Source organism: Gopherus flavomarginatus, chromosome 4 (genome assembly GCF_025201925.1).
Source record: "Gopherus flavomarginatus isolate rGopFla2 chromosome 4, rGopFla2.mat.asm, whole genome shotgun sequence".
NCBI classification, from domain to species: domain Eukaryota; kingdom Metazoa; phylum Chordata; order Testudines; family Testudinidae; genus Gopherus; species Gopherus flavomarginatus.
Genome location: NC_066620.1, coordinates 178,655,363 through 179,808,795, shown reverse-complemented (window position 1 = coordinate 179,808,795; position 1,153,433 = coordinate 178,655,363). Strand labels below are relative to the sequence as shown.

Sequence of the window (1,153,433 nt, the reverse complement as noted above, 5' to 3'; positions counted from 1 at the left end):
ATTTAAATATTTCGAATTTGAGAGGGCTAATATACAAGTAGATTTTAAACAGAGTTTGGGGGAGTCATATCCCTCTGGTGGAGGTAAACTAAATAGACCTAAGATCTTTGTGTTATGTAAATCATACAAAAATAGTCATCAAAATATGTCAGTAGAAAGTCCCTCTACTAAGGAAAAAATAATCTCTGGTGACTACCTCTCTGCAGAAGAGGAGGAGAGAACATAAAATGGAAAATGCTTCTGGAGTATCCTTTCTTGATAACCTCCTGCTAAATAAACATTCTCTAGGGAAGATCTCTCTCTGGACAGAACCCAGTCCTGGCTCCATATCTCCCTGGGCTCCCAAAGAGAGGTTTTATAAACGCAAGCAGAGTCCAGACAACAGCTAAACCATGCCCTCTTATTGCTCCTGCCCAGTTAGATGGAACAGAATAGCTTATACAACTGGACACAATTACTGCTCTTACTCCCTCGTTTCCTCTAGCTACATGACCACAAATCCTTATCTGAGCTCAACTATCTCAACAAGGTGGAGTCTTCTGTAAGTGAGGGATAATTCTATTTCTGGGTTGCTTTCCTGTACTTCCATATACACAACTGTCCATGAATAGAAAACAAAATAAAAGCATTACAGCTAATCTGTTCATAACATTGTTACCAAGTAACTGCAGAGAACTGATTAACTCAGTAATGAGTTCCATTTTGTATAAATAGTCTCTGATTCAAACAAGGGAATGTTTCACTTCTAAATACCAGGGGAAAAACACTTTGAAAAAATCAGTTTTTTAAAGCAGAAGTTTTAGAGTTTTTAAAACTTGTATACAACAAGCACTCCTCTGAATCCAGACCTCATCTGTAGAGCTGCGCAAATAACAGATCTTTTTAGTTCACTGAAAGAACCAAAAATATCTTTAAAAAATTACATTTCGGGTCAACCTGAAACAGGTTTTTTTAAAATAATAGATTAAAAACTAAATACAAGTCAACTGTTCCAGATCCTTTTCCACAGAAGTATTGCTTAGTTATCCCCCATTTTGTATTTGTGCATTTGACTTTTCCTTCCTAAGTGCTTTGCCCTTGTCTTTACTACTGATTTTCATCTTACTGGTTTCAGACCAATTCTCCAGTTTCTCAAGGTCCTTTTAAATTTTTTTCCCATCCTCCAAAGTGCTTGCAACCCCTCCCAACCTGCTATCAACATTCAATTTTATAAGCATACTTGCCACTCCATTATCCAAGTCCAGAATGAAAAATATTGAATTGTACCGGGCATAGGACAGACCCTTGTGGGACCTCACTAGATATGTCCTCCCACTTTGACAGTGAACCATTAATTACTGTTTTTCAACCCATTGTGCACCCACTTTACAGCAATTTAATCTAGACCACATTTTTCTAGTTTATGACAACATCAAGTGGGACTGTCAACCTTTACTAAAATCAAGATAAATCATTTCTACTGTTTCCACTCTATCCACTAGGCTAGTATTCCTGTTAAAGAAGGAAATTAGGTTGGTTTGGAATGATTTATTCTTGAGGAATGCATGTAGGCATAACCCTTACTTGGAGTGTGCTATCTCCTAGAACTCTGAACTGAGCCTCTAAGGCATCCTACCTTATGCACTACAACAATAATTGTGTTCAGAGCCCTCAGACACCATTTCCCAGCATGTTTGGAGTCAGGGGTAGAGATAGAATTGATTAGGAATTCCTACTGAAGCCAATAGGGAGACTTCAGTACTGGGTGATATGGACAAGCAGTTTGCTGGGCCAATGATAAGCCAGGGCTGCTCAGGCCCTTAATGAGAGAAGACTGCCTAAGTCAGAGACAAAGAGGCTAGGGTTGGTTTTATTTTCGAGTTCTGAGTTTGGGAGCTGTGAAAGAGAGAAGCAGAACAGCTCATCATGCAGTCGTAATGGTCTTGTGGATTATAATGTCTATCTTTCCTTCCTGTTGGGATTCTTTGCTGTAGTGCTTTAAAAATATTGTTTCTTGGAAAAACTGCCAGCACTGCTGAACTCCTTTTTCCCATTGATTTTCTACCGAGGGGCTCTTACCAACAAGTTTATTAAAATCTGCTTTTTTGAAGTCCGCTGTCCTTATACTGCTATGCTCACTCCTTCCATTCCTTAGAATCATGATGCCTGTCATTTCATGATCACTTTCATCCAAGTTACCTTCCACTTTCAGATTTGAAACCAATTCCTTTCTGTTAGACTCAAATCTAAAATGGCTGTCTCCCTAGTGACTTTCTGAAACAAGAAGTTATTCCCAACACAGTCTAAGAACTCATTGGACATTTTGTGATTTGCCATATTATTTTTTCCAACATATATCTGGGGAATTAAAGTCCTCCATTACAACCAGCTCTTGTTTATTATTACTTTTAATATTTTATATCATATTTAATATTTCAGAATGAAATAATCAAAATGTCAGAATTTCCCATGGAACAGAAATTCTATTGCCCAACCAGCTGTAATTATTCATAATAGTTTAGATCTTAAGTATTTTCTGAAGTTGAGATTTTCAAAGAGGCCTAAGGACACCCCAGGTAAATATTAATGGGAGTTGAGCACCCCAGGTAAAAATTTTCAAAAGTGCCTATGGGACAGATTGTTAAAAATATTTAAATGCATAAAGAGTCAGCTAGGCACCTACTGGGATTTTCAAAAGTACCTATGTGTCTAATTCCTATTGAAATCACTGGAGGATTAGACACCTAGGCATTTTTGAAATCCCACACCTTTGAAAATCTGGTCCTAAGAAACTGCCCAATGCCAAAGTTGTATGTGGCAGAGCAAGAATTGTATCCTGGTCTCTTCACCACAAGCCCTGCAGTCTTCCCTCTGATGGCCAATTTCTCTGAAGTAAATTCAATGGTGAGATAAAAAATGGTCTAAAGTGGTCATAAAATTGGTGTAAGTGGCAAAGCAGTGCATAGCTTCCAACAATTTGGCATTCAGTGGGTGTGCACGATGAATGTAATTTACACTAAGTGTATGTCTATATAGCACATTGAACCCAGATTCTGCCTCAGGTTTAACCCTAAGCCCCCATCTCATCTACACAAAAACTAGTCTACTTCAGGCCAGGTACCCTTCTTGATTTGGGCTCATAGACTCTGCCAGAGGGGTCAGTCAGAGCTGAGTCCTGCTGTGACACAGGTCAGGGTCCAACCTTTTTGGAGTGTGAATGTAGTTGGGAATGGAGAGTCTGCCAGCACTAGTCCACAGTCCCTAGAGGTGGTTCTTCACAGCCTTTCAATTCCAAAGTTTGCCACTCACCTCCCAGGATCTGGAAACTACATCATGGTTCAAATGCAGCTGCTCAGCATTTAATCCTACCTTTCCACATGGACTGCTCAACTGGAAACAACACAATCAATGCTGACATGTATTAACTATGGCCCACAATATGATGAAGTCCTCCATCAAGCACTGGCTAGCTGGTCAGACGAACATAGCTGGAGTCTAATTAACTTCTGGTGTGAGATGAGCAAGATGTTCAACTTCATCAAGAAAAAGAAAAATGATCATGTACACAAGATTACCCTAGAGGCTGGCAGGCACTGGTGACTAACTGGCAGCTGAACAATGCACCGAGTGGATCAGCTAAAGGTTGCACCAAGGATCAAGCCAGATTCAGTAACTGGAGTCAAAGGAGCAGGAACCAGGCAAGGAGGCAGAAACTTGGTCTTTGGGGTCCAGTCAGAAGCAAGCCTAGCAACTAGTTGCTCAGACAGAGGTGTGGCATGAACAGAAAGCGTTATGCTAGGAGGTGACCAATCAGCATTGGCTGCTAGTCAGCTGATACTGCTGAGTCTGGGGGTGTAGCCTCTGTTTGCAGGATATTATCTGTGGTTTCCCTATCTTACCTTGCAGTGCAGTGGTATAAAGAGTAAGGCTCCTGTTTGGCAACCCTCCTGGCCTAGATTTGAGACCTGCAGTACCTACTACCTGTCCAGGTGCAGTACACATGTGAGGTGTATACATACTCAAAACCAAACAAGGATCTTCCACCAGAGAAGTAGATTGTGTTGTGAAATGGGCCACCCAAATACCCTAAGAAAATTAATACAGAAATAAATCCCCTCTGACTGCACACCCCTGGTTGTCACCTACCACCCCCTACTTGAACCTCTAAGGGAGTATCATCAAACAACTAGGACCCATATTTAATGGGTCTTCCCACTTCCGTCTTCAAACAACTCCTCCAAGCTCATCATCAGAAGCAAGCTCCCAATAGACCAGGACACCAGAGCAGCACCAGACACTGCCTGACCTCAATTGCTACAATGGTCAACACACCTGTCAAGATCCATGGGCACTACACATGCCTATCACAACATGTAGTGTCCTTTATCCAGCAACCCAATAGCAACTATATGGGTGAAACCAATCACTACATTCTTGAATGAACTCACAGAAGGAAATTAAAAGAGACAAAATCACAATATTACCTGTGGCTGAACACTTTTCAAACAGTGATCACTCTATATCTGATCTATCAGCCCTCATCCTCAAAGGAAACCTGCATAAAAAAAAGATGAGCCTTGGAGCTTAAATTCATAACTTTGCTAGATATTAAAAAAATCATGGACTGAATAGAAACACTGATTTATTATAACAATCTATAACCCATTAACAAACCCTGCCCAGCTGCCTTCCCCCATCTTTCCACTCCTCCCATTTTTGGAGGGGTGTTAGTGGGCCACTTCATCTTGAATGGTCCCTTTAAATATGTGTTAACTACTTGTGTGAAACAATCTGTTCCACCTTGTATTTAGCTGTGACACTGAGTATGTTTCCCATACCTGAAGAAGAGTTCAGTGTAAGCTCAAAAGCCTGTCTTTCTCATCAACAGAAGATGGTCCAGTGAAAGATATTCTCTCACCCATCTTGTCTCTCTAATATCCTGGCATAGAAACAGCTACAACAACACTGCATACAAACTTTAATGATTGTCATCACATGCCCAGACTCAAACTTTCATAATAAAAATGTACAAACTGTAATTACCGTAATCCATAAACTGCAAATTGCAGTGCATGGCCCATGTGGATAAAATTTATAAGATATTGCCATACATTTCATTAATCTGTTTACAGAATTCATAATATACAATATCAACACATTTCCAAAGTCTTCAGACAGCTGGCCCATACTCATACAGAAAAATTTCAAACGCCATTTCATTCCCTCTCATGCATGGGACTGTGTAAACACATTATATGGGTGGACAAAGCATCCCTGATTTCCATTGTGTGTCTGGATCCAGTACCAGTCACAACAGGTGCACTGTCGGGCAAATATCCAGCCATGTCTTGAACCCATTCCTGGTGAAAAGGTTTCTCCTGGTCCTTGCAGATATTGTGCAGAACACAGCAAGCCACAAATAATGCAGACTGCATCAATGCCACTGGCATCCAAATGGTTTTGAAAACAGCAGCAGTGGGATTTCAATCTACCAAATATACCCTCTACCACCCTTCTATAGCTACTGAATGTGTAGTTGAACTTTTGCCAGGTCCTCTGAAATCAGTGTACGGTTTCATAAACCATGGCAACGAATGGTAAGTGGGATTCTCTAGAATAACACTGCGACAGTGACTTCATTTATAACAATGTCATTCAGTGGAAATAATGTGCCAGTTGTCCATGAAGGTAAAGTCTTTACCTTCAGAATATCTGCCATTATGCACCCTGCCAGTGCACCTCTGATTAGGGTCCATGTATCTACTCCTATGGTCCACCAGGCCTGCATAATGATGAAGTAGTATCCTTTGTTATTTATGTACTCATGTGCTCCTAGTGGTGGGCAAAGTATAGGCACATGACTCCCATAAAGGGCCCTAATGCAGTTTGGAAAGTCAGCAATTATCTCAGATACATTTGTAATGCCCACCATCTTTAAGTACACCACAGTGCTGATTGCCACAGCAACCGCACAGTTGATTTGCCAACTCCAAACTGGTTGGCCATGGACCGGTAGTCTGGGGTAGCCAGCTTCCAGATAGCTATTGTGACCCACTCCTGCACCAGCATGACTACTCTCATGTGGGTGTCCTGGTGCTAAGGATAAGGGCAAGCTGATCACAAACCTCCAGGAATGTATGCTTCTTCATGGGAAAGTTCTGGACTAATTGTTGGTCATCTCAGGTCCACATGACGATGTGATTCCCTGCAGTCTGTGCTTGTGGCCTTGCTCCTGTAACACTAGTCTACCTTGGGGGATTTGTGGCTAAAGCAACAACAGGCAGGAGCAGCATCAGCTGGGTCACAGCTTGCATGTCAGTATCCTCCTTCAAGAGGTACCTTCAGCAGTTCAAACACTGTGGCTGAGACGTCCACCATTATCTCACAGATGCTACACCTGTGTTCTGAAATAAGACAGAGTGTGAGATAAAGAAGTTCTTCCACCAGGGCAGGATCCATGTTGGCTCTGGCTGCTGAGAGCATATAAACAGAGAATTGCTCGGCTAGATGTGTTCGTAGGCTAAAGCCGCCCAACTCCCACCAGACAAATTCTCCCACAACCCAGTATGAAAAAAAACTCCAGAGTGGCTTCAGCTGGCAAGGGCACTAGGAAACCTGAGATACAACAGTACACGTCCACAGAAGATGCAGTTCTGGCTCAGTTTCTGGTCTGCATACTGCATGAGGCACATGCCAGCACAGTTTTGAAGCCCAGATTTCCATTGCAGTGTGGGCATAGAAATACGAGTCTGCAGACACAGTGTGCTGTGTAGAAATACCCCAACGGAGCAAAATAGATTTTAGCAGGCCTGTGTCGTGAATATAATAGTTGAGGTCCAAGCCCTGGCCCCACCCATGCTCCCTCCTCTCCCCTAAGCCGACAGGAGCTCAGTTCAGGTTGGAGGCTAATGGCCCATCACTGGGGCCGGCTGTTGGCTTGGCACTGGGGCCAATGCTGAGGCCAGCCAGAGGCCTGGTGTTGGGGCCAGTGTTGCAGGCAGCTCAGAGGCCCAGCACTGGGGCAGGTGCTGAAGGCGGCTGGTGGCCTGGTGCTGAGAATGACACTGAAGGCAGCTGACGGTCTGGTGCTGAGGACAGTGCTGAGGGTGGCTGGGGGCCGGCGCTAGGGCCATTGCTGCAGGTTCTGGGCTCAATGCTGAGGGTGGCTTGGGGCTGGGGCTGATGCTGAGGGCAGCCGGTGGCCCAGCCCTGGGGCTAGTGCTGAGAGTGGCCAGCAGCCCAGTGCTGAGGGTGGTGCTGAAGGCGGTTAGCAGCCTGGGGCTGGAGGCAGCTGGCAGCCTAGTGCTGGGGCAGTGCTGAGGGTGGCCAGCAGCCTGGGGCATTTTGACCAGGGCTCCTCCAGCTGCAAGGGTGTGTGCTGTTTGGGCTCTGGTGGCATCTTTCCCCCAACCTTTATTTCCTGGTTTTTCCTTCTCCTCCCCCACCTCAACAATGACCCAATCCAGTACACACACAAGCAGATTTTAAGCACATAAGTAGTTTTACTGAACTTATTCCCTTGTTCACTGGGCTTACTCCAGGGGTGAAAATAACTTAAAGGACTTACCAGTACACCGGAGTCCTGAGCTGGGGGCGGAGGCCTCAACCGGAAGAGGTGGGGCATTTAAATCCCTGGGCATTTTAAATCACTGCCTCCAGCAGAGCCCCGGGCCCTTTAAATCACTGCCAGAGCTACCAGCTGCAGAGGCGGCTGGAAGCCCTGGGGCATTTTAAAAGGCCAGGGCCACCGCCAGAGCCCCGGCTGCCACTGCTACTCTGAGGGCTCCAGCGACAATTTAAAGGTTCCAGGGCTCCAGCCATTGCAGAGAGCTCCCGTCCTTTTAAATTGTAGCCGGAGCCCCTCTGCCAGAGCCCTAGGGTAGCATCAGCTCCGGTGATGATTTCAAGGGCCAGGGGCTTCCAGCTGCCGCTACCGCAGTGGAGCCCCAGGCTCTTTAAATTGCCGTCCAAACCCTGGGGCTCCTGGCCACCTCTGCTACCCGGGGGCTCTGGCAGTGGGGCTCTGGCAAAAATTTAAAGGGCCTGGGACTCCAGACGCTGCTGGGGGCCCCAGGCCCTTTAAATCATGGACCTGGGGAAGCTGGTACAGTACAGCTTCAGTATGGTACAGACCAGACCAGCTTACTTTCACCTCTGGCTTACTCAGGTACTTAGCATTAAAGCTTATGTGATTTACTGGATTGGGACCCAGATACTGAACTGTATGAATGTATGAACAAGTGTTCCTCTTTATTTATTCCTCCCAAATACACTGAGCCGAATTTTTATTTGTGTAAATTGATGCAGCTTTATTCACTTTAATGGATCTACATCAGTTTACATCAGTGAACAATTTGGCCTACATTATTTCATTAAATCAGCTCTGTTTCTCTCTCTGCTCCCAGATTTCCTTTTACGAATTCTCCCTTATTAGTGTGTAGATCAGAACATATGGACATAGAATTTTTTTTAAAGAATCAGAATGTATTTGGAATAACTGAACAGTGAAAAGAATCAGTAGAAGTTACTATATAATACATTGTGCTGGAAAAGGCAGTGAAAAGAGTCAGAGGTTCGTTGCTAATTTGTTTTATATAATCTCCACTCCTCAGGAAAAGCTTCGGGGGAAATCATTCAAGGGCAGAGTTGGTAGCTTAACATGTCTGCTAATTGAGGATCATTAAGTAACCTAAATCTCAGAGTGTCACAAATCTCCTGTGGATAACTGACTTTGTTTTCAAAAACTATGTGCTTTATAACTGAATACTGAATGCTAATGGAAGAAAGATCAATAAAAGAACCACCGTAAGCTAGCCTTTCAAGCAAAAACTTTGAAGTTTGTTTTTTAAACAACTGAGATCTCCATGTGATATTGAATAACCTTGAAGTTGATACTTTTACTGAGAATAACAGAATTATACACAGCATTGTGACCCTTAGTGAAAATTATAATTATAGTAAAGAGAGAAGAGGGCTAACTCTGAAATGATGAAATTTATAAGTATTATAGCTATTGACACATTTCAGTATATTATGGAGTGATTTTGCTATGCATCTTAGTGTTTTATACCGCTGGCCATCTCTATAGTATATGACTGCCTACAAATTATACTAATTTACTACAACGTAAATCTTTTAATTTAGAGTATATATGCATTTTCAGCATATTTTGTATTTGTTTAGATCAGTGTTTCTCAGGCTTTTCAGGTTAGCGATTCCTTATGTGAAGTCAATTTTTCCCAATCTTAAATTTGCTATAAAAGCAAAAGTGAAAAATATCAGTGATAACAATGCTAAACCTATATAATTTTTGTGTGTGTTTTGAGAAGCTGAAGGAATACTTGACCTTGAAAAGTAAGGGCATGTGGGGAGAGGGGACAGAAGAATGTATTTGCTTTACAGCGTAACATGATTTTCAATGCCTCACAACCTCCTGATTGTCTTTCATGACCTCTGTGGGGGTCATGTCCCACTGGCTGAGTAAAGTGTAGTGTAATCTACAACTGTTTCATACATTATATATTCATGCAAATCTTTTCCAAAATTAAAGCCCAGATGTAATATATTTAGATCCCAGTAAAACATTTTGATATTGTTCCTCATGACATCTCACCTGAAAAATTAATTCAAATTGACTTGGATACGAGCAATGTTACAGGGACAGAAAATTTACTTAAGTACCATAAACAAAGCATACTGCTACATACAGTGATGAGCTGCCAAAATCTGAACAACCGGTTCCCTATAAAAAGTTCTGATTTAAGGGATGTGCCACAGTATGTATTTTTTGTACCAAAAGGATTACCATACATCTGTATTCTCCCAGGAGGAATTTTTAAAAATTCCTCTCAGATGGCGATTTAAGAACCAAAAAGCCTGACATTTCTAGGAAAATACAGATGCATGTTAACCCTTTAATTGAAGCAGGTGTGCAGGGTTACTGCCCTGGGAACTGCAGGGCACCAGTTAACATGGGGCCAGCTGCAGACAGGAGCGTGGGGCAGGGCTAGCTGAAGGCAGCGGGTGTGGGGCTGTCTGCAGGCAGGGCTAGGGGTGCGGAGCTGGCTGAAGACAGGAGGGTATGGGGTTGGCTCGAGGCAAGGGGATGCAGGGTTGGCTGGAGATGGGGGTGTGGGGCTGGCTGGAGGCAGGGCAGGGGCTGACTGGAGGTAGGGGCTGGCTGCAGGCAGGGCAGAGGGGTGAGGGGCTGACTGGAGATGGGAGTGCATGGGACTGGATGACTTCAGGCAGGGCCGCAGGGGAGTGTGGCAGGGGTTGGCTGGAGACAGATGAGTGCGGGGCTGGCTGGAGGCAAGGGAGTGTGGGGTTGGCTGGAGGCAGGGCAGGGGCTGACTGGAGGTAGGGGCTGGCTACAGGCAGGGCAGGGAGGTGTGGGACTGGCTGCAGACAGGGGTTTGTGAGGCTGGCTGGTTTCGGACAGGGGTGTGTGGCAGGGGTTGACTGGAGAGAGGGCAGGTGGTGTGGTAGGGGCTGGCTGTGGGCAGGGCAGGGCAGCGGGTGCCGGGCTGGTGCAGGCAGGGCAGGGGGTGCAGCACGGGCTGGCTATGGGCAGGAAGTGCAGGGCTGGCTGGAGACAGGAGCTGGCTACAGGCAGGGTGGCGGGTACTCACGGGGAGAGCGACTCGGAGCAGCCCGAGCAGCAGGATGCAGCCCAGGCCCAGCAGAGCAGCCGGTGACCCACCAGGCAGTAGCGGGAGCCCCAGGGCCAGGAGTAGGGGGAGCAGCAGCAGCAACATGGCCAGGTGGTGGCCCACATGGCTCCAGCAGTGCAGCGCCCCTGGAGGCCAGAGGACAAACTACATACTTCCCAGACGGAGCCCATCAAAGCTGCAGTGCCCCCTCCTCACAGGGAAGCAGGTTAACAAGCGATTCTAAAACTGCTTCAAAATTTAACAATCGGTTCACGTGAACCGGTGCAAACCGGCTCCAGCTCACCACTGGCTACATGGGCATTTAGTGGGCCTGATTCTCCTTTCACTTACACCAGTTTTACCTCAGTTCAATTCTAGTGACTTCAGTAGAGTTTCTCCTCATTTACACCAGTGTAAATTAGAGGTCAGCTGGGCTCAGTGTGGCCTAATCATCCTCAGGAATAGCCCTGATTAGGCAACCAATGGCCAGCAGTTGGTATAGCTGTGTAAGTAAGAATACACAGGGTTTGCACTCTCTGATATAAAATCTAGGTTTATTCCTGCTTGAATCCCCTGGAAACTAGTGCAGTTACACCACATAAGACTGGAGTTACATGGAAGTGAATCAGGCCCATGACTTCCGTTGGGAGCCAAACTGCATCTTTTCAGCAAATCATTTAAATATAAATCCAGCAGTTATTCTGGTTCATAAATTCTTTTTTTTCCCCCAGTTTATTTCCAGCCAGCATCAATTCTTTATCTGATCTCATATATATTCAGCTATTTGTCCCTCTTATGAACAGCTGGGACATGTTGTTTAAATTCATGCATCAGTTCCATTCAGTGTTTGAGCAAGAATCCATCATATTTACAGGCTAACACTTCTGGAGAGGGTACACAAATGTCTCTTATTAACAGTACTTTATTGCAGTTTTCACTCTCTAGTCCTTTTAAAGATGTAGATAGTAAATGTTAGGTTGGTGTAATGATAGACCAGATAAAGCTATACAATTGTTCACATAACACTGCCATTACACGATGTCTAATATTAATTATGTGAGCTGCATATGTATAGAATTTGGTCCAATAGAAGATATTACCTCACCGACCTCTCTCTCTAATATCCTGGGACCAACACAGATACAACATTACAAACTGTATATGAAATATCTTCTTACATTTATTACATACAGATACTAATATGTCTACCAGTGAAAGAAACTGGCCATGCCTTTTCAATCTATGCAGAACACTTTTGACTTTGCCCCCCAACACCTTTGCCCCACAACAAGCTTTCGCACCAGGAAGACAAATCTCAGGATGAACCAAATCAGATATAAGACTTGGTCTACACTATGAGTTTAGGTCGAATTTAGCAGTGTTACATCAGTTTAAACCTGCACCTCTCCACACAACAAAGCTGTTTTTTTCAACTTAAAGAGCTCTTAAAATTGATTTGTGTACTTCTCCCCAATGAGGGGATTAGCGCTGAAATCAACCTTGCCAGTTCAAATTTGGGGTAGTTTGGTGTAGTGTGGTCGCAATTTGACGGTATTGGCCTCCAGGAGCTATCCCAGAATGCTCCATTGTGACTGCTCTGGACAGCGCTCTCAACTCAGATGCACTGGCCAGGTAGACAGGAAAAGGCCTGCGAACTTTTGAATCTCATTTCCTGTTTGGCCAATGTGGCAATCTGCAGGTGAGTGTAGATCTCATCAGCAGAGGTGACCATGACGGAGTCCCAGAATCGCAAAAGAGCCCCAGCATGGACCAAACGGGAGGTACGGGATCTGATCGCTGTATGGGGAGATGAATCTGTGTTATCAGAACTCTGTTCCAAAAGAAGAAATACCCAAACATTTGAAAAAATCTCCAAGAGTATGAAGGACAGAGACTATAACAGGGACCCACAGCGGTGCCACATGAAACTTAAGGAGCTGAGGCAAGCCTACCAAAAAACCAGAGAGGCAAACAGCCGCTCCAGATCAGAGCCCCAGACATGCCGCTTCTGTGATGAGCTGCATGCCATTCTAGGAGGTGTCCCTACAACTACCCCACCCCTGTGCTTTGACTCTGTCAATGGAGTAGCACACAACAGGAATGCGGGTTTCGGGAACAAGGAAGATGAGGAGGAGGAGGTTGAAGATCGCTCACAGCACGCAAATGGAGAAACCGTTTTCTCCAGGCAGAGAAGGGACCTCTGGTTAGTGTACCTTTGTAAATGTTATACATAATTAAAAGCAAGTGTGTTTAATAATTAATTTGCCCTGGCATTTGCGGCCAGTACAGCTACTGGAAAAGTCTGTTAACGTGTCTGGGGATGGAGCGGAAATCCTCCAGAGACATCTCCATAAAGCTGTCCTGGATGTACTCCCAAAGCCTTTGCAAAAGGTTTCTGGGTAGGGCAGCCTTATTCTATCCTTGATGGTAGGACACTTGACCATGCCAGGCCAGTAGCACGTAGTTGGGAATCATTGCTTAACACAACGTATAGTCCCGGTGTTTGCTGGCATTCAAACAATATCCATTCTTTATCTCTCTGTGTTATCCTCAGGAGAGTTATATCATTCATGGTCACCTGGTTGAAATAGGGTGATTTTATTAAGGGGACATTCAGAGGTGCCCGTTCCTGCTGGGCTGTTTGCCTGTGGCTGAACAGAAATGTTCCCAGCTGTTAGCCACGTGGTGGAGTGAGGGGTGAAGTTATCATCCCAGAGAATTGGGGGGGGGGGGGGTTAGTTGGGTTTGTGCTGCACGTTAACCCAAAAACCGCAGCCCCTCCTTTTAAATTGCCAACCCATTTTAAATGGCCAACCCAGCAGCTGCTTGGTATGGGAAATGAGGGCACTGCTGTTTGAAACCATTCCCACATGTTATGAAGGTTAAAGAAGCCAAAAGACTGAGTCTTACCATGGCTGCCTGCAAGCCAAGTTCTGTTGCCTGGCCCTGTGTGAGGGATCTCTCACACCAAACTGGCATACCCTCAATAAGAGGCAAAATGCGACCTTGTAACGAAAGCACATGTGCTATGTAATGTTAACAGCAAGGTTTACCGTGAAAAAGTCTACCCATTGTTCTCTAAAATGTGTCTTTTTAACTACCACTCTCCCTTTTCTTTCCTTCACCGGCTGCAAATGTTTCCACGCTCACACTATCTTCTCCTTCCCAGAGGCTAGCGAAGATTAGAAGGTGAAAAAAACGCACTCACGATGAAATGTTCTCTGAGCTCATGCAGTCCTCCCACACTGAAAGAGCCCAGCAGAATGTGTGGAGGCAGACAATGTCAGAGTCCAGGAAAGCACAATATGAGTGTGAGGACAGGTGGCGTGCTGAAGATGATAGGTGGCATCAGCTTCTTGACAGAAGGCAAGAGGCAATGCTGAGGCTACTGGAGGAACAAACTGATATGTTCTGGCGTATGGCTGAGGTTCAGGAAAGGCAGTATGAGCACAGATCGCCGCTATACCCCTTGTGTAACCACCTGACTTCCTCTCCAAGTTCCATAGCCTCCTCATCCAGATGCCCAAGAATGCGGAGGGGGGGGAGAGGCTCAAGCAACAGAAAGCTGCCATTCATTCAATAAGTTTTAAAGTGCAGTGTGGCCTTGCCCTTCCCTCCTCCTTCACCCCACCCAGTGCTTCCCTCTTCTCCCACTCCTCCCAGGCTACCTTGGCAGTTATCCCCCTATTTGTATGATGAATTAATAAAGAATGTGAAGCAACAATGACTTTATTACCTCTGCAAGTGGTGATTGAAGGGGGAGGGCAGGGTGGTTAGCTTACAGGGAAGTAGAGTGAACCAAGGGGTGGGGTCATCAAGGAGAAACAAACAAAACTTTCACACCGTAGTCTGGCCGGTCATGAAACTGGTTTTCAAAGCTTCTCTGAGGCGTACCACGCCCTCCTGTACTCTGCTAACAGCCCTGGTGTCTGGCTGTGCATAATCAGCGGCCGGGCAATTTGCCTCAACCTCCCACCCCACCATAAACATCTCCCCCTTACTCTCACAGATATTGTGGAGCGCAGTAATAACAACAGGAATATTAGTTTTGCTGAGCTCTATCCGAGTCAGTAAACTGCGCCAGTGCACCTTTGAATGTCCAAATGAACATTCTACCACCATTCTGCACTTGCTCAGCCTATAGTTGAACAGCTCCTGACTACTGTCCAGGCTGCCTGTGTACGGCTTCATGAGCCATAGCATTAAGGGGTAGGCTGGGTCCCCATGGATAACTATAGGCATTTCAACATCCCCAAAGGTTATTTTCTGGTTTGGGAAGGAAGTCCCTTGCTGAAGCTTTTGAAACAGACCAGAGTTCCTGAAGATGTGAGCATCATGTACCTTTCCCGGCCATCCCACACTGATGTTGGTGAAATATCCCTTGTGATCCACCAGTGCTTGCAGCACCATTGAAAAGTACCCCTTTTGGTTTATGTATTTGCTGGCTTGATGCTCCAGTGCCAAGATAGGGATATGGGTTCTGTCTATCACCCCACCACAGTTAGGGAAACCCATTGCAGCAAAGCCATCCATTATGACCTGCACATTTCTCAAAGTCACTACCCTTGATATCAGCAGCTCTTTGATGGCATTGGCTACTTAGATCACAGCAGCCCCCACAGTAGATTTGCCCACTCCAGATTGATGTCCGACTGACTGATAGCTGTCTGGTGTTGCAAGCTTCCACAGATCTATCACCACTCGCTTGTGAACTGTGAGGGCTGCTCTGATCTTGGTATTCTGGTGCTTCAAGGCAGGGGAAAGCAAGTCACAAAGTTCCATGAAAGTGCCCTTATGCTTGCAAAAGTTTCACAGCCACTGAGAATCGTCCCAGACATGCAACACTATGTGGTCTTACCAGTCTGTGCTTGTTTCCCGGGCCCAGAATTGGCGTTCCATGGCATGAACCTGCCCCATTAAACCATGATGTCCACATTGCCGGGGCCCGTATTTTGAAAGAAGTCTGTGTCCATGTCCTCATCACTCTCATCACCATGCTGGCGTTGCCTCCTCACCTGATTTTGTTTTTCCAGGTTCTGGTTCTGCATATACTGCAGGATAATACGCGTGGTGTTTACAGTGCTCATAATTGCCACGGTGATCTGAGCGGGCTCCATGCTTGCTGTGCTATGGCATCTGCGCTGAAAAAAGGCACAAAACAATTGTCTGCCATTGCTCTGATGGAGGGATGGGAGGCTTGGTTTACAGGGAATTAAAATCAACAAAGAGAGTGGGTTTGCATCAAGGAAAAATACACACAATGGCCCCCTTAAGGATTGAGCTCAAAACCCTGGGTTTAGCAGGCCAGTGCTCCAACCACTGAGCTATCTCTCCTCCAACTATTCTTGAAGGGAGGGAGGGGGGAGCAAATGAATACAAAACAAATCTGGTCTCTCTTGTTTTGATCCACTCCATCTATCTCAAACATCTTAGGCTGGCAGCAGACAGTGCAGTACGACTGCTAGCCATTGTCGTCTCCTGGGTGCTCAACAGAAGATGGTGCAGTATGACTGCAGGCAGGATTGCATCTCCATGAGATGAAACTTCAAAAGAGAATGACCTGGAGTCACCTCCATTTATTTCCAGGCACCCCTGACAGATCTCACAAAGGTCAGCTAAAAGAGCACCCAGGAGTATGATGATGATGGCTATCAGTCGTAATGCAATATCTGCTGCCAAAAGGCAATGAGCTGCTGCTGATTAACAATGAAGTGCCATGTCTGCCAGCACCCAAGAGATGTGTGGTGACAGTCAGCTGAGCAGGCTCCATGCTTGCCGTGGTTTGGCGTCTGCATGGGTAACCCAGGAAATAAAGCTTGAAATGACTGTCTGCCGTTGCTTTCATGGAGGGAGGGAGAGGGGGACATGTACCCAGAACCACCCGCGAAAATGTTTTTGACCTATCAGGCATTGGGATCTCAACCCAGAATTCCAATGGGTGGTGGAGACTGTGGTAACTGTGGGATAGCTACCGCAGTGCAACACTCCAGAAATCAATGCTAGCCTCGTTACTGTGGATGCACTCCACTAAGTTAATGGTCTTAAGTGGGGACACACACAATCGACTGTATAAAATCGATTTCTAAAATATTGACTTCTATAAATACAACCTAATTTCGTAGTGTAGACATACCCTAAGTTCCCAAATTCAATGATCTCTCTCCTTATGCACAAAGCTATATGCAAGGCCAATACCTCATAATACTCATGGACTTAGACATGACGTAATCTGCAAAACAAGGTAAAGAAAAAGATTCAGGAGAGCCTGACTCCCACCACATAAAGCAGATAAAGCTATCTGGTTTTACACACAGAAAATACCATTTTTTGAGAGCTTTTATGAGAACTGTTTAATTTTATCCTGAAAAAAAAAATCCTTATATGCTAGTGTGTGCATCAGCTTGTAGAGAAAGGAAGGTCAGAACTGAAGCTATGGAGTGCATTATAAGTCTTCACGCCCATTAATTTACCCCAAGAAAAAAATCAGTTGACACCTCAATACATGGCATTTATTTTCCTTGAAATTCCTCCTCCACCTCTGGACCACAAGGTTGCCCATTCCCCTATCAGTCGGACTCAACTACCTCCCACCCTGCACCCACCCCCTACCCCCCATGATGAGGTTGGTGGGACATTCCATGCAGAATGCACACAGCATCATATAAATCCTGTTAGTGAAGACTCTTTAAAAAGAACGAAAACAAACAGAGAAAACCAAATCAAAATATTCATGAAGACAAGAAAAAGTCCCCAGTGCACCAAAATCTTTTGGAGCCATATCTTACTGTTCACTCCTAGTCAATCTCCTTATAACTGGGAACTCAGCATGAAAGACATGGATTTGGCCTCATCACCCAAATCCAAAAGACCACATTAATTATTCTTTGGATCCACATACAGAGGTCCCTGAAACAGTTATTTTTAAGTGTTGTCACAGATTGATAGTACTATAATCTCAGAAAAAAGAAATTCCTTGACTGTATTTTTCCTAGAGTCCCCCCTAAATACATCTTAATGATGACTAGGAAATAATTCAGAAAAAAAACAACAAGATTCTTGTAACTGAAAACTACACATAAATATCTACTGCAGGAACAGGCTAACTGAGAAATTTGAGAACCTAATTATAAATGTAAGTCTGGGTAAAATATTTCTTTGCTGCTCAAGAAAACTATATTGCTTCTCAACTGCTATACACTTTTTCAAATTATAACTCACTCCACTCATCAGTTCTGAAGCTTTCAATTCCACCTGTTTTGCAAGGCATTCTTGAAAGGTGATTTCCACTAGAAAACAATGTTTCTGTTAAAAAGATATGTCCTTCTTAAAAAGACAGTTGGGATTTTAAGGCTCCAGAACTGTGATATGTTTTTTCCCAATTTAAAAAAGTTTTCCTTTTTTCCATTATGCACTGAACCATATCACCTAGTTAAAAAAAAATGTCTTCCCCCATTTAATCATTTTAGTGACTATTCAGTAATGTACTTTAACTTTACTTTCTTTCTATTTGTTACAGGTAGAGTTAGCTTTTTCCATTAATTCTTATTTGGTGAGACCAGATATATCTATTGCATATTATACAGTTCAGCTTTGACAAGTCAAGAGGCTATATTAAATTATTTTGATAGCCTATCATTCTTTTCCAATAACACTGCCATACTTTCTATGAATGTTGCCTGCTTTGCTGTGGGTACTGATATATTTCCTTTCCCTACCGTGTGAATGAGGATCTATGAATAACATAGTTTTCATCTTTATAATGATGGTCTGCAAAAGCAGATTTTACAAACCCCATGCTTCTAAATTCTGCCAGATCATTGTACTCTCCTCATAAGGCCTCTTGCATAGGGCAGCTGAAATTTTTGCTTAAGAAAAAGCAACTTGAAATGAAGATTATTTCCCTTTAGTGAAAAAAGTATAGATCTGCTCATTTCAGGGCACAACAGAGGAAAAAACCTTGTGAAAGAAGGTACATTCAGGTGTGAGTCCTATCTTTAATAACAAAAGATTTTTGCAGTATATAAGTCATGAAAACATTGGAAAATACATTACAGCAATAGATGTATTAATGCAGTTAGTGATCCACATATATCCTTGATGTAACTCCATAAAATAAACAGTAGAGTTTCTCCTGGAGTGACCTAGTTTATTCTTTCCAACTTACTACTAACCAATGGGAAGACAGTGACTAATCAAAGACTATAAGCCACAGATTAATACACCACCATACAGAAAACAGGAAGGAAGGCTATATGGTACCAAAGCTATTCTAGAGAAGTCCCTTTGCAGCTCAATTCACTCCTAACTAACTCTCAGAACCTAATTCTTTTTATATATCATAGTTATTTTCAAAGAGACAAAAATCCCTTTTCCCCACAAGCTAATTACTTGTGGAATTTCCTTTACAATATCTCAGTTTACAGGAAACTAAAGTTATTTCTAAACAAGTTGTTAATATTACAGAAAACTTCTGTGACAACAGGGTATTTCTGATGAATTGAACCCCTCTCTCACTGGTTCATTATTTTATCAATCACAGAACACATTTGCTAATAAGTATCCCTAATCAATCACAAATGGCTCCTCCCTAGCCAAGAGTCAAAGTTAAGATTACACATATTCCATCATTTATTACATACATCCCATCATTTCATCACCCACCAAGGTACTATCTAAGTAAAGAACACTTTAGATTTATGGGTATAAAACATTAGCACTTGGATCTTACAGAAGGGGTTCTGGGAAATTTATATGCAAAGCATTGTGGGAGTTTTAGTCTCTGCTAACATATTTATAGGATATAAATCTTCATTGTTCATGCATAAGCCAACCATTAACTGATGATGGATAGGAAGAAACTGGCCCAGTGGACAAGTTAGTAAACAGTTACTAAAAAAAAATTAACAAATCAGAGGGCGATTAGAAATTTAAACTTCCATCTAATGTAACTATGTCTGTTCTCATTCTCCAAAGAAGTAACTGAATTTCCTGCAATTTGTGAATATTTTTCTGGTAATGAGTTGCCCATAGCTGAATGTAGTATACTAGGTACATCTGCTGCACCTAGAAAAGAGATTACCACCTTGCTATGTAGCATAATGCCTCTCTGTATGTGGTTCAAAAACACTGGTGCTTTTAATGTCATATTTCACACATCTAGCTTGTTGTCCTCCATCTTCACTATGTCTCTCCCAGAATTACTGCTTTCTAGGTTTCTACTTTCCACTGAATATCTCTGATTAGGATTATTTTTCACTAGATTCATTAGTTTGTATTTTTCCACCCTCCATTCTTAATTGTGCTGACCTTTTCCTGGTCGAAGAACTGATCACTGTGAATGTTTTACTTTGGATATCATTGCAGCAGATTCACCTTCTAACCCTTCCTTGGAATAGAAAGTTAAACGGTCTCATTTTCTCTTTAAGTTCTTTTAACCAAGTGGCTTGTTTATTCCTGTAAATGGGGATTTGTTTCCTTGGGTGGAGTGACATTAAATCTTTTTACCAAGGTTTACCAAGGCCCTGACTTGAGGATTAAAAGCCTGGAGAGCTTAGATCAGTAAGTAGCTGAGACTGCTGTCTGCTTGTTTACTTTAAAATCAGAACATTTGTTCACTGTTCCTGTTTATAAACCCTTGTATATTCCTGTATCTAAGCATAAGATGCTTCATGTGGTGACCTTCAGGATGAAATTCTATTGTCTTCATCTGACCTGATCGGGTGAGAATCTCAGCTTTTACTTACATATGAAGTAAATTCCTAGCCCTTGGAAAACAGACATTGTTATCCAAGATTTGAAACCAAAAGGCAAATAAAATAACACAAAATGCATTAAAAAAACTTCATGATTTTTTGTTTGGCTTGATTCAGGCTATTTAATACTAGGTGTTGGCAATACTGTTACCATTCTCTATACCAAAGAGGCAGACTAGCTCCTGACCAGTGTTTCTGATAACACACTGATTTTTGTCTCAGAGATATTGTAAACGGCTCCTTCTTTTACTTAATCTTTTTCTTATTTATATAATTTACTGCTGTTATCTTGAACTATTGTAAACACAAGCCTAATACAAGTGATAAAATTGATTAAATTTGACAGCTATTGTGATGGGACACTCACTTTTGAGCACCACCTAGCCCCTGGGTGTTGTACTACAGTCTTTTTTAAACCTCCCTCCCCCACCCTCACCCGCACAGGCTGCTGCTGGCCTACCTTGCTGGGTCTTCCGTGGCTTGGACCATTGGCCAAGTCACAATATCCAAATGAACCACTTCCAGGGTATTAAGACTCCAATAAATGAACAGGTCTTCTGCCCTGGCTCTGGGACTTTTAAATTTAGCCCTTCGTTCTGGCTTTTAAATAAGCCTGGACCCCTCTTTGGGGTTTATATCACTGTGGTTGATAGGGGAATCTGGGCTTGCCCACTATTCGGAGGTTCCAACCTAAGGATCCTATTAACAGCAGCTACGTACTGCTCAGTTTCAGTTCATTGCTGCTTTTTCCCTGGGCCTCTTCCCACCTGATCCCTTTAAATTCACCCTTAGCTCAGGGTTAAGGTTCTTAGGTCTCCTTTCTCCCTGCAAATCCAGCTTAAGCAAATGCAGCCAGAACCCTCAAGCTCTTGTGCCCAGAGAGGCATTCCCTTCCTCACCCCCGTGGTCCTAGCCAGGAACTGACCTACTAAAGCCAGGCATCTCCTTTTATCTGGGCCTTCTGGGCTGTGATTAGCTGTCCCTAGCCCTTGGGAGACTAGGTCTCTCCGGCTTCCAAGATGGCTGCCCCAGTGAGGCATCACTAGGCACGTCTGGGGGACCCACCTGTGCTGCTCTTGTCTTCCTACCTTGCAGCTTCCTGGGACAGGGTATAGCAGAGCAGTGGCACCTCCAGCAGCAACCACAAAAACCTGATACACCCTTGCACAGCTATCCAGAATGAAGAAGTGGAATATCAGCATGAACTTAATTGTATTTATTCCCACAGTTATTCATATATGAAATTCCGTTATCATAAAATAAATTTAATTACTCTGAGCCACAGTCATGAACATTTCAAGGAGGACACTATTAAAAGCTAGATTACAGGAAAACAAAATACTCATGGCTGTGTTTTCTAAATAAAGAAATTGCAAACTATAATTTTCTCAGGCATTTCACCAACTATTTTTGTGTTTTTCTAGTTATATCTGTTGCATCATTGCCATAATAACTGGATACATTTTTACAACAGAACCAGAAACCATGCAACACACTGCTGGTTTCATATCACATACAAACTCTAATGTACGATTAAGTACCTTTGCAAACTTTTCATTAAATGCAAATCTTTGAGAAAACCACTGGAATGTGTGATGCTCTGTACCTTGGGGGAACATAAGAACATAAGAACAGCCGTACCGGGTCAGACCAAAGGTCCATCTAGCCCAGTATCCTGTCTACCAACAGTGGCCAATGCCAGGTGCCCCAGAGGGAGTGAACCTAAAAGGTAATAATCAAGTGATCTCTCTCCTGCCATGCATCTCCATCCTCTGACTAACAGAGGCTAGGGACACCATTCCTTACCCATCCTGGCTAATAGCCATTTATGGACTTAACTTCCATGAATTTATCCAGTTCTCTTTTAAACGCTGTTATAGTCCTAGCCTTCACAAGCTCCTCAGGCAAGGAGTTCCACAAGTTCACTGTGAGCTGCATGAAGAAGAACACCCTACACATCCCCATGTTCATCTTTATAAAATGATTGTGTAGTATCAAATGCAAGTTTTGTCATGTTGGGTGTCTTTGGAAGGCTTATGATGCACTGAGCATGGTTGTTATAGTGATGTTATACTAATTGTTACAGTAATGTTATAGTCATGTTATAGATTATAATATCATGTCTACAGTTATGAGGCTGAAAATGTATCCTCATGGCTTAAAGAAAGCCCAGGCAAAACTCTCCAAGAACAGAGAGGCAGTTCACAGCTCATCAGGGCATGTATGGGACAAACCCAGCCCAGCCTTACAGGAACATAGGACGCTGGCCTAGTCAACAACAAGAGGATCTGTTAGATTCTGAGTGAGTCACCTCCCCTTCCTTTGGTCAGTTTGGGACTGCAATAAGGTAATGCTCACCTCACTCTGAAGGGGGTGGGGGAAGAAAAGAGGGAAGAAAGGACATGATAAAAGGGAGAGACATTTGCCATGCTCTTCTTCTGTCTTCCACCTATGCCCCTTCTAGAGCAGAGCTGCTTAAGAACATAAGAACGGCCATACTGGGTCAGACTAAAGGTCCATCTAGCCTAACAGGCTATAATCAAGTGATCTCTCTCCTGCCGTCCATCACCACCCTCTGACAAACAGAATCTAGGGAAACCATTCCTTACCCCATCCTGGCTAATAACCATTAATGAACTTAACCTCCATGAATTTATCTACTTCTCTTTTAAACGCTGTCATAGTCCTAGCCTTCACAACCTCCTCAGGTAAGGAGTTCCACAAGTTGATTGTGTGCTGTGTGAAGAAAAACTTCCTTTTATTTGTTTTAAACCTGCTACCTATTAATTTCATTTGGTGACCCCGAGTTCTTGTATTGTGGGAATAAGTAAATAATTTTTCCTTATCTACTTTCTCCACATCACTCTTGATTTTATATACCTCTATCGTATCCTCCCTTAGTCTCCTCTTTTCCAAGCTGAAAATTCCTAGCCTCTTTAATCTCTCCTCATATGGGACCCGTTCCAAACCCCTAATCATTCTAGTTGCCTTTCTCTGAATCTTTTCTAGTACCAGTATATCTTTTTTGAGATGAGGAGACCACATCCGTATGCAGTATTCAAGATGTGGGTGTACCATGGATTTATATAAGGGCAATAATATATTCTCAGTCTTATTCTCTATCCCATTTTTTATGATTCCTAACATCCTGTTTGCATAGATTTCCACTTCCATAAGGGATCATTGTGATCACAGAGTCTGACCTCCTGTATAACACAGGCCATAGAACTTCCCCAAAATAACTCCTGATTGGAATCATGGTGCTCATAGTGCAGCTGCCACAGTCTGTGCATGGTCTCTGTCTGTGCAGATGGCTCCTACACTTGCAGCTAGTAGGCATAGGGGCATTTGATGGGGGGTAGGATGGGGAAAGAGGCATTTTCCTCATTCATCTATTGCACACCCTGTGGGGTGTGGTTCCATGCCAGTCCCATCCATTGGCTCACCACTTCTGCGCTCTGAGTGCTGATTTGGTGCTGAATGTGTGCAGAACATCTCTGCTACAGGTGGCCATGTGTAGCTAGGTCTCCATACTTGGGGCAAGTTAGGATATATACTGGTGGCATCGCTGTGATATGGTCTGCATTATTGCAGATCCCATCCAGATGGGAGCACAACCTCTTGGACCAATGGCAGGCTTAAGCCCTTGGTGAACATAATGGAAAATAAGAATTGACAAGAACAGCAAATCTCCAGTATGGGAATGAGAGATCCCAGGGTATGGCACCACAGACTATAAAGGCATAGAATTAGTACCTTTCTATACTATGGACAGGAAAGTCCTGTGTAAATGTTAGAAACCTCTTTTGTTAATAAAATTGTAAAATATTAAATTGGTTTTAAACTAAAAACATTTTAAAGGTCACATGAAGAGATATCAGATACAACTGTAACATTATTGATAGAGACATTGTAAAAATATTTCAGGCTGCTCTCAGTATGGAAGAACCTGTCACTCATTCATCAGAGGGGTAGCCGTGTTAGTTTGGATCTGTAAAAAGTGATAAAGAGTCCTGTGGCAACTTACAGACTAACAGACGTATTGGAGCATAAGCTTTCGTGGGTGAATACCCACTTTGTCAGATGCATGTCACATGAATCTGACGAAGTGAGTATTCACCCACAAAAACTTATGCTCCAATACGTCTGTTACTCTGTAAGGTGCCACAGGACTCTGTCATTCATTTAATGCAATAATAGACTCCCTGACTCACTCCATTTGTTTCAAAGCAGATAGAGCTTCAGTATCATATATGCTTCTAATAGCTGATTAATAAAATTCCCCGAAGATTATGAAGAACAAGAGGGGCTCTGAACAATGTAAGATTTGTATCTGTATGATTAGCATCAGTATTTTTGTTTGTCAATACTCACCATCTGTTTTATAAGCAATTTTATATATGTAGTCCAAAGAACCGTGGTAGTGGTGGTGTGGAATTATCAGTTAACTTGAGTCACTGGAGAATATTATTTTTGATAAGAGGATGGTTAGGCAGGATCGTGGTGGATATGTTCTTTTCTTTTCCAGCACTCAGTTGTCAAGGTGGGTGAGCATGGTAAGAAAGATAGTAGGAAACTTGTGACTTATGAAGATGAAAGCCTCCTTCAGTGTAGTCTCATGATGCTTTCCCAGTTTTTTTTTAACATAAATTCTATCATAACCACAATGGTTGATGTGTGTACTGCTGTGCTTCTGACAGTACTGTAGTCATGATCCCCTCATACTTATTACTAACCTCAGTTATAGTGCATGTATGAAATATACAGACAGAGCAAAGGAATTAAAAAAATCTTAGAAGCTGCCTGCCTCAAGGAGCCTACCAAGAAATAAAACGAGTCATAAAAGCGAGACTAGATAGGGAACAGAAGTTCAGGCAAGGGAGGGTGTGTTACATGCACAAAATTCTCTGTTACTCACACACTCTAGGGACACCCACTTTTACCCAGTTCCTGGGGCTCAAGGCGTAACCCTCTTAATTTAGGCACCCACCCTTACCCATTTCTACGGCTCAGGTGTAACCCTGTTAATTAAGTCACTCACCCTTACCCTTCCATGGGCTCAGGGCATAACAGTACATTCTGATGGTTTGTGAGGTCTTTTACCAGTGAAAGAGCCTTACACAGTAATATCCTAGATAACCTCTATTTATTAACAATCACCAAAACAAAATGCACATGCTAAGCATACAATGCTCACCACTCCCAATAAGGTAGATGAACTTTTCTTGATGGCCAGCCAGGATCAGATCATCTGGGGAATTCCAGCTTCTTCACAGTGTTGGGGTCTGGCAGCTCTGATCTTGGGGCTGTATCATGGAGTTGGTTCCAAAGAACTTCCTTTTGGACCCCAGTTTATATAGGAAAACTTAAGTCTTGCTAGGCTGTACCTTAACCGATAATTTTATTAAACTATTTCTATACAATTTTCTAACCAATCCTAACATATTGTAAAACAATCCTTTAATCAATTATACCTCACCACCTTAACTAATTTTTCAGCTCACAAAATTAGTTATGCGACAGACAGAAACAATCAAATAACCAGACAGAGACCATACAGATAAACAATAGAGAAGTAGGGTCGATAAAGGCAAAACAATAGAAGTATAGATTTTACAATCACAACTGTTGAGAAGTGATTTCTTGCCAGACAGGATACTATCAAACAAAGTTGTCTTTAACCATCTTAAGATCTATTTCTTTATTGGGTGATGGTGGGTACTATTAGGACAGGATCACCTTCTTAACAGGTCAATATTACATTGTTTTAGTGTAATTTAGATGGAATGTGAGGATGTGACTTACTGCTCCTTAGCTCATGGCTGCTGCTCTCCTACAGGTGCAGACAAAGGCCTCAGACCTTGCAATATGGCTACAGGAAAAGGCCTTATTCTTACAGGTGACGGAATTACTGAAGAAAAGGAGGATAGGATGCAATACCTGAAGAGGTGTGTTTTATGATGGGATTTGAAGAAGGAAGGGACACTGTCTGGCACCTGATGAGAACAAGGAGACTGTTCCAAAGATGGGAGACAATTATGGCATTACATCAAGTAGGTGAAAGAGATGAATGGAGCAGTAAGGCAAAAGGGTTAGGAAAAGAATAGGCAGAAAGTGCAAAAAAGAGCAAAGATGTAGGTGAAGGCAAAATTATGTAGGAGCTTGTCAGTGAGATGAGACAACTATAAAACTCACCTTCTGCTTATAGAGAAAACAACTGACAATCATTTCACTCGGTAAACTTGAACAATGAAAACTTTAGAGGAGATTTCAATCAGCTCACCAATTCTCTGCATGAAATTCACCCCGTGCTGAGGGTCACTGCAAGGGTTATTCACCACTTAAGTCTCATTTTGAGGGTGTAAGTAGAATAATAGTGGTGCACAGACGTGGCATTGACCTTCTGCGTAGGAGTGGATTTTCCTTCTGAATAGAAAATGAAGCTGCCTTCTATCCTTCTGCCTTCTAGTTCAGTAAATTATTCACTGCAAATTTGCTAAGCACTATTCTTACTATTACGGCTGCTGTTATAAATTCTAATAATCCAAACTGTATCCTGTATAACTTGGCCACAGAAATGGTCCCTGCTGGAACATTCTACTAACAGACTAATTTTGCCTACCTTTCTCCCCCACCCCCAATATTGCTCTTTTAACCTAAACGCTTACATTTTGTATTATTTAATAATAATATTATTTTAGGTTTAGACTTTACTTATCCAGTTAGTAAAAAAGGAGAAAGGGATATTGTGATGTTCTCCTGGTGTTATCTGGAATAGTGATCTGCTAGGTCACTCCAATCCTTAACTCTGGGAGCCATTCTTACCCTGCTCTGCTGTGAGAACCCCCACTCCCTGGCCGTTCACACACAGCCTCTAGCATGTAAGGTGCTCCCAGCTACATGAGTAGGAGCTCCTAGGCAGCTGCTGCTTGGATTGTGCAACCAAATGACACTAGCCAATATCTCCGGTCCCAGACATAGCCCTAGGAACCTCCTTCTTGCAGTGTCCAGTTATGCCTGCTGGACACTGCAAGCTTATATGAGTTTGTCAATTTAACCAAAAAAATAGATATGTACCAGGCTTGTTACCCCAAGGGGAGTCTTTGACATGCTTCAAACCAAACACACTGCTTCAGATAGAATAAACAAATGTATTAACTACAAAAGATAGATTTTAAGGGATTATAAATCAAAGCACAACAAGTCAGATTTGGTCAAATGAAATAAGAGCAAAACGCATTCTAAGCCGATCTTCACACTTTCAGTGCCCTTATAAACTTAAATGCTTCCCCCCACAGGCTGGCAGGTTGTCTTTCAGCCAGGCTCTCCCCTTTGATCAGCACTTCAGTCGTTTGGTGGTGTTATCTGTAGATGGAGGTGGACAAGAAAGAGCATGGCAAACATCTCTCCCTTTTATCATGTTCTTTCTTCCCTCTTGGCTTTGTCCCCTGCTTCAGAATGAGGTGAGCATTACCTCATCGTAGTCCCAACCTGACCAAGGGAAGGGGGGTGACTCACTCAGAGTCTAACAGATCCTTTTGTTGTTGACTAGTCCAGCATCCTTTGTTCTTCTGAGGCTGGGCTGAGTTTGTCCCATACGTGCCCTAATGAGGTGTGAACTGCCCCTCTGCTCTTGGAGAGTTTTGCCTGGGCTTGCTTTAAGCCATGAGGACACATTTTCAGACTCATAACTATATACATGAAATTACAGTCTGTAACATTAGTATGACAAAATGCTCAGTGCATGTAAAAGTAAAACCAAGACCTAGAGTCAGGGCCCAACTTTTGGGCATTTGACAATATTCATGCATTGGTTGTGAGTGCAGTTCAGTGTGTTTAACCACTCCACTCAATCAGGATGTGCAAATAGGATGTTATTAGCATTCAGATAATATATGTTACTCAGCTGAGGGTCAAAGCAAACAGCTATGATAAAGGACACTTTTAGGGATACACTTATTCCATAGCATTGTATGCAGTAAATGACTTAGGGTAGATATCACTGGCCACCAGGTAAAAAACAAACAGTGAAATGCACATGTCAACAGATCAAACAGTGTTAACTGAAGGATTCTTTGCTGATGCTTTTTATTCTTTCTTTGCCTTCCCAAATTGTAGGAGCTTACAGACATCAGAGTATTGATCCAGAACCATTTGGAGTCAATGAAAGACTCCCATTGACTTAGGCCATGGCTACACTTACAGTTCTGCAGTGCTGGTAGTTACAGCTGTGTTCGTACAGCTGTGTAGAGCCAGCGCTGCAGTGTGGCCACACTGACAGCTACCAGCGCTGCAGTGTGGCCACATTTGCAGCATTTGCAGCGCTGTTGGGAGTGGTGCATTGTGGGCAGCTATCCCAGCATTCAAGTGGCTGCAACGTGCTTTTCAAAAGAGGGGGGTGGGGTGGAATGTGACAGGGAGTGTGGGGGAGACAGAGAGAGTGGATTTTTGGAGCTGACACTGTTCTCAGCTCCCTGCCTTGCAAGTTGTAAGGACTGGAAGATACACAGTGCCTACCTTCAATCATTTTAAAAGTTTTGACCTTTCCCCCACCTGTCTCTTATTCACTAAATGCTAATTATGCACGCCTAAATAGCCGTCAGACCACATAAACAGTTGCTCAACATTACCCCTCCCCCCTCTTTCCTCTAGGAAACAGCTTTGAACATTCCAAAGCAATTCTCCTGCCTTCGCTGGCTCGCTCGCTGGAGCACAGAGCAGCTGTGTTTGTTTTTTAGCAAGTAGCTACGAGGAGATTGGAGTTCAGCCATTCTTCTGGTTTGTTGTGGACAGGAATTCTGGGATACCTCCTTATACCCCGGAGGCCAATAAAAGCGCTGGTGGTGTCCAAACCTGCTGACCAGCGCTGCATCACCAGCGCTGGAATCGCTACACCCGAGGCAGACCAGGTGTACAGCCAGCGCTGCAACCAGGGAGTTGCAGCGCTGGCTGTGCTTTGCAAGCGTGGCCACATCCTGAGTTGTAGCGCTATAACCCCCTCCCAGCGCTGCAACTCTCCAGTGTAGCCAAACCCTTAAATAAGCTTTGGATCAGGACCTAAGTCCTTTCAATTCCATGGTTAGGAGTGTGCAGCCTCTATCTTCCTGCTGCTCTGGAACAATCACCTAGACCATCTGTCAATCAACACAAAGCAACAAAACCATGGAAAAGGCCAAATCCATCAAGGCAGTTCATGACTCCCATCAAACAATCCACCAAAAAGAAAGATTCAGAAGATTTGAAGGGCCTAATTCTCTATTTCACAATGGCCTCTTATGCTGCTTTAGAAGTAAAAAAGGGGTGGGAATCCTAATGAATCTGGACACGGTAGATTTTCCCCAGCATGAGGAAATCCACATGTGATATAGATTTGGCATAATGGCAATACTCTTTAATCATGTCTGTATAGCTCAGATACTCCTAGCTATCAGAATAGCCCCTTGAGGTCATAAGCAGCTGTTATGTGGATTAGAATACCCTTGAGATGGCTTTAATTCATTCTGGGAGCTGGCTCAAGAATAGGGGATGTGCAAAGATGGCTATAGACACATTCCTGTGCTAGACATAGCTCCACTGGAAGAGAGAATTGAGCTCTGCCAGTTTAAATATTTACTGGTGTCACTATTGGAAAAGTCAGTTCTTTTCTTCTTTTAATTTCAAAATAATGAAATGATGAGAATGTATTTCTGTGTCAGACATGGGAAGGAAAACAGATATTAATAATTTGAATTTTTAATAAAAAACACAGTCGTCATGAGATTCAGTACCTCAGACTTTATGTATCTATGTCAGTCACCTTATCCTTTGGGTAAAACCGTAACAAGCTGTTCAGGTGTTCAATAAGCCATCGAAGAATACGCATAAGAGTAATAAAAACAGGCTAAAATTGACAAAGAAAAAATAATTAAAATTGTTATATAAGACATAGTTCAAATAAAATGTACCTTCTGCTTTTTATCAAGATATATGACACATGCTCTGCCATGAAAATCTGTCTTAACCTTATATAGGCCATATTCAGCCCCTGGCCACACATGCACAACTTACAAATTAATGAAACTCATTGAACTCGAATTGTGCACATGTAACCAATGGCAGAATTTGGTTGCTAGGAAGAGAATACTGTAACAGACATCATCCTAAACTTCAAGGGGCTCTGTGCCTCAATATTATGATGATGCTCTAACAATGAGAAGAAGGAGAGTCAGACTAGATACAGTCATTGGAACCACAAAGATGAAGCTTGAGCAGCTTGTGATGTCATCAGAAAACAAATACATGTACAACCTTCAGTTTTTCTGCAGTTTCTAGCTATGAAAGAGAGAAGTTTTAATAATAGACACGTATACGAGTATATATCACACACAGCAGTTACACTTAAAGTCCCAGACCCTCAACTGCAGGTACTCAGTGTAGTTATGGAAGGGTTGTAAAAGTGGCCTTTGCACTCCTCTGATCTAGAGGCTGCTCTGTTTTAGACTGAACCCCCTGGTATAACGTAGAGCAGCCTGAAAGCTACCCTTATTTACCCTGGCTGCCAGCAGCCTCAAAGGGCTAACTGAGCAGCTCAGGGCATAAGGAAGCCTTAGCAGGCTCTCTTTCCCCAGCTGTGTCCCCTCCCCTGACTACAGCAAGGGAGATGAACTGAGAGCTGATCCTCCTGCAGTCTGCTACACAAGCTATACGGATTCTATGCCCTGGTGCTGTGGAGTAATGCAGTCAAGCTGCAGCACAGAACCTGTGTCATTCTATTTTGAAAGACTGTGTCAATTACAGCCATAGTCCCTGTGCTTACAAGGGGAATGCCACTGGCACTGATAAGACTGCTAAGGGTGGAATTAACTTTGTGTCACCACTGTATGTGAAATTGATACAATTGATGATAAGGGTATCTATTATATTTTTCTGACCATCTCACCTGCTTACTGCTCCCAAATAGCTATTCCCTCAGATCACCCCTAATATTCCAACCCTCTGAGCAGACTCAAACGCCCATCATCATTTAAATACAACCTCTTATAATTTTTCCTATTTTTTCCATATCTGGAATTTCCCTCTAAAACAACAATGATCCGAGTCCCAGAACAGATCAAATTATATCCTGAATGAGTGAAAACATTTTGGTTTGATAGCTTGTAACCTTGCAGGGCTAGCAATGGGAGTGTTATACCATTCATAAAGTGTGGCCTATGTTCTGCAATGGAACACATCACATGTATTACTAGCCCTGGCAACAGCAACATTGTTACATATGCAAATTCTATCTTAGAGCATTTTTAGAAGTGTTTTAAATGTTTTTGTTTTAATTATTTTTCCATTTTGGCCCTGTACAGTTGGACCAATGATGACAATCTATATAATTCACAGATGGAGGGATCCAATAATAGGACTTTCCAATGCATTTTTAAAAGGTTTTTTCTATTAAATATGTGCCATTTACAGAATACCACTAAAGGATTTATTGGCACTCAAACAGCCTGGAGAGATGAAGGAAATATTGGCCTCTTTCACTGTGGAGATTTGCCTGCTTTTGTTTTTTAAATAAGGTTTGCAACCTGGAGTTGCTGTTGGTTGCTTAGACTCTCCTGTGGAAGGGGATGTGGAGTTTTCCCATTGGGAGAGAAGGTTGAGTTTAATGTTCTTGGAGAGATCTTTTTTTCTGTTGATATTGTATTCATTTAGTTTAGTAAATCATGTGGGTTTGCTACTATTTGTGTGCCTGTATGTTTTTGACTGGGACATTTTATGCATAAATACATCTTCAATATCAGTTATTAATGGCAACTCACTGCTAGCAATAACTGTGCATCTAGCCTGTAATATATTTTATAGGCTTCAATATGATTACATAATGAAAAAATGTGTGTAAGTTTCTTTCACTGCATGAAAGGCTACGCCACTTTTCTTTTACATAGATTTAAAACTCATAAATCTCCTTCTCCTTTGTGTGTAACTGGATACTCTGTAGTTAAAACCTCACAAAATGCCTCTGAATCCTGATTATTGGAACTCCCACTATCAGAACCTGTCTTTCTAACAAACTGTTTGAATGTATCCCTGTTCTATTGGCTTATTAACTATTCACTCCCATTCATCCCAATGGATTTGGTGTTACCCATGTGGTTTGAATAATCAGGATTCTACAGCTCTAGTATAATGCAATTTGACTTCTAAGTCTGTTCTGATGTGAAACACAAAGCAAAAGTTCCCAGTTAAAAACACATTCTATTAAAAGATAAATGCACTGTGTATCATTTCATTCTATCATGAAAGGATTAATACAAAACCCTTCATAATAAACTTGCAGTAAATCCTAAACTTATAACAATGTTTACAAAGCAAACAAAAATATGTGACTCATGCTAATTACTAGGCCCAGTGGATGAAAAAATATTAGTATAGGATAGATTCTGCCTGCAACCATGGCTAGTACCCTAATATAAAATATCTGCAGTTTTTTTAACTACAGTGTTTGAATTTCATTATTTGCTACACTACCAAGGAAAACGAGCACATACTATCTTTAAAACATTATCTGATGTATAGAAGGAACATTTTTAAAAAAAGAATAGACAACTACATGTCTTAATTGTTATCAGTATGTTAGATAGTACAATCTCACACTGAAAACATTAGTTCAAACACTCAGCACTCATATACAAACTCATTGGAGAGCTGAGTTAATTTAAGGCTATCATAGAACCACAAATGGAAAAGACCTAGTTTAAAACAAAGCCATCTAGTCCATGTTCCTGCAAAGTGCAGTATTGCTCCCTACAGTACTATTTCTGGGATTTTGTCCAGGCTAATTTTTTTAGTCCTAAATGATACAGATTCCACCATTTCTCTCCAGAGATGATTACCACCACTTCTGAAAAGAAAGATGCCAGAGAACCAGGAGAAAGAGAGTAAGAAAGAGAGAAATAAAAAGACTACAGTTATTTTATGGTAAATCAAAGTACAGTCTAATAAAAGCCTTGACAATATCTTTTTAAGTAGGAGATTTTAAAATTCAGCAGCCTCCTATTTCCATGTGTGTCATAAGCTGTACAAAAACCCAAAGGAAATAAACTGTGCTAGCCTCCCACTCACTCACTGCTAAGTATAAGATATAAAACTTATAAAAAGTGGTTAGAATGTTGCAGAAAAGCAGGTAACTTAATTAGCTGCAGTTCCCAAAGCAAAGAATATTTTTTAAATAATTTTTTTAGGGGGGGAGCATTGAGGGAGGCTCTACTTTCATTTATTCATTCAAGACACATTTCCATATCAACTGAAATGTTATATCATGTTACATATCTCTGAGTTACAAAACATCAGCATTTATAGCAATGTTGGCTCCACTGATGCCAATGGCAAAACTCCCATTGACTTCAGTGAGAGCAGGATTGAACACCAAGTTAAGTCTTGCAAACAGTGGTCTTGAGTAAGTAACTCTGATTTCCTCACTGTTCTTTATAGGACTTCCTTTTCACATTTCTTTGGGAATACAGAGGTAGGAGTTCTTACTCCCCCCACCCAAGTATAGGGTCTGCAGTTGCTCCAGGCCATTGTCAGGAGCCTGCACTGGTTTCTTGTTCCCTCCCTGTCAGTGCAATTGTGACAGCTGCCATTTTGGCCGACGCACCAGGGATTGAACTGAGAACCTCCAACTCTCAAGATGCTTAAAGAACCAAGATTCTAGATTGCTGTAACAAACTATTATTATCTGTAGATTGGGTGCAAAGAGGGACCTGTAATACACATTCATCAGTAGAAAGTGACAAAGAGTCATGTGGCACCTTATAAACTAACAAACGTATGGGAGCATAAGCTTTCGTGGGTGAATACCCACTTCGCCTGACCGTTTGTTGGTCTATAAAGTGTCACAGGACTCTTTGTCACTTTTTACAGATCCAGACTAACACAGCTACCCCTCTGATACTATTCACCAGTAGGTTACACCCAGACACAAAGGTCAGGGATCATCTAGCCCTATATCCACCAGCAATATTTTCACAGAAAAATGTGACACTACACTAATTAGTCTCCATAAAAGTTGTCTTGTTCTCCCATATCTATAAATATTAAATAAAGAGTAAAGAATGATGCACTATGTATTACTGCTGCTATGAAAATACAAGGAATTTAAATATTTAATTGAATAAAGGTTTAAGTAAAAGCTAGCTAAGTTCTTCTATGAAATCCCATAGAATCTAGTTTATCCTTGTAACTTTTAGAGCATATTCAAGTTGGTAGAATTACCAATATATTTATTATACACATATTTAAAATTAAGAGGGTTTTGATGTGACCAGTTAGCAGATTTTAAACACAGGCTAAAACTGGTTCTCCAGGTCACTAATATAAACAGGGGTGGCTCTTGCTTTTTTGCCACCTCAAGCACGGCAGTCAGGCAGCCTTCAGTGGCTTGCCTCTGGGAGGTCCCCGGTCCAGCAGATTCGGCAGTGCACCTGCGAGAGGTCCGCCAGTCCCGCGGCTTTGGCTTACCTGCCACCACATTGTTGTCAAATCCGTGGGACTGGCAGACCTCCCGCAGGTGCGCTGCGGAATCCGCAGGACCATGGACCTCCCACAGGCCACCCTGACTGCTGCCCTCGCAGGGACCAGTAGGGCGCCTCCCCTGCGGCTTGCCGCCCCAGGTATGCGCTTGGAGCGCTGGTGCCTGGAGCTGCCACTGGATATAAATCTGGAAGCTGGATTTTTCACACGCATCATTAATATTAATTTTTATTTTACAGCATCCAGGAGTATGCCAGGTAGAGTTAGTTGAAAAATTGTTGAAAACAATTCTAATGAAATGAAATGAAAACGGTTTTGTTTATTTGAAATTTTTGCTGAATGTTTCAGTTTTTCAACTAAATGTAACCCCCCCCCAAAGTTGTCCCCTCTCTTTGCTCCCCAGCCTTTCTCCATCCACTGGAAAATGATAGAAGGGAGAGAAATGGAGAAACCAAAACATTTTACATTTTCAGATTTTGATTAAAAATCTAGAAAATATCAACCAAAATTAAAATTTTCCACACTAAATAAATTTAGTTTCTAAGGCCATTTTATGTCAAAATAAAAAGTTTTCAGTTAAAAAGATATTCTAGTAGCTCTAATGGTAGATACCTCAGCGCAGATACAGAGCACATGGGCCCTGCTCCAGAGAGTTTACACTTTAATATCACAAATGACGCAACAAAGAGTCCAACAAAAGAGTTAGGGGGCGAGATGATTATTCAAAATGTTCTTGATCTGCATTTTGTTATTAAGCTAACATTTGTTTAGCAATGTATTGGCATGACTCCTATTTTTTTCCCCTCAGCATTCTGCACATTTGGAGGCAGATGAGGATGGGCAGGCTATGTTTACTAAAGAGAAGGGGACAAGAAAATAATCCACATAGCTAGGAGTTTCTGATCATGGAAACTGGAAGATCTCTCAAGATCCAGTTTGTCCAAGGGTATGGACGGACATATGGAACAAACCTATGGATGGCAGTTGAACCCAACCTGAAAAAAAAAAAAAATCAAGCTTACCCACAAAAAGTTCGACTGTCCAAGGCAGACAGATGATCCTTGGCTAGATTCAGTACTAAGAATAATCAAAAGACCAGTCTGCAAGGGACAAGCAGACAACAAGACCATGTTTTGCTTTCTCCAGTATAGGATATATTACTCTTTAAGGCCTGGTCTACACTAGTGTGTGTCTGTGGGGGGGATCGATCTAAGTTATGCAACTTTAGCTATGTGAATAGCTGAATAACGTAGCTGAAGTCGACGTACTTAGACCTACTCACTGCGGTGTCTTCACTTTGGTGAGTCGACTGCTGCCGCTCCCCCGCTGACTCTGCCTGCGCCTCTCACAGTGGTGGAGTACAGGAGTTGCCAGAAGAGCACTCGGGAGTCTTTTATCACTTCTAGACTAGACACAATAAATCGACCCCTGCTGGATCAATCACTGCCCGCCGATCCTACGAGTAGTGTATACATACCCTAAGATTGGAAAGGCTTCTGAAATCAACAGCTGATGAATCCACTGGTAATGGTTCATTTCTGCACTAAGGACACTGCATTGCAGAATACCTCACAGACATAGGATGACTTCAGGGAACTTGGAAGTGTGATGAAAAAAAAAAAAGAATGTCTAAATAATATTCTCTGAGATGCTTCTGGCCCCACAAGTGAAGGAAGGCAGAAGATTCTGGAAGTGAAGTACTTTCTAAGTAAGTGGGAAGGGCTGGGGGTGGGGGGTTGGTTTCCTGGAACACTGATCTATCTTCTATGGGGAAATAGACTGTATAGTTTTTATGGCCTCCACCTCACAAGTCACTGATAACTTGGAAGAAAATTATCTTGAATGCATGTGTATCAACATCCTAGCAGAGATAACACAAGATGTCATATTAGTTGGTGTCTGCTACAGAACACCAAATCACACTAGGGAACAAGAACTGAGTGGTTTGTTGCACCCCTGTCTATAATATGTAGGGGAAAATAGCTTCATGATCTTGGAGGATTTCAATTTGAGTGACATATGCTGGAGTTGTCATGCAGCCACTATTAAAACATACTTGGGATTTGTGGATAAGGGAGAAGCAGTGGATGTGATATACCTAGACTTTAGTAAGGCATTTGATATGGTCTCGCATGATATCCTTATCGATAAACTAGGAAAGTACAATTTAGATGGGGCTACTATAAGGTGGGTGCATAACTGGCTGGATAACCGTACTCAGAGAGTAGTTATTAATGGCTCCCAATCCTGCTGGAAAGGTATAACAAGTGGGGTTCTGCAGGGGTCCGTTTTGGGACCAGCTCTGTTGAATATCTTCATCAACGATTTAGATGTTGGCATAGAAAGTATGCTTATTAAGTTTGCGGACGATACCAAACTGGGAGGGATTGCAACTGCTTTGGAGGACAGGGTCAAAATTCAAAATGATCTGGACAAATTGCAGAAATGGTCTGAGGTAAACAGGATGAAGTTCAATAAAGATAAATGCAAAGTGCTCCACTTAGGAAGGAACAATCAGTTTCACACATACAGAATGGGAAGAGACTGTCTAGGAAGGAGTATGGCAGAAAGAGATCTAGGGGACATAGTAGACCACAAGCTTAATATGAGTCAACAGTGTGATACTGTTGCAAAAAAAGCAAACGTGATTCTGGGATGCATTAACATGTGTGTTGTAAATAAGACACGAGAAGTCATTCTTCCGCTTTACTCTGCGCTGGTTAGGCCTCAACTGGAGTATTGTGTCCAGTTCTCGGCACCACATTTCAAGAAAGATGTGGAAAAATTGGAGAGGGTCCAGAGAAGAGCAACAAGAATGATTAAAGGTCTTGAGAACATGACCTATGAAGGAAGGCTGAAGGAATTGGGTTTGTTTAGTTTGGAGAAGAGAAGACTGAGAGGGGATATGATAGCAGTTTTCAGGTATCTAAAAGGGTGTCATCAGGAGGAGGGAGAAAACTTGTTCACCTTAGCCTCCAATGATAGAACAAGAAGCAATGGACTTAAACTGCAGCAAGGGAGATTCAGGTTGGACATTAGGAAAAAGTTCCTAACTGTCAGGGTAGTTAAACACTGGAATAGATTGCCTAGGGAAGTTATGGAATCTCCATCTCTGGAGATATTTAAGAGTAGGTTAGATAAATATCTATTAGGGATGGTCTAGACAGTATTTGGTCCTGCCATGAGGGCAGGGGACTGGACTCGATGACCTCTCGAGGTCCCTTCCAGTCCTAGAGTCTATGAGAGTCTATGAGTCTATTTCTAAATAATTTCTAACTACCTAACTCAAAAAATGTTCTATATTAGACCTCACCTTGACAGAAAAAGAGGAACTGATCATAGAAATTAAAATGAAAAGTAGCTCAGCAACAAGTGATCATTATTTGATAATAAAGTCCAGACCACTAATATATATATATAGTGCTTTAAAATGGCCAATTTCACAAAGATGAAAACAATTAGAAACCAAATCAATTAGGAGGAAGCATTTTATCATTCAATTTTTTTCTGATTATTGATGAAGAACACTTTAGTAAAGGCCTCAAAAGACACAATCCCACAACTGAGGAAAAAGATTGTATTGGTTAAAAAAAAATTAAAATTACCTGACTTAAAAGGGAAGTGAAGGCTGCTATAAAAATAATATAGTAAAAGTGCAAGAAAGGGGAAATTGATTGTACTGAATAGAAATCAGAAGCTAGGAACTGTAGAAAATTGATAAGAGAATCAAAGGGACACAAGAAGCAATCTATGGACAGTAATTGGGGAAAATAAGGAGTTTTTAAAGTATATTAGGAACAAAAAGTAATCCTAACAATGGTATTACAATAATGCAGAAAAGGCAGAAGAAGTGTTCAATAAATATTTCTGTCCCATAGTTGTGGAAAAGATAAAGAAAAGGTTAAGGGGTGACTTGATTACAGTCTATACGTACTTATGTGAACAGATATTCAATAATAGGCCCTTCAGTCTAACAGAGCAAGGTATAACATCATCCAACAACTGGAAGCTGAAGTTAGATAAATTCAGACTGGAAATAAGGCATAACTTTTTCACAGTGAGGGTAAATGACCATTGGAACAATTTACCAAGGGTTGAGGTGGATTCTTCATCCCTAACAATTTTTAAATCAGGATTGGATGTTTTTCTATAAAATATGCTGTAGGAATTATTTTGGGGAAGTTCTATGGTGTGTGTTATACAGGAGGCCAAACTAGATGATCACAATGGTCCCTTTCTGATCTTAGACTCTATGAAGTTTCCCGCAAGTTTAATATATATTAAAGGTTTAAATTATTTTTACCACTGTGCATTATTGTAACTTTCATGTGTAGTTAAATTTAATCTGCCCTTATGCAGTTTAATCCCCTGCTGCAAACAGTTTAATGCCACCAGCAAACCTCACCAACCCACTGTTCACTCCCTCCTCCATATCATTAATACATACAGGTATCTTAAATGTCTGTAACATTTTTTTTGTTCAGATCTCAAACTAGTTGGAAGAAAAGAGACACCATCCAGTCAGAGACATGCTGCAATTCAATTTCTGAAATAGAATACATTTAGATAAATCATTAGTGTGTAATAGCATTGAGTCTGTTGAGGTAAGTCTGATTATGAAAAAAGCCCTCTCTCCCTATCATAGTCATCATCTAAATCTGGCATTGTGTGTAGGAGAAAGCTACTGATGTCTCTGACTGTGCTTGAAAATCTAGGACTGTATAACTATTATATTTTTCTGAAACCTATTGATAGAAAGGTTACTGTAATTCTGTAAAATGCATAAAGTGACCAGGAACATTATTATTGGCATTTTAATAATGTTTTATTGAAAGAGAAAATCTTATACACAACAAGACCAATCTCCTGCTTAACTTATGGTTCTAGGCATTGATCATTATGTTGTTCAAATTCAAATAAACACAGACAAGTCCTATTTATCTTAATAATAGAGCTGTCCTTTAGATAGTTAAAACTACTCTGAGTAGAATCTGCACAGGGTCAGAGAAGAACAGAATGGGCAGAAAACAAAAGGAGTTAGAATGAACTGGGAGTGGATTCCCAGGTGGCATTTTCCCTTTGGGTCTTTGTCCACCATGGAGTAAACTGTGAGAACCTGTTACTCAGCCTGACAAACACCTTTGAGATCCATTGATTATTTTTTGTTGTTTCGTCTGTCTCTCTGTACCATATATAATCTGATAGCAACCAGAAATGGTTGAGTTTAGGAACAAATTATTACTCAAGTCGCTTTCCAGTTCTAAGATTGTTTGACTTACTAGTTCACATAAATGACACATGATAATTCAAATGAACCTCACAGCAAAATGGTAGATGGTGCTGATCTGCCAGTAACACTTTCTCTTATCTCTGTCTCTTTTTTCTTGGAGAATATATAAATAGTGTAGGTAAATGTTTTGTCACAAACTTTGTCTTGTTCTCTTGGTTTGGGTGACAGGTTGTAACTTTCCAGGAATCCTTCGTAAATCCCTCTACACAAAAAGAAAATGTCTATTGAAGAGAATTCATTTCTATGTATGGGCTGATGTATTCCCTGTCATATTAGTCATTTCTCACTCTGAGCTCAATGGTATTCTCAGGCTGATATATTACTCATTACTAAGACATTAGCTTTCAATCAAGAAACTATTTAAAAATACAATATTAATTCCAATGAGGTATTAGGTGAACTAATCAATCATTCAACCTGCTCATTTACTAGACTAATTAAGGGTCTCTTTCTGAATACTGCCCAAATGTTACGAATATAGGCACAATGAGGTAATTAAAGTGAAAAGCTATCGTGCAAATCTATCTGTTTATCTTAGATACCTATCTGGCCCCCCATTACCATAATATCTGAGCACCTCAGCATCTTCAATTTCTTTGTCCTCACAACATCCCTCAGAGGTAGGGAAGTACTATTAATCCCCCTTTTGCAGATGGACATGCACATAGAGGCTAAGGGTGGAATCCATGAAAGGACTTAGGAGTTGCAATGCTGAGTGTCACAGCACCTAAATTTTAGGCACGTAGACAATCATAGGAATGACACTGTGATCCACAGCCACTGAGTTAGGTGCCTAGGCTTCCAATACAATGCATAGAGAGAGCAAGGCACCTTAGATTGTGCCCTCCACAACAGTCATTACACTTAGCAGGGGAGGTGTGCCACCTAAGCTTCCCAATGAGAGATGCACAAGAAACGCACCCACCAAGCCAGGAACGCACAAATACATACAACACTTAGTAATACAAAGGACTATGAATATTCCATGGGCCTATATCACTGGGCACATCTCAGCATAATGGGCTTTGAAGTTTTCATGATTCCGAGGTATAGCTCTCAAAAATGCAGATAACATTTACAAAGATGATAAAATAGCCTCAAGATATACTTGTGCTAGTCTTATCTGTCATGCTGTGCACATGTCAAGATGCTATTAGTGATTAATATTGTTGGTTTTCTTTTACTTGTATTGCAGCAGTACCTAAAAGCCCCACATCAGAATTGAGACCCCCATAAGCTGGTCACAGTACAAATACGTAGGAGGACATATGATCAGACACAAAGAGCTTTGTTGTGCTTCACAGCATACAGAGAAACGATGAAAACTCTTACTGGAAGGTTGCAAAGTAGCAATGCTTTATTTCTGAGAACCCAGAACAATAATACAAGACTCTAAAAGCAGAGCAAAACAAAGCAGGCTGATCCATAAAAACAGAGAGGCACAACTCCACACGCCTTACTGTAGGATGTCTGTTTGCAAATGGGCTCTGCTGGTATGTGTTGCTACAGAGCCCTCTATTCCAACACAGTCATCGCTGCACCACAAGCTAAAATGTAATATCAGATAAGATGCCATAATAGAAGGTGGTAAGAAAGAAGAGAGAATGAGAGAAGCAGCTCTAAGAAAACACTAACATAGTCTAGCTCTGGGCCAGACGCTGTCTCATCGTGCATTTCAATAGGGCTACTTGGAGTAAGGAGCTGCTCAGTGTGTACCATAGTGGAAGAGTCTGGCCCCATGTGCACAACCTGTTCGCACATAAATAATAATGTTATATCAAGTACCCACCATGAAGCTGGGAGGTAAAGATGAAGTTGCCTATAATGTCCCCCCTGTGAGTTAAGAACAGAGAGATCTCAGTATGCTGCTTCTTATTCTTGCCCATCTCTGCGATGAACCAGCAGCATCTCCTGACTGACAATACCAAATGTCCATGACTAGGAGGAACTAATCTATCATAGTTTATCTTCCATGTCCTTTCCCCCAGCCAATTGGTTAATCTTCTTTCCTGTGACCTCAGAAACATCTATTGATCTACTGTTCACCTCTCACAAATTCCCTTCCTAGACGCTAATTCAAACCAGGAGGGATCATCAAAAGCATTATTGCTTTCTGAGGAGATTGTAGAAAGGGCAGATGTGTCCATGGAGCTTGTTGAAAGTTCATTGTAAAAGAGAGTACTGGTGCTGAGAGAATATAGGGCTAGGTCATTTCTTAACCAATTTATGCATTCTTGATATGTGCTGGATTGGTTTAATAGTTTGGAGAGAAAGAAACGTCAATGATCTCACACTTCTGGCTCCAGGGACCCTAAAAGCTCCTGTTTTTATATTCTCTGCCACTAGTTTTATTGAGACTCTCACATGGCGGGATCTGAGGCACACTAGGGATCATCACACTGAGGCCATCATGATATGCAAAATGCTAAGAGGAGGAAAATCTATTTCAATTAGAGATGAGCCAGCTGACAATTTAATGCCTGTTTACTGTAGGTATCCCCAGAACACCTGCCCTACTCATAGTTACTGTGAACAGCTGTGTTTTCATGTTTATCAGCATTCTCCCTGCCTCTTGTACTTGGGAATCTCCAGCACTTACCTGATTGTATTACAACTAACCCATGTTAATGAAGTCCAGCTTCATCAATGTTACACAAATAATTCAAATTTCACAGGTTTCTTAAGAACACAAACATTTATACAAAAAATTACATTATGGGAATATATTGTAAAAACTAAAAAACTTGACAATGGCTAGGCTGCTGGTATGTTGTAACCACTGCTTGTCATGTTGATCGCTATTGTGTCATTGTTCCTTGTACTCCCCAATCTGTCTGTATTCATTCTTTGTCTCTTGTCTTATATTTAGACTGTAAGGTCTTGGAGGAAAGACCATCTTTTTTGTTCTGCATTTGTACAGAGCCTAGCACAATGGGGTCCTGGTTGGTGACTAGGTGGTTGTGGTAATACAAATAATAATAATAGTATAATACTGGCTTTAATATATATGAAATATTATACCCACTTCTTAAAGTCTTAATTGTTAAGGTTATTTTGCAATATTTAGACATTAATGACTATGGTAATTAATATTTTGTTCCCTTGATTTATATCACAAACATTTACTGTGGAGAGGCAGGAAGGTTGCAGTTAGCTTCCTTTACAAAGCACTCTTTTTGCCTCTTCCTCGATGATGATGGCTTAAAAAAATGATAAATTGAAAATGTCTACATTTAGTCTGAAGGCAAAGGAAACTATGAAAAGTTTGAGGGAAATTTGCCAGACTGATTTTGATGTAAGAACAATTATTCTCTTTTGAAATATATGGTTTTGCCTCCTTTTAGCTCAAAAACACATTGTTTTACAATTTCCACATAGGATAGTTTCATTTCTCTTGAAATAATTCTTACCTCTGAAATAACTAAAGATGTAATTAAGCAAAATTTGTATGTGTGAAACAGAGTGCACAAATTGGCCTTGATTCACTTGTTGCAGGTTGGATAGAACGTAACTAAAGGCACTTTTATAGTTGGAAGGTAACAGATTGCCATATGTAGCTTGTGAGAATGACCATATTGTTCAGACCTGTCTTAATCATAGAATATCAGGACTGGAAGGGACCTCAGAAGGTCATCTACTCCAACCCACTGCTCAAAGCAGGGCTAATCCCCAGACAGATTTTTACCCCAGTTCCCTAAATGGCCCCCTCAAGGATTAAACTCACAACTATGAGCCAATGCTCAAACCACTGAGCTATCCCTCCCCCTGGCAAGTGCCAGTGAGCTGTGCCAGATGCTTCAGAGGAAGTAAACAGAATAGGATAATTATTGAGTGATCCATTCACTGTTATCCAGTCCCAGCTCTGTCCAGAGGAAGTATAGGGACATCTGGAGCATTGAGTTGTGCCCCTGACCATCTGGCTAATAGCCACTGATAGACCTATCCTCCATTAACGTACCTAAGTGATAGAGATCTCTGATTTTGAAGATATGGGACCACAATTATAGTTCTGGCTCTGCAAATGCATGACATTTATTATGTGATAAGCCATTGCATAGTTAAGGTTGCAACCATGGTCCCTCTATAAGACTGATTGTGATTACTCTGTAACTCCAAAAAAAGAGAGAGGAATCCTCCTGCTTTGACATTTTTGGGGGTTTGGGGATAAGTGTCTAACATGTGTATTGAACATTTAGAGTAAAATGACTAAGTATTTTTAAGATTACAAGAATTTACAATGGCTCCTTTCTTATGTTTTTATAGTGTCTCATTTATTTCTGTTCCTCAACACTCCCCAAGAAATCACATGACCCCACAAAATCTGAAACAGACAGATTTTTACACTGATTACATCAAGAAGCAGTTTTCCAGGTTAAGTATAATAAAATATTTGAGAAATTGCTGCTTATGTGAAAACTGGACCCTATTTCTCTACTAGCACAGCTGGTGGAGAATAAAATGTTGTGACAGAATATTTTAATTGTCAACATATGAACCATCCAGGGCTACTTTTCAGAATTGAAAGGACACTCTAGGGAGCCCCACCATTCTCCTATCTACAGCTTTGCCTCTAGCTCATCCCCTGAAGCTGGCAACAGCTGCTGTTGTTGCTACAGCAGCCACAAACTAGATACTTCTCTTCCCCTATTCAGCCCCCCCCAGGAGCGCATCCTACAATGTGGTCCCATCACTCACTTATTAATAATTATGACAGTGCCAACAGTGTGCTTAGTGGTATGAACAAAATATAAAGACCAAGCCTGCACCAAAGAATTTGCAGTCAAAAAGAAAGACACAAAAGACAGGTTGCATTGTGTAACCCAGAATAAGGAATATGTTGGAGTGTTTGTTTATTTTTAATGTTACATACTGCACTGTAATACAGTGGTTCAGTCACAACCACTGCACTTATTGGGAATCCAGGGATGGGCAGGCACAAGCCTGTCCACAGCTAATGGCCCCTCTCCTCAGCCAAAGGGGAGGAGCTACTGGACCCAGATCCAGAGTAATTTCGGGGGGACAACTCATGTAAAACAGGGACAGGGGTGAAGGTCACAGGGTCAAAAGCAGGAAGCTAGAGGGGGACACAGCAGAGAACCCTAGACAGCACCCACTGCTCCTTGAAAGATTCTAGGGATCCAGTGGATACGGTCCAAAGGAACTCTGCCCAGATATGTAAGTGAAGGGAGGAGCAGAAATAGGCCTCCCAGTTGCAGAGCACCTCCCCATCCAACATCCTACTCCTGGTATGGCAGTGCCAGGAGGTTGACAAGGACATCTTATGACTTCATGGGACACAGATGGGGTGTGCATATATCAGGAGGTGTGGGGAGAAGTGCAGCCAGAACCTAAGGAGAAGGTTCTAGAAGAGCTGGAAAAATGGTTGCAAACTGGTGCACTCAAAGTAAATGTGTGCCAAGGTCTCCCTCACACCACAAAAGGGACAAGAGTCGAGGAGCCACCAACCAATATCCACAGCAGGCCGAGAAACCCAGGTGGAATACAAACTGGCAAATGGAGGCTCCTTACCCACCACAGATGGTAGGAGGTCCTGCCACCTGGTGTCAGTGCAGGATATGAGGGTGAGAAAGTGAAAGGCATGGAGCATGAATGCGTACAGCTGTGTCCTAAGCATGGTTTGGAAATGAACCAGCTGCAGGTCATGCAGCTGGCGCAGGTTTTGCAGAGGGAGTGGCCGGGAGGTGAGGGAACTGAGAGGCAAGGACCCAATGACAAGATCTGGCAGGCCAGGAGTGAGGGGCAGGAAGGAACACCCTCCTACAGGACCTGCTCAGAGAAAGCCTGAGAGGTGGGTGGCAAGGCTGCCTTCACCTCCTGGAGCATGCACCGGAGGCACGTAAGGGGTGCAGAGCTGCATATGTTGGTCATAGTCCAGGAGGTCTCTGATCCTGTCGGTACCTGCCAGGACCAACCTCCAGTGCACCGAGGGAGACTTCGCCACCTGCATGCCAAGCTGGGTGTTGTGTAGCAGGAGATCTGTGAGGAGATCTCCCCCCTTATCAGCTGCTATGGACCTGATGGCCAAGACCAGCTTCCGGGTCTGGAGGATGTCCTAGTGGAAGACCAGAAGCTTGGAGATGTCTCACAGAAGACCTCTCAGATGAAGATAAAAGAGCTGTCAGTCATATCAGAGCCCTTGGAGGCAGCAGAGAAAGACATGCCAGGACGCTCCATGACAAACTATTTGCACTGTAAAGGAGTCTCTGCAGAGCCTGGAGGCAGAAGACATGGACCTGACTGTGGAGGCAGAGCAGGCCTTGTCCCCCCGCCCTCCAAGGGAGATTCAAACCCCCTGAAGAGGCCCAGTGCAGCCCCGGCCAAAAGAACTCCAGAGTTAGCCTCTGGAGGTGGGCCAGGGTTCCCAGGCCTGGGCTCAGGGTTTTACGCCGATGCCAGAGAATGGACAGGACCAGCTGTATAAGCACCAGTGCCCTCTCCCACAGAGAAAGGCACTGGAGCAGTCCCATTCATCTCCACAGCCACTCAGCTGGCCTGCCCTCCAAGTCATGCCAATTCTCTAGAGGACAGAGATGGGTGGTGGAAAGGTATATGCCCAGATAGAGCAGCAGACCCGTGCTCCACCTGCTGGTCTGGAGCATGATTGAGGAAGGAGATCGCCTGCCACCTGTCCCTGACCACCCAAAACTCTGGCTCATGGAGCACCAACTCCATCAACCTCTTGCAGAAGAGAGGGAGGAAAAGCTTGATGACCAGAGTGCACACTTGGCCTGACAGTGGGCAGCCTTGATGCACCGCTCAACCAAAGATGACGGGTTCATTCAGGGTCTAGTTGAGCTTGACTAAACACTCCATAGAAGGATAGAGCACCTAGAGAAAATCCACAAAATGGGCCCCAAAGCCAAATGCCTGCAGAGTGCCCAGGAGAGATCAATGATCCACTCTGTCAAACACATTCTCCTGGTCCAGGAACAGGAGGATGAACGACAGACCATCTCTACACCCAATCTGAAGGAGGTCGCGGGCCAGGTAAAGATTATTAAAGATGGCACAGCCCAGGACGGTGCAGGTCTGGTCGGGATGGACCATGTCCGCTAGCACGGACCCCAGTGGCAGCGAGATTGCCTTCACAATGACTTTGTAGTCTGTGCTAAGGAGCAACCACTGCAGCATAGACTAATTCAAAGAAGCAGTTTTAATTGTACATGTATAGAGAAATAAACTAAATTAAGGAGTATTAGGTAACGTCAATGGGATCATTTTCTGTTGTGTCAAGTCTCTTGCATTTATGCTTCAGATACTTATGATAATGGCCACATGGAATTATCTATGTGAACTACATTATATGAACCATATTTTTGGACTCCATTTGGTAAAATCAGATGAATGTCTTTACTATATTAATTTGAAACAAGATATGTTATTTTTTTCTTGTTGGAAAAGAAAAAAGATAATTACTAATCACTGCCATAATTAATAGCCATTGATATCCTTTTTTACTTTTTTACTAAATGGAAATTGCTCTTATAAAAATTATTCATGAAACAAAGAACAGCAGAATGAGCGGCACTATGCAACCAAAATATTAAAATATTACCTGGGAAACTCATATTGTAGAGCAGGTAAACTAAAATCCCAGGTTTTAGGACAGAATTTAATTAACTATTCCAGCAGGCACTTCAGTGATTAGAATCTGTTTGAAATGGGGCTCAGTCAACATCTGTGTGTTTCAAATGTCAGCAGAATTAATTCCTATGACATGTATTCGTGTTTTCATTCTCACGATTCCTGTTTTGCCATTTTATTTCAGACAAGAAGTAAAATATTGGGATTCAGTCTCCGTCACACTCTTGTACACTTTCTGCACTCATTTATGCTGGTGCAATATCCTGAGTTACACAGGAGTCACAGAGGGTAGCAATGAGCTGTAATATAGAATAATAATGTATAGGGTGGAACTACAACTTAAAGCCTATCTGATCATTCCCCCTTCCCTGCTTCTATGAAAGATATTTGCCGAAATACCTAGAAAATCATGCTCATTTTCACTTTGTCTGTCACCGCAGAACTGTTTTTCATATTTTTAATAAACATTATTCATCCCACTTACAAAAAAAATCTTCCAGGCCAAGATAAAAAAGCACTTTGCAAGTATTTAATTATGCATCTCACTGCCCCATAGTCTAAAGAAAATATTATCATTTCCATTTTACAAATGGGAAACTGGAACACAAAGAGGTTAAGGATATGGAGTGCTTTTGAAGGCAACAGGCATTTTGTCACTGACTTCAAGGAAGCCAAGATTTGTCCCCAGATATCTTCGCCACAGTCACCCAGAGTCTTTAGCAGGACCAAGAACAGGATGAATATTTTCTGATGCTTGTGCCCTATGTTTTATCCACTGGCCCATCATTTCCTCTACAGTTAGAGGAATCACTCTGTGTGTTGTACATGAAACTGCTGAATAATCAGAGCACCGAAGAATAAATTCTGACTGGATTTATCCTGGTGTAAATGAGATCAGAATTTGGCCCAGATTAAAGTTCTCTTAAAGTATACCGATATATTTCTATCCCATTTTCACAAGCTTGCAGCGTGTTCAACTCTTAAATTTACAGTAATTTTATATGTTAGAATGTTTGTGAACAAAAGCTAAATATTTTGTGGAAATTGGCACTCTTGTAAGCCTTTTTAAAGAGGCTGGAATATGGGTCTGTTGACTGAATTTTGTGGAATGCTGATAAAGAAACATCCCCTTCTGTTCACTGCCATGTTAACTTTTGCTGCTTATTGATTAGAGAGTCATGATGTTTCTTTAGAAACCCATTTTCTCTGTAACCTCCTGTCGCTGAAACTCAGTCTTTCTATCTGCTAAGGATATGTCAGGAATCAGGGTCTGCAGCAGAGTTAAGCCTCATCAATACAGCTGGCCTGCAGCAGGCTGCATGATTGGCCAGGCCACCTGATTGGCTACAGGGACCAGTACGCCTGTTCTTAAGCCAGCATCAATGTCTCACTGCCTGTTCAGTGCTCATGCACACCACTGTGACTACCCCTCTCCATCCCCATTCCTTGAACTCCTTTTGCCTACTACTCTGTTCGCTCTGGTTCCTGAGCTCTGGCTAGACCTGTGGCTTTGGCTTCTGACTACTGACTTCAGCTTGACCCTTGGTTCTAGCATCCAGTTCCTGCCCTCTGGTTTGACCCTGGGCTCTGACTTCTGATTGCCAACTCTGGCTCTGACCCTAATCCTTGATTTCTGATGCCTGCTCCAAATACTGGACAAGACTGCCCACATCCCAATCGGTTGGCAGGGGATGAGTTTGTTACCAAAATTATTTAGCCAATAGTATATTTTTTAAGTGAACCATTTTCTCATCATCCTCTCTACTGAAATAGATTAAAAACTGTGTAAGCTTTTATGCTTTGTACACACAGGAAGGAGGAAGTATTTTGCTGAGGTTTGTGAAAATAAGCAACTGATATAATTGTTGCTAGAAACTAGGCATAAAAACAACCTCAATAGGAAGTACAGACTGCATGGGAATGGAAATATTCAAGTAAGAATGATGCAAACTAATCTGGGGGATTTCGTACCCATGGTAACAACCTAAGGTGTGTACATATACCCCTCAGCAGTGAGTTATATTCCCAGACTGATGGAGTGGGAAAATATTTAACCATTATCTTTCTGTATTTGTGCTGACTGATTTTTGACAAATACCCATGGGTTAATAAACTTGATTAACTGTGATTATTTGATGTGATATTGATTAAAGGACCAAACCTTTAACCAAGTCTATATCTTAAAATATGAAATTGCAGGACAAGTGTTTCTAGTTAAAATGGGCTGTTATATTGCTTCATTCGTTCTTTAAAAAGTCAGTCAACAGGAAGTTCTATTAGACTCTTCAGCTTAAAATAAGAACCAACCTCCCTTTTTGAGATTCCAAAAAGTATGTATGTGCGCATGTGTGTGTGTGATGATTTTTAGAAAGACTGAACTAAAATATGGAAATATTTTTTGCCTCTGATTGGGATATTTTCAACCCATCTGGAACTTGATAGTAAAATTCTGTATGAAGTCAGTTCTTCTAAGATCTCCAGCCCCATTTTGGTCTAAATAGGTTCAGGTAAAGCTGGATAACCTTCAGTAAGCAAAGCATCTAAATGCTGTATCTATATTGAATCAAATCTCGGAACTCTTTGAGATGTACCAGTTATTTTAATGAAGAAAAACAATTAACTATTCTATTTAATTAACTCATTTTAAAAATAAATTCTCAAATTTTATTTCTACTAAAAAAACAACTTTTATTGATATCTTACAATAACAGAAAAAATGGAGAAAATAGCTGATAATTGAAAATTAATTATTCATTAATTTCTGCTGTCAATCTTTTATTAACTAGTGTCAGACCAATAAAACTGGTGGTTGATGGCAATATGCTTAATTTGTCTAATTAAGACACTGATTTGAATTCCATTTTACATATTCAGAGAACAATGAGCTTAGCCAGTAATATCCAGAGAAGGGAACTAGGACATTATTCTAAAGAAATTTATACAATAAAAATGGAGTTCTGTGATTACATGGCATGGATTCAAGACATGATCATGCAATCCATAAGGCACCAGATTTTCTAAGATATTTAAGTGCCTAAAGCTTTTAAAGATCCCATTAGGCACCTTTTGCATCTTTAGGTACCTAAATATATTTGAAAATCTAGCCCCTAACATCTGTTAGAGTTTACAAATCTGACAAGTACTTAAGCAAAAATTCCATTAGTTTTGCGATGCCCTTTATAAACATTTCCTCAACCCCTTAATTATTATCCTCACTACTAGCCCAATAGACAGTTAGGAATTATTCTAAGAAAATAATAGTCACCTCCAGTGGCAAATAGGAAGAACATGGACAGATAAGAAAAGCAGTTATAAAAAGCTGAGTTTAGTAACTACTTCAAAATTATTCAAACTAATTTTTTGCAGTAATCAAGTTTAAAACACTCTTTCTTCTGGACCAGATTTTGACCTCAATGCAGAGCCCACGTTGGCCAGGCTAGTTGCTCCATGGATGTTGGGCAGGGGTGAGGAATAGAAAAGTAATTGTTGTCTGCATCTATAAAGCAAAACTGGAAGCACTCTGGAGAGTGTCTGCACCCTTCCTGACACTCATGGTGAGAATAGTGTATGTTGATATACATAACAGTAGCTCCCACTCTCCCATCCCCACTCATACCTTAGGTTGGTCCCACCATTCCCCTGTTCAGTGCATGCAGAGAGAGCTTTCCTATACCATTGACACTCTTCCCTCACCACTCACAGATGGTGGGATGAAACACCAGTAGGGAGGGTGAACAGAATTTATCCCTCTGTGATTATCTCATTCAGAACCTTTATTTCTAGTATAATGACTGTGTTACAACCCTGTCTGAGTCCCCCTTGTGGGTGGTCACCAGTCTACTGTATTGGATGCTGTTCTACTGTATATGGACCTAGTCAAGTTTACTCTCAAAATAAAGGCTGAAATACTACATGGTTTTCACAAGATCAGACTGGAGACACAAATATAACCCCCAAACTTCCACAACACATTAAAGACACATTTGCATGGGAAGTAGGTCCTTTTCAAAGCCACTCAATTTCTACTGAATGCAGACAGCTCATCGGATAGCATTAGAACAAGTATTAAAAATTGCCCTATAATTGATGTTATTTCCCTTGCTACTGCACAAACTGCCAGCACTGTTTTATTCCACTAAATCCTTTGTTCCCCTTGTGCTTCTGAAATTGCAGTATGAATACAATGCAACATAATCTACTTTAAATGAACTGCTTTTCTTGACTCTGGAACATGTATTTTTCATCTTCTTTCAGTGCCACCCTAGATTATTAAATTTTGGACATCTTTTTCTTATCAAGATAGCAACACAACTAGAATATCTTCAACTAGAATCACAAATGAGCAGATTTCTGTAAAAGAACATTTTCCTTTCTTGGAAAATAGTTTTGTATCTGACAAAATAGAAAGAACGAATCCTGTGTTATGTGAAGTAGAAGGAAACAAACTACAAAACAAATTCAATCTATTTTACCACTGAGCAATCAGAAAGTCCATAAGGTAAATCATTTCTCACTCTGAAACAATAATGAGAAGTATAATTGATAATAGAATTTTAATGGTAATTGACATTTCCCAGCCTCTCACTGGTAGCAGCAATTTGCTAAAACCCTGACATAATTTGTGACACTAGTTCAGTGTGAGTTTCAGTTGAAGAGACTAAACCATGTTCCCACCTGCTGTAACCCAGATTTAACAATTGGAAAAAATGTCACTGTTTAATATTTAAACAAAATGTTTAATTTTTAAACACTGAAGGTATTTTTATGATCATTAAACCAGCAATGGATCAGAATGCAGACTCTTTTATATACTGTACGACTTTCATCTTGGCCATGTCTCCATTTAGATGTGGGCTAAATGGAGCTGTTTTGACAAAACACTCAGTCCTTGTGTTTTGGTTTTGCAAGCCAAAAACCAAAAGCAACACTGATTCTGGTTTCAGTTTGGTATTCCTGGCCTACTTAAAGTAGCGAAAGATCAAAATCCTTCTATACAGATGTTATATGAAATGGCATTTAACATATAAGGGTCTGTAGGTACAGAGTTTTGAATAAGGAAGAGCATAGATTCAAAAGTGTGAATTAGCTGCTGTCAGAGGAAAAAAAGAAGAAAACATTTGGAGAAGTACTTGCCAAGATGCTACTGAGCAACAGGGGTCCACAATGAGGTAGAGGCCCAGAGAGCAGTAGGACGGGCATCAGCAATGTTTAGATTAGTAATCTCTATTAGGCCTAAAAGCTCCACTTTCAGGAGTCTATTTCCTAGCTACAAAAGCTGCAGCTACTGCTCCAACACAGAAGGCTGAATACACAGGATGGACAACAAATTTTGTATCCCACTTAGTGTTCTATGCCCTGAAAAGACCTGAAATGGACCTGCTTTCATTGTTAAAAATCCCAGTACACAAGGAAGGAACAATAGGAGAACAGTGATACATCAACATCATCAACTGAGACACAGGTAAGCCAGACTGCTCGCCTCTAGATTTCCACCACAACCATCTCTCAAACATACCCAGCTGTTGAAGTATATTATTGTATTAACATAATAAGAAGATATTAATTAATATCATGAAATAATTGAAAAGAAAATAATGGTCCATTCCCCACCCTTCCATTCACCCATTCAAAAATAGATTGCACATGTTTGAAAAGCAGTTGGATATACATCAAACACAATGTGAGTGATAGTGAAGAATGCCAACTGAGTAACTGGCACTGAAGCTGGAATACGTACCAATACCTTCTCTTTCTGGCCCCCTAGTGAGGACAGACTATGCTGGCCACTTCATATGTATGCAAGGGGGAAGACTACAGAGAAATTCCCATAGAAAGAGTAAAGATCCCAGGTAGTAACCAGACCCCTAGTCTTTAAAGGTATTGTGACGGGGTTAAAACATTTATTTTGTCTAGCAGTTGAAGCTCTGAAGGTCCTTTGTATTGCAACGCAGCAGCACAAAAGAAGAGACTCTCACAAGTGCACTAACAGACAAAGTGTTATTTGAAATTGCATAGGGATAGGTAGCAAACACGAAGGAGCTGATGAGCATTATCCACCCAATACTTTTGGAAAGCACCATTAAGTTTCCATAAACTTTTTAAACTTGGAATGTCCTTGCACACAATCATGGACATAAGGCCAGGTCTTCCATTGACTTCAGTGGTAGAGGATCAGGCCTTAAAAAAACCTGTCGTGTTCACTAGTGAATGCCCTTGATCTACATTATGTATATCTATTTTGAATATTTTCCATACATTGTTTAATTCTTTTCAAATCATCCTATCATTCTGTTGCTAGGATAATAAACCAGTTATATACATCAAAAATGCAAATAAGTAGTAATTATATTTATATTCTGTTTATATGTTGTGCTGAAGGAGAAGGGGAAGGAGCTGTAGGCTCCGTGAAACATTGGGTTCTATGCTTTTTAGAACTGGCAAATATAATTATACTAGCATTTGGAAGCTGCTATGATTATCAACTTGCCATCTATTGCAAGGGATGTAGTGATGGAGCTATCTGAATCTGTAACTGTTTTGCTCTGGAGCACCTCAGACTCTGGTGGGGCTCTCTTAATGCTGTCACATAGCAGGACGATTCTGTGGCCTGCTTTGTGCAGGAGGTCAGACTAGATGATCATATGGGTCCTTTCTGACCCTAAAGTCTATGAGACAATTGGGAGTAGGTAAGTGCTAGGCCAGGTGGAGTCAACCATTATGTTGACCATCTGTCATAGAAGCTTCTGCAACCTCAAGGGTGTAGCAGTCAGTAGGGGTTTCTCGCCCTATTGCCTCCATGGATCTAGAAAATCCAACTCCTATGCCATGAAACTGCACTAAGCTTTATGTGGCCACAGTCCTGTGTCCACACAGAGTTCAGTGCTAGAATGGGGCATTATCAACTTCAAAGGTTAGGTATGTTATTTAAAGTACCCATTTCAATTTGAGTTTTGACTGAATGAGAAATGCAGGAGCACACACAGACTTTAGCCTCAGATAGCATTTTAGACCTTGATCAGCTTGTAACAAGACAGTGATATGAGTCGGTCTAGGAAAGGGAAACATGACAAATGAGAAAGTAGTGGATGTTTTGTATTGTTCAAGAATTCATTGTCCCAAAATTTACTCAAATTCTATGACTCATTCATGACTGAAGAATTTTATCTACATAAATACCCAAATCTTATCGATTTTAGCAAAGCTCATTGAGTAATGAAATATTTAAAGTTTGCACAGAGAGTAGTTAGAACTGCTGCCTTTAAACAATGCAACATACAATCACATAACAAAGAATATATTTGTATATTTTGTCTCAAAAGAAATAGTCATTTTTAGTTAGATTATACATCACATTAGGACATAACATGAGTATGAGTATATTATTACCATGCAGTCTATTAGGTGCAATCAACTGTACAAGCAGAAGGGACATCTTGATGAGAAGTCAGAAGTCTTGAGAAATTACTATCATTGTGCCTGTAACTGAGGTCGTGCCTCCAGAGGGGCTTGGATTAATGATCTGTCACTTCTTGTAAACACACATTTCAAACCCCATGAACCTCTATGACTGCATGAAAATTACATTAAATAGGGACTGCATTTAATGTTTGTTGGCATTATGGCTAAAAATACTAATGGGTTTGTTAAAAAAACTGCCACTGAAATATTTACCTTTTTATGTAAAATATATAGCACTTGTTAAATGGCTAATTTACTTCTGTCCAGAAAGTAAATATCAGTAGTAATATAAACTAACAAAAGTAATTATAAAGATAGTTATATTCTTGATCCTTCACTAAGGAGATGAACTGCCAGAGGGTTATGTCTTACAAAAGAAGGATCACAGCCTACCGCACTGGAAAATGCTGCAAAGATTCTGGGTGATTTAAATTTCATTAAACAGAAAAGTGTCTGAAGTCTGGGCTCTAGAAGGTATATTATGATTTTTTTTACATGTAACAAATTGTTTCCAATACTTCTACCTACTTGCTATTACTTGAATTTCTGTTCTTCATTAAATAAACTTATACTTGTTTTGACTATAAACAAATTGAATGTTGTGAGTTGAGAGGAGTGGTGATCTTAAGGTGACACTGGTAAGCTGATGTGTACTGCTCCTTTGGGAACAGTGGGTTTGTGAATTCTGTGAGTGTCCAGTAGAACAAGACTGGACACTCCCGAGATGCTGAGAGGGTTCAGGGGTTGGAGTGTGCCTATCACCAGGGCCAGTTTTATGACCCATGGGGCCCAAATGGAATACTCGGTGGTGGTCCGGGGTCTTCGGCGGCACTTCAGCGGCGGGGGGTCCGGTCCGGGTCTTCCGTGTCACCGAAGGACACCCCACTGCCGAAATGCTGCCGAAGACCCGTAGAGCAGACCCCCCCACAGCTGAAATGCCACCAAAGACCCCTGGAGTGGGGCCCCTTTAGGCATGGGTGCAGAGCCCTCTTTCGTGCAGGGCCCAATTCTGTGGAATCGGGGGGAATCGGTGTAAAGCCAGCCCTGCCTATAGCTAACCTGCAAAGGGACAGCAGAGCTTGTGAAGGCTGAGATGGCTCTGCTTGTGGAGCTTATGACCAGTGGAGTCAGGGTGCTGACCCCCGGCAGGCACAGACAAGGCTTCTTCATGCAAAGGGCAAGTTGTAGAGAAGTGCCTTACAACCCTGGGTACCCCTGGGAAGCATCACAAAACCAAACTGACTTCCATGAGGTACCATAGCAGGATATCCGTATCTAAATCTCTCTAGTTTGGGACATTTATGGTTTTTTACCTCTTCACCCCCCCACCACCTCAAAAATAATAAGCATGCAAAAAGCTGGCACTTTTTGTAGAAAAAAATAATTTAGGTGAAAACTCAAATTTCCAACATCAAAGCAGTTTTGATGGAATAACTTTGACCAGAGTCAAATTTAATTTTACCAGAGAGTCCTAGTTGTATTATGTTTAAAAACAGATTAGATTACTAATACCAGGAATGTGATATGTCACTGATAGGGGAAATTTGGGTAGAGACAACAAGGAGATGAGAACAGTAATGGCAGTGGAATCTGTTATGACTGATGACTAGGTTTGGAAGGATTAGATTTTTATTGGAAAATGTCAGCAAACATCAATTTCACTGTAAACACACAGTCCAACAAAAATATTTGAATTAATAATAGCCAAAATTTTTAGATAGGCAAAGTAAGAAAAATACTGCTTGAGAATGTATTAGAGTTTGATTTAAGGATATTTACGTAGTATATTTTGACTTGTGATGTTGACAATTTGTCTTTTAATCATTATAAAACTTTAAGTTTTTGAATCTCATAATCTATTCTCTTTATTATCTGACCTTTGTAATATTCTAATCCTCTCCTAATTTCATGCAATTGTGAAAAAAATTAAAATAAATAAAAATCTTTAAAAATGCTTAAAATAAATATCTATATTAGCTGTCAACATTTTAAAAAATTGCATTCTGCCAAACTTACTCACAACTCGCCCCTTTCATACCATAAAACACAATATAGTGATTATGCATATGAATGGTCATTTATGCTTCATATTACTAGCCAGAATGTCATGTCTTGCACCCTAAATTTAATGATCCCCACTGCATACGTTCCCAGCTGTAATCTAGCCAAAAATATCTTTAGCCTGCTAATGACAATAAAAAACAGTCTTACATAATAGGTAAATACTCAATATATTTAGCATCTTGGATGCCTTTCACTTTACATTTAGAGCATACAGACTTCCTTGTCAGTTTGTAGCAATATTTCCTGCTGCACTGAAATGTGCTCAGAATAAACTGTGGCAGTACAGCAGTTTAGATGTTTTTTTGAGTTGTTCTGGATTTCGCTGATGATGCTATACTCTTCCCTCTCTCCCTGCTCAGACTCTGATACAATTGTCAGCCTAGCTTCAGTTGCCAGCCTTTCTTTCTGCATGGGATTATGTTCTGAATGAGCCAACCCTGCAGTGAGGTCATAAAAGTATGGAAATTTGTGACAAGAGGCACAACATAGTGATTTTTAATATCATTAATAGAAGTTGGTATTCTGCAATAACAGACCAATTAAGGGATAAATCAGTTATAAAACCCGGGTTTGACTGGTATGCCAGGTGGGAAAATAGGCCTGACTGGCAAGGTATAATCTCCAATTAATCTAGAAGTAGTAATCAGTACAATACCAGCACACAGCAATTATGACAGGCAAGCAACCAAGACAAAAAAAAAGCAACCCTCACATTTACTCAGACCACCAGTGAAATAATCCAGAGGATTACACATATAAAATAGGCTTGCAGGATGCTGTAAATGGCATAAGCATATATTTTATATTATATTGTCAACATTAAAAGTGTATTTTACTAGTATAATGGTAAAATTGAGGCCTTTTTATAACACTTAAAATAGAATACATTATATCAACATTATATTTTTCATATATTTAGAGCTATAGCTTGTATTTTATAAAATACAAGATGAACTCTGTGTGTGTATTTGGGTATACACATGCACATTTTGATTTTTACTATATATATGGATGTCAATGCTACATAAATAGCATATATATTATATATTAAACTCATGGGATCGTAAAGATGTGTTATCCAGTACTTTATCTACTGGAAAGTTCTATTAACCGGCATTACTGGTATCTCCCAATGCAAATCTTCAATCTAGTAGCCAGGACTAGTATACTGCCCAGAAGGTTATGCAATTGCACATTCTGGACTCTACTTTTATGCAAAAAAGGCAGAAGACAAGTAAGCAACCTGATATCAGGGATTTAATAAAAAAAAAAAAGGCAACTTCCAGGGTGCGTTATAGGGTCATTACAGATTCAGCCCCAATCTCCTACATCTTCTACATTTACAATGATAATGGATGTTGATAATGATGACCCTGAGACACTGAAAGCTCCTGAAGTGCTTTCTGAATAATCAAAAAAGATTAAATTATGTTCCGTGTAGTTTTAGTGTTGTGTATTTTTAGTGATCTGGGTATAAGCCGTGCGCTGCCCATAGTGATACTGTATATAGAAAACTTTACCTGTATACACCTAAGTGCTTCAAGAAACCAATCACTCTGCAATGCAGTTCTACTAGTGGATTGGTGAGAACCTGGATAGTATTTTATACTTTATTCATTTTATTGTATTCTAATTCTTTGAAAATTGGTATTCCATTGGTAAGTATAACTCTTAGTGAACCAGAATTTTTGATGAACCCAGCACTCCCCAACAAAGGTTTTACTGTATTATAAATCATGTACATATTTAACACTCTCTCATAGGAACATATGGCATCTGCAGAGCCATTCAACATTCTATAGATGCAGATTTATTTTGTTGATCTTTTGACATGGAGGTTGACAGTCAACATTCAGACACTGGTTTGATTACATTAGTCGTGGTTTCACAGTTAATAGGGTGGGCCACGTGAAGGTTGTCCTCTTCCACCCTATATTTAACACAATGATACTGTCCATCCATCCCTCCCTGATATAATCTAGATACAATAAAACTGACAGATGGGCAATACACTGTCAGCAAATTCAGGTAGAGGAAAATAAGCAGTAACACATTACAGCATCAGTATACGGATAAAAATATACAAATCATACTTTTATAATGCACAGTATCAATTTTTAAATTATGAAAAGGTACCATTTTCCTGATGCATGCAATATTTCCAAAACTACATTTTCCCTTCAAGCAGGCTTAATATGAATACTTGTTTCTTTATATAGGACTTCTCATCTCTGGATCTTAAAGTATGTACACCAGATCACAAATGCATTAGTGATATTTTTTCTTGACATTCCCCTGGAATGGTCTCCTCACCACATCCCATCCCCCTCTTTTTTGTAGCTACCCTCTCTTTTCCAGTTATAAAACCTCCTGCAGCCTTGGGACATCTACATGATTTTTGTCCTATTATATAGCACTGCAGGGTTCTAAATTAATTAGGCTGTTTTCACATTCAGAATTCTCCATCTCCTGTTGATTACAGATTGCTCTCGCCCCTCGCTCCACCGATATGGCCACCAGGTGCCCATTATCTACCGGGTAATGAGCGTTGGAATAGGGCGGAGGTTCGATCACTGGATGCCCTGGGGGGGGGGGGGTGACAAGTGCCCAAGGGTAGTGACGGGGATAACGCAAGCAATCAGTCGTAGTGTTAAAAATTGAGGATTTATTAAATGAGTCACAGATAAGGATAAGGGACAACACAATTAGTTACAGCTTGGGCTTACAATATAATACTAGAACAAATAACACAAACACTACAATTACAAATAGAAGCTGCCCTGGTATTTTTCTAAGTCCCAGTAATTATGCAGGTCGTCCCAGGGGTTAATAAAAGTGATATTGGTACTATTAGTAACCATAAATGCAGCAGCTAATCTCACTAAACACAGGTCGTGAGGCTTGACTGGCCCCCCTTGCTTTCAAGGCTTCCTGGTCAACGGGTTTCCCCTAGCAGGAGCCTTGGGGCGGCTGGAACCAGTCTTTGCCTCTTATCTAACAGCACAGTTATACTTAACAGCTAATTCTACTTACACATACAAACCACGAAAGTTTCATTACGGCCGGCAAGCAGTCAGGCTTCAGGAAACGCGTGAGCCTGGGAGAGACCTTCAGGGTGATCAGGCCTGGATACGGTTCGACGGGGATTCGTGTTCTCTCCACCCGTCCCCGGGAGGGGGCCGACAATATATAACGAATTTTTCGTCATAATTTATGATAAGCCAATTGCGGGGTCGCGAGTGGCTCATGCCCATACAAGGGAGGCAATCGGGCCCCAGCATCTCTACCCAGGAAGCGACTGTCGTGGGGGAACTTCCCCTCCTCAGGTCGGCCGACCGCAAGGTGCTGTTTCCTGTTACAAGTTCTGCTTTCTGAGCAGCTACGTGATTAGTGGCAGTTCTGGGGGCTGGGGGAAAATTCCGTGCCAACTTGGGGGTCTAACACTCCCACTTAAAAAACCTCAGCAAATTATATTAGGGGCCCAGTCTTGCTCCAAATCAAGTCAGTAGCCAAACTCCCACTGAATTCAATGAAACAGGAGGGTTACCTACAAAACTACAGCATTTGCCCCATTATGACTATTAATTTACCTGGTTCATTGATTCCATGCATTCAATTCTGAATGTTCTTCCTGGCTAGGTATTCTCGTCCACCCTTACCTTTGTTTATGGGCTCACTCTTCATGAGAAGCTACAGGGATGCATCTAGATTCAACAGTGCTAAATGCAAACTCAGAGTTTATTCACATGTCAGGGGCCATTTAACTTTTTTCTTTCACAGACAGAATTGAAATGTTGGAACAAGAAGTTTCTTGGCCAACTGAGAAGGACATTTATGTGAGTTGCTACTACAGCAGGCAGTAAGAGTATGATTGGAAAAGTCACCAATCTATCTGGGAGCCGCATACTGTAAAAGCACTAATAAATTACAACTGCTCCAATTACTAACTGGTGTGAATGTGCTTCAGTCAAAATATAAAAGCAGAAACTTCATACCCTTTGCAAAGGGGTGTTTAGGGCATAAACTGAAAAGAACCGGTTTCAATACCAAAATGTGCAATAGCTATTTAACATGCTACAATGCATTATTGAGAGGGGAACAATCTTGAGGAAAAATATTGGGGCAAAAATACAATTGAATGCAAAGAGAACTAATTTACACCGAAAACCTACTAAATAGCCTGGGAAGCTAGCAGCCAGAGAGTAAAAACAAAGGTGAAACAAGAGGATAGAAGAAATGAGGACAACATTTTTAACTGAATATCCCAAACTAGTGGTGATGTTAATGGGTTTTTCAGGATCTAGCTTAATGAGCCAGATTCAGGCCTGGAATAAGTGGCTGCCACCAAAAAAAAGATTGGGACAAAAAATTTTGCTCACTTACATTCATGATACCAACGCAATATGATTAGACATTCTAACTACAGCCTTCCTCAGTCTTCTAGCTGCAGTTGCTCCCATGCCTCTTTGGTATGCGTGCCACCATGCCTTGCTGTCCCTTGCGTCTCCTGGCAGTTATCCTGATGCTGACTCCTACGAGATACTAATCCTACAAACCATCTGAGAAATTCTTTATTTCCCTTTCTGACTGCTCCTCTGGGCATCTGACTCCCACTTGATGGGCACCCAAATAGCTATTTGTTTCTGAGTTATATTTTGTGTAGCCAATGATTTTAGTTTATTATCCATTGTTTGTGTGATGTTATGATTAATGAATATGTTATATCATATGTATTCATTGTATGTTAATTAGAATGAATTTGTAGGATTATAAAAGTATATGATTGATTGGTTGTAATGATGCTGGTTCTGGCGGGAACCAACTGAGACTGCCAATTCAGGACAAATTGCTTAAAACAGGGCAGTTACAGCCCAAGGCTGGGGTTTTTTCACCTTTAAGGCAAACCAAACCAGCCAGACTAAGAGGACTTTTGTTTCACCCCACTGGCTAACCATAAGTCACACATAGGGCCGCCCAGAGAATTCAGGAGGCCTGGGGCAAAGCGAGGGAGCTGTGGCGCTTGTACTCACCCGGTGGTGGTCCGGGTCTTCGGCGGCATTTTGGTGGCGGGGGACCCCTAACGTGTTTTAGGCAGCACTAACGGGCACCCCGATGCCGAAATGCTGGCTGAAGACTGGGACCGCCACTGGGCCAGGGCTCGTGGGTCCCCTGCCGGGCCCGAGGCCTGGGGCAAATTGCCCCACTTGCCCCCGCCTCTGGGTGGCCCTGGTCACACAAGCAATTCCCTTAGACACTCCAGTTCACCTGTATCACCACCAGTGCCACTCATTATGGGGACAAATGGTTATGAAAACCAATACTCCAGTAAAAGAAAAAGGGTTCTCCTGATCCCAAAGGACCAAGCCCCAGACCCAGGTCAATATACAAATTAGATCTTACCCACAAATCACACGGTTGCCAATCCTTTAGAATCTAGAATCTAAAGGTTTATTCAGAAAAGGAAAAAGATATAGATGAGAGCTAGAATTGGTTAAATGGAATTAATTACATACAGTAATGGCAAAGTCTTAGTTCAGGCTTGTAGCAGTGATGGAATAAACTGCAGGTTCAAATCAAGTCTCTCGAGTATATCCACAGCTGGGATGGGTCAACAGTCCTTTGTTCAGAGCTTCAGTTTGTAGCAAAGTTCCTCCAAAGATATGAAGCAGGACTGAAGACAAGATGGAGATGAGGCATCAGCCTTTTAAAGTCTTTTCCAGGTGTAAGAACACTGCTTTGTTCTTACTGTAGAAAATTACAGCAAAATGGAATCTAGAGTTACATGGGCAAGTTCCTGCATACTTTGCTGAGTTGCAAGGCATATCTGCCTTCTCTCAAAGGGTCAGTTGTATAGCTGATGGTCCTTAATGGGCCATCGAGCAGGCGAGGCAGAGCTAACACCAACTTGTCTGGGATATTTCCCAGAAGCACAGCATAAGTTTGAAATACAGATAGTATAGAGCCAATATTCATAACTTCAACAACAAAATTGATACACACATATAGACAGCATAATCATAACCAGTAAACCATAACCTTGTCTTAGACACCTCAATTGATCCCCTTTATACATATATATATTTGGTGCCACTATAGGACTATGGTTGCAACCATGTTCTATATGGTCCCAGTTCAAATCAATAACGTGACATTGATATTTAGAGGAAACAAGTATTGGACACAAGTAAGACAAGCTGAAATGCAAGAACCTGTAGGCTGAGACCTGCAAGGTTTTAGCTTAGCTATTTTAGGCCTTGGAGATGAGAAATGACAACATAAGTGACCAGAAAATAACCCAGTGCCCTAAGATTATGGGAAAAGAGGTACCAACTGGTAAGATTGTGAAAAATTACCAAGAAGATTATTAGATCATAAAAATACTGTAAAGGCGCATCTGTTTCTGACATGCATCATAACCACAGCATACAGGTTGTGCATCAATATTAATGAGAACAAAGGGAACTTACACAGCCAATAGAAAATTGGAATCCCCTAAGTTTCCTGGGGACACAGACCTATAAGAGAAAAGAGTGTTGACACTTTTATGAACATTCAACAGATGTAGGTATAGACAGAATCACATTATAAAGGGGGATGCCCAGAATGGGAAAATGGAGCTCCCTATAGGAGACTCAAGCAGGAACCGTCCCTCTACTGATGATCAAGCCGTGAGAGGCCCATCAGACCCTAACACTGTTGTTAAGGATGTGAGTATAACTATATTTGTAACTTGTGCATAGGTCTGTATAGAATTTCTATATGCTTGGTAATCATAAAACTTTCATTGTAACTTTAATAAGACTTGTAAAACAGTCTGGACCTTGTACTTGTGGTCACCACCTCTGCTTTTTATGTGCTCCTAGAGACTAACTCTAAAGCAAGTAGCAGAAGTGACTTTCATTCTGTTAAGCTTGAAACTGTAGCCGCAGACCCGAACCCAGGGTGGTGTAATACCACATTACAAAATTCACTTTAAATAAACTAAAAGGCTACATTTGAAATAATGTTGATCTTAGCATGTGCTTTAAATAAGATAGCTGTGCTTTCTTTAACAAGACCAACATTATTCAAGAGGATTCATAGCTTTTAAAGCCAAAAGGGACCATTAGATCACCTAGTCTAATCTCCAGTATAACATAACACTCTCACATCTTCCAGTACTCATGAGCCTAATCACTTGCGTCTGGCTAAAGGATATCTTTCAGAAAGACATTCAGTCTTGATCTGAAGATATTACAAAGTGGAGAATCCACCACTTCTCTTAATAGTTTGTTCTAATCAACTTCACTGTTAAAAATGTGTCTTATTTCCAATTTGAATCTGTTTGACTTATATAAGGATATATGTATAGACTGTAAAAAAAATAGACCTGTGTTTTAGGTCCTGTGTTTTTCCTTCAATTGGCTGATGATATGAGTAAGACCACTTAATTACATACACTTTAAGGCAAGCTGCCTAATGCTTGCTATTCTTTTTAAAGATATCTATAACGCCCTACTTAATTTGCGATATTGCAGAAATTGAAGATCCTGCAATATTAGGCTTACACCACAATTTTGGCAGCCGAGCAGCTGATTGTGGGAGCCCCAGCCGCTAGCTGCCTGGGACACCCACCATCTGCCCCACACATTAATGACTAATGTAGTTGCAGCAAAATGTCTGGTTGTCAAAAACTTAGCAGGCATGGCATAATGCTTGAGGGTTTACATTGCTTCCACAATTTTTTTTAAAGAAATAGGTCTTCTCTTGCTTTTCTAAATTTCCACAATTAATCAAGGCTAGTTATTACTTTTCCACAATTTTTCATGTCTTGTCCACAACTCAGATGTAATTATTTGACAATCATCCCATGATACAAGTAGAGCCTTAGTTATATACTACAAAGAAAAGCCAGAACCCTGGTTTTGACAGGGAAATGAAGGAAGTTTGATTTTAAAATATTTTGTCTTAAAGGGGGTTTATAATTTTAAGCCTGCACATAAATTCACTTAGTAATTTGAGTGACTTGGCATCTTATTTTTTTCATTCTTAACACCCCCACCTGTCAAATGCACCACAATCCACCTTTAAGATACATAGATTGTGGTAGGTCAGATCACAGAACCCCCCCTTCGGAGCTGCCATCTGATGTGCCAAGACAACTGCCCCTGCTTTCCTGAGCTATCATGTTAGGACTTCAGTGCCCTGCATAGTTTGAGACAGATTCACAAGACTGCTGCAAACCCAGGCTCAGGTCTGAATCCCATCTCCCAATAGCTGTAGGTTTATCTGAAAGCAGCTTACAGATGTGTTCTTGTCTTTAACACTCAGATGCTCAACTCCCAATGGGATCTAAACCCAAATAAATCCGTTTTACCCTGTATAAAGCTTATACAGGATAAACTCATGAATTCTTCGCCCTCTATAACACTGAGAGAGGTATGCACATACTCTGGGTTAATGAATAAGTAAAAAGTTATTTTATTAAATACAGAAAGTAGGATTTAAGTGGTTCGAAGTAGTAACAGACAGAAAAAAGTAAGTCACAAAGAAAAATAAAATAAAACACACAAATCTATGTCTAATCAAACTGAATACAGATAATCTTACCCTTAGAGATGCTTCCGTAATTTTTTTCCTCAGACTGGACACCTTCCAGGCCTGGGCACAATTCTTTCCCCTGGTATAGCTCTTGGTCCAGCTCTGGTAGTAGCTAGGGCATTCTTCATGATGGTTCCCCTTTGTTCTGTCCACCCACTTATATATCTTTTGCATAAAGCAGGAATCCGTTGTCCCCCTGAGTTCCTACCCCTCCTCACGGGAAAAGCACCAGGTTAAAGATGGATTCCAGTTCAGGTGACATGATCACATGTCACTGCAAGACCCCAAGCCTTCATTCTTCCCAGTCTGACTCACAGGAAAACTCGCCTGCAAACGGAGCCATCCACAGTCAATTGTCCTGGTTGATGGGAGCCATCAAGATTCCAAACCACCATTAATTGCCCACACTTTGCATAATTACAATAGGCCCTCAGAGTTATATTTCATATTTCTAGTTTTAGATACAGAAAGTAATACATTTATAAAAATTAGGATAAATATAGTCAGTAAATAAGCCTTGTAATGATACCTTACAAGAGACCTTTTGAATGAAGCATATTCCAGTTACTTTATATTCACTTATTAGCATATTTTTATAAAATCATATAGACTGCAATGTCGTAGGAGTTCATAATTTTAAGCCTGCATGTACATTCACTTAGTAATTTGAGTGACTTGGCATTTTATTTTTTTTGATTCCCAACCCCCTCACCTCCCAAATGCACCACCATCCACCTTTAAGACACAATAGAACCAGCTGTCTTGCTCACAGTTGGATCCATCGCTGTGTCATTAAAAAAGATTTCTAGCTGTGCAATTCCTCAGATTACTCATGTGTTTTATCTGTTCCTAACTAACATTGAATCAGTTCTAAAAGATTATTTCTTTTAGCAAAATAGGCAAACATCTTTACATTGTGGTTACTTCCTTTCACATTGTTCAATTAACATTTGTCATGACACCAAATACATAGAATAATAGACTTAGCTATAAATTGGGACCATAGTAATTAAAGCATAAACAATAGCATTTTTTAATTCTACATATGTTTTATTACATTTTTCCCCCTCAAGTATTTCTTTTCATTTGGTTCAGATTGTGATGGTGATAACCAGCTCTGTAATGCTAACAGGTAAGTCCAGGTCATCTCTGGTTAGAGCCTCAGAACAATTCACTTGGACATGAATCTCAAAGAAGTGTTACTTGTACAAATTAACTCCAATATTAGAATAGTTCAAAGGAATGTAATGATATTGTTCTCCCTATTTGTTTGCTATGATTGATATACTTGTGTTTAGTTAGCCTTAGATCAAAAATACTAAGATGAGGAGGTGTTTGATGTGTAAACTGCATGAAAACTAATCAAGGATTGTTTCTGGCTCTCCCATTGTTCAAATGATTGTAACTAAATGCAATATGTATTATTGCCCATAAAATGACATCTGAGCTTTGGAACTGTAAATGAAGAAGGTTAACTTCAAAGCATGGGTCACTGTGTTCAACAATGGAAAACCCAAAATCTTTGTCTATGTTTAGTCATAGAGGGAGAAATCATGCTGTGGTGGGAACACTTATTAGATTGCCTTTCAGGAAAAGCAGCTATAAGACGAAACCCTGGTAGCGATCTGGTATCTCTGGAGTGATGGATTCTGACGGGGAATTCTGAGCAATTGGACAGAGGTCCTCAAAGCCCCTTTGGGTAATCCTGAGAGACTGATGGAAAACTAGCAGATACTACATCTCTGCTATCATTTGGACTATAAACTTGGACACACCTATAATATATTTTACCTGCTTTAACCTTGCAGTAACTCAATCATTTTTATTAGCTAATAAATCTTTAATTAATTTATTAGATAAATTGACTACAGTGTAGTCTTTGGTGCGAGATCTAGAGTATTGATCCAAGCTGGGGTTAGTAATTGTCCCTTTGGGGTCAGGAGTGACCTAATGGGTGGTGATTTTTAGTTTTAACAACTTTTCATCACTTAGTCCAATTTGTCTGGATGACAAGATGTACTGGAAAGCCTGAGGGAGATGGTCTGTGACTCCATGGTATGACTAATATAGTAATCCAGCAGTGCACAACTGTTACTGGCTTGGTGAAAGGTTGAGGAAAGGAAGTTCTATGACGCACTGACTGATATTACCACAACCTCCAAATGTCTGCCTGCCTCCTACTTGCCCATGAATAGGAATATCTGGTTTTGATGGTAGAGAAAAAAAAACTACTGTACCCCTAGCTTATGAATATTCCAAAGAGTAATTTAAACACAGGCCCTAGGGTTTAAGGTTTCTACTCACCACTATGGATCTCAGCCAGAGATTAGGCTGTTTAATGGTTTAACAAAGATCAGGAAATATATATATATATATATATATATATATATATATTAATAGACAGTTGATTTTAGAAGTGGATGAAGAAAACAAATAGGAAAGTGAACACCCTGCAGGAGACTTACCCAGTATTTAGAAACTGCTTTTACCATGCGTCTAAATTAAATTGTATAGAGAAAGGGATGGAGCAAGTCAGAGAGATGAGGGAGAGAGAGAAGGGTTTCCGCCTCAAATATTTAACACAATTTTTCAGTGTTTTGATTCAATCTTTTTCTGTCACGTACGGAGCAAGATGCCTTGGGGGCGGGGGAGAGAGTAAAGAAAGCATGTTTTCTTAAAATATTAATCTTTAATATTTTCAAACAGATTGATCTTCAGGCAGAAGATCAAGTGATTTGATATGATTGATAAATGTGCACTAGAAGTTTGTATTTGGTGATCTGCCTTGGACAGCTATCAGAAAATGGTCTCAATCTAGTCCCCACTGCAGCTGCTATCAAAACTACCATTGACAAGATGGGTGTAAGACTAGGCTCTTACAAAGGAAGTGGGAAATATTTAGACATTCAAAACTATATCATTAAGGTTTTTTTAGAGTCACACCTTAACATGATGTTCCAGACTTCAGTCAGATTAAAGCACTTCATTCCTCAGGAAACTAAACTGTGTGCCACAGGCAGTGAACAGAAGAAACCAAGCAAGGACCAGCCCAGGGCTCCTCGGGAGCTGGGGCAACTAGAACAGAAAAGGAAAATGATGGCCAGGGGGTTGCAAACGGATGTTATGTTTGCCAGCACTAAATGCAGTGATGTAGGACTTGTGGGGTCCTATGCAGAGGCTTTGAAACAAATGGGAGATTCACAGAGTTTAAGCTTAGAAGGGCCCATTAGACCATCTAGTCTGACCTCCTGTATATCACATGCCATCACATTTCACCCAAATACCCCTATGTTGGGCCCTATGACTTCAGTTAAACTAAAGCTTTTCAGTTCTCAAGAGACTAAACTGTTACATGCCACAGGCAAAGAACAAGACATAAACAAGGCTCCACCAATGCCCGAGGCCCTTGCCATGGCAGGGCAATGATTAGGTGAGACATGACTAGGAGATTCTAGATGATGATCCATCCCTCAGGCTGCCGAGGAAGGCAACCCTCACTCCAGTATCCCAGCCAATCTGACCTGGGGGAAAATTCCTTCCCAACTCCAAATTGGCATTTAGTTATATCCTGAGCAAGTGAGTAGGACACATCAGCCAGGCATCTAAAACTGAGGTAGTAAAGAATCCTTTGAGCATTGGTCCATTACATCCAATAGCCCAGCATTGGCCAATCCCTAATGCTTCAGAGCAAAACAATAAAAATCCCCAAGAATACATGTAATCAATTATGCATCAGAGAAAAAACAAAATTGCTGAGCCATGAAGGCAACCAGCCATCCTGAAGCATGAGATTCCTCATTCATTCGTCCTCATCATGATATGCGAATGATTGACAGTGTCAGATGGAAACCTCCTGTAGGTTTGGGAGGGGCAGACACTGCAGCCATTCTACAGAGTGTAAAATCCTGAACTAGGAGAAGATACCATGTGGTCACAGTCTGGTTCTTAATTATTATGGCCCCAATTTAGGAAAGTATTCGTACTGATGAAAGGACTTTAAGCACCTTTCAAGCTTTTCCTGAACAGAGATATACTTAAGCCTGAGGTTACATGTTTTCCTGAATCTAAGCCTCTATCTTTTTAAATATAACTGGATTTGGTAGAAGTTAAGGGTATTGCTTTTAATAAGTTGCATTTTGGAATAAAACAAAAATTGCAAATTGTTGCCCATGAAAGTAATTGTTTCAATGAATTTTTTATAAATCCAGTTTAATTTGATATGCAAAAATTAGAATCATATGGTTGGAAGGGACCGCAAGGGTCATCTAGTCTAATCCCCTGCCAAAATGCAGGATTTGTTGTGTCTAAACCATCCAAGACAGATGGCTCTCCAGCCTCCTTTTGAAAACCTCCAGTGAAGGAGCCTCCACAACCTCCCTGCACGGTGTGTTCCATGGTCCTACTGTTCTTACAGTTAAGAAGTTTATCCTGAAATTTAATCTAAATTTGCTATACTGCAGTTTGAACCCATTGCCTCTTGTTCTGCCCTCCATGGCATGAGAGAATAACTTTTCTCCATTTTTTTATTGCATCCTTTCAAATATTTGATGACCGCTACCATGTTCCCCCTTAATCTCTTCTTTTCCAAACTAAACATACCCAGTTCCTTCAACTTTTGCTCATATGGTTTGCATTCCATCCCTTTGATCTTATGTGTCTCTCATTCTGGATCCTTTCCAGTTTCTCTATATCCTTTCTATACATTGGTGACCAAAATTGGATACAGTACTCCAGCTGAGGCCTAACCAGTGCTGAGTTGAGCAGTACTATCGCTCCCTTGATTTTCATGCTATGCCTTTGTTAATTCAACCTAAAATTGCATTTGCTTTTTGCATCACCACCACACTGCTGACTCAGGTCGTGGTTGTGATCCACCACAACTCCCAGATCCTTCAGAGCAGTGTAGCTGCCAAGCCAGTTATCACCGATTCTGTATTTGTTCCTTTGGTTTTTCTTCCCAAAGTGTAGCACCTTACATTTGTATTTGTTGAATTCCATTTTGTTGTCTATAGCTAGTTCTCCCATTTATCAAGATAACCTCTGAATCTTAGCTCTAACCTCCAAAGTGTCGTCAAGCCCCGCTCCCTCTCAGCTTTGTGTCATCTGCAAATTTGATGACTATGCTCTCTATACCTACATCCAGGTCATTAATGATGATGTTAAACAATACCGAACCCAGAACAGATCCCCGTGGAACCCCACTTGAGACCTCGCTCCAATTCAACATCATTCCATTAATGACTCTTTATTTGCAGTTGTGTCACTGGTAGTTCCACCAAGCCTGCATTTCTTCAGCTTACTTATCAGAATTTCATGTGAAACTATGTCAAAAGCCTTGCTGAAGTCCTGGTATTTTATGTCCACTGCATTCTCCCTATGCTCCAAACAAGTTATCCAGTCAAAGAAGGAAATCACGTTGGTTTGGCATGATTTCTTCTTAATAGATCCATGCTGGCTGCTAGTGATTGCCCCTTCATCCTCCCAGTATTTTCAAATTGAATGTTTTATATATTGCTCTAGTACATAATACAATTTTTCACACTGTTGTAGAAAATAAGCACTACACACCATTTGGCCAGCAGAAAACATTTCTTTCCTACCATCTGAGTGTCTAGCACAATTCCATGTGCAAATATGCTTCAGTTATATTCAGAATCTAACTGTTTCCAGTTGTAAGGAATTTGCTGAGTCTCTGAGATGTGTCTTGTGCCTCCAGCAGCACTCCTTTATCAGCTTACATTTCCAAGCAGTTTTAAGTAGCAGAAAACTACGTTCGACAGAGACAGGTGAGCAAAGCCCACAGGTAAGTGGGGAACATGGAGACCTGGGAGATGGTTCAGAAACAAAAGGGAGCGTGGGCTATAATGGCAGACAGAAAGGAGAGTCAGGGCAAAACTGGGAGGCAAGATCAAACCATTATCTTAGATGCCTATATACAAATGTGAGAAGTATGGGTAATAAGCAGGAAGAACTAGAAGTGCTAATAAATACAACTATGACATTGTTGGTATCACTGAAACTTGGTGGGATAATATATGATTGGAATGTTGGTGTGGATGGGTATAGTTTGCTCAGGAAGGATAGACAGGGGAAAAAAGGAGGACGTGTTGCCTTATATATTAAAAATGTACACACTTGGACTGAGGTGGAGATGGACATAGGAGACAGAAGTGTTGAGAGTCTCTGGGTTAGGCTAAAAGGGGTAAAAAACAAGGGTGAAGTTGTGCTAGGAGTCTACTACAGCCACCTAACCAGGTGGCTGTGGTGGATGAGGCTTTTTTTAAACAACTAACAAAATCATCCAAAGCCCAAGTTTTGGTGGTGATGGGGGACTTCAGCTATCCAGATATATGTTGGGAAAACACCACCACGGGGCACAGACTATCCAATAAGTCCTTGGACTGCATTGCAGACAACTTTTTATTTCAGAAGGTCAAAAGAGCTACTGGGGGGAAGCTGTTCTAGACTTGATTTTAACAAATAGGGAAGAATTCATTGAGAATTTGAAAGTAGAAGGAAGCTTGGGTGAAAGTGATCATGAAATCATAGAGTTTGCAATTCTAAGGAAGAGTAGAAGGGAGTACAGCAAAATAGACACAAAGGATTTCAGGAAGGCAGATTTTGGTAAGCTCAGAGAGCTGATAGGTAAGGTCCCATGGGAATCAAGACTGAGGGGAAAAACAACTGAGGAGAGTTGGCAGTTTTTCAAAGGGACGCTATTAATGGCCCAAAAGCAAGCTATTCCACTGGGTAGGAAAGATAGAAGATGTGGCAAAAGACCACCTTGGCTTAACCATGAGATCTTGCATGACCTACAAAATAAAAAGGAGTCATATAAAAAATGGAAACTAGGACAGATTACAAAGGATGAATATAGGCAAACAACACAGGAATGCAGGGGCAAGACTAGAAAGGCAAAGGCACAAAATGAGCTCAAACTAGCTATGGGAATAAAGGGAAACAAGAAGACTTTTTATCAATACATTAGAAGCAAGAGGAAGACCAAGGGCAGGGTAGGCCCACTGCTCAGTGAGGAGGGAGAAACTGTAACAGGAAACTTGAAAATAGCAGAGATGCTTAATGACTTCTTTGTTTCGGACTTCACTGAGAAGTCTGAAGGAATGCCCAACATAGTGAATGTTAATGGGAAGGTGGTAGGTTTAGAAGATAAAATAAAAAAAAGAGCAAGTTAAAAATCGCTTAGAAAAGTTAGATGCCTGCAAGTCACCAAGGCCTGATGAAATGCATCCTAGAATACTCAAGGAGCTAATAGAAGAGGTATCTGAGCCTCTACTTATTATCTCTGGAAAATCATGGGAGACAGGAGAGATTCCGGAAGACTGGAAAAGGGCAAATATAGTGCCCATCTACAAAAAGGGAAATAAACTAACTGGTCTGTAGTTTCCTGGGTTGTTTTTAACTTCTGTGCCAGGGAAGATAATGGAGAAAGTAATTAAGGAAATCTGCAAACACTTGAAGGTGGTAAGGTGATAGGGAATAGCCAGCATCGATTTTTAAAGAAGAAATCGTGTCAAACCAATCTGATAGCTTTCTTTGATAGAGTAACTAGTCTTGTGGATAAGGGAGAAGTGGTGGATGTGGTATACCTAGACTTTAGTAAGGCATTTGATACGGTCTCGCATGATATTCTTATTGATAAACTAGGGAAATACAATTTAGATGGGGCTACTATAAGGTGGGTGCATAACTGGCTGGGTAACCATACTCAAAGAGTAGTTATTAATGGTTCCCAATCCTGCTGGAAAGATATAAGAAGTGGGGTTCCCCCAGGGGTCTGTTTTGGGACCAGCTCTTTTCAATATCTCCATCAGTGACTTAGATATTGGCATATTGGCATAGAAAGTACGCTTATTAAGTCTGGAGATGATACCAAACTGAGAGGGATTGCAACTGCTTTGGAGGACAGCAAAATGATCTGGACAAATTGGAGAAATGGTCTGAGGTAAACTGGATGAAGTTTAATAAAGACAAATGCAAAGTGCTCCACTTAGGAAGAGACTGCCTCGGAAGGAGAACGGCAGAAAGGGATCTAGGGGTTATAGTGGCCCACAAGCTTAATATGAGTCAACAGTGTGAAGCTGTTGCAAAAAAAGCAAACGTGATTCTGGGATGCACTAACAGGTGTGTTGTGAGCAAGACACGAGAAGTCATTCTTCCGCTCTACTCTGCGCTGGTTAGGCCTCAACTGGAGTATTGTGTCCAGTTCTGGGCACCACATTTCAAGAAGTATGTGGAGAAATTGGAGAGGGTCCAGAGAAGAGCAACAAGAATGATTAAAGGTCTTGAGAACATGACCTATGAAGGAAGGCTGAAAGAATTGGGTTTGTTTAGTTTGGAAAAGAGAAGACTGAGAGGGGACATGATAGCAGTTTTCAGGTATCTAAAAGGCTGTCATCAGGAGGAGGGAGAAAAACTTGTTCACCTTAGCCTCTAAGGATAGAGCAAGAAGCAATGGGCTTAAACTGCAGCAAAGGAAGTTTAGGTTGGACATCAGGAAAAAGTTCCTAACTGTCAGGGTGGTTAAACACTGGAATAAATTGCCTAGGGAAGTTGTGGAATCTCCATCTCTGGAGATATTTAAGAATAGGTTAGATAAATGTCTATCAGGATGATCTAGGCAGTATTTGGTCCTGCCATGAGGGCGGGGGACTGGACTCGATGACCTCTCGAGGTCCCTTCCAGTCCTAGAGTCTATGAATCTATGAATAAATACAACAAGACAATATGCTCCAACACAGATACTAGGGCTGAAGAAAGGCTAGAAATAAAAAAGGATAAATTGCATGAAGACCTTTATGGACAAAGAAGCCCAGTTTAGGGTGACCAGATGCCCTGATTTTATAGGGACAGTCCCAATATTCAGGGCTTTTTCTTATATAGGTGCCTATTACCTCACACCCCCATCCTGATTTTTCACACTTTCTATCTGGTCAGCCTCACCCAGTTTCTCTCTACTGTATATTAAAGAGGAAGTCCTAGTTCGTTGAGTTTACAAAATTGTAAATGAGAGCAGAATTTTCTCCAGTGTTTTTTAAATATTACCTGATGCAGCTAAGGAGATGTTGGCAATGAAATATGGAGCATTTCAATCTGGTTCACTGGATCAAATGCAGATCAAACTTAGCAGTCGACACCACCAAGTGTTAGTATCTGACAGATATGTGAGCTGCATGAAATGAGTCAGCGTCCTTAGCCCAATCCTAGAGCAGTGGTTCTTAACCAGGCGTCCAGGACCCCCTTGGAGGTCACAAACAGGATTCAGGGGGTCTGCCAAGCATTAGACTCGCTAGGTCAAGGGCAGAAAGCCAAAGCCCCACCATGCAGAACTTTGGCCAAGGGTTCCGAGCCCCACCATGCAGGGCTGAAGCCAAAGCCTAAGCCAATTAGCTTCATGGTACCCCTGTAGTGAGGCAATTGCCCTCCTTGCAATCCTGAAACGCTGGCCCTGGCTTTTATATGAAGAAAAACAGTTGTTGTGCCACAGCTGGGCCATGGAGTTTTTATAGCATGTCGGAGGGGGGGAAGGATCTTGGAAAGAAAAAGGTTGAGAATGCCTGTCCTAGAGGACATCTGACTATGTAAGAAAACCTGTCATTACCAATGGAACTCTTATTGGCGTACATAGCAAACACCAGTGTATGAGGTACTGTATCGAATAAACAACTTTCTCATCTCTAGCCACGGTCTGTCCAACAAGGTTGAGGAATGTTGGTGTAGCAGAGGAGAAGCTGACATTGTTATAGAGCTCATGCTGTACTGTACCAGTTCTCTGACTAAGGGATTTTGTTTCCATGGGTCTCATTCTGGGTCCTTGCTCAAGAATGCACTCCTTTATAAAAATATTCCTCTGACCCTACACCAACGTTGGCTCTTAGGTGTTTCTTCTATCATGTTAACATTTAAATGTTCTCGAATGAGGATCTGAAATTAACACCGCTCTGGATTCTATTAAAAGAGGAACAAGAGATTATATAAATAGATATAGATGTGACAATTTTATCCTGAAAAACTGAGGGTCTGCGTGCAGGGAAATTAATACGTACTTATATGTCAACTAACAAAGCATGGCAGAATGTTAGTGAGGTCTTAGGGAGAAATTAAACTCTATGCATAAGGCCAGCACAAAGCTCATGTCCCACATAAGTTTTCAAAATAGAGCTTAAGTGGTCTTTGTACTAGGGCAAGTTTCTCTCTTACTGCATAAGAAATCTGAACTGGACAATGAAGATGGAAACTTTAATGACAAGTTATTTTACACTGATTTTTCTCTCCTTCATGGCAGTGTACACACTGTGAAAGTAGCAATAGGCACCTATATTTATTAAATAGCTGCCAAACAGCAGTTCAAACTTTTAGGCACTGAAACAAGCCTTTCATAGCCAGGAATTGATGACTCCTTTAATATATTGCATATTTGTTTATGTTTAAAAGTCTCCCTCTTTAGTGAAGTAATGGAAAAAATATCAAACTTTCTAACTTGTAAAATCAAAATAAATAATAAAAATAGTGAGTGACTAGGTTAATACATGTACTCGTGTAAAGTTCACAAGCTTACTGATGTTACTGTGGCAAGAGAAAGTTTTCTGCAAGAATGGTTTTTCATCAAACAAGAGAGGAGTACTTTAGTTTACAATTTGGAGGTGATCTTCACAATGAAGAACATCAGTGTCACAACATTTTCTCTTCCTTAACATAGAATCATAGGTTATTAGGGTTGGAAGGGATCTCAGGAGATCATCTGGCCCAACCCCCTGCTCAAAGCAGGACCAATCCCCAATTGGCTCCCTCAAGGATTGAATTCACAACCCTGAGCTTAGCAGGTCAATGCTCAAACCACTGAGATTTTAGATTCTTTGGAAAGCAGCAATGTTCCAGAAAATGTATCAAATTAGAGAATCTAAAATTGTTCCTCCTCTCAGCTTGTTTCCACTCTCTAGTAAGACAAATACTTACCCAACACTTATAAACATAGGCACCGACCCTGTGGGTGCTCTGGGGATCAAGCACCCATGGAAAAAAAATAGTGGGTGCTCAGCACCCAGGAGTCAGAGCTTGAGGGTGGAATGTGATGACTTCTGTGGTGCTAACACCTTCTGCCCTTGAGGCAGGGAGTTTGTTTATAAACAGAGGCAGGGTGATTAAGATAACGAAAAGCTTGTCATTAAATTAAAAAAGGATCATTAGATTTGAATGCTTTCAATTCCCAGGCATTTCAGTCAAAAGATTGTAAACAAAAGATAGGAATAAATGGTCCATTTTCAGAATAGAGAGAAGTAAATAGGGGTCCCCCCCTTCCCCGAGGGGCTTGTACTGGACTGTGATCAGTGCTGTTAGACATATTCATAAATGATCTGCGAAAAGGGGTAAACAATGAGGTGGCAAAGTTTGCAGATGATACAAAATTATTCAAGATAGTTAAGTCCAAAACAGACTGCAAAGAGTTACAAAGGGATCTCAGAAAACTTTGTGACTTGGCAACAAAATGGCAGATGAAATTCAATGTTAAATATAATCTACATGGCAAAATATAATCCCAACAATACATACAAAATGGTGGTGCCTAAATCAAGAAAGAGATCTTGGAGTCATTTATTGTATTCTGGAAGCACTATATTTCCAGAGTACTGCAAATTCATAACAATCTTTCTTACTGTGCCTGTATCATCCTGAACTGTGGAATGCTCATTTTCCTGTTTCAGACAGCTTAAAAATTATCTCCAGTCATCAATGAGACAGACAACTGAATAATGTAGCAGACCTTAACATGCATCAAAATAATACCAGGGAACTTAGATGCAAATAAGATTGTTGACAGTTTCATCCAGAAAGCTACAGTGAAACATAATGCCTTTAAACTGGGACGTTAGTGAAGACAGCTTGTAGGTGATTGCAGTGACCTTAATATTATGCAGTTCATAACAATTGAATCATTATTAAAATAGTAAACATACCAATGATAAACACATTCAATAACTAGAATATGAAAGAAATGTATAAATATGCTGAAAATAGCCTCCCCTGAAAACTGGCAGAGTGCCCCCCTAAACACGTACCTTTTCAAAGCACCCATTAGCAAAAACAAAAAGTTAGTGCCTAAAGCCATGGCTACACTTACAGTTCTGCAGTGCTGGTAGTTACAGCTGTGTTCGTACAGCTGTGTAGGGCCAGTGCTGCAGTGCGGCCACACTGACAGCTACCAGCGCTGCAGAGTGGCCACATTTGCAGCATTTGCAGCGCTGTTGGGAGTGGTGCATTGTGGGCAGCTATCCCAGCATTCAAGTGGCTGCAACGTGCTTTTCAAAAGAGGGAGGTGGGGTGGAATGTGACAGGGAGCGTGGAGGAGACAGAGAGAATGGATTTTTGGAGTTGACACTGTTCTCAGCTCCCTGCCTTGCAAGTTCTAAGGACTGGAAGACACACAGTGCCTACCTTCAATCATTTTAAAAGTTCTGACCCCCTTCCCCCACCCCTCTCTCATTCACTAAATGCAAATTATGTACTCCTAAATAGCCATCAGACCAGATAAGCAACTGCTCAGCACGGACTTCCCCCTCCCCCTCTGCCGTGTGAGCATGCTGTTTCTCTCTTCAAGCAAACAGCTGTGAACATTCCAAAGTAATTCCCCTGCCTGCCTCCGCTCGCTCAGCAAACAGGAGCTGTGTTTGTTTTTTAAATAAGCAGTTTGGCTGAACTCCGAGCTCTCCCTTTCTTCCGGTTTGTTGTGGACAGGAATTCTGGGATACCTCCTTATACCCCGGAGGTCAATAAAAGTGCTGGTGGGATCCACACTTGCTGACCAGTGCTGGATCACCAGCGCTGGAATCCCTACACCCGAGGCTCGACTGGGTGTACAGCCAGCGCTGCAACCAGGGAGTTGCAGCGCTGGCCGTGCTTTGCAAGTGTGGCCACATCCTAAGTTGCAGCGCTGTAACCCCCTCACCAGCGCTGCAACCCTCTAGTGTAGCCATGGCCTATGCTTATAAACATTCTTTGGAGTCAGTGATTACTCTGCGGCTAAGAGAAAGAGGGTGGCAATTTGGCTTTTTCTTGAATCCAAGATGAGAAATATACTTAGCAACTATTATACTTACACTTTGGATTTTAGAAGCTGTTGTGGCATTGTATTTTCCATACTTGGTTTTGATGGAGGTGTACTCCACCTCTTTGTCTCTGCAATTTGTTTGCTTTTCATTTCTTTGAACCACCGAAATAGCACTCCTCAAAGAGTCACTCATGAGAACCAATAGCAAATATTGCATTGAGAACAGCTGTTACTGCAGAGAAAGTGACTGATGTGCACCCCTGGACCATATAATATGGCATTCTGATGTTTTTAGCGTGCACCAGTACAACACTGAGGACCGCATTAGAAGATTTCTCATGGGCAGTCATACGCCATTTCCAAAAGGTAGTAGAGGAGTGTGTAATTACTAACTTCCATCCGCAGGGTGTTTTTGTTTGCTTTTTGGCACCCTGAGTCAGTGGTAAGCCAGACAAGAAAAGGGCATCACAAAACAAAATGGGAAAAAAATAGAGAGCAAAACAGTGTGGGATTACCGTCAAAATGGGTAGACAAGTGAAGAGTCATCAACTAGAAACACTGAAATGCATCACCGAGAAAGCAAATCCTGATTGGACCCCATATACTGATGTTTTAGCCTTCAAATGAGCACAACACTTTTTTTAAAAGGGAAAAGTCTATAATAATGAGTATACGATTGGACTGAATTTAATAGAAATAAATGTGAAATTAAAACATGAGCAAAAGAACCTTAGGCCAAAATAATGAGTTGAAATCAAATACTATACTTATTCTTTTTAATAAGCATAAGGATTACTATTTCAGAACTGATTTCATCATGAATAGTTTGCAACTTCAGCAGAACATAAAGAAATGCTTTACGTTTAAAATTAAGCTAAATACCTATATACGTGACTTTCTGCTGAGTAACTTTATTTTGTTTAATTTTGGAAGTGGAAAGGTTAACTTACACAAGTTAACTGAAAGATTATTACATTTGCAGACAATATTTTAAAAGTAAAATTTTGACAGTAATTATAAAACAAAACTGGTAAGCAAAACAAAATAAGAACATTCCTGTAGAAGTAGAATTTAGGACTTTTTGAAAAAACGTAGAAGATATTTATCAGGGTGTAGTACTTGTGTGCTGGTCCTGCAATCAGCTCCACTTGAATGGACCAGAGTGCTATTGTGCTGCACCATTTATTTCAGTGGGACCTCATGCAAGTGAAGGAGTCCACCCTGGTGGAACTCATTGCAGGACTTGGGCCTTTGAAAACACTGTAAACCATCTACTTCTATTCATGACATCCCTGTATTTCTAATACTCTTTGGTTACAAAATGAACTGCGAGTGTTTTGGGTTGCCATCCATCTACAGGTACCATCTACCTTTCAGATAGTTGCCATCCAACTACCTGAAAGAGGGTTCCAAAGAGGATGGATCTAGACTGTTCTCAGTGGTACCAGACGACAGAACAAGGAGTAATGATCTCAAGTTGCAGTGGGGGAGGTTTCGGTTGGATATTAGGAAAAACTTTTTCACAAGGAGGGTGGTGAAGCACTGGAATAGGTTACCTAGGGAGATGGTGGAATCTCCTTCCTTAGAGGTTTTTAAGGTCAGGCTTGACAAAGCCCTGGCTGGGAAGATTTAGTTGGGGATTGGTCCTGCTTTGAGCAGGAGGTTGGACAGATGACGTCCTGAGGTCCCTTCCAACCCTGATATTCTATGATTCTATGATACAGGGAGGGGAAATGTATCAGAAAGGAGAAAAGGAGATATTTATCCATTCACAGACACACAACATAATATACATTCATATTGTGATCCACAGCAAAAAACTAGAAGCATGCCTCAAAAAGGTGACAGTTTCAGTACAAGCCCGAATCTTCCAATTTGGCTGACACTAAACTACAGAATTATTTGGCTACTCAATGGTTACTCACAAGGATATCAAGCTGCCTAAATAAAAAACAGAGTTTATTTATGATTGTAAGAAAAAATGTTCTTAATTTCTCACCATGCTGCCTTTTAGCCTCCCAAGATGCAACTTTAAAATATCTATGTTATAAGATGTTTAAATTCTGACCTACTGACATTAATGTGGCACATTCCAGGGAAAGATTTCAGTACACTTTACAAACTCAGTACAAATCACATTTGTATAGATCACTTTTTACAGTGAAATTCTTACAGCTCTGGGATGTGAAGCAGTAGCTTTTGAAACAATTGTGCAGAAAAAGAATACAAAACAGCTCAAGACAGAAAGTGATGAATATCAGAAGCCAGGGGAAATTGATGTAGCCAGGATGTAAAAACCCAAGTGAAATATCTCAAACTAGGGAAAAATTTATATAGCCAGAATGTAAAAACCTAAATGAAATTTAGCCAGGACACCAAGGTGAATACTGAAAAGAAAGACCACAGCAGTTGGTGTTCAAGACATATGATGACAATAAATCTAAAAGAATAATCATAGATGCCTGATTTTCATCCATTGCTAGGAATTCACTGATCAATAAAACTACTATGGTCTCTGTACCATCATATCCTGACTTACAGTTGTATTGACCAGAGGAAAGGGGAGTGTGAAGCCTCCTGGTATTCTCAGAATTGCTTCAAAGCAGCAGGACGCAGTCAGTGGAGTGTTTTTACATCCCACTGCTTGTGCAGAATATCTTTCCCCATCCCTTCCTCCCTGAAGATCCCAGCCCCATGGATTTTAGGGAAAGTAGCCTTATTGGTTGCTGTACTCGGATGTTGTAGAATACAGTGTTGATGTCTAGGATGTCAAGACAAAGTCTTTTAGCTGCCCACTGAAGGTGGTTATCATCTTGGTTAGTTCCAAAAAACCCAAAAGCAGATGCATGTGTGGCATGTTTCCCATGGAATAGCAGGACTACACTATCTTTTCAAGATCCCAGAATTGATACCAAGCTTTCAAGTCCTTTCCTTGTAGGGGCTGGTTCAGACCAGTTGATAGTAATGGGGGAAAGGAAATAGAGTAGGCCTTCAACAAACACATTTAAACCTCAAAAATTGTTCCATTCAGTTTAGGGATGAAGACATATGCAGCAGGAAGATTAGGATTTCCCACCACCACACACACACACACACACACACACGACAATCTTTGCCTATTCCCTATTTATGAACAGTAAGTTCTGAAGTCGTTCAGACGGCACCCTTCTCAAATAATGACTCAGAAGATTATTAATAGTCCATTTACCTGACCTGTGTGAATAATGACTTTTCTAACAATTAATATGATTTCTAAATAGTATTTATTTATAGCGTATATATTTAATTTTGGGCTTCAGTAAATTTTCAATATAAGACTGTAATTTCCTAAATACAATTTTAATTTCATTTAACCCTAATTTAGAGCCTTCCTTTTATTCTCTTTAAAAACAACTTTATCATGTTCCCTTGTCATCATGTCAGTAATTTGCTCCACAGCTTGGTTTTACAAAACGATATTCAGGAGGGCACTAGAGGATGAATGTGTTAAGATCCAATAAACACAACTATTATATTACAAATTACATGGAATAAATTGCTTTATGCAGCAGGGTAAGAGAAAACAAACTATTTTGGAAATTAAAAGTCTGACAATGCATTGCACAATTCTTCTGTGTATTATAAGATTAATTAAATGCATTAAAAAAAACAAAGTAAATGTCACAGCACAATTGGTGAAAGAAAAGTCTATTACAACTGTGGCAAAGAGCTAGACAAAATCATTTACAATATTATATTATATGATGCATAATAGTGCATATAAACACATCCCTCTTCCTTTCAGGTCCCTGCAGCAGGAACATATTGATAATAATGATGAATTGTAATAAGTAATGAATTATCCAAGGGTTACAACTGGGGACAATGCTTTCATATTATATATAGTAACCATTTGAAATCTGCAAATAAAATGCAGGACCTTATTTATATAAAGATTTCCAACTGATGACATTTTCTTTTCTAAATAAAGTTGCAAGAGTCATGAATTATTTAAAAGTGGAATGGTATTGGGTGAAATCCCTAATCTCAGCAAAGTCAACAGAAGTTTTGCCATTGACTTCAGTTGTGTCACTTTTACAAAATACATGTCACTATACTGTAGGTTAGTGCCATAATTCTGAACTGTTAACTCATGAGTACCCTCCTTGGACTTCGCTCCAGCCAGGATCAAGCTGGGGTCTCACTCACATTTAGAAATATGAAAATAGCAAGATAGTAGTGACCCTCAGAAATCTGTTCCAGTCCCGTCCACTGTAGAGAATTCCTGGGGTAGTATAAACAAATGAAGATGGTGTGTGTAAAAGTTAGACATTATAAATGAGCATTTTCCTACCAGATAATTAGCCACAGGGGCGGGCTATTGACTACAGCTCCAAGACCATGCAAGATATTGCTGAAAGAAGATAGGGTTTCCTTCACTCTCTCATTTGAGTTCTGGTAGATGAGTGACATTTCTTAAGAGAGTGGAATGATAATAGGTGAAAAGAATGTAACAGGAGATATTTACAGGGAACACTGAAAAAGAAAAAGGAAAGAGGGATCTATGGTCCTCTTCTATTCTCTTTACCACCAGCTTTTTCTCTCTCCATCTTTTAGTCTGCTCTCCATTAATTCTTTCCCTCTATCTTGTTACTCCCTAATTCATTTCTTCATGCCCCATCTCCTCTTTCTTCTTTTCTTCCCTCTCTTCCCCCATCCCTATAGAGATATGTTTGTGCAAGACTGTAATTTAGAGAAGCTCCCTCATAAGGGACAGGGTGATGTAAATAGGAATTCTGAGAGGTGCCCTCGAAGTAGGGATGGAGACAGTGTAGCTATGTACAGCAGTTGACCACAGATGCTGTAGTTTGTTTTATTAAAAGTTTTGTTCCTTTTTCAAGTATCAGAGGGGTAGCTGTGTTAATCTGGATCTGTAAAAGCAGCAAAGAGTCTTGTGATACCTTATAGACTAACAGACATTTTGGAGCATGAGCTTTTGTGGGTGAATACCCACTTCATCAGATGAATACCCACTTCATCACATGCATCCGACGAAGTGGGTATTCACCCACGAAAGCTCATGCTCCAAAACGTCTGTTAGTCTATAAGGTGCCACAAGACTTTGTTCCTTTTTCAGTCACTCGTTCAGGAATATCATGATCTATTTCAAGGGATCGGTTGCTTGCACAATGAGCATACAGTCCAGTTAAACAAACAGGTCCCTCCAGTTATCCATCTATGTAGAAAGGTGTCATTTGCACTCTGTGATAAACTCAAGGCTGAGCTTACAAGAATGGAAGTGATGCAAATACAAAACACTGAGGAGCCAACAGAATGGGTGAGTTTCCTCGTCATTGTGGAGAAAAGTAGTGGAAAGCTATAATAACAACTGATATAAGAGTATTGAAGGTCTATGCACCAGGAAGACATACTAACATCTCAGCAGATGCTTCACAGTCTGGATTAGGCACAATGATTTTACAGAAACATGAAGGTTTTTGGCAACCAGTGGTGCATACATCCAAATAACTGACTGAGGCATAAACCAGATATGCACAGATTGAGAAGAAGCTTTTATGAATATTGTTTGCCTGTGAGAGATTCGATCAGTATATTCATAGCCAGACAGTGGACCACAAGCCCCTGATGGCATTATCTGGTAAACAGTCAAATAACTGTACCTTAAGAATTCAAAGAATGATGATAGAGCTGCAATAATATGATTTGGTTGTGACCGACACACCCAGTAAATTCATGTTCACTGCAGATGCAGTTTTCAGAGCAGTGAATTCCATTATAAAACCAGAGATGACTTTAGAGGTAGAGATGCAAGCCTATGTAGATCTGATTGTAAAGTCAATTTCCATAGCTAACAGGAAACTGCAACTAATGAGAGGAAACAAAGAAAGATGAATTGTTGGGAATCCTTTAAAAAAAAGTGATAATGGAAGGATGGTTTGAAGAAATAAGCAGTTGCTGTCGCAGTAGAAGAGACTATTGGAACTGCAGACATGAGCTTACTGTGGTAGATAGGGTGATTTTAAAGGGCAGTAAGGTTGTAATAGCAATGAGCCTCTGGAAAGAAATGTTACAGCAGATCCACAAGAGTCATTTAGGAATTGAGAAATGTAAACAATGAGCATGAGAGGTTCTGTACTGGCCAAGGAAACTAATTACTAATGTGGCAGGAAACTGGTTTTCATGCTTGAAATACAAGCCAAGTCAAAAGGCAGAGGCACAGACACCTCACCCGGTTCCATAAAAGCATTATAAGAACATAGGCACTGATTTATTTACCTGGCAATTAAAACATTATTTAAATAGTCACAGATTATTATTCTCTGTACCCAGAAATTTGCACACTGCCCAGTACTGATAGTTAATCAATGATAGTCAGCATGAATGGAAACTTATCCTGACATGGAATTTCAGATGAAGTCTGAATATAGAATAAGTATATAGCTTTAATAGGCCACAATTTTTCCAGATCAGACTTTAGGCAATTTGCTATAGATTAGGATTTCCATCACAAAACATCAAGTCCAAATTGCTCCCAATCAAATGCACTTGTGGAAAGGTCTATATAGATGGTAAAGAGCCTCATGAAAAAGACTTTTGACAGTGTGGCTGATTTGTGTGAAGCTTTATTGGTTTACTGAAGTACACATCTGAAGAATAGCTTTTCTCCAGCTCAGTTGTTAATAGAAGAAAGATCAGATCTAATTTACCAATCACTGACAACTTGCTGCAATCTCATGGCAATGAAACTATACAGAAGAAAATGAAATAAAATCATAAGTGGAAGCAGAAATATTATTTTGACAAAAGGGCCCATGATCGCCCATATCTTAACTCAGGTGATAAAATGAGCCTGAGGAATTACGCCTCTAATACTTGTGGCCAAAGAGCTACCATTGAAGAACAGCTGTATCCAAGGTCTTATGTAGTCCAGACAGATCAGGGGGACATATTTCAGCATAATCAAAGGGATCTAACAGTAATTCCAGAAAGTTCCAAAACATTGACAGTAGATGTGGACTCCAGCATCTCCAAACCTACTGTTTGTTTATCATCAACAGAGAAAGGACAAACTAGCAAGGAATAAGAGAACAACTTAGACTTTAATGAAAGGCTGATATTGAGAAGATCAGAGATTAAACATCCTGAAAGACCCAGAGACTTGCCTACCTGCCTGGAGAAGGGGTATCTGAGGAAAGCGAGTGGTAAGAACTCACTGGAGAGTAATATGCTGGTAACTTCTGCTCTCTAGGTAGGTGACATGCTGGGTTTATGGAAATGTATTAGACCAGCCTGTGTTAATGTCTGTGAAATGCCCACGGTGATTCACAAGCACCTAGAGAACCATTGAGAAATACCCCTTCCGATTAATGTACTCGGTGGCTAGGTGATCTGGTGCCCAAATTGGAATATGCATGCCATCTATCACCCCTCCACAGTTGTGGATGGCTTTGCACAAATGGGCTTCCCTAATATCACACACATTGCCCAGAGTAACGCTCTTTCAGAGCATGATGCGATTAATGACCCTGCACACTTCCATCAAAACGATTCCAACGGCCAATTTTTCCACTCCGATCTGGTTAGCGACCTATCGGTCACAGCCTGAAGTAGCCAGCTTCCACAGTGCAATTGCCACATACTTCAACAGCAGGGCAGCTCTCATTTTCATGTCCTTGCACGTGGGGCTGGGGCAAGCTCATCACACAGTCCCATGAATGTGGCTTTCCTCATCCAAAAGTTTTGCAGCCACTGCTCATCATCCCAGACATGCATCATGATGTGATCTCAGCACTTGTTTCCTGAGCCCAAAAGCAGCGTTCCACTGTGGTCAGCACCTCCGTGAATGACACAAGCAATCTCATCTTGTAGCTACTATGCGTGGTGAGATCAATGTCACACTCCTCTTGCCTTTGTAGTTTAAGAAATAATTCCACTACCACTCATTGGTCAGAGTGAGCAGCATACTGGTCAACAGTTTGGGATCCATTCTTGCAGCCCGAGGAGGCAGGGCACGCAGTACACACATCATTGAAAGATGGTGCCAAATGTGGACAGAAGCACAGGGATTGCTGGGATGTGAAGCAATGAATCACAGGGCACTGGGACAGGACCCAGGATGCCCCACGACCTCCTCCACCATCCCACAACTCTTAGCGGCAAAAGAGAAAGAGGTGCTCTGTGGGATAGCTGCCCAGAGTGCACCGTTCCGAATACCACTGCAAGTGCCACAAGTGTGAACACATTATTGTGCAGGCAGCTGACAGTGTGAACACATAACAGTGGTTTCCCTTCAACGGTCTCTGAGCAGCGCTGTAACTCCTGACACTGTAACTCTGCCAGTGTAGACATGCCTTAAGTCTAGTTACCTCCATGTCTGAGCTGGGAGAGAGAGTGCCTCTGTAGCATTCTTTGCCGCTTCTCAGGCCTTGTCTATACTGATCATGGCATGTAGGGTAACAGTCACTGTGGGTTATGTCTCACTGATGGCCCATTCATGCAGGAGGGATTTGTCAACTCTCTGCGTTTAGCCAATTAGGTAATGCAAGGTTCAATTGTCTAACATTGGTCCCTCCCAAGACTATCAATGGAAAACTGTCAGACAACTGCAAACAATCAAAACCACTTGGAAGTAAAAACGGAATATTACAGACAGAGGTTCACTCTGTGTATGAATAATGACAAAAGACTGTTTCAGTATATCAGAGCTGGAAAGTCCCTCTGCATTCTTTCACTGAAGAAACATCTCAGGGTTCAGGGGTGTTCAAGAAAAATTGTATTCTGATTCCTGTGAAGCCAGCCAGCTCTGCAACAGACTGAGCTTTGTGCATAGGAGGGGGAACCTTCTTTATTAGTTAGAAAAGGTAACTATTAATAAGTGAAGACCCAGGTTGGTGTTTTATGATTTTGTTTTGCATTGTAACCATTCATTTCTACCACTGTCTCCTGTTCCTCATCAACTTTCAATTGTTTCTTAAATAAACCTACTTTAGTATTATTGTTAAGTGCTCATAAATGCTGTGTGATTTCACAGGAGCTGCAATTTAAGATAAAATTAGTAAACTGGGATAGATTGCTTCTTTGAGGGCAGGAAATCTGAGATTTCTGTGAGTAAGCAGTGTCAGTGGCAGGACTTCACAGAGGAATGCTTCAAAGGGACTTTAGGACTGGAGTGCACCTATTGTTAACCTCCAAGGCAAGAACAGGGCTGGCATAACCCAGAGGAGAGTGTTTGAGTGGCTGAAAGGCTGTCTGTGTCAGAGAAGTGAGACTCCTTCATACTGGAAGCAGAGGATTACAAACTGATTCATGGTCCTGGGAGGCCTGAAAACCGCCACACACTGCTGGAGACTTTCCCTGTGGTGAGGAAAGGCTCCAGCAGTGGAATACTGCTAAAAATATCATGTAGACAGTGGAGGCACTGCTTGGGTGGGGGAAGGAGAGAGGAGAGTAGAGAGCTGTGTAGGGTGCATAATCTAAGGTTCTGGCAGGTCTTTACTCTATTTGCCTAAACAATGCCTCACCGTCTACATTGCTGTTGATACCCATGCTGGGGTGTGTGCATGTATGACTCTACATGCTGCTGTAAACGTAACCATAGTCTCAGTGTCTTGCCCAAGCAGCCATTACTCATTCACTCTTCATATGTAGGCTCTGGTCTCAGCAAAAGAGCTGTGTTACTGCTGGAATCTGGAAGTAGCATCTTCCCCATTTAATACCCTTCCCACTGTTATGTTAGTGCTCTCAAAGTTGTTTATTCCAAATGTCTTGTTTCTGTCATCATTCTGTTTCCTGTTTCATATGAACAGCCTTTTGCTTTAACTAATTGTTTGATCAGACAGAATAATGTCATCAAGCACTGAGGAACATACCACATTCATACAAAACACTGATACCCCTCTTGCTCACCACAGATTAGAATGACCTCCAAACAAATGTCTATATTCTACAGGAAAGAATCAGAAAAAAGTAAACAAAGTTAAGGAGAGCAGCAATGAATTATGCTTGACATAAATCAGGGCAGAGTAAAAAAAAAATCTGTGACTACGTTTAGTGTTTGTGGATGCAGTATTTTACTAGAACAACAGTTGAATTAAAGATTTTCATCTCATTGAACTCACTCTGAAGAGTCTGAAACAGTAGGGAGCTTTGCTTAGAACATAGGCAAGCAGAAAATGGGTAAATCAGATGATACATTGAGTTGCATTGATTAGAAACTATTTTTTCTTGGGCTTCTAAAGGAATTGTATATATTCATATGAGAAGTGAGAGATGATAATACTTTTTTAGCCTGGTATGTAAATCAGATTTACTTAGGACACGTTCTCAGGACTCCAAATTTCACTGTGAATTTTCACTCTCAGTTCTCTCTCTCTCTCTCTATATATATATATATAGACACTCATGAATATACATTTCAACAGTATGCAAGACTGAACTATAAAAAAAATCCATTTTAGGTAGTATTCTCAAGCTTTGAGGGGTTAAAACACTTTCAGAAAAGCCAACCCCTTCTTGCCATCTATTTTATAGCACCCAAAGATGTGCTAGATAAAAGAGAGAGAGAATTTACAATGATGTGGCTCGATAACTAAAGGCAATAAGTAAACAAAGAGAAAGGATTAGTGTTATATTAATCAAGTCAAATGGTCACACAGATTGGAATCATGCACATTTCAGTGGGCCTGTTAAATGTGTAATTTTTTGATAAATTTTGTGAATTAGGTTTTGTAGGCCACTAAGCAGAAGTGAATTTTGAGGTCGTATTAGTTTGTCAGCATCAGGGAAATGGATAGGAGAAGACTGGGGATGGTCTGGTCAAGTGGCACTGGTCATTGAAGATTAGTCATGTCCAACAGTGGAATTACACCAGTTGCTTCTTATTCCCAGCCAGCAGCGGGAGCAGGGGAGGTGGAAGTGGGGAACAGGGGACTGCTGCTTAAATTGGACTTTGGATGCCAAATGTATTTGGAAGATGGGCAAGTCTTTAGTGCCAGGGATATCCCGCCAAGGGAAGATGTTGGAAAGAAGGAGAAGGTTGTGTTGTCTTGCATTCATATGGTCTGTTTTGGATTTTGTCATAAAAAGACAGTTAAGGGTTAATTCCTCTTTTACCTGTTAAGGGTTAAGAAGTTCACACAGCCTAGCTGACACCTGACCAGAGGAACTAATGGGGGGACAATATGTTTTCAAAGAGGGAGGAGGGAAATCAGTCTTTTGTCTGTTCAGAAAAGTTTGTGCCAGACTGAAAGATCCAGGAATCAGTCATCTAACATTTCTTAATAGTAGTAAGTGTTTAGAGAAGGAATGTATTAGATTATGTTTATTTTCTTTTGTGACTTCGTTTTTGCCTAGAGGGAGAATCAAACTGGGTCTCTTTGTGTAACTAAATTTTTTGCCCAGAGAGACATCCTCTGAGTTTTGAATCTGTTGTCTGCGAGAGTAGCTTGCACGCTAATCTCACAGAGATATTCCTTTCACCCTTTTTCTTTAATTAAAAGTCTTCTTTTAAGAATCTGATTGATTTTTCCTTGTTTTAAGATCCAAGGGTTTTTTTGGATCTGGGCTCACTAGGAATTGGTGGGAAGTGAATCAGTCTCAGTCCTGCCAGGAAAAGGTGGATAAAGAATGGGGAAATATCTGGAGGGAAGACAGAGAGTTTCCAAATGACTCTCCCATAAACATTTGTTTAAACTATTTGGTGGTGGCAGCTACAAGATCTAAGCTGGTAAATAAGCTTAGGGGTTAGCTCATGCAGGTCCCCCCATCTGTACCCTAAAATTCAGACTGGTAGGGGGTGACACCTTGACAGACTATGTTTTTTTGGTGTGCTTTCTGGATGTTATTGTTGTTAGATTGGTGGGAGTGTTCAAAAAAGTTCTCACAGGGCTACCCTGACAGGTTCTCACACTTTCTGCTTTAGTTTCCTCATCTCTTACATTAATACAATAATGCCTGTGTCACAGGGGTATTATTAGGCTTAAGTAATTCATTACTCTTAATAAAATATTTTGAGATACTCAGACAAAAGATGCTGCCACAGAATTGGCAGGTCATCTTCTTATTATATGTAATTTCATGACATCAAAGTAAGGATTAGAACTATTATGTAGTCTGGGTGATCTGAAGGTTCCTGGATGTCAATTACCTTTTATATCTTAGACTACACTGTCCTGGAAGAATCTGTATGTGCTGGATAATAAATTGGCTACAGTGTGCTTGATCCTAATTAACTATGAAGGATCCTGCTCTGTGTAATGCATTATAGTGTGACTGCTAGCGCCGGACAGAATATATTGTAAAAATAGATCTTGTAACACTGATACTACCCCAAATAGTAATTAATAATTAAGTGTTTGCCTTTATTCACTCCATTTAGGACCTACACATGGAGTCACTACAGAATTAATTCTCATAGGGGCAGAATTGATATTATATAGAAAGGAGATGGAAATAAAATATCCAAAAATGCAGGTACTGCTTAAGAATTGTCTTTAAAGGCTTGAAGAACACCGTTACTGAACTGATCATCACAGCAGGCTTTTGGCTTCCTTGACCACAGGGTGTTGTTCCAGGAAGGCCTGCTGGGAAGAGAAAGGAGCCACCTGACAAAGAAGTGGAAGAGCAACTTAGGACACTGTCGCACCAAGCTGCTGAGGAGCACTTTAAACTAGGTTCCAATGGGGATGGTGACAAAAGTCCACAGGCAATATATAAAAAAGGTGACCTCAGCACTGGGCTGGAAGTTGGGGGATAAAATTACAATAAGGTCATAGCAGCAACAGGAGGGAAAATGATGGAAGAATTTGCTCGACATCTTAGATGTCTGCACAAATGCAAGGAGTATAGGGAATAAACAGGAAGAACTGGAAGTCTTAATACACAAGCTAAATTGTTACTGAATTGGTATCACAGGGATTTGGTGAGAAATCTCATGATATCCTGGAATGTTGGTATAGAGGAGCATAACTAGTTCAGGAATGACAGGCTGCAAGGAAATGTTGCATCCTACATCAAAAAGGCATACGCTTGTTCTGAGGTCCAAAAGGAGATGAGGCGGGATCGTTAAGTCCCTGGATGAAGATAAAAGTAGACAAAACATGGGCACTTTCATAGAACGGGTCTACTATTGTTTTTTTTTAATCTATCTGTCCAAGCCTAATTTCAAAGATTAATAGTGATTTTTATTTTCACAGTTGCTGAAATATAAGGGGGTAAGGTTGGAGTTAGGGCAATACTGACACTGGAGTTGCAGGGGGCTCCCAGGTCTAACAGTGGCATTGTGGGAGGCTCCCTGCAAAAGAAGGCATGAGTTTGGGGAAGGCTGCAATCCTTGTCTGGCAGAGCAGAGTGGACAAAGTCATTGAGTAACAGAGTGATCTCCACCACAGCTGGGGACTCAGCTTCCTTCTCCTCATGGTCCTGGATGGGAAATTTCCTCTGCCCTGCCAGGACTGTAGCCTTCCCTGCACCAGCAAGGATTGGGTGTCACCAGTCCTAAGTGGCACAGGGAGCCCTATTTAGCCCTGTTGTCATGGCCCTGCTTTCTCATTCCCGTGACAGCTGCACAAGAGTAATTCAGCAGCAGGATGGCCTGGGACTGGAGCTCTGCCTCCTCCCTGCAGTCCTGGCTGGGGATCTCTGTTCAATCCTGCCAAGACAACAGCATTTCCAGCATCTTATTTCTGAAAGGATCAGGAGCCACTGGCCCGGGGCGGGGCAGGGCAGGGAATCCGCTGCAGCTCAGCTTCCTGATTCCCATAGCAGCAGGGCTGCAGTCTTGCCCTGCTGCAGGGCAGTGATACCCGATCCTTGCGGGCATGCTGACTATTATCCATTGATTTTTTTTTTAAATCAATTTCAGTGTCAGTCAAAACTCCTATTTACCGACCTTTATCAACTGAGATTAAATCCTGCCAAGCCTAATTGTAAGCCAACAACTCAGGAGGAGGTATTTCTAGAACAAAATACCAGAAATATCCAACACACAAAGACTTGTTGTGATAATTAGGCTTACAAATGTATGTTATTTTTGAGCTCAACTGTGACAAGTGAAAATTCATAAAGTGTTTCAATAGCCTGAAAGAATAAATGTTGATGGGAAAAGGTGCAACAGGGAGACAGACTGAATTCATACAAATAAAAATTCCTAAGGATAAAATTAAAGGACTGTGTTAAGATCATGCCCAGGTAAGCAAGAAAAGTGTATGACCAGAAATCCATTAACCAAAGTTGGCCTAGTTTCGGACACTAACTGGTGAACAGAATAGTGAGGGGATGGGCTATTCCACCCTTCACCCCCTTTAGGACTTCTTAAAAAGAGAAAACTTGGGGACAGGAGGTAATTAGCTATGGAGAAATGAAGGGGAACAATTGCTGACTGAAAGAAGGGGAAGGAGAAAGCATCACCATAATGGCTGCCACCTCCACCAATTTCTGGGAAGCTGGGATCCAGCATAATGTCGTTGTGCCTTCATCATCCTGATCCTGAGATATCCTGACCAGTCTGGGATAGATAGAGGGACCTGATGACATCACTACCTCCAGCTAAATCCTGAACATGACCTGGAACGTGAGATTGTCTCACACACACATCCTTTTCCTTCCCAACATTATATCTTATCTATCTCCTTTTACCTTCTGCTAAATAAGAATCTGTCTAAGCTGGCCAAGACTACATATTTTGCAATACTGATGTAAGCCTGTAATCAAAAAGACAGCTAAAAGCAATGCCCTAAACAGCCTGACACTGGTACACATTTGCCAGTTTTTGGACCATCTTCTAGGACTCCCTATATTTCTCCAGCAATGAGGCTGGAAGTGAAAGTCAAATGCACAAATAAAAAACAGGGAATAACTATCTAGGCAGTGGTACTGCAGAAGAGGTTCCAGGTGTTATAGATTCTAAGGACCATGACCTCCGGAATAATACAGGCCATAGAACTTCTTAAAAATATAGTATCGGAAATATTTTGGGGAACATCCAATCCTGATTTAAAAATTGTCAGAGATGGAGAATCTGCCACAACCCTTGGTAAATTGTTCCAATGGTTAATTACTCTCACTCTTATAAACATGCCCCCATGAGCCAACAGTGTGAAGTAGTTGCAAAAAAAAAAAAAGCGGCTAATATTCTGGGGTGTACTAATAGGAGTGTCCTACATAAAGGTACGAGAAGTTATTGTTCTGCTCTACTTAGCACTGGTGAGGCCTCACCTAGATAGTAGCGACCAGTTTTGGGCATTATACTTTAAGAAAGATGTAGACAAATGGGACACAGCCCAGAGGAAAGCTACAAAAATGATAAAAGGTTTAGAAAATATGACCTATGAGAAAAGGTTTAAAAAAATAAAACCTATGCATGTTTAGTCTCAATAAAGAAGTCTACAGGGAGACGTGATAAGTTTTCAAATGTGTTAAGGACTGTTATAAAGAGGATGGTGATCAAATTTTTCCTCTACTGAAGGTAGGACAAGAAGAAATTGTATTAATCTGCAACAAGATAGATTTAGGTTAGATATTAAGAAAAGCTTTCTGTAAGGATATCGTTAGTACTGGAATAGGCTTCCCAGAGAGATTGTGGAATAATCCCTGTTATTGGAGGTTCTTAAGAAGAGAATCACAGAAGATTAGGGTTGGAAGAGACCCCCTGCTCAAAGCAGGACCAACCCCAACTAGACCAACCCAATAGGCTAGACAATGACCTGTCATCGATGGTCTAGGTCAGCATTTCTCAAATGCAGCCACATGTGGCCACCAGCAGATTTTTTTGCATCCATGACAGCCTCAAAAGCATGGGTGGAGATTGGGAGGGAGAAGGCAAAACATCAGCCCCCTCCCTGCAGTACCCAGCTATTTCTTCTGAATAGCTGTTTCTAAGGGAGCAAGATGTGCCACCTTGGTATTTGCACTGACGCTGCCAGCAAGGATTGCTAGCTTGCATTGCACAGCCTCCTCAGCAGCTCTGGGCAACACCTCTGGAGACATGTGGGGCTGGTGTGTGCAGTGCCAAAGGAAGATCTTGTCAGTAGAGGTGTCTGTGGTGTTATCATAACCTTAATCCCAGATTTGGACCTTAGCGTCCAAAATATGGGGGTTAGCATGAAAACCTCCAAGCTTAGTTACCAGCTTGGACCTGGTACCTGCTGCCACCACCCAAAAAATTAGAGTGTTTTGGGGCACTCTGGTCCCCCTGAAAAACCTTCCCTGGGGACCCCAAGACCCAAATCCCTTGAGTCTTACAACAAAGGGAAATAATCCTTTTTCCCTTCCCCCCTCCAGATGCTCCTGGAGAGATACACAAACACAAGCTCTGTGAAACTACACAGAGTGACTCCCCCTCTCTGCTTCCAGTCCTGGAAACAAAAAGTACTTTCCTCTTCACCCAGAGGGAATGCAAAATCAGGCTAACAAATCCAACACACAGATCTCCCCTATTTCTTCCTCCCACCAATTCCCTGGTGAGTACAGACTCAATTTCCCTGAAGTAAAGAAAAACTCCAACCGGTCTTAAAAGAAAGCTTTATATAAAAAAGAAAGGAAAAATACATACAAATAATCTCTCTGTATTAAGATGATACAACACAGGGTCAATTGCTTAAAAGAATATTGAATAAACAGCCTTATTCAAAAAGAAGACAAATCAAAGCACTCCAGCACTTATATTCATGCAAATACCAAAGAAAAGAAACCATAGAACTTACTATCTGATCTCTTTGTCCTTACACTTAGAAACAGAAAATTAGAAAGTAGAACTACTTCTCCAAAGCTCAGAGAAAGCAGGCAGGCAGACAAAAGACTCAGACCCTAAATTCCCTCCACCCAAAGTTGAAAAAATCCGGTTTCCTGATTGGTCCTCTGGTCAGGTGCTTCAAGTGAAAGAGACATTAACCCTTAGCTATCTGTTTATGACACGCCCCCCAAATTGCAGACAGTGGGGAAGCTCACTGGCGGCGATTTTCTTCTAGAACTTGAAAATAAACAGATTAATACAACACATACACCTTTACATATACTCCTAAGTATATAACTAACAGACTTACATTTTAAGAACACTTTTTAACTACTGAATTCTGGGAAACTCTCACGGGAGAGTGCATCAGCTACTTTGTTAGAAGCTCCTGTGATGTGTTGAATTTCAAAATCAAAATCTTGGAGAGCTAAACTCCAACGAAGAAGTTTCTTGTTGTTCCCCTTGGCAGTATGAAGCCACTTTAGTGCAGCATGGTCAGTTTGTAGTTGGAACCGCCGTTCCCAAACATATGGGCGTAGCTTTTCCAGGGCGTACACAATGGCATAGCATTCCTTTTCACTGACTGACCAGTGACTTTCCCTCTCAGACAGTTTCTTGCTGAGAAACACGACAGGATGGAAGTTGTGATCTGTTGCTTCCTGCATGAGCACTGCTCCTATACCACGCTCAGATGCATCTGTGGTTACTAGGAATGGCTTGTCAAAGTCCGGGGCCCTGAGCACAGGGTCAGACATAAGCGTTGCCTTAAGTTGGGTAAAGGCCTTTTGACACTCATCAGTCCACTTAACTGCATTTGGCTGGGTCTTTTTGGTCAGGTCGGTCAGTGGGGCAGCGATTTGGCTGTAGTGTGGTACAAATCGCCTGTAGTATCCGGCCAAGCCTAAGAAGGATTGGACCTGCTTCTTGGACCGTGGGACAGGCCACTTTTGGATAGCATCCACCTTGGCCTGTAGGGGGTTTATGGTTCCTCGACCCACCTGGTGCCCCAGGTAAGTCACTCTGTTTTGGCCTATTTGACACTTTTTGGCCTTAACAGTTAGTCCTGCCTGCCTGATGCGCTCAAAGACCTTTTCCAGGTGTAGTAGGTGTTCGGGCCAGGAGTCTGAAAAAATGGCCACATCATCGAGGTAGGCAACTGCAAATTCTCCCAGTCCAGCTAGTAGACCATCTACCAGCCTCTGGAAGGTGGCGGGTGCATTTCGAAGGCCGAAAGGAAGGACATTGAATTCATACACCCCCGCATGGGTGACGAATGCTGACCTCTCCTTGGCAGGTTTATCTAGCGGTACTTGCCAGTACCCCTTGGTTAAGTCTATTGTAGAGATGAACTGGGCACGTCCCAACTTCTCCAATAGCTCATCGGTGCGTGGCATTGGATAGTTGTCCGGACGAGTTACCGCATTTAGCTTACGGTAGTCCACGCAAAAGCGTATTTCCCCATCTGGTTTGGGTACCAGAACCACTGGAGATGCCCATGCACTGGTAGATGGGCGGATTATACCCATCTGTAGCATGTTCTGGATCTCCCGTTCTATAGCAGCTTGGGCATGAGGAGACACTCGGTAGGGTGGGGTTCTGATTGGGTGAGCATTACCTGTATCAATGGAGTGGTATGCCCGTTCAGTCCGTCCTGGGGTGGCTGAGAACAATGGGGCGAAGCTAGTGCACAGCTCCTTGATTTGTTGCCGCTGCAGACGTTCCAGGGTGGTTGAGAGGTTCACCTCTTCCACGCCACCGTCTTTTTTCCCGTCGTAGTAGACACCGTCAGGCCACTCAGCATCATCTCCCTGGACTGTAAACTGACAAACCTGTAAGTCTCTGGAATAGAAAGGCTTGAGAGAATTAACATGGTACACTTTAGGCTTTAGGGAGGAATTGGGAAATGCTATGAGGTAGTTTACAGCTCCCAGGTGCTCTTGGACCGTGAATGGCCCTTCCCATGATGCTTCCATCTTATGGGCCTGTTGCGCCTTCAAGACCATAACCTGGTCTCCTACCTTGAAGGACCGATCTCTGGCATGTCTGTCATACCAGGCCTTTTGCTCTTCTTGAGCATCCTTTAGGTTCTCTCTAGCAAGGGCTAAAGAGTGTCGGAGGGTGCTTTGTAGGTTGCTTACAAAGTCCAGAATGTTAGTTCCTGGAGAAGGCGTAAACCCCTCCCATTGCTGCTTCACCAACTGTAATGGCCCCTTAACCTCGTGACCATACACAAGTTTCAAATGGTGAAAACCCTAAACTGGGATGTGGTACAGCCCTGTAGGCAAACAGCAACTGCTGCAACACTAGGTCCCAATTATTGGAGAATTCGTTGATGAATTTTCGTATCATGGCCCCCAAAGTTCCATTGAACCTTTCCACCAGGCCATTGGTTTGATGGTGGTATGGGGTGGCAACCAAGTGATTTACCCCATGAGTTTCCCACAGTTTTTCCATGGTCCCTGCCAGGAAATTAGACCCTGAATCTGTAAGGATGTCGCAGGGCCAACCTACCCTGGCAAGATGTCTGTTAAGGCCAGGCACACAGTGTTTAGCCCTGGTGTTGCCTAGAGCGACTGCTTCTGGCCATCGGGTAGCAAAGTCCACTAAAGTCAGTACGTACTGCTTTCCTCTGGGCGTCTTTTTTGGGAAAGGGCCCAGAATATCCACAGCTACTCGCTGAAATGGGACCTCAATTATGGGGAGTGGCTGGAGAGGGGCCTCTGACCTGGTCTTGAGGCTTTCCCACTCTTTGGCATACCTCACAAGACCGGACATACTTGGCAACGTCCTTGCCCATCCCCTCCCAGTGGAAGGACTTCCCCAACCGGTCCTTGGTTCTGTTTACCCCAGCATGGCCACTGGGATGATCATGGGCTAAGCTTAAGAGCTTCCCCCGGTACTTAGTTGGAACCACCAACTGTTTTTGTTGCTGCCATTTTTCCCGGTGTCCACCAGAAAGAATTTCCTTGTATAAAAGTCCTTGGTCTATAACAAACCGTGATCGATTAGAAGAGCTGAGAGGCCGTGGGGTGCTCCGTGCCGCCGCCCAAGCTTTCTGAAGGCTGTCATCCGCTTCCTGCTCAGTCTGGAACTGTTCCCTTGAGGCTGGGGTCACCAGTTCTTCCTCAGACTGTGGACTTGGGCTTGGTCCCTCTGGAAGCAATGTAGGTGATGGGGTTGTTTCCGTTGCTGGTGAACCGCTCTCCGCTGGTGCACCTGAGGGTATTTCAGGCTCTGGCTGAGCCTTTTGGGTATGGCTGTCTGTTGCTTCTGCCAGTTGTGGCTCGCTGGCGCCCTCTGGCGTTGAGTTTGAAGATGGGGTTGCACTTGCTGGTGCTGGTTGCTGTTCCAGTTCCGGGCCTGGGACTGGAGGTGCTGTGGCTGTTTCAGTGGTTGGCATAGAATCCGGGTCCACTACCTCGGTCTGGGTCTCTGGTAACCCAGACGGGGCCTCTGTGGACAGCTCAGGAACAGGAATGGGTCTGGAAGCTTGCCTGGTTTGGCTACGTTTAACCATTCCCACTCTCTTGGCCCGCCTCACCTGGTTGGCCAAGTCTTCCCCCAGTAGCATGGGGATAGGATAATTGTCATAGACTGCAAAAGTCCACATTCCTGACCAGCCTTTGTACTGGACAGGCAGTTGAGCTGTAGGCAAGTCTACAGCTTGTGACATGAAGGGGTAAATTGTAACTTTGGCCTTTGGGTTGATGAATTTGGGGTCAACGAAGGATTGGTGGATAGCTGACACTTGTGCCCCCGTGTCTCTCCACGCAGTAACCTTCTTTCCGCCCACTCTCAAATTTTCCCTTCGCTCCAAGGGTATTTGAGAGGCATCCGGGCCTGGGGATCTTTGGTGTGATGGTGGTGTAATGAATTGCACTCGCATGGTGTTCTTGGGACAGTTGGCCTTGATATGTCCCAGTTCATTACACTTAAAGCATCTTCCATCTGATGGGTCACTGGGCCGAGGTGAGTTACTGGAGACTGGTGAGGTTGAAGGGTAGGGTATCTGTGGCTTTACTTGGGTGGTATGTGGGGTCTTTGGCTGTCCTCGGTTGTAGGGTTTATGGTCTGTGTGCCCCCTGGGGTAATCGTTCCCCTTGACAGTAGCTTTCTTGCTTTCTGCCAGTTCCATCCATTTGGCTCCAATCTCCCCCGCCTCAGCGATATCTTTGGGATTTCCATCTTGTATGTACCGTGTGATGTCTTCAGGAACACCATCCAAGAACTGCTCCATTTGTATGAGGAGGTTTAGTTCTTCCAAGGTTTTAATGTTGTTTCCTGTTATCCAGGCCTCATAGTTTTTTGCAATGTAGTAGGCGTGTTTGGGAAATGACACCTCTGGTTTCCACTTTTGGGTTCTGAAGCGCCGACGGGCATGATCTGGGGTTATCCCCATCCTGTATCTGGCCTTGGTTTGAAAAGTTTATAGTCATTCATTTGCTGCTTAGGCATTTCAGCTGCCACCTCTGCTAAAGGTCCACTGAGCTGTGACCTCAATTCTACCATGTACTGGTCTTCGGGAATGCTGTACCCAAGACAGGCTCTTTCAAAATTTTCCAAGAAGGCCTCGGTGTCATCACCTGCCTTGTAGGTGGGAAATTTCCTGTGCTGTGGAGCAATAATGGGCGCCGGGTTGTTAGGGTTGGCTGGCACATGCAGCCCAGCTTTTGCCAACTCCAGTTCATGTTTTCTCTGTTTTTCCTTCTCTTCATTCTCTTTTTGTTGTTTTTCCATTTCTCGGCGGTGGGCCACCTCTTCTTCTTCTAGTTTTCTTTTGTGTGCTGCCTCTCTTTCTCTCTCTCTTATTTCCATCTCTGTTTGTTTTATTTCCAGTTGTCGCCTGTGTTCAGCTTCTTTGAATTGCTCTTCGGCCTCAATTTTTGCCTTAGAAGTCATGATTCCTGTTTTCTTGTGTTGGGGTGCCCCTCCGGTGTTATCTTCTGAACTGCAGGTTCTGTTGCCTCCTGAAGTCTGCCTAGCAACAGTGCTTTTTTCCTTTTCTCTCTCTAGCTAATGTTCAATGAAAGGAAACCAGAAAAACCACTTTATTTGCATGCATATAGTGCTGGTACTGGAGGGCTATTGCATGACAAAAGACCCTTAACAGTTTGGTAATGGCTTCTCGCTTAACATGCAAGCCACAAACTGCCAGAGAGAGCAGAAAAAAAAATTCTCTTTGGTTCCCTTTTAAAACCAATTGTTTCTCTCTGCTAAAAAGCCCTTAGCAGAGAAAGAAAAATATAATATTCCTACTGGCTTCTGGATTCTGTCTATATCCCACCGCTGCCACTCATAACATAACCTTAGTCCCAGATTTGGACCTTAGCGTCCAAAATATGGGGGTTAGCATGAAAACCTCCAAGCTTAGTTACCAGCTTGGACCTGGTACCTGCTGCCACCACCCAAAAATTAGAGTGTTTTGGGGCACTCTGGTCCCTCTGAAAAACCTTCCCTGGGGGACCCCAAGACCCAAATCCCTTGAGTCTTACAACAAAGGGAAATAATCCTTTTTCCCTTCCCCCCTCCAGATGCTCCTGGAGAGATACACAAACACAAGCTCTGTGAAACTACACAGAGTGACTCCCCCTCTCTGCTTCCAGTCCTGGAAACAAAAGTACTTTCCTCTTCACCCAGAGGGAATGCAAAATCAGGCTAACAAATCCAACACACAGATCTCCCCTATTTCTTCCTCCCACCAATTCCCTGGTGAGTACAGACTCAATTTCCCTGAAGTAAAGAAAAACTCCAACCGGTCTTAAAAGAAAGCTTTATATAAAAAGAAAGGAAAAATACATACAAATAATCTCTCTGTATTAAGATGATACAACACAGGGTCAATTGCTTAAAAGAATATTGAATAAACAGCCTTATTCAAAAAAAAGACAAATCAAAGCACTCCAGCACTTATATTCATGCAAATACCAAAGAAAAGAAACCATAGAACTTACTATCTGATCTCTTTGTCCTTACACTTAGAAACAGAAAATTAGAAAGTAGAACTACTTCTCCAAAGCTCAAAGAAAGCAGGCAGGCAGACAAAAGACTCAGACCCTAAATTCCCTCCACCCAAAGTTGAAAAAATCCGGTTTCCTAATTGGTCCTCTGGTCAGGTGCTTCAGGTGAAAGAGACATTAACCCTTAGCTATCTGTTTATGACAGGTGTTCAGTCCCAGGGGTGCTCCCACCTGGCTGGGGCACGGGGAGCTTGGGACTCCACAGGCAACCAGTGAGTTCCTGGTCCACCTTCCCCAAGACCAGCTTTTGCTGAAGGGCTGCGGGAGGCAGAGACAGATGGGTTTGTCACAGCATCCACCAGTAAGAGCTGGTGGCTGCACTCTGAGGCCACCAAAAAAATTATGAGAACCCCTGGTCTAGGTACACTTGATCCTGGTTCAGCATGGGAGACATGAACTAGATGGCCTCTTGAGGTCTCTTTCAGCCTTATATTTCTATGATTAGCTGCCATGTATTTTCCTGTAATTTCTAAAAGTGTTAATGAAGGCAAAGAGCTGTTCACATACAAGAGTGATGAGATATATGTAACTTGCTAGATAGTTTTTTGCCTATGCTATTGTTCTGGGAACATTGTTCATCTGGGTACTGTGACACTCTCCCCAGACTGGAATGCATTAATCTGACTTTTTAAAAAGATGTGTTCACCAAGCTCCTTTAAATAAGTAAAATTTCCCACAGTACATCATGTAGTGCAGATACAGATAAAGTGTTGTGCTTATATGTTTAAAGCCAGAATTTTACTGTTGAGCCACAGAGCTATTATGCCACTTCCCACACCTCCCATTGGCTGAGAACGTCGAACTGCGGCCACTGGGAGCTGCAGGTGGCCATGCCTGCGGATGTTCTATATAAACAAGCTGTCTCATGACCCATCAGTGGATTACCCTGACGGGCCTCATGGGGCCTGCGGGCCGCAGGTTGCCCACCACTGCACTAAACTGTGTGCATTCTAAAATAAACCATCACAACTGAAGAAAATATTGAGGGTGACATGCTGTGTGTTTTGTTTTAGGTGATCACTAGTGACAAACAGTACTTGCACTTCCAGTGATTTACATATCAAAGGGCCTGGATCCTGCTCTGACTGAAGTCAGTCAATGGCAAAATTCCTTTTGACTTCGTTAGTCAAGAAGTGTTGAGAACACCTTAGGCAATATTAACTGATCTCCTGTCTTTCAAGGCATTCTAGTGATCCAATACTGAGTGCAGATTGTATACAAAATTAAGTGGCTTTATTTCACCCTCTGTATCTATATAGTTTGCCTCTTATGCACAATGTGCTATTAGATATACTTCTTCCCACAGAGAATGAATATGGGGCAACTGTCCATTAGGGAGCAAAAGGGAAGAATGAAGCTCACAAATGCCATGAGCGCTAGAAAACAAACCAAATCATGTTCTTGTTCATACACCAAAACCCACAGAAGGCATAAAATGCAGATTTGGGTAATGACTCCCCAGTCAGCTAGTAATTATAATACAGCACCTTTCACCAAAGGAGCTCAAAGTACTTCAGAAATGATATCTATTATTATTCCCATGTGCAACAATGGGGGAAGTAAGATATGAAGACCTTACATAACTGGGCTCCAGGGTCACACAGCAAGTCCTTGGCAGAGTGAGGAATAGAAACCAGGCCTTGAGATTCTCATTATCTTGCTCCATTTGCTAGACTATACTGCTTCCAGCCAGTAGTAGCAGTGACGAAGAGAAGCAACATTACCACAACAGTGCAGTGTTGCCCCTGTAATCAACAAGGAATCTTTTAATGTAAGTAGTGGCTGCTTTGTTTCATAGCAACTGGTAAGATCAGGATTTAACCCACAGTTCTCTATGCTTTTTGGCCAAAGTGAAGAGGTTTGTTTCTTTCGGTAAGTCTTGCCCTTGACAACTTTCAGTAGATAAGTGAAAATAATCAAATTAAATCCTTTTGAATATTTGCTTAGGTAAAACTTCCCAGAAATTAACATCTGGTCAGAGCCTAACAGCTACTGATAAAAATGGAAACATTGGTATTTCAGCCTATGTACAGATCCTTCTGTTCTTATCCCAGTAAGTGTAATAAAATGATATTGCAGGAGGATAAAGGCTATACTAGAGCATTTGCTGCTACACTGGGTATCCTGACTGTCCACTCTTTTACTTTAATTGCAGGATGCAGGCCACTTCCTAAGGAAATTTGCAAAATGTAACAGTTTGTGCAAACTGTTTTTTTTTAAATTTGTGTGTATGTTATTTTAGTAATCCAAAGTTCTGCATTAGTGCATATGGATAAATATAAACCTCTTAAGTTACTGAGGAACATGCTGTAGCTGAAACCCACTGCATTTAGAATAGGCTTGATCCCATGTGAGTAGTGGTTGGTGCATTCTTGCTAGCAATGGCAGCCATGAAACATGCACAATAAACTTGAAAGCAAGTACTGTACTACTCTGCATATGCCCCATCTTGCCTAGCTCTGCAGAATCTGTAAATAAATGCACTCCAGTAAGACCGAGATGGCTTATTTGAAGTTTGGCAGAGAGCAAAAAAGAGACAGGAGCTGAGCAGCACACACTGCTCAACCCAGTAAAATTGCACAAGGTTTAATCAAGTGTTTTAGGCAGTTTTACTGCATAATTGTAGTGATATTTGGTGCTTCAAGAGGGTTAATTTCCAAAATCTGAGGAAAGTTGAGTGAAATAGGATTGGAAGGACAAAATTAAATGTAAATAAATGAGAATGAAAAATGGGAGTTCTTTAAGAGTTTATTAAATATCCAAACCCCCATGATTCTAAAAATCAGGAAAAGGGACACTTAGTTTTGATAGTACTCATTAATAGGTAGGGAAGCCACTCTTCCAGTCTGAGTTCACAAGCTCAGAGCAGGCATTTTTACAATTATAAAACAGACTTATATTTTACCTTGTAGTATGGAATCCATATAATACAAGGAAGATTTATGCATTTAGAACTGTATGTGTATTTTAGAGTCTCTAAACACATCATTACAAGTCTAATACCTATCATGAATAATAGTAACGCAGGTGAGCTAATCTGATTTCCAGCTATGAATTGGTCAGTGCTCAGATGACACCTACAGACTTAGTAAGAGCTAGGTCCTAGTTTACCAGCATCACAGAAATACTTGCCACTCCATTAGTAGTGGACACAGATATTAGACAACATCTACTGGAGACAAACATTTTTAAATCATCAGGCCTAAATAACTAGCTAACATAATTTTTCAATTAATATTGGCATACCAAGGAGATTCCAGAAGGCTGGAAGAATGTTAATATTTTGCCAGTGTTCTAAATGGGCAAATAGAATGACCCTGGTAATTATAGGCCAGTTAGCTGGACATCAGTCCCAAGCAAAATAATGGAAAAGCTGATACAGACTTCAATTAATAAATAGTAAACTAGGAATATAATTAATGCCACTCACTATGTTTTATGGAGAATAGATCTTGTTGAGCAAACCTAATTTTATTCTTGATGAGATTACAAGTTTGCTTAATAAAGATAGCCACATAAATGTAACATACTTAGACTTTTGTAAGGCATTTGACTTTGTATTGCACACCGTTTTGCTTAAAAATAGCACTATACAATTTTAATAAAGAACACATGAAATGGATTCAGAACTGGCTAATGGACAGATCTCAAAACATAGTTGTCTGTGGAGAACCGTCATCAAATGGAGTGTTTTAATGGGGTTCAGCAGGGATCTGTACTAGGTCCTACACTATTCAAAGTTTTCATCAGTGATCCAGAAGTAAACGTAAAATTCCGACTGACAAAATTTGCAGATAATACAAAGATTCAGTGAGTGCTATATACAAGAAAGACAGCGTAGTCATACGGAGCAATCTGGGTCACTCAGTAAGATGCTGCGGAAAAAAACCCAATACTAAATGTGATCCTTGGATGTATAAAAAGGGGAGTGGTGAATAAGAGTAGGAAGACGAATTTTACTTCTGCATAAGGCATTGATGTGATGGATACTGGAAAGCTACATCCACTTCTAGTGTCTTCATTTTTAAAAGAATGCTGAAAAGTTAGAGATAGCATAGAAAAGAGCCAAAAAAAATTATTCAAAGTCTGGAGAAAATGCCTTATGTTAAAAGACTAAAGAGTTTTGTTTAGCTGATCAAAAAGAAGTTTGAAAGGTGACTTGATTTTGGTCTATAAATTTTCCTCTTCATGGAGAGAAAATATCAAACACTGAAGAAGTCTTTACTCTACCAGTGAAAGGCATAACAAGAAACAACTAGTGGAAGCTGAAGTCAGACAAATTGACATGTGAAACAGGCACATTTTTTTAAACAACCGGAGCGATTGGCACAAATTACCAAAGGAAGTGGTGGAGTCACCATCTCTTGATATCTTCAAATCGAGAGTGAATGCCTTTCTGGAAGGCATTGTTTAGCCAAGGACCACAAAAACACAAGTTACTGCGCTCAATACAGTGGTAACTGGGTGAAAAATATTACCTCCTGTATATCACAGGTCATGATTAGATGACCTAATGGTCCCATCTTGACTTATACTCTATGCATCTGTGAGAACTATGATTTCAAAAGTTTTCTTAATCTTATCCTTACTATAGGCCAGACATTATACTCAATGAATAATCTACAGGGAATACAAATACACACCCATAAAAGTCTGTCCCACTTGGGTTCCAACACTGTTCGATTTATGTTGTCCTGGCTGACAACTACTGAACCTGGTCATATTTGGCCTTCTCTGAACTGGCTCCTCACCTCAGCTTCTGGACATCTAGCCCACTCTTGCATTCTTGGTAAGCTGTGTGAATGATGAGTCTTAAGTGACAGATGTTTTTTATATACTTAATAGCCGGTCTAACAATGGGCAGAGGCTGATCTGTGGATATCTACGTTTCCCAACTTACTAAAATGAGTCTCTATTCATTGGACCTACAAATGCTGTTGTGTTCAGTTCCCATTATTATTTATGTACATCACTTTGTAAACACTGAAAGAAAGGTACCTGCTTCAAGGAATGTACAGTCTAAGGAAAGACCAGACAGACAGAAGCAAAGAGAAAGGAGAAAGTGAGTAGGTAATATATTAATAAATCAACTCAATTCATTCTAAGTAGCATGGCAGAAGTGGGCCTTTAAGAGGGATTTAAACATGGATGAGGTAGATGCTGGGCAGAGTTGCTCAGAGAGGTTGTAACATGCATACAGGGCCTTGTGGAAGAAGGCAAGTAGGTGACTGTGAAGGAAGCTGACAAACAGGAGAACAAGACTGGAACACTGGTGAAGTGGAAGGGGTGGGAAAATGCAGTGCTTTACAAAGGCAGTGTCAGAGTTACGCAGAGCCTTTAAACTTAAATTTGGTATAACAAATGAAGAGCTGTGGTTGGACTATAGAAAGTTACATGTTCAAATCATTGAGCAAGGATGAGGAGTTTAGCTGTTGCATTTTGTTTGGACAGATGGGGCACTGTGTGTGTATATGTATTTGGGAGGCTAGGTATTGCATTAGTTTATATTGTAGTGGTCACATGGAATATAATGAGTGCTTGAACAAGCAATTTGTCCTTTTCTTTGCATCCTTGATGTCAAAAATTGGAGATATTGAGATGAAAGTGGTGGCAAAATTTGGGTACAGTGTGATATGTGAAATGAAGGAGAGAGAAGTCAAAAATTATCTTGAGTTTATGGGCCTAAAAACAGGGAGGACAGTAGTGTAATCAGCAGTGATAACAGAGTTGGGAGGTTTCTTAATTCCCATAACTACAGGTTAAAGAGTACAGTTTCTTTGTGTGTGTTCTTACTGTGTTTTTATGATTGTTCACCATGAAGTTCCTGTTACTTAAGAATACAAAGCCCAACACTGTCAATCTTCACAAGCCTTAGCAGTTTTTCCTGGTCTCTAATTCATGCATGAATATACTTGTATAGCCTAGTGAGACTCTCTTTACTTCTTGCATAATTGACCCATGTCATGGTTGGCTAGACTTTTCATTGCTTCTATGTAAAACTATCATTCTTACTCTAATCTAGTTATTAGTTACACAAAAACCCTATATAAAATTATAGGGTTTTGTATATGCAATTTGTGTGTTTTTTTCCAAAAAAACCCTAAAAATTCAGAAATTTAATCATATGGAATCATATTGATAATCACAGGGGCATATCAGTGGAGCTGGAAATTTTAGTTTCACAGCACAGACCTCTGTCACTTGATCTCATGGAGAAACCAATAGTCATGCCATAGGTGGACTAGCACTAGAAGGGAATGAGACACATTTGGCCAGTGGGTTTCACAGATATTTGCTGACAGCAGAGGAATGTTCTGACTTGGCAATCTTGGGTTCCATTCCAGTGGTGTAGTGTGCTCTAGTGGTGACTGACCAACCTGATCCCTGTCCCTTCCAGCTTATCCTTACTCAATCCTACCGTCCTCCTCACCTCAGCTCCTCATCCAAATCTCTTTATGAAGTCCCTCTTCTCACACTCACTTCCCTTCCAGTTTCGGTCATAGAATATCAGGGTTGCAAGGGACCTCAGGAGGTCATCTAGTCCAACCCCCTGTCAAAGCAGGGCCAATCCCCAACTAAAGCATCTCAGCCAGGGCTTTGTCAAGCCTGACTTGAAAACCTCTAAGGAAGGAGATTCCACCACCTCCCTAGGTAACCCATTCCAGTGCTTCATCACCCTCCTAGTGAAAAAGTTTTTCCTAATATCCAACCAAAACCTCCCCCACAGCAACTTGAGACCATTACTCCTTGTTCTGTCATCTGTTACCACTGAAAACTCTCCCACCACCCTCTTCCTTGTTCTCATGTTTTTTCCTGGACAGTTGTAGTCTTCCCAACTGGCTGCTCATCTAATCTCAGGTTTATCCCCCACATTGGATCCCAGTCTCTTCCACCAGGTCCTTGTCTCAATCTACTCCCCACTGCCCCTCTTGGGTGTTAGTCCCACTGTGATCACTCTCAATCAGTTCAGATTATTTCATCCTTCATGTTTCCTGGGTGCCAGCAGCAAGAGCCTGGAGAGCACAAGAGTTCGTGTGCCCACTGCCAAAGTAGCCCTTGGCAGCCAATAGCAGCAATTGAAGGGAAAGTCCTTCTCATCCCCTATAGCCCTGGGCTGGAGCATGCTTATGGTGCTCTAGACGGATAACATATGTACAGTCTGGTCACACATAGGTACTGTGAGGGATAGCAGGTTCAATGTCAACAGAATCAAAGAATTTAGGTGCCAAACTTAAATTTCTACTGACTATGTTGGAACTGAAATGCTAGAGCTTCTCAATGGAACACTTGTTTTGCCCATGTTTAATTCTTACAAGGTATTTCCTCCCTAGTCTCATTCTCAGAAATTTTTGATGGCAAAGTTATAAGCAATTGACAACCTTAGGACAACCTTAACTGTAGGTAGTACTACCAGCTCTGCCTATAATGTTATACTCATCTCCGCGGTATCCAAGTGCACTTTTCTGCTCATAATGTTGTGAGCTCTGCTCTTGACAGCCCTTCTCTTAATACGCATAAGCCTAAATGTGTTTCATGGCTCAAGTCTGTAACAGTAATTGCCAATGTGACACACTCAATCCTGAGAGTCGATTTAGCTATCAGTTATTTGCCTTCACACCCCAATCTTTATATCCTTCTCTTTGCCTACCTTATTATCCCAAAACAGAGTGAGCAATTCAGTATTTGGCTTCTCTGCTCAGACTATGAAGAAGAATGCCAATTTACGCAATTGCAATGGTGGATTTTGTTATGTGAATCTCCCCTCACCCAGGAACCGGATAGAGACTGTCACCCCATTTCATTTAGGCCATCACACAGCAACTACTTTCTGCCATTAATACTGAGTTATCTGGGCCTGATTTTAACCAGTAACCAACATGTAGCTAGATCTCTCTCATAACTTGTCCCCTAAAGTATAACATGGTGTTTTTTTTCCCCTTTCAGTCTGCTCCTTAATATTGTGCTTTCTTCTCTATAATTTCCAGTTAAACTGTGACTTAAAAGAAGAGAGCTGTACGTTGAGTACTGTGTAGCTGTGCACATACAGGGCAAAATTTTCAAGAGTGCCTAAGTCCCATTTTCAAAAGTGATTTTGGCACCTAAGTTCCACTGACGTCCCATGAGACTTGTGTTCTTAATTGCCTGCATTACTTTTGAAAATGGTACTTATGCTACTCAGTCACTTAGATACTTTTGAAAGTCCCACTGATTTGGGACTTAAGCTTATAGGTGACTTGGGTGCTTTCAAAAATGGGATTCAGGAACTTTTTGAAAATTTTTATCAAAAGATACCCTTTCTAAAATATATGTTTTGTACTTAGCACAGTAAGGGGCACATATAAATAGTACCACCTGGCTTTGACTTGGAGATAAATATTTATTACAATTTAATCTTCTCTTAGACATCACTCACAAAACCATAGATGAATAAGAGCCAAACTGACAGGAGACAGATGAATTCTCGTACATCTGAAGTTTCCCTAGTAGTAGTCAGCTTTGACATTAACAAAATCCCTTCTTTTTGTCATGTTCACTATACTGAAAAGTTATTTTAACTGTCTGAATCTGTTATAACATCAGCAGCCATAATGTATCCCAGATTATGGGGAAAAATGTTTGTCCATCCCTCACTCCTGCACCAGTCAGTTTGATTATCTGCTTGGTGTCAAGAAGAAAAAAACTTTAGTTACTGTAGATTTTATAAAATGTCAACACTATAACTGCCAAGTATCACATGTTATTGATATTTGTCTCTAAGAACTTAGCATGAAATTCATGCCACTCAAAAGAAAAAATCTACCATGACTGCTTTTGATGTGAGATGTGGTTTTTACCAGACAAAAACCTCACAAATACCGAGTAAAGGAATAAATTATTAAAAATTATTGTTTTTACAATACTGAATGCATAGCCATCAGGCTATATTCTGTATGTGTGTAAATGGGGAGGAAAGTAACATATTTGAGTGGGCTTGAGAACCATCTGATATTTGAAGCTGCGTAGCTGCTCCTACACAACTCTGTACCATCCGTTTCCTCCCCTAGTACTACAGGGTGTTGGTGCCCAGCAGAACTCACTCTGTTTTCAGGATTAACTACACTCAGCCCAACAACTATCATCAGAGCCAGTAGGCCTCTGCAAATTTTAACCCATCACCCCCATCTTCTACAAATTGAATCGTTTTAACATGGACAGGTAGACTACACAATGAGGCATTGTACCTTTTCTCCCTCCCCCACCACACCATCTCTCTCTCACACACACACACGAGTCCAACTAAGAACTTACACAATAATAATAAAATAAATGGTCTCCTATCCCTCTTCCCAGTAATCAAATCCATTATTTCAGCTTCACTCTTTCAAGAAGCACCATGCTGAGTTTCTCAATGAAAGTACAACAGTCTCAGAACCTTGCAGTATGGATACTTAGAAACCTGCTCCTTCAAGAGTTCTGGAAATATCCCCTGCCCAGCCTCCTAAACCCTGCAGACACTGGGATGAGGAGATGCCACTCAAGAAAGTCTCAGAGAAGAAAAGATCATGGCACTAATACAAAAACAACAAAAATCTCTAAGGTAAAAGGTAAATCATATTAGGTAAATAGAAGAAAAGGAATCTTTACCACACACAAGAGGTGGCTATTGTTTCAACACAAGTGTCTTCCTCAGAGCCAGAAATATTGCTAATCTTGAGGAGGAAAAAAAAAATAGACACATGGTTAGGAAGTACAATCTTGTCATCATACCGACCAATGATCTCATTCAGGTAATCACTATAAGCAATTACCAAATAAGTCAGTTCAAAGTTTGGTGCTTTAAAAAGACTAAAATAGAGCCACAACCTTTGACTAAGCTACATAATGAATGCTGTTAAAACAACCCTTCAGCCAGCATCAAGATCAATCAGATAATTCTTGCAGAGGGGAAATACTGAGGAGTCGTCATAATTGAGCAAAAAAATCCAAGAAAAGAATAATGGGGAATCTCTGCAGTGCTTTTAATGTAGCATTAAGGCAATAGCATTTACAGTGTGACTGAGGAGAGCAGATGTGTTCCCAAGACATAGAAAGACAGTCAACAACTTGACTAAATAGACCAATAACTTGAAGAGTCAAAATTGCTGGGAGACGGGGAACCCAACACATGACCTTTACCTGGTTAAATATATACTGTGCCAGACTATTGCTGTCTTGCTTACTTTATTTCAACAAGTTTAGTAATTTTTCCCTCAAAGGAAAACTAAATAAAAACAGAAAAATCAACTTCCTTTGATGAAGGATGTTAAATCTATGTCCTCTATTGCATGTAAAGGTATGTTCAATCCCCATAAACTGTAGTGTATTAGTAACAATTTTATCTACAAAACATCTAGCAAATATGAGGTGTTATCACTTCTGCTAACTGCAGATTTATCATCAGTAGTTTGTAATTCCACAGATCTACAGCTTTCACCTGCATATGGCGATCCCCAAGGACATTTGAGCATATCAATTATATAATCAGTGTCACATGGTGTGTGCATACCAAGATATATTTTTCTATCATTTAATGAATAGTTAAGGTTGATACCTGCACTTAGATTGTTATACTTATTACATAATAAAGGAATATTTCCAGGTATAAAATTAGTTTTAAAAATATTTTCTTTCTAGGCAAATTCTATTCTGTCAATGATCAACAAGTTCTTATTTCTTTTAGAGAAATCACTGGCAATTGCTTATGATTTGGGGAATCTCTCTCTGTATTCTTTAGGAATTTCAGTGTGAGATTCTGAACTCTGTATATATCTTTAGCAAACTACAAACTCCATGTTGATTGTGAAGCTAGTATGCCTTCTCTACTTTCTTTTAACCTCAATTTTGGGTGAAATTCCAAGCAGTAATGGCACAGGGCTAACAACAGAGGTTCATTAAACTTAGATGGTCACTTTACACCAAAGTACTTCCATGAATAGAAGACCATCAATCACCGAGTCAAGCTTGCCTGGGGGGCAAGATAGATTGTAATGCCTAAGGGGACTGTCTGTGACTCCATGTTAAGGCTGTATAGTGCCTGAGGAGTTTACACTTTTTATTTGGTTGATGATGGTTCTAAGCATAGAACTCACAACCACTTTGGCGTTTGTGCCCTGCTTCTAAACAGTCTGTCCTGAGGTTGGTATTCTCACTCATGAGCCACTCGGACAGCATGCCTAGGGCGACCAGATGTCCCAATTTTATAGGGACAGTCCCGATTTTTGGATCTTTTCTATATAGGCTCCTATTACCCCCCACCATCTGTCCCAATTTTTCACACTTGCTGTCTGGTCACACTAAGCACAAACACACACTAACAGAGAGTATTTTCTGTTTGCAATGGAGATTGAACAGAAGACATCCTTTTCCAAGTGAGCTGCTTCATTGTTGTCAGAGCACACCCAGATTTTGCTAAATTTCTGGCATGAAGCCAGCAAAACAGTGGACTTTGGTAAGAGTATCAGGAATCATCATGCATACTAGGAAATAGCTAAGAAGCTGGTGGAGTTGTAAATTTAGCGGATCAGTTCAAGAAACAGATTTAGTGGCACAAGAGAGAGAACAGGAAAACCAGGGACCAGAAGCACACCTTGGGCAACATGTCAACATCATGCCCATTTTATGAGGTGTTCGGGTGCTGGGTACTGCACGGAGCATGGAGACAACAGTGGTGCATGATGACTGGTCACCCGGGATGATGACCTGCTGTCCCCAGAATCCATCATGGTGATGGATAAGAGCCAGCAGCAGGCACTGAGGGTATGTCTTCACTACCGGACGGATTGGCGGGCAGTAATCAATCCAGTGGAGATCAATTTGTAGCGTCTAGTCTAGAAGCAATAAATCAACCCCTGAGCACTCTCCTGTCGACCCCTGTACTCCAGCTCAGCAAGAGATACAGGCAGAGTGGATGGGGGAGCAGCAGCAGTCGACTCACCACGGTGAAGACATTACGGTAGGTCGATCTAAGTACGTCAACTTCAGCTACGTTAGTCACTTTCACTACAATAAACGAAGCTGTGTCCAGGCAGCTTCTATGGTTTGAAGTATCCCTCTCACAATATATTGAAGTTCAGTTTGGAAAAGTAACATTTTATGTCCTAGGAATTCCATAAGAATTTTTATGTGATCCTGCACTAGGTTATTTGAGACAAATCTTCTGTGTCTTGACCTGTAAATGTTGCTGTACCTCCACAGCTCACCCAAACCACAGCAGAAGTCCTGGCCAATGTAAAATGAGAAATAAGTAACCAACACTACTCCTCAGTACAGTTAGCTATGTCACTCCATACTTCAATCACTTCCTTATATCTGGGTGTACATTGCAGTGCAGACATAGCCTTTCCAGCCTTACTGCTGTGGGGCCTACTGCAAGATTTTCTGTGTTCTTTTAACTGAGCACTGCCTCCCTGGGCTTTCTTCCTGAAGCCCTCTTTTCCCCCCAGCAGGTTCCCACTGCAATTGAGTGTGGGGGGAATGAGCAAACAGCATTCACACCACTGCTGCTAAGTGGGCACTGCACAGTAAGTAACCTATGGTCTTGACCTGATTCCTAGGGGCCTGTAGGCTCCTAAAGATGCAGATAGTAGGATTTTCAGAAGTGCCTAAGCATATTAGGCCATGGAAGGACTCCCAATGACTTCAAAGGGTTGTGAATCAGGCCCTAAGACCAAATAAAATTTGGAAGAATAAAAACAAAAAAAGTCCAGAGCAACTGATATTTTTCTTTACATTCTAAAAAATGGTATGGTTGTTTGGGTTATCATTGTCTACTCTACTCCTATGAGTGTTGTTATGTAGTGTCTTCTAATTTGTATATATTTTTATTGATCTTAGAACAATGGTACAAAACTATTTCCAAATTAATAAACAAGATGAATAAGACATGAACAAACACTTTCCAAAACTCTTTGGGACTACTGCAGCACTTTGGATTCCCAGCATATTTCTAGGAATCTCACCTACACATCTGTATTGCTTTTGCTGAGGTACAAAGTCCTACCATACTGCATGAAACTTTTTGCTTTATTAATTTTAAATGAGATGTTATCAGCTCTGTGTAAAGTTCATGTTAAGTAGCAAGATTTCATTTTCTCCTGTAGACGAGCAGACTCACCCCTGCAGCGCCTCCTGCTGGTTACTTCCAGGAATTAGCTCATTCTAGCTCTGGAGCACCTTCTGCAAGCCGGTGATCCACCTGTCCTCTGCCGCCCCATGTCCCTCCCTGGATCCAGTGCCCTTTTACATGGGGTGCTGCCCCCTGGCAGTAACCCCTCAGTCTTAGGGTCTTCCCTCCCCAGGGGAACCCCCACCCACTATCCCCACCTTGCCTCAGTATCAGGCTACTGCCAGTCATTGTCTAGCTCCATGCCCTGGGGCAGACTGCAGCATCAGCCTACTCTTCACTGGCAAGGTTGAGTTTGGACCTGCTGCCCTTTGCAACCCCCAGTACCTTTTAGCCCAATGCTAGGCCACAGCCTGGGGCTTTCCAGGCTGGCGCTCCCCAGCTCCTCTGCCTTTCCCCTGCCCTGCTTCACTCAGGTACCTTGTGTTTAGCTCCCTGCTGCCAGGCCCTTTTCCTTCTACAAACGGAGAGAGACTGTCTGAGCTCCTGGCTTCTCTGCCTTTATAGGGCCAGCTGAGTCTGTTTGGGGCATGGCCCCAGCTGCAGCCACTTCCCCCAATCAGCCCAGCCTAAAAGCTGTTTTCTCCAGCTACAGCCCTCTCCCAGGGTTGTTTTTAACCCTTCAGGGCAGAAGCGAGGATCTACCCGCTACATCTCCCTATCTTTTTTACTTTGCAAGAAAAGATGAAGCAACTTTTCCATGTTAAAATAATAACCTTTAAATTGTTTATTCCAAGGTAGCATAATGTAGGATCAAGACATCTAATGGCACAGTGCATTCACAGAGATGATAGTCCCTATCCCAACAATCTTGCAGTCTAAGGCCAGAATCTTGCAACTGATACCTGTAAGATGGCACTGCTTGCAGAGAATCTCACTGAAGTCTCCTTTGGCACAACATTCTGCCCACACACTCAGTTGCAGCATCACAGGCTGCCTGTCCGCATGAAGCAGGTCCAGCCCTTGTGCTAGAAAATGTGCTCCTGGTTTGACCAAGTAAGAGAGTGTGCAGCATCTGGGACTACAAAGATCTAGGCTGCCAATAAGGAAGGGGAATAGGCAGTAGCAAGTCCTCTGGGAGGGAAGGAAGTGCATGGAAGAATTTCCATCTGAGGAGATATTAAAAAGAATGGCACTGGTCATCTTGGAAAAGAGACAACTGAGGGGGGATAAGTTAGAGATGTGTAAAACCATGAGTAGTGTAGAGAAATTGAATAGTCAAGTGTTGTTTACCCCTTCACATAACAGACAAACCAGGGGTCACCCAATGACATTTATGGGCAACAGGCTTACCACAAAAATGCATGAAGTTCTACTTCATACAATACACAACCAACCTTTGGAACTATGTGCCAGGGAATGTTAGGAAGACCAAAAACATAACTGGGTTCATGCTGGTTAGGTCCACCAATGGCTATTAGACAAGATGGTCATGGATGCAATCTCCATAACCCTAATCATTTTTGGTTGCCCTTCTTTGTCCTTTCTCCAATTCAAATATATATTTTTAAGCTAGGGTAACTAGAACTGCATGCAATATTCACAGTATAGGCATACAATGGGTTTATATAGTGACATTACAATATTCTGTCTTATCTATCCCTTTCATAATGGTTCCTAACGTTAGCTTTTTTTGACTGCCATTGCACATTCTTTGAAAAGATTTGCTCAAATATCAACAATGACTTCAAGATCTTTCTTGAGTGGTAATGCCTAATTTAGACCCCATCATTTTGGATGTATAATCAGCATTATGTTTTCCAGTGTGCATTACTTTGCATTTATCAACATGGAATTTCATCTGCCATTTTGTTGCTCAGTCACGCAGTCTATTGAGTAACTCATCTCAGTCTACTTTGGATTTAACTATCTTCAGTAATTTTGACACCTCACTATTTCCCCTTTTTTTCCAGATCATTTATGAATATGGTGAACAGCACTGGTCCTAGTACAGAATAGATACTTGGGGAAAACCCCATTATTTACCTCTCTTAACTGTGAAAACTGACGATTTAGTCTTACCCTTTGTTTCCTAGCTTTTAACCAGTTACTGATCCTTGAGAGGACTTTCCCTTTTATCCCATGACTGCATACTTGGTTTAAGTACCCTTGGGGAGGGGCTTTGTCAAAGGCTTTCTGAAAGTCCAAGTAAATAATATGAATAGGATCACCCTCGTGCACATCCTTGTCCCTCCTCCACCCCCCCCACCCCCAAAAAAATTCTAATAGATTGGGTAAGTATGATTTCCTTTTACAAAATCTGTGTTGACTCTTCCACAGCATATCGTGTTCATCTGTATCTAATAATTTTGTTCTTGAATATTGTTTCAACCAATTTACCTGGTACTGAAGTTAGGCTTACTGGCCTGTAATTTCCAGGATCAACTCTGGAGGCGTTTTTTTTTAAAAAGCCATCACATTAGCTATCCACCAGTTGTCTGGTACAGTGCCTGGTTAAATGATGGTTATATACCACAGTTAGCAGTTCTGCAGTTTCATACCCGAGTTCCTTCAGCTGGTCCTGATGATGTATTATTATTTAGTTTATTGAAATGTTCCAAAACCTTCTCTGTTCACACTTCAATATGGGACAGTTCCTCAGATTCATCTCCTAAAAGGAATGGCTCAGGTGCAGGAATTTCCCCTCACATCTTCTTCAGTGAATACCGATGCAAAGAATTCACTTAGCTTCTCCACAACAGTCTTATCTTCCGAGGTGCTAAAGGAGCATTCATGGTTCTCCAGCGGCGCCGTTGATCGTTTGATATTAGGCTTTGTGTCTTTTTATAATTGCTCTTATAATTATTTTTGGCCTGCCTAATTATACTGTAAATACTACACACCAAAAATATTTTAAAATGTGGACAGTTGTTGATAGAGATGTATTAGGATGTTATTACTCAAGTCAAAGAAGCTTCTGAAGGCTTGACAATTTATTGGTTACTGAATGAAAAGAAGTAAGTCACAATGTTCTTACATTAGAAACACAGTAAAGACAAAAGCACTGGTCTAAACATAACAGAAGAACACTAAGGGATCCTACCCATGCGAATGACAGCTTGGTCTAGATCAAGGATCATCAACCTTTGGCACGCAGCTCACCAGGGTAAGCCCCCTGGTGGGCCGGGCCAGTTTGTTTACCTGCCGCATCCGCGGTTCAGCTGATCGCAGCTCCCACTGGCCGCGGTTCTCTGCTCCAGGCCAATGGGGGATGTGGGAAGGGCGGCCAGCTCATCCCTTGGCCTGTGCCGCTTCCCGCAGCCCTCATTGGCCTTGAGCGGTGAACCGCGGCTGGTGGGAGCTGCGATTGGCTGAACTTGAAGACGCGGCAGGTAAACAAACCAGCCTGGCCTGCCAGGGTGCTTACCCTGATGAGCCGTGTGTCGAAGGTTGCCAATCCCTGGTCTAGATCTACTCATTTTTATCCACACATTTATCAGAAATTGCTTATATCAGGAGGTACTCAAATCATCCACCAACTGACAATGGATTAATCAAGCTCCCCACCCCGGAAACAAATTCACCAATTAAGACTTTGCAGGTATTATGGTAGAGCAAAGAAACTTTGTTTCTACACCACATAGTGTAAGAAATTTGGAAAGCCTTGAGTGATGTCATCTGATGCTGTGGCTCTAGTCACCTTTCCTCTGGCTTTATCTGCCCAAAGTCCTCAATAAACCAAGTACATTTTAAAATTCTAGCCATAGACTGCAGAGCCGGGAGAGGAGAAGGAGGTGGACCCCCAGGCCATGGCTTGAATATTTAAGCAGGCAGGAGACACTTGAGCTACAGGCAAGCTAGGTAGCTGCCTGAGGCAGCCAGGCCAAACCTGAGTGCTCTGCAACCCTGCATGTCAAGTCACAATGCCACGCATTCAAGATGGAGGAACAGGTGAGCCAAACCTAAGTGGCTGTGCAAACCTGGAACTTGCCCCCTTCCACTTCTTCCATAACCATTCAACCTTCAGAGGGCCCACCACACCCTTCCAGAAAGTCTGATGGGCCCCTCCCCAAGTTGAAATGCATAAGGGGGTGGCACATTGAAGTTTACTGGATGGAGCAAATCTATGCTCTCCCCACACACACTCCCAGTGGTGCTCCCCAGTCCCTGATTCTATCAAATATGCACAGAACATCTGTCACAGCATTCTGGCTCTTAGTAGCTAGGGACTCAATTACAGTTTTGCCATAAGCTTTGAATAAAGGGTGGTGGGTAGATCCTATAGTTCAGGAGCAGATCAAGAACCAGATTGTGACTTAGTTATACTTAGATTCCTGTTTCTCTCTTTGCTCTTGAAGGAAATAATCTGTTCCAGCCCTATATCTAGTGCAGATTGCTTCTGGGATGCTAGGCAGTGTAGCCAAGGCCCCTACCACTACCAGCCCCCTAAAAAAAAATATATGGAGATATACCTAGATCTCATAGAACTAGAAGGGACCCTGAAGGGTCATTGGGTCCAGCCACCTGCCTTCACTAGCAGGACCAAGTACTGATTTTTGCCCCAGATCCCTAAGTGGCCCCCTTAAGGGCTGAACTCACAATCCTGAGTTTAGCAGGCTAAAGCTCAAATGACTGAGCTATTCCTCCCCCCAACCCCTCATTCCTGGCCACATATGTAGAAGGGGGAGTTGAAGACTGGCAAAAATCTGTTTCTCTTCCTCAACCATGCTCCTTCCCACAATGCAACTAGCCTGTACAAGGACTAAGAGTGGCTTATGCCCCCTAATCTCCCCCACATGTGTGGATAAGGTGACTCACAACTGAACCTTAGCTATGTGCAAAGGTCCATCTATTTGAAGTAGATGGCTAAAAAAAATAATCAGATTTGAAATAACCTGACTTCCTACAATATCTGATTCAAGTTCTGATAGGACTGACCAAGGTCTGTAACCCTTCTGCCAGGTGGAGACAGGAGGAAGCGGGGCCGGGTTCAATAAATAGGGGTTCTGTTTCAACAATACAACACCTAACTGGCTCAAACTCCCATCCAGTAACCTCCAAAAATAACGCACCACCGAGGGCACCTCTGAGAGGCAGTACTTCTCTGCCCCCAAGCATGGAGTCTGAGTATAGAAAATAAACTTTCAAGAAAAAGAGGGAAGACAGCTGACAGTAATTAGGGCAAATGCCTCAAGCAGGATTCATAATCATAAAACTGAGAGCAGGATACCCACTCTAAAGTGTGGGGGACAGTGCCTTCTGCCTCATGTTCCTGAGTTCTACAACCAAAAGTTCCTTTACTGTGTCCCCCTCTGCTCCCTCTCCACACCCCACTCACAGAGGTTGTGCTTGGTCAGTGAGGACCCAGGGTTCAGAGGTGCAGCTGTGTGAGTTCATCTCCTACCTGGGCAAGAAGATACCTAGCTTGCTCTGCCATCTGAGCACTTGCTCTGGCTTGCTTCCCTGCCAGCCACTGCTCCTCACCACCTTCTCTGGCTGGTCATCAGTCACCTCGTGTTGCGACCTAGCTCTCTGCTGTGATCTTTGTAGGTCAATCTCTTGGTGATTTTTAGCTCTTATCAGGCTGGGCAAAAACAGAGCCCATCACAAGTGATTTCAGCTCTCTTTGAGTACGTAACATAAAAAAGACTCCTAATGAAGCCTATTTAGCTCTAACAGGTTAAACCAGACTGGCAACCCTTAGGAAGAGTCCACACATTCTGGCTGGCACACCTGTCCCCACTTCTCCTACTGTCACAGCAGTCTGGCATTTGAACCTCTGGCTTAACAAGTTCCTTTCAGCTGAGGGTGATCCCCTCATTTGGGACAGGTTAAGCACGGTTCTGCTCCCCTTTAGTCATACAATAAAGAGAACAACATTGATAACATTTCACTACCTCTCTATTCAGTACTAAAGTGATTTGTAACCCAACACCAGCCAAAGTTGGTCACTTGGAGCTACACAGCTCCAGTCTGCTGGATATCTAAGCAGAGTAGGTGGGTTTGTGTAAATACAGTTTGCTCCTGAAGCCTCTCCCTCTCCCAGCCAGCTGGCAGGGGAGAGTTCATTCAAACTCTGCTTACACAAGTGTAGCTATATTGAAACCATGTAGTTTTTAATGCATGAGTCTGTCAGATGAGACTTTAGAACTGAGGCCCTGTCTGCTCTGCCTTGTCATTGGACCTGGTTAAAATATGTATAATTATTCAGCTTCTCCCTATTACCCCTCCCCCCTAAAAAAGACAAAAAGAGCTTTTTGTACAGCTAGGTTTTACTGACAAAAAGAGATCTCCTGGCATATTTTGCAACAATAGGGCAGAATCTGCTGTTATACACCAATATTTCTGAAAATACATGTCAACAGGAAGCTGTGTTTATTCCTTCAAAGCATCAGAAACCTTACAAATATAAAATATAAGTTATTCAGAAATATTATTTGGATGACACCTACTAATGTGCTAACTAAGAAAAAGAGCAGGAGAGTTAAAACACACATTCAGATTTAAAAGTTGGTGTGATGGGTTGGGGTGCTACCTGGAACTGGGGTACCCCTGAGCCTGCCTAACCCACCAGCCTGGGCTCCCTTTACACTGTACTGCTGTGACAGGCTCTCAAGCCCTCTTCAGCACAGACACAGGTAAGGACACACCCAGATGCAGTTACACACAAATGCTGAGATCAGCTCTGCATGGGAAGGCTCAGCTAAGGACCTGCCCAGTTGCACAGACAATATAGGAAGTTTTTGGAAAGTGTAGGGAACAATTTCCTGGTGCAAGTGCTGGAGGAACTAACCAGGGGCAGAGCTCTTCTAGACCTGCTGCTCACAAACCGGGAAGAATTAGTAGGGGAAGCAAAAGTGGATGGGAACCTGGGAGGCAGTGACCATGAGATGGTTGAGTTCAGGATCCTGACACAAGAAAGAAAGGAGAGCAGCAGAATACAGACCCTAAACTTCAGAAAAGCAGACTTTGACTCCCTCAAGGAACTGATGGGCAGGATCCCCTGGGAAAATAACATGAGGGGGAAAGGAGTCCAGAAGACCTGGCTGTATTTTAAAGAATCCTTATTGAGGTTGCAGGAAAAAACTATCCCGATGTGTAGAAAGAATGCTGTTAAATGCAAGAAGTGGAAGATTGGATAAATGACCAGGGAGGAATATAAAAATATTGCTCAGGCATGCAGGAATGAAAGCAGGAAGGCCAAATCACACTTGGAGTTGCAGCTAGCAAGGGATGTTAAGAGTAACAAGAAGGGTTTCTTCAGGTATGTTAGCAACAAGAAGAAAGTCAAGGAAAATGTGGGCCCCTTACTGAATGAGGGAGGCAACCTAGTGACAGAGGATGCAGAAAAAGCTAATGTACTCAATTATTTTTTTGCCTCTGTCTTCATGAACAAGGTTAGCTCCCATGAGGAGAAGGTGACCAGCCCTCTATGGAGAAAGAAGTGGTCCGGGACTATTTAGAAAAACTAGACGAGCACAAGTCCATGGGGCCATATGCGCTGCATCCGAGGGTGCTAAAGGAGTTGGTGGATGTGATTGCAGAGCCATTGGCCATTATCTTTGAAAACTCATGGCGACTGGGGGAGGTCCCGGGTGACTGGAAAAAGGCTAATGTAGTGCCCATCTTTAAAAAAGGGAACAAGGATGATCCAAGGAACTACAGGCCAGTCAGCCTCACCTCAATCCCTGAAAAAATCATAGAGCAGGTCCTCAAGGAATCAATTCTGAAACACTTAGAGGAGAGGAAAGTGATCAGGAACAGTCAGCATGGATTCATTAAGGGCACGTCATGCCTGACTAACCTAATTGCCTTCTATGAGGAGATAACTGGGTCTGTGGATGAGGGGAAAGCAGTTGATGTATTATTCCTTGACTTTAGCAAAGCTTTTGATATGGTCTCCCACAGTATTCTTTCCAGCAAGTTAAAGAAATATGGTCTGGATGAATGGACTATAAGGTGGATAGAAAGCTGGCTAGATCGTTGGGCTCAATGCGTAGCAATCAATGGCTCCATGTCTAGTTGGCAGCCGGTTTCAAGCAGAGTGCCCCAAGGGTTGGTCCTGGGGCTGGTTTTGTTCAATATCTTCATTAATGATCTGGAGGATGGCGTGGACTGCACTCTCAGCAAGTTTGCAGATGATACTAAACTGGGAGGAGAGGTAGATACGCTGCAGGGTAGGGATAGGATACAGAGGGACCTAGACAAATTAGAGGATTAGGCCAAAAGAAACCTGACGAGATTCAACAAGGACAAATGCAGAGTCCTTGTTTAGCTCACCTGTCCTACCCCTTCTCCGAGGCCTTGCTCCCTGCTCACTCCATCCCCCCTCCCTCCGTTGCTCGCTCTCTCCCACTCTCACTTTCATCAAACTGGGGTAGGGGGTTGGGCTGCAGGAGGAGGTCAGTGGGTTGGCGCTTACCTCTGGCGGCTCCCGAAAGTGACCGGCAAACCTCTTTCTTCACCCTCCCTCACTCTTTGAGATCCAGAGCCCAGACTCCAGCCTGAGCATGAACATCTGTACTGCTATTTTTAGCCCTGCAGTGTGAGCCTGAGTCAACTGATTCAGGGTCTGAGACTCACTGCCACAGGTCTTAAAGGGTTTGTTTTTGTTTTTCACTAAAAAAAAATCCATTTTAGGCTCTTGCACTTATGGTATATCTATTTTCTGTATTTTCTCTTCTTACCACTTTTATGACTAATTCTTACAGAATACTGAAGGGCAAAAGATAAATCCTGATGTCTCAAGCTTTTCTTCCTAGGAATAATCAATATTCTTCTCTGGGCCGCTGACTGTGAAGGGAGAACATTATTTCCCCCTCTTTATAAACTGAGCCTACAGGAATTTTCTTGGAACTTTGCCATTGTGCTTAGCTATTTATCAGCAGGTAGTCCTGAGAGGGCTGTGACAAGCTCTTTCTATCTCAAAATCTGTCTCAGAGTACTAAAATGGCAAATATTTCTCATACTTATGAAAGAAGGCACATCTCTTTCCTCTGCTTTATGGAAATCTCTCAAGTTGTCTTCCATTTTTCCTCTTGATCTTAGTAATCTCAATTTGAAATATGATTTGAATTTTGAACTCCCATTTCTCTGTGTTCAGTGCCCTCAGTTTGGTGCACCAGTGCTGACATTCTTGCTTCGCAATCCTCTGTGTCATCTTGTACATCATTTTCTATTTGTGCAAAGACATACTGGCTCCATTTCAAGACTTACACTTTTCTGCATTTTTTTCCATAATGTTTGTGTGGATTCAGGTTTTCCCATGCTGACTTCTGCCTGGGGTCAAGACAGTCTAGAAAACTCAGTGAGGATCAGAATTAATGAATTTTCTACCTGGCTTTCACCGCCCATTATTCATGAGATAGTATAGATTATTGGAATTCAGGATCTCCAGGTCACAGGAAATGTCAATATTTCAAAATTTGGTTTTGTTCTGATAAAAACCAAACCCATTAAAAAAAATTCCCACAAACTGGAAATTCTGAAGGAGGGGAAGGGGAAAATATTTCAGAAGCACTCACACGGTGTTTTCAAAACAAATATGTCAGTTTCAGTCAGCAGTTGCCAGGGTTCCCAAATCAGGGACCACAGGGCTCTCAGACTCCTATGCCATTTGGCCACCAGGCTACCTGCTCAGGAATTAGGCAGGCATGAGGATCAGCTGGCTCAGGAATTAGAAGGTTCTGGGGTGTGTAGCCCATAGCATTCAGTCACGTGAGACTCTCCCAGAATCATGGACCTTGGAAGCCTGTCCCAGGATCCCCAGACTTCCAGCTCTGTGGGAGTCCGAAAGCCCTGAAAGAAGTCCAGTTTGATCTGGAGTCCCTGAGGCTTCCAGGCTCCCTGGTATGCACCCAGGAGCCTAGCCCTGGAAACAGCTGGGTCTCCCAGGTCTTTCAGACTCCTGGCTCCATGACAAGGCGCATGGGAGTCCTGGTGTGACAGTGCTCCTCCAGAGCAGTAGATCCTGGAAGCCCAGGTTCCCCAGCAGCCTGCCAGGAAAACTGGCAAGGAACTCTTGTTTGTGATTTGACAAAAAATCCTCTAAATATTTGCTTAAAAATATCGGGTCCAACAAATCAGGGGTTTCACTGGAAAATTTCTGACCAGCTCTAGGAGAGAATACTGCGAAACTGTGGTTAGGCCATAAATGTCACCATGATTCATGAATGAGCCACATTGCTGACAACAGAGAGATCAAGGAACAAAGCAATAAGATCTGTGAGGTAGGGAGTGGAATGTCCTGCAAATTCTTGTACTCCATGTTGTAAAGTTTCCAAGCCCTCTTTTTTTGCAGATGCTAATTTTTTCTACCACTGTCTGTCTGGGTTAAGCACAAATGTGGTTTTTGGCATGTGGAGCTTTCTCTCTCCTACCAATCAGTAACAGAGGGCTTGGCTACACTGGAGAGTTGCAGCCCTGGTGGTGGGTTTACAGCGCTGCAACTTAGTAACTGTTCACACCTGCAAGGCACATCCAGCGCTGCAACTCCCTGGCTGCAGCGCTGGCTGTACACCTGGTCTGCTTGGGGTGTAACAATTGCAGGGCTGGTGATGCAGCGCTGCTCGTCAAGTGTGGCCACCAAAAGTGCTGTTATTGGCCTCCAGGGTATTAGGAGGTATCCCAGAATGCCTGCTCACAACAAACCAGAAGAATGGCTGAACTCCGAGCTCCCCATCTGAAAAACAAACACAGCTACTGTTTGCTCCAGCGAGTGAGCGGACGCAGGCAGGGGAATTGCTTTGGAAGGTTCACAGCTGTTTGCTTGAAGAGAGAAGTCACACTGGCAGAGGGGGAGGGGGGAGTCCTTGTTGAGCAGCTGCTTATGTGGTCTGAAGGCTATTTAGGAGTGCATAATTTGCATTTAGTGAATAAGAAAGGGGTGGGGGAAGGGGTCAAAACTTTTAAAATGATTGAAGGTAGGTGCTGTGTATCTTCCAGTCCTTAGAACTTGCAAGGCAGGGAGCTGAGAACAGTGTCAGCTCCAAAAATCCACTCTCTCTGTCTCCCCCACGCTCCCTGTCACACTCCACCCCACCCCCCTGTTTTGAAAAGCACGTTGCAGCCACTTGAACGCTGGGATAGCTGCCCACAATGCACCACTCCCAACAGCGCTGCAAATGCTGCAAATGTGGCCACACTGCAGTGCTGGTAGCTGTCAGTGTGGCCACACTGCAGCGCTTTCCTTACACAGCTGTACGAAGACAGCTGTAACCCCCAGCGCTGTACAACTGTAAGTGTAGCCATACCCACAGAGTGGTCATTTGGCAGTTAATTGTTTTTCTAAGGAAAAATTAGGGCAAAAAATAGCAGCAGTATTCGGATCTAAGAGCAACCCTGGATAAATAGCTGATAAAGTGCTGTGCCTAGCATTCACAGGTCTTAATTTGTTCTTGGGTAGCCTCATTGTTCTTTAGTAGTACAAGTGTCAAGGACAGTATCAGCTACAGAAGAAAAGCAGTGACTCAAGTTGCTCAGCCCTAGCGTCTGAAGAATGTTGAAAATTAACTTCTCTTCCCCTAGTTAATAATTGCTTTGAAATACAAGTAATGAAAGGATTTTTGAGGAACGTTCCTCCTTCTACACACTTTTGTGCACAAAAAAGATTATACTGTCCCTTTCTCTTTTTTCAGATATATGCAATGTCCTTTATTGTACTGAAATGCTACAGTAAATTCAGTTGGAGTTTATTCAGTTCTACAATGTCCTGGAGATATGAATTCAAAATTAATATACAAAAATGAAATATGCACCTAATAAGGTCCAGTTGTATATCTGTTACAGTCAGTGGGAGTTTTCCCATTGATTTGAATGGAAGCAGGATCAGACCCAAGCCCATCTTCTTGTGCAATTTGTTACTGGAGAGAAAGCACTGTGATAAATATTGCCATTCACTAGTTAACACAAACTGAGGAATCTTATAGCATCTCAGCTAAGTCAATGGTGTGTGACTTGGCACATGGTGATTTTTTTTTACAAATTAAGAAACCTAGACTCCTTTTCAAAATCCTGAAATAAATAAAATGAGGTGGGGGGGGGAGTTGGCCTAAGACAGATATTTTTCCAAACAAAATGGTTTATTGCACCAATGGTAAACACTTAATGGGTCTGATTCATTGGGGCATATTCTGGCTGCTTTGGGCCTCTTGTGATCTTGCAAAGCAGCTGTAAACTTCACTTGCACAAGTAAATCTCGGTACTGACACTGGCAGTCCTTTCATTCCTTGTGTTAAAACAAAAAAATTAAGCCAGTGGTATACAAGGTAAAGAGATTTATTTTATGTACTAAGGGCCAGGTTTATCCCATTTATCCCAGGAGCAGAACACTAGCAATTCCACAACAGAGTGTTCTGATCCCTTCAGCTGGAAGCATCCGTTTATTGATATGTTTTTAATGCATCATGGTCCACAGTGTGTTACAAAAGAAAGAAACAAAGAGCTTGTCCACATGGTGCAGCAATGTGCACTACGGTGGCATAATTTCTAAAGTGTGCTAATGTGTCCTGCACTTTCTAGTCCATATAGACCCTGCTGGTCCACACTGAAAGTTTCCTAGTGTGCTGTAATGCAGTGCTGTATTTTACTGATTTGTTTACATATTTTTTACTTTTGGTCCCCTCATTTTGAGAAGAGAAAAAAATCATGGAAAGTAGGAGAAAACATTTTCTCTGTTTCCCCCAACACATACACTGGAAAAAAAGGAAGGAAAAGATGAATGTGAGAAAATTAATTTTGCCCCAAAAAAGTCATTTCAAACTTGTCAAAAAATAAAAATTTTCAAAACAGAAACGTGATTTTCTAAATTTTTCATTCTATACCCTTAGCTCTTTTCTTCCAGTTCTGCACACAACACACCACAACAGATAGAATATTTGTTTTTTTTAATTAGCTTTAACAGTCTTGTAGTAAACTCTGTATATTTAACAGAGTGTTACAAATTTAGGCCTGATCTTGCAAAGATTTACACACATGCTTAAGTTTATGCATAGTCTGTAGTCCCATTGACTTTGATGAGATTACTCAAAGTGTATAAAGGTAAATTTATGCATAAATCTTTGCAGAATTGGAGCCCTATACATCAATTCATCCCAACTCAGAATGATCTCAATTTGATTAATCAATCATTCATAGATACATCTTTTTCTATTTTTCCTGCAATAATTCCTGAACTCAAAGTAGCTTCCATTCCACAGCTTTGGCTGAAACCCTATTGAAGTTTAAAGTATTGTAAAGTTCTAGTACCATATCAGGGACGTGATTCTCCTCTTCCTTATGCTAGTTGTACACTAGGGAGAGTCTGAACTTGTTTGAATGTTTAATATATGCTTTATTGCTTTTGCTGCCTTCTTAAAATGCTCTTATCCTCTGAGTGGGCCAGACACACAATGTATACTAAAAGTTAACCCTCGTTTACGTTGATGTGACTGGATCTGGCCATCTCTCTCTTAAGGTATGTCTTCACTGCACACTCTGTTTGGCAGCATGTAGAGTACATACAGTACATGCCACCCTAGCATGGGTATAAATAGCAGTGTAGACAATGAGGCACTGCTTTGGTGAGTAGAGTAAATACATGCCTGAACCCTATGGGTATGTACCCACATGGCTTTCTGCTTGCCCAAGCAGTGCCTCCCCCATCTACACTGCTATTTTCAGCAGTGCAGTGTGCTACAGCTGCCTCCCCACTGCTGGAGTCTTTCCCGGACATAGGGATCTGCCAGTGCAGTGTAAGGCACTTGCAGTGGGGAAAGGCTCTGGGAACTCCCAGATTCCTAGCCTGGCCTCACTGACTTCCCCTGCCAGAACCTTTCACTGATATGTGTAGGTACAAACACTGTTTTTTTTGCTGTGACTACATATTGCCAGCTCACCACCGCAAGCTATGTGTAGTGTAGATGTAGTTTTAGTACATTCACACCTCATGTCTAAGGTCTAGGAGGATGTCAGTATGAAAAGGACAAGTCTTTCTTCAGTGAACTCATTAGTTTGTTATAGTAATTTTCACCTTGCTTCAGGGAATCACAGATTGTTCACTGCAGGAGGTAAATTTCAGTAGTTGAGACACTACTAATTTTATTCAGTATACTGAAACCTATGTACAGATTAATCAACGTACACATTAACTCTTATAGAATCATAGAAGTTTAGGGTTGGAAGAGCACTCAGGAGATCATCTAGTCTAACCCCCTGCTCAAAGTAGGACCAACTCCAACTAAATCGTCCAGCCAGGGCTTTGTCAAGCCGGGCCTTAAAAACCTCTAAGTATGGAGATTCCACCACCTCCTAGGTAACCCATTCCAGTGCTTCACAACCCTCCTAGTGAAATAGTGTTCCCTAATATCCAACCTAGACCTCCCCCACTGCAACTTAAGATCATTGCTCCTTGTTCTGTGGTTTGCCACCACTGAGCATAGCCTAGCTCCATCCTCTTGGAACCCTCTTTCAGGTAGTTGGAGCCCCCAAACTGGATGCAATACTCCAGATGTGGTCTTACCAGTGCTGAATAGAAGGGAATAATCACTTCCCTTGAGCTGCTGCTAATGCTCCTACTAATGCAGCCCAATATGCCATTAGCCTTCTTGGCAATAAGGGCACACTGTTTACTCATATCCAGCTCCTTGTCCACTGCAATCCCCAGGTCCTTTTCTGCTGAACTGCCACTTAGTCAGTCGGTCCCCAGTCTGTACCATGTAGCAGTGCATGGGATTCGTCTGTCCTAAGTTTAGGACTCTGCACTTCTTGTTGAACCTCATCAGATTTCTTTTAGCCCAATCCTCCAATTTGTCTAGGTCCTTCAGGACCCTATCCCTAACCTCCAGCATATCTACCACCCCCACAGCCCAACTTATTGTCATCCACGAACTTGCTAAGGGTGCAATCCATCCCATCATCCAGATCATTAATGACGATGTTGAACAAAACCAGCCCCAGGACAGATCCCTGGGGCACTCCACTTGATACTGGCTGCCAACTAGACATTGAGCCGTTGATCACTACTGTTGAGCCTGATGATTTAGCCAGCTTTTTATCCACCATATACTCCATTCATCCAATCCATACTTTTTAAACTTGCTAGCAGGAATACTGTGGGAGACCGTATCAAAAGCTTTGCTAAGATCAAGGTATACCATGTCCACCACCTTCCCCATATCCACATAGCCAGTTATCTCACCATAGAAGGCAATCAGGTTGGTCAGGTATGACTTGCCATTGGTGAATCCATGTTGACTGTTCCTGATCACTTTCTTCTCCTCCAAGTGCTTCAGAATGGATTCCTTGAGGACCTGCTCCATGATTTTTCCAGGGACTGAGGTGAGCTGTAGTCTATAGTTCCTTGGATTCTCCTTCTTCCCTTTTTTAAAGAGGAGCACTATATTTGCCTTTTTCCAATCATCTGGAACCTCCCCCAATCGCCACAAATTTTCAAAGATAATGGCCAATGGCTCTGCAATCACATCAGCCAGCTCCCTCAGCACCCTCAGATGCATTATATATGGACCCGTGGACTTGTGCATGTCCAGTTTTTCTAAATAGTCCTTACCCTGTTCTTTCACTACTGAGGGCTGCTCACCTCCTCCCCATACTGTGCTGCTCAGTGAAACAGCCAGAACTGACCTTGTCTGTGACGACCGAGGCAAAAAAAGCATTGAGTATTTCAACTTTTTCCACATGATCTGTCACTCAGTTGCCTCCTCATTTCACTACGGGTCCCACACTTTCCGTGACCTTCTTCTTGTTGCTAACATACCTGTACAAACCCTTCTTGTTACCCTTCAAATCCCTTGCTAGCTGCAACTCCATTTGTGCTTTGGCCTTCCTGATTACACCCCTTCATGCTCGAGCAATATTTTTATACTCCTCCCTAGTTACCTATCCAAGTTTCCACTTCTTGAAAGCTTCCTTTTTGTGTTTAAGCTCACTGAAGATTTCTCCATTAAGTCAAGCTGGTCACCTGCCATATTTGCTATTCTTTCCACATATTGGGCTGGCTTTTGCATTTTCACACCATGCCAAAAGTCCACAGCTGGTGTATCTGTAATCAATCTAAAACCTGAAAACAATTTTTCCTCTTTATTTAAAATATGCTAAAACTATTCCCCCGTGTCCCACAAATTCCTGACATTCACATATTCTACTCCACTGATTTGTCCATTTACAAGTACAAATCATTCCTTGCAGACAGTGTGACCACCAGCCTCTTGTATTTCTACCACTTCTCTTTTCCAGAACTATCCTTTGTCACAGATTGTCTTATTTCTGAGCTGTCACCACTTTTCCCTAAGCTACACCTGGGGAAAAAAAAGAATAGAAAATTAATCATATTATATTCACATAACATCTTTCTAGCATCATAATCCTGGAAATGTAATGAGTATAGGAGTCCTGATTCTTGCCTCAGCAATAATGGTTTTACATTGGTGTAATTTGATTTACTTCCTTCTGATTTACTCTGCTGTGAATGTCAGAAAAATCAGGCCCCATGTCTCTTTCAACACAAACCCACATCAAGTGACTTACTTGTGTTCAAATTGGGTCATGGATACTGGAAATGACCCCACATGAGTGGACCTTTGTTCCTGTTCAAAGCTTCAGTGGAGTTGTGTGTGAATGCAGGTGTCATCCACATGGATCAGTTGGTAGAATTCAGGTCTTTCCAGAAGAAATTTTAATAGATAGATAGATAGATAGAAAGAAAGAAAGAAAGAAAGAAAGAAAGAAAGAAAAACCAGCTTTCTGGGTCCTTTTCTTTTACTCAAATTGCTATTACTAGTGTTGAGTTACAAGGCCCAACTTCCAGAGAAGGTTTGAGAAGAGGCAGAAGTGAGGAGAAATCTGCAACTTGCCAAAACATACAGACAACAGACATACAACCTCAAAAGCAAATCTAGTATTTGCAAGGTTTTGCATCAGGCCATGGCTGCTCAGCAACTCTAAACCTTTTGGGGGAAATCCTCGCCCTGTTGAAATCCATGCAAAACTCATTTGATTTTAATAGAATCAGGATTTCACTCTTTCTTGTTGACAGTAGTTTAAAGTGGTTTAAGACAAGTTCACGTCACTTTCCTTTTCTAGGCCACATTCTTACCTTTGCAGAGCTGTGCGCAGTTTCTTGAGCATCTTAAAACTCCTAGGGCTTGAACCAAAGTCCATTGAAATCAAATGGGAAGCAAATCAATCAGGGCCCTGTAACTTTCTCTCCATTTCCAAAGAAAACACGTAGTTCTATGCCAGAATAGCTAGTCATGCTTCTAGAATTTTTCATCTCCAGGCATGAAATATTAATTCGTATTAATTATTAATATTATTATTACTAAATAATCTGTTGCTTATGAAAGATCCTGGAAATAGTTTATTTCAACTTGCTCCCCTTTTTTGTGTAATGGATGCCTGCTCTAAAGGAGCACAACATACTATAGCAAATCAGTAGTTAACACTTTCGGTTATTATCAACACCAAGTAAGTATATTTTTAAAGTCTCTTCTGATGACTGAATTCAATCGAACACATAACACAATGCAATATAGTGCAGGTCAGCGAAATACATCACTAATATGTTGGTTATGTAAGCACAATAATTAATCAAATAGCCATACATTATGGCCTAATTAAGTATGTCACAGAGGCCCACCAACAGCAACAACACTATCATTTACCATTGTCTCATAAATTATTTACATTGCCTGAGGATATTTCCTCCTTCTGCATCCCCATAGCACTTTCAAAACATCTGTTTTTCCCTATTTGCCTAGCATTCCCTCCTCATATTTCAGTTCATGTACAGCAAAGTATGATTTGTTCACCTGTAAGCATCTTGTAGCAAGTTGGTGATCTGTATATTTTTACCTAATACCCCATTTCTGTTTCCCTCATGGAATAATAAGCCTGCGACTGAAAAAGAATTTGTATAACTGATGCTTTCTACAAAGATCATGTTTATATTTTTGTTTTGCATTTTACCTCTAAACACTTTAAAGCAGCAAATAATTTTAGTGTCTACAACGTTAAGTCATATTTCCATTTTTATCTCAGTCATTTCCAAAACCTTTGGGTACATTAATATCTTTGATCACTATGTTGTTAGCCTTCTCTGAGTATTTTTCATGGAAGTAGAAAAGATTTGCACATCTAGCTTGTTAGGTGCAATATATACGTAACCCTTCTGCCAGGTGGAGCTGGTGGCAACCAGGGCTGGGTTCAATATCTAGGGGTTCCATTTCATCTGTACAATACAGAATTGGTTTGAGCCTCCAGCCAGTAACCTGGGAAAATTACACACCAGCCCATGGCATCTCTGAGAGGAAATATTTTGCCACTTGCAAGCACAGTGTCTGAGTGTAGAAAAGAAACTTTTAATGAAAGGAGGGAAGTCACCCAACATTACTTAGGGGAAATGCCAAAAGCAGGATTCATAATCAGAAAACTGTGAGCAGGACACCCACCCCAGAGTGCATGGGGCAATGCCTTCTGCTTCATGTTCCTGAGTTTTACAACCAGAATTTCCTTTACTGTTCCCTTCTCTGCTCCCTCACCACACCCCTGTCACAGTGGTGGTGCTTGGTCAGTGAGGACTCAGAGTTCAGAGGTGCATCTGTGTGAGTTCACCTCCCACCCAGGAATGAAGGCACCTTTCTTGCTTCGCCATCTGAGCACTTGCCTGGCTGTCCACCCTGCCTTCCACTTGTTCCTCTCCGCTGGCTGCCCCACCAGCCAACGTTCCTGTCTGCTGGCCGCGCCACCAGCTGCTTATTCCGCTCCACTCGCTGCCCACTTGTTCCGCTTACCGCCTCACCAGCCACTGTTCCACTTGGTGGTCACCTTCTGCCACCTGCCTCTCTGCTGTGACCTACCTCTGCAGGTCAGTCTCATGAGGTTTCACCCAGCTCTCAGTGATTTTCAGCTCCTAGGCTGGACAGAAACAATGTCCCACCACAAGTTCTTGTCAGTTCTTTTGAGCACTTAAAATAACAAAAGGCTCCTAATGAAGCCTATTTAGCTCTATCTTTGAACAGTGGGGAGTAACAGGGACACTTTGGGAGAGTCTAGTCCTCCTGGCTGGGACACATGTCCCCATCCCTCTTACTTTCACAGGGGTCTGGCATTCAAGCCCCTTGCTTAACAAGGTCCTTTCAGCGGAGGGTGAGCCCCTAATTTGGGACAGGTTAAGTACAGTTCTGCTCCCCTTTATTCATACAATAAAGACAACAACACTGATAGCAACATTTCACTATCCCTCCATTCAGTACTAAAGTGATTTTTAACCCAACACCAGCCAAAGTTGATCACTTTGAGCAACACAGCTCCTGTCTCCTGGATATCTAAGCAGTCTAGATGTGTTCATGAAAATACAGTTTGCTCCTGAAGTCTCTCCCTTCACAGCTAGCTGTCAGGGGAGAACTCATTCAGACCCTGCTTACATACAGTTATCACTGGTTGTTAGTTTGCTGAAATAAAGATGAAGGTGGTTTGTTTATTTTTTAATGGAGGGGGGTACATAATAATACTCCTCGGGTCTGGTTTCAATCTCGCACTAATTTTACATTAGAGTAATTGTATTGACTGCAATGAAGTCATTCTTGATTTACAAATGTGTAACTAATAGCAAAATTAGGACCTCATCTTCTATTATAAATTTCAACAGGTTTTTGGTAGTTATGGACAATCCATTTAGATAGCATGAGAACTAACTCACCCTTTTTGCTTTCAGAATTGTCCAAGTTCATATAGCAAGACAGCTGTGGAGAGGATCAGGTCTCATATTAAATAATCTGAATTTTTAAATCAAAAGACTGGTTGTTTTTCTAAAAGATCTACTCTAGGAATTATTTTAGGGACGTTCTATGGCCTGTGTTATATAAGAAGCCAGACTAGATGATCACAGTGGTCTTTTCTGGCCTTAGAATCTATGAATAGTGCCTGTGGAGAATGTGTCAGAGTTTTGTAACTGGGAAACAACGTAGCCAGTATATAAACAAATTGGCTTCTTGCAAGCACTGTAAGATATTAAATATCAAATCAAATTGTAATGTTTAGGGCACACCAGCCTGGGAGATAGGAGTTCAATTCCCAGCTTTTCAACAGGCTCCCTGTGGGCCCTTGGACTAATCCTATAGTTCAGTGGTGGGCAACCTGTGGCCCGCAGGCTGTCAGGGTAATTAACCTGCTGGTGGGCTGCGAGACAGTTTATTTACATTGACCATCTGCTGGCACTGCTGCCTGCAGCTCCCAGTGGCCACGGTTCACCATTTCCAGCCACTGGGAGCTGCAGGTGGCTGTGCCTGTGGACAATCAATGTAAACAAACTGTCTCAGCCTGCCAGCGAATTACCCTGATGGGCCACTTGCAGCTCGTGGACTGCAGGTTTCCCACCACTGCTATAGTTTCTCACCTCTAAAATGGAGATACTAATATCACACACACACACACACACACACACACACACACACACGGAAGTTGTGAAAATAAATACATTAAGAATTGTGAGGTTCTCAGATATTATCTTAAATGGGGTCGGATGAGTACCTAAGAGATAATTAGGCCCAATTCTTCTGCTTTATTTACTACAGATTATATCTACAAATTTGTGAGTGCATTAGACAGAGATGGTTAATAGTAATTGACTATTTCTGATATTTCCTGCAGATAATACATTTGGCACCTACATCCTGCATAATGGTAATAAACTAATTATTTGTTTTGCTTGATAGGGAATTCCTTATTAGTTAATTTCTCATAATAGATATTGATTTTTCATTTGCAGAGCTGAAGGTTTCAGTAATGATTATGATTTCCAGCATGTTCCTTCAAGTCCACACCTTGGAGCAGAAGCTGGTGAGAGATCAGTCCAGGTTGCCAAAAGAAACCTGAAGCAAAATGATCCATTCTCATCATTGTTGAGGAACAGTGATGTGTCCAGAGATTTTGTTTATTGGATGACAAATCAACATATCTTCACTTCCCTGGAAGCTAGACCCACACTGGTCAAATTTTGTGAAGTTTAAGCAGTCACTTAAGAGCTTTTGTATATATTCAGTCTATTTTAGTCTAAGAAATACTGTATATTCAGTCTATTCAGTAATAGTCAATTACTAACACCAAGAGAGTTGCTTAGACATAAAAGAGAATGGTAAAACATGGAAAAAGTTGGCCATAATTAAATTTCAGAAGGTATCAAGAGACACCTTTTAGTTAAGGCTCTGGATGGGGTCTTGGGAGAGCTGGGTTTGACTATGTTTCTGCCACAGAGTTCCTGCGTGACCTTGAGAAAATCATATAATCTTTTTGTGCCTTAGTTCCCTCTGAAAAATGAGGATACAGTCCTTCCTTATCTAACACAGACATTATGAGGATAAATTAACTGTTTGTGAGGCACTCAGCTAGTAAGGTTATGTGGCCACAGAAGTAGAGAGTACTGATAAAACTTAATAGGCAAACTTTTCCATTTCTGACAGTGAGGAACTGGCTTTTTTACTGCAGGCTGTTCCAATCAACTCTCAGCATAGAGACCGTCCTAATGCTATCACTTCTTCAGCTGATTCAGTGAACAGACCACTGGACTACAAGCACCATTTCTGCTTTGACACCAACTCATTACATGGTCCTTGTATAACTCACTTAGCCTGTCTCTATCCACCAATTTCCTGACACCTGTTTCTTGTGACAGTGACATTACATTCATCTTTCTAAAGTTTTGAAAACTGCAGCTGAAAAGTACTTGCATATTATTAATGTTGTTCTCCAGATTGTATAACTCATGCAAGATATCTGGTTAAAAAGACAGCCTGAAATTAGGAATGAGGCCCCAATAGTGAAAAATGCTGAATTATCTTACCTGCCATTTAAGTTAATGGGAATTGAGTTTTTTCAGCACCATACAGGAATTACTCAGCAGCTCATAAGATTAGACCTCAAAAATCAATACTATCACCTGCTTGACTGGAGCAGACAAGAGTGAGAGATCAATCCAAAATATATTCATGTATGTGCAGAATTTTCCTTGATCAAATAGACTGTAAAGCTTTAATTCCTTCATTGTTATGGGTCAGTTTTTTGGCTGGTGAGAAAGGACACCTTTGACTTCAAAGGAGTTTTGCACATTTACAACAGCAGAGAATTGGGCCTTATATTTCTTGACTAGGGAATAAAGTACCTGATTCAAAGGCTAATGGAGAAGAATCCTTAATACATTTAGCATCTGTTTTAATACAAACAGTCACAGCCCTAAAACATTTGCATCAGATCCCACAATTTTAATGTTTTTGCTACAGAGTTTATTTTTAATCAAGTCTAATTCAGATTTAAAAGATTTATTGCCTTTAGTCACTTTAAAAATAATTAAATCATATTCCAGTACCATTACCTCTAGATTGGAAACTTTCCCTTCTGTCTCGATTCATCTTATATCCAATTGCTCACATTTTTTCTCACTGGCAGTAATTGTTTCATGCAGGGAGTCCATCTGTTAGGCCATAATATCATTGTCCCAATCTATCATATCTGATGACTTCTGGAAAGCTAAATCACTTTCAAAGCTTATAAAGGAGGGGGCCTATGAAGATAATCTCTCCTAGAAATAAAGAGTTGTTTTTAATTGAAAAGGCTGCTACTGCAAAATTTTCTGCTTGTTTTCAGTACTCCCAAAGAACTGTGGTTAACAGGTATGAGAATACCCTGAGGAAAAAAATACTCATGTTGCAGTTTTGTACAATTACCAACTTTATTTTGTGCACAAAAATAGATATTCGTATGGCTGTGATCCATGGTGAAATGTTGACATTTCCATCAATGAATACAAATGTTTACTGGTTCAGGGTGTCCTTACCAACCTCAGCTCAAGTTTGATGAGGTTTCTGAGCCAAGTTTCAATGGCTGTAAAGGATTATTTATATTTTTATTGGAAACCCAAGAGCAGCTCCTGTTTTTGCATGGTTATGACCCAAACTTTATGGGTTTGGATGAATTTTGTTAAGAACTTATTTGTGTAATTGAACCTGAAAGTCACAGAGTGCAAACTAGGTTGAGCCAAAAAACAACCAATGAAAATGCTTGTAGTAACTCTGAAAATTCTTCACTTCTCATCCTAAAACAATGTGCTGGTTGCTAATGATGAAATGGAATCGTAGAACCACACAGATGGCTGCATTACAATGGCGGGTAAAGTTATCCCTAAAAATATATGCTAGCAAAAGCTTTGAGACCTTTCAGGTGGAAAGGTGCTATATACATACAAAATATTATCATGATAAGTTACTGTGTCAGGGGTCTTTTACTGTGATTATATATTTATTATATGAATATGTGAAATAACATTGAAATGCGCAGCACCGATAGTTGACAAAATGCTCACTTAATATTCTATATTCATGCTCTGCAGACCTAAGGCATCTTGTCAGGTGATGTGTATTAACTGGTGTGACAGAGATTATAGGGATATTTTGACACATGTCAGATCAGGGTAATAGCTATATTTCATCAGGCAGCATAAGGAAATGTTTATAACATTCCATTATGTGATGCAAACTTGTCACCATCTTGGAAAGAACCTGAATTTATATGGCAGAAGAGATTTTTAAAAAAAATAAAGGTGTACTGTAAAAAGACCTGGTACTTCTAACCTGGCCTAGAACTACCTGTTTCTGAGCAGATAGAATTTTTAGATCAAAGAATTTTGACTTCCTTCAGTGGTAATTCTATATTCTAGAGATGGGGGAATTCCAAATGTGTGGATTGAGCTGAATTTTGGGTGAGGAGCAAAAATGCCAGCACCAGTTTTTCAGCTGTTTGCAATGGATAAACTTGGACCCTGAAACTTTTTATTTGGACAAAAATACCACTGTATGCAAATTAAGGCATTTATATTTGCAAGCACAATTAACACTAGTGCATGTGCAAATAGATTTTCAGATGTGTTTCCTAGCAATGGCCCAAATTGTCTATTTAAAGGCACTGATTGTCCTGTGGAACTCAGGGAATACTGCCAGGATTCTGTAGCTGACTCCCTTCACTGCAATTGAACCGCTGCATAGCCCAGTAGGAGCATGATATTGAAACCTTCCTCCCCTCTTAGAGACACAGAGAGAAAAAGTGATCTTTGCACTCCCCGGAACACAAAGACTGACAATGTGACAGACCCTTGTCCAAGAGGGGCTGGCTCCTCACATACTCTTCTTTCACTTGTGCACCTGCATAAGTGCCAGTCACAATATTGCCCTATACTATAGTGTACAATAGATAACTTAAAGTCAGCACAAATTAAACACTGCAAACTTATCTGCATCTATATGTGTAACTTTTTTGGATGCTTTATCCTGAAAATTGCAATTGTATGTACAAATGCTATTTCAACTTCCCATGATACACAGTAACAATCATTTACATGCACTATATATGGAGTTCCTGTTTGAACTGTTTCTTCAAACTCCTGGAGAAAAAGTCCTATTTTCCTGTAGTATTACATTTACATTCAATAATAAATACAGAAATGACAGAAGAGAAAAGAGATGAATTACAGCATGCACTTTGTGGAGAGCACACCATGGGTAATATCAGATGCAAGGCATGGAGGGCAGATTCCACAAATCAAAAATTGTTGGATTTCTTGTTTATGATATTTGTTTTCTAATTTAAGATAAAGTATTTTGAAAAAAAAATCTCAGGAATTAAGCCCCAATGCCTTTTTTATATTTAGTAGAAAAACTGCAGTACTGCCGCTTTGTTCACTTTGCTAAAATTAACATTATATCCTTCCATGCAGGTAATTATTATGTTAGCATAATTTTAGCAAATGTAATCTTCTGCCAAGCTGCAGTTCCCTACAGCACTTTCTAAACCTACTTACAACAAGAATGAGAAATAATTTACATTTATGATTGACTGCCAATAATTCCATTCCTTAGTAAAACCCTCCAATTTATTTAGGGCCAGATTGTACAGCCCTTACCCAGGATGATTAACACTTACTTATGTAAGTCATCCCAGTAACTGCTATACAGTGTGGATGGGAATATGGCCTTAAATAAATAATTCCAAGTGCTTTAATAGCATAGATTTATTGGCAGAGATATCAAATGCAAGTTATTGAGCTATTCACATGAAGAAGTGGTACTCGGTCTGAGTGAGCACAATCTGGCCCTTTTAAACGTTAGCATGGCAACAAAATTATCCTAAAAATCCTTAAAATAGATTTAAATTTACATAAACATTTAATTTAGCAAATTTCTCCCTGTCACCGAGTGTGGTCCTTTGGAGGGTCCCTGCTGCCCTCGCTAGGACCCCTTTAGTTTGCTCCTGGTCAGAGTGGTTCTTTGACTGTGTACTTTGCCTGAGTCTGGAAGTGTGCCTTACTCTTTGAGCTGTGCTCAGCGAGGCAGCCTGGAGCAAGGGTGTTACCCCTTTGCTATCCCAGACCTTTCTGCCTCCCTCTCCTTCTCTGTTCTACTCCTGGGGGAACTCTGTGCCACTGTGCATGTGCAGAATTCATGTCTCACAAAGAATTTCTTTTCTCCACACAAAATGCATTCTGCTGGAGAGGTACTGTGATGCCAGAACAGAGAGGAGCCGCTTGCAGGTGGGAGCAGCCCCCGCTGCGGATAAGAAATCATAGAACTGGAAGGGACCTCAAGAAGTCATCTAGTCCAATCCCCTGCACCCAAGGCAGGACTAAGAATTATCTAGACAAAAGTTTGTCTAACCTGCTCTTAAAAGTCTCCAATGATGGGGATTCCACAACATCCCTAGTCAATTTATTCCAGTGCTTAACCACTCTGACTGTTAAATAGTTTTTCCTAATGTCCAGCCTAAACTTTCCATGCTGCAATTTAAGCCCATTGCTTCTTATCCTATCCTCAGAGGTTAAGGAGGAGGAAGAAAAATTGTTCTCCTTGTACCAACCTTTTATGTACTTGAAAACTTCTATCTCTGTGAGGGGTTCAGTCACAGAGACCCCTTGGGACTGTCACCTGATGTGCTGAAATTACCTCTGAGCCCTTTCTCTGCCAGTTTGGGCCTCCAGAACAATGCCTGGATGAGCCAGACATGCAAGCCTCCTACAACACAAACCCAGGGTCTGACCCACACCCTCAAACCTGCAGACTTAACTGAAAACAGCTTAAGTAGTACTCCTGTCTCCAGCACCCAGACACCCAGCTTCCAATGGGATCCAAACCCCAAATAAATCTGTTTTACTCTGTATAAAGCTTATACAGGGTAAACTCAAACTGCCTGCCTGCTATAACACCGATAGAGAGATATGCACAGCTGTTTACTCCCTCAAGTATTAACTACTTACTCTGGGTTAATTAGTAAACAAAAGTGATTTTATTAAGCATAAAAAGTACAATTTAAATGGTTTCAAGTAATAACAGACACAATAAGGTAAGTTACTAAGTAAAATAAATCAAAATACACAAGGCTAACTTAATACATTAAGGATCTAGTTACAAATATTAACTATTCACCCTAGATGTTATCTCAGGTACAATCCTTTTCAGACCAACACTGTAGTTTATGTCCTGGGTCCAGCAATCACTCACACCCCGTAATTACAGTCCTTTGTTCCAGTTTTTTTCAGGCATCTCTTGAGACAGCTGAAGACAAAATGGAGAGGTTTCTAGGGCCTTTTATATTCTCTCTCTTGAGGGCAGAAACCTGTTTGTTCTTCTGTGCAAAATCACAGCAACAAGATGGAGTTTGTAGCCAGCTGGGCAAGTCACAAGTCCGTGAATGATTCAGCTTTTTGCAGGCTGACACCAGTGTGTACACATTAGTTTGAAGGTTCCCAGGAAAGCTCAGATGTGGATTGGTGTCTCCCAAAGTCTATTGTTAGGTAAGTACTCCCAATTACATGAATAGTCTCTTCAATATATATTGGCCAAACTTCCCTTATCTGTTTCCTACAGCAGAGTGGAGTGCAGGGACACGTGAGGACAGGGACAGATGTGCCTGACTGAATGAGAAACACTAGGGGTCAGCCATGGTCTGCAAGGGGAGGCTCCCTTACAACCCCTTCCCCCCTCCAAAAAGAGTCCTGTTCCATATTACTCCCACCCACACCACCAACCCTCCAAGTTCACATCCAGGCTCCTTCCCAGCAATTACTTCCCTCAACTCGTCTGTTACTCAGGACTACCCCAAGCCTTTGCACTGCTTTTGAGGGGGCAGAAAACATGTTTTGGTACTGTAGTTTAAACGAAGTATTACTCAAAGTTCTGTATTAATATGCCTAGTAAGGAAGCCATTTGTCAAAAAAACATTGCCTGAGTCTTTTTTGTTGTCTGTGTTGTTCAAGACATACATGCTGACAGGTATTTTGAAATAAATTACCAAAATAATTGAAACTGGCATGAATATATTGTGTTATTTTAACAAATAAAACATGCAGATTAAAAAAAATATTGTGTGTAGAATTTTTTGGTGCAGATTTCCCCCAGAAGGATCCTTTATAGTAGGCCTGGTTTCCTCCATTGGGCTCAACTGTGAGTGCCTGCCTCCATGACTGGAAGCTCTGGCAGCTACATGGGGGTGTGGCTGGTCTGCTTGCCTGCAAACAAGAGAGGATCCTCTACCCTTCCCACCCAAGCTCAATATGGGGATTGTACACCCCCATTACACTCCCACAGAGTACATCAATGCCAGATGATGCGGGAAGTATTTCAAGATCTATAAACAAGTATTGGTATACTGATGATCATATATTTCCATCACTCATCTATGCTTCACCTCATGGCATGACTTTCATTTGTCATTTAGTGTCAAGCCTTCAGTCATAGCCATTAGACTACTTTATCCAACTCACTGGTACAGTAGTTTAAATGAAGACCAGAACTCACTTTCTAAATGCAGTCCTTGGAGACAAACAAGTGAGATTACTCATGAGTGTCTAATAGGAATGATTAACAGGTATATTTCTAAATCTCAGCTTCTTAAATTGGACAAAAAAAGTACAAAAATAATCATTGCTCTCTCAAGTAAGACAATCCATCTATTAAACCCTCTCTAGGGAAACAATATAAAGGCATTTAAGGATGATTATGGTCTCTCTCTTTCCTTCATTTTACTTTCTGTTTAACTTGTCATAAAACTCTCTTTAATATCTGTCTGGTTTTGAACCCATTAATTACAAGTCATGCTATTGACAGAAGCTGTCTGTGTAAATGAGTAGTTAGGCTGGTCTTTTTATTTCCTTTTGGATTTTGCCTGAAAATAAGACAAAGCAAATATCTGGAAATAGTTATTTTTATTTCTCCATGGACACAATTAAAACAAAGGATGAAATTTTCAGTAGTCTTTTGTTGTTATGATAATGGACTATGACACGTTTAGTTTAGGGCTGATTTGAAACAGATTGTGTTGGGATTTATAGACCTCAAATAGATCTCACTTGCCTGCTTCTCCTACATGTACCTTCTTGCTTTCACACATTCAACCTTTTCTTCCTGCCAGTCTTCCTTATAACTTGCCTGTACAGGGATGCCTAGTCAGGTGGTGAGTTGTCATTATTGCTATTGATTGATTTATTACTCCTACAATACAGCAGGTCTATGCTAGAATTACAGTTGCTCTATGTTCCCTCTCTCCTCACCACTACACACTTGTTTGTTTTGCTCATATGTTATATCTTATGTTTTGGATTGTGAGATCTGTTGGGAAGATATGTCATACATGGTCTAGATAATCCTTAGTCCTACCATGAGTGCAGGGGACTGGACTAGAAGACCTCCTGAGGTTTATTCTAGTCCTACAATTCTATGATTCATCTCAGGCTTGTACAATGTCTTGTGTGATAGGACCCAGGCCTCTTTGAGTTTTCTAGGTAATACTGCAATATAAAGAACATTAAAGTTTGTGACAAAGTGGCCAATGTTGGTATGGCGGGTCCAGCACTTTTCCTGGTGGGAAGCTAATATATCACCCCTTGTCCCTGCTCTTGGTGCACCAAGGACCCAAGAAGGTGCTAGAGGAGGAAGCGGGGGACGGGTCTGGGTTTGCTCCTCACTCTGAGCCTGAGCCCCTCTCAAATCCTCTGAGTTTCTTACCCTCTTCCCCCCAGGTAGGTCTACCCTCGGTCCTTGACACTATGGGAGGGAGTCTCCCTGCCATGCTGGGGCAGTTTCCCTTCCTTCGGGTCTCTGGTCTTTCGAGTCTCAGCAACACCCCTCCAAATTTCAGTCCTCTGTCCTTCCTCACACACGCTGATTTCCTGAAGCAGGGGGGTTTTATTATATTCCTGATAGGGCTTTAATTGACTACAGTTACTCCAATTAATCTGTAGCAACCCTCCCTAGTCTACAGGGAACCATGCCTTAATTAGCCTAGGGCTTATATATTTCCTCTCTACACTCTCCCACTACTCCCTGGCCCTGCTGTATCACAGGTTATAAAACCAAGTGCTCAAAAGTTAGGAAGAACCAAAGTCACTAGGTGACTTAGGTGCCTAACCATCAGAATAGGTGGTACTGTACCTCAAACCCCTGCTTAGCTGCTGTCTAACCCAGTAGATGCCTAAACTCATTTGCAGTCTATATTTTTGCTATAAAAGGTTTCCTTTGCACCTAAGTTTCTATCTCTGGAGACATGCACTGCTGCCTTAGACAGACATCCAGGTGCCTATCACACCTGAGCCCCAGTCTGATGCTCAATCTATCTGAAGAGAGGCATTGCCCTGCCTATCTTGCCTGTTTGGCCCAGTCCAGTGGGCATGCTCAGAATACACCTAACACCACACAAAATGCTGTGGCAGGGGACTCTCATTTCACTTTTAGGCCCCTGCCTATGGAACTCACCCAAAATGTGGGAGACATGATTCCTAGTGAGGAGAAGGATTTCCACCTCACAGGGGAATGTCCGTATCACTGGTCTATAGAGTCATCCTCACACTCCCTCTGGCGCTGTGCATATTTAATTATTTCATACACAATGGACTGCCTTCAACAGCAGAGACAGAAAGATCCCACATCAGAATATCTCATAATCCAGTGTATAGGACATTCACCTGAAGGGTAGGGAACCTCTGTTCAAATCCCTTTGCCTCATCAGGTAGAGAGGGGAATTGAACAGGCGTCTCCCACATCCCTGGTGAGTGCCCTAATGAATTAAAGCTTACAAAGGATGCCTTCAACCATTCCCCCTAACATTTTGTGTGGACTTAGGTGTGTGGCACCCCTCTTCTGACAAGAAACAGTGCCTGACTCCAAGAGAGGGTTCCCAGTTGTGGATCAGAAGCAGAGATAGCTGTCTCTCTGCACCCTGGAAGTAGGGTGCAATTCCTAATTCCCTTTGTGAATCCAGGCCAAAATGGCACAATGAAGATTGCCCTTGCAACCTTAGTTCAGCCCTCTTATGCATTTGCATTATGATAATTCTCAATTACGTGATCACATACAATTTTTCCATTGAAAACACTTGCAAAAAAAAAAGACTTCCCTTAGACAGCTAGAAATCAAACCTATATGGCACTCCCCACAAAAGAACTGAAAAACTACCTAGACACATGCTAAACTTTATCATTCAACATTACTTTTTATCAGCAAATTAGCCAGTTCAACAAGGGTCATAGGCACAGAGACACTTAGAGCATTGGCTCTGGCGCTGCGCTATTCCTCAGCAGAAGACTGTGTGGTGTCTTTCACTTCACACTTAATTGGTCGACATCAAATTGAACTTGACTGTGTGAATCATAACAGGCATCCAGTGCCCCACTTCTACCCCCTGGCCCCTCCACCCATTCATTCCAGAAAGTCTACAGCCAGATTGATGGAAAAGACACATCCCGTCCAGGTCTCCCACTGTACACAGACATTTTCAGCCACCCCAGAGCATCACTTACATAAAGGCATCCATTGTGGCCTCAATTGCCAGATTGGAATCTGTCTGCAGCAATCATATGGTGCGATGAGTGATAGGCTAAAGGAGTTTGGAATGGTTTCCTTGTTGCTGATCCAGCCATTCAACCACTGGGATTTGACCTGCCATGTCATCTTTGGACTCTGCTGAACAGGTTCTGAACTGGCCAAGGAGTATGTGCAGCCAATCTCTACACATGGGGTTTGTGCAACAAACCACTTTGTCAGTGTGGTCTCCATCAGTTAGTGGCGTATGTTGTGGATGAATGTCAAATGACTAGATTTCATGGTGGTGTTAGGGGCATTCATTCTGCTGATAAAGCTGCTGTTGGGTGGATCTGCAAGCCTGCAAACAAAAGAAGAAGAATTATAAGAATTGCTTTTTATTGCTGTCTCTGCCACCTATTGTACATCTGTATATTTCTACGTAAATTGTTTTGTAAATTATTTTGGACGGTGACTTGGGATTTCATTTTGAGCTTACTTTTTCCAGATTATCTCTACTGATTTCTATGGAGATGCTTCTGATTTACCCTAGTATAAATAAGACTACCACGATGCCTCTTTACTTTTCTTTATCTTTTTATATAGCACCTATATTGACACACTGTTTATGCTATAAAAATAAAAATAATAAATGTAAATAACATGATTATGGGTTAAATAATATTGTCATTTTCCAAATCTTGTTCGTGTGTATGTATATATATACACACAAACACACACATCAGGTACACTGTTTATAGTTTTCATACTCATGTCAATAATAATTTGGATAATTTAAAAAGTAAGAACTTTAAAACATCAGATTTCCTGTTTACAATTTCTGCTCTTTTCTTGCTATTTGTATTTTGTTCAATTTAGACAGTAAAATTAGGCTTATCTGATTTCCAGTCAGTTTTGCTTTCTGCCATAGATCAGCTGCAATAATAAAATGCTGTAGCTCTTGAGGTGGCAAACATTGCAAGGGAAAGTTTAATTTAAGAAAAACTGTGTTATCTGAATTATTAAAATAATTATTATTTTTTTCAAAATTATTAATCTTAGATTTTAGATTTAAACTACCTGATGGTGCCTCTTGGAGTATGCCATAATTAGTTGAAGTATCTTGGTTTATAATAACACAATGATAGGTTAACGGTCTATTAGACAAAATATGAAGTGTTAACATGTCAAAGGAATAAATTAGTATTTAAAACTGCTGGTTTAAAAATTATGGGTAAGATGATGTGGGCTGGTAAATAATATCTCTTGATAGAGTCTAATCAGTGGCACTATGGAGATAGCTAGAGGCAATACCGAATTCCGCATTTATTAAAGGAAAATTTTATACTCCAGGTGCTACAATAACATAATTCTAACATTGTAGACATAAGGAAGAACAGAATAATGAATAATTGCTGTACCAAATCCTCAGAGGTATTGAGCACCTTCATTTTCCACTGAGGCAAATCCAGGCCCCCACTTTGGCCACAGGGAGCCCTTCTGCAACAGAGCTAGAAGACAGGGTGCTGGATGTTGGGGAGCTGCAGAGAGTGTGTGCATCCATTGTAGAGGCCTCCCCTGTACAGCCCCCTCAGTGGCAGTGCTTAGTGGATGAAAAGAGGGTGGGGTAGAGGCATGGAAAGCTGGTGACTTGGGAAAGTTTCCCCCATATTGTCTCCTTCATCTCTCTCCAGGCTACTGAGCTGTGATGGGCTATGGGGTCTGAGTTTCAGCAATATGGAATTGGAGTTGCTCAGTGACTCTCTGGATTTAGTCCAATATAAATTCAGATGAAGTATATGCTATAGAGAAAATAAAGTTAGGTGGACGAAAAAAGCCCAATGTATATGAAGTTAACCAATACCAACACAAATTTGACATACAGTATCTTTTTTTAAAGTGTTGGTGTGTTTTAAAAGTATTTAAGAATCTTTTTAAAGTAATTGTTCATGAGAGATTAAGGGCTCAATCCAGCAGATATGCAGCCATGTCTAGAGAGTAGTGTGAGTCAAGCAGATGTGAAGTGTGCTAAATGCCAAGTAAAAATAATCCAGTTTGCTCAGCAACTGTGGGGATCTGCCATGTATGGCAGTGCTGTTTAAAGAGGCAAGGGTTCCCTTGTTTGGTGTGTTTTGTGCATCATGCCCACTATCATGAAATCTACACATCAAGGATGTTCATCCTCTTGGCTTTACCTTCCACACAGAGATCTGTCTTGGGGTGTGTTCAGCATATTCATGCATTTCTGTAGTGGTTAGCAAGGGCTAGGTTCTGTCACCTTTAAACATATTGAGTATTACCTTATTCTGTAGGCAGTTCCCTCTATTTCAATATGAAGTAAGGTACTCCTTAAAATGAGTAGCACAATCTGGCCTTAAAATAGTTGTAAAGAAAAATATTCTGCACTTTGAAAGACAGTAATATACAATCAGAAAGGCAATTATGTGTACATTTTGAAAGTACATGTAGGGGCTGGTTCAGCACAGAGTTACTCCAGTCCTGTACCAAAGTGGAGCTGCTGTAGCATAAAACTGGAACAAGCCAGGTCTGAATCAGATCCACAGGGTCTTGCTTTACAAACACGTCTCTGACTGCAAAGCTATGACCAGTGCTTTTCAGACTGGTGCTGCTGGGATTTGCAGTCACGTTTTGTATTTCTGTGGGTGGAGATTAATTATTTATTTTCTTAAAGCCTGGTACTTAAATGTGATCTCGTGCACTTAAATGAGGAACACAGATTCTATTTGACTCTATGAACATTAATACAAGTTTCATCTCTTTGTGCAGAAGTTAGAGACAAACCTGACTCAGTGCTAGAAACACACCCTGCTGAGCACACTCTAGGCAGATGCTGAGTCTCCAGCGAGACCTGAGCAACAACCTCCAAATGCCTGATTCTGCTGCTCAGCCTCCCACAGGCTCAAGCCTTAACGCAGTGTGAAATAAAGGCATGCTTCTCTGGTTTTGTCCTTTCAGATTTAAATTTACAAAGACCCTCAGTGTGGAAAATAATCTGAAATGTTGCTCACTTTGACATCAAGGACAGATCCTGCTCCCAGTAAAGTCAGTGGGAGGTTTGCCATCAACTGCAGTGACAACAGGTTCATGGACCCAAAATCTGGTTACTAGGATGAATGATACATGACCTCTTCATTTCTTCAGCAGCTGGTTTCCTGATTTTACTGGAATGAAAGGAAAAGCAAACTAAATTCCAAAACCCAGTGCATTCATACAGAGTAATTTTCATGTGTTTTCTATGGAAAATTGAAGTGTTTTTTTTTCTGGGGCCTTCCTCATAAAGATACTTCTGCAACAAATGTAAAGTTTTTGTGACCACCTTCTATCTATCTAAGATACCTATATGACCCCCCGCTCCTCCCCCATTGCCACAGAATATGAATGTCTCATAATCTTTCAATGTATTTATATACAGAATATATTCATCTTCAGAGTTCTATATAATGCTGCCCTTTCCTCCTTATCTTCCCTCTGAAGCACTACATTCCTCCCCAGACACACACCCCAATCCCTCTGCTCTACCCATTCTGGAATAGTTAGAAAGTACTTAGCACATTGCAATTATTACTACAAACCTATAGTAAATAATAATGATAGTTGGCACCTGTAGATGGTGGACACATTGAACCGTTGGAGACTCCAGGTATCTCTAACTCTTCAAGAGAGAGATTCTCAGCTCAAGCAGACATACCTGTGCTAGTTCTGATTGAGCTAGCTGCTAAAAATATAGAGTCCAGCCAATGGATGGAACTAGTTGCCCGAGTATAAACTTGTCATCTGGATGTGATGTGCCGAGTATCTCGGACGGGTGTTTGCTTGGGTCAGCTAACCCCTCCTGCTTCTAGGGCTATACTCCATTTTCAGCCTACTATCTCAAATCAGCGCTAGTGCAATTATGTCTCTGTGATGCTTCCCTTGGACACCCAGGGTTGTGAGGCATCTTGCTATCACCTTCCCTTCATGTGAGGAAGCCTTGTCTGCGGCTACCAGGCATCAACTCCCTACTCCACCAGCCACAAGCAACAGAAGCACTCCCTTCTCCATCCACATGGGCTCCACTGTCCGTCTGCAGGTAAGCGGTAGGGGCACTCTAATCCCTGAATTCTCCAAGTGTCCCCTAAGAATGCCCAATGAGTAATCCACACAGAATTCCCAGATCTCTGCTCCCAAAGGAACAATACATCCCAATTTATCAGTTATACCTTAGATCACAGCTCTGCTTAACACACAGTACGTGGATATCGGTTTTAAGTTAAATAAACATTTGTTTTACTAAGAACAGAGATTCAAGCAGAAGCAGGTAGAACTAATGGAAACAAATAAAACAAAATCATAACACACTTTCTAGAGCCTACATGTATCTAACAAGACATTCCCTATCTCATGAAAGTTAGCTCACCCAAAGTCTCTCTCCCAGTGTCAAACAGCCAGGTTGACTGTGATGTTCCATTTATATGGAAGTCAACTGGCAACTTATCCCCTCAATGAAGGATAACTAGATATATTTTGCACCCCTAGATATAGTTCCAATAGTCCATTGTCTTCACTTGTAAACAAACCTACCTCCTGCTGGTTGATAAGTTTATAGAGGGGATGGTATGCTGGGATAGCCTAATTTTGGCAATTAATTGATCTTTTACTGTTAGCAGTAAATATGCCCAGTTGCCTGTGATGGGATGTTAGATGGGGTGGGATCTGAGTTACTACAGAGTATTCTTTCCAGGGTGTCTGGCTGGTAAGTCTTGCCACATGCTCAGAGTTTAGCTGATCATCATATTTGGGACTGGGAAGGAATTTTCCTCCAGGTCAGATTGGCAGAGGCCCTGGGGGGTTTTCGCCTTTCTCTGCAGCGCCTGCTGGAGGATTCTCTGCACTTTGAAGTCTTTAAACCATGATTTGAGGACTTCAATAATTCAGACATAGGCTGGGGGTTTATTACAGGAGTAGGTGGGTGAGATTCTGTGCGGCCTGCATTGCGCAGGAGGTCAAACTAGACGATCATAATGCTCCCTTCTGACCTTAAAGTCTATGAGTCTATGTGATTGTTCTGGGCCAAATCATAAGGAGGATTCTGAAGCAGGTTGTATGGAATGACATGCCAAGGGGTATTAAATGGATACTCTTCTCATCCCTTGAAGACCTGGAATTTGCAGATGATGTGGCTGTCCTATCACACACCCAACACCCTATATGAGAAAAAACAACTCGACTCAACACATTCAGCCAGCAGATTGGACTGAAAATCAACAGCAATAAGACAGATATCATGACCTTTAATATTTCCTCACCATCACCAGTACAGCTAGAGGATTATGTTCTCACCAATGTAGAAACATTCACATACTTGGGCAGCACCATCAGCCAGGATGGTGGAACAAGCCAGGACATCTGGAACAACATTAATAAAGCCAGGAACACCTTCAGCTTAAATACAGTCTGGAAATCATCAAAATACAACTCCAAAACCAAACTCAAGATTTATCAGAGTTGGGTACTTTCAGCACTACTTTGTAGTCTAGAATGCTGGGGAATGAGAAAGTATGACATGTTCAAACTGTCCTCATTCTACACAACAAGGATAACAACCCTTTAATACTCCTGCCCAAATAACAAGGAGACTGGAGATCCAACACATGCCAAGATCGATGATTTGGACAAGCAATCCCATCATGCTGAGCACCTAGGCAGGGGTGGGTGTGCCTATGCAAACAAGATCAGCTCCTGAAGTTCTCTTCCACAGCTCATCACTAGATGTCAGAGGAGAGGTCATTCTGACCCTGCTTACACTCTCAACTCTCAATGATTATGATGATAAGTGTGATACAGGTTTTCAGTAGATACCTTACATGACATCCTTACTGTGTAGATAACATACCCAGGGAATCTCAGTAACCCTTATGCATCCCTGTACCCTGTGCCAGTTGGCACCAAGAGGTCCCTGGGACACAATCTCCTCAATGTAGGAATTACCCCTCCAGCTCAAAGTGTAAACATACCTTCAGACCCAGCATGCCATCTTCTAACGGAGCAGATTACAGTGGGGACTGAGTCTACCTCACCTCCCACAACAAAATTCATTTCAAGACCCGCCATATAAAGAAATATCAGACTGCTCTTTGAAGTCGACAGCTCTCCTGAGGTGGGAGGCCTATTCTATCATTTTCCTTAGAAACTGGGTATTTTATTTTGTACTATCCACACTACTATAGGGAGTTGGATCTTCAGGGTAACATTGCATCAACTAAGTGTTAACTACACTAGTAGGAAATACTGGGTCTGAGTTTCCTCTCACACTGGTGTAACTCCATAAACTTAAAGATGCTATTCCTGATTTACACTGATGTAAGCAAGAAAATCAGGCCCACAATTTTAACACATGGTTTCAGGGTTGAAAGGAATTTCTATGGTGCTGTCCTGTAAAGGAAGTTCATTGTTACAGTCTTGACAATAAAGTCTCCATACTAAATGCAGAAATGTTTTAGTACATTTGACATTTTATCAATTGTATTACACTGAAAAGGAAATAGATCGAGTGTTCAGAAAAAGATAAAACAATTTCTTCTCAAGAGACTTCATGAGTCAGATTCTGGCATCAATAACACTAATGGCACAGTGTGACAGAAGACAGAATTTGATTCTATGCCTTAATTTACACACAACTATGAAAAATAACTCTTATGAGAGCCACATTTGACCCATATCCTAATGCACACGTACCTATGCTACAGAAAACACAATCACTATTATTGTCCAGTACTCTAACATACTTTTGGAACTTGTTTTAATTGTATGTTCTTCCTGAGACCTCTCATATACCAAAATGCTACCCATATAAACATCCATTTCCTCCAGGCCTTGCATTATTTCTCACTTATTTCCCTATGGAAGATTTCAGTAATGCTGAATTGGAGGAAACTAAAGCAATATCTTCTGAATAATGTTATATTAGTTATCTGTTCAGTATCACCATATAGAGCCAAACATGCCACAGTCTACTAGTTGCATCTAGGGTGGGGAATATTATATCACCATTTTAATAGGACATTTCTTCTCCCATAAAAGGAAGAATACATTTCCTGCCTTACTGTGTCATTGAGCCTATATAGGCCTAAGTACCAAAGGACATTTCTTTCCCCCCTGCCCATAGCTGGTCTAGGGGGCACATTACTGTGCTCAGTTACATCATCCTAGCTAGTTCTTCCTTCACTTAGGCTATGTCTACACAGCAATGTACGCCTAGAGTTAGTGAGACTCAAGTCACCTGATGCGTGTCGGCAAACCCTGGGCTTGAGACTCTACATTGCATCTTAAGCCTAGGTTAAGAATTTTCTGACCCGTGCTTGAACCTAGGACCTGACAAGGTCCTGCTATAAGACTTTATAATGTTCATAACACATGTATTACAAACTGTATTTATTCTCTGCATCTCAGATAACCAGGTGACCACTTATCTGACAATAAGAGGGAATGATTAGCAATTGACGGTGACTGGCAAAGCATTAAAGCCTTTGAGGTGGTTTGTAAATGCCCTGACATCTCTGTTCATTTCTTTTTTAACAACACTTTGTTTGCCATAAAATGATACAGCATCAAAATTATTTCCCACAATATTTTGATGAAAGGTTCAGGTCCCAAATGGAGTTACATAGCTTAGAACAGTGGTCCCCAAACTGTGGGGCATGTCCCCCCAGGGGGTGCAGAAGAACGTTCAGGGGCCATGCAGCAGGGTCCAGGCCTGCCCACATGTGGGGGGGAGGGAATGCCACACAGCCCTGCTCCTCCCCCAGCCTAGCTCCGGACCCAGCTGCATCTCTACTCTGACCCCTGCTAAGCCCCCAGTCCAGCTCTGCCCTCATTCCCTCTCTGCCCCCATTCCAGCTCCACCTCTAGCCCCAGTTCCTCCCACATCCTCAGATTTGCCCCCAGGTCCATCTTCAGCTCAAGGTACTCTGCTGAGCCAACTGTGCAGTAATGGATGGGGGCATGGACACATTCCATTACTGATAGGTGGAGCATGGCAGGAAAAGTTTGGACACCACTGGCTTATAAACTCATGTCTTTTCACTTATTTTTTATCACATTCTCATTAGCTCTGGTTTCTGAGCTTTAATTTCCTGCTTTCTCAGAAAGTTTAATAATGGCTGCAGAGGAAGCAACTAAGTCAATTAATACTAAGGTCAAAGCAATGTTTCCCATACTGAAATGACTCTGGGGATCAAAATGAAGATAGCTCTGGCCAGTTTTGTCAATCCATCCTTGTCAACCATTGATAAAAGTAATATCATTCAGCCATTACCAGAATTAACCTGCAGCCTTCGATACCTTGCCTTTGTAATTGGAATGGATGAATGACAAAGTGAGTTAATTGATCACAATGACACAACAAAGACATAAGGTATATGACCCCTTTAGATTTTGCCTGCATGTTCTTTCCCTACAATCCATACACATAGGAGACTATTATTCAATATTAGAAATGACCATTGCACAAAATAATTTGGAAATAAATTGTTTGGATTATTTGGAATAATTTCTTTAAAATACATTTCTACTAGGGACCACAATAAATGCTGAATTTTGTCCATAGATATATTTGAGCTTGTGTACATGGTTCATAATGATTTCAAGTTCTGCTTTTTTTTCTGTAATTGCCGTCTTCCTTCCATCATGATTATATCTCTTCCCTTATCCTGATGTCATCTCATTCTACAGAGGAAAATATGTAGATATTAAAGTTTATTTACTATTATGAAGTGGGCTGAGGAATTGATGGACCTGCAAATGCAGAAGAAAAATATCACTGAAATAAGCAGTACCTCTAACAGCTGATATTAAAACATGTCTCCCCCCCACACACCGAAAAAGCTACTGATAGAATCATAGACGTGTGGGGCTGGAAGGAACTTTAATAGGTCCCCTAATCCAGTCCCTTGCACTCAAGGCAGGACTAAGTAATAACTAGACGATTCTGAAAGGTCTAAGCTATTCTTAAAAACATCCAATGATGGAGATTCCACAGCCTCCATTGGCAATTTATTCCAGTGCTTAACTACCCTGACAGTTAGGAAGTTTTTTCCCTAATGTCCAACCTAAACAGATCTTCTACAATTTAAGCCTGTTGCTTCTTGTTCTATCTTTAGAGCTTAAGGAGAACATTTCCCCCCCTCCTCCTTGTAACAACCTTTTATGTACCTGAAAACTGTTATCATGCCCCTGCCCCCCGCTTCTCTTCTCCAGACTAAACAAACCTGATTTTTTCAATCTTCCCTCATAGGTCATGTTTTCTAGACCTTTAAATCATTTTTGATGCTCTTCTCCGGACTTTCTCCAGTTTGTCCACATCTTTCCCGAAATGTGGTGCCCAGAACTGGACACCATACTCCAGCCGCAGCTTCTCAGAATAAAGTAGAGTGGAAGAATTACTTCTCCTGTATTATTTACAACACTCTTGCTAATACATCCCAGAATGATGTTCACTTTCTTTGCAACCATGTTACACTGTTGACTCATATTTAGCTTGTGATCCACAGCACTCATATTTATTTCTGCAGTACTCCTTCCTGGGCAGTCATTTCCCATTTTGTATGTGTGCAACTTCCTAAGTGGAATACTTTGCATTTGTCCTTATTTAATTTCATCCTATTTACTTCAGACCATTTCTCCAGTTTGTCAAGAGCATTTTGAATTTTAATCCTAGCCTACAAAGTGCTTGTAACCCTGGCTTGGTGTCCACCACAAACTTTATAAGTGTACTCTCTATGCCATTATCTAAATAATTTATGAAGATATTAAACAGACCCAGACCTGATCTGTGTGGGACACCACTCAATATGCCCTTCTAGTTTGACTGTGAACCACTGATAATTACTCTCTGGGAACTGTTTTCCAACCAGCTAGGCACTCATCTTATAGTAGCCCCATTTAGGCTATATTTCACTTGTTTATGAGGAGGTCATGCCAGACAGTAGCAAAAGCCTTACTAAAGTCAGATATACCACATCTACTGCTTCCTCCATCAACAAAGACTTGTGACCCTGTCAAAGAAAGTTATCGGGGTGGTTTGACACAGTTTGTTTCTGAAAAATCTATGCTGACTGTCACTTATCACCTTATTATCTTCTAGGTGTTTGCAAATTGATTGTTAAATTATTTGCTCTATTATCTTTACAGATACTGAAGTTAAGCTGACTGGTCTGTAATTCCTCAAATTGTCCTTATTCCCCTTTTTATAGATTAGCATTGTATTTCCCCTCTTCCAGTCCTCTGGAATCTCTCCCATTTTCCATGGGTTTTTGAAGATAATCACTAATAGCTCAGATATGTATTCAGTCAGCATCTTGAGTATTCTAGAGTATATTTCACCAGGTCCTGCCAACTTGAAGACATCAGAGATGTCCCATTTTATCTTATTTCCCTTCTATTTATTGCCATATTTTGAGTACATTGGCACTAGCCTAATAATGAAAGCTAGCAAATAGTTTGATTTTATTTCTAAGGCATGGCACAGTGGAAATTCTTCTACTCACATAGGGATTATTATTCAGTACTCATCCAATATCTGTATCTCACATTTCAGAATATTATTTCAAAACTGATCTTTTATGAAAGAGTTGACTGAGCCTTTTTGAACAGTAATAAGTGTGGTTATAACTGACATGCAAATCGCAATCTTAGTCAATTTATACAACCATTTTAATAAACAAACAGAAGGTGAATATTACTTTCATTACAGTTCAAAAAGCCTGAATAAATGGACATACTGTTTCCTACCCAATGTTTGTTGTCAAGGACCAAGTGAAAATCCAGAGTGACTATTTGATTTCAATGGAGTTACTCTGGATTTACATTGTTTTACATGAGAACAGAAGTTGGGACATTATCTTCATTTTTAATACAGCCTAATTAATTTAGTCAGGCCTTGATCTTGCTGTTCATTGTGCACGAGTGGACGTACGTGGGTGGAGTCCCATTAAAGTCAATGGCAGATTGATACCATTCCCACTCCAGACACGCAAAAAGATTCAGTAAGTAGAGCAGTATACTCCACCTTGGTCTGCCCATTGAGATAATTATAATACCACTACCATGAACGTCTGTAGGGCCTTTTAGAAGAGCACTTCAAGAAAGTTTTCAAATTTTAATATTAAGATGCCAAATACCCTTGTGGTATCGTGCATTGCATGCTGAAGCTCACTAATCCCAAATTCTGACAGACTATTAATCAAAATATATCTCTAATACTCTCCTCCCTCTGATGTCCATGAGATGGAAGCAAATATGATTCCTAAGGGCTCCATGAGGAGAATGTCAATTCCTGCTGCCATTCTTTCTGACCTGAGAGAAAAATTGTTGTTTGGGGCTGCAGTGGGCAAGACTGCTAAAGGCAATGAAGCTGGGTTAGGACAGAACTTCTCCCCATGTACCCAGCATCCATGTTCCCTCCAGACCCACATTTATCTTAAGTTGCTTACTAGGGAAAGCTGGGTTGCTTTGGTCTCTCTCTCTCTCTCTCCTAGAGCCTCTTAAGCAGAAGAGTGACTGAGCCTTTTATCATTCAGTGCACACTTTCAATACATTGTCCATTATGCATTTGGGTTCACCACACAGGCCTGTCCTGCCCCCACAGTCTACCTTTGTTCTGAACATTGGTACTTTTTAGCACTATTAGCAATTACACTGTGCACACACAAAGTGTCATTCTGCTTACAACTCAGTCAACTCTAAAAGAGATTTCAACTGAGCACACATTGGTGTTTTTCAGGGAGAACTGTCCCCTTTCAAATTTTAACTATTTTCATGTAATTGCTTTGGTTGTAGAACTGTACAGAGTCAGAATTTCACATTATATACACAATGCCTATTTTTATCTACTCTCTATGATTCAAAAATTGTTTAGTTCATTTTAGCTCACTGGGACTCAGAAACCTCCTGGTGCCAGTTGGCAGCAGATAGAGCGAGATCAGAGAATTTTACAGGAATGCTCTGCATCAAATGTATGCATATTAAGTTTACCAAAAGGTGGCAGATGTGATCTCTACCAGGAGCCAAGACACCAATGGTGGTCATAATCATTCCAAATGCATGTACTGCTAGTATTTAAGGAATTATGTATCTATTGGTGTTAAGGGCAGTAACATGTACTAAACTGGTTCTTTTCAAGCAGGAAGAAGCAGGTGCTTATCTCTTCATCTGGTCCCTATGTAGTGTATGTCTCACAACGTAAGCCAGACATGTGGAGACAGATACTGATTAAAAGACTGCAAGGCACATGAGAGAGGAAGACCACATGGAAAACCAGTCAGTAAGAGGTGTCCTGAGATTATGAAAAAGAACAAAATACTGTTCTGATATATCTAGGAGTACTAGGAGACCCTCTTCATCTTTCTCCAAAGAGATAAACTATCAAACATGTTCTGTCTTACAAAAGGAGGGTCACAGCCAACCTGGCTAGAAAAAACTTCAAAGACTTTGGATGAGACAGGACAGTATCTTGGTAATTAAGTTGAAGCTCTAGAATGGGTGCTATAGTTTAGTTATCTGTAACCATTTGCTTCCAATATTCTTACTTGCTACTTTTCAAATCTCTATACTTTGTTAAATTAACTTATGCTTGCTTTCATCATAAGCATATCAAAGTGCTATGTGTTAAATGGAGAAGAGATCTGAGGCAAAACCAGCAAGCTGGTGTGCACTGTTCCTTTGAGAGCAGCATATCTGTGAATTCTGTAAGTGCCCAGTGGACCAGGAGCTGGACACCCAAAGGGGGTCTCTCAGAGGATTCATGGGTTAGAGCGTGCCTAATGCTAACCTGAGGATGGACAGCAAAGCCTATATACACTAAGAGGGGAGTGTTTGTGTTGCCGGTGGGTGACGGAGTTGGGGACCTAACACACAGCAGGCACAGACAGGGTGCAGGTAGTAGCGAGGTGGCTCACAACTGTCTATAAGCATCACAGTCACCTTATCAGGCAGTGATTTAATGGAGGCACCATGTTAACTCATGAAAAATCTGTATATTTATATGCACAATAACTAGCCCTGAACCTGATAAAGAGTAAGAACTGGATATGAACACAACATGAGGTTACTGGTAATGAGTCAGATTGATCTGCGGAGCTCATTCAAATCAGACAAGCCCATCTGTCGCCCTGACATTTCATCTCGGGAAGTATGCTGCCTGCCGGGGGCCCGTATCCGAAATGTTACAGAGGCATTGTTGAGGATTATCCAGCCTTCTGACTACTACCCCATGCTACTCATCCATGTGGGCACAAATGATACTGCAAGGTGTGACGCTGAGCGGATCAAGAGTGACTACAGGCCTCTGGGAGTACGGGTGAAGGAGTTTGGAGCGCAGGTGGTATTCTCTTCAATTCTTCCTGTCAAAGGTAGGGGCCCGGGCAGAGACAGATGCATCATGGAGGTGAATGCCTGGCTGCGAAGATGGTGTCGCCAGGAGGGCTTTGGCTTCCTCGACCATGGGATGCTATTCGAGGAAGGACTGCTAGGCAGAGATGGCATTCACCTTTCAAGGAGGGGAAAGACCCTATTTGCACACAGACTGGCTAACCTAGTGAGGAGGGCTTTAAACTAGGTTCGATGGGGACAGGTGAGCAAAGCCCACAGGTAAGTGGGGAACATGAAGACCTGGGAGATGGGTCGGAAACAAGAGGGAGCGTGGGCTATAATGGCAGAGAGAAAGGAGGGTCAGGGCAAAACTGGGAGGCAAGATCAAACCAGTATCTTAGATGCCTATATACAAATGCCAGAAGTATGGGTAATAAGCAGGAAGAACTGGAAGCGCTAATAAATAAGTACAACTATGACATTGTTGGGATCACTGAAACTTGGTGGGATAATACACATGATTGGAATGTTGGTGTGGATGGGTATAGTTTGCTCAGGAAGGATAGACAGGGGAAAAAGGGAGGAGGTGTTGCCTTATATATTAAAAATGTACACACTTGGACTGAGGTGGAGATGGACATAGGAGACAGAAGTGTTGAGAGTCTCTGGGTTAGGCTAAAAGGGGTAAAAAACAAGGGTGAAGTTGTGCTAGGAGTCTACTACAGCCACCTAACCAGGTGGCTGTGGTGGATGAGGCTTTTTTTAAACAACTAACAAAATCATCCAAAGCCCAAGATTTGGTGGTGATGGGGGACTTCAACTATCCAGATATATGTTAGGAAAATAACACCGCGGGACACAGACTATCCAATAAGTTCTTGGACTGCATTGCAGACAACTTTTTATTTCAGCAGGTCAAAAAAGCTACTGGGGGGAAGCTGTTCTAGACTTGATTTTAACAAATAGGGAGGAACTCGTTGAGAATTTGAAAGTAGAAGGAAGCTTGGGTGAAAGTGATCATGAAATCATAGAGTTTGCAATTCTTAGGAAGGGTAGAAGGGAGCACAGCAAAACAGAGACAATGGATTTCAGGAAGGCAGATTTTGGTAAGCTCAGAGAGCTGATAGGTAAGGTCCCATGGGAATCAAGACTGAGGGGAAAAACAACTGAGGAGAGTCGGCAGTTTTTCAAAGGGACGCTATTAAGGGCCCAAAAGCAAGCTATTCAACTGGGTAGGAAAGATACAAAATGAGGCAAAAGACCACCTTGGCTTAACCACGAGATCTTGCATAACCTACAAAATAAAAAGGAGTCATGTAAAAAATGGAAACTAGGTCAGATTACAAAGGATGAATACAGGCAAACAACACAGGAATGCAGGGGCAAGATTAGAAAGACAAAGGCACAAAATGAGCTCAAACTAGCTATGGGAATAAAGGGAAACAAGAAGACTTTTTATCAATACATTAGAAGCAAGAGGAAGACCACGGACAGAGTAGGCCCACTGCTCAGTGAGGAGGGAGAAACAGTAACAGGAAACTTGGAAATTGCAGAGATGCTTAATGACGTCTTTGTTTCGGTCTTCACTGAGAAGTCTGAAGGAATGTCTAACATAGTGAATGCTTATGGGAAGGGGGTGGGTTTAGAAGATAAAATAAAAAAAGAGCGAGTTAAAAATCACTTAGAAAAGTTAGATGCCTGCAAGTCACCAGGGCCTGATGAAATGCATCCTAGAATACTCAAGGAGTTAATAGAGGTATCTGAGCCTCTAGCTATTATCTTTGGAAAGTCATGGGAGACGGGAGAGATTCCAGAAGACTGGAAAAGGGCAAATATAGCACCCATCTATAAAAAGGGAAATAAAAATAACCCAGGAAACTACAGACCAGTTAGTTTAACTTCTGTGCCAGGGAAGATAATGGAGCAATTAATTAAAGAAATCATCTGCAAACACTTGGAAGGTGGTAAGGTGATAGGGAATAGCCAGCATGGATTTGTAAAGAACAAATCAGGTCAAACCAATCTGATAGCTTTCTTTGATAGGATAACGAGTCATGTGGATAAGGGAGAAGTGGTGGATGTGGTATATGTAGACTTTAGTAAGGCATTTGATACGGTCTCGCATGATATCCTTATCGATAAATTAGGCAAATACAATTTAGATGGGGCTACTATAAGGTGGGTGCATAACTGGCTGGATAACAGTACTCAGAGAGTAGTTATTAATGGCTCCCAATCCTGCTGGAAGGTATAACAAGTGGGGTTCCGCAGGGGTCTGTTTTGGGACCGGCTCTGTTCAATATTTTCATCAACGACTTAGATGTTGGCATAGAAAGTACGCTTATTAAGTTTGCAAACGATACCAAACTGGGAGGGATTGCAACTGCTTTGGAGGACAGGGTCAAAATTCAAAATGATCTGGACAAATTGGAGAAATGGTCTGAGGTAAACCGGATGAAGTTCAATAAAGACAAATGCAAAGTGCTCCACTTAGGAAAGAACAATCAGTTTCACACATACAGAATGGGAAGAGACTGTCTAGGAAGGAGTGTGGTAGAAAGAGATCTAGGGGTCATAGTGGACCACAAGCTAAATATGAGTCAACAGTGTGATACTGTTGCAAAAAAAGCAAACGTGATTCTGGGATGCATTAACAGGTGTGTTGTAAACAAGACACGAGAAGTCATTCTTCTGCTCTACTCTGCGCTGGTTAGGCCTCAACTGGAGTATTGTGTCCAGTTCTGGGCACCACATTTCAAGAAGTATGTGGAGAAATTGGAGAGGGTCCAGAGAAGAGCAACAAGAATGATTAAAGGTCTTGAGAACATGACCTATGAAGGAAGGCTGAAAGAATTGGGTTTGTTTAGTTTGGAAAAGAGAAGACTGAGAGGGGACATGATAGCCGTTTTCAGGTATCTAAAAGGGTGTCATCAGGGGGAGGGAGAAAACTTGTTCACCTTAGCCTCTAATGATAGAACAAGAAGCAATGGGCTTAAACTGCAGCAAGGGAGATTTAGGTTGGACATTAGGAAAAAGTTCCTAACTGTCAGGGTAGTTAAACACTGGAATAAATTGCCTCGAGAGGTTGTGGAATCTCCATCTCTGGAGATATTTAAGAGTAGGTTAGATAAATGTCTATCAGGGATGGTCTAGACAGTATTTGGTCCTGCCATGAGGGCAGGGGACTGGAGTTGATGACCTCTTGAGGTCCCTTCCAGTCCTAGAGTCTATTAATTTATGAATCTATAAGTTTCTACTGGCCCTTATCAGCAAACAAGCTATTGAAATATAGACCAATACGTAGTGTTTTCATCATGTTGCTTTGTATTTTTCCTTTATCCCTGCTGGAATTAATGTTAAATATTTATTTGGATCAAAGTTATCACCCCTGAACCACCACATCATCAAATGAGAGCTGGAACTACTCTGCAAAATCTAGGTGGTGGTCTTTTCCCCAGAGTTTCTGTCAGATTCAATACTAAAAGTGGTAAATTACGATCTGACTGATGTGTCAGGGAAGTGTCACTACTTTTACTTTAATCATAGGCTATTTGGTTCAAAGACGTTGCTTTGAAAGTGCTTTCACATAATTTTGCTGGAGTGGGTATGCAAAATAAATGATGGTCTTGAAGTGACACTATTGATAACCTTTCATGTGATCCTTCTCCCACACTCATGTCAGAAATAATTAATAGTCAGGATCATGAAAGTTGTTCTTGGTGCTTTTATCAACATTTTCTTTTGTGTGTGGTGGCTCCAAAAGTTTCTTGCCAGAGCACAGTTGCTTCTTTAAGTATGGTGCATTGAGAGTGTCCTTGAGGAATAAACTTTGTCATTCTTGTCTCTGAGGGACATTCTTTTCCTTGAATATGCCACATTTAGATACTGACTCTGATTCTCACTTGTTTTTGAAATCAGCAAACTTAAGAGGAAATAAATAGGAAGTAACCATGTGATAAACTAATATAGATGAGTTGGGGAAAAAAAACTTTAGAAACAGAATTTTTTTAGAAAAAAAAAGAGAGAGTAAAAATCTAAAATTTGAAGTAATATAAGGAGAGTAAAATATTATTTCCTCTTGCAGGGCTTCTATCAAGATGAAGACTATAACATTTAAATAGATGAGTAGAGGTGATGGGAATGCTTATTTGCCATGGAATGTGGTGGAAGACCTTATTTGGACAGCAATATCAAGTCTGATGCTTTTTGATCCCATTAAAAGGTGACATGTTTTGTTTGAGATGGAAAAGGTTAACCTAGTACATTCAGTGCACCCTGAAAACTGTTCCATAGAGTGATATTGACTGATCCCTGGTAAATGCTGCATTATTCTTCTAGTTAAGAAACAAGAGAGCACCGTCCAAGGGACTAAAGCTGGAATGGGGGAAGAGCAGAAAAAGAAAACCTACAACCCCAACAAGACATGGTGGGCTTCATACTATGCTTCAGATACAGCTGCTGGCGGGAAGAGTAGGGAATAAGAGAAAAAGAAAATGTATAATACCTACATATTAATATTTACAATTAAGTGATTTTTAGTCTCCATAAGCATTAAGAACTGATCTCAGCTGCAAAGAAAAGAATGATAAAATAATTATTAAGCAGATTTGGTCAGGGGCCCAGTTGTGCACTCTAAATCAAGGGGAGTTTTGAATGCGTAAAGACTGCAAGCTAAAGTTCCAGAAGAGCTAAGGGTTTGCTCTGATGTATAGAGTTATTTCAATGCATAAATATCAAAGAAGTATGTGTCAAATTTAGCATCAAATAAAATTTCTAAAAGTTATTGAATTCAGTTAGTATATCAATACATGGCAGCCCTTTTGTTATCTTAAATAATCACAGATATTTACTTACTGTAATTGATTTTCCGTAAATTAAATTTCACAGTTAAGAACATTATCTCTAAATAAAATACATTAAAGCTATTTTCCAACTATTGATTCAAATCTGTATGTTTTCCACTGTTTGAAGAGTCTCTTCAAAGTGTTGACTTTTTCTTCTAATTTAATTTTTTTATTTGTTTAACTGGAATGAGCATTATATGATAATACCCTAATTACCTGCAAATTTGTTGATATGTATGACACATCTAACTGTTAATTGAAGTGTAATGCTTCTTCAGATGGCTGGATTTTACAAAAACAATACACTTTCAGATTAAAAAATAATATTGGAAAAAGGTCTAGATAACCTACAGTGCTAACAACAGAGTACAAGTACATAGCTAGCAATTTCTGGGGATTGTGGAGGCTACCTAAGGTGTTTAGATCTCTCCAATGCTTTCATGCACATCAGAGATAGGAAAAAAATCCCATACAATGGGAGGAGAAAAAGTGTTACATTTTTAGAGCCAAATAAGCCAGTCATGCCTTTTCAATTAGGTACTTGAAGTAGGAACAGCAGAACCAGGAAAACACACAACAAACGTGAATTGAATTAGTACAGGGGATGGGAAATTAATCAGCTCACTTCATTCTTGGGGTCAGTCTCTAAAGGTATCTTTTCACTGCAGAGATAGCCCTGGTGATTGGAACCCAGGTTAGCCTCGCCCAGGTATGAACAGCAACACTGCAAAGCCCTAAGTTACTGAGTCCTCACTAAAAAAAATGAGGAGTCCTTGTGGCACCTTATAGACTAACAAATTTATTTGGGCATAAGCTTTCATGGGCTAAAACCCACTTCATAACCTCCCCCCAAAAAAAACACCCATCCCAATTTTTTTATTTTTGACCAGGTCTAATGACAGGGGATATGATTATTATATATAAATCAATCAGAGCAGTAAACAGCAGAGGTAGAAAAGGCTATTTAGGCTCTAAGACAATGCTGGTACAAGAACAATGGGTATAAACTGGACATGAACAAGTTCAGGCTGGAAATTAGAAGGTTTCTAACCATCAGAGGAGTGAGATTCTGGAACAGCCTTCTGTGGGAGATGGGGCTGCCTTGTAGTGTCCCCACCAGCACCACACATAGTACTGAAGCCTCTCCCCACCTTAGTCTGCCAGGTATGGCCATCTAGGGTGACCAGATGTCCCGATTTTATAGGGACAGTCCCTAGATTTGGGCCTTTGTATTATATAGGCACCTATTACCCCCCACTGCCTGTCCTGATTTTTCACACTTGATATCTGGTCACCCTATGGGCTGGTCTACACTACGGGGGGAAATCAAGCTAAGATACGCAACTTCAGCTATGTGAATAACGTAGCTGAAGTTGAAGTATCTTAGATCGAATTACCTACTGCCCTCACAGCATGGGATCGATGTCTGCGGCTCCCCATGTCAACTCCGCTACCACCGTTTGGGTTGGTGGAGTTCCGGGATCGATAGGAGCTCGTTCGGGGATCGATATAATATGTCTAGATGAGACGCGATATATCGATCCCCGAGAAATCGATTGCTACCCGCCGATACGGCGGGTAGTGAAGACGTAGCCTAAGACTATCTGCTTGAGCCTGTGCCATAAGATTTGCATTAGTCTCCAAACAATCAAGTAACAAAATGGCAACTCAGGATTAAGCTGACTACCCCTATAAACAAAGAAAAAAAACCCTTCAAAATGAAAATGCTTAGTTGCAGCAATAAAGGCAAGGTTGTGGCCTGGTTAGCCCTTAGGAGCTCCTCCTCTGGGCCTTTTTAACTGCCCTGCTGGTTCTTGATTGATCAGCCTTTTCTCCTGGCCTTTGGAGAACGGTCTTGTTGGTCACTGAATCTGAGTGGATTTTTCTTGGGTGAAGATCTTGGGGCACTGATGTCTCTCTCCAGCGGGCAGAGAAGGCTTGGCAGACCCTGTCACACCTTCAAACAGGAGCAGCAGGGGTAAACAACCCAACCAGTTTCAAGATGGCACTTGGTATATTTAGGATTGGGATTATATAACAGGTTTACTTTCAATAATTAGGAATTGGACTCAATGACCCTGAAGGTCCCTTCCAATCTCATGTGGTACAATCCTATGACACACTTATTCTTTTGAGACATGTGAGATTCTAATTTAGTTGAAGGGGTCTGTCAGGAAAATCAGTTTCTACTTGCTCATCAAGTTCACTATTAACATTTTCAGATTTATATTCTGCATTATCTCTGTTATTCTTCTAACTGGACAGAGGACAATTAGTGTGTCATTTGTCTCTTTTTTGAACAATTATTCAGTAGTAACTGGTCAATATGCTCTTCACCAGATCTATATCAGCCACATCAGACTTTACTTACACTACCTGTCCCCCACTTCTGCCTTTCTGTGTCACTTTTCAAAAAATACCCTTTGATCTAGGAATAAAAATCTGGCAGGTCTGTAATGTGGTTTGCCCATTCTTTGTTGTTTATCACCTAGTTCTTTAGTGAAGTCTGATCAAATTTAGCTCTTAACTGATATTTTAGATGGGAACCCTCTGCAGTTCTTTCTGTGGTGTTGTCCCCACAGAAAGGATGGTGGTGGTGGAATAACAGAGGAAAAATTCCCTCCCTTCAACAGCCAGAGGCCAAACCAGAAGCACATTCCCCTTTGTGGCCACTGTCTGTGGAATCCTTTATGGAGAGATATTGGTACCTGCTCTGTGATGACCTATTTGGAGGGGTATGGAGATCTGTTTCCCAGTATGCAACATTCCTGAGGGTGTCATGTCTTCATGGGGGACTGGGATGATAAGCAGCAGCAAAGAGGCACCAACCCACCACATCAATCTGTTCCTCAAGAATCAAGGGACTGGTAGTGATAGCAGTGCTACCCCCATGCACCTTGTGCAGCTGGGGAGTTCACCTCTATACAATGATTTGAAGGAAACTTAGTGAACTTTCTGCTTAAATTCTGTACTCTGGTAAGTTTTTATATGGGCGAGGATGATTCAGAACTGTCCAAATTTCCACTGAAGTCAGTAAGAGTTTTGACTCTATTAGTACTGGGTAAGGACTGCAGGATTTTTCTAGCTTCACTGTGTGCAGAATATCCAGATTGTTCTGTGAAGATACTTTCTCAAAGTATTAGACAGCACATCTTACATGTATCATCAAAGATATCTTTGATTTACAGTGTGTATAAACTAAGAAGTTAGCTGTATAATGCAGTTTATCCAGTGTTCATACAACAATAATCACTATCAGTGAGTCTGAATTAATTTGAAAAGCAGACTGTGAAAAGCAAAAGCTACTTTGAATATGAAGGGTATTTTAGCCCTTTCATACAATATTGCTTCATGAACATACTTCTTCCAATTAATATTTTTAGGTAATGGTATACATTACATCATCCTTCGCTACATACTAAAGGAAACACTGTTACTATATACAATAGTCACACAGGGCCCTCTTCTCCACTCCCACAAAACAAAACTGGGAGAAAATCCATTAAAGTCAATGGAGTTATAGCAAGAGAAAATTAAGGTAAGTTAAGTTAGAATCAGACCTGGTTGAATGATAAAAGCATATGAAATCTATTTTAATGTCAAGTTGAAAGTGCTTTGAACTACAAGGAAACAATGCACATATTTAAAAAAAATCAAGCCATTAATTCAGTCTTATTGTTGAAAGTTGATTTCTTGCCCTGTACTTTGAATACTTGAAAAGAAAAAAATAATAAAAGCCTATTGAAATTTTTAGTCATGAAGAGATGAATAATAAAATGTGATTCATTTTTTGTACAGTTTCACTCTAAACACTTGCAATATTCAGGCATACGTTCAGGATTATTTTACCCATAGGAGATTGTAATATCAATCCCAGCCTGCATATAGGAATGAAAATACAGGTGAGACCTATTACTATTTTCAAGTATGAGGGATAAGAAATTAGAAGGAATTTTGTGTAATGTCAGTAGTTTCTTTAAAACCTACACTTCTACTATATTTTCTGTAAGCTATGGTTTTTTTATATAAGGAAATCCTTTTGAAAAGTTTGCCCTTAATAAGAAGACTGAAGCAGATAGAATCTAACGTAGTAAACTCTATTTAGGTTATGTTTGAGAAGGTTATTATCATCAGAAGCTGAAGTCCAACATCTGTGACTGCATCAGCATTTTCAATCCTCAGAGTTACTATCATTTAATTGGAGAGAATATGAACACTTCCAAATTTGAGTGTTTACCTGTTAGGTGAAGAATTTGTTATGGAAAAATTAGGACATTTGGTTTAGCATATTAATAATACAGGGAATACAGTAGCTAAAGGGTTTGAACACACAGCTTCACAGTCTTATAAAATCCCCTGAACTACTTTGGAAAAATCTCAACTCTAGGATGTCCCTGACTCAAGACGCAGTTTACAGTTTAAATATATACAGATAACAAAACAGGGAAAAAACAACATCAGCATGTTGATAGAAGGAATGTGAGCAGGATGACAGAACAAGAGGGAGATGGGAACAATTAAAAAACTATTTTATATTTATGTTTTGTCAACATTCTTTTGCCATGTTGTTTTTCCTTTTGGTGTTAATACAGCCTAACCCCCCTCCACAGTTTTGGCTAGGCCACCTCTCGACCCCATGTTGAACCCCAGAGCAAGGAAAGGGGCCCATTATAGACTGCACGGCCTTATTAGGGCATAGTGCTTATTACAGGAAACTTATGTGGATTGTTTCCATAATGTTTACCACAGAAACTGTTTCTTCAGTTTCCACATTGTATTGTTCTTCCTAATAAGGGGAGAAACAGTTAGGGCACTAAGCAGCCAATTAATGTGTGCCACACTCACTTTCTGAACTATATACTTAGTCACCCTTGTATAGTAATCAGAGGGTCCCGAAAAACAACTCATTGTCACTGTCAGTCCAGGTCTGATCAACCAGGACTTGATCCTCCAGCTCCCGAATACAGTCCAAGCGCATGTCGTGTTGCCGGCTCAAACTCACTATGTATATACTCTCCGATCTGACTGTCATATACCTGGTTGTAAGTAACTAGCTAGTCAGAATTTTCTGTTTGGTTTTGTTCTGCTTATCTCCCCCCCATTGTGCTTTCTTTGGGGGAGGTTTGTTTGTTTGTTTTTTGTTTTCTTATGTGCTTCCCCTCCTTTGCGTTACTTGTTTAAATTTACTTATACAGTATTGCAGTTGTTTGATAAGGAATCGCAGCGTTAATAATTGTTATACTTACCATCCTATAATAAAATTGAGTTGTATCCAGTTCTCCTCGTCCTGGGTCATTCGTCTCAGTCCTTCACCAAGAATCCCAAAGAACCCCCACCCAAATTGGGTGGAATATTTGGGAGGAGGAATGTTTTGAGATTTGCATGTTTATTGTCTTAAAAATAATTCCTGGGGGTGTGCCTGAGTTTTGGTGAGCAGTGGAAAGCTAGCCAACAGAAATGAGTTAGTATAAAGCCATGCTTTGTTAAGGTTTTCTTCAGACAGCAGATTATATTGAAATATTCATGATCATGGTACACAGGACTGGGACTAGTTTTGTTGGGGGCGTGTTCAAAGTAAAAGATAAGTTGACCTCAAGGAGACTCCTGTGATTTCCATATTAGATTTTTATATATATTTGCATATTATATTTTATATTTTACTCAGGGTACATTTTGGACTGCTGAAAAGCTGTGTCCTCTCAATTCTCCAACCTGGAGAACTGAGAATTTCATATTGCTTCACTCTGAGAGCCAACCCTCCTGGTCTGCTCACACATAGCCTCCAGCATGGAAATTATTCCCAGCTATACTGTCTGAGTGCTATGACTAGCCACCCTTGAATTATACTGCAGAGCAACACCAGCAAATTCCCACTCCAAGACTTTCCCCCAGTAAGCCCTCTCGTAGACAACACAAGCTCATATAAAGTCCAACATTTTATTAATAGAAAATGATGTGCACAAATCCTGTTATCTCAAATGGGTTCTCCCAAACACTTCAATCTAAGCATACTGATTTAGATAAGACAATAAAACAAGTTTATTAACTACAAAAAGAGATTTTAAGTGATTACAAATAATGAAGATTAAAAGTCAGAATTGGTTACAAGAAAATAAAAGGTAAAATGCAACTAAGACCTAATTTAGCAAGCTAAATGAATTGAAAGCAAAAGTGTCTCTCCCCCCACGTTTTAGCAGTTTTACTGTTGAATTCCATTCTGCCAGGATCCCTCTCCAGTCCAATAAGCTTCCTTTGTTCTTCAAGTGTTGTTGATTCTGTGAGTAGAGATGAAGGGAGAGAGATGATTTAGGGCATCTGTTCCTCAATTTTATACTTTTTCCTCTTCTTTGAGGATCAACTGCAGCTGGAGTTCAAGAGACAGAAAGTCTGTAGGGACAGGAACCTCCAGCTCTTTCTTTGCCAAGATGCACATTTCTCATTCACACTCTTATTCCTGTCAAAGAATGGCCATTTAATCAGGTGATAGATGATTTGATTTTGCTGACACCTTGCTGAGGCCTCAGTTTGTCTGTTGTTTCTAATGAACTGGTTGGTGGCTGCTTTTCTAAACTTGGAATATGTTTCAGTAATGTTATGCAGTAGAATTTTATAACTTTACAGACAATCTTGTCATGAACATTTTACCAGGGAAATAATGATCATCAAAATATGAATTTTCAAATGATACCTCACTAGGCATACTTTGCACAAAATTTATCAAATTATTGGGAAAAGGAATGAACATAAGGTTACCAACTGTCACAATTTTGTTATTAAGAAAGTTGGGGCACTTTTCACTATTAGGAGAAAAGTGTCCCAAAAGTGCCCTATTTTTCACTATTAGAAGGCTCAGCAACATTTAGCCAATTAGACAGGGGGTCAGGGAATTTGGCCACAGGGGCCAGAAGGGATAACAGCACCTAGCCAGGGGAACTTTGGTTTACAGTTCACTGGTAGGCTGGATAGAGTTTGATCCCTTAATTTATCTTTCAAGCTAGAGGATGATCACAGTGACCAAAAAGTGGAGAAAGGTCAAGTGCAAGTGCGAGAAGGGATATTCACAGAGTAGGCACCACCAAAATGCAAAGGCTTTGCAAAGCACAGAGGACCCTGTACATACTTTCATATCTGTTGGAAGGGTACAAAATGCCATGTGAAAGTGAAAAAGGCAGAGAAAGCTGAGGCTATTTATAGCTTCTAACTTTATTAATGTTAAGACTCTGTTGGTCAATCTAACTAGAGAAAACATTTTAGAATTCAAGTTAGTATTTGTATGTATATATATTTTATATTATAATAAATAAACTAAGAACAAGAGGCTATCTACACTCCCAATAAACTTGTTTTGTATTGTATTTAGAAAATACATGTAAATTTTGGTTGCAACAGCAAATTATATTGTTGTAGTTACTGAGATTGAGCCAGAAGTTTTAAATTTAACAGAAATTTAAAACTTTTTTAAAAAGCCTTATATAAAAAGGCAGCAAGGAATGGAGGAAAAAGTAAGAATGTAATCTTGAGGACTATTTGAATTTTTCATGTTGGTTTAATGAAAATTTGATAGATACAGAGAGAACAACAAGAGTTCCAAAACGTGAAATTTTTCACTGGATTGTCTGACTTTGTTATGGACACTTTTAGTAACGAATATAAAACACATTGGAATATGCAGCTTGCCCTACATGTGCCTCCTCATGTGCCGATTGTTGGTTTTGGTGGTGATGTTTATGTAATTAATTTTCCTCTTCCCTCCATGACTGAAAATAAATACACTAATCTGAACCTGCCACACTTAGCAGTGATGACATAACATGGCCATTGGAGGGGGGTGGGGAATCTGGAGAGGGTAGGAGGACACCAGAGTGACAGATTCTTTCCCTTACCAACTACTCCTATAGCCTAAGGGGACAATTCTTGAGCTAGGAAAATGCATGTGTTAGTTCAATTGTCTCTTCTAATGGCACTTCAGTGCCCTTATTATTGACCAAGGTCATGAGCCCCCCACCCTAAAAGGCAGTCAAGTATAAGCTGCATTCTTGTTTTGCAAAAAAAATTAACACAGAGGTTACACAAGGTCACTGCCGCTTTATCAGGAATAGAACCCAGGACTACCATGGTAGACACACATTTTAGCTATGCAGTGGTATTGCCTTTGAGGTTCAATATTCTTTGGTTAGTCTGTCTGTAATCACTAGAACATACTCTTCTCCCAGAGCCACAGGATTAGGGAAATTCTGGACACCACGCTTTAGGAAAGATGTGGACAGAGTCCAGAGGAAAGCTACAAAAATGATTAAATAAAGGTTTAGAAAACCTATGAGGAAAGGTTAAAAAAGATTAGTACTGAGAGGAAAAGACTGAGGTGGGACCTGATAACAGTTTTCAAATATGTTAAGGGCTGTTATAAAGAGGATGATGATCATTTGGTATCATGTCCAGTGAAGGTAGGACAGGAAGTAATGGGCTTAATCTGCAGCAAAGGAGATTTAGTTTAGATATTAGGGAAAAAATTCTTACTATAATGGTAGTTAAGCTCTGAAGCAGCCTTCCAGGGAGGTTGTGGAATCCCCATCATTGGAAGTTTTTTAAAAACAGGTTGGACAAACACCTGCCAGGGATGATGTAGGTTTACTTGGGCCTGTCACAGTGCAGAGGGAAGGACTTGACTTTTTGAGGTCCCTTCCAGTCCTATATTTCTATGATTCTATAGATAGAACCTCGGATTCCTGATCACCAGTATGCTATTGCTGTCTAGCAAACAGATATGTAACCCAGGTGAAACTGTGTGTTAAATTCAAGAGTCTGACCTAGGTCCACACTAGAAGTTATTCCTGCAGCTTAAGGGGTAGTGCTCTAATCTAGGCATTTAAAACCCCAGTGTTGAAGTCCTGCTATTGGCCTATGGGAGGAGCTGTTATGGGCTCATAACAGATTTTATTTTTTCAAGTTTTCTTTTTAGAAAGAACTGGCTTGTTTAGTTCTCCCAGTGAGAAAATTTTTTGCAGCATATATTTATAATTTAAGAACTATCATAATCTATACATTGTTGCATAACATAGTAACATGCACTTCAGTCATTTGTCATCTTCCTGTGTCTATAGGAATCACCCAGTGGAGTGCTGTGTATAAAAAAACAAAACCAAACATAAACAGAAAATTCACATGAAAAGCCTTCTCTTCAATTAAGATTTATCAGATCAGACCCCACCAACTTAAAGTCTTAGAAGCATGGGAACAATAAAATAGAAAACTCGCTTGCTTTTCTTGCCACTTTTACCTTGCTTACAACACTGTCAATAACACACTACAACACCCCTTAAGATTTCACATCCACGTACAAAAAATAATATGTACTCAAATTTCAAACTCACACGCCAGCACAAAACCTTAACATTGACAACAGTGCTAAGGCAAAATCCTCCCAAATGTATGCAGTCTGTGAGAGTCAGATGTGCGGATATGTTGATTCAAGAGCACCTGAAGACAATAATTAACATGTAATGAATGAGCAGTAATGGGCTATTTTAAATTCATCTGTTTAAAATTGGTCTTTTAAAAAAAATAGAAATAGAGCATAGTGGGAGGATATCATCTAAAATATGGCTATATTTATTTTGCCATCACATTCTGAGATCTTTCTCCTGGTAATCTAATTTAGATCACAGTAGGTAACAGAAACAACTGTGTTTATAACTTAGTAATTTACTGACTTAGGGACCAAAGTCCATCTTCATTCATTTGTTAGACACGCTCACACACAACTGCCATGGAGTGCAGCACACTCATGCATATACATATGAGGGTAGAATTTGGCCATTGCACTCATTATCATGAAATATGAAAGTGTTCCATAATGATTGCTGCATTATACAGACCAATGTGTGCATAGCACTTAACACAAGAGCAACAGTACGAAAGCCCTATCAGGAGGCATGCTTTCTGAAGCATGACTAGCTATAAGCCATTTCAACAGCATAGGCTCTAGCCAGCTGACCCTAGATTTTTAGAAGATGATGTCTATGAAAGAAAAGTCACATCCTTAAAGCTTTATCTTCCCAAGCAAGACAATCTGGAAGACAGCAATTCCTTTCTTTATCAACTTAAAAATTCTGAAATTCTCATTATGCATTTTTCCTGACACAGCAATTTCTCTTTTGTTTAGTCACATTTTACACTGGATGCAAACTTTAATACCAGTGACCAATTCCCTTAATTACCCATTGGAAAGGAGGAGAGAGTGAACAAAGAGCAGACACATTTAAGTAAAAACATAGTGATGTTTGGATACCTGCAAATATGGTATTGCACTATTTATCTGTCATGGAGATGATGGATGACAGAGGGAGGAGCAGAGGGTAGGAGGAATCTGGGGCAGGCAGTGAGTGGGAAGGTATTCCAAAGTTTGGTGAATGTGGGTGGATGTAGTAGGCAACGGGGGTGCTTTTATGCACTTTGTGTGCAGTTGTAGAAGGAAGGTTTCAGCTGCTGTTGAGGGTAGAGATGGGAGCTAAGGAAGTAGAGAACGTTTGGAAGCCTCAGGGAGGTGAAGTTTGCCAGGTTGCTGTTATATATACGAACATTGTCAAGGAATGAGTACAGGGGAGAGTTACCCTGAACTATTGCTAGTTTAGCTGGTTGATGAAGGAGAAGGCAGTGCTTTCCACTATTGCCAGGAGCAAGTGGCTTGGCTTTTCTTTCTACAGAATCCAGACAACTGTTTGTGATCAATATAGCTAGTGGCACCAGAAAAGAGTGTTTGGCAGTGGTATGTGGTACATCACTCAGCAGTAACAAGGTTAACAGTATAGGTATTTAATATCTGATAATCAGACATCAAACTATATGTCTCTTGGTGCTATTGTGCAGACTCAGCAAGAGGACAGCGCATTGGTAGTCATTCTGAAAGTGATGTAAATCACCAATAGGTCTAATAAAAAAAGAAGGTTCTTTCAAAAAATAAAATGAATGCTTCATATTTCTGGGGGAAAAAAAATGGGGTGGACAGCTGCCCAAGCCATTGTTAAATTTAAAAGCTGGAACAACTGGTTCTAAAAAGGCTTCTACATTTAACAACCGGTGCGAACCGGCTTGAGCTCACCACTGCTTGTGCCCCCCTGATTGTTAGAGGTGCTTCAGTATTTAAGGCAGTGGGATATTGAGACTCAGCCCAGGGCCTTGTGGGAGTGAATTCCTGAGTAGGGGACCTCTCAGTGGAAAGCCTAGGTCCATTGTTCTGGGCTACTTCCTACCTCCTTCCCTTCAATTTGGGGCATGACCCCTATAATCCACATCATTGTGCTGGATTGTCACTAGAGAACCACCTCATGGACTTTCGGTGGTGTCCTGCTGTAGTCCCAGGTTCCTCCGGGTAGGGCAGCCATAAGTTTGGTGTTGCCAGAACCCCACAATGTCTCTGTGCTATGGCCACTCGGGTATCTTTTAGGCTCGGTGATCCTAGGTATCTTTAGACAGGGAGATGGTACTTATTTCCTTGTGGCTCCCTTGGCTGGCAGGCTAGTGACCCTTTCCCTTCAGGCAGAGAGGCAGCTAGCTCCTGCCTCTTCACAGATCAGCCCCAAACTGAGCCAAACTGAGCTCTTGCCTTTTTTTCCCCCTCCAGGCCTGGCATTGGCTTCAGGTGTAACAGGCTGGTGCTAGCTGGGCCACAAGGCTCCCTTCTGTTTTCTCTGCTTCACCACAATGAATATAAAGTGGACAATTAATTAAAATTTAAGCATAAAAATGTTCAAAAGGGCCCCAATATTCCATATTTTTACCATCTAATTTACATACTTAATCTATGTGTATTTCAGTCAATGTCTTATTTTCATTCTCACCTCAGGGAAGTTGGAATAGTAGTTCCTGAATTAATGACACTTCTTGAAATATTTACTGCTGGCTAACAGGAAAAAATCAAATTCTAAGAATACCTACTGAATTGTTATGAACAATGGTTCTGAAAATTTGGTGAGAGCTCTGCACTCATTTATATGAGATAGCAAGTTATAATTTCTACCCCTTAATTATTTTTTAAAAACAGGGACTGTGGTACATGGCATTATATCACATCTATCCTATTACTGAAGACTTTCAAAATCTCTTCTGGCAATCAGTATCTACATGACATGATGTTTCAAATACTGCTGAGTGAATTAATCTTTACCTTAATTTCCCTGCAAGTGTGGTTTTCTCCCCTGAACAAAATGTATGTAAAATGTTAACTACTGGATTGATATTTTCACTGTTTCTGTCTCTTAATTATCTTCCTTTGGAAGACTGATTAAAGTAACGATAAAAGAATACTAAACACTCCTACTAGTTTAAAAACACAAGTTTCAATTCTTTTAAAAATGTCAGAATTTACTTTTATGTGTTTATTATTTTATTTGTGTCAAGTAGCATGCATGCTTACTGTGGAGTTCATCATTGTACAAGGTATGTATCTGCTATCTTAAGTGTTCATTCTTAATATGTGAGCACATCACAATAATTAATGATCCATCAAAATTGTCTCCTAGAGAGAATGTTCTTCTCTCCACTTTAAGACAGACTAATTCTGTCAGGAGCTGGCAATTCATTCCTGCTGTGTTGGGTACCATTACTAAATGATTGTTTGAGGACATGCTTGTTCAAACATTCTTGTCTTTGCTTAATTACTGGGACTAATAAAGGGGTTTTAAAACAGGTAGTTTACAAGAAACTGTCAGGGATAATTCTTATCCAATTTTTTTATGGTGTCATTGTGACAGGAATCTTTCCTAAATGATGGAATTCAGGTAGCTGATTCTACTCTGAGCTCTGAAAGTTATCAGCCTTGATGAGCTCTGCATTATTGCAATGCTGTGCAACCCCTCACTTCACCACTTTACCCATTAACACATATCAAAGCTTGTGAGAGTCAAGTGGTTTTGTGTTATTTATATAGACTTAGATGTGTACAATGTAGAACAATATGTAGAATCTCATAAATATCAAAGCCATTGTTCCAAGCAAGTAACATTCTAAAATATGCAAGTTCATTCACATTTAGTTGTGGCCTTGGAAATCTCATTCTCCAGCCTGATGGAGATGATGCTCACAGAAGTCCCTATTAGCCTAGTGGATTTTAGTTACAGGTACACCTATTCTCTGGCCAAATACCAATAATAATACTTGCTGGAAGCAATGATACTGTTCTTTTACATTCAAACACTTTATAAATACCAACTAAACAATTTTTAAAACACTCTTGCTCGATAAGTATAATTATTCTAATATTTTCCTTCTATAGATGAAAAAATGAAGGCATAGAGGTTACGTGATATGTCCAAGACTTCAAAGAAAGCCAGTATTAGAACTCAGAAATTCTTGATTCAGGGTTTTATTTCCTTGAGGCTACTGAACAGATACAGAAAATAACTTTTTATCACTGTCACCTTGGATTAGATTTGAACCATTTAACCTAGAGGTTAAACTTCCCTTATTTTACCATCAGAGTCTGAATGATCTGTGAAATATTAATAGCTTTAATAAAGCAGGTTTCCCCAAAGGTTTGCTCAATGTAGAGCTCATTGAAAAATGGGTATTTTTCCCCAGAAATTTTTTTTTTGAAAACTAAAAAAAAGTTTTGACCTAAATTTTCCATTGAAAAATTTAGGTTTTGGGTAGAAACTTGAATGTTAAAAAAACTTTTGGCTGACAACTGAGCAATACTGCCATTGTGCCTCATGGGAGTTGTAGTTCAGGTACTTCATGCTCCCATTCGCCTCTATGGGCCAGTTCCATGGTCAGACTACATATCCAGTGATGCATTATAATCTCCATTCTTGGAGACAGAAATTAGCAGTGTGTCATAAAAGCCACTGGCTGAGGGGCATCATGGGAGATGTAGTCCCATTAAGGGCTTTAAGGACCTCAGTTGCTTACAGGGTTAGGTGGCAATTGAGTGGGTCTTTTGAGGATCTAAATTTTGCATTTAGGCATTTAAAGTGGCACTTAGGCATTTAAATCCGTTTGTGGATCCAGCCCAAAGTAGTGAATCAGGCCCCTTGGCTTTAATTGAGTTATTTCTGATTAACACCAATGTGAGACAAGAGGCAGGCCCACAGGAGGTAACATTAAAAGTATACTCAGATGTGAAGATATGCACTGATGTCAAAGGGTTTGCAATTTCTGTAAGATAACCAAGAATGTCATTATTTTTTAAGCTCTGAAGAAAATTGCTTATGAAGCAGTGAGAAGCTGGTATAAAAGTATGTTACAAGAGATATGTAAAAATGTTTCTCTTAATGTTTACATTGCAAATTTTTCCTGACTACAGTAGCCTGGGTAAAAGAGTTTGAGTTGTTGTTTCTGATTCAGTGGAAATGGCTTCAAGTAGCCACGACTGTAAACTAATATTGTAGATACCTTTACATGTCAGGTTTGTTTATGCACTTTCAGATAGATGTCAAGTGTCTCAGTTGGTTTGATTTAATTAAGGTAGGTTATGCACTAGTAGAATATTCTCTGCTCCTCAAAGAAACTAAAGAAGGTGGCTGCAGAAACTGCTGCTATATTCCAGATGATCTGTTTGGAAAAGGGGAAATCAAGTGTTGAATGCTTAACATGGAAAAACTTTCAGTGATTAATGAGAGTATTTAACTGCCAAGTACAGTAGTCACAGAGGAACATTGCAATGAATATACTGGATGCCACATGGTTCTGTGCAATTCTGATGTTATTGTTCTGTTCTGAAGGGCGGTTCTCTGTAGCAGTAGAAGCAGGGTCAGCCATTTTGCTGTATTTTATGTACTCCCATCAAAACAGAATAAAAAGAGTGATAAGGCAAGATGTATAGACCTGTATTATAATATGGTGAGGCTGCAGGGGGGTGTATTTGGTTTCATTTTCCTGAGGAGGGCACAATTTTCAAATTTTGGGAAACACAGGCTTAAACCTTGCTGTTTTACTAGTTCAAAATATGGAATCCCAGCTATCATGTTAGAGTCATTCTTCTAGAGACTAAATGCCCTTGCATATTATTTGCTGGAGAGCTATTCATGAGTATAGTCTCTAACATCTTCTTTTGATCTCACTTATCCAAATTGGACCCTAGTGTTGCTCCAGTGGAGTTTTTTGTTGTTTTTTTTTAATAATTTTTATATATTATATTTAATTGGTAGCATAGCAATATTTAAACATTAACCCTTTTTTATATAAAGGGTAAAGAAATGGGAGTAAATTATAGACAGTACATGATCAAGAACAGGGAGTTAGTTAGAGTACTGAGTTTTTAAAGAGTTATATAATATAAATAGTTTGAGAGTTTCAGGGTTTTTTAAACTGTTTCGGTGTAAGAAATGAAACATGTTTTATCTAGAGATAGCCTTAAGGTATACAGTTCAGCTCCTGATCTGGATTTGAGTTCTATAACGAGAGAGGAGAGGAGGTTGGATTTGGAGGTTTGGATTTTACAGTCTGTGATGTAACTCTATGAGCCTTTACACCAGCTTTTGGTCTCCCAGTTCAGGGCTGCTTTGGATTCTTGAGGCCCTCAGTCTGACTTACACAGTCTGGGGTGTCTGTCTAAATTATGGAATCCTCTCTAGGCAGCCCTATGGGCCACACATGCTGCTGCTCTGCCCTCAGTCTCATCCTCCCCATATGAGAGAGCTTGTGAGGGGTCCTTGGAGGGAATCCTTATTGCTGTCTTGTTCAGTACCTGTGCAGAGTGATTTATCCGTCCAGCTGGATCTGGGGCTTTTGTGGCCCATTTTTGCCACTGTGGTCCTGAGCAGGACTAGAATGGATATAGATCTCATCCAGAGTTCTTAGTATGGGCTCCTCTTCCATTTTTCCACAGAAATCAATAAGAAACAGGAATGTGAAATCAAAGTTCCATCTGCAGAATTTGTGCTTGCAATTCATTTTGTAGCCACAAACTTTGTGAGTGCCACATTTGCCCACAGAGTGGGAGGTCCAGCCTTCAGCAAAGCTGCCAATATAACCCTAAAACATTTACCTTAAAAGTTTAAAATTAATGGGTGTTAGAACGGTATCAAAATAGATAAGTTATAAATAAGAACAGAAGGACTCAAAGTGAAAACAAGGTTGAGTCCACACTTGGGGTTCTTCTGCCATTCTGAAACGGCGCTGGCTACATTTTCCTGATTTACAATAACAACAGAGCCCTTTGAGTGAATTATAGTCTTGTATTTACTAGATCTATTTCTATCTGTATTCCTGAGTTTTGTTCTCTAAGCAAACAAGCCCACCAAGCTTGCAAGGTAACTTACAAATCTCCTGCAAGGGCAATTCTTCATAAGAAGCCTGAAGGTGCCTGTTGTATGAGAAATGAGTCTAAAAAAGGACAATCTAGTTATTGGAAAGATTGATGATGCTTTGTCCATCAAACTTTTGAGAAGAAAAAAAAATAGGTGAAAAGATGGCAAAGTCTGAGCCCCAGTGCAACAATAAAGTTATTTTTCTCCTGGGAATCACTTTGCATTATTAACAGTTAGGGAGAAGAACATAATTTTAAGTACAAAACTAAAACAAAACAGCAGCGCCTATGAGTGTACTTTTTCTTGGAGATTTACTGACAATTTTACACCCGTCTGAGATATTGACAGACTATTGAGGAAATAAATAAAATATAAAACAATTTTCCTTACAGTGTTGCCACAGCTCCCCTGCCCACTGTAGATAACAAAGGAATTGCCTTCTGACTGACCTACAAATCCACTGCTTTGGGACAGACTCTTTTCTGCTGCTGCATGGGTACATAAAGGGGAAGGCCCCCCACCACCACCACTTTACACACCTGTGTATGGCCAGGCCCAGTCACTGTCTCTACATTCCCCCAACAACAGAGATTGTTCCATCCGAGCTTCTGAGATGGAAGCAACACCAAAGAGGGTGGGGAGTAAACCCTATGGGTCTCTCAGCTGTAGCATCCACTCCAGGGCTACCCAGCATATACATTTTTAGAATAATATTGGGATACTTGCACATGAATATGCAATATATAATTATTTTTCTCATCTAATTGTTGGGGTTGGGGAAGGAAGATTATCCCACATCTGTCTATAGCAAGGGTCTGAAGTATTTGTAGCTGGCTCTTGTCAGAAATAGGATACTGGACTAAATGGGCATTGAGTCTGATCTGGTACAGCATCACCTACTGGTGATTAAAGTAATACAATCGAGGTCCTAATTTATCCATATATATTTTCATCTCATGTTTTATGCCCACATGTGCCAAGGTCAAAAGATTATTTTATAGCTTTTTGAAAAAGTTTAACTATTGTACTTTGAGACTTTTGTTTAAGAAACAACTTTAAGTATAATTTTAAAGTCAGTTTCCTGTCCCAGAGTATTTAAACTAGAATAAAATGTCATGTACTTAACTGAGTTTGCTTTACTTGTTATGCAGAAATCAGGGGCAGTAATCTTACAATCTCTGGTTGATAGAGCATCTCCTTATGCTCTTTCATTACATTCCTTCCCCCATAATTTTGAAGATTTGTTGGTAAGCTATGTAATTTATGGAGCACACACCGCTCGTGTGTGAAAATCATCCAGGACCTTTTTCTCCAGAAGATCAAAAATGTCACCTTCTAAAAAGTTTACATTTCTGCATGATCAAAATCAACATTCTCAACTAGTACCTAACTCTTAGCTCACTAGTTCAAAGATATTTTGAAATATTCCTTGGATCTCAGCTATACAGCTAAGATGAACTTGTTTCACAAGGAAGAGATTACAGTTTTTTGAAAGTGAACATCCTGATACACTTTTAAAATAGCTTAGATTCATAGGATGGAAAGTATATTAATTCATTTTGATTTAATTACAGAATTTTGGATCAACATTCAGAGGTGGTGTGTCTTCTGATTATTATTTTAATGTTGTTGTGAACATAGTATATTAAACAGTTGAGACATCTCTTCAGAGCACAGCCTTCAGAGAAATGTAGAGCTTTCACATGCCATCTCCTGCATGCCGTTCTGGCATATAATATTTTACTTCATGCGGAAGCTGAAAACCAAGTTAACAATTTTTAAAAGTCATAAAAGAAAATCAGAAAGAAAATTTAAAAATTTACATCAACAAGGGTACTGAAATGAGATTTTCCTTTGTGTTTACAGTACAGTAATTGAAACGCAGTGACCTATCGGACCATAATATATTGTGTTTATTAAGAGCCTAAATATCAAAAAGATATTTGTGCAACTGAATGTAAAAAGATCGGCAGTTGCTTATTTTATTGACAAGATATTCATAGATTCATAGACTCTAGAACTGGAAGGGACCTCAAGAGGTCATCGAGTCCAGTTCCCTGCCCTCATGGCAGGACCAAATACTGTCTAGACCATCCCTGATAGACATTTATCTAACCTACTCTTAAATATCTCCAGAGATGGAGATTCCACAACCTCCCTAGGCAATTTATTCCAATGTTTAACCACCCTGACAGTTAGGAACTTTTTCCTAAAGTCCAACCTAAACCTCCCTTGCTGCAGTTTAAGCCGACTGCTTCTTGTTCTATCCTTAGAGGCTAAGATGAACAAGTTTTCTCCCACATGATTATTTCCATGAAGAGACACTCCATTTAATGAGGATCTTTTGTCTGATGGAATTATGTCTGCATTAATTTATTCTTTTGTATTCAGAAGACAAACATTTTTTGCATATAATTTGAGTTGATACATGAGCCCTTTCATTTCTTATTTAAGAATTTTTAGAAAAGAATCTAAGAAAAAGTCCACCTGGCAAGCAAACTTTAAATAATAATAATAATAATAATAATAATACTCTAAGCCTGTGAGCCTAGATAAAGTATAATTAAAAACAATAGGCTAATCACCATGAAAACCATTAAAATCAATAGACTAATCACCATGAAAACAGCAATTGCACAAGGGGGCTGAATTAAGGTTGCAGGCGCACCTCAATTTTGGCATTTCCTAATTTGAGAGTGCTTTACATTGCAACCTTTTAACTTAACTTTTTATGTAAGTAAGTATTTTATGGTTTAGTTTATTAACAATCTGGATGATGGGATAGATTGCACCCTCAGGAAGTTTGCAGGTAACACTAAGCTGTAGGGAGAATTAGACATGCTCGACGGAAGAGATAGGGTCCAGAGTGACCTAGACAAATTGGAGGATTGGGCCAAAAGAAATCTGATGAGGTTCAACAAGGACAAGTGCCGAGTCCTGCACTTAGGATGGAAAAATCCATGTCCCGCTACAGGCTGGGGACTGACTGGCTAAGCAGCAGTTCTGCATAAAAGGACCTGGGGATTACAGTGGACGAGAAGCTGGATATGAGTCAGCAGTGTGCCCTTGTTGCCAAGAAGGCTAACAGCATATTGGGCTGCATTAGTAGGAACACTGCCAGCAGATTGAGGGAAGTGATTATTCCCCTTTATTTGGCACTGGTGAGGCCACATCTGGAGTATTGCATCCAGTTTTGGGTCTCCCACTACAGAAAGGATGTGGACAAATTGGAGAGAGTCCAGTGGAGAGCAACAAAAATGATCAGGGGACTGGGGCACATGACTTACGAAGAGAGGCTGAGGGAACTGGGCTTATTTAGTCTTCAGAAGAGAAGAGTGAGGGGGGATTTGATAGCAGCCTTTAACTACCTGAAGGGGGGTTCCAAAGAGGATGGAGCTAGGCTATTCTCAATGGTAGCAGATGACAGAACAAGGAGCAATGGTCTCAAGTTACAGTGGGGGAGGTCTAGGCTTGATATTAGGAAAAACTATTCCACTAGGAGGGTGGTGAAGCACTAGAATGGGTTACCTACGGAGGAGGTGGAATCTTCATCCTTAGAGGTTTTTAAGGCCCGGCTTGACAAAACCCTGGCTGGAATGATTTAGTTGGTGTTGGTCCTGCTTTGAACAGGGGGTTGGACTAGATGACCTCCTCAGGTCTCATCCAACCCTAATCTTCTATGATTTTAAGTTTAGCAAAGTTATAAGATTTTTATAAGAGGAAGTGTTGGGCTACCTTAATAGTCGGTTCTAGAAGCGCCACCAATTATATATTCCCACCCACTGATATAAATTTCAATTTGTTTGAATTATTAAGCTAAAGGACGGGTAAACAAATGCTTCTTTTATACCACAAAATATTCAGAGGTACTGAGCACTCCAATTTTCAGTTGACGTTAATGGAAGCCACAGGCACTACTATTTTTTCTAAAGGACGTAAATAAATTTTAATGATCTGATCCTGCTATAAGCCAATTTAAATTATGACTCAAGGAAGATTTAAAATATTGTGAAGCATGTTCCTTATAGCTATTTATATATATTATTATATACAGCACAAGTTCAATTAATATATTTACCTCACTGGAGTTTTGTCTCATGAATTATTTTCAAGACAAGTGAAACCTATACAAACATTTTTCCCCTACCACAGAGTTATTTATTCTGTTCCCTGAGGGCTAGAGATTTGGTTGCTTGTTTTTCTAAACCAGTGCTCATGCTGTTTTCCCTTCCTTTATTGCTCTTGTGTTCTCTTTTATAGAAGGATTTCACAACTCCACACCATTATCTTGTAACTGTCAAATGAAAAATGCAGCAAACTTTCATTCAGAAACAAAGAGTTCAGTCACTGATCCAATAACAATAGCCAACTACATTGTTTTGGTTAATGCAATGTTTCTCTCCTATAAAGTGACAGCTTCTTAAACCATCTTCATGAATGTCTGATACTTGCAGATGGCTGGAATTCTAATTCTTAACTCAGTGACATTACCAATGCTTAGACTCGCACTATTGTCTCATTTGGTTTGATATTTATCTAAATTTCAGATTTAAAGGCAAGTATTTGCAGCTGGGTGATACAAAGTGATTAGGATGATTGAAAAAGCTTTAGCTAATCCCCTAACAAGAGTCAGAAACAAAAGATCAGGAAAACTATTTGAGCAGTAACAATAATGCATTTTGAAACTTATTACACAAAGAATTATTGAAGTAAATGTAAATATGCAGAACAAAAACTATCAAACTAGCTTTGTGATTTATCATGAATCTTCTTGGGGTAAGCTTTTAAATCTATATTACATAGCTAAATCCAAAGAAAAATATAATTTCTATTCTGTTTTTTCCTCTTTCTAACTAGCCCTACATTACTTTCTCTCTGTTACCTACTCTAAAACTGACAGTAACTAGATAGTGTAGACAGTAGTATTTCTGTGGTAAAGGACAGTGAAAGACTCTTATGGGCCATGGTTATTCTTCTCATTGTTCTAGTAGTGTAAAGCATCCATGAAGTACTCATGAGAGAAATGGGAGGAGTGTCTATGACTGTTTAGGTATCCTAACAGTCTAGATTAGGGGTATATTTAGTAAGGGCGTGATAAGAGATGAATGGAAAAATGGGGGCTCATACGGAAAAAATATGGAGACAGGATGAGAAAAGACAGAAAATAGTGAGGAAAAACAAGCAAGGCAAGAATGAAATTATTTGAAGACAGGAGGAGAAATAAAGAAATGGAATAAGTGTAGGTAAGCAGACAATAAAGTGCATTGAATCCACTCAAGTTTCTAGGTCAGCTGTATTTCCCTTGTGAAAGTGTGGAAGGGAAGAGAACAGGAGAAGGTTATCATCTTGTGGAATGATCGTCATATGGTCTCTGCTATGCAGGAGGGTCAGATTAAATCATGATAGTGGTCCCTTTTGGTTTTAGATTCATGAAAGATATCGTCGGTGCTCAGCTACCAAACTGAACAGAACAAATACCACCTTATCCATATGCTCAGGAGTCCCAATCAAAATTGGTGCAGTTGGGCCACCTCATTCCATTCGGTGTCTGATCCAAGTTGCCAAAGATGTGCAGCATATAAGATGGCCAGACCCCGTCCCTGACAGAACTGCCACGTGTGATAGGGATCATACAAAAATCACAGAAAGAGCCAAAGGAGGTGTTCCAGTAATCAATCAGTGTTGAGCTACTTCACGTGAGGAGAAGGGAGATCTATTCCACTGCCCACCAATCTACAAACTGATTTACAGTCTGACCTTGGCTTGATCAGTGGGGTAGATCCAGGGACAAAGCATAAAAAATAGGCAGAGTAGGCATTACTGGTTAAGAAATCCTCTTAAATGTTGGTTGTTTCCATTGAAATGTTCAGGTAGAAGCACCATAGGGCCCTGTCCGGGTGGTAGGACCACCATTTGTGACTTGAGTGCAGCTAGGATGTCCAGATATCCCGATATTATCAGGACCATCCCAATATTAGGGGCTCTGTCTTGTATAGGACCCTATTAACCCACCACCCACTACACCCCATCCTAATTGTTCACACTTGCTGTCTGGTCACCCTAAGTGATGTGCTCTGTCACTCTGGAGTGTGCTAGGCAGCAGAAAGCCCACCTCTTCCATTCTTCTAGTAGGGTGTCATTGGTGGAGTGGACAGAAGGGATCTATGCAACCTGTCACAACTGGGATGTGGGTGGTCTGGCCTCACAGGTAGGACCAAGAGTCATGCCTAGTGGTTGGAGCAGGAACTAGGAGACTAATCAAGGACCAGGGACTAGAGCCAGAGTCAGGGATCAAGTCTGGAATCAGAGCTGGAATCCAAAGCAAGAAACAAGGGCAGGTGTCTGTTGTAGCAACAGACCAGGTACTGCCAGGTTGCATAGACAGCTCTCTTTCTTTCCTTGTCATTTTATGGTGCAGTAGCTTCAGCATGTGAGGCTGTGACCACCATTTACTGCAGTTTTCAAATAAGCAAAGTTGACATCCTCTCACCAGTCCTATATCTTTAGAAAAGTGAAGTAATATTTTCTAATGCTTCCCCACTTTCCAGGTACTCTCACCAATCCTTTCAGACTATATTCCAGGAATGGCAAAATTTACTGACCCTCTGAGCCACATACAGTAATCTTCAGAAGTTTGAGAGCCGCAAGACATGCACAACCTGCCCTGCAGTGCGGCACATGCTGGGGTGTGAGGCTTCTGGCCTGATGCCCACCCACAGAGCTAAAGTCCTTAGACACCCTCATCCCATCCCTGCAGGGCAGAAGCCCCTTGTCCCACCACTCCACCACAGGGCAGAAGCCCCGAGCTCCCCCTGGCCAGTTTTGTAGGCAGAGAATGGGGGGTTATGGGGAGCTCCAGGAGCTGCACTTTAACTGTAAAAGAGCCGCAGGCGGCTCATGAGCCATAGTCTGGCCATGCCTGCTCTGTTCTTTCACCTCGAGGCATCTCACTTCTTCATAAAGAATCTTTTTTGTGTTTTGTGTGTTGTACACCTCATCTTTGTGCTTACTTAGTAAATATAAATTACCATTCGGGTCACAATGACCTGTTAGCACTCTAAAAATAGGTACTTCACTTCTTCCTTCACAGTATTAAGTATACCACTATCAAGTTTAGAGCATATTTCATAGAATTTTCATTTTTTAAAAAATCTTTGTTCCATATTTCTTGCCATTCCTTCTTAAGTTCCCTCTTAACCAAGCCTTTGAAGCCTGTTTACTCAGAGGGATCTTTGTATCAGTCTCTTTTCCTCATTTTTAATGCATTTTTCGCTGCTTTATCTGCTATTTCATTGCCCAGTATCCCATTGTATGCCAGAATCCACATGATTACTAAACATACACCTAAATGTACTGTCTCCATAGTTAAGAACAATATTTCATTAAGCCATTCCTGCTTACCCAGGCTCCCTTGCTGATCACTATTATACCCAATGAAGAGTCAGATAGGATAGCAGCCATAGTTAGGTATACATTCCTGTGATGTTGTGGGGTTTACCAGGCCAGTAAGACCTCAATGTCCGTCCTGTGGCTGTGCAGCTTTGGTTGAGAGCTCTGACCCCAACAGCTTGCCAGTAATCTACCGGCCTCAACCTGGCTGCCCAACTTGGCTACTCCTTGCAGGCTGACTTTGGTACCCTTCCAGACCTAAACTCACCCTCAGATCATCCTACTGCAGGATCCAGTCTCTCTCACTGCCTCTACAGAGACAATGTGACATTCCAACTTGTCAGTTTACTAGAAGCATACAACACTGGTGATTTACTGAAATTACACAGCACTAGTGATTTATAATGAAAGCACAGGAAGTTTATTAACAAAAGAGCATGGATTAAGTGATACCAATTAATAGAGATGGTTACAAGAAAATAAAAGTGAAAAGTCTAAAACTTAATCTAGCAAGACAGTCTTTGTTTAAGATGGTTTCTCTTACCCACAGTCTTCTTTCCAGATTCTCACTGGCTGACTTGGCCAGGACCCATCCCAGAGAGCAAACCACTTGGTTTATTTGTTTCCTTAAAGTGAAGGATCTCTTAGGGGTTTGCTTCCCTTCTCTTTATAGCTTAGCGAAACATGGAAATGTACTCTTCGGAAGGGTATCCCCACATAAAGTTCATTAGTTCATGCTGTGAAGGAGCCATGAGACCTGAAAGATAAGGTTCCAGGCTAGCTCCTCCCCTGCTCTTAATTGCTACTATGCAAATTATTTCTTCCTGCCACAAACTCCTATACAACGAATAGGCCATTGAATTTGGGCCACACCTGGATTGAGGTGTTAGCTTCTTTCCTTTGTTTGGAGAAAACCTGTTTACCAACTCAACATACTTTGTTTAATATTAGTCACATACTTTAAAGCATACATACTTTTGGTCAAATACTTTAAAGCATAATATTAGTGAGTATCCATAATTCCAACATGCAGCATTGTTACATATATTTTACTATGATATTATTTACCACTGTGTTATTCATTTTCAGATGATACCACACAAGCCATATGTTATACAAAAATCATTGTAGTCTGTGTAATGTGTGAATATAAGGCTGTGTAGAGTCACAATCCCTTATCCAGGTCAGGGCCAGCAGTATGCCCATTAATTCAATTGTCATAACGGGCACAGAATAGGATAGTCTCAAAGATCTCTTAAATCCAAATTCAGGGATAGAAAAGGCCATTCCCCCTCTGACCATGTTGCCACCTCTAGATAGAGATTTGGCAATGATGGCCCCATTTGCCATATATACATTCATAAATCTTAGTCAGCATATCTAATAGTCTTGCTCTTCCCTTGGTTTTATTGTATATTTCCAAACCCATGACAGGAGATGCAACTGTCCAGCTATGGTTTGATTTCCCATGGACTAAAGATTTTAATTTCTTCCAGGCCTTTCTTTTCACTCAAGTCTTTTACCTAGCTTTTGACTCTGTTAGCTCATGGACATTTGTGGCGCTCAGATAGATCTTGTCTACTTAATTCCCAACAGTCCTTGTATATAGTCGTATCTTCACTATTTCCATTAACCTTAGCCTGAAAGGTTAAATCTAACAATTTCATCCTTAATTTTATAGACATTTCTCCAGATGCTACCTGCAGCACACACATAACAGTGCCATAATACTCACACCACATGCAATTCACAGAGTTTGGGCTTGGATTGGCTCTAGTTTAAGTGTTGGTTTAGAAGGAGAATTAAAGGCTTGTCATCTCTAATCTATAACTGGTCTTATTAGTGCTCCATACAGCATCAGCAACTTGTTTTATCTGCACCCCTGTTGTTCCCAGCAATACTTTTAAGCAGATGTATCCTATCTTTACATTTAGTCCTGATATTATCTATATGATACTCCCAAGTTAGTTTGTTATTGAACACAACAAGGACAAGTGCAGAATTCTGCTCTTAGGACGGAAGAATCCCATGCACTGCTTTATGCTACAGTCTGGGCACCGACTGGCTAAGCAGCAGTTCAGCAGAAAAGGACATGGGGATTACAATGGATGAGAAGCTGGTTATGAGTCAACAGTGTGCTCTTATTGCCAAGAAGACTAACGGCATATTGGGCTGCATTAGTAGGAGCACTGCCAGCAGATTGAGGGAAGTGAGTATTCTCCTCAATTCAGCACTGGTGAGGCCAGATCTGGAGTATTGCGTCCAGTTTTCGTCCTCCCACGACAGAAAGGATGTGGACAAACTGGAGACAGTCCAGTGGAGGGCAATGAAAATGATTAGGGGGCTTGGGCACATGACTTATGAGGAGAGGCTGAAGAACTGGGCTTATTTAGTCTGCAGAAAAGAAGAGTGAGGGGAGACTTGATAGCAGCCTTCAACTACCTGAAGCAGGGTTTCAAAGAGGATGGAGCTAGGCTGTTCTCAGTGGTGGCAGATGACAGAACACGGAGCAATGGTCTCAAGTTGCAGTGGGGGAGGTTTAGGTTGGATATTAGGAAAAACTATTTCACTAGGAGGGTGGTGAAGCACTGGAATGGGTTACCTAGGAGGTGGTGGAATCTCCATCCTTAGAGGTTTTTTAAGGCCTGGCTTGACAAAGCCCTGGCTGGGATGATTTAGTTGGTGTAGGTCCTGCTTTGTTTGAGCAGGGGGGTTAGACTAGATGACCTCCTGAGTTTTCTTCCAACCCTAATCTTCTATGATTCCTAATAATGTAAAATTTTGAACTACACACGATGTCAGGGCAATAGGGCTAAATGCTTCAGGCCTTGCATGTACTTTGCCAGATTTTCCTAACAGTGTAACTACTGCTTGCTTTGATTTTCTTCAAATATTCTTTTTTTCCCCCACAAAGCTCTTTACTTTGATTTGTATCACTACTAACTCTTTTTGGAACTTTTTTGCTAAAATGTCCATTAAAATGTCTATAAAGAAAATGGAGTGTTACTTAGATACTCATCACACTTACTTCTAAAGCATCCCAATTTGCTTTTCTAAGGCTCCAGGTGGAAATTACTTCAGTGTTTTCAATATTAGCTTGACCTTAATATGTAATTAGCATAGGGAAGTGATCACTTTCCATTCCATCTCCTTTATAGATTTCCCAGCTGCATTTACTTGCTATACTCCTTGTTGCAGTTCCCAGATCTAAACTTGAAAAGGTTCCATCCACCAAATTAAACCTAGCAGGTGCTCCACTATTTAGCAACACCAAGTTGTGCATGTTAACGAAATGTTCCAGGCATTTGCCATTTTAATCGATCAGTTTTCCTGCTCTCTATAATTTATTATGACTATTAAGATCTTCACAAATAATATAACTGCTTGACACCTTAACATAACTCAAATGTAGCTTTTTTTACATGAGTTGTAAACATTAGAGTCATATAAATTTATTATTATTATTTTGCATAGGAATCTCTACAGTGTTGTATTAAAAACTTAAATTCTGCAAGTCTATTTTGATGTAACTAAGACCTTTCTTTGTAAAAATACAGACCCTCTCCTCCTCTTGTTATTTCACCGTTGCATCTGAATACATCATATCCTGGAAGTCTAAACATAAATATTCTTACCAGCCGTGTTGCTTGTACACATATCACATCACATTGTTTTCCATTTCAAAAACAATTCTATTTAATTCCAGACCATGTGTTTTTAAAATATGCATCCTAGCATACTTTAAACAGCATTATCACCTTCATTTAAAACTGCATGGATGCAGTCTATTGAGAGATTGCCTATCTGCAAATATATTTCTGCTGCTTTTGCTGTAATTTTTATTCTTTCAGTCTTCTTCCATGTCTTTAAAGTGCAATCAATCATTGTTATCATAAATGCTATACATTTCTCTTTCCTACAAGCAGTATAACTTCATCTATTCCTCTTGTATTATTTTTCCTGCCCTGAGCTGTTGTTGTACCAGTAACTTTTTCCATCACTGGCACTTTCCTCCTTCTCTGCTTTCTGCTGTGAATATCTTTTAGTAGCTTCTTGTAGTAGGGTTCATTTGGGCTAGTGGTCAGGCCAGGGGGCAATAGTCTCTGAGTCTTGGGATGGCCTTGCCAGCTAATTTGAAGGCATAGCAGCCAAGTTACAGTTCACCATCCCGTAGTGCTCCCTGAGTTCCCCCAGTTGGGTGAGGAGGAAGGGGAAGAAGGGGTCGGGGACCCAAGCTCTCCTTCTCCACTTGGTCCCAGCCCAGTCCTCAAGGGAGAAAGGCTGAAGAAATTCTCAGTCCGTTCTAGCTGGTAACAGACCAGCCACCCCTGGGCCACTTCATAGATTCATAGACTCTAGGACTGGAAGGGACCTTGAGAGGTCATCGAGTCCAGTCCCCTGCCCTCATGGCAGGACCAAATACTGTCTAGACCATCCCTGATAGACATTTATCTAACCTACTCTTAAATATCTCCAGAGATGGAGATTTCACAGCCTCCCTAGGCAATTTATTCCAGTGTTTAACCACCCTGACAGTTACGAACTTTTTCCTGATGTCCAACCTAAATCTCCCTTGCTGCAGTTTAAGCCCATTGCTTCTTGTTCTATTATTAGAGGCTAAAGTGAACAAGTTTTCTCCCTCCTCCTGATGACACCCTTTTAGATACCTGAAAACTGCTATCATGTCCCCTCTCAGTCTTCTCTTTTCCAAACTAAACAAACCCAATTCTTTCAGCCTTCCTTCATAGGTCATGTTCTCAAGACCTTTAATCATTCTCGTTGCTCTTCTCTGGACCCTCTCCAATTTCTCCACATCTTTCTTGAAATGCGGTGCCCAGAACTGGACACAATACTCCAGTTGAGGCCTAACCAGTGCAGAGTAGAGCGGAAGAATGACTTCTCATGTCTGTTTCCAACACACCTGTTAATGCCTTCCTACCTTCCTCTGTTCCTTCTTCAGTTTGGGGCATGGTCTTGTAGTAGTGGGTACCTGCTGAAGGGAAAAAACAGATTGACAAAGCCAAAAGAGTACCCAGAAGTCACCTACTACAGGACAGGCCCAACAAAGAAAATAACAGAACACCACTAGCCGTTACTTTCAGCCCCCAAATAAAACCACTCTCCAACACATCATCAAAGATCTACAACCTGTCCTGAAATATGATCCCTCACTCTCACAGATCTTGAGAGACAGGCCAGTCCTCACTTACAGACAGCCCTCCAACCTGAAGCAAATACTCACTAGCAACCATACACCGCAGAACAAAAACACTATCCCAGGAACCTATCCTTGCAACAAAGCCCGATGCCAATCCTGTCCACATATCTATTCAAGTGACACCATCATAGGACCCAATCACATCAGCCACATCATCAGGGGCTCATTCACCTGCACATCTACTAATCTGATATATGCCATCATGTGCCAGCAGTGCCCCTCTGCCATATACATTGGCCAAACCGGACAGTCTCTACGCAAAAGAATAAATGGACACAAATCTGACATCAGGAATCATAATATTCAAAAACCAATAGGAGAACACTTCAGCTTCTCTGGCCATTCAGTAACAGATTTAAAGGTGGCAATTGTGCAACAGAAAAGCTTCAAAACCAGACTCCAACGAGAAATTGCTGAACTTGAATTGATATGCAAACTAGTTACAATCAATTTAGGCTTAAATAGAGGCTAGGAATGGCTAGGCCATTACATACATTGAATCTATTTCCCTATATTAAGTATCCTCACAGCTTCTTGTCAAATTGTCTTAAATGGACTATCTTGATTATCACTACAAAAGTTTTTTTTGCTGACAACAGTTCATCTTAATTAATTAGCCTTTTAGAATTGGTTGGGCAACTCCCACCTTTTCATGTTCTCTGTATGTATATATATCTCCTCACTATATGTTCCATTCTATGCATCCAATGAAGTGGGCTATAGCCCATGAAAGCTTATGCTGAAATAACTTTGTTAGTCTTTAAGGTGCCACAAGTACTCCTGTTCTTTCCAGGCAGTTCTCATACAAGTGTTCTCCATATTTACTACCCTTTGTTTTCCCCTTGCAGACAGCTGCCACATGCCAAAACCTTGACATTTATAACATCTTAAAGGGGACAGGATATACAGTTTAATCCAAAGAGTTGATAACCTATATTGATAACCTATTGAGTAGTGTTGATAACCTATTGGGTTGTGTTGCATCTTTAAATGTTACTTAGATGGCTGTGGATGATTTGTGCTCTCTCTCAATCCTGCTAATCAGTTACTTAACAAACAGCATTTGGTCCTCACCTATCTCTCTTTTATTTTAATCCTCATTCATGCCTAGTGGAACCCCATACATTACCCCTCTAAATTTAGGCAGATGGTAAATTACTTCCATTTTCTCTAAAATTATAGTTTTAAGAAGATTCTCAGCCTGTTCCTTATGTGTACATTCTACTAATAAATGTCCACCTTGCATTTTTTTAGGTCTTCACATATCTCTGATACTTCACCTCATTCATTTAGCTCTTTTCAAGGGATTAACATCTTCTGTCTTTACATATTCAGGTAGTGATTTGATAATTAAAGATGTTGATACTTTCTCTTACTCTTTTTTCCATCCTGTTTGCTCCCTCTTCCTCAGATACAGATATTTCTTTTCTTTTTCCAACATATCTTCCAGCCTCTCCCTCTCAATCTGTATTTCCTTTCCTTTCCTGCCAGGTCAGGCAAGCCTTTACCAACAGCATCCTGGAATGCCTTCTGTGCTTAAATAGTGCACCTGATCCACTCAGAAGTCAAGGGGGTTGCTGCCAATCAATTCTTCCATGGGAAGCACTTCCTGTGATGCTTAGTCATTAGGGTTTACAGAGCATGGCTTGGAACTCTTTAATGGATGGGGATGTGGAAGCGTCAGTCATCTGGAACCTTGCTCACCTGGGTTCTAATCCTCCAATTCATTGCATCAGCTGTTAGAGGGTGCTGTGGACTCCTGATGCAAGGTGAAAGACTGACGAAGTTATAAATCCAGAAAGGAAGCCTACTACAATCATCCCACTGACCACTGAGGATCTTGGACTGAAAAGGTTACAGAAGAGAGAAACTGAGGCAGGATGCCTTCAGAGCTACCTCAAGACAGGAGACAGTACCCATACAACACCAAGGTTTCCAGCAATATTTGTGTACAGTGAGACTTAAATAGAAAGGAATATCCCATATATACTGCAGTACTCATTTCTTGCTGAGACAAGATAAAACCTGACACAACAGTCCAGTTTATCCAGTGTGCCTTGTACAGTCATTTACACCTGTGCAAAACAAACAAAGACAGCAAGTAAAAGGCTACCATTACGATATAGGTGCAAGACTACAGTGAATCAGACTCAGTGATCATAAGGCTTTCATCATGGGCAAGGGATAGAAATTATTTTAGCCACCTCCTATCTGTCTTCCCCAATTCTTGTCAGGCTTGTACCCATCCATACAGAATTCACCTTTTAAGTTTATTTTTCTTGCTTGTCACTCTACCAGACTATCCTTTCTTCAACTCTCTTGACTTCCTCGCCAATGAAAATTCTCACTGTTCCAGTGCATTGAGTTAAATCTCCTTGTTGTTGCCTTCAAAAGCCTATGTTAGTTTCTCTTCCTTATTTATCTCACCCAGGGCCAGATTTTTTGATATAGTGCAGCTCCTCTGCCCCATGCCATGAGCAGAATCTCACCATATAACCAGATTTTCCTGCCTGAAGAAGGTTCTCAGTCGAAGAGGAAATATTTCAGTGACAGAGCTGAAGCAGTGGCTCTTACACCATTCTCTCTCCTCACTGCTGTGGGAGGTGGGACCAGAGTAAAAGGGGCATGGTGTGGCTGGAACTTTCCTACATGCTGCTGAACTAGCACTACTGTTTCAGCCTCTTGGGGCCACTGGTTTCAAGACTGCTCTGATTTGCACTGGAGGATCAGGCTGACACATGGGCAGCCTACGAGAGGGGAATGTGAAGGTGAGCTTTATATCCCACCAACCTGTGCTATGTCTATATCTTCAGATGTAGCTGAGGATCTGGCCCCTGGTCTCCTATTGCATCCCCCACTGTCCATTCATTCCGCCTCAAAGCTACCAGCTTCAGTGTCTACTTATCCACTTCCACCCTACTGACAGAGCACTCCAAGCTGATCTACAAAGTCACTGTGCTTTCTTCTTTTAAAGCTCTCCCTCTATCAGATTTTAAAAGCTTCTCGATTAAGACTTATTTTATCTATTTCTCATTATATTTTATTTTTAGGTTTTATCAGGCCACAGTGTAGGCTCACTGAATAACCATATTATCTTGCTGATATTGCCCCAATCCTTCCATCCTACTGTCTTCTTACAAACTATTTTTAGACAGTTAGATTCAATGAGGGGGTAAGTCCATCAGGACTGGGATCTTATCTGCTTTAAGAGGTGCTTCAGGGTGCTGTTAAAATAATAACACAGTCTATCCATATAGAAAAGATTATTTCATCTCTAGATCACCATTTCATTTGTATGGCTAATCATTCCTTTCGCACTGTGTTACTACATGAAATCCCTTTGCCTCAGGTAATGCACATTATTTTAATAACATTTTTGAAAATCTATGCATGATAAAAGTCAGAAGGAGCTAAAATGCACTTTCATTATTTTAAACTCCTCCAAAGCAATCAATCGTTAAAGTTATAAACTTGACCTAACCAAAACTTCAGAATACAAATCATGTATCCCTTCGCATCCTCATAACCATACATCAAATAAATGAAGGGACATCTACTGGAGAACAACAACATTTCAGCTGGAAGTGCTTTTGCCTCTGACAGGTGCAGGCTAGCAAAACTACTTGGGATCACTGCTCATGTTAGATTAAAAAAAATCCAGGATGATTTGATTTTATGAAAATTTAACTTATAATCACTTGCTACTGGCTCTGCTGTGTGATAGTATGATATAGCCTTCGCTGCGCTCTCATCAGTTATTCATACCCCGTGATGTGAAACAGAAAATACAATAAAAAGACTTCAATCCCTATCAGATGTTATTCTTTTCACATTATAACCCATCAAATACTATTATTTCCAGTTGAATTTAAAACAGCATGAGAAAGTCCATCTGTGGCCATGGATGTTTGAGGGAACCAGACTAGAGAAATGAGATTCTGCTTTTGGAAAGAGAACTGGGGAAATGATGAATGATCCTTGGGGAAACTGGAGAGGGAGGAGGAAATCCTCAGGTGGGGTAAACTATCATACAACCATTGAAGTCAATGGAAGTATAACAATTTACACTAACTGAGGATCAGCCCCAGAGTTATTTTTCCCTCTGACCCTTGATGTTGTAGAATGAAGGATGAGCACATAACATTCACAGCCTTCCTTACAGATCCATGCTTCAGCTGAGCCTGACGACATAAGCCTCTTAGTGGTTTTATTTTGTATTAACTACATCCTAAGTGGCGGTACAGCATAACTCTTCTTCTGTACTGAGTAATATTATGTTAATTATGAACAGCGCTGTCTTGAAACATTGCACATGTATAATGTTTTATTCAACAATCTGTTCATTTTTATAAACTGCACAACAATCTATAATAATTATGACATCTAGGATAAACATGTCATCTCTTGCTTCTAGATACATTTATTATAAACAAGCATGAACTGTACATCCCTTTTCCCCAAACTATTTCAACATTGAGCATACAGCATTGAAATAAATGGTACATGCTGCCCAAAACATTGAAGCATCACTTGGTGCATCATTCATAATTATTTATTTCAGTGATTTGTACCTCACCAGACATACTTGGTCAGAAAGAAAGCAGAGAGAGATGAGGCCAATGAAGTTAAGAGATTTGGCTGGAGAAATAAAAGCATATACCCTAGATAACTGCAAGATAGCTCCAGACTTCCCTCCTCAAAGTAACAGGTGTGGCTTACAACTTAAAAAAGGAGCATGTATATGGAAGGCTGTGTAAGGGTTTCTGTATCCTTCTCTCATGTTTGTGGATGCAAAACCATGATCAAGATAGTAAATTCAAGTCTATCGTATTTTATTTAAAACATTCCTTTAACAACTGATTCCCTATAACATTTTCAGTCATTAATTCAAGGACTTCTACAGATTTAAAAGATTTTGTCTTGAGCTAGCTCTAAATGAAAGAGGGAAAAGATTCCAAATATCCAGAGAAGTCTCAAATCATACATTATACCTTGTAACATTGCAAATAGTTTTCTTAAAAAATCATGTTATTATAAACAGAGGCTGTAACATATTATTAGAAAGCAAGAATCATATTAATTCAATATACGTGTTTAATTAAGGATTAACATGGTCACTAAGTTATAAAAATGTCTCTAATTATATCACAGACTAAATGGCAGAGCTCACATTACCACAGTCAAACAAGTTTAAGCTCAAATGTCACAAATTGTTTCTATATTTGAAAAAGGAAAAAAGGAATAAGAAAAAAGCTCTTCTTCTGATTGATGCCCCTTTCTTATTCAGTTCTCTTCATGATCTTTCTAAATGTAAGTGACACCACTGAAAAGGTGAATTTGTAAAAGCCAGCACTGAGTTACACCTAGCAGTCTTCTGCCCTAAGGATCACAAATAGGCCAGTGACATTTTGTTGGGATGATATATTGTTACTACACTTTACTTCATTATTGTATCATCACTCAATCTGCTGAGAGAGTTTTCCTGCTTACAATTCTGTGAGAACTGATCTAAACTGATCTCCCTTCTGCTTAGAGTGCATGCCAGTTCTCCTGCATATGGAGCAGAATTAATCTTGTTCTTTTACCTCTGTACTGAGCTATCGTTCCAAACAGGACAACATACAGCACATTTAAATGTGGACACAGAGGTCCAAGTTCAGCCCAGATTTTGACCCTATTTAAGCCAGTGGAGATTGCACAGAGTGCAAATTAGGGTGGAATTTGACCCAGATTGACTTAACGGATCATTCTCTGATAAACGTAAAAAACCGAACCAACAACCCAGAAAAAAGTTTTATATTAGAAGTTGTCATGGTATAATCCCCCACTCTGAACCTTAGCGTCCAAAAGATGGGGTACCAGCATGAATTCCTCTAAGCTCAATTACCAGCTCAGTACTTGTAGCGCAGCCACCAACCAGGAATTCCAGTGCCTGGTACACTCTGGTCCCCCCAAAACCTTTCCCAGGGACCCCCAAGACCCAGTCTTCTGGATCTTAACACAAGAAAAGTAAATCCTTTCCCTCACCGTTGCCTCTCCCAGGCTTCCTCTCCCTGGGTTACCCTGGAAGATCATTGTGATTCAAACTCCTTGAATCTCAAAACAGAGAGGAAAATTCACCTTCCCCCCTCCTTCTCTCTCGCCCTCCCAGACTCTCCCTGAGAGAGAAAGTAATCCTAACACAGAGAGAAATTAACTTTTCTCTCCCTCTTCCCTCCTTTCTCCCCACCAATTCCCTGGTGAATCCAGACCCCATCCCCTGGGATCTCACACCAGAATAAAAAAAAACAATCAGGTTCTTAAACAAGAAAAGCTTTTAATTAAAGAAAGAAAAACAGTAAAAATTATCTTTGTAAATTTAAGATGGAATATGTTACAGGGTCTTTCAGCTATAGACACTGGGAATACCGTCCCAGCCTAAGTATACGAGTACAAATTAAAATCTTTTCAGCAAAATACAAATTTGAACTCCTTCCAGCCAAATACATATTTGCAAATAAAGAAAACAAACATAAGCCTAACTCGCCGTATCTACCTAGTACTTATTATTCTGCACATATAAGAGACTGTATGAGAGAGATTGGAGAGCAACCTGGTTGCACGTCTGGTCACTCTCAGAACCCAGAGAGAACAACAACCAAAAACTAAGAGCACACACACAAACTTCCCTCCCTCAAGATTTGAAAGTATCCTGTCCCCTGATTGGTCCTCTGGTCAGGTGACAGCCAGGCTCACTGAACTTGTTAACCCTTTACAGGCAAAAGAGACATGAAGTACTCCTGTTCTATTAACCCTTAACTATCTGTTTATGACAGAAGTAATAAAACTATAAATGCTGATTATGAAGCACTTTATCTTGGTTTTGTTCCAAAGAGGTATATTGTCACAGAACAGCAGCCTCTCAGTCCTTGGGAGCTTCCATTGAAGTCATTTCAGGCAAGAACTCTCTTTGTACTATTTTTTCATTTCAATAAATTCAAGCAAATGCAACCAGTTCAATAAACAAGCAATCCGCATTTGTCCCTTGCCCTTGTTCAATGTTCTGAAAGAATATTATGGCTGTGACAGTGCACACAACCAGTGAGTCGATCTGCTGCATGTCACTGTTAGAAACAAAAACTCCCTCAGAAAGGTAAAGCATACAACCAGCATAAAGTTCAAGGACATCATTAATGTTTCTAACAATGAAATCCACATACTTAAAAATATCTCTGTTACCCCTCACTATGATTCATTGTCTTTAGCAAGCTGTGCATAACATTCTGCTGTCCTTTAACCCTCTTTTGCTTAAGTTACATTAAATAGTTCCCATGATACTGCCCTTATCCAGGATATCCAAAGAGTTTAAAGAGGACAATTTTAAAAGGCTATCCTTCTGTCCTCATTTTTCCTCATCAAGAATTGCTAAATCTTGCTAAATCTGGAGTAAAGTTCAGAACATTGTAGTTAAGGTTGAGAGTCTCTTACTGTTTAAAAGTTGACTGTCTAAGGGTGTCAAAATTAACATGCTAACCCAGACTGTCTAGGAATACATTGTGCCTCATGGGAGTGTCGGGTGAGTTAGGGGTCCAAATATGGGGTCAATTGAGCAAGGGGTTTCTGAGATATAACTCCCTAAACATTCATGTCTTTACAAAATCATTTGCTATTTCTATTATTTTTTGTGTGCAACCTGGGACTCAAACTAAAGCACTAGCCCTCCCCAAACTAATTTCAGCCACTGGGGAGTGATATCAGCTACTGCCCAGCATTATCCAGGGTTACCCAAACCCAAAGCTCTTGGTAACTTTACTCTCTGTGAGGTGGTATCAGGGCAAACCAAGGGAGACGCAGTGCATCTGTCCGCTATATGGCTAAAACAAACAAATCAAAACCAAGTGCTTTCACTTAAAGCCAGCACTTTATTTGCCTGCAGCACTCGCACCAGAATGACTGTATTCAAAGTCTGCTTTATTTAGTCTAAATCACATACAAACACACTAGGTTATAAAGCATAAGTAATAGAGCACCGCCAAACAATAGTTACCTACGGTCTGGAGGAGTCTCCAGCATCGCCGGGGATTCCAAGAGATGTCCAGAAGGTCAAATCCAAATTCCTCAGACCTGTCTATCCTTTATGTTAGTAACTGCTACAGTTACCTCAACAACATATCAAACAAAAGCTATTAAGCAAGCAGTTAGTTCTACAGAGTCTGCAGTTTCACAGGCTCCAACATACACACTGGAAGTCAAATATAGATAGATTTCCTGTTTTTTCACAGATGCTTACCCCAGCATATCAGGGAGGACATGGAGTCAGGCCCAAACCTCATGATTGGTACCTCCTCTCTCCCGGCTTCGCCTCAGTTATGCTAAGTTCCTGCAAAGGCCTACTAAATGGCTAAATGTGACAAACAGAAGAATTGATACTCCATCCTAATAGTTGGCAGTGGCTTGGGCGCCTGGCTGGTTGCTAAAAATGACCCTCTACACCTATTGCCTATCAAAAAAGTTACTGAGCATTAAATTTAGAACTCCACTTTAGGTTGACCTAAACCGAGTAATTGTAGAAAGTCACCAAGCTCTCTATTATCACAGCAGCTAGGTGGCTCAAGGTGGGATGTGGTGCTCCTTGAGGCTGTGCTATCCACATGCTAAAAGTTTGATCCCTATGTTTAGCAACTTTCAGAAAATATATGTTATGCATAGTCATTGCATTCTGGTAGCTCCTTTTGGAAGTTTGTCTTGAGACCAAAATTTGTGGTTTAAGAGTGATATTTTAAAATGTTCTAAAATCCACATGCTGCTCTATTTTTACTTTAGAAATATTGTTGAGGAAATCAGCACTTATTAAATGTAGAGAAGATAAAGAATCCAGCAAGCATTTAGGGTAATATTATCATGTGCCTCAACAATGACACTGAGTGTGATCAAAGGAAAGCACATTTTGGGCCATTTGGTCAAGGGTTTCCAAACACATAGCCCTAATAACTTGAGCTGCTCAAAACATTTTTAGATTCTTACAGCTTTTTGGGTGCAGAGTTAGGGAATATGTGGAGGAGGTTGGAACACTGAGGGGGAATATGTGTTGGAGTTGTTGGAGGAGTGCAAGGGGAATGGGGTTTGGGAGAGTGTAGAGTGGCTGCTCTGACCCTTTTCCAACCTTTTCCCAGTAGGTCTGTGCTTTGGCACATTTACTAAAAGGCCAGCACACCCTGAGACAATGACCCTTATATATATAAGGGATTATCCAAACCTTTTTTTCCCGAAAATCCAGTTTCATTATTAGAGCATCGACAAAGAATTGGGTTTCCAAAAACATGTCATTTTTCTACAATCTTTCACAAAATAAGAGATCATCCTCAAAGGGATGGCAAAAGGATTGCAAAGACATACTTCATATGCCAGCACCAAGTGAGGTGATGTGGGCCCATAGCATCCTATGCAAGGGCCTTGAAACAAATGGGAGGAAGGAATGGTGGGCTTCAGATGGGGCATTTGGGGGCATAGAGCTGAAGGGTGGTCTTGGAGATCCCTTCTGGACCAGGGCCCTGACTCACAACCTGGTCCATCCAGGCCCCCGCATTCAGTCCTGACTCCTGCTAAAGAGCGGGTGCCATGTCTGATGGTGGCTCTAGACAAGAGATCTATTGGGTGAGATCTATTGGGTACTACAGAGACAAAACATATAGGAAAGGTGGAGGGAGGGACGATCCCCATTATGTACCAGGTTAGACTGTGGGTGGGCAGGGGATAGCAACATTTACAAGGAAGAAAGTCTTCTGTAGGGATGGGGAGGAGGCAGCTCAGAAGCCAGTGAGTCATAGACTCATAGACTTTAAGGCCAAAAGGGACCATCATGATCACTTAGTCTGAACTCCTGCACATCACAGACCACAGGATCGCACCCATCCATTCCTGTAACAGACCCATAATCTCTGGCTGAGTTACTGAAGTCCTCAAATCATGATTCAAAGACTTCAAGTTACAGAGAATCCACCATTTGCATTCATTTAAACAGAGAGGTGGTGGGAAGAGAAGCTTAGCTTTTAGAAAAGCATCCATCTTGATTTAAAAAATGTCTCTGATGGAAAATCCACAATGACCATTGGTAAATTGTTCCAACTACTCTCACTATTAAGAATGTATGTCTTATCTCCAGTCTGAATTTGTTTAGCCATTGAATCATGTTATACCTTTCTCTGCCAGATTGAAGAGCCCATTATTAAATATTTATTCCCCAAGTAGATATTTGTAGACTGTAATCAGGTTACCTTTTCACTTTCTCTCTGTTAAGCTAAATATAATGAGCTTTTTTAGTCTAACACTATAAGGCATGTTTTCTAATCCTTTTGGTCTTCTCTGAAGCCTCGCCAATTTATCAACATCCTCCTTGAATTGTGGGCATCAGAACTGGGCGAAGTATTCTGAACATGGTCACACCAGTGCCAAATATAGCGGTACAATAACTTCTGTAATCCACCTTGAAATTCCCCTTTTTGTGGATATTAGCTCTTTTGGCCACAGCATCACAAGTTTAGTTGATTATCTGCCATGACCCACAAATCTTGTTCAGAGCCCCATCCTGTCAGTGTAGCCTAAATTCTTTGTTCCAGATGTGTACATTTACATCTAGCCTTACATACTGGTTGCTTGCACTCAGTTTACCAAGCAATCCAGACCACTGTAGAAGTGACCTATCCTCTTCATTATTTACCACTCCTCAAATTTTTGGGTCATCTGCAAACTTTTATCAATGTTGGTTTTATGTTTTCTTCAAGGTCATTGATAAAAATGTTAAATAGCATAAAACCAAGAACTGATCCCTGTGGGACCCCACTGAAAGCATGCCGGCTTGATGATAATTCCCAATTTATAATTACATTTTCAGACTTATCAATTGGCTAGTTTTTTAATCCATTTAATGTGTGTCATGCCAGTTTTATATCAATCCAGTTTTTTAGTCAAAATGTCATGCAAGTACCAAGTCAAACATCTTATAGAAGTCAAAGTATATTGTGTCAACACAATTACCTTTATCAGACAAACTTGTAATCCCATGCATAACAGATATCAGGATCTATTTATCATAAACACATTTTGATTTGCTTAGAACTACCATAGAATATCAGGATTGGAAGAGACCTCAGGAGGTCATCTAGTCCAACCTACTGCTCAAAGCAGGACTAATCCCCAGACAGATTTTTGCTCCAGATGCCTAAATGGCCTCCTCAAGGATTGAACTCACAACCTGGGGTTTAATAGGCCAATGCTCAAACCACTGAGCTATCCCATACTGCACTCCTTTAATTTTTGATTAATCAAGTCTGATATCAGCTGCTCCATTATCTTGTCTGTGACTGATGTCAGGTTGACAGGCCTGTAATTATCTGGGTCATCCCAGTTATCCTTTTAAAAAATTGATTCTTTCAATCTTATGGAACTTCCCATTTGTTCCAAGACTTACTGAAAATAAACATTAACAGGCCAACAAACTCCTGAGCCAGACCTTTTAAAACTCTTTGATGCAAGTTATGTAGACCTGCTGATTTAAAAATATCTAACTTTAGTAGCATCTGTTTATCATCCCCCAGAGATACTAATGGCATGGAAAAGGTGTCATCATCCTGTGATGATAGTTCTAGTGACCTTACTGATTGTACCTGGAGATGGTGTGGTCAGACAAAGGGGATGGACTTAAAAGAGGAGAAGGTCAGTGGGAGAAGACCTGTGGGAGAGGATGTAATCAATTCCCCCTGTCTGTGAAGGGACCTGAGAGAAGGCTAAAAGGGCTGGAAGACAGACAAACAGTCTCTGAGGTAAGGAGGTAAGCCTGAGGGAAGATCAGAAGCTGCTGAGGGATGATGACCTCCCTGAAACCCTGGGAAGATGGAGAACTGTGTCAGCCTTAGAATGTGGGGTGGAGTGAGGCATAGGAGCCTGAAGACAGATATGAAGGCACTGCATTATAGATGAGGCTTACCTGCATGGGAGAGAAGTGGGCAGCTGAGTCTGATTGGGGCTGAAGATTTTGTGGTCTTGATACTTCAGTTGGATATGTTAAAGACTGTGTGGCCCTAAAACGGGTCAGATTCTTGAATGTGTCTTGGCTGAAAGGTCAGACTATTCCTATGGCTGGACCAGGCCAAAGAACACAGGAGGGAAACTGAGCTACAGTTGGTGTAATGCCACATCCAGCCAGTCGGGTACATGTAGGGGCCACAGGGCATTTTACAGAATTAATACTCTGCCATAGGGCATTTTACAGAATTACAGAAATGAAGGATACACTAGGATGAGATGATGGAATTGTAGATTAGGTTGGTGCTGTATCCACGGGTGCTAGAGGTCTATGAGATTTTATAGTTGTCTGCCTGTCCAGATAACAGTCATTTTGAGGGCACTGAGGTTTCTGTTGTCCCAGAGGGCACGCTTCGAGTTCAAAGAAATTACCTAGAGACTTTGCCTAAGCAAAGTGGTTGTGAGGGAAGTATTGAAAAACCTGCCATAGGAAGACAGGATGTGGCACAGGCAAAAAGCAAGAGGAGTTGCTCATGGGGAATCCTGGATATTCTGGAGCACTTACTAACAGACTGCCCCTGGGCTCAGAGGGTATGGCTAGAGCTGGTAAAGGTGCTGAAAGTGCCAGTCCATCACAGGACAAGAGAGCGCCCATTGGTGATATAGAGATTTCTCAGTATATTGGCAATGGGTGAGGAAGACTCTCTTTCTCATCAATGCAGTTCTGTGCTCATTTCTCAGGGTACGTCTTCACTACCGGCCATATCGGCGGGTGGCAATCGATTTATCAGGGATCGATATATCGCGTCTCATCTAGACGTGATATATCGATCCCCAAATGCACTCCTGTCGACTCCAGAACTCCAACAATGTGAACGGCAGTAGCGGAGTTGACATGGGGAGCTGCGGACATTGATCCCCCGCTGTGAGGACAGTAGGTAATTCGATCTAAGATACTTTGACTTCAGCTACGCTATTCACGTAGCTGAAGTTGCATATCTTAGTTTGATCCCCCCCAGTGTAGACCAGCCCTCAGAGAGGCAAGATGTGAAGGAGTGTTTCAGATGAACCCCTGACATGCACTTCCCCAGAGGAGTTGGTGCACGTGGTCTGGAAAGAGTTGAGCACATTGAGGCAAACAGAAAGGAAGTGCTGTCTGGATAGGAAAAGGAAGTGATGGAGACCCATCGAGGTCTAATTTTGGGTGGGTCTGCGTCCAGCCCCTATCCTGCAGGGGCAGGGATGGGGGACAGGCTACAGGCCAAGAGACTTCTGGAAGTATATTGGAAGGAACTGAATGAGTAAACAGAAACTGAGGACCGCTGGTCTGTGATATGGTGGGAATTGGAACGAGGCCATCATGTTTGGTAGGGGGAACTATGTTGTGCTGAGGCTGTTATCCTAGGTATCACAGAGTCTGGCATGCCAGTGAGGGGACTCTATTGTGTAATGACCTTGGAAACACAGATATTAGTGTTGACTGATTGTTTTTCACAGAGAGACTTTTCTGTATGTACTAAGGTGTTGGGCTTGTGCTCAGGTGTTAGGAGGATTCTGGAATCAGACAATCAGGTACTGGACCTGGTAAAGAGGGATGAAAAACCTGGCTGTGTGACTGTATGAGGACTACTAATCATGGTTGGTTTCTGGCCTGGTTGGATTCTGGATGCTGAATGGACCGTAGATGGAGGATTTTGCAAGTCTCCAGTGCCAGGGCTCTTCTTCCAAGGAAACAGTGGATATTGGAGGAGATGGGGAGCCTGGGAGCTGTTGGGTTTTCTGTCTTGACTCTTAAGATTGTGTCTTATGTGTATTTTGTCTAAGTTTTGATGTCTGGAGTTTCTGTTGTTTCTTATTGGGTGGTGTGTTTAATAAACAATAGATCTCAGAGGACTTTGGGTCTGTTTGCTTTTTCCACTTATGACAGTTCACTCAGTCACATTTTCTCCCAACTCTCCTTTAAGGTTAGGCATAAGAGTTAACAGAGAGAAGCAGCCTACCAATACATTTTTATGCTGGTGAATGGGGAAGTCATATGGTTGCAGTGCAAGGTATCACCTAGTTATCCTGGAATTATGATCCTTCATGCCCTGCAGCCACTATTGACCTTCATGATCAGTTTCAAGAAAAAGTATCGTCCATACACATTGTACTTAAAGCTTGCCACTGTTCATTTAATGGCCAGCCATTCCTCTTCTACAGAGCATATTTAGTGCCTCATGTAAACAACTTCCTGCTTAAAGCCCAAAAAGTCAGAAGGATTGTGAGGCCAAGGCCCTGCTTCCCTATCAAGATCAAGACAAGCTTTGCTCTTCTGATTCTCAGGAGATTTCTGTCCTTCCTGAGCTCACTTCAGGACACTTACATTTTGCTTTTACAACTTGTTTTCAAAAGTGTTCATATTGCATTACCTTAACTCTTTGTTTCCTGGTTTTCAGAGGTTTGAGTGTAAGTGAACTCGCCATTCTGGAAGGGCATGAGCCGCAGGGCCAGATTAACTTTTTATGGGCCTGACGCCAAACATATTTGTTGGCCCCCCTGAGATGGGGGGGAGTCAGTCCCCAGAGTGATGAAGGGGCAAGAGGCAAGCACAGTGGTCCGGGGGAAGGTGTCAGTCCCCAGAGTGAGGCAGAGTCTGGGGCAAGCAGAGAGGGTGGGGGTGGGGGATCAGAAAGGATCCCCTGCAGGGCAGCGCAGAGCCAGTACCTACCTCTCTCTGCCAGAGCCAGGTCCTTGAGAGCCAGTTCTCTCTCTCTCCAGCTGAGTTGCAGCTCCTCCAAGCAGCAGCAGCTGCTCTTCCCATTCTTCTGCTGGGGAGGCTGATTGCAGTTACTCGTCTAACTGCACAGTTAGTGTCTGGTCAGCCCAGCCAGGTCCACTTTTCAACTGGATTTCTGGTTGAAAACCGGACACTTGGCAACAGGGGCACTGAAACGGGGGGGGGGGGGGGGGGCGGGGGGGCGGGCAGGGGGACATGGCTCCATCACTTTTAAAAGTGGGAGAGCTATGCCTTCCCACTTTTTTCCTGCCTTAAGGGCAAGTGACAGGAGGGAAAGGGGAGGAGAGGAGAGAGCGGCAGGCAGGTCCTTTGGGGGAAGAGGTATTGTCCTCACCAGAGCTGGTTGAAATTTGGAATTTCCATCCTGCAGGAAATAGCAAGATTTCAAAATTTGGTTTCATCCCAAATTATGATGAAGAGGCAAAATTTCCAAATTGTACACTAAATACAATATTTTTGACTATTTTGTTTCAGCTTTATCATATTGAGTTTAATTTATAACATCAGTCAAAATGATAGAGTCAAAACAAGTTTTTCACCTTATTAAAATGAGATATTTTTGCCACATTGAAAGAAAATGTATTGTTCCGATAAGATAAAAAAAATCAATGATTTTCTGCAAAAATTTTGACCAAATTGATATGTTCCTTGCAAACTGTTTTAATTTAATCATATTAGCATTTTCCAAGGGAACACAGTTCCATCTGAAAGTTTTTGATGCTTCAAGGCTCTTCACAAACTGTGAATCTCTCTACCTGTCTGCACTTATCTCTTATGAAGCACCCATGCACACCTCTGCTCTTCCAGTGATGCCAAGCTCTATTCTCTTCAGGTTTAAAACCATGCTTTGTCTGCCTATATTTATTTCTATACAATGCTATTGCTTATGCATAATTAAGGCCAAGATTTTCAAGTGTGGGTGCCTATATTCCATATTTAAGCACTTAAGTGGCCTGATTTTTAGAGCAGCTGCTATTCTGACTGAAATGGCTGATTATAAACTATGGCCCAATCCTGCATTGTGATCTGCACAAGTTGGGTTCAGTCTCCAGGCTGAACTCCACTGATTTGAATAACACAGACACAGCAGTTCACTTAAGTGCATCACTATGCACTGACCATTGCAACAATTTATCCAGGTTGTAGTGAATTCTTCATCACTGACAATTCCATTATCAAATTTGGATGTGTTTGTAAAGACTATGCTTTAGGAAATATTTTGGGCAAGTTCTTTGGCCTGTGTTATGCAGGTCAGACTAGATGATCATAATGGTCCATTCTGCCCTTGGATTCTATTAGTCTATGTATCTAAGGTTAAGACAATACAAAAAAGTCAATTTACTATGCTTAAAATAATAGTATTGGAATAGATATAATCCTCATGTTTAAGTCTCAACAAGTAGTAGCAATTAGGACCTTCACTGAGGGCAGATTATCACATATCTGCTGACTGTAGGCTTTCTTCCACCTTTCTCTGAAGTATCTGGTGCAGATCATTACTCAAGTCAAGGATACTGGACTAGATGGACCACAGGTCTGATCCACTATGGCAATTCCTATAGAAATGCAGACTTTACTGCAATTAAAGCTGGCCATCTTTTAAAAAGCACAGAGCAATCCTAGACAGTATTTCAGGATAGAAAGAAAATAATACTTGTACCCAATTTAAGATATCGCACACAGAAAGTTTTAGATAGAAAAAAATGCATTTTTCTAACTGGAATTTTAGTAGGTTACATGAGCTACAACACTTTTCTTACACCAAGTAGCTATACACCTTGTTTATATATCTCATCCAAAAGATGACATATCATATGGTAAACTGACCATACTGAGATATTATTTTAGCACCTAAATATGCCATCATTTTCTACCATCCAATTAGAGGAAAGGTTATCCCAAAATAAGTATAAGCTAAATTTGTGAGAGCTGACACTAAGACAATAGGAGGTGGTATAAATGCAAGCATATCCTACTTTGAGGTAGTATATAAATTCTAGGTAGTGCTTGCCACATATTAGTAATGCAGCCCTTGTGCTCATAGCAAGATTAACAAAAATATAAAATGTGGTGAACTGGCAGAAATAAGCAAGTGAAAAAATAAATACAGAGAGGGGCAGGGGAGAGCATAGTAGTGGCAAGCTACAGGACTATTTAGACCTTATAGTATCACGAACAATGAAAATCAGCAAAGAAAACAGTTCTCCTCTTATACAGTAAATTACTGCACATATGACCCTGGGGGAGTGCATGATGTTTCCTGTTAGATTTCTAAAAAGAGCATTGATTCCCACATTGATGCGCTTTTGTTCTCTCACTCTCATGCTGTGGAGTCTCCAGTCCACATGCAGTCTGCCTCATTTAGGTTCACTGCAAGTTCTTTTTTTTTCCATAGGGACATGTCAGTGTTAGCACTGTGAGTTCAGTTCTTGCATTTCTTGGTCAATCATAATCGGTGAAGTAAAACAAGGTCAGCATAATGATTAAAACTGGTGCTTTGATGATCACTCCTTGTTCTCTGACAAGTGATTTAGAGCAACCTGGGAAAGAAATGCCTTGTCTCATCATTTGTACCTGTCTGGATGTACTAACTCTGTCAAAGTTTCTTGTACAGCAGGTATACAGAATGCAGCTATGAGTTAATTCTGGGGCCAGACTGTGTTCAGTTGCTCCTTAGGTGGGCAAATAATGAGGGGAAAGCTTAAGGAGCCCCATTGCCTCCCTGATTGGTCGCTGGACACAGCAATGTTCCCTGAACTCCCCAGAACACAGGGACTTCATCCTCCAAATGCCCTGGGCCAAGAGACACCTGTCAGGGATGGGGAGGCAGGACCATGTATCAGCCAGCAGTGCTACTCTAGACAATTCCTAGTCACATAGTTGTAAGCCATGTGGCCTGAAGCTCTATAGCAGGGGTGGCCACATGTGGCTCTTCAGAAGTTATTATGCGGCTCCTTGTATAGACACCGACTCCAGAGCTGGAGCTACAGGCACCGGGGAGTGCTCACTGCTCAATCCCTGGCTCTGCCACAAGCCCTGCCCCCACTGCACCCCTTCCTGCCCTCTCTCCTGCCATGCCCTTCCTTGCTTGTTTCCCTGAGCCTCCTGTATGCCACAAAACAGCTGATTGGGAGGTGCAGGGAGGGAGGAGAAGGCGCTGATCAGCAGGGCTGCTGGTGGGCAGGAGGCGCTGGGAGCAAAGGGGGGTTGCTGACATATTACCATGGCTCTTTGGCAATGTACATTGGTAAATTCTGGCTCATTTTCAGGCTCAGTTTGGCCACTCCTACTCTATAGAGTAGGGCACTCACTACTACCATCTGTTGGTGAACCAGGAAAAAAGCGGATAGAAGCTTCCCAGGGGGAGGAGCACTCTGCCACCATCTATAGATGGTGAACAGGAGAAAGTTCAGCTACAGAAAGAGTTTATTTGCATAAGCTTTCTAGCCAGAAATCTTCCAAGAGACACTTTAGGGACTCATCAGAGCTGTACACAAACTCTGAATTGGTAAAGTAGTGGTGTCATAAACAGATTGTTATGGGTTAATGTCTCTTCTACCTGTAAAGGGTTACAAGCAGGGAACTGGACACCTGACCAGAAGACCAATCAGAAGACAAGATACTTTTAAAGTTGGGTGGAAGGAAGCTTTTGTGTGTGTTCTTTGTCCGTTGTGTGTTCTTCTCTCGGAGGGTTTGAGAGAGACCAGACATTATTACAGGCTCTCTAAGTTTCTTTTCAGATAGTAAGTAAAAACAGGCGGTTTAGGCTTTTTGATTGTTTTACTCTATTTGCAATTGTGGATCTGGCTGGTTAACTTTTATATGTGTAGTTGCTGGGAATATTTTGATTTGTATTGGTACTGGGAGGAAAGTCACTTTCTGGTGTCTGTAAGCTATAGGACCCTGTAATATTTACATCTTGAAGTTACAGAGATAATTCTTTACTTTTTCCTTTCTTTCATTAAAAGGTTTCTTTTAGAGGACCTGATTGATTTTTTTTCTTATTTCCCTTGTTTTATTCCAGGGGATTGGGATAACTCACCAGGACGGGTGGGGGAGATGGGAGGGGGGAGAGATAGAATCTCTCCCTCTTTTCCTTGAATCTGTTTGCGTCTTTGTGGAAGGGAAGGGAGATGCTTCTCTGTATGGTGAATTAAGAGGTTGGATCAGTATCTCTCAGGATAGGCCAGGGAGGGAAATTCTGGAAGGGGGAAAGGTGGGGGAATGGTTTATTTCTCCTTGTTCTAAGAACCCAAGGGATCTGGGTTCTTGGGGCCCCAGGGAAGGTTGGGAAGGTCAGAGTGCCCCAAAACACTATATTTTTGGGTGGTGGCAGTGCTATCAGATCTAAGCTGGTAATTAAGCTTAGAGGATTCAGGTGCTAGTATCTCATTTTCTGAACTCTAAGGTTCAGATCTGAGAGGGAATGCTATGACAAGTGGGACTGAACTGAGAAGAGTGGGAGGGAAAAAAGGCCTTTATCTGGTAGCAAAACCCCTACTCAAGGGATCTATATGCCATCAATCCCTCTCCACTGATGGCTTTGTGAAGAGATGATGCACAAGTAACTCTGCAGTGAGAGATGGTACAGAGGCACCTCTTTACTGAAGCTGCAAAGGGCAACAGCAACACAGCTGAGTAAACTCCAGTGAAGGACCTCCACCCAATAAAGCTGAAATCAATATAGCTGAGTTAGATGCTGGAGCCTCATTCTAAACACTAGACCTGCAGGAGAAAGATACTTTGTTTCAAAAGAGCAAGCACAGATGGTTTGTTGGAATATGTCAGGGGTGGCCAATCTATGCCAATAAGCCGCATATGGCTCTTTTACAGTTAAAGATCAGCTTCCAGACCTTTCCTCTGTTCTCTGCCTACCAGAGTCGGGGACAGGAGGGACGCTCAGGGCTTCTGCCATGTGGCACGGTGGAAGGGCTAGGGCCTTCTTCCAGAGACGACTGGTGCCTGCTGAGAGAGCGGGAACACAATTTAAAGGCTCAGCCCTGTCCCCACAACAGCTTGAGTCACAGCCCCCTATGCATGCCCCTCTCTTACCCTCAGCGGCCCCTCCCTGCAGCTCCCAAGTGTTAGCTCTGGGTGGAAAGGCCACAGCAGACAGCTGGGTGCTGCAGGGAGGGGTTGCTGCTTTAGCTCCAGGAGGAGAGGCAGCAGCAAAAGCAGTGGCTCTCCCTTCATCTCTCAGCTTTTCCCTCTGCTGCATCATGTGACCAAGTGAGGCCAGCAAACCCTGGCAAAAATCTGGAGGATATGTGACCCCATGTGCCCCCCCCTTGCATCACTTCTGACTTCTGCCCAGTGGGGAGGTGGGTCCCAGGGCTTCAGCCCCATGTTGTGCGCCCCAGGGCTTTAGGCTTCAGCAGGAGCGGAGCTGAAGCCCTGAGCCTCAGCAGGTGCACCCTGGCTCCCGAACTTCTGAAGATTGTTGTATGCAGCTCGGAGGATCAGTAAGTTTAGCCACCTGGAATATGTCCTAAAAATGAGAATTCTCCCTCCCCCCCAGTTTAATATGTAACTTGTAAGATTTTCAGGTGAGGGATCCTGTTTTGATATTTGTCTGTTAATCACATAATGTAAGGATTGCACTATTTACATAATCATTTTTAATAAATAACATTAACCTTTGCTGAGAGGTAGCAGATTTGGGTCAGTTTCCCTCTGAAAGATAAACTCATCATAGACTCATGGTGTTTTATCCTAATTCAATTTTATTCACAAATCCTCCTTAGTTTGAAAAAAGATGGAAAAAAAAACAAAGTAAAATTGCACACAAGCCATTCTTCTTGCCAAATACATCATCATAGCCAGAAACCAGCTTCTTTCTGATCATAGGCAGCATGTATAAGAGGATTGGGAGGCTAATTCTCCCCAAAATAATTTGCCTGAATCATCAGGTGGGGAAAAAAGGCTGGGCATGCAGGGGGCAAATGCCTGATACGAGTCACCTTACTTTGGAGGCTCAACATTTGCATTGTTTTCCGCTTTTCTACTACCCTCCCTGCTGCTGGAAGAGAACCTCTCTTCCCCTTCCTGTCTTTGCCAGCCAGGTGGCCTGGCTCTGCCCTGGCCTGCTGCCTGCTCCCTGCCTTGCCACCCCCTGCACATGAGTTTGGGTTGCCTTCTTGCTCCAGAGGGAGGCTTTAGTGCTGACCACATGGCCACCCACTCTGGCTGCTGCCAGCCTGCCACCTTTGTGCCCTGGGAGCCGCTGCACTGGGAGAGGCCGCTCTGGGTGATCGGGAGCCATACCCAGCCAATTACAACAGGGGGCCCAGCTGCTGTGGCTTGCCTGACAGGCTGGGGAGATTTGGCAGGCACAGACAGGGGCTTGGTAGAGGATGCCCTGGCGTGGAGGTCCTTGAGAAAGGGTTTGGCAGAGGTAGGGGCTAAGTTCAGTTTCTTTTTTTCAGCATAGGGGTGGTGGCGGCTACTCTGCTGCTGCTGCATCAGGTGTCACTTGGGCTAGTGCCATAGTCTCCATGGTCCAGGCAGAAGAAGCAGGAGTAGTCACCCCCCTGAGGTTGCCAGGCACTTGAGGCTCTTTAATCCCATCCACCCACTGGAACAGCCGCAGCAGCAAGCTTCCTGGCAGAGCCCAGCAGCAGCAGCATTAGAAGCTTCCCCTAGCCTCGCCCTTTGTTTTCCCATTAATTATGCTTCTCCTCACCCACTGGCCTCTCACTTTTCTTCATTGAACCCCCACCTCACACTGCCACACTGCAGTCCCCACCCTCTCCTGTCTCTATTAAGCACTGATTTGTTTCAGTAAAATGAAGGCAACTCCCAGAGTCGCAGCCTTGTCCTCTCCTCCTTTGCCTCCCACTCTCCCTGGATTGGCTTGTCGCAGCTCAAGTTACTTCACAGCCCCCGTAATTGACTTCTTTTTCTTTTCCCTGACGCAAATAACTATTTTCCAGGTTTCTTGTCTTTTCCCTTAGCTCACAAACCATCATTCTTCAGACTCCAGCAGCTATTCCCCGTCCTTTGTTCTCTCTCACCTGCACCCTACAATCTTCCCAGCGTCCTTCCTCCTCCTCCAAAATAGAGAAACTGAAAACACTGTTGTCTTTGTCTCTCAGGTCCTGACATTTAGGCTTTGTGGGCTCTGCATACTCTCCCTGCCCTACCCTCGGGATTCTCACACGGTGTTTAAACAGACCATATAAAATCATCTCTTCCTCCTTCAAACTCGTGGCTGCCATCAGATCCCAAATCTTGAGTCATCGGGGGCAAAGACAATGCACTTGTGTCCAGACCCTGTCTTTCAACAGCAAACACACTTTGCTGCTTTGGGGCATACTCTGTAAATTTCATCAAGCTTACCCTACTGTGCACATACGGCAGCTGGAATACCAACCTTACTGAGCTTGTACCATGCCTGATACGTCAAATGTACATGGAAATATCATCTCTGAGTCGAGAACATGGATATACGAAAAAAAATTGGCGTGGGCTCTAGAAAGCCCAGTTCAGAAAAAATTGCACATGGAAACCATAGGTATATTAGGAATAAATGTAGAGATAGCAATGATATTCCAGACAAGGAAATAGGCAACTGAGATTCTGAGCCTTCATTGACTGCCTTCTGCAGTGAAATACTAGGCCCTGATCGGCAGGAAGAATGCTTGTTAAATCAGCCTAAGAGAACTGTGGTTTCTGACAGCAACAACCTCACTAAATCTCCTGTTTCAGACCATGGTACAACTGCAACCAGGCTGTCACAACCTTGTTTACCTGAGTATCCAAAAGCTGCTTTTGGTTAGCAGAATCATTTATTTACAGTACGGTAAGCAGGTAGATATAGTTTTCTGTTTTTTCTTGCAGACAGTTTTCCAGTGGTTCAAAAGATCCTGCGTTCACCGAAAATGAAGTAAGGGACTGGAAAAAATAAAGGAAAAAAGCTTCAGAAACATGTAGAATCTACCATACACAAGCAATGTTCTGAAAGGTGGGATTTTTTCAAACAATTGAAAGAAGTGGACTACATAGTGGCATAGCTATCAAATTTTCGTAAGATGGTATTACATGAAAACAGAATATTTTGCGTAAGTCACCGACCTATTGCTTTACCTGATAAAAAGGAATTGCATTGTGGGGATATGATGAGATAGAAGAATCAGCAAACTGTGGGAGCTTTCTAGAATTATGCAATTTGTTTTTGAAGGATGAAGTATTCGCCAAAAAAAGAGGGGTTCTTTCAATCTCACAAGCCACGCAACTCAAAACAACGTTTTACAAATTGATGCTAATATTGTGAAAAGAAATATTCAGAAAGTTCAGGAGAATGGTTTTTTTTTCACTGTTCTTGTTGACAAAACATGCAATTTTAAACAAGAAGAAATAACTGTGTGAGATACACAGAAAATCTGGAAATAAAAGAATGATTTCTAGAATTTTTTGACTGCTCTGAGCAAGAGGATGCTGACGTCATCCATAAGCAGTTCTTATAAGCATTGGGGATTGCAAACATGCTGGTCATAGCACAGTGTTATGATGGGGCCACTGTTATGGCAGGTCAAGTAAGTGGAATACAGCAAAAAATGCCACAAGATCACGCCACTGCTATATATTTATATTATCATACACATACACACACACACAGATATACAGTATGCCTCATAAATTGAAATTGGTTTTAGTTGAGACCCGCAAAGAAAATCAGAGAGCAACAGGATTTTTTTTACATGCTCTAGAGGGCTTGTAATCCCTTTTTTCCCCCACAGTCTGGCACACACTATGCTTACTTAGAGGCCCACAAGATGCTTGGAGTGAAACTGGAATTGTCTAGTTTAAGTGACACAAGATGGGCATGCAGATGGAAAAAGGTATCTGCTGTAAAAAAAACTCCATGAGAGCACTTAGCAGTTTGTTTGAACTGTCAGAGCCTCCCTACTGAAGATGTATTGAAGCATCAGGGTTGCTGAAGAATGTGCAGAAAATAGATGTGTGTGTTTGATCATTTTTTACCATGTTCTTAATATGATTCATGTAGCATTCAAAGTACCGCAGACACAAGACATGACAGTTTTTCAGGCCTCAAGTGTATTGCAGAGAACTGTCAAAGCATTAGAGAATATGTAAACCCCAGTGGTAAGTGGGAGGATGTTTGGGAGGAAGCCCAAAAGGTCTGTGAGCTGCATGATGTCCCTGTTAACCCTGCCACAGATGAAAAGCATGCTCACAACTCAGGGGTGGGTGAGAGAGCACAGGGTCTCTTCACTGTTCAGTTGTCACAAGCACATTCAGACAATGAACATATCAGCCAGGTAAAAATGAGAGCACTAAAGCAAAATGGGGCATACAGCTGTATTTTCCTGTATTAGACATACTGTTAGGTGCATGTAATGGCAGGGTTTCATCCCAGTCAATGGAAATCGCTAAAAGTGTAGATGCAGTGCTACAATGTGATAAGAGGGCATTGATGCACTGCTCAGTCAATATGCAAGTGCCCTTTCAATCAATTCGACACTTGCTCACACAGAGATGCATTTGATTAAAATGGGTTTGCCAGGTATCACTTGGAGAGGCTGAAGGCGGTTGCTTCAACAATATTTTATCCAAATTTTACAAAACTTTTGAAATTGGCTCTTACCTTACCTGTCAGCACAGCTACCCGTGCGAGGTCATTTTCTGCCATGTGATGGGTAAAAAACTGGGTGAGATCCGCAATGTGTCAAGAGGGACTGTCAGCTTGGTGTTTACTACACACTGAAAGAGACCTTACCAGACCCATTAATTCTGAGCACAACATTGATGCCTATGTCATCACTGAAGTCCAGTCGCTGGATTTTACTTCACTGATGTTTAAGGTAAGACTCCAGTTGATTTTATTTTTATTATTATTACTAAGATATTATTTGCACTTTGCTGCCTTATTAAATACAATGAACATTGCTTATTATAATTATACAAATATAATGTCATGGTGTATCTGTGCCTACATGTTTACATCTGAAACAATACAGATAATAAATTTTAATTGGTGTAAACTTGGCGTTTAAGAGTCAGCTTACACATTAATAGTGCTGTTAAACCACATTGCCCAACAGAGAGAAACGTGTTGTATTGTTAAGTGACTTTGGGGCCTTTTGTGCTGTACATTATACAATACAACATTAAAAAAAGATGCAGGGAATGAACCCAGTTTACAGCATTTATTTTTGTCCATCATTCTGACTTACAGCCTCCCTAGAAAAAGAGTAGTAGTGTGTAGGGAGCGGGGCGGGGGGAGGTATCTTCCTCTCATCCTTGATACACACCACACTTTTGCTGTCCCTAACAAATGATCTCCAGTGATTGCCTCCTCCTTTAAGCCACCATCACCTTCTGACTCTTCACTGATCAATAATTGTTAAGCAAATTGTTGTTCTTCCTTTTATTTTAGAGCCAGTGAGTACACAGGTGACAGCATTTAGTCAAACAACTCATTTTGCATAGATTCATACCTTTTCTGCTGGCTGGTGCTTCTGAGAGACAGATGAACTGCAGTGACTGTAACAGAATAAAACTCCAGAGAGGAAAGGGGAACTGAGCTAGAGATCTCAGGCTTTCGCTGATCTGTTCTTCTGTGCTGGAGGTTTTTTCTGCCTCTTTCAGTGATTTGAATGCATATTTTCAACAGCACCTGTGTGTTTCTTGGGAAAATGGACACTCAGAGAAAGAGAACGTAGGAGGGAAGGGTGGGAAAGCGTTAGGAAAATAAACACATGTATGAAGAAGTAATAGATTTATTTCCAAATAAGGACTTGCTGCTTCAGTGATTGCTGAAGTGTAGCGTCATCTATCTGTGTAAGTAGGAAATAAAGTTTCGTGAGAAAGACCGAGATACAACATTGTTTATTCTAGCGTCCCTATTTCATTTTCCCCTTGTTTTGATTTGGTGCCACTTAATCGCCCATGGCATTTGCATGCTTCTGCTTTTTCAGTTGATGTCTGATTCCTATACCTGTCCCTTCCATTCGCATTCAACAAAGCAGCAAGGGAGACTCAGAGTCAGGCTTGGGGGAGAGGATGAACCAGGGAATGCCTGGGGCCAGCTGAGGGGAATCCCGCTTTCTCAGTCACTCACCTGCATAAATGCTCAGGAGAACAAACCAAGAAAACAAATATGCTCAAGTGTCTTTCTTTATACTGATAGCACATCCGGCTGCTTTAGCACAAAATATGTTCAGATGATTCAGACTACAGATCACAATGAGTCTGAGCTTACTGTCTATTTCATTGGGTGGAATCTGTAGGCACACACACGGGGCAGTATGTAAATTCATGGAGAGTGTGGGCTATGGAATAAGCCACTGAGTGTTCCCCAGACCCCACTGTTCCAGGGCTAGAAAGAACTCTTTCTCTTGTGGTGGTGGATGCCACTCTAAATACACTGCCTTGTTAAGTAGATCAGCAAGCTGAGACAGCAGCTGCTGCCAGGGAGCTCCTGCTGTCCTGAGCCCTATCGTGTCCCCCTCCTGCTCTATGGAAGATGAGATAAGTGGGGTGCAGGAGCAGGGGAGAGGATGACACCCTGACATTAGTGCCTCTCTTCCCCCTCACCCCCCCAACAGCAATCAGGAGGCTCCGGGGAGCAGCTCCAAGGCAGAGGGCAGGAGCAGCACATGGCAGTGTGGGGAGGGACAGCTGAACTGCTGGCAATTGCTAGCCTGCAGGGTAGCTGCAGCACAGGGAAATTAGAAGAAGCAAGGAGCTCATGGGGGGGTGCCGGTCCACTCTGGTTCCAAGCCCCCACCACCTAGCTGCAACAGGCTGCTCTTCCTGCAAGCAGTGGACAAAGCAGGCGGCTGCCAAATGATGTTATAAGGGAGCATTGTGCAACTTTAAACAAGCATGTTCCCTAATTCATCAGCAACGTAACAACGAAACAACATTAATCGGGACGACTTTAAGTGAGGAGTTACTGTGCAAGGCAAAACTACAGCATAGCCTTCCCAAACAAAAGACTTATGCGCTGCTTATGTTTCTGACCCTTTGTCTCTCTGTCCTGATTCCTGAACACAGTCTGCTCCTGTATGCCCCTGTTGATGCATTGACTAAGCACGATTAGGGTAAGCTTAATTAAATGTGTTTAAAAGTTAACAGCACAAATGAGCGCACACTGGGTAGTAACTAAATATTACATAGTTTCACAAAAAAAGATGAAAAACATTTTTACACTGTACACCTAAACCCTTTCTTGAGCATTTAAAGTGGAGGTAAAAAGGAAGAAATGTCAGAAGTTTGAACTGCTTTATAATGTTACCGACAAAGAAGAAAAATGACCAAGAAATTCCTTTTCTGTTCATCAGCGTGACAGGGGAGGAAAGACAAAGTTTTTACAATATTCGTACTAGAACCACCGAAAGACTGAATTGCTTCAGAAATGATGAAGCAGAACTGTAAAACCTACTGCAAGCTACTAAAACCGTGGCTTAGGACCACTACAATGATGGATAAATGTGCGTGTTTAACTGAATATTAAGTTCCAAGAAAGGTTATTGATTAGTTTGACTGATTAAAGATGAAGAAAAAGACATATGACTATACTGAACATCAAGTAATTTTATTAACATAGACATCAGTGTGTGTGGAATGTAAAGTGTTTCTACACAGAGAAAAACATTTTTATATTTCCCCCCCAGTAACATCTCTCATATTACTCAGATTACAGAACTGAAACACAGCAAATTAGAACAAGAATTGAAGATTACCATATTCCAATTAGAACTTCATAGAAAAGTGAGATAGACAAAATAAACCATTAGACATCAAAAAAATTAAAATTTCATCGAGCTCTTTAATGACCATAGGTGGTAAGAGCAAAGATCTGTGTTGTCTGCTGGGCCCAGTAGAGTGGGAAACTGACCTTAAAAACCTCAATGGAAGGAGATTCCACCACCTCCCTAGGTAACCCATTCCTGTGCTTCACCACCGTCCTAGTGAAAAAAGTGTTTCCTAATATCCAACCTAAACGTCCCCGACTGCAACTTGAGACCATTTCTTCTTGTTCTGTCATCTGGTACCACTGAGAATAGTCTAGATCCATCCTCTTTGGACCCCCTTTTCAGGTAGTTGGAAGCAGCTATAAAATTCCTCCTCATTCTTCTCTTCTGCAGACTAAACAATCCCAGTTCCCTCAGCCTCTCCTCATAAGTCATATGCTCCAGCCTCCTAATCATTTTTGTTGCTCTCCGTTGGACTCTCCAATTTTTCCACATCCTTCTTGTAGCATGGGGCCCAAAACTGGTCACAGTACTTCAGATGAGGCCTCACCAATGCTGAATAGAGGGGAATGATCGCATCCCTTGATCTGCTGGCAATGCCCCTACTTATACAGCCCAAAATGCCATTAGCCTTCTTGGCAACAAGGGCACACTGTCCAGCTTCTCGTCCATTGTAACTCCTAGGTCCTTTTCTGCAGAACTGCTGCCTAGCCACTCGGTCCCTAGTCTGTAGCAGTGCATGGGATTCTTCCGTCCTAAGTGCTCCCAGTTTAGTGTCATCTGCAAACTTGCTGAGGGTGCAGTCCACGCCATCCTCCAGATCATTAATGAAGATATTGAACAAAATCAGCCCCAGGACCAACCCTTGAGGCACTCCGCTTGATAATGACTTCCAACTAGACATGAGCCATTGATCACTACCCGTTGAGCCTGATGATCTATCTAGCTTTCTATCCACCTTATAGTCCATTCATCCAGCCCATACTTCTTTAACTTGCTGGCAAGAATACTGTGGGAGACCGTATCAAAAGCTTTGCTAAAGTCAAGGAATAACACGTCCACTGCTTTCCCCTCATCCACAGAGCCAGTTATCTCATCATAGAAGGCAATTAGGTTAGTCAAGAATGACCAGGACCTCCCCTAATTGCCACAAGTTTTCAAAGATCATGGGCAATGGCTCTGAAATCACATCAGCCAATTCCCTCAGCACTCTTGGATGCATTAGATCCGGACCCATGGACTTGTGCATGTCCAGCTTTTCTAAATAACCTGGTTGAAGTAAGTCATTTTTCTTTTGGGTGGGGGTGGGGCATGGCCAAGAAAAAAGGCAGTGTTACCAATTCATGATCTCATGACTAAACCACAAATCTCATGTTTTTTTAGTGTTTTTTTCATAAACCCCCAGCTGCTGGAATAATAATATTGCATGAAAATCTCAGCTTGTATTTAAAAAAATAAGTTCTTAGCCCTCATGGTTTTAGAGAAAAGCTTAATATTTGAATTGGGTACACCATAAAAGGCTCAGAACCAGAAGGCAAAACAAAAAGAACACAACAATTAAAAAAATAGAGTTTGGCTTCAAAATCATATTATTTTCATAACTTTTTGGTGTTGGCAATATTGTTGCTTTAGACTGGTGAGATACAATATTTTTATTTCTTCTCTTCCCTTTACTATGACCTGGGCTTCACTTGTACAAAGCTGTTTTCATACATATATGGACCAACATTTGAAATAACTTCGTGGGCTATAGACAGCAACAGTACTTCAGAGCGAACTCTCCATCAGGTTGCCCTAAAACATTGCAAGATGATGTAGAGCCAGCCCTTTAGAATCAGGCAGCCAGAAACCAGTTTCTCTTCAGCTTCCAACTCTATTGAGCCCAGCAGACAATGTAGATCTTTGCCCTTACCACCTATGGTCATTAAAGACCTCAATTAATTTTTTTATTTTGTTGATGTCTTATGGGTTTATTTTGTCTATCTCACTTTTCTATGAAGTTCTAATTGGAATATGATAATCTTAAACTACCTGAAAAGGGAGGGGGGGTTCCAAAGAGGATGGAGCTAGGTTGTTCTCAGTGGTGGCAGATGACAGAACAAGAAGCAATAGTCTCAAGTTGCAGTGTGGGAGGTTTAGGCTGGATATTAGGAAACACTATTTCACTAGGAGGTTGGTGAAGCAGTGGAATGGGTTACCTAGGGAGGTGGTGGAATCTCCATCCTGAGAGGTTTTTAAGGCCCATCTTGACAAAGCCCTGGCTGGGATGATTTAGTTGGGATTAAGAGCATAAGAACGGCCATACTAGGTAAGACCTAAGGTCCATCCAGTCCAGTATCCTGTCTACTGACAGTGGCCAATGCCAGGTACTCCAGAGAGAGTGAACCTAACAGGTAATGATCAAGTGATCTCTCTCCTGCCATCCATCTCTACCTTCTGACAAACAGAGGCTAGGGACACCATTCTTTACCCATTCTGGCAAATAGCCATTAATGGACTTAACCTCCATGAATTTATCTAGAACCTCATCAAAAACTGCTAGATCAAGTGTAAGCAAGTGCATGGCCAACAACACAGATTTCTGAGGAGTTTTACAGAAATATACATTTCAGGTGTAGATCAATCTTCCAAATCATATTAGCCATCATGGTGTACAGAATATATTGAAAAGTCAGTGCAATGCTCAAGAGTGAAAGGCCTAAGTACATATGTGGCCAGTGTAAACTTTGGGTGGACTAGAGTTCATTTCATTGCCCTTCTCAAGTGCCTAAAAAAACACAACCCCCATAGAAAAGCAGCTGGAGACCCAGAGTTCAGTCTCTAAGGATTTTCAGCAAAGCTTGCACAGGGTCAACCTCCTCACATTCAAGCCCCCAAAGGAACAAAAGGAATGAACTTGTACCAACTTTATAACTCTTAAGCTCTGAGTTAGGATCTTTGATCACCAACTCTATACAGTCTGCTGAGTCAAAAGCAACATCTTCCTTCCATTTGCTTATAAGAATCTTCAGTAGGAATACATGCAGACTCTTACTCTTCTTGTGCTGAAATCACTGTTAGCCAGTCAGCTGATTAACTGAGCACTCAGTTAAGTATACAGATTTAAAAAAAAACTGATAGAAAGAAATGCAAAATTGAGAATAGTAAAAAATATAAATGACTCCTCCCTCAGCATCACATTTAAAGAAAAGTTAGTGAATCATACTAGTTGAGACAATTTAACTAAACTAATTTGGCTAAAAATCAAACAATATTCAAAGTATATTTCTGAAATAAAATAAATTAATTTTTTTCCCAATTTCCCCTTTCTATAATTAACATTGCCCGTGCTACCCTGTTAGAGAGTTAACCATATCACTAACCTGCTGCAAAATGCTTCAGAGTTAGGGACAACAGCCTGCTTTCTGCTCCTGGGCTCAGCTTCTGCCAACCCACACAAGGCACATGGTCTGCAAAGCAGCAACACTCACTGATTGCCCTCACGGATTCTGACCCCAGAAACAGGAAACCTATTGGCGCATACCCAAACCTACCACACCCAGTTCCAGAAACTTCTGGATGTGAAGTGCTAAATCTGCCTAGCAACAATGACCCAGAAACAGTTCACTCCTACCCAGCACCAGGGCCGGCTGCAGGCACCAGCGCAGGAAGCAGGTGTTTGGGGCAGCCAATGGAAAGGGGCAGCACATCTGGGGTCTTCGGCGGCAATTCGGTGGCGGGTCCCTCAGTCCCTCTCAGAGGGAAGGACCTCCTGCTGAATTGCCATTGAAGAATCATGCAGCGTGGTAGAGCAGCCACCAAAGTTCTGCCGATTGGGGCTTTTTTTTTTTCTCTTCACTGCTTCGGGTGGCAAAAAAGCTGGAGCCACCCCTGCCCAGCACCCCCATAAATCTCTCGAAGAGCTCTCTCTCTATTAGGCACATGCGTTACACTAGCATACAGAATTTCAGAGACTGAATGTAAAAGGAAATAGCTGAAGTAAAATGCAAGAGAGCAGTAGTGAGTGAATGCAGTGAGCGGGCATGTGAAGCTGTGCTCTTGTTGCACAGAGGAACCGCTTTTTCTAGAGATTTTCATTAACAGAAGCACAGGCACTGACTTTTCAAAGTGCTGGGGGCATAGGCACCAACTTCCCCTCTTTCCTGTGGGTGCTTGACTCCCACTCTGCCCCTGGCCCTGCCCCCACTCCACCCCTTCCTCGCTCCCATTTCAACCCCTTCTCCGAAGTCCCTGCCCCAACTCCGCCCCCTCCCTTCCAATATTCGAACTCCTTCCCCAAATCCCCGCCCTGCCCCACCTCTTCCCCGCCTCCTCCCCTGAGCAGGCCATGTTCCTGCTCTCCCTCCCACCCCCCTGAGTGTGCTAACGCTGCCAAACAGCTGTTTGGTGGTGGCTGGGCAGGAAATGCTGGGAGGTAGGCAGAGGAGCAGGAACGCAGTGCACTTGGGGGGGAGGAGGAGGTGGGGCCAGAGGGGGAGGGGAGCTTGGCTGCTGATGGGTGCAGAGCACTCACTAATTTTTCCCTGTTGGTGCTCCAGCCCTGGAGCACCCACAGAGTTGGTGCCTATGGCTAGGGGTGCTCAACCCTTGGTTCCACCCCAGGTCCCGCCTCCCACTCCACTCCTTCCACAAGGTCCCACTCCTCCCCAGCGCTTCCTGCCCCCACTCCGCTCCCGCCCCACCTCTTCCTGCCCAGTCCCACCTCCTCCCCCGAGCATGCCGCATCCTCACTCCTCCACCCTCCCTTCCAGCCTCCTGCCTGCTGCGAAACAGCTGTTCGTGGCAGGCAGGAGGCATGGGAAGGGACTAGGGTGAGATGCTGATTTGCGGGGTGCGCCAGCAGGTGAGAGGCACTGGGAGAAGCTGATGGGGGGCTGCCAGTGGGCGGAAGACACTGGGGGGAACAGATGTGGGGCTGCTGGGATGCTGGAACAGATAGTATCGTGGGGATGCTGAGAGACATTGAACCAAACTCTAAACTGTGTATATGATGGAAACCGCTTCAAGTGGTCTGTGCCAGATGACTTGGGCTCACAGGCTTGGACCAAGGGCTGTTTAATTGTGGTGTAGAAATTTGGACTCAGGCTGCAGCCCAAGCTCTGATACCCTCCCACCTTCAGGGTCCTTGAATCCAGACTGCTGCCCAACCCTGAACATCTACACTGCAATTAAAGAGCCCCTTAGCCTGAGCCAGCTGGTATAAGCCAGCTGCAGGTGTCTAATTGCAGCGTAGATCTACCTTTAATTATTAATCAAGGGTTGAAAGTTACTAAATATTGAAACACAATTTAAAATAGCCCCATAGGCCCATAACAGAAGCAAGACAAATTGGCATTTGGGAATAGATGACACAGACATACAATTATAAAAGTAATGAGCAAAATGGAACTTATTTTAGTGATAAAATTCTAGTCCACTATCAACGTCATTGTTTACTAGTCTAATTAGGTTACATGTGTGCAAAACTATTACAGATAGTGAGGCTGCACAGAAGGACATAGCCTCTAAACATAGGTAGAATTTAGGTATAGTTTTCCCTACAGAGCCATTATTATGAGAAAAAAATACTTCAATTTTACTCTTCATTCCTAGGTTGTGTTTTCAGGGCTTGCAGTTATAAAAAACAACCTCCGAGTAAACACATTTCCTATGGAAATTCTTTGCAATAAACATGGAATTCCATGATGAAATTTTTACAGTCATTTTTAGATTAGAATTATCCTTTAAAACAGTGGTCCCCAATGCGGTGCCCATGGGCATAATGCACCCGCGTCCTGGCCCCCGGGAGAGCACTCGCCCGCATTTTGGCGGGGACGCCTCTCGATGAAGCCGCTTGTTGCCGACAAGTGATGTCATCGAGAGGTGTCGCCCCCGAATTTCGCGAGTGACGCCTCTTGATGATTGCCGCTTGCCGTCGACAAGTGACATCATCGAGAGGCGTCGCTCCCGAATTTCGGCGGCGATACCTCTCGCTGACGCAGCTTGCCATCGACAAGTGACATCGAGAGATGTCGTTCCCGAATTTCAGGGGGGATGCCTCTCAATGACGTCGCTTGTCAACGGCAAGCGGTGTCATCGAGAGGCAGCGCTGCTGAAATGCCTCTGAAATTCGGCGGCATTTTGGCGGGTGCTCCACCGCCGCAGTGGTCCTTCGGCTGGCACCCGCCAGCCAAAAAGGTTGGGGACCACTGCTTTAAAAGCTTTGCTTTCAATAGCTTTGGAAACTACCTTGGAGACTTACTACTTCTCTAGAGCAAATCCAAAATGGTAGTGTGATGGGATTTCATGGCTACCACAAATGATGGGTTGTAGAGGAGCTGAATCTGCTGAGCTTTTTAAATGATGGAACTGTGTCCACTGTTCCATTATACTCTTTTGTTAAAGTGAATATCCCTAACCAACTTAGTTACCAAGAGCTACTCATCTTGGAAAAATCTTCCTGTTGGAACCCTGGCGTGTGGCAGTGTATGATGGCTATGTTTAAATACAGAATTTTTCAAACAAAATATATTTTTTTAATAAATAGCAACGAAATGCTGAATGAAAGTCTTCAAAGCCTGGCCTTTGTTCCATGTTTCACTTTAAAGTGATACCATGTAGCATTAATAAATACCTTACTAATTAACAAAACAACTTATCATTGATTTGTTAATTCTTTATTGAATCCTGTATCAGCTTTTCCATTATTCTATCTGAGATTGATGTCAGGCTAACTGATCTATAATTATCCAGGTCATCACACTTGCTCTTTTTAAATATTGGAAAAACATTAGCACTCTTTCAGTCTTCCAGAATTTCCCAGTATTACAAGATTTCATCATCCTCATAGGATATGAATACATAATTGTGATTCTTTCCAAATAAATTTCAAAAATATGTACTGAACACTTTTGCATTTTCTGTATCTTATTAACAATTTTATGGTGTCCAGCCTATACCATTGCTAGGATTTTTTTGTTCATGATATATTTAAAAAATCTTTTACTGTCCTTAGTCCTGCCAGCCACAGATTTCCCCTACCCCATGTCTTTAGCTACCCTCCTCAGTTTTCTACACTATGTTGAATATTGCCAAAATAGCCATGCCTGATGCATAGGATTGGACAGTAAAGGCTCATTTTGCTTGACAATGAAATGCTGCATTAAGCGACCATGTTATTGTTGACAATTTGTTTATAACAGCTGTGTGGGATAGAAGGTCATGTTTTTAAAACAGGATGCAGTTAAACTGAACAATAGCATATTTACAAATTGTTCTGCCAAATGCAATTAGGGAGAGAGGCAAGTGGAAAGAGATTGGAAAGCCCCAGGAAAACCTATGCAAAGAAACAGGCCAAAAATGACACCGCCAAAATGTGCACTGTAATTTGAAATAAAATGGGAATAAACTGATCAGAAAAGGGAATAATAATGTGAAATTAGCAGAGACACTAATAAGTTATTCCAAATAAGTGTTCATACATGTCTATTGTATAAATTATATAAGATACTTAATATTCATAATACGTAATAGTGATTGGAAGAGAACTAATGCATATGTAATGTGGATGTGTATAATATATCAGAAATTGTGAGAGATGGGTGGAGTCTGCAGGAGAAAGCCAGTGTGATCCATCTGTACCCCCCAAGGAAGGTAATCAATCCTTATCTTTTTCTGAATAGCTATTATTTCCTACTTTAATAGTAAAGGTAACCAAGGTATGCTTTGGTTTGAATTAATAAACCTGAGTGTTTCAGACCCAAGTATGTACCTTTCTGACTCAACCACAAGACAAATTCTTATTCATATTCATTGGTAAATATTTCTGCTTTTTCATTTGTTTTGTAATTGCAGTCTTCACTTCCTCACTATACCAGGATGGGCTTTTATCCAAAGCTGTTCTCTTTTTCATCATGGAATCATGGCTTTCTGGTCATCTAGTAAATTCATCTTAAATAATTTCCAACTTTCATTCACGTTTGTGTGTCCTGTGACCAAAAAGATACTATATATCAGGGGTTGGCAACCTTTCAGAAGTGGTGTGCCAAGTCTTCATTTAGTCACTCTAATTTAAGGTTTCACGTGCCAGTAATACATTTTAATGTTTTTAGAAGGTCTCTTTCTATAAGTCTATAATATATAACTAAACTATTGTTGTATGTAAAGTAAATAAAGTTTTAAAAATGTTTAAGAAGCTTCATTTAAAATTAAATTAAAATGCAGAGCCCCCCGGACCGGTGGTCAGGACCTGGGCAGTGTGAGTGCCACTGAAAATCAGCTAGCGTGCCGAAGGTGGCACGTGTGCCATAGGTTGCCTACCCCTGCTATATATCAATGCTATAAAATGCTCATGTCTACTGCTTGTGGCAAGAGACTTTCAATCCCATCTGCATGTTCTTTACTTGCTTAGCCAATCTCCTGATTTTTATGCTGATGTTGCTATCCAAAGATTTGAAGGGCATAAATAGCACAACTGCAATCCCACTTTACTCACAGCTCATAACTTGACTCACAGTATTGTTCCAGATTGGACTAAACCTCATTGGAGCTGGCAGCTGTAACCATTTCAGATAGTAGAAACAGCTAAATTTCTGTATTAAACTATGTAGGTTGCCACACAAAAATAAGGCAAATCCAAGCCTGCTTATAAATTTTTACTATGTGAGTGGAAAGGCCTTCACTGGGATTGTTTCGAGATAAGTAGTGAAACACAGAGAAACTGAAAGAAAAGAAAGCTCCAGACACAGCCTGGCAAACATGGTGTGGGGTACTGCAGGAAGCCCAGAGAGAGATTTGGGGTCAGACGCTGGCTGAAAGAGGCATGGAGCTGTGAGCAAGGAAACTGTCTTCATTGTTTGACTCCTCTTGTATTCAAGACTTTGTCCACTGGCTGTTAATAAACAAGATTGCATCAGAAAAACACCTGATTCCACCATCATTTTCTCCCCCCTACTGGAATTACCTACAAGATCCCACATGCAGGGGCAGCCACTTGGGACAAAAGGAATAAGAAGTGTTAGACTAAACTTCAGATCCCCTACTGTGATTTTGCCTTGTGTAGTAATTGAATAACAGCATGGAAAACAAACTTCATCCTAAACTATATTTTGCTAGAGTGTCTCCAAAGAGACCCTCTGTTCTAGTCCCTTTAAACAAACAAAAAAACAAAAAAAAATCTCCTCCTACCTCCTTTATATCCAGGCTGGAGTTCATAATCTACAACTGCCAGAGTGAGCCAGCAAGAATCAGTCAACATCTGCCTGCAGAGTTCTACGTGGTAGGTCTTCAGGAGAACCTTGCTACATCTTCCTAATCTATAGTGTGTGCAGCATTTCTGTTTTCATTATACAAAAATATAAAGTTTTGCATTTCGTTAACACCTTTCGTCCCAGGATCTCACAATGTTTTACTGAGATGGATAAATATAATTATGCCCATTTTTACATGGCAGCCACGAAAGAAACAGAATACAGACCTGGTATAAATCTTAAATATTTTTATCTTGTATTGGTTTTATTTTGATAAAATAACTTTTAACCCTTTGGGTGGAACATTCCAGAAACCCATTATGGTAACACTTGATCTCAAATTGATGATGACAGTTGGTAACTGCCTTAATTGTGAGAAAGACAGGACACCCGTGATATGTCAAAGTTATTTTTAAGGATGCTGCTGGAATGCATGATCAAATGGTTGGTGGCCAATAGATTTTCTTTCACTATAGTTATTTTTAGATTTTTTGGGGCCTCATTTCTTGTAATATTAGCAGACCTGAACCCATCACCATTTGGCCCGGAAAGGAAAAGCCATGACAATTTCCTTAAAACTAGCCTTATGAGTCTTACTTTTATACGTTTTAGGGTTCACTAAACACAAAAGCACATGGTAAGCAGCAACAGCTATTTTAAAAAAATGGCCATCCTAAGTGGGATTTTTCCAAACTGTTGCCAGGCAAGATTCCCTCACTTCAATTTGGTTAAGTCATGTTGTTGGGATTCAAGACATATTTCACACCTGAGTGATCTGAAGCCTACGACGGCAGTACTGGAAGATGTAATGAGCAAAGATGAGAAATCTTGAAAAGAGAAAGTGAGGCCAAGAAGCTTTTCCTTTCAGGTCCACAGGTCAATGGGCGGAGACTAACATCCCAGATCCTGAGCCTAATCAACATGGTGAAAGAAAGTTGCAACACTGCCCTAAAGTCTGTGTTATAAAATCTGTGTTTGGAGGGGAGAGAAGGAACAACTCAGCCACCATCTCATACCACCCACATAAGTAAAATTCAAAGAGGACACTTTAATTGATCTGAAGACTGTGGTCCAAAACATTGGGGGAATTTAATATTAAACCATTAACCCTTATCCAAGGTTACAAGTTATAAAATTGATTGATGTGGGTGAATCTCTTCAGGGGGATTCGAAAGAAGTAGACAGATACCTCTTTTCCTTCTGGATTTCCTAAGATTTCATTATCTGTTATGTTGACTTGACATACGTGATTTGATCCCAATCCAATACTTCTGCCAACTGGTTTAATTTTGGGTTAATTAATATTGTTTCTTTTAAATGGAGTAATATATTTTCTGTATTTTAGCCTTGCTTTTTTATAGTTTTAATAACATTTATAAAATCAATACTGAGTTGCATTTTTTCCAGTGTGGGCTAGAACCCCTGAGAATCTAAGTAAATCAACCAGTTTACCTAGGAACTTAATGGGCTTCTCCTAAATTAACCCTCTGTTTCTCAGGCTATGTCTACACTATGAAATTAGGTTGAATATATAGAAGTCATTTTTTTAGGAAGCGATTTTATACAGTGATTGTGTGTGTCACCACTAAGCGCATTAAGTCAGCAGCGTGTGTCCACAGTACCGTGGCTAGGGTCGACTTCCAGAGCATTGCATTGTGGGTAGCTATCCCACAGTTCCCGCAGTCTCCACTGCCCATTGGAATTCTGGGTTGAGCTAGCAGTGCCTGATGAGGCAAAAACATTGTCACTGGTGATTTGGGGTACATGTCATCAGTTACCCCTCCCTCCATGAAAGCAATGGCAGACGATCGTTTCACGCCTTTTTTCCATGCTGGCGCCATATTGCTTTCAGCAGATGGTGCAGTAGGACTGCTAACCATCATCATCGAATGACTAATTCCGTTGCCACTCTGCTTTCCTGCTGTGGTCGCAGACAGAGCAATAGGTTGGAAAAAACTGGCATTCCGACCACCGCTTTCAGTGCCACTCTGCTCTCCTATCTTGATCAATAGCGAATTTCTTCATGTTGGCTGTCATGAGCTCCCACTTCCGCTGCAACTCTGATCTTCTGCTCCCATGAATCCACCTCACAGGTCCTCTCGTCCTTCTCTATAAATATCTATTCTTGTGGCATCTCTCTATAAATATCTATTCTGTCATCCACTGCTTCTGCTGCAATTCTTCTCTGCTGCAGATGCCATACCATGGCAAGCATGGAGGCTGCTCAAAGCACCATGGCAGTTATCACCGTTGTAAACACCTCATGCATTATCCCGCAGTATATGCAGAACCAGACCCTGGAAAAGCAAAACCAGGTGAGGAGGCGATGGCAGCGCGGTGACGAGAGTGATGAGGACATGGACACAGACTTCTCTCAAAGCATGGGCCCTGACAATGTGGACATCATGGTGGTAATGGGGCAGGTTCATGCCGTGGAACGCCGATTCTGGGCCAGAGAAACAAGCACAGACTGTTGGGACCGCGTAATGTTGCAGGTCTGGGATGAATCCCAGTGACTGCAAAACTTTCACATGCGTAAGGGCACTTTCATGGAACTTTGTGACTTGCTTTCACCTGCCCTAAAGTGCCAGAATACCAAGATGAGAGCAGCCCTCACAGTTCACAAGTGAGTGGCGATAGCCTTCCGGAAGCTTGCAACGCCAGACAGCTACCGGTCAGTTGGGAATCAATTTGGAGTTGGCAAATCTACTATGGGGGCTGCTGTGATCCAAGTAGCCAACACAATCACTGAGCTGCTGCTATCAAGGGTAGTGACTCTGGGAAATGTGCAGGCCATAGTGGATGGCTTTGCTGCAATGGGATTCCCTAACTGTGCTGGGGCAATAGATGGAACGCATATCCCTATTGTGGGACTGGAGCACCAAGGCAGCAGTACATAAACCGAAAGGGGGGTACTTTTCAATGGTGCTGCAAGCACTGGTGGATCACAAGGGACGTTTCACCAAGATCAGCATGGGATGGCTAGAAAAGGTACATGATGCTTGCATCTTCAGGGACTGTGGTCTGTCTGAATGACTGCAGCAAGGGACTTACTTTCCAGACCAGAAAATAACTGTTGGGGATGTTGAAATGCCTGTAGCTATCCTCGGGTTCCAACCTACCCCTTAATGCCATGGCTCATGAAGTCATACACAGGCACCTTGGACAGTTGTCAGGAGCTGTTCAACTATAGGCTAAGCAAGTGCAGAATGGTGGTAGAATGTGCATTTGGAAGTTTAAAATCACGCTGGTGCAGTTTACTGACTCAGTTAGACCTCAGCAAAAATAATATTCCCATTGTTATTACTGCTTGCTCTGTGTTCTACAATATCTGTGAGAGTAAGGGGGAGATGTTTATGGCAGGGTGGAAAGTTGAGGCAAATCGCCTGGCCGCTGATTGCACACAGCCAGACATCAGGGTGGTTAGAAAAGCACAGCAGGGTGCGCTACACATCAGAGAAGCTTTGAAAACCAGTTTCATGACAGGCCAGGGTATGGTGTCCTTGATGAAGACCTGCCCCATTGGTTCACTCTACTTCCCTGTAAAACAACCATCCTCCCCTTCCCCCTTCGATCACCACTTGCAGAGGCAATAAAGTCATTGTTTCAAATTCATGCATTCTTTATTAATTCATTACACAAATAGGGGGATAACTGCCAAGGTAGCCCAGGAGGGATGGGGGAGGAGGGAAGCATCGGGTGGGGTGCGTGAGGAGGTGAAGACGGAAGGACAAGGCCACACTTCACTTCACAACTTATTGAATGCCGGCCTTCTGTTGCTTGGGCAATCCTCTAGGGTGGAGTGGTTGGGTGCCCGGAGCCTCCTTCCCCACGTTTTTGGGCACCTGGGTGATGAGGCTATGGAACTTGGGCAGGAGGGCGGTCAGTTACACAGGGGCTGAAATGGCGGTCTGTGCTTCTGCTGCTCAACTATACACCGGAACATATCAATTTGATCCTCCAGTAGTCTCAGCATTGCCTCCTGCCTCCTCTCATCACGCTGCTGCCACCTCTCCTCTTGTTCCAGCCATTTAACCTCTCGCACGTCCCTCCTGTCCTTGCTTTCATTTTGTGCTTTCCTGGACTCTGACATTGTCTGCCTCCACACATTTTGCTGGGCTCTTTCAGTGCGGGAGGACTGCATGAGGTCAGAGAACATTTCATTGTGGGTGCATTTTTTTCACCTTCTTATCTGCGCTAGCCTCTGGGACGGAGATGATAGGGGAAGCATTGAAACATTTGCAGCTGCAGCAGGACAAAAAAGGGAGAGTAGTATTTAAAAAGACACATTTTAGAGTACAAGGTCGCATTTTGCCTCTTATATTGAGACCCTGTCGGTTTGGTGTGAGAGATCCCATAGGCAGAGCCAGGCAACAGAATTCGGCTTGCAGGCAGCCATGGTAAGCCACAGTCTTTTGGCTTCTTTAAGTCTTCAGGGCAAATTAATCATTAAACATGCTTACTTTTAAACCATGTATTATATTTACAAAGGTACACTCACCAGAGGTCCCTTCTCCACCTTCAAGGTCTGGGAGCCTGCCTTGGGAGGGTTGGGAGGGTACTGGCGCCAGGGTGATAAACAGTTCCTGGCTGTCGGGGAGTATGGTTTCTCCACTTGCTTGCTGTGCGCTATCTTCAACCTCCTCCTCATAATCTTCATCCCCAAAATCCTCATCCCTGTTGCGTGAGACTCCCCCCTTGCAGGAGTCAATGAACAGGGGTGGGGTAGTGGTGGGGGCACCTCCTCGAATTGCATGCAGCTCATCATAGAAGCGGCAAGTCTGGGGGTCTGACCCGGAGCAGCCGTTTGCCTCTTTGGTTTTTTGGTAGGCTTGCCTCAGCTCCTTCAGTTTCACGTGGCACTGCTGCGGGTCCGTTACAGCCTCTGTCCTTCATGCAGTTGGAGATTCTTAAAATATTTTGGCATTTCATCTTTTGGAATGTAGTTTGAATAGTATAGATTCATCTCCCCATACAGCGATCAGATCCGGTACCTCCCGTTCAGTCCATGCTGGAGCTCTTTTGTGATTCTGGGACTCCATGGTCACCTCTGCTGATGAGATCTGCATGGTCACCTGTGCTGATCAGCTTGCCACACTGACCAAACAGGAAATAAAATTCAAAAGTTCCCAGGGCTTTTCCTGTGTACCTGACCAGTGCATCTGAGTTGAAAGTGCTGTCCAGAGCGGTCAGAATGGAGCACTCTGGGATAGTTTCCAGAGGCCAATACCATCAAATTGCATCCACACTACCCCAAATTCGACCCAGCGATGTCAATTTCAGTGCTAATCCCCTCATCGGGGAAGAGTACAGAAATCGATTTTAAGTGCCCTTTAAGTCGACAAAAATGGCTTCATCATGTGGATGGATGCAGGGTTAAATCAATCTAAGGCTGCTAAATTTGACCTAAATTTGTAGTGTAGACCAGGACTCACACTGCAATTCCCTGAATACAAGGAGTGCTCCTTTTTAAAGTTCCCAAGGACAGTACACATTCCAGAAGAGGTGGGGGTGGCGAAGCAGAACTAGCCAGATGTGCAGGTGCTATGCATTTCACATCTGGAAGTGATGGAGTTGTGAGCACCTTCTCCTTGCACACTTGCTGAGGCTCATCCCTCCTGGGAACATCCCAGTTAGCTGGCACTACTCTATAATGTGAGCCAGTGGCTAAAAGCCATGGTTGATCTCTTAATATATGGTGGACACAGTTTTCAGTCCAGCTTTAAGCCACATTGCTTGTTTGAATACATGATCTGAAGGTTGTATAGATAACATCGCTATTCATGAATGGTTACAGCATTAGCTCTTGAGCTGGGAAGGAGAGGAAAATCTAAAATGTCAACAGGTCTATGCTATTTCTAAGCAACATTTTAGGGGGGAAATAGATGCTGTGAGGCTTCTCAGGGTGCATGATTGATCAAATCACAGTGTGCTTTGATAACTCATACATCTACTTGTTACAACAACACTCAGCTTCCAAAGCCCCTTCAAACTAGCAAGTAATTGATCGAAGAACTGAAATCAGCTGCAGCCTTGAAAAACTTTCAGTGACTGTTTTCCCCCAATTTAACGGAGTTGTGTATAGCTACTGAGAAGTCTGAATTTTCCTTCATTTTGCTACATAACATGCAGGGTCCCAAGTGAATCACAGTCATGGGAAAAGAGAGACTGATTCTTACCCCCACTCTGGCCCCATGCACCCATCAGAATCCTAAAAGGGCATTCAGGATCAAGGGTAAGAGCAGGGTCTAACCTGAGGTTGAGAGGAATGGAGGAGTTCAGAGTCAAGTTCCAGGATGGGATCAATACCAAGGATCAGAATCCAGGATCTTTAACTCAACTTTTTATTTAAAAAACAAACAAACAAAAAATCCAAACCAAAACAAAAAAAAACCCCAACACCTTTCTTTCCATATAATATTGTCCACAAAGACATAGAAACATCGTCAACAGTTTCTTTGGTTTTGCACATATTACACTGCCCATCTCTATGTCTTTTTTAATAAGTTTCACTTATCATTTAAGGAACAATGACCTGCTAACACTCTAAAAATTATTATTTTATTTTTGCTATCTAGACTGTGGAGTATAATATTATCTTCAATTTCTGAGCATACTTCATAAAACCTTTGTCCCTTTGATTCCTTATCCATAGTTCTTGCCATTCCTTTTCACACTCCTTCATGATCACTCTTTTAAATTCTTCTCTACTTAAGGGTATCTTACTAGCCACTCTTCATTTTTTAGAGCTTGTTTTGTTGCTTTGTGAGACATTTCTTTTGCAGGCATTCCAATATGCCGTAATCATGCTATTGTTACAGATACCTGCACGCATCATTTCCATAGTTAGAAACAGTATTGCATTTATTATGTCAGTTTTGCTTTCCGAAGTCCCTGATCTGTTTGTCATAATGCCTGACAAATAATCAAATAAAATTACAACTGCACACATCTCTTGCTCAGGTTTGTGCCAACATTATCTCCATTAGTTCAGAAATTTCATTGGTTATAATGTGCTGTTTCTTTCCTTCCCTTGGTTTTTTTCATACAGTTCCAAATCCACAAAAGAAGGAATAACTGTCTCACTGTAATTTGATTTTTCATGACTAATTTTTTTATTTCTCATTTTTTCTTTTACATATCTTCTTTACCGATTTTTTGAGCGTGAGGAAGTCTGAGGCAATCAATATAGTTTTGTCTAGTAAGCTCCATGTAATCCTCATAAATCTTGTGTAGTTTTATTTTCATGATTCCTTTTTTCCTTTGCCCAAAAGGTTGGATCTGATCGTTTCTTTCTTAGATTTATAGGTGCTTCTCCAGTGACTATTTGCAGCACATTCACTGGTGTTGTTATCATTGTGCCACATGCCACTTGTAGATTGTGGGCCTGGAGCAATTCCAAGTTTCTAAGGGTTCTTTTTCAGGCTGAACCAAAAGCTTGCCATCCATAGTTTAAAACTGGTCTTATCAATGCTCTATACATCATCATCAATACTTTCTTATCTGCACCCTATATGACATGCCATTAGAGTAAGTCAATGCTGCTATAACTCAGGGCAGCCCTACTTGAGGACAGAATCTCTGTAGCACTGAGTGCTAGACCTACACCCCTTCTAAGCCCCTAAGCGAATGTTTGTAAGTTGGGAGGCAAAGTAGGGTTGCTTCTGTTGGCCCTATGTTGCTCTTGCACGAGCAGAATTCTCCAATGTCCTATCGTGACTCATTTATGACTTCTATAAGCTGCCAGAGTGGAGGTGTAAGGCCCAATGGATCTCAAACCCAGGCCTATAGAGCTGCTAGGAAGCAACACCTCCATGCTACCATCCAGCAGCAGTGGGAACCAGTGTGTGGTCCACTACCCAAGACCAGGGGAGCTAGAACTAGGGGTGCTGAGGGTGCCAATGGGCATTCCAGGAAGTGTCCAGAGTTGGGGGCAGGGCAGGGCTGGTGTCTGGCTGAAGACCGTGAGTCTGGGCTGCAAGAGCAAGCTGGGTGGAGGGGTGCAGATGGTCCCAGCCTGATTACAATGAGGTTGAACATTGAAACTGACAATGAAAGTAGAAGGAGGGGAAAGAGAAAGTTGTCTTGGACCATGAAGGAGAAGTAGCAGCAGATGAGGAATGGTCTGAGATCAAGACAGAGAATAAAGACTAGATATGTCAGGATTTGAAGAAGGAGGAGGAGGAATGCATAGAAGTGAAACAAAAATAGATTAAAATATCAACAGTACATAATTGTCATATCAGTGACATAAAATGTGAAAATAGAGGTTAACCCTCTGAAAATGACAGAATGGATAAAGGGAAGAGTTGGTGCCATACAAAGAGCTTAAAACAGGGGTAGGCAACCTATGGCACGTGTGCCGAAGGCGGCACGCGAGCTGATTTTCAGTGGCACTCACACTGCCCGGGTCCTGGCCACTGGTCCGGGGGGCTCTGCATTTTAATTTAATTTTAAATGAAGCTTCTTAAACATTTTAAAAAACTTTATTTACTTTACATACAACAATAGTTTAGTTATACATTATAGACTTATAGAAAGAGACCTTCTAAAAAAACATTAAAATGTATTACTGGCACGCAAAACCTTAAATCAGAGTGAATAAATGAAGACTCGGCATATCACTTCTGAAAGGTTGCCGACTCCTGAGCTAAAAGAATGCAGGGTCAAGATCTATTAATAAAATGTACAATATAAAGAGCAAACTGAAAAACTTATTAAAACTGTGACCTTATGGAAAAAGAAAGTTACTTGTCAACTGCCTCAGTTCCTGATAGAAGCAAGACAGGTTATGTATGGAGTGCTGCTAGGATTGTCTGAAGAGGAGATCAAAAAGAGTAAAGGTGAACATGAAGTATTGTTTGTTAAATGGCAAGTTAGTAGGAGAAAGGGAGAAAACTGGCCATCTACGGCTGTACTCATACCACTTAAAGGTGGAATACTTCTGGATAGGATCCAAATGGGGTATCCATCTTTCCGGCTTCAACCACCCCCCACCCTCTTGTGAGGTGCTATAATTGTCAAAGGTTTGGACATGTGGCAGCCATTTGTAAGTAAACAATGGAATGCAGTAAACGCGGAGAAATCACTTATATGAGAAGAGTGTAGAAGAAATAGAACCTAAATACAGCAATTGTGGGGGGAAACACAGTGCACCAAAGAAATAATATGCAACGGCAGAACAATAGAGAAATTTAAAAAAAAAAATCCTCTGAGGAGGCTGCCAAAACGTACCCACTGCAGAAAATAGAAAAAGAAAAAACCTCACATAAAAGAAAAGATGTATAAGGGCAGCAGAACACCTCTGTGGTCAGGGAGGAGAATATGGGAGGAATGAGAGATGATGTAGTGCTTGTAGGTAAGGAGAAGTTTATAACATTCATTAAAGAACTAATTAACTGCACCTCGCAGATGGAAAAAACCCGAAAGGATTAAAATAATAGCAAAAGCAGGAGAAAAATATCTAAAGGTAGACAACCTCTCAAGAGAGCACATCCACACTATTTTAAATGAAGGCAATAATACAGTTTAAATAACATGGTCTTAACGATCTTTAACTAGAATGCACATAGTTTAATAATGCATGGATAGGAATTTAAGAAGGCCATCTTAGAAATGTGAAATAAGCCTGATGTAGAATGTGTGCAGAAAACATGGTTATTAAATAAACTTGTTTTCAGTCTACTGGGATGTGATATACTCCAGAGGGATCAAGAAGCTACATTTATAAAAGAGGGAAGTAGTTCCGTTGACAGGGATGTGCAGAAGCTGTTTAGAATATAATGTTTTTGAGATTCTGATGCAGAAGAAAAATATTTATGCATTGATTTAAAATGCATGTAACACTAGTTATTTTAGCATTAGAAAAAATAGTAAATATAAAAAAAACCATTTAGAATTTGGAGATACTTTAATAGTAATACTGAGTTATATATAGTTACCTAAATGGCAAATGCTTAGAACAATTTGTTGGTATGCATGACCCAGTAATATTGAATACAAGAACAGGTACTAGATTTCATTCAATGAATTGCTATTTCTCTGATTTGGATACAGAAATTACAACAAATAATGTATCTAGTAAATTCCATTGGAAAATAGATAAAGAAGATAGGATGGAAAGTGATCACAGTGATCACTTCTCTATGTTTATTGAGTATCAAGGTGAAGAAATGTTGAGGACACATAAAAATAATTCCTATCTGGAATTTTCAAAAAGCTGATTGGGACCTTTTCAGGATTAAATGTGATGAATATTTATGTAGTAATTGTACAAGTGACAACGTAGAAGAATTCTGTAACAATGTAATAAAGGAATTGCAGCTGCAGTTTATCTGGTCATCTACAATATATCACATTATGCTGTTTTAGCACCATCAGGAACTAGAATTTGGAATTTCCCAGGAGATGCATCACAGAATCTGTCTGAATAACTTTCTTTTAAAGCCCCCCATCCCCGCCCCCAAACCCAGTGCCCCATCAAGTAATAATTAAAAAGGAAGGCAGAATGAAGGTTGTGGGAGAAGACAAGGGTGAGGAAAGAATAGGAAGATAGCAGGAGACATGTAGGAGAGAGTAAATTTTCATGTCTCTACTCTTCAGTGATGATGATTGTCAATGATGCTTGAATTCCCCCCCTATTTTTATCCATTTGTTTTTGCTGATGCAAACATTCCTTAAGCAGGAAGCATTTAAGATGCAAGTTTTGATCACAGAATTAAATCTATTTTGTCAAAGTATATTACTTTGTAAGTATCTTAACACAATACAAAGTAAATGGTAAGCTTTATGGGGCAGGGATAGTCTTTTTGTTTTGTGTGTGTACAGCACTTGGGACAATGGGATTCGGGTCTATGACCAGGGCTCCTAAGTGGTATCAAAACACAAAGAATATGGCCAGTCACTCACCATTAAAGGCAGATAAAAATGTGCCTGATTAACTTCCACTATCTCATGGACACTGGGCTGCTGACATTATTTTATTAAAATAAACAAGTTAAAATTTTGTTGAAAATGCACTAAATCATTTGTTTTCAAAAATACATATAAGAACTACATGAACTTTGCAAACAAGAGGAAAAGAAAACTAGGTCCAAGCTGAGGTCTAGTCACTTTGACATTGCAGCATGTTAACTTTTGCTTCAACTAGAATGTTTTATGCATTTTTAACAAGCCATCAGCAGTTGTCCTATGGCTTCAAAATATTAATTGCACCTTCATTCTCTATTCTAATGTCATTGTTAGAAGTCTGTCACAGGTATTATCAAATAAAGCACAGACATGCAAATTCTAAATATCACAGGGGACCAAAGATCTCAAAGAATTTATTTTTCTCAAGATACCAGATTAATATTCTTATTACTTAAAGGTATAAATATTCATAAGTTAGTGTGACTTGAACCAGTGATTAGCTGCCTGTATTATCTGTAGAAATGAGATAATGTGGTTCAAATAATAAGTGCTTAGCACCTTGTATCAAAGAGTATGTACTACACAGAAATAAACTTACTGTTATGCACACAATAATACCCCTAGTATTTTATAAACAAATGCATTCTTCACCTAAAGTGGGAAAGATGATTCTATTGTGTTTACAGCTTTATCTTTCCTTTCCTGACTTCTGTAAATTTGTCCTTTTTAATAATGAAAAAAAATACCAAAGGAGCTCCCATATCCAGATCCTATGCATCACACACCACAGACCCTCAGAGTCCATTCTTGCCTTTCCTTCAGAATATTACCATTATCATCCAGGATAGGAATAAACACTGAAGCAATTAATGTATAAACTAGTAATGTGGTGCCTGGATCATATGAGATAAAGAATATAATGTATGTAAAAATTCAGGTGTTCACAACTTGCAGATAACAATCATGGTGAAATCTTACATAAATATATTGCTTTCAATTTCCCTCAATATTTTTTAAGAAAAAGGGATTAACTGTAGACGTGGAGAAAAAAACTTAAAAAGTGGCACTAAATAGGAATTGTTATCTTTGCTTCTCAATTACAAATCTGAACAGATAGGTATTGAATAATTACACTTGGAAATTCCTATATATCAGGGAAGACATTCAGAGTCACAGATTAGATTATTTGTTTACAACTAGATTAATACCTTTACCCCAGTGAACAGTTGCTAGAGTTTCCAGATACTGTAAAAATGTCAACTATATTGCATGATCTATAGGTAATGCCCTCTCAAGATCTATGTATCTGCGGACAGTCACTTTGCACCATGGATTTGACTGTGCCTGAAGCGATTTCATGGATTTTACATAAAGAAAACACAATTGTGATCTAACTGTGGCATAATTACTACAACCACCATATTGAGGAGCATGAAGTTACGGGAGGCATGCTACCTGTACAGTACAGAGGCTGACACCATGACTCTGTGGCTCACAGGAAGACACTTGAGTGGCATGTTCTACACCCTCTAAGGATCTACCTTCCACTTACCATTCCTCATCACCCTCGGTATTGACCTCTGAGCAGTCATACATATGGAAGGAGGTCATGGACATGGCCTTGTGTCCTTTCCAGGTGTGGAGTGAGTGCTTCAGGCCATGGTAGTGTTGCCCCTCTTTAGTCAAAGGGAGCTCAAGCATGTCCTACATAGAGGCTGGGAGTGGAGAAATTGTGCTTGTACCCCTGCACACCTGCACAAAAAATAACACGGTTCTTCATGTCACAGTCAGGGGGGAAATGAAAGCAGAAACTTGAATTCAGCTTGATTTATACACTAACACATTCAATAGCAGTCTTCTTGAGTAGCAGCCAGCATTAATGGATGTGAGATGAAAACCCTGGTATTTTTTCAGGTGTTTTTCTAACTGATTCTAGTAGGCTGAAATTACCGCAGATCCAAATTAATTAGATTTACTCTTATCTCAGATGAGCATTTTCCCCCTTGTTCCCTCCTCCCCCATCCCCACCCAGGGAAGGACAGACAATGTTGCAATTTGATATGGGGTTCATATGTGTGTGGCAGGATTGGGAGACAACTTAAGGCTGTGTTCTGTTGCTCCTCCTTTCCAGTGTAGGACATTAGAGGAGCTGTTGCCCTGGTATCTCCAATATGTGGCTAGCTCAAACATCTATTTCATTGGATCAACCTGGGAAACAAGACTATCCAGTTCCTTAGCAGTACTGGGATTTGGATGAAGGTAAATTAGCTGTGGCTTAATCTAGAGAATATTTTAGTTAACACTAGAGGAGCGAAATAGCTGTAAGAAATGGTAATGCTGATATCAGCTCTCTCAGTCAAGGAAGATTTGCTGCCTTTAGTTATTCAGCTTTGTAATTTGGGGTCTTACTGGATCCTCATTTTTTTTAGATATCCAGATAGCAGCCATGATCAGAAGTATTTTTGTCTTCTGCTCTTAGCCAGGAGGTTGTGACCTTTCCCTTTGGATGCAGACTTCAATGATTCATGCCTTGGTAATTAAGCATTTGTAATACTGCAATGTACTATACAGGGTCTATTGTTACTTCATAATTACAGAATCATAGAAATGTAAGATTGGAAGGGACCTTGATAAGTCATCCAGTCCAGTCCCATGCACTGAGCTAGGACTAAGTATTATCTAAACCAGCATTTCTCAAACTGGGGTCTGTGGACCCCTGGGGGTCTGTGAGGGTTCTCCAGGGGGTCCGTGAGCCCCGCTGATCAACTCCTCCCCCACCCTCCCTCAATTCCTGCCCCTCCCTCTGTTCCCCGGTGTGCAGGAGGTGCTGGGAGGGAGGGAGAGAAGTGAGGATGGGGCACGCTCAGGGCAAGGGGCGGAAAAAGGTGGGGAAGAGAAGGGGCAGGGGTGCAGCGGGGATGGAAAGAGATGGGGTGGGGCCTTGCGGGAAGGGGTGAGAACCACTGATCTAGACCATCCCTGACAGGTGTTTGTTGAATCTGTTCTTAAAGACCTTCAATAAGGGAGATTCCAAAACCTCCCTAGGTAATTTTGTTCCCAGTGCTTAACTACCCTTAGTTAGGAAGTTTTGTCTAATGTCCAATCTAAATATCCCTTGCTGAAATTTAAGACCATTACTTTTTGTCCTGTCCTCACTGGTGAAGAACAATTTATCACTCTTCTCTTTATAACAACCTTTTACATACTTGAACACTGCTATCAGGTCCCCCCAACCCAGTCTTCTCTTCGACTGGTCCACCCAGCCCAGTCTTCTCTTCAACTGGTCCCTTCCAGCCCTGATATTCTATGACTGTTGGGGACAACAGCCACTCCACTGACACCATTAATTCCCTCAGAAGCTTCAGAGCTTGACCTTCACACTGCACCTGCCAAGTGACTTCCAAAGTGCAGGGCTGGCACCAGCGTTCCAAGCAGGTGCCTGGGGCAGCAATTTGTAAGCAGCAGCAGTCCCCGTGTTTTTGCCCCCAAGTAGCACGCTAAATTGCCGCCGCGGACGGCGGGGGCAGTCCGTGTGCCATTAGGGCGGCACGTGCGGCAGCTTCTATATTTAGCTGTCCACAGCGGCGCTGCTTCTGTCTTCAGCCAGAAGCTGCCGCCAAATTGCCGTCGCCGTGGAAACACACATGCCACCCTAAGGGCACACGGACTGCCCCCGCTGCCCGCGGCGGCAATTCGGCACGCTGCTTGTGGCGGCGAAAACAGTAGAGCCAGCCCTGCCAAAGTGGTAAAGGGAACTTGCCACAGAGCTTGCACTCATCCCCTCTCTGTTCACCATCAGGTCTGATTCAGAGATCTGAGACTCTCCCTTAGCACTAGTTGAGGGTAAAATGAGGCCATTCTTATAAGAGGTTATGTCACTGAAGTCAAGGAGAAGACATATGAATGCATGAATTTGTTAATACACATTCATTTTTGAAGTGGGGGAAGGAGTAAATCAGTGCTTAAAATACTCTCTCTGAAAGTGACTAAATGTGACACTTTGTGAGTCAGTGAAATTTTCCAGGCACAAGAATATTCTTGTTCCAATAAATAGACAGAGGATTTAATGTTATGTGCTTTGTCTAAATGTGTTTACTTATCTAATACCTTTTGGAAACTAATTGTAAGAGACAATTCCAATGTTTGTGCTTCTCTTTTTAAAATATGAATTAACTTTAATGTAGGTGCTCAGAATTAGATTGGTTCAGTACTTGGATAAATATGCTGTTTTCTCAAACACTAATCAGGGAGAAAAGAATAGAAAAGTACATGCTTTCATGACGGATTGAACACAAAACCATCAGATTATAAGCACAATATGTAGCTAACCGCATAACCTTAGGCAGCCTAGGTAACTCAGAACACTTGTATCCATTTTTCTCAGATTATATCACCTTGAATGTTTAATTCTACTGGGTAGAGAATAAGACCAAGAGAAGGGTAGAGCCCTGTGAACCATGAGAGAAAACCCTTAAGCAGAAGTCAACACTAGAGAGGGACCTCAAGCCCAAAATATTGACATAGACCATGGACAATTAATATGAGATTTTTTTAATGTAATAATTCCACAAGACATACGATATTAATCTCTTTGGCAAGAAGAAATACATTGTAACTGTATTCATTTCTCATGCACATATATATGTGTTTGTGTGAGTATATATACACATGCATGGCAGGCACATCTATATTATGGTTGCCTCATTATAATCCTCTCCCTCTTTTCGATTGCTTATGAATTAGATAAATTAACTATCCAAACTCAGATTGTACATGCTTGGTTTCTGCCTCAGGTTATTTTATTTTTTAATTGGAATAAAAATCTTTTTTTAGAATAATGGAAGTGAAAAATAGGGATTTTTTGCTGGTGTTCAAAACAAATGGTTGGGGAAGAAAAAATTTTGACAGCTCTAATGTCAGCATAGTTTGGAGTAGTTTAAGGAATACAGGCTGTATCTGGATTCAGGGCTCAGTGACTTTGGATGGACAGACATATAACAAAAGTTAGCATTGCCATTAAATGTGTAAAGCAGCTTCTTTTATGTCAGCAAATAGTCATTAGGAAAAGGGCTATACACGTGGCTACTACACCACTTTATAGGTTATTTTCCCAGTATCATAATTAACTCACTGTCATGAGAATTTGTGGAAATGAGAAAATGCATAACCTTGAATAAATCATGAATTACATTTACACAATCAAATCTTCTGAGTTGGCGGCCTAAAGTAGAACTTGCCTACCACTTCCTTATCACGTGGCAACTTCTTGTGTCCTGTTTTCAAGAGACATCTGTTTGCAGTTAGAGACTGTCTGTAAATTGTGTTACAACATATCCACCCTAAATGAGAATCTTTGATGTAATTAAAGACAAAGGTGTCAAATCACTGGTCCTTGATGACCTATACCAATATGCAGGAACCTCTAATTGGACATGAACGTTCCTGGGGAGGAACAGGGGAATCACTGATCCCTACAAAAGATGCAAAGCATGCAGAGAAAGAGCAGGGGCTTAGGGAGATTCCCTTGCACAAACAAGATACCCAGAGCTGCATCCTGCTCCATTCTCTGGACCAGGCACCCAGAGGAGAACAGAAGAAAGCTGACCCTGACTAAGCCACACCTAAGGTGTAACCAAATAGCCAAAAGAGAAGCAGGAAATCATTCTGAAGGTTGTACTTCCTTAAAAATCAAGATAAAGTAACAGAAGTGCTCTCAGCAGATTTTGAGTTAAATTCATCAGGTTAAAGGAAAAGAGATTCTCCCATCAACCTTTCTGCAAAACCTTGAGAAGGATTGTTGTTGTTTTTTTAACTTACTCGGTATGATTTAATTACTAAGTGTGGTAATTGGCAAGCCAGATAAAGTGAGCCATAAACTTATTGATTCTATTCCAACTCTCCTATCAGTTTGACTTTGTAACGTATTCCTTGTAAATTAAGTCAGAAAAACTAAATTAACCTAGCTAGCAGCATATTTTGGTTAAACATGTATTTGTTTTATAACTGTCTGTTTAATCATTAATAAATTTGTAAGACACACTGAATTGTTTTATTTCCCAAATCATCAATGCAGACAAAGTAACCTACATAGGATAAGAAGGTAAAATCCTTAACAGTCATTCCTGAGCCCATTCAGTATATCATTCACTTAAAATATAACCTTATTATCCCTACAGTAGGTACTTAAATTATGGCAGAGGAATAGTCGTGGGGTCAGAGAAATGTCTTTTACAGTGTAGCTTGTCTAGGCTTGCTCCTAAATTCTCAAATGTCTCAAATGCAAAGTGTGTGCTCTCAGGGCCACTAAGCTCTCAGCATCATAGTGAAGCAGCCACATGGAACCACCTTGGACAGGAGACAAATAGAAAACATTCATGTCCTGCTCAGCCCACTAAAATGTCATTTGGTCCAGGGAAGATTCACTGACAGGAGACCGTATGTTCTAACCCCCTTCTTTCAATGACTAGTGTTAAGAATTCTATTCATAACTCTTCTTATTGAGCTAGGTCTCAGACTCCATATCAGGAGGCAAGCCTCCCTATTATACAGTTATAACTAAATAACAGCTTGCACAAGGTCACTTCTAACAAAGCTGGGAAGACAACCACATCTCTAATGTGGCAGAAGCCAGTCTCATCCACCCAGAAACAATCTGTGCACTTGGTTATGTTGAATGTAAAATCCCAACTTATTACTCTTGCTTAAGTAACCCATTATATGTCTGCTCTGAGTGGGCCAGAGAATAAAAGCTACAACTGCTGCTAACTAATGGTATTACATCATTGGCTAAAATGATAGAGACCCATACTCTGCTAGTGAAGGATGAGGTTGTTGTAGATGCACACAGTTTTTCTTTTTAAACAATTACTTATTATGTTTAAAAGTTATGTTAAAAGAACACTCTGGAATGCTTGTCCAGACTTCAGTCTGTCCCCATTATGAGTATAGTCTAACTGGCTCAAGTTAAATATTAATCTGATTTCCTGAGAGCGATGTACAGACGAGCACCTGAATAGCATAATAAAAATAATGCTTAAAAGCAATCATGTCTCCAGACATAGCTATCCACTTACACTACATTCACCCCTACTTCACCCTGAAATCATAAGAAGGGAGAGGGCATGCAAGGGTCTTCAGTCCTTCTCATTTAGCGCAGGGTATAATCTTACTTGCATCCAAGAATAGTCTCTATATTCAACTGCATTCTATCTAACGTGCACTATGCATGAACTTGCAGGATCAAGGCCTCTGTGGTGTTTTTGTGCAATGACACCTTGAACTGAACTATTTCTACTTTTATTACTTGTACCATAGTGTTGGTTTATTTACATTAATAGGCTTTATGACTAAGGCTGCGAGACTGTCATGGAGATCATGCAAGTCACAGCTTCTGGGACCTCCGTGATTTCCACAGCTGCAGCAGCCAGTGCAGCTGACCCCAGAACCATCCGTGCAAGCTGCAGAAGGGGCCATTGACCTCAAAAGCTAATCCCCAGAGTGAAGAGGAGGAGGCGCCACACCAGCCGTGAGTGGTGCACCGCGTAACAATGCTTTATACAAAACTTTAAACTCTGCTGTAGGCCTGGCTTGACATAAGTAACTTGGCATAAGTAACTTGGCTCATTTCTTAATGGGCAGTAGGGCCAAGTAATCCACCAACTGTGCAGTCTCCCTCATATAAGCAATTAAATTGTTGCATGCAAATTAGTGTAACCCTTCTGCCCCTCTCAGTTGGCAGCAACAAGGGCCGGGTTCAGTATCCAGGGGTTCCGTTTCAGTAACACAATGCATAACCGGCTCGAGCCCCCACCCAGTGACCTGGGACACTCACATACCACACCCCCCTGGGTGCCTCTAGGAGGCAATACTTCCCCTCTCGCAAGCACGGAGTCTGAGTGTAACAAAATCTTTTTAATAAAGGAAGGAATCAATGCGGCATCCCATTGGAGAAACACCATGAACAGGGTTATAATACAAACCATAAACAAAAACCCACCTCCAAGTACGTTTGGCACTGTCCTTTTTCCCCTTAGGGTTTTAAGTCCAATCACCCCAAAGTCCAACAACCCAAAAGTCTCTGGTCAATGCCACCCCAGAGTTCGAGAGTTTATCTGTAGAGGTCCCTCCCCCCAGCCTGGGTAGAAAGGGGCACCTTACGTGGTCCGGGGCCAACTGCCCTGCCTCTCCGTGGGTTCTGCTTCCACCTTCTCCACGAACTGCTCCGCTTTACCAGCCGCTCCACGCTGCTCCTCCAGCCGTCCTCAGAAACTGCTCCGCTCCACCAGCTGCTCTGCTCCATGAGCTGCTCCAGTTCTCTCTGCAAACTGCTCGGCTCCGCTCGCTCTGTGGGCCGCTCCACCCGTCCCACAGCTACTCCGCTCTGCAGCCACTCTGCTGCCACCAGCTGTCCCGTGATCCGCTCCAGCCGTCCCCACAACTGCTCCACACCGCCAGCTGCTCTGTTCCACAGTATAGCTTCAGGCTCCCCCACTAGTTAGCACAGTACTCAGTGCTCTCAGCTCAGCAATTTCAGCTCTTTAGTGATTTCAACTCTTAGTGATCTCAGCTCTTAGTGGGGGAGCCCCAGTGCTAGTGCACCATTAGCCCAAAGTGAGTTCAGCTCAGCAACCTGTATTTAGATTCTTGAGGGAATAAAAAAAAATCAACTCTGACATTCCACAGTGGAGAGAGGAGGGGGTGGAACTGGTGCTTCTGGCTCCACAAGGAGACTGCACCACCAGGCACAGATACCTGTCCCCAGCCTCTCTCCATTCACTGGGTTTTGGAACCCATGTCCCTTGTCTAGCAAGTACCACCCAACTGAGGGTGAGTCATTTGTCACCAAGCAGTCCCACAGCTCGGCAGTCTGGGATAGGGTAGGCGTGCCTATGCAAATACACTCTCTGAAATTCTTTCCACCAGATGTCAGGGTAGAGGTTATCCTGACTCTGCTTACATCAGCTATAAAGTAAGAATGCTGAAAGGCTAAGTTACCACTGATATCACAATGATCTAGAACTCTTGGCATGGCATAGATAAATGCTTTCGTGTAGCTCGGATACACAGGTGTAACTCAAAGTCAAAATGGATCAGAACTTAAAAATGAGATGGTAATAGACAATGAATCCCAGTGATAATTGAACCTGGTAATATTCTAAACAAAAAGAGTTCTCAGCCATGTTTGTATGTGTTTTCCATTGGTTCACTTTTACTCAACAGGCTTTTACAAGAAGGCTAATGGTATTTTGGGCTGTATAAGTAGGGGCATTACCAGCAGATCGAGGGACATGATCATCTCTTTCTATTTAGCATTGGTGAGGCCCCATCTGGAGTACTGCATCCAGTTTTGGGCCCCACACTACAAGAGGGATGTGGAAAAATTGGAAAGAGTCCAGCGGAGGGCAACAAAAACCCTGAGGCTGGAGCACATGACTTTTGTGGAGAGGTGGAGGGAACTGGGATTATTTAGTCTGCAGAAGAGAATGAGGTGGGATTTGATAGCTGCTTTCAACTACCTGAAAAGGGGTTCCAAAGAGGATGGATCTAGACTGCTCTCAGTGCAGTGGGGGAGGTTTAGGTTGGATATTAGGAAACACTTTTTCACCAGGAGGGTGGTGAAGCACTGGAATGGGTTACCTAGGGAGGTGGTGGAATCTCCTTCCTTAGAGGTTTTTAAGATCAGCCTTGACAAAGCCCTGGCTGAGATGATTTAGTTGGGGATTGGTCCTGCTTTGAGCAGGGGGGTGGACTAGATGTCCTCCTGAGGTCCCTTCCAACCCTGGTATTCTATGATTCTGTGATTCTATGAACAGGCGTCAGAGTGACACACGGAATGGTAATCTTTGAATCTTATTATATAGAATAGAAACAAAAGCAATTCTATACAATTACTAGCTGGAAATGGTAAAATTCTCAGTAATAATGCAGAAAAGACTGAAGTGTTCAATAAATCTTTCTGTTCTGTATCTGGGAACAAATAGATGATATATTTATATCATGATAATGATTAAATACTTTCCATTCCTATAATAACTTTAGGAGGCTGTTCAGCATCAGCTATCAACAAGACTGGATAACTTGCATCCGAGAGTTTAAAAAGAGCTTGCAATGTTGATTTTTGCTAAGTCTTGGGACAAAGAGAAAGGTCCAGGGGACACCTCTTAGCTCTAGCACACTGGAGAATCTCTTGTCACTACTCTCACTCAGTTCCGTGGTGAGTATGTGTGGGAGGGGGAATTTCAGCAGCAGTATCTGTATCTGACCCTTGTTGTGCTTATGTGAAGCCACATCCTGTTGCACTAGACTATTGTTTTTACCAGATGGGCTTTGGGGTACTGTTCAAGCCAGGGTTCATTCAGTCCAATAAAGATTCAACCCACCATTTAAACTTGTCTTCTGTGTTTCGCTCATCTACATGGGATTAAATTGTACATACAAATTTATATGTGCGTAAATTATGATTTGAAAATTTGGGGTAGAAGGGTGTTATGTGAGCTGTAGAGAAGATGGCCACCTGTTTCCTTGTGCCCTCAATTCCCACACACTAATCCCCATCAATTAAGAGTTCCCAAGTATCTAAGCCATAATTTTCTGTCAGAAATTTGCTGGTTAGATGAGGGAGCATTTAATGGCATCAAATGAGATCTCAGTGGATCAGATATTAAATATAGCCCCAGTCATCCTGAACTTGACAGACTGAAGTTGATGGACCCTGTGAAATACTTCAAGAACCTATCAGATGCTTGGCAAGCACTACAGGAATTGAGACCAGATCTCAATAAGGGTAATAGAATAATCTTCTCATAAAGTATCCGACAATGGAGAGAGTAGCCCTGAAGAACAGGAACTGTGTTTGGGGAAAACCAGGCAAATCATATTTTTTAACAGATTTGATATATATAATGGTGTTATATATTATAATTAGTACTATTAGACAAGATATTTAGTATAGATTGATAGTCAATATTTTAAATTTATTGAGAAGCCAACATGTGTGTGTGTATATATATATATATTCATAATAACTATTACTCCTAAATCCTTATTTCTAGTCATATTTATATCTATATTTGTCTAGTTATAGGTTAATAATATACACATGATGCTAACTTATTTATAACTTTTTACTTGTGTGTTACTTGTGACTTCCTGTATCCTTCTATTTGTATATTTATTTTTACATTTCTACATTTTTACATTACATAAATTGTATATATGTATAATGCATAGAGTAATATTCATATTTATTTATTTGCACACATATTATCATTTAGGTCACTTTGTGTCTACATTTTTCATTAATCCTTTGGTATAAATATTTATGTACCCTGTGCATATTAATTCAAGGGTGTTTGAGTCTTCCCAAAAGTGCAGGGGGCAGAAGCCAGAAGCCAGAGTCGGGCCGGGAAGCCTGTCCCGCTGCCCTGGGTAGGGGTGGGCCAAAGTAGCCCCTTCCCCATGTACTTGACACCCAGGGCAGGGACCCATGCTGGTTGCTGCTCTCATCCCCCCTGGACCATGGGCAGGTGGAGGGTCCACTGCAGCTCCCAACCATAATTGCCCGGGCTCCACGGCCGGACTCCATTGCTGGCCTGGCCGGAGGGTGGGGCCTCAGGAGAAGGAGGTGGGATCCGCCCCAGTGATTAGTGGATGGGCCAGGCCTGTCCACTTTCAAAAAGTGAGAAGGTCATGGCCCTCTGGCCCTACAGGTTCCAAGGTCACTGTATTAACTACATACTGGTATATACTATTACTTATGCATTAATTAATATCTAAGAAGCAATGGGTTTCATTCATTTATATACTTTGGTACATGTAGGTATTTTGGTAAATATAGGTACATTTCTGGCAAATTCCTCATTAATTCATATTGTGTGGGGGCAGGGGAGGGAAGGTGGGTGCAAGCATATACCCTCTGGGATCTGAATGTCTCTGTATTGGAAGTCCAGGATGTTAACGTTAAAGTGGGTGGTACATGGATTTTGGGAAGGGGTGTTTTGTTTTACGGATAGGAACTCAGAAGCTGTCAATCTATTTGGTGTCAATTAGCAGCTGAACAATCACTGATTTTTATGATGTTTATAAAGTTTGTTCCTGGAATGTACAGGAGCTCAATGAATCCTCCAAGAGAAATCAAAACTTTGGGGCACTTAATATCAAATGGATGTCATATAGCTTTCCTTCAGGAGACCCATTTAAGGGATGAAGATATAGACAGAATTAAAAAACTATGGGTGGGACATGAATATCACTCCTCTTTCAATTCCAGAAGCAGGGGGACAGAGCTACTGATCTGCAGAGCCTAGTTTTTCAATTTATTCAGTTGTGGTTGGATCCAGAGAGTAGATACATAATAATTGAAGGGATTTTCAATACTAAGAGATTAATTCTGAGTGTATATAATCCTACTAGTTGGAATGAACCCTTTTTTGGGAATAAGTCTGCAACAGAGCTGATATCCAGCGGTACTAGGAGGAGATTGGAATGCTGTCATGGATGATATATCACAGACAAATCTCAGTACTTAAGGTGAAAATCTCAGGCCTTTGCAAACCATCAATTATCCCTGTTGAAAGGTATTGGACTAGTGGAGATCTGGAGATTGACGCATCCTACGAAGTGTGACCAAACATTTCTCCACAGGGCCCTGGTAGTGACAAGTAGGCTCACCACTTGTGCAAGGGATCCGCCCAAAACATGCTGACGGCTATAGGGACAATGGCTAATTCCTCCCTGGGCTACTTCCTACCGTGATTCTGCAGTCCTGGCCTAGGCATTTTGGGGTCTCTGGTATCCTCAGGTTGTGCTGATCCTAGGTGCTCTGAACTCCAGGTGGCATCCTCAGATATCTGGGCATCTGCCTGAGTGTCAATGTCTCTGGCTCCCGCAGTCTGGGGCTCCAGAAGCTCCCAGCTCAGAGCCTACAGCTTGTATCCCTCCTCTCCGGCAGCTAGCCCAGAGTGAGCTGGGCTGCTCCCTCTTATACTGGTGCTACACTTCGAGCATGCTCAGTAGGGACGTGTGGGCGTGGCTTCTTCAGCCCACAGTGAGGAGTTAACTCTTCCCTGTCCAGTGCAGAGAGAGTGCACACCATTACACTTCTCCAATTATCAGTTAAATTGAGGAAAATGTCAGGGATGCCCTCTGTTGCTTCTACAGTTATATACCCATGGATCCCCTAGCAGCATATATCAACAGAGATCCTCCATTAAAGGAACTACCACCTGGAATAAAGAGTACAAGATTAGTCTATAGATCAGTGGTTGTGGGCCACATACAGCCCATCAGGGTAATACACTGGCGGGCCGCCAGAGTTTGTTTACATTTGCACAGCTGCCCACAGCTCCCATTGTGCAAATGTAAACAAACTGTCTCATGGAAGCCCATCAGGGTAATCTGCTGGCGGGCCATAGATTCTATGAATCTATGAATCTATGGCCTGCCAGCGGATTACCCTGATGGGCTGCGTGTGGCCCACAGGCTGCAGGTTGCCCACTACTGCTATATACAGAAGATACTCTGCTCACTCTCAAAAATCCCTCCTCTTCAATTTCATCACTACTATCTGCAATAAACTATTTCAGTAAGATATCGAGATTTCAGACAAGCTCTAACAAGTCTTAAGTGGTGTATTTCTGGTAGAGCAAATCCATCTCAAATACAATCATTTGCCTTTCATTCATGTAAAGAGATAACCTACTTAGGCATCAGGATGTGCTCTGATTTATCAAAGATAGTATCTGCAAACATGGATATCAGACTCAGAAGTGACAACAGACAGAGGAATAGCATTCACTACCAATATCTTTGTTGGGAAAGGCAAAAGCTATTAAAATGAATGTCAATCCAAAATTAATGTTTATGTTTAGCTGTGTTGAGAACTTGAACCCAGACGGCAAGGTTCGTTGTCTGACCACAGAGAGACAGGCAACACCAGCAAGGTCTGATTAGAAGCTCTTTATTGAAGGGTCCACAAAACAATAGAGAGCAGCCCGTCTCCAGAGAGAACCAGCATACTCTTTACAACTAGCGTAAGTTTATATAGACAGTTCCGTTGCGTCATAGATTATTCATTTATGCAACCCGCAACCCACTTCTCCTAACAACTAGAAACTAGAAACCTTTTGTATACATGCGTACCTACTTCCCTATATTCTACAACATTAAGTGATTAATGATATCTTAACAAACCTCTTATCAGCATGGTGACGAGCACCAGAAGTTAGGAACGGGGGGAGTGTAGAACAGACAGAGAACAGAACCAGGGAATGAAAACAGGGAGACTCCTTATCTGTTCTTTAAACAAACTGTTCTGAACACAGCACATCTGGTACAAGAATGCAGCTCTTTCTTATCTTACTTTTTCCCAGCTCTTTGTAAGTATGCTCCTCGGTATTTTTTGGCTCAGGGACTACCCAGAAACCCCTGTTAGCCTGACTTTGGTCAGGCTGGCATAACTGTTTTGTGCATGCTTTTTCTTTTCAGCTCATCTAACAGCTGAATTCCACTTAAACTTCCTGCTTCAGCTTTCACAAGAATAAACAGAGTTGTACAACAATTATGGAATACAAAGACACCATAGCTATCCCACAAGATACTTAGGAATCATGTCCCAATGGTCGGGGGAGGGACTGGGATTACCTGATTTGTATTTATATCACCTGGTTTTTCAAGTAAGAGTTTTAATAAAATGGTTCTGTCCCACCAAATCTTCACAAATCCTAATGTGGTTCGAGATTGAAGACAAATTAGGTAACCCCTTTGGCTCTCTGAACTACGATTTTTAAAATTGTTGTCTGCAACTATAGGATAAAGCACAGTATTAATCTCTTCTTGGAGTGTTTTTCAGAAAATCAATTCCTTTACTACTTCTAATTTCACAAACTATTCTTCCATGCCAATCTGGAACAATCTCTGATTGACCTTTGCCAATAGCTCAAAACTCAAATCCACCAGGTTAAACAAGGGCCTAGTAACCATAAAATGTATTACCAAATGGACAACTTTAGCCCCCTTCACATATCTCCGTGATAAATACCAGCTACCAATAGAACAAGGTCCTTTCTACAATAATCTTGGACTCAAAATTATAAGGGAGCTGGGGAATTTTTGGCAGGCCACAAATAAGACTCCACTTGAAGTGCACCTTAAAAAGTATGCTAGCCAAAAACATTGCAGGAGGGATAACTCAGTGGTCTGAGCATTAGCCTGCTAAACCCAGGGTTGTGAACTCAATCCTTGAGGGAGCCATTTAGGGATCTAGGGCAGAAATCTGTCTGGGGATTGGTCCTGCTTTGAGCAGGGGATTGGACTAGATGAGGTCCCTTCCAACACTGATGTTCTGTGATTTTATGGGTAACACATACAAATGTCTGAGCTCCTTGTTTTATCCTACTGACTATGCCATAAAAGAAAAATGGAGGAAAGAGCTAAACATCTCCATTTCATCTGATAGGTAGGATAATATCTGGCACAATATATGCAAACAATCCAGTTCTTTGTTTTTCTATTTTTCAGAACAAAATTCTAAATAGATATTATTGGACTCCTGAGTTATTAAATCTGGACTCGCACCACATGGTAAATGTTGGAGATGTGACAGTTCCAATGCAAATCTATCACATATAGTCATTAAATGTTAAAGTATATCCACATTTTGGAAGGAAGCATGTGGTGCTCTATCTAAGGCAACTGGAATAGTGGTTTCCTCTACATCAAGTCTCTGTGTTTTAGGCATTCTAAAACAGTGGTTCTCAAACTGGGGTCTCTGGACCCCAAAGGGTCCTTAGAGACTGCACAGAGGGGTCCATAAAACATTAAATGAAACAAAAAATGAAAAAATAACCTCACCACACGTCTGCACAGCCTAACTAACAAATCTACTATTTCTGTTTACACAATATATTCCATCATGCATGAACAACACCGTAATACATTGCAAAACCGTCAACATAAAAAATCTCACTGCTTTGCAACAGCAAATGAGAAGTGGAGTCCATTTTTGTTTGTTTGTTTTTTGATGTCTGAGATGTCTTTGGTGGGTGGAAATGGAATATATTTTTACAGTGTGTGAGCAAATTACTCTGAAAATGGATACGTTTGTAAAATATCTTCATACTAATACTGTTAGCTGTGCTGAAGCTAGGTACAATGCAGAGTCAAATAGTAAGAAAAAGATGAAGAACGGAAAGTTTGACAAAAGTTATATTGATTTTGGTTTTATAGAATTTAGTGATAGATGACCGCAATGCATTGTATGCTTACAAATCCTATCAAATGAAGCAATGAAACCTGCAAAGTTGAAATGACACCTCACAACAAGGCACCTTCAGTATAAAGATAAATCCAGAGACTTTTTTCAACAAAAGAAAGAAGAATATAACTGACAGAAAATTCAAATGATAAACATAACATTGGTTCCAGATAAGGCTCTAAAAGCATCTCTCTTAACTGCACTTTGGATTGCAAAGAATAAAAAATCCAATATGATTCTATCAGCTTCTGTAAAAATATATGAAGTGATGGTAAGCAAAGAAATATAAGGCCATGCCACTTTCTAACAACATAGTTGGTAGGAGAATTGAAGAGCTTTCAAATGATGTAAAATGCCAACTAACTGAAAGGCTACGTACATGTGAACAGTTTGCAATTCAGCTTGATCAGACAACTGATGTTGGTAACTCAGCACAGTTATTAGTTCTTGTTCATTATGTTTGCCCGGGGGAAATTTTGGAGGATTGTCTTTTTTGTCAGAAGTTACCAGAATGGACAACAGGTCAGGAAATATTAAAATTATTGGACGATTTCATGAAAACTGAATTGTTGATTTGGGAGAAGTGTATTGCTGTTTGCATGGCCAGTGTTGCCACTGTGACAGGCAACGGGTGTAGCAAGAATACAAACCGTAAGCCTACAGGTAAACATAATACACTGTATGTTGCATTGCCAAGAAAATGCAGCCAAGAAAATGGAACTCAAATTACATGATGCACTATATGCAGCTGTGACCGTTGTGAATTTTGTAAAGTTTTGGCCTTTGAATTCCCACCTTTTTGCAAAGCTGTGTTGAGAAATGGGTGCAGGACATGACAAATTATATGGAAGTGCATTGGTTATCTTGAAACAGAGTGTTGGAAAGAGTTTTTGAGCTTCACAAAGAGCTGCTGGGTTTTCTTTCTCTGCACAATCCCAAGATCACTGCAGACTTTTCTGACCCGATATGGATCACAAAGCTTGCATAATTTGCAGATATTTTTAACTTGATGAATGCGCTGAACCTGTCCACACAATGGGGTGATACAACCAAAGTTTGAGGAGAATGACAAGACTGCAGCATTTTAGAAGAAAGTAGAGATTTGGAAAACTAGACTGAGCAGTGGAATCTCAGATAGGTTTCTGCTACTGACAGAATTCCCGGATACTAATAGCATGACAATTGACCGCGTGAGAGATATCATCATTGCTCACCTTTCAACTTTGGTATTTCAGAGTTTATTTTAAAAATATAAATATGTAGGAATACGACGGGGTTCAGGATCCATTCTCAGTTTTTGCTATGTCATCTTGCCATTTGAGTGGAAAAGCAAAACAGGAGCTCCTCAAACTATCCTGTGACCACACACTAAAAATTAAGTTTCAGGAAGAGATACCTTGCCAGTGTTGGCCAACTGTTGCTGCTAGTACAGTTTTAGTTACAGAAGCAATGAAAGTGTTGCTACCTTTCCCAGCAACATATGTATGTGAAGCATCAGTCTCTATGAAAACAAAGTTCAGGAACCGACTGGAAATGGAGAATGATCTACAGGTTTGCTTGTCAACCATCACACCAACAATAGATAGATTCTGCGGTAAGAAGCAGGCACACTCATCTCACTAATATCTATAAATACTCATAGACAAGACAAGACAAAAAGTTTCTCAAAGATCTTTTAGAAGCCACAAAGCCTTGATTCTACTAGGTTTTAAGTGTTGAAATGTGCTGCCTGTGATTGCCAACCCCTTCCAACAAGTTTTAATAACAGTTGCTGATATACTTTGGAAATATTTTTGTCCCATCCATCCTAGCACCTGATTGTCTTCAATGCCTGGTAAGCATGAAGTTACGTGAGGAAAATGTTATTTTTTTTTCATTTTAAAATTAATTTAAGTAATTACCTTTATAATGGTTATGTAAATAATTAGTATGAGATTGTCATTTTTCATTCATGCCAGTTTTTAGAGCCTACTTACATTGAACAACACACAGTCTTTCATTTATTCTGAAAGAGATAAGGACATTTTATTTATTTAAAAGGTCCTTTCTCTTATTTAAGAGTGAATATCAGTTTGACTGATATTCTGCACTGAATGAAATATTTTTACTTAGTGAAGTTGGGGAAGCTGATTGTTCTGTTTTCATTAAGAACAGCAAATGGGCAAGATTAATTCACCACAGCTTGTAGTAATAGTATGTTATCTGAAAACTGTCCCCTAGTTTTTGAAAATTGATTTTATTTCTGAAAATACTGTATGCCATTTTACTGTTTCTTAAAAAGGTTAAGAGTTTAATATGAGAATATTTCTGCACCTTAAAAACTGACATGCAAGGTTGCAATCCCAAAGCAAATTGGTCTCACCGTTTGTTAAACAGGTCATTTTTCATGTATTCAATAGTTTCATTTTGTCGGCTTCATGAAGAACCACTGAGTACAACTCCAGTACCATTATAGCCAGTCTACAGATTGTCTAGATCCAGTCTGCTGATTGTGGCTTTATTTTCCCCTGAAGGGTATTCACAGGGTTCATGATAAGAACATAGTAGCATTGTTCCCCATTTATGTGAAATCTGATATTGATTATGTTGAGGTTCTACCAACTACTTCACCTCTCTGTGACATTGTAAGAGTCAGTCAGTTTAAAGCAGACGAGACTGAAAGGCCTGACATGCAAGTGGCACTTCTTGAGATCTCCCAGATGTGTGCCCCAACCTAGAGCTGATGTATAAGTAACTTGAGACAAGGACAGCTGAGGGCTGCTGAAGAGGACTCCTTTGCAGACTATTCAAGCATCAAGCCACCATTTGAATGACTCTAGCACCTGCTGTGGCAGCGTGACCACTAGTACCAAGCTGTTGTGTCATAGGCAGTATGTCAAAGCGAGCCAAGTCTGTAAATGCCTAAGTCTCAGCCTGGTGTGTCGTACCACGTACGTGTAGGCCACCATGTAACTGAGGAGACTGAGGCAATTCCTTGCTGTAGTGGCTGGGTACTCTCTCATGCATCAAATGTGCTTGCCATGACATGGAATCAGAACTCCAGCAGGCTTGCTCTTGCATGGACCAAGTCCAACACTGCTCTGATAAACTCTATCCTCTGGGTCGAAGACAAGGTGGACTTGTTCATGTTGAGGAGGAGACCCAGTCTCTCAAACGTGGATGTAGCCAGATGGACCTGCGACTCTACTTGTTCTCTGGTGTACCCCCGATAAGCCAATAGTCAAGGTAAGGGTATACTTGCATCTGCCTCCTTCGGAAGAAGGCTACTACCACTGACATGCACTTGGTGAATACTCATGGGGCTGTCAACAAGCCGAAGGGAAGGACCATGAACTGATAATGTTTTTGGTCAATCATGAACTGTAAAAAGCATCTGTGTGCAGAGAGAATCACTAAGTGAAAGTACACATCTTTCATGTCAAGGGCAGCAAACCAGTCTCCCAGATCCAGAGAAGGAATAACTGTATTGAGGGAAACCATGCAGAACTTCAACTTTACCATGAACTTGTTGAGTCTTCGCAGGTCTAGAATGGCTCTGAGACCCCCTTTGGCTTTGGGGATTAGGAAGTAGCGGGAATAGATTCGCTTGCCTCTGAGGAACCTCCAACACTGCTTCTATGGTGAGGAGCACCTGCACCTCTTGGATAAGGAGTTGCTCATGAGAAGGGTCCCTAAACAGGAACGGGGAAGGGGGCTGGGAGGGAGGGTAGGAGCAGAAATGGAGAAAATATCCCATTTCCACTGTGTGAAGAACCCAGCAGTCCAATGTTGTTTGGGACCATGCACGGTAGAAATGGGATAGATGGTTTAAAAACACGGGGAGGATCCAGCATTGAGGCAGGTGCTCTGTCCTTGGGCACATCTTCACAACGTCTGTTTTGAGCCTGACAAAGACTTAGTTGGGCCCCGGCCCTGTTCGGATGGGAGAATGGGAAGGTTTACACCTGCTTTTCTACCCCTGTGCCTGTAAAAATCCTGCCTCATCCCAGGAGGATATGAGCACTGTTGCAGCGGCTGGGGCTTAAACGGCTTTCATTGGGTTGCCAGGGCACGCATACCCATAGATTTCATTGTTGTCCTGGAATCTTTGAGGCTATGCAGTCTGGAGTCAGTCTGTTCAGCAAACAGACCTACCCCATCAAAGGGTAGGTCTTGCATAGTTTGCTGAACTTCGGGCAGGAGCCCCAAGGCTTGCAACTATGAACTACGTCACATAGCTATCCCTGAGGACATGGTGCATGCTGCAGAGTCTGCAGCATCCAGTGAGGCCTGTAAAGAGATCCGTGCCACTGCCTTCCCTTCCTCAACAACTGCCCCAGACTCCTCCCTAGATTCTGCTGGTACCAGCTCCTCAAACTTCAGCATTGAGTTCCAAGAGTTAAAACAGTATCTGCTCAGGATTGCCTGCTGGTTGGCAATCCTGAGTTGTAAGCCCTCCATAGAGTAAACTTTGCGTCTGAATAAATCCAGGCACTTGGCATGGTTAGATTTAAGTGCTAGGACTTGCTGACCCTGCCTCTCCCTTTCATTCACTGCCGACACTACCAATGAGCAAGGCTGTGGGTGTGTAAACAGGTAGTCAAATCCCTTAGACGGTACAAAGTATTTCCTCTGCATACTCTTAGTGGTGGGAGGGATGGAGGCCAGGGTCTGCCAAATGGTCTTTGCATTGGCTTGTATAGTTTTGATGAGGGGTTGAGCGACCCTGGATGGCCCTTCTGGTGCCACGCTGTACACTATAGGGTCCTCCGACTCTACTCCCTCCTCAACCTGCAGGTTCATATTCTGTGATGGTGCTGGGAAGGATGATGAGGAAGCTAATGGGGTAACTCTCTTGGTCGTCGGGGACTCCTTGTCCCGCCTCTAGCTCCAGGCCAGTCACTCCAGGGTCTGGCTCAGGAACTGGGGTGGGTTCTGGAGGAGGTGGCGTGATCGCCAACTTATCTGCACCCCTAGGGGTGGAGCGACTGGCCGCTGACTCAGGAACTCTAGGCTCAGATGCAACTGAGCGTGAGGCCTTGGACTAGGCACCCTGGGACTGGTGGTACACCCATGAGGTCCAAAATGGTCACTGCGCTGTCCCGTGCCACTGCGCTGGCCATGGTCCCCGCAACCAATGTCAGGTTTGTCCTGCACCAACTTGTGCCGGGGCCACTGCAAATATTTTGACCCCGTCTCTGAGTCTGAAGATGGGGACCGGGACATTAAGGCCATGGCAGTGCCAAGCGCAGCTGAGCCAGGGAGCAGTGCCATGAGGCTGGGGAGCGGTGCCGTGAGGCTGAGGGGCAGTGTTGTGACCTGGAATGGTACCACAATCTGGAGCGGTCCCATGAGTGGGTCTGTGCAGAGAGCCGGATTGGTGCCGATATGAACAGTGCAGAGATCGGGACCTACTGAGTGAAGGCGATCTGCACTGTGAGTGGGAGCGCTGGCAGGATCTAGATTGGTGCGACCAGCACCGGGACTCTGAGTGGCATCAGGACTCTAAGCAGTGCCAGGACTCCAAGCGGTACCTCCCCTCTGCAGACTGAGTCAAAGGGCAGAGCATCGTTGGCTTTCCCCAGGACGGTGCTGCCCGTGTCGTTATTGGAGGCTTAATGCAAGGGGATGGGGACCTCGGTGTCGTCATCACAATGAGGTCCCTGGCGGCCTCAAAGGTGTCCAGAGTGGAAGGAAGTTCTACTTTCTCTACCATTGGACCTGGGAACTCCAACTGCACCAGACTCGACAGTCCCACTTATGGGACAGAAGTCAATGGCGAAGGCTCCAAAAGTTTTGGCACCGAGGGCTCCTCCCTGGGACTTGCCTCATTGGCTGGCTCCGATGGAGTGGGTCCTGAAGTGGGGGAACCACTCTTCCATTGCTTCTGATGCCACTTCTGCACCAGTGAATGGGATCGGTGCCAGGCCAGTCCTGCCATCTTCAGTGCCAGGGAGTGACAGTGGCGCAGGTCTCTACCCGAGTCCTTTCTCAGTGTTGCCTCCGCTACTGCCGCCAGGGCACTGTGCACCAAAGAAATCGGCACTTGGTCCTGCCATGCTGATGCGGGTTGCGGTCTAAATGCAGTCTTAATATAGTTTATTTGTTCATAAAATAAATAACGAAACTATTAACTAAATTTTACTGAAGCATGAGCATGGACAAACAGAACATGGAGATACATCCATTCTGCAGCAACTAGCCAGCCTGTTAGTGGTAGAAGACATACACTGACCTGAAATACATTGTAGAGAACTGCGGATGCCCGGTGACAGTACTGGACGGTTTATAGTCCCAAAACTATCAAATACACAAAGTGTACAACATTATCCTGCATTTAATTTCATGGCTGAAGCATCTTGTATCATCAACTGATAATGCAAATGGATCCACAGCTGCTCAAAGCACTGCTGATAAACAGATAGTACAACCTAAAAAATAAACAAAGAGCTATTGATTTTCTCCATGCTGTTCATGTGCTAGATCCCAAACAAATAGCTGCTGCTTGTACAGATTATGAAACTGTGAAACCGCAATTAAAGCTATCTAATGAATGCAACATGGAATGGGCAGTGTATTTAGGGATTGCCAAAGATGTGTTTGGAGATGTTGAGGATCCCATTTACTTCTGGATGGCTGCTGAAGATTGCATTCCCCACCTGGCAAAACACTCAGTGGTTCTCCTCCAACTAACTGTAAATTCAGCTGACATGGAAAGAAGTTTGAGCAAGCTCAGGGTTCTTTCCTGTGCTCTGCACCAATGTCTGAAAGACAAATGTGGCTGGAATGCTGCAATTCTATTTTAACAACCAGGACTAACTCAGAATGTGAGTAATGTGAATACAAAAGCAATTTTCACTTTATTTTTTGTGTATTAAAAGCAAAACAATTTTCTGAAAATATAGAATACACACACAGAAGTATTTGGTATATGTAAGAAATACAAATTTCAATTCTATTAATTTTATTATATTATAATGATTGATGGCACTGATAGGCTTTGAACTTGCTTAATAATTGTAAATATATCAATAAAACATTGTGTTCAACTGATGCTTCTGTATTTTATGGCGAGGGAAACTAAAGTTCAGCATGTCATTTTAATCTTGGAAAAACACAGATTTTTTTCCGTGTGTGTGGGGGAGGGTTGTCATGGAAAACTAGGATCCCTGGTTATAGCTGTATTAAAATCGGGAAAGTATCATTCCCGTACAGCAAACTACTATCTGATACCATGTCTGAGTGGTGATTACAAACTTTTGGCACAACTAATTCTGCAAAGCATTATGCCCACAGTAAAGCAGACTCTGAATGATGACCAGCCACGTTTAAACCTAATAGAAGCACTTCTAATCAAGTTCTTGTTCTTATCACTTATATAGCATATGATTTTCAACAGAAGACAAAGACAGGTGCTGTGTTTCTTGACTTGCAGCAGTAAATGATACCATCTGGTCTACTGGCCTGCTGGCCAAGATTTCAAAGATGTTACCTTGATGGGTGTTATTGCTACAACATGCTTTGAAACAGACAATTCCAAGTGATGCTATGAAATAACCTGAGCATATGGAGGGTCCAGAACAGATTTACTCAGGGGTCTGTTCTTGCCCCAATTTTTTCATGATGGTTTGCTGACCAGTGGTGATATTTCAGCTAAGAAGGCCCAGGATAAATTCTTACTAAGTACTGTGCATAGCGAGAGTTCCTCCATGGACTCAGTGAGGCAAACAGAAAGACAGGTATGCATAAGAATCACAAAGTTATATAGGTCACGTCAAATGTACCTGGTTCATGAACGCTCACCATACAATACAAGGGGATGCATTCAAAGAAGTAGAAAATCATGCTTATCTAAGTCAAATGGTTGAAAAGGAACTGACCAAGAAGGCAAAGTAGAACAAAAATTATCTCAGGTTGAGTAATATACAGTAGATTACTGCAATTTTTTACAGGAAGGATGCTACTTTGCCAGAAGTGGATGTTGTACAAAATCGACATGTTTCCTGTTTTCAGTTTTGGCACTGAAACTTGGACAATGACAAAGCAAATGGAAAATCACTTGAAGAGCATGCTGGTTAGCACACTGAAGGACAGGAGGACCAACATGGAGTTTCATCGTCAGATAATAGCCAATGTCATCTATGCAAAGAAAAGAGAGTTGGCAGTTCACTGGCCATATCATAAGATAGATGAAAGATGGTCTAAGGATTTAGAATGGTGTCCAGAGAATTGCAAACAAAGTAGAGGGCAGCTACAAAGTAAGTGTAGAGACAAGCTGACAAAGATGGTGGGAGTTGCTTGGATTTCAGTGGTGCGTGACTGAAGAAAATGGTGCTAATGAAGGAGTCCTTCATTCACCAGTGAACTGAAAATGGCTAATAAAAGAAGAGAGATGTCAGGGAGCTTGAATTGTAGAGAGGCAAAGGCATGTATAGAGTCTGGGGCATGAGTAGAGATAAAAAGGGTGAAAGGATGTAAATGGAGATGGAAAATCTAAGGTGTGAAGGCCTTTTAGAAAGAACATGAAAACACTGCACCACCGCTGTACAAAAGGATGTCAGCAGCATAAAGGATTTGAGCTCCTTGGATATCCTTAAATCTGCCATGAATGAACAAGAAGCTGAGAGTGACTTGGCCACTTCATATATCTTTAAAACAGCTTCTTACATAGCTAAAAAGGGGTTGTCTTTTAGTGAATACACTGAGTTCTCTGTTCCAGAGTGTTTGAAGAGGAAAGCTGGTTTAGTACTGTAAGTAATGAGTCACATGCAGGTATAATTAAGTGCATTTCTATAAATATGATTTTAAAGTAAGCATTGAAAAGAAATCACTATTGAGTGTGCTCCATGAAGAAACTTCTAGCATAAAAGCAAAGAGCGGTGCTTAATTATTTGAGAGGCAGTTTTGATGCAGTGAAGCTGGTTGCTTTTCTTCTCAGAATCTCAGAGGATAGACCTAAGCATTAGCTAACTATCACATTCCTAATGTCCCTGAAGCTGAAGGAATCTTTAGAGAGATTCTATACAAACACATACTCTAGATAGGCAAACAATATATCGGAGCAGCCAAATCACTGCAGCATCTGTTCAAACAATAAGCCAAATATTGCATGGAATCTGCCCTTTGCCACTGTTCACTCAGGATTCAGGAAGCACCACTAGTTTCTGGTCCCCTTCTCATACCACCAGGCCCAAGGACACTTCCAGGAAGCCCCAACAGGCTGGTAATGTGGAAGTGGAAAAAAGGATAAAGGGAATTTGGACACAGACATCATAGTTTTCAACAGAATAGAGCAAGAGTCAAGCTAACTCTAACTCTAACAACGCAAGACTTTAAGGCAGGGCCTGAGCGAGTGGGAAGTGAGTGGGAAAACTGTAAGAGATGCTGTTTGACCTTGTGTTAGATAAGAATGGAACACAGATTGTAGCAGGAACTATTGAGAAAAGTAAGATATCAGGAAGGAATATGTATAAACAAGATGTGGCTGTTGATCATTATTGTATCCAAAAACAGGTATAAATGCTTGCCTAATTGTTTATCTGGTGGAGACCTGCCTAGGAAGGGGAATCCCTGTCCATGTGCACTCTCCCCCTTGCAATTGCTTGAGAATAAACACTGCCTCTGACTTGCTGCAAACAACCTAAGAGTGAAGACTGTGTTTTCTTCCACAATTTGGTGCTGTGACTCAGACGGCAACGCCCGGCTGAGACAGCGATAACTACTGCGGACTGTTCCCCTTTAAAGCCCAAGGTGCCAATCAAGAGGTAAGAAACCTTCTGTAATCTCTACTCGGGTGTCGGAGGAGGACTGCCAATGGGGCTGTCTGTCCCTTTGGGGCTTACGCCATCCAAACTTATTTACTGTGCAGCAAGATCAGATGCAGAGCAGTACTGAGTAACTTTTGCTGCCCTCAATAAGGTTAATTGAAGTGGTACTGAGGACTTAGTTTGCCACCCTCAATAAGGTTAGTTATATGCGGTACTGAGGAGTAGTTTTGCCACCCTCAATAAGATTAATGCACCGCTGCTGAGGGAAAAGTTGTATTAAGTCTGGACATAAAAAATTGAGGTTATTGTTAAAAAACAAACAAACACGCACAAAAAAACCCCAGATACATCTAGATATGGGGAATGAATGTGTGTGTATGAATGAATGAAGGGGGGGTATGAGCCACTGAACAGGTCTAAGACTTAAGCTGACTCCAGCCGCCCCAGGGCTACTCCATGCAGGAGTTCTGAAAGAAAGGGGCTCAGCCGAACCTTGTGACCCAGCAGATAGGATTTTTTCCTTATTCATGAGCCACTGACCAGGTCTGGACTTAAGCTGCTAGTCGATGAAATCTGTGACCCAGCCGACCCTTTCTGTAGAATTACCACCCTCTGGGTAGAATTGTATATACCAGTTTTGACCAGATTCTAATTTTACCATAGGTATAAAGATTAACCCCTACTCCCCCATAAAATGGCTGACACCACTGATGTCGGTTAAAGTAATCTAAATCTATATTCTGTACATATATACATATTAATGTTAAATACTTCGCTGGTATGTCTGCAATTCAGCCATCCCTTCACATTTCCTGGATGTCTGTTCTCTGAATCAATTAAATGCACACTGTGCCTTTTACAACCTGGAGGATACTGAGAAGTTTCACAGAATTTACCTTGCCCTGGAATGGCATACCTTCGTAAAGCTGCAGCCTAGTGTGTAAAGCATATGTTTGTAGAAGATTATAATTTAGAGATGCTCCCTTATAAGGGACAATATTATGAACATAGGAATTTGGATATGTGCCCTGAAGGTGGGGGGTTGAAAACACCACATGGCTGTGTGCACCAGAGACACTCTCCTGTTTGTATTATTGAAGTTTTATTCCTTTCTCGTTCACTGGTTTGTTATTTAATGAATCCTAAAATTGTTTCATGGTGTCAGAAGTGCTGAATGAGAAGAAATTGGCTTGCGTGCCGTCTTTGGCACAGGTGCCATAGCTTGCCGAATTTTGTGGTATAGTAGATGCAGCTATGAAATAGCTATATATTGTCCCCACATATTCTACTTAGATATATCTATACACATATCCCGTCTGTGTGTTAAAACTGATTTCATTCCATGTTGTTTCTTTAAGTAAATCAATAAAAAACATTGTTTACTAATTATAAAACTGGAAGAAGAGGACCCCACCAATGAGGTGACATGATGAAGTCAGTTGCAGCACTATCTGTTATACAAATATACTTTTTAACTTTACTTAGTTTTTGGTGTTTGTTTCTATCATAAAGGTGTACAGTAATTGAGATAATGTTGAACACAACAATTTCAATGAAAGGTTGAAAACAAACACTCTTAAATTATTCCCACCTGAGGCTCCCCAATATATCTGTATTCCATTGTTATTCAGGTCCTGTGGATCTGGGGTCTATAATATCCAGACCAAGGTTCTTTCCTTTTCCTCTTCCTGTCTGAAAGCTAGGGATGTGACCTGGCAGTTGAATAAAATGAAACTTGGCAGTGGACTCCTGATCAATAACAGGACTTTGTCAGCAGAATTCTTTTTTTAAATCCTCTCTCCATTGTTTAACGTAGCCTTTAATAAGCCTCTTTTTACTTTATTTTTAGTTGACTACTGAATGCAGTATAAACAGACACTGCTATAGTGCAGCCAGAAGATTTGTCAGCAGTACTGATGCTAATCTGGTGTTAATTGTGTCAGAATGGAACAGTTTGCTTACATGGTAAAAGTGTAGCGAGAGTGGCCTGCAAGTTTCAGTTAAATAAGCTGTCACACCAGGAGCGGCTCATGACCATGAGTGCCGACCTCACAACAGGCTGTCAAAAACAGGCCAGACACCCCAAACTGGTGGCTGTTCTATAATTAGATTTCACCAAGCCAGTAACAAATGTGAACTCCTGCATCCCTGTAACAGTCTTACCATGGAGTCACAGACAGTCCTCTTAGACCAGTGTTTCTCAAATTGGGGTCGCCGCTTGTGTAGGGAAAACCCCTGGTGGGCTGGTCCGGTTTGTTTACCTGCCCTGTATGCAGGTCCAGCTGATCGCGGCTCCCACTGCCTGCAGCTCACTGCTCCAGGACCATGGGAGCTGCTGGAAGCGGTGCAGGCCGAGGGACTTACTGGCTGCCGCTTCCAGGGTGATCCCAGGGGAACTCAGCCTCAATTTAGAGTCTCTGTCCCTGTCAGAGTTCAAACAGCCAAGAAGATAGTCAGTTTTATATCCTTCATTCAGCTTCCAAGCCCACAGGATGAGGTTTCTGCCCACAGTATTTCCCAGATGTGATAGGGCCATTAACTAATCCTTTGTATTGTGGTGTTCCTTGATGCCTGATCTTGTTTTGATAGTCCTTCTGCATAGAGGAGAGAAAGAGAGAGAGAGAGAGAGAGAGTGTGTGTGTGTGTGTGGGGACAACAATTCCCAAACCTCGGTTCACAAGTTCATTTTCAAAATTATAAAGAAAACTTACATATTTTCTTATAGTGTGGAGTACAGACATAACAAGTGAGATTAATGCGTGCAGCAATTTACAAGCATTTCCTAGCATCTAAACACTAAATACATTCTTATAAGATTAAAACCTGTTTTGAGCTAAACTAACATGGTGAACTGGTCTGGTCCCCAGCTATGAGTTTGTCAGTTCTTATGCTTGCAGCCTGGGCAAGAGCAGGGAAGCAAAGCTTGCCCCTTAACTCAGAAGGGATCAACTAAAATCTAGGTTCTTTTATTAAGAACCATAAATTTTTTCATGGGAAACATTGCCAAATAATCCAAATTATTCTCAAATCTTTAGGTATTATTCACTTTGAAGGGCCCTGATCCTGCTAACACTTACAAACATAAATAACTTTATGCACTTGAGGAGTCCCATTAAATTCAATGACATTATTTGTGAAATTACTTATTGCAACTCTCCTCAGGGCAGTCCAGAACCGTAAATCACTATTACCCTCTGCTTCTGTGAGTTTTGTTGAAGATTAGACTGTATATCAGTTTCCTGCCACACCATCTGTCTGCATTGCCAGCAAACTCCTCAAAACTCTGCCAGCTTGAATCTTGCCTTGCAGGCAACTATCAGTTCCCGAGTTCCCCAGCAACATCTCTCTGTAATGTCCAGTCCCTCTCACTGGGTCGTTACAGAAATTAAGTTTGCTGCCTCCAAGAGCCGAAGCACACACCAACCTAAGCATTTTGAGCACAGATCAAGAACACAGTGCTTAACATACTTACTGACAACACTGCTGTAACGTATTCTGTGAAGAAGTTAGGGAGAAGCCTGCTCCAACTTGCTTTGCCAGGAGGCAATAAAGTTCTGGCAGTTCTGCATCAAGGAGAGCATCATTCCCTCAGACGCACATTTATGAGGAACCCAGAATTACTTGTCTGATCATGTCACCAGGAATTTCTCCCAGAATCATGAGTCATGTCTGAAAAGCAGTCTGCTGTGGTTCATCTTCAGAGAATGGGACATTCCTGCTATTGACCTGTTCGCAACAAAGGACAACAAGAAGTGCCATCAATTTTGTTTGTGAGCAGGTCTCAGTCATGGCTCCTTAATCAGTGCATATCATACTCATTCCTCTGGTCTTCCTCAAGCTGATGCTGGATCATGCCAGACTGGCCAAGACAATGTTGCACCAGCTTGGCCAAGACAATGTTGGTTCTTCAACCTCCTCTGTGTTTTGGTTTGTCTTCCCATTCCTTTTCCTTTTTACCCTGACGTACTGACTCAGTGTCAAGGTCAGATTTCATATCCAGTGTTGATCAGTCTGTATCTCACAGCATAGATGCTGTGAGGTTAGTTAAGGAAAAGGAGTGCTGTTCCAAAACTGTTTGACAGGTAATAGCAGAAAGCCCTTTACCAGGGCTACTTATTTGGCTAAATGGAAATGTTTTTCAATTTGGTCCCTAGCTTGGGGAATTCAACTGATGCATGTCTGCATTCAGGACATTTTGGAGCATCTGTTACACCTTCAGTCCTCTGGTCTGTCTCTCAGTTCAACATGGGTGCACTTGGCTGCAGTTTTGATGTTTTATCCTCTATCCAGGAGAAATCAGTTTTACTGAGCTCCATAGTAGTGAGATTTCTGAGAGAGATCATTAGTCTCTTTCCCACTGTTAAAGAGAGTGATTCCTTTGTGGGGCCTTAGTACTGGGCTGGCTGTCCTCATGGGTCCTCCATGAGAGTCCTGGGCAACTTGTTCTTGGTCTCTCAAATGCCAAAAGACAGTGTTTCTTGTGATGATAATTGCTGTGAGGAGAGTTTGAGAGTTGCAGGCCCTAATGGCTTCCGTATACTAATTTTTTTTAAGACAAGGTGGTCTTGGGGACACATTCTAAGTTTTTGTTTAAAGTGGTGTCCCAATATCATCTCCAATCCAGCAATATACTTATCTGTATTTTTTCCCCAAGCCTCACTTGACCATAGATGAACAGCATCTTAGTTCTTCAGCTGTGAAATGAAGAATGGCATTTTATGTGGAAAGAACTAAGCCATTTCATTCATCACCTTGACTTTTTATTTCTGATGTAGATTGCATGAAGGACCAAGCAGTCTCTGTGCAAACTGTTTCCAGGTCGATATCATTCTGCATTATTATGGCTTGTGGGATAGCTCGGACTATGCTTGGGACCTTTTCGAATAAGCTCATAACCTCTCTGCAGGCAGAGTTGATCACATTCCTCTAAGATGTTCTGATACTGGACATTAGCAGGGCTGCTCCTTGGTCTTTCATATGTACTTTTCCCAAACATTATGCTATTATGACTGCATTTAGACCAAATGCAAACTTTGGGGGGAGGATAGCTCAGTAATTTGAGCATTAGCCTGCTAAACCCAGGGTTGTGAGTTCAATCCTTGAGGGGGCCATTTGGGGATTAGTCCTGCCTTAAGCAGGGGTTGGACTAGATGATATCCTGAGGTCCCTTCCAACCCTAATAATCTATGAAAGTGCAGTCATTTTGAAGATAACATCTATGTTTGCAACTGAAAGCAGAGACAAAGGGAAAGAAGCATGTGGAGCACCTGATGCTGCATGTATTTGGTGGGCACAATAGTAGCTTGACTAGTTTAAGAAGGGGAAAAAAGCCAAAAATGGATGTGTTGCAAGCTCCATCCACTCTGCAATTGTCAGACAATGTTGCAGAGAACTGGGTAAAATTCAGGCAGAGATCTGAATTGCATTTAGCAGCTATAGGTGCAGATGAGAGACATGATCATCTTTTTGCATGTTGTTGGGGAGGAAGCACTGTATATATATATATATACACAAGAACTTTAAGTTTGAAGAAGGTGGAAGTATGAAGTTAAGTAAAACACTGATTTAACTTTGAGGAACATTGCATGCCAAAAAGGAATGAAACCTTTGAGACAGACAATATTTTTACATGCATGAAAAAAACTGATGATACTGTAGAACAATATGTCACAGGATTAAGGAAATTCAATACAACTTGTGACTTTAGTGAGCTGACAGAGTCTCTGGTCAGAGACAGAATCATTTGGGGCATTAAATACAATGCGCTAAGAAAGACAGTGCTCCCTAAAGGAGACTTAACTTCAGAAAAAAGCTCTCCAAATATGCAGGGTAGCAGAAAATGTGAAAGCAAAAGCCAAAAAAGCTGAATTCACGAGAAGGGGTTATCCAAGTACTAAATATAAAAGAATATAGCCAGAATAGGTCAAATCAAAGAGAGGAACAACTCACTATGAAAACCACTTCAAGGGGGAAAACTGGATACAGGCGGTCATGCGGAAGGTGTGGATCACAGCATGGCCCCAAACAGTGCATTACCTTTGGCAAACTCTGTCAGAAATGTGGGGAAAATAATCATTTTGCAAAATGCTGCAGATCCCAAATGCAGAAAAGTCAAGTACATTCAGTTAAAGACAATCTAGTTGAGGAACTTTTCATAGACATACTGGGATCTACCAAGCCTGATGAGAAGGACTGGATACTGCCTATGACAGTGAATGGAACAATTACTCCACTGAAACTGGACACATGAGCTCAGGTTAATACTCTGTCTGAACAAGATTATGAGAGACTGGGACCAACAAACTGGGACCAAACCAAAACTGGGACCAACAAAAATAAAAGTAATTGGTTATTCTGGAACAAATATACCAGTGGAGGTGAGCTGCATTGCTGGGATCAACCATAAAAACGCCACATACAGGCTCCTGTTCATTGTCATGCCAAAGGAGATGATGCCAATTTTACTCCTGGCTGCATGTGAAGAAACTCAATCTCACTACAAGATCATACTGAACTTTGCTTTGAGGCATTCTTTCGGGAACACCATTACCTGTTTCAAGGCTTGGGTTGCTTGCAGGGTGAATATACAATCTGGATAAACAAGCAGGTCCCTCCAGTTATCCATTCATGTAGAAAGGTGCCATTTGCACTCTGTGGTAAACTCAAGGCTGATCTTGCAAGGATAGAAGCAATGCAAGTTATGCAAAAAATTGAGGACCCAACAGAATGGGTGAGCTTCCTCATCATTGTGAAGAAAAGTAATGTCCAGCTATGCATATGCTTAAATCCCAGAGACCTCAACAAGGCTATAAAAAGAGAACATTTCAAACTACTAACCACAGAAGAGATTATGGCTCAATTTGCAAATGCTCAATATTTCAGTAAATTGGACGCACCCTCAGATTTTTGGCAACTAAAATTAACTGAAGAAAGCTCAATGCTATGCACATTTAATACCCCATTTGAAAGATACAGATTCTTATGCTTACCCTTTGGCATAGCTTCAGCACCAGAAGTGTACCACAAAACCATACATATGATCTATGAACATATTGAAATGTCAAGACTGTTAATGGATGACATCATCATCTGGGGCTCAACGAAAGAGGAGTATTATCACACGCTTCAGGAAGTCCTGGATGCAACTAGAGCTCCAATCCTCAAACTAAATAGGGAGAAATGTGGTTTAGGGGTTACAGAACTGACTTTTGTTGCGGGCATTATTTCCAACGATGCCTGAGAAGAGGAAGATTTCAGCCATTGAAATGATGCCACATTCCCAGTCAAATAAAGTTGTCCAATGGTTCCTGGAAATGGTTAATGATCTTCAAAAATTCAAACCTAATCTATCTACCAAAGCAATGGATTTGAGAAAATTCCTAGAGAATAGAAATTAGTGGTACTGGGGTGCAGAACAGGAGGAATCATGGGATGGTTTAAAACAACAACTGATACAAAAACTAGTATTAAAGTTCTATGCATCAGGAAGGCTTATTAAAATCTCACTACATACTCACAGCCTGGGTTAGGTGCAATGATTTTACAGAAGCATGAGGATTGTTGGCAGCCACTAGCATATGCATTCAAATCGCTGACTGAGGCAGAAACCAGATATACACCAATCGAGAAGGAGCTTTTAGGAATATTGTTTGCCTGTGAGAGATTCAGTCAGGATATTTATGGACAGACAGTGGAAATTGAAACAGACCATGAACCCCTGATAGCGTTATTTAGCAAACTGCTAACTGACTGTATTTTAAGGATTGAAAGAATGATGATAAAGCTGAAAAAATATGATTTGTTTGTGACCTAGACAGCTGCTAAATTCATGCTCCCTGCAGATCCATTTTCCAGAGCAGTGGCTCCCACAAAACCAGAGAAGACTCTAGAGACAGAGATACAAGCCTACATAGCTTTGAATTTTCACTGCACCTTTCTGAGTTTCCAGATATCACTCATATCAAGCCTGCTAGGAGCTTGAGGCAACATAGACTGAAGTGTTGTTCTCTTTGACCAATTCAGCAAAGGCGACTTCATCTGAAAATTACTGCTGACCCGAGGCCACAGAAGAGATGCAGTCTGCACCAGGCAGAACCAAAGGCTCAAAACACACTTTTTCATTGCTCAAAATGCCTAGGAAAACCAGGCCTTTGGTTGGGTGCCTGCTTTGAATTTTACCATACTTCCATTGAATATCCCTTGTAAATAAATCCTTCTCATTTCTCACATACATCCTGACTCTGTAGTGCTTATAGGGGATAATGGTGTATCTAGGGAATCCATTCACCATCCCCTCCTCCTCCTCCTCTCTAGCTGAGTTGGTTGTACACTGTTCAGCTAAGAGGATGCCCCACACAGGGAAGAGGGGATCCCAAAGATCCCAGACAAGTTCTCGCAAGAAGTTTGGGGGGTCAGGGTCCCCTGAGGAGGGAATTGGAGGGGACTCTACACTTGCTTCAGCTCTCATATACGCAGAGATTTTCAGGTCAGAAGGGACCATCTTGATCATCTAGTCTGACCTCCTGTACATTGCAGGCCACAGAACCTCACCCACCTACACCTGTAATAGACACCTGTAAAATCTCTGGCTGAGTTACTGAAGTCCTCAAATCATAATTTAAAGACTTCAAGTTAAAGAGAATCCACCAATAATACTAGTTTAAACCTCCAAGTGACCCCTGCTCCATGCTTCCTTATTTCAGAGGAAAGTGAACCTCCCCACCCCTTGTGTCTGCCAATCTGATCCAAGGGAAAATTTATTCCTGACCCCAAATATGGCAATCAGTTAGACACTGAGCATGTGGGCAAGACCCAGCAGCAAGACACCTGGGAAAGAATTTTCTTTAGTAACTCAGCCCTCCCCATCTAGTGTCCCATCACTGGTCATTAGTGATATTTGCTCCTAGCAGTCACAGATCAGCTACTATTATCAGAGAAATTCTCCAGTCTCCACTTTGCTTTCCTAAATTTTTATTCTGAATAAGCACCCTGACATGAATGTTGCAGACCCTGAGTGTGCTCAGTAAGAACTTAGGATTTCTAAAATGGTGCCTTGGCAAAGAGCCAAGTGTGTGGGGGGGTGGGGTCTAGGATGGATCGGAAGAATCACAATTCTGAAGTGAATGACAACAGTGAGCCTATGCAATACTGGTGGCTACTGAATATGTGCAGTAAGGGGTGACAGAGAGGTCAGTTAGCTGAGCAGCTAGCTGATCAGAGCCCACTCATATTGCTCACAACTTGTTTTAAAGGTCAGAGCTGTCAATCAGAATTCTCAGGTAATGGTCAAGACTGGGCATTTGAGAATGAGATTGCTTCTAAGAATAAAAAGATATAAAAGAAAGAGCTAAAATGTAGCATGCAAGCCCAGCTACCAGCAATAATTTTGGAGTCCAGAGACTGAGTCTGAGAGAGAGAGAAATTTGGAAAGAGCTGGGAAGCAAGCAAGGGAAGAGAAAGAAAAACTGCTGTAGAGACGGAAAAGAAAACTTGAGTGGAGCAGAGCTGACTGATCAGGCATTGTATAGCAGCAAAAGTGATTTTTAAAATGAAACATCAACAGATTTATAGAGTAAGCTTAATAGTCTTTTAATTATAATTTAGTACAACTATAGGATAGGATATAGGATTAGTATGTGTGTATGTATTGATAAGAATGCATAAAATTCTGTTATTAATTGCAACATATCTATGTAACCTTTAAAGCAATTTAAGAGCTGCTGTCAGCAATTTGTTGCAAACTGGCCATGTGCAAGAAATTGCTTTGCTTAACTCATTTAAACTATATGCTGTTGTAGTTTAAGTGATCTTTAACTTGTAATAAGAGATTTGTTTCTCAGGGATTTTTGTGCCTTGTTTAGAATTTTTAGATCATATTGTAGGGACTGTTGTCATATGATGGCTGTATGTGTGTTCTCTCTGCCTGCTGCACTGGCTCTGGCCAGACAGCCTGTACAGCAGCCTCTAACTGAACTGCCCAATATACCCACAAGATTCGATTCAGTAGCGAAGGCACCCAGTCAGGGCCGGCGCTAGGCACCAGCAAAGGAAGCAGGTGCTTAAGGCGGCCAATGGAAAGGGGCGGTACGTCCGGGATTTCGGTGGCGGGTCCCTCAGTCCCTCTCGGAGTGCAGGACCCGCCGCTGAATTGCCACCGAAGATTGAAGTGGCACGGTAAATCTGCTGCCAAAGTGCCACCGATCATGGCTTTCTCTTTTTTTCTTTTCTCTCTCCGCTTTGCTGCTTGGGGTGGCAAAATAGCCTGAGCCAGCCCTGCACCCAGCCAGGTTTATTGTCGATGAAGCATGGTGTTACTGCCTTATACTTGCTACAAGTACACTTAATACATCTATGCCCATGACAACGGACGCAGATCAGTGACTGGTGGGACTTTCCATTTGCCCTTAGGCTGGCCAAAGACACTCCCTCAGAAATATCTATTTATACACCAATACAAGCAAGTTATGCATTTCCTCCCTAACATAGTTAGTTACTGTCCCTTGACATGGTTTGCTACCTCATTACCTAACTGGTAATGCATATGAATAGATGAATGAGATTCTCACGGTCCCTACCTACTGTTATAAAACAAGTTCTGCAGCCTCCACGTTCAGTGTCTGATCTCTATTCTGAACAGACAAAAGTTACTCCACTCTAAGCTGCCAATCTTAGACATGCTCAGTACTGAGATAGGGTGAAAAGTTCAATTAATTGGCAGAAAAACCAGAATTTCTAAGATGGTGACTTGGCAGAAAGCCGTATATGTGGGTGTGTCAGCAGGATCTCAGCTCCAAGGTTAACAACAGCAGTGAACATGTGCTTTGGTGGCCACTAAGTATGTGCAGTAAGGGATGACAGAAGGGTCAGTTAGCTGATTGGCTACTAGTCATAGTCAAGCTACAGCAGATAGTGGGGAAGCTTAAGAGTCAGCACTCAAAGGTAGGGGGGAGGCTCAATAGTCATCCTCCAGAGAGTGAGGCTGGGGATTCCTGGATCCAATCCACCACTAATCAGTCAGTCCCACAAATTGGGAGTGGAGTACCCAGGTCAGCCAGACAGGAGCTAGGAGTTCCTGGACCTGATCCACACACTAGTCAGAGGCAACCCCGACACAGAGAATGGCGCATCCAGGTTGGCCAGAGAGGAGCAACAGGAGTACTCTTCCACAGGGCCACAGGCACTCTAAGTCAGCTTTATTTTATTTTCTTCTGCCCATTTTTCCCTAATTCTGATGGTGTCAAAGTATCCCTCTCCAACCACACGTGTAGAGACTTTCATAAGGAATTGTGCACTCATATGAATCCTGTATAGCCACACTGAAATGATTAAAGGCTCACTTTATGGCCTAAGAGAGAGAGTTGAATCAACTAATTTTTCTCTGTGACACACACACACACACAGAGTCAAGGTACGAATCCCCACTCTGAAGATGGGGTACCTGCATGAACCCCCCTAAGCTTAATTACTAGCTTAGAAATGGTAGCGCTGCCACCACCCAAAAATATAGTGTTTTGGGACACTTTCTGGCCCCCAAACCCTTCCCTGGGGACCCCAAGACCCAAAGCCCCTTGGGTCTCAAAACAAAGGGAAATAAACCAGTCCTCTCCTTTCTTCCTCCCAGATCCTCCCTTCCCTGGGTTATATTAGGAGATTGCTGTGATTCAACTCCTTGAATCTTGAAACAGAGAGGAAATCCACACACACACCCCTTCTTCACTCCCCCTCCCAGACTCTCCCTGAGAGAGAGAGTGATACTAACACAGAGAGAAATCAGGTTTTTCCTCCCCCCTTCTCTCCTTTCTCCCACCAATTCCCTGGTGAGTACAGACCCCTTCCCCTTGGGTCTTACACAAGATAACCAAAAAATGAATCAGGTTTTTAAAAAGGAAAACTTTTAATAAAAGAAAGAAAAAAGTAAAAATTGTCTCTGTAAAATCAAGATGGAAAATGTTACAGGGTCTTTCAGCTTATAGACACTAGAGAGAATCCTCCCCCCAGCACAAATACAGGTTGCAGCAACAGAGATACAATCCTTCCAGCAAAATACACATTTGCAAATAAAGAGAACAAACAAAAAAAGACTAAGCCACCTTTCTAACTGGTACTTACTAAATTGAGCAGAAGATTGGAGAATCTGTATACCTGTCTGGTCCCTCTTAGATCCCTGAGAGAACAAAAAAAAAACCCAGAAAGCACAAACAAAGGCTTCCCTCCCCCGAGATTTGAAAGTATCTTGTCTCCTGATTGGTCCTCTGGTCAGGTGTTAGCCAGGTTTACTGGACTTGTTAACCCTTTACTATCTGTTTATGACACACACACACCTTTATATTTACATTCCACATCAAACTCTGAAGAACTTTTAGGAAGCAAATTTGTGGTGATAGTTCTACCTGTTCTGGAAAAGGAATGTCTGTTATAGATTCCTTGTGCTAATATTTTTCTTATCTCAAGATAACATTGGTTTGTCTTTCCTTCTTTAAAACAAATATTTATATATTGCAATAGTCAAAGGTGTTGTCACCATTCAAGAATTCATAGCATTCACCTACAAATTTGAGTGGGTATCTTAAACATGGGGAAACAGTGACATCCTTTGCACAACTGATGAATGGCTATCATATATCTAATCAACATTTACATGATATTTACATATATAATACCGAAGAGCAGTAACTAACTCAAGGGACTGTCAGTTTTGATTCAGAAGGGCTTGTGCTGAAGTGCTTGTTCACTTGCTTGTGCTGGAAGACAAAGAGAATAATGTTCCCAGTCTCATTGAGGTAGGAGTAAGGGAGATGTTGGTTGGATTGGCAGGTTAGCAGACCACCGTGGAGGGAGAGAACATATAGATTGGCTGGGTTCCTCTACCTCCTCAGGTTCTCCCCCTTCCACTGGCGAGCTGGGGAGGGAGGTGATGAGCTGACTGGCCTTCATTCTCTGTCCCTACCCCTATCAATTTAACACTCTTACTGAGCTTTCAAGGTGTCTTGCCCCGGTTAGCTGAAGTTTTTTATCCCTTTAGTTGCCAACAAAGCTGGGAGTGAGAAGAGAGATGGTAGCACCGAGCCTCACTGAAACAGCCGGGCTGGAACTTAGCCAATCCTGTCCACGTGTGGGAGAATTGGCAGCCAGCAGTGCCAAGGGGCAGAGGTCATAGAATCACAAGGGTCATCTAGTCAGACTCTCTGCCAAGATGTAGGATTTGTTGTATCTAAACCATCCAAGACAGGTCGCTATATAGCCTCCTTTTGAAAACCGCAAGTGAAGAAGCTTCCACAATCTCCCAAGGTAGTTCCATTGTCCTACTGTTCTTACAGTTAGGAAGTTTTTCCTGAGATCTGTGCTGTACTTTGAATCCATTGCCTCTTGTCTTGCCCTCTGTGGCAAGAGAGAACAATTTTTCTCAATTTTTTTCTCATTATGACAGCCTTTTAAGTATTTGAAGAGCACTATCATGTCCCCCCTCTATCTCCTCCTTTCCAAACTAAACATACCCATTTCCTTCAGCCTTTGCCTATATGGCTTGTGTTCCATCCCTTTGATCATCTTTGTTGCTCACTTCTAGATCCTTTCCACTTTCCCCACACCCCTTCTATGCCTTGGTGACCAAAGCTGGAAAAAGTAATCCAGTTGAGGCTTAACCAGTGCCAAGTAGAGTGGTACTGTCCATCACCTCCCGTGACATTCATGCTATGCCTCAGTTACTGCAACCTAAGATTGCATTTCCCTTTTTTGCAGCAGCAGCATCACATTGCTGATGCATGTTGAGGTTGTGAACTACCACAACTTCCAGATCCTTCTCAGCAGTGCAGCTGCCAAGCCAGTTTTCCTCCATTCTGTATTTGTGCATTTGTTTTTTCTTCCCTAAGTGCAGCACCTTACATTTGTCTTTGTTGAACTTCATTTTGTTGTTTATAGCCCAGTCCTCCAATTTATCAAGATCCCTCTGAATTTTAGCTCAATCCTCCAAAGAATTGGCAACCCGCCACCCCAATCTTTGTGTCATCTGCAATCTTGATCAGTATGCTGTCTAGCCAGGTCATTAATAAAAACAACACCAGACCCAGAACAGATCCCTGTGCAACCCCATTTGAGATTTCCCTCCAATCCAACATCATTCCATCAATAATTACTCTTTGTTTGTGGGTGCTTAATGGTAGTTCTGCCAAGCCCACCCTTCTCCAGTTCACTTATCACAATGTTATATGGGACTATGTCAAAAGCCTTGCTGAAGTCCAGGTATATTACATCCACCGCATTCCCCCATCCATCAAATCAGTTTCCCCATCAAAGAAGGAAATCAAGCTAGTTTGACATTATTCGTTCTTGGTAAATCCATGATGGATGCTAGTGATTACCCCTTCATTCCCCAAGTATTCACAAATTGAATGCAGGAGCTGCAAACCACGCTGCAGTAGTCAGGTCTGGGACTGGCCAAGGCCCTACCCTTTGTGGGAGAAATAGAACCTGGGTGGCAGCAATATGGGTGAACTCTAGGGACAGATCAGAGAAAAGGGAATTACAGAAGCACCCAGGGCAGAGTTTAGTCTCTTTGAACAGTGGAGGGTTCCAGCTGAGCCCTCCTGGAGGCTTGAGAGTCATAGCAATGCAGGAGGGCAGTGAATTCCACCCAGAACTCAGTGGAGGAATCACAGCTCTAAACACCACCACCACACAAAGAGACAGGCTGTCAGTAGCCACAGCCAAGGTAAGGGGATTGGGACCTCTCCCTGACGAATGCTGACCTCTCCTTGGCAGGTTCATCTAGCGGTACTTGCCAGTACCCCTTGGTTAAGTCTATTGTAGAGATGAACTGGGCACGTCCCAACTTTTCCAATAGCTCATCGGTACGTGGCATTGGATAGTTGTCCGGACGAGTTACAGCATTTAGCTTACGGTAGTCCACGCAAAAGCGTATTTCCCCATCTGGTTTGGGTACCAGAACCACTGGAGATGCCCATGCACTGGTAGATGAGCGGATTATACCCATCTGTAGCATGTTCTGGATCTCCCGTTCTATAGCAGCTTGGGCATGAGGAGACACCCGGTAGGGTGGGGTTCTGATTGGGTGAGCATTACCTGTACCAATGGAGTGGTATGCCCGTTCAGTCCGTCCTGGGGTGGCTGAGAACAATGGGGCGAAGCTAGTGCACAGCTCCTTGATTTGTCGCCGCTGCAGACGTTCCAGGGTGGTTGAGAGGTTCACCTCTTCCACGCCACTGTCTTTTTTCCCGTCGTAGTAGACACCGTCAGGCCACTCAGCATCATCTCCCTGGACTGTAAACTGACAAACCTGTAAGTCTTTGGAATAGAAAGGCTTGAGAGAATTAACATGGTACACTTTAGGCTTTAGTGAGGAATTGGGAAATGCTATGAGGTAGTTTACAGCTCCCAGGCGCTCTTGGACCGTGAATGGCCCTTCCCATGATGCTTCCATCTTATGGGCCTGTTGCGCCTTCAAGACCATAACCTGGTCTCCTACCGTGAAGGAACGTTCTCTGGCATGTCTGTCATACCAGGCCTTTTGCTCTTCTTGAGCATCCTTTAGGTTCTCTCTAGCAAGGGCTAAAGAGTGTCGGAGGGTGCTTTGTAGGTTGCTTACAAAGTCCAGAATGTTAGTTCCTGGAGAAGGCGTAAACCCCTCCCATTGCTGCTTCACCAACTGTAATGGCCCCTTAACCTCATGACCATACACAAGTTCAAACGGTGAAAACCCTAAACTGGGATGTGGTACAGCCCTGTAGGCAAACAGCAACTGCTGCAACACTAGGTCCCAATTATTGGAGAATTCGTTGATGAATTTTCGTATCATGGCCCCCAAAGTTCCATTGAACCTTTCCACCAGGCCATTGGTTTGATGGTGGTATGGGGTGGCAACCAAGTGATTCACCCCATGAGTTTCCCACAGTTTTTCCATGGTCCCTGCCAGGAAATTAGACCCTGAATCTGTAAGGATGTCGGAGGGCCAACCTACCCTGGCAAAGATGTCTGTTAAGGCCAGGCACACAGTGTTAGCCCTGGTGTTGCCTAGAGCTACTGCTTCTGGCCATCGGGTAGCAAAGTCCACTAAAGTCAGTACGTACTGCTTTCCTCTGGGCGTCTTTTTTGGGAAAGGGCCCAGAATATCCACAGCTACTCGCTGAAATGGGACCTCAATTATGGGGAGTGGCTGGAGAGGGGCCTTGACCTGGTCTTGAGGCTTTCCCACTCTTTGGCATACCTCACAAGACCGGACATACTTGGCAACGTCCTTGCCCATCCCCTCCCAGTGGAAGGACTTCCCCAACCGGTCTTTGGTTCTGTTCACCCCAGCATGGCCACTGGGATGATCATGGGCTAAGCTTAAGAGCTTCCCCCGGTACTTAGTTGGAACCACCAACTGTTTTTGCGGCTGCCGTTCTTCCCGGTGTCCACCAGAAAGAATTTCCTTGTATAAAAGTCCTTGGTTTATAACAAACCGGGATCGATTAGAAGAGCTGAGAGGCGGTGGGGTGTTCCGTGCCGCCGCCCAAGCTTTCTGAAGGCTGTCATCTGCTTCCTGCTCAGTCTGGAACTGTTCCCTTGAGGCTGGGGTCACCAGTTCTTCCTCAGACTGTGGACTTGGGCTTGGTCCCTCTGGAAGCGATGTAGGTGATGGGGTTGTTTCCGTTGCTGGTGAACCGCTCTCCGCTGGTGCACCTGAGGGTATTTCAGGCTCTGGCTGAGCCTTTTGGGTATGGCTGTCTTTTGCTTCTGCCAGTTTTGGCTCGCTGGCGCCCTCTGGCGTTGAGTTTGAAGATGTGGTTGCACTTGCTGGTGCTGGTTGCTGTTCCAGTTCCGGGCCTGGGACTGGAGGTGCTGTGGCTGTTTCAGTGGTTGGCGTGGAATCTGGGTCCACTACCTCTGTCTGGGTCTCTGGTAACCCAGACGGGGTGTCTGTGGACGGTTCAGGAACAGGAATGGGTCTGGAAGTTTGCCTGGTTTGGCTACGTGTAACCATTCCCACTCTCTTGGCCCGCCTCACCTGGTTGGCCAAGTCTTCCCCCAGTAGCATGGGGATAGGATAATTGTCATAGACTGCAAAAGTCCACATTCCTGACCAGCCTTTGTACTGGACAGGCAGTTGAGCTGTAGGCAAGTCTACAGCTTGTGACATGAAGGGGTAAATTGTAACTTTGGCCTTTGGGTTGATGAATTTGGGGTCAACGAGGGATTGGTGGATAGCTGACACTTGTGCCCCCGTGTCTCTCCACACAGTAACCTTCTTTCCGCCCACTCTCAAATTTTCCCTTCGCTCCAAGGGTATTTGAGAGGCATCTGGGCCTGGGGATCTTTGGTGTGATGGTGGTGTAATGAATTGCACTCGCATGGTGTTCTTTGGACAGTTGGCCTTGATATGTCCCAGTTCATTACACTTAAAGCATCTTCCATCTGATGGGTCACTGGGCCGAGGTGAGTTACTGGAGACTGGTGAGGTTGAAGGGTAGGGTATCTGTGGCTTTACTTGGGTGGTATGTGGGGTCTTTGGCTGTCCTCGGTTGTAGGGTTTATGGTCTGTGTGCCCCCTGGGGTAATTGTTCCCCTTGACAGTAGCTTTCTTGCTTTCTGCCAGTTCCATCCATTTGGCTCCAATCTCCCCCGCCTCAGCGATATCTTTGGGATTTCCATCTTGTATGTACCGTGTGATGTCTTCAGGAACACCATCCAAGAACTGCTCCATTTGTATGAGGAGGTGCAGTTCTTTCAAGGTTTGAATGTTGTTTCCTGTTATCCAGGCCTCATAGTTTTTTGCAATCTAGTAGGCGTGTTTGGGAAATGACACCTCTGGTTTCCACTTTTGGGTTCTGAAGCGCCGACGGGCATGATCTGGGGTTATCCCCATTCTGTATCTGGCCTTGGTTTGAAAAAGTTTATAGTCATTCATTTGCTGCTTAGGCATTTCAGCTGCCACCTCTGCTAAAGGTCCACTGAGCTGTGACCTCAATTCTACCATGTACTGGTCTTTGGGGATGTTGTACCCAAGACAGGCTCTTTCAAAATTTTCCAAGAAGGCCTCGGTGTCATCACCTGCCTTGTAGGTGGGAAATTTCCTGTGCTGTGGAGCAATAATTGGCGCCGGGTTGTTAGGGTTGGCTGGCACATGCAGCCCAGCTTTTGCCAACTCCAGTTCATGTTTTCTCTGTTTTTCCTTCTCTTCATTCTCTTTTTGTTGTTTTTCCATTTCTCGGCGGTGGGCCGCCTCTTCTTCTGCTTGTTTCCTTCGGTAGGCCACCTCTTCTTCTTCTAGTTTTCTTTTGTGTGCTGCCTCTTTGATTTGCTCTTCTCTTTCTTTCATTTCCATTTGTCGCCTGTGTTCAGCTTCTTTGAATTGCTCTTCGGCCTCAATTTTTGCCTAGAGGTCATGATTCCTGTTTTCTTGTGTTGGGATGCCCTCCGGTGTTTATCTTCTGAACTGCAGGCTCTGTTGCCTCCTGAAGTCTGCCTAGCAACAGTGCCTTTAGCTAATCTTCAATGTTAAGTAAACCTGAAAAACCACTTTATTTGCATGCATATAGTGCTGGTACTTGCCTCCTAATGGGAGGGCTATTGCATGACAAAAGACCCTTAACAGTCTGGTAATGGCTTCTTGCTTAACATGCAAGCCACAAACTGCCAGAGAGAGCAGAAAAAAAAATTCTCTCTGGTTCCCTTTTTAAAACCAAACTGTTTCTCTCTGCTAAAAAGCCCTTAGCAGAGAAAAGAAAAATATAATATTCCTACTGGCTTCTGGATTCTGTCTATATCCCACCACTGCTACACCATGTCATAACCTTAGTCCCAGATTTGGACCTTAGCGTCCAAAATATGGGGGTTAGCATGAAAACCTCCAAGCTTAGCTACCAGCTTGGACCTGGTACTTGCTGCCACCACCCAAAAAATTAGAGTGTTTTGGGGCACTCTGGTCCCTCTGAAAAACCTTCCCTGGGGACCCCAAGACCCAAATCCCTTGAGTCTCACAACAAAGGGAAATAATCCTTTTTCCCTTCCCCCCTCCAGGTGCTCCTGGAGAGATACACAGACACAAGCTCTGTGAAACTACACAGAGTGACTCCCCCTCTCCGTTCCCAATCCTGGAAACCAAAAGCACTTTCCTATTCCCCCAGAGGGAATGCAAAATCAGGCTAGCAAATCCAACACACAGATCTCCCCGATTTCTTCCTCCCACCAATTCCCTGGTGAGTACAGACTCAATTTCCCTGAAGTAAAGAAAAACTCCAACAGGTCTTAAAAGAAAGCTTTATATAAAAAGAAAGAAAAATACATACAAATGGTCTCTCTGTATTAAGATGATACAATACAGGGTCAATTGCTTAAAAGAATATTGAATAAACAGCCTTATTCAAAAAGAATACAAATCAAAGCACTCCAGCACTTATAATCATGCAAATACCAAAGAAAAGAAACCATATAACTTACTATCTGATCTCTTTGTCCTTACACTTAGAAACAGAAGACTAGAAAGTAGAAACTACTTCTCCAAAGCTCAGAGAAAGCAGGCAGACAGATAAAAGACTCAGACACAAACTTCCCTCCACCCAGAGTTGAAAAAATCCGGTTTTCTGATTGGTCCTCTGGTCAGGTGCTTCAGGTGAAAGAGACATTAACCCTTAGCTATCTGTTTATGACATTCCCCCAGTGCAGAGTGTGATGGTACACAGATACAGCAAAGAAGCTTCTGAAGAGCAGCAGTGAGCAAAAAACAGGAGGGGAGGAACTCCCACACTGGCCAAGGGAGAAATATATAGGCAGAACTTATCCAGGATCCCTGCTGTGGTCATATACATTGAATTGGTGGCCGACTAAAGGGTTTTCAGAAGGGGTGGAGGAATGTGATAGTAGGTTTACATTTCAGTTACTCCCTGTGCAAATCAGTCAAATGCTGATGTGGGCTAGTACAGCTTTCATGTAACTATCATGGCAAAGCAAGGTTGATGAATTATTTTAGAACTGAGACTTGAATCGATGTTTGGAATTTTTATTTTTTTAATTGAAACAAACCTGAAAATTTGCTGATGCACCTTTAAATTTTTCACATTTAACTGGTTCTAAATGTTCTCTTTCAATTTGGAATTTGTGTTTTTTGTACTCTATTCTTCAATTAATTAACACAGAATACTGGATATATGTCACAAATATTTATTATTTATTATTATTATTATATTATTAATGATTTAGCTAATGCCTTTATCCAGGTGACTTCATTAACATACTCCAGCAGTTTATCGTTTTGATTGTCCTTTTGCTCTAACAACCCCCTGGCTATAGCAAACAAAAGTCTTGGATCCTAACAGGTTCATTATAGCAATGGTGTATTGTTATTACGAGAGCATTGGTGTGCATGGAGATGGCCTCAGGAATGGGCAGCATAGGATATAATAAGTATTATTACTTTTTTTGATTTTTTTCCTGAGTGTCGATGGCAGTCACTCTTTGGGTGAGGAATTTTGAAATAAAAAGGTTTGCTTTTGGTATGACAATCAGGCAGTAGTTCATATTAACTGACAGTCAGCTAAGTTGGGTCTGGTAATGAGTCTACTGAGGACATTTGTATTCCACTGTAAAGGCAGTGCTGATGTTATATCTCAATTTCAGGATGACAGGTTTCAGGAGTTCTCATAATCTTCTAGCTGGGACCTGCAGGTGGTGCCTCACCAGTTGTGGAATCCTGGCTAATGATGGCTTTAGGACTGGAAGAAAACTCTATTGCCTTGAGGACATTCAGGGATTACAAGATTTTTTTTGTTTAGCTCAAGGAACTTAAGAGGTAGGAAACAATTTCAGCACATTGGGCCCATCCCTGAGCTTCATATGTGCTGGCCAGGAAGCAGTGAAAAGAAAATTGAGTACTATATATTTTGTTCTTAGGCCACCCCAACAGGCTGCTCCAGCAAGGGATAGATGCTGTACTTTTACTCAATGCCCAACAGCGATTACAAGGTTGGCAAGTGATTAACAAGAGACTTACCAGCATCCAGTTCCATAACAATTGTGGGCATTATCCCATCATTGTAGTGTATGACCCCATCAACACCATGGTCAAGAATGCTGTTAAAAGTAATTTTTTACCAGCAATTGTAGGTAGACCGTAATGGTCATTTCATGATTTCAGCTATTTAGATCTGAAATTTCATGGTGTGGCACTGTAATTGCAGGGTTCCTGACCCAAAAAGAAGTTGTAGGAAGGATGGCATGGTATAGTATTGTCATCCTTACTGCTGCACTGCTGCCATCTTTCTGCGCTGCAGTTGTAGGGAGGTCACAAGGTTATTGTAGGGGGAGGGGGGAAGCTATGGTACTGCTTTCATGACTGCTGCACAGACCATGAAATTGACCAAAATGGACTGTAAATTTGGTATGGCCCTGTCATCATTAACCTGAGTGACTTTAATGTGAGGTAGGAAAGGATAACAACACCTGGGGAAGTATGCTTGGGTCTTTTGGTAGCTGGAAGCAGAACAGAAAGGGAAGGGACTGCTTGAATTTGCAGCAGCCAATTACATGTTTATCACCGACTTGTTTTTTCATTACCTGAACATTCACAAGCTGACCTTGCACAGCCCAGATGGTTTCACTATGTCCTCATTAACAATCATTTGCAGTTAACAGCCATGGATGTGCAAGTTCAGAGGTGCTGAACTTCACACTGATCAGACTTCTGCTGCCAAAAATGCACCTCTGACTTCCATTACAGCTAGTTAATGGGCCAAAATTAGCCCGATTCAAGCAAAAGTTCTTATTACAACCAAGCTATCAGATGGCTTTCTGCTCTTAACTGCTTATGCCATTGGAGCATGTAAACACACAGGACTCACCCCTGCGGCGTCTCCTGCTGGTCTCAGGGAATTAGCTCTTTGACCCAGGAGTGCCCTCTGCAGGCCAGTGTCCCACTTGTTTCTGGCCCCGTGTCCCTCATGGACCCCAGGCCCTTTTATATGGTGTGCTGCCCCCCGGGAATACCCTCACAGTCTGCCTCTGGGTCTCCCCTCTCTGGGGAACCCCTAACCCTCTAATCCCCACCTTGCCTTAGTCTGGGCTACTGCCAGTCATCACTAAGCCCCTACTCCCTGGGGCAGACTGCAGTGTAAAAGCCACATCATAGGCAAGGGGGTTCGGACCTGCTGCCTTTGCCTGCCTCCCAGTACTTCTATGGGCCTTGGACCAGGCCCTGCAGCCTCGGGAGTTACGAGCCTGGAGCTCCCCTACTCTTCTGGCCTTTCCCCAGCCCTGCTTCACTTCCAATACCCTTTCTGCAGGCAGCCAAGCCCTACTCTCTCCCAGCCTGAAGAAAGAACATTCTGAACTCCTGGCTGCCCTCACCTTTATAGAGCCAGCTGAGTCTGTTTGGGGCATGTCCTGCAGCTGAGGCTGCCTCTCAATCAACTCAGCTTTTCTCTCAGCCCTCTCCCAGGGGTGGCTTTAAGCCCCTCACGGCAGGAGCAGGTGTGTACCCCGCTACATAGCATTAAGGCCTGAAATCTAACTCATTCTGTCACACAAGGACGAATGGCATTGTTTCAAGTCATTAGTGCTTACTATTGTCAGCTCAGTGATGGAGCCTCAGCCCTTCAAATATCATCCATGGATCAGTGAGAAGATGCTTACTGCAGTCAGAGCTAAGAAAAAAGTGAGGCTATAATTCAAGTCTTTAAAGACAAGCATTGAGATGAAAAGCAAAGGCTAAAAGAGTTTGACTTCAGAATTTTGTCAAGTCATTGTGTAAGCAAAATAAGGAATCCTGGGTATCAATTTAGGGAATCAATTTAGAACAGATTGCCACCAGACATGGTTTTCACCACCTCGTATGCAAATCTGCTCAGTTTGAGGAGAAGGATGCACCAGCATGTCCAGTAAAGAATTGAGGTGGCTGCATTAACCAGAGACTGTAAGATCAGTAGCATCAATGTGAAAGATAATTTTAAGACATTGTCAACTGTCTACCATCTATTGTCACTTTTCCTTTTGAAATGGAATGAAAAGTTTTGATAGACCCACTTTTGTTCACCCAATATAAGATACAGATAACAGTCCATACATTGAAGTCTGGGAAGGCACCAGGAATTTCTAACATCACCCCTGAGTTGAAGACAGGTCCATAGGCTCTTCCAGACCATCCATCACACTAATATCCCAGATGACTAAAAGAAGGTGTTGTTCTGCCTTTGTTCAAAAAGGACAACAAGGTCAAATGTAGTAACTAGAGAGATACTATGCCATTATTGGTCCCAGAAAAAGTCTTTGTTTCCATGTTAATGTCTCAAATCCTGTATATATATATATTTTAAAAATTAATAAAAAGTTAACAGAAAACACAAGAATTGTTAATTTGCAGTTTACGGACAGAACAATGTCCTGGAAATCAAGGCTACTGGGAGCTGCGGGTGGCTGTGCCTGTGGACAGTCAATATAAAGAAACTTCACCTGGCTCAACCAATGGATTACTGATGGGCTGCATGCGGCCCATGGGCCACAGGTTGTCCACAACTGCCCGTGACGATATGCTATAGGTTAATATGTTTCTAGATGGTCATGTCCTATACTCTGAAAATTAGAATGTCAACACTGGTGATATGAAGAAAAACCTAACAGCACTGGAGAGATGTTGGCATATTGAAGATAGTCAGACTTTTGCCTGTTTGTTAAGACAAGGGGATGTGGGCTTTATTCTACCCAAAAGTATTCAAACTTGCCTGCATTGTGCAGGAGGTCAGACTAGGTGATCATAATGGTCCCTTCTGACCTTAAAGTCTATGAGATATGATTGGCTGCACCACAAAAATACAGTAGATCCTAAACAGAAAAGAAATTATGTATTTTCAACAAACCTCTATAAGAAACTTGAATTTCCTACAATTAACACTTAATATTTCTCTCCATCTTTTGTGGTTACAGCACAGAGAATAAACAGATTTTCAGGCACATATGATTTTTTTTAAAAAAATCAATCCAAAAAGTCAGGATTTCTTTTTTTCCAACATTTCAATTCAAGGTCCCATTTCTAACATTTTCCTTCTATATTAAAAGTATTTCCCCTTTAGCATTAACGTTACTGGAAGTGACTTTACTTTTATGTATTCATCACACATGTAAACGATATCTTAAGAGTTATTTAATGTTAAATATGTTAATTTTTAAAATTATTACAATTTGAAATAGGCTGTGAAATACTTAAGAAAATGAACCACAATTTAACATTACATCTGTCATTAATGATAAATTAAACATTCTTTTTACACTCTCTAATTTTACTAATTAGGATACACAATTATCATTAAGATTGCTTACAGCTGACATTAATGTGGTGAAACTGCAGTCTATCTTACTGCTTAATTTTTGCATACTACTTTCGAAATGATTTATACCTCTCAGTGGGTTTTTTGCAGTTTACAAACTAGATTTTGTTAGATGTAATCCCATTAGTTTTTTCCATTATCTCCTTAGTCACCACACAGTATACAGGTGTCTTCCATTATGTTTTCTGTCTCTACAATTTCTTCACAGTAGTATTTTCCCTCTATTTCCTCAGTATTTGTTTTCTGTAAACTAATATAGCATCTGTAATGTTTGTGAGAGAGAAATTTTTGAATATGGAATCATTAGCAGGGGGATTTTCAAAGCGGATGATGTGAGTATACAATAGGGAATCTGAACACTCTTTTCTAGAATTTACAGCAACTTTCAAAGCTGAATAGATGTCACTGGAATTTTTAAAATTTAACCCCTGCCCTTGAGGTGCAAGCTGCCTAAGAACTCTGTCCCTAGCTTTATTTCCTACCCTGGCATAGGTAATGGCGAGCATCTCCAATGTGTTAAGTGTCAGTGACAAGTTCTGTCTTTTTAGGGGTGCAGGCATATGCTAGTCTGTGGTATAGCTTTCACTATGTATCTGATGAGCCACATCACTTACATACACTTACCAATATTTTGTGCCTACCTTCCACCCTCCCATCCTAGGGTAGGGGAAAACCAACAGAAGTTTATTTCATTAGATAGAGATTTCAGACTTGCATTAACATGAGACATTAGACCTACAAAAAGAGAGATCATTGCCTGGAAGGTTTTCCAAAGTTAGCCTCCCATCAGAATGATTATATTGGCCAAAGAAATCACTACTTTTGGCCACATCAATGCATAGAACCAGCACATCCCTGGAAGATGATAAGATGATTCATCCCAAGTCCATAAAACTTCTGCATTTCACACTTACATCCAACAAAAGCTAGTGCTTGCTGTATTCTTTATTTGGGTTTTCAGCATGTCAAGCAAACAACCTCACCTGCCTTATTTGCACTCCCACTCCCACATTGTGTCTTTGTGCATACATTGTCCTTTTTATTTTATACTACTGTCTAAAACCCCAAGAAACCCAGAGACAAAAAGCTTTGTAAAAAAAAAACAATTATACCCTAAAACAAAGCATATGTAAACAGAAATCAAGATTACACATCTATTTGAACACCAACTTTGCAACTATAGTTTAAAAGAGATCACTACTATATTTTGGAATATTTACCTTAAGTGTGTCTTTCCTATCTTTTTAATGTTTGTGTCAGATGAATTATTGGTAAGTGCAGTTTTGTTTACAGATATAAACAGTTGGTCAATTGGTGTCAAACTTCAGATAAATATACAAAATAGTACATAGACTGAAGAAAAAAACCTAAAACTAAAAAAACCTAAAAAAACCCCACTCTCTATCCACTATTAGAGTGAGCAGGCACGGTGCAATTCTCCCAGTTATTGGTCTTATTGGCAAGACCTTGAATCTTTATATCATGATGCACAGTCAAACTGAAGTTAGTGGGGCTATGCCCAAACCAATCAGCACTGGGACCTAAGTGGCTACTAGTGAGTAAGGTAAAGAAATGTAGATACCATTCCATAAACTTCAAAGATTTTTTTTTTTTGTTATTCACACTAGGTTCTATGATCACAAAGCTTCTCTGAATTCACTATATCCCTGAAAACATATTATGTAGTCAACAGTGCTCACTAAAAGATTATGTTCCTGAAAAAAAATGTACTCAACAAATACAAAGTAATAGTGCCATCTACTGTTCTTATTGTGTGTAATAAGAAAAGTCAGGATGTTACTTCATTTTACTTTGCTTTCTGTTGTAAAAAAAAAAGTGTTAATCCTTGCAGTTATTTTCTTTCTAGTTATGTACACATATTGACAGTAGCATTAACCAAGACTAGAATGGTCTGGTATGCCATTAATAAAGTACTGTAGCATGGTTAATGTCAACTCAAAATGAAACATTAAAACAAACATTAGGTAGATTTTGGACATAGGATGATCTAGCAAGTAGGGCACAATCTGTCTTATGCAACAAAACTATGAAAAAACTCTTTCAAAAAAACTCTCAAAATCTCGCTTGTAATAATTTTTTTACAGTTCTAGCTAAAACAAAAAAATACATTTTTCAGTGAAGGACATTATATATTGCACCTTTTGGAAACAGAACAAAAATGACTATTTATATATATATACACAGAGCAATGTTCTGTATTCGACTTTATCAACTTAATGCATTCAGTACTCTATCACTGTTATGTTCCTGAGTCATGGTTAGGAGAGTTTTAGGGATGGGAGAGAAGCAAATCATCTCAAAGCAACATAGCTATTTGCAAAAGCAACGTTTCCCCCCTCCCCAATTCTTCTCCTCTCACTATCACTAGAGATGTAAACAGAAGACAAGATAAGTTCTCAGAATTACTGCAAATATTATCCCTAAGCATATATCAATCACCATTTGACAGGCTACAGGACACAATATTTCCATTGTTTTGTCCATTACTAAAGACAACCAACAAAATGAGTGGCATAAATAAGATGCTCAAAGAAGACTAAACATTTATTCTCATAGAATTTAGAGGAATTGAGCAGTTTTTGAGATAAACAGGTATCCAAATGTACAAGTTCTTGATGCATAAGCCCAGGCATTCAAGAGGCTTAAAGAGTTAATGCTTATTTCTTTCCATACAAAGCCAACTAAAAAGGAGCTAAGGCTGTTTAACGGGAGGAAAAATCTTGCAAATATTTATACAGATACCATCTATTCTAAACTAGACCTTCATTCATCATCAAGTCAGATTTTGGAAGATAACAAAGACCACAGCCTGAAAGACCTAAGGACAAAATTCTGAAGTCCTTAATTTTATTCACTAATAAGTCAGGCAAACTCATGGTTTGTGAATCAAATGAGCTCACCTAGGTTCCTGGGGCTCTGTGTGCTGGTAGCTCAGGGAGTGGCCTGCTGTCCCTGGTAGGGAAGGAAAGCCAAGGGCAGAGACAAAGTCTGCTTAGCAAACAATAGGGTGAGAGATGTCCCTCCCAGAGAGCTGAGGAGGGGGGAGAAGCAATTTTGGAGCAGTCTGAAGCTAGCCAGGGAAAAGGCAGGACTGATTGTGTGGGGAGCTGGTGAGTCCCAAGCCTGCATGCAGGGTTCCCTGTGAGAACCTCTCCTCTGGGGACCTAAAAGCAAGATCCCTCAGCCTGAGCCTTTCCCTCTCCAAGGTGATTCCCAGTTTGTAGAGTTTGCTGGGAAAATTTCTCCCAGGCAGGCTGAGTTAGCACTCCAGCTCTCTAGGTGAGATCAGTCACCACATGGCACCACTACTCTGGCTGCTAGTCCAGAGTTGCTGCCTGGTGTGAGTGTGTCTGAGAGCCAGAATGGGAGACTAAAGTTTGGATTTTAGTATAGTTTTGTAATGTGCACCTTTAGCCCTGCATCCCTTGGTGATGAGGGGGAATCTTGGGACTAGAAGTAGCCTAACACCTGCATGAAGAATGCCTGCCAGCAGTGATCATCAGCCCCTCTCCAGTGACTGAGGAGTCCAGAATCATCTCTGAACGTGAAGATCATTCACAGAGTCTGTGAGAGCACCATCTTTTAGTTAGCTAGTCAGGGAAATTGTTTGGTAGACCCCAGTTAGGCAAGAGTTAAAAATTCAGTTAGCAGCTGAAACAAAAACCCACGTAATGAACAAGCAGAAACACAGAAGCCCCAGGACACTGACAACTGTAAACACTTGATAAACTTATATGGTCAAATGTCCACCCAGTAGCTCAGCTCTTAGAACAGAACAAACCCTCCCTTCACAGCCCTCCAGATATTTGTAAATGCTCACCCCTACCCCACCCTTCACCTTATGGTAGTCATGAATAATTGATGTAATCAAAACAGTTTGATACGTATGTTCTGTTCCTGTCACTGTCATGTGAATTGTGTTCTCTGTCTCTAACAATGTTTAGCTCTGTAAGAACAAGATAAATGCAAATGAAGTGATAAGAGAAAGGTATATAATTGGTCACTGTATCCCCACACCTTTGAAGCTGCTTGTCAGTCTTCCCAGTACCGTAAATAAACCCCTTCAGTATTGTCTGTGTCTGCCTGATTCTTGGGGAAAAGATTCTCTTTGCTTCACAGTTTGGCACAGTGAGCAGGGTGTGATTGGGAATCCTCGGAGAGTTTCTCACAACCAGGGATAGAGGTGAGTACCCTTTTACTTACCACCTCTAGTGCACACTTTGGTATGGGACTCCATGAGACACCCCTTCATACCCCTTTTTTAATATGAACCACATATAGGACGCACCGACAAGGGGACTGAACAGGATTGTGTTTGTGGCCACAGTTTTCAGTTTGCCGGGATCGCTGTAAGTGAAGGCTGCAATACCAACTACTGAGCACCAGAGGGTGCTTCAGTAGTGCTGAGTACAACGGTGTGCTCAGTCAGTTCCCTTGAAATCAGGAAGCTGGTTAACAATGTGATATGACTTGCCCCAGGGTATATCAATGATACCCTCTACAGGAGGGAGACTCATTGATTTTATGAAAGGAAAACATGGGAAGGTTCAAAAGACTATGGCAAAGGATGGATGGAATGAGGGTATGAGTGTGAAAGATAGCATGTTTTGGTGGTCTGGTCAGATGAAAGGAAAGTTAGAGAAAGAAATCATAATACTGTACTGTGAATATGAAAGGAAGTTACAGGAATTGGAAACGCTCCAAAAGACTCTTACATCACAGCTGAACCAAAAGACAGATTTAAACCACGTATTAAGTAATCTTCAAGCAGAAAACAATACTCTGAAAGCAAAAATAAAATAAAGCAGCTCCTCTGCATGCCGTATTGCTGCTAGCATACAACAGAAGAGTAATATTACTAAACCTAATTCAAGCAGCGATACTGATAAAGACCAAAACTCAATCAATTGGTAACACCTTAAAAAACAAATCCAAGATTGGAATGTGGCACACACAGGGGAGAACTGAGATAATTGGCCTCCTCCTCCTTTCAACCCAGACTTAAGTGCCAGCGCTCCCCTTGTCCCTCTCCAAGTAACCACACAGTGGTCAGGGCCAGCAGATGACAGAGTGGCTCATAATACTTATAAGTACACTCCTCTCAGCACAGAGGAAATGAAAGGCTTACTAAAAAAGCTCCCTGATCTAAAGCCCAAACTGATCAGGTGTTTCTAAAAATGTTAAAGGAAGATTTTAACTCCCACCTGCAAACAGCCCTTAACTTGAGAGTGAATCCAGGCTCTGATTATGAATCCCTCTGTATGCGGGCCTCTGAATGCGAAGCCAGACAAGCTAAAGATATAAAGAGCAAGGCTACTCGCATTTTTGTGGTAACAGCAAAAAGTAATGTAACCTGTTATAATTGTGGGTGTCTCAGGCATACCCAAAAGAACGGCAGGCGCAATGCCCAAAAGTCTAGTCAGGGACAGAATCATGGCCAGTTGAATCCCCGCAGTACCCCACTGCCCTTTCAATATGGTCCGGTCCCGCACCGCCCCCACCCCAAACACACACACCTTACCGAGTTTTGTATGTGGGGAGACCGGACATTGGGCAGCTGGAAGCCCAAGCCGAGTAACCCTGGGCAACCGGCCCCAACTGGTATCTCAACCAGCTGCCAACCCTTACTCACATTTAAGCAAAAAGCAAATGGCCAGGCTTTAAATTCCATGACCCGCTAGGATAAAACGCACCCCCTTACTCATCAGTACAGCTGATGTAGATATACATCTCTCAAGGCCACACTTACAAGCATGGATAAGGGGCTGGCCATGCACAATTCTTGTGAACACGGGAGCTTCTGTTTCCATTACTGCCCTCTCCCTCCACACTACTAAACAGTATATTACTATTTCAGGGGAAGGAGGCACACAACTCACGGCTTATAAAAGCTACCCTGTGCTTGTAGAATCTAATCTATTCTTCTGGACTCAGTCTTTTTATGTAGCTCCAAATGCAGAAAGGACTATTTTGGGCATGGATGCCCTCTGCAATCTTGCATTGACTCTTAGCCTTGCTCAGAGTACAGCTACCTTTACTGATAAATTTATGCATACTCATATCATTCCTCTCCGTAATGATACATTTCTCTCTTCTGTTGCAACTGCCAAATCTATGGCTCTCACCTGGGACACCTCTGACCCTTTTCAAGAATTATGTTCCAGGTTCCCTTCTGTTTTGGCAGAGAATAAGCTGTCTTGTGGTTTGGTGCCTACTCATCTGTGCTCACCCATCCAAATTACCAGTCAACTCCCTCCATCTACCAAGCAATACCCTCTCAAATCTCAGGCTGTGGACACGGTAGGTGACATTATTTGCTCTTTACTTCAGCAAGACATACTGGTTCCTTGTGGAAGTACACCCTTGTAAGCCCACATATTACAATTACACACTTTAATATTCTTAAGCTTGCTACTTTGATGCCGACTACAGGGAAACTCATCAGTTTCCTCTTTCTGAGGAAACTATTGTTAAGAAACCAATTGGGTAGCACAACTACCTCCTTCCCTTCTTTCCATGAGGGCAACCCCTAATGCTAGTACAGGAGTTTCACCCTTCAAACTCATTACTGGAATGACTATGTCATTGGGGAAAGGATGTGAAGTCCTGGCTCCCCTCCCCCTCCCACAGGAATATATCAAATGCCTGAATGAAGTCTTGCACCCCCTAAGACTAACTGTCCAAGACTGACAAGAAGCCCAGGACCCCCTAGAGGAGGGCGATCAGGTCATGATAAGAACATACAACCCTGAGGTACTTCAGCCAAAGTACTCCGGCCCACACATGGTATTGGCCCATACAGACACCTCCATGAAGGCGCAAGGAATCCCAACGTGGGGTCATAAAACCAGAATTAAAATGTATAAATAAATTCATTTTGTTTATATTGTATCCTTCTAGGTGACAATGTGGCCCCCCACATTTATACTCTTGGTAAATATACCTGATGCAGCCTCCCGGGACCCACCTTTGGTAAATGTCACAGGAGACACTTGCTTCAAAGCTGGTCAGTATGTGCAACACCCTACAGGAGGCAGCAATGAATGGGTAAAGAAACCAGACACTTGGCTTACCCCTAGACCGGATCACCTGGGACCTGTTGTGGTTACAGATCATCTCCAAAAACATCCAGGTTCCAAGGTCTCGATCTGACTACCACAGCCCAAGAGCAGTCTTCAGCTCACTCTCTGCATCTCACCAGATCCAGACTGTAACTGGGTATTTAGCTTCAGGGGATGTGGGCACACACATATAGAACCCCCAATTTTGGAATGCAAGATCACAGAATGTTGGGAAAAGGACCAAAGGACAGAGTGTCAATTTAAGGATACCCCCCTAGAACAAATGAACCATTCTATTTCTAAGGCCTCGGATGGATCAGTTGAGATTCACAACATTGAGGCCACTAATGGGTTGGGAGAATATCGAAGTAAATGTCTGTGGGAGGGTTTGGCACTTTTCATTAACCTAACAGTGTTTGTAAATGCGGGATGGACAGATATTCCTCCTCTGCTGTGGTAACCTGGGATGGAGGGACATTATTGTCAGGAACACTGTGTACACCCGGTTAAACATTTACATTGTACTGATATATGTTATAACCTGACTACTTGTGGATACTCCCTGCCTACTACCTGTCTGACACCGTACCCTACCCCACTGGACGGCATTATACAAGAAGGCCCCCACAAAATACTTTTGCATGATGCCCTTATGGTCTATGTTCAACTTAAATACAATTTGTCCAATTTTTCAGCAGCCTTGTGAAATGTATGCTCAGGCCACCCCAGCTCCCTGCAATGGCTGCAGAACCAGCTACAGTTTCTAGTGCACCAGTATGTTATTCGGGCCCACACAGCCAAAAGACAAAAAAGTAGCATCTTAGGTGATATTGGAGGGTTCTTTGGAAGCACCAATTCTATACCAAATATGCTTAACCTAAACTCTGAAAGGTTATACAATTCTTGGGTCAAAAGCCAAACCACCTAAGCTCTTAGACATAGCCTATGCTCTTACTGCAACTGATGTAGCAATAGAGAATTTTTACCAAATCATTGAAAAGATCTCAGACACAATAGTCAATCTGGCCAAGTCACAAGCTTGTGATCTATTTAATATTGTAAAAGAAGACATGCTAGATGTATGCCTGGGTTTTCCCCCTTCCCATACCCTTTCTTCCCCTACCCTTGCCCATGTTGCAAGCGTTTCCACTCAGTTGATAGTGGCCTCTTTACTTCCTCCAGACTCACCCCTCTCCTTTAATTTCCTCCTTATGTATCCCTCGGAATCCTTTCCCCAACTTCCCCACACTCACCGACAGCGGGAAGTGGAGCGCTGTGGCTGGGAGGTGATGGAGTGGAGCGGGCTGGGCTGCTCTGCTTCCTGCCGCTGCCGGTGAGTGCCTTTCAGGAGCATGGGGTGGATAGGGGTCAGAGCAGTCAGAGGACATGGGGGTTTGGCAGGGAGTGGGGTCCTGGGGGTGAGTAGGGATGGGTGTCTCTGGAGGGGGTGGTCAGGGAACAAGGAACGGGGGGCCAAAGCAAGTTTGATATAATGCGGTCTCACCTATAATGTAGTGAGATTTTTTGACTCCTGAGGACTGTGTTATATCGGGGTGGAGGTGTATTGACTACATATCATCTAGGCGTTCGATTTGTCAAACAGGAGGGAACTGTTAGGCAAAATTTAAAAATTCAATTAGCAGCTGAAACAAAATCCCATGTAACTAACAAGCAGAAACACCGGAAGCCCCAGGACATTGGACAATAAATGCAAATGAAGTGATAAGAGAAAGGTATATAATTGGTCACTGTATTCCCACATCTTTGAAGCTGTTTGTCAGTCTTCCCAGTACCATAAATAAACCCCTTCAGTATTGTCTGTGCCTGCCTGATTCCTGGGGAAAAGAATCTCTTTGCTTCATACCCCTTATTCCCTGAACTATGTCCTCAAACCAGGGGATAAGGGTTTGGGGATTTTATCATCTGCTGCCTATTAAATCTGAGGAAGGAGTTACCACCTTATCCCACTTGTAAGTCCTTTGGACTGCACTGAATCCAATCAACCACATTGCTAACTGTTGCACAGAAGATATCGTGGTCACAGGTCATCAAGGGCCGCAACAAAATATGTGTAGCAATGGAACATTAACTTTATATTTGCTATATCAGGTCACATGACTAGGGAACTTCACAAGTATTATCAACATGGGCACCAGGGATCTTGAGAATAATGTTTTACCTTATTATATTTATCTCCTGTTTAATATAATTACTGTGTTGAATATATTGTATGTTTTTGTGTTATTTCTTGGGAGTCTCCAATTATTTGGCAAGTAAGTGGGGATTACCCTGTGTTTAGAATTTTTCTCCCAAGCTGCCCAGTGACTCTGTCAGGAAGGAGTGAGTAGGGTAGAGGCATTGCCAAATAAATTTTTATGGGAAGAAAATAAAGCAGTTACACCCTGCTGAGTGAGTAGCGGGATCCAGAACAACCCAGGCCTGTCCACTGAAACCTGTAAGCAGATTGGCATTAAAGGAGGTAACCAGGTGGAGAAGGGATACTACAAAAGTTAATCAGAACACTAAAATCCCTTATGCCTTTTTATTACTATGGCTAGTGATTCAAACTAAAAAAAATGCTGTGAACTGTGGGCTGAAAATAAGGCAACTGTACATGTTAAAAAAAATGCATTCAATTTCTCTGCCATTCTACAAAATGACACCTGATGGCACTCCAGAGCTGACAATCATTGTAACAATTCTCAGAAAATAAAACTGGTTGGTTATAGGTTAGCCAGCTATTTCAAATGAATAATTAGGGGCAGTATCTAGGACTGTGAGAGAGCCAAAGCTGCTTTTCCACCTGCTGTCTAGTCTGGCTTCTTCCACCTTTGACAAGCAGCCCAGGAGAGGTATAAAACAGTTGCCTTGCCGTAACACATCAGGTCAGTGAGGAAGGGCTAAAACGTTCTTTCAGTGAGACTGGTGGAGTTTGTGAATGGTTTCTGTTAACTGAAGGTGCAGAATTCATCAGCACAAGTTGCCAAAGCCTACAGGTGTCATTTTATAGCTTCCTGTACTGGTGTTGAAAGTTACAGCCATAAGTTTTCTGGAAGCCATTCAATTTCCCTACAGATTTAATGAGATTTAGTTGAAAACATAGGTAAAAGTGTCCTGGTGACTGAACTAAAGAATATTTGTTTGTAGTGTTGTAGCCATGCTGGTCTCAGGATGTTAGAGACAAGGTGAGTTAGGTAATAAACATCTTTCATTTCACCAACGGACGTTGTTCCGATAAAAGATATTACCTCACCCGCCTGAACTCGCTAGAGACTATTTGTATTTCAGAATGTTTCTACGTGATTTGGAGATTGTGGGAAAGGTACTTGTTGTAGATCTTGTGCTGTGAAAAAATCTTAAAAAGAAACTATTGGATAAAAGAGCGACATCAAGTTATGTGCACAAGTATTAATAAGAAACCTCCAACTTTTGGACTACTGCAGTCAACTTTAATGGACCTGCAAATGAAATATCTGATTAAGCCTCAATTCAGCATCAAAAAACATTACCATATTTTTATCAACCAAATCTGAGCAAAATAAACGTCACAAATCATATACCCCTAGACATAGCCCCTGGACTGAAGTAGTATCAGTTTTCAAAGAGAGAGAGAGACACACACACTCCATCTGCAACATTGTAATAAGTGCAGTATAATATATCAGCATTATAGGGCTGTGTATATATATCTTCCTACTGTATTTTCCACTGCATGCATCTGATGAAGTGGGTTTTAGCCCACGAAAGCTTATGCTCAAATAAATTTGTTAGTCTCTAAGGTTCCACAGGTACTCCTCGTTGTTTTTGCTGATATAGACTAACACGGCTACCACTCTAAAATAAAGCAGGCAGAAACCCTGCATACATATATATATCATCTGCAAATGTTGCCAACTCAGTGTTCACCTCATCAAGGTCATTTATGAATATATTCAACAGAACAGGTATCAGTACAGATCCTTGTGGAAGCCTGCTATCCACCTCTCTCCAATATGAAAACTGATCATTTATTCGTACCCTTTGTTTCCTATTTTTTAAACAGTTAGTGATCCATATAAGAACATAAGAACGGCCGTACCGGGTCAGACCAAAGGTCCATCTAGCCCAGTGTCTGTCTACCGACAGCGGCCAATGCCAGGTGCCCCAGGGGGAGTGAACCTAACAGGCAATGATCAAGTGATCACTCTCCTGCCATCCATCTCCATCCTCTGACAAACAGAGACTAGGGGCACCATTCCTTATCCAACCTGGCTAATAGCCATTTATGGACTGAACCACAATGAATTTATCCAGTTCCCTTTTAAACGCTGTTATAGTCCTAGCCTTCACAACCTCCTCAGGTAAGGAGTTCCACAAGTTGACTGTGCGCTGCGTGAAGAACTTCCTTTTATTTGTTTTATACCTGCTGCCTATTAATTTCATTTGATGACTCCTAGTTCTTGTATTATGGGAATAAGTAAATAACTTTTCCTTATCTACTTTCTCCACATCACTCATGATTTTATATATCTCTATCATATCCCCCCTTTGTCTCCTCTTTTCCAAGCTGAAGAGTCCTAGCCTCTTTAATCTTTCCTCATATGGGACCCTCTCCAAACCCCTAATCATTTTATTTGCCCTTTTTTGAACCTTTTCTAGTGCCAGTATATCTTTTTTGACGTGAGGAGACCACGTCTGTACACAGTATTCAAGATGTGGGCGTACCATGGATTTATATAAGAGCAATAATATATTCTCAGTCTTATTCTCTATCCCCTTTTTAATGATTCCTAACATCCTGTTTGCTTTTTTGACCGCCTCTGCACACTGTGTGGACATCTTCAGAGAACTGTCCACGATGACTCCATGAGACGACCTTCCATCTTATCCCATGATTGCTTACTTTGCTTAAGAGCTCTTGATGCGGGACATTGTCAAAGGCTTTCTGAAAGTCCAAGTACATTATATCAACTGGATCACCCTTGTGCATGTGTTTGTTGACATCCCTCAAAGAATTGTAATGGATTAGCAAGACATGATTTCCCTTTACAAAAAGTGTGTTGACTATTGCCCAAAAAATTGGGTTAATCTATGTGTCTGGAAATTCTGTTCTTTATTAAAGTTTCAACCAATTCACCTGGCGCTGAAATTAGGCCTACTAGCCTGTAACTCTCAAGATCACACCTCTAGGACCTTTTTTTAAAAATCAGTGTTACATTAGCTATCCTTCAGTCATCTGGTGCAGAGGCTGATGTAAGTGATAGGTTACATACCACAGTTAGTAGCTATGCAATTTTATATTTGAGTTCCTTCAGAACTCTTGCATGAATACCATCTAGATATCATGATTTCTTACTCTTTAATTTATAAATGTGTTCAAAATCTTTCCTACTTGTTTCTAGAGAAATTCTCCAGTCACACATTGTTTGCTTGCTCTTTATTCTGAATAAAGAAAAGTCACTCCACACTGAGACGAACGCTGCAAACCCAGAATATGCTGAGTTGAAAGCCTAGAATTTCTAAAATGGTGCCCCAGCAAAGAGCCAGGAATGTGTGTATTGATTGGCAGAATCACAGCTCTCAGGTAAATAACAACGGTAAGCATGTGCAAGATTGGTGGCTACTGAGCATGCACTGTAAGGCCTGACAGACAGGTGGGTTAGCTGAACAGCTAGCTGGTAGTAGCCCACTCATACTAGTCACAACTTGGTCTAAACGTCAGAACTATCAGTCAAAACTGAAATAATGGTTGATACTGGCCATGTGTGAGTGAGGTAATTATTTCTAAGAATACAAAGGTATATTAGAAGAGAGCCACAATGCAGCATAAAAGAAAGCTGCCAGCGGACTCTTTTTGGAGTCTGAGTGAGAGGGAGAGAGAAAGATTCAGGCAGAAGTAGTTTCCAGTTCCTCCATATGATACAAGAGATTTTCCAGCTGCTCTGTACTGTGCAAAGAATACAGCACTAAGAGCGCTATGCTGCCACCACTAGCTGAAGCTGGGAGTGATCGAAATTAAACTTATTTAAAATAATAAAAATGGAGCGGTGACAATGAATCACAGTGTTACAGTATACTTAGATATGGATAGTTGTTTATAAATATGGAGGTTTAATAATTAATATAATTTTATGTGGTTACACTTAGCAATAACAAGATGGTGTTTGCAAGAGACACAGGCAGAGAAATCCAAAATGGCAATCTGGAGGAGAATCGGCCAATATTATGCAAGCAGGCTGAGGTGAAACAAAGGTCACTTCAAACCTGAAGGGAGGGGTCAATTAAGCATAACATAGGTCTTCAATCAGGTCAAGCTTTGATTGGCTGAGGGCTTAACCCTGATTGGTTGGAATGCTTAGGATTGTAAAAATACCCAATCAGAACAGGCCAAAATCTGTATATAAGACAGAGAGCTGACAGCTTTGAGTCAGTGAGTGCATGTGTGGAAAGCCTGAGAGAAAGGAAGCAGAAGCAGGAAAGAAGAAAACATCTAAATGAGTAACATTACAGGAAAAAGGAAAGCAGAACGGTGAGCAGCAATGGAGAAAAATATAACAGAGCACAAGGACTACTCAGAGGGAAGGAAGACTACAGGAAAAGTAAGTTTAGTGATTTCAATAAGAAATAAACTGTGTGAGTGGGTGTGTATGAAATAATAAAGCTGGATGTCTGTGTAGGTATGTTTATTATGTTTCTTATTATTATGTAGTTTTAATGTTTAAATAAGTAGTTTGTTGCCAACATCCTATATGTGACCCACCATTGCATATAGAAGGTAACCACTGAAAAGCGTGTTCTCACTGTATTATACCTTAATATGCATTTGTGCTAATACAATTTATCTTGTATTATGTCTTATAAACTGTAAGAACTAATGTATTGTTTCTCTAAATATGCATTTTCGATTTATTGTATTACGGTTGTGTTAAATAAAGGTTATTTTTCTTTTTGAAGAATTACTGCCTGAGTGTCAAGCCTTTGAGTGGAAGGCTGTATCCTTGACCTCCCAGAGGTTAACAGAATTAGTCTGTTCTAGGGAATTCTCCATAGGCTGAAGGGAAAGGCCCTGGTAAAACTCTGGCAATTCCTCTAGGTTGGGCCACCCGTTTTCACCTACCAAAACCAGAGAAATTGAGAATTAAGTAATGGATATAGGCAAGCCATTGTAGGGCTGCCTGGAGTCTGATGGGGAGGGGGGGTAACAAATCTGGCATCCGAAGGTGGGCCAACAGCACTATTTGAAGCCTCAAGAAAGGTACAGCACCCCCTAATAGATAGGAGGATAACTGACACCAGAAAGTATTTTTTTAAGTAATTTGTTTTAAAAACTGATGCTCTGTGCTCAGGACAAGAAGACCCAGAGGAAACAGAATTGGCCACCAATGGTTAAAAGACCCAAAAAGGCAGATTCTGGGATCAGGTACTGAGCATAAAGAATCCCAGGAGGCAGATTTTATTCTGACAATTTTTAAAGTATGGGAATCTCTGAACAGAAGTATTATTCTGAGAATAATAGAGCAGTTTAAAGGGTGGAATTTGAGGATCGCAACCTAAATTTCTGCAGGGCTAAGTGGTTGAAATAAAATATAATATGACAATGAAAGGGAAACTAAGTCACGATAGCACTTATAATTTAATCTCCCAACATCATTTCTAAGACTTTCTTAAAAAGATGGGGTGCACCACTTGGAAATTAAAAGCATTCATTGGGACTGGTGCTTGCCAACTGTGTAAACAATAGATGCAATGGGTTCAGCCAAGAAGAAAGAGGTTCTCACAGGAAAACCCAGCAAAAAGGAAAAGAAACAAGCAGCTTTACAAAGTCTATAAATAGTAACAAATATATTAGATTTAGAAGTAGATAATCTTATTGAAGAAATACAAGAAGCAAGTATCACATCACATCCATATTCTTCATACAAATATGCTTATGATATGAATCCGCATAAATAATTTGTATTTGCTGCAAGGTGGATCTTGTGAGATATCATTGGAAAGATTATGATTTACTGAATACGATCATCCTATTTGTATGCATGTATCATTGTGGAAGAGAAGGTTACTCACCTTGCAGTAACTGAAGTTCTTTGAGATGTGTTTCCCTGTGGGTGCTCCACTCCAGGTGACGGTGCTGTTGATTGGAGATCTTCAGTAGCAGTGCCTAGTCAGGATGCACACGCTCAGCTGCTGTCCCACGACATCATTAGAGTCTGCCTGAGCTCGCGCATCCTGCCCCCCTTCCCCCTCCCTCCCATCCCCCATCAGTTCCTTCTCTACCATACACACATCTCGAAGAACCTCAGTTACTGCAAGGTGAGTAATCTCTTCTTTGAGTGCTGTCCCTGTGGGTGCTCCACTCCAGGTAAATGTGAAGCAGTACCCACTATGGTTGGTGGGATTTTGGAGTTGCGGCAGTAATAATGGTAGAAAGAACTGTGTGGCCTACTATGGCGTCTGCCGTGGTAGCTTGTGTGATAGGATAAAGTTTGGCGAATGTGTGGTGAGATGTCCACATGGCCGCCTTACATATGTCAGCAATAGGTACGTTGTGGAGGAAGGCAACGGACGTCGACTTCGCCCAGGTAGAATGAGTTCTGATATCCTTGGGTGGTTGAGCATTCCAAGTCTGGTAGCAGGATCTGATGCAGTCAGAGATCCACTTGCAGAGTCATTGCTTAGAGACAGCAACACCCTTTGATCTCCTGGTAGTGGAGACAAATAGCCTAGGGGATTTAAGAAATGGCTTAGTTCTGTCAAGATAGAATGCAGTTGCCCTTCGCACATCGAGGGTATGTAATGCCACTTCCTGAGGTTTGGGATAGAATGCAGGTAAGTGTATTGGCTCGTTAAGGTGGAAGGAAGACACCACCTTGGGGAGGAATTTGGGGTGGGGTCGCATTGTAACCTTGTCTTTAGAGAAAATCATGCAGGGATGGTAGGCAATCAGGGCGCTTATTTCATCGACCTTTCTCACTGACGTTATGGCAACCAAGAAAGCTACTTTCATAGCCATGTATACAGCAGGGATGAAGTAGGCAGGGGCTTGAAGGGAGGTTTCATGAGACCTCGGAGAACTAGGTTGAGATTCCAGGAGGGTGCTGGTGGATGAATCTCAGGGTAGAGATTTTGCAAGCCCATGAGGAAGCGTTTTATGGTGGGGTGGACAAAAAGTGAATATCTGTCCAGCGGGTCATGGAAGGTGGTGAGGGCCGCGGGGTGTACTCTGATAGAACTGAGCAAGAGCCCATCCTGTTTTAGTTTCAAAAAGTAGTCTAAGACGTCAGGGAGGGTTACAGTCTGGAGTGTCAAGTGTCTGTGGATGCACCATACAGAGAAGTGTTTCCACTTTTGCAGGTAAGTCTTATGAGTGAAGTCTCTTCTACTGTGCAGGAAGACGTACTGGACCTGCTCCAAACAGACTAATTTGTGGGTTTGAAACCATGAAGGAACCATGCTGTCAGATGAAGTTTCTGGAGCTGCGGATTGAGAAGCTGGTCGTTGTCCTGGGAGAACAGATCTGGTCTGTTGGGGAGAGTTCTTGGAGAACGGATGGACGAGCGCAGCCTGTAAGGGTACCATGTTTGTCTGGGCCAAGCTGGGGCAATAAGTACGACTCTGGCCTTGTCATCTCTGAACTTGCGTAGAACCCCGTGTATCAGTGGGATTGGCGGAAAAATGTACATCAGGGATTGAGGAACACATCCCCTAGGGAAGTGGTCCCTAGTCCCACTCTGGAGCAAAATAGATGGCATTTGCGGTTCTGAAATGTGGCAAACAGGTCTATCGATGGGGTATCCCAGTGGGAGAAGAACTGTCAGAGTATCGTGGGATGCAATTCCCATTCGTGTTCCTTGGAGAAGTGTTTGCTGAGTGTGTCGATGGTAGCGTTGTGGCACTCAGGCAGGTAGGAAGCAGTGATTTCTATGTGATGTTGTATGCACCAATTCCATAACCAGATAGCTTCTGTGAATAGGGAGTGTGATCGTGCTCCCCCTGCCTGTTGATGTAGAACATACATGCTATATTGTCCATCAGGATCCAAATGGATTTGTTCTTTATGATGGAGAGAAAGTGAAGGCAAGCGTACCTGACTGTTCTGAGATCTAGAAGATTTATGTGCAGACGCATCTCTGACCAGTGGCCCTGTGCCATGTGGTCCCCTAGTTGTGCTTCCCAACCTATCAGGGAAGCGTCTGTGGTGAGCATGAGAACTGGGGAGTGTGGATGGAAGGGGACACGTGTGCATAGGTTCTCTGGTTTTGTCCACCATTGTAGGGAGGCCAATACATTCACTGGAGGAGTTAGCGTCATGCAGAATCTGTGTCTGCTGGGTTTGTTGTTGGAGTTGAGCCAGCCCTGCATCTCATGTGCAGCCTGGCATATTTGACCATGAAGATAGTGGCTGCCATGTGGTCAAGAAGCTGTAGACAGGTCCGTGCCTGTGTTCTAGGGCAAATGGAGTGCGCGCGTATGACATGGGTAATAGCGAGGAATCTGTGGTATGGGAGCAAGGCTTTGGTCCGAATTGAGTCCAGGTGAGTTCCGATGAACTCTATCTGCTGTGTGGGTATCAGGGTAGATTTTTGGAAGTTTATTTGCAAGCCTAGACTGTGGAAGATGATAAAATGCGTCACTTTGAATGTTTCGTCATATGATCCGCCATTGATAAGGCAGTCGTCTAAGTAGGGGAAAAATATAATCCTATGTTTGCAGAGGTGGGCCATGACTACAGATAGAATCTTGGAGAATACTCTCAGTGCTGTGGAGAGTCCGAATGGAAGTACTCTGTATTGAAAGTGGTCATGCCCAAGTGTGAATCACAGGAAGTGTCTGTGTGCTGGATGAATGGATATGTGGAAATAGGCATCTTATTGTTCGAGGGCTGTGAACCAGTCCCCTTGTTCCAGCACAGGTATTTATTGTGCCCAATAGGACCATCTTGAATTTCTGTACATGTAAAAATTTGTTTAGTCAGTGTAGGTCTAGTATAGGTCTCCATCCCTCACCTTTCCTTTGGGTAAGAAAGTAGTAGGAGTAGGACCCTTTTTCTCCGATGTTGCATTGGTACGGGTTCCACTGCACCTAGCTGTAGAAGACGAGACACTTCTATGAAAAGTAGGTGCTCATGAGAGGGGTCCCTGAAAAGCTCCTGAACCCCCTCTTGAAGATGTGGGCTATGAACCCTTCCTGGATTTACCAGCTCCTGCCTCTCCATCAGCCACAGATGAAGCCCTCATGCCTCTACCACCACAAAATATGGACGATTTTAAGCAATTTCAGGAACTTTTCAAGAGGGTGGCTCTCAGCCAGTATATTCCTTTGGAGGAAGTCCAGGAGACACAACAGACTGCTTAAAATCCTCCAACCCTCTGCACCCTCAAAGATCACACTACCCATAAACGAAGCTCTCCTAGAACCAACTGATATCCTCTGGCAGACCTCTGCCTCCATCCCACCATCAAGCAAGAGGTCTGAATGTAAATATTATGTTTCCGCTAAGAATGTAGATTTCTTATATTCCCACCCACAACCCAACTCTCTTGTGGTGGATGCAGCAACATACAGAACAATATAGCCACAATACCGTCCCAATTGCAGGACAAGGACCTCAAATGCCTTGACCTCCTGGGCCATAAAGTTTATAACTTTTCCATTCTACAAATTATTCTGCTCTCCTCACAAGCTATGACTAAGATAACTACAACAAGCTCTTTGATTTTGCCTCCCATATCCCGGACGACAGGAAAACGGACTTTAAGTCAGTCCTTGTTGAATGTCAATTGGTGTCCAGGATGGCACTACAAGCATCCCTGGACATGGTGAACACAGCAGGCAACACTATTGCAACTGCAGTGGTGATGCGCAGGTCTTCCTGGCTGTCTGCATCCGGTATCCCCAAAGATCTGCAGACCAAAGTCAAAGACCTTCCCTTTGACAAAGATAAACTTTTTTCTAAAATATCTGACAAAGTCCTTTACACTATGAAAGACTCTAGGGCCACACTGTGCACACTGAGCATATACCCGTCCCTCCCCGGGAGACAATGGTATCAACCTTATCAGAGGCCCCGCACACAACAATATCACTGGCCCCAGCCCAGATTGTATGATATTGGGAGTAACTGCAACAGACCTCCTAGGCGCAGACAAAACCATGTGCAACCAGCTACCTCCGACCCATCAGGAAACAAACACCAATTCTGAAGTGCTGGTTGGGGTCTTCACAACCACCCCTTGACTCCACCACCTACTTGCTATTTGGGCACTGCCCCCAGGTTTTCCACCATGTCTGGCAACAGGTCACCCAGGACCGCTGGGTCCTGGAAATAGTTCAGTCAGATTACATCCCTTTCATATCCTTCCCACCTACCCTTCCCCTTTCCCCAACATGCAAAGTAGGGAAAGTGAGACTGGTTCTTGTGAGGTGTCATGCCTTGAGGCTCAAATATACCAACAACAATTAAATTATTTGGGAGTAATATTAGGACAAGAAGGATGGTCACCAGACAAGCACAGTGGAATTGCTCCAAACACTGCCAGCCACCACAGATATATCGACTTTAAGGTCTTTTCTAGGAATCACTAATTTTTTGAGGCACTTTATAGAGAATCATGCAGAAAAAGCTGCTCTACTATATAAACTACTGAAAAAAGGTAACACGTGGGTATGGGGACTGAATAGGAGAAAGTTCTAACTCAGCTTAAGCAAGCATTAGCACAGGCCCCACACTAAGCCTATCCAAAAGTAGGATGGAACTTTTGTGCTTCAGTTAGCTACTATCAATACTGGAACGAGTGCAGTTCTCAGTCAAGACTATGGCCCAAGTCTTTGACCACTAGCATATGCTTCCTAAAGAGTAGTACAATGATCCCCAACCTTTTCGTCTGGCGGGCACCAGACGAAGGACCGTGGCGGCGGAGCATCCGCTGAAATGCTGTCGAATGTCTACGGCATTTCGGCGGCAACGCCTCTCGATGACGTCACTTGCGACCGACAAGCGACATCATCGAGAGGCGTCACCACTGAAATGCCGCAGAAATTCGGGGGTGATGCCTCTCGATGATGACGCTTGCTGCTGAAAAGCGGCGTCATCAAGACGCGTCGCCCCCAAATTTCTGTGGCATTTCGGTGGCAACACCTCTCGATGATGATGCTTGCTGACAAGTGACTTCATCGAGAGGTGTTGCCGCTGAAATGCCACAGAAATTCAGCAGCATTTCGGCGGATGCTCCACCGCCGGCCAGGACATGGGTGGCACCCACGGGCACCGCATTGGGGACCCCTGGAGTTGTAGAACAAGGATTTACTGCTTGTGAAAAGGAGATTTTGGCATTAGTTTGCGCTCTGCAACATTGAGAATATCTAGTAGTATCTCCAGTGCTCCTAAAAACATCTCATTCAGCAGTAAAATATGTATTAATAGGTAAAATCTATGACGGTCACGTATCAAGTCCTAAATTATCCAAATGGACGTTAGCCCTGTTAAATAAAAATGTGACCATGGAAAAGGTCCTAATTTTCCTCTGTCCCTTATGACCTTATAACTCATGGAGAACACCACAAATATCTTTTACCAGAAATTCATCCAGAAGTGTTACAAGAGATTTTTACCTGCTTTGATCCTGTATAAAGATTGCATCACCCTGGATAGAGATACTGACAGTCAGGTGTGGGGGGCCCTATTTAACAAGAAAGCATTCGGACAAGATATGCTAGTAGACACAGGTGCCAATTTTTCTTTAATTAGCACTAGGAAAAAAGTTTATTTGGACCCCCAGTAGAAATAAAAAGATTGCAAGGATTTAATGATGCAGAGAGCAAAGTGCCATTTAGCCCTCCAATTCAGTTTGAGTTAGGAACAAAAGAAGCAATAGGACAATCTGGCTTAATGAATCTAGATGGCAATGGTATAATAGAAGCAGACACTGAGAAAAGTCCAAATTATGGAACATTTAGTAAATGGTGTTCTGGTAAATGCCCCCAGATAAAGCAGACCCCTTAGAATAGCCAGTCACCACTGAACTAAGGTAGACATTGGCTGCCGGAAAAATCAAGTGGTCCAATTGGCCAACAGAAATGTTAAAGATTGCATGAAAGTGTAAGGAAGTCTGGGCTATGAATAAAACAGAATGTGGGAAAATAGGGGAAGAAGTTCTGATCACTGGACCTAATCCCCCCCAAAATATAAATACTCCGAAAAAGCATAATCTAGTCTAATAAAAACTATTTGGGGACTTTTGAATCAAGGAGTTATCATGGAGCAACAAAGTGTAAATAATGCAACTATCTGGCCTGTGCTGGAAGCAGATGGTAAGACCTGGGGGTTAACCATTGATTTCAGGCCACTCAACAAAGTAATCCCAATGACTGCTCTAGTAGCAGCTAAATATCTAGAGGTAATAGCCTCTATAGCAGGAGGATCTCAGTGGTTCCCAGCCCTGGACTTGGCAAATGCTTTTCTTTGCCGTATCTTTGCACCAAAATTCTTGGTACATATTTGCATTCATGTTCCAGGGAAAGCAGTATGTATTCAGTAGAACTCCACGAGGTTTCCATAATAGCCCATCTATTTGTCATATTCCTGTAATCAAAATGTGGGATGGAATGCCCAGCAAGGATAATATTATTTCATATGTGGAATACATTCTCATTAGTACAAAAACTAGGGAAGAAAATATAGAAATATTAGATCAGGTTTTGCAAAAGATAAAAGTCAGTCCAGGAAAAGCTCAAATATGCCAACAGCAAGTAAATTATTTAGAAGTAATATTAGGAAAAGAAAGGTCACCAGATAGGCAAAGGGTAGAATTACTATAGACACTACTTTCAGAGTGGTAGCCATGTTAGTCTGTATCAGCAAAAACAACGAGGAGTCCTTGTGGCACCTTAGAGACTAACAAATTTATTTGGGCATAAGCTTTCGTACGAGTCCCGATGGATATATCTACTTTAAGGTCTTTTCTAGGAATAACCAACTTTTCTAGAGATTTTATTGAAGATTATGCAGAAAAAGATGCTCTAATGTATAAAATTACTAAAGAAAGGTAATAATTGGGAATGGAGATTGAAACAGCAGAAAGATTTAACACAGTTAAAGCAAGCCTTAGCACAGGTTCCAGCCCTAGTTTATCCAAAAACAGCACAAGCTTTTGTGCTCCAATTGGCCACTACTAGTATTGGAATGAGCGCAGTACTTAGTCAGGACCATAGCACAGGTCTTTGGCCAATGGCATATGCTTCCAAAATTCTAAATGAAGTAGAACAAAGATTCACTCCCTGTGAACAAGAGGTGTTGGCATTGGTCTGGGCTCTGAAATACTAAGAATATCTGGTGGGATTATCCCCAATGCTCCTTAAAACATCTCACTCACCAGCAAAGTCCATGCTAGCAGGAAAAATCAATGATGGCCATGTACCTAGCCCGCGACTAGCCAAATGGATGTTAGCATTATTAAACAAAAATATAAGCATGAAAAAAGTCCCAGTTGTATCTTCAATCCCAGTGGCTTTATAACTGAAGAACATGAGTGCCCTCTAGCAAAAATCCCTCTAGAAGGACCTGTATTGTTCTGGAGTGGAGCAATATTAGGGAAAACAATAAAAAAAGTAGATGTAATTTGGTGTGTGGATAGATCCAGTTATTATGAAGAGGGTAAACTTTACAACTGATGTGCTACAATTAGAATGTCTCATGACAGCCACAATCCTAATTTGACCCAGCGGCGTATTATCTCCTAGGCCAACAAGGCTAGGCCTAGGGCGGCAAATTTAAAATAGCAGCCCAGCATTTTTGTAATCGCAGCATCGCGCACCGTGATTCTACCAATCATGATAGTGCGTATTGAAACCGCCAATGACAGCGCGACGGAGACGCCATTTAGTAAACAACATACTTGAGACTAGAGTCACAACAATCCTAAGCGTTAATTAACAATATGATCGGAAAGAATAAATTAAGTTAAAAAAAATACTATACAGAAGAAAGAAAGGGAAAATGAAATGATAGCAAAAATGCACAAAATTGATTCCTTTGTTGTATCAGTTAGTGCCGACAGTGAGATAGAATAAAAAGTTGAAAGAAGTATTGAAGTAAAAAGTGAAAATAGTGGTGTTGATATTGAAAATATTGATGTGTATAAAGTACATATTAAAAGTAATGAAGAAATTCCGGCTGCGGTTAGTGTTGAAGAAAATGTTCCAAATACTAGCGTATCAGAGACTACCGGGAATCATGTTGCTCTGGATATCTTTGACAATACTGCAGAGATTTGCGAATTACATCAATCAGAAATTCAATCTGACATTGGAATATCTACTATAAGTGACGACCCGGCCCAATGGATATTGAATGATGCTACAATTGAGTACTTATCAACACATGGTATTAAACAAAATACTGATTTTACTACCTCAAAAAACAACATACTGATAAAATGCGTGTTCTAACAAAAAATGTGTTTGAACGACATCTTTCAAATGGTGAAGTAAAGCCACAGCAATATCTTGTATATTCGGAGAGAAAAGGAGACGTGTTTTGTGCCCCATGTCGATTATTCGGAGGGATCTCTAGTCTGGCAATGAGTGGATACCATGACTGGAAAAACATATCAGCTTGACTACGTGAACATGAAAATTTGACTGAACATAAAACGTGTGTACAGACAATGGTGAAGAGAGGTGAAATATCCAGAAGAATTGATATGAATTTAAAATTTCAAATGGAAGAAGACATTAGGTATTGGAGAAATGTGTTGAAGAGGATTGTAGCAGTGGTAAAGAAACTTTCCAGCAGAAGACTTGCATTTAGAGGTAAGGTGGTGTGACAGACCCAAACCAGTGGGGTACAGGAGTCTGGTAGAGGGCAAATATACTGGTCACTGGATGAGTAGTTTTCTGTTCCCTGAGTGACCAGAGCAGGGGCTGCACTAGAGTAATCAGGAACCTGCTAGAACCAATTAAGGCAGACAGGCTGATTAGAACACCTGCAGCCAATCAAGGCAGGTTAATCAGGGCACCTGTGTTTAAAAAGGAGTTCACTCCAGTCAGGCCAGAGGGAGCCAGAGGAGAGGAAGTGCGTGTGAGGAGCTGGGAGCAAGAGGCACAAGGTGCTGAGAGTGAGAGGGTGTGCTGCTGGAGGACTGAAGAGTACAAGTGTTATTAGACACCAGGAGGAAGGTCTTGTGGTGAGGATAAAGAAGGTGTTTGGAGGCGGCCATGGGGAAGTAGCCCAGGGAGTTGTAGCTGTCATGCAGCTGTTACAGGAGGCACTATAGACAGCTGCAATCCACAGGGCCCTGGGCTGGAACCTGGACTAGAAGACGGGCCCGGGTTCCCCCCAAACCTCCCAACTCCTGATCAGACACAGGAGAAGCTGACCCAGACTGTGGGGAAGATCACTGAGGTGAGCAAATATGCCAATAAGTGCAGGACCCACCAAGATAGAGGAGGAACTTTGTCACAGTGGAAAAATTTGGATCACCTTATAATGGCAATTATATGATGACCCTTGAGCTTGTCACAGAATTCAACTCATTTTTAGCAAGTCACATTGCACGTTATGGAAATGAAGGTCGAGGTAACATATCTTATCTTTCATCCTATACATGTAATGAATTTATAACATTGATGGCTTCAAATGTGATCTCAAATATGATTAAAGAAGTAAAAGAAGCCAAATATTTCTCAGTAAACGTCGACTCAACTCCCGACATAACTCATCTGAGGAAGTGGGTATTCACCCACGAAAGCTCATGCTCCAAAATGTCTGTTAGTCTATAAGGTGCCACAGGATTCTTTGCTGCTTTTACAGATCCAGACTAACATGGCTACCCTCTGATACTTGACATAACTCATGTTCATCAATCGGCTTTTATACTGAGATATGTAAACGATGGCATACCAGTAGAGAATTATGTTTGTTTTTTACCAAATACTGACCACAAATCAGAACAGTTAGCTGATGCAGTACTTTCAGCTTTGAATTGTTATGGATTAGATATCACAAACTGCCGTGGCCAGTCGTATGACAATGCCACTAACATGTCCGGTGTATATAGCGGGTTGCAAGCAAGAATTAAGAATATAAATCCTTATGCTGTGTATGTGCCTTGCTCTGCGCATTCTTTAAATCTGGTTGGAGTATGTGCAGCAGAAAGTTGTCAAGAAGCACGTTCATTTTTCTCAACTGTCCAACATCTTTATTCATTTTTTTCTGCCTATACTCACCGGTGGGAGATTTTACTATCTAATTTGAAGCCAGGCAGTAAAGTAATAAAAAGACTTCCTGAGACTCGCTGGTCATCTCGAGAGGAAGCTTGTCATCATCTGAGTGAAAACTAGAATGCTATAATTAAAGCCTTAAATACAATAAAGGAAGATGCTACTGAGAAACTTGTTACACGTAATGAAGCTGCAGGCCTGCAGCGAAAACTTGATCGACTTGAGGCAGCTTTTATGGCTGTATTTTGGGGCTCACTCTTAGAAAGATTTCATATAACTAGCCAAAAACTGCAAAATATTTATATGGATATACGGACAGTTGTAGAACTCTACAACTCACTAATGGGATACATTAACTCTATACAGGACTTGTTTGATATATACGAAGAGAAAGCCAAAGAAAAATCTGAAATTGAAGACTACGAATTTGACACAAAGTGAAAAACAAAGCGTAAACTGCAAGCTGAGGAGACACGTGAAGTTGAAGTGGAAATGTGCGGTAGAGATAAATTTAAAGTAGATACCTTTTTAACAATACTAGACCTTGTATGTTCTGAATTGAAATGCAGAAGTAATGCGTATCAAGAAATTTATGGCAAATTTCAGTTTCTCTCTAACATTACCAATACTTTGTTACAGCAGATATAACAGTTCATGCTAAAAAATTACAGCTATGCTACCAAAGAGATTTAGAAGAATCATTCGTGAATGAGTGTCTACATTTTCGATCATATCTGGAAGGTGTTGAAATTCCTGAAAATGAAAAGAAGTCAATTCTAAGATATTGCAGCCTTCTTCAAAATTGAAACATTCATTCAGTATATCCAAATCTTGATATTGCCTTCTCAATGTTCATTTGCACACCTGCTACAAACAGTTCAGTGGAACGATCATTTTCGGCATTAAAAAGGGTGAAAAACTATTTGAGGGCTAATCTCAGTGAAGAAAAATTAAACTCCCTTTCTCTCCTGACAATTGAAAAGGATCTAACAACTTCTCTGCATTATACAGAATTAATTAACAAGTTTGTCGCTCAAAGGTGTAGGCGTAAACAAATTTAATTGCTTACTACTCAAATACTTTTATTTCTTTCATTGTATCTACTTAAAATAAAAAATAAATATTTGATATAAAACCGGACTCCCGCTTGAACGCGGCGTTTTGGATCCATGCACGGTCCCACACTATAACCGAAATCGCGCTATATAGATTAAAACTAAAAATGCTAAAAGAAGTTCATATGGGGCCAGCTGCCAGGGGCAGCAATTATTTCAGGGCCTAGGGGTGGTAAAATCATTAATCCGCCACTGATTTGACCCAATAGCAAAATCAGAAGGGGAAACAATCGAATAAATTGACTTGGTAGGTCTCCAAAGAAGGGATCCTGAAATAAGGAAATTAGTGTCAAAAGAAAAATATCAGGGATGGAAAATCTGACGAAACGGAACAGCATTAATGTTAGCTACAAAGGCAGAAGATAATATATCTATATGCGTCATTCTAACTGAAATAAGAACAGAGATGATAGTCTTAACTCATAATACTGCTGGGCATTTCGGCATATATAAAACTCTTAGCAGGCTACAAGTACCAGGATGGTGGCCAAACGTAAGAATAGATGTAGAACAATATGTAAACAATTACTTACCCTGTGCTGCTAACAATGCAGATATGAAAATAGTGAAAGGATCATTGGGATATCAAAGAACAGAAGGACTATGGGCGAGGTTTCAGATTGACTATATTGGTCCACTTGCAAAAACTGCCAGAGAAAAGCAATATTGCCTGGTAATATCCTTTTACCAAATGGGTGGAAGCAATTTCCACAAGGACTAACACAGCCTTAACCACAGCTCGAGTCTTGGTAGATCAGGTAAACATTAGATGGGGTATCTAATTCAGATCAAAGACCACACTTTATAAGAGAAATTATGAAGGGACTTTGCCAAGCTTTTGGTATTAAACAAAGCCTACATATAGCAGAACATCCCCAAAACTCGGTACAAGTGGAAAGAACAAATAGAAGAATAAAAATAGCCCTAAGAAAGGCAGTAAACCAGCTGGGTGACGATTGCGGTCCAAAGCTTCCATTAATATTAATGGCCATTAGAGGAACAGTAGCTGCCCACAAAGAAACCCCATTTAAGGCTATGACAGGAAAGGACATGCAACTGTCTGAACAATGGTGGTTAGCTGGAATACCCCTGGATGAATTACAACCCAGAGTACTAACAGACCAATGGATACAACAATTGTTAAGGACACAAACAAACAGGTAGCAGTAGCACTCAAAGCAAACATCAAACAGATGGATAAGAAAATGGGACCAATCTTACATTCACAGGAATGACAAATAAGTGATATCATCACATACAGGCATATTAAAGAAAGGTTCATGTGCTTAGCCCAATATGGACGGCACTAGTAAGAATTATAAAAAAGCTAGTTCTATAGTATATCCATTAGACATTCACCAAGGAAAAGGAAGAGTATTAAAATGGTTCCATTCATCTGAAATAAAAGGGTGGAAAAGAGACTTCATAGAATAAGTTGTAGAAATAATATTTATAGTAATTCTAATAATTTATATTTGATAGAAAAGATTAAAAATATAGTAAGATACAGAAAGACAGAGTGTTACCCAGGGTTCTTTCAACCCAAAGTTTTTGGTAACTTTTACTCTATGCGAGGTGGTGTCAGGAAATAAATCAGGGTAAACACGGCCATCCGACCGATAGATGGCTGGCACAAATAGGACAACACAAGAGTACTTTCACTTAAAGCTAAACTTTACTTAGTCTCAAGCACTTACACATGTCTGCAACAGGTTAGTAAAAGACTCCCAACCCTCAATAATTACCGAAGCTGAGTGTGGCTCTTAAGTGGCACAGCAGCAGCTCATCTGCTGATAGGGAACACAAGATGCATCCAGAGGGAGAGTCCAGTCCTGAAGAGTCCCCCTACCTCAAACTTTTCCCCCTTATTTATAATACAATGACATCTCCCTTAAAGAAAACTTGTTAAGCACGCAGTTCCAATGGTCAAACAAGAGGCTTCCTTCTGATTATTGATTAACCAGGTATGAGTTTTTCCCAGAGTTTGCAGCCTTGAGTTAGAAGGAAAATTCCTTCCCTTGAGGTCCTGTCTCCATCTGAGGGATCCAGCAATCCTGTTGTGCTGCATCTGTCCCTGAAGGGGAGAAGACACCACCAAATCAAGCTGCTAGAAACGGTAGTGTCATTATCATTTTGATCCTCGTATATAGATCCCTATTGATACAGCCTGCCGTCTCACCTTGTTACCTGAGGAGTACTTGCCACCCCATCAATAAATCTTGTTGTACCTTTATCCTGTCCGAGTTCTATCTGGAAGCACAAATCCCCAGTCATAGATACAGGAAGGGAGGCGAACCTGAGACCGAGAATCCTGGCCTCCTGTTTCAGTTAACAGTTCTGGCGATCGCAGCAGGACTCCTAATTGGTTTGTAATCCCTCCCTCCTTTTTTAATTTTATTATTATTTAGGCACAGCTGTAAGTGTGACACCCATTGGTGTGGCGTGAGGTTGCTGGCTCCGCAGCATACTCGGAGCAGAGACCAGCGAGTGGGTGGAAACGTCAGCGGCATGGGCTGTTCATTCCCACAGTGAGCGGTCTGTGTGCCAGCCACAAGGAGCGTGGTTGTGTCCTGCTTGGCTACGGTCATTTTGAATTGAACAGCTGGATCACCATCCAGCAAGGCCCCGGCAACGCACCAGGATCAGGAAAGGAAGTAGGCCTACAGAGGGCAGGACTTCTCCCATTGAGACCCCGGAGAGATCTGACTCTCCCACCCTGGGAGAGGGACAGCATCGGACACTGTCCCAGGGGTCCATGTACCCCAACACACCAAGCAGGGGCTATGGAATGCTGAACTGCCGTACCGAGCAGCAGTAACAGCAATAAGCTGTAATAAGCTTTAAGGTCCTGGTAACTTGAACAACTCAGGTTAACCATGAGTAGTATGCAAACTTTAGGGACAACCAGATGGGAAGAGGAACAGAATAAAAATTCTTTGTTTTCCAGTGTCCATTATTTTGGAAAGGGCAAAAACCCATGGTCTGAAGGGTTTATTAAGGGGCGGGAAGCATTCAGCACGTTATGCCGTAGATGGGAGGCTATGGCCAATGACAAACCAAAGCCTTCCAAAAAAGTAAATAAAAGAGCCCTGATCTATGAATTGTACTTAGCCAGTGTTGAGCTCTGTAAGAGCGGAGAGACATAGGCTGCCAAGATCAGTGACCTCCAATCCCAACTGCGAGCACAGGATCAAGAGATAGAAACATTAGGGTACAAATTAGAAGGGCTGGAGGCACAGATCACCACCTACGTGTCCCAGCTGGGGCGTCTGGAGCTCCAGATTCAAGATCTAACCACCTCACTAGTAAAAAGGGAAAAGGAAGCTCTCTCCCATCAGACCCAACAAGTAGAATCCCAGGCAGCTATTAGGGAGCTTCTTAAAAGAACTGACCTCCAGGAAAGTAAACCCACTGACCACACAGAGTGTCAGCATGAGACGAGGAGGTTGAAAAAGAAGCTCAAAAAAAATGGGGGCATCCTGAGAGCTGTCAGCAAGGTCCCTGTCTGCAGAGGGGAATCCTCTTGCAGTTATCACAACAGCAGCTCTCCACCATCAGAGGAGGAGTACATTAGAGCTCCCCTCAAGACAGTCCAACCAATGGCACTGCCAACTGCTCCCTCACAAGAAGCATGCGAGGAAGGGAGTCTTCCTATGGCCTCAGTGACCACTACTATGGTCAGCTTTGGTCCCGGTTTTGCCTGACCAGTAGAAACCAGGCAGGAACTGAAGGTGTACACCCCAGATCAGGCCTATGCCCTGGGCCTTTTAACCAGAGAGACTGGTCTGGTTAGCTAAAGTCTGTGCCACCCTCATGTTATCAAAGAAGATGCAGCATCTCTGTATGACTGGGGAAGACTCTGGGGTCCTACCAACGCACTTGCAGGTAGCTGATGTCCCCTCTTGCCTGAAACTACACGAGGGTCTGTTAAAATTCTACTACCCCAGCCAAAATAAAATAGGACATTATTACTCTGAATGTCAATGGGCCAGAGAACACCCCAAAAAGTATCTAAGTCGCAAAAATCTGTTACGCTGGTTGGCGGGTGCAGAGATATGCAACACCCCTTAGTTTGTGGAGGTGGCATTTCAGGGTCTAACATCGACCATGCAAATTGCCCTGGGATCCCTAAACCCAGCTAACATTCCCCTAGGAGAGCTGGAGGAAAAAAGGGTAGCGTATGAGCTCCAGAGGGAAGCCTTCCCTACTGCCCTTAAGAAACAGGTGTCTGCAATCACCGACAAAGGAAAGGAGTACACCAAAAATTCTCGCGCTAACCCGAGAAATTCCCAGCATAAGGCAGAGAACCCCCAGTATAGCCCAAGAAGTTCTTCCTACTCCCAACAGCCCTGCAACACGAAAACCTAGCTCAGTGAAACATTCAAGGGAAACACTGTCTAGAGATGACACTAAGTCTTTCCATACTATGATATGGAGGCAGTTGCTTCAGTTTGAACATAAGGAGGATATTGATGGGCTTTCAACAGACAAACTGCTGGCGAAGCTGGTTTGGCATAGAAAGAACTGCAGAAACCAACAAAAGCTGGCATCTCCGAACCTTTTGTGACGGAGCCAAACCCCCCTTTGCTCCCCCGTTAAAGTGCCAGTGAACCTAGATTACTGGGGACGGCCTACTACAACGGCTCTGTTTAAGGGTGGGTTTGGTTGCTTCAGTCAGCAAATGTTGGTTGACACTGGTGCTTCGGTCTCCATTTTGAGTTCTTGTGGAAACCCAGGAGTCAGCCACATTATCAAGCAAGGCACTGGATGGTTATAGTGGCGGGAGTTGCTCTGTCCCATTTACGGTGTCCATATTATGCACTCTGATAGCAGTTACCATGAAGGTTACCTTTGCTATACAAATATTGCCTGACGAATAGGGGGTTTCAGGGATTGGTCTCCTAAAGAGATTAGGTATAGCTGTAGATCTCCCCAATAGACAACTGCTCATGGAAGGAGAGGGTAAACAACATGGTGTCATTGCAGCTTCCCATAGAGTGTCTGCTTTAAAGGCCCCTGAAGAACATATTATACCTCAATTAGAGGACGATGTCAATTGTGTAGTTCAAAGACCCCTCAGAGCATATGCGAATAACAAACTGCAATGCGCATACATGAGGAAGTTCGGATAGATGGACCTGACCTAGGGCCTCTAAAATAATACAGATACCCAGCACAAGTTGCAGAGAGTTTTAAGGTGACAGTTGAAGTATTGGTGCAACAAAAGGTCTTAATCGAAGTAGAAAGTCGCTGCAACTCACCTATTTGGCCAGTGATGAAAGCCGACAAAAAAACATGGCATCTCACCGTTGACTATAGGGAGTTGAACCAGATGACTCCTCGATTGGCCCCAGTTGTGGCAAAGTTTAATGACATCATGGCTGGCATCACTGCAGGAGCCAAGTATTTCTCAGTAACTGGCTTGTCTAATGCCTTCTTCAGTATACCAGTGCACCAAGAGTCCCAACATAAGTTTGCTTTCACCTTTGGGGGACATCAACTGACTTTTACCCATGTTCCCCAGGGCCTGCACAACGCCCCAAGTATATGCCACCAATATGTCTCCAGGATGTGAAGAGGAATGTCAGACCAAGACCAGATATTGGGCTATGTGGACAACATCCCAATTGCCACAGTAGACTATGAAGAGAATTTGCGAATTCTAGAAACAGTTTTCAAGAAAATCCACTCCACTGGCTTCCTGGTCAACCCAGTGAAAGCCCAGATGGTAAATACTGAAGTAACGTATCTGAGCATCCATTTGTCCCCAAATGGGAAGCAGCCAGACAGGCAAGGAGTTGAGCTAATCTGTAAACTACCAATACCCAGAGACGTCTCAGCATTGCGATCATTCTTGGGCCTCACAGGATTCTCTCGAGAATTTATAGAGGGCTATGCCACCATCGCCAGACCCCTCTATAAATTGCTCCAGAAAAGCCAAGAATGGAGGTAGGAAGATACTCAACAACAGGCATTCCACACCTTGAAGCAAGCATTGGCAAAGGCTCTGGCTTTAGCTTTTCCTAAGTCTGAGAATCCCTTTCACATGCAACTGGCTATCAATGGAGAAGGGATCAGTGTGGTATGACTACAGGACAAAGGCAACGGACTATGCCCAATCACCTACGGGTTAAGGGTCCTTACTCAGATGGAATGTACATTCAGCCTCTGTGAGGAGGTGGTCCTGGTGCTGGTATGGGTGATCAGCCACTGGGACTATTTAATAGGGCGGCTCCAGTTGTCCTGAGAACAACACATACTCCAATTAAGTACATGGTGTTGGCAAAAATCAACGAAGGGCGAGTGTCATTCCCTTGACTAGTCAACTGGACTCTTAAGTTTAGTAAATCGGTACATCATGGTTCATAAGTCGCCCCAGTTCAGTATTCTTCCGTATGCATTACTCTCAGAGGGTCAAGACCACGAGTGACCCTTTCCACCATCGACTCCAGCGATGGAGTCTCCCTTCTTGGTTGAGAATAACTTCATAAAGGTAAAAGAGATGGGGCTAACTGTGTGGGTTGTAGATGAAAAGGTGACTCACCTTGTGCAGTAACTGAGGTTCTTCAAGATGTATGTCCCTGTGGGTGCTCCACTTTAGGTGTTTGTGTGCCCCTGCGCTCATAGTCAGAGACTTTTAGTAGCAGTGCCCAGTTGGGTCGCATATGCGTGATCCCTACCTCGCGCTACTGCAGGCAGGGCCAGCGCTACCATTTAGGTGACCTAGGCAATGGCCTAGGGCGCCAGAACTGGGGGGGGCGCTATTTTGCCAGGGGGGCGGCACACGGGTCCGGTGGACCTACCACAGTCATGCCGGCAGACAGTCCACTGCTAGAAAGGCTCCGGTGGAGCTGCAGCAGTCATTTCAGCAGACGGTGCGCTGGTCTAAAGGCTCCGTTGGACTTACCGCAGTCATGCCTGCGGCAGGTCCACCAGAGCCTTTGGACCAGCGGACCGTCCACCGGCATGACTGCGGTAGATCCACCGGGGCTGCGGGGGGCGACAAAATGGCCATCTGCCTAGGACATCAGAAACCCTGGCGCCGCTCCTGGCTGCAGGCAGTTAACCGATGCTGTGCAACCAACCCCCACTCAGTTCCTTCTCTACTGCAGAGATTAATAAGGAAACTCCGAAGTAGAGGGGAGGAGGAATGGTAGTGGAGCACCCACAAGGACACACATCTCGAAGAACCTCAGTTACTACAAGGTGAGTAACCTTCTCTTCTTCGCATGCTGTTCCTGTGGGTGCTCCACTTTAGGTGACTTCAGAGCAGTGTCCTCTGATGAAAGGAGGAGCTTCAGAGTTGAAGTTGGGACCTCTGATAGTAGAGAGCATCCGAAGTTGGAATCAGATGTTGCTTGTTGCTCTCAGGCATAGTGCTGTCTAAAGGTATGGGCTGAGGCCCAGGCAGCAACTCTACAAACATCCATGATAGGTACATTGTGCAAGGAAGCCATGGAGACTGGTAAGGCTCTAATGGAATGTGAGTTGCATTAATGATAGCAGAGTTTTGTCCGATTATGGAGCTACGTGGAAAGTCTTTGTTTAGAGATGGTGCTCCTTTTGGAGCATTCAGTGATGGATAGAAACAGTCTGGGTGATTTATGGGATGGTTTAGTCCTGTCTATGTAAGAAGCCAATGCCCTCTGAACATCGAAATTATGGAGTATGTAATGTGTTCTGTCTGTGTGGGGTTTAGGAGTGTGGTCTGAGGGAGACTTTATCCTCAAAGAAGACCACGTATGAGGTTCCACCATGAAAGCTCACAGTGCTCCTACATGTCTGACAGATGTCATTGCCACAAGAAATGCTACTTTCATAGAACGATGTAGCAGTGATTATGTCGTCCTCGGTTCACGTGGGGAAGAGGTGATGATCCGAAGGACCAGGTTCAGGTCCCATGGTGTAGTAGGCTCATGTAGTTCAGGATAGGCATTATTGACTCTTCTGAAGAAACACTGGGTCAGTGGATGGGTAAAGACAGGATGGCAATCTACCTTTGGGTGGAATGTTGTGATGGTAGGCAGATGGACTTTTATTGAGCTTATGGACAGGTCTGACCGTTTGAGTTCAAATAGGTAACACAGTACAGAGGGTAATGTCCCTGGGATGGAAGTCATCCATTTTAATTGGCACCAGGCCTTAACTTGTCTCCCCTTCAAGGTGTATGGGCGACAGTTCATTTATGTTCAATTGTGTAACTATATTTTGTACCTCCTCTGAACAGGTCAGCTCAGGTTCCTTGAGCCATGGAGGAGCCATGCTCTGATATGGAGTTTCTGTGGATGCAGGACACGGCCTGAGTCCTGGGACAGCTGGTGAGACAGAAGTGGGAGTGTGATTCATGGATGCACGGTCATGCTGAGGGGGTAAGGATACCATGGTTTGGCGAGACCACGCTAGTAGTATTACTGTGGCCCATCCGGCCTGATCTTGTGGATCAATGGGTTCAAGAGAGAGATAAGAGGGAAGGCATAGAGAAGGGGAGCATTCCACTCAAGGAGGAATGCATCGCCTAACGACTGCACACCAAGACCTGCACCGGAACAAACACAAGGTGTTTGGTATTTTGTGCAGTTAATAAAATGTCTACTGTGGGAAACTCCCAGTGTTGAAATACATGCAGAAGTACTGTTGTCGAGCTCCCTTTATGGTCCTGAGAAATCTGTCTGCTGAGGGTATCTGCTGTGGTGGTGTGGATATTGTGTCCGATGCACCATTGTCAGGGTTTTATGGCTTGCACACAGAGGTACTGTGAGTGTGCTTCCCCTTGTCTGTATATATAATACATACAAGCTAAGGCTTCAATTAGCCTTGTCCTTGATGAGTGGCAGGAATTGGGAGCAAGCATCACAGACAGCTTGTAGTTCCAATAGGTTTATATGTCAAAAGGATTCTGCAGGTGACCGGCAGCCCTGTATAGAATGTGGGTGCAGGTGTAGTCCACATCCCAGGAGTGAGGCATTTGTGGTCTGAATGAAGGATGCCCCCATGCATATGTTGGTCCGTTTTGCCCACCAGAGAAGGGGGTCCTTTATTTTGCCTGATATCGTTGGGTGCTTGCTTATGCTGTACCTGAGTGGAACAAAGTTGATACGCACCCTTCCTTGTAGGCAAAGGATGTTTAATCTGGTGTGTCTGACGGCAAATGTAGCTGCCATGTGGTCAAGGAGTTGGGGGCAAGTCCTGGCAGATATCTGTGGGCTATTTCACACACTGAGTATGAGACTGGTGAGAGTGAAAGAATGTTGTCTCAGTAGGGAGGCTATAGCCTCGATAGAGTTGAGGTGGGCCTCAATGAAGTCCAGCTCTTGCACTGTTGTTGGAGTGGGCTGGTTGGTATTTATTAGGAAGCCCAGATTCATGAAGTGGGATACCACCTCTTCGGTGGCTTGCAATGCTGTCTGCTGGATTGACACTTTTAGCAGGCAGTTGCTTATAGTTTATAGTGTGACCATCTTGAATCATTGTGCTTCTGACGAACTTGTTGAATTACTGGAGGTCAAGCATTCGTCTCCATCTACTGGAGTTCTTGTTAGGGGAAGTTGATAGTTGGGATGCAGAAACTTGAGAAGTAGATTGTTGTCCCCTCGGGGCCTGTGTCTGCAACCCTGTGAGTCAAATTGCCGCTGTTGTTGTGAATACATTGGCCAGTGATATCATTGGAATGTAAAGAAATTCCTCTGTTTCCTCTTTGGTTTGGGGTTATAGGTTCCCAGGGATCGAAGAGTTGCTCATGAGTCTGTGAGTGAGTGGAGTGAGTCGTCTGTCTTTATGGTGAATAATTTGGTCTGATAAGTCTTCCAACGTGAATTGCACTTCTTCGGGGAAGCCAGAAAGATAGAGTCATGAGGCCCTTCTCACTGCAACCACCATCGACACAGATGTTGCAGCCCTGTCCTCAGAATCAAGTGCTGTGAATTGTTCTCCCTTGTCTTTGGCAATAAAATTAGTTAATTAGGACATTTTTGTGTAGTTTGTATAGTTGTATTTTGTTAATAATGTTGCACAGTTGGCTGAGGAAGTGAGGGGTAGCCAAGGAGTAAGTCTTATTGCCAAAACGGATCAAGTCTTCTCCAGCCCTTATCATGAGTGGTGTTTCAGAGCTGTTGTTGCATGCCACGTCGCTGGACTGCATTTATCACTAAGAAATTAGACGATGGATGCGAAGTCCACTCCCTTTGTTGGTACACACCTCCTGTTGGACCTTCCACCTGCTGGAGAGGCAGTCACTGGGGTCCATGACCCTTCCCTTCATGTGAAGGGCAATTTTTTTTTAACAAAGCGGATGTGGCAAAAAATCCACTAGCCCATGCTGTATCACGGGGACCTCCTCAAGAGAAATGTCCAGAGAGGGCCATCCTCTCAAATAAGCCATGGAACAGTTTAAAATCATCCCCAATGTTGGGGGAGAAAGCATAAAGGTGTCCTTTGTGGACAATCACGGCAAGTGAGTAGATGATGTCCCCTGCAGGAGCGGAGGTTCTTCCTTCTCTTCCCCGGTACCACTGAGGGTGCTGGTACAGAAGCTGTGGGAAATAACTGTGTGCTGGGTCTGGCCATGGCGGGCAGCCCCCCCTTGTGTGGGGCATATGACCCATGGAGTCTAATATGCCCATTGGAATTGGAGCGGCATAGGGTGTTCCCATACAACTGTAAATACCTGGGGACAGCATAATATGCCCCAGAAGACTCCTGGATTGACTGATTCCTGATGGATAAGAGCTGGTGGGAGAAAAGTTCCCTGTTCTTCCTCATCTTTCTCCTTCAAATAAAGAGCGAGACAGTGAGTGATGTTGGGGACGCAGGGTATCATTCTCATATTGGTACTGCGAATAGGGGGATCGGGGCAGAGCCAAATACCAGAACCCTCTGTCTGAGGAACTGCTGCTGTACTGGTTTGATTGGCCCCTAGGGCCGCCTCCTTGTCAGTGCCAGGGCTGTGGAGGGGAATGCGGTGCTGCTGGCTGTGCCTCTGTGCATGTTGGGTGCGCCTTTGAAGAAGCAGCCTTTTGTAGCAGTGCTGCGGCGCCGTTTGTAGATTGTGGCGCGGAGGCACAGGGTTTTGGTTTCTCCTTAGTGCCTGAGTCAGAGCCAGCTCCTGTAGAGTTTCTGGCTCTAGCGGTGCTGGGGGTGCCAGGATTTTCCGCTACTTCAGCTCCTGGTGCTGACAGCACAGCCGGTGCCGGTACTGGATGCCTGCCCGCAGAATGAACGTATATCGTGGTGCAGAGGCATGGAGTTTTGATTTTCCCTTAATGCCTGCATCAGAGCCTGCTCCTGTAGAGTCTCTGGCTCTAGCAGTGCTGGTGGTGCCGGGATTTTCGGCTGCTTTGGCTCCCAGTGCTGACAGCACAGCTGGTGCAGGTACAGGATGCCTACCCGCGGAATGAATGGACATCACAGTGCAGAGGCACAGGTTTTGATTTCCCCATACTGCCTGTGTTGCAGACGGCTCTTGTAGAGTCTCGGACTCTAGTGGTGCAGGGGTTTTCCTGCACCTCAGCTCCCAGCGCTGACAGCACAGCCAGGACAAGCACTGGATGACTGCCCGCAGAGCAGCTGTGGCGTGGAGACATGGGACTCTGAATTCTCTGTCTGCAGCGGTGCCCGAGCTCTCAGACGCCAGAGCTCCCAGCGCTGACAGCACAGCCAGTGCTATTATTACCTGCAGGGTAGCTGTGGGTTTGGGGTTTTTTGATTCCTGTGGTGGGGACTCAGGTACTTCCTTGAGTGATGCCAATGTGGGGTTGGAGAAAGCACTCCTGTCCGAAGTAGCTGGTGAAGCGAGGGGGGGTTCCCAAGCCTCATGTCCTGACGCAGGTCCGAGAGACCTCTCCAATCCCTGCCTTTCTGTGAGCCTGAGGCAATGCAACACTTTGTTAGTGCCTGTGTCGGACCAAACACACGGAGCATGGCTGTCAGGGACAGGCACTCTGAGCCTGGAGGCAGGGCACTGAGAACCCGGGAAACCAGACATTCCCGTTGGGGGGGGTGGGGGGACTTTTGTCCTCAAAACGGCTGTTTTTCTGAAGTTCCTGGCCGTAAGGGGTTTTTTTGTTTTTGTTTTTTTAAACCAAGGAGAAAAGGAAAGGGAAACAAGCTAAGTAGCTGCTAATAAGGAAACTGAGTAACTGACTGTAACTAATTAACTACAAAGTAGAGAGGCGCTGCTGATTGCTCTGACTCGTAGCCAAGGACAGTAGAGAAAGAACTGAGTGGGGGCTGGTCGCACAGCGTCGGTTAACTGCTTGCAGCAGTGCAACCCAACCGGGCACGGCTACTAAAAGTCTTCAACTACAAGTGCAGAGGCGCATGAACACCTAAAGTGGAGCACCCACAGGGACAGCACTTAAAGAAGAAGGTAGTTGTTACACCAGGATGGCCAAACTCACGCCAGCTATGCTGCTCTACAGCCAACCTCGAAAAGGATACTACAAGGCATGGTCAGACCATGTTCAGCTCAGACAGCCAAGATAGTGGCAGTTGTGGCCGTCTTATACGAAAAAAATGAGGAAGAAAACATTTGCCTCTGCTCTGATTCAGATTGGGTGATCCAAGCCCTAAGTGACTGGATGCCTGTGTGGATTCAGCATCAGATTCACTCGGTGGATGGAAAACCCATACGATATGCTAATTACTACAGCATGCCTGGGATCTGGCATCCAGCAAGTCAGGAGAAACTTACCTGTGTAAAGTAAAAGCACACAGCAAGGACCACATAGAAGTGTCAAAGCTGAATCATCAAGTGGACCTTCTAGCAAAGGAAGCTGCACTTCTCAACGAAGATCATCTCTGGATGCACACGTCGCCACCTATTTCCAAGATCCAGCCATCAAATCCTGATGTGAACAGTCAGTTTGACCGCAAGAAACTTCAGCAGCAAGACCAGCAAATCAAAAGCCTGCTGGAAAAGAAGGACTGTAAAGGTTCTTCTGTCTACCTAGATAAGCATGGGCTTATCCTAGCTCTCAGGAAAAATAATAACAATGCTCTTCCAGTGCTGGTAATGCCCAATTGTTTAAGAAAGGAGTTAGTCAATTTGGCCCACCAGCAAGGCCATTTTTGTCACAAAAAGACTATGGCGCACGTAACACCTGTGGCTTGGTGGACAGAAATGTGGAAGGACATAACCTTGCACATTCAATCCTGTTTAAAATGTGTGGAAAACAACACAACACCAAGAATTGCTAAAGGACCACTGCAGCACCATTTCGCAGAAGGCCCTTGGTGCAGAACAGGGGTAGGTAACCTTTCAGAAATGGTGCACCGAGTCCTCATTTATTCACTCTAATTTAAGTTTTCGCATGCTAGTAATACATTTTTATGTTTTTAGAATATCTCTTTCTATAAGTCTGTAATATATAACTAAACTATTGTTGTATGTAAAGTAAATAAGGTTTTTAAAATGTTTAAGAAACTTCATTTAAAATTAAATTAAAATGCAGAGCCCCACAGACCGGTGCCCAAGGACCCGGGCAGTGTGAGTGCCACTGAAAATCAGCTCGCGTGCCACCTTTGGCACATGTGCCATAGATTGCCTACCCCTGGTGTAGAATCCAAATTGACTATATTGGCCCTCTCCCCTGCACTAGAGAGGCCACAAATATTGCCTAGTGATCATTGATATTTTCACTAAATGGGTGGAAGCTTACCCAACTAAAAATTGCACAGCAAAAACAACAGCTAAGGTTCTCCTGGAAGAGACTGTCTTCAGGTTCGGACTGTCTCTCGAAATGGACTCAGACCAAGGTCCGCATTTCATTGGCAAAATTATTCAAGCACTGTACCAGGCTTTAGGAATCAAGCAGGCCATCCTCAAAGCTCTGGTTCAGTCGAAAGAACTAACAGAACTCTCGAATCTACATTAAGGAAGGTCATCTCCCTCCAGGGAAAAGACTGAGATGTGAGGCTTCCCCTCATGCTCATGGCTATCAGGTCAATGATAGCGTCTCATGGCTTTACCCCATTTGAAGCCATGATGGGACAACCCATGAGAACCCCTGAACACTGGTGGGCACGGGGACAGACCCCAGATAACTATCAACCTAGGCTTAAAACAGATACTATATGACTCAAATACTACATAATATCAATGGTATACAACAAGTAGCTGCCCAATTGAAATCTAACATTGAAGTGGTGGATAGGAAACTCGAGCATGTAAAGGTTGTTAAGTGAGACGTAGGTGATAAGGTCCTCTACAAATACTACTCTGACAAGGGTCATGCTTTGAGTCCTAGGTGGGTAGGCCCAGCTACAATTGTTAACAAGGCCAGCCCCAATGTATATCAAATAGAAACCCCTGACAAAAAGAAAAGAAGTGGAATGGTTTCACTCTAGGCCAACTGAAATCATGGAAGGGAGCTGAGCCATATGTCTCAGGTACTTAACAAATACTATTTCTGTTTTTATTTCTGTTTACCTGCAGGAAAACTTCATCGATCAAATGCTCTGGATGTTTGTCTTTGTAATATATGTAAATACTACAGTTTATGTAAAATCTAATTAACATTATTTTTGTAACATTGAGCTGATAGGTAATGCAACAACCGGGTGGGCTACTCCAAAGCTTTTAACATCCTGGGAAGCTACCCACAATATAAAGTGAGCGAACAATATGGTCCCTGTAATGGTCTATAGTGTTCAGGATGAGTGTCAATGTGACCTGATTTGGATCTTGGAAACAGAAAATAACGTGGGCAGAGTCATAGGTACCAAACTGTAGCAGGATGATCACTCCGCTCTGCCCCTAGAAGGGTAAAAGCAGCCCTAGAGAGGGCTGCAGCAGGGTAAGAGAAATTAAGAACAGCTGGGGAAACTGAGTGGGTAGCTGACCACAGCTTTGCTGGCTGAATGAGGGCCCAGCTGGCCCTTATAAGAGGGCTGGGGCTAGAAGCCAAAAGACACTCTCTCTCTGGCTGTTGAGAGGGATGGGCCTAGCTGCTGGGAGCTGAGCAGGGTACCTAAAGTGGAGCAGAGCTGAGGAAAGGCCAGAGGAGCTGGGGAGCTCTGGCCTGGAAAACCCCCAAGCTGCAAGTAGGCTGAGGCAGCAGGTCCAAACTCTCCTTGCCAATGATGAGTGGAAATTATACTGCAGTCCGTCCCAGTGAGCAGAGGGCTAGATGGTGACCGGCAGTAGCCCAAGACTGAGGCGAGGTGGGGATAGGGGGTCGGGGATCCCCTGGGGAGGGGAGACCCAGTGAGACTAGGGGGTACTGCAGGGGGCAGAACCCCGAGAGAAGGGGCACCGGGGACCAGGAGGCACACCGGGGCCAGCAGCAAGCGAGACACCAACCTGCAGAGGGCGCGCCGGAGACTGGGAAGCTAATTCCCTGGACGACCAGCAGGAGGCACCGCAGCGGTGAGTCGTCGCCCCATTACACAAACCTACTTCTCGTAACATAGAGTAGTGAAAATGGTCCGCTGTTACCCAGAGAAAGCTGTACATGAAATACCACATTACCAAAACAACAATGCTTTGTAGGACTAGTTACCTCCAGCTATTGCGAATGGTGCATGCGCTTGTCCTCCAATATTGAATCTTTCAGAAGAGAGGGGCCTTCCTCATTCAAATTCTCTATTTGTGCTCAGTTCCATCAGTGTTCAATGTACATTAGGTTACACACTGCTATGCAATCTTATGGAATTATTGTTTTTTGCACCAGCAGTCCTTCTCAAGTTTGCAGATCTCCCAGTGTCAAAAATGGTTTTTGTCTAAGTGAAGAGCCAGGAATAATATTTATGGTTTAATGCATTGGTGTACTTAATGCAAACATGACATTTAAAGATTCTGGAATCTGGTCCGTAGCAGGTCCTTTTGGGTTACTTCAAACCACTGAGGATGAGACACGTGATGTGGATGACATTGCACAGGTTGCCTCACTCGGCAGATACGTTAATGATCAAGGTCCTCAAGAAGAGTTGATTGCATTATTGCCAAAGACAAACTCAGAGCAAAGACATTGCATCTGCTGTCACTGAATGTCTGAAGCAAAAATATATTGTTATCAACAGAATAATTTCTATTGCTACAGATGGAACACTGAGCATGAAGGGGGCATACGAAGGTTTCGTTTCATTACTTTAAAAAAGTATGAAGCACGATGTAATTTCACTGCATAATCCACCAGAAGGCGCTGTGAGCACAAATCTTTCCAGAGGAAATCTCAAAAGTAATGGAAATGGTTGTGCAGATTGTTAACAAAATAAGGCAGCAATTTTGCGGGCTACTTTGAGCAGTTAGCCAATATTCTGATCTTCTCATGTATAACAAGGTAAAATGGCTTTCCAGAGGTGCAGTCCTGGTGAGGTTTGTGTCATGTCTTGAGGAAATTAGGGTGTTCCTCCGAGAAAAGAGCCTTAAATATATGGCGCTAACAGAGCCTCACTGGCTGCAGAAATTCAGTTTCATGGTGGATTTAACTTCTCATTTAAACGTATTGAATCGGAAGTTACAGGGAAAAGGATATACTGCAATTTCACTTCTGGAAGAAGTTCTTTCATTTGAATGAAAGCAGTCTTTGTAAGGAACATTGAGATGGGCATGTTAGTGCATTTCCCAACACTGAAACAATACAAACGACACTGACATTGACATTACGTTCCTTGCAGAAACAGTCATCAAAATGCAAGCTACATTTGCTAACCGATTTCACAAGTTCCGAAGGGAAAAGGCCACTTTGTCATTTCTGTTGAAACCACTTGAAGTTGACACTTCTGCATTGAATTTTTCAGCATTTGCAGGAATTGATCAATTGAAGTAGCGGACTTGCAATACAAGGATTTATGGAATTCAAAACTGAAAGATCTTGTCACTGAACTTGAAATCTGAAAAGGCAGAAATTAACCCTAGGGCTACAACACAAGTGGTCTGAAATGGATGACTTTAAACAGCAAGACCAGATTATATTCAATGTTTGGAATTGTCTGCCAGATACATACAGTCAACTGAAGAAATACACATTTGGGCTTCTCTCAATCTTCGGTTCAACGTAATTCTGTGAACAAGTGTTTTCCAACATGAATTTCATCAAAAATAAACTGAGGAGCCAACTGCAAGATGTTAGTCTTGAGAACTGCTTGAAAATGAAAATCACAGCATAAACACCAAATACTGAGTAACTACCTAAAGATGTCCACCAGCAGAAGTCACATTAAAAGTATTGGTGAATAGTAATAACTTAAATATGTTCAATTATTATTAGTTGATAAATTCTAACTCTACAGGTAGCTTTGCATCTGATGTGACTCTCGAAATATTTTGGTCAAAGACATAAAACAAAAAATGGCTCTTCTTTGAAAGGTTGTAACAGTTAAATGTATGCTCTTAAAGAGTCATCCAGTTGTGCTTTATTACCTATTTTACATGGTACTTTTTCCCTTTTCCTTTCTTGTTTTAATTGAACATACTATAATCACCTAATTTTCTCTCAATAAATAAGACTTTGTTTTTGAAGATTTATTGCTTGCTTGTCTATTCTTGATTGGAGGGCTGTATCCATGTTCTTTCAAGGGTCAGCAAGGTTAGCTTACTTCCCTGGCAATTCCTTTAGGGCAGGCCACAATCTTGGTTACCTGTTTAGGTAAATTGGAAATTAAGGTTGTAAATTATAAATACTATTTTAGGCAGTGTAGTTGGCTTAATATAATTGAATTAAAATCTTCCAGTAACAACTGTTCCATGAATTTTGCCTTTGACAAATGTGTAACATCTGACTAGATGGACCCTTTGGTATGATCCAGTATGGCAATGCCTATTTTCCTTCAAAGTTTACACATGAACTCTGCAGTGACTACCACTAAGCACCACATACAAAATTCTAAATAGCCTGTGCCCAGCTATGGCAGGCAATAACTTTCATTGCACCTGGAGTTCGTCAGAAACATAGGGACCTTTGTCTTTGGCAATCCACTAAATCTGAACTGGGCCAAATTCACCAGAGTGTTCCACTCATAAAATGAGACTCTACATCCTGGACTTGCTGATGTTTGTGTGGCCTTGCAGTTAGTTCCAGGTATATACAATGCTTCAGTCTAGTCCAAATGTAAAGATGGGGATGACTTAATAACTAAAGACATACTTTGTTATTTGGAACAGTTAGTGGTTATAGTTAAGATGTCAGACTATGTGACTTTGGGCAAGTCAGTTAATTTCTCTGTGCCTCATTTCCCCATCTGTAAATTGGAGATAATTCCCTTCTTGCAACCTTAGTCAGTATTATCTATTCAGATTGTAAGTTTTCTGATGTACACTGCCTCTTACTGTTTGCACAATGTTTAGTACAATGGGGGCCTGATCTCAACTGAAGACTCTACTGTAAGACTACTAAAACCACCACCAATGTTAGGCTCTAAAGATAAGAAGCCTCAAATATTCAAGATCTCTTTCATAGTAGAGCACAAGGATTTAGTAATACAAACGACACAAATGAAGACATGTGGCTGGGCATGCATTTTGCTATGGAGCAGACAAGCATGAATATTTTATATTAAAACAATGAAGATTACTTATGGTTTTTTTTTTTACTTTTATCTTCTTTAATATATAAATTTTAAGGTATTTCTATGTATCTGACAAAAATGATAATTTTCATCCATCTGGCATAAGAAAAAGTGGCCTGACTAAAAAACATAACTGAAAGCTTGGATTCTCAGAGTCCATGGCTCTTTTTAACAGAGGGAGTAGAGAATTGTGACATTGTGAGGGTGACAGCAAAGATTTGGAATTTGAGATTCTTGCCTATATGAATGCAGTTTTCTGTCATAATTTTTTACTCAAACTTAAATTAATGTTGCAAACAGGTCACTGCTGAGTGAATGATTTATTCTTCAATTTCTTATTGCTGTCAAAGTTAGACTCAGGACTCATAGTTTGTCAGACCACTCTGTTCTATTAGCACAGCGCTCTGCTAATAACACCCAGATAATGTGAGCACCATGCAAGACACAAACTATCTTATTTATACAGATAAAAGGGCGAGCACTTAACAAGATAACAAAGGAAGCAGAATCTGATAAATTTACCTGGGCTAGGCATGCATATCTTATTTCCTTACTATTACCGATATTCTGTTAATGTTTCGCCATTAGCACCCTTGTTTATGCCTAATGTTTCTTTTCCTGACACCTGTATTTCAACATTTCTTATTTCTGCTTTAAGGTACATACAACATTTCTTTAATTCATTCTTATTTTTACAATATAATTCATTCTACTTTCACATTGCCATCGTACTGTACATGCATATTGGGTAAGTAGAATGAATATTCATTTTGTTCTGTGCAGAAGTTGTAGCATGTGCCTCTTATGCTTTTCTTATTTCAATTGGAAGGGTTTTCAGATAGGTTTCACCCACTCCGCTACAACTACCTCATTTAGCCTCATTAGCAGGAGGCTAAAATGACTTCTCTCTTTCCCCTGTACCAGTTCTTGTCTCTTCAATTACTCAGAAAATCCCTACCAACTTCAACTGATTGACGTAGAGGGTATGTCTACCCAGCAATTTATGTCCAGGTCTGAGCTCAGACTCAAGAAAATGCATCCACATTGGGGCTCAGACCCATGACCCAGCAGGGTTGGAGGGTCTGAACCCGTGTTAAGCTGGGACCTAGGGACTGAGACCTATTGCTTTTCCTATGTGAATGCAGGCCCAGCTTTACTCCGATCCTGGAAGTCCTCGGATGCATCCCAGAGTTCCTGGTAGCAGAGGAGCAGCACTGCAGGCAGCCAGTGTCTTAGGGTACGTCTACACGACAGGATTATTACGATTTTACATAAACCGGTTTTATAAAACAGATTGTATAAAGTCGAGTGCACACGGCCACACTAAGCACATTAATTTGGCGGTGTGCATCCATGGGCCGAGGCTAGCATCAATTTCCAGAGCGTTGCACTGTGGGTAGCTATTCCATAGCTATCCCATAGTTCCCGCAGTCTCCCCCGCCCCTTAGAATTCTGGGTTGAGAGCCCAGTGGCTGATGGGGCAAAAATCATTGTCACGGGCGGTTCTGGGTAAATGTCGTCAGTCATTCCTTCCTCCGGGAAAGCAACGGGCAATCATTTCGCGACCTTTTTTCCTGGATTGCCCTGGCAGATGCCATAGCACGGCAACCATGAAGCCAGTTCAGCTTTTTTTTTTTTTACAGTCACCATATGTGTACTGGATGCCGCGGACAGAGGCGATACTCCAGCACTACACAGCAGCATTCATTTGCTTTTGCATGATAGCAGAGATGGTTACCAGTCATTCTGTACCGTCTGCTGCCAGTGTAATTTGGCAATGAGATGATGGTTATCGGTCCTTCTGTGCTGTCTGCTGCTATCATGGGTGCCCCTGGCTGAGATCGGCTGTGGGCGCAAAAGCAAAACTGGGAATGACTCCCTGAGTCAATCCCTCCTTTATGGTTTCTAAAAATAGAGTCAGTCCTGCCGAGAATATGGGGCAAATGTACTAGAGAAGCAGTGTATCAGAGAGTACAGCTGCTCCGTGTCAGATCCCGCAAAAATCATGAGCTACATGCCATTCACGGGGGGTGCCCCTGCAACAACCCCACCCATTGCTTCCCTTCTCCCCCAACCTTCCTGGGCTACCATGGCAGTGTCCCCCCCATTTGTATCATGAAGTAATAAAGAATGCAGGAAAAGAAACACTGAGTTTTTAGTGACATAAAATGAGGGGGAGGCAGCCTCCTGGTGCTATGATAGTCCAGGCAGTACAGAATCTTTTCTTTCACATGAAAGGGAGGGGGCTGATTGAAGCTCAGCCCCCAGTTGCTATGATGAAGACGGTTACCAGCCGTTCTGTACCATCTACTGGGAATGACCGGGAGTCATTCCTATTTTTACCCAGGTGCCCCTGGCCAACCTCACCTCAGGCAAGCCAGGAGCACTCACGGGCTGATGGTGACGACGGATATCAGTCATATTGTACCGTCTGCCACCAGGGAGGGGAGAGAAGCGGATACTTCTCTTCACTGTTGCAGCATCGCATCTACCAGCAGCATTCAGTAGACATAGGGTGACATTGAAAGAAGTCAAGAAATGATTTCTTTCCCTTTTCTTTCACGTCGGGGGGGGGGGTAAATTGATGAGCTATTCCTTGAACCACGCCGGACAATGTGTTTGAACCTACAGGCATTGGGAGCTCAGCCAAGAATGCAAATACTTTTCGGAGACTGCTGGGGACTGTGGGATAGCTGGAGTCCTCAGTACCCCCTCCCTCCCTCCATGAGCATCCATTTGAGTCTCTGGCTTCCCGTTACGCTTATTACGCAGCACTGTGTAGCCTGTAGATTTTTTTTTCAAATGCTTTGGCATTTCGTCTTCTGTAATGGAGCTTTGATAGAACAGATTTGTCTCCCCATACAGCAATCAGATTCAGTATCTCCCGTATGGTCCATGCTGGAGCTCTTTTTGGATTTGGGACTGCATTGCCACCCGTGCTGATCAGAGCTCCACGCTGGGCAAACCGATTTAAAGAGCCCTTTATATCGACATAAAGGGCCTTGTAGTGTGGACGGGTACAGCGTTAAATCGGTTTAACACTGCTAAAATTGGTTTAAACGCGTAGTGTAGACCAGGCCTTAGGGGTGATTATCAGCCCAGCAAAATTCCTAGGCCACTGTCAGTAACTGGAGTACTGATTATCATGCTTATTGCCAAAAGAAGCTCTAGGATCTTTGTAGCAACCTTAGGATAACTAAGAAAGCCGGAGGAAAAGGGAGTGGGTTGAGCTATCACAAAAAGTGAACATGACTCTGCTGCCATCCTGTTAAGCTTGTTTTTAAAATCCCTGAAGCACGTGGCTTTGAAAAACAGGAAGTCTGCCTATATTGGACTGTTATGTAAAAATAAAGTGGCACAACTAATGGCTTGAAACTGCTTACTTAACAGCTGTTTGTTGTTGTTGTTTTGGATTGACATATTATTATAACAAAGGGTAAAAGGTCTGGGTTGAGTGGACTCCTCAGTGAATCCATCTTAAGATCCGCAGCAGTAGACAGAAGGTTGGCCACTGGAAACCTGTCGCTGATGCATTCAGAGACAACTCCAGACATTTGTGTTAACGATAGATTGCTTATGTATATGCTGAAGACTCAATGAAGTGGAAGTTTTAAGTAAAAGCACTCATTTGTACTATTTCTACCAATCATCTATCAGACGGATGTGCTGTATCCCCACTGAGATATTTCCTGACCACCTCCTCACAAAGAGAAGTTACCAACAGCTTTGGGTTCAGAAAACTTCAGGTAACAAGCACCATTACTGCCTGGCCAAGCACAAGTCGCATTCCTGCTGAGGCTCCGCCTTGTTACTGTGCAGAGCTTGCCTAGAGTAGTGAGCAAAGCTGACAGGTGGGAGGTAGCTCCTAGCAGACAGAATGTTGGGAGTCATCCATCCCCAGCCATGTTGCATCAGGAGCTCTACTGTCTCTTTGCTCTGCAGGGCAGCCACTTGGTCCCACTCCACTCTGTCCCTTGCCCCGGCCTCCTCCACCCCTGGGACTCATGCAAGGGCATGTGGACACTGCACTGTGAGGGTGGTGAGCAAGAGCCAGCCTCAAAAATTTCCCACAGCCCCCCAGTGATCTCTTATCCCTGCCACCCAGAGAGTGGCAGAGATAGGGATAACAGATCCCTGAGGGATGTTGGAGCACAGTAGGGATGTACCTCACTGCTCCATAGCTGGCAGCAGCCAGGCTGTGGGAAGCAGGCACAATGCATTTTGCCTGATACCTTCATTTTATGTCAAACTTCAAAACAAAGACAAAAATAAACAAAAACATCTTCACTGAACACCCCATATTAAAAATTACAAATTCCAAAGTTTCATTTTAATACTTTGGCAGCCCTGGAAACTCATGTCCCAATTATCCTCAGAAGAGGTGCATATGAGAATTTTCCTGCCAATGTGACTCAGTTTAGAGCTGGAGAGCCCAATTCTCAGATTAGAGGTAGTTCAGGGTAAAGCTGTCTCAAACCACAGTCAGCTTACTGAGACAGCCACCCAAGGAGCCAAGTATACAGTTTACGTACTCATGTGCTCCTTACGTCCTATCAATAACTCCACTACAATCAGGAAACCGGGCAGGTAGTAGCATTTTCCCTCAGTGCACCACACTACTAGAGCTACAGTTGCCATGGGGAGCAGAAGGCAGCTGTTATCACCTTTTGGCCAGGTTTTTCATAGATTCACAGACTCTAGGACTGGAAGGGACCTTGAGAGATCATCGAGTCCAGTCGCCTGCCCTCATGGCATGACCAAATACTGTCTAGTCCATCTCTGATAGACATTTATCTAACCTACTCTTAAATATCTTCAGAGATGGAGATTCCACAACCTCCCGAGGCAATTTATTCCAGTGTTTAACCACCCTGACAGTTAGGAACTTTTTCCTAACGTCCAACCTAAACCTCCCTTGCTGCAGTTTAAGCCCATTGTTTCTTGTTCAATCCTTAGAGGCTAAGATGAACAAGTTTTCTCTCATCTCCTTATGACACCCTTTTAGATACCTGAAAACTGCTATCATGTCCCCTCTCAGTCTTCTCTTTTCCAAACTAAACAAACCCAATTCTTTCAGCCTTCCTTCATAGGTCATGTCCTCAAGACCTTTAATCATTCCTGTTGCTCTTTTCTGGACCCTCTCCAATTTCTCCACATCTTTCTTGAAATGCGGTGCGCAGAACTGGACACAATACTCCAGCTGAGGCCTGACCAGCGCAGAGTAGAGCAGAAGAATAACTTCTCATGTCTTGCTCACAACACACCTGGTTAATGCATCCCAAAATCACTTTTGCTTTTTTTGCAACATCACACTGTTGACTCATATTTAGCTCGTGGTCCACTATAACCCCTAGATCCCTTTCTGCCAAACTCCTTCCTAGACAGTCTGTTCCCATTCTATATGTGAAACTGATTGTTCCTTCCTAAGTGGAGCACTTTGCATTTGTCTTTATTAAACTTCATCCTGTTTACCTCAGACCATTTCTCCAATTTGTCCAGATCATTTTGAATTTTGACCCTATCCTCCAAAGCAGTTGCAATCCCTCCCACTTTTGTATCATCTGCAAACTTAATAAATATATTTTCTATGCCAATATCTAAGTCATTGATGAAGATATTGAACCGAGCCAGTCCCAAAACAGACCCCTGCGGAACCCCACTTGTTATACCTTTCCAGCAGGATTGGGAACCATTAATAACTACTCTCTGAGGAAGTGGGTATTCATCCACGAAAGCTCATGCTCCAAAACGTCTGTTAGTCTATAAGGTGCCACAGGATTCTTTGCTGCTTTCTCTGAGTACGGTTATCCAGCCAGTTATGCACCCACCTTATAGTAGCCCCATCTAAATTGTATTTGCCTAGTTTATCGATAAGAATATCATGCAAGACTGTATCAAATGGCTTACTAAAATCTAGGTATACCACATCCACTGCTTCTCCCTTATCAACAAGACTCGTTATCCTATCAAAGAAAGCTATCAGATTAGTTTGACATGATTTGTTCCCTACCACCTTCCAAGTGTTTGCAGATGATTTCCTTAATTACTTTCTCCATTATCTTCCCTGGCACAGAAGTTAAACTAACTGGTCTGTAGTTTCCTGGGTTGTTTTTATTTCCCTTTTTGTAGATGGGCACTATATTTGCTCTTTTCCAGTCTTCTGGAATCTCTCCTGTCTCCCATGATTTACCAAAGATAATAGCTAGAGGCTCAGATACCTCCTCTGTTAGCTCCTTGAGTATTCTACGATGCATTTCATCAGGCCCTGGTGACTTGCAGGCCTCTAACTTTTCTAAGAGATTTTTAACTTATTCTTTTTTTATTTTCTCTTCTAACCCTACCCTCTTCCCATTAGCATTCACTATGTTAGGCATTCCTTCAGACTTCTCGGTGAAGACCAAAATAAAGAAGTCATTAAGCATCTCTGCCATTTCCAAGTTTCCTGTTACTATTTCTCTCTCCTCACTGAGCAGTGGGCCTACCCTGTCTTTGATCTTCCTCTTGCTTCTAATGTATTGATAAAAAGTCCTTGTTTCCCTTTATTCCCGTAGCTAGTTTGAGCTCATTTTGTGCCTCTCTCTTTCTAATCTTACCCCAGCATTGCTGTGCTGTTTGTCCATATTTATCCTTTGTAATTTGTCGTTTCCATTTTTTTATATGACTCCTTTTTATTTTTTAGCTCATGCAAGATCTAATGGTTAAGCTGAGGTGGTCTTTTGCCACATTTTCTATCTTTCCTACCCAGCAGAATAGCTTGCTTTTTGGCCCTTAATAGTGTCCCTTTGAAAAACTGCCAACTCTCCTCAGTTGTTTTTCCCTTCAGTCTTGATTTCTCATGGGACCTTACCTATCAGCTCTCTGAGCTTACCAAAATCCACCTTCCTGAAATTCACTGTCTCTATTTTGCTGTACTCCCTATGATTTCATGACCACTTTCACTCAAGCTATCTTCCACTTTCAAATTCTCAATGAGTTCCTCCCTATTTGTTAAAATCAAGTCTAGAACAGCTTCCCCCCAGTAGCTTTTTCAACCTTCTGAAATAAAAAAGTTATATATAATGCAGGTCAAGAATTTGCAGTGCACTTCAACTCAGGTCCATGTGCAAGGCAGCGTAGCTGGATAGAGCCACAGGTTCCACCACAGAATGGAAAACTTGTAACCTAGCATTAAAGTACAAATATAGATGATCACGCCCAGGGTTCCCTGACATGGGACAGCTAACTGGAGTCCTAGTAACCCTGGGCTTTTACACTGCAGTGTAGACATAGCCAGAGGCACTGAATGACTGTAGTGTTGATGGGAATATGTTGCTTCTCCTGCTTCACCCTCTTCCCAAGCCCAGTCTATCACAAACACCTGCTTCCCACAACAGACACCCTTCCCCACCCATAGGCGTGCTACCCTTGGCTGAGGAAGGGAACTGAACACCCCAGCCAGACAGGAGCCAAAAATAACGGCGCACACCGCCCCCCTCTGGACGAGCAGACAGCGAGCTATGATCGCCGAAACCTCGCCTAGGGCAGAAGAGGGGTGACCCCAACAGACACCTGCCGACTGCACAAAAAACACCCACTACCCCGACATCCCGCCCTCGCACGCGCCCTCCTCTCCTACATACGTTGTGAAACGCCGAGAGCGCTAACGTCTCTTCAGCGTCCTGTCTCGCGGGATTTCCCCACTGGCTTCTCGCGAGAATGAAGGCAGGCGGCTGCCACGGAGATGGAGCCGCCGCAGCGCGTGCCTACCGGTCTCCCCGCGATACTGGCGGTAACTTCCTCCGCCCACCCTGGCGAGCCGCGCGTGGGGGTCCCCATGGCGGGGCGGTGGGTGCGGGCCCCGGGGAGGGGAGATCTCTGGGGCGTCGGTGGGTGGGGGCTGGTCGGGGGGATGTTGGGGGCCCCGCTGGGTCGGGGGGATGTTGGTCTCTGGTACCGCAGTGTATGGAGTAGGTGAGAATTCGGCTGCCTTTGGGGAAGTAATCAGGTAGCCTTGGTACGTGACGTACCGGGAGTTATTGGGCTTTCTCGTTATTCTGGTGGTAGAAAGGGCTCTGTGGGCATGAGAGAGTGAAGCTGGTAAACCCCTCCTTGTACAGGCCCAGTCATGTGTGTCACTGGCCCCCGAATGTGTCAGAGGCCCTACTTTGCAAACACTGGCGATGTGAGGAGTCCCATTGAGTGTAAGTGAAGTTACTCACATGTGTAAGTGTCTGTAAAGGCCAGGCAATCTGTTTTACTTCATCTTGTTTTGTTTCCTTGTTTAAAGGAAGCTTTACGTTGGGGCTGTCTGCTTTAATGTTAAATCCTTTTCTTAGTCTGCATTCCAACTCTGTGCTTTTCTGATGTCAGTAATTTAGAAGAATAAAGCGAAACTCCAGTTTTGCAATTGATAACTGTTAATATGTAAGCCTAGAGTAACAAGGTTAGCTTTAGTACAAGTAAGATGAAAGTTTATGTTGTTTCCTAAAAGTTTCCTAATTGATTTCATGTTTCATCTGCAGCAGACAGACTGGTCTGAACCATGGCTATTGGGACTTGCAGTTTTCCACATCCTCTGCTTCCTGATCACTTGCTTTTCATTCCAGCGCTATCACCTGCAGATAGGGCATTTTCTCTGCATGGGTGAGTAGAGTATTAATAGCTTGCCCGAGTTTGAAATAGGCGTCCATATCTTTAAAGTTATGCATATTATTATACATCTCCTCTATGGCACACTAGTGATTATAATTCTGTTTGTGCTCATTTGTTATTATATACAATCCACTTAGTAATGTAATATACCGTTCAACAGAATATATATACAATAATATCCCCCTTTTTACTATAATAAGCCTGATTTATTTTTTTGTGTTCTGTCTCCCAAACAGCTTGAACTAGCAACTCAAAAATATTTTAAATCTTTTGGAATTGTTGAAGACTTAATGTAGGGTGGTTTTGTGGTTGAGAATTATTTAGCAGTTAAGTGGTTTCCATGTACCCTGATATAACGCTGCCCTCGGGAGCCAAAAAATCTTACTGCGTTATAGGTGAAACCGCATTATATTGAACTTGCTTTGATCTGCTGGAGCGTGCAGCCTCTCCCCCCCGCCCTGGCCCCCCAGAGCGCTACTTTATCGCATTATATCCAAATTCGTGTTATATCGGGTTGCGTTACATCGGGGTAGAGGTGTACTTTGTGTCTATATTGGTGATTCAGTAGGAAGAGATTCTTAAACTTTGTTGTATGGTTTCTGTTATTAATAGTAGTTGTTAGAGTAGATGTGTTTGATCAAGTTTTAATACAGCAACCTTCAATTAAGGTGAGAGCTGACAATACCCATCTGAGACCATCACAAAGCCTTCCTGCAAAATCAGGGAAGACCAATCTTTTGGCATTCCTGGTATTTCTCAGGAAAAAGGCAAGCAGGGAAAAAAGAAGTGTTTGGGGGAAAAGATGGGAGGTGAGAAGAATTTTTAGGCCTTCTTTATATTCCATGTACAACCAAAAATAGCGTACATATGGAACCTTATGTAGTTCACCTTTAAAGTCACCCAAGCTGCCTTAACTTTGTGCCTGCATCATTTTCCACAAAACAGTGAACCACGAGGTGACTATGTATGTAGACAATACACTTCCTCATTGCACCAGTGTCTCTGAAAAAAAGTGATTTAACTGGACCACAGAACTGTTGATAGCCTGGGTATATATTAGTATTAGTCCAAAGTGTGCTAGGCTTCACCTCACTGCAAGTCACTATTGCTTTTTTCAGAGCCATAAATGGTCAACAGAAATTATATCTCTTCACAAGAACTGAGTTCAGGACAATTATCTGAAAGCATACAAAGTTTCAAATTTCTTTGTATAGACGTGCAGCTATAATAATATGGGAGGCTGCGAACTTCATAGAGGCAGTGTCTCAATCAGGAACAGCCAAGGGTGCAGGACACTTATGTATAAATCTAAAGCCAGGTATAAAAGTTTGATTTCTTAGACAAATTTTGCAAGTAAAGTGGATTAAAGATGTTGCTTTAAATTCCTCATTTAAGAAAACAACAACACTATCAAACATTCATCAGGATGTCTCGTGGCATGTACACAGGGAGGAGGGTTGGCAGAGGACAGGAGAAAGATGATTATTTTGGTGACTCCTAATTAGATATTTCCTAATATCTGGTGTATTGTTTTTATTTTAACCTATCCAGGCTTTCAGGCAATTGTGTTTTCTGAGAACTAAAAGGTTCTCTTCATGTTTTTAGTGTCTAAGTAATTTGGTAGATATTTACAACCTTAATTCTAAGATAATTACTTATTTTTTGATGAGGTTTTTGCTTTTGCATTCAATTTTACAACTGAACCATCAGTAAGATTGACTAAAAAGTTGTATTTTATACTGTAGATTTGATTATATTGACCTTTTTCTATGAACTTATACCTGTGCATTTATCATTTTGTAATACTACATTTGTTTTGAGATCTCATGTGGGACACAAACATTCAGAATTATGTTTGTGCAATTAGTCTCAACTATGTAATAACTCCCCTTTTTGGGTGGGGAGTAATAATATATATCGAGTAGGCAACCTATGGCACGTATGCCAAAGGCGGTACGTGAGCTGATTTTCAGTGGCACTCACACTGCCCAGGTCCTGGCCGTCAGTCCAGGGGGCTCTGCATTTTAATTTAATTTTAAATTAGGCTTCTTGAAATTTTAAAAACCTTATTTACTTTACATATAACAATAGTTTAGTTATAGACTTATAGAAAGAGACCTAAAAACGTTAAAATCTATTACTGGCACACGAAGCCTTAAATTAGAGTGAATAAATGAAGACTCGCCACACCATTTCTGAAAGGTTGCCGACCCCTGATGTATATAATGTGTACAGGCTCAGAACTGATCACCAGCTGTCCATTTTGTCAAGAAATATTCAACCTAATATTAGTTTCCTTCTGTGATCCAGTGGCCTTGGTGTATTGTGCTGAATATATCAATGAACTGGCTGCTATGAATTGGAGGTAATTACATTAACTTCTGTTTTCATATTTAAATTTTGCTTTTATTGGTAATGCTGTTTTGTTTTGTTTTTTTATAATCCTCAAAAGCAATTTTTAAATGAAGTATCGCATCCCTCAGCAGGGGAAAGTAGTATAATGGATGGTTTCATTAGTTAACAAAAAAAAAAAACCTGAACATAAAAATTATAATACAATATGTGCTAAGTATTATATTTTGTTTAGTACTGTATACCTAACTCTTATCCTTAAGGGGGGAAATCATTTACATTGTTTTTCATATGGATCCTGTTTATGCTTTTCTTGTTTGACAATTTTTAGAAACATTACAGATTCAGGTTATCTGTTTTTGTTTTAGTTCAAATTAACCCCAGAAAACTTCTGAAAACCCGTTTAAGTCACAAGTGAAAACAGGGCTAGGTGGTTTTTTTTAGAGGAGTTGGAAGGTGTTTTTGCTTTTGATCATGAAATTCATCCGTATTTTTATTTGTGCAAGAGTATCAACATTTTTGCATGATTGGTCTCTGCTCAAGAGACATAATGCTAAAACAACAAGGTGTGATAATACTTGTCTATTTATATGTCTGGGTCAAGCCTGGGCTAATAATTGTACGAAGTGGGAGATATGACTTACTGAGCTCAGACTTGGGTACCTAAAACTATGAATTTAGGGCCAAATTTTTAAGGGCATTTGGGCACAAAGTTGCATGTAGGCAGCTAGTGGGATTTTCAAAAGTACACAAGTACCTAATTGCCACTGAAATCTATGGAGTTAGACACCTAATTGCTTTTTAAAATCCCATTAGATGCTTATCTGCATCTTTAGGTGTCTAAATGCCTTTAAAAATCTGGCTCTTAATCTGTATTTAGACACCTAAAAAAAAATTGGCCTGATTTTTCAGAGGTACTGAGCCTCCATATCTTCCCATGACTTAAATGAGAGCTATAGTTGTGCATCACCCTGAAAAGTAGGTGTTTTTATTGAGACATCTAACTATTTATGTGTGTGCCAAACTTGAAACATGAATGCTTGAAAATTCTGGCTCTAATGCATAAATACTTTGTGTATTCAAATATCAGAAATAATTGAAATTGGTATCTACAGAAGAAGAACTATTTCATAAATGTAGGAGTATGTTTTCTTTCTGATGCATAAGCACAGCTTCCTAATGTGAATGTGCATGCACAATTTTCAAAGAGGATGTTGTATCTGTTAGTCACTTTGGATGTGTCTACACTGCACTTTCTGGCCCATGCAAGCTGATTTGGGCTTGCGAGGCTTGGGCTAAGGAGTTAATGTGGTAGCCCAAGTCAGCTGTCACAGGTTTTTAATCGCAGAGACATACCTTCAGTTGCGGTGTAGATGTTGGGACTCAGGCTGCAGCCTAGTCATTAGGATCCAAGGCAGGAGGGTCCATGAGCCCAGGCTGCAGCCGAGCCCAAACATCTACACAGCAATTAAACAGCCCCCTGAGCCTGAGTCAGCTGGCACAGGCCAGCTGCAGGTTTTTAATTGCAGTGTACAATTCTACCACATTAACAAAAATATTGTGCAGAAATGAAAGGGTAGAATTGGTTACAGTATGCATACACAGCAGAGCATACATGCACAGGAATTATTTCTTATTGAAATGTAATGTATGAAGTATGCTGAGTAACACTTGTTTTTTTATTACAGGTTATTTTCTAAATACCAATATTTCGATTCAAGAGGGATGTTTATTTCCCTAGTATTTTCAGCTCCATTGCTGTTGAATGCTATAATAATAGTGGTATGTGTTTTAATTTAAGTTTAAATTTATAATCTGCTTTATTATAAATATAATATGGACACATTATATGTAAATATATTTACTTTTCAGATTACCTGGGTTTATAAAACATTGAATGTAATGACTGAATTGAAGACACTACAGCAAAAAAGAAGAGCAGAAAAAGAAAAGAAAAAGTGAATATTAATTGATTTATTTTCAATAACACTGTATGTAACCATTCCTTCCATCTTTTTTTTATTTTTTTTTATTTTTTTTATTTTTTGGTACCTTCATCAGCTACAAATCGTCCTTGTTTACATGTGATATGAAGATGGCCATGCAAACAGAAAAAAGCTGATTTTAAAAAAACTTCATGCTCTTTACTATACAGTAGTTTGTTTTGTGCTGCGCCAATGCTATAGCCTCAGCTGGATTAGACTTTCATATCTTCTGCTCAATAATCACTTGTCCATAAATCACATATTTATTTCAGAGGGTGCTCATTAAGGGCCTGATTTGAAATCCACATAAAGTCAATTGGAGCTTTGGTGTGGATTTCTGTGGGTGGTGGATTATACCCCATCTTTGCTTACAGTGTTTTATTATGAATTTTAAGTCTTGACATATTGTTAAAAAAAAAAAAATATTGTGGATCTCCTGCATCCCACCAGGTGTATGTTAATAAGCAACTCTTACAGAATCAGTTTACAAATAAAAAGATTTTTTTTTCTAACTCCCAGTCCTATAAATTCCAGCTGAGACACGATGGTCAAGATGGGTTCTGAAAAATATTTGGCAGTCATGATGGATGATCAGCCGAACATGAGTGCCCATTGCAACACCAGCCAAAAGGACTTTTGCAATCCTGCAGAATCTCAAGTAAGAGTAGGAAGGCTGCTTTACCTCTGTATCTGGCACTGGTGCAACCACTGCTGGCATACTGTGTTCAGTTCCGGTGTTCACAGTTCAAGAAGACTATTGATATATTGGAAAGGGTTCACAGGAGAGCCACAAGAATGATTTAAAGGATTAGAAAACATGCTTTATAATGACTGAGCTCTTTAGGTGGGTTATGCAAAAGGGACTTAGGCATTGTGATGCTGTGGTACAAATGTCTAACTGCTAGGCAACAGGAGCAATGGGACCCACAAATCTGAGATAGGCACTTAAGCTTCCTATATGATGCATGGGAAGAGCTAGGCACTTGAGAATGTGATCTTCAAAGCCAGCACACTAGGCAGGGAGTCGCCTAAGCTAGCAATGGCAAATGCTGACCAGAGTGGTATGTCCTAAGACCCATCTGTCTGTCGGAGATAGTGCCTATCTTTGCTTAGCAAGGTGTGACTGGGAACCCCTCTGGAATCATGGTTTAGGAGCCTAAGGCACTGCTTGCAAAAATGAGTTAGAGGCCTCTGTTGCTCCATACAAAATGTGGCGCTGCCCACTAGATAATTTTTAGCATAGTGAAGAAAGCATTCACCTGGGATAGGGGAGAGCCAGGTTCAATTCCCCTCTCTGCCAGAGGGGGAAAAGATTTGAACAGGTGGTTTCCCACACCTCAAGAAGATGCTATAATCCAGGGGTAGGCAACCTGCGGCACGCGAGCTGATTTTCAGTGGCACTCACACTGCCCAGGTCCTGGCCACCAGTCCGGGGGACTCTGCATTTTAATTTAATTTTAAATGAAGCTTCTTAAACATTTTAAAAACCTTATTTACTTTACATACAACAATAGTTTAGTTATAGACTTACAGAAAGAGACCTTCTAAAAACATGAAAATGTATTACTGGCATGCAAAACCTTAAATTAGAGTGAATAAATGAAGACTTGGCACACCACTTCTGAGAGGTTGCTGACCCCTGCTATAATCCATTACCTATGGGATATTGTGATGTGGGTCTCTCTCAATCTCATAAAATGTTCCACTGTGGTTCCATGATGATTGATTGGAGCAGGGTGACTGGGTGCAGGATTTTCCACTTCCTAGGTGGGTGCTGTAATCACCGTGCTACTGTCATATTCTGTCACCCAGTGACTGTTCCACTATGCCTAAAAACCTAGTCATTGGGCCAGAGACTAATGCAGTATGACTGAAAAGATGATCTGGTACAGACTTCCAAAGAACATATTAACATTAAACTCTGAATATTAATCTGCATAAGAAGAGTAATACTAAGATCCCAAGTTTACATACATATATAAGCTTAACTTTAATAACTTGAGTAGTCCCCTTAACGCCAGTAAGAGTACTCATATGAGTAAAGTTAAGCATGTGCATAAGCTTTTGAGGGATGTGGGCCCAAGTTTGTATCACAAGTGTATTTAGGTTATGGTAAACATGTACAGTGATTTGGCTATAGATAATTTCCTTGATCTGCTATACAATAAGACTGACTATTGAGAGATCAAGTATAGCTGTGTAAAAATGCCTCACCAGTGGAAAAAATAGGATTTTGTGAAATTCACCCTTAATCAAATTAATAAATTTTCACAGTCTGCTCTTTTAATATGAGATAAGGAAAATGAAAAATAGTTTTTCTAGAACTGTATAAAATTCTCATGGGATCAGCTGTTACAAACAAAACTGCTATGTCTGAACTTAGACATACAAGAGAATTCATAGAGCAGTTCTCTAAGTTATAAATAAATGTAACGGGGAAAAAATTAAGGACCCCTTCCTGTTTCCAAGCATCCTGTACTCTATTTCTCTTTTTAGGTGCTGATCTTGCAAGCTGATCAGTGGGGACAGTTCTCTGCACCTTTTGTGGAGCTGAACCAAAATCAGTGAAGCTTGTGCAGTCCTAAGAGTCCACCCACACAGATTGCCTTATAAGGGCTGGGCCCTTCAGCATCAGGGACATGTCTCACTTTGTCTTGTACAGCAAGACAACAATGTTGGAGCATAATAAATAAGAGACTGCAGTGCTTAACAGAATAATGCACATGCCAATACACAATCTTTAATAAGTAAAAATGGCAGTTTTAGCATTGAGGAAGCTGGATATCACCATAATGCTACAATAGTTTGCATACTTTTAAGTGGATAGAAGCTGGATGTTTTCTTTGTTAAAAATCAGTTAATACAAAAGCACAATGGCTTCTTTTTCCCCAAAGTGTGGATATGTGCACATTCAAAGAGAATAGGTGCCAAATCAATAAAGTAAGTATTTTTTTTTAAAATTGGAGTCTTAGCTTTGTTCAGCTCCAGGAAACTCTCAAAATACACTTCAGAATGCTAAGTATAATTGAAGCAGCACATGGTTTTAAGCCTTCTCCGTTAAAAGGTCTCTTAAAGATAAATAGCAATACATTTAAGAAAAATAATATAGTTGTATAAATTAATGACTACAAACTGAGCCAAGTGTGATTTCCAAATGAAATAAAATGTAAATAACAAAAGTATTTCTGCATTTTTTTTCCCCCATGGGATTATCAAGCCTTACTTATGTTGATTACTTTTCCTATAGATAACCTTTTTGTGTAACATTATGAAGGAAATTTTAAGTTTTAGAGTGAGGGAAATACATACAAGAACAGTAAAAAATGTTTTTCAGATTTATAAAAAAAATGAAATGTGTTTTTAACCATAAGAGCATCCCTCAGAGAATTAAATGGAAAGTGCCGATTGTGTTGGTTATAATAGGAATGGATTTATGAAGTGATAGAACAATAAATTTAATCTAAAAGCCTACTTGCTGACAAACCTAAAATAATTACATCCTGAATTTAGACAGTTTTTGCTGACTTCAGCTTTCTATATGTATAAGTAACTTGGGGCTACATTTCTATTTGTGGTAAAAAGCCTGAGTCCACATGCTTGCCTGGAAGATTTCAATGGAGGTTTTGTGAGGAAAAGACTCCTTCTCAGTGAACCTGGAGCAGCAAAGACACAGCCAAGAGATAGCTGCTCTACTAACTACTGCATACTTTGGGCTACAAAGGGGAATTTAGTCATTGGATTCATGTAAGTGGCAGAGACAAGCTACACCCCCAACATGCCCTGATCTCTTCTCAGTGCTATGGGGAGAACCACCGTGGAATAATGCTAAAAGGTGCATGAGGAGTATGACGTCCATCCTTCCTGTAGCCCAGTTTTCTCTCTATTTGAATCATGGCACTTCTGGTGCATTATGTGCCTCTGAAAGGGGGGCAATTAGGACTGTGACCTAAATTTGCTAAAGAACCTTAAATGCAATAGAATTTGAAGTTAACATCATTCCAAATGCAAAACTGGTTAATGAACTGAGCTGAGGTGAATTTCCCCAAAGACACTTGATGCGACTCTGTCTGGAAACTTGAGGAGGAGGAGAAGAAAAAAAAACGAGGAGTCAGTTTTTAACAATTTCATTCTATATAAGAGGACACACACTCTGGATTGGAACAGGTTTACTGAAAGTAATGTGTTCCTTCAGTTCAATAAGACAAGAAGTCAGATTATTTTTCCCCCTTTTTATTTTAAAGCTAAACTAAATCTGTTAAGAATGAGGACATCTACTAGTACTGACATGCAGCAATCACTTAGGGCTAGATTTTGAAAGGTATTCAGATGCCTGAAGACGCAGATTGGTGCCTAATGGGATTTTCAAAAGTGTTTAAGCAAGTTAGGCACCTAACACACATTGATTTCAATGGGCTTGGCCATTAAGAACATGCATAATTTTAAACATGAGTAATTGATGGGACTAGTCACATGCATAAAGCTATGCATGGACTTAAGTGCTTTGCTGGATCAGGGCCTCAAGTAGCATACTCATTTTGATAAATCTATCGTGTATGCATTTCAGAAAATGTGTAGCATAGCTTCTGCTAGGGTACTATATTAACTTTAAAACTTAGCCTTGTGTGTGTATAAAGGATTGTCATCTGGAGGAGGAAAGGTTTGGTTTGCCTTTTTTACGTAGGTTTTAGTAGTATAAAACTTTGGGAAAAAGTTTGAAGTCAGAAATAACTGTTGAATTTTGGTGATCAAAATTACACTGAAGTTTTGGACTCAAGACCTTTTCCAATTATTTGAGCTATAGCAACTTTTAAAAAAAAAAAGAGGTTATATGTTAGGAATTTGGATGATAAAGAATCAAGTTTCTAATTTAGTGAATGTTTTGTTCCTCTATCATGTTGAACTGTTTTTTACATGTATATATGTGTGTGTGTGTGTCTCATGCTTTTTAACATAATTAGGGGAAAATACTTGTAAACACTTAACTTTACAGTGTGACTAAAAGCAGTTTGTGCAAGTTGTTAACCAAAGTTTGTATCTCGGCACAGAAAACTTAGATACAAATGTATACACAGATATACAGTATCAAATTTAAATATTTTTAAATGCGGAACACCCCAGAAATCTTGTACACCTCTACCCTGATATAAGGCTGTCGTCAGGAGTCAAAAAATCTTACCGTGTTATAGGTGAAACCATGTTATAACGAATTTGCTTTGATCCGCCAGAGCATGCAGCCCTGCTCCCCCTGGAGTGTTGCTTTACTGTATTACATCCATATTTATGTTATCTTGGGGTAGAGGTGTATATGTTCAAGACATAGGGATCAGTTTTGAGTATGGAAACATCAGTTTACATCCAGTACAAGTGTAATATGAGTAGGGAATACTATGGTAAATTAGGATTTATGGGGCCCTATGCAGTATTATTAAAACTGGTGCCCCTATGCCTGACTTGCTCTTAGCAACACAAATGTAACCTTACAGTAATGAAAAACTTGCCACGTGCACTTTATTAAAACTAGTTTAAACAAGTTAAGCATTCTATAATGGTGATGGACTATTTGTCCGTTTCCCCCACCACCACCACCATCATTGCAGATGCACATGGAGCTTCGTGTGGAGCAGACGCTGCTGCAGCCTGGGCTTGCAGCCTGGAGCGAGAGGGATGAGGCAGCAAAGGATACAGAGCTGCCCTGCTGGTGGGGTGGGAGGGAATGGGGCAGGGGGAACTGGGTCTCCAATTGCTCCATGGGACCTGGGCTGAGAGGGCTTACCTGGAACAAGGAGCACCCACAGGTCAGGGTGTCCATCCCCTGGGTGCTGGTGCTGCCTCCTGCCCGGCATGGTTGAGGAACCCCATGCTCCCTGGCCTCTGCATTCAAATAATAGCTGAGGTGGGTGCTCGGGGCAGGGGGGGAACTGCCTGCACAATGCCCTCCCACCAGCACGGCCCAATGTCTTTCAGGGGCCTGAGTGCGCAGGAAGGAGGTTGGGGGTCTGTGCCATGGGGAAGCCCAGCTGTCTGCAGTTGTTCGGCAACCAGAAACCCCTGGGCCTGCTGTCTAGCCTCCCCCTTGCACCACCAAGTGGTACAAGCCTCTGGAGTGAGGAGGTGGGGCCTGAGGAACACAGCTGCAGAGGCTGAGAGCTTCTCTCTGCCCCCATCACTGGCAGGAGCCTCAGCTAGCAGCCAGCTGGCCGAGAGGAGCAAGTGGGCGAGGGGGCAGGGAGAAGGCAGCCCTGGGCCTACTAGCCAAGAGCAGCTGGGGGGAGGGGCTGGGCGGAGAGGAACCAGCACCTCACCTGGTTGGCTGTGGCGCACAGGGAGCATCTGGCCGGGCCAGAACACAGCGCCCTCTTTGGCAGACTCCCTGGGCACCCACCCCAGACACCCACCCCAAAAGGGCTGTGTCTGGTCCTGGTGGTGCCCCAAATTTTCTCATGCCCTATGCAGCCGCTTATGCTGCGTATGCCTAAGGATGGCCCTGATTGAATGTTTCACACACAAAAACTGACTTCTTATTTCTCTTGTGATATTTTCCATACTGCCCATCTCCATAGTAGCTAAGCAACTAACTGCAACATATAGGAATGAGCAAGAATGCTTAGAATCTAAACATGAGTAGATACGTTGTGTTATGTATATTTTTACTATTGTAAAGTGCCCCATACACTCATGATTTAAATAAAAACCTCTACAGGGAAATCACTTAAAAAAGATAATTTATGCATCACACTGCAATGTAAGGTCCAAATCCAGCAGACATGTATATATATGCTTAATGCTGATTCCAGTGGAATTACTCATGGTAGTAAAGTTAAGCATGTTGGTAAGTGCTTGCAGGATCAGGGCCTATCACTGTAAATAGGTTTTAATTAAATAGTAGTGGAACTGGTTAAAATAAAACCAATTTCTTAAAATGGACAAGCTCCATACAACATACATGATGTACATACAAATTCAGCCCAGAATCAAATAAACAGAATAAGCTACCCTTTCTTCCCAACTCCTCATTCAAAGGCCTGAGAAAAGAGGCTTTGCACAGTGCCCTGAAGGTCAGTAGGTTCAGTTAGATCAGCAGTTCTCAAACTGTAGCAACATGAGGACCCACATTTTGATTTTAAATTTTTTCATGGACCCCCAAGCTCCCCACTCAGACCTAGGACCTGCCCCCACTCCACTCCTTCCCCCAAGACCCCACTCCTGCTCCACCTCTTCCTGTCCCAGCCCCTCCTTTTCCCTGCTTCCCCTCCCTCCCACTGCCTCCTGCACTCTGCTGAACAGTTGTTTCCCGGCAAGTAGGAGGCGCCGGGAGGGAGTGGGCTGAGTTGATCAACTGGGCCCATGGACTCCCTAGGGCATACCCTCATGTACCCGCAGGGGTCTGCAGACCCCAGTTCGAGAAACTCTGGGTTAGATGAATAAAGGAGACAAATTCCAAAGTCGAGATCCCTTTGTGCGAAGTATCCTGCCAAACTAGTCATTCAGATCTTAGGACTCTAAGCACATGAGAAACCTCAGCTGTCATGGGAGGAAATGTGCAGAAAGGCAGTCTCCCATATATTAGGACCTAGGGCTTTATGAATCTTAGAAGAGACTGTAAATAACATTCTGAGATGGATACAGATCTTTGATCATACAGTAGAAATAATGATGTTTTAGGAGCACCTCAACTGGTCTAAGAATCCATGGTATCTGAATATATTTGTGGATGTTCAGTCATCAGCACAAGTTCAATGTGGGTAAAACAACAAATTCCCCCACCCCACACACATCATTCTCACTACCCTCTTTCTCAATCACTGTTGATAACAGCACTATCCTTACTGTCACTCAATCCTGTACTCTGGGTGCCATCCTTGACTCAAACCTATCTCAAAGTCTTCACAGTGACCTCATGGTGCCTAGGGCAGCCCTCCCTGGAAATGCCAAGGCTGGTGGGTAATACTGAAGTTAAACTCCCCAATCAGTCACAAACTCTGCTTCAGATCCCCCACATTGGTTAGCAAGAAGCAAAAAATAAACCGCACATCCCCTTTATGCATTCCAGCATTCCAGTTATAGATTCATAGACTCTACAACTCGAAGGGACCTCGAGAGCTCATCGTCTCTGGCTCCAAGTGAGCACATAGGTTCAGTACAGTGAGAAGTTACTATATATATTTGTTTATAAGCCGAATGTTTTTGGTGAAAAAGTGACGCATCAAAGAGCAGGGGTTGGCTTACAAACAGGTCTACACCAGAATTCTATGGAATCATTGAATTGAATATCTAATATACTGTCGTTTTGTTTATCTGGAGCATCTGCAGCTATGGAGCCCCTCAGCTCCCTGTGGCGGCGATTCACCATTCCCAGCCAATGGGAGCTGCAGGAAGTGGTGCCACTTCCCGCAGATTCCATTGGCTGGGAATGGCAAACCGCGGCCACGGGGAGCTGAGCAGCTCCATGCCTGTGAATGCTCCAGGTAAACAAAAGGTCCCAACCCACTAGCGGCTTAACCTGATGGGCCGGGAGCCAAAGTTTTCCAACCCCTGAAATATAGGGTTGGCTTATGAAAGGGTCATGCAGTTCTTGCTATTTTCACCTATCCATTTTGGGGGGTCGGCTTATGAATGAACGGGCTAATGAATGAGTATATACAGTATTTCAAAAACTCTGCTCACATATACAAAATGTCCTTCTGACCCCAAAGGGTCAGCCACATTACCAGGTCAGAAAAGATTTGAATCTTACCCAAAATACCATGCTGCAAGGCAATCCTTTAGTGTCTAAAACTAAAGGTTTATTATAAAGAAAAAAGAACAAGAAAAGAGCTGTTAAACGGTAGAGCAGTCACATACATACAAAGACTTCAAAGTCCATATATCAGGTTCCTGGGGGTATTGGTGAGTTTGCTGGCTTGAAAGTCCCTCTGGAACACATCCTCAACTTGGATGGGTCGTTCAGTCCTTTGTTCAGAGCTTTATTTATAGAAAAGTTATTCCAGAGGTAAGAATCAGGAATGAAGACAAAATGGAGAAGATGCAACTGCCTTTTGTAGTCTTTTGCCATGCAGCTTGAATTTCCTTTGGTCCAAACACAAGCTGCCCAGAACATGTCCTGGAGTTCTGTCCATAGGCATGCTCCTGCATACCTTGCTGAGTCATAAGGTGTATCCCTGACCCTTTCACTAGGTTCACTGTACAATTTATATCCCTTGCTGGGCCATCAAGCAGGCTAGGCAGTGCTGATGCCAATCTGGGAGTGTCACCCAAATGCACAGCACAAGTTTGAAATACAGATTTACCCTACATATCTATAGCTCATAATACAAAGGTGATACAAACATAAACAAGATTATCACACTTGGTGATACAAACATAAGATTATCATACCTGGCAAATTTTTGCAGATACCTCACATAGTATATCTGACACAATCCATTGCCATTTTACATATCCTAAAGTGTTCCCCAGATACCATACAGTGTCACACTCACATCCAGGCTATGTCTAAGACTGTCTATACTATATGGTGGTGCAGACTACAAGGGTATGAACTGCAGAGTGCAACAAAGTGTGCTGTTTCAAAGAGGACTACTTTAATGCAAACTAGCTACCTTTAAGTTCTCTCCAGCAGTGTCCAGATGCGGCAGGTAGAGTGCAATTCTTTGGTGCTTTTTGCAGTTCATGCTCCCATAGTCCACACTGCGGCACAGCATAGACAAAACTTAAGCCTTACTCATTCTTTCTCCATATCATCTCTAGCGCTTGGTCTGCCCCAGCAACTTATGTTGGTATAACTACATCACTCAGTAATGTGGAAAATCCACACCCCTGAGTGATGCAGTTATACCAACTCCGAGTGTAGACAGTGATATGTTGATGGGAGGGCTTTTCTCATCAGCATAGCTGGTGCCTGCCAAGGAAGTGGAGTACTTAAGCTGTCAAGAGAAGCCCTCTTGTTGGCATAGGTACGGTCTTTGCTGAAGTGCTACCACTGCAGCCTTTTAAGTGTAGAAAAGCCCTAAGATATGTCCTTTCCTGTCCATCCACACAGCTAAAACTTTCATCGAGGCTGTCATCATCTTGTATCTCAATTACTCCAACATCCTTCTCTCTGGCCTTAACAAATGTAATCTTTTGCCACTGATATCCATTCAGAATGCTGCTGCAAAGATAATTTTTCTGAGGTGTTGCTTTAAACTTGTTATCCTTTCTTTCCGTCCTCCAATGGGTTCCCCTTCTCTGTTGTACCAAACATAAACTGCTTGTCTTCACTCTCAAGGCCCTTCCCAGTCTAGCCCCACCTTATCTTTCATCTCTCATTCAGCATCACAGTGTTGACTCCCTCCTCCAATCAGCCCATGATGTCAAACTCCATCACCTACTTGTTACATTTCCAAACAAGTCCCTTTGTGCTTTTTTCTTCCCTCCTCCCCCTTGGGATGTGCTCCCCATAAACATATACAAAATTAAGTCATCTCCTGCTTCAAACCTGCCTCCCTTAAAAATTTCCCTTGCCATGATACCTTCAAAGAACTTGACAAAAGCTAGGCTGCCTATCATGCTGATCAATAATGTCTCATTGTTTCCTTGTACTCCCACATTGGTTTTTTTTGTATCCATCTGTTGTCTCTTGTCTGGTACTTAGATTGTAAGCTCTTTGGGGCAGGGACTATCTTTTGGGTGTGTATTTGTATAGCATTTAGCACAAAAGGCCTTGGTTCATGGCTGGGGCTTTAGACACTAATAATGCAAATAATAAATATCTGTATATATTTTTGAACATGACATGCAACTTGTCTTTACATTACTTGCTTCTCTCTACTTTCAATCCTCAATAATTATTTGTCAGCAGTCAAGAGTTTTCCCTAAAATTGTGTGTGATAGGAACTTCACACCCCAGAGTGATCCATTTTAGAACCTTTGTTATAGGGTCATATATCTGAAATCTTGTTCTGCACTGCGATTTTGGGATTATTGAGAGTAGTCAGGTTCCTAACATGGCAGCTGGCTCAGAGAGAAGGTGATTTGTGCAATTTGTACCTGAGAAAAAGACAATAAAAAACAGGCAGCTGAACAACCAAGTAAGTGTATAATAAAACTAATGCCAAAGCTTTCAGTCCTGTACAGCCAAGTATTTTGCTATAGAATACGGGGGATCATAACCCTTTTGATTTCTTAAACACATTCTACCTACTTCTATGTTGTAAAAGGAGATCAGTGAAAGATTTAATGGCTTTCTTTGTTGGAAGATGTTGAAGGTTAGTTGTTAGTAAGGCCATTAGTAAATAATCTTGCAGTTCTTCATTTTACCTTTTAAAATCAAACATTCTTTTTCTTATTTTGTTTATTCTCTTGCTTGGCATCAAAAAAGAAAAGAATCTAATCACTGTACAATAGTTATTACAGAAATGCACTACTGAAAACATCTCTCATCTGAGCTAAAACATCCAGCCAAAACAAAGAATGCTGAATCCAAAGCATGACTAAACAAAACAAATTCAGTCACAGGGAACATATTCCAAAAGTGGGGTCCTGTAACTGAGAATGCCCTACTGCTGACCTGGGAAGTAACAGCCAAAAGGCCCAGCAGACTTCATTTGTTATAACGGGATATATAGCGAAGAAGGTAATCTTTTATATAAATTGCTTGCAAATTATGTAGGGTTTTAAAGATGTTAATAACTCAAATTGCTTCCAGAATCAAACTGCCCACCACTAACACAATGAGTGTTTTACAAATTCTTACTGAAAGGTGAATTACAGAGAGTGTCATGCACTCAAAGCTACTCACCCCACATTGCAGTGTAGAGACATATCAAGGGCTGCTCTAATAGAAGGCATTAATCAGCCCACAAGTAACAGTGGCTCAAATAAATGCAGTGAAATGCATTTCAGAGGAAAGGATGCAATCTGCTGGAAAAAGGCATTAAGAACAACCACAAATTTATGCATAATTCTGAAGTATCATATAATGTGACACAGATAATTGTGACATTCAGGCTATTGCGTCAGCATATGTGTATGTCAGAAAAGAGAGCATAGGTGTCAGGAAAAGTGTTGCATTCCTCTCCAGACTCACCAAAAAGCCATGGAGTTCACTATTTGCAAAATCTCCGTGAACAGAGCTGCAGAGAAATCGTGTCATAGGAGAGCCTAAAGTTGTGATCTATGCATTTGAGCCTATAGAAAAACCCAGAAAAATAAAAGTTCAAGCCAAATCTCACTGAAATAAATAGGAGACTTTCAGCTGAACGTTGGACTGGGTCTCAACTGCGTAAATGAAATAAAAATATCTTTAAAATATACTTAAAAAATCTTTAAAAAGTGAATAGTAGAATTAATTAATTGAAAGATAATTTAATGTTATTACATAGAAATTTTAACTTGACTTCTAGTGACTGACCAATAAGAAAAATAATGCGTGAAAAATTAAAATAGCAAAACATCATAAATGTTTTTATTGAATTTTTACAATTTGATCTTCCTCTGAGCAATGCCAGTGCCTCTACTCAATTCTTGACTGGATAGCACATCTCTTAGTTCGCTGATTAATACAAAGAAGGATTGCCATAGTCATCTTCTTCTCTCTAGATTATAAAAATGTGTTTAAAATATTTTAGCTGGATGGATCCTTTAAATTAGAACCCTGAAAGATAGCTTGTCATCCCAATTAAAAGACATCACCATTTAAAAAATTCCAATAAGGTTTTAAAATAAAATACTGTGTGAATCAAAATACCAGAACAAAAATTATACTACTTGCATTTCTTTTATAGTCTATCCTTATTTTTTCATCTTTTAATCTTTATTTGTCAATTTCTGGGTTAAAAAACTAGAGATCAGAATTTTACGCTGAAGTAAGCAACACTGAACCCCTTAATACTCCATGAATGTATCCCTTTTAAGAAGATTTATATTCCAGTTAAGCAATAGTCATTACCATATACTATGATTAGGCTAAACTGGTCTCTTGAGAGATGTCGTTATAGAGTAGCCATCTCATTTAAGTTTAGCCCAATTAAATGTACTCTATATCTGTATTAACTCATTAAAAGCAAGATAAACTAGGAGTCATGCATGATTGTGACAATTAAATATGTATTTGGAAATATTATATCTTGCTATCAAACAATCAGTTTGAACTAATAACCTGTAGAGGGCTCCATTGGTATGTTGTATTGGAACTACTTAATATATTCTGGCATCTACTGTAATTTAATCTAGATTTGATATTAACTAATTTTACACGGTTTTAGCAAAGTACAGGACACTGAAAACCTACTGAAATGGGGAAAAAGTATTGAAAAGACAGATTTAAAGTAGTGGAATAAAGTACAATGCCTACAAAAACTATCTGCATTTATAGTTTGGCTGCATTAATATAATTATGACAGTATTGCTAACGCAAAAGTTCAAAAATCGTGAGTCAGACCCAAAAGAATCATAAGATTTACAAAAAAGTGACATCTTCAGAATTTTAAACTTCCCCACCCCTAATTTATGTGTGACAATTACAGTGTTGCAATGTATCACAAATAACATAGTTTTGACCCCTTCATCTGCAGCTATCTCTATGGTACTCTGCTGAGATTGGTGCAGCCTCCTTGTGCTAGGCCTTGTAAAAGCATATGGTAATTGTGTGCTCTGAAAAGTTTACAATCTTATGCAAAGCATAGAGTTTCTAACACGGGAGCTGCAACTGCATCCCACCAAACTTCTCTCATGTAGGGCCACTAAACAGCCATCTGATGGGAACAACTTTTAATCTACTGAGTGGGGCTGAATTTAAACTGGTGAAAAACTCTGGAACTCATTAGACTCATAAACTTTAAGGTCAGAAGGGACCATCGTGATCAGGCACCTAGTCTGACCTCCTGCACATTGCAGGCCACAGAATCTCATCCACCCTCTCCTGTAATAGACCCCTAACCTCTGTCTGAGTTACTGAAGTCCTCAAATCATGGTTTAAAGACTTCAAGTTACAGAGAATTCACTATTTACGCTAGTTTAAACCTGCAAGTGATATATGCCCCATGCTGCAGATGAAAGCGAAAAACCCCCAGGGTCTCTACTAATCTGACCCCAGGAAATTCCTTCTCAACCCCAAACATAGTGATCAGTTAGACCATGAGCATGTGGGCAAGACCCATCAGGCACTAGTAACACCCTGAAGCATGAAGTCCTCAATAAATGCCAATGTTACACATATGGGAATGGATCTTGCTTTCTGGAAAGATAAGTTTATTAAATCAAGTTCATAGAAAGTGTCTTCCATTCTCTGGACTCAGAGGCAAAATCTCCTATATGTTGCTCCCAGTCTCAAATACATTTCAAACTACAATGAAGTGCCACATCCTGTTCTTAAAAGGCCAGCTCCTATTAGCCCAACTACAAACATTAAAATGCAACAATAAAATAAATATTTATACAAGATCTAAATTTGCTTCTAAATACAAAGATTTCCAATATAAAGTAATTCCAAACTTTCAAAACTCTCCTTTGCTGTGATGTCTACAAAAAACTTGAGAATGGTTGAACTGCTGTTGTGCTGAGACCACTGTCTATCATGCTGACCAGTATTGTCTCATTGTTTTCTACTCCCCATCTGTCTGTATCCACCTGTATCCATCTATTTCTTGTTGTATACTTGCACTTCAAACTCCTTGGAATAGGAACTATTTTTGTGTTCTGTGTTGATACAGCACCTAGCGCGATGGTCCTGGTCCATAACGGGCTTCTAGGTAATATAAAAAAACAAATCATATATTAAAAGTGTAAGGATTGTGGAGTAATTGTTTGAAATTATTTCCTCTAGTTAAAGTCATCAGCAGGCTTTGGACTCACTATCTTCAAATCCACAGTACAAACCTCTTCTGCTTCAGCAGTAAGTGGTAGGGTAAAAACTTATCAATATCTTCAACCTCTAGGGGGAAACTCAAAATGCACTTTGCCAATGGTTATACAACTAGTAGTGAAACAATGGTGGGACAACTGGTATCAGGGTTTCTGGGATAGTGTGTTCTAATGGCTATAGAGAGCACCCACAGACACCTTTTTGGGGGTTGTCTATGGAGACTGAATCCGGGCTTTCTAGATGCAACAGCATGAATCTATGTCACCTGTGCTAAAGAAACAGGTCTGCTAGTATGGAGGCAACACCAGAGTCATAAACTCCTTGTCATAAACAGATAGTTAAGGGTTAATGTCTCTTTTACCTGTAAAGGGTTAACAAGCTCAGTGAACTTGGCTGACACCTGACCAAAGGACCAATCGAGGGACAAGATACTTTCAAATCTTGGTGGAGGGAAGTCTTTGTTTGTGCTTTTTGGGTTGTTCTTTGTTCTCTCTTGGAGTTAAGAGGGGCCAGACATGCAACCAGATTTCTCCAATCTTTCTGAAACAGTCTCTCATGTTCAAAAATAGTAAGTACTAGATAGAAGGCGGATTAGTCTTTATGTTTGTTTTCTTTATTTGCAAATGTGTATTTTGCTGAAAGGATATTTTTTCTTCTATTTGCTGTACTTGTATCTTAGGCTAGGGGGGAGGGATTTCCTCTAGTCTGTATAAGCTTAGACCCTGTAAACATTTTCCACCTTGATTTTACAGAGACAATTTTTACTTTTTTCTTTCTTTAATTAAAAGCTTTCTTTTTTAAAAAATCTGATTGATTTTTTTTCCTTGTGTAAAACAAGGGGATTGAGTCTGAACTCACCAGGGAGTGGTGGGGGGAAAGAAGGGGAGGGAAAGGTTAATTCCTCTCTGTTTTAGGATCCAAGCAGGTTGGATCAGTGATCTCTCAGGGAAAGTCTGGGAGGGAGAAAGAAGGAGGGGGAATGGTTTATTTCTCTCTGGTTTAAGACCCAAGGGCTTTGGGTCTTGGGTTCCGCAGGGAAGATTTTTGGGGGACAGAAAGTGTACCAAACACTATATTTTGGTTGGTGGCAGCGTTATCAGATCTAAGCTAGGAATTAAGTTTAGAGGGGTACATGCAGGTCCCCACTTTCTGGACACTAAAGTTCAAAGTGGGAATAAGACCTTGACACTCCTATATGTGGTTTAGTCACTAGATAGTAACATATGTAATTTTGGATGTTCTTTTTGAGAGGCAGTGTGGCAAAGCAGCTAAGACGTGTGTAGCTGGAAGCAAGCCCAACCTTAATGAAAGTGGGAGGTGGAGGTGGAAGATTTTGTTTTTCCCATGAAAGGTCTGTCATAGCTAGTAGCTGTGAGCCCACAGCTGGACCAGGGTAATCTTTGCTTTTGGGAGACACAGGAGTGTCTGCCTCTGAGGAGAGCCCAGAGAGGGAAGTCCAGATGGAAGGTGACAGGGGGACAGTAGGGACTGCTCACCTTTTGTAGGGAGGCTTTTCTCCAGGAGCAGGGTGAAGAATCTGCATCTAAAATGCCAGACCCCTCACCTATGAATCAGGTTTTGAGGGAAGACTGGAGGTCAGATCTCCTGGAGGGGAGAGTCCACCCAGCTGACCTGTGGGGAACAAGGAGTGGGGTGATCGAGGGGATCTTACCAATCCAAAGCACTCCATTAAAGAATGTTGTTCCTGCTACCCTTGTGAGAGATAATACATTCCCTTCAAGGCTTGGGGAAGAAGAACTTTGCATTTGGGAAGCTTCACAAGGGGGTGGGGTCCAGCCCAAAGAAATTCCAGAGGCAGGAGCCGAGGGCAGGCATGGTTGCAGTACATTCTTTCCCTGCCAAGTCTCAAACACACGCCTGAACTGAGAGCCTTCTCCAAAGAGGCAGAAGAATCTGTATCAGAGCACCTACAATGGTACACAAAGGAATTGGGAAATGCAATAGACACTGAACAAGCTAAATTGTGTGAGCAGAGCCTGTCTGCTGTAGATTTGCTATTAATCTTATGTCTTTTGCTACTTCATCTAGGGGTCAAGACAAAGGAGTTAATACTAATGGTAAACCCTTTAAAGATGTGTGACATATCTGCTTTGTGGAAAAAACTTTTGTACATGCTAGGGATGGTGACAAGACAGTGCCACAAGCATGTTGCTTTTCAGCTTCTACCTATAAACAAGCTGGAAGCTTTGCATAGCATCAAAAGCATAACAGGTCTACACTGCTGTGTGGAAGGGGAAACTGAGGCATGCTGCCTCATGGCATTGGTGGCTAAATGCCAGAACACCTATACTTTAACAGACATTGCTATCTTTCATTCCTGGAGAATACAGGACAATCCTGGAGGGTTAGGAACCCTAGGCAGAAAGGGCTAGTCACTTTGAATAGAAGGCTTGTGTCTGCTGCTGTGTCTATACTCCTTTTTTTAGTACAGCAGCTCAATCACAGCTAGCACAGGCAAACTGTACACACACATCCCACCTTGAAGTGTAGACATACCCGACTTGGGTCTGCTATTTTATAGACTTGGCTTATATTCCCAGCTCCATTGGAAGTAACCTTAAACACGCTTTCAGTTATCTTATGTGTAGAATGGGAGAATGATCATTACCTCCTCTACAGTAGATGTATGAGGTTATGGAGGACAGAATTATGAGCAATGATCATTGGAAGAGCTGGGACTAGAATTCAATCTCCTAAATTACAACTTGGTGAATTTTCACCTAGACTACTGGACATTATGTGAAGGAGGGAGACCCGTGCGCTTCTTCTGTCTCCCCCCAAAAATCACACTAAGGCAGGAATTTATCAAGTTTTCACAAGAGCGCCTACAGTAGAGGCCAAAACCATGTTGTACATGTGAGTTGGCAACATTGCAAAGCACACCAAAATATGTTGTGAATTGATTTTTTCTTCAAGAAAAAAATATACTAAATGTGTCAAGTCAAAGTATTAAAGTCTCTTCAGCCTTACACACACCTCTGGATCTCTCCTGAGCTTGGTCCCCTCTGATCTCAGGATGTTACTTCCTTTTCCTATACCTAGGAATTATGGAGCACCTTACTGGATAGACATCGAACTGGTTAACACAGTGTCCTGCACTGGCTAGATTCTTTCCCTCCAGCTCAGCCCAGCCTGGGTGGAGGGGAACCTGGCTGGTAATGAGCCAGCAGGTTCAGTACAATATTATATTTTTATGTTTATGAATTATATGCAGTAAAAGGTGCAGCAAGTGAGGCAAGCACACAGAAGGGTAAAGGATATAGTTTGCTACTCCAGCTCCACAACTTTGAGAGTAAGGAGAAACAACCTTTCATGATTTGAGGAATTGCTCTGAAGTAAAACCATCAACAGTAGCAGCTCATTCCCCTGCTTCTTTCCTTTTGGAGTAGTAATAGATCACTAGCTCAGTCTTATATTGTCCCCATAGATATCTCTGGTGGGTTCTACTAAAAAGGAATCATGCTCTAGCTGGGGACTGTGAATCAGAGTAACTTTTCTGAATGTCGTTGATTCACTGTAGGTCTTTGAGCATGTTAAATAATCTTCCCTACTGAAAAAAGGAAAATATACTGTTTTAAGGAGCTTTGAGAGCCTTAGATAAAAAGAATTATTAAGAACTATTATTAATGATTAGCATTATTCTGTTGTAGGAGGAGTTCAATCAGAAAAGGTAGAGACAATGAAAAAAGGATGGGTATCTTGGCAAGATTAGATGTTTACAATAATAGAATGGAATATTATATATTTTCACTTAGAGGATTTTTTCATTGTTAAATATGTTTTCTAAAGGTAAGAAAAGAAGGATTTAGGAGAGTAATGAATTACTGCAATGTGGTAGGAAGAATGTTTTAAGATGAAAAATAGGTAAAGGATATTTCACTGTTCCAGCAAATAAAAAAGGAAGGAAGGAAGATTATTGCATGAATCATACTCCCCAGAGTGACAGTGTCAGCAGACTTGGAATCATCCTTCATTTTTCAAAGAAATTGTCTTGCATAGGACAAACAGATGAGCAAATTGATGAGTAACTGATGAGAACATTGATTTCTGAACAGAAAACTAGCAAAGAGCTCAGATTATTTTTAATGGGTAAATATATGAGGTAATCATCAACATCCTCCTGAAAGCTGCGAGTTGCAATGAAATAAATTAGGTGATACACTAGAGTGGTGGCCCCCAAATACAAATAGTTTTACTAATGTTGCAATTCAAGGTTTAGGAGATTGCCTTCAAGGGCCAGTGGATAGGTTACTGTACTGGGAAGCATGAGTCCAGGGACGGAGTGCCCATTGTGCCACTGTTGTTCTGTGTACACTTGGACAAGTCAATTCAACTCTGGAGGACAGGGTCAAAATTCAAAATGATCTGGACAAATTGGAGAAAGTCTGAGGTAAACAGGATGAAGTTCAATAAAGATAAATGCAAAGTGCTCCACTTAGGAAGGAACAATCAGTTTCACACATACAGAATGGGAAGAGACTGTCTAGGAAGGAGTATGGCAGAAAGAGATCTAGGGGTCATAGTGGACCACAAGCTTAATATGAGTCAACAGTGTGATACTGTTGCAAAAAAAGCAAACGTGATTCTGGGATGCATTAACAGGTGTGTTGTAAACAAGACACGAGAAGTCATTCTTCCGCTTTACTCTGCGCTGGTTAGGCCTCAGCTGGAGTATTGTCCAGTTCTGGGCACTGCATTTCAAGAAAGATGTGGACAAATTGGAGAGGGTCCAGAGAAGAGCAACAAGAATGATTAAAAGTCTTGAGAACATGACCTATGAAGGAAGGCTGAAGGAATTGGGTTTGTTTAGTTTGGAAAAGAGAAGACTGAGAGGGGACATGATAGCAGTTTTCAGGTATCTAAAAGGGTGTCATCAGGAGGAGGGAGAAAACTTGTTCACCTTAGCCTCCAATGATAGAACAAGAAGCAATGGGCTTAAACTGCAGCAAGGGAGATTTAGGTTGGACATTAGGAAAAAGTTCCTAACTGTCAGGGTAGTTAAACACTGGAATAGATTGCCTAGGGAAGTTGTGGAATCTCCATCTCTGGAGATATTTAAGAGTAGGTTAGATAAATGTCTATTAGGGATGGTCTAGACAGTATTTGGTCCTGCCGTGAGGGCAGGGGACTGGACTCGATGACCTCTCGAGGTCCCTTCCAGTCCTAGAGTCTATGAGTCTGTGAGTCATTTTCACCATCTTTTAAACTGGGATAACTCTACTGGCCCTCCTTTCCTAATGTTTTGAAATCTATGAATAAAAAGAACTATACAAGAGCTAAGCTAAGCACAGTTATATTGGCCAAATTATGATACCCCTTTCTGCTGCTAAGTAGCACTTTAATTAGGGAACAGTCCTATTGATCTTGAGGAACACTTACTCATGCAACTGCATAAGAATGGCTATATTTGGTCAGACAAATGGTCCATTTAGCCTAGTATCATATCTTCCAATAGTGGCCAATGCCAGGTGCTTCAGGAGGAATGAACAGAACAGGGCAATTATTGAGTGACCCATCCCCTGTCATCCAGTCCCAGCTTCTGGCAGTTGGAGTTTTAGTGACTTTGCTAATAGCCATTAATGAACCTATCCTCCATTAACTTATCTACTTTTGAACCCTGTTATACTTTAGGCCTTTATGACATCCCATGGCAATGAGTTTCACAGGTTGACTGTGCACTGTGTGACAAAGTACTTCCTTTTGTTTGATTTAAACCTGCTGCCTATTAATTTCATCAGGTGATCCCTAGTTCTTGTATGATATGAAGGAGTAAATAATACTTCCCTAGTCAATTTTTCCATATCATTCATGATTTTGTAAGTAGTGACTTCTGGGCTTGGCTGTGTGCTCTGGGTCAGCAGAACTGCCTGATGGCAAGAATCCCAAGGCCACTTCACCTAGCAGTTACATTTCAGGATGTGTCAGTGGCAAGGAGGAGATAGGGGAGCCTTGGCCCACCCTACTCTACCAGGTTCCAATCCAGGGCCCTTCAAGACAGTAGCCGTATATGTGGGGCCTACTGTTTGGTACCTGAAGCACATTCCCTGGGTTGCTTCCTACCCTTGTTCCGGTCTTTCCAGTGTCATCATGGGTTGTACTAGGCATCCTTCCTGTATTCCTCTCTGGTCATCTCTGGAGTCTCTTCTGCTGGCAACAGCAAGTCATCACCCACAACTCCCGTGGTCAAAGAGCCTCCCATGTCTTAGCTACAAGGTTTGGTCCTGGCTGTATGGAGCCCTGGCAGCTTCCTGGCAAGAGGCTGCTGCACCCAACTGCTCTCCTCCTCAGTCAGCCCAGACTGAGCTGAGCTGCTCCCTTTTTAATCTGCCCATCTCTGGGAGCATGTCTACAAGAGGTGAGGGAGCCTGGCTTTCTGCGTCCAGAGTAGCTCTACGCACTGTGACTAGTTGCAGGATCAGATTGCTGTAACTAGCTTATGTGCTGGGCCCTGCTGCTTCTATCTCTAGAATACGTACAACTCAGGTGGAGGCTGGTATAGCTAAGGTTTTGTTCTGATTGGTAAATTATTCAGAAATGTTAAGGACATCTGTCCTACAACATGACTTTCAGCATACTACTTACTGTTGTAAAATGGAGGAGCAAGACAAATCACCAGTTTCTTGTTTGCTATGACATTACTCAGGAATATAATAACTTTTCCAGCAGGGTGATTTTTCTATGATTATTTTCTTCACTTAAATATATTGTTCTATCTATCACGAGGACCCTAACTCAAAATGCTTAATGTATCAAATGAATTTAACTGATCATACAAATAAGAGACTGATGACCCATCTGTCATAAACAGATAGTTAAGTGTTAATGTCTCTTTTACCTGTAAAGGGTTAACAAGCAGGGAACCAAACACCTGACCAGGGGACCAATCAGGAGACAAGATACTTTCAAATCTTGGTGGAGGAAAGCCTTTGTTTGTGTTTTTTGGGGTTTGCTTTGTTCTCTCCGGGCTCTGAGAGTGACCACACGTACCTACAGTCTCTCTAATCTTCAATTCCAATTTTGTGAGTACAAAGGTTGAAAGGCGGTATAGTCTTTTTATTTGTTTTCCTTTATTTGCAAATGTGTAGTTTGCTGGAAGTATTTTAAATTGTATTTTGCTGGGGGGGGAGGCTTCTTTCTAGTTTCTATAAACTGACAGACCCTGTAACTTTTTACCATCTAAATTGCAGAGATAAACTTTTACCTTTTTTCTTTCTTTTTATTAAAAACTTTGCTTTAAGACCTGTCTGATTTTTTTCTCCTAGTTAAGGCTCAAAGGAACTGAGTCTGTGTACACCAGGGAATTGGTGGGGAGAAGGGAAAGAGAGCAGGGGGGAAGAAGGGAAAAGTGAATTTCCTCTTTGTTTTAGATTCACGGAGTTTGAAACTGGATTGCCTCTGGGTGAAGGGAAAAGAGGAGGGGGGAAGGTATCATTCCTCTCTGTGTGGTGATTCAGGGAGTTTGAATCACAGTGATCTCCTAGTGTAACCAGGGCGGAAAGGAGCTGGGAGGAAGAAAGGAGGGGGAAGGGAAATGGTTTATTCCCCTTTGTTGTGAGACTCAAGGAATTTGGGTCTTGGGGTCCCCAGGGAAGGTTTTGGGGGAGACCAGAGTTTATCAGGCACTCTTCTCTAAGTCCTGATTGGTGGCAGCACTACAGGATAAGATGGTAATTAAGCTTAGGGGAATTCATGCTAGTACCCATGTTTTGGACGCTAAGGTTCAGAATTGGGAATTATATTATGACACCATCTCAGTTAGATTTTATGCACAGGTTCTGTGTAAGCATTGCCTCACAACTTTGTTGACGTACCTCAGTCCTGAGCTGCATTATCACTGCTATTTTAGCCATGGGAATTTCATAAGCAAGACTGACAACACCATTATTGCTTCCATTCAATTATATTTATTTTTATGTATTGTCTTTTATGCAAAAATCTTACAACACTTTACAGTATAAGATGAAATAATGTGGTATAAAGCTTTATTAAATTAGGTATGGCAAATTTTATACAAATAACTATGCAAAACGGTGGAGAGATAGACCAAAGGAAAAGAAAAGCTGTAACTTATAAGAGGTACTATTGTACATAAATATCATTGTCCTCCATGAAAGTATAGGATGGAAGCAGGGTGGGATTTAGTGAGACTCTGGATAATAAAGTGAAAAGGAAGGTTTTTAAAATGAGATTGGAACAGAAGAGGTCTCTCACTGGCCTTGTGACTGAGAAAGAGAAAGAACTCCAGAAGTAGACAGGGAAGTACAGAGGTAAGATTGACCTTAAACTATGGAGAACATTTAAGAAGAACCACTGCAAAGCAATGAAACATACTTTTACCTCCAGAGCTAAGTAGTTTCAGCTCTGCCATTCAGAAAGTGAAGGGCCAAAAATGAAATTTGAACTTAGATCTACTGCACAGCAATACATAGCACTAGAAGAATGTTTCCCAGCTGACAGATTGCAACCCCTGAGGAAGGAGGGGGAAGTGTCACATAAGGTAGTCAGAAAATTATCACGATTCTAAAACAAAGAAAATAAAAATTCCAAAATAATACTAGGGTGGCCAAAATTTGGCTGCTGGGGGGACATGAGGAATGGGAGGAAGACCCTGAGGACATGCAAGGGGAAGTGAGGGGCATCGGCATTGTTATTATTGATATATATTTTTACTTTTACTTTTACAATAAATGTAAGAAGGTCGTGAAAGTTTTTGCCTCTGAATAAGGGGTCACCAGCCTGAAAAAGTTGAGAAGCATTGTACTGGAACAAGATCCCAGTGTAGTCTACATCTCTAATCCTGCCATTATCTGCAGCTTAAAAATATCTTCCCATTGGACTGATACTTTACATTTATCTAGCATCTTTCATCTGAAGGGTGAGCGTGTGTACATAATATAAATGACAAATTAGTGACTATTTTACTGTCTAAATACTTTGTACCTGTTACATCATATAATGAAGTCTAAGATCCTCTCTGAAGATGTAACTATGAAACAGAATCTACCTCAATATCTTACTAAAACCAGTATGGTACTCTTAATGTTTTCGATTTAATGAAATTCCTGTCTCAACTGAATCTTCTTTACCCAGTTTTTTATATTTTATATATATACATATATATATATATATATATATATATATATATATATATACATGGTGAAATATCCAAATTTAATTTACCTTTACTGATATTTGCTACAAAACCTTTTATAGTAGCAAAGTAGAAAAATGAGGCCAAGCAATCTATTAGCATAAATTTATTCATGTAAATTTCTAACCCAAATTTGAGGGCTAAGAGACAAATATCAAGAGGGAAATTCTGCCCCTCCATCCATGGTGTGGAGGACAGCATCTGCATTGGAAACAGGGTTGTTCCACTGTGTAAAAGAAAGTAGGAATTGGGGAAGCTTCTCATAATCCTTGTGAAATTACAGAAGCAGCAAATTCTGTATCAAAATCCATCTTAAGTCTTTAACACTTTGCCTATTGTTTTGACATTCTACAGTTGCAGAGATCCTACAGCATTGTCTGTGGCATCCCTATTGGCATTTGCAGGCTGGTGACTCTGAAATACTCTCATATTGCTGTTGCTTTTTGCTGGTTTGCACATTGTGCCCCAATTTGTTGCAGGTTCTATAGGGCTTATCCTTGATCCAACGGTCATTTGCATTGTGAAACTGTTTCCCCACAAATAGTCTTTGAGTTTAGTCCACATCATGCTTTATGTTTGACCCCGTGTTTACTTGTTGCAGCTCCCTGGCATCTTTAATTAGCTGTCTCCATTGATACAGTGATTTCTAGAGCACATTTGATAGTCAAATCAGCTTCAGTCAATAACCATTTTTGCACTACTTCATTTTGCATACTACACGCTAACTGGTCCCTTAATGCATCATTTAAACTCTCGTCCAACTGGTATTGCTCTGTTAATTTCCTTAATTCAGCCACATGTTCCGAAATTGTTTCATTGTCTTTTGATATTGTTTATAAAAACAAAATGTTCTGTAATCTCCAGTGGCTTTGGGGATAGGTGACTATGTAGAATTTCCATTGTAATCCCCTTGTCAGGTTGGGGGCTTCAGGGAGCAGCTCAGTGTCTTGGACTGGGACATAGGTCAGTGAGACCTAGTGGTCAGAACAGTGGGGGTCAGAACAGGAGTCAGGAGCCAGGAACCAGGGTCAGGGATCAGAGCTGGAGACAGAGTCAGGAGTCAAGCCAAGGGTCAGAGTCAAAGTCAGGAGTCAAGTGAAAGGTTTGAGCCAGAGTCAGTAACCAGGGTAAGGTGTAGAAGTAGGGATCTGGAACAAGACAGTGTCCAGTTTAGCAGCCAGCCAGTGACTCACCTAGTTGCTCAGAAAATTCCTGTGGCTCCTTCTGGTTTAAAAAGTGAGCCTGAGCCAATCAGAGAGGCCAGATATCCACTCTCATCAGGAGTTTTAGTGGATGGTACCATCTAGTGAGCTAGAGTCCACCTGTCCACACTCCCTGCTGGTACCAAAGAGCTACTGGATGGTGGCTGCAGTCTGAGGCCTGCAGATTTGGTTTTGAGACCCATGATCCCTCACACTCAGCAGCTCCCACAGACAGCAACACAGAGACTGGACCCAAAAGTCAGTCTGCCTGCCTAACCAGAGCTGGAGGGAAATACAGAGACCGTGGGGACTGGACCAAGAGCCCAAGCTGACAAGCAGATCAAATAACTGGAGAACCTGCACATGGCTGGAATATGTGAGCTGATTGTGAGAAAAGAAGTGTCTCCAGGAAGTGTTCTATGATTTCATTTTATCTGCAGCCATGACCAGAAGGTGGGCTGGGTGCCATTGTGCAGGTTGGTGCAGCCAGAGAAGACACAGCTCCTATCTTATTATCTGCCAGACGGTACTGGAGACTCCACTTTCTTCTTCATGCTAAGGTCAACGGATCTGATACAATGGTACTTCAGCCTGCCTACAGTTTGGCCCCCTACTGTATTGCATAAAATAGCCACACATATTCAGTAGACACAGCAGGTTGAATTTTTACTGGTTCACACTAAGGAAACATTTGGCCTTACAAAAGAGAGGCCACGGTAGAAATATATAAATGGTGAGTCAAGTGGCTCCTTACTGCCTGCCAGTTCTTCCACATCTGGTACACTTGTCCCTCTCATCACTCCCAAGACAACTGCTGAGCAGAGAAAGAGGAGGTGGCAGTGAGGCATGGCAACCTGCAATAGAAGCTGGGAACAACAATTTGTATATTAGAGTGTGATTGTGACCCAATAACCTCTTAATGCTAATTGGCAATGGGTGCAAACACATTACAAGGGATCTCTTGGGTCTGGCATGAACATTCTAGTTCACCAAAGAGAGTCACGTGTCACACTGGTCACCAGTATCATTGTAAAATGTACGTACAGATACTGTGTAAGGAGTTATGTATGTATATTGAAAATATGTTCTTAAAATCTGTATCAAGGTACTGGTCACAAGCAAAGGCAAAAAACTGATTTTCTGGACAAGAGATGTTTATCCATCGGTTTACATGTAAATTGAGTATTGTCTTGTTCACAGTCTGAACTGAATGCAAATGAAGGATTGCGAGGACTTCAGAAATAAATCAGCAGGAAGAGAGAAATAGTGAGGGAGAGCGCCTCATTTTAAGGTGTACTTCAAAGGTTTGTTCCACTATGTTTGTGGGGCAGAGAAGACACCAAGGAACCCTTTACTGAGGACGTAAAAAGGCAGTGATTTTGCTGTATATCTTAGCCAGGCTTGGTTGAAAACGCTGGAGAGAACTTTCGATGAAATAAAAGTTATTGTTAAAGGTTAGTCACCAGAAAACGTTTTATGATTTCATTTTATCTACAGCCATTTTTTTCCAATCTTTTTAATCACTATTACCTGAATCTCTGCTCATTTGATAACACTGATCTACAATTTTTGAGAAGTCGTCTGCTTCAGAGATAAAATGTGATATTTATTATGTATTTTGATGTGCTGAATTCAAATATGACAATTAAAACAACTGATTGGCTACTGTTTCTAAGATATTTAAGATTTTACATTTTATGTCTATGTATATTGTGTAGATAGTAGAGTTTTAATCATAAATTGTAAAGCTAGGTCTTTTCATGTGTTTATGGTTGCTTTACATGATAATATTTCACCTGTCCTGTTTATGTAACACTTTAAAAATCAGCAAAAGGGTTCTATAAATAAAATTTATTATGAAACAAAAGGCAAAAAACTATTATGTACATAGTTTAGTCCTATTCAGTGTCTACTCGGCACTTCTTGGCTTGTCTCATGTATTCATTAAATGGAGCATCTCTTGTCGCTGTCCAGCAATAGTCTGCAAGCATTGATGGGCTCCATTTGCCCTGATAGCCTGCCAGGAGATTCCACTGCTGTAGTCTGGAGCCCAACAGCTCTGTCTTACCCTTGGGCAGTTTCAAATCCCTGACAAGGTCATTCAGTTCACCTTGTGTTCTGAGGTGTGGTTCAGAGGAGGAGGATGGGAGAAAATGTGGGTCCTGTGACATTGATGGTTCAGGACCAGAAGTTTCATCCTCTTCCTCTTGCTCGTCTGACTCAAGTGAGAATGATTATGGTGCATCAGGAACCGGCAGTCCTTCTCCGTGGGGTACTGGGCGTATAGCTGATGGAATGTTTGGATAATACACAGTCCACTTTTTCTTCTTTGACACACCTTTCCCAACTGGGGGCACCATGCAGAAGTAACAATTGCTGGTATGATCTGTTGTCTCTCTCTAAATCATTGGCACTGCAAAAGGCATAGATTTCCTTTTCCTGTTCAACCACTGGCGAAGATTTGTTGCACAAGTGTTGCAGCATATGTGTGGGGCCCACCTCTTGTCCTGATCTCCAATTTTTCAGCCAAAATAAAGGTGATAGGCTTTCTTAACCAGAGTGGTTATACTGCGCTTTTGTGATGCAAAAGTCACTTCACCACAAACATAGCAGAAGTTATCTGCACTGTTCACATAAGTATGAGGCATCTTTGCTCACTTTGGCTAAACAGAAATGTGTCCCTTTGCAAAATCAAACACTGAAAAGAGAGCGTGACACTGTATGATTTCTAGAGCTGATATAGGGCAATTTGTTCAGCAGAGTGATGTAAGCTTCGTTATGATTGCATCATCCATGACTTCTAGGAATAACATGATGCAATTCATATCATGTATGATGCAATACCAGTTTCAGATTGCATCATTCATTGTTTTGCCTCAAAAGCAAGTACTGTCCAAACCCAGTCATAGATTTATTCATTGATCCAGTCAAAGATGTATTTTAGTCACTTCTGGTATAAATTGAGATCCCTTCCCTTTATAACTCACTTATTCTCCGCCATTCCCAAGTCAAGGGTCGTATATACTGACCCAATAGCATATCTTGAAAACTAGAGCCAATCAACAATTTTAAGCATCATTTTCGTTCTCAGTGACCCAAAATTAGTAAAGTTGGACTATATTTATTTCAGAAGCATTTTGGCTGTAGAGCAGTGTAATAAGCTTATTTTTGTTTTCACTGTAAATTAATGTAAGTGCTGCAATGTTAAGCAAGGTGACGGTCCTGAATTGAATCTTAGAAGCTGATGCATACCGTTCCTTTGGGAACAGAACGTGTGGTAATTCTGTGAATGTTCAGTGGAGAAGAGGCTGGACACTGCAGGGCACACTCCAAAGACTATCGTTATCTGCACTTGGAGAATGAGGCCTGTGGAAGACAGTGCTTGTGCTGTTGGAAACCGATGGTTCAGGTAGCTGCTCCACAACTTCATGGTAAGGGCAGATAGTGGTGAGATGACTCACAACACTGGGCACCCCTAAGGAGTGTCAATGCTAGCTCCAGTGGCAGCTGGGGATGACAGTCTGATACTTTCCCAAATTTTTTGGTCTGGCAGGAAAACTCTGTCCCTCTAGTTCATCTTCCCAGGGCATATGAGGAGACTATATAGCTATAGGCTGCCTAGGGCATTTGCAGATTGCCCAAGTGCAGTTTCATAATACTTAGTACACTCTTGCCTCAAAGAGTATCCTGTGGTGGGTTTGTAATATGTTTTACTATTTGATTCTTTAACTCTGATTTGCAGTGTTAGCCTTCCTCCCTAAGGAGGAAGAATTCCCTTTGTGCGGGTATGTGTATGCACACCTACAGGAGTCACCCCATGTCTATGGCCTGAGCTTTTTGGCACTCATCTGCCCTGCAGCACTCTGTGATCATGAGCAAGAGAACCTGGCAGTTAGGATTATCTGCCCTGCTGCACTTTGTGAAGGTGAGCAGGGGGAACCCACTGTGATTTATTATTCATTTATTTCCCCTTTGGCAGTTTGTCCCCATAATCCTGCTTTAAAGGAAGGAACGAAATTGAGCTCAGAGATTACTCTGCAAATATTTCTAGTAGACTATGATCTCCCTGTTTTCCTTCCTCCACATGGGCCCCATCTCATTCTTTCAAGAAAAGTATGGGTGGGGGAAATAGGATGGGCTCTCAAGACGCTCCATCACTTTCCGTTGTATAGAATCCACATGGCTAGATAGATTTCAGCCTGGGATATAAATAGGAATCCCAGGGAGTGGGATTGTAACAGGCTTGCTCCATGGGCTGGAGAGCCTGGGACTAAGTCAGCCCTGATTATAGAATGGACCCCACCTGAGATAGGAATCACCTGATCCCTATACAAGATAAGCCACTGTTAAGTGCTAAGGGGGCCAACCTGGAGAAAGGCTGGAGGAAGGAGATTGCAGGGAGCAAGAAGTCTTATGCCAGGCCCTGAGTTATCAGGCAGGAAAGCGCTCTAGGAAGGGAGACCTCAGAGAGACCCTGAATAACTAGGTAAGAAACTGGCTGAAGAAGAGCCCCAGAGAAAGTGGAAGTTTTGAATCTGTTAAAGACAGTTTGTAGTTTAGTTTGGACAACTATGACCTTGGAAACAGTGGACTAAAAGACTGTGATCCAGCCTGCCAGAGAAACCACCATAGCAACTGTCAACAGGGGATGCTAGCCCATGAGGAGCTGCTATGTCATGTCTAGCCATGAGGAGGCACTCAATAGTGAGTGGATTCTGTTACAAAGGCCATTACAGACATGGCAGCAAGGGGGAGAACTTAGCCAGAAGGAGGGCCCTTACCATACTCTACAGCATTGTCAGGATCAGTGCTGTATCTGGTGCCCTCTGTCTGAGGGGGAAGAGGTGGATGTGCTCCACAGACAGAGGCATGGCAGATGGCACAGGCCCAATCTTCCATCTGGTGTGCTGCCCTTCTGGCTTCACTATTCTCATGGAAAAAGGGGAGCTGCTGGCCCCAGGACAAGTTCTTTTCCAATCCTGCCTGACTTCTTTCTGCAGGAGGTGGGAGATGGTAAGGCTTGGATTCAGAGCAAACACATACAGTACCAGGGAAGTCAATCATAGGACCGGGTTGAGGATGAATGCTATCAAGGTCTCTTCTCAGAAGAATGTTAACAATTGATGAAGATTGCCATAATGGAAAACAAGAGGTGTCACAGAAACAGAAATCTGAACATTAATGGAGCCAGCTATGAATTCTGATCTCCTACACAGGCATACTTCAGAGGTCTGGAATTCATATGATTCTGATACTGTAATACCGGGTATCACCTCTGTATCTCATCCACTGGCACAGATTTGGTGTTTCCAAACCTGGCAAATATCCAGAATCAAGGTTTTTATTGAGTGTGGGGGGGGTGGATTTAAAAGGGATCTCTCTGATTCAGTTCACTCACAGTGTTCCTCAAAATGGCATAAAGGACAAAATGAAAGATAGGAATGAGGTCAGGGCTGTGATACTGTTTATGTCTTTCTCGTTGAAGAGACTGTGGCTCTCAGGCCTGATTAACCGGGCATTGGATCTTCAGCTGTCTCTATATCTTAAAGGAGGTCTGCTATTGCAAGACCAATTGTCCCTCTGGGGCCAAACACCTTTAAAATGAATACTTGGATGAAATGATTAATGCTTTTGTGGACCCCAAAAGAGAAGGCAGCAAATAGAACTTAGAATAATAGAATATCAGGGTTGGAAGGGACCTCAGGAGGTCATCTAGTCCAACCCCCTGCTCAAAGCAGGACCAATCCTCAACTAAATGATCCCAACCGAGGCATTGTCAAGCCTGACCTTAAAAACCTTATTCTACTGGCTGGTTCAAAATCCATAGTTTAACTACCTTGTTAAACCAGTGCAACATAGCCTTGAGTGGCTATAACCCCGGAGGGCTTTATTGTGTATGTGTCCAATCAAAAATGATCAAGCCTCTGTTGTATAATGTTCTCAGCGTGTTCAAGAAAAGCAAGTTTTGTACAAACCCCTACATTAAATGCTTCCTTAAAATATTGAATTTATTCCATCCCCACAAAAGTTAGAGCACAACCTTAGAACCTCACTTCGCTCCTTACAATACTATTCAGATTGAACCCCTGCAGAAGGTGTTTTTATTCACCAATCGATAGGCAGTAAGTCTCCCAATGGCTACTGTCTTCAGTCAGATGGTCAGGTGAGTTTTTTTTTTAAGTTGGGAGCTATCTCTAAGGAAAGCCAGTATTTTACTTTTAATTGAGACCGGTAGTCCTCACAGTTCTCGTAACATTCATCCCCTAAGCAAATTCAGGAAATATTCCTCTTTCAGTTAAGCATCAAAATCCAGTCTTTAGGAGCACTGACAATCTTAGGGTGGGTAATCATGTCTCCTGTACTGAGATCAGCTAGAAGACTGTTCACCAAATTCTGCATATTGGTATCCAATCTTACCAATAACATTTTCCCTTTTTTTGGCTTAATTCTTTTCCATACTTTAGTGCCAGGGGGAGATGGAGGTGATATTTGTATATAATATACTTTATTTAGGATGTCTACTTTTAAGGATGATTCTGCTTTCTACCCTTGAAGCACGCTGCTATGGAAATCCCATTGTAACAAGTCTGCAGCTCTTAGCACAAAGAAGAATAGGAAAATTTAACTGTGCTTGCCTGAACATATCCCTTCTTCAAGTAATAAGTTCCACAGATGCTGCTCACCCTGGAGACAAGCAGATCATACAGAATGGAGATGAAAATTGACACAAGGATTTCAGTTTTCAAATTGTATTTAACAGTCTGTAATTTAAGAAAATAGATGTGAATTATCGTGGATATGAAAGTTATCTCAACTGGAGGGAAATTCAGGAGGTGAGGCATTTCCTTGCTTCCAGAGAGTGACAGGTCTGGTTCTCCTCATAAGCTACAAGTGTAATGCTGGTAGACTCCAGTTGCTGGTGGGCAAGGTTGAACAGGGGACCTCTGGAGCTTAGTGTGTGAACTTCTACTACATGAGCTAAAAGCCAACTGGCTGTTAGCTAAGGCTACACAGCAGATTCATTTTATTTCTCTCTCTAAGTGCTCTCTGTGCCATTAGAACACCATACCCAGGAGGTGTGTGGGTTACACAAGCAGGCCAAAGTACTCATTGTAATAGATCTGTGGACCTTATTAGCCAAAGACAGGAAATGCAAGCCCTTTGCACTGAGCTCCAATGCCAGCATGCAGGTAAGCCCTGTGGTTTCTAAAACAAGGCACCACTAGAGGGCTCACAAGTTATCCAAAGGGGTTCTGATCAGTTCCTGTACACTACGTGCTAACACCTGCAACTCCAGATTCTGAGCAGGTCTATACCAGCATTTACATAAGTGGCTCTGTGTCAATTTACCAAGTCACTATTGTAATCAATGTTCAGTTCTTCTTAGGATCAGCTCCGGTGTCTTGGGCCCTGCCCCTGTGAACCTTTACATAAAATTACCTTTCCTACTGTCACAGTTTTATGACTATTTCCCCCCATAAAACTGGGTTCCAAAGCTGTAATTCACAGTATAGTGTGTGCTTTTTGAGATTTACATCAATGTGGGTAGTCCCTATGAGACGCAGATAATATAACTGTGTTAGAACACTGCTGGTTTTACTGAAATTCTTTTATAAAGTGAATTACATTTCCTACCTTTTTAAAATTTGACATAAGAATAATTAATGTCTTATCAAATATAGTATACAATGTTATGTCAGTGAGTGTATCATACATAGAACTGTGTGAAAGATTACACATTCAGAATTTGACTATTTCCAAATTTGTTGAAGGTTCCATGAAAATAAAGAATTTAGTGCAAAAAATTTTGTCAGCAAAAATGTAGTTAAAGTTGAGGCACTGATTTTGAAGCAGCTTTTTGCAGTACATTTCAGATTTTTGTAAATTGTGCTTAGTCACATGGTGGAGGACAAAGACAGATACTCATCACAATGGTTTCTGATATGATATTCTGGTAACTAGATTGGGTGACCCTGCCATGTGTTCAGAAGGGTCAGCAGAGGCCATTCTGACTTATTCTCTTATTGTATACTTTCACTAATCCAATCAGAAAGAATAGCATATCTGCTTTCACAGTCCTGAGCCTTGCAGCTTCCTTAGTAATTGCTTGAAAACTGTTGACATGGCATTATATCTCTACTCCAGAACCCTGGCAGTTGATGACAGCCGTCAGGAGTAGCTCTGGGCTTCCTCCTACTGCACTGTGGAGAATTCCATCACACCTATGACTTTTTCATTGTTGCTTAATGCAAATCTTGCAAAAATACTGGAATCTGAAACTTCTTTGGAAACTAAAATAAGATATTAAAAATGAAAATCTAAAAGAAGTGGAAAGAAAAAAGTTGAGAGAGGATATGGTTTGAAATAGTTTGCTTAACTGATATTTCTGATATAATTAAAAATAAAAAGAATTATGCATATTTTGGAAATTTTTTGACACATGTAAATAGATCGTAACTTACATTTTTATGTCTTATACCAGAAAATGCAGTAAACCATGGGTTCTCTAATATCTAAAATAAATCATATTACAAAATTTAAAAAAGTAAATGGTATCCGTTATTGCAAATATTCAGAACAGGTGAGTTAATAAATATTTTTAAAAGTAAGATAAAGAGACACAGTGGTAGTAATTTCAGTTTATTCAATATAACATCTATGCCAACTAATTATTGTTAAAGCCATATTAACTATAAACTGACTGTTGGCATTCCAGAACTCTTTGTATATAGTAAAGAATGTTATTAGAGTGATAAAAATCTTACTAAATAGGTCCCCAGTGATGCAAACACTTATGCATCTGAGTAATTTTGCTATTCCCATACATAAAGTTATTCACGCGTAAGAGTTTGCAGGATCATGTAGAATGACATTAACTTTTAATCACATACACATGTCACAGCTGTGCCGTTGCTAATCAGTTTGTTACAGTTTAAATGACTATTAGTCTTACTGTTGTTGACAGCTTTTTCCTGTTTAACCACAGAGAATATTTCAGTGGTATTAATGGCTTTTCTGCACCCTCCCCTCCTCCCCCCAGTTGTCCTCAGCTTGTAATAAGGAAAACAATCACTTCATGTATGATACTTCACATTTATATTGCAATTGGGATTGATTAGTTTCACACACCAGGAAAATTACCAGCTTGAAATATACAGAATATAAAATATTAATGCCACCATACTCCGGTGGATTCTTTACTTTGCATGTTAAAACATGTTTAATTGCTGCACAATTTTGAAATTCTGGAGATATCGAACTTGTATTATGAAAACAGATTATGATTGAAATTATAAGACATTCTTTATGTCGAGCAATGTTGTATGAAGATTTTGTGCTATTTGCTTACAGGTAATTCTTTCTCTCTTTCCATCTCAATGTCTATTCCATTATTTAGACTTTAACAAACCGCTAATAATCGCTAATGATTATTATAACATTACTGGGTTAAAAAATGTGTGAACTTGAAAAGTTTTTGAAGTTTGGTTTGGATAAGCACCTAACAGTTTGAGTCCTAACCTTCTGAACTGTTTCCTATGACAAAATATTTCATCACATGTTCTGAAGCTAGCGGATTATTTATCTGGAAAGAAGATAGTTTCCTGCATTAACTTCACGTAGCATTTTTGCCTCAAAGAAACAAAATACACCGGTATAGTTGCCAAAGACACAAAAGAGCAACATTATGATAGATAGATTATTTCTAATAGGGTTGTCCCGTGATTTAAAAAAATTAATTGTGATTAATTGCGCAATTAAATACTTGAATAGTGATTAATCATGTGTATTAATAGAATACTATTTATTTAAATATTTTGGAGGTTTTCTACATTTTCAAACATTGATTTTAATTATAACAATATAAAGTGTACAGTGCTCACTTTATATTTTGGATTACAAATATTTACACTGTAAAAAACAACATAAGAGCATAAGAACGGCCCTACTGGGTCAGACCAAAGGTCTATCTAGCTCAGTATCCTGTCTTCTGACAGTGGCCAGTGCCAGGTGCCCCAGAGGGAATGAACAGAACAAGTAATCATCAAGTGATCCATCCCCTGTCTCTCATTCCCAGCTTCTGGCAAACAGAGGCTAGGGACACCATTCCTGCCCATCCTGGCTAATAGACATTGATGGACCTATCCTCCATGAATTTATCTAGTTCTTTTTTGAACCCTGTTATGGTCTTGGCCTTCACAACATCCTCTGTCAAGCAGTTCCACAGGTTGACTGTGCATTGTGTGAAGAAATATTTCCTTTTATTTGTTTTAAACCTTCTGCCTAATAATTTCATTTGGTGACCCCTAGTTCTTGTGTTATGAGAAGTACTAAACAACACTCCTTATCTATTTTCTCTACACCAGTCATGATTTTATAGATCTCAATCATATCTCCCCTTAGCCGTCTCTTTTCGAAGCTGAAAAGTCCCAGTCTTATTAATTTCTTCTCATACAGAAGCTGTTCCATAACCTTAATCATTTTTGTTGCCCTTTTCTGAACCTATTCCAGTTCCAATATATCTTTTCTGAGATGGGGCAACCACATCTGCACACAGTATTCAAGATGTGGGTGTACCATGGATTTATATAACAGCAAATGATATTTTCTGTCATGTTATCTATCCCTTTCTTAATTACTCCCAGCATTCGGATTGCTTTTTTGACTGCCACTGCACGTTGAGTGGATGTTTTCAGAGAACTATCCACAATGACTCCAAGATCTTTCTTGAGTGGTAACAGCTAATTTAGACCCCATCATTTTATATGTATAGTTGGGATTATGCTTTCCAATGTGCATTACTTTTCATTTATCAACATTAAATTTCATCTACCATTTTGTTGCCCAGTCACTCAGTTTTGAGAGATCTTTTTGTAGCTCTTCGCAGTCTGCCTGGCTCTTAACTATCTTTAGTAATTTTGTATCATCTGCAAATTTTGCCATCTCATTGTTTACCCCTTTTTCCAGATCATTTATGAATATGTTGAATTGGACTGGTCCTAGTACAGACCCCTGGGGGACATCACTATTTACCTCTCTCCATCTGAAAACTGACAATTATTATTTTTTATATATTTTAATATATTATTATTATACCTACCCTTTGTTTCCTATCTTTTAACCAGTTACCAATCCATGAAAGCATCTTCCCTCTTATCCCGTGGCAGCTTACTTTGCGTAAGAGCCTTTGGTGAGGGACCTCGTCAAAAGCTTTCTGAAAATCTAAATACACTCTATCCACGGGATCCCCTCAGTCCACATGTTTGTTGACCCCCTCAAAAAAGAATGACTTTACCATACTTATTTTCATTGCATGGAGACACCCTGATTACAATGCTGTGAGAAATATCTTATGTTCAAAGTTTCCAGTATCATTTTTCTGCCAAAATCAAACTTAATTGTAAAAGACTGCATGTAACATTTACACTGGGTAACCAGTGGTTTATAGTGTAAACATTGTTATCCCAGCTAGCACCTTTAACTCATTTACAGCTTACTGTTTCCATTTTATGCAAGTTTTTGGACATAGGGCCCCAGGGTTTTCTAGGTATACTGAAAAATTAACAACTAGCTAAAAGTTAAGAGTACAAAAATTATGAGCACACTCCATCTTTCATCTAAGTTCTCTATTAGCCTCCATAAAAGGTATTGTTGTGTTTCATTGTTGTGTTCTTTAAAAAGCTGTCATTCATGCTACATACCACTGCTAAACTTTGAAAAACATGCCAGTCTCGGTAACTTCAGTATGTCAAATCCTTTTAAAACCAGATCTAGGTAAAGTAGCAAGAGATTAGTATCATATAGCATTAATTACATTATAATTGCTCTATGCTTAACCTTTTTATTGCTGGAGATTATTCAGACTACTCTATACCAGATTTAGGAATCATTTGATTTTTTAAAATGTTTTGTTTTGATTACACAGTACCAGATCCCTATTATAATTCTACCAATATATGGTTTTGTTTCTTTTAGTAATGGAAATGATTTTTTGACTGCATTGTGTTTATGTAGTTAGGAAGGTAAAGTTCTGGCACATGAGACATGTTCTAGGTTTCTGGAACTTGGAACTGCATACACCTGTGAGGCATACAATTAATGGGAAATGAAAAGTTGAGTAAATAAAAATAGTAAGAAAGATTGATTGAAAAGTAGAGCTGGTCAAATAACAAAATTACATGTTTGTGAACAATTCATAAATACAAAAGTTTCAAATTGACATGACCACAGTAGAGCCTATTAGTATTGTTAAATGCACACAAGGAGAGAGTTATAGCTCAGTGATTTGAGTATTGGCCTGCTTAAACCCATGGTTGTGAGTTTGAATTTCTGAGAGGGCCAGTTAGGGATCTGGTGCACAAATCAGTAGTTGGTCCTGCTACTGAAGGCAGGGGGCTGGACTCAATGACCTTTTGAGGTCCCTTCCCGTTCTAGGAGATGGGTATATCTCCAATTATTTATTTTTATTTTTTTTAAGTTTCGAGGGCTGTTCGGATTATTTAGCTAAAAACATATTCAGCATCAAATGTGTATCTATTTGATAGAGATTTTGCAGCCTTAACTGAATATTCTAACTCTTGCAATTCTAAAGCAAACTCTGCATTAGTAGTAAGAGTAGAATTTAAATCTATGATCTCTAACATAACAGACCATATTACGGCTACGATTATGTCACAGAGATAGCGGAAGTAATGGAATCTGTGACTTCTAGAGATCTCTGTGACCTTGGTGACCCCCGCAGCTGATCAGTTGATGCTAGCAGCAGGGGTCCCTCCTGCAGCTGCCCAGACTCCACAGACGGTGGGGACCCCCTGTAACTGACCAGCCCCTGCTGCCAGCAGGAACCTCTGAGCTGCTCAGCCACCGCCACTAGCAGGCAACACCTCCTGCCCCCTGCAGCTGCTCAGCCAAAAGGAGCAGCTGATGCCCACCCCGCAGCTCCTGGAGGCCAGCGGATGGACTGCAGAGCTGCCCAGCTGCTGATGCTAGCAGGGCCCCCCCAGCTCCCAGCTCCACAGGGTGGTGCCTCCCCCAGCTCCCAGACACTGGGCAACGGGGTCCCTGTAGCTCCCAGCTGCTGCAGGCAGGGGGCAGGGTGATAGACCCTCCTCCCTCCCCATTTTTTCAGGGATTTTTTTACTAAAAGTCAAGGACAGGTCACAGCTTCCATGAACTTTTATTTATTGCCCATGACTGGTCCATGACTTTTACTAAAAATATCATTGACAAAATCATAGCCTTAATCATAAATCTAATAAAGAATTGAATCAAAAAGCATAAACTGCTCACAAAGGGAAGAGAAAATAAATATCTCTACTAACAAATAATCTAATATTTCCTTTCCAGAGCCAGAACAGATGCAGTGCGCAGATCCTTCTCCCACTAAGTACACATCTCATAGCTTATGGGGTCAATCCACCTCCTTTTCTTTCTACACTGAGTCACTGATCTGTGCCGAATATCTCCACAGAATCATTCAAAGGGGTAAACTGGCAGCAGCTTTGCTACAGCCAATATGGATGAGGAATAGAGTAAACATTTAGAAGATAAATGTTGTAAAACCAAAACTAGATTTTACCTATTTACTTCTTCTTTTAATGAAGCCTTATTTTTACATTGTACTGGTAATACCACTTGCTAATTATAAAGCATTCTATGCATTCAGTTAAAGATGTTCACTCCTTTGTAATGTTTCCTATCCATGTAATTTGATCAGTCAACTCCTGATTGTGTCTACTAAAAGGTTATGATTCTGTTTCTATTTCCCTGTCAAGTATTGCCTGCTATTCCAGTAATCTTCCTTTCCTGACCTTTTAAAGAAGCTATTACTGTACCATAATTGTAACCAGCATATTATTACTTCTCATATATAGTACTCTAATTGGGAAGCTGATAGGACTGCAGCTGACAGCGATCTTGTAAGAAAACAGAAATTACTCACTAACCTCAGAGGAAAGTGAGAACAAAAATATTGTGGTTTAGTCTCATGACTCTGTCTTCTATATACCTGTATTTTTGACCATTCTGGTGTGTAGTCCTTCTCCCTTACTATTTCTTGACTTCTTTTTTTTGGAAATTCCTACAGTGATGGGTGGCGATGGGGACAGGCAAAGGATGATGCTGGGGGTCCCTAATCACAAATTTGCACACAAGTGGTGTGGGAGCGATGGTCATTCAGCACTGACTTGGAGTGATATAACCATCCATATTCTTCTTGCGCAACAGAGCAATGCTTTTCAGGGACAGCACTGCTCTTCCCAATCCAGGAAAGGGCGAGAAAAGGATTCCTAAACGTTGTTCACTCCATTATTGGTTTGCTAGTGTCCCACAACCAGCTGGTAATCCAATTGTATGGTTAAAAATCAACATCACCCATAAAGAACACTGAACTCTGCATCCTGGAATGTCACACCTTCTGATGATGCTGATGGGCTCAAAAGGTGCACTGCACTTATCAGAATTGAACTTGTCAAATAAAACATCAATATAGCTGCACTGAATGAAACATGTCTCCCAGTCAAGTCTGGATACATGTTCTACTGGATAGGCAAGACCACAGAAGAGAGGCATCTATGGGGATGAGCTTAGCTATTCAGACATCTATCTCACCTGCTTGGAAAGACAAATTTATGAAGACAATTATTTGTGAATTACTGTTCACTGATTGTGCTTTATTGGCCCATAAACTCAGGGACATTCAGTTGCTCACTGATTGTTTTGCATATGTAGCAAAACATTTTGGCTTAATGATCAATCTAAAGAAGACAGAAGTTATGGTCCATCCTCAACCAGTTAAGTACAGTACCTACTGACAAACTTTGCTACCGAGGCAGTGTCATTTCACAAGATACAATGATTGATGACATTACAAAGCATATTAATACAATACCTTTGGACAACTTCAGTGTCATCTCTGGAACAAACACTGTGTCAAACTACAGGCAAAAATTTAAATTTAACTGTGCTGTTGTCATCACCACACTCCTCTAGGGCTGTGATACATGGACTACTTATCAAATCCAAATACTTGGACCAATTCCACCTCTGTTGTCTACAGCAGATAACAGAAATTAAATGGTAAGATTTGATTCCAAACACCCAGGTCCCTGAGTGCTGCAACATCACAGTCATTGAAGCTTTTATAGTGAGAATGCAGCTGAGATGACACAGTATGTCTGATAGTAGAATACCAAAGGCCATTTTTTATGGCAAATTGCAGACTGAAACTCACTCTATCGGCAGACCAAGAAAATGTTACAAAGATATGCTCAAGGCCAACTTCGAATCTTGCAATGTTGACCTCAACACCTGGGAACAGTTAAGCCCAGGATAAGATCTGATGGCATTCTGCCTCCTCAGAATGAAAAACTTCAGGAGACTGCAGATTGCTGCCATTCAAGGAGAGAGGAGTGAGGCATAAAGTTAAAAACAGTGCACATTTGTCTGACACTGTATTAATCTATGGCACTTCCAGACAGGGCTGCATGTCCAGAACTGGTCTGTAGCTCAACCGTTGAACAAAACAGGAGACATTATAATCACTATAAATAAGCATAATGAAATTCTGCTTATCCCAAAATCAGTTCCGTGTTTTCTTATGACCAAGTGCTTATTTATTTCTCCATTACAATGACATATTTATATTTACTTGGTATTAAGCCAACCTTCACACCTCTGGAGTTTAGTTTTGGATCAACACCTGAAGTTTGTATGTATAGCCCAAACAATCACAGAGGTCCACAAGATCTTGCCATAATTTCCCCATGTCATTTGCTGCCCTGGCAAAAGTATTTATTTCCCTTCCTACATCTACCAGGTCTCACTTATGGACAGTAAACAAAGAGGCTGTTCCCCTCCTCGGACAGCTAGTCTTCTCTTCATTGAATGACACAATGGTTTGCTGATCCTCAAGGGACAGCACCTTTTATAAGATTATCAAAAGTCACATAAAAGAAGGGGGACATTTTGTGAATTCTGTGACTCTTTTTTTGGTAATCTCTCTATGCATTGTGGAACAAAATTATTAATTTATGATATTATTGGTCGAGATCATGGCCTTATTGAAGGGAATGGCAAAACTTCCATTGATTTAAATAGGGCTAGGATTTCTCCTATTCTATTTGTAACCCTTCTGCCAGGTGGAGCCAACAGCAATAAGGGTCAGTTCAGTATCTAGGGGTTCCTTTTCAACAATACGACACAAAACCAACTTGAGCCCCCACCCAGTGACCTGGGACAATTGCACACTGCCCCTTGGATGCCTCTAAGAGGAAATACTTTCCCTCTTGCAAGCACAGAGTCTGAATGGACTAGCTGTTCCTTGTTATTTTAGCTGTAATTTTTCCAAAGTGTCTGACATACTAAGTATATTTCACAGCCAAAATAAGTGCCCCATTGCAACCAGTGCTCTCATTTGCAAGTTGTTCCTCAGCATGTTGTACAATAGTTCAATTTTTGAACTCTAGTTGTGGTGTTTTCCCAAATTAATGTTGAGTTAAGTCCCTTCTTTTATTAAATTTTCTCAATTTTCAGGCAGTTCAAGTCAGGTACTCTGACCTCCCCTCAACTAATATGTTTCTATTTTGTGTGCTTTCTTATTGGCTGCATCAGTATGTGATTATTATTTTTTAGTTGGCATTATGTTTGCGTATAATTTTCCAAAACAACCAGAAACAATAAAAGATCACTTAGCTCTAGGAATTGGAGTCAGATACTAAACTCAGCTATGTGACCAATGTATTAACATTTTGTAATCCTAACCTACCTCCTAAAATTAGGACTAGGAAATAAAAGACTTCTCCTATAAGCACTCTACTGTATTATGCTCTCTTTACAGCAGGTATAATCACAGAATGATTGCATACACTTCCTGGAACAGTTGATTCAAACCTTTTGATCTCTTCTGATAAGCTCTTATTGATAATAGCATATCACTTGAAAAAATTAAGTTTGTTATATCCAATTTTTATAAGATTAAGAACATCTAGTTCTCCTTCTCCGCCCCCAAGTATCCTCATTTACTGAACTGTTCAAGGACTAGGACAGCAGGATAAACTTGTCTTAATCATTTTGAAGTAGCCAGAAAGATACTTAGTATGTCAGACACTTTGGAAAAATTACAGCTAAAATAACAAGGAACAGCTAGTCCATGAACTTCAACATGCATTTCCAGAAGATTGGTTAGATCCAATAGCTTCACTAGGTCCATTCCCTTACCCTTTTACCGTATATTTTCTATCTCATATTTTACTGTGTAATAGTTGATATTCTTCTCCCTTTATTGGAAGTGATGCCATTGGGTAAGACCTTTTGGATACCAGCAGCAGTAGTTTGGTCTTCTGATTGCTACTTATAGAACTTGGTTCAGATGCATCAGCATATTAGTTCCTGAGATAAAATGTCCTGAGTACTTTGCACTTATCAGGTCAACTAAATTGGATAGATATGTCATGTCACTTCTGAGGTGTTTTTGAACATTATTTGTTTCGCTAAACTTCCTCGTGTCCTGTGAGACTTGTAGTGAGGTGCTTGTAGTGAGGTGGTGTGGCCTCCCTCTGACTGAGAGGGGGAGGAACAATCCTCTGTGCCCAGGTGGGTGGAGCCAGATCTGCCTCACTCTTCCCACTGGAAGTGGATAAGAGGAACAGGAAGTATAAACAGTGGAGTTTCAAGCTCAGTTGGTGCTGAGACACCGAGGGAGACAGACATATCCTGCTCACTTCGAGCTGCTGACTCTGCTGCCAAGCCCAGAGACACCCTGCTCGTCGAGGAACCTATGTCTGCAGCTGACCTACCAGGATTGCTGTGGGTCACCTACCCCAACGAGACACAGGATGCCCCATTGGTCAAGGTACACCCAGAGGGGAGTGTCATAAACAGATAGTTAAGGGTTAATGTCTCTTTTACCTGTAAAGGGTTAACAAACAGAGAACCAAACAGCTGACCAGGGGACCAATCAAGAGACAAGATACTTTCAAATCTCGGTGGAGGGAAGCCTTTGTTTGTGTTTTTTGGGTTTGGCTTTGTTCTTTCTGGGATCTGAGAGAGACCGGACATACTACAGGCTCTAATTTTCTATTCAAGTAGTAAGTGCAAGTAGAAAGATGGTTTAGTCTTTTTAATTGGTTTTCTTTATTTGCAAATATGTATCTGGCTGATAGAGTTCTAATGTGTATTTGGCTGAAAGTATTTTAAATTGTATTTCTGTTGGAGGAGGCTTTTTCTCCAGTTTCTATAAGCTGACAGATCCTGTAACTTTTATCTAAATTGCAGAGATAACTTTTATTTTTTTTCTTTCTTTTTATTAAAAGTTTTGCTTTTAAGACCTTCTGATTTTCTTCCCTTGTTGAGGCTCAAGGGAATTGAGTCTGTACTTAACAGGGAAGGAGAAGGGAGGGGAAAAGGGTGGAATCCCTTTGTTTTAGATTCACGGAGCTTGAATCTGTCTCTCTCTCCAGGAGCCCAGAGAGGGAACACCTGGAGGGGAAGAGAAGGGGAGGGAAATGGTTTATTCCCCTGTGTTGTAAGACTCAAGGAATTTGGGTCTTCGGGTCCCCAGGGAAGGTTTTTGGGGGGACAAGAGTGCCCCAAAACACTAAATATTTTTGGGTGGTGGCAGTGTATCAGATCCAAGCTGGTAATTAAGCTTAGGGGAATTCATGCTGGTACCCCAACTTTTGGACTCTAAGGTTCAGATTGGGGAAAGATACCATGACAGGGAGGGGAGGAAGTGGTCCAGGAACAGCCAACTTCAGTCTGACTACAGCATTGCCTGAAGCACAGTCAGCATGCTGTGGCTGGATTCCCCACTGACCCAGTGGTGGACTAGTCCGCCACCGTTAGGGCCCTGGGTCAGGACCTGGTGGAGTTGGGAGGGGGGCCCAGGTCTCCCCTGAGAATCTGAATTACAACTTATTAGAATTTTAGAACTCAAGATGATAAAAACTTCTCCATCTGATTTTGAAATATTATTGACTCCTGTTTTATTCCAATATATTATTGAGATTTAGATTTCTGATACTTGTGTTCTGCTATTGGTCAGAAATACCTTGAATAAATGTCTTGTCTGCTTATATTTGGTGATTTACACTCACATGAATAAATTTGAGGTTCAGTGACATGTCTGATACATTCATCTTTTATAAAAATTGCAATCCTGAAAACCTAAACACAATCAGGACTTGGTTTAAGCTTGTGTTATTAATGCATCTGCAATTTCTACACATTTTTGGAAGCTGCAGTAATAACCAATGCATCATCCAGTGGAAGTCAGGTAGAATTGATCGTGAGAGTTGCCAGATAGACGCAAAATACCTTACAGAGATTTATTAAAGGGCTTTGATAATGACAGCCTTACCATCTATCCTGGAAGGCTACCTTGTCCTATTAGTTGTTACTGTTATGTGACATGTATAAGGAAGCAATGAGTCAGTGCCTTGAAGTTCGTGGAATGAACCACTCAGAAATTATGACTAAAATTCCATTTCTCAGTCAGAACATGACTCATAATTTCCACTGAAAGTGGTGACTTGTAATCTTCTGATTTATTTGTTTTTCAAACATGTCAGTTAAACTTGTCAGACTTACAATTTTTGTTGGTAAATCATACCAGAAGCTTTGGCTTCCAAGTCTAAAAATGCCAAGAAGACATGTTGAAGACCCAGTATGTCTGAACAGGAAAGGTGGCAGCATGAAATGCAGTGGACTCTACACATTAGAGATCTTGGAAAAACAGAACAGTTGCCAACATGATTGTTGGGGGTGTCTTTGAAAGAAACAAATGCAGCCCTCTGAGTGTATTCTATCCATTTCTGCCTCATCCAGTTTCAGGCCTAACAGCACCTTGTGATTGATGGTATCCAAGTTTGCTGAGAAAGTTAATGAAAACAACATGAACACCTAACCTCTACTCTTTGCCCAGAGCAGATAGTCCAGCTACAAAGATAAGTGGCATTAATTACTGTACCAAGATTTAAAAGCATATTCAGGAAATTGGAGGAAACACATTTCAGATGGAGATGTCTCACCATGGCCTTCTCAACAACTTTCCCAAACAATGGAAGATTTGAGGCAGGGTTGTAATTCACAAGGCAGTTAATGTTAGGTGAAGGATTGTTGAACAAAGACGTATTCAAGTTTAAAGGCTACTTACCCCCAAAAGAAAGCTTTAATATACCCCTTCAGTAATGGACCCTGCCATGAACCCTGCATTCACTAGCCGTAAAAAATATGGGTCCATCTCACAGGTAGTTGAACAGAACTCACCTAGCACATTTCAAAATTCCAACTGCTGCACTAGAGGAAACTGATGTAAATCTGGAGTAACTCCATTTACTTCAGCACTTGTAAAATACAGTGAGAGCTGACATGGAAATACTAAATTATAATACACTGAAATGAGATCAGGATCTAGGCCTTAGTATATCACAGTCATAAAATTTGGTCATTCTTCCCTACTCTTGTTTGTAATGTATTAGCACTGTTTTGTTGTTGTTGTTGTTTTGGTTTGGTTTTTTTTAAGGATGCAATCAACTTGAAATCTAGGCTGTATAAAATTGATCTTAAAAATTGTTTCTGCACCTGAGACTGGGGAAATGTATTAACTGATTTATTATATAGGGAAAATTGTGAAACTGACAATGTAGAAAGTGCTATCAAATGTACACAGTGCACACACTAAAAATAGAACATTTTTTCCTCCAGTCCTTTTCAGTTATAGTAATTTTGTAGATTTCTTGCAAGAACATTAGACAAAATAACTTCAGACAGAAGTGTAATTTTTAAGTTGTTGGTTGTCACAGGGCAGGGTTCTCTCAGCCTCAATTCCTACTGCGAACAGTTCTCTCACACACACTAGTGATAATTTCAGCAAGTGCTTTATAAATATTTATTCCCACATCATAAGGCTTTCCCTGAAGCCTTTACTTACTACCAAGGCAAAGGGCAGGAATGTGGGGTTGGGGAGTGGAGGGGAGGAGAGATCTCTCATCACTCTGAGGTCTTGTACTTTTTCTGGACTGTCCTTCCAGCCTTCCCCCCTCATCCTCCTATTTCGCCCTGTCTCTCTTTTAATTGTCCTCAGCAGATGAGCTGAATTTCCTTGTTGATTGGTTAATCACCTCGTACTTAATCAATTGTCTTGTCACCTTGTCTCATGTGGGTATGCTTACCAAGTGCACAAAATGGTGGATCAGCTTTAAGCTATTCACACCCTGTCATGCTGGTATTTTAAGTATGCATACACATGGATAGATTGTCCCTTTGCATCTCACCCTGGATAAATACATATTTCCCCAGAAGAAGCTCAGTGAAGGACCTCAATTCCTTTCCTGCTCCCCTTTTGCCATGGGAGAAGGTGATCTGTTACTGGCCCTAGCTGTGCTGCCTGGTACATTGTAGGGTTAGAACCAAAGCTCTTTCCATTCATAGATCCTTGTTGCCCTCTCCACCCGTGTAGAAGAGAAGTAAGTACTGGATGGACAGCCACTGCTCTACCTACCCATGTCTGCAGAGAAGGTTGTACAGGAGAATGTGTGGCCTTTAAAGGGGTTTGACCGGCTGTGGACAGGGACAAAGCCATCACTGTGGTTTATGCACTCCTCATGGCCAGGGAAAGTCTACACTGGAGCTGGGAGTATAATTTCCAATTCAGATAGACCTACCCATGTGAGCACTGATTAAGTACATATCTAGAGTTTAAGATGAGTCATACTTGAGGCAGTTAGCCCTTCCTGACACTTATGCTGCAGCAGCTACATGGCTATTTTTAGTGCATTCACTCAATCAGAGCTAGCACAGGTTTGTCTACCCAAGCTGGAAATTATACCTTTCAGCTCAAGTGTAGACATACCCTTATGCCTTTCTGTGGCTATGGGGGCCTGCACAACAATCTGGCACACCATAATTAAACCATAGTGGTACTTGTCAGACTCCTCTGCCAGTTAGTGTATTGTTTGCTGGAGGTCTATAATAGGAATCAAGAAAATTGAATGCTAGCTTTCATCTGGTTGAAGGATTAGTATCTGGCATCAGTGCCCACTGTGAGGCAAAACCCATTGTAAACAGTGAGTCATTGCCATTACTAGAGGAATAGGATTATTTCAGTGATAACACAGTAATCTCTATTTTAATAGTTACACATATGCTTCAGGTTTCAGAGTAGCAGCCGTGTTAGTCTGTATCAACAAAAACAACGAGGAGCCCGTGTGGCACCAGAGACTAACAAATTTATTTGGGCATAAGCTTTCATGGGCTAAAATCCACTTCATCAGATACAAAATGTAACAATAGGGTATATAATTCTCTTGTGTAAAAGAAAAAAAATTAAAGAAATGCAGTGATGTAGAATCAATCCCTCTAATTTCTCTGATGGCTACATCAATGCAATCAACAGAAATCATTTAATCAAGGAGCTACTTTCAACAGAGCATCAATAAAGCATGTATATACTCATAAAATAGTATGAAGTGCACAAATACAAATATGTACAGTTATTTTGTTGCTTGTTACAGCTAACTAGAGAGAAGGCAGGGACAGGTGGGGAAGAACTCCAAGCTCCAAGTGGTAAGCTATTGGAAATCATGGAAAAAGAGTGCATTTGGATCAGGTATTGTGAAAAGTAAACATCCACTTCCTATTACACTCATTTAGGTAGGCTCTGACTCAGGAAAGCAATTCAACACATGCTTAAGTGCCTCTGAAGTCAATGGATGAAATCCTGGACCTATTCAAGTCAATGGGATTTGTGTCTTTGACTTCAGTATAGCCTGGATTTCACCCACTGACATTTAAGTATGTGCTTAGGTGCTTTCCTGAATCAAGGATTTACTAAGGATTTCAAGCGATTGTTAACATGACTCACATTTTTTGTATGAGTTTAACTACTAAACTATAGTAATATTCCTATCATATGCTATCTCTGTACTCTTATAAATATATGTGAAGCCATGTTACAGGGTCAGATACTGCTGCCATTCAAGTCAAAGGCATTTTTACCATTAACTTCCGTGGAAGTAGGATGGGCTATATGTTGTATCCCATTGTCTGGTTGGTGTTTTTACAAAGAATAATAATAACCTCTTTAGTCTAAATATCTCATAGCACATTACAATGGTGAGTAAGTATTATTAGGAACAAGGAATATTTGTAACCACAATTTTCCCCATTAAGTTCTTTTTATCACTTTCCTTTATTTCCCCCATTCTATTCCAGTTTTTTCTTTTCTTATACAAATAACTTTACCAACTTTATCACTGTCAAGAGACAAGTGTTAAGTTTTACATTTGGCAAATGATAGGACTGTGGATGCAGAACACAGCTGGAGTATGTATAATGAGGCTGCAATCTTGTTGCTGATGTTGGAAAACAACAACATGGTGTATATTTATACCAGTTTAATGAGGCCCTATTCAAAATCCAGCTGTGAAAATGTGATCAATCCCCACAGAGTATCAGCACCAGAAAGTAAAATTTTCCTGGGTTAAACCCGATTTTCACATACCTTGTTCTGCATCTTGTTGCTTTTCATTTTTAGCAAGCCACCACCAAAATATGTAAGCCAAAAACACTTTAGCAGAAAATTATTGAATTCTCACAAAGTTCCTACAAATAAATAACTTTATGAGTATTATGGATTTCTTTTCTTTTTGCTTAAAAAAAGGCTAAGCCATAAAACCCAATACTGAATTACTTCTGTAGGTGGTGCTAGAGATATTGTCATGCATTTGCTTGCTTATGAATATGTGTGATTTTAACTACATAAAAGCATGCTTCACTTGTTTTCATACATTTATATTTTCAAATTTTATTTTCTTTTAATTAGATATGATTTTGCAATAGATCACAAATCCAGTCTGCACAACAGAATAGTGCCATTTTTCGTTAGTCAAGCTGTAGGTAGCATAGCCCATTTTCAAATGGAAAGGTGGAATGTTCCACAGTTATTTAAAGTAGTGAAAAAAGTACAGATGGTCCTTTAATCTAAACTTTTGCTATCTTGGCCACTGAAACAAATGCCTTTTGAGTAAGAGCTGTGTAAGGGCTTCCATTACGACTATCTCAATGTCATTTGTGAAAACATACTATTGGCATTTGACCTATTAAATTAATGAAAAGAAGACAAGACTTTCCTTAAGACCACATTTTACTTATAGTTTGGGTACTAAAGAAAACAATTTTTTTTTGTTAAAGGTTCTCAAAATGTAATAGCAAACGGAATTATCATTGAGTTAGTGTGTTTCTCATGGAGTCTGCAGGGATCAGTTCTTCACCCTACATTATTTAACATTTTTATCAATAACCTGTAAGAAACATAAAATCATGACTGATAAAATTTGCAGATGACACAAAATTAGGGGAGTGGTAAATAAAGAAAAGGACAGATCATTGATACAGAGGAATCCAGATTGTTTGATAAGTTTGGGCACATACAAACAATTTGTATACATCTAGGACCGAAGAACATAGGCCATACTTACAGGATGGGGGACTCTATCTTGGGAAGCAGGGACTCTGAAAAAGATTTGGGAATCGTGGTGATAATCAGTTGGACAGGAACTCCTAAGGCAATGCTGTGGCCAAAAGGGCTAATGTGACTTTGTATGCATAAACAGGGGAATCTCCAATAGGAACGGAGAGATTATTTTACCTCTGTATTTGATGTGACTACTGTGTCAAGTTCTGAAATCTGCAGTTCAAGAAGGCTATTGATAAACTGGGCAGTGTTCATTGAAGATTAATACAAATTATTAGAAAAAATGCTGATGTAGCTATTGAGCTCCTTGAGTCTATTTAGCTTAACGAAAAGAAGGTTAAGGGGGCGGGGCTTGATTACAGTCTAAATTCCTACATGAGGAACAAATATTTGAAAATGGGCTCTTCTGTCTAGCAGAGAAAGGTATAATTTGATCCAATGGCCAGAAGCTAAAGCTAGACAAATTCAGACTGGAAATAAGATGTATATTTTTAATAGTGGGGGTAATTAACCCTTAGAACAATTTATCAAAGATTATGATGGGTTCTTCATCACTGGCAATTTTTAAATCAAGATGGGATGTTTTTCTAAAATATATGATCTAAGAATTATTTTGGGAAGTTCTATGGCCTTCATTATACAGGAGGTTAGGCTAAATGATCACCATGTTTCTTCCTGGCCTTGGAAATCTATGCCTCTAGATTTGAACAGGAATCCCATTTGAGGGCTGGCCTACTCCTCTTGAAATTACGCTACCTAGTGGGGATATCTACACTCCATAATCAGAAGATGGAGTAAAGGTGGTTGGGACCAGCACAGAAACAGCTGACAAATTAATTTTATTTTAAATTTATATTATGGAAGTGCATAAGGGCCCCCATCATGGACCAGACCCCATTGTGCTAGACATCGTACAATCACCTAACAAAGAGATAGTCTCTGCTCCAAAGAGCTTAGCGTCTAAAGAAAAAAGAAGATAAAATGTGTGCGCACAACAAACAGACATGTGGAACACAGAGAAACAATGAGATAACACTGATTACTGACAATAGAGAGACACATAGCAACAGGAGGTTGTTACCCGGGGTTATTTTCAAACCAAAGCTCTTGGTAACTTTTACTCTGTGTGAGGTGGTGTCAGGAAATAAATCAGGGGAGACACGGCTGTTCACTGATAGATGGCTGGCACAAACAGCACAACACAAGAGTGCTTTCACTTAAAGTTAAACTTTACTTAATCTCAAGCACTTACACATGTCTGCAACAGGTTAGTAAAAGACCCTCATTCCTTGATAATTATTAAAGCTGAGTGTGGCTCTCAAGTGGCACAGAGGCAGGCTTCTGGCAGCCAAATCTTCTGTCTGCCAGTGGGGACCACAAGATGTATCCAGAGGGAGAGTCCAGAAGAGTCCAACTACCTCAAACTTTTCCCCGTTACTTATGCATTAGTAATAGAATAATATGTCCCTTAAAGAAAACTTGTTAAGCAAGGAGTTTCAATGGTCAAGCAAGAGGTTCCTTATGATTATTGATTAACCAGATGTGGATTTTTCCAGAGTTTGCAGCCTTGAGGCCCTAATAGACACTCCTGGTGGCACATCCTGCTCTTCTAAAATGAATGTATCAGCAACTTCAACCCAATTCTTATCAGGAAGGACACAGGGTCAGGCTGCCCTTTCTGTGGCACCCAAAACCCCCTCCCCTCCTGCCTTGGTCAAGATGAGGCTGCTGCATAGCCATTTCATGGCCTGCTTATGTGGCTGTTCTTAGCAATAAGCCATAGTGGTTTCAGGCACTTTACTGGTTTGCTGACATCTCCCCATACAAGGTGAGGAAGAAGTTACTTCAACACTAGGGAGAAGCAGAAGCAGCAGGACTCAAAGTCCTGAGTAGTTGAGATGAGGCTAGAAAACTGGAGGAGGGAAAACAAACAGGAGAAAAGTAGGGAGAAAGAGTTTTGGGGAAAGAGATGGGGTCCCTTGTGTGGGGAGAAGAAAGGCTCAGCACAGGAAATGGGATTCTTTGAGGACAGAAAGATGAATAGATGTCCCTGAGACGATGACTGAGTATTTGGAGAGAGAGGAGAAAAAGCAAAGAGATGGCTGGACCAAGAAAGTAAGAAGGGAAGAGAGAAGTCAGAGGGGAGGAGAGGTACACAGAAGCCCTAGCAAAGGCTGGTAGTAGTGCCATACCTTTAGTTTTCTAGAGTAGAAGGATGGTACAGCGATTAAGGTGCCAGTCTCTTAACTGAGAGACCTCAGTCCAACTCCCTGCTCTCCCACAGACTGGGACAACGCACATAGTTTTTTGTGCCTCAATTCCCCATCTATAAAATGGGGCTAATCATACTTCCCTACCTCACAGGGGTGTTGCAAGGATAAAAACATTAAAGATTGTGAGGTGATCAAATACTTAAGTAAGGGGTGTCCTAAAAGTACATCAATAGAACAGAGCCAAGAGGTGAGGAGGAACATCAGAGAATTGGGAATGGTGAAGTACAGAAAGAGAGAGGAAGGAAAGAAGAGAGTCCTCTCATCAAAGAAAATAGAGCCAAAGAAAGGATCAGAAAGAGATGAAGGAAACACATATATAACTTCCTGTTTCTGTGAAAACAGGCTCAATATGCTAAATATTAATAAATGCATTTTAAATTTTCACTTTTAAGATAATGGGAAAAGTAAAGTGACTGGATGATCTTCTTGCCTAACATTTCAAAGGAGAAAAAACACAATCATTGTGTGAAACCAAAGCCCAGAATTTTTGTCAGCCAGTGATATGCTGAATTCTAAGAAGTTTTGTATCGATATATTCTTTCTGTGAGTTCAAGGAATGAAGATTGGGAGTAGCATTTACTGTTCATGTTTGTTGCATATTTGTTTAATATTTTAACCTTTGACTAGACTTGACAGGATATCCATTCAACTGGGTTTTCTGTGGGGACAGGTGTGGAACACATTCTTCATATTCGTATCCACTCGTTGCCTGTAATATGGTGATGAGACGGCCATAAATAATAAATAACCACACCACTGCATCACATAATCTAGCAAGCTGAGTGTTCCACAATGGAGCTTTGTTGCCTGTTCCTCTACAGCAGGGGTTCCTGAATTTGGTTTGCAGCTTGTTCTGGGTAAGCCCCTGGTGGGCCGCGAGACGCTTTGTTTATCTTCCCACACTCCCATTGGCCGGGAATGGTGAACCGCGGCCACTGGGAACTGTGAGCGGCCGTATCTCTGGATGCTCAGGTAAACAAAGTGTCTCACGGCCCGCCAGGGGCTTACCCTGAACAAGCCGCAAACCAAGTTTGGGAACCCCTGCTCTACAGCATATAAGAATATTACCAGCGTGTTCTAAGACTGATCGGTGGAACAAGGTCTATGTGAAATGAAAGAATTACAGCAGCACCTGAGCAAGACTAAGGAAACAGTTATCCACATGGTAAGCTGCAGTGCAATTAAAATCACAGCCTCTGTGACACAAAAAGATTTTGAACTGCTCTATTTTGTTTCTCAAGCACAGCACTGAAAACATTGCTTTGCTACCATTAACTAAAAATAGGAGGCAAACTGCAAAGAATGGGGCAGACGATCCCCAGAACTGATGGTAATTTCTAATACTCAGATTCACCAAGCTAGCAACAAAACAGTTTCCACAATACCTTACTGGTTATCCAGCAGCCAAAAATACAGTTCCCTGGGGCTCCCCCCAGACAGCCAAGTCAAATATGATGAGGATTACTGAAAATCTTGTTCATTGTATAAAATTTATTAAAAGAGAGAGAGTATTGGTTAAAGGATCATTATACATACAGACATGAATAAAGTTCTTAGGTCAGTTTCAGAGAGAGATGGTGAGTTTTAGAGTTGCAAAGAGTTCTTTCAAAATTAGTTCCATAGATTATAGTCCAATGTTCAATATCAGGGTGATCCAGATTGGAACTGGAGACCTCACTTTTGCGACTCAAACTTCCCCTGACAAAGCTTAAGCAGATTTGAGATACTGGATCAGGGCCCTAGAGTTCTTTTTATAGTTATTTAGCAGCCTCCTGAAAGCAGGCATTCCTGGAGTGAAGCATTGCGGCTTTGAAGTAAAACCACCTATTTCCTAAGCACCACCGGTAATTAGCTGCATGGATTAGCGTAAGGTAACTGCCTATCTCCTGCCATTTACAGGTAGTTTGCAACATATTTCAAAAAGAAATAAAGACAATTATATTACTACATTCACAGTTCATCTAAATGTTAACATCCTTTGATCTCTGAATTAACAGACTACAACGACAGACAGGAAGCGTTTACTTACATTGTTAACCTCTAAAAATATATGTGTAAATACACAACAAACCCACAATCATTGTATACTAATATGTCTCTAAAGGTTGAATCTGGGTCAATTAGTCTGCTAGTTGTGTAACCCTTTCTGCCCTGGTGTCACAAGGGAAAGAACTGAAATAAAATTAACCAAATTGAAGAGATATGGGGTGGCAATAGTAGACCTTAACATTAAGATGCATAAATTAACAAATAAGTATATTTTAAAGAAATAAGGTAATTGTTTATAGTTTAAAAGTTTGGTAATTTAAGTGTGCGTACAATGTTGGCACACAGCCAAGGACAGTTTAAAGCAGTTTGGCCTATGGTTAGCGTGGTGGTAGGCAGATATGGACTGAGGTCAGGTAAGAGTCACTCCAACACTGTAGGGAGGGGTCAGTAATTCATGCTCAGTCCAAAATTAGGTGAGGGTCACCATCTAAATTCCTCTAAGCTGTGTGGCTGCACAGCTGCCTATTAAGCCCCGCACAGAGGCCCTCTCTCCCAGCATGGACCTACCGTGGTGGGGAGAGGCACCCCTCCCCGCCAACCCCAGTGCACGCCAGCCCTGGACTTGCCGTGGCTGGGAGAGAGGAGCCCCTTCCCCATACCGGCCTGGCCCAGGCCCACCGGAGCTTCTGGGGAGAGGAGCCCCTCCCTCGGGCCAGCCCAGCCCTGCTGTAGCTGCCATGGCCGGGGAGAGGTGCCTCCACGCCAGCCCTGAGCTGCTATGGTGAGAGAGGGCTGGGAGGAGTCCTCTTTCCCCACTGCAGCTCCGGAGCAGACTGCAGCCCAACCCCCTCATCCCTGGCCCCACCTCAGACCCCTCACCCACTTCACCTAACCCTCTGCCCCAGCCCTGAGCCGTCTCTCATACTCCAAACCCCTCGTCTCCACTACCACTACATAAATTTTCTTATGTGCACCAATATGAAGGTGATGTGTCACACATCACCTCCATAATGGTGCACATAACAACATTCATTCTGCACATGGACATAAAAATTAGAGGGAATGCTGGTCACCATGCCATAATATTAAACATCTCATAATACTAAAACTTGTTATGTAACAACTTTGATTGACAGTTAGATTTAGCCGTTGTGATTGGTTCATACTTATAAACCAATCAGAGAGGATTTAAAGATGAATGGAGGATGTGTATGCTAATGCTAGGATTGGGAAACAAGCCAATCAGAACAGGCCAAAAATTGTATAAAAGACAGAGCAAGCAAGTGAAAATCAGTCAAGTTAGGAGTAGGAGAAGAAGGAGAAATTAAAAGAAGGAATCAATGGAAGAAGAAACTGCAGAATAGCAACAGCAGCGGGCTGCTGGAACCGAGCAGAAGGATCTTTGGACAGAGCAGAGGGAAAGAAGACTTTGGAGCATAAGCATGCTAGCTGTAGTATAGGATCAGGGACGGCTTTAGGCCGATTCGCCCAATTCCCCGAAATCGGGCCCCGCACCTTAGGCGCCTTTTAAATTTTTTTTACTCACCCCGGTGGCAGTCTGCTCAGGGGTCTTCAGCAGCACCACTCCCCTGGCCAGAGCGCCGGCTGAAGCGCGGCAAGCCTCATGGCCCAACTCTCCCAGCTGAAGCTCTGGCTGGAGCTCAGCAGCCCCATGGCCCAGCGACCACGGCCGGAGCTCCTCCTGGAGCGCAGCAGCCCCATGGTCCCACGACCCTGGCTGGAGCACGGCAAGCCCCGCGGCCCCCCTCCTCCGGCCGGCAATTGGAAGTTCTGCCAAAGACTGGGAGCGCCGCCCAGTGAGTGCCAGCCTCACCCCTAGAAATCGGGCCCCACACTTGCTAAAGCTGGAGCTGTATAGGATATAGACTAGAAGTAGGGTTAATGAATGTTTATGCTTGGGATAATAAAGAGGACTTTCTGTGGTATGTATGTTTTTTACTATGTATAACATTTAGAGTTTATTAAGATTACTGTCCTTGTCCTGTATATAACTGATCACCATGTGCAGAACATAATCACTTAAGCCATTTCAACTGTATAACATTACAATATTGAGTACTTTGGCTTGGATACCTCTGCTATGGGATTTATGTTTATGTTTTTATTTAGGTTTAAATTAATTGTATTAGAAAGATTGGTTACACTAAATAAAGAGAATACTTTGTTTTGGAAAAGTACTGGCTGGGTGTCAGTCCCTTGCGCGGAAGGTTGTGAAGTGAAGAGATCTCGTCTGTTCTGGGGAGTTTCTGGAAGGGCACAGAGATATCCTTGGTAAACCCTGGCAATTTCTCTAGGGAGGGTCGCCTCCTTTCACCTTGCAAGAACAGCTTAATGGGTTAACATTAGGGAAACCTGGAAGTAAGCAACAAAAGGACTACTCTGGGATCCTTGGGTCTGTTCTTGGAGTAACATCTGAATGCAATTATCACCAAATGAATAATGTGAACTCTTTAGGGAACTGAAAAAAAATTAGTTAGAATAATAGAAATGTAGAACTGGAAAGGACTTAAAATAGTCCAGTCCCCTGCACTGAGGAGGGACTAAGTATTATCTAGATCAGTGGTTCTTAACCTTTACTGCAGCCTGTACCCCTTTGGTTCTCAAAATATGTTCTCGCACTCCTTATCAAAAATCAAAATATGTTCTTGCACTCCTTAAACCTAAAAAATATGTTCTCGCACCCCTTAAACCTAGATATATTTTGTTTGTATATTTTAATAATAATTAACAAATGTCTAGTGTTAATAAACATATAGGTTTGATTAAACAAAGTAGTTGTATTTATGTGCCTGTTTTTAATTTGTGTTTTCGATGAGTTACCTTCTAAAAAAATCTGGCATGTCTCGCACCCCCAGTTAGAGCATCTTGCACCCCAGGTTAAGAACCACTGATCTAGACCATCCTTAGATAATACTTAGTATGTATATGTAAATATAGAGCATATACCTCCCTTCTACTCGTATCTTTATGAGAAAAGGGAGGCTATTACAGTCCTGAATAAACCACTAAACTAGGGAATAATTTGAAAACTCTAAGTCAGATTTGAATCTCAGTTGCAATGAGGTAAGTCTGGACTAATTCCATTTAAGTCATGATTGACAATCTCTGGGTAAGATCCTGCTTTACACTGCTCCAGTTGCAGAAAGGCATCCTCATGCCAGGAGACAGTGCCGGCTCTAGCCATTTCGCTGCCCCAAGTATGGCGGTACGCCATGGGGAGCTCTCTGCCGCTCGCCGGTCCCGCGGCTCCAATGGACCCTCCACAGGCACGCCTGCAGGAGGTCCACCGAAGCTGCCTATCGCCCTCCCGGCAACCGGCAGAGCGCCTTCCCCCCCCCGCGGCATGCCGCCCCAAGCACGTGCTTGCCGCGCTGGGGCCTGGAGCCAACCCTGCCAGGAGAACTAGCACCTTGAAGATTCCCCTGGTGAGAGGGAATCCCAAAATAGCATAGATTCTGTATCAGCCCCTGCATATTACTCTCCTGCCTGACTCCCAGTATAAGGGACATGGGAGAGGGAGCAGCAGGACCATCCCTATGCACTAGTGACTCCCAGCTCCTCGACCATCCCCTTCAGGCCATGGGCAGCTGGATGTAAGTTAGAATAGCCTTGAGGTTGCTGGGTTGCACTAGATATGGCTCTGAATAAAAGTTTCAGCATCATTTCTAGGTGAATGGGAAATTGGAATGAATTTATTAACTTCATTTCCTTTAGTGCACATAACAAATTGGCTTTCAGGGTATCCACTTATTTTTCAAGAAGTTTGGAGTTCTTATGTGGACCCCATTCCAGAAAATGGATCAACATGGGCAGACTCTTATAACTGCTTTATAAGCTTGATCATTACAGTGTGGAAAATATTTTGAAAAACATTTCTTGTGAACATAGTTAGTGCTTCATTGACTTCAGTGGGACCACTGGACTAAGTAAGGCAAGGAAGATTTGGCCAATTGCTATTTAATAATGTATTTTATATTTTATTTCTATTTATTTTTACTGCGTTGTATTTATAAATAAGAATATACAACAAAACAGTAACTCTTGCTCAAAGGAGCAAACCTTAATTAGATAATCCTAAAATTCATAGATTATAAAGCTACAAGGGACCACTGTGATCATTTAGTCTAATCTTCTGCATAACACAGGCCACAGACCTTCCCTGGAATAATTCCTGTTTCAAATAGAACGAATCTTTTAGAAAAAATAATCAATCTTTATTTTAAAGTTGCCAGTGATGGTGAACCACACAACCCTGAGTAAATTGTTCTAGTGAATAATTTTCCTCATTGTTAAAAATGTATACCTTGTTTCCAGACTGAATTTGTCGTATTTTTGCAGATAGTCTCATTAGATTCAATGGGATTGCTTACATGAGTAACTATTACTCACATAATGATCTGGTTTATAATGCGCACCATACAATGCTATGAATTAGTTATGAGTTAAAACATCAAGCACAATTGTCAATGGTAGCTTTAAATTATTAAGAGACATGTCATTGCAAATATTTATTTTCAGAAGAAAATTGAAATGGCTAACTGATAATCAGCCTACTTGGATAGTTTTGTTTTACTACATTACAAACATTTTGCACATAGTACAAGTATCCAAGAGTATGCTACTGCTTTAATGCCTCGGTTTCCAATTTGTAATACTGTAACATTATAAGCCATTGTAATGGGAACAGTTTAACATAGCTGTTTCCGTTTTCTGTAATTACTTGGATTGTATAATACATGCTTTGTATTCTGGGTGGCTGCAAGAGGTGCAAAGCAATATTGTTCACACAGTTCCTTGTATTATTATCTGTTGTGACTAGCTTGATAGAATAAACATCAAGAAGCCTCCAGGGTTCTTTCACTTCATTCATTTTATATTATTCCATTTAGCAATAGCAGTTACAGCTCTGCAGCCCTAATAAATGTTCAAATGAAGTAATGTTATAGTTCTAAAAGAAATAAACCTGCTGAGCCAAACATGATCATATCCATGTTCCACTGATGGACACACACAATAAAATGTACGTAAAAGCATCTACTCTCCAAATGATCAAAGTGAAGCAAAGTTGAATCACTTCCCAAAACAGCTAATACTTGTTCCATTTTGTGTGTTGTATTTAATTCTAAGTAATTTCATGAATATAATTATATGAATATAACCATTAAAGGAAGTTCTTCTTGCACAACACAAAGAGTTTTCCTTTAAGAAAACACTACGTTATCTTTTTATGTTGTTAAGTTTCCCCCTATTCCTGTCTGAAAGTGTTTTTTATTTGCTGCATGTAACACTGGTCTACAATTTTTGAGAAGTCATCTGCTTCAGAGATAAAATGTGATTTTTATTATGTATTTTGATGTGCTGAATTCAAATATGACAATTAAAACAACTGATTGGCTACTGTTTCTAAGATATTTAAGTTTTTACATTTTATGTCTATGTATATTGTGTAGATAGTAGAGTTTTAATCATAAATTGTAAAGCTAGGTCTTTTCATGTGTTTATGGTTGCTTTACATGATAATATTTCACCTCTCCTGTTTATGTAATACTTTAAAAATCAGCAAAAGGGTTCTATAAATAAAATTTATTATGAAACAAAAGGCAAAAAACTATTATGTACATAGTTTAGTCCTATTCAGCGTCTACTCGGCGCTTCTTGGCTTGTCTCTTGTATTCATTAAATGGAGCATCTCTTGTTACTGTCCAGCAATAGTCTGCAAGCATTAATGGGCTCCATTTGCCCTGATAGCCTGCCAGGAGATTCCACTGCTGTAGTCTGGAGCCCAATAGCTCTGCCTTACTCTTGGGTAGTTCCAAATCCCTGACAAGGTCATTCAGTTCACCTTGTGTTCTGAGGTGTGGTTCAGAGGAGGAAGATGGGAGAAAATGTGGGTCCTGTGACATTGATGGTTCAGGACCAGAAGTTTCATCCTCTTCCTCTTCCTCGTCTGACTCAAGTGAGAATGATTCTGGTTTATCAGGAACCGGCAGTCCTTCTCTGTGGGGTACTGGGCGTATAGCTGATGGAATGTTTGGATAATACACAGTCCACTTTTTCTTCTTTGACACACCTTTCCCAACTGGAGGCACCATGCAGAAGTAACAATTGTTAGTATGATCTGTTGGCTCTCTCCAAATCATTGGCACTGCAAAAGGCATAGATTTCCTTTTCCTGTTCAACCACTGGCGAAGATTTGTTGCACAAGTGTTGCAGCATATGTGTGGGGCCCACCTCTTGTCCTGATCTCCAATTTTGCAGCCAAAATAAAGGTGATAGGATTTCTTAACTATAGTGATTATACTGCGCTTTTGTGACGCAAAAGTCACTTCACCACAAACATAGCAGAAGTTATCTGCACTGTTCACACAAGTACGAGGCATCTCTGCTCACTTTGGCTAAACAGAAATGTGTCCCTTTGCAAAATCAAACACTGACAAATAAGAGAGCACGACACTGTATGATTTCTAGAGCTGATATAGGGCAATTTGTTCAGCAGAGAGATGTAAGCTTCGTTATAATTGCATCATCCATGACTTCTAGGAATAACATGATGCAATTCATATCATGTATGATGCAATACCAGCTTCAGATTTCATCATTCATTGTTTTGCCTCAAAAGCAAGTACTGTCCAAACCCAGTCATAGATTTATTCATAGATCCAGTCAAAGATGTATTTTAGTCATTTCTGGTTTAAATTGAGATCCCTTCCCTTTATAACTCACTTATCCTCCGCCATTCCCAAGTCAAGGGTCATATATACTGACCCAACAGCATATCTTGAAAACTAGAGCCAATCAGCAATTTTAAGCATCATTTTCATTCTCAGTGACCCAGAATTAGTAAAGTTGGACTACATTTATTTCAGAAGCATTTTGGCTGTAGAGCAGTGTAATAGAAAAGCAATGATGGATTCATATTTGACATGCATATTGAAATGGAATATCTGAAGAACTTAATATCCTGGCAAGAACTTCAAAGTGTCTTCTTCTTCCTACCAGGATCCTCTAAATCTTGCCTTACTTTTGAACCAACTGCTTTTCCTCCATATCCCTATCTTTCAGATAATGTGGCTGGTGGTATCTAGTTGGCTGTTAGTCAATATATGCATGTTACACATATTGCACACCATATTAAAATGTATTACACATTTTATACGTGTTAGAAAAAAGCTTTATATTCAAATGGTTTTATGCTTACTCTTGTTTACTAATATTAAGCAGAGGTGGCAGCACCCCCTGGTTTGAAGTAGTAATAACAACCAAATACATGGTTTCTGCTTTCAGCAGTCCCACTATAAAAATTGTTCCAGCACCTCCGATGCTAAGTATCCCATAACTGATGTCAGCTTTGTCATGAGTAAATACAAAATCAGTCAAAATCAAGTGTAGGTGCCTTCACAGGTAACTGGTTTGGAATGTAGTATCCAAAACAGAGACAAGAAAAAGTACAGAATAAAACAACAAGTTAAGGAACTGTTATTAACTGGTGCGTTGGATTTTAGTGATGTACGGAGAGTTTTGTAACTTGTAAAACCATACGATAAATAACTAGTTTAAATGTTGAAGCATACCTTGAGTGTAAGACAATAATGCTGCAAGGTAAAAATTTCATCCCAAAAGGAGGGTATGTATTTCTTTTTTTCATATTGTACTGCTTTGTTTTTAGACAATAAACTTGGCTAAATTTGGTTATTTGGTCTCAAACATTTTTAAGAACAAATCACAAGCGTAGTCAAACTATTGGCTTACAATTAAGCAACAGTGCCATCAATAAACTCATCATATTAGAGTCTCTGTGTTCTCATGAACTCCTCTAGTGGTCTGATATACAGCATGAACCATCGTAAGTATGGCTCATATATAGTGAATACGTTTGGACAGGAGCAAGATAGTACTTGTCCTAGGCTGGTTGGCTATGGCATAGTCTTTGCTTGGCATGGGTGTTGCCTTGCTGACTTTGTTATCTGGCCTTTTCTGAACCCAAAGCTCTTGGTAACTTTATTCCTTGTGAGGTAGTGTCCGGAAATGAATCAATGGGGACACAGCACATCCATCTGATGAATGATTGATACAAATAAACAAGAGTGCTTTCACTTAAAGTTTTTACTTTATTTAGTCTCTAGCACATAACCAAACAAGCAACAGGTTTAGAGCACCCCAAATCAATAGTTATCCCAAACATCTGGAGTGATCTTCTAGTGTTCAGTGACAGATTTCTGGTGGCCAGCCTTCTGTCTGCTGCTGGGGATCTTAAAATGAATCCACAAAGAGTTGATCTAACTCAGACTTTTTGTCCCCTTGTATGCATGTTAGTGTTACATACCTTCTCAATAAAGAAAAAAAAAGTAGGCGAGAGTTAAACAAGAAGTTTCCAGCCATTAGTTGAACAGATGTGTTTTGCAGAGTCCACAGTCTCATGGACAAACACACACCATAATAAACAAGACTCCCTGTGTTTCAAAGCTGCATACTTCAGCAGTTTAAAAGAAGCAAAACTGGATGAAACAGGGTCATGCTCACTTCTCATGGTTACCTCCTGGCCTGCCTCGTTATGCTAAGGTTGCTGCAAAGGCCTACTGGCTTAGCTGCACTGGGAAATAAGTATAACAATCGATAATACAACAAAGAATCCTGTGGAACGTTATAGACTAACAGACATTTTGGAGCATGAGCTATGGTGGGTGAATACCCACTTCGTCGGATGCATGCATCCGACGAAGTGGGTATTCACCCACCATAGCTCATGCTCCAAAACGTCTGTTAGTCTATAAGGTGCCACAGGATTCTTTGCTGCTTTTACAGATCCAGACTAACACAGCTACCCCTCTGATAATTGATAATACAGTTACTGGCAGTGGCCTAGGCATTTTGCTGAACTGTCAAAATCTCTCCTAACAACTTGTCCTTGCGTAAGTTTTCTCAATGATGTCTACAGCTGCTGTGTAGACAAAGGTGATGTTTTGACCACAGAATGTATCTAAATAGTTATTAACAAGAAGTTATCAGTACAATGGATATACAGAATGTATTGCCTAAATGTATTTAAGGAATAGCTGAAAAGTCCCTAAATTCTGTAGGGGTTAGATGGCCTTGTCAGCATATATCATCAGTGCATGATAATGGAAATAAACCAATTAGAAAAGTGGTATGATAACATGAAAATACCATAGACAGCAAAAGTTATGTAAATTGAAGCTTGCACATGTGTATTATATGAGTTATATAAGATACATGCTTAATGTTGATTGGAGGAAAATATTTGTTATAATTTGGATAGGTATAAATATGCTGGAATATAGGGGAATATTTGGTGCATTGTAGGAGAAATTCATCATGACCCACCTATGCCCCAGGAGAAGGTAACAGGCTGTTGCCTTTTTTCTACCTATCTGTCCATTGTTTCTATAGTAATTGTAACCAAAAGGTATGTTTTTGCTTCAAATAAAAGTTTAAATTAATCAACCTGAATGTCTTGGCCTGAGTGTGTTCTACCACAACCAACAATGGGTGTGCACTTCAGGAGTAGTCCAAGGACTGCACAATCAGGCACTCTGTGTTTAAAAAGAGAAGGGAGGGTCTGGATCTGTGAAGAAGTCCACATCTGAAACCTTTTGAGAACAAGGAGTTACCCATCATGACTTCCTATGAACTGCCCATAAAATATAAGATAAGTTGGTTTGGTGAAATACTAGTAGGTTCACATTATGCTGAATCATGCAAAAATAAAAAAGAAAGAATGGAGTTTGATAGATCTTTCATTGACACAAATAAATTGTAAGTAACTCTTATTGTGTCTCTCCAACTCTGTGATAGGAATCTATGAAAGTTAAAATCTTTTAGAACATAGCAGAAACACACTTAAAACTAATTAGAAAGATTTTTGGAACATTTAATAAGTTTACAGCCCTGTTGGAGATGGATGGGCAAACCCTGAAGAAAACATTCCTACTCTAATGTATCTTAAGCTGAATCACAGTAGCTTTAGCCATTTTATCTCAGCCACAACTGATCTGGGGGTATAGACATGGATAAATTCATGCATACAAAGAGGACTAATATGCCACTATGTATTGTCTAGATCTGAGAATCTTTTACTGTTATACACATTCTATTTGCCACCACCTTTGGTCAGATAATTCACAGATCTAGATTTTTGCCCTGTATTGAAGATAAACGGGGGCATGGGGGGGGAGTTGTAATATTTGTCTTATAATGATACTATAAGTGAATAATACCAGTGCTTTTAACCTATTAGATAAACATGTATATACCCTTGTATTATTGTCCACTATGTGATTTTGTTCTCATTTATTATGTGTCCATCTGGAATAACTCCATGGTATTCACTATAGTTGTCCCAGATTTACACAGATGTAAATTAGATCAGAATCTGCGCTAACATCTTCATTTTGTCTTGATGGTTCTGATTAAAGCTCTTTATCTCTTGCTCTCTCATAAAAATAATATAAACCCATACTAATAGTATATAATTTAAAAGATACTCCCAGAGGTCTTTTTGTTGCATTCTTTCTTTTGATCCAAACATCTGTCCATCCATCCATCCATTTATGAAAATATATTATTTGTAAATCCCCAAAAGAGTTTAGCTAGAAATAAAACAATCCAGCTATGTTTATTCATAGCATTTATTCATATCCTTTCAGAACTACACAGAGAATCTTGGCTTTGATATTTGGCTCTCCCTAAGATCTTAACCACAATCGAACAACTCCAGTTGATTTCAATGGGATCTTGGTCAAGCCTTAAAAGCATAAATATTCTCTTGCAACCAATGTAAACGTCACATATGTAGGTGAAGCAGATATTTGGAGGTGTTATCTGCTATGCAGATCTGAGAAGATAATTTTGCCTTTCTATAATATTATTTAGTAAGGCCATTTCTAGCATTACTGAGGTCAGTAGGAGTTTTGCCTTGATACCATTATAACATTAGTGAATGCAGGATCAAGTCCATACTGAATATCACTATTTTGTTAAAATGGAGCGCTGCATGTTCAAAACACTTATAGCAAGATAAATTGGGGAAGGGGAATTGTGGGGTATTAAAAATGATGTATAGCATAAAACCAGTTCCACATTTATCAAATTCCATTTCTAATATGTTTTATATATTTTATGCACTAGGCTAAACAATATATTTCATTGCAAATTCAATACTGATAGTTAACAAGAAAAATTTACTGTGCCTTTTTCTCCTACCACAGGATGCAAATAAATCCCTGAAGTCAAGAGGAGTTACTTCTTCCTATAGTAGGAAAATAGGGTTTCAGTTATTCTTATTGTTTCCATTATGATTTATATTGTGGTAGCACCCCACAGCACCTATACTTGTAAAATATGTTCAGAACTGAGGCCCTACTTTTCTAGGTGTTGTATCAGTGTATAGTAAGACACAGGATATAACCCAAAGTGCTTACACTCTCATGTTATGACTACACAGTAAAGAAAAACCTGTGGCACCGAGCCTCAGAGTCTGGGTCAATTGACTCAGGCTCACAGGGCTTGGGTTACAGGGCTCAAAATAGCAGTGTAGACATTCCTCTTGGGCTGGAGCCTGGACTCTGAGGCCAGGTTTTGGAGCCCACCTCAGCCTGAACACTAACACTGCTATTTTTAACCCCTCAGCCTGAGCCCTACAGACCCTGCAGCAACTGAGCTAGGGCTCTGAGACTCAGCACTGCAGGTCTTTTATTGCAGAGTAGACTTGCCCTAAGGAGAAAAAAAGAAAGACAAATATGGAAGGAGAGATTTTTAATGCACACAAGCAATGTAATTGAGGTGATGATGGGCATACATCTTGCTAGTTCCCTTTTTCTAAAATTTACTTCATTCATGTTTAATTATTGAGAGAGAAGAGAGAGAGTGAACAGGAGCAAAAGAGTGTGAAAAAGGAAGATGCTGATTCCTGAGGTAATTTCAATACTTTGCCGTGGAAGACTTTCTGTCCAAGTGGAGAAAGTGTATAAATAAATTAAATATATTGCAGTATTTCAAAGTGTTCTTGAAAATCCTTCCAAGCTATTGGGAAGTGTAGGCATACTGGGCACAGATTCCATACAACTGAATACATTACTGTATATGGGGGATCATCTTCTTAGACCAAAAACTTCTAATGCTGTTTTGCAGGAAATGCCACAAACGGTGAAATTAATCAATATCTGACTGCACCTTGAATATTATAGCCTGCTCCAGTATTTCCTCATATCATGTTTTAAAAACTATGAGCAACTATGAGCCGTATGCTTCAATGGAGCTATGTCTATTTGCAACAGTTAAGGATGTGACCCTATATACATGAGCAATTAGGGGTTATCATCACATATTTCTTGTGAGCTATATCAGGTTTAATATTTTAAATTTCTGATCAGAGGCACTGAGGGTTGAATTCTGTATCTATTTTCTTTCTCAGTTTTTCTGCAAAATAACAGATCATGATTGAAATGAAATGGAGTAAGACTGTTCAAGTCATGACAGTAATTTTAATGGGCTGAAACTAATCTGTACATTTAAATGGAGTGTCTCATGGTGGGATTTCGTAGTGCCAGCTATCCGATATCAAGCTAATACTACTTTAGAGCTGCAAAAAATATTTGTCCTTTCTGTGTAAGGCTTTGCTAAAGCCCTTAAGGAAAATCTTGTCTAATGTAACAGAATTTGTTCTGGTAGGAATAAAAACAAATCACAGGGTGGTTCAGGATACTTTCTTTCAAAATCAAAGCAATGGTACAATTTTAGCACAGATCAGAGGTTCAGTCAGTAAACATAAAAATGATTTGCTGTGGCAATTTAAGTGTTAGTACAATGGAATATTCTGCTGTGTGTGGGAAAGAGAGGAATCATAAGACAACGAAATACACTGTGCAGCTAAACCATCAAAATCTAGAAATGTCAGCTTTATTATATATATGCATTTAGCTTAGTGCTATTTATTCATATTGAACCAGCAGATCTAGAAGCTTTATCAAAACACTTGAGCACACACATGTACACACACATATATATATGCTCAAGTGTTTTGACAAAGCCCCACGAAAGCTTATGCTCCAATACATCTGTTAGTCTGTAAGGTGCCACAGGACTCTTTGCTGCCTCTAGATCTGCTGGTTCAATATGAATAAATAGCAGTAAGCTAAATGCATTTAGAAGGATGAAAACTTTACTATAAAGGTGATCACTGAGAATATTTTAATAAAAGTGAAGTCCTCTGACTTTGTTAGTCAATTAAGCAATGATTTCATATACTTTCATAATATCTTCCATTTTCTTTCTTTTGTGACTATAACTGGTATCTGGTTGCAAATTTATTTTCTTTTAATGAATTAATGTACTGAGAATACTTAACTTTTCATCAATATAGAAATATATTTAATTTAGTCAACTGTATTACAAAGGAAAATGATTAGAGATGGATGTGCATGAAAATGCTTGCTTCTTTCATCCAAATAGTTAGAAAATACCCAATGGCCTGTCACGACTGCTAACATTTTTGCAATATGATATTCGATGATTACCGAATAAGCCTCCTGGTAACTATTTTTTGGATACTTTAAGTTGGAAGATATGTTTGCACTCACTTATTTGAATTAAAAAAACATACTCTTTTGATCTGAATAAGGGACTAGGAATCAGTGACCTGTGTTATAAATAGGACCCTACCAAATTCATGGTCCATTTTGGTCAATTGCACAGACATAGGATTTTAAAAATAATAAATGTCATGATTTCAACTATTTAAATCTGAAATTTCATGATTTTGTAATTGTAGAGGTCCCGATCTAAACAGAAGTTGTGTGTGTGGGTGTGGGGTGGGGAGTTGCAAGGTTATTGTGCGGGAGGAGGTGGTACTGCTACCTTTACTTCTGTGCTGCTGCTGGCAGTAGCACTGCCTTCAGTGCTGGGCAACTGGAAAGTGGCCGCTGCTGGCCGGGATCCCAGCTCTGAAGGCAGAGCCGCCACCAGTAGCAGAGCAGGAGTAAGGATGGCGTGGTATGGTATTGTGACTCTTACTTCTGTGCTGCTGCCTGCAGAACTGGGCCGTTAGTCAGTGGCCACCACTCTCCAGCTGCCCAGCTCTGAAGGCAACAGCATAGAAGTAAGGGTGACATGGTATGGTATTGCCACCTTTACTTCTGCACTGCTGCTGGCAGGGCACTTTCTTCAGAGCTGGACACCTGGCCAACAGCCACCAATCTCAGGCTGCCCAGCTCTGAAGGCAGCACAGAATTAAGGGTGGCAATACCACAACCCTCCAAAAAATAACCATGTGACCCCCCTGCAACTCCCTTTTGGGTCAGGACCCTCAATTTGAGAAACGCTGGTCTCCCTCATGAAATCTGTATAGTATAGGGTAAAAGTACACAAAAGACCAGATTTCACGGGAGAGAGACCAGATTTCATGGTCCTTTATGCATTTTTCATGGCCATAAATTTGGTAAGGCCATAGTTATAAAGACAGCTATGAAATGGATTTGCTGTGTGACCTCTGACAACTCTCTTAAGCTCCCTAATTATTAGTTTCCCCAGTTATTCAATGAGTATACATAATACTGAAGCTATACTACCAATAATAATTTATGTACCAACCTCACAGGGATATAGCAAAACCTGTCAAGTACTTGGAGGATGTAGAGTGCTTCTTATTAATTATTATTATGACAGACAAAGACAAACTGATCTTGCACTGACATCAGGCATAACTCCACCAACGTCAGCAGAAGGTCATTCAGTGATTACATGTGTATACATGTGTTTACACTAGTTCTAGCCAGGATGGCCTGAAAGCATGGTATAAAATCCTTTACCCCTGGGTAAATTGATAAAACAATACAGTATAATAGAAGGAGAAGACTAGAAAGTGGTCAGATACTATGTGATAAAGTTGACGCAATGATGTCTAATAGAATAGAATAGAAAGGTGCAGGGAATTCCTCCTGTTAAATATCTACCATTCAAACCTTGCCTTAAGGCAGTGTTGCTCATGAGCAGTCTCATATGTTCCATATTTTAATGTCCATTGGCTATATAGTTATGTATCTCATACAAATCATCAGAGTAAACACCGATTCAATATTATTAGTCACTGAAATTTATATTCCTCTTGTCTTGAGCCTTTAATGTAGTCCAATTAAATTAAGACCAACTAGTTTTCAGGATTTTCCATTTAACTGTTATAATTGTACAATGCTGTACAATTTTAAAGGTTTCTATATCTATTATAAACATTTTCCCACTTAAATATATGTTAATTGTACTTACTAGATTTATATTTTAATTAGAAGAACACAAGACACTGTCATGAATATCACACAATCATATTCATAGGGCCACATCCTTAGTAGATTTCAATCAGCATGACTCAACTGATGTCAGTGGGGCTATAGTAATTTATGCCATTTGAGAGTCTGGCTCACATTGTAGGTATTGGACTAACCTCAACCTTAAACAGAGGAGGGGGTGAATAAGTCTGGCTCTTAATATTAAATCCACATGGTAGGTTTAATGTCTACATACAGCAATCTCTATTCACTCTTCTGCCTGGCGACATAGCAAGTTAGCACTCCCAGATTATAGATCTGTTCAGCTAACACAGTTGTATGGAGTGTGACATTTGCTGGTGATACAAAGTTGGGAGGCATCATCAAAACAGAGGAGGACTGGAGTATTATAAAAGAAAATCTAAATGACCTTGAAGACTGGAATTACAGAAATGGGATGACATACAGCAAACAAAGTGTAAGATTCCCTTTTCAGACTGGAAATAAGGTGTACATTTTTAACAGGGAGAGTAATCAACCATTGGAACAATTTAACAAGGGCCATAGTGGATTCTTCATCACTGGAAATTTTTAAACCAAGATTGGACATTTTTCAAAAAAGGTTTGTTCTAGGAAGTTCTATGGCCTGTACTATACAGGAGGTCAGGTTAAGATGATCACAGTGGTCCCTTCTGGCCTTGGAATCTATGAATCTATAAGATTGTGCATTTAGGGTCTAATAATAAGAATTTCTGCTGCAAGCTGGGGTCTAATCAGTTGGAAGGGACAGAGGAAGAGGGAGAACCTGGTGTGTGGGTTGGTCACAGGATGACCATGAGCCACAAATGTTACGCAGCTGGAAAAAAAGGCATATGTGATCATATGACATATCAGGTGAGGCATTTCCAGCAGAGATAGAGAAGTGTTAACTAGGGCTGCCGATTAATCGCAGTTAACTCATGCCATTAACTCAAAAAAATTAACTGCAATTAAAAAAATAAATTGTGATTAATCATACTGTTAAACAATAGAATACCAATTGAAATGCATTAAATATTTTTGGATGTTTTTCTACATTTTCAAATATACTGATTTCTATTACAACACAGAATATATAGTATACAGTGCTCACTTTATATTATTTTTTATTACAAATATTTATACTGTAAAAATGATAAACAAAAGCAATAGTATTTTTCAATTCACCTATTACAAGTACTGTAGTACAATCTCTTTATTGTGAAAGTGTAACTTACAAATGTAGATTTTTTTTTGTTACATACCTGCACTGAAAAACAAAACAATGTAAAACTTTAGAGCCTACAACTACACTCAGTCCTACTTCTTGTTCAGCCAATTGCTTAGACAAACAAGTTTGTTTACATTTACGAGAGATACTGCTGGTTGCTTCTTATTTACATTGTCACCTGAAAGTGAGAACAGGTGTTCGCACGTCACTTTTGTAGCCAGTGTTGCAAAGTATTTATGTGCCAGATATGCTAAACATTCGTATGCCCCTTCATGCTTCAGCCACCATTCCAGAGGACATGCTTCCATACTGATGATGCTTGTTAAAAAAAATGCGTTAATTAAATTTGTGATTGAACTCCTTGGAGGAGAATTGTATATCTCCTGTTCTGTTTCACCTGCATTCTTCCATGTATTTTATCTTATAGCAGTCTCAGATGATAACCCAGTACATGTTTGTTTTAAGAACATTTTCACAGCAGATTTGACAAAATGCAAAGAAGGTACTGAGATTTCTAAGAATAGATATAGCACTCGACCCAAGGTTTAAGAATCTGACGTGTCTTCCAAAATCTGAGAGGGACGAGGTGTGGAGAATGCTTTCAGATGTCTCAAAAGAGCAACATTCCGATGTGGAAACTACAGAACCTGAACCTCCAAAAAAGAAAATCAAGCTTCTGCTGGTGGCATCTGACTCAGATGATGAAAATGAATATATGTCTCATAGACTCATAGACTCATAGGTCAGAAGGGACCAATCTGATCATCTAGTCTGACCTCCTGCACAAGGCAGGCCACAGAACCCCACCCATCCAATTTTGTACAACCCCTATCCCAGGACCGAGTTATTGAAATCCTCAAAAATGGTTTGAAGACCTCAAGCTGCAGAGACACCACCAGCAAGCGACCCGTGCCCCACGCTGCAGGGGAAGGCGAAAAACCTCCAGGGCACCTGCCAATCCGCCCTGGAGGAAAATTCCTTCCCGACCCCAAATATGGCGATCAGCTAAACCCTGAGCATGTGGGCAAGAGTCACCAGCCAGCACCCAAGAAGGAGTTCTCCGCAGCAACTCAGTACCCATCGCATGCAACATCACCCCGCAGACCATTGAGCAGACCTGTCTGGTGGTAATTCAAGATCAATTGCCCAAATTAACGATCCTATCATAACATCCCCTCCATATACTTATCAAGCTTTGTCTTAAAGCCAGGAAAGTCTTTTGCCCCTACTACTTCCCTCGGAAGGCTATTCCAGAACTTCACTCCCCTAATGGTCAGAAACCTTCGTCTAATTTCAAGTCTAAACTTCCTAATATCCAGTTTATACCCATTCGTCCTCGTGGCTACATTAGTACTAAACTTAAATAATTCCTCTCCCTCCCTAACGTTAACCCCCTTGATATATTTATATAGGGCGAGCATATCCCCCCTCAGCCTTCTTTTGGCCAGGCTAAACAAGCCAAGCTCTTTGAGTCTCCTTTCATAAGGCAGTTTTTCCATTCCTCGGATCATCCTCGTAGCCCGTCTCTGAACCTGTTCCAGTTTGAATTCATCCTTCTTGAACATGGGACACCAGAACTGCACACAGTATTCCAGATGGGGTCTCACCAACGCCGTATACAACGGTACTAACACCTCCTTATCCTTGCAGGAAATACCCCGCCTGATGCATCCCAAAATCGCATTTGCTTTTTTAACAGCCGTATCACATTGGCGACTCATAGTCATCCTGCTATCAACCAGTACCCCAACGTCCTTCTCTTCCTCCGTCGCTTCCAACTGATGCGCCCCCAACGTATATCCAAAATTCTTATTATTAATTCCTAAATGCATGACCTTGCACTTTTCACTATTGTATTTCATCCTATTTCTATTACTCCAGTTTACAAGGTGGTTCAGATCTTCTTGAATAGTATCCCTGTCCTTCTCCGTGTTAGCAATACCCCCCAGCTTCGTGTCATCCGCGAACTTTATTAGCACATTCCCGCTCTTTGTGCCAAGGTCAGTAATAAAAAGGTTAAATAAGATCGGTCCCAAAACCGATCCTTGAGGGACTCCACTGGTGACCTCCTTCCAGTCCGACAGTTCACCTTTCAATACGACCCTCTGGAGTCTCCCCTTTAACCAGTTCCTTATCCACCTTACAACTTTCATATTCACTCCCAGCTTTTCCAATTTAACTAACAGCTCCCCGTGCGGAACCGTGTCGAATGCCTTACTGAAATCTAGGTAAATTATATCTACCGCATTTCCTTTATCTAAGTAATCCGTCACCTTCTCAAAGAAGGAGATCAGATTGGTTTGGCACGATCTACCTTTCGTAAATCCATGTTGCAATTCGTCCCAATTACCATTGACCTCTATGTCCTTAACTACTTTCTCCCTTAAAATTTTTTCCAAGACCTTACATACTACAGACGTCAAGCTAACAGGCCTATAATTACCCGGATCACTCTTTTCCCCTTTCTTAAAAATAGGAACTACATTAGCAATCCGCCAGTCATACGGCACAACACCCGAGATTATCGATTGCTTAAAAATTCTCGCTAACGGGCTCGCAATTTCACGCGCCAGTTCCTTTAATATCCTCGGGTGGAGATTGTCCGGGCCCTCCGACTTCGACCCATCGAGCTGTTCAAGTACGGCCTCTACCTCAGTTGCAGTAATATCCACTTCCATATCCACATTCCCGTTTATCATCCCTCCATCATCGCAAGGTTCCTCACTAGTCTTATTAAAAACCGAGGCAAAGTACTTGTTTAGATGTTGGGCCATGCCTAGGTTATCCTTAACCTCCATTCCATCCTCAGTGTATAGCGGCCCCACTTCTTCTTTCTTTGTCCCCTCTGCGTTGCATCTTTATCAAGCAGAACCCATCATCAGCATGGACACATGTCTTCTGGAATGGTGGTTGAAGCATAAAGGGACATATGAATCTTTAGTGCATCGGGCACATAAATATCTTGTGATGCCGGCTACAACAGTACCATGCAAATGCCTGTTCTCACTTTCGAGTGATATTGTAAACAAGACATGGGCAGCATTATCTCCTGCAAATTGTAACCAAACTGTTGGTTGGCCAAGTGGTCGTTTCAATTCCTGTGGGTACCACTCGATGACAGCTGCAGTCCATTGATTGTCAGTGAGTCTTGCTATATGCCTGGCCATCGGATTATGCTATGTCTGCTCTCAACAACAATGTTCTGCACTCCATTCTGCTGTCTGATCACTTCATTGGGGACCTGGTTGCGGATTGCAATTCCCAGAATTCTCTTTTCCATTATCTTCTCTGTGAGAGAGAGACAGGTGCTGCTCCTCTGTCTTCATCAGTGCCCATGTTTCACTGCCATACAATATTGCTGGCAGTACTGTTGAGTTGAAGAGGCTGGAGCATGTGGCCTTGTTGATTTTTCCTTGGAGGACATCTTTGATAGAATTGAATGCGCACCAACCTGCTTTGTTTCTTCGCAAGAGTTCACCTTCCTGATCATGGCACATGTTAATTTCTTGGCTCAAACAGACATATTGCTCAATTTCTTCTATTTGTTCTCCCTTGATTGTTATTTGGGCTTTTGGCAAGGTATCAGACTGCATAAATTTAGTTTTGGAGCAGTTAATTTTCAGTCCTCCTTGGCTGCTTTCTGTCTTGCGTTCTCGTGGCATTTTCTGTAGTTTGATAGTATTTTCGGCGATCAACACAATATCATCCATGAATCTGAGATGGTTTAACTACTTTCCATTGATGTTGATTCCACCTTTCCAATTGCTCCATCTCATTACCATTTCGAGGCAGGCTGTGAAGAGTTTCGGTGAAACCGTGTCTCCTTGTTTTACATCTTAACTGAGAGGCGAAGTGGGGTATCAAATAAAATTATATCTGTAGTGCAGTCAAAATTTGCTTCCTTAAATAGTTTGTGTCGATGTCATGATCTATGCTGTTGAACGCTTTTTCATAGTCGTCAAAGGCAATGTATAAAGGGAATTTGTATGCCCTTGAGTGTTCCAGTAGCTGGCTTATAGTGAAAATATGGTCCATTGTGCTGAAATTCCTTCGAAAGCTTGCCTGTTCTTTCGGCTGCTGCTCATCCAGACTCTGTGAGAGTCAGTTTGTTATTATTTTGGTGAACAGATTGTAGACATGTGAAAGCAGGCATATTGGGTGAAATTTCTTTAGATCTTTACGTTCACCCTTCTTGTATGCAGAATAGTGTTGGGGTCCTTCCAGATAACTGGCATCTTCTGCATTTCCAAGTAATAGCTAAACCTCTGAGCAAGGGTTTCCCAGAGGTCTTGGCCTCCAGCTCTTATCATTTCGATTGTTAGTCCATCTTTACCTGGGGCTTTTCCTTCTTTCATTTGGTGAACTACGTGTCAATTCTGCTGACAAGGACTGGGAATACATGCTCATTGGTCTGATGAAGTGTTGGTACTGGGACATTTATCTCAGACACGAACAGTTTAGTGTAGAAATCTTTGCAGATCGCTTCCATCCCTGTTCTATCAATTACTGGTTTTCTGTCCCTGTTCTTCAGTGCCATTATTGTTGACCTGTCCAGTGTCAATTCCCTTTTGAATTTTTTGAGGCTTCTGCGATCTTCAGCCATCTTTAAGAGTTTATCATTTTGGTACTTCTCGAAGTCCTCCTTTAGTCTTCTTCTAATCAAATTGCAGATTAGACTCCTTCTAGAGTCCTCCTTTAGTCTTCTTCTAATCATTAACCAGATTAGAATCCTTCTGTCTTCATTTTATTACACAGAGAGCTGTACTTACCGGGCCCATGGTGGTCAGGGAGTACTCAAGTTTGTCACCATCATTTCGCTTCATATTCCTCCACTTCTCTAGCAAGTTCCACATTTCCTTTGAGATTCTTCCCTTCACTCTTTTCAGTCTTTCTTTCTCAGCTAATTTCACACATTGCCTCAATTTATCAGTGAAGATTTTTATAATCTTCATCACAGTTATCTATAAGACTCCAGTCTTCCTTAAAAATGTTCACTTTCAAGATTGCCTCGAATATTTTTGGCCATTGTCTCTGATTTGCCATCTGTAGAGTTTTCTTCAGCACCTTTTCGTTGAAGTTGAGCTGTGCTCTGAGCAAACGATGGTCACTACCGGTGTTGAATGATGGTACTACTGAGATGTCTTGTACAATGCACCACTTATCGATCAGAATATAGTCAATCTCATTCTTCTTCTTCTTCTGCAAAATCCTACTTCAACACCTCAAAGTGGCGTAGCAGTGACCCTGGCTTGTCTGACAGTGAGGATAGCAGAGTTTATTGTTCAGTAGGTTCAACCATGCTATTAAGGTGTCAGACTAACAACCCAGAGAGAGAACAGCTATCCTCCTTCTTGAGGTTGGGTGCTAGCTAACTTGAGGAGATAAACGCACCACTGACAGCATAGCCAGTGGATAGGTCAAGAAATGACTAAAACAACATGAATAAAGAGGCCCCAACTCCTTGTGTGTTCCTTGATCCATTCTACAACAGTGGTGGAGAGTTTAGTTGACGAGAGGCTGTTAAGAATCTCAGGGACAAGAAAAAGGACTGCCGTTTCATTGTGCACCTATAACTGCAGGACACTGATGAGAGATGATTCAACTATCTAATGGAGGAAAAGGCGAGGACAGCCTGGGAAGGAGTGAGAACCACTGGAGGAATCGGCTTCATCATAAACAAGAAATGGTCTTCAAAAATCATTTCCTGCAAGTTCAAGTCATCTCGCATCGGAGTGCTACACCTCCAACTGAACAAAAAAAGCACTCTCAAGATTATTCAGATCTATGATCCCACAAGCACAAATGAAGATGACGATGTGGAAGAATTATATCAGGAGCTCAAGAAAACCCTCACTCAAAATCCATATATACGATTGTGATGAGAGATTTCAACTTTAAAACTGGAAGACGGAAAGAAGGTAAAAAGTTCATTGGAAGGTATAGCATTGGCAAACGGAATCCATGAGGAGAGTGATTAGCAACTCTGGCAGAGATGAAAGAAATGTTCATTGGTAACATCTGGTTTAAGAAGAAGACCAAGAGAAGGTGGACATGGATTGCACCCAACAAGAAGAACAAGAACGAGATTGGCTACTACATAAAGGGTTAAAATTCTAGAATATTGATATTGTTACCTCTTTTAGCCTGAGCCATTTAAAGGTACAGCACTATCCTGGAACAGGTCTAATAGAAACCTTGTGAACTCATCTTTACCTCGTTCCCTCTTGTAGTTTTGTTTTATACCAGTATTTACTATTCATCTGTTCACTTTTTCAGTAGCTGCTGCTTCTCAGAAACATTCAGCAAATGAATAGGGATCAGTTCTTATTTCAGATCCACAAGACCAAAACTGGTTTCCACCGCTCCCTATCCTTACCTTCCTGGAAAGCTATTGGATCATATAGCATCCACTATGTCAGCCACCCAGACCTCTTGCTTGAATTCCAGAGGTACAACCTTCAACCCCAATTTTCGGATAGATGGTCTTGCCCCAGTCACTGTCTCCATTTGAATCCAATTAGGTGGCTTAGTTTTGGATCCCCTCTTCCACAGTCTTGTTATCTTGTCAGATCTAATAGCATATGTTGAAGCTTCTGTCAGCTATCCCTATACTCATCACCAATCCTATTACACATGCAATTGCCACACTCTCATTACAGTTGTTTTACTGCCCAGACTGAAATAAAAACTCTGGGGCTGATCCTTGTACCTCCAAGATTTGCCCTTTCAACTTCATGTTCCCCTTTCTGGGGCAGAGAGAGAAGCTTTCACTAGATACTTGTGACAGTCTATCTTGGCCTACCTTCAATTTATAGCAATCCTTCTTTTTGTGGCCAATTTTGTCATGGTATCAGCATTTAACTGAATTGTTTCTGTCAATTTTTGCATTATTGTCAGTTTCCCTTATTTTGCAAACCAAATTGATCATTTGTCCCAATTGTTCAATGTGATCATTAACCAGATTAGAATCCTTCTGTCTTCATATTTATTACACAGAGAGCTGTACTTACCGGGCCCATGGTGGTCAGCTTCTATCTTCTTCACTATCTGGTTCACAGTTGCAAGAAAATATTCCAGTTCTCTAGCAAATTCTACCACTTCTTGGAGTGTCTTTTGGCCTCCTTTCACTGATATTGATCTGCAAGGTCTTGTTTTAAATCCTGGTGGTCATTTTTTATTTCTGCAATCACCTCCATGATCTCTGTCATCTTGGTTCAACATGAATACCAGCTCATAGCCTCTTTCCTTGGATATTGTGATGCACCTCAACACTAGTGTTACCTTTTTTTCACCCAAATAGCTAGCTATAAATTTGGAGCCTAGTAGGTTGTTCCACTTGGGAGTAGAAATTGGTGATGATCATCAGGTATGTCTTTAATGCAACTTTGTTTATTTACAAAAAGTGTACTAAGCACGGTGTCTCTGAATGCAGAAGGAACCAAGAACAAAACAAACCATTTCTTAGCTTCTTTAGCCAACAGACCAAAAAACTGTCTACTTTTTTTCAGGGTCACATTCTGCTCACAGATTACTGCTAGCCTTTCTTGCCTTTTCCATCTACATCTCTCTTTATGTTTTTGTCTGTCCTCAGTTTCTTTGTGTTCTCTCTCATATCAAGTCACACACAGAGACACGTGGTCATAATATGCAGAAGCACCATCTGCCTAAATGGTGTTAGTTTCTGTGCAGTCTCTATTAGGCTTTGTTTTAGGTTTGGTCCCTTACCTGTCTCTTACAACTATCTTAAATGGTAGACTTGTTAACACATCACTTTGAATGAAGTTTTAACTCAATCCGTAACAAGGTTTCACCCAGCTCATAGTGCAGCATCCAATACTAAAGTTGCAGCAAACTACTGAAATCCAGATGGATATATTCAAAATTTAGGCTCCAGAGAGTGGAAATATACAGCCAGCTCATAAGTAACAGAGGTATTTTGAATGTTTTCCTCTTTCTTTAGTTTTAACACTGAGAACACTGTCACTCCAGATTGTCAGTCAAATGAAAGCTTAGGAAGTGTCTGCAGTAATGCAGTCTTTCCGTGGACTTCAAAGGGCTTTGGATAAAGATCTATCACAGCAATTTTCAAAGGGTTATTATGTTACAAATATAGAAATACTGAACTACCACAAATAATGTGGCAAATGTTATCATATCATTATGGGACATGCTGTTGAATGCTGTTGAATGTGGAAAAAATAGCATAATATGAAGTACAACTGAACATAATAAAAGGTAAAAATATATTAAACTTCCATTTTCAGTGTGGATAGCAATGGCTCCATCAAAACTGAACAAATGGAAACAGACAAAGTTTATGTTTAGTTTCTATGCAAATTGGTCACATCTGTTTCTAAAGACTAGAATCTTTATAAATCTATTTTTCACACATCAGCATTGCCTTCTCTTTTTATTTCTTTACTTTCAGTCTCTTCCTACTTTTTAACATCTACAACATTAGAAATAAAAATAGCAAGGGTCAGAGCTGGAAAGAAACCCTTTTGTTTTCATAAACACAGCCATCAGTTTTAATTTTAAAAGAAAAAAATATTTTTAAAGAGGTCACATCTTCCAAAATCCTGTTTCACTGCATTCTAAGATAGGTCCTGGAGTAGCAAACATCTAATCTATGCTCCTGTGGGTGTGTGAGTGATTCAAAGGATTGGCTGTTAATAAATCAAACTTTGTTGCCTCTTGCCTTGGGAACTAACGAGATACAGCTCCCCTACTTTCTCTTCCTCCAGCTGAAGTCCAATACATTAGACTCAGATGACATGCTGTGGATACTTCCATGAAAACAAAACCAATTTTCAGTTAAAATAAACTGAACAGATCATGAAACACTGATCAAAATTAATTAAGTTTAGAGACAAATTTTCTGATAAGTCAGAAGAGCTATTTCTGTTTTTCATAGCAGCAATTAGGTGATTACATTAATAGTTAACAAATTCTATTGTGGTATATGATTAATTCTCGTGTGAAAAAGAAATGAAATGTATGGGCTACATGTTTAGTCAAAGAAACGTGATTTCTGTTTGCATTCCATGCAAACCTTTTATTTTAACTAATAATACCATTCAGAATTTTCTCTGCTAAATTATCTTGTAAGCAAATCTGGCTTTGGGCTCTTAAACATATATGATACTTCATTGTTGTTTTTTTGTTTTGTTGTGTTTTGTTTTAATAAATTAAACTTTCTAATACAGCTGAGATGCACAAGGCAAATAAATCTCTATGCTTATCACATAGTGAAAAAACCACAGATTCATCATTCAAAGGACTCATAAAGGGCTTTGTAGCATATGGTATATGTTGCAAATACAATAGGAATCAGTTGAAACAGTTCTTGGTAAATTTCACAAACATATGGACTCTTAAATGGCAACCTGAGTTCTTCCTTAGAGTTTTGGAAATAAAAAATTAAATTTTACTCCAATATATTGATTAAATTGTGTATTGATCAAGTAGACATAGTAGTTTTTTCTTTCTGTCTGTTGAAATGATCTTTAAATATATTAAATTTATTATCTGATCCCATTGAATGTCTTGGGACCCACTGTATCATTTATACAGACAGTCTGTATATATATTTACTTTGATACTTCTTTTAAGAACAGATTTTAGTATGGGTGAAATTGACATCTTTCCAGAATAAAGTCCTCAATTTAACTACAGAATAGCATTCCCTTCTATACAACTCTGCCCATCTCCCTCAACCCTGTTTTAGAGAAAACACCTTGAAAAGTGAGAGGACAGTTCAGTTCCTATGACCCCTCAATCCTTGACCTCTTTGCTGAGATAGAGAGAAAGCATAATCATTAGTATCAACTTTAATGGCTGTTTTTTGAGATCTGAACATGTGTCTATTAGGAAGATGACCGAGGCCACTAACTAATTTTATATAGCTCATCAAAGAGCCATCAGATGGCAACAATTTTCAGTCATTATCAACCTTATCTTTAATAATATTTATGATCTGAAGGCTCCACAACTCATTACTAGGAACTATGAGCCAGGCATTTTCTTATATGTATTTAATAAAATATGCTGAACTATTGATAATCTTATATGAAAATATATACAGTATGATTTTTGTTGCTTTTCCTGGTTTAATCTGTAGTTTGTAAGATTATTATTATATGTAAGTGTAACCCACACACCACCTGAGTGTGGTGTTCTGGCCCCTGTAGTGGCATGGAGACCACTTAGAGATTAATAAGGCTGCCACAACCTTAGCTAAGAAGTATGTGCCTTTTAGCTTATGCAATAAAGATTCGTGATTTAGCTCCAGAGGTTCCCAGGTTCAATCCCACCTGACGACGCCCAGGGTCTGTCGGTGTTACATAAACTGTAAATCCATGCAAGCAGACAAAAATTTACATATACAATTCTATTTCATTCTCCTAAATGGTAAACCCTAATTGATGAATCCAGATTGTTTCTGCCTGAAAATGGAGCCATATTTCTCATGCTGTCAGGATCTTTTCTGCCTAATTTGCAGACAAAATCAGCCAGATCTGAGTGAGTTTGGCTACTTTCCTAGGGGAAAACTGTCTGGAGAAGAGAAAATCAAAATCTCTGCTAATGGAGTTTTGACTAATTTCACTCTCTAAGGTTTAACAGCGAAGTTTCTGAGAGACGTTCAGTTTACAATTTATAAAATGGATATATTCCTCTCTTGGACAATCAAAGCTTCTCAGTGCTCACCACTTCTGAAAATCAGGCTATTATTTAGCTACCAAAATATGGATTTAGGAGCCTAATTTTGGGATTCTTATTTTGAAAACCTGTCCCCAGCTTTTAAGCAAACAGAGCCTCCTTTAAAGTTGTTTTCCATCTCAAATGAGGACAGTCATCACAACAGACATCATCTTGGAGTCAGTCTTTCTGAAAGAATAAGTCTCCAAAACTGTTCTCTGTAGGCAGCTGTTGTAACGGTATCGCTTTCACAAAGTTGCCCCATGCTAGTTCTTTCTGTCATGATTGACTGGAACTTCTCAAAGGGCTAGACTATGCCTTTAGGTGTACCTCTGTGTAAGAGTGGTACAGGGCTCCACTGACATCAGAAGAAGTGGGGGAAGGATTGTGACAATTCATCCCTTGCCCACTTTGTGCTTATCATGGTATAATTCCCCACTCTGAACCTTAGCGTCCAAAAGATGGGGTACCAGCATGAATCCCTCTAAGCTCAATTACCAGCTTAGTACTTGTAGCGCTGCCACCAACCAGGAATTCCAGTGCCTGGTACACTCCGGTCCCCCCAAAAACCTTGCCTGGGGACCCCCAAGACCCAGTCCCTCTGGATCTTAACACAAGGAAAGTAAACCCTTTCCCTCACCGTTGCCTCTCCCAGACTTCCCCTCTCTGGGTTACCCTGGAAGATCACTGTGATTCAAACTCCTTGAATCTTAAAACAGAGAGGAAAATTCACCTTCCCGCCTCCTTCTCCCTCCCCCTCCCAGACTCTCCCTGAGGGAGAAAGTAATCCTAACACAGAGAGAAATTTAACCTTTCTCTCCCCCTTCCCTCCTTTCTCCCCACCAATTCCCTGGTGGATCCAGACCCAGTCCCCTGGGGTCTCACCAGAATAAAAAAAAACCAATCAGGTTCTTAAACAAGAAAAGCTTTTAATTAAAGAAAGAAAAAAACAGTAAAAATTATCTTTGTAAATTTAAGATGGAATATGTTACAGAGTCTTTTAGCTATAGACACTGGGAATACCCTCCCAGCCTAAGTATACAAGTACAAATTAAAATCCTTTCAGCCAAATACAAATTTGAACTCCTTCCAGCCAAATACACATTTGCAAATAAAGAAAACAAACATAAGCCTAACTCGCCTTATCTACGTAGTACTTACTATTCTGGACATATAAGAGACGGTATCAGAGAGATTGGAGAGTAACCTGGTTGCACGTCTGGTCACTCTCAGAACCCAGAGAGAACAATAACCAAACACTAACAGTACACACAAAAACTTCCCTCTCTCAAGATTGGAAAGTATCCTGTCCCCTGATTGATCCTATGGTCAGGTGACAGCCAGGCTCACTGAACTTGTTAACCCCTTACAGTCAAAAGAGACATGAAGTACTCCTGTTCTATTAACCCTTAACTATCTGTTTATGACAGTGCTGTAGGAAGGAAATAATCTACTTCTGTCCTTTACCAGGTGTAGCATACTTCTTCCTTGTGTCAGCTCAGCTTTACCTACTTTGCACCCGATATATAAAACTTGATGGATGACTTTTCTATAAAAATGTTATTTTTAAAGTGAACTGTGTTGTATTGAATGGCAAAAGATAACTGAAAAACATCAGAAAACTCTTAAGTTTTGCTTGTTCAAAAGTAGATGTATGTATGTATATATAATGTTTAGTCCAACCAGACTGATAACCAGTATATCAAAGTTAGTAGCCATTTATCTAACTGTAGACCATGTTCCAATCTGTTTGTATATTCCTAACACTTGCCCTATTTTCTTATGTATATCTAATTATGGATGGCAATGCCTGAAAATTTCCCAACCTAGTAGGGCTATTAATTAATTGCAGTTAACTCACGCAATTAATTCAAAAAAATTAATCATGATTAATCAAAGTTTTAATCACACTGTTAAACAATAGAATACCAACTGAAATATATTAAATATTTTTGGATGTTTTTCTACATTTTCATATACACTGATTTCAATTCTAATACAGAATACAAAGTGTACAGTGCTCACTTTATATTATTTTTATTACAAATATTTGCACTGTGAAAATGATAAAAGAAACTGTATTTTTCAATTCACCTCATACATGTACTGTAGTGCAGTCTCTTTATCATGAAAGTACAACTTACAAATGTAGATTTTTTTGTTACATAACTACACTCAAAAACAAAACAATGTAAAACTTTAGCACCTACAAGTCCACTCAGTCCTACTTCTTGTTCAGCCAATAGCTAAGACAAACATGTTTGTTTATATTTATGGGAGATAATGCTGCCCATTACTTATTTACAATGGTATCTGAAAGTGAAAACAAGAGTTTCCATGGCATTTTTGTAGCTGTCATTGTATGGTATTTACTTGCCAAATATGCTATGGGAAACATTCATATGCTCCTTCATGCTTTGGCCACCATTCCAGAGGACACGCTTCCATGAGAATGATGATAGTTAAAAAAATAATGCGCTACTTAAATTTGTGACTGAACTCCTTGGGAAGATTTATATGACTCCTGCTCTGTTTTACCTGCATTCTTCCATATATTTCATGTTATAGCAGTCTCAGAAGATGACCCAGTGCAGGTTGCTCATTTTAAGAACACTTTCACTGCAGCTTTGACAAAATGCAAAGAAGGTACAAATGTGAGTTTTCTAAGGATAGATACAGCACTCGACCCAAGGTTTAAGAATCTGAAGTGCCTTCCAAACTCTGAGAAGGATGAGGTGTGGAGAATGCTTTCAGATGTCTTAAAAGAGCAACATGCCGATGCAGAAACTACAGAACCCAAACCACCAAAAAACAAAATGAATCTTCTGTTGGTGGCATCTGACTCAGATGGTGAAAATGAACATGCATTGGTCTGCACTGTTTTGAATTGTTATCAAGCAGAACCCATCATCAGAATAGACATATGCCCTCTGGAATGGTAGCTGAAGCATGAAGGGACATATGAATCTTTAGCGCATCTGGTACATAAATATATTGCAACGCTGGCTACAACAGTGTCATGCAAACACCTGTTCTCACTTTCAGGTGACATTGTAAACAAGAAGCAAGCAGCATTGTCTCCTGCAAATGTGAACAAACTTGTTTGTCTGAGCAATTGGTTGAACAAGAAGTAGGACTAAGTGGACTTGTAGGCTCTAAAGTTTTACATTGTTTTGTTTTTGATAGCAATTATTTTTTGTACATAATTTTATATTTGTACGTTCAACTTTCATGATAAAGAGATTGCACTACAGTCCTTGTATTAAGTGAATTGAACGATATTATTTCTTTTTTCTACAGTGCAAATATTTGTAATCTAAAATAAAGTGAGCACTATACACTTTGTTTTCTGTGTTGTAACTGAAATCAATATATTTGAAAATGTAGAAAACATCCAAAAATATTTAAATAAATGGTATTCTACTATTGTTTAACAGCACAATTAATCACCATTAATTTTTTTAATCGCATGATGGCTCTACAGCTACAGAAACTGCTCTGTAGCATACTGGCACAAAATAGCTGCCAAGTTTTGCCCAAAGGTAGTGCTGTACTTCAGTAATTGAAGAGTGATTCTTTTCTGAAGTATTTGTAAATTGATTTAAGCTCCTTATAGGTTAAAAATGCTATATAAATACTGATTCCAGTCTGTGATGCAGCGTCTGCCCTGCACTGGCCCTGAGAGTATTAAAACCCAGCCTGGAGGGCTCCAAGGAAACAGCCAATTAGGGCAGTGGCTGCAGCCAATTTGGATGATGGCTGGACAAGCCAATCAGGGTCCAGCCAGCCCATATAAAAGGAAGCTGCAGGTCAGAGCAAGGGAGTTTGCTGCAGGAAGCCTGAGGGAAGAGACCAGCTTCCTAGTGGGCTGCAGAGACTAGCACCATGAACAGGGCTGCTAGGGCTTGCAGGCCTGAGGCCCTGGGATGAGAGTGAAGGAACCAGAGGCAGGAGCTGAAGGTGCTCAGATTGCAGGGAAGTAGCCCAGGGAACTGAGAAAGAAAAGAGGGGCAGCGGGATGCTGTTGTTTACAGGGTCCCCCCACCCTACTCACCACTGAAGAAGCGGCCAGGCTGTGGACTACCAAGCTGCTGTGAGGAATGGCTAGACTGTTGCGGAAGGAGTCCCCAGGAAGGGTGGAACTTGGATTGTGCCACGAAGCAGAGGCAGTGAGACTGGAACTGCAGTGAATCTGCAGGCGAAGATGAGGATGGGAGAGCCATCACCACTGGATTGCACACCTGCTTACCAGAGCTAATTCCTGAAATGGCCAGCAGGAGGCAGCAATGTGGTGAGAGACCCTGTGACACAGTCATTCAAAATCCCAACAGAGTTTACTGATGCCATAGCACAAAACTCTTGAGAAGTAAATGTATCAGATAGTTCTGTCAAGCTTCACAGAGCTGAAGAAGAGCTTGTCCCTCCCACCAACAGAAGTTGGTTCAATGAAAGATATTACCTCATCCACCTTGTCTCTCTCATATTCTTGGACCAATGTGGCTACCACAACACTGCAAACCTGTTTTTCAGTGATTCACTGGTATATTTTTTGCTTTTGTGTGTTTACATCTATTTTATACACTAATGCATGTCTGTTAGCGCCAAGAAATGGATTTGTTAATATAATCTTGTCATTCATAAATATTACTTTTCAACTGTCCCTGGGCTGTTTAAAAAATTATGAATGAATGTGTTCCAGGCTGGTCCAGTGGCCATCCTAATTGGCTGCAGCCACTGCCCTAATTGGCTGTCACCTATTTTCCCTACTATAAAATTATTATTTTTATTCCTCTTTCCAAGTATACAGGTTATATATAAAGATGAGTTTTCTGGTACTGAGTATTGAGAAAGCCACAGATAATTGAATAAGCATAAATATTAAATTGGAAGATAATTACATGTGGTATATAAGTTACATACAGTATTTTGGAGTTGGTACAGGAAATTAAATATTCATAATGACATTTTTTCATTCTGTCATTTATGCCTAAATGAAATGTTTAAAAATAAATGAAGAATTTATCCTTAAATTTAAATACCTGCCTTCCTTAACCACATCCCATAGCTTACTTAAACAATTGTGAATACTTCATTTTAATTCTGTGTGTCGATTTCAGGTGGCATTAATAAATTATTTCATTTCACTGTAAATAATTAATGGGATTTGCAAACACTTCACATGCATCTGAAACCATCTAGCCAAGTAATTGACAAAATACTAGTATTTCTGTGATGTGCTTAGCACAGGCATTTTTGTTAAAAGTCAATATTTTTACTGGCATGTCATAAAACAAAAAGTAAAGTAAAGAGAAAGCTCCTTCAGACTTCTCCTTTTCCCCCAGAACCAACTTCCCCCTTTAAATGTATTATTTTGACAGATGGGGTCTCTGATTTTCATTGGATTAAATAATGCTTGCAGGAAAGAACACCAACCAAAGACAATAGCAAGGGCTGTGTTTTTACACAGCCTGGAACACATTCACTCATAAATATTAAATTGGAATTGCCAATATTATGCTACCAAAGAGCTGACAGGAAAGGTTTATATGCTACTTATACTCAAGAGGCCAATCTGATCACATATCTGTGAAATGTCACTGGCCCACCTCATCAGTTACTGGAGTCAGAAGTCAGGGTATTTCACTCCTCCTGATTATACCAGCTAAATATTTATCCTTTTGATTTATGTGATGATTGGACTGGTCAAAAGAGTTTGTGTAAGCTCCCTGCCTTTATAACTGTTAAAAAAAATCACACTTTTATTGCACTTTATAATTTATATAGCCTTTGGAAAATGCCAACAATGAGGAAATTGCATTCTATAATAAGATATATTAATCTCCTAGAACTGTAAAGGACATTGAGTCCAACCCCCTGCTTTCACTAGCAGGACCAATTTTTGCCCCAGACCCCTAAGTAGCCCCCTCAAGGATTGAGCTCACAATCCTATGTTTAGCAGGCCAATGCTCAAACCACTGAGCTATCCCTCCCCCTGCTAGACTTGTTAATAGTAGTTGGAAGTTCTTCAGATATAATGAAATTACAACTGAGAAACTCCAGAAGACTTGGAAATTGTCATCTTTCAAAGCTTCCTACGTAAAAGTGTGTGTGGGGAAAGTAAAATGGGTTTGTAATCTGTGAGGCAGCCATTTTATTTCTGATACTTTTAATATACATTTTCTAATAAGATAAATGGATATTTTGCACTTCATATGTACTGATCAGAGAAAATTTTGTAGCCTGTTGTTGGGGCATGTACGGGTTAAGTAGAGACCTGGGAAACTGCTGGTGTGCTGGCATGGTGTTAGGGAGTAGGCACAGGCCGCACTATTCCTTCACTTGATAGATAAAGTGTTATCCTGCCATAAAGTTCCCTTCTGCTTGTTAAGGATTGATAAGCATTGCAGCTGCATAAGGAATGTGAGGATCTAAGGGATACTCTTTGTGTAAAGAAGTGTTATCTCCTGTCCCTTCCTTTCCCAGCCATATAAATGAGCTTGGGGTTAAGGCCCCTTCTTCCCTTCCCTGCAAACTGCTGATTAGGGGAGCTTGTGGCTACAATTACTGCAAACAAATGTATCTTCAAGGTAAAAATGTCTGTATGATATGCTTAATGCTGTAAATAGTAAACAGGGGTGGGTATAATCATATTCAGCTTATAGCTATTAATATTCATTGTATGGGCATTCATATTACTCAATAAGATTTTGGGGGTGTTGTAGTAAATGTGGATATTTACATACTAACTTGGATAAAAGAGCGTGAGGTGATTAACTCACTGCTTACTTGACAATTTGGTTGAGGGGAACAAGCACTGTAATAAAGAAGCCTGTCTACTCAATCCGCCTCTGGGTCCCCCTGCTCATTCTCTAACACCTGTCTTCTTTCTGGCGGGCATTGTTGTGTTAGTGAGGTATGTTACTTAATATTTTTTTCATGTTCAGGTTTTTCCCTGATGAATTTCAAAAAGCAACTGAAATCGAAAAGCAAGTGCTTTAGACATGCAGATTAGATAGAATGAAAATTACAAAATGTAAGGAATACTTCAGATAATTAAAGAAATCAAATCTATTTGTGGGAAACATCACTCAAATACATTTCAGTAAATAAAAGCAGAATCTGGTTTAAATGGGCAATTAAAATAATGCAGTAATAATAAAAACAAGATAAAACAAATGGAAAAAATGAGGTAGTTGATGGCAGCAATTAGTACAAATTGGCAGTTAACTGCTGTTGTGAAGAGAAGCTAACGGTATCAATGAAAAATCTATGTCCAGTAGGGCTAAGAATAATAAGTTCTTTAAATATATCAGGAACAAATGAAATCCTAGCAATGACAGAGTCCAATACTAGATAAGAATGGTAAAACTGTCAATCATGATGCAAAAAATGCAGAAGTATTTCTGTTTGGCACTTGGAAAGAGTCAGGATGATATATTTTAGGAAGGAAATACTTCCCATACCACTAGGAAGTAGGGAGCATGAACTATTAAGGTTAAACATTTTTTAAATTGACAAGGTGGGATAACTTGCACCCCAGCATGTAAAAATAATTGACTGAGTAATGATAGATAAACAATTGACCATTAGCTCCTAGTATGATATTGTTGCTAAGAGGGATAATGCAGTCCTGGGATGGATAAGCAGGGGAACATAGAGTAGGAGTAAGGAGATGGTAGTTTCTCCACATACAGAATTACTGTGATTATTCCTGGAATACTATGTCCAGCTCTGGTTTCTTGGAAAGGAGTCACAATAGAGCTATAAGAATGATCTGAGCTCTGCAAAACATTTCTAATAGTGAGAGACATAAGAAGCTCAATCCATTTTGTTAATCCAAGAGAAGGTTAAGAGATGATTTAATCTTCATCTGCAAATACCTACATGGGTAGGAGATTTTTGATAATAGCTCTTTAATCTTAAACTTAAACTTGAACAGCTTAATGGGACAAAATCGGAGGGCCCAGATAATCTTCATCCAAGAATATTAAAGGAACTGGCACATGAAATTGCAAGCCTGTTAGCAAGAATTTTTAATGAATTGGTAAACTCAGGGGTTGTACCGTACGACTGGAGAACTGCTAACATAGTTCCTATTTTTAAGAAAGGGGAAAAAAGTGATCTGAGTAACTATAGGCCTGTTAGTTTGACATCTGTAGTATGTAAGGTCTTGGAAAAAATTTTGAAGGAGAAAGTAGTTAAGGACATTGAGGTCAATGGTAATTGGGACAAATTACAACATGGTTTTACAAAAGGTAGATCGTGCCAAACCAACCTGATCTCCTTCTTTGAGAATGTGACAGATTATTTAGACAAAGGAAATGCAGTAGATCTAATTTACCTCGATTTCAGTAAGGCATTTGACACGGTTCCACATGGGGAATTATTAGTTAAATTGGAAAAGATGGGGATTAATATGAAAATTGAAAGGTGGACAAGGAACTGGTTAAAGGGGAGACTACAACGGGTCGTACTGAAGGGTGAACTGTCAGGCTGGAAGGAGGTTACTAGTGGAGTTCCTCAAGGATTAGTTTTGGGACCAATCTTATTTAACCTTTTTATTACTGACCTTGGCACAAAAAGCGGGAATGTGCTAATAAACTTTGTGGATGACATGAAGCTGAGGGGTATTGCTAACACAGAGAAGGACCGGGATATCATACAGGAAGATCTGGATGACCTTGTAAACTGGAGTAATAGTAACAGGATGAAATTTAATAGTGAAAAGTGCAAGGTCATGCATTTAGGGATTAATAAGAATTTTAGTTATAAATTGGGGACACATCAGTTGAAAGCAACAGAGGAGGAGAGGGACCTTGGAGAATTGGTTGATCACAGGATGACTATGAGCCGCCAATGTGATATGGCCGTTAAAAAAGCTAATGTGGTTTTAGGATGCATCAGGAGAGGTATTTCCGGTAAAGATAAGGAGGTGTTAGTACCGTTATATAAGGCACTGGTGAGACCTCATCTGGAATACAGTGTGCAGTTCTGGTCTCCCATGTTTAAGAAGGATGAATTCAAACTGGAACAGGTTCAGAGACGGGCTACTAGGATGATCTGAGGAATGGAAAACCTGTCTTATGAAAGAAGACTCGAAGAGCTTGGCTTGTTTAACCTAACCAAAAGAAGGTTGAGGGGGGATATGCTTGCTCTCTATAAACATATCAGAGGGATTAATATTAGGGAGGGAGAGGAATTATTTAAGCTTAGTACCAATGTAGACACAAGAACAAATGGGTATAAACTGGACACTAGGAAGTTTAGACTTGAAATTAGACGAAGGTTTCTAACCATTAGAGGAGTGAAGTTCTGGAACAGCCTTCCAAGGGGAGTAGTGGGGGCAAAAGACATATCTGGATTTAAGACTCAGCTTGATAAGTTTATGGGAGGGATGGTATGATGGGATAGCTTAATTTTGGCAATTGATCTTTGATTATCAGCAGGTAAGTATGCCCAGTGGTCTGTGATGGGATGTTGGATGGGATGGGATCTGAGTTACTGCAGAGAATTCTTTCCTGAGTGCTGGCTGGTGAGTCTTGCCCACATGCTCAGGGTTTAGCTGATTACCATATTTGGGGTCGGGAAGGAATTTTCCTCCAGGGCAGATTGGCAGAGGCTCTGGAGGTTTTTTGCCTTCCTCTGCAGTGTGGGGCATGGGTCACTTGCTGGTGAGTTCTCTGCAGCTTGAGGTCTTCAAACCACAATCTGAAGACTTCAATAACTCGGACATAGGTTAGGGGTTTGTTACAGAAATGGATGGGTAGGATTCTGTGGCCTGCTTTGTGCGGGAGGTCAAACTAGATGATCATATTGGTCCCTTCTGACCCTAAAGTCTGAGTCTATGAGAAACAGGCATAATGAGATGCAATGATTGGAAGCTGAAGCTAAACAAATTCAGACTAGAAATAAGGCACAATTTTTAACAATTAGGTTACTTAACTATAGGAACAATTTACCTAGAGATGGTGGATTCTCCATCACTGGGCATCTTTAAGACAAGCCTCAGTATGTTCCTAGAAGATGTTATAGACTTCATGAACATATTACTGGGTGAGGTTCTATGGTCTATGTTATGCAGGAGGTCAGTCTAGATCATCATCAATGGCCAATTCTGGCCTTAAAAATCAACTTGTTTATTTATAATGTCTCCACAATGTTGTAATAATTTATTCGAAATAAACATTGCAATGGTGTGTTAAATTTTAATCAATACTATATTTTAATAGAATTATTTAGAAATGTTACTGTAATTCATTTAAAACATTACCAGTTTTTCTGAGTTAGCCTTATCGAAGTTTAGAACCTTTCTGTGGTGATTGGATTCAGGGTTCAGTAGTTCTTATCTGTAGACCCTAACAGCATCCAATGAAGTGGAATAATTGAAGCATTTTGTCTTAGCCAAATCTTAACACGCAGGAGGAATTCTAATTTGCTAACTAGCAATTCAAAGCATAGTCTCCTCGTGCTACACAAAGTCAGTCTGCCTTCAAAGACCTACTGAAACAGACACAACCCTGAGTGTGAGACTGTCATTATTAGTGATTCTTAGGAATTAAAAATTATTTCATTGCAATGTGGTAACCATTCCTATGATATATTGAGAGAAAAAAGGTAGCTAAAGAGGTAAAATAGATCAGGAAATACTGACAAATGCATAAGAGGCCAGATTAACAAAGGCACTTAGATACCTAACTCCCACTTTAGGCACCTAAATCCAGAAGTTAGGTGCCACTGGCACTCACAAAACCCCCACTCAGCTGCAGCCTAACTTTGGAGGCACCCAAATTCCCTAAGCACCTAACTTTTTGCTGTGGGAAGTGGTGTGGGCCAAAGGATGTGCTGGCCACGGCTTCCCACATCTCCCATTGGCCTGCAGCAGTGAACTGCAGCCAGGGGGAGCCACAATTGACTGAACCTGTGGACACGGCAGGTAAACAAACTGGCCTGGCCCACCAAGGGGCTTACTGTGGTGGGCCGCGTGCCAAACGTTGCTGATCCCTGCACATTTTTTCTGGCCCAATGCATATTTAATCATTTAAACACAGAAGACTGGCTTCAACAGGAGAGATTCCCACATAGGATTGTCTCTTAGTCCAGTGGTTAAGACATCCACAGAGCTGGGGTCTCCCACTTCCTGGGTGAGTGCCCAGCGGTTATAAGGAAGACCTCCCGCTCCATTTTGTGTGGAATTGGCATGTGCCACTGCCATTCTTACAAGAAGCTAAGGTTCCTAATTCCGGGAGAGGGTTTCCTGTTGTGAACCCCAAATAACGATAGATGCCTTTGAGGAGTAGGGCTTAGGACACACTCTTCTTCTCTGCATCAGCTATTGGTCAGTTTTAGGTGGCTCCCTGCTCAGCATTCTGGCTTTTGTGAACAACATTCATAGGTGCCCATCTCTCCCCATCACTGTATAGGGAGCCTGGGGACCTAACTCAGGGTTTGTTGTTTCCATGAGCTGGATTCCACTGCCTTCCCTTTCTGAATCTAGCCCAAGGTTACAAATCAAAGAGCCTGATCCCTCACGCCCTTCAGATGTGAAAATCCCACTGAGTACAGTGATTGTAATTTTGCCCAGCCTACATGGGGCACCTGAGCATGTATAGTGGAAGAATAATAAAGGCTGTATCTCTCATTACCATTCCTTGGAGTCTTCTTTATCATCATTAACTACAGGACTGTTATACTTGCTTTAGCTTTTGGGGACCCAGTAGTGCAAATGTATCCACCTGGCAAACTCTTATCTCTGTATAGTTCTCCCCTCACAGAAATGAACTGTTGCTTCATTACAATTTCTAATGATATAAGTAACCCAAAGCTCACATGATGTCAATACACTTGTCCTAATGTCATGTATCTGATTATAACTTAAAACATTACTGTACCCTACATATTTTACAACACTGCTTGCTTGTTAACTCATTCACTGAAAACTCAAGACAAAGTGTTACCAATAAACGTTATATTATAGTAAGCTACAGCTTATGGGGGGGGGGGAAATAATGAAAAGCAAAGAAGCGCTACAAAATATTTTTGAACATTTTTTCTACAATGCAAAAATCTGAGATTAACATTTTGTGCAAAGGGATCAGTTATTCATTAACAAGATGAAACATGTAGGCTATGTAAGGAGATAGACAAAAAAAGACTTCACAGAAAATTGTGGAGGAAAGAAAATATACCTGCTCAGATCCTTCTTACCTTTTAAATAGAGCATTATTGATTTATCTGACTATTAGACAGTCATTTTCTGTAGAACACGATCAGAGAGGATGCATGGAGTCTCATGAAAATGAATGACTGCTTCACAAAATATTATGGGGAAGAATGAGTCGCTGCACCCGTCCACGCAACGATATAAAGGGCTCTTTAAACCGGTTTCTTTATTTCTCTCCAACGAGAGGAGTAGCGCTGAAATCGGTATTACCATATCAGATTAGGGTTAGTGTGGCCGCAAATCGATGGTATTGGCCTCTGGGCGGTATCCCACAGTGCACCATTGTGATCGCTCTGGACAGCAATCCAAACTCGGATGCACTGGCCAGGTAGACAAGAAAAGCCCCGTGAACTTTTGAAGTTCATTTCCTGTTTGCACAGCGTGGAGCTCTGATCAGCACAGGTGGTGATGGAGTCCCAAATCCAAAAAGAGCTCCAGCATGGACCGTACGGGAGATACTGGATCTGATCGCTGTATGGGGAGACAAATCTGTTCTATCACAGCTCCGTTACAGAAGATGAAATGAGAAAGCATTTGAAAAAAATCTCCAGGCTATGATACAGAGTCCACAGCACAGTGTTGTGTAACAAGCGTAACGGAAAGCCAAAGAATCAAATGGACACTCATGGAGGGAGGGGGTACTGAGGACTCCAGCTATCCCACAGTCCCTGCAGTCGCTGAAAAGTATTTGCATTCTTGGCTGAGCTCCCAATGTCTGTAGGGTCAAACACATTGTCCGGGGTGGTGCAGGGTATATGTCGTCAATTTACCATCCCTCTCCCCACACCCCCGAAAGAAAAGAGAAAAAAATTGTTTCTTGACTTTTTTATATGTCACCCTATGTCTACTGCATGCTGCTGGTAGATGCGGTGCTGCGGCACTGAATAGCAGCATCCTCTCCCCTCTCCTCCCCTCCCGCAGATGGTACTGTACAAAAGGACTGATAGCTGTTCTCATCATCCTGTGAGTGCTCCTGGCTGGCCTCAGGTGAGGTTGGCCGGGGGCGCCTGAGTAAAAATAGGAATGACTCCCGGTCATTCCCAGTAGATGGTACAGAATGGCTGGTAACCGTCCTCATCATAGTAACTGGGGGCTGAGTTCCATCAGCCCCCTCTCTTTCATGTCTAAAGAAAAGATTCTGTACTGCCTGGACTATCATAGCAGTTGGAGGCTGCCTCCTCCTCATTTTACAACACAGAGTCCTGGAAGTGCAGAAGTTATAGTGAGCGAAGGAGGATATGATCAGTGAGGTCAAAGGAAGCAGAAACACTGAGGATAATTACACAGAAAAGAACTTTTGATTTCTGATTAGCGTGGTTTAAAAATATAGACAGATTGACCAGTGAGAGCTGTGTGGTGGAGAGAGAGGAAGCCAGAAAGGAGAGGACAAAAGAGAGTTAAAGAAGAGGAAAAGCAGGTAACAGAAATGGCAGATTCAAGAAATTTGCAGCAAAAAAAAAAAAGAAGAATGAAGCAGTAGTTGATGAGATAGGTAAAGTCATGGAATGTGCATTTGCAAGCTAAGGGAGAGAGACAAGGGGAATTAAGTGAGGGAAATCTATGTAAGATTTCTTCTCGACAGCTTTCATTCTATATGCTAATTTAGAATTTCTCTCTGCCATTTCTAACACCAATTTGTCCTTTTGATACCAGTGTTCATCAGTTATCCTGGTTTTCTTTTTGTACTAAAAATTATCCTGTGATCTTGTCTGTAGTATAAATCAAGAGTGGATTTCACAGTATTGGACTAGATGCTACCGTGTTGTCTGTGATTTGATTAAGGTTAAGTTTTGGGACAGAAGTTGCTGTTCATGCCCTTTCTATTATTAAAAGGTGATGGTCTAGCAGTATATGCTCAAAATTTAAATCTTGGCTAAAATGTTTTACAAATCTATGATTAATAATGAAAATACTTTATTTTGGCTTGAATTTATTTTTAAGATGATCTACAGTGTTTGCAACTAACATATGCAAAAGTTGAAGATATGTTATTCCTTTCTAGCTGGAGAGTCATTCGCTTTGTGATTAGAAGCATTAAATATAACACTTTTAGATGAATCAACAGATTAATTTCATACAATATATGGATTACTCTGATACAATATATGGATTACCCTGGGGATAATATTGCAAATTATAAGAGTTTTACAAGCCTAGTGCCTGTTTTTAAATGTAGTAATAATAATCCAAATTCATATTTATGACCACTAAACATTTTAATACCAATATTGTTAAAAGAAGGTTATTGTCATAATATTTGCAAGGCATTTGTAGTATTTTACATAGTTTTTATGCCACCTGGTGGTCAAACAGTTTATAGATTCATAACAGGCAAAATTAACCCATGGTAACAGCAGCTGTAGATGGTGCCTAATGCAACAGAGACACTGCTATTCTGCTGCATGAAGCGTGGGTGGCCATGGAGAAAGTACACAATGACACTCCATTTCATCTGTGTATGCTGGAACTGGACTCTGTATCATTCTGTGCAGACAAGTGCAAAGAGAGTTGGCAAGATTAGGGGAGGGATTTGGTTGCGGCCGCTGGGTTCACAAATACCAGCACTGACAGGGGTTGCACAGACCTGTGCTTCTTATTCTAGTCTAGGGGAACTGCCTGTCATCCTGTCCCCTGTTTATTCTATTTTACAGTTAATTTCCAACACATAGACATCAGTCTTAGTTCAATTGTTCTTTGCAGTGTTGTTGTAGCTGTGTTGGCCTCAAAATATTAGAGAGGCAAGGAGGATGAGATAATATCTTTTATTGGATTGACTTTTGTTGATGAAAAAGACAAGCTTTTGAGCTACCCAGAACTCTTGTTCAGAGGAAGAGCTTTGTGTAACTCAAAAGCAGGGTTGGCTCCACGGTTTTTGCTGCCCCAAGCGGTGAAAAAAAAAAGAGCCACGATCGCGATTAGCGGCAGCTCTATCACGCTGCTTTCTTCTTCGGTGGCAATTTGGTGGCAAGTCTTTCCCTCCGAGAGGGACCAAGGAACCCGCCGCCAAATTGCCACCAAAGAGCCGAACGTGCTGCTCCTTCCCCTTGGCCACTCCAAGTACCTGCTTGCTGAGCTGGTGCCTGGAGCCGGCTCTGCTCAAAAGTTTGTCTCTTTCAACAACAGAAGTTGATCCAATAAAAGATATTATTTCACTCTCCTTCTCTCATCACTCGATCTGTCATTCTTATTAGGACAGGGAATTCAGGCTAACTCAATCCAACTTGTTTTTGAACAGTTTCTTTCTTAACCAGAGAGATAAAATTGGATTTCAGGTCAAGGCTCAGACTGTACCATGTACTCTTTAAGGCAAAGACTGCCTTTTCCACTGTGTTTGGAAAGTCTCTAGCACGTTTTGGGTGCTACTGTCATAAACAGACAGTTAAGAGTTAATTCCTCTTTTACCTGTAAAGGGTAAGAAGTTCACATGACCTAGCTAACACCTGATTGGAGGAACCAATGGTGGGACAAGATGTTTTCAAAGAGGGAGGAGGGAAATCAGTCTTTATCTGTTCAAAAGAGTTTGTGCCGGAGTGAAGGATCCAGGAATCAGCCATCTAAGATTTCTTAAAAGTAGTAAGAGTTTAGAGAAGGAATGTATTAGATTATGTTTATTTTCTTTTGTGACTTTGTTTTGCATAAAAGGGAGAATCAAATTGGGTGTCTTTGTGTAACTAAGGTTTTTGCCCAGAGGGACATCCTCTGTGTTTTGAATCTGTTGTCTGTGAGAGTAGCTTGCATGCTACTCTCACAGAGGTATTCCTTTCACCCTTTTCCTTTAATTAAAAGTCTTATTTTAAGGAACCTGATTGATTTTTCCTTGTTTTAAGATCCAAGGGTTTTTTGGGATCTGGGCTCACCAGGAATTGGTGGGAGGTGAATCAGTCTTGATCCTGCCAGGAAAAGGGGGATAAAGACTGGGGAAATAATTTGGGGGAAGGCACAGTTTCAAGTGGCTCTCGCCTAAGATTTGGAACATGCTTGGTGGTGGCAGCTTACTGTTAACCTAAGCTGGTAAATAAGTTCAGGGGTTATCTCATGCAGGTCCCCACATCTGTGCCCTAAAGTTCAGAGTGGGGGGTGACACCTTGACAGCAACTAAAATAAATACATGAAAAACAGAAGAAGAAGAAGAAGAGTCTACTTTTGAGCATGATCAGCATTAAATTTATTGCATGCTGTTTATAGACTGCCGTGTGAGTTGGAGGAATATCCTTCCACAGTTCATGAGTTTGGTGAATGGCTGAAGACTTGTTCCATAGTCTTTATTACGTGCTCTTATGTGGTCGTAGTACTACACCGTAGATCATCCAGCTTCTGCCATGCATGCATCAGATTCACTACTTATTGGGGAAAGCAGATGCCTCCCTGACAACAGACATTTCATTATGTCCTGGAGGATACTGTTGCAACCTAGGAACGGAACATGTGAAGCTATTTCATAAGTGATAGATGTAGTATCTGAGGGAAAATAATAGTATTTTGCACTTGAATATTGCCACCCATCCCAAAAAATCCATATTACAAATATTAACTATTTTAGCCTCACCAGTGGTGCAAGTAAGCCAGTACAGTCAGGTGCACTGTACCATTAAGACATTTATTGCTGGTATGCTGTACCGGAAAGACACATTTTCAAGAATGGATAATAAATACTCTTTTTTTTAAATTAGTTGTTGTCATGGACTAGTTTTGTGTAATGTGCCAAGTATCACAGATGTCCCAGTATGCGCTTTGTGCAGTGTTTTAGGGCAGCTGTGCGAGACTAGTCCCGCAGACTAGTTCCTCTTGTTATCTTCATAAAGATATCGGGAAGAGTAAGTTGGCCCATTTATCTAATTGTGGGAGTGTCCCTTGCTAAAATAAGTCCCTTGTACGTGTTGTGTATTGGGTTGTGCTGATATCAGTTAGGGTGAGTTGCTATGAGGATAGGTAGTAACTGACTGGGGGGTTGGGTCAGCGGTTACCATGTGAGATTAGAGTATTTAGGTGTGGGGCAGAGGCTTCAGCCACATTTTAAGTTTAGTTTTGGAGTTGGGACTGAGGGTGAGTGAGAGAGCAGACGGCAGAATATGTTGGTGCTGCAGCCCTTCCCCCCTACTGTGAGGCTATATAATTTGTGTGTCGTACAATAAAAACTTATTCTCTGCATTGGGTTTCCATGCTCCTGTGTCTTTGCCCCAGCCAGAAAACCCCTTTCTTTATCTTTCCTTTCACTTTTGCTTGAATTGTTTTTTTAAATATCCTTTTATTATTTCAAACATGTTCTGATGAAAACAAAAATGATGCAAAATAGTGCTCTTGAGAGGGAATGCCCTTTAAAATTTTGATGTCTTTTAAGCCATTCCTTTTTTCTATTTATCTGATTTGCATTTTTTTTATTTTCTTTAGTTTATTTAGCAGTCTATGGCAAGCAACATTTTGATATGGCATGGTGATTATTTTGTTTTTCATGAACTGCCTTATAGGCTATACAAAGCATTGCCATAATCTTGGCTAAGTTATGGCAATAAATCTAACTTGTCTACTACCCTTGGAGGGGACGACGATATCATCCATTAACAATAATTCTTGCTGCCGGTATAGTTTTTGAATTGCATGAGTGCCTTTTCCTGGTGTATTAAAAATGAAAAGCTAATCGCAGCCTATATATAAGTATATTCTTTATAAGTTTATAGACAACTCTGGTTGCTATGTTTACACAACTTTTTTACAGACATACAGTTTATCAAATCAAATCCATTATTTAGGTATGTCGTGTATGCCTTTAAAAGGAGCAAGTGAGACACAGCCTACGCTATCTGTGTCATCTGTGTGTGTGTAAGTTATACTTGATTTAGCATCTTAATTGTCATGGTAAAGCATCTACACTGCTGTTGCATGGAATGAAAATAAAAAATCTGGGCAATGAGTGAAGATGGTCAAATTGAGAAACCAAACTTAGCTAGCTAGTTAGGGGTTTTTTAAGTGGTCAATAAGGGTCGATCACAATGTCAATGCAACAAACGTTAATAAAATGTTCAAACATAAAGCAGAGGATGGATGTGGAGAAAGTACAGCCTCTAAAAGAACAATGAATCAGTCATTGACACACAGAAAGCCACAGAAAGGCCAAATCTATAGCCTGAGGGGGGTGAGAGGTCTGCTGAATTGAGCAATATTGTTAAAAGAAGGTTATTGTCATCATAATATTTGCTGGAGGGGGCGACTTTTTTCCAGGGATGCTATTCATTCTCTGCTCTAAAACACGATATACTTAGTACTGAGGTACCTAGCTGAATGCAATATTCCAGAGATAGTGTTGCCAGAGCTGTTAGAGATCAATAAAAATACTTCGTAGTAATGTACTCTGTGGTTGTATTTCTTTATTCAGACTTTTACATACTGACCAAACTCACTTTAGCTCTTTCTAGCATATATATAGAGTAACTCCTCACTTAAAGTCGGCCTGGTTAACGTTGTTACGTTGCTGATCAATTAGGGAACATGCTCATTTAAAGTTGTGCAATGATCCCTTATAATGTTGTTTGGCAGCCGCCTGTTTTGTCCACTGCTTGCAGAAAGAGCAGCCCTTGGAGCTAGCTGGTTGGGGCTTTGAACTAGAGTGGACAGCAGCTCCCCTATCAGCTCCCCGCTCCCTTAAGTTCCCTGTGCAGCAGCTGCCCAGCAGGCTAGCAATTGCCAGCAGTCCCTCTCCCCATTGCCATGTGCTGCTCCTGCCCTCTGTCTTGGAGCTGCTCCCAGGAGCCTCCTGCTTGCTGTGCGGGGAGAGGGGCAGGGAAGAGGCGGGCTAATAACAGGGGGTCTCACTCTCCCCTGCTCCTGCCAACCACTTACCCCATCTTCCATAGAGTGGGCAGGGAAGGGGGTGAACATGACAGGGCTCGGGAGGGAGCTTGCAGGCAGCAGCTGCTGTCTCAACTTCCTGATCTAAAAAGGCAGTGTACTTAGAGTGGGGTCAGCGTGCTTATGATAACTGGGATTTGGGAGCATAAGGAATGCTCACTGTGATGCCACATTCTGAAGTTTCACCACTTAGCAAAGCTCTTGGAGATTTCAGTGGGTAGTGGGGAAACTCACTACAGTCTCTGTATTGTCTTTCACAGCAACTCTATTCCCACACCAGGTCTAAAGCAACCCCTAGACCTGCTCATCAGACATCAGTTCTAAGAATCACTGAAGAGAAATAAGGACTCTCAATTGAGTCTAAACAGCTCTAGCACTTGAGAGAAAAGAATCAAATGGTGCCTCAGACTATTTCAGCATAGTTCACACCACCATATAGAGATGCCTACCCTCCTCTCCTCTCATTTTCACTGAGATTTGGCATTCCTACCCCTTGCTTAGCAAGTGGGGTTTAGTTTAGGTTGACTCCCTCAATCAGAACAGGCTACATACTGTTCTGCTGCCCTCTACTTAAACAGTAAGAATAAAAACATTCCATTACAAAGTGATTTATAGCCCCAAACCAGCTAAAACTGATCACTTTGGCAAAGCCCCTCCATCTGCTGAATACCTAGGCAGAGCAGGTATGTCTATGCACAGTCTGCTCCTGAAGTCTTTTCCCCCAGTTCATCACTAGATGTCAGGGGAGAGCTCATTCAGACCCTGCTTACACAAGTTTGGGCCTACCAGCTTCTTAGAGCAAATAAATGCACCAGCTGCCTAACCTAGTGTTATAATTTCCCATGCTCATTGTTCTTCACAACTTCAGCTTTGTTTGCAGTGTTGTTGTAGCCGTGTTGATCCCAGGATATGAGAGAGACAAGATAGGTGAAGTAACATCTTTTATTGGAATAGCTTCGGTTTGTGGAAGGTATCACTCCATATCTGATCTTTCAATACTTGTTCCCAAAGGAAAATTGCATAACACCTTCAAAAGGTGAGGGTGAGATTAATCTCTCTGCTGGACATCAAAAGCCCCGGACTTAACTGGAACACTGCTTTTACAACTCATTAGAACAATTTGTCACACACCACACTGCCATCTACCCTTAATTGCCCACTTCACACCCTTCATGCATAACAATCTAATCCCATATTGCCTACTTTATTTCAAGTGACTGCCTTCAACATGTGTTATCTCTATTGCATAACAATTTGTCCCAACTTGCTTGCAGATACTTTGCTTCCTTCCCCAGATCTGAAGGAGAGCTCTGTGTACCTCAAAAACTTGTATCTTGCACTGACAGAAGTTTATCTCATAAAAGATATTACTTCATTTTCCTTGTCAATCTCACCTTTGACATAGACAATGCCAAGTCAACATCTGTTGACACAAAGCCACAGCCTCTCTCTGAACTGACCGAGAAGATCATTGTTCAAACTATGGCAAATTCAGCATGTAGGCTATGTGCTAAATTGCCAATAGTGAAAAATCAACTCAGAGTCCATCAGGACTAAAAGTTCTTGCAGGATTACACCACTACAATGAAAGAAGAATGGAAACTTCTTTTCTTCTGCCATAGTAGCTACAAAAATCACAATAGAAGCTGCTAATCAATCTGGACTGCATCATCCACACTATTTTGTTCCATTTTGGGATCACATGAGGAGACAATGAGGGATTTCATTGCTTGGATACTGCATCTTGGGTTCTAAGGGTTTGTCTACACTGGCAAGTTTCTGCGCCACAAGTTATATCACTTTTATTAAAATGCTGGAATTAAACCGCTTTTAGTGTCCAAACTGTGCTTCTTATGACCCTGGAGTGCATCTACTTTACAGCTCTTGGAACAGCAAAGACAGCTGTGCATTGTGGTAGCTATCCACTGTGCAACTGACCACAAGGTGCAATGCCTCATGGGGCGGGCACAGCATCACATTGATGAGTTTGCCTCGATGGCAATGAAGGGAGGCACCGCTCCCTTGGAGTCCTGAGATTTATGAGGCTGGACTTGTGCAATTTAAATGTGATGCCCAGTTCCCTGTGATTCCTCTTAAAATAGGGAATGAGACTTTTGAACTGTTAATGGATACCAGTGCTACTCATTCAGCTATTCCCGAGGGAGCGGCCCCAAAAGGAAACATTGAAAAATGTGTGATAGGAGTTACTGGAGAGACAGAACGATGTTTTATGACCAGCAAATGCATGGCCACTCTAGGCCCTTTAAATATTCAGCATTCCTTTTTGCTTATGAATGGACCAGTAAACTTGCTTGGGCGAGATTTGCTGTGTAAATTGCATGCTCAAATTTTTTGTAATTCGGATGGCATTATTCTAAGGTTCCCATTGGAAAAGGCATATTTGTTAGCAGGGCTGGAAGTTCAAAGATCTGGTAAAAACCTCCCTGTGCGAGTGCAAAATGAAGTTAACCCTATAGTGAGGGGAGGAAAACATGCAGTGGGACTAGTAAAGTCAGCTCCCTTTTCAAATCTAACAGTGAAAAGTAACAAGCCTCCGCCTGCCCAGAGACTATACCCTTTGAAACCTGAAGCTCTTCAGGGGCTAGGGTCTCTCATACAGGATTTAAAGGAGAAGGGAATTCTGGTGCCATGCGTCTCTCCTTGCAATACCCCTATTCTGGCTATTAAGAAGCCTCAGCCTGGGCCAGATGGAAAACCAGTGTATCGAATGGTTCAGGACTTAAGACTGATTAATTAATATGTGATCCCGGAACACCCTGTAGTACCAAACCCTAGCACCATACTGGCAATGGTGCTGACAGACGCAAAATGGTTTACTTGTCTGGATCTGGCAAATGCTTTTTTCTCTGTACCAGTTGCCCCAGATAAACAGTACCTTTTTGCATTCACCTGGGGAATACCAGGTGCAGCTGGGCAAAGGGGAGGAAAACAGGAAATTCCACCCCCAGGGCAACTCACGTGGACTAGAATGCCCCAAGGGTATGTGGAAGCACCAGGAGTGTTTGCTAGAATTTTAGCACAAGATTTAAAAGATGTCCAGTTACCCCGTGGCTCTACTTTGGTAACTTATGTTGATGATATCTTAGTGGCATCAAAAACACAGGAAGATAATGAAATTGATTCCATCTATCTACTTAATCAGTTGGCAATGAAGGGACACAAAGTCAGCCCTACAAAACTGCAATGGACAAAACAAGAGGTGAAATATTTGGGTTGTACTTTAGGGCCTGGAGAGTAAAAGCAATTTTAGATATTCCTTTTCCCACAATAAAACGAGGAATGAGAGGCTTTATTGGAATGATTGGATTTTGTCGTTTATGGATAGTGGCTGCAGGTGAATTATTAAAGCCGTTACATGAGTAAACTAAAGAAGGGACAGAGGAACCTTTACATCCAAATGCTGAGCAGTTGCGAGCCTTTAGAGCACTCAAGGAGTCCCTTGTTCAGGCCCCTGCACTAGGGCTTCCTAATTATAACAAACACTTTGATTTGTATGTACATGAATCTAAAGGAGTGGCATCTGGAGTGTTGACACAATTATTTGGAGGCTCTCCTTGACCTATTGCCTATTTGTCAGGACAATTAGACCCGGTAGCTCAAGGCCATCCAGGCTGTCTAAGAAATGTTGCAGCAGCTGCTCTCATTGTGGAAAAAAGCTCAAGAAATAGTACTAGGACACAGCCTTACAGTGCATATGCCTCATGCTGTGGCCAGCCTGTTAAATTCACAACAGCATAAGCATCTGAGTAACCAACGATTGTCAAAATATGAAATTGCTCTCCTAATGACTCATGGGGTAACCCTCAAACAATGTACCACGTTAAACCCAGCTTCTTTGTTGCCCCAGGAGGTAAGTAGTGGATATGTGCATGATTGTTTGCAGGTTTTGGACTTAATTTCCACTCCTCGCCCTGACCTTACTGATGTTCCCCTCCAAGACCCTGAAATGGAGTTGTTTGTGGATGGATCTGCCTTTGTCTGTGAGGGAATTAGATACTCTGGATATGCAGTTATTGATAGCAAGACTGTATTAATAGAGAAAGCTCTTTCACCCGGGGTGAGTGCCCAAGCAGCAGAGTTGAAAGCCCTGACTGCAGCTGGCCTCTATGCTAAAGGGAAAAGGGTCAATATTTATACGGATTCAAAATATGCTTTTGGGGTGTGTCACGCCACAGGTGCAATTTGGAAGGAACAAAGGTAAATGGACTGCTACCCCTTTGGATGACTTGAGGCTAAAACTCAAAAAGAAATATACTGGTGCCCATTCTCCAACAAATGGTAGCAAATAGTTGCCTGCGGATTTGGTAGACTCATTTGTGTATTGTTTGTTGTTTTTCTTTTGTGGTGTTGTATTAACTAGGGGATATGAACATAATGCCTTTATTCGCTTTGCTCATGAAATGAAAGCCCGTATGCCAGCACTGAATAACATTTCGTGTTGGGTATGCTCCTTAATGCCAGTAGATAGTCACCGAGGTCTTCCCATGATCCCCATATCTCTTAGCCCTATGAATATGACATGGACTCCTTCATGGAAGGACTCCTCAGGCTTGCAAAACCTAACCTGGGCAGATTCAGGAATCCAGATTAATAGATCCTTATAGTGTGGAAGTGGCCGGGTGAGTGGTGTTTCCTGGGTTCAGGAAATGTGCCTGTAGGAGTTAGCAATTGTAAAGCCTATTTTAATGGAACCCATTTTGGTGAAAGACGGGTACCTGATTGTACTTTAGTACAAGGTTTACCCCGACCTGGAAAGTCCTGGTATGTTTTCCTTGCTAACATTTGCAGCTTTTTAATCGGTTGGTATTGGATAAACCTCATGTGTTTACCAAAATACGTTGCATTATAGCACCAGATCTATTGCACACTAATTGCACCGCATTGCTGGAGTATTCAAAGATCATTTACATACTCTGCATAAAAAAACATTCTTTTAATTCTTCAGGTACTGAGTACTCTGTGTGTCAATGTACTGATAATGCTACTAATAGTTTTCGTGGTCTCTCTGCCTGGACTGGATGGTATTACAAACCCCAATATACTGCATCTTTTATATCTAATCCCTCGTTTGGAGTCTATTGAGTGTGTGGAGAAAAGGCTTATTTGAGCTTGCCTAACTCCTGGAAGGGGTCATGCTATTTGGTATGGTTAGAACCCCCTGTCCTATATTGAGATCACCTTCCTTCTGGACGTTTAAACAGATGTGTGAGGAGTAAGTCTAAAACAGTAAGTTGAAAAGAAAAATACTGATGAAACAAGATTATTTAGCACATTTCTACATTAGCTAAATAGCTACAAGAATAAGGGTACGTCTACACTACAGGATTATTCCGATTTTACATAAACCAATTTTGTAAAACAGATTGTATAAAGTCGAGTGCACGCAGCCACACAAAGCACAATAATTTGGCGGTGTGCATCCATGTACCGAGGCTAGCGTTTATTTCTGGAGCGTTGCACTGTGGCTAGCTATCCTGTAGCTATCCCATAGTTCCCGCAGTCTCTCCTGCCCATTGGAATTCTGGGTTGAGATCCCAATGCATGATGGTGCAAAAACAGTGTCGTGGGTGATTCTGGGTAAATGTCGTTACTCATTCCTTCCTCCGTGAAAGCAACGGCAGACAATCATTTCACGCCCTTTTTCCGTGGATTGCCCTGGCCTATTTTGCCTCAAGTCACTGTCACCGTATGTGTACTGGATGCTGCTGACAGAGGTGGTACTGCAGTGCTACACAGCAGCATTCATTTGCCTTTGCAAGATAGCAGAGATGGTTACCAGTCGTTCTATACCATCTGCTGTGCCATTGTAAATTGGCGATGAGATGATGGTTATCAGTTGTTCTGTACCATCTGCTGCTGTCATGGGTGCGCCTGGCTGGCCTCGCTGAGGTTGGCCGGGGGCGCAAAGACAAAAATGGGAATGACTCCCTGGGTCATTCCCTCCTTTATGTTTTATCTAAAAATAGAGTCAGTCCTGTCTAGAATATGGGGCAAGTGTACTAGAGAGCCAGTGCATCAGAGAACCAGAGAGCACAGCCTCTCCATGTCAGATCCCACAGAAATGATGAGCTGCATGCCATACTAGGGGGTGCCTCTGCAACAACCCCACCCGTTGCTTCCCTTCTCCCCCAACCCTCCTGGGCTACCATGGCGGTGTCCCCCCATTTGTGTGATGAAGTAATAAAGAATGCAGGAATAAGAAACACTGAGTTTTTAGTGAGATAAAATGAGGGGGAGGCAGCCTCTAACTGCTATGATAGTCCAGGAAGGACATTAAAAGGTGAGGGGGAGAGGAGCCCAGCCTCCCGCTGCTATGATAGTCCAGGCAATACAGTATCTTTTCTTTAGACATGAAAGTGTGGGACTGATGGAGCTCAGCCCCCAGTTGCTATGATGAGGATGGTTACCAGCCGTTCTGTACCATCTGCCAGGAATAACCGAGAGTCATTCCTATTTTTACCCAGGCACCCCCAGCCGACCTCACCTGAGACTAGCCAGGAGCACTCACGGGATGATGACGAGGATGGCTATCAATCCTTTTGTACTGTACCGTCTGCCACCGAGGAGGGGAGGAGAAAGGATGCTGCTGTTCAGTGTCGCAGCACCGTGTCTACCAGCAGCATGCAGTAGACATAGGGTGACACTGAAAAAAATCAAGAAACAATTTTTTTCCCTTTTCTTTCACAGAGGGGGAGGGGAGGTAAATTGATGAGATATACCCTGAACCACCCTGGACAATGTGTTTGACCCTACAGGCATTGGGAGCTCAGCCAAGAATGCAAATACTTTTCAGAGACTGCAGGGACTGTGGGATAGCTGGAGTCCTCAGTCCCCGCTCCCTCCTTCCATGAGCGTCCATTTAATTCTTTGGCTTTCCGTTACACTTGTGTCATGGTATAATTCCCCACTCTGAACCTTACCGTCCAAAAGATGGGGTACCAGCATGAATTACTCTAAGCTTAATTACCAGCTTAGAACCTGTAGCGCTGCCACCAACCAGGAATTCCAGTGCCTGGTACACTCTGGTCCCCCCAAAAACCTTGCCCTGGGACCCTCAAGACCCAGACCCTCTGGATCCTAACACAAGGAAAGTAAACCCTTTCCCTCACCATTGCCTGTCTCAGGCTTCCCCTCCCTGGATTACCCTGGAAGATTACTGTGATTCAAACTCCTTGAATCTTAAAACAGAGAGGAAAATGCACCTTTCCCCTTCCTTCTCTCTTCCCCTCCTAGATTCTCCCTGAGAGAGACAGTAATCCTAACACAGAGAGAAATTAGCCTCTCTCTCCCTCTTCCCTCCTTTCTCCCCACCAATTCCCTGGTGAATCCAGACCCCATCCCCTGGGGTCTCACACTAGAATAAAAAAGAAACAATCAGGTTCTTAAACAAGAAAAACTTTTAATTAAAGAAAGAACAAAGGTAAAAATTATCTTTGTAAATTTAAGACGGAATAGGTACAGGGTCTTTCAGCTATAAACACTGGGAATACCCTCCCAGCCTAAGTATACAAGTACAAATTAAAATCTTTTCAGCAAAATACCAATTTGAACTCCTTTTAGCCAAATATACATTTGCAAATAAAGAAAACAAACATAAGCCTAACTCCCTTTATCTACCTAGTACTCACTATTCTAACCTTATAAGAGCCTGTATTGGAGAGATTGGAGAGAAACCTGGTTGCACATCTGATCCCTCTGAGCCCCCAGAGTGAACAACAACCAAAAACTAACAGCACACACAAAACTTCCCTCCCTCAAGATTTGAAAGTATCCTGTCCTCTGATTGGTCCTCTGGTCAGGTGACAACCAGGCTCACTGTTCTTGTTAACCCTTTCCAGGCAAAGAGATATGAAGCACTTCTGTTCTATTAACTCTTACTTATCTGTTTATGACAGCTTGTCACACAGCACTGTGCTGTGGACTCTGTATCATACCCTGGAGATTTTTTTCAAATGCTTTAGCACTTCCTTTTCTGTAACAGAGCTCAGATAGAACAGATTTGTCTTCCCATACAGAGATCAGATCCAGTATCTCCTGTACGGTCCATGCTGGAGCTCTTCTTGGATTTGGGACTGCATCGCCACCCGTGCTGATCAGAGCTCCACATTGGGCAAACAGGAAATGCAATTCAAAAATTTGTGGGGCTTTTCCTGTCTACCTGGCCAGTGCATTCAAGTTCAGATTGCTTTCGAGAGCGGTCACAATGATGCACTGTGGGATACCGGCTGGAGGCCAATACTGTCGATTTGTGGCCACACTAACCCTAATCTGACATGGCAACACCGATTTCAGCGCTACTCCTCTCGTCGGGGAGGAGTACAGAAGCTGGTTTAAAGAGCCCTTTATATTGATATTAAGGTCCTCATTGTGTGGACGGGTGCAGGGTTAAATCGGTTTAAAGCTGCTAAATTCGGTTTAAATGCATAGTGTAGACCAGCCCCCAGAATAATGACACCAAAGTGATGAAAAAAAAGGAGGAGGAAATAACTGTATTGGGGGAAAGAGGGATGCACCTAGACTACATTGGCTATTATAAAATGGATTTTATATCATTTTGTTGGGTACTCTGATAACACAGTGATGAGAATGATAAAATAAAAATGATTAGAGAGAGAGAGGAGAATGAGATAGATAATATCTATCTAATCAAATGTAAAAGAACAAGATGGCCACAAATAATGTGGGAGATCTACGGGAGTGTATAATTCAATACTGGGAATATTGGGTTATATTAGGTGAATAAAACTACAAAATCAGGGACAATTCCTGATAAGTGTGAGATGCACAAAAGGTATCAAAAAGTGCCACATAGACTAAGCTAAATCAGATAGGCAGACTCAGGATTTGGTAGGAACTTTTTTCCTGACTTTTCCAGATGGATCAGCTGAAAGGCAACCTTCCTCCCTGAGATAACAGGTGAAAATGGCTTCTGATAACCCAGGTTAATTCTCCTGATAGATTCAACCAATGAAGGACACAGGAGAAATACTATGTGACTCCAGAAAGTAACCTATCTCAAGAAACCCAGCAAAAAGTATACCATGAACATAAGCCTGTTAGAGATTGTAGTTATCCATGAACACAAATCAAACTGGAATGAACCACTGTTAGTTCACAGATTAGTTCAAATTTGAACTCAATGGAACAATTTGAACAACTGTAATGTACACCAAGCCAGTTCAGTCAACACAACATCTACAGTTAGGAGAGTTTTTTGGGAGGGGCAGGGGGTTTGAGGAGCAGCTGCATGAAATCTGGGTTACAGAATGACTGAAGATTACTTGGAGAGCATGAAACTGTGGGGTAAGTTAGGACATAAAATAAAATGGAAAGGCTAGGAGGGAAATGGGGAAGGGGGAGGAATAATCCAATAGGCATTGGTGGAATGAGTTAATTCTTTTTCTCTCAGTGCAAAAATTACTTATGCCAATCAACCCAAGAAATTCAGCCACTTGCGCAGACGCTCAGGGGCACTCTGTGAGCATGCTCAGAAGAGCCTGCCAGACAGAATCCAAAATCATCTCATTGCAGATTGCGGTAATCAGGAAAAGCAGAACATGGACTCCATGCTGTGGAGGAGGTAGATCACACAACTCTTAATAAATTCTGTGGCTGCCAAAGAGGGTCTATTTTTAAAACCTTATCTTCTAAATTGTAGACATGCAGCTGTGGAGCCTATTTTTGCATAATAAGAACCTTAAAGATAGCAACCAGAGCAGAACTTACAATGGCTATTTTTAATAAGTAACTCCCCCCTCCCCGATCTAATATGTGTTTAAAAAACGAACAAAAAAAGTTACTTGAAACCTTTGTAAGCTGATTTTCACAGCATATTTCATCAAACAGTTTGCATGAGCTAGAGCTGTCTTTATAATAAAGGGACTTTACTCATGTGAGAAAGCAATATTCATGATGAGTGAGGAATTTAGAATAGACCTAAAGTTGCAATGTATTTATCATGATGTAGATGTATATGAACCACAACTACTCTACATATTGCACAGAAATCTTTATTCGGCAACATACACAATATGAAAAAAATTTGGTCTGGTCTAATAGCCTGATCCAAAGCCCATTGAAGTTAGTGGGAATCTTCCTATTCAATAGGCTTTGAATCAGGTCCTGTGCAACAGACTGTTTATTATCTTAATTCTCATCAAGGCATTTGAGATCAGCTGGGTTGGACCTCTTGATTCTTCCATATTACAGCTTTGTGAGCACAAGGGCTAGATCCTTTTCCATTTAGGGCCATTGTGCAAATGAAAAGCTTTATTAGAATGAAGCAATAAGAAAATCTACAGGAAAGAAAAATTATAACTAATCAAATAATATAATAAAAATCAATAGCCAAATCAAAGGCATAGACAAAATCAAATGTTGTTTCATGGTTAAAAATAAGCAAAAATGAAATGTAGTTTTCTTTTGATACAGTAATAGTTCCATTGTACCTTCTTACTGGAAAAGATAAGAACTTCTCAATATAACAAAGTGCTTTTAACTTTGTTCTGCCAGGATTTTTCAGCTGAATGAAAAGATAACTTCAGAGCACTTTAAAAGGCAGAGTGTTCAAGTGGAGCAAGCACTGGATAAAAAGTCCAGAGAGTGGGGTTATGGTCTTGGCTCTGTCACTGACCTGCTATGTGACCTTGGGCAAATCATTTTCCTTCTCTGCACCTCACTTCCCCTTCCTGGTCTTTGTCTGCCTTCTCATATTATGTTTGTAACAGCAGCTAGCACAATGAGCTCCAGTGCTTGGTTCGAGCCCTTAAGTGTTACTGTAATACCCATAGTCAGGAATATTCCCTGTAATTTATTTTCATTTGTTGGTAAATGCTGTTGGCATGAGAAAATCGAGATGGCTTTATTGTTGCTGATTGTCAAATGTTATGGATTTTAAATGTTGTCAGGCTGCCCAGAGCATTCTGCGCATGCCCTCACAATTCAATTTCATTCATTATAAAATAAACAAACCTTGATTTTATTAGCTATACCCCTTTTATCTAATTTGAAGTTACGAATCTGCTCCTGCCTTCCAGGTAGGAACACTGTGTGAATATTATTTCTTGGAAGTTTTTACACATTAGTGTGGATTTTCCCTTTTCTGATCTGGAATTCTGAATGCACTTCTGGCAACTTTAATGTTATAAGGTCTGTATGAGTAGTTTAGACTGTCTAGACATTCTTGGCACTGAACTGAAGATTCATCACATGATTAAATAATTCTGTTCAAGACAATGTAAACTTAAATCTGGTTGGAGTCTAAGACCTTTGAGGTTGGCTGACCTGGAGAGGAGAATCTCCCCAGGAATTAGGTGAGGGTAGAAGATATGTATTCCTCTACCTTTTGGTTGGAGACTGATGTTGTTAATTTTGCATGAATATAGTTTAGACTATATTGTATTACCTTATAATATTGCTATTGTGCAAAGAATGTATTATGTAGTTTACAAGACCAAACTGCTGAGTGATTTCCTTTAATTCCCACAACTTTCATGGAGAGGTTGGAGGGGTCACCATTACTTGAAACTGTAGCATAGTTCAAAGACACATTTTGACTGTTTCTCCTGAACAAGCTTATTAAAAGAAGAAAAGTGTCATGCTCTTTTATTTTAAAGCAGCCACTTTTTCTGCCTTTCTGTATGTTACCCCATATATGGATTATGTATTAGCCATAACAATAACAGAGAGAATCATCCCTCCTAGATTATCACCAAACAATATGAAAATGTGCATTGAGACTCAAAAACTTGGATTTCATTTACAATTAATAAAATGTAAACATGCAGACATCGGCATAATTCAGAGCATGTCACTTTTAAAACAATTAGCACTTTGCAGAAATCTTTAGTTCTATAGAACCCATCTTGCATTAGTGACTTACAAACGCATCTGTAGATAAGAAGTAATTGGCTTGGTTTGCAGCAAGGGAGACTTAGTTTAGATATCAGAAAAAATGTCTGGGTAGTTAAGCACTGGAATAGGTTACATAGGTACAAGGGTAGTTAAGCACTGGAATAAGTTACCTAGAGAAGTTGTGGAATCCCCCTTACTGGTGGTTTTTAAGAACAGGTTAGACAAAAACCTGTCCAGGATGATGGAGGTATACTTATTCCTTCCTCAGCACAGGAGGATGGACTAGATGACTTCTTGAGTTCCCTTCCAGCCCTACATTTCTATTATTTCTATGATTTGATGATTTCTCAGGTTTTGTAATCTATTCAGGGGGTTCTTAGAAAATTATCTGACAATACTAAGGGAATTTTTCAGACAATGACATAGGCCCAAACTGTTCCTTCTGCAATCATGAGTGGGACTCCGCCAGGTAGTGCAGAAGCAGGAGGTATCATTATTTCTGCTTCCCCAAGACCCCATAGTAACTCTTTCATTTGGTTAGGAATCTTTGCCATGGGAGGTCAGGTAGGTGCTCTTTGCTCACTGAATTGTGAAACAAACCGGCAGGGATTCCCTACCTAAATGCCAGATTCTATTACCCTTGTAGTCTATTACCTTGTTCCACAAGTAGTCTCATTCAATGTTAGATACTCATCCTCTTCCCCCTCCACTCCCCATACAGAAATGGGTAACTTTTCACATCTGAGGTGAAAGCAAAACTCAAAAATCATAATGCACTCAAGCCAGAGTTCCAGGGCCACTAACTAGTTTTAAGATGGAGCTTGATACGTTTATAAATGGGACCATATAACTGGGTTGCCTGTGATAGCAAGGGACTGAACTCAGAGGCCCCACAGTTCCTGGTAGGTTCAATTTCCTGTTTCTCCTCAGTCCTGTGGAAGACCCAGCTCATGTCTCACCCCACAGGAACAAATTTGATAGAAACACCATGACTGGAACCTGACAGAGTTCCCAGCTCCTTACCCCTTTTTCCACAGGAAGGTTATAACCAGGGCCATATATTTTAAATAATATTCTCCTATTCCTCCCCTTCTCCCCATTCATTTTATACATACCAATTTTCTGTTGAAATGAAAACAAGAAGAAGGATTAGATTAGGAAAGGAATGATAGGTAATATCTGAAGAGTGGGTGTGTGTGGTAGCTGAGTTACCTGGCTATCTGTATAATTATACTTGATACTGGGGATTTACGATACTTACTGGGAAGTTTATAAAGGCTACAGGTAATAAATCAATGACAAAATGTCTAAGTCCTTTCCAGTAGGTGCTGTTATAATTCACTTAGTGCCTTGCCTATTAGATCAGCTCAGATCACACAAATGGAATGTTTGTGTTATTTAATTAACCTCAGTATTTTATATTTGGAAAGCAGAACTTTTTCCTTGTTTAAATGGATTTATTTTTCATAGTACAGTGCGTAGACTCTTGTGTCACCAAAGCAAAAAAAAAAAAAAAAGGTCATTCTTAATCATTAAAAAAGTGTACGGAAAAACTGACTCAAAGAATAAAAAGCTACTACAAGATTTAGTTAGTTTTGCTCAGGAGTACAGAGCTGTGGGGATCATACTGAAGGCTAATCGAGATAAAGAGCAGCAGTGGTGCAGTAGGTAATTTGTATTCAGAATTTTAAGTTAGTTGAGTAATACAGGAGACAAAGAGCTCTGAATCTGTTTAAAAAAACCTCAAAAAACAAAGATAGTTGTTCCCCTACAAGAAAAAAAATTGAGTGGGGGGAAGGAGAATGGAAAAAAATACAGCAGCATTATTTATTTCTGACTCTACTGAATTGGAGGAACTGTGCCACTCCTTATTGCAATATAATTAGACTCACACTTAGGCCTGGTTTACACTACAAGTTTATGTTGAATTTAGCAGCGTTAAATCGAATTAACCATGCACCCGTCAACACAATGAAGCCATTTATTTCGACATAAAGGGCTCCTAAAATTGATTTCTGTACTCCTCCCCAACAGGGGGATTAGCACTGAAGTTGATATCACCAGTTCGAATTAGGGTTAATGTGTATGCAATTTGATGGTATTGGCCTCCGGGAGCTATCCCACAGTGCACCATTGTGATTGCTCTGGATAGCACTTTCAACTCAGATGCATTGGCCAGATGAACAGGAAAAGCCCCGTGAACTTTTGAATCTCATTTCCATTTTGGCTGGTTGAGCTCATCAGCACAGGTAACCATGCAGTCCGAGAATTGAAAAAAAGCTCCAGCATGGATCGAATGGGAGGTACTGGATCTGATCTCTGTACAGGGAGACAATTCTGTGCTATCAGAACTATGTTCCAAAAGATGAAATGCCCATACATTTGAAAAAATCTCCAAGGGCATGATGGAGAGAGGCTACAACGAGGATTCACTACAATGCCACATGAAAGTTAAGGAGCTCAGACAAGCTTACTAGAAAACCAAATAATCAAACGGACACTCCAGGGCAGAGCCGCAGACATGCTGCTTCTACACTGAGCTGCAGGCAATTCTAGGGGGGCTGCCACCACTACCCCACCCCTGCCTGTGGATTCTGGGGAGGGGGTACTCTCAGCCACGCCTGAGGATTTTGCATACGGGGAAGATGAGGAGGAGGAAGAGCTTGAGAGAGCACACAGCACACTGTTCTCCCCAACAGCCAGGATCTTTTTCTCATCCTGACTGAAATACCCTCCCAACCCTCCCAAGGCGGTATCCCGGACCATGAAGCCGTAGAAGGGACCTCTGGTGAGCGTACCTTTGTATATATAATACATGGTTTAAAAGCAAGCTTTTTTTAATTGTTAATTTGCCCTGAGGATTTGGGATGCATTTGTGGCTAGTACAGCTACTGGAAAAGTCTGTTAACGTGTCTGGGGATGGAGTGGAAATCCTCCAGGGACATCTCCATGAAGCTCTGCTGGAGGTACTCTAAAAGCCTTTGCAGAATGTTTCTGGGCAGCGCAGCCTTATTCCATCCTCCATGGTAGCACACTTGACCATGCCATGCTAGTAGCAAGTAATCTGGTATCATTGCATGGCAAAGCCTGGCAGCGTATGGTCCCAGTGTTTGCTAGCAGTCAAGCAACATCCGTTCTTTATCTCGCTGTGTTATCCTCAGAAGAGTGATATCGTTCATGGTAATCTGGTTGAAATGCGGGAATTTAATTAAAGAGACATTCAGAGGTGGCCGTTCCTACTGGGCTGTTTGCCCGTGGCTGGAAAGAAATCCTCCCCAGTTAGCCAAGCGGTGGAGGTGGGGGCATTAGCACTGAGCTGTTCACGTTTGGCTAGCAGGGATATTCCCTGATACCAGCCACTCAGTGGGGGGAGGGTTAAAGCGATCATCCCAGAGAATTGGATTGGGGGGGTTAGTTTGGTTTCTGCTGCTGCACGTTAACACGAAAACCGCAGAACTCAACAGGCTTTGCTTGGTATGGGGAAGGAAGGCGCTGCTTTTATGAAGGTTGCAGAAGCTGAAAGACTATGGCTTACCATGGCCGCCTGCAAGCCAAATTCTGTTGCCCGGCCCTGTGTCTGTGATCTCTAACACCAAAGCCGCAGACACTCAATATAATATGCAAAATGCACCCGTGTACTGAAATCACATGTGCTATGTAACGTGAATAGTGTTGTTCACCATGAAAGAGTATACCCATTGTTCTGTAAAATGTATCTTTTTAAATACTTCTCTCCCATTTTTCCCCTCCAGCAGCTGCAAATTTTTCACACCTCAGATAAGGCGGCGAAAAAAACGCACTCTCTATGAAATGTTCTCTGAGATCATGCAGTCGACCCGCAATGAGAGAGCTCATCTGAATGTGTGGAAGGACACAGTGTCACAGTACAGGAAAGCGGCCAATGAACATGAGGACAAGAGAGATGAACGTGAGGACAGGAGGGACGATCGAGATGAGAGGTGGTGGTAGGAAGATCAGAGGAGGCAAGATGCTACGCTGGGGCTACTGCAGAATCAAACAGACATGCTCTGGTGTCTGACGGAGCTTCAGGAACGGCAGCAGGATCATAGAGTGCCCCTGCAGTCCCTGTTTAACCGCCCTCCTCCCTCCCCAAGTTCCATAGCTGCCTCCTCACCCAGACTCAAAAGAATGCAGGGGGAGGCTCCATGCACCCTACCACTCCTCCCCAGTGGACAGCCCAAGGAACAGAAGGCTGTCATTCAACAAGTTTTGAAGTGACCTTTTCCTTTCCTCCTCCCACACCCCACTTGGGCTACCTTGTCAGTTATCTCCCTATTTTTAATTATTAATAAAGAATACATGGTTTTTAAATGATAGTGACTTTACTGCCGTTGCAAGCAAGCTGTGATCGAAGGGGGGAGGGTGGGTGGCTTACAGGGAATGAGTCAACCAAGGGGGCGGGTTTTCATCAAGGAGAAACAAATAGAACTGTCACACCATAGCCTGGCCAGTCATGAAACTGGTTTTCAAAGCTTCTCTGATGTACAGCGCTTCCTGATGTCCTCTTCTAATTGCCTGGTGTCTGACTGCACGTATTCAGAGGCCAGGCGATTTGCCTCAACCTCCCACCCCATCATAAATGTCTCCCCCTTACTCTCACGGAGATTGTGGAGCACAGAGCAAGCAGCAATAGCAATGGGGATATTGGTTTTGTTGAGGTCTGAGCAAGTCAGTAAAGTGTGCCAGCAACCCTTTAAATGTCCAAATGCACATTCTGCACTTGCTTAGCCTATAGTTCAACAGCTCCTGACTACTGTTCAGGCTGCCTGTGTATGGCTTCATGAGCCAGGGCATTAAGGGGTAGGCTGGGTCCCCCAGGATAACTATTGGCATTTCAACATCCCCAACTGTTATTTTCTGGTTTGGGAAGTAAATCCCTTGCTGCAGCCATTGAAACAAACTAGTGTTCCTGAAGACACGAGTGTCATGAACCCTGTCCCTGCCTGCAGGTATATGGGATCTTGGGGAGCAATTACCACACAGGTGGGGTGCCAATCAATTTCTTTATTAAAGGAAAAAGGAAGTGGTGGGAATTTAACAATGAAATACGATGGGATGGGGTGTATATGGTGTTTACAATAGACAATGATGGGGGGGTTCTTCTTATTGAACAGTGTAGGGATTCTAACAGTGGGGTACAGTAAGTAGGGTTCAGCACAATGGGATACAGTACAGTCAATAAGCGTATCAAAAAGAAATGCAAAACAAAATGGTAGCTTCTATATAAAATGGTCAACAATCTTAGATAGAATGTATTAAGTGGTTAGTGGCCTTATACACAATGTAACACAATGGTATCAATGCAAATACAAAGTATATCAGAAAAGTGGAAGCAACCAATGGGGTGTTATAATTACAAGTAAAATGTGAATCACAGTGCAATGATAGAATATGGGTGATAAGTGAAATTATGCAATGTAACGGTATAAAAGAAAATTAATGACTTAATTTGTGAGGCTAGGATAGCAGATAATTTGTCAAGGAACAGGAGATGGGAGGGGAGTGAATGATTAGTGGCAACTGATGAGAGGAGAGTGCGGCTGGATTCTGAAGCCCTGCAGGGTAAGGACAATGGAGCAGTATGATGGTGATCTTCAGTAGGGGAGGAGCAGCGGAGAAGTGTAAAGAAGGGCTGGGGAGGTTTAAGCAACAAGCGGACGCCAAAAGCAAAGGGGAAAAAACGGCAAAGGGTTTGGGAAGTTTCACAGGGGGAGAAGCAGCAAGGGGTTTGGGAGGTTCGGAGGGTGATGCAGATGCGGGGGGGAGAAGCAGCAAGGAGTTGGGAAGTTCGGAGAGAGTGCAGATGCGGGGGAAAAAGCAGCAAAGGGTTTGGGAAGTTATACAGGGGGAGAAGCAGCAAGGGGTTTGGGAAGTTCGGAGGGTGATGCAGACGCTGGGGTGGGGGGAAGCAGCAAGGAGCTGGTAAGTTCGGAGAGTGTGAAGATGCGGGGGAAAAAGCAGCAAAGGGTTATAACGGAGACATGGAGAAGCACACGGAGGGGGAGATTGGAGCAGGGAAAAAACAGACACGGGAAAGTTCAGGGAGAGATCGAGACAGCGGGAAGATGAATTTAAGCAGCAAAAACCTTATCTATCTTAACCAACGACTAGGCAAAACAACAAATATCACAATTCTAAGCAAAACTATAACAAGCAACTATACGGAGCAACAAAACAGTAAACTATAACAAGGCAGGTGAACTTACAAGCTCTACAATCTTAACAAACTATGACTTATTAAAGTAAAAAAACAAAACCTATGGTGCACCTTATGCTATGGGGAAGTCACAGAGGGCAGAGTAGTATGGGCCCAGGATCCAGCTCCCAAAGAAGCCAAGGCATGGTGGCTGCAGAAATTGATACAGCTGAAAGCAGGGAGCCCCGAGGCAAAGCCCACAGGAGCAGAGCTTAGCAGTGGCACAAACTTATTTTTAGCGGCAAAGCGCAGAGTTTAAGAGAGGTTTTAAGACACAGACCAAGGTTTAGCTTGAGTCTGTGTGCTGGGGAAACAGAGCTAGCAGCTAAAATAATAAAATAAAAGTAGGAAAGTTTCACAGAGGGATTCTTACCAGTTCCCAAGGCAGCAGCAAAGGCAGAAGCAGCAGCAACATCAGAAGAAGAAAGGAGGGCTCGGTACAGTCTCAATAATCAGGAGCTCTCTCAGGTAGCAATTCGTTCTTCATAGAGGGGGGGTTAAAAAACCGGGGGTACGCTCAAAAATAAAACCAGAGCGGAGAAAGGACCCCTCAAAACCCCTGGCTGATCAGACCAGGCAGCAATGCAGGAACCTTTCTGATGTTTGTTTCAAAAATGTCTGTTTTTAAAGGCAAACTCAAGCAGTTTCCCGCCAGTAATCCTGATAGGCTCCCTCTGTCACAGGGGAGGAGGCACAGGGAAAAACTGCAGGTGAGCACAGAGACATGCCCGGGCAGAGTCCTGTGCAATAGATGACTCAAAAGCACATGAGGCCTATGACTCATGCCCAGGATCTTAAAAACACAATAGGTCTTGCAGCTCTGGACATTGCCTGCCCTACACCAAGCCCAGGTTCAACAAGGTGATAACAGGACTAACCCTTTGAACAGGGCAGTGGTCCTATTTAGCACGCAGCACAAGTGGCCATCCCTTTGAGAAGGGCAATGGCTCTTGTTAAACAACTTAAGGGGCCCTCCCTTTGAGAAGGGCAGTGGCCCTGGTAAACAACTTAACAGCCAGGGAAGGGCGGCCACAGGAGAAGAACTAAAACAAAATGGAGTATGGGGACAGCTGTAAGAAACAAAATGGAATAGGGGGATAGCTGTAACAGACAAACCCTTCCCGGCCATCCCACGTTGATCGTGGTGAAACGTCCCCTGTGATCCACCAGTGCTTGCAGCACCACTGAAAATTACCCCTTGCGGTTTAAGTACTGGCTGCCCTGGGGGTCCGATGCCAAGATAGGGATATGGATTCCATTTATTGCCCCACCACAGTTAGGGAATCCCACTGCAGCAAAGCCATCCACTATGACCTGCACATTTCCCAGGGTCACAAGCTTTCGTAGCAGCAGCTCAGTGATTGCTTGGCTACTTGCATCACAGCAGCCCCCACAGTAGATTTGCCCACTCCAGATTGATTCCTGACTGACTGGTAGCTGTCTGGCCTTGCAAGCTTCCAGAGGGCTATTGCCACTCGCTTCTCAACTGTGAGGGCTGCTCTCATCTTGGTATTCTGGTGCTTCAGGGCAGGAATAAGCAAGTCACTAAGTTCCATGAAAGTGCCCTTGCTCATGCGAAAGTTTCGCAGCCACTGGGAATCGTCCCACACCTACAACCCTATGCAATCCCACTAGCCTGTGCTTGTTTCCTGGGCCCAGAATCGGCATTCCATGGCATGAACCATTAACACCGTGATCTCCAAAGCTCCAAGGCCGATGCTTTGAGAGAATTCTGTGTCCATGTCCTCATCACTCTCATCACTGCGCTGCCATCACCTCCTCCTAGCCTGGTTTTTCAGGTTCTGGTTCTGCATAAACTTCACAATAATGTGTGAGGTGTTTACAATGTTCATGACTACTGCATTGAGATGAGAGGGCTCCATGCTTGCCGTGGTATGGCGTCTGCACTGAAAAAAGGCGTGAAACAATTGTCTGCTGTTGCTGTGATGAAGGGGGGGCGACTGACGACATGACTTACAGAGAGTTAAAATCAACAAAGTGGGGGCTTTACATCAAGGAGAAACACAAACAACTGTCACACAGAATGGCCACCTCAAGGGCTGAATTCAAAACCCTGGGTTTAGCAGGCCGTTCATTTCACGGACGGAGGGAGAGGGGAGCAAATGAATACAAAACAAACCAGGTCAATTTCTTGTTTTGATCCACTCCAACTATCTTTTACATCTTAGGCTGGCAGCAGGTGGTGCAGTATGACTGCTACCATCATCATCTCCTGGGTGCTCGGCAGAAGATGCTGCATTACAACTGCTAGCAATCATCATCTCCTGGCTGCTCGCCAGAAGACAGGATTGACCTGACTGAGTCATTCCCATGTCTGCCCAGGTGCCCTGACCAACCTCACTGAGGTCGGCTAAAAGAGCACCCAGGAGTATGATGATGATGACTACCAGGCATACTGCATCGTCTGCTGCCAAATGGCAATGAGCTGCTGCTGTGTAGCAATGCAGTCCCACGTCTGCCAGCACCCCAGAGATGTATGGTAACAGTCAGCTGAGTGGTATGCTTGCCATGGTATGGTGTCTGCACAGGTAACCCAGGAAAAAAGGCTTGAAATGATTGTCTGCCGTTGCTTTCACGGAAGGAGGGAGACGGGGGCCTGACGACATGTACCCAGAACCCCCATGACAATGTTTTTTTGCCCCATCAAGCATTGGGATCTCAACCCAGAATTCCAGTGGGTGGGGAAGACTGCGGGAACTATGGGATAGCTACTCATAGTGCAATGCTCCGAAAGTCAACGCTAGCCTCAGTACTATAGACATACACAGCCAAATTAATATTCTTAATGTGGACACATGCACTCGACTTTATACAATCTGTTGCCAAAAATCAAATTCTGTAAAATCAGAGTAATTTCGTAGTGTAGACATACCCTTAGGTCTGACTCCAAATCTTGAAAACTAAATCAGATTTCTTTGTAATAAGAGAAGTTGATGAGGCCAGAAGTGAGCATAAAGCTGCTACTACAACAATGGCAGACGTAGCAAGATTTAATAGATTTTAGGGCCAGAGGAAACAATTATGATCATCTAGTCCACCTTCCTACATAGCATAGTAAAGAAATATTTCTCCCAGGATGATAGCATTCTGCCTTACTGCAGGACTTTACTTGGCAGGAAGGAAAGACTAATTTGAATCATGGGGCCAGATCCAGTCTAGGGGTTTTGGCAACTGACGGGTAAGCTTCAGGGAACATAGCGCAAGACAGTTATCGTTTGCTTGTAGCTTGTCAAATAATGAGGCATCAGTGTTTGAAGGCAAATCTAACAATATTGTAACCAATGTAATGATAGAATTTACTTAGTGACATTGATATATGATACTGAAAGGGACTCCAATGCTATCTGTCAACAGTAGCACACAAGGACAATGACTCATATCCAGAGGGAACACATGCAAACAATTTAACATGTCTCTGTGGGGAGGGGCGGTGGGTCAGAAATAATGGACATTGCCAATTGCCCTTCGGTCTTCTCAGCTATTGTTTTTGTGGCTGAAGTTACACAGTGACTTTAGATTGCTGCTGTTAAAACATAAATAAAATAGGGTATAGCTTGTGAATACAGCACAAGTGACATCTGAACATCTAACTGTATTAAAATTATGTACAAGAGCCTGAAAAGGACCCAAATTTCCCACTGTCTCTGCCTTTTAATTTTGGTTTCAGTTGCCTAAATTGTCTTCATGATCACCATCAGTACATGTGGGTATACAGGAGCTACAGGAGTGTAGCTCTCATGCAGAAGGGCCATGTTTTAAAAGGTTCCATCAGTTGTTAATATGTACTCCTATGCCCTTCCCCCATCCATTTATACTTTCCGTTTCATAGGAATAATGGTCTTGATCCAGTATCTTTCAAGTCAGTGAGAGTCTTTCGATTGACTTCAACAGGTCCCAGATCAGACCAATAAAAAGCAATAGAGCAAGATTAGATTGAGCCAGTTTGCCTTCCTGGACACTGTGGCTAATCTCCCAGCACAGGTTTGGTTCAGCTTGCCTTCCTCTTGCTAGTGCATTTCAGAACACTCATAAGTATTATTTTTATTGACCTAGTCATGCTGTAGGTCCTCTCTCTAAAACACTTCTGGTTTAATTGTCTGGGCCAAACCCTGAGGTTCCTCTTCTATCTCTATTCTGGTCTTACTCAGGTAAAGTTCAATTTCTTGGGCTTCATTGGGAACTTAGTATAGACCTTTGGATTTGGTCCTAGAGCAGGAGTGAAACGATGGTTGTGCATTGCAGTCCTCTGAGAATGTGGGGGGTTTCTCACTGGGGAATTCCTTTCTTTTCAGAGAATGTGGTTTAGCTTCAGGCCCAGATTTTCAAACACCTCCAAACAATATTTTCTTTCTGTGTTTCTCCTCTGATATAGAGACTAGAAATTATAATACCCAGATTCCATGGGGCTCAGTGATTAACAGGCAGGAAAATGTCATGACCAATCAGTAGAACTGATAGGGAAGAGGATAGACTTGGAGGCTTTAGTCCCTTCCACAAAGATTGCACTAGCATCAAGTCACTGAAAAACAGAGAGACAACCATAGCACAGTTTAATTTTGTCCTTTTCATGTCTAGTTTATTAGGGATTTTTATTTATTAATTGATTTTTCTAGTCATTTGCTTCTTTCTTGTGAGCTTTTGTGGTACAGAGATTGCAAAATATGGTTTTTCTTTTACAGAATATGAAAATTTACCCAAAACAGCACATAAGAAAATTAAAATTAATGCATGAAACAAAAACAAGAAAAACAAACAACATTCCCTGTGTGCTACCCTCCCCCCTCCTTAACCTCCTCCTCCTGCCAATTTTTCAATGGGCAAAGAAAAAACTTCTCAGGTAATATTTCCCTCAATTTTACTCCACTAGCAACACACACAGACACACACACACACACAACATTTAGGTTTGTTTGCCTTCGGTGTTGATTATCTGGACCTATTGGAGTTTTTAAGTCATCATTAGCATAGTTAAACCTTAATTTTATAAAAAAACAAAAAATAACACTGAGAAATACATAAACTCACTAGACCTGATTCTGATCTCCCACCATTATAAATCTCAAGTAACTCATTTCTTCATTGTTAGAGAGTTACTCCAGATTTATATTATCGTGGTGGACCTTTCAGAGCTGTGGTCACTGTGGTGTGTTTACTTGATCTAAAACATCTGGATAAAGAGTAGAAACATCCGTAGAAACAGTGTCATCTAGAGTTGGCTAAAGACTGAATCTAAGAATGAAATGGGGCTGGATGTAACTTGCTAACAGGACTACGACAATTATTTTGTTACTTTATTTCCTTGTTCACATCTAACAAAAGCCATTTGAACTAAATTAAAAAGTATGAATGGCTGGCTGGAATTTGGGAGGTATAACATAACCATCTGGCGTGCTACAGAGGCAGAGCAGACCCAACTGAGTCCATTCTCTGCCTGAATGTGGGATCACTGTCAGCCAGGGGCATTCCCTGAGGGCTCCTTACACCTTCCCTGTGGCCCTTTTGTGTAACACCGACAGACCCTGGTCACTGGTGGGCAGGATCTAACTGGGGATCTCTGGAGCTTAGTGCATGAGCCAAAAGACAACTGGCTGTTAGCTAAGGCTGTAGAGCAAATTCATTAATTTCTCTTTCTAAGCGGTGTCAGTTCCACTAGATGGGACACAACTCCACACCCAGAAGGTGTGTGGGTTACATACTTCCCCTAGCTGATAAAGCCAGTCCCGAGCTTCAGAGACTTCCCAGTTGAAATCCTGGATAAGCCCCCACTTGTGACACCAACAGACCCCGGTTGTCAGCGGGCAGGATCGAATCTGGGATCTCTGGAGCTTAGTGCATGAGCCTCTACTACATGAGTTAAAAGCCAACTGCCTGTTAACTCAGGCTGTAGAGTAAACTCATTAATCTCTCTCTCTGGTGGTCTTGATTCCACCAGATGGGACACAACACCACACCCAGACGGTGTGTGGGTTACATTTGCACCAACTCAGTTCATATCATCATATCATTTGATTTCTTTCTCTGTTTATTTTTAAGGTAAAGTGCATATATTAAAGATGCCAGACTCATAGCACTGGAAACTGACCTCTTTCTCCATTTACGCACAGAAGAAGTACTGTAGAGATAGCAGGGCTGTGCATTTTCTAACAAAACTGCACTAGCAGTCCTCAGTCCTATTCTGGAGAGGCCCACCTTCTCATGGGTTGAAAGGCCAGTTTAATTTCAAGGGGAGGTGAAGAATGCAAGAAGAATCCTTTGTCCTGAGCATCTCACACAAGGGCCTATCAAAAATCAAAATCCATACAGTTGAGGGCAAGCAGGGACATAGGCCTGGAAGGACCCTCAAGTTCAGTTCCCCTACTATCACAGGCACCCTGTTATATAATCCAGTTAATAAATATATCAAGCTCCATCTTAAAACTAGTTAGGTTGTTTGCTTCCAGAACTCTTACTGAAATGCTGCTCCAGAACCTACCTCCTCTGATGATTAGAAGCCTTCTAATTTCCAGACTAAATTTACTCCTGCCAGATTTATACTCATTTATTTTGGGGTCAACATTGCCTTTAGCTTGAATGGCTCTTCTCCCTTTGGTGTTTCCCCTCTCCTGGTGTATTTATACAAAACAATATCTCTTCTCAGCCTTCATTTTGCTTGGCTATACAACCCAGACTCATTTAGGGTATGTCTACATGGCAGCTAGGAGGGTGCACAGACATAGCTGAGCTAGTTCTGCTCATTGAGTGTGCTAAAAAGAGCAGTGTGGCCATGGTGACATGGGCAGCAACTTGCTTGCTGCTCAAGTACATACTCAGAAGGGTGTACTTGGGCCACTCGCCAAAGCTGCCACCACCACACTGCTATTTTTAGCACTCTCGCTCAAGCAGAGCTAGCCTGTGTCTGTCTGCCCACTCTGGGAAGCCCTCTCCCTGCTGCTGTATAGACATACCCTTAGGATCTCCATGCCGCTGATTATCCCAGTAGCCTCCTCTGCACCTATTCCAGTTTGAATTCATCTTTCCTGATGAAAGATGTTCCCTCCAGGTGTTTCTGGAGTTACACACGGATCCAACCTGAGAGGGTGGGGCCAGTCGCTCCACAAATTCCTCCTAGGGATGGTGCAGCTCTATGCTGCTCACAGTGTGGACCGTTGCCTTTAATGGCACAGTTAGAGCTATAGAAAGGGCATGAAACTTATCGTGTGATTTAGCAAGAAATCATTGATTTAACATTGCTCTGATACTATAGATCTTCCTACATTGGGGAAGTAAAGGGAAGGTTCCAAACACTGCTATGATCCCTAGTAAATTGAATTGAAAAAAAATCATTGGATGTACGAGAGAGGTGAAATTGTAGTGTGTGTTTTATTAATGTAATCGTTTTAAGAAGAAGATTTCTGGCTTTATTTTAAGCATTTGAATAGAAATGATCTTAGAACAGAATGATATTAAAGGCAGCCAGACCTAGCCTATGTGTAGGCAGAGTATCCTGAGCAAACATATTTCAAAGCGTTTCTTTAAAAAGAAAAAAAAAGCTTTCAAGTTTTAATCACAATTTAAGAGGATCTGAGGATTGGATTGCAGCCATTCTGCTGCAGCTGACCTCATTGGAACTGTTTATGTGAATAAGGTGAGCAGGATTAGGCCACATAATAGAAGGGCCTCTGGCCCTATTTTTATTGCCAAATATATTTAAATTGATGTTGCATGTGAACTCTACCCTGCTTCTGATACAAAGTATAATAGATGCTATCCAAACCCATAGAACATTTTCTTTGTCATATTTGTATTTGTACTGCACCCTGTTTGCTGCATACCTATACTCCACGAGGAATGGAAATAGATTTTATGACACAACACTGGTTGTAACCTTACTGTCAATCTTCTGAGATTGCTAGATGGCTTGCACACTTTGCTACACGCAGTATTCCCCAAGACTAGAGGGCAGCCTGGCAAAATACACCCAACTAGCAAAGTCAGAAGGCACTGGAGAGGATGTGCTTCAGGGCTGAGGAACCCAGAACACAATGAACAGGAATACTGACCAGCCTTGGACATGCCAGCTAGCGCTGGGACGTCTCAGTGAAAACTGGGGTGCATAACCTATCTTCAGCTTACGGGGCGCTTTGTGTAACCACTTTGCTAAATGGGGTTGCTCTGAAGAGTATTAAAGACTCATCAGAGTGGCATGCCTCAGTTTTATTACGTAATGGAACTAAAGAACCTTTAGGGTTTTTCATTATCCAAAGTCTATGACACTCAGCTGTTCTGAGATCAGACTGTGCTGCTCATGCAAGTACAATTAAAGTAGTTTGTTTTTTCTGACAGTCTTCTTATACATTACAGGGTTGGTTATATAAATAGAATTGGGTGGGCATCTACAGCCGTACATTTCTGCAGTAGTGTTGCTATGTTCTAGAAACCTTAAAGGATAATTATACAAGCAATTATAAGAAAGCGCCTTTTCTAATCACACAGTTGAGATGTGATATGGGCAGCCTCTGGGATCTCAGTGAAATATTAGGTTGCCCATCCAATTCTATTTATATAACCAACCCTGTAATGTATAAAGGAGTTCAACTATTGTCTAATCTTGTAATTGTATTATTTAATTGCATTCAACATTTGGAAATAGCTTGTATTAGAAGTTACTAGACAATATAAAGCTTCATTCTACTTTGAGAGGATTTTTTCTTATTTGCCTCTAAGAACAGTTAGGATAAAAAATTGGGGAGCAATGACTCACAAGAGTAGCCTGATTGACTTCAATGGAACTACTCTCAGGAGTAACTACTCACCATTGTGACTAAGGGATTCATGCTCTCTCTCTCATATAGAAACACACATACAAAAATCATATATTTATATAAAAATGTGTGTATGCTTATATGTGTTTATAAACACAAGCAATGCACACACGTTTTTTATTTACATGATTTTGTGTGGTGAATTTTAAGATGGTTAGCAGTAGTTTGTGCTTAAAATTTGTCTGACTGCAAAGATCCTCTGATAAGTTGAGTCTGCTAAAGACTACATTGATTTCCACACTCTATTTCTGTAGTCTCTTCGAATTACTTTTAGATGGATAGTGGCAATATTATGAGCTAATCGTGTGATGGATTCAGTGGCCTAGAGTCTGAATCATGAAATTCTGCTAGGAGACACTGTTCTGAGGTCTTCAGATTTTTCACATGGGTGATCTAACACTACTATTGAAATGAAATTGCTGCATGTTCATTTGTAAAGTGCTACGAAGATGGAGAGTGCCGCAAATGTTAATTATTTTTAATATGTTTGTACTTTTCATATAGCTCAAACTGTTGTAGTTGAAGTTCCTAAGAATAAAACTAGGAGAATCCCTCCAATCTCTGGTATCATACCCTTTAAGTCTTTTAATGATGCTTTCTCTCTTAAATTGTCACTGTGTGAATGAACACATAATTGCATTGTTAAGTATGGAGATTACTGAAATATATTTCAATTTCTGCTGTCTGACATTTTTATGACTGTTAGGCATTTCTCATGCAGCAAGCTCTGTGTAGAGTGTGTATATGTGCCTTGAAAATAGGAAGTGAACAAATCAGAAAGCAGAATACTGAATTTTTCTGACAATGTGTGGACTTTTCATTTTTTCTGTAAACAAGTTAATTATAGTGAGAAGGTCCAGAACTCCCTGTAACTGTGACATCAAATAAAATATTCTGAATGAACTTAATTTTTTTCTGCTTAGAACTAAATGTTCCTACTTTCCTAAAAAGCTAACTCTAGAGCTGGTCAGGAAATTCGATGAAGCTATTTTTGATGGAAAATGTTGATTAATTGAAACTAAAGCTTTTTGTGGGATAGAGTCAGTTTTGGCAAATTTTTCATTTCAATTTTTTTTTGGAAGTTATGGAACATTTTCATTTGACCTGGTCTGAATTGTTTTAGCTTTTCAGTTTGCAAATATTTGCAAGAGTTTGATTTCTTTTCTTGATTTGGAATGAGAAAAATTTTCAAAATCTTAAGTAGTTGCAGTATGAGAAAAATGTTTCCCATCCAGGTCTAACTCCCAATTTCCAATTATCAGGCTTTTTTATTTTTAATACAAAGTCCATTCCAACTACCTACAAAATGCCCACTGTGAAATGACCAGTACCTGATATTTACAAAGCGGTTAACAGAGGGAACAGGGATTAGAGAAGAGGAAGTATGTTGCTATGCTAGCCAGTCCTATTTTGTTTTAGTGAAAGTTTATTATTATTTTTTGGGCCTGACTTTGATGTACAGTGTTGTAAATTAGGAGTAGCTTCACTAAGTCACTGGAATTTTTGCCTTAGATGCTATATTGGGATCAGATTCTGCCATCCTGACTAGTGTTTGGTATTACTTTACTCCACAAGTAGGTCAAGTGAAGAAAATGGGACTACCTCTGGTTAAGGTAATATGCAACTTGAGTTAAAAGTGGCAAAACTTGAGCAATGTTTTCAAAGGGGACTAGTGGTTTTGGGTACCAAACATGAGACAACTTCAGAAGGGCCTGATTTTCAGAAAGTATTGAGCTCTGAGCCTCTGGAAATCATGCCCCATTAAGGAGTTCTAAATTGGAGATCTAAAAATGAAGGCACCTCAAATCACTAGTCACTTTTTAAAATCTTGGCCATAAGTAGTACGCCCATGGTTGGACAGTTCTTTAAGAAGAGTTTGTTAGATGACCAAAAAGCCACCATTCCACAATCATGAAATAGGACAACTTTGGCTAAAATCCCATCCTGTTTCAGCGGCAAAGTGAAAGCTGCAATAAGAAATACAAAAGCAACATATAATAAATGGGAAAAGAAGGGAATAGATAGTAATATATATAAATTAGAAGTTATGAAGTGCAGAAAATTGATAAAGGAAGCTAAAAACATCAGGGAAAAATCCATGCCTGGCAGAGCTTAGGACATTAAATATGAGCTTTTTAAGTAAATTAGAAACAAAAAAAGCAACAGCATCAGACCATTACCAGACAGAAATGGTAAAATCAGTAATAGTGATGAAGAAAAGGCAGAGACGTTCAATAAATATTTCTGCATTGTATTTGGAAAGAAGAACAATGATGGATGATGTACTTGTATCACATGAGGATCACTAAGTATTTTCCAGTCCATTAGTAGCTGAGGGGGATGTTACACAACAAATAATCAGGATCAACATTTTTAAATCAGGAGACTTGTATGGCTTGTGCCTAAGGGTTTTAAACTAGTTGCTGAAGAGGTCTCTGTCTTGCTGATGTTAATTTTTAATAAGTATTGGAATACCAGGGAAATTTCTGAAGACTGGAGAAGTGCTAATATTGTGCCAATATTCAAAGAGGGTAAACAGGATGACAGAGGTCAATTAGTCTGCTATCAGTCCTGGGCAAAATAATGAAAAGACTCACACAGGATTCAGCTTATAAAGAATTAAAAAGTAGGAATATAATTAATATATGTCAACATGGTTATATGGAAAATAGATATTGTCAGACAAACCTGATTTCATTTTTTATGAGATTGCAAGTTTGGTTGATAAACATGACAGCATACATTTAATATACTTATAATTTTGTGAAGCAACTGACTTAGTACTCCATGACATTCTGATAAAAATTTAGCACTATATAATATCAATAAAGCACATATTAAATGGATTAAGCACTGGTTAATTGGGAGATCTTAAAAAATAGTTGTCAATAGAGAATAATCATTGAACAGGGATATCCCTGCTGGGTTTTGCCAAAATCTATATTAGGCCAGACACAATTAAATACGTTCATCAATGATCTGGAAGTAAATATAAAATCACTGCTGATAAAATTTGCAGATGACAAAAAGATTGGCAGAATGGTAAATGATGAGGAGAAGGCAACCATACAGAGCAATCCGGATTGCTTGGTAAACTGAGCCCATTCAAACAAAATGTTTTTTAATACCCCCAAATGCAAAGTCAGAGATCTAGGAACAAGAAATGTGGGTCAAATCTACAGAATGGAGGGTTCTATCCTAGTAAGCAGTGAATCTGAAAAAGATTAAAGTGTCATAGTAGACAAACATCTCAATATGATCTCCCAATGTGATGCTGTGGCAAAAAGGCTAATGTGACCTTTGGATGTATAAACAAGAGATTTGTGGATAGGCATAGGGAACTAATTTTACCTCTGTATACAGCATCTGTGATACCTATAGTGGAACACTGTGTCCAGTTCTGGTGTTCTCATTTTTAATAGAGATGCAGAAGAGAGCCATAAAAAGGATTAAAAGACTGGAGAAAACTCCTTGAAGTGAGAGATTTAAAGTGCTCCATACATTTAGTTTATCAAAAAGATTGAGAGGTGACTTGATTACGAGGTATAAGTTCCTTCATGGGGAAAAACTACTGGGCACTAAAGGGCTCTTTAATGTAGTGAAGAAAGAGATATCAAGAAACAATAACTGAAAGCTGAAACCAGACAAGTGCAAATGAGAAATTTGGCACACATTTTTAACCAAGGGTGATTAGTCATTGGAACCAACCAGCAAAGGAAGTGGTGGATTCTTCATCTCTTGATGTCTTCAAATGAAGACTGGATGCCATTCTGAAAGATATGCTTTAGCCAAAGGCAATTTATACTTTAGTCAAACGCAAGTCATTGAGCTCAAAACAGGTCTAATGGGGTGAAATTTAGCTGCCTATGATATACGGGAGGTCAGATTAGATGATACAATGGTCTCTTCTCGCCTTAAACTTTATGAAACTATGAAGGTTCATCAGCTGCATAATCTATTGAATCTATGGATCAGTGATGCCATACAGAACCTGCTCAATATGAACTAAGATCACCCTCCTTGTTGTTGAGACTAACATTTTCAGAAGTGGACTTTAGTGTTGAGACCCAACTTCAGCCATTTAGTTCCTGCTAATGGTGCTAAATATCTACAGTTCCAGTTTTGTTCATGACAGTTGTGCGTACTTAGGACACTTGAAAATTTGGTTTTATGACCATGCCTATGGAGGTGAAATAGAAGAGGTTACTGCTGTGATAAATGAAAGACCTCCTTACATTTTTCTGGAGAAGTATAATCCTTTGTAAAACTGATATCCATTCTAAAATCATTCTGAACATGCAATAATCCACTTGATATGACAAGGAATGCCTTAGGTCACAATGAAACACCATTTTATTACACTAGGACACTGCAGAATAAGGAAAAACCATAATTAAAAAGCCAATAAAAAGTGAGGACAAGATGATTATATTTTATTTAAAACTTGAATGCAGAAGCAATTGCTCTGAGAATTCAATGATTCTTAACTTTACAAGCAGAGACATTGTATATATCTGATGTTCAGAGGCTGAATAATGAATGGATATACAGAAAGTTTTTGGACTCTACAAATGCGACAGCTAAATGAAATATTCAGATAAAAATACATCTTGGTTCTTTAATTCAATGTCTGCTGATAAAGACAGACTTTCAACAGGCTAAGTCCCTTATTAGATTGTATTGCATGATTTTGCATGCATTTTTTAAAAAAGTTTGCAATATAGGGGCAAATCCTGTCTTTCTGCAAGTAAGAAAGGGGAGGTATTGTAATCCTCTAATACCCTGTAATCCTGTCATATAATTTTACACAGGATATTCTAAACATTTAAGAATGCATAAAGCTATTGTGGTAAAAGGAGATGAAAGATTATTGAGACTTGTATCAGTGGTAGATCAGGAGAGGAACTGAAAGATAGGAGGAGACTGTATGATTAAAGAAAGGACAAGAAAATTGAATGGGATGTGCAGCATAAATGGGAACTTAGTGACATGGGCTAAATCAGAGAACAGAGATTATTTTGGCAACACTCTTTTGGTTGGACTGGAATGGAGCATGGCTGGTGTCAAGAAGTCATCAAGTTCATTGTTAGACTAGCCAATAGAGGTTTTAAGCACATATTTTTGTAAGATTTGCAAAGCACCTTGACATATATATTAATAGAGGAAAGTAACGTATCATCTAAGGAACCAGATTCACAAACTCTGTTTTAAGTATAATACATTACGCTACCAAAGGGCTCCGTGTTTGATGCAATTTTTTATCCTGGATAGATTTTATGTTATAAAAAGTATTCAAGCGTGAAACTAGTTTTATAGCATTTGGTAACTGTTGTTAACATTGGCCATCTTATCCTGAATCCCTGATTGTGACTGATATGTTTATAGACTTCTTTTCTTCTGAGAGACAATTAATGTGATTTTCCAATAGTCCATTTACACATCCATCAAAAACCTTATCATTACCATATGCCAAAAAGCAAGACAGTAAATTGCAGAAAAGAGTAATTATAAAACAACCTGGGGAATTAAATGTAGAGAGACTGTGATAAAGTATGGTTTTACTGAATCGCCAACCAAAAGGAGACCTTTTTTTTTTACTATAAGATTCCAGAGATCACAGCAGAAATAACTCATCAGAACACTATACAATGTGTATTGCTTGAAAAAGAAAACTTTTATTATATCTAGCCCATCTCCCACAGGTTACTATTCTGTTTTCAACTCAGTATTTGATATTGGTTTGATTCTGTCCATTATTCAGAATAGGCCAGATCCTGAGCTGGTATAAACACATTCAGTTCCACTGAAATCAATGGAACTTGGCCAAGTTACACCAGCTAAGGTTATGTCCCAGCATATAAATTCACAGAAGGCTACATGTCTCTGACACTCTTCCTAGATGTCTAGCCATCAGCTCATACTCATCATGGCTAAAACAGAGCTCTTAGTCTTCACCCACCCCTAAACTCTTCTCATTACTTCCGTTCTGTGGACAACACCACCATCCTCCCTGTCACTTAAGCCTATACCCTGGGCATGATTTTCAGCTAGGACCTCTCTCTAGGTCCTCAGATCCAGGCTATGGCTAAATCTTGCCAATTTTTCCTGCATAACATCTCTAAAAAAAAATCTCTAGCCATGCATAGCTAAAACTCTCATCATCCTGCATTTCAATGAGTGCAACATCCTTATCTCTGGTCTCGACAAACACAATCTTGCCCTGACTTGTGTCCATTCAGAATGCTGCTGCAAAGGTCATATTCCTAACCCATCACTTTGATTATGTCCTCCTCTCTTTGCATCCATCCAATGACTCCCTCTTCTCTGTCACACCAAGAATAAGCTGCTTGGCTTCACTTTCAAGACCCTTTACTGCCTATCCCCGCCATACCTATCATCTCTCATTCACTATCAAGATGTTAACTCCCACTTCTGATTGGCACATGATGCCAATCTCCATTGCTTACTTGTCAATTTTTCAAGCAAGCACCTTTATGCCTTTTCCCAACCTACCCCTCCTCTCACACTTTGAGGAGCTTCCCATAAACATCTGCAAAACTATATCATTATTCCCCTTCCAAACACTCCTGTGCCATTATGCTGACAAAAAATTGACAATGGTTAGGCTGCAGGAGTGCAGAGACTAGCATATGATCAATGCTGTCCTCACTGTTTCCTGATATTCCCTGTCTGTCTGTCTCTTGTTTTATGTTAGACAGTAAGTGCTTTGGGGGCAGGGACTGTCTTTTTGTTGTTTGTAGAACACCTAATACAAGGGGGTCCTGGTCCATAGGTTGGGATCCTAGGTGCTATAATAATACAAATAAATGAATAATAATACATGGAGCCTTGTGCCTGAGCCCTATGTACACAGCAGTAGGTAGCCTGGAGAAGTCATCAGAAGGAACTGTTCTCAGAGAGGTACAACTATTTCTTCCATGCTCCACAGGGAGAATACTTTGTTATAGCCATTTTCAAGGCACAGCATGCTCCCAGCAGTGTGCCCAGCCAGCTATAATTGCTAGAACATGTAGGGAAGAGCCATGGTTTTTTATGGGGTCAGCAGCCTCTGCTGTCCTTCCTATCCTGGATCCAGTCAGAGGAGAGCTAATGTGACTGTGGTGGGAATGGAGGGACAGAGTTTATTCCACCTTACTTGTATGCTTGGAAGCATTAGACCTAGCCACAATCAATCCCAAAGTGCTTTTTCCAGAACATGTTTAGTTCTCGTTACCATGTAATGCAATAAAGACAATTACCTTGAAGCCTCCTTTAGTGGTTTACTCTTGGGGGAGAAGATGCAGTCTCTGGCTTTTCATGCCTCCAAAAGTGATTTATATAGGAAGACACCATTGTGTCACCTCCCATAGAAATTCCAAGCTAGCCTTTCCTGTTGTGAGGAAGTGACTTTACAAAATCGGAATCCGAGTGATGTTAGCAGAATCTTCTAGCATATTTCCACACAAACAATGTCACTTCATGTCTTACTGAGTAAATTAATGATACAAAGGAACTTACAATTAAAGCCGAGACAATAACTGTTTTTTTTCACTTTGGGGGGCCTTTACAATAAACCAAAAGTAAAATATTAAAGAAGATCATTATGCAAATTTCTAGCTATCAATGCCTCTATTTAAAAGTATATCCAGTCCTTCATGGAATAGGAATCCTGATCTCAACTCCTCCTCCAGAATATTAAAGCTGCTTACTTGACAGGAAATAATCCAAACAATCTGTTTCTCAGGTCACACAGCCATGGCAATTCCACAATTTAGTTAGGAATAAGTGTTTTGAAACAGACAAGTGTTGCACCATGTACTAAATGTTGCAAGACAGATTCATCGTGATCTTCAGATCCACACTGAGGGGTTGGCATTAAAAAAATTAAATGACAATTTTCCCCATATTTCATCTGCACCTGCAGGGCATGAGAAACATGAAATTAACAGCTAACAGCTCACACTGCATCTACTTAGCACAGGCAAACAGCAGCACTTCCCCACTATTAAGGTCAAATGGCATCTTCAGTGATTTAGATGCAAATGTGTAACTGGCCTCTGCTCAAAATAAGGCTAGTGACAAAGTAATGAGACACTGAATCTGGACCATACATTCTGCATTAGCTGCTCTGCTTAACAGTAAAACTAGACAACAATTGCAAAATAGTCAACAAAATTCTTCCACCACACCCTATGTAAATGTCTGCCTAGGTAGGATTAGCGTTTAGACTTATAACATTTTAAAATCCAGGAAAAAGGTGGGTGATTGAAGGTTATTTTGAAGTGAAAGATAATGCCTCTGGATTCTGAACTTTGGAAGAATAGAGACAAAAAAAGTCCGATTCTGACTGGAGATTGATAAATAAAGCAGAAGGAAAGCTATACCTACTTCAGTGCAACAGGTATAGTTTTTAAAAACATGGTGAGATTTCTTCTTACTGAGTTTTTGTTCACAATAACAAAGTAGTTGCAATTATATTTCGTAAGAATTCATCTCTATCAAACTATATTTACAAACATTTTCTTGAAAGGGATTCAAGCTTTTAACAAAAATATTATTTCTATTTTATTTAAATGACTGTCATTTACCTTCCTGAAAGTATGATGATGACATGACATCACTATGTACAGATTTGTATTTGTTGTTACATAGTTAGCATCTAGTCCTGCTGTCATTGCTCAGACAAAACGCCCATTCAAGCCAATAAGGAGCATTGATCAAGCTGCTTACCAATTTATAATACCTCAAATAAAGAAATATAAACCCAAAACCCCAAATACCACCAACAAATGAGAAATCGATGGAAAAAACTGAGTCAATGTGATGTTATGGTTGAGAATGCTAATGATCAAATGTAACGGAAATTTAAAGTATAGATGTAAAACTCAGTCCTGTTTTACTTATACTAGAACCTCAGAGTTATGAACACCAGAGTTATGAACTGACTGGTTAACTACCCACCATATTTGGAACAGGAAGTACACGATCAGGCAGCAAGAGACACACCAAAAAAAAAAAATCATCACGCAACTACAGTACAGTACTGTGTTATATATAAATTCCTAACAAAATGAAGGGAAAATTTTTTTTAAAAAAGATTTGATAAGGTAAGGAAACTGTTTCTGTGCTTGTTTCATTTAAATTCAGATGGTTAAAAACAGCATTTTTCTTCTGCATAGTAAAGTTTCAAAGCTATATTAAGTCAATGTTCAGGTGTAAACTTTTAAAGGAACAACCATAAAGTTTTGTTTAGAGTTATGAACAACCTCCATTCCCGAGGTGTTTGCAACTCTGAGGTTCTCCTGTACATAAGAGCTAGGTATTATGATTATAGGGCCTTTCTTCTATATTGCTCAGCACCTTTTATACTCATTTACACCTGTGCAAAGTGAGTTTCAGATGCTACCATGCTGCTTTGGTAGTGTTTTACATCCTACTTTCTAGCGATGTGACCACATAAATTGCAAAGCTGTGGAAAATCAAGCTTATATTTAAGTATGCAGGATTATAGAATAACATACATATATATTAAAATACTGCAGCTTCACTAGGAGACAACTTAAGGTTGAAAATGTAGCTTAGACTTCCCTAATTTTTGTTTCTTTAAAAAATTTCAACAGTAATATTGTGTAAACACAAGAGGCACATTTTTATAGACAACTATATTTGATATTTCATTTAGAACTTCTTTATCACAGCTTGTGTGCTGCAACATTGCTCCATATTTGAACAAGTGTATTTTGAAATTCATAATCTACTAGTACCTAGCACATGGAGTGACATTGCAATAAGTTTTGTATGACATGCCTGGAATATTAAGCAGTGGCAGAATAGTTAACAGATAGTGAACTAACTACAGATACACACTGTCAGAATCACTGGGGGCCATCTGAGGTAGGGGCAGATGCAGACTGGAACAGGGCTGGCTAGTGTGGAAACAGGCATGAGCTAAAGACATAGATGACTGGCGCCTCCCTATACTTGGGGCCACAATCTGAAGAGGACGACACGTGACCACCCCATGTCTGCCCAGCCCAGTGATCCCCAATCCCACCCCACCCTGTGCCCAGCCCAGGGCAACCATGCTTTCCCCGCCCCATGTTACCTGCGGGGTGGAGGGTCTCTCCTTCTCTCCCAGTGCTTTTCCCCCTCTCCTCCCCAGCACGTTCAGCTGCTCTCCCTGGCAGCCGGATAGGGAATGGGATGGAGCTTCTTCTGCCTGAGAGATCCTGGCTGGGAGGCAGCAGTAGTCCACTCCCCCCGCCCATGTTTCTGGCTCGCTCAGCCCCTGTCACCGACAGCCGAGCCCATAGGTGCTGGAACTAAGAGTGCTGGAGGCTGCTGCAGCACCACCTGGATTGAAGTGGTTTCCATGATATACAGGGTCTACAGTTAGGTTCCAATGGCTCTCAGCATCCCCACAAATTGTTCCAGCACCGCTGAGCCCAGGCAGGCTGTTGCTGCATGCCAGCCAGGTTTTCTCAGGCAAAGCGGCTCTGTCCCGCTCCCTGCCCAGCTGCCAGGGAGAGTGGCCGAACGTGCCAGGAGAGAGGCGCAGGAAGAGAAGGACAGAGCTCCTCTCCTTTTCCATGCCCAGCAGGCCAATCTTGGGAGGCACTTGACCCTGCATACCACCCCATGCATCGCCTCTGGCTAGAGCACGAGCAGAGGCAGTCTGCCAGAATACTAGGCAATGGAAACATTTCCAGCCATGTAGCAACTCTGAGCAGCCTAGAAAGATTGCTTCCCTTAGAAGCCTATATGTCTGCCTTGGACTCACCTGGGTGGGTCCTTACCTATGGATGGCTGAACACTGGTTGAATAGCATGGGGCCTATCACAAGACCTGCACATAATTGCCTCTTATGATTGACTCGGGGTGACTCATCAGGCTTAAAGAGGCTCAGACTTAGAGATAACAGACTGAGAGGCAACTCAGAGATGACTCATCACATACACGTTTATGTGATGAAATTGTAGAACAGAAACAAATGAAAAAAGTCAAGAAGGAAAGAGCTTATTGTTTCTGCTGTATTGCAATTTCCTTGGTTAAGCACTTAATTATTTAGTGGCACCCAGCAAAGCAGAGGAGAAGTTTTATTTTAAAATACATTGGAAAATAGTCAACAGAGTTTGAGAGACATTCATATGTTGCTTTAGTTGCAAGACATTTTCACCTTTGTGGGAAGCTGTATGTTTGGGATTTTCACATCTGTCTCTCCTGGATTCTCAAAAAAATGAGGATTAAAGAAAGTTAAATGCAGTGAATATTGCTTCCTTTCCCACACACTAAAATTTGTGTTATTTAAATAAATGTATGTGTTTTAATCCTATCTCAATAACCAACAATACCTATTTAACTTTGGACAGATTTTAACTGTAGGTTGAGCCAGGTAGTTACACATCTAAATAGGGTCAACCGTGTCCATAAATAATTGGAAATGAGGATAGACTGGGGATGGAGTGAAAATCAGGCCCTTTTAATTATAGTTCACATCCAAAGTGTGATGCAGATGTCAAGTGTTTGATAATACTTGAATACTACAGTGATGAGCACAGTTTTAAGAACAAATACAATAGACTAGAAGGAAAAAGTCTTTTCCAGAATTCATATGCAAGGCATTAAAACAGTTAACATTTTATAGACAGTAATAGTAGTTTACTTAAGCTATTGCATAGACGTCACGTCTATATACACTGCATGTACTTATTCTGCTTTGTTTGCCACCAGTCTTCTGTCTCCTCTTTTAGAGGTCCCTTCACACATGTATCTAAGATCAAATAGTTGAGGAATGAGTTCTGTTTAAGATTAGAACTTAATAGAATTTCATGCCTCACTCCTTGGAAATGCTTCAATAGTAACCTGAACATTAAGAAGTTTGGCTTTAAACACTCCTTTAGATTAGTAGGACAGAGATGACAAAATGGAGGAAAGATGTGAGTAGGTAGAATTGGAGGGACAGAAGATGGAGGAGGACATGGAGAGACGAGAGGATCCAGGTATCCTTCTTTCTCATCCAGTTCTTCCCCTCATCCTCCCACACTTCTCTTTCTTTCCTTATAGTCCTGTGTCCCATCTCACCCTTCTATTCTCTCCCTGACCCTTCCTTCCCCCTTCATTGTCTACTCTCCTTGTGATGTGTATAGACAGTTCCTGGGTAGGTGGATCCATTTCTTTAAATGAATGGATGATTCTTGTTACTGAAATCTCAAGGAGGAGATTGAAGAGGAACACTGCATGTCAAGCTTTAAATCATTGTCAGTGACTCATATATCTGTCATTTAGCACAAAACTTTTTCTTACTTGGACCTGACTCCATTTTTTCTATTCTGAAAGTGCATATAGCTGGACAATACCACCTTTGCCTCCACTAGTGCCAACATGGTTACCTCAAACTCTCTTACATAGATAATGATCTCTAAAAATGATACCTCGCATGCATTTAAAGACAGGAAGGCAGGTAAGAGTTCATATTGCTCCATTTTTCATTGTTGTGGTGGTCTGGCTTTATTTGTATTTGATATCTGCTGTCACACGTGACAACTTTTCGTTAAATTGAACTAACACCTGCTGAATACGTCATTATAATCATTCCAAACTTGCATTTATTTTGAGTTGCAATAATTGGTGTCTGAAATCCTGAATCTGTGACGTCCCATGGTTTGTTGAATGCTGTGGGCCCGATCCGGTGAGGTGTTGCCCACCCTCAACTCCTATTGTAGCCCATGGAGTTGAAGGTGCTCAGCCCTACACAGAATTGGGGCCTAGATCATATCAGTAGAGAAGTTTTCTCATGTCACTACTGTACATTTATTCTGAACTACAGTCAGAAGCCAAACAATTGATATTTTGCTCTTGGAAATACGAAATGTGGAATCTTTTTTATGGCAAAAAAGAAAAGCCAGTCGGGCTGATGAAAATCAAAGTAGCATGTCACAATGGAGAGGGACGGAGCAAAGTCATCACATAAAATCTATAAGTAAACATTCTTAAAACTTCTTAAAACACTTTATTCTCAAGTTCCCAATGGAATATTTTCTCCAATATCAGGTGAGTAAATTTGTTACAGACCCTTTGCAATACGCAGTGGAAGTGTTCTCACATAATCAGCGTTTTCACATATATCAGATGCATATCTCCTGAGTGACCGTGAAAAAAGAAGTCTTCTCACAGAGACTAACTTCATTCTTTAACAGGATTACTGGCCTAGTAGATGGGGGGAAGCAGGAGATGCGATATATCTTGATTTTAGTAAGCCTTTTGACACAGTCCCACATGACACCATTCTCACAAGTGAACTAGGGAAATGTGTTCTAGATAAATTACTATAAGGTGGGAGCACAACTGGTTGAAAGACTGTACTGTAAGAGTAGTCATCAATGGTCTGCTGTCACACTAGTGGGGTCCCACAGGAGTCAGTCCTAGGTCCGGTACTATTCAGTATTTTTTTAATGATTGGATAATGGAGTGGCAATAAAATACTGATATGTTGATAAAATTTGCACAGGACACCAAGCTGGAGAAGGCTTACAAGAACTTTGGAGGAGAGGATTAGAATTTAAAATGACATGGTCAAATTAGAGAATTTGTCTGAAATCAATACTATATAACTTAATAAAGGCAAATGCAAAGTACTACCCTTAGGAGTTAAAAATCAAATACACAAGTGAAAAATGGAGAATAACTGGCTTGGTGATAGTACTGTTGAAAAGGATCTGGGGGTTATAACAGATCACAAATTGAGTGTGAGTCAACAATTTGATGCAGTTGAGAGAAAGGCTAATATTCTGGGGTGTATTAACAGGCGTGTCATATGTAAGATACAGGAGGTAATTGTCCCACCCTACTCAGCACTGATGAGGCCTCAGCTGGAGTTCTGTGTCCCATGCTGGACCCCCCACTTTCAGAAAGATGTGGACAAATTGGAGAGAGTCCAGAGGAAAGCAACAAAACTGATAAAGGGTTTAGAAAACCTGACTTTTGAGGAAAAATAAAAAACCAGGCATGTTCAGTCTTGAAAAAAGATGACTGAGGGGAGATCTGATGACAGTTCTCAGATATATTAAGGATTGTTATATAGAGGACACTGATCAATTTTTCTTCATGTCCACTGAAGAAAGGATAAGAAGTAGTGGTTTAATCTCTAGTAAGGGAGACTTGGGTTAGATATTAGGAAAAACGTCTTTGCTATAAGTGTACTTAAGATCTGGAATAAGCTTCCAAGGGAGTTATGAAATCCTCGTCACTGAAGACTTTTAAGAACAGCTTGGACAAACATCCTGCCTCATTACGGGGAGCTGGATTTTAAGACCTCCTGAGGTCTCTTCCTGCCATACATTTCTATAATTCTGTGCTCATTTTTCCCATCATTGGCCATTGTAGGCTCACTGGTCAGAATGGGAACTGATTCACATTGGAAGTGATGCAGAGCCATATCTCTCCATAGAGATTCATCACAATGTTTCCTGAAACTTATTGATGATGAGGGACAGCCTGCTTGTTGTCCCTCTTCTGAGAAAGGCTCCTGGTATCTCAGCCCTTCTACAGGACTCAGGTATAATCTAATCCTGTAAAACTGAGAATAAGAAAAATACTATCAGATTTTAATAGCTTGAAGCATCACTTTAAGTCTTACAATGGAGCATTTTTTAAATGGAATAATTGAATCTCTGTACAGTAACTTTTGGAAGCACAGCTTTCTAGTGTGTAAAAACTGGGGCTTAATGCTCATGCTTTATTAGTGCTAGGTTCTCTCATTTAATGAAATTTATAATAGGCAATAATTCATTGGCTCTTGTTTGTGTTATTTTGAAGTTACACTGTTAGAAGTGCCCCTCTGTGGAGGAAGACTTCCATGGTACCTTTGACCTTCATTCAGACTAGCAGTGCCTACTCTATGTTTATTACATCACTAATATTCTCAAACCATGAAACATGCCCTTGTCAAAACTACAGGTGTCAGTTGCACAACTGTCTAATCTAATCAGATCTATGGCTAGTCAACTATACTCATCAGAATTGTGCACATGAATTCTTGTGACCAGGTTTGCCTCTGCAGCACCCCATCATGGCACATTGGGGTAACACACCCAGTCACAGGATCTCCACTGATTGGCCACTGTTTCTCACACAGTTCAATGTTCCAGTGCTTTGGCCGTCTGGCCAAGGCACCATTCAGTCCCACCACTTCCAAGATGTTAAAGTCCCAAAGGTCAGGAAAAACTACAAGCGAAAACAGGGGCATCCAACATACCTTCAGCAGGACCCTGCCCTTCTTTTCAGGGCCTGTCTTCAAATAACCAGTATGTTGGTCAGTCTCCCTGGGTCTGGTCATCCTTTCCATTGGGAAGCTCATCCAACTAGCAAGCTAGCTCAGTCTCTGGGATGCAGTCATATTTTTCTCACATCAGGAGAAACAGAGCTCTGCTTTCCTGCCTACTCAACTCTAAACAGAGCTAGGTCTCCACTTTCCATACCTGACTTCTGCTGCAGGTGTAGTAGGGAGGTTTAATCAGGGGTCACAGACTCTCATTAACCTCCTCCTTGCCAATGTGGGACCTGATTACCCCATCACAATTCCAATGTGTATGAACCAGTGGGGTTTGGATGCATAGGGGTTGTGTTTCTGCTTTCTCAAAAAGAATAGGAGTACTTGTGGCACCTTAGAGACTAACAAATTTTTTTCAGCATAAGCTTTCGTGGGCTACAGCTCACTTCTTTGGATGCATAGAATGGAACACACAGACAGAAGGTATTTATACATACAGAGAACATGAAAAGGTGGAAGTATGCATACCAACTGGAAGAGTCCAATCAAAGCAGACCTGAAGGTGGCAATTTTGCAACAAAAAAACTTCAAAAAGAGATTCCAAAGAGAGACTGCTGAACTCGAATTAATATGCAAATTAGATTCAATTAACTTAGGTTTAAACAGAGACTGGGAATGGCTGAGTCATTACACTAATTGAATCTATTTCCCTATGTTAAGTTCTCCTCACACCTTCTATGGGTCATCTCAATTATCACTTCAAAAGTTTTTTTTTCTCCTGCTGACGATAGTTCATCTGAATTGATTAGACTCTTTTTGCGGATACAGGCTAACACAGCTGCTACTCCAAAACCTTTCTGCTTTCTGTTTTTCTAAGATTGGTGGCTGCCAGGTATCAAATTTTGAATTAGTAGCAGGATCAGTGCAGCAAGAAAGATGTGATATATTTCACAGAAGAAGTACCTGGTCCCATAGTACCTAAGAATGATAAAGTTGAAGAGCACATATAGAAGTGGTGATCTGCATGTTAGCCTGAGGTTATTTAGCAAAGTCAAAATTCAGGGCTACTTATACAGACTTTTCAGAGAACACCCTGTTCCTCCAGAAGTATCTTTACCGCACATTTCTTTTCCTCCAGCCTCCTATCTGATTGTCCTGGAAAGCTGTTGTATTGCATTATTCCTGAAGTCTAAACCCACCCCACTCCTCAGTTAAAGTTCACAATTGTGCTATATGAGAAGGCTACTGAAATTTAACTTGAAAACATATATGAAAAATACATATATATTGTAGTCTTTTTCACAGCAGATCTGTGAGGTATAATGTTACCAATATATAACTGTGGCTGGGCCAGTAAGTTCTGCCATAACAGCTGATGGTCACTGTGTTAGTGGTCTAGATCAGGGGTGGCTAAACCACAGCTCACAAGCTGCATGCAGCTTGCAGATCCCCCAGTACACGCTTCATTTTCTGCCTCCCAGACTGTGGGAGAAAGCTCAGGGCTTCTGCCCTGAGGTGGGATGGTATGGTTATGGGCTTCTTCTGCCCAGTGGGCAGGGGGATCTCAGACTTCAGCCCTGCCAGGCACACCTGCAGGGGCTCGAGGCTTCAGCAGGAGTGGAGTTGAAGCCCTGAGACCACACTCCCCACAGGGCAGAAGCCCTTAGCCCCACCACCCTGCTGTGGGGTTGAAGCCCTGAGCCCTGGCAGGTGCACTCTGGCTCTCGAACTTCTGAAGATTGTCATATGCGGCTTGGAGGATCAATAAATTTGGCCACCCCTGGTCTAGAACAAAGGAGTACTGGTGAGAAACTGAAATTTGATTGCCTGGGCCCAGTCATAATCTTGGTCAGGATTCTGGAGGTAAATATATGTTAGTATTCATTTGTTTTATACATATTTCATTTTACAGTAATTCAGAATAGCAAAAAATGGAATATAACACTTTTATTTAAAAAAGTTTGTTTTTTCTTTTAGGGATCTTACGAGACAGAATATGAAATATACATTTCTCTTTTATAAAAATGATCTTTTGGTTCTGGTTTCACCCTCTTCCCTTTCACCAGGACACCTCTTTCTCAATATTGATAATTAACCACCCACACAGAAAGGAGATATAATCAAGTAAAGCTCAGTTATCATAATATTCCACAGTGTTGTCAGGAAAGCACTGCAAAATGCTGGTTTTTATAGCTTTTATTAAAAAAAATTTATTCCAATAACATTTAGAAAGCCACTAAATTGATCAGTTGCTAAGTACATTCTTTCATAAACATTATCAATATAAATACCAGATATGTTCCACTTTTAAGTAAAATAACAATTGGAATTTTCAAATGTAAACAACAAAAATAGCCTGGGCATTAAGCGTGTCTATATACATAATTAGTTTGCAACAAGCAAGGGTGTGACTATACCCTGCACAAGCCTGCTATGCACTAACTGTTCATGTGGACCCTGCTGACATCCATTCATTAGAGCACTTTGATCTAGTCCTAATTCAAAGAGGACTAAATCAAAGAGCATTAGTGAATTGTTAAGTCATATCCATGTGGAAAGTTAGTCTGCAGAAGGCTAGTGCAGGATAGATTGATACCCTGAAAAATTAAATATTTGTGTAGACAAGTTCTTTGACACAGGAAACAATGTCATCTGCTTCAGTGATGGGCTAGATATTCATGAATATTTACATAAATAAAAGTACAAGATAAATGGGACTTAGGCACCTAACCTGCTCAGGTGCTTTTGAAAATCCTACTAGGCACCTCTTTACAACTAAAAACCTTAGAAAATCTGGTCCTTGGGCACTTGTGAAAGTTTTAATCTAAGGCTTGTCTATGGAGGCTGCTAGAGTGCAGTAAGCTAGACCGTGGATTTAAAGGGCAATAGCAACTCTGCACTAACTCCCTGTGTAGACACTGTTACTGTCCACTAACAGGGCCTTCAGGCATTTAGTTCAATGCACTTCTAAAGTGCATTAAGGTAATGCTCACCAAGGCACTTTTGCGGCTTGTTTACATGGTGCATTAGTGTGCACCAGACAGGTATAAAATCTAGTGCACACTAGCATGCCAGGCGCAGACTAGCCCATGTGAAATGTGGAACCTGCTGATGTGCACTAAAAGTTCCCTAGTATGCATGAATATAGTCCTGTTTCAAATAGTGCTACATAAACACACACTAGGGAACTTTTAGTGTGCACCAGACATGTACACATGAGCCAGTTAGTGCACGACATGCTACTGGGCTTTAGAATTTACACTACTCTGGTGCAGACTAAAGGACCATATAGACAAGCCCTTAGTGACCAATCATGCAACACAAATAACTGACACTGAACAGTCAACCCAGAGCCTGAGAATTGTTTGTTGAAAGTAGTGTGCAAATACTTCTGAATAAGGAATAGATTGGCACTGGTTCTCTAAGGATTCCTTTAACAGAAGAAGGGGCAAGTTTATAATAAATATCAATCAGAAGGTACAATTTGACCCTGCTGTAGTTTAGAAGTTCGCTTCATTTCAGATAAATATCCCAACCTGAAAATGATTATTTGTTCCTTATTCCACTGTCTAAATTGCAAACATTGAGTGGAAATCTCTTAAAAAGAGATGTTGAACATTTTATAGTATTTCCTTCTTCTACCAGGTTTAGTTCATGTTTGGAGCATACTTGTGGTGGTGGTGCTTATTTTTTTTCACTGAATTGCCTCACTCATTCCTGATCTGCACTTATCTCTCAGCGTCCCAGAGCCAGAGGTACAACATGCAACACTGAAATGTGGCACCTCATTTCACCCATTCTTTGTTATCCTCCTCCTACCTTTTCCCACTCCTTCCTTCTCTCTGACCCTTCCTTTTCTGCCAGTTCTCTATCTTTCCCATTTGTGCTGCCCCCATCCCTACATTTTTAATCTCTTGTCCCTACAAACTTCCTTCCTTTTGTTTTCTTCTCCTTTTCACCATCTTCTATCCCCTTCACTCTCTTTGCTTTCTTTGTTTTCCTTTCCTTTCCTCGTGCTGTTCTAGAATCTTCCATGCTGCCAGATTCCTTCTGATCCTTTTAACTGGCTTTCTGTTCCTTCTTTGGCTTGCTTCTGCTTCATTGAAGTCTATGAGTGTTTTTTGCTATTGATTTCTAGAGGCGTAGGAAAGGACTTTGTGTCTGTGATGGGTGGGCAGTGCAGGAAGTACGTCCTCTTTTCTTGATGGTTTCTTAAGAGATTGCAAACGAAAAAATCCTGTGTGGTGAGAGGGGAACTAAAATCAGGGGATCATTTGTACAAAACACAGAAAAAATGCTTTTCATTATCATACTGTCTATGTTTATCAGAGGAAACACACAAGACCCAGCAGCATGGGGGCTGTGTTGGGTAGCATTCTCACACCATGGGATTTTTTAGCAATATGGATATCAGGATAGAGGCCTCTTAAAATAGGATGTCCTGATGAATATGTGTTAGAGGAATTAGTCTCCAGACAACTCTCCACTGAGCAGTTTGGTGTGACTGCAGAAGTAAAGTAGTGGTTGGGACTAGTTGCCAAATGGCTTCCAGTTATGCAATTAAACAGGTGATTTACTGGAATTCCCTTATGTGATTCAGGCTGTTCTCATCCACAGTATGAACTTTTGGATGTTCTGGCAGTCACTGCTTTAATTTCCTGTTCAATTTCACATCCAAATTTAAAATGTTCTGAATTTCTGAAGCAAAACTGAAGTGCCAAAATGTGACACAATCAATTCAGATTGGACCAAATTCTACAGTCCCATTTTGACTTGTTCAAAAACTGCAGAATGTGGACCATTGTTGCTTACCATGGGTCTGCCATTTTAATCTGTCCAAAATAAATCAGTAACTTCTATCACTGTTAGGGGGCTGGAGCACATGGCTTATGAGGAGAGGCTGAGGGAACTGGGATTATTTAGTCTGCAGAAGAGAAGAGTGAGGGGGATTTGATAGCTGCTTTCAACTACCTGAAAGGGAGTTCCAAAGGATGGCTCTAGACTGTTCTCAGTGCTACCAGATGACAGCACAAGGAGCAATGGTCTCAAGTTGCAGTTGGGGAGGACTAGGTTGGATATTAGGAAACACTATTTCACCAGGAGAGTGCCAAAGCACTGGAATGGGTTACCTAGAGAGGTGGTGGAATCTCCTTCCTTAGAGGTTTTTAAGGTCAGGCTTGACACAGCCCTGGCTGGGATGATTTAGTTGGGGATTGGTCCTGCTTTGAGCAGGGGGTTGGACTAGATGACCTTCTGAGGTCCCTTGCAACGCTGATATTCTATGATTCTTCTATGATTCTATGATCATTACTGTTCTTTCGACTGTAGTTTTTAGTTTTCTGTAACATAGACTCGTAGACTCTAGGATTGGAAGGGACCTCGAGAGGTCATCGAGTCCAGTCCCCTGCCCTTATGGCAGGACCAAATACTGTCTAGACCATCCCTAATAGACATTTATCTAACCTACTCTTAAATATCTCCAGAGATGGAGATTCCACAACTTCCCTAGGCAATCTATTCCAGTGTTTAACTACCCTGACAGTTAGGAACTTTTTCCTAATGTCCAACCTAAATCTCCCTTGCTGCAGTTTAAGCCCATTGCTTCTTGTTCTATCATTGGAGGCTAAGTGAACAAGTTTTCTCCCTCCTCCTGATGACACCCTTTTAGATACCTGAAAACTGCTATCATGTCCCCTCTCAGTCTTCTCTTTTCCAAACTAAACAAACCCAATTCCTTCAGCCTTCCTTCATAGGTCATGTTCTCAAGACTTTTAATCATTCTTGTTGCTCTTCTCTGGACCCTCTCCAATTTCTCCACATCTTTCTTGAAACGTGGTGCCCAGAACTGGACACAATATTCCAGTTGAGGCCTAACCAGCGCAGAGTAAAGCGGAAGAATGACTTCTCGTGTCTTGTTTACAACACACCTGTTAATGCATCCCAGAATCATGTTTGCTTTTTTTGCAACAGTATCACACTGTTGACTCATATTAAGCTTGTGGTCCACTATGACCCCTAGATCTCTTTCTGCCATACTACTTCCTAGACAGTCTCTTCCCATTCTGTATGTGTGAAACTGATTGTTCCTTCCTAAGTGGAGCACTTGCATTTATCTTTATTGAACTTCATCCTGTGTACCTCAGACCATTTCTCCAATTTGTCCAGGTCATTTTGAATTTTGACCCTGTCCTCCAAAGCAGTTGCAATCCCTCCCAGTTTGGTATCGTCCGCAAACTTAATAAGCGTACTTTCTATGCCAACATCTAAATCTTTGATGAAGATATTGAACAGAACCGGTCCCAAAACAGACCCCTGCGGAACCCCACTTGTTATACCTTTCCAGCAGGATTGGGAGCCATTAACAACTACTCTCTGAGTACGGTTATCCAGCCAGTTATGCACCCACCTTATAGTAGCCCCATCTGAATTGTACTTTCCTAGTTTATCTATAAGAATATCATGCGAGACTGTATCAAATGCCTTACTAAAGTCTAGGTATATCACATCCACCGCTTCTCCCTTATCCACAAGGCTCGTTATCCTATCAAAGAACGCTATCAGATTAGTTTGACACGATTTGTTCTTTACAAATCCACGCTGGCTATTCCCTATCACCTTACCACCTTCCAAATGTTTGCAGATGATTTCTTTGATTACCTGCTCCATTATCTTCTCTGGCACAGAAGTTAAACTAACTGGTCTGTAGTTTCCTGGGTTGTTTTTATTTCCCTTTTTATAGATGGGCACTATATTTGCCCCCTTCCAGTCTTCTGGAATCTCCCCCGTCTCCCATGATTTCCCAAAGATAATAGCTAGAGGCTCAGATACCTCTTCTATTAACTCCTTGAGTATTCTAGGATGCATTTCATCAGGCCCTGGTGACTTGCAGGCATCTAACTTTTCTAAGTGATTTTTTACTTGCTCTTTCCTTATTTTCTCTTCTAAACCTACCCTCTTCCCATAAGCATTCACTATACTAGACATTCCTTCAGACTTCTCAGTGAAGACCGAAACAAAGAAGTCATTAAGCATCTCTGCCATTTCCAAGTCTCCCGTCACTGTTTCCCCCTCCTCATTGAGCAGTGGATCTACCCTGTCCTTAGTCTTCCTCTTGCTTCTAATGTATTGATAAAAAGTCTTCTTGTTTCCCTTTATTCCCATAGCTAGTTTGAGCTCATTTTGTACCTTTGCTTTTCTAATCTTGCCTCTGCATTCCTGTGTTATTTGCCTATATTCATCCTTTGTGATCTGACCTAGTTTCCATTTTTTATATGACGTCTTTTTATTTTGTAGGTCACGCAAGATCTCAAGGGTAAGCCAAGGTGGTCTTTTGCCAGATTTTCTATCTTTCCTAACCATCGGAATAGCTTGCTTTTGGGCCCTTAATAGTGTCCCTTTGAAAAACTGCCAACTTTCCTCAGTTGTTTTTCCCCTCAGTCTTAATTCCCATGGGACCTTGCCTATCAGCTCTCTGAGCTTACCAAAATCCGCCTTCCTGAAATCCATAGTCTCTATTCTGCTGTACTCCCTTCTACCCTTCCTTAGAATTGCAAATTCTATGATTTCATGATCACTTTCACCCAAGCTTCCTTCTACTTTCAAATTCTCAACAAGTTCCTCCCTATTTGTTAAAATCAAGTCTAGAACAGCTTCCCCCCTAGTAGCTTTTTAACTTTCTGAAATAAAAAGTTGTCTGCAATGCAGTCCAGGAACTTATTGGATAATCTGTGCCCCGTGGTGTTATTTTCCCAACATATATCTGGATAGTTGAAGTCCCCCATCACCACCAAATCTTGGGCTTTGGATGATTTTGTTAGTTGTTTGAAAAAAGCCTCATCCACCTCTTCCGCCTGATTAGGTGGCCTGTAGTAGACTCCCAGCACGACATCACCTGTGTTTTTTACCCCTTTTAGCCTAACCCAGAGGCTCTCCACCCTTCCGTCTCCTATGTCCATCTCCACCTCAGTCCAAGTGTGTACATTTTTAATATATAAGGGATGGGGCAGACGTTTCATTTTCTATAATAATCTGCCACTGAGATTAGACTATTGTAGGACTACAGTAAATTGGTCGGTAACAGCTGTGAAGTACAGAGCCTTCCAAATAAACAATGCATATAAAAGAAAAGTCAGGCATTTTAGTTTGACAGAGAAAAGGTTCTGCTTTGCCTTACACATCTCAGTATTTGGTTTATATTAAACACAATCCGATCCTGGTCATCTTCAGCCAGTTACATTTAAATAGCCACAACAGGAAACAGTCAAGACTCATTGAAAATCAGAGTCCTTGATGAGCTATGAGAAAGTCTATGTTTCATTTCCAAATTAAAGAAGGTTAATATATTTATTTCCTTTGCCTTCCTTTCTCCCAGGCTGTTAAAAACAAATTGGGAAGGAAGAGGTCAAAAAGCTAAATGAAAACAGTGAAAATACCATCGAATTATTTCTTTCCGCTGTGAAACTTATCCACAAGATCATACACAGAAAATCAAATGCCAGAATGTTTCCTTGATCTAACTATCCAGACAGAAAGAACTCTGTTTCCATCTTGCTGAGGAAAATAGAAAGATTTCAAACCTGAACTGTAAGTCTGATTGGCTACTTCTGTTATTGGATGGCATGGAAGACAGACTCAGGAAAGTGGGAAATACATTTCCAAAACCAGCAAAAGCTCCAAAAACACATGAAAAGAGCCAAATACAGCAAAGGTGTCTGACAGGCAGTGTCTGTAAAAAAAAAAAAAAAAGAAAAAGATCAAGCTGTGCCATGACAGAGTCACTAGAAAGTAATGTAATGGCTCTGTCAGAGTTATAGGATTAGCTGAACCTCTGTCCCTTCCTAGTGTTTCTGAATTCACACTCCTCAGATGCCAAGCCCTGTTCCTTCACCTCTCCAGAAGTGGAATTCTGCAATTCTTTTATTCATAGCCCAGGATCTGGACTACAGTACCCAGTATAGTACCATGAAAATCAACAATGCTCACCCTGCAGGTCCAACTGAGTTCAGACACTTACGGTTCTTCCGTTTGGGAGCTGGAGAGCAATTGTGTATGGTGACAAAACAGCCTTCTTAAAATGAGAATGTAGTTTATTTAGCAATAGGAAAAAAATTGAGAAAAGGGGACTAAAACAACAGTCTACATGTATTGTATTTTACCTAGCTCCTGCTATCCCATGGCCTTGTTTATCCAGGCACTTCTAGTGGTCTCCAGTGTCTGAGTCTTGTTTCCTCTATTTGCTCTTCCTGCCCCCTCACAGATTCATAGATTCTAAGGCCAGAAAGAAGCGCTATGACCCTCAAGTCTGACCTCAACCAGCTGCTTAGTTTGAGGATGATAAGGGGATGACTGGAAGTGTTGGACCCCCCGCATTTGTCCATAAACCTTTGTACAGGACAGACTCAGACTTTGTTCCCTGATCAGTCAAAACCTTGTGGAGAAAACCCACATGCTGAATATTTCCAGCAGAACATCTACCACCTTGTCTGTCTTTAAAGAGGACAGAGCCACAGCTTCTGGATGGCAGGTGGCACAATGTGCTACCACCAGAATACCTCTTCCTTGACATGTGACTTTATTAAGGGCTTGTCTACAAATGGAGTTTTTTCTGATTAACTGTTTGTGATTAACTCAGTTTGTGGACCCTCTCATACTGGAATAAGACTGTTCACACATGGAGTTAATCAGGAACAGACAATCAGTAACAACTCCATGTGTAGACAAATCTTAAGGGCCCCCACAATGCCCATGAAGAGAGGAGAAACTCTAAAAACACATGGAAAGAGCCTGACACAAAAACGGTCTCAGATTTTGTGTCCTTTAAAAAAAAAATCAGACTGTGCCATCACTGAGTCAGTAGGAAGTCACTTAATGGCTGGAGAGTTTATAGCATAACAAAGTGAAAAAATTGAAATTATTTGTAAATACTGGTGTCCCTACAGTTGCCAACCCTTCAGGTTTGGCCTGGAGTCTCCTGGAATCGACACTGATCTCCCAGTGACTATTGAAAATAATCCAGGAGATTTTAATAGGATATTTTAAGAAAATGACATTATGTCATGTTGGGGAATAAAATCTCCAAGAATAGCTTCAGTCAGAGTTGGCAAACCTTGGTGTCCCCCAGGGGTCTATACTGGACCAGTCCTATTCAACATATTCATAAATGATCTGGAAAAAGGGATAAACAGGGAGGTGGCAAAATTTGCAGATACAAAACTACTCAAGATAGTTAAATCCCAAGCAGACTGTGTAGCGCTACAAAGGTATCTCACAGAACAGGGTGACTGGGCCACAAAATGGCAGATGAAATTCAGTGCTGATAAATGCAAAGTAATGCACATTGAAAACATAAACCCAAATATACATATAAAATGATGGGGTCTAAATTAGCTATCACCACTCAAGAAGGAGATCTTGTAGTTACTTTGGATAGTTCTCTGAAAACATCCACTCAATGTGCAGCAGCAGTCAAAAAAGCAAACAGTATTGAGAATCTTTAAGAAAGGGATAGATAATAACACAGAGAATATCATATTGCCTCCATATAAATCCATGGTATGCCCACATCTTGTATACTGCAGATGTGGTCGCTCTATGTCAAAAAGAATATATTGGAATTGGAAACATTTCAGAAAAGGGCAACAAAATCTATTAGGGGTATGGAAAGGCTTCCATATGAGGAGAGATTAATAACAGTGGGACTTTTCAGCTTGGAAAAGAGACTGCAAAGAGTGGATATGACAGAGATCTATAAAATCATGACTGGTGTGAAGAAAGTAAATAAAGAAGCGTTATTTACTCCTTCTCATAACACATGAATTAGGGGTCACCAAATGAAATTAATAAGCAGCAGGTTTAAAACAAACAAAAGGAAGTCTTTTTCCACACAACTCATAGTCAACCTGTGGAACTTCTTGCCAGAGGATGTTGTGAAGGCCAAGACCTATAACAAAAGGAGTCAAAAAAGAACTAGGTAAATTCATGAAGGATAGGTCCATCAATGTCTATTAGTCAGGATGGGCAGGGTTGGTGTCCCAGCCTCTGTTTACCAGAAGCTGGGAATGGGTGACAGGGGATGGATCACTTGATAATTACCTGTTCTATTCATTCCTGCTTGGGCATCTAGCATTGGCCACTGTCAGAAGACAGGATATTGGGCTAGATGGACCTTTGGTCTGAGCCAGTATGGCCATTCTTACGTAATAATGGAATTCCTTGGGAAAATACTCCCAGAAATACAACAAGGAGTCTGGTGGCACCTTAAAGACTAACAGATTTATTTGAGCATAAGCTTTCATGGGTAAAAAACCTCACTTCTTCAGATGCATGGAGTGAAAATTACACATGCAGGCATTATATAATGACACATGAAGAGAAGGGAGTTACTTGTGCCCAAAGAAATCTGTTAGTCTTCAAAGTGCCCCCAGACTCCTTGTTGTTTTTGTGGATATAGTCTAACACAGCTACCCCCCAGAAATGTATCCTTGAATGTGGAAGAACCTCATAGGGAATACTCAGGAAGAGACCTCAGGGAATACCAGCACTGTGAACACAGACCATCTTATTTGGACTGAAAAAAACTTCACATTAAAAGACATATATCCAGAGCTCAGGACACCCTTGACTATATTATTGAAACAAACACCATCTAAAGAGACAAAGCAAAAATTGTCCAAAGCAGCAGCACTCTCCTACCTCCACCAAACACCACACTTCATCTAATCACCCAATCCGAAAGCACAACCCAGCATTTTCCCAACCTCAACTGCCTCAGCCCTCTACACAAACTAAGAACAATGCAGACCTTCTTCAAAGACTAAAAATAGATTCATAGACTCTAGGACTGGAAGGGACCTCGAAAGGTCATTGAGTCCATTCCCCTGCCCTCATGACAGGACCAAATACTGTCTAGACCATCCCTGATAGATGTTTATATAACCTACTCTTAAATATCTCCAGAGATGGAGATTCCACAACCTCCCTAGGCAATTTATTCCTTGTGCTTGCTTGTTAAGAAAAAACACCTGGAAGAGTATCAGAGGGGTAGCCCTGTTAGTCTGGATCGGTAAAAAGCGACAAAAGAGTCCTGTGGCATCTTATAGACCAACAGACGTATTGAAGCATAAGCTTTTGTGGGTGAACACCCACTTCGCCGACCTGGAAGAGTATATGGAACAGTGCCACCTGGTGACACCTAACATAATAATACTATGAAGTGTTGTAGTAGCCATGTCCATCTTGGAACATTACAGAGACATGGTGGGTGAGGGAATATCTTTTATTGGACCAATTTCTGTTGGTGAAAGAGACAAGCTTTTGAACTACACAGAGCTCTTCCTCAGGTCTGAGAAAGGTACTTAGAATATCATAGCTAAATATAAGATTGAATAGATAATTTAGCATAAAGTAGTTAGCACATATTCTAAGGGACCATTCAAGGAAAATCACCAACTTTAAAATCATCAAGCATAATTGAAATCAGCAAGTGGAAATATTGTACTTAACTGATAAATTTTAATCTGGTTTTGTATTTGTACTTTGTAGTTATTTTCCTAAAAAAAGGTTGATTTGTAGTGGTTGGGAACCATTAAAACATGTTGATTTGCAACTAAATATAGCTATTCCATTACCTTTGGTGCACTTTTTATGATTATTATTTTGCTAACCAGGAGGATATGCTATATTTATATACATTTATTTAAGTAATTATATAGCTTAACATAAATTTATTTGGCGTCTTAATTTTTACATTTTTAATTATATTAGAAAATGGTAAGTGATGCATTTCTTATTTATTAGCTGATGCTTAATTTTTTACTTGTTTTTGTCAGTTTGAATGGAAATTCAAATTAAAATGTAAAAGGACAAAAACAGCATTCAGTTTTATTATTAATTAAATAAAACTTAAATATGCTGGATACATAAGAAAAAATTATTGGAAAATTTATGAAAACATGTTGTGCATTTAAAATTTAACTGATTCGTTAAACTAAGGAAGTATTATCTGTAGTGACTTGAACTGATTGTTTTTGTTTACCATGTCCTTCAAGATTTTAGAACAAGTAGATCTCATCTTCTCACACCTAGTTTTTACTACAGATTGGAACAGGAAAACAAGCTTTCCTGACTTTTCAACTCCCAATTGGTTTCTTAACTTTGAATCAACTAATCATTGAACAAGCTGAATAAACTGAAATGAAGAAAATGTTCTCTGTGCACCTGTAGAAGAGGCTACTATTGTCAAAAACTGGTTTAGCACTTCTACAAACTCTGCTTCAAGGTGCTTAGACAGTGACTTCCACAAGTTCAGTTGTGTGCCTTTCTTTAAAACTTGGCAAACATGTATAGCTTAGTTGTTTTTTAAATTTAAATTATTTTAAAGATTATAATACGTTTAGGTCATAACATAGATTGTCATAATTACTACTTTAATTTTAAATAGATTTATTTTAAAAAATTAACCCATATTTAACTTTTTGAAAATCTGATTTAAATAAACACCAATGTTTAAAATTTATTTATTTTAGATAATGGATTTTTATCCTCCCTGGCTCACACCAACACCTCCTCACCTCCAGAAAAAGAGCTTTCATAAGTAATCACATTTCTTCTACACACAGTTATCAATAACAACATTAAGTCAACCAATCTCCAAGATTTGCTGGTGAAATTACTGGTGGATAGGACACAGTTCACTTCATCCATTTTTCTAAACAGCTGTCAGATTCAGAAATTCTGGTCACACATATAGAAAAGACTGCAAAAAAATAAGCTTTACATGATATAAAACCCCACAATTTTCTATATTGTGGCAAATATCTTTATAGTTTATTCTAGGAAATACCCATATGAATACTGACAGGCAGCGAGACAGACAGAAATAACCAGTTAGTTTTCAAAAACAATAAAGAATGACACCTTGGCAAAATATTAATGTTAGCTGATAGGAAGTACACCACCATGTTAGGCTCACAAAAGAAAACCCTACTGTGAAGATATGGCTACACATATTGCAAGAAACATGAGACATGGTAAAAATCACTCCCCAGATGAGACAACCCTGAGATTGATTCAGTTGCTACCCACAACACATACAAAATTAACCAAAGAGTAGATATTTTTGGTCCTGAACTGAAACATCCACACACAAAAATTTCAGTTTATAAAAAGGACACTCTGTATCCTAAGGGCCTGATTCTCATTTTCCATAAAGCCCCTTTACTCCTCTCTGGCAGTATAAAGGACCACAAGGTGCATTTGCTCCCACTTTAACAGGGCCAGCCCACAACATTTTGGCTACTGAGGTGGAGAGGTCAAATGATGCCCCCATGCCTCCTCGCTTGGGCCAAAACTTTGAAAGGTCTCAATTCTGCCTTCTTCCTGTTCTACTCCTCTCATGGTACTGCTCTGCTACCTACCACAATAAAGGAGAACTAACAACATAAATTGCCTTGTTCAAAAATTTTAGGTAACATTTAACTTTCAAACACCTGAACAGCAAAAGTAACTTTTCTTGTCTGCATAGTAAACACTGGCATTTTTATCTGTTTGAATAATCAAAGTGGCGCTTTCCGTGCCTTCTTGGTTGCAAAGATTTGAACTGCTTCCTGAAGGTCCACAGTCCGAGCCAGCTCATGCTCTATTGAGATGGTTGCAAGGCTGACCAGCCTCTCCTGTGTCATTGTTGAGTGTCGATGTGTTTTTATTAACTTCAGCTTGGAGAAGCTGTGTTCTCCGTTGACAACTGTTACAGGAAGTGTTAAAATTTTGCACAGAGCAACAAAAGCATTTGGAAAGAGGGTGGTCATCTCATTTGTGCACATATATTCCAGAACAGCCTTAGGAGTTGATCCTGCTGAAATGTATCTTGAAAGGGCTTTCAGTTCATCACCTAAATCACTCACATCAATATCGTGCATGTCATTATGTGTCAACGCTGTCTCTAGTGCCCTGCATTGCTGGTGTAGGTCTTCAGGTATAGTGAGGAGTTTTGGAATATCATAAAACATCTCAAATATACTGCTCTGTTCCTTGAGCTGCATGAAACATTCTTCAACTGACTGCATTGCACAATCTAGCACCTGGTTAAAGAATTCAACTTTGAATTGTTGTTTGGGGTCTCTTATGAGATTATCCCATGTCTTGTAATCAAAATGTCATCTTCTTCTGTGACTCTTGTATTCTTGAATGGGTGGGAAAAGAGCTTCAGTGTGAAGTTCCTCTGACAACTTCTGTCCACTCTTCAGAACATTTTGAAATCTCTCATCTGACCAGCAAGACTGTAGGTATGACTTTGCTTTGTCCAGTTGTTTCGTTGCTCCAAATATACCAAGGTCAACACCTTGAAGTCTTTTGCTTACAATGTTTATTTCAAACAATATGTTATGCCACAATGCTTAGCCACATAGAAATTTGAAGTTATGTATGTTTCTGGTGATTCCATTTCCCTCTGCCATTGTTCTCCCACGAACAGTTCCTGTCATAGCATTATCCTCCATAATGGCAACTATGGCATCATCTATCTTCTCAATTTGGTGTTTGACAGGCCTTACTGTCTCCTCTCGACTTTCCCATCGCGTGGCACTCAGCGGTTTCAGTATCAGAGAGGATGTTCCAAGATGTTGCTTCAAAATTTCCAACGATGAAGTTGATGCAGAGAAAAATACATAGATGCTTTGAATTACATTAAAAAATTCAGCAGCTTCACTAGAAGCTGATGCTGCATCACTGACCACCAAGTTCAATGAATGAGAACTGCATAGGACAAAAAAAGCTCTAGGGTTTAACTCTCAGATCCATGTCTGCACTCCTCTGTTCTTGCCTCTCATGTTGGCACCATTATCATAGCCCTGACCTCTCATGTCAGCTATTGCAATTCCCGTATCTTCCAGCTTTTTAACAAGCACATTTGTCATACCAGCTCCTGTATGATCATCAATGTTAATTCTAGAAAATGCTCTCTGACAGTCACCATTACAGGGACATTTTCACTAGGTTCTGTTATTGTTACAAAACACACCATTAAAGTCACTTGTTCCGTATGGCTGATGTCAGGTGTGCAGTCCAGAATAACAAAGTAATATCTTGCTGACTTCAGATCTGCCACAATCTTCTGTTTGACTTTTGTTGCCAGTAACTATATGATCTCATTTTGAATTGTTTTTCCAAGGTAGTGGTGTGTGTACATTTCTTGGGTGGTGACTCTTCTTAGATGCTCCTGGAGGACAGCATCAAACTCAGCCATCAGCTCCACAATTTTAAGGATGTTTCCATTGTTTGGCACATACAGCTGATCTGAAGTGCCACGCAGTGCTAGGTTTTGGGTAGCAAGCATTCTCACAATGGTAATGAGTCTTTTCAGAACATTTTTCCAGTGAAGACACTCTGATGCAATCTTCTCTTGATGCTGATCATCTATGGTGGCCTTTAACTTTAGTGTAATCTCAAGCTCTTTCCACCTATGAAATGCTCTCTGGTGATTTGCTGCCTTCTCATAGCATGCCAGATTTCTAGCCAGATTTTTCCAGTCCTTTGTTCCTGTAGAACCCATCATGGCTGGAACATTAGACTGGAAGAGTTTGCAACAAAAACAGTATACAGCATTTTGGGTTTTGGGGTACATAAGCCATGGCCTCTCCACTTTGTCACCATTGGGGATTTCATGCCAGTAATGTGTTGGATGGAAACTTCTATTTTCATTGTCTTTGGGGAACATGAAGTTTTTCACTTGTTGTGACCTATGCAGTACAAGGAAGTCCCTCAGTCTACTGCTCAAGTGGATCCACAGTCCTGGATCATCTAGACTTAAGGAACTAAAATCAGCAGCGGCTGTTTCTTGCTACTCTACCACACTCTTCTCTGATCTACACTTTTCTTCAGGAATGCGCATGGTTACATCCATTTGAGATGGCGATATGGATGCTGCAGTAACTGCCAGGTCACCTGCACTCTGACTATCTGGAAGATCAGGCATCTTCTCACCACTCACATCCTCACTAGGGCCGGAAGACTCACTGTGAACATTTGTGTCTACGTATCTCAGGAGAGCTCCTTCCTGCTTAGATAGAAAAGCTTCCTTTGCTTGCTTTGTTTTTCTGAATGCTGCTCCAGAGGGGCGTTTTCTTCTTTCACTTATGACTGCTGTTCTGTGCCAGCCATAGTGGCTCTCAATGCTCAGTTGAAGGGGACAAATAAGCAGGCCAGTAGCAGGGCCTGAGTAATGGAAGATATAAGCGTCTTAAGAGCCTAACTGGTTCCTACTACTTCAGTTGACTGCCTGTTCTCCTCAAGAGGGTTCAGAGAAGCAGCAGGAAACAGAAAGCTCCCTGAGAAGCTGGTGTTAATCAATCCAGGCTAATGAGGGTGCCAGAGAGGTACATAAGAGGCTCCTCTTCCTCTCTCTCCCTGCAGCTCCTGCTGCTTTCTGTTATTCCCTCTCACCTTTTCTCCTGCCTGCCTGTTATGTCTCTTGTGCCCTCCTTCCCCCAGCACAGCACTCCACCATCTCTGTGCATCTAGAGCAGAGAGAATACATATGCACCAGCAGTAGACACAATTTTCTACTGTCTGAGTCCTAGTGGTGCCCCCCTACAGTCTGGCACCTGAGGTGGCCACCTCTGTTCGCCTCATGGTGAGGCCAGCCCTGACTTTAAGGCCCTTTACACTGCCAGAGTAATATAAAGTGCCTGTAGTGTAAATAAGAATCAGGCCCTACACCACTTCTGAACCTACTCATGTAATAATCTTTGTTCCTGAACTAAAACACCCACACAAAATATTTTCAATGTAGAGAAAGCTTACTCTGTTCACTAACCATTCAGGTACCTACTCATGTCATCCTTATTTGGGTAAGTCCTGACTGCCTGCTGTTTGTGTACCGAGTACACAATGCTGTGTTACTTCTCGTTTAGTATATTCCCATCCATGTACTTGACTGAATATTTAAATATGTAGCTACGTGTAGCTATGATATATCTGAGGCATCCAAACATTTCTTTAAAAAATTATTTAATCCATAGTTACAAATCTGGTTTGATGTTTATTTTGTTATAATGTTCTGACTCTTAGCTACTTGTTTACAAAGTAAATTGCTACCTTATGTTTGTTTGAGAAATCAGAAGATTTTGATATTCATTGTTATTCAGGAACTGATTGTACCATGGTGAAGGTAATGTTGCCAGCTTGTTAATTAAACAAGATATTGGGATTTGCACTTAAAATGCAATTCAATAGTTGATTATTTTTGCCCTCCACCAAGCAATGGATGGATTAAAGAGACTTGATGGATTCGGCAGCAGTGAAATCAACCAAACATTTGATCAAACCAAACTTTTGATTAATTGTTCTATGTTTGATAAGCTGATATGCAAAGTCACTGTAATGATACTGAAATAATAGAGCATCTATATGGTAGACATTTGTTTCTCTGCTCTATAATCCTGAATATTGATCTCAGATATTTTTATTTTACTGCAGGAATGTGCTAATCCACAAAGTTAGACAATCAAATTCTGATACATTACATTGGGCCTATTATTGCAAAACTCCCATTGACCTTGATGGAAGCCAGATTGGGTCCACTGTGAGCTCATATTCATTAACTAGTTTTCCACTCATTAGATTCTTCCAGTCATTAAATTCCAAGTACTTTTTATACTGTCAGAGATTTCCATATATTGATGTACCAGATAGAAGGCCAAAGAATTATGATTCTCCATCAGATATTTTCACGTTTTAAAAAAATTCTTGTATAGCAAAACTGTTGGCTGGAGTATACACACAATGAATGGCTCCCATGCTGCTAGTAAAATGGCTTTTCCTTAAAGCCTCATTATTTAACTGGCAGTATGGGAACTACTTATTCTTTTCTATGCTTCCACCAATGGAATGTTACTGCTTATGAAAGTCTTCTTTTATTTATTTTAGTTCCCTGCTTACCTGATATATATATATATAATTCTTAATCATATACAAAGGTTGAGACTAATCAATATTTAATGCTATTCTTAAAGCCAGTTAATTAAGAGGCTCCTTTCATTACAGAAAAAAATATAGTGAGAGAAAGAAAAGGGAGTAAATACATTAAATTAATAGTGAGGAAAAGAGGTATCTGAATGGAAAGATTAATGGAAATGTTGTATTAATAGGGAAGAAAAATTAATGCCAATCACTGATTAATTCATCAACGATATATATTCTGTGTGTACGGTGACAAATATTCTCAAACAGATTAAATATTTAAATTAAAGTAAATCTGTCCATCATGTCTAGGAGGTAAAAATTCCTATTTCTGAAGGAGGAGAACACTTTACAAAGCAAGGTACTGTAAATTCACAGTTGTAGTTGGATCAGCAGGTGTCAAAAGTTATGAAAAAAATGAGTAAAACAAAATAAAAATAGAATAAATTTGAAACAGTTTTCCAAGACAAAATAGAATCTTGTGTAAAAACACTGCCTCTGTCTCCAAATTCCACCATGTAATTCAATAAAACAAAGTAATGCAGCACAAGCTATTCTTACTATATCCGGAAGCGGCTGCTCTGCACCTGTACCAATGACGTCCATTTGAGTAAACACCTTCCTAGGGGACAGCAAAGCAAAGAATCATGCAATACAGAGAGAATTACAACATCTTTCTCAATTCAAGTGGAAGATTTGTTTTTCTAAATGAAACTGTAGTCATCTTCCATGTTTCTTAAGTGATCTCATCCTCACTTAGCAGCAGATCTAATATTAACTCATAAGTAATCTCAACCTTCTTGTCCAGGTTTGAGTAAGAACTTTATTTAGCTATATACATGAGAGATTCTTAAGAGTGATGTATTTACAGATAAATGGACCAATTCATCGATGGAGATACCCCCAGGAGGAATTTGTCCCACGGTTTTTTCTATTGACATCTGACTTAGCTTAATAACTTTTCACTTGTTTTTGCAAACTTCATCCAGTGGGAAATTTGGGATGTTTGTTGGTTCAAGAATGAAACAAACACTTCCAATACTCACCTGAAAAGGTCTGAGCTATTATTCAACTCTCTTCTAAAGGCCTGGTCCAAAGACCACTGAATGGAGTTTGTGCCATTGACTTCAACTGATTCCTAAGAATTGAAGGAAAAATAGACAGAAGAGAAAGACTCTTCTGAGTGTTTTCATGTTGTTCTGGTATCAACAATCTTAGCCTCTTTTCCAACCCAAAATGTGAATGCATATGTATTTTGAAACTGAAACTGTGATATTTGTATTTAAGTTACAGGGGCTGATTTTCCAAGATATGCAAAAAAAGCCTGAAGAATAGGACAAATCCCTAATACTGGAGAAGATCAATTTTGCATATTCTTGTAAGCTTTGTGTACACTTGTAAAATTATTCCTTGTTGATAACAAATGTCAGCAAATGATGCAGCTGAACCAGTGCTGAATTCCTTCTTCACCTAGGTTCCTTAAATGGACTGAGTACACTTGGCTGCACCTTCAGTTAAATGTGTTCTGCACAGGTTCAGCTGACAAGGGGTAATTTTGCTAGTGTAGATAAGGCTTTGGAAACACTTCTGGCAACTTCTGCTCTCAGTTACACATTCTGGCCTCCTATACTTGAACAACTTAGGACAAAATTTTGCTTCTTATCTTCACTTTTTTCTGAGAAAGTTTTCAGTTTTAAAAAGCTATGTGAAATGGTTTTTTAACAATATAAATACATAAATTTGGTGCTTTTAAAAGATGCTTGTCTGATATCCTTGAAGAATGAAGTCCCACTGCACAAGTGTAGCATAGGTAATTATAGTGGAAGTCTATTCAATCTAGAGCACCGTTGTACTTTAACCTGACCTGGAGGGATCATCAATAAAGCTGAAAGAAGGGTTTAGTCTCCGTAATTCATGCAGCCTTTGGTGTCTAAGTTAAGATGGCCAGTTAAAATGCCAAGTGCCAACTGTGGATTTGTAATGCAGATACCTGCCTGCTAAGAACTGTAATGAGGCCTTCAGGTCATTCCTCATAGGCCCTCAGACAGTAATCAGAAACCAGTGAGATCCATCCACTACCAACTTGCCCAGATTTCAGTGACCCAGAGACTAAATGTTCTTGTATGCATTACCAAACCACTGAGCAGTCTTGTGAACCCAATCTGGTTATTTTAAAGCACAGTTGTGTATATTGTGTGTCCATAAATAGAAACACATTTGAACATAAATAAATACAAATTAAATGTCTCATATTGGCTTTTTTCAACAGCTGAAAGTAATTTTCCTTCCAATATGAAAGTCAGGTCAGCTTTTGGCATTTTCTGCTGGCAGCTTGTCAGTCTCCCTTGAAGAAAGAAACAGTTCTGCTTGTGAAAAACTGTGTGTATAATATAAATTAGAGTCTTCTTTGTATTTCTCCAGTTTGTTAATAAATGTTTTCTCCTGCTTTATTGATCTTCTTCTTTTTCTTCCGAGCAGAATGTTTTATCCAGGTGATTGTTTTCAAGTTCTCTATCGCTGGAAAAAAAGATAATTAGCTTCTTTGGTCTCTGAAGGCAGGATATTTGTGAGCAAATGGTAAAGCACATTGTCAATGACAACTATCACCTGTATGTACTTGTTTGGGGTTTCAATTTCAGTCTACTTCTGGGCTGCTCTAATCTATGCCAGCGAAAGCACCCAAAGATATATGGCCCTGGCAAAAAATTACTGGGGCACATTAATACATAGGAATCTCATGTTTCACTGAAAGTTGAAAGGTTCCTACATGCCTAAGTTACTTCTGAAATTGAGACTTAGGAGCCCAAGTCTACATGGGTGTAATTCAAAATGTTACCAGTACCCATAGCTTGCCCCAACTTCTCTGGTTAATGATATAAAAAGTTTTGCTAGATTGGTTAAAGGGCCCAAATGAAATCAATAGAAAGTAACATAAAATGTGGTAGATGCCAAGTAAGACAGAAATTATGAGAGGTGTGGGAATTTGAAGAGCAAATAACAAAAGACATAAAAACAAGGACCAAGAAATTCTTTAAGTATATTGGGAGGAGGCAGAGTGTACAAGAATCAAAGGTCTGTTGGAATATCAGGTAGTAAACCAGTGATTAAGGAGCATAACCATACAGAGACAAAATAACTGCCAAAAGATACTGAGGCCAAGAATGTAGTAGGATTCAAAAAATTATATTAAAAAGTATAAATCTGAATTCAAAGAGCTGTGGTTACCTTAGATAGGATAAAATAATTTACCAGGCTTCAGGGAATAATTTACCCATAGATCAATGGGGGTTGAAAGAAAATACCTGTTACCCAGGGACACGTTGGTGCCAACTGGTGGTGGGTACATAAGGGTTCACATGGGATGCCCTGGGTCAGATATGTACATAATAGTTTTCCAAAAGGTGACATGTGTGGTCTTTACTGAGAGCCGGTACCCTATTGGTCATCATAATAATTGTGAAATGTCTGTAGAGATTATATTTAAGCAGTTATGTATCTATACTGAAAACTATGGGTATGTCTACACATCAAAGAAAATCCTGCAGCTGGCCCATGCCAGTTGACTTGGGTTCATGGGGCTCAGACTGAGGGTCTGTTTCATTGCTGTGTAGACTTCTGGGTCTGGGCTGGAGCCCAAACTATGGAACCCTCCCATCCTGCAGGGTCATAGATTTCATCAGACAAGACAATATTTTGTTAATTAAATCTAGCTCTAGAAGGCATATTATGATTTTATTTTACATGTAACCATTTGTTTCCAAAACTTTTGCTTGCTACTTCTAGAATCTGTATTCTTTGTTAAATAAACTTATACTTATTTTCATTATAAACATATCTAAGTGTTGAATGTTAAGTGGAGTGGTGAGCTGCTGTATACGGTTTCTTTAGATGCAACAAATCTGAATTCAGTGAGTGCCCAGGAGACATGGGGCTGAACACTCCAGGAGGATGCTTGGAGGGCTCAAGGTTTGGAGTGTGCCCATTGCTAACTTGTAGCAAGAGAGTGGGGCCTGCGCAGATCTGGACAGAAGTGCTAGTGTTGCCCAGGGCTGGTGGAGTTGGGGAGCTGACCCCTGGCAGGTGCAGACAAGGCTTCTTCATTCTAAGGGCAGGTGATAGAGAGATGCCTCACAACCTTGTGTATCCCCAGGAAGTCAAGTATCAGAGGGACAGCTGTGTTAGTCTGGAACTGTAAACGCAGCAAAGAGTCCTGTGGCACCTTATAGAGTAACAGATGTATTGGAGCATGAGCTTTCGTGGGTGCATCCGACGAAGTGGGTATTCACCCATGAAAGCTCATGCTCCAATACATCTGTTAGTCTGTAAGGTGCCACAGGACTCTTTGCTGTTATCCCCAGGAAGTATCACAATTCCCTTGGAAATGTAATCCAAAAGTTTTCATTATAAGGTTCTTGTACTCGTCTTCAGTGTCTAGCCGTGGTCACTCACTCTATTGGAGAAAAGATCCCTGTCTAGGTAGACCAATGGTCTGATCTGAAATGGCAATTCCTTGGTTCTTGCTATTGATGCCCTGAAATGGATCTTTACTGGCCCCAGTGGAGCAGATTAATGTCATACCAGTGAAAAAGGTCCACAGATATTATCTTCAATACACAGCAGTTTATTGAGAAGGAATTACACAAGTGGTAAAGGGTTATATCAAGCACATAACTCCTGTGTTAGACATTAAAAACTATACATTCCCCTCAATGAGTCTCACTTTAACAAACATACCCAAATAGGCCCTGCTCTGGCCCCACACAGTTCCTGCTTGGCAAACAGAGAAGGTGGTTACCAATTCTTTAAGATGGCTTCTTGCTTCCTAGTCTGTTCTTCTCAGCCCTCTAGTCTGTTTTGGATTCCCCTGAAGCAAGGCCTCAGTTGCCTTGAGACCCCTCTGGTTCACAGTCCTACTCGAGCCCACGGAGCAGAGTTTTGGGTACTCTGTCTAGCAGCATTGCAAGCTTCTTCAAGCATCAAAATTAAGGAATCCCAAGTACAGTAATTTACTTTGCTTGATTCTTTTTCCTCAAAGGAGTCATGTCTTAAAAGCATGCCCACTGGGCACGTGGTTATTAATTTTTACCTAATTAGTATTTTAGAAGGGTCTGGGCGGTGGTACCATAACATTCCCTGCTGTAAGGTCACTATAACCAGGTCAACCTGTGCTCCAGGCTGGAACTTTATACATGTGATATTTACTTTTGCATGAGCCCATATTTGCCGATCAATATGTTCAATATGGGTTGTACACACAGACTTTGCCAGTCCTTTATCAAATTTGCTTTTGTTTAAGGGGAAGCTGTTCCCAGGGTCCTCTGCAGCCATTCAGCCATGTTTAAGTCATGTCAAGTTATGCTCACACCATTCATTCAGTTTAGCCACACCAATTTGACACCATCCCAACACCTGCTATACTAAGAACTGTGACACCTATTCTATGACAACAAAGGATGTGAAGTTCCCAAATTGTGGCACATTCAGCTACAGCCAAGGCATATTCCCATACTATATACAATATATTCCAAAAGAAAATGAAAATTGACTAATGAAATGTATAGATTTTTTGTGATGGATGAACTCTTCATTTTTTTATATGCTTTGTTTGTAGAAATATTATACAATGTGTAATAAAGAATATCTATTCTATTTATTCAAGTATTTAGGTGCAGTCCAGCAAAGTACTTGCTTGGGCTTAATTTTAAGCCCATGCGTAGACCTATTGACTTCATTGAGACTACTCATGTATTACACTTAAGCACACAGTTAAGCACTTTGATTGATGGGGGTTTTACAGCATCCATCCCAAATTTTGGGCCTCTACAACAATTAAAATACATAATATTTCAGACATAGTTAAAAAATCTATAACCAAGTTGATAGACTACAAGTACTGGAAACACACTCAACACAAGACACACTGAAATTTTGAAAAATTGTCTCTTCATTGTGATATATTCTAATGTTTCCTATAACTTAAAGTTAACGTCAATCATTATTGCAAACAAACAAATTATAAGTATATGTTTTATTAATATTCCCAAACTATTGTGTAAAATGTTTAAATCATATGGATGATTTAGGAACCTAAATCCCATTTTCAAAATTTACTTATATGAGACTTGTATGTGACTCTTACTGAAAATCAATGGGACTAGTTTAATAAATCAACATGACTGCATTTGAAAATGTTGCCCAATAACCATAACTTGCCCCTGACTTCTTAGCTTAATATAAGAGATTTAATAGAAATTAGAATAGGAAACATGTGTGACTTATTCAAGTTAAAAGCAAAGCTCTCTGGCCTGCCAGTTTTCATGGATGATCAGTCTGAGTGGAACATTTAGCAAGTCTCTCCTCAAAGTAATGTCTACTTGGATTGCTTCACTGTCACTCACAGCTGTCATTCACTTATTTGTTTTTCTAGTGGCCTATAACTCTTGTCATCTATTAATGCTTTTAGGGAACAATACATTATATGGGTATCAATCTGAAGCTATGCTTGGAACATGTAACTAATCTCATATTATACTATGCAGGTATTGCATTATATTGCTGTTGTAGAGAGTACCTTTAACAAATAAACAGTGAAATCTTGGCTCTACTGAAGTCAGTGCAAAATCCCAATGATTGCAATGGGGTTAGGATTTCACCCAAAATGTTTTCCTCTTCTGGTGAAAGTGGAAGTGGGATATTTTGAAACTGGCAGTTGAGAAAAGAAGAGCAGCATAAAGAAGTGCATTCACAATGTGAATTACAGTGTGCTTGTTATCTAACAAAACTGTCTTCAAACCGTATGCTTGTCCTTCACAACGGAGGAAAATTAATATGTTTACTGTCAAATTACTGACAGATCAGACTAGTGGAGAGCTGATTTATCACTTATGAAGGCATTCCAACTTTTTAAATTGTACACAGTGGCTGAGTCATTTGAACTGTATTGTTGCTGCTGCAAAAGGTCCAAGTGTGGGCACACAAAAACATATATTAACCATTGACAATATCCCGTGTTATGCCCTTACCAACAATGTTGGACAAATCCACAAAAATGGGAAGAGATTTTTAAAATATATTTCTCATGCCTAAAATTTGAGAGGAATCCAGAAGTAATTTGCTAAGCAAAGAAAATTGTTTGATTTCCTAGCCCCTTTTCACCCATCGGAGCAGTACTACAGTATTTTGGGATGTGTTTGATGTTGATTTTTCTGGTATCAACAATGTGCTCGGGACCATACAGAATATAGATACTAAAAACTACGCCTGCCATAGAGAGTTTATAGCATAGGAAACAGATGTAGAAAGACAAGATCCATGGACAGTCACAGAGGAAAAAAGTTACCTTCGATATTTCTAATCTCTTCTAATACCCTCCGAGGTCATTCATTATTTTAGACAAATAATATAAATGTGATGAAAAGGCATCTGACATCGTTCTGGATTCCAATGGGCATTACCTCTTAACACAGCTGTATTTTTATTCCTGTGTTTATACTGCTTCTATTTGCACTTCTGCTGTTCTCCAAACATGTGATACAGATCAACTCTTAGTATGCTGTTCAGTAAAATGTTTCCCATTTCTCTTCTCACCTTCATTTTGTGTCCAAAGTCCTTGCGCTCTCTACTGCAACACTCTAGTTTGGCTTCCTCTACTTCATCCATCAAAACTACTATTGTAAGGTCACTAACTTCCTGCTGTAATCTAAGAGTCACTTCTCTATTCTTCTCTTTCACATTTATGACTCTTTCATGTTTTTTATCACTCCCACTTTTCCTGATTTACCTCCCTTTTGGATTCCATGCTGTCCTAGTTCTCCACCTTTCTCACTGATCACTCCTTCACCAAATCCTTTGGTGCCCCTCATGCTCTCCCTTACACTATCTGTTGGAGACACTTGGGATTTTCTCCTCAGTCTTCTCCTTGCTGACCCCAGATTTGGTCTGTTCTTGATTCTTTTGATAAGAGGGATGGATCAGTAACTGGTTAAAAACTGGAAACAAAAGGTAGGAATAAATGATCAGTTTTCAGAATGGAAAGAGGTAAATGGTGGTGTCCCCAAGGGTCTCTTCTGAGTTCAGCGCTATTCAATATATTCATAAATGATCTGGGAAAAGATGTAAACAGTGAGGTGGCAAAATTTGAAGATAATACAAAATTACTCAAGATAGCTAAGTCCAAAGCAGATTGAAAAGAATTACAAAGCGATATCACAAACTGGGTGACTGGACAATAAAATGACAGATTAAATTCAGCATTGATAAATTAAAAGTAATGCATACTGGAAAACATCCCCACTTACACATACAAAATAATGGTGACTAAATTAGCTGTTACCACTCAAGAAAGAAATCTCGGAGTTGTTGCGAATAGTTCTCTGAAAACATCCACTCAGTGTGCAGTGGCAGCGAAAAAAACTAACAGAATGTTGAGAACCATTAGGAAAGGGTTAGATAATAAGACAGAAGATATCATAAGGCCACTGTGTAAATCCATAGTACACGTACACCTTGACTACTGTGTGCAGTTCTGGTCACCTATCTTGGAAAGATATATTAGAACTGGAAAAGGTTCAGGGAAGGGCAACAAAAATGATTAGAGATATGGAGCAGTTTCATATGAAGAGAGATTTAAAAGCTTGGGACTTTTCAGCTTGCAAAAGACTGCCTCTTCCCCGCAGGACTGTGCCTCCCCACTTGCTCATCTCCACCCCCATGCCCCTCCCCACTATTAGCCCTTAAGGCTGGTAAATAGCGTTGGGACCAGCCCTGGGCCCCTGTAGTGGCAGATTAGCTGTGTTGGGAGGCCCTGGAAAAATGGGTGCCTCACTCACCCAGCACCTCTGCCAGAGAGTGGGATCGGGGTGCAGGCGATTGCCCTACTCCACCCGCCTGCCTGGCGCTCCTGCCAGGGAGATGGATTGGGGCACGAGGGCTTGCATCTCCATCCTTCTACCACTGTTGTGGATAATCTAAGTCAACTCAAATCCAAAGCCTTGCAATATCTCAAGTTTGAAATAAAGCCTATTGTTGTATCAACCAAGCAAGGTACTAACAAGCTTCAACAAGACTTTATTTTTACAGTGGAAACCCCTTTACCAAGCTGCTGCTGTACACTGTGTAACTCTCACTCTGTAACTGTACACTCTGTAACTCTCACTCTCATGTGGCTCCTCAGCTCCTCCCCCCTCCATCCTGTTTCCTGTCCTTTCAGACTCCCCACAGTCAGTGCTCCCAGTTCTAATAATTATAAGCACATCTAAACACCACACCTATGCATAGAGTAGCGGTTTTCCTGCACCATGAATGAAGGTGATGAAAGTTTTCACTGAAGAAGAGAGACCAGATCAAGAGACCAGAAAGCTTCTCTCATTTCTGGAGAAAAGTATTCCTGCAATGAATCTTATGCTTCTTTCATCAGCTGCACAGACACAAGGACACAAACTAGTCACATACAGAGTCTGAGGATTCAGATGGCGAGTGTGTAAGTGATGATGATGAAGTATCAAAGTATATCACCCTGAATCTGACAAAGAATGAAGACTTGCAACTGTTGGAGTGGTGGAAACTTGTCAAGCCAAGAGGTGCCAAGGCTCAGCTTCAGCAAAATTAAGCACTGGCTGGGCAACTGGCTGGAAAACACTTTCACCCCCCTCCTGCACTCCTCAACTCTGCACTCTCCCCACCCCCACCACCACAGTCCTGATGGGGAAATTGACCTGAAGTCACAGAGCGGAGTGCCTGCTGTCATTGTTCCTGGTTCCTCCACACAGCCCCTTTAGGAGGATGACCTGCCAAGCCCAGAGGTGAGGTGCCCTGCCATTTCTCTTGTATGCTTCCACAGGGAGAACAGACTCCCTGTCCCTTACATTATCGGAGCTATTTAGAACAGTGGTAGGCAACCTGCAGCCCAGCAGGGTAAGCTGCTGGTGGGCTTCCAGACCGTTTGTTTACATTTGCACAGTCGCCCACAGTTCCCAGTGGCCACAGTTCCCTGTTTCCGGCCAATGGGAGTTGCAGGAAGTGGAGGCCAGGCCCATGCCACTTCCCGCAGCTCCCATTGGCCGGGAATGGCAAACTGCAGCCACTGGGAGCTGCAGGCAGCTGTGCAAATGTAAACAAACGGTCTGGCGGCCCGCCAGAGGCTTACCCTGGTGGGCTGCATGCAGCCTGCGGGACGCAGGATGTCCACCATCAGTTTCAGTTACCTCTTTATCAGCAACTAATGCTGGGCAATGCAGATAGAGATAATCCCCTAACCTAGTCTGGGGGGGGTGTGTCTGTGATCAATTAAAAAACCTAAGCAGCCTGCCAAAGGAGCTAGTTCTCATGTGGCATTTTTTTTTCTCAACATCACCAGTAACACACTGCACCACATACAGGAAACATCTTTCTGGAATGACTGAGAACTGCAGGGCTTTAATTCAATGGAATACTGCACATTTGTTTAGGTAGGGCAGTGCTATTCCTATTTTACAGATGAAGAATAGCAACACAGAGAGACCAAGATCATAGAGAAAAAGCTGTGGTGGAGAAAGGAGTCAAACACGGGTCTCTTACTTCGCAGACTCAGACCTTAACCACTAACTCAGCCTTATCACTTTGCTATTTTCTCTCTCACTGTAGCCCTGGTTCCTTTCTGCTGTATCCACTCTCTACTCCCACCTGCCATATTATGCATCAGTCATAATATGCAGGCACAAGATACAATAATTTAAAGCTTCAGTGTGATTCAGGACAGTATTTGCAGTTGCACCATGGGTGAGGTTAACTGCCATTGACTGTTCCCTGTTGGGTGGGGTATTAATGAAAGAAACTAGACTTAGCAGCCAGATTGTTGTTACCTTCCTGTGGGAATTATGTGGTGGGGCTGGTGGCAGCTAATCTGAGAGGAGAATTCTACTTAACCACCTATTGTACCAATGTGGGATTAAAGTATTTTTATTTCTCTCCATATTGTGCAGATGAATACAGGAGAGGTTAAAGCAAAGGTCATTAGTGAGCCCATTGCACTTTTCCTAAGAGTAGGAGTGTTGGATGAAATTCCGTTCAGTGGTGCCAGGATATCAGCCATTGGGTTCTGGCCAAACTGCGGCTCAGTTGTTTAGATTTTCTTACTTTAATTTCCCTTTCAGTTTCCTATACTAAAATGTTGTATAATGTTGTTGTGAGCTGTTAACATATGCTATGTTCCACCCCAGAAATAGATAGCTGCATTCCAGTGGTGAGTGACTTGATCCCTAAATATATTTTACCTACCTCACAGAGCTAGAATGAAACTTAAATTGTTGACGTTTATAAAGTGCTTAGATCCCTTGGATGATAGGTGCTATATAAATGCAAAAGTATGAGCATCGTTAGAGCACACTTTTCTCAGTCATCAGAAATAAAGGTGTAACTTTATTTTTAGACACTTTAGACAAGAGGGAAGGCTATTTTCTAGTAGCAATTTTTCCAATAAATAATTGTAACAAGCAATATATGCTTGCTATGAGAACATTAACTTTTCTAAGCGTATCCTCCATATTGCTTTTTAATATATATTTTAAATACGTAGGAGCCTGTGGCAAAAAAAGATATTAAAAATTAAAGCAGTTATCGAATGTCGTTGTAACAGGGTGAGCACAGAGCCAGTGCACACTAAAGCCTTACACACACACTCAAAGAAAACAAAGGATATCTACAGTAGGTCTGCACCAGGAGTTATATATGAAGGATGACACCAGAATTGTGTGCACATCAATGTACAACACTGCAATTATACCTCCTAAGATTCGAAAGATTCACAATCTATAATGTCTAGGACTCATTCAAAATATACCCTATTTGAATGTAAAGATATTATTGAAATCAATATGATGAATTATTGCTATCCATGTATGATGGGGTGTCCATCCCACACTTTCCCTAAAGGGGCTGAGGGAGGCCAGGTGGACCAGTTAATCTATTAAGCAGCAAAGGAGGGAGATATAGACTGGGCAGACAGTCTTGATTAGAAGGAAGCTCACCTGAGCAGGGGGGCATGGTGCTAGTATAAACCCAGGACATTGGTAGCAGCAAGGATAGCTGGAAGGAAGGTTCTGGTCAGTCTCTGCTTAGTAGAAAGGGAAAGAGGGAACCCAGAGAAAGAGTAGGACCCTGGGACCTGGCCCAGAAACAGTGTGTACCCTGAAGAGACCAGTGTGGAGAAGAGAGCCTGTGGGATACAGAGTAGGAAGCAGCCCAAAGATTAAGCAGCAAGGTTGGAGACTAAACAAACCTTAGCTGTGTGTTATACATCCCTGGGCTGGAACCCATAATAGAAGGTGGACTGGGAAGTGGCACTGCCAGAGCAGTGAACTGGAAGACTGCCTGGGTCACTGTGGGAGTGACAGGAACTTTAAAGGACTGTACCATGGAAGGTGAGGATACTGAGTGACTGGCTGGAGAACTGAGTTACAAAGAGGACACTGTGGGTCCTGGAGCGAGAGAGAGGCCACAGGCTGACAGGGAGATGGCATGCAACTACAGAAAGGGGCCTTGCTTCCATGGAGCTAATCCCCAGAAAGGGATTTGAAAACTTGACATGAGGCATAGGGGATCATGAAGCAATTCAAACCTATGTCTCCTTCACCAGTCTTAATTAACCTCAAAAACATTTCTGTGCTTGTTTGGCCTTTACGCTGGGAAAGTCAAAGTAGCTAGGTCTATACTGGGTGGGGGGGAAGGTTCAACCTAAGATACGCAACTTCAGCTAAGCAAATAGCGTAGCTGAAGTCGGCGTATCTTAGGTCGATTTACCTGGCCATCAGAACGGTGGCAAGTCGACCGCTGCCACTCCCCAGTCGACTCCACTTCCACCTCTCACCATGGTGGAGTTTCGGAGTCAACGGCAGAGCAATCAGGGATCCATTTTATCACCTCTACACTAGATGCGATAAATCGATCCCCAGTAGATCGATCACTAGCTGCCAATCCGGCGGGTAGTGTAGCTGTACCCACAGTTTGTGCTGTTGGCATGTATGTTTGTAATACACACAATGCTGTTTGCCCAACATACATACCCATTGTCCATTTAAGGACTGGTCCATCCTGACCTGGCTGGAGTGAGAATTGATTCAGGCTTATTGTGTATCATTGTGATTGTGACTGCATTTTTGGAAGGACTGCGCTTGGGAATTTTTAAAAGAAAATATGCAGCCTGCAACTTCCATGTGAGGATTCCAAAGCCCTTCACAAACATTTAATTAAGCCTCAAGCAATATTGTTACCCACAGGTTGAGTGGAATTTTTCAAAAGTGCCTAAGGAAGCTAGTAGCATAAGTCCCATTGATATTTTTTTAATGAGACTTTTGCTCTTAACTCCCTTAAGCGCTTTTGAAAATCCCAACGTTAAAGTGAAGGAAATTGTAGCCTATAGGTTTTTTCCACAGAATTTAAAATGTTGCCTTAACTCCTAATTCTTTCATGCATCTTCCTCTACCTCCTCTTCACCATGTCTCGCCACACCACTCCCACTTTTCTCTCCTGGCATACTGCTATCACCCCGGTTCCACTCCTCACTCAGGGAAAGGGAAGAGGAAACCATTTGACCAGACATCTCTTAGGCATACTGATAGGTGTGTGTGTGTATGGGATTGATCCAGTTACCATTAAAGTAAATGAAAGGACTCCCACTGACTCCAGTGAGAACCAGATCAGGTCTTTGTGTGCTTCCATGTTTGTGTGCATGTTTGTCTTGAGCGCAACTATATAAGCATTTATATTCTCACAAATAATCACCCTTCAAGTCATGCACATACAACAAAACACATCTCTTCAACAAAAACCTGCATATATAGTAAATCAGTGTAACCACACACTCTTTTACAGTTGCATGGTGATCCTTATCCTACTACTTTTGTTACTCTTACTTGCTGTGTGTTGTCCAAAATGAAGGTTAGAATGTGCCTTCAGTGTGTAAGCAGCACCACCAGAAGAGGTGTTTTGCCTTAGAAAGGCACAATTCCTACCCCTTGCTCTGCAGGGGATAATAATTTCTCAGGAGCAAATAACACACCCATGCTGGTTCCACCTATTTTCTACTCCGCTGCTCCAAAGTGGGCACAATGCCCTCTAACTGCAGCATGCCTGGACCTAAGGATCGACTAATTCATACAGGCATGTATTCCAAATGACAGTCTAGCCTTAAGGATGTTCTCGGCCTCATCCTCCTTTCACTTGGTGTATTCATTTACATTTGTGCAAGGCAATTGGGAATCAGGTCCAGAGTCTAGAATGAAGGTGCTAAGACAATCATAATATAGCTTCTTGAATTGCTTCAGTATTACCAAAGCTCACGCACTATTCTTCCACCTTATACTCTAGTATTGCAAAATGTGTGTTCCTAGACACAGCCTTTTTAGAGTATACTACTAATGAGAAATAATGAAACGCTGAAGTTTCTTCCTTCCTTCCGCAGTTCCTTTTTGGAGGCACCGAACCCCCAGCATTAACATATTCCCTTCAGAGTCATAGGGCAGAGTCTGGCTTACTAACTTCCTGCCTAATGGATCTTTGCACACAAATTAGGCTTATAGGGTTTTATGTTTCCCTTGGGAGAATATTGCTGGATTACGTATGGTTCTTCTCTTTCCCCTCCCCCCTTATCTATCATTTATAAAACAAAACATTCCTGTTTCTTCCTTCTGAAAACATAGTTATTCCTGGCATCAGTAAAAGGCTTTTGTCAGTGTAATAAATGACCAATTACTGTCTGTTTTCCAAGCCAATATGTTACAGAAATACATGTTGGATGTACGGCAAGTCATGTTTTAAGATCTAATTTGGTTTGGCACAATGGATTCAGGATATTAGATATATTTCATAAAGCATACAATTTTTACTGATGCACCAAAGAAATGTTTGGAGACAGCATCAAAACTCAATTAATTTTGTTCCCGATCCACCAAGACTACTTCATCCATCACTCTATTCTCTTCTCTGTCAGCATTAGGACCTGCTTTGTAACTCATAATAAAATGCCAACTTCTTTTAATAAAATATTAATATTAACAATAACAATTTGGATTTAGCATCTTTACCAGAGGAACTCGAAATGTAAGTAAGCTTCATGTCCGTCATGTGACATGGGTAAGAATTTAGTAATTAGTTTACAGATTGGTGACATACTAAACATACACAAGGAGTGAGAGACAGAGTTGGCACTAGCGGCCATGGGATGAAAACTGACACTGACTTCACCCAGGCCAGGATTACACCCCATAAGTCCCCCAGCTGAAAACACAAGAGTACATTCCCTCCATTATTAGCAGTACATTTGCTGGGTGAGTGACAGTTGTAGCATATCTTTCTAGTGAGGAACAGTGTGATGGAAAGGTAGGTAGTGCTGTATGAAAAATACTGGAGCTCTTCTTTACCACATGCTGTAGATAGTCTGTATTCTTTTGTTTATAATAAAGTTGTTGTTACTAATGTCTATCTTATCTCTGTTGCGGTTTGACTAACCTAACTTGGTGACATCAGAAAAACAATAAAACTGCAGAATATCATCAAAATGTGACTGTTTCATGCCCCAGATAGCTTTAACTTTGGCAGACCTTCAGACTAGCCTGATTGGAAGGAGCTGTTTGCACATTTTCACATCACTATTAAACTCCACGAGGAGACTGGGGAGGTGCCGGTTACTTCCCTACTCTATGCCATGGGCAGGAAAGCTCAACATATCTTTAAATCCTTTGTCTTTAGAGAGGAGAGCCCCAAGAACAATTATGCTGTGGTACTGGCTACGTTTGATGAACCTTTTATACCTCAGAATAACATGGTTTATAAGAGAGTGTGTTTCTACCAATGTGTCCAAAACCTTCAGGTTGGGTGATCGGATGTCCTGATTTTTACAGGGATAGTCCCGATATTCGAGGCTTTGTCTTATATAGGCACCTCTTATAACCCCAACTTCTGGCCAGATTTTTCACACTTGCTATCTGGTAACCCCATCCTGGGATGTCTGTGGAATCTTCCATAAGATGGCAGAAAACTGATTTTGAAGACAAAAAGGAAGAGGACATTAGAGACAGAGTAGTGACTGGTATTTTAGACAGTGGACTGTCAGAGAAACTGTAAGTGAAGAGAGATTAATTCCTTCACAAATCAATAGAAATGGCAAGATAACTGTAGAAGATCAAAATCAAAATAGAAACCAGAAAGAAAGTTAGAGGCCACCAGAAAGAAAGTTAGAGGAAGTGACTTAGAATCATGTTAGAGATAGTATAGCTGCAAAAAAAAAATTGTCATAAATCCTCAAAGGCAATATGGGGTAAGCCCCAGGCAAAATACAACACTTCTCAGACTAGATGCACAAGATGTGGGATAAATCACAGTCAAAGAAGTGATTGCCCAGCTGAAGGAGTCAAATGACAGCTAAAGTAGAGCAAAACATTGGACATTTTGTCACTGGCTGTCACACAAAGGCAGAATGGGAAGTGCCACTGAGCATCTAGAGCCATTTTTGTGGGATCAATCATGTATAATGGCCTAGCCTGGAGAGTGGAACTGTATCTGTAGAAAAACTATTAATTTTAAAATAGATTCAGGTGTAGATGTAACAGTCATATCAGAAGGGACTTTTACTCATCTTCAGCCCCTCCTGGAGCTGAAACAGCAGATACTGTCCTAAATAGTCCTGGAAATATTTTGAACTACATTGGATGACTTTCCAAGGAAACAACCTACAAAGACAACCTTTAATTGTAATATGTATGTCATTAGAGGAGCAGAGGTTGTCAATCTCCTCAGTCGTAGTGTGGTTGCCATAATGGACCTGGTGAAAAAGGTGGAAGAAGTTAAAGGAATATTTGGTACTAGTGGACTTTTGAAAGGAGATCCATTAGAAATAATCTTAAGAGACAATGCTGAACCATCCACCCCACATAATTCCTATCCCGTTACTTCATAAAGTAGAAAATGAGTTAAAGGAAAAGGAAAAGAATGCCAACTCCATGGTGCACACTGATGGTGTCTATTACAAAGAAAAATGTGAAAATAGCATCTGTGGATTTTAAAAGACTTAATGAAGCAATAGTCAGAGAAAAATATATCTTCCCAACATGAGAGGACTTCCTCCCTAAAGTCTTAGGAGCTACTATATTCTCCAAGCTAGCTGCATCAAGTGATTTCTTGCAAATTCCTTTAGCCAAAGAGAGTGCTAAACTGACTTTATTCATTACAGTGTTTGGGAGATTTTGCTTTCAAAGATTACCTTTCTTGATTACCAGTGCTCCTGAATTTTTCCTAAGAAAGGTGGCAGAGATGCTAAAGAACCTAAATGGGGTTGTTGTTTTTACAGATTGATATTTTAGTGCACAAGTCATCAGTGGAAGAACGTGACAAACTTTCAGTGAAGTTCTAAGCTTAATCAGTGAGTCTGGTCTCAAGTTAAATAAAGAAAAGTGTGTTTTCTGCCAACAACAAATTGAATTTTGGGAACAGATAATAAACAAAGATGGAATTAGTCCTGGGCCTAAGAAAGTAAAAACAATTAGAGAATTGAATGCACCAACAAATGTACCAGAACTGAAATGCATACTGGGGATGGTATATTATCTTGGATGATACCTGCAAGACCTCTCTACAGTGACAAAACCAAAGAATGAACTATTAAGGTCCAATACATCCTGACTATAGGGGGCCAAATCAGGAGACTACCTTCAAAAGGGTAAAATAAATTATCTCCTCTACTCCAATTTTAAAGTTCTATGATGTAAACAAACTCACAATAGTCAGTGCTGATGCCAGTAGCTGTGGTCTTGGTGGTGTATTCTTACAGTTACATGGATCTGAGTGAAAGCCAGTTGCATTCTGTTCTCGTACACTTACAGAAGTAGAAACAATATGCATAGATTGAAAAGAAGTGCCTGGCTAAAACTTCTTCAGATATCTGTGTTGGTTGGGTTCCTCTAAATTGATAACTGACCATAAGCCTCTTGTATCTCTCATCAACAGAAAAGACATGGATCAAGCACTGCTGAAATGACATGTCTTTTGATTGGCTAATGCAATTTAACTCAATTGCTGAATATATTTCTGGTAAAAAAAAAATCTGGTAATAGCAGACACCCTATCGTGGAGACCATCACCACACTCAAACACCTGTTGGCTAAAGGAAGATGTAAAGGCTCACATAGATGCTGTGGAAGTTTACAAGACAGTGTCAGGTAGGAGACTATACCTACTACAAAAAGCAAATTTGGCAGATACTAGAAACATCTTGAAGTTGCTTATGTTTGGGCATGAAGGCTCAAGTATCTAAAGAATACTATGGTTGTGGTAAAAGACTACTTTGCTGTACACAGACAATTAAACAAGTCCAATGGATTAATGATTAAAGGAGATTGTATTGTCATCCCAAGCACTTTGAAAGGAAAAAAATTTAGACCTAATCCACGAAGGACATCCAGGACTAGCTAAATGACCTGAATGAGCCAGTCAGTCAGTGTGGTGGCCTGGAATCCGTAATAACATAAAGAATAAAGTTTCTTCATGCAAACATGGCAAAACTAGCAGACCAACACAATACAAAACATCTCTAATAACAGCACCTGTACTATATAGGCCCTGGAAGAAGCTAGCAGCATATTTATGCAAATTCAGAAGATATCATTACCTAGTTGTGGTGGTTTATTTGTCTAGATATATTAAAATAATATATTTGAAAGATACAATATGTCAGTGTTATCAAGAAATTAAAGAGCACATTCGCCCATTTTGGTACTCCAGAACAAGTAATGACACAGAACAGACCACAATTCACCATAGCTGAGTTTAATTCCAAACAAAATAAGATATGAATAGATCACTAGCAGCCTGCATTACCCATAAACAAATGGGAAAGGCTGAGAGAGCTGTCCTAACTGCCAAGAAAATAGTGAAGCAGGAAGATCCATTCCTTTTGTAACCCCCATGCTTAATAGGCAGATATCTCTTTAAAAGATTTGAGTGGAGAAGAGTGGGAGGAATGAATTGAGTTGTCTGGGTCATGAACAATTAGCATTCCATTCCAGAAGTTTCTGGAATTGTGTGTGGTAGTTCTGGGTCTGCTCAATAGACTCCCTGTAACTGGACTAGTAGACTCCATTGAGGGCAAGTAGTTAGGGCAGCTGCTTTACAAAAGGATATGTGACCTGCATGGGTTTGGAGAAGCTCAGCCACGTGTGCAGAAAGCAGGCTGCTTTCCCTTAACGGAAGCATTTTGAAGCCGGTTAATGATATTAATAACTTTCCAACACAGGGAGACACTGATAGTGTTAGTTATAGAAAGAGGAAATTGGGGTTAAAAACTAATTTCTTTCATTTTAATTGTCTATCTTGAATGCTGTTTGACTTTAGATGAACTGATGTAGTCTTAGGTTTACCAGCTCTTTTCTTATTTAAATGTGATGCTAGAGAAAGAGCCATCTATATTTGCTATTTTCAGTTTTGTATTTTTCTTCTAACTGGGTTTATTAATTGATATAATTGATATTGATTGGTTAATTAACTGACTAGCTAATTGAGTGTTTTCAGCAGAGGAGGAGAAAGAGTGTGCGTAGGTTCCAACTGGAGATTTCTGCAAGCAAGAGGAGGGAAGATGATATTGCAATGCTTTTGACTCAGCAGATTGTATAGAGTTGATGAACAAAGATTCTGAGACTCAGGTGAACTCAACCTAAGCTTTTGGAACTCTGAGTTTCTTCTCATTGTGTTGCCATGGGGACTGACCTGTTCAGATATATTTTTTTTTATTTATCTTTGCAGTTACACATAAATATAATGTATATGCATTATGAACTAGCCTTGTTTTGTAGAAGTTAAGCCAGGGGTTCTCAAACTTAAATGCACCATGACCCCCTGCTGACAACAAAAATTACTACATGGACAGGGACCGAAGTCTGCGCCTGCCTGAGCCCCGGCACCCTAGTTGGGAGGGCTGAAGTCAAGCTTGAGCCCAGCTATCCCAGGTCAAAGCCCTTGGACTTCAGCCCTGGGCAGCGGGGCTTGGGCTTTGGTTTCAGTCCTGGGCTTCTGGGCAGTGGGGCTTGGGATTTGACTTCAATCCTAGGTTCTAGCAAGTCTAACACCAGCCCTGGCAACCCCATTAAAATTTTGACTTTGGGATCTTGACCCACAATTTGAGAACCTCTGAGTTAAGCTATTAATTATTATGTTTCTTTATAATTATAAGGTTTTATTTCTTTGTTCTTTTATGTACTTCATTGCTGGGAATTTGACCCAGTGCAATGCTTGCTGAAAATCATCAGTGATTGAATTCTGGGTCTCCATGTGTTTTTCTATAGGAGATGTGTTGAAGCCCTAGGAGAGGGTTGTGAAGTAAACTCTAGCCCACCCAAGGTTACACTTGCTCTATTTTATTAGTAGCTACTGGCTCAGCCCAGCTCCTGATGGGAAGGCAAGTCAAGACTGCTGTTCTAACCCTGGAAAAGAAGCTAGGCCCAAAGTGGCCAGAACTGAGAAGAATAGCCAGACTGGATCAAAAGGCAAACAGAGCTTATGAACAGAGCTTATATCAGAGAATTGCCTGATCTGGAACCTGGTGACTATGTTTGTGTCAGACTGCGTGAAGGAAAAGACAAGAACTCCTGCTCTTGAAAAGAAAAAGTATGCATTGCCTAGATCCTACAGCATTGAGACAAATGATGGGGAGATCAATAGGAACCATCAACCTCTTTAGTTCATTCCAGGGACTGAACAACCAAATGAGAAAACTCTATGAAGGGCAGATGAACAATCAGAAAAGAAGATCCACCTATTCTGAACCTGCCAGAGACAGTCATTGCAAATAAAAGACAGCCTAGTCATCAAGTTTTTACCTGTTCTCACTCTATAGTTTAAAAAAACAGTATGATTTAGATATGAGTAACGTATGGACACAGATTGAAATTTAAAGTTAATTTTAAAACAATTAAACTATTTTTAATTTAAAATGCAGAAAAAGAAAAATTAAAAGGGGAAGATGTGATCGAAAGCTTAAACTGCATTGTAATGTTAAAGCATTACATGGTACTGTGTGAAGAGTACTGCTTCACATCTTTAACAAGTGCTGGAGAGTCTACATTACTATTATAACTCCTTTGTATTTTAGGACACCTATTACTTACCATGTGAAATTTTAATGACTGTGAAATACACATTTTTATACATAATTATTTAAATAGGCTGTGTATTTTACATACATTGTCAGTTGTATGTGTACAACATATATAAGTTCTCAAGAAATTGTTTTCATATAAGCTGATTCAGATGCCAACTCTCATATACTCATCATATGCATGAAAGATTTTCTTAACATAATACAATGGACATTGTTTAAAAAAATCTTTCATTTACCTCATGTGGTAGTTAACTGTGGCAGTGATGAGGAGCTAAGCCACCATTATGTGTGTTAGCAATGGGAGTTTCAATGAGGGAGAACCATGATTATGCAGTGGTACCTCTTATTGGTTAGGGTAGCTCCTACTTTAGGCCAAACCAATACCCCCACCTCATCCAATGTAATCAAAGTTCAAATCAAACACCTCCCCCTCTCCAGGGGATTTTACCCTATCAGTGTGTGCAGAGGAGACCCTCTGCCACTTTGAGAGCACCAGGACCAAGGTGAAGACTCCCCTCTTCCCTGCATGGTCTTAGGAGAAAGCTACTGGGTTAGGAGCTAGCAAGGGCTGGGACCTTTTGTCTTTTGGACATTCAGAGAGCTTTCTACAGTTTTGACTGGGCTTTCTCTGACTGTGCTGACTGCCTTTTGGCTCCAGTCCACTTGCTCCTACTCCTCGTCTCAATCTCTTCTCCTCAACTTCACACTACACCTGCCACTCCTCCCCTCTCCTCCCCTGCCCTGCTCTTTCATCCCCCTTCCTTTCCCATTTAGCAGAAACTAACTAAATGCACCCATTTTAAAAAAATGGAATTACCATGACATTTGCCCCCTCATATTGTTCACTCTTCTTGTGTGTTCTACCCCTTTCCCCAGCCTGTGTCTGTCTTGTCTCTTGAGATCATAAAGCTTGTTGGGGGGCAAGGACTGTCTGCTACTCTTTGCACAGTGCCTAGCACAATGGGGCCTTATTCTCGGTTAGCCCTTAGGCACTACCATAATAAACGTTGATCATAACAAAACACCTCCCCCACTCCAGGGCTCTCTGCCCATTTGTGTGGCTTTGGTTCCTCTTCTAGCAGTCACTCAGATGCTCAGGAGCTCCCGCTCCTTGTGAGTATATCCAAAGAGTTACAACTCCACCTTTTCCAGCACGCATGAAAGGAATAAGGTATCAATAAGTTTCTCCACTGAAATGAGAGGTGTAATGTGAAAGTCTATTCAGTTAAGAAACTGATAGTGGGGAACTATTCTTTTCAGCCAAGGTGAAGAGCAAAATCTGACTTAAAAAAAAAAAGATAGGTTAACTGCCTATCATTTGCATGTACAAATACCTGATGTGGTATTTGCATGCATTGGTGGATGTGCGCAAAATATACACATAATTATGCATTCCTACCCTTAAAAGGCCAGTCCTGAAAATTTATACTGTAATTGGAGCAATTTGGGTCTCTTGACTCAGCAAATGATATTGTTTAAATTATAATGAACTATTTGTCAGATTTCTTGTTTGATTATTCTCTGATGTCATCTACATTTTTTTCAAATTAGATCTTTCAGATACAACAGGACTGTTTTTTTCAACTACCTTTTAGGTAATAAAGTAAGACAATGTTTTATATTCTCAATTTCTTTGAAAGCTCTTTGAAAGCCCACTGCCATTAAGATTTCATTAAAAGTTTACACTGCAGTGTTTTGGGAATAAATATCACTAGCATGATGGTTCAGGTTAATTCTTTAAAATGGCTAAGTTCTGAATTTAACAAGGCAAGAAAGTAGACTGATTTCAGGTCTATCCAAATGTAGCAGAAAGTCACGGTTCTGAGAATACTTTATCAAGCCGAAGATTCACTGATGATTCCATTTTTAGATAAGTAATGTATTTTACTGAGTGTATTATTTAATGGTTCTCTTGTTTTGATTAACAATATAAAATATTGATAAACATGTAGTATCTCTTGACCTTTCCTATATTCTTCCCACACTTACCAATCTATCTGTGGAAAGAACTATATCAATTTCACTTAAAAAGACTAAAGAAGGACCAACTATATTTTGGTATTGAATGTGTGATCATTCTCACAAGGAAACATAAATTCATCTAATGAGTTGATTCTGATCATTATTGTTTATATAGTCATTGCCTTTTAACAGTCAATAAATGCCACAGTTCACCAAGAAACCAGAAACAATACAACTGTTTGCCTTCCAATAACTGTTGAGTTATTTAGGTAAATAAGCCATTATCATATTTTCCTTTTTAAATTTTCTGTCCAAGATTTGAAAGTACTGATCAGCTATCACTGAAGACTAATCCTACAGTCCAACTTTCATTGTGTGCTATATTTTATAGCTCAAACAAACAGGCTGTGATCTCTCCTTATTGATTTAATTCCCCAGTAGCACACAGAACACTCATCAATTACTATTGCACATTTTAAAACTGCAAAAATCCTTACACATTGTACCTATTTGTCTATGAGTGAGGAAGATAGTAAATGTTTCTCACCACCAACAATAAGGGTGAAGATCAGGCAGCCATCCTCACCAGCTACTTAAAGTAATCTTCATTAGAACTCACATCTTTATCAGAAACTCACTAATACAGTCAAAAAAATTATATTAAATCCTCTTATAATGAGTCAGCACGTTGGGTTCTTGTGCATCTCTGCTTTGCTATGCATTTTACACAGCTTGAGAGTCCTAAATCATGCAATGAGATCCAGTTCTGATCTTTTCTAAACTGTTGTAAATCAGATGTAACTCCACTGAAATAATAGAATTACACTGAAGTAAAATGGATGTAAATCAGATCAGAACACTCTCCTTTGCACATAGGACTCCCCAGGATTCTGTACAACTGATAATCCAATATCTTCAGGAATACAGTAAGGTGGAAGGCTACAATATCAGAGTAGTTGCTGGATTTTTGAATCTCATTTGTAACATTTTGGTGCACTATTTATATAGTTTTAACTTACTGCAAACATTTCAGCAAAAGTCAGATTTGGATTTTTGAATTTTTAAACAATTTTGATGGATATCTATTTATTTTAAGAATTTTTTTAAATTTGAATCTATTTAAATTTTCACCATTGCACAAAATTATGTGCATAGAGTCAAACAATGGAGGGATCAGACAACAATTATTTAATGACAGTAGATGCTGAGATTCATACTTCTTAAAACATAAATTGTCAACATCACATTTCAAAATATACAAAGTAAATATCCTTAAATCAAACTTTAGTTCTCAAGCAGAAATTTTTCTTATCTATTTTCAATGCCTATCTGTAAGTTTTTACTATTATTGATGGAAATACTGATGAAAAAAAGTATGTGTTTGTTTGGTGAAATCAACATTTCCCAATATTTACTGGCAAAAATCTAATCCTTCCAAGCCTAGTTATTTGTAATAAAAAGAGGAGAAAATGCAAGATACTTAAAAAGGTGAAAAACTATTAAAATATAAAAACAACTAAGGTACATGACTTTATTCCATTATCATTTACACAGCTGGGAAGAGCTGGATTTATGTGTAACATATATTAGTGAGAAATTAAATGTGGTTTTCTAGCTTTACTCTGAATTGTTTAAAATGAATTGCCATAAAACTGTCTTTCCCACCATAAATACGGTTTCTTTTACAGAACAACTACCAGGACCTAAAGAATGGGTTATGATGGAGGCAATTCATAGATTCCATGTACGTCTTCAGATCTCTGGCTATTTGGGATTTTTCTCCTTTCTAATTTAGAATCAGTTTGGGAAAATTGTTTTTTCCTTGTGCAACACTGTTGAACGGAACATTCTTCCTTTGACCTGTGGTACATATCCTTTGAGACACAAAATCATGTCCTTGTTTCATGGTTCATCAATTTCCGGTTTCCATAACAAAATGCAGTAACATCTGTCTGAGAATTGGTAGGCCAGGCCCAGAAGAGTTCCCTCAGAAGCACAAGGACAGAAGGCAGGACAGCTGCACCCAGTATTCAAAAGTACATATAATGAGGGCAATTTCCTAAGAAAGCGATTGTTGGTATGTGGAGAAAACTCCCAGAAAGCGTACTGCAATAATATGTAATTTTGTTTCCTATATTATGTTGTGAACCTTGTTTTTACTAAGTGGCCCAAAGAAGTGCAGGTCTTTATGGAGATACTTTATTTATTTTAAACAGGCATCACAAAATAACTAGGCCCTGTTTCCCAAAGAGGATTCTCTTCCTTGCCAGAAAATGGCCTCCTGTTGTTCACAGGAAGGACTATGGAACTGGGCTTTGCTACACTCCAAATTCATATTAAAGAAACAATGAACTTGTTGCCATTTCAAAGAAAACTGTAATTTTTCTCATTTTCTCTTTGTCCCACAGGGAAAATATCTTTTGAACACCTGGTAATCTCTCATTAACGAGACTTTGTGCCTGCCAAGAGTATTTCTATAATTCCTAGCACTGTAACACATAGGTCCTCTGAAACACAAGGTAGGATGGTATTGAATCCCAAGAAATGATGTTTGTAATGGATAGGTAGCAAATATTTGAGATCGAGGAAAAAGGAAAAAAAGAGTATTTAATAAACTAACAAGTGTTTTGTTAGGAAAGAAATGAAATATGCCACAAGTAATTTATCTACTGGAGTTTAAAAAATGTTTTTAAAAATGGGATGTTGAAAGAGGCATTCTTAAAATGCCTTTTGACTTCTTAGTGGCATGGAACATAATTCCCATTATCAGAATTGCAAGGGGACCTCTGTCCTAGGCCAACAGAGTATGTCCTAAGTAAGACAGCCGCTAAATGGTATCTAAGCTACTCAAAGAGCTATTGGGGTTTAAATGGAACATGCTTCCAAATGAATATGTAATTGGAGTTATTATGAAATGTGACTCTGTCAGAACTTACAAGCAATGCAGTATATACTTCAAACACCAGAGGGAGCTTAGATGAGGAGAGAGAAGGAAGGGACAATATGGTGGGGAACTGTTACTCTTTGAGTTACCTTAGATAACGAATCCGGTTTAATCCTACCAGCTTTGTATATTCCAAAGCCATCAGGGACCACTGTGATCATCTCATCTGACCACCTGCATAACATAGGCCATAGAACTTCCCCAAAATAATTCCCAATGCATAGCTTTAAAAAAAGATGTAATCAGATTTTAAAAATTGTCTGTGATGGAAAATCCACCACAACCATTGACAAGTTGTTCCAACGGTTAATTACTCTCCCTGTTAAAATGTTACCTTATTTCCAGTCTCAATTGATGTAGCTTCAATTAGCAGGCATTGGATTCTGTAATACCTTTCTCCGCTAGCCAGAAGATCCCATTATTAAATATTCCCTACGTAGATAGTTATAGGCTGAACTGAAGTCACCCCTTAACCATCTCTTTGTTAACCTAAATAGATTGAGCTTCTTTAGTCTATCACTATTTCATGTTTTCCAAACCTTTAATCATTCTTATGGCTCTTCTCTGAACGCTTTCCGCTTTATAAACATCCTTCTTGAATTGTGGACACCAGAACTAGACATGATATTCCATCAATAGTTGCATTAGTGTCAAATGCAGGGGGGAAATAACTTCACTACTACTATTCAAAGCCTCCCTATCATCCCAGGATTGTATTAGCCCTTTTAGCCAGCTCATGTTCATCTGATTAACCACCATGATCCGCAAATCTTTTTCAGAGTTAACACTTCCCAGAATTGAGTCCCCCATTCTATAAGTAGGGCCTACATTCTTTGTTCCTAGGTTATACATTTGCATTTAGCCATATTAAAATACATTTTGTTTGCTGGGCCCAGCTTTCCATAATATCCAGATCACTCTGTATCAGTGACGAGAGCTCTTCATTATTTACCACTCCCCAAGTTTTGTGTCAATTGCAAACTTTGTCAGTAGTGATTTTATGTTCTCTTTCAAGTCATCAATAAAAATATTAAATGGCATAAAGCCAAGTACCAATCCTGTGTGACCTCACTAGAAAAACACCCATTTGATGATGATTCCTCATTTATCACAACACTGAGGCTTGTCATTTAGCCACATTTTAAGCCACTTAATGTGCACCATGTTGATTTTTTACCAATCTAGGTTTTTTTCAATCAAAATATCATGTTGTACCAAGTCAAAGGCTTTACAGAATTCTAAGTACGTTACATCCCACAATTATCTTTATCAACCAAACTTGTAATCTCATAAAAAGATAGCAAATTAGTTTGACAAAATATATAAACACATGTTGATTGGCATTCATTATATTACCCTCCTTGCTTATTATATTAGTACTTCTTGCTTTCTTCTGACAAAACATAAAATTACTGCTGATGAGAATTGCTTCTTCCTTTGTCTAGCCCATTTTGAAATCTTAATATTGAAAAAATGACACCAAATCAGCACCTTTTCATTTTTTGATTCATTCTGGACAGTCAACCATTCAGTGGCACCAGAGAACTGCTTGCCAGATCTTGACAATGATAACTTTTCTGAAGGAAGAAAGAAAGTTATTCTTTTGTGATGTTTAAGAGTTGAAGGACAAAGGATATGTTACATCTAACTTGATTTCCTAGATCCTCTACCTGATTCTATGGACTATGGGTGAGATTTTTGTAAGCACCTGAGGAAGTTCAGTCTCCAGCTCCCTTTGAAAATCAATGGGAAATGGGTGCCTAAATCTTTAAAGCACTTTTGAAAATCTAACCATTTGATAAGTAGTTTCTTAGCCATTCATCCACTAGTGATAGCTTCCCTGATTTGCCAGGTACTGGGAAATGTGGATTTCCTTTTGGAAGGTTGGTAAAAAGGATATTCTTGTGGCCAAGAATTTAAGCCAGAAGCAGAGGACAGTAAAACTGCATATAACTCTAATACCACACTGTCCACAGACAGCAGCAACCTGCTAACGCAGGCATTTTTCTCAGGTTTCAACTCTGTCTCTCAGGGGTTACTTGTGCACGTAGTAGAGGGAGGCTAAGCTCCATTTGCCTGGAAAGAGAAAAGGAAAAGATTTTTATAGAGCTAGTACCCAGCCAAACTAATTATTCAGTTCCTGGCTTCTCTGTAGAGACTGCCAATATGAACTAGACTGAGGCCACCAAGTCATTTCATAATCAAATAAAGGCATTTTAAATGGTAACCGGATTTGAACCTTCAGCTGAAATGTTCCATACACAGCTCCTTACCAAGCCCTTGAGCTATACAGTCCCATAAAAATTAAAAAAGAAATCTACAAACTTAGAAAATGTGAGTGATGTAAAAATAGGAAAACATGGGTTTTTATAGCTGATCTGTGAGAAGTGTTTACTACTCCTAGTAAAAGATCTCAAATAAATGTGTGGCAAAAATGCTAAATTCCATATGTGAAGTGGTGGGCAGTTATTTATTACTTACACCTGGGAAACCATATGTTTGCATTGTTTGTTTAAAGACAAACAAAAGTGGCAAGACCTTGCCTCAAAGACCTAACAATCCAGATTGACTAAATTATCATTTATCAAAGGAAATTAAACAAATTCTGAAAATGTTGTTCCAGCACAACAGTGAACAGCTGAACATTATATTCATATTGGGCCTGTTCCAAAGCCCATTGAAGTCATTAGCAATCTTTTTCCTGCTGCAGAATGAGAAACATGGATTTGCAAGGACGTTGTATACAGTTGGTTCCAACAACGTGCACAAGAAAAAAGATTTTATCACATTGTTTAAATACTCTGTAAGAGAAAATCCTGTTATCCACTAACTCCAAGTAGAGTCTTTTATATACTGTAGTAAATAATAGCTCCTCAAAAATGTCTAACGAATTCTACAAGCAGCAACAAAAATTAATTGATATATGTCTGTAGTGGAATGATACAATTTGACACGGTATTCGATGACAAGGGACAAAAACCAGTTAGTCAATCCTATAACTATATAAGTAGCTAAAGTACAGAAGAAACAAGTTTTCCAACTGCATATGGACATCCCTTCTGGTTTCTTTGCTAGTTGGGCTTTTATTTGTCAACAATATTAAAATAATTAATCCTATATCTGGCTCAGTGTTTGCATAAACATTTCAGATGGAAGAGGGACTAGATGGCAGTAGCAGCTGGTGCCAAAAATAAGTTTTGGGGATAGAGTTGGGAATTAGATACCTGAAAAAATTATATCTCAACCCATCCCCCCGCCCCCTCAAAATATTCCTGATTTCCCATCTAAATAATTTGGATCTCATTCCCTTCTCACAAATACATTCTGCCTCTACTCTCAATGTCAAATACATTCCTTCTACCTCAGTCTTCCCCCACTTGAGCCCCTTGCATTGTTCTTGAATTGAGGATGGAGCTCCACACATAAAACTGTTAGAGGAACTTCATTCTACATGTGCTTTTTTCCCATGACCTGTCTTAGCTGAAGAAGACCATTGAGGGAGAACAGAGACCACTACTGATGAAGATTGTCAGTGCCTCCCTTAAGGAGGGAAGGTTGCTGCCTTCTCTTATGTAAGCTCTTGCATGGCCTTTGCTCAAGAAGCTATCACTGGATGCAGATGATCTGGCAGCTATCAACCTGCATCTATTTTTTCTTTTGCTTAAGCTTATTGGAAAGGCAACCAGGTCTCAGAGACTCTAGATGGCTCAGACCTCCTTGTGGATTATCAGACTGGATACTGACAAAATCTTAGCACAGAAACTTCATTGTTCACATTTGTAGATGATTTCTTCCTGGTGATGAACAGAGATCAAGTGTCTGTGTTAATATTATTAGATATATTAGCTGCCTTAGATTATGAGATGTTCTTGACTTATCTGCTGCCTCTAGCAGTTCATGGGGCTGCTTTGGTGGTCCTCTTCCTTCCTAATAGGGTAATCAGAGTGATTTTGGACAACAGATCTTCTTTTTCAAGAATAGGGTTCTACTGCATTCCACTACATCACCTTTCCTGTTCAATGTGTATATGGGAACAATAGAAGAGTTAGTAAAGAGATAAGAGCTTGGGTGCATTCAGTGTGCTGATGACTTCACAACTCTGCTTCTTTCTTCTCATAGACTCTAGGACTGGAAGGGACCTCGAGAGGTCATCGAGTCCAGTCCCCTGCCCTCATGGCAGGACCAAATACTGTCTAGACCATCCCTGATAGACATTTATCTAACCTACTCTTAAATATCTCCGGAGACGGAGATTCCACAACCTCCCTAGACAATTTATTCCAGTGTTTAACTACCCTGACAGTTAGGAACTTTTTCCTAATGTCCAACCTAAATCTCCCTTGCTGCAGTTTAAGCCCATTGCTTCTTGTTCTATCATTGGAGGCTAAGGTGAACAAGTTTTCTCCCTCCTCCTGATGACACCCTATTAGATACCTGAAAACTGCTATCATATCCCCTCTCAGTCTTCTCTTTTCCAAACTAAATAAACCCAATTCCTTCAGCCTTCCTTCATAGGTCATGTTCTCAAGACCTTTAATCATTCTTGTTGCTCTTCTCTGGATCCATCCAATGCAGTCAAGAGCTGTCCTTAATGTCTGGTTGAAATTGAGAGCTAGCTGTCTTTAGACAAGACAGAAGTAATGGCAGCAAACTGAGGAATATAACCATTTATCACCAGAGTTCACAGTTTCAGTTGGTTAGGTTCTCAGTTGATGCTAGAAATAAAACTGGCAGAAAAAAATTATGTATTTTCAACAATAGTATTTTCCTATCTTAGTTTGGCCAGAAGTTTATAAACATTTCTTTTTGATGTAGACCTGACAATTGCCCTGGTGGCTGCAAAGGAAGGGTGACAGGAATTAAGATATTAAGTTAAATAGTTACTACTCACACTCTATATTTGTGATCATTTTAAAAGCATTTGTTTAGAGATGTATTTAGTACATCATTATCCATCATGCTTTGCTTGGTACTTGGACAACTAGAAACAAAGACTTTCTTGAACAACTGATTTCTTACCTGGTGATGTTTTAGCTAGTTATTTTAACTGAAATAGACAACATAGCATGAAGATCTTATTAAGATTGTGTAAGCATCTTTATTTAAAATGTTAACAAAAATGAAAAACTAGAGTGATCCTACTTTGTGCACAATAAAATGGCCTATATTAAACACTAGACCAACACGAGCAACAATTGGGCCATATCCTCAGCTAGTTCTAATTGGCATAGCTTTATGGGCTTCAGTAGAGCTAGAGTGATTAAAAACAGCTGAGGATCTGTATTTCTGAATAAATTATGGGAAAATGGAAATAATTAATTTGATGAATGTTGTTCATCTACCTATAGATTTAGTTAAGTAGTGGAAACAAATTATTTGTGAAAACATTATCTGATAATTGATGGAGAAAAAATTAGCTGTGATTATTATTCAACTAGCTCAACAAGAGAACAGCATGTTGAAGGAAGGAAATGGTTTTGTATTTGTTTATTGCACAGTTGAGTATTACAGGAGATTTGGGTGTAACACATATACAATTACATCTATATAAATCACGTTACCTCTAAACAGAGCTCTGTTCCAGTCTCATCTTAGTATTCCAAAGGACAATATGGGCCAAAAACCTAGCCCCTGTGTAAGTGGGCACCTCTTCATTGAAGTCTATGGACTTACACTGTGACTGGATTTGACTTTAGGTCTCTGGATGACTTCGCTTGCCTCCGCTTTTACTTGTGAGGACAGAGAAAAGACAAAAGAAATGGCCAAATAGATATTATATATCTGGCTACTCCTGAGTTCCAAGAATAATACAATTCACTATACCCAAGGTCTAGTATCTTCAGAGGAGAAAACCTAGAAATATGAAATTAATTAAGCTTGCCATATTTTCACTGAATCCTGGATGTGACCCAAGTAACTATAAACATATTTAAATATGTCAAATAAATGTCTGGGTCATTAATATTTTTCAGATGCACTCAAAGATGAAAACAGTTGTCCAGACCCAGTCCACCTCCCAAGACACTTGAAACCCAAACAAGCAAATCCCAGTTGCATGGGTCAACCTATGCTAGACATTATGGCATCACAGAACCATTTAACTCACTGAGTTCAAACCCCCCTTTAACAAACCACTGTTGAAAGCAAAAGGCTTTATGTCTATAATTATCCCTGATTCAACATCCAGCTCAGGTACAATTTATTATTTGGATTATCTTAGCAAACTTACCAGCCTACAATATTCCTAGAACATAGAGGCCTAAAATTGCAGTTAGCACTCAGGCAGAATTCCCCAAACTACCCATAAGATACAGGGGTGGATTAACCCCTGGCATTGGGCCTCGAAAGGAAGGAAGTCTGGAAGAATGAAGGCTGTCTTGGTACAACTTCCCCACTGATAGTGTGCACAGCCTGAAAACTGGGGAAAGGGCATAGCCTGAATGGCCCGTGGCTACGTGATTCACGACAGCCATTAGCATTCATCACTGGTGCAACTGGTATGAAACTCCTGGCAGAAACAAGACCTTGTCTTTCTCCCCACATAACCTCCAACTAGGGTGGTAATGGAAAGATGATCTGCCTTCCTTAGGCAGAATCCTATCCACAGTGCAAAGTGTCTTCACTGACACAGGGACATGCTAACGACACCCTGGGCCTCACATCTTTAAAAAGAGTTTTAAACAAAGTTGGATTTTGAAAAAATAAATACATTAATTTGAAGTTTTTCATGAATTTTTTTGGATTCTGAATAAAAATGTTGCCATTACATTCTTCATTTTTTTTACATGAATAAATATTTAAATCTTTATTTTGGTGGGGAAAAAACACTTTCTTTCATTTTTAAACTCCCTTCCACTCATTTCTTCTCCCCTGTGGGGAAAAAGAGTAAGCGGGAAAAAGTCATAAAAGTAGGTAGTGGTATCTGCCATTGCATGTAGACTTTTTCTTGGCATACTTTGGAATGCTATCAATCATGGTAACATTAGAAGGCCATTTTCCCTACAAGTATGGGGAAAACTCCTTGGAAAAAATCCATAAGACACCTACCTTATCATAGGTGTAATTTGACTTCATAGGCATAGTTTGATATTTATGAGGACAGCTCCAGCCAGGCCAACAGGGCTGCACACGTGGGGTAGATTCCACACCTGCAGTTTGGGGGGCAATGTCCCCCATGCCCCACCCAAACTATGCCCTTATACCTTATGCTCTTTCATAGCTCTCTGATTCACCTTTGTTGTACTGCCTACAGAATTATGGCAGTTGATCCTGAGCAGGCTGGTGGTGACCTGCAACTAGTCCTTACTATGCAAAATTTGCTCATTTCTCTTCTCTCTCTTTCTCCTCCATCTTTTTTGTTTCATTCACCTGTTGCACCTTGTCATATACCAAAACAGTACAGTAACTCCCCACTTAATGTCCTCTCGCTTAACGTTGTTTCGATGTTACGTCCCTGCTCCATTACAGAATATGCTCGTTTAAAGTTGTGCAATGCTCCCCTATAATGTCGTATGGCTTCCTGCTTTGTCCATGGCTGGCAGCCCCCATATCATCTCCCCTACACTCCCCCTCCCAGAGCCTCCCACCTGCCGGTGGACCCCATGGATCAGTGCCTTCCCCCTGCTCTCCCTGCCTCCTGCCCAAAGCAGTCAGCTATTTTGCAGCATTCAGGAGGTTGGAGGGAGGAGTGAGGATGCAGCGTGCAGCCTTCTCTCTCTCTCTCATGCTTCCTGCCCACAGCAATCAGCAGGTTTGCTGAGCTCAGGAGGCTGAGGGGAGGGCGCGCACCGCATCCTTGCTCCTCCCCCCAGCCTCCTGAATGCTGCAAGACAGCTGATTGCCACAGGCAGGAGGTGGGGGGAGCAGGGGAAAGGTACTGATCCACGGGATCCACCAGTGGGTGGGACGTGCTGGTGGGGCACGTAGGGGAGCTGATGGGGCACTGCCACCCATTTAATACCTGTATTACATTGCTTCTTTAAAACTCATACTTGTATTAAATTGCTTGTTTAAAATGTATATAATGCCTTTTGTCTGGCAAAAAAAATTCCCTGGAACCTAATCCCCCCCCCCATTAATTCTTATGGGGGAATTGGAGTCACTTAACATTGTTTCGCTTAAAGTCATGTTTTTCAGGAACATAACTACAACGTTAAGTGAGGAGTTATTGTAATTTATTTGGGACAGGAACTGTCTTTAGACTTGATATCTGTACAGTACTTTGCACAATCAGTCCCTGATGGAGACCTCTACAAGTAATTACATTGACTCCACTGGAATAACATCATATTTAAATTAATGCAATGAGATTAGAACCCTGTATTTAGGATTTAAAAGGAGCAAACAGTCTGAATGGTTTCCCCATCACTTATATATGTGTGAGATAGATTAGATATAGATATGGATATATTTCCTAAATTTCACTCAAAGTCAAAGTTGTTTGCTATTAGGGAGAAAAAAAATCTCATAATCTAGGACAGATAATATATCCAATAATATTGTTTTTCCCCCACCAACTATGCATTATCACCCTTATTCAAGTAGCATAACTATCCACACAGTAATGGAAATTTGATTATCTTTAAAATCTGAAATTTGAAAAAGTCTACCATTGCTAGTGGAACTTCCCATTCTGTAGATAGAGAATATTGCTGAAAATGGGGGGAGAACCCACACCTTATTAAACTGTAGAACTTTTAAGTGTGTTCACTCTATTATTCAAAATAAAGGTGGCTGAAGTGTGGATTTCATAAGGAAATCCATTCATATGCTTTGCATTATATCTAGCCAGCAGCAGCTGCTAAGGCATGGTTCTCTTCTTCTAAGGACACAAATATGATTTTACCAAGGGATGAGTCTGTCTTGTTTTCTCAGCCGTTTAGATTTTAGCACAATCTTTTTCAGTCTGTTCTGCCCAATTAAGAGAACAGGAAGTGTGGTTTTCAATATTTCTTCTTGTGTTCCTGCAAATCAAATTGCTATGGCTACAGCCAAAATAAAAGGCTTTAGGTGGTCAAGAGACTGTGATGACAGGGAAACATACATAAGATTCATGACTTTTAGGTTTGGAATAGAAGTGGCATTAGTGTGCTTTTTCCAGGATATGTGAAGAAAGGTATTGATGTGGAAACTCTGTGTGTGTGTGTGCTTGTGTGTGTGCGTGTGTGTGTTAGGGTGACCAGATGTCCCGATTTTATAGGGATAGTCTCGATTTTGGGGTATTTTTCTTATATAGGTGCCTATTACCCCCCACCTCCGTCCCGATTTTTCACATTTGCTGTCTGGTCACGTGTGTGTGTGTGTGTGTGTGTGTGTGTGTGTGTGTGTGTGTGTGTGTGTGTGTGTGTTTTCAGATTTAGTTGAAATCTTTTAAACAGGTAATTTTATACCACCAGAGTTGTTCACATAGAAAACAGAATTGTATTATTATAACTTGTCTGACACTGATGTTTTATGAAATATATTCTGCCATAGTACAATGGTCACCACCAAAAAGTAAGAATTTGCAGAGGGGTGTCACAGGGCTTGTCTTTAGTACTGGGGAGATCGACGCTGTTGCAATCGATGCAGCGGGTGTCAATTTAGCGGTTCTAGTGAAGGTTCTCTCCGGTCAACCCCAGTACTCCACCTCTCCGAGAAGAAAGAGGTAAGTCAACTGGAGAACATCTGTCAGCACAGCGCAGTGAAGACACTGGGGTAAGTTGACCTAAGCTACGTTGACTCCAGCTAGGTTATTCACGTCGCTGGAGCAGCATAACTTATGTTGACTTACCCCAGTAGTGAATACAAGCTCACACAATGGTATTTGAGATATCTTTTGTAACAGTGAACAGGCACTCTCATGCTTCATAGGCTCAACAATGCAGTCTCCATTTTTGTCCTCTAAAAAATTTATAAATGTTGTGCACTGTATTCCTCACGCACTCAAAATAAATGTTTCTTTAAAACTGTTCCAAGGGAGCTATACTGTTTTACACCTGCTGGTATTCTGGGCAGTAAGTGAAAAAATGGGACTGAACGAAATAAATTATTGTATTTGTCTTTTCGTTTGTAAAAGAAGCTAAAGAGCAACTTAAGCTTAAAACTGCTTGCATTTTCCTAATGAATGAGAGTTCTGGCATCACGTGAAGGCCTTAAAGGATATAAGCTGCTAGAATCATAAAAAGTTCATGAGGCGCTAGAACCAGAGGCATTGAATCCAAGAATTCTCATGAAAGTGGCAAGATAAAAGTGAAAGAACTCAGGATACAAGAGGTACCAAAGAACTGGAAGATGACAACTGCAGATCTCACATACACTGGAAACTGATTGGATAAATTAAGTGAGGATCATAGCCAATGCATATTCCTGATGGTACTGAAATAATGCAGCAGAGATAAAATAACACACCACAGGAATCTTGATTTCAGAAAAACTTCCTATACTATACCAAACAAATCAGATTCCACAGCCTCAGTGTTGAAATAATGGTGTACTTCTGCCAGAAATATTTTAAAGAAAATATTTTAAATGATGCTAGTTGGACTAAATGCTTAACTCAAAGGGGTCAAACATTAAAATTTTCAAACCTGGGGGTAATAAATTGGAGGCCATGGTTTAATGTTGAACCAAACCAAAGTGAATAGTTTTGATTTGGGAATGTCAAAACATTTTGTTTTATTTCAGATGTCAAAGCAAAATGTTTAATCATTTCCAAATTGAACGTTGAACTTTCAGGTGCTCAATTTTTAGACAGAATCAAAATTTTCTATAGACACTTGTCAAGGAAAAATATCACTTAGTCAGAAGTTTCAATAGAAAAAAAATTTACCAGCCTGTCTTGGGTACTTAGATATAGGTGTCTACTTTCATATTTAGGCATGTAAATAAGCCTGACTTTCAGGATGCTGAGCACTCATTTAGGAAAAATCAATCCCTAATTAAGTAAATATACAGACATCTATCTCTAGGCAAAGCAAAGGAGCTCCACTGATTAGGTAGTTAATAAGGCTGTCAATTAATCACAGTTAACTCAAGCGATTAACACAAAACAAATTAACTAGATTTTTAAAAAGTAGTTATGATTAATAGCAGTTTTCATTGCACTTTTAAACAATAATAAGATACCAATGTAACCCTTCTGCCCATCTGAGTTGGCAGCAACAAGGACCAGGTTCAGTATCTAGGGGTTCCAAAACTGGCTCGAGCCCACACCCAGTGACCTGGGACAATTACATACCACCCCCTGGGCGCCTCTAGGAGGCAATACTTCCCCTCTCGCAAGCACGGAGTCTGAGTGTAGCAAAATCCTTTTAATAAAGGAGGGAAACAATGTGGCATTATGTTGATGTAACACCACAAACAGGATTCATAACACAAACCATGAGCAAAAGACCCACCCCCAAATAAGTTTGGCAATATCCTTTTCCCCTCAGGGTCTTAAGTCCAACCACCCAAAAGACCACCCCAAAGTCCCAAAAATCCAACACCCCAGCAACTCAAAAATCACTCAAAAGTCCAACAACCCAGAAGTCTCTGTCCCTGGTCAGTGAAGCCCCAGAGTTCAAAAGTTTATCTGCAGAGTTTTACCCCTTGAGTCTGAGTGGAAATGAGGGGAGGAGAAAAGGGCACGCAGGGTGTTAAGGGGCACCTTATGTGGTCCAAGGCCGACTGCCCCATCTCTCCATGGGGTTCCGCTGCAGCCTTCACCATGAGCCGCTCCACTCCACCAGCCATCCCATGAGCCACTCCAGCCATCCCACAAACTGCTCCACTCTGCCCCTCTCTGCCTCGTTTCACTCCACTCGCTGTCCCATGGGCCGCTCCAGCCATCTTGCAAACTGCTCCTCTTGCCATCCCATGGGCCACTCCAATCATCCTGCAAACTGCTCCACTCTGCCAGCCGCTTAGCAATATATCTTCAGGCTCCCCCATTAACACAGCACTCAGTAATCTCAGCTCTTAGTACTTTTAGCTCTTTAGTGATTGCAGCTCTTAGTGATTTCAGCTTGTAGTAGGGAAGCCCCAGTGCTGGTGCACCATTGTCCCAAAGTGAATTCAGTACAGCAGCCTGTAACTAGACTCTTAATGAAATCAAAATTAGCTCTGTTATTCAACAGTGGAAAGAGGAAATGCAATTGGTGTTTCAAGCCCTCAAAAGGGGCCCATACTACCAGATACAAATACCTACCCCCAACCTTTCTCAATTCACTGGGTTTTGGAACCCGTGTCCCTTGTCTAGCGAGTGCTACTTAGTTGATGGTGAGTCCCTCTGTCATAAAACAGTTCCACTGGCCTTGATTCACATAATCAGAGTAACAACACTTTATTCTTCCTGCCCCAATAACAGAGAAACTGGGGATCCCACAGCAGCCAAAGTGACCATTTGGGCAGCTGTGGGCTCATGCTAGGTGGAGTGGGTGTGCCTATGCAAACAAGACCAGCCCCTGAAGTTCTTTTCCACAACTTGCCACAATTTATCACCAGATGTCAGGGTAGAGCTCATCCTGACTCTGCTTACACCAATTTAAATTTATTATTAATATTTTAGATGTTTTTCTACATTTTCAAATATATTGATTTCAATTACAACACAGAATACAAAGTGTGCCGTGCTCACTTTATATTATTATTTTTATTACAAATACTTGCACTGTAAAAAAAGATAGACAAAAGAAATAGTATTTTTCAATTTACCTCATACAAGTACTGTAGTGCAGCAGTTCTCAAACTGGGTCAGGACCCCAAAGTGGGTTGCAAGGGCTGGCAATAGACCTCTGGGTCCCGGGGCTGAAGCCAAAGCCAAAGCCCCACTGCTCCAGGCGGCAAGGCTCAGGCTACAGTTTCAGCCCTGGGCAGTGGGGCTCAGGCTTCAGCTTCAGTCCTGGGTGGTGGGACGCAGGTTACAGAGTATTTTTGTCTTATAATTTTTCTGTGAGGGCTCATTTGAGAATGTAATGAATGTCTTGTTTCACTCACATAGTTGTTACTGGGGCATTTAGTGCTCTAGGTGAGGTGCACCACAGATTGTGATAGGCATGGGAAGGACCTACAGATCCTGAAAGGTGTGTTGTGGGGGGTATTGACCGTGATTGCAGTGGTGTTACCTGCCAACTTCACCTTGAATAGTCCCTTACAATATGCAGTGTCTTCTTATGTTAAACAATCTGTTCTACCTTGTATTTAGCTGTGACACTCTCTGTACTATTCTCAGACCTAAAGAAGAGCCTCATGTAAGTTTGAAAGCTTGTCTTCTTCACCAAGAGCAGTTGGCCCAATAAGAGATATTACCTCACTCTCCTTGTCTCTCTAATATCCTGGAGTCAACACACCCACAACACTGCAAACATTAGACAAAAATAGCAGGTATTGTCTTATTTCATTACCATCAAGAATCCCTCAAATTATAAATTAATATCAACCCCTCTTCAGTTAGTAACTGAACAGAACAATTTCTGCTCCACGTGAGCCCGGTCCCAAAAAAACAGCGAACTCATACTCTTTTTAAGACTATGCTATGAATTTCCAGCCAGTATTTGTGCAGATAGTTCTACCTGAACTGCTGGGATATGTGCTTTTATGTAACAGTGTATATTCAGCTCCATATGTTCATCATAGAAGTCTTCAACAAAATGTTCCAGCTAGATGTACAATTATGTTAAAGGATTCTCATATAGTATGAAGATGAATGCTATGGAAATACCATTACATACTATTGTAATCAATGCAATTGCTCTAGCCTAGTAGTCTAATGGCAATGCAAAACAATATCTAAGTAAATATGTATATGTCTGTGGGCTTCTCTGCATGGTTATTTAGGCACCGAAGCTGAAGATATGTGGAAATTAAAAGTTCCAAAGCTCTTTGTCCCACTCCTCTACAGATTTCCACATTCCTTACTCTTTCCTGAATTTTCTAGTTTGTGATTCTTATTAGTTTACCAGAGTGTTGATTTTGTTCTGCTAGCCATTGCTGCAATGCCAGAATTTATGAAGTGAGCTAAATAATTTAGTAAACTTGACCTCAAACTAAAAGAGATATTAAGAAGTCTAATGCAGCCATAAATTTCTACAATTATTTAATCCACCCACCTGCAAACACAGTATAAGTAAAAGATCTACTGTTCAAACACTCCTCTAGATTATATTTGTTTTAATTTAAAATTTTTTGCCAGCATACAATATTAAATGTGGCTTATTAAACACAGATACTTATATCCTGGCAATCTGCTTCCTTTGCTAGAACTGTTTAAATATTTATCTGAGAGTCTTACCCAACACATATAAAGAAATGGCATAAGGTTTCCTACATAAAAGCTGCTTGCTCTCCCTCTAACTTTAGCATCCAAACAAAATAACATGGTCATAACGAGGATCTTACAAACTCCAAGAATGCAAACTAAGAAGAGAATAGAGTGCAGACCCTTTCCTACATTAGGGCAGTTCTGCACAACTCCTCAATGAAAGCAGCCCCGATGCCAGCAAAACATGCCACAAGCGCCACAATGTTGGGGGTTCTTGGTTTGTGCAGGTTATCACAATGACACTTCTGCTGTGCCTTCTAATGAGAGCTGGTGTATGGATCCTGGCCTGGGAAAATGGCGTACGCCTGGGGCTCCTTTGCACCCTGCTAATCCTAGCCAGCATTGACAAGTAGTATCAACTCAATTAGCCCTCAGGTGAGACTGAAGGGTATGAGGAGTCTGAAGATGGCTTAAAGCTATCTTTTCTTCCCCCACTCTGGTGCTTACTACACATTCCTTCAGCACAGTGTTTGTGACATTTTGATTGTATTTTTGTAAAAATGGCTAGAGAAATTTTTCTTTCTACCAAAAAGTAAAAAAAAAAATCCAAACTCTTCAATAAAAATAATGTCTACCCACCTCTAAAAATCAGGCCATATCTGATTACATGCAGCCTTGGAACAGTGGTCCTTTCTGGCTAGGGCTCATGCACAGACGCACGTGTAACGCTGACAGATCCTGGTCATCAGCAGGTGGGATTGAACCAGATTGCTTAGTGCATGAGCCTCTACAGCATGAGCTAAAAGCCAACAGGCTGCAGAGAAGACTCATTTTATCTCTCTCTCTCTCTCTGTGAGTGGTCTCGGTGCCACTAGATGGGACAGAACACCACACCCAGGAGATGTTTCGGTTACATACTTCCCCTAGCTGAGGAAGGGCATCTCAAGCTTCAGAGTCTTCCCAGTTGAAATCCAGGACAAGCCCCCACTTGTAACACTAACAGACCCTGGTCTTCAGCAGGCAGGATCGAAATGGGGACCTCTGGAGCTTAAAGCATGAGCCAAAAGCCAACTGGTTGTTAGCTAAGGCTGTAGAGCAGCCACATTCATCTCTTTCGGTAAGTGGTCTCAGTGCTACTAAGTGGGACACAACCCAGAAGGTGTGTGGGTTACACACGCACATACACACAAAATAGCAGCTTTCAAATGGACACAAATTAGAGAGAGAAAGAAAAGAGATTTTTGTTTCACATCATATATGAATAATAGTATTTTAACTGTGTACCACTCAGTTATACTCCACTGTGATAACAATATGTATCCTAGCATATAGCTTGAATCAGTGACATTTTGGACAGAAGCAAGAAAGAAGTTACCTACTAAGAAAATAAGTAACTGTATATAAAACCATTATTTACTAAGCACAAATGGTGAATCTCAGTGATAAATATCATATTGAAAAACTGAAAGGTTGAGCATTTAAAATGACACAATTATTTCTGCTCTTCTAATGCATGGCCATTTTATCAGAATACTACCTTTCACATCACATCTTAGAAGCAGCTAGCAAGCTATTACATGTGAACTATGTATCAAACCTAAATGCAGTTTCTATTCAAAGAATAATAGAGATAATAGCAACCTAAAAGCTACCCTCTGGATCATAGTTAAAAGGACAAGAATCCTAAGGAAGGAAGATATAAGTTAATTATTTGTTGGTGTTCAGAATAATAACACTGTAACTTTAAGTATTCATCAGTTTATGGGTTTGAAATCCTGAACACTGATTTATAAGAATTGGTTCAATTCCTTCTGATAGTTTCTTTGGAAAGTTATGCAGTGATGATTAGATTCCTTAGTACAGTTTCCATTACTATGTCACTTCCCAACATGTCCCCTTTCCTGTGGTTTTACTTACCAGTAGCAAAGATTTCAGGCACTGATAATGTCTGAAAGCTTACAGTAATTCTAATAGGTAATGTACTGTAGAGATGTTACAATGATACCACATTACAAAATGTGACAGTGCGGTTGTGAAGCATTTCTTTAGTGGAAACAAAAACCTCAAGGGATGATTTTCATTTTAGAGGACTGGTTTTATTAGACTGTTAAAATTATTTTTGATAATTTGCCTAATGCTATATTTGAAAACGAGTATCTATATTTTACATAAAAATTATTTCCAGCAGAAGCGTCATTGTGTTTTGTTTGGTTGGTTGGTTGGTTTTTTTTGTTTTAGCTTCTGTTTCATCCTTTATGATTCTAGCATATAAATGGCCTACTCTAATCAGGGTACTGTAGATTAAATTAGGACCAGTGGAATTTTCCAGATCAAGGGTCCAAGGTCTCAAGAAATATGGAAGACTATATTTGGACCCATGGGAAGGAGACTTTGGAAAAATTCCACCATGATTTCAACAGCTTCCACCCCACCATCAACCTCAGCCTGGACCAATCTACATGGGAGGTCAACTTCCTAGACACCACAGTGCAAATAAGTGATGGTCACATTAACACCACCCTATACCGAAAACCTACCGACCGCTATGCCTACCTTCATGCCTCCAGCTTCCATCCTGGGCACACCGCACAATCCATTGTCTACAGTCAAGCACTGAGGTACAACCGCATCTGCTCTAACCCCTCAGACAGAGACCAACACCTACAAAATCTCCACCAAGCATTCTCTAAGCTACAATACCCGAAAGAGGAAATAAGGAAACAGATCAGCAGAGCCAGATGTGTACCCAGAAGCCTCCTACTGCAAGACAAACCCAAGAAAGAAACCAACAGGACTCCACTGGCCATCACATACAGTCCCCAGCTAAAACCCCTCCAATGCATCATCAGGGATCTACAACCCATCCTGGACAATGACCCCACACTTTCATAGGCCTTGGGTGGCAGGCCAGTCTTCACCCACAGACAACCTGCCAACTTGAAGCATATTTTCACCAGTAACTGCACACTGCACCATAGTAACTCTAACTCAGGAACCAATCCATGCAACAAACCTCGATGCCAACTCTGCCCACATATCTACACCAGCGACACCATCACAGGACCTAACCAGATCAGCCACACCATCGCTGGTTCATTCACCTGCACATCCACCAATGTAATATACGCCATCATATGCCAGCAATGCCCCTCTGCTATGTACATCGGCCAAACTGGACAGTCTCTACGGAAAAGGATAAATGGACACAAATCAGATATTAGGAATGGCAATATACAAAAACCTGTAGGAGAACACTTCAACCTCCCTGGACACACAGTGACAGATCTTAAGGTGGCCATCCTGCAGCAAAAAAACTTCAGGACCAGACTTCAAAGAGAAACTGCTGAGCTTGAGTTCATCTGCAAATTTGACACCATCAGCTCAGGATTAAACAAAGACTGTGAATGGCTTGCCAACTACAAAACCAGTTTCTCCTCCCTTGGTTTTCACACCTCAGCTGCTAGAAGAGGGCCTCATCCTCCCTGATTGAACTAACCTCGTTATCTCTAGCCTGCTTCTTGCTTGCATATATATACCTGCCCCTGGAAATTTCCACTACATGCATCTAACGAAGTGGGTATTCACCCACAAAAGCTCATGCTCCAAAACGTCTGTTAGTCTGTAAGGTGCCACAGGACTCTTTGCTGCTTTTACAGATCCAGACTAACACAGCTACCCCTCTGATACATGACAACTTTTAGTGAAAGCTTCTGTCACAGGGCAGGACTCACCCCTGCAGAGCTTCCTGATTGTCATCCAGGGAATTAGCTCTTTCCACTCAGGAGCTCCCTCTGCAGGCCAGTGTCCCGCTTGCCACTGGGCCCAAGGCCCTCTGGACCCCAGTGCCTCTTTCAGGATGGGGTGCTGCCCCCTGGCTACCCCTACAGATCTGGGTCTTCCCTCCCCAGGGAACCCCCACTCTCTATCCCCACCTCGCCTCAGCCTATGGCCACTGCCAGTCGTCAACTAGCCCCCGTTCCCTGGGGCAGACTGCAGTGTAAGTGCCACTCATTACTGGCAAGGGGGGTTTGGACCTGCTGCCTCAGCCTACCCTTGGGCTGCTCTCTGCAACCCCAGTACCTTTCTTTGGTCTTTAACAAGCCCTACAGCCTTTAGGAGTTGTAGGCCAGAGCTCCCCAGCTCCTCTGGCCTTCCCCCAGCCCTGTTCCAGTCTCAGTACCTTGCTTAGCTCCTAGCTGTCAGACCCATCCTTCTCCACATCTAGAAAGAGAGAGAGAGAGAGAGAGAGAGAGAGAGAGACTCTGTGTGCTCCTGGCCCACTGCCCTCTTATAAGGGCCAGCTGGGCCCTGATTGGGGCATATCCGCATCTGTGGCTGGTTTTCCAATCAGCCGAGGCTTCCTGCTTTTCCTAGCAGCATCCCTCTCACAGCCTCAGCCCTCTCCCATGGCTGATTTAAGCCTTTTAAGGCAGGAATGGGTGACCACCCTGCTACAGCTTCCTTTACCGATTTCCATTTGCCTTCTACTGTTTCACTGTCTTAATCTTCAAGCACCTGATATCTATTTGCTAGCCCAGTTCTAAACTCTTATTGTGTTGTCATCTGTTTTAGCATGGGACATCTCTATTGTTTAGATCTTTTCTTTGCTTTTATTTTTATTCTCTATTTAGATACTACTACTGAGTGGTCTATTCCTACATCTTCCCCATTCCTGCTACATATATCTTTTAAAGTTCTTCTCCATTGTGCCAAACTGTAATGTGATAAATTTGGTTCCCTGCTCTGTGATCTAGTGACCTCCAAGTTATTTTATGAATATTACGATTAGGGAAGAGAGTTTATCCAAAGATCAGATCTTTCATTCCACAAAAGTCAACAAACATGTCACCATTTGCATTCCTTTCACCATGGCCTTCCTGCCACTGTTGTTGGACCCTACTTTAGCAATCATATCTCCAATTACTAGGACCTCTCTGTTCAAGACCAGTTCTATTATGTTCTGTAGCTGCTCATAGAAGTTCTCTTTTTCCTCTTGGCTAGCTTAATTTGTTGGAGCATAACACTGAATAATGAACATTTTCTGAACTTTGATGTAAATTGTACTGTTATACTTTCCAAAACAGCTGACTGTTCTACCAAGCTTTTGGCTTCCCTCCTAGACAATATAAGATCCATATCATCTCTGTGTATATCACTGTCATTTGGTGGCCCAGAATCTAGGAGGATGAAACCTGTTTAAAAAGTTATTTGTCCTGAAGTTACCCATCTCGTTTTACTTAGGCCTAGTATATATACTTTATATCTGTCTGTTTTATTACTTGAGCCACCTTACTAAGCTCATATAGTGCCCACTCATTCCATGTACCAATTTTGGTTATGGATTTAGGAGAGAGCAAATTCATCAGCAGAGTAGCTTCCTTGTGGGTTTGGCCACTTCATGCCATCATCTCTCTTCTTGCACTATTTGATTTGAGCTGTTTTGCACTGAGTTTGTTGAACTGAGCAGTAGTGTAGATTTCTGCAATTACTTATTACACTCATTAGCCCACTCCCAACACACTACCAAGAGGACTAGTGGACTGCCTTTAGTTCGGCTGCTACCTTTCTGGCTATCTGGGATGGGTGACCTTCCCAGGAATTATGATCCCAGTAGCATAGCTTTTAGGGTAATGGGGGGACATACGCCTTTCTGTCACAAGGCACAATCTGTGGGAAAGAATAAAGGACACATACTATTACCAGAAAAAAGTTTTTAAAAATGTTTTCACCAAAAAGACAATTATGATGAAATCCTATTGTTCTGGGATTATTTGAGTTCTGTTCCATCCTCCTCCTCCTCAGCATATGTGCTATGTGCCCAGTCATTTAATGACATCATAGCCAGGTGGAGAGCCAGTAGCCCACCAATAAGTAGCCAATGAGTCAGTGGGCACTTGACAATGATATGTGTCATACTTTGAAGTTGACTGCAGCTGCATTGCAGGTCATTAGGAAAACTCCATTTAAAGAGATTAGCTGCACAGTTGCCTTGTACTGTTCGAAACCAGTTCTGAGATTACCACAGCTGCCTTGGCAGATCAAAATCTTGTGGACAGATGGTTGGGTCAGTGATGAGAGAGTGGTTAACTCCTATTGTCATTGGCGACTCGTTGTGCCAAGCAGATTCCACACAATTTGAGAATTTGCCTAGTTCCTTTGTTTTTTGCAGGCCCTCCACTTGCTCGATGATGGCTAGCTCTTCTAGGTGTGCTGGTTCTTCTTCCACCAGCTTTCTGACCTGGAAAGGAATGTGTCTGTGTGGTGCCATAAATGACCATAAAGGGTGTCCAGAAGACAGGTGAGCTGGTGGTTGATCGAAGTGGTCTGTGTGCAACGGCAGGTTGCTATTCTCATGGATCTTAGGCAGCAGTGTGACAGTGGGGCAGTGGGGTAGTGCTATGCTATTAAGTATCAATAGGCATGACAAAGGAGTTGCCCATAAAGTCCCAGGAACAATATGCATAGCTTGGCAATGGTTCAATGTTCACATTGTGCTTCCCATCAATACCCGGCGGGAGTAGGGAAGCTACTGTTCCAACCAGCAGACTAAATTCAATGACAAATCCTGGTCACATGCCATCTGACTGCGACCCCAATGTATCGCCATCCTTTGATTTTCAAGCCATTGGACTGGCGCTTCAAATTCTTTAGGTTAATATTAAGGGCCTGTCAGCAGCCAAAAGCAACATCATTAGTGTTCCACTCTAATTATATGTTAATGAGTTTATTAGCTTCTTCCCTTTTGCTTCCTCTTTAATGCTGCTATCTCCTAGGAATCCAAGGTTTAAAAATAAATATAACTTGCTTATTTAGGATAAAATTATATAAATGCCCTAATAGCTGTCATTTTTAAAAAATATATATTTTATTAATCTCTGCCAATATAACTGGCTAAGGCAGGGATTGGCAACCTTTGGTACATGGCCCGCCAGGGTAAGCACCCTGGCGGGCTGGGCTGGTTTGTTTACTTGCCACATCCGCAGGTTCGGCGATCATGGCTCCCACTGGCCGTGGTTCACCGCTCCAGGCCAATGGGAGCTGCAGGAAGCAGTGGCCAGTGCCTCCCACGGTCCACGCCGCTTCCTGCAGCCTCCATTGGCCTGGAACTGCGAACCACGGCCAGTGGGAGTTGCAGTCTGCTGAACCTGCAGATGCTGCAGGTAAACAAACAGTCCTGGCCTGCCAGCAGAATTCCCTGATGGGCCACATGCCAAAGGTTGCTGATTCCTGGTCTATCTAGTCAGCCCTCCTGTTTCTTCCCTCGGCTACTTCCTAGATTGGTCCCTCATCTCCTTAGGGGGCTCACCTTCCCTGCAGGGATCTGCCACAGGGTCAAGCCCCTAGTCCCAGTTCTCAAGGTAACAAAGGAAAGGAAACTAAATTAATAGAAATAAAGAGCAGCACCAGGGCTTGAATTATGGTGATCAGGAGGCCAGGCCCACTTACTACTTTTAGGGGCTACTCCACTTCTGAGTTATTCAAAGGAACCAGGTAAGGGCATGTTTTGGCCTCCTTACATCTCCCTGCACAGCCAGCAGCATGGCTAGGAACTGCTGGGAGAACAACAGGTGCAGGTGACACCACATGGTGGGGGAAGCTGGGTGGCAGTGAAGGAATGGTCCACAGAAAGAAGAGGAGGCTGCCATATCCCGCATGGGCCCAGCACCTCCACTCCTTAGGAATTTTCCCCAACCATAGCTGTTCCTACTGCCCAGGCTGAGCATTTCACTGGCAGATCCCAGGCTCTCACACCCCACCCTGGAGAAAGCCCTTCATCTTGGCAGAAAGCAGGATGTGGGGAAAAGTGGATCAGTGCCCAGGTGAATTGCAGATCAGGGATTGGGCTAACTGAATGGAGTTGGGTTAGCTGGGGGCAGACGAGGAGCCAGAGAGTAGTTTGGCAAGCTGAGGGGAAATTGGGAGTGGGGATTGGGTTGGATGGGGGCAAGGAGGCAGAAAGGTAGCTGTGTGTGGTGTTAGGTGAACTGGAGGAGGGCAGAGGGAGAGCTGAGAGGAGGGGGTCTGATGAGCCTACGGTTGAGGTGGTTGGTTAGGGATGGGGGGGGCAGGAATCAGGGTAGCCAAGGTGAAGGGGTGTATGACAGTCTACATCCCTATGTTACAAGACTATGATAAATTTTGTACAAAGTATGCTGTAATAAATACAGTGCGGGGATAGCTCCCTTTGATGGACACCCAGCCAGCCACTTAGCTGTAAAATCCCTCTTGGTAGCTGTTCTTTACTTGCTTTACCTGTAAAGGGTTAAAAAGTCCCCCAGGTAAAGAAAAAAAGAGGGCACCTGACCAAAAGAGCCAATGGGAAGGTAGAACTTTTTAAAATTGGGAAAAAAACATTCCCTTTGTCTGTTCTCTTTGGGCTGAAGGGTCAGAGCAGCCATATAAGCAGCTAAGCCATGTTTGATTATAAATCATCAGATCATGCCTAGAACTACTTATCTGAACTCCAATGTGTAAGTAGATCAGAACGTTTAACTAGATGCGATTAGAGTTATTTCTTTTATTTCTTATTGGCTTGAGGACTCCTCTGTGCTAACCCAAGATGCTTTTGTTTGCTTGTAAACCTTAAGCTGAATCCCCAAGAAAGCTATTTTGGGTGCCTGATTTTTGGAATTGCTCTTTTAAAATCTAGTAAAAGCCTAAATTCCAGATGTATTTTCTTCCTTTTTGTTTTTAATAAAATTTACCTTATTTAAGACCAGGATTGGATTTTTGGTGTCCTAAGAGGTTTGTGGATGTTGTTTGATTAGCTGGTAGCCACAGCTAATTTACTTTGTTTCCTTTTTCAGTTCTTTCCCGGAGGGCAGGTGAAGGGCTTGAAGGCACCCCCCAGGGAGGAATTACCAAGTGCTCCTTCCTGGGTTCATAGGGGTTTTGTTGCATTTGGGTGGTGGCAGCATTTACCAAGTCAAGGTCAGAGAAAAGCTGTAACCTTGGGAGTTTAATACAAACCTGGAGTGACAAGTATTAATTTTTAAAATCCTGGCAGGACCTACTTCTGCACTCAGAGTGACAGAGTTGGGATTCAGCCTTGACATATGCCTTGTGAGGTATCATTTTAAAACTCAAATTTGCTGATCATTATTGTCCTGGTAAAATGTGTGGCAACATTGTATGTAATTATAAAATTCTACTGTATAATATTGCTGAGACATGCTCCAAGTTTAGAAAAGAAAGCACAAATCAGTGGCTCAGAGACAAACAGCAAACTGGTGTCTTAGCTGGGTGTCAACAAAATCAAATGGACTATCATCTGGTTAAGCAGCCATTCTTTGGCAGCAAAAAAGATGTGAAGGAGAAATCTGCATTTTGGCAAAGAAATAGCTGGATGTTCCCATCCCCATAGACTTGTTATCTCCTGAACATCAGCTGGAGTTGATTTTCAAAGAAAAGCAAAAGTATGAAAAATGGGGAACAGACACCCCAAATCATCTCCTCCTTTTCTCTCTACTCACGGCATCAACAATACCCAAAGGACAAAGAAATTAACACTGACCTGGGGGGAGAGGTCCTGGCTGAAAGGATTCCAGCCAGGAAGACTGCTAGAGCTAGTGGTGAGGGAAACCTTTTGCTTTGAATTCACTTAGCTTGTTAAGTTAGGTGTGTGTTGTGTTTTACCTTTTATTTCTTTGTAACCCATTCTGACTTTAATGCCTCATTTCTTGTAATCACTTAAAATCTATCATTCAGTAGTTAATAAACTTATTTTATTGTTTTATGTAAACCAGTGCGTTTGGATTGAAGTGTTTGGGAAACTCCATTTGAGATAACAGGATTTGTGCATATCCTTTTCTATTAATAAAATGATGGACTTTGTGTTGTCCAGGAAAAGTCTGGGCAGTACAAGAGACAAATTTCTGGGGGAAAATCTGGGACTGGGAATTTGCTACTGTTGCTCTGTAGCGTAATTCAAGGGGGACTGGCCATAGCACTTATACAGTATAGCAGGGAGTACTTTACATGCTGGAGCCTGTGTGTGAGCTGACCAGGAGTGGTTGCTTTCACAACGAAGCAATGTAAAAGGCAGCCCAGACTGAACAACTGAAGGGACACAGCTGCTCAACGGTCCAGCTTGTACTCTGGGTATTGTCACAATGGTGCAGCTTGCAAGGTATATGCACAGCTTGTTATTTTGAGTGAAGTTTACACTTTAAGCACTGGTGTCATAATTTTAAGGGGACACTCAAGTGTGGTGGCTGGAAACAGTCAAAGAAACGTTACAGTTTGTTATTTTCTGTTTGCTTATTTAGAGTAAGGGGAATAGAAACAAAAAGCAAACAAATGAGCAGCAATGACAAAACTACAAAGTTAGAGCTGGCCAGACTGGAAGCTGCAGAAAAAGAGAAAGATCGCCAGTATCAGATATGGCAGGCAGAGATTAAACTAAAAGAAACAGCTGTTGCATTCAAAGCTGAAAAGCAAAAAGAAAAAAGAGAATAAGTCGCCCACACAAAAGAGCCAAGGAGGCTGAAGGAGCTGCCCATAAAAGAGCCAGGGTGCTGAAGGAAAAGGAGGTGGAAGCCCATAAGCAAGCCATGATGCTGAGACAATGAGAAGCTGACAAGAAGGAGAAGGAGAGGAAATAACAATCTTGAACTGTTAGAAAAACAGAGAAGAATCCCAGAGTCACCAACATCTCCCTCCACACGAGGAATCCACAGCTGGGACCAGCTGTGTCCTGCGTACAAAGAGGCAGACTGCATTGAGGAGTACTTCACCATCTTTGAAAAGTTATGCGAAGTTCATAAGGTTCCTGAGGACAAGAAAGTCCACACACTGGTTGCAAAACTGTCTGGTAAAGCTTTGAATGTATTTAATGAAATGCCAATTCAGGAAGGTCTTATATATTCTAAATTTAAGGAAACTGTTTTGCAAAGGTTCCGAATCATTCCTGAAGTGTATAGGAAGAAATTCAGAAATCTTAAAGGAGTGCTGGCATGAGTCATAGTGAATATGTTTATAAGATGTGTGCCCTAGTAAGAAAATGGGTAAAAGGAAAGAGGGCCGAGAGTTACAACTTGTTGCTTGATCTCATTGCTCAAGAACATTTCTTGAGTATATGCACTGACGATGTAAAAAATTGCCTGTGGGATAAATCTGTAAAATCTGTAGAAGAGATACCTACACTGGCTGATGCCTTTGAGCAAGCCCAGATGTCACTTTTGTGCAAGCCACAGAAGGAGGGGCACGACCCAGTGTGAATAGGGAATCCTGTTTTACCCCAGCGGAAAAGGAGGGTGGTTGGGAGCCTAGGCACTCACTCCCCCAGAATCATTCCTTTCCTGGAAATCTCATCACAAACCTCCTGTGAAAGGGGAGTGCCCAAAAAGGTGTTACCAGTGTAACGCCCCTGAGCATCTAAGAAATCAGTGCCCTAAGTTGAAAGAAACTATGCTATAGGAGCTGGTGGGTGCAGAAGGCCAGGAAGTGGTAGGGGTAGGGCCAGGGAGGCAAGCTAGAGGCAGGAGCAGTAGGGGGAGCAGGAGGAAAGGCAGACAGGTGTGTAAGGGGTAGGGGTGAGTAGAAGGGGTGAGGTAGTGGATGCAGAAGGTGAAGTGGGCAGAAGGTGGAGGTAATGAGTAGGGGAAATGGGGAAGTTAGAGATGGGGCTGGAGTGGCACTTTGGGCACAGTAGGAAACGTAAGATGTGTCCTGTAACTGTCTGGGGCGGAATGACTGGCTCGTTACAGGATTGGCTGAAACTGACCTATCTCAATGGAAGATGCACCAAGACAATGGGAGCCCCACTGACTGAACAACTGACACTTATCATCAGGAGTCTTTGGCAGATGGAACATGTGAAATCAGCAAAGGGTCAATGTCGGGGGGAGAGGTTAAGAATTGGCTCTGAAACTCTCACCTGGGATTAAGGAAAAGGGACAGAGAGAGATCTGAAGTGTTTGTGGAGAATTAATTCTGTGATTCATGCTGAATTTTTCTTTTAGAATATTGAATATCACACACAGGTCACATTAGTCCATCCCAGGTTTTGGAGTTTTATTGGGGAGTTCAGTTAGCTATGGGTAAAGAGCTTACATATTGTGTTCCGCAAGATGCAGGATTAAACTAGTGGTCTGTCTAATCTTAATCTGAAACTATATACAGCATCTGCGTGACTCTTTTCAGAAGATCCTACTCGATTTGATCCAACACTGGCAACGAGAATCAACAAGAACTACAAGAATTAAAAATAGAGAGACACCGCAAAAAAGAAAAAAGAAAGGTATGAGCTCCTTCTAGGTGTTGAATTTTTAGATTGTGCAATACTGCCCATAGAAACAATAGTCTGCCGACGTGCAGTTGCAGAAGCCACTTTCTGTCATGCTATAATCAGCACTTTGCAGCAAGTTTGGCTTGCTCTGTCAGCCTGGAAGTGTTGTGGCAGCCATTCTGAGTGGGGAATATCCTCTGGACTTCATCAGAAAGCCTGAACTTGTCCATTTGAAGTTGACACAAAAAATAACACAATAGTGTACACAGAACACTGCTAACCAAAGCCTTGTGACAAGAAATCTATCAATAGTTTACTTCATTTCCCACAGCACACTTTGCAATACTGCAGTCTTAACTTAAAAAAAAAATCCTGAACTTCCCTGCGTTTCCTGTCCATGAATGTCATTCCACTCTGGGATCCAGAGGGGAACACTGGCTTGAAAGGTTAGAAAATCTACTTCTTGCAATGAAAGAAGATGACTCCATCTCAAAAGGTGCTATGCTCTGATACTTGCAGGCAGTGAGGTGCATCATATTTTTGAAACATTCCCTAACATTGAGGATAGTAAGGACTATAAGAAAGCAAAAATGGCACTTGCAGGGTATTTTAAACTGCATAAAAACATTGAAGATGAACAAGATACATTCCAGCAAACATGTCAGTGAGAAGGGGAAACATGGATGAGTATCATGTCAGCCTATGTCACCTTGCAAGTTCACTTGTGTTCACAAATGTGGATCACCAGATAAAAGGGCACATAATACAAAGCTGTTTGTAGGTTAAGCTGAGAAGACATTCTCTGAGACACCCCTCCCCCCCAATGACTCTTGTCATAATAGTGGGTGAGTCTCGAGTGAACAAGATGTCAGAAACACTTGCTCAACAAATAAAGCAAGGAAACCTGGGAAGAAGTACAGAGACAGCACAAGCACTCCACAGTAAGAACTCATTGCAGAATTGAGTGTGATATTCTCAAGAAGGTAATCAACCCCCATATACTCTAGGTCTGACCCCAAAAATGACAAATGTAAAATGCTACAGATGCAGAGGCTTTATGTATGCCACAGTGGTTACCAGCAAAAGGGGTTCTCTGTTATAGCTGTGTTAAATGAAACCACTACACAAAAGTCTGTAGATTACTTCTCCCCCACAGGTCAAGAAAAAATTCCAACAAAGACATTAGGATTGAGTGAACATCCTCCACGCTGACACCTCAGAAGATGACAACTCTTATGTCTTCATAATATTTCCTAAGAGAACAAAGCCTTCCAGACATAGCATTCAACCACAATGCCACATCATCATACAAAGATATTAGACTGAAGTTTGAACTGACACTGATGCACCAATAAATATGATCAATTAATGTGTGATGCCATACCACAGAAACTGCTTTTACAACCACTGGCAGTAAAACTATATCCCTATGGAAATCCAGACCTACTGACAATGTGTGATGTGTTCTCAGCTAATTTTGTATTTAAGGACTTGTCTGTTTCCAGTCTGACATACATAGTGACTAATGGCACAGATAGGCTGATTAGTTATACCACATCAAGTGTACTAGGACTGAATCAGATGATACAAATGGTACAGCCTAACAAGCTAAATCAACTCCTCCAGTCTCATGGGAATGCATTCAAAGGAATAAGAAAGTTGAAAGGAGAGCAAATAAAATTGCACATTGATGACATGGTTTAGCCTGTAGCTCTACCACACAGATACATTCCTTTCTGTGTCAGAAAGCTTGTGGAAGAAGAACCAGCACACATAGAAGAGCTAGACATCATCGAGCAAGTGGATGGCCTGCAAAAAACAAAGCAACTAGGCAAAATCCGAATTTGTGTGGATATGTGTTTACAGAATTGGGTTATCAAGCATGAGTGACACATCACTCCCACTGTAAAAGCAGCAAAGAATCCTGTGGCACCTTATAGACTAACAGACGTTTTGGAGCATGAGCTTTCGTGGGTGAATACCCACTTCTTCAGATGCATCATAGTGATGTAATCTGAAGAAGTGGGTATTCACCCACGAAAGCTCATGCTCCAAAACGTCTGTTAGTCTATAAGGTGCCACAGGATTCTTTGCTGCTTTTACAGATCCAGACTAACATGGCTACCCCTCTGATACATCACTCCCACTGTAGATGAAAATATTGCAGAGCTGAATGGAGCAAAGTTCTGCTCAAAACTTGACCTCACAGCAGGATACCATCCACTTCTTCAGCTCCACCCTGAGTCAAGGTATGTAACAATCTTCATAATACATGTGGGTTTACATCACTATGAATGACATTTTTGCCATTTCTTCAGCTGCAGAAATATTTCAAACCACCATATATGAGGTACTAGGTGGAATCCCTGGGGTTCTTAATGTGAGTGGTGACATACTAGTACTTGGTACCACATCTGAATAATACAACACTCGACTAGCGGCTATTTTTGAATGACTGCAGGAGCAGAATCTCATGTTAAACCCAGACAAATGTGATTACAATGAACCCACATTAGAATTTTTTGGATATACATTCTCCAAAGATGGTGTCTCAGCAGATCCTAAGAAAGTGAAGGACATTCCCAGTGTCACCGTGGCCACAAACCCCATTGAAATTTGTAGCTTGGTAGGGCTTGCAGATTACTGTGGCAGATTCATTCTGAGGTTAGCCAATATCACACAATCTCTGGAAGATCTTACCAAGAAAGATAAAATATGGGTGTGGGCAGATGAACATCAAAATGCGTTTGAGGAACTAAAAAAATCCCTTACCAGCAATGCCATCGTGTCATATTTTAATTCTGGTAAGAGGTCTGAACTTTATGTAGATGCCAGCCCTGTTGGATTAGGAACGATCCTCGCACAGGTTGACCAGGGAGGTCAAATTTACACCATTACTTATACCAGCAAGGCTCTTTCACCCCCTGAGCAACAAGATTCTTAGACAGAAAGAGAAGCTCTTGCTGTAGCATGGAGTTGTTCCCATTTTCATTAATACATTTATGGATGTTATTTCATCATTCTGACTGATTGCAAATCTCTTGAACCTATGTTCAACGATCTCTCTTTTCACCCACCAGCTTTCGTTGAGCAGTGGATGATCAAACTACAAGATTATGACTACAAAGCTATCTATTGGCCTGGAAAGGTTAACACTGCTGACTTCTTTTCCCTGCACTTACTGCTGAAACAGCTCATTAGAATGCTATGGAAAAAGCTGAGCGCGTGTTCTACTATCAGACACCAATCCTAAAGTTGTCTCATTGCAACAAATAAAAACAACTGCAAGTTGCTGCAGCTGATGGTTTGGACATGAAACAGGAATTATTTTATTTCCTCCATAGTTATTGAACCACTCCCTACTGCTTAACTAGCACTGCGCCAGCTAGTGCTATGTTCGGCAGACAACTAAGGATAAACTTCCACCTGTTGAGATAAGAGCAGATGATTAATCTCTTTGTCACATGACAAGGAAGCGAAGCTCCTCATGAAAAAATATGCTAACTAGTACAGACAGGCCAAAACCACATCTTTCCATGTGGGAGATATTGTTCTTGTCAGAAATGTTCAGCCCCGCAACAAACTGTGTACACACTTTTATCTTGAGCCTTATAAGATCACAATGATCAAAGGCAAGATCACTGCATAAAGAGGATCCCAGAAAGTCACACAAAATGCATCTCTCATCAAACTACTTGTGGCACTCACTGAGTTCCCACTTTGCAAGATGAGGAGGAGGACAATCTTACAGAAACTAAACCCTTTGTACTCTCTCCAAGGCAAGTGAGTCAACCCTCTGTGTGCCAGAGATGGAAAGTCTCTGTTACCCAAAAACAAGTAGCCGTCAACCTCCCGTGCATTTGGAGGACTATATAACATAAGCGACGGCATTACTGTGGATGTGTTGATCAATCATCAAACTTCTGACGTTGTTTTATTTATTCTGTGCTTGTTGTATTTTATTTAGAAGCTGGAAGTATTTCAAAGTGATGAATTTATTAATTGTTGTTAATTTAAAGTTTCTTTGGGGAAAGGAAGGAAGTAGTATAGTGCAATTAGCACACAAGAGTCATGATGGCTTTGATGGAAGCGTTTGCCAGGCTGAACTCTATCTTACCTTTTGCCTCTCTTTGCTAACCTAAGGACTTGCACAATCTGTATTGCAGGGTAACTAATAAATTGATACCATGTTTTGAAAAGGCTACCTGGTAGCTGTTATGGACTGAGATGTAGGTGGTCTGGCTAGTAGTCAGGACAGGAGTCCAATGTAGTGAGCAGAACATGTGCCCAGGTTGGGGAACAAAGCCCAAGGTCAGCACCAGAGTCAACTGCCAGTTACCAGAGCCAGGGGTCAAGCCAGAGTCAGAACTAGGAATCAAAGCTAAGGACAGATGCCAAATGCCAGAGCCTAGAGTCAAGCTGGAGTTAGGGTCAGAAGACACAGGCCAGGGTCAGAGCCAGGAGTGGTCGCTGAGCATCGGAGGCAAGGAAAAATGGCTGGAGGAAAGGCAAGGATCAAGTATGGTGGGAACAGGAGCTAAGGTGAGGTTAAGGCAGCAGCCAGGAGCAAAGCAGGAATCAAGAAGAGGGTTGGAGGCAGGCACAAGCAGGGTCCAATGCAGCCACAACTGGAAATCACCTTATTGCTCAGACAAACTTCCCATTCCTTCTTCTGCCTTAGATAGCATAGTTGAACCAATTGGTGGAGCTGTGCAATCCTCCAATCAGAGCTTCTGAGGCTATAGCCCTAGTAGTTTCTTAGCCCCACCAGTTTTAATAGTCATTTGGTGGAGGCCAGGATGTGGCAGTTTCCAGAGAGCTCCTAGGCTTGGGTTCAAGACCAAAGCTGTTATGGTATCTCCGCTGGCACATCTTTAGCTAGATATTAAGCACACCAGAAGCAGATTATTATTAGAGGCAGGTGGACATTATTTTCCGCAGCCCTTCACTGGGTTTTGTAGTTTAAAACATTCAGGGCTAACTTCATCTTTCAGGAGTATGTTCGTAACTCATACAGAAGTTGGGGGAATTGGGCATGCAAAGGTTTGGGCAGAAATTGTCCCAAGTAATGTACATTATTAATTATAGAGTTTAACAGCTTTTATACTTCATCTTCTCTTTACCATTTAAGTTTGGGAGCTAGTACCAAAGGCAAATACAAATGTTTGCAGTTAAAGGTTGGGAGAGGCACTTATTTTGGGGTCCAATAAAAAGTTATGCACAGTTCCATTCTTTCCTATAACCAGTGATATGTAATATTGAATTATAATGGATCTGGTTTGTCCCAAAAATACTCTATTAAGATATGCATTTCCCTTCAGCTAACAAGAATTCGCTAATTATTGGCATAAAAGATTAAGTGTTTTGAAAAGAATATTGGAAGGAAATTGCAGAGCAGAAATCATATTACAAAGAAGAAACAGTTGCAGCATCACTTATTCCCATTAAAAGTGAATCATTTATTAAGAGGAGTGACTGTAAAATGATATGTGTACATTCACAGATAACTCAGCACTAGGCTTACGAAATTAATGGGAAATAGTGCAGTCCTTGAAATGTCCTGTTTTGTGGCTGGCCACTTGTAATGTAATATACAGCACTCAGAAGGGCCACAGGCCCATATTCTCAGTTAACTTCAGGCTCTTGCGCATTGGGCTGGGTAGCAGTGCACCTAGAAGAAATAACCCTAAGGACATGTGACTTAGCCTGGGTTAGATAAATTCAGAAGCACAAAAAGTTAGGTTGGGTTAATAAGGAAGGAGCCAAGGAAAAGTAATCAATAAATACTATACATAAATTAATTATAAAAGCAACCTAGTCAGGAGAAGGAATGTAACACCCTAAAAATTCTAGTAGATTTCTATTAATTAAAACAGTACACACACTATCAAGACAATGCGAATCTAGAGTTTTTAAAATATTATAGTAGAGCTAGATGATTTTATTACTTTATCTGCTTTCTCTAAATGAATGGTTGCTCTTGTGTCATAATCAAGTTAAAAGTGTTAAAGAGGACTTATGTATCTGTTAGAAGAAATGAACAATTAGAGATGAGATATTTTCCACTAGCTTTGGACTAGGACACTCTAGGTTTCTGTTTCTTTATTTAAAATTGGAAAGAAAGGTGATTTTCTGCGTGTAGGTTTGGGAGCTTTTGCAATAAAAGAGGATGTTTTTGTGAGTCAAGACTACTTGAGTGTTGCAACTGAAATTGCAGTTGCTGAACCCATGTATGTTGGTGAGTGGTGGTCTGCTATCTGGAAATATGTATTGCCCCATTCCTGTAAAGATTTATACCCTATGAGCTTAACTTTACTTACTGTGTAATCCCATAGACTTCAATCAGACTGCTTGCAGGGTGTAAAGTTATGCACGTGTGCAAGTCTTTGTGTAATAATAAGGAGCAGCAGGATACATTTTTCTTTTTGTAATAGAATACAGAACCATTGACCTCTAGATCCCTGGTAAGTAGTGGATGGAAGTCATTACCATGTATTGATTGTTTGGTAGCAAACTTTCCTTGCCTTGAATTTCCCATTTCAGGGGTAGATATTGAGTAGGCTGTTCTGATGATTTACCTCTGGCTATTCAGATAACAGTAATTTCTGCTTAAATATTTTAAAGTGTAGTTATGAATTATAACATTTTAAAAGGCATTTGGGGCATTTTCTATAGACTGCTGAAGAATTTTCAGCCAGAAGGCTAAAATAATTTGGTAAATTGGTACATTTGTGGTATGACTATGTGAGGCTTTATGAATCTTAAGGTGCAGTTGATTCAGTCTTTAAAAAGTGAACAGCAATCCAATCGAAAATCTGCCCACCAAGATTTCCCGAGAAAGCATTTGATCAGCAGGATATCTCCTCTTACTGAGAAGGTAAACATTCCATGTTCAATTGGGTACCCCCGTTCAATCCCAGACTTCACTATAGATTGCACTAGACTTCCGCTAAAGCTATAATTTAAATAAATAAAGAATTATACGATAAGCTAAAATGTTAGCATCAGGAATGTGGTATTTAGTTTTGGACTGACAAACTAAGTAGCAAACTGGAACAATTTTGAAGCAATAATGTCTAGAAAGCATCTTAGAAATGGTTTATATCATAGTCTAGCAAGATAGGAACACTGTGAAAGATGGAAGCACAAAATTAAGACAAAAAATTTAGACAATCCATAATATTTTGGTTGACTGAATAACAAACTATTTGGCAAGATGATGAAGGAATTAACCTGGTCTTTCTTCCTTCAGAAAAATGAAATTAATGTACAAAGAAGTCTGAAATGCCTAGAAATGTTTATATTATGTTGCATTCATTTTAGTCCTGAGCGTTATGACATATTATTGCTTATGTTAAACATTTTTTTCAATTTATCTTCCCAAGTTTGCAGTTTAAAAGTTTTATTGAATTAGATGTACCTGTCTCATAAGACTTAAAATAATGCAATATAAAAATGTATAATCACAAACAATTTCTAACTAAAATTAAGCACATCTTTAAATGTTTTGCCAGATTGGGGCCTAAATTTATTGTAACTCAGATGTCAACAACATATAGCTTGATCTAGCTGAAAATATTCACAACACTCTGTGCCATAAAACTCCTCCAGAAAGGAATAAATTCTGATTGTATGGTGGATTGACTTATCCAGGAGAAACGTCAGGCCATTGTACCAGGTCAAAAAAATTGTGAAAAGTTCACAATGAGAGAGCTGTGAGAATGTTAAGAGTTGCAAGCAACCTACGGTGAGATACTTTTGATTATGAGTCAGTAAATTTTCTTTCTTCCCTAGTTCCTCCGATGGGTAGCTCAGCCTTTGGCAGTTACTTCAGTCCTAAATCTACCCCTGTGCTGTTCCTCTTAAAGACTTATATTACGAGGCATGAGAAAGCAGAGCATGAGATAAGGTAGATTCAGATGTAAAAGTTTCAGTCCCTCTCTGTAAAATATGTGCAGCATTATTCATATTTGCAGCTGAGAGCTTTCAAACGAAGATTTCTGAATGACAATGAGAGTATGGAGATGACTATGCATTCCTATGATGCGTGTGCAGTTATTTAATGGGTACTGTAGTGCATAGTGCCTACTGGTGATATGGTGGATGTGGTTATGTCCAGCATTTAAAGATTCACTAGAAGTAGAAGAACTACCATACTATAACAGACCAGTTGTCCATGTAATCTAGGATCCTGCCTTTGACATTTGTCTGTAGTGAATTCTTCAGAGGAAGGTGAATAAATCATAGTGTACCTTACCAACTGTGTAACAATATATCATCCAGGAGAGATGTCTTCCTGATCATGGTCAGATTATGTCCTGCATAAGGATTGACCATTCTTGTTATTTTTATTCTAGATAATGTAACTGAAAATTCTATTCTCAGGGCCAGTTCAAACAAATTTGAGGGGCACTTTGAAGCCATTTATCCAAGGACCTCCCTGATTGTAATACTCAGTATTCAGTTCCATCTGCCCTGTCCCACTCCAGGTGTGCCAAACTGAAAGTGTTATATCAGCTGCAGGGGGTTCAGTCCAGCCAGAAGAAGGAGTAGATGAAGTATCTAGAACTGATATGTGGATCTGTGGAGGGAGTAGAACTAGTAAGAATATGGGGATCCTACTAAACATGAAAAAAGAAAAAGATGAAGATTGTACTTTCCTCCAAAGATGAGAATGAGAGAAGGAAACAAAGGGACCAGTGAGGCTGATATCATTGGCAGAGAGTAGAGACAAGACTGGATGTGATAAGAATTGGGAGTGGAGGTCATCAGGGATGTAGTTGTGCAGGAATTCTGGTCTCATCTTGCATACAGATGACTTTCATGGTGTCTGTGCGGCATAAACAGAGAACTACACTTACAGGCTACTACATTTGTACAATCGTACAAAAATGGTACGATATATTGGATATTTTAGAAACAGTATGTGATTGTGTAATTAACAACTGTATTGTGCTGCACATGCACAAAGGGATGGAGATAAGGTTACACAGGAAGCCTTACCGTAGTATTCCTGACTTTTGAGTGTTTAAATTTACCTTCATGGTTTTTTAGCATAGGTTATTTTAACAGAATATAAATACTACATCTGTTTTAGTGTGCAGTTTTATATTTTCAGAAACAACATTCTATACGATCTTGTTCTTCTTGGGCTTGATTCTCATTTACATGTAGGCTCCTTCATACCACTCTGGCAGTGTAAAGGAGCCTTACAATGGGTTTAAGCACCCTTTTGTGTAAGGAAGAATCACGTCCATTGTTTTAGGGCTTACTCAACAATACTTCTAAAGTTTCCAGTCTGAAACTTTCTCCACTTCTGAATGAAAATAAATTGAAGTCATTCTACTGAAAGTTATTGTCAATTGAGCAGCGCTATAAAATTGGGTTCCTAAAATTTTGAGAGAGGAAAAAGGATTCTGTTTATTATTATATCCTCTCCCCTTCTCTATCCCACTACTTCCATAAGTGTTTTCAGGGCTTGGGTTATCATCTTTTGTTTTCCTAGTATGACATCTATTTCCATTTCCTCCCTCTTACCCCTAAATAACCATTTTTTTTATTTTACTTTCTCTACTTCTGATGCTGTTCTCCATTTTTTTCCACCCTTCACTCTACAGTGCATATGATAGGGCAACTACTTCTGTTAAAAACTAAAATAGTCATGGCTTCTGAAACGAATGAAGTACAGCAACTGAAGTTGCCTGTCTTTATTAAAGCAAAACTAGCCGTCTAATTTGCACTACCCTTCTTGGTTGCAAGAAAATGACTGTACTCTCTGTGCAATTACTTGCTTCTATCCTCTTTCAGATAAAAGAGGTGCTGTGTCTCTTTAAGTCTGTGATACCCCACTATTATGAGTCAGTCTGTCAGATCACAACAGGCGCACCACATCACATGAGGAGTCACAGCTTGATGCTATATTTCTGTGTTATACCACAATACAAGTGCACAGCACATTTGAAAAGTCTGCTTTTTCATTTACTTCTGTACTATCTAGAATTTATTTGGGTGGGGGGAGAGGGGAGCTGTTGTCCCTAGCTTATTGCATAATGTCTGAAAATGCCAGTATAAAGTCTTCTGTACAGGAATAAATAAAGCCAGATCTTCAGCCAGTTTAAATTGGCATAATGCCATTTAAGTCAATAGAACTATGCCAGTTTGTATCTGTTGAGGATCTGACTCATAAATTTCTGTACAAGACCAAGGTCGTAACAGTAGGTTGGGGGGGAATCAACCAAAAGATGTCACCCTTTCTAATATTTGCCTCTATTATTGTGGGTGAAAACTCTCCATTTCTTACAAGAATTTGCAATCTAGAGGTCATGCTGGATCCCCACATGGTCATGTAGCAGTAATGGCCTGGAATACATTTTCTGCAAGGTGGAAAAAATCCATTATTTTTTTAAAAATCTGATTTTTAAAAAATTTTTTTTTATTTAAACACATTTTTCTCTTTAAAAATAAACAATTTAATTTGAAATTATGACTCCCTATTTTAAGGTCTAAGCTTACTATCATCTATTAAAGTCATTTAAATAAATTGTAAATAATATACTGCATCAATGAGCCCTCCTGAAACATTTAATGAGTTAAAGTGTACAGCTTTTATAATTATATACAGAATCAGGGAAAAAACATTTTTGACATTTGAAGTCAGTTCAAGATTCATAAATGTGATTATGAACTGGGTTAACCCTTGTTAATGGTTGAGTTAAAACCTCATTGAAACTGATGTGTGAACTTGTCCATCACTTAAGACAGGTAAGGGACCACACTTCAAACAAGGCCTGAAAGAGGCTACCCGGGAGCTTTGGGTTGTATGAGTGGAGGGTTTTTTTTTGCCAAGTATGGATTTGTGTGTCAGTGTATGCACGGGCATGTGTGAGAAAGGCAAACATACAGAAACTCAGGACAGACAAGAACAGAGAGAGAGAGGTAGATGCCAAAAGCAAGAAAGCCAAGCAGCAGCCAGTGAGTTCAGTGTAACCTCAGAAAAAGCTAGAGAGCTTTTGGGTCTGATGTTAGCTAAAGAGACCTTGGCTGTCTTTTTGTTCTTGATTCCTCCTGAATACATTCCTTGTAAATAAATTATACTGCCTCAGAGAAATACCTGACCATCACCAATTTCTCCTTCTAACTGGAACATCCCCAGGGTCCTGAACTTTGACTAGCTGCTCTGGTCAAAATGGGGCAACCACATGTCAGTGTCATGTACTTCATTAAATAGCTACATTATTTACCATCTCTACAATGGAGGAATGCTGATATTTACATTTGTCCAAATGTTAAGACTCTCAGTTTGTGATGTGCAGAAAAGATTTCGTCTTAATTTCTTTTGGTTTCAGTTTAGCTAGCAGGTGCAGAGAGAGTATTCTCTTCCTTTGGAGTAGTTCATTCAACCTTTAGAAGCTGATTGGGAGCTGAGGAAACAGGAAAGCTTTTTTTTTTCCTGATCATTCACATTTTCTAACAATGAAATAAATAATCTGAATAAATGTATGTTAAGGTATATAATTGCTTAAATAAATGTATTTATATATAGTGTATCCTTATGGTTAGCAAAAGTAATACCAAATGTAGTGTAAAGGCTATTTTTAGTTGCAAATCAGCATGCTTTAAGGGCTACACCAATTAATGAGGATGACTCTGTCTTTAGAAAAATAACTAAAAAGTACAAAGGTAAAAAGATCATTGTTATTTAAGTCAACATTTCCTGCTTCCTGATTTAGATCACTCCAATTAAGAGCACTCCACCCTGATTTCCATGCTTATCTGTGTAGGAGACCGCATGCAGTTTAGTTAGTTAGGGTGACCAGATGTTCCAATTTTATAAAAACAGTCCTGATATTTGGGGCTTTTTCTTATATAGGCTCCTATTACCCCCCATCCTCTATCCTGATTTTTCACACTTGCTCTCTGGTGGTCCTAAGTTTAGTTTTAGCTGTGTCAGTCACAGGAAATTAGAGACGGAAGGTGGGTGAGGTAAATTGAAGTTGGTTCAATAAAAGATATTACCTCACCCACCTTATCTCTCTAAGAGACTGTAAATATTTCTTTAGAATGAAGAGGTTGCCAATGTTACCCATGTCTCTGTCACCTCAGGCTTAGACTTTGCAATATGCTCTACTTGGGGCTACACTTCGCAGTGAAGCTGGCACAGACTACAGTAGCCCACTTATTAAGTGATTTAGCTCAGTGGGAGTATGTCTCTGGGATCAGAACTGGCTGCCTGCTAGAGTATAAGGTATTGGTCTTGATATATTATGTAGGGCTTGGGATCTGCTTAGCTGACAAACCACCTTCCTTATCCTCCCACAGTGCATTCAGCACTGGAACTTGGGCTAGAGTCTCCTTGAGATAAAAGGGCTTCTGGAGGGACCCTCAAGCTTTTGAATTTACTTTCTACTTGGTCCAAAACAGCTGGAATATGTTGACCTTCGGGTATAGTCTATTTACCTAGGCACTGGGTTTGGAGGAGGGTTAGGGCAGAGGCTTGATGTTTGTATGTGGGTGGAGGAAGTACTGTAGAGCTTGAGTTTTACTGTATATGCTGTTGTCAGCATGTGAGTATGAAGTAGCTGCTGCCTTTACTTTTATCTGATTGTATTTTTCTCATTCCTGGGAAAGTACCTAGAGCTAGGGATAAGCATCTTTTTGTACCTTGCCATAAATCTAAATAAGAAAGTAAGTTGACTTTCTCCAGTTGGTCCCACTGTACACCGTCATCCACAGTGAAACCCTTGGAAAAGAACATTTGTGGTTACTATTTATTATTGAAGGAAAGGAAGGGAATAAAGAAGCATAAAGTCATTACAACCTGCTAAATGATTTTCATTTTTATGAAAATTGGTGACTTTAAATTAGATCTGTCTGCAGTGCTTTTCATAATTTTGTTACAAAGTAGGCAGTTAATATATGAGGCAGATATAATATGAAATAACTATCAGTTCTATGGTTATGGAGTTGGTAACTATTTACCAAACAAAATTATCAAATATAATAAATGTAACTGCATCATTTACAGCTTTTTCAACAAATCTGCAGCTGATTTGTCTTTGGGTAAGTACCAGTTCCAAGTATTTGATTTTATGTCAAATTGAGTATAGCTTCTTGTATTAACTCCATGGTAAAAAGATGAAAAGGAAGAAGCAGACACTTTAATTAGGAGTTCAAAGCAAAAATGTGATCAACCAATCTTCACATTACCAATTAAGAATAGCCACCCACCACCCTTAGGATATCTCTTTTCTCCTGATTTCCATTCCAGGGATTCCAAAACCTATTTTAATCTGTATCTTCCCACACAACATTTCAAAGTTGTTTCCTGAACACAGTCACACAAATAGCAGCACATGATGTTGTCCTAAAGGCAACAATAATGAGTAGATTAAATATGCACAGTTATGGAATCAGCATTAAACAGCCCTGCTGGCAGAGTTAGTGTCAGTACCCAGCATAAAACTCCCATTATGTAGCAGCTACAACTGTGAAATTGAAGGACATAGTTGTCAAGGGGTGGAATCCACATGTCTTATGAGATAATGGTTTTATCTAACAAGCTTGCAACATGCCCCTTTGGGTATCTCACTATTGTCCTTTCCTTAACTTGCTTCTCTGCACAGTATGAAGGATGATTATTTATGTTGTAAGTGGCCTATTAGAGCTTGATTTACAAAGGGTATTTAAGGCACCTAAAAATGCAGAGACAGATTTACAAATATGCCTAAGCAAGTTCCTTTCATATTGAAGGGGAGATAGGAGCCTAACTCACTTAGGTGCCAAATATGATTTATAAAAGCACCTATATGCATTTTAGCTGCCTAAACCTTTGTAAAGATTGCCCTTAATGGTCACTCTATTGGTCATCCAAGCAACCCCATACCTTCTCAACTTTTTGCTGTTCTTACTGGTACCAAATTTTAAATAATTAGAACTAAGTCTGGAAACTCTGGCCTAAAATTTTCAAAAGTGACTAGTTATTTTGGCTGCCTCAGCTGTTGGGTACCCAATCTGAGACAACTGAAAGAATCCTATTTTTCAGAAACCTTTAAGCACTTACTTTACCTTCTGAAAATCTGCTTGTTTAAAGGCTCTCAAGTTCCAAACACAAAAACTGAATCACTCAAATTCACTGGTCATTTTCGAAAATAGAGGCCACTTTATACTTTTTACCATGAAAGCTTATGCTCAAATAATTTTGTTAGGGTATGTCTACAATACCTGATGGATCGGCGGGTAGTGATTGGTCTATTGGGGATTGGTTTATCGTGTCTAGTGTAGACATGATAAAATCGATCCCCAATGGCTCTTCCGTCAACTCTGGAACTCCACTGTGGCAAGAGGTGGAAGCAGAGTCGATGGGGAAGCGGCAGCGGTTGACTCGCCACCGTCCTCACGGCCAGATAAATTGACCAAAGATACGCCAACTTCAGCTACGCTATTCACGTAGCTGAAGTTGCGCATCTTAGGTCGACCCCTCTCCCGCTCCCAGTGTAGACCTAGCCTTAGTCTCTAAAATGCCACAAGTGCTTCTCCTTCTTACTGGCAGCACTGGATATCTTTCAATTTCTGCAGAACAGCTATAGTGCAGACAAAGTTTCTTTCCCTCTGCCCATCAACATGTTGCCTTGTGGCAACTTTGTGTTGAAGCCAAAGAACCAAAGCTATGAGTGACGGAGTAGTTTAGTTCCCATGCCCATTCATTTCTCTGTTTCTCTAGTGAGATTCATTTGTCCTCAAGATATAAAGGAATGTGAGGATTGGTGTGCTGCTTCTTTAAAACTGCAGCAGGAGGTCAAGTAGGAAGGATGCTGGCAAGAGCTAATTTTTTGACAAAACTTTTTTAATCAGAAAATGTTTATTTATCAAAACCAAAGCTGCTTACGGGAAAGGGTTGGGTTCAATTAATTTCTCATTTTGAACAAGTAGGTTTAGAATTTGTTAAAATGCCCTAGTTTGAAAAAAAAATCCATTTTTTCAGTTTGAAATGGTTTTCAGTTCTAAATTTAAGCTAATTATTGAAAAAACAATATTTTTTTACTGAAAAGGTCCAAATTTTCAAGAAATGTTTTGGAATTATCAAAAATATTGTAAAATTATTTTTAAAAAACTTGTCAATTAAATTAACCTGAATTTAATTTAATTTAAAAAAATTATGGTCAGATGGCAATTTTGAATATTTTGTCTTTTCATCCTGAATCATGATTGAAAAACATGAAAGTTTGATAATTTTCACAAGATGGGAAAAATGGTTTTCCTCCCAGCCCTAGTGCACCTGAAAGTTGTGGTAATTAGCCTCTAGCACACACTGGGGGCAGTGCAGAGCCATCCCACAGAGAATTTGGGGGAAGGAGTGTCTCTCTGGACAATAGGGGGAATGTATACTCTACTAGCCCTTCATATGGTGCCACCTGCTACCACTTCTGCAGCTATCAGTTCTGGAGGCCAAGTGAAGGAAAAGCATGGCCCCATTTCCTTGCTATCCCTTTTGAGAAGATCTGCACCACCAAGGGTGCACATAGGGAGTAGTCTCTGCAATCCACTAACTTCAGGGACTGCAACTGTCCACGGCCTCTGCATGAATGGGGTAGGAGAAAATAATTTAGTTCCAGTGAATATGTGTGGTTGCTCTTTGAAGTAATACTGCACTTTAACCCAGAATGAAAAATATTTTGTTTCCACTCTGAAATAGTGTTGATGGAAAGAAATCTATATTCCACTGCTGAGGGATTTTCTTATTTTTTCATGATGAAAGCTATAAATAGCTTAAAACTTCCTTCACTGATCATATATTTTCAAATACTCTTGTTTTATAGCAGATTTTACAAGTATATATTAGCATGAAATCCAATATCGTGACTGAAATAATGGTAACATTTATGAGATAGTCCACCCTGAAAATAGGATTTTTCTCATATTTGATAATGTACTGAGTAAAAACATCCTATTTCCATAATCAGTATATTACTATGAAGGCACTTTTAGTGAAGATCAAAGAGAACTTTGTTTTCATCCTAGCTATATCTAAACTGTTTATGTGAAGTTGTGATTAGTTGTATCACTGCTTTTTCAAAGTTAAATTCTGTTAAGATGAGGCAGCTGACAGACACAAAAATTAATCTATAACTCAAAATCTAAACCACAGCTTAACTTCAAAACCTGATCCAAAAGATTATCCGGATACTTATTGAGGAACTAATAGCACTGGTTTGAACCAATGTAATGCAGGCAATGGCTATGTAAGATTCCCCATAGAGCTATAGTAAACATCTCTGTTCTGATCTGCAAAACCAAGCTTTTCTCAGTCCTGGGAGCAGAGATTGCTGACAGTGCAAGTTATGAGCCTAATCTTGTAAGAGGGCCATGTGATCTCAACTTGCACCAGCTTCAGTGGGAATTGAGGTACCAGTACCTCACCGTATTAGGCTACCTTTTTCACTTTTGAACTAGTACCAGGAACTGCAACTATGTCACCAAGTCACTCAAGTACTAAAGAATGAGTTGTACACTGACTTGTTCTGTGGCCTATTCCCATTATAATCACTTAAATAGGATGTATCTATAGTTTTCAAAGCACATAATAGAAATTTTACTTTTACATAGTCATTTTATGATGATATGGATGATAAAGAAAAGAGGAACTGTTGGAAAACACCACCCATTAATTTAGCAGGTACAACAGAACCTCAGGTTTCAGAGTAGCAGCCGTGTTAGTCTGTATCTGCAAAAAGAACAGAAGTACTTGTGGCACCTTAGAGACTAACAAATTTATTTCAGCATGAGCTTTCATGAGCTACAGCTCACTTCTTCGGATGCATAGAATGGAACACACAGACAGGAGATATTTATACATACAGAGAACATGAAAAGGTGGAAGTTGAATGGCAATTTTGCAATAAAAAAACTTCAAAAACAGACTCCAAAGAGAGATTGCGGGAATGGTTGAGTCATTACACTAATTGAATCTATTTCCCTATGTTAAGTTCTCCTCACACCTTCTATGGGTCATCTTAATTATCACTTCAAAAGGTTTTTTTTCTCCTGCTGATGATAGCTCATCTCAATTGATTAGACTCTTCCTGTTGGTATGCATACTTCCACCTTTTCAAGTTCTCTGTATGTATAAATATCTCCTGTCTGTGTGTTCCATTCTATGCATCCGAAGAAGTCAGCTGTAGCTCACGAAAGCTCATTCTGAAATAAATTTGTTAGTCTCTAAGATGCCACAAGTACTCTTGTTCTTTTAACAGAAACTCAAGAGTTACAAAGATCAGAGTTACAGACTGACCAGTCAACCACACACCTCAGTTGGAAACAGAAGTACGCAATCAGGCAGCCGCAGAAACAACAACAAAAAAAGCAAATACAGTCCAGTACTGTGTTAAACGTAAACTACTAAAAAAATAAAGGGAAAGCAGCATTTTTCTTCTGCATAGTAAAGTTTTAAAGCTATATGAAGTCAATGTTCACTTATAAACTTTCAAAAGAACAACCATAACATTTTGTTTAGAGTTACGAACATTTCAGAGTTACAAACAACCTCTGTTGCCGAAGTGTTTGTAACTCTGAAGTTCTACGGTAAAACTTCTGCAATATCTAGGCCACAGCCTGTTGTGCTTTTCAACTTTAGTTTGAAATGGCCCCAAATTTTATGTAAACCATGTTTGTACCTCTTTTCATACTAGAATAATCCAGCGTTTATTTTTTGTTCCATTTAGATCTATTAAACAAGCACTTTAGCCTCTATCCCATATTAGAGGCTCATCTACTATCACATACTATTCTGCTGTCCAAATACAAACAAAGTATGAACAAGTTAATTTTGTTTATCCATTTGTTTTGAACATTCTAAGACCTAAGCCTTTTATGGCAACTACAAAAATCACTGTTTTGTAACCATGTGTAAATGATACAATTTTTTTCTATTTTTATTTTTTGTATCCTGATTTATATTAAATCCAGTTGGTTGTTTACACATCCATCAGGAAATGTTGGGATTATTTTGAATATAAAAAACATGCTTATGTTTCTTAGCAAAAATGTTCAACAAAATCCCTGAAATTACATACATCCTAAAAATCAATTAATTCATGTCAGGACTAAAAGTACTCAAGGACTTTCTGTAAAAAAACAGCGATGATACAACAGCAATATATTTCATGGAGTGAAGCTATTGCAATCCATGTGTATGTAAATATAACATCCAAAAAAAACTATGCTAAAAGATTGTTAAAGTTGCCAAGTCAAGTAACCAAAAGTTAGGCATTGCTAAAATTATGGTTGCCATGAAACCTTAAGAAGAGGGAGAAACTGATTGGTTGAGGAGCCAAGAAAAGTGCACTGTGATTCAGTGAGATGGAAAGAATGGGGACAGGGAGCAAGAACCTGGGCCAGCTGGGCAGAGACCAGGACTAGGAACGGGGTGGAGCCACTGACTTGGACTTGGATGGGGACCCATGAATGGGAAGACTGGGATAGCAATGAGAAATCTTAGAAGTGGAGACTAGGACTGGTTAAGTGAGGATACTGGGGCTGGGACAAGTAGCCAGGGTGGGGAAAAGACAGAACTGGGAAAGGGACAGCTTGGGGCAGAAGGGACACATTGTGGGCAATGGACAGAAGGGTCATCTCTTTCAAAGTCCTCTGTGGCAGCTCCCATAGCTCCCTTCAATTCATTATGTTCAAAGGAAGTCTTTACCCATCAGAGCTGCGTATTTGGAAAAACACCACCAGCAGCAAGCCTTTGGGGCTAGTATGCATTGATTTCCTGTTTTTAGATGGGGACTGGAAGAATGTGGGACACTTTTTAATAGGGACTGACTATTTCAACCTATATACGCAGGCATACTCAACTACAGAACAGAAGGTCACTACAATTGCTTGACTGTTAAAGGAGAAACACTTTTAAATGTATGGATACCCAGTTTTGATACAATCAGACCAAGGAAGACACTTTGAGGGTTGTGGTGATTATTGGACCTAAAAAGTTACCCTAAGCTCAACTGTGAAAAGTACCTGAACGTTCATAAGATGTCAAAAACACTTATGACTTTTTTGCCTGCCTAAGAATTAACCATGGAAAATAGGTCAAGTTGTTTTCAAATAAATAAATGTTGCAAACAGCTGCAAGAAAACAGGACATAACTGAATTAATCCAAACAAAAATCACCTACTGCTGTAAGTCAAGTACTATGGTGGTCATATTGGTCAACAGGAAAATGTGGGAACAGAGCTACCCATGCCAATTTTGGAAATGGATTTAATTGTTGAACAAGATAATGAGGATAAAATATGTCATTCACTTTTATTCTTTTGGGGGGTTTGTCATCTTTAAAACCAAACTGTTTGTCTCTGCTTAAAAGCCCCTAGCAGAGAAAAGAAAAATATAATATTCCTACTGGCTTTTGGACTCTATCTTTCCCACAAACGCTGCCACTCATGTCATAACCTATTCCCAGATTTGGACCTTAGCGTCCAAAATATGGGGGTTAGCATGAAAACCTCCAAGCTTAGTTACCAGCTTGGACCTGGTAAAGCTGCCACCACCCAAAAAATTAGAGTGTTTTGGGGCACTCTGGTCCCCCCAAAAACCTTCCCTGGGGACCCCAAGACCCAAATCCCTTGAGTCTCACAACAAAGGGAAATAAACCTTTTCCCTTCTCCCCTCCAGGTGTTCCTGGAGAGATACACAGAAGCAAGCTCCATGAATCTAAACAGAGGGATTCCACCCTCTCTATTTCCAGTCCTGGAAACAGAAGTACTTCCCTCTTCATCCAGAGGGTATGCAAAGTCAGGCTAGTAAATCTAACACACACAGATTTCCCCCTGACTTCTTCCTCCCACCAATTCCCTGGTGAGCACAGACTCAATTCCCTGGAGTTCCCCACTAAAGAAAACTCCAACAGATCTTAAAAAGAAAGCTTTATGTAAAAAGAAAAAAAAATACATAAAAATGGTCTCTCTGTATTAAGGTGACAAATACAGAGTCAATTGCTTAAACGAAATATGAATAAACAGCCTTTTTCAAAAAGAATACAATTCAAAGCACTCCAGCAACTACACACATGTAAATACAAAATAAAAAAACATATAAATCACTGTCTTATCTTTTTTGTACTTATAACTGGGAAACAGAAGATTAGAAAGCAAGAGACAGAAATCCTCCCATAGCCGAGAGAGAGACAGGCACAAGACAAAGAACAAAGGACTCACACACAAACTTCCCTCCACCCAGATTTTAAAAAGTCTTGTTTCCTGATTGGTCCTCTGGTCAGGTGTTTCAGGTTACTTTTTTCCAGGTGAAAGAGACATTAACCCTTAGCTATCTGTTTATGACAGGGTTGTTAAAAAGAGACTTTGAAAAAAGAAAAAGAATAATTTTCCCCCACCTATCCCCTGACCTACAAGTATAGCAACTCATCTCAACTCATTTCAACTTTCTTGACTCCAAGGCAGAAGGAGCAGACCAAGCTAAGGGACTCTCTTCCCAAAAGGAGGGCCAGTTGACCTTGCTTTTGTTTAAGCAACTTTGTTTTCACTTGTGAGTGCTGAAAGTCATCATATCATCATGACATCCACTCCTCAGCCCATCAACAGGGATATCTAATTGCCTGCACCATGGATGCATCTAAGCTCCTGTATTCTTTTCCCTTCCCTTGTTGTATTGCTTTCTATCTTCACCCACTTTTCTTCCTTTCTTGTCTTTCATTCTCTTGGCTTTTCATTGAGTCCTGAAATCAACCATGCTGCATTCATCCAAGCCTGCCTTCTCCAAGGAGAAAGAATCCAAGCAGATGATGTCCCTGACCAGAACGTGAATCAAGTCCAAGCAGCAGGTGTCATGGTCGACTTGCCAGCGAAAGCATCCCCTCATAATTAACTAGCTGTCAGATGTTCCAAAAACATCAACAAAAGCTTCATTTCACCTAAATTTTCTATCCTGTCTTTCGTCCATCTTGCGTCTGCCTATTAAAAAACAGGATAAGTGAATGTCTTTCATACATTGGGGCCTGGTCTACACTATAAGTTTATCTCGAATCTAGCAGCGTTAAATCGAATTAACCCTGCACCCATCCACACAACGAAGCCCTTTACTTTGATATAAAGGGCTCTTAAAATCGATTTCTGTACTCATCCTCGACGAGGGGAGTAGTGCTGAAATCGACATTGCCATTTCGAATTAGGGTTAGTGTGGCCACAATTCGATGATATTGGCCACCGGGAGCACCATTGTGACCACTCTGGACAGCAATCTGAACTCAGATGCACTGGCCAGGTAGACAGGAAAAGCCCCGTGAACTTTTGAATTTCATTTCCTGTTTGCCCAGCGTTGAGAGCTGATCAGCACAGGTGACCATGCAGTCCCAGAATCAAAACAGAGCTCCAGCATGGACCATACGGGAGATACTGAAGCTAATCTCTGTATGGGGAGATGAATCTGTTCTATCAGAATTCCGTTCCAATAGACGAAATGCCAAAACATTTGAAAAAATCTCCAAGGCCATGATGGACAGAGGCCACAACAGGGACTCTACACAGTGCTGTGTGAAACTTAAGGAGCTGAGACAAGCGTACCAGAAAGACAAAGAATCAAATGGACGCTCACGGAGGGAGGGGCAACTGAGAACTGTAGCTATCCCAGAGTTCCTGCACTCTCCAAAAACCGTTTGAATTCTTGGCTGAGCTCCCAAAGCCTGAAGGGTCAAAAACATTGTTGCAGGTGGTTCAGGGTATATATCATCAGCAACCTCCCTACCCCGTGAAAGCAAATGGAAAAAAATCGTTTCTCGCCTTTTTTCAATATCACCGTATGTCTACTGGATGCTGCTGGTAGATGCGCTGCTGCAGTGCTACACAGCAGCATCCTCTTGCCTTGCCTTGCCGATGGCAGATGGTACAGTAGAACTGATACTGTCATTGTCGTCCTGTGAGTGCTTCTGGCTGGCCTTGGTGAGGTCAGCCGGGGGCACCTGGGCAAAAATGGGAAAGCCTTCTGGTCATTCTCTTCTTTAAGTTTTGTCTAATGGAGATTCAGTCCTGCCTGGAATATCATGGCAGCTGGAGGCTTTTGCCTCAGGCTGGTCTCCCAGTCAGCAGCACCACGTGGTCGCGCCTATCCCAGCATACCCCTTGCTACCAGGGCTCACAAGCAGATACTTGGACCTCTACATTTTGCTGCAAATAAAAAAATTAAGCTGCAGTTTAGAACTGCCCCCCAACATACATATCCTGGGACATTTTGTATTTTACCAGTGTCAGCCAAAGGCCCCCACACAAATGGAGATTCAGTCCTGCCTGTGCTTCTATCCTAGTGCTTATCACAGATTCCCATTTTCAGCTATAGGCTGAGCAAGTGTAGAATGGTGGCTCAATCTACTTCGCTGTAAGCCAACCTCCCTCCCCTCCCCCCTTTGATCTCTGCTTGCAGAGGCAATAAAGTCAGCGTTGTTTCAAATTCGTGCATTCTTTATTACTTCATCACACAGATGGGGGGATAACTGCCACTGTAGCCCAGGAGGGGTGGAGGAGGAGGGAAGCAACGGGTGGAGTTGTTGCAGGGGCATCCCCTAGAATGGCATGCAGCTCATCATTTCTGCGGGATGTCTGGGGCTCTGACCTGGAGCAGCCGTTTGCCTCTCTGGTTCTTTAGTAGGCTTGCCTGATATTCTAGGCAGAACTGACTCTCCACTAGACTAAACTCAAAGAAGAGAATGACCTGGGGAGTAATTCTCATTTTTGTTCAGGCATCCCTGATCAACCTCACAGAGGCCAGCCAGGAGCACCCATGACAGCAGCAGACGGTACAGTATAACTGGTAACCGTCTTTGTCAAGCAGCAGATGGTACAGTAGAGCTGGTAACAGTCTTTGCTAACTCGCAAAGGCAAGGGGATGCTGCTGTGTAGCACTGCAGTACCACATCTGTCAGCAGCATCCAGTAGACATATGGTGACAGTGAAAAAAGGCTGAACAGGCTCCATAGCTGCTGTGCTATGGCATCTGCCTGGGCAATCCAGGGGAAAAGGCACAAAATGATTGCCTGCCGTTGCTTTCACGGAGGGAGGATTGAGTGATGACATTTGCCCATAACTACCTGTGATAAATTTTTGGCCCCATCAGGCATTGGGATCTCAACCTGGAATTCCAATGGGCGAGGGACACTGCGGGAACTATGAGATAGCTATGGGATAGCTACCCACAGTGCAATGCTCTGGAAGTCGACGATAGCCTAAATACATGGATGCACACCACTGAATTCATGTGCTTAGTGTGGCCGCTTGCACTCAACTTTATACAATCTGTTTCCAAAAAATCAGTTTCTGTAAAATCAAAATAATCCCATAGTGTAGTCATACCCTAGGATTAAAAAAATAAATAAATAAACTTTTTCTTTTCATCAAAGAAAGGTTGTTAGTAAATTTTAACTCCAAAAGGAGAGAGACTCTCAGGGTCTGACTAAGTTTGTTTTTCATAATCACTCAATTAGAGTTGCAGTATAAATGCTTGATTTAATTCCTTGCTGTGTGTGTGTGTGGGGGGGGTTTAAATAAATAAACTTTCAACTTGAATGAATGCTTCTGAGTGTTGGCCAAGTAATGTAGTAAAACAAGGCCTCTGCAGAAAACAACCCCAGACCTATTTATCACTGCTTAATGTTAGACAGCGAGAGAGTTTATAAACGCCTTTAACTCTTTAAACCTTGATGATCAATATCAACACAACATTTCCACCTTTTGAAAGAGGTACTTAATATAGTGTGCATTAGTCTAGGACAAACCCTTATCCTCAGCCAGAACAAGTTAATTGGACTCTTTAGAATGTGTTGTACTTTATGCTCTTACCCGAGACTTGAAGTGAGATGAAGTTGATAAGATTAATAGATAGTAAAAGGCTGTTCAAGATGGTGTCACTTTTGGGGGTGCAATCCAAAACAGTGATAAGTTGTGTCACCAACTGTCCTGTAACCCTGGGTGCTTTAAAGTCTCTGTTGTTGTGTCTCACAGCCTGGATACCAATAGCCAGCAGACAAGCCTAAGGTTTCCTGATTGTCTGTGTGCTGTGCAACCCTGGTTTAGTACAAGGACCCCAACAACATGCCTATAACACAATAGCCCCACCCTGGTCTCCACCACCCTTGGTTCCTATTTACAGGGTGACCCCCTCTTAACTGACCCCCAGTCCCCAATTTCCCAAAATAGCCTGTCCTGGAATGTCCAGCTGTCTCCTGGAATACCCAGAGAATTAATGAGGTTTGCTGCTCCTTTAAAGAGACAAAAGCATAGCTTCTGACTTTAACTGGAGTTAAGAATCACTTCTAACACAGGGATTGTTTAGATTAAAAGTAAAACAACTTTATTAACAAAGAGATAGGTTTTAAGTGCATCCAAATACAAGGGATAAGGACAAAATGGTAACTAAATAAAAGTAAGAATATGCTTTCTAATGGCTAAGACTTAATGAGCTGCAGCCTTGCTTCAAGGTAGATTTTTCACCAAACTTTTTTTCCAACCATGGCTAACTTTCTTTCAGTCAGGACTTCCACAGAAGTACAGGTGCTGGTTTCTTTTATCTTTCTAGGTGAAAGATCTTTGCCTAAGCAGGTTTCTCACTCTTATTTACTTCCCAGAGACTTCAACCTCTTGTGTTTCTCAGCTTGCAAGAGCTCTGGCCCTTTGTGTCTGCCTATCAATGGATGCTAAGATAGCTTCTTCTCTCTATTTATATTTTCTCAAACTCACTGTTTTGTCTCGAGATTCTGGATGACCTCAAGGTTTTGTTCCCTTACTGTGGACTTCTTATCCCCTGCTGATTCATATGTAAATGGAGCTTCCATTGTTTTGATTCCACAGTGCTTCCTTCCCTCCTGTCTGAAGCAAAACCTGTTTCTCCCTGTGTTTGGTCACAGACTTTAGAACATAGTATTACTGAGTAACTCCTCATATAATGTTAATGCATACATTTCACAATTATATTAATTACCTGTATGTCATTAGCTTTCAGAAAAGACCTCACACTATGCACCTCTATAATACAATAATATTATGTACAGTCATTTGATGCAATTATTTATTGTTTGAGGTTCAGACAGGTGGATGTCCAATAAATCACTGAAATAAAGTTAAAGTAAGAAAATTTCTTTTTTCCTTCTGGGAAGAGATGCCATGTGGTCTGGTGAAGATTTCATACTGGTTCTGCCTCCACTGGTGACTGTTGAGTTGTTACCTCCTCTCCTTGTTAGCTTGATGGTTTTGTTTAGTTTGTATGTAGATGTATCTTCAGTGTCTCTGCCTGATGACCAGGTTGGTCAGCCATTCCTTTGTCTAGGATAGACTGGGCTTATGCATTGCTCGCCAAACACATTTCGAGAACATGATTCTAGCACATATCCATAACTCTTTGTTCACACCCTGTACATGTACATATACCCAATAATATGAATGATCGGTGAGATGCTAGTTTTCCAATGATACATTACATGTCACCTTCTGGGTATATATAATGACAACAGCGTGTTAGGTTTAGTAAGTATGTCAGGCCTAACAACAGTTGCTGACGCAGAGTATCGAACCACCAATGGGCCTCTGTGTCACAGACAGCAAGAGTCACAGAGTCAAAGCTTTCACACTAACAATTGCAAAATTGTGGTACAGAAATAGAAAAGAGGTCAGTATATAAGCGGAAGGGAGAGAAGAAGAGAAACAAGAGAAGGTATTCAGAAAGTGGGTTTCACAGGATGTACATCTCTATAGACCCTAGCCCAAGGTCCATGATATAGGCAGAGGTAAGGGGGATTTTAAAAAGAGGGAGGTCAGATTTGATCTTGCTCATGAAATAAATGTGAAACCAGTGGAGTTGTTTGAGGAAGGAGGTGTGGTGGTTTGGCTTCGTTGTGCGGAAGAAGGTGGAGAGAGGCATTCAGCAGACCCTGCAGTCTGACTGTCAGGGATTTAGTTAAACTATAGAGAAGGAAGATGGAATAATTAACACAAGAGTAAACGAAGGCAGGCAAAGGCAGTGGTATGCCTGGGCAATACTGCTGAGGTGGTTTTAGGCTGATTTACAGACCTAGAAGGTTTGGGAAGAGAAAGAACTTTTACTCAAGGGTGAAGCCAAAGTTAAAGAGAAGTGAAACAAATGGAAGGCCCTAAGGTTCACTTGCCTAAGACAAGTACTTGAATCTTTGACATTTAGCTGAACAAAGCCCTACTTTACAAGCCAAGTTAACAGGGTGGACCAAGAGGTATAATTATAAGGTGTCAAAATATAAGCATATCAACATAAAAGAATAATGGTAGAGATAGGTGACTTTAAGGGAGAAGATAGAGACAAAAAAGCAGAGGGGTGAGGTATGAATTTTGTGAGGTTCCATGGAGAACTAGGCTTGGAACAACATGAAGATATCTGTGTATCTATGTGTATCAATTAAGATACCTATGCTTAATTGTAGGTTGTAATTCCATATCACAAAATTAGCAACTACACAAACCACTCTAGATTTGTCCTCATGGTTAGACAATACCAGAGTTACTCAATGAATTATAGAGCTACAGTGCATGGCTTTTTGTTACTAGAAGAAGCACGAAACACAGAGATCATAAGTTCTCAAATTTGAGATCTTGTTGCCCAGCTAGCTAAGTTACCTCTTCTGGACTTTAGGAACTTGTGTTAATGGAAGCGTTCACAGATCTAGCTGTATGTGTTGGACATTTAGAATACCCAAGTGATACTATGAGGTATAATGAATAGGCACCAGAATATGGTCACTGTTTTTAAGTTTTAGGGGAAAAAACTTGTTGTTCTTGCAAATAAAGTCACATGCACACAAAGCATGACCCTCTGAATCACATCCAAGTATAATAAATTTTTCAGTGAAAGCTGAAGATCTACAAACAATTTATTTTTCTAGAAGTGGTGATTTCCCTTCCCCATCCTTTCCTTCGACTCGGACTTTCAGTAATGCTAACAGTTGCCAACAAAAATGTATTTGGCTGAGCCTGTGATGCCTTACAGTCATCTTGATGGCATTTCCCTCTTTGGAGCTCCCCATAAACAGTGGCCAAATTAATTCATGATCCTCATTCAAATCTCTCTTTAAAATTCTTCTCTGTTGTGATGTCTACAAAATCTTGACAACCTTTACGCTACAGTCTCAGCACACCAGCAGCCTACCATGTTGATCATTATCATCCCATTATTTCCATGTGTCTGTATCCATCTGTTGTCTCTTGTCTGACACTTAGATTGTCAATTATTTGGGACAGGAACTGTGTTTTAGTTAGATGTTAGCACAGTCGAGTCCTGCAGGGTCCATGTCTTGGACTTTTAGGTGTTACTGTAATACAAATAAAAATAAATGGATGTTAGAATATAACAATAACTTTTGAACACTACATTTAATCAGTTCTAAAATTTCTGGGAAAGGTCTAAGCATCAATTGATTTTTGGCAAAAATTGGAAGGGGGGAAATGAGACACACAGAGCCCATGGCATCTAGTTAGTATCTCTTTAGTTGTCTGTAGATCAAAGAACCAGTTGATGGTAACCATTAACATATTCCAGCATAACAATACCCTCATCTCAGGTCTCCCTGTGCTCCCAATATAGTTTAAAATGTTAACATTCTAAAAGAGGGAGAAAAAGAAAAGAGAATAAAAATGGCTAGGAGATGGCAGGGGTACACAGATCCCCCTGGCATGGAAGGGAGAGGTATGGGAGTTTCATCAGTTATCCCTGTGATCAGAAGTTCCCCCATATTCATACCCTGCACACTATTGTAATAATCTTTGTAGAAAATACGCCTTGTGAAGTATCATTTGAAAACTCTTGGTCAATAATATCATGGTGAAATGTAAATAGCAACATAATATGTAAAGTTATGAAATCCCCCGTATGATATTACTAGCACATGTTCAAAACCATACAGCTGTGCCCAGGCAAAAGTATGTCAAACAAAGCAAAGTGTCTTTATCTTAATTTACACATAAGTAGTAAACAGGGTCCTTGAGACAGCTAGGAGAAGAGATGGCAGGAGACAAAGCAAATTTGCATTTCAGCAAATGCATATGAGAAGAAAGAGCATGGAGCCTCCTTCAACCCCCAACTCCACATTGCCTTCTTTACTATTTGAATAAACTTTGCTTTGAGGGGTAACCCTCAGAAGAATCCTCTTCAAAAGTTAAGCCGACTATAAAAGAAAGGGGAAGAAAACCCCAAGCGCTCTCTCTCTCTCTCTCACTCACACACACACACACAGCCCTTTGACTTCGAGGGGGAGATCTTGACCTGAGAATTTGGTCAAGAATGGTTGGAACCTGGCTGATCAAAGGATTTTAATCTTAAACCAAAATAGACCCAAGCCTAATTTGTTAAGTTTTAGCAATTAGAAAGCATTTTATCTTTATTTCTCTTGTAACTATTTCTGACTTTAATACCTTATATCTGAATTCACTTAAAATCTTTTCTTCTTTTAATAAACTTGTTGTTTTTTTTAATCTCTTAACCAATCCAGTGCTGTATTTAAATTGAACTGTTTTGGTAACTCCAGGTAAAGTAACAAACTGTTGGATATTGACCTTTACAGGAACAATGGACCTTTAGCTGAACCGTTCAGGAGAGGGCTGGATAGTGCAGAACACGTTTTGGGGAAAATCTGGGACTGGGAGTGTCTTGAGGTCACCGTGACAACAGTAATCAAGGCTGGTAGAAGCCAGAGTGTGACTGGAGTGCTGCTGGCAGGCTGCTGGCATCAGAGCAGCTGGACCAAGGCCACAGCTATACCCAGAAATTCAAGGTGTAACCTACATGTTGGAGGACTGTTTGTGAGCAGCCCAGGTTGAGAGCTACAATAGCAAAGCATTGGCAGGCCCCCAAGGCTGGGGGCAGGTGGTGACACAACCCCTCACTGGTCCAGTTTGCATCCCAGAATGTGACACCCAGCCTCACACTCTCGGGGCACAAAGCATTCAATAGGGTCCTATTCTCCAGCCAAGCTGCCTCTAGTGCCCAGTTCCATTTGGGATTACAGAGTCTTTTAAGTTTTTCAGAGAACTATGGCCATCCAGCCAGGCTTTCTCAATGTCCAGCCCCTTTTGGGGTTACTGTGTCTTTTAAATCATGCACCTCACCAGCTCACTCGTAATATGCTCAGGCTCCTTCAGTGACCAGGCATCCAGAGTCTCTAAGCCACCTTTTATTCTCATAAACTTTCTCTTAGCCCTGACCTTTCTTTCAGGATGCAACTTCTTATAGTCAAGGCCTTCTTTCAGCACCCAGCTTTATTTTAGTCCTGCTCTTCTTTCAAGTCCCATTGCCGAGAGGTGTTCCTTTCCTCTACAGCCCAACTTTTTCTCGCAAGCCTGGTCTTTGTCTGACTGCCATTTCCTCCTTTTAACTCCAGTTCTTCTTCTTCCTAATTGCTCTTTCCTCCTGAACTACACTCACTTCAGGTGATATTCAATTACATGACCCTTTTCAGGTGGTTCTTGGGTTTCAATTACCATCTGCAACACTTTATTAGCCCCAGCTGAGCTAACTGCCCCCCCCCGATAAGATAAGACTGCTTAAATAGACCACATCATCTTGTCCTATTGGATTCCGGGTGCGCCTGCCCATTGCTAAAGGACCCTCCCCAGCCTTAGGGGAGAATTCACAAGGTCCAGGAACTCAAATAATTACTGGGGACAACCAAAAATGTAACAGGGGCAGGCGTGAAGGTCAAAGGGTCAAACAAAGGAAACCCGAGGGGGACACCGAACAGAGAACCCTGGACAGCACCCCCTGCTCCTCGAAGGTGTCAAGGGAGCCAGCAGATGCCACCTAGAGGAACTCCGCCCAGATGCGTAAATGGAGTTAGGACTGGAAATAGGTCCCAAAGTTGCAAAGAACCCCCTCAGCCAACATCCTCTCCCTGATGTTATAGATGGCCACCTTGGCCATCGCCAGAAGGAGGTTGACGAGGAGGTCCCATGACTTTGTGGGGCCATGGATAGGGTGTGAGTATATGGAAAGGTGAGGGGAAAAGTGCAGCCAGAAATGTAAAAGGATGTTGAGAAGGAGCTGGAACAGAGCCTGCAACCTGGTGCCCTCCAGGTATACGTGTGCCAGACTCTCCCTCATGCCGCAAAAGGGGAAGGCATCAGGGATGGGGATGAACCACATCAAGTGCACACCCATGCTCACAGCTCCATGCAGGAGCCATCAACTAATATCCTCGGTGGGCCAGCCTATATTCTACCCTAGTCCCAAGGCCCACCGTGGTTCCTCACCCTCAGCAGGTGGCAATAGGTCCCGCCACTTCATATTGGGGTGGGACACGATGGTGAGGAAATGAAGGATGTGGAGCATGAGCATGTACAGATGTTTCCTTGGCGCAGTCTGGAAGTGAACCGGCTGCAAATAGTGCAGCCAGCTTGCGGTGTATGGGTGAGACGGTGGAGGGTCACAGGGCAGAGGCCCGGGATGCAGGGTGGGCAAGGAACACCCTCCCGCAAGACCTGGTCAAGGTAAACCCAAGCAGTGGGAAGTATGAAGGTGCCCTCACCTCCCAAAATATGCACTGGGGAGTATGAAGGGTGGAGAGCCCCATGCGCTGAATGAGCATCAGGGGATCCACCCAGTAGTAGTCCAGGAGGTCTCTGACTCTGATGACTTCTGCCAGGACCAACCTCTGGCATTCCGAGGGGGATTCCACCACATGCACGTGAAGTTCGGGATTGTGTAGCAGGTGCTCCGTGAGGAGATCTACCCCCTCAGTCACCAAAGCCAGCTTCCAGGTCCAGAGAAGGTCCTGGTAGAAGGCCGGTAGCCCAGAGAGGTCTCACGGAAGACCTCCAGAGAGGTCTCACGGAAGACCTCTCAGATGGAGATAAAGGAGCTGCCAGTCATATTGGAGCCTTTGTAAGTGGCACAGGAAGGCATGCACCAATGTGCTCCAAGTTGGACTACCTGCACCATAGAGGAGTCTCTGCAGGGCCTGGAAGTGGAAGACATGGACATGAGTGCGCAGGCATGTCAGGCCCTGTCCTCTCTCCTTCAGCGGGAGATGGAGAACCCCTACAGAGACTCAGTGTAGTCCTGGCCAAAAGAACTCCAGAACCAGCTTCTGGATATCAGACAGGAAACCTGGGGCTGAGACCAAGGTGTTAAGCCAGTACCAGAGCATGGACAGGACTAGCTGGTTGAGCACCAGTGCCCTCCCTCACAGGGAGAGGCACTGGAGTAGTCCTGTGCACCTCTGCAGCCACTCAGACACCCTGCCCTTCAACTCCAGCCAGTTCCACATCATATGACAGGGTGACAGAGAGCCCCTGGCATGTGGGAGCAGGAGGGGATAGTTGCAGTGAGTCCATGAAATAAATAAGGATGGAAGGGTGGGACACCATGAGGCAGGAGACAGGACCAGGACAAATAAGAAATAAAGCATTTCATCTCCAAAGAGAGTGAAAAGAGACAAACAAGTGAGGAGTCAGCTGATGGGTATGTCAGTGTCACAGCAGGACGAACTGTCCTGTAACATTAAGTACCAGAGACTAATCACTGTGTAGTTCATCATTTGGCTAAAGGATTTGGACATTTGTGGTTTTTGTCCATTTAGTGATGTGATTTTAGAATAGACATGGAAATTATCATACCCAGTGAATCTGCCACAAACTGGTTCTTTGACTTCCTGTTAATTGAGTATATACTGCTAATATGCCCATTCTGGCAGATCAATGTACGTTCAACAGTGCTTCTTTCATAGTATTTTACAGTTCCCATGTTAGAAAATACACCTTCCCTCTCCTTCCATCCAGTATTACTATGACCAATAAGAAAGGCTTGGTTCTTACAATATTAGTATGAACAAATAACAGTAACTTTAATAAGAAGATTGAACTTTTAGTTTTAGCAATTCAGAACTGGCTTTCCCTTAACTCTTAATCTGTGGGCAGGTCAGGAGATCACTCTGCCTAAAGTAAGATTGCAGTTCCTTGATATACATTTCTGGGGAAGTAGCATTGTCACTTAATATACATTGGCTATCACAATGTGCTATAGACATCTTCTCCAAAGAGGTTATGATTGAGGCAGATGATGTCATTTTCCTCATAATGCCTAATTTTTGTCATAAATAAGTCATTAATTACTAGCAAGTAATTCTCTGTAAGAGTACAAAAAAACTCTGCTGCTATGGCCCAGCTGGCATCTCAATCCATACTGTTGATTCACACCATTTCCTGCAATTGCAAAGATTCATAGATTCATAAGGCCAGAAGGGACCATTGTGTTCATCAGACATCGGGACTTCCCTTAATTAATTCGTGTTTGAATACATTTTCTTTTAGAAAAACGTTCAATTTGATTTAAAGATTTCCAGTAATGGCGAATCCACCGGAGCCCTTGGTAAATTGTTCCAAGGGTAATTGCCCTCACTGTAAAATGAGGGAACAGTGTTTTGTAAAAGTGTGAAATTTCACAAACTCATTTAACTAGATAATGTCCTGTTGCTTGTTTAGGCCCAAATCCTACAACTGATTGTACGTTTGCCTACACAGAGCCATTTTAACCTCATTGTTCAGAATCCAGCCCCATTTATTCTTATTTTTATTAGTCCCCTAGTCATGCATCAGGACCCATTGTGCAGGTGCTGTACAAACAGAACAAAAAGAACATCCTTTTTCATGTAAGATCAAGGTGTTTTTTTAAAAAAAGACAATTTTAATTCATTTCAAAAGGAGGAAGCATGGGAAAATAAAACCAATCTACATTCTCTGTGATTTGATAGTCCATCTGTGTGATGGGCTGGAAATGGTATAATAAATCTGATATTATCAATCACTTATGCCACATTCAAGACTCCTATGTTTTCCCTTTTATAAGCTAATGAATAGTCTGTATGAGCTGCTTAAAAAGCTGAGATACAGAAAGGTAAATACCTTTCTAACTCTATCCTGTCTATCTTTTAGAAAGTTGATACAGAATTAATCAATCAAGTGGCTTGTTCCCAAAGTGTGTTTTTGTTTAGGCCTAGGTCAGTCATCTGAAGGCTGGAGAAGCCACAGTAAAATTTATTCATTGAGGTTTCTGTGAGTTTGCATAGCTTTTCAAGGCATAGAAGAGAGACATTTATCCTACATGCTTAGATCTTAATATTGTCATTAAAAGAATCTAAGCTTTAAAAAAGGGAATTTTCAAAAAGCATATGATGTGGGATGGCTGGCACTTGTTGGAAGCATCACCTAGTGACTGGGGAGTCAGTCCTTCCTAATGCAAAAGGGAGTTGCTGGGGATAGGGGGCCCTCCCATGGTACTAGACTCCTGCCAGGACCCTGCAAGGGCTACCAAAGGTCTAGCACCCAGGAGCCCCTTAAGGCTGCCCTCCCTGGGCCACTTCCTATTGTCCAAGTTTTGCTGTCTGTAGGAAAAAGGTAACAGAAAAGGGTAATAACTTCACCTTTAGTCTGTCTGTCCCCAGCAGGTTGGCACCTCTTTTTCAAGAAAGGCTTCTTGAGCCTCCCTTATCAGGAGCTACCAGGGCAGACTCCAAGGGCCAGCTCCAGGCACTAGCGAAGGAAGCAAGTGCCTGGGGTGGCCAATAGAAAGAGGTGGCATATCTGGGTCTTTGGCGGCAATTCGGCAGCAAGTCCTTCACTCCCTTTCTCCCTCTTTGGCGGCACTTCGGCGGCAGCTCAATCTGGCTTTTCTTTTTTTTCTTTTTGTTTTTCTTCTCTTTTTGGGGCAGCAAAAAAGCTGGAGCTGGCCCTGGCAGACTCCATCGCCCTACCTTGCTGTCTGGCTTGCTTTTAAGCTCTGCAGGTGCGGCTTGGCAGTGCCATCTGGGCCCAGAGTTGCTCTTTAACCACTTTCAGTTTTAGTGCGGGTTATAAATCCCTTCACATGGTCCCTCACTCATAAATATTTTTATGAGTTCCATTAGCACAGGCCCCCATTGTCTCCCAAGTAATTCTGCTGGAGTAAGGAAATTCCTCAGAAAGCAGAGGGTCGGCCATGACATGGACACAGAATCATTCTGCAGCTGGAACTGTAGCCTAAGGACTGAAGTAGCCTCCATGGCTGTTTTGTCCATCCCCCATCTTGAGAGGAAGGACTAGGAAGCTGCCTCTATATTCTCTATATTCTCCCTGCCTCCAAAGAGCTACTGCATAAGGTCTCACTTAAAGTTTTCAGAGTGGTGGAATATTTAGTGAGCAGGGGCTGAATTCTCTGCACAGACTCCTGATATCCTGTACCTCTCCTTCTGTGAAGCAAACTGCAATGGTTTCAGCGTCCCTCTGCACCTTCAGAAAGGGGAGCAGGATTTGGGCAATAGAGTCAAAATAGTTGATATTAATTTGTGTCTCTTTTTAAAATAATAGGCTCCCGAAAAGTTTGTGAATACAACATTCTTCTACAGGCACTCAGATATTATGATGAGAGACATATAAGTACCTAGACAGATGTTTGTAGTGGGCACTGTGCAAATCAGTACACACTCCTGTTAGTAAAGATTATAAGTACCTGTGAGAGCTAAATAGATGCTGATTGCAATATCCTCATGCCTTCCAGTAGAGTACTGTGACAATACTAATAGTCAGTCATGTATTCCCTTTTATCTTCATTTTCTGAAAAGTAGGTAGTCCATTTGAATGTGCTATTAACACTGTATCCTGACATTAACATAGTTTTTGATAAACATTGGAGCTGCTAGAAAAATTCTAGCTGGAACCATTTTTCCATCAGAAAAGATGTGTCATCAAAGTTGAAACTTCTAGGAACATGTTGATTTTGATGAAATTTTCAGCTGAAAAAATTTGAAGTCATTCAGATCAAAATGGAGTATTTTGTTTTGATGTCTTCATTTCATTCTGACTCTTTTTTTGTTTCAACATTTAGGGTTTTTTAATAAACTTTTAATATCATTAATGTTAATGCATGGTATTTAAATTATAAAATTTTTAACATTAACAAAACAAAACATTGACATTACCTAAACAAACCAGTTCAATAAAGTCATTCTGATATTTCTGAAAAGAAATATTTTGCAAATTTGTTCCACGGTAAATTTTGAAATTTCAAATTTTTGTCTTAGTTCAGTTTCTGACCAGCTGTACTACATATTTTTCTTCTCCACTTGGGCCTGATCCAAAGTCTATCGAAGTCTGCGGAAACTCCCATTAAGTTCTATTGGCTTTGGCCCTATTCTATTCTTTATTGTTTTTCTTAAAAAATTTTTTGTCCCTTTGTATACCCTTCTTCTTAGTGTACTTTTTTTTTGTGCGCTTAATGGTGCACATGTCCCTAGAAGGTTTCCACTTGTGTGTTTTTGAAGGTTTTGTCAGCCCTGTAAGTACAGCAATTCAGTAAAGATGACAGCATTTCTAATGCAGCAGAAGAACAAGTAAATGAAATTTGGCTTAGAAATGTTGAAAGTGGTGGGATTATAAAAGCCCTCACGGATACTGCCCAATTTCAACACAAAGTACTTTTGGTTGCTACTGAGAAGTAAGCAATACACCAAATAAACTATTTGTCCAAACTTAACACAACCCACGCAAATGTCATAGGCTGAATTACATCTGAGACACACTAATGTTATCATTTGCTTGTATTCCTAGGAATAGATGTTGATACACATTCTTAAGGGATGCAGAAATTGCAGAATCAATCTTTACTGTAGATAAAACAAATAAGTCTATCTTATTACAGTAGCAGCAGGGCAATTGTGCATAGCTGCTCTGGTTCAGATTTGAATCTACAGATGACAAGATAAGAGATATGACAGCAGGTTTTTCTGATCTTAAAACACTCATATTATGAAACTGCATGTAGCTTCTGGATAAAAGAGGGTGATAGGTGCTTAAGACGTATATTAAATAATGATAGATAGCAAATGTAAACCAACATTAATTTATAAGGAGCCAGAGAGAAATTATCAGCAGCAGCTTGGAGGAATTGTGCTGATAAAGATATGTACCAATAAAATGTATGGAGTCTTATGTGGCTTTTCTACAGCTTTGCCTGGTTTCCAGTGTGTGGAAGCAGAATGTTTATTTATTTCATTGAGTCCTAACTTCAAAATTACTAACATGAAATATTAACCACAGTTACTTGCATTAATACACTTCCTGCATTAATTGCATATTTCATTTAAATAATAATCTACTGTTTCAGGTTGAATGTTTTTTGTAGAACAATGCATTATTATTACTCAAAGGCTCAGTCGTTCTTTATAGGCATTGGCATACACTGAGGAAAGTGTCAAGTCACATTGTCCCAGTAGGTGCTCCACTGCTGCACACCTGGAGGCAAAGCAAGTTACTCTGAAACTTGGCAAGTTTTGGGAGTGACTATTGCCACTAAGCAGGTGCAGTTCTTGTTCTCAAGAGAGCAAGAACTTGGCATGTGGTTCTCTCTCGCGCAGGGAGACTCCTTACAATCACCTGGTTTTCAGATACAGAATCATTTGTCTGCAGTACTTCCCTGTGAGGATTCTTTTGTGTGTGTGGGGGGGGGGGGTAGTAGTTAACAATGTCTTCATCCAGAGTGTATCCCCGTGAGATGCCTTTTGGTCTGTTTAAAAAACTAAGTTTACAAACCTATATGAAGGTGGCGAGAATGGGGCGAAGGAATCTCTTCTTATGGCCAGTCTCTGATGTTAAAGCTATTTTAAGGATTCATGTGTAACCCTTCTGCCCCTCTGAGTTGGCAGCAACAAGGGCCGGGTTCAGTATCTAGGGATTCCGTTTCAGTAACACAATGCATAACCGGCTCGAGCCCCCACCCAGTGACCTGGGACACTCACATACCACACCCCCCTGGGCGCCTCTAGGAGGCAATACTTCCCCTCTCGCAAGCACGGAGTCTGAGTGTAGCAAAATCTTTTTTAATAAAGGAAGGAATCAATGTGGCATCCCATTGGAGAAACACCACAAACAGGGTTATAACACAAACCATAAACAAAAACCCACCTCCAAGTACGTTTGGCACTGTCCTTTTTCCCCTTAGGGTTTTAAGTCCAATCACCCCAAAGTCCAACAACCCAAAAGTCTCTGGTCAATGCCACCCCAGAGTTCGAGAGTTTATCTGTAGAGGTCCCTCCCCCCAGCCTGGGTAAAAAGGGGCACCTTACGTGGTCCGGGGCCAACTGCCCTGCCTCTCCGTGGGTTCTGCTTCCGCCTTCTCCACGAAACTGCTCCGCTCCACCAGCTGCTCTGCTCCATGAGCTGCTCCAGTTCTTTCTGCAAACTGCTCGGCTCCGCTCACTCTGTGGGCCGCTCCACCCATCCCACAGCTACTCCGCTCTGCCAGCCGCTCTGCTGCCACCAGCTGTCCCGTGATCCGCTCCAGCCGTCCCTGCAACTGCTCCACTCCGCCAGCTCAGGCTCCCCCACTAGTTAGCACAGTACTCAGTGCTCTCAACTCAGTAATTTTAGCTCTTTAGTGATTTCAACTCTTAGAGATCTCAGGTCTTCGTGGGGGAGCCCCAGTGCTAGTGCTAGTGCACCACTAGCTCAAAGTGCGATCAGCTCAGTAACCTGTATTTAGGTTCTTGAGGGAATAAAAAATTCAACTCTGACATTCCACAGTGGAGAGAGGAGGGGGTGCAACTGGTGCTTCTGGCTCCACAAGGCGACTGCGCCACCAGGCACAGATACCTGTCCCCAGCCTCTCTCAGTTCACTGGGTTTTGGAACCCATGTCCCTTGTCTAGCAAGTACCACCCAACTGAGGGTGAGTCATTTGTCACCAAGCAGTCCCACTGCTCAGCAGTCTGGGATAGGGTAGGCGTGCCTATGCAAATACACTCTCTGACATTCTTTCCACCAGATGTCAGGGTAGAGCTTATCCTGACTCTGCTTACATCCTCCCTCCAGCCAAGAATTTGTCGTCCCGACAAATCACATTTCCTACTATACCAACTTAATGGTCCCCTCCAAAAGGCATTAGATAGCCCACTTTAGCTTTCACAAACCTGTGTGCTAAATGTATAGGCTCCTCACTAATCACCCCAGGTGCATCGTAAGTTAACCGTTTCACTGGTCTTATTACCCTGTCTCGCCTATTGAGAATCTCTGTTGCTATGGTAGGGGGGACATCCTCTTGAGTGCCGGATGGGGAGGTTTCCTGTGAGTTCCCCTCAGATACTGGCATAGGCTCCTGCATTTCTAGTTCTAACAGTGGAGGGTTGCAGGTGCTCTGGACATCCTCCATCTGTATGTCACCACTGTCCAATAGCCTGTGTAAGTCATTACACAGGGGTCCCACCAGTGGCTCAGGGATGTCAGGAATGGGCCTAAATACTTCTGCCATAGGGTTTAGGGCGGAAGAGGATGTGCTCTCTTCTGATTCAGCGGATCGAGACTGAAATCTTGTCTTCATCCCAGGATACACCATGGTTGTGTCTTCCTCCTCAGATTCACTGTCAGATGTGCTGAGTAGGGGTAGGTTAGCTGCAGGAGGCCGGCTGTCCACATTGGAAGGCGGCTTTGGTACAGCACCTTCGTTCTGCCTCTTGTGGCCCATCTCATAAGGGATGCCTACCAATTCTCCCACAGGGAGCAAAAGGTTTCTATGCACGGTTTTGGTCTGCCCTGGACCCTCTTCAGGTTTGATCTTGTAGACCGGCAGGTCTCCTAGCTTTTCCATCACTAAGTAAGGTATTGCCTTCCATCTGTCAGCTATCTTGTGTTTGCCAGCAATACCCAAATTTCGCAGCAGGACTCTGTCCCCTGGCTGGAGCTCTTGCAGACGCACCCTAGCATCATATCGCTGTTTGTTGCGGTCTGCATTCTTCCGAGCTGCAGACGTAGCTAAGTGATAAGCATCCCGTAGCTTTTCTCGTAGTCGGGATACATATTGCTGATGGGTTTCATAGCTATCGCCATCCTCTGATACACTAAAGCACAAATCTATGGGTAGTCTTGGTTCTCGCCCAAACACCAAGAGATATGGGGTGACCCCCGTAGCATCGTTCTTTGTGGCATTGTAGGCGTGCACCAGAAATGCAACATGTTGGCTCCAGGTTGCCTTCTGCTCTGGCCGCAAAGTCCCTAACATATCCAATAGGGTTCGGTTGAACCTCTCTGGCTGAGGGTCACCTTGTGGGTGGTAAGGCGTTGTCCTCGACTTTTTAATACCTGCTATCCTCATCACCTCCTTCAGAAGGTGACTCTCAAAATCTCGTCCCTGATCTGAGTGTATCCGGGCTGGGAATCCATAAACTGAGAAATATTTTTCCCACAGTACTCGAGCGACAGTGGTGGCCCTCTGATCACGTGTGGGATATGCCTGCGCATATCGCGTGTAATGTTCGGTCACTACTAGGATGTTCCCAATATTCCTCTTGTCCACTTCTAAAGACAAGAAATCAATGCAAACCAGCTCCAGAGGTTTGTTGCTGGTGATGTTCTTCAGATATGCAGCCCTCGTGGGCAGAGTTTTCCTTTGAACACATCGCGCGCAGGTCTCACATTTCCTGCGAACATCTTCAGCCATCCGTGGCCAATAGAATCTACTGCGGATAAGTTCCAGGGTCCTCTCCGTCCCTAAATGTCCAAAGTCATCATGCAGGGCCCTCATGGCCAGGGCTCTGTAATCTTTTGGCAGCACTAGTTGATTCCGTTGCTTTTGTAGAGGGTCTGTGGTCGTGCGGTGTAGCACTCCCTGAATCAGTTTTAGTTTGGTCCATTCTCTCAATAGTAGTTTGCCCTCTGTGGTAGGTGGGACAACCTCAGCTGGGCCTCGCCCCTCTCTTTTGGCAAATAGTGTATCACGAATGTCAGTATCTTGCAGTTGGGCCTCTTGCCAGTCAGCCGTACTGAGCATGGGCAAGGGAAATTGGTCCAAAGCAATATAGTTTACTGAAGCAGAAGGCACGCATTCAGGGGGTAGACCCAAAGTTTCAGCAACACATCCATGAAGGCTCTCATGGGCCTCCGGCTCTCGGCGACTTACACTGCAAATAGCTCTCACTCCATCCGTGGGTATCACAGCAAGTCGTGGTGCTTGTGGATGCCTGGACAATGCATCTGCATCTACATGGCTTCTCCCTGATCGGTATTGAATGCTGAAGTCATAGCTAGCCAAAGCGGCCACCCATCTTTGCCCTGTAGCATCCAGTTTAGCACTTGTTAACACATAAGTCAGTGGGTTGTTGTCTGCCCACACCTGGAACTGAGCCCCATACAAGTAGTCTCGAAATTTCTCAGTGATGGCCCATTTCAAGGCCAAGAACTCCAGCTTGTGGGTGGGATAGCGGGTTTCACTATCAGACAGTCCTCGGCTGGCAAAGTCTACAGGTTTACGCTTGCCTTCCACCTCCTGGTACAGTACTGCCCCCAGACCCTCCAAACTGGCATCAGTATGCAGGATAAATGGCTTGCTTGGGTCAGCAAATACTAGAACTGGGGCATGAGTTAGGCAAGTAATGATTTCTCAAAAAGCCCTTTCACATCTCTCATCCCACCGTGGCCCAAAGGGTTCGAAGGGGCCATAGTGTCTCTGCACGGAAGGCCTTTTATTCTTGGTCTTAGATTTGTCCTTGCTGGGCTGATATCCCCTGGTAAGATCATTGAGGGGTTTTACAATTGTAGCATAGTTTTCCACGAATCTGCGGTAATAACCACTAAACCCAAGGAAGGTCTTGAGTTCTCTGTAGTTGCTTGGACGTGGCCATGTAGTGAGTGCTTCTATTTTATCAGGATCAGTACTCACACCCTCTTGGGACACGATGTGCCCCACATACTTCACCGAGGTCCTGCAGAACTGGCATTTGTCAATTGAAAGCTTCAAACCATAATCCTCCAGCCTATCAAGCACTTTAAGAAGTCTTTCTTCATGCTCCTCCAAAGTTCTTCCAAACACAATCAGGTCATCCAAATAAACTAACACTTGCAGTAAATTCATGTCTCCCACAGCTTTCTCCATAAGACGTTGAAATGTGGCAGGTGCTCCAGAAATCCCTTGGGGCATGCGTTCGAACTGATAAAACCCTAATGGGCAGATGAAGGCTGTCTTCTCCTTATCTTCTTCACCCAGAGGGATCTGGTAGTATCCACTCCGAAGATCCAACACAGAGAACCACTGGCTTCCCAGCAAACAGTCTAAGGCATCTTGAACTTGAGGCATTGTGTACTGGTCAACCACAGTACGGCGGTTTAGGGTGCGGTAGTCAATACACATCCGGATTTTCCCATTCCTTTTACGGACCACCACAATGGGCGAGGCGTATGAGCTGTGGGACTCTGTAATGATGCCATTTGCAGCCAGCTCTTGAAGATGTTGTCGCACATCTTCCATCTCGGGGAGAGCAAGCCTCCTAGATCTCTCTCTGAAAGGTCGAGAGTCATGCAGTCTGATGTTGTGCTCTACTCCTTTTGCACATCCCACATGCCACTCATGCAATGAGAACACCTTGGATCTTTCACAAAGTTTCCTTCTTAGGCGATCTTTACACTCCTCGGACAATGGTGAATCTCCAAAGTCAAACTTTGCTGGGTCTATTGTTGGCACTTGAGTCTCACACTGGGGTTTTACAATTGATTCAGGCTCAAAGAGGTCTGCTATCTTTTGTCCTTGCCTCACAACAACATCTCTACTTGTTTCATTAGTAATCAGTATAGTCACCTTTTCCTGGGCTTCAGCAGGTGGGGTTATGACTCCACTGGGGACCAGCACTCCTTCCGGGAGCTCTCCTTCAGCCGGCTGCTCTATCATTGCTAATGCCCCTTTACTGCCTTTCAGCCTGGTACTCATGACAAGTACTTCTTGCTCCGTCCTTGCAGGCACTACTAAGGGGGTTGTACCCATGTACTTCAGTGCCCCAATCGGTAGCTCAGATGTCTCCTTTTTAGCGCTCTCAATCTTCCTATAGGCTTCAGCACAAAGCGTATGGATCATCAGGGTACTCAGGTACTGATCCCCAGCCCGTTGTCTGCAGTAATCCGCGAGCACCTTGAAGAGGCTGGAGTTGGTCCCTATCAGCACAGACACATCAGAGGTCCCTTTCAGGTCAGGGCATATTAAGGCAGCGGTGTCCACCTCTTGCTTTACCCCAGCAACCTCCTCTGGGAATTCCAGGTGCACTATGACATACCCTTGATAGGGGTATTCATCCATGCTGAGGCCACACAGACCAATGCCAGTCAGTGGCTGTATGGGCAGGTGCCTAAGCATCTATTGGTAGAATGACTGAAATATAATAGTCACTTGAGATCCAGTGTCAAGCACGGCTTTACACTCCGCCCCTTCAATCATCACCATGACCTCTGCTGGAGGCCCTATCAGTCCTGCAGGGATCCCAGCTGATTGGTCTCTTCTGGGGGAATCTTCAAATCCTCTAGGCCTAGGTGGTCTCCGTCCCCGGACCTTCTGGCAGCTACTGGATCTCTCCCAACTAATCCTCAGCTTTTCATACACTAAGGAGGGGTTCTCTTCCTTATGGCAGTTAGCAGCACTGTGCCCATCCTGACCACACCGGTAGCAAAAGAAGTGTCCTTTCCCCGTTCGGCGAGGTGGGACGGTGACTCTAGATACTGACTTCTCTATCATCACAGTCTGAGGCTCCTTATTCCTGGAAATCTTAGCTCGGTCAATGATGCTTTGCAGCTCAGCTATCCGTTCTGTCAGGACCTGCATTTGTTGGGCAAGTTCCTCTGTGGTGCTCACCATCAGTACACTGGCCATTGGCGGTGGCGTTGTGCTGGCTGGTTCCAATGTTTGGGCTTCCCAACACTCGCTGGCTGCCTGCCTTTCTTCTTCTTCCCTGACCTTCTTTATCAGCTGGGAGTAACTTGGGGGATGTTCTTGCCATTCTCTTAGTCGGAGATGAAGTAGGATTGGGTTCCGATACTGAGTCCCTCTTATAACTTAGGCCAGTCTGGTCTGATCCATCTGCTCAGCAGTCACTGCTCCCCTCATAACAGCTCTCTGAAGTAGTCTCTCCAGCCTCTGTATATAGGCTGAAATTTTCTCACCTCTTTGCTGTCGGAAATTAATGAATTTACAGTAACTGTCCTCAGGGCCCTCTACGCTCCCAAAGGTATTATCAAGGGCCTCTAGGCAGTCCTTCACACTGACCTCAGGGTCAGCGAGCTTCAGGGTGCGAATTACATCTAATGCTGGGCCACTAAGGCTCTCTATTAGACATCGTCGCTTTTCTACATCGGGTACGGCCCACTCCCGCAGCATTTCAGTAGTATGCTCCGACCAGAGTTCAAACTCCTCTTCCCCATCAAATAACCTTAACTTACGGCAAGAGTTCGACGTAGCATAGGCCAACACAATCTTTTCAAATATGTGCTCCAGTGCTTTTGCCCAATCATAGGCTGAGTCTGCCGCCCCTGAGCTAGAGGCTGCAGGACTGGGGCCCAACAAACCCGACATATTAGCCATTATACAAACAGTAGTTTCCTCAAAATATAAACATAATTATTTCCCAATACAGTGGAACACTCAACAGGTGCTTGCGAGGGGTACTGACCCAGGGATCCTGGACGAGCCCCCAAAAATGTAACACTTCTGCCCCTCTGAGTTGGCAGCAACAAGGGCCGGGCTCAGTATCCAGGGGTTCCGTTTCAGTAACACAATGCATAACCAGCTCGAGCCCCCACCCAGTGACCTGGGACACTCACATACCACACCCCCCTGGGCGCCTCTAGGAGGCAATACTTCCCCTCTCGCAAGCACGGAGTCTGAGTGTAGCAAAATCTTTTTTAATAAAGGAAGGAATCAATGCGGCATCCCATTGGAGAAACACCACAAACAGGGTTATAACACAAACCATAAACAAAAACCCACCTCCAAGTACGTTTGGCACTGCCCTTTTTCCCCTTAGGATTTTAAGTCCAATCACCCCAAAGTCCAACAACCCAAAAGTCTCTGGTCAATGCCACCCCAGAGTTCGAGAGTTTATCTGTAGAAGTCCCTCCCCCCAGCCTGGGTAAAAAGGGGCACCTTACGTGGTCCGGGGCCAACTGCCCTGCCTCTCCGTGGGTTCTGCTTCCGCCTTCTCCACGAAACTGCTCCGCTCCACCAGCTGCTCTGCTCCAGTTCTTTCTGCAAACTGCTCGGCTCCGCTCACTCTGTGGGCCACTCCACCCATCCCACAGCTACTCCGCTCTGCCAGCCGCTCTGCTGCCACCAGCTGTCCCGTGATCCGCTCCAGCCTTCCCCGCAACTGCTCCACTCCGCCAGCTCAGGCTCCCCCACTAGTTAGCACAGTACTCAGTGCTCTCAACTCAGTAATTTTAGCTCTTTAGTGATTTCAACTCTTAGAGATCTCAGGTCTTCGTGGGGGAGCCCCAGTGCTAGTGCTAGTGCACCACTAGCTCAAAGTGCGCTCAGCTCAGTAACCTGTATTTAGATTCTTGAGGGAATAAAAAATTCAACTCTGACATTCCACAGTGGAGAGAGGAGGGGGTGCAACTGGTGCTTCTGGTTCCACAAGGCGACTGCACCACCAGGCACAGATACCAGTCCCCAGCCTCTCTCAGTTCACTGGGTTTTGGAACCCATGTCCCTTGTCTAGCAAGTACCACCCAACTGAGGGTGAGTCATTTGTCATCAAGCAGTCCCACCACTCAGCAGTCTGGGATAGGGTAGGCGTGCCTATGCAAATACACTCTCTGACATTCTTTCCACCATATGTCAGGGTAGAGCTTATCCTGACTCTGCTTACACATGATATATTCTTGGCAATCCTACAAAGATGTTTTTTTCCTTCCCTGTACCCCTCACTCACTGTTTTGACTGTAAGCTTTTAGCTAGGTTCCACCTCTAGGAGGCTTCTGGGTACACGTCTGGCTCTGTTGAAACCACCACGATTTCAACCACTTCCACCCCACCATCAACCTCAGCCTGGACCAATCTACAAGGGAGGTCCACTTCCTAGACACCATGGTGCAAATAAGTGATGGTCACATTAACACCACCCTATATGGAAAACCTACCGACCGCTATGCCTACTTTCATGCCTCCAACTTCCATCCCGGGCACATCACACGATCCATTGTCTACAGCCAAGCACTGAGGTACAACCACATCTGCTCTAACCCCTCAGACAGAGACCAACACCTACAAAATCTCCACCAAGCATTCTCAAAACTACAATACCGATCAACAGAGCCAGATGTGTACCCAGAAGCCTCCTACTGCAAGACAAACCCAAGAAAGAAATCAACAGGACTCCACTGGCCATCACATACAGTCCCCAGCTAAAACCCCTCCAACGCATCATCAGGGATCTACAGCCCATCCTGGACAATGACCCCACACTTTCACAGGCCTTGGGTGGCAGGCCAGTCCTCGCCCACAGACAGCCTGCCAACCTGAAACATATTCTCACCAGTAACTGCACACCGCACCATAGGAAATCTAGCTCAGGAACCAATCCATGCAACAAACCTCGATGCCAACTCTGCCCACATATCTACACCAGCGACACCATCACAGGACCTAACCAGATCAGCCACACCACCACCGGTTCATTCACCTGCACGTCCACCAATGTAATATATGCCAGCAATGCCCCTCTGCTATGTACATTGGCCAAACTGGACAGTCTCTACGGAAAAGGATAAATGGATACAAATCAGATATTAGGAATGGCAATATACAAAAACCTGCAGGAGAACACTTCAACCTCCCTGGCCACACTATAGCAGACCTTAAGGTGACCATCCTGCAGCAAAAAAACTTCAGGACCAGACTTCAAAGAGAAACTGCTGAGCTTCAGTTCATCTGCAAATTTGACACCATCAGCTCAGGATTAAACAAAGACTGTGAATGGCTTGCCAACTACAGAACCAGTTTCTCCTCCCTTGGTTTTCACACCTCAACTGCTAGAACAGGGCCTCATCGTCCCTGATTGAATTAACCTCATTATCTCTAGCTTGCTTGCATAGATATACCTGCCGCTGGAAATTTCCACTACATGCATCTGATGAAGTGGGTATTCACCCACGAAAGCTCATGCTCCAAAATGTCTGTTAGTCTATAAGGTGCCACAGGATTCTTTGCTGCTTTTACAGATCCAGAATAACACAGCTACACCTCTGATATCTGGCAGCTAATAAATTTTACTGGATTTTTTTTAAGCAACAGTGTCTTTAAAATTATGAAGAGCCATATCTTGCTTGCCTTGCTTTTGTGAGAAGCCTTTTAGAAGCCACTCCTCAGAGGCGTAAGGCAAGCAGAATTTGGCCTTACATAGTAAAATGATCTGATTGAAGACTGTTCTCCTAAGGACAGTACTTTTGGTGCTTCAGGTTGAGAGGAGGCAGGAAAGAGTGTCTCCCAAAGCAAAATGACCTTTGGGAAAATGAATCATAGCTGAGGAGGGGGAAGCCTCAGATCATCTTCTTGATTGTATGGATTATAGTATTCAGAGAGCTCAATCTCTGATGTAATGGGAAGAAACACAGTACATAGCACTCCTCCAAGGATTAGGAGGCTTTGTGTTACTATATGAATCTTTTTTAAATGAGGATGAAGATTCATTTTCAATACTCTTTGAAACATAAGCTAAGATGAAGCTGATTTCTCCCACCCACTTAGATATTTTATCTAATAACTCCACCACTTCCCTCCTCCCCCAAATCCCCAAAAATTGACTGCTGGCTTTTCTGAATTATCCTTATGGCACATGGCCCCAAAAGGAATTCTTGCTTTTTTTATAATATTTTTTAAAATTAAAATGTAATTGATCATGCCAATTACAAACCATTTAATTGCTCTGTTAAAATATGTCCAAACGAATTCCAAAAGCCAACACTGAAGTCAATTGATATCTTGCAGTTGACTTCCAGGAGAACTGGACTGGGCCTTTACTGTTAGAAAACAATTTACTGATGCAAAATGAATACAATACAAAATGTACAACAAGCTGCATGCAGGCAGGATGTATTCATCTCTTTTCCACAGGGTTTGCCTGAGGCTATACCAAGAACAGTATACTTCACAAGAAACAAAGTCACATATATGTACTGTGGTATATTTCAGTATGAAATATGCTCTCTTTATTCACAATTCTCCCTTTTCTAATTTGTACATAGTTCAAGGAGCTCAACCTCATGCAAGCTATAGACTACAAGTAGAAGGCAATTGCTCATTTTAATGAACATCTTTCTGTTCATATGATTGGCCTCAATCCACTCTTTATTGGCGTAACATTACTAAAACCAAGCACAGATATACAAATTTGAAGGCAGACAGCTAAAATGTATTATAGGTTCATTGCTGTTATTCCCAAATAAAGAGATTTTTTTTCCAGTACGATAAGATGCTAGCAGTGATGCACTACTCTGAGCCTTTAAAGTATTGTAGGAGAGCCCTCTTTCAGACTCTAATAGGGCTTCTATGAAATGCAACCAACAAGCAACAACAACAACTGTTTTTCCTCTCAGCAGATGACAGATGATCTAGTTTCAGGATGACAAAGGCATTTTATAATATTTAATTGAGATAGGTATTTGATCCACATAATCCTTTCCCTGCTTTTGCAGTTTGGATAGCAGTCTTAGGGGTCTTCAAAGAGCAGATCAATAATATACTATGCAGTCCTGGCTGGAATTCTCTCTGTGCATGAGAGACAAGATCGTTCTGTTTCTCAAGGTATGATAGATGAAAAGAACACCACAGGCCCAATTCAGTCCCAAAGTCATAAGTTACACTGACTTGAATAAACTTTTATTTGTCACCACATACACTGTGGCTGGATTTGGCATCATGTGAGTATAATAAAATGTCCCATTTTTCACACTCATGTTTACTTAAGGAATCATATCATATTAAAACAATGTACAAATGAGGCCCATGCAGAAAGCAGCAAAGGTAGGCACCACATTTACTCCATTGTGGAAAGAAACAAAGCCAGGAGAGGGAGGTAAACTATATCAGCTTGGCATTATGAAGTTGCTGCCACATGCTCACTGTAATATGATATTTTTTTCATGCTGCAAAATATCTTTCAGTCTTGCTTTGTATGTGAATGTTTTCATATAACTACATCTTGAGGAATATGAAGTTAGTTGGCCTCACTGGCAACAAAATGGAGATCAGATCTCATGATTACTAAAAGCTCCAAGGCACTTTTCATAAGAGTGGGAATGTTGGCTAGTGATAAAAGGTTGAGGTTTGGTCTGGAAAAGCACCTGAATGTTTGGATATTTTCCCTGCCAAGTTTCTTCCAAATATTCAGATTCTGAGTCTTTTAAAAAAAAACAAATGGGGTGGGGGAGTAGCTGCAGATTTCCCCATAAATGGCTTCTAAGTAAGATTTACAGTACTACTTGCTTTCAATCATTCTAGCCATTCACGTTACTGATTTGTGATATATAAGCATTTCTGCTTTCAATCCCAATCAGAACCAGGAAGTGCAGAGATCAGTGAAAATGGATATCTATATCTATATCAATATAGATATTTAATTTGACAACTCCTTTTGAACCTAAAATAAAATAGATTTGGATTTTGTTCTTATGCAAGGTGGCAGGTAATTTTAAGATATGGTTACTATTAGCTCTTGTCATAACATTTTTCCCAGATTTGGACCTTAGCGTCCAAAATATGGGTGTTAGCATGAAAACCTCCAAGCTTAGTTACCGGCTTGGACCTGGTAAAGCTGCCACCACCCAAAAAATTAGAGTGTTTTGGGGCACTCTGGTCCCCCCAACAACCTTCCCTGGGGACCCCAAGACCCAAATTCCTTGAGTCTCACAACAAAGGGGAATAAACCATTTCCCTTCCCCGTCCTCCCCTCCAGGTGTTCCCTCCCTGGGTTCCTGGAGAGATATACAGAAGCAAGCTCCGTGAATCTAAACAGAGGGACTCCACCCTCCCTGTTTCCAGTCCTGGAAAACAGAAGTACCAAGAGCTAATCTCTCTTCCCCCCTCACCCAGAGGGTATGCAAAGTCAGGCTTAGTAAATCTAACACAAAGAGATTTTCCCCCTGACTTCTTCCTCCCACCAATTCCCTGGTGAGCTGCAGACTCAGTTCCCTGGAGTCCCCACTAAAGAAAAACTCCAACAGGTCTTAAAAAGAAAGCTTTATATAATAAGAAAGAAAAAATACATAAAAATGGTCTCTCTGTATTAAGGTAACAAATACAGGGTCATTTGCTTAAAAGAAAAAAATGAATAAACAGCCTTATCCAAAAAGAATACAATTTAACACATTCCAGCAACTATACACATGTAAATACAAAAAAAAACAATATAAACCTTATTGTCTTACTATCTTTGTACTTACAACTTGGAAACAGAAGATTAGAAAGCCAGGAGATAGAAAAATCACTCTCATAGCCGAGAGGGTCAGACACAAGACAAAGAACAAAGAACTCACACACAAACTTCCCTCCACCCAGATTTGAAAAAGTCTTGTTTCCTGATTGGTCCTCTGGTCAGGTGTTTCAGGTTACTGGTGTTACCCCTTTACAGGTAAAAGAACACTAACCCTTAGCTATCTGTTTATGACAGCTCTTTATTACAGAAATAATGCTTGAAAGTGATTTAGAGCAAAGCTTTGCTTGCAAGACTTCCTTGCTGAAGTTAATGAATGCAATGACATTTCATTAAACTAAACATCCACAATAAAGCTAAGACGCATTGGCAAAGAGACTGAGGGCACCTACAGCACATCTGCACTGGTGAATAAACACAAAAATTGAAATATATGAGCAGTATTGCATGAAGAATGTTGTAGTTAGCTCACTGGTCATCCAAAAATTGCAGAGTGGAGCTATAAGGATCTATGAATAAGAGGGAACATAATTACATGTGTAATAATCATTTGGCAGGGTGTATAGTAGTGTTTTGCATTCTATATCAGCCTCCATCCTAAGATCACAGAATGCTTTAGCACCAATAGTATTAGCATGATCTAGAGGACTGGGAATGGACAATGGAGCCTGACTCCCCAGAGTTCTACGCCTGCTTCTGAGAATGATTTGCTATACAGACTGAGGAAAATCACTTAGAATAGCTATACCATAGGTGTGGTTTCCTCAGCTGCAAAATAACGCTCCTTGGTGCACCTGGTGTGCATCAAAAACATTATCTAATGCTAAGCATTACTAATTTACCAAGCAGCATAACATTGTTGTGAGGTTTTGTTCTGGGTAAACCAAGGCACAGATCTTAATGCCAAATCCAGTTCAGGACTGCATCTAACAGTCACTGATTAAGGCAATAAAGTAACTCACCAGTGAGTCAGTGGTGTATGACATGAGGAAAATCTAATATTCATCCATCTCAGGCACACAACTGGAACCATCTCTATTGATTACTCATTAAATTACTACAGGGCGAGTACTTCTGAAAAAGGGGGGAAGAGTTAGTACAGAGTCAGGCTTTCTGTCATATCCTGCTCTCTAGGTCATCTTGAGTAACAGCCATGGGAGGAGGGGGAAGAGGGAAGAGATACTCCTTCCTCAGTGATGAAGCAAAGGGAATATGTCAGGTGTCTGTTTTGTGTTTTCCCCAGACACTAGCTCCCTTCAGTGTCTGTTGAAGGGTGCTTGGCTGTATGATTTGGTTGAAGTTGTGATCACACTGCTCTTGATCATACAATGTAATCCTTCCACCCATGTGCTGTTGGTGGCCTGGCCAGTGCTTCTATTTTCATCATTGGAGATAAGTCCAGGCATATTTCCAGTTTTCCACTGAACTAAAGTGGACTCAATGGCTGACTTAACAATGTGACTAAGTTTGCTGCATATGCTTATCTACTGCCTGCTCCACACTAAACAGGGTTTGGCTTTGTGTAAATTGCATATGGCAGTGGTTTTCAAACGTATTTGATTGCCTCCCTCCCCTGTTTTTGTGTCTGTAGTAGTTTACACCCCACTCCCCACCACATAAGTACATATAATGATATATGTGATGGCGATGTTTCACTTGAATCCGTTTCAGCTTCTTTGTTTTTCACTTGAGTTGTTGTTGTTTTTCTATTGCATGAATGAGCCAACAATTCATTGTAATAAGGGCAAAAGCAAAACTGTGATTGTGGTCCATGCTTACAGTTTAATGTGCACACTGCATCGTAGCAAATGGATTAACATACAGATGGCAATGACTTTGTATAATGCTATGCAAACTTAGCAGAAATCCTTCAAAATGCACAATGCCATCTGGAGTCAAATGCACAACGTCATCTGAGGATCTGATATGTCTGGAGGAATAAGCTTTCCTAGTTATTCATTGCTGTGTGTAAAATGTGTGCAGTAAGTTTTTTTTCGTAAAGCTTCTCATGTCATCCCCCCTCCAAATACATTCCTCACCCTCCCAATGGGGCCCACTTCCCAGTTTCAGAACCTCTGTCTTATGGTAATGCAACAAATCGGTGGTAAATCTAGAAGCAGAATATATATCATTCTCTACCAGCATGTCCACACACACATTTTATATTAATGATTTTATCATATCAGATTGAAAATTATATAAACATCACATTAAAATGTGTCAGTTTCCTAGATATCCAGCACAAAGGGTGGTAGATAGAAGAGGGTCTGTAGTAACAGACATAACAGATGTATTTTGAAGAAACCTTCAGCCATCATCTAATCTTTGAAGAATCCTCAAACAAAGCACATGGATCTGAAATATTGCAAGCAATTTTAAAGGGGCTTCCCAGCATGTCTGCCTCCAGGTTCTGTATAAGAACAAAATAATCTGTTTTGATCATGACTATTCTGCTGAGGTACCGGACATAACTGAGAGACCATTTGGAGCAATATGAAACCAGCTCAGAGACAGAGATAAGATATCTCCCTGGAAATCCAAATAATCTAACATTGTTCTTAACTAATGGAGCCAAATCTTTCATATACTCTAGAAGAGGCATTACCAACAAGGGGGAGCTTGAGCATGGGTACTCCTAAAGATATTAGCAGATTTGCAAAAATTTGTCTGGAAGACAATTATACCAAAGAATTAAGAGGTTCCATGATCCTAGGCTGACTTGTCTTGTTTCACAGAAATAGACAAGAAAGACTGGCTAACTCAAAGTGTAAAAGAGAGTTCAGAACTTTGAAAAATCTTCCTGCAAAAGTTAATAAATTTCTATTTTGCAGTTGCAATACTGTTTAATGTGTAGTGAATAGACTGCATTGGCTGGCAGCTATGCTAATGCCTTCTACTGCAACAGTTATTGAACTATGGGCCATGGACTCCTGGTGATCCACAAAGCAGTTACTGATTGTGGAGAGCTGGAAAGTCACATGATATGGGTCCTTCCTTCTTACTTTTAAATGGAAACCAGGAGGATGATCCAGTACTGTAGCTTCTACTATGTACATAAGAGACAACAGGAAGAAACTATCCCTAGTTGCCAGAGCCATAATTAGGATGGCAGCTACTAGCCACCAATGGGTGATCAGTTGTCAGAGGGAGTGGAATGTTCAGGGGAGAGGAGAACCAGGCAGTATTTCAGGGAAAAGGAGAGTTAGACATCAGATAAATATATGAGGAGTATCAGTGGGAGGAAAGAACAAAATAGAAAGGAAGAGGGAGAGGAAATGAAGTGCAAAATGAACACCACATTTACTGCATTAATGACAATTAGATATACATAAATATTACTTTCCTCTGTAAGAAATTACTGTTGTTGCCTAGGGATGTAGCAGAATTGTGGATAGAATCATGACTGGGATGGAAGGTGGGCTTTTGACCATGCAGTGAAGGGATATGTGCATGAGAGTTTCCCTATGATATGGTCCACACAAGGAACAATTCTGAAAACTACTGCTCTGCTGGAATGTGGGCAAGCTACGTATAGAAAATGGTCCCTCTTACAGGCTGAGGGAGAGAAACACCATAGTGCTTACATTCAAATGTACTTTACCAAGAGAAGGTTGTTAAGCTTTCCTTAGAAATGTTCATTCTGGGAACAAGTCCCCAACAGACCTATTTAAAGAGCTTTTTCTTTCCACTCCAAACACACACTGCATTTGAGCGTCTTTGTTAAAAAGAAAATTAACTGTGTCTTATAGATTCATAGACTTTAAGGCCGGAAGGGACCTGTAGCGGAGCGGTCACCCCGCTCCGGCCCTGAAGGGGTTAAAACAGCCCTGGGGAGCCAATAGGGTAGGCTGATTGGGAAGAGAGTCACAGCTGGGGCCATGCCCAATTAGGAGACAGCTGGCCCTATAAAAGGACTGTGAGCCGGGAGCTGGGGTAGTCTCTCTCTAGCAGTGGAGAGACAAGTACCTTGCTGCCTGGGAGTTGGGTACCAGAAGTAGAACAATGCTGGGGAAAGGCAAGAGGAGCTGGGGAGCGCCAGCCTGTCAACTTCCCAGGCTTCAGGCCTTGTGCAAGGCCTAAAGAAGGTACTGGGGCTGTGGAGGTGCAGTCTGGGGTAGGCAAAGGTAGCTGGTCCAAATCCCCTTGCCAATAATGAGTGGCCATGACAGACTGCAGTTTGCCCCACTAAGTGAGGTCCACATGATGACTGGCAGTACCCACTGAGGTAAGGTGGGTGAGAGGGTTGGGGGTTCCCCTTGGAGGGGCAACCCAGAGTGTGGTGTGGTACTGCTGGGGCAGAACCCTGAGGTAAAGGGCACCGGGGTCTGGGAGGGACATGAGGGGCCAGCGTCAGATGAGCCACTGGCCTACAGAGGGTGCTTTGAGCTGGAATTGAGCTAATTCCCAGGATAATCAGCAGGCAGGGGCAGCTCCAGGCACCAGCATGCCAAGCATGTGCCTGGGGTGGCAAGCCACGGGGGGCGCTCTGCCGGTCGCCGTGAGGGCGGCAGGCAGGTTGCCTTTGGCAGCATGCCTGCGGAGGGTCCGCTGGTCCCACAGGACAGGTGTGCCGCCAAATCTGCGGGACAGGGGACCTCCCGCAGGCAAGCAGCCAAAGGCAGCCTACCTGCCAGGCTTGGGGTGGCAAAATACCTAGAGCCGCCTCTGACAGCAGGAGGCACCACACAGGTGAGTCTCACTTTGCTACAAGACCATTGTGATCATATGAACTTCTGCACACTGTGGGCCACAGAACCTCACCCGCCCTCTCCTGTAATAGACTTGTAACCTCTGGCTGAGTTACTGAAGTCCTCAAATCATGATTTAAAGATTCTCAAGTCAGAGTATCCACTATTTATACTAGTTTAAATCTGTAAGTGACCCATGTTCCATGCTGCAGAGGAAGGCAAAAAATCCCTAGGGTCTTTGCCAATCTGAACTGGGGGGAAATTCCTTCCGGATCCCAAATATGGCAGTCAATTGAACCCCCAGCTTGTCGGCAAGACTCACCAACCATAAACCTGAGAAATAATTATCTGTAGTAACTCAGAGCCCTCCTCATCTAGTGGCCTATCTCCAACTATTGGGGATTTTTGCTACTTGCAGTTGCAGATGGGCCACATACCATTGCATGTAACCTCATCAGACCATTTTTTCCAAATACTTATCAAACTCAATCTTGAAACAAGTTAAGTTTTTTGAATCCACTGCTCCCCTTGGAAGTCTGCTCCAGAAATTCACTCCTCTGATGGTTAGAAACCTTTGCCTAATTTCAAGCATAAATTTGTTGATGACCAGTTAATATCCATTTGTTCTTGTGTCAACATTGCCCTTAACTTAAATAATTCCTCTCCATCCCTGGTATTTATCCTCCTTATGTATTTATAGAGAGCAATCCTATCTCCTCTCAGCTTTCATTTGGTTAGGCTAAACAAGTGAACCTCCTAAAGTGTCCTCTTGTAAGGTAGGTTTTCCAATCCTCAGATAATCCTGTATCCCTTCTCTATACCTGTTGCAGTTTTAATTAATTTTTCTTACACATGGGAGACCAGAATTGCACAGTTTTCCAGATGAGGTGTCAACAGTGCCTTATAGACTGGCAATAATACTTCCCTACCTCTTTTGGAAATACCTTGCCTGATGCAGCCTAAGATTATGTTAGCTTTTTCACAGCTGCATCACATTGGTGATTCATCCTGTGATCTACCATTGACCAATATGCCCATGTCTTTCTCCTCCTCTGTTGCTTCCAGCTGATACATCCCCAGCTTATAGCAAAAATTCTTGTTGTTAGTCCCTAAGTGCATGTCCTGTCACTTTGCACTATTAAATTTCATCCCATTTCTATTACTCCAGTTTTCAAAGTTCCTCAGATCTTGTATGATATGCCAGTTCTACACCATATTGGCAATACCTCTCAAATTTGTTATCCACAACTTTTATTAGCACATTCTCACTTTTTAAGCCAAAATCATGAAAGAAAATGTAAAATAAGTTTGGTCCCAAGACTAGTCCCTGAGTTGCTCCACTAGTAACTTCTTTGCAGCCTGTGTCTTCAAGCATTGGGTGAGCAAATGAGTAATATCAAAATGACATCGATGAGTGACACTTCAAAGAATCCATTTGGTGGAAAGTGTTTCATTTAAACAATTTATAAACTATTTGAACATAAGCCTCTGTTTCATTCTGTGAACAAAATACTCATTCTACCCACTTCATAGCTTTGGGAACTACTATCTTGGAAGTACTGCTGAGGTCAGACTTCACAGATTACATGATGGGGTTCACCAGTTAAAATCATGGATAGCAAGCTATTTTACTATGCATCAAGGCATTACAAATGAAGTACTTACTATCATCTGGTGTGCTAGAAAGGCAAAGGCAACTGTCCCACGTTCAATGGAATTTCTGCTCTTGAATTTTAGCAGACAGCTTTTTTTAGGACCATATGTGCGCACCCATACACTGTCAGTTTCTGATGTGAGACTTAACAAAGTTCACTAATGAAAATGTTTTTATGAGTACACAGATTTGAAGGCTGGAAAAAAAAACCTATGGCTTATTTTTACATAAAAGCCAATGCTGAGATCACACATGATGGGTGATTTCTGGTGCCTCCTGTCATAAACAGATAGTTAAGGGTTAGTGTCTCTTTTACCTGTAAAGGGTTAACAAACAGTGAACCAAAAACACCTGACCAGAGGACCAATCAGAAAACAAGATACTTTCAAATCTTGGTGGAGGGAAGCCTTTGTTTGTGTTTTTTGGGTTTGGCTTTGTTCTCTCTGGGTCCTGAAAGGGACTAGACGTACAACCAGGTTTCTTGCCAGTCTCCCTGCTACAGTCTCTTATATATTCTGAATAGCGAGTATTAAGTAGGAAAGGCGGTTATAGTCTTTTGATGGTTTTCTGTATTTGCAAATGTGTATTTTGCTGGAAGTATTTTAAATTGTATTTTGCTGGGGGCGGGGCTTCTCTCTAGTGTCTATAAGCTGAAAGACCCTGTAACTTTTACCATCTAAATTACAGAGACAACTTTTACTTTTTTCTTTTTATTAAAAGTTTTGCTTTTTAAGACCTGTTTGATTTTTTTCCCCTTGTTGAGGCTCAAGGGAATTGAGTCTGTACTTACCAGGAAAGTGGTGGGAGACAGGGAGAAAGAAGGGAGGAGGGAATGGTGGAATCCCTTTGTTTAGATTCATGGAGCTTGAATCTGTCTATCTCTCCAGGATAGCCCAGAGAGGGAATGCCTGGGAAGGAGAGAGAAGGGGGGAAAAAAACTGATTTCTCTGTGTTGTGATTCAAGGAGTTTGAATCACGGTGATCTCCTAGTGTACCCAGAGAGGGAAAGATCTGGGAGAAAGAAAAGAAAAAGGGAGGGGGAATGGTTTATTCCCCTTTGTTGTAAGACTCAAGGAATTTGGGTCTTGGGGGTCCCCAGGGAAGGTTTTGGGGGGACCAGAGTGTATCAGGCACTCCAAGTCCTGATTAGTGGCAGCTATCAGATCTAAGCTGGTAATTAAGCTTAGGGAAATTCATGCTGGTACCCCAATTTTTTGGACTCTAAGGTTCAGATTGGGGATAGAATATCATGACACCTCCATTTATGGTTGCCTACTTTGACGCACTTTAAAAGGGCCCAAACATCAGAGAGCAGGTGCTCAGTACTTTTTTAAAAAAATCAGGGCCCGAGCTGATGTTTCAAGTTGAACACCAGAAGAGAAGCACACACAACCCATAGTTACTTTAGAAAGTCTTTGCCAAACAAATCAGGAAGTTATGTTCCATGCTGTCAAATATATTGTTGGGGGTGGAGTGAGCCTTGATTGATTAAGATAATCTTGCCATGCTCAGTATTTTCCAGATGGGAACTCCACTGTTTCCTTCCCAAAGCTATCAATATCAACCCGCATGAGACCTTTGGCACTGCACAGTTGCCTGGTGAAATGTGAACATTTTCCAAGAGTCAGAACTTATTCAAACTTATTTTAAAAGATTTTCCACAATGTTGCCACTATGATTATTGTGACTGATTGTTGCACATTGGTGTTGCCAGAGTTGTCCATGAAAGTAGCTGGATTTTCCAGGTGCTTCTTCAGTGAAGTAGAATTTTAGTTTTCTAGTTCCCCAGTCTTTGACAATTTCCAGCTTCATTGTTTATAAGGTTATAAAAATAATATTTTCCATTTTATAATGTTGAAGTTTTATGTTTAGTTTTTTGAAGTGTTGAGTGAAGTCAGCAAAGTCACAATTCAGCCACTGCAAGCTTATTCTGATTCAACTCATCCTTTCTGAACTAACAATGATGCCAATTCTCATGACTTCAAATATGAGACAAACCAAAGAAAAACTAGAAGTTTGGCAGACACATTTAAAAGAAAATTCACATTTTGTGATGACTGAGATGTGATTTCCCAAATCCTCCAAGAAGATTTTCTTTCCACCTATTTGTGAATAAAAATTCAACCTGAAACAAGCACATGAGAGCTGGTGAGAGTGATACCTTCTTTTCCTCCTGCCATAAACTCTACCTTTCCCTAGGTGAGATCTTGTCCCATTCTTACACTCTGACAGGGGTTCTGAATCAGCAGCTGATTCAGTAACCTCTCACTCAAAACTCCAACAATACAGGTTAATTGAGATCTAACTGGAAGATCAATTAACAAGCTGAAGGGCTGGTTAGTGGGAGAAGAATCCCCAGCAGCTGGGAGCAGATAAATAGAGAGGAAGGAAGACCTGGAAGGGGGTGAAGAGCCTGAAAGAAAGTAGAACTGGTTGTTGCTAGTGCTGCTCCCTTTTCCCCTCAGAAGTAAGAGGGCAACTGACTGGTGCTTATATAAATGTAAAAGTCCTATAGGAGGTAGCTTGATAGACCACTATAATAAAGCACAGTGAAGGTGGCCTGGAGTGAGCATGGTCTGTATCTAAGGTAAGAGAGACTAATAGGAGAAGAACCTGTGACAACCTGTTTCTCCTCTAAGATACTTTCCAGTGACCTCCCCCAGATGTGCTCTTCTTCCCCTGTATGGTAGACTCAGTGCCCACCCATCAGGCTCCAGCTGCCACCAAACCCCCATGTCTTATAACCTTGCAATGACAAAAAGACAGAGTAAGTTTAAGACCCAATATTTCTCCCACTGAAGAAAATGATAAATCTCTCTTTGTCTATAATGGCAGCAGGATTGGGCCTTGCTATAAAAGTGTGTACAGTTTTCTTAAAATTCTGTTGATCCAGGTCATTTGACAAAAATGTGATATAAAGTATGGATTTGTGGCTAAAACAATGGTCTAGAACTCAGAAGATTTGAGTTCCAATCCCAGCACTACTATAGACTTCCTGTATGACCTTGGGCAGGTCACTTTCTCCGTGCCTCAGGTCCCCATTTTAAAAGAAGGACAATACTTTCTTGCCCCACAAAGTTATTGTGAGCATAAATTCCTTAACATATTAGAGATACTCAAGTTCCACAATGATGCGGGCCTTAAAAGGACTTAGGCAGACAAACCATGGGCAGAAACAAAGGATCTAATTCTGCTAGAAACTTCAGCACATGTGTAATCCCATTGATTTCAGTGGGATTATTCACATATTTAAACACATGCCTAAGAATCTTAGTGAACTGGGGCCTAAGAATATATTCAAGTAGGGTCATGTGTGCTCGGGTTGGCCCCTCTTTGTTTAAGTAAAGTACAGTGAGTTATCTGGATTATTCTGAGTTTTGAAAAACTAATACATTACTATTATGTTGTACTTTAGGAATTAAAGAAAATGGATTGAAAAACTGAATTATTCTGTGGACACCTTACATTTTGAAGTGACACTGTGAAGATGTTCAGAGCAACTTACATTGCAGTCAACTACACTTGTCAAAGTCTTGTGGTGAGTCATCTTGGTTACCTGTAGCCACTTACCCTTCACATAACAATCAAATGTGTTATCTCAACACTCATTCACTCCTACGGCATGAAGCTTAACCTTTTCCATACTTAGTGATGGAATTAGTTTGGTGGCTGCCCCACATGAATCAAAATTAAACAGTGTATTGTGCACCCAAAAGATAGATAAAGGTCTAGGATTTCTTTTGGTTGTTTCCTGCTGATCACCATCATTGCTCTGGGAACCTTTTGCTGTCAAGCCAACACTCCCTTAGTTTTTCTATAACTAAACATTTTCTCAAGTCAACAGTTTCTGTCAGGTTTGTGGAAAAAAAATTTAATGTTCATGGTGAGTTACTATTCGTCCTTACTTATATCTCCTTTGTGTTACCATGTGAAAATCTCATGCTGTACGATTTTTTAATCAACAGTAACTCTTTTACCTCTTGATCCCAAGAAACCTAAGATAGTTATGTCTCAGCTGTGATTTGTATAGCTGGGGTTCAGAGGGCAGTGGCAGGAAGCCCTAGGCATTATGTTTGTCTAGGGCAGAGGCAGGCAGAGTGCCTCTGTGATGTTGGAGGAAGTACACTCAGAAATAGTACTCAGTCAAATGTTAAAAAATGGTATTTCAGCCTCTAAGTGCTAGATGAGGGCTTGATCCTAAGAACTGCCAACACTAGTAGCTGGTTCACTTGAGCCGAGAGACTACAAGCAACAGGATTGTGGGGGTACTGAGCTAATTTGCAGCTTCCTTGTACTTTCTACAATCTCTCTTTTCCCCATCATGCTCTTTGGGGGTATTTCAATTGAATATGTATGAGATTCATAATTTTTTTTCTTCCATTTAAGTGTCATGGTAACTCTACATCAACCATATAATCTGGATGTACATGTTACAGCGCTAGTGTTTTTACTATAACACCCCTCTGTTTTGGAGTTTATAACATACTATTTTGCAAATAATACAGTAGACTAGTTTGGAAAGAAATTGTGCACTTTCCTACGTTCTGCAGTAAGATTGTAAATTAGCTGAGTTGTGTACTGTGTATTTTTAAAATACCTTTTCTATGCATGTGTTGATTTTCATCATGATGGTCAGTGCGATAGTTCCTACAGTAAATCATTTCAATTAACGCAACTTCACTGATGACACAGGTGAGTATAAAGTCTCTACTGTTTTACATGTGCACAGGAGGTGATCTGAAGGATGCTGTGAGAGCCTTGCACTTCTGTGGCCTGAGCCAAAGACCAGTTAAGTCAATGATTCTTTCCTTTGACTTCAGTGAGCTTTGAACAGGCTTGAATAGCATCCTACATGAATGGAGCTCAAAGCACTTGACAATTTAAATGAGCTGTGCAGTGTCCTTGTGACATAGGAAAATGGATAGAGATTGCTTCATCCAGCACTGAAACGAACACGGCAACTGTGGAGCAGAATGACACTAGGAGACAGCTTACATTAGGGAATTAAGAACACTGAAGACCACTGAACATGCAGGAGGGCTTAGGTAGGTAGACTGTTGTTTCTTGAGTTTCCTTTGGCTCTGTTACGTGGGGTTCTTTCAACACAAAGTTGTTGGTAATTTTTACTCTGTGCAAGATGGTGTCAGGAAATAAATCGGGGAGACATGGTCATCTGACCGATAGATGGCTGGCACAAACAGGACACCACAAGAGTGCTTTCACTTAAAGCTACACTTTACTTAGTCTCAAGCACTTTAACACATCTGCAACAGATTAGTAAAACACCCACAACCCTTGATAATTACCAAAGCTGAGTGTGGCTCTTGAGTGACACAGTGGCAGGCTTCCGGTGGCCAAATCTTCCGTCTACCAGGTGGGGACTGCAAGATGTATCCAGAGGGAGAGTCCAAAAAGAGTCCCCAAACGAGTCCAACTATCTCAAGCTTTTTCCCCTTATTTATACATTAGTAATAGAATGACATGTCCCTTGAGGAGAACTTGTTAAGCAAGCAGTTCCAATGGGCAAACAAGAGGCTCCTTCTGATTATTGATTAACCAAGTGTGGGTTTTTCCAGAGTTTGCAGCCTTGAGACCCCAATAGACATTCCTGAGGCACATCCTTCTCTTTTAAAATGCATATATCAGCAACTTCAACAGAATTCTTATCAGGAAGAACGCGGGGTCAAGCTGCCCATTCTGTGGCACCCAAAACCCCCTCCCCTCCTTCCTTGGTCAAGCTGACACTGCTGAATGGCCAATTTACAGCTTGCTGACTAGGCCGCCTTTAACAATAAGCCATAATGGTTTCAGGCACTTTACTGGTTTGCCAATGTCTCCCCGTACAGCTCTCCCTCGCCCCAATGGGTGGATAAAGTAGACTTTGAATCAATGACTCCAGTTGTAGTCATAGACTTTAAGGCCAGAAGGGACCATCATGATCATCTTGTCTGACCTTCTGTACATTGCAGGTCACAGAACCTCACCTGCCCACTCCTGTAATAGACCCATAACCTCTAGCTTCCCCCAGGGGAATTTTTGCAGTCGATAGATAGCTGTGCAACTGTGACCCACTGATTCTAATGCTGTCCACAGGCCTTTAAAGACAACATATGGAGACTTTGTGAATGCACAGAGTCTCCTGAATTCTATAAGTGGAAAACAATCATGCTGAACTTAAACTGGAGAGTAGTAATAACTTATGGCTTTGAAACAGACCTGGCTGCCAACAAGAGGATAGACTACTGGGCCAAAGGCTGACCTTAAGTGTAAATGGGGAGGAAAGACAGCTGGACAAGGTAAAACTGAGGCACATAAGAAAATCAGTTGCATGCTGTATAGAGATGTCTCATTGAAACATAAGGCTCATATGTTTAAAAATTAATATTGAAGAGATATCAATGCAACAAGCATCCTGGAAGCAGATACAAACTTCATCTAGAACTAACATGAGCTTTGATGTAAATAATCCTTGAGAACTAGTCTACATTACTTTGCAGGTTTCTGCACGTTCCACTGGCATGTGCCAAGATGTTGTGTATTTCACAAGGAACTGGAAATCCCCGTGCTCTCCCAGCTTGAGGAAAGATCAGCTTGAAGAAATTTCATACTGTCAAATTAAAATGTTCTGTGTAAAAATGGAAAAGTGTCATGATACTTTAACTTTTGTGACTCCCCCAAAAATCATTTTCTAACATAAAAAGGAAAGAACGCTTGAGAAAATACAAAATCTTCAGAAGGCTACAACAACATGAAATATTGTTTATAGAAAACACAGCCATTTTTGATTATGTTTAAATTCTCAAACAAAAATACTGTGATATTATTTATACAATCTCTGCTTAAATTTTGAAAAGCTCAAAAATAAACTGTTTTCTTGCACATGTGCAAGAAGTCTTATTTCAATACAGAAGGAACTGGACAAAGTTCTCTACTTTTCAATGCAGAAGATCAGACTAGATGATCTCATGATCCCTGCTGGCCTTAACCATGATGACCGTATTCAATTCCAGACTTTGGGGTTGGATGGAATACAATAACCTTTCATCTCTGGAGTTGGTTTGTTCATCAGTGAAAATGAGTTTACAAATTTCAACACAGACTTTATTTAGTATTTGTGTACATCAAAAAACATGACACTGTACACAGTATGCAGCCTGGTGTTACCATTAATAGTAAAAATAAATTGATAGAACTGCATGAGGAATCCTAAGAGTTTTTATCTGGTTCAAACCCAATGTTGTTAGTCCCTTGCTCTGTTGAAAACAACAAGAAACAAAATTTATCCCAATGGGTGAAATTCTGGCCCCACTAAGGTCAATAGCAAAACTCTCATTGACTTCAGTGGGACCAGGATTTCACCCTATTTGTTTAATACACAGAAAGAGAGAGAGATACATCAGATAATGGGGTTAAATCATTACTTTGGTGAGAACTGAGGAAGTTCCATTTAAGACAATGGAACTTTGATTTGGCCAGCGAGGATCTGGAATATCCAGACTTAAAATTTTATGGATTACCATATAGGTAAAAATTAAAATGCCCATATGGCTAACATTCTATGCATCGTTATAGATAATGAAGTGCAAAGCAAATGGGGTCATTTTATTATACCCTATCTTGTCCATCATATCATTCTAATATCAACTGTTTTGCATGATATACTTCGTGTATTTAGGTCTAATGTCCTTAGTGATGTTCACCTGAAAAGAAACAGAGGGCATCCACTTAAAATCTGACATCCTGTGCATGAAAGTTAGGGACCATGCATTTTGAGATTTTACAAGACCCTCAAACTGTTTGAAAAACTGGTTTGAGCTTGTGAACTTTTCTTCCTGTAATTTTAAACTCATGTTTACTGTTCCCCAGTCATGATTTGGCACTGGTGAGGCCACATCTGGAGTGTTGCATCCAGTTTTAGGCCCCCCCACTACAGAAAGGATGTGGACAAATTGGAGAGAGTCCAGTGGAGGGCAATGAAAATGATTAGTGGGGCTGGGGCACATGACTTATGAGGAGAGGCTGAAGGAACTGGACTTATTTAGTCTGCAGAAGAGAAGAGGGAGCAGGGATTTGATAGCAGCCTTCAACTACCTGAAGGGGGGTTCCAAAGAGGATGGAGTGAGGCTGTTCTCAGTGGTGGCAGATGACAGAACAAGGAAAAAAAGTCTCAAGTTGCAGTGGGGGAGGTCCAGGTTGGATATTAGGAAACACTATTTCACTAGAAGGGTGGTGAAGCACTGGAATGGGTTACCTAGGGAAGTGGTAGTATCTCATCCTTCAAGGTTTTTAAGGCCTGGCTTGACAAAGCCCTGGCTGGGATGATTTAGTTGATGTTGGTCCTGCTTTGATCAGGGGGTTGGACTAGATGACCTCCTGAGGTCCCTTCCATTCTATGATTCTAAATCAAAAGGGGAAATGGTCTGCAATGTAAAGATCTAGAAGAACCTCCCTACAAAAGCAGGACTTGCAAAATTGTGTGCCTTGTAGATATGGGGTGTATATTTAGTGCATTTATTTTTTCTCTCTCCTCCCTTCTATGCTCTGTTTTGCACAGTCTCTCTGTGTGTTTTCCACCCTTTCCACTTGCTGCTACAGTTTTGCATAATGTTTCTCTCTGTGTGTCACCCACTCAGCTCCCTTTCCCTCTCAGTCATTCCTAAGCAGAATGTGAACCCTTTAACAGTCCAGTTCAAGCTGAATTTTCATACCTGTACTAGCCAAGTGTGTTCAGAATTCTCTATCCCTAAAAGCAAGAGGTGCCAGGTCACTGAACATCCTGCATCTTCTTCTGCCAGTGAATCATTAAGTGGGGGAGGTATAGCTCAAGTGGTTTGAGCATTGCTCTGCTAAACCCAGAGTTGAGCTCAATCCTTGAGGGGGTCATTTAGGGATCTGGCGCAAAAATCAGTACTTGGTCCTGCTAGTGAAGGCAGGGGGCTGAACTCAATGACCTTTCAGGGTCCCTTCCAGTTCTATGAGATAGGAATATCTCTATTTATTTAACTGAAACTGATCTCCTCTATTTGCCTCTTGTTCTTATGGAAATTGTATGTCACGCTGAATAACAATTAAGGGGGGATATGCACATGTATTTTATGCATTTTTGAACTCCACCAGTGACATGTCAGGAGATGTGTGAAAGGAAATTGCACCCTGGAACTGACTTCCCTGAAAAGTTGTCCTGTAACTAACTTTGTTTTTGTGATCCACATCCTTGACTGCATCACACAGAACCACCTACACACAATCTCCTAGAGAATTTCCCATCTTGTTTTGCACCACAAGACTGGAATGGCTATTTTAAGGTCCATGAATGATGCTTGTGTAGTTAAGTATCTGCTCAGTTGGTTTATCTAAAGCAGAATCCACATGTCAAGCTTCTTCAGGCCCTCTGAACCCTGCATATGGTCTAGGATTGATCTGGGCTCTTCTTGAATAGTGGAGAACAAATATCTGAACAAATATCCCTGGCAGAGGGAGAACGTTTTGAATTTATTTTCCAACCCACCTGACCAAAAGGTACGTGTGCAACCTCACCCAGGATGTGGCAAGTGAGCTATCTGGAATGTATGCCTCTCAGAGAAACCAGGGCAGAGAGGATGCTTCTGCACTATGCCTATGACCCTTCCCCTTGTCCACACCTCCTATAATAAAGGCTGCAAGAGAGGTAATGTTGAGTCAGTTTTCTGGCTCTGAACCACTGACAGAATCCTCCTACACCTTCCCACCTTTTTCTGCATTAGGCAGCTGAGCTATCCATATAGAGATATAGACGTACTCTGCAGTGTCCCCATCACCTCCCTGAGATCCCTCCATTCAGGGGTTTGATCTTGCATTGCCCCCCAGTGGATGTCTGTGCTTTAATGACAGTTTTATCCTTAATATATTTGAACAGTGATTTAAAAGAGGATTTTTCATATTCTGTACTTCACAAAATAAATAGAAAGTTGTGAGAGAAGAAAAGAGTTTGGAAACAGGCAACTCATACAAAAAGTACATACTCAAGCACATCCCTACCCTACACCTCCCAACATATAGGATTACATAGTCTTTAATACATCCTGTTGCCCTTTCTACCACTGTTACTAATTCAGAACAGCAGAAGTGATACCTGTTTTGGGAGTGCAGGCAACCTGATTACAAAGAAATCTTAAGGTGCTAACTGAAGTAGAGCTTTCACAGCTGTATTGTTTCCTTTTATTAAAGCAATCTAAAGCCAGTTAAAACTGATTTTTAAAAGTTAAAGGTGACTGAAAAAGACTACTTCCTAAAGAAAGTTAGATCATATACCATAGTGCATATGGAAAAGAAACAGAATTTATTTTGGTGCTTTGGGTTGCTAAGAAAGGAACAATTTCCATTAGACTTATGGAGTACTGTTCCCTATAACTCGTTTAACAGATGTCTTATATTAGAAACAGAATGTCCTTGTCACTCTGTCTAGAGTGGCTCACGACCATGAGTTCCTACCTCAGGGCAGACTGTCAAAAACAGGATAGACACCACACCAGGTGGCATGTTCTATAATTAGATTTCACCAAGCCAGTGACAAATGTGAACTCCTGATCACTGTAACAGTCGTATCATGGAATCACAGGCAGTACCCTTAGAGACTCCAGTCAATCTTGCCACCCAGGCAAGCTGGATTTAGTGATAAATAGTCACTTACACCAAAATCCATAAAATATTCAGGTTGCTTCTAGTTCCAAGAACCAGTCACTTAGATCAATTTGTATCTTAGATCTCATATCAAAGACGACGCCGATAGCCAATCCAATAATACACTAACTTAAAGGTTTATTAACTAAGAAAAAGAAATATCAAGACTTATTTACAGATTAAAGCAAGAAAACATATACCAACAAATGAGTTGCAATCTAAACCTTACAAGTGACAGAGTTGTGGTGATCTGTCAATGCAAAATGTCTTTCAGGGCGGACCGAGGGATAACCCCTAAGGTTCTCTGACTTCAGTTTAACGTGTTTGGCCCTGTGAGAGTTCAACCAGCAAAGAGATGGAAAATATTCCTGTGTCTTTGTTCAATTTCCTTCATTTGGCCTCCAGGTCTATACGATGAGCTTCCTTGCATATAGCATTTCCAAGGTGTGATAGGGCCATTCACCAATCCTTTGTATTATGATGTACCTTGATGGTCCATCTGATTTTGATTAGTTCTTTAGGATGAGGTGGGTGGGGGGCATTCTTCCCACCTAAGTTCACAAGTTTAGAGCAAACATTTTTAGAGTTATAAAGCAAAACTTATATTCTTTATAGCATGGAATACAAATATCACAAATAAGATTAATGCATGCAGCAATTTACAAACATCCTGTCTAAACACTAAATACATTCTTATAACACTAATACCTATTTTGAGCAACACTAACACATACATGAACTGGTCTTGTCTCCAGCTATGAGTTTATCAATTCTTAGCTAATGCCAGCAGGTTTGGCAAAGAATTCCTTTCTAATTCAGGAAAGGTGAACACGTAAAAGGTGCAGATGCTTTTGCTAGGAGTTTAACTGCTATCTTACCACAGATATATATATTAAGAATTTGCACTAGAAACATATAAAGGAAATAAACCTGTATAAAATATTCTTCCTCTAAGATGACATTTATTTTTAAATGGCTCTTTTGTGGTGTTGGTAAACACGGTCATTTAGTAAACTAAAAATGTAATCTAACAGATAAATTCCATTAAAAGATCGTTTTTGTGTTGTTTCCATTTTTAGATAAATGGAAGCTTGTTTTTTTTTTTTAAAAAAACAAGTTTAGGCCCTGATTCAGCAAGGTACTTAAGCATGCATCTAACTTTAAGAATGGGAGTATTTCCCAATGATTGACTTCAACTTATTTCTATATTTAAAGTTAGGCACAAGCTTAAATGCATTGCTGAATTAGGGCCCTATTCCATATGTGTGAGCATGCAGATAGACCAGCGGCCCCGCAGACTGCACGCAGCCTGACAGTGTAATCTGCTGGCAGGCCAAGAGACAGTGTTTACATTCACTGTCCACAGGCACAGCCTCCCGCAGCTCCCAGTGGCCAAGGTTCACCATTCCTGGCCAATGTGAGCTGTGGGAAGCGGCAGCCAGCACATCCCTGCAGCCCATGTCGCTTCCTGCAGCGAACCGTGACCACTGGAAGCTGGGAGGCGGAGATCCCATGCCTGCAGAAGGTCAGTGTAAACAGTCTCGCAACCTGCCAGTGGATTACCCTGATGGGCCGTGTGCAGGCCATAGGTTGCCCACCACTGAACAAGACTGCATAGAAGAGTATACTCACCACTGACATACCTCACTGCAGTTATACGTAGCATAGCAGACTCTCCTGGTCTAGTGCCCCATCAACAGCCACTCCAGTGGTCTGCCTCTTCCTATGACTCAGTCCTCTGGCCAATCACTTTACAATCTCACCCTTTCCAGGATAACCAAACAATACCCCCATAACTTCAAGCCCAAGTCCCTGCTCAACAGTCTTTCCAGCCCCAATCACCATTTTCCCAGTGATCAGTAGGGGAACCTGGCCCTTGATGTAATAAGCATGCAAAGTTGGTATATTCAGGCCTTCTGCTTCCTTCCTGGGCTTCTCTGTACCTCAATCTGTTTGCAGGCTTTTTCCACAAAGCCCTTCCTGGTCTCACTGTGTACCTGCATTCCTTTCAGGCTTCACACTTCCTTTATGGCCATGACTTACAAGATTCCTCCCTGGAGTTCTCCAACAAACCCCAAAGCAGAAGTACAAACTTAAAACCACTTCCACCCTTCCCAGGCTTGAACATTAGCCACTTTCAAGTCTTCTCCATTTCTCTGCTTCTCAGCTGAACTCCAGCACACTAGGGCCGCCTCCCTGGAGTCTTGACCCTATTTTGAAACCCAGCACAGGAGCTAACAGTTCAATCCTTGAGGGGGTCATTTAGGGATCTGGGGCAAAAAGTCTGTCTGGGGATTGGTCCTCCTTGGAGCAGGAGTTTGGACTAGGTGACCTCCTGAGGTCCCTTCCAACCCTAATATTATATGAAAACCAGACATATGACACATGAGCTGGTGGAATATCCAGATGAAACCATCCTACCTGCTCTAATCTGTGGCTCTTAAGCTCCAGAATAATGCCTTTTAAATATAAGGAGACAGCTTGGCACATGATTCATGGAAGTTTGCAGTCAGGGAGGTATGGAAAACAGACCCAAGGCATGAAAGGCAGCGACCCAGAAATGAGCTTTGACCAGGGGTGGTGGAAACTGTAGAACATTGCCTTATGGACTGTCCCTGGGCAAGGGAAGTTATGGAGAGGCTGGCTAAGTTAAAGGCCTTCCCTGTGGTGTTGAAGCAAAACAGGTTCCAGTGTGCTTTGGGGGACTTTTTGGGATCAATGTTTCAGCAGTGAAATACAGAGACTATTTTTTGATCAACATAGTTATTTTTCTCACTTTTATGATAGATAAGGTGTGAGGTAGCTCTGGGCTGAATTGTGCCAGGTAAAACAAAAGGAGGGAAAGAGGTGTGAGGAAAATGTATGCCAATGGTGGAGGAACATGTGGCTTTGGGTGCCAAACTGTTCAGTGGGTCTGGGTTTTTCTAGTCTCTCTGTCATTTGTTTTCTCTGGAGGAAGAGGGACAGAAGGACATGCTATGTTTAGGGATGTTATTGCCCTACTGCAACACAGTTGATAGGCTGATGATTGGTTGCTTGGTTTATTTTGCGGTACATCATTGATATGCCAAAGATCAAAATTGCAGAAATGTGTGCTTATTTCTGTGCTTTATAACTTTATAAACTGGTTGATTTGGCCTATTGTAAGTAAGTGTCTGTGTATATGTGTGTATGGCTCAAGGTTTTGTTTTGTTCTTCTTTTGTTAGCTTCTCACCCCCCCCATTGATATAATATGTATGAAGAGTTTTAATTTAAAAAAAAAATCAAGCTCCTGTTAACCCTCTCAGTAACAGTGTGTGGTTTAAACCCAATCACAATAGACAAGAGTATTTTAAGCATGTGTTTTGCTTAGTGTCCAGAAAAGTATTAACAATAAGCAATGGTATAAATAGGCAGCTATGACTGTAGGCTATTTTAACAGTTGTTTTTTTAATCAGAACTAATAAATTCTTCAGGATTCTCACAGAGACTATTAAGGAGTACCAGCACCAGGGGAACTCTTAAAATAGCAGGTTAGCGCTGTTGGGACAAGGACAGAATAATGCATGCAGTAAGGAAAAAAGATGTTTCTTAAATACCAAGATAACTTTATTTCCACAAGAACAGCCACACTGGATCAGACCAATGGTCCATCTGGCCCAGTTCCCTTGCAACCTTAATTCAGCATCTTTGTGGATAGGCATTATGATAGTCCGTAATTACATGATCATATAATTATTTTTTTCCACAAGATCCCTGCCTTGTTGAGAACAGACTGTGCTCTAGGACTGCATTTGGGTTCCCAGGCATCCGGTTTTTGATCAGAACACCTGGTTGAAAAGGGATCCTGGTGGCTCATCATTAAAAGTCCAGTCAGCAGCAAAGTGAGGCTAAGGCAGTCTCCCTGCCTGCCCTGGCTCTGTGCAGCTCCCTGGAAGCAGCGTTTGTCTGGCCCTTAGGCACAAGGATAATCAGGGAAGCTCTGCATGCTGCTCCCACCCCCAGCACTGACTCCACAGCTCCCGTTGGCTGGGAACTACCTCCACCTAGGGGCCAGACAGACTTGCCACTTCTGGGAGTAGCGTGGAGCCAAGGCAGGCAGGAAGCCTGCCTTAGCCCCTCTGTGCCATGGACTGGGAGCCACCTGATGTAAGCATTGCCCGGATGGAGCCCAACCCCCCATCAGAACCCCATCCCAAACCCTAACTCCCTCCAAGAGACCACACCCCAACCCCCACCTCTGAGTCACATCCCAAAGCTTGCATCCCAGACCTGCTGCCGCAGCCCACCCCCCTCTCTCAGCCCAGTGAAAGTGAGTGAGGGTGAGGGAGAGTGAGTAACGGAGGGAGGGAGGCTGGAGTGAGTGGGAGACAAGGCCTCAGAGCAGAGCAGGAATGGGGCCTTGGGGAATGGGTGGGGCAGGGGGCGGGCAAGGGTATACAGTTTTGTGCAATTAGAAATTTGGCAACTCTAGACTGAATCAGGGTTCTGAGATGAATGAGGCTGTTATGTGTAACATCATGCTTTATTTGTTGCAGAAACTGGAAGGTGTACATGGGGCCTCAGCCCACGACCACCACCCAGTAGCTCACCTGAATAATCAGGGAAGGGGAAAGTGAAGAGTTAGCTCACAAAGGGCCTTGCCCTGTGTAGCGGGGTGGTTACCCCGTTCCTGCCCTGAAAGGCTTAAAACAGCCTTTGAAGAGGTCTGTTGCAGGGGGAAGCAGCCATAGGTGGGCCATGCCCAAATCAGGCCTCAGCTGGCCCTATATAAGAGGCTGGGAGCCAAGAGCTCAGCAGACTCCCTCTAACTTCTGAGAGGGTGGAACAGACCTGGCTGAAGGGACCTGAGCAGAATACCTGAGTGGAGAAGGGCTGGGGAAAGGCAAAGGAGCTGGGGAAGCTCCAGCCTGGAAAGCCCCAAGCTGTGGTCTAGCAGAAGGCCAATGGGTACTGAGGGTTGCAGAGTGAAGCCAAGGGGTAGTCAAAGGCAGCAGGTCCAAACTGCTGTAGGCTGAGTAGGCTGATACTGCAGTCTGCCCCAGAGTTTTGGGGCTAAACAATAACTGGCAGTAGCCTTATACTGAGGCAAGCTGGGGATAGTGGGTGGGGACTCCCTGGGGAGGGGAGACCCTGAGAGAAAGGGGTTACTGCCAAGGGGCAGCACCTCAGATAACGGGGCACTGAGTCCAGAGAGGGATGCGGGGGCCAAGTGGCAGTGGGACACCGGCCTGCAGAGGGCACTCTGGAGGCTGGAGAGCTAATTTCCTGAGATGACCAGCAGGAGGTGCCACAGGGGTGAGTCCCACTAGCCTACACCCTCCAAGCTCCTGATTGGGGGAAATATTCATCCTGATTGGGTGAGGGACTCTGTATGTAACCCTTCTGCCCCTCTGAGTTGGCAGCAACAAGTGCCAGGTTCAGTATCCAGGGGTTCTATTTCAATAACACAATGCAAAACCGGCTTGAGCCCCTACCCAGTGACCTGGGACAAATACAACCACACCCCCTGGGTGCTTCTAGCAGGCAATACTTCCCCACTCGCAAGCACGGAGTCTGAGTAGCAAAATCCTTTTAATAAAGGAGGGAAACAATGCGGCATCACATTGGAGAAACACCACAAACAGGATTATAACACAAACCATAAGCAAAAACCCACCTCCAAGTACATTTGGCAATGTCCTTTCCCCCTTAGGGTCTTAAGTCCAATCACCCCAAAGTCCAACAACCCGAAAGTCTCTGGTCAGTGCTGCCCCAGAGTTCAAAAGTTTATCTGCAGAGTTTTACTCCCCCAGCCTGGGTGGAAATGGGGGGGCACACACACACAGGGTATTAAAAGGCACCTTATGTGGGCCAGGGCCAACTGCTCTGCCTCTCCGTGGAGTTCTGCTGCAGCCTTCAGCATGACCAGCTCCACTACACCCGCTGCGCTGCTCCTCCAGCCAACACATGAGCCACTCCAGCCATCCCCGCAAACCGCTCCACTCCGCTCACTGTTCCATGGGCTGCTCCAACATGCTGCAAACTGCTCCGCTCTGCCAGCTGCTTAGTGATAGATCTTCAGGTTCCCCCCTTGGTTAACACAGCACTCAGTGATCTCAGCTTAGCTCTTTTAGTGATTTCAGCTTGTAGTAGGGGAGCCCTGGTGCACCATCGGCCCAACGTGAATTCAGCTCAGCAGCCTCTAGATGGACTCCTTAATGGAATCAAAATTAGCTCTACTCTTCAACAGTGGAGAGAGGAGGATGTGCAATTGGTGTTCTAGGCCCTCAGGGGGTGGGGGGCATAACATCAGGTACACACACCAATCCCCAACCTCTCTCATTTCAATGGGTTTTGGCACCCATGTCCCTTGTCTAGCAAGTGCTATTTCATTGATATTGAGACATCTCTGTGATAAAGCAGTCTCATAGTTCCTCATTCACATAATCAGGGTGACAACACTTTATTCCTCCTGCCCCAATAACAAAGAAACTGGGGATCCCAGAGCTGTCAAAATAACCATCCCAGGCTGCCGTGGGCTATGCTAGGTGGGGTGGGTGTGCCAATGCAAATACTTAAAATTCCTTTCCACACTCCCCATACTTCACAACCAGATGTCAGGGTGCAGCTCATCCTGACTCTGCATACATATATAAACCAGGAAGTACCAATAGGAAGTTGTCTGAGCAACTAAAGGAATCCCTGGCTGGCTGCTACTACAGATCCTTCCTGCTTACCTGACTTTTGAGCCCTGCAATCCTTCCTGCTCCTGTTTCCTGCTTACCCGCCTGATCCTAGTTCTGTCCTTCTACCCCAGATTCCCATCTATTCCCAGTTCCTGTGTCCTGCCCTACTCCAGATCCCTGCTCCTCTGCCTTATCTCTAAAGATGTCTCTGGCTCTGACCCCCGGCCTGGCACCTGACTCTCTCTCCAACTTGGTACCTGATGCTGTCTTTGGTTTAGAGCCTTGGCTTCAAACACTGGGCCCAACCACTATGCCTGGCCACTCACATCCTGCTCACTGCAGGTTGCTTGGGCCTGTACTAATCTCTCCTGTGGACCCAGCTGAGGATGGACCCAGTGGAGCCCTCTGTACCAGAAGGGGCATCTGTACTGCACCAGCACATAAGCTGCTTCCAGACAGACAACTGCACTCTCCAGGTGCAGAATGTGCAGCTGGCCACTAAGAACCAGGCATTGCAGGATCAAGTCCATCAACTCCACACAAAATGCTGGGCTCTGGGCTCATCCAGCTGTGCTGTTCTCTGAGCAGGGACCTGCCATCCCTCTACCCGAGTGTTTTGATGGGAGCCGCTTCAAATTTAAAGGCTTTATGAATCAGTGTTGCCTTTTGTTCTTACTTTGACTACTTTGTACGCTTCTGACCATACCAAGGTAGGCTTGATTGTCAGCCTGCTGACAGGGGAGGCATGAGATGGGGGGTCCTCCTCCCTGTTGAAAGCCAACGGTCCAGTTCTCTCTAATGGGATGCCTTCCATCAGATGATGTCGATCTTCCAAGCCTAACTGCATCCACAATGCTGAGGCCACCCTGTGGAATCTCCAACAGGGGTTGGGCCCAGCCATCTCATGTCAGACACAGAATGGAATGAGGTGGCCCAGTTATATCAATTTCGATGGGGCTCGTGGGATGAGGTTAAGGACAAACTAGCCCAAATTGAGCCTCCAATGGCTCTGGAAGCCTTCATAAAGCTTGTCATCCGTATCAACAATCGTCTACACAAGTGACAGGAAGAAAGAAGAGGAACACTGCAACTGTGCCCCCCACAGACACACACACTATTGGATTGCACCCAATCAGTTGATCTGGTGCAGGTAGACCTAACCTGACAGCAACTCACTCCTCAAGGGGAAGAGCACCTGCAATGCCTTAACTTGTGATACTAATGTTGGAATCCAGCCCATGCTATCTGCTATTGACCCATGAGGAATCCAGTCCATAAGGAATCTGAGAAATGATCCAGCCCAGGCTCAGTAAAGAAGGCTAGCCTGGGTGTCCTTACAGAGTATGCCCCCGAAACACAGCTAAGGTCCTGACAGGGACATGCACTGGCTCCCATTGACCAGCATCACACCTAGAAGTCCCAGTCAAGGTGCGATGGCATGGGCGGTCAGGCCTAGTGGTCAGAGCCAAGGGTCCAACCCGAAGACTTTGTCAGGTACCAAGCCAAATATCAGAGTTGGAGATGGTGTCAGGTGCCAATTCAAGTGTCAGAGGCAGCATCAGAACCAGGAACAAATTCAGGTGGCAGACCAGGAGTCAGAGCTAGAGATAGTGTGGGAAGTAAAGCAGGGAAGTGGGGACCTGGAGTAGGGCAGGATAGCAGGAACTGGGAGCAGATGAGAGTCTGGAATAGGGAGACAGGAACCCAGAACAGGCAAGAATGCAGGGCTCAGGAGTCAGGTAAGCAGGAGAGGGTTGGTAGTAGCAGCAAACCAGGGATTCCTCTAGTTGCTCAAACTACTTCCTGTTGTTACTTCTGGGTTTATATAGAGTTCTTTTGCCAATAGGGAGGGCTGGATGTTCCCCTAGTTGAGAACCTTGGAGGCAGGGCCCTCTGTGAGCTAACCCTTCACTGGAACTTTCCCTGGTTACTCAGGTGAGCTGTTGGGTGATGGTCATGACCTTAGGCACAGCCTAAGGATGCCCAGTTTGGAGACCTGTGATCCCTCACAGCATATAGCAAATGAGAGAGGGGATTGTAGGAAGAGAAAAGATGGTCTCATGGTTAAGGCACTTGACTATTGCCTTGGAGAAATGGATTCTATCCCTGCCTCTGCCACAGAGTTCTTGTGTGATGCTGGGCAAGTCACTTAAACCAAGCTTTTCCTGAGTGGCCATACTGTTCTTCATTTTCTGGGAACCCAACTTGAGATGGTGGGGTCTGATTTGCAAAAGTACTGAGCACTCAGAACTGTAAAAGAAATCAATGGTAGCTGTGCTTTGAACAAACAAGGTGATATATAAAGCTAAGTACTCCAGAAAATTGAGTCCTATGCTTCTCAGATTGGGCACCCAAAATTAATGGATACTTTTGACAATTTTGACTTTAACCTCTATGCTTAAATTCCCCAGGTGTAAAATTGGGATTATAATACCACTACAAGGTGATGGGTCTGGTTAAAATAATCTTAGTTCTTAACAGATATTAATTAATTTATGTGACAAGAACACCTTAGAAAAGCTCCTGAGGAAATTAATATGCAGGGTTTGACTAGTGTGCAGTAAATAATGCATGTAAACACAGATTGAACAATAAGGATAACAAGAAATATTGACCTGCTTATTCAGTAAGGACTATTTATTCTGTGCAGTAGATGAGGCAGGTGTCCTGTGGAAAATATAGCATGTGATCATGTAACTAAAGACTGTATGATAATGCATATGTAAAGGGGAGGTGGGGGAAAATTAAGGTTGCACAGAAAATTCTCTCAGAAAAATAAACTGTGGCTCCATTCTTATAGATGGAACTCAAGAAAGTCCAGAAATCTGTTATCTATATTTCTATCAAAATACTTATTTGGCCCCATCACCACAGTCTGAGCTAACTTTACTGTCCTTCCAAAACACCAAGACACTGTACTTCAGGATCACAAATGCGAAACAGGATATCTTTCTTAAAAAGGGCACAAGAGCATTGTTCATAGTGTCTGCCCCAGATATTTACATTTGTTATTCTCTGCACCAGTTTAATATTCTGATCTAATTTTGCTATTTTCTTGTCATCACACCGCAAGTCTGTGCAATTAACTTTAACTGAAGAAGAAAAAAAATGACTTTTACAGACATGTATCTATTATCATGAAAGTATTGTATGGTGCCAGGGGCGGCTCCAGGCACCAGCATGCCAAGCGCGTGCCTGGGGCGGCAAGCCTTGGGGGGCGCTTTGCCGGTTGCTGCGAGGGCGGCAGGCAGGTTGCCTTCGGCGGCATACCTGTGGAGGGTCTGCTGGTCCCACGGCTTTGGCGGACCTTCCACAGGCACGCTGCCGAATCCGCGGGACCGGGGACCTCCCGCAGGCAAGCCGCCGAAGGCAGCCTGCCTGCCGTGCTTGAAGCGGCAAAATACCTAGAGCTGCCCCTGTATAGTGCTAAATCAAAAAAGAGTAAATGAAGAGAGTGGGGGGAAGAGTTCACAGATGGCCTAAGCTAAGCTAAAACCAAAACAAAGCTTCTTTTCTGCAACTGCTGGTTATTGACAGGGGCTTTTGCTTAACAAAAGTAACACAAACCAGCAAAGTCTCCGGCCATATTCCTTTTATGGAGCTTAAATTTAAAAGCAGTGTCACAAAACAAATTATATATACACAGAGCAGTTCCTGTGTATATATATACACATACAACACCCCTATTTGCTCATGACTGATTGTCTCTCAACCTTCTCTCCTCTCCCATCTCCCCTTTTTAAAGTTCTGAACTCAGCTGGACTCAGCTACACTCAGCCCTTAACTTGTAATGAAAGAGGTGCCAGGGCTCAAGCAATGTTTTTACTTTCAACACTGATGTGGCAAGACCAGAGGTGCCGGTGCTACAAACTGCCAAGCCTAGCGGTGCCAGGGCTCAGCCCTGGCATAAATTAAGCCCGGGCTGAGCCTGATTGTGTCAAACAGACCTCCGAGCAGGGACTCTGAAAACCTTACTGCAGTTTAACTCAAAACTACCTGTGCTGCAGTCTAGCTCAGTGGAGCTGCCTCCTACAGGAACTACCTCAAGGGTCTCCAAATGATCTATACATCTCACTATGTATGTACAATAGCAACCTTTTACTGCTAATGTATCAAAGCTAAGTAAGCACACAAAACAGATGGATTATGTACTCAATTTTAAAGAGCTGCTAATTATTTAGCTGGTTTAATGCCTAAATCTGTATGTATCTGTGATGGGATCAGTCACAGAGACCCCCTTGGGACTGCCCCTTGGGATGTGCTCAGACTACCTCTAAGTCAATTTTCTCTACCAGTTTGGGTCTCCAGAACCCTGCCTCATCAAGCCAGACATGCCAGTCTGCTCCAACACAAACCCAGAGTCTGAATCACATGCCCCAAAGCTGCAGTCTTAACTGAAAACAGCTTAAGAAGTGCTCCTGTCTCCAGCACCCAGACACCCAGCTCTCAATGGGACCCAAACCCCAAATGTATCTGGTTTAGTCTTTATAAAGTTTATATAGGATAAACTCATAAATTGTCCATCGTCTATAACACTGATAGAAAGATATGCACAGCTGTTTGCTCCCCAGGTATTAATTACTTACTTTGAGTTAATTAATAAGCAAAAGTGATTTTATTAAATATAAAAAGTAGGATTTAAGTGGTTCCATGTAATAACAGAAAGAACAAAGTATTTTACCAAGCAAAATAAAACAAAACACACGAGTCTATGACTAATACATAAAGAAACTGATTACAGATGAAATCTCACCCCCAGAGATGTTCCAATAAGCTTCTTTCACAGGCTGGACTCCTTTCTAGTCTGGGTCCAGCAATCACTCACACCCCCATAGTTACTGTCCTTTGTTCCAGTTTCTTTCAGGCATTTCTTGAGGGTGGAGAGGCCATCTCTTGAGCCAGCTGAAGACAAAATGGAGAGGCTTCCAGGGCCTTTTATATTCTTTCTCTTGTGGGCAGAAACCCCTTTGTTCTTCTGTGCAAGTCACAGCAACAAAATGCAGTTTGTAATCACCTGGGCAAGTCACATGTCCATGAATGATTCTGCTTTTTGCAAGCCGACACCATTGTTTACATGTTGGTGTGAACATTCCCAGGAAAGCTCAGATGTGGATTGGCGTCTCCCAAAGTCCATTGTCAGCTAAGTGTTTCTTGATTGGGCACTTACTGAGGATAGTCCTTTCTCAAGAAGCTGACCAAATGCTTCACTGAGGCTACTTTGAATCAAACACATTGAGATACAAGTACCTAGCCAATATTCATAACTTCAAATACAAAAATACAAAAAACACATATAGACAGCATAATCATAACCAGCAAACTACAACCTTTTCATAGACACCCCACTTGACTTCCTTTGTACAAGACCTGGTGCAGCCATAGGGCCCTGGTTGCAACAATGATCTATATAGTCACAGTTCATGTCAATGATGTCACAGTATCAATCTTGCCTTCCCCTTTGCAAGCCCATAATCATCTTCCCTGCCATGCTATGGTCCCAGTGCATGGAAGGGTAGGATACTGGAAGCATAGGCAGTAGGTTCTTCATCTTCTGTGTATTATGTGCTAAAGGAGCTCTGCTTTTCAGGGACTTTCTCAGACACAAAGGCATATGGGACAGAGAAATCCAAGATAGACCTGAGAGAATCAAGGCATGGAAAAGCCATTGCTTCTAGCCAGCGATTTCCCTACACATTCCCTGAATTCCCCCCAACCCGCAGCAGTTTTGACAACAAGTTACATGTCAATTTAGTGACTGTTTGGAAATTTGAATTGAAATTGAAACATTAATACACACTTTAAAAGCATATCCGTGTATGATAAAATACGTGTATCTGAAAAAGTGTAATAGATTTGAAAAGTATGAAAATGGATTAGATTCCTTATACTGCTGTTGTTTTTTATGATAATGTCAGTGCATTCATTTTGGTGATCTTGGCCAACCTAATAATTTCAAATGATGATTTGTAAGCAAAGTCTAAATGAACTGTCCCTAACAGCTAGTGATGAGCTGGGGGGAAAGGCTTCAGGACCAGATTATATTTACATTCACACCTAATCTACCTAGGTATCCAGCAAACAGAGCTATGTTGCCCAAGTGATAGATTTTGACTGGGGTTGGGTTACAAATCACTTGAATGCGGGGCAGGGGGAGGGAATGAAATGTTGATCTAATTATATGAGTAAAGGGCAGTAGAACTGTACTTAGCCTGTGCTGATTGAGGGCATCGAGAGAGGGTGGGGACCTGTCCCTCTGCCCTGTTTAAAGACAGAGCTGATTAGGCTCCATAGATAGTCTTTTGTTCTGTTTTGACCACTGCAGCTGAAATCATTGATAATCAGGTCTAAGGCTTAGTCCTGCTGTGGGAATAGTTTTCCTGTGGGGACAGTGTTTGTGCGGAAGACACAGCCCAGTCTGCACTAGCAGAGAGGTTCCTCCACTGAGAGCTCAGCTGAAAATCACTGAGATCTGGTGGAACCTCAAGCAACCAACTCACAGAGGTCACATAGCAGGTGGCAGCAGAAGGTGACTGCGCAGGGCCATTGGCAACAGAGTGATGAAGTGAACGGTGGCACAATGAACAGCAGTGGCCAGAGTGAATAGTGAGCAGCTGAAGAAAGGAGCAAGGTGCCTTCTTGCCCCTCACTTGAGAGGTGTACTCACGTGAAAGCACCTCTGAACTCTGAATCTCTGCTGACCAAGGACAACACAGGTGAGTGGGGTACAGTGGAGCGAAAAGTGAGGTGCACGTTAAATAAACATTTGTTTGTTGGACTATATTTTAGTGACTTTGCTCCAGAATGCTAGATTTGTGACTGGGAATGGAAACTTATATAACTATATTTCCTAGTAGGCCAAGATTTTTAAAATGCATTATTTGCCAAGGTTGTTACCTCACATCATTGCTATCTTGAGAGGTCGTTATGTTGGGGAGTTTCTGTACTAAACATTTTTATTATTATAATTAATTTTTACATAAGAATGATCATACTGGGTCAGACCAATGGTCCATATAGCCCAGTATCCTGTTTTCCAACAGTGGTCAAGGCCAGGTGCTTCAGAGGGAATGAACAGAACAGGTAATCATCAAGTGATCCATCTCCTGTTGCCCAATCCCAGCTTCTGGCAAACAGGCTAGGGACACTCGGAGCATGGTGTTGCTTCCCTCCCATCCTGGCTAATAGCCACTGATGCATGTATTCTCCAGGGATTTATCTAGTTCTTGTTAGGATATAGATATTCAGGCCTGTCTGCACAGGCCTATACTTTAAGAATTTAGGTGTATTCTTATCGCTAAGCTAGTTATAGAGGTATAAAAGAAAGAATCAAAATCACTGTCTGTGGAATGGCCTTCTCTTACTGTGACGGGCTAAGGCCTTCAGCTAAGATGTAGTTAGGCAGCCATAAGCTGGGAAGATTATGGTCACATCCTCACATTCCAAACTAGTCACATTGAAATAAGGTGCTATTGGGCAGTTAGGAATACAATCCTGACCTGATATTCCTATCACCCTCAGAGAAAGGGAAGAGCCTAGAAGATAGCATCCTGTCTGGCAAGAACTCACTTATCAATAGACATAGCTGGAAAACCCTTATGTCTGTATAGATGTAGTTGTGAAATCCTCACTTCTATATTGTTTTGTGTGTTTATTTGCATGGTCTCTGTCTGGTTCTGTAATTGTTTCAGTCCACTGTATAATTAATTTGTTGGGTGTAAACCAATTAAGGTGGTGGGATATAATCGGTTAAATAACCATGTTACAATATGTTAGGATTGGTTAGTTAAATTTCAGTAAAATGATTGGTTAAGGAATAGCTGAGCAAAACGCAGGTTTTACTATATAGTCTGCAGTCAATCAGGAAGCGGGGGAGGGAATGGGAACGGGACCAGGGACTGGAGATGAGGGAATTAAAATCATGTCTTGCTAAAGGGGAAAACGGGAACAGGGAAAAGGAATAGGGACACAGGCAAGGCTCTGTGGTGTCAGAGCTGGGAAGGGGGACACTGAGGAAGAAAACTGGAATCATGCTTGCTGGAAGTTCACCCCAATAAACATCGAATTATTTGCACCTTTGGACTTCGGGTATTGTTGCTCTCTGTTCATGCGAGAAGGACCAGGGAAGTAGGAGGGTGAAGAAATAAGCCCCCTAACAGTTCTTTTTTTAACTCTGTTATAATTTTGGTCTTCACAGCATCCCCTGGCAATGAGTTCCATGGGTTGACTTTATGTTGTGTGAAGAGGTACTTCCTTTTGTTTTTTTTAAATCTGCTGCCTATTAATTTAATTGAGTGACTGCTAGTTCTTGTGTTATGTGAAGGATTAAATAACATTTCCTTATTCACTTTCTCCACACCAGTCAAGATTTTATAGACCTCTATCATATCCTTAGACCCCTTAGTCGTCTCTTTTCTAAGCTGAAAATTTCCAGTCATTTTAATCTCTCCTCCTGTTTCTACCCCAAATCATTTTAGTTGCCCATCTCTGTACCTTTTCCAATTCCAATATATCTTTTTGGGGATGGGGTGACCAGATTTGCACACAGTATTCAAGGTGTGCACATGCCATGGATTTATATAGAGGCAATATGATATTTTCTGTCTTATTACACTGCTCTACAACCAAAATGCTTCTGAAATAAATGTAGTCCAACTGTACTAATTCTGGGTCACTGAGAATGAAAATGATGCTTAAAATTGTTGGTTGGCTCTAGTTTTCAAGATATGCTATTGGGTCAGTGTATACGACCCTTGACTTGGGAATGGTGGAGGATAAGTGAGTTATAAAGGGAAGGGATCTCAATTTAAACCAGAAATGACTAAAATACATCTTTGATTGGATCTATGAATAAATCTATTACTGGGTTTGGACAGTACTTGCTTTTGAGGCAAAACAATGAATGATGCAATCTGAAGCTGGTATTGCATCATACATGATATGAATTGCATCATGTTCTTCCTAGAAGTCATGGATGATGCAATCATAACGAAGCTTACATCACTCTGCTGAACAAATTGCCCTATATCAGCTCTAGAAATCATACAGTGTCGTGCTCTTTTATTTGTCAGTGTTTGATTTTGCAAAGGGACACATTTCTGTTTAGCCAAAGTGAGCAGAGATGCCTCATACTTGTGTGAACAGTGCAGATAACTTCTGCTATGTTTGTGGTGAAGTGACTTTTGCATCACAAAAGCCCAGTATAACCACTATGGTTAAGAAAGCCTATCACCTTTATTTTGGCTGCAAAATTGGAAATCAGGACAAGAGGTGGGCCCCACACATATGCTGCAACTCTTATGCAACAAATCTTCGCCAGTGGTTGAACAGGAAAAGGAAATCTATGCCTTTTGCAGTGCCAATGATTTGGAGAGAGCCAACAGATCATACCAGCAATTGTTACTTCTGCATGGTGCCTCCAGCTTGGAAAGGTATGTCAATGAAGAAAAAGTGGACTGTGCATTATCCAAACATTCCATCAGCTATACGCTCAGTACCCCACGGAGAAGGACTGCTGTTCCTGATGCACCAGAATCATTCTCACTTGAGTCAGACGAGGAAGAGGAAGAGGATGAAACTTCTGGTCCTGAACCGTCAATGACACAGGACCCACATTTTCTCCCATCCTCCTCCTCCTCTGAACCACACCTCATAACACGCGGTGAACTGAATGACCTTGTAGGGATTTGGAACTACCCAGGGGTAAGGCAGAGCTGTTGGGCTCCAGACTACAGCGGTGGAAACTCCTGGCAGGCTATCAGGGCAAATGGAACCCATCAATGCTTGCAGACTATTGCTGGACAGTGACAAGAGATGCTCCATTTAATGAATACAAGAGACAAGCCGAGAAGCGCCGAGTAGACACCGAATAGGACTAAACTATGTACATAATAGTTGTTTGCCTTTTGTTTCATAATAAATTTTTTGCTGATTTTTAAAGTGTTACATAAACAGGACAGGTGAAATATTATCATGTAAAGCAACCATAAACACATGAAAAGACCTAGGTTTACAATTTATGATTAAAACTCTACTATCTACACAATATACATAGACATAAAATGTAAAAACTTAAATATCTTAGAAACAGTAGCCAATCAGTTGTTTTAATTGTCATATTTGAATTCAGCATATCAAAATACATAATAAATATCACATTTTATCTCCGAAGCAGACTTCTCAAAAATTGTAGACCAGTGTTATCTTTCTTAATGATTCCCAACATTCTGTTTGCTTTTTTGACTGCTGCTGCACATTGAGTGGATGTTTTCAAGAACTCTCCAAGATCTCTTTCTTGAGTGTTAACAGCTAATTCAGACTCCATCATTTTGTATGTATAGTTGAGATTGTTTTCCAATGTGCATTACTTTGCATTTATCAACATTGAATTTCATCTGCCATTTTGTTGCCCAGTCACCCAGTTTTGTGAAATCCCTTTGTAACTCTTTGCAGTCTGCCTGGGACTTAATTATCTTGAATAGTTTTGTATCCTCTGCAAATTTTGCCACCTCACTGTTTACTCATTTTTCCAGATCATTTATGAATATGTTGAACAGTAATGGTCCAAGTATCAACCCCTCAGGGGTACCACTATTTATCTCTCTCCATTCTGAAAACTGATAATTAATTCCTACCCTTTGTTTCCCATCTTTAACCAGTTACTGATACATGAGAGGACTGCCCTCTTATCCCATGATGGCTTACTTTTCAAAAGTCAATTTAAATTAAATACTTTTTTAAAAAAAACTTATATTTTTTTAGAAATCTAGACTTGTTATGTGGTGGAAGTAGAGCAAGAACTGACAGGGGTTTGAAGGGGATTTCAATGCAAACAGTCCCTTCTGTGAGCAAGAGTCAGGCTAGCTGTTACCCTAATAACACGAGACTTGTAGAAGCAAGGATTGTGTGAGGCGAGTGGGAAAGTTCTGTGTGTGAAGTTGTGACCTTTTGTAGATAAATATGGAATGTAGACTAGAATCCAGATAGATGTGAAAAATAAGGTATCAGGATGACCTATGTATAAACAAAATGCAGCTGTTGCTTATTATTGTACATAACAAAAGGTATCAATGCTTGCTGTAATTGTTTACCTGGAGAGAGACCTGTTTAGCTCTCTCCCTCCACGCAATTGCTAGAAATAATAAAGTATCTGACTTTGCTGCACCCAACCAGAGAGTGAGAACTATGTTTTTCTCCAAGATGTGTTTTGGTGTAACTTGCATTATTCCTATGTTAAATTTGCATTATCCTAACAAAACATTTATTTTATTCAAAGTGAAAATGAAAAGACAAAAAACAATACAATTTTTCCACTTAAAGGCCTCAAAAACTAACCCAGGTGAAGAACACATCAAGAACCAAGAATATATCAACATGTCATCTGAAGGTTCAAGTGGTATATCTACATCCGATGAGCCCGAAGCACAAATACAGCTACCTACTGAAGAAACAGTATCTCCAAAACCTAAAGGCAATTCCAGATGTTTGTCAGTCAGTGTTCCCATTTACTGAAGTTACAAAAGATGGCTACTGGTGCACCTCTTGCAAAAAAGCTTACGAAGAAGGAAAGCTTCTCAATGCTCTTATTGGTAAAAGTGGAGGAGCTTGATTTGTCAAACTGATCAGCAAAACCAATGCTGACAAACTACGTGAAAAGGCTGCAAAACACCAGGCCTCTGGAGTGCATCAACATGCAAAAAGCCTTATAAGCCCACTTCCAAAGTCAATTTTAGAAGTACTTAATGAGGCTGTTAAGAATGCTGGAGACACAACACAGTTCATGCAAACAAACATGGCTATGGCATCCTACTTTCTATTTAAGCAAGAGATACCACACACTACAAACTGGAGGCCAATGTCAAGTGCATTGTCACTTGTTCATCCTGAATTGGAACACTGGTTCCAAACAAGACCAGCAAATGCTCACTATCTTTCAGCAAGAAACTCAACTGATTGGCTAGAAGCATGCAGTGCAACAGTGAAAGACTCGACAGTTGAAAAAGTGAAGAACTCTCTCACCACATTCAAAAAATTTGCATACATGGCTGATGAATGCACCAATGCAAATGGACATAACGTACATAATGACTTAATACTTGATCTTGATGTCAGGGGTAGGCCAGTAGATGCATTTCTAGATGTTCAAGTTATAGACAACACATCGGCTGCTTCTGTGACAACCCACATCTTAGAAGAGTTAAACGCTTGTCATTTGGACCCCAAACAGATGGCTGCTTGTGCATTTGATGGAGCTGGAAACTTCTCTGGAAAACATGGTGGAGTACAAGCTTTGCTCAAAGAAAAGTGTAACCCTAATCTCTCCTATATACACAGAAACCATCTACTCTAACTAGCACTAGTACGGTCTGCAGAATCTTCAAAAGACATTTAAAAAGCTATAAATGTAATGTCTTCATTATATTCTTTTTTCAGTAAGAGTCCAAAAAGGCTGAATATCTTGGAAAATATAGAAGATACACTGGGACTGAAGTTCAAATTAGTCCAACGTGGGAAAACCCACTGGCTTTCTTATGAGCGATTCTTGGCTGTTGTCTTAAAATTACTCCAGCCGTTATTACTGGCTTTGGAAAGTATCTACCAAGATGGGATGGATCTAAGTAGTGAGGCTGGTGGATTACTTTTGCTACTACGTTCAGAGAAGACTATTTCCATTCTCTCTCTCATAAGTCTACTGTTGAAACCACTTGGATCATTAAACAATGCCATCCAGGCATCTGCTACAACAGTAGTAGATCTTTGTCCATCAATAGAAGCTACATTTGGATCAGTCAGAGATTTCCATTGAAAAAGTACTGGAAGAAGCAAAGACTTCAGTCCAGAAGTTGACTAATGAAGGCATTTATATTGAATCCTTAAGTGAAGAAGACAAAAAGTGTTTGTTAAGACAACTGAAAAAATACACAGGCTTGATTCTTAAAAATCTACAACAGCGACTTCTAGATTCTACTCAACCTCTACATAGCTTTTACAGATGCCTGTCCTATAAAACATCAACAGATGGGTGGAGTGAGGCACTACCAGCAATGGGACTGCCATGTGATCAGGACAGAATAGAGAATTTGAACACAGAGTGGAATATCATACGACGAATGAATGAAGATTTGACTTCAACTTCTTTTTTATCATCACTAGTGGCTCGACTCGATCTTTGTGTTCTGTTTCCTGGGATGAAAGAAGTAGGAATTCATTTCTTGCTACTCTCAGTCACAACAGCTACAGTTGAGTGTTCTTTTTCATCATTGAATAGAATTTTGTGTTCTGAAATAAGTCACCTTCTACCTGATCATGTGAATGAACTAATGAGCATATCAATTGAAGGAATGGAAGTACCGGACACACGAGAAGCCACCAAAGATGAACACACTGCATTCAAGAAGTTCATTAACAGATGTGTGCAAAATTATAACAAGAAACCAAGAAGGATGTAGAGGTAGTGCTTCACAAAAGGCTTGAGTAGCCAAATTTAATTTGTGTGATGATTTTAAAACATGAGTTAAATCTCATAAAATGGTCATGAAACATTTTTCAGTTTTTACTATAGTGCCAGACAGACCACCTTCATCCTCACAGTCTCACCCCTCATCAGCCCTGACACACATCCCGTAAATTCGAACACCCTCCCAATTTCAATTCCTGGGGAAACCACTGCTTCTAGCAATATGGACTCTGTCCTGAGCTGGACTTTTCCATGCTAACCTAATGACTTTCTCATGCTATAGTACAGCAGACTGGTAAATACTACCTTGTTTTGAAAAGGCTGCCCTGGCTCACTGTAAATACTCTGCTGGTTTCATTGCTCCCTAAGAAAGTAAAGCCTCTCTTTCAACTGGACTTTCTCTTGGGAGCCACAGTAGGAACCAAGGGCCACTGGAGCCAGAAGGCTAAGTCTAGGAGTTGTTGACACTGTGTGGCCTACTCTTGAGGGCTGGTACACTAATAGGACTACTCCCAGGAGAGTGTATAAAAGCTGGGCCATAGCACAGAACCTGTAAATCTTTTGGGTGAACTGAGAGGTGGGGCCCACATTAAAGGAGGGGATTAGATCCACTGAAAATATTAAGCAGAGTCAAATTTGCATTAAACTTGTAACCCTGATGTAAATGACAGTTTGCAGGTAGAGGTCTGTGCCTGTGCAGAAACCCACTGACTCCCTCAAAGCAGTCTGCCTGTGTGCTATCAATTACAAGATCGGAGCCTTTGGCTTCATAAAAACAAGTTTTTACTAACATGAATCCAACAGAAATATTCTTTTGAAATTTAAAACAAATTTCAAAGACAAATAAACATTCCTTTGCAATGTTTTTTGCTCAAATATTGGGCTAGTGTATGAGAACCTGAAACTGATTATGACAACTGGAGAAAGTGAAACAAATTAGCCTATTTTTATTGTTCAATCTGAGATAACTATAAAATCTAAAGAAACCATATAAATAGTAAATGATATATTAAACTGTTTTAAAGCTTTCGTTTTAGTAATATAAGCTATTAATACAAAAACATAAGGAATAAAAAAAATGTTTTTAATCCAATTATCCTCTCAAAATAAAAATTAGTTAGTACCAGCCAGTGCTGGAGCTAAAGCTTGTATATATGACCATGTTTTTATAAGTCCTATACCGCTGTAATAAAAAAAATGAAAAACAATGAAAAATCAAAGATTGGTTCTATTTTGTAGTGAATGTCAAATCCAAGTCAATGTTCAGTTTCAATGCAGTAAACTTCCATGAGAAAAGCCTAGACAAATTTGACTTTTTAGCCTAAAATGAGACAGAAACATGTAAAGTAATCATAATACTTTAAAAGAATAATTAAGTGCAACTAAAATATATTAAAAGGTTATGACTGGCACCAAAACATGACCCATCCTGTATACTATAGTGTGGGAAAGTCCTTCTGCTAAAGAATGTTAAGAATTTTAAGTTGGGATATCATGTCATAGCAGAGTCTGTAGAAACAGATCATGATAATTAAAATGTACAACTATCAGATTATGCCTTGTTAGAAATAATACAATGTGATGCCTGAAACCTCAAGAGAGAAAAGATCAGATTATTAAGGTTATACCAAATGATGGATTAACCCTTTCTGGTTCCCTGGTCTGACACTTTTAAATATTGACAACTGGCTTAAATGTATCATGTCACCCACAGAAACAAACTGCAGTTGCTGCTTTAGCTCAAGTGGTAGATAGCAGTGCAAGAGGTTAAAGCATCAAATCCTGTGGATAACCCCTGTAGAGAGATCTTTATGTTTGCTAAGGATAGAATCTGTTTTTCAATGTTTCTGTTTAAAAAGCTGGTTCATTTAATTCACACAGTGAGAAGAACCCTTTTAAATAAGTTTAATCATTAAAACTTGTTATAATGTGTCAATTTCAGCACTATATTCCACAAAAACATGGGTGTGATTCACTTTATTCATGTCATATATTTTGATTGGTAGTGTCACACAGTGGCAAGTCTGCAAGCTGAGAGCTACGTGTAGGGGATGTCGGAGCCACCTACACTATCTCTAAAACCATTGGGGATTCTCCTTACACTAAGGGAATCCTCAGCTGCAGAGTTGCAGCCAGTCTTCGTGCTTTTTCTACTATGAGAACGGTGCAGAGAGATCAGAGCAGGCCAGGGGTTGTATCCCATTCTGTACAGATGATGAGAGAACATTCACAAGGGACATTACCAGTGCTACTGATTTTACATGGATGGGGCTCATATACTATGGTGATGGGCAAAAGTATAAAATTCTTTGATAGTGGGCCACAACAAAGCACACAACTGAATCAAATAAATCCATGATGGAAACACTTTATGAAAAATCATATGTCTATCTTTTCCCTGTCTTTACTATAATTATCACATAATATGTATTGGTTTCTGTTTGTTTTGCTCTAGTGCTGTACAATACACAAAAATAAAGACCATCCCTGCCCGAAGTGCTTACAGCTTAAAAAACAGGCACATACCGTAGAAGGCAGGAAGCACTTATGTAACCCTTCTGCCAGGTGCAGCCAGCAGCAGCCAGGGCTATCTAGGGGTTCCTTTTCAACAATACAGCACTGAACTGGCTTGAGCCCCACCCAGTAACCTGGTAAAATTACACACCACCCCAGGTGCCTCTGAGAGGCAATACTTCCCCACTTGCAAGCTCAGAGCCTGAGTGTAGAAAAGAAGCTTTTAATGAAAGGAGAAAAGTCACCCAACATTAACTAGGGAAAATGTCACAAGCAGGATTCATAAACATAAAACTGTGAGCAGGACACCCATTCCAGAGTGTGTGGGGCAGTGCCTTCTGCTTCATATTCTTGAGTTCTACAACCAAAAGTTCCTTTACTGTGTACCTCTCTGCTCCTACACCATACCCCACTCACAGTGGTTGTCCTTGGTCAGTGAGGATCCAGAATTCAGATGTGTATCTATGGGAGTTTACCTCCCACACAGGGAAGAAGGCACCTTGCTTGCTCCACCATCTGTGCACTTGTTCTGGCTGGCCATCCTGCCCACTGCAGTTGGTGCTGCAGGTGCTGCCCCACCAGTCAGACAACTGCTTGACACTTTCACCAGCTGCCTGCCTCTCTGCTTTGACCTCTTTAGATCAGTTTCTTAGTGAAGTTTAGCTCTCAGAAGGCTAGGCAGAAACACTGCCCCATCACAAGTGATTTCAGCTCTTATTGAGTACATGAAATAAAAGGCTCCTAATGAAGCCTATTTAGCTCTATCTTTGAACAGCGGAGAAGGAACAGGTTAAACCAACTGTAGACTCTTAGGGAAAGTCTACATCTTCTAACTGAAATACCTATCCTGTCCCACCTCCTTACTTTCACAGGGGACTGGCATTTGAGCCTCTGGCTTAGCAAGTTCCTTTCAGCTGAAGGTGATCCCTCAATTGGAACAAGCTCAGCACAGTTCTGCTCCCCGTTAGTCATACAACAAAGATAACATAGATAACAATATTTGACAAAGATAACATTGATAACAACTGTATTCAGTACCAAAGTGATCAGTAACCCAGCGCCAGCAAAAGCTGATCACTTGGAGCTACATAGCTCCTGTTTGCTAGATGCCTATGCAGAGTAGGTATATTCATGTAAATACAGTTTGCTCCTGAAGTCTCTCCCCCTCCCCAGCTAGCTGTCAGAGGAGAGTTCAGTCAGACCCTGCTTACACTTAGAAATCCAGAGAATAGAATAATGTGGAGCTTTCTCTCCCCTTATATTTAAGAGAAACTCCCCTTATACTTCTCATGGGGCAGAGTGAAAGAACTGAGTTTTTCAGGGGGAGCTGAGTGAAGTAAAGGCAGTGGTTTAGTGAACTAGGATTGGGGAGAAATCATTTCATGCATGAGAGCAATGTGGCAAAATGCATGGAGGTTTGAATGGGAGAAGGAAACAAATATAGTGTAAAAGCTGTCTTAATAGAGCAACGAGGCTAGATTCACCAATATGCTTTGGCTGGGTGAGTTGGGTTTTCATTTGCTTTGCATTGCTGCAGCAGTAAAAAGCAGCTGGAGCATAATCGTGACTCTGCCCAAAGGCTGAGATGTAGGTTGGTGTGGAGTTGTGTATGGCCTTAAATTCACAGGCTGAGACAGAAAGAAAATTGTTTTATAAATATGCAATGGAACACTAGACCAGCTGAGTCTGTGACACTATGATGCTTAGGAAGTAGGTCTTTAGTTTAGGTTCCATTGCTGATTGATGGGATTTTAATCTTCTTGGCGTTTGCACCAGGTAGGAAATGGGGAGAGCCCTTAATGTGTTCCATTGACTTAAAAATCACTAGCATCTGTTGAAGTTATATATGTTCTCTGGCTGATTTCCACTCAGGAGAAATTTTTAGTTCATCATCTTTGTCCACTCCAGCAGCTGTCACTGCAGTGGGCATTACTTTTGAGAGTTGGAGACTCATAGAGGACAGAGCCAGGAACATAAATATTATTTTACATGTATGCACAATGTTTCATATTGAAAAAAGCATTTTGTGGTTTGTTAAGTTTGAATGGAGTTCCTAGAATAATGTTTGTTGGATGCAACACATTTTTTCTATTTATCGGGACTTTAATATCAATTATTATAATTGCTTATACAATTTGAATGCTTGCTAGAATAGAATATTAACAGAAACTGACACATAAACATATATGGTTAAACTTATACTGATCAGAAAAGAAAAAGTATGTTACCTACTCAAGTTTTATTTATTCATCAGTTAGGATGTTTTCTGTTTAAAGAACTATTAACTTACATATCTAACAAGAGGCTAAGCCATAAACAATATTTTTTGGTTGTAAATTCTGAATTATGGGTGTGGCCAATGCTTTGGAAGTCCAGATGTTATGTCAGCCAATTGATTTCCATTCAATGAAGCAGAGTTACCAGCACCTTCTTATTCAGTCAGATTCGTCTGTAGCTGCAGTAGGACAAATTTTGCTTATTTGCTAGTGCTGCAAAGTCTGTTTGTTTGATTGATTTTAAAACAGAAAGTTTTACTATTTGATTTTAAAACAATCTCAAGCAAGTACGAAGTTTTAGGAAAAATGGATTTAAAGCATTGTTTTGGGTATCTTGAGTTCAGTAGAGAGCAGCTGACACCAGAATGTATTTTTATAGTCTAGTCATAAGGACACTCATGGGAATTTTCTTCTAAGCACACACACACTTCACATGTTGGATATAACTTTGATTCAAGCAACCAGTGCTGTTCTGCAATTGCTTCAGAAGATGCAGACTTGCTTTTATTAAATATAGATAGGAATCTTTATGTCTGTTATAATCAGCTGGAACAACAGCATGGTTGAAATGCTAAGCCTCTTAGCATGAAAATGTCACCAGTTTTACAAGGGAGAGGACCATAAAGAACATATTTGCTTCTTGTTTTCATGTAGGCCAACTAAGTCAAAATTCAAGGTATTTCCCTTTACATTCTTGCATGGTATGGTATTATCAGAATCAGTGCTTGTTAGTGATGTTGATACCCAGAAAAGTGTGAGTAATGTGTTATTTCACAAGACTATTAATCCTGCATATTGTTTTTGAAGACAAGTGAAACTCCAAATGCCAAATTTAGTTTCTGCTTTAAGGACCGCTTTATTGAGTTTCCATATCCAACCCAGAGAGTGGAGAATAATCCACCAAGTGAATTACTGTACCAAACAGCATGTCAGTTGTTGTTTTATATGTTTGCTTACAATACAGGATAGTCATTCAGAGGATGTGGAACATTTCTTTTAAAGGCGATGTTTTTAACTATTGTAGAGGTGTAGATTCATATATTCTAGGTCCAAAAGGGACCACTGTGATCATCTAGTCCAACCTCCTGTATAACACAAGCCACAGAGCATCAGCTAGTAATTTCCCACTTTCTATTCAAATCTCATATGGCTGGATTGTGTCACTCTTACTCCTTGAATAGTTCCATTTGAATCAGTCAAATTAATTGCAGAGTAAAGTACTACTCAACATGAGAAAGGGTAACCCAATCTGGCCCTTAAATTCTTATCACATTTATACTGGTATAAAACTGGAGTAAATCAACTGAAGTTAGTGGAGCTATTACAGTTTTGTTTTTGTTTTAAATGCACCAGTGTAAACAAAATCAGAATCTTGCCCTTAATCTCAAATTGCCTCCATTTTTATTTCTGTAAAACATATGATTGTATTTATTTACCCAACTGACTTTGGTTCAATTAACATGTGTAAAGCACTTGGAGAGTCTCTGTTGAAATGTGCTAGATGGGTGCAGATTATTTCTTGTTTGCACGATATTCACTTAAAAAAAGACTACTAAAAATCAGAAAGAACAAGTGCTTGTAAAATAGGATAATGTCCATCTAGGTACTAAGTTAATGTAAAAAAATGTCTGCTTCGCAAAGAATGTGTTTGTATGGATGCTTGTTTGAAATGCTAAAGTAGACGTTTTCATGTAATGGGGCAGTGAGGCACAGAGAGAATAAAGGCCAAATTTTCAAAGGTATTTAGGCATGTAGTGAGATTTACAAACGTACCTAGAAGGCTAGGTGCTTTGTAAATCCCACTATATGCCTGGCTGCATCTTTTGGTGCCTAAATGCCTTTGAAACTCTGTCCCCAAGTTATACACAAAGTCCATCAGGGAGGGGAGAAGAATCCAGGTCTCTCAGGGCTAGTTCTCTATCCACTGGACCAGTCTTTCTTTCTGCTGCATGATTCAAAAAAGAGGACTCTGATCTATGGGAGCAAAACCAAGGGGGCCAGTTCTCTGAAACTCCAACAGTTGTTCCCAGGTGATTGGAAAGGATGTCTTGGTTGACAGTATGAAAAGCAACACAGTGGTCAAGATGGATGAAGAAAGAAAGAGAGAGAAAGAGAGGCAGGTGAGAGGAGAGCACTTAACTGCCAGTGGCTGGCAGGTTCTGCCCCAGCATGGTTTGTAGAGCAATGCCTGCTGTGCAATTTTAGATTTTAACTGAAAACCATTTTGTTTTGTCATTTTTTTGTTCTGAGTTTGAGAAAAGGAAGGAATGAGAAAGTGTCGAATGAGTATCAGATGTGATTATACATCACATTCTTAGGGTTTCGGCTGTATTCAGGCCAATTCCAGAACAAAGAACAGAAATTGCATCCACAGAGTACATAAAGTCATTGGTTATTGTCATGATTTGTATTATTCACTGGGCACTAGCTCTGTGCTCAGCACTGTTCAGAATGTGCCAGAAAATGTAGTTCCTAAGCCAATGTATATAAGATGTGTAACTCTGGATAAGATGGCTCAGATACTTAAATATGAAGTGTGTAGTTATTAACCATATACCATCACATGTTCACTGTGATGTTAATATTTATGAATGGAGGCTCTGATAGCAATAGAAGTTTTACTTGACAAAAGACTAGAAGATTTGACCCTCCAACTTTCTTTCATGAGGAAGGGCTGCTTAGAGCTCCTATCCCTGTTTATTTTCTTTTCCTGCCTGAAGTGGCCCTGATATACCTCAGAAGTCTCAATTTTTTCCTCAACTTTAAAATGAGGGATTTTCTTGGTGTTTAATTTTAAATATTCTCCTGCGGAAACTGCAACCCAATCACTGTAGTGTTGTGTTTAAGACTCTTCTGGAAAGTAACTAGAAGTGAAAGCAGTGTTGCCAACTTTCATGATTTTGTCATGGGTGTCATGATCATTATTGTTTTTCTTAAAGCCCCAGCTGCTGGAGTCAAGTGGATATGTGATGATTTCAGCCTTCATTCTTAAAGAAAGAGTTTCAGTAGTTTCTAACCCTTGTGACTGTGGAGAAAGTTTAAAAATGTGACCCTGGGGCACTCTAAAGGCTCAAAAAGCAGAATGCCTATAAAAAGAAGACCAGATCTATTATTTTTACATAATCTCATTATTTTTAAGCCAATCTCATGATTTTTGGTGAGCTTGATTCATGACTTTTGAACATTTGGGATTGGAAATACTATGAAAGTGACCTGAAAGTGTCAGTTTCACTCCTGTATAAAGTCGGTTTCTAGTCTATTTGTAGTCGGGTAACACCCCAGAGCCCCAGACAGTTGTAGTATAAACTCCTGGGGCCTTGCCCTAGCAGGATGTTTCCAAAAGTTAAATGATTTATTCCAAGCTTGGTGAACTGCAAAAAAATGATAGAAAGTAATCTAGATTTTTCTACAATTGTTTCAATTGTTGTATTAAAGAGTTAGTAACAAAGTATAAGGAGGTAGCCCTGTTAGTCTGTATCCACAAAAACAACAAGGAGTCCGGTGGCACCTTAAAGACAGATTTATCTGGGCATAAGCTTTTGTGAAGAAGAAGTGAGGTTTTTCACCCACGAAAGCTTAAACCCTAATAGATCTGTTAGTCTTGAAGGTGCCACCAGACTCCTTGTTGTTTTTGTAACAAAGTAAGATTATATATTAAAATTTTAAACCTAGCTAGTGTCCCTTAAGTGAGTTGACACAAGATATCAGAACATGTTAGTATTAGAGCTGAGTGGGTCTAATATTTGTTAATTTTTCTTTCTTTATATAGGAATTAGATACAGTGCACCTTCAGATAATAATTTCTAAGTTATTATCTGCAAAAAAACCAAGAGTTTTCAGGTGCCCAAGTAGCCCCTGGAAGCATGATTAAAGTTGTTCCTCCCCTCCTACCAAAATCTGAAATTGCGCAACTGTATATATCAAGTTCAACAGGGAGTTAGACTAAAACATATGTATTTATAAATAGGGAGACTATATTTTCCAAAGAGAAAATGGGACACCATCTGGAGCTAGCCTGAGCCCTCAGTCCCTCCCATGCTGGACTGGCCCAATCTGCTCGCCTGAGCTCTGCCCTCATGCCAGGCTGGCCTGAGCCCCTGTTCTCTCCTGCATGAGGCTGGGGCAGTCATTGCTGCTTGCTCACGCCCTGCCTGCTCCCCCGCACAAGGATGAGGTTGGCGTCACTGCTCACTCGAGCCCCTGCCTATCCCCCACCAAAGCCCTGCCTACCCCCTTGCACGGGACTGGCATCGCTGTTTCCCCCCGCACATTCCTCGGCAGCCCACTTTTTTGAGATAAGTGGACATTTGCTCTTGTGATCAACTGATTTAGTTGACAAGAGCAAATGGGACAAATGCCCAAAAAATCAGGAAGGCTGGAACTGGGCTTAAAAAAGGGACTGTCCCAGCCAAACCCGGTAGTAGCCTCACCCTATATATAAACTACTTGTAGGGTTTAATGAAAAGAAAATCCCCTCTCCTACCCCCGTGTGTATGTGTGTGTGCAAAAGGCTTTAAGCTGTACTGATGAAAAGGGCTATATAAAAGTCTGGTATTGTTTTCACAGGATGTGTTCACATTTCATATTCACTCTAGTAGGAACTAGGATAAATCTTCCATTTTGTTCTTGGAAATGAAGCAGGTATGTTCTCCCATATACAGACAGCTGTGTGTGTGACAGAGGAACTAACAAAGACAGAATTCTTTCGTACGGGGTCTTGTTTTGCCAACTACAAGTCTGATAGGCACCTACACAAATATGGAGTTTTCTCTGGCTCACACACTCTCTCGCTCTCACACACACACTGGATACAAAGAAATGAACTGGAGTCAGGCATAGAAGCACGTTTGCTGGGCTTCAGCAGAGTACTTCAGCCATTCTGACAATTTTATAGTAAAGTTTCGCACGCCCTGCAGAAGTTGACACGCGCGATCTGGAATGTACACCCAGGAGAAAGGACGGCTCGGAGGAATGGCTTCTGGAGCAAGAGCTCGGATTAATTGCCGCCCTTGATGTTGATCTCGTTCCGTTTCTTTCACCTCGCCCTCCAAGTCACTTTCACTTTGCAGGGGGACACCCCTCTACAGAACGCTCCCTGGAGCTTAATTACATTCGCTGCCACTGCGTGTCGCTGTTGTCAGCGCCTGTCTCGGGGATGGCACCGTGTTCACGGCTTGCCTGAGTGACTCCCGAGTGTAACGGAAGAAGGGGGAGGCGAGGGGACCGCTCTGAGTTCCCAGCTCCAAGTTTCACCTACCGATCGAAGTACACAGGCACTGGGGAGCGTCCCCTCCCCTGCATGGAGCATATCCCACCGCTCGATCCAACTTTCTATTTGTCTTTTCGCCGCTGCGAGGGTGAGGTTTAGCCACACAATAAAAGCAAACAGAAAAGTTCAGCTGGATCGTGTTTCAGCATCACCCCTACCCTCCTGGTAGTGTGTTTTCGAGGCAGGATGTGTGTGTGAGTGATAATATGGCAGGATCCAGGCGTGGGGGAAAGGTTTTGCTGAGTGTCTCAGGAGGCACCGGGAAAGCTGGCACTCCCCGCCATGGGGGGACCGGCCCCGCTCGGGACAGAGCCCGCGTGGATCGCGGCGCTTCTCTCCCGGGCTGGCTGCGGGGGGGGGGGGGGGGAGCGATTTCCAGTCACGGCTCCTAGCGCAGCAGAATTACCCTTTACAAGAATAACGGAAGGCGGCACATGCTGGCTACTTCCCACCGCCACATAACCGCAGGCTTCCCGACTGAGGTGCAGCCCAGCTCCGCCCCCTCCCCCCAGACAGACGGACGGACGGACAGCGGCACAGAAAGTTCCCGGCAGCCACGCAGCTTCCCCCGCGCCCCTGGCAAGTGACAGCCGAGGTGCGGGGTCCGAGGGGGCCGGCAGACGGGGCGCGGCGCGGCGCGGCGCGGCGGGCGATGCCTAGTTCAGAGGCGCCTTCCCCGTTAAAGGCAGGGCACGGCCCGCTCGGGACCGGCTCCTTACGTCGGCGCGGGGCTGGGGAGCGAGCGAGCCTGCACGGGGGGAGGGGGCACGGGGTTGCCAAGTGGACTTTTGTTGCTTTCCTCCCACTTGCGAGTGAGTCGATCACATCTGCCGGAGCCGCCGCCTCGTGTATGTCCCGTCCCCTATATAAGCTGCGGCGCCGGGGCTGGCCGCCTTGGAGTAGCTGGTGGATGCAGCCTGTGCACCGGGACGGGACGGGAGGCAACGGGGAAACTCCGGGACCGCGTTGGGGGGAGTGAGCGAGGGCAGCACCTGGCCGGCGCTGGGGCCGGAGACAGGTAACGGCGGGGCCAGGCTGGCGGGGCCAAGCGCTGCCCGCGACGTAGAGCCGGGCGCGCCAGGGATCAGCCGCTGGGCTGCCGCCGGCGCGGGAGGGTTCCGCGAGAGAGGCGAGGCAGGTGCGAGGCAAGGAGGAAGCTGGCGCCTTCCCCTCTCCGGGCGCTTTAGGAGCGGGGGCGGGAGGGGAGCGCAGCTGGGCTCCCACGTGCCTTCCCTGCCAGAGGCTCGGGGCAGACTCGAGCACCGGCCCCTGCGGTTAAACTGCCCCTGGGGCAGGAGCTTCTCGACTTCCCTAGGGCAGGGGGGCCGGACCGCGCTGGGGCCCCAAGCCCGGCAGAGCAGCAGGCACAGCCTTTCGGTGCGGCTGGTGGCCCGCCGCTCGTGTGCACGCGCCGGGGGAGCAGCCTGCCTCGGCAATGCCTCCCAGCGCCCTGTGGTGCGAAGCAGTGAGGGCGCCTGCCGGGGGCTAAGCCTGGGCATGGCCGGGCAATACACGCGCTGCTTTGGCGCTGGAAGTCAGCGCGCGCGTTGAGGTGCAAGTGTTCGGCAAGTTTCCGCTGCGGGCTGGTCCCTGCCTCTAGCCGGGCAGACGGGCGCCGCTGTTTACACACTCGCCCGCCGCCGGCCCCTCGTGGGCTGCGTGTCAGCACTCAGGGACTGGCCTGTGCGCCGCGCTGGAGATAAGCAGGGGGGCGGGCTAGGAAGGGCCACGGGAGTCCTGGGAGCGCGCTGTCCCCACGCGTGTGGGCTCCAGTGACGTTAAGAATGCCCGTCCTCCGGCCCTGCGCGAGGAACGCGAGTCCCGGGGGCCGCGCTTCGGAGTCAGCCCCGGCTGCACCGTGGAAAACGTGAAGGCAGCATGAAGTACTTTGACTCACGTAGCTTTCGGGCGGCGGAGCGGCTCGCTAGTCGGCACTGCAGGGAGAATAAAGTTGCTGCTGGTAGGGCAAGTAAAAGGCTGCTTGTGCCATCTCCTCAACTGGTGCAAATCCTCTGACTTCACTTGAGCGCCGCCAATTTACACCAGTTGGGAATCTGGTCCATTTTAAAAGCTAAGGAGGTAGTGGGAGGGAGGAAACAAGGCACCCTGATTACATAATGTGCAAAGTAGCCTCTTTGCTCTTCCCGTGTAGTATTTCTGATTTCACCCCCGTGACTCTCCCTTCCCCCACCCCCCTTTTTCTCTTTCAGTGAAATAGGAGTCCCCCCCAAAGTGGATCATTTCTTTTCCTCTCCTCATTCACCCTCCAGTTCAAACTTGCAATGAGCGGACTGAAGTCTCCTGTGCTGCTGGGGCTGGTGCTCTTAATGCTGTCAGCAGGTTATTGCAAAGAGAGGACTGACTCCATAGACCTGAAAGACAGGCAAAGCCTCTTCAATCTCATCATGGAGATTATTCAGGAACTGAAAAGACACCACATGGAAGAGGACAACGGGGTGCAATACTTCACCAACCACGATTATACTTTAGACCGAAGAGAAGTAGCTGATTATGAAGAGTACCAGGACGAGCAGAGAGCTGGTAAGTCTGCTTCTTTCCTTTCCGGGCAACTTTGCTCTCCTTGAAGGGGAGATCAGGCATCACTATACTAGTTCTTATAGGAGGTGCTACTCCCTCAGGAGATCTGCAGACCTGCTTCAAAAATACAGAGGATTCCTACACAAGAAACTGGCTTTGAAAATCCCAGAGTAGAACTCCACTCTCACTTCTGTTTAGTGTACTTCAGAAATGCATTCAGTTCAAAGCCAGACCGGCATGAGCTTTGGCTTTATATACTCTATATTTATAAAGAAGAACAGTGAGATGGACTGGGGTAAAAAAATCAGGGATGAAAAGGCCTGCTTACCCTAGGTCATCTAGTCCAAGTGCCTGGAGTCCTGTGGATTATAGTTTTAAACGTCCCTGGCCTTGACCTTCTTGCCATCTCCCTGGGGAGACTATTCCACAACCTAACAGATCTCACACCTGGAAGTTTTTCCTGCTAGGCAGCCTCACTCCCCTTTTTGATAACCTTATTCACCCTTTTAGCTTTTTGGTGCTTGCACCTTTCAGATATTTGTCAGTTTCATCATTTGTCCCTAACCGCCAGAGTCAACCCAGGCAATTTTTAATTCTTTCCTCCTAAATCAGTCCCTACATCATTCTAATAATTTGAGTTGCTTTTCTCCTAGCTCTCTCCAGTCAATATTGTTTCTGGTAATAAGGTTTTTCAGAATTGTATGTAATATCCTAGATGCAGTCACATCAGACTGATATAGAGAAGGGATGGTTATACTGTATGCCTGTTTCATGATGTCCTGCTTCTATGCATGCAGCTTAAAATTGAATTGGTCTTTCTTGCTTCCCTGTTGCATTGTAAATTCATGTCTAGCTTGCTGTTCACCATCTCTCCTAAACAGAATTACTGCCTCACAATTTTCCCCTTCCCTTGAGTATCTAGGTTTGGGATTATTTTTCACTAGATATATCAGTTTACACTTTCCCAAGATGGATCTCATTTTCTTATTTTCTACTCCTCTCTTTTGATCTCTCTAGACCCCTGTGTATCTTTTCTTTTTATTCAATGGTGTTCACAACTGCTCCTAATTTGGAGTCATGACTGTCATTAAAATGTGATTTTAGTCTCTTAGCTAGATCATTAGTGAAGATATTAAATAAAACAACCTAACAGTTCCCCATAAACTCAGTACAATAAGAACATGTTCCTTTTTCTTAATATATGGTACAAGCTTAATGGGCCAGAGTAACCAACTACTCTGTGCAACTGTAGCAAAGCAAAGCAGCTGTAAACTCAGTTTAACAAGGAGGTTAAGCAGAGTTTATGACTGTCCTGCATAAGCAAATCAGTTCAAAGCATCTGGCATGAACTGGTGAACATGGCTCAATGAGAAAACCACTTCAGAAACAGACTAGTTGGTACCAGTGTCATTGACTCGTGAAAGGGATGTTTTATTATTATTGTTACTATAATAGAATTTATTCCCAGCAAAGCTGCTGCCACTGAAAAGAAACTATTGCTAGAGCCCTCCTTTATTTCAGTCTTAGCATCACTTTCCCAGCGCCTCTGTCCCATGGGAAACTTCTGAGAGACGCATGTAAGCTTTTAATGCTCGTCATGACACAATTAGGTCAAATATGATATGGTCAATTTTACTCAGACTGACTAAAGTTAGAAGTAAATGAAGAATGACTTTTGAGAAATGTCTAAGCTCACCAGTGAATCAGATCTGGGTGGAAATGTTCTTTGCTTTTAAATGTGATAAGAGGTGCCAGGGGAATAAAAACGCTATTTAGGCATTTATGGTCAAATAAATAAAGTACAGTATCATACGCAATCAACACTAAGCTGTTGGCGTAGAGTTAGTAACTGAAAGCAATCAAAGATAACTGTAAATCAACAGGACATAAACAAGAGTTGACGCTAACATTGATTTCAGTAAACCAGTTTCATTTTGGCATCTGCTGAACACAAAATGCAGAGAAGCAAACCACAAGAGTTGGGAAGAGCAATTTGTTTTTATATTCCTGTGAATTTTATTTAATGCTAGAGATAAAACAAGGGCTAATTCTAGATTTCCTGTAAATATAACAATTCAATCTCATGTTCACAATAGCTATTTCAGATAGTGCTTGTCAACACTTGCCTATGACAAAACAGTGCAGGTGCTTGTAGGAGAACGTTGCATAGACAACCACAGAACAGCCCAGAGACCATTCCCTGGTGTGGCCTTGAACCTTTACCACTGGTAGAGTCTGCACAGTTTCTAAGCACTAGTGATCTTAAAGTGATACATCTAGATTTGGGGTAGCCAAAATGTGGCCCACAGAGCCCTACAATGTGACTCATGATTACTCTCATTTTTAATGTGATTGTGGGGCTCCTGGGCACTCTTGGTCCCAGCATTGCAATGTTCCACATTATTTTTAGCAGTCTCTCTATATGAAAGATAAAGGCAGCTACAACTTGTTCCACTTTGTGGCTCTCAATCTCCTAGTAAACAGTTATTTTGAGTCTTAGCTGAGCAAAATTTTGGCACCTCCTGTGGTAGCCCTACCATCCTTGACAAACACATTTGCAGTGGAGTATAATGAATACTTTTTTTCCTCCTCAACAGAAATAGTTCCTAGAGATTTGAGGATGAAAGACAAGTTTTTAAAGCATTTAACAGGTACATTTAAATTTTGCATTGTATCCATCATTTCATACTCATAAGTCCCATTCCCCTTCTGCTAAGCCTTTTGTGCTGTATTGACTCATGACTTGTTCTTTTTCTGTATTTCAGGTCCTCTCTATTTTAGTCCAAAATGCAGTAAACACTTTCATCGGCTTTATCACAATACAAGAGACTGCACCATCCCAGCTTGTAAGTGCCACAAACCAAAGCTAACTTTTTTAAAACAGAAAGCTGTTGATTGGGGTGGCTACAGGAGATAATAGTGGCAATACTGTGCAACTGTACAGTGCCTTTCAATTAAAGAGTTCAGAGTCCTTTATAGATATTAATCGATCTTCACCTCTGCCTGTGAGGTAAGTATTATCATTCCCATTTTAGAGATGAGGAAATTGAGGCACAGAATTTCCAGTGGATATACTGTGTAAAATGATTGTTAAAACTGCTTTCTAGGATTCCAGGTTTATTGTCTCTTCATGTCTCCAAATCAAGTGCACACAATTTTCATGCATCATTGTCATAAACAGATAGTTAAGGGTTAATGTCTCTTTTACCTGTAAAGGGTTAACAAGCAGTGAACCGGACACCTGACCAGAGGACCAATCAGGAAACAAGATACTTTCAAATCTCGGTGGAGGGAAGCCTTTGTTTGTGTTTTCGGGTTTTGCTTTGTTCTCTCTGGGTCCTGGAAGGGACTAGACGGGCAACCAGTTTTCTTGCCAATCTCCCTGCTACAGTCTCTTATATATTCAGAATAGTGAGTATTTTAGTAAAAAGGCCGTTATAGTCTTTTAATTGTTTCTGTATTTGCAAATGTGTAGTTTGCTGGAAGTATTTTAAATTGTATTTTGCTGGGGGGGGAGGCTTCTTTCTAGTGTCTATAAGCTGACAGACCCTGTAATATTCCATCTTGAATTTACAATGATTTCTTTTAATAAAAGGAAAAAGAATAAAGAAAATCATTGTAAATTCAAGATGGAATATTACAGGGTCTGTCAGCTTATAGACACTAGAAAGAAGCCTCCCCCCCCAGCAAAATACAATTTAAAATACTTCCAGCAAACTACACATTTGCAAATACAGAAACAATTAAAAGACTATAACGGCCTTTTTACTAAAATACTCACTATTCTGAATATATAAGAGACTGTAGCAGGGAGATTGGCAAGAAAACTGGTTGCCCGTCTAGTCCCTTCCAGGACCCAGAGAGAACAAAGCAAAACCCGAAAACACAAACAAAGGCTTCCCTCCACCGAGATTTGAAAGTATCTTGTTTCCTGATTGGTCCTCTGGTCAGGTGTCCGGTTCACTGCTTGTTAACCCTTTACAGGTAAAAGAGACATTAACCCTTAACTATCTGTTTATGACAATCATCACTTATAATACATATTCTACAGACAAATTATGGCATGTTACATTTTGGCAACTTCAGGGTCTTCCAATTATGTCCTCAATGGCACCTTTGAAACCCTCTTTCCTTCAGCAGGTGTACTGTACTGGAACTTAATAAACAAATCCACTGATGTATAGGAATGAACACGTCTCAGCTGTGTTGACAGTGCAGTCTGAAAAGGATTACAGATGAGCAGGAATTATTTTTTTGGCACAGCAGATTCTGAGTACAAACTGGGAGCAGACCTGTTGTGTAAGAAGAAGCTATTTTTCCCAAAGCCTTTTTCAGAAGAGAGGCACACATTAATGTATATGTCCAAGGTCACCCAGCGGGTCAGTTGAGGAGCTAGAGATAGAACCAAGACTTCCTGACTCAAAGTTCCATGCTTTAAGAATGTTTTTTCCCTGTTTGTAACAATCTGTACATTTTAATATTACATTTATTAAGAAGTGTGAGCCTTCTTCCCATTTGTAAAATACGGATAATCTAGTAGTATATTTGAAACAAGATGATGGTCTCCACCTAATTTCCAGTGGACCAGATCACAAAAATCAACATCATATTCAGCATTAATTGGAACATTCAGCAGCAAAGCCAAAGACCAAAAGCTTAAAGACTGAATTAGCTCTTTCCCCACAGATGCTTCATATTGGTGGGAAATAGCAGAGAGTTGGCACTGGTGGTGTTTGTACTCAACCTGTCTTATGAGTAGAGGTCTCTAGGGCTGACAATCCGGCACCTTTCACAAACATATGGCTTACTTAAGCATTAGGGAAATGATAACAAACAGTATAATGGATAATCAACCGTAGATGTCACTTTATCAATATGGCTCTCAGAGAACTTCTCATGGAATCTTGAAATACATACGGTGCTTTTATTCTCAGTGTATAATAGCCTTAGCTTGGTTTAGGTGGTAATGTGAGTACTTTACCGCTTTTATAATTCTGATTTCTGGTTACAGCTACCTACTATTATAAAGACAAATGAAACACAAAAATAAAGCACCTGTGCTTTGCTGTGTCAGAGAGGGAAAAGACCTATCCCACTGCCAGTACAAGAGTATTTCCTTCAATACATTTTCTAGTGCTTTTTGTGGTTTGGTAGTAGGATAGATTTTTAAGGTCAGGTTTTATATATCAAGAACTACTGACACTTGAACTGTAACCCAGGCTGCTAGCTGTAGGACTGCAGGAGGTCTTTAACTGAGCATGTGAGCAATCTTTGAATAATTCCTTTTCCATCTGTGCTGCACACAGATTGCACTGTACACAAAACAGATCACCTGACTGAACTTTGTAGGTATGAAACATTTTCAGCCGTGACTGCTTCAGTTTTACTCATTACACCACCACCACTCATTATGTGTGTAACAAGACTATGCAAAGATCCAAAGAATATAGTGCAGGGAACCATCCTATACTGCCAGAGGAAACATAAGATGTAACTAGTCTTTTTTTTTAATTCTATGAACTCAAAGATATTTAGACACCTAACTTCTATTCATTTCAATAAGAGTTAGATACCATTGAAGATCTGAGCCTCTAAGACTCTATTGCTCTGTTCTTCAAATTGTTCTAGGATAATGAGTTGGAGCACTGCACTATTATTTATCTTGGTACTATTAGTTCACGGAGAGCTGCATTTCAATGATGGGACAGTGCCACTTCAGACACCTAATTTGCACAATCAGATGCCATGATTGCAGCTTCAAATCCAACACCTGTGCACACCATAGCTAGTCAGATGTATAACTGGCCATATATTCATACACACAGGCTGTCTGCATGCACAATTGTGCTGTTTGTTCACAGAATCAAAGAATTTGCAAAGAAAATGCACAGAAATTAGGCACCTAATATTGATTGGTAATTCTTATGTATATGGGGCCAATGTCTGCCCTGTTATAACCTAAGTCTTTAAATCAAAGTACTGATTAAAGTTAATTATGATAGTTTGAACAGCACCTCTATCAATTTTATTTTATTTTTTTGAAACCAAAATCTGTGACTTTAGCAGTGTCATTAAGTTATTGTATTTATGATCCTTTTCATGGCAGACTATAAAAGATGTGCCAGGCTTCTTACTCGGTTGGCAGTAAGTCCAATGTGCATGGAAGGATAAGGTAAGCTTTTTGACAGAGGTAATAACATTCTACTGCATAGCAAAGCTGTGGATTTTGCATTGTGGACATAAAACATTCATGAGTGTAAAAACAATCTTCTTTTGGCTAAGGTATTCCCTTTTCAAAGCACTTGACATAACTATCTTAATCTGGGAAAATACTGGCCATAAATAAAGGGTACCCCCTACTGGAAGGCATTATAAAGACCCATAGACATCAGCTGTGAATTATTCATAGCAGTATGCAGTTAGCAGATAGTGAATTTGCTTTTATAGAACAAAACACAGCAGCCATTGCTGATTTTTTCAAGTTGACTCCGTGTACAATTGTGTTTATTGGCACTGGCTGCCTTTTCACATCCACAGGTTTAAATTTATTGGGTACATTTTAATATGGTTTAATATATACATAACTATAGATATGTAAGTTTTTAAAAAATAGATGTCATTGGTATTCCTAGAATAATTCAGTTGTCATATACCCCCAATATGTATGTTACTCAGATTTCTGTGGATTTCCATTGTGTTCAATGTCTGGTCCAAGGAGTTATTTTTCCTTGATGCACGTGCTTAACTCTTTTTAGAGAGAATGGGAATTTCAGTGCACACAAAGGGAAGAATATCCTCCCAAAATATCTATACCTCTAAGAGTTGACATCTTGCACACTAGTCCATGTCCTGTCCCCTGTCAGCTGAGACAAAAATACAGTTGTATGTGTTTTAATTTATGAAGTAAACCAAACCAGCCACAAATTAGGTCTGTAGGTTCCTGAGGTCCTATAGCTGTAGAAGTGCTCCCTTTTCTGAAAGCTTCATTTACCCTCAGTAATGCAGTCATGGAAGCAACTCCATGATCCAGATCTTGCCTGGTTAAGGGTGAAATCACAAAAGCTATTGCATATGGCACTTAGACTTGTGAGACCGACGTTGAGTATATGAGGTAAATTCCTTGTTCTAGGTAAGGGAACTCTGCAGTTCCAAGGTAGTGAATTATGCAATTCAGGGAGCCAGTTGGCACCTATCATCCATACATTCTACTGCAAGACATAGATGGAATGGTATTGCTACAAATACCTGCCAGTAAGCATAGATGGGGGAGCACATCCTAAAATTCATTGTTTCTTTTCCCCTTTTCCTGGAAGTCTCTCTGCATCAACACCTCCCATTGGCATTTTATGAGTTTTCAGGGTGAGAAGGGACAAGGGGCAGCTTCTTTCAGGGGCACCTGTCCACTCTGAAACTTGGTGAGTTTTTATTAGAAAATCCATAATGCCAGGGGCTCATACTCTCCTGAGAGTGGCTATAAGGCACAACCTCTGCTGGGTTGTCACTGATAGCAGCATAATTCTTGAGTGATTTCCTTTAGTGGGAAGAAGAACTGATTGTCATCACAGATGTCTCAAGATTCATAGATTTCACTACCAAACTTGGAAGATCTATAGTGGACCTTTCTTCCTGTCACTCCACAAATTCTTCCCCATAGAGATAATGCATTGAAACTGTTGCACAGTTCAACTTTTCCATGTAAGGTATCTCCTGTGGAAAAGCATGGTGGGGCTGTTGTCATGTCCCATCACCTCCACAGAAGGAGCTCTAAGGAAAATAGTTCTCTTGCTCTTTTACACAAGCCAGTCAAACTCATCTCTGTGCAGGCTCTGGATAATTTCTGCTGGACCCAGCCTGTTGCGTGCTTTTAAGAGATACTCAAAATTTTGCAACATAATGCCAGTTTAATACATATAGATACCAAACTGTAAAAGCCATATCATATACCTAAGATAATTAAGCTAATAATCAATCTCTAATGAATAAACAGCTGATATACAAGATAACAGAAAATAACCACTTCTTGCTTTTGCTGTCATCTTAGTAGCTACTAGTAAATCAAGGGTTAAGACAAACATTGAACATTAGGGACAAAGTTTTGCTTTGTTCTACCACTCTAAAGCAGTTACTTATGTGGAATTATTCCAGATTTACATGAGTCTAAAAGAGAGCAGAATTTGGCTCTAAATTCATAGTAGTTATAAGGATGATCGATCTTTGGAATATTTTGCCACATTGAGATGTTTCATGTGTGCTCATTTTCCCCTCATAATTTATTGTCTAAACTCCCTCTCCCCCCCCCCCCTTATTTTATATTGCATCCTAAACTGAAGACAAAATTCATGGCTGCATTAATAAAAGTGCACAGTGATACATGGCTGCCTTTCCTCATTAGCCATGCTGACTTAAGTAGTGGTGTATAGGTAGTGATCACATATTTGGAAACCAATAAACCATACACTTTGAGGGCCCTTTCTAGCAAAGCACTTAAGCATGTGCTTAACTTTCCACTCATGCTCAATGTTTTCCTGAATTAGGGCCACAGGAAAGAAGTCAAATTATGAAAATTTAGGAGAACTTTGAGATCTACAATATATTTTTCTTCAATTTTAAAAAGAGGCTGTTATTCTCAGTGGTGAGGAGTGGTTGTCTGCATGCACTCACATCCCTCTATGGCTAATGAATACACCTTTTTATTCCACAAGTTTAATATGACCGCATTGTTCTGTTCTTAGTTATCTTTAAATCATGCTTTTGGGCACCTCTACCTAGTGGGAGCTAGAAACAAACTCTCCATGTGGGCTGGTTATTCCATAAGTGCAGGGCTTCTTGCATATTCCTCTGAAGCATCTGATACTGGTACCTGTCAGAGACAGGACACTGCTAGAAGAACCACTGGTCTGATTAAGCATGAAAATACCCATGGTCCAAACTAATTAAATGACATTATTTTCAATTTCCACGCCTGGAGTATTTTGTTTATACAAGTCAAAACAGTAAGAGCTAGGGATTATTATATTATTATCTGGTGCTTTTCATTAGTAGATCTCAAAGTGCTTTACAAAGAAAAGGCAAGTTTCATTATCCCTATTTTTGTTATTTTCTGTCTTGCTCAGTAGTTCAAACTTTTATTTCTGACAGCAGGCTAGGGATCTATTAATGCTAGTGACCATTTAGGAAGCTGGCAGTTCGCTTTTGCTTATTTGCGTTGGAGATGCATGGACATATGTCCATGTTTTGAGATTATTTTGGAAAAAGGTTAATTTGTTTTGGATTTCTACTCACAACGTGCTTGGGATTATCACAACTTCAAGGTAGGCAAAAGGCCTCAGATTCCAAGAGGCAGATAAAACGAGTAGACACAAAGACAGCATTTAAACAATTGTCTCAGTGGCATTATGTACAATTTCTGCATAATACAATCTTGAACAAAGGTGGATATTCACTAGCAAACCCAGCACAAGTTAGGCTGTGCGCGCTCAGGTTTCAACAAAAGATTCTTAACATCCCTCTCTGCCAGCAGATACACAGAACTACAAAAATGAATCTTGAGCAGTAAGAGCTCCTTTACAGTTGCCAAATAGGTTTAACCACATCCTCAACGAGAACATATTCTCCTTTGTTCTTTGCTCAGTTGTTTGTCTTAGACACTTGCCCCACAGCTGTCTAGCCTTCCTTGTGAATCTTGGAGATTGTTGCCAAGATTTTCAGAAGTGACTAGTGATTTTGGGTGCCCAAACTGAGGCACCCTAAAAAGGTCCAATTATCAGAAAGTGTATGTCATCCATTCTCTGAAAATCAGGCCCCTTTAATGTGTCAGGTGAAGAATCTTAAAATTGTGGCACCCCAAACACTTTTGAAAATCTTGGCTAGTGTCTGATTGCTATTCATTGTGAACAGAATAGCATGACGTTAAATATTATCAATAGGCTTGATTTTTGGCTGGATTTCTAGCTCTTCAGTATGCACAACTCCTTTGTGCCTGTGAGTTTCCCATCCAGCTCCAGAGCTTGCATGTGGCTTGATAGGTGCACATGCAGCCATGTGCACATGCAGTCAGGGATTGCCACACACACAAATATGATCCTACTTTGGGGGTGAAAAATACGATTCTCTAGGGCAGAGTCACAGACAGAGACAGGGGCCTGTTAAATATTTTATATACAGCTTGCTTTTTCTACTTGACCATAGTAAAACCATAACATGCATATCATATTAGCCATCTCTCTTTTAGAGCATAATGAATTTTCTTAACACTTACTGAACTTCACAATGCCATAAACCTTGAATATTACACTCTTCTGTAATTTATTTTTTATTTTAATGGCTTAGTTGTTATAACTATTATCTTCATAAGCAAAGATATTTAATAAGAATTTATAAAAAAAACGGAGAATAAGGTTATAGTCATTCTTTAGCTACAATTTTTATTTTTTCCATCCAGCCACTTGATACAACTAAAGATTTTTTTAAATGGCAGTTGTAAAGAAATAAAAATGCTTGAAATGTACAACATAGCAAGAGTAATAATGCAATTGATACATTTTTAAATTAGAAAAATCAAAATTCCCAATTATTAGAGAATTAAGGAGTAGTAAACTAAGGTGAGAAAAATAAACTTTAATACTGTGTATCAAGGAATTATCATGATCAGCCAGTGAAATAGTTTTTCTAGTGAGGTACAGTAACTATCAGTTTTCAAAGAAAGATCAGATCATTTTATAGCAGGAGAAACACTACTTCCTACTTAAAGATGCAGGTTCAATACACTATTGGGCAAGAATAGACCTTAAATCATATGGTATATAGTATTTTTCTTACCAGTATCTTAAAACTGGGTGATGAGAGAGTATTCTTTTGATGCACAGCTCAAGGAATGCAAGATAAACATTATTAAAAGTTATCTAATGTGTTAACATTTGGTTATCTTCATGAAAGTTATCAATTCTGAGCTGTTAGAAATGCAACATACTTGAGATTTTTAAATGCACAAATTGGAAATCTGTAATACTATAGCAACTGACCCTATTCTATGGTTGTATATAGTGCTTTAGTCATTATTTTGCAAAATTTCTAAATCAGAGTAGTACTGGGGTTCTTACAAAAATGTATTAGAAAATACTTTCAACTGATGAGAGCACAGCCTTCCCCCTACACAGCCTCTTTCAAAGACTCAGACTGAATGGAGTTAAATGTCGGTCATGTCTACCCACACAAGCCCTGTTTTGCATAAACTTCAGTGTAAGACTGTTTCACAGCCATGGACCCTCTACCAAGATACCTATGACACCTATTTCTGCAAGATGTACCCTGATCTGTTATATACAGTATTATGGACACAGCCACCAACCTGGGCTGTTTGGAAACAACTGCTGAGGTAACAGGCCCCAGATGATTTAGACTTTGTAGATGAGGACCAGAGCCTTGAACTGGACACTCAACTAGCTAGGCAATACATGGTTAATACCATGTATACCATTACAGCTTTGTTACCTCCAAGATGTGAACCACTGTGGTTATATCCTCATCCTGTAGCAAAGTAGTTTTCTAGGCACACACCAGTGGAAAAATAGGATTTTAGATCACTGTTGCAAATAGACTCCTACAGTGGCATAGGATTCTACAGACTGTGCATGCAGCTGTCAGGCTGATTGGACTGAGGCCTTCTAACATCCACAATCCTGTTTTATCTGTCAGAGCTCATCACTGAACCAGGTTCTGTGTAGTCAGTCATGCTGGAAGGATAATGGGATGCTATAGCAGCATAACTTTAAATTTCTTGATTTTTGTGCTTCTTAAATCTTAACTATCATGTTGAATCTAGTTTCTTGTAATATAAAAGGAAATAAAATAGGATGAAATGAAAGTGGTAGTGCCAGCATGCCCTATTTGATTTTGCAGTCAAATGGCATTCAGGGTCTCCAGCAGAATGACAGACTGAGCTCTGGTCTACTTTACAAATTTATGTCAGTATAACTATGTCACTCAGGGGTGTGGAAAATCCACACCCCTGAGTGATACAGTTATTCCGAATGAACTCTCGGTGTAGACAGCGCTATGTCAACAAGAGGGCTTCTCCAGCTGACATAGCTACCGCCTCTCGAAGAGGTGAAGTACCTAAACAATTGGGAGAAACTCTCTCATCAGTGGAAAAAGCATCTTCATTAAGCGCTGTAAGTGTACAGAAGTTGTAAGTGTTCTCTTAGCAGAGTCCTAGTCTATAGCAAAGTTGAGGTATTTAGTTGCTTGCAGAAGACTAGTTTAAAGATGTGGGAATTTTGTAGCATTATGACATAAGATAAAGGTAACTACTAGCCAATCTTTGGCCCCTTAAGTGAATTTCTGAAAAGGCAAGGGAAACAGGAATGAAAGCCTGATGTGCCTCAGCATAGAGCATCTGAAATCTTCTAGGTCTATTAAGATATCCAGACAAACACATATGTAAGTCTAAAAACCCCACTCTACACCTATCAGTTTGAAGGAAGCTGCACCTATTTTCTGCTCCTGTGGTCCATTAAGGGCACCCACTCAGGACCGGCATTTCGCCGCCCCGCACGCTGGTCCCCCGGCTCCGCAGTCCTGCCTGCGGACGTTCAGGTGCCCGCGGCTCTGGAGGTCCACTGCAGCCGCGCAAGCAGCCGACGGTCCGCAGGCACGACTGCGGCAGCTCCACCGGAGCCGCGGACCAGTGGACCCTCCGCAGGCACCATTGCGGCAGCTCCACCAGAGCCGCCTGCCGCCCCCTCCGGCAAAATGCCGCCCCCTAATAATGCTGGCGCCCTAGGCGATTGCCTAAGCCGCCTAAATGCAAGTGCTGGCCTTGCACCCACTTAAAGGTTTCCAGCTCCTAGCAATCATGTCTCTTGGGCAGAGAGCTGCGTCTCACTCTTTGACCAGGACTCCTTTAAAGCAGCAGTTCCCTGCCTAAACTATGATATCCCCAGGAAGCCAGACTGCGTAAAAGGCTAGCATCTGTGCTTTGCTTTCTCTCCAGAGGCTATGCCCAGTGTATTGCCCGCAATTATAACTTAGCACACAGCTCTTTCTAAGCAAGCACACTCAAGGTGAAAGCACTACAGAGAAAACACAAAATAAACAAACAAACAAAACCCCCTACATGCATGCTAAAAAGTTTACCAGAGGTCACCCCCCACTCCAACTTATAGCTCTGGTAGATGTCAGTCCTTCAAAACCCACAACTAGGTTCTCCCTGTTGTTACAAGTTCAAACTGCCTCAGATTCAGGTGGGCAGTTCAGACGTTTCTTTATACTGTTAAGACCTTTGATCTCCAGTTTCCAGAAACAGGTAATCAGCAGACAGTGACCCTCTCCTCAGCTTATAGCTTCACAAAAGGATAGGTTTGTGCATAACCAGAGGTAAGGAATTTGCACTAGCCTGCTTTAGGTATTCTCCAGGAAATCCACTTTACATTTATCCCATAGTTCATTTCTGTCTGGCACATTTTCAGTATAGTTCTTTGAAATCCCAAGCCTCACATCGCACTTTTCCCCCTAGAGAGCTTACATGCAATCCCAGCCCACAATAATACATTTGCATTTAATACAATGGACCCCAACATACCTAAACGTAATTCAGTAAGGTCTCCCAAGGATATGGCATATCTGTCAGAACGCACACTTAAATTAGTAAGAGTGTGCTATACACTGTTTCCTATTTTTCAAACTTAGCAAAGCACAAATTCCTGATTAGTAATTTATATGCCAAATTAAACATTTTAAATTCCACTGTCCAAGTTCTCACTGCAAAACCCCTCCATTTTATTAAACAACGTTTTTTCATGCTTAGAAAAAAACATTTTAACCTCACCTTCCCCGTTCTCCCCCCCCACAAAATAATCACTTTGGGGTTTAGAAGCAGAATGCGTTTTTAGCTAAAAAATATTTATTGAATATAAGCCACTGAAAATGAATTAGAATGAAAAAGCCACATTCAATTAGAGCAGTCAGTTTCTTCTGTAATTAAGGGCTTGTCTACACACAAAGTGAAACTAAAATAACTAAATTGGGTTTTATTAATTATTTGTATTGTGATAGTATAACCCACACAACTTCTGGGTGTGGTAATCTGTCCCAGCTAGGGGCACCGAGACCACTTAGAGCGAGAGATAAAATGAGTCTGCTCTACAGCCTTAGCTAACAGCCAGTTGGTTTTTAGCTCATGTACTAGAGGCTCATGCACTAAGCTCCATGCCCTAAAGTCCCGAGTTCGATCCTGCCCGCCAATGACCAGGGTCTTTCGGTGTTACAGTAGCACTAAAAATCCCAGTCAAGGGCCAAACTCCATTGTGTACAATGCAGAACAAGACAGCCCTTGCTGCAAAAAGTTTACAATCCTGCTATTCTGATGCAAAGTTAATTTTTTACTGATTTGAGTTTATCATCAAAATAGGATAGTCAACTGAAAATAAGCATGTCAACACAGACTTGCGCCAATATAATGAAAAGATGTGAATTAAAACTAATTTAGTTATTTTGGTCCTGATTTTTGTGTAGACAAATCTTAAAATATTAGACCCTTAAAATTAGACATAAAAATGACTTAAGAGAACATAGACTCGTAGACTCTAGGACTGGAAGGGACCTCGAGAAGTCATCGAGTCCAGTCCCCTGCCCTCATGGCAGGACCAAATACTGTCTAGACCATCCCTGATAGACATTTATCTAACCTACTCTTAAATATCTCCAGAGATGGAGATTCCACAACTTCCCTAGGCAATCTATTCCAGTGTTTAACTACCCTGACAGTTAGGAACTTTTTCCTAATGTCCAACTTAAATCTCCCTTGCTGCAGTTTAAGCCCATTGCTTCTTGTTCTATCATTGGAGGCTAAGGTGAACAAGTTTTCTCCCTCCTCCTGATGACACCCTTTTAGATACCTGAAAACTGCTATCATGTCCCCTCTCAGTCTTCTCTTTTCCAAACTAAACAAACCCAATTCCTTCAGCCTTCCTTCATAGGTCATGTTCTCAAGACCTTTAATCATTCTTGTTGCTCTTCTCTGGACCCTCTCCAATTTCTCCACATCTTTCTTGAAATGCGGTGCCCAGAACTGGACACAATACTCCAGTTGAGGCCTAACCAGCGCAGAGTAAAGCGGAAGAATGACTTCTCGTGTCTTGTTTACAACACACCTGTTAATGCATCCCAGAATCACGTTTGCTTTTTTTGCAACAGTATCACCAGGACATGGACCAGTGTAAAGGAATACACCATTTAACATCTTCTCATTTTGTAATAAATATCCATTAAAATGCATACTTTTGCTTTGCGGCAAAACTGCATCATGGAGATAATGCTAAACTTCACAGTGACAGGTTTTTTAATCTTTACAGTACTATGCATAATTACAACTTTAAATCTGATGGTGAATGAATACCACTCATAGATAAATGTGTTCTGATAAGCTTCCATATCTCAACTACTTTTGACTTAACATTTCTAGCCCATAAGGTAATACCTACATTATTCAGCTAATACGATTCAGTGATTCAATACTAGTCGTTACTTCCAAGGAGCTGTTCAGAGCAGGGCTAATACTAACATTCTGTGAAATTTGCTGAAAAAGCCACAGATTTCCAGCAAATAAAAGGCCCACTGTTACAATTCCTACTTGAGTTGTCCCGCTGTAGTCAGATTATACTGGTAAAACTGGGTTTCAAAACACAGTACTAAATTTTTTGCCGACATCTGTCCAGATCTTTCCTTTGAACAGAGTGAAAAAATTCCTATCATAAGAACTGCCACACCAGCCCCGTGATCCATCCTGACCAGTATCCTATCTCTGACAGTGGCCCATACTAGAGCTTCAGGGGGAGTGTAACAGAACAGGGCAATTCGGGAGTGATCCACCTCTGTATTCCACTCCTGGCTTTTGGTAGTCAAAGGTTTTGGGTCACTCTGAACATGGGGTTCTCTCTTTGTAATTAAGCTGTTCCATACCCTTGATCATCTCTGTTGCCCTTCTCTGTATCTTTTCCAATTCTAAAATACCTTTTTTTTTAAAAAAAACAGGATGACCAGAAATGCACTCATTATTCAAGGTGTGGGCATACATTTATATATTGGCATCAGAATATTTTCTGTCTTATTTTCTATGCCTTTCTCAATAGTTCCTAACATAATGTTAACCTTTTTGACTGCCGCTGAGCATTGAGCAGAAGTTTTCAGAGAACTAGCCATCTTGACTCCAAAATCTTTCTTGGCTGGAAATAGCTAATTTAGAACCCATCACTGTATATGTACAGTTGGGATTATTTTTTCCAGTGTGCACTACTTTGCATTTATCAACATTGAATTTCATCTGTCATTTTGTTGCTCAGTCACCCAATTTTGTGAGATCCCTCTAACTTCTCACCATCTGCTTTGAACTTAACAATCTTGAATAATGTTGCATAGTCTGCAAAATTTGCTATTTCACCCCCTTTCCAGACCATTAATGGATATGAACAGCAGCACAGGTCGCACTACAGAACTCTGGGGGACCCTGCTCTTCACCTCTCTCTTTTGTGAAAACTGACCATTTATTTCTACCTTTTCTTTCGTATTTTTCAACCAGTTACTGATCTGTGTAAGGAGCTTCCCTCTTATCCCATAGCTACTTTAATTTCTTTAAAAGCCTGAAAGATCTTGGCAAAGACTTTCTGAAAATCCAAGCACGCTATATAAACTAGACCATGCTAATCCATGTGCTTGTTGATTCCCTCAAATAATTCTAATACATTGGTGAGGCATCACTTCCCTTTACAAAAGCTTTGATGACTCTTCCGCAACAAATCATGTTCATCTGTTTCTGATAATTCTGTTCTTTACTATAGTTCCTACTAGTTTGCTTGATACAGAAGTTAGGCTTACTGGCTTGTCATTTTCCAGATTCTCCTCTGGTGCCCAGCATTACATTAGCCACCATAGAGTCATCTGGCACAGAGGCTGATATTAGTAATAGGTTACATACTTGTTACTAGTTCTGCAATTTCACATCTGAGTTCCTTCAGAACTCCTGGGTGAATACCATCTGGTCCTGGTGACCTACTGTTTAGTTGATCAATTTGTTCTAAATCCTTTTCTGCTGACAATTTGGGACGGTACCTCAGATTTGTTACCCACACCAGAGCTATTCTTTTTGGGCATCTCCCCCTACATTTGCTGCAGTGAATACCAATGCAAAGAGTTAATTTAGCTTCTCTGCAATGGCCTTGTATTGAGTGCTCCTTTAACACTCTGGTGACTAGTGGTCCCACCGCCTGACTGGCAGGCTTCCTGCTTCTGCTGTACTTAAATAATTTTACTGTTACTTTTTGCCTCAGTGGGAGCATGCCTGGGCTCCGCAATCCTGATCTTGCCATTGGATCTATGTGGGCAGACCTTATGCCAAAACTATATTGGTAGTGAGATTTTAAGACTACAAAAATGACAGAATGTTAATAGCATTGTTGATATGTACTCATATTTTGACTTCAGTACTGCATTTAGAAATTGATTTATTCTAAAAAACTAAGCTTGAAATATTAAATATTTAAAATAGTGGAATTTTGTAATTTTCAAAATCTGTTTTTCAGCCATAGAGCATCAAAGAGATAGGAATAGCACAAAGGAGGATGCTTTTCCAAAACACTAATCTGTTAGGTTTCTTTAGTGAGTAGTGCAATATGAACAGAACAGGAGATCAGAAGTGTACTACCAGATTTTCCAGAGGCAGTTGTTACAAAAATCTTTATTTACTAACTCTAGTCTATCTGCCAAATGCATTTTAAACAGCTGAATTAAAATATGAAAATGATAAAAGGCAACTAATTTATTTATTTATTTTAAACACAACAGATACTACCATACAGAAAAGAAACACCAAGAACCAGGAGAAGTGCCTTGGAAACCAACAGGGAAATAGAACTTAATACCTTTATAACATATTCCATTGTGAACAAGAGGATTTATTTTTGCAGACTGACAGACTATTTCCCGTAATTCTTTTAAGGTGTTTTGTATGTTTTCAGTAGTTTGCAGATCTACATCTTTTACAGTAGTATAACTGCCAATAGTATGTACTGCTCCATACTTAAAAGTACACTCCACATTTGATGTGTAGTGCTGCCAAAAATTACATGAACATGTACCCTTCACCAAGAAATTAATGTTCTGTTGCGGAATTCCGAGACTTGGAGGGATGCTTATGTTTATATACCCCAAACTCTTAATTAATCTACTCCACAGCAGTGGTTTTCACTTGATATTCTTCATGCTTATGCAATTAAAAAAGAGTTTGGATAAAACAAACATTTAAAAATTTCAGTGTTGGAGGGGTCACATTATACCGTTGGAGTGCAAATTACAAATTGCATGACAAATACAAAACACGATTCCAAGTGAACATGTTTTCTCAAGACAAAGGAGTGTCAATTTTGCATACACACACACACACAATCTGCCATTGGTTTTCTGTTCAATGTGTAAACATTCCAGCTAACGTGCAATATGTAAATACTGTAAATAACAAACATGAGTAATAAAGTGTTTGATATATTATATGAGCTTCAATGTGTATTCTTTAAATGTCCCTTTAGAATAATGATTTTCACAAACTGGAATTGATTTAATGTGGTTACTCATGTGTTTCTGAGCAATATAATCCGTAAATTTTATTAAAATCCAATGCAAAATTATATTAGGAAAGTAACTTGTGAAAAGGCTAAAAGAAGACTGTATCAGGAGGTCTCACTATGCATTTCACTTTTCTTTAAAATCACCTACCCAACCCATTTGGTGCATGTGTCATTTTATTTGTGACCAAAAAAACCCAAACCAAAAACCACGCACTATGGAGCATTTCTAATAAATGCACTCCAGACACACAAAAGTTTTGACACTTAAGATTTCTTTCAAAGAACCATCTATTTTACACAAGTCCTTTAAATCATATTATACTGTATGGTATAAAACCTTTGAGTATGATACAAGTAAGTGGGGCTAGGATTTTCATAGTTTTATAGAGTTTAAAGCCAGAAAGGATCTTTAGATCATCTTGTCTGACCTCCTGCATACCTCACACTATTAAATTCCATCCAAATACCCTATATTGAGCCCAACAAAGTCAATTAAACCAAAGCATTTTAGTCCTCAGGAGACTAAACTAATGTGCGCCTCAGGCAGTGAATAAGACAGACTAAGGTGCCACAAAGCCATGCAGGTGACCAACTGAAGCCGTGCTGCATGAGATTAGATCAGGGGTAGGCTGATTTTCAGTGGCACTCACACTGCCCAGGTCCTGGCCACTGCTGGAGGGCAGAGGGGAGGGCTCTGCATTTTAATTTAATTTTAATTGAAGCTTCTTAAACATTTTGAAACCTTATTTACTTTACATACAACAATAGTTAAGTTATATATTATAGACTTATAGATAGAGAGCTTTTTTAAAGGTTAAAATGTATTACTGGCACCATAATATTACTGAAACCATAAATCAGAGTGAATAAATAAAGACTCAGCACACCACTTCTGAAAGGTTGCTGACCCCTGGATTAGAGTATAATCATTATCAAATACAGAGCAACAGTGTTATGAGCAAGTTGAAGACAATGTAAGCAAGCCTGTTCTCCCCAAGGTCTATGAAGGAAGGATATTAACAACAAGGAGATTCATAGATTCACAGATTCCAAAGCCAGATGGCATCACCATGACTAGCTAGTCTGACACCCTGAACCTGCAAAACTTCTCCCAGAAACTGACTTCAAACATACCTTTCAGAAAAATATCTAATCTTTCTTCAAGGCTCCAAGTAACAGTGAATCCACCACCTCCACTGACACTTCCCACTTAAATTTATGTTCCCAGTCAGTTATGCTTACAACTGTTTTAAACTTTTGAAAACTGACCCTTTGAAGATCCAAATATACACATTATTGGTTGGTGCCTCCACAAAGCACACGTAACCAGATCATGATCACTGATACCATGATAAGTGCTAATTTTTAGGTCAGCAATGAGTATGTATGCTGGCTAGAATATAATGTCATATTAATAACATGTATTGTCCACCCCACATGTATATTAGTATGCGTATGCATTAAGCTCAAATATTGTAACAGTAATATAGCATAAACTGGCCTATACCTATCATAAGTGAATAGGATTATGGTATCTCATAACTCTTTGCATTTGCCAAAGCAAGGATTTGGTACAAGCAGACAGGAAACTTGTCAAAAATCAAGATACATTCATTTTATGTCTTAATACAAACTAGGAAAGTACCTTAATGGACCAGTACCTGGAATGCTAATCCAAAACAAAGATAGCAAGGAACAGAACAATAGGTTAGGGAATTGGGATAAAATTACAGGTTGGATTTTAGCGATGTGTAAAGAGATGTGTAAATTGTGAAATCGTCATACAAATAATACCAACTGAAATGTATAACTTTGGGAGCACATCTTACGCCTAACGTGAATGTAACATCTCAGCACAAGAGGGCTTCCCAGAGGCAGGCATCATATAGAACATTTTCCCTGTAGTATATTATTATTGGCCTATAGCAATAAAGCTGACTGACATTGGTTATTTGGTCCCTTGAGTATATTTTATAACAAACCAAACTGTGGTCAAGCAATTGACTATGCAATTTACCAACAATCTGTAATTAACCCTTTGTCCACCAAAATGAGGTCCAATATTGAGTTATCCTTTTTTGGGTGCAGGACTTTGTGTTTAAGAATCTTCAACTATCATTTTTAGGAACTCCAAGGAAATTTTGTTGTTGGCCACATAAGATGCCAAGCAAATATCCCCCAGTATTCTCTAGTAAAAGAATTAAAGGTGCCCATATCCCATCAAAATTCCAATTGGATTTGAGCACCTAACTTCCTCACGCTTCTTTTAGTAAGAGAAATCCATATTATGTGATTTATGTCAGTGTCTCTCAACCTTTCCAGAATATTGTACCTCTTTCAGGAGTCTGATTTTTCTTGCGTACCCTCAAGTTTCACCTCACTTAAAAACGACTTGCTTACCAAATCAGATATAAAAATACAAATGTGTCACAGAACACTATTACTGAAAAACTGCTTACCGTCACATTACCATATAATTATCAAATAAATCAATTGGAATATAAATATTGTACACTGAATTTTAAGTATAGTATATAAAGCAGTATAAGCAAGTGATTGTATGAAATTTTAGTTTGTACTGAAATTGCTAGTGCTTTTTATGTAGCCACTAGGCAAATATCTAGATGAGCTGATGTACCCACTGGAAGACCTCTGCATATCCCCAGGGGTGCACATACCTCTGGTTGATAACCATTGATTTATGTGACCTCATGAGGCATTAACATGTCAACTGTTATTGACAGTTCTTAATACATTTGTAACAAAAAGTTCAGAGGGGGGAATAATGGGCTCCTATACAACTCATTTAGGGCCAGATCCACAAAAGGACCCATGTCTCAGTTTTAGGAGCTACTGAGATCCACAAAAGCTTTGCTTGGCTGCTACCTAACCCTGTAGGTGTGAAAACTTGCTCAGACCTGCTGTAAAAGTTATCTAGGTGCCTACGTTTCTGCTTCTAGGCATGCTGCTTCACTCTAAACACCTGTCTCATTGCTAAGCCCCAGAATGATCCATAAACCTGGGGAGCACCTATCATGCCTGCAGGATCTGATCCGATAGGTGTTCTTAGAGGCTGCTTAATGCCACACAAAATGGGGGAGGGGAAAAGGACCTCACTTATAACCTTTAGCCCAGTGGTTATGTACTCATTCAGAATGTGAGACGGCAGTTCAACTCTTCAATTGCTTTCCCTGATGAGAAGTGATGTGAACAGGGGGTCCCTACCTGTATGATGAGTTCCCTAGCTACTGGATACTCTGGTGTGGGTCTCAATCTCTCCTGCTGAAGCTGTTCCACTTTAATTAATTAAAATATTAATTGGGCCAGAGAGAATCACTCTATAGTGCAGTGGCTAGGGCAATCAGATATATTTAGATCTAGTCAAGCAACCTATCTTTCCGTCTACTTAAGGAGAGCAGCTGCAGATTTAAAAAAAAGAGGTAGAAGAAATTCTGTATTTGTCCATTTGGCACAACATTTTCCTAAAAGTTGAGAAAATTTAGACCTGTAACAGTCATCTTTATGGTTTATTAGTGCATCTTCTGTCAGTTCATCTTGCACATGTATGTTTGTATAATGCCATTGTGCAACTGTTTCCTGATGGCTAGTCATTTTCTATTCTTTCATCTTCTGCAAACAAGCCTTCTTTTTAAATGCAATGTTACTCTCATGGGGTCCAGTTTAGGCAAGCTTTTAAGCATATTGAGCACTCTTCCTGAACAGGGATACATTCCTGAATTGGGGCCAGGATATTTGTCCTGCCTTCCAATTTTATACATAGTTAAAAGGTAGAGTCCCATTTACAAAAATATAAAAAAAACTGACTAGACCTGAAAGGAAAATATGATTGAAAATTTAATATAAAATGAAAACTTCATAGAGACTGTGATAGGGTGGACTAGGCCCAGAGGCCTCTGCTGGAAGCCTCAAGGTCCTGCCACACTCCCCTCAGGAAAAGGGAAGTAGAAAAGATCCTCTAAGCTGCATGGAGAGGCTGCGTGGAACACAGCTAATCAGGAAAGAGGTTGCAGGAAGCAGCCAAAGCCCAGCAGGCTAGGATAAAAAGAGCTGCAGAGCCAAAGTGAATTCAGTCAGCTGGCAGGGACTGGGAGAGTAAGAGGAGCTCCTGGCTGGCTATAGAAGTTGAAAGGCTGGACAGAGCCGCTGCTGGCAGGGGCCAGGGAGAAAGAAAGATGTTCTTGGCTGGCTGCTAGGCCGCATAGAAGACAAGGGCTGTAGGGAAGTGGCCAAGGGAAATACAGTTAGAGGGACATGGCTGTGATTTAGATGGTCCCTGGCTTGGGGCCCAGGTCCTCCCTCCCAAACAGCCACTGGAGAAGTGGACCCCTCAGGGGGTTGCAAGGTTACTACATGGTGGGGTCGCAAGCTGTCAGCCTCCATCCCAAACTTCGCTTTGCCTCCAGCATTTATAATGGTGTTATATATATGTAAAAGTGCCTTTAATTTATAAGGGGTGGGGGGTGTCACACTCAGAGGCTTGCTATGTGAAAGGAGTCACTAGTTCCAAAGCTTGAGAATCACTAGGCTATGCCTTGAAAGAAGGCAGTTGAGACAGACCCAGGGAATGCACTGTTTGTGGAACAGTTACCCCCCCCCAGAAGGTACTGAACCCAGCCTGACCCAGCTGGAGTCAGAGGACTAAAGGACAGGCGAAGAGTCTCCAGGGAGAAAGCCTAGGGGGCTTTGCTCTATCCCAGAGCAGGAACCTTCACACGTAAAATGGCCAGCTAGGGTACTGAGATAGTGCCTGTTGGTCAGACTGAAGACTGAGTCCCAGGAGGACTACAGGAAGATCAACTGGGTGGGGGAGGGGGGCACTGCGATAGGCCCCATTGGACTAATGAAGAGCCTGAGCCCAGGGATAACTGCAGACTGACATCAGTGGAGAGGGTACCGTGATGGACCCTATTGGACTGTTAGAAGACTGAGCCCAGAGAGGGCTGCAAGACATTTTGGACTCTGTACCCCAAAATGGGTGTGTTTGTTTTGCATATTGACTGTTTGTGACTCGGCCGGAGGGCTAAGTCACCAAAGACCTGCCCGACGAGTGCAGCAGGAGACAGGAGGCATAGTGAGTGGAGAAGCTGAGAAAAATTGCAGGCCCACACACGCTCAGCTACAGACAAATGCACTTCAGTTGCTCTGTTACAGCATTACTTTAGTTGGTTCTCTATTATCAAGTCACCTTGTACTGGACTGGTATTAAACTACTGGATATACAAATTTTCTTTAAGAACCTGAATTTTACAGAAACACATGGTTACAAATTCATGCACATAGGTGTTATATAACACAAGTAAAAGTAACTATTTTCCCCTTTAATTCTTTCATATGAGCCTGGAATAGAAGTTTGTGTTAAACACCGGCTAGGACGATGGTCAAACATGCCCACAAAGGGTAAGTTTTTACAATTTATTGAACTCTCAGGACAGAGCAGAACTACCTCCCCATGGAGTAACCCCACTCTACTATGGTGAGGCCTGTCGTTAGTTTAAAACTGAGCTTTCAAATGCATACTTCTGATGTGCCACCTACTCTCCTCTGAACACTATTCAGTGACATTGACTATTAACAGAGACACGGATTATGAAAGATTTCATTTTCAGCTCAGTTTTCACTTTAATAGGTTAATATTGCTAGATCAAGATATGAATCTCAATTATGTTTTTATATTGTATTGCTTTATCTTGAAAAGCTCTGCCTGGCTGAGCTTTGAAACAATATCAAGATTAACTGTAAACTGTTAGGCGCATCGCTCTAACAAAAAATACTATGTGGAGACGATGGAGTCTGGCAACTTATCTTCAGTCAGGGGAGTCACTCTTTTCTGAGGATGCCAAAGTGTGCTCTACTTCACAAATTAAGATGTTGGCCCTGTCCCAAAACACATGCCGCCCAATTTCAACAACTGAGACATAACAAAAAGTGGGAAGGGCAGAGGAAGAATGGTGAACATCAAAAACTTGTGGTAACTCAGAAAGGGATATATCGTTCATGAAGGATTAAAAAAAAAAATTAGTATTTATTTTAACACTTTTCATCCCCTTTGATTTTCCAGAGGCTAGTCAGCAGAAGTGAGTTTTAGGAGGAACTTGAACAAACCAAGGAGTGAATGAATCTGGGTGAAAGTGGACCAGCTGGGTGAAAATGTACCAGGGCATTCCAAGCATTAAAGATGACCCCAAGCCCTTTGAAAGTGTAATATGAAAGGCGGAGTAAACCTAGCATTGTGGGGATCCAAAACGACCAGGAAGAGATTGCAGCAGTTGAAGCAGGAGATTAGAAAATGGATTGGTGATCTGGTTTTTGATTAAGAAATCGAGGGGAGATATTTGAAAAGTTGCAGAGAAAAAAATCCCCTCAATTCTTACTCGAGAGCAGGCAACTATTTATCTAAGGAAAAGAGAGGCTCAGATGTCAAGGAAGTACAAGGAAGTGGTCAATGTTCCCATTAATTCATGTATTGGGGCATTAACTCAAACTTTAGGACTGCAGAAGTTCGCAAATGCTACCCAGCTTTTGTACACTCCCAATTCTAGGGACTTGTGCTGGCCAGGATGTCTGCAGAGTCTGATGATGATGATGATGATGATGATGGAGTTACGTATCCACAGACTTATCTGCAGCAAAATCAGCATCATAGCTTTGCCTGAAATAGTCTTGAAGGATGCAGTTATTTTAGTTGAGAAATACAGCATTCATCAGTTAATGCTCAATATAAGCATATCCGTGTCAAAACATTAAAGCTCCTGCTTCTCAAATCCCTTTTTGAAGAATATTTAAATGGATATATGCATAAGAATGTAAGTTTGTATTACACACACACACACAAATGCAAAACATGTTAATTTTATAGTACTTAGACACTGAAAGAGAGTTCATAAACATTTATTTTGCTGGTCTCTGAATGAAACACTTTGTTACACTGATGTCCAACAAAATAGCTGATCTTCAAATACAATTTTTAAAACTTTTCCAAATTCTTCTGAGTTAGGCCATAGGATAGCTACAATACAAAACTAAAATTAAAGAAGCTGCAGTTAGAATTTCCTGAAGAGATGCAATATTACATTTTAAATACATTAATCTAGTGAAATTTATATACCACTTCAAAGAAGGAGCTAAATATTATTTCCTTTTAGAAATAAAATGGTGTGGCACTAACGAGACTTCTCCAAAAATGCCTTACAGCATCTAACACACTGCTCGTAAACAGTCTCAAAGTCTTTTTCATTTCCCTGGAAAAAGATAAGAAAAAGGGTAAAAATATCTAGTCATCCAGATTTAAGTCTTCAACGGCTACTTTTAAAATTGTGTTTTACAATCATACATAGATACTAATGTTTAAAAGTTCTCTAGTCAATCTGTGATACTTACATAGTATGGATCTTCAATAATAAGCTGTTTTTGTGGATCATAGCTCCCAAGGAGTTCAATTTTAGCTGTACAGTTTTTAACTTGATTACTTTTTCTTTTCAGATCTCTGTAAAGTAAAGAGAAGTAATTTTGAATCATTGTTTTCTTGGCAATGGTGGTGTCTGGTCCATGTGCATCAGCATTATAAATTCAATAATTACTAGGAAGATGAAAGAGCTGCTATACTTTCATAGTGCTGTGCGCTCTATGTTGTTGCTTACTTTTATTAAATGTCAAGGACATCTATATAAAATGAAGACTAAATGGAAATCAAATCAAGCAATTGGGTGCTCGACAATGACCTTAATTTGGGTTTAGTCACTAAAAAAAGCTTACAATTTTTTTCTCCAGTCATTCTATGCATTATTTTCAGTGTCTCCCTTTAGCTTTCGTTATACAAAAGTCTCTTTGCAACACAGTCAATATATTTCTTAAAAATATGAGTAAGCTTCTTCCAGGTGTCCGTGAAACGCTGCTTCAATTCTTCTGTTTTTGTAAATTCTCTTAGCTCTGCTTCGATTCATTTTAAAAATTCTTCTGTTGTATTTATATTACACTGATTAGTGAAGTGCTAAACAAAGTCTTTCCTGCCATCAGTGTTTGTAAACTTGTGGACAAGCACTTCTGATCATTCTGCTTGCTTCTGTTGATGAGGTATGCTGAGAGCACTATGCTGTAAAACAAAAGTTCTTATATAAAACCTGGCCCAATGTCAGCCACGATGGCTAACCGGTCTCACTTTAGGACTCTCAACACACCTCAACAGAAGCAAGCACAGCGCTCTGATTCTGGGGAATGTGTGGAATGAAAGGCTCCCAAACCTGTAAAAGGTGTCCTCTTTCCTCCCACTGCTGGTACTATGCCAGCAGCTAGAATGAGTCTGCCCTCCCAGGCACCGTGGTAGAACAACTTTGAGCACCACAGGGCTGTTCCTAGGGAAAGCTGGAGACTACTAGGGCTGAAATCTGAGGTCCAGAATGATAGTGTAGATGGCAGAGGCAGCTGGGTACAGCATTCTCTTCCCACTGTTGTTGTGCTGCTTCCCTGGCAGGAGCCAGAATGAATTTCAGTTCTCCCAAGTAATGTTACGCTCTTTTGAAATAACACCAGTTCTACACTTCCAATATTTTTTCACTTGCTTCAGTATAGCTCTTTTCACTGTATCACTGACATCTTGGTAAGTGTAAAGGGCACCAATATAAAATTAAGAGTTTAAATGAAACTGGTAGTAAATCACCTAAGTATATCTTAGTCACCGACTAACACATCAGTCAATTCAAGTGCCATACCCAGAGTTGTTGCATGACTGGCTTGTAAAAAAGGTGGACATTCACAACCATCTGAAAAAATTTATGACTGATTTGTACAATTTCATCTTTATTTTTTAGTCTTTAAATCCTGACAACTTTCAAAGGGCCATTGCTTAGACTTTCATACCCATTTAATCACTTGACTCTGGACAATTGGATCCCTCAATTAAGGAGAAATTTTGCTACTGCTATCCAAATTAGAAAATTAGTCAGCTATTGCCATGCACAATTACTAAGCTCAACATGGTCCCAGGGAGACATGTTACCAGAATCATAGCGAATAATAGCAAACTAGCATTAATTTTCCCTAGGATAATAAACTGGCTTTTTCAAGCCAGAGCTTTTTCTACCCTCTCTAGCTTTAATGAAGAAGATTTCTAATTTATTTTCCTGGAAATGACCCTTTGTATGAAAAAAAATGGTTCCTATCCCTCGTAACTGTTGTTCGAGATGTGTTGCACGTGTCCTAAGTGTGTGTGCAAGTGCCCCAAGCACAGCTATCAGATATTTCTTCCCTAGCGGTAGTCATTGACTTGGCTCTGGTGCCCCCCGGTGCCACGTGCTCACAGCGCCAGTATAAGGAGCCCCATTAAGCCTCTGCTTCTCAGATTCTTTCTACCAACCACTCAGAGTGGGGCCAGTGGGTGGATTTCAGAATGGACATATGCAACACCTCTCAAAGAACAGTTATAAGAGGTAGGTAACTGTTTTTTCTTCAAGTGCTTGCACATGTCCATTCCAATTTAGGTAACTAACTATTAACCAGGATGGGCAGGGATGGTCCCTAGCCTCTGTCTGCCAGAAGCTGGGAATGGACAACAAGGGATGGATCACTTGATGATTACCTGTTCTGTTCATTCCCTCTGGGGCACCTGGCATTGGTCACTGTCGGAAGATAGGATACTGGGCTAGATGGACCTTTGGTCTGACCCAGTATGGCCATTCTTATGTTCTTATGCAAGCAGTAATATAGGAAGATGACTGGAGAACCGCTGTAGAATCGCTCGGCCAAACTGGAGAGGGATAGCTCAGTGGTTTGAGCATTGGCCTGCTAAACCCAGGGTTGCGAGTTCAATCCTTGAGAGGGCTACATAGAGATCTGGGGCAAAAATCAGTACTTGGTCCTGCTAGTGAAGGCAGGGGGCTGGACTCAATGACCTTTCGGGGTCCCTTCCAGTTCTATGAGATAGGTATATCTCAAAATTGAAAAAAATAAAAAATAAAAATAAGATAGGACTGAGACTCGTGTTTGCAATATGAGGCAGGAGCGGTTAACATGTGAGATAGACTATCCTGAGCTCTCTGACATTGATGTGGAGCACCAGCTCCTCAGTGGATCAGCACCCTTGAGTCTTGAGCACCTCCAGGTGGGCTCCCTAACCCAGCACTAAAGTGTCAGAGGCCAGGTGCACTGATGAGTGAGGTTTTGTGAAGGGAATCCCTTTGCAGACTACCCAATGGTCTTGCCACCATGAGAGGGAGGATGTGTGGAGGCACCATAACCACCCTGTCCAGGGGGGTGCCTGGAGGGAGCATATGTTGTGGTTAGCCAGGCCTGGAGAGGTCTGAGTCTTAGCCTCACGTGATGAACCACATATCTGCATGATGCCATGTGGCCGAGAAGGCTCAAGCATGTCCTAACTGTTGTGATATAACAAACTAGCTCTGAAACTGCCTAAAAGCGATCCTCTGGGAGGAAGGCCTTTGCCAACTGGGAATCGAGGACTGTTCCGATGAACTCTATTCTCCCAGTGGGGACTAGTTTAAACTTCTCTATGCTGATAAGGTCCAATGACCAGAAGGTTGTTTGGATGAGGTCAACGTCTGACTTCACTTGCTCCTGAGACCTGCCCTTGATTAGCCAGTCGTCGACGTACAGGCATATGTGGACTCTTCCTCCTCTTAGAAAGGCCTCTACCACCAACATACATCTGGTTAAGATTCTCAGGACTGCTGAAAGGCCAAATGTCAGGGCTGCAATTGGGTAGTGCCCCTGGTTTGCCACTAATCTCAAATATTTTCTATGGCCATGAGAAATTGATATATGGAAGTATGCATTCTTTAAATTGAGGGCAGCATACTAATCCCCTGAATTCAAAGACGGGATGATTGACCCTAAAAAGACCCTGCGGAACATCAACTTCTTAAGAAACTGGTTGAGATGGCACAGGTCTAAGATGGGCATGAGGTTTCCCTTGGTCTTGGGTATCAGAAAATAATAGGAGTAGAACCCTTTTCCACAACTCCCATCCTGAGGGCTGACTGAACTTCCTGCTGCAGCAGAAGCTTGTGAGAAGATTCCCTGAAGAGGGATGGGGAAGGTTGGAGATGAACTGGAGGGTATAGCCGACCTCCACAGTGTTTAAGACCCAGCAGCTGGAAGTGATCCATATTGCCAGGCCTCAAGGAAGTGGGAAAGACAGTTGGAAAATATAAGGGTAACTGGATCCTGTGAGACTGGAACTGGTATGCTGTCCTCCACAAACTCATCAAAACGAGTGCTTTGAGGCACCCAAATGACGAGGGGGCACTTGTGTCCCATGGAGAAGGAGGAAGGTGCATGTTTCCTGCGCCAAGAGCCTCCATTCCTTCGTCTCCTCTGATCGTATCTCTGGTGAGGATAAAAGCAGCCAAACAGTTGTGGCCTATATAGTTTCCTGAGCTGAGACTGGGACTGCAGAGCCAGGGACTTAAAGACTCCTAACACTGGAGCCTGGCATTTTTTTCAGCAAAAAGCAAGGGTCCCTCAAACAGTAAGGACTGCTGCTTGCTGGACCTCTTCTGGGAACCCTGATGTTTGCAGCCACAAGCTCCTGCACACAGTGACTGCCATGGCCATAGATCTGGCTGCTGAGTCTGTGGCATCAAGGGTTGCCTGTAAGGAGGTTCTGGCAACTGTCCTCCCTTCCTCTACTAGGCTTGAGGACTCCTGCTTGTTCTCCTAGGGAAGTTTATCCTTAAACTTAGTCATCCCTTCCCACATGTTGTAGTCATAGTGACCCTGCTGGTTCGCTATGCGAAAGTCCATCCTGTTAGGCTCCTTTGGCTTCAGAGTTGACCCTGTGTTACCTTGATGGTTGTTCTCAGTAGCAGCCCCAATGACAAGACACCCATGCAGGGGGTGAGAAAATAAAAACTCATATCCCTTGACCAGCACAAAGTACTTTCTCTCAGTTCCCTTGGTGATGCAAGGGATGGATGAATGCTGGGTTTTACCAGAGGGTCTTTACTGGCCCCATAATGGAACTGTGCAAAGGAAGAGCAACCCTTTCCAGGGCTGCGGCCATCAAAATGTCTAGGAAGCCACCAGACTGCTCCCTAACGACCTCCACCTGAAGACTCAAATTAGAGGTCACCTGCTTAAGTAGGCCTTGGTGGGCTCTCAGGTCATCCCAGGGAGGGAGAAGCCCCCTTAAGCATTAATTCATCCTTTGGTGAGGACGAGGAGGCATGCACTGTCCCAACATCCAGGGGAATCTCCTCCTGGCCAGTTTGCAACTGCTGGGCAGTACCGGTGCCTGCCTTGGTGCCAGAACTGGTACTCGGGCCGGCTCCAGCGTCGACCCCAGAGTTTGGCTCAGGAGTCTCCCCGTGGGTCCCTGGCACTGCCTTAGTCTCCGACCACACTGAGTAACTGGAGCCTCAAGCTGGTGCCTTGGTTCTGAGGAAACCCCCATAGGTTCCAAAAGGACCATTGGATTGGTGCTGGTCCCCATGGGCCTGGTGCTTTGCGGCATCAGCTGCTGGGGCTCCTGAAGTCGGAGATGGGTGCACGGAACAGTGACGGTGACTCAAGATGTCAGACCCCGAATCTGACTCTTAAGACGAGGAAGAGATAAAGATGATTGAGGTGACCACGGCAGTGCCGATCCTCACGGTGGTGGGGACATCTCTGGTGAGGTAATAAACAGAGGCTTTCCCCTAGAGGCTGGTATTGAGATTGGCCTGAAAGTGGAAGGTTCAGCGTCACTAGGCAGCGTAGATGGTGCTGCTGAGTACTGGCAGAGCCATCAAGCCTTTAGCAGCAGCATAAGTCTCCAGGGTCAATGGTACTGCCAAGTCATCCATCGGATGCTGGGATGGGGGTAGCATCTCACCCCTGGGCATTTGTGGTACCAGCACTAATGGTAACGCCAGAGGCTGCTGTGGTGTCAGCAAGGGAGAGTGGCTTGCCCCAGGTCTCACTTTGTCAGTCTTTGCTGCCAGGGAACTGGTCTTCTCCCACTGTCCTCTGTGCCTCTCCTTGGGCACTGGCAAGGAAGAGCAATGCCACGAGCTCTTAGGAGTGAGAAGTGCGCTCTGCACAGATGCAAACGTACTCAGCGCCGAGTCAGATCTTGGCTCCAAGGTGGGCCTCAGTGCTGCCTCCATGAGGAGAACATTTAGTCTTGCTGCCCAATCCTTTTGGGTCCGCGGCTTGAAATTGCAGCAGATCTGGCAGTGATCTTTCCTGTGTCCCTCACCCAGATACTTAAGACAACTTAAGTGTGGGTCACTGGTTGGTATAGGCTTTGCACAGAAAGAGCAGTGCTTAAACACTGGCAACTGAGGCATGCCTCAATATGGGGGAGAGATAGACTCCCTCTCTAGACACTGAGAGGAGTCCTAGCTACCACTCTATACTACTAATTACAACTAATACGCTACACTAACTAATAAAACTACAGAATTTTTAACTGAGACCCACTAACACACTTTGCCAAGGCAAAGGAGGGAATCTCCAACAATCATCACAGGTGATAAGAAGGAATGGAGGAGCAGAGGCTCGGAAGGGCCCCTTATACCGGCGCTATGAGTGAGTGGCCACAGGTGCTAGAGCCGAGCTGGCAGATACTGCTAGGGGAAAAATCTCTGATAGCTATGCTTGGGGGACATGCTCGCACACACACTTAAGTTGGAATGGACATGTGCAAGCACTCTAAGAACTATGCTATGCTTCAGTGTGTACAAAACCGCATGTCTGAAGTTTGGAGTTCAGAATACCTATTACTGCTGATGATATGTGGGTTGAATAATCCTGGCACACTACGTAAAAAGTAGTTTCTGATTAAATAAAAAAGAATCTAATTCTTTCCAAATTCTCAGACAAGTCTTATAACTGATTTTAAAACATACCAATTTGTACACAGCATGGATACTCCAATCAAAAGTTTCATGGCTTAAAATCTGGAAATCCAGACTCATTCTGAGCCAGAGTTCCAGTTGATATCATTATAATTTCAGTCACACTAAATTATTTTTTCCATATTCTATAACATATGATGTAAATAATCCTATCAATTCCAGCTCGCAGGTTGTACACATTCTAAGTAAATTCCCTTTCCCCACAGATTATGATAAGTATTGGAAGGATTTGATTTTTATTGATAAATGTCTGTAAACACTAATTTCCCCACACACAAACTGACAAAAAATATTTACATTGATTGTTAATTTTGATTACTGACAGGCAAAGTAAAAAAAATGCTGCTTGAGGAGGAAAGGTTACTCATCTTATGCAGTAACTGGAGTTCAAGATATGCATCCCTGGGATGCTCCACTTTAGGTGCATGTGTGCCTATATGCCTCTGCTAAAAATCTCCAGTCAGGAGTGTCTGTTCAGCCTATGCAGGTACCCTACACTTATGTTACATAGAGCTGTATGGGTGAACCACCATCAGTTCCTTCTCTACCATGAAGCCCACAGAGGCAGCTCTGAAGCAGAGGGGAAGGAGGTTGGGTAAGTGGAGCACCCACAGGGGCACACATTTTGAAGAACTCCGGTTACTTCACAAGATGAGTAACCTCTCCTTCACATAATGTCCCTGTAGGTGTTCCATTTTCAGTGACTCACTAAGCTGTAACTCTAAGCAGGTAGGAATTTCGAATGAGTCCATCACTACCTTCTGTCACATCTGATCTTGCAGCATGAATTATGGTACAGTGCTTGGAAAATGTGTGCACCAAGGTTCATGCTGCAGTCCTGCAAATTTCAGCAGCGAGAACATCTTTGAGTAGGAATACATAAATTGACTGTGATCTAGTAAAATACACAGTCACTGTATGCAGAAGTGTAATTTGAGCTAACCTCTAAACCGGCAATTATACATCCAGAGATCCATCTAGAGAATCTCTGAGTGGTGACAGGCATTCCCTCAGATCTCTCTGTGAAGAAGCAAAGTCTAGGGGTCTTCCTGAATGGCCTAGTCTTGTCCAAGGAAAAAGGACAACTTCCTCTTAAATGTTCAGAAAAGCAGACTCCTATGCAATCTGATTGAGCTTAGGAAGAAAAAATCCCTAAGGAGAATAATTCAGTCAATATGAAACTCAGAAGACACCTTAAGTAAGAACTTTGGATGAGGTCATAAAAACACCTTCTCCTTGGGAAAAAACACAGCGAAAGGAGGATCTGCCATTAGCGTCTTCATCTCCACAACCTTTTGAGCAAGGGGGATGGCCAATGTTCCCTCTAGTTTTTTCCAATCCATGTGTGGAATAAATTTTGTTCTGAGGTATGAGCAGATGTGTGCCACCAGTAGAAACAAAAAACCTAGATAATATATTTTTAAAAGTTACCATAGGGATAATTACTCCAGCCAGGACAGGTTAGGAATTTAGAACTCACTATTTAAAGAATTAAAGTGTAAAAAATAAAATTTATGAACTGCATAGACCACCAAAACACTACACTTTGAAAGAATAAAATTACAGACTATATGTGCCATTGCAGGAAGTACCAAGAAGTAATACCACCACCACCACCACCACCAAGTATGTGTTGAGAAAGAGACAGAGACAGGGAGAGAGAGTGTGTGAGAGACACTTCAAGTCCAGTATTGAGAAAAGATGAGTGGGTCAGAGAAAGATGGCATCAGTGACACCAAAGATATCGTCTCCATTTCTGAAGGTAAGTATGTCTAGTAGATTCTTTTCTACTATTTAATAGTATATTTTGTAATTCTGATGAACATGTGGTCTCTAGTCCAGAGAACCATTGAGGAACCATGCTTGCAGTTGCAGGATGTTCAGATGAGATGAAGTATCTGACCCGCATCCTACGACAACAGTTGAGATATGACTGGGAGCCACCATGGAGGGTAAGATGTGAGTTTGATGAGGTAAGGAAATCAAATTTGTGATGGCTAAGTTGGTTCAATCAGTATGACTTTGCTTGGTCCTATCTGATCTTGATATGGACCTCTAAGAACAATAGAGTTGAAGGATATACATAAAAGACCTTTTGCTCATGTAGTGAGGAAGACATCTCCTTGAACAGGGGTTCTCAACATTTTTCTTTCTGAACCACTCCTCTCCCACAAACATGCTATAAAAACTCCACAGCCCATTTGTGCCACAACAACTGTTTTTCTGCATATAAAAGCCAGGACCAGCATTAGGAGGTAGCAAGCAGGGCAACTGCCTGGGGCCCTACACCACAGGGGGCCCCATGACGCAAAGTTGCTCAAGATTCAGATTCAGCCCCAGGTGGCAAGGCTTTCTGTCTGGGCCCCAACAAATCTAATGCCATCCTTGTTTGGCAGACTCCCACAAACCAGCTTGCCACCCCCACCAGGGAAACCACTGTCTTAGAGATTGGGGATCTGAACAAGCAGATTTTCGTTAGGTACATAAACAATGCTGAGCCTCCCATGGAGACACCTAAGATGTAACCTGGCATTATGTCACAAAAACGCAAGCCACCACGTGTCCCAGACAGGTTCTCACCAGAGTGTCACTCTTGGTATAAGGTTCCTTAGAGCAAGGAACATGTCAAAAGAAAGAATCTCTGCCCATTAATGAATCCAAAAGTGCTCTTATAAAGAGAATTCATTGAGTAGGGGTCAAGATCCATTTCCTGATATTCATCTGCAGGCCTAGACTTCTGAATAGAGAAATCATTGTTTGAACTGCCTATCCAACCTCCTGATACGATTGACAGTTGAGGCACCAATTATTGAGACAGAGAAAGACAGTTATTCCTAGATGACGGAGGTAGGCAGCCACGACAGTCATGATTTTTTAGAATACCCTTAGGGTGGACAACAGGCTGAAGGGTAGGACATGGTACTGGTAATGATCGTGATTTACAGTGAATCGAAGAAATCTTTTGAGGGAAGGATGAATGCTAAGTGGAGGTAAGCATCTTTGAGGTTGAGAATCAAACCAGTGCCCCCCAATTCCAGAGAAGGAAATATAACTACTAGAACACCACGCTGAATTTCAGATATCTGACATGGTTGTTCAATTGTCTGAAATCTAGTATTGGTCTCCAATCCCCATTTTTCTTGAGTATCAAAGTGTTATGAATAGAACTCTTTCCCCCTGTGTTGAAGTGGGACTGGTAATGAGATCTCCTGTGTAAGCAAATGATCATGAGAAGGGTCCCTGAACAGGGATGGGGAAAGGGGTTGGAAGGAAGTGATGGAGGAAAACTGGATAGTATAATCTGAAGAAATGGCCTCCAAAACCCATTTGTCTCATGTAATAGTCTCCTATGCTATTAACAGAGAGGCAGTGCCCAAATTGAGGAAGAAGGATCCCATCATGCAGCTTAGTGAATCTGGTAATTGAATGGTCTGGAATCTCAATCAAAACATCAGAACTGACATCTGCATGATGCTGAAGGCTGAGATGATGCAGTTGAGGTAGTTGCAGAACGTTTATTTGAAAATCTGGACCTCAGACCACTGGAACCACCAGCTATGGAAGGTGAAAAACTGAGCAGGGCAGGATCTCTCTGTCAATTGAGACCTGCTACATTCTCTCTTATATGCAGGTGTGTATACCCTAAAGACCCAAGTGTTGCCCAAGAGTCTTTCAGGGTGTGAAGTGAGTTGTGTGTGGAATCTGAAAAAAGCTTCAGGCCATCAAAATGTAATTCCCCATGGCAGATTGTACCTCCCATGGAAACCCAGACAACTGAAGCCAGGTAGCTCAGCTCATCACTACTGCGATGGAAACAGACCTGGCTGCAGCATTATTGCAGGCTTTACTAAATGCTGTGAAAGTCTTTGCAAAAAAGCGGGCACTCCATTATGGCACTGAACTTGTTCTCAGTGTTCCTCTGGTAAGTGGTCAGTAAAAGCCTCATACTTCCTATGGTTCAGGTAATCATATTTTGACATCAGTGGCTGATGAATAGCTATCCTGAATTGAAGACTTGATGATGATTACTCCTACGGCCAAACAGGTCCAGACATTTCCGATCTTTATTATAATGGGCGGTCTTTGTCCCTTTCATTGACTGCATCCACAACCTGAGAGTTTGGTCCCAGGTGAGAGAATAAAAACCTCAGAATCCCTGACCAGGATGAAGTATTTTTTTAAATCAGCCATCCTGCATTTGTGGAGGGGGCCGGGAGGGAGGGAATTGCTGGAATTTGCCAGATGAACTTGGCCGGCTCACTAATTGGCAGTGCCACCTCTGCTGAGGTAAATGTGTGCAATACATTCAGGAGCCTGTGATGAAAATACTGGACATTTCTCTAGGGGAACTTGCAGGATGTCAGCGATCCATTTAATCAGATCCTGGAATTGCCTAAAGTCATCAGCCAGCCATGGTAGTGATGGCCTTTGCTGCTTCATCAGGTGGTGATGATGAGATTTTTGTAAGGGAGGGTAATCTCTTTGTCTGCTCTTGCTCCTTAAAAGAACACTTTCAGCTCAGAGTGGAGAGGAGAGAGGAATGGTACCAGGGCACAGACTTCTCTGTTTCCTGTGGACTGAGTGGAAGTCCCTCAAAACTATTGCTGGTACGCTGCCCATGGATCCCAGTAGGGCCAATGAGACCATAAGGAACTGGAGGAGATCCAGCATTGGTCTCCCTATCTGTTGGAAGCCAGGGCTCTGGTGTCTTGCCTTTGTTGCATTTGCAATGGAGAGTAACAGCTAGAAAGAACTGGAGATCCTTGAACCAAAAGTTTTGAATTGGAATGCTTCTCCATATTCTGTATGGGAGGTGACAACCCCTCCTTGTGGATAGTTAAAGAAGAGGGACATCTCCCATAAACCTGAGCAGTAAGTGACTCAGGAGACCAGAGGTTGCAAGGAGTGGAGACTCCAGCTCATTCAGTACCACAAGCTCTTTCCGGTTTAGGAATTCCTGTGATACCAGAAGCACAACAGAACTTGGTACTGTGCCAATGATATTGCAGAGCCTGTGAGAGGTACCGATGTCGGGACTGCAAAATCTTTCTGTGATTCTGGAAGTGCTACTGAACTTGGTTCCAGTGCCTATGATGTTGCAGATGTCATGTGAGGAACTGACATTAATACCAAGGATTGCACTGAAGCCTGTCTTTTGGTAACAGTGATAAAGAGCTCTTTAACACTGAGGTATGGGACTTCAATGAAGTCTTAATGGGCTTCATGGTACCTGAAGTACCCAGAGACTCACTAGTACTCCTTTTGGGGCCTGAGGTCTCTAGTGACTGGATCCTCTTTGAAGAGGAACTCTGATGTTTTGCTCCTCTTATTCCTTTCCTTATACCTGGAGGGTGAAACTCAATACCAGAGGCACAGTTATTGATAACTCAGTCAAGGAGAGTGTTGGAGATGGAGGTTTTGATGTTCTCTTCCCCTTGGAAGCTCTTGGTGACAGTGATCTTGATGATGACATGGCGCTGACAGATAAAGGTGGCCTTTGTATGGGGAGGGGTGTTCACTGAACTCAGGTCCAAAGACAGTCAGACTTTTAAATGATGGAACAAGTCTTATGATTAATTCCTCTCCCCACTTTCTTTTTTTAAGAAAAGAAAAAAGGGAACAAGTGCTCCATCTTTCCAACTATAAGGTACTAAACCTACTCTACTAACCAACCACACAGCTAAACGCTAATAAAATAGGCAAGCAGGCACTCCTTAGACTCCATTTCAGGCGATAGGCAGTTGAAAAGGAACTGAGGGCAGTTTGCCTGCACAGCCCTATCTAGTCTTGGTACAGGGAACCAGGATCTGTATGGTCCATGCACAGGCTGAAAAGGCGCCGCTATCAAAAATCTCTGATCAAAGGCGCGGGGTCCAAATGTGGAGCATGAAAGAGATACTACTCAAAGAAGAACTTAGAATTTGATTTAAATATATTTACTCTGTATATTTTGATATAGGTTGACAATTTGTGTTTTAACAGTTATAAAGTTTAAACATTTTAAATCTCAATGTTTACTGTTATTTAATAATTTCGGACCCCCCCTCCAATAATTTTCTACAACTGAAAATGTAAATAGATACACAAACTGAAAAAAATGCTTAAATATAAACACATCTCATCTGTCAAAATGATATATAAATCAAATTCTGACAAGTCTAATTATAACTTGTAAGAAAACAAATGGCAAAAGGTTGCACATTAGGCACTAAAGCAATCAAGCACATCTTCTGGATTTATCATCATCTACAGGAGCAGATAGTCAAATCAGAATCTCTCTTAGCATTCTACCATACATTACCTTAGGTTGCTTTCATCCATGCAAAGTATATAATCGAATGTAAGGAAATCGTCTTTAGTAATCTAGAATTAAAAAGATTTGCTTTAACTGTTGTAGCAAAGATGTGTTTGCTTACAATACAAAAAATATTGCAAAAGAAGTTATAATTTTACAATTCTTAGTAATTATAAATATGTACATATAAAAATGGAATTGTGAACCAGCAAACTGTTTAGTATATTCTGAGTCTAAGAGCTATCCTTCAGATCAACAGTAACTGTTTTAACAAAACAATGAACAAATTATGATTAAGATTAAAATATGCAGTTGCACTTTTACAACAGTTTCTTTTCAAAAGCTACCAACCAATATTTTCATACCTAAGTGAACATACTATGTCAGTTATTCATCCAGAATTACAAATTTTTTCACTCCACTCACAAAAACCCCTCTACCCCGATATAATGTGACCCGATATAACACAAATTTGGCTATAAAGTGGTAAAGCAGCACTCTGAGGGGACGGGGTTGCGCACTCCTGTGGATCAAAGCAATTTCAATATAACGCGGTTTCACCTATAATGTGGTAAGATTTTTTTTTTGGCTCCTGAGGACAGCGTTACATTGGGGGTAGAGGTGAATATAAAAAGTAAACCAAGTCTGCAATAATTTTTATATGACCCCGAGAAAATTAGAGAGAGACAAGATGGGTGAGGTAATCTCTTATTGGACAATCTTCTGCTGGCAAGACAAACGTTTGAATTTACACAGAACTCTTCTTCAGATATTGAAAAACTAGATCATCACATAGAAACAACATAACTAAACCACTTCCTATTTCTGCTTATGTTTTTTCAATCATGTTTTGCTCTTCTAAATTAAAAAAAGAGATAAGTTTTATTTTTAAATAGTTACCAGTTGAGGAACAAATTGTTTTTCCTGGATAATATGTAACTGGTTTCTCCAGTCACTGTCTAGACATTTGTGTATAAAGACAGGGTTTTTCAGATACAGACTCAGATACGAGACTAAATTCAGAAGGAATATGTAATGTGATAGTCCCTTAAACTATTTTTCACCCACATAATGCGCTGAAGAGCATAAACTGGTAACATTTTCCAGATTCTTTGGCTTGTAAAAAGGTGTAAATTTTAACAGGCTGAGGGGCTACCTTAACCTACACACACACACACACACACACACACACACACACACAGACTTTAAGGTCAGAAGGGACCATTATGATCATCTAGTCTGACCTCCTGCACAACGCAGGGCACAGAATCTCACCCGTCCACTTCTATAACAAACCCCTAACCTATGTCTGAGTTACTAGAGTCCTCAGATTGTGGTTTGAAGACCTCAAGGTGCAGAGAATCCTCCAGCAAGTGACCCATGCCCCATGCTGCAGAGAAAGGTGAAAAACCTCCAGGGCCTCTACCAATTTGCCCTGGAGGAAAATTCCTTCCTGACCCCAAATGTGGTGAGCAGTTAAACCCTGAGCATGTGGGCAAGACTCACCAGCAACCAGGAAAGAATTATCTGTAGTAACTCAGATCCCAACCCATTTAACATCCCATCACAGACCACTGGGCATACTTACCTGCTGATAATCAAAGATCAATTGCCAAATTCATTGCCAAAATTAGGCTATCCCATCATACCATCCCCTCCATAAACTTATCAAGCTTAATCTTGAAGCCAGATATGTCTTTTGCCCCCACTACTCCCCTTGGAAGGCTGTTCCAGAACTCTACTCCTCTAATGGTTAGAAACTTTCATCTAATTTCAAGTCTAAACTTCCTAGTGTCCAGTTTATATCCATTTGTTCTTGTGTCTACATTGGTACTAAGCTTAAATAATTCCTCTCCCTCTCTAATATTAATCCCTCCGATATATTTATAAAGAGCAATCATATGCCCCCTCAACCTTCTTTTAGTCAGGCTAAACAAGCCAAGCTCTTTGAGTCTCCCTTCATAAGACAGGTTTTCCATTCCTCAGATCATCCTAGTAGCCTGTCTCTGAACCTGTTTCGTTTGAATTCATCCTTCTTAAACACGGGAGACCAGAACTGCACACAGTATTCCAGATGAGGTCTCACCAGTGCTTTACATAACAGTACTAACACCTCCTTATCTTTGCTGGAAACACCTCGCCTGATGCATCCTAAAACTGCATTAGCTTTTTTAATGGCCATATCACATTGGTGGCTCAGTCATCCTGTGATCAACCAATACTCCAAGGTCCTTCTCCTCCTCCATTACTTCCAATTGATGCGTCCCCAATTTATAACTAAAATTCTTCTTATTAATCCCTAAATGCATGACCTTGCACTTTTCACTATTAAATTTCATCCTATTACTCCAGTATACAAGGTCATCCAGATCTTCCTGTATGATATCCTGGTCCTTCTCTGTGTTAGCAATACCTCCCAGCTTTGTGTCATCCTTAAACTTTATTAGCACATTTTCCTGCTTTTAGTGCCAAGGTCAGTAATAAAAAGGTTAAAGAAGATTGGTCCCAAAACCGATCCCTGAGGAGCTCCACTAGTAACCTCCTTTCAGCCTGACAGTTCACCTTTCAGTACGACCCGTTGTAGTCTCCCTTTTAACTAGTTCCTTATCCATCTTTCAATTTTCATATTGATCTCCATCTTTTCCAATTTAACTAATAATTCCTCATGAGGAACCACGTCAAATGCCTTACTGAAATTGAGATAAAATTAGGTCCACTGCATTTCCTTTGTTTAAAAAAATCTATTACCCTCTCAATGAAGGAGATCAGGTTGGTTTGGCACGATCTACCTTTTGTGAACCCATGTTGTATTTTGTCCCAATTACCACTGACCTCAATGTCCTTAACTTTCTCCTTCAAATTTTTTTCCAAGACCTTACATACTACAGATGTCAAACTAACAGACCTATAGTTACTTGGATCACTTTTTTTCCTTTTCTTAAAAATAGGAACTATGTTAGCAATTCTCCAATCGTACAGGACAACCCCTGAGTTTACCAATTCATTAAAAATTCTTGCTAATGGGCTTGCAATTTCATGTGCCAGTTCCTTTAATATTCTTGGATGAAGATTATCTGGGCCCTCTGATTTTGTCCCATTAAGCTGTTCGAGTTTGGCTTCTACCTCGGATGTGGTAATATCTATCTTCATATCCTCACTCCCATTTGTCATTCTTCCATTATCCCTAAGTTCCTCATTAGCCTTATTAAAGACTGAGGCAAAGTATTTATTTAGATATTGGGCCATGCCCAGATGATCTTTAACCTCCATTCCATCCTCAGTGTTTAGCGGTCCCACTTCTTTCTTTGTTTTCTTCTTATTTATATGACTATAGAATCTTTTAATATTGGTTTTAATTCCCTTTGCAAGGTCCAACTCTACATGGCTTTTAGCCTCTCTCACTTCATCCCTACGTGTTCTGACCTCAATAAGGTAGCTTTCCTTGCTAATCCCGCCCATCTTCCACTCCTTGTAGGCTTTCTGCTTTTTCTTAATCACCTCTCTGAGATGCTTGCTCATCCAGCTTGGTTTACAACTCCTGCCTATGATTTTTTTCCCCTTTCTTGGGATGCAGGCTTCTGATAGTTTCTGCAGCTTCGACTTAAAGTAATTCCAGGCCTCCTCCGCATTTAGATCCACAAGTTCTTCAGTTCAATCCACTTCCCTAACTAGTTTCCTTAATTCTTTAAAGTTAGCCCTTTTGAAATCAAAAACCCTAGTCCCGGATCAATTTTTGTTTATCCCTCCATCTAGTTTGAACTGAATTAGCTCATGATCACTCGAACCAAGGTTGTCCCCTACAACCATTTCTTCTATGAAGTCCTCACTACTCACCAAAAACAAATCTAAAATGGCATCCCCTCTTGTTGATTCTTCAACTACTTGGTGAAGAAATCCATCAGCTATGACATCCAGAAAAATCTGAGCCCTATATTATTACTAGCACTTGTCCTCCAGTCTATATCTGGGAAGTTAAAGTCTCCCATGATCAAATAATTCCCATTAGTGTTTACTTCATTAAAAACATTAAAGAGGTCTCTATTCATATCCAAATCAGATCCCGGCGGTCTGTAGCACACTCCAAGCACTATCTCAGGTGAGGCTCTAGTCGCTTTCTTTCCCAGTGTGATTTTTGCCCAGATAGACTGTCTTATCCATTCCATCACTTCTTATTTCTTTACAGTTAACCACATCATTGATATACAATGCTACTCCACCACCTTTGCCTTTATTTCTGTCTTTCCTAAACAGCACATAGCCTTCAATACCTGTACTCCAGTCATGACTACCATTCCATCATGTTTCTGTTATCCCTATAATATCTGGTTTCACTTCTGGCACCATTAGCTCTAGTTCCTCCATTTTGTTACCTAGGCTTCTCGCATTAGTGTACAGACATCTTAATTTTTGCCGTTTGGCTTCACATCATATTATCAATTACTTTTCTTTCTATACATTCCTCATGTGTCCCCTAAGCATGAAAATTAAACAGAGTGAGCCAAGTTCAGAGGTATCTGTGGGTGTACACTGTTTGTAAGTTGCTGGTGAAAGAGTGATTCTCTACAATCTTGCCCACAGTAAGAAAATTTGTATTGGTAAAATTACATTGATTTAGTTACACTTGTGCAAACCTTTTCACATATGCTGCATGAATAAGGCTGCGTGTGTCGTGGAGGTCATGGATTCTGTGACTTTCTGTTACGTCTGCAGTGCTTGGTGCTGGCTCAGGGGCTGCTTGAGCTGGGCAGCCCCGGGCCAGCAGCAGTTCGCGTGTGCGGGAGGGGGATCAGTGCTTGGGCAGAGGGTTGGGGTGTGGGGCGGTTCCCAGCCAATGGGCGCTGCTGAGCTGGCGCTTGTGGTAGGAGCAGTGCGTGGAGCCCCCCTGGCTGCACCTTCCCCAAGGAGCTGCAGGGATATACTGGTAGGATCAGAGTGGGGAGCCTGCCAAGCCCGCCAACCCTCCGCCACAGAGCCGTCAGGGGTCCCTGGCTGCATGCCACTACCCACACGAGCACAGGTCCTGGGCTGTGCGCTGCTGCCAGCCCCCTCGCCCCTTCCCATCGCAGGTCCTGGGCCCCCAGCCCGCCCCTGCGGTGCAATCAGGGCCCCCAGCCCAAGTTTTATTTAGAGTATATAGTAAAAGCCACAGACAGGTCATGGGCTGTGAATTTTTGTTTACTACCCATGACTTTTACTAAAATACCTGTGACTAAAACATAGCCTTATGCATGAACTAGGGTTTAATGCAATTAAAGCAAGGGCTCATCTGTATAAATAGCAGAAGTTCAAAGATATAATCCAGTATGTACTCTTGTTTCAGAATAGAATGCCCATTTTTAGTTTAGCTTACACACATTTCCAACCGACATACACCAAACTAAAAAAGCAACTCATATACCAGACAACACTGTCCGTGTAAGTGGTTATACTAGTACAGTGGTCCCTAACAGGGTGCCCGTAGGCGCATCTTAATGTTCCCGTGTCCTGGCCCCTGAGAGAGCACCCGCCAAAATGCCGCCGAATTTCAGCTGCATCTCAGCGGGGATGCCTCTCGATGACGACACTTGTCGACGGCAAGCAGCGTCATCGAGAGGCGTTGCTCCCGAATTTCGACGAGGACGCCTCTCGATGACGTTGCTTGTTGACGGCGAGCGGTGTCATCAAAAGGCATCCCTGCTGAAATTAGGCAGCATTTCGGCAGGTGCTTCACCACTGCAGTGGTCCTTTGTCTGGTGCCCGCCAGACGAAAAGGTTGGGGACCACTGTACTAGTATAAACACACTGGTTTAAAATTCACAATTTCAGTTATTCTGAAAAAGCTTTCCCAGGTCAGGCAAGGCCTACATCAATTTAAGGCCACACTTTGTGCTGGTGCACCACATTGATATTGGGGGTTTGCACTGCAAATCAGTGGAATTAGCTACATAAATAGCTAACATCAATACTAAACAGTTCTACCCACAGTTGCATATATAGCATAATTCAGCTTCTTTGAAGGTTTGCCCTGTAGATGTACTTTCTGGGGAGGAACTGGGGTAAGCAAAGAAAGCATATGAGAAAGTGTCCTAGAAATAAAATAAATTCAAATTTTCCACAGACTGTGAACTTGTAAAAATTATGCATATGAAAAAATAGCCTCAGTAGTAACCTGTAATGGATTATGCTTAGACTTCCCCTAAATTGGGGTGGAATGGGGTTTGGAAATCACCTCTGGGCTGAGAGCAAATATGAAACATTTCACTCATATAGGGAATTTTTCTGCAGGAAATGAGAAATGTAAAATAGAGAGTTAGAATAGAAGTCTCAATATAATCTCAGCTAGAACTTTTGATAGCACTGAAAACTAGTGAAGATCTGTTTATTTTCAATGTAAAAATATTTGTTGCATTCATACTGTGCCTTTGACCTACAAAAATATTTTTATAGTGGAAATAGCTCTGTTTTTCTAGCAACTTTAATAAAACCTTTACAGTCTTACCCTCATGGCTCTCTGCTGTTAAATGTTGGTCCAAGTGAAAATAACCTTACACAATTATGGTTGCACTGAGGACAACAAAAATAAAACTAACATGAAGACAGATGTACTGTAAACTGAAGCTACTTAAAGTAAGTTATGGACCAGCATTATCAACGATGCTAGGGCACCCCAAGTTGTTCTAAGGGTAACTTAGTTAAAAAGAAGAACAATAAAGTAGACAGCAGTTCAGGAGTTATTTCGATGTCCACAGTTGCTCTGAAGAAGAGTGCTGAAGAAGTCTCCAGTGCCTCACCTGTAAGGGGGGAAAAGGTCTGATTCCATAACTGCCTTCCACACCTTCTCACGAGGAGATGCTCTCAGTGCTGTCAAGGCTCAACTCTCTGATGCTGTCAGAGCCTATACTGATGAAGCAGGCTGCTGGAGTCCCACTGGTGGAGCATCAGACCCTGCCGGGTTATGTTTAGATCGCTGCTGCAATACCATGGAAGCCTGAGATGTTTCACTTTTCAGCAATTCCTTAAAGCTTGAGGATGAAGTAGAGGCAGATCCCTTGGGTACTGCACCCCTACAAGTGAGAACATTTTCCCAGCTTTGCTTTCAGCTGCTCCTTTGATACCAGAGGTTTTGATCTCCTCTTTAGCAGAACTGGGGAAGGTGACTGCTTCGTTACAAGAGATCTTGAAGAGTAGTAACTCAGATAGATACTTCTGATAGATAGTTGGCTTTCTGATAACCTGAAGAACCACATGGTAAATTGGCTGTTGGGTGTGAAAGTTGCAGACTTTTCCAGACTTCTAGATAGATGTATGTGCAGTGTTGGGGAGATGCCAATGGTCACGGTACATGTAGGTACTGATGACACAGGGAAAGGTAGGAGAGAGGTCCTGGAGGCCAAATTTAGGCTGCTATATGAGAGATTAAAGTCCAGTACCTCCATGGTAATATTGTCTGAAATGCTTCCAGTTTCAAGACTAGGGCATGTTAGACAGGCAGAATTGTCTTGCCTGTCTTGCTGTGTGAATGAGATGGTTTTTGGAGGAGGTATTTAGGTTTATTAGGAACTCAGGAACTTTTTTGAAAAAGGAGGAGCCTACACAGAAAGGATAGTCTTCAAATAAAACAGAACCAGATTGCTGGCATGAAAAATTAATACAGGAGTTTTTAATCTATGGGCAGGGAAAAGGCAACAGCTGCAGACAAGTACAAGGTTCAGACAGAGACATCTGCTAGGGAATAACTTATTAAAGGGGATAATCTATACCCTAGCAAAGAGAAGAGGATAGAAGTTGATAAACAATACGTACTGAAGAGAAGCCTGTCAAATGAAAAAAAGAGTCCCATTCAGCTACATCACATGAATGCAGACAACTAAATACTGACAAATTCAACAACTGATTCTAAACAAATGCTAGAAGTCTGAACATAAAGATGGGTGAACTCCAGTGCCAATTCTTGATTTAGTTTGTGTGATGCCAATTTTTAAAAAGGATCCACAGGCAATCCTGGCAATTATAGGCTTGTAGGCCTAACTTCAGTAAGTAAAGAACAGAATTATCAGACACAGAGATTGAACATGATATGCTGGGGAAGAGTCAACATGGCTTTTGTAAATGGAAAACATGCCTCACCAATCTATTAGAATTCTTTGAGAGGGTCAACAAGCACATGAACAAGGGTGATCCAGTGGATATAGCATACTTGGATTTTCAGAAAGCCATTGACAAGGTCCCTCATCAAAGGCTCTTAGGCAAAGTAGACAGTGAGGTAGAAAAGTTTGCAGACAATACAAAGTTCAAGATAGTTAAGTCCCAAGCTGACAGCAAAGAGTTACAACAGGATCTCACAAAACTGGGTGATTGGGCAAAAATTGGTAGATGAAATTCAATGTTGATAAGTGCAAAATAACGCATATTGGAAAACATAATCCCACACATACAAAATGAAGTGGTCAAAATCAGCTAAATCAAGAAAGATCTTGGAAGCATCGTGGACAGTTCTCTGCAAACATCTGCTCAACGTGTAGCAGCAGTCATACAAGCTAACAATGTTAGGAAATACTAGGAAAGAAAGAAAAGAAAACAGAAAATACCATCATGTCACTTTATAAGTCCATTGTATGCCTATATTTTAATTACCACATGCAGTTCTGGTCATCCCATCTCAAAAAAGATATATTACAATTGGAAAAGGTACAGAGAAGGGCAACAGAAATGACTGAGAAAGAACAGTTTTCAGATGAGGAGAGATTAAGAAGCCTGGGACTGTTCAATTTATAAAAGAGACAATGAAGACCAGATATGATAGAAGTCTATAAAATCATGACTGGTGTGAAGAAAGTGAATAAGGAAATGTTATTTACCCCTTTGCATAAAACAAGACCCATGGGTCACAGTGAGATTAACAGGCAGCAAGTTTAAAACAAAAACATAAGGAAGTACTTCTTCACACAATGCCCAATTAGCTTGTGGAACGCCTTACTGAGGGATGTTGGGAAGGACAAAAGCATAACTTGGTTCAAAAGAGAATGAGGCAAGTTCATGGAGGATAGGTCCAACAATGGCTATTACCCAAGATGGGCAGGGAAGCAACTCCATGTTCTGAGTGTGTCTAAACCTCTGACTGCAAGAAGCTGGGACTGGACAACAAGGGTGGATCTATTCTATTCCCTCTGAAGTATCTGGTACTGGCCACTGTCAGAAGACAGGATTGCATTGTTACATAAAAATTAGACTGGAAAGATCAATGGAGGGCAATTAGCATGATTGAGGGAATGTAGTCAGAAAAGTTAGAGGAACTAAGCATGTACTCTTTGAAAACAAAGGATGACCTTAATAAGGTCTACCAAAATTCTAAAAGGAACAAAAAGAAAAGATGGTAACAAGAATACTTGATCTTGTGTCAAATGCAAGAACTACTGGCATGAACTCAGGCTAAGGAAAGGTTAGGTCCTAAAAGAATACTCTATACACAGAGAATAGTTAATGGAAATAAGTTATGTGCATTTATTTGAACATCTAAGTCATTTAAATACATGAAGTTATGTTTATTTCAGTGCATTTCTCTCTGGAATGCAATGTCTGAAATATACTCACTAAAGAAAAACTGTGGTAAGCATTTCCAAAACTTCAGCCTCTGTTTTCATTTTGTGAATGGTGCTGCTCTGATTCTTATCGAGATTGCTCCAAGGTATGTTTACAAAAATTATCTAGTTGTAATTCTCCTTTGAAGATATTTTGATATTATTTTCACTCTTGGGTCTGAGCTCCTTAGTGTGAGACAGGAGCTCTCTCAACTCAAAGAATTTTGACTCTAAGAGCAGCAGTACCAGGGCAGAGTACAAGCCAGGTCATCTATTGGACCTGTACAATATAAATGCTGCCTTTCCAAAATACCTACCAGTTCCTTCACATGCATGGGATGTGCCATGGACTCACAAGATAAGACAATGCAAAACCGTTCAAAATAGAAGAAACATGCCTCAGAGAAAGACTATCAAACATTTGAAGATAGGGTTTTCAAAGTAACTCTCCTCCCATTGACTTCAACTAGAAGAGAGAAGCCAATGCTGAGTGCTTTCAAAAATCTCACTTAATAGTCAAACCTCTTAATATTCAATTTGACACATACCACACACTCACCAAGTAGCTGTTGCAATTGAAATGAGAAACTATGGCTGAACAAAATTATTAGTTCTTTCAAGAAATAAAATGTACTCTTTTTATACCTGCCGTGCTTTATGTGCTGACTCAATGCCATGATTTCTTAGACAGCTTAAAGCCCTTGCATCTGGGGAGCACCCCACGTTCCAGTCAGAAACAGCACCACTGTCTGTCATCCACTGCAGCAACAACAACAAAAAAACACAAATACAGATTTAAAGGAAATAAGAGTACAGTACCTGTCTGGCAATATGATTCATGGTAATGCCATGCTTCCTCATACAAGTCTGTCCCCGAAAATCAGGAGGGTTTCCTATTTCATAAGTAGATGTTGCTGCACTGTCTATTCTCCACTACAGAAAAACAAATTCAAATGTTTATGTTTTCCTTCCCACAGCTTACGTAATACTGACTGGCTAGAAGAAAGTATATTTTTGGCAACAGTAAAAATAAACAACTGACCTTATTTTCAATGCTTTCATCAGTTACAAGTTTTCTAAAAACTGCTTCAGCTATGGGTGATCGGCAAATATTCCCTAAAGAAACAAGAGATTGAACTAAAGTTTATCTAACGTAAAAGCAGCAAGATAGGACAGGATTTTAGTTCACATAGTACTTTGACAGTTTATTTTATCATATCCCCTAGTGAATCCACAGCAGTGGAGTCAAGCCAAGGCCTCTGGAGCAGCCTCTGTTTATGTCCATCTTACTGCACCAGGGGAGTTAAGGTATGCCCCATGGAGCTTGCCACACAAGGGGTCATGTATCCTCTGCATTATCTGATAACCCTCCTGTATGGTGTAATTACATTGCTTTTTTTGTCACCCTCTACAGAAAGACTTTCTGTAACTATAACTGAAAAAGCAGAATTTTGAGCTGTATCTAAATGGATGTTAATCCTGACATTTTCTGTCTTTGTCTTCCATAGTTTTACTTGTAACAGTCTGGAACTTCTAGGGTCTTCAGATGTCCCATCCCCACAAATCCCCTGTGCACTGGCAACAAGCAGGATACACTTCTGACTATGATTTACTGGATGATTTGCAAAAGTTTGCTTGAAGTATTACCTTAATTGCCAGCATTGTTGCTGAGAGAAAACTTTCCATTACAAGTTGTCTTTTTACCCCTTAAAACTGTACTAAACAAACACTGTCGAATGCTAAAAATATTTGGAAATATATCATATTCTTGCGCAAACAAAATAAAGTTTAATACCAAAGCAAGAGTCTGCCACTGCTATTGTTTGGGCTTCTCTTTTTAATGATGCCCCCATAAATAAAACTTTCATCCCACAGTCTGCTTTTTCATATTCTACCCTTTCCCCACTTCAAATGTTTTGGAAAACTGAAAGCACACTTATGTTATTGGATATGCCATTTATGTTCATGATAACTAAAAAGTCTGATATTCTTTCACTGTAGTAAAGCATTATACTTCCATTCTTTCAGAATCAAAGGGAAGGTAATAAAGTATTCTGTTGAAAATTCAGGAAAAGTCAAACCACTGATCTGGCGGAAGGCACTGGCTCAGCACCTGGAACTAGGGGTTGTTGAGCTACTTTTGATGGCAGTAGCCTCTTCTGGAGATGTACAGAGAGTGTTTCCTTAATTTGGACTAGTTCATTCAAGTTTGAGAAACTAAATGGGAGCTGAAAAAAGTAGGAAAGCTTGTTTCCTTCACAATCCATGAATAAAACTGAGGAGAGAGAGGATGAGCTCTACTAGCTCTAAAAACTCAAAGGGCATGGTGACCAAGCAAGCAATTAAAGTCATTAACAGTTAATACTTCCTGTTTTGTTTAATAAATCAGTTAGTTTTAAATGCAAATGATGTTTTTAATAAAGAAAAAACGAAAAGTTTATGTACTCAGCACTCTAAGGTAGTTTTTATTTAAATAATATACAATTTTAAAATGTTTAATTTAAATTCAAATTTCCAAATGCAGCTTGACAAATCATGAGCAAAAAATATAGTAATAAAAAACCCATTCTATTTTCCAACATAATAAAAATATACAAATTAAGAATCCACATAAATGTATATTAAGCTGTGTAATTGCTTAAATAAGTGTATATGGTGCATCCTCATGGTTAGCAAAAAACCACAAAGTTTAGTGTAAAGGCTATATTTAAGTGCAAATCAACATGCTTTCATGATTAGCCCAACCAATATGAATGAACTGGTCTTTAGGAAAACAAAAAGAACAGATGCAAAACAAGATTAAAATGGATAATTTAAGTAAAGGTTTCCTGCTTGCTGACTTAAATGGTGATTTAAAATTAACCTATCCTGTCAAAAACAGTGAATAACTGTTTGAAGGAGTAGCCTGTAAGGAAAAGGAATGTTACTGGACACATAGTAACCTACTGAGAGGACAATGGGATTTTGCCGGTGTGCCACTGTTTGAAGTAAATGTCTTGCCGCATAATTAAACTGAAACAACATTAAATAAGCCTGAAATACATTTCACTTTCAGCCTATTGCACACTAAAATAAGTTGAAGGAAAGTTATATAACACTATAGACCTTCAGGTGAGTGGTGGATACTAAATTATAGCTTAAGCAATCCAGTAATACTTGCTACCCAGATGAATCTATTCTGAAGCTTCTCACTGATACAATAACTGTTAGCATTTAATATTCTGTTACAGCAGTGCTTGATATAAAACAATTACACTTCTTTGATGTTTTAGTTCACATTCAAATCAATAGAGTATATTTGTTTTTCCATTTATATTTCTGTTGAAGGGAAAACACTTTATTTGACCTCACAAAAATCAGAGTTCCATTTTAGATTTTGAACAGTACCTGGTGGTGGTTTTTGACAGTGGTACAATAAGATGAGATCAGTTTTTAAAAAAAGTTTAAATTAATGCTTTATTAAATCACCTTTTGAAGGGTCATTGAACAAAAGAAAGTAATCCTACAGTAATTAACAGATTTCTCTTCCCTCTAGAGCATCTGTGAAAATCATTTAATTCATTAAGAAAGATGGAAGGGGAACTAAGATACTATATATAAAATGCAACATTAACTTTCAAGACTTTGTTTGTCACAGTCATGTCCAGAAATTCAGAATTAAGACTCTGAAGCAACTTAGTTCTGACCCCTTTTGTGCAAATTATCTTATTACAATAAATAAGGTCTTCACATTTTATGATCATAAGGAACCTATGGTAATCAAAATGCAACATAGTATGTGCATCTGCAGTTAGCAAAAAAAACGTGGTTCTTTTGTAGTACATATAATTTATTATTTGCCAAACAGTATGTCAAAGTACACCACATTGGTAAATCTATTTGGAAAGCCACCATATAGAAAGTGATGACAATATACACAAAATAGACTTTTCCCTTCAATCTCTTAAGTAACAAACTAGGCATCACGGCAGGAAAAAAGTGCAAACTTCCCCATATTGTACCAGCAATATGCCTCAGCCCTGCAATGATTAACTGGGGCAAGAGATAATATGATGCCAATTGACACCTTTTTTGACAGATTTAGCGGACATCATGGATAGAAAACATATGAAGAATGGACTATTTTCTTAGAAGATGTGGTCCCTCCACTAAGAGAGAAGTAATGTTAGCATGGTTGAGTGATGAAACTTGCTTTTTCTATAGGCAGAATGCTTCATAGCAATGTGGAGGGAGGGAAGGAGAGGGCAGACACTTCTGGATATGTGATATTGCATGAAAACCCTATATACCAGAGGTTCTCAAATAATGGTCCATGAGCCCCATTCAGGTGGTCCGCAGATAATTCCCTCTAAGGTGCCGGATGGGCAGCTGCATACAAGAGAATGAGGGGCCACCCACCTAATTAGTGGAGCTACATAGGCGTGGCTCCACTAATTAGGTACCTGGACCCTGGAGAAGACACACATGTAAGGTGAGGTGGTGGCCTTGGGAGGGAATAGGGGGAAGATGGGAGGGAACAGTGGGGTGAGAAGATGGAGTGGGGGGAATTTGGGACATGCAGGGCTGCCGTGGCCAGAGAAAGACGCAACTTTCCCCAGCCACAGGGCTGCATCTGGCAGGGAGAGATGGCTCTCCTTCCCAGACCCAGCTCGGGGGCTGCTGCAGTGGGGGAAAGAGGGAGAGACCCACCCCTCCTTCAGAGCCCCAGCTCGGGGACTGCCTCCGGGGGTGGGGGCGGAAGAGGGAGGAGGGGCACATCCACCACATTAGAGAGGAAAGACTACTGATATTAAAATATGAGTTGTGTGCTTTTATTTGTAGAACAAAAAAAAGTTCATTATGGTTTTTTATATAGCACTTTTATCCAAAGTGCTTTACAATAGTTAGCTAATGGTACAAATAACATTTGGAAAGCTCATTAAGTGGTCTGCCGAGACCCTCAGCAATTTTCATGTGGTCTGTGAAAAAAAAAAGTTTGAGAAACACTGCTATATACTACTTCAATACAAGTAAAAGGATGACGTACCTAACTGAAACTGTAGTGGGAATACAAGCATGCAAAACATATTACCGAGTTTTATAATAAATAAGATAAATTGGAATTTCACCAGAACACAAAAGCCATCCAATAACTCCTGCCAAAAGTGCGTGGATTATTTTTTAAAGGATTACAGTCAGGATATTTCAGATGAAGAAACACAATGTCCCTCATCCACTGTCTACATTATAGAAATTTGCACTGGTAATGTACACATGCAGCATCATTATAAAGATTAAGTTTCATTGATGTAAACTCATCTGGAATTACCAGAGTAAACTGCAGCTGTGTAACCCCCACTTTAGATTGGTGCAGTGCATACACATTAAGGGTTTCCATTGGTGTAGTTACACTAGTGCAAATTTTCTCTAATGTAAACAGGCACTAAGACCAGGGCACTGCTCCAATATGTATCGGAGGAGAGTATATCATTTAAGGTTTCACCAGCTACACATTTGGCAATATACTGTAACCTTCTGTTCAAATACATATCTGGGCTGACTTCCTTGCTATGTGAACTTCTGAGATCATAACTTAATAAAGCTATAAAAGCTTTTTAAATAAAAATTAAAAAAATATTTTTCACGTGTGAAGAAAGCAAGTGGATCTATGGTAGTTTTCTCCAAAAGACATTTTTTTCTTCACTCACTTTTTAATAGCAAGGACATCTCCCTTCAATTGAATCTATTTGAAGTATAAAACAAAAGTGATTCTTACTGAAGCCTTTCAAGTGAAGTGACCAGTAGAATTTATATTTGTGAGCTACAGCCCATATGGCTGAGACTTTTCAATCAGTATGTCAAATGTAATGTTTGTAACTTCTGTAAAATTAATAGACAGGGGACTGAAAGTTAGGCTAGAACTCAAGAGCTCTAACTTGTTGCATGCCCTTGGACAAAGTCAACTACGAGAGAGGCATATTCTAACAATCTGCATTTAAGGTATAATTATCTGCCTATTAGTAGCATTAGTTAAATTAATGGGTGAGCTCCAAAACCAAAAAGTGTAAAAAGAGTAATTTTTTTTTTTAAAATCATAGAATCATAGACTATTAGGGTTGGAAGGGACCTCAGGAGGTCATCTAGTCCAACCCCCTGCTCCAAGCAGGACCAATCCCCAGATTTTTACCCCAGTTCCTTTAATGGCCCCCTCAGGGATTGAACTCACAACCCTGGGTTTAGTAGGCCAATGCTCAAACCCCTGAGCTATCCCTCCCCCCCAAAATGTCCTCCCTTAAATAAAAACTGGAACTTGTTCACCTCTTCTCAGTTCCAATTCCTTTTTATGTATTTAGATTATTTATGTTGCTGGATGCTTCATTTATTGTTCTGTGGTAGGAAAAAATTCAGAAGCAATCTAATTATTCAACTATTAATTAGATTATATTTTGCTGCGTAATGAATATCTGCTTCTCTTGTTACAAACAGATGTTAAGTGAATATTTGACTATTAGTTTTTCAAAACAAATATAGAAGTAAACAACCTGACTTCACATGAATCCTTGTACTCTCTGGAATCAACTCTCAAGTGCATATGAGATAGCCTGTCATTTCTGAAGTTCTCTCTTCCTTCAAACAACTGAACACTTAAATATTGAAAGTTTCAGATATTTGCAATGTGTGTTAAAATCACATTCATATTTTTTTGAATTGATTGGGCTCAGTTTTTATTCTTTTTAATAAAAAATATTACATATACTTAAAATTTTACTAATATATAAAGATTACCTTTTAGGGCACAGGGAAAATTTTAGATAACTGCTGAAACACAGCAAAACTCAACACTGGCAGAAGCAAAGCTCAATGCAGTCTTAAAATACTTTAAATGAACGAAACTTTGACAGGTCAGCAGTTATTAAAAAAAGAAAGCTGTTTCCCACTCATTCACCCCTTGTTGTCATATGGCACCAACTCTTGGACAGCTAATATGAGGGGAAATTCCAGGGAAGTTGACATTTATTACAGTGATTTTACCCTATTGCTTGTACTTTCTGACTTTGTTCATTCTTCCCTGAAAATAGTGAATATGATTTATTCTCTCCATTCCCAAGTTTCTCTAGTATTATGTAATACTGGACACAGAGTAAGCCATGTCCCTGCCCCAGAAAGCTTACAGTCTAGATGTGTTCCATTAATGGTTATCTGTTTTATTTACTGCAGACAGAAGACTTACAAAGCACTAACTGTAATTTGCTGTGTAATGAATATCTATTTATTTACACATGCAAAGCAGATTGTGTGCATATCTTTTTTTCCATAACACAGTTCTAATTTAACAAATGAAGACTTGTCTTCTCAAGGATTATCTTCCAGTGCATCAGGGAGATTTGGAGGGCCAGGTAGCCAGATTCAGAGAATCATAGAAACATAGGTCTGAAAGGGACCGTAGAAGTTATCTAGTCCAGCCCCCTGCACCAAGAAAGGACCAAGTAAACCTAGAGCATTTTTGACAGGTCTAACCTGTTCTTAAAAAACCTCCCAATGATGGGGATTCCACAACCTCCCTTGGAAATCTATTCCAGACCTTCTCTACCATTATATTAGTCAGTTTTTCCTAATATCTAACCTACATCTCCCTTGTTACAGATTAAGCCCATTACTTCTTGCCCTGCCATCAGTGGACATAGAGAAAAAAGTTAGATATAGTCCTTTTTTATAACAATCCTTAACATATTTGAAAACATCTGTCAGATTCCCCGTCAGTCCTCTTTCTCAATACTAAAGATGCCCATTTTTTTTTAACCTTTCATCATTGGTCAGATTTTCTAAACCTTCTTTAATTTTTGTTGTTCTCCTCTGGACTGTCTCCAATTTGTTCACATCTTTCCTAAAATGTGGAGTCTAGAACTGGACACAGTACTCCAGCTGAGGCCTCATCAGTGCAGAGTGGAGGAGAACACTTACCTCCTGTGTCCTGTATGTGACACTCCTGTTAATACACCTCAAAAAATTATTAGCCCTTTTCACAACTGTGTTACGTTAACTCATATTCAATTTGTAATCCACTAACTTGCAGATCCTTTCCAGCAGTACTACCAATAAGTCAGTTATTCCCCATTTTGCAACAGAACATTTAATTTTGCCTTCATAAGTGAAATACTACTCACTTCTCTTCACTGATATTCATCTTGTTGATTTCAGAAAAAAGTCTCCAATTTGTTTGCAACCCCTGCAAGCCTGGTGTCACATGCACATTTTGTAAGCATACTCTCTGCCCTATTAGTCAACTCATCGATGAAAACACTGAATAGTATCATAACCAGTAACTTCTCTGTAAACTTTGGCAGGTAGGTACTAAACATGAACACACAGCCTGGCGTTACACTTACTGTGACACTGTATCAAGTCCTCTGGGCAGAGATAACAGCTTGTTGGGGGCGGGGGTGGGGAAATAGATTAGGAAGGGGAATTACGGTGGATAGGAGATACCAGAAGTGTTCATTACATTGCCATGAGCTCCTCCCTTACACAGGATGCACATCTACCCTTCCCCCTCCAAGAAAGCCCACCACTGATTTACTCACCGTCTACTCCTTCCTGGTGGGGAGGAGGGACTCTACTCCTAACTCCTTCCCAGCAAGGGACCTGCTAATATCCACCTCTCCGGCTGCTGTCCGAGGGAGACGGACTCCACTTCTACCCCGTCCCCAGCAGCTATCCCGCTAATTCCCTCCCCACTCTCCTGCGGCTGGCCCGGAGGGAGGCGGAAACGGCCCTTTCTCCTTCCACTCACCATAGATGCCTCAACCCCAGGCGCCCCTGACCCCTTCCCACCCCAGCCATGGGGACGCGTCCCCGCTCTGGCCCTGCCTGCGCGGCCGCCTCGCACTTACCCAGACACACGAAGAGCACAGACTGTACCTCAGCCGCCATCTTACTTCCCGGGCAGCACCAAAGAAGACGGGTCCTTCCTTCTTCCCTTTTCTCCGCACTGTCGTGCAAACCTCACCGCGCTTTGCGGCGCCACTCGTTAGAGCCGTCCTTGTTTATGCCTGATGGGAAGTGCGGGGGGAATAAAAGGAATAAAAAATGTGCGCGCAGAGTCTGGCAAATGCAGCGGGGCCCGACTAGCCAGTCCAACCAATACACCATCATGGCGTTGGCGGGTATGTGTGTGTACAAATCAGGCACTTGGGTAGACACGCCCCTCCCAGCTGCACCTGTCCCAGGTGAGCAGCTCTCAGGGGTCCTTCATTCACCTTGCTGGTACGCACTGAGTGATGAGAGGTCGAGTTAGGGCCTAGCAGCGTCCTCTCTCCTGTCCAGCCGCACCCAGGAGCCTTCAGCGGGTGTTACAAGAAGTGAGTACTGACAGTGCTGTGCTTTTTGGGAAAGGCTAGTGGTCCTTTGGGATCCTTGGCTCCTATCTTCCCAACCTCCACTGGTTAGATGGAGAATGAGGGCAAGTCTAGCCTAGGGCTGCCAGGCACCCGGTTTTTGACCGGCACGCTGCTGACTGGGCTGTTAAAAATCCTGGTGGTGGCGCAGCCGGAGCCTAGGGCCAAGGCAGGCTCCCTACCTGCCCTAGTTCTGTCCTGCTCCTGGAAGAGGCCACCAGCCCCCTGCGGCCCTAGGTGCTGTGGTGACTGGGGACTGGGAGGGTCTGCATGCTGCCTCTGCTACTAGTGCTGACTCTGCAGCTCCCGTTGTCTGGGAACTGGAACCATTGGGAGCTGTGAGGGTAGCATTTGCGGGTGCGAAGACAGCATGCACCGTGCAGAACTGCCTGGCCACTCATGTACCTAGAGGCCGCAGGGACCTGGCAGCCGATTCCTCAGAGGGCTGCCAGGACCCTGCACTCCAACCTCCTGCCCCAGCCCAGAGTCCCCTGCTCCACCAAAAACCTCTCATCCTGGCCCCATCCCAGAGCCTATACCCCCTCCTATACCCCAACCCAGTGAAAGTGAGTGAGGGTGGGAAGAACGAGCGATGGGCGGGGGGGCAGGGGTGTTCAGTTTTGTGTGATTAGAAAGGCAAACCTAGCCTACACCTCAAAATTGTCTTAAGTTACTTTGACGTACGGCCACTGCAGTAATTAAAACAGCTTGGCATATCCACAGTAGCTCCTTCTGTCAACAGTGTGAGTCCTCACCAGGAGCGCTTGCACTGATTTCACTGTGTTGCAGACACAGCAGTGCTAGGGGCAAGCAACAGTGGTTCGTTGCCCAGAGTGCTTAAGCGCCAATAAACACACCAGGGTGGAGAAGCAAACAACCAAATTTATTTGAGCTCAAATAAGGTGCAAGGGAGAAATAACAATCTCAGATCCTGCACATAGCACACAGGCGGGGCAGGAATATTTATACCCTTCTTCTTGTATTCCTTTCCGTATGCTGACTAGCTGATCTTTCACTCCCCTGTACTTTCCCATCCAGCTGCAGTATCCATTCTTAGTCAATCTTTTGTTTCTCCCTTCCCCTCCCCCCTGTTGCTGAGACAAGTGTACAGTGTCTTAGAATGGCCTTGAGCGTGCTCTAGCCTAGCTTCAATGTGTTACAGCAGAGAACTGGCTGTTACAATCAAAAACTAACTGCTAATACTACATTTTTGCAGCTATTAGTACATTAGGTTACGCTAGGTCACACAAGTTTAGTGGGGCTAACATTAAGGCCTTTAACATGGAGGTACTTTGGTTCACCTAGCCCCTAACATGGGCCTTTAGCCAGGAGATTTCTGCTTAGTGACACCAACAACTCTCTCCTTTGAGAACACTCAACAAACTTTTGGCTGAGTTTTCTCATATTCAGTGGCTAGCAAGTTATTAAGTATAATAATTTCGGGGTCCTCCATGAGGGGGTACATAGGGGTTTCTTGAGAACAAGAGGTACAAATTCTATGGATAAATGCTTTACAGCAAGTAAGCAAAAGAAGAGCAACAATGCACAATACCGCACCCGTGAGCAGGAGGTGAATTAGCCCTGTTCCCACCCATCCAAGATTGGGCAGCCAACTAAAGACAGTATCAAATAGCAAGGGAGCCTGTTCCAGGGCCTTCCACTGATTAAAAGCCTGCTCGGTGGATAAAATGCGCTTATTGATGTCCTCTGCATTGTCTGGGACATATGTACAGCATTCTTTTTCAATAAGGGCACATACTCCGCCCTGTGAAGCCAGAACATAATCTAGAGCTTGGCGATTTTGTAGGGCTAGCAGGCGGAGCTCAGAACTGATGCTCTTTTCTATGGCCAGAGTGTTATTGGCAAACTGGGTGAGGAACATAGAAAGCTTTTGAAAAAGTTGGGCTAGTCGTCCCACCCCATATGATGGAAGGAATATCATTCCAAACCTATCTCCCTGACTGATAGGCTCAATGGTGGCATATAGAGATCGCTGATACCTGGGGCGACCTGAGGGGGCCTGGGCCAGGACACGGAGAGGAGGAGCAAGATAGCCGAAATAACAACTTCCATACCAGCCAAGAGGAAGCCATTTATAGGCACTATTACCACAGACCCAGAATGATTCACCATAGCTAGCCTTTCCATTGTTCCCTTTCTGGTTTTGTAGAGTATCATTTGTGGAGAGAGGGAAAGTTGCACTGTCTGTCTGTTGACCAGTGGCATTTACTAAAGGGACAGTGAAATTTATACCAGGACCAATATAGAACCTACATGTACTACTTCCTGCAAACCAGGTATGGTTACTTGTACTGGATTGCTGAAAGCATATGAGACCAGCAGGTGGAGAGCTCAACCGAATTGGCTGGGGCTTAAGTGTACTATTATAATAAGGAATCCAAGAGCCATTGTGTAAACCATAAGGGGCCTCTTTGGTACAATTACTTCGTAAACCTGCATTAGTAGAGGTGCTATATGTGGTTACCATCCACCTTTGACAGAAGTCTGACCAATTTTGGGGAACAACTCTCCAGGGTAGCCTAGCAGCATGATGTGGGATCTGGACACAAATCCAACAATTGGAAAAATTAAACTCATGGGCAAAAGCAATCTTTAGGGCTTCAAAGGTGTTAACAGTAAAATCCTTAGGAGGGTTGGGATCCCAACCGGCATGTAGTTGGGCTATTCCAACAGGGAGGAATATGGCCCAAAGGAGCCATAGAGGGCCTAAAATCCTAGGTCTCCAAAACCCCAAAGAATAAGAAGAACAACTAAAAGGCATATGAAAAACAAAAGGACCCATATTGCCAGGCAGGGCCATTCCTGAGAGGACAAATACAACCAACTGTGAGGGTACTCTTGGGGAAGGGAATTAGGGCGCCCAAAGGGAAAACACTGCATTTAACACTTAATACCGATGAGGATGGAAATGATGTCGTGGCTGTCTACGGACCTGTGCCCAAACAGAATCAAATGGCACAGGAGGAGAGGAGGGTGATAAGAACCCGTGAACCCTTTGATTGGGGCCCCTGTGTTCAAAAACGTGTACCACCCACCGATCTTGATGAGGGCAGTAGTATGGCCGACTAATAGGGGGAATGTGAGACTCTACAGGAGGACTTCCACCCATATAGGGCCTAAGAGACTGAAGAGAATTAGGTTTGGCCCTTATGTCGCTTAAACAGCAGTTTTAGTCCAAGATCAGTATCACTAGGATCACTGACGGGCTGCACAGTCCACTTGTCCGTTGATGCTGGAGCTGGTACTTTCTTCAGACGGGAGTGATGAATCCAGGTCTTGTGTCCCTCAACCTTGGCTGCCATGTGGGAAACCAGCAAGACTGTGTATGGTCCCTTCCACCGTTCCTGCAGGGGTTCGTCCTTCCAGGTACGCATGAGCACGGAGTCGCCTGGCTGCAAGGAGTGGACAGGAGCATCCAATGGAGACGGTTGTAGATCTTTGGTATACCTGTGAAGAGAAGAGAGAACAGCAGACAAAGAGCACATGTACTGTGATAAAAAACCCACATCCTACTTCCCACTCCCCTGCCAGAACTGGGGTACCGCTCATAGGCCATGCCGTTCCAAATACAATTTCGAAGGGACTAAGTCCTAATCTACCCTTAGGGAGAACCCTGATACGAAGCAAGGCAAGGGGCAAGGCATCAGGCCATCGTAGAGAAGCCTCTTGGCAAATCTTTGAGAGATGTCTTTTAAGGGTCTGATTTGTACGCTCCACCACACCACTGGCTTGCGTTCGCCATGGGGTGTGGAGCTTCCAAGGAATCTGTAGGGCCTCTGCTATATGCTGAATGATTTTTGATGTGAAGTGCGTTCCGTTGTCCGATTCCATCCACTGGGGGAGTCCAAAGCAAGGAATGATTTCTTTGACAAATTTAAGGGCTACTGTTATTGCTGTGCAGTTGCGGCATGGGTAGGCTTCGGGCCATCCACTGAACCAGTCCACCAAGACAAGGAGGTATTTAAATCCTTGGGTCCGGGAAAGTTCAGTAAAATCTATTTGCCACACCAGTCCCGGGCCTGGGGTGGGTTCCAGAGTGGCTGGTGGTACTGAAAATCCTGGTTGAGGGTTGTTCTTTTGACAGACTAAGCATTCAGCCTGCACCTGGGAGGCCAGTGGTCGAAGTCCAGAGGTCAGGAAATATTTATCCATTAGCAGGGTAAGGGCCTCCCTGCCAGCGTGAGTAGTTTGATGTAATCTCCGCAGCACCGGTTGGATCAGGCTCTTTGGCAGGAGGATCTTTCCCTCTGTGGGATGGAGCCACCCCTCCTTTTCCTGGAGACCGAGCTTGTCAGCCAGCTGCTTTTCCTCACAGGAGTACTGAGGAGTTGCAAGCTCCCCCACTGAAGGAATGAGGGCATGCATGTGGGTGTTTTCAGTTTTCGGTAGATTTAAGGTGGCAGCACGCTTGGCTTCCCTGTCCACTCAAGCGTTGCCCCTGGTTATGTCTCAGTCTTCCTTTTGGTGTGCCTTGCAGTGTATCACAGCTATCTCTGCTGGGAGCTGTACTGCTTCCAGGAGCCGGAGAATCTGGGGTCCATGCTTGGCCGGAGAGCCTTGAGCTGTCAGCATCCCCCTCTGCTTCCACAGACCTGCATGAGCGTGCAGCACTCCAAACGCATATCTGGAATCAGTGAAAATGTTAACTCTTTTCCCTTTTGACAGTTCAAGCGCACGAGTTAAAGCTATTAATTCAGCCAGCTGGGCTGATGTCCCGGCAGGCAGACTTTCTGCTTCCACTGTCTCATGGAGAGTTACAACAGCAAAACCCCCCCTCCTTTGTCCATTAATAACAGCACTGCTGCCATCAGTATACCATTCATAATCTGCATTTGGAAGTGGCTGATCTTTTAAGTCTGGATGACTGGAATACTGGGCATCTATTACATTTAAACAGTCATGTTCCTGTTCCTCTGTTTCAGGCAACAAGGTAGCTGGGTTAAGGGAAGGGCAGGGCTGCAGGGTAACTTCAGGGTTTTCCAGAAGTTTAGCTTGATACCGAGCTACCCGAGCCTGAGTACCAGGTCCAGCAAGGCCCTAACCAGATGGGGTGTATAAACTTGTACAACCCCCCCACAGCGTCAGCTTCTCAGCTTCCTCTAACACCAGAGCAGTAGCTGCAACCACCCTCAAACATGCTGGCCATCCCTTTGCAACTTGATCTAGTTGTTTAGAAAAATAGGCTACGGGATGTTTCCAGGTGCCTAATAGCTGGGTAAGCATGCCCAGAGCCACTCCTTTTCGTTCATGTACATACAATTGAAATGGCTTTGAAAGGTCTGGTAAACCCAGGGCTGGGGCTTCCATCAATTTTCTTTTTAAGATCTTAAATGCCCTGTCAGCTTCTGGTGTCCAGTGAAAAGGGTCGTGTTCTGTTCCCTTGACACATTCATACAATGGTTTAGCCCACAATCCAAATTCTGGGATCCATATTCTGCAAAAGCCCACAATTCCCAGAAATGCCCTGAGCCGTTTACGATTGCTTGGGATAGGAACTTGGCATATAGCTTCCTTTCTCTCGTTAGAAAGCTGGCGCTCCCCCTGCCTGATGTGGAACCCCAGGTACCGTACTTCTGGAAGAGCAATCTGAGCTTTATTCTGTGCTACTCTGTATCCTCGGAGTCCAATAAAGCTCAGGAGGCTTGCGGTGGCTTTAAGGCAAGGGGTCAGACCAACAGCTGCAATTAGCAAGTCATCAACATATTGCAGGAGGAGGACTTTGTCCTCATTATCCCATTCCTCCAAGTCCCTAGCCAGGGCCTGGCCAAAAAGGATGGGAGAGTTTTTAAATCCCTGGGCCAACACAGTCCAGCAAAGCTGCCTTTTAACTCTCCTTTGGTCCTCCCACTCGAAGGAGAAAATCTCTTGAGATGGTGTATCAACCGGAATTGTAAAGAAAGCGTCCTTTAAATCCAAAACTGAAAAATGGGTGTACTGCCCCCCCACTGAGGCCAACAAGGTATATGGGTTTGGAACGAGGGGGTGCAAAGTTTTAACCTGTTCATTAACCTCCCTTAGGTCCTGCACCAGCCGGTACGTGCCATCAGGCTTTTGCACTGGCAAAATAGGGGTGTTCCAAGCTGACTGGCATTCTCGAAGTATACCGTATTGTAGGAATCGGTCTATAGTTCCCTGTAACCCTTCTCTGGCTTCCCTCTTGATTGGATACTGTTTAATTTGCACCAGGCCTTTTCCTGGCAAAAGCTGAATTTTAACAGGGGATTGGTGAGTGGCTTTTCCTGGGATCCCTGATGCCCATACCAGGGGATATATTTGATTTTCACACTGGCTCCACTCTGGGGCTTGCATGGCTGAGGGTTGAGCTGCAAGGGTCATTATCCATGCATTCTCAGGTGGTAAGGTGAGGGTTATTTCATCTTGAGTAAAATGCAGAGTGGCACCTAAACGGCAAAGTAGGTCTCGCCCTAGCAAGGGCGTTGGGCAATTTGGAAGGTAAACCAGTTTGTGGGATATAGTTCTGTTTCCCAAAGCACATTCCACTGGGGCATATACTGGACACTTGGTTCCTTTGCCTGTGGCACCCACCACAGTAAGGGAATCCACCACCGGTAGCTGGAGGGGCTGGTTTACAGCAGTTCGTACTGCTCCAGAGTCTACTAGAAAGTCTATTTCTGAATTTCCCACCCGCATTTTTACTCGGGGCTCCGGGGGCGGGACAGTCCGTTTCCCCTGACACCCCTAATCATTATCCTCTGCCGCCATCATGTGGGTACTTTTCCTTTCAGGGCATTCATTTTTCCAATGTCCCTCCTGCCGACAGATAGCACACTGATTGGGACCCAAACGTCTTTCTTGTGAGCCAGGACGTCCACGGCCCCTTATTGCCCTTCCTCTTTCACCTCTTCTAGTGCCAGCCTGCACTGCCGCTACCATCATTTTCACTTGCTTTTTCTCCTTTTGTCCCTCTCTAAGGCTATAAGCCTTATTTGCAATTTCCAAAATCTGTGCCATAGTCATGCCCATTAAATCCTCCTTTTTCTGTAATTTCCTTTTGATATCACAAGCTGCACGGCTAAGGAAAATGCCCTTTATTATTGCTTCAGTTGCCTGATCATCGGGGTCTGCACTAGTATTCTGCCGAATAGTGTCTCGAATGCGCTGCAAAAAGGCAATTGGAGTTTCCTTTGGCTCCTGCACAATTTCATAGGGCTTGGCCCAGTTATTGTGTCTTACCACCGAGTGCCTGAGACCATGTAAAAGCAAGTCCTTATAAGCAGCTAGGTGGGCAAAGTGCTGCTGATTATTAGGGTCCCACTGAGGGTTTCTAAAGGGAAATTGATCTTTTGCTTCAGGGACATGTTCCGGGTCTGCCTCATGTCTTCACTCTGCCTCCTCCCTAGCTTTTGTCAGTACCTGATTCCGCTCAACCTCAGAAAGTAAAGTTCTTAAAAGGACCTGACAATCATCCCAGTCGGGCTTGTGACTCACTAGGCATCCCTCAAAGACTGAGATAAAACGACTTGGGTTTGTGGAAAATTCTCCAGCCTGTGCTTTAAAGGCTGCTAGAGCCATAGGATCAAAAGGAACATGGTTGTACAATTGCACAGTTTCTGCCACACGGTCCTGCGCTGCTTGGCGAGATATCCTAGTCTCTGTAAGCAGTGGATAGACTCCTACTGAGGGAGCAATCTCCGGGGCTGAGGGCACCTTTTCTCTATATGGTGGGAGTGCTGTGGCCAAAGGGGACATCGGTTCTGCCATTACAACTGGGGAGGGGTTCGGGAAACTAACATTAGTTACTACTGATCTTGTTGGGGCTGCATTATACCTTACAGTCGGGGTTATATTATACCTTAACAAGAGATCTGACTTACTTCTTAACATCATAAACAACTGTGCATAAATAAGTTCATTCCATTTACCTGTACAATGGCAAAACAACAGTAACTGAAGGATTGTACTGTAATTCACTGATCCTTCAGGTGGCCACCTCTCCTGACCCTCCAACTGATACTGGGGCCAGTCTACTGTACAAAACCTTTGTAACCTATTTTTGGATAACGGATCCAATCCAAACACCTTCCAATTCTCCAGAATGCATTCTAGGGGGGAGCACCTTGCCTTCCCCACCTTGCTCTGCCCCTGCCCCATGTCGCAGGTGGATGCTTGGCGTCCCCAGATCCTAACAGAGAAAGTCCAGACAACTGGACTGTTCCTACCTTATCCAAAGGACCGGTTCCTCACTGTCGCCTGGGACCGGTTCCACACCGTCGCCCACAACTGCTTCTCCACTACTCGAGCGCGTTGCACCGTTGTGCCCTCCGAGGTCAGCCAGATCACGTCTCTGCCGAGGCCCCCGATGAAGTCACTGGTGCGCGCTGGGCGTCGGTCGTCACTGCAATCCGTTGACCACCAGAAGGGATCCAGGCAAGGCTAATTTTTGCCTCTGGCCCACCCAGGGACGCCAAAAACTGTTGCAGACACAGCAGTGCCAGAGGCAAGCAACAGTGGTTCGTTGCCCAGAGTGCTTAAGCGCCAATAAACACACCAGGGTGGAGAAGCAAACAACCAAATTTATTTGAGCTCATATAAGGTGCAAGGGAGAAATAACAATCTCAGATCCTGCACATAGCACACAGGCGGGGCAGGAATATTTATACCCCTCTTCTTGTATTCCTTTCCTTATGCTGACTAGCTGATCTTTCACTCCCCTGTACTTTCCCATCCAGCTGCAGTATCCTTTCTTAGTCAATCTTTTGTTTCTTCCTTCCCCTCCCCCCTGTTGCTGAGACAAGTGTACAGTATCTTAAAACGGCCTTGAGCGTGCTCTAGCCTAGCTTCAATGTGTTACAGCAGAGAACTGGCTGTTACAATCAAAAACTAACCGCTAATACTACATTTTTGCAGCTATTAGTACATTAGGTTACACTAGGTCACACAAGTTTAGTGAGGCTAACATTAAGGCCTTTAACATGGAGGTACTTTGGTTCACCTAGCCCCTAACATGGGCTTTAGCCAGGAGATTTCTACTTAGTGACACCAACAACTGTGAGCGTGAGGCAGAGTGATGCACTGGCAGCCGTAGCCCCCTTTGAAAAGCAAAAAAAAAAAAAAAAAAAAAAAAAAAAAATTCTCCCGCTCCACAAAGCAAGCCTTCTGCAACCCCAATCACAAGCCAACTCTGCAGTCCACCACCTTCAACAGTCACTTATAGTATCTAGAGAGAGAACACCTATTGATATGATTGTTAACATCATATTCTTATTTAAACTGTGGAAGTGGGAGCACTGCAGCATCTGTAGCTGAACAGAGAAACTTTTAACATTAGATATCCCAGTGTATTGTGACAATATTGTGTATTGTGACAATAATGCAAATCTTTAGACTCACGTTTAAAAAACAACAACAAAAATCCCTATAGATTAAATAATTTTTCTGGCAACTGGCAAATCCATAAAAAAGCCGAGCCTGGCCAATCAAATATCAGCCAGGTGGTGATCTTGGCAGCCTGAGTCTGGGGCTGTCAGCCAGAGGCCCTCTGTTCCGAGTATTAGCTCAGCAGGTCTCCGGGAACACCCGGTCAAAAGGGGATCCTGGCAGCTCCAGTCAGCACTGGCTCTCAGGAAGTAGCTGGCATGTCCCCCACTAGCTCCTACACATAGGGGCAGACAGGGGCTCTGCATGCTGCTTCCACAGCTCCCATTGGCTGGAAACTGCAGCCAATGGGAGCTGTGGGGGCGGTGCCTGCGGATGGGGTGCAGCTGCCTGTCCGCACCTCCACATAGGAGCTAGAGGGGGAACATGCTGCTCCTTCTGGGAACTGCTTAAGGTAAGTGCCACCTGGATCCCTGACCCCCATCCTGTGCCCCAACCCCCTTCCCCAGCCCTAATCCCCCTCCTGCCCTCCGAACCCCTCGATCACAATCCACTGCACCTTCCTGCACCGCAAACCCCTCATCCCCACCCCTGAGCCCACACCCCACCCCCATTCCCCAACCCTCTGCCCCATCCATGATCTCCCTCCCATCCTCCGAACCCCTTGGTCCCAGCCCAGACGCCCATCCTGCACCCCAAATCCCTCATCCTCGGCTACACATCGGAGCCTGCAACTCCGGCTGGAACCTTTCCCCACACTCTCACCCCCTGCCCCAGCCCATACCTCCTCCCACACCCAACCCCCTGCCTCGGCCTGGAGCCCCCTCTCATACTCCAAACCCTTTGGCTCCACCCCCCAGTCTGGAGCCCCTTCCTGCACCCCAAATCCCTCCTCTCTGGCCCCAGCCCAGAGCCTACACCCCCAGTCAGAGCCCTCACCCCAGCCCCCTGAGCCTGCCTGGTGAAAATGAGTGAGTGAGGGTGAAGAGAGTGAGCAACAAAGAGGGGGGTAGGACCTCAGAGGAGGCATGGGGCACAGTGCGGGGCAAGAGTGTTAGGTTTGCCAGCTTGCTACTCTCACAAAACCAATCAGCTGCCAGTCTAATGTAAGCAATGTACAGCCCACTTCATCGGATGCATGTAGTGGAAAATACAGTAGGAAGATAAATATATATATACACAGAGAACAGGAAACAATGGGTGTTACCATACACACTATAAGGAGAGTGATCAGTTATTTCTCCCACACACACACACACACACCTATAATTCCTTACATCTCCTTGTCAATTGCTGGAAATGGGCCATTTTCATTACCACTACAAACAGTTCTTTTTCATCTCCTGCTGATAATAGCTCAGCTTAACTGATCACTCTCTCTGTGTGTATATATATATGTATCTTCCTACTGTATTTTCCACTGCATGCATCCGATGAAGTGGGCTGTAGCGCACAAAAGCTTATGCTCAAATCAATTTGTTAGTCTCTAAGGCACCACAAGTACTCCTGTTCTTTTTTTAGGGGATCATGGTGGTTTTCAAGCCTTCAGTTTTCGTTGGAATGCAGAACATAGCTACTACTGCACTTTAAAAATCTGCCCCAAAATACTGATCTGACATTTCGATCCTTCCAGATTTTGGCCACAAACTAGATAACTATGTTATTGAAATGAAGAATGAGTGTTGCTTCCAGGGCTGCCCAGAGGATTCAGGGGGCCTGGGGCAAAGCAATTTTAGGGGCCCCTTCCATAAAAAAAAGTTGCAATACTATAGAATAATATATTCTCGTAGGGGCCCCTGTGCGGCCTGGGGCAAATCCTCCCCTCCTCCCGCCCCCCGGCGGCCCTGGTTGCTTCTACTATTTAACCAAAACAATCTGGGCCTCAACACTTCCTGATAAAAGAAATCTGCAAAAACTCTAATTTGGCAACTGTAATTGTGCTGGTCCAGATAATTTTGATCTCCACCTCCTTGTCCAAATGTTGTTTTCTACATTTAGTCATGGTAGCTAAATATTGATTTAAAAAAAAATCTTAAATGCATTTTTCTTTGTAAAAATAATCTATTTAAAGTGTGAAAACATGGCAACTTATATTAAGGACTACAGTTACTATAATCTAATAAGATCATTTCAACTACATTTTAAAAAAGTATGCTTGCTGCTAAAGTTTGAAAGAAAGGTTACTGAACTGGTGGAAATCAGTGGCTAAGCACCTAGAACTAGGTTTTGGTGAACAGCTAAGACAGCTTTTGACAGCAGTAGTCTCTTCTGCAGGTGCAGAGAGAATATTTTCTTCTTTTCAGTTTATTCAGCTAGTTCATTTCAATGTTTAATTCATTCAAAGTTGAAAAATGGCTTGGGAGTTGAAAGAGAAGAAAAGCTTGTTTTCCTCTTCCAATCTCTGAATAAAAATGAGATCTGAGAGGATGACATCTGCTAGATTTCAAATTTTAAAGGACATGCTGACCAGAAACAACCTTCATTGCACTATGGGCCTTTATTGGGGTCTGTGACTTGTTTACATGTTAAACTCCTTGGTCCGGGCAGGAGGTTAGACTAGATGATCATGATGGTCCTTACTGACCTAGAAGTCTCTGAGAAACAACCCATTCAATTAATTAACTACAGCTAGTATTTTATTTGTTTAATGCATTAATTAGTTTAGTTTTGATAAATTTAGGATTTTTTCCTTTATTTGTCATGCATATTTAAGGTAGTTTTTAATTAACAAAGAAAAAAAACATTTCACAATGCTGGGTTTTGTGCATTTTTAATTAAATTTCAAATGCACCTTGACACAGGTGATGGGTAAAAATGAAATCATCAAGTAAATAAAAAACGTATAATTCACCATTTTCTAACATAATAAATGTTAAGTTATATAATTACTTAAGGGTGTATAGCTATAGTGTATCCTCCTTGGTAGGTATAATTTGGAACTTATTTTTGCAAACAATGAAAGTCAACTTTCTTTAGAAAAATAAATAGAAAGTATAAATGCAAAAGTATAAAATTGATTCTTTAAATTAAGGTTTCCTGCCTGCTGATTTAAATTATGATTTTAAATCAGTGATATAAATCAATACATCCTGAATTTGGCACACATTCTTCCATTCCATCAGAATAATCCAGATGTTTTCTAAGTAGCAGCTGAATTTGTGATGGTGGGATCAAAAGTTAACTAGGTTTAAATGCATCTGATAAAGTGGCTATTCACCCACGAAAGCTTATGCTCCAATACTTCTGTTAGTCTATAAGGTGCCACAGGACTCTCTGTAGGTTTAGATGCCATCTCTAGGTTTTTTAGATGCTTTTATGCTAGTATGTGGTGTCTGGAATCCTTTGGTGCAATAGAAACAGCTAAACTTGTTCTCCATTTAAGCAGTGGAATTTCAGGGATGAAGGCCTAGATCAATGATGGGCAATCTGTGGCCCGTCAGGGTAATCTGCCTCTGGGCTCCCAGACAGTTTTTTTACATTTGCGTGGCTACCTGCAGCTCCCAGTTGCCACGGTTCGCCATTCCTAGCCAACGGAAGCTGCGAGAAGTAGCGCGGGCTGCAGACACATGCTGGCTGCTGCTTCCCACAGCTCCCATTGGCTGGGAATGGTGAACCATGGCCCTACATATGTAAATTAACTGTCTGGCAGCCTGCCAGCTGATTACCCTGTTGGGCTGTAGGTTGCCCGCCACTGGCCTAGGTCCTGCAGTTTTTAGCTTTTACCAAGATCCCGCAATTGTCAAATCGTGATGATTAATATTAGGTGTATAAAGAGGTCACTGGGGCACCTATGGGCCTGTTCCTGTGCCTCTGTGTAATTGGGGGCCCATGATCTATTTATTTTTGCTAATAGATGATGACTATGAAGATGGATGAAAGTTTATTTTCAAAGCACACACTTTTGCACACACCGTCATCACAGTATGCATATGTGTAACACATACAGATCCAAGTTGTTGGTGGGCAGGATCAAACCTGGGATTTCTGAAGCTACATACATGAGCCTCTTATTGCAGGGGTGGGCAAACTTTTTACCTCGAGGCACATTGGGGTTGCAAAACTGTATGGAGGGCTGGGTAGGGAAAGCTGTGTCGCCCCAAACAGCCTGGCCCCTGCCCCCTATCCAACCCCTCCCACTTCCCGCTCCCTGACTGCCCCCCTCAGAACTCCCGACCCATCCAACCTCTCCTGCTCCTTGTCCCCTTACCGCCCCCTCACTGACCCCCTGCCCCTAACTGCCCCCCCGGGACCTCACCCCCTGTCCAACCCCCCTGCTCCCTGTCCCCTGACTGCCCTGACCCCTCCCACTTCCTGCCCTCTGACTGCCCCCCTCAGACCCCCCCCATCCAATACCCCTGGAACCCCACTCCCATCCAACCCCCCCTGCTCCCTGACTGCCCTGACCCCTATCCACACCCCTGCCCTCTGACAGGCCCCCTGGGACTCCCACGCTTATCCAACCCCCCCCCGTTCCCCATCCCTTGACTGCCCCTGCCCCGAACCTCTGCCCCATCCAACCACTCCCTATCCCCTGACTACTCCCTGGGACCCCTGCCCCTTATCCAACCCCCCGCTCCCTGCCCCCTTACCATGCCACTCAGAGGAGCATGTCTGGCAGCCACGCTGGCTGTCTGGAGCCAGACACGCTGCTTCGCTGGCCTGCGGGAGCACGCAGCCCCACCACCCAGCATGCTGCCCACGTGGCAGCTTGGCTGCAGGGGCGGAGGGACAGCAGAGGAGAGGCCGGTGGCTAGCCTCCCCGGCTGGGAGCTCAAGGGCTGGGCAGGACAGTCCCGCGGGCCGTAGTTTGCCCACCTCTTCTCTACTGCATGAGCTAAAAGCCTCATGGTTTTTAGCTAAGGCTGTAGCAGACTCGTTAATCTCTAAGTGGTCTCGGTGCCACTAGAGGGGACAGAACACCACACCCAGGACGTGTGTGGGTTACATATGCACAATATTTTCTGTGTAGTAAAAGCTATATTGCTTTTGTGCAACAGATACCACTGTTTGAGACTATTATGTTTATTCAGTGAAGTGCTTCTGAGTTGCTCTTAATTGCAACATTTCTTTAAACTATGCTCTGTGGAGCCTTTCCTGGTGCCCTGCAGACTAAAACACTTTGAGAACCTGGTAGTGGGAAAATGTGGGAGATGTGTGAGAGAATCTCTCTTGACAAAGTTGTTTGCAAAATATCCTAATTGGGTAGCCACAGAATATGAGTGATGGGTCACCATTATTTCAAGCATTTATTATGTGGTTCTCTTCTCTGTGATGATAGGCTGGGGTAAGATAAGATCCATGTCTAAAGAGTAAAACTAAAATTCATACCTATGTGATACTCTCTGGCAAAATTCTCCGTTCTGCACCCTGTGTAGTGGTTTGTACTAGTGGCAAGTAGGGCTACACTGGAGAGAGAAAGCAGAGTCCAATTTGATCTGAGAAATAAGAACATAAGAACGGCCATAGCAGGTCAGACCAAAGGTCCATCTAGCCCAGTATCCTGTCTTCCGACAGTGGCCAACACCAGGTGCCCCAGAGGGAGTGAACCTAACAGGCAATGATCAAGTGATCTCTCTCCTGCCATCCATCTCCATCCTCTGACAAACAGAGGCTAGGGACACCATTCCTTACCCATCCTGGCTAATAGTCATTTATGGACTTAACCACCATGAATTTATCCAGTTCCTTTTAAACGCTGTTATAGTCCTAGCCTTCACAAGCTCCTCAGGTAAAGAGTTCCACAAGTTGACTATGCGCTGCGTGAAGAAGAACTTCCTTTTATTTGTTTTAAACCTTTTGCCTATTAATTTCATTTGGTGACCCCTAGTTCTTGTATTATGCGAATAAGTAAATAATTTTTCCTTATCCACTTTCTCCACATCACTCATGATTTCATATACCTCTATCATATCCCTCCTTAGTCTCCTTTTTCCAAGCTGAAGAGTCCTAGCCTCTTTAATCTCTCCTCATGTGGGACCCTCTCCAAACCCTTAATCATTTTAGTTGCCCTTTTCTGAACCTTTTCTAGTGCCAGTTGTGTAAGCCATTTATGTTACAGCTACTTTTGCAAAACAATCTCATTCATGTGAAAGCCTATTATCTTTCATTTTTGTTTATCTATTGTGTGTGAAGGGTTAGGGAAAGGGGAAATAATAAAAATCTTGTCTCTTGAATTTAATAAAGTCTGAACAAATACAATTTAGATTACTCTTATCCTTTGTTTAAAATGCTCCTTATTCCTCCCCCTTCTAGTTGAAGTATCTTGAAAGCAATTAATTTAAGAAATGCATGCAGTAACTTGTGAACTTTGACCCTGACACACAAGCATAGTGGATGACTGATGTCGGAAAGTGGATGTAAGGGGAAGATAGTGGTGCCTTTGTTAGTGCAATTTATTAAATCTTTATTATATTTGTTGTTGCCAGGGTAATGTTGTCTGCTGGTAACGGCTGAAGTCTGTGTATTTTATGAGATTATTATTAATCATGTGTTGTTTGGTAATGCCTAAGGGGCAACCCAGAATGGGGCGTATTGTGCTAGGCACCATATAAACACAAGAGTAGTAGACAGTCCCTGTCCCAAAGAGATTACAATCTAAATAGATGAGACAGACACGGGGAAAGGTATATAAGACACAAGTAGACTGAACAATGTGATGTTAGCAAATGTTATGTTTCCTAATTTTTTAAGGTGGATTTACTTAGGAGGGGATCAGCTAAATAGAAAGAAAAAGGAAGGGAAGGAGGTGAGGGGAACAGAACAGGAGAGAAGAGAGAAGGGGCAGGTGTAGAGTGAGGCTGAGGCCCCGAGCCCCAGTGTGCCCCACAGGGAGAAGAGGTGTTCTGGGGTCTGGGAAATACTCTGAGAGTTCAATTTCTTTCTAAGAGGTTTTTAAGGGCAGGCTTGACAAAGCACTGGCTGGGATGATTTAGTTGGGAATTGGTCCTGCTTTGAGCAGGGGGTTGGACTAGATGACCTCCTGAGATCCCTTCCAATTCTATGATAAGATCATTGGGTTTTATTGCACTGAAATGTACTCTGTCCTTGATGCTGTCCTAGTAGCGCTTTCTGGGGTGGCCTTGATTCTGGTGGCCTTATGCCAATTCTCCACAGAAAATTTTTCTGGGTAGTCAGTGTTCAGGCATCCTAATGATGTGTCGTCCAACCCAGCGTAGTTGGGCCTTTATCAGCATGACCTCGATGCTTGTGGCATTTGACTTTTGCAGAACCTCCAGGTTGGCAATTTTGTCTTGCCAGTGGATCCATATAATGGCATGCAGAGACTGCATATGGAATGCCTCTAGCTGTTTTATATGCCATTTGTTGGTGTCCAGGTCTCATAGCCATAGAGAAGAGATGTGAGCACAAAAGCATTGTAAATTTTTATTTTTGTTGAGGGGGTTGTGTTGTGGGATTTCAGGACTTTGTTACATAGCTTTCCTAGTGACTAAAAAGCTTTCTGTATCCTATTTGTGATCTCTTTGTCAAGAGATCCATCATTGGAGATGTTACTGCTGAGAGAGGTAAAATTGTCAACTTGCTTTAGTTGGGTTCCACTAATGGATATGCTACGTGATGTGGCATGCAGTGGTGAAGATGATTGATGCAACACCGCAGTTTTCTCCAGGCTGATTATGAGGCCAAACAATTTGGATGCTTCGGCAAAGCCATCTACAATGTACTGGAGATTTCCCTCTGTGTGCTAGGAGGGCACAATCATCCACAAAGAGTGCTTCTCTTATTAGTAGTTCTGTTACTTTTCTTTTTGCTTTAAGCCTTTGTGGTGTTTAGAGGTGCTTGTAATTATTAGAACTGAGAGCATTGGCTTTTGGGAGTCTGAAAGGACAGGAAACAGGAAGGAGGTGGGAGGAGTTGAGGAGGCTGAGTGAGAGTTACAGAATGTGCAGCAGCAGCTTGGTAAAGAGGTTTCCACTTTAAAAATAAAGACCTGTTGAAGCTTGTTAGTACCTTGCCTGCTTACAGTTCAGTTGGTGTGCTATTTGAAAAACCATATTCTAGTACACGGCTGCCTGCCAGCAATAGTTACTTTTGGTGATTGCTGTGTAACTGCAGAGTTCTACATTGTCCACAAAGGCACTCTTATCCTTGGTAGAGATTTACTGGCTGCTTTAAATCTCAGAGTAGTTAATGGCCTAATTGATCTTCCTCAGCAAAGCACTCTTGCAGTACACACACCAGTTTCAGCTGGGACCCAACACCAGGTTGAGGAGAAACTTGGCTGTGCTTATGGGTTTCTGCATAAAGTTAAAACGTGGAATAATGTGATGCCTGTATGACAGAAATTACGGCACTTACCATTTTCAGTCAGGGAAGCTGTTTTAGAGGAACTTAGAAAACTTGTTCAAAAGGACATTTATTGAAGAGATTATTTCCTCGGAATGGGTTTCACCTATAGTAGTGACACAGAAGAAGGGTGGAGGCATTTGCCTTTGTGTGGACTTAAGGGAGACAAATAAAACTATTGTGATTGACCGCCATCCTCTTCCTCACATAGAAAAAGTATTTGCAGAACTCTGTGGAGCAAAGGATGTTTTCTACTTTTGATTTGCAGAGTGCATACCACCAGGTTATATTGCATGAAGACAGCAGAGACCTCACAGCATTTATTACACTTGAGGGACTATTTCATTTTAAACATATTCCATGTGGTCTCGCATCAGCCCCAAGTGCCTTCCAAAATATGTAATTGATTCTGAAGAATCAACATGGAGTTCAGTGCTGTTTGGATGATATTATCGTGTTTGGAAATACTTCTGAGGAGCATGACAATAACTTGCAGTCTGTACTAAACTGCATCAGCAAAGCAGGCCTCAAGCTCAATAGGTCCAAATGCAAATTTAGACACACTGAACTCTCCTTGCACTACGGGAATTTCTAACAAAGAGATGGCCCAGTAATCCTAAAAACCTTGACTCAGTTTTCCTGCCTTATTTTAGAGTTCGGGTTGAACTTTCTTTGCTTGATGGCTGTGTGCTATGAGGTACTCACCGGCTACTTGTTCCAGAAGAATTACAGTCAAAACTCATACACCTGGCACACGATACTCATCAAGGAATTGTCAGAACCAAACGCCGACTATGGGATCTGTATTGGTGGCCAGGGATGGACTCTCAAACTGAAGCACTCATAAAACCCTGTGTCACTTGCCAAATGCATGATAAGACAGCAGTGACAGCTTCCCCTCAGTTACAGCCTGTTCCTCTTCCTGAATCTCCACGGGAAAAAGTGGCGATGACATTGTAGGACCCTTTGATACTGCTCCAATTGACTGTCATTATGCCATCATGTTAATAGACTATTTCAGTAAATGGCCTGAGGTAGCGTTTACATCGCAATTCTCTTCTGATACGGTAATTAAGTTCCTCTCTTCATTTTTTAGCAGGGAAGGTAACCCCAAAGAACTAGTTTCCGATAATGGTAATCAATTTACTTCCCTGGAGTTTGAAACCTTTCTTGCAGAGAGGAACAATTTACACAGAAGGTCATCCCTATATTACCCTGAAGCCAATGGGGAAATTGTACGATTTAACAGAAGTTTGAAAGAGAGTTTGCAAACAGCTAAACTGGAAGGATGATTATGGATACCCTTCACTACTGATTTCTTGCAAGCATATTGGGCTACACGACATGCCACAATGCAAAGATCACCTGAAGAATTACTGCATGGGAAACAGATGAATATTAAACTGAACATTGCTGGATTGTTAAAGGCACAACCTGATGCCCCAAACGAGGATGATGTGAGAAAAACAGTTGAACAGAACCAAGCAAAGCGCAAAGCTTTCACAGACAAGCGGCGGGGTGCTAAGGAACCAAAGTTTGAGTGTAGTTTCTTCGTTAGAATACGAAAACCTGGAATTTTACGCAAAGGGGATCATAAATTCACAGCTCCTCTTAAAATCATAGAGAAGAAGGGACCTTACACCTATCGACTTTCTGATGGGCGGGTATGGAATGCTTCTTATCTTGCAACTGTCTGTGTCCCAAAAGGAGATTATGCTAACACCCAGTCTGCATTGGATGACTTCACCGTAGAACCAACACAACAAGACAGTGCATTGGAACTGGGGCTTGAGAGAGACAGCCTGTCAGACCCAGACAACCACCTATCTGGACATACTATGTTATGTAGTATCTACAGTGTTTCCAGTGTAATATTTCTGCCAATAGTATAATGTCTTGTTTCCTATTTGTTCCTGTGGTTAAAACAACAATGTTTATTCTAACTGGGAGAGTTTCTTAAGAGATGAGGGAATGTGGTGTTTAGATGTTGCTTGTAATGCTTAGAACTGGGAGCACTGGCTGTTGGGAGTCTGAAAGGGCAGGAAGGAGAGGGGAGGAGTTGAGGAGTCTGAGTGAGAGTTGCAGAGAGTGCAGCAGCAGCTAGGTAAAGGGGTTTCCACTGTAAAAATGAAGTCCTGCTGAAGCTTGTTAGTCCCTTGCCTACTTGATACAACAGCCTTATAATATTGAAGTCTGAGCCAGCATGTCTGTATCTGATGTATATGCCTCTTTTGAGCCCATTTATAGCATGGTTGAGAATTTGGGTGAAGAAGACGAGGCTGAACAATACAGCCTTGTTTGACTCCATTTGAAATGGGAAAGGAGTCCATGAGATCGCCATTAAAAAGTATCTGATCTTGCATCCCCTCATGGAATAAACTGAATGAGCTTCATCAGTTTTGGTGGGCAGCCAAGTTAGCTGAGGATCTTCCATAAGCCTTCTCTATTGACTGTATCAAATGCTTTTGTCAGATCAGTGAAGATGCTGAACAGATCCATGTTTTGTTCGATACATTTTTCTTGTATTTGCCTGATACTGAAAATCATGCCTATGGTGCTACGATAAGGTCTGAATCCGCCCTGAGCCTCAGGTACAGTGGCTTCTGAGACAGATGAAATCAGTCAGTTCAGGAGGATATGAGCAAAGATTTTTTTTTTTCCAGCAACAGATAGGAGAGCGATCTCGCGATAATTATCACAGACTGTTTTGCTGCGTAATGTTGTGCTCATTTTTATAAAAGGTAAATGGGATGACCAGGGTAATTATAGGCCTGTTAGCCTGTCATCTATCCTGGGCAAGATAATAGAGTGGCTGATGTGGAACTCAATAAACAAAGAATTAAAGGAGAGTTATTAGTGCAAATCAGCAAGGGTTTATGGAATAGATCCTGTCAAACTAACTTGATATCTTTATTTATTTGATGAGATTACAAGATTGGGTGATAAAGGCAATAGTGTTGGCATAGTATACTTATACTTTTATAAGGTATTTGACTTGATACTGCTCCACATTTTGATTTAGAAAACTAAAACAATATAAATTATCATGGCACACATTAAATGGATTAAAAATTGGCTAACTGATAGATCTCAAAATGTAACTATAAACAGGGACTCATCATCAAGCAGGTGTATTTCCAGTGGGATTCCTGAAAGGATTTGTTCTTGGCCCTACTCGTTTTAACATTTTTATCAATGACCTGGAAGAAAATGTAAAAATATCCCTGGTAAAATTTGCAGATGACACAAAGAATAGGGGAGTGATAAATAATGAAGAGGACAAGTCACTGATTGAGAGCGATCTGAATCACTTGGTAAACTGGGCACAAGGAAACTACACCACTACCTCGATATAACATCACCCAATACAACAGAAATTTGGATATAACATGGTAAAGCAGTGCTCCGGTGGGGCTGTGCACTCCGGTGAATCAAAGCAAGTTCAATATAACACGGTTTCACCTATAATGCGGTAAGATTTTTTGGCTCTCAAGGACAGCATTATATCGAGGTAGAAGTGTATATGTTTTAATATGGCTAAAATAATATATCTAGAAACAAAGAATGTAGACCATACTTACAGGATGGGGGACTCTGCAGTGACTCTGAAAAAAGATTTGGGGGTTGTAGTGGATAATCAGGTGAACATGAGCTCTCAGCCTGATGCTGTGGCCAAGAGGCTAAATGTGATCTTGAATGCATAAACAGGGAATCTCAAGTAGAAGTATTTGGCACTGGTGCAACTGTTGCTGGAGTGCTGTGTCCAGTTCCGTTGCCTGCAATTCAAGAAGGATGTTAATAAGTGGGTTCAGACAATATGCCTGTGATAGACTGAACGAGCTTAGTCTATTTAGCTTAACAAAGAGAAGGCTAAGGAGTGACTTGATTACAGTCTATAACTATCTACGCGAACAACAAATATTTAATAATGGGTTCTTCCATCTAGCAGAGAGAGTGTTATAATTCCAGTGGCTAGAAGTTGAAGCTAGATGCATTCATACTGGAAATAGAGCATACATTTTAATGATGAGTAATGAACCGTGGGAATAGTTTACCAAGGGTCGTAGTGGATTCTTCATCACTGATAATTTTAAATCAAGATTGACTGTTTTTCTGAAAGATATGATTTAGGAGTTATTTTGAGAAAGTTCTGTGGCATGTATTGTAATGGAGGTCAGATTGATAATCAAAATGGTCCCTTCTGTCCCTGGAATCTATGAATTTCTGTAGTATAGACAGTCTTTGTTGTAAATTTTAGCAGCAAACGTGCACTGCTTGAATGTTTATTTTTTTAATTTAGTTTTTAATCATTTCAATAGATTATAGTAAGCTTAGATCTTAATATAAGTTGTCATAAGTTTAAAATTTTAAATAGTTTTTAACAGCCTTAATTTATATTAAAAAATCAAATTCCAACAAACATATTTTATTTTATTTTATTTTAAAAATAAATTTTCTAGCCTGATTTCAATTGTGGTTCTGTTCAGAAAAATTCACTTTTAAAAATGTCATGGTCATGCTTGTTGTATGTGTTTGTAATGATTTTCATATGAAACATGCTGCATTTGCAAGTAAATATGCTTTTTGTAACTGCCGGAGCTGCAGAGTCAACATGAGATCTTAGAGGGAAGTTGGGGTTTTTCCTTCTTTAACATCATCACCAGTAACATGGTTCTGCAGGCCAGATGAGGCCTTTAGTTACACATGCTCAGCTCCATTGCTTTCAGTGGGGCTGCACAGATGCTTCTGCATTCTTCTTAGCACAAACTATCTGACTCACTAGTTCCTCAGGAACTTGATGACCGTTTTCCTCATGTATTCCTGTTAATTAAAAGTGAGGAAGCATCACATAGCTGATTAGCTTATACCTGAAACTTCTTCTCTATGTGCTGTAAACATATATTATTTTTCTTTTTCTAAAAAAAAAAAACAAAAGTGCCCCGTACAGCTGCAGCTGTATCATTTTACTCTCTTCTGTTATCAGCTGTCATTTAGAGAAATTATCTTTCTAGGAGGATAAGAGGAAATTCAGTCTGTTTATTTAGAGGTTTGTTTCAAGCTGTTTTGAATGCAGAAGCCACTAGGAGCTGAGATCACCAAATTGTTTTCGTAATACTTTTTCCCTCTGGACTATAATTGTCAAAAATCAATCAGATTTGCCTGAAAGTTTTCTCAAGGCTAATAGTATGTGGGACAGAACATTAATATGAAAACAAGTAACTAAATGATGTACTATCCGGCTGAGCTAATTTAAGTGAGCAAAGTAATATAAAATAAAAATCTGTATGAAAAGAATGCTAGATTATAAAAGGGTTTAAACGTCTTTAGGGGATTTGAGCAGATGATGGAACGCAGACATGATGAGGCACAGGGGACAAGCTCAGGCGAGCGGACAAAAGCAGGACCTAAGGACTCTGAGGAGGGACTGCTGGGTGAGGAAAGTGGACGGTGGAAGCATGTCACTAGGAGAACCAGACAGAGGATAAGACGGGCCAGCGATGGACAAATAGAACTCAGGAATAGGTTTGCTGAGTTGGGAAATGAAGATGGAACACAGCGGGCTGCTGAAGGAGTAACGGCAAGGAAGAAGAGGCAAGCAGCTAGTCCTGCAGATGGAGGGGAGCAGTCAGTGGAGGCAACATCAAGTACGAGCCCTAGGAGGATTGTGAGGTCGAATACAAATCAGGAGGAATCACGGCCAGCTGCTGTGGGGGATAGACCGGAGACTCACATTGTCACCAGGAAAAGGCAAGTCTACGTGATTGGAGACTCTCTACTGAGAAGAGTAGACAGGCCTGTAACTAGACCGGATCGGGAGAACAGAAGAGTGTGCTGTCTGCCGGGGGCTAAGATACAGGATGTGGACTTGAGCCTGAATACGATCTTAGCGGGAGCGGGAAAAAATCCGTTGATTATCCTTCATGTGGGAACGAACGATACAGCTAGTTACTCACTGGACTGTATCAAGGAGGACTATTTCAGACTGGGGAAGAGGCTTAAAGACATCGAGGCTCAGGTGATCTTCAGTGGGATTCTGCCGGTTCCTAGAGCGGGGCGACGAAGGAGGGACAAGATTATGGCGATCAACAGATGGCTCAGGGAGTGGTGTTATAAGGAGGGCTTTGGGATGTACGGTCACTCGGACGCATTTACGGATAGACAACTGTTTGCTCAGGATGGACTTCATCTCAGAAAGGAGGGAAATAGGATTCTAGGATGGAGGCTCGCCGACCTCATCAAGAGGGCTTTAAACTAGAAAGTTGGGGGAGATGGTTGGGAAATGTTCGGGAGATCTCCACGCCAGAACATAACCTGGAGAGGGAAGTAAACAAAGTGAGCGGGGATACCCTTGCGGCCCCAAGATTTGATCCAAGGAGGAATAGTGGAGTAGAAACCAGAGTAACGGGTGATGCTGGTGGCAGACAGTTTGTGCACGACGGGGGAAAGAATGTCACTGACGCCAAATGCCGAAAATTAAAAGGTTTGTACACTAATGCGAGGAGCCTAGGTAACAAGATGGAGGAACTGGAGTTACTCGTGCAGGAAGTGAAGCCGGATATTATAGGGATTACCGAAACCTGGTGGAATAGTACTCATGACTGGAGCACGGGTATTGAAGGCTATGTGCTGTTCAGAAAAGACAGGAAGAAAGGCAAAGGTGGGGGAGTAGCCTTGTACATCAATGATGAAATTAAATGTAGCGAAATAAGATGCGATGGAATGGATAAGACGGAGTCCGTCTGGGCAAAAATCACGCTGGGTAAAAAAGCAACTAGAGCTTCCCCTGAGATAGTGCTTGGGGTGTGCTACAGACCGCCGGGATCGGATTGGGATATGGATAGAGACCTCTTTAATGTCTTTAATGAAGTAAACACAAAGGGGAAATGTGTGATTATGGGGGACTTCAACTTCCCGGATATAGACTGGAGGACGAGTACTTGCACGAATAATAGGGGTCAGATTTTTCTGGATGTGATAGCGGATGGATTTCTTCATCAAGTAGTTGAAGCACCTACGAGAGGGGATGCCATTTTAGACTTGGTGTTGGTGAGCAGTGAGGACCTCGTAGAAGAAATGGTGGTAGGGGACAACCTTGGTTCGAGTGATCATGAGCTGATTCAGTTCAAACTAGATGGAAGGATAAACAAATGTAGATCTGCGATTAGGGTTTTTGACTTCTCGAGGGCTAATTTTAAAGAGTTAAGGAAATTAGTTAGGGAAGTGGATTGGACGGAGGAATTAGTGGATTTAAATGTGGAGGAGGCCTGGAATTACTTTAAGTCACAGCTGCGGAGACTGTCGGAAGCCTGCATCCCGAGAAAGGGGAAAAGAACCATGGGCAGGAGTTGCAGGCCAAACTGGATGAGCAAGCAACTCAGAGAGGGGATTAGACAAAAGCAGAAAGCTTACAGGGAGTGGAAGGAAGGCAGGATCAGTAAAGAAAGCTACCTTGCTGAGGTCAGAACATGTAGGGATAAAGTGAGGAAGGCTAAAAGCCGCATTGAACTGGAACTTGCAAAGGGAATCAAAACCAATAGTAAAAGGTTCTACAGCCACATAAATAAGAAGAAAACAGGGAAAGAAGAAGTGGGGCCGCTATACACTGAGGATGGAATGGAGGTTAAGGATAACCTAGGCATGGCCCAACATCTAAACAAGTACTTTGCCTCGGTTTTTAATAAGACTAGTGAGGAACCTTGCGATGATGGAGGGATGATAAACGGGAATGTGGATATGGAAGTGGATATTACTGCAATTGAGGTAGAGGCCGCACTTGAACAGCTCGATGGGTCGAAGTCGGAGGGCCCGGACAATCTCCACCCGAGGATATTAAAGGAACTGGCGCGTGAAATTGCGAGCCCGTTAACGAGAATTTTTAAGCAATCGATAATCTCGGGTGTTGTGCCGTATGACTGGAGGATTGCTAATGTAGTTCCTATTTTTAAGAAAGGGAAAAAGAGTGATCCGGGTAATTATAGGCCTGTTAGCTTGACGTCTGTAGTATGTAAGGTCTTGGAAAAAATTTTAAGGGAGAAAGTAGTTAAGGACATAGAGGTCAATGGTAATTGGGACGAATTGCAACACGGATTTACTAAAGGTAGATCGTGCCAAACCAATCTGATCTCCTTCTTTGAGAAGGTGACGGATTACTTAGATAAAGGAAATGCGGTAGATATAATTTACCTAGATTTCAGTAAGGCGTTCGACACGGTTCCGCACGGGGAGCTGTTAGTTAAATTGGAAAAGCTGGGAGTGAATATGAAAGTTGTAAGGTGGATAAGGAACTGGTTAAAGGGGAGACTCCAGAGGGTCGTATTGAAAGGTGAACTGTCGGACTGGAAGGAGGTCACCAGTGGAGTCCCTCAAGGATCGGTCTTGGGACCGATCTTATTTAACCTTTTTATTACTGACCTTGGCACAAAGAGCGGGAATGTGCTAATAAAGTTCGCGGATGACACGAAGCTGGGGGGTATTGCTAACACGGAGAAGGACAGGGATACTATTCAAGAAGATCTGAACCACCTTGTAAACTGGAGTAATAGAAATAGGATGAAATACAATAGTGAAAAGTGCAAGGTCATGCATTTAGGAATTAATAATAAGAATTTTGGATATACGTTGGGGGCGCATCAGTTGGAAGCGACGGAGGAAGAGAAGGACCTTGGGGTACTGGTTGATAGCAGGATGACTATGAGTCGCCAGTGTGATACGGCTGTTAAAAAAGCAAATGCGATTTTGGGATGCATCAGGCGGGGTATTTCCTGCAAGGATAAGGAGGTGATAGCACCGTTGTATACGGCGTTGGTGAGACCCCATCTGGAATACTTTGTGCAGTTCTGGTGTCCCATGTTCAAGAAGGATGAATTCAAACTGGAACAGGTTCAGAGACGGGCTACGAGGATGATCCGAGGAATGGAAAAACTGCCTTATGAAAGGAGACTCAAAGAGCTTGGCTTGTTTAGCCTGGCCAAAAGAAGGCTGCGGGGGGATATGCTCGCCCTATATAAATATATCAAGGGGGTTAACGTTAGGGAGGGAGAGGAATTATTTAAGTTTAGTACTAATGTAGCCACGAGGACGAATGGGTATAAACTGGATATTAGGAAGTTTAGACTTGAAATTAGACGAAGGTTTCTGACCATTAGGGGAGTGAAGTTCTGGAATAGCCTTCCGAGGGAAGTAGTAGGGGCAAAAGACTTTCCTGGCTTTAAGACAAAGCTTGATAAGTATATGGAGGGGATGTTATGATAGGATCGTTAATTTGGGCAATTGATCTTGAATTACCACCAGACAGGTCTGCTCAATGGTCTGCGGGGAGATGTTGCATGCGATGGGTACTGAGTTGCTGCGGAGAACTCCTTCTTGGGTGCTGGCTGGTGACTCTTGCCCACATGCTCAGGGTTTAGCTGATCGCCATATTTGGGGTCGGGAAGGAATTTTCCTCCAGGGCGGATTGGCAGGTGCCCTGGAGGTTTTTCGCCTTCCCCTGCAGCGTGGGGCACGGGTCGCTTGCTGGTGGTGTCTCTGTAGCTTGAGGTCTTCAAACCATTTTTGAGGATTTCAATAACTCGGTCCTGGGATAGGGGTGTATAAAATTGGATGGGTGGGGTTCTGTGGACTGCCTTGTGCAGGAGGTCAGACTAGATGATCAGATTGGTCCCTTCTGACCTATGAGTCTATGAGTCTATGAGTCTTCAAGAAATACAAGTTTTGTGTCTAAAGTAATGTATACTTTTTAAAGAGAAACTACATAATTAGTGGCAAAAACTTTAGAATGATGTAGTTGCTTACATGAAACATTGCATGCCAATACTCAGCCCCATTTTAGGAAGGCTATGGAAGGAAAAACTAGGGAAAATACAAGAGGCCAATAAAACAATGTAAAATTGGAAGATACAAGACTGAGGAAACTGAATTTGTATCCTGCAGTCTGGAAAACAAGTCGTCTGAGGGAAGGGATAGTATAAGAAATTTATAAAATAACTAGGAGGTAATAGTTTAAAAGAAAAGAATATTCACAGATGGAGAAGTTGGTAAGGGCAAGAAGCAATATATCCCGATTTAAAAAAAAACACTGAAAAATTTCTTAATAATATGATCAAATAGGCAATGAAATAGACTACCAAGGAAAAGGTACTCTGCTTAATGGATTAATAGGAAGGAAATTAGGAATAGTGCTAAAAAAGGTAGATGGTAACTTGAGGCACTGAGTGTAAACTTTTCTGGCTCTACTGGCTATGGTTCTTTGAAGTGTGTGGTTTGATTCATGGTAAGAGCACCAGAACTTCAGTTTTGCTTTGCTTTGCCTAGAGCTGTGTGGAGGATGGAAATTTCATATCTCAAAGGATTTTGAAATGTGGCTTCGTCCCAAATCAGAATAAACTCAAATTTTGAAGTTCTCCACAAAAGAAAATTCCCTTCACCCCATAGCTTTAGATTGATTGACATGTTTCATTTTTATTTCGACTTTAGTTTGTTGTAATATGTAACATAATATAAAAGAAAAAATGAATTGTTTCAGTCTGAAAATGTTGAAACATGATGTTTTGACATTGTCAACTTTTTTTTTCCTGTTTTTTCTCTGAAACAAAATTTCTGCAAAATCATGTTTATTTTGCTGTGCATTTAAATTTGGACAGAACTGCATTCTGTCATCTATAATGTTTGTCTACATTAGAGATGGGCAAACTACGCCCATGGGACCATCTTGCCCGGCCCTTGAGCTCCCGGGCCGGGAGGCTAACCCATAGTCCCTCTTCCACCGTCCCCCTCTACCCCGCAGCCATGCCACTGCGCAGGCAGCACTGCGCAGGCAGCGGTGCGCTCCTGCCGAGCAGCGTGGCAGAGTGTCTAGCTCCAGCTGGGCGGTGCGGCTGCCGGACATGCTGCTCTGAGCAGCATGGTAAGGGGGCCAGGGGATTGGATAAGGGGCAGAGAGTCCTGGGGGGGGCAGTCAGGGGACAAGGAGCAAGGGGTGATTGGATGGGGTAGAGGTTCGGGGCGGGGGGGCTGGACAGGGAACGGGGGGGGGGGTTGGATAAGCGTGGGATTCCAGGGAGTCCTGTCAGGGGGTCGTGGTGTGGATAGGGATCAGGAGACAGGGAACAGAGGGGGTAGGTGTGAGGGTCCCAGGGGACCTGTCAGGGGGCAGGGGTGTGGATAAGGGTCAGGGCAGTCAGGGGACAGGGAGCAGTGGGGGTTGGATGGGGCAGAGGTTCTGGGGAGGGCAGTCAGGGGACAGGGAGCGAGGGGGTTGGATGGGGATGGGGTTCTGGGGGGGCAGTTAGGGGTGGGGTGTCCTGGGAGGGGGCAGTCAGGGGACAAGGAGCAGGGGGGGATTGCATGGGTCAGCGGTTCTGAGGGAGGCAGTCAGGGGGTGGGAAGTGGGAGAGGGCAGATGGGGGTGGGGACCAGGTTGTTTGGGAGGTACAGCCTTCCCTACGCAGCCCACCATACAGTTTTGCAGCCCCAGTGTGGCCCTCAGGCCAAAAAGTTTGCCCACTCCGATCTACATTTTCCAACCAGTTCTCTATGCTCTAATTCAGCAAGGTGTACTTAAATATGTGAATTTCTTAAAGCAGCAGAATGGCCCTAGTGAAGTCAATTACGAATGTGCCTAAGGTTATGCATATACTGAAGTACCATGCTGTGTCCTAGATTACATACATGACAGCAATCTTAGTAAAAGTGAAACTCCAAATGGTAAATGCTTATTTAAAAAAAAAAATAGTCAATGTGGATTTGCCTGGCCGCTGTTAATGGCTTATAGTGCTACTTTGCTGTTCCACCATTTGAACTGAAGACTTGTTAAGGAGACTTAAATAAATTGAAGTTGATCCTTCAGATAGTTCTGATTAAATCAAATAAAAACCTTATTTAATATGCCAAATTACACACTGGGAGATGATCAGGCCTTCAGATTTCTCTGTATGGGAAAAGAAATATGAATATAAGTTTGTTAGCAGTATCTATACAGTAGGTTCTAAGAGCTTTTGAACAATGCAAGGAAATAAAATAGCAAATGTGCATGGATCAGAATCAGATCTGTTTGGACAAGAAATGTTTAAAATTATAAATGCTTTAAAGGCAGACAGTGGAACCCAGTGTGTCATTAGTATATCATTTTAAACTAAGGCAAGTTATTTATATTAATAACATTGAGATGGAGCCTCCAGACGTGCCTCACTCCATCCCAGAAAAGAGCAAAGCAGAAGTCCTCCAGGCAACCTAGATTGGTGGCAGGGGAGCAGCCAATCAGAGGGGCTGCTAGAATGACCAATCAGGGCCCAGAAGGACCATTTAAAAGGAAGCAGCAGAGACAGAGCAATCAATTGCTGCTTGGAACTCAGAGGGAGAACTGGGTGCCTGGCTGGTTGGAAGAGCAGCAGGACCATGGACAGGTCAGTGTGGGCAGACTGAGCCCAGAACCTATCCAGACCAGGTGAGGGTACCATGATGGGTCCTGCTGGTCAGGTTGAAGACTGAGCCCAGGCGAGGGCTGCCGGGGGGACACCAACCAGTGGTACAGACATGGGCCCCTGTTAGTCTGTTAAAGAAGGCAATGCCAAGGCCATGAGAAAGGACTAGAGACTGTATACCTCGGAAAGGGGGGTCATTGAGTGGGACTTGGTTGGAGGGCTGACTTGCAGAAGATCTGCCAAACAACCGTTGGCTAGAGGGGTGCTCTCAAGAGATGGTTGTCACCCCATTGTAAGAACTGAAAGAAAGCAGGCTCAAACCTGATCAGCAAGAGGTTGCCTGCAAGAGTAGGGTCCTGCCCCATTCAAAAAGGAGCAATTGCAGGCACGTATCTGCTAGAGAGGGGCTGTCCATGAGAGGTGGGTGCAGATGCCATTACAAACATAAATTTGAAAATGAAGAAGAGTGGGGAAACAAATGGCCGGAATCCTATAGTCAGTGAATCATTTTAAAGCTAACTGTTACAACCTGGCCTTGGTCTTCTCTTCTGGTCAGACTCCAGAGTGTTGTATATGGATCCAAAGTGCTTCTAAGCCCCTTTGAATCTGAATAGTGATTGATCAATGTACCTAGCCCTGGGGCTCTTGGGTGCATTCTCAGGTAAAGACCCAGTGTCTGACACTTCTTGGGCAGTGGAATCCTGTAGTTCAGATGTTTTAGGCCCCCAAAATAAGTGTCTCAGCCCTCCTGAGCTTCATCTGCACTGCCTTGGATCATTACTGAGCAGAACCCATCATCAGCCTGGACACATCGTCTGGAATGGTGTTGAAACATGAAGGGCACCTGGCACATAAATATCTTGCAATGCCAGCTACAACAGTGCTGTGGAAATGCCTGTTCTCACTTTCAGGTGACATTGTAAACAAGAAGCGGGCAGCATTATCTCCTGCAAATGTAACAAACTTGTTTGTCGGAGCGATTGGTTAAACAGGAAGTAGGACTGAGTTGACTTGTAGGCTCTGAAGTTTTACATTGTTTGTTATTTTTGAATGCAAGTTTTTTTTGTACATAATTCTACATTTTTAAGTTCAACTTTCATGATAAAAAGATTGCACTACAGTACTTGTATGAAGGGAATTGAAAAATACTATTTGTTTTTTACAGTGCATATAATTTTAATAAAAAATATGAAGTGAGCACTGTACACTTTGTATTCTGTGGTGTAATTGACCAACATATTTGAAAATGTGGAAAACATCCACAAATATTTATATAAATAGTATTTTATTGTTTAACAGTGTGATTAATAGTGATTAATTTTTAAAATCACGTTTGCTTTTTTTAATTGCTAGACAGTTCTGGTAGAAAGTCATTCAAGGACCCTACCAATAGAAAACTTATTGCTTCCATAGGGATGAATCATTAGTTACTGATGGCCCTTGATGACTCATTTTTCACCCTTTCGAGGTATCCCACACCTCAACATGTGCTGACCAGTGTCTAGAATGGTCAGTATTAGTTAGACTGGCTTTCAACACAGACTGGATATCTTAGTCCCACATGGAATTTACACTGCAGGCCAGGCCTCACTCAGAGAGAGAACAAGTATATCTCAGTGGTGGTGGACTTTGCCATTAGATACCCTGCGGCAGCCACTCTAATATAGAAGCTGAGACAGTTACAAGAGCCCTACTCGGTATATTTAGCAAAGTGGACTTCCCTAAGGAGATTTTGTCTGATTGGGTGGAAAACTTTGTTGCAGTTATACAACGAGCTATTGAAGGTGTGTGGCATGAAACAACTTAAGACTGCCCCCAGTGGGTTGGTGGAAAGGTTCAGTGAGACCCTAAAATCCCTGCTGGGAATGTATGCCAAGAAAAGGGGCCAAAGTTTGGACAAGTTATTGCCATTCCTGCTGTATGCTTACAGGGAGGTTGTCATAAACAGATAGTTAAGGGTTAATGTCTCTTTTACCTGTAAAGGGTTAACAAACAGGGAACCAAAAACACCTGACCAGAGGACCAATCAGGAAACAAGATACTTTCAAATCTCGGTGGAGGGAAGCCTTTGTTTGTGTGTTTTGGGTTTTGCTTTCTTCTTTCTGGGTCCTGAAAGGGACTAGACGTGCCACCAGGTTTCTTGCCAATCTCCCTGCTACAGTCTGTTATATATTCAGAATAGTGAATATTAAGTAAAAAGGCGGTTATAGTCTTTTGACTGTTTCTGTATTTGCAAATGTGTAGTTTGCTGGAAGTATTTGCAATTGTAGTTTGCTGGGAGTATTTTAAATTGTATTTTGCTGGGAGGAGGCTTCTCTCTAGTGTCTATAAGCTGAAAGACCCTGTAACTTTTACCATCTAAATTACAGAGATAACTTTTACTTTTTTTTCTTTCTTTTTATTAATAGTTTTGCTTTTTAAGACCTGTTTGATTTTTTTCCCCTTGTTGAGGCTCAAGGGAATTGAGTCTGTACTTACCGGGAAAGTGGTGGGAGATGGAGAAAGAAGGGAGGGGGAAAGGGGGAATCCCTTTGTTTAGATTCACGGAGCTTGAATCTGTCTATCTTTCCAGGGTAACCCAGGGAGGGGAAGCCTGGGAGAGGCAACGGTGAGGGAAAGGGTTTACTTTCCTTGTGTTATGATCCAGAGGGTCTGGGTCTTGGGGGTCCCTGGGCAAGGTTTTGGGGGGGACCAGAGTGTACCAGGCACTGGAATTCCTGGTTGGTGGCAGCGTATCAGATCTAAGCAGGTAATTAAGCTTAGAGGAATTCATGCTGGTACCCCAATTTTTTGGACTCTAAGGTTCAGACTGGGGAAATATACCATGACAGAGATACCCCAAGAGTCCACAGGATTGTCTCCATTTGACCCCTCGATCTCATTAAAGACACATGGGAAGGGTACGGTGATGTGTTTTCCAACAAGCCAGGGAGAACGCACTTGCTGTCCCATAAAATCTTCTTTTAATCTGTGCTCATAAATCAGTGCTTCCACTGGGTGTGATCACAGTAGATCTGTATAAGAGGAATATTTGTCTTGATCTGAGGTGTTGTGTGTGTTTGTGAAACCAAAACCACATGAACCTTTTTTTACTGCTGCATTGAATTGTAACATGGTCAGTTTTCTCCCCACTATCACTCTGTCTTGCTTCTGAGGTTGCTCCTTCCCATTAAATACACCTGAGTACTTTTTCCTTGACTGTATTAGCTTCAGCTTGTCCAAAAGCTATCATATTTCATTGTTTTCTGCTCATTTTTCTGAGTTTTTGTATTATTGCTGTACTCATTGGTATTTGTAACTTCTCTGAATTAGTATCAATTACGCATTCCACTAAATGATGTTAGCTTGTTTTTCTAGGTTCTTAATGAAATTTAAATAATTTTTGGTTTTTGATGGCTGACACTTGGTCATTTCTCTGTTGTGTCTTGAATCCAAACTCAGAGACTTTTCCAACTATACTCCTCAAAGTTGACTTATTGTCCATACAAGATCATCACACAAGACCTTGTCTGCACCTCTTCTTACATCTCCTATCTTCTCTGTAAACTGTACTTATTTCTCTTGACAGTCAAGTTTTGAGAATTCTACCATATTTTTCTACCCTTTGGTTCATAGATTCATAAAATTGGGATTAGATCAGAATTAGTTTTTAAAGAATGTAATAACTTTTGTACATACTACACCTCGCTCAGACAATTATGCCGAATATGTTTTGCTCTGTATTCAAATATTCAGTCAACACAGTTTGTTACTACTAGAATCTAAATGAGAGGCTGATGCACTTGCTTTATAAGCTTGCAAATTAAGTAGTTTATCAATTTTCCTGTGATGTTCTCCTTTGCAGTATGTGGTGCTGACTCATATGGGCTCTGTCTTTTTTCTTCATCATCAAGCACTGTGTAAATGAAACTTGGTCCCATTGGGAATTCACTGATCATGATGTTGTAAATCCTCTAGATGGAAATTGTCTTACTACTTTTTGCTATGTCTCATTCCTGAACACTGGTGGAATACAAACCAAACAATTATGTATCTATTAAGGCAAGGCATGCTTAAAAGCTAATAGTGAAGAAAGTGGAATGGAAAGAGAGGCTACTGTACAATTCATATTATACTACCAGCATGGTACAACATGCTGACTAGAGAAATAAATAAATAAACGTTCTATAAAGTCTTCTTACTATAAGGTATTTATATTTAGGAACAAAAATTGCTGTGGTAGTGTAATACCAACAGACCCCAGTCGTCGTTTGGCCCGGATCAAACCGGGGACCTATGGAGCTTAATGCATGAGCCTCTACTGCATGAGCTATAAGATGCACCTCTCTTAGTTGAGGCTGTAACCAACTCATCAATCTCTAGCTGCCACTACAGGAGGACAGAGTGCCACACCAAGCAGGCATGGGTTACAGTAGCATGATATTATGTTGTAGTTTATTAAATAGCAAAATATATTGTAAACTTCTTTGAGCAAATTCAAAGAAAAATCATTGTTAGTTTTCAAATTACAATGCAGTCCTATGAAAATTGTGGGAATAATAACTAAAATGGAGCAGAAATGTAATATTATTATTTCTATTGTAGTAGCATTTTGAAGTCCCAATTAGGATTGGTTCCCCATTGTTCCTAGTCCCTGTATAAATGGGGTAGAAGGACATTTTTTGTCCCAAAGAGCTTCAATGTAATTCTCAGTTCTATGATTCCTATGTAGTGCTTGGACAAACATTGATGTTTTTTATAAGACAAACAAATGTCTATATTTCCTGGGTTTCCTCCCTATTTCTTTTGTCTGTCATTCATATTGTGCACAGGTAGTCAGATCTGTAAAATTACTTCGTTCTGTCTCAGATTGTCGCTGAGGTTTTCTATTATGAAAATATGCTATGCTCTCCTGAATTACAGGATACCATCAAGGGATTCTTTCCTCTTTCAGAATTCTTCTAGGCACACCTTTAATGTTATCAAGGGTGGTCCAAACTTGTATTATGGAATTCAAACAGAAACCAAAACTGTTTTTAAGAGACCTACTATTTTATTTTGATTGCAGAGGCACTCACTGTGCTTTCCTTGTTCAAACTATTGATAGCATTGCCTTTGTTCAGTAACGTAGGAACACAGGAATTTCCATACTTAGTCAGGCAGCAGTCCAGTCCACTTTTTCTGAAGCCTCAGTGTCTAAAAGTACCTAATCTTTATTACCACAAAAGGGCAGGTCCAGAGTAGGTATTGTGTTAATATTTGCAGTGGTGAAGACTGATGCAAAGAAACCAATGCCTTATTCTTTTCTTCCTTAATTGTTCCCTCTTATCCCAAGTGAGCCAGAGCGGACACACTGATTCTTTTGCAAGCCCCCAGCTTCTGACATACTTAAAAAATCTTTTGTTTGTTTTTACATCTTGTTACACTTTGATGCATCCCAGAATCACAGTCCAAAAAAGAAGGAAGACACATATGTTTTGAACTACCTAATAACCTTGAATCAGTTAGGTCGGGAATAGTTTGAACAAAACATAAGTGAACAGCAGATATGTAGCAGCAAGCCCTAAGTAACTACACCCACCCAGTGCTATGCACACATACAACCTTGAACAGGAACACTGAATTCAGAGAGCAGGAACCGAAAGACAACACACACCCCAATCATCACAATTTCTTTCCTTTCTCCTGAGAAGTTCACAGTAGTTGGCCAGAGGCACTATGTGATCCTATGGCCATAAGTTATACCTCTAATGCAGCTCAAGGAGTGGATGCTATTGCTATGGTCCAACTTCCCCAACTGGCCACATTATATAATCATATGCAGAAACAGCATCCTCTTCCCTATCTGTTCCCCTTTCTGCAGACAATATATTTTGCTTGTTAAATGCACTTGCCACACTCCATTGCAGGCAGCCTGCAAGATCATGTCATGAGTATTGAAAACACTTCCAAACCCTTACCTAACACATTGTTTGTTGAGGATAGAATACTGGGAGTGTTGCATGAATACACTTGTTGAAACTTGCATATTTTCTAGTCACTTCAGTTGGCTTTAAGGATAGTGAAGGGATTGGATCAACCTTTTCCATCAGCATAGACCACTTGATCCTCATAGGTTGATTGAAGTGCTGATACAATGACGTTTCACCAATACTTTCATAAGGGGTACTCCTAATATTATATAAAGCATGACTTAATGCAATCTTGCATCTTGATGATCCTCCAGTATGCGAGCTACATACTTATTTAGAGTCCCATCCATTCTCTCCACTGTCCCATTTCCTTTGGCATAGTACACAGCAGACTGATAATGTACTGTTCCAGTACTTGTCAGCCTTCAAACTGCCTTGGTACAAAAGGTGTCCTATTATCTGAAATAATGCTCTCTGGTAGGCCGAAAGTAGCAAATAAAGTGGTTCAACAAGAAATGAGTTCTGATCCATAGGTCCTTCCACCTCCTGAATTATATACCATTATCTTTCATGTTTTGCATTTCTGCTTGGATCTTGTGCACAAATACAGGAAATACACAACATGCAGGTGCTGCAAAGGGCTTGGCACTCAAATCCAGCTGTAGAGAGTGTGCATATTTTACTCCTGGGGGAATTCTGTGCCACTATGCAGTGCAGAATTTTGCAGAAATTAATGTGTGTACAGAAATGGGCTGCAGTGCTGCTGGCTGCAACTAAGGGCTGCTGGATCCGGCAGAGCCCAGTTTGCACATAGAAACACTGCCTGGGGATGAGGAGGGAAACTAGAGGGTTCCTGACAGCTGTAGTTCCCTGCATGCCCTGAGAGAAGGCAATGGCAGCATGCAGGCAACTCCACACAAGCCTGGGACCAAGCATCAGGCTGTTTGGATCCCTAAGCTCTGGGAGGAGTGAGGAAAAGGGGTCCTGGTATCTGGACTAGGGTGGCCCTGCAGCTGGGCTCTGGGTCAGGAGGGGGTGCGGGTATCTGGGCAAAAGGGCGTCCCGCAGCTGGGCTCGGGGTGGTGGTGGTGGGGGATGTAGTGGCTGGGCAGGCCTTGGGAGCGGAGGGGGGTGGGGAAGGAAACAGGAACTGGGTTATCATCAGAGGTGAAAGTAAGCCGGTACGGGCCGGTATGGAGGACTGGTAAGAAAAAGTGCAGTAGCTACCGGCAAGAAAATGGAGCATTCTCTCCTCTGACTCCACCTCCTGGCTCCAGCAAAACTGAGGGTCCGGGAGCCCAGCTCCATGAATGTTCAGGGCTGGGTCTCCCCCCTGCGCCTCCTCTGAGTGTGCCTTGGCCCCTCTTTGCTGCCCCCATGCACCTCCCTGGGTCCCGGAGCAGAGTGTTTGTCTCTCCCCGTCCCCTGCAGCTCCATGCTGCCTGCCTGCATTAACTGCCGCCACAAGGTCCTATGCCCCCCTTCACTACTGCCAGGGCATGCTCCCCTTCTCCCTTGGACCCTTTCATTTTCCATTGGAACCCTCCACCAGTACAGCCGCCCCCCTGCCTGCAGTCACTACTCTTGCCCCATGCTGGGCAAGGGGCAGCCCCAGTGAGGCTACAGTGAGGAGTGGCAGCAGCAGGGAGGAGGCGCACATGTGATGGCAGCCACACACACCGCCCCCTGGCATGGCACCCACCACAGGGGAGGCGAGGGGGATTCCTGGACTTGAGAGGGGCCCTAGGAGCACGTGCAGTGACAGTTGGGGGGTGAGTGTGCTGCCGGGGGGTAAAGGGAGTCCCTACCCCAGAACTCGCTGCTGCCAGCAGGGAGAGGGCTGGGGGAAGTCCTTCTCTCTGACTCCAGTCCCAGGGCAGTCTGCTTGCATCCCAAACTCATCCCCAGCCCTGACCCACCCCAGAGCTCACACCCCCAGCCAGAACCTTCATCACCCCACACTCCAACACTCTTTCCTACCCCTGAGCCTCTCCAACACCCCAAAACCCTCATCTCCAGCCAGAGCCCTCATGCCCCCTGCACCCTAACCCTCTGCCTCAGCCCTGAGTCCCCTCCCATACCCCAAACCCCTCATCCCCAGCCTCACCCCACAGCCCTCACTCCTGCTCCCCCTCCCTCCACATTCCCTCCCATCCCCAAACTCTCCCAGAGCCTGCACCCCTCCTGCACTCCAGTCCCCTGCCCCAGCCGAGGAGGGCCTGCACCCCAGACCTCCTCCCCCACCCAAACTCCCTCCCAGAGTCTTGGGCAGGTGGAGGATGGAGTTTGGGGGGACAGGGTTTGGGCAGGGGCAGGTTCTGGGCACCACCAAAATTTCTACAAACCTGCCACCCCTGCTGGCAAGAGTTGGTGCGCCATACCGGGGTGGACCGGATTCCTGAGGCAGCAATTTAAAGGGCTGGAGCCTAGGGCCCTTTAAATTGCTGCCAGAGCCCTGGGGTAGTAGCTGCAGGGCTCGGGTGGCGATTTAAAGGGCCCAAGGCTCCTGCTGCCGCTACTGCCCCAGGCCCTTTAAATCACCGCTGGAGCCCCACTGCCGCTACCCCAGGCCTCCAGCAGCAGGGTTCCAGAGACTATTGAAAGGGCCCTGCAGCAGCTAGAGCCCCAGGCCCTTTAAATTGTCCCATTTAAATAGCCCTGGGGTTTGGGGGCACCCAGCCACCTCTGCAGCTGGGAGCTCAGGGGGTGATTTGAAGGGCTTGGGGCTCCCAGCTGCTACTACCACAGCCCTAGCCCCGGGCCCTTTAAATCAGGATTTAAAGGGCCTGGGGATTTAAAGGCTCCGCCTCTTCCGGTGGACACCACGCCCCTCTGCAGGATTCTGGAGTATCGGCAAGTCCTTTAAGTTACTTTCACCCCTGGTTATCACGGAGGTTTCTGTAACTCTCTACTCCTGGGGGACAAGTATCAGAGGGGTAGCTGTGTTAGTCTGGATCTGTAAAAGCAGCAAAGAGTCCTGTGGCAGCTTATAGACTAACAGACGTTTTGGAGCATGAGCTTTTGTGGGTGAATACCCACTTCATCAGATGCATGTTACTCCTGGGGGAATTTTCTTGTGTGTCTGTATTGTTACAGATATAGTTGCTGACAGGTATTTTGAAATAAATTACCAAAATAATTGAAACTGACGTGATTATGTAGTGCAGGGGTCAGCAACCTTTCAGAAGTGGTGTGCTGAGTCTTCATTTATTCACTCTAATTTAAGGTTTCGCGTGCTGGTAATACATTTTAACGTTTTTAGAAGGTCTCTTTCTATAAGTCTATAATATATAACTAAACTATTGTTGTATGTAAAGTAAATAAGGTTTTTAAAATGTTTAAGAAGATTCATTTAAAATGAAATTAAAATGCAGAGCCCCCCCAGATCGGTGTCCAGGAGCTGGGCAGTGTGAGTGCCTCTGAAAATCAGCTCGTGCGCTGCCTTCGGTATGCGTGCCATAGGTTGCCTACCCCTGATGTAGTGTTATTTTGACAAAGAAAATTTGCAAAATTTTAAAATACTGCATGTAGAATTTTTAATTTTTTGGTGCAAAATTCCCCGAGGAGTAATATTCCAGAGACAGAACACTATCACCATTAAATAACTCATGGTGTATTTGAATCATAGCTTTGGATATTGCTTTCTATTCTAGCTGACATAAACACACGTGAGGTGTCCTGCGTGAGTTGATGGGTAATACCAAGCTTTAAGCACAGATCATAGGACAATAATAGAACGACATTCACAGCTGTTCACTGACCAATGTAAAAATTTTGCTGTCAAGGCTATGCCTTTGTAGAGCACAGAACATACATCATCAGCCACTGTCTGCAAGGCATACAAATCCCAAACATTTTTAACCACTGTAGGAAGCCAAATGTCCAGCATGTCCAGAAAGGAGATTGTTACCATCAGCACCCATGTCCACTATGCACTTAAGTGAAGGGCCATTAATATCCATGATAGCAAATGCTAGCTCCAGTGCCTTGCCACAGGAGAAAATCAGGGAAACATCAGGGATCCTAGTAAAGGTGGTCTCATGCAGCTTCACTTGCACTTCATGTAGGGTGACCAGACAGCAAGTATGAAAAATTGGGACTGGGATGGGAGATAATAGGTGACTATATAAGAAAAAGACCCAAAAATCGGGATTGTTCCTATAAAATTGGGACATATGGGCACCTTAACTTCATGCCTCCTATCTTTGTGAACCTGTGTACCTCTGCATAGTGTTCTTCCTTTCCACAAGCACAACACATAGCAGCGCTAGCTGGGCAGGGAGGGAAACTGGCCAAATGACTACCACACCAGAAACTGCTGACTTGGCAACGTTTACTGCCATGGTCATGGAGCAGGACTAAGTAGTGTCATATGGCTGGGCTACAGAAGTAGGAGCAGCAGCTGATGGTTTAAGCATAGACACAAAGGTAGCAGCAGTCTGACCGACACAATCTTCCAGCCCAAGCCCTTTCCCATACCTTGCTCTTAGCAACCACAGCATCAGAAGTTACCATTCTAGCATCTTCAGTCATTAACGGGTCCCCCAGGTGGTCATTGGTTGTGCCAGTCACAAAAATATCACTAAGCATGATCATCATAACATCCCCAAAATCACAGTCCTGGGCCAACTCCACAAATGACATGCAAGCTCACATATGGTTTCATTAAGCTGCTGGTGAGTTTCAAAAAAAATTTTTTTTATTAGAACAGAATCTCCAGTGCTGAAATACTTGAGGCACTGCACAGATGCTTCAAAGGATGACTTAGGCTCCGGGAGTACATCATAATTATTAATGTCAACATGGCCTAAGTAGTTCTGCAGCAAGGGTAATCTAGCAGCATCAGAGAGTTACATGATCTGCACATAGTTTTCAAAATTCTGAATAAAGTCTGGCTAGTCATCAGCCTAAGGATGTCGAGGCAGCATATGTTGCACATTAGAAACACTTGTTACCATAATGTTATGCCCTGATGCATCCCAGAATAGCAGTCCAAATCCCCTCGCCTTTTCCCCCGTCCCCAAAAAAGCAAGACCTGCAGGTAGGTTGTTAATCAAAAGATGTAATAACCCTGAACCGGTTAGATTAGCAACAGTCTAAACAAAACGTAAGTCTGAACAGCAGATATGTAGCAGTGGGCCTTTAATACCTGTACACCCTATGCTATGCATACATGCAGCCTTAATCAAGAACAGGAACCAGGAAACAAAACAGGAACAAGGCGCGAGATGTTGGAAGGCAACATCCATACCAGTGATCACATACCTTTAACTGTTTGCTCTTTGAACTCCATTTTGGCCCTTTAATTTCTTGTTTAATGCCTTCTATAATTTAGGCTTCTGTTTATTGGTTTCACTAGGGTCAGAGTTCCAAATCTTGAAGGATTTCTTTTTTTTTTTTTGGCTCAAATAGGATCTCAAACCTTGCCATTTAGCTATGATTGTTTCCTCCTTGTCTTCCTGATTCCCTTTTTGGTGGTGTATTAATATTTCAGGGGCAGGAGTTTAAGTTTTAAGAGGTTTAATTTGTTAGTCTACCGGCTGTTTTGTTAACAGTTAAATTTAGATCATACTTCCCTGTAGTGCCTAACTCCCACTCAGTCCATTCTTCCCTGTGCTCACTCCATCTGTTTCCTTCTCGCTCGGTAGCAGTAGAAACTTTCATAATTGAACACATTTTCAAACTCTTGTCAGGCAATGTGGAGGAAGCACTGCTGAACACCACCGTCATGATGGTGGTTTATACGGACAAGGTGCTCCAGATGTATTGGCACTAGGATGACCAAAATGTCCATGTAATTTAGGATGTGGAAGGCCACTTTCCTCAGCATCTGTGTAGAGCTCACCATGGTGCTGTGGTGACAGAGCACCAATGTGTGAGTCTCCCTCAAAGCAGAGAAACTGGTGCTCCTAGAGAAGCTTGCCTTCTTTGTTTGCTACCAATCACTAGCTAATTCATTTGGTTTTGAAAATCAACTGTCGTAACCATTGTCACAGAGATGTGAGTTGCTGCCCTGGATAATAAAGCAAAGCAATACAAATTTGTGAGTAATCTCTGGTGAATGCTTGGGGTTGTGGAATTGTATCGAGGCCACTGATGGGACGCACATGTCTTCTATTTGTCTGTCCCCCTGCTTCTCTCCCATACACTCCCCAAACAGGCCTTGGAGTTTATCAGCTGATGCAGGGCTTGTTTGATCACCATGGCAAGTTCACTAAATTAATGTGGGGGGGGGGTTGGCCTAGAGAGGTCCATGGTGCTAGGAACTTCAGCAACTAGATGCAATGAAAAATTGAACGTTTGCTCCCAAAATTACTGTGAACATTGATGGTGGTGTGTTTCCAGCTTTATTCTACCTGAAGTGATATAGTTAATTTGAAATTGGAGTACAATTCTTATAATGATATAACTCCATTCCAAAATAGTTCTCTCTCTTCTAAAGCAGTTATAGCGGGATAAAATACAAAATAAAGCGCACACACACAAAAAATCACTTATGTGTATGCAAGACAGTTTATACTGGAATAAACTACAGATTCACTGAAAAAACTTTCCCATGTAGACAAGGCCTGAGACAGACATTCTATGGAAGATAGATCAAATTCCCTACTTTCCTTCCTCTCTTCTCAAGGAGGTTTTCCATCCACTAAGTTGTAGAAATACAACCAGACTTTCTAATTCAGGGATCGTGAGTTGGCCCCACCATTGTAGAACTCTTTATAGAAATTTTAAATATATATATTTTAATAAATGGTAACCACTAAGAAAATTGTATTAAAAAATACAAGAACTAGGGCTGTCAAACGATTAAAAAAAATAATCTTGATTAACCACACACTTAATTTGCTGTTAAACAATAGAATACCATTTATTTAAATATTTTAGATGTTTTCTACATTTTCAAATATATTAATTTCAATTACAACCCAGAAAACAAAGTGTACAGTGCTCACTTTATATTTGTTTTTTATTACAAATATTTGCACTGTAAAAAAAACCAAAGAAATAGTATTTTTCAATTCACCTAATACAAGTACTGTAGTGCATCTCTTTATCATGAAAATGCAACTTACAAATGTAGTTTTTTTTTTTATTACATAACGGCACTCACAAATAAAACAATGTAAAACTTTAGAGCCTACAAGTCCCATCAATCCTACTTCTTGTTCAACCAATCGATTAGACAAACAAGTTTGTTTACATTTGCAGAAGATAATGCTTCCTGCTTCTTGTTTACACTGTCACCTGAAAGTCAGAACATGCATTTGCATAGCACTATTGTAGCCAGCGTCATAAGATATTCACATGCTAGATGTATTAAAGATTCATATGTCCCTTGATGCTTCAACCATCATTCCAGAGGACATGTGTCCATGCTGATGACAGGTTCTGCTCGATAACGATCCAAATCAGTGCAGACTGATGCATGTTCATTTTCATTTTCTGAATCAGATGCTACCAGCAGAAGGTTGACTTTCTCTTCTGGTGATTTGGTTTCTGTAGTTTTGGCATCAGAGTGTTGCTCTTCTAAGACTTCTGAAAGCAAGCTCCACACCTCATCCCTCTCAGATTTTGGAAGACACTTCAGATTCTTAAATCTTGGGTCGAGTGCTGTAGCTATTTTTAGAAATCTCACATTGGTACCTTCTTTGCATTTTGTGAAATCTGCAGTGAAAGTGTTCTTAAAACGAACAACATGCTGGGTCATCATTCAAGACTGCTATAACATGAAATATATGGTAGAATGTGGGTTAAAACACAGAGCAGGAGACATACAATTTTCCCCAAAGAGTTAAGTTACAAATTTAATTAATGCATTTTTTTTAATGAGCGTCATCAGCATGGAAACATGTCCTCTGGAATGACGGTCAAAGCGTGAAGAAGCATATGAATCTTTAGCGCATCTGGCATGTAAACATCTTGCGACGCCAACTATAACAGTGCCATGCGAACGCCTGTTCTCACTTTCAGGTGACATTGTAATTAAGAAGTGGACAGCATTATCTCCTGTAAATGTAAACAAAACTTGTTCTCTTAGTGAGTGCTGAACAAGAAATAGGACTGAGTGGACTTGTAGGTGCTAAAGTTTTACTTTGTTTTGTTTTTGAGTGCTGTTATGTAATAAAAAAAACTACATTTGTAACTTGCACTTTCATGATAAAGAGATTGTGCTACAGTACTTGTATGAGGTGAATTGAAAAATACTATTTATTTTATCATTTTTACAGTGCAAATATTTGCAATAAAAATAATATAAAGTGAGCACTGTACACTTTGTATTCTGTGTTGTAATTGAAATCAATATATTTGAAAATGTAGAAAAACATCCAGAAATATTTAATACGTCAGTTGGTATTCTATTAAAAGTGTGATTAAGCGCGATTCATTTTTTAATTGCAATTAATTTTTTTGAGTTAAACACATGAGTTCACTGTGAGTAATTGACAGCTATAGTAAGAATACATAACCTTTTTTGACTAATTTATCTACAGTTCAATGTTTGTTTCAAATCTATAGTGTATGCCGCCTATAGCAGGAGGTTAAAATACAGACCAAATATATTTTTAGCAGTTTTTACAGCAGGCTTATATGTCATAAAACTTAAACTGAACCAATAGCCAAAGATTTTTGTGGACTTTTCTGAAGTACCTCAGAGTTAAGGCTTTGGTATTAATACAAAATGTAAGTATTTTCCACATCCAGTGATGGGCCTGGGACATAAACATGATTCTATGAGAAGCATCATGCAATGACGGAAATAATCTCATACTGTTGAGTGTATTCATAAGGAAGAATGATGATCTTTCAAAATTAGATGCTTACATGAAGACATCAGACCCGTTAATCATAAGTTTTGTCATATAAGAAGAAAATTTTCATGTAGAAACATCTTGTGTTTAACTGAAAATCATAAAATGTGTGTAAAATCAGCACTTTAAGATTTTTTTATTTTATTTTATTTTATTTTCAGAAGCAGCCATCTCATTCTTAGGGTTTGGCTACACTTGCAGCTGTACAGCTCTGGGAGTTACAGCTGTCTTCGTACAGCTGTGTAGGGAAAGTGCTGCAGTGTGGCCACACTGACAGCTACCAGTGCTGCAGTGTGGCCACATTTGCAGCATTTGCAGTGGTGTTGGGAGTGGTGCATTATGAGCAGTTATCCCACAGAGCACCTCTTCCCATCCTGGCGCCGTGGGTTGTGGGAAAGGGGCGGAGGGTGCAAGTCATTCTGGTTCCTGTCCCAATGCCCCGTGATGCATCGCTCCACGTCCCAGCAATCCCTGTGTTTCCATCCACATTTGGCACCATCTTTGCACGATTTCAGTGCAGCGCGATTCTGTGTTCTGTTTCGGTCTGTGGGAAATGGAGCCCAAACTGCTGAGGAGTATGCTGATGAATCTCGCCAGCACATCACGTTTGGCAGTTGAGCTATTGCTTAAGATCCAAAGTGACAGTGAGGAGTCCGACAATGATAGCGAGTCGCGTAATGCTTACGACACGAAATTGCTTGTGGCATTCACAGACATACTCAGCACTGTGGAACACCGCTTTTGGGCTCGGGAAACAAGCACTGAGTGGTGAGATCACATCGTCATGGAAGTCTGGGATGACAAGCAGTGGCTGCAGAACTTTTGGATGAGAAAAACCACTTTCATGGGACTGTGTGAGCAGCTCGCCCCCACCCTGCAGCGCAAGGACACAAGATTGAGAGCTGCCCTGCCGGTGGAGACGTGAGTGGCTGTTGCAATTTGGAAGCTGGCAACTCCAGACAGCTACCAATCGGTCGCGAACCAGTTTGGAGTGGGAAAGTCGACCGTTGGAATCGTGTTGATGCAAGTTTGCGGGGCCATTAATCGCATCTTGCTAAGAAGAACCGTGACTCTGGGGAACGTGCAGGACATTGTGGATGGCTTTGCACAAATGGGTTTCCCTAACTGTGGAGGGGAGATAGATAAGACCCATATTCCTATTCTGGAACCACCCCACCATCCGAGTACGTTAATCGGAAGGAGTATTTCTCTATGGTTCTCCAGGAGCTTGTGGATCACCGTGGGCGTTTCATTGACATTAACGCAGGCTGGCCTGCAAAGGTGCATGACGCACGCATCTTTTGGAACACTGGCCTGTTCAGGAAGCTGCAGGCTGGAACTTTTTTCCCAGACTGGAAGATCACAGTAGGGGACGTCGAAATGCCCATTGTAATCCTTGGAGACCCCGCTTACCCGTTAATGCCGTGGCTCATGAAACTGTACACAGGGAGCCTTGACAGCAGCAAGGAATGGTTCAACTACAGGCTGAGCCGGTGCCGAATCACTGTGGAGTGTGCTTTTGGCAGTTTAAAGGGGCGCTGGCAATCTCTGTATGGGAAGCTGGACTTGGGGGAAAGCAGCATCCCTGCGGTTATATCCGCGTGCTGTACCCTCCATAATATTTGTGAAGGGAAGGGTGAAACATTCAGTCAGGCATGGACCTCTGAGGTTCAACGCCTGGAGGCTGAATTTGCACAGCCAGAGAGCAGGGCTACTAGAGAGGCCCAGCACAGGGCTGCAAGGATTAGGGATGCCTTGAGAGAGGAATTTGAGGCTGAAAACCAACAGTAATGTTTGATGCCTTGCATGGGAGTGAAGTGCAGTGGTTATAATGTTAGTAGGAATCTGAGTTTGCTAAGCTGATTTGCAGTGCCTGTTTCTTTCCTGGGCTAAGGTATCTTTAACTTTCTGCAATAATAAAGACTGTTTTCAAAGGCAAATATTCATTTATTGAAGACACAAACTTTTTTGGAATCTGGAAGGGAAAAGGGGTGGGGTGAGGAACTGTACAATCACAGGTTTGCTTATGTCCTGTCTGGAGTGCTGTGCAATGACTGCTGCACTTCAGAATGGCTGTACTGCATGGTGATGGGGGTTGAGTGCAGAGAGTAAGGGTCGTAGTTTTCAGGGCTGGTTGGTGAACGTACAGGTGTTGGAGGCAGCTGGTGGTGGTAAGAACTCGCATGCTGGGGAAGGGGATGTGGAGCTAACATGGGGGCATAAGGGAAAGAGCTTTGGGACAAGGGCGGTGGGGGCGGCAGTGGCAGTAGTGCTCGGCCTGCATGGCTACAAGCACCTAGAAAGAGTCTGCTTGATGCTCCAGGATGCTTATCAGCCACTCCACGCATTGCTTCCTTTGCACTGCGTTTTCCTTGTGGATCCTGCTTTCCCTCTCCCTTCACTCCTGCGCTTTTTGATTCTCTGTGAGAGATTGCTGCATCACTTCTTGCAGCATGTCTTCTTTGCTTTTTCATGGCCTCTTCTGGAGGTATTGTAGTCTCTCAGCCGGTGATAACATGGACAGCCGAGATCTCAAAGTTGCATCTTTAAAGTCAAAATGCAACACTTAACAGAGGCAGCATTGTTTATACCAGACAGAGTAATTCCCTGCATTGAAGCAGGGCACATTAACCGTCTTCACAATAGCATAATTTTCCCATCCCAAAGAGAGCGCACATAACCCATGGGAGCCCCGAAATGGTGAGTAAGGGGGACTGATTTGTTCAGGCTGTACTGGGGTTTCTGTGCATTGGGGAAAGCAAACAGCTGCAGGGGGCGCCTACACTGAACACCTGGGAAGCACGGGAGGGTCTTCTACTGCAATGAGGATTCTGCCCTGGCCCTTATGCAGCTTGCTTGTGTGCAGCAATGGTCCCCACACCCCTCCAGCTATCCCACAGTCCCCGCAGTCTCCGAAAAGCATTTGCATTCTTGGCTAAGCTCCCAATGCCTGAAGGGTCAAAAACATTGTCCTGGGTGGTTCAGGGTATATGTCGTCATGAAAGAAAAGGGGAAAAAAATGGTTTCTCACCTTTTTTCAATGTCACCGTGTGTCTACTGCATGCTGCTGTTAGATGCAGTGCTGCAGCGCTGAACAGCAGCATCCCCTCCCCTTCCTTTCCTGATGGCAGACGGTACAAAATGGTTGAAAACCGTCCTCATCATCCCGTGAGTGCTCCTGGCTGGCCTTGGTGAGGTTGGCCGGGGGCACCTGGACAAAAGTGGGAATGACTCCCGGTCATTCCCTTCTTTAAGCTTCTCCTGGAGAGGCAGACAGTGCAAAAGGCTTAGTAACTGTCCTCATCATAGCAACTGGAGGCTGAGCTCCTCACGCGCCCCCCTTTCATGTCTAATGAAGATTCTGTACTGCCTGGACTATCGTAGCAGCTGGAGGCTGCCTCCCTCATATTTTATCAAACTAAAAAGTCAGTGTTTCTTATTCCTGCATTCTTTATTACTTCAACACACAAATGGGGGGACACTGCCACGGTAGCCCAGGAGGGGTGTGGGAGGAGGGAAGCAATGGGTGAGGTTGTTGCAGAGGCACTTCCTAGAATGGCATGCAGCTCATCATTTCTGTGGGGTCTCTGGGGCTCTGACCCAGAGCGGCTGTGCTTTCTGGTTCTCTAGTAGATTTGCCCCATATTCTAGGCAGGACTGACTTTATTTTTAGACAAAACACAAAGAAGGGAATGACCTGGGGAGTCATTCCCATTTTTGTCCGTGCGCCTCTGGCCGAGCTCAGTGAGGCCAGCCAGGAGCACCCATGACAGCAGCAGACGGTACAAAAGGACTGGTAACCGTCATCGTCAATTTCCAAATGAGCAAACGGTGCAAAAAGACTGGTAACCGTCTCTGCTACCTTGCAAAGGCAAATGAATGCTGCTGTGTAGCAATGCAGTACTGCGTCTGTCAGCAGCATCCAGTACACATACGGTGACAGTGACAAAAGACTAAACGGGCTCCATGGTTGCTATGCTATGGCATCTGCCAGGACAATGCAGGGAAAGAGGGCGCTAAATGATTGTCTGCCATTGCTTTCACGGAGGAAAGATTGAGTGACTACATTTACCTAGAATCATCTGCGACACTGTTTTTCCCCATCATGCATTGGGATCTCAACCCAGGATTCCAATGGGCGGGGGAGACTGCGGGAACTATGGGACAGCTACCCACAGTGCAACGCTCTGGAAATCGACGCTAGCCTTGGTACATGGATGCACACCGCCAAATTAATGTGCTTAGTGTGGCACTCGACTTTATACAGTCTGTTTTAAAAAACCGGTTTCTGTAAAATCGGAATAATCCCGTAGTGTAGACATACCCTGGGACAAGGACCACAGTGGCTCTCCCAATAAACCTGCACAAGCACTTTGCCCACGTACTGGATGAGACTTTTGAAGGCCGAGGCCGATTACCGCCACGTGATAGACCATATCAATGCGCTATTCCACATCTAGGCATGCATGCATGCAGCCCTAATCCTCCCTCCTCTCCCGAAAAATTTCCATCCTGAAAATAAAATCCACTTACCGGGAACTCGCTCCTCTCTTTGTCCTCCACCAAGTACAGGCTGCTGCTGCGACTGGCTACCTTCCTCTTGGCTTGAGAAGAGCTCCTGGCTGCATGCCTCCAGGGACTCCGGGGTGTCTCGCCCCACCCCAATATTCTCACTCTCGCTTTCCTCCTCCTCCTCCTCCTCTCCCGGCTCTGAAGTGTCCATTGTGGTCCTTGAAGTGGAGGTGGGGTCACCCCCAAGTATCGCGTCCAGCTCTTTGTAGAAATGGCAGGTCGTGGGGGCAGCCCCGGAGCGGCAGTTTCCCTCGCGGGCGTTGCAGCAGGCACTCCGCAGCTCCTTCACTTTAACCCTGCACTGCAGCGTGTCCCAGTCATGTCCCCTTTCCAGCATGGCCCTTGATATCTGCCCATAGGTATCGTAATTCCTACAGCTGGAGCGCAGCTGGGACTGCACAGCTTCCTCCCCCCAAACACTGATGAAGTCCATCAACTCGCCATTGCTCCATGCTGGGGCTCGTTTGCCACGTGAAGGCATGGTCACCTGGAAAGATTCAGTGATTGCACTCCACACCTAGCTGAGCAAACAGGAAGGAGATTTTTAACATTCCCAGGGCATTTAAAGGGCGGGTCACTTAAGGCCAGGGCAGTAGAGTTCGAACTGATGAGCAGAGTGGCTGAACAGGCATTCTGGGATACCTCTGAATACCTCTGGAGGCCAATAACAGTGATTTTGGTGGCCACACTGGTGGAGCAGTGCTGCATCAGCAGCGCTATAGTCTTTATTCCTCTTGTCGAGATGGAGTACAACTAGCGCTGTGGTCAGGGAGATACAGCGATGTATGTGCCTTCCAAGTGTGGACGGTGAGTGAGTTGCAGCGCTGTAAAACCACCACCAGCGCTGCAACTCTCCAGTGTAGCCAAGCCCTTAGGCTTGTAGGGCTTAGTGATAATGGGACACTTCTTGTACTGTTTGGCCAATTTAGAAGTGCTACTCAAGAGTCATTGATGTGTCTTCCTTGTTAATTCAAGGCTTGACTAGTTGCCCTCTGGCTATGGGTTAAAAAGTTATGTAGAGCAAAGGAGTGAATGAAAATTTTAGGCATGCTAATTAGAGTGGCTAGCTGTTCACCTAGTCACTGCCCTGCAAATGTGATTTTTTTTTTCTTTTTGTTTAAACTTTTTCTGGTGTACTGCCCAAAGGATTGCTTGTTCTAAGATCATTTTCTGCCAGTAAAAGCAGAAATTGTCAGAGGCAGGAATATTTCATGTTGGAAAAAATAGCATAATATTCCTGCTTCCTTCAATATTTTTGAGAACCAGTGCTGGCTTTTCCATTGTGGCAGATAAAAGAGTAAGAGTGGTGGCCCTCCTTGATGTGTGGACACAACAGTACTACTCATATGTGTAAAGTTATTCACGTAAGTATGTGTTTACGGGATTGGAGCCTAAGATTTTATAATCTTTTAGGTAGGGTCAGTGATTTGATACCTTTTTTTTTTTAAAGCTCTTAGCATATTTTTGGGGTTCTATAAACAAGTAATAATTGCTAGTAAACAGGTGACAAACATTCTGTCTATTAATTGCTTAAATGAAACAAATCTAATTAGCTTATGGAAAGATCTGGATGTAATTGTCATTCTTATTAAAGATTGGCTGCTTTGTGGGTTTCCAGAGTGGAGCTGATGCTGATGTTTGACATTTAAAACCGTAAATGAATTAGTATCTTCCTTTCTACGAGGCTGTCCCTCTCCCTATGTTGCACTTCCACAGCTGAAGTTTACAGAGGTTTTTCAGCTGGATGCCTCTTGATATAAAAGAGAAGTTGCTGTTGACGGGGTGTTCTTTGTGAAAGCCTTTTTCCTTTGGAGTTTTGCTCCTTCATGCCCTTTAGTCCACAATAGTCTGTATCTGTTCACTTTCAGGGCCTTTTAATAAAAAGGGCTTCTGAGGAACAGAAAAGTGCTTGTAGTGTATAGCATTGAGAAAGTGGAGACCATTTCTTCCTGTCTTTACTGTATTGTTATTAGTTGGTTGTTATATTTTTTAGGATTCCTACATACAAATGCTTGCATTAGTTTATTGTGTTAGGTAGCTCTTGTCACTTTAAAAAAAAAACAGTAAAAAAGGATGAACTCTTTTAAATTGTGACTCCAAGAGTATAATTTCAATAGTCACATTATATATATATTTTATTGTCTCTTACAGTGAATAATCCTATACCTTCCAGCTTGAAGTCAGAAGCAAAAAAGGCAGCTAAAATATTACGAGAATTTACAGAAATAACTTCCAGAAATGGACCTGATAAGATCATACCAGGTTAGTAAGTATACAAATTTGTTGCGATTGAAGGGCTCACTTCTCCAGACCTCACTTGGGCAAAACTCCCATTGTCTTCATGATTACCTACTGTGTTCATTGTGCATTTTCTCCAAGTGTAATGAAGACCTGGATCCTACAGGTATAATTTTTGTGAAAGGAATTTACTCTTAAGAGGTAAAATTTATTCTTGTCCAGGGGTCCTCTGCTGAATCTTTCTCACAACTTATTCCCCACTCCACCTCACCTCCTCCCATTAGCAAAAGTCACTGTAAGAGTGGCTATGTTGGTGGACATCTGCATGGTGTGGATGGGGGCTCCATATTTGCCCTGTATAAACTGGCACATAGGGAGGACTAGATATAATCACTGAAACCTGTACATCTGTAGTACATCTGTAGTAGTTTGTTAATATCACCAGAATCCTCAAGATAGAATTGTAGCCTTAATATACACATTTTTAAGATATGTTATGGGGCTAAAAATAACCTCTGTACATTATTTTCCTATGACCCTACTGTAAATCAAAATGGAGGTAAATGGAGTTACACCAGTATAAAACGGTATAAGAGGAAAATCAGGCCATCTGACTCTGTTTTCCACTGTCCTTTTTTTTTCTGCCATCTCTATTTTTTTCCTCTGTGTTCTAATTTTCCTTCCTTGTCTTATATTCCAAGTTTTATTTGAAATTATACTAGTTGTGTTCCAAAAGATATATAATAAAACTAGATTTTCTTTTCTGATGTCATTTTATTATGAGCCAAGTGAATATGATTACATATTAACATATGCTCTGTTGTTGTTAAAATTCTCCACTTGAAAAATCCATTGAGGCAGGGATGTTGAGTCTCCATTTCTTTTTGTATTTCACTAATTTAGCTCACTTTTTTGTTATAAATTTATTTCAGTCTCTTTCTTATTCAAAATTGTTAAATGTATGTCTGCTTTTTGAATCATGATTGTGTTTTAGTATGTTCTTTATGCTCTTTTAAAAATGTTAATTTTAAGTAATTAATATTTGTTTTCAGCCAATGTAATAGCTAAAGCTAAAGGCCTTGCAGTTTTGTCTGTTATCAAAGCTGGATTTTTGGTAACCGCTCGAGGAGGCAGTGGGATTGTGTTAGCACGTCTTCCTAATGGAGGTAAGGTGACATTTTTCTCAGTCAAACCAAGAATTAGAGTGTGTATCTTCCTTTCTACATCAGGAGAAACTTCAAAATAAGTTTAATTCCTTTTTCTTTCTTCCTTTTTTTTTTTCTTTTAATAAACCAGAACATAGGAAATGCCATACTGGATCAAACCAGAGATCTGTCTAGTCCAGTAGACTGTCTCTAAGGCTGATTTTTACATTAGAAAATTTTGTATCTGTTTTCCAGCAACATTGCAGCAGTAGTGCTGTAAGCACTACTATTGACTGGACTTAGGTTTTTTAGCATCTTTGCTGGAAAGCAGTATGATATTTTCTAATGCACACGCAGTGTAACAATAGCTAGTGCTAGAGCCTTCAGAACAATGTGTAATATCCCCATAGTGAACAATTTTAGAATTCGTTTTGAAGCATGAAGGTTAATATCTCTTGTAATATGTTTAACGTATTATTATTTGTGTGTGATCTTTTGAAAATGAGTTTCATAGGTAAGTTTTATATGTTGTGTCAGGAAAACAATACAGTTTTAATCTTGTTACTTTTTAGTGGACTGAGTTTGAAGATCTCACTGCAGCCCCTTGCACCACCTCCTTAGGAAGAGAACCTTTTACAGGCTAATCTTCAGCACTACTTATGGAGTTCACACGCATTATTATTATTATTATTATTATTATTATTATTATTATTATTATTATAGGAAATCTCAGGCCTACCAACAGAGAGGGCAAAGGGGTGAATTGCTCAGGAGACTGGTGATTTAAAAGGGCCCAGGTGGATGGGATAGATAATGTATTTTTTAAATAAAAATTAAGATTACAAAAAAGAAATCTGGTTTCCTCCTGCTGCTGCTGCTCTGTACAGAGCACCATCCCTCATTGTAACAGTTTGTTAGATTGCTGCTGCACCCTGCTGGTCTGGCAGTCTGTCGGAGCATCAGCAATAGCAGCTTGGGAACCATGGAGCTTGCGGCCTCCTCTGGCTGCTTAGGAGCCCCTGTGCCTGCCATACTGGCTCTCTAGCTACCAGGCTGAGGAGACTTTAAAGAGGAACAAGTTCCCTCTGGGCTACCAGATTTCTTCCGCCAGCCTGCAGCTCCTCACCAAACACAAGCCAGTAAGTTCAGCCACCCATTCGAGCCATCCTAAATTTGCCAAGAGGCAGCTGGGACTAGCCGCCCCCCCCCCCCCTTTCACTGCCTCCATCATTGGCTGACCAGCTGCTATCACAAGCGCATTATGATTGGCCACCTCCACCCCTCAGCCAGGGAACAAGGTGCAGGTTGTCCCTCTGCCTTCGCCCCTGGCTGCCTCCCAATAGATGTGGTCGCACTATGCCTGCCATCTCCTCATTGCTCTGGGTGTTGATGTCCCACAGCACCAGTAGTGCAAGTATTATGTATTTGAACATTGTTGGTCATACTCAGTTACATATTCTATATCAGTTTTTTCCTTGTCTTTAGATTACACATAAATCACGATTAGATGTTTTATTCGCCTAGTTGATACTTTAGGTGTTTTCTTACTTTGTGATTCTTTAAATGTTAATATATTAATTAATTTCATTCCATAATGTATTTATTTAATTTAAATATATAATTCAAAATAACAAATTCTACATCTTATATTTAGTTTCACAGTTTATTTAATACTGGTGCTGTAACTGGAAAAAAAAGATAGCTAGGTCAAGCAACGCCACAACTTACACATAGTGAGTTCTAATGTGTTATCAATAGGATAAAAAGTAGTATCGTAAACCTCAGCCATCCCTTTCTAGGGGGACAGTTGACTTTTCTGCCCTGGGGCCCAGAATTACTGTCAGCAGGCATGGGAAAGCTACCCAGAATGCAACAATTTACATGCAAATAACCAAATGTACTGGCTTGGGGACTTTTTGAGGGGAAGATAGGAATCCTTTCCAGAAGAGAAACTGTAAAATAGCTATAATAAGTGCTGAACTGAAGGTTCTGCTTACTGGGTGTCAAAACTATAAGCATTTTCATGTCCTGAATATTTCTTCACCAATATTCAGATGAGAGGCTTGTTCAACTCTTAGTTATGTAATGCCAAGAATTCTATCAAGGACAAAATCGTAAATCAGAGGCAGAGCGACACTGAAATGGTGGAAGCAGAGATGTAACTAGACATTTTAGAAATGGGGTAAGCAAGCATATTTGCACCCTCTGCTTGTTTTTTTGGTCATTTCTCTGCCCCATTTTTCCTCCTCTATGACTTTGCACTCTGCGTGGCTGCCACTTGCCCCATCCTGTTTATGGCCATGAGTGAATAATATTTCAGTGTGTTCAATGATGTTTCTGAAACTCATGGTTCCTATACTGTTAGTTACCAAGGCATATTTGTCTGTCACTGTTGATTTATAATTCGAAATAGTGTTGTATGTGTTTAAAATCAATATTTACCAGTAGAAGTATTACAGTAAGTAACATTAGGTAATATGTTTTAGGAATTCAATATGCAGTAGCTCACTACAGTGTTATGAAATAGTTCCTTAGCTAATGAAGATATTTAATATGCAATAGAGTTCTGCTCTGTTGGTTGGTTTAAATGTGAGAACTAATTCTTTGTTTGTTTATAAAAGTGCTGTGAAGCTCACAAAGGCATAGCAATGGGAAGTAACTGTTAGCAGAAATACATGATCACTAGTAAAAGTAACCAAACAAAAATGTTTAGCTACATTGATGCACCACATAAACCTTCATATGTTCAAACCTCTGATGTTCTGTGTGAAGCATTGCGATACTTTTTGAAACAAGCCTTGGTGTTCAAAAGATTAACTGAATCTAAATATATGATGTTTGAAAAATGCTTTTGAAAACATGCACCTTAATATATTTAAAAAATTGCAGACAGTTGGCCTAAAATAAGAGTTCTTCAGTGTAAATGGTGCTGTCTCTGAAGTGTCCCTTTGATGTGGTAATCAGAATTACAGTGAAATTTCCAACGTGCACTTGTTTTTTTCTTTACTATTGCAATATTATTTATCGAACAAACTATCCCCAGGCAGCACTGTTTTCATTTGCTATCTACTTGATGTTGCTGTTCTTCAGGTGCCTTCCATGAAAAGCAGTTTTTACTTTGAAAACATGACTTTCAAACTTAGTTTTGGATGGCACTGAAAATTTTGAGGCGCATTTTAAAAACAAGGACAAATATATTTAGCTTTGTAATTTTTTAGGCTTCAGTTTGAAAATTTGTATGTCAAATGCAATGACTTGTAATATTTTTCATATTGTATTAGTTGACCTTTAATTTCTGTAAAGGGGAGAACTTACTACTGTTAAATGATGATATGGTTGAAATTTTGTAATATGTATCTTATTTTGTGTGGGTCAGGTTGGTCTTCTCCTTCTGCAATAGGGATAGCTGGCCTTGGTGGTGGATTTGAAATTGGAATTGAGGTAAGGATAAAATACATTTGTAATATCTTCCAAAAGTAGAGTTTTCTGTGCTACAGCCATCGATCTTGAAATACGCAGTTTTTCAGTGTACATGAACTATAATTGAAACTTATTTTACAATATTGCATGTACAGTATGCATTTTTCTCATGTTTTCGTAAAATGATATATTTTGAATGGGATGTAAAAAATCCAGCAGTGAAGATTTGGTACATTATTATCTGATCTCTTTGCTAATTAACTGAAGTATAATTAAGCATTAATTAATGCATGTCTAAAGAGTAGGAACAAGTGACCTGTTTGATAAAAAAAAAAAAAATATTGGGCCTGGGATAAAGAAGTGAGATAAAGGGGATAGAAGATTTTGTAGTTGGACTCGATAGGATTATATACAGATAGTGTTTGCAGATAAAGTGAAATGAGCGGTGTGTGCTAAATGGTAAGAGGAACTATATAGTGCCCCCCCCCCTCCAAAAAAGGATTGATGGATACAAGTGAAGGTAAATTACATAAAAACAAATGGGTAACATTGGCCCCTTTTAAAGTTAAACCTAGCTAAGTGAAAACAGTGTTAAAAGCACAGTAGATGCATGAATTACGTTAATTAACAAAAAGTTTTATGTGCAAATCACTTACGTACTCCAGCATATATCAGCTGTAGGTGTGCTCTTACATAGAGCATGCTGTTTCTAAACATTAGAAAATGAAGTAACAAACTTGTCAGTGGCATTGCTGAAACATTGTCTGCTACAGTGAGAGGTACTCAATATAAAACCTGTCAGGTTTCTTACAGTGGTCTCTAGAGAAAACCACATATTTTGATTCTTAGTTTTACTGGCTTTGCAAAACCTGCTGAAAGAGTCAAGGATTTAAATTTACACTCGTTTCAGGCCCACGACTTGTTGTATTGAGTCTTGGAATAGTGCCAAAAATAACATTTCTTGACAGAGGGACAACTTTTTAAGTGTGGTGCACATGAGCCATCGGGACTAGAAAAAAATGCCTTATCGTTAGAATTCTAGTTTGTTCATATTGTATATGTATTTTTGTAGCCAAACAGGACTCGCTCTTTCTTTCATTCTCAATATAATGTATATGTGTACTTCTTTAGATTAAAGTACATAACAATAATGTAATGTTAAGTTTGACACATCAAAGCACTTATCAGAGGGGTAGCCGTGTTAGTCTGGATCTGTAAAAGCAGCAAAGAATCCTGTGGCACCTTATAGACTAAAGCACTTATCAGAGGGGTAGCCGTGTTAGTCTGGATCTGTAAAAGCAGCAAAGAATCCTGTGGCACCTTATAGACTAACAGACGTTTTGGAGCATGAGCTTTTGTGGATGAATACCCACTTCGTCAGATGCATGTCGAAGTGGGTATTCACCCACGAAAGCTCAGGCTCCAAAACGTCTGTTAGTCTATAAGGTGCCACAGGACTCTTTGCTGCTTCTATCAAAGCACTTGCAATCCAGGAAATGCAGAATTATGGTTGAAAGTTGTTAAACTACGTAGCACTTAATTATTCCAGAAATTTCTTCTCCCTAGCTCCTGCAGTATCTTGGTACACTTTCCATATATGCAACTGGCCTCTCATATAGCACACCTTATGTTCATATCACTTAATTGTGGTAAATATCAATTTTACTGTACACAAACAAACTTTCCATTGATGATAAAATAAAAACATTTCCATTGATGATCATGGAAATTTACAGATAGCCAAAGTAAGAAAAATGCTGCCTGAGAAGTTTTATTAGATTTTAAAAAACAGTGATTTAGGCTTGTTACAAATGGACTAGCAAATGGAGTAGTACAAACAGATATGATTTGTTGATTTAAGAATATTTAGTTTGTATATTTAGAGGTGATGTTGACAATTTGTGTTTTAAAGGTTATATAGCTTTAGCTTTTAAATCTCAGCATTTGGCATTAAATAAATGTCTGGACTCCATAATTTCCTGCAACTGTGAAAATTAAAATAAATAAAAATATTTAAATATGCTCAAAATAAACATCAATATTATCTGTCAGAATTATAAAAATCAAATTCTGCCAAGCCTATCTATAAGAGTTTATTCTATTCTTCGGTAATGTGCTTCTGTTATGTAGTTCTGCACCTGATAGAATCCTTACCACTAGTGAAGGAGTAAACAAGGGACTATTGCTTAAAGATGTTTTTTCCCTGAAGGCAGGGCCGGTGCAAGGATGTTTCACAGCCTAGGCAAAACTTCCACCTTGCGCCCTCCACCCCCCCACTCCCGCCTTGAGGCGCCCACCCCGCGGCAGCTCCGCCCTGAGGTGCCCCCCTTGCGGCAACTACCCACCCCCCCACCACCCCCGCCCCAGCTCACCCCTGCCCTGCCTCCTCCCTGAGCACACCATGGCTGCTTCACTTCTCCCGCCTCCCAGGCTTGCGGCGCCAATCAGCTTAGGCGCCGCAAGCCTGGGAGGTGAGAGAAGTGAAGCGGCCATGGTGTGATCAAGGAGGAGGCAGGGCAGGGGTGAGCTGGGGCTGGGAGTTCCCCTGCACGCCGCCCTCCCTTCCTTACCTGCTGCAGGCGGCCCTCCCCACGCTCCCCTGCCCCAGCTCCCTCAGCCTAAATGCCGCTGGCGACCGGCGGCCGGAGATCCAGCCACCACGGTCACCGCCAAAGAAAATGGCACCCCCCAAATGCCAGCACCCTAGGCAACCACCTAGGTCACCTAAATGGTTGCACTGGCCCTGCCTAAAAGTCAGTCATTCAGGGAGCCATGTTTTTTATATTTTCAATAAAATGTGATGTTTTCATTTGCATTTTCCATTGCTATATACATAGTCAGTCCAACATCCTTAATATTTATTTTTTTTTCAAATTAGTCAATATATTTCTTCTCATATTTGTTAGTCTGATATGACCTTTACAAGGTTTATCTGTTACCATAGTTTTAAATGCTCTGTGTATTGTTCAAGAAATTTATTCTGTGATCCTAGACTTCTAAAACCAAAGACATTAGAGAGGCAACAAACTTATTAGATCATCTAACCTGTTCCTTTGAGTATATGTAGTGGTGTATAGTTCAGTCTTAGTTTTATATGCCCCAATTGATTGGGCTTCAGATACTTTTCCTTGGGAAACTGTTTAACTGTTAGGAAGGTTTTTTGTTTTTTCTTCTTTTTTTTTTCTGAAATGTATCCTAAATTTTTTTTTGTACCTCTTGGTGTTTCTTAGATTTCTCCCCATCCTCCCCTCAATTAAATATCTTTGTATATTTTCTGCTTAATATAGTAAAGTTGTAATTTTCCAAATTGTTCAGTTTTCTTGTTCATATTTCTACCTATTTGGTACCAGATTAAAATGCACAGTATTAAGTGCCTTCCCTGATCAGGGTTAGGGTCCCTTTGTGATCATTTATTATAATTTATTATATTTATTTAATTAATTAGTTTTTGGTAACATATTTCAGTTAAGTACCTTATCTAAATTTTATTAGATTTTAGTTCTGTTTCAGATCATTAATAGAGATGTTACATTAGAGACTTAACCCCTGTTCCTGTGGTTCCACTAGACCAGTGGTTTTCAAACTAGGGCCGGCGCTTGTTCAGGGAAGGCCCCTGGCGGGCCGGGCCTGTTTGTTTACCTGCCGTGTCCGCAGGTTTGGCCGATCGCAGCTCCCACTGGCCATGGTTGCTGCTTCAAGCCAATGGGAGCTGCAGGAAGCAGCACAGGCCGAGGGACGTTCTGGCCGCCTTTCCTGCAGCCCCCATTGGCCTGGAGTGAGGAACCGCGGCCAGTGGGAACCGCAATCGGCCGAACCTGCGGACGCGGCAGGTAAACAAACCGGCCCGGCCTGCCAGGGGCTTTTCCTGAACAAGCGCCGGTCCTAGTTTGAGAACCACTGCACTAGACAACTTCCTCAATGTCAATATATTGCTATTACATTTTCCTTTACTTACAGACTTTCAGTTTCCATGGCAGTTTTCATCCAGCTTGAATTATATTTGGGTACATTTTGTGAACCTCTGTCAAATACCTGATTAAAAATCAAATATGTAACATCTACAGTATCTGTTCCTTCAGTAATAATATAATTGTATAACACAACATTCCCAAACAACCAGCTTTATCTGGTAAAAATCACTGTTTTATAACATGATATCTAAACACAGGTTTGTGTTATTTAAAAAAGCTCACACTGCTTTTTGGTCATGGTTCTCTAAGGAGTTGTCTACACTACAAAATTAAGTTGACCTAAGTCAACATACTGCCACCACAGTAATTAACATACTGCCACCACAGCGGTTGTCCACATCAACACTATGCTCCTTCTGTCAGTGCTGCACATCCTCACCAGGAGCACTTCCACTGACAGTAGTGAGGAATTGTGGGACAATGACAGCTGGAGCCCGGCAGCCCTGGCACTGACAGCCCCAGCTGTCAGACAGTTGTTGGGCTCACTCCCCTGCCCTGGTGCCTATCTGACATCTCGGGCTGTCAGCACTAGACTAGGGAGGTGTAGGGGCTCCAGCTGTCAGCCCCGCTCAGCCAACAGGCCATGTAAGTAATGCAGTGTCTACTGGGTTGCCCTAACTACATCGACATAAGCACTACGCTTCTTGTGGAAGTGGAGTTGTTGTTTGGGCGTAGTGGGCGACTTACTTCAGCGGAAGCAGCATTGTAGTGTAGACACTGACATAATTAGGTTGACACAAGCATTGTAGTGTAGACCAAGCCTCATCCTCTAAGAATTGTTGTCCCTTTATATTTGTTCCATTATTTTAGTTAGGATAAAAGTTTTAGTATTGGTGCTACATTTGCTTTCCTTCGGTGAGATTCATAGCCCAAAGGATAGGGAGGCTAGTGTGGCTTTAATCAACCTTTCTACCTTCCTGATCCTGGGCCAGTTGTGACTGGGGATGACACAAATGTAATTTAGAGAGCTTTGGGGGCCTGTCTGAATTACTGCAGCTTCCCTGGGCTGCCCTGTGGGATGCAGTGCTGTGTGCTGAAGCCCTGCCCCTGGCATGCTCCTAGCCAGCTAACCAGCCTGTGCTTTTTGCAAGGTATTCCAGTGGTCACTTAATAAGCACCTATTCAGTATTTTGTGTTTTCCTCGTTATTCAGTGGGTGGCCTCGGACCTTGTTACTGCATGCTGTTCAAACCCTGCCATGAACACAGAATTACTAATTTCCTCCTGGACTTTTCTGTAGGCTCATCACCGTAATATCCAAGTCCTTCATAGACATTAATGACTTTACTTTCACAGCACCCTCTGAGAAATGTGTGTGGTATTGCTAGGCTTACTTTTTTACATTTCTTCCCTTTATGAGTGAAATGTCAACACTACTGGATGCGGTGACTGATCATAGACATCTTTATAATTAATCATATTTGGCATCTTATAATTAATCTAACCATTCACTATTGATTTTTCTACACAAAATATTTTGATGTACATAATCAGTTATGAAAAAAATGAGGAAAATTTAGCAATCATTCTGAACAATTTTGTTCCCTGAGTTTGATGCTTTTGAAAATTTTACAGAATATGCAACAGCCTCCTTCAGGTATTCAGCTTCATATTTATACAGCTGATTATATGCATGTGTTTTGTGTACGTATTTGTCTGTGTGCACGTCTTTTTTCATAGTTCTCTTAGTGTTTTGCCAGTCAGTAAATGGGAACTACAGCTTATGGCATATTATTTTTTTAAAAGTCCTACCTTCTCTAGGTTGTTTTTTTTCTGAATGTGCATGTATAAGTGTGTATCTATATTATTATACAAGTGATAAAAGAGGGCCTTTCTGGGATGGATTCAGAATAAGTTTATACTTGTAGCTTATGTTCTGAAAATGTTCATATTCATGAGATTTATAAGTGAACAAAGAAAAGAGCTCCTTGATCCCAGCTCAGGATCACCAACATGGGGGTGGACATCAACATCTTGATTGTCTCCATCTCTGGAAATGATTCAGAAGCTGCAATTGCTGGCCTCCTCTTTCCAGCCAGTGAACTGATCTCTCTCCTGTTCTGCATGGTGCTTCATTCCCAAATCATCCAGCAGTTCATTCTGCCTTCTCTGCCTTGAGCACTTGAGAAACTTGGAAAAGTTTCTCCCAACCCCACCATCAGTCAAGTCCTTAACCTGATGGATGACCAGAGATGTCAAATGAATGGCTGCTTAACAAACTCACTCCATTTAGAGGTACCAGTGGATGCCAGCCTACTAGAGTACAGAACCCATATTTCCACGAAATCTTCCATGGAGCTTCTTAACCAGGAACAGAGATGCACAGCAACATTTCTGGAGCTAAGGGCAGTCTTTCTGGCACTAAAGCTATGTACTCTGATTTGTTATAAAGCAGATTTGTAACATTTTGAAATATGATGAAATTGCCATTTAGGACCCAGACCCAGTAAAGGACCCCTCCACCACTTTTCCTAAAAAAAAAAATTTAATTTTCTTAGCTTTGCTTATTAAACTGTTTGCCTTTTACTTTTTTCAGTCTGAATTATCCTGTCAGAACCAGGCCTTGGTTTTAGACAAGTTTTCTTTTTCTATAATGCTTCTTACTGATATTACTTAGAAAAAAATTACAGGAGGATTCATAGATTCCCAGGCCAAAGAGACCATTGTGATCATCTTGTACGACATCCTGTATAACTCTGGCCATAGAACTTCCCCAAATAATTCCTAGAGCACATCTTTTAGAAAAAAAGTCCTATCTTGATTTAAAATTTGTTAGTATGGGAGAATCTATCATGACCCTGGGTAAATTATTCCAGTGGTTAATTATTCTAATTCTTAAAAACTTACACCTTATTTTCAGGCTGAATTTGTCTAGGTTCAACTTCCTTCCACTGGATCATGTTATACCTTTTTCTGCCAGATGGAAAAGCCTTTTGTTAAATATTTGTTCCCTGTGTAGGAACTTATGAACTGCGATCAAGTCACTTCTTTGTAAACTAAAGAGATTGAGCTCCTTGAGGCTGTCACTATAAAGCAGGTTTTCTAATCCTTTAATGATTCTTGTGGCTCTTTTCTGACCCCTCTCCAATTTTCTACCATCTTCAATTGTGAGCACCAGAACAGCACACGATATAACAGCAGTGGTTGCCCCAGTGCTAAATATATCAGTAAAATAACCTTTCTACTTCTACTTGAGCTTCCCCTGTTTATGAATGTAAGAATCACATTAGCTCCTTTGGCCACTGCATCATACTGGGAGCTCGTATTCAACTGATTATCCATCACAACCCACAATCTTTTTCAGAGTCACTGCTTCCCAAGATAGAGTCCCCTATCATGTAAATATGACCTACATTCTTTGTTCCTAGATTCATACATTTTTATTTAGCTATATTAAACTGAGTATTATCTGCTTGTGCCCAATTTACCAAGCAGTCCAGATCTCTTTGTATCAATGATCTGTCCTCTTCATTTTTTACTACTCCCCCAGTTTTTCTGTCTGTAACCGTGTCTTTGTGGATCACAACTGAGAATACGAAATTCAGGACAAACTGCTGAGAAATAGGGCAGAAACACCCCAAAATGCTGTGGTCATTCTTCCTTAAGATATACCAAGCCAGCAAAAAAAGTAAACGTCTGTTTCACCATACTGACTAACAAGAAGTCAGAAAAGCCAGTTTTCTTAGGCATTCCAGTCCTCGTATCCCCACCAAAAACACTAGGCTAAGAGATCAGTGGTTCTTTAAAACCTGTTTCATCAAATAAAAGGTTCTTCTGATCTCAAAGGACCAGCCACACACCCAGATCAATATATAACTCAGATCTTACCTAAAAATCACGCTAATGCCAATCCTTTAGTATCTAAAATCTAAAGATTTATTTATAAAAAGAAAGGAAAAAATGAGAATTAAAATTGGTTAAAGGAATCAAATACATGCAACAATTGCAAAGTTCTTGGATCAGGATTGTAGCAGATAAGGAATAAATTGCTGGTTTAAGTCAAGTCTCTGGTTGGTTCCAAATCATTGGAAGGTCCTCGATCCCTTGGTTAGAATGCTCCCATTAGTATAAGTCCATAGTCCAGAGGCTGGAGCAGAGAAGAAGCTTGAGCAGGAAAGAGGCAAAATGGAGGTGTTTTCAGGGCCTTTTATAGCTTTTGCCATGTGGAGGGAAACCCACTGTTTCAAACAAAGCCCTCAGCACAGCCAGTGGAAAATCACATGTGACAAGATAGTATTTGGAGTCACATGGGCAAGTCACATGACCATGCATGATTCTTCTTAGGGTATGTCTACACTACGGGATTATTCCGATTTTACAGAAACCGGTTTTTTAAAACAGATTGTATAAAGTCGAGTGCACGCGGTCACACTAAGCATATTAATTCGGCAGTGTGCGTCCATGTACCGAGACTAGCATCGATTTCTAGAGCGTTGCACTATGAGTAGCTATCCTGTAGCTATCCCATAGTTCCCACAGTCTCCCCCACCCTTGGAATTCTGGGTTGAGATCCCAGTGCCTGATGGGGCAAAAAACATTGTTGCGGGTGGTTCTGGTTACAGCCTCACCCCTCCCTCTGTGAAAGCAGCAGCAGCCAACTGTTTTGCGCCTTTTTTCCTGGGTGAACTGTGCAAACGCCATAGCACAGCAAGCATGGACCCTGCTGAGCTCAAGACAGCAATGATGGACATTTTAAAGACCTCACGCATTCTCGTGCAGTCAATGCTGAACCGGGACTTGCAAAGCCAGGCGAGGAGGAGGCGACTACGGCAGTGCGGCAACGAGAGTGATGAGGACATGGACACAGAATTCTCTCAAACCACGGGCCCCTACGCTTTGGAGATCCTGCTGGTAATAGGGCAGGTTCTAGCCATTGAATGCTGATTTTGGGCCCGGGAAACAAACACAGACTGGTGGGACCGGATAGTGTCGCAGATGTGGAACAATTCCCAGTGGCTGCAAAACTTTCGCATGCCTAAGGGCACTTTCATGGAACTTTGTGACTTGCTTTCCCCTGCCCTGAAGCACCAGAATACAAAGATGAGAGCAACCCTCACAGTTGAGAAGCAAGTGGCAATAGCCCTCTGGAAGCTTGCAATGCCAGACAGCTTCTGGTCAGTCGGGAATCAGTTTGGAGTGGGCAAATCTACTGTGGGGGCTGCTGTGATGCAAGTAGTCAAAGCAATCACTAAGCTGCTGCTACGAAAGGTTGTGACTCTGGGAAATGTGCAGGTCATAGTGGATGGCTTTGCTACAATGGAATTCCCTAACTGTGGGAGGGCGATAGATGGAACCCATATCCCTATCTTGGCACTGGAGCACCAGGGCACCCAGTACATAAATGCAAGGGGTACTTTTCCATGGTGCTGCAAGCACTGGTGGATCACAAGGGACGTTTCACCAACATCCACGTGGGATGGCTGGGAAGGGTTCATGATGCTCGTGTCTTCAGGAACACTACTCTGTTTAAACGGCTGCAGCAAGGGAATTACTTCCCAGACCAGAAAATAACAGTTGGGGATGTTGAAATGCTGTCGTTATCCTGGGGGACCCAGCCTACCCCTTGATGCCATGGCTCATGAAGCCATACACAGGCAGCCTGGACAGTAGTCAGGAGCTGTTCAATTACAGGCTGAGCAAGTGCAGAATGGTGGTAGAATGTGCATTTGGCCATTTAAAGGTGCGCTGGTGCACATTGCTGATTCTTTCAGACCTCAGCCAAACCAATGTCCCCATTGTTATTGCTGCTTGCTGTGTGCTCCACAATCTCTGTGAGAGTAAGAGGGAGGTGGGAGGCTGATGCAAATCACCTGGCCGCTGATTACATACAGCCAGACACCAGGGCGATTAAAAGAGCACACCAGGAAGCGGTGCGCATTAGAGAAGCTTTGAAAACCAGTTTCATCACTGTCCAGGGTACAGTGTGACTGTTGGGTTTGTTTCTCCTTGATGAAACCCCTCCCCCCTTGATTGACTCATTCCCTGTAAGCCACCCCCCCCCCCCTCGATCACAGCTTGCTTTCTAAGGAAATAAAGTCACTCTCATTTAAAAATCATGTATTCTTTATTACTTAATTATAAAAGGAGGGAGAGAACTGACTAGGTAGCCCGGGTGGGGTTTGGGAGGATAATAGTAGGGAAGGAAAAGGTCACTAAAAAAGTTTCATAATAATGAGAGCCTATTGGTTGGGCTGTCCACTGGGGTGGAGTGGGTGGGTGCACGGAGTCTACCCCCACGAGTTCTTACTCGTCTGGTGGGTGAGGAGGCTTAAGGAACATGGTGAGGGGGGAGGGTGGTTATACAGGGACTGCAGCGGCACTCTGTGATCCTGCTGCCATTCCTGAAGCTCCACCATACGCCGCAGCATGTCAGTTTGATCTCGCAGCAGCCCCAGAGTTGCATCCCGCCACCGCTGATCTTCCTGCCGCCACCTCTCATCTCAAGCGTCCCTCCTGTCCTCACGTTCGTCCCTCCTGTCCTCACGTTCGTCCCTCCTGTCCTCACGTTCGTCCCTCCTGTCCTCACGTTCGTCCCTCCTGTCCTCACGTTCGTCCCTCCTGTCCTCACGTTCGTCCCTCCTGTCCTCACGGTCACTGGCATCTTTCCTGTACTTTGTTACCATGTCCTTCCACTCATTCAGATGAGCTCTTTCATTGCGGGTCACTTCCATGATTTCCGAAAACATTTCTTCTCGCGTCTTTTTTTTCTGCTGCCTTATCTGAGATAGCCTTCAGGACGGAGTAGGGAGGCTTGAAAAATTTGCAGCTGCATGAGGGAGGGAGAAAAGGGAGAGAAGTATTTAAAAAGATACATTTTAGAGAACAATGGTCATACTCTTTCACGGTGAACAACACTATTTACCTTACATAGCACGTGTGTTTTCACTACAAGGTCGCATTTTGCATCTTAATATTGAGTGCCTGCTGCTTTGGTGTTACAGATCACAGACGCAGGTCTGGGCAGCAGAATTCGGCTTGCATGCGGCCATGGAAAGCCATTGTCTTTCGTCTACTGCAGCCTTCATCTATTCAGCGCCCTCCTTTCCCAAATAGCAAGCAAAGCCTGTTGAGTGCTGCTTCTTTCCTGTAAACGTGCAGCAGCAGAAACCACCTTGTGGCTGGTATCATGGAAGATCACTGCTAAACACCCCCCTTTCACCGCCCCCCAATCGCGTGGCTGGTAGCAGAAAAGATCCCTGCTAGCCAAATGAGCGCCCCTCCCCCTTCACCCCACTTGGCTACCTGCAGGGAAGGATTTCTTTTAGGCCACAGGCAAACAGCCCAGTAGGAATGGCCATCTCTGTCCTCTTACTTAAATTCCTGAATTTCAACAAGGTTACCATGAACAATATCACTCTCCTGAGGATAACACAGCGAAATAAAGAATGGATGTTGCTTGAATGCCAGCAATCACCAGGATCATACGCAGCTAGGCTTTGTCATGCAATGATACCAGATTACTTGCTACATGCATGGCGTGGTCAAGTGTCCTACCATGGAGGACGGAATAAAGCAGCGCTGCCCAGAAACCTTCTGCAAAGGCTTTTGGAGTACCTCCAGGACAGCTTCATGGAGATGTCTCTGGAGGATTTCCGCTCCATCCCCAGACATGTTAACAGACTTTTACAGTAACTGTACTGGCTGCGAATGCATTCCAAGTCCTCAGGGCAAATTAATCATTAAAAAACACTTGCTTTTAAACCATGTCTTGTATTTACAAGGTACACGCACCAGAGGTCCCTTCCATGGCTTCATTATCTGGGATTGTTGCTTGGGAGGAGGGCTGGGAGGGTAATTCTGTCAGGGTGAGAAAAAACTCCTGGCTGTTGGGGAGAACGGAGTGCTGTGTGCTCTCTACAAGCTCGTCCTCCTCTTCCTCCTCATCTTCCCCATCCGCAGAATCCTCAGCCATGGCTGCGATTACCACCCCCACGTCGGAATCCACGGACAGGGGTGGGGTAGTGGTGGTGGACCCCCCTAGAATTGCATGCAGCTCAGCATAGAAGCGTCATATTTTTGGCCCTGCCCCGGACTTTCCATTTGCTTCTTTGGTTTTCTGGTAGGCTTGTCTGAGCTCCTTAACTTTCACATAGCACTGCACTGAGTCTCCGGTGTGGCCTCTCTCCATCATGGCCTTGGAAATTTTTTCAAATGTTTTTTCATTTCGTCTTTTGGAATGGAGTTCTGTTAGCACGGAATCCTCTCCCCATATAGCAATCAGATCCAGTACCTCCCATGCAGTCCATGCTGGAGCTCTTTTTTGATTCTCAGGAGACTGCATTGTTACCTGTGCTGATGAGCTCTGCGTGGTCACCTGTGCTGGTGAGCGCTCCACACTGGCCAAACAGGAAATGAAATTCAAAAGTTCGCGGGGCTTTTCCTATCTACCTAGCCACTGCATCCGAGTTCAGATTGCTTTCCAGAGTGGTTACAATGGTGCACTGTGGGATACTGCCCGGAGGCCAATACCATCGATTTGCAGCCACACTAACCCTAATCCGACATGGCAATACCGATTTCAGCGCTACTCCTCTCATCGGGGAGGAATACAAAAACCAGTTTAAAGAGCCCTTTATATCGTTATAAAGGGCCTCGTGTGGACGAGTGCAGGGTTAAATCGGTTTAACGCTGCTAAATTCGGTTTAAATGCGTAGTGTAGACCAGGCCTTAGTCACAGTAGAAGTCATTACCTATACCTCAAACATCACATTCACAGGAAAGTCCATTCAGGGTAGATAGGGATCTTCCATTGTGAGTTAAATGCTCTTTGATTAGCTACTTAATTTGAATAGTCCCTTCGAGATGTGCAGGCTAAATACCTTGTGGGCGTTACCCCAGGAACAAACATTTGAAATCCAGGTGTAGAGCCAATACTCTGAACTTCAAATACAAGAATGATAAATGCATACAAATAGCATAATCATTTTCAGCAAATCATAACATTTCCATAGACACCTTACTTGACAATCTTTGTACAAGATTTGTTGCAAATATATGAGTGGTTGCAACAGTAATCTATATGGTCATATTTTAATCAAATAATGTCACAGTGTCATCTGAAAACTTTATCAGTGATGATTTTAGGTTTTCTTCCAGGTTATTGATAATATTGTTAAGTAGCATAGAACCTAGGATTGATCCCTGTGGGACCCCACTAGAAACACACCACCTTGATACTGATTCCTTGTTTACCATTACATTATGAGACCTATCAGTTAGGCAGCATTTAATCCATTAATGTGTGTCATGTTAACTTCGTATTGTTCTAATTTTTAATCATAATGTTGTGCAGTGCCTAGTCAAATGTCTTTCAGAAGTCTAAATATATTTTATGAACATTATTATCTGTATCTACCAAACTTGTAATCTCAACCAAAAAAGATATCAAGTTTGTTTGAATGGAACTATTTATCATAGACCTATGTTGAGTGGCATTAATTATAGTTCCTTCTTTTAATTCTTTATTAATCGAGTCTTGTATCAGCTGCTCCATTATCTTTCCTGTGATCAGTGTCAAACTGGTGTAACATTTAGTTGGCAAAGCATCATAACTGGGCATTGCTGTAGCCAGAAAATGGGTTTCCATTGATAATGGGAAACTGTAATCATAGGTATTTTCCTCAATGACTTTTTTTCTTTTTCCTGTTGCTTCCATCTTTCAGGACAGCTGAATGGTAGACAAAGAGGAAAGAGAGAGAACAGCAACAACAACAAACCCTCTAGCTGCATCCTTGGCCGTGTTACCACAATACTTAAATGATCAAGAGTAATAAAAATGCTCAGTTTCTTAGTCTAATTTTTCACTGGGAGGATATCTTGAAGTTGGCTAACTCCAGAAAATGGTTTATATACTCCCATGTTTTTGCTGATCTACAGATTTGCATGTTTGTGTTCTTTCCTTCCTGAGAGAGATGAACTTTCAAATATTTGTTTCAAGTAGCAAATATAGTTGTTTTTACTTGATTTCTAGGTGTCAGATTTAGTAATAATACTGAACCATGAAAGAGCAGTTGAAGCTTTTGCAAAAGGTGGCAATCTTACACTTGGAGGAAACTTTACAGTGGCAATTGGGCCTTTGGGGAGGTGAGTAGCATTAAAATATAAAATTCAAGTAACATGTTTTAAATGTACGTATTAACAAAAAAGTACTTCCATAATCCTATTTAAAATATATTTGTAAATTTTATTTAGTTTATTCTAACAAACTGCTCAGTAATTTTGTGGAAAACCTATCGTTCATTTGGCCAGTGTTGTCTTCATAGTATTATGCCACTTTAATTGGATACAGATTGTGCGGTCTCAGTCAGGTCTTGTCCTTCTTTCAACCAGGCCTACAAAAAGCAATGGGAAAGAGGAAGCCTAATAGAAGTTCAGTCTAGCTTAGATAGAGACTGTTTGTAGGTGGAAAGAAGAATTCATTGCCTCTTTCTGTGTATGATTGAGAGAGATGAAATCAGCTAGGTTCAGAAAGGCCCTAGATTTGAATATCTGGGAACTAATATAGGAAGTTCTTAGTGGAGGGCCCTGAGTTCTATGATTAGATTACCTTGTTGGTCTATCAGACCCCAAGTTTGTTAGCCTTGGGCCAGTTTAAGACTACTCTTTTTCATTCAATCTTTTGCTTGAAAGAAATGACCGTGGGGAACATTCTAACTTTTATTCTGGTGTGGTCATTCGTTTGGGTCGACCAATGTTTGACTGTTTTAAAGTAGTCAAAAAAATTCTGTCAAACCCATTTTTTGACAGAAAATTGGGTATTGATTAAATGATTTTTGTGAAAAGAGTCTGCTTTCCACAGATTTTTGGTCAAAAAACCAAATAACCACAAACTGAAGAAAAAAAATTGGGGCCAAACTAAAAAACTTTGATTCAGTTATGCTTTGCTGCCTCGTGGAAGTTGTAGTTCTGTTGCGTCAAGTCCCCATTCTCCTCTTTGGGCCAGGTTCCACAGCTAGATGTCATTACTCATAATGCACCACAGCCTTGAGACTCCCATGATGCACCACCCCCAAAGAGGGGAGAGAGTGGTGCATCATGAGAGCTGGAGTCCAGCCAGGGAGTCCAACCTATAGAAGAGAATGAGAGTATAAGGCACTTGAACTACAGCTCCCATGAGACACCACTGCGGCATTTCCACATAATTTTTTTTTTGTTTTCACTCAAATATTTCACAAAAAAGTCAGTTTTTTCCAGGGGAAAAAACATTTTCTGACCTTTTTTAAATATCTCTATGCAGAGGTTGTATGACACACATTTCAGTATGAAATTAATACATAATACAGTGTTCCTGGAGCTGTACTGGCATGAAGTGATGATGCTGATACAAAAAGATTTATTATAGCAAGTCATTGTATACAGTAAGTTGTATTTTTAAAATCAGATGTATTTTATTTTGCAGTATAAGAGTGAAAAGAATTTACCAAAGGGAAAGGATAGTAGAATTTTTGGGGGATCTATTACAGAGCACTTTTCATAATGCAAATAAACATTTTAAGTGTCTTTTTAAACAACATCACATTTTTTATTCCAAATATTAAACAAGACTCTCTTCCTAACATACTAGAGGTTAATCTGGGGAATATTTTGCCATTTCCTGGTTTGATTTTGTTATTTCCTTGTTGGTTTACTGGATTTACCAATTAATATTAATCATAAATATGTGCTGTAACATGTTATATTTTCCCCATGGCTAGCTTGTTAAATCAGAATGCAATTCATATTTTGATAACAGATGAGGGTTATTTTTTTTGTGGTTATAAATGTCAGACTGTAATTTAATTTAAAGACTAACTTTATATTTTGCCAGCTTCTACCTCTTCATTCTGAAGTCTTCTTACTTCTGAGCTACCTAGTAACTCCAAGGAATGTACAAACACAAGTCTTGGGGTTGTAGCAGTGGTTGCATACCAAGATTTCATGCAAAACTAAGTTTCTGCATGTAATTTATTCTTTCCTTTACCTGAGGAGCTAGATAGGGTGCCATTCCATCCCTTTACCAGAAGTACTCTTAATATGTATAGTAACACATAGCATTCAATCTCCTACTTATTATTTTACATTGCTTAGAGATGTATTAGGTACTGCCCCAGATAGCTTGGATTATTTATGCATATGCTGTGCTAAAGGAGCAATAGCACAATGCTTGGGGTTTGGATAGAGGAGAAAAGACTAGGGTCACAGGAAAAAGCATATGTGGTTATTCAGGAAAGGCATGTGTACACATGGCTGACTGAATAACTTCTTATGTAGGTTTAATAAATATTAATATCAAAGAAATATTTTGCAACAAGAAAAAATATCTTGGTACACTGACTTTTTGTGGGCATCTATATTGGAGACCAAAGCGAGACCTCCTTTTGAAGTCTAGCATTACAACTTTTCACTTCTGACATTTAAGAGTAGTGCGCTTAGGTGCAGTAAAAGCTTAGAACTCTTGCTTTGCCCTTGGTTCTGCCGTATGCTTAGAAGCATTCCATATGTGATAACTGACTACACCCTGGACTTGGTCATACCCCGGTTTTGGCCAGTTATAGGTTATGGCACAGAATCTGGCAGGGCAGTTTTCTTTAAAAATAAATAAATCTGATACTCTTCTTCTGAACATAATAGCAGAAGTCAGTTTTAAGGAAGTATTTCAATGAGGAGACTTAGTAGACCAGCTCAGGAAGAGCTGTTCCATTTGAGAGGACAGCATTAGAAAAATATGAAAATGATTGTGGGTGAGACAAACAGGATATCAAGACAGAATGTGAAGAGGTAAATAGTGGTGTCCTCCAGGGGTCTGTACTAGGAGTCTGTATTAGGATCAATGCTGTTCAACATATTGATAAATGATCTGGGAAAGTGGCAAATTTTGCAAAGTTACTCAGACTAGTTAAGTACAAAATAGACTGTCATGAGTTACAAAGGGACCTTACAACACTGGGTGACTGGGCAACAAAATGGCAGATAAAATTTGACATTGATAAATGCAAAGTAATGTGCACTGAAAAACGTAATCCCAACTGTACATACAAAATGATGGGTTCTAAATCACCTGTTCCCACTCAAGAAAGAGATCCTGGAGTCACTATAGATTGTTCTCTGAAAATATCCACTCAGTGTGCAGTGGCAGTAAAAATTAACAAAATGTTAGGAACCATTAAGAAAGGGATAGATAATCAGACAAAAAATATAATAATGCCTCTATATAAATTCATGATATACCCACCTCTTGAATACTGCATGCAGATGTCGTCGCCTCATCTCAAAAAAGATATATTGGAATTGGAAAAGGTGCAGAGAAGGGCATCAAAAATGTTTAGGGGTATGGAACAGCTTCTATTTGAGCAGAAATTAGAAGGACTCAGACTTTTCAGCTTGGAAAAGAAATCACTAAGGGGGGGTCATGATAAACATATATAAAATATTGACTGGTGTGGAGAAAGTGAATAAGGAAATGTTATTTACTTCTTCACATAACACAAGAACTAGGGGTCACCAAATGAAATTAGTAGGTAGGAGGTTTAAAACAAACAAAAGGAAGTGCTTCTTCACACAATACTGCCAACTTGTGGAACTCTTTGCCAGGGGATGTTGTGAAGGCCAAAACTATAACAGTTCGAAAAAGAACTAGATAAGTCCATGGAGGATAGGTCCATCAATAGATGTTAGCCTGGATGGGCAGAGATGCAACACCATGCTCTGAGTGTCTCTAGCTTCTGTTTGCCAGAAGCTGGGAGTGGTTAGCAAGGGATTTTGTTTTTTTCTGTGTGTTTCTAAAATGTATTTGTGTTTCCAAGGGTTTTTAACACAAGTCTCATGATATTTGCTGTGGGGTGGGGCTGGCTGGAATCATAAAGTTCCTGCTCCAGCAATCGTACATATGTGAGAATTTTGCTCTTCATTTTAAAGACTAAATAGCTCTCATGGTTGCAAAGAAAAGCCTGAAATCATGAACTTTGAGGGCTTAAAAACCTGAAGGCAAATAAAAAGACCCCAAAATCATAACTTGTTGGAAGCTGTGAGCTTCAAAGTAAGGTTTGAAAGCTAGAAGCCTCTGTTAATTGGCTGAGTCTTAGTTAGTGGGCGGGGCTATCAACAAGGCCAGGGCTTTATAAAGCAGTGCGCAAGTGACCAGGGAGCTTTGCGAGCAGGGGTGGCTAACAGGGAGTTTCGCAAGGGAGTTTGGAAGAGGAGTGGGAAGGGGGCAAGGTTCACTTGCTGTTCTTTAAAATCTATAAACTAAACTACATTCAAAACTTCCTGATTTAAACTAAACCCTTTCAGTAACTAGGTAGCTGCAGGAGACAATGCAGGCAGAAGCCCAGCAGCAGAGTGGGGGCTATCCAGTTTATTGTGCTGAGTGCAGCGTGTATGATTACCTGCCCTGTGGGTGGTTGACGTATGTGTGCATTCGGTGCAAGGTGCTCCTGGCCCTAGAGACTATGGGCTTTGGAGGCCAGGGTGGTGGAACTGGAGGAGCTAAGAGAGGCAGAGAGGTATGTTGATGAGGCTTTCCAGTACATTGTAGAATTGTCCCACCTCTGGTCAGACAGCCCCTGCACTGTTGAGGAGGATGAAAGGCCCAGGGAAGCAGAGCAGTCAACAGGAGCAGAGGGAAACCTTCCCATAGTTGAGACCCTCCTTCTGTACTGTACCTCGCACTCAGGTTACCTCTCCTGGGGAGGGAACTCCAGTCACTAGGAAAAGGCAGGTGTTAGTAATGGGAGAGTCAATCATTAGAAACATAGGTAGCTGGGTTTGTGATAACTGGAAGAACCGTATGGTGACTCGCCTGCCTGGTGCAAAGATTGCGGATCTCTCGAGGCATCCGGATAGACTTATGTGTACTGCTGGGGAGGAGCCAGTGGTCGTGGTACATGTAGGTACCAATGACATAGGGAAGGATAGGAGAGATGTCCTGGAGGCCAAATTTAGGCTACTAAGGAAGAGACTGAAATGCAGGACCTCTGTGGTGGCATTCTCAGAAATGCTCCCAGTTCCATGCTCAGGACTAGGTAGGCAGGCAGAGCTTCAGAGTCTCAGTGTGTGGATGAGACGATGGTGTAGAGAGGAGGGGTTTAGATTCATTAGGAACTGGGGAAACTTTTGGGATAGGGGGAACCTATACAGGAGAGATGGGTTCCATCTAAACCAAAGTGGAACCAGACTGCTGGCACTAAACATTAAAAAGGTTGCAGAGCAGTTTTTAAACCAAGAGATGAGGGAAAGCCAACTACTGCAGAGGAGCATGTGGATTGGACAGAGGCTTCTCTTAGAGGAGAGTCTTTTGATAGAGATTCTCTAGGTTATAGTCAGGAGCAGAGGATGGAAGAAGATAATGTAAGGGCCAGGTCAGATGAGAAACATTCACATAAAGAATCGGACACATCAGAAAAGGGCAGACACATAAACAATGACAAGTTTTTAAGTGCTTGTACACAAATGCTAGAAGTCTAAATATTAAGATGGGCGAACTACAGTGCCTTGCGATAAAGGAGGATATTGTTATAGTAGGCATCAAAGAAACCTGGTGGAGTGAGGACAATCAATGGGACACAATCATTCCAGGGTACAAAATATATCGGAAGGACAGAACAGGTCATGTGGGGAAGGGTGGAGAGTGGCACTATTTGTGAAAGAAAATGTGGATTCGCTTAAGATTTTTACTTCATTTGAATCTACATGTTCCATAGAATCTCTGTGGATAGAAATTTCATGCTCTAATAAAAATATAATATTAGGGATCTATTATCAACCACCTGACCAGGACAGGGATAGTGACAATGAAATGCTAAGGGAAATTAGAGAGGCTATCAAAATTAAGAACTCTATAATAGTGGAGGAGCTGGTCCAAGCGGTAACGGTAACAGGACTGCTTGGAAATAGTGACCATAATATAATAACATTTAACATCCCTGTGGTGGGAAGAACATCTCAACAGCCCAACACTGTGGCATTTAATTTCAAAAAGGGGAACTATGCAAAAAATGAGGAGGTTAGTTAAACACAAATTAAAAGGTACAGTGACTAAAGTGAAATCCCTGCAAGCTGCATGGACGCTTTTTAAAGACACCATAACAGACACCCAACTTAAATGAATACCCCAAATTAGGAAACACAGTAAAAGAACTGAAAAAGAGCCACCGTGGCTTAACAACCATGTAAAAGAAGCACTGAGAGATAAAAATGTCATCTTTTAAACAGTGGAAGTCAAATCCTAGTGGGGTAAATAGAAAGGAGCATAAACACTGCCAAATTAAGTGTAAAAATGTAATAAGAAAAGCCAAAGAGGAGTTTGAAGAACGGCTAGCCAAAAACTCCAAAGGTAATAACAAAATGTTTTTTAAGTACGTCAGAAGCAAGAAGCCTGCTAAACAACCAGTGGGGCCCCTTGATGATCGAGATACAAAAGGAGTGTTTAAAGACAATAAAGTCATTGCAGAGAAACTAAATGGATTCTTTGCTTCAGTCTTCATGGGTGAGGATGTTAGGGAGATTCCCAAACCTAAGCCGGCTTTTGTAGGTGACAAATCTGAGGAGCTGTCACAGATTGCAGTGTCACTAAAGGAGGTTTTGGAATTAATTGATAAACTTAACGTTAACAAGTCAGTGGGACTAGATGGCGTTCACCTAGGAGTTCTGAAAGAACTCAAATGTAAAGTTGCGGAACTATTAACTAAGGTTTGCAACCTGTCCTTTAAATCGGCTTCTGTACCCAATGACTGGAAGATAACTAATGTAACGCCAATAGTTTAAAAGGGCTGTAGAGGTTATCCTAGCAATTACAGACCGGTAAGTATAACGTCAGTACCGGGCAAATTAGTTGAAACAATAGTAAAGAATAAAATTGTCAGACACATAGAAGAACATAAATTGTTAGGCAAAAGTCAACATGGTTTCTGTAGAGGGAAATCATGTCTTACTAATCTATTAGAGTTCTTTGAAGGGATCAATCATCAAACTTGTGGACAAGGGGGATCCAGTGGACATAGTATACTTAGATTTCCAGAAAGCTTTTGACAAGGTCCCTTACCAAAGGCTCTTATGTAAATTAAGTTGTCATGGGATAAAAAGGAAGGTCCTTTCATGGACTGAGAACTGGTTAAAAGACAGGGAACAAAGGGTAGGAATTAATGGTAAATTCGCAGAATGGAGAGGGGTAGCTAGTGGTGTTCCCTAAGGGTCAGTCCTAGGACCAGTCCTATTCAACTTATTCATAAATGATCTGGAGAAAGGGGTAAACAGTGAGGTGGCAAAGTTTGTAGATGATATTAAACTGCTCAAGATAGTTAAGACCAAAGCCAACTATGAAGAACTTCAAAAAGATCTCACAAAACTAAGTGATTGGGTAACAAAATGTCAAATGAAATTTAATGTGGATAAATGTAAAGTAATGCACTTTGGGAAAAATAACCCCAACTATACATACAATATGATGGGGGCTAATTTAGCTACAACGAATCAGGAAAAAGATCTTGGATAGTGCTCTGAAGACATCCACACAGTGTGCAGAGGCAGTCAGAAAAGCAAACAGGATGTTAGGAATTATTAAAAAGAGGATAGCGAATAAGAAGGAGAATATATTATTGCCCTTATATAAATCCATGGTACGCTCACATCTTGAATACTGCATACAGATGTGGTCTCCTCATCTCAAAAAAGATATACTAGCACTAGAAAAGATTCGGAGAAGGGCAACTAAAATGATTAGGGGTTTGGAATGGGTCCCATATGAGGAGAGATTAAAGAGGCTAGGGCTTTTCAGCTTGGAAAAAAGGAGACTAAGGGGGGATATGATAGAGGTATGTAAAATCGTGAGTGATGTGGAGAAAGTTGCTAAGGAAAAGTTATTTACTTATTCTCATAATACAAGAACTAGGGGCACCAAATGAAATTAATGGGCAGCAGGTTTAAAACAAATGAAAGGAAGTTGTTCTTCACAGAACAACTTGTGGAACTCCTTACCTGAGGAGGTTGTGAAGGCTAGGACTATAACAGCATTGAAAAGAGAACTGGATAAATTCATGGAGGTTAAGTCCGTTAATGGCTATTAGCCAGGATGAGTAAGGAATGGTGTCCCTCCCCTCTGTTTGTCAGAGGGTGGAGGTGGATGGCAGGAGAGAGATCACTTGATCATTACCTGTTAGGTTCAGTCCCTTTGGGGCACCTAGCGTTGGCCACTGTCGGTAGGCCGGATACTGGGCTAGATGGACCTTTGGTCTGACCCAGTACAGCCGTTCTTATGTTCTTATAGAAATAATAGGATTGATCAGAGGGAAAAGGAAAAGATAGACATGGAGTAAAGGCTATTTATAATCTATAGGTAAAAAATACTTAAATTATAGGTGAACACATGGCTGCAGCTTAAATCTGCAAATCTATATTTTTAAAAGGAAAATGGCCATCTTTCTGTACAACTTTATCACATTTCCAAACTGGGTCTTTATTTTGTTGTCTGAGTGACTGAATAATTTAATTACGGTATTATTTCCCTACACATGGTACTTCTCACCTGTAGTGCACTTTTACTTTTTACTCGCTCTCAAAATCCAGATGTGGAAAATAAGCAAGGAATGCATTTGTTCAGTTGTAGCAAAAAGAGAAGCCAAGTAATCGGACAGTAAGTAATGCAGATTGTCAGAAATAATTTGATCACCGTGCCAGCGAATTGTAAAATTTAGAATGAGCAATTGTCAATTGCTGTTAATGTTACAATAGCATGTTGATAAGAACTATGCAAACTTTTTTCTTTTTTGCAGAAATTTAGAAGGTGATGTTGCCGTACGAAGCTCAGCTGCTGTCTATACATACTGCAAATCACGAGGGTTGTTTGCAGGGGTATCTTTAGAAGGAACATGTTTAATTGAAAGGAAAGAAACTAATCGCAAGTAAGTCTGGTTCAAAATCATAGAATCATAGAGTTAGAAGGGCCCGCAAGGGGCATCTAGTCTAACTGCCTGCCATAATGGGGGATTTGTTGTGTCTAAATCGTCCAAGACAAATGACTATCCAGCCTCCTTGTGAAAACCTCCAGTGAAGAAGCTTCCATAACCTCCCTGGGCAGTCCTGTTCTATTGTCCTACTGTTTTTAAGTTAGGAAGTATTTCCTGAAATTTAATCTGTATTGTTCATGTGTGTTTCTTCCATATTTTGTGCTCTATCATCCAGTGGGTTATACTGGAATTTTAGTGGGATGGATCTTCAGGAAAATATTCAAAATAAATCTTTGTAGAATCGATATGCTCTGATGTACTACTTTTGGTTGTGTTGTGTTCACAACCAGTGCCCTAATTTATAAACCAATCAGGGTAAGGTAATTCATTGTTCAGATGCACTTCTACCCCGATATAACATCACCCAATGTAACACGAATTCAAATATAACGCAGTAAAGCAGTGCTCCGGGGGCGGGGCTGCGCACTCCAGCGGATCAAAGCAAGTTCAATATAATGCGGTTTCACCTATAACATGGTAAGATTTTTTGGCTCCTGAGGACAGTGTTATAGCGGGATAGAGGTGTACTTAAAATGTCTCTGTATTTACAGGGTTAATAGGTGAATATTTGATGTATATTGGTATAGTGAAGTGGTGGGCAACCTGCTGCCTGCAGGCCACATGCAGCCCATCAAAGTAATCTGATTGTGCTGGCCTGCCACTTCCCGCAGCTGCATGGGACCATGCCTACCAACAGTCAATATCAGGAAAATGCCTTGCTGCCTGCAATCAGATTACCCTGATGCGCTGCAGGTTGCCCAACCCTGGTATCGTGGAACAAATTCTTTCCTTGGAATGATTTCAGTAGAAATTGCAGGTGATTATCCAAAGCAGAATTCGGCCCATGGTATCTCCAAAAGCATTAATGGTGGAATTCGAGTTTTTGAACTTCTGAGGTATTAGATTTGGCAGGGAATGGCAGATATCTGATTCAATGTCCTTTTAAAAAATAAATCAGGGATTATGGTTTAGAACCTCACTAAAGATGTTCAAGAGCTGCTGCTTCTTTGTTTTGTTTTGTTTTGTTTTGTTTTGTTTTGGTTTTGTTTTGTTTTGTTTTGTTTTGTTTTGTTTTGTTTTGTTTTGTTTTGTTTTGTTTTGTTTTACCCATAGCTATCAAAACTGTCAGAATGGATAGGAGATTTAGGTCCAGTTTTCTGAATCGTAAAATTATTTTCCATTCTGGTGCCATTGTTGTAAACATACACATACTAGATTTCTTTAACTTTATTGTCAGTTCCTTTCTAAGATGATAGCAATATTGTAAAATCAAAATTATACATAGATAATATGATAAAAGTAAAATCTTTCCTAAAGACTTTATTTTTCATCCCTCCTCCCAAGAAAAGTATACATTTACTTTAACACATGGTTCCAAAGATACACTAAAATGCAAAGAAATTAGGTTTTCCATGCTGTATTCTGACAGGTTTGAAATCTTGTTTGAATCAGACCATTTGGTTGAAAATTACGTTAAAATCAAACCAGTCTGAATTGGAGACCATTAAAATTTGTAATTGAATGTCTCCTTTTTCTAAAAATCTCCCATCCTAGTATTGCTGTTTATAAGAGTAAAGGTTTTTAAAAATCCCAAATGTATTGTACCAATTTTCAGCTGAGCAGTAGCAAAGGCATTAATTCATATTTATTAAAAGCTTGGTTTTGACAGGCCCTTATGTGAGTACATGCAGAAGATATGAGGGGAGGCATGAAAGCAGGTTCTGCCCTTGTACACCCGAGGCAAGGCCAGAAAGCAAGGTGCACATACAGCAGGGAGGAGAACAGGTTAGGGACATGTCTCCCTTTGGAACAGGCAGACCATGCTAGTGGGTGGGTCCTAAAGGTTCGTGTACCCTGTAAACTAGGCCACTCAAGGAGTCTGAGTCTGTGAATTAGGCCACTCAGTGATTAGCTAATTGTACGTTCTTAGAAACAAATAACACATCCACTGAAATGTTTATGGCATATTTGTGAAAACGGATACTGTTGAACATTACCAAGAGTCCAGTTTCCCTTCTTGCTCTAACGTGAAAGGATTCTTTAAATAAATTAAAAAATCTGTAATCACAATATAGCAAGAGTTTTAGCAAGTTGGTACCACCTGTTTTCTATGTATCAGAGGGGTAGCCGTGTTAGTCTGGATCTGTAAAATCAGCAAAGAATCCTGTGGCACCTTATAGACTAATAGAGGTTTTGGAGCATGAGCTTTCGTAGGTGAATACCTACTTCGTCAGAGGCATGTAGTGGAAATTTCCAGGGGCAGGTATATATATATGCAAGCAAGCTAGAGGTAATGAGGTTAGTTCAGTCAGAGAGGATGAGGCCCTGTTCTAGCAGTTGAGGTGTGAAAACCAAGGGAGGAGAAACTGGTTTTGTAGTTGGCAAGCCATTCACAGTCTTTGTTTAATCCTGAGCTGATGGTGTCAAATTTGCAGATGAACTGAAGCTCAGCAGTTTCTCTTTGAAGTCTGGTCCTGAAGTTTTTTTGCTGCAGGATGGCCACCTTAAGGTCTGCTATAGTGTGGCCAGGGAGGTTAAAGTGTTCTCCTACAGGTTTTTGTATATTGCCATTCCTAATATCTGATTTGTATCCATTTATCCTTTTCCGTAGAGACTGTCCAGTTTGGCCGATGTACATAGCAGAAGGGCATTGTTGGCATATGATGGCATATATTACATTGGTGGACGTGCAGGTGAATGAACCGGTGGTGGTGTGGCTGATCTGGTTAGGTCCTGTGATGGTGTCGCTGGTGTAGATATGTGGGCAGAGTTGGCATTGAGGTTTGTTGCATGGATTGGTTCCTGAGCTAGAGTTACTATGGTGTGGTGTGCAGTTACTGGTGAGAATGTTTCAGGTTGGCAGGTTGTCTGTGAGCGAAGACTGGCCTGCCACCCAAGGCCTATGAAAGTGTGGGATCATTGTCCAGGATGGGTTGTAGATCCCTGATGATTCCAGGACTCCACTGGCCATCACATACAGTCCCCAGCTAAAACCCCTCCAACGCATCATCAGGGATCTACAACCCATCCTGGACAATGACCCCACACTTTCCCAGGCCTTGGGTGGCAGGCCAGTCCTCGCCCACAGACAACCTGCCAACCTGAAACATATTCTCACCAGTAACTGCACACCACACCATAGTAACTCTAGCTCAGGAACCAATCCATGCAACAAACCTCGATGCCAACTCTGCCCACATATCTACATCAGCGACACCATCATAGGACCTAACCAGATGAGCCACACCATCACCGGTTCATTCACCTGCACGTCCACCAATGTAATATATGCCAGCAATGCCCCTCTGCTATGTACATCGGCCAAACTGGACAGTCTCTACGGAAAAGGATAAATGGACACAAATCAGATATTAGGAATGGCAATATACAAAAACCTGTAGGAGAACACTTTAACCTCCCTGGCCACACTATAGCAGACCTTAAGGTGGCCATCCTGCAGCAAAAAACTTCAGGACCAGACTTCAAAGAGAAACTGCTGAGCTTCAGTTCATCTGCAAATTTGACACCATCAGCTCAGGATTAAGCAAAGACTGTGAATGGCTTGCCAACTACAGAACCAGTTTCTCCTCCCTTGGTTTTCACACCTCAACTGCTAGAGCAGGGCCTCATCCTCCATGATTGAACTAACCTCATTATCTCTAGCTTGCTTGAATATATATACCTGCCCCTGGAAATTTCCACTACATGACTCTGATGAAGTAGGTATTCACCTACGAAAGCTCATGCTTCAAAACCTCTGTTAGTCTACAAGGTGCCACAGGATTCTTTGCTGCTGTTTTCTATGGTTACCCAGAGTTATTGTGGTTGATATTAAAAAGGCCACATTAAAAGCCGTTCAAGCTATAATTGTTTTCTGTGAAACCACTGTTCTCTTTTCTTGTTTAATCCTGACTTGCAATGCAGCAGGTGATCCTGCGGCTGAGACTCACAAAAAATCCTGATGTTCCATTTTTTGCACACCTCCAGGCTTTTCTGTAGAAAATGAGCTGTAGCAAAATATTGGTGAAAATTAAGCTGAAGTAATAATAAAGGGAAACAAGTCTGTTCCCCGTACTTTATCGTTCTCAATTTATGTTGAGCATAGAACTACTTCTGCCATTCCTTCGTGGGTAATCAGTTTAAGAAATCAAGTAAATGTTATTTATACAACGTGTTGAAATGGTGCAGTACATAGTCTTTTAAACTGTAGGTTAAGCTAGAAGCATAGCCGAGATGATGATTAAAGCAACTGATTTTTTTTTGTGCTAGATTTTATGGTCGAGATATTCGAGCTAGTGCCATTTTATTTGGTGATGTACCTCATCTTACCGAATCAGAAGATCTGCATGAAATTCTGGATTCCTTTACTGAACAATATGAAAATGAGGAGCAGAAAAACAATGCAAGGAAAGCAACAAGGGAACAAAGGAAGGTTTGCACACATTTTTTTTTCCATATTGGCTCTCTCTGTTGCGAAATCCTTTCATCTACAATTGGACCTAATCGTAATAATGCTGTGTGGATGGCACTCACATTGAAGTCATTGGATCTGTTGAGTGCTAACTGATGGAAGGGTGTCTTTTTGGGGGGAGTATACTGTATTCACGCAAGTGCACTGTTCAGTATTGCCATGGGAACCTCCATCACAGAAGAACATTACTATTACCTTAAGTTTTGCATACTCTAGTCTAACAATATAATTCTTCATTATATTGTTTCCAAGAAGACAACCAGCTTAGAGAGACATATCTGTATTTGACGCACTACAATCAGAGAAGTTTATTCAAAATACTCTTTTCAGCTGCAGCTTGATTTTCAAGAAAAATGTTCATTCTTAAGAATATTTGGAACAAACTGGGGTTTTTAGTTGTTTATCTGCTCCTTCTGTTTCCCTTAAAAAATTACAACTCTTGGATTGGGCCATCATATTTAATCACTGAAAAGACGCTGAGAATTATGTGACAAGACATTATCAATGTCTAGGCAACATTATCTCTCTAGACATAAGAGCTGATGCTACTGAGAGAGACTGCAATATGTATAATTTATTTTCCACCTTTGTGTTAAAACATCAAGCAGTAAAATTTTTCATTTTCGCATATAACTTTTTGGTGAATTATTGTGTGGCTATATCTAAATCCGTCTTTGGTTTTACAATTTGAAATGTAATGACATTAAGAGGCAATATCTGATGGGTGCTTCTTAATTTCTTCTGGATTATCCCCAGGCCTTCAATTATATTAACCTGTACTTGCTAGTGAGGTGTGATTTTGCTATTGTTTACATTATTTATTTTAGGCTAATGATCCACCTGTTAAACCATCGTCAAGGCCACAGTCACGTAAGCCACCTGAGTGTGCTGCATCGGCAGGTATGAAGATGTTTTGATATATGTGAAAGAAGACTGTTAGAAATACTATGAGTATGATGTTTTTATGCTATTCAATCCCCTTTTCTTGTGTGAGCTGGTAACTTCTCTATAACAGCTTGATTTGTCAAAAAGTGGAAGTATTTTGGGATAGATTCATGAACGATAATGGGTGAAGTTTTTATGGTTTTTAACTTCTAATTTACTTTTATCTAGTTTCTAAAGGCAACTAAATGCTTACTAAACAGACACTACAAAATGGCTGGTTGTATTATTACTACATATTGTAGATGACAGCTGAATATAGAAATTAGTGCCAGTTTTACAGTCATGTATGTAATAGCTCAGAAGGGATGTTAAAGTTAATTGGGTACATAATAGTCCACTTTATATGATGGAATTTTTTCCTGTTTAAGGGGAATGTTTTCTTGTAAAAACTGCTAACTTTTAGGAGGAAGTTAATCTCTTCTGGTCTGGGTCCAATGGGCTGCCTCTTTTCATCATCCTCTTCAAATAGGTAGATGAATCTTTCACTAGGATAGTGTTTTAATTCCTTACTCTATTTTAGTCTTCCTTCTGCCACACAGCAAGTAGGATATGTGACACTCCTGCTGATATTTTTTTTCCCTGCAGCTCCTTTCCTATTCTATTGGGAAAGACATGAATTAAGATTTCCATCCCTCAGTCCTAGTTCAGTAAATAGCTGTTTCTGCTCTCCACCACCACTTCTTGGCTAACTACAATAATTTTGTGAATACTGAACATATATTACAAGAGCAGAAAACAAAGGAAATTGACCTATTGAGATGTTATATAAATTATATAAATTATTTTTCTGCAGCTGTGAAAAATCCACACAAACTTTATCCCGAACTTCCCAATTACCATGCCACTGAGGGTAAGTACTACACTTTGAATTTATTTTGTAAAGGCCACATGCAATGGGTGTGAGACCACATGGGGATATTTTGGAAAACATTATACTTTTGAAAAAAATTCTGTGTTTGTATCACCTTGTCATCTTTATTATCCAGACTTATCCCATGAGTTAAACAAATCAAGATTCCCTTCTGTTTTTTTTATGTTTTAGAAATGTTTTATAAACATCTACTTGTATCTTGTTCCCTGGCTTTATACTCAGACAGCAGGTGAATCTTACCTTCCTTTCTGTCTTCTTGTGGCCTAACTTCTTATATTTCAAAAATCCTTTTTCCCTATTCAATATACATGTCCAATCCTATAAATAGTCAGCCTATATCCGATGATACCACCTTAATGAGGCAAAAGAGATCACTATGACATAACAACCTGTTTCCAAGTCTACCCTCTCTTCTCTGTGCACAAAGTGTAGTGTAAATCCTGTTTTATATAAACAAACACCCACGATAGTCAAATCTGATAACCATCATAAGATTAGTTTGCCATTGCATTTACATCTTTTCATAGGATTATTCAGTGGTTTGAGATTATAAATCTGCTTTTTGGTGTAACACAGAGATCACTTGTGCTGTGGTCTGGACTGTCAGAATTTTTGAGGTCAAAACGAGGGCCTGGCTCATTTTCATGCCTTACTCATTTATGATTCTGTTGAACCCAGCACCACTTGTAGTTTATGGAGTTTGTACTGTCAGAGCTTGGCATCGCAGATCATTAGAACTAATTTTGAAGCCTTTGTTCTGCACCTGGTAAATTCACTTAGAGAATGTGTAAGCCCACATGGCTTTTGTTTCCCCAAGTATGTCTCACCCTTCCAATGGAAAAAGTAAGTCTGTGTGGATCCCTTGTAACCAATTATAAGGTCCACAAACTATTTTGCAAGGCAGTGGAATATAATATTTTCCTCAAATAAATTGGATAGACATTTTGATCTATAAAATACATTACCTGCTTGTCAACCACTAAGTTTTATACAGACAGTGAGTGTTGGTCAGTGCTAGGATCAGACCCAAAACTTTGGCACTGCATAAACTTACACATTGTCTCACATACACACAATGCTTCGCAAAATTAAAATCTTTCACTAAAATGTTTCAGCGTGTTTTCAGTTTAAAAAATGACAAGTAAAAATAACCACAATGATCCAGTTATATTAAAAACAAATTAGTTGTGGTGTTTGCAACATCCACTAAATATGATTTAATTTAACCTCAAAGTCCTGACCAATACCCCAATTATATGTTATTTCATGTGCACAAATCATTAATGAATGAACACGATGCATTTTTAAACACACAAAAAGAGAAAAAAATATTTAATCCTCATTTTAACCACCTTCCTATTCACCTGTACCCTCTTTGTTTGTAGTTTTCTTAAAAGGAAAAGCTATTTCTTGTAATTTCTGAGAGTAATACATATACTTGTTGGGGAAAAGTGTTCAATTTAGGAGATAGGTGTCAGGTTTCATTGGCAATCTCCAGTCCTACTTCTGAAGATCAAACGAGACAAATGCACACAGAGAAAGAGACAGAGGTGGAAAAAAGATAGGAAAATTTAACTTTTTCTGTAATATTTGGTTTCTGGAAACCCACAGAAACATCACACTTTCTCTAACCTTTTTAGAAACATTGGGACTTGACAAACATTTTTCACAGTCAGGCTGCTAAAACAGAATGTTCAGTTCTGCCTCTTCTGAAGGCGAGAGGGAGTTGAGGGTAGGTGATATTTTGTCTTAGGGCATGTCTACGCTGGCAAGTTTCTGTGCTACAAGTTATACCACTTTCATTAAAACGCTGGAATTAAACCACTGTTGCGTGGCCACACTGTGCTCCTTGTGATGCTGGAGCGCATCCACATTAGCAGCTCTTGCAACGGCAAAGGCAGCAATGCATTGTGGTAGCTATCCCACAGTGCAGTTGGCAGCAGGGTGCTTTGGAAAGGGTTTGCAATACCTCAGGGAAGGCACAGTGTCATGTGATGCAGGTTTCCCAATCCCATTGTTTCATGGGCATCCTACTACATTGCCAGCTGTTTTTCAACTGAAGTGTGGTAAGGGAGAGTGTTTGTGTGTCTCCCGCCCTCCATAAAGTGTGTTTTGAGGGACAGAGGATGTATCAGCATGCTGCCTTGTAAGTTCAGTCAGCGGCAGGAACCAACCAGTCCTGAGGCAGGGGGAAGGGAAGGTTTTTAAGATCAAGCTTGACAAAGTCCTGGCTGGGATGATTTAGTTGGAATTGGTCCTGCTTTGAGCAGGGGTTTGGACTAGATGACCTCCTGAGGTCCCTTCCAACCCTGATATTCTATGATTCTGTGATCAGCCCCTGCCTCCTCCCTGGGCTCTCTGCACAGCAGTCTCTCTCTCAGTCACACTCTCAAAAAAAAAAAAAAAAAAAAAAAAAAAAAAAAAAAGATAAAAGTAACAGAAGAGTTGAAACATTTTATACTTCTATTATGTTACATGAAAGAAGAATTTGATTTGTGTTTGAGACATTTTTAATTATCTACTATGGAGACCTTCTGAGTTATCTTGATGAGTAAAGTAATATAACCTGTTTCAAGTCCAAGACAGAATATTAAATTAAAAACCTGTGTCTCTAAACTGATATTGTGATACTTGATTCATATGCAAGCAGAGCAGACTGAGTTTTTATACAGCTCAGTTCTGTCAGGAGTAATTCTTAGATTAATACACTAAAGTGTAAATGGTGTTTCCAAAGGAAGATTTTGAAGGTTATCAGAAATGGGAAATATTACAGAGTTTAGTGCCTGTTTCTTTAAACTGTTGTAAATCACTAGGAATTATTAGTAGTACCATTATTAACTAAATAGGCTGGTATTATCAAAGGAATCTCATGAATTTGGCCATACAACTCTCTTAGGGTCCTTTGAAATTCTTTGTCCTAGCAAATACCATTGTGGTTGGCATAAACCAGTTCTCCATCTACTGGAAAAATCTGAGTTTTAATCTGACTTTTCAAAAAGAAGCTGTGAGTTGTTACCTTTTAGTTTTTAACAAACATGTTCTTCTTGACAAATGTTACATATTGCCTTTTTTGTTTGTTTGTCTTCCTACTTGTTTGCCGTCTTGCAAATAAAAGCACCGATACCTCCTCTCTCATAAAGTAACATGTCTTACTCTACTAAGTAGCTAGGAAACAAAAATGATAGTCAATTGTAACTCATATGATGAGACCGTTAACTTCCTCCTTAGACTGTTTTGGAAGCATTTGTCATAATATGGGAAGTTTGGTGTTTCTGATTCACATCCTCAAATGTTAACACTCTATTCCACCCCATGAGGGTAGAGTACTTTGGAGATAATTGAGATAAGACCAGAAAAGAGATCTTATAGTTGCACATAGGCCAACTGACCAAACATCCATATGTGCCTCCTTGCCCTACTAGAAGCAGAGTTTTGTAGAGAGAGGATTTTTCAGTTTCTTTGTGTTCCAGCTTGACACCCCAACTGTCTTCCTGAGCTTATGAGAGACCTACCACTGTTTCTAATCTTCCTTTACACACTAGCTTTTTTATTACAACTGCACAAACAACATCTGATGGGTTTCTTCTGCTCTCTTAGGGCTTCTCTTAACAGCTAAAAAAATCTGTTTTTAATGCATATGAGCGATCCTGAGCTAAACACATAGTGAAGACAAGGCCACTTTAATTTTACCACCAGCAGTGAAATTCAGGAGGTGTGTATATGGCTGATATTGGAGAAAAGCCAAGAGATAGGACAGGAGAAAGATAATGGGGACAGAAAGAAACACACAAGGGAAAGGATAACAGAGCAGGATTTCACATATATCACGCTGGGGTTCTCGTGCTGGTGATGGTCGAGTGTCCCCACTAGTGCACTGAGGTCTGAAATTTAAGAGGACTGACTCACAAGGAGGGAACTGACCACCAGGGAATGGGATCTGAAGCTGGAGTTGTTTTTAAACTTCTGTGCTCCAACTTAGACTACTTGAGGAGGACTGGCTCTTGCCTTGACAGACTGAAATGATTATTTTCCAAATTATGAAACCATCAGGCAACAGCTGGGATAGGAAAGAAAAGGGAATAATTTCAGAGCCTTTCTCCCCCAAGCTGTGTTAGTCCAGGGAGCTCAAAGATCAACTGGAACAAGGCCAAGGCATAGTAGCCTCATTTTGGCTCTGTCTGTTGTGATCCTCAAAGTTAAGGATTCTGACTGTAGGACTGGGTAATGTAAATGACACATCTCATATTTAGTGACTTGAAAATGAAAGGTGGTTTCCTGATTGATTACTGCTGTGAATGCCCAGGGAGAATCTTGTTTCTGGCAAAGTCTGAAAATGTAGTTTTCAAATGACATGATAGAAAGTGTTGTGACCAAGAATAGCATCACTTTCAGCTGTCCTTTGTACATAAATGATTTATGTACTTGTCCTTTGATTTTCTGTTTCTAATTCTGAAAATGAATAGAACTAATGATTCATTTTGCCTTCTCTCAGTCTTAATTTGTCATTTCTCATATTCATAGGATACTTATGAACATGAAAATCCTATAATAATGATACCATAGGGCAAAGCTACTATTTTAAAATTCTATGCTTTTGCATTTGTCAAATATCTCAACTTTTTTAATGAATTAGAAGAAATTGAAAAGAGACATTGTGCACCTCCCCCAAAAGCCAAAACAAAGGCAAACTTGTGTTAGTGAAAGATAATCCAAGAAATCCAAACACCTAACGCTGTTTTAGCTATAAGCCTTTCACAAAGAAATAGTAGTGAATCATTAAAAAGAACAGAAGTACTTGTGGCATCTTAGAGACTAACGAATTTATTTGAGCATAAGCTTTCACAGGCCACAGCCCACTTCATTGGATGCATGCAATGGAAAATACAGTGGGAAGATATAGATACATATATATATATATATATATATATATATATATATATACACCCAGAGAACATGAAACAATGGGTGTTACCATAAACACTCTAACGAGAGTGATCAGTTAAGGTGAGCTATTACCAGCAGGAGAGAAAAAGACTTTTTGTAAAAACTTTTTGTAGTGGTAATCAGAATGGTCCATTTTGCAGCAGTTGACAAGAAGTTGTGAGGAATGGGGGAGAGGGAGGAATAAACATGGAGAAATATCCCCCCAAACACACACACACTGTGCTCTGGCCCAAAGATCTTACAATATAGGCCTGAAAGGGACCTCCTGTGTCACTAAGTCCAGTCCCTTGGGTTTCTCAAGCAACCCCACCATATAATTCCATTTATAAATTTATCAAGCTCCATCTTAAAACTAATTAGGCCACTGGCCCCACTACTCATATTAGAAAGCCTTTCCAGATCCTCACTCCTCTGATGATTAGAAACCTAATTTCCAGCCTAAATTTATTCATAGCCAGTTTGTACCCATTTGTTCTTGTGCCAACATTGTCCTTTATTTTAAAAAGCTCTTCTCCCTCCCTGGTGTGTTCTCCCCTCCTTCCCCCTTCAATATATTTCTAGAGAACAGTCAGATTCCACCTTAGCCTTAATTTTTTTAGGCTAAATAAGCCACGCTCTTTTAGTCTCCTCTCATAGGATAGGCTCTCCATTCCCCTGTTCATTCTAATGCCCTTCTCTGTTCCAGTTTGAATTCATCTTTCTTAAACATGGGTGACCAGAATTGTACACCGTATTCCAAATGAGGTCTCACAAGAGCCTTACACAATGGCATTAATATACTTCCTGCATCTATTGCAAATACCTCACCTGATACATCCTAGGATCACAGTTGCTTTTATTTTTATGGCCACATTACACTGGTGGCTCATTGTCATCCTGTGATTGATTAATAACCCCAGGTCTTTCTCCTCCATTGTCATTTCCAGCTGATGAGCCACCAGTTTAGAGCATAATTTTGTTAGCCCCTAAATGCATGAACTTGTACTTAACACTATTAAATTTCATCCTGTTTCTGTTACTCAAGTCTTCTATATCATCCAAGTCTGTTTTTATAATATTCCAGTCCTCCTCTGTATTGATGATGCCTCCCAGCTTCGTGCCATCAGTATATTTTATTAGCACTCTCCTGCTTGGGCCTGGTCTACACTAGAGTTGGAGTGTCGATGTAAGATATGCAACTTCAGCTACAGGAATACCGCCGCTCACTCTGGTGGAGTTTCGGAGTCGATGGGGAGCGTGTTCGGGGATTGATATATTGCGTCTAGACGAGACACGATATATCGATCCCCGATAAATTGATCGCTACCCGCCGATACGGCAGGTAGTCTGGACGTACCCTTGGTGTCATCAGTGAAAAAAATAAGATCAACCCTAAGACTGATCCTTTAGAAACTCCACCAGTAACCTCCCTCTAGGCCGATAGTCCCCCTTTCTGCACAACCTGTTTTCATCTCTCCTTTGGCCAGTTCCTTAGTCATTTTATTAATCCCCATCTTCTCCAGTTTAATTGACAAGCTTAGTGTAGGACAAGACAACAGATGGGTATAGACAGATTGGGAGTAAAAGGAAACAATGAGCTAATAGTGGTTAACATGATATGTAGTGTTTTCAGCACAATAGCAGCCTAACCACTGTCAAGTTTCTTTTTATTATTATTATTTATGTATTTATTTTGTAGGCATCATGGAAAAGAGTTTTAAGGAGGGTTTTCAAGGAAGATGATGAGTTAGTGCTGCAGATGTTTACCAGGAGCTCCTCCCAAAGGTGAGGGGTAGTATAGGAGAAGGCATGAAGGTACTTGTTTGAAAATTTAACAAGTAGGCTGACATCATGGGCCAAGTAGAGGCTGGAGTGATGTTTCAGTAGTGAATGAGAGATGATAGGTAGGGTGGAGATAAGCTGTGAAGGGCCTTGAAAGGGGAGACACGCAGTTTATGTTTGATGCAATGGAGAAAGGGGAGCCAATGGAGACATAGAAAAAGAGGGGTGAGATGGTGAAAATGATGGATTATGTAGAGCTTTAGCTGATTTGAGTTTAGACAGAAGACGACAAGTTAGGAGTAGAGAGGTAGATCTGTGATTTGTCACCATAGAGATGGTGGTTGAACTTGTGTTGGCAGATGAGATTACCCAAGGAGAAAGAAGAGACGGGGGACAAGGACTAAGATCTGTGGAACTCCTCTCCCCACAGAAAGTTGAAGTGGAAGGCTGTCTGCCTCCCAAGGATCCCCTGGTGGCCTTCAGTGGCTCTGTGGTGCCCTTCCTTAACTTTCCCTCCTGATTCCTCAGTAACTCACAAAAAGGCATTCATGAGTACAGTACCAGCCCTTCTGAGGGCCTAGTTTTATTAACAAAACTGTTCAAAATGATATTCAGAGTAAAATTCCAAAATAAGCCCCTCCCAGCCCTTTCTGACTGGATTCCTTCCACAGGCCTTTGCCAGCCTCGTCCAACTCTCTGCTTACAAGAGGTCAGCAGGCCAACCCCTTCTCCTGGTCCTCCCATCGCGTCTAGTGTAGATGCAATAAAATCAATCCCCAATCGCGCTCCCCGTCGACTCCAGAACTCCAGCTCGCTAGAGCCAGAAGTGGAGTCAACGGGGGAGTGGCAGCGGTCGACTCGCCGCCATCCTCATGGCCAGGTAAGTCGACCTAAGATATGCTGATTTCAGCTACGCTATTCACGTAGCTGAAGTTGCGTATCTTAGGTCGACCCCCCCTCTAGTGTAGACCTGGGTTTCTCAGAGTCCCTGCAGGAGCCTTGCCACTCCCTGCAGCCTTCTGTCTCAGACCAGCTGCAGTTTCCAGACTTCTGTCCTGCCTGGCACTCCCACTCGAGCTCCCTTCCCCAGGGACAACCCAGGAGTCTTTCCCTTCCTTCATTTTCTCTTTTCACAGGTCTCTCCCTTATCAGAGATCTGATTGAGTCACATGACCCAATTTCCACACCTGGGGAGGTGCATTGTTTGTCACGGCTGCACTGGGGCCCATCTACCTTTAGGAGGCCAGACACCCTGTGATGGAGGATGAGGAGGATTCCCCAAAGAACATGCTAAAGAAGTAGTTAGGGAGAAGATAACACAAAGAGAGCAGCGTCACAGAAGACAAGGGAGGACAAGATTTTAAGAAGATCATGGCTGAGTGAGTTGAAGGAGGTGCATGACAGGTCGTGGAGGATGAGGAGGGAGTACTGATTCTGCACTTAGGCTAGGAAGAAGTCATTAGAGTCTAGCAAGAGCAGTTTCACGCAATACAAAGGGAAGAAGCTGGATTGGAGATGGTCTAGGATGGAATTGGAGGGGAGGAACTGCAGGAAGCAATGGTAGAAGATGCATCCAATGAGTTTACAGATTAATGGGAGAAGGGAAATAGGGTAGTAATTGAAGAGACAAGTAGGATCCATGGTTGGGGTTTTTAAGATAGGAGAGATGTAAACATGCTTGTATTGTGAGGAGAAAGAGTCAGAGGAGAGAGAGAAGTGAAGAAGAAGAGTAAGGGGGAATATGAGGGTACAAGAGAGATCAGGAGATTGGATGGGATGGGGACACTGGGACAAGAGAAAAGTTAGATGAGAAGAGAAGATGAGAATTGTTTATGTTTCTGATAGGGACAAAGGAGGCAAGATTGGAGAGGAAGAAGAAAGCCCAGTCAAGCTGAGGGGAGGGAGGAAGTTATTTTGTGAATTTTCCCTTGGAATAAATCAGCCAAGTCCTGTGCAGAGAGAGAAGTGCAGGTAGGAGGAGAAATGGTTTGAGGAGTGAGTAAAAGCTGGCAAAAAGGGGATTGAGATTGTGGCCATAGGATTCAATTAAGTTAGAGTAGTGGTGTTATTTAGAAAGGAAGATGGAAGAACTGAGGGAAGAGAGAGTTAATTTGTAATAGAGGAAGTGAGCCTGGCTACAGGACTTCTGCTAGAGACTCTCCACAGTGAGAGAGCAGGAGTGGAGGAAGGAGATATTGGCGGGGGGTTGGGGGGTGAGTCAGGACTTGGGTGTAAGAGGGCAAGAATGCAGAAGAGTGAAGCAAGGAGACCAACAGCCATATAAATGGAAGAAAGGGAAGAGAGGGCAGGGAGGATAAGGCTCAGAGCATATCGGAAGTCATCAGTATTGATGGACTGGAAGTCATGGAAAGACTGAGTCACGGGGTTTAAGGAAAGGGCTAATGAGCAATTCTGACAGAGACCAGGTTATGGTTAGAGAGGAGGAACTCAGCAACAAAGAAATCAGAGAGAGCTGATGAAGATGAAGTCAAGTCAGTGGCCCTTTTGGTGAGTGGGCAAGTTGAACCAAGACTGCAGGTTGAATTAAGAGGTGATAGCAAGGAAATCTAAGAGTTGAATGGGTCATCAACATGGAAGTTGGTGTCACAGAGAGTGAGTGTGGAAGATTTTGAGGAGAAGAAGAGAGACCAGAAGTTGAAATCAGAGGAAGACTGATTGGGAGGAGTTGGGGGAATGCTAGATGACTGCAAGACCAGGTAGTGCAACAAGAAGAGCAATGCATGCTGCAACAGGAGCATGTAGAGAAGGACAAAGAAATGTTATGTCAGAAAAGTAAGAAAGAGTGACTTGACAAAAAAGCAAAAGAAACCAAAGAAGCATCAGTAAGAAGTGACTCTAAGGCAGGGGTTCCCAAACTTGGTTCGTGAGTTGTTTAGCATAAGCCCCTGGCGGGCTGCGAGACACTTTGTTTACGTGAGCATCCACAGGTACCGCTGTGGTTCGCCATTCCCGGCCAATGGGAGCTGCGGGAAGCAGTGGCCTGGCCCGCACAGCTTCTTGCAGCTCCCATTGACCAGGAATGGCAAACCGCAGCCACTGGGAGCTGCAATTGGCCATACCTGCAGACACTCAGGTATATAAAGAGTCTTGCAGCCCACCAGGGGCTTATCCTGGACAAGCTGCAAAGCAAGTTTGGGAACCCCTGCTCTAAGGGCATGTCTTCATTATGGAGTTATATTGGTGATGCTGAAATCGATGCTGCCCTAAATTCAATTCACTAGACCATCATGTTAGAAGAGTTTTTTTCTCTGTCTGTTTCTTTTCTTAGCAGCCTTTCAGTAGTCTCTGAAATTCCAGATTTGATGCAGGCTCAATATGTGTTTTCAAGTCCATATGTCATGAGTATGCAAAGACACATATGGCTTTAATGTCTCCTTAAACACTGTGTGTCTCAGAAAGTTCATTGGCAGCATACAAGGTTCCCAATCTGCAAATTATTTTTATTAATCTGCTGCCCCACACTGCCTAATACTAATCAATGCTCATTAAGGCCAACAGAAACCAACAAGGTTTGTAGGCCTAGCTGTTTCTAAGGGCTTGTCTTTGTTATACCGATATAATAAAAACCAGCAGGATCTTATTAAGAGGGATAAGGCAAAGATGCCACATTTATTGCAAACATAATAATAAGGCAAAAGATAAAAATAAACAACGTTGTTTTACTACTTATTCCTTATATACACACACACACACACACACATATATATATTCATTCACACAATCATTCATTCAAGTTCTGTATAGATGTTATAATTACCAGCCTAGAAGTTGCTCATGCCAAGTTACTGGCCAGGTATCTTGGTCATGAGGATGGATCTGAGTCTGTGTCAGATGCACCTGATGCTCCTGGAGGCTGTCAGCAGAACTAGGGACTCAAAGTCCTCAGTTTTTAGAGTCCATTTTTATAGGAATTAATTCCTATGTTAGTCTATGGGAACCGTTTCATCCTGCTGTTGCTGGCTTAATCAGCAGATGGAACATTCCTGGTCGCTCCACACTGTCTAAAGTGGCACATTCCTTCCAGGTGTTTGAGGTGGATCCCAGTTTACCCTCTGGGGGTTGTCTAGTGGTCCACTTGACACATTCTTCAGCCGATGGATCCTTTCTAGGCTGGCACCTCCCTAACCATTCACGTATATCAAACATTCATCAACATACATTCCATATCTTAACCATGTTTTAATTTACTGTTTCCACCACTTTTGGGGTGTGTGTTAATTCCTATGAGACTCCCATCCCTGTAATCACAGAGGGTGTGGATCTGTTTGTTTACATTGTATCAATTACAGCTTAAGGCTAGCATAGTGTTTACTTCAAGAACAAAGTCAATTAACTTGTTTGTAAGTTTTACATAGTAATAGAGTATCTTTCACAGGACAGATACAATCAGTGTTTTCTGCAGACAGGAGCCCACAAGCCCCAACAGAAGAACTAAAAGACCTCTGCACTTGGTGAAACTGGTGTGGTCACTGTCACTTGGGGGAATCACTGTTAGTACTCTCTTTAATATCCCTACATCTTCACTACTGGGGAGATCAACACTGCTGCAATCAATGCAGCAGGTGTCAATTTAGCAGGTCTAGTGAAGACCAGCTAAATCGAAGGCAAAGTAAGGTAAGTCGACTGGAGAATGTCTCCTGTCGACACAGCCCAGTGAAGGCAGCGAGGTAAGTCTACCTAAGCTACATTGACTCCAGGTATGTTATTCACATACCTGGAGTAATGTAACTTAGGTCAACTTACCCCGGTAGTGAAGACAGGCCCTGAGACACAAAGTTAAAAATAAACGAGGAGGGGGGTTTCAGAAGCTTCCCCAGAAGCAAATTACACCTCAGATTTTGAACTCTGGCATCTCACAAATGACTTGTCTGGTTATCCTTAAACCTTCTAGGAAAACCTCCATTGTCATAAGATCCTGCTCATGACTTTACATGGATTGGAAAGTTCTGGTATTTAGTGTGCTTGGGGTGGTGAAAATCATAATTGCATTTATATTGGGAGAAATAGCTCCTAATCACTGGCATTCTCCATAACAAAGTTACTGCATTTAAATTTTGAAAAGCCTGATGAAGAATTACAATTAGTAGCCACTTGTTCTTTAAATTTTCTCTGAACCAATTTTATTTCAAAACCAGCAGCCTTTCTGCATTTTTTGGTCAAGATCAAGTCTATTCACAGACATCACAGTATCTGGGATAAAGCTGAAATGGTTCTCCTAGGTGATGCTACTGGGCAAATTCAGAGGGAAGACCAAATGTGCTGTGGATCTTTGAGGGCATTGTATTTCTTCCATTTACAAATACCTCTAATTACATGTACTGGTGGTGTTGATGAAGTACATTGCAAGTTTGGTATAGGCAACATTTATATATTGAACCTTAGAGACAGTAATACTCTTTTCCCAGAAGTTCCACATTCCTGAATTTTGAAAGTAGGCTTTCTCCACAAGGGGCTAGATGGCATGCTTTTTATTTCACTTGCTCCAGCATTTATTTTCTGCTCACCTAACCTATGTATGACAACTCTGGCACTGTCTTGGCAAGTTTCAGAGCCAACTGGGAAGAGATTTAACTAGAGATCCAGCATGTATCTATTTATTCTCAGTCATCTGGTTCCACATTGTACAAATACTTTCACTGTGACAAAGATCACTATGGGAGAGATGCAAGTGTCTGCAAATTCTGTGTTGCTGGCAGCCTCCTCCCAGGACTTTAGAATTTTGATCATGAACATGGCTAAGCTCCACTCTGCCTGAGTCAGCATATAGACCAGGGATCGGCAACCTTTGGCACGTGGCCCATCAGGGAAATCTACTGGTGGGACAGTTTGTTTACCTGCAGTATCCAGAGGTTTGGCCAATTGCAGCTCCCACTGGCCATGGCTCGCCGTTCCAGGCCAATGGAGGCTGTGGGAAGCAGCAGCCAGCACATCCCTCGCCCGCAGCCCCCATTGGCCTGGAACGGCGAACAAACTGTCCCAGACCGTCAGCGGATTTCCCTGATGGGCTGCGTGCCAAAGGTTCTGATTCCTGGTATAGACTTTTGCCTCCTCAAAGCAAAAAATGCCCAGGGACTGTCTGTTTTGCACCAGATTTTGTAGCATGTGATATCTGGAGTTTCACCTTGTATCCTGAGGAGGTATGCCCTTGAGAATTTTCATGTTTACAGAACATAGTCAATTTAGCAATATTTTGAGAGGAATGGCTTTTTCTCTCTCTATTCTGGCCCAAGAAATTTAAAATAGTGGCTTCAAACGGTACTGACTAAGATTGGTCAAAGTTGAAATGCAGATGCATTGGCATGGCAACAGGTGCAGCTTAGATGACTATTTGAGATTTAAGCATTTTTATCTGGATCGGACATGTGGTAATCACTATGGTAGAAGACCGGTTTTCTAAAGATCTTAGGGAAAAATCCAAAATGCTTGAAAAATCCAGCGTCTCTCTTTCTTAAGCTGGGGGAGATGCAATCATTTTCATTAAACAGAATTGTAAATGAGAATTCATAAGATTAGGTCTGTGTAATATTCAAAAAGAGGCTGTTAATATGATCAGGATGTATCTATTTATAGAATCAAGGATGGTAGGTATTTCAGAAATGATGGGTCTGAATTTTCTCTCATGTACTATAGAATTACATTGGTTGTAAAAAACTAGTGATCTCAGTGTATTTACTCCTGATTAACATAAGTATGAGAATAGATTTAGGCCTACAGGTGCTATATAAAAAAACTGAAAACATTCTGCCATATATAGTAGGCATATGAACTTTATCATAGACCTTTTTCTGTCATTCCTGTCTGTTGTTGCTACTCACTGGCTACAGTTTACTTTGGAATAGGAGATGTATTGGTTACATTTTATTTTGTAAATAAATTTGTCATCTCTGTTGTATAATTTCAGGGTGCAGCAGAGCAGATGTTTTTGAAATAGGATGATTAGCAATAACAATAATTCAGTGAAAGTTGAATCAAATATTTAGTATCACTACTTAATATGTTCATAAAATTATTGATATTCATAACAGTAATTTGTACCTAAGTACACAGGCACTTAAATAGGACATATGCCTGTATTTGGGTAAACTGCATATTAAATTGAGACTAAAAAGGAGAATTATGGAAAATGTAATGTTTTTAGAATAATAAATCTACCCTCAAGGAAAGAACAAATATATGTCAGAATCAAACAGAAGCACTTCATAATCATAATGGAAGCAAAAGTGTTCACACACAAATCTATGCAGTAGTATCTTCTTCCTTTTTATAGGAATATGTGGGTTAATTTATAGCAGATTATAACCTGTAAAAGCAACAAGCCAGCTCAAAGTGACTAACAGATATTTGTTTTGGAAGATCCTTACACAGTGGGATAATGTGGCATATCTATCATAAGCCTTAGTGACATATATACAAGTTTAGTAAACATTCAGGAGTTAACCCCCGGAAAGTACTTAGTTTTTAAAGGTTTTATCCAAGCCTGATCTATTTTTGTGGTTTCCTGGCCAGGATTGTGACATGTTTATATTTAGTTACAGGAATAATAAACATCCATCTGGTGGTCCCTCAGTATTAATTTTGTTGCTGTTAAGAACTGTATCTTAATACTAATAGTAAAGTAGGAAATCCCAGGAAACTATTTCAGAGACTCTCTTAATTTGGGATTCACTTTTACTAGGATCACAGGACACTTAGGTTGTATGCAGTAAGTCAAATCAAATAGTTTTTGGCTTATGTTGTGGTAAACTGAGCAAAAATATGTAACATGTGGGACTCAGTCATATTGGAGCAAATACCTCATAAACCACATATAGTATTCTGAGCTAGCTGATTATAAGGTATAGAGATTGAGGTCAGGACATGCTAGAATTAGAAAATTTGATTCATGAATGTAATGGAAAGCTTGTATTTTGTTAAATATCTGAAGTAAGGGCAGGAAGAAGGTAAAATTAAAACAGTCTTCCCTTCACCTAGGAAAGCAGTATTTAAGATTAGCTAGACTTCCCTCAGTAATACAGCTGATAGAAATTTCCCCTATTCCCAAAAGCATCTCTAATCTTTTGTCACTACCCCTTGTGTATATACCCAAATGGCATTTTTAAATCCATTAAATTGCCAACTACATCAAGAAAACAGTGTTAAAGGTTTTACGTAGGCTGAGATTTTTTGACATTTTTTTCTGAAATCCTAAGGAGAACTGTGGATTGTTTCATTTATCTTTGCCAGAGGTGTTATAATAATATCATCAACTTTTTCAATAAACTTTTGAGCTTTTAAAAGCTACTTTTGGTGTATTTCTTCACTTTGCTTTCAACTAAATATAAAAGAAATCTTATTTGTAATACTTGAAATAATTGGATTCCTGAATGCTGTCAATGAGATTGAATTACACTCTATTACTATGATGAAAAGATCCACAATATTTAGTAGTGATGCTACCGTCATGGAAAAAAATAGATTTTAGTGCTATTTTTGGTGTCAGTATTGCTAAGTAATTGCTGAAGGTGACCTGAAATGCCATCTTAAAAAATACAAAAAGTTGTTGAATATCCTGGCTAATTAACTGAATGCAAATGTAGACTTAAAACCTACTTATTTGTAATTTTTAAATGAAGATTTGTATATTATAATTTGAAAATTTGTGCTTCACTGAGTTCTGAACTGTGACAGTGAGCGAAATAACTGATATAGATACTGTGGTGATGGGCACAGTATAAGAGCCTATATGGAATAGAAAAAGCAAGACAAGGAATACTCTGATTAACTCTTTAAAAAAAAGTCATCTGCAGTGGTGGGGGAAGGAGGTTTTTAATTCCTTGAACTTAGATCTTAGTAAGTAAATAGCTTTATACTTTATCAATTTTATAGAATTCTATATTACAATAGAATTATTCAAACAGTTAAAGGCCAGAAGAGATCACTATAATGATCTGGTTTGGCCTCCTGTATGTCACAGGCCACAGTAAAAAGATTATTTCAGGGGCAGTTGGCCAGAAGGATTGATACCTCTCTATACCATGATGTGAGGCTTTTACTTATTCTGCCCAAAGTTGCAGCTATATGGCACTGTAAACTCACATAAAATTTGCTCTGCATTGTAGCCCCTAGGTTTCTCAGGGCTTCCTTCCCCCTACAGAATAACAGTATTATGCATTAATTTTCTCTGGATGTATTAGCTTGCATTTTCCCATGTTGAATTACTGTTCATATTCTGCCCATGTTTCTAGATACCTTTGTATTATTTCTCAGTCTGGTGTTTGCAGCTTCTCCCAGTTTAGTATCATGTACATATTTAGCTAATATGCCATATATTGTCTCTTTCAAATAATTAAAGGGGATATTTAAGACAAGGTCTAGCACAGATCACTGAAGTAGCCAACTGTACACATCAATCAACTTGATGCCACAGGATTACAGCTAGATGCCATTTATAATTAACTTTTATGTACTGTTCTTTAACCAATTTTGAGTCCAGATAAGTGTTCCTATCCAGGTGTACTTGAATTAATCTTTCAATTAAGATTTCATAATTTACAGTATCAAATGCTTAACTACAGTACATTAAACAGAAATTAAAATGAATAAAATAAAATAGCTAGCCCTACTATTCTTACCCTATAAAATTGGAAGTTCTGTTCAGGTTTTGGGCAAAGGTCAAGTGTTTTATTTTATCTGAACTAATTCATCCTACTGTGTATTATAATAGGATTCTTCTACAGAGACATAGCATGGGGTTTTCAGAAAGGGAGAGTGAAGGAAGCAGACAGCAAAGTTGGGACATCAATTGAGACTCATTATAAAACAGTGTCAGCAATTGCTACAGGATGACTATAAATTAGATATGTACTGAGAGAAAATACAGAGAGACTTGTCAATGTCATCAGAAAAAAAGAGAAAAAATGTTGCAGATCATCTCTAAATATTTGAATTGAATTTTAAAACAGAATAATTCCCCCGCCTGCTTTACAGCATGTTTCAACATGAGAAAGGTACACGCCAAAACTGCAGACTATCTCTTGTATTTTGTTCTAGCAGTAGCATCATTTGCATTCATAGTCCTGAATGCAGCAAAGGCTTCTGCACCAAATTTTCAATGAAGTTAAAGCAGTTGAATGAACTATATTAGTATATTAGGGGCACAAACAAAGCCAGGGGAAGGGAGATATTGCCAGCAGCACTGTGGTGGGATGAGACCAGAGTCATAGATCCACAAGCAAGAGGGATAAAAGAATCCTGTATGTTACCTTATCTTCACAATTAGTATAAAGTACAGTGTAAAAGATAACAGTGTATGTTATGTATACTTTGAGTCTTTATCTTCACAAATTGGCCAGTGATACTAGTGTGTCACAGATCTGTTACTAGCAAGTCTTTTGTTAATCCTCATTCTGCCCCATCTTTAAATAGTATATTATGAACAGTTATATGATGCCAGTCTAAGAACCAGAGGCAATTACTGTGAGCTCTAAATCTTCTATCCAAAAATTTGGTTAGATTAACACCTAAAACATCAAAAATCATTTAAACAAAGACTTGTGACAAAACCTAAACAATACAGGAATTTTTTAACATAAAAGATCATCTTGGCTCAAATGCATCTATCTATCTATCTATTTATTTATTTATTTATTTATTTATTTGTGTTTTCATAGATTGCCATGCTCAAGGGCACTGTTGGATTGTCTCGTCTGACCTCCTGTTTAATACAGGCCATAGAACTTCCTTGGAATAATTCCTGTTTCAGACTGGAAATAAGGTGTAACTTTTTAATGGGGGGAGATTAATTAACCATTGGAACAATTTACCAAGGGTTGTGGCGGAAGGGTATTTTTGGGAAGTTCTGTGGCCTGTGCTGTATAGATCAGACTACATGATCACAATGGTTCTTCTTTGAGTGCTTGCTCATGTCCATTCCATATTAGGTGTATGTGCTCGACAGATGCACCGGTGCCAGAAGTTTTCCCTCAGCAGTATCCGTAGGGGACCAGCTCTGGCACCCTCTGGAGCAGCACGCACATGTCGTGGTATAAGGGGCGCCTCCAGCTTCACCAACTCTCAGTTCCTTCTTGCCGCCAGTGACGGTTGAAACGTCTGCTGCTTCAGCTAACATTGTTTTGTTCTCCATTCTTGTGAAGTTTATAAAACCTGTAATATAGTTGTATATAGTTAGTAGTTGAATTAGTTACCCTTAATAGTAGCTGGAGGGATAGCTCAGTGGTTTGAGCATTGGCCTGCTAAACCCAGGGTTGTGAGTTCAATCCTTGAGGGTGCCATTTAGGGATCTGGGGCAAAAATCTGTCTGGGGATTGGTCCTGCTTTGAGCAGGGGGTTGGACTAGATGACCTCCTGAGGTCCCTTCCAACCCTGATATTCTATGATTCTTAAAGGCTTTGTTAGTCCCGAACAGGACTCAGCCGGGGGATGGGGTATGCCCCAGTCCCCAGGCTTTAAACCCTGCGATCGCTGCGAATCGCCTATGCCCATGAGTGATCCACATAGTAGCTGCCCAAGGTGCTTCGGCGAAGGGCACATAAGCAACAGGTGTTGTATTTGTAAGTCCTTCAAACTCAGGATGAAAAAGAAGAGGGACAACTGCCTTAAAGCGCTCCTGATGGAGTCGGCACTCACTCCGGCACCAGAGCAACAGTCTGACTAGGCACTGAGCACCGCAGCATCAGTGTGCAGTGCTCAGCTGGCGCCGTTCACGAGCCGGCACCAATCCCCCTCCATGGCTCTGGCCAAGAAGCCAAAGTGTACAGTGAGAGGAAGATCTCCTACTTCCCGCAAGGGAAAGGAGAGAGCTGATGGCAAGCCAAGACCTGTGCTGGGCAGCTCAACGCCTCCTTCATGAAGTCGGGCCTCAGCTCAAGTCGAGTGGTGCAGCCCATCCCATGTCTTGCCTGAGACTCTGGACAGCGGTGCAGGCCTTTGTCAGATTCAAGTGCTGTCAACGCCTGAAGCCCTACAGACAGCTCAGGAGATCCTGACGCTTCCAGTGCCGCACACACCAGTTCCAGCAGTATCCTGGTCTCAGGTTAAACTCGCCTTGGGACCGCCTTGTACGTCCCCACCTCAGTAGCACCGTTGCCCATCGCAAGAGACGCCCCGCCATCGCTCACTTGCCCAAAGCCATCATGCCGCAGAGGCTCAGCGGAGCCTTCTTTGGTCCCCGGACCTTGGGCACCAACAGTGGGATTCAAGTTGTACCTCGCCAGTAGCCTGGCGCAGACCCACCAAGGCACATGCGCCCGGCAGGAGCACCGAGACAGACCCCTCGTGTCTCTAAGGGGGTACAGATCATGGGCTTCATCGGGGGACCAATCAGGGGACCAAAGGCACCAATCTGTTGTCATTTGTCTCTGAGACGGAGATCGCCATATTCTGGAAGATCCTCCCAGGAACCAGCTTGTGGTAGCTCCTGGTCCCGCTCGATGTCCTGTTACCAGTTGAGTAGCATGATTTGTAGATTGCTGGATATCTGACGCCGATCCACCTAATGCACTTGGTCCCTGAGGCCCCAACTAAGACATTTGTGTATCTCAGGCAGGTTGACCTCGAAGTGCGGTGACCGGCACCAGTCATACAAGAGCAACCCTCTGCCCGAGCTTGGTTTCCTGGTACCAACTGCTCCAGTTATAGCTCCAGCACGGAGCAGGGTTCCCTGACTGCAGGACAAGCTCCGATGCTTGCAGTGCCATCCACATCACCAGCACGGAAACCTGTCCCATGTCCCCAAGTGCAGTGGCCGGCGCCATGGTATCCATGGAACCCTTGGGGGTTCACCCAACCTTTCCAGACTGCCTGTTCAGTGTTGGGAGCCTCAGAGAGGCCAGCAGACTCAGTATCCTGGCCCCCTTCAGTGCTCGAGGCTTCAGGGGGAAAGACCCCTCAGGTCCAAGAGGACCTAGGGGACCAAGCTGCTGGACCACCAGTGGTCATTGAGGATCCCGTGGCACTGGCATCGGCATCGCCAGACAAGGCTATCATGGGGCCCCCTCAGTTCCTCAGGATGACACCATGGCTCACCAGGAACTACTGAAGAGGGTCGCATCTAACCTAGGTCTTCAGGTTGAAGGAACTGAGGGCTGGGGGAGCCGGCAGCATCCCTTGTACCGCAGCATGTGCACACCACAGAGCCAGTCCCCACAGATACTGCTGAGGGAAAAACTTCGGCACCGATGCATGTGGCGAGCACTCACATCTAATATGGAATGGAATGAGCAACACATCTCGAAGAACACCAGTTACGGAAAAAGGTAACTGTCTTTTCCTTCTGGGCCTTAAAATCTATGGATCTATGAACAAGAACATATCTTTAAAAAAATCCAATCTTGGTTTTAAAATTGCCAGTGGTGAATTCACCATGACCCTTGGTATATTACTCCAATGGTTAATTAACCTCACTGTTGTTAATGTACATCTCATTTCCAATCTGAATTTGTCTAGCTTTAACTTCCAGCCACTGGATCGTACTATACTTTTGTCTGCCAGATTGAATAGGCCATTCAGTTCCCTTTACTTGCTGCCAGTCACCTTTCTTATCAGATTTTAAAGTCCTTTTCTCCTTTTCAAGGCTCTGCACAACTTTTTTCTTGTCTGTTTGTACTCTACATCTACCACAGTGCCTGTTTTCCATCTATTCTCCCTCACAATGTTTTGTACCCTATCTTCTACTGGATGGAATGTTGGACATGTTCAAATAGGTGTGATTATCACCTTCTAGTGGTTATAGTGCACAGAAGATCTAAATCCTAATACTGGCATATGAGAAAGCATGTTACAGTACTAGATATCTGTGAAAGTCCACATTCATGCAATAAATGCAATTGATAACGCTTGATAACCATTTGAAAATTTTTGACCATTAGAGCAAAATCAGAAAACACTGGCCTTTTTGCTAATTCTGTTTGCTCAGTAGAATAGGAACTAATGTGGTTAAAAGATTATTCTTGCTATAAGCTTAATATAATAGGTCTACTTTTATGAAAATTATTTATTTATGTGGCACACAAGGGCACAGATTGCTGAGTCCCACATTTCCAGTTTTTAGGCCACTATTTGGCTAATGGGGTATTCCACTACAGCTTTCCTGTACCTGGACGCTTTGGGATGAGGTCGTACGGTTCAGTGCTCTGCACAGCTCTTATCCCTGATGCTGGAGACACAATTAACTTTGTTTAAACACAAATGTGCATACTAAACATATGGGCCAGCCATTTGAGTCCTCTTCTCTCATAACACTAGAGGAGTTAGAGATTAGTAACTTGAATGCTGTTTCTCAAGACTAACAAAACACTATTCACACATACTAAAGGCCATCCAAAAATCTTGAACAATTGCCCATTAAAAACCTTCAGACTGCTCAAAGAAAACATCTTACTTCAAGACAATCCTGTGTGTGTTGAATTTTGTATTTCTTCTGGTTTAAAACATTATTTTATTTCTTTAAAGATTTGAAACAGAGATCATGACTTTAGGTGAGGATGAGTAGTATTTGAGTTAGTCTCTAGCACTAAAAGAAATGAGGAAAATATATGACAAGGAAAGCTGTGTGAAACTCAGAGTTTTTGGTACACTGTGCAAATATTTTCTTTGTGCTGATTAAAATGAGTTTCTGACTTTCAGGCTTATGTGAACCAAATACATGGTTCTTGGTTGCATGGGGTTCTATGTATCTGCATAGTCCTTAAGTCTTTACTGAAGGTGGTGTCCTGCTCATTCACAGTGCCTTCCGTCTTTCCTTTCTTATACAGTTAAAAATAAGCTGAATCTTGTGGATTTTTTTCTTCCATTGGTATAAGACCTTATATTAACTTAAACAACTCCTAATTTAAAAAGTGAACTGTTGGGATAGTATATGCATTAAAATAGTCTAATTAAAATAGAGAGTTTTTGTAATATAATTAGCCATTATTTCATCTGCAAGCATCAGTGTATTAGATCCCAAAGTCTCAGTGATCTAGACATCCTATGCTCACTGTAGCACTGTAGCACCATCTTGTGTGAGCTGGAAATTTGATGTTTCAAGAAATGCATCCCTGTTTCAAAGGTTTACAAGTATTAAGAAATCTTCATTTTTCCACTATAAAATGAACAGTGTTAACTTTGACAGTAAACTTTAGAATATTTTATTACAATTGAGTCTGTGAAATATAAAACATATGTTCTCCATTGTAGTATATCAGTGTTTTATGTCTATATCATATTGGGCAAACTAATATACAGTGCAGTAGGTATTCCAACCATATTCTGTCTAATGGAAATGAAGCGGAAAAACAAGTTCAAGATTTTTCCTGTTTTTCCTCACAGTTTACATCATCATATATAGCACTTCTTAAAATGCACAGAGCTTAAAAACGGTTCAACACAATGTTTAGGCGAGAGTTGTAGGTAATCAAATATATATCATCAAGAATTATTTCTGTTTTGTGCTGTTAAAACAAGTGAGGACAGATAAGTAAGACAAAGAGTGAGATTAGAGATTTATCAAAAAAATAAAATGAAATTAAGAACTGGAAAATGCAAGCTCAGGGGAAATAAATTATTTAAGAATAATTCTGCATTAAATGTATGGGAGAGAGTTAAAAATAAAGCTGCAAAAGGCTTGGGAGAGATAGCAGATAGCAAATAGTCTATGAGTTTGCAATGCAGTATGGGTAATAATCCAAATACAGTAGTACTCTGAGGATCTGTGTATGGGGAAGAATGCCCATACAGAGAAGTTTAAAAAAAGAGTGCGGGGGGTGAAAGGCATATCTTGCCTTCACTCTCTGATGGAAAGGATAAATGGAGTTATAACTAATGGAGGTACAGATTCCCCATAAACATGCATTCATTACTGTCTCCCTCTGCCCCCTGAATTGCTTGGGTGTCTTGAACTAGAGCTGAGGCAGCAGTGATGAAACACCATGCTTCCAGGTATCCATGAGATACTTCTGCCTCAGGTCCCAGGCACAGTAAGAACACTGAAGGAGATAGAATTCTGTCTGTACTATTTGAAGTACTGGTATGGATGAGTCTAGGCCTGCCCAAAATTAAATGCCCTGTCCCTCAGCTAAGGGAGAGGAATCACTAAGTCCAAGCTCCATTTGATTACGAGGGACAACAAAGGAGAAAACAGGAAAGATGTGAGGTCAAAGGTTAAAAAAAACAGAAGGGGACACAGAGCAGAAAACCCCCAACAGTGCCCACTGCTCTTCAAAGGCATTTAGGGAGTCAGTGGATACTGCCCAGATGAACTCTGCCTACAGGCATGATTGAGTAAGGGACCAGAGCACCCCCCGAACCCTGTCCAACTTTCTCCTCCTGATGTGATGGATGGCCACCTTGGCCAGCGCCGGAAGTAGGTTGATGAGGAGGTCCCAATACTTTGTGGGGCCACAGATGTGGTATGCATAAGTCACGACATTGGGAGAAATGCAGCCAGAACCTCAGTAAGGTTCTGGAGGAGCCAGATGAGGCACTGCAACCGGATGCATTCTACATAGATGTGGTCCACGGTCTCCCTCTCATCACAAAAGAGACAGCTGTTGGTGGAGTTCATAAGCCACACCAGGTACACACTTGTGCTCATGGCTCTGAGGAGAAGCTGCCATCTAATTTCCCCGGTGAGCCATGGAACTGAGTGGAGTACAATCTTTCCCACTGGGGTTCCTTGCCCTCATTAAGTGGCAAGAGGTACCATCACTTGGTATCAGGGCAGGACATAAGGGCAAGGAAGTGGATGGTATGAGGCACAAGAACATACAGACATTTTCTGGGTGCAGTTTGGAGTTAGACCAACTGGATATCATGCAGCCAGCTCAAGTGGTGTGTCAGGGACAGCCAGGGAAGGTTGTGGGGCAAACGCCCATTGAAGAGTTCTGAAGGGCAGAGGTAAGGGATGGTTTTGTCTGTAAGAGTTGGGGTAGTGGTGCATACATACTGGGTCCCCTCTACCTTCCAGAGTACCTCTTCCCGCACATAAACTCCAGCCCATCTTGCACAGCATAGCTCTCACAGTTTAGCTTCCTTGCACTCCTTCTGTTCTCTCCCCTCACAGCCCTGCTCAGCCCTTGTGCTCCCTTAAAGGCCCAGTTTACATCCCCTGCTGCTCAGCCTGTCTGCCTTTGCTCTGTGAGAGTGGGTCTGGTGAGGCAGACTGGGAGCAAAACCAGAAGTAGCTGACAGAATTTGACAGTTCTGGCTGATGGCAGTGGTGATCAGCTAGGTTGTGATGGGTATGGAGAATAAGGCTGTAGTTAATTAGTCAGTTTCAAAAGTGGCCTATGTGTACATGAAGTTTGAGTTTGGGCACTGTTGTGGTGTAGGGATGAGAACCTAAAAGTGGGGACTGCAAAGGAACATTTTAAAATGTTTTCTTTACAAAAGTAAATATTTTTCTTTAAAAAGACATGGAAAATCTCATGGTCTTCTAAAGTGAGATTGATTTAGGCCCTGAATATGGTATAGTCAGTAAAGTCTGAAACAGGGATGTTAGTCCTTTTAAATGCAGACTTCAGTAGAGCCTTGTGCAGATACAAATTTATATCTGCAGGTGTGGATATCCACAGATATAAATCAGTATCCGCGGAACTGCAGGGCTCTCCCCAGAACCGGAGTGGTGAAAGGAGCAGAATGTGGAGCTTCCACTCCCAGGAGCCAGTGCCCCATGCTGGTAGCTCCTCCAGCACAGCTGTACTGCCTCCAGCCTTGCCCCCGTCCCTTCCACGCAGCTGTCGACCCCCGCTGCCCGTTGATCCAGTGGGTAACATAGACAAGCCCTAAGAAATGAGTATTGCTCCCACTGAAGTCAGTGGCAAGACTTCCCATCAACTTCAGTGAAAGCAGGATGTGGCCATGAACTTCCTCCCTAAGTGCTTATGTTTTTTAAGATTTTGTTGCCAATTATCATGTCTTCCCAACCCTGTTGTCATTGGTTGGTCAATGTTTATTTAATCTTTCCTCTTCAGTCAGTCCACCCATCCAACCTTCTAATAATTTCTCTTGCACTTCTCTGAACTCCCTGAGATAAACTTAATTGATATGAGCCAGTTGTGTATTGATTTAGGTGTGTTCACACAGAGGGTTTGCACTTGTTTCTTTAACTCAATTTAAAAACTGATTTTAGTTAAACCAGTGCAACTTTTTTGTGTAAAGATGCCCAGAGTCAGAGCTCAGGGAGTTAAGAGAAGAGCAACAAAAATCATTAGGAGGTTGGAAGGATTAATTTATGAGGAAAGATTAAAAGTACTAAAATATTTATATATTGGCTAAACAATGACAACAGGGCTGAGGAGACATGATAATTATCCACAAGTATTTAGATGATGTAAATGGCAAGTAGGGAGAAAACCTATGGCCTAATTCTGTTCCTACTGAAGTCAGTAGGAGTCTTGCCATTGACTACAGTGGGAGCAGGATTACACAAATGATATGAAGGGGCCCAGTGGAGGCCACATAGGTGTTAACCATTCCCTTTGAGGTGTCTTCTTTTACCCAATAGCATCACCTGTCTCCATTAGCAGACTCTGAATGTGCTATTCAGTGGCCAAAGACACATTTAACTGTAAAGACCGAGCAGGAAAATGGGAGGAAATTTTAAATATATAGCAAATGAGACATGACACCATGTTTGGAGAAACAGCTCAGAGCATGATTTCTACATTTATAAGAGTAGATCATCTAAGCAATGCTTAATGTTTGTGTTATTGTTACATTTAATAGACAAAATTAGACATTTAAATTTGAACTGCCTTTAAAAAGAAGTTATGACTGTTTTAATTCTTCAAAATGTAATTTGTTAGGTGACACTTGCATTTCTATTTTTCCCCCTCTGAGATATTTTACTCACCTTTTTTCTTCAATGTTTTAAACCACCATAATGTTCAGGAATGTGAAACCTCTAAAGTAAAAAAATATATAAGAATGTCATTTTATTGGGGTTTGAGTCATTTCAGTAGCAGAATGTTGACTGAAAAAGTTGGTGAGTTTCTCTCAGAACAGAATTGTAAATGTGCTTTTGTTGATTACCAGTGCAAACATGTACTACATGAGAAAGCAATTGGGCATTTTAAAGCTGAAAACGTTCTTTAAGAGATGTGTGCTAAAATGTATTGTGGTAGCTGCTTAATTAAAGCTGTCTTGCTTTCCATCAAAAACCCAGTTTTGACTTACTTGGCATCCTCTCAAGCTGCCAGTAAAAATCAGACCATAAAAGGCCAGAATATGATACCCTACTCACATTGAATAGTACGATACTTGGTGTGAAAACCATTGATGCCATTTGGACTATTTGCAGAGTAAGGTACTACCAAATGTGTGTAAGGGTATCACAGTTAGGCTCAAGCAAATTGAGTAACATCTCATGGCCTTTATCCTTCCTTACAAAGTTAGAAATAGTATTTAGCAGATATTTTAAAATATTCTGGGGACTTCTAAAGGGACAGTTAGAAATAGTAAGCCATGTATAGGGAGAAATTCCATGTTGATTGTAGCCACCATTCCTAACCATGACGTTTTCAGTGTATTCGATTTTGCCAAGATTTTATTAATTTATTAATTTGTGATATCACTTCTTGCAATTTATCAAAGTTCATTAGAATATTCCTCAGAGTTGCACAAAATGAGGCACCTGTTTCAATTTCAATTAATCACATTGTTAAACAATAATAGAATACAATATAATTTAAATACTTTGGATGTTTTCTACATTTTCAAATATATTGATTTCAGTTACAACACAGAATACAAAGTGTACAGGGTTCATTATATTTATTTTTTATTATTTATTACTTTTATTATTTTTCATTGTAAAAAACACAAGGAATTGTATTTTTCAATCACCTAATACAAGTACTGCAGTTCAATCTCTTTTTCATGAAATTTGACCTTACAAATGTAAATTTTGTACAAAAAAAACTGCATTTAAAAATAAAACAATGTAAAACTGTAGAGCCTACAAGTCTAAGTCCTACTTCCTATTCAGCCAATCCCTTAAACAAACAAGTTTGTCTACATTTGCAGGAGACAATGCTGCCTACTTCTTGTTTACAGTGTCATATGAAAGTGAGAACAGGTATTTGCATGGCACTGTTGTAGCCAGTGTCGCAAGATATTTACATGCCAGATACATGTGTCCCTTCATGCTTCAATCACCATTCCAGAGGACATGTGTCCATGCTGATGAGGGGTTCTGCTTGATAACAACCCAAAGGATGCATGTTCATTTTCATCTTCTGAGTCATATGCCACCAGCAGAAGGTTGATTTTCTTTTTTGGTAGTTTGGGTTCTGTAGCTTCCACATCAGAGCTTTGCTCTTTTAAGACTTCTGAAAGCAAGCTCCACACCTCATCCTTCTCAGATTTTGGAAGGCACTTCATATTCTTAAGCCTTGGGTCAAGTGCTGTAGCTATCTTTATAAATCTCACATTGGTACCTTCTTTGCATTTTGTCAGATCTGTTCTTAAAATGAACATGTGCTGAGTCATCATCCGAGACTATTCTAACATGGAATATATGGCAGAATGCTGGTAAAATAGAGCCGGAGACATACATTTCTCCCCCAAAGAGTTCAGTCACCAATTTAATTAACGCATTATTTATTTAATGAGCATCATCAGCATGGAAGCATGTCCACTGGAATGGCAGCTGAAGCATGAAGGGGCATACAAATGTTTAGCATATCTGGCAAATACCTTGCAATGCCAGCTACAAAAGTCCCATGCGAACTCCTTTTCTCACTTTCTGGTGACGTTGTAAATAAGTGGGCAGCATTATCTCCTGTAAATATAGACAAACTTGTTTGTCTTAACGATTGGCTGAACAAAAAGTAGGACTGAGTGGACTTGTAGGCTCTAAAGTTTTACATTGTTTTGGTTTTGAGTGCAGTTATGTAACAAAAAAAAAATCTACATTTGTAAGTTGCCCTTTCACAATAAAGAGATTGCACTACAGTACTTGGATGAGGTGAATTGAAAAATACTGTTTCTTTTGTTTATAATTTTTGCAGTGCAAATGTTTGTAATAAAAATAATGCTATAAAGTGAGCACTGTACACTTTGTATTCTGTGTTGTAATTGAAATCAATATATTTAAAAATGTAGAAAAACATCCAAAAATATGTAATAAATTTCAATTGATATTCTATTGTTTAACAGTGTGATTAAAACTGCAAGTAATCACGATTAATTTTTTTGAGTTAACTGTGATTAATGACAGCCTTAGCGGCCACAATTTCTGATTTTATATAATTTACTTTAAAATTAGACTCTTTGAAACCTTCAGTTTCTTTTTATTTTGTCAAAGACTTTCAGGTAAGATAATATTCATGTGATATGGTCTGCATGCAAAATAATTTTTTGGTGTCATTATTTTGTTTTAATTCCTTTAATTACTGGATTATTCCTTGTTTTAGATACATATTATTCCATTGCCAGGTTCACCTAAATAGAGGGAATAGCTCTTATGTACATCTTCTTACACATACTCCTGTCTTATTTTATAGATAGATTTGATTGTATAATAATGACCCAATATCATGGGAATGAGAGCCATTTATTATTTGGGAGATGGGGTGCTACTTGGGTATTAGTGGAGTCAGGGCTTGAAAAAATGTACCTGACACTTAATGTTATTCCATAATAGCTCTTAAAATTTTGCACACTGTGTCCAGCTATGTCTTAGAGAATGCAGATTGTTCAACACCCTGGGGCTTTGTCCTGCTCCCAGTCACTTTATGGTGCAGGATTGATCCCTTGAAGAGGAAGACTAGCAATCTGTGTATTGAGGTTCTGTTTTCACTGTGCTCATGGCGTCTTGACATATTTATTAAAAGAATGGCCATACTGGGTCAGACAAAAGGTCCATCTAGCCTAGTGTCCTGTCTTCTGTCAATGCCCAATGCCAGATGCTTCAGAGGGAATGAACAGAACAGGTAATCATCAAGTGATCCATCCCCTGTTGCCTATTCCCAGCTTCTGGCAAACAGAGGCTAGAGACACCGTCCCTATGACAGACCAGTTTGAGAATGTATTGAAAATGAGCTTCATCACATCTGCAGTTAGAGAGAAAGAGAGTGTGTGTGTATAAAACTATAATACACTGAATTTGTTACCCTTATTAGTGATTATTTCCATCTTTTAGGGATACTGAATTTGAGAATATACTGTACATGAAATTCAACATATTAATAAAATCTTTTAAAAATAAAATAAGATTTCAATTTATCTTTCTTTTTAGAGAATTGGAGTAAACCTGTGGAAGTGACCGCACTTTATTCATTTGAAGGACAGCAACCAGGTGACTTGAATTTCAAAGCTGGAGATAAAATCATTGTCAAAACCAAAACAAATTCACAGTTTGACTGGTGGGAAGGAAGCATCCGAGGACAAACTGGCATCTTCCCAGCCAATTACGTTACCACGAACTGTAACTAAAATGCATTCAGTGGCCTTAATGTTTTTTTTTCTAAACTTCTTTTCTGAAATTATCCACTGGATGATGTACAATCAATTTACAATTTGATTTTTTTTTTAAAATGTCCTATAAAAATGTTTTTATTCTGCTTCCAATTACGACAAATTTTTTAGAGTTGATTTTTGTATGGAAAAAATTATAAATATAAAAAGATATTAGAATATTTTGATTTTTAATAAGATATTTTGTCTCTAATGTTCTCTTTCCTTAATCCATAATAAATATTCTCTAATAAACTCTATTCAAGCTACCTATCTGTTGTAGTTTTGCTTGACTCTAAGAAAATGTGTGAGCATTTATTTCAGGGGAGATTGTGGAAAAAGGTATATATGATAGAAGACATTTCCTTTTTTCTTACGTATCATTTTGGACATTATTTTTTAAGAATGATTTTAGTTACAAATCTCTAATACATTCATCACAAGATGTACTGGTTAGATAAACAATTTTTTTACAAATCTAATATCAATATATTTAGTTATAGGACATAATTCTACGCAGATTCTTATATAGCCCTAATCATTGTAGTATCCAAGTACTTTCCAGTAGTGCATAAAAATAAGTGACTAATATCTGTTGTATGTGATTCGTTCTCTCTCTCATCCTATTCCTAGAAGGAGAACTGTGTGTGCACTTGTCATAGCATTCCCTCTCAGATCTGAACCTTAGAGTTCAGAAAATGAGATACTAGCACCTGAATCCTCTAAGCTTAATTACCAGCTTAGATCTGATAGCACTGCCACCACCCAAAAATATAGTGTTTTGGGGCACTCTGACCTCCCCAACCTTCCCTGGGGACCCCAAGAACCCAGATCCCTTGGGTTCTTAAAACAAGGAGAAATAAACCATTCCCCCACCTTTCCCCCTCCCAGAATTTCCCTTCCTGGGCTATCCTAAGAGATACTGATCCAACCTCTTAAATCACCATACAGAGAAGCATCTCCCTTCCCTTCCACAAAGAGGCAAACAGATTCAAGGAAAACAGAGAGAGATTCTATCTCTCCCCCCTCCCGTCTTCCCCACCCGTCCTGGTGAGTTATCCCAATCCCTTGGAATAAAACAAGGGAAACAAGAAAAAAAATCAATCAGGTTCTCTAAAAAGAAATATTTTAATAAAAGAAAGGAAAAAGTAAAGAATTATCTCTGTAACTTCAAGATGTAAATATTACAGGGTCCTATAGCTTACAGACACCATAGATTCATAGATTCTAGGGTCAGAAGGGACCAATGTGATCATCTAGTCCGACCCCCTGCACAAAGCAGGCCACAGAACCCTACCCATCCACTTCTATAACAAACCCCTAACCTATGCCTGAGTTATTGAAGTCTTCAAATTGTGGTTTGAAGACCTCAAGCTGCAGAGAATCCACCAGCAAGTGACCCATGCCCCACGCTGCAGGGGAGGCGAAGAACCTCCAGGGCCTCTGCCAATCTTCCCTGGAGGAAAATTCCCTCCCAACCCCAACTATGATGATCAGCTAAACCCTGAGCATGTGGGAAAGACTCACCAGCCAGCACTCAGAAAAGAATTCTCTGCAGTAACTCAGATCCCATCCCATCCAACATCCCATCACCAACCACTAGGCATACCTATCTGACGATAATCAAAGATCAATTGCCAAAATTAGGCTCTCCCATCATACCATCCCTTCCATAAACTTATCAAGCTTAATCTTAAAGCCAGATATGTCTTTTGCCCCCACTACTCCCCTTGGAAGGCTGTTCCAGAACTCCACTCCTCTAATGGTTAGAAACCTTCGTCTAATTTCAAGTCTAAACTTCCTAGTGTCCAGTTTATACCCATTCGTTTTTGTATCGACATTGGGACTAAGCTTAAATAATTCCTCTCCCTCCCTAATATTAATCCCTCTGATATATTTATAAAGAGGAAGCATATCCCCCCTCAGCCTTCTTTTGGCTAGACTAAACAAGCCAAGCTCATAGACTCATAGACTCTAGGACTGGAAGGGACCTCGAGAGGTCATCGAGTCCAGTCCCCTGCCCTCATGGCAGGACCAAATACTGTCTAGACCATCCCTAATAGACATTTATCTAACCTACTCTTAAATATCTCCAGAGATGGAGATTCCACAACTTCCCTAGGCAATCTATTCCAGTGTTTAACTACCCTGACAGTTAGGAACTTTTTCCTAATGTCCAACCTAAATCTCCCTTGCTGCAGTTTAAGCCCATTGCTTCTTGTTCTATCATTGGAGGCTAAGGTGAACAAGTTTTCTCCCTCCTCCTGATGACACCCTTTTAGATACCTGAAAACGCTATCATGTCCCCTCTCAGTCTTCTCTTTTCCAAACTAAACAAACCCAATTCCTTCAGCCTTCTTTCATAGGTCATGTTCTCAAGACCTTTAATCATTCTTGTTGCTCTTCTCTGGACCCTCTCCAATTTCTCCACATCTTTCTTGAAATGCGGTGCCCAGAACTGGACACAATACTCCAGTTGAGGCCTAACCAGCGCAGAGTAAAGCGGAAGAATGACTTCTCGTGTCTTGTTTACAACACACCTGTTAATGCATCCCAGAATCACGTTTGCTTTTTTTGCAACAGTATCACACTGTTGACTAATATTTAGCTTGTGGTCCACTATGACCCCTAGATCTCTTTCTGCCATACTCCTTCCTAGACAGTCTCCTCCCATTCTGTATGTGTGAAACTGATTGTTCCTTCTTTGAGTCTCCTTTCATAGGACAGGTTTTCCATTCCTCGGATTATCCTAGTAGCCAGTCTCTGAACCTGTTCCAGTTTGAATTCATCCTTCTTAAACATGGGAGACCAGAACTGCACACACTATTCCAGGTGGGGTCTCACCAGCGCCTTATATAATGGTACTAACACCTCCTTATCTTTGCTGGAAATACCTCGCCTGATGCATCCTAAAACCGCATTAGCTTTTTTAATGGCCATATCACATTGGCGGCTCATAGTCATCCTGCGATCTACCAATACCCGAAGGTCCTTCTCCTCCTCTGTTGCTTCCAACTGATGCGTCCCCAATCTATATCTAAAGTTCTTATTATTAATCCCTAAGTGCATGACCTTGCACTTTTCACTATTAAATTTCATCCTATTACTATTACACCAGAAAGAGACTTTCCCCCCAGTACCAATACAAATCAAAATATTCCCAGCAACTACACATATAAAAGTTAACCAGCCAGATCCACAACTGCAAATAGAGTAAAACAATCAAAAAGCCTAAACCGCCTGTTTTTACTTACTATTTCAAAAGAAACTTAGAGAGCCTGTAGTAATGTCTGGTCTCTCTCAGACCCTCCAAGAGAAGAAAAACACAGCGGACAAAGAACACACACAAAAGCTTCCCTCCACCCAAATTTAAAAGTATCTTGTCTTCTGATTGGTCTTCTGGTCAGGTGTCCAGTTCCCTGCTTGTAACCCTTTACAGGTAGAAGGGACATTAATCCTTAACAATCTGTTTATGACACGCCCACCAAATCGCAGACAGTGGGGAACCTCACTGCCGGCGATTTCTTCCTAGAACTCTAAAATAAACAGATTAATACAACACATACACCTTTACATATACTACTAAGTATGTAAACTACATGACTTTCTACATTTCAAGGACAAATTTCAACCAGTGGATTTTGGGAAACTTTCACGAGAGAGTGCATCAGCTACTTTGTTAGAAGCTCCTGAAATGTGTTGAATTTCAAAATCAAAATCTTGGAGAGCTAAACTCCATTGAAGCAGTTTTTTGTTGTTTCCCTTGGCAGTATGAAGCCACTTTAGCGCAGCCTGGTCGGTTTGTAGCTGGAACCGCCGTCCCCAAACGTATGGGCGTAGCATTCCTTTTCACTGACTGACCAGTGGCTTTCCCTCTCAGACAGTTTCTTGCTGAGAAACACGACAGGGTGGAAGTTGCGATCCGGTTCTTCCTGCATGAGAACTGCTCCTATACCACGCTCAGATGCATTGGTTGTTACTAGGAATGGTTTGTCAAAGTCAAGGGCCCTTAGCACAGGGTCCGACATGAGCGTCGCCTTAAGCTGGGTAAAGGCCTTCTGACACTCATTAGTCCACTTGACTGCATTTGGCTGGGTCTTTTTGGTCAGGTCGGTCAGTGGGGCAGCGATTTGGCTGTAGTGTGGTACAAATCGCCTGTAGTACCTGGCCAAGCCTAAGAAGGATTGGACCTGTTTCTTTGACTTTGGGACAGGCCACTTTTGGATAGCATCCACCTTGGCCTGTAGGGGGTTTATGGTTCCTCGACCCACCTGGTGTCCCAGGTAGGTCACTCTGTTTTGGCCTATTTGACACTTTTTGCCCTTAACAGTTAGTCCAGCCTGCCTGATGCGCTCAAAGACCTTTTCCAGGTGTTCTAGGTGTTCAGGCCAGGAGTCAGAAAAGATTGCCACATCATCGAGGTAGGCAACTGCATATTCGCCCAGTCCTGCTAGTAGACCATCTACCAGCCTCTGGAAGGTGGCGGGTGCATTTTGCAGCCCGAAAGGAAGTATATTAAATTCGTACACCCCCGCATGGGTGATGAATGCTGACCTTTCCTTGGCAGGTTCATCTAGCGGTACTTGCCAGTACCCCTTCGTTAAGTCTATTGTAGATATGAATTGGGCACGTCCCAACTTTTCCCATAGCTCATCGGTGCGTGGCATTGGATAGTTGTCTGGACGAGTTACCGCATTTAGCTTACAGTAGTCCACATAAAAGTGTATTTCCCCATCTGGTTTGTGTACCAGAACCACTGGAGATGCCCATGCACTGGTAGATGAGCAGATTATACCCATCTGTAGCATGTTCTGGATCTCCCATTCTATAGCAGCTTGGGCGTGAGGAGACACCCGGTAGGGTGGGGTTCTAATTGGGTGAGCATTACCTGTTTCAATGGAGTGGTATGCCCGTTCAGTCCATCCTGGGGTGGCTGAGAACAATGGGGCGAAGCTAGTGCACAGCTCCTTTATTTGTCGCCGCTGCAGACGTTCCAGGGTGGTTGAGAGGTTCACCTCTTCCATGCCCTTGTCTTTTTTCCCTTCGTAGTAGACACTGTCAGGTCACTCAGCGTCATCTCCTCCCTGGACTGTAAACTTACAAACCTGTAAGTCTCTGGAATAAAAGGGCTTGAGAGAATTAACATGGTACACTCTGGCCTTTAGGGAGGAATTGGGAAAGGCTATGAGGTAGTTAACAGCTCCCAGGCGCTCTTGGACCGTGAATAGCCCTTCCCATGATGCTTTCATCTTATCGGCCTGTTGCGCCTTCAAGACCATAACCTGGTCTCCTACCTTGAAGGAACACTCTCTGGTATGTCTGTCATACCAGGCCTTTTGCTCTTTTTGAGCATCCTTTAGGTTTTCTTTAGCAAGGGCTAAAGAGTGTCGGAGGGTGTTTTGTAGATTGCTTACAAAGTCCAGAATGTTAGTCCCTGGAGAAGGCGTAAACCCCTCCCATTGCTGCTTTAACAATTGTAATGGCCCCTTAACCTCGTGGCCATACACAAGTTCAAACGGTGAAAATCCTAAACTGGGATGCGGTACAGCCCTGTAGGCAAAAAGCAACTGCTGCAACACTAGGTCCCAGTCATTGGAGTGTTCAGTGACAAATTTACGTATCATGGCCCCCAAAGTTCCATTAAACCTTTCGACCAGGCCATTGGTTTGATGGTGGTACAGGGTGGCAACCAAGTGGTTCACCCCATGAGTGTCCCACAGTTCTTTCATGGTCCCTGCCAGGAAATTAGATCCTGAATCTGTAAGGATGTCGGAGGGCCAACCTACCCTGGCAAAAATGTCTGTTAGGGCCAGGCACACAGCTTTAGCCCTGGTGTTGCCTAGAGCTACTGCTTCCAGCCATCGGGTAGCAAAGCCCACGAAAGTCAGTACGTACTGCTTTCCTCTGGGTGTCTTTTTTGGGAAAGGACCCAGAATATCCACAGTTACTCGCTGAAATGGGACCTCAATTATGGGGAGTGGCTGTAGAGGGGCCTTGACCTGGTCTTGGGGCTTTCTCACTCTTTGGCACACCTCACAAGACCGGACATACTTGGCAACATCCTTGCCCATCCCCTCCCAGTGGAAGGACTTCCCCAACCGGTCTTTGGTTCTGTTCACCCCAGCATGGCCACTGGGATGATCATGGGCTAAGCTTAAGAGCTTTTCCCGGTACTTAGTTGGAACCACCAACTGTTTTTGCGGATGCCAGTCTTCCTGGTGTCCACCAGAAAGAGTTTCCTTGTACAAAAGTCCTTGTTCTACAACAAACCAGGATCAATTAGAAGAGCTGAGAGGCGGTGGGGTGCTCCGTACCGCCGCCCAAGCTTTCTGAAGGCTGTCATCTGCTTCCTGCTCAGTCTGGAACTGTTCCCTTGAAGCTGGAGACACCAGTTCTTCCTTAGACTGTGGACTTGGGCTTGGTCCCTCTGGAAGCGATGTAGGTGATGGGGTTGTTTCCGTTGCTGGTGAACTGCTCTCCGCTGGTGCACCAGGGGGTATTTCAGGCTCTGGCTGAGCCTCTTGGTTGCAGTTGTCTGCTACTTCTGCCAGTTCAGGCTCGCTGGCGCCCTCTGGCATTGGGGTTGAAGATGGATTTGCAAGCACTGTCGTCAGTGCTGGCAACGGTTCTGGTGCTGCCTGCTTTTCCAGTTCCTGGTCTGGGACTGGAAGCACTGTGGCTGTTTCCATTGTTGGCATGGGATTTGGGTCCACTACCTCTGTCTGGGTCTCTTGTAACACAGACGGGGCCTCTGTGGACGGCTCAGGAACAGGAATGGGTCTGGAAGCTTGCCTGGCTGGGCTGCAGGTAACCATTCCCACTCTCTTGGTCCGCTTCACCTGGTTGGCCAAGTCTTCCCCCAGTAGCATGGGGATGGAATAATTGTCATAGACTGCAAAAGTCCACATTCCTGACCAGCCTTTGTACTGGACAGGCAGTTCAGCTGTAGGCAAGTCTACAGCTTGTGAGATGAAGGGGTAAATTGTCACTTGGGCCTTTGGGTTGATGTATTTGGGGTCGATGAAGGATTGGTGGATAGTTGACACTTGTGCCCCCGTGTCTCTCCACGCAGTAACCTTCTTTCCGCCCACTCTCAACATTTCCCTTCGCTCCAAGGGTATTTGAGAGGCATCTGGGCCTGGGGATCTTTGGTGTGATGGTGGTGTAATGAACTGCACTCGGTTGGGGTTCTTTGGGCAGTTGGCCTTTGTATGTCCCAGTTCATTACACTTAAAGCATCTTCCAGCTGACTGGTCACTGGGTCGAGGTGGGTTACTGGAGACTGGTGAGGTGGAAGAATATGGCGTCTGTGGCTTTCCTTGGGTTGTAGGTGGGGTCTTTGGCTGCCCTCGGTTGTAGGGTTTATTGTTGGTGTGCCCTCTGGGGTATTCGTTCCCCTTGACAGTAGCTTTTTTCTCTTCTGCCACTTCCATCCATTTGGCTCCAATCTCCCCTGCCTCGATTACCATTTTGTGTTTCCCATCTAGGATGTACCTCTCTATTTCCTCAGGAATACCATCTAAGAACTGCTCCATTTGGATCAGGAGATGCAGCTCGTCCATATTGTTAACCTTTGTTCCTGATATCCAGGCTTCATAATTCTTTGCAATGTGGTAGGCGTGTTGGGGAATGACACATCTGGTTTCCATTTTTTGGTTTCTGAACCGCCGACGGGCAGGTTCAGGTGTTATCCCCATTCTGTATCTGGCCTTGGTTTGAAAAAGTTTATAATCATTCATTTTCTGCTTAGGCATTTCAGACGCCACCTCTGCTAAGGGTCCACTGAGCAGTGGCCTCAATTCTACCATGTACTGGTCTTCAGAGATGCTGTACCCAAGGCAGACTCTTTCAAAATTTTCTAAGAAGGCCTCAGTGTCATCACCTGCCTTGTAGGTGAGAAATTTCTTGTGCTGTGGAACAATTATTGGCGAAGGGTTGTTAGGATTGGCTGGGTTCTGTTGCTTAGCCTTTTCTAATTCCAGGGCCTGCTGGTAGGTTGGGGGGGGCCCAGCTCAGAGGGGCTGGACTTGGAGCTGGGGCTCAGGGCTGTGGGGGGTGCCCAGCTCAGAGGGGCTGGGCTCAGAGCTAGGGGTCTGGACTGGGAAGGATGGTGTTGGGGGGTGCCCAGCTCAGAGGGGCTGGGCTCAGAGCTGAGGGTCAGGGCTGTGGGGGATGGGGTCTGGGGGTGCCCGGCTCAGAGGGGCTGGGCTCGGAGCTGGGGGTCTGGACTAGGGAAAATGGTATTGGGGGGTGCCCGGCTCAGAGGGACTGGGCTCGGAGCTGGGGGTCAGGGCTGTGGAGGATGGGGTCAGGGGGTGCCCAGCTCAGAGGGGCTGGGCTCGGAGCTGGGGGTCTGGACTAGGAAGGATGGTATTGGGGGGTGCCTGGCTCAGAGGGACTGGGTTCGGAGCTGGGGGTCAGGGCTGGGTGGGGAGGATGGGTTTGGGGGGGTGCCCAGCTCACAAGGCCTGGGCTCGGAGCTGGGGGTCAGGGCTAGGGGGGATGGGGTCGGGGGGTACCCGGCTCAGAGGGGCTGGGCTCAGAGCTGGGGGTCTGGACTAGGGAAAATGGTATTGGGGGGTGCCCGGCTCAGAGGGACTGGGCTCGGAGCTGGGGGTCAGGGCTGTGGAGGATGGGGTCAGGGGGTGCCCAGCTCAGAGGGGCTGGGCTCGGAGCTGGGGGTCTGGACTAGGAAGGATGGTATTGGGGGGTGCCTGGCTCAGAGGGACTGGGTTCGGAGCTGGGGGTCAGGGCTGGGTGGGGAGGATGGGTTTGGGGGGGTGCCCAGCTCACAAGGCCTGGGCTCGGAGCTGGGGGTCAGGGCTAGGGGGGATGGGGTCGGGGGGTACCCGGCTCAGAGGGGCTGGGCTCAGAGCTGGGGGTCTGGACTAGGGAGGATGGTATCGGGGGGTGGCTCGGAGCTAGGGGTCAGGGCTAGGGGGGATGGGGTCGGGGGGTGCCCGGCTCAGAGGGGCTGTGCTCAGAGCTGGGGGTCAGGGCTGTGGGGGATGGGGTGAGGGGGTTTCCAGCTCAGAGGGGCTGGGCTCAGAGCTGGGGGTCAGGGCTGTGGGGGGGATGGGGCAGGGGATTGTGCCCAGCTTCAGAGTGGCTGGGTTCGGAGCTGGGGGTCAGGGCTGTGGGGGATGGGGTCGGGGGGCGCCCGGCTCAGAGGGGCTGGGCTCAGAGCTGGGGGTCAGGGCTGTGGGGGATGGAGTCGGGGGTGCCCGGCTCAGAGGGGCTGGGCACAGAGCTGGGGGTCAGGGCTAGGGGGGATGGGGTCGGGGGGTGCCCGGCTCCGGCCCAGCCCCTTACCATGCCGCTTACCCCCTCTCCCCGACAGCGCGGCAGCAGCGTGGTGTCTCCAGCGGGGCCTGAGTTCCCGCCGCTCGGCTGCTGCTCGCAGCCCGCCCCGCCCCCTCACCAGCTGAGACACCGGGGGATGAGGGCCGATGGAGGCGGGGGGAGCCTGCGACATACCCTGCGGGGCCCGGAGCCTGGGGAAATTGCCTCACTTGCCGCCCCCGCGCCTGGGCAGCCCTGACTCTGGGAGCCCCTCTCGCCACTGCCGCAGCCCGGGCTCGGCTCCAGGGGTCCCCGCCTCCCTCTCTCTGTGTCCGGCTCCTCACACACTCCGGGAGCCCCTCTCACCGCCACCGCAGCCCGGGCTCGGCTGTGTGAGGAGCCGGGGATGGAGGCGGAGCCAAGCCCGGGGCTCCCGGAATGTGGAGGAGCCGGGGACGGAGGAGTCCTGCTGCCGCTGCCACTCCCGGCGGCGCCGCGTTTCCGAGTGGGCTGTGCAGGGCACCGCCGGGCTGGGCAGTGGGCGCGGATCCGGGCTCGGGCGAGTGGCTGCGCCAGGGCTGGCTCCCGACAATGAGGCCCCAAGCAAAAAAATAAAAAATTAAAATTAAAAAAAAAGGGGGGGAGGAGTGCTGCCCCTTAGAAGGTGCCGTCCCGAGCACATGCTTGGAGGGCTGGTGCCTAGAGCCGGCCCTGTGTATGAGTAATGTTTGCTTAGCATCTCCATACCACTTTTCATCCATAGATCTCCACTTAATTTACAAAGGTAGGTAAGTAAAATAATTCCCATTTTATAGATGCAAGAAATTTTGTCCACAAAGAGATTGTGATTTGCCCAAGGCAATATGGCAAGTCAGTGGCAGAGATGGAAATAGAATTCAGGTCTTGACTAACAATTCAGCATTCTATCCATTGGGCCATGCTGAATTAACATTATTTAATTTCTGGCATAGAATCATAGAAGTGTAGGTCTGAAACAGACCTCAATAGGTCATCTAGTTCAGTCCCATGCACTCATGGCAGTCCTCTGGAATGACTAGACCATTTCTGACAGGTGTTTGTCTAACTTGGTCTCTAAAACTCCAATGACGGAGACAGGGCCGGCTCTAGCCATTTTGCTGCCCCAAGCACGGCGGCACGCCGCAGGGGCGCTCTGCCGCTCGCCGGTCCCGCGGCTCCGGTGGACCTCCTGCAGGCGTGCCTGCGGATGCTCCACCGGAGCCGCGGGGCCAGTGGACCCTCCACAGGGACGCCTGCGGGAGGTCCACCGGAGCCGCCTGCCGCCCTTCCAGCAACTGGCAGAGCCCCCCCTCCCCCCCGCGGCATGCCACCCCAAGCAAATGCTTGGCGCACTGGGGCCTGGAGCCTGCCCTCTACGGAGAGTCTGCAAGCTCCGTAGACAGTTTTTTCCAGTGCTTTAACCACCCTGACAGTTAGTAAGTTTTTCCTAATGGATCAAAGGATATAATTACACTTCCTTATAGGTTGTTCTTTATCAGCCAAAAAAATGTGTTAAGAAGAGATCATTTCCTCCATCCTTAGGACTTTTATTTTATTTCAGTCACACCTGCAAAGGTTGCTATAATCCTTTCTCTCAACTGGGTTCACTGTTTCTGACAATGGGTTTTGCTATTTTGGAAGCAGAGGTAAATATGCGGGTTCCAGTTGTCAATTTAGCTTCTTCAACGGAAAAGCTCTCCAGTTTTCTGGCTCCAGAGCTGCAAAAAAAGATATAGACATGCCCTCTGCAGTGCTCAAGACTTGTCCTCAATATTTGAAAAACTGGGACTCAAACATCTTCACAATATTTCACGCAGCATTTACAGAAATGACTGCCTTCGTAAGGATTGCTTTACCATCCAGCAATAGATAGAAAGAGAGCCTCCAAATTCTCTATTGTTAAATGGTACATATTGGAAGCTAATTAAGCCAAAAAAAAAAATCAAAATCATCCCCATATGCAGTATGTGCCACATGATGAGTTAACCTGTCCCTACAGTTCATTTTAGCATTCGTTATCTCAATCTTTCCTTCCACCGAAGTCAAACAAAGATTGATTTCCTAGTCTAGAGAAGATTTCTTCAAATGTCACCCTTGTGATTTGTTCAGACAGCACTACACTCAATTTCAGTTGAACCTGTGCATGTGTTTTGGTTTTGCTTTTGCTTATTTTTTTGGAGGGCAAAAAGTACTTCCTCCAAAGAGTAATAGGAATAGACAGGATAGTGTGATCTGGTAAACAGAATTGACAATCTGTGGCCCCTCAGTCCCACACTGAGGTCTTGCCATGTTTAACTGGGAGCTTTAGAAATACTTACATTACCCAACTGTAGTATTGTTAGTTAAATGTTCAGGGAGAGAGGGGAAAGGCTGTTAGTCATAGTCACAAGGAGTAAAGTCCTATGCCTTTGATAATAGTTAAGGCTGCGAGTTTGTCACAGAAGTCACGGAAGTCATAGATTCCGTGACTTTCTGTGGCCTCCATGACTTCTGCAGCAGCTGGTGTGCCTGGCCTGGGGACAGCTCAGGCAGCCCCTGCACCAGTCGCACAGGCCACTGCTAGGGCAATCTCAGGTCACTGCACCCCCAGCAGCAGCAGGAATTTGGGTGTGGGAGGGGGCAGGGCATTGAGGCATGGTGGACTCTGGGTGGCACTCACCTCAGGGGGGTCCCCAAAAGTGGCAACATCCCCCTCACTCAGTTCCTAGACAGAGGCATGGCCAGGCAGCTCTGTGCACTACCTCCACCTGCAGGCACCACCCCCGCAGCTCCCATTGGCCATAGTTCTTGGCCAATGGGAGCTGTGAAGCCGGCATTTGGGGCAGGGGCAGCACGCAGAGCTGCCTGGTCATGCCTCCGTTTAGGAGCTGAGCAAGGGGGATGTCCCTGCTTTCAGGGAAGCAGGGAGCCAAGTAGGGAGCCTGCCAGCCCTGCCACACACTCCCCATCACCAGCGGGTGTCCTGGGCTGCACACCACCACCGCACCCCCCCCAGCACCTATGGTGCCCCTGGACTGCCACCCACAGCACCCCCGGGCCACCCCTCCTCCAAGATTTAGTTAGGGATATATAGTAGAAGCCATGGACAGGTCACAGGCCCTCAAGTTTTGTTTACTGCTTGTGACCTGTCCATGACTTTTACTAAAAATGCCCATGGACTAAAATGTAGCCTTAATAATAATATATAGCTAATTAGTAACACATTTGAAAGTGTGCACACATTTTAAAGCATTCAGAATGCTTAAACTCTTCTTTGCAATGTATGTTAATTACATAGAGTTGTCCTCAGTGAGTTGAAGCATTGTTATTCTTTGGATATTAGTTTTAAATCATAAACCAACATAAACATTGCATAACTTCTGATCAGATTTTGTCTTTTCATAATCTTGATGATAACAAATCCTTCCTTATGTACAGGCTTAAATTTCCACAAGGCTAACATCTCCTGCATTTCAGCAACATATTAACAAATAATCCCATCCATGACATTCATGCCAACGCAAGTATTCCATCTATTGGAATTTACACAAAAATATAACTCTCAGATCTACTTTTCCTAATTATTCTTCATATAAATAATTATTTAAGAATTGTGTTTTAATAGAGGTTTGCTCAAACCTACTTAATGTTCCTTTAAATAACATCCTGACTGTCTATTTCCCCACGAATAGGATGTTGGAGAAGGGAAAATATTGGCAAGATCTTCAGTGCTGAGTGTTGGCTCTCTGGGGAATGGGCAATCTATTGCATTTTTTCAGTAGATTGGTATGTGTTGGTGTACCATATCCATAATTAAATTTGTACAAATCTCAAACCCAAGATTTTAAAAAATGTGCCCTTCGTTAAACTCCTCAATCCATATTCTAGGTACATAAATAAGTTGTCTGATCTCCAAAAGAGCTGCGTAGCCAGCAGCTTCCATTTACTTTAATTGAAGTCATGGGTGCTCAGCACTTTAGAAAATCACACCACCTATTCATGATGCCTAGGCATGTATTTTTGAAAATCTTGGCCAAAATGACTTTATAAACCAGTGGTTCTCAAACTTTTGTACTGGTGACCCTTTTCACATGACAAGCCTCTGAGTGCAAATCCCCTTGTAAATAAAATACATTTAATATAGAAGAATACCATTATAAATGCTGGATGCAAAGCAGGGTTTGGGGTAGAGGCTGATGGCTTGTGACCCCCCCCCATGTAATAACCTTGTGACCCCCTGAGGCATCCCAACCCCTAGTTTGAGAACCCCTGTTATAAACAGTTTGGCTGAGCATCCAGACTTATCCAACACTTACAAGAAACATGTCAGTCTAAAAATGTCATGGGAATAGGTGTGTCAATGAGATTTCCATTGGTTCTTGGTCTTGGCTGAGTTCAAAATATTACAAAGAAAGCTTCTTAGTGTTTTTAACTCATTGGTTTTTTTGTCCATGCCTTAAGTGTAAGCAAAAAAATTAACCTGCTTCATCCTTCACAAATTTTGGTTGGAATTCTGTGGAAATATTGGGTCTAAATGTTATTCAGAACACACCAATTCATCTACCTCTAATCCTAATACTGAAATAGATTTTATTCATTTTTTATAGCTAAAGTATATAGCACAAATGAAGGAGTGGCACAGCTGTAAATACAGTGTAACTTCATGGACTGCACTGGAGTTACTCCATAATTACAACTGCATCAGTGAGGGCAGTCTTTAGATCTGACTTTTCAGCAACTAAAAGGCATTGTAGGTTGTATAACTGCTTAGTTTAGTGATTCTCAACCTTTTAACTACCAGGATCTTCCTTTATCTAGCTGGGCCCCTTCTTTCATTTAGCCATATGGAAATGTCAGGATTGTCCCTGTCCCCTGCACATTTGCAACACCAAGGCTGAGAATCTCTATCTTGTTCAAAATACAAATACCTATAATAAGTGCAAAAAGGAATGCAGAAAGTTACAGGCAGAGTTTGATTTTGATATGCAGTTCTATTTTACACCAATAAAAGTTTTGGCTGAGTAAAGATCCAGGCTTCACGGTAGAGAATCGCTTGATTGCAAAGTTTGAGGATGGTGTGAGTTTGATGTCACCTCTGTGATGTGGGTCTGAAAGAATTTAGGCTTATGAAATTTTGCTATAAGCGGTATAAATAACACAAGCTGAATACTGAAACTTCATCCATATATTGTAGTTTATCCATGATTATTACTGATTGGCTAAGAATTTTACACACAGCTAGTCTGTGCTTAAACCTCCTATTGTTTTTGTTATCCTGTGTTCTCTTTTACCCACTTGCTCTCTCAGCCATCTGTTAGCTTTGATCTTGTAGACTGTATTAGCATTTTGGGGCATGTTGGCATGGTGCCTAGCACAATGAGGCCCCAATTTTATTGAGGCCTTCAGTATAAATGTTAAACACTACTCCTCTTTCCCCTCTCAGCAGTGAGTAGGTAATTTTTACTCATTGGAGTGGCTCAGTTCTCCTGAAAAGTTTGGTTAAATAAATAAATTCTTACTAATGGTAAGAAGTACATAGGTTATCTGTAGATGCTAACTGTGGCCTTTAAAAACCAAGTCATCCATTGGGCACATAAACAATAAGATTATAGGGCTCTGTAAATTTATTTTCTCCATGATATTTGCAGTGTCTGCTTATACTTGGAGAATATTCTCCTCTTCATTATCCAGTTACCTGGTGTTTTTCATCCTCATACTTCAAATCACTTTATATTCTAATTGTTGGTTAAGTAATTAATAACATGAGTTAAATCACACAAAATGTCTGAGCAATACTGTTGAGCATCATAAGAGGAAATATATAGATACAAATGTATTTTTACTATTGACAGCCTCAGTTCATACACCTTTCTGGGGGATATTTTGGGTTTACAAAGTATCACATATACATGAGTACCATTGAACATTGTTTTCATTAACTATAAGTTTTAGCCAAAACAAATTTCCTTTAAACAGAGATGCAGCCTTTTTGAGGATTGATCTTGATTTAAATTATAGTGAGACTTCCTTCAGAGTTCATTTGCTGTGAAACATAGACTGCCAATTACACTTTAAAATTTGACTCACATTATTAGTTGCGCTCAGTCTGGCATTTCCTTCAATGTGTCCTTTGTATTTTAATGTTCCTAATTTCCTTCCTTCATATTTAATTCCAAAATTAAGGCCACATTTCAGCCATAAACCAAAGCAGCACTCTCACTAGTCAGCAATCAGATTCTGACAAACGTATAAAAACAAAACCCTTTATAAATCTTAGCAGCCATAAAATGTGTCTGATATGTTTTGGGTCACTTCTTTTGCATATCTGATTTAATTCTTTTCAAATGTGGATCTTAAGTTTCCTTGTAGCAAAACTAAAACAACTAACAGTATGGATGTAATCCCGCTCAGCTGGAATCAATGGGATTCTTTCCACTGACTTCATGGGCTTTGGAACAAACCCTAAATCATTGGAATCTATGGTTATTTCTGTTTTCAATGGGAGCACAATCCTGTTCAAGTAAATAGAATATAGAGAAGATCATTGATATCTGTTGACATAATTTTGAGGACCCATCCAATCAGAATACTTTTTAGAGCTAGCAAACTCACTAGCCTTGTGTACTAATTTAGTTTTCCAATATCTCACATGGAGTAGCAGACAAGGTATTTATTTTTCCTCACTACATGTTTACATACTAGCTTTTATCTGAATGGTTATAACCACCATATTGTCAAATTGTTACTTATTCTCTAGGCTGGAACTTGCATCACCAAAGAATAAATTCTGTCCATCTCATTGAAGTGTTTGAAGGTACCCAGCTTGATATTTATCCTCTGCAGTTAAATATTTATCAGCTGATTAAGAACTTGAAGATTTGTCAAAAATACTGACTAGTTTCGTTCCACTCTGCAGCTGCCCTCTGAGCAAGAACGTGTTTTCTTTGTCTTCACGATAAAGGGCTGGGGGAAAACAATCAAGGTACCATTTTCCTCCACACTTTGTCAGGTAAAGGGTTTGCTTTATGATAGTGAGTATCCAAAAGGCTGCTTTTAGTCTGGTATACTGCTGAGTGCTCTCATACCTGAGAAAGAATTTCAAGAATTGCAATAAATGTAATTCAGTTTTGTTCATGCTATGAAGTGAAGTATAAGCATCATAAGAAGAGCACTTCTGCTACATGAAACATGCAGTGTCAAAGCCTATAATACTGAAGATTACTTGCCCTTCTACACTGTCATTTTGTCAGCCAGTTAAGAGATCAGTCTACATGTTAAGTGCCATACACAAATGTTGTTCTTTCAGTTCAGATGTAGAGGTTGCATGTCCATCCTTTCGTCTTCACATGACCCACTAGGTTGCTCAAGGCGACCTCATTTCAAGGTCCTCCTACTAACAGGAGTTCCAAAGCTGGATCATACATCAAACTGATATATTAGTGCAAACCAGAGTGAAGAATGGAAAAAAAAAAGAAAAAAAAATCAGTGGAGGGGAAGATATTGGAAAAAATAATTTCATATCTATTTTAGTAACAGAAAATGGTACAGGATACTGGCAATTAATTCCTATTGCTTTGCTTGTTTTGACACATTAAAGTTATTACTTTTTTGTTTTTTACTAAGATGGAAACTGCATGGAAAAATATAACCCCTGGCTCTTTATGTTAAGAAGAATTGTGTCCAAGCCTTTCATTCAGATTGCCAGAATACGCAGCAGGTTACTCTTCACTTAACATTTCTGAACTGATTGGCAAAACAAAGAGATAAACAATATAAAATGAAGGGATAAGTTCTTCGTTGGTACAGATCACATCAAAGCATCTTTCTTATTTAAGCAGCAAAGAGTCCTGTGGCACCTTATAGACTAACAGACGTTTTGGAGCATGAGCTTTCGTGGGTGAATACCCACTTCGTCAGATCTGACGAAGTGGGTATTCACCCACGAAAGCTCATGCTCCAAAACGTCTGTTAGTCTATAAGGTGCCACAGGACTCTTTGCTGCTTTTACAGATCCAGACTAACACGGCTACCCCTCTGATACTTTCTTATTTAAGTAATTGTAAAAGTACTGTGCTGCTGAATGGATGGTCTTAACCCAGGGTTACTTAATTTTAAACTGCTAATTTTCTACAATATATATTCAGAAATGTGCTCTCCAAATCCTAGGGATTCGTGTACCTTGGAATCCCTTTCTGTACAAATTGTTACATTAATAAATACATTTCTTTGGCTCTCTAGAGCAGGAATATGAAATAAATCAAAATGTAGGTATTTCATGCTCTTAAATAAAAACCTCCACAATTATTTTCTATAATGTGAAGAGATTTCCATTAACAGCTAGATTCCAAGATCCAAGTGAACAAAATGTTTAACAGGAGACTGAACAACTTGACATTAATAGCTCTCAGGTGACAGTGTGAAATTTTGACATTACTGATTACAATTCAAGTGTGATATACTAACTTTAATACAGCGTGCAAGCAACATGTGCAGGCAAGCCAGATGTAGAATGTAAACATTATCTAAACAGAGCTGATTTCAAATGTTTCAAATGTAAATAAAACACTGTGTGGTCCTTCAGACTGTCAGCAATCATTATTTCCTCCAACATAAACAAGGCTGTCAAACTGGATTTTTGTCACAACTGTAAAAAGTCATTCTTCACTAGTAAATCCTAGGCTGTTTCTTTTAAAAAATAAAGTTCTTTACCTTTAGAATAGATGAGTTCCTTTCCAGATTTGTATGAAATAATTTTGCAAGTTACTTCCTAAAAAACAACAGTAGATGTTGGAACAAAATTAGAGTAGGAAGAAATAAATTTAGTAGGCTTAGTAAAAAGATAGCCCTTAAAATTTTACCATTTGTCTTCAATAACTACATAACTGTTTTCACCTACATAACCTCAGCATTTGAGGTGTTTTCTATAGATTGTTATCTATATGCTATACTTCACTAAGAAAATGTTTCTAAAGGTCACCATTTGGATTGAAAGAATACTAAATTATTAGTTGAAAGTGAACCAAAATATTAGTATGGCTGAAGTCCTTATACAGTAGGTCACTAGGTCCCTACCAAGGACAGCTCCAGTGTTTTTGCTGCCCCAAGCAGCAAAAAAATAGAATTAAATTTAAAAAAAAAAGCCACCATCGGTGGCACTTCAGTGGCAGCTCTACTGCCACCGCTTCATTCTTCGGCACCAATTCGGTGGCAGGCCCTTCCCTCTGAGAGGGACTTGCAGCTCCTTTCTGTTGGCTGCCCTAAGCACCTGCTTGCTGTGCTGGTGCCTGGAGCCAGCCCTGGTCCCTACATATTTGGTGAAGTATACACTGTATTAACATCCATGTTATCAGTTAGATAGACCCTCACCCAATGCCAAATGAAGTCAAAAGGAGCTTTGCCATGGGCTTCAATGTGGATAGGATAAGTTGTTAGAGAACAGAACACAAAAGAGTTTATTTCATTTCACTAATTTATTAATATATATGAAAGACTAACTCATGGAAAATAATCAATTTTTCAGGCTCTCTTTGCTGCCTGGTTCAGGTTTCCGTATGGGAAATGGCCCTCTAGGCATGTGTCCTGAGATCCACAAGGGAATCTGGTATCCTTCATACAAGATATTGGATCGCTACTGAGAAGCACCTGCTCCCTGTTTCTTCTGGCAGGGAGCCATGGAGAAACATGGCCATGGTACCATTGGTTCACCTTCTTTGCAGGAAGAAGAGCCTTCAGTTCAGAAGGGGGAAATAATGTTACAAGCAGCAGCAATAACTTCCTGCAGCAGTTCCACTGTGAAATATACCAGTTTTTGAAGAGAACATGCTATGATGAAGTGAGTATCTTTGTGCTTGCAGGGATGCCAGTGCATCTCACACATGTTCCTCTTCCTCCCCTCCTTTTCTTTTCAGCCTGTATTTCACTCTTTCGCTCTTCTTAGCCCTGCATAGTGGAAAGGAGCTTAGGGCTGCCCAAGAATTCAAATAAATATCACAAAGACTTTCCTGGCTGTCATAACCTAGTCCCAGATTTGGACCTTAGCGTCCAAAATATGGGGGTTAGCATGAAAACCTCCAAGCTTAGTTACCAGCTTGGACCTGGTACGGCTGCCACCACCCAAAAAATTAGAGTGTTTTGGGGCACTCTGGTCCCCCCAAAACCCTTTCCTGGGGACCCCAAGACCCAAATCCCTTGAGTCTTACAACAAAGGGAAATAATCCTTTTTCCCTTCCCCCCTCCAGGTGCTCCTGGAGAGCTACACAGAAGCAAACTCCGTGAGTCTAAACAGAGGGACTCCCCCTCCCCATCCCCAGTCCTGGAAAACAGAATTACCTCCCTCTTCACCCGGAGGGAATGCAAAGTCAGGCGAATAAATCTAACACACACAGATCTCCCTCTGACTTCTTCCTCCCACCAATTCCCTGGTGAGTACAGACTCAATTTCTGTGAAGTTTCCCAGTAAAGAAAAACTCCAACAGGTCTTAAAAAGAAAGCTTTATATAAAAAGAAAGAAAAATATATAAAAATGGTCTCTCTGTATTAAGGTGACAAATACAGGGTCAATTGCTTAAAAGAAATATGAATAAACAGCCTTATTCAAACAGAATACAATTTAAAGCACTCCAGCAACTATATTTATGTAAATACAAAAAAAAAAACATATAAATCCTATCTGATCTTTTTGTACTTACAACTGGGAAACAGAAGATTAGAAAGCAGAAAATAGAAATCACTCCTCATCTGAGAGAGCATACAGGCAGACAGACAAAGACTCAGATACAACTTTCCGTCCACCCAGAGTTGAAAAAATCCGGTTTCCTGATTGGTCCTCTGGTCAGGTGCTTCAGGTGAAAGAGACATTAACCCTTAGCTATCTGTTTATGACACGCCCTCCAAATTGCAGACAGTGGGGAAGCTCACTGGCGGCGATTTCCTTTTAGAACTTTAAAATAAACAGATTACTACAACACATGCACCTTTACATATACTACTAAGTATATGACTAACAGACTTCTACATTTTAAGAACACTTTTTAACTACTGAATTCTGGGAAACTCTCATGGGAGAGTGCATTCGCTACTTTGTTAGAAGCTCCTGTGATGTGCTGAATTTTAAAATCAAAATCTTGGAGAGCTAAACTCCAACGAAGAAGTTTTTTGTTGTTCCCCTTGGCAGTATGGAGCCACTTTAGTGCAGCATGGTCAGTTTGTAGTTGGAACCGCCGTCCCCAAACATATGGGCGTAGCTTTTCCAGGGCGTACACAATGGCATAGCATTCCTTTTCACTGACTGACCAGTGACTTTTCCTCTCAGACAGTTTCTTGCTGAGAAACACGACAGGATGGAAGTTGTGATCTGTTGCTTCCTGCATGAGCACTGCTCCTATACCACGCTTAGATGCATCCGTGGTTACTAGGAATGGCTTGTCAAAATCCGGGGCCCTGAGCACAGGGTCAGACATGAGCATCGCCTTAAGCTGGGTAAAGGCCTTTTGACACTCATCAGTTCACTTAACTGCATTTGGCTGGGTCTTTTTGGTCAGGTCGGTCAGTGGGGCAGCGATTTGGCTGTAGTGTGGTACAAATCGCCTGTAGTACCCGGCCAAGCCTAAGAAGGATTGGACCTGTTTCTTTGACCGTGGGACAGGCCACTTTTGGATAGCATCCACCTTGGCCTGTAGGGGGTTTATGGTTCCTCGACCCACCTGGTGCCCCAGGTAAGTTACTCTGTTTTGGCCTATTTGACACTTTTTGGCCTTAACAGTTAGTCCGGCCTGCCTGATGTGCTCAGAGACCTTTTCCAGGTGTAGTAGGTGTTCGGGCCAGGAGTCTGAAAAAATGGCCACATCATTGAGGTAGGCAACTGCAAATTCTCCCAGTCCTGCTAGTAGACCATTTACCAGCCTCTGGAAGGTGGTGGGTGCATTTCGAAGGCCGAAAGGAAGGACATTGAATTCATACACCCCCACATGGGTGACGAATGCTGACCTCTCCTTGGCAGGTTCATCTAGCGGTACTTGCCAGTACCCCTTGGTTAAGTCTATTGTAGAGATGAACTGGGCACGTCCCAACTTTTCCAATAGCTCATCGGTACGTGGCATTGGATAGTTGTCCGGACGAGTTACCGCATTTAGCTTACGGTAGTCCACGCAAAAGCGTATTTCCCCATCTGGTTTGGGTACCAGAACCACTGGAGATGCCCGTGCACTGGTAGATGAGCGGATTATACCCATCTGTAGCATGTTCTGGATCTCCCGTTCTATAGCAGCTTGGGCATGAGGAGACACCCGGTAGGGTGGGGTTCTGATTGGGTGAGCATTACCTGTTTCAATGGAGTGGTATGCCCGTTCAGTCCGTCTTGGGGTGGCTGAGAACAATGGGGCGAAGCTAGTGCACAGCTCCTTGATTTGTCGCCGCTGCAGACGTTCCAGGGTGGTTGAGAGGTTCACCTCTTCCATGCCACTGTCTTTTTTCCCATCGTAGTAGACACCGTCAGGCCACTCAGCATCATTTCACTGGACTGTAAACTGACAAACCTGTAAGTCTCTGGAATAGAAAGGCTTGAGAGAATTAACATGGTACACTTTAGGTTTTAGTGAGGAATTCGGAAATGCTATGAGGTAGTTTACAGTTCCCAGGCGCTCTTGGACCTTGAATGGCCCTTCCCATGATGCTTCCATCTTATGGGCTTGTTGCGCCTTCAAGACCATAACCTGGTCTCCTACCTTGAAGGAATGTTCTCTGGCATGTCTATCATACCAGGCCTTTTGCCCTTCCTGAGCATCCTTTAGGTTCTCTCTAGCAAGGGCTAAAGAGTGTCGGAGGGTGCTTTGTAGGTTGCTTACAAAGTCCAGAATGTTAGTTCCTGGAGAAGGCCTAAACCCCTCCCATTGCTGCTTCACCAACTGTAATGGCCCCTTAACCTCATGACCATACACAAGTTCAAACGGTGAAAACCCTAAACTGGGATGTGGTACAGCCCTGTAGGCAAACAGCAACTGCTGCAACACTAGGTCCCAATTATTGGAGTATTCATTGACGAATTTACGTATCATGGCCCCCAAAGTTCCATTAAACCTTTCCACCAGGCCATTGGTTTGATGGTGGTACGGGGTGGCAACCAAGTGATTCACCCCATAAGTTTCCCACAGTTTTTCCATGGTCCCTGCCAGGAAATTAGACCCTGAATCTGTAAGGATGTCGCAGGGCCAACCTACCCTGGCAAAGATGTCTGTTAGGGCCAGGCACACAGTGTTAGCTCTGGTGTTGCCTAGAGCTACTGCTTCTGGCCATCGGGTAGCAAAGTCCACTAAAGTCAGTACGTACTGCTTTCCTCTGAGTGTCTTTTTTGGGAAAGGACCCAGAATATCCACAGCTACTCGCTGAAATGGGACCTCAATTATGGGGAGTGGCTGGAGAGGGGCCTTGACCTGGTCTTGGGGTTTTCCCACTCTTTGGTATACCTCACAAGACCGGACATACTTGGCAACGTCCTTGCCCATCCCCTCCCAGTGGAAGGACTTCCCCAACCGGTCCTTGGTTCTGTTCACCCCAGCATGGCCACTGGGATGATCATGGGCTAAGCTTAAGAGCTTCCCCCAGTACTTAGTTGGAACCACCAACTGTTTTTGTGGCTGCCATTCTTCCCGGTGTCCACCAGAAAGAATCTCCTTGTATAAAAGTCCTTGGTCTATAACAAACCGGGATCGATTAGAAGAGCTGAGAGGCGGTGGGGTGCTCCGTGCCGCCGCCCAAGCTTTCTGAAGGCTGTCATCTGCTTCCTGCTCAGTCTGGAACTGTTCCCTTGAGGCTGGGGTCACCAGTTCTTCCTCAGACTGTGGACTTGGGCTTGGTCCCTCTGGAAGCGATGTAGGTGATGGGGTTGTTTCCGTTACTGGTGAACCGCTCTTCGCTGGTGCACCTGAGGGTATTTCAGGCTTGGGCTGAGCCTTTTGGGTATGGCTGTCTGTTGCTTCTGCCAGTTCTGGCTCACTGGCGCCCTCTGGCGTTGAGTTTGAAGATGTGGTTGCAGTTGCTGGTGCTGGTTGCTGTTCCAGTTCCGGGCCTGGGACTGGAGGTGCTGTGGCTGCTTCAGTGGTTGGCATGGAATCCGGGTTCACTACCTCTGTCTGGGTCTCTGGTAACACAGACGGGGCGTCTGTGGACGGCTCAGGAACAGGAATGGGTCTGGAAGCTTGCCTGGTTTGGCTACATGTAACCATTCCCACTCGCTTGGCCCGCTTCACCTGGTTGGCCAAGTCTTCCCCCAGTAGCATGGGGATAGGATCATTGTCATAGACTGCAAAAGTCCACATTCCTGACCAGCCTTTGTACTGGACAGGCAGTTCAGCTGTAGGCAAGTCTACAGCTTGTGACATGAAGGGGTAAATTGTAACTTTGGCCTTTGGGTTGATGAATTTGGGGTCAACGAAGGATTGGTGGATAGCTGACACTTGTGCCCCCGTGTCTCTCCACGCAGCAACCTTCTTTTTGCCTACTCTCAAATTTTCCCTTCGCTCCAAGGGTATTTGAGAGGCATCTGGGCCTGGGGATCTTTGGTGTGATGGTGGTGTAATGAATTGCACTCGCATGGTGTTCTTGGGACACTTGGCCTTGATATGTCCCAGTTCATTACACTTAAAGCATCTTCCATCTGATGGGTCACTGTGCCGAGGTGAGTTACTGGAGACTGGTGAGGTGGAAGAATAGGGCGTCTGTGGCTTTACTTGGGTCGTATGCGGGGTCTTTGGCTGTCCTCGGTTGTAGGGTTTATGGTCGGTGTGCCCCCTGGGGTATTCGTTCCCCTTGACCGTAGCTTTCTTGCTTTCTGCCACTTCCATCCATCTGGCTCCAATCTCCCCCGCCTCAGCAAGATTTTTGGGTTTTCCATCTTGTATGTACCGTGTGATGTCCTCAGGAACACCATCCAAGAACTGCTCCATTTGTATGAGGAGGTGCAGTTCTTCCAAGGTTTTAACATTGTGTCCTGATATCCAAGCCTCATAATTTTTCCCAAAATAGTAGGCGTGTTTGGGAAATGACACATCTGGTTTCCACTTTTGGGTTCTGAAACGCCGACGGGCATGATCCGGGGTTATCCCCATTCTGTATCTGGCCTTGGTTTGAAAAAGTTTATAGTCGTTCATTTGCTGCTTAGGCATTTCAGCTGCCACCTCTGCTAAAGGTCGACTGAGCTGTGGCCTCAATTCTACCATGTACTGGTCTTCAGGGATGCGGTACCCAAGACAGGCTCTTTCAAAATTTTCCAAGAAGGCCTCGGTGTCATCACCTGCCTTGTAGGTGGGAAATTTTCTGTGATGTGGAACCATAATTGGCGAAGGGTTGTTAGGATTGGCTGGCGCATGCAGTCCAGCTTGCGCTAAGTCCAGTTCATGTTTTTTCTGTTTTTCCTTCTCTTCATTTTCTTTTTGTTGTTTTTCCATGTCTCGGCGGTGGGCCACCTCTTCTTCTTCTAGTTTTCTGTGGTGGGCGGCATTTTTGGCTTCTTGTTCTCTTTTATGGGCTGCCTGTTTGATCTGTTCTTCTCTTTCTTTCATCTCCATCTCTTTTTGTTTTATTTCTAGTTCCTGTTTGTGTTTTTCCATCTCTCGCCTGTGTTCTTCGGCCTCAATTTTTGCCTTAGAAGTCATGGTTCCTGTTTTCTTGTGTTGGGGTGCCCTCCGGTGTTTATCTTCTGAACTGCAGGCTCTGTTGCCTCCTGGGGTCTGCCTAGCAACAGTGCCTTTTTCCCTTTTTTTTTTCTCTAGCTAATGTTCAATGTAAAGTAAACCAGAAAAACCACTTTATTTGCATGTATATAGTGCTGGTACTTGCCTCCTAATGGGAGGGCTATTGTCTGACAAAAGACCCGAAATAGTCTCTTTAATGGCTGCTTGCTTAATATGCAAGCCACAGCTGCCAGAGAGAGCAGAAAAAAAATTCTCTCTGGTTCCCTTTTAAAACCAAACTGTTTCTCTCTGCTAAAAAGCCCCTAGCAGAGAAAAGAAAAATATAATATTCCTACTGGCTTCTGGATTCTATCCCACCGCTACCACCATGTCATAACCTAGTCCCAGATTTGGACCTTAGCGTCCAAAATATGGGGGTTAGCATGAAAACCTCCAAGCTTAGTTACCAGCTTGGACCTGGTACGGCTGCCACCACCCAAAAAATTAGAGTGTTTTGGGGCACTCTGGTCCCCCCAAAACTCTTTTCTGGGGACCCCAAGACCCAAATCCCTTGAGTCTTACAACAAAGGGAAATAATTCTTTTTCCCTTCCCCCCTCCAGGTGCTCCTGGAGAGCTACACAGAAGCAAACTCCGTGAGTCTAAACAGAGGGACTCCCCCTCCCCGTTCCCAGTCCTGGAAAACAGAATTACCTCCCTCTTCACCCGGAGGGAATGCAAAGTCAGGCGAATAAATCTAACACACACAGATCTCCCTCTGACTTCTTCCTCCCACCAATTCCCTGGTGAGTACAGACTCAATTTCCCTGAAGTTTCCCAGTAAAGAAAAACTCCAACAGGTCTTAAAAAGAAAGCTTTATATAAAAAGAAAGAAAAATACATAAAAATGGTCTCTCTGTATTAAGGTGACAAATACAGGGTCAATTGCTTAAAAGAAATATGAATAAACAGCCTTATTCAAATAGAATACAATTTAAAGCACTCCAGCAACTATATTTATGTAAATACAAAAAAAACCATAAATCCTATCTGATCTTTTTGTACTTACAACTGGGAAACAGAAGATTAGAAAGCAGAAAATAGAAATCACTCCTCATCTGAGAGAGCATACAGGCAGACAGACAAAGACTCAGACACAACTTTCCCTCCACCCAGAGTTGAAAAAATCCGGTTTCCTGATTGGTCCTCTGGTCAGGTGCTTCAGGTTACTTTTTTTTTTTTTTTAGGTGAAAGAGACATTAACCCTTAGCTATCTGTTTATGACACTGGCAGAGAGAGTCCTGAATGTTCCCTATGGCAACCAGCAGCAGCACAAGGGAAGAGGAATTAATACTTCCTGTCCTCTGTGTCACTTGTGGAGGCAGGGTCAGATGGAAAGGTCCTGAAAGTCCATGGAACCAGCATGCATTTAATTTTTTACATGAAAATTATGGAGAGCTTTTCAAAGCTACCTGTCATGGTGACAGGCCAGCTGCACTTTGGCGTTTTGCAGACCCTCTTGAGTGCACCCTTCACGGAACCGGTTTTGCTACCTTTAATCGTCTGGTACTGCTACTAAAACCCTGTGACTCTATCACTTTTAGTTTGGATCCTTGGGTTGCAGCCCGCTTGTTCCCCACCTCTGATCGCATGACAGGCCCAACTGTATTTGGTATCTGCAAGAAACTTCCCCCTAGGAGCTTATGATCAGTTGCTGATTAAAGTGACTGAGAACAGTTACTTCAAAACAAACTTATTGTTTATTCATCCAAATGTATGTAGCAAGCAGAGAAGGAGTTAAAATAACAAAAGTCTGTTTACATCTTATCTTGTTAATGGTTGTATCTGTTTCCAGATGTACACTAGCAGCCACAGAGCGGACCTAGGGAGGTCTGAGTTGTACTATCTCCCACATGGGAATCCAGGAACATATGGCTTAGTCAGAGCCAGATAGAGCTCCCCTACTCCTCTCAGATTGACTTCATGATTGTCATAAACAGATAATTAAGGGTTAATGTCTCTTTTACCTGTAAAGGGTTAAGAACATCTTACCTGAACTTTATCCTTTCCTTGCAAGTTTGGTAAGTTCCACTTAGCCCAGATACCACCTTCTCTGGGCTGGGAGAGACTTCCTTGCTGCAGCTACTCTCTCTCTCCCCTACATCCCCAGTAGCTGCTGATCACTCAATTTCCACCCCCACTCCTACCCTCAGTCCTACTCTCTCCAGGGGGGTGCTTTTAACTGCTTGTGATCTTTATGATCTCTAGGCTCTGGCCTTGGCAAAACAGCTGTGTAACTGTCCTGGCACCTGAAAACGTCATCTTCCCAATTAATGGTCCAGCCATTGTCAACTTAATTCCTGTGAAATTGTTTACCCCATATGCCTTATCTGTACTGTTGTTTCCTTTCCTGCTTGCTATTCCTAACAGACCATTTTTATTCAGCTTGGTGTAGTCAGACAGAATAATATCAAGCAGGGAAACTGAGATTCATGCTATCCTTTAAAAAAAAAAAAAAAAAAGTACTAATAGCTCCGTTATTCTCCACACCATCCAGGTGATTTAGATGCCCAATTCACTCTAATTTTAATATGCACATCCACATTCCATAGGTAATTTTGAAAATTTCAGCTTTAAGGCACAATTTTTTTGGAAGTAACTGGTAGTTGAAAACTCTCAGCACCTTGTAGAAAGGGGCCCTTTGTTCCTTCCTTGTAAACCCACTCTGAGACTATAAAATGTTAATAGTGACATGGACTATTACCACATGTTTTTTAGTTGATTTTAAATTTAACTTTCATCAAAGTGACAATGTGTTTTAAACAAATCTTTCACACATATGTTAAAAGGTTTGGGCAAGTGTTTGACTGAAAGGAAGCTATAAATGGAGCAGCTTAATCCCAGACTGGACTGGCCATGGTGATGAAATATAAAAAATAGGGCCTGAATTGAAGAGGGAGATAAAGCTGTAGGGTGCTGAGATACTACAACAATGGGGCTATAGATGCACCTAGACAGATAGATCAAAAGAAGCCTGTTTCAGGATGTGAGATTGTTGATTTGACTGGCAAGCAGGCCTTTAATAAAATATTGAGTACTCCAGAATAGTGACATCCCCGTCTCTGGACTAACTTGAATGTAATTAACGAAATGGTTGTGAATTGCTTCCTTGGTGTGGGTGGTTTGTTTTTGTATTGGCTTGGTTTTTTTATTTTTTGGTCTGTGCATCTGTTACTCACTAATTATTATTAATACATGTATTTTATTCAGTATATGCATATTGACATAGTCCAGGAAGTGTGACAAACTTAGAAAAGCAAGATCATAGTAGGCATTCATATAGAACATGTATTGATTTTCTCCAATTATCTTCTACCCCAAGCTGCACTCCCTAAGCAAAATTATTTTATTTCCTTTATTCACTTAAATGGTTTGGTTTATTAATGGACTGTTTCTGTAAGGGTTGACAAACTGCATTCTTCAGCATTATGGAAGCGTTTGATTCCAAGGCTACTGAAATCAATAGGAGTCTTTCCATGGAGCATATCTGGCTTTGGATCAGGCCCTAACTGCCCACAGTCAATATTCTGGAGTTGTATTTCATTGATCATTACAAAGGAAGGCAAATATTACAGAGAGAGGCAAAACCGTTTAATACAGTAATAGATCAACCTTGTGAGATATCAAATGCATTGATATTCTAATGACTGTAGAGAGTTGAAGCCACTAAACTCTGTCCAATCTTGCTTTTACTAGTGTGGTTTTATTTTACCTCTACGTATGGTATATACATTATCACCAATTTTTAGAATTGTTTGGTTCATGTCACAGATTGTTTAATTTAGGTCATATAGGGCAGATGCTTGGTTAACGAATCTCTTTGTGTGAATCCAGATTTAGGTGCAGGATACTACAGTTATTGTCCTCTGTAAAGTTTTTGCCCTGAATTATGCAGCAGGGGGGCAGTGTGACAAAGTTTTAATGATATTGTTAAATAAAAGATGCTTAGTTAGATTTCTGTCACCATGTTTGCTTTGCACCTAAACTTTCTGCTTAGTAAGAAGAGAGACAGGAACCTATCTTGTCTAAATGTGATGTGGGTGGTATGGAAAGCAGAGTTTTGACTACATTATTTCAATACTCTCTTCCAGAGGAATTGTGGATCACTTTCCATAAAACCATCAGCAAAGATTTCCTATTTTTAAAAAAACAATCTACAGAAATGGTCTGTCATCTTATACCTTCCAATAGTGTTAGTATTTTGTTTGGGACCATTACTGACCAAATTCGGTGATGAATCCTGGTCACATGACACACGAGGCAGTTGTGCATATGCTAAGAAGACTGAAGATCCAATTGATAAAGGGAATACATCTTCTGCTCTCCCACCAAGTAGTAATAATTAGCACTAGGCAGAGGGAATCCAGAGGAAAAGGCAAAAGAATCATTGTCCCTAAGATGAAGTAAGGAGAATGCTGTATTTGGGTAATACTTGCTAGCAAGAAGGGTTTTATTTCTTATTTCTGTCTGAAGAGAGGAAGCACGACAGAGTAAAGGACCAGTAAAGTTTAAAAACAAAAAAAAAAAAGAGAGGAAACCCCATCAATGTATGTACTTTACACAAACATGAAAAATATTTTATTTTTAGTTTGAAGACCATTATAAAGGCAAATAGAACATTGTGGGGCAGGGCAAAATAAGATTACCTCACAAATATATTTTGCCACTAATTACTCATTTCTCTTAATTACTTAGAATTTCTATCATAGAGGAGATTACAACTGTATCAGACGTGGAGGGTAGGTGCATACTATGGGTTGGGCTATAAACTGAAAAAAAGTATAGTCTAGAATAAAGAAAGCAGAAATGCAGGGCACCATACCCACATATATATTAAGAGTCTGAGGAGGATGGAATCCCAACATTTTGGGGCCTCTTGAGAAAATGTGGGATCCTTCTGGAAACATGCCCTTGAATTGTCCTTTCTAACCTTATCCTTCCACAGAGTGCTATGGACTTTGCAAATGGAAGAACTCGTGCATGAATTTCACAAAGCACTCTGCCAGTGTCTAAATATTTACTAAGCTACCATCCAGGATGTTACTGAGTGTTTCTTGGGGAGCAGATCTGAGAATGGTGAATTAAACTCTAAAAGGGAACTGACAGCTCATCCGAAGAATTGGCTAGGACACTAGTGTATGGAAGTCTTCAGTTGTCTTAATTGGGTTATAAGCATCTATAAATCCTAAAACAGAGAGAGCACGGTAGGTGGGATGCAGATCATTAAATCACTGAGAAGTTAAACCAAACTGGGTGAAACTCTGCAGGCTAGGTTCAGAGAAATCTTTTCTTTGTTTTTGATTCAAGCAGATGCATACCATGTTCACTTAGAATGCAAGTCTGTGTTCTGCATTTTGTCTACTGTCCTTTCACTTTATGCTCCCCAAGGGGAATGCCACGAGAAGGCAAGTGAACACGTCTCCCATTTGATTTAGCCCAATTTTCACAGTGTGACTGTAGGGCAGCAATGCAGATGGTCAAATGTGGTTGAGAAGTGCACCATTAGAAGATTTGAGGGTGGATTCTGCCCTCGATGATGCAGCAGTTAGATAGCTGAACAATGTAGACAGGGCCAGTGCTACCATTTAGGCGGACTAGGCGGTTGCCTGGAGCGCCAAGATTTGGGGGCACAAAAAAGTGGCACCTCCCCCCCCAAAAATTTACGTGTTTGAGCGGCCACTGCCCTGGGAAGGAGAGGGAGTCTGAGCTGCTGCCAGCAGCCCAGGAGCTCCCCTGGGTCAACGCGCCGCCGCCGGCAGCCAGCGGCCCAGGGGCTGCTGCAGGGCTGCAAGGTGGAAGTTTCACCTAGGGCGCAAAACTTCCTTGCACTGGCTCTGAATGTAGATATCGACTAATGCATACACAAGAAGGCCTTGTTCATTTTTGCTTTAAATGTGTAATTTCAAAGAAACTTCAAAACAAAATTCCAACAAAACTGCAGATTATGACAGTTTTGCACCCAAATAATGGAAAACCAAAAAATCTCAGATGGGCTTGAATGTAAAAACACAAATCTACTTCGGTTAACTTTGAATTGGATCTGGGTTCACTTGAAAAGCTCACAAACGTTAATGAACATCATGACAAGCCTGGGCAAAGCTTTGAATTTTTAATGTCACCAGAAAGCAGGTGGACTTCACAGAGTTTCATTTTGTTTTGAAAGTTTACCTCACAGTTTGGTACAGTATGAAAAGTTCAGCAATTTCAGAACCGTGAGATCTTTTGTTCACTGTGTATGAAACATTTTTTTCTTTCCAGTTTACAGCCTTATTTCTGGATAACCAAGAGGATGCAAAGTCCAAATGGTGAACAAAATGGCTGTGGTGGGTGGGGTTGTTTTTATTTTTGGGGAGGGACAGAAAATGTGTTTTCAACAAAGTGGAAATTTTTGCTTTAAAAAAATCTATTTGCATAAAATAAGAGTTTTAACCAAAAAACTGAAAATATTTTGGTTTTCAGCAATTTAAAAATGTTTGATATTTTGTTTTTTGACAAAGCCAAAAAATGTTAGTTTCTCTTTTAATTCATTTTTCCCCCATTTTTGTTGAAAATTTTTCCCAAATGCCCCCTCTCCTTTCCTCCCCTTCCAGCTCTACTTCACAGGCTTTAGTGACTGACACCTTTTCTTATATTTAAAAAAAAAACAAAACACAAAAAAACAAAGAAAAACTTTAATTTGTTCATTTTAGGTTTCATGTTTCACCTGAAAACCTGAGTTGTTTAAATAGTTTTGGGTTTGTTTTTGCATGATGTAAGTACTTTCACTGAGCACTGTACAATGATTCTCATTCATAAAAGCTGTGGGGTTTATTTTTGCTACAAGTTGTGTCTTTATGCATTTCTGGATTTGTGTGGAGTACAAGTCAAAAAACCGTAGTCAAAGGAAAAGTGAATGAAGTTTCTAGATTAGGTATTCGCTTCAGCGACTTGGTTATAAATAAACTGCTACTAATCATGTTCCCCTTCTCCCTTTCCTGTCTAACTCAAATAGTCATTTCTCCTTTCTCTGCCCACACAGAATTGCGTTCCCCCACCCCCTCACCACAGCCATCAGAGAATGAATTTTGCCCTGGCCTGAAGTCGTCTGCATTTCCCACCCTCTTCATAGTTGACTTTTTGGTTCTAAGAGCTGCTGACTCAGTTTCTCATGCCCAGAGTGACCTCCTCACCGCTGGTATACTCAGTGGGCTTTACACCTGTCAGTCACACTAAGAGACAGAAGCTGGCAGCCTCACTTTCAGCCAGCAAGAAGTCAGCTATTACTATTCCCTCTCTCCTCCCTTTTTGGCTGACTGCTGAGACTGCAGGTAGGAGACCCTCAAAGGTGAAATGGAGGAGTATATGCCACTGCAGCAGAGCTCCCAATGAATGACGTTAGGAGAGCATACGCAGATAGAAGGAAATATATTGTGTAGTACAAAACAAAATATAAAAAGTACATGAAAAATTACAATCAAGCTCACAAGGTATTAAAGCGGGATTTAGTTTTACACATTTCTTGCAATACAGTGTCATTAGCCACTTTAGTTATTAATGTTTATTTATTGAGCATTAATGGTATGCTGAAGACTGAACAAACAGAGGAAGTTGCCTACTGTCTTGATTGTGAGCTAGCTCAGATACACCACAGTTCAAATCTGTACAATCAATATAGCATATGCAAGTCAATTGGAGTTGTGTGTACTGAACAGTAAAGTCCTTCAAACTACACTCTTTAATTGCTTTTTATAAATACTTATTGTATTTGTTAAATTAATGTAAAAACACTCTGCTGCAAGGGTATGTAGTAAGGAGGGATTTCAGGGGAGAAAAGGTAGATTTTGTGTGGCACTTTAATTGTGAGTAATATTTTGTAAAGAGGCAATGCCAGAATGAATATCCTTGGTTGTTTGTATTGTATCTGGCTCATATTAGGAACTAATGTTTACTTTGTTTCATAATTGTATTTCTACTACAATGACAGTGTAAACAAAAGCCTGTTTTAAATACAATGTTGTAATATGTGGGGGATGTACCTTAGTAATGGGATAAAAGAGAAGAATGGAAGAGTTGTGTTAAGTCTGGGGATTGTATGGTTAAAAGTCATCAGTATTCTAAAGGCCTAATCACACAAACTTTAATCACATGTCCTTACTCACACAAGTAGTTACACTGATTTACTTGCATGATTAAGGGTTCAGCTTTAACTTACACTGTAAGATGCTTGGAAAGTCAGCAAGAGACTGACTCAAAAAAAGTAGACCACAAAAGAATCTTGTGGTGGGATTCTTGTGCCCCTTCATTTGTAAGGTTAATGACCCAGTTTAAAATTTGAATGTGGCTCTAAACACCAATTATGCTTGCCTTTAAAAAATAATAGTATATTATTTATAGTATGATAATACTATATTATTATTATAGTATAATATAGTATTATTTATATTATGTATAGTAATAATATCAATACATTTTGAATCCTTATCATAGACTCATAGGACTGGAAGGGACCTCAAGAGGTCATTTAGGCGAGTTCCCTGCACTCATAGCAGGACTAAATATTATCTAGGACATACCTGACAGGTGTTTGTCTAACCTGCTCTTAAACATCTCCAATGATGGAGATTCCACTTTTCCCTAGGCAATTTATTCCAGTGCTTAACTGCCCTGACAGTTAGGAACATTTTCCCCCTAATGTCCAGCCTAAACCATCCTTGCTGCAAATTAAGTCCATTCCTTCTTATCCTATCCTCAGAGGTTAAGAAAAACAATTTTTCTCCTGCCTCTTTGTAACATCCTTTTATGTACTTGAAAACTGTTAACATGTCTCCTCTCAGTCTTCTCTTTTCCAGACTAAACAAACCCAATTATTTCAATTTTACCTCATAGATCATGTTTTTTTAGACCTTTAATCATTTTTGTTGCCCTTCTCTGGACTTTCTCCAGTTTGTCCACATCTTTCCTGAAATGTGGTACCCAGAACTGGACATAATACTCAAGTTGAGGCCTAATCAGCACGGAGTAGGACAGGAGAATTACTTCTTATGTCTTACTTACAACACTCCTGCTAATACATCCCAGAATGATGTTTGCTCTTTTTGGCAACAGTGTAACACTATTGATTCATATTTAGTTTGTGGTCCACAATAGGCCCCAGAGCCCTTTCTGTAGTACTCCTTCCTTGGCAGTCCTTTCCCATTTTGTGTGTATGCGCAACTGATTTGTTCCTTCCTAAATGGAGTACTTTGCATTTATCCTTACTGAATTTCCTCCTACTTAGTTCAGACCATTTCTCCAGTTTGTCAAGATCGTTTTGAATTTTAATCCCATCCTCCAAAGCATTTGCTACCCCTCCCAGCTTGGTATCATCTGCAAACTTTGTAAGTGTACTCTCCATGCCATTATCTAAATCATTGATGAAGATATTGAACAGAACCAGACCCAGAACTCATCCCTGTGGGACCCCATTTGATATAACCTTCCAGCTTGACAGTGAACCATTGATAACTACTCTCTGGGAATGGTTTTCCAACCAGTTATGCACCCACCTAGTTTGTTTATGACAGGGTCATATGAGACAGTATCAGAAGACTTTATTTTTATTTTCAATGTCCAGAGGCACTTTTCATGACTCTCAGAATACTTTTCCATTTGTCAAGTACATCTCAGAACACAGCCCTCTCGTGTCAGTTCACGTTGTGATGGTATTTATGCTAAAGCCCGCAATAATCTGGTCAATTGAGCATGTAGTCCAAACAGTTAAGAGTTTCTCTCCCACTAAGATGAAAGTGACCAAAGAAACCTTGCAAATGGACCATTGCATCTGGGTGACACTCGATCTGCAAGACAGTTCTATCCCTTTGGGATTTGCCATGATAATGATCTCAGGATGCTGATATGTTGTGCCCATAAATCTGAAGGCAGAATAAGCCCACAACTCCTTTCTGAGAGTCACTTGTGTATGCGAGGACAGAACTGGACCAATGATTTTTGTTTGCCATTCTCAAGAATCCATTTCAGTACCTATATACTTTAACCAAATGTGAAACATCCTTCCAAATTAGCACTGCAGTAGCCATCTCAGCAGCGACATCAAGGATTGAATGGATATGGAGAATGAACTTCTCATTTATCCATAAAGGTAGTCCTTTAGGTAAGAGTAATGACTCATATTGCCCCTAATAAAGTTATATCTGATCTATACATAAATAAAAGACTTATTTTTCCAGGCTTGACAGTATGGCTCCTTTCACAATACAAAATTTAAACAAATGTTTTTCACCTATCGGGGGGTTAAATGGTGGTGTGAATTAATGCACCATTTTGCATATCTGAATACTTTGGGGTCTTATCCTGCCTTGGTCACAAGTGAAAATGAATTGGGAGCTGCTATCTTAGTCTCCAGGAGAAATGCATCTACATCACCAAAACACAGTGCAGTTGGCTATGATTGGTAAGCGCTGCTCAAGAAATCTAGGAGTGAAATACCAGAGTGCTTGCAGATCAGTGACATGGTTAGAGTGACATTGTCCTCAGCTTCTGACTGCCACCTACAAGATGTGTGATGTCGACCAAGTCATTTAATCTTTGTGTGCCTCAGTTTCCTCATGTGTAAAATGAGGAAAATACTGATTCATGTTTGTAAAGCACTTTGAGAACTAAGATGAAAATTGCTATGTGCAATGCATTACTGCTATTTCATCATTTCATTCTGTCTATTTGTAATGAACCATTATTGTATTTTACTGTGTAGATGACAGAGCAAATTTGCAAGATTTGTCAAGTTTGCATAGTACCTCTCTACACTACCCCTGACTAGTCCGTTATTACGGTCCAATCCTATATAGTGTTGAGCTCCCTAAACACTGATGTCGTCAATAAGAGGTAAGGACATTCATCATCTTTTAGGATTAGGCTTTATGGGCAGTCAATCTATTGTGCTGTACATCTAAACTTGATGCCCAATGTATGAGATGCAAAGAGACATACTAGGTACTGTACAAAACTCCACTCCTCCCCTGCAGACCTAAATTGCACAGGACCTAAATTTCACAGGACATTATTTTCTACATTACAGAATTTGCAGCATTACTACATTCCCACACTATAAACAAAACCATATCCTCAAGTAGAACTGCAATCTCGTGCAAACTCTAGCTGTCATAGACACCCATCGCTCCAAAAGCAACCCTTTGGCCCTTTTTTGTTTTCATAATTATATGGATATTATCAAAAAGAAACAAGAACATGGGAAAGGAAAATAAGTTTAAAATAAGCATCAAAAACTGTGGGAACCTGCAGGGGGAAAAAAAAAGAAAAGAAAGTGAATTTAATAATTCTCCTTTGCAACAATATGAAAAATCTACAAAGAGTCCAGTCATGTATGTACTGAATTTATTTATAGGTGAACTCGTTGCCTGAAAACTTGTCCACTTTATACTAAGTAAAACAAACCGCTACATAAATAGCTCCTTTTAAAAGACTATACAAATCTCCATTCCTGCTACTAAAATGGTCCAACAGCCAATGGGATGACTGACTACAGAGCTGCATCTTACATTGCACCTTACAGCTTGCCAACATTGGGGTCTAGCAGCCTGCAAGAGAAAGCAATTTTCAGAGAGATGAACCCTCTGCTATGCACGCCCTGTTTTACTATAGAAAGATCTACCCTAAAACAACTGATATCAGGAAATTGCCATACTCCATAAATGCTGTAACATCATGAACCCAGAAAAATGAGTTTCCACTGCTATTGAGTATTCAAGCAGGGATGTGCTCTCAAATGGATGGGACCCTCCGCCTGCTACTGAGGGCTTTACAGATCCTAAACAAAGCCTTGAACTGCACGGTCGGAATCAGGGAAAACAGATGTGATATGTTTATAGGGCCTGATCTAATGCCCACTGAAGTCAGTAGCAGCATTTTCATTGATTTCAGTGGGCTTGGAATCAATTGCTAATCATATGCTCCACTTAAGAAACAAGCCACTACATTAAGCACTAGGCGGACATTTTAGGGAACATTTTAAAATAAAGCACTTTAATCTGGCCTTTTTAGTTTACAAAGCTGTAGGTTCATAGATTCCAAGACCAAGAAGGACCATTATGATCATCTAGTCTGACCTGTAGAACAAAGGCCATAGAACTTCCCCAAAATAATTCCTAGACCATAGCTTTTAGTCAAACATCCAATCCAATAGCCAGTAAGGTAGAATCCACACAACCCTTTGGTAAATTGTTCCAATGGTTAATTACCCTCACTGTTACAAATTTATGCCTCATTTCCAGTCTGAATTTGTCTAACTTCAACTTCAAGCCATTGGATTGTATTATATGTTTGTCTATTAGATGGCAGACCCCCATTATTAAATATTTATTACCCATGTAGGTATTTACAGACTGATCTTTACCACTATAACCTTCTTTTTGTTAAGATAAATAGATTGTTAAACTAAACAGAATAGGTCATAGTGATGAGATCCTAATACAAGGAATGTTCACAGCCCCAGGCAAACCACAGATGGTAAAAGACCATCAATGTTGTGAAGAACAGCAAAGGATTCAATAGTATCTAAAATTGTGGTGGTGTATGCACACTCCATCTCCTGCCAGGATGGACAGTGAGTGTGTAGAGACTGCAATTACCATCTACCCAACTGTCTCAGACCCCACCACACTGAGGTCCAAGGGTCAGAGTGAAAGCAGCAGCCCTGGTGTTTGGGGCAGCATGGCCTAGCTGCCAGAGTCAATACAGCAGCCCTCCAATATGGGGCAGTGTGACCTAGTGGCCAATACCCAAGGGGCTGAAACTGGGGGAGAAGGGGTTGGCAGCCCCAACAGGGGGGCCCAGGGCCACCTGACTCCACCAGGCCCTGACCCAGGTGCCTATCAGTCACAGAGTAGTCTGCCACTGGGTCAGCAGGGAAACCCACCAAAATATGCTGATCTCACACAGGTGGGCAATACCACTCACTCACTCACTCTCCCTAGGTCACTTCCTACCATGCTTCCTGAAGCTGCAGTCCATGGGGTATCACAATCACTGGGCTCCTCAATGCAGGTAATTCCCTGGGGCTTCATTGGCCACAGATCTCCAGTCCAATTCTAAGATTCTTCAGCTCCTACAAGCAAGGACTGTTGACAGCTCCTCAACTGGAGACTCCACCAAAGAAGCCAGACCACTCTCTTTTATACTAGCATGGCACTTTGATCATGCTCAGTATGGTCTGAGGGGCGGGACTTCCTCTGCCCATAGTGTGGTGTTAACCCCTTCCGGGCCAGTGTGGGGTATGCACACCCTGTCACACAAGTGTATGGACTATATTGGCACAGATCAGGCCTCCGCAGGAAGAACAGAATGCATAATCACAGTTCTAGTCCATACTGCTAGCGGTTTTCATTTGCTTACCAGCATCTCTACTATTTTACCTAAGTTTAAATTAGTTTAATCATCTCCATCTCTCCACTTCCTTAAGACATGGGGAAAACAACTTGGCTGCATGAGAAGCAGATCAGATGTAGATCTAAGTATCATTCATATAGGACACTACAAAACATCTGACTGTTTCCTCACATACATTGCACAAGAGGAGTCAGAAGACGGAGCTCTGTGGGACTCTGCACATAAAACCTCTTATGGACAAGGCTCTATTAACCAAAAGGGGCCAGATGACTGGGCATACAATATAGCAAATGTGAAGGGTGGAGCACTAGTATTTGAAGTATTGTAAAGCTTTTCATTTTTCTTCACTTTGTTTAATTCAGGGGCAAAGAGGGGGAGTAAAATCAATGCTAGCAGGGAACTTCCTGAAGGAGATGTCCAGATAAATAGGGCGAGGTATTTTGGAGGAGATTCTAAGAGAGAGTTGTGACAGATCAGAATGGGGTGGAGTGGGAGACATGGAAGGGGATGGAGAAGAAGAGTAAAGTGTGGAAGTAACAGCAGTTTATGCAGCCAAAATGGACAGGTAGACTAATAAGCATCTGGCCAGCTGACAGGGATTAATCAGCTGGCCTTAATAAGAAGCAGCAGCTGTGTCCCAGCCATGCCCATCAGAAGGGTGGTGCACCAGCTGGTAAGGGGTGGGAAAATGAAGAGCTGGAGCTGGAGGAGAGGAGGAGATACAAGTTTGTGGGAGCAGCTGCAGACCTGTCAAAGGATAACAGGGATTAATTTGGCTCAGTGTTTTTCAACTTGCATGGAAATCTCATTTGCTTCATTTTGGGATTCATTCTCCATTACTGGGGTGGGATGGGGTTGGATTGATTAAAAATAGGGTCACATTCCTTCCATATATTAATAATTAAGTAGGGAAAGAACCCTGTTGGTCAATACAGGACTTGGATCCTATAAAACTCCCTTCTTTTCCTGCTCATCCTCATTTCATAAACCAGAAAGTCAGAGGTCCTTTGAAGAGAAATAATGTCTCAGCTAGAACTGTTTGTAATTTTTAATAGCAAAACATTGCCTTCTGTTGATTATTAATAGATGCCATGAGCTTTAACTAAAGTAAGCATCCCAGCTATAATGGAATGAATAGTAAACAGAAAGCATTCAGCTGTGATCGAACATGCTAGTAAGAAAACGTACAGATCGCAATGAAGAAATTATCCTCTTGGTCTTCGTATACATATCCCCAAATCTGTGATTTCCCAAGCCATGAGATCTAAATATAAAATTCCTGTTTTCAAACTTGGCATTCCCTGAATAATTCCTTATTGCGCACAACACACCTGCTTGCTTCCTCAAAGAAAAACACCCTTTATCTTCCAGACTAGCGAGAAGGCTTGTTATTTCTATTCTTAAATACTTGTGAGACACTAAGGTGCAGATCCTCAAAGGCACTTAGGCACTCATCTGCCTTTTTAGGTGCCATTGACATTTCCAAAGCCAGCAGTCAGCTGCTGCCTCGCCCTGTAGGGGCCTAAGACCTCTGGGCACCTATGTTTCCACCAGGCCCTCTCAGAAGTCCAGAGAGGCCCAGGCCACTTCTAGCTTTTGGGGATCCAGCCATAATAAACATAATAGATGATAACACATGGTCTAATCTTGTGCCATCAGAACCGATATATTTTTATTAATTTTATGAACATTTTAAACTCTTTAATATGACAAAATCTAGATCAGTTAACAGAAAAAAATATGTCTTTTAGTGAATCACATCTCTTATTGGCTTAAATGTGCAGCTCTAAGCTGAGTGAGTGCATAAAAACAAGTTATGGAACTTATCAAAGGCTAACAAATTAACAAGTGTCTATATTTGAGGCCCCCTTTGAGCTTGAGACCCAGGCCAAAGAGCCCTCCTGTCCCTCCTCCTCTGATTGGCCATGGTTTCCACCAGTCAGCATTACAAAGCTGCCTAAGCACTGATGCCACACCACAGCTAATGAATAGCTTGGAGCCCTAGCTCAGCCTAAAACCTTGAAGGCCCCAAAATGGGATTCTCAAACCTGGGGGGGAGGGGAGAGGCAATGCCTATCCTGAAATTGAGGCCCAATTGTGTAGGTGTGTGCAGAGCAGACTGATCATCTGCTACCTGTCTGCCTCTGCATGACGGGGAGGGACAGCACAGCACCCACACAAGAGACACATGGGAGTACAGGGAAAAATTTATGGTGAATGTGAAAAAGCTATCAAGCATGAGCAAGAGACAGATGGTTTCGGCTGCTAGCTATGACTTGGCTTAGGTGCCTCACTCCAGGTGATGGTTCGTGGTTGAGACAGGCACCTACTTCTGACCCCCCCACTGGCATACAGCAGCAGCTCAGTGAGTCAGCATTAACCTTCCCATTGTCTTCTCATTCCTGAGTTGCAAACACAGCAGCACAGAGACTTCTGTATTTGCAATGGATATTGCCCAGAACAAGCCTTTTGCAAAGTGTGCTGCTTCATGGTTACAGGATCACAGCCAGATTTTGGTATATCTCTGGTGTGAGGCTAGCAAAACTCTGAATTTTAGTAAGAGTACCAAGAATAACCGCACATACTAGCTGGCAGCTTTGCAAATTTACCAGATCAGCAACCAGTGCAGGGAGTGGATTAAGTGACTCACAAGTGAGTACTAGAAAACCAGGGATCAGAACCACACCTCTGCCACCTTGCTGACATCACGCCCATTTTATGAGGCATTTGACCCGTTGCTGAGCACTGCACTCAGCACGGAGCCAATGGTGGTGCATAATGATCTGGTCAGCCAGGACGGTCCTGCTGGCCCCAGAATCCAGTATGAGGACTAATGGGAGCCAGCAGCAGGCACTGAGTGAGGACAATGGAGTCATTCTGTTGCTGAAACCAGTATCAGAGCAGAAGTAGTAGCACAGTCTGGGTCCATACTTGGAGGAGCTGTTTGATGCCCCCCATGAAGAACAGACTGCCATGAAGCCTGCAGCAAACACAGAACAGACAGGAGCTGCCCCTGAGCCCTGTACATTTCTGGCTCCATTTTAATGTTTATAAATAGAGTAATGGGAGGGATTTCCACTCTGTAAACCAATGCAAAAGTTATGGGAAGCCCCATCTAGCAGTGTATATCTGCTAATGGTGGATTTTATGCCAGTTCCTTGGCTTTCCCTGCTCCTGTCTCCCCCACCACATGGAGTTCAGAATGGCGACTGGGAAATGCAAACAGTAAAGAACATCTTTAAAATCTATTTTTACTGGACAGGCCCAGATTTTTGCTAGGGCCATTCCTGTTTCTTAATAATAATAATAATAACCGTACATTGCCATGACTATAAATATGCCACTTTGTAACCATTCAATGATCTGTTGAGCTGCCTGGAAACAGTGACCTGTGTGGAGATGGGGGAGGTTGAAATGTGTTCCATTTACAAATCTAGCCCATTTCAGTTAGAGGTAGTCCATGCAATCCATAGATGATAAAATATGACGGAGGTTTGAACCTTTGTCCAGAAATCTTCCAGGGGTAAGGAGCAGGAAGGCTGTGAAGTTCTCTGTCTTTGCATGCAGCCATAACAAGCTAAATCAAGTTGAAGTTCATGCAGCATCCTGATGATTCCCTCATGAATTCTGACCCAATCCTGGGTGCCATAGGCACCAACTCCATTGGTGCTCTGGGACTGGAGCACCCATGGGGGAAAAATGGTGGGTACTGAGCACCCACCGGCAGCCCCCCATTAGCTCTCCCCAACCTCTCCCCCACCCAGTGTTTCCCATCTGTCAGCACCTCCTCCTCCCTCCCCCCCATAGCAATCAGCTGTTTCACAACATGCAGGAGGCTTTGGGAGGGATGTAGAGGAGTGAGGACACAGCATGCTTGGAGGACAGGGGTGAAACTGGACGGGAAGAGGTGAGGAGGGAACAGAGTGGGAAGAGGTGGGGTGTGGGTCGGGCTTTGGGGGAATGGGTGGATTTCACAACATGCAGGAGGCTTTGGGAGGGATGGAGAGGAGTGAGGACACAGCGTGCTTGGGGGACAGGGGTGAAACTGGACGGGAAGAGATGAGGAGGGAATAGGGTGGGAAGAGGTGGGGTGTGGGTCGGGTTTTGGGGGAATGGGTGGAGTTGGGACAGGAGCTGGGGCAGAGCCAGGCATCAAGCACCCCCCGACACTTTGGAATAACATCTCCCTTTGCCAGTCAGGCACCACAAGACCTGTTATGTCCTCCAAAATGTGGAAGGCCTGAAATAATAGGAAAAGCTTTTGTAGCATGGCCACTGATTGCCCCGCCCATAATCCCCAACCCAACCTGAGTAGTTCTTTAATTTGTAGGAAACTAAAATCAGCTTTCAATTTTCGCCTTGCCAATGCCTCTGCACCTCTTTTACTGCGATTAACCAGACTGTGTCCAAGGAGCTTCTGTGGACTGAAGTCTCCCTCTCACAACATACTGAAGTTCAGTTCTAAAAAGTAACATTTTCTGTCCTTGACATTTCCCAAGTATTTTTTCCATGCTCCTGCACTGGAGTATTTGATACAATAACCCTCTGTATCTTCTCCTATTCCAAGTCCCTTGACCTCTACAAGTTGCAGTACCTCCACAGGTACCCTGATGAACTTATGGCTGAAGTTCTGGAGAGGGCCAACAAGCATGTCCACTACCCAAAAGACAGAGGCACTTACAGTTAGAGGAAAGGCTGAGACTGGCTGCACAGCTTGAGAACAGGATTTCAGTACTGGAGCAGGTACATGCTTCACTGTTTCTGGAACAGAAATGGCCTCTAAGGGAGGACGACAGAGCTCAGCAGAGAACTGTTTGAGTGGCTGCTATCAATAATGGCGGAAATAGTACCTGCTCCTGCTGTATCACCCACACTATATCCTGAGTCTCCTGCACCATGCTCTGGGATGCAGGCCAGAAACAGTTTGGAAAACTCCATGGCTGGGTGGCCCATACAATCAGGCCCCATGAGCAGCTGGGCAGGGCAACTTAGCCCCATACAGTTCCCCATCTTAGCTCCTTCCTCTGTGGATGCTTCCACTGCCCTCTCTTGGTCCCAAGTGCAAGGCAAATGGAGAAAGAAGTGAAAGGAGAATGGGGGGCCAGGGGACATGTAATGGTAGGGGGTTTCCCTCTTGTACATGATTTCATTGTTTGTACTTGCTTATGCCCTTTTTTGGTTTTGTTTTAAAAAGGTTCTGTTGTTACTGGTGTTTTGGTGTTGCAGTGGTAGCTAGCCTGCCTGGCAATGGGTAAATGCTGTACTTTTCTAATACATGTTAAAGAATAAAGCTTTCTATGTAACCAAGCAAGTATATTGCTATCACTGTATCTCATAATACAATGTGTATTTGAAATAATGAAGGTAAACACATGATCAGGGACAATTAGGAGTGAGCAAGCAAATATTAGTCCTCTACACAGTTATGTACTTCAATCCACACTTCAATCACTTCCTTATATGAATCCAAACTGTGAATCAGCCTCATCCCCCATTTCATAAGTGGTCATATCATTCATAAATATATTTCATGGCAATAAAGCCCTACCTGTCCTCAAGCACTGAACCCCCTACAGTCAATTAACTTTATCCCCGCCCCACACAAACACATTTATAGATGAACTATTCCCCTTCTTCCATTGGGCCATGCAAGTCCATAATGTGGGAGCACAAAGCAGCCCTCACTTCTGTTGCGCAGGTGCATCCTGCTCCAGCAATGGCAGGTGCACCTTATGGCAGGGGGTGCCGATTCAGTAGCCCCTCACTGTCATAGCTCTATTCAGGGAGAAATGGTTCCCCTCTGGCTTCACAAAGATTGTGAAAAGCACAGCAAGTCACAGTAGACATATCTAATGGGATTTCAGTCTGCCAAAAGCACATTCAACAACCATGTTACACCTGCAGAGAGTGTAATTAAACTGTCCTTTGCCAGGACCTCTAAAATCAGGCAAAAGGGGGTATGCAGGTCCCCCGGAATAATGGTGGGGACAGTAACTCCATTTATGACAATGTGGGAATAGTATCTCAATCTATCCATCAATGTAGCCTCCCGATTAGCAAAAAAACCTGGCATCATGCACTTTCCCAGTGCAGCTAGTGCTGAGATTCCTGAGGTCCATGAGGGCCTGCATAACAATTAAGTAGTACTTTTTTGCAGTTTTTGTACTCATGTGTGCCTTGAGAAGGGCAAACTATGGAGTCCCATCAATGGCACTGAAACAATTTGGAAACGCCATTCTCTTAAAGCCAGCAGTTACTTCAGGAATATCTGTTGTACCTGCCACGTTGGGGTAAACCACATGCCTGATTACCTCAGAAACCTCCACCACAACTTTACCCGCAGCCAGTTTTCCAACATCAACTGGTTGGCAATGGACCTATAGCAGTCTGGGGTAGCCAACTCCCAGATGGCCATAGCAATCCACTTCTGGGCTGGCAAGGGTGGCATCATGTGTGTATCTTTACTCTGGAGGGTTGGGGAAGGCTGCTGATAAAACTCCAGAAATGTAGCTTTCTTCATATGAAAGTTCTGGTCCCAATGCTGGTTATCCCAGGTCTGCATGATGATGTGATCCCACCAGTCTGTGCTTGGTGGGACCAGTCTACATAGGGAACATCAGTGGCTATATGGAGTATCATGAGCAGCATCAACCAGTTCGAGTCTGCCATGCCTGGGTTCTTCTCTCCTGCTCCATAATAAACTCTGTCAGGTGTCTTTGGTGGGTCAGAAAACACCAACCAAAATATCCACGAGTGCCTCTCAGAAGCTCTACCCAATTTCTGAATGAAGTATGGAATGAAAGTGCAAGCAAGAGAAGTTTTTAAAAGGTGCCTCCACCATGTTGCTTGGTGGGCTGTTCAGACTTCCTCTAGCAGGCAGGGTGGATAGTAAAGTTTTTCCTCTGTATACCACAGTCAAAGGGCTAGAATGGCCACATTTTGTGAGGGGAATCTGGGATGTGGCTGGTTTGACTCAGGTCTAAATGCTACAGTATAAATACCAGAGCCCCATGTTCGAGCCCAGATCTGAAAATTTTTAACGTAGGGTTAACAATCAGTGTAGACACTCAAGGCCTGGGGGTCTCTAACCCAGTGTCAGCTGACTCAAGTCCCACTAACCTTGAGTTTACATTGCAATGTAGACATACCCTTAGGGATTAGGCTGAGTGGAGGTAATGATTAAGTACCTTTACAGATCTGGGCCTGAATACTATGGTGATTGGAGTCATATGATTGCTCTCTATAAATACATCAGAGGGATAAATACCAAAGAGGGAGCAGAGTTATTTAAGTGAAGCGTCTATAAACTGGCCATCAACAAGTTTAAGCTTGAAATTAGGTGAAGGTTTCTATCATCAGAGGAGTGAAGTTCTGGAGCAGCCTTCCGAGGGAAGCAATGGGCACAAAAAACTTAACTGGCTTCAAGACTGAACTTGATAAGTTTAAGCAGGGGATGATATGATGGGACTGCCTACGATGGCATGTGGCCCAGCGGCGACTGCCAGTAGCAAAAATCCCCAATGACCGGAGACGGGACACTAGATGGGGAGGTCTATGAGTTACTGCAGAGAATTCTTTCCCAGGTTTTTGGCTGCTGGGACTTGTCCACATTCTCAGGGTCTAACTGATTGCCATATTTTGGGTCAGGAAGGAATTTTCCCCTGGGTCAGATTGGAAGAGACCTTGAGGTTTTTTTGCCTTCTTCTGTAGCATGGGGCACAGGTCACTTGTAGGGTTAAACTAGTGTCAGTGGTGAATTATTTGTAACGTGAAGACTTTAACCATGATGTGAGGACTTCAGTCACTCAGCCAGAGGTTAGGGGTCTATTTCAGGAGTGGGTAGGTGAAGTTCTGTGGCCTGCAATGTACAGGAGGTCAGCCTAGATAATCTTGATGGTCACGTCTGACCTTAGAGTCTACGAGTCTATGTATGTATCTGGAGCTGTGTTCCCTGTAACCTGTGTGCTTGGGCGGCCGCACAGGAGAGATTGAAGTGCCTCCCAGCTGATCAGCTGAGCCCAGAGCTAGCAACATGTGTTCAGGTGCCACTCTCCCGACATTGCTCCATCCTGCAGCTGCTCCTGGGACCCTCCTGCTGGCTGTGCAGAGCGAGGGGTCAGGGGAGGGAGGAGGGTGCTGATGTCAGAGAGTCCCACTCTCCTGTATCCCATCTCCGCAGAGGAGGGCAGAGGGGACAGCCTGGCTCAGGAGAATTTGGAGCTGCTGCGGTCTAAATGGTGAGTGGCTGAATGCCTTTCTTAAAGCGACAGTGTACAGCTTTCCTCAGCACCACCACACACACTGTCTCAGTCTCTCTCTCTCTCTCTCACACTCACACACACACACACACGCACAGACAGTCTCTGTGTCACACTCACCTCCCACCACATACTTCTATTATTGTTGTTGGTACTTCTTGGTACTTTCTGCAATGCATATATATTCTCTGTAATTTTATTCTTTCAAAGTGTGTTATTTTAATTTTTATTTCTCTTACACTTAAATTTAATTCTTTGAGTAGTGAGATCTAAAATCCTAACCTGTCCTGATTGGAGTAATTATCCCTATGGTAACTTTTTAAAAATATATATTATATCTAGGTTTGTTGTTTACACTGGTGGCGCACATAGGCACATACCTCAGTGCACATAACAAAATTTATTCCGCACATGGATGGAAAAAAATTAGAGGGAACATTGATTTGGAGACATAGGTTTTCACAAACAGAAACCTGAAGAGCATATTAGCATTTTACATTATCCTTAAATTACTCAAAATTGAAGATAACTGTTTTACACTGACCATTTTTGGCATCACAGCCTTTCTGGTAACTTGATATGTTGTCAATAAGCTGAGCTTAATATGAATTTCATAGATTCATAAAGAAGAGCTCTGGGTAGCTTGAAAGCTTGTCACCAAAAGAAGTTGGTCCAATAAAAATATTATCTCACTCACTTTGTCTCTCTATAGATTCATTATTTCATAATACTCTACATTGTTTACATGCCCTAGTGAACTTTTGAATGAAAAATGCCTGTACTTCAAATTCTAAAATAACAAGCTCTACTAAGGAAAAAGTATATGGAAAGGGCAAAGCCTTCAGAATAAAAGTAAATTTTGATTATAGTTTGGCTGACATTCAAAAATGTAAAATTGGCTCAGTTCATTTTAGTGGGATTCTTGTTATCAAGCAGTCTAAACTTTCTGATTTGTCAGGGGCAACTAACATGGGGTGGCCACGTTATCCCACAGTAAATGGATTCTCTCCTTATCAATTCTGATTGATAAACAGTTTTGAAAGCTTTTTTATCCACTGTTACTCTGACGAAAACTTTGCACTAATGAAACAGACTGAAAGTCTGAATTTGAAAGGAAGGTTTTAGAGCTTCAGTGTGTTTGAAGATGGTGTATCCATACACTGCACTTACAATGGGATATTACTTATTTGGGAAAAAAACTCATTTTTTACTTAAATTTGTACCTTAAATTTATAAATGTACTATCTTTTTAAAGGCTAATAAAATGCAGAGTTTCTGAATTGCTCTTTTATCACAAAGGCAAATACGTGCTAAGATTCAGACAGAAGATAAGTGGTGGGACCCACTTCTGTTAATTTTTTTTTTAATTTTAACATTCCTCATGTGGTATTATATTCTGTTAGATTTTTTCTTCCTCAGAAGATGAGTTCCAAACACCAACATATAGCATATTGAACAAGTATTAAATGGATAGATGTTGTTCCCCACTAAAGTACACGATGGTAGTCCTTTTGACTTCAGTAGGAGAAGGATCAATGCAAAGTGAGGGATATTGGCAGATGGAAGTACTAGTGCAAATAGCTATGGCCCTGATTCAGAAAATCTCAAACACATTCAAGTCCATCACGATATAGAAATCCATATACGCGTGTGCTTATGTGGGACATAAGCATGTGCTTAAAGTTCGGCATGTGCTTAAGTGCTTTGCTGAATTGGGGCCTATAGGAACTAGCGCTAAATGGAAAAGTGTTTGACACTCTAAAAGCACATAAATCAAAAAGGGAAAGAATTTCAAACAGGTTCAAAACATTGAAAAAGACAAAGAAAAATTTTAAAATAGAGATTAGGAAACCGTTAACCTATTTTCAATTTTGTTTAAATGGTTACAAAGAAAACCACTTGAAAGTAGGAATCATAAAATCAGTTAAACCCATGGAAAAGGACTACAAACAAACAGACTGTCAAAAAGCAAATGAGCATAAAAGGCAAAGGCTAATAAAAATAAATGGACCAAATGAGAAAGAAAAGAAAAATGGAAAACAGGACTGAAAAAGGGCTAAAAATCAGTTCATGTGTTGCTTCTTATTTCCATTATGGGACCAGCTTTGATGAGGTGCTAACTGCCCTCCCCTCTTATTAATTCCCATTGAGCACTTACTCTGAATGGGACCCTGACCAAAGTCAGTCTGAGCACTCATTATGTTAAGTTTTAAGTGTTTGCATGATCCGGTCCTAGAAGCATTATAAGCAGAAGGAGTAAATAGACAAATATAGTATAATAGTCTGATTTTCCTAGGTGCTGGGTTTCCGCAATTCCAGTAGAAGTCCAGGGGAGTTCTCAGATCCTAGAATCACAGAATATCAGGGTTGGAAGGGACCTCAGGAGGTCATCTAGTCCAGCCCCTGCTCAAAGCAGGACCAATCCCCAGCTAAATCATCCCAGAACTGCCAAAAATTAAGAGTGAAATCCTGAACCCACAGAAGTCAACGAGAATTTTACCATTGACTTCAGTATGGTCAGATTTCACTCTCAGTCTAATTTGTCTAGAAAGAATGTGCTTGTTTTTCTGTTCCTTTTCTGTGCACAGTATGTCTAAGTAAATTGCATGAAACAAACATTCTTGATTTACAGAAGGGCCTTTCAAAAGCAGAGCTAATGCCAGAACTGCAGATGCAATTTATTCATAGATCGACCAGTGTGCCATCATTTCAATTCCATTTGGCACATGTTGAGTGTAAGAATAGAACTTCTCTCTCCTTGGATCCCTTATAAATACTTAAGAAATTGTGTATACTCCTGATATAGTTAGCTGTGGAATTGCTTGGCAGGTCTCCATTTGTTAAACAAATACAAACTTCCTTTGATTTCTCCCCAAACTGGCACAAACTACAACAAATGGGCCATTCACTGTCAAAGGACAATTGGAGATGTACCTGCACAGGCTTGCTGAGCCCTCCCAACTACCTGTGGGTACTCCAGAGAGTTAATTTTTCCATAGACAAGGTCCAGGATCTATGTGACACATTAGATCTAAATTATGCCACAAAATCACACCTCTCCTACCCACCCACGGGTAGCCAATAAGCAGACTGTTGGCCAAATCCAGACCGCCAGATGCTTTTGACTAGATCACGAAACTCTTGGGGGCAAGGGGCAGTTAGTGCAGGGAAGGGGCTAGTGTGGGGGGGACAGGTGACTGGCAGCGAGCTGGCGGGCTTAGGGGAGCTGGGGCTGTGGGGTAAGATGGAGAAGCCTGGCACCAACACTTACCCTGCTGCTGCCACCTCCACCATCCTCCAGCCACCACCGGCCTGCAACTGAGGAACAGCACAAGCCAAGGTGCCCAACTGCCTGCTCCTCAGGGGCCAAAGCGCACTTAAGTGGCCAGAAGGGGCAACCGCCCTCAGCCTCACCCAAAGTATAACCCAACTGTGGCAACCATTCTTTGTGTGCCCTTGATCTAAGGGAGTCACAGAATCACCATTTAGGGAGGGTGGGGGAGTCTCTGCCCCTCCCTGGGTTTCATGTCATCCCCCAGGGCTCCCACTGTCAGCCCCATGCATCTGCTGGAGCCCCGCTGACAGCTGGAGCCCCAATCAGCTTCCTAAGTGGCACCTCTGAGTGGGAGCCCTGCCAGGTGTGGGGCTGACAGCTGGACTTCGACAATACCTTGAGCAAGAAGTTTGGACCGTGACAAAAAATAATGGACTACCCCTGCACATCTATTTATGCAGCATTGCTGTGCGGACTTCTGCTGCAAAATGGGAATTGTGCAGGAGCGTTCACTGATTACATAGTCCTGCAATTGCTTTCACCGTTATTGAAATAATTTAAAAACATGCTTCCATAGTGAAAACCTATAATCTCTGCATATTATTTAATTGCACTGTAGAGAAAGTGTGCAGCAAAGGGAGAAAGATAGCATGCAGAGTTCTCTGGATTGGAGCCACCTCTTCTAGCAAACTTCTACCAGTTCTACCCCCACCTCCCAAAAACTACTGTAGTCAGCGTATTGTGTCCCCCTGGCGCTGAGAGAGAGGCAGGTCGTTCATTCTTGCTGTTGTCTTGAATTACAAAGGATCTCCCTCTTTCTGCCTCACGCCCTGTCCTTTCAAGGCTATCAGCCTAGGACTACTTAAGAAAGCCACTGATCTCCACTTATGGAGGAAACAGAGAAATACACAGAAACGGAAGAGATGGGCAAAATGGAATGTGGACATACTGAGGAGCGGGATGGTGGCTGAAAAGTGACCAAGTCTATAATAATACTGAGCTCTCATATAGCACTTTTCCATCAGTAGATCTCAAAGCACTTCACAGCACGTCACTATTGCTATCCCAATTTTACAGATGGAGAAACTGAGGCATGGACAGGCAAAGTGACTTGTTTAAGGCAATCCAGTCTGCTAGTGGCATAACTAGGAACAGGACAGAGAGTTCCCGAGCCCCAGCCCAGTGGTGGACACACTAATCCACATTGCTTCCTCTTGGTGCATGCACATACCCAGAAAAAGATATATGGGGTCGTCTTGACAAGTAGGTAAATGACGAAGTGGGTACTCACCCACGAAAGCTCATGCTCCAAAACGTCTGTTAGTCTATAAGGTACCACAGGATTCTTTGCTATTTTTAAATCAGCAGGCCTGGATAACTTACATGTGAGAGTTCTAAAAGAACTGGCCCGGTAACTTGCTGGTCTAGTAAATATTGATTTTCAATAATTCTTGTAACACTCTGGACGTTCCAGAAGACTGAAAGGAAGCTTATGTTGTGCCAATATTAAAAAAGGGTGAAAGGATGGCATGAATAATTTTAGGCCTGTCAGACTCATCGATTCTGGCTAAAGTAATGGAATGGCTGAGATGGGACTGGATTAATAAAGAATTAAAGGAGTGTAATATAATTAATGTCAATCAACATGAGTTTATGGAAAATAGATCCTATCTAACTTGATATCTTTTTTGATTACTAGTTTGGTTGATAAAGTTAATAGGGTTGACGTAATATACATAGACTTTTGTAAGGCGTTTGGTACCACATGACATTTTGATTAAAAATCTAAAAAGATACAAAATTAGCGTGGTACACATTAAATGAATTAAAAACTAGCTACCTGACAGCTCTCAAAATGTAATTGTAATGGGGAATCATTGTGCTGATGTGGTGTCCTGTGTGAGGGATCAAATTGGTTCTTGCTCCTACGTTATTTAACATTTTTGTCAATGACCTGGAAGAAAACATAAAATCTTCACTGATAAATTCTGCAGATCACATAGAGTTTTGGGGGTGATCAATAATGAAGAGGACAGGATCTGGATATCTTCGTAAGCTGGGTGCAAGCAAACAATAAGTATTTTAATGTGACCCAAATGTAATTATACATCTAAGAACAAGGAATGTAGGCCATATTTACAGGATGTGGTTCCCTGTCCTGGGAAGCAGTGATTCTGAAAAAGATTGCAGGGTTGTGTTCGATAATCAGCTGAACATGTGTTCCCAGTGCAATGCTGTGGCCAAAGGGGCTAATGCAGTCTTTGAATGGGGAATCTCAAATAGGAGGAGGAAGGTTATATAACCTCTGTATTTGGCACTGGTGCAACCAATAGTAGAATACTGTGCCCAGTTCTGGTGTCCACAACGTAAGAAGGATGTTGATAAAATGGAAAGGGTTTAGAGAAGAGCCACAAGAATGTGAAAAAGATTAGAGACCATGTCATATAGAGAAAGGGTATGTCCACACTACCCACTGGATCGGCAGGTAGCGATTGATCTATCGGTGATCGATTTATTGCGTCTTGTCTAGACGTGATAAATCAATCTTTGAACGCACTCCCCATCAACTCCAGAACTCCACCATGGTGAGAGGCGGAAGTGGAGTTGACAGGGGTGCTGCAGCCATTGATTCCGTGCCATGAGGACGGCAAATAAGTCGAAATAAGATATGTTGACTTCAGCTATGCTATTCTCATAGCTGAAGTTGCATATCTTACATCGACCCCACCCACCCCAGTGTAGACCAGGCCAAAGACTCCCGAAGCTCAATCTGTTTAGTTTAATAAAGTCTAGGTGAAGGGGTGACTTGATCACAGTTTTTAAGTACCTACACAGGGAACAAAAATTTGTTAAAGGGCTCATCTATCTAGCAAAGGTTTAATACAATCCAATGGCTTGAAGTTGAAGCTAGACAAATTCAGAGTGGAAATAAGAAATAAATTGTTAACAGTGAGGATAATTTACCAAGTGTTGTGGTGGATTCTCCATCATTAGCACTTTTTAAGTCACAACTGCATGTTTTTCTAAAAGAAAAGCCCTAGTTCAACCACAGCTATACGGCTTGAAGCAGGAATTAATTCAGAGATGCTCTATTGCTTGTGTTCTGTAGGAGGTTGGATTAGATCAGCGATTCTCAACTCGCTGCCTGCAGGCCCAATCAGCACACAGCTGGGCCCCATTTGGCAGCCTCAGGGCCCTACATGTAGTATATATATTGTGTGGATGCAGCCCACATAACACTTAGAGAGCTGCGTATGCAGCCCACAATGGTACATAGATTGAGAACGACTGGACTAAATGATCATAATAGTTCCTTCTAGCCTTGTAATCTATTAATTATTTATGCATTTAACAAAGAGCTGAAATAGCCCTTAAATCCTCAGTCTGTGCAGTAAATAATGTTTTTTTTAAACTTCCCAAATATGGACTGCAAAAACTTTTAAATGTTTTTACTATAGACAGGTTCGCAAGAAGTTGCCTCCATTTTCATCCACTGATGAACATTATTCTCTTAATGATTTTTAAAACAAATTTTCTGGCTATTTTATTTAAACAAATATGAAATAAAATCCACACAAAATAGTTTGTTAAAATAATGTAAACACAATTTAGGTACAATTTCCCTTTCAGTTAATTTATTATATTATACATTATATCATACTAATGTCCTGGTAGCACCAGTAACCCCAGTCAGGAGCTAGGGCCCCATTGTGCTAGTACCTTTATACACAAAGGTTGAAATCTTGGCTGTATTGAAGTCATAGTATAAGGCCATTGAAATCGTTAGGAGTTTTGTCATTGACTTCAATAGGGCCAGATGTTCACCTGTAGAAAACAGCCTATTATCTGAATAGACAAAGACAGGCAAACAGATCTATAAATAACTTGTCAACAGCACAGAACATGTAAATAACTAGTTCTCCCAACTTTTCCCCAACTAGTTCTCCCCAGTCTCCACACTATTGGACCTCTACAGCTGCCTCCTACAAGAAATCACTGTTATGTACTATCTTCTAGTAATGGGATAAGCAGTATTGTAGCTGTGGTGGTCCCGGGATGTTAGGTAGACCAGGTGGATTAGGTAATGTCTTTTATTGGACCACCTTCTGTTGGTGAGAGAGAGAGAGAGACTTACACAGAGCTCTTCCTCAGGTCTGGGAAACTATCCCTTGAAATATGTGTTAACTACTTATACTAAACAACCTGTTCAAATTTTGCACTGAGCAGAAGAAGAACTCTGTGTAAGTATGTCTCTCCCACCAACAGAAATTAGTCCAATAAAAGATATTACCTTATCCACCTGGTCTCTAATAACAATGAGAGTTGAGGAGAAAATATAGCCCACCAATTCTGTTTTAAGCTGCAAAATAAGCCAGAAAATTCCTGATTTTCACTCTGGTTTAAGTTTGCATATTGCAACAGCTAGTGTGTACCTTTAGCAAAGAAGTCAGACCAGGGGATGATCTCACACACCTCTCTAGCTGCAATATCATCAGGGGCAGCTCCAGGCCCCAGCACGCCAAGCGTGTGCTTGGGGCGGCAAGCCGCGGGGGACACTCTGCCGGCGTTGCGAGGGCGGCAGGCAGGCTGCCCTCAGTGGCTTGCCTGCGGAGGGTCTGCTGGTCCTGTGGCTTTGGCGGACCTCCCGCAGAGCGCCCCCCACTGCTTGCTGCCCCTGAATATCATGTCACAAGTGTGAAATAAGAACAGAAGTTTGGGGTCTGTACAGAAAGTGCTTGTTTTTGCCATCTTTAAGACAAACCATTAACATTATTAAATCATACTTTTCCTGTGTGTGTGCTTACACAATACCACTCATCTGGTCTCTTCACATTTGTCTTATTTTACAGAGAACTCACATTTTTTAAAATGGAATTTTGAAAGCATAACAAAACAGACTTTTTAAAAACATAGCGCAAACAGATTAAACAATGTTGATGAAAGTTGCTATAAATATTTAATTTCTTGAATACAACCTTTTTGTCTTCAAAAGAAAAAAAAAGAATCTGAAATTAACTGGAAGGGAACTCATTTTTGCCAATTTCTTTTTAAATTTCATAGAGGTAACGGCATTCAACCAAAATTAACCTGTTTATATTGTACCAAAATCTCCTGTATGTCCAGAGCTCTGTGCTATTTTTAACACAACTCTTAGACTAGAGACTGAAATAAAGTTAGTTTTTATTCATGACAATGTAAGAGCATCAATTTGTCTCTTAGGGATTAAGTTCTCTATTATGAGTTGTCAGGTCAAAAGGGAAAAATATGAGAATCCAATTGTAAGCAAAACTGCAATGGAGTAAACAAAGTCAGGGATGTTTTATGTTTAAGACAGCCCAATAGTACTTTGCCTTTGAAGTTGCTAAAGAAAATCTCTTGCACATCTTATCATTGATGTTCAGACATCTGGGTGCACCGCACGGTAAGTGAAAGAATTCATCATGTTCTCTTTTCTGGTATTTTTTCCAGTGGATACAATCTTTGATCAGCTGACTGGTATTTATAAATTGTCAGTGCTGGCAAAAATACCCTAACTATTATTATCCAGGAGCCTGCTCCATTGTGGTTGGTGGTGGGTGTCTTTGGAGGGGATCAGTCAGCTAAGAAATATATGTAACTGCAATAGCGTGGCTTGTGTTTAACAATCATTTGTGTTCTCTGTGAGAAGGAATTCTAAAAAGTTATTCCACAGAGTAGACGCACAGTGACTGTAAAGCAGACCATCAAAAAGATAAGATGGGTAGTCTAAACTGCAATAGTCTAGAGTTTGTTCATTGCTTTGTTATTACAGTGGTGCTAGGGCAATTCTTTGCACTGAGACTGGGCAAAGGTTTCTTTCTGAGGGAACCTTGGAGTGTGAGCATTCAGTGAAGGGGTACAAGCCATCTTATTCATAAGCAGATGAATAGGCTGGTCATTAGCATGAGAAAAGACTCTTTGAAGCTGCCAGAAGGAAGGAGAAGAGCCAAAAATTCAGGTCTTAGTGACCTCCAAAGAATGGGAAGTAGCAATCTAGATCAGTGGTTCTCAAAGTTGCGCAGCCGTTTGTTCAGGGAAAGCCCCTGGTGGCCGGACCAGTTTGTTTACCTGCCAGGTCTGCAGGTTTGGCCAATCATGGCTCCCACTGGCTGTGGTTCCCCGCTCCAGGCCAATGTGGGCTGCAGGAAGGGCAGCCAGCATGTCCCTTGGCCCACGCTGCTTCCTGCAGCCCTCAATGGCCTAGAGCGGTGAACCCCGGCCAGTAGGAGCCGCAATCGGTTGAACCTGTGGACACGGCAGGTAAACAAACTGGCCTGGCCTGCCCTGGGTTTTCCCTGACCAAGTGGTGGCCCAAGTTTGAGAACCACTGATCTAGATGCTTTTATAGTCCCATTATGAGAGAATCTAAGTGCTTCCCACTCCCAAATGTATTTAGATTCACAACATCCCTGTGAGGTAGGGAAGTGCTATTATCTCCCTTTTACAGATGGAAACTGAAGTCCAGACAGATTAAGTGACATGCCCAAGGTCACACAGTACGTCTGTGGTAGAACAGGGAATTGACCTGAGGTCTCCTGAGTTCCAGGCTAGTGTTCTAACCACTGGACAATCCTTCCCCTCCATATGGAGGAAATAAATGAACTATGCCAAATTCTTCAAGAACTAGACATAAATTGTTGACATAGGTCACTGAAACAAAGTTTTAGAAGCTTCTATGAGGTACTGAGGACTGAACTAGATTTCTTGGCATATAAGCAAAAGTGAGCCACTTAATTTTCAGTAATGAGACACTCTATATGGAACATCTTAGATGAGGATAGAACTCCAATTGCTGAGCTTCAGAGCAGGACAGACAAGTGGCATTGTTACTGGGGGGAGCAGGGGGGAATTCCACAATGGGAAACAAAAATGCAAAATCAGATTCACATTTTCGCTTAAAAAAAATTGTAAAGCAGCAACCTAACAGTAACTTTTAAACTTTTTTATCCCTAGCCAATATATTTTTTAAAAAATAACAAAGAACACTAAATCCAGTCATCAATAGGGAGGTTTTTAATATTTTTCTCTGTTGGTAGATGCTCCAGTTGCTAGCAAATGTCATTTAATGCCTGAAATTCTTAGATTAAGACTGAAACAATTGGCAGTCATCTGAAGATAGGTTTGGAACTACCCAGTCACAGTCTGGTCACTTAAGCTGGATATATCATTTTTTTCTGGAAGCAATAAGTCTGTATGTCAAAGATAGAATGGCATAAATCAAAGGCAGCAATCAATTCCAAAATGTACTGTGACAAAGTTCCTCCTCTACCTTAGTGGGTCCTGCGCTTATTGGCAGATTTGCTCACCTCAGTGATCTTCCCCACAGTCTGGATCAACTCCTCTTGTGTCTGATCAGGAGTTGGGAGGTTTGAGGGGAACCCGGGCCCGCCCTCTACTCCGGGTTCCAGCCCAGGGCCCTGTGGATTGCAGCTGTCTATAGTGCCTCTTGTAACAGCTGCATGACAGTTACAACTCTCTGGGCTACTTCTCCATGGCCTCCTCCAAACACCTTCTTTATCCTCACCACAGGACCTTCCTCCTGGTGTACGATAACACTTGTACTCCGTAGTCCTCCAGCAGCCCACCCTCTCACTCTTAGCTTCTTGTGCCTCTTGCTCCCAGCTCCTCACATGCACTTCCTCTCCTCTAGCTCCTCCCTCCCTGACTGGAGTGAGCTCCTTTTTAAACCCAGGTGCCCTGATTAGCCTGCCTTGATTGGCTGCAGGTGTTCTAATCAGCCTGTCTGCCTTAATTGGTTCTAGCAGGTTCCTGATTACTCCAGTGCAGCCTCTGCTCTGGTCACTCAGGGAACAGAAAACTACTCAGCCAGTGACTAGTATATTTGCCCTCTACCAGACTCCTGTACCACACTGGCCTGGGTCTGTCACAGTACCTTCTTGGTTCAAAGAAGAATAGTTTCAGTCTGAGCCTTGAGTAACTTACTTTAATATCAGAGGGGTAGCTGTATTAGTCTGGATCTGTAAAAAGCACCAAAGTGTCCTGTGGCACCTTATAGACTAACAGAAGTATTGAAGCATGAGCTTTCGTGGGTGAATACCCACTTCATCAGATGCATGTTGTGGAAATTTCCAGAGGTAGGTATAAATATGAAGGCAAGAATCAGTCTAGAGATAACGAGGCTAGTTCAATCAGGGAGGATGGGGCCCTTTTCTAGCAGCTGAGGTGTGAACATCAAAGAGGAGAAACTGCTTTTGTAGTTGGCTAGCCAATCATAGTCTTTGCTTAATCCTGAGCGGATGGTGTCAAATTTATAAATGAACTGAAGTTCAGCAGTTTCTTTTTGGAGTCTGGTCCTGAAGTTTTTTTGCTGCAGGACGGCTACCTTTAAATCTGCTATTGTGTCTCCAGCGAGGTTGAAGTGTTCTCCTACAGGTTTTTGTATATTGCCATTCCTAGTATTTGACTAGTGTCCATTTATCCTTTTACGTAGGGATTGTCCAGTTTGGCCGATGTATATAGCAGAGGGGCATTGCTGGCACATGATGGCGTATATTACATTGGTGCAAGTGAATGAACCAGTGATGTTGTGGCTGATCTGGTTAGGTCTTGTGATGGTGTCACTGGTGTAAATATGTGAGCAGAGTTGGCATCGAGTTTTGTTGCTTGGATTGGTTCCTGAGTTACAGTCACTATGGTGTGGTGTGTGGTTGCTGAGGAGAATATGGTTAAGGTTGGTGAGTTGTCTGTGGGTGAGGACTGGCCTTCCTCCCAAGATCTGTGAAAGCGAGGGATCCTTGTCCAGGATGGGTTGTAAATCACTGATGATGCATTGGAGAGGTTTTAGCTCAGGACTGTAGGTGATGGCCAGTGGAGTTCAGTTGGTTTCTTTCTTGGGTTTGTCTTGCAGTAGGAGGCTTCTGGGTACACGTCTGGCTCTGTTGATTTGTTTCCTTATTTCCTCATGTGGGTATTGTAGTTTTGAGAATGCTTGGTGAAGATCTTGTAGGTGCTGGTCTCTGTCTGAGGGGTTGGAGCAAATGCGGTTATACCAAGACCAAGGCTTAGCAACTAGTGGAAAACTTGTGCGGTCTCCTGCTTACCTGACTCCTGAGCCCTACATTCCTGCCTGATCCTGGTTCCTGTCTTCCTATCCAAGATTCCCATCTCCCTCCTCCTCTGCCATGCCCCTAACATTTTTTCCAGCTCTGATCCCTGGTTTGGCACCTGATTTTGTTTCTGGCTCTGACACCTGGTTTGACACCTGACACCGTCTACACCAATGCTTCTCAGCCAGGGATACACGTACCCCAGAGGGTATGCAGAGGTTTTCCAAGGGTACATCAGCTCATCTAGAGATTTGCCTAATTTTACAACAGGCTACATTAAAAGCACTAGCAAAGTCAGTACAAACTAAAATTTCATACAGACACTGACTTGTTTATACTGCTCTATATACTCTACACTGAAATGTAAGTACAATATTTATATTCCAACTGATTTATTTTATAGTTATGGTAAAAATGAGAGAGTAATCAATTTTTCAATCATAGTGTTCTGTGTCACGTTTGTATTTTTATATCTGATTTTTGTAAGTAGTTTTTAAGTGAGGTGTATAAGATAAATCAGACTACCGAAAGGGGTACAGTAGTTTGGAAAGATTGAGATCCAATGGTCCATGGCTCTGAACTTTGGCGTGATACCTGATGCTGGTTTTGGTTTTAACCCTCTGCTCTGACCACTAGGCATGACTGCCCATGCCCCCCGACATTGTAGTATACTGTTACAGAAGGCATTCAGAAAATGAGTGGCACATAAGAACACCTCTATTGGGTCAGACCAATGGTCCATCTAGCCCAATATTCTGTCTCCAATGGTGGTCAATACCAGAGCTAAAGGGGGAGTGTACAGAACAGGGCAATTTTGAAGAGATTCACCCCTGTCTTCCACTCATCAGACATTTAGGGTCATCCCAAGCATGGAGTTGCATTCCCTGATCACCTTGGCTAATAAGTCATTGATGGACCTATCCTACATGTTCATTTTTGAACCCATTTAATACTTTTGGCCGTCACATCCCATGGCAATGAGTTCCACAGATTAATTGTGCATTGTGTGAAAAAGTACTTCCTTTTGTTGCTTTTAAACCTATTAATTTCAGTGGGTGACTCCTGGTTTTTATATTTGGGGAAAGAGTGAAAAACCCTTCTCTATTCACTTTCTCCACACCATTAATGATTTTATAGACCTCTATCATGTCCCCCCTTAGTTTTCTTTTTTCTAAGCAGAACAGCCCTAATCTTTTTAGTCTCTCCACATGTTTAAGCTGTTCCATACCCTTGATCATCTTTGTTGCCCCTCTCTGAACCTTTTCCAGACCCACTATATCTTTTTTGAGATGAGGCAACCAGAACTAGATACATTATTCGAGGTATGGATAGACCATGGATTTATATGGTGGCATTATGATTTATCCTTTTGCTTCCCTAATAGTTCCTAACACTGTTAGCCTTGTTGACTGATGCTGTGCACTGAGCTGAAGTTTTCATAGACCTGTCTAGAGTGACTCCACAATCTCTTTCTTGAGAGATAACAACTGTTTCATTGCTGTGTAGATGTCTGGACTTGGGATGGAGCCTGGGCCCTGGGACTCTAGTGGGAGGGTCCCAGAGCGCAGGCTCCAGACTGAGCCTGGAAGTCTACAGAGCAATGAAACACTGGAGCCTGAGCCCTATGAGCCTGAGTCAGCTGGGAGTTTCTCTTTGCTGTGTAAACATACCCTTAGTTTCCTTAAGAGCCTTTTGTGAAGGACTTTGCAAAGGCTTTCTAAAAATCCAGGTATACTATATTGACTGGATCACCCTTGTCCACACACTTGTTGATACCCTCAAAGAATTCTAACAGTTGAATTTTAAACACAAAAGATATCACACCCCCACCCCCACCGGTCCAGAAAACAAAAAACACTTCACTGAAAATTAAAGAGGCAGCCTTGTCTAGTGGTTAGTGCACTGGACTGAGACTCAGGAGAACTGGCTTCAATTGCTGGCTCTGCCATGTGACCTTGGACAAGGCCCCTTTCCATGCCTCCATTTCCCCTTTGTCTGTGGCTCCGTTTAAATAGTAAACTCTTCAGGCTAGTGACTCACTCTTATTATGTGTCTGTCTAGTGCGCAGTAAAATGGGGCCCAGATCTCAGTTGGGCCCTACAGATGTGATACAAATAATTATTGTTCTGATCATGCACTGTCCCTTGGAAACATCTGTGGTTCACCTCTCTGTTTAATCAATTGTTGGTATTCCTACAAGCACAACGGACTACAGATGCCAGCTTTGAACACACTAACATTTTCACTTATAGGCCAATTGGCTTCCTAGAAAGATATTCCTGATTTTAAAGAAAACTTGTCACATGGTAAAGGTCTCCCATGTAAGTGCTTCAAAAAGATTTCCCCATATCCCTGCATCATTTTTTAATTTATTTAACTGAAAAACATTTCTGGTGGGGGTCTTGTAGAAGCAAAACTTTTGGAACTCCATTATGGCTCTTGGAAGCCTATGCCATACTGGCTGGGAAGGTAAGAAGGCCTGCAGCTCAAGTATCCGTTTCTGCAGACATTATGTCTGTGTAAGGCCTAGCGCTCCCAGGAGCCTGGGAGGCACAACACCTGCTACACTTGACAGGTGTAGCCTGTGGGATCTCCAGTGTAACTATTCTGATACTTGGGTGTGAGCAGACAGTCCCTCAGTCTTGCCTTGCCCAGAAATGCCTGTTCTCTGCTGATTACCATTAATGGCAGCTCTAGCCTTCAGGCTACAATCTTAGGCACCAAATTTTGCAGCAGTTGGGGATAAATTGGTACTCGATGCCCGTTGAGCTTCCCCATTCTCAGAGCCAGATATCAGCTGACTTCTGCAGCAAGGCTCTAGGGAGAGACTAGCACTCCCTACCCAAGCAGTACACCCACACAGGAAAGATAGCTGCTATTTTCATTGTCCCAGCTGAGTGGTGTGATGGGGAAAACGAGACAAATAACAGTGAAAAGAAAATTAGACATATTTGTTATGTTTAATAATTTAAGGTAGTTGTAGGAGCAACACTAAGGGAATGTATATACACACACACACACACGCACATATATGCTCCTTCTTAAACACTAACATTTAGCACATATAGTATTTATTCAAAACACTATATGATATAACCATACGTAACCCTGATCTCAACACTGTGATGTAGGAAATGGATTATTACTAGTTCCATTTTACAGATGATAGAAACTGTTTAAACAAACACTGATACAGTGGGCTATATTCTTCTCTTAATCCCATTGTTCAACCTCCCTGGCTTCAATTTATTTTCATCAGGGTAATTAAGAACAGAATTTGACCAAAGAGATTAAATGACTTCCTTATGGCCACACTGCAAATCATTGAGATTAGCTCTCATCATTAATTGGCTCTTAGCTCTGTGTTCAGCCCAAAAGGGAGTTCTCGCCTTCTCTATAATATGTTTTTTAACATAACAGTGTCTCTGTAAACTATGGAGGATTAAAATAGATTGAATAATCTTCACAATCTGTGAGTCACTATGCATGAATGTGGTGGCTGCCTAAGTAGTAACAATATTTTTAGGTTGTTTGATATCTAATTCATATAATAAAATAAAGTTGATCCATACTCATAAGCATAAAGGTTATTCATATTTTAAGATTCTGAAGCACAGAAATCTTGTTTCTTTGAACTAAAATTGAAATGTTTTTCATAGTCAACTACAATGGACATGTATGGTGTCTTTCATAGTGCATCCCAGTGAGTCTGTACTCTGCTGCATTTTTTTTACCTAACATATATATGCAATTCAGAATTCCCTGGACAGCTGTTTTAGCTTCAGAAGAAAATACTGATTGGTCACAGAAGTTTGGAATTGAATGGGGAAGTATTTATTTCTTCTGTTCAACAGACTTATGGGGAGAAACAACACATTCTCCACTGCAAATATTTAATAAATATAAATAGCTTAGTCAGACTATAGGATTACTAGTTGCAATGTTGTTGTAGCTGGGTTGGGCCCCAATATGAGAGAGACAAAGTCGGTGCAGTACTATTTTTTAATAAACTAACTTCTTTTGGTGGAAAAGACAAGCTTTCAAACTCCACACAGCTCTTCTTCAGGTTGAAAGCTTGTGTCTTCCACCAGCAGAAGTGGATCAATTAAAAGGCATTATCTCACCCACCTTATCTCTAGGATTACTATGGCATTTCTTTAAAAGTAACCCGCAAGTGGAATATGGCATGTAATTTCATAGAAGAAAAAATTTATAGTCAAAGTCGCAGGGAAATTTCCTGTTGCAGTCATAACTTTCAGGATGTAAATAACTTAGAAGTCTTAATTTCAGATATAATGTAATGTTTGAGCATTTATTTATTCCCATGGATGATCAACTATTTTATGTCTCAATCATCATAAAGATGGAAATGTATATCTGCAGACTACATGTGCCCACACTAGGTGGGGCAGTGGTTCTCAAACTTTTGTACTGTTGACCCCTTTCACATAGCAAGCCTCTGTGTGCGACCCCCCTTTTAAATTAAAAATACTTCTTTACATATTTAACATCATTATAAATGCTGGAGGCAAAATGGAGTTTGGGATAGAGGCTGACAGCTCGCGACCCCTCATGTAATAACGACACCCAGTTTGAGAACCCCTGAGGTAGGGTGACCAGATGTCCCATTTTTAAAGGGACAGTTCTGTTTTTTGGGACTTTTTCTTATTAGTCCCCCCACTCCCTGTCCCGTTTTTTCACAGTTGCTATCTGGTAACCCTAGAGCTAGGTTTCAAATCTTTGACTGCTGTCTGTAGGTACATACTAACCTTTGATACCAAAGTTTCAGAAAGTGTAGTATTAAAGTTAGCCCCTAGATGTCACTAAATACCATGGATGGTTTAAAAATGAAACAACAAAGTTCTGCACCAATGTCACCCTTCACATTTTTCAAATATAGATCATTCCTAGTTGCCAGATTCAGTTTTTTTTTAATCATTAATGAAATAAATACAATGGAAAAATATGCAAATATAAATAGAATAAGTAGTACAAGCAGCAATCTTGTAAGGCAGGATTATAAAACACAAAAAATCATTATATACATATACTTGGGTTCTGTCATAGTCTGTGTGACTTTTGCAAGTCATTCTGCGCCTGAGCCAACAGTCTTTCAAGACAATGTTCAAATCCCATTGACTCCATGGGACAGAATTAGTTGGGTACTTCTGACAATCTACCCTTCAATTTTCTGTTTTGGTTTACGGTAACAGTGATCTCTTTTGGCTTGCCTATGCCAAGCTGACAGCTCAGGCATCTGCTCCCCAAAAGAAGGAGAACTATATATATTTAAAGCCAAATTCTCCAGCCCAAGATGAGCTGTGAAAAGCCCTGGAAACCACGGGAACTGGCATTTCTGTCACAGACTGATGAGACTTCTTCCATGCACTGGGTATGCCCCCTTCCACATCTCCAAATCTGTGCTCTGTGGGGCTCCCTGTGGCCTACCATAGGGAGGCTGGGTTGGGTTTGAGAAGGACTGTGGAGTTACAAGTGGATCTGCAACTGTACTGAGCTGCCAATCAACCTTCTCCACCTACAAACAGGAATGTAGCAGCTGCAACGTTTAGTATAGCCCCGAGGAGTCTGGCTCCTCACAGACCCCAGGGATCCCCTCTCACACATCCCATATACCTGGGCTACATGTGGGGATCAGGACCATGAGGCACAGAAAATCAATAGGCTCTGCTGAGTTTTGCCTGACTTTTTGTTACATGTTTCATTTCACCTCCTATTTCCTTGTCTGCCAAATTTATCAAACTCAGCCTCCAGGAGGGAAACAGACACATGTTACAGCCATTTATGGAAACCTGGAAAATATTATATGAAGCCAAGGGCCTCAATCTTCACAGTGACAGTCAAGTGCCAAAAAACAATTGGAGTAGGGGACGGCAGATCTGAGAAAAGAGAAACCATCAACTTATTGTCCATGGCCATCATGTTGCGTCCCAAGTCCAGAATGACATCTTGAATAGCCATGCTCAAGTTATATGGCCCAGAGTCAAAGGGCTCTTGCCTGCAGTGGCAATGTTTCTGTAAAGCTTTCTGGATACTCCTTCAGAAAGTGCCAATTTAAAGTGAAAAAAAGTCTGCTGTGCTTTGTGTTTACAGAGAGGTGAATGCGAAGCAATAGGATGCTCTAAAGGAACATCAAGATGGATTTTGCTGTTACTGCTGCAGACTCTCAGTTTCTCAAACATCTGCTTCTCACTGACAGGGGGAAAAATGGCTCTTTAGATTTATTTGGAGAATAAGGTCATCTTGTAATTTTTTGTCTGGCATATCATATCTTTCCTGAAGCTATACTGTCTTCTCTTGGGAAATACTTTGTTCAGTATGTTCTGATGGTGGGAGTTTAGATCTATATACAAACTTTTCTTCTCTGTCCCTCACTGCTAATTCAATTGTCTCTTATTGTGTTTATTTGGCACCCCTGGAGCAGCACTGTTAGTCTGTCTTTGTCAGGACTACATCCACAGAGACAAGGTTAGAGCAATTTAATGTAGCTCCTATATTATATGCTTCTATCACCTTGGAAAGAAAAGAATAAAACAAATCATTGTCAGGGAAAGCAGGTAGCAGGGGGTGTGTCCCAGGTGACTGGAAGCTCCTTTGACTCAGAGCACTGGCAGTCCGTGAGTAATAAGGTACACAGCTGTGAGCTTTGAGTGTATCTACACTGCTAGGACTAAAAGCTCAAAGTCCTGCCCCACCATTCCCTAGACTCAATGTGTTTAGTTTATTGCTGTGCTGCCCAGGAACCCCACTCCTAGACCAGTACCCCATTGTGCTAGGCACTGTATAAGCATAGAACAAAAGGACTGTATATAGCCTGAATATATAATGTAGCCACCTAATAGCTTATTATTGAAGTATAAGACAAGACCATATAGACAAGTATAAGACCATAGGTGGACACAGACAGAGAGGGGAGCACAAAGTGACAGTATTGGTGAGCATGATAAGCAGGGATTTCAGCACACCAGTGGCCTAATCGTTGTCAAGTTTTTTATAGAAATCATGGAAAGGAGGGTTTTAAAGGAGGGATTTGAAGGAGGACATTGACGTAGCTTTGTAGAGGTTTGTGCAAGAGGCAGCATGGGGCAAAATGCAAGACTGCTTGTTTGAAAATTTAACAAGTGGGCAATAAAGGTTGGCATCTTTGGCAGAGTGTGTGTGGGCAAGAATTGCCATCTCACTAGTGTATGACAAATGAATGGTAGGATGCAGCTAGGCTATGAAGGGTCTTGAAATTGAACACAACTAGCTTACATTTGATGTGATGGAGACAGAGGAGCCAGTGGATGGCTGCAAAGAGAGGAGTGCCATACTGAAAACAAGAGGGTGCAGAAATGATCTTTGCAGTAGTATTTGAATGGACATGAGCAGGGCAAGACTGCATTTGTCCAGGTCACAGAAGAGGACTGTAGTCTATACTAATATTTTTCTATTTCAAGTTCTTATACTGTGCTCATTATGTAGTATCTGACATGTGTTTTTCTTTCATCCTCTCCCCAAGATGAATGCAGTAGAGTGTCTTGTTTTGACAGAATTTCAGCTTCTTCTTTTTTTTAAATCTTGGTTTGTATTTATGTTAGAGAAGGCCAGCTCAAAGCTCTTCAGACAGTAGTGATGTTTGTGACGGTCCTCAGTTCCTAGGGGAGTTCAGTCCACAGTCTCAGCCCAACTCCCGAGAAAGTTCTGTCTCCTGCACAGATGAGAATTACCCTTATTGTAAAGAATTCCCTTGGGCCAGAGGAGCAAAGCGGTCAACCAGTCTTCAGCCTGGAGCTTTAGGAAATCTATTAGATATCCTGGGCCCATGTCATGGGGCATTTTGGCAAGAAACACAATTTCCACTAAAAGAAAATTTATCACAGTAGAGAGAATGTCATGACTATAGTTTGCCTGTTACCGGGTTATCTGTATTTTCCTTTCATCTTCTGGATCTTTATATATTGCTGAGGTCTTCTTAAATCCTCCCTGTAAAAAACTGTTCATTTTAAACCTAGGATTTATTGTAGTCCCTATAAATATTTTCATATCTGCAAGACCAAAATTCCCCATTCTTTTCAGAATGATTGCTAGTTTGTTATTGTTTCTCCCTTTTACTCTCAGGGATCTTCAGTGCTCTAAGGATCTTCCCATACTGTTCAATTTATTTAATTCCAGCGCCCAGGCCTGCAAATCATAACTGATCATCTTTCCAGCCAATGTGGGCCTGATGCCTTTTCATGATGAGAACATTAATGCAACATTAACCCACAGTGGGTAGAGCATGTTGCTTCCACAATACTGACGCTCTGGGATCAAAGGCTTAGCAGTATTTGTACTTTAATTCAAAAATTCATTTGTGCTAAGTACAGCAGAATAGTAAAAATTTCACTGGTAAAATTGGCCTCAAATTTTCTCCATGTTACCAGGTACAATAGAAAAGATAATTCAGAAGAAAACAAATGCAGTGTGCAGATTAAAATAAGGCACAAAACCATTTGAAAAGATTCATAGATGCTAAGGCCAGAAGGGACCACTGTGGTCTTCTAGTCTGATCTCCTATATAACACAGACCATAGAACACCCCCAAAATAATTCTTGTTTGAACTAGCGTGTATCTTGGTTTAAAAATTGCTAGTGATGGAAAGTCCACCATGACCCTTAGTAAATTGTTCCAGTGGTTAATTAACCCTCACTGCTAAAAATTATTTCCAGTTTGAATTTGTCTAGCTTCAGCTTCCAGCCATTGGATCTTGTTATACTTTTCTCTGCTAGATTTCAGAGCCCATTATCAAAAATTTGTTCCCTGGACAACAGAGGAACTGGTTTTCAGAGGTGCTACAAACCACAGCTCCCAGGGCCTTCAATTGAGGATGTCCAGCATTTCTGAAAATCAGGCCTAGAGTTATTGAAAGAAGGAGAGGTCAAATTCCACACTAAGGCCTGGTTTACACTGTGGGGGGGATCAATCTAAGATATGGAACTTCAGCTACGAGAATAGCATAGCTGAAGTTGACATATCTTAGATAGACTTAGAATTACTTACTTCGTGTCTTCGCGGCACGGGATCGATGGCAACGGCTCCCCTGTCTACTTTTCTTCTGCCTCTCACTGAGCTGGAGTTCAGCAGTTGACGGGACAGCGATCAGGGAATCTATTTATCGCGTCTACACTACACGCGATAAATCAATCCCCAATAGATCGATCGCTACCCACCGATCCGGTGGGTAGTGTAGACATACCCCAAGTTACATGAGTTTCAATTACAGTAATCCTTCTGATGCTGAGCCCCTAGATTCTAGTTTGTGCAGGCTCTGCACCTGTTAATTTAAAGGGAAATAGTACTGGAGTATTGACAAAACCCTGAAGGAGTCAGGAACAAAGCCCTGGTCTTTCACTTTGGGAGACATTTTAATATAAAACAGAATATCACTTAGCTTTTTCCATTAGCAGTATCAACAATGTAAGGCATCTTATAAATTATATGGACCTATTCAGTCCTTTCATAGAAACACAGCTCGCTCATAGTCAAACAGGCAGCACAGTGCATTTGACATCTGTATCTGCATTCCTTTGAACTGTTCTAACATAAGACTGATTGCAATAAATGATTAGATTTGGCAAACTCCACTATAGTGGAGGGCTTTGAAAACCTTTGTTGAAAAGATTTCTCAAACTCCATCTATTCCGTGATGTATATTAGCTATAATGACTGTACCACACTCTGAGATTTTGGGTTTTTTCCTTCCTTTTTCTTCCAATGCTCTTTTAATGTAAGTTACAATGACTTATTCCTCCTTACTGATTTGTAAATTAAAACGTTTAATTTTTATGTATTTGTATCTCAGTAGTACCTACTGTTGTGTTTTTTAATTTTATTTTCAGTTTTTCTTCCATATCATCTCAAACACGCATGCAAAGAGAACAGGACTAATTTTGCCGTAGAAGCAGCTCTGGTAAGGAGCAAAACTATAAACTGTGATATAGTGAAAGAAACTATTCTTCAAAGTATCCCCTTAAAATGAGCTCCAATTTGGGCATATAGGCCAATGTCTTCTGCTCTGGTCCAGGCTTGATTCTAGTAGCAGATAGTAATTTTTCAGGAGAGCTAAGAAGCCTGTATTTAACCTTTTCATATTTTCAGTTTTAAAAGTTATTTCATTTTCGTGTATCTGTTTTACTGAAGTCCCATATGCATTGTTACCAAAGATTTTTATTTCCTAAACCTGTAGGAATTATATAAAATGCCAGTCTAGAGGTCCTAAGCACTGGAGCTAATCAAGCTTATAAGGTTTAAGCTTTTAATTTCAAACTGCTAATGTAATAGCATACAAGCAACAACAACAAAATCACATTTGAGTTTGAAACATGATATTCAAATGCTGCTTATTCTTCACACAAAAAAGAATAAAAGTCACATACCAAGAGAACTTATTAATCACATAAAGCCTATTTAAGAAAAAATGTTTTACGTGCATCATTAATGCAAAGTATCACAAATCATCCTAGACACCATCATTCACTAAAAAAGTAATTGCGCTGGTTTCACAAGTGTTAGAAGTTATTCCTAGCACACTGGCCAGTGCCAGAGCTTGTTATAATGATCTTATCTACATCCTGAGAGCATTTAAATTTACTGTATGGTTCTGGCTTAATTTACACACCGAACAAGGTTGGAAGGGAGTCCACTGAGGTGCATCTGTAGAAGATCATAGCTCTTAGTCACTTTTCAATCACTTCAGTGAGGGTTGTGGGTGCTTAGTGACTCTGATGATTTAAATATTTTACTTAGAGTGGATGGGGAGTTAAACCTAGAACCTCAAAAGGTATTTAGGTGTCTAAGTCCTATGAACTCAATGGGACTTAGGCACCTAAATATTATTGATAATCTAGGCCTTAGTTATGCAATCAATGGGCTAAATTCACTCCCTTTTTGTAACTTGCCATCACACCTCTCATCTCTAAAGCACATCCCTATGCCTGAGTACAGTGTCACAGGGCTTTCTGGTCTAGTACTCCCTGTAGTTCTTTTGGTGTCAGAGTGGTCTATCATTGTACATAGCCTAGCCCTTCAGCCAAGTCACCACTCATTCCATTCCCCCTTCCAGGGATTAACAGAAAAGTCCAGCAAACAGAAAACTCAAAATCTAATGGCCTTCAAGCTTGTCTCCATGTCTGACACTTGCTGTTCTTGGTTTCTTTTATTCTTGACACCTCTGCTTTCCCTCTTGGTCTTTTTTTTTTAGCCCTACTTCTCAAATTTTCTTGGTTTAATTACTCCCTCAAAAATATGAAGAGAAAAAAATTTGTGTATCAAGTCTGAGCCCACAATATATTTTTTCAACATTTTAATAATCTTTATTAATAGGTTTATAATGGCACCAATGATAGAATTTTCAATATTGTAGTGTTAGAAAAGGCTGCTACTGTATAATACCTATAAAATGTTCCTCAGATAAATAAAAGATTAACTTCCCTGCTTGGGACTCTGTAGAATACAGATAAATGCAGTAATGAATTGGAATGAGCTGAACCTGCAACATTTTTATGCCTCTGACTTTCCTGATACATGGAAAACAGAAAAGATCAAAAGACATGGGAATCAATTGGATTAGTTTCAAGAACACTGCACTGTTCTCCTTATAATTCACCCAAGTAAATTCTTAATTCCATACTCTCTTGCAACTAGTCTTTCCCTATGTCTTTGATGCCACTAGTCTACAAGTAGGTATTGGGCCAAATCTTGATTGTCTTACTCATATGAGTACACCAAGAAGGTTTCAAGTTAAGTCCCAATGGACTCTCTGAGTAATTGTCCAACAGAAGTTAGTGAATGGTTGACTAGGTGAGGTTACATTACTTCATTAATTCACAGCTGCAATGTCAGACACTGGCCAAATTAGATAACAGAAAACTGAATCCAGTACGAAATTCCAGTTTTGTGTGACATAAAAGCCCATTCCCCTCCCCAGTAATCCACGAACCATACCAACCTTGCAACAAAGCAGACATTTGTCAGCTCTAAAACTGAGGCAAAGGGCAGCATGTTGAGTAAGCCTGAGATGTAACATACAAGAATTTGAGACCAGTGAGGAGGAAGTTTCTGAAGTCAAGGCACAAGATGTCCACATCATGGACTGTGATTTTTGTGATAGAGATAAACAGAAAGGGACAAATTGTTGAAGTTACTGTTGAGGAAAAACCAGCAAGATTTGACAAAAGCCTTGATAAAGAGGAGCTAAAAATGAGGAATTGCACACAACAGCTACATATTACTGAACATGGCCCTTCCACTCCCCACAGAGACTTTTGGAAAGAGCATGTATAATAAGTCTATGCATAATTTCCTAAAATCCATTAAAAAATCTATTAAACTGAAAGAAAAAAATGAGCTCAGCTAGATTAAGGTAGAAACTCTGCCACCTAACGAAAATGAACATCCATTCAGTCATCTTCCTGTGTGTATAAAACAGAGCTGAGGTGGTAGTCTTCCAAAACTGATCACATTTGGCAAGTAACATAGTGAGATCAGTGAATGCATCACCAAAACTTGGATCATACCAGGAAATAAAGCAACAACACACTAGAGAAGGACTGAGTAGCAACAGTGTTATATTTAGGAGATGATAAGCTCTATGTACTCAAAAGGGTGGATGAGTACATCTGGTCCATTCCTACAATTGCCTGCATGCAGGCAGCCCTCCACACTTACTCAGAGGCCCATTGACTTCAGCAGGGCTCCACATGTGCACAGAGGTTCACTTGTGTGAGGTTAGGTGCAGGATCAGAGTCTAAGGGATTAATTTAACATGATCATTATTGACTCTCAGTCCTTTTTCTACTAATAACATTTTAGCTAACAATTTATCAGCCACATATAAATGTCAGATAGGAAGCATTAGATTGATTTGTCAACAATCTTTTATTTAAACAGGCTCAGGTGCTTAATATACCTACGCAGCTTGGCTTAGATGAGTAAGCCAGGCAATTAAATATGAGCCAAATGAAATTGCTCTCTGCTTTGCTCTGAACTAGCACCCCCAGGAAGTTCTCTACAGTACAGGAATGATTTTCATAATGATGGACCTTGATAGGTAATAGGTTTATTCAGTCTACCACATGCCATGCATACTTAATAAAGAAATATATTACAGATGATATTCATTTAAGCACTGGAGGAAAAACCTAACACTAGGTCAAATTCTGTTGTCAGAACTGCACAAGCATATGTCCAAAGGAACTCTAGAGAAATCAGTAGAATATTTCTAGAGTCATACTATTGTAAATGAGAAGAGAATTTGACAGGATGTCTAATCATGAACACCAAGCTTTGAGTTACTAACATGCATATACATTACAAGAAAACTTGACATTTATTCAGCCTAGAAGTCAGAAGTTCAAAAGAGAAGAAGCTCTTCTCATGATAAATAGACTGAAATATATTTAAAAATATAAGGCCAGATGCTCTTCTGGTGTAAAAAGATTTATACTAGATGAGGAGCTGACCCATAACATATAATGTACATTTGAAATCTGAACATGCTCTTTGTGGTTGGTGTCACAGGGTGCAGCCCTCCTCACCAGACTGGCATCGCCTCCTGCTTGTTCTCAGGTTTAGCTCAAGCTGTCCTCAATATCTTCAGCTCTCCTCACCGTGCATTATTCCTAATAATCCTGCCCAGCTTTAGAATGTAGTCTTTAATTACATGATCACATACATGGGTTTTCCACAGGACCCATCCCTGACATAGTGACAGAATGGACAGTGCTCTGGGAATAAATCATGGTTATGTAGTTTAGTTTCATTTTTTTGAAAGTAATGTTGAAATTTAAAGCAAAACAAACAAAAAATTAGGAAGTCCAGCATGTGGAATCATATTCCCCCCTCAGCTATAGGATTAGATAGGTATGTATAATTGGTTAAATTAGCTTGCCTAAATACATACATATATGCCTTGCAGTTAGTCTAATTCAGGTGCTTTGTAGTCTCTGAGAAGGTATTTCCAGTTTTGATAAAAACCATTTGAAACTCAGAGATTGTACCCAAAGTCAAAGTCAAATCGAACATTTCACATGAATTAATCAAGCCCCAAATTCAAGTAAAACTGAGAGTGTTATGAACACATGGACTGAAACCACTTACTCAAAGTCATCTTCAACATTGAACCCATACTAAAGTTTGGCACAGCTCTGGTTCCTGGTCTGTTTAGTAGTTAATTTTCCCCTCAAGTCCTCTCTAAGACAATCCCATAAAGCCAAATAACCTGGACTCATGTGAGAGTCAAAATTTCCCCCTTTCTGAACTTTGACATCAAGTAGAGAGTACACAGTACCTGTACTCTCTCTGTGGATGCTAAACAAATGGTGAAGTTATATAAGAGACCATCTAGGAGATAAGGATTTAAAAGAATTGTGTTTATTGGGAAACACATCAGAGGCCTTATAATTTATCTTCTGAGTCAAGTGGAATGAACAAATGAGAACAAATGAAAAAACCCCTCTGTCCGAGGCCATCCCACAACATTTTGGCACCTGAGGCAAATACGGCACCATATCTCCTCGCTTGGGCCAAAACGTTGAAAGGTCTCAACTCTGCCTTCTTCCTGTTCTACTCCTCTCATGATACTGCTCTGCTACTTACTCCAATAAAGGAGAACTAACAACTTAAAATGACTCAACTTTCAAATGCCTGAACAGCAAATGTAACTTTTCTTTTCTGCATAGTAAACACTGGCATTTTTATCTGTTTGAATAATCAAAGTGATGCTTTCCGTGCCTTCTTGGTTACAAAGATTTGAACTGCTTCCTGAAGGTCCACAGTCTGGGCCAGCTCATGCTCTATTGAGATGGTTGCAAGGCTGACCAGCCTCTCCTGTGTCATTGTGGAGCGTAGATGTGTTTTTATTAACTTCAGCTTGGACAAACTGCATTCTCCACTGGCAACTGTTACAGGAAGTGTTAGAAGTATGCACAGAGCAACAAAAGCATTTGGAAAGAAAGTGGTCGTCTTATTTGTGCACGTATATTCCAGAACAGCCTTTGGAGTTGATCCTGCTGAAATGTATCTTGAAAGGGCTTTCATTTCATCACTTAAATCACTCACATCCATATTGCGCTTGTCATCATGTGTCAACACTGTCTCTAGTGCCCTGCATTGCTGGTGTAGGTCTTCTTCAGGTATAGTGAGGAGTTTTGGAATATCATACAACATCCCAAATATACTGCTGTGTTTCTTGAGCTGCATGAAAAATTCTTTAATTGACTGTATTGCACAATGTAGCACCTGATTAAAGAATTCAACTTTGAATTGTTGTTTGGGGTCTCTTATTGGATTATCCCATGTCTTGTAATCAAAATGTCTTCTTCTTCGGTGACTCTTGTATTCTTGAATGGGTGGGAAAAGAGCTTCAGTGTGAAGTTCCTCTGACAACTTCTGTGCACTCTTCAGAACATTTTGAAATCCCTCATCTGACTGGCAAGACTGTAGGTATAACTTTGCTTTGTCCAGTTGTTCCATTGCTCCAGATATATCAAGATCAACACCTTGGAGTCTCTTGCTTACAACATTTATTTCAAACAATATGTCATGCCACAATACTAAGCCACACAGAAATTTGAAGTTATGTATGTTTCTGATGCTTCCATTTCCCTCTGCCACTGTTCTCCCACAAACAGTTCCTGTCATAGCATTATCCTCCATAATGGCACCTATGGCATCATCTATGTCCCAGTTTGGTGTTTGATAGGCTTTAGCACCTCCACTCAACTTCCCATCATGTGGCATTCAGTGGTTTCAGTGTCACAGGATATTTCCAGATGTTGCTTCAAGATTTGCCATCGATGAGTTGATGCAGAGAAAAATACATAGATGCTTTGAAATTACATTAAAAAATTCAGCAGCCTCACTTGAAGCTGATGCTGCATCACTGAGCACCAAGTTCAATGAATGAGAACTGCCTGGGACAAAAGAAGCTCAAGGGTTTAACTCTCAGTTCCGTGTCTGCACTCCTCTGTTCTTTCCTCTCATGTTGGCACCATTATCGTAGTCCTGACCTCTCATGTCAGCTATTGTAATTCTTGTATCTTCCAGCTTTTTAAGAAGCACATTTGTCATACCAGCTCCTGTAGTATCATCAATGTCAATACATTCAAGAAAATGCTCACCATTGCAGGGACATTTTTCACTAGGTTTTGTTGTTGTTACAAAACACACCATTAAAGTCATTTGTTCCGTATGGCTGATGTCAGGTGTGCAGGCCAAAATAACAGAGTAATATCTTGCTGACTTCAGATCTGCCACAATCTTCTGTTTGACTTTTGTTGCCAGTAACTGTATGATCTCATTTTGAATTGTTTTTCCAAGGTAGTGGTGTGTGTACATTTCTTGGGTGCTGACTCTTCTTAGATGCTCCTGGAGGACAGCATCAAACTCAGACATCAGCTCCACAATTTTAAGGAAGTTTCCATTGTTTGGCACATATAGCTGATCTGAAGTGCCACGCAGTGCTAGGTTTTGGGTAGCAAGTATTCTCACAATGGCAATGAGCCTTTTCAGAACATTTTGCCAGTAAAGAGACTCTAAGGCAATCTTCTCTTAATGCTGACCATCTATGGTGGTCTTTAAACTTAGTCTCATCTCAAGCTCTTTCCATCTATGGAATGCTCTCTGTGATTTGCTACCTTCTCATAGCATACCAGATTTCTAGCCAGATTTTTCCAGTCCTTTGTTCCTGTAGAACCCATCGTAGCTGGAACATTAGACTGGAAGAGACAACAACAGTATACAGCATTTTGGGTTTGGGGGTACATCAGCTGTGGCCTCTCCACTTTGTCACCATTGGGGATTTCATGCCAGTAATGTGTTGGATGGAAACTTCTATTTTCATTGTCTTTGGGGAACATGAAGTTTTTCACTTGCTGTGACCCATGCAGTACAAGGAAGTCCCTCAAGCTTCTGCTCAAGTGGGTTCACAGTCCTGGATCATCTAGACATAAGGAACTAAACTCAGCAGCAGCTGTTTCTTGCGCCTCCACCACACTCTTCTCTGATCTACACTTTTCTTCAGGAAAGTGCACGGTTACATCCATTTGAGATGGAGATATGGATGCTGCAGTAGCTGACAGGTCACCTGCAGTCTGACTAACTGGAAGTTCAGGCATCTCCTCACAACTCACATCCTCACTAGGGCCAGAAGTCTCACTGTGAACATTTGTGTCTATGTATCTCAGGAGAGCTCCTTCCTGCTCAGATAGAAAAGCTTCCTTTGCTTGCTTTCTTTTTCTGAATGCTTCCCCAGAGGGGCGTTTTCTTCTTTCACTTATGACTGCTGTTCTGTGCCAGCTATAGTGGCTCTTATTCAATTGAAGGGGACAAATAAGCAGGCTGGTATCAGGGCCTGAGTGAGGGAAGATATAAGCGTCTTAAGGGCCTAACTGGCTCCTACTACTTCAGTTGACTGCCTGTTCTCCTCAAGTGGGTTCAGGGAAGCAGCAGGAAATAGGAAGCTCCCTGAGAAGCTGGTGTTAATCAGTCCATGCTCCTGGGGTGCTAGAGAGGTACATAAGGAGCTCCTCCTCCTCTCTTTCCCTGCAGCTCCTGCTGCTTTCTGTTATTTCCTCTCACCTTTTCTCCTGCCTGCCTGTTATGTCTCTTGTGCCCTCCTTCCTCTAGCACAGCACTCCACCATCTCTGTGCATCTAGAGCAGAGAGAATACATATGCACCAGCAGCAGACACAATTCTGTACACTCTGGGTCCTAGTGGTGCCCCCCGACATTCTGGCACCTGAGGGAGCTGCCTCAGTTCGCCTCATGGTCAGGCCAGCCTTGACTCTGTCTCTCAAAACTCTCTGTCTCCTTAAACATTAATCATTATCTAGCCAAAGAAATTGAGAGTAACATGCAAAAGAGAGAGAAACTAGAATTAGTGCAGAAACAAATTTTTTGAATGTTTTTCCAACTGCCTTGATTAACTAAACTATAAGGGTGAAATTTTCAAAAGTGGACACTAATTTTGGGGGTCCAACTTGAGGCACCTAAAGGTCTCATTTTCAGAAGTGCTGCTCAGTATCCACAAACTAAATTAAAATCAGTAAAATCAGTGTCTCAAGCTGGGCGACCCAAAACTAAGGCACACAAAGTTTAGAAATGTTGACCTAAAGGCCTGGTCTTGCGAAGTGGTGAGCACCTTCAACTCCCATTGACTTCAAGGTCAGTGGTCCTCATCCTCAACGGTTTTGCATCTCATCTCAAGTCCTTTACATTTGTGCAAAGTGCAACACAGACATAAAAAAGACCACAGCAGCATTCTAACTGATTTGACACCTACTATGTACACATTTAAATTATTTCATGAAGTGCAAGGTAGTGGAGAGCTAGGTCCAAGGACTCCAGATTCAGGCATCATCTCACTCCAGGCTCAGCAAACCACACAGTGAAGCCAAGTGTTAATTAAGAGCAGATTCTGCAAACACTTACTACTGGCTATAGTGTAGCAGGAGCACTCAAGACGTGAAGTACTGTTTCTGGTAATAAGAGCCTGTAGGAGGGTCAGGCTCTCAGTTACAACAGCTTGAAGACACCCAAATATATCTGAGGTGCTTAGATACCAAGATGATGATACTATAAAGCCACAGATGCCATGGGTAAAATCCTACCCTCATGAAAGTCAATGAGAATTTTACCACTGACTTCAGTAGAGCCAGAATTTCACCTCATATAGACACTTAGCATGCATTAATAGTAGTGGACTAAATTTCAGATCGTGCTTATTCATAATTTTGATGATTGACTATTGTTATTTGTGTGATTCATAAAATCCCCCCAAAATGTCTTTTAAAATTAGACATGCAACCAACAAAGTGGGTATTCACCCACGAACGCTCATGCTCCAATATGTTTGTTAGTTTATAAGGTGCCGCAGAACTCTTTGCCGCTTTTAAAACTAGATTAGACAAGATGCTAGGAACATTGACCGTATGGAACTATCCAACATTTGCAGAGGCATGGCCTAAGTGATTTTATAGGCCTTTTCAGTTAACTACCAGGATGCTAGGCATACATGTGTTATCTTTTCATTGTAGTGACCCCAAATGCAGTATGACAGAATTGAGCACTATTAACTTCAGTGTCATGCTTTTTGGGGTGTAAAATTTCCCAGTCCTGATACAATAGCAATATCAGGTCTCCGCTACTGAAAATGTATTAAAAGTAGATTTGGGTATTTCAGAATCCAAAGTTTGGATGTAGCATGTAAATGGTTATTTTATATTTTGACTCCTCGATCCAGAACAATTACTCATATTTTAGAAAACCTTTCAAACACAGTTCATCCATTTTTGTTATATGAGAAATAGAAAAGAGTAGATATTTGCTTTTTTTAAGTATTCCAACTGGTTAATGATTCTCCTGTGAAAAAAAATCCATAAGAAAAGACAAGTACACTTTCTTACCTTCTTAACCAGTTTAATGTCCTATCCACAAATAAGTTTTGATTTACTATTCCTAACATCTATAGGATAAGATTAATGTTTTCCACCACAATGTCACAAGAACAAATAAGCTACAAATCACTCTTTGTTGGGGTTTTAGACACACAACAGGTTAAGCTACAGTATCTTGACATCTGTGTTAGTTCTTCTCTCAATACTTTTAAAAAAGTACCTTGAATTTTTTCCCCATCCAAATGTGATGTTTAGTGTGACCAGTTTGGAACTTATATTGTTATCTTTCTCCTCCAGAACAAAATACAAAAGAGAATTTTATGCAACACCTATGGTTTGTTTTGTCTTTGGCAGGCGAATATTTAAAATTAAAAAGACTGAGCCAAAAAAAGACTCCACTCCTGCTGCGAACCCTCTCGCCGTGATAATAGGTAACCGTTATGCTCTTCTTGATACAGGAGAGAAGGAATCACCCCGTTATGCTCTTCTTGATACAAGAGAGAAGGAATCACCTCCTACAGTAAAGGAGGAGAAGCCTTGTACCCCTAAGGCTGGGAGGTCTGCTGCCACCACTGAAAAATAGGAAATGTAGGGTAGTGGTGGTCGGAGACTTTCTGCTGAGGGGGACGGAGGCGCCCATATGTCGCCCTGACATTTCATCTCGGGAGGTATGCTGCCTGACGGGGGCCCGTATCCGAAATGTTACAGAGGCATTGTCAACGATTATCCGGTCTTCTGACTACTACCCCATGCTACTCATCCATGTGGGTACAAATGATACTGCGAGGTGTGACACTGAGTGGATCAAGAGTGACTACAGGGCTCTGGGAGTACGGGTGAGGGAGTATGGAGCGCAGGTGGTATTCTCTTTGATTCTTCCTGTCAAAGGTGGAGGCCCGGGCAGAGACAGATGCATCATGGAGGTGAATGCCTGGCTGCGAAGATGGTGTCGCCAGGAGGGCTTTGGCTTCCTAGACCACGGGATGCTATTTGAGGAAGGACTGCTTGGCAGAGATGACGTTCACCTTTCGAGGAGGGGAAAGAACCTATTTGCACTCAGACTGGCTAACCTAGTGAGGAGGGCTTTAAACTAGGTTCGACGGGAACAGGTGAGCAAAGCCCACAGGTAAGTGGGGAACATGAAGACCTGGGAGATGGGTCGGAAACAAGAGGGAGTGTGGGCTATAATGGCAGAGAGAAAGGAGCGTCAGGGCAAAACTGGGAGGCAAGATCAAACCAGTATCTTAGATGCCTATATACAAATGCGAGAAGTATGGGTAATAAACAGGAAGAACTGGAAGTGCTAATAAATAAATACAACTATGACATTGTTGGCATCATTGAAACTTGGTGGGATAATATACATGATTGGAATGTTGGTGTGGATGGGTATAGTTTGCTCAGGAAGGATAGACAGGGGAAAAAGGGAGGAGATGTTACCTTATATATTAAAAATGTACACACTTGGACTGAGGTGGAGATGGACATAGGAGACGGAAGTGTTGAGAGTCTCTGGGTTAGGATAAAAGGGGTAAAAAACAAGGGTGATGTCATGCTAGGAGTCTACTACAGCCACCTAACCAGGTGGAAGAGGTAGATGAGGTTTTTTTTAAACAACTAACAAAATCATCCAAAGCCCAAGATTTGGTGGTGATGGGGGACTTCAACTATCCAGATATAAGTTTGGAAAATAACACCGCGGGGCACAGACTATCCAATAAGTTCCTGGACTGCATTGCAGACAACTTTTTATTTCAGAAGGTTGAAAAAGCTACTAGGGGGGAAGCTGTTCTAGACTTGATTTTAACAAATAGGGAGGAACTCGTTGAGAATTTGAAAGTAGAAGGCAGCTTGGGTGAAAGTGATCATGAAATCATAGAGTTTGCAATTCTAAGGAAGGGTAGAAGGGAGTACAGCAAAATAGAGACAATGGATTTCAGGAAGGCAGATTTTGGTAAGCTCAGAGAGCTGATAGGTGAGGTCCCATGGGAATCAAGACTGAGGGGAAAAACAACTGAGGAGAGTTGGCAGTTTTTCAAAGGGACACTATTAAGGGCCCAAAAGCAAGCTATTCCGATAGGTAGGAAAGATAGAAAATGTGGCAAAAGACCACCTTGGCTTAACCACGAGATCTTGCATGACCTACAAAATAAAAAGGAGTCATATAAAAAATGGAAACAAGGTCAGATTACAAGGGATGAATATAGGTAAATAACACAGGAATGCAGGGGCAAGATTAGAATGGCAAAGGCACAAAATGAGCTCAAACTAGCTATGGGAATAAAGGGAAACAAGAAGACTTTTTATCAATACATTAGAAGCAAGAGGAAGACCAAGGACAGGATAGGCCCACTGCTCAGTGAGGAGGGAGAAACAGTAACAGGAAACTTGGAAATGGCAGAGATGCTTAATGACTTCTTTGTTTCGGACTTCATTGAGAAGTCTGAAGGAATGTTTAACATAGTGAATGCTTATGGGAAGGGGGTAGGTTTAGAAGATAAAATAAAAAAAGAACAAGTTAAAAATCACTTAGAAAAGTTAGATGCCTGCAAGTCACTGGGGCCTGATGAAATGCATCCTAGAATACTCAAGGAGTTAATAGAGGAGGTATCTGAGCCTCTAGCTATTATCTTTGGAAAGTCATGGGAGATGGGAGAGATTCCAGAAGACTGGAAAAGGGCAAATATAGTGCCCATCTATAAAAAGGGAAATAAAAACAACCCAGGAAACTACAGACCAGTTAGTTTAACTTCTGTGCCAGGGAAGATAATGGAGCAAGTAATTAAAGAAATCATCTGCAAGCACTTGGAAGGTGGTAAGGTGATAGGGAATAGCCAGCATGGATTTGTAAAGAACAAATCGTGTCAAACCAATCTGATAGCTTTCTTTGATAGGATAACGAGCCTTGTGGATAAGGGAGAAGCGGTGGATGTGGTATACCTAGACTTTAGTAAGGCATTTGATACGGTCTTGCATGATATCCTTATTGATAAACTAGGCAAATACAATTTAGATGGGGCTACTATAAGGTGGGTGCATAATGGGCTGGATAACTCAGAGAGTAGTTATTAATGGCTCCCAATCCTGCTGGAAAGGTATAACAAGTGGGGTTCTGCAGGGGTCTGTTTTTGGACCTGCTCTGTTCAATATCTTCATCAACGACTTAGATGTTGGCATAGAAAGTACGCTCATTAAGTTTGCAGACGATACCAAACTGGGAGGGATTGCAACTGCTTTGGAGGACAGGGTCAAAATTCAAAATGATCTGGACAAATTGGAGAAATGGTCTGAGGTAAACCAGATGAAGTTCAATAAAGACAAATGCAAAGTGCTCCACTTAGGAAGGAACAATCAGTTTCACACGTACAGAATGGGAAGAGACTGTCTAGGAAGGAGTATGGCAGAAAGAGATCTAGGGGGTCATAGTGGACCACAAGCTAAATATGAGTCAACAGTGTGATACTGTTGCAAAAAAAGCAAACGTGATTTTGGGATGCATTAACAGGTATGTTGTAAACAAGACACGAGAAGTCATTCTTCTGCTCTACTCTGCGCTGGTTAGGCCTCAACTGGAGTATTGTGTCCAGTTTTGGGCACCGCATTTCAAGAAAGTTGTGGAGAAATTGGAGAGGGTCTAGAGAAGAGCAACAAGAATGATTAAAGGTCTTGAGAATATGACCTATGAAGGAAGGCTGAAAGAACTGGGTTTATTTAGTTTGGAAAAGAGAAGACTGAGGGGACATGATAGCAGTTTTCAGGTACCTAAAAGGGTGTCATCAGGAGGAGGGAGAAAACTTGTTCACCTTAGCCTCTAATGATAGAACAAGAAGCAATGGGCTTAAACTGCAGCAAGGGAGATTTAGGTTGGACATTAGGAAAAAGTTCCTAACTGTCAGGGTAGTTAAACACTGGAATAAATTGCCTCGGGAGGTTGTGAAATCTCCATCTCTGGAGATATTTAAGAGTAGGTTAGATAAATGTCTATCAGGGATGGTCTAGACAGTATTTGGTCCTGCCATGAGGGCAGGGGACTGGACTTGATGACCTCTCGAGGTCCCTTCCAGTCCAAGAGTCTATGAATCTATGAATCTATAAATCCTGAGGTTCCACGAATCTCTTAAATGCAACAATGATTTGAAAGAGGTGTCCACAACTATACATTCAGTGAGTTATTTTAAAATTTTGTAAACTTAATTTGTCATATTTCACACATTTAGCGGTCTAATTCCCTTTTGCAGTGCAGTGAATATGGGCATATTCTTTCCAGCATCCTGTTGTCATAAAGCCTTTAGGAGAGTTACTGGAGTTGAGTTAATTTGCAATAAAAACTAGATGCCTGTTGTTGGCTGAACCATTTTATTGTGCAACTGTTTTAATTCATGTGCAGTTTTACTTTAAAAATAAGGTAGATTAAATATCACAGAGTTGTTTCACATATATTATTAGTTCAAACTTACCACTTGGCTTGAATGCTAATTTTGCAGCACTAATCAACAAACACTCCTTTTGACTTCCATGGTATTTTGACTCAACTGAGGACCAGGAATTTGGCCATGAGGTTGGTTTCAAAGATCACATGGTTACAGCAGGGTGGAGTATCTCTGACAATGTTTTTTTACCTATGATAATAAATCATTCTTCTGTTCAAAAACATCTGGATAAGGTATTTACTTAAACTAAAGCAATATATCACACAACAACACTTAGCACATTTTTGCAAGTTCCAGGTTTACATCAGAAGACAAAATCAGGGATGCTCCGGGGACAGTTGGATTATGTCATGAACAGAAAGAACATGGATTGTTAATTGTTGATAAATGATGAGCCTCTATGGTGACACTTTCTTTTTCTTTTCTAAAAGAAAACTATGTTTACGATATCAGAATCAAGCACAGTGAGAACATTTGGAAAAAGCAGCTTTTGAATCAGAGTTTCTACGCCTTTGGAGTCAATATTTTTTCCAGACTTTTTTGGACAGGGATGAAAATGTGACCAAAATAATGAGAGGAATATATTTGGAATGGCTGTCACTCTTATTGGAGAAAATGTGAGTAAGAGGTTAAACACAATGGTCGAGGCTGAGGATCTGGGTTGGTATTTTTAGGGTTATGGTCTGGCTTGTTTGATATATATGTGTGCATCTTTTGTTCTCCTGGACCCTTTCCCTCACAGGGGATATGGATTGGTAACCCACTTTTCTGCCCAATAATATCCAAAATACATGACTGACACTGGATTTATAGAGAGACAGGGTGGGTGAGTTGATATCTTTTATTGGACCAACTGCTGTGGGTGAGAAAGACAAGCATTCAAGCTTACATAGTGTTCTTTTCCAGATATGGGAAACTAATTCAACATGTCACTGCTAAATACAAAATTTGTCATCAGTAGTACCAGACACAGACCCAAAGCACTGGAGCCAGATTATTCTATTCTAGTATAGTGATGATGAGTATGGAGTTACAATGTTCCAGCGAGAGCTACAGGAAGTATAGGCCTCATAAGGACCTAGTGCTTCCTGGTTGTTTTGGGGAGAACAGCCACTGTATCATTCTGTAAGAGGATGCAGCCAGCTTATTCCTGTAAAGTGTTGAGGGATTAGTTTAAAACTCCTCACTTGATCCTTGTAGCCTTGGTGCAGGATCTGGAAGTAGAACCTGATATTTATTTCCATTGTAACAAAAACAAATAGAGAAATATTTATTTTGAATGCCATCTTTACACTTAATAAAGAAGCAGCAAACAACACAACAATTTTTCTCTTTACAGTTTCCACCAATTCAGTTTTAAAAAAAACAACAAAGATGTATTTTTCTATTTTAAAAAATCTGAAGTACAATAATGTGAATAAACAGTATCAGTCTGTTGAAAAACCTTGCTTTGGTTTCCATTTGCAATCATGACAGACAGCATGAATACATACACTGTCAGGGGTACAAAGTCTAGCCTCAGCATGAAAACCTCTTGAATGCACAATTTTAAAAGCACAAAATATTTACACATTGCATGAGGTATATAACATAAAAGCCACAAGCTAATGTCTGCTGCATATATGAAAGAATTTCATTCCCATGTCCCTGTCATCCATTCACATATGGATGAATGGGGAAAACAACACAAATAGCATGTTATATCATGGAATTTCACACCATTGCATTGCAGAATGCCCAATCCTAGTTTTGAAATACCAAATTATGTTACATAATACTTTAATTACTATTCAATGACCACAGCTTATTTGAGACCAGATTCAATAAAAACAATCTGTTTGGTCTCCTGCAAGGTCATACAAGCTTCCAAATGAATTGATTTTAGCTCTTATTGAATATGGCCTTTAGTGATACAGCTAGCATTGTGAAGGCAATAGCTGTGCCTCAGTGTAGCTTATATAAGGTCTATGGATCAATTGAACTTCTTTTAGAGATGCATTAACCTCAAGAGGTCGTTCCAGTGTAAACCCTGTGGCCTAGAGCCTTAGAGAGAAGGAAACTCACTAATGTTGCCTGTTGCTGAAATGGGAGATGAGCAGCCCAGAGCAGCTTAAGAAATGCAGATGGGCAGGGGCTCCAGTGGCAAGGGAGCTCTGGGCTGGCATCTGTGAGAGAGCAAGGGGAATTAACTGAATGAGCCAGGTCTTGTTTGTATTTCATGACCGTTTAGGGCATTTTGATGAAAATTCAGTGACGTTTTGAGTTTGGGAGCAATAAAATTCAGTTGTGCATATTGGGGGATAAAGGGGCAAGGGATCTACAGCCACTGTGCATGAGTACAGACATGGTTGGTAAGGGAGTCTGGATAGAGCTAGGTGAGGCAGTAAGAGGAAGAAATTTCCTTCTGGGAGTAAGTACTCTATACCACTAATCCCTTTCTAAATAGTGGAGCTGGAACCTATCTAAAGATATGAGCTGAGACTGCAGTACAGCAGCAGACAATGCAGAGCTGAAGGTGACTTAGGACAGTGGCTCTCAACTTTTCCAGATTACTGTACCCCTTTCAGGAGTCTGATTTGTCGTGTGTTCCCCAAGTTTCACCTCACTTAAAAACTGCTAGCTTATAAAATCAGACATAAAATTACAAAAGTGCCACAGTACACACTGTTACTGAAAAATTGCTTACTTTCTCATTTTTATCATATAGTTATAAAATAAATCGATTGCAATATAACTATTGTACTTACATTTCAGTGTATAGTATATAGAGCAGTATAAACAAGTCATTGTCTGTATGAAATTTTAGTTTGTACTGACTTTGCTAGTGCTTTTTATGTAGCCTGTTGTAAAACTAGGCAAATGCCTAGATGAGTTGATGTATCCCCTGGAAGACCTCAGCATACTCCCCAGGGGTATGCGTACCCCTGGTTGAGAATCACTGACTTAGGATATGTCTACACAGCAGTTAAATACCTGAGACTGGTTTGGGTCAGCTGATTTGGGCTCATAGGGCTGGGGCTGGGGCTCCGGGACTGTAAAATTGCAGTGTAGATGTTCGGGCTGGAGCCCAAGCTCTGGGATCCTGTGATGGGAGAAAGTCCCAGAGCCTGGTCTTCAGCATGAGCCCCAACATCTACACAGCAATTCATTATTCATATTTATTTTCTGCTGGTAGCACTCAAGATGTGCTAGGCACATTCCCAAAAGATGTAGGGCATAATCTTATCCCTGGGACTCTTCTGGAGTGAGGTCAGACACAGGGCTGGCTCCAGGCACCAGCATTCCAAGCAAGTGCTTGGGGTGGCAATCTGCAAGGGGTGGCAGTCTGTGTATTTTTTCCCCAAGCAACGCATTGAATTGCAGCTGCTGATGGTGGGGGCAGTCCATGTGCCGTTAGGGTGACACACACGTTTCTGCAGCGGCGGCAATTCGGCAGCAGCTTCTATGTTCAACTGTCCGCGGTGGCGCAGCTTTTGTCTTCCGTCTGAAGACGGTGGCAAAAACAGTAGAGCCGGCTGGTCAGACAGACTGATGAACATAGTAAGGTTAGAGGGATAAGGCACAACATATGATCAAGGGATCAATGTGATGCTTGGCTGAGTCTTAGGCTAGCGGCCATGAGCTAGCTAGATTTCTTGAAGGCAGAAGTGACACTTAAATGTGGAAAGGGCAAGGTGTTAAAAATCAGCTCTGGAAGGGTGTACCACACATACTAGGGGCATGGAAGAAGGCGTGATGATTAGGTCAGATGATGGAAAATGGGGAAATGAAGCTGGCATCCCTGAAGGGAGGAGAGAAGGGTAACTGAAAAGGGACAAAAGCAGATAGTTAGGGAAAGATGGACCCATGGACAGCTTTGAAGGCAGTGATATGAAGTATGACTTTGATGTGGTAGCAGGACGTGGAGCCATAGGAAGAATTTAAATGGGGGTAAGTCAGTGACATGCTCAAAAAATGAGCTTGAAACATGTTTTCAGCAGGAGCATTTTACATGGCCTATAGGGAAAGATGTGGTTTATTCAGGGCTTACCATCCAGAAAATCTCAGGGACACTAGCTTTCTCACAGGAAATCTAGCACTTCATTTGTAAAATATCATAGCAGCAGCCTCTTCTGATCTCAGATATCACCTGAGAAGGATGTAGCTGTGAAACCATTGTGTGCAGCAAAATCTACTGTAGGCAAAACTGCACATGCAATAGATTGATTTTCAGCCTTGGCTTTGCATTTGCTGGCTTCAGTGATTAAGCCATACCCTTAAAATCAAACTTTTATATAGAATAAAATTTTCAAAACCATCTAGGTATCTTAGAAGTCTAAATCCCATTTTCAAAAGTGACTTGGGCACCTAAATCTCACTGAAAATCAGTGGCATTTGGATTCCTTAGAGCCAGGTTTTTAAATGTATTTGGACATCTAAAGACAAATTTTGAAAATCCCACTTGGTGCCTATCTGTATCTTTAGGCACCTAAATACCTTTAAAGACCTGTCCTTATAGTCCTAAATCGCCTTTGAAAATGGGACATAAACTCCTAAATTAATTTGAGAAAAATTTTCAGTTGCATCTATCTTTTTTTATCTGAATCTCTTTTCTTTCCAAAATTCTTCTATAAGTGTCTCTTTCCTGCCTATAGAGTTTCATGCATAATAATATTCTATTTTTACAGCAATCATTTGCAAACTATTATCTTGTAAACACATCTTTGTCATTCTATACACGGAGATATTGATTTTTGGGAGAATGTATTAAAACTATATTCATATTTATACCACAGAGTGACTAGAAAAATGGGAATGATTTTAAAAATGTAATTTCCCTAATGCCCCTGTTTTTCATCAAAATCATAGTTTGAATAAAGTTTTCCAACCATCTTAAACAGGTACCCTGAGCCCTGTGTGTAGTCAGCTTCGGAAAGTAGGTATTAAATGCTACGTTCTGATCTGACAGTGTTTTACATCCACGTTGAACAGGCACCAATGTCTGCACAAGAGCAAGGCAGAGGAAAATCAGGCTGCTTGTGTGTGTGTGTGTGGACGCAGGCTGATGGTGGAAGGCCCAATTCTGAAGAGAGATTATGTACAAGTGCATCTTAATTGATGGATTGGTATATTGCTTATTGATTAATCTCTTGGACTGCTGTAGTTGATAAGAGTTCGGTCCTAGTGGCTACAACCTCAGGAAGATTATTACCAATATTATTTGACTGAGAGACCCAAGGAGCACATGAGAAACAATTTATCACAAGTCCCTTTATTAACAAATTCACTAAGCACATTTCCATAAACACTGAAATACAAGAGCAGATAGGGCTGAATGCTTTGTACTCTCTCTCTTACATCTCCTGCTGGGGAACCAAGCGTGTTAATCATATTCCTTATCATCATCTTCATTGTCATCATCACCAGTGGGTGTCATCTTGATGTCTCCCAAAGCATGCAAGCTGAGAAACAATTTGTATTATGTTTCACGCTGATGCCCATTGGGGTTTATACATATTTATGAAAGTTTCAACCCCTTTTCTTTATCTATACTTCTTCACACCATTACACTTGGGTTGCCCTGTTTTTCATAGGCTAACTTGTTAGTTCCACTTGTTATACTCATTAACATTTACATTACTCAGTCATCATAACAACTTGTGGTTAGCACATTGCTGATACCTTGTGTCTGCAAAAATCCCCCAAATACTTCAACTGGCTTGAATGGTACATTGTGATATATATTTCCTAAATATCAGCAGTTCACATATCTGTTACTGTAACTGTTTTATTGTGTGACATAGGGTCACTCAGCAGTTAGCTACTCATGTCAGCCTATCTTTAGGCTGGAGTCCTTGTTTGGCTAAACTAAATATCTTAGGGTATGTCTACACTGCAATTAAACACCAGCAGCTGGCCTGTGTCAGCTGTTTTGGGCTCATGGAGCTATAAAATTGCAATGTAGACTTCTGGGCTCAGGCTGGAGCCCAGGCTCTGGGACCCCACAAGGTAGAGAGCCCCAGAGTCCAGGCTCCAGCCTGAGCCAGCATGCCTAACTGTAGCTTTATAGCCCCATAGCCTGACCCTCCATGAGCCCAAGTCATCTGACATGGGGCTGCCACGGTGTTTAATTGCAGTGCAGACATACTCTTACAGGCCTGAGGCCTGTAGGCCCTGAACATATATCTACACCACAATGTTATCCCAGGGTTAGTAGCATTCAAGTTAGCAGATCCTGGGTATGTTAACCTAGAGCTCAAGCATCTACACCTAATTATAACTCCAGGTTAGGAATAGTTTAACGCTGGGGCCAGGGTATGCACTGCATTATGCAGGCTTGAATTCAACCAACCATATCCCAGATTTCCTACACTCTCCCAAAATGTGGCCACTCTAGCCCTTTGTTTGTGGTGCAGTGTGGAAAAATTTGACTGTCCACCAAACTTGACTGTCCACAGGACAAAGACAGTTGGCCATGGGATTGGGGAGTACTTTTGGCAGACTCCCAGAGCTCAAATCCTGTTCGGTTGCATTTTATGTTGCAAAGAAATAGGGCTTGAACCCTGAGTCCCAGCTTGACTCAGGTTTGGATCCTTCACTCCCATGGTGTTCTGGGACTCTGGGGTCCAAGCTTAGGTTAGCGCAATTTGTGTGTACCTGGAAGCGGGGGGGGGGGGGGGAAGGGGGGAAGAAGATGGGGCAGAGCTAGTGATGGTGTGTGACAGGATATACCCTGAACCAGCCTTGGAAAGGTTACTGAGGCTGAGAATGGGGCTTATTAACTTGAAAATCTGCACCTGAGGGAGAGCCAGGGATGGAAATGTTGATTGGAGATGGAGCCCAGCTGAGAAGAAATGGAAGGGTCTGGTATAAAGATAGAAAGTTGGCAGCAGAATGGGGCTGAAGAGGATGTAGTCTGCAGTCAGTCACTCCCTGAGAGAAGGAAAGTGTGTTTGGTGTTATAGTGTCAGGTAGCCTGCAGTTACTCCCTAGGAGGAGGGAGTTTGGGCTGGTAAACCCAGAGAGTGTGGGAAGCCAGAAGGTAGAGCTCAGAAGTAGGAAGATGCAGGAAGGACTTCAGGAGAAGAGCAACATGCTCTGGGAGTGACCAGGCCATCATTGATAAAGATAGGGTTGCTGGACTGGAACCCAGAGTAGAGGGTGGGCTGACCCGCTAAGAGTCACTGGAGGAGTGGCACTGTCAGGGCAGTTAAGGGAAAACTGCCATTTTGTATAGAGGGATTTTGATACCCTGGAAGAGGAGGACTAGTGACCTGCCTGGAGGTTTGAGTCACAAAGGAGCACCCCAAGTTCCAGAGAACAAGAGAAACCATGAGGAGAGGAACCAATAGAAGGGGGCACTCAAGCTGCAAAGAGCTAATCCTAGAGCCACAAGAAGTAGGTGCTGTAGCAGTGATTGGACTCTGTGAAAATTATTTCCTTTTTCATACACTGATTTTTAATTATTATATTTTTAGCTGGTTAACTTTAATTTGAGTCTTATTAAATAATTGTGGTATTCAGTATATATTGTAAACCTTTTCGTTGTTGCCAAACTTTTTATTCCTTGTTGGCTTCTTTCTCTAACATATAATTTACTTTTCTTTTGATACTTTCAATATGTACGATATATATTTTGGATTCTCCCCCTTGTAGAGCTATTAATTAGGGGAAGACCTTTTACCAACCTTATAGGGCAACACTGTTACTTCCATTAACTTATAATTAAAGGTAACACTTTCACCGAGTATGCCTTTTACAACTTGATAACCCTTATGTGGGTGTTGCTTATTTGATTTAGATACAGGAGTAGGAAATACAATTTGTCTACTTGGAACTTCTTTAGATAGATTATATCTTCATGTTCAGGGATTCTTTTCAACATTTAATTGAATATATATTCACAACACACACTAAGACCAAACAAACACCCACTCTATACCTCCCTGACGTACAAATTGGCTCCTTACTTAAGGTTAATGCAGTTTCATTAGTTCATGCTGTAAATTTAGTAGTATTCCAGATTTAGTGGTTAGTTTTCCTCTAATATGGGTATATTTTCATCCGAGAGTTGAAGACCAACTGCTCTGAAGACAAGGCTATGGCAGACTGTTGCCACCAGCATTGTGGGATTACATCATTTGGAATCTTTACATGAAAGTCCGCATATAGTTTCAGGACAATATCTTGATTAGTGATATCAATGTTTTTCACTTCTTTTAAATGGGGATCAATTACTGAGGACCAAGAGTTTGCTTTTAGTTAATTAGCCAGGTTCTGCACCTAACCAACTGTGAGGACACTAACACTGCTGCTGAGGAGGGACAATGCAGCCAGCCACATTTTTGCTGTGAGTCAGTTCCAAATTTGGTCTCCACTAAGGATTTTGGATTTTTGGAGACCTGGCAAGATATGCCTTTGTCCTGGTACAACTTTAGCTGACTAGCAAGGCAGACTTTTATTCACCTCTCTTTTACCATCTGTTCTTTTGATTTTTATACACTGAGGAACTGAGTTTATCAATGATGCAGTAAGGCTCTATTCATTGGTTATACAACCCATGCTCTGGCACTGAATATGACAGAAGCATGACCAAGTCTTCTCATTGGTTCTTATTAAAGTAAGTGTTTGTCTTTCACTTGGATTTTCCCAATTTTAATAGCTACATACCAATGCACTTGCAATCTTTGCACAGCCATTTGTGCAGGTATATATTAATTCAAATTTTCCTAATGAGTGTCATTGCTTTGCCATGTTAGATGTTTACATAATTCTATTTCTTTTCGGTCATTTCCTTAAAAGGTGACTGGCCACTTAAGGCAACAGAGGTTATTCTAAAAGCCATTAAAATTATGGGCATTATTACGTCCCAATTTGCCACTGGCATTTACCAGCTTTTAATTGGATAATTTGATCCTTTCCACTATCCCCAAAGAAGAGAAGTGGAATTTCTGTTTTATTTTTAATAATCATAATTTTTTTTGAAATATATCACCTGTGAAGTATTTTTTCATTTGATTTTTCTTTTTGATGAAAGCCTCCTGCTAGAAAACCTCTATTTCACAAGAGGCTGCGCAGTGGCAGAAGTTGTGTTAAGCTTTAGGAAAAAAGCCTGCACTCACTTTGAAAAAGAGATCCATTACTACCAGCAAAAATGTATTTGCTTTTTATGTAGGAGGTAGTAGTCCTACACAATTAATTGAAGAGTTACTCATTTCCTGATGTTTTTCAAATCAGGGACTAAGTCCTTTGTCTTTCCTTAATTGAAGAAGTCAGATGGGAGTGACAGGCTGGCTCACAAACATGAGAAATCCTGTTTACATCATGCCCCTTTCATGAGGGCATTGCATACCCAAACAGAATCTGAAAAGCATACAATTAAAATATTAACTAAAAATACACCACTGAATACCACTACACAAGCCACTCCCATCAATTCAGTGTACGGTCAAGAATATATTGTGCAGAAGATAGGCTTTTTTACAACAAGCTTTAATTACCATTCACTGAATTAATCACATATAAATCACAGGTTTCTCCACAGTGGATCCTTTAAGATCAGGTCTAGGGTGCTTAATCTGTCATTCCCCTGTTGGCATGATGATCCAGATAATTACCCAACACTATGTTACTTAGCTGGAAACTGATTTTTTTATGTATATATTTTCATTAATTTGATATGTTTAACAATGTATAATGCAGATAACCAAACAAGATATATTCGTGACACTGATCCAGCAAGGATTAAGCAACCAGAAGGCTAAATGATCCAAAACCAACCTTTAAGGACATATTAGAAAAATATTAAAATGGTAATCATGGCCATTCCTTGTAGATTGTTATCAAAGTCATGTTAATTAAAGTAAATTATTTGAAATATAAACCTATATTGTTAGATTATTAAGAATAGGTACTAGTTGCATTTGTCTGTGTTTACCTATATCTGTTAAAATTTATAAACGTTATCTAATTAGCTTGTAGATAATCTTCTGTTCCTGTCTGTTACCATATTCTACTGAGTCAGAGATCAAAAAGGAATATTAACATTTAGATGAAATTTGGGGTGTAATAATATAATCTTTATTTCTCTTTGAAGTTTGTAGTACACTGTCTATGAACTGCTTCAGTGGTTAATTACATTATATTAATGAATGGAGGAAGTAGCGATGTGTGCCTAGAAAATAGAGATTTACTTCAAAGCAACAATGTATTTTGCCCATTCTTCATCCAAAGAATGCCTTCTGTGATGTCAGCTGTGAAGAGGCTGTCATAGCCTGCTAGAGAACTATAAAAAGGATCAGGTCCTAGAGTTTTTATCTCATATATGCTTAATCTTTGTCAGGAGAAGTTCAAGTTGCAAGACTGAGGTCTCCAGTGTGCCCTAGATTATCCTGCTAATTCTCATGAAAAAATCTGAACAAACTCTACACATGGACTGCCTCTTGGATTATAACCCATTGAATGGATTCTAGAAGGACTTTTACAAATCGGCAGCTTTCAATCTCAATGAAATCTCTATGAAACTGACCTGAGAACATTATTCATATTTGTATGTATAATCTGTTAATGACAGTAATGCTTTCTTTTTTCTTTTTAAATAAATCTTAGATTAGTTAATACGAATTGGCTCTAAGCGTGTAACTGGGTAAAATCTGAAATATTTATTGATCTGGTGGGTAATGTGTCCAATCTCTTGGGATTGGTTGAACTTTATATATGGTGAATAAGATTTTAGGTAATCCTCACTATATTAGACTTGGCTGTTTGGATGGGAGCCAAAGGCTGGTTTGCTTAAAGGGAACTATATTGTAGCTTCTTGATAACCAGTAAAGGTATTATAAAAGCTTTTTTGTTACTGGCTTAGTGAGTCTAATTATAAGAATAACACCAGTTTGGGGGATTGTCTGCCCCATTCTTTGCAGTTAGCCCTGATTAAGTATTCTCAGTGTGGCTCCTCCACACGGTCATAATATTGTTACATTATAAAAGATTTTACTTATATAGCTATTAATTCCACATTTATATTGTAGTAGTTTCATTTTAATTAACTTATGAACTTTAACCTGGATTTTTCCAAATAACTGGCCATATTGGTTAACAAACCCCAAATCCAAATTAACAATAGGTAAAACAAAAAGGTTTTACAAAAATTGTTTATTATTACATTACTAATTAAGGCAAAATATAGCTATATTCATTACTGATATTTGCAAAGAATTCAACTACCATTAGCCAAGCCAAGTAACCCAGCTGAGTACCGTGCTGACCAAAGATGATGAAACTCGGCCTGATGGCATGAGTTCAAAGGGAGATGAACCACACCTAAGTCTGCATGTGGGAGTTTTGGAGCTAACGCAGGGATCAGGAGCTTATGTACATGCTCTCCTCAAACAGCCTTACTCATATCCCCAACCAGCTTCCTCTAAACTGTTGAGATAAGGAAGGTATTGAGAAGCAATGCATCACAAGAAGTGATGGGAAAAGTTCCTTTTACCTGGCATTTATTTGTTCAAAATACATCTGCAGGCACCCATCCAGGGCTTTGGATACCTGCCCCATCCATGAAAAATTACAGCACAGACACAGGCAAAGGACTGCCCATAAATATATCCACCTCAATCCACACTCTCCTCAGCAGCCTTGAGAGAGGGAGAAAATATTGGCTTTGCAGCATGCCTAAAGCAAATCCAGGCTCTGGCAGTCCATTGTGTGGGAGGAGAGTTCCAGGTGACCCCATACAAATTCTTTGTTTCATTTATATTGAGGGACCTCCAGCTCAATCACCTTTGCTGATTTCAACAGTGGCCGAACATCATGGGGAAGAGCCTCAAATCATTGTGGGCTTTATAGCATTAAAACCAACACCTTGAATTCCATCTGGACACTTACAGGAAGTCAGTGCAAATCACAAAGCACTCCCAATGTGTAATTCTGTTTAATATGCCTTAGTCTCAGCATCCAAATGTTGACAAGGTATAGTCCCATGTAGAGCACATTACACCAATCCAATCCTGAGGTAACAGAGGCATGGATAATTGTGGCAAGGTCCATGTCAGGGAGAACAGGTCTCAACTTGTCTTGCCAGGTGTAGATGGGGGAGTGGGGAGTGCGGTTTGCACTACTGCCTCCACCAGGGCACCCAGGAGTTGAACAGGATCTAACAACCACTCCAAAGTGCGCACCTGTTTGACAAGTAGCAGCCACACCCATCAGTGGCAGGAGCCACTATAAGTTCCTTTCAGCTGCTTTCTCCAGCTCATCTACATTATCTCAGTCTTGTCTGGCATAACCATCCCTAGTACAAAATCTACGTGATGTAGAGTGGGATTTCTGGCCATATATAACTTGTATATCATTGTCTTGGGGAATGTCAAGATAAGGAGTAGTCCCTTAATGGTCCAGAACCTAACTGAGCTGCAGATCTTCATTTTTACCCAGACCAGTATTGGGCACTGAGTATTGCAGGTACATGACCCGATATAACATGAATTCGGATAGAACATGGTAAAGCAGTGCTCCTGGGGGGCGGGGCTGCGCACTCCGGTTGATCAAAGCAAGTTCGATATAACATGGTTTCACTTATAACACGGTAAGATTTTTTGGCTCTCGAGGACAGCGTTATATCAGGGTAGAGGTGTATCATATAACCTATTGCCAGGGAAACTGCAGGAAGAACTTAGGCAGGCATAACATAATTTCTCAACATAAATTCAGCCAGGATGGCAAAACCTAAGGCTTTAAAAGGTGTGGAGGTATTTCTAATGAGAAAAAGTGGTCAAGAGCTCTCCTCTGAAAGACAGCACTTCCAGCAACAATGTGCTCCTTAACAGTGTATATGTCGTTGGTTCAATTTTGATTTAATGTCTGATACCGAGAGGTGCCAGGCACCTACAACTGACATTGACATAAATGGGGCATGTGAGCACTAAACATCTCTATGAATTAGGTCCTTAGAGGGAAGAGTAATACCTAGTGAATCACCCAACAGGACATGGGTATTCCTTGGAGGGCTCCTATATTTACAGTGACTCTGGTTACCATAGTCAAGGCGTCATAGCTGAAAAGTGAACTTTTAATTAAATCTACTCAGATTCAGATTCTTTATATATAATGAAAATATGCATTTCTAATGAAAATATTGACAAACGTATGCAACACAATCACATCATGAGTGTGGTATGATGAGGTAATGTAGGGCCATTTTCTGATCTTATTACACTAGTATAAATGCAGAGTAGCTGTATGTTGAAGCCAATGAGATCAGAGTCTGACCCATTATCTATATCTTCCCCTAGAGTGATTATATTCTTTATGTTATTGGAGATGTAAGTTTTATTTCCATACCAATCTCTTTGCTTTGGAATGGAACTAGAATTACTTCCAATTACCACAAGTGAATATGACTTATTACACAAAAAGCCTGCCAAGAAAGAGAATGTATGTCACCTGCTTTATCAACGATCTCCCTCGAAAATGTACATGTACTTTAAGGAGAATTTCAAGTACAGCAGTAAATTTATAGCAGTGATTTTTTTATGTATCTGTTTGTTTGGTCAGAGATTATAGAGTTTTATTGGAGGAAGCACTTTGTTAGCCACTGGTGATTAATGACATCCTCAGTTATACATCTTTGGGTCATAAACCAAACTTAACTGAGTAAATAAGTACAGACTGACTGTCTGGCCTGAAGGAATACTTTCCCAGTGAGAGAACTAGTTTAAAGCTTGACTCATCTTTGTTGGCTGTTATGCCTCAAAGCTATGTGCAGGGTTGGGCGCTTATTCAAAGATGAACAGAGGCAAGAAGGATCTGATATTATTGGTAGCACATAGATTTTCCAGACACATTGCTACACTCCAAAAAGTTTAACAAATATGTAGAATTAATATATTTCTTTATCAGAGTCAAAAGGGAACTAGATGAAACACATATACTCTGGTACTTTGTAGATGGATCCTCTCTCTTTTTCCAAGAGTTTATCTATTTTAATAATGGTGTTAGACTGTGCTTCCAAATAATGCCATCTCTTATGTTGCATACACACTGATAAAACCTGACACTGTATTTGGCTTTTTGAGACAGTCATGATTTCGCTTCTAGGAGGAAGATGGGTGAAGTGGTTGCTTCTGTCCAAAAATTCTAATTAGCTCAACATGTTGGTCTGAAATTAGATTGAAAGCATCTAGATAGCATGGAAACCAGCAGTCCTAGCCAGTAGGAAGGTATTGTATAGGTGGAAGTTTTTAGCAGTCAAGATAAATCATTTCAGCAGGCAAATTGTCTAAATAAATCTAAGTAACAACAACAAAAGGCAGCTGAAAGAGCCAATTAAAGACATGAGAAGGCATTTTTGAAAAATAAAGTTAGACATGAAGATATCTATTACAAACATTTTAATCTTTAAATATTGGGCTAGGGAAACTGTGCCCTTATGGCTGCATTTGAAGAAGGATCTGTGTGGTTTCCTGATAAAGTTTCTTTTTAACTTCTAAGTTTAAAAATATGGGCCTTTGGTTCCTTGTTTGTTTGCTTATCTTAAATCAAGGAGCAGTGATAGCAAATTTAGTAAAAGTCATGGGTTTCATGCATTTTGATAAAAAACATGCAGACATGACAAATGCCATTTGATTATCATAAAAACATGCTGGACAAATGAGGAGGAGGGATGCAGGGGAGAATGGGCTGAAGAGCAAGCATGCCGGCACTCACCCCGCAGCGATAGCTCCTCCTGCTCCTGTCCTTCAGGGCTAGGCCTGGATCCACACTTCAGGAATTACAACCTGGCAATTGAGGTCTCAGCACCACTTAAATTTTGCCCATTTGTGCCACTGTCATGATGATGGAGTCTGAATTTGAGTGGGGCTGTGACTGCATGTGCCATATTGGAAAAACACTCACTTAAATTTGGCCTGGCTGACCCTGTCATGATGGAGGGGCAGCCAGACCAAATCTGAGTGGCTCTGCAAACCGTGGGCTTGGTCAAAATGCCTAGAACAGGGAACTGGGCCTAGGGCCATGAGATAGCAGCCACAGGGGCTGCTTCTGCAGGGTGAATTTTAAAAAATCACAGACACAAAGACAAGTCATGGATAAATGGGAAAATCACGGTATCCATGACATTTCCACACTATGACAAACCTGCAACCCTAATTATAGTCATTATCAAATACAGTGTCACAGGGTACCTGCTCCCTGTGAATAGACTAAGCCCAGCTCTCCTGAACTGGCGCAGGTGAGCCCAATCCAGCTAATTAGAGAGGGCACCTGGGCCTGTAAAGGGGCTGTTTGTAGGCTGCTGAGGGGAGGAAGGCCTGAGATAGGCTGAGTCCTGGGGAAGAAAAGACACAGTGGAGTGGAGCTAACTCCTGTGGTGGGTCTCTGGAGCAACAGATCAGGGAAGCAGCCCTGTGTCTGCAGCTCCAGGAGGGGAACAAAGCTGACTGAGGCTGGGAGGCTGCCAGGAGCTGGAATGCCAGCGACCCCAGGGAGGTGTGGCCCTGGGGCCAAGGACTGAGTTAAAAATATTTTCTGTTTGTTTGATAACCTCTGTTTAAAGACATAGGCCTTCTTGAAAATACTGGACATGGCAGCTCATGCTCTGTAGCTGGGGAGATGCAATATGTTGGGTAATCCTGTTCTCCCCAAGGCCCATGAAGTAAGGGGCTGAACAGGGGAATTCGGAGATTCACAGACTATAAGATAGGCCCACCACAGTCATGCAGCCCTACCCCAGCCCAAAAGCTGGATGAAAGCATATCTCAGAAAAAAATTTTCTTAAAGACTCAAAGTGATGGTAAGTCCACCACCTCCCTAAGTAAACTTCCAGTGCTTAATCACTTTCACTGCTCAGAAATCGACATTTCAAAAAAGATTCTGAATTTTCCATGGAATGGAAATTCTGTTTTCTGACCAGCTCTAGTACTAAAACTTCTTTTGTTGCCCACAGCCCCCAGATGTATAGGGAGTTTTGCAAATTTTGCAATTCTTTCATAAGTTTTGCAATATTTCAATGGTTTTTTAAAGCCCCAGCTCCTGAAGTCACAGGACTGAGATAATCTCAGCTTTCACTTTTTAAAAGTTTCTAGCTGAAATGGTTGTAAAGAAAATCTTGCAATATGACTTGAGTGTATCCTGAAGAACAACAATGTAATTGTGTTTTTAAATCTCATGGGTTTAAATCGGTCATGAGTTTTGGAGGCCTGACATGATTTTTGAATGCTTGAGGTTGGCAATATCGTATAGGTGACTTTGCCACTTGGTTTTGTCTTGCTGCCTGTTTGGAATTCCTTCAACTTTGGTGTTTTCAAAAAGTTTGAAAAGTTGCAGATACACCTGAATTTTTTATCAGCCTTCAAAACCTATGCTGCATTCCAAGCAGGCAAAGGCATACACTTGGAATTCTGGCAAATATACAAGGGTGCTCTGAATGAAATTTGACACATGCACAGCTGTAATGCCCTATGATGGCCAAACCACTACTTGTTTCAATTATACAGTATTCACAACTGTAATGGAAGCTGCTCCAGGGACCATCTGGAAATGCTCCATGGACCACCACTGGGCAATAGCACATAGTTTCAAAACCACTGGCTTAGACTATGATTATGATTGCAGTTAAATTTATGAGTTTACAATAATGGAGAGAGTGCTGAAGTTAAACCAACTGCAGGTGTGTAGCCTAACTGGAATATGGAACACTTAAGCAAAGGGCACAGTGTGTAGAAGGGGGAATAGAATAGAGAACACTGCTGTATTCATATAGCTATCTGCTATACTGATAATGGCATATGTAAACTATGTTTGTTTGTGCAGGATATTCATCTTGAGGCATAGCATTATTATTTATATTACAGTAGCATTTAAAGACCACCATTGTGCTCAGCACTATACAAACATATAGGGTATGTCTACACTACGAGATTATTCTGATTTTACATAAACCGGTTTTGTAAAACAGATTGTATAAAGTTGAGTGCACATGGCCACACTAAGCACATTAATTCAGTGGTGTGTGTCCATGTACCGAGGCTAGCGTTGATTTCCGGAGCGTTGCACTGTGGGTAGCTATCCCGTAGCTATCCCATAGTTCCCGCAGTCTTCCCCGCCCACTGGAATTCTGGGTTGAGAGCCCAATGCAAAAACAGTGTTACGGGTGATTCTGGGTAAATGTCGTCACTCAATCCTGCCTCCGTGAAAGCAACGGCAGACAATCATTTCACGCCCTTTTTCACTGGATTGCCCTGGCAGACTCCATAGCATGGCAACCATGGAGCCCGTTTTGCCTTTTGTCACTGTCACCGTATGTGTACTGGATGCTGCTGACAGACGTGGTACTGCAGTGCTACACAGCAGCATTCATTTGCCTTTGCAAGGTAGCAGAGATGGTTACCATTTCTATTGCACCGTCTGCCATGCCATTGTAAATTGGCGATGAGATGACGGTTATCAGTCGTTCTGCACCATCTGCTGCTGTCATGGGTGCTCCTGGCTGGCCTCACTGAGGTCGGCCGGGAGCGCATGGACAAAAATGGGAATGACTCCCTGGTCATTCCTTTCTTTATGTTTTGTCTAAAAATAGAGTCTGTACTGCCTAGAATATGGGGCAAGTGTACTAGAGAACCAGAGAGCACAGCTGCTTCAGGTCAGAGCCCCAGAGATCCCACAGAAATGATGAGCTGCATGCCATTCTAGGGGGTGCCCCTGCAACAACCCCACTTGTTGCTTCCCTCCTCCCCCAACCCTCCTGGGCTACTGTGGCAATGTCCCCCTATTTGTGTGATGAAGTAATAAAGAATGCAGGCATAAGAAACACTGACTTTTTAGTGAGATAAAATGAGGGGGAGGAAGTCTCCAGCTGCTATGATAGTCCAGGCAGGACATTAAAGGGTGGTGGGGGAGAGGAGCCCAGCCTCCCACTGCTATGACAGTCCAGGCAGTACAGAATCTTTTCTTTAGACATCAAGGGTGGGGGGCTGATGGAACTCACCCTCCAGTTGCTATGATGAAGACTGTTACTAGCTGTTCTGTACTATCTGCCGGGAATGACCGGGAGTCATTCCCATTTTTACCCAGGCACCCCCAGCCAACCTCACCGAGGCCACCCAGGAGCACTCACAGGCTGATGATGACAATGGATAAAAGTCATAGTGTACCATCTGCCACCAGGAAGCGGATGCTGATGTTCAGTGCTGCAGCACCCCGTCTACCAGCAGCATGCAGTAGACACAGGGTGACATTGAAAAAAGGTGAGAAATGGGTTTTTTTGCTTTTCTTTCGGGGGGAGAAGGGTGTAAATTGGCGGCATATACCCTGAAACACCCAGGAAAATGTTTTTGACCCTTTAGGCATTGGGAGCTCAGCCAAGAATGCAAATACTTTTCAGAGACTGCTGGGACTGTGGGATAGCTGGAGTCCTCGGTACCCCCTCCCTCCCTCCATGAGCGTCCATTTGATTCTTTGGCTTTCCATTACACTTGTCACACAGCACTGTGCTGTGGACTCTGTCTATCATAGCCTGGAGATTTTTTCAAATGCTTTGTCATTTCGTCTTCTGTAACGGAGCTCTGATAGAACAAATTTGTCTCCCCATACAGTGATCAGATCCAGTATCTCCCGTACGGTCCATGCTGGAGCTCTTTTTGGATTTGGGACTGCATCACCAGGCGTGCTGATCAGAGCTCCATGCTGGACAAACAGGAAATGAAATTCAAAAGTTTGTGGGGTTTTTCCTGTCTACCTGGCCAGTGCATCCGAGTTCAGATTGCTTTCCAGAGCGGTCACAGTGGTGCACTGTGGGATACCGCCCGGAGGCCAATACCGTCAATTTGCAGCCACACTAACCCTAATCCGACATGGCAATACCGATTTCAGTGCTACTCCTCTCATCGGGGAGGAGTACAGAAATCGGTTTAAGGAGCCCTTTATATCGATATAAAGGACCTCGTTGCTTGGACAGATGCAGGGTTAAATCAGTTTAATGCTGCTAAATTCGGTTTAAATGCATAGTGTAGACCAGGCCATAGTAAGAGACAGTCCCTGCCCTGTAGAGCTCACAATATAGTCAGACACACATGAGAAATAAATGTGTAGTGATTTGCCTAAGGTTACAATAGGGCAATAGCAGACGTGAGACTAAAACCCAGACTAAAACCTTTGAAGCCAAGGCTAGCAGCTGATTTACTAAATCATGTTATTTTGTTAGTAACTGAGATTAATATAACATCTCTGCAATATTCCTCATTTGTTTTGTTTTACACATTTTATTTGTGTTAGAAACACAGACAACAACAGGGGTAAATATGCATGTTAAAATACAAGTCCTGTAGCTGTATGGGTTTTAGGTGTGATTTTTAAACATGGGTAATACCATAAGTACACAAGTACTTGTTCTACACAAGAATATATACATATATTTTATCAGCATTATAATAAAAAAGTAAACACTCAGGTATCTGCTGCAATAGTGTTCTACATGCATAGGTCCTTTAGTGCTTGGTGTACAGATTTTATACAGGGACAGATGCAGAATTGTCTGACTCAGCTCATTATTGCAGATGTTGCTTAATTGATATGTAAATGAGAAAATGACAACTTTCTAGCTCCACTGCAGTGTAGTTTTTAGTTTGAGGTGTTTGTTAACATTCTATAATAATCAGTGGTCTAGCTTCCCCTCATATAAAAGCAGAGGGAAGTAGCAGTTTTCTAGACAAACCACTAGGTGTAGTTACAGTGTAAGACTGTCATTAGTGCAGGCTAAACTGATGTTTGTCTTCAGGAGAAATGTACCCTGGAATGCCAGGAGAGGGGGTGGGATGTCAGCTTGTGGTTTTCAAATGATATTTACAAACCTCTCTGTAGGGTAGTGAGATAGGAACTCGTAATGATGCCCATAAGAAACCAGCTGATTAAGTCTTCTACTTATTTATTATTCATTCTCTTGGTTCATCTCATATTTTTTAAAAAATCCCCTCTGTGCCATCATGCTACAGACTAACCTTTGCTGAGTAACCACACCACGTCACTGATGTTGCTCCTGTCTGACCTCCATACAGTCTTCTTTCCCTCCATGTTGCATCATGTTGGAGATTGTTTGGAAGTTCCCCAGGGCAGGGCTCCTGTGTTTTATCTGTAGCAGGATGATGTTGAAATACTATTAAGTAAATAATGGTACAATCCCAAATGTAGTAAGGTTCCTTTTCTGAATGCAGAGTGGAATTCCTCAAATGGGAAAAGCTAATATTTAAATTATCTAAATGGTGCACGAGACAGTCTTGCATGGTTACATAGTTATAGTTCCTAACTCTTCAGGACAGAGCCTTGGGTGGCATAAATTCAAGGGAGCTGCCGCTATTTACACCAGTTGTGGGTCTAGCACAATATTTCTGTTTGTGTGGAGTCAGCCTGCTCAAGAAAAACAGAACTTAGAAAAAGCAACTTCCTGTACTGATCTGGATAAAAGGGCTGTAAGCTAGCATCAAGGCCTTGCCAGAACCTGATGCAAATTGTACAAACTGCAGAATCTCTCTCTCTCTCTCCCTCAATGCAGACACCCACAACTCACCTTAATAATTTATTTTATTGCACACTGAAAGTTTACATAAAGTGAGATTACCCTGTGGCATCCTTTGAGTATCTGAACATTAGCAGAAAAGAAAATCCAGAGGAAAATATTGTAAGTGGAGTACTTTGCCAATGCAGAGTGTCTTAAAGAGGACTGAATCAACAAGGAACAGAGGCTGCCTGCAGGCTGAATGGCACTTAAAAGAAATGAAGCCTCCAAAGTGACTATTAATGATGCAAATTGTTAGTTTTCAAAGACAGTAGATCCACAGGATAATAACAAAGGACCAGGCTCTACAAAGAGAATCAAATCAAAACCCAAATGAGTGCAACTAAGCACTAAGGGCCACATTGTGAGCCCCCTATTCATTATGAGTATTATTTTACTCCATGGTAGTCCCATCATAATTCATAATAAAAATGTCACCGTTTTACCATGATGCCAAAGAGAATGAATTTCTAGGGAATTATGGTACCTTGTCTGCAAACACTCAGACAGAAAGAAAACAACACAATAAATAAAATAAACTCTATGGTCCATACAGCAGAGAGGACAAAAAGAAGTCAAACATTTTGATAAGACAGAGAAATATATCTCTGCTGTAGGTTAAAGTGCTCAAAGGACCTGTCTAGTAGCAATAGATTCAGGAAATGGAAACCACTCTTCAAACCCAAAATTAGAACTACATAATGCATAGCATGGATGGCACCATTTGTGGAGGGGAATCCATGAGAATTAGAGCTAGAGATAATGTTGATTTTTTTAAACAAAAAGTTTGGTTGGAAAAGGGCCTTCGTTTCAAAATTGAAATTCTTCCTGGCACATTGTCAGCATTGTTGACATTTTGCATATTTTGGGGGGGAAAGTGCAATGCTTTTTTGTTTTTTTTTTCTCCTCAATATTTTTAATAAAAATTGTTTCCAAAATATTCACTTATCAAAAGTCTGGTTTTTGATAAAGGAATAACTTCAATAACCATTTTGATAACCTTTTGAAGGAAACATAAAGAAAAAAATCATAAAAATTAAAAAGAGGAAAAAGAAAAGAAGCAAGAGTCCATAGTGAATCTTTCCAAATGAAAACTTTGACATTTTAACCAAACTATATTTTCATTTGTGATCTGCTCTAATGGGGACTATCTACATAAGTAAAGTTATACACATGCTTACATGTTTGAAGGTTGAGTCCCAGATGGAAATGTCTTTCAGGCAGGAACTCATCTTCTTTCATGTTTGTAAAATACTTGCACAATTTGGGTTGCTTTACAAGTTTAATATTAATAACAGAACCATCAAGCTAGAGATAATGAACAAGATAGGAGAAAAATCAGCCTTCAGAATAAGTTCATGGAAGGAGAGTAAAGAGTGTTAGATGTACTGAATAAATATGTCAGAAGCTACTATTATTTGTATTAGGTTATGACTTAATGCCTCCGGCAAACTCAGGACCCCATAGTTTTGGGCATTGTACAAACACATAGTGAAACACAGTCCCTACCCTGTAAAGCTTAGAATCTAAGCAGATGAGAGATGGGAAAAAGGTGAAGTGACTTACTGATGTCATAGAGGAGAACAGTAGCAGAGATAAGGCTAGAAGCCAGCTCTTCTGTCTGACAGTCAAGTGACATATTCACTAGACCACACTACCCTCCCTACATAATCAAGAGGAGATGAACAGACACCTAACACAGATGCAGGATAAATTGACATTATACAAGGTAAACAACTGATACAAAAAACCTGATAAATTCATGCTAATCTGTTAATGCCTTTTGCCTATTCATAAACATCATCTTCAGCATGACTTTCTAAAGCCATACCGTAAACAGGGCAATTCAACTAATCTTTTCATTTCACTAATGAGATTCCAGGGTACTGCTCAGTCTGTGCCAGGAAAAAGCCCTGATGTTGCTAACGGTTTGTCAGACATTCTTATTTCTTATCCAGTATTCATAGTGAAAAGCTTCCGAAAGGAAACATTGTTATGTAGGGCCCGTATTGTCCAGGGATTCTCCTTAATTGAGCTGGCCACAGCAACTGAGCCTGTTACAGGACAGAAACTGTCCTACCCAAACTGAAACCCTCTATAAGGTGGACTCAGTGACAGCTAGCAAAGGGCCAGATTTCATCTTGTGGAGTGAAGATTTCAGAACTGGATTCAAAAGGAGAAAATTACTGGTTCTGCCAAGACCAATAGAAAAAAAGACATCTCAGACTAGGAACTTCTGCAGCAAATATTGATAAAAAGGCCAGAGATCAGCTAGTTTGTAGCCTTGGCTCTTCAGAAAGATGTTTCCTGCCACTAATGCCTAAATCCTTCCCTGGTTCCTGCCCTAAGCTCAACTGGCCGGGCTAAGCTGACCGGCTGACTGCGGTAAAGAAGGGGATGGAAACCTAAACCTTCCTCCAGGCTGTGGAGGAGCAGCAGCAGCAGAACTGCTCTCTAGGTGCTGCTGTGGCCTGGGGATCCATTAGTTACTGTTTCTGCTTTAATCCCCCACCCCAAACAAATTAACCAGCCCATCTCCAACCTTTCCCCCCACAAAGGGAGTCATACGGAGGTGTCCAAATTCTGTTTCTCCAGTGTAATAGAACCACAGTAGTTCTACTGTAGGTAAAGCCCTCCCTGGCCATAGAGGAGGGGTTAGGACTTGTGTCAAAGCAATGTGATTCCAAAGGAACAGGGGAGGAACTGCTGCACTGTATCATATGACATGCTATCGCCAGTGCGTGGCATGGCTCGACCAAAAAGTCAGTATGTGATGTGCCTTTAGCTTTACTATCTGGTATGTAGCATCCCTCTAAAATGCGGTAAAGCACCCACCACACACACAGGCTAGCTGCCTGCGTACAATGCTACAATCGGATAGTCGCTCATGCTGCTGTGGCTACACTGCTACTTTTAGTGCACTACCTCAGTCAAAGCTAGGGTGACCAGATGTCCCTATTTTATAGGGACAGTCCTGGTTTTTGGGTCTTTTTCTTATATAGGCTCCTATAATCCCCTACCCCCTGTCCTGATTTTTCACACTTGCTGTCTGGTCACCCTAGTCAAAGCTAGCAAATGTATGTCTACCTGCACTGGCAATTACACTTCCAGCGACAGTGCAAATGTGCCCTGTATACACCACCATCACCTTATCATGTTTTACATACAACAATTGCCATTCTGCTTTCTCCTATATGTGCTACAGACTTCCATCCTGGGAGTGCTACTTCAAAGGCTGATGTCAAATGAATTTGCATCTGTATTTCTGAGTTCAGTCAGGCTGAAAGGAACTACTTTCCCAGTGCAGTTCTGAGGGGATTAGTGATGGTTCCCGTTAAGAAGAATGAAACACTGAAGAACCAGATTATACCTATAGCAAACTGCCATTTATTAAATGTAATTTAAATCCTCCTCCTTGTCCCAAATCCATACAATGTTGAGTGTTAATATTTGCCTTGGGATCTTTCCATTTGCAGGTGCAGTATATAAATGAAAGTACATATATCCACATGTGAATCCTTTAAGGAGAGCCTCACATGTGAGGAAGCTGCTGCATATCAGCAATTTTCCCCAAAGGCTGGAAAAAATGTTTCACCCGAATCAACCTCTCCTGAGCTAGTATCAAGGTGGAAGAAAATGATGTACTGATATGTGACCAAAACAGGAACTCTTCTGAGCTTGCTAGTCCCAAGATGGAAGAGATGCAACTCCAGTGAGCTCCCACCTTCCACTTAGCAAATCTCAAAGCATACATGGAAAGAATTTCCTTCGGAAGGAAGAAGGTTCTTCAGGAGAGCTCTGTGTAAACTTGAAAGCTTGTCTCACTCACCAGCAGAAGTTGTTCCAATAAGAAATTACCTCTCCCCCACCTCCTTGTATCTATAACATCCTGGGTCCAACATGGTTACAACCACACTACATACAAGCTGTACTTATCTCCATTAATATTTAGGGTCCTACCAAATTCATGGCCATGAAAAACACATCATGGACCGTGAAATCTGGTCTCCCCTGTGAAATCTGGTCTTTTGTGTAGTTTTATTGGTTACTATACAGATTTCACAGGAGAGATCAGCGTTTCACAAACTGGGGTCTGAACCCAAAAAGGGACTGCCGGGGTGGTCGCAGTGTTGCCATCTTTACTTCTATGCTGCCTTTAGAGCTGGGTGTCCAGAGAGCTGTGGTTCCTGGCCAGGTACCCAGCTCTGAAGGCAGTGCCCCATTGGGAGCAGCACTTAAGTAAGGGTGGCAACAGCATACCATGCCACCCTTACTCGTGCTGCTGTCTTCAGAGCTGCGGCTGGAAAGTGGTGGCTGCAAACCGAGGGCCCAGCTCTGCAGGCAGCAGCGCAGACGTAAGGATGGCAATACTATACCAGGCCATCCTTACTCCTGCTCTGCTGCTGGCGGTAGGGCTGCCTTCAGAGCTGGGTGGCTGGAGGTGGTGACTGTTGACTGGGAATCCAGCTCTGAAGGCAGTGCCACTTCCAGCAACCACACAGAAGTAAGGGTAGCAATACTGCGACCTCCCTATAATAACGTTGTGACACCCACCCACCCCCTGCCACAACCCCATTTTGGGTCAAGACCCCTAAAGTTACAACACCCTGACATTTCAGATTTAAATAGCTGAACTCATGAAATTTATGATTTTTTAAATCTTATGACCATGAAATTAACCAAAGAACCGTGAATTTGGTAGGGCCCTATTAATATTTGATGAAGATTCTGTCTCCTGACCAAGAGTCTGTGGAAAGAGCTGTGGCAGCCTTTGAATCAGCAGATGCAGTAGCCATTGCTGTGCTGCAGTGGGGAACAAATTTAGAAACATCTAAACCTGCATTTTTAATGTGAAATTTAATCCAGGTCCTGATTTTATTAGATCTGACAGGCTTGCAGGAACCTGCAGCTGTCATGAAGAGGGAACGTATTCCAGCCTTTCTAGTCTTAGATTCGTCACTAGACCTTTTAGTGCCTGCAGTAGACCCATGGGAAGTGTGGTTCCAGTGCGTGGAGGGGAGGGGTGTCCAAGCATGGAATGAATTTCTGGTGTTACTTCATTTAGCACTGCAGAGAGGTGGCCCGTTCTATCTGAGGAGCCATCAGTGCTGCTAATATTGCTATTTTGGGTAGGTTGAGTTTATCAGGACATGTATTCCTTAGAGCATTGATAAATTGAAATGCTGATTTCCGTGCTGGAGAGGTAAAGTTACACCTATCATGCCAAGCCAAAATAAGATCTTGATAAGCAGTGCCATTTAAAACAAAAACTATGCCAATTGCAATAAGGAACTTTTTAGCTCGAGGTTTTCTATGTTGTATTTATTTAAATGATAGCACAGCCTACCGAATGTGGCAGCTGAGGATTTTTCTAGTATTTTACTTTTCTGTACTGGTGTTGATTGTTAAGTCTTAATGGGGCTGGTAACCTCTTGGTGAAATGGGGAACAAGCAAAATGGTGAGGGACAGATATTTTTTTCAAGAGTTCACTAGTTTGGGGGTCCTCCATTTTGGGGTATGCATTCTGAGAAACTTAGCAGCTGCTTTTCAGAAGCACAGATCACCAGCCGCTCCTGCTGAGTGAAATTGGAGTTGAACACTCAGCACTGCTGAAATTCAGGCCAAGATCTGAGTCAACAAAAGTTACAGACACAGTTTGAATATCGGCCTTAAACGTTACCTCTTGCTCAAAAGACCTAAGCAGGAAAAAGGAGCAAGGAACATTAAAGTGATTTTTGTGGTGGGTTCAGTTGCTCACTATCTCAGGATTGGCGCTACTGAGAAGCATCAGAAAGCAAAGGAAAATGAGCATGTCTACCAGATTGGCAGCCAAGTGAGGACTTGTCCTATCAACTGGGAAGTCTTGGGACATGCATCCTCATCTAGGAGAAGTAAGTAACCCATGCCTGTTTGTGGCACTGTGGCACCTAGACCAGCTAGAGATTGATGAGCTGCTACAGCCTTGGCTTTTAATTCATGCATTAAAGTTCCAGAGGTCCCAAGTTTGATCCCAGCCACTGCTGACTAGGGTCTTGTTGGTGTTTCACAGGCATCCAGCATATTCCCAGGGGACAGGGCTTATTAGCCACCTTAATTTTATAAACAATAGTGTATGAAAAATAGCCTACTTCAGATATTGGAATTAGTTATGTGAAGTCAGGTAGTGCCCAAAGTGCTAGGTGCTGGCCATAAACATAAGATGACATAGTCTCTTCCCTGAAGAAACAAAGCAAAAGACAAAAGGAAAAGGAGAGTGATAAAACATACAAAGTTGCCCCTCTCCCTAGACAGTATCCATTAGCAAGGTTCTTGTTGGCATCATGGAAGAAATAAATGGGTTTTGTGGAGAGAGCTGAAGATTGCTATGGATTAATTTAGGGAGGATATTCTAAGCATAAGGAGCCAAGAATATGGCATGAAGACAGATGTGAAAAAGGAAGGGAAACTATGCAAAAAATGCTGAAACTTCTCCAGTGGTTATACGCAATAGTGAAACTGACTGAGCCCCTTGTCGTATCATGCTATGCTTTATTTGACTCAGTAGTGCACATTTGATCCAACAACAGTGGTGCCTCCTTACGCATGGAATACCCTCCTAATTTCGGTCCGTAAGGTCTTTGATGCTAAGCTTTTCAGGGCAGGGATCATGCCTTACTATGTGGTTACATAATGCCTAGCACAATGGGTCCGCAACCATGATTGGGACCTCTAGATGCTACCCTAATATACAAGCAATAAACAAGAACATTTTAATAACCAGCTGATTCAAGAAGAATTTCAGGTTAAGGGAAAATGTTGTGCCACCCCACTTCCCACCCCTCCAGCTATCACTGTTCTCTCGTTCATTCCATGGACTAACGGAAAGGAATTCACATTTATAGTGCCATGCCTCTCTGAAACAAATAGCACCAGGAGTCCATTCCTGTTTTCTTTTTGTGGAGTAGAGTTGGGGGGCTGTGGAGAGAAATTATCTGAATCAGTCTCCAACTGAACAAATTGTAGTTGAAAGCAGCCCTCCTGCACTGTAACTTAAATTACAATAATCCATATTTTAAATAATGTAAGGAAATAGAATTGGGTGAAGCCTAAAATGTCACACTAAAGGCAGGTTAGGGAAAGCTTTTATTATGAAATGCTGTCAAAAACTCACATACATGTTAGCAATATTAGGAGCTTGCCTAACCTGAAAAGTCGCATGTAAACACAATGCTAATCCCTCTGGGGAGAAGAGGCACAGAGGCTGCCAGAATATACTGCACTCAGCAGAAGACATAAGAAGCTAGTTAAGACTTCCTTCTTTCTTTAGAGTTTATTTATGCAATATAGCTAAACTCAACTGTGCCATGCATTTTTCAGTGGTGTCCTGCTTGTATCTGATGTTATGGCTGAATTGATTGAGAGACCGGCATTCTAGAGCAGAGTGCGAGGGGGAAATTTCAAAAGCTTACACGTTTGGTCCAGACAAACCTAGAAAAGTCTTGGTGATTATCTGAACCTTAACTGAGCTCAAAGGTTCACACTCCATCTAACCCCTCACAATGCTGGATTGGTCTAGGATTTATTCAGTGGTCTCTTTTTAAGAATGGGATAAAAAACATTTGCATTACAGAAAAACCTGAAGCGCAAACAGTCTCACAGCTAATAGTGTTGGGATGGTTTCACTCTGTCCATGATGGGGCATGTTTGCTTTCTTGGACATAATTTTGCTTCCAAGTGTTTTAGCAGAATGGCTGCCATTGTATATAAAGTATAAGTAACAGAAGTGTATGCCTGTAAGCAGCGGTTCAAAGGGAGAAGAAATATATTGCATGTATAGGGGTTAAAAGCAGAGGCAAGTTTCCCCTCCTCTCTTTGACTTAAGGGGAGCAAAAGTCCTTCACACTCTTCCTTGATGGCTGATGCAGTGAGAGAGCCCCCTCCTGTTTCAATCTACTTTAACCAGTGTATATGGGCCAATATAGGCCTGCCCTCACCTGCGGTGACATTGCCTATAGGTGTCCTACAAATGCCCTGCCAAACACCAGGCACGCAATTGACCAGCTCATCATTTTTCTTTTCTTATCATTCTCTGACGTGCTGACACTGAAAGGCAGTAGTAGAGGAATGACTTCAATGGATCAGTAATTTTGCAAGAGTAGACTGCCTAGTTGGCAGCATTGTAAACTGATTTGCAAAATACTCCCTGTAGTCACTGACCCAGTGTGGTGTTCAAGATTACAGTTCTGAGTTAAAAACTGTCAAGTTATTCATTGTGAATATAGTATTTGACAAATTAATCTGCTTTTCTGTATGGAAGGTGTTCTCAAACCATACCTAATTTCTACCCATCTATTTGTTGTTTGTATGTATCTGCCAAATAACTTACGCAAACAAAAGTCCATCAGTGAATAATTTGTGAACTGTTTACTCTGATTAGCCACCTAAGTTACATGGAATTGTTTTTACTCTCTGGGTATGGCTACACTTGCAGCTGTACAGTGCTGGGAGTTAAACCTGTCTTCGTACCAGTGGCGGCTCTAGACATTTCACAGACCCAAGCAACGGGGGGCGCTCTGCCGGTCGCCGGGAGGGCGGCAGGTGGCTCCGGTGAACCTGCCACGGAGGTTCACCGGAGCAGCCTGCCGTCCTCCCGGTGACCAGCAGAGCGCCCCCCGCGGCATGCCACCCCAAGCATGCTCTTGGTGTGCTGGGGCCTGGAGCCGCCCCTGCTTCATACAACTGAGTAGGGAAAGCGCTGCAGTCTGTCCACACCTGACAGCTACCAGGGCACTGTCATGGCCACATGACATCATCTGTAGCGGCATCTGTAGCGGCATTGGGAGCGGTGCATTATGGGCAGCTATCCCAGCGTTCAAGTGGCTGCAACATGCTTTTCAAAAGGGGAGGTGGGGTGGAGTGTGACAGGGAGCGTGGGGTTTTTGGAGCCAACACTGTGTCAGCACCCTGCCTTGCACGTTCCAAACCCCCGTCCCTCACTCACTGAAAGCAAACAGCTTTTTTTCCTCACAGACCAGATAAGCAGCCTTGCTGAAACAGACCCCCTCCTCCCTCCCGCCTGCCGCGCTGCTGCTCTCCTCAAGCAAACACTAGCTGTGGGTGTTCCAAAGGGAGCCCCCCTGCCTGCCTCTGCTCAGTCACAGCAAACAGTAGCTGTGGGTGTTCCAAAGGGAGCCTCCCGCCTCTGCTCAGTCACAGCAAACAGTAGCTGTGTTTGTTTTTTTGATAAGCAGCTCTGGAGCCCAGAGTTCACAACAAAACAAAGAGAATAATCTTCCCTTAAAAGGATTATGGGAAGCTTCCGGAGGTCAGTCACAGCGTACTAAGATTATTCCCCGTTTACACTGGCAGCGCAGCGCTGCAGTGGCAGTGCTATACTCTTTATTCCTCTCATGGAGGTGGAATACAAGCAGCGCTGTAGCCACGGAGATACAACGCTGTATGTGCCTTGCCAGTGTTGACGGGGAGTGAGTTATAGCGCTATAAAGCCACCAACAATGCTGTAACTCTCAAGTGTAGCCAAAGCTTCTGAGTGGAAGCCTCTTAAACAGGTAGGTATTTACTGATGAATAACAAATAGTGCACTGATCGTTATTGGGAAATGATGGAGAAAATAATTCTGTATTCCCAATAGCAGAGTGAACTTGCTAGGCAGGCCTTTTCTACACTAGAAAATGTTTGCTGGCATATCTATACCTGTATAATTGTCCCAGTAAGCCTTCCTTGTGTTGACTTAAATTACACAATGAAATGCTATTGCTGGTATCCTTATGCCAGTTCCCTATACAACAAGCTATAGCATCAAAAGCACTTTTTTTTGCCAGAATAACTGTGTCTATTGCATAAGAACATAAGAATGGCCATACTGGGTCAGACCAAAGGTCCATCTAGCCCAGTATCCTGTCTTCCGACAGTGGCCAGTGCCAGGTGCCCCAGAGGGAATGAACAGAACAGGTAATCATGAAGTGATCCATCCCCTGTTGCTTATTCCCAGCTTCTGGCAAACAGAGGCTAGGGACACCATTCCTGCCCATCCTGGCTAATAGCCATTAAGGGACTTCTCCTCCATGAATTTATCTAGCTCTTTTTTGAACCCTGTTATGGTCTTGGCCTTCACCACATCATCTGGCAAGGAGTTCCACAGGTGACTGTGTGTTGTGTGAAGAAATACTTCCTTTTATTTGTTTTAAACTAGCTGCCTATTAATTTCATTTGGTTACCCCTAGTTCTTGTATTATGAGAAGTAGAAATAGCAGGGCATTTGCTGATAAAAATAAGTTGTTAAAAAGACCATCCCTTCTAAATGACATTACTATGCCAACTGTTCTAGTGCAACCAAACCTTATTCAAAAACATATTCCCTAATTTCTATATGCACTCTATGGGCCAGCCCTAGCAGAAAACATCAACAGTGAGAACCTGGGCGGTGAAGAGCAGTCCTTAGGGGACTACTGGATGTGGTGCAATTTACAGCAAACCATAAGCTGCTCTAAGCATGCCAGGACCATTTTGGTCACTATTTGAGCTGAGGATAAAGGGAAGCATAAAAATGGCTTAGCGCCACCTTTGTCTGCTGTGCTAAATGTGAGCATAATGCAGTTCAGAATTGAGCCCCTATATATTTTAGTGCTTATCTGCATTTAACTAAAGAAAATTTAAAGGTTATAGGGAATAACGTTTAGGAATTAAACCTCCATCTGTGTAAGGATTTTCTATATTGCCCATCACTGTGTATCTGAGTGCTTCCCACTTCGTAGTGAGGTTCCTCAGAGATTTCATGGAATCCTCTGCTTTTTTCCCCCTTCCCTGGCTATTGGAAGTTTTGTTTGGGAGATTATATAAACTTTCCTTTTTCTTCTCTTCTTACTCTGTTCATTCAAAGTGCCCAGGGTGTTTCTTAGTCCTATTGTTTCACTTAATCTTTTATTTCAATCAGTAGGTCTTGGTGTAGGACTCAAACCCATTGTGAAGCCTGACAATGGGGCATGCAGTTCTTCATACCTCACCTCAGCTGTTTTTAATAAGACCCACACACACATCTGGAAGGTTCACCTAAGAACCCCGCTTGTTTCATCTAAGACCCAAATCCTCAAAGATGCTTGGGCACCTGACTCTCATTGATTTCAGTGGAAGTTAGAAGCCCAAGTAGGGCTGATCAGATCTGACGATCTGAGCCTAGGGTCTTTTTTCTGGTCTTTAGTCTGTTGCATTCTCTGGCTTTGCTGTATTATAAAGGCCTAACCCTCTTGAAGTACTCAGAGTTTCTGCTTCTCTTTCAGTGCTGCCCCTCAAATCACTGGACAAACAATTATTAATGAGCACAGTAGTAATTCACCTAAACCATGGAGGTGAAATGTACAGTTCTCATTTTCATACATTTTTACTCCTTATTCAATAATTAAGTTATCCCCAAGATTTCAAAGTATTGACCAGCTTTATGATTAATTGGGTGTGGAGCTGCAATGTACTCACATGAATGTTTCATGACTTCCTTTCCAATAAACTCAGAGAAATAATACCTCAAAATCTTAATCCTTATCAGGTTGGCAGGGAGCCAGGAGCAGAGCTGAAACTTTGATTGAATTTTAAATATAAAGACTTTTAGTTTACTGTCTCCATTCCTTTGCAAGAGGAAACAAAGCTTTTCTTAACATTCTTAAGAAATAAAATAGGACTCAATCATATGCTAATTTCCACTTACAAGTAGCACTAAAGATTCAGTTGGCTTGGCTCATTGTGCTAATAAAGGCAGAGCATAGATGTGAACCATTAAATATTAAAATACAATATTCATTAAAATATGTGCCCAGAGGTACATATTGGTCCTGATTTACGATGACTCATGACACTTTTATCCCATTTGCTGAGATTTAGGCAGTGCACTGTGCAGATAGACAAGGAACAGTATTAGGAAAGCAAAAGCTAAGCTAAGGAAAAGAGAAGGAATGATTAGAATGCTCATCTTAGTCATTTGACTAAAAGGATTAAAATGTCTCCTTCAGACTACGTCGGATAGTTCCGTGTCTGTTTGATTTGCATCATCCTAAAGAAATTAGCATGTTACTCCACTCCAAAATATCCCTTCCTTTTCTTCATCCTCCCTAACAGCACTGCAGCTCCCCTGCATCAGCAGGCCCTGGACGTCACATCTCTCCCTTGGCACACTCCCTTCCTGTAACACCACTTCAGATGATTCCTGGATACCCAGAGCCACCACAACTGCCCCATCCGGCTGGCTCCTGGCACCCTATGCCTTTTCCAGTAGGATCTTGGATTCCACTGCATGCACATGAACCAGACTACATCCCTGCTCCCACAGCTCCGACTTCTTAAAATCGTCTCCAACAGAATGGTGATGCCCTGGGAGTGCCATTCCAATGCTCATACAGGCTTCTGATTTCCTGTGCCGCTACCCTCCACCTCTAGGAATAATCCTGCTTCCCCCACCTCTGCCCCCATAACTGAGCAAGCCTGCAATGCTCCCCCACAAGAGACTCCCAGGAGCCAGTTCACAGGCCCCCTGCCTTTGCCAACAGGAGAGACACAGTGCTAGGATCCAGCTGCTGTAAATTGAGCCTTTGGAGCCTTATTATCTTTTCTTGCTTGGCACCATTGTCTGATAAAATGCTTTTTAGTTAATGTTTCCCTCTCTAATGGATCCTTCTCTGAGCCATAAAGAAGCTGCAGTCTGCTATGGGACAGAGAGAGAAAAGCACCGACATGCAGATATACATACAAACACTCACATTAGGTAGAATGTTTGATTTTTCTACTACTATCATAATCATCCAGAACTGGACTTTGTACAGGGGGCATGCCCTGATGTTGCTGCAGAGATTTATGTGCCTAAATCTCAGTTTCAGGTTCCAGTGCAATTCACAAAACTCCTGCTGAACCCTGTAGATGCCTAAATTCATTCAGCACCTATGCTTCTGCCTCTGGCCACCCTTAGGCATCTGGTTGCCTCTCCCATCCAAACCCTAGAGCATAGATGGAACATAATGGAGACCGGGGAGGCTAAGCCTTCCCAAAGCTCGCACTGTCAGGGGCAGGGGAAAGTGGTGGATTTGGGGCCCCCTGAAAAATCTCCCCCCCTGCCACTGCCCCAGGGTTGGAGGAGCTTGCGCTCCCCTACATGACCCTGGGACACAGAGCTTTCCTGCTCTTGGGGCAGTGTGGGGAAGAGGAGGAGTGGCCAGGGAGCAGAGCCTCAGGAGGAAGAGGCGGACTGAGGGCAGAATGGGGGCGGGGCTATGGGTGGAAAGGGGTGGGCCCACAGGGTAAGGGACAGAATGGGGGAAGGGCATCAGGCTCGGTGCTCCAGCCAGGACAGAGAGCTCTGCTGCGATCCCAGCCAAGGCTGAGAGCTGGACCTCAGCCAGGGCCGAACTCTCAGTCCCCCACCGCCCCAGAGAGGAGTGAGTGGGGGCAGGGCCTCAGCCAGAAGAGGCAGAGCCTCAGCAGGAAGAGGTGGGTCAGAGCTAGCCTCCCCAAGAGGAAGCTTCACCTGCTGTCCATGCCTCCAGAGCAATTTAAAAAACCAGCAAAGGTAGTCATTCAGCCATCTAACTCACACGCGGGACCCAATCCGGGAGGCATGCTTAGAGCACATGTACCAGGATTGGGCAGCTCAGTCAAGAAAGATCACATAAAACAGTTTGCAGGGAGGCCCTTCCTTATAACTTTTAGCCCAGTGGTTAGGGTGCTCACCTGGGATGTGGAGACCTCCCCGTTCAAGTCCCTGCTTCACTGGATGAAAAGAAGGGATTTAAATAGGGATTTGCCACTCTTCTAATGCCCTAACCATTGGGCTATGGGAGAGTCAGGTGTAGGGGCTCCCTCAGTCTCTGCTGTTGAAGCTGTTACATTCTGGATAAATAAGAGAAACTGGAGCAGGAAGTCTATACCCTGCATCATCTATGAGTGAGTGCCCTAACACCAGGCTACAAAATCACTCATGCTCACTTGCTTGCTGTCTCTTCCCTCTATCCCTCCAGGACCTAATTATTTAATCAATGTAAACATTTCTTTAGTAACTTTTTTAAAGAAGGTTCTTTCAACTACATTTTTGGCTAGACATTTCCTTAGTTGTTTTTTTTTTAATCTGCTGTGTGAACGCTTTTAAACTTGAGTGACTAAAGACAGGCACCTAAAACCATATTTAGGGTGCAGTTTACCTCATCCATCATCTGAACAAAGCACTTCCTCAGTTTCCCCACTAACTACAGTCTCCTTCTCTTTGTCTGGCAGGTTCTTTTTGATTTGGCTAACGGGCCAAAATTGTTTCCTCTTGTGGGGGAAACAAAAAAATTAAATATAATAAATATTCACAAACAAGTCCTTCATCCTCTTTTATAGCAGCCCCTGCTGTAGACTATAGGTACATGATGGGGATGAAAATAGAGCAGATGAAAGATGGAGCTGAGCTTCCCTCAAAGGCCCATCTCAAACAGTGAAAAGTATCAACTAACAGGCCTGATTTCAAAAGTACTGAGCATAGAGACATGCCTTCATTGAGAGCTGTGGGTGCGGCAGCTCAGGAAATAGGCTGTTTACTGAGGTCTTGGATTAATGCCCACATTCAGGCACTCATATGTGCAGACACTGAGATTGATGATAGAAGACAACATCGTCCAATAGAGAGGGCACTGGAATGGGAACTGAAACACCTGGGATCTATTTCCCACTCTGCCAGTGACTTACTGTGTGACCTTGAGCAAATCACTTCACCCACCTATATCTGAGTTTCTACATTTGTAAAATGGAGATATCAATATTTTACCTACTTTGTAAAGTGCTTTGAGCTCTATGGATGATAAACCTTATATAAGAGGTAAGTATTAGTAGATGGAGTTATTCCCATTTGAAGCAAAGAAAGAATAAAGACTAATTTGTGTAACCAATTACCACAGCTCACTCTGGAACTGTATGCCTAAAATATTTAAAAATCAGACCTTTTCTATTTTCCAGTGGACCTGGTCTTTTATATTTGAAAGCACTTTGCAAACTCCAAGTCAACTTTTTCAAAAGGTATTGCGAAAATTAGTTAAGGGCCTAATTTCAGAAGTGCTGAGCACCCACAACTTCAATTAACCTCAATTTGAGTTGAAAATCAAGCTCAAAATCCTTTGAGGAGGGCACAGAATGAAGTATTATCAGAGCTGGGATTAAAACTCAGATGATTCTGGTGCCAATTTATGTGCTGAAACCACTAAGCCATGCAAATAAGCCATTAATAAAACTTGAATACATAGCAATGTGCTTTTCATTTGGCATTGATTTTACTCTGGTATAAAATCTTGAATTTCCTACAACTATAAACCTGGATAATATAGAATCATTTTAGAATGATCAGTTTAAAGCAAAACCTGGCCCAAGGCCTTTCCCACGGTAAGGGCTTGAAAACATTTCAGGAGTATAATATGTCTCAGTGGAGAAAGAAATATTTATTTTGCTCCACAAGCAGAAGGACTGGAAGCAAGTCTAAATAAACCATGCACATAAATCTCTTTCATATGAAAATCCAGCCATCAGTGTTGTTCAGCCTTGGTTAGGAGTGAGGCCTGGGCTTGCAATCAATAAGCAGAAATGCATTATCTATCAACATGTCTATGTGTGCTAGTGGATAAAGGAGAACTATTGGAACCTGAATGTAAACAACAAGATTGTGCGTCAAGCTGAATTAAGTGCAAAAGCAAACTGTTTTCATTTCTCTTGTCCTGTCCAACCAAACATAATCTTTCCCAGCTAGGACAGTTTCATCCTAGCAAATAGGCTAATTTACCAAGAAGGATCATAAACAATATGCAGGAGAAAACAGGTTATACAGCTTTGTGAACTCTGTGTAAGCATTTTAATTGTGGGAAGTGAAAAGTCTATGGACATCTATTGAATATAGAAGGTTAGATCAATTGATGTAATACACTGACTGAGGATCTGACCCAGAATGTCCACTAGCAGATTAACAGAGGGTGCTAAAAGTATATTTATATTTTGGTGCCATGTTGTACAGATGAAACATGGCTTGATTATTTTTACAGACACAATTTAACTTCATAAATAAGTACTGTAGACTCAACATCCCTTCCCAGTGGTGTCCAACAGAGGCCACCACCTCTGTACTGTGTCTCCTGATTTCTCTAGAACGATTTAAGTGAGAATGCAGAAAATTCTCAGAAGCAGTGTGAATAACATGACAAAGAGTCCCGTGGCACTTTAGAGACTAACAGATGTATTGAAGCATAAGCTTTCATAGGTGAATGCCCACTTCATCAGATGCATGTAGTGGAAATTTCCAGAGGCAGGTATATATATGCAGGCAAGAATCAGTCTAGAGATAATGAGATTAGTTGAACGCCAAAGGAGGAGAAACTGTTTTTGTGGTTGGCTAGCCATTCACAGTCTTTGTTTAATCCTGAGCTGATGGTGTCAAATTTGCAAATGAACTGAAGCTCAGCAGTTTCTCTTTGAAGTCTGGTCCTGTTTTTTTGCTGCAGGATGGCCACCTTAAGGTCTGCTATAGTGTGGCCAGGGAGGTTGAAGTGTTTTCCTACAGGTTTTTGTATACTACCATTCCTAATATCTGACTTGTATCCATTTATCCTTTTATGAAGAGACTGTCCAGTTTGGCCATTGTACATGGCAGAGGGGCATTGCTGGCACATGATAGCGTATATAACATTGGTGGACATGCAGGTAAATGAACTGATGATGTTGTAGCTGATCTGGCTTGGTCCTGTGATGGTGTCACTGGTGTAAATATGTGGGCAGACTTGGCATCGAGGTTTGTTGCATGGATTGGTTCCTGAGTTAGAGTGACTATGGTGCGGTGTGAGGTTGCTGGTGGGAATATGCTTAAGGTTGGCGGGTTGTCTGTGGGCGAGGACTGGCCTGCCTCCCAAGGCCTGTGAAAGTGAAGGATCGTTATCCAGGATGAGTTATAGATCACTGATGATGCATTGGAGAGGTTTTAGCTGAGGACTGTAGGTGATGGCCAGTGGAGTTCAGTTGGTTTCTTTCTTGGGTTTGTCTTGCAGCAGGAAGCTTCTGGGTACACGTCTGGCTCTGTTGATTTATTTCCTTATTTCCTCGTGTGGGTATCGTAGTTTTGAGAATGTTTGGTGAAGATCTTGTAGGTATTGGTCTCTGTCTGAGGGGTTGGAGAAAATGCAGTTGTACCTCATCGCTTGGCTGTAGATGATGGATCGTGTGGTGTGTCCGGGATGGAAGCTCGAGGCATGAAGGTGGGCGTAGTGGTTGTGTTTTCGGTATAGGGTGGTATTAACGTGACAGTTACTTATTTGTACTGTGGTATCAAGGAAGTGGACCTCCCATGTAGATTGGTCCAGGCTGAGGTTGATGGTGGGGTGGAAGCTGCTGAAATTGTGGTGGAATTCTTCCAGAGTCTCCTTCTCATGGGTCCAGATGATGAGGATGTCATCAATGTAGCATAGTGTGAATAACGTTCACCCAGAAGTTCAGTATTAAAACCAGGAACATTCCATTGTTTAATAGCTCTGACGAAGCGTTCTCAAATGTAAAAGTCCTTATAAAATATTGCCATATACATCAATATAAGAATAACTAAACAGAGCAAAATTTTAAATATTTTATCAGTTATACTTCCACATACACAGCTTTTTATATGGAGAACTCAACATAGAGGCTTACAAAAAATTTAAACAATATGTGTATATAGTAGGGAATTGATAAAAAGCCACTTCACACTCAACTTGCATAGGAATCCACAATCTTGAAGCTATTTGCTGCTGTTAAATTTTAATTTTAACAGAAATTACTAGGAATAATGAATCCTGGATTTAACAGAATTTAAAAAAATCCACTGCCCAGATAGAATGATGTAAAAGTAAAACATTCAAATACTGCTCACATTGTAACGTCTATCTGCAAATCTACCTAGCCATAACAGCAGAGATGCTGTTGTAAATATATACTAGTTATATGCATGGTCCTGCATCCTGCTGAGCATCCTCTGCTCCTATTGACTATGTCACAGATATTTCCGTGAGTGTTGAGGGAGCTCAAGGTTTCACAGGAAGTGCTCAGGACCCTACAGGATAAGGCCCCAGGAGTTTAACATTATATCTTTCTGACATAACAGCTTCCCTAGCTTGCTTGCTGTGACAGACCTGGAGCTGTTCTGCAATAATGTATGAGTTCTGTTTGTGGACTTGGTTATTGGGATATTTACTATACAAACATATTGGTTTAGTTTAATAGCAGACTGTAAGGAAAATAAAACAGGAAAGGAAAAGAGTGGCCCAAGATAAGCCACTCCTCAGCAAACACTGGCAGGATGTTATGAGACAACTTTCAGGAGTGGAAAAGGTGTGGGAATCAGAGGTCAAATGGAGTATAGCAGTTTAAAAAGGGACAATCCATGAAGAGAGGAGAGGCAATTGTCGGGGAGCTGTCTAGGGGAAACAGACTGACACTCAGGATCTGCTGGGGTGTCTGAAGAAGTTAGGCCTGTTTAGTCTACCCTCTGGGGATGGTAAGCTTTTGGGAAAGATAAGCATGCATGAAGACAGTTGTTTTAAAATGATTTTCCTCTAAGTTCTTTATTCCTACTGGTAAAAACAGACAACGTTTGGTTTCAGAAGGCTGTCAGGTCACTATATGCACCACTGGTCACAGACTCCTGAAAGGAAGAACCACAGACGCCAAACTCAGGCCAACCAGCTGCGTAAGCATGATTGGTACACAAGGAGCTAATGCCCAGGACCTGGCCTAAGGTATGAAAATTTTGGGATTCCACCCCACGAGATGTAAAGGCACATGGCTTGATGTTTGATTCTGAGGGACTTGGAGAGACCTGGAAGAGAACTGAGGTGCAGCCAGCCTGGCAACTGTGACACTGACATCAGCATTTCTTTTGTGTGGTCAGACTATTTCAGCAGGTGAAAGCACTGTGCATTCTTTAATCTGGAATTGTTTTATCCTACTGAAGAGACCTCACAGGTTCCAGTAAACCTATGCCCCCTGCTCAAAGCCTGGGGACTTCTATACAGAATATGGTGCCCTTACCAAGAGGCAGAGTCCCCATAAAGGAGGCCCTCTTTCTTTCCCTGCCACTTCAATAACCTCATAATCTTCCTTAAGATTCCGGCCCCTCTTCAGTATAAACATATGTGTTTGTGTTCCTCTCATGAGGCCCTTCTCACTGTATGTTATTCTTGAATCAAATTACAGGGATCTTGATATCGAGGGTAGTTTTCTAAGTGGAAATTTGATCACAGGGGAACACTATCCATGTACAATTCTATTTAAAATGCATGAAGGCAAATCAAAGTGAAGTAATCTTAAAAATTGCAGGCTATCCATAAACTGGTAATTAACTTAAGATGTCACCTGAGCCTCCCTGGGTAGGACAGAAGAAAGCCCCATGGATCCTTGCCTAGAGGCATGCAAAGGTGAAATGCTTCCTCTACAATATCATACCTATTGTCTGCAGACCCATGGATGCTCCACTGTGGGGCTGATCTGCACAGGAAAGGGAGCAAGCTGTGGTGAATCTACAGAGAAGGTTATAAGGAATCAGTATTAATATCTGCTGTCATAACATTTTTTCCCAGATCTGGACCTTAGCGTCCAAAATATGGGTGTTAGCATGAAAACCTCCAAGCTTAGTTACCAGCTTGGACCTGGTAAAGCTGCCACCAGACAGGAATTATACAGCGCCTAGCTCACTGTGGTCTCCCCAAAACCTTCCCTGGGGGACCCCCAGACTCAGATGCCTTGAGTCCTACAACAAAGGGAAATAACCCCCTCCTCTTGTTTCCTGGTTACTTCCTCCCAGGCTCCCCTCCCTGGATGACCCTAGGAGATTCCCTGCTTCCAGTCCTGGAAACACAAGTACCGAGAGAGCTAATCTCTCTTCCCCCTTACCCAGAGGGTATGCAAAGTCAGGCTTAGTAAATCTAACACAAAGAGATTTTCCCCCTGACTTCTTCCTCCCACCAATTCCCTGGTGAGCTGCAGACTCAATTCCCTGGAGTCCCCATTAAAGAAAAACTCCAACAGGTCTTAAAAAGAAAGCTTTATAAAAAGAAAGAAAAATACATTAAAAATAGTCTCTGTATAAGGTGAAAATATACAGGGTCAATTGCTTAAGAAAAAAAGTGAATAAACAGCTTTATCCAAAAAGAATACAATTCAAAACACTCCAGCAACTACACACATGTAAATACAAAAAAACAATATAAACCTATTGTCTTACTATCTTTGTACTTACAACTTGGAAACAGAAGATTAGAAAGCCTGGAGGTAGGAAAATCACTCTCAGAGCCGAGAGGGTCAGACACAAGACAAAGACCAAAGAACTCACACCCCAAAACTTCCCTCCACCCAGATTTGAAAAAGTCTTGTTTCCTGATTGGTCCTCTGGTCAGGTGTTTCAGGTTACTCCTTTCCAGATGAAAGAGACATTAATCCTTAGCTATCTGTTTATGACATCTGCATAGATCCCCTCCGCGCTGGAAGGGGTGTTCTGGGCAGCAACCAGCAGTCAAAGCCCTGGAAACTCAGTTCCTGGATTGTTAAAAGAAGTAGTATGAATCCTAATCATGGGTGACACAGTATGTTTAAGGCATGATCTCAGATGGGATATGGAAGGTCCATGAGAAAAAGCGCAGACTAATTTGATGCAAAGTTCATATTGCATTGAATTGGTTATTTCCCCCAGCCAAAGATAAAAATGTAAAGCAGAAGTAGGGTGATAATGCCCACTGAACAACAAGCTTCACCTTTCATCTTTCCTTCATCCTGTTATTATGCAGAAACCACAGTCACTTTCACTTCACTATTCTCTGAACCGCACTCTTTCAGTTCTGGGAGCAGAGGAAATGCAAAATTGAACATCCAGGTTTTGCAATCACATCAGATTTCTTAAGAATAGACATGTCTTCTGGGCTCTGGCTCTTCTCGTTGGCATTAGTAATCACTGTCTGCACAGCTTCTCAAGCTTAGTTTTGTCATAGCGTTATAAATGCATTCGCTATGCCCATCAGCAAGTGGAAGTCTTGTTCAACTTCCATTGCAGTTTTCCTTTGATTTCATCTTTACCCTCCTCCACACTGTGTTGGGTGGAATGTTTTCCTGCTGGGCGGACTTGATAGAAATGCCCATTTAATTTGATTCAGCTCTCACAGTCTGGTGAGACTAGGAACAATACAGAGATAGGTGCCAGAAAATCCCTGTTTTGAGAGCAATTTTCATTTCCAAGAACACTCCCAGCCTGGTTTAAACATTAGAGCAAAAGCTAGAAGGCCATATTATCCTGTCTGAACATGCAGTAAACCAGAAAAAAAAATGAACACGATCCATCTTAACAGTAGAAAAGAAAGCAAGAGAATGGTGGGCACGAAGCTGCTACCATAAGCACCAAGCTGGGGTTAGAAAGCAGTGTGTTACTTATTCTCAGTTCTCTGTGGCCTCAGTCCAGCAAGGCATTTTACATGTGCAACTTTGAGCACTTGGGTATGTCTATTGAAATCAAAGGATTCACAATTAGGCCTAATAATTTTATTCACCTGAGAGCAAAGTAACATGCTAACATTCCACGAGCAGGCTTGTTCTATCTCCTTAGTCAAAAACTATAGAGAGAACTTGGTTACTTGAAAGGTAATATTAGGACAATACTAAGGAGACAAGATGAAAATGAACTTGCTTTAAGGAGAGGAGTGCAGTTGCTTGGCAACATTCACACACCTTTTTCTAACAGAGCTGTTAATTTCCTCTCCAAGAGTAGTGGTCTGAATGTATAAAATCTGCCTTCCTTTTCTGCAGCCCCGCACTGCTCTAAACTTTCTAGGTTGCTTTGTAACTTACTTCTGTCCTCTTGTGGGTTAATTATCTTCCTCCATGTTGGTGTTGTCTGTCATTTTGACAGATGACACAGGCAAGAAGCAGCTGTTTTTTGGGTTTTTTTGTGCACTTTGTTCAGCTTTGGGCCATAAAGCTACTGGACACTCTAGAAAAGCCCTGAGCTGGGCTGTAACTAGCAGGAAACAACACTGTTTCCCTAGCAGATGCTTGACCACTGTGACAGGAAAAGTAGGTTGATATAATTAGCCTCTTCAATGTCACTTGTACTTAAAATGAATGTACAGCAGAATGACGCCATCAGCTCTCTGTGATCAATGCTGGATTGGACATGGAAGAACATTCGCAGGACAATGAGTTATGCTTATTCTGGTAGGGTCAGATGCTAAAGGACAAGGACATTACTTTATCCAGACAATGTGCACCTCTTAGAAGTGGGAACCTGGACCTACTGCTGTGTACTGAGAACTGGTTACTGAGTTTGCTGAAGAAGCAGACCCCATACTGTACAGTTCAGTAAGATCAAGGCAGGGGCACCTATGCTGGTTAGCCCTGGTGTAACACCATTCTCAGTGCGCAGGATTGAACCAGGGACCTCTGGAGCTTAGTACATAAGCCTCTACAGCATAAGCTAAAAGCCAAGTGGCTCTTAGCTAAGGCTGTAGAGCAGATTCATTTTATTTCTGTCTCGGTGCCACTAGATGGGAACTTGCAAAGGGAATGCAGAGCCTGGGATTGCAATGGCTCAAGAGACTCTTGGTTCAAGCAGGAGGGATAGGCCTGGGACAGTTTGATTGCAAAGATTATGGACATCAAAGCAGGGGGTGCAGGCAAGTGACAGCACTTCCTGATCACTTCCTCTCCTTTCAATTAGAATGGATTGCTTGCATGTGGCATCTTGTTTTGTTTAAGTTTCTACCACTTGGCCAGATTTACTGTATTTGTCCTCATTGGCCCTGCCATGAGCAGTGTAACCTGATTTTCCATTTAATGAACAGTGACTCATTAAACATGTGCCTGCGGGTAAGATCCACAGCTTCTGTACATCCATGGAACTACACTGTGTCACAGAAGCAGAGGATTGTGCTTGACATCAGTTGCACTTCAGCTGGTACTTCGGCATCTGAGTGGTTAAAAGTAACTGACTTCAAAAAGAAGAATTGCCTTTGAGAGCCTTCTTCAAACAATAGTAAGTTGTTATTATATGCAATTGTTCTTTATGCCCCAGTGAGCGTCAACTTAAATGTCAAAATGTAAAACAGAACCAGATAGTCTTGTAGCATGAAAGAAATGGGTTACAGAGCAGTACCAAGATATTGACTCATATGGCTTTAAAAATGGTGTGTTATTTACAGTCAAAAGGAATTCTATAAAATAGGAATTATTTTGACAGGATTTTCTGCTGTGTTGTAACTAGCAAAATTATTATTATTTCAGTGCCAGTCGTATGCTTGGAACTTTACCAGCATAGAAGATGATCTTCTTCCTATCTCAAAGGGCTTAGACCTGGACGCACAAGAGGAGTTAGGCAGAGTCAGGCACCTAGAAAGTCACTGAGATTCACAAAGCCTGAGTTAAGCACCTAGGCTCCTATACAATGAATGGGAAGAGAGGTGTTTTAGACTGCAATTCACAAAAGCCAGCATGCTCAGTGGGAAGCCACTTGGGAGATGCTAACCAAAGTGAGGGGTGCCAAGTTCCACACCTCTCACAGAGATAGGCACCCAAGTCCATGCTGTAGGTAGATGGCGATCTCTGCCAATGAGTCTCAGCTGGGAACCAGGGGTTAGGGTACTCACCAGAGATAGGTGAGACCTCCATTTCAAGTCTCTCCTCTGCCTGAAGGGGAGAAGGGATTTAAACAGGAATCTACCATCTCTCAGGTCAGTGCTCTAACCATTGGGCTATGGGATACTCTGACGTAGAATGCGCCTCAAGCTCTGCTGTTAAAGCTGTTGCACTCTGGATAACTAATGAAAGAGTCATTAGAGCAGAGGGACTGAGGCCTTGATTTTCCAGATCCTTAGGGAGTGCTCGAACCACCTGGCTATAGAACCGTTCTTGTGTGTGTGTGTGCTCGCACTCTCATGATTGTGCGAGTGTCTGAGAGTGAGGATGAGCCTGCTAGGTGCTGGGTGCCAGATGCTTTTCCGGCTTGTTTGTCGACCTGTGCTGACATCTCCGTTTTTATCATGTGACCATGCTGTGCCGGCACTTTGCGCTTGTTTACAGGTGTACAAACAAACATCTTCTGCTTGCATTAACTGGGCTCAGAGTAATTCAATCTTACTGGGCTCCTTGCAAAGTAGTGGACCTGTCATAACTTAGTTCCAGATTTGGACCTTAGCATCCAAAATATGGGGGTTAGCATGAAAACCTCCAAGCTTAGTTACCAGCTTGGACCTGGTTACCAGCTTGGACCTGGTAAAGCTGCCACCACGCAAAAAATTAGAGTGTTTTGGGGCACTCTGGTCCCCCCAAAAACCTTCCCTGGGGACCCCAAGACCCAAATTCCTTGAGTCTCACAACAAAGGGAAATAAACCTTTTCCCTTCCCCCCTCTAGGTATTCCTGGAGAGATGCACAGAAGCAAACTCTGTGAATCTAAACAGAGGGAGTCCACCCTCTCTATTTCCAGTCCTGGAAAACAGAAGTACTTCCCTCTTCACCCAGAGGGAATGCAAAGTCAGGCTAGTAAATCTAACACACACAGATTTCCCCCTGACTTCTTTCTCCCACCAATTCCCTGGTGCTGCAGACTCAGTTCCCTGGAGTTCCCCACTAAGAAAAACTCCAACAGGTCTTAAAAGAAAGCTTTATATAAAAAGAAAGAAAAATACATAAAAATGGTCTCTCTGTATCAAGGTGACAAATACAGGGTCATTTGCTTAAACGAAATATGAATAAACAGCCTTATTCAAAAAGAATACAATTCAAAGCACTCCAGCAACTATAGACATGTAAATAAAAAACAACAAACCAACTTTGTACTCACAACTTGGAAACAGAAGATTAGAAAGCAGGAAATAGAAAAATCCTTCTCATAGCTGAGAGGGACAGGCAGAAGACCAAGAACAAAGGACTCACACACAAACTTCCCTCCACCCAGAGTTGAAAAAATCCTGTTTCCTGATTGGTCCTCTGGTCAGGTGCTTCAGATACTTATTTCCAGGTGAAAGAGACGTTAACCCTTAGCTATCTGTTTATGACAGGACCCGCCTTTGTTGCCCCAACAGTTGCAGTGGGGCACTTCTAGGATTAATGCATTGGGGTCATTTTTGGATCTGATCAACAAATGTTGCAGAACTGGGAGGGGGCTGAGGAGAAGGTGCAAGGCCACCTGCAGAAGCGGCGCTGGCTCCTTCCTGGATTCTCTTTTCAGTGGCGGGTTTTGATTGCCAATAACCTTGTGGCCTTGATGTTGTCGCACCAGCTAGTGTGTCTGGAACCTCTCCTGGGTGTTTTGGAGCTGATTCACAGGCATATTCACAGGTCAGTGTTTTGGAATAGTTACCACTGGTTGTGCCCTGCTTTGCTGTTCCTGCCATTAGATGAAGGGGTCCAGGGGCTCATTGATTTAATCAGCAGAGTGGCAGCCTTTTGCTTCCAGTCTGGTCAGCAGTTGCTGTAACTCTGACTCCCTGTTGGCTTGGAAGTTCCTTCCCTTCCCTTCTTTCTTCTCTGGCATGCTGGGCAGGTAGGTTTTGACTCTCACCTATTTTTGTTACACCTGATTGATTAAAGAGTCTAGATTTGTCTCCATTCTATAGTGGTCTTTGTAGCATCTGGCAACCTCTGCAAAGTGCATGACCGGACACAGCGTTTTGCAGTTTATGGCTCTTAGAAGAGCTGCTGGGTTTTAACCCACTTTTTTCTCACTGAAGCTCTCTCTCCAGGCTGGATGGACCAAGCTGTCTCCCTTATTGTTCCTAGCTGATCAAGCTGGAAGTCGGTTATGCTGTTCAGACCAGAATCCAGTCTGTGTATTTTTTTGGACAAGGTCCTCTCTGAATTCCAGGCAGCACTCCCTCAGCAGGGTGCTCAGTCTTTGCAGAAAGTTTTTGCAGCGATTGTTCTTCTACAGGAGAATCCTGTGTTCACCTCACTAGCTGTGTCCCCTTCTGTGGATGAGATCCTTGTGCAACCAGGCAGACTGTTGTCCTCCAAAGTTTTGCAACCATGACCAAAAAGCAGCTCTATGGGGTGTGTCAAGGCATGGCATTATGCCATCCTCCTTGAGCGCCCTAATACAGCCTGGAGGATGTCTCTGTCCCTGGGCGACTCTGTGCCTGGCTTAGATGACATTGTACAAACCTCCTATGACTTGCAGTGGAAGGTCCCGGATAGCATCATAGCAACCAGTTGGTTTGTACCCCATATTACCCCTGAGGTGTCTGTACTGTGCCCTTTTTCTTTGACTTCAGACATGGTGTTTCATTTTTTTTGCTAAATTTCCCCCTTTTTATTTTTTTTTGTTTGTTTTTGGTAGCAGCTTTTCAGTGGTTTATGACTAGTTTGCTCCAAGCCCCTGTTTGCTGTTAAGTGGTCCTTGCATTCGGCAGCGTTCCTGCCTGGCTAACTTTTTGGTGGGTCAGGCAAACCTAGCCAGTTTGAAATCTCAGCAGATCAGAATGGCCCGGGTAGAGCAGTGTGATGCACGCGGGCTGCTCCGCACACTGACTGGATGTGGATTGATTACACTTTTTATAAATTGACTTGCAACTTGGACACTTTTCAGTTGACTTGGTGTGTTAACAATATTTTGAGTGAACTTGGTGATGATGCTTTAGTAATCTGTGTTTAATGTTCATTTAAGATGTGTCTTGCTTTATTTTATCCAGGTCTTTTTGTGCATATATTGTAATTTTATACCATATTTAACAGTTTGTAATATGGTTTTATGTGAATAAAGGCATTTTTCATTCATCTCTGTCTCTCTCTCTCTCTCTTTCTTTCCCTCCTTTCCGAAATGACTCTCTAAAAGAGTTATTTCTCTAGCAGCTTTCTCTTCAGAAATTGTTTCCAGGTCAATTCAATCTGAGTAGCCTCCCAGTACACCTAGGAAGCGCAAAGATCAGAATTTTCTGCTAAGTCCATGAAAGACCGTGCAGTTACAATATACAACTTCCTGCTAGGGTGGAAATGCTTTGTTAAAAAGAGGGTCTTGCAGCATGATCTGCGGTTGGCTGGCTAGACTTCGGGTTAGTCTGATCTCATCCCATGGTTCATAGTAGAACCATCAAGAAAGCATTGTCTATAGCTGTCTGGTGCTTCATTTTGTTACTGGCATTGCCCCAGAGAAGCGCAGATTTCTTGGTATGTAGAGATCTAATTGCTAGTGCAGTTGGACCTGGATTCACAAATGACCTTGAAAGCCAGAAGCAAGGCTTGGGGCTGGCAAAAGAAGTGACTAGGGAAGAATGTGGAGGTACCTGAGTGCTCTGCTTACAGCAGATCTTACTGTATGTCATCATTTTCCCATATGCATATTATACATATTTTATATCTATAATATAATTGTAACATACACACAGGCACATACAGACATGCATGCTGTCTGGCAGAGACTTTCACAATTTATATAAAAACCGATATACATTTTACTAACAGTAAAGAACTGCCAACTCTTCTGTCAGTGTACAAAATTTACTTCTGTTGATATCACTGCTTTGTCTGTTCATACATAACCTTCACCTTGAAAAAGTTTATCTTATCCTTCCATGGACATTTTCTTATCAAAGGGAAAGAAAACAAAATGCATTTAAAAATGTCATATAGTCAATTAAATTGGAGGGCACAAGAAAGTTGTTTTTTCCCAAGAAATTGCAGACAGGTGGTTCAACACGCTAACTTTTAAATCAGGCCTCTAACATGTCAGCATACGCAAATATACTTTTTTTGCTGCCAAAGAGGTTTAACAATGTTCCTTGACTTTTAGCATTGCTAGTGTTATTCTGAAACCTAGATTTTGAAGAAATAAAACACCAGATTGAAGAATTTGTACAAAGCATTATAATTTCTTTTTACTTTTGCCACTGTATTTTCCCTTAGAATCTAAAAGAATAATTTGAGGAAGAGGTTAGGTGAACTAGTTATAGTCAAGAGTGAGCCAAATGCATACATGGATATGAGGCCAAATCTGAAATATTTTCATTTTTAGAGGTGTGATACTAGCTCAGACCAGATGCTCATATGGTTCAGTATTTTGTCTCTAACAAGGGCCAGTGCCATATGCTTCAGAGGAGGGAGCAAGAAATCCCAGAGTGGCAACTATGGAAAAACTAGCCACTAGGAGACGTTTCTTCCTATCATTATCAGAGATGTCCCCTTCTGTTTTAGAATCTAGGAAAGGATATCTTGTGGGGAAAATATGGCATAGATTCCAAGGCCAGAACAGACCACTGTGATCATCTAGTACAACCCCTTGTGTAAGGTAGGCCAAAGACCCCCGCCCCGCCGCCTCAAGTGGTGCAAGTAGAAATCATGTGTTGCCAGTGCTGCACTCATGGGAGGGACACAAGGGAGGACACATGACTGCCCCATGTGACCCTCCATGTGACTCCTCCCTGCCCCCAGCCCAGAACCCCCACGCTCTCCCCATCCTCTCTGACACCCCCCTTACCTGTCTAAAATTTTACAACTGCATCTGTTAAACATGAGGTTATGTATGTGTCTTGTAGCAGTCTTCTGAACACCAGCTAAAAGGATTTTTTTTTCAGTAAGTGTGAACTGATTCTTTTCTCTTAGAAGGCATGTAATTTTTTCAGGTCACACTGATTAACACAGAAAACAATTGGGGCTGTTAAACTGTCTTCAAATTCCATTGAAAATTAAGATCAGCTGTATTTTCCAGTACAGTGATGAAATGGGTGTTTGTATATACAAACATCAACATGCTTAACTACTTACTTCCCCCCAAATATGTAGTATTTCAGTCTGTTTATATGGAATATGGGAGTTGGGTGAGGAGCCATTTCAGCATATGTATGACTTATTAAAAGACAAATTTTAAGTAGAACTTTATCCTAAACTGCATTATGGTATTCTACCCAAACATTGCAGTTTCATTGGGAGATTCAACTTCCTTTATAGGAACAGAAGAGACTCCTGAAACTCTTACGTCAAAAGTGGTCCATAGACATGCAAGTAGTCCTATTGTCTTCAATGGGATTGATCGGATGATCAAGGGTTTACAGGACTAGGTTCCAAGTTTGTAAATTGTTCTAGATGAAACTGACAATGCCTGAGCTGTCAGATCAGAAGGAGCGTCATTCGAATAAAGGTGGGCAGATGTGTGATAAGTCTTAGCTCCGTTACTAAGATGAGGAACATATTTTCAGTAAAGTTCTTGGCAGATTCCTGAGGCAACTAGTTTAAGGTCATCTGTGTCCAGCATTATAATCTTCACTTATAGTCCTCTCACCCACAAAGCTGGAAAATGAGGCATTTGTTTTCTTTGTTTTGCTGCTCCAGTTCCAGTTAGTAAAATGCATGTTAGACTATTTTGGCTGCAAAGAAAAATTCGCTGTACACTGGGGACAACACCTGATACCTGTCAGATTAAAGAACTGGGTTGATATCAGAATCAAAACATCCTCTGATCAGTGCAAGCAGAGGCGTTTCTCTAATGATTTGGACTTGATGTGTTTCAGTATGAATGTTGTGGATAATTCAGATCAGTTGGGAGAAACAGAATCAAAAACAATGTTTAAACACTTTCTGCCACCCGCCTCCCCCAAGGACTCTTGACCAATTTAACAGCACATATGCTAACAATCTTAAACTAAGCCTTTAAGTTTGTTAGCATACGCATTGTGCTGTTAAAGCCATATAAAGAATGAATGGCCTCCCTAGCCATGTTCTGCTCTTTTAAGGGGCAGAGAGCTGCCCCACCCCCACCCCCTCACTCCTGGAGGGGTTGGCCTCAAGTCTTTCCGGTACCCCGTACAAATCTCTTGCTGGTACTCTGAACTGGAGAGTATCACCCTACTTGCACTGCTGCCCCCCCACAAAAAAATCCTAGAAGGATCTTTTAGAAAAACATCCAATCCTGATGTAAAAATTGCCAGTGATAGAGAATCCATCCCAAAACTTGGTAAATTGTTCCAATGGTTAATTAATGTATGCCTTAGTTCCAATCTGAATTTGTCTAGGTTCAACTTCCAGACCCTGGATTGTGTTATGCCCTCTTCTGCTAGACTGAGGGTTCATTATCAAATATTTGCTTCCCATGTAGGTTTTTACAGACTCTTATTGTGTCCTTCTCTCTTCCACCTTCTCTTTATTAAGCTAAATAGATTGAACTCCTTGAGTCTATCACTACAAGGCATGTTTTGTATTCAATTAATCATTAGAACATAAGACCTGCCACACTGGGTCAGACCATTTAACCCAGTATCCTAACTCAGACAGTGGTCAGTACCAGAGCTTCAGGGGAAGTGTACAGAAAAGAGCAATTATGGAGTGATCCACCTGTCTTCAGAAGTTTAAGGTTACCTTGAGCTTGGGGTTGTAACCCTGAGCATTTTGGTTAATAGCTATTGATGGACCTATCCTCTGTGAACTTATATAGTTCTTTATATAGTTCAATTATACTTCAGGCCATCATAATGTCCCATGGCAATGAGTTCCACAGGTTAATTGTGTACTGTGTGGAAAAAGTACTACTTCTTGCTTGTATTAAACCTCCCTGAGAGTCAGTAGCTAGGTTGATGGAAGAATTCTTCTGTTGACATAGCACTGTCTACACTGGAAATTAGGTCAATTTAATTACATCTCTCAGGGGGGTAGATTTTTCACTCCCCTGAGAGACATAGCTGTGCTGATGTAATGTTCAAATGTTCAGTGTAGACTAGCCCCTAGGCTCCTAATATTGGTGTGTAGATGATTAAAGAATTTCTTTCTCTTCATGGGCTTTGATTCCTTTATTAATTTTGTTCTCAACATCTTGATTTTGTTCTAAACGAGTCCTCCTATCTTCTCTCCTTTTACCCTCTGCTGTGTGTGTGTGTGTATGTGTGTGTGTGTGTGTGTGTGTGTGTGTGTGTGTGTGTGTGTGTGTGTGTGTGTGATAAGTATGTTACTTACAGATTCAAATGTATCACAGCTGATTATGAGACAACTGAAGAACTTGGTTGGTTTCAGACTTATTCTCCAGAATAACAAGATCATTTTAAGTTCTAATCTTGTCCTCCAAAGTGCTTGCAACCCCTCCCAGCCAGGTTTCAAGTGCAAATTTTACAAACAAAGTCTTCACTCCATCATCTGAGTCTTAAATGAAAATATTGAATACTATTGTACCCAAGATAGCCCCATGGAGGACCCCACTTGATATGTCCTCCCAGATCAACAGTGAATCACTGATAACTATTCATTGGGTGTGGTCCTTCAACCAGCTGGGCACTCACCTTATAATAATTCCATCTAGATCACATTTCCCTAGTTTGCTAATAAGAATGTCATGTGGGACTGTATCATGCCTTACTAAAGTCCCTATATATCATATCTATTGCTTCCTCCCATCCACTAAGCCAAGTACGCTGTCAAACAAGGAAGCTAGATTGGTATGACGTGACTTGTTCTTGACAAATCCATGTTGGCTATTACTTATTGTCTCGTTATCCTCAGGGTGCTTACAAATAGATTGTTTAATACTTTGCTCTGGTATCTTTCCAGTATTGAAGTTAGGCTGACTATAATAGTTAGAATTATCCACCGGCCCAAGGAAAAGGGAGAAAGAGTTGCTGCTGCAGGACCTCCCCTCTTCAGGTTCCTATTTCCCATTTCCTTGGCCTTTGTTTGAACTTCTCTTCTGACTCTCTTCTCTGTTGTCCACACCCCCTCACTCTACCATACATTGAGTACGGAAGCCAACAACAAGAGGGGAAGCAGTGTAAAAGAACAAGAGGTAGCTGATGCTCATGACAGAGTCTGTACTGACTGAAGGGCCAAATCACGGAGGGGTGGGGGGAATCTTTCTTTCCCTACCAATACCCCCTTCTGGGTAGGAGGCAGGGAACTCAAATGAAGGGAGTGGACTGCTCCTTATTGGCTCTATATCCTCACTCCTGCAATATCTGCCACTGCAGCCAACAAGAGTGGATAATCACAAGCTTTGTTCACTTCCAAACAAAAAACTAGCTGAACGTGGAGTTACGGTACAGAGGACAGTACATATCAGTAACTGAGGGTAAAACATCTTGCTTGAGTGCTCTAATTATCCCAGATTCATGCATTACAAACCCAGGAAATTCAGAGTTAAGGTTATACTTAAAAGAAATCTAGACATGTTCAGGTGCAGAAATGCACCATTAAGGCACACAAGCAACCTTAACTCTGCCCTGCAGTGATACTATGCAATCAGTACAATAAAGTGCTTCAGAGTAGCAGCCATGTTAGTCTGAATCCTCAAAAAGAACAGGAGTACTTTTGGCACCTTAGAGACTAGCAAATTTATTTGAGCATAAGCTTTCGTGGGCTACAGCCTGCTTGTGATCTCATTTTTACAGACATTCATTTTTCATGTGTTTCTCCTCTTGGTGTCACTACAGGACAGAGTTAAGATTTATATGGCTCTCCATTCCCTTGTTCCCAACCAGAGTCAAGACCCCGTTGTACTATTATTATACCAATATATACAAAGAGACAGTTCCCACCCTGAGCAGCTCACAATTGGATGGACATTTCTGCTAGAATGATCACTAGAGGAAAAAGTTAATGATGTTGACATTTAAGCATTTATCATCAGGTTTCACATGCAACACTCCACTTCAATGAATGGGGAAGTTCACATCTTTTGGAGCTATTGTCTAACACTCTTCGCTGACTCTGAAAGACAGTCCTGGATCAGTTTGCTTTTGGAAGGCTCAGAGCAGCAGCATCCCTGAAGCATATAGAGCGAAAAAACAATATACATAAAAATCAAGAAGTAATTAAATGAGAAAAAAATTATAAATAAAAACTACTAGATATATAAAACTGAATCATTATTACAGTAATTATGTTGTGCATATTCAGTGGGTTTTCTTGTAATATGTCATTGAACAGATATGCTAAGTGACTCATACCTTTGGATCATTCTGTGATCTTCAGATTTGCAATTTACCATGAGCCACCTGGCACCTGCAAAACTGCTCAATCACAATGAGGTAATCTGTTTCACAAATCTGGAGTTGATTCAAAAGTGCTAGATTTTAGATTTAGAACTGGACTTGAACCTTTGAGCTTGGTTTGATCCTAGCAAAACATGACTCCCAGGTTGCTGAATGTGCCTTTACCGTATTCCCCTAAAAGCAAGGCAAGAATTTCTTTCAAACAAAAAGAACTGTTTGCATAACACATGTTCCTATTGAGCTATAAACTTGTTTTTTGATTAATTTCCCGGGGAGGGGGGGAAGGCTTACGTTAAGATGGGAATGGTTCACAACAAATGCTGTTTGTGAGAAGTATGCAGACCTCTGACAAGATTAAGGGTTATGTAGTTTAAAGGTCTTTGGGTCTCTAGGGATATCACTGTTAAAAACAACATTTACTCTTTTAATCCTTCTCAGAACTTTTTTATTGTAAAGGCAATACTACAAATAAATAAATAAATAAAAAGACTTCCCTGCCTTCTTAGGGTTCTAACATGCATTCAGTACTTCAAGTCTACTTTTTCCTTTCTACCTAGAGTCAACTAGTTCTGAGGATGACCCATTAATTAATTAATTTAAGCTTAGTTCTATTCATCTACATTTATAGAGTTAATACTTTTATCCAAAACAGCATAGATAGAAGGCTATATTGTATTATTTATAAACATAATTTATAAACATAACTTGAAGTAGATAAAACAAGATATTAACTGTTGTTGTTTTTTTCCTGAACAAGCCCCTTATTTTGGAATAGGCAAATGAGCAAGAATTTGTATTTAGTTCTACCTGATTATTTTTATTTAATATAAAGTATTCAAAAACCCCACTCAGAATCAAGGCCTGATTGTGCTAAATGTTATACGAACACATATAACATGATCCTTACCCTGAAAAATGTCAAGCTAAAACAACATATAAAGGGTGGGAGGAGAGTTTTATATGCATAACTTGAAGACAGTCTTTCATTTCCCAGATGAAAGGTGAAGCTACTGGGTGATGTAAATTATTGCCAAGTTTGAATCAGTCAAAAGAACGTGAACCTGAAAGCTGCAGCAGTGCCCCAAATGTTGTTTTGGCTGGAACTGTACATTTTACTAGTACCTTGGTCCCTTAATAGCCTATCCATGCATTAATTAGTGAGTCCAGCTCTTCAGGAGGCAGCATGCTCTAATAGATTGGACACTGGACAGGAACACAAGAGACGTGAATTCTATTCCCGGCTCTGCTACTGACCTGTGTCACCTGGAGTAAATCAGCCCCTTCTCTGCCTTATCTATTTAGGCTGTAAACTCTTCAGATGATCTATTACCATGTGTTTCTACAGTGCCTAACAAAATGGGGCCACAGTATCAGCTGGTGCCTCTAGACAAAACCTTAACACAAATAATGGTAATTTTAAAAGACGGTCTTTCCTATAGTCTTCCCTAAGGGAATTGTAAAAATAAGAAGACATTCACGTTACCTATTAACATAAATCTGGTTGTACTGTACACATAATTGTGTGATCAGATCCCCATATTAAAGGGTATCTGTCATAAGAGAGCAATTAACATTAGGCCTCCTGTACCACAACACTTTGAGAGCTCACATTAGCAGTTGTAGACATCTGCTGCTTTCTTCATTTTCCCCTTCACACTCAAAAAGCAAAGGCTGTTTTCTTATCTCCAGACCTTTTATTAGTGATAACCACAGTTCTTCAGCACAGGGCCAATTAGAAAGCAGTGGTTTAGCAGTCTTAACGCTCATTAGCCCTTATGCTAAATATGACAGTCATTTCTTCAGGCTCTGCATCCTGTACAGTTGGGCTAAGGGTATGATTTACTGTTCTGTTGTTATCAATTAACAGCAGTCAGGAGGCCGGAACAAAATATGGAATCTTCCACTTCCAGGTTGTCATTTCCAATCTAGGCCAGGTCAATAGTGACTGCAAGTTGGTAAGACCTGGCTGCATCCAGCTCCCAGAGTCCCAGCAGGCTCAGCAGTGAGGCCAAGCTCTGAATGGCCTACAAGAGTGAAGAAGCCGCATCCTAAGATGTGCTCCCGCTGACTGAGGTATGTTGATGGAACAGTGAGAGAAGGTTTACACTGCTGTTTCTCATGTAGTATCCCTTTTCTGTATAAATAGAGGTGACTACAACCCCAGTCTGCCAACCTGGTACTCTTTCATCATCACCACATTCACAAATTTAAAAATAATAATGGTAAATATGTACATATCTATTAAATAGCCACAGAATAAGAAAATATTTCTGAAGACTCTCTTACCTGACTAACCCCAACACTGTTGGTTTTAAGCAAAGTAGCACAGAAGCAGATGCACTTACTGTGTTATTTCTAAGTGTGTTGTATCTTAACTTTTACATTTCTTTTTCTTCTGTTCAAGGGACACTCTTGAGCTACATGTAATACTTGGTACTGAATTATTTACTAATGGCAAAAAGGGTTTTCTTTGATGCACTGTGGACAATACATGTTGAGAACAGGGATCAGCAACGTGTCTGTGGTAACAATTTTGTGGTCCATGGTAATTTTTCAAAATATTGAATGACTGAATGACATGACCCCTCCCCCTACCCATGTCCATCACTAAGTACGATAATTTTGTCAAGTGTCTGTTGCGCAACATGGTGGTGCTGACCCCGAGTGAGAAATTTAGTTACCTAAATGGAATCTTTATAATAGGCTTTATATATAATTATTTTTTTCATTGTTTGACACAATCAGTATTTTAAAGTGCATTTTTTCTGTTATGTTTCATGAACGGAAGAGGATATAATCTCCAAATCCTAATCTACAGCAGAGATAAATGGAGGTGATTGCATAGGTCAGGATATGTTTATTACTAGAAGGTGCAATTCCCCTTCTTCAGTACTTAACACCTCTGCTGTTAGCTTGTTTCTTCCTCCCACCCTCCATTTTCTCCCTTTAAAAGAAGACACATATTGCCAATCATAAATTTGTTTTTCTATGAGTTTTTCTCCTCCCCTTTACAAACTCTATGAGTTAACACAGAATCAAATGGGAAACATTAAGATCCAGAAAGTGTTTCAGTAAACAGAATTTACTATTTTTACTTGAGTTCTCTTGTCACTATTATAAGCCAGCTCTGCTTTTCCCATAGGGCAACATCTGAGGAAGTGGATAGAGTGAAAAACAATTCTTCTCTCCTCCTACCACTTCCAACAGTTCTCTGCAGAAGTTTTTCCATTGCTGGAGATTCCAAGGGATAAACTTTCAAAGGGATGTATTGAGAAGTTTCATTCCCTAACCCTGGATCTTGTTCATAACCATTGATACACTTTATTCTGTACACTGTTCAAAATGCTAACTCCAATTTATTCTTTTCCTTCGAATAACATATTTCCCCTTTTTAACACATTATCTCATAGTAACAGTTTCAGGGTATTATTTTAGATGCATAGAAAGAGAGTTGCAAACATCAGCATAGAGTAACACATAACTAGAGGTGGTGAATTTGCTTGACATATTTTACAGCTACTGCAGGTCCACTTAATTCTTTTTCCTTTACACTCTTAAGATCAAAGGGTTTTGCTGAAACAACTTTCACAATAATAACTTGGCTTCTTTCCTTTGCGTCATTTGCAGAGGTTACATAGGCCTTGAGTTTACTATTATAATTAGAACAAATGGCCAAACAAACTGGCCCCACACATGTAATAGCCCACCAGTTGTTCCACTTAGTTGGCTTGGGGATGGCTGCACATTGCATTGCTGGTGATAATTATTTTTGAGGTGTCTGTGAGTTAGAAAATGAAGCCTAATGTTCATGTAATAAAACTTCTGATCACTGAACAGAGTGAATTATGTCCTTGACCCATCCTAGAACATGCATAATTTGGGGCACATACTTCCCACCGTATATGAACCCAAGTACCTCTGATAGCCTTGCATTTCCAGTTCTGATCTGAAGATGTTTTTTCCATTTTACTGATCCGCATAGGCATCCACTAAAAACTCTGTGCAAGAGCTAAAGGTGTGCTGACTGGCAACAGCTGTATGTGTAATTTCAGCTAAATCTTTTCTCCTAAGCCTCTTCTCTTTTACACCAGTGTAATTCCACTGCACCAGATCCTGTTGTTGGTGCAAAGTTGCCAAAAAGCTGGTGGCACTGAGCCCTGAGTACTCCCCAGGCTTGAGGGAATCTCCAAGTGGTGTAAAACCATCACATCACAGATCTTGTGCCAGCCCTCCTCCAGACCCGTGATGCACAGGCTGTGTCTGGGAGAGAGTGTTAAGACCCCTTGTGCACCAGCAATCCTCTGCTACTAGCACAACCTATGGGGGCAATTGCCAGCCTAGGCAAAGCAGAGTTGCCCTGAGGCTGCTCTATTTTAGGTCAGAGATGAGCTCTGTGCCAGCACCAGGTTTTCTGAAGTTTTTGTTTGTTTGTTTGTTTGTTTTGTTTTGAGTTTTTCAAGTTCACTTTGCCACTGCTATACACCCAAGGGATACACAATCCAAAGGGTAGAGGAAGGTAAAGTATTTGTCATTCTTCCAGAGATGAGAGAGCAGAGTCAACCTCAAAAATCTTTAGCAAAGAAGGATGCACAAGAAATAGCAGTAGCCTTGTAGCAGCTCGCAGCAGTGTGGCATGTATCGTACCAATGAACAGGGGGTAAAAATAAAGGTCTGCAATACCTTTGATTCACAAATAGAACATCATGACAAAGGAAATTGACATGACTGGATTTCACATGAGCACCTGTATATTTTCCAGCATCTGTGGGGATAAATGTTTTCTTTTTAAACAATTTATTTAGAAAGGTTTCACAAGTTTACAAATCGCTGCCATGTAAATAGCAGAGACAAAACAATCATTACAGCAATGAGATTTTGTTTAGAGAAACATACAGTAATATAAACATCAGATGGATCTAACAGTGTTATAATACAAAGTGTTTCTGATGACTTTAGTAAATTGAGTGAAGTCTCTGCAGTTTTGTTTCCTTTCATATTACTTTTAATTTACAGCAACATTGTTTTCTTCAATAAAATCATTTTATTTGAATTCTAAAGATTTTATTTTTTTATGAAGTAGCTGAGTGAGTTCAATTGTGGAGATACTAGGTACATAGGACAGCTGGAGACTAAGGACCCAATTCTGCAAACACTTCCATGTCTTAATTTAAAAAAAATAGTTATGTATGTATTTAGGAAGTTTTAACACATTTACAAATAATTTCCATGTAAATATCAGAGACAAAATGCTGATCATTACAACAGTGAACTTTTGTTTAGAAAAACATACAATGATATAATCAGAGGTGAAAGTAAGCCGGTATGCCCTACTGGCAAGAGCCAGTGCGCCGTACCGGGGTGGCCCGGCTTCCCCAGGCAGCAATTTCAAGGGCCTGGGGCTCCCAGCAGCAGCTGGAGCCTCAGATCCTCTAAATTGCAGCCAGAGCCCCATTGCTGGAGACCTGGAATAGCAGCAGGGCTCTGGGGGCTAAATAAAGGGCCGGGGCTCCCGCTGCCTCTACTGCCCTGGGCCCTTTAAATAGCCGCCGTAGCCCCACCACTGCTACCCCAGGGCTCCATGGGCTATTTAAAGGGCCAGGGAGGTAGAAGCAGTGGAGTTCCGGGCTCTTTAAATAGCCCCCAGAGCCCTGGAGTAGCGGTGGGGCTCCCGCTGACTCTATGGCCCCGGCCCTTTAAACAGCCCCCAGATCCCCGCTGCTGGAGCCCTGGGGTAGCAGCGGCAGCTGGGGGCTCTGGCAGCTGTTTAAAGGGCCTGGGACGGTAGCGGCGGCTGAGCCCTGGGCCCTTTAAACTGCTGCCAGAGCCCCCCCTGCCACTGCTACCCCAGCAGGGGAGGGGGAGGCCACTTACCAGTACAGGGTGGGCCGGGGCTGGCTTTGACCCCCCTATTCCCGCCCGAGGCCCCACCCCTTCCAGGGGCCAGAGCCAGCCCCAACCCAGCCCCGTACTGGTAAGTCCCTATTTCTACTTTCGCCCCTGGATATAACCATCAGATCTCTCTATTTAACAGGTACTTTCATATTGCAGAGTAAGCCTCTTTACACGCCCCAAGTTGTGTTATTTATGGCGATTTTTTTAAATTGAGTGCTTAATTTTAAATGCACAGACAGTAATTTTAAGCACATGTATCTTTGTGGGATCAGGGTCTAAGTTTGAATGTATATTCTCATTCAGAGCATGGTGAGAGAGAAAAATCCATTTGTATGTTGTAGCAATGTGCTTGGTGTGCCAAGATAGGCACATGATGCCTTTTGTAGAGTATATTTGCAACATCTCCATGGCTCTGATTGCACTATTAAGGCAAAGGTCCATACTGGCAGTAGTGCAGAGCCAACCCACTCCAAAGAAAGGCCCAGGAAGATGGTCACAGCCCTTTCTCCATTGTCTCCACCCCACAAGGTGCAAGCAGGGAGCACTCTCTATGCTCAGACAAGTGCATAGACTGCAATTGTAACCATCACCTGTACAAGACAAGTAGAAGGGAAATGTCTTCTTGTAGTTCAGGGGACAGTGGATGGAGCAGCAGGATACCTGAGTTCCACTTCCACTTGAAAATGAGATTTAGGTTCCTAAATCAGTTAGGTGTTGTAATGCTGAGGGCAGCAATATCTAAATACCTTTACAAATCTGGACCTATGAGTCTGCATGAGAACTATGTTGGAGTAGGCAAACACAGGGGATTTTCACTAACACACATTTGCCCATATATTTTAAATGCATGTAAATAGAGTTTGTTAGGGAATCTGTTTTGGTTCTTCATCTAAAGGCTGCAGAAATATAATATTGTGGGCATTTGTCAAACTGATTCTAAAAAAAATGACAGCCTATCTGCCAGGTAATGTTAATGCTCCATTTACCATCTACAAAATCATTTCCAGTTTTATATCTATCACAAGTGTTATGACCCCACTGTCAGTGTTAAAGCAAGAGACCGATATTTTCTATTGTGTGTCATTTCTAGTTGTATGAAATAAATAGCAGTTAGATGGTCCTTTTTCTGTCAGTTTTCTTGTGTTGATCCTTTCATATGATAGGATTTTAAACTTAGTAAAAACCCTGTCAAATTCATAACCTCATTCCAGAAAATAGTTAGCACTGAGCTGTGTAAGCATTACTATAACACAGAAGGCATTAGTAGCAGACATCTGTCAGTAAACAAAACTGCAGGCAAGATGAGCTATTCTGCCTTTACTCTTGCTATATGAATTTGATACTGAATCAGTAGCTGATTCATTAAAATTCAAGGGTACCAGTTTGTGTCGTAAGTGCCAAATTACGGTTGAATTTGTTAAGAATGTCAAAACACTGCCATGCTACAGTCAGCATTCATCTATTGAATACCATTCCTCCATGTTATCTAGATGGCAGTAGATAAAGACTCTCTCTAAAAACTCTCCTTAATATTTTGTTGATAGTGATTTTTTTCCTATAGTTATATGTTTGCTTTTACATATGGGAGTATTTTTTCCCTTCTCTGCACAAAGTGATAGAATTCCAAAGCGTTTTTAAAAGTTTAATTTAAAAAAAAAGGGGGGGGGTTCATTATGTATGCTAAAGATGGCTGAGTGGTCAGCAAGGGATGACTAAATTCAGGGGTGTAATTGTGCAAGCTACACATCAGTAAATCATCATAAGTGGGTGTGACAACAAGTATAATTGACATGCCAAAGGCCTGTATGGATGAGGTTGTAGCAGGAAAAGCACTGAACAGGAAGCAGTTACTCTTGTTACATCCATTGGTTGGCTACATTTGCTGTTACAATCCTGTCTTCGCAGTATGTAAACTTCAATGGTTCCCATACCTGATCCTGGATGCATAATTTATACCAAAGTTTCTCAACCAGGGTCCGAGGCCCGCTGGGGGACCGCAAGCAAGATTCAGGGGGCCGCCAAAATAAACTAGAGAGCAGGGCCAGCATCAAGAGTCACTGGGGCCCAGGTAGGGCCGTCCCTAGCTATTTTGGTGCCCTACACGGGGGGTAAGGGGGGGCTGGCCCCAGGCCTTCACAGGGGACAGGGGGGAGGGGGGCTGGCCACTTCCTGTGGGAAGTGGAGTGACCTGGCCCCAGCCTGCTCTGCTCCCCTGGCTCCCAGGTTTGCAAGGAGGGGAGAACTGCCTCCCAGCAATCGCCAGCAGTGTGGCTGGGAGCCAGGAGAGCAGAGCAGGCTGGGGCGGGTCGCTCTACTTACCAGTGAGTGCAGGCCCAACCGCTTCCGGAGTCCTCAGAGGAGTGGGGGCAGGGCTGGAGCCCAAGAAAGAAAGCTAGACCTCAAGCCCCACTATGGGGGCTGAAGCTGAAACCTCATGGGGCTGAAGCCAAATCCCAAACAACTTAGCCTCGTGGGGCCCCCTGCGGCTACCCCATAACTCCAGCCCTGGCTTTTAATCTACTGGATATGCAGAAAAACAGTTATTGTGGCACAGGCGGGCCGTGGAGGTTTTATAGCATGTTGGAGGGGAGGGAGGGGGGCTCCAAAAGAAAAAAATTGAGATTCCCTGACTTACACCATCCTTTATGTCACTTCTGAATTTGGCTGGGAAAAGGTCTTTCTCATTTTACTTCTCTACAGGCTGTATTATACCTTCAAATTTAGGCAGAATTCCTAGTTGATTTTGTTTCAGTGGGGAGTTCTACTTAAATATCTGATGGCAAGTTATAGCATTATGTAACTATTTATCTAATATTATACCTGATTTCAAACTGTGCATTGCCCATGGCTGTGCAAAGCCCTGTCTGGTCTTATCTTCACTTTAAAGCTCAACTGGAGACAAGTAATTACCAAGTGAATGTCAATGAAACCATCTACTACAAAGGTTTTAAGAAACTGACCAAACAAAGCCAGGATTAGGAAACGTTTGACAATTCTTACCACTCTGCCTATTTGTCTTTGTTGCAGTATTTACTTACTCCAAATATCCTTAAAGATTATAATTTCCTGTAGCCGTACCACCCAAGGATCTTTTGTTTGTGATCGGATTTTCTCATTTAGTCGATCTAAGTTCAAAGAATTATAAAGAGCTGAAAATTGATTGGCATGTGAAAAAAGAACAGCAAACTGACAGCATTGCTCTAATACCATTAACACTTCACCACAAAGGCCAGCTAAACCAACAGCTATACTAAGAGGATTAGTAGTGTTTTTAAAGAGTACATTTTCTAAGAGAACCCAAACTATGTACATAAGTATAGTGAAGCCATTTTAAATACTAGCTAGAACAATATATACTATAGAATATATCTCTGTTATATAATATATTATAAATTATATAGTCTATATGATCACCTAAATGATAATTTTGAGTATGCATGCAATCCAGATCAGACTCTAAATTTGTTAAAGGAAAAGGCTGTCATTGAGCTAAGGGTAAAATGCAACAGAAAATAGACTGCATGGATAACTATATTAATTTATATTCACTGTATCAGACTAACATGCAGTGCATTAAAGTGCAGAATCCTCTTAAACAGATGTGTGAGGAATAAGTCTAAAATAGTAAATTGAAAAGAAAAATACTGATGAAACAAGATTATTTAACACATTTCTACATTAGCTAAATAGCTACAACAAGACTTTTCATTGATTCTAATGCTCTTATTCTGGTTCAGCAGCTTATTATTCCATGAATACTTCTATTGACTTCAGTGGGGCTACTGGTGGAGCTGACCCTGCCAGCAGGTAGATCTTGGGGGACAACTACTGCACTGGTGGGGTGCAAAATAAACTCTATTAAGAAAATGCAAAAACAGGGAAAATTCAATAGTGAGGGGTATGGGGTTTGTTAAGGTAGACAATTGGGGAGGGGTTTCATTTAGTAAATAGTGTAGGGGGTTTCAATAGTGGGGTACAATACAGTGAGGTACAATACAGTTGGTAACCAATTAACACTGAAGTATAAATGTAACAGGTAGCTAACAATTTCTGTGTAAAGGGTGTGTCACAACAGCATATAACCAACTAACAGTTATGGGTAAAATGTGTTAAATAACCAACAACTCTAGGTAAAAATGTGTCACAGTGGTGTAAATGTAAAATGTGAGGTGTGTCAGAGAGAAAAGGGTAACCAATGGGGTTTTATGCTAGACTTCAGTAATACAGTTGAGGTTTGGCAGCAGTAGGAGAGGGGTGAACACGTGGGGGAAGGGATTAAAAGAGAGAGAGAGAGAGAGAGAAAGGCAGTGGTAGAGGAATGAGGTTGGGGGATGGGGGAAGAGGAGCACGTGGTGGAGCAGAGACCAAAGGCAGAGGCGCTGCAGAGGGAGATTTAAACTCAGGGAGACACAGAGAGCAAACAGGCTGCAAGTTTAAACAGCAGAGAGACTGCAACGAGTGACTGGGGAGCTCGGGGGGAGACACGGGCAAGCTTGGGGGGGTGGTTAGGGCAGCAGGAAGACAAACTTAATCACAATTATACAGAGCACAGCAAAACCTTATTTATGATCTAACTTAACCAAGACTACACAAATTAGCAAGTAACAGAACACAATGCAACAATTCTTTTTTAAACCTAACTTACAGAGCACAATACAAACAATTCTTTAAACCTAACTTAACCACAGCTATGCAAAATGAAATTACAACTTATCTAGACTAAGAACCTGATTCTAATAGGTGCACCTTACACTATGCCGATTCTTTGATCGGGAGGGGGAGCAGTTCCAGAGGGCAGAGTGGTGTGTGCCCAGGGTACAGCCCCCGGGGGGGAGGGGGCCGCAGCAGTGGGGCGGCTGCAAGCCGGCGGCGCAGGATACAGTCCAGGAAGGCACAGCTTAGCAGCGGCACAGGCTTATTTTTAGCAGCAAAGGCGCTGCAGAGCAAGAAACAGATTACAGATACAGACCAAGGAGTTAGCTTGGGTCTGTCTGCTGGGGAAACAAGGCCAGCAGCTAGGACAGGGGGAGTCTGCAAGAGGGAGTTCTTACCAATCCCCAGGACAGCAGCAAGCACAGAGGCAGGAACAGCAGTAGCATCGGAGGATGGAGAGAGGACTCGATTCGCTTACAATAATCAGGAGATCTCCAGGCACAAATTCGTTGTTCGTGGGAGAGGAGTTTAAAAACGAGGGTACGCTCAAAAACAAACGAGAGCGGGGAGAGGGCCCCCCAAAGACCCCTAGCTGATCAGACCAGGTGGCAAAGCAAGGACCTTCTCTGAGGTCTGATCAGAAAATGTCCGGCTTTAAAGGCAAACTCAGGCAGTTTCCCACCAGTACTTTTAATTGGCTCCTCTTGATACAGGGGAGGAGAGAAGGTAGGGAAAGGCTGCAGGTAAGCATAGGCATGCCTGGGCATGTTCTGAGCCACAGGTATGACCCATATGCTTAATTAGTTGGCCACTTCAGGTCTTGCATTTCTGGGCAGCACCCCCCACACCGAGCCCGGGTCTGAACAAAGGAGCCAAACAAAGAAGCAAGAAGCCCCCTCCCTAGGCAGAGCAATGGCTCCAGTTAGTCTGTACAAGCCATTCCTATGAATAGGGCTGTGACTTTAGTTAGCACAATGGCCGGGAGGGACAGCCACACAGGACAAACAGAAAGGAGAGGGGAAAAAGGAATGCAGCAGGGGGACAGCTGTAACAGACAGGAGTAAGGTACTATTCAATGAGGAAGGCTATTGAAATCCGTTCCATAGTGTTTTCTATCATAGATCTCAAAGCACTTTACAATCGTGGTAAGAGTTGTTATCTTCATTAGACAGATGCAGAAACTGAGCCTCAGAGATATTCAGGCCAAAATTTTCAAAAGCATCCACTCATTTTGAGTGCCTCAACTTTGGGAGCCCAGCTTGTGAAACTGTGCACCTCAAAATGTAGAACATCTCATGCTCATACAACTAGTTCATGGCACTGTCAAGAACCATAGTCCCTTGACTCTCAGGGCTTCTATACTCACAGGTTTTATACGACTTTAAATATATGGGTTTAAAAACAGATGTAATTAAAGCACTACAATGCCCAAGTGTGAACACAGCTATACTGAATTAAAAAGTGTTTATAGTGGTATAGCTTAATCCCATAAATGTATGGACAGAAATAAACTATACTGATATAAGCACCACATACAAACTGTGACATCCAAGAAAACTATTGTTCACTCTCTGGCTGCAGCAGGGAAGGGGAAGACCAGATACTGTGGCATTCCAAGCATTAATTTCTGAGAGTGAACTAAGGCCCCAAGGCCAGCTGGATTACAGGTGTTCCCCCTCTTGAATTTATCTCATGAGGTGGCTAATAAATAGCTGGGGAAAAGGCCTTTCTGCAAGCAGGGAGGAAGAGGTGCAGCGTATGCAATGACTGATGGAGACAGAATTGTCAGAGGGAAGAGACTGTTATATTTAATGTTAACAGTGTGAATGTAAGGGGAAAAAAATATAACTAGGAATAAAACACTGATTGTCATATCCATGCAGCTGCAAACCAAGGAACTACAAAACAAATTGCTCAGGTGTGGTGTCTGCTATTGGTATGGGGTCTAGCACACAAATCAATGGCCCAACCAGTCAAGCCCTTACTCTTATGAATAGCCCCATTGATTTCAGTGATCAGGCCCCTAGTGTGTGTGTGCGTGTATGTGCGCGTGTGCGTGTGCACACACATTTTTGCTTGAAACTGACAAAGAATGAAGATGTGGTCTTCTCTGAATAATTCCATTGGGAACCTCTAAGGACTCTGTTATCTGAAACAACAGATGTTCAGTGGATTCTCGGAGTTCAGTGAAGACTGTCAAAAGATACACCCACACATACGCTGTTTTCTCATAGAGATGATTGTTGTCTTTTGCTGTTCTTCTCTTAATCTAAAATACAGTACAGGGCATTCAGACCGAGAGTGCTGTTCTTTATTCATGGGACAACACAGCACATCATCATCACAAAGATAATAAAATAGGAGCTGACCTTTCAAGAATCATGCTCTTTTCTCCAAGCTACCTGGTTCTCTTCAAATGACCATAGTTATCCATAGTCTTGTGAAAAGTGTGAGATCCTTAAAAGCTTCTCCGCCTCACTTTTTTTCCTAGGTAGTTCAATAAAAATTATTATATTATCTACTGGTTGATGGGTGTGATGGGATGGACAACTGCAGCAAGTTAGGAAGGAGTTAATAGTCCTGGACACATACTGAATCAGGCTCCATTCTGTAACACCTACCAGCAATACCAAGCCCGGAGAACTTCTACCTAGATGGAGTGAAAGAGAAGGGAGCAGGCTTCAGAACTGGGCTACCTTGGAAGAACCTAAGCAGTGGTTGAGTTGACTTTTGTGGTGTTTAGTGATGTTCTATAGACATTCATAGCTGCTTGACATTCTACAGACATGCCAGCAATTTCTCCACCACACCTTTTCCTAGCTGATGGTAAGGTCATTATAAGATAGATTGTGAGCTTGCCACAAGTCCTAGCCATGGGCCATTGAGTAATTACACTGCCCCAGGCAAAGACTGGGAAGCATAAAATGATAGAGAGAGACAAAATCTCCTTCCTGGTTTCCCCTTCTGAAAGGGGAATGTACTCCTGTGCCAGCAATGTCCCACCAAGGCTACACCTATTTCTTATCCTTTTTTGCACAGTCCCAGTCCACATGCACAACCTCCACAGGGGCCATGTACTCCTCTTTTGCACAGCTATCTGCAGTAATGGGTGTGCAGAGTGGTAATGGAGTATTCCCTGAGCAGGTGCACAGGCAGGATACAATCTGGCACTCATTACAGCTGACTATATCTCTTTAGTTTTCATAATCCCTTTATGATAAAGACAAGGTCACATTAAGTCAGTGTGTATAAATAAATAAATAAATAAATAAATAAATAAATAATAACTGACGACTTAAAATGCATTTATCAAAGGGGTTCAAACCATGCTACTTTAAAGCTCTTCGGTGTACGTTACAGACCTGTGACTGAGGCACAAAGCTAACATTTTCTCCTTTCAGTTTAAAAGCCAGGTTTGGGAGATTTAAGATTAAGTGCACAGCCCTTATTAAGAAAGATCTAGTTTAGGCTTTGTGCTTGACATCATAATATCCTTAAGTGGTCATTGTATGAGTCCATGAGATATTATTTCTACTGGTTGTGTTCCAGTAAGTGCTGCAGGATTAACTCAAAGCAAGCATTGTTCGAAACTTGTGGTCAGCATGTTCTGCAAAAGTGTATTGCCCCACCTGGGTGATATATTTTACACTTGAAACTGAACTATATCCGGGTTTTCTCCCTTTCTCCCTGATTTCCTTCCAAACTGCATCCCTGGAAAGCCTAATTCTTCCTGACAGAAGCTTGTCACTTCTTTAGATTTGCTGGGAAGTTGTGTTGATGACACTATTAGCCCATGGGTGCCATAGAGCCTATGTACTTGTGTTTATTGATCACAGAGCCTATGACCACAGTCTGCTTGACAAGCAGGAGAAAGGCCGAAGATGCTGGATTTTAAACCTCACACAATTGTAAGGAAATATTGGAGCCTTCCTACAGTTAAGATTAGCTTTCCAAAATCATAAGTATTTAAACTAGGTCTGTTCTCAGGAGTGGATAATCGAAGGACATTACAAAATAGTGTTAAAAAATACAAACAAACAGGTATATGGATAAAGGATATTGCAGCTGTATTGCCCTAGCAGACGCTCCTGAAGGCCTTGTCCTTCTAGGAACAGAGATATAGCACAGCTGCTATGCTACCCTTGAGATACGTGCAGCAGCACACATCAGACTGGATGAACTCCTGGGTCAGGAAGTCCAGTCCCCTGCCATTGCAGGCAACCCTGTCATATAATCCCATTCATAAACTCATCAAGATCCATCTTAAATCCAGTTAGATTGTCCCACCCTTCCATTCCACTCCCCCTTCCCACACCACCACCCACCGGAAGGCTGTTCCAGGGCCTCCGCTGTACACCACACACACACTCCATGGAATTGGAGATTGTAGCCCTGGTCCTGTCCCTCCAGTTCCTCCCTGTCATCTCTAGGAGGTTTGAGCCAACAGCAGTGCTGATCAGAAGCAGTTCTTGCTCCTCGCAGTGCAAAGATTGTCATTGTAAGAGGCCTCTCTTTAGGGATTATGAAGGGAAGGGGAAGTTTTCCGTGCCCATCTTCCCCAGTCACAGTCTTGCCCAAATGGTATATATACATTTTTCTTCAGAATCCGTATTATTGGTTGTGCTTATTACAAAATGAAAAAAAAAGTCAGTTTTAGCCTGTCACGGTACAATTCCCCACTCTGAACATTAGCGTCCAAAAGATGGGGTACCAGCATGAAATCCTCTAAGCTCAATTACCAGCTTAGTGCTTGTAGCGCTACCACCAACCAGGAATTCCAGTGCCTGGTACACTCTGGTCCCCCCAAAACCTTGCCCGGGGACCCCCAAGACCCAGTCCCTCTGGATCTTAACACAAGGAAAGTAAACCCTTTCCCTCACCGTTGCCTCTCCCAGACTTCCCCTCCCTGGGTTACCCTGGAAGATCACTGTGATTCAAACTCCTTGAATCTTAAAACAGAGAGGAAAATTCACCTTCCCCCCTCCTTCTGTCTCCCCCTCCCAGACTCTCCCTGAGAGAGAAAGGAATCCTAACACAGAGAGAAATAAACCTTTCTCTCCCCCTTCCCTCCTTTCTCCCCACCAGTTCCCTAGTGGATCCAGACCCAATCCCCTGGGGTCTCACCAGAATAAAAAAAAAACAATCAGGTTCTTAAACAAGAAATGCTTTTAATTAAAGAAAGAAAAACAGTAAAAATTATCTTTGTAAATTTAAGATGGAATATGTTACAGGGTCTTTCAGCTATAGACACTGGGAATACCCTCCCAGCCTAAGTATACAAGTACAAATTAAAATCCTTTCAGCAAAATACAAATTTGAACTCCTTCCAGCCAAATACACATTTGCAAATAAAGAAAACAAACATAAGCCTAACTCGCCTTATCACCTAGTACTTACTATTTTGAATCTATAAGAACCTGTATCAGGGAGATTGGAGAGAAACCTGGTTGCACGTCTGGTCGCTCTCAGAACCCAGAGAGAACAACAACCAAATTCTAACAGCACACACACAAACTTCCCTCCCTCAAGATTTGAAAGTATCCTGTCCCCTGATTGGTCCTCTGGTCAGGTGACAGCCAGGCTCACTGATCTTGTTAACCCTTTACAGGCAAAGAGATATGAAGTACTTTTGTTCTATTAACTCTTATTTATCTGTTTATGACATAGCCCAAATCTTGGATCTCTGTTATGTGGCAGGTAGATCTTCAGCAGCACAATTATTAGGAATTATATGTAGAGTGCCTGCTTTTAGCTGTCATTAAAGTCTGAAATCTCGCTGGAGGTAAAACTGGATATTCTATCTATGGAGCGGGCAAACTTTTTGGCCCGAGGGCCACATCTGGGTAGGGAAATTGTATGCAGGGCCAGGGCAGGGGGTTGAGGTGTGGAAGGGAGAGCGGGGTGTGGGAGGGGTTGAGGTATACAGGAAGGGGCTCAGGGCAAGGGGTCGGGGCAGAGGAAGGGTCCGGGGTCATGAGGGGGCTCAGGGAAGGGAGTTGAGGTGCAGGAGGGGTGCAAGGTGCAGCAGGGGGCTCAGGGCAGGGGGTTGGGGTGCAGGAGGGGCTTGGGGTGTGTCAGGGGTTAGGGTGCAGGCAGGGGGCTCAGGGCAGGGAGTTGGGATGCTGGGTGCAGGAGGGGTTCAGGGTGTGGGCTCCGGCCCGGCATCGCTTACCTGAAGCAGCTCTAGGGTGGCTTCATCATGCACCGGGGCTGGCCCCACACCGCTCCAGGAAGTGGCTGGCACCACGTCCCTGCAGCCCCTGGGGAAAGGGGGGCAGAGGACTCCATGTGCTGCCCTTGCCTGTGGGCTGCCCTTGCCCAAAGCCCTGAGGGGCCGTAATTTGCCCAACCTTGTTCTAGCTTCAACAGAAAATAATATTTTCTACTAGAGCACAAGACTCTCCAAGGAGAAAGAGAACTGTCCACAGTCCTGGAGCTGAGACTCAGAGGTGGTGGCCAGGCGAGGTGGCACAGAACACAAGTGACAGCATTACATTGCAGTGGCAGCTGCTAGCTGTTCTCAGTGGGTGAGCAGAAGTGACATCTGTTGCCCTGCTGAAAACAGCTGAGAGGCACAAAAAGCACTGACTGAATCCCAGCTGGGAGGCCTGGGGTGGCAGGAGAGTGGAAAGGGGCTGACAAATGGCTCTCATCAGGCCACGATTAGCATAGGTGGGATAGGGGAGAGTGCGTCTTTTCATTCCATTAAAGTCCTGTCAAAAGAAACAAGGGAGAGAGACAGCTGAGTAAGAGGGGAAAGAATAGTTGAGTGTGAGAGGTAGGAGGCAGAAAAAGGAAGCGAATAGAAAAGAAGGACAATGAAGGAATGTGATCTGACTGGGATAAAATCACTGGGTCCTGATGAAATCATCACAGATCCTACAATCTCAGGGCTTGTCTACATGAGAAAACTGACCAGCATAGTACAGCGGAATAAGCCACTCTCCTGACTTAAAGTCATCTTTGTTCCAGAATAGAGTTTCCACATAGGGAGTTATTCTGATATAGCTACAGCAGAATAGTTTATTTCCTTGTATATTCCACTGTAACTATACTGGTCAATTTCCCCATGTAGACAAGCCCTCATTGTCTCCCCCTTGGTGCTATCGCATGGTTTCATTGGCATAGTTTCATTGGCAATTACCCAGTTTCCCCACTGGAATCAAACTACACGTGTCCTGGAGATTATTACCTCAACACACACAAGTATGAAAATAGGATTAATATACATGTCTTGCAGTGTGGGAAGAAAGTGGTGTCAGCCACAATGCTAGCGGGCCCATTCTCCCTTCCCATTTGGTTTAATTTGCCTCCTTTTTCCATGCTGAATGACAAAAAAATTACAATGATAAACAGTGGTCATGTGGCAGATTCTGAAAACATACCGTACACACCAGATTAGGAATCAGCTTCTAGCACATATTTCAATTAGATCATCAACACCAGTCATCAAGGAAGAAATTTGGTTTGATTATAAAGATAAAAATGGAGCCCGGTTTAAGAGAAAATGAGAAGCAGATTCACCCCTGTGCAGAGGCTTGCACAGACTTAGGTACCACTTAAACTCCATTTGGAAAGATAAATCAGATTTATGTGATTCACAGACCTTGTCCTAGTCCTTGCCACAGGGGTGAATTTCACTACACAGTGAAATCCGTTGCTGCCAGAAATAGGAGGACAAAAACTGATCACAAGCTTAGCAGCTGCCACTATACCATATGAGCCATGGGAGAGGGGGAAGCCATTTTACCAATTTTAGGGGAAATTAAATATAAGATTATGTAAATGTTCATAAAATAATGTTATCTGCTCCCTGCTGTGTTTCATCTGGGGAAGAGGAGACAAAATTCTTATTTGCCATATGCTACTGTGTGCAAAATTAAAAGTTGATTTTAACAATCGTTCAATAGCATTGATAGCCCTAATTCAATCACACAATGCATTAAAAAGATATAACAGCAACATATTACAGCACATGCAATCTCAGCCTGTTAAAAGAACACTATAGAAGGAACACAGCTGACGTTAGTAAGTCAGAAATGGAACACACCTCTTTGATTTAAAGTAGCTGTTTGTAAAGTCAAAAATAGAAATGTTTAAATAATACAGTATTTTCCAGACAAAAAGCACTCCCAGGCAATCCCATGACAGACCAGTACACACTGTGGGGATGGACAGTTTTAAGTATGTAAGGAGTTATTTAAAGGAAAAGTTAATTAGAAATCTATTTAAATTATTAAATACCTGCTAAGTGTCTTTGTAAAAGGCACCACAATGCACCAATGTGTTTGTATTACTTGACTGCTTGCATATTCCCACCCACAGCATAGCTAGGGCACTGATGGGTTTTCTTTGTTTTTTGTTTTGAACTGGATATATCTATTAAATGACCAAACTTGTGTGGTGCTGAGTGCCCTCATCTCCCATGGAAGCTAGTGAGATGGAAGGTCCTTATCACCTTCCAGCACTGAGCCATAGATCACACAGCAGAGTTTAATTCTCAGATGAGAAGCTAGGAAGAGAACACACTGCAATTTCACCCACTATCCCACTCTCCTCACCCCTGGCGTGCTCATATAGATTAATTCAGTGAACCAGAAGGGATAGGACGGAAAAAAACGCTGTAGATCATTTTGGTCTTTCAGGTTACTCTGCTGTTTAACAAGTCTGTGCAAGTGTCAGATGAGTCACAAATGGCTCAGCAAATGCCAGCATTGTTGAACCAGATGAGAGAGCAGCTTCAAGCAGTTGAAGGGAAACATTTGTAATGATTTACAGTGCCCTTCTTGAGGCTTGCAGGGCCTTAGCCTTTGGGATTAGCATGGTGAAGAACTAGAGAGGGACTGGTATTAAAAACAATAGCTACCTGCATCTCTGCACCAATAACGACAAAGTACCTGACCATGCAAGGAGCTGACTGCCTTTAACTCCCACCGACAGCAAGAGAGATGGAGGATTCTCAGCATATTGACATATCAGGCCCATTGTGTTCATTTATCCACTCCCTTTCCAGCTTCCTTCAGCAGAGTGTCATATTTCCATCTGGAAACGATGGCACCACCCTGCTGATAGTGAAGCTATCGAAATTGCTCCTTAAAGTCCAGGTCATCTGGAAAAAATGCTTGCTAAAGGTGCACAAAGTATAGGCACTAGAATGACCAGTTCAGAATCTTGTGGTGTTTCATGGCAATGTCAACTGGTGCCTTCTTATACCAGCTAAAGGGGAGGACATCTGACCACCCCAGGTGTCTCCTCCCCACCACACCCCCAGCCTGGGGCTGCCTCACTATTCCCATCCTCTCCCTGCCCCTCGTTACCTGCAGGGAGGGGCTCCTTTCTCCCACTGCACCAGCTCCCCCCTCCCCTTGGCACATTCAGCTGCTCTCCCTGACAGCCAGGCCCTGGCAGGGAGCAGGATGGAGCCATTCCTGGTGGCTGCTCTGTGCAAAGTAGCCAGATGTCTGGGCAAGAGCCTGGCTGGGAAATAGCGACAGCCTGCTCCCTACCCGGGCTCAGCTTCCGTGAACAGGGACCAAGCATGCTGGGGGTGGGGGGGGGAAGGGAGGGCTCCAGCTCTTTCAGCCGATGTCCCTGGAAGTCGAGCCTGGGAGTGGGGGGGAGGGGGGGCAGCTCACTGTCACTGCCACTGCCAGGCGCTCTCCCAGGCAGCTGCTGTGCTGCAGCAGGCAATGTCCCAGCGGCTGGAAGAGGCTCTGGTCCCACTCCGTCTGCTCTGACTCTGGTCCGACCCTTCCACTTCCCACCCGATCTGACTGCTGGGGAGTAACTTCATCCCATGTGCCCTCCCGACACATCGCCTCTTGTAATGTGAAATGCAAATAATTAAAACATCCCGATCAATCACTTTTCTTCACACTACCCTTCAGCCAAAGGAACACAAAGATTACAGCTGATCATCCCATGTAAAATTACATATACGCTTATGGGTGTTTGTGTGATAATGATGGAAGTTTGAAATTCTCTGATTGTACAAAAAGTCACAGACACTGTTCCTAAACAAGAGAATTAAATACATTAAACATTTGTTTATGAAATGATAGGAAAAATGCAATGTAACCATGAAAATATGGTGAGGTTGCTTTGTTGGTGTTAGTCATTGCATGTGTGTGAGAGATCTCTTAGCTAACTATAAAGCATGTTATTGGAGAAGGAAAAATATCAGACAATCTAAACTTGACATAACATAACCAGCCAGGGTCACAAAGAGATGAAAAAGAGGGTCATGGAGAGCAGAGACAAAGTTTACAATAAGATCACAAGGAGGGTTACAGTAATATGATTGCATGGATAGTCAGCAAGATATATGTGTACATACATTAATTCGGTTAGTTTTTAAGGGTTTTCTGTAGTTATTGTTTGTTGGATATTGTTTAATTATTGTTTATGAGAAATGAGTTTCATTATGCCCATGTAAAACTCTCCCTGTGGATTCAATTAAAAACTAAAAAAGCTAGAGGACTTTTGTCCAAAATCTGTGCACACTGCTAGAATACATGGATGTTATGTTTCACACTAGAGAAGACTGCAGTTCAGTCGTTGATTAAGTGATCATTATATATTATCTATCTCATTTAAGTTTGTATATCACTTGGCAATTTTTGTTATGAATATTATTACTTATGTATTCTGTGTCCAAAAATGTTCTAGGATCTCTGCAGACAAATAAAAGAGACTCACTAGCCCAAAGAGCCTGTGATCTAAATTAAAAATGACACCAAGTGATAGTGACAAACAATGGGAGCAAAATAAGGAAATGGGAAGAGGAGGATACAAAAATCAGGTGACATAGTTACTTGTTAGGTTCACATCATGTTCTGCAAAATCTGTACAGTTTTTTATATTCCCTTTCCTGTTTGTATCTAAACTGTTCCAGCATTTTCTAAACTTTAAGTGATTTTCTGTTTCATTACTAAACAGACCCCTTACAAACAATCCATACACCCTTGTGTGTTGTTTTAAACTATTGCATGTGTTAAAACCTACTAAGCCCCCACTTCTTAGCTTAAGAGCTCGTTTACACATATTTCCTATCTTACTTCACCACCAACCACCTTAGCCCAGATCCCCAACCCAGGTGACTGTAAGCCTCTCATCCGCTGATACCTCCACATCTCTTCCATCCCCAGCAATCATGTCCTTATTTCAGTAAGTATTTTCATTGCCCAGAAATGAGAAGTTTACAAAAGTTACTCTTGTTATCAGAGACCTTGATCCACCTTCATAGAATCATAGAATATCAGGGTTGGAAGGGACCTCAGGAAGTCATCTAGTCCAACCCCCGCTCAAAGCAGGACCAATCCCCAGACCTTGAAGTCAGTGGAAAAATTCCCACTGATTTCAATGGGTTTTAGATCAGGCCCAGAGGCTCCAAGAGCCATTTCTTCCTCTTCTTTCACAGAAGCCCTTCAACATCATATTGCCTCCTGTTCCAGCATTCAGCTCAGGCTCTCTGTTAAATAATAAAGAACTTCTGGGGCTATTACCTCAGAAAAGCAGAAAGTTTGTTACTCCTGTTTTATTGTCCCATTTGAAATAATTCTTTAAAATGTAGGTTTCTCTTGTGTAAGGTAACAAGTGACTCAGGATCACCATCTAGCCACAACATGCACGATGCTGAGAAATAAGTAGGTGTGGTGGTTGTTTGCTGACGGTAAAGCCCTGATTTGATACTGAATACTGGAACAGACATGAACTATTAATATCTCTAGAGCTCCCAGGCCTCTCCCATTGATGGCCTCCTCTTTCGCAATCAAGCAAATGGGATTTGCATGTGAATTCTTACAATGTAACATTCAAGGATTAGCTGGACAGCTCGGAGCACCTTGGAGTTGTACCTTCTGTGAACTTTAATCTTTTATCATTCTTTCTAGCAGAGCAGCACAATAGTGGGATCCTAGGTTGTACTAGCCAGATGTTTTCCTTACTAACTTGGAAGGTTGCTCTCCTATTATTTTGTCAGATGCTTGAATTGCACCTATCTCAAGTGAGGTAAAGTAGAACAAGGCAAAACATCTTAACAGATACCTCCTGCATAAGTGATTGCAGGATCGGAGTCTATTTCTTTAAAACAAACCTGGACCACAATGCCTCTGAGAAACTTGACAACCCCTAATATGGAACAACTTTTTGATCCTATCTAGAGCAGTTGCTGTTACACCAGTAGGATAAGATCTGCCTACATCTGTGCTTTTGTTTAGTGTAATGGTTGCAACATAAACCTAACAAGGCTTGAATACTCAGGCGTAAGCTTATTTGTTTTGTATTGCTCTGGAATTTATATTATTATATAATAGAAGAGATGAGCCATTTTACACTTGTTATCCAAAACATTATTTAATCTTCTGAGTCAATCTGATTAGGGGAAGTCTGTTATCATTTGCCAGATGAATTCTTATAATGGAGGAAGAAAAATAGACTGTCCTTCTGGAGGCAATAGAAAACAGGTCTTTTCAAGTCATTTCTTCTCCAGCTCCACAAAGTTGAGGGGATGTTGGGGTCTATTTTCAAAGCACTCACAAGTTGGGAGGGAAGGGCTTTAACTAGTTTTGTTAAACGAGGTCTGTTTATACTACATAGCAAACTATGTCAAGGTATCCAGGTATAACACAGTTGTGCCCAGCCCTGACGTGGTAAAAGCATGCTCCACTTTGTAGTATACCTCTACCCCGATATAACGCTGTTTTACCGCATTAGAGGTGAAACCGCATTGTATTGAACTTGCTTTGATCCGTCGGAGTGCACGGCCCTGCCCCCCGCTGTCTTACCGCGTTATATCTGAATTCATGTTATATCGGGGTAGAAGTGTATAAACAGGAACTTAAGTGTGTTCCCAAACTGATCTAACGTCTGGACTTCACTGGGCTTTGAGTCAGACCCAGAGTTATTATTAGCATAAGATCATGGCCTGCTCCACTAGGTATCTTGAGTAGAGTTCAGGATGTGAGGAAGAGCTCTGTGAAAGCTTCTCTCTTTCACCAGTGGAACAGAAGTTGGTCCGATTAAAGATATTACCATGCCTACTTTGTCCAATATTCATTTCAGATCATTTATGCCTGTCGCTGAGTCCTCCTTCCAATTTCTGGGTTAAACAATCACATTTTCTTATTTAAAAAAAATATTTTCTCTCAGCTGTTGCTATGTGAATGACTCCAACACACAGCAAGGGAAACTGACAAAGAAACTGACTGTACAGAGACAACTGTACAAAATGCAGTTAGAGGCACAAAATAAACACTGAAAAAATATATACTCCTTTTTCTCAAAACTCTCACTTCTAGTAATGTTAGGTGTTACTTGTGGCAACAGTAGGTAAAAATGTTCATCAAGAAGGCATTTTAAAGTGATAATACAGAGTTTGTAAGCTATTTTGCAAAGCCATCTTAATTTACAAGAAAAACATAAGAAGGTTAGTTTCAATTCAATCTTTATAGATTAGACAAAGAAATAACTATATGCTAGCCATGAAATGAAAACACTGTAAAGATAGTGAGAGGTGTTACACATTTCTAACATATGCTAGAAATGGCTTGAAAATAAATCTGAATTAAGCATTAGTCAATCCCTACAGATCTTTACAAAGGCTAATTAATTAATGTTTTGTGATTTCATCCAAAACTGTTATTGTTACAGGAAGCTCTGGAAATCTTAGTCATGAGTGAAAGGGCTTCACACATTTCAACTTTATTAAACATTGTGCTCTGCATTTGATATTTGTAAACATCATTGTTACAAAATAGCTGCTGGATATGGAGCTGATGGAATGTAGCTCCACATTCCCCTCTGGTTTAGCCTGAGGACCATGCTGGGTGAGCTGGGTGAGCTCATTCACTAACCACAATGTATTCAATTTATTTTATTTAGCCCTTCTTTTACATGCATGAGCTATTCATAAGCCAATCACGATTTCCCCAAGATTTGTTTGTGATTTGTACCTGGCCAAACAGTTCTGAAATTCTAAATTTTGTTTTTCCAGAATTCTTCTTTCAAAACTTCTTCCAGAAAAGTTGTTCCCATTTTTTGCCCACCTCCCTTTTAACTGTTGGTCAAATACTGTGGTTGAACAAAGATCTTCTGGGTTACCTATGAATTGAGCACTATGACTCTATGTTATTTGTTGTGTGTCATGCCATCTCCCCCACAGGTCCCCTAACAAAAAGGATATAGTTAATGTAGGTGACATCACTGGGACTCAGGAGACACTGAAAGGGTCACCCCCTGCTGCTGTCCAGTTCCTTTCTACTGTCCAGCTTCTTTCTACTCTCCTATGGATCTGTGGGGCCTTTTCTAGACTACTCCCAGGAAAGCAGAGAACTCAGTCCCACATGATCAGTTGGCGGGCAAGGTGCTTGGGCCCCTCAATCCCCATGGTCTCGCTCCAAGGGTACAGATGTGGTTACATTTTTTGTTTAAAATATAAAGTTCTGGTCATCGTTGCAAAATGGGAATGAAATAAAGATCGAAGCTCTGGCCATAAATCATACAGCCTCACTGACTGCAAAGAAATGAGGACTTCCATTCCCATTCATTGGCTGCAGGCATTATGTAAACAAGAAAAAAGGTAGGAGTAATTGTCTGAATATGTATTCATTCCCCACATCTTGATTTCCTGACTATGCCAATATCACCTTGTGTAGTGATCCTGCAAGGTCTCAAAGGCTCTGTCTACACTGCAGCCTATGTCGGCAAAACTTATGTTGCTCAGAGTTGTGAATATTCCACTTCCGTGCATGACATAAATTACTCTGATGCTTATGTTCATGTGCACAGTGCTATGTCAATGGGAAAACTTCTAACAAAGATTTCTAACCAACTCTGAAATCATCTGTAATGTATATGATTTACTTTACCCATTTAATAACTCTCTTCTTAATAATCTTTAGTTTGAGTTACAAAGGATTGGCTACCAGTGTGGTTTTTGGGTGAGATCCAGAAGTACATATTGATCTGGGGCAGGGGGAGGGTGTCTGGTTCTTTGGAACTGGAGAAACCTAATAGATCTGATTTCTGGTTTTAATAATCATTTACCACAGAAGTCTGGTTTGTCTGCGTGGTGCATGAGGGGCTAGAGGGTGTGACAGGGGCTGTCGTGGCTCCATAATAATTAGTACAGTATTTTGGGAGCACACATTTGTTACTGGTTTGCTGAAATCTTATCAGTGGCAGATTAGCTACTGGGCCAACAGGCCCGTGCCCAGGGGCCTGGGCCAATTGGGGGCCCCTGGAAAAATGGGGGCCCCTGCACTCAAACCCACTCCACCCACCTGCCCAGCACTCCTGCGGGGAAGAGGGGGAAGCCCCCATACCCAGACCCCACTTCCCAGGCAGGTACAGGAAGCCCCCTGCACCTCGACCCATCTCCCTAGGTAAGGACGGGAGGGGCCGAGTGGGGCAAGCTCCCACTCTCCAACCCCAATTCCATGGCAGAAGGGCAGCAGCAGGGAGGGTACTACAGGCAGAAGAGGTCAGGACGGGTTGAACACCCAGGGCCTCACAAACCCCTAATCTGCCTCTGAGTCTTATGATAGAGTATACCACCAGTCTGGGGTATGTGCCCTGTATTCTGGTAATCTGACCTGAGATTGGTACTCTTGGCTGTGTCCCTTACCAGACAGTGTGACAATTGGCTCGTGATGCTATCCATTTTCATCAGCAGTATTTACAGCAATGTAATTGGGAGCAGAATCTGACACATCAGCAGGGCTGGTTGAAAAATTACAATTGATTTTCAAGGGACATTTTCCAGGACAAATTTTCAGTTTCTCAGTGAAAAATTGAAACATGAGACATTTTTGGATTTTGAAGAAAATGTTTTTGGTTAAAAATTTAACTGAAAAAATGTTCCATTTTCAGTAAAAATGCCTGGGGCATGCTTTCAGTACTTTGTATCAAAACCCAGAAAATATCAACCATCTTTTTACCTAAAAAAGTTTTAATTTTTTTTATTAACTCTATAGATTTACATGTATTCTCTACTGATTCAAAGGTATTTGAAATCCATAGGAGCAAGGCACTGAGGATCTGCAACATAATGTTTATTTCTGCTAGTAGTTCTTGCATAAAACAAGGGGAGAAGAGACTCTCCAAAACTTTACAATTGCTCTGTCAGGAATTGCTTAATCACCTCACTCATCTTAACATCAGTATGTATGACTTTTGTCTTTGTTGTTAAAATGTGTCTGTTTCACAGTGTCCTAGAGCCTCAAACTATCAAGGAAATAAAAATCTAAGTCAATGTATGGGCCAGAATGAAACCTGGATCTCATCAGTATTAATTCAGCAAATCTAAGTGGTTTATTGTCAAGCTTAATTATGAGGAGAAATTAACCTTCTCAATAAGTCTAACCTTCCATGGCGCAGCTGAATAATCGTTGTAACTGGACAGTGATACTTCTGTAGGTAAAGAGCTTTAATAATCACACTTACATGGTCATTAATGGTGTTTATGTTTTTATGGCCAGGGTTTTTTATTTGTGAGGGCATTCTTTTTTTAGCCTAGCAGTTATAGGAGTCAGCTATATCTATGTTTCTAGAAAAGAATGTCTTTATAAAAAAAATGACTTACATATTTGCAAAGACTTTGGTGGAAAGTATCTCAAAGCACCTTACAATCCATGGCCCCTGTTCAGAAAAGCATCCATTTCAGAAAAGCACTTCAGATTTTGCTTATAGTTAAGCTGCTTAAATACTTTGCTGAATAGAGATGGACTTAAGCATGTGTTTAAGTGTTTTCTTGAGTCAGGACCTATATGTGTAGCTACCTTTAGTGTGGGAAAAGACAGTGCATAACTGTGTCAGGAGAACATGTCTGCTTGATGTCACTATGTTTGAGTCTTTTGCTGCTAAGAATATGTCTTCACTGCAGAGTTAGCCCGAGCTCTTCCCGACTGTTACCTCCAATGCCTTCTCCAACCTGGGCTAGCTGGTTTGTCTGAGGTCATAGGCTAAAGACCAAGTCAGGCTTTCACTTGGGTTGGCAACCCACACACTTTGCAGTGAAGATGCAGGCTAAACCACTCCAGTGCCAATAATCCTCCAATGCTTTCCTACAATTTCCCCCCTGCGCTTGGAAGGACAGACAAGTTCTCTCACAATTCACTGGGGAAAACAGAATGGCTCAGCTCAGCTTACTGCAGCACTAAGAACCATGGGATATGACCATGGGGCATGTCTACACTGCAATAAAACACCTGTGGGTAGCAGTGTCAGTTGACTCGAGCCTGTAGGGCTATAAAATTGCAGTGTAGAAATTTGGGCTCAGGCTGGAGCCTGGGTTCTGGGACCCTCCCCCTTTACAGGGTCTCAGAGCCCAGGCTCCAGCCCAAGCCCAGACGACTACACTGCAATTATATAGCCCTGCAGCCCAAGCCCTGCAAGCCTGAATAAGCTGACACAGCCAACCACAGGTGTTTGATATTACACTGTGGACATACCCTAGGAGTCCTAGCATACCCTAGAACACAGCATCAGTATGGACAGAATAACTCAGGTCTGGCTTTGCAGTGTGGCTGCTCACACCTGGGATAGGCTAACCCAGGTACTGATCAGCTGGGCTAACTCTGTGGAGAAGATGTACCCTAAGAGGAAAATCCTCAGGCCATTGTTCATGATGAGCAGCTTGGGTGAGTGCTGAGGGGAAGGGAGAGAAAAAATCCTCGCCCTCAATCCGTACAGCAGCTGCAGGGCGGCTCATGCAGTTCTAACACATCCTTTTGGCGGGGAGGACAGAGGATTCCTGTAGCAGTGGACAGAGCCTGTGGCCCCAGCCTGCCCAATGCATGCAAGGAGCCTCCACAGAGCTCATCTTTATGCTGCACAGTGTGCCCCATATTCTGACTCCCCAATAAAAATTTCTTTATGTAGCAAACTGTACTGGCACCAGTGCCTGGGGACCCTCTACACACAGGCTAGGACAGGATTGCCCCTAAAAGTAATGTTGCAATTTCTAAAGTTTGGGGCAGAGAGCAACCATCTACCTTCTCCCTTTTTTGTAACTGATGGTGTGTCCATCACACTTCTAGTGATGGCAAAATGATGATCTGAGTCAGTCTTTCCAAAAACATTTCTGCACTCTAATTCCCAATGATTCACAGAAAGAACCTTGTTAGAAACAGGTGTATGTACTTTTTGTAGGCACTATTCGATTTTAGACAACAGGCAGATCTGTAGGTGCAAATGGCTTGTGCTTCCAAATTAGGGAGCTACTTCTCTAAAATGCCTGGACTAGTACTTCTGGCTCCACTTTAGAGTTCAGCTCCTTTGAAAATCTGGCCCACATTTAATGGCAGAAAAATGATGGAAGATGAAATTAGAGCTGGTGTAATTCCATAGTATCTCAAATCATTTCACCACCCACCCTCCACTCTGCTAGTGCCATCCACGAACAAGCATCTTATTGATATCAGTGGAATGTTAGGATGTTCCTGGTACATTCAGCAATGCAGCAAGTGCATTTACCTGTATGTGCCTGCAGAGTTTACTACGTGACTTTCACAAGCCTTTCGGTTGAAATCTCAAACAGCAAGATGCTGAATTAAATTTCTGCATTTTTGAAGCCAGAATGCGCTCTTTACTAAAAAAAAAAAAAAACACCAAAAGAACCCCAACCTTTAATATGGGACCCAGAAAGTCCTGGTTTAAAGGCTTGATTGTGCAAGGCACCGAGTATCCCATCAGAGGTGTTGCGTGTGGAGCTGAGGGTCCTCAGTTCTTCTCAGGGACATGCTACACTTTGCAGGATCAGGCCCTGTATCTTCTTGCTTATCTCAGGGGGCAGGCACCAGAGAAAATGCCTGAGTAGCTAAGGGAAATATTTTGAATAACAAGGGTTTGGAGCTTATAGTTCTAGGTTCATGTACAGTACAGGTTCCACATAGTCCTAGAGATGCCTTCCTGGAAGAAACACATCTCTGATGTTTTGCTCCCATAAAATCCAAATGTCTGTAGTGGCCACATTTGTCTTAGGAAGACTCCTCTAGTGTTTTGACTCAGTCATATTGCTGGAGGAGGAGACTACTGAAAGCATATGCTCATAAACAATATTTTAATTAGTGCTTGTCCTTGCTGGAGGCAATGGAGTGTTGATGGTCTGAGCCACTCCTCTAACGTCAATGAACCAGCTCACTGGTGATGTCAGTCAGGCCTTCTGCACTCAGACCTGATTGGCTATGTTTGGATTGCAGGGGCCGGCTTAGCTGTAAGGTGAATATGCAAGGAAGCAGCTGTGTGGAGGTGTGTAGTCAGAGAGTGTTAGCAGCAGAGTCAGTCAGACAGTGGGGCTTTACTGAGGCTGAGGAGTTGTTTTAATCTCTCCTAGGTAAATAAACAAACCAGCAGCAGACTTTGGAATTTGGAAAGGCTCACTGGGCACTTACGCAGGAAGAGTGCAAGCTGCAGATTCCATAGAGTGGCTTTTTTTTCTTTCCAGAACTGTAAGTGGAATAAGTGTACCTGAAACTGATATGCCAACTGAAATCTCTCACGCCGTAAGAATGCATGCCATCTCGGACTTCCCTTTGACAGTGCGACTCCTCAACAAGGGGCCAGAGTACCTTCGCAGACAGATGGAGGCAGGCACCCCAGGCAGGAAAAGTGCTGTGGAAAGACTGGCAGCTGATAAGGCCAAGTATGTAAAAAGTCAGCATGTAATCAGCACTAAGCAGGAACCCGTCATCGTGCTCAGCTCAGCCTCAGAGAGCAGCAGTGAGAGCTGTTCAGTGGAAAACAAAAAAATCAACAAGGACTTTGGTGGAGGGAAAGGCACAAAAAACTTGGAGCCAACTAAAGCAATGTATTCCTGCAGTGCTCCCCTGGAACCTGATCCACCCATTGCGAGGCGCAGCAGCTCCAAGAGGCAGGTACGGCCAGACTCCCTAGTGATCTACCGCCAGAAATGTGAGCTTGTGAAAGGTCAAAGCAATGAGAGGTCACGAGGAGGCCTGGTGAGGCGGCTGTTCCAGGGATCCATGAAGGAGAAGCTGCTGACCTCCCCTGAGATACCCAGCATAATTGGGGAGGGCCTCACACCAGAAAGTGAAGAGACAGTATCCACCAAACATACCGCCAATGGGCCAAACAGCCGTGTAGGTGAGCACGCTGCCCCTGCAAACACAGAAGCGCCAGCTGTTCCTGAGCATGAGGACTCCTCACAACTGACAGTTGCACCTGATGAGGTCAAGGACATCAGGAGGAAAGGGTTACATCGCTCCCAGTCTGATATCAGCTCTCGCTATTCCAAGTCTTTTTCTGAGTTTGACACTTTCTTTAATTATTGTGGTCTTGAACCTGAGGTAGTGGAGGATCTGGGCAGAGAGAACTTCTCCGTGATTTCTGACAACGTGTCCTTCAGGATCCGCAGCATCAGCGTGGCAACGTCCGAGAGTGACTTCACAAGGCACAGTGGGGACGATGGGCTGTTGGAAGAAGAACTGACGGAGCAGGTCCCCAGCACCAGTTCAGTGATTGAGCGCAATGCTCGGATAATCAAATGGCTGTATACTTGTAAGAAAGCCAAGGAAACTAACAACATGCTACGAGAGCTTGCGTGAAGGCTTCTTTCAGCATGCTTTACAGCCTGGTAAACTCAAGGTGTGTGCAAAGCCCAGCCATGCCCATTTATATTTATCTTTTTATTAAAACACTGTTGATTTATCTGAGTTTATGTCTGTTTTATGAATGGCAGGAACAAGCTGCTTTCTGCACGTAACGTTATTATTATTATTTATTTTTTGTATTACAGTAGCACCTATGAGCCTAGTTTGGGGGAATGGAGTTCTTGCGAAACAGGAGTCTGGGGTATTACAACAAAAAAAGAGACAGAAACGTACTGTACTTTGCCAGGTTGGATCAGACCCCCGAATGACAGTAAACAGTCAGGGTTTACAAGGAATGTCTGCCCTTTGCAGTCTCCTGCTTTGTAAATGACTTGTTTTCACCAGTTTCTGCTATGTTAAACTCAAGACAAACCCCAGAAAAATTATTCAGCCCTTAACTGTAGCGAGTAAGATCAAACAAACTGAACTGAACCATTCGATGTTTAGGGGTAGTCTGTATTTACTCTGTAGTAGTACAATTTCCCCCTCCCCCACTCTCTGTCTCTCTTTTTCCCACCCCCTTTGCCTGCACTTAAGTACATGTAAGCAGCCAGTAAAATAAGGTTATATCCATGCTTCTTCTAGAGATCCCATTCTCACAGAGCTTTCTGCCTTGGCAATATGAGTTTGCTCCAGCTGACGCCTGGCTTTTCACCAGCTCTGCTGGGACGTGGGACTGCTCTTTCTGCTTACATTCATTGTAATCAGTCTGGCTCTTTTGACGCTGGAGAACTTTGATGGCTTTGCCCACATGACTGTGCTACTGCAATTCAAGCAGCAGATTTTGGAAGTCAGTGGTGTGGTTTGTTTGCTGAGTGGGGCTGCTCCAATATTTAAAAACTAAAACAATGAATAAAAATGTGAGAGGCTTTGAAAACTATTACTTCACATAGAGAAATGGGCCAAATGCAGCCCTGGTGTAAGTGAGCATACTTCCGATTGACTTTTAATAAGAGCTGCACCTATGTCTGGGATAAGAGCTGTACCTATGCCTGGGGTGAGTCTTGTCTATTGGCAAGAACCATTTTCCTAGGAACTTTAGTAGTGATTCATTACATGCAAATTGCCCAAAGTAGCCATTATATGAAAATTGTACTGACCCAAGCACATACATCCCTTAGGCCTTGGACCTCTTACACATTATTATTTTGAATTGTGCTAACTGATCCTGCACATGATGGGCTACATGGGCCCTTTGTGAATGTATCATGTTCATAATCTGTGTATTAAGAGGACACTAATTAGCCCATGGCGCAGTTGTTTGAAATGAGTCCATGTCTTATCCAAAAGAGCATAGATATATAATGCCTGAGTCAATTTCCTAGGGGATCAAGGACTGGATCAAGATTTCTTCTGGTGCATCAATTTTACAGTGGTATAAATCCACTGTCTTCAAAGAAATTAATCCCAAATTACAGTAGTGTATGTAGGAAGTGAGTAAGGCCCTGTGACTCCATCCTACCCAGCTGCCTGGGGGCTCAGCGTTATGAAGATGTTGGGATATGCATTAAACATACTCACTGCATCTCCTGACATGCTAACAGGGTGGTGGATTCTAACTTGGTTGTCTGACAATGTAGAGCAGTAAAGAACCTTAAAGATGCAGCATACAGTACCTACTAACTTCTGACAGTTCCTAACGAGGAATATACCTTTTAACACCATGGAAATATATTGGGCTGAGAAAGCATTCTAGAAGGCACAAGATGGAAACTTGATACAGATTCTGTTTAAAAAACAGGGCCTTTTTTAGAGATGGATAAAAAAAATTCTGGTTGTGAATTTTTTGTAAGAAAAATAAAAAATGCATTTTCATGTATATTTTTCATAGAATTTGTTTGTTCATTGAAATATTGAAAACTCAAAAAATTAGATTTTTGTCAAAATAATTTCCACAAAATATTTTTGACCAGCTCTAGAGTGTGCCTCCAGAATAGGGACAGTTGCCATGTGTAATGCTGTCAACCCTCAGATATGACACTGCGTGAGAGCTCTATGCCTGAATTCAGTCGCAGCGATGAGAAGGTTTCACTGAGCTGAAGAGTTTCCCTCCCTCACCCTCCAGAGCTGATGGGAGAGGGGGGCACATAAAACAGATGGTGGATGTGGGGGGCTCGTAAAAGTTTCTGCAGCTGTGAGCCTTACACAATTATGAAGGTGGGGGCCTTTGCCCACCTCCTGCTACTGGGTGCAGGAGTCTGGAAACAAAAGCAACTGTGTAAAGGGAAACAAGAGATGTCTGGCTCTAGGATCTCTTTGCCACTGCTCTTGGGGCCAGCTATGAAGTTGCTCTCCTACTAGAACTGTGGTAATTCTCATGGGCCATGTGGACCTTGTCAAATGGGAGAAGGCTGTTGGGCCTCTTATTATGTATTTGTTAAATGCTATCAGTGCGTTCAGTGTTGCAGATTACACAGGAGACAGATGGTCCCTACTCCAAAGAGCCTACAAAGCAGCTAGGCACACATCATAGAAAGATGTCTGGCAAAGGGTGCTGTAAAGTATGGAAAGCAGGAAGTTCATTCACATGTGCTCGCTGCCTTTGCAGAAACTCTGCAACTCCCTGGTGCAGAGTCAGGTGTTACCTTTTTCTCCTTCTGCCCTTTGACTGACCCATCACGCAGTCCGCATCTGAGGCCTTAGGTGCTTTTGCAGCCAAAGAGGCTTTCTTCTTGACTGGCCCCTTAATATTTGTCATGTTAATAATCCACAGAGCAGGACTTTAGATAATTTATTCTTCTGTTGCATTTTAGAGGGGCACGCAAAAGATAGACAGACGCAGGGACAAAACTGTGAGAAGTTTTTCAAAGACAGTAGTTTTTTATGTACATGAAAGTACTGGGTTCTAAAATGTAGCATAGCAGATTTAAGATGGATTTAAAAAAATAATATTCTGATATTACAATGGCATACTAATTTATTTTCAAGCTATCCAGGGTCAGATCTTTAAAGGACCTTGCCCAAACATGTGAGTGCAGTTCTGTGCCTACGTTTGTTAACATAATTATCTCAATTGCTTGTGCAGATGGTGTATTTGCATACCTAAGTGGACTTTTTCAGCCTGATTTTTTTCTCATTTACAACAGTGTAGATCAGTGCTAATTTTATTAAGTTAATGGTATTAAACTTGCATGGACCTGGTTTGTATAAAAGGAGAATTGGGCAAGTAGCTACCTAAATAGCCATTTGCACATGCAGTGGCTCAATTTGCACATACAGCTAGGGCAACTTCACATAAATATAGACACATACACGTGTGCAAATGTTTTCATGCTTCTGTCTTTAAAAATTGTAGCCCACAATTTTTCTCATTTTAAGATGGAAGATTAACTTTTAAACTTTGTTTCCTTAATGTCTTTTGATAATGGTCTGGGGAAAAGGGAATACATAGGAAGCATACACTAGACATTTTTAAGTAATATCATTAATAGTAAAGACAAAGAAATTCAAAGTATTGATTGACACTCCATTGTGACTTTGAATTATAGGCAGTTTTGTAACATATTTCTTCTTATCCATGTAGGCACAGGGTTGTTTTTTGTTTTGTTTTGTTTTGTTTGGGACATGGTGTCAAACACATTTAAAATTCCTTAATTGCTTTATCTTTGAATTTGTATCACAATTTTAATGTTGCTTAAACATAATTGTACCTGTCTTTTCGTGTGTTTTCAAAACAGATCTTTGTATTGGGACAGGACAGGAATTTAGGAGATAGGACTTTTGTTATTGACTCTGTCACTGACCTGTTGTCTGATCTTGGGCAAGTGGTTTAACCTCTTTGAGCCTGGCTTATGTCCCGGAGAAATAATACTTCCCTACCCACCCCAGGGCATTGTGAGATTTTAATCATGTTTTTAGATTGGATGGAAGACACATTTGAAATGCTTATTGGCATTGCTTTCTGTTCCAACTAGCAGTTCAGGGGATGCTGAAATATGTGGGTACCATGTGAACATTCGTGGTAGCAAATGTCATCTACAGTGTCAAGCCCTTCCATGACTGACAGGAAATAAAAATGGTTCACTGGTCTCCAAGAGTACATATAAAACCTTAACACTTTCATTCATATTTAAGAACTGGCTCCTTTTTTTTTTGGTACTAAGGTTTCTGTACAAAAGAAACCCTTAGCAGGATGATCTTCTGTACTAATTTAAACCACAAAATCTCTGCTTATAACTCATCATGTGTTTACATAATTGGTTAATCAGAAGATGAGCCAGCAGAGAGACAAATTAACCACTCACCTGCTAAGCCTTAAGCCTAGGCCCTGTGAAGCAATGCAGGGAACTTCCTGAAGTGAAGCAATGCATCCTGGCTTTCTGCAAATATTGGATGTGATCCACAAAGCATACAGAGACATTCATTACAAGCATTACTGATCCCTTGAATTTACAAAGGCAAAACTAATTCACATAGGAATGAGTGTGACTAGGACATAAGTACTCTAACTCTCTTGGAAATAATATGTATAGAGAGACAAACCTAGCATTGGTAACAGATTACTTGAGTAGTAGAGTGTGTTTATGTGTGTGCAACTCCGGTCATATAATTTGCTTATTTTTAGACAGGGAGTAGAAAGAGATTTTAACTGCTGAGCCTGACATCTGCTCAGTCACATGTCATTTAATTGTATTTAATTACCCAATGAATGTGTCACATAAACAGTTCAAAACTGATGCTATTTACAGCCCATGGTTTAACAGAGTAGGAGAAAGACCTGTATGAACTGGGTATCTCAGGTATCTATTGGTTAAAAACTAAATTCATAGGCTAGGTATGGCCATTCTAACTCTAACAACCTAGGGACCATGTGGCTGAGAGTAGCTTTTCCCTCAGCTGTTTTCCCAGAAATGATGCCATCTTGAGTTTATTTTGAAATGATATTCAGAGGGGCATACTCCATTATGTCTTCCATCCCAGGCAAATATTTTGGTACACTGTGTTGGTGCAGTTTAGGAAACTCTAGTCTATCAGGTTTGTACTGTAAACCTGACTTTAAATATATAGGGACAGATTTTCAGTGGGTGTATATCAGTAATGGAGCTATGTTGATTTCCACCAGCAGAGAAGCTGACCCACAATTAATGAAAAATCAAGGAAAACCCAACAATGCTGATTTTAGGCCACTACTCTTAACAAACCTATTGACTGTCTGAAAACTCATCTACAAATATCAATGTACAGTGCCCAGCACAATGAGGATTCGGGCCTTTTGGCGTAACCATAATATAAATATTTAACAATAAATAAGGCTGAATTAAACAGTTATCACCAGACAGTCAGTGGAGTTGACTCACTGGTTCTGAGACAGGTTTTTCCTGCAAACCCACAAGCTAGTTTCTTTTCAGTGCTGCAGTTATCTTGACCAGAGACCATCATGTTTGGTGCAAAAAATGCAGTGCTCACAGGATATTTTTAAACTGCAATCCAATCCAACAGCTGACTTGGATTTGTGGGGTTAGGCTGTGGGGCTGTAACATTGTGGGGGGGAGACATTCAGGCTTGGACTGCACCCCAAATTCTGGGAACCAGAGGGGGGGGATCACACCACACAGACATCAGATAGACAAGCTGAAAATAGAAGCTAGCCCTTCAGCTCCCTTTGGCCTTTGTGTAGACGAAGTGCTCAGAATTTATCAGCTGTGGGCACATGGAGGCTGATGGACTAGACCCAGCAAACCTGCTGCATGGAAACTAAGTGCTTTCTTTGCCTTTCAACAGCCTGCTGTTTGGAACTTTTGGACATATTCCTTAAAGCACCTGGCACGGCCTGGCATATTGAAATTGTTGCACCATATTTAAAAAAGACAAAAACCAACAAAACCCTGTGTTCATGTTTCCTAGATTCTAATGTTCATTCTGAGTAGAACAAGTTTTTTAAACTGCAGGTTTTTAATGGGTCAGATGCTCCTATTAATATTTTATGTTCCTAGCTTAATTTTTCATGAATTCTGTTATGTCTGGTGAAACATTGCATAAATAAAACAGCTACTTGAGACATGAAGTGAAATCACTGTTTTAGCAGGATGATAATTATGAAGCCATGTTATCTATAGTTAGCCTCAAAATAACCCAAAGGTAATTGACTAGATTTTGCCTAGATAAGCAGCATTATAAAGTTACAAAGTCTTAAAGGCCAAATTCACCAATGGCATTAGGAGGAGCACAACCCTATTGGCTTTCAGGGAGTTTTGCTTTAATAATGGGTATGGCTTTAAAAAGGGGGTGAATTGAACATCTTTGCCTCTGATTGTAATCAACATTACGCAGTTCATATCAGTCCTGGGCTTCAAAAGCGTTTCAAAAAAATGCTCATTTTTAGTGTGGGTTTCTCAGGAAAGGATTTGATAATGTTGGTAGTAGTTGTAAGCAGTTGTAATGAAGTTTTAAAGCTTACTCTGTACCGGTATGATGCATTAAGTGTTTTAAGTAGCACTTTTCTTTCCCCCTTAGAATGAAAACATTCCCTGAGATGGCGGCTCACTAAACAGGACACAGACAGATAGACCCACAGCAAACTCTTCTATCATCTGGCATATGACAAATCTGTGCAAATTTATCAGCTTCCTGTTGCCCTCCAACCTGTCTGCAGGCTCACTCTTTGTCACAAGCACATGTGTGTGCAGAAGTATAACAGCAAGAGGAAGTTACAAACTGAGACACAGGGAAATTAAAGCTTCTAGAAGAGCAGAGGCAAATTTAGGTGCTAAAATATCTGGTAATATCCAGAAAGAGGTCAGTGCATCAGGATGTCATCCTAAATGTGAGGGAAGGTTGGTGTGGCATGTCTGGCTCTGACTGATGGCGAATCTATCAGCAAGACCGGGGAAGGAGAAAGTGGGAACTAAGTGGCAATGACCTCTAGGTCAGGCATTTCTTGGCAGGGAGGCTCCACTTACACTTCCAAAGAAAGTGTGTTAACAGGACTTTAAACCTGGCTCACATTGACATGATTTCAGCACGCTGCCTGGCTGGTGACAGTGGGCCAAACATGACAGTTTTATAAACAGTATTTGAAGCCAGCGGTACACCAGATTCCTTCTTAGGGTTGTCTAGATTGAGGTTTAAGGCAAACTAGAGAACCATGTTCTCCAACTAGACCAGGCTGTTAAGCCAGTGGGGATGAATGGCTAAAATCATGTTTCACATATGGTCTTGGGCATAGTCCCAAAGCCTAGTATGACACAGGGAAAGTAAATCCACGTTCCATATTAGACAGGACTCTTTGCTATAACAGTGCTCCAGCATAGTAAAATGTGTAGTCTAGGTAGGCCCTTAGACTCTTTTTATACTACATTTCAGACCCTGCCAGCACATGGTTGTCTGTAATCTAACACATTTATTTTTGTACTGAGGATGGGCAACATGTTTATTGACTCATGTTAGGGAATAGCTTCACAGCATATGTAATGTTATGGCTGATTAGCATGAATCTATAATAGCATTGTCCTATCTGCATTGTAAACAAGAAGGCATGTTAGGACACAACTGCAACATACCGTTGCTGAGATTATTCAACTTGTAGTATAGACTGCACCAGGCTCATCATAATTGTTATGACAACTACACCTACTCTGCACTAGCCAAGCAAACTTTATTTGAACTGTGGTTAAACACTGTTTAAAAATAATTTGTGTCACTCAGTTTGATTGTGGATGTAGATGTGAGTTTATGGCCCTTGGCTATGCCTCAGATTCTTAGCCCAGTCAGTCATTAGTTATCAGAAAATGCCTTTCCCTGAGTTATTTATTCCTGATACCATAAATCACAAAGACAGGGAAAAAGTGAAGTAAAGAACAGATTCTGATCTTAGCTATAGCAGTGTCAGTCTGGAATAACTGAACTGATAAAAAGAGATCAGAATCTGGCCCTATATTTCAGTGTGCTGAAAGGTTAAAAGTTGAACCACAGGTTACCATGGCTATAGTGTTCTGTTTACAGCACTGGACTGTCAGACCTGTACTGTAACAACTACAGGAAAATCAGATTCCATTCTCAACATTCCATTGGGGTTATACATGGTAAGCAGTCAATCAGTCCCTTTCAACGATTACCTGCCATGCCCCCACCCAATAAAGTGAACCAGACACAGGCATAAGGGAGAAGATGGAATGAGCACCTAATCAGCACGTTTTACACCTTATAAAAGACTTAGTCTTGTAACATAACTATAAGAGAGAGAGAAGGACTGAGTGATGGCATTTTTATAGAGCATTCACTCTAACCTAAGAATCAAATATTTCCTCTTTTAATTTATTCAAACATTGTGAGCCAAAACACTTCACTTTAAGTGCTATTTAATAGTTTTTAGTTGACTTTAAGTTCACAATAGACTTATGAGTCAGGTTAACCTTATTTGATTAAGAAAAACATACTTGTCACTATTTCTCACCCCCAGTAGTCATTTGAGAATGCAGGGCATTTGTCTATATTGGTTTAGTATTACTTCACATACACATATCTTAAGTTCTCTCTCTCTCTCTCTCTCTCTCTCTATATATATATATATATATGTAAAATAACATTTCCAAATAAAGTATTTATTGAAGTTGCTCTTCACAGGGGACACTGAAATGTTTGTATTAGTGAGACATACAGTTTAAGGTCAGAAGAGACCAGCAGATCATCAACTCTGACCACTTTTTTTATCACAAGCCACCAACACCACCCAGCACCCATACACCAAACCCAAAAACCAAATTTGACTGAAATATTACAGCTTACAGGAGAATAGACTATTATGTGCCACAGGCAGAGAATGGGAAGGACCAAGGGGCACCAGTGAGCTACTGTATACTTAGAGATTAGCACCTTCAAAACAAATAAGCTAAGTTCCATTTTAATTCACCATGGACTACACCATCAATGCTAATCTGGTAAGAGTTATCCACTGATGCGCAGTTGTTTAAAGGGAGACTGTAAAGATTGATGTCAGAAATGTGACCCACTGTAGTCTTATGCTCAGTTTGCAAATTACCGTACATGGAATTATTTACATGTTTTGTCAAAAGCTGTTGAATACTTTTTCTTGGAAATATGGATGAACCACAGTAGGCAGCTCAGAACTCATGAGAAATCCCACAGCTACAAACCAGTGCACCAACACAATGGGGGTGGTGGGAGGGCAGGTTTTTACAAAGATTTCTGGTTTCACTTTCAAGTTTCCATTGGGTCTGTATTAGAGATTGTAGTGAGATACATTGGCCATGGACTTTAAATAATAGAACGAGATATGTAAAGGACTTAGGTGGGATTCTCAAAAGCACAGAGAGTCATTTGATTCTGTCCCTATTGAAGTCAGTGGGAGTTTTACCATAGATGTCAGTGGGATCAATTATGCCAACACTGAGCATTTTTGAAAATCCCACCTTTGGTCTTTATGAGCTACTTAATGGAGCTGTGCACCAACACCAGAACAAATGCATCTGGCTTTGTTCAGCTTTGCATGTGAGAACCAAACTCTCCGAGGTACCATAAACCTCAAAGAAGATTTGCCCAAGACTTTTCCTTACACCTAATAAGCTATGAATTCCCCTTACCTCTAAGTGTCTTCTGGGAAGATCAGTGATCTGCCCTTTTCCACCTTACCAGGAAAGAGGACAGCTGACAGTCCCTTTATCCCCACATCTCTTGGGAGTGGACATCTTACCATGCTCTTCCTGAACAGTGGAGATTAGCACATTTTGTTCAGGTTCTATTGCTGCTGTTACTTATAAAGCCTTTTGCCTCATTCTCGTGCTGACCTGCCCCATGATGATGGGAAACCCAATGGCTACTGTTGGCCATTGACTGTCCTTATCCTTCAACAAAAAACTCTTAAAATAAGGAAGGGATGCACTAGGAAACTCATCTATTTCATTATGAAACTGGTGTGTTTTGTAAGGGGTTGCTCAAGTTTTGTTTAGTGCTTTTGGGTGAAATCCCAGCCCCACTGAAGTCAATTGGATTTTTCCATTGTCTTTAATGGGGCCAGGACTTACTCTTTATTTTCATGCAAACATAAAACTAGGATTGAGGGGAGAAGGTCACAAATTAAACCACTAGTTTTGTTTGACTGGAACCATGCAAACCAAGACAGCCACATTGGATGCAACCCTATTGTACAGCTTAATTTTAACGGTCCAGTTTTTTAAAGCTAATATTATCACTGTGAAAAGGGACAATGTCCATAGTTTTAATTTAACAGGAAAAAAGGTACAAAGTCTGCTTTTATGGCTAGAGCCTGGTGTTTACATTTAAGACATCAGGTGTAGACTATGATCTCTTCAGTATATTGTACATAGCCATGTACAGGAATCTATGTAACAAGAGTGCAGATTGTTCTATATTATATATACACATTATAAATCCTCATGCTTCAGGACATAAATCAACCACTAATTGCTAGTTATTCCATCATTGTCTGTTATGGGGTTTCTTGCACCTTTGTCTGGAGCATCTGGTCCTGGGTACTGGTCTGACCTAGTATGGAATTATCTAGGTTTGTACATTTATATTCTTATAAAAAAACAAATCTGTATTTTATTTCATTGCATACAAATAAAAAAAATACATGACTGAAAGTTTGTAATTCATTCTTGGCAGTTTGTAGTTTTATTTTGTTTGCTGTTTACTGTTACTATAGTTTTTTTAAAACTCAGACTCCTTGTTACATGTTTAATTGCTCTGGGACAGCAGCTTCTTGTGGTGGTGAGCAAAGCTTTGGTTTGAATAAACATTCAAAGGTGCAGATGATTCTCGGAAACATACCCCAATCCCTGCTTAAAGAACGAGGCAGGAAATCTCTTAAGAAGATCTCTCATAAAACGGCTAGTGGGTTCTGGTATCAGTAAGTCTGATATCTACAGAGCTAATCTTTCTCATAATAATTTTAGCATTCCCATTTCAGGGCAATGGTTCAAGTGGCGTAACATTTATTTTTAAAAGCAAACAAAAGTTTTTCACACTAATTAGGGTTGTCAACTTTCTGACTGAATAAAACCAAACAGCTTTGCCCCGCCCGTTCTCTGAGGTCCCTCCTCACTCACTCTATCTTCCCCCCTTCTCCCCAGTTGTGTTCTTTCCCCACCCTCACTCGCTCGCTCATTTTCACAGGGCTGGGGAGGGTCCTTTTTCAACCAGGTGTTCAGTTGAAAACTGGACATCTGGCAACCCTAATTTTTCTACATTTGGTTTTGTTCAGTCTCAAAAACTATGATGTGCCTCAGGCAATATTTTACAGCCATTACCCTCAGACTCAACTACTGGCCAGAACATTGGGTGTTTGGGTCCATCAGAAAAAGCTCTATCTGAGGAATCTTACTGAGATAATTTTGTTTTAATGGATTCAGAGAGACAAACTAGATTTAATAAATGTGTGTTTTGTGGGAAGAAGTGAAATAATGGTTTGTAAAGGGAGTTTTTGCGGAAAGTGATACATACTCAACCTAGGGTCTCAGCATCATTTGCCCTTCAAACTATTAGACAAACACCTGTCAGGGATGGTCTAGATAATGCTTAGTCCAGCCATGAGTGCAGGGGACTAGACCAGATGATCTCTCGAGGTCCCTTCCAGTCCCACGAGTCTATGATTCTATAGTCTAAACTTCTTAGACCTGGCCTACACTTGTGACAGGGTGTAGCTTATGTGTGGCTACATGCAACAGTGAAAGGCTCCTGTAAGGGGCAGCAGCAGGAACCTGCCGGGGCCTTCCCCTGCTGCCTCCCCCCTACCAGAGCCTTTCTCTGCAGCTGGAGTCTTTTACCGAGGCAGAGAAGGACTCCAGCAGCAGGAAAGCAGTAGGACACTACACTGCTAGAAACAGCAATGTAGACATGGGAAGCACTTTTGGGGCATATAGAGAGCGGTGTAGGATATATACTCTAGGGTTTAGACATGTATTGTACTCTGTTCAACTCGCCAAAGCAGTGCCTCAGTCTGCACTGCTATTTATACCCCTGCAAGCTCAGTGTGCAGTGTTGTACACACCACCATAAGTGTAGACCTACTTATGTAAAAGTAGTCTCACTGATAAGTGTTTGAACACAACTTAGAGTTCACTGCTATGCAGCCAGTAGAATTAAGGTTTTTAGCACAAAACAGAAAGCAATTTTGAGATCATTGAAATACAATCCCTCTCACAAATCCTGGGCAGGGGAGGGAATTCATGCTTTTAACTTATGGGTAGGACAAACCGCCTTAGCAGTCTGCAGCTAGTATTCTAGTCTCAGGGCTGAAACAACTGTTCCTGTACTTTCTGAGGTCCCAGTCCAGCAAAGCAGTTAAGTACATCTTTATTATATTAGAAGAACCCAACCCTACAGTCCTTTTCCACCTAAGTAGGCCTTCCTCATGCAAACCTGTGAAGTCAGCTGGACTACTCTCAACAAATAAAGATTTGCAGGCTCGGGTTCACAGATTGCTCAGTGTGAATAAACAATCCATTTAAATTTCACAAATTACTCATCAAGATGCTCTTCTTTCTGCTCATCTGTGAACAGCTTACCAAGCACAGCTGTTGAAAAGAGAGCCTGTGGTGATTTTACAGCTGAGAACAAGACCCTTTGCTGCAGCTTTACACAGACTGGTGTCTACTGAACATCAGAGTGTATAATATCTTGAAGGGCTTTTCACAAAGCATTCTCTGTAGCTCTGTGCAATTGCCACTGACAGACGCCCTAGCACATAAGTGACTTACACAACCCTGCAAAGACAAGCCTCATAACACAGTTTCTCTCTTGTTTAAAAAATGGTGCCAAAAATACTTTTATGTTCCCCTCCTTACTTTAGTATCTGAGCACATTCTTTAATACAGTTATCCTCACAATCACCATTTCCTGCCGCGAGGTAGGGAATTGCTATTGTTCCCATTTTACAGATGGGAACTGAGGCACTGAGACTAAGTGGCTTGCCCAAAGTCAGACAGGAAGTCTGTGGCACAGAATGGACTTGGATGCAGGTCCCCAAAGCCCTAGATGAGAGCTGCAACCACTGGACCATCCTTCTTCTTAAGTTTTATTAAAACTCTTCCTTGAAAGAAAATGAATACATTTTTAAATTACAGGGTTAAAAAGCTTGGCTACTTCACACTAATTTTTCAGCTCCAAAAAATAGATTTGAAAAAGCTCTCCCTCCTAGAGGTTCACCTACCTTTAGTTCATACCATCTCCTACACTACACACAATTAGGCAGTGGTGCTTTTCAGGCAGCACTGGCAGATGAGCAAAGTCACGATTTCTGTTTCTCTTTGGTCACTCTATTGTGCTTTTCCCCAGTGATGCATGCAGAGGAAATATTATTCACTTGTTAGCAATTTTTCTTATTAAGATCTCAGTTGAGAAACAAGACTTATTTTCAATCACATACACAAAACTGGGTCACAAACACCGTGTATGCATTACATGTATGGGTCCAAATGGTTAAAAATTGGGTTACAAGTCTGCACCCACAGTTAAGGCCACACATTTGCATGGGCAAGATTTTACATGCAAAACACGATTGGCCAGAGCCTCAACTGGTATAAATAAACAGAACTTTACTGAAGTTAATGGAACTTCCCTGTTATACACCAACTGAGGATCAGATCCTCAGTACATATGTGCAAACTGGGGGTTGTTATGTGTAAATACCTTTGTTCACACATTACACTGACTTATGTGCATGTATCAGGAGTTTTGTGCGTGCCACTCACAGACACTGACTTTTATACATGTTTAAGTTAAGCATATAATCGCACCATTGATTAGCTCTGTTATTGGATTCTGCTGCATGTGTTTTGATTTGCTATTTACTACCTAACATATTGTGGGCCAAGTTAATTGACTTCAGTGGGGTTTTGCCCATTTACACCTGCCAAAACTTTGCCAAATATAGCTTAAAAATAAACAAGAAAAAAGACAAAAGGCAACAGCATCACCAACACCAAAATGAGTTTCAATGATTTCAGACATCCCTATCTCCATCCAGTAGTTCAGCAAGAAAGGACATGAAAACTTGTAAAACTAGTTTGGATAATTTGAGAAGCATTCAGTTGTTTTAGTGAGGAGTATGATTAAGAGAGTTAAGATCCCTGTGTGGATTTTGGGGAATGCTTCAAAAATCAACCCCCTTTTGGGAGCATCACCTGTAGCGAAAAGCTGGGTATAGTAATTACTGACACTAAACCACTAAAACATCTGATTGTTTGTCACATAACTATGATGACTGTAAATCAGTGCTGAACAGATCTTCCTCCACTAACGAGCTAAACTGTAGAAACAAACGCAAGGATATTGGCAAGGCTTAGCTGGCGTTGCTTGTTTCTTCCTGATAACTTAGCCTCTTTGATTGTTTTTCACTGGAAATCTAGGTCATTGAAAGTCTAACCATTTCCCCTTCACTGTTCCAGAGTTATCTGTGAGCTTTAATTGCTCAGCTTATGCTGGCTCTGACAGTCCCATTTTGTGTTTACATTTCAAGCAAATTCATCCAGAAAGTGAATACACAACCTGAGGTACTATTGTATGGTAAGTGTTGCATGTTATTTTCTTGTGAATGACATTTTCCAGAGAGACAAAAAATCCTCCTTCCCTGCCTTAACTCTAGAGCAGCGGTGGGCAACCTGCAGCCCATGGGCCACAAGCAGCACATCTGGATAATCGACTGGCAGGCTGCCAGACAGTTTGTTTACATTTACTCGGCTGTCCACAGCTCCCAGTGGCCTCAATTTGCCGTTAACAGCCAATGGGAGCTGCGGAAAGTGGTGTGGGCCACAGGGACGTGCTGGCTGCCACTTCCCGCAGCTCCCATTGGCGAGGAACGGAAAACCACTGCAACTGGGAGCTGTGCAGATGTAAACAAACTGTCTGACAGCCCACCAGCAGATTACCCTGACAGGCTGCGTGCAGCCCACAGGCTGCAGGTTGCCCACCACTGCTCTAGACATTGCCTCAACTATATGAAAACAAAACAAGCAAAGAGCCCAGGAGCTGCAAGTTGCATAGTTAATCAGAAGTGTATTGCATGAACTTTCACTATTTCAGCACTTTTCCTGCCACATCCCCTCCCTTTGTTTCATGTTATCCCTTGTTATGTTGTAGTTAGTCTAGATAGTAAGTTCCCTGGGTCTGGGGCCTGTCACTTTATGTATCTGGAAAGGCCATGGGCACCTTGGGAGCTAAATAAATAATAAATCACAAAAATCATTTAAAGCTGAAATATCTTCCAAAGCATTTAAGAAGGTTGCAACACAGAAGTGTAGGAGTGAATGACTGGCCAGTGAAAATAACAATGTGTTGCCTGTATACCAAAATACAAGCCTTGCACAAGTGTTAGCATGGAGGGGGAAGAGTCCTGGGATATTGCGGATCAGGTCCAATGTATCATAGTTTTTCATAAATTTGTTGGAAGCCTGCCTCTCTTACTCCTTGGGGACTGACCCCTGCTCAGCAACCAGCTTCTTCAGCAAAGTAAGGCCTCCTGTGTTCAGAGTCATATTCAAAGCCAGCATGTCTCACTGCCAGAGTTTAACATAAGGGAAACAATAATGCAGTGTGTCCCCCTGCAAATGCAAAATAAGGTAATTTTCTCCAGCTAATAGTTCTCAGAAAGGTGGGGTTGTCAGTCAACAGCTCTCCCATGAAGCAGTAGTGCTTCTTAGCCAACAAGGGGTCAACTCCATCTGACCTTTTAAGTCTTCCTATTCCTCTCCATTTGTCTCTAGGGACCATTTGTTCTCTCTCCTTTCGAGCTCTCAGATCAAGTATATCCCAACACTCTCCTTATAATCCAGTTAGGATCCGAGTGGGGAAATCTTCCCTGCCACACCTCTTCCCATTCCCCCTTGGCAAGGTTCCACTAGAGTCTCTGCAGTGTGAGCAGGCACCCATTCTCTCTTTCCTGCTTTGGGAGAGGGTTTCCACCTGACCTCTGCCAAACACTGCTGGAGTCTCATAATTGCAAAGAGTGGCAAATTACATTGAAGTGGTGCAATTTTCACAGAAGTCAATAGGAATTTCACCTACTTACGCCAGCGTTGTATTTGGCTTTCTCACACCAGAAAGATACTTTGATTTCTGAGATTTTTAAATATAATTTCTAAAGAAGAAAAGTAATTTGGGCGATTAAAATTTCTGTTTTTTCCATAATAAGTCGCTAAAATCAGCCTGTCAGAATTCAGGCTGCCCTATAGTGTGCCACACTCATCGGTACAAGCCAAAGTGTATTATCATCATGTTGTGAGACTCTTGGCTTACTTGGGAGTGGCCAAAGCTGCTCACACCTAAGCCAATTCAAAGAAATGTCATTATTATAGCCCAAAAAATAATCGGGATAGTGCACAATGAATGCATGATGTATAGGAAAACCTAGCTATGAAGCTGGCAGATTGCCTTATAGAGAAGTCCTATAGAATTTAATAGGGAATTGTATTTCTCCTATGGAATTCACAGAAACATAAAGGAACAGGATCATCTCTATTGCATTCTATAGGTTTTTTGATTAATTGCCCTAGAACTCTAATTCATTTCCCTAGAATTTTAACCTTTCTTTCTTTCTTTCTTTGAATCATAGAATATTAGGCTTGGAAGAGACCTCAGGAGGTCATCCAGTCCAACACCCTTCTCAAAGCAGGACCAACACCAACTAAGGGTATGTTTACACTACAAAATTAGGTCGAATTTATAGAAGTTGATTTTTTAAAAATCGATTTTATACAGTTAATAGTGTGTGTCCCCACTTAAGACCATTAAGACCATTAACTTGGCAGAGTGCATCCACAATACCGAGGCTAGCTTTGACTTCTGGAGCCTTGTACTGTGGCAGCCATCCCACAGTTCCTGCAGTCTCCGCCCCCCATTGGAATTCTGGGTTGAGATCCCAGTGCCTGATGGGTCAAAAACATTGTCGCGAGTGGTTCTGGGTGCGTCGTCAGGCCCCCCTTCCCTCCCTCCCTTTCTCCCTCCGTGAAAGCAACAGCAGACAATTGTTTTGAGCCTTATTTCCTGGGTTACCCGTGCAGATGCTATACCACGGCAAGCATGGAGCCCACTCAGCTCACTGTCACCGTACGTCTCCTGGGTGCTGGCAGACATGGCACTGCATTGCTACACAGCAGCAGCTCATTGCCTTTTGGCAGCAGACAGTGCATTACGACTGGTAGGCATTGTCGTTGTCTCCTGGGTGCTCTTTTAGCCGACCTCGGTCTGGGAGGCAGCCATGGGTGGGTGCGGGGGGTACTGACTCCAGGTCCAGGGTGAGAAACAGTTCCTGGCTGCCAGGGAAAACTGTTTCTCCACTTGCTTGCTGTGAGCTATCTTCAACCTCCTCATCATCATCTTCCTTGTCCCCAAAACCCGCATACCTGTTGCATGCTACTCCATTGACGGAATCAAAGCACAGCGGTCGGGTAGTTGTGGGGACAGCCCCTAGAATGGCAGCTCATCATAGAAGCAGCATGTCTGAGGCTCTGACCTGGAGCGGCCATTTGCCTCTCTATTTTTTGGTAGGCTTGTCTCAGCTCCTTAAGTTTCGCGCGGCACTGCTGCGGGTCCATGTTATAGTCTCTGTCCTTCATACCCTTGGAGATTTTTTCAAATGTTTGGACTTTTTGTTTTTTGGAACGGAGTTCTGATAGCACGGATTCATCTCCCCACACTCAGAGCGATCAGATCAGGGAGCGATCAGATCCCGTACCTCCTGTTCGGTCCATGCTGGGGTTCTTTTGCAATTCTGGGACTCCATCATGGTCACTTTTGCTGATGAGATCTGCACTCACCTGCAGATTGCCACGCTAGCCAAACAGGAAATGAGATTCAAAAGTTCGCGGGCCTTTTCCTGTCTACCTGGCCAGTGCATCTGAGTTGAGAGTGCTGTCCAGACCGGTCACAATGAAGCACTCTGGGATAGCTCCAGGAAGCCAATAACATCGAACTGCGATCACACTATCCCAAATTCGAGCCGGCAAGGTCGATTTCAGCGCTAATCCCCTTGTTGAGGAGGAGTACAGAAATTGATTTTAAGAGTCCTTTAAGTCAAAAAAACGGCTTTGTCATGTGGACGGGTGCAGGCTTTCACCTGCTAAATTCACTGCTAAATTTGACCTAAACTTGTAGCGTAGACCAGGGCTAAATCATCCCAGCCAGGGCTTTGTCAAGATGGGCCTTAAAGATCTCTAAGGATGGAGATTCCACCACCTCCCTAGTGAAATAGTGTTTCCTAATATCCAACCGAGACCTCCACCACAGTAACTTGAGACCATTGTTCCTTGTTCTGTCATCTATCACCACTGAGAACAGCCAAGCTCCATCCTATTTGGATCCCCCCTTCAGGTAGTTGAAGGCTGCTATCAAATTCCCCCTCCCTCTTCTCTTCTACAGACTAAACAAGCCCAGTTCCCTCAGCCTCTCCTCATAAGTCATGTGCCCTAGCCCCCTAACCGTTTTCGTTGCCCTCCACTGGACTCCTTCCAATTTGTCCACATCCTTTCTGTAGTGGAGGGCCCAAAACTGGATGCAATATTCCAGATGTGGCCTCACCAGTGCCGAATAGATGAAAATAATCACTTCCCTCGATCTGCTGGCAATGCTCCTACTAATGCAGCCCAATATGACATTAGCCTTCTTGACAACAAGGGAACACTCCTGACTCATATCCAGCTTCTCATCCACTGTAATCCTCAGAACTGAAGCTTAGCCAGTCGGTCCCCAGCCTGCAGCAGTGCATGGGATTCTTTCGTCCTAAGTGCTGGACTCTGCACTTGTCTTTGTTGAATCTCATCAGATTTCTTTTGGCCCAATCCTCCAATTTGCCTAGGTCACTCTGGAACCTATCCCTACCCTTCAGTGTATCTACCTCTTCCCCCAGCTTAGTGTCATTTTCGAACTTGCTGAGGGTGCAATCCATCCTGTCATCCATATAATTAATAAAGATGTTGAACAAAACCAGCCCCAGGACTGACTCCTGGGGTATTCCGCTTGATACCAGCTGACAACTAGACATCGAGCTGTTGATCACTTCCTGTTGAGATCGACAATCTAGCCAGCTTTCTTTCTTACTTTCTTTCTTTCTGGTATCTGGCAGGAACTGGGGGAGCAAGTTGCAAAAACATGGTCCTCTCCCACTGCATAAGGAAAGCCCCACTTAGGGTTTGTATGAACACAGTTATACCAGTTTAACTAAGGGTCTGAATTTAAACCAGTTTAGTTAAACTAGTGCGAATCCCCATGTACATGCTCTGACTGCAGCTGAAGAGTGGCTTATTTTGGTTTTGCTCAGTGAGTTGACAGGGTTAAGCCGAACAAAAATAAACCACTTTCAACCAGAAATAAGAGTGTCTACTTAAGGGTTTGCACCTGTTTAACTAAAATGGCACAATCTTGTGTGTAGATAAGGACTTAGAGCTATGCGTCTTTCCTTTCACCATGCTCCCTACCCTAACAGAAAGGAAGGATGGTTTGTAGGAGCTACTGTGACAGCACTAAACTACTTGGTCATCCCCTTACACTGGTATTATTCTCCCACAGCAGCTTTAGGCTCAGTTTGTGCCTTGCCCTATTCTTTAATAAAAAACACACGTGCCATTGAGCAAGTTAAAAGAAGATATCAGTGGTGGAGCTAGAACTGGGATTCCTTTTTGTGCAAGTGAACACTCTGTTGTTTCAAATAGCCCTGTGTTTACCCTTGTGTACAGACTGAAAAAAAATATAGCTAACTAGGTGGGCAACTTAAATTTGCTTATTTGATCCTTCCCCTTACTTAAAGTCACACTTGGATCCCTGTATGTGTGTGTGTCCCTCACTGCTTTCATTGAGAGCCCCATCTATGCATCTGTTGACAAAATCTCACCTTTGATCTTTTCAAGAAGACTTTTCTCTGGATGTTGGTTAAGGTATGGATGAGCGCGAGCTGCAAATTTCTGATCCAGATCTAAACCAACCAAACTCAGGAAAGTGCAGATCTCAGATTTTGGCACCACAGAGGAAGAACCTGTCATAAAGGTTGGATTTTGATTCATGTCGAGACTTCATGCAAGTTCATGGTGTTCCCATACAGGGCTTAGGGATAAGCCATGTACAATTTTTGAGGGTTTTGTTGTCAGAAGATGAGTCTTGAGTAGAGTGAGTTCTTTGGAGGGCAGGTGCAGCAGCCAGTACAAAAGTGTCCTGGTCTATTACTGGGATTCCCAGGTGCTACTGAACTACAACAAATTTAGTATTTTATTTATTTATTTGTTTGTTTGTTTATTTATAAAGTCTGAGAGAGGTTCCCAAATTGTCTAGTTTTTGAAGCAAGTTCAACAGCCATTCCAAAATTTCAGGGTTTGTTCTGAGTAACACATAGTTGAAGACAGAGAATGTCTGAACAATAATGACCATGTTTAAATTAGTTATCCTTGAGCTATGATTTACAGTGACAGCATCAAGAGGACAAATAAAGACACTGAAATTCAAGAGGATGTAAACCAGATAGTTTTAAATGAAATCAAATGAGACAATGCAATGGAAAGCAAGAAGACAGAGTGGAAATAAAAAGTGTTCAAAGAAAAACGAGTGTATCCCATGGGTAAGGTGTGCCACAAGGAGAGAAAACAAAGCCAGTGTAGATTAACAAGGAAGTCACAAATGTAATCAAAAGTTCAAGAAGGATCCATTGGAACCAAAAACAGGAGACAGAGATGAAACAGAGAGTTCCCAGACTGTGAAAAAAACAATGTGTATAAACATAGTGATAAGATTTTCAGCTGTGTGGCAGATATAAGAAAAATTCATCAGGGATAAATTGAGAGGTCACCTGGGCTGCTAGGGCCTCAGCATGGATTTACTATGCTTTACAAATTTGACAAGTTTTTGAAATAAAACAGAGTTCTTGGGGAAAGCATGAATGTAATCACAGAGAATGGAAATTGGGTTTATATTATGTAGTGCAAGCTCTCTCAAAGTGCTCTACCAAGTAATGATAAAGGAAATACTTTTGGATTATGAGGAGAGATTAATAAGACTGGGACTTTTCAGTTTGAAAAAGAGATAACTAAGGGGGCATATGATAGATGTGTATAAAATCCTGACTCGTGTGGAGAAAGTAAATAAGGAAGTGTTATTTATCCTTCTCTTAACACAAGAACTATGGGTCATAAAATGAAATTAATAGTCAGCAAGTTTCAAACAAACAAAAGGAAGTATTTCTTCACACAAGGTATAGTCAACCTGTGGAACTCTTTGCCAAAAGATGTTGTGAAAGCCAAGACTATAACAGGGTTCAAAAAAGAGCTAGATAAGTTAATGGAGGATAGGTCCCTCGATGGCTATTAGCCAGGATGGGCAGGGATGCAAAACCATGCTCTGAAGTGTCTAGCTTCTTTGTCAGAGTTTGGGAATGGGCAAGACAGGATGGATCACTTGATGATCACTTGTTCTGTTCATTCCCTGTGGGGCACCTGGCATTGGCCACTGTCAGAAGACAGGATACTGGGGTAGATGGACCATTGGTCTGACCCAGTATGGCCTTTCTTATGTTCTTATATTAAAGGAGCTGTGTGATTGTGAAGACAAAAGGAGCAGTTCTAAGACACTCATACATAGCTTCAGGGTAACATTTTCAGAAGCACTTATATGGCTTAGGAGCCTAAACTCCATTTTCTAAAATGAGTTAGGGCCAGGTTTACAAAGGCATTTAGACACCTAAAGATGCAGATAGGTACCTAGTGGGATTTTCAAAAGCACCTACATGAGTTAGGCACCTAACTCCCAATGACTTTCAATGTGCCTTCGCTCAGCCCTTATTGAGCAGAAGTATTTTGACCAGGACATCTACTGTTTCTGAAAGGTCTCAGCTAAAGAGCTAGCTGAGATGAGTAGAAGAAGCTTCAGTAAGGTGTGAAATATGGCAGTTCTGTATGGAGTATGCCAACTCTAAAGTGAACATACACCTAAAAGAGCCCTGTAATATCAGCATTGTCAAGGGTTTGAGGACAGGTGGGATTGGACCCCTCAGACATGCGGGGCAGACGGGGCTTAAGAAATGTGCAGTGACAGTGATACACAAATGTGCAGTGACGGTTATAAAATGTGCATTGACTTTCAGGAATATACATGTTGATAAAAATAAACAGACCTATGGAATATTAATCTAACTCCAGAGAGTCCAGCTGCCCAGACAAACTCTTCATTATCTGATATGTGCAGTGACTTTTTTGAGGTTATTTTAAACTCTGGGTCCATTATTCAGTGCAGTATTAACTGAGACATACTGACACTTATTATATCTCTTTGACAGAGCACAACACAAAAGACAAATCTGAAGGGTACAGAAATGAAATATTGGAAAGCAAAAAGAACTGGTTTGGAGACCAAAAATGAAGCAAATGTTAATGAAAGAAAGCAAGCAAGCAAGATTTCTTTGCCTTTATCAGACTGAAAGGGGGAAAGAAATTGCTGAGACGCATTAGCAGATGTGTTGAAAATCAGCAATTAATAGGATACATGAGGAATTATTGTGCATAAATCTAGTCACTTTAACACTAGGGGTGGTCAACTATTTTCAATCAAAATTATTTTACGATGGAAAACTGAGTTTTTGACTCAATAGAAATTTTCATAAAAAATGTAGTCGATGGAAATTTTTAACTTTTTTTTTAAAAAAAAAACCCAAACCAAAAAGATTTTTCTCATAAAGCCCCATAGTCAGGAACTCTCATGATGCACTGCAGTGGCTCAGCAAGAGAGAAGATGATGGTGCATCACAGAAGATGTAATCTGGCCAGAGAACCCTGCCCATAGATAACAATGAGGACATGAGGCAATTGAATTACAGCTCCCATGAAGCACTTACAAATCATTTGTTTTGGTTTGTTTTGGTTTGGTTTGGTTTGGTTTGGGGTTTTGTTCGTTTGTTTGTTTGTTTTTTCACCTGACAGTTTCCACTGAAAATTTTTCAGTTTAATATTTCGGTGAAAAATCTATATTTTTGATAAAAAATATTTTAATAAAAATAAATGTCTTTGTATCGAAATTCACCGCAGAAAAACCCCTCAGTCTTCATATTAACTTAAAAGCCAGATGCTGACTGAATATGTGAATGTACAACTACTGTGGTTGTTAATATATAACTAAACGTAATAAACTTTGGAACACGAATCTGGGATTGTTTGAGGCTGATCCGCCTCTCCTGTGGTTGGCAACAGCAAAGCAAGGTCTTGAGGTTTGCACGTGCAGTGGTAACTCATGTTAACTACACAGTTATCAGCAAACAGTGAGGTAGAGGCAAGGTGAATTAGCTGTAGTTATTACTGTTCCCAACAGATTTAATGTGTAGTAACTGCTGTTATCAGTAAAAATATCTTTCTAATAATAATATTCTGTACTTCTATAGTAATTTGCCATGCAAGGATCTCAAAGCACCTTGCAAATATTAATGGATTAAGCCTCACCACAGCCTTCTGAGGTAAGTAAACATTACTATCCTTATTTTCCAGAAGGTGAAACTCAGGCAAAGAGATTTTTTTAAATTACTTTTCATATAGCCAGTTTAAAAAGAAGATATCACATATTAATGCATAAGGGGAAAAGGAACTATTAGCTGAGATACCTCAGTGATTGAGATAGATAGATAGATAGATAGATAGATAGATAGATAGATAGATAGATAGATAGATAGATAGATAGATAGATAGATAGATAGATAGAATTTTGTTAAATAAAGAAAGGCTGGACTGAAGAACAAATGAGGCAAAAAATAATGGAACTAAGTGCATAAAAACAGTTTAAAAAGGGAAGGTAGAACAGAGGATGACCCCTAGGTAGCTTTGGTGGATTTAAATGATGCCATATATCAGGTCATAAGGATAAGCCTTGATGGTAAATGATGTCTTTTGCTGACATTTCCGAAATTTCTCCCAGTATTATGATTACAAAAAGGATTAATAATCCATTCATGCTTTATGCTTAAATTGCAGAGTTAATTTTCTCTCTTTCACACACACACACACACACACACACACACACACACACACACACACACACACACACACACACACACACACACCAATTCTCTACACTCACTGTGCAGTGCAACATTACCAATATTACGTAGCACTCTGTGAAATATGTTGGAGACTCCTGGAAACCATACACTGTACTAGCATCCTCCCATAAAGGGGCAGAGATCACATCTCTTTGCAGACGGAATCTGTATTGTTGATTCCCAGTCCTCAAGGTCCAAGCAGATCCTGTCTGCTGTAGTTCCAAAAGTAGAGTATGAATAGAATCATAGGACTGGAAGGGACCTCAAGAGGTCATCTAGTCCAATCCCTGCACTCACGGCAGAACTAAGTATTTTCTAGCCCATCCCTGATAGGTATTTGTCTAACCTGCTCTTAAAAACCTCCAGTGATGGAGATTCCACAACCTCCCTGAACAATTTATTCCAGTGCTTAGCAGCAACCAAAGAGACACATGACAGTTTTCTCAGCCAGTCAGTTATTTGTTTAGCACAGATGTGAGCAATTTCCCCTCAGAGCTCTTTGGTGACATTCATGAGTGGGTTTCACTAGCAAGGTAAGCTGCCTTAGGTCCACAAGCCTGTTACATTATCATGGGTTTTCCCCGCATTAACATTTTCTAACTATAATGAATATTGCAAATACAGCCAGTTCTAGAGCTCTCAGGTATCTAATGAATTCATTAATCACTGGGATCTGTGTAGTCACTTCGATGTAGGTTTTTACACAACAGCAATACCAAAACTCACTGATGTGGATGATATTCAGAAATTCATGTTCCTAATTAGGAAGCAAGCCAAGAGAAAGGGTGGTTTGATACACTCTTTAATGGTGGATGTATTCATCTCAATTAAAAACGATCACAGGGCAAATAAATAAGCCACTCAACTTGGCTCCATTCTGCGTGGCCTATTTTCCTGTTCCAATGTTACTCTTGCGGGTGAATGCAGTGTTTTTGTATCCATGTTGGTCCCTGCTGCACAAGCCATCATCTGACCTTGCCTTTCTAATATCCTCTGGTCACGCGGCTACAACACTGCAAACAACTATGGAAGATATCAAATGTTGCCATCTGAAATGGAAACTCCACGACATGAAGGAAAAGAAAGCAAAACTTAACAGAACTTCTGCTTCCTGAAGAAATACAAGGCCTGGCCTACACTATGAGTTTAGGTCGAATTTAACAGCGTTAAATCAAATTAACCCTGCACCCGTCCACACTGTGAAGCCATTTTTGTCGAGATAAAGGGCTCCTAAAATTGATTTCTGTACTCCTCCCTGACGAGGGGATAGCGCTGAAATCAACATTGTCAGTTCAAATTAGGGTTAATGTGGATGCAATTTGACAGTATTGGCCTCCGAGACCTATCCCACAGTGCACCATTGTGACCTTCTGGACAGCAATCTGAACTCAGATGCACTGGCCAGGTAGACAGGAAAAGCCCCGTGAACTTTTGAATTTCATTTCCTGTTTGCCCGGAGTGGAGAGCTGATCACCACAAGTGACCATGCAGAGCTCATCAGCACAGGTGACCATGCTGTCCCAGAATCTATAAAAGAGCTCCAGCATGGACCATACTGGAGGTACTGGATCTGATCGCTGTATGGGGAGATGAATCTGTGCTATCAGAACTCCGTTCCAAAAGATAGAATGCCAAAACATTTGAAAAAATCTCCAAGGCCACGATGGACAGAGGCCACAACAGGGATTCAACACAGTGCCGCATGAAACTTAAGGAGCTGAGACAAGAGTACCAGAAAGCGAAAGAATCAAACAGACGCTCCAGGACAGAGCTGCAGACATGCCACTTCTGTGCTGAGCTGCAGGCAATTCTAGGGGGGGCCACCACCGCTACCCCAGCCCTGTCCATGGACTCCGATGATGGGGTACTCTCAGTCACCATGCCTGAGGATTTTGCGCACAGAGAAGATGAGGAGGAGAAGGAGGTTGAGGAGAGCACACAACACACTGTTCTCCCTGGCAGCCAGGATCTTTTTCCCATCCTGACTGAAATACCCTCCCAACCCTCCCAAGGCGGTATCCCGGACCATGAAGCCATAGAAGGGACCTCTGGTGAGTGTACCTTTGTAAATATAAAACATGGTTTAAAAGCAAGCATTTTTTAATGATTAATTTGCCCTGAGGACTTGGGATGCATTTGTGGCCAGTACAACTACTGGAAAAGTCTGTTAACGTGTCTGAGGATGGAGAAAAATCCTCCAGGGACATCTCCATGAAGCTCTCCTGGAGGTACTCTAAAAGCCGTTGTTGAAGGTTTCTGGGGAGAGCAGCCTTATTCCGTCCTCCATGGTAGGACACTTTACCACATCATGCTAGTAGCAAGTAATCTGGTATCACTGCATGACAAAGTCTGGCAGCATATGGTCCCAGTGCTTGCATTCAAGTAACATCCATTCTTTATCTCCTCAGAAGAGTGATATCATTCATGGTAACCTGGTTGAAATACGGGAATATAATTAAGGGGACATTCATAGGTAGCCGTTCCTACTGGGCTGTTTGCCTGTGGCTGAAAAGAAATTCTCCCCACAGTTAGCCAAGTGGGGTGGGGGGTATTCACACTGAGCTGTTCGCGTTTGGCTAGCAGGGATCTTCCCTAATACCAGCCACATGGTTCGGTGGGGGGAGGGTTAAAGCAGTCATCTCAGAGAAAAGGATGGGGGGGTGGTTTTGTTTCTGCTGATGCACGTTAACACGAAAACTGCAGCCCTAAATGGACAACTCAATGGGCTTTGCTTGCTATGGGAAAGGAGGGCGCTGCTGTTATGAAGGTTGCAGAAGCTGAAAGACTATGGTTTACCATGGCCACCTGTAAGCCGAATTCTGTTGCCCAGCGTGTTTGATCTCTTACACCAAAGTTGCAGGCACGCAATATAAGATGCAAAAAATGACCTTATACCAAAATCACATGTGCTATGTAATATGAATAGTGTTGTTCACCATGAAAGAGTATACCCATTGTTCTGTAAAATGTATCTTTTTAAATACTTCTCTCCCTTTTTTCCCTCCCGCAACAGCAAATGTTTCAAGCTTCTCTCTTCCATCCCAAAAGCTATCTCAGATAAGGCGGCTGTCATGGTATAAATCCCCACTCTGAACCTTAGAGTCCAAAAGATGGGGTACCAGCATGAATTCTCCTAAGCTTAATTACCAGCTTAGATTTTGTAGTGCTGCCACCAACCAGGACTTGGAGTGCCTGGTACACTCTGGTCCCTCCAAAACCTTCCCTGGGGACCCTCAAGACCCAAGCCCCTTGAGTCTCACAACAAAGGAAAATAAACCATTCCCCCTCCCTCCTTTCTTCCTCCGAGATCCTCCCCTCCCCTGGGTACACTAGGAGATCACTGTGATTCAAACTCCTTGAATCTTAAAACAGAAAGGAATGTCACCTTCCCTCCTCCTCTTTTCCCCTCACCAAGAGGTAATACAGATTCAAGCTCCGTGAATCTAAAACACAGAGGAATTCCACTTCCCCTCTCCCTTCCCTCCTTTCTCCCACCAATTCCCTGGTGAGTACAGACTCAGTTCCCTTGAGCCTTAACAAGGGAAGAAATCAATCAGGTCTTAAAAAAGAAAAGTTTTTAATAAAAGAAAGAAAAAAGTAAAAGTTGTCTCTGTAATCAAGATGGTAAATGTTACAGGGTCTTTCAGCTTATAGACACAAGAGAGGAGCTTTCCCCCCAGCACAAATGCACATTAAAATCATTCCAGCAAAATACACATTTGCAAATAAAGAAAACAATCAAAAAGACTAAACCACCTTCTACTGTTACTTACTATTTGAATAGAAAATGAGAGAGCCTGTAGGTACATCTGGTTATCCTCTCAGAACCCAGAGAGAACAACAGACAAAGAAAACACACAAACAAAGACTTCCCTCCACTGAGATTTGAAAGTATCTTGTCTCCTGATTGGTTCTCTGGTCAGGTGTTCCAGGTTCACTGTTTGTTAACCCTTTACAGGTAAAAGAGACATTAACCCTTAACTATCTGTTTATGACAGCGGCAAAAAAAAAAAAAGTCTGCGCTATGAAATGTTCTCTGAGCTCATGCAGGTGTCCTGCACTGAAAGAGCTCAGCAGAAAGTGTGGAGGGACACAATAGCACAGGAGAGGAAAGTGGCCAGTGAACATGAGGAGAGGTGGTCGCAGGAAGATCAGAGGAGGCAGGATGCAGCGCTGGGGCTACTGAGGGAACAAATGGACATGATCCAGCGTCTGGTGGAGGTTCAGGAACATCAGCTGGAGAGACTGTCACTGCAGCCCCTGTTTAACCGCCCTCCCTCCTCCCCAAGTTCCATAGCCGTCTCCTCACCCAGATGCTCAAGAACGCCGGGGGGCCTCCGGGCACCCAACCACTCCACTCCAGTGGACAGAAGGCTGTCATTCAACAAGTATTCAAGTGGCCTTTTTAATAAGTATTGTAGTGGCCTTTTCCTTCCCTCCTCCCCTCCTTCCACACCCCGCCCGGGATACCTTGTTAGTTATCTCCCTATTTTTATAATCAATTAATAAAGAATACATGGTTTTTAAATGACAGTGACTTTATTTCCAAGCTGTGATCGAAGTGGGGAGGGCGGTTGGCTTACAGGGAATTAGAGTCAACCAAGGGGGCGGATTTTCATCAAGAAGAAATAAATAGAACTATCACACACTACCCTGGCCAGTCATGAAACTGGTTTTCAAAGCTTCTCTGATGCTCAGCGCACTCTGCTGTGATCTTCTAACCGCCCTGGAGTCTGGCTGCATGTAATTAGCGGCCAGGTGATTTGCCTCAGCCTCCCACCCAGCCATAAAAGTCTCCCCCTTACTCTCACAGAGATTGTGGAGCACACAGCAAGCAGCAACAGCAATGGGGATATTGGTTTTGCTGAGGTCTGAGCGAGTCAGTACACTGCGCTAGCGACCCTTCAAATGTCTAAATGCACACTCTACCACCATTCTGCACTTGCTCAGCCTATAGTTGAACAGCTCCTGACTACTGTCCAGGGTGCCTGTGAGCCAGGGCATTAAGGGGTAGGCTGGGTCCCCAAGGATAACTATAGGCATTTCAGCATCCCCAACTGTTATTTTTTGGTCTGGGAAGTAAATTCCTTCCTGCTGCCATTTAAACAGACCAGAGTTCCTGAAGACACGAGTGTCATAAACCTTTCCCGGCCATCCCACGTTAATGTTTGTGAAACATCCCTTGTGATCCACCAGTGTTTGCAGCACCATTGAAAAGCACCCCTTTCAGTTTATGTACTCGCTGCCTTGGTGGTCCGGTCTCATGATAGGGATATGGGTTCTGTCTATTACTCCACCACAGTTAGGGAGCCCCATTGCAGCAAAGCCATCCACTATGACCTGCACATTTCCCAGAGTCACTACCTTTCATAGCAACAGCTCAGTGATTGCATTAGCTACTTGCATGACAGCAACCGCCACAGTAGATTTGCCCACTCCAAATTGATTCCAGACTGACTGGTACTGTCTGGCGTTGCAAGCTTTCATAGGGCTATCGCCACTCGCTTGTAAACTGTGAGCGCTGCTCTCATCTTGGTATTCTTGCACTTCAGGGCAGGGGAAAGCAAGTCACAAAGTTCCATGAAAGTGCCCTTATGCATGTGAAAGTTTTGGAGCCACAGGGAATCATCCCAGACCTGCAACAATATGCAATCCCACCAGTCTGTGCTTGTTTCCCAGGCCCAGAATTGGCATTCCACGGAATGAACTTGCCCCATTATCACCATGATATCCACATTGCCAGGGCCCGTAAGTTGAGAGAAGTCTGTGTCCATGTCCTCATCACTCTCATCACTGCACTGCCGTCACCTCCTCACCTAGTTTTTCAGCTTCTGGTTCTGCACAAAGAGCACAATAATGCGCAAGGTGTTTACAATGCTCATAACTGCTGTGGTGTGCTGAACGGGCTCCATGCTTGCTGTGCTATGGCATCTGCACAGAAAAAAGGCACAAAACGATTGTCTGTGGTTGCTCTCATGGAGGGAGGGGCTACTGATGACTGTAGCTATCCCACAGTTCCCGCAGTCTTCACCAACCATTTGAATTTTGGACAGAGCTCCCAATGCCTGATGGGTCAAAAATATTGTCACAGGTGGTTCTGGGTACATGTCGTCAGCCCCCACCGCACCCCCACCCTCCATGAAAGCAACAGGAAAAAATCGCCTTTTTTCACTGTCACCGTATGTCTACTGGATGCTGCTGGCAGACGTTGTACTGGAGCACTACACAGCAGCATCACCTTGCCGTGCAGATGACAGACAGCACAGTATGACTGGTAGCTGTCATTGTTGTCCCGTGGGTGCTCCTGGCTAGCCTCGGTGAGGTCAGTCGGGGGCGCCTGGACAAAAATGGGAATGACTACAGGTCATTTTCTCTTTAAGTTTTGTGTAATGGAGATTCAGTCCTGCCTGGAATATCATGCCAGCTGGAGGCTTCTGCCTCAGGCTCCTCTCCCAGTGGGCAGCACTGTGCGGTCGCACCTACCCCAGCCTACCCCTTGCTTCCATGGCTCATGAAGCCTGAACAGTAGTAAGGAGCAGTCCAACTATAGGCTGAGCAAGTGCAGAATGGTGGTTCACTCTACTTCCCTTTGATCTCTGTTTGCAGAGGCAATAAAGTCAGTGTTGTTTCAAATTCATGCATTCTTCATTACTTCATCACACAAATGGGGGGATAATTGCCAAGGTAGCCAGGGCGAGGTAGGGGAGGAGGGAAACAATGGGTGGGGTTGTTGTAGGGGTACCCCCTAGAATGGCATGCAGCTTATCATTTCTGTGGGATGTCTGGGGCTCTGACCCGGAGCAGCAGTTTGCATCTGTGGTTCTTTAGTATGCTTGCCTAATATTCTAGGCAGGACTGAATCTCCATTAGACAAAACTTAAAAAAGAGAATGACCTGAGAAGTCATTCCCATTTTTGTCCAGGTGCCCCCAACAAATCTCACTGAGGCTGGCCCGGAGCGCCCATGACAGCAGCAGACAGTATAGTATGACTGGTAACTGTCTTTGCCAACTTGCAAAGCAGCAGATGGTACAGTATGAGTAATAACCATCTTTGCCAACTTGCAAAGGCAAGGAGCTGCTGCTGTGTAGCACTGCAGTACCAGATCTGTCAAAAGCACCCAGGAGACATATGGTAACAGTGAGCTGAGCAGGCTCCATGCTTGCCATAGTATGTTGTCTGCACGGGTAACCGAGGAAAAAAGGTGAGAAATTATTTTTTCCCATTGCTTCCACAGAGGGAGGAGGGGGCCTGACAACATGTACCCAGAACCACCCGTGACAATGTTTTTGCCTCATCAGGCATTGGGAGCGCAACCCAGAATTCCAGTGGGGGGGCGGAGACTGCGGGAACTGTGGGATAGCTACCACAGTGCAATGCTCCAAAAGTCAATGCTAACCTCGGTACTGTGGACACACACCGCTGACTTACTTTGCTTAGCGGGGAATGAGGATATGGAGGTGGATATTACCACATCTGAGGTAGAAGCCATACTTGAACAGCTTAATGGGACAAAATCGGAGGGCCCAGACAATCTTCATCCGAGAATATTAAAGGAACTGGCACATGACATTGCAAGCCCGTTAGCAAGAATTTTTAATGAATCGGTGAACTCAGGGGTTGTACCGTACGACTGGAGAATTGCTAACATAGTTCCTATCTTTAAGAAAGGGAGAAAGAGTGATCCAAGTAAGTATAGGCCTGTTAGTTTGACATCTGTAGTATGTAAGGTCTTGGAAAAAAATTTGAAGGTGAAAGTAGTTAAGGACATTGAGGTCAATGGTAATTGGGACAAATTACAACATGGTTTTACTAAAGGTAGATCGTGCCAAACCAACCTGATCTCCTTCTTTGAAAAGGTGACAGATTATTTAGACAAAGGAAATGCAGTAGCCTAATTTACCTCGATTTCAGTAAGGCATTTGACACGGTTCCACATGCGGAATTATTAGTCAAATTGGAAAAGATGGGGATCAATATGAAAATTGAAAGGTGGATAAGGAACTGGTTAAAGGGGAGACTACAACGGGTTGTACTGAAGGGTGAATTGTCAGGCTGGAAGGAGGTTACTAGTGGAGTTCCTCAAGGATCGGTTTTGGGACCAATCTTATTTAACCTTTTTATTACTGACCTTGGCACAAAAAGCGGGAATGTGCTAATAAACTTTGCAGATGACATGAAGCTGGGGGGTATTGCTAACACAGAGAAGGACAGGGATATCATACAGGAAGATCTGGATGACCTTGTAAACTGGAGTAATAGTAATAGGATGAAATTTAATAGTGAAAAGTGTAAGGTCATGCACTTAGGGATTAATAATAAGAACTTTAGATATACATTGGGGACACATCAATTTGAAGCAACAGAGGAGGAGAAGGACCTTGGGGTACTGGTTGATCACAGGATGACTATGAGCTGCCAATGTGACATGGCCGTTAAAAAAGCTAAAGCGGTTTTAGGATGCTTCAGGCAAGGTATTTCCAGCAAAGATAAGGAGGTGTTAGTACCGTTATATAAGGCGCTGGTGAGACCCCACCTGGAATACTGTGTGCAGTTCTGGTCTCCCATGTTTAAGAAGGATGAATTCAAACTGGAACAGGTTCAGAGATGGGCTACTAGGATGATTCAAGGAATGGAAAACCTGTCATATGAAAGGAGACTCAAAGAGCTTGGCTTGTTTAGTCTAGCCAAAAGAAGGCTGAGGGGGATATGCTTGCTCTTTATAAATATATCAGAGGGATTAATATTAGGGAGGGAGAGGAATTATTTAAGCTCAGTACCAATGTAGATACAAGAACAAATGGGTATAAACTGGACACTAGGTAGTTTAGACTTGAAATTAGACGAAGGTTTCTAACCATTAGAGGAGTGAAGTTCTGGAACAGGCTTCCAAGGGGAGTAGTGGGGGCAAAAGACATATCTGGCTTTAAGACTAAGCTTGATAGGTTTATGGAAGGGATGGTATGATGGGATAGCCTAATTTTGGCAACTGATCTTTGATTATCAGCAGACAAGTATGCCCAGTGGTCGGTGATGGGATGTTGGACGGGATGGGATCTAAGTTACTGCAGAGAATTCTTTTCTGAGTGCTGACTGGTGAGTCTTGCCCACATGCTCGGGGTTTAGCTGATCGCCATATTTGGGGTCAGGAAGGAATTTTCCTCCGGGGCAGATTGGCAGAGGCCCTGGAGGTTTTTCGCCTTCCTCTGCAGCGTGGGGCATGGGTCACTTGCTGGTGGATTCTCTGCAGCTTGAGGTCTTCAAACCACAATTTGAAGACTTCAGTAACTCAGACATAGGTTAGGGGTTTGTTATAGAAGTGGATGGGTAGGGTTCTGTGGCCTGCTTTGTGCAGGGGGTGGGACTAGATGATCACATTGGTCCCTTCTGACCCTAGAATCTATGAGTCTATGAGTCTAGGACACACACAAACGACAGTATCAAATCAATTTCTAAAAATTGACTTCTATTAAATCAAACTAATTTCGTAATGTAGACATACCTTAAGAAACAAAACGTACATCACCCCCAGAGGACTCACCATCTCAGAAGTTGGTCCCGTAAAAGATATTACCTCACCGGCCTTGCCTGTCCTGCTGGTGGACATAGGTAGCAGACATCACAGGGCCGTCCAGCTATGAATGTCCTCATGTGCATTGTCCATTCTTAGCTTATTTTCACTGTTCATGAATGTCATGCAAAAATTAACAGGAAGGTTTCTCAGCTACACAGACTTTCTGTCACTCTAACTTCTAGGTGAGCCACCCTAATTTGTGATGGTGAACAGCATGGAGACATCCTGCTGCAGGTAAGCAGCAACTTTGTACCAATAATTCTTAACATTTCACAAACAAGTGTCTGAAAATATTAATAAATAATATATTGGGCCTCTTTCTCCACTGCTTTGCACACTGTGCAGTCATGTCAATCGGGGCCAAATGAGGGTTGAGGGGGTGTAAATTGCTGCCATTCTGATTCAGTAGGATTTTGCAGGAAAGCTGGCCAGAAATTTTTTAAATATGCTGGGGACTCCTGAGACCCTAAATCCTATTGACATCAGTGGGACTTACGCACCTAAGTCTCTTTGGCTCTTTTGAAAATCCCACCCAGAGAACATACCAAACACAATGAGCAGCACAACTGGTACATTCTCCCTGGATGTACCAAGTATGGGTAAAAGCAGCAAAGAATCCTGTAGCACCTTATAGACTAACAGACCTTTTGGATCATGAGCTTTCATGGGTGAATACCCACTTCGTCAGATGCATGTCCACGAAAGCTCATGCTCCAAAAAGTCTGTTAGTCTATAAGGTGCCACAGGATTCTTTGCTGCTTTTACAGATCCAGACTAACACGTCTACCCCTCTGATACTTGACAAGTATGGGTAGTAGCAGCTACTATCAAGTCTTTAATATGCAGCTAGGTTGAGAAAACTTCCCATGTCAGACTCCAAACTCAGACTCAACTGATGAGTGTTCTCACCTGCCTGAGCGTGAGGAAGTTGCCCAATCCATTTATTATTATTTCAAACTCAGCTCAGATGAAGGAGGGGCTGTTTATTACTCTCCTGTGGGAAACTGCAAATTCACAGACTTGCCACACCCCAAAGCAAAGTTAGATTCTGTATGAATTGGCAAGACTCAGCTTTAACTCACTTCTACCCAAGAGAAAAGGTGATTTAGAAACGTTAATGTTTAGTTAATTATTCCCAGCAGCCACCACCCACAAGGCAATTTTGGTCACCTGTCTACCTCTATCTCAAACTTTCTACATGCACAATTAGCATTTAAGAAGAACTTATCCTTAATCATGAGCTAAAATACTCAGGCATTTGCAGATTCCATAGCAAATAGTGCTATAGCATGTACAGACTAGATTCATCTAATTAATGGGTGGCATGTAAAATAATTAAGCAATCAAACCCCCTTGGCAAGGCATTAGAAGGGAATTACTGAATGTCCTGGGTGCATTGCACAGTAAGGAACCAAAGACTGAATGCCTTAAGCCACCTGTGAAGTGCAGTAATACCTGGGAAATTCACAGCCAAGCATCTCTTATTTCTGATGTAAAATAGACATAAAGGTATAAAAATGATACCCATATATCTACTAGGGATTCATGACACAAAGCTATAGCTGCTGAAAGCCAATCCAAAAGCTGTCTTCAAAATGCCACTTCAGCACTATAGTTAAGGTACAAATGAAGAATAAACCAACATTAAAACACCAAAATATAGAGGGTGAGTGAGATCCTCACCTCCACTTAGGGTTGCCAACTTCCTAATCGCAGAAAACGGAACACCCTTTCTCCACCCCTTCCTTGAGGCCCCGCCCAAACCCACCCCTTCTCCAAGGCCCTGCCCCCAATCACTCCATCCCCCCTCCCTCTGTTGCTCGCTCTCGCCCAGCCTCACTCACTCATTTTCACCAGGCTGGGGCAGGGGGTTAGGGTACGGAAGGGGGTGAGGGCTCTGGCGTGGGGCCAGAAATGAGGCGTTCAGGGTGCGAGAGGGGGTGCTGGGCTGGTGCAGGGGGTTGGGGTGTGGGAGGGCGGATGGACTCCAGCTGGGGAGGTGGGCTCTGGGGAGGGGTCAGAGATGAGGGCTTTGGGATACAGGAGAGGGTAAGGGCTCTGGCTGGGTGTGTGAGCTCTGGGGTGGGGCCAGGGATGAGAGGTTTTGGGTTCAGGAGGGGCCTCCAGGCTGGAGCAGGAGGTTGGGATGCAGGGAGCCTCCAGCTCCAGCTGGGGTGCAGGCTCTGGGGTGGGGTTGGGGACACTGTGCAGGCTGCCATAAGGCTGCCTCCTAAGGACTTTCTCACAAGTCTTTGCACTGGTCATATACCAAAGGTCAGGTTGGGGAAGGAGTATGCTAGGGGCTAGGCTGCAGTAAACACTGCTACAGAGATTCTGGGCAGTGCTGCAGCTCAAGGCGTAGTTCTGGGAGGCTACCAAAATTTAGCCAAGCCCCCGCGGCTAAGCTATGCTGGGTGTGCTATTGCAGCCCCAGATATGGAAGGTGCAAAAATGGCTTAAAACCACCTTAGAATCTCCTTCCCCTGGAATAGAAGTTCTATGCTGAGCCCTTTGAAGAAAAGCTAGAAAATATGGAGCAAAATTGTAGCTTAAAGGAAAATGACAAACAAAAATGGTGAGTTACAGAAAGGAAAAGATGTTGCTCTTTAAAGTAATTGTAAATATTTTTGCTAATTATAACAGTATCCATTCTAGATTTGTCCTTTTCTAAAAATGAGCTATCATGCATCTGGCTGCTGGTAGTAACTGTGTTATCAGTGGGTTTTTCCCTGAGTCAGCATCCTCCTTTGAACTGTAATCTAATAGAACCAATATTTTCTCTGAGTAGCCTGTCTTTAGTAATCTTGAAAATTCTGTTTGCTGTTTTCCTCCAAAATACAATTATCTTAGGGCAGTCCCACCATCTATTCTAGAATATATAGCTTCCTTTTTATATATTTTTCTTTGTTTAATCAGAGCAAAGTACATTGATACAGGATTTTGCAATAATTTTCCTTACTGATTACAAAAATAGATAGGGTTTTGGTCTTCCTCCAGATATTTTCCCATTGTTCCAAAATGTCTTCTCCTTTTAGATCCTTTCTCTTTTTGCATAAAAGTAGTCTTATCTTCTAGATTCATCAGTAACAATTGATTATACCATGAGGAGATCAGGCCTTTCCCTTAAATAATGTTTCTAGACTCATTTTCTGTATCAAATTCCATATCTGATGTGTCATTCTGATATTTTTATGTTGATCTAAATCAGTGGTTCTCAGACTTTTGTACTGGTGACCTCTTTCACAGAGCAAGCCTCTGAATGTGACCCCACCCCTTATAAATTAAAAAACACTTTTAAAATATATCTCACACCACTATAAATACTGGAGGCAAAGCAGAGTTTGGAGTGGAGGCTGACAGCTCACGACCTCCCATGTAATAACCTCACAACCCCCAGTTTGAGAACCCCTGATCTAAATCTTTGAGGTAAAAAAAATTCAGTTCACTAAATTTATATTGAAAATCCTGTTGTTCAGTTTCCCCTCACTGTTTCTATTTAACTATAATCTTTTATTATTATAACCCTACAAAATATAATGCCCTAACTATACTCTAATCATGTTCTTCTGTATCTGGATCATTACTTCTCCTCTAAACTCTGTTCTATTGTCTTGGTGGTTTATCTCTTTGGTGCATTTTCCTCTTGCCAGATCTTGGATGGTTTTTATTACTTGCCTGAAAATCATCAGTGTTTCTCCTTCATTGCTCCCAGTATTTTTCCCTATCTTGGTAGCAATGTCGATGAACAATCACATCTCTTCCTCTGGAACCTGCTGGGGTCTTGGGAATAAGGGATTTATGGGCCATCATTACAATACAAATATATACCTCGCTGCCCAATTGTATTTCTTCACATAAAGCACAGTCAACCTGTGGAACTCCTTGCCACAGAATGTTGTGAAGGTCAAGACTATAACAGGATTCAAAAAGGAACTAGATAAGTTCATGGAGGATAGGTCCATCAATGGCTATTAGCCAGGATGGGCTGGGATGCAAAACCATGCTGAAGTATCCCTAGCTTCTGTTTGCCAGAAGCTAGGAATGGGAGACAGAGGATGGATCACTTGATAATTATCCGTTCTATTCATTTCCTCTGAAGCACTATCATTGGCCTCTGTCAGAAGACAGGATACTGGGTTAGATGGACCTTTGGTCTGACCCCATATTGCCATTTTTATGTTCTTATGATCGTACAAACAGTTCTGCATGGACATATCTCTGCATCCTGGTAGAGGATGGATTCAACTGCTTTCAAGATAAAAGACATGCATCCGATGAAGTGAATATTCACCCACGAAAGCTCATGCTCCAATACGTCTGTTAGTCTATAAGGTGCTCCAGGACTCTTTGCTGCTTTTACAAGATAAAAGTGCTAGCTAAGTGCTAGCAGTACTGGATATAGCTAGAAGATGTTCGATCTATTCCAGTATATGTGGGCACAGTGCATAGGTACAAAGAAATTATTTATCTCACCATCTAGCTAGGTTCTTATATGGCCACTATCACCATAGCCTCTGAGGCCCAGTTCCTTAAAGTTATTTAGGCAGATGAACTCCCATTGAAATAGTGAGAGCTTGGAACCTAATTACCCTATAAGCAGCTGGGCCTGATTGCCTCACAAGTAGTTAAAAACCAGAAATAATACTGTTCTCTCTTTCTTCCTTCCCTTTCGGCCAATAGGAAGAATAGCGTGATTTATTTATGAGAGTTTGTTGTTTGTTTAGGGGGCTATTTTGTATTTGTCTATGTGTGTGTACATAAGAAAGAAAAAGCTTAAGAGGGAGTCACAAAGATGAATTTTGTGTTTAGGGTCCTTCGTTGGGCTTTGGATTCCTTAGTTCTCTGTGCAATGACAATAGTGGACATCCACCTAAAGTCAGTCATTAGTCCCTCAGGCCCTCCCATTATAAGCAATGCTGCCAACAATTTCATCACTGCACAGGATGGCTGATTGTCTGTGCCACTTCGCATGAAAAAGGCAGCAAGCGTTTCAGGAGGTAATGCCGCTCTGCTTGGAAGGTGGGGAAACTGAGCCCCACTGGTTTCAGAATCCCTGCTGGTAAGGAGAATATTTGAAGGAAACCCTAAGGGATCCCTCAGGTGGCCCAATTAAATAGAGTTTTGTCCCAAGAACTAAATTGTAAAACCTTTACCTTCCAGTTAAGTGGGTTTCTATATATGCTGAAGATCAAACATCAAAGTCTTGCTCTGGGTGCCCTTATTTGTTTAAAATAAGGACTGATTTCTCAGTCCTTTGCCAAAGCCCATTCTGCAGAAGCTGGATCAACCATTTATGAAATTTGCATTTTGCTTGTGACATTTTTTTTCTTCCAAAAGTCAGAGAGAGATGAAATTCATCTATTTTTAATGTGGTATTTTAAATAGACCATTGCTTTACCTGAAGCATCTGACTGAAGCTCTTGGAATGAGGAAATTGATAAGGCAGCTGAATCTTCCAATAGGAATATTCACAGTTCCATTTCAGCTTGCACAGAAGTCAGTGCATTTTGTCAGACTGCAACATATTCAGTCACTTTGTATAATATGATCACTTTTACATACAGGTCCACATTGTCCCTCTTAGCTGTGCAGTGCAGAGGGGGGAAAAACTGGATAAGAAAACCATGGTAAGGCCCTGACCATGGGAAATATGCGATGTTGCCCATTCACAAAGGGACTTCCGTCTCTTCACCAACTATCCAGGTAGTCCAGGGACTACATGGAAAAAATGGACAGGGCAAAGAGTATGGAAAGTGCCACCGTAATGGATATGTGCCGCCTCCAATACGCAGAGTCTGTCTATCTTAGCTTTAAGGTACTTGGCACCATGGGGTCTCCGTGTTAGGCTATTAAAGACAATATTGAGCAGGTATCCAGAGTTCTCACAGCCTCCCCAGTGCAGCTTGTGTGTTTTCCTTCCTTCTCCTACTACCTCCCTTTTCATAGTGTTTCTTCTTTCCTCTCCCTCTCTGGATGGTGTGGGGGTGGGGGAGTTAACCAGGCAGGTGTTAACTCCTGCTGAGTAATCCGACTCCTTTCCACAGAAAAGCACAACACTGGGCAATGAAGCAGTTAACACTCCAGGGCATCCTGGCTACCAGCCATACCTTGCTACTATGGTGTAGGCTGTAACAGAGTGTGACTAGGCGAGCAAGTCCCTCTGGGAAGCTGAGCATCCTGGCTCTCTGTGGCTGGGTCTTTACAAAACCTAAACTTAATTTCCCCAACACTAATTTCTCCCTACTGTTACTCACATCTTCTTGTCAACTGTCTGTAATGGGCCACTTTTTTATAGGGTGACCAGACGTCCCAATAAAAACGGGACCATCCTGATATATAGGCTTTTGTCCCGTGTTCCGACCAATCTTTGGTCGTGACGCAGTTTGTCCCGTTATTTGTCCCCTCCTTTTTTTTTTCTGCTCCGTCAGCGACCTCACCCCCCATGTGTCCCGATATTTTCTTCCTCTCATCTGGTCACCCTACTCTCTTACCACTTCAAAAGTTATTTTTCCTCTCTTGGCATCCTGCTGTTAATTGATTTATCTCGTCAGACTGACCTCACACTTGGTAAGGCAACCCCCAACCTTTCATGTATTTATACCTGCTCCTGTATTTTCCACTTAATGCATCTGATGAAGTGGGTTCTAGCTCACAAAAGCTTATGCCCAGCTAAATGTGTTAGTCTCTCAGCTGCCACAAGGACTCCTAGCTGTTTTTGCTGATACAGACTAACATGGCTACCACTCTGAAACCTGTCTCCTTTCTCTGGCTCTGTCCCTGCTAGCCCCCATCCAGCAGTGTCACTCAAGTAGGGCAGATCTACGCTACAGCCTAAGTCACTATAATTTACGTCACTGAGGGGTGTGAAAAAGCCACCCTCCCACCCTGTGTGACACAAGTTTTGCGCTGTCCACACCAGCACTATGTTGGCCAGAGACCGTTTCCTTCTCGCCGAGCTGAAGTAATTATGCCGATGAGAGAGCGCTCTCCTATCGGCATAGCACATCTTCACCAGATGTGCTACAACCATGCAGCTGCACCCATGCAGTACTGTAGTTAGATTTGCCCTGAGCAGAGGGAGAGCTGTGGACTGCAGGATCCAATAGAGGTTGGAGTTCTTCCATTAACTGGGTCTTGTCTGCACATTTGTGCACAGGAGAGATCATACAAGCCCATATTAACACTGAATACCTCGTGCAGACATGATATTTCTTACACAAGGTGCCAGTACCTCATGTTTAGTTACTGGGCAGTAACTTCCAATATAAACCTTTGCTATTGATAACACAGGGCAGCAGGCTGCACACAGATTAGAGCAAACACCCTGCTAGGTTCAGTACCCCACACAGCTCACTGATAACGGGAAATGTGAGGAGGTGTGCTGGACTAGCTGGAAAGTTAAAAATGTGTGTTTGCAGGAAGCTCAAGTTACAGCCTTTATTTTTGTGTAGTGGTTAGATCAAGCGTCAGTGGCTGCTGTTCACCGGTGCATGTGGATTTAAACTAGTGACAGGCAGAGAGAAGAGAGAGAACACATGGAACACATCAAGGAACAAGGGCCCTGTTGATGTTATCACTCATCTCAGAAAGTGGGGGAGGGGGAGGAGGGAAGCTGCATGTCCCACTAATGCAACTTGCTGTGACCTCAAAGAGTTTCAACTTTCCTTTCAATTCCAACTCCCAGAACGGTGCGACAAGAGAAAAAAAACAAATGGGAGAACCCTGAAGGTAGGTAAGACAAATACAAAACAGTAGCATAGAATGTCCTAAAGTGAGTGGGGAAAACAAAACAGGGAAACATGCTTTTACTGACAACAGAGGGTAATTTTCTATCTTGAACAGTAATTACCTGTTTCCTCCAAACAAGTTAAGTAGCAGTCAAGTTAGGGGTGGAAGTCTGAATGGGCTTCCCTTTTCTTCATGCCTACAGTCTTTATAATAGTTAAAAACTATTAATTATTATTAATAATTAATAGTTTGCTGGATCAGGGCCTTATCTTCAGGCCCTGATCCAGCAAAGCACTTACCCTCAAACTTAACTTTCAGCATATGAGTTTTCCCACCAAAGTCACTGGGGCTATTCGCTTGCTTAAAATGAAGTGAGCACTGAAGTTAAGCATGCACGTAAGTGCTTTGCCAGATTGGAACTATGAGTCCGTTTCACCTCCAAAGTGCCTTACAACTTATTGGGTATGTTCTTCTCTCAGCCCATTCACAGAACCTCTGCTGACAGCAATAAGAATCCCATGAGTACAGCCCTACCAAATTCACAGCCATGGAAAACACATCACGGACTGTGAAATCTGATCTCCCTCTCGGAAATTTGGTCTTTTTGTGCTTTTACCCTATACTATACAGATTTCACAGGGGAGACCAGCATTTCGCAAATTGAGGGCCCTGACCCAAAAGGCAGTTGTGGTCGGGTCACAAGATTATTTGGGGGGGGGCAGGGTTTGCAGTATTGCCACCTTTACTTCTGTGCTGCCTTCAGATCTGACCAACTGGAGAACAGAGGCTGTTAGCTGGGCACCCAGCTCTGAAGGCAGCGCCCCACGAGCAGCAGCACAGAAGAGTGACAATGCCATACCATGCCACCCTTACTTCTGCGCTGCTGCCTTCAGAGCTGGGTGGCTGGAGAGTGGCAGCTGCTGACTGAGGGCCAGTCCTGCAGGCAGAAGTAAGGGTAGCAATACCATCCATGCTATCCTTACTTCTGTACTGCTGCTGGCGGCAGCTCTGCCTTCAGATCTGGGATCCCAGCCAGCAACCGCCACTCTCCAGCTGCCCAGAAATAAGGGTAGCATTACAGGAACTCCCCACCCACAATAATCTTGCAACCCCCCACAACTTCTTAATGGGTCAGGACCCCTAAAATTACAACACTGTGAAATTTCAGATTTAAATAGCTGAAATCATGAAATTTACGATTTTAAAAAACCTATGACTGAAATTAGCCAAAATGAACCATGAATTTGGTAGGGCCCTACCTAGGAGGCTCCCTATACATACAGGAATCACCACTAAAATGGAGCCAATTACAGAGTGCCGGGAGGGGGTCACCTACACAACTGAAAACCTCTTAATAAAACACAAATATTTGGGTCATTTCCCTTTGCATGTATTGAAAAGGTGAACAAAAAATGGAACAAACTTTTTTCTCAAGTAAAATAAAATCTCATTTTTGATGTATTTACTGTAGGTAAACCTTACCACATAGTGCCAAATTCTGGTCCCACTTATACAGGTGTAAATGCAAAATAACTTCCTTCATAGTGGAGTCATTCCAGATTTATATCAAGAGTGGAGTTTGGCCCATGACTACTGAATTCTGTAAATCTGTATCTCTAATACCTGTAATACCTGCATGTGATTAAGACAAAAGTACATTTCCCAGACTACTAGGAAATTATTTTAGGTGTGGATGAAAGCTGAAGGTGCTATTGAATCACAGGTTGCTTGTATAAATCTAGGAAGGACATACAGTCTCCCTGAGCCATGGGTGTTCTAGGCTTCAAAGCACATATACTATCCATAACTATGAAGAATATACCATTTACTGAAGCCCCAGTCTAAGTATGTGGAACTGGGCTTATTTACTTTGCTACTGTACTCACTAGGGTAACCTACACTTCACATTCTCTGTACCATGCTATACAATAGAAAAGGGGGCTAAAGCTAGCACACCCTTCTCAAGGAAGTATTTACACCCTCATCAGAGTCTATTTTGAACAGTACAGCTGTGTCACATTGATGATGTAGTGATGTTTGAGATAACAATTTCATAGTAAGCACTTTTTTATCAGTTTTTGAAAAGAGCTGAAATTCCTTATGCTTGTTCTGAGCCTAAAAGGTGGTTGTGTGGAGAAGACATTGGTTGCTGTCAATTGGCCATTTCCCAGGGTGTGAATAAAAGGGAAGGGGTTGTTTTGGAGTTTGTTTGTTTTTTAAGACTGTATAACTCATTCATGACTTACTTTTCAGACCACGGATCAGGACATGTGCCCGTGACGTGTCTGAGGAAATGTGGTTTACTATTACATTTTTAACAATGAACCAAGGTATGGCACTCCAGTTATGTGTATGTGTCTGGAACTCCTCCATAGGGAAATAACTGCATTTATATATAAGATTGCACATTGTGGTGCACTTACATGAATCTCACATAAATCAAATGCACAGAGGGCTAAATTCTTTCCACAGTCCATAGCCCAGAGTACAAGGATCTGCTTTAGATCTCTCATAGCTATTGCTTCATAAGGCATTCTGCACAGGATCAAGAAGGCTTAAAGGTGAGCTTTATGCTACCTGTGCACCCCAGCCCCATGATCTGAGCTCTGTGTGTCTTGGCTGCATTGGCAGATCTGTGGCATCACTTCTATAGTGTTTTCAGCACTCATTCCAGCCTGCACTGGTCCAAGATCAAAAGCAGCCACACAGCAAATAGTGGCATTATAACACTTAATGTAAAAGCTACCGTGTATAATATCCTGGCCGCCCTTAATGAAATGTAAATAATAACAGTTCCTTTTAGATATTTCTGTGTGGGTTAGACCTTGTCCTGCACTGCTTTACAGCAAACAAACAGAAAAAGATTATTCTGACAACTTTTTATTGCTGGGTGCTGCTTAGTCCTTTGTTTGCCCATGCATGCCAAAACAAATGGAAAAGAGGACTTGTTTTTATGCTGATTGTTTAATTTCCTAACTGGGAACTGTCCAAGAATTGTTCTGAGCTATCTCACCCCTTTAGAATAGTAGCATGGACTTCATAACAAAACAACATTAATGCTCAGCACATATAGTACTTAATATTTTCCAAGTGCCATGCAAACACTAGCTAAATAACATTCACAACACCCCAGGTGGTAGATTAGCAAATATTTACGTCTCCTTTTTACAGAGTGATAACACAGAATCTCAGACTTAGCCCGGAGTCTAGATCAATTTCCACAATCATAAATCTTGGCAGATGTCTGACTGTAACTCAGGCCTGGTCTATACTATAGAGTTAGGTTGACGTAAGCTACCATATGTTGACTTAGCTGTGGAAATGTCTTCACTTAAATTTGGCTCCCGCAAACATCAGTGCCTCTCTATGCCGATTTATAACACCACCTCCCTGACCAGCGTAGAGTCACGATTGACCTAATTAGGTTGACACAGTGTCACTGTAGACACTGTGTTGCTTATGTTGACTGTTACTAGCTTTCAGGAGCCATTGCACAATGCCCCACGCTGACAATAGAATCAATACAAGCGCTCCTGGTGAGAATGTGCACCGCTGACACAAGGAGCCAAGTGTGTGCACATACAAGTGATTTAATAATTGCCGTGGCTGTATACCAACATAAGTTAGGTTGACATAATTTTGTAATGTAGACATGGCCTTAATGATGCCTTGCTGGATGAAAGCTCCAGGGGGATGCAATGGTAGTGCCACCTCCCTTGGGGTAAAATTCCCCTGACAACCAGATATCAGGCTGGTGCTGAGGAGGGTAGCTTTCAAATAGCTGACAGCCTAAATTCAGCCACGGAGCAAAAAGTGAGGGTCTCACACAGAGAAAAAAAGAGGAAGAACAAGACTTACAATAATAACACCCAGATGTCAGTAAGGTCCCAGTCCTGCAAAGACTTATGTATGTGATTAATTCACCATACGGCGGCCTCATTTTAGCAAAGCATTTATGCTCATGCTTAATTCCATCCCTATTCAGGTTTCAATGGGACTTAAGCAAGTACTTAAATGCTGTCTGAAAAGGGGATACTTTCCTGCAAGTTTCACAAGGTCTTTGCAGGAGTCTTACATATACACACATCTTCTTGATGGCTCCATCTGATTCGTTTTTTCCAGAAGGGAGTGGGAGGGGCAGAAGGGACAATGTTTTGAATTCCTTTCTGGTAGCTGACAGCACTGTACATGCCAAATTTCTATTGCTGTGCCAAATTTTTAATTGTTTTCCTTTTTCCACCCAACTTCTTGTCCTTTGTGATCTCGTCCCATCCCTGTTATACTCAGCTATGGAAAATGGCTGAAAATAATATACTTAGTTTTAAAATAATTAGCTAGAAATTAATAAAAAAGGACTATTCCCACAAATTACTAGTTTTTTTAAGTATAAATAACTGACACATTCCAGCTGTTTTAATGAAAAGCTCAGACCTGACATTCAGCAGAAGTTTTCTTTAATGTAGCAACTTTTTTCTGAACTTTGTTTATAATAACAGATTACATTTGATTGTCTTCGTTGGATGCTCACTATGTCAAAATGTCTTAGCATTAATAATACCACCTACTTCTTATATAGCACTTACCAGTAGATCTCAAAGCATTTAACAAAAGAGCTTGGTATTATCATCCCCATTTTAAGATGGGGAAATTGAGGCACCAAGCAGTGATGTGACTTGTCCAAGTTCATGCAGCAGGCCAGTGACTGAGCCAGATTTCCTGAGTTCCAGTCTAATGCTCTGTTCACTAGGCCACACTGTCTCTCTTTAGAGCCAGCCAGAAAATGAAAAGCTATTCTTATGAGGCAGTTTGCATTTTTGAAAGTTTTTCCATCCTGAATTGGTATAAAGTAAAGGGAGGCAGAAAAAGTCTGCTTTGAGAGAAGTGTAATGGAATTTATTGGCTTGCCAACTACCTGCCTATAAGCTCTTGTCACTTTCACTGACCCCCGCCCCCGCCCCCCCCCCCCCCCCGCCAATAGAATGTGAAATTAATAAGACCCTTCCAACTCGGCAGCTAGAGTGCTATGATTTCAATTTTCCTGACAGAAAATTAAAATTTTGTGAAAAATTCCTAACCACCTTTACCTGGCTTCAAAGACAGTTGTCTTGACTTCAAGGATCTCAGTTCTGAATAACTGACTAGGCTAGACATTAGCATTTTTATGACACTTTTCAGGTCAATGGTATCTCAAAAGCATTTTACAAAAATGAGTTAGATGCTCATGTTGTAATGACTGCACGGACAAATGAAACTGTCATGCAATACTCAACTAGCTTACACAGTCTTGAACACTAGGATTTTTTTTTTAAAACTGAGTTAGGCAGGATGACACAGTCCTTATTCAGTGCACAGTCAGGCAAAGACTTCTGCAAACAGGACAGGGTAAGGAAGTGCAGGACTTTGCCCTAAACTGTCTTTTCTTTTAGAAAGTATTTGGGATTTTTCATTTCCATCTAGATAGGCAGTCACTAGGAATATACTTAGGGTTGCCAGGTGCCCGGTCAAAAAGGGACTCTTCTGGCTCCAGTCAGCACTGCTGACTGGGCCATTAAAAGTCCTGTCAGCAGTGCAGCAGGGCTAAAGTAGGCTCCCTGCCTGCCCTGGCTTCACACAGCTCCCCGGAAGTGGCCAGCATGGGGCAATCAGGAAAGTTCTGGGTGCTGCCCCCATCCCCAGCTCCGCAGCTCCCATTGGCCAGGAACAGTGGCCAATGGGCACTGTGGGGGTGAGCGTGCCTCTTTCTAGCCACTTCTGGGAGCAGCACAGAGCCAGGGCAGGCTGGGAACCTACCTTAGCCCCACTGCTACACCGACCAGGAGCCACCTGAGGTAAGCACCAGCCGGCTGGAGCCTGCACCCCGAATTCCCTTCCCCAGGTCAGAAGCTCCTCCCACACCTCCGCAGCCCCACCCCAGAGCCCACACCTCTAGCCAGAGCCTGCACCCTCTCCCACATCCCAAGCCCCTGCCCCAGCCCAATGAAAGTGAGGGTGTGAGAGAATGAGTAACGGAGGGACAGGGGTCTGGAGTGAGTGAGGCAGGGCCTCAGGGAAGGTGATGGGCAGGAGTGTTTGGTTTTGTGCAATTAGAAAGTTGGCAACCCTAAATATACTGTGGCTCCAATCTTCATTGGAAGGATGGAACGGAAATGTAACACTCCTTCAGATGGGTATAAGGTCAAATCTTGGCCTCACTGAAGTTAATCGCAAATCACTCATTGATTTCAGTGGGACCAGGATTTGATGTGATCAGAATAAACTATGAATAATTTGGGAGCTGTCAGTCAGTGGTTGGATTACAGCAGAGACATTCCTGTTTGCCATATCACTCACTCAAAATTCAGACAGAAAGCTTAAACAATAACTTTCTTTTTGTTCTCTCTGATCCTGAAATCTTCCTTCTCTTTCAGGACCTTCCTCAGAACACACTTCTCTGGACAATCTCTTTATGTTGATCAATAGGCCCATATCAGTGAAATAAAATATAAATCAATCATAAAAAAGTGGTGCTAGCACATGCTGCACATTATGAAATAACCTCATAAATGGCTTGCGCATGTCTCCTTCCCTCCCACTTTGTAAATGGCATCTCAGTCTGTGTCATATGAGACCATATTCAAGATATAATTGCAAGCAATTGCCTTGAGGATGGGGACCAGGTCCCTTATTTACTCTATAAACTGCCATACAGGTCTCTGGCACGATATACAAACAACAAATATCATACTTAAAGACTACACATGGTGTAAGTATTCAGTATGATGGTGGGACACTGTTAAAATTAATGGAAGTTGTATAGCAAAATCCCCACCCAGAATACTGAAAGTGTACCCATCAATAACCCGAAGTCTATGGTGAATCCATTCTTTATACAAAATAGCACAACAGAAATAATTGCTGCAACACTTTGGAAAGTGGCTAAATATTAAACAAGGATTCTATTATTTGCTAAAGGTCTGGAAAGACGAAATTCACTCCTATGCAGCAGCACAGCAAGAGGCACAGCAGCCACCTCCATCCTACTTAAATCCTCAAAACATGGCTCAAGGAGAACTTAAATGGTGCTTAGACTTTTTGATGGCCCTCTGCACAGGAGTAAATTTCACTCCCGATGAAAGGCATGCACTCATTCTTTTCATGAATCCAGACCACAGGTTTAGCCACAGATAAAACATTGTTCCTCTGCAGGAGCAGTCTAATGTACTCACCGTTAAGGTGAAAAGTGCCATTTATTCATTAATTTCTATCATGTACTGTACTATAGAATAGTCTATCATATGCTCTGTCCTGCCAGCCTCTAGAAACTGATTAGTCAAAGTCTGTGACATACCATGGTGCTTTTTGAGTCATCACATCTGGGATTTGTTGATTGTGATCTTTAAAGAATTGATTGGTCCAGGACTCAATGGCAATTAAGATTTATTTTCCTGCTCTTGCTATTGGTTCTTGCAGTTTAGTTTTCCAGGGCAATGGCAGAATATTCTCAGTAGAGATCCCCCCACTACACAACTTACCTTTTGGCAGTCCTCCAGACTGAACCTGAGTTTGGCTAATTTCAGAGCATAAGAAGACATAGTGGTTTATATTAACCTTGACTTTATCATCACAAAGTCTAGTTTATTTATTCAATCCAGTCACCTCTGACAGACTATATTAGCATGTATTTTGTTTTAATTGTTGGAAGGGAGCAACGTGCCATGACTATGGGTGCCACATTTAATATATTCACATAATGTCCAAAAGCACTTTCACATTTTAGTGAAGTAGTGTATATGGCTCAATAACAACGATGTGGTATTTCTGTTTGTAAAAACTAGTCATTTAACACTAAGACACAGACACACAATAACATTCCTTGTCCTGCACGGTGTGTTCAATCTATACAGTACACTTCCATTTTTATACTTATGACAACAGATCCTCTTGAAGGTTATTTCTGTTTAATCATAGTCCTCCATAAGGTCAACTTTCTTAAATATAAAAGCAGATGTGCTCCCTTACCTCAGGTGCCAACCAGCTGAAATTCTGCATTTTATTGATTAGAATGGCCACTTGATAATATTTTATATTAAACATGTATTAACTTATTATTCTAACTTTTTAGTAAGTTTGTGCCATTTTTAACCCTTTTCTGCATGACCATTTGAAGAAAAAGTGGGGGAGGGATAGCTCAGTGGTTTGAGCATTGGCCTACTAAACCAAGGGTTGTGAGTTCAATCCTTGAGGGGGCCATTTAGGGATCGGGGGTAAAAATCTGTCTGGAGATTAGTCCCCCTTTAAGCAGGGGATTGAACTAGATGACCTCCTGAGGTCTCTTCCAATTCTGATATTCTATGATTCTGCTGCTCTGAGATGAGTATCCTGGATTCAGATCAGCTGACAGGAAGAAACAACTCAAGTGTGGAGTTAAAAATCATGACATTCACTGTTATGATACCCCACAAATAATGACTATTGTGGCTTTTACTAGGATTAGTAAAAGCCACATCTTCAAGGTGAAACTGTACCCCTGTCCATCACACAGATGGGAATGGCAACATCTGCAGTATGCCAGGTCAGAAGATTAATCAGACGCCACTAAGCACAATGCTTTTTTAACTAATCCTTTTTTGTTTGTCAGCACTGTAAACGAAATACCCGTGTGTAAGCTGCATTAATTCCGCTATTAGTAAAGGCAGGATTTATCAAGTGGTAACTGGAATCTGGCAGATAGTAGGTGCCATGCTAGGCCCCTCATGGAATTGTCCCCTCAGTTCTTTAGGAATTTCTAGACAGGAGGTTGGCTCTGTTTTCTCTCACAGGAGTGTTGGACTGATAGGAAGTGAACGAAAAACAGCTTATTATCTAAATCACTTAGCTGTTGCACCAGCATAAGAGGGGAATTGTATTTTCTGAAGCCAAACAAACCAGGCCAATTAATTTGGCAGCTTTTCCTGTTTGGAAAAAGCTATTACCATAACTCTCTCAAGTCTAAAGGGCTTTTCTAAATGAGATAAAACCATCCAGTCAATGGGTTTGTCTTTCCTGTTATGATACCAATATGCTTTGGACAGGACACTCTGGGAAAAGGAGAATTCCTTTACAGGTCTTTTTTTAAAACTAATTTCCTGCTTTTCTAGTTAAGCACCTTAGTTGCAGAGGTCACTGAGCTTCCCATTCTACAGCATACGCTAGCAGCCATAAGTTATTGCTGGCTGTCAGGCCTCATAAGTAGTCTAAGCAGGATTCAATTTAAATCATTAGTCACCTGGAAATGTCTATTTCATCTGACCCAAAAATCAACAAAAAACAATCCATCAATAACAGTCAGCAGCTGCAGCCTCCCCCAAACCTAGTGCCCACGGGGTGATGTCACCGGCCCCATGGCCAGCCAGGGAGCTCTCTACAGCCCTGCTGTCATGGCCCTGCTCTCTAACGGCCAGGAGTAACCGTCATCCCCAGGCAGCACCCATTCAGCAGCCTCCTCCTCCTTTCAGCCCTGACTGAGGGTCTTTGTTCTGCCCTGCCAGGACTGCTACCTTTCCCACAGTGCTCTCACATCTGTGAAGGGAGCCCTCTGCAGCCCCACTGTCACAGTCCCACTGACTCACCAGCCAGGACTATAGAGGATGGATGCCTCAGAACTGTTCAGCAGGGAGGCCTCACCCACAGCTGGGGACTCTGCCGCCTCCTCGTGGCCCTGGCGTGTTATCTTCACTGCATCAGGCCAGGACCTCAGCCTCCCCCTCATCTTGTGCTGGGGTGTCTCGAACCCCTCAGCTGCACTGGAATCCTCCCGCAGCCCCATTGTCAGCATTGTCATAACACTAACACTAAACCCAATTATAACTCCCTTAATTTCCCACAACTGTGAAAATTAACATAGTTACAAATAAATATGCTTAAAAACCAAAATCAATATTAATTGTAGAAATTGCAAAAAAATAAAATTGAATTCTGCCAAAGAATCTGGTGTTGCTAGTTATTGTGATTTTAAACACCACTCTTATGATATTTGATGTTTTTCTTAAGCCTCAGATTCTGGAGTCAAGTGATTATGTAGAAGACTTAGCTGAAAGAAATCATATAGATTACAGGCATGCACACACATGCCCTCATGATGGTGGAGAAGAGCTTAAAAAATGAGAACCCTAAGGGTTCACCAAGCAAAAAGCAAAAAAGAACCCAGACTAGATGATTTTATAGTCCCTTCTGGCCCAGAAACCAAACCAAACCAAAAATCTATTAATCTATGAACTCCAGATTTTCTCAGTCCTTTTTTAAACTTATAACTAAATTTTTAATTTAGTTTTTAACTCCAGCTGTTGAAATGTTTTAATGAAAAAAAATTGAATGTTTTAAATTAAGAATTTGTTAGTAAAAATTTAGTAAGAATTTCAAAAGGTGATGAAATTGTTACTGTTTTTTACAACCAGCTGCAGAGCTGATCAAATTTTTAAAATTTGGGAGTGGGGGAAAATGTTTTTACATTTTCAAAATTCTCAAAATCGTTTACTGTGTATTGCTTTTTTCTAGCTTTATTTTAAAATGCTGCATGATTCCTGGATTTGCCGCCTGTTTTTAATTGTTTTTAACACTGCCTTTGTCTTCAAAAAAAAAAAATAAAACCTGTCCATTTCCACTTTTTAAAAGCCTCTGTTGCTCTGTGTGGTTCTCACATATTTCAGTAATGAGCACTGTATGTATGAAATGTTTTTATTAAACCATTCATAATTGGTGAAAGAAAGAAAATAGTTAAGTAAATCAGGATCTTACATGTTTATTTTTTTACAACTACTGAACATGCTTGTAAGGCATCTGTCAATAGGCATTGAAGTGTCATATAATAATATGCACTGACTTGAAATCAAAATAAAGGGCCAGACCCTCAGCTAGTGGAAGTCAGTGTAGCTCCACTGTCTTCAGCCACTGGTTCTGGCCCAAAATCTCAGTGAGTCTAATCCAACACAACTAACAAACTAACCAGTCTGGCACAGGGGCAAATTGTCACTTGTTTGATTTGAGCATTTATCTAGCTCACCCATTTCGGATATGGTTGCGCTGTCACATCCTGCCAATGGCTGAAGCATTCTTTCTAACTGCTGAGAGAACTACAAAAACAAACAAGCTGATTCCGATGCTGGAATATTCAGTTCTTAAACCCACAGCTTTGAGTGCCAGTATTGTGCTACACCTCAAATTTGCCAGTTGAATATAGTAGGGATTCAGCTACTGCTTCTGCTTCAAACCTTCCTTACATGTAGAGTGGTTCTACATGTACATCTAGGCCGCAGAAACCATCTACATTATGCCATACATTGTGACATACCTTCTCCTCTGCACCATTTCTTTCCTGTAATGTTGGAGTTTTCACCCGACTTGACTCCCTGCAAACTTAAACATGTTTTTCCTTGTTTTCTTCCTGTTCCATCGCACAGCACTTACCACACGTTTTACTGCCTCCCAGCAGCAGCTGTCATCACAGTTCAATGGCCCTATTATAAGGCCTTTATTTACTATAGCTAAACTGGCTTCCGCATGACTCACTTCTTAGCCTCAGGAGCTCTTCCTGTCAGGTGCCTGGAAAATAAAGGAAAGGAAGATGAAATGTTTTACTCAGTGTAACAATGCTATTGGTAACTTTACAGGTTATGCGTGTTTAACAAGGACACGGTCTGCATTGATTGTTGTGTCCCTGCCTGGGACCTCAGGTAAAAAATATCTCAAGTGCTGCTCCCAGAATCAAATCTGTCTAGTAGACTAACACCACTCCAGATAAGTATGTTACATTAATTATGGCTATGTCTACACTACAGACTTCACAGTGACACAGCGTACTGCTGCAGCTATGCCCCTGTAAGGTCCCCTGCGTAGTCGCTCTATGCTGGAGGGAGAGAGCTCTCCTGCCAGCATAATTAAACCACCCCTAAACGAACGGTGGTAGCTGTGTCAGTAGGAGAGTGTCTTCCACCGACATTGCACTGTCCGCATTGGTGCTTTTGTCAGTGAAATTTTTGTCAGTCAAGCTGGTGGTGGGGGTTTTCATACCCCTGACCAACAAAAGTTTTACCAACAAAGTGATGGTGTAGACGTAGCCTATGCCACTGCATAGCGCCTAGAGTTTCCTTTGACCATGGGGATATGTTTATGGTGATAATGGATCACCACAGAAGATTATCAAGATCCATATCATGTTGCACAAAATATTATAAAGAAGATATGCCACTGTCCAAGGTGGGCTTTTCTTGTCCACCCTCACAAGAACAACAGTTACCCACTTTTAGTTACACATCTAAACATAAACATCACATGACTTACTGTGACATAGGCTCACCACTACAGGACTGTGATTGTCTACTATACCTTTAGATAACAGTCTGTTTTAAGGATTTTGTGATTACTTTGTTTGTAATTCCTTCTTATTACCTAGCGTTTGCATTGTCTCTCGGGATCTCATGGCCTTCAGAACAACCAGGCAAGGGCATGAGCAGGAATTTAAATTTTACCGCTTGGGGGCGGGTGCACATTAAACACACATATTATACACATTAAACCATATCAACACACAGACATACATCATATGCAAAGACATAAACAGCAGGATATTCACCATTTCCACAAACTGGACCTTTAATCCACCTCGAATACGGGCTTCTTAATGTTATGGGGGGAACATGTGCCAGCCATGTAGGTACACATGCATCCATAACCTCACATTATGGGGATACATGTATGATCTCACTGAGTTTGCACACTGTATGTTAGGAGGAAATACCATAGTAGAAAAAAAGGGGGTGGGGGGAGATCTCTTCCTACCCCCAGGCTGCAATGAGGAGAGTGAGCTCCACTTGCACCAGGGCCCTAGTGGGGGATGCAGAACTCCTTCTGCCCCTAGGCTGTAGCAAGGAGAGCACAAGAGCTGCTCTCCCCCAGGGCTGTGGCGGGCAGAGCAGAACTCCTCCAGCCCCAGGGCTGTGGTGGGGAGTTTGCTCTCCTCACCGCAGCCCTGGGGGGAGAGGAGCTCTCTAGCTCTCCCCTTGTTGCTCCTCCTTGCACATTCCCCTGCAACCAGGGAATTATCCCAGGTGGTTTCAGAGTCATCTGATACTGGGGGACCCCCTTCACATCTGATATTTGGGGTTGGATTGGATACCGGAGGTGTGAATTTAACACTTTTTGTCATATCAGGTCATCCCCTCTTCTAAGATGAAGTCACTTCTTCTCTCAGGGCTACATGTCTGTTTTCCCAGTCCACCCAAGGAATCTAATAGACTCTATTCCAGTATGACAACAATGTTTATGCAATAACCACTCTGCAATTGACTCAATAGAATACTATTACAGTTACTCCTCGGGGAATTCTGCACCAAAAAATTAAAAATTCTGTGCCTGATATTTTAAAATTCTGCAAATTTTATTTGTTAAAGTACAATATAGTCATGCTAGTTTCATGGTAATTTATTTCAAACTGCCTGTCAGCAAGTATGTCTGGAAAACCCAGTTTGTTTTATTTGAGGTTTAAATACAGTTCCAAATAAAAGTGTTCCAACACATTTAGTTGGCCACTACTAACAGGGCCAAATCTCTTTACAAGCATGAACATGCCCAGTTTGATCATGTTTAGGCCATTCTAGTTGTAACCATATTTAAACTGAATTTTAAACAATTTAATTTGCATTCCAGAGAAAAACTTAGAGATATCATAGTTTTAAGAAGATTTATAGTAGTGAGTAGATGGTTGGTTGCATTTTAAATCAGTTTTTGCTGCACCTTTTATCTGAATGAATCCAATATAATTAACCTTGCTGATTTTGTTCATACTCTGCCACACAGGAATCACTCTATTATATAGGATTTATATTGCCTACCGCTGCAGTGTAGCCATTTTGGGGATTAAAATATCTACCATATGTACTAGTTCATAAGCCAAATATTTTTGGTAAAAAAGTGACGCATCAAAGAGTGGGGTTCGGCTTATAAATGGGTCTACACCAAAATTTGATGATTTTATACTCTATGGCAGGGATCAGCAACTGGCACATGGCTCGCCAGGGTAAGCACCCTGTAAGGACTGGCCAGTTTGTTTACCTGCCGTGTCCACAGGTTCAGCCGATCACGGCTCCCATTGGAGAAGAAATTATTTGAATAGGGAATGTTTAGTAAAATATAGTCAGGTTTGTTTCTTATTTTGGCTTGTAAATCTCCTATGTGCTAACCCATGATGCTTTTGTTTTCTTGTAACCTTTAAGCTGAACCCCCAAGAAAGCTAGTTTGGGTGCTTAATTTTTGGAATTGCTCCTTTAAAATCTAGCAAAAGCCTAAGTTCCAGATTTATTTTCCTTCTTTTTGTTTTTAATAAAATTTACCTTTTTTAAGAACAGGATTGGATTGTTGGTGTCCTAAGAGGATTGTGTATGTTGTTGGATTAGCTGGTAGCCACAGCTAATTTCCTTTGTTTTCTTTCTCAGCTCTTACCCGGAGAGGTGTGTGTGAAAGGGCTTGAAGGTACCCCACAGGAAGGAATTCCCACGTGTTCCTTCCTGAGTCCAACGGTATGGGGTTTTTTTTGTTTGGTTGGTTTTTTGCATTTGGGTGGTGGCAGCACTTACCAAGCCAAGGTCAAGAAAAGCTGTAACCTTGGGAGTGGAAAGTATTAATTTTTAGAATCCTTGCAGGCCCTACCTTCTGCACTCGGAGTGACAGAGTGAGGATTCAGCCTTAACAGGTGCCTAGCTGCATTTTAGTTTTAGGCACCACAGCTATTCACAAAACCTCCGTTCAGCTGCCATTGAGCCCTCTAGGTGCCAAATCTTACTACAAAAACATATGTAAAAGTTCCCTGTTTCTCTGCCTCTGAGCATACATAGTGGGGCCTCCCTCTAGGCATTTGGCTGTCAAAGCCCCTAAGGAATTCACAAAGCAGGGGAAGATGTGATTTTGTTTGCCTGGCTGCACGGCCTGATCCAGTATATGTGCTCAGAGTATGCCTAACTCCTTTTAACTTTTAGCTCAATGGTTAAGATACTCAGTTGTGATGAAGGGAAGGGCAGGGATTTGAACAAGGACCCCCCACCTCAGTTCCTTATCCACTGGGTTCTGGGATATTCTGATGTAGGGCTGCCTCAACTTTTTCCGTGGAAATTTTTCCACTTTGGATAAATAATTAAAGAGTCATTACAACAGTGGGACTAGATCTTAGGTCACCTACATGCTGGGTGAGGGCTCCAGCCACCAGGCTATTGAGCCATTCTTACTTTTCTTTTCCATCCCCTGGCCATGACTCTTTATTTACCCAGAATAAAACAGCAGGTGAATGGGTTTCTGTGGCCTGCCATGTGCAGGAAGTCAGACTAGATCAGTGGCTCTCAATCTTTCCGGACTACTGTACCACTTTCAGGCATCTGATTTGTCTTGCACACCCTAAGTTTCACCTAACTTAAAAACTACTTGCTTACAAAACTAGACATAAAAATACAAAACTGTCACAGCACATTATTACTGAAAAATGGTTTATTTTCTCATTCTTACCATACAATTATAAAATAAATCAATTGGAATATAAATATTGTACTTATATTTCAGTGTATAGTATCTAGAGCAGTATAAACAAGTCACTGGCTGTATGAAATTTTAGTTTGTACTGACTGCGCTAGTGCTTTTTATATAGCCTGTTGTAAAACTAAGCAAATACATAGATGAGTTCACGTACCCCCGGAAGACCTCAGTGTACCCCTAGGGATATGTGTACCCCTGCTTGAGAACCATTGGCACTAGATGATCAGGGTGGTCCCTTCTGACCTTAAAGTCTATGAGTTTCAGCAAGAGAAATTGAGAGTGAGAGCTCCTCGGTGCTACAATAATACAATTGATAAATAAATAGTGGTGTAGTGGAAAAGACTAAGCCAAAACAGGCTATTTTGTGACACCTGTCGTAGGCACACTTACTTCATTTTATCATTTTGCTTTGTAAGTCACATGATGCAGGTGAACAACAGCCTCTGAATTGTACAGTTGAGAGCACATGCGCTAGTATAATGGAAAGGTCGACTTTTATACTCAACTTCAGAATACCAGAAGACAGTCAAATATACTTTTACTGGAGATCAGATTAAACAGTATTATCAGCCCTACCTGGCTGCACACAAATGCCTCCTGTTGCAGGCCAACACACCCCAAAGGCTACACCCACTGAACGCTTTTAGAACAAATTATGCAGCTGCTCCCTGGGGCTTTCCTTCTCTGAAGAACCCAGACTCAGGGCACTGATCCTGAAGTACACACAAACAAACTGAAGAGCCTTGTAATAAAGTTCAAGGAAAAAAACAAAAAATCACTCTGTTCCAGGGCTTTTTCCTCCCAAGAATTCCTGCCAGTCTTCCTGTTTCTCTCCTCAGAGTTCTGCCTGCGACAGGAAAACCATAAGCCTACAGCTTGCACCTTGATTCTCAGAAAAACTACAAACCCCTCCAGCTCTCTTTTCATTCTCTCCCGCCTTCAGCAAGGAAGCGGCTTATATCCTGCTCTTCTTTCCCAGCATGCTTTGTTGTGGAAGTCTGCAAATCCCAGCAGCCCCTGGGACTACATTTCCCAAAAGTCCTTTTGGCTGAGAATGAGAGGACCCTTCCCCCACCACACTTCAAGGTTCTCATCCCAAGCCCTGGACAGAGTCAGAAGCCTGCATTATCTTCCAACCCATAAATCGTCACCCCAGGACCAATTCTTCTTTCTCAATGATTATTTTCTTTGGCCCAGATCCTCAAAGGTATTTAGGCTCCTAACTTCTATTTAAACCACTGGAAGTTAGGAGTCTAAATGCCTCTGAGACACAACTCCTGGAACAGAGTAGCGTGGCCATGGAGTCTTCCTTGCTTAACCTTAAAGGGTCAGTATACTGTTACACACCCCAAATACCCATCTTACGGGTGGCCATGTTGCCAAGCACCACAAACAAATTGTTTTAACACCACTCCTCCAGGAAATGTAATATTTCTCAAATGTACTATCAGAAATGATATAATTCACAAAGGCAGCAACCACATATTTACTGATGAGTAGTCTCCCAAACATCTCTAATTTACTAAGTATCCAAAAATATTTCAACCAGTTGGACCAATCACCTATTTTGACACTGTCAAAGCCCATCACACTGTTTAAGGGACATGAAGGCATCTGGCAAGCTCAGGGCTCAATCCTGGCTTTCGCACAAGTCCAATGTATGGGGACAGTGCATTGGTTGCACTGCCCCCAGGGCAGCCCCAACCAGAAAATTAGAGTTCTGTCTTCTGGGTCCCCTCTACTCAGAAGGGAGTGGAGGGAACTTACCCTGAACCCTACACCTGCCACAGTGTACATCCCCCAGTGCTCTAGTGCACATTATGGTAACAGAGTCCATGCACCACCCATTCCCTGCCCATTTGCATAGGAGAGTGAGAAGCAGCTCTATGGAGGTTGCTTCATACTAACCTAATGCAGGTAGGTGGTACAGTGGAATAAGGAAGTACTTTATGTTCCCTTACTATCATGTATGAGTTTGCAAGAGGCCACAATCTGGTCCTAAGATAGTAAATCATGCCTAGTTAACCACAACCCAGTGGCTAGAAAAATTAAAAGCTGTCAAACTCCATGTGTTCTGGAGAAGTAATGAAACCATATGCCCTGTAAGCTATTATCGTTGTAATTAATTTGATATTGCATTATTAAACATTTTCTTAGCTTTCATCCCTAACCTCAGTCTGTTATTTGTGGTTGAAGAACAAGTGAAGTTTATTCCTGGCTGAAAGATGGCTTTGTTCCAAACCAGATGTCTCACCCACTGCACATATGTCAGCCCTGCAGGTGCTGTGGTAGAGTCAAGAAATAGCAAGTTTTGCAGCAATTTTCAGATAACAATGTGATAACAAGTTATTACTTAGACAAAATAATAGAACCCTCTACTTTTTAGCCTCAGCAATTGTTTTTCCAGATGTTGGATGCTGCTATTACACTGGGGACTTCAATGGAGTTACTTAATTTGTAGAGCAGCATAACTGACAGTGTAATTTTGAACCAGTGATGTGTATAGACTGGCTGAGGAAACATTTGAGTAAGCCTTTAATACTTCAGTGGCTCAGATTCCAACTGTGCTCTCATTGAATGCAATGGAGCAACATCAAGCTCACAAAGAGCATTTCAACAGGATGGTAAAATTTTACCTTTTTTTCACAAGCACATTATATCACATCAATGTAAATGGTAGAATCTGTCTTTCCATGCAGGGCCGTCCTTAGGATTTATGGTGCCCGATGCAATATTCTTAAACTGAAGCCCCTATACCCAACTAGCTCTTAGCAACACAGAAATAATCAGTAATAAAAAAAATTTTTAAAAAATAGCTCTGGTCTGATAATAACGTTCTATTGCTAACAACAAGTTCATGCTCAAAGCTGATCAACGGCAACACAGTGCTGCTTTCATGCTGGGATCACCCACGGCCTACTGGCCCAACAGCTGCAGTAGAGGAGATAGGTAGAAAGTTGCGGGGCCCCAAAATCCACCTCTTGGGGTGCAGAGTGGCAACAGGAGCAGCAAACCCCCAGGTCAGGTCATGCCACTGGGAACTGCTGCTGGCATCACGGTGAAGTGCAGCATCTCAGAGCTGGGAGACCCGCAGGCCCATGGCAGCTCTTCCTGCCCCACTTCCCCCCCCCCCCGCGGATTGGATGGATCACTGCGAGGGTGCTGTGCCCACCGTGTGATAGATGCATTCCCTAGCCCAGCCAGCTGTGTGCATTCCAGCCTATGTGGTCACTTGGAGTGGAGGCACTTGGGCTGGCTGCTGAGGAAGTGAGTCACTTCCTCGGCACGCAGCCAGCCGGCCTGAGCATCTGTACCCCACTCAGCCCCACCCGGAGATGGTGGTGGGGACTGGCCACTCCACTAGGGGGCTGTGCTCAGTGCTTGGGGAGGGGAGAAGAAGAACACATTATGCAGGCGGCAAAAGGATACCACTGGAGCCAGTGCTGCCCAACCCGCCTCACCTCATGGCGGCGGGTAGAGAGTGACACAGGTGAGTTCCTCTGCCCCTTCCCAGAGACCCCAGCAGTCCCCTCCCTCAGAATGCGCTGCACCTGCTCGTTTGGCTCTATAACCCGACCCCACTCTTATCTGATTGCTGTCCCCTCCCGGCGGTGGTGCCCCAAATGTAGTGGTGCCCTACGCAGCCACATATGCCTAGGGACTACCCTGTTTCCATGTTTAATACAGGTTATGTGCCCAGAAAGCTACCACAGAGCATACTGCAGCTATATTCACTTTACAAAAACTAAATGAAATGTAAAGAAAGCTACTCACTCCTAGTTTCGCATTTGAGAGATAAAGTTTTGAAAAGTGAGAAACCTGCAATATCCTATAATCTGGATGATTTAGTGGTTCTCAAACTTCATTGCACTGTTACCCCCTTATGACAACAAAGCTTATTACAAGGCCCCAGGAGGGGGGACTGAAGCCTGAACCTGCCCAAGACCAACTGCCCCGAGCGGGGGAGGGCAGGGGGAGGCCAAAACCTAAGTCTCACCGCCTCGTGCTGGTGGGCAAAAGCCAAAACCTATGGGCTTCAGCCCCAGGTGGGGGGCCTATAACCTCGGGCTTCAGCCCTGGGAGGTGGGGCTTGGACTTGGGCTTGGGCTTGGGCCATGACGACCCCATTAAAACAGAGTCATGGCCCACTTTGGGGTCCTAACCCACAGTTGAGAACCACTGATTTAGTGTCTTTTGTTAAATAATGTTCTTAAGCAGCAAAACTTAAAATCTAGATAAAAAGGTGCTCTAAAATATTAAAGGTATATAATCATTTTGATAACAAAAAGTACCACTCCCTATCCTGTCTGAAACTTTTCCCCGTTTTTTTTAGAACAAAAATGGACAAAGGGGACTTTAAGAAACCTTTGGTCCCCAGATTCTTGCACAGCAGGTCTAGCTGTGATAGTTGAGTGCCAGACTGGTCCCTCAGCACAGCTTAGAGCAGTTCAGAGGTGACTCTAAACTGCACCAGCTGCTTAAGGGACTGAGATCAATGGGATGTACCCTGGCCAAATTGCCTCTTCCCTGTTTACAATTCAGAGTCAGGGGCAGAAGTGGGGCTGCATAAGAGCAGCAAGGGAAAACCTTGACAGTGTTGAGACTAGAGAATCTGACCCTGGATCTTTTTGAAGGTTGTGAAATGCTCAGTTCATATTTTCCAACCTATTATTTAAATTTTCACAGATGCATCTGCAGTTGTGGTGCTGGAAAAGTACAGAAACAGAAGTGGCAAAATGCTATGGGACAGCTGATCACCTTTCAGTGTCTGTCTTCCCTGAGAGCTGGACATACCAGAAGTCTCCTGAGATAGCCTCTTCTCACAAGATTTCCAGCCATGTCTGGCAGACTAAAACAGTTCAGTTCAATAGTTCAGGTAAACGGGAATTTCTGTGTGCATTTCCAGGCTGAATGTCTTTTTGAGAGATTTGCAACAGACTTTTCAGAATCTCAGGTTTTTGACTAGCAGAAAAGCACATATAAAATGCAGGCAGAAATTGACTCTAAAAAGACAGCATGCATCAGGTCATTTACAAAAATAGTATTCACAAAGATTTTCTTAAACATGCCGTTTATACAGTAAGTGACGCTGTTTTACCAGAACATAGGCATGAACAGAATTTGAGAAAATAAATCTCTGAAAAAGATTTGGTGGCTGTGGTGGAAAATCAGCTGACCATGAGCTCCCAGTGTGACACTGTGGACAAAACTGCTAATGCAATCCTGAGATGCATAAACAGGGGAATCTTGAATAGGAGCAGAGAGATTATTTTACCTCTATATTTGGCACTGGTTTAACTGCTGCTAGAATGCTATGTCCAGTTCTGGTGCCCACAATTCAGAAGGCTATTGATAAATTGGAGAGGGTTCAGAGAAGAAGTCTTTAAACCATGATTTGAGGACTTCAGTGACTCAGACATAAGTTAGAGGTATGTTGCAGGAGTGGCTGGGTGGATGAAATTCTGCAGCCTGCATTGTGCAGGAGGTTAGACTAGATGATCATATTGGTCCATGCTGACCATAAAGTCTATTCAGAGCCATGAGAGGATTGGCCTGCTAAACCCAAGGTTGTGAGCTCAATCCTTGAGGGGGCCATTTAGCGATCTGGGGCAAAAATGTGTCTGGAGATTGGTCCTGCCTTGAACAGAGGGTTGGTCTAGATGACCTCTTGAGATCCCTTCCAACCCTGATATTAAAAAAAAAAAAAAAAAGGATCATGCCTTATAGTGATAGACCCAAAGAGCTCAATCAATTATCTTAACAAAGAGAAGGTAAGAGGTAACTTAATTACAGTCTACAAGTATCTACACAGGGAACAAACATTTAATAATGGGGTCTTCTATCTAGCATAGAAAGTATAACATGATCCAATGGCTGGAAATTGAAGCTAGACAAATTCAATCTGGAAATAAGGGGTCATGTTTTTAACAGTGAGGGTAATTAACCGCTGGAACAATTTACCAAGGTTGTGGTGGATTCTCCATCACTGACCATTTTTAAATCAAGACTGCATGTTTTTCTAAAAGATCTATCTAGAAATTATTCTGGGGAAGTTCAATGATCTGTGATCATGATGGTCCCTTCTGACCTTAGAATCTATGAATGTCAAGGTATCACCCTGGTGAAGTTGATATTTAATTAAAGATCCTCTTTCAGCACCTGACAACTAATTCAGATGATTTTGCAGAAGTAGTTATAAGCCTTATCTCATGCAGCACATTTCACTGACACACCAAAAAATAAAATAAAATAAAAATTTATGAAAAACCCCCAACAATGTAAGAACTAAAAGAGTTCAGGTCATATAAAACATGTTACCTATGAAAACAGCCATATTAGTAATAGAGAAGTATTTAAATCATCTTTTAAAACAATACAGGGTAAAAGTTAATCACAGAGAGTGAATTGTAGAGGATTTTAAATGATGTAAGTAACACATCAATAACCCACCACTGCTGGCCAGATCCTCATCTGGCCTAACTCTGCATAGCTCCACAAAAGTGAATGGAGGTGCCCTGCGGTACACCAACTGTGGATTTGGCTTTGTAAGCAAAAGACACTGTATGGGATGGAAAGACTGGTAGCAGAATCAAAAAGATGTGTAAGTAGGAGTAAGAGAAAGCAGGCCATCAGAGACAGTATAAGATGAAGCTGCCTACCGACCCATTTTGTCTTATTGTTTGATATCATACACCCTCCCGTTATTTGCTTTTCCCACTACAACTAAACCCTTTCACCCCTTCAGCATGTAGACTATGCCAATTTGCATCCATTTAATTATCCTATTTATTTGCCTACCAGGATGTCCAATGTTGTCGCACTGTTCCTGTGTTCTCTCCTGTAAGTTTGTCTGTATCCATCGCTTTGTCTTATATTTAAGATTGTCAGCTCTTTGGAGCAGCGACTGTCTTTTTGTTCTGTGTTTGTACAGCACCTAGCACAAAGGGCCCTGGCCCATGACTGGGGTTCCAAGAAATGACCACAGTACAATTAACAATAAATACATAAATAAATAATATTTATTTTATTAGTAAAAGTCTGAATTATTCAATTAATAAGTGGCCCTCCCAGGCTCAGGGTACTTAGACGTTACATTCTTGCAAAAAAAATATACACATATAATAACATTTGAGTCTGTTCATCTGCCACAGAAGAACAATGTCAATGACAAACAATCCCAGAAGATCAACCTGCTTCCTCCTCAAGTGTCTGACAGAGGATATGGGCCTTACAGCATGCCCAGAGGCTTAACAAATCTTACAGTGAATTACCGATGTTTAATTTACAATACTGTTCACTTCAGGTCTGTAGTCACCCAGGATTCTGAAACCTACACATGCAAGCTAAAATGAGAAAAGTGGCTCTCACAATCCAAAGAGAAAAGCCAGATAAAGGATGTGTTTATTACCCTTATTTTATAGATTAGCTCAAATTTCAAACGGAACTTCTAGGTTTGAAAAGGTTAAAAGGTCACACTCTCTTCCTCACCTCTGTTAAAAGGACTACAGGAGTCCTCCTATCTGTGCTCAAATCCATTCTGGAATCTCTGCAGAGCTGGCAATTTTTTCTACACTAGCATATCTTGTCATCACATCTTGCAAGCTCCAGGACTTCCCCAGCACTCCTCCTTCAAAGGAGGAAAGCCCTTTGAGGTTTTTCAGAACTGGAGAAACTTGGTAGAGCACACAAAATTTCTGGGCCAGGATTTACAAAATGCCAGATTTTAGCTCGCAGAGAGAGGAAGTTTGGCCCACTGGCTAGCATGCTAGCCTGGGACATTCCCTGCTCTGCCACAGACGTCCTGTGTGACTCTGGGCAAATCACTGAGTCTCTATGTGCCTCACTTCCTCGTCTGTACAATGGGGATAGTAGTTCTCTATCTCACAGGAGCGTTGTGAGGATAAATAATTCCAAGATTGTGAGTCACTCACACACTACAGTGATGGGAGTATATAGATAAAAACATCCTCAGACCCCTGTGGATATCAGCCTGGTAGGGGACCTGCAAGAGGCCCAGGAGAAGTGGCAGAAGAGGGAGAATTTGCCTGGGAGTAGAAAGAAATATGAGATTTGTGATGGAGGAGAAAAAGTCATGGGATTCAGAGAAGGAAAAGCCTTGAAAGCACATACATTCATAAAAGCCTCCAAACTGCACCACCATTACACTGCATACAGCTTTGGTTAGGGTCTGGTGCATGGGCTGCCATATACAATCCCTTTTCATGGCTCTGTGATTGAAACTGACTCATCTGAGCTGACGTTTTCTCTCAGAGTTGCTGCTTCTCGTGAAGAATCATATGACTGTTGAGAAGTCAAGAATTTTTTATTATATTGCTCTAGAGAACGCAGGTTTTGACACAGGAGACTGAATGGCTAATATGGGGCAATAAATCAGAGCCAAACCGTTTTTATTGGAATCCTTTAAATTGTTTCTGTCTGTTTCCATAATAGGTAAGTGGGAGAAGTAGATAAAACATTTTCAAAGACAACCATAAATAAAAGTTGTTTGTATTCTTTTTTAAAGCCTTAAGAAACCAAACTGCCTCCCTGTTTTGTGTTTGTGTGTGTGTGCATGTGTGTTCATGCCTGAATTTTAATTTTTTCAGTACTCTTCACTTTATCTTTTCTTACCAGCTTCAGGTAGACTGTGGTGTTTAAAATGTTAATCCAGAAGAAACTCATTATGTGATATCTAGAGCACTAATATAAAAGCCAAAAATATATCTGCAACAGTCAAGCTTAAGAAAAATGTTTCTTCTCCTCATCCAAAAGTTTAAAAACTCTTTCACTTTATATATTGTTTAAAATTGTGGAAATGCTTAATTAAAGTTGCTGAGTACCAACATATTACTGCCAAATAAATGACCTTTCTAGAACATTTTAACATAATTTGTACATGCTAATAACCTTTCTACAATATTGAATGAGGCCTATTTTCAGCAAAGCACGTCAGGTGGTCCCTAACTTTAAGCATGTGCCTAAATCCCTTTCAAGTCTATGTGAGTTAAATATATGCTTGAATGTTTAGCTGACTTGAGGCCCTAGGAGCAGATCCTCAGCTGGTGTAAGTGGTCATAGGCCCTGTTCAATATTGAAATTTTTAGTGTGACATTTTGGTTCTATTTAATTCAATGAGAGTTTAGCCATTGACTTCAGTGGAGCCAGGATTTCACCCTTAATCTGTCTGTCTAGAGGGAAGCTAGTGATGATACAGTTCATTACTTTGATGTACCATCTTGTGTATTAGCTCACAACATATCTCAAGAAACACTTGCATAAGTATGGTTACCAGGATCAGTGTTTACTAGCTGCAGTGGTTACTGTTATATGGCCCATGTTGGGAACAATCTTGTCAATCTTAGTGTTAGTTATTTCTAGGGAGATAAAGGATTGTTTGGGCTGTTAATAGCATTGGCTGGAAGACCCAGCCCTGTAGTTTGAAGATCATAGAATCATAGAATATCAGGGTTGGAAGGGACCTCAGGAGGTCATATATTCCCAACTAAATAATCCCAGCCACGGCTTTGTCAAGCCTGACCTTAAAAACCTCTAAGGAAGGAAATTCCACCACCTCCCTAGTAACCCATTCCAGCGCATCACCACCCTCCTAGTGAAAAAGTTTTTCCTAATATCCAACCTAAACCTCCCCCACTGCAACTTGAGACCACTACTCCTTGTTCTGTCATCTGGTACCCTGAGAATAGTCTAGATCCATCCTCTTTGGAACCCCCTTTCAGGTAGTTGAAAGCAGTTATCAAATCCCCCCTCATTCTTCTCTTCTGCAGACTAAACAATCCCAGTTCCCTCAGCCTCTCCTCATAAGGCATGTGCTCCAGCCCCCTAATCATTTTTGTTGCCCTCCACTGGACTCTTTCCAATTTTTTCACATCCTTCTTATAGTGTGGGGCCCAAAACTGGACACAGTACTCCAGATGAGACCTCATCAATGTCGAATAGAGGGGAATGATCACGTCCCTCGATCTGCTGGCAATGCACCTACTTATATGGCCCAAAATGCCATTAGCCTTCTTGGCAACAAGGGCACACTGTTGATTCATATCCAGCTTCTCGTCCACTGTAACCCCTAGGTCCTTTTCTGCAAAACTGCTACCTAGCCATTCGGTCCCTAGTCTGTAGCAGTGCATGGGATTCTTCCGTCCTAAGTGCAGGACTCTGCACTTGTCCTTGTTGAACCTCATCAGGTTTCTTTTGGCCCAATCCTCTAATTTGTCTAGTCCCTCTGTATCCTATGCCTACCCTCCAGTGTACCTACCACTCCTCCCAGTTTAGTGTCATCTGCAAACTTGCTGAGGGTTCAGTCCACACCATTCTCCAAATCATTAATGAAGATATTGAACAAAACCAGCCCCAGGACCAACCCTTGATACTGGCTGCCAACTAGACATGGAGCCATTGAGCCCAGCCATTTAGCCAGTTTTCTGTTCACCTTATAGTCCATTCATCCAGCCCATACTTCATTAACTTGCTGGCAAGAATACTGTGAGAGACCATATCAAAAGCTTTGCTAAAGTCAAAAGATGACATGTTTCTTTGCCAGTTCCTTCTTGCTTTTAAGCATTTTGATTCTTTTGCCTTTCTGAGTAATAGTCCCAAAACTGTAGATTGCATGGGTAAGTATCCAAACTGATGCAGAAACACTAGAAATATTAGATATGTACAGATTACAGGAGTTCTCAGAAACAATTTATATCCTGGTGACTAGTAGGGATACCTGCCCCTCCCAACAAACCCAGTGATTATTAATCTGTCGAATATACCTAAAGGCAAAATGAAGATGGTACACTAACCTAGATCATTTGTATAAATGACTTGAAACATCAGACCACAATTCTGCAGTCTTTGCATACATGAGCAACCCTTACACATATGAGTAGTCCCATGGAAGACAATGGGCTTCACACAAATAAGGCTTGTAGGTGTCAACCTGTCTTGCAGTGGTTCAAGAGAATGAATACCAATCTCAGGGCAGACTGCTAAGAAGCAGGGCACAAACTCCCAGTTGGCTGTAAGTTCTATACTTCAATTTCACCAATCAAGTGTAAACTCCTCAGACACTATAACTGCCTAACCATGGAGTCACAGACAGTCTCCTTGGGTTCTCTGATCTATCTTGTCACCTAGGCAAGCTTGCTTTTGGGGTAGATGGTCTCTTACACCAAAAATCACAGCAATATTCAGGTTACTCCCAGTCCCAAAGGACCAGTCACATACTCCAGGCCAATTGCACTTTAGATCTCACACCAAAGACAACGCCTGCAGCCAATACTATCATAAACTATCAAGAGATGTATATACAAGAAAGGGAAACAAGAGTTATTTACAAGGTTGCAGCAGGTAAACATATAAACACAAAAAAGAGTTATAGTCTTCAGTTTCAAAAGCTTCTGTAATGAGCAAGCTCTCTATGTCCCTTAGGGCTAACCCAGGCTAAACACTGAGGATCTTTTGTTTATACCTAGAAAAACTTGCCCTCAAGAGTCCAAACAGCACAGAAATACCATTTCTCCTTGTTAGGGCCTTTTATTCTTTCACCACTGCTGCTTCAAGTTACAAACTAAGACTATGTCTACATTGCAGAGTTTTGTCGCTGTGATGTGGAGCACTTGCTACAAACTGGTACTGCGAGGGTTAATGCCACTCTCTGGTCTGATGAGGCCAACCCTCTACAGCCCGGCTGGGTGTGCTCCAGCTAGAGACTATGTGTAAATGAGAGCAGCTCCGCTCATTCAGGGCTGGCTGCTGGAGGGGAAGGACCTTGGGCGAAGGCTCTAGCTGAAGAGCCGTCACAGCCCTTGCCTGTGGGAGCTGGAGATCCTGAGAGACAGTTTGGAGGCCTGTGGCCAGCAGAGTCCCAGGGAATCATCCTCACTGAGGAGCCCAGAGACCCTGATACCCCATGGATTGTGGCTTTGGGAAGCATGGTGGGAAGTGAGCCAGGGAGGGTGAGCGAATGGGATCTCCCACTTAGGGTGACCATATGTCCCAATTTTATAGGGACAGTCCCGATTTTGGGGTCTTTTTCTTATATAGGCTCCTATTACTTCCCATCCCCATCCCAGTTTTTCACATTTGCTGTCTGGTCACACCCTACTCCCACCCAAGTCAGGTCAGCATGTTTCTGTGGGATTCCCTGCTGACCCTGTAGGGCTCTGGGTCGCAGCCCAGTGGAGTTGGGTGGGCCTGGAACCCCCTACCCAGGCCGCTGCCCCACCTGGAGACCCAGGTACTGGCTGCTAGGCCGCATTGCCCTGTGTCTGTAGGCTGTGATATTGACTGTGAGCACAAGGGCTGCTGAAATTGACTCTGTCCATTGGGCCACACAACCTTGAGAGGAGAGCGGCCATATTGACTTTTACTATTAGTCCTCACCACTCCAAGACAAAGGCTGATCATAAGGATGCGACCGCATGGAAGTAATTACCCCACCCCATCCAAGAGGGGACAGGGTGCACTTGCCCTGCAACAGTCATCAAAAGTTATGCTGCTTTAATTAAAGCACTTTAATTAAATCGCTGTTGCACGTCCACATGTCGGCAGAGTGCATCCACACTAGCAACTCTTGCATCGACACAGAGAGCAGTGCACTATTGGTAGCTATCCCATTGTGAAACTGGCCGCAGGGTGCTCTGAGAAGGCTTTGCAATGCCTCATGGGACAGGTACAGCTTCACATGATGCAGGTTTCTCAATACCATTGTTCCATGGGCAGGGCCTGTGCAAGGATGTTTCGCACCCTAGGCAAAACTTCCACCTTGCACCCTCCCGCCGACACACTCCCGCCATGATGCGCCACCCCCACAGCAGCTTTCCCCCTCTGCCCTGAGGCTCCCCACCCCCCACTCTGAAGCACCGCCCCTACCTCAGCTCACCTCTGCTCCGTGCACAAGCACCCCGAGCACGCCTTGGCTGCTTCACTTCCCCCCGTCTCCCAGCCTTGCAGCGCCTAAACTGATTGACGCCACAAGTCTGGGAGGTGGGAGAAGTGAAGCAGCTCACCCCTGCCCCACCTCCTCCCCGAGCACGCTGTGGCTGCTTCACTTCTCCCCCCTCCCAGGCTTGCGGCGCCAATCAGCTTAGGTGCCGCAAGCCTGGGAGGTGAGAGAAGTGAAGCGGCCACGACATCTCGGAGAGGAGACGGAGCAGGGGTGAGCTGAGGCAGGGAGTTCCCCTGCATGCCGCCCCCCCTTACCTGCTGCAGGCTGCCCTCCCCGCGCTCCCCTATCCCAGCTTCCTCAGCCTAAATGCCGCTGGCGACCGGCGGCCAGAGATCCAGCCACCGCGGTCACCGCCAAAGAAAATGGTGCCCCCCAAATGCCAGTGCCCTTGGCGACCGCCTAGGTTGCCAAAATGGTTGCACCGGCCCTGTCCTACTAAATTGCCAGCTGCTTTTCAACTGAAATATGTGGGGATGAGAATGTGACAGGAAGCATGGGGCAGGGAGTCAGAGAGAGTGGGAGGGAGTGTGTATGTGAGAGACATAGATAGGGTTGCCAACTTTCCTCTCTCACAAAACTGAACACCTTTGCCTTGCACAGCCCCTCCTCTGAGGTTCTGCCCCTTCCCTGAGGCCTGCCCCCACTCACTTCATCGCCCCTCCCTCTGTTGCTCGCTCTCCCCACCTTCACTCACTCGCTCATTTTCACGGAGTTGGGTTGTGGGCTCTGGGGTGGGGCCAGGGATGAGGGATTTGGGGTACAGGAAGGGGCACACACACACACACACACACACACACACACACACACACACACACACACACACACACTGTATGATCAATTATTTTTAAGCAGAACTCCCAACAATGGGAACATCTGCTTTAAAATCAGTTATGTGATGTAGTCTGGTTTTTAAGGTTTATAATTAGCCAAATGATCCTTCTGCATTAAGGGTGAAATCCTGGCTGTGTTGAAGTCAGTGGCAAAGCTCCCACTGGCTTCAAACAGGACCAGAATTTTACCCTGAGAGTTAGCATGTATGGTCTCAATATGGGGCTAGTTAACTTTCTTTTTAAAAAATATTATACACATATAAAATGTAGATTTCTGGGGTTCAGATATAACAATCTATGTTACAACAAACTATCTAAATACATATTTACCCATTTGTGGTCAGTCTACATTTTCTAAGTAAACATTTCTAGCTTTTCATTGAATATGTCCTTCTTTATTGGGTTTGTTTTAAAGGAAATTAAAAGGCAAAAATATCCCATTCATTTGGACAGCCTTAAGGCTGGGGCAGAAATCAACAAAAGGAGGTTTCAGAGTAGCAGCTGTGTTAGTCTGTATCAGCAAAAAGAACGAGAAGTACTTGTGGCACCTTAGAGACTAACAAATTTATTTGAGCATAAGCTTTCAGAGTGAAGGCTAACAGGCTGCCCTTCACTCAAGGCTTGGTTCTGGTGGGGGAGGGGGAGGGAAGAAAAAGAAAATGCAGACAAAACAGCTGGTCAGATAATATATATAGACTTCCATTCTGTTGAGTGTTAAAATGGTTTGGGAATTGGGATTTTGGGATACATTAAACCTGTAACTAAATTTAAATATTGAATTGTCAAACCTGTCAGAATTTGCAATAGGTACTAAACAAGATATATTTTGACTGAAGTTGGAGACTGGTTCTTTAGTAGCGACTGTTCTGAATGGTCCCAATGCTGAAAAAAGACATTCAAATACATCTTCAACTATTTGTCAGTAAGGGTGTCTTCTTGCTACTTGAGAAGCACTGTACTTAATCACCTCCATTGTTTAGTTTTTAGGCACTATATTTTGCATATAAATAGTTGTGGATTTATAAATATAATTACAAAGGAATGTGGGGGTGTCCTTCTGATTTTGTATGTTGTACTTGTCATATTTCTATCAGTTGTAAATGGAATTTGTAAATAAAATATCAATCTATGAACTGAAAAAATCAAAGTTAACCCTACTAACTAGGGAATCCTAAGAGAGAAAAATTGGTGAATTATATGAATCAGCACCAAATAAAAGCTGACTTCATTTCTCTCCAGCCCACCTTGGGAAGAAAGAGCTGAGATGGCCTATGGGAATGGCATTTTTGTTTGCTGTTTCATCAGAGCTACAGCTTCATGTTACTTGAACTGTCTAAGGTTCATTGACAAGTGAATAACAATTATCTTCTAAAGAAAGGTCAATGAAGGAGATATATTCCTTTACACTGAATCCCTACATAACAATGAAAAGAGCAGTTTCTTTTCTGTTAATATGGTATAAGATTATTTCCCATTCTGTACAGCATATCATAGAGAAAAAGATTTGATCCCTTCGGCTTTTGGTACTTAGAAGGGCTCTTCAAATGTCTGTGGAAGTGACTGAATACAACAATGGTCTGCAGGCTAAAAGTGTGGAAACCCTTCTGTATTTCTGGCTTGCAATACACGTCTACAGAAGCAAACACAGGATGTGATATGGAGAGATGCTCAGCAGCTGTGCTTCCCATTAAAATCAAGATACACCTCTCAGGTTCTGGCCCCCAGTGCACCTACAGGAAAATTGAAACCTTCCATTTAATTCAGAGAACTCAGAGACCAGCAGTAATGAAATAGCTGTCAAATGGAAAAGGGCATTCTGATAACTGACATAAGCAAACCAAAAGTCATACTTGGATTCAAGGTATGTGTAATAATTAGGTTACTATCTAGCTTTATCATTAAGGCTGCGATTCTGTCATGACTTTCTGCAACCTCCAGGACTTTTTCAGCTGCAGGGCCAGTGCAGCTGACTCCAGGGCTGTCCAGGCAGCTGACTCTGGGACCAGCTGCTCGGATTCCCCGCAGTCAGCTACACTGGCCATTGCTGGAGCGGCCCCAGGGCCAGCTGCTCAGGCAGTCCATGGAGCCAGCCACACCGGCCACTGCTTGGGGGGCCTGGGGTGCGCCCAAGCAGAAGTCCCTGAAGCAGCCATGGGGAGCGCCTGAGCAGCCAGATGAGCCACTGCTCAGGCGGTCCCAGGGCAGCTGGCCCCGGGGAGTGCCCCAGCAGCGGCCCCGGGATGGCCCTGGGGAGTGCCCAAGCAGTGGCCCCAAGGCAGCTGACCCTGGGGAGCGCCTAAGCCATGGTCCTGGGGGTTGCCCCAGGGCCAGCCACACCAATCACTGCCGGAGCGGCCCCAGGTGACTGGGGGCACTCAAGCCCTGCCGCCAGTGCAGGGGCTAGCTGTTGGCCCCCAAGGTCCCCCAGAGCAGTGATGTCCTGGGGTCCCCCAGAGCAGCAGTGCCCCAGGGCTCTAGAAGCAGCTAAGTTTTAGCAGGGACATATATATATATATAGTGAAAGTCACGAACAGGTCACAGGCTGTGAAATTTTGTTTATTACCTGGGACCTGTCCATGACTTTTACTAAAAATACATGTGATTAACCTTATTGATCATCATGAAATTAACCAATCCATGTAAAAGAATCTGCACTATTATAGTTACCTTTCAAAATGTCTGGAAAATGGAACGACAATTTAGGTGAGCTAATGAATGGACAATTTTTGATAGTATTGTAGGTAGCAGTGCAGAGAGAAGGGACATCACTATCCTCCCTCCAAAAAACTCAAACAACAAAAAGTAGAGTCATGCCCATTGCATAAGAAAATCCATATTCAACAGCCTGCTCCAGAGTTTGGTTCCCATTAAGTAGAGTCCTCGTATATTTTTGAAGCTCATCTCAGAAGTAATCGTTATTGGCCTATACGCCTTGATCCTGTGAAGTACTATAGATCCTCAATTTCTATTTAAATCAATGGAGCCCAGTGCCTTGCAGAATCAAGCACATGAAGATAGAACCGGATGAGCAGTCCCTTAACAGCAATTAAACATAGGTGCTTAATTCTCTGTAAATGGAGCCAATAATGTTCCTCTTTCAGTATTAAGTGGAAAGACTATCTGCTGGGCTATGCATACAAACAGACATAGAGGCCCTCTAGGCCAAATCACAGAAGCTTCAAACCAAAGACTAGACACAGCAAAGGCAGCACAAGAAGAAACATGTAAATAAGCTTCACTCTGTTGATTACCGATTACTCTCGCCCCTCGCTCCACCGATATGGTCACAAGGTACCCGTTATCTACCGGGTAATGAGCGTTGGGATAGGGCGGAGGTTGGATCACTGGATGTCCTCGGGAGGAGTGACAAGTGCCCCGAAGGTAGCAATGGGGATAACGCAAACAATCAGTCGTGGGGTTAAAATTGAGGGTTTATTGAATGGGTCACAAGTGAGGATGAGGAACAACTTAATACTAGTTACAACTTGGGCTTACAATATAATACCAGAACAAATAATAAAAATACTGCAATTACAAACAGAAGCTGACCCTGGTACCGCTCTAGGTCCCAGTAGTTATTCAGGTCCTTCCAAGGGTTAGTAAGGGTGCTATTGGTGCTATTATTAAGCATAAATGCAATTACTCGTCTAAATAAAAACAAAATGCAATAAGACAACTAAAGCTTGCCGTGAGACTCCGGCTTACAACACGATTACAGGCTCAGTTAGCTAGCAGAAGTAGCAGAATCAGCAGCTAGGCATACTCACACAAACAAACCACAAAAGTTTCATCACCACCGGCAGACGGGTAGGCTTCTGAGAACATGGAGCCAAGGGAGACTTCGAGTTGATCAGGCTCGGTTACGGGTACAGCTTTCTGCGTCTCTCCCCGCCCACCCTTGCACGGTGGGCAATTTATAAGGGTAATGACGTGTCCAGTTTTTTGGCCAGGTTTCTCCTAATTAGGAGATTTACAGGTGCCTCATTACCACCCTCGGGGGGGGAGGGGGCGTTTCCTGGAAATGGCTGACCACAAAATTTGCCTAGCCCCAACGGTAACTTTCGGAAATGTTTCTCGCTTGAGAGTACTGCATGCTCGTTTCCTGAACATGGAGGCCAGGGCAAAAGCTGCTTAGGTCTGTGACACTAACACACTCATTTATAAAATGTTGGCAGAGTGGCCACCACTTCTTTCTTGTATGCAGGTGAAATGGCAAGAGACAAAGAAAATGTAAATCTAACTACTCTTCTCCATCCTCTTAGTTAAAAGATCAAATGTAAGGGTCAGTTTCCTAACTTGTATAAAGTGTAAAATTTAAATCAAGTTATAGGCTTTTGTCTGTGCAACCTTGTTCTTTCACTGATGCTCTTGATTATCTAAGGGATTCATGAAGAGACTTCAGCTAAACTAAGTTTCAGACTCTTTGAAAGCAGTTCATTAACTATGCTCATTCTTGCTGTGAGTTCCCAAAGCACAAAGAAAATTACTGTGGCAAATTTCAAAGGACATCAAGATAATCCAGCCTGTCTAAAAGGCATTTTTTTTTACAAAGAATAAAACAATGCGTTATAGCTTTTATTGCTAGATAATTTATGGAAAAGCAACAGACTGCCTCTAAGATAGCAAGGAATGGGTCTCATGAGGTGTTTACATTTGCCAGCTGCTCCTACTTTACCCAGGAAATACTGTACATCCAGTGCACTTGTTCAGAAAACAGCATATGCAGCTCATTATATTTCTTAAGAGTGAAACTCTAATACAAATCAGCTGGAAGAAAATGAACAATCCCCATTTTAACATAAAAATATACAAAATGCAAGCTAAAACCTCATGAAGGTCAAGTTAGTAAAGTCCCAGGGGGCTCTGCAAAGGACATGCCACTAAACTGCCTATTTATGTAACTGTGATTTATTTTTAAAAGATCACCTTTTCAGTAGTCTAAACACACTTTAAGAAATATAGTGTGTACAAATGAGGGAGTGTAACTCTTGCATTTGTAGTTAATAGGATATTTATGTTGAATAATAATTGGTAGCTTTGATAACTACTTAGGGTCTGATTCTGCAACACATATTCAGTAGTACTTACTCAGACAGGTAGCCTCATTGAGAGGACCTCTAACGTAAGTGCTGCTGACCATAATTCCGTAAGGATTTTAAGGATCTAAGAATACGCCTAAGTAGGTATCTAAGTCCACCCCTGTTCAGAAAAGTACTTAAATGTATTACAGTTCCATTTCCATGAGTGTTTCATTGCCCTTCCCTGTTTTCTGTTTTTTATTAATTCTTCCATAATTATTTTTGTAGGGGGGAGTGTAATTATTAACTCTTCTCATCCTTCTCAAAAACAGGTTTAAAACATTAGTTCCACTCCTTTGTTTCTTCCTCTCTTTGCCCAACCTGGGGCCCTGAACTGTGCCCCTTCACTCTCATCCTTCACCCAGGATTCTCTCTTGTGGCTGTGAAACAGTTAAAAGAAACCACTATATACCTTCAAAAGTAATCAGTCTCTGAGAGCCATACGGTCTATTCTATTCTATACACGTTCTTATATCACTCTCATGATTTTAGTAATCTGAGCACCTTCTTGTAGTGAATTAAGTGATGTGACTAACCTCTGTCATATATGGTTCATTCCTTTAACTCATCCTCCCCAAGGGGGAATATTGTGTGTATCAAGTAGTGTTTTATTTTGGTGGTATTGCTGTTCTTGTAAGAAACTACACTGCTACCTCGATATTATGCCACCCGATATAACACGAATTTGGATATAACGTGATAAAGCAGTGCTCCGTGGGGTCAGGGCTGTGCACTCCAGTAGATCAAAGTAAGTTCAATATAACACGGTTTCACCTATAATGGTATGATTTTTTGGCTCCCAAGAACAGTGTTATATCGAGGTAGAGGTGTATTTGTACACTATGCTTTGTGTTTATATTAGCAAAGCCAAGGTTTCCCTAAGTGTCTCGCCAAGTGTCTCTGGCCATTGCTGCTCCTCCAGGAGTTCATCAGGGTGAGGATAAGAGGCCAACGGTATGGTATCTCTTTTCACCTGCTGAGACTCAAACTCAGGTGTCGTCTCAGAGCAACTCCGGGCACTGGTCCTCCTCCAAGGCTGGTAAACTCCTTAGTAGAGTAGAGGTAGAGTGCATCTTAGTATTCCCGTCCTGAAGTGACAATGACTGTGGGCACCATCTTCTTGCCACTCTAAAACAGAGAAAGGCATTTGTGTCTACTTCTGCGACCCAGCTATCCAGGTCTAGGGCTGAGTCATCTGTCACGAAGCCTGTACATCACTTCAATAAGTAGGGGCAATCATGAATTTCTAGAAATCTTTTGAAGTATTTCCCTTTCAAATGTTATTTCTTCCAGACATTTAGGCAATTGGATGACAGAAAAGCATTCAATAAAGTAGGACTATCTGGTGCACACTAGTGAAGACTCTGCCTGTAGCTGCCACTGTAAGGTTATAACATGATGACTATTCTCCTTGCACCAAATCCTCATTCAAATCTTATGGAGAAAAACTTTTCATTGACTTCAGTAAAATTATGCTTGATTAAGGACCCTCTGCAGGAAGAAGGCAGTTTCTTGGGTTGTTGTCAGGGCAGCTCCAAGCGCGTGCCTGGGGCGGCAAGCCATGGGGGGCGCTCTGCCTGTCACTGCAAGGGCGGCAGGCAGGCTGACTTTGGCGGCCTGCCTGCGGAGGGTCCACTGGTCCCATGGCTTCGGCGGACCTCCCGCAGGCGTGCTGCTAAATCTGTGGGACCAGGGACCTCCCACAGGCAAGCCGTCAAAGGCAGCCTGCCTGCCGTGCTTGGGGCGGCAAAATACCTAGAGTCGCCCCTGGTTGTTGTTCCAAGGAAATACCACAACTACTGCTCATGATTCCAAAATGGTGTTTTCCTTTTTGGCAGTAGCAGACATCTAATGTCACTGAAGGCATTACTATGAGTCCAATCCTAGGCTCTTGATCTGGCTGCCTCAGCAGCACAAATTGGCTAGAAAACAGCTTAAAAGGAGTATCCAAGGATACCCCCCTGGCAGGGAATATGCCATGACAAGGATGGCCTTCCCAGGAGGAGTGCACAGCCCTCTTCCTGTTCCTTGGCTGGCACTGCAGTTGTTATGAAATCTTTGCAGCCTCCATAATTTAAAGTAGCCTATAGGCTACTCTACATTACTCAGTGAAGGCAGGTGCCAGGCATGATTTACTGTAAGTGGTGGTTTTCAATATGTGATTAAACAAACGTATTGCTTGACTGAGTTCATGAAGGTGTCTGAAGCAGGCCTTAGTTAACAAATTTTCTAAAGGTTCACTGAAGAGGACAGGAGACCTCAACACTTATCATGGCAAAATTCCACCTCTCAAAAATGATCAGCTAGATCAATTCTTTTTCTCTTGCAAGCTTCTATAAGGTACCATAGCCCATAACGTTCAATTACCAAGGTCTAATTATATCAGGTCTATACTTCTCTCTATTTTGTCAACTTTCCTCTTTTCTACCTGCTCTATCTGTCTCCATCTTTCTCTGCTCTTCTACTATATTTCTCATTCTTTCTCTCTTCTTTCATCCTATTAGTACTCTTACTTAACCCAAGTTACTAATTTAGGGCCAACCTCCACTCCCATTGAAGTCAAAGGTTGTTTTGCCACTGGGAGCAGGACTGGACCCTTAACTTAACAAACAGCAATAACAACCAAACTTGTCTATTGTGGTAGGCCTGTGGCAGATGCTCCAATGCTATTTTTATTTAAGGAAAAATTAAACAGCACAAATCTCTCAAGATATTTATTCTGCTACTCAAGCAGTTATCTCTCTTTTGCCAAAATATAGTTGCAACCTGCGCAATTGATGTACTCAAAAGCAACCTACAAAAACTAAACAGTATTACATGTGCATGACGGAAGATAACAAATTTAAGTATGGAAACATTTACTTTAAAACTTCCAAGAGGTTATATACAGAACAGTGTGTAAAAACAGTGATTTTGAAAAAACAAACAAACCTATCTTGATTTCAACCGCCTTGAGAAAACTACCGTTTTCTGGGCAATAATAGAAATCTTCTATGTGGATGTACAATGCCTTTGTGTATTTTAAAAAAGAAGGTATTTGCAAATCTCACATCTATATTCAAGAAGATCTGTATTGGAAATAGAACGTTTCTACACAATTTAGATACGAGAAGTACCTCTTACGGACATTATACATTGTAAAGCTGCATACCAGTAGAAATGAACATATCTAAGGACTCATGCCATACACCAAGTATTTTATATATATATATATATATATATATATATATAGTCCTCAGATATGTTAGCTTCTATATATATAGAACTAGTTTTTATATACATAGCGTCCCATGGATATTTAATGCGCAATCTAGCCATCTGGTCTGGAGGAGGTCAGTAATCTGAAAAACTACAGATTTTATTTTGTTGTGACTACAAAAATCATGCCAACAAAAGGCCATGAACTTCATGCTGTTTTTTCTCATCATCTTTGTGTTCCTCATCTTCAAGTGCTATCTCCTGGGACCATCATTTATAGACAGAAAAATTTGAGTTGTCATACAAGGAACAGAGAATTCTTCAACTGTTCATAACTTATTCTAGCCTGGCTGCTAGTTTTGGCAGCTCAACCATTAGACACAGTCAGATAATAAAAGCTCACAGTATAGTGCATGTACATAAAGTCTTGTTTTAAAACTCTGCTCTGCTAAAGTCTTGTTTTAATGCTTTGTTTCTGCCATCTAGGCAAGGATGTTATTTTGCTAACTGGGCCAAATTCTGCAATCCTTGTGCCAGCATGCCAGGGAATGCAGCTGTACCAGCATGTTGAAAAAGGGACTCTATGCCAACTATAGACCTGACACAGTTACCTTCCTCCCCAGAGCAGTCAGGAGGCCAGGAGGGAAATTTGTGATTCAGGGAGTCACAGTCACCCTCCCAGGCTGCTTTTGGGGCAGCACAACAGTGCACTTCCCCTTACTCTGGGTTTGTGGCAAAACAATGGTTGAGCCTAGAATGCAATGCAATAATCAAGAGTGGAGCTCAGGAATGCATGGATTGTTGTGGCCAGGTCTGAGTCCACGGGAACTTCCTGAGATGCAGTTACAGTCTTGGGAGCTTTGCAGGCTTTCAGAAATTTGGGGATTTGGGGGTCTCCAGAAAAGCAGTTAGGTAGGAACAGAGATGCAGTAGAACACAGACAGTGGTCTGCTAGGAAGGTTTGGACAGAAGACCAAAAAGACCAAAAATTGACTGTGGCATTAAAGTCAGCATCAAGTTATTAAGTTAATAGATTCAGAGATTTTTAAGGCCAGAAGGGACCATTAGATGATCTAGTGTGACCTCAAGTAGAATAAACGCCCCTTCTGTGTACTGCAGACCAACCATCATATACTGCATTGCCCTTGCTTAAGCTAATAAAGGCAGCACATTAACAGGCCTTTTCCTTAAGGAAAGCATAAAATAAACTCTACCATACTAGACATTTTACCTCAGTTTGGAATGTGCATAAGTCCTGACATTCTGGTTTAGTTTCATGTATCTGATACAGTTATAGTAGAAGCCCACCAACAGACCTGCCTTAAGGCACTTTTCAGAGTTACCATGTGAGGCTCTGACTGGAGGATTTCATGCAGCTGAAATGAATAAACCTATGGGACCTGCTTCACTTCTGCATTATACCAGCTTTATACTGTGTAACTCCACCGAGTAGTGCAGTGTTGAATCGAGCCCTGGAATATTATGTTTGCTTGGTGTGGTGCACACTGTAGCTGAAATCTTAAAGCCAATGGGAATTTTCACACTGATACTGTATCTATGGGAGAAAGTTTGGTTTTAAGTGAAGAAGAAAACAATGCAAAGAAAAATTAAGCAACACCAAAAATGTGGAAAACCTCTGGCTTTGGAGGGGATTTTGGGCTTTCTAATTTCTAGCATCAGTGAACTTTTCTGACTAAGGGCTTGGCTACACTGGAGAGTTGCAGCACTGTAAACCCACCACCAGCGCTGCAACTTACTCACCGTCCACACTTGGAAGGCACATACAGCGCTGCATCTCCCTGGCTGCAGCGCTGGCTGTACTCCTGCTCTGCCTTGGTGAAGCAGCGCTGCTCCTTAAGTGTGGCTACCAAAAGCCCTGTAATTGGCCTCCAGGGTATTCGGAGGTATCCCAGAATGCCTGTTCAGCCACTCTGCTCATCAATTCACACTCTACTGCTCTGGCCTCAGGTGACCCGCCCTTTAAATGCCCCGGGAATTGTAAAAATCCCCTTCCTGTTTGCTCAGCCAGGTGTGGAGTGCAATCAATCAGTGAATCTTTCCAGGTGGCCATGCCTCCACGCGCCAAACGAGCCCCAGCATGGAGCAATGGCGAGTTGATGGACCTCATCAGTGTTTGGGCGGAGGAAGCTGTGCAGTCACAGCTGTGCTCCAGCTGTAGGAATTATGATACCTATGGGCAGATATCAAGGGCCATGCTGGAAAGGGGCTTTGTCCAGGACGCACTGCAGTGCAGGGTTAAAGTAAAGGAGCTGCGGAGTGCCTACTGCAAAGCCCGCGAGGGAAACCGCCGCTCCGGCACTACCCTCACGACCTGCCATTTTTACAAGGAGCTGGACGCGATACTTGGGAGTGACCCCATTGCCAATCCGAGGACCACGATGGATAGTTCAGAGTAGTGAGAGGAGGGGGAAGGGGAGGGGGGGAGGAAACCAAGAGTGAGGGTACTGGGGTGGGGGGAGACACCCCGGAGTCCCAGGAGGCATGCAGCCAGAAGCTCTTCTCAAGCCAGGAGGAAGGTAGCCAGTCGCAGCAGCTGAAACTTGGTGAAGGAGAAGCAGAGGAGCGAGTTCCTGGTAAGCAGCTTTTATTTTCAGGATGGAAATGTTTCGGGAAAGAAGGGGGGGTTATGGCTTCATGCATGCATGCCTAGATGTGGAATAGCCCACTGATGTGGTCTATCATGTCTCGGTAATCGGCCTCGGTAATCTCTTCAAAAGTTTCTGCCAGAGCATGGGCAATGTGCTTGCGCAAGTTTATAGGGAGAGCCACTGTGGTCCTTGTCCCATTCAGGCTAACGCATCCGCGCCACTGTGCCGCGAGGGGTGGGGGGACCATTGCTGCACACAGGCAAGCTGCATAGGGGCCAGGGCAGAATCCGCATTGCTGTAGAAGACCCTCCCACTCTTCCCAGGTGACCCGCAGCAGCGAGATATCTTCCAGGATTAACTCCTGTGGAAAATGTTGGGATAGTGTTCAGTGTAGGTCCCCCTGCAGCAGTTTGCTTTCCCCAATGCAATGAAACCCCAGTACAGCCCTGACCCAATCAGTCCCCCTTCCCAGGTGACCCGCAGCACCAAGATATCTTCCAGGATTAATTAACTCCTCCTCTCATTCCCTGTTATTCACCATTTCTTCGCGGCTGTGTGTTTTCTGTGCTCTGGTTGGTATGTGGAAAGTATGCTAAAGTGAGACTGTAAACTCCTTCACTGTGATTATACACAATGCTGCCTCTCTGTTAAATGTTTCAATTTTTGCCTTTCTAATAACAGTGTCCTTGAATACCCCACTGGCTGGATCAGAGACTGCTGAAAGGCTACAAAACTTGAGAAAGAAGCCACGAAAAAGCAAAGAAGATATGGTGAAAGCAGTTATGAATCAGTCTGCCAGAGACAGTAAAAAACTCCAGGACTGGAGGGAAAAAATGCAGTGCTGGAGGGAAAGAGAAAGCAGGAGAAAGGCAGTAGCTAAGAAGAAAAGCACGAAGCAGCTGATAAGCATCCTGGCACGCCAAATGGACTGTATCCAGTCACTCGTAGCCATGCAGGCAGAGCACTACCGTGCGGGCCCCCCTCCCCAGTCCCAAAGCTCTTTCCCTTGTGCCCCAATGTCAGCTCAAAACCCCCTTCTCCAGCATCCAGGTTATTACCACCAGCAGCTGCCCCCAACACCTGTACGTTCACCTACCAGCCCTGAGAACTATGACCCTTACCCTCTGCACTCAACCCCCATCACCATGCAGCATTTTCATCCTGAAGTGCAGCAGTCATTGCACAGCACTCCAGACAGGACATATTCAAACCTCTGACTGTACAGTTCCCCACCGCACCCCCCTGCCCTTTTAGTTATTTTCTTTTCAATAAATGAATTCATGGCTTTCAAAACAGTTTTCTTTATTGCAGAAAGTGTAAGATACTGTAGCCCAAGAAAAAAAAAAGACACTGCAAATCATTGTAACCCCTGCACTTCATTCCCGTGCAAGGCACCAAACATTACTGTTGGCTTTCAACCTCAAATTCCTCCCTCAAGGCACCCCTAATCCTTGTAGCCCTGTGCTGGGCCTCTCTAGTAACCCTGCTCTCTGGCTGTGCAAATTCAGCCTCCAGGCGTTGAACCTCGGAGGTCCATTCCTGACTGAATGTTTCACCCTTCCCTTCATAAATATTATGGAGGGTACAGCATGCGGATATAACAGCAGGGATGCTGCTTTCCCCCAAGTCTAGCTTCCCATAAAGAGAATGCCAGTGCCCTTTTAAACGGCCAAAAGCACATTCCTTAGTCATTCTGCACCGGCTCAGCCTGTAGTTGAACCGGTCCTTGCTCCTGTCAAGCTTCCCTGAATACGGTTTCATGAGCCGAGGCATTAACGGGTAAGCGGGGTCTCCAAGGATCACAATAGGCATTTCGACATCCCCTACTGTGATCTTCCGGTCTGGGAAAAAAGTCCCGGCCTGCAGCTTCCTGAACAGGCTACTGTTCCGAAAGATGCGTGCATCATGCACCTTTCCAGGCCAGCCTGTGTAAATGTTAATGAAACGCCCACGGTGATCCACAAGCGCCTGGAGAACCATAGAGAAATACCCCTTCTGATTAATGTACTCAGATGCTAGGTGGGGTGGTGCCAGAATAGGAATATGCGTCCCATCTATCGTCCCTCCACAGTTAGGGAAACCTATTTGTGCAAAACCATCCACAATGTCCTGCACATTCCCCAGAGTCATGGTTCTTCTTAGCAGGATGCAATTAATGGCCCTGCAAACTTGCATCAACACGATTCCAACGGTCGACTTTCCCACTCCAAACTGGTTCGCGACCGATCGGTAGCTGTCTGGAGTTGCCAGCTTCCAGAATGCAATAGCCACCCACTTCTCCACCGGCAGGGCAGCTCTCAATCATGTGTCCTTGCACCGCAGGGTGGGGGCGAGCTCCTCACACAGTCCCATGAAAGTGGCTTTTCTCATCTGAAAGTTCTGCAGCCACTGCTCGTCATCCCATACTTCCATGACAATGTGATCCCACCACTCAGCACTTGTTTCCCAAGCCCAAAAGGGGCGTTCCACAGTGTTGAGCATTTCTGTTAATGCCAAAAGCACTTTAATGTCATACGCTTCAGGTGAATCGATATCATCGTCGGACTCCTCACTGTCACTTTGGAGCTGAAGGAATAGCTCAACTGCCAACCGTGATATGCTGGCGACGCTCATCAGCAAAGTCCTCAGCAGCTCGGGCTCCATTTCCCACAGAAATCACGCTCCACAGAAACCATTGGGAGACTCACAATGGTGCCAAACGTGGACGGAAAAACAGTGACTGCTGGGATGTGAAGCGATGCACCACGGGGCGTTGGGACAGGAAGCGGTATGACCCACACCCTTGCGTCCCCTTCCCACAACCCACGGTGCCAAAATGGGACGAGGTGCTCTGTGGGATAGCTGTCCACAATGCACCACTCCCAACAGCGCTGCAAATGCTGCGAATATGGCCACACTGCAGTGCTGGTAGCTGTCAGTGTGGCCACACTGCAGCGCTTTCCCTACACAGCTGTATGAAGACAGCTGTAACTCCCAGCACTGCACAGCTGCAAGTGTAGCCAAGCCCTAAATCTCTTATTTCTGAATAAGCCACATATTGTGACTGTGAGTTCATACAGCACCACATAACACATAGCACGTGAGTGAGTAAGCAGTAGTGTGTGCATGTAGTCTCTCATTCCAGAAGGCAGCAATTAATAATTCCACACATCATCATCATCACCACACGCAATTAACTGCAGTCTCACTAAAGTTGTCTAAGACGGTTTTGCACCAAGGGATGCTGGCTATATCCACCATGCATAGCTTATACACTTTGCATCCATCTTATGTTTCCTTTACAGAATAAGTAGATTGTTGATATTGTGGGCCTGATTCTGATCTCACTAACACCAGCTTTACGTAGCGTGACTTCAGTGGGGAACTTCTCCGGATTTACTGTGGTGTAAGTGTGATCAAAATCAAGCCCATTGCTATGGGTGACATCCTTAATGCAGATAAAGATCACTAGAAGAACGTCCACATAAACACAGAGCAAGAGCCCAGACCAGCATTTTTCTTCTTCTCCCAAGCTCTCAGATGCGTTCCAAATAAATCTCATTAAATAAAATGAGCCAGATTCGGGGGTGATATTAGAGTTCAGTGATCAGAAAACGTGTAAGTCGTCCAACAGTATGATTTGCACCAATCAGTCAGAGGGCATGCAAAATCAGAGCAATCTATATATCAAGGGAGTGGGGTGATGTAGCAGAAAATTAACTAATAAAAGGATGTACAATAAGGACAGGAAGGTTTGCTTAATACACCTCTACCTCGATACAACACTGTCCTCGGGAGCCAAAAAATCTTATTGCGTTATAGGTGAAACCACATTATATCGAACTTGCTTTGATCCATCGGAGTGCGCAGCCCCACTCCCCCGGAGCACTGCTTTACCGCATTATATCCGAATTTGTGTTATATCAGGTCGCATTATATCAAGGTAGGGGTGTATTACTGTAAGCCGAGCCTGCTCAGTGCAGCACTTTGTCCCCCTCTAGCTGGCCTAGCCACCACTAGAGGGGAACAACATGCCCCATCAAGCATGCATGGCTTACACTACATTACACTTTCCTGTTAAATGTTTAACTTGTTCTACACCCTTTTGTCCCACGTAAACTGTAATACATAAAATGCAGGTAAATAAAATACATTTTGCATACTCACTGAATGGTAAATCATGCTCCTTTTCTTACACCTACTGGTCTGACAAGCTGACACCTGACTTCTAACCTACACCATCGTTTTTACCTGTGAAGAATTTTGGTCCATAATCTTCCATAGGACTTTTGCCTGCTTCACCATTTCTGGACTTCTCTTACGGATAATAGTAATAACCACAGTAATACCCAACTCTAGTATCAACAAATGTAGCATTGCCTGCATTGTGCATAAGTACTGCTGAGTATATGGATAGACTGTTGCCCTTTGTCCCATGTCAGTACAAAGGTCTTGTTCTGATAGTCCGACGGTGGTGGTTAATGGATTTCAGGAGGCTCGGGGGGAAATTGCTATCTTGCAAAAAGACAAATAAATAAATAGGTAAATCAGGGTGGACAGTATCTTATCAACTATGCTAGAAATAATAGTCTAGAGATTAATAGTGTGTTGCACTAAAGATTAGCATAGTGTTATGTGTATAGGATCATCCAAGCATACTGCATATATACCCTGATCAGTAGAAAGTGGATTAGCCTTTTTGCCTGGTAGACAGAGAAGTTTGTTTTTGTTCAGTTTAGTAAAAGTTATTCATCTCTTCTGAGCTATTCACAATGTAGTAAATACCCAGAATTTGCCTTTAGTGCTACTGGAGGCACTATAACAGACTGGCAACTTTGCCTTGTGAAAGCTGCTTTTCTTATAAATGTAATGTGGTAAATACTACAGCTATTCTCTCTTACAGCCGGAGATGAGGCTAAGTAGGAAATCAGTGTGCAAGAATAGCAAACTGCTCTTATAAGTTATGTCTGCACTGCAATTAAAAACCTGTGGCTGGCCTGTGCCACTGACTTGGGTTTGCAGGACTTGGGCGAAGGGGCTGTGTAATTGGTTTGGGCTCATGCTGGAGCCCGGGCTGTAGGACCCTGAGAGGTGGAAGGGTCCCAGAGCTTGGGCTGAGAATGTCTACATTGCAATTAAACAGCCCCTTAGCCTGAGTCAGCTGGTATGGGCCAGCCACATGTGTCTAATTGTAGGGTAGACATACCCACACATAGATGCATAACTAATTCTGGTCTCACTCACACTGGTGTAATTCCATTAGTTTCAATGGAATGACTCCTGATTTACATAAATGTAATTGAAAACAGGCACAATCAGCATGTAAGACTTCTTCAGCCTTCTGACCCTAAAAAGAGAAAAGGGAAATATCTGCTTAATACAGATATTCTGGGAACTACAAAATGAGACATGTAAGTGCCAGGTGCAAGCTAAACATTAGGATCTGTTACCACCTGCTCTATGTGCAGATGAGGGATAATGGAAGAGACTCCACTTGGGAAAATCTATGAACCATAGTTAAGGGCCAGAATCAGATCTCAGTGTAAATCAAAACTAATTTTCCATTGATTTCTCACTGCCTTCCTCTTCTTCCAGCTGTCCTCTCTGCACTTGGTGCTGGTTACCGATGGGTTAATTATACTCTTCCCAATTACAAGCACTTGTCTGAGGGTAGAATTTAAGGCTTGAATATCAAAGCTTCACTTGTTTAAATACCAACTCATGTAAGCTATCTGATTATATACCCTTTAGTATTTGGAGCATAGTCATAGGTCAAAGGTATTTCAACTTGAGCTCATAAATAATTTAGCTTCATCCAATGAATAATTCAGCTTCATCCTATGAATAATTCAAACCTGCAATGAGGTCAGTCCTAATTATATGATAAAGTGAGATTTATTTAAGGTACATACTTGAGGTTCCTCAAGTTAACTACAGAGCAGACACGCATATCAATGCCATCATTTTCCTTCAAGCAAATCAGAAATGAATACAGTTATGCTGAGTGTTGAAACATATTTATATCTATGCTACTTCCTAGAAAGAACTAGATGGCATACCTAAATAATCACCATTAAAATTGGTATGCCAAAATGACAGCATATTTATATTCTATAATATAGATAAAATATTACCAGTACTGCCACACTCTCTCATATGATATGGCACAAGGACAGAAAAAAAGTTCTTAGGCTAATTTTTTACTTCCTTTGCAGTGGTTTGCAAAACAGCTCATTTAAATAATGTAATAAGCAGGTCAGGCCAGGTTTTGAGTTCTAGAATGCTGTGCTCGATCTCAGCCCTCGATCTCAGGGCCTTTTTTGCATTCCCTGCACATTTACTTAACCCCATATGTTCCTCTGGAAAGTTGGGACATGGTATGTTTAATATGTTTCAAGCAATTGTGCATTAACTCTAAGGTGAAAAAACAAAAAATAAATTAAAAAATGGAAAGATTAAAACTAGGACAACTGTCTTCAGCACACAGAGAAGACCCTGCAGGAAACCATCATTGATTTAACACAGGAGTAGCCAAAGGGTTGCTTATTGATACATGTGATCCATGAAGTGGCTTATAGTCAAAATCATTTTTAAGTTGGACATATGGCCTACCAAAAGTCTGGTGGTTTTCCCAATCAGGATGAAGGAAAGTGTAGGTCCTCTACTTAGCAGGGAAGGAGAGTTAATAACTGATGACATCAATAAATGTGAGTTATTTAATGTCTATTTTGCATCAGTCTTCACTAAAAAGTTTGATGGTGGCCAGATGCTTAACACAATTTATATCAACCAGGGGGAAGGAATGCAAGCCAAAATAGGGAAAGAACAGTTAAAGAATATTTGGATAAGTCAGACGTACTCAGGTTGGCAGGGTGTAATGAAATTCAGTTTAGGATACTTAAAGAGCTAGCTGAACCAATCTTGAAAACACTGGCAATTATGTTTGAGAATTCATGGAGGATGGATGAGGTCCCAGGGGACTGGGGATGTGACATATAACCTAACTTTCATAAGGGGAACAAAGAGGACCCAAGGAATTACAGACCTGTTAGCCTAACTTCAATGCCAGGAAAGATACTGGAACAAATTATTCAACAGACAATTTATAAGCACCTAAAAGATAAGAAAATTATAAGGAATAGCCAGCATGGATTTATAAAGAATAAGTCATGCCAACCCAACCTCATTTCCTGTTTTGACAGGGTTACTGGCCAACAGGGGCAGCTCCAGGCCCCTGCATGCCAAGCGCGTGTTTGGGGCGGCAAGCAGCGGGGGGCGCTCTGCCGGCGCCGTGAGGGCGGCAGGCAGGCTGCCCTAGGCAGCTTGCCTGCGGAGGGTCCGCCGAAGCCGCGGGACCAGCGGACTGTCTGCAGGCAAGCCGCAGAAGGCAGCCTGCCTGCCATGCTTGGGGCGGCAAAATTCCTAGAGCTGCCCCTGCTGGCCAAGTAGATAAAGGGGAAGCAGTAGACATGATATATCTTGAGTTTGGTAAGGTTGTTGACAGTCCCACATGATATTCTCGTAAGCTAACTTGATGTGGTCTAGGTGAAATTACTATCAGGTGGGTGCACAACTGGTTGAAAGACCATACTTAGTGAGTAGTTATCTGTGGTTCACTTTCAAACTGGAAGGGTGTATCTAAACAGATCCAGTAGGAATCAGTCCTGGGTCTTGTACTATTCAATATTTTCATTAATGTCTTGGAGTGTAAAGTTAAATTTTTAGTTGACATCAAGCTGAGAGGGCTTGTAAGTACTTTGGAGGTCAAGATTAGAATTCAAAATGACCATGGCAAATTGGAAAATTGGTCTGAAATCAACAAGATAAAATTCAATAAAGATAAGTGAAAAGTACTACACTTAAGAAGGAAAAAATCAAATGAACAAACACAAAATGGGGAATAACTGGCTAGAAGGTAGTGCTATTGAAAACAATCCAGGGGTTATAGTGGATTGCAAATTGAATATGAGTCAACAATGCGATGAAGTTGCAAAAAAAGTCTATCATGCATTAACTGGAAGAAATGGGAGGTAATTGTCCCACTCTACTCAGCACTGGTGAGGCCTGAGATGAAGTACTGTGACCAAGTCTGGGAGCAACACTTTAGGAAACATGTGAACAAATTGGAGAGAGTCCAGAGGAAAGCAACTAAAATGATCAAAGGTTTAAGAAACCTGGCCTTTGAGGAAAGGTCAAAAAATTGTTATGATAAATAAAGGAGGGTAGTTCCCTTTGATAGACACCCACCCAGCCAGTGAGCTGTAAAATCCTGCTTGCTAGCTGTTCTCCACTTGCTTTACCTGTAAAAGGTTAAAAAGTCCCCCAGATAAAGGAAAAAAAAATAGACATCTGACCAAAAGAGCCAATGGGAAGACTAGAACTTTATAAACTAGGGAAATAAACTTTCCCTTTGTCTTTTGGTCTCTCTGGGCTGCAGGGACATGGAGCAGCAATGCTGTGTAAAGTTTGAACCAAGTATAAAAAATTATTTTCCATACCTAGCAGGACTCATTGGGGTAGGGAATGTTTAGGTAGATGCGATCAGGTTATTTCTTTATTTTGGCTTGTGGATCTCCTCTATACTAACCCCAGATGCTTTTGTTTGCTTGTAACCTTTAAGCTGAACCCCACGAAGCTATTTTGGATGCTTGCTTTTCAGAATTGCTCTTTTAAAATCTAGCAAAAGCCTAAGTTCCAAATGTATTTTCTTCCTTTTTGTTTTTAATAAAATTTACCTTTTTTAAGAAAAGGATTGGATATTTGGTGTCCTAAGAGGTTTGTGCATATGCTGTTTAATTAGAGGGTAGCAACCACTAATTTCCTTTGTTTTCTTTCTCAGCTCTTTCTGGGAGGTGGCAGGGATAAAAGGGCTTGAGGGTACCCCACATGGAGGAATTCCCAAGTGCTCCTTCCTGGGTTCAAGGGTTTGGGGTTTTTTTGCTTTTTTGTTTTGGTTTGGTTTTTTTGCATCTGGGTGCTGGCAGCGTTTACCAAGCCAAGATCAGAGAAAAGCTGTAACTTTGGGAGTTTAATATAAGCCTGGAGTGGCAAGAATTAATTTTTACAATCCTTGTGGGCTCCCACCTTCTGTACTCAAAGTGCCAGAGTGGGGATGCAGCCTTAACAACTGGGTATGGTTAGTCTTGGGAAAAGAAAAGTGATAACAATCTTCAAATATGTTAAGGATTGTTATAAAGAGGACAGTGATCAATTGTTCACTATGTCTGATGAGTGTAGGACAAGAACTAATGAGCTTAATCCGCAGTAAAGGAGATTTAGGTTAGATATTAGGAAAAACTTTCTAACTATAAGGGTAGTTATGTTCTGGAATAGGCTTCCAAGACAGGCTGTGGAATCCTGATTATTGGAGATTTTTAAGAACAGATTGAACAAATACCTGTCAGGAATGGTCTAGCTTTGGTCCTGCCTCAGCACAGAGGCCTAGACTTGATGACTTCTTGAGGTCCCTTCTCTCCCTACATTTCTATGATTTTATGAAAAGTCAGTTTAAATGGTTACTTCATTCTCCGGGAATGGTACATATACTATTTTCATAAAGTTAAATGGCCCACACTATCAGCAGTGCAGCAAAAATGCTACTCTCATCTTCCACCCTCTGCAAAGTTAAACTGCTCCGTGAGGGTCAAAGAAATAATTCTACAGGGTCCTTTCTAAAAAAAAATCTTTATCCTAAAAGAGTTTACAAAGTGAAATAAGAGTTGCACAGGGAAAGAGATGTTACCAGAAAGAAGCAGTGATGTTACTACCAATTTTTCAGAGGAAGTGAGAAATTCCCAGGAGGGAGCCAAAGGGATGAGATAATAACAGCCCGATCCACCCCGCGATGGACCTGGAGCATCCTTCTCTCTTATGAGCTTCTCAGAATAGGCATCATCCCCCTTGAGTGTGTGGAAAGTGCTGAGTACATAGTGGGTGCTACCATAAGTAAATAATAAACAGTAACAAAGGGAAACAGGCTTTTCCATTTTAAGGTCCTGGATTTAAGTCCAGCCCACCTTACCAGTGACAATTAGTCATCACCGTCTGATGGTGTTTGATTTTCTTTGTGAACTGAAAGCATCTGTCCAATTTCTTATGGATAAGTATTTGTATAATAAAAGTTAGCACTCTTGTTGGTACCCTTACCTGCAGGGCAGGCTTTAGGTCGATTCGCCCGATTCCTGGGAATTGGGCCCAGCGCCTAAGAGGGCCCCGCGCTTTAGGTGCCTTTTAAATTTTTTTTACTTACCCCAGCTGCGGTCTGCTCCGGGGTCTTCCATGGCCCCGCTCCCCTGACCAAAGCGCCAGCGGGAGCGCGGCTGCCCCACAGCCCCGCTCTCTCAGTTGGAGCTCTGACCAGAGCACCGCAAGCCCCGCGGCCCTGCTCTCCTGGCTGGAGCTTCGGCCGGAGCACGACAAGCCCTGCAGCCCCGGCTGGTGCTCTGGCCGGAGCACGACAAGCCCTGTGGCCCCGCTCTCCTGGCTGGAGCTCCGGCTGGAGCACGACAAGCCCTGCGGCCCCAGCTGGTGCTCTGGCCGGAGCGCGACAAGCCCTGTGGCCCCGCTCTCCTGGCTGGAGCTCCAGCTGGAGCACGACAAGCCCCGCGGCCCCGGCTGGTGCTCTGGCCAGAGCACGACAAGCCCTGTGGACCCGCTCTCCTGGCTGGAGCTCCGGCTGGAGCACGACAAGCCCTGCGGCCCCAGCTGGTGCTCTGGCCGGAGCGCGACAAGCCCTGTGGCCCCGCTCTCCTGGCTGGAGCTCCAGCTGGAGCACGACAAGCCCCGCGGCCCGGCTGGAGCTCCAGCAGAAGCGTGGCAAGCCCCGTGCCCCCACTGGAGCTCCAGGCCCTTTAAATAGCCCCCAGAGCCCTGTGGTAGCAGGGGGCTCTGGGGGCTATTTAAAGGGCCAGGGCTTCAGCTGCCTCTGCCTCTGCCACCCCAGTCCTTTAAATAGCCGCCGGAGCCCCGCTGCCCCCATGCATTCCCCAGGGCTCCCGCGGCTATTTAAAAGGTCTGGGGCGGGGTAGAAGCAGGGGCGCCTCAGGCCCTTTAAATAGCCCCCAGAGCCCTGGAATAGCAGGGGACTTGGGGGCTATTTAAAAGGCCAGGGCTTCAGCTGCATCTGCTGCACCCCCTGCCCTGCCCACACCAGCCCTGCCCCCACTGCCTGCAGCCAGGTCTGCACCCCCTGCCCACAGCCAGCCCCTACCAACCCCCCTGCCCTGTCTCCAGCCAACCCCTGCCACATACCCCTGCCCGCACCAGCCCTGCACTGCCCGCCCTGCCCTGTTTCCAGCCAACCCCTGCTGCACCCTCCTACCTGAAGCCAGCCAGTCCCATACTCCTGTCTCCAGCCCTGCCAACCCCTGCTGCACCCCCCTGTGGCCCTACCTGAAGCCAGCCTGCCCCACACTGCCCTGTCTCCAGCCAGCCCCACACCCTTTGCCCTGCCTGCAGCCAGACCCTACCTCCAGTCAGCCCCTGCCCTGCCTCGAACCAGCCCCATGTCCACTGCTGCCCTGCAGTTCCCAGGCCAGTAACCTGCACACCTGCTTCAATGAGGAGGGCAGGAAGCAGCGGGGACCCACACATGTGCACACCCCCAGGGAGTAGCGTGGACCTACACACGTGAAACAGCAGTCATTAATAACCAATCAACAGCATATATGATTGGTCTGAAATGCTGTTGTACGTATGTACGTAATATACAATTTTATTATTTATATAGTTATGGAAATTAAATAATACATGGAAGAAATGGAAGGCTTTTTTTTACACTTTTTTCTTTTTAAGTCATCCCTGCCAGGGCCCCGCTGAAAGTGTTTGAATTGGGCCCCGCACTTCCTAAAGCCGGCCCTGCTTACCTGAAGGGGTTCAAGGTTTGAATGGGACTTGAAAAATGAAGTACAGGTTATAGAGGTGGTTCAGGGTTGAACACTGATGGAGCAATGTGAGGTGCACATGCATTACTGTTGCCTCTGCCATTTCTGTTCAGAGGGTAATCAGAGGACTTCATGCTTCAGCACTTTTCATAAATGCTAAGTTTCACTTAAAGGAAAAGAAAACTGCTTCCTTATGTCAAGGTATTATCCCCACTTTGAACTTTAGCGTCCAGAAAGTGGGGATCTGCATGTACCCTTCTAAGCTTAATTTCTAGCTTAGGTCTGATAGCGCTGCCACCAACCAGAAATTCCAGTGTCTGGTACACTCCCAGTCTCCCCAAAATCTTCCCTGGGGGACCCAAGACCCAAACCCCTTGGGTCTTAAAACAAAGGGAAATAAACCATTTCCCCTTCTTTCCCCCCTCCCAGACTTCCCCTCCCTGGGTTACCCTGAGAGATACACTGATTCAAACTCCTTGGATCCTAAAACAGAGAGGAATTAACCTTCCCCCCACCTCCTTTTCTCCCAACAATCCCCTGGTGAGTTCAGACCCAATCCCCTTGGGTCTTAAACAAGGGAAAAAATCAATCAAGTTCTTAAAAAAGAAGCTTTTAATTAAAGAAAGAAAAAATAAAAATTATCTCTGTAAAATCAAGATGGAAAATGTTTACAGAGTCTTCAGCTTATATAGACTAGAGGGATTCCCTCCCTCCTAGCCTAAGATACAAGTTACAGCAAGAGAGGTAAAATAGCCTTCCAGCAAAATACACATTTGCAAATAAAGAAAACAACCATAAAGACTAATCCACCTTCTATCTAGTACTTACTATTTTGAACATGAGAGACTATTTCAAAAAGATTGGAGAAAGATCTGGTTGCACGTCTGGCCCCTCTTAGCTCCAAGAGAGAACAAAGAGCAAAACAAACAGCACAAACAAAGACTTCCTACCACCAAGATTTGAAAGTATCTTGTCCCTCGATTGGTCCTTTGGTCAGGTGTCAGCCAGGTTCACTGAGCTTGTTAATCCTTTACAGGTAAAAGAAACATTAACCCTTAACTATCTGTTTATGACAGCTTAATTTCTAGTCACAAAAGAGCAACAACAAGTTTATGAACAATATAAGCAGATTTGTATAGCCCTGGCAATCAGACTTACAAGTTAAGAAGCATATGATGCAGGGGGAAAGAATTATATTTTAAACCTAATGATCTTCCAGCAGAAGATGATATATTGTGTATAAAGGGATAAATATTTTTAAATGTACAGACTAGTTTGAAGGTATTGTTTATTTTAAACTATGATAAGCCCAGCTGTCTATTTTCAGTTTCCTTTCCAAACCAGGTGTTTCTGATCTGTCTGCTGAATGATCCCATGAGAAAAGCTTGTATAGTCAAAGGAGGATTAGATTCATTCTTCATGAAAACGCAAGGCTTTTCTCATCATTAAAAGAATGTGTCGTTCGCTAACAAAGTGGCAGCACACACTGCACAGTATAAGGTAAAATAGCATAACATCTCTGAAAGCCACAGAAAATTATTTCTTATAACCTTGGAATTTTTATACTAATTTCTTCTATATTTATGCCAGCAACTAAACTTTAAAATTGTACATTATAATGAACAAGGCTGAAAATGTCCATATTTCCAGTTCAGTGAAACTCTCATACCAGCCTTTTGAAGTCTATAACCTTCATGGTTCTGAAGGTCAGCAGAATGAGTCTTCAGTAAAATAAAGCCTTGTGAGCTTTGCAGAGCTGAAACTGAATCGAGGCTAATAAAAATACCTGGCAAAGTTCTCCACATCTGCAGCTGCATACTGATACTTCCAGCCTTACAAGAAAAAAAGATGATCAATAATTACTGCTTCCAAGATAAGACAGCTATTAATTACTTTAAACAGAATGGAGTGCACCCTACCTAAACAGTTAATTTTGCTGCATTCCTTTTGCAGTATCAGGACAGTATGCCGCTGAACAAAACTATTTTCTCTTCTTCAAATAAAAAAACCAGCAATTATAATAAATGACCAAGGAAAATTGAATAGAACAACAGCCCAAATTTCTCAACAGGACAGATGGTTGGAAGGACATGTATTTTTGCTTTTAAGAATACAGTATTCTCTCTATCAGAGGGGTAGCCGTGTTAGTCTGGATCTGCAAAAGCAGCAAAGAATCCTGTGGCACCTTATAGACTAACAGATGTTTTGGAGCATGAGCTTTCGTGGGTGAATACCCACTTCATCAGATGCATGTAGTGGAAATTTCCAGGGGCAGGTATATATATGCAGGCAAGCTAGAGATAATGAGGTAGTTCAATCAGGGAGGATGGGGCCCTGTTCTAGCAGTTGAGGTGTGAAAACCAAGGGAGGAGAAACTGGTTCTGTAATTGGCAAGCCATTCACAGTCTTTATTTAATCCTGAGCTGATGGTGTCAAATTTGCAGATGAACTGAAGCTCAGCAGTTTCTCTTTGAAGTCTGGTCCTGAAGTTTTTTTGCTGCAGGATGGCCACCTTAAGGTCTGCTATAGTGTGACCAGGGAGGTTGAAGTGCTCTCCTACAGGTTTTTGTATATTGCCATTCCTGATATCTGATTTGTGTCCGTTTATCCTTTTCCGTAGCAACTGTTCAGTTTGGCCGATGTACATAGCTGAGGGGCATTGCTGGCATATGATGGCGTATATTACATTGGTGGACGTGCAGGTGAATGAACCGGTGGTGGTGTGGCTGATCTGGTTAGGTCCTGTGATGGTGTCGCTGGTGTAGATATGTGGGCAGAGTTGGCATCGAGGTTTGTTGCATGGATTGGTTCCTGAGCTAGAGTTACTGTGGTGCAGTGTGCAGTTACTGGTGAGAATATGTTTCAGGTTAGCAGGTTGCCTGTGGGCGAGGACTGGCCTGCCACCCAAGACCTGTGAAAGTGTGGGATCATTGTCCAGGATGGGTTGTAGGTCCCTGATGATGCATTGGAGAGGTTTTAGCTGGGGATTGTTGTGATGGCCAGTGGAGTCCTGTTGGTTTCTCTCTTGGGTTTGTCTTGCAGTAGGAGGCTTCTGGGTACACGTCTGGCTCTGTTGATCATCATCGCTTGCCTCATAACCTAAGTTGTGCAGAACGCAATGCCATCCACAGCCTCAGAAACCACCCAGACATTATCATCAAAGAGGCTGATAAAGGAGGTGCTGTAGTCATCATGAACAGGTCTGACTACCAAAAGGAGGCTGCCAGACAACTCTCCAACACCAAATTCTACAGGCCACTTCCCTCAGATCCCACTGAGGAATACACTAAGAAACTGCAACATCTACTCAGGACACTCCCTACACTAACATCGGAACAAATCAACATACCCATAAAGCCCCGACCAGGGTTATTCTATCTACTACCCAAGATCCACAAACCCGGAAATCCTGGATGCCCCATCATCTCGGGCATTGGCACTCTCACTGAAGGACTGTCTGGATATGTGGACTCTCTGCTCAGACCCTATGCCACCAGCATTCCCAGCTATCTCCGTGACACCATTGATTTCCTGAGGAAACTACAATGCATTGGTGACCTTTCAGAAAACACCATCCTAGCCACCACGGATGTAGAGGCTCTCTACACGAACACCCCACACACAGATGGAATACAAGCTGCCAGGAACAGTATCCCTGATGATGCCACAGCACAACTGGCTGCTGAGCTCTGTGCCTTTATCCTCACACACAACTATTTCAAATTTGATGACAATATATATCTCCAGATCAGTGGCACAGCTATGGGCACCCACATGGCCCCACAATATGCCAATATCTTTATGGACGACCTGGAACAACGCTTCCTCAGCTCTCGTCCACTCACGCCCCTTCTCTACCTACGCTACATTGATGACATCTTCATCATCTGGACCCATGGGAAGGAGTCGCTGGAAAAATTCCACCACGATTTCAACAGCTTCCACCCCACCATCAACCTCAGTCTGGACCAATCTACACGGGAGGTCCACTTCCTAGACACCACGGTGCAAATAAGTGAAGGTCACATTACCACCACCCTATACCAAAAACCTACCGACCGCTATGCCTACCTTCATGCCTCCAGCTTCCATCCTGGGCACATCACACGATCCATTGTCTACAGCCAAGCACTGAGGTACAACCGCATCTGCTCTAACCCTACAGACAGAGACCAACACCTACAAAATCTCCACCAAGCATTCTCAAAACTACAATACTCGCATAAGGAAATAAGGAAACAGATCAACAGAGCCAGACGTGTACCCAGAAGCCTCCTACTGCAAGACAAACCCAAGAGAGAAACCAACAGGACTCCACTGGCCATAACCTACAGTCCCCAGCTAAAACCTCTCCAAAGCATCATCAGGGACCTACAATCCATTCTGGACAATGATCCCACACTTTCACAGGTCTTGGGTGGCAGGCCAGTCCTCGCCCACAGGCAACCTGCTAACCTGAAACATATTCTCACCAGTAACTGCACACTGCACCACAGTAACTCTAGCTCAGGAACCAATCCATGCAACAAACCTTGATGCCAACTCTGCCCACATATCTACACCAGCGACACCATCACAGGACCTAACCAGATCAGCCACACCACCACCGGTTCATTCACCTGCACGTCCACCAATGTAATATACGCCATCATATGCCAGCAATGCCCCTCTGCTATGTACATCGGCCAAACTGGACAGTCGCTACGGAAAAGGATAAACGGACACAAATCAGATATCAGGAATGGCAATATACAAAAACCTATAGGAGAACACTTCAACCTCCCTGGACACACTATAGCAGACCTTAAGGTGGCCATCCTGCAGCAAAAAAACTTCAGGACCAGATTTCAGAGAGAAACTGCTGAGCTTCAGTTCATCTGCAAATTTGACACCATCAGCTCAGGATTAAATAAAGACTGTGAATGGCTTGCCAATTACAGAACCAGTTTCTCCTCTCTTGGTTTTCACACCTCAACTGCTATAACAGGGCCTCATCCTCCCTGATTGAACTACTTCATTATCTCTAGCTTGCCTGCATATATATACCTGCCCCTGGAAATTTCCACTACATGCATCTGACGAAGTGGGTATTCACCCACGAAAGCTTATGCTCCAAAACATCTGTTAGTCTATAAGGTGCCACAGGACTCTTTGCTGCTTTTGCAGTATTCTCTCTCTTTCTCTCTCTTTGTCTGCATACACACACATATAAATATAAAATATAGATACATATAGATATTTGACACTGTACATTTTTAATTACTGGGCCAAATTCAGAGATGATGTAAATGGCAGCCCATAGTATAAATTAAAAATCAGTAAATCAGCAAAAATGAGCATACGTATAATTATACCAGCCTAAGTACGCTGGTATAATTAAAGATAGTGGAAGGACAGGAAAAGCAAATGACAAGTCTGGGAGGATATAAGATGGAGGCCTGATATATTTTACTCCATTTGACACCATCCTAATCATTGCTTATCATGCTTCAGCCTCAGTGTGTAAGTCACTCATTTATACTGCCTTACTCTGATTCATCAACATGCCACTAATCATAGAATATCAGGGTTGGAAGGGATGTCAGGAGGTCATCTAATCCAACCCCCTGCTCAAAGCAGGACCAATCCCCAGACAGATTTTTGCCCCAGATCCCTCAAGGATTTAACTCACAACCCTGGGTTTAGCAGGCCAATGCTCAAACCACTGAGCTATCCCTCCCCAATGTATTTCACTTATGAATTCAGGCCATTATCTTAACTGAAAAATGTTAAATATATTTCAGTAATTGTAAGAAGGCAACATTCCCACCTCCTTCTCAGCACAATATACCCACACAGAGCTGGTCCAAACTAATCTGCTGCCTGGGGTTTGATTATTGTTAATTTTAACAGCAACCAGCCATAAATCTCATTGTAAGTCTGCTCGGGGCAGGCTGCTCCTGAGGTCTTTTTCTCTGCTGGATCACTTTTTTCCTGTCCTTGGTTCCCTCTGTCCTAAACCTGTTTATACTTCTGGATTGGAGCTCAGAGGATATCCCAGGTCTGTCTGCTCTGGTGAGTCAACGGAGATAACTCTTCATCTCTGTGCAGGTTTTTAGCACCTGCCATTCATCTGAGTCAGCAGAAGAGTTTTGTACCACTATGCACAGCTCTAGAACCAGATGTTATATTACAGTAACACATATAATTTAACAGTAACACTCAATAATAGTTCAAAAATAGACTATAACCCAAACTACTAAGAAAAAAGAGGAAAAAATCAAGTAATGAAAACATATTTCTGCAATTGTTATTTAGTCATACATTGTCCTTTCTTAATCTATGGCATCCTTCACCATTACTAACTTACATACTGTATTGACTATAAATATATCTTCACACACAACTAAATACAGGTACTAGAGCTAGGATTGTCTCTTTTATTGGCTTGGCTTCTTTTAGGACTTATACAACCCTGAATTTTTCAGGGACTGTCCTACAACTCTGCAGCCGGTAGACATTCCAGTCATGGAAGCCTTGAGGACATCGGTCCTCATTAAGCAGGTGGGTAATATTCTAGTGAACAAGAAGCAATGTACTTGTGCAAAGCATGTGTGAGCAATGGGTTATCTTAAAGCAAGACAGATCTCATACATGAAACCTATGAAAAATGTCTGTAGATACTCCTAGTCAAGCTAAGTATACATCAGTTCTTCAGATTTTAAAAATATCCTGGAAAAAAAGAAGTTACTGTGGAGGTGATGGTTGAGCATATTTCACATAAGTCAGGGTTATGTGCTGTCTGACCATAGCTATGAGTTTGCAGTTGCAAACACTGAACTCTTGCTGAAATTGAAAAAAAGGTTTTTAAGAAAAATCTGATCACTGATTGAAGTTGATTTCCATTGTATTTAAATCCCTGGGAGAGGAAGAATGGTCATGTAACTAAAACACGAGCCTGGAAGTCAGGAGATCAGGGTACTCTGCCACAAATTTTCTGTGAGACCATGAACAATGATCATGTCAATTATAAACAATGCAGATGGAGAAAAATAATTCATTGATGAAAGGTGGGTGTATTTTTAAGGCACTATAGATTATTAGATGTGAACATATACTGCCTATGTATCCAGGCCTCTCTTGATATCCAAGCTCTTAAATTATGTTGCTACAGCATAAGCTCATCTGGGGGAGCATCATGATCAAATTAAATTACACTGTTACGTGTTAAGCTAAGTGCTAAACATTAAACCACAATGTTGAGACAGACTTAATAACATCTGTCAAACCATTCGCTCAGTCCTGATCTAGATGTTTTCTTTGGCAATTAACCTGGCCCTGGACAGATGCATGTTCATGGACACAGGTGCCTATTGAAAACAGGGAAGAAACCATGAGGAATTGGGGCAGGTATTTTTCTATTTCACTGGAACTTAAAAATATTTTATGAGTGAGGTGTTCCTTTTATTGTTGGATTTAAAAAATTAGAAAACCAGAGGAAATACTGTGAAAGTATTAGAACTTTGAACACTTTTACAGGCAGTACTTCATCCTGCTTTGGGATACAAAAGAAAGAAAAAGATATATGCGAGCCAATATAGAAAGAGGAAAACAATGGTGTGTGGGTGAGAGAGCAGGAGCAGGAAAGGGAGTGGTTATGGATACTGTCTGAGAAGTGTATTGAGAAGTGTTGACGATAACTGCAAAAGACACAGAAGGCAGGAGTAAAATAATGAAAGACAGATAAAATATCAGACCCTGAAGCCTAAAATATTGGGATGGTATTAAGGGCAGCTAAGAGGGAATAGAATAGAGAGTTTTGCTACCAAGGAAGAGAGAAAACCTTGACTTTAAAGCAAAGTTAACAAATTCTGAAGTTAGGTGAAAGTGAAAGAGCCATCTAGAACCAACATTTTCAGCTTCAGCCTCTGAATTTACTTGCCCACTTTTTGACTGTTTAGCTAAGTGTACCATAAACTGTGTGCACCTCAAATTTGCAAACACCTCAGACTTTTGTATGTGTGAATCTTGCAGGAGATTGCTCTAGCCAGCATCATTTAAGACAGCCCCTAGGCTGGCGTAAAGCCACCTTTCCCCACCACACATCACAAGTCTTGCACTGAGTGCAGCTCAGCCAGATGCAGGGATCTGGTTCTTTGCCCAAACGCACCTACTTTCTGAAGAATTCAGATCAACATTCCCATCCAGATCCATATTTCCAGACTGTCAGAGTAAGAAGGACAGATTGGAAGCTAAGTAAAAACCTCTGTGTCTAGTCAACTCAAAAAGCATCTTCTTCTCTCACTTTACAGAAAGTCAATTACATATTTACTAAAATAGTTTGATTTGCAAGATAACCATTTCTAATGTCTTCTTTAGCCTAAGGCTACAGTGTTTTTGATAGTTCAGTTGCAGTGTGGTTCTTTTCAATCAGCTGGTTTTGAAAATCCTATTTCTGTGCTATGATATGCATTTTGTTTTTCTAGTCAAGTTCACATTTTCAGGATTTCCCAGTGGATAAAACTAAATGAACTGCACAGGGAATTGCAGTTGCCGTTCTCTTCTGGCCTCCAAATCCTATTGTTTCCAGCATCTAAAGCATTCCATGTTGGAATTCAACATCCAAATATATTTCACGAAATGAAAGGTAAGCTTGAAATCAAAACCATCCAAGCTGATATCATGGCTCGACATAACTACATCATATACTTGGAGAAATTAAAAAAATCCCGATAGAGTAAAGATGAGGAAAAGCTGCTCAAAGGACTGAAATCCGATGACAGTTATTAGACAGCATGAATTCTAAAACATTTTTTGACAGTTCATGTTCTTTGCATTTCCTTATATTTTCTCTTAAATGAATTCGCAAACTGAATTGATTACATTAACTTCCAAACAACCTAAAATATATATAAAAGGGTTTTGAACAGCAGTTATAAATAACTGTTTGTCAAAAGGTCATTAGCTTTGTACTCCTCATTTTAGTATGAGAGTTTGGACACCACTGCCTTTGGCAGGCTGGTTGTAGTAGTTATACAACCTACATTCTTTGAAAATCATCAATACAAAACATATAGACACACAGCATTTTTCAAATATTTCTGACCTTTATTTAAAAATAGAATGAACGCACTGAGGACACTCAGATGAATCTGCAGTCAGCAATACTGGCTTTGAACTAAGCAAGGACAGATGAGTCTCAAATTCAAAAGTGTTGACACTAGATATGCCTACAAACGTCCACATTTGGACACACAAATAGGCATTTGCCTTTATAAATGGGTACTTACGGGCTTATCTATATGAACATTTACTATAAGGCAAGCTACCCCATGCTAGCCTTCCATGCACTATGTGCTCATGTGAAGATGTCACACACTAAATATTCCCTAGTCAGTTTTGATCTACCCACTTTTGAAATGGTAGATCAAAGCGCACTAGGGAACATTTAGTGTGTGGCAGGAGGGTTCACACAAACAGTACATTGACATCCCAGTTTGGTGTACAGTAAGTGTTCATAGAGACAAGCCCTAGTACAAGAGCTTGTTAGCAAATAAGTGGGTGCACTCATTATTATGCTCACTTATGACTAGAGCTGGCCAGGAATTTTCCACGGACGTGTTCTTTTATTTTTATGGAAAATGCAGGTTCTGCAAAAATAGAATTAATTTCTGTCACAAAAATTGAAACGAAATGTTTAATTACAGATCTGGTTGTCTCAAACTGAAACATTTTGGTTGATCAAGATGAATCGAAACATTTTGCTGTGGTCAGTTAAACTTTAATTTGTATCTACCTAAGCTGCTGTGGTGCCTCATTGGAGTTGTAGTTTGGATGCCCCAGACGGTCAGTCTCCATTATGTGCTGGGATCCCCAATCACACTATATCTCCCATGATGAAGGATAGGTCCATCAATAGCTATTAGCCAGGATGAGCAAGTATGGTGTCCCTAGCCTCTTTTTGTCAGAAGCTAGGAATGGGCAACGTGGGATGGATCGCCTGATGATTACCTGTTCTGTTCATTCCTTCTGGGGCACCTGGCATTGGCCACTGTTGGAAGACACGATCCTGGGCTAGATGGACCTTTGGTCTGATCCAGTATGACCGTTCTTATGATGCTATATGTTCTCCTGTCTTATTGAACCACCATGGTACATCATAGGAATTCCATTATTATGACACATCATGCATAAACGACTAATACCTCCCCATACTGGGGAAGCACAATATACAAGGAAGGACACATGACCGCCCCACATGTCTCCTCTGCCCGGCAACATACACCTCTGCCCTGCACCCATCCCAGAACCACCGTGCTCTCTCTGCCCCATATTACCTTGCGGAGGGCTCTGTCATTCTCCCACTGTGCCTCCTCCGGCACGTTTGGCTGCTCTCCCTGGCAGCTGGGTCTGGGCAGGGAGTAGGATGGAGCCGCTTCTTATGTGGCTCAAACTGGCTGCTCCAGGTTGCTGCTCCGTGCAGCGTGGTGGCTGCCTGAAAGAGAGCCCAGCTCAAGAGGTGGCAGCGGCAGTCCACTCATCATACAGGCTTGGCTACTGGAAACAGGGGCTGAGCGAGACAGAAATGTGCCAGGAGAGAGAAGGTGTTCCAGCTCATTAAGCCCTTGTCCCAGCAGCCGGGCCCAGCTGAGGGGCGGCCTGCCACCACCTCCCCAGCCAGGCTTTCACAGGCAGCTGTTGCACTGCACAAAGCAGCTGGTGTGAGAAGTGACTGATCCTGCTCCCTCTGCTCCCATTCCAGGGCTGGCTGCCAGGGACAGGGGCCGAGTATGCCAGGGTGCAGGCACAGTGGGACGACAGAGCCCCTCTCCTTCCCCCATGGCAGGCCAATATGGGGAGCCACTTGACCCCACATTCCCCCACTACACGTCACCTCTGCATCATGGGAGAAGTAATCTAGCCAGGATCCTGGCCCATAAGAGAGAATAGGGGCATGAGGCACCTGAATTGCAACTCCCAAGAGTCATCACAGCTCTGAAGTGGATAAAGTTTAATGTCCAATTGAGTTGAAATTAAATGCTTCAACATTTCCAAATCAAATTTTTCAGAACTTCTGTTTCATGAAAAAATTTGATATTTCAATTTTTCATCCCAAGTTGGTATGAAAACAAACCTCAGAACATTGGAATTTCCTATGGGATAGAACTTCTGATTTTTAACCAGCTCTCCTTATGGCCTTTATGTGTTTTTGTAAAGTCCTCCTCAGCCTCCCTTGGCCAAGCTGCCATTCTGTCCCTGCTTTCAACTTGCATCCCTGAATACCATCCTGCTTCTCTCCCACATACACTCTTCCCCCAGCACCATCAAGGAAGCAGCTGAGTCTGGAGAAACTGCAAAGTAGCAATTAAAAAAATAAAGCATGTAATTCACAACAAAAACAGATGAGAATAAACGATAGAGAAGTGGGAGGACAGTAGCAGCAGCATTGCCATGTGGAAAAGTTCCTTCCTGAACTATTTCTGATCTAAAGGGCAAGGAGGAAATTTCCCAAGTGACTGTTCACTATTTGTAGGCAGGAAGTCATTCCATCCGCCTTAGCTGTGATCAATGGTTCTTCCTCCAGTAAAAGCTTCTACTGAACTGTTTGCTCTCTTAGGTAGGTTCTCTGGGTAATGTCCATTAGCTCCTTGGACTCCTTCAAGGAGCAGTAGGTGCTGGCTGGGGTTTTCTGCTATGTATCCCTGACTTTAAACCTATGACACATACTTCGTGTCTGTTCTTTTAATTTTGTTGTCCCCTGGAAATAGTTGATCCCCTTGTTGTTTTCTGGCTCTTCTCCTCTGCAGAGGAAGAGGCCATTTTAGTTTAAGGGCCAAAGGGGATCCATCAAGAATGATTAAAGGTCTTGAGAACATGACCTATGAAGGAAGGCTGAAAGAATTGAGTTTGTTTAATTTGGAAAAGAGAAGACTGAGAGGGGACATGATAGCAGTTTTCAGGTATCTAAAAGGGTGTCATCAGGAGGAGGGAGAAAACTTGTTCACCTTAGCCTCTAAGGATAGAACAAGAAGCAATGGGCTTAAACTGCAGCAAGGCAGGTTTAGGTTGGACATCGGGAAAAAGTTCCTAACAGTCAAAGTGGTTAAACACTGGAATAAATTGCCTAGGGAGGTTGTGGAATCTCCATCTCTGGAGATATTTAAAAGTAGGTTAGATAAATGTCTATCAGGGATGGTCTAGACAGTATTTGGTCCTGCCATGAGGGCAGGGGACTGGACTCGATGACCTCTCAAGGTTCCTTCCAGTCCTAGAGTCTACGAATCTATGAATCATGAACATGGAGACCAAACACACCCAGGTGGGGCAGCTGGTTGAGAGTGAGCAGAATGGCAGAGTGCAGCCAGAGCCTTTCTGGGAGCAGATGGCAGAAATGTGATCCACATATCCACAGTCTAACTTTCCAAGCTTAGATCCACCCCTGTTCAGTATTCCCTGCTCACCTTGTGGTGAAAAAACACAGCCTAGCAAAACTTGCTGATGATACTTTCAGAAGCCTGATGAGAATACAGGACGTTGTGTTTAGTTGTTCAGCAAACTTTCGGTAAGTCCCAGCTAGGGGAGTACCTGCTCATTTAAGGGTCAGATTAGTATCCAGTACCTGTGGGACTGATTCACTTCATAAGTATTCAAGTAACTAGTGACGGGTAGAGGTCTGGGTAGAGGTCTGGGTCAAAACAGCATCCAGGGACTAACATACTGTGAGAATGGCCTGTCTTATTGTATTTTAGCATTTTTGCTTCCTGTTCTGGTTGGTACAGAAGTACCAGCACATGCAGAAGTATTTGAAAAAGTAGCACCTCGCAGTATCCATGAAGTGGAGAGCTGAGCAGGGCTGTGTGAGACCTGATGACTTGTGCATGCACCACAGAATCATAGAACTGGAAGGGACCTCAAGAGGTCATCAAGTCTAGTCCCCTGCACTAATGGCAGGACTAAGTATTATCTAGACCATTCCTGACAGGTGTTTGTCTAAATTCCGCAATCTCCCTAGGCAATTTATTCCAGTGCTTAACCACCCTGACAATTAGGAAGTTTTTCCTAATATCCAACCTAAACCTCCCTTGCTGCAGTTTAAGCCCGTTGCTTCTTGTCCTATCCTCAGAGGTTAAGAAAAATATTTTTTCTTCCTCCTTCTTGTAACAACCTTTTACATACTTGAAAGCTGTAATGATGTCCCCTCTCAGTCTTCCCTTCTCTAGACTAAATAAACCCAATTTTTTCAGTCTTCCCTCATTGATCATGTTTTCTAGACCTTTAATCTTTTTTTTTTTTTTTTGCTCTTCTCTGGACTCTTTCCAATTTGTCCACATCCTTCCTGAAATATGGTGCTCAGAACAGTACCTAATACTCCAGCTGAGGCCTAATCAGAGCAGAGTAGAGTGGAAGAATTTTTCTTGTGTCTTGCTTACAACTGTCCTGCTAATACATCCCAGAATGAAATTCACTTTTTTTGCAACAGCATTACACTGTTGACTCATATTTAGCTTGTGGTCCATTATGACCTCCAGATTCCTTTCCACAGTACTCCTTCCTAGGCAGTCATTTCCCATTTTCCATGTTATAAACCAAATAATTTCAAAAGGTTGCTGTTAAGAAGCCAGATTCTGCTACCTTTCTTCAAACCAAGTAGCACCTTCCTCCACAAATGCCATTTAAATCAGGGGAGCTAACTGCCAAGTATGGTAATAGTGACCAAAAATAGGGGGAAGGGGCAAAACATAACCCAAAATTATCATCCTACTGACTACAGGACCCATTTTTGCATCTCTTCACTGACTTTCCTCTGGCATATCTTGTGACATTGCACTCCTTATGTTTTATGGAAATATGCTTATGCGTGTCAATATGATGTAACTGGAATATGCTTTATTCAAAAGGTCTCTTGTAAGGTATCATAACAAAGGTTATAACCTACTGGATATATTCCTCCTATTTTTATGTACCCTACTCTGAACTCTGTGGTACAGATGTGGGAACCCACATGAAAGACCCCCTAAGCTTATATTTCACCAGCTTAAGTTAAAAACTTCCCCAAGGCACAAATTACTTTATTTGTCCTTGGACAGTATTGCTGCCACCACCAAGTGATTTAAACAAACATTCATAGAGGGGCTACTTGGCGCCCTATTCCCCCCCCAAAAAAAAAAAATCCCCCCAAGCCCTTTCACCTCCTTCCCTGGGGAGGGGGGGGCTTGAGAATAATATACCAGCCAATAGATTAACAAAGTGAGCACAGACCAAATCCTTGTTTTTTAGGACACTAAAAATCAACCAAGTTCTTTAAAGAATAATTTTATTTAAAAAAAGTAAAAGAATCACATCTGAAAAATCAGGACGGAAGATAACTTTACAGGGTAAATAAAAAGATTTAAAACACAAAGGATTCCCCTCTGACACTGCTTCCCAGTTACAAAACAGAAATAAAATTACATCTTAGCATAGGGAAAATTCACAAGCTAAAACAAAAGATAATCTAATGCATTTCCTTGCTATTACTTACAATTTCTATAATTTTAGGTGTATCATTTCAGGATCTTGTTAGGAGCTGGTTTACCCCTGCTTGGTCTCTCGCTTTGTCCTGAGAGGGAACCAACAAAAAGAGCACCAAGAAACCTTCCCCCCGCCCCCCTAGATTTGAAAGTAATTTCTTTCCCCATTGTTTTTTTCTGGTCAAGTGCCAGCTAGGTTAATTGAACTGATTAACCCCTTACAGGTAAGTGATTCTGTACCTCTAGCCAGGAGGGATTTTATGTTACTGCACACATAAAGGTTGTTACCCTTCCCTTTATATTTATGACAGTATGCATGTATCATTCTTGTATCTGAAGCTAGAAATATGAAATATAACTCTGAGGTCCTATTGTAATTATGCAAAGTGTGGGCCATTAATGGTGGTTTAGAATCTTGATGGCTCTTATTGACCCGGACAATTGGTTATAAATGGTTTATTTACCTACAAACGTTGCTATGTATGTGTGGGCCAACACAAGGAGAATAGAGACTAGAGGTCTTGCATTGACATGTGACCATGTCACATAATGCTGGAATCTATCTTAATTCTTGTACTTTTCCATTGATGAGGTGGGAGTGGGGACAAGCACAGACAAAAGATTCTGGCCTTGTGCCAAAGCTATAAAATGGGGTGGAGCAGGACAAAAAGGGCAGCCAGTAATAAGAAAACCTTTACTTACCACCTGAGATGTCTTCTGGCTCTAACAAGGATTGTACCAGGGGAAAGGATTGGGTCTAGGCTAGGGAGAAGTCTTGTCTGTGAAAGAAACTTATTGGAACATCTTTGAGGGTGAGATATTACCTGTAATCAGTTTCTTAATATATTAGGCTTAGACCTGTGTATTTTGTTTTATTTTGCTTTGTGACTTACGTTGTTCTGGCTGTTATTACTTGAAATCACTTAAATCCTACTTTTTATACTTAATAAAATCACTTTTGTTTATTAATAAACTCTGAGTAAGTGATTAATACCTAGGGGATCAAATAGCTGTGCACATCTCTCTATCAGTGATATAGTGAGCAAACAATTTACGAATTTACCCTGTATAAGCTTTATACAGAGTAAAACGGATTTATTTGAGGTTTGGATCCCATTGGGAGCTGGGTGTCTGGGTGCTGGAGATAAGTAACCTGCTGAGCTCTTTTTAGTTAAAGTCTGCAGCTTTGGGAGCATGGTCCAGCCCCTGTGTCTGTGTTGTAGCAGGCTTGCATGTCTGGCTCAACAAGGCAGGGTTCTGGAGTCCCAAGATGGCAGGGAAAATGGGCTCAGAGGTAATTGCAGCACATCAGGTGACAGCTCAAAGAGGATCTCTGTGACCGAGCACATATCTCATCGAGCACAAATCCCTGTTTTGGAGGGTTTTTTGGGGGGAGGGGTTGGTACTCTGTGGTTATATACATTGTAATACATTGTGATAAATATAATGATTCTTCTCTGAATGCAGTGCAAATCGGGAATATCTCTGTTGAAGTCAGTGGTGCTGGTATAAAACCACGGTGCAGGAGAGATGATCAGACCCACTCATTCAGAAAGAATAGGGATATTTAATCTCACATGATAAACTTAGTCACATCACCAAAATGGGAAAATTTACCTTCTGATTTGAGTCTGCTCTTCGAAAGGTCTTGAAAAGGTGCACTCTTTGCTTTAATAGTTTGTATCAGAACAACTAACAAATACCTCAGATTATGTCCAGAAGGGTTAATGATTTCACCTTTTCATATCTAATGTGCAAGAAGCTACCTCCTGAAGACCCCAATTCTGTTAGGTGCTGAGTATCTCCTGGGAGGTGCTGAGTGCCTTCAGTCATTCCATTACACTGTCTTCTCATTTGTATGAAATCCTCACACTGAATTTAATATGTTCAAGCAGAAGCACAGTTGAGTGGAATGTTTTTTAAAGCACCATCCATATAGAGAAACATTCTGTGAGAGTAAGTGAGTTTTCTGGTTCACAGAGTGCAGTTCAGCTCCACTGTGATTTGCAGGCTGCACAAAACATACCAAGCAGAAATGTAATAGGAATGTGGAAGACTTCAGCATGAGCAATAAGCTGCACTAAACTCAAAACTTGAAGAGCTGCCATCAGACCTGAGCATTATGACCACCTGCAGATAAATCATTCCAAACCTTTGTCGTTTCATGGCTGAACTTTGTCCCTCATTTTGCTCTCTCCTGGTCATTACTTTTCCCCATTGCTGGAGCTTTTCATAATAAAGCATACATGTCCCTTTCTTTGACAATGCTAATAAATTGCCTGACTGCTTCATTCAAATCACAGCTGGCATATAATCACTTCACCCTGATTTCTCAAAAAACTTCAGTCTGTCTCATCCAATCCAGCATTATATAACAAATCTGTGACCTCTACAGCTGATTGAATAATTTATTGTAAATTACAAATTACATATTACTTATCTGATATAATATTAAGTTTTATTAATTATCTGCCTGATTCATGCAAAAGCTCCATGCGCTGACCCCGCTTCAAGTGCTGGCTCTGCAGCTCCCATTGGCTACACAGAGCCACTTGGCCACACCTCTGCCTAGGGACTGGACATGCTGGTCACTTCTGGGAGCAGCCTGTAGGCAGGGTCCCTACTGCGCCGCTGATCAGGAGCCACCTGAGGTAAGTGCCACCTGACCTGAGCCCGCACCCCAAAACACCTGCCCCAGGTTGGAACCCCCTCTCACACCCTAACTCTCTCCAACAGCCCGCACCCCAACCTCCTGTTCCAGCCCTGAGCCCTCTCCTGCACCCAAACTCCCTCCCGGAGCCCATACCCCAAACCCCCTCCCACACCCCAACCCCCTACCCTAGCCCTGAGCCCACACCCACACTCCAAACCCCTCAGCCCCAGCCTGGAGCCCCCTCTTATGCCCTAAACCCCTCATCCCCAGCCCCATCCCAGAGCCCACACCCCCAGCTGAAGCCCGCACCCCCTCCCACACCCAAACCCCTGTCCCAGTCCTGAGCCCAATCCCATAGTCAAACCCCTTGGCTCCAGCCCGGAGCCCTCACCTGCACCCCAAACCCCTCATGCCCAGCCCCACTCCAGAGCCTGCACCCTTAGCCAGAGCCCTCACCCTCTCCCACACCCTAATCCTCTGCCCCAGCCCAGAGCCCCATCCCGCACCCTGAGCCCATCATTTTTGGTCCCACCCCAGAGCCTGCACCCCCAAATGGAGCCCTCACCCACTCCCACATCCTAACCCCCTGCCCCAGCCCAGTGAAAGTGAGGGAGGGTGGGGAAGAGTGAGCGACAGAGGGATGGGGGCTGAAGTGAGTGGGGGTGGGGCCTCAGGGATGGGGAGGGGCAGGGGAGAGAAAGGGCAGGGGAGGGGGAGGGCCTCAGGGATGGGGAGGGGCAGGCGTGGGCCACGGGTGTTTAGTTTTGTGCAGTTAGAAAGTTGGCAACCCTAACTGGAGTATTGTGTCCAGTTCTGGGTGCCACATTTCAGGAAAGATGTAGAGAAACTGGAGAAAGTCCAGAGAAGTGCAACAAAAATGATTAAAGGTCTAGAAAATGTGACCCAGGAGGGAAGATTGAAACAATTGGGTTTGTTTAGTCTGGAGAAGAGAAAACTAAGAGAGGACCTGATAACAGTTTTTAAGTACATAAAAGGTTGTTACAAGGAGGAAGGAGAAAAATTGTTCTCCTTAACCTCTGATGATAGGACAAGAAGCAATTGGTTTAAATTGCAGCAAGATTGGTTTCGGTTGGACATTGGGAAAAGCTTTCTAATTGTCAGGGTGGTTAAGCACGGGAATAAATTGCCTAGAGAGGTTGTGGAATCTCCATCACTGGAGATATTTAAGAGCAGGTTAGACAAACACCTGTCAGAAATAGTCTAGATAATACTCTGACAGGGTAGGGCCAGATGGCTACAGGAGAGTGATAGAAGGCAGATATATTAGCCTCAGATTAAGAAGGTCCCTTTTCCCTGGGTAAGATAACAGGGGCAGTTCCAGAACAATCAGGAACTTGCTGGAACCAGTTAAGGCAGATAGGCTAATTAGGACACCTGGAGCCAATTAAGAAGCTGCTAGAATCCATTAAGATAGGCAGGCTAATCAGGGCTCCTGGTTTTAAAAAGGACCTCACTTCAGTCACTGAGGGGTACGCATGGAGCTGAGAGTGAGAAGCTTACTGCTGGAGGACTGAGGAGTACATACGCTATCAGGGCCGGCTCCAGGCACCAGCTTATCAAGCAGGTGCTTGGGGCGGCAACTCTGGGGAGGGGTGGCACTTTCACGTATTCGGCGGCAATTCAGTGGAGGGTCCCTCATTCCCGCTGGGAGCGAAGGACCTCCTGATGAATTGCTGCAGATCACGATCACGGCTTTTGCTTTTTTTTGGCTGCTTGGAGTGGCCAAACCCCTGGAGCCAGCCCTGCACGCTATCTGGCATCAGGAGGAAGGTCCTATGGTGATGATAAAGGAGATGTTGGCAGGAGGCCATGGGGAAGTAGCCCAAGGAGTTGTAGCTGTCACACAGGTGTTACACGAAACACCATAGACAATTGTGATCCACAGGGCAGTGAGCTAGAACCTAGAGTAGAGGGCAGGCCCAGGTTTCCCCCATCTCCCCAACTCCCTATTTGATACAAGAGGAGTTGACCTGGAGTGTGGGTCCCACCAGAGGGGAAGGTCCCTGGCCTGTCCCCTGACCCACTAGTTGGATCAGCAGAGACTGTGGGGATTGTTCTCCTAATCCTTTCCCCCATGCTGGCCAGTGATGAGGTTAGCTGAGTGAATGGCAGGTTTGAGCCATTAGCAAAAGTGGCCAAACTGAGGGTTGCCGTGAATCTCTGAGGTGAGCAAATCTTCCAATAAGCGCAGGAGCAGGACCCACCAAGGAAGAGGAGGAACTTTGTCACAATACTTAGTCCTTCCATGAATGCAGAGGACTAGACTAGAAGACCTCTCGAGGTCCCTTCCAGAATCCAGTCCTCTGATTCTATGATTCTATGTACTCTGTGTTAGCACATGCTTAAGTGCTTTACCAAATCTGGGTTTAAATTAACATTTGAGGGTGCTTCCAGTTTATCAGTTAGTAATAATGGACCAAATGCTCAGCTGATATAAATAATCATACAATAGTTCCACTGAAGCAAAAGAAACTATGCTGATCTACATTGCCTGAGGATCTGACTCCATTTCCATCATCATTAAACTCAGAGGCTGTAAAAGCGACCTAATGGTTGGACAATAACAGACATGCTAACTGAAAGTGCAAACCTTTCACAGCCCACCTAGTAAGGTCCAGTTTGTACGAGGACATAACCTTGTGGAATTTCTCCTCCATTTATGGTGCCACATTCCACTCAAAGAAATCAATTTCAGGGGCTTATCTAAGGACAGAATTTAGCCTCTAGTACACAGATAAATGTCAGAATGTTCCTGTGAGACACCATTTTCCTCCAACAGGGCAGCATCTGACCCAGAATGCATGAAAACATTTGAAAAACTTTAACGTTAGACAAAAAATATTTCAAGCTTTTTAGCTCTACTTCAAAGCTGTGGAAGAGGGACCAACGAGAAAAAAAAATCTAATTATACATTTTTTTCACTTCTACATCATTCTGTGTGGGTTTTTATCAGTCATTGTGCCAGGACAAAATGTATCTTCATATATCCATGTACAAACCTGCTTGCTCTTGCCAAGGGGAGTATAAATATTCTGTCACTTAAAAACGAAAACAGGCAGTTAATAAAACACTAATCAGTGAAGGAAAATTTATCTGACACTTGATATGTTACCTTCTATTTAGCTTCAAGCAAAAATCAAACACCCCTTTGAACTTCATAGTGCCTTCCTGAAGCAGGCACCTCCCCTTCTGAATTTGACTTTTCATAGTGCACCTGGAAACAGAAGTATACACCCAGACCTTTTCCAAGTGCTTACCTAGAACCTGATCCTGGACTCCTTTCACAAGCAAAACTACCTTTGACCTCAGTAGAAGTTTCCTCTGAAAACAACAACAGTAACAACAAGGAGTGCAGGATTCAGTCCTAGGCCCTGATCCAAACGCCACCAAAGTCAATAGGAGTCTTTCCATTTATGTCATGGGCTTTAGGTTAGGTCCTACTCCCTTCTGCTGCCTTCTCAGGACTTTCTGTTACTTTGCAGCTTGTCTGGGCCTGTCATAACAAGAAAAAAATGGTATGGTGTAAAACTTGGAGAGAAAGTGGGTAACCTGTGGTGTTCTAGTTTTCACTACATGTCTTTACTTGGATTATAGTCCCCTAATCATAGAAATATAGGCATAGGCGTGTGCAGCACATTTCATTAGGGTGTGCACCCAGGGAATATTTTTTTTAAAGGCAAACATAAAGGTTGGGGTGTGGGAGAGAGTGCAGGGTGTGGGACGGGATGCGGTGTATAGGAAGGGGCTCAGGGCAAGGGATTGGGGCAGAGGAGGGGTGTGGGATGTATGAGGGGGCTCAGGGGAGGGGGTTGGGGTGCAGGAGGGGTGCGGCTGGGGGCTCAGGGCAGTGAGTTGGGGTGCAGGGTGCAGGAGGGGGCTCAGGGCAAGGGGTTGGGGTGCAAGGTGCAGGAAGGGGGCTTAGGGCAGAGGGTTGGAGTACGGGAAGGGTGCAGGGTGCAGCAGGGGGTTCAGGGCAGGGAGTTGGAGTGTGGGGTGCAGGATGGGTTTGGGCTCCGGCCCAGCGCCGCTTACCTGCAGCAGCGCGCTCCTTGCCTGCCTGCCCTGGCCCTGGCCCCAACGCTCACCACATCCCTGTGTGGCCGCTCCCGGGGGAGGCACAAGGTTCCATGCTGTGCCTTTGCCATGCCTCAAGGTACCTCCCCGGCAGCTCTCATTGGCCGTGGTTCCCTGTTCCCTGGGTGCACATCCTAATGAAATGTGCTGCACATGCCTATGCCTATATTTCTAATGCCTAACTAGTGCTGAGTAGAGTGGGACAATGATCATCCATGTCTTAAATATGACACTCTCAATAATACACCTCAGAATATTAGCCTTTTCACAACTGCATCTTGTTGTTAACTCATATTCAATTTGTGATTGACTATAACACCTAGATCCTTTCCAGCAGTACTACCACGTAGCCAGCTATTCCCCATTTTGTAATTGTGCATTTGATTTTTCTTTCCTAAGTGCAGTACTTTGAATTTATCTTTATTTAATTTCACCATGTTGATTTCCGAGGAATTCTCTAATTTGTCAAGGTTGTTCTGAATTCTAATCCGGTCCTCCAAAGTGCTTGCAACTGCACACAGCTTGGTGACATCTGCAAATTTTATAAGCATACTCTTCACTCCAGTACCCAGGCCATTAATGAAAATATTGAATAATACCAGACCCAGAACTGACGCCATTGGGGCCTCACTAGATACACTCTCCTAGCTAGACAATGAACCTTTGATAACTACCCTTTGAGTATAGTTTTTCAGCCTGCTGTGCACCCACTTTGTATTAATTTCATCTAGACCAGTGTTTCTCAACCTTTTTGAAACCAGGCATTGGCTTGCTGCCTTCCTAAACTGTATCAGGAAGATCTCAGGAGCTCTTGCCAGTCCATGGACCAGTTGTTGAGAAACACTGATCTAGACCAGGTTTCCCTAATGCTGCTTTGTGGCTCTGGCTGTGATGTATATCACCCTGATCTAAGCATCCCCATTCATCTACAGTCACCTGAAGGACACTGATTTAGGCACCCAAACCTGAACACCTAATTTTGAAACCTTTGTTCTTCACCATCCTCATCTATACACCTCACATTGGTGTTGTGAGGCCTAACAATCAAATCCTGCTCATTTTATTCCCATGAGTAGGCTCCATTTCCTTTACTGAGGATATTTATCTGAGAAAGGCAAGCAGGATCTGGCTCTAATTAGTTGTTTTTTGTAACTTGTCTTGAAATCTTTGGATGGAATATATAGAAATGCAGGATATTTTATTATTATGATTGCCATGAGTGGATCTAACCCAGGGGTAGGCAACCTATGGCACTTGTGCCAAAGGTGGCACGCGAGCTGATTTTCAGTGGCACTCACATTGCCCGGGTCCTGGCCCACTGGTCCAAAGGGCTCTGCATCTTAATTTAATTTTAAATGAAGCTTTTAAACATTTTGAAACCTTATTTACTTTACATACAACAATAGTTTAGTTATATATTATAGACTTCTAGAAAGAGACCTTCTCAACACGTTAAAATGTATTACCGGCACGCAAAACCTTAAATTAAAGTGAATAAATGAAGACTCGGCACAGCACTTCTGAAAGGTTGCCGACCCCTGGTCTAACCATTGAAAAAGTTTCCACAGTGAGACAGGAAAAGGTGCTTCTGGCTCAACTGGAGGATTTTGATCTCATATTACTTTTGTAAGGCAGCAATGTTTAACAGCTAAACAACAAAATGTTTCCTGGTAAAGAACAGCTGGTAGAAAAGAAGCAGATTGTATGCTCTCTGGTGCAAGCAGTAGGAGGTGAGATGAATAATTCTGAGTTCCTTCATTTCACTGAGCTCTATTTTTCATTTTTCTTGCTTAGCAAAGAGCAGCTTAGCAAAGAGCTGTAAAGCTGCTTCATGCTTGAGGGATCTGTAATGTCTGAGGTGCCCTCCCTTCCAAATGTTTGCTGTAATGATATCCTGTTAGTCACTGGGATAGTGCTAGGGTGACCAGAAGGCAAGCATGAAAAATCGGGACAGGTTGGGGGGTAATAGGCACCTATATAAGACAAAGCCTCAAATATCAGGACTGTCCCTATAATATTGGGACATCTGTTCACCCTAGATAGTCCTATAAAGTCAGACTATAGTATTATGGGGTTTTCTCTGCTTTCTATGTTGATGAACTTGAGCTAAAAGGCAAGTTCCAACACATAAGCGAAATCCTGAATAAAGGGCTCTAATGAATGTAGGTAGATTCTATCCTGCCCCAGTGTGTCATCTGGCCAGCAGAGAGGAACGGGTGAGCTGGCTATAGTTCCTTGCCTCTGGGAGTGTAGTGTTACAAACTGCTCCCCACTGACCTCAGCCCTGATCCCACTTACAACTGCTTCCAGGCATTGTAAATTGTGCCACTGACACAGGATCTGTTAGAGCAGTGTTTCTCAGCCTTTGGATACCAGGGACCAGCTTGCTGCCTTCCTAAACTGTGTGAGGGTGATCTCAGGAACCTGTGCCAGTCTTTGAGAAATATTGTTTTAAAAAATAAAATAATAAGATGGCCATACTGTGTCAGACCAAAGGTCCATCTAGCCCAGTATCCTGTCTTCTGACGGTGGTCAATGCCAGGTGCCCCAGCAGGAATGAACAAAATAGGTAATCATCAAGTGATCCATCCTCTGTCGCCCATTCCCAGCTTCTGGCTAACAGAGGCTAGGGACACCATCCCTGCCCATCCTGGATAGTAGCCATTGGTTCACCTATCCTTCATTAATTTATCTAGTTCTTTTTTGAACCCTATTATAGTATTGACTTTCACAACATCCTCTGGCAAAGAGTTCCACAGGTTGATTGTGCTTTGTACGAAAAAATACTTCTTTTTGTTTGTTTTAAATCTGCTGCCTATTAATTTCATTTGGTGACCTCTAGCTCTTATGTTAGGAGAAGGAGTAAATAACACTTCCTTATTTACTTTCTCCACACCAATCATGATTTTTTATAGACCTCTATCATATACCCCCTCATTAGTCTCTTTTCCAAGCTGAAAAGTCCCAGTTTTATTAATTGCTCCTCATATGGAAGCTGTTCCATATCCCTAATTATTTTTGTTGTCCTTTTCTGAACCTTTTCCAATTCCAGTATATCTTTTTTGACATGGGGCAACCACATCTGCACGCAGTATTCAAGATGGGGGCGTACCATAAATTTATATAGATGCAATATAATATTTTCTGTCTTATTATGTGTCCATTTCTTAATGATTTCCAACATTCTGTTAGAGGATTAGCATAGTGTATCTCACCTACTTGCTAGCCAGCTATACCTGGGAGAGCAGAGCCCAGAGGTCCAGATCTGCCACAGTTATGCCCAGCAGAGGGTTCCCCTATGCCAAGAGACTTCTCTTTTGGGAATGTGCAACCAGATTACAGTTCTTTCATACTACCTAAGTGACACAACAGAGCTGTAACTCATTTAAGAATTTGGCCTGTTTTATTAAAGACAAACCAGAACTTACTACTGCAAGTATTTTACATATGCTACTTAGAAGTATGTTTGCCATATCCCCCCTCCTTCTGTTGTTTGTTTGATTTGTTGTCATAGTCCAAATTTTATTGATTATCTTTCTATGTGTCTAGCTCTATCTGTTGAACTACAGAAAAAGTAAATGGCAAGCTATAACATTGTGTTTAAAAAATTACTACACTTTTGCTGTTTAATGTATATCTGACTAATATATCTTTGGGATATAATAATGCATCTGGAATCAACAGTGTTGGAACATGACTGCATGGGCACAACAAGAGAGACAACATAAGAAACCAACAGGACTCCACTGGCCATCACATACAGCCCCCAGCTAAAACCCCTCCAACGCATCATCAAGGATCTACAACCCATCCTGGACAATGATCCCACACTTTCACAGGCCTTGGGTGGCAGGCCAGTCCTTGCCCACAGACAACCTGCCAACCTGAAACATATTCTCACCAGTAACTGCACACCGCACCATAATAACTCTAGCTCAGGAACCAATCCATGCAACAAACCTCGATGCCAACTCTGCCCACATATCTACACCAGCAACACCATCACAGGACCTAACCAGATCAGCCACACCATCACTGGTTCATTCACCTGCACATCCACCAATGTAATATACGCCATCATATGCCAGCAATGCTCCTCTGCTATGTACATCGGCCAAACTGGACAGTCTCTACGGAAAAGGATAAATGGACACAAATCAGACATTAGGAATGGCAATATACAAAAACCTGTAGGAGAGCACTTCAACCTCCCTGGCCACACTATTGCAGACCTTAAGGTGGCCATCCTGCAGCAAAAAAACTTCAGGACCAGACTTCAAAGAGAAACTGCTGAGCTTCAGTTCATCTGCAAATTTGACACCATCAGCTCAGGATTGAACAAAGACTGTGAATGGCTTGCCAACTACAGAACCAGTTTCTCCTCTCTTCGTTTTCACACCTCAACTGCTAGAACAGGGCCTCATCCTCCCTGATTGAACTGACCTCGTTATCTCTAGCTTGCTTGCTAGCATATATATACCTGCCCCTGGAAATTTCCACCACATGCATCTGACGAAGTGGGTATTCACCCACGAAAGCTCATGCTCCAAAACGTCTGTTAGTCTATAAGGTGCCACAGGATTCTTTGCTGCTTTTACAGATCCAGACTAACACGGCTACCCCTCTGATACTTAACATAAGTGAGATATCTTTTATTGGCCAACTTCTGTTGGTGAAAGAGATAAGCTTTTGAGCCACACTGAGCTTTTCTTCAGGTGTATGTGGCTCAAAAGCTTTTTCTCTCTGATCAACAGAAGTTGGTCCAATAAAAGGTATAAGAACATAAGAACGGCCTTACTGGGTCAGACCAAAGGTCCATCTAGCCCAGTATCTGTTTACCGACAGTGGCCAATGCCAGGTGCCCTAGAGGGAGTGAACCTAACAGGCAATGATCAAGTGATCTCTCTCCTGCCATCCATCTCCATCCTCTGACAAACAGAGGCTAGGGACACCATTCCTTACCCATCCTGGCTAATAGCCATTAATGGAATTAACCACCATGAATTTATCCAGTTCTTTTTTAAACGCTGTTATAGTCCTAGCCTTCACAACCTCCTCAGGTAAGGAGTGTCACAAGTTGACTGTGTGCTGCGTGAAGAAGAACTTCCTTTTATTTGTTTTAAACCTGCTGCCCATTAATTGCATTTGGTGACCCCTAGTTCTTGTATTATGGGAATAAGTAAATAACTTTTCCTTGTCCACTTTCTCCACATCACTCATGATTTTATATACATCTATCATATCCCCCCTTAGTCTCCTCTTTTCCAAGCTGAAGAGGTTTAGCCTCTTTAATCTTTCCTCATATGGGACCCTCTCCAAACCCCTAATCATTTTAGTTGCCCTTTTCTGAACCTCTTCTAGTGCCAGTATATCTTTTTTGAGGTGAGGAGACCACATCTGTACACAGTATTCGAGATGTGGGCGTACCATGGATTTATATAAGGGCAATAATATATTCTCAGTCTTATTCTCTATCCCCTTTTTAATGATTCCTAACATCCTGTTTGCTTTTTTAACCGCCTCTGCACACTGCGTGGACATCTTCAGAGAACTATCCACGATGACTCCAAGATCTTTTTCCTGACTTGTTGTAGCTAAATTAGCCCCCATCATATTGTATGTATAGTTGGGGTTATTTTTTCCAATGTGCATTACTTTACATTTATCCACATTAAATTTCATTTGCCATTTTGTTGCCCATTCTTGAGATCTTTTTGAAGTTCTTCGCAGTCTTCTTTGGTCTTAACTATCTTGAGCAGTTTGGTATCATTTGCAAACTTTGCCACGTCACTGTTTATCCCTTCCTCCAGATCATTTATGAATAAATTGAATAGGATTGGTCCTAATAGGATTGACCCTTGGGGAACATCACTAGTTACCCCTCTCCATTCTGAGAATTTACCATTAATTCCTAGCCTTTGTTCCTGTCTTTTAACCGGTTCTCAATCCATGAAAGGACCTTCCATTTTATCCCATGACAGCTTAATTTACATAACAGCCTTTGGTGAGGGACCTTGTCAAAGGCTTTCTGGAAATCTAAGTACACTATGTTCACAGGATCCCCCTTGTCCACACGTTTATTGACCCCTTCAAAGAACTCTAATAGATTAGTAAGACACAATTTCCCTTTACAGAAACCATGTTGACTATTGCTCAACAGTTTATGTTTTTCTATGTGTCTGACAATTTTATTCTTAACTATTGTTTCGACTAATTTGCCCGGTACTGACGTTAGACTTACCAGTCTGTAATTGCTGGGATCACCTCTAGAGCCCTTTTAAAATATTGGTGTTACATTTGCTAACTTCCAGTCATTGGGTACCGAAGCTGATTTATAGGCAGGTTACAAACCTTAGTTAATAGTTCTGCAACTTCACATTTGAGTTCTTTCAGAACTCTTGGGTGAATGCCATTTGGTCCCGGTGACTTGTTAATGTTGAGTTTATCAAATAATTCCAAAATCTCCTCTAGTGACACTTCGATCTGTGACAGTTCCTCAGATTTGTCACCTACAAAAGCCAGCTCAGGTTTGAGAATCTCCCTAACATCCTCAGCTGTGACGACTGAAGCAATGACTTTATCGTCTTTAAGCGCTCCTTTTGTATCTCGATCATCAAGGGGCCCCACTGGTTGTTTAGTAGGTTTCCTGCTTCTGATGTACTTAAAAAACATTTTGTTATTACCTTTGGAGTTTTTAGCTAGCTGTTCTTCAAACTCATAGACTCATAGACTTTAGGGTCAGAAGGGACCAATATGATCATCTAGTCTGACCTCCTGCACAAAGCAGGCCACAGAACTCTACCCATCCACTTCTATAACAAACCCCTAACCTATGTCTGAACTCCTCTTTGGCTTTTCTGATTACACTCTTGCACTTAATTTGGCAGTGTTTATGCTCCTTTCTATTTGCCCCACTTTTTAAATGAAGTCTTTTTATCTCTCACTGCTTCTTTTACATGGTTGTTAAGCCACGGTAGCTCTTTTTTAGTTCTTTTACTGTGTTTCTTAATTTGTGGTATACGTTTAAGTTGGGCGTCTATTATCGTGTCTTTAAAAAGTGCCCATGCAGCTTGCAGGGATTTCACTTTAGTCACTGTACCTTTTAACTTCTGTTTAATTAACCCCCTCGTTTTTGCATAGTTCCTCCTTTTGAAATTAAATGCCACAGTGTTGGGCTGTTGAGTTGTTCTCCCCACCACAGGGATGTTGAATGCTATTATATTATGGTCACTATTTCCAAGCGGTCCTGCTATAGTTACCTCTTGGACCAGCTCCTGCGCTCCACTCAGGATTAAATCTAGAGTTGCCTCTCCCGTTGTGGGTTCCTGTACCAGCTGCTCCAAGAAGCAGACATTTAAAGTATCGAGAAATTTTATCTCTGCATGTCGTCCTGAAGTGAAATGTTCCCAGTATCACCTCACCCACCTTGTCTCTGTAATATCCTGGAATCAACACAGCTACCACTATACTGGCTGGGCACAACAACTTTCTTCTTACAAGGTATCAAAGGATCTGTTCATGTTTGTGTGATGTGTGGGACCAACAAATGGGAAAATTGTATGTGATCGTGTAAGCTTTGACTGCTAAGGTGAGCACGCACTCATTTTATTTATTTATTTATGTTTTCTCTGTTACTATCTGATATGAATAAACCTTTCCACTTTCTTAACCTTGAAAAATAATTGGAAAAAAAAAAAAACAAATATCCAGGTGAGATACAATGAGATCATTTATCATTTTACGCAGTCCATAAATTGGACTGGTTTGTAAATAGACCTTGAATTTCCACAATGGAAAGCCAAAGTGTGAAACAACAAACCCTCCCCCACCCTCCACCTACAGCCTTTGTTACAGGGCCTACAGGCAGGCCACTTTATGCTTTGATCTTATCAAGCTAAGCAGGTTTGGGTCAGTCCAGCCCTTGTATGTCAGATGTTGACAGAACAGCTATCCATGTGTGCTTCAGGAAGTGCTGTGGCTAATTCAGTAAATTGTGGTCTGGTGAAAAATACACTTGGTTTTAAGAACAACTGATCTAAAGATAATGTAGAGGTCAAAGTGTATTGTTGTACTACACTGTACTTTTAAAAAGTACTGTGCTTTGGAACAGAGTTAAAAGAAGAACTGAAGCACAGTGATCACTCCTGACCTTAGCATCTATGAAAGATATATTTTCTTTTTTCTTACTTTTCTATTAATTTTCTGAGGATCAGTGTTTTAATTCATATAAATAATACAATTAAACAAATGTATTAGACTCATACCAGGAATTCCAGTGATATAAAATATTGTGCTTCAAGCCAATGTTATCTAGGGTACAATTTTCAAGAGCAGTTAACTTTGGGAGACATATTGGAGGAGTTATGCAGCCAGTAATAAAACACCATTAGAGTTTTTAAAATTACAGGTGATAATTTTCTTATATCCACAGAATTGTCAACCCTAAATGTTCAAAAATCATGAATCAGGCTCACCAAAAATCATAAAATTGGCTTTAAAATTGTGAGATTATGCAAAAATAGTAGATTTGGAGTTATTTTATTTGTCTTCTGCTTTGGAGGCCTTTAGGATGCACTGGGGGGTCATATTCTGAAGCTTTCTCCACAGCCACGGCGGGCTAGAAACTTCATTTTTCTTTAAGAATGAAGGCTGAAATCATCACATATCCACTTGACTCCAGGAGCTGGGGCTTCTAGGAAAACAATTATTTTCATGAGACTCATGACAAAAATCATGACAGTTGACAACACTGCATCCAACATGAGGTAACTTTTTTTTTTTTTGGACCTCATTATGACAGATACAGATGAATTAATCACTGGACTGGAAGTCTGTGGGGATGAGTGATCATGACCTGATAACATTCAATATGGGCAAACAGAGAACAGTCCCAACACTCAGTTTCCTGGACCATGACCCTCCCACTAACCCCCACTGCTATAACTGCCCAGGGTCTGGACCAGGTTAGTAGGAGTAAGCCAAGGCAGGAGCAGGACTAGGACTAAGCGAGCACAGGAGTGAACACAGCAGTGGGCAAATACTTTGAGCAGCCACTGAACTAGTGCTGCTACTGGACTTAAGAGCCAGTCTCCTGACTCTTCCAGCCAATCAGGCCATGTAGCCAATCAGGCAGCCTACTATATGCCAGCAGCGCTCATTAGGTTGCCCAAAGACTGGCTCTGTTGCAAGTCCTGTTTCCTGATGCATTGCGATAGAAGGATGTAGCCCAGGGGTAGTCAATTTTTTTTGTCAAGGTCCAAATTTCTTGGTCAAAGTATAGTCAAGGTCCTGATGCCAGAGAAACACTTTTTCACACCACAATAACAATAATTATAATAATAAGTAAATAAAAAGATTTTGTGGTCTGTTCATAATCATCTGGCAGTCCGAATTTGGCCTGTGATCCAACTATTGATTACCCCGGTATAGTCTGACTGCAACACAACAAATAGGCACTCATGGTAATTGTAAATAGGGGTGCTGTTTGATATTAACCACAGCCTTGGAAATTGCTATTACTGTTAAAATGGGAGCTCCCGGAAGAGATGTGGTCTGCTGTCATTTACAAAAGCCCCACTTTACATTCTGCTCAGCGATGGGAGCACTAAGACAGATTTCCTGATTAGCCCTCCTATGATGGTAATGACTCTCATTTCCCCACCCACGCAAATACCATCACAAGATTTTTCAAATGAGTAACTTAGAAGATGGGTAATATTGCAGCAGCTCCTGGCAGAAGCTTCCAGATAAGGGTACGTTAATGTCTGCAGTATTACTCAGCGCCAGTGTTTCATATCTCAACCATTAAAATTAGCCCTAGGCTGAAATTTAAACAGGTTCTCAGGGTAGCAGAGACATTTTCCTTCCCAGCAGCTGAAATCAGTCCAACCATTTCTATATAGACTTAAAAGGGTCATTTCAACTTAGATTGTAAGCATCTGGGGACAGGGATATGAGCATTTAGTTACCTGTCCGGTGCCAAGCTCATTTAAACAATACATAACTTTGTTTGGATTAATATACAGTCAGAGGTGAAAGTAAGCCGTCCCCTCCAGTATGGCATACTGGCAAGAGCCAGTACGCCGTGCCGGACAGCACCGGCTTCCGCAGCGGGGATTTAAAGGACTCTAGGCTCCCCGCTGCAGCGGGCAGCCCAGAGCCCTTTGAATTCCGCCTGCAGCTCCGGTGGTCGGGCTGGGGCCGGATTTAAAAGGCTCTGGGCGGCTGCGGTCAGCCCAGAACCCTTTAAACCCTCCGCCCGCAGCTCCGGCGGCCACAGTCAGCCCAGAGCCCTTTAACTCACCCCTCCACCACCACCGCGGCGGCTCCCACAGCAGGGCTGGGGCCAGATTTAAAGGGCTCTAGGCTGCCGCGGCTGCAGTCAGCCCAGATCCCTTTAAACCCCCTGCCCGTGGCTCCGGCGGCCGGGCTGGGGCCAGATTTAAAGGGCTGCTGCAGCTGCAGGAGCCCAGAGCCTTTTAAATCCCGCCCACGGCTTTGGCGGCTGGAGCTGCGGTGGGGATTTAAAGGGTCCAGAGCTCCGCGGTGGCCGGAGCCCTGGGCTCTTTAATTTGCCCCTGAGCCCTGGGGGCTCTCAACGACCTCTGCAGCTAGAAGCCCTGGATTGATTTAAAGGCCCTGGGGCTCCGAGCCACAGCGGGTGCCCTGGACCTTTAAATCTCAAGAGGCCACGCCTCTTCCGGTTGAGGCCATGCCCCCTCAGGACTCCAGCAGTACCGGTAAGTCCTGTATGTTACTTTCACCCCTGTATACAGTAGACCCTAAGAATTAAGGACACCTCAGGAATGGAGGTTGTCCAGAACTCTGAAATGTCCATAACTCTGAACAAAGTGCAGTTTGGGCTCCAGCTCTAGCAGCTGACACTCCAGGCCAGGCTCCACCAGTAGCTGAGCTCCCTGTGTGCACACGTGTGTGTGAGAAAGAAAACAGCACATCCCTCTCCAGGCTGAGGGGCTGGGGAGTAGTGAAAGAGGCGCAGACCCCAGCACTGCTCCTGCTCTGCTGACTCCGGCTACTTTGAGTTGGCAGCATCAGCATCTTCATCTCCTAGCTGTAAATGACTGCCCTGTATGTGGGGTTGGGGACAGGCAGCCCAGATGTGCCTATCTTTAAGATGCAATACAGGCACAGTACAGTATTTGCTTTTTTTGGTCTCTGCTGCTGCCTGATTGTTTACTTCTGGTTTCACATGGTGTTCGATTGACCAGTCAGTCCATAACTCTGGTGTTCATATCATTGAGGTTCCACTATAATTATTATGGTAGCACTAGAAATCCCAGTCAAGGACCAGAGTGCTAGGTTTCATACAAGCACAGCACTAAATGATGGCCCCTGCCCAAAAAGCATCTGTGCTTCATTTAACTAAAGAGAGGCTTCATTTATTGATGACATATGTCAGATTGGCCTATTACATGGCATAAGGTGATCATGCTATTTTAAATATCTAACCACAGCTGCTTACCCTGGGAAATTTAAAACCCTGAGATTTTCTCTCGGGTGATGCCTTTACCACTCTCCCCATCATCTTACTCGGGACTCTTTCTGTCTTTTGAAAAAAGATTCCCATCAAATGCATCTTTATTTTCATAATTAAAAATAAAAATGCCCAAGTAAATCTGGAAGACAGAGCTCACAAAGTGTTCTTCTAGGACCTTTGCGCTCCTTGGACAGGATCTCTTTCTCCTCTGTTCTACTCAGTAACATTTCTTACAGTTAAAGAATGTTGCCTGCAGATGTTGCCAACCAGAACGTCAGTGGCACTTGCTGAAAGTGCTGTGGTTTTGTAAAAAAATCCCCTAAACACTTGAGGTCAGGAATGTACATTGCAAATCTGGTCACTGCTGCAGTTTAAACGGTGCTTGTTCTGGCAGCACTAGATTTATGGGAATTCAAAAGCAAGGGGGAAACGTTTGTGTGATCATTTGCATGTCAGAAACCAGAAAGTTCTTCCATGAATAGCTATTTCATAATAGCGCTGGTGGCTTTGTTCCAAGAACAAATAGTTTTAGAGTGTACTTGTGGAGGTATTGAGGGCTTTTTCCTCTCTATGATTTGTACTCATTTGTGGAAGCCTATATTCCACTTTTAGCCACCATCACTTCATTCTGTCCAGATCTCAGTTCAAACGTTAAGTCCACCTTTATCACTTTTTTACTGTTGGGTATAAATATTTCACACTCCCATAGCTATGTCTACCCCGGGATTTCAAAGTGTTTTACAGACCTCCTCCCAATCCCCTTGTGAAGTAAAGTATTATTGCCATAATTTTAGAAATGAGGAAATTCTTATGTGATTTGCACAAGGTCACGCTGGAAGTCTGTGACAGTAGGAAGTTGAACCCAGAACTGACTGCCAGGCCAGTACATAATACAACATCAGGTTTTAACATTCTGGTTTCATTTTCCCTTACCCTGACTAGATTTGGCATGAATTTCTGGAACAAAGAGCCAGGTTTATCAGAGGGAATAAAGGAATTATTTAGCCTTACTCTCCATTTTTTTTATTATTATTATTTTTGGTTAATGCACCAATCAAAACCCTCTGAAAGGAATACCAGTGATTTCATTTCAATAGAAATGTAATTCATTATCATTCCAGTTCCTAATTTTTTCCCAAATATTGGGGTTTTGCAAGAGTTTCTCTAGCAAATTATTGGAGAATAGGGTAAGATGGCCAGTTTGGATCATAAAATAATAACTTTGTTCCCGTCCTGATACTTTGCCCTTCTTAGAATAAAATTCAAATTGGGGCATGCCAAGTTCTGAAATGCCATGAGAATCTGTGCTCAGTATTTCTCACCAGATGTCCTCTCTCTGCTTCTCCCCTCTGACTCCTTTAATTTGTAACCCATGCTTAGGATTTGATAACACTTGGTGCTTGAATCAAGGTGGCATGTGTGGAAAGTGAAAGGAATGCAGGTGCACCACTCCCACTATGTAGTCCAGTATCTTAAAGGTACTGTCCAGTAGTTGGAATTTTTTGGAAACACTGCACTATATCTTCAAGGTCATTAGCTATTTTTGGTCCTTCTTCCTTCCGACGGCCAACAAATTGCAATTCAGCTGAGGAAGGACTTTTTCTGAAATTAGAAGCCATTTTCCAAATTAGAGACCATTACACTGCCAGTGTTTTTCAGGGCTACAGTAATAACTCAGGGAGGTGTCAGTGAGATCCAAACGCATTTATCATTTTAAGTATTTTGTCATTGTGAACCCTAGTAAATATAGTGTACAAGAAGCCTCCCTTACTCATGCACTTGAGCAAGGGCCAGTCACAATCACAGTACAGGGAATGCTCCCTGCACAAGCTCCAGGGGCAGTCACAGCCCTTCCCTCTGTGTACTGATAAATAGAATGTGCCTGGTACATTGTGAGGAGCAGTGTCTCGGAGTACCAGGAGGGTTGGGATGCTGACAGAAGCAGAATCCCTCACCAAGCTCACACTGTGGCACTGTAAACTCCCCACCCCACTCACAACCCCAGCCCCTTGTCCTTACACCACCTCAGGCTTTTAACAAATGGTTTAATATAATGCTTGGTTTAATAGCATCATTTCAATTACCACAGAGGGAGATGACAACTTTAATTAATCCTGAAAATATGGATAAACCTGTTAAAAATTGAATCATTCTCCTGGCTTGACAGTCTCTGTATTTTAAGGGCAAATGATTTAACCATTTGCTGAGAAGTCTGAACCTGCTAAACCACATGAAAATGCACCAAAAAAGACACTTAAACACTTATCATATAACAGTGGCCAATATTTCAATTTGACCTGAAGTTCAGTGCCTAAATCTATATTTAGGCACCTAAATACTTATTCTAGGTCCAGTACTTAAATATGGACTAAGATTTCTTGAAGTGGGTTTAGGTATCTAATTTTAGGCAGTCATAATTCAAAATTGGGCCATCTATTCATAGTGTTGCACCTCTACCAAGTGCTAGCAGATGCTGGGGTCCTACAAATCAGCTTCCCAGTGGAGGAGGAATCAGTGACAGAACCTAGGTATAAAACATAGAATATTTTTTACAGTTGCACCTCTGTGGAACAAAAGTGGTCAAACAGGTGGTCAAAATTCCTGTGGTAATTTCAGCCCCACACCACTGCCTAGTTCCCCAAGAGTAACTATGCCTTAAGAATTGACTCTAATCAGACAACACGGCAGAGAGAAAACTCTCCTGCTGCTCATACAGCTCCCTCTAGCCAGGGCCGGCTCCAGGGTTTTTGCCGTCCCAAGCAGCCAAAAAAAAAAAAAAAGCCGTGATCGCAATCACGATCTGTGGCAATTCAGCGGGAGGTCTTTCACTTGGAACAGGAGTGAGGGACCTTCCGCCAAATTGCTTCCAAATAGCTGGACCTGCTGCCCCAATCTGGAGTGGCCGCCCGAAGCACCTGCTTGCTAAGCTGGTACCCAGAGCCAGCCCTGCCTCTAGCCCGAATTTTGCATTAAGAAAGCTAACACCATCACACAGCATGAGTTCCCAAGCCTGATTATTTGCTCACATGCTAAGAAAAAGAAATTGGAAGACCATGTGTGATACCTGCCTTTATAATATATATTGAATGTGCCAATGTGTAAACAGCCATCTTTAGGACCAGACTAAGAGGGTCCCCATTAAATGGGTGCAAAGAGAGTGGACAAGACAGGGCCAGGAGGCTGCAAAGATCCCCTGCACAAAGACATGGGTACAAACCCCAAGTTCAGGGAGCAGGTGGACTGCTCCACCAGCATGTCTGCAGTTCCCCTGTGCACTGGCCCACTCAAGGAGAGATTGTACATGATCCTTACCAGATCAGCTGCCTGGGACAATACCACAGCTTGGCCCCTGAATGGGCACCTGTTAGAAGAAGACATGGTACCTGGCCTCCTTGAAGAACAAGTGTATTGTACAAAGCCTGTGGAACAAATTCTGCTCTTAGAGTTGGATCCAATGCCCACTGAAGCCAGTGGAAGGACTCCCATCGACTTCAGCAGGAGCTAGATCAGGCCCTTAGGGTTGGTCTTCACTATGGGGAGATCAATGCAGCTGCAATCGGTGCAGCAGGAATTGATTTAGCGGGTCTAGTGAAGGCCCACTAAATTGATAGCAGAGCACTCTCCAGTCGACCCAGTACTCCAGCTCTCCGAGAAGAGCAAGGGTAGTCGACCAGAGGGTGTCTCCTGTCAACGCAGCTCAGTGAAGACACCAGGATAAGTTGACCTAAGCTAGGTCGACTCCACCTATGTTATTCACATAGCTGAAGTAGCATAATTTAGGTTGACTTACCCCCGTAGTGAAGACAAGCCCTTAACTACAGCAGTGTTACATTTGAAGCAACTCCATTAACTAGACTGGAATTATTTCAGATTTATGCTAGTGTAACTGAGAGTTTAGTTTGGTCCAGTATCTCAATGAAGTTGTATTAATAAATACAGTATTTGGGACACATGCTATTTTATTTTCAGTTATCAAATATTTATCTGAAAAAAATTAAAGTGAGAGTTGTTCTAATTTTAATACTGTGATCTTAGAAGAGGTATGCCATAGATTAATATATGATAATTTGATGTGGTGTAAACACAAGATTATGTTATTAGTGGCAGGCACTGTCTGAGCTGATGGATGGACTGAGACCCGGCTGCTATTCCTGTCTCAGCCACTGGCTTGCTGGGTGATCTTGGGCAACACATTTCACCTCCCTGTGCATCTGTTTCCCTATCTGTAAAGTGGGGTTAATGATACTGACCTCCTTTGTAAAGCATTTTAAGAGCTACTGATGAAAATAGTGAGGTATTATTATCCTGAGTTAGTATAAATCGATGTAGCTCAATCAAGGTCAAGGGAGCTATGCTGATTAACATCAGCTGAAGGCATGACCTAAATAATAAGCAGTTAAGAAATAAATCTTGTATATTTTTAAAGTCTGAGGCTATTACTTCTTTTGTGTGTGTCAGCACTTTGAGAAATGTCACTTTCTCTCACCTGCTAAACATTTAATACAGCACACAGAATTTTCTAGATAGCTTTGTGTAGAACCACCTCAGTTTCGTAGTTTAAACTGCAAATATTTCACATGAAAAGAATCAAGGTCTAGGAATGCTCTTTTATCATAGAATCAATCATAGAATCATAGGACTGGAAGGGACCTCAAGAGGTCATCTAGTCAAGTCCCCTGCAGTCATGGCAGAACTAAGCATTATCTAGACCATCCCTGATAGGTGTTTGTCTAACTTGCTCTTAAACATCTACAATGATGGAGATTCCAAAACCTCCACAGGCAATTTATTCCAGTGCTTAACCACCCTGACAGGAAGTTTTTCCTATTGTCCAACCTAAATTTCCCTTGCTGCAATTTAAGCTCTTTGCTTCTTGTCCTATCCTCAGAGTTTAAGAAGAACAATTTTCTCCCTCCTCCTTGTAACAACCTTTTATTTACTTGAAAACTGTTATCATGTCCCTTCTCAGTCTTCTCTTCTCCAGACTAAACAAACCCAATTTTTTCAATCTTCCCTCATAGGCCATGTTTCCTAGACCTTTAATCATTTTTGTTACTCCTTTCTGGATTTTCTCCAATTTGTCCATATCTTTCCTGAAAGGTGGTGCCCAGAACTGGACACAATACTCCAGTTGAGGCCTAATCAGCACGATGGAGTAGAGCAGAAGAATTACTTCTCATGTCTTGCTTACAATACTCATGCTAAACATCCCAGAATGAGGCTCACTGTTTTTGAAACAGTGTTACACTGTTACACTGTTGACTCGTATTTAGCTTGTGGTCTACTATGACACCGAGATCCCTTTCCACAGTCATTACCCATTTTGTATGTGTGCAACTGATTGTTCCTTCCTAAGTGGAGTACTTTGCATTTGTCCTTATTGAATTTCATCCTATTTACTTCAGACCATTTCTCCAGTTTGTCCAGATCATTTTGAATTATAATCCTATCCTCCAAAGCATTTGCTACCCCCCCCCAGCCTGGTATCATCTGCAAACTTCATAAGTGTACTCTCTATGCTATTATCTAAATCCTTGATGAAGGTATTGAACAGAACCGGACCCAGAACTGATCCCTGTGGACCCCACTCATTATGCCCTTCCAGCATGACTGTGAACCACTGATAACTAATCTCTGGGAATGTCATTGTCCCTTTTCTTTTAAGTATACCATGTAGAAAAAAAATATCAGACAACGATATGTACAAAAACTGTTTCTTGATAGCTTTTATTTCAACATTTGTCATTAAATTCTTGTCATGTTTGGCATTAGTTTTCAGGATTGAATCATTTCTGTCCAATGTTGTCTGATTAAATAGTCTAACTGCATCTGACAAAGTGGGTACTCACCCACGAAAGCTCATGCTCCAAAATGTCTGTTAGTCTATAAGGTGCCACAGGATTCTTTGCTGCTTTTACAGATCCAGACTAACACGGCTACCCCTCTGACACTAGTCTAACTTGATTCTTGTACAATTAGACAATGTAAATACATCATTCCTGATTTGCAAAACTGGTCACCTCTCACCATAAGGATGCTTGCGGAATTAGAAAAAGGTCTGAGAAGAACAATTAGATGTTTAGACTAGGTAGAGTAAAACAGATTGGGAGACTGCAAAAACTGGGATTATTTGTGATCCACAGGGGAAGAGTTACAAGGTCTTAGCTGAAGCATTCCAAATCAGCAAGGTTATGCTGAAAACTAAGGAGTACCTCCTTTTCTTACCCCGTTCCATAACTTGAGAGTAGAACAATACTTAATGGAACAAAAAGGTGATTAGTTTTGGCATGTGCAGTTCTATGGTTAATTTTCTGTGGGTCAAACCTATTTCTGCATTAGATGCATTTTATTGTTGTTGATCAACAAGTTTATTGTCCTGTACCATTCAGGTGTGAGACAATTCCTGAACATAATTCCAAGAATTAGTATATTTTGTCTGTCCATTTATATATCTTATTTTTTTCTCTCAGAAATACTAAGCAGACATGGTTACCATCACTCTGGGGCTGTCCCTGATACAATGGATCACTCCCAGTCCCATAAATAGGATTTCAGGAGTGATCATCTATCCCTAAAATGTTTATAGTCAGAATGATATCGTCAGTTTCTGACATTTTGTCACAGCACAATCATGCTGTGATGCCATCCTGCCAAGAATCACTTTTTGAACACTGTCACATTGCATAGTGATGTTATGGCACTTCATTGCAACATCATAAGGAAGTAAGTTTATCCTGCAGGACAAACTACCAAAAGGTGGTAACCTCGTCTATGCATAGTCTGTTTGTTACTGGCCTGCAAACACATAATCATTTATGGGTCAGACCAAAACCCAGAGACAGGTTTTAAAATACCATTCCATTGCTTATGAGTCTTTCCAGGTTATGTCACAGTTAATTAAGCTACAGCCCACCTCCAACAATCTTCCTGTCAGCCTTCACAACTCTCATTAATCATGAGGTTCAGATAACTAGGCTATCTACAGTGGCTGCCCCAATGGGATGCTCATGAAAATGTGATACTTAACTACTGTTATGACCTTGCTTTCAAAGAAGTTTGGACAAAAGCCCAAGAACATGTTAACAGCATTTACTGTTTCTGCGAGATTTTTTCAAGAAACCCTGTGCTAGAGAGAGGAGCCGAATAAACCCAATTGCTGATCATTAGTTTATACATTTGTTCAGTCCCAAATTGACTAGATGGGCTTTGTCTTGAGTAGGACAGAGCTGTGAGTAAAAGGCGGGCTAGACAGCAGAGAACATTTCTCTTATATTTCCCAGAAAATCCAAACTCCATCAGAAAATCTCTGCCAGATGAGCTGTGAGCTATGCTTTAAGTCTTCTCACCAACTGCACTCACTGTTCACCTTATTTTTTATTACCATATGAGATCTCTTCTCTTTTATTAGCATGCATGTTAGCTATTAGCATGGTAAAATAGAAAATAAAATAAAATAAAATAAAATAAATGCAGTTCTCTTGAATCCTATTTCTGCCCTGAGAAAATTCTACCATTCTGCTTGCAGTTTGGGCTGATTTCTGTTTTCATCCTAGGTTTTAAAGCATGCCATAATACCTGAGGGTGAAGACAAGAGCCTTTTCACATACTAAGCTTTTGTTGTACAGATCTTTTACAGCCTATGGCAAGGAACTGGGTAGAAGAAAAGACATGTCAGAGCTCTAAGCATTGATTCCCAGCTGTGTGATCTTAGACAAGTCACTAAACCTTTCTGGGCTCAGTTTGCAAATCTATACTGGGATATAATAAACTTATATATGGGCATAATAATATTTCTGTCTTAACTGCTTCAGAGGATTAGCATGAACCTTATCAATAAGCCCCCAATCCTGCAAACTCTACAATCTTTCACCATAGGCTATTCAGATACTTTAAGATAAGCAAATGTTTGTAGGTTTGGAGCCTAACAGCTGAGAAGTTTTGATCAATTGCAAACTCACAATGAAGGGCCAGAATCTTGGCGTTAGCTGCTGCCCTGTGTTGGGAGTTTATAGACATTCAACATGTCTCAGGATCTGGCCCAGAGATGGCAGCAAAGTCCAGTGTCATGTGCATGTCTTCTCATATTTGTGGCTGACAGTTGCACACAATGGAATTGTTGCTCTCTGAAAAACCAAACTATCTCAAAATGGATTTAGGTTTCACATGGATTTATGTTTCCTTTATTTATTAATTGAGATTTAAATAGACACACCCAAAAAAAAGCTTATCCCTTGCTATCAAAAATACATGACAAAACCCATCATAGAACCAAAACAGCAACCCATTCCCCACACATTCTGTACATGCAACAATCAAGCAGCAAAAGACATCACAAACCAAAACAAAAAGCTTCCTCCTCAAATTCCCAAAAGACTAGGGTGACCAGATTTTATAGGGACACCTATATAGACACCTTATATAGACACCTATTACTCCCCACCCTCATCCCAATTTTTCACACTTGCTAACTGGTCACCCTGCAAAAGACATTCCATCCCGAGACACATACTCAGACAGACAGGGCTGGCAGTGTGTCTCAGGGGCCAGGAAATCCAGACTATTTTGGACTAAGCAGTTTTCATGCTCAAAATGTACTAAAATTCTTGACAAAACAATGACTCAGATGTTGCTATTAATATTGGCCAAATCCTGAATGGTGTCAAGTGTTGATAACTTCCACTGGAGTTTTTGGATGTTCCAAGTGCTTGACATTTAGTATTAAAAGTTCTAGTGAAACACTTCACTGGGATAGAATAGATGAATGTTTAATGAGTCTGCAGACAAATGTAGTGGCCATTACCCAGTCAGTTTTATTGTACTGTCAACTATACACACAGTGATGAACATTAAGGACCAATTTTCAAAATAGCAGAAGCATAAGATCTCACATGCACACCTACTTTGAACAAGATATGCTACCATACTGCTATAGCATATGCAAATCAGGTGTTTTCCCATGCAAATGGACAGAGTATGTCCATACTGCAATTAGGCACCAGTGGCTGGCTCCTGCCAGTTCACTCAGGCTCAGTGACTCGGGATAAGGGAAATTTAATTGTGATGTAGACATTCGGGCTCAGGTTGCAAACTAGGCTTTAGAACCCTGTGACGTGAGAGGGTCCCAAAGCCTGGGGTCCAGCCTAAGCCCGAATGTCTACATCACAATTAAACAGCCCCTTAGCCTGAAAACCTTAGCCAAAGTCAACTGGCATAGGCCAAACAGAGATGTCTAATTTCAGTGTAGAAATAATCTTACAGCCTAACTGATCATGTTCACTTTCAGAGCTCCTATGTGAGATATCATTTCTTTAGGGCACTGATGTCAAGAGAAATTTCATGAATTTCAGAGATGAAATCCAGCATGTGCTCAGAGAGTAGTATTTTGTTTTTAATCAGACAGTCCTGCAGTTGTGGAGAATGTTGCCAGTAAATACAGACCTGAATACAAGAGTTCTGTTTTGTTACTAATTCTCGGTGACTGAAATTCACCTGGTGCAGCAGTCTCATAGGAGACCCTTCTCACCACTTGAGTCCCAGGTAACTCCCTAAATCAAGGGCACCACAAGTTAACTTGTGTATAGGAGCTCAAGTGAGCCTTTCACCGTGACGTGAATTTTACCTCCTCAGCTTGCCAGCTCTGCAACTCATACTTGCAAGTCTATTTTCCTCTGCATGTAAAATGAATGTATATGTGGAGCCTCCAATAGTAAAAATGGGAGTTCTCTGTGTTAAATATTCCATGCATCAAGGAGAAAATAATATACTGCTTGAATGCAAGTGGATTTTTAGAGAAACAGCTACATTTGCCACCGGATGCCAAAAAACTCTGGGGGATTCTCATATTCTTGGCAGAAACTTTCCAGTTTGTAGAGCCACTTTTCAGACAACTAATTAGGGCCCCATCTTAAAAGGTCCTGGGCACCATCTTCAAGGTGCTAATGCCCAAACGTCAACTGAAATCAATAGGAGTTGAACTCTGCAAATTCAGCCTCTTCATTAGAGCACTGGTGCCAACCAACCCACAAAGGAGCATTGGCCAAAGTGATCTTGGTTGTAACTCCACTCTTGGTAGTTACAGCAAGGATGAATTTGTCCCACTGTTGTCTAAATAGCTTTGGAATAGACTTCCAGCCAGCCAGAAGTTCCCTATTCTCAAAACAAAAACAAATGATATAGAGATTTAGCTTAAATAAGAATTCCCAATAATATTATTGTTCATAGACAAATCAAAGAAGAAAGTGTTAGCATGCTCTGCCCACCAGATGAACATCTGTTGCCTTATACACTTGAGAAATACAAAAGCTCCAGACTTTCACGGTGGAAAAAATAGAAAAAGGAATCATGGAACAGATTCTCAGTCAGTGTAACTTGGCATTCCTCCATTACCTTCATTGAGCTATATAGATTTCAATCAGCTATGGATCTGACCCCTTGTGTACAATTTGCCATTGAAATGCCTTTGAAGTCAAGGTCACATTTGGTATAAGTTATGGCTTGATAGATGCTATTCTGAGTCAGTTGTAATTGTAATCTGAATGATGCCTGAGTTATTAAGCAAAAGGTTTCAGGTAGCAGCAGCAGCCCTTAAAATTAATTTAGACATGAGCCTTTAAGAACTGAAAAATTAACATATTAAATATATTCTTTGTCTAAAGACATGCGGTCAGCAGGCTGCAATTATCAAGAGATGTTCAGAGAAGAGGAACATTTGGTGAATCCGAAGAGCATTTTCCACAATGCAGCACAAGGTGAATTGTATGTCTTTCTGAGGGAGGAAAGAAACTATGGTTCCTTTAACTATGGTTTAATTAAACTTTGGTTCAATTAAATAAATTTTCTTTTCATTTAATAACCAACTGAACCCTAGCATTAAAGTTTGACAATATGTTTAAATTTCTTAGTGCTTTCCTCCACATGCTATAGTGGGGAGATGCAGCTTAGACCTATCCACTGTAACAACAATAATTGTTTGGCATCCTGACTTTTTTTTTTCAGTACAGCTTGTGCATTGTGATCACACTTCACACATTCCAAGAGAAACTGAAAATGCTAGAATTATCTCAGTGGAGTTACACAAAGGATGAATTGGGCCAGGTGTCCCAGACTTCTCAACAACGGAGTCTACCTGTGACAACAGGGTTATTTTGGGATAACTTCAACAGCATTAAATAGGCTTTCCTGGAAATTGTGAATGACTGCTGCATCAAATTTCACAGTCAATACCTTGAGAGAAATGCTGAGTTCAGGGTATCACATTAGTTGGGCGTGTGGTCTTCTCTTCATATCCTCTATACATACGACATGAATTTGCCACACAATACTAGTGTCAACCCCTAGTAATATGAGATTCTTCCTGCCCTTCCATATCAGAGCTTCATTTTCAATAACGTTGTGGTGCCAATGTTAAGAATTAGAAGATTACTCTTTTAATCTGCTCAGCACATTCACCTTCCATTGATGTCCACAAAAGCTGAGGGTGTTGTGCATCTCACAAAATCAAGTCTAGCTCCAGACGGCATAGAGGTGGTGTAGCCAGTTTCCACAATTTGCATTACAGGAATCCTTGACTTAGAGAGTGTATTGGGGGCAGGAGAGAGGGTGGCCAAAGCACTACCATGCTCCAGTGATCTTTGACCAATGGACAGACCTTTGGGAGCTGTAACTATCTGGCACAATTTAAAAGCAGCCCTGATATTGCTCTAAAGTATATGCAAAGTAGGCACAGAATTGTCCCCAGTCAGAGAGCTACAGCTGTCTCCTTTGCAATCCCCCCTTCTCAGCTGCACCCAGCCAGTACTAGCCACAACGCTGAATCCAGTGCCATGGCTTTTCCATCATCAGTTTCAATGTCACCCTATTCATGAGATGGCACAATACAATTATCAGAATTACCAGACTTGTTCCAGTTTCTGCCTTCTGCTGCTTTGAGGGCTTGGTCCTTGGGTAGAATTTTCAGTTCAGTTTTTATGTATTTAAGGGCAACAAATCTGTGCCATTTGTAAAAACTGTGTAATGATGGAAATGGTGCTTCCTACCCCAAGTCTAAAACAACCCTTGAAATGGCTGCCTCTTTCTGAGAGCAATGTATTGTGGGGTTTTGCATGAGACCATCTTTGCTACTGCTGCTGCCGTTCTGCATTTCTTTTTGCAGGTAGTATAAAAATAATAATGTAAACAGTGTTCCTCCCCTAGGCATACTAAGAAATGAAAATATCTTAGGCCTCTGATACTGTGTTTATATGTGGTCCAACATTCCAAGAATTCTAGCCAAGAAAGTAAAGCAATACTTCCAATTTACATATGAAATTATTGTCAAATACACAGTCACTGAGGAAAGAAAATTCTTAAGGCCTCTCCTGGTATTTTAGAGTCATAGACATGAGGTAATCTAGTCCATCCCACTTTACTGAGGCAGGACCAAATATACCTAGACAATTCCTGACAGGTGTTTTACCAGTAGTTCCCCTATCAATTTTTGTTAGCAACACCCAAGAAGTGAACTAAATGTTCTTTATTCTCAGACTTTACTCAGCAAATAGGAAAACTATAAATTTCCCACCTAATTATAGGTCCTTTCTGCTGACATTATTATTACCTTTCTTTCTGTGTTTCCTAAAGGACAGAAGCAATTGATAAAGTTAGGCATCACAACTAATTGATAAACATAGCACCACGACTCATGTAATGCTACTTGTAGTTATAGTTCCTCACAGTATTTTGTATAAGACAATTACCTGTTTGTGCATCCTTTGACTTTTCAGTAAGGTCTATTGCATTTTTTTCTCTTCATTTTCACTTAACACTAAAATGTTCTATGTTACATACTATTGGGTTTGTTGGCTTCTCGATACTGCATCTATCTTAATTTACTTTCATCATTTCACTAGGTATTTCTATCTTTCAAAGCCACCACCTTCATCCCTATCATTCTGACTCACAATCTCGGGGAAGAGGGAGAGTTCACTCCTCCCATTTCCTCGTCTCGCACATCCAGGCAATATCCAAATCTCAGGGCTTTGTCTTCCTTAGCATCTCCAAGATCCATCCTTTTCTTTCCATCTCCCCAGCCCAAACACTCCATATATTGCCCCCCACCATTCCAAACACAATGGAGCCACTATAGTCATCTTCCTTGTCTATCGATTCAATCATGTCACGTTCATCTTTGAATCCCCCCACTGGTTCCTCATCAGCTATTGCATGATATTTAGGCTTCTTGTCACGGCTTTAAAAGCTTTAAATAATATTGCCCCTCTCTGCTTATCCACCCTTGTAGAATTTTGTGTCTCCCCTCTGCTCCACCAACGTTCCTAGCTTCATCCCTCTTTTTTCCAGCTTCTCATATAACCACCTCTCTACCTTTCACCCGCACAGTCCTTATGCATGGTATGACTTCCTTGAGCTCATCTGCAAGGCCCCTACCTCATTAATATTTAAATCTACTTCTGCTGTGTTGCTTACAGTGACTGATTTGTCTAGTATTTACATTGCCTGTTATTGTTCCTTTTCTCCATACCCTTTTCTCTACCTGCCTGTTTGTCCTTAGACTGTGAGCTCTTAGCAGCAGGGATCACCCCTTCCTGAATGTTTGGAAAGCACAGGAATGCTACCAAAACCAAATAAATGTATTTTAATTATTATCTGGACATCTCTAGTTCATCTTAATTAGGCACATTACATATGCATGTATTCATCTCCATATGCATGCACATGCTGCAATAGCAGTGGCCCAGTTCTCCCATTATTATTATTAGTGAATGCACAAGTGGTACAATAAAGTTGAAAAAAACTTCAAAATACAAAATCGAGAGTAGGGAAATAAAACAGGGCTATAAAAGTCAAAAAAGAAAAAAAATGCTAACAGTGATTAGGTAGACATCACATGTGACTTCAGTTGGGCCACCTCTGCCAGAGGCCCACCATTACCAGCCTTCTGCAGAGTTCTTGGAAACTTCCCACACAGCCAACGCCAATGCATTCTTACTTGGATAGAAGTGATGATCCCCATAATAATCCCTATCTTTAGATTACGATGGAACCATACAAGAGGAGGCTGGAAAAAATACTCTGTACTCCAGTGGGTTTTCTTTCATGAGCACTTCTTATCTTCAGTACTTTTTCTGAACGCTCCATCATCTGAATGCTAAAAGAAAAACCACAGATTGAAGCCCTGAAAGGTTTGCAATAAAGATGACTTTAAGATAATATTGCCCACGACCATTTTTCTTAATACAATGTACAGAGGTAATTTAAAAACCTGCACTAAGGAATACAACCAGGTAAGATTTACAAAAATATTTCAAAAATGGCTCTCTCATTTAAAAACATTGATAAATGTATTCTAAAGGGTATGCTCCTCTGGATACACGAGGAATTTATGCCTATGAGACAAATTTTGTGATGTGCTAAACACTTTCAGTTCCGAATGAAATCTACTGGCCCAGCATCACAGGATTGGACCCTTAATTTCAGTCAGTACTAAAGGGAGTTACCTTCATATATCACCCTTGTATCGCTGGGAAAGTAAGCCCTTAAAGCTCTGATAAACCAAAAGACATGTTTCTAATGGACCTTCATAATCAACTGAGATGACACAAAGTTTGGCAGTAATAGAATATAATTTGCAAAATGAATGTTACCAGAGACAAGTTCTCTTAGCTTTGCCAGCTTTTCTAATTAAAAAAAGTGAGTCATGTTTCACATAAATGTGCTTCTGAGAACATAATTTTACTGACAATGGATGCAATGAAAAGTACCTGAATTTTAACTGAAAAGTTAAAATAATAATTTCCCACTGCAGTCTCGGGCCAAAATTTCATACCACTTCTGTGGTCCTAAAACAAAGGAGTCAAGTCTGCAGAAAGCAGCCTCTTGAGCTGCTAGTCAGGGGCAAAAGTGGACCAGTATGTGCCAGTACAGCGTACCGGTAAGAAGCCGGTACCGGTCTGTACCCAGCCGACATTAATGCACTGCCGCAGCAAAGAACCCCCCTTAAAGCGCTGCCGCAGCAGCACTTCAACATTGCTGTCCTCCCCGGCAGACAAAAGGGGCAGTTGTCCCAGGGCCAGTGATTTAAAAGGGCCCGAGGCTCCTGGCCACCACCACTGCTACCACGGCAGTAGCCCGAGCCCCGGGCCAGGCAGCACAGATGGGCTGCCCATGGCCCCGTACCAATAAGAATTTAATATTACTTTCACCACTGCTGCTAGCCCACGAAGGCCTGAAACTCTTGGATTCCATAGCTAAGGAAGTTGTTCCCAGTTCTGGAAAGCAAATACCTCTCTTTTAGATAGCCAGAGATTGCCAAATTAGCCAAATTAATAGCCCTACCCAACTGTACTCATTTGCAGACTATGGGCCTGATCCAAAGGCCATTGAAGTCAGTATAAACACTCCCATTGGTTCAGGCCCTAGGATGGGCACACTTTGTGACAGCCCTGTATTCTAATGTGTGGGAGGGAGGAACTGTTTTTTGCACAGAGCGCTGAATTAAGGATGTGTTTTTAAAAGATACCGTTGCTTGCCCCTGGAAAACTATGTACTGTAGGTCAGCTAGATATTAGAAAACCTAGGGCCATGCAACCTGAAGATCATTTGAAGACTTTACAGCTTCGCTTTCTCTTTCAAATGAATTGTCTATAGGATGTAAATATGTGAATACAGCCTACACTTGTTCAGTGGGAGGAGAAAGAAGTTAAATCCTTTGAAATAGAAAAATAACACTGAATATTCTTAGTGACTGAAATTTGGAACTTGAAATTATTATTCCAACTGTCACTGCATTCTTCACTTCAGCTTTTATTTTTAATAGGGACAGTTTATAATTTCTGATCAGGATGTGACACAGATATACACATTCTGTATATCTGTGTCTGTCCACACATTTTATGAAATATCAAGCTTCTGTTGCTATCAAACAATAGTTCACATATATACGATGCAGCTTCCCTTGGAAATGTCATACCTTTTTTCAACAGATGTTCAGCTGCAGTGGTATTGCTAATGTGTAAGCTCTATATCTGAGCACACAACTCCTTGCCTGTGTCCTTCTCATCATTTTACACTCCTCAGTTTTACACTCCTCAGTAATGGCTGCTAAATGACTAACTTGGCTACATCAGAAATGGATAAGAGAACACAGTTTCCAAGAGTTTCCAGTGTCCAATTCTACATCGCTCTGCACCATGTGTAGTCATTTAGGTCAATCTGGAGTAACTCCATTGATGTCATACTGGTGTATGACATCAGAATCTGGTATTTACATTTTTCAAAATGAATGCAAAATTGACAGAAATAATCTTGGTGAGTGGAGAATTCTTATTTGTTAGAGTGTTGCACTCACATTGCACAGTTGCACATGGCCACCAAAGGTGCAAAGCAAAGGAAAAGCAGATCCTAAGTTATAACCATTCTGTGAGGATAGTGGGCCACAACCAACTGACTCATGTAAGTGAACTAGATGTACTAAGTTTCTTCCCTATTAAGCCGGCAGGTCTTTATTGGGGGTGTTAAGTAAATATTTTTTGTTATAATATAAATATTCTGGGTTACTCACTTAAAAATTCTCAATAGCTGTTCAATTCAACTCTTGCTTAGACTAAAAATTTAGGATTTAGAAAGCGTGTTTACTTTTTATTTTCTTAAGATAGCTATCTCTGACGTTTATGCCTACCACTTATAATCACTTAAAATCTATCTTTCTGTAGTTAATAAATCTGTTTTATATGTTACCTAAAATGGTGTGTTTTGGTTGAAGTGCATGGAAATCTCAGCTCAGGCTAACAAGGGCTGTTGCACGGCCACTACCCTTTTGTTGGAGTGGCGAACTAGGTAATGAACTTATACTGGCCAGGCTTCTGACCAGTGCAAGATGGCACAGTTCTAGGGTGTAAGGCTAGGGTGCTGGGGGAATTGGCTGGAGCTTCTGCATTGAAGGTTCATGAGTGGCTGGGAGATCATTTGTGTAACACAGTTGGGCGTGTCCCTACCCATGGATATCGGTGATAAGTACAGTGCTTGTCAGAGGTTTGTATCTTGACATCATAGTGTAAGAGGCAACCCAGGTTGGTGAGTCTGGAGGGCTCAGTGGTCCCACAGTCCAGGTTGCACCCTAGGGACTTCATCATAGATGGGATGGTATTCAAGGCAGCTAGTCAATCCTGCCACTCACACCACCACAGCTACATATCATAACCTTAGTCCCAGAATTGGACCTTAGTGTCCAAAATATGGGGGTTAGCATGAAAACCTCCAAACTTAGTTACCAGCTTGGACCTGGTACTTGCTGCCACCACCCAAAAAAATTAGAGTGTTTTGGGGCACTCTGGTCCCCCTGAAAAACCTTCCCTGGGGACCCCAAGACCCAAATCCCTTGAGTCTCACAACAAAGGGAAATAATCCTTTTTCCCTTCCCCCCCTCCAGGTGCTCCTGGAGAGATACACAGACACAAGCTCTGTGAATCCAAACAGAGTGACTCCCCCTCTCCGTTCCCAGTCCTGGAAACAAAAGCACTTTCCTCTTCACCCAGAGGGAATGCAAAATCAGGCTAGCAAATCCAACACACACAGATCTCCCCCTGATTTCTTCCTCCCACCAATTCCCTGGTGAGTACAGACTCAATTTCCCTGAAGTAAAGAAAAACTCCAACAGGTTTTAAAAAGAAAGCTTTATATAAAAAGAAAGAAAAAATACATACAAATGGTCTCTCTGTATTAAGGTGACAAAATACAGGGTCGATTGCTTAAAAGAATATTGAATAAACAGCCTTATTCAAAAAGAATACAAATCAAAACACTCCAGCACTTATATTCATGCAAATACCAAAGAAAAGAAACCATATAACTTACTATCTGTTCTCTTTGTCCTTACACTTAGAAACAGAAGATTAGAAAGCAGAAACTACTTCTCCAAAGCTCAGAGAAAGCAGGCAGACAGACAAAGACTCAGACACAAAATTCCCTCCACCCAGAGTTGAAAAAAATCTGGTTTCCTGATTGGTCCTCTGGTCAGGTGCTTCAGGTGAAAGAGACATTAACCCTTAGCTATCTGTTTATGACAAAGAGGCAACCCAGGTTGGTTAATCTGGAGGGCTCAGTGGTCCCACAGTCCAGGTTGCACCCTAGGGACTTCATCATAGATGGGATGGTATTCAAGGCAGCTAGTCAATCCTGCCACTCACACCACCACAGCTACACTTCTATTTTTAGCATGCTAGCTAGATCAGAGGTAGTGCTGGTATGTCTACTTGCACTTGGAATTACACCTCCCGCTCCAGTGTAGACCTATCCTAATTCAGAGAGAAGAGTTTCACCTTCAGAGCTTGCTTCTCCTCTTACACCATGGTAAATCAGCCATGGAGTCACATTGCTTTTTCCAGCAGTGTAACTAAGAGCAGAAACAAGGTCACTGAATCACCACCATCTCTTTTTATAGCACCCCATTGCTTCTCCTCCAAATACTGACTAGGTCCAAACCACTTGGCTGTTTAAATTTAATAAGATCACAGTTTCAGGTGATATGCGGTAGTTACAAAGCCATTGAAGAAGATACAATGATACCTGTATTAGTCATAAAGTTTTGTTCTATTGTTTTATTCTGAATTAGTATTTGTAATCTTTATAGATGCTGACTAAAAGATGTTAAATACTTGGCATTTACAGTGTATTATACCAATACATTCAAAATGCTTGAGCATCTCATGATGCTTAACAAATCTGAGAATTATACAACTAAGAGAGCATTTAAGCAACTTGACTAAGGTCAAACAGTGAGTCAGTGGCAGACTTAGGACTAGAATCCACATCCTTGCACATCTAGTTCCCTGCCCTAATCACTAGAGGGTACTGCCTAACACCAATTACTGCAGGCACATGTTTGCATTGGAAATATCATTTATCCTACCATCTATACAAACAAAAGTGGATTGCGCCGCTGAATATGTAAAGAGTCTCAGGATATCTTTTCAAATGTCAAGAACACATGTTCATTACAAATACATATGTCAGTCATTGACTGATGTTAGCTTCAACTGGACTAATTATTTAGGTTGCTAGATATGTGTATGTACATCTCTGTTGAATAATGGTCAAGCGGTCATAGGGTGCACAACATAATTCTGATGAAATATTAAGGGTGCACATTGTGACTTTTAAAATTGAATGATTATCTAAAAAGTTAAAGTTAATAAGCTCTAGTATTTGTTTGTATGGAAACAGGCCTGTGCAGATTTTCTAGCTAAATGTTTGCATGAGCTCATGTCTGATAGTCAAGTTATAACTTACTAACAATACAGAAAACACTTTCTTGTTTCCAGACAAAAGATGGCAGTGCCATACTTGTCAGACATAGAGGCCTCCAAAACGTCTAACAGTCATGTTATTGTATTCAATATAGAGCTGCTTGTTTTGCTTGAACCTTAACTGTGAATGTGGTAGTGTACAATGTGTTAAGGTATTTATCTCTGCAGGTAGTTTGCTTTACATTATGTAAGTAAATATTCTAAATAGACCATGATAGCTACAGTAGGCCTGATTCTCCAGTGCCTTGCAGCTATGTAGTCATTTACATGTGAGCAAAGTCGTCCAGACACAAGTTTGGGGCACTAGGGATGCAAGTGAAAAGATTATGGCTCCCTCATCCTGGAGTCAGTTCTATGCCAGCTCTGACCCCTGTACTGATATCAAGCCAATCTATGCCATTTGACTTAGGGGCCCTCTACCATCTGGGGATTACTAGAGCACAGTATGCTCCAGCCACATCCCTGATAAGCTGCTCCATGCCCCTGACATGCCTCTGATGCTAGGGCTGCATCAGGAGTGATGTAGAACAGAGGGAAATAAAAACTATCTAGTTGGGGACTAAGTCAGTGTACCCCCTGAAGATCAGCAAACTAGGACTCTGTCAGTCCAGCTAGGAAAGTGAATTTGAAAGTCCAGGGACCTACCCTGGGAACATTTTGGACCTGATTCCCCTCACACACTTCTATAACTCCATTGACTTCAGTGGAGTGGCTCCTGATTTACACCGGTGTAAGTCAGAAAAGAATCATGCTCTTTGACTTCACCCTCAGATGTTCAAATCCAGGGACAGTTAATCTAGGCAACCCAGCTAGCCTCAATTCCAGTTGTGGCACATTGGGGAAAAGGTAATCAGAATTCAAATCAAACAGGGCTTTATGCGTAAGTCAACCTTTGCAAACAGATAAGGAGTCAGTGCAGTCCTGTGTCAGCCATGTAGGATGAGGATCCAACCTGCAGGTCACAAACCAGAGCTCCCTCGGTACCTCTGAAATCTCAAGACGCAAAAGTGGCTGAACTTCAACCCGAGGCATTTGCTGACATATTGCCAATATGTTCGCCTCTCCTTTCATCATAAACATTAGAGTCTAAATCATCAAAGCCCAGAGCGTAGGTGAGTATGTTGTGCACAGGGGAAGTTTGCAGGGAGATGAAGTCCTACGACATTGTTACTGTAGCGTAAGGTCCCGATTCAGGAAAGCACTTAAGCATGTGTTTAAGTCCTATTAACTTTAACATGCTTGAAGTTAAGCATGTGCATAACTGCTTTACTCAATCAGGTCCTGAAGGCTGAAGTTGCTCCACAGCTAGTGCACTTTCCCCTCCATAGATGCCTGGAGATCCTTTGCACCCTGTCCAGACTCCCCAAATTCTCCTTCCCTCTCCAAGCAGTGAAACGTACCATTTCAGCCTTATCCTGAGCCTTCTGCTCCAGTGGGTCAGCTGACAGAGGGGGGGCAAGTGGGCAGGATTCCTCCCATACCCAGACCCATGCACATTATTCACCATCCAGGGAGAATCAAATTGTTCACATCTGGAGGAGCACTGAGAAAAGCTGCTATTATCAGTCAAGCAGAACCAAATAGAGACATGGACTGAAAAATGACAACCCGCATTAAGATTGCTTTTATTCTTGTGTACTGCTGCCACTGAGAAGCTTACACTGCATCATGCAAATAAGTTTTAGGAAATGGGGGAAGAGAGGAGGCTTCAGCATGCTGACATGCCTTCAGAGATAGTTATATAGCCTTGGGAAGCTACTTTTTGCAAAGCAACAATAGTAAGAAGATTTTTTGGATAAAAGCAGACCCACGGACAGCCCTGAGGAAAATGATGTTGTGAACACACATGTTCAGTTAGATTTGGATTTTAAAGAGTTTTGAATATGGAAAAATGCAATACAAGTACTAAGAATTGTTATTACTGTATATTTTTCAGTAAGTCCCCTCTGACCAGTACCACTAGCATTTGCAACGCTGAGCCTCATAAAGCACTATTGTTGGCTTTTAAGATGGTTCACAGGCTTGTTACCCCAGACAGAGATATTAAAGCAATTCTGCCTTCTAATCTGGGCTTTGTTACAAATGATCTGTTGCCTTGAGCAGTTCACCTAACCTCTCTGCCTCAGAGTCCTCATCCGTACAATAAGGATAGAAATATTTATTTGCCCATAGCACAGCTATGTTGTGAAGATTAGTTAGAGCCAGGTTCAGACACTCTTGCTCACGCTGACATGTTCTCGTTCAGTTTTAGTAATTATAATCTGCCTACCTAATACTGCCTTTGTTGTTCTAATTGGATACAGTATCCTTCACCTCCTGTCCTAATACTGTTGTTGTGTTTCACCCCAGATATGTCTGCATGTCAGTGGTGCTTGTAGTCTTTTTTATATGAAAGAGTTATGATCTTGTGGTCTGAACACAGTAACTGTAGCAAAGTGCTTCTGAGTTATGATTCTGGCTCTGACACTTACCCTCTGTCAAGTTGGACAAAACACTTAACATCATTGCCTCGGTTTCTTGGCTATAATTAAGATGACAATATTTTACCTGCTTCACAACAGGGAGGTGAGAATTAGACAAGCATTTTGAAAATGAAAAGTACTATATAAATGCTAAGTATTATTATTAGTACATGCACTTTGGACTCCTGAGGTACAGAAAGTATTCTCTCGATATACACATATATTTGTGTGTGTCTAAACTTTTATAGACTAGACATTTTTCCTTTTATAGAATTACTAAATAAATATTGTGGCTCTGCAGAATTATATTCATAGTGCATTCTACCATATGGTGTTTGCATCAAAAGAATGAAATGGTCCATTTAAATATGAAAAATTTGATCTCCCTTTCTTGAAAATACAGTCTCGCATAAAAACACAAGCACAGATGAGTCCCAAATAAGAATGTCTAATGTATGTTGATGTGTTCACTCATCAGTTGGTTTTTCAGCAAACTTGGCCATTTCTCATCACAATAATGCACAAAATAAATGAGATTTATAGGAAATATTTTCTCTGTGCGTGGACTTGGAAGGTTACTTCTCATGGGAGCCCAGCCTTGCATTCCTCCCAGACCCAGATTTCCCAGTGAGTTAAGAAAACAAACTCTTACCAAAATAACATCACAAAACTACCTAGTGTCAACACTCCAGCAGAACTCCATGCACTTGGCACAGGGCCAAACTGAATGGTGCTGCAACCCTGCAAGCCAAGTCACAATGCCACTCACTCAAACTTGGCTTGGCTGCCCCCAGTGATGGAGGAGTGGCTAAGTCAAATTTGAGCGTGTGGCATTGAGACCTGGCTTGCGGGGTTGCAGCACCGTTCAGGTTTGGCCTGGCCACCACTTCATCATGATGAGGGGCAACCAGGCCAAATTTGAGTGAGTGGTGTTGCAATCTGGCAAAGCCACTCATTCAAATTCAGCCTATGCTGTGTGAGGCCTGGTCTACACTACGCGTTTAAACCGATTTTAGCAGCGTTAAACCGATTTAACGCTGTACCCGTCCACACAACGAGGCCCTTTATATCGATATGAAGGGCTCTTTAAATTGATTTCTGTACTCCTCCCCAACGAGAGAGTAGCACTAAAATCGTTTTACCATATTGGATTAGGGTTAATGTGGCTGCAAATCGATGGTATTGGCCTCCGGGCAGTATCCCACAGTGCACCATTGTGACCACTCTGGACAGCAATCTCAACTCGGATTCACTGGCCAGGTATACAGGAAAAGCCCCGCAAACTTTTGAATTTCATTTCCATTTTGGCCAGCGTGGAGCTCTAATCAGCACAGGTGACCACGCAGAGCTCATCAGCACAGGTAACAATGCAGTCTCCTGAGAATCGAAAAAGAGCTCCAGCATGGACCGCACAGGAGGTACTGGATCTGATCACTATATGGGGAGAGGATTCTGTGCTAACAGAACTACATTCCAAAAGACGAAATGAAAAAATATTTGAAAAAATTTCCAAGGCTATGATGGAGAACGGCCACACCAGGGACTCAGTGCAGTGCTATGTGAAAGTTAAGGAGCTCAGACAAGCCTACCAGAAAACCACAGAAGCAAACGGAAGGTCCAGGGCAGGGCCGAAAACATGCCGCTTCTACGCTGAGCTGCATGCAATTCTAGGGGGGTCCGCCACCACTACCTCACCCCTGTCCCTGGATTCTGAGGTGGGGGTGGTAATCTCAGCCATGGCTGAGGATTCTGTGGACGGGGAAGATGATGAGAAGGAAGAGGAGGATGAGCTTGCAGAGAGCACACAGCACTCCGTTAGCCCCAACAGCCAGGAGCTTTTTCTCACCCATACGGGATTACACTCCCAGCCCTCCCAAGCCACTAGCCCAGACAGTGAAGCCATGGAAGCGACCTTTGGTGAGTGCACCTTTGTAAATATAAAACATGGTTTAAAAGCAAGCGTTTTTTAATGATTGATTTGCCCTGAGGACTTGGGATGCATTCGCGGCCAGTACAGTTATTGGAAAAGTTTGTTAACATGTCTGGGGATGGAATGGAAATCCTCCAGGGACATCTCCATGAAGCGCTCCTGGAGGTACTCCAAAAGCCTTTGCAGAAGGTTTCTGGGCAAGGCAGCCTTATTCCGTCCACCATGGTAGGACACTTTACCATGCCATGCATGTAGCAAGTAATCAAGAATCATTGCATGACAAAGCATAGCTGTGTATGGTCCCGGTGATTGCTGGCATTCAAGCAACATCCATTCTTTATCTCGCTGTGTTATCCTCAGGAGAGTGATATCATTCAGGGTAACTTGGTTGAAATTCAGGAATTTAAGTAAGGGGACAGAGATGGCTATTCCTACTGGGCTGTTTGCCTGTTGCTTAAAAGAAATCCTTCCTTGCACGTAGCCAAGCGGGGGGAGGGGAATAGTGCCAAGCTTTTTCAAGTTTGACTATCAGGGATCTTCCTTGCTACCAGCCACACGATGGGGGGGAGGGAAGGGAGGTGATTAGCAGTGATCTTCCATGATCTTCCATGATTTTCCATAATACCAGCCATGCGACCTTGTAGTGAAATCACATGTGCTATATAAGGTGAATAGTGTTATTCACTGTGAAAGAGTATATCCATTGTTCTGTAAAATGTATCTTTTTAAATACTTCTCTCCCTTTTTTCCCTCCCTCATGCAGCTGCACATTTTTCAAGTCTCCCTACTCCATCCCGAAGGCTATCTCAGATAAGGCGGAGGAAAAAGAAGACGTGAGACAAAATGTTCTTGGAAATCATGGAAGTGACCCGCAATAAAAGAGCTCATCTGAATGAATGGAAGGATGTGGTATCAAATTACAGGAAAGATGCCAGTGAACGTGAGGACAGAAGGGACCAACGTGAGGATAGGAGAGACGCTCGAGATGAGAGGTGGTGGCAGGAAGATCAGCGGTGTAGGCAGGAAGATCAGCGGTGGCGGGATGCAATGCTGGGGCTGCTGCGTGATCAAACTGATATCTTCCGACATCTGGTGGAGCTTCAGGAAGAGCAGTGGGGTCACAGAGTGCCACTGCAGCCCCTGTGTAACCACCCTCACCACTCACCATGTTCCATATCTTCCTCACCCAGACGTGTAAGAACGCGTGGGGGAAGGCTTAATGCACCTACCCACTTCACCCCCATGGATAGCCCAACCAAAAGGCTGTCATTACATTGAAATGTTTTTAGTAGCCTTTTCTTTCCCTCCTATCCTCCTCCCAAACCACACCCAGGATACCTTGTTAGTTCTCTCCTTCTTTTTATAATGACTTTTTAATAAAGAATACATGATTTTTAAATGATAGTGACTTTATTTCCTTAAGCAAGCTGTAATCGAAGGGGGAGGCTAGGTTGCTTACAGGGAATGAGTCAATCAAGGGCAGGGGTTCATCAAGGGGAAACAAACACAACAGTTACACCATACCCTGACCCGTGATGAAACTCATTTTCAAAGCTTCTCTGATGTGCACCGCTTCCTGGTGTGCTCTTTTAATTGCCCTAGCATCTGGCTGCGCGTAATCAGCAGCCAGGTGATTTGCCTCAGCCTCCCACCCCGCCATAAAAGTCTCCCCCTTACTCTCACAGAGATTGTGGAGCACATAGCAAGCAGCAATAACAAAGGGGACATTGGTTTGGCTGAGGTCTGAGAGAGTCAGTAATGTGCGCCAGCGCGCCTTTAAATGGCCAAATGCACATTCTACCACCATTCTGCACTTGCTCAGCCTGTAGTTGAACAGTTCCTGACTACTGTCCAGGCTGCCTGTGTATGGCTTCATGAGCCACGGCATCAAGGGGTAGGCTGGGTCCCCCAGGATAACTATTGGCATTTCAACATCCCCAACTGTTATTTTCTGGTCTGGGAAGCAATTCCCTTGCTGCAGCCATTTAAACAGAGTAGTGTTCCTGAAGATGCGAGCGTCATGAACCCTTCCTGGCCATCCCATATGGATGTTGGTGAAACATCCCTTGTGATCCACCAGTGCTTGCAGCACCATTGAAAAGTACCCCTTACGGTTTACGTACTGGGTGCCCTGGTGCTCCGGTGCCAAGATAGGGATATGAGTTCCATCTATCGCCCCACCACAGTTAGGGAATCTCATTGCAGCAAAGTCATCCACTATGACCTGCACATTTCCCAGAGTCACAACCTTTCGTAGCAGCAGCTTAATGATTGCTTTGGCTACTTGCATCACAGCAGCCCCCACAGTAGATTTGCCCACTCCAAATTGATTCCTGACTGACCGGTAGCTGTCTGGCGTTGCAAGCTTCCAGAGGGCTATTGCCACTTGCTTCTCAACTGTGAGGGCTGCTCTCATCTTGGTATTCTGGTGCTTCAGGGCAGGGGAAAGCAAGTCACAAAGTTCCATGAAAGTGCCCTTACGCATGCGAAAGTTTTGCAGCCACTGCAAATCGTCCCACACCTGCAAAACTATGCAGTCCCACCAGTCTGTGCTTGTTTCCCAGGCCCCAAATCGGCGTTCAATAGCTAGAACCTGCCCCATTACCAGCAGGATCTCCAAAGCGCAGGGGCCTGTGGTTTGAGAGAATTCTGTGTCCATGTCCTCATCACTCTCG

General features: G+C 41.9%; 5 protein-coding genes and 2 long non-coding RNA genes across 19 annotated transcripts; 4 read left to right on the top strand and 3 right to left on the bottom strand.

Moving 5' to 3' along the window:
- Positions 1-343,128: 343,128 nt before the first annotated feature.
- On the top strand, positions 343,129-353,998 carry TMEM18 (transmembrane protein 18). Of its 4 annotated transcripts, none has more exons than XR_007774045.1 (7): positions 343,129-343,268; positions 344,002-344,122; positions 346,442-346,496; positions 348,172-348,265; positions 348,356-348,441; positions 349,003-349,126; positions 350,965-353,998. XR_007774045.1 is itself a non-coding variant. In XM_050951073.1 (6 exons), exons 1-6 carry the CDS (start codon positions 343,221-343,223, stop codon positions 350,969-350,971), a joined length of 411 nt encoding a protein of 136 aa, XP_050807030.1. In that variant the 5' UTR covers positions 343,129-343,220; the 3' UTR covers positions 350,972-353,998. The 4 variants fall into 4 exon arrangements, 2 of the variants coding, with proteins under 2 accessions (XP_050807030.1, XP_050807031.1); XR_007774044.1 differs by having other exon boundaries at positions 348,356-348,474; XM_050951073.1 differs by lacking the exon at positions 349,003-349,126.
- A 305,429-nt stretch (positions 353,999-659,427) lies between these two features.
- Positions 659,428-1,144,964, top strand: ALKAL2 (ALK and LTK ligand 2). Of its 7 annotated transcripts, none has more exons than XM_050951066.1 (6): positions 659,428-659,513; positions 660,912-661,242; positions 663,837-663,890; positions 664,005-664,085; positions 667,346-667,411; positions 679,075-679,776. In XM_050951066.1, exons 2-5 carry the CDS (start codon positions 660,984-660,986, stop codon positions 667,408-667,410), a joined length of 459 nt encoding a protein of 152 aa, XP_050807023.1. In that variant the 5' UTR covers positions 659,428-659,513; positions 660,912-660,983; the 3' UTR covers position 667,411; positions 679,075-679,776. The 7 variants fall into 7 exon arrangements, with proteins under 7 accessions (XP_050807023.1, XP_050807021.1, XP_050807026.1 ...); XM_050951064.1 differs by lacking the exon at positions 659,428-659,513 and adding an exon at positions 659,531-659,719; XM_050951069.1 differs by lacking the exons at positions 659,428-659,513; positions 679,075-679,776 and adding exons at positions 660,451-660,661; positions 1,144,944-1,144,964.
- LOC127049818 (uncharacterized) lies at positions 671,644-675,790 on the bottom strand. Its single transcript, XR_007774075.1, has 2 exons — positions 673,761-675,790; positions 671,644-673,643 (listed from the first exon to the last, which is right to left on the bottom strand). It is a non-coding gene; the product is annotated as an uncharacterized LOC127049818 (long non-coding RNA).
- Positions 686,747-718,581, bottom strand: ACP1 (acid phosphatase 1). Of its 2 annotated transcripts, none has more exons than XM_050951062.1 (6): positions 718,447-718,581; positions 710,619-710,692; positions 710,396-710,509; positions 700,026-700,087; positions 687,252-687,357; positions 686,747-687,112 (listed from the first exon to the last, which is right to left on the bottom strand). In XM_050951062.1, exons 1-6 carry the CDS (start codon positions 718,484-718,486, stop codon positions 687,035-687,037), a joined length of 474 nt encoding a protein of 157 aa, XP_050807019.1. In that variant the 5' UTR covers positions 718,487-718,581; the 3' UTR covers positions 686,747-687,034. The 2 variants fall into 2 exon arrangements, with proteins under 2 accessions (XP_050807019.1, XP_050807018.1); XM_050951061.1 differs by lacking the exon at positions 710,396-710,509 and adding an exon at positions 710,222-710,335.
- Positions 714,366-718,419, bottom strand: LOC127049813 (uncharacterized). The gene is made up of 2 exons (XR_007774070.1): positions 717,721-718,419; positions 714,366-714,534 (listed from the first exon to the last, which is right to left on the bottom strand). It is a non-coding gene; the product is annotated as an uncharacterized LOC127049813 (long non-coding RNA).
- On the top strand, positions 718,515-833,774 carry SH3YL1 (SH3 and SYLF domain containing 1). Of its 3 annotated transcripts, XM_050950921.1 has the most exons (11): positions 718,515-718,591; positions 718,798-718,914; positions 770,455-770,565; positions 771,594-771,707; positions 775,063-775,127; positions 789,047-789,159; positions 797,820-797,948; positions 802,323-802,485; positions 803,352-803,394; positions 804,263-804,319; positions 833,283-833,774. In XM_050950921.1, coding segments are annotated over exons 2-11 (993 nt in total). In that variant the 5' UTR covers positions 718,515-718,591; positions 718,798-718,913; the 3' UTR covers positions 833,480-833,774. The 3 variants fall into 3 exon arrangements, with proteins under 3 accessions (XP_050806878.1, XP_050806876.1, XP_050806877.1); XM_050950919.1 differs by lacking the exons at positions 718,515-718,591; positions 718,798-718,914 and adding an exon at positions 718,602-718,719; XM_050950920.1 differs by lacking the exon at positions 718,515-718,591 and having other exon boundaries at positions 718,686-718,914.
- FAM110C (family with sequence similarity 110 member C) lies at positions 999,636-1,011,567 on the top strand. The gene is made up of 2 exons (XM_050950936.1): positions 999,636-1,000,992; positions 1,007,451-1,011,567. Exon 1 carries the CDS (start codon positions 999,867-999,869, stop codon positions 1,000,950-1,000,952), a length of 1,086 nt encoding a protein of 361 aa, XP_050806893.1. The 5' UTR covers positions 999,636-999,866; the 3' UTR covers positions 1,000,953-1,000,992; positions 1,007,451-1,011,567.
- Positions 1,144,965-1,153,433: the final 8,469 nt, after the last annotated feature.

Bases quoted from the DNA above. Each gene is read 5' to 3' on its own strand.
- FAM110C (XM_050950936.1), top strand. From the start codon at position 999,867: ATGCCAACTGAAATCTCTCACGCCGTAAGAATGCATGCCATCTCGGAC.
- SH3YL1 (XM_050950919.1), top strand. From the start codon at position 718,602: ATGCCTGATGGGAAGTGCGGGGGGAATAAAAGGAATAAAAAATGTGCG. The intron at 797,949-802,322 runs GTAAGTCTGGTT...TTTTTGTGCTAG, and splicing joins AGGAAAGAAACTAATCGCAA to ATTTTATGGTCGAGATATTC. The intron at 803,395-804,262 runs GTAAGCCACCTG...ATTTTTCTGCAG, and splicing joins ATCGTCAAGGCCACAGTCAC to CTGTGAAAAATCCACACAAA.
- ACP1 (XM_050951062.1), bottom strand. From the start codon at position 718,486: ATGGCGGCTGAGGTACAGTCTGTGCTCTTCGTGTGTCTGG. The intron at 700,088-710,395 runs GTACTGTACTCT...TTTTAATTCTAG, and splicing joins TGAATCATATTGCCAGACAG to ATTACTAAAGACGATTTCCT. The intron at 687,358-700,025 runs GTAATGTATGGT...TTTACTTTACAG, and splicing joins ATGGATGAAAGCAACCTAAG to AGATCTGAAAAGAAAAAGTA.
- ALKAL2 (XM_050951069.1), top strand. From the start codon at position 660,984: ATGAGCGGACTGAAGTCTCCTGTGCTGCTGGGGCTGGTGCTCTTAATG. The intron at 661,243-663,836 runs GTAAGTCTGCTT...CCTCCTCAACAG, and splicing joins CCAGGACGAGCAGAGAGCTG to AAATAGTTCCTAGAGATTTG. The intron at 663,891-664,004 runs GTACATTTAAAT...TCTGTATTTCAG, and splicing joins GTTTTTAAAGCATTTAACAG to GTCCTCTCTATTTTAGTCCA.
- TMEM18 (XM_050951073.1), top strand. From the start codon at position 343,221: ATGGAGCCGCCGCAGCGCGTGCCTACCGGTCTCCCCGCGATACTGGCG. The intron at 346,497-348,171 runs GTAATTACATTA...TTTTTATTACAG, and splicing joins CTGGCTGCTATGAATTGGAG to GTTATTTTCTAAATACCAAT. The intron at 348,266-348,355 runs GTATGTGTTTTA...TTTACTTTTCAG, and splicing joins TGAATGCTATAATAATAGTG to ATTACCTGGGTTTATAAAAC.